The sequence below is a fragment of the Solenopsis invicta genome, chromosome 6 (assembly GCF_016802725.1).
Source record: "Solenopsis invicta isolate M01_SB chromosome 6, UNIL_Sinv_3.0, whole genome shotgun sequence".
NCBI lineage: Eukaryota > Metazoa > Arthropoda > Insecta > Hymenoptera > Formicidae > Solenopsis > Solenopsis invicta.
Genome location: NC_052669.1, coordinates 18,550,341 through 19,502,039, shown reverse-complemented (window position 1 = coordinate 19,502,039; position 951,699 = coordinate 18,550,341). Strand labels below are relative to the sequence as shown.

General features: G+C 37.9%; 60 protein-coding genes, 4 long non-coding RNA genes and 2 other non-coding genes across 150 annotated transcripts; 33 read left to right on the top strand and 33 right to left on the bottom strand.

Annotated features, from left to right (window-relative positions):
- Positions 1 to 296: 296 nt before the first annotated feature.
- On the top strand, positions 297 to 10,428 carry LOC105204067. Of its 2 annotated transcripts, none has more exons than XM_039450616.1 (10): positions 297 to 687; positions 3,488 to 3,640; positions 4,308 to 4,592; positions 6,244 to 6,352; positions 6,444 to 6,567; positions 7,104 to 7,262; positions 7,551 to 7,709; positions 8,154 to 8,491; positions 8,549 to 8,843; positions 9,341 to 10,428. In XM_039450616.1, exons 1-10 carry the CDS (start codon positions 655 to 657, stop codon positions 9,573 to 9,575), a joined length of 1,890 nt encoding a protein of 629 aa, XP_039306550.1. In that variant the 5' UTR covers positions 297 to 654; the 3' UTR covers positions 9,576 to 10,428. The 2 variants fall into 2 exon arrangements, with proteins under 2 accessions (XP_039306550.1, XP_011171396.1); XM_011173094.3 differs by having other exon boundaries at positions 305 to 687; positions 8,564 to 8,843; positions 9,341 to 9,575.
- Positions 10,429 to 11,981: 1,553 nt separating this feature from the next.
- LOC120358057 lies at positions 11,982 to 21,228 on the top strand. The gene is made up of 3 exons (XM_039450615.1): positions 11,982 to 12,662; positions 12,828 to 19,969; positions 20,448 to 21,228. Exons 2-3 carry the CDS (start codon positions 12,857 to 12,859, stop codon positions 20,685 to 20,687), a joined length of 7,353 nt encoding a protein of 2,450 aa, XP_039306549.1. The 5' UTR covers positions 11,982 to 12,662; positions 12,828 to 12,856; the 3' UTR covers positions 20,688 to 21,228.
- A 1,114-nt stretch (positions 21,229 to 22,342) lies between these two features.
- On the top strand, positions 22,343 to 28,376 carry LOC105204066. Of its 2 annotated transcripts, none has more exons than XM_039450617.1 (3): positions 22,343 to 23,001; positions 25,447 to 25,543; positions 27,046 to 28,376. In XM_039450617.1, exons 2-3 carry the CDS (start codon positions 25,468 to 25,470, stop codon positions 27,288 to 27,290), a joined length of 321 nt encoding a protein of 106 aa, XP_039306551.1. In that variant the 5' UTR covers positions 22,343 to 23,001; positions 25,447 to 25,467; the 3' UTR covers positions 27,291 to 28,376. The 2 variants fall into 2 exon arrangements, with proteins under 2 accessions (XP_039306551.1, XP_011171395.2); XM_011173093.3 differs by lacking the exon at positions 22,343 to 23,001 and adding an exon at positions 23,760 to 24,196 and having other exon boundaries at positions 27,046 to 28,374.
- Positions 28,022 to 33,180, top strand: LOC105204121 (probable serine/threonine-protein kinase clkA). The gene is made up of 3 exons (XM_011173185.1): positions 28,022 to 28,039; positions 30,869 to 30,935; positions 31,366 to 33,180. The coding sequence occupies exons 1-3, from the start codon at positions 28,022 to 28,024 to the stop codon at positions 32,790 to 32,792; spliced, it is 1,512 nt and encodes a 503-aa protein (XP_011171487.1). The 3' UTR covers positions 32,793 to 33,180.
- Positions 33,181 to 35,375: 2,195 nt separating this feature from the next.
- On the top strand, positions 35,376 to 37,674 carry LOC105204065 (fungus-induced protein 1). The gene is made up of 3 exons (XM_011173092.3): positions 35,376 to 35,525; positions 36,353 to 36,524; positions 37,114 to 37,674. The coding sequence occupies exons 1-3, from the start codon at positions 35,508 to 35,510 to the stop codon at positions 37,158 to 37,160; spliced, it is 237 nt and encodes a 78-aa protein (XP_011171394.1). The 5' UTR covers positions 35,376 to 35,507; the 3' UTR covers positions 37,161 to 37,674.
- Positions 37,675 to 46,527: 8,853 nt separating this feature from the next.
- On the top strand, positions 46,528 to 64,098 carry LOC105198031 (extensin). The gene is made up of 3 exons (XM_026134857.2): positions 46,528 to 46,697; positions 60,416 to 60,570; positions 60,750 to 64,098. The coding sequence occupies exons 1-3, from the start codon at positions 46,695 to 46,697 to the stop codon at positions 63,535 to 63,537; spliced, it is 2,946 nt and encodes a 981-aa protein (XP_025990642.2). The 5' UTR covers positions 46,528 to 46,694; the 3' UTR covers positions 63,538 to 64,098.
- A 586-nt stretch (positions 64,099 to 64,684) lies between these two features.
- LOC105204120 lies at positions 64,685 to 69,573 on the top strand. 2 transcript variants are annotated; one of them, XM_039451069.1, is made up of 6 exons: positions 64,685 to 64,891; positions 64,951 to 65,119; positions 66,555 to 66,976; positions 67,512 to 67,925; positions 68,197 to 68,625; positions 68,852 to 69,573. In XM_039451069.1, the coding sequence occupies exons 2-6, from the start codon at positions 64,973 to 64,975 to the stop codon at positions 69,366 to 69,368; spliced, it is 1,929 nt and encodes a 642-aa protein (XP_039307003.1). In that variant the 5' UTR covers positions 64,685 to 64,891; positions 64,951 to 64,972; the 3' UTR covers positions 69,369 to 69,573. The 2 variants fall into 2 exon arrangements, with proteins under 2 accessions (XP_039307003.1, XP_011171486.2); XM_011173184.3 differs by having other exon boundaries at positions 64,943 to 65,119.
- Positions 69,574 to 70,493: 920 nt separating this feature from the next.
- LOC105204063 (cadherin-87A) lies at positions 70,494 to 150,881 on the bottom strand. Of its 3 annotated transcripts, XM_026134802.2 has the most exons (22): positions 150,761 to 150,881; positions 149,808 to 150,082; positions 149,529 to 149,600; positions 149,171 to 149,313; positions 148,852 to 148,899; positions 139,405 to 139,654; positions 139,058 to 139,338; positions 138,725 to 138,796; positions 138,406 to 138,456; positions 82,860 to 83,157; positions 82,248 to 82,519; positions 81,862 to 82,026; positions 80,729 to 81,167; positions 80,193 to 80,434; positions 79,396 to 79,920; positions 78,702 to 79,054; positions 78,336 to 78,550; positions 77,544 to 78,103; positions 76,976 to 77,284; positions 76,450 to 76,744; positions 74,494 to 76,138; positions 70,494 to 71,491 (listed from the first exon to the last, which is right to left on the bottom strand). In XM_026134802.2, the coding sequence occupies exons 10-22, from the start codon at positions 83,155 to 83,157 to the stop codon at positions 71,281 to 71,283; spliced, it is 5,529 nt and encodes a 1,842-aa protein (XP_025990587.2). In that variant the 5' UTR covers positions 138,406 to 138,456; positions 138,725 to 138,796; positions 139,058 to 139,338; positions 139,405 to 139,654; positions 148,852 to 148,899; positions 149,171 to 149,313; positions 149,529 to 149,600; positions 149,808 to 150,082; positions 150,761 to 150,881; the 3' UTR covers positions 70,494 to 71,280. The 3 variants fall into 3 exon arrangements, with proteins under 3 accessions (XP_025990587.2, XP_025990588.2, XP_011171393.2); XM_026134803.2 differs by lacking the exons at positions 138,406 to 138,456; positions 138,725 to 138,796; positions 139,058 to 139,338; ... (4 more) ...; positions 149,808 to 150,082; positions 150,761 to 150,881 and adding an exon at positions 89,313 to 89,612 and having other exon boundaries at positions 82,860 to 83,173; XM_011173091.3 differs by lacking the exons at positions 138,406 to 138,456; positions 138,725 to 138,796; positions 139,058 to 139,338; ... (4 more) ...; positions 149,808 to 150,082; positions 150,761 to 150,881 and adding an exon at positions 89,313 to 89,612 and having other exon boundaries at positions 70,497 to 71,491.
- Positions 72,160 to 74,235, top strand: LOC105204062 (pheromone-binding protein Gp-9). Of its 2 annotated transcripts, none has more exons than XM_039451072.1 (6): positions 72,160 to 72,293; positions 72,573 to 72,632; positions 72,760 to 72,865; positions 73,296 to 73,411; positions 73,745 to 73,856; positions 74,079 to 74,235. In XM_039451072.1, the coding sequence occupies exons 2-6, from the start codon at positions 72,591 to 72,593 to the stop codon at positions 74,189 to 74,191; spliced, it is 489 nt and encodes a 162-aa protein (XP_039307006.1). In that variant the 5' UTR covers positions 72,160 to 72,293; positions 72,573 to 72,590; the 3' UTR covers positions 74,192 to 74,235. The 2 variants fall into 2 exon arrangements, with proteins under 2 accessions (XP_039307006.1, XP_039307007.1); XM_039451073.1 differs by having other exon boundaries at positions 72,193 to 72,293; positions 72,519 to 72,632.
- Positions 84,634 to 88,941, top strand: LOC113003797. Of its 3 annotated transcripts, none has more exons than XR_005575107.1 (7): positions 84,640 to 85,161; positions 85,240 to 85,409; positions 85,482 to 85,596; positions 86,499 to 87,076; positions 87,408 to 87,609; positions 87,691 to 88,002; positions 88,623 to 88,941. It is a non-coding gene; the product is annotated as an uncharacterized LOC113003797 (long non-coding RNA). The 3 variants fall into 3 exon arrangements; XR_005575106.1 differs by having other exon boundaries at positions 84,642 to 85,161; positions 87,691 to 87,899; XR_003268686.2 differs by having other exon boundaries at positions 84,634 to 85,161; positions 87,691 to 88,941.
- On the top strand, positions 97,812 to 100,363 carry LOC105204061 (basic helix-loop-helix neural transcription factor TAP). 2 transcript variants are annotated; one of them, XM_039451071.1, is made up of 3 exons: positions 97,812 to 98,042; positions 98,344 to 98,541; positions 98,870 to 100,362. In XM_039451071.1, the coding sequence occupies exons 1-3, from the start codon at positions 98,040 to 98,042 to the stop codon at positions 99,404 to 99,406; spliced, it is 738 nt and encodes a 245-aa protein (XP_039307005.1). In that variant the 5' UTR covers positions 97,812 to 98,039; the 3' UTR covers positions 99,407 to 100,362. The 2 variants fall into 2 exon arrangements, with proteins under 2 accessions (XP_039307005.1, XP_011171389.1); XM_011173087.3 differs by lacking the exon at positions 97,812 to 98,042 and having other exon boundaries at positions 98,062 to 98,541; positions 98,870 to 100,363.
- LOC105204060 (vitamin K-dependent gamma-carboxylase) lies at positions 123,670 to 132,333 on the top strand. 5 transcript variants are annotated; one of them, XM_039451067.1, is made up of 12 exons: positions 123,670 to 123,831; positions 125,127 to 125,455; positions 126,920 to 127,179; positions 128,040 to 128,361; positions 128,448 to 128,621; positions 128,712 to 128,875; positions 128,997 to 129,224; positions 129,304 to 129,563; positions 130,317 to 130,517; positions 130,652 to 130,890; positions 131,143 to 131,460; positions 131,809 to 132,333. In XM_039451067.1, exons 3-12 carry the CDS (start codon positions 126,936 to 126,938, stop codon positions 131,951 to 131,953), a joined length of 2,295 nt encoding a protein of 764 aa, XP_039307001.1. In that variant the 5' UTR covers positions 123,670 to 123,831; positions 125,127 to 125,455; positions 126,920 to 126,935; the 3' UTR covers positions 131,954 to 132,333. The 5 variants fall into 5 exon arrangements, with proteins under 5 accessions (XP_039307001.1, XP_039307000.1, XP_039307002.1 ...); XM_039451066.1 differs by having other exon boundaries at positions 123,672 to 123,831; positions 131,806 to 132,331; XM_039451068.1 differs by having other exon boundaries at positions 123,674 to 123,831; positions 131,149 to 131,460; positions 131,806 to 132,327.
- Positions 150,882 to 151,094: 213 nt separating the features above from the next.
- On the bottom strand, positions 151,095 to 151,957 carry LOC105204059. Its single transcript, XM_039451074.1, has 2 exons — positions 151,524 to 151,957; positions 151,095 to 151,328 (listed from the first exon to the last, which is right to left on the bottom strand). The coding sequence occupies exons 1-2, from the start codon at positions 151,693 to 151,695 to the stop codon at positions 151,207 to 151,209; spliced, it is 294 nt and encodes a 97-aa protein (XP_039307008.1). The 5' UTR covers positions 151,696 to 151,957; the 3' UTR covers positions 151,095 to 151,206.
- Positions 151,958 to 152,062: 105 nt separating this feature from the next.
- Positions 152,063 to 157,045, top strand: LOC105204058 (myosin-2 heavy chain). Of its 2 annotated transcripts, XM_039451070.1 has the most exons (8): positions 152,063 to 152,192; positions 152,382 to 152,682; positions 152,769 to 153,053; positions 153,120 to 153,368; positions 153,451 to 154,227; positions 154,352 to 154,543; positions 154,614 to 154,721; positions 156,254 to 156,379. In XM_039451070.1, the coding sequence occupies exons 2-7, from the start codon at positions 152,449 to 152,451 to the stop codon at positions 154,716 to 154,718; spliced, it is 1,842 nt and encodes a 613-aa protein (XP_039307004.1). In that variant the 5' UTR covers positions 152,063 to 152,192; positions 152,382 to 152,448; the 3' UTR covers positions 154,719 to 154,721; positions 156,254 to 156,379. The 2 variants fall into 2 exon arrangements, with proteins under 2 accessions (XP_039307004.1, XP_011171387.2); XM_011173085.3 differs by lacking the exon at positions 154,614 to 154,721 and having other exon boundaries at positions 152,064 to 152,192; positions 156,254 to 157,045.
- Positions 157,046 to 161,097: 4,052 nt separating this feature from the next.
- Positions 161,098 to 165,081, top strand: LOC105204057 (glycine-rich RNA-binding protein 2). Its single transcript, XM_011173083.3, has 3 exons — positions 161,098 to 161,253; positions 161,974 to 162,110; positions 164,724 to 165,081. The coding sequence occupies exons 1-3, from the start codon at positions 161,215 to 161,217 to the stop codon at positions 164,902 to 164,904; spliced, it is 357 nt and encodes a 118-aa protein (XP_011171385.1). The 5' UTR covers positions 161,098 to 161,214; the 3' UTR covers positions 164,905 to 165,081.
- Positions 165,082 to 165,440: 359 nt separating this feature from the next.
- LOC105204056 (PHD finger protein rhinoceros) lies at positions 165,441 to 185,355 on the bottom strand. 3 transcript variants are annotated; one of them, XM_011173081.3, is made up of 10 exons: positions 184,491 to 185,355; positions 182,781 to 182,830; positions 182,178 to 182,692; positions 181,905 to 182,061; positions 181,086 to 181,238; positions 180,659 to 180,946; positions 180,306 to 180,479; positions 180,050 to 180,216; positions 179,252 to 179,375; positions 165,441 to 179,176 (listed from the first exon to the last, which is right to left on the bottom strand). In XM_011173081.3, the coding sequence occupies exons 3-10, from the start codon at positions 182,633 to 182,635 to the stop codon at positions 171,908 to 171,910; spliced, it is 8,790 nt and encodes a 2,929-aa protein (XP_011171383.2). In that variant the 5' UTR covers positions 182,636 to 182,692; positions 182,781 to 182,830; positions 184,491 to 185,355; the 3' UTR covers positions 165,441 to 171,907. The 3 variants fall into 3 exon arrangements, with proteins under 3 accessions (XP_011171383.2, XP_011171384.2, XP_039306999.1); XM_011173082.3 differs by having other exon boundaries at positions 184,595 to 185,355; XM_039451065.1 differs by having other exon boundaries at positions 184,607 to 185,355.
- Positions 185,356 to 185,804: 449 nt separating this feature from the next.
- Positions 185,805 to 188,290, top strand: LOC113003791. Its single transcript, XR_005575105.1, has 3 exons — positions 185,805 to 186,295; positions 187,327 to 187,655; positions 187,985 to 188,290. It is a non-coding gene; the product is annotated as an uncharacterized LOC113003791 (long non-coding RNA).
- Positions 186,351 to 198,940, bottom strand: LOC105206293 (tyrosine-protein kinase Abl). 4 transcript variants are annotated; one of them, XM_026134799.2, is made up of 10 exons: positions 198,107 to 198,940; positions 197,354 to 197,504; positions 196,860 to 196,969; positions 195,742 to 196,748; positions 195,408 to 195,663; positions 195,198 to 195,332; positions 194,785 to 194,920; positions 194,581 to 194,708; positions 193,388 to 193,551; positions 186,351 to 193,074 (listed from the first exon to the last, which is right to left on the bottom strand). In XM_026134799.2, exons 1-10 carry the CDS (start codon positions 198,231 to 198,233, stop codon positions 190,750 to 190,752), a joined length of 4,539 nt encoding a protein of 1,512 aa, XP_025990584.2. In that variant the 5' UTR covers positions 198,234 to 198,940; the 3' UTR covers positions 186,351 to 190,749. The 4 variants fall into 4 exon arrangements, with proteins under 4 accessions (XP_025990584.2, XP_025990583.2, XP_025990586.2 ...); XM_026134798.2 differs by having other exon boundaries at positions 193,388 to 193,599; positions 194,602 to 194,708; XM_026134801.2 differs by having other exon boundaries at positions 194,602 to 194,708.
- Positions 198,941 to 199,848: 908 nt separating this feature from the next.
- Positions 199,849 to 209,129, top strand: LOC105204054 (importin-7). 2 transcript variants are annotated; one of them, XM_011173080.3, is made up of 19 exons: positions 199,849 to 200,072; positions 200,887 to 200,968; positions 201,056 to 201,206; positions 201,292 to 201,450; positions 201,535 to 201,691; positions 201,769 to 201,959; positions 202,057 to 202,230; positions 202,309 to 202,454; positions 202,527 to 202,690; positions 202,820 to 202,939; positions 203,035 to 203,361; positions 203,460 to 203,646; positions 204,299 to 204,522; positions 204,592 to 204,684; positions 204,773 to 204,999; positions 205,105 to 205,310; positions 205,528 to 205,797; positions 205,887 to 206,030; positions 206,162 to 209,129. In XM_011173080.3, the coding sequence occupies exons 1-19, from the start codon at positions 199,989 to 199,991 to the stop codon at positions 206,227 to 206,229; spliced, it is 3,174 nt and encodes a 1,057-aa protein (XP_011171382.1). In that variant the 5' UTR covers positions 199,849 to 199,988; the 3' UTR covers positions 206,230 to 209,129. The 2 variants fall into 2 exon arrangements, with proteins under 2 accessions (XP_011171382.1, XP_011171381.1); XM_011173079.3 differs by having other exon boundaries at positions 199,989 to 200,072; positions 205,525 to 205,797.
- Positions 209,130 to 209,156: 27 nt separating this feature from the next.
- LOC105204053 (NEDD8-conjugating enzyme Ubc12) lies at positions 209,157 to 212,098 on the bottom strand. The gene is made up of 4 exons (XM_011173078.3): positions 211,775 to 212,098; positions 211,594 to 211,688; positions 211,199 to 211,405; positions 209,157 to 210,743 (listed from the first exon to the last, which is right to left on the bottom strand). The coding sequence occupies exons 1-4, from the start codon at positions 211,875 to 211,877 to the stop codon at positions 210,603 to 210,605; spliced, it is 546 nt and encodes a 181-aa protein (XP_011171380.1). The 5' UTR covers positions 211,878 to 212,098; the 3' UTR covers positions 209,157 to 210,602.
- Positions 212,099 to 213,483: 1,385 nt separating this feature from the next.
- On the top strand, positions 213,484 to 262,616 carry LOC105204052 (serine/threonine-protein kinase S6KL). The gene is made up of 9 exons (XM_039450767.1): positions 213,484 to 214,254; positions 214,407 to 214,507; positions 214,606 to 214,873; positions 214,954 to 215,038; positions 215,115 to 215,222; positions 215,306 to 215,464; positions 216,333 to 216,421; positions 261,699 to 261,935; positions 262,291 to 262,616. The coding sequence occupies exons 1-9, from the start codon at positions 214,198 to 214,200 to the stop codon at positions 262,420 to 262,422; spliced, it is 1,236 nt and encodes a 411-aa protein (XP_039306701.1). The 5' UTR covers positions 213,484 to 214,197; the 3' UTR covers positions 262,423 to 262,616.
- On the top strand, positions 216,553 to 216,624 carry Trnaw-cca. Its single transcript has one exon. It is a non-coding gene; the product is annotated as a tRNA-Trp (tRNA).
- Positions 216,899 to 216,972, bottom strand: Trnan-guu. The gene has a single exon. It is a non-coding gene; the product is annotated as a tRNA-Asn (tRNA).
- On the bottom strand, positions 219,071 to 228,003 carry LOC105204051 (probable serine/threonine-protein kinase kinX). Of its 2 annotated transcripts, none has more exons than XM_011173074.3 (3): positions 227,702 to 228,003; positions 222,151 to 222,698; positions 219,071 to 222,026 (listed from the first exon to the last, which is right to left on the bottom strand). In XM_011173074.3, the coding sequence occupies exons 2-3, from the start codon at positions 222,688 to 222,690 to the stop codon at positions 221,043 to 221,045; spliced, it is 1,524 nt and encodes a 507-aa protein (XP_011171376.1). In that variant the 5' UTR covers positions 222,691 to 222,698; positions 227,702 to 228,003; the 3' UTR covers positions 219,071 to 221,042. The 2 variants fall into 2 exon arrangements, with proteins under 2 accessions (XP_011171376.1, XP_039306700.1); XM_039450766.1 differs by lacking the exon at positions 227,702 to 228,003 and adding an exon at positions 224,352 to 224,385.
- A 344-nt stretch (positions 262,617 to 262,960) lies between the features above and the next one.
- Positions 262,961 to 497,179, bottom strand: LOC105204049 (phosphatase and actin regulator 4). Of its 10 annotated transcripts, none has more exons than XM_026134871.2 (15): positions 496,788 to 497,179; positions 494,077 to 494,684; positions 405,481 to 405,645; positions 404,989 to 405,087; positions 401,517 to 401,867; positions 282,413 to 282,613; positions 280,023 to 280,244; positions 279,016 to 279,265; positions 277,056 to 277,088; positions 274,787 to 274,932; positions 271,414 to 271,594; positions 270,558 to 270,613; positions 270,204 to 270,307; positions 269,803 to 269,975; positions 262,961 to 269,409 (listed from the first exon to the last, which is right to left on the bottom strand). In XM_026134871.2, exons 2-15 carry the CDS (start codon positions 494,123 to 494,125, stop codon positions 269,394 to 269,396), a joined length of 2,046 nt encoding a protein of 681 aa, XP_025990656.1. In that variant the 5' UTR covers positions 494,126 to 494,684; positions 496,788 to 497,179; the 3' UTR covers positions 262,961 to 269,393. The 10 variants fall into 10 exon arrangements, with proteins under 10 accessions (XP_025990656.1, XP_025990657.1, XP_025990659.1 ...); XM_026134872.2 differs by lacking the exons at positions 494,077 to 494,684; positions 496,788 to 497,179 and adding exons at positions 478,683 to 479,070; positions 479,711 to 480,856; XM_026134874.2 differs by lacking the exons at positions 494,077 to 494,684; positions 496,788 to 497,179 and adding exons at positions 478,683 to 479,070; positions 479,854 to 480,856.
- On the bottom strand, positions 362,408 to 372,380 carry LOC120358071. The gene is made up of 2 exons (XR_005575045.1): positions 372,254 to 372,380; positions 362,408 to 368,101 (listed from the first exon to the last, which is right to left on the bottom strand). It is a non-coding gene; the product is annotated as an uncharacterized LOC120358071 (long non-coding RNA).
- Positions 487,052 to 488,459, top strand: LOC105204050. Its single transcript, XM_011173073.3, has 2 exons — positions 487,052 to 487,194; positions 487,929 to 488,459. The coding sequence occupies exons 1-2, from the start codon at positions 487,107 to 487,109 to the stop codon at positions 488,240 to 488,242; spliced, it is 402 nt and encodes a 133-aa protein (XP_011171375.2). The 5' UTR covers positions 487,052 to 487,106; the 3' UTR covers positions 488,243 to 488,459.
- Positions 497,180 to 506,654: 9,475 nt separating the features above from the next.
- LOC113003799 lies at positions 506,655 to 660,692 on the top strand. 2 transcript variants are annotated; one of them, XM_026134829.2, is made up of 4 exons: positions 506,657 to 508,034; positions 593,001 to 593,041; positions 645,428 to 645,535; positions 657,875 to 660,692. In XM_026134829.2, exons 1-4 carry the CDS (start codon positions 507,785 to 507,787, stop codon positions 657,902 to 657,904), a joined length of 429 nt encoding a protein of 142 aa, XP_025990614.2. In that variant the 5' UTR covers positions 506,657 to 507,784; the 3' UTR covers positions 657,905 to 660,692. The 2 variants fall into 2 exon arrangements, with proteins under 2 accessions (XP_025990613.2, XP_025990614.2); XM_026134828.2 differs by lacking the exon at positions 657,875 to 660,692 and having other exon boundaries at positions 506,655 to 508,034; positions 645,428 to 645,839.
- LOC105204047 (peptidyl-prolyl cis-trans isomerase-like 1) lies at positions 508,780 to 509,870 on the bottom strand. Its single transcript, XM_011173068.3, has 5 exons — positions 509,629 to 509,870; positions 509,436 to 509,569; positions 509,270 to 509,359; positions 509,082 to 509,189; positions 508,780 to 508,976 (listed from the first exon to the last, which is right to left on the bottom strand). The coding sequence occupies exons 1-5, from the start codon at positions 509,697 to 509,699 to the stop codon at positions 508,861 to 508,863; spliced, it is 519 nt and encodes a 172-aa protein (XP_011171370.1). The 5' UTR covers positions 509,700 to 509,870; the 3' UTR covers positions 508,780 to 508,860.
- On the top strand, positions 509,928 to 512,969 carry LOC105204046 (endoplasmic reticulum mannosyl-oligosaccharide 1,2-alpha-mannosidase). Its single transcript, XM_011173067.3, has 11 exons — positions 509,928 to 510,220; positions 510,336 to 510,509; positions 510,580 to 510,733; positions 510,811 to 510,996; positions 511,087 to 511,235; positions 511,323 to 511,511; positions 511,578 to 511,765; positions 511,844 to 511,970; positions 512,049 to 512,213; positions 512,328 to 512,477; positions 512,545 to 512,969. Exons 1-11 carry the CDS (start codon positions 510,122 to 510,124, stop codon positions 512,761 to 512,763), a joined length of 1,800 nt encoding a protein of 599 aa, XP_011171369.1. The 5' UTR covers positions 509,928 to 510,121; the 3' UTR covers positions 512,764 to 512,969.
- On the bottom strand, positions 513,484 to 525,243 carry LOC105204045 (centrosomal protein of 97 kDa). Of its 5 annotated transcripts, XM_039450572.1 has the most exons (3): positions 518,179 to 518,195; positions 515,884 to 516,051; positions 513,484 to 515,039 (listed from the first exon to the last, which is right to left on the bottom strand). In XM_039450572.1, coding segments are annotated over exons 1-3 (516 nt in total). In that variant the 5' UTR covers positions 518,181 to 518,195; the 3' UTR covers positions 513,484 to 514,693. The 5 variants fall into 5 exon arrangements, with proteins under 5 accessions (XP_039306506.1, XP_011171358.1, XP_011171357.1 ...); XM_011173056.3 differs by lacking the exons at positions 515,884 to 516,051; positions 518,179 to 518,195 and adding an exon at positions 525,107 to 525,243; XM_011173055.3 differs by lacking the exons at positions 515,884 to 516,051; positions 518,179 to 518,195 and adding an exon at positions 520,426 to 520,817.
- Positions 521,853 to 522,665, bottom strand: LOC113003800. Its single transcript, XM_026134830.2, has 2 exons — positions 522,205 to 522,665; positions 521,853 to 522,124 (listed from the first exon to the last, which is right to left on the bottom strand). Exons 1-2 carry the CDS (start codon positions 522,327 to 522,329, stop codon positions 521,911 to 521,913), a joined length of 339 nt encoding a protein of 112 aa, XP_025990615.1. The 5' UTR covers positions 522,330 to 522,665; the 3' UTR covers positions 521,853 to 521,910.
- On the bottom strand, positions 527,470 to 531,286 carry LOC105204040 (juvenile hormone epoxide hydrolase 1). The gene is made up of 8 exons (XM_011173051.3): positions 531,228 to 531,286; positions 530,955 to 531,063; positions 529,924 to 530,116; positions 529,210 to 529,451; positions 528,929 to 529,044; positions 528,634 to 528,839; positions 527,964 to 528,198; positions 527,470 to 527,887 (listed from the first exon to the last, which is right to left on the bottom strand). The coding sequence occupies exons 1-8, from the start codon at positions 531,284 to 531,286 to the stop codon at positions 527,620 to 527,622; spliced, it is 1,428 nt and encodes a 475-aa protein (XP_011171353.1). The 3' UTR covers positions 527,470 to 527,619.
- LOC105204041 (juvenile hormone epoxide hydrolase 1) lies at positions 532,987 to 535,487 on the bottom strand. Its single transcript, XM_011173052.3, has 6 exons — positions 535,114 to 535,487; positions 534,838 to 535,000; positions 534,081 to 534,435; positions 533,792 to 533,952; positions 533,451 to 533,685; positions 532,987 to 533,369 (listed from the first exon to the last, which is right to left on the bottom strand). Exons 1-6 carry the CDS (start codon positions 535,312 to 535,314, stop codon positions 533,174 to 533,176), a joined length of 1,311 nt encoding a protein of 436 aa, XP_011171354.1. The 5' UTR covers positions 535,315 to 535,487; the 3' UTR covers positions 532,987 to 533,173.
- On the bottom strand, positions 536,442 to 541,457 carry LOC105204042 (juvenile hormone epoxide hydrolase 1). Its single transcript, XM_039450554.1, has 8 exons — positions 541,089 to 541,457; positions 539,851 to 539,959; positions 538,835 to 539,027; positions 538,136 to 538,377; positions 537,875 to 537,990; positions 537,578 to 537,777; positions 536,938 to 537,172; positions 536,442 to 536,861 (listed from the first exon to the last, which is right to left on the bottom strand). The coding sequence occupies exons 1-8, from the start codon at positions 541,247 to 541,249 to the stop codon at positions 536,594 to 536,596; spliced, it is 1,524 nt and encodes a 507-aa protein (XP_039306488.1). The 5' UTR covers positions 541,250 to 541,457; the 3' UTR covers positions 536,442 to 536,593.
- On the bottom strand, positions 542,640 to 546,553 carry LOC105207327 (juvenile hormone epoxide hydrolase 1-like). Of its 2 annotated transcripts, none has more exons than XM_039450557.1 (8): positions 546,393 to 546,553; positions 546,116 to 546,224; positions 545,073 to 545,265; positions 544,358 to 544,599; positions 544,097 to 544,212; positions 543,780 to 543,979; positions 543,135 to 543,369; positions 542,640 to 543,058 (listed from the first exon to the last, which is right to left on the bottom strand). In XM_039450557.1, the coding sequence occupies exons 1-8, from the start codon at positions 546,536 to 546,538 to the stop codon at positions 542,791 to 542,793; spliced, it is 1,509 nt and encodes a 502-aa protein (XP_039306491.1). In that variant the 5' UTR covers positions 546,539 to 546,553; the 3' UTR covers positions 542,640 to 542,790. The 2 variants fall into 2 exon arrangements, with proteins under 2 accessions (XP_039306491.1, XP_039306492.1); XM_039450558.1 differs by having other exon boundaries at positions 546,116 to 546,218; positions 546,393 to 546,535.
- Positions 547,400 to 553,049, bottom strand: LOC105204118 (juvenile hormone epoxide hydrolase 1). Its single transcript, XM_039450555.1, has 8 exons — positions 552,900 to 553,049; positions 550,861 to 550,969; positions 549,819 to 550,011; positions 549,105 to 549,346; positions 548,844 to 548,959; positions 548,547 to 548,746; positions 547,895 to 548,129; positions 547,400 to 547,818 (listed from the first exon to the last, which is right to left on the bottom strand). Exons 1-8 carry the CDS (start codon positions 553,043 to 553,045, stop codon positions 547,551 to 547,553), a joined length of 1,509 nt encoding a protein of 502 aa, XP_039306489.1. The 5' UTR covers positions 553,046 to 553,049; the 3' UTR covers positions 547,400 to 547,550.
- On the bottom strand, positions 555,297 to 559,177 carry LOC105204044 (juvenile hormone epoxide hydrolase 1). The gene is made up of 8 exons (XM_011173054.3): positions 559,046 to 559,177; positions 558,769 to 558,877; positions 557,726 to 557,918; positions 557,017 to 557,258; positions 556,735 to 556,850; positions 556,438 to 556,637; positions 555,792 to 556,026; positions 555,297 to 555,715 (listed from the first exon to the last, which is right to left on the bottom strand). Exons 1-8 carry the CDS (start codon positions 559,102 to 559,104, stop codon positions 555,448 to 555,450), a joined length of 1,422 nt encoding a protein of 473 aa, XP_011171356.2. The 5' UTR covers positions 559,105 to 559,177; the 3' UTR covers positions 555,297 to 555,447.
- Positions 560,975 to 616,998, bottom strand: LOC105204028 (thyrotroph embryonic factor). 10 transcript variants are annotated; one of them, XM_039450559.1, is made up of 8 exons: positions 615,813 to 616,998; positions 615,207 to 615,696; positions 607,024 to 607,053; positions 567,781 to 567,926; positions 566,278 to 566,515; positions 565,571 to 565,719; positions 565,254 to 565,391; positions 560,975 to 564,717 (listed from the first exon to the last, which is right to left on the bottom strand). In XM_039450559.1, the coding sequence occupies exons 2-8, from the start codon at positions 615,556 to 615,558 to the stop codon at positions 564,631 to 564,633; spliced, it is 1,140 nt and encodes a 379-aa protein (XP_039306493.1). In that variant the 5' UTR covers positions 615,559 to 615,696; positions 615,813 to 616,998; the 3' UTR covers positions 560,975 to 564,630. The 10 variants fall into 10 exon arrangements, with proteins under 10 accessions (XP_039306493.1, XP_039306497.1, XP_039306494.1 ...); XM_039450563.1 differs by having other exon boundaries at positions 565,571 to 565,674; positions 615,207 to 616,998; XM_039450560.1 differs by having other exon boundaries at positions 567,793 to 567,926; positions 615,207 to 616,998.
- Positions 639,144 to 670,637, bottom strand: LOC105204031. Its single transcript, XM_011173033.3, has 5 exons — positions 669,909 to 670,637; positions 668,848 to 668,895; positions 643,013 to 643,117; positions 641,428 to 641,879; positions 639,144 to 641,250 (listed from the first exon to the last, which is right to left on the bottom strand). Exons 1-5 carry the CDS (start codon positions 670,215 to 670,217, stop codon positions 640,476 to 640,478), a joined length of 1,689 nt encoding a protein of 562 aa, XP_011171335.2. The 5' UTR covers positions 670,218 to 670,637; the 3' UTR covers positions 639,144 to 640,475.
- A 796-nt stretch (positions 670,638 to 671,433) lies between these two features.
- LOC105204033 (breast cancer type 2 susceptibility protein homolog) lies at positions 671,434 to 680,574 on the bottom strand. Of its 3 annotated transcripts, XM_011173034.3 has the most exons (12): positions 680,229 to 680,574; positions 680,039 to 680,147; positions 679,082 to 679,223; positions 674,941 to 678,989; positions 673,998 to 674,148; positions 673,703 to 673,921; positions 673,424 to 673,634; positions 673,192 to 673,343; positions 672,856 to 673,115; positions 672,575 to 672,761; positions 672,187 to 672,465; positions 671,434 to 671,962 (listed from the first exon to the last, which is right to left on the bottom strand). In XM_011173034.3, the coding sequence occupies exons 1-12, from the start codon at positions 680,308 to 680,310 to the stop codon at positions 671,558 to 671,560; spliced, it is 6,246 nt and encodes a 2,081-aa protein (XP_011171336.2). In that variant the 5' UTR covers positions 680,311 to 680,574; the 3' UTR covers positions 671,434 to 671,557. The 3 variants fall into 3 exon arrangements, with proteins under 3 accessions (XP_011171336.2, XP_025990629.2, XP_025990630.2); XM_026134844.2 differs by lacking the exon at positions 680,039 to 680,147; XM_026134845.2 differs by lacking the exons at positions 679,082 to 679,223; positions 680,039 to 680,147.
- Positions 680,575 to 680,693: 119 nt separating this feature from the next.
- Positions 680,694 to 682,991, top strand: LOC105204034 (mediator of RNA polymerase II transcription subunit 27). The gene is given in 7 exon segments (XM_011173036.3): positions 680,694 to 680,877; positions 681,025 to 681,165; positions 681,588 to 681,766; positions 681,856 to 682,125; positions 682,234 to 682,534; positions 682,674 to 682,718; positions 682,721 to 682,991. Coding segments are annotated over 5 exon segments (879 nt in total). The 5' UTR covers positions 680,694 to 680,877; positions 681,025 to 681,165; positions 681,588 to 681,593; the 3' UTR covers positions 682,811 to 682,991.
- An 822-nt stretch (positions 682,992 to 683,813) lies between these two features.
- Positions 683,814 to 724,031, bottom strand: LOC105204035 (glucose transporter type 1). Of its 12 annotated transcripts, none has more exons than XM_039450548.1 (15): positions 723,238 to 724,031; positions 712,843 to 713,194; positions 710,268 to 711,021; positions 705,366 to 705,558; positions 704,618 to 704,755; positions 703,664 to 703,759; positions 703,405 to 703,565; positions 702,721 to 703,080; positions 702,290 to 702,521; positions 701,996 to 702,208; positions 699,483 to 699,686; positions 698,746 to 698,885; positions 697,178 to 697,207; positions 692,398 to 692,495; positions 683,814 to 689,322 (listed from the first exon to the last, which is right to left on the bottom strand). In XM_039450548.1, exons 3-15 carry the CDS (start codon positions 711,011 to 711,013, stop codon positions 689,219 to 689,221), a joined length of 2,715 nt encoding a protein of 904 aa, XP_039306482.1. In that variant the 5' UTR covers positions 711,014 to 711,021; positions 712,843 to 713,194; positions 723,238 to 724,031; the 3' UTR covers positions 683,814 to 689,218. The 12 variants fall into 12 exon arrangements, with proteins under 12 accessions (XP_039306482.1, XP_039306480.1, XP_039306484.1 ...); XM_039450546.1 differs by having other exon boundaries at positions 699,483 to 699,707; positions 723,238 to 724,030; XM_039450550.1 differs by having other exon boundaries at positions 704,645 to 704,755; positions 723,238 to 724,029.
- Positions 724,032 to 727,998: 3,967 nt separating this feature from the next.
- Positions 727,999 to 736,701, bottom strand: LOC105204037 (vesicle-associated membrane protein-associated protein B). The gene is made up of 6 exons (XM_011173046.3): positions 736,307 to 736,701; positions 733,705 to 733,860; positions 733,436 to 733,545; positions 733,106 to 733,291; positions 732,932 to 733,033; positions 727,999 to 730,704 (listed from the first exon to the last, which is right to left on the bottom strand). The coding sequence occupies exons 1-6, from the start codon at positions 736,374 to 736,376 to the stop codon at positions 730,534 to 730,536; spliced, it is 795 nt and encodes a 264-aa protein (XP_011171348.1). The 5' UTR covers positions 736,377 to 736,701; the 3' UTR covers positions 727,999 to 730,533.
- Positions 736,702 to 737,547: 846 nt separating this feature from the next.
- LOC105204038 (methylosome protein 50) lies at positions 737,548 to 740,054 on the top strand. The gene is made up of 5 exons (XM_011173048.3): positions 737,548 to 738,264; positions 738,339 to 738,654; positions 738,742 to 738,914; positions 738,992 to 739,184; positions 739,305 to 740,054. The coding sequence occupies exons 1-5, from the start codon at positions 738,135 to 738,137 to the stop codon at positions 739,489 to 739,491; spliced, it is 999 nt and encodes a 332-aa protein (XP_011171350.3). The 5' UTR covers positions 737,548 to 738,134; the 3' UTR covers positions 739,492 to 740,054.
- On the bottom strand, positions 739,831 to 746,146 carry LOC105204039 (staphylococcal nuclease domain-containing protein 1). The gene is made up of 9 exons (XM_011173050.3): positions 745,558 to 746,146; positions 745,050 to 745,171; positions 744,708 to 744,850; positions 744,144 to 744,638; positions 743,494 to 743,974; positions 742,763 to 743,393; positions 742,121 to 742,570; positions 741,687 to 741,893; positions 739,831 to 741,506 (listed from the first exon to the last, which is right to left on the bottom strand). The coding sequence occupies exons 1-9, from the start codon at positions 745,606 to 745,608 to the stop codon at positions 741,399 to 741,401; spliced, it is 2,688 nt and encodes an 895-aa protein (XP_011171352.1). The 5' UTR covers positions 745,609 to 746,146; the 3' UTR covers positions 739,831 to 741,398.
- Positions 746,147 to 747,214: 1,068 nt separating this feature from the next.
- LOC105204027 (heat shock protein 83) lies at positions 747,215 to 750,718 on the bottom strand. The gene is made up of 3 exons (XM_011173022.3): positions 750,325 to 750,718; positions 749,712 to 749,830; positions 747,215 to 749,340 (listed from the first exon to the last, which is right to left on the bottom strand). Exons 1-3 carry the CDS (start codon positions 750,472 to 750,474, stop codon positions 747,438 to 747,440), a joined length of 2,172 nt encoding a protein of 723 aa, XP_011171324.1. The 5' UTR covers positions 750,475 to 750,718; the 3' UTR covers positions 747,215 to 747,437.
- Positions 750,719 to 750,901: 183 nt separating this feature from the next.
- Positions 750,902 to 752,235, top strand: LOC105204026 (protein SREK1IP1). The gene has a single exon (XM_039450575.1). The coding sequence runs from the start codon at positions 751,461 to 751,463 to the stop codon at positions 751,968 to 751,970; it is 510 nt and encodes a 169-aa protein (XP_039306509.1). The 5' UTR covers positions 750,902 to 751,460; the 3' UTR covers positions 751,971 to 752,235.
- A 1,781-nt stretch (positions 752,236 to 754,016) lies between these two features.
- LOC105204025 (nitric oxide synthase-interacting protein homolog) lies at positions 754,017 to 759,994 on the top strand. 3 transcript variants are annotated; one of them, XR_003268687.2, is made up of 6 exons: positions 754,017 to 754,384; positions 754,731 to 754,842; positions 754,949 to 755,343; positions 755,422 to 755,530; positions 755,621 to 755,750; positions 759,333 to 759,994. XR_003268687.2 is itself a non-coding variant. In XM_011173019.3 (5 exons), the coding sequence occupies exons 1-5, from the start codon at positions 754,209 to 754,211 to the stop codon at positions 755,690 to 755,692; spliced, it is 864 nt and encodes a 287-aa protein (XP_011171321.1). In that variant the 5' UTR covers positions 754,017 to 754,208; the 3' UTR covers positions 755,693 to 756,011. The 3 variants fall into 3 exon arrangements, 1 of the variants encoding a protein (XP_011171321.1); XR_851194.3 differs by having other exon boundaries at positions 759,330 to 759,994; XM_011173019.3 differs by lacking the exon at positions 759,333 to 759,994 and having other exon boundaries at positions 755,621 to 756,011.
- Positions 759,995 to 760,622: 628 nt separating this feature from the next.
- Positions 760,623 to 766,526, bottom strand: LOC105204117. The gene is made up of 5 exons (XM_039450568.1): positions 765,789 to 766,526; positions 762,408 to 762,614; positions 761,763 to 761,898; positions 760,920 to 761,164; positions 760,623 to 760,852 (listed from the first exon to the last, which is right to left on the bottom strand). Exons 1-5 carry the CDS (start codon positions 766,066 to 766,068, stop codon positions 760,698 to 760,700), a joined length of 1,023 nt encoding a protein of 340 aa, XP_039306502.1. The 5' UTR covers positions 766,069 to 766,526; the 3' UTR covers positions 760,623 to 760,697.
- Positions 766,527 to 766,649: 123 nt separating this feature from the next.
- Positions 766,650 to 771,517, bottom strand: LOC120358052. The gene is made up of 5 exons (XM_039450569.1): positions 770,953 to 771,517; positions 768,532 to 768,735; positions 767,883 to 768,018; positions 767,041 to 767,285; positions 766,650 to 766,974 (listed from the first exon to the last, which is right to left on the bottom strand). The coding sequence occupies exons 1-5, from the start codon at positions 771,110 to 771,112 to the stop codon at positions 766,814 to 766,816; spliced, it is 906 nt and encodes a 301-aa protein (XP_039306503.1). The 5' UTR covers positions 771,113 to 771,517; the 3' UTR covers positions 766,650 to 766,813.
- A 4,751-nt stretch (positions 771,518 to 776,268) lies between these two features.
- On the bottom strand, positions 776,269 to 778,900 carry LOC105204022. Its single transcript, XM_026134812.2, has 5 exons — positions 778,716 to 778,900; positions 778,446 to 778,637; positions 777,409 to 777,535; positions 776,552 to 776,808; positions 776,269 to 776,488 (listed from the first exon to the last, which is right to left on the bottom strand). Exons 2-5 carry the CDS (start codon positions 778,621 to 778,623, stop codon positions 776,328 to 776,330), a joined length of 723 nt encoding a protein of 240 aa, XP_025990597.2. The 5' UTR covers positions 778,624 to 778,637; positions 778,716 to 778,900; the 3' UTR covers positions 776,269 to 776,327.
- A 1,287-nt stretch (positions 778,901 to 780,187) lies between these two features.
- LOC105204024 lies at positions 780,188 to 782,806 on the bottom strand. Of its 3 annotated transcripts, none has more exons than XM_011173017.3 (5): positions 782,687 to 782,806; positions 782,109 to 782,290; positions 781,417 to 781,564; positions 780,567 to 780,826; positions 780,188 to 780,495 (listed from the first exon to the last, which is right to left on the bottom strand). In XM_011173017.3, exons 2-5 carry the CDS (start codon positions 782,278 to 782,280, stop codon positions 780,353 to 780,355), a joined length of 723 nt encoding a protein of 240 aa, XP_011171319.3. In that variant the 5' UTR covers positions 782,281 to 782,290; positions 782,687 to 782,806; the 3' UTR covers positions 780,188 to 780,352. The 3 variants fall into 3 exon arrangements, with proteins under 3 accessions (XP_011171319.3, XP_039306504.1, XP_039306505.1); XM_039450570.1 differs by having other exon boundaries at positions 782,621 to 782,723; XM_039450571.1 differs by having other exon boundaries at positions 780,237 to 780,491.
- Positions 782,807 to 784,472: 1,666 nt separating this feature from the next.
- On the top strand, positions 784,473 to 825,460 carry LOC105204019 (aryl hydrocarbon receptor nuclear translocator-like protein 1). Of its 7 annotated transcripts, none has more exons than XM_039450317.1 (17): positions 784,478 to 784,668; positions 796,111 to 796,170; positions 796,928 to 796,987; positions 805,914 to 806,511; positions 809,389 to 809,853; positions 811,977 to 812,048; positions 814,868 to 815,105; positions 819,157 to 819,249; positions 820,511 to 820,628; positions 821,310 to 821,492; positions 822,559 to 822,808; positions 822,889 to 823,027; positions 823,549 to 823,667; positions 823,752 to 823,828; positions 823,922 to 824,073; positions 824,136 to 824,283; positions 824,592 to 824,776. In XM_039450317.1, exons 1-17 carry the CDS (start codon positions 784,638 to 784,640, stop codon positions 824,774 to 824,776), a joined length of 2,988 nt encoding a protein of 995 aa, XP_039306251.1. In that variant the 5' UTR covers positions 784,478 to 784,637. The 7 variants fall into 7 exon arrangements, 6 of the variants coding, with proteins under 6 accessions (XP_039306254.1, XP_039306253.1, XP_039306251.1 ...); XM_039450318.1 differs by having other exon boundaries at positions 784,479 to 784,668; positions 819,142 to 819,249; positions 821,310 to 821,488; positions 822,582 to 822,808; positions 824,592 to 825,460; XM_039450316.1 differs by having other exon boundaries at positions 784,479 to 784,668; positions 819,142 to 819,249; positions 824,592 to 825,460.
- A 114-nt stretch (positions 825,461 to 825,574) lies between these two features.
- LOC105204020 (FK506-binding protein 5) lies at positions 825,575 to 828,864 on the bottom strand. Of its 2 annotated transcripts, none has more exons than XM_011173012.3 (3): positions 828,536 to 828,864; positions 828,039 to 828,181; positions 825,575 to 827,856 (listed from the first exon to the last, which is right to left on the bottom strand). In XM_011173012.3, the coding sequence occupies exons 1-3, from the start codon at positions 828,715 to 828,717 to the stop codon at positions 826,460 to 826,462; spliced, it is 1,722 nt and encodes a 573-aa protein (XP_011171314.2). In that variant the 5' UTR covers positions 828,718 to 828,864; the 3' UTR covers positions 825,575 to 826,459. The 2 variants fall into 2 exon arrangements, with proteins under 2 accessions (XP_011171314.2, XP_039306257.1); XM_039450323.1 differs by having other exon boundaries at positions 828,582 to 828,798.
- An 88-nt stretch (positions 828,865 to 828,952) lies between these two features.
- LOC105204021 (gastrulation defective protein 1 homolog) lies at positions 828,953 to 832,557 on the top strand. Of its 6 annotated transcripts, none has more exons than XM_039450321.1 (4): positions 828,955 to 829,127; positions 829,237 to 829,820; positions 830,196 to 831,689; positions 832,425 to 832,557. In XM_039450321.1, the coding sequence occupies exons 2-3, from the start codon at positions 829,284 to 829,286 to the stop codon at positions 831,663 to 831,665; spliced, it is 2,007 nt and encodes a 668-aa protein (XP_039306255.1). In that variant the 5' UTR covers positions 828,955 to 829,127; positions 829,237 to 829,283; the 3' UTR covers positions 831,666 to 831,689; positions 832,425 to 832,557. The 6 variants fall into 6 exon arrangements, with proteins under 6 accessions (XP_025990574.2, XP_025990573.2, XP_039306255.1 ...); XM_011173014.3 differs by lacking the exon at positions 832,425 to 832,557 and adding an exon at positions 832,098 to 832,399; XM_026134789.2 differs by lacking the exon at positions 832,425 to 832,557 and having other exon boundaries at positions 828,953 to 829,127; positions 829,237 to 829,812; positions 830,194 to 832,040.
- An 8,472-nt stretch (positions 832,558 to 841,029) lies between these two features.
- Positions 841,030 to 845,362, top strand: LOC105207901. Of its 2 annotated transcripts, XR_005574995.1 has the most exons (3): positions 841,030 to 841,347; positions 841,806 to 842,112; positions 842,144 to 845,362. XR_005574995.1 is itself a non-coding variant. In XM_011177587.3 (2 exons), exons 1-2 carry the CDS (start codon positions 841,303 to 841,305, stop codon positions 842,058 to 842,060), a joined length of 300 nt encoding a protein of 99 aa, XP_011175889.1. In that variant the 5' UTR covers positions 841,030 to 841,302; the 3' UTR covers positions 842,061 to 842,137. The 2 variants fall into 2 exon arrangements, 1 of the variants encoding a protein (XP_011175889.1); XM_011177587.3 differs by lacking the exon at positions 842,144 to 845,362 and having other exon boundaries at positions 841,806 to 842,137.
- A 3,650-nt stretch (positions 845,363 to 849,012) lies between these two features.
- On the bottom strand, positions 849,013 to 858,146 carry LOC105204018 (hairy/enhancer-of-split related with YRPW motif protein 1). Its single transcript, XM_011173008.3, has 3 exons — positions 854,643 to 858,146; positions 853,899 to 854,113; positions 849,013 to 850,319 (listed from the first exon to the last, which is right to left on the bottom strand). The coding sequence occupies exons 1-3, from the start codon at positions 855,278 to 855,280 to the stop codon at positions 849,910 to 849,912; spliced, it is 1,263 nt and encodes a 420-aa protein (XP_011171310.2). The 5' UTR covers positions 855,281 to 858,146; the 3' UTR covers positions 849,013 to 849,909.
- A 9,734-nt stretch (positions 858,147 to 867,880) lies between these two features.
- On the top strand, positions 867,881 to 873,006 carry LOC105204016 (ribosome biogenesis protein BMS1 homolog). The gene is made up of 3 exons (XM_011173006.3): positions 867,881 to 868,115; positions 868,205 to 869,086; positions 869,647 to 873,006. Exons 2-3 carry the CDS (start codon positions 868,245 to 868,247, stop codon positions 872,519 to 872,521), a joined length of 3,717 nt encoding a protein of 1,238 aa, XP_011171308.2. The 5' UTR covers positions 867,881 to 868,115; positions 868,205 to 868,244; the 3' UTR covers positions 872,522 to 873,006.
- On the bottom strand, positions 872,635 to 911,857 carry LOC105204017 (filamin-A). 4 transcript variants are annotated; one of them, XM_011173007.3, is made up of 40 exons: positions 911,614 to 911,827; positions 907,427 to 907,806; positions 902,023 to 902,147; positions 901,520 to 901,650; positions 900,946 to 901,159; positions 900,748 to 900,865; positions 900,210 to 900,397; positions 899,846 to 900,001; positions 899,408 to 899,549; positions 899,131 to 899,336; positions 897,062 to 898,568; positions 896,848 to 896,983; positions 896,500 to 896,579; positions 896,257 to 896,424; positions 882,974 to 883,120; positions 882,664 to 882,891; positions 882,280 to 882,594; positions 881,808 to 882,026; positions 881,388 to 881,708; positions 879,796 to 880,017; positions 879,497 to 879,684; positions 879,134 to 879,338; positions 878,904 to 879,041; positions 878,654 to 878,827; positions 878,261 to 878,568; positions 877,956 to 878,184; positions 877,743 to 877,871; positions 877,423 to 877,638; positions 877,131 to 877,307; positions 876,681 to 876,920; positions 876,448 to 876,591; positions 875,439 to 875,597; positions 875,209 to 875,357; positions 874,930 to 875,116; positions 874,587 to 874,849; positions 874,331 to 874,502; positions 874,032 to 874,250; positions 873,754 to 873,950; positions 873,076 to 873,378; positions 872,635 to 872,819 (listed from the first exon to the last, which is right to left on the bottom strand). In XM_011173007.3, the coding sequence occupies exons 2-40, from the start codon at positions 907,794 to 907,796 to the stop codon at positions 872,751 to 872,753; spliced, it is 8,859 nt and encodes a 2,952-aa protein (XP_011171309.1). In that variant the 5' UTR covers positions 907,797 to 907,806; positions 911,614 to 911,827; the 3' UTR covers positions 872,635 to 872,750. The 4 variants fall into 4 exon arrangements, 3 of the variants coding, with proteins under 3 accessions (XP_011171309.1, XP_025990580.1, XP_039307150.1); XM_026134795.2 differs by lacking the exons at positions 896,257 to 896,424; positions 896,500 to 896,579; positions 896,848 to 896,983; ... (9 more) ...; positions 907,427 to 907,806; positions 911,614 to 911,827 and adding an exon at positions 883,944 to 884,443; XR_005575122.1 differs by lacking the exons at positions 872,635 to 872,819; positions 873,076 to 873,378; positions 873,754 to 873,950; ... (15 more) ...; positions 879,134 to 879,338; positions 879,497 to 879,684 and adding an exon at positions 880,847 to 880,934 and having other exon boundaries at positions 879,800 to 880,017; positions 911,614 to 911,857.
- Positions 884,554 to 887,116, top strand: LOC113003794. Its single transcript, XR_003268684.2, has 5 exons — positions 884,554 to 884,672; positions 885,258 to 885,405; positions 885,508 to 885,592; positions 886,114 to 886,498; positions 886,588 to 887,116. It is a non-coding gene; the product is annotated as an uncharacterized LOC113003794 (long non-coding RNA).
- A 3,235-nt stretch (positions 911,858 to 915,092) lies between the features above and the next one.
- On the top strand, positions 915,093 to 924,458 carry LOC105204014. Of its 3 annotated transcripts, XM_011173003.3 has the most exons (15): positions 915,093 to 915,773; positions 917,102 to 917,239; positions 918,213 to 918,409; positions 918,556 to 918,697; positions 918,810 to 918,906; positions 919,029 to 919,223; positions 919,645 to 919,797; positions 919,875 to 920,151; positions 920,259 to 920,534; positions 920,601 to 920,811; positions 921,147 to 921,334; positions 921,415 to 921,707; positions 922,139 to 922,366; positions 922,985 to 923,167; positions 923,231 to 924,458. In XM_011173003.3, the coding sequence occupies exons 2-15, from the start codon at positions 917,109 to 917,111 to the stop codon at positions 923,387 to 923,389; spliced, it is 2,730 nt and encodes a 909-aa protein (XP_011171305.2). In that variant the 5' UTR covers positions 915,093 to 915,773; positions 917,102 to 917,108; the 3' UTR covers positions 923,390 to 924,458. The 3 variants fall into 3 exon arrangements, with proteins under 3 accessions (XP_011171305.2, XP_039307152.1, XP_039307153.1); XM_039451218.1 differs by lacking the exon at positions 915,093 to 915,773 and having other exon boundaries at positions 915,793 to 917,239; XM_039451219.1 differs by lacking the exons at positions 915,093 to 915,773; positions 922,139 to 922,366 and having other exon boundaries at positions 915,795 to 917,239.
- A 577-nt stretch (positions 924,459 to 925,035) lies between these two features.
- Positions 925,036 to 927,060, bottom strand: LOC105204012 (COP9 signalosome complex subunit 6). Its single transcript, XM_011172999.3, has 5 exons — positions 926,841 to 927,060; positions 926,165 to 926,448; positions 925,906 to 926,071; positions 925,632 to 925,825; positions 925,036 to 925,539 (listed from the first exon to the last, which is right to left on the bottom strand). The coding sequence occupies exons 1-5, from the start codon at positions 927,058 to 927,060 to the stop codon at positions 925,399 to 925,401; spliced, it is 1,005 nt and encodes a 334-aa protein (XP_011171301.1). The 3' UTR covers positions 925,036 to 925,398.
- Positions 927,061 to 927,554: 494 nt separating this feature from the next.
- On the top strand, positions 927,555 to 934,190 carry LOC105204013. Of its 3 annotated transcripts, none has more exons than XM_011173002.3 (6): positions 927,555 to 927,967; positions 928,056 to 928,234; positions 929,860 to 931,631; positions 931,891 to 932,061; positions 932,195 to 932,323; positions 932,438 to 934,190. In XM_011173002.3, the coding sequence occupies exons 3-6, from the start codon at positions 929,874 to 929,876 to the stop codon at positions 932,594 to 932,596; spliced, it is 2,217 nt and encodes a 738-aa protein (XP_011171304.2). In that variant the 5' UTR covers positions 927,555 to 927,967; positions 928,056 to 928,234; positions 929,860 to 929,873; the 3' UTR covers positions 932,597 to 934,190. The 3 variants fall into 3 exon arrangements, with proteins under 3 accessions (XP_011171304.2, XP_011171303.2, XP_011171302.2); XM_011173001.3 differs by having other exon boundaries at positions 928,056 to 928,317; XM_011173000.3 differs by lacking the exon at positions 928,056 to 928,234 and having other exon boundaries at positions 927,556 to 928,011.
- On the top strand, positions 928,403 to 929,503 carry LOC105204115 (phosphatidate cytidylyltransferase, mitochondrial). The gene has a single exon (XM_011173178.1). The coding sequence runs from the start codon at positions 928,403 to 928,405 to the stop codon at positions 929,501 to 929,503; it is 1,101 nt and encodes a 366-aa protein (XP_011171480.1).
- Positions 934,191 to 934,996: 806 nt separating the features above from the next.
- Positions 934,997 to 940,640, top strand: LOC105204011 (E3 ubiquitin-protein ligase RNF13). Of its 3 annotated transcripts, none has more exons than XM_011172996.3 (8): positions 934,997 to 935,517; positions 936,260 to 936,607; positions 936,686 to 936,878; positions 936,972 to 937,183; positions 937,274 to 937,448; positions 937,577 to 937,732; positions 937,920 to 938,126; positions 938,201 to 940,640. In XM_011172996.3, exons 2-8 carry the CDS (start codon positions 936,428 to 936,430, stop codon positions 938,419 to 938,421), a joined length of 1,344 nt encoding a protein of 447 aa, XP_011171298.1. In that variant the 5' UTR covers positions 934,997 to 935,517; positions 936,260 to 936,427; the 3' UTR covers positions 938,422 to 940,640. The 3 variants fall into 3 exon arrangements, with proteins under 3 accessions (XP_011171298.1, XP_039307149.1, XP_011171300.1); XM_039451215.1 differs by lacking the exon at positions 934,997 to 935,517 and adding an exon at positions 935,574 to 935,728; XM_011172998.3 differs by lacking the exon at positions 934,997 to 935,517 and adding an exon at positions 935,767 to 936,157.
- The last annotated feature ends 11,059 nt before the right edge of the window (positions 940,641 to 951,699 follow it).

Here is a 951,699-nt window from a genome sequence, read left to right as displayed (position 1 = left end):
AGCAATCTCTTCGACGTCCTTTAGGAAAGATTTTTTTTAATTGATGAGACAATAATTAGGTAGACAGAAGAAAGTGCGGTGAACCTGGAACACCTTGTATACCGTAGTACAAGTGTGCGATGCTGCGTGTAATCTATTGACCGAGAGTAAAGCCGCGCTCTCTCGCACGGACGGAGAGGAGGAGCTCGCGGCTGGCCGACTTCTTCCTTCTCTTCGGTACGACACGCTTATCCACCAACCCGACGGCGGTCTGGTTTTCTCGGTCACGGCTGCACGAGGGGGAGATCCCGTGTTCCTACATTATCCCCACGTGGACCACGCGGGGAGGCTCTTCGTCTCCTACCACCACGAGAGAGCTGATGTTTCGCGCCAGTTCAAAGAGCAGATTAGCAGCAGGTGGATTTGGCGAACGGACGGAGATCCTTCCAGAACGGAGGTCCTTCGTATTTGAGTTTGACTTGTCGGTCATCGAGCTGCTCCGCGAGCACACGCAGTGTTTGTGAGGAAAATTTCTTTCGTTGAGTGTTTAATGAAATTGCTCCATGATAGTGCTGAGAGATTGATAAATAATTGCAGTGCAAGTGACAGTGACAAGATCATAATTGTAAGTCGGTTGTGACTGAAACTGTTGATGAGTCTTAGTGGTTTATTAGGATGAGGATAGGACGGTCGTACTGGGCGTTGCTGGTAAGATTCAGTTTTCTTTCGGCGATGTGTACACCGAGAAAAAGATTTATTAACTTGACTAAATTTTTCAATTCGATTAAGTTTCTTCAGTTTAAGTATTGATTTAAAAATATTTATCAAAATTATAGTTAAATACTTAAACCGAAGGAACTTAATCGAGCTGAAAAATTTAACCAAATTAACGAATTTCTTTTAGTTGACAGCTTTCTTCTCGATGAAGTTATCTTTTGTGGCTGATTGAAAATATTGGAATTTCTTATTGCTGTTCCGATTTTAATTTAGTGGTTAATTGCTGTTGATTTCTTCCCTTTAGCTTTGAAATTTTTAAAGCTTATGGCGATAACTATTCCAAATGGAGGAGAAACTTTCATAATATTTTCATGTAAAAGAATTTTTTTCAAAGTAGCACATTTCAACCAAATTGACAAAAAATAATTATGAGATCAATTTGTCATCAATAGCTGCAAAGATGAGATTGTTGACTTTATTAGCTGTTATTTTTAAGAGAAAAAAAATCGCGCTTTTAAAGAAAGTTATTTCTTATTACTGGGATTAAATGAATGAAGTTCCTTGTTTTATTGGATTTCTGACCGTTTGATGCTCTCTGCGTTTACCTGATTTAAAGTGGAACAACCTTTGTCGCGACCTTGATCCAGTCGCTCGCTGGAATGAGGAAAAGTAATAGATGTTTTGCACATCCACACACATACACACTGAAACACCGAGTTTGCTCTCGCGCGAGAATTCGCGAATGCTCTTTATCAACGCGATAAATATGGATATCGGCTCGAAGTATACATCACGAAATGCTCAAACGCAGTCACGCAATTTTGTTTATTGTCGAAGAGTCCGTTGAACACACAGTGAAATCGTCTGCTCGACGATTATTGGGTCGTTACGTCGATTATAAAATAATAGGCACAATAGATCTTTAATCATAATAGAATCAAATAAAAGAAACAGAAAATGTTATAACAATAACGTTAATTATATAAATATTAAATACAATTTTTTAAATATTTCTGTATTGTTATTTTAATAATGAGTTTATTTTAATAATGAGGAAAAATTACTTCAACCTTGACAAAAATTGGAAAAATCCTTTTCCTTCTTCCAACTTACATTTCCCTTTCATTCTCTAATCTTAAATGAGCATCATTTCTAACTTTCAAAAATTTATGTATAATAAATAAGCATTGTTCGTTCTATTTTTGCACACGTTTCACAAAATTGAGAAGAAATACATTTTTAATGACTGGTTAATTGTGGAGGCGTTGTTCTTCGTTAAAGCTGAGAAGACTCGCAGAATTTCTAACTTTTATAAATTTGCTTATAAACCAGTAAGCACCGCTCGACTTATCCTCTCACACATTTCACCAAATTAAAAAGAAATACATTTTTAATGACTAGATAATAGTCGAGGCATTTAAGCTGAGAAGTGGGTTCTCTTAGGGTTGGAGGCGCATACTGCATCGCGTGATATATCGTGGATAATGCATTCTCACGTGCGCGCGTGTAGTTGCATCCTGCATTTGTTGCCCCAAGCTCGATCGTACGTTAGCGAAACTAAGTTGCCTTTAGTAGAGTATCGAGAAGAGATATTCGCTTACGAATAAAGCGGTTTTGTTCCAATAATCGTCGAGGCACAAGAAATTAATAAGCGTTAATCATAAGAATAACGATCCAATTTGCTAATCATTGATGAAACTTGAGCACCAATAAGTACAATATCGCCTCCCATTCATTAATACGTCGAGTATAAATCTAGCGTTTACAGCTAATGGCTGGCTTTCAACATAATTATCTCTTACTCATGATAATTAACTCGTTTAGTTGAAAATAATTAAATTGGAAAATAAATTCATCAAGTCATCCAATTACGGGTTGCCAAGAGCCAGCCTTAAATGAAACTTACGACCATATTTACTTTCACTAAATTCAAGTCCAGGCCGAAATTACATGAATTACATATTGAATTACATATTCGAGTGAAGTCTTATTTACCGAGCCGTTAAATCTGCATAAGTAATACTTTATACGACGGGATGTTAAGGAGCTCCCTTTTTTTTCGACGGTTGCGCAATATCGCGACGCGATCTCTCGCGTTCTGCAAAAGCTCATTGCAGCCACTGCGCTTCCGGTGCAACGAACGTAAACGCGCAGCCGACGTTTCTCCGGCAGGCTTCCTCCTTCGTAAAAAAAAGGAAGACGAGGAAAGATCTCTTGCGCGATAGTCGGTCCACGTTCTTGGCAAACAAGAGATACGTGTAACGTAATTTACGCTTCCTTGCCAGTCCACTCGCGGCTATGTATAGCGGCTTTGCACGCTCGTTACGATTGTTCTTTCCGGAAGTTGCATTTTATTGTCTCCCCGCTGAACCACGCGCGCCGTTTTCACTCGCGATTCAATTAAATCGGCGTCTCGCGCGCGACGCCCACTAATTAGCGATATCACTGCTTAATTAACATGCTACTTAATTCCCTTATGAAAATTTATATTTCAGCTCGCATCAGCCGCGATTTCCTACCTAACTGTTAATTATAATTTACCGTATTAATAAGATTTAGATAACATCCTTTTAACACTTCTGACAATTAATTAGGCAGACAGCGACGTAATAACGCATAATGTAATTTCAAGATTTACTAATACGCTGTATATGATGTTTTACTAATTTCTAAATATGTGTGATAATTACTAAGTTATCTAATAATATATTATTCGCGCGGTACCCAATTATAAAATTTGTGTTATCGCAATATCGCGGCGCAGTAATGCAACTTTTCGTTTCATTTTCAGGCAGTCGTGCTACTGTCCTCGATCCATGCCGAGAAGAAGAACACCGAGAATATCGACGATGACGAGAAAGCACGGGAGAAGATATCGACGTCCCTCAAGCTCGCCGATGAGGACGTCAAGAACAGAACGAGCAAAACCCTAGTAGTGGCATCCGTAAGTGAGCACAAAGAACTTTTGAATGACATTTACCCAATACCGCGACTTTATTTTTCATAAAGTACCAATTGTAGGAAACTCAAGATAGAGAAGTACTTATGCAAAGAAAGTTCGTGGTACATAAAACTTGGCAGATTATTAATTTATAAATCGATATTGGGATATCTGGGCTGAACAAAACCCATGTTATTAATCAATTTTATCTTTTAACTAATCTACACGGAAAAACTTTATAAAAAACTTGGATACTTTGAATATAATTTTGTTGGACCATCAAAATAATTATGTAGAAGCGTGATAAGTCAGAAATTTTGAGACATTCTAGCAGTTAGCTTGAGCGTCTCACATAATTATTTTAATTCAATAAAATTTTTTCAACATTATTTTCAGATTTGTATCTGGTTAAATTTCTAAATTCAACAAAATCGTTTTTTCCTTGTATTTAAGAGTGTTTATATATAATAAAATAAATCAAATGAGACTAACTCAGCCTCATTCAAGCATCTGATATTTAAACGAACGATAGTACGGTCAGATACATTTAGAAATTACTTTATCTAAAACTCTATAAATTAATTGATAAGATGTTAATTACGAGTTGCATGTCTTTTAAAATCATATTCGTTTTACGAAGATAAACGATTAATTTCCTTATTCTTTTTAGGCGATAAAGGCGCCGGAGAAGCAAGAACAAATTGGCGAGGTGACACCAATAATACGTAGCATATCGTCGCAAAAGTTGGCAACGACAACGAGAATATCCAACAACGAAACGATTTCGTCGTCATTCGAGGAGGTCGAGCCTCTTCTCAGCGGTAGCAACAGAGAAAACGCGAGCAGGGAATTGATGCTACCGATCAACATGGACATAGCGAAGATCATATCCAACGATTCCGACTCCGAGGAGAGCGAGGAGGACGAGGACGAGACGCCTGAAGCGTTACCCGAAGTGAGTTTAAAACCGCGTGCAGATAAAAAAAAAGAATAATATTGTCTCTACGCGATCACGCGCAAATGATCTATCGCCTCGACTTTTTCCCACCGTCTCGGAGAACGGTAGAAAGTCGGAGTTTGACGTGTCCACTTGTCGTAAATTTCAACGAGATTTATCCCATCGGTTCAATATAAATATGTATATTTTCCCTAGCAGACGAGTTTCTCACGGCGCGGCGCTGATAAATATCGACTTTTATGCATGCAATCATTAATAAATTCGAGCTTATGGCGATTTCTAAACTACCAAGGTGATATCTAAATTAGTATCCGTCACATAAATATGATATGTAGAGCTTTTTATGCAGATCGCTCTGCATCATTCATTTCTTCACTTTCGACTACGAGATTGATTGTAATCGAAAATTCTTACGTTACGATTGATCATTTTTAACGCACTTCAAATAAATTAAAGATTATTCTATATACAAATTTTTATACGTTTTAAAAATCCAATTATGCGAAATCAGCATACACATGAACGTTTGCGACACATGTCAATTTTGTAATTGTTGTCTTCTCGTAGGCTCCGCCGGATGTTTCAATTTACCTCAGGCTCATGTCACGTGTAAAATTAAAAAAAAGAAAAAATAACGTTTGTGGAACCTTCATTCAGCTTAGATTACGGTATTTCTCGGATTTAGAACGGGCGCATCGTACGGTTTCACTTGTAGCGGCGGCCTTTAAAGCAGCGCCTTTTATGCAAGTACTTTCACGTGTTCGACATATTTTATTACGACGACTTCGTCGCAAGGACCATCTCTTGAATCTCGTGAGTGGTGTCGCGATTACTATACACCGTCAGATATATCGCGCGAGAGAACGACTTTCCATTCCGGACATTAATTAGCGAGCGACTTGAACGGATATAGGCGGATGTTGATTTATTCTGCGTGGGAATAGATAAGAGGCGACGGGTATTACAGCGAAGCCTCTTCTTTATAGAGAGTGATCGGAATGAGATAAAAATCCGATTTTAAGTGGAACCACTTCATTATGTCTTTTCCTCCGCGACGAACGACGACACATTTATTTATTTAAGCGGTGCAGAATTTCGTATTACATTTAATTAGGGAAGATAGTATCTTGAGCACTTTTAAGTCTGCGACGACTTTAGACGCGCGATACATTCGGTGTGCGAACAACGTTCCTCTTAGGTATACTTAGGTAAACGATCATTAAGGTCAGTGCACACGGACAATACTTGTGGGTGTTTTTAATTACCGAGAATATATCGTAAATTTAATGTTCGCACGCTAAAGTGCAATTAAAAATTTATTACACATTATTATAATTAATAATATGATAAATTTTATCATATTTATTATGTATCAATGTCAGTAAAAAAATGAAGAAATGAAGAAATGAGGAAATAAGGAAATGAAGAAATGAAGAAGTGAAAAAACAAAGAAATAAAAAAACAAAGAAATGAAGAAATGGAGAAGCAAAGAAATGAAGAAATGAGGAAATGAAGAAATGAAGAAGCGAAGAAATGAAGAGAACTTAGATTTAAAAAATGTTTTAAATTTAATAATATGAGAACAATGTAATAACATGATAATATTAATTTTGTAAGAATCTTTAGAAATAATTTTTCCGAATTACAGGCTCAAGAGCTACGGCTAGTGAGACCTCAGGAGCGACGACGACCCGTGTTCGTCAAGCCAGTGCGGACCGTGAGGCCGTCTCTTTCGAACAGGAGGAACGTTTACACAGGTCAGTTTTCCACGGTAATAACCGCACAATCGCAAATCCGCGCCGGATAAAAGTGGCACAGGCCGAGACAGATCGCTGATGATTTTCGCAGGTTTATCGAGGCCGGCCGTCATGCGGCCGTCTAAACGGCCGAACGATCCAAAGAGGAGGCCCACGGAAAACGAATGCACTTTCTTCACGAAGACGGTGTGTCTCGAGGCCAACGATTATCCGCAGTGAGTCTGCCCTGAACTTTCGTTTCGGCATTGGATTAATGACGAACATTGTTACGCGGCCAATTTGCATACGGCCGAGATTAAAATCTCTCGGCCCGTCTTAATTGGCATGTCGGCAATATTTTCACTTTCCGCGTCTGCCCCTTCTCGCGGTTATTAAAATAACGGTGACGAAATTGTAGAGATAAGTGAAGCATTGACTGTGCACGAGATCAAAAAATTTTAATTACTAGTGTTCAGACAAAGCGCGTTATTATAGAGGTCTTAAAACTGTTTCATTTTTTTTTCAAGCTATCTTTTGTAAATAGGTAATTTGCGTTAACTGGTTTATTGCGAAGCTGTGCATTGAGCAATTGAGCAATTGTTAGTATTTCCTACTAATTTTTGCTCTAAAATTTTCATTACTTCTGTCTGCATCATTTCGAGTCTTTCAAATGGGTAGCGAAATGCGCGTAAAAGAAATTTCCCATGTTGGAAGAAATATTACTACGATTCACTTTCGCGAAAAAGCATTAATAACGGCCTTAACTTTCTAGCGAAGCGATAATAAGAAGTTTAAGGTCCAATAAGGAAATGGTATCCGCATTGTTGACCGATTATAAGGCGCAAGACGGAAGCGCGGAAGAAAAGTTGCCGAGCGCCCTACCGTTGGAGAATAAGTATGAGAACAGATTCGAGAGCAATGAAATTAAAAGGTAAACAAAATATCCGTGTTTCTAATTACCTTTTGAAAATTAAGTCAGGCTTTGTATTACTTCATTTTTAAATTTGTCTTGACTTTAAACAAGTAAAAAGTAATACGCACGTATATTTAGAAACAAAATTAAAAAGATTATTTTCTTTACATGTATCACATTTTAACAAGTTGGATTATGGTAAACCGAGCAAAAATTTAAGTTAAAAAGATTAAATAATTAAGGAATTGAAGTTTCTCACAATTTAATGACAATTATTTTTACCTGTTGCGTATTTTATACTTTCAGACGATCTGACAATCCGTTCGACAACGTGGAGGAGGGTTTCACTTGTCCGTCAACTGTCAAATATGCTCGCCCGCAATTAGCGAGAGCTGCTTCCGGAGTATGGAAGTATATAATAAATACAGGTGAACACACCCAGACGATACGACTGGAGAAATGCTCGTAAGTATGATAACCAACCGATATTTTATTCAAAGAGGGAAGAGTAATTATCTGCGGGCCTTATAATTATCGAGTTACATAATATTTCATTTTAAACGATCGAAAAAAGGATAACTGATCAAAGTCATAAGAATACTTGTGTAAGAACTGTATGCGTTGCCGTTTTACGTAAAATGTAATATGCAATTTAAGAATTATAAAGCGCTGATTATCGTTAAAATTAATTAAAGTTAATATGTACCTACATGATTTCTTCTCTCTCCCTCTCTCTCTTTCTTTCTCTTTCTCTCTCTTTCTCTTGTGTGACGGTATAAGTATTATATATTACTGAAGAGAGAAAGATACACGCTTTTTGTAATAATATATTATTTTATTTTTATGTACTACTCCATTTTTTAGCGATATTAAACAATATTTTTTTTAACAATTGATGTTTTTTCACAGCAATCTACAGTCGAGCTGCTCATTTATCTCCGAAAACTATCGTTCCTCCTGCGTGCAAATCTACAATTATCACAGACTGCTGACTTGGGACCAGAAGTTGGGACTCCACATGGACATATTTAAAGTGCCGACCTGCTGCAGTTGCCACGTGCACGGTTACTCCGAGATCTTCCCGCCGCATCAAAAGGATCCCCCGATAAAGCCCAAGGAGACGTTCCCGGGCGCGGATTTCGCGACGATCAACGATCAGAAGGACGATTTTCAGGATCTCAACAAGCCAGTCGTCCTCAATCACATTACCAAGTTCACTCCCACGTTGAACTACGACTCCAGCCACGGTACTTTACTTCAGAATTATCGACATTCGCGACATTGTACGACCTAAGCAAACTCAGTCTCGATTCCTTCAGTGTCCAGCAATAAGAAACCCTCAGTGTTGGAGATCAACCCGACGAGTAGACCCAGCTTTTCTCTATCTAGAACAAGGCCGAAAAAACCCTCGCCGATCCCGCGGCCATACGACAAGTTGCCGCAACAGCACGCGCCCAACACGCGAGCACCGGGCTACAAAGGTCCATTGATATCCAAGAGCAGCAGACCCAACCGACTCAGCAGGCCACCTTTCAGACGAGAATCCACCGCCCACGAGGATTACACAGAAACTTCTCGTAACAGTACGGTCAACAACCGGTGAGTAGCGTGTAACGCTTTTTACTTTTATCAGAGTTTAGTTTCTTTCAATAAGAAATATTTCTCTTTACAAAATATCTTTGTAAGAAAATAATTTTTGTTTAATCAGATTATGATGTCTAGTATTTCTTGGAGAAATGTTAAACTTTGTTTGAAAATTCAAAACTAATTTTAGAAGTTTAAATTAATCTTGGAAAATTAAAATGAAGACATTTAAAAGCTTAAATTAATTTTACAGATGAAATTTACTAATATAAATTAATGTAAAATTTAATATTATATATTTTTATAAAATATTTATGTAGAAATATTTATGTAGAAAATTAATTTTTGTCAGATTATGACATTTAAATTTAATGAGAAATGTCAATGTTTTGGAATTTGGATTGTAGAAGCTTAAATTATTATTTAAAAAACTAAAATAAAACTTTAAAAACTTAAATCTTATTGTAAAAATTTAGTAGAAATATTTGGAACTACCAAGAATAATTTTTTAGATACAGTCAACCGTACGACTTGGAAATGGATGCCTCGTCGAGATTACAGAACGGAGGCTTCGACGACGAATACCAGGAGCCACAGAGGAGAATCAACTATAACTATCATCCAATTATAGACTTTTTCAAGCCGGAAGCTTCTATGCTGCAGGCCGCTACCGTAGAACCGCAATCCGCAACTCAATCGGCATCGGTTCAAAACGACAATAACGCGTGGAAGCCAATGATATCTTAGATCGTAGTGTTCTTCCTTCGGAGTACCTGACATCCTACCTTAAAGAAGATTCCAAATCATGTATTTCGTAAAATTCGCGCTTCTTACATTAATATCTACAATCGTGACAAAGTATAAAGGAATACACGGTATTCCGTGCGGTAACATATTCATTGTTAACGTGCTGTTAAAACCTTTTTCAATCTTTTCTTAAACAAAAGAGAAAAAGAAGGATCCATAATTTAATTAAAATTGTAAGTAAAGACTAGCCTACGTTTAGTTTGATATGTAGACATTCTGCGAGACGCTTTCTATTGTCATGAAAATTTAAATACGTACTTTATTTTAATTTCTCTTTATCATTTAATTAGTTTACGCGAGGACGTAGTAACCTGCGATAAATTTTTATTCAACTATTACTTGAAGAATTTTTTTTATAGTAATAGTGAAAATACATCGTTAGAGTTTTAGAGTATTATGGCCAAAATGGGCAGATGCAATGACCGTTTCATTTTCTTTCTGGACTTTTGAATACGTTTATCTCAATCTTGATATTTATTAATCGTTACCTCTGACTATGAATTATTTATAAATTATACTTAAGGAGTTTACAATATATGATTATGTTTTGTATCACCAATAAAGTATTCTTAGATCGTTCGTTTTTAATCTACTATAAATACCTATTTATAATTATTTGATGTAGGCTGATACAATTTTGTAACGTGCTCCACGCAGTAAGAGACAAGAGAAAGTGTTTGGAATTTTATTCGTGATACAAGCAATGCCCAATCGCTTAGCATGAAATTTACACGGTCACAATTTACGCACCGTAACTTTGATCAGTGATCTGTAAATCCAGTTTCACGTTTCACGTATTGTCGAAAACTTCTTCTTTTTTACACAACATGCTATTATGCTAGGATAAATGAACATTTGATAGTACATCGCGGATAAAAATACTTCGGTATTTTTATTTTATGCAAAATCTAAAAGATATTTTAATATAACGCAACCGCATCTTCGGATAAATGGAGAAAGCTAAATTTCTCGTGGCTGTGTGTTTTGCAAAGACTTCTCTACAAGGTGCGCATTAAGAGACAGGAAAGAATCAAGTTTGTTTTATTATTGTCGTGGTTTGATTTCTATTAATCCGTTCTAAAATTCAAAGAAACTTGTTTGTCTACGATTATACAAGTCTTTGTTATATGTAAATTTCTAATAATTTTTTTCCAATTTTTTTCATTTCTACCAATAATCATACGAGAAGTTGTTTCAATTGTAATTGACAAAAAAACAACAACTAGCAAGCAACTAAACATCAGCTTTACAGACACAATGATTTAATGAAGTTTTACACTGTAAGGATTGAAAGATGATTTTCATTTTTTTTTAATTTAAATTCTTATTCGCTTGAATTTGAAATCGTCCAGGTTTATTGCTCGGACTCTAAAATCTAAAAGTAAAAATAGAAAGCATTTCCCATTTAAAAAGTCTTGATTAAACGGAACGATATATAGCACACCATAGAACGTATATTATACCGTAAACGACAGGAAAGTGTTTTAGAAGCACTAAAACAGTCTTACTAAAATAGTTAAATGCATACACACTTGTTACGTACGCCTTCTTTTTATGATACAACAACGGGCATACAATCACATTCTCGCGTTCGTAAAAAGTATTATATTGCGCCATCGAGACTAAAGATTGATGATGAAATAGTACCGTTTACAGTCGACTCGGTTCGAGCGATAAAATTCAATCGAATTGATGCTCATAGTTACAATTTTAACGACTGTCTTTTAACACCAAAAACATCTAAATATAGATCATAAAAAAACTTCACCCGTTTTAATATCACCTTAATAGGCGCGTCTTAATTGTTATAATATAATTTAATTGTGCATTCAGAAAGAAACCTTCTTCATTAAATTATGATCGGAATATAAAATGATTACAGATTAAATTAATTGTCGAAAGTTAGAAGATTCGTACTGTTAAAAAAGTTCCACTTGGTAATCTGATTCGTCTAAACTAAACGGTCTTTATTAAAAGGTTCGCAGTGTTTTGTACAGACAAAGATGGTATCGGAGTTACAAATACTGCACGCAAGAAGATTCACTTATCTAAGCGCGCTCGTAGCTGCACTGGAAATGGAAATTACATTCTATGGTAATTTTCTCACGGGCTCGTCGAAGCGAGGAAAGTCCTGCAGCTCCAGCGACACGCTTCGCGGCCCAATGCGGAAAGACGCGGGAGAGACAATCGCCACGCCGAGACGAGACGAGCGGAGCGCAGCCTGCGAAACGAAGTCGTTCACAGTTGACTGAACGAAGTAAATCGCGCCGTGCTGTACGATCGTCCCGCCGAATATATTCCCATGATGCATCCCTGTCTCCTCTTCCACTTGCGCCCTGTTTTTCCACTTTATGTAATAATAGCGACGCATTTCGTTCGGTTAACGACGCGCTCCTTCTCTCGCGTGTCTTTTACGAGGCGCTCGTGATTGCGCCGTAAAATTAACGGTACGAGCGTATCGTAATTAGGATGCCGTGGAAGCTATACGTCGGAGTTTCTAATACGCGAACCGGAGAAGAGAGGCGTCTGGGTGAAACGGACTGGCGAACGAAATCCAATCGAGAGTGACAGAATCGTTGAACGATCGTATCTGCACGCTCCGCGGAGCAGGGTATCTGGTCGTTCCAACGCTTTTTCACCCTACCTCGGCTTTCAGCTGGCTGGAAAATATAAATTAGGCCACGCGGCCCGCACCGCCGGTCAGTTTGACGAAAGACCTCGATCGAAGATGATTAGAAATCACATCGGCGGCTCGCACGTATAAATACGCGTATTTTCTCTCCTTCGCCGCGATGAACGCAAATTGATAAGCGCCACCTGTTGTTCGCAGTTTCTGGAATACGCACTCACTGAAAACCGAGTAACAGTGTCTTCTTCCGTCTCCCCGTGAAGAGTCTGAAGTCGCAGTTTGTTGTCACGTTCGAAAAGCGAATTCGATAGTTAATCGTTCTATTCATTCTTAAACTGATGCAGTTCGCGATTAATATTACATGTCCCTCCTCTTCTCAAGTGTTGCAATACAAATTCGTAATACATATTTTATTATTTGAATTTTAATATTAAGTGCTTCAACATTATTATTAATATTTCGAATAATAATTGTGTGATGAGATGTGCTAAACTGAAAAGTTTATTTTTACTCTTATAGCCACTGTTACTTACATGTCTAATAATATTTTTTCATCTCGATAGTGCTGTGAAAGGAAGAACGGTCCAGAGAAATGGAGCAACAACGAGACATCTATAATCCAATTATGATCTTTATTCTAACAATCGTCAGCATCCATATCGCATCATCATCGAGTCAGAATCTCCACATAGTCACCACTACGATCGACATTGGCTCCACAGACGGTGATAAAATTACCGATCGCGCCTGGTTGCATCCCTTGAACACCACGACGTCGTCGACCTATCAAGATTTCACAACCGATTTGCCAACTTCGACGAGCGCGGAAGCAGAAGAGATACTCGATTCTTCGGAAACGATTGTTCTGAATCGATACGCTCGGCCGTTTCAGCATAACGGCTACGGCAGGCAAGAGCTGGATAAGCCAGACGAGCCTCCAGACCATGTGATACCATATTCGGAACACGAAGAGGCCAGAGACGTGCCCACTCAACCGAAATACGTGGGTCCTGGAACTTGGGCGAAGCCGCCACCTGACAAAAACATTTCTCTGGACTTCGTGCCGACGAAGCTGCACGCTCAGGTTCGAGGGAAGCACACTGTAAAGAGATTGCCGCAGCGAGAGGCGATCGACAGCGCGGAGACGAACGAGGAGAAGCGTAACGCGGCTAGACTGAGGGAGGTTGTCACCAATTCGAAGGTCAACACGGTCTACACCGAGGAGGGCTACGAGGATTCGGCGTACGATCACGCGGGACACATCAGGGACGCTGATTTTCACGAAGGATTTGCACGCAAGCTTCACGATCGAATGAAAAAGGGAGAAAACTCGTTAAGCGATCAGAAAAAGAACTTAGAGCCCGATGGATTCAAGGAATATGAGGAAGACTATCAAGATCACTTGCAGGAAAATAGGAAGTTCGAGACGGACGATGGAGGTAATTTGATAGAATTCGGCAGGGGCAGTTGGGAGGAATCTGAAACAGATCCCAAATTCGTTGCTGAGAATAATATTCAGAAACTAGAAGAGGACATAGAGAAAGATGCTGAAGAGGCCGAGAAGAGTGCGAAGATATATGAAAACGAACAAGAATCGAAAGTTCGCAATGATATCAAGACTGATAGCTCGGAATTGGAGGAGTCTCACGATAATTTAAAGCACAAGAATAAATTTATCAAGACGAAAAAGAAGAAAAAATCCAAATTGCAAAATGGAAAAGACGGCAGTGTAACTAAAAAATCTAAGCAATCGCACAAGTTGAAACAAAAAAAGAAGCTCTATTCCGAGAATTACAGGACAACCGTGCTTCCGTTTAAAGAAGCCGACTTAAGCGACGTTGAAAAGCCAGCGAGACCTTACGGTTTTGTGACAAGTTCTCCGAACTCGCAGATATATTCCGTGGATCAGACGACCCTACGCTACGTCTCTCCGTTCGATACGACAGCTTCGTTTCTACAAGTCGAAGACGAACCGACGACGATTGGTTACCGCGACCTCTTCTGGGATTACTTCAAGGCGAGGCAAGGTCCATCGACCACCGAATCCACGCTCGTGTTGAATTCGACGACCATGAATCCGCAACAGGAAGCGCGAACGCCGATCGCGGTTGCCACCATTGACGGTCACGGTCCGTATCTTTTAGTGACGAAGGAGGAGAGCGTCACTTTGCGCCCGACGTTCTTCGATCCGAGCAGCTTCCGTCCGCGAAATTTGTTCTCCGATCACGTGGAATTCGGCCCGACCTCCGCTCAAACGCACAGTCGTCATCTGCTCGGACAAAGCGGCGATGTCAGTTACGCCAACAACGGAATAACTACGTCCACGGTTGCATCTGCGTTTGCCAGTGTACAACCCTTGTCGTTGTTAAATCCTGAAAACGTAGCATACTCATCTTCGACGACTCTTATCGACGCTACGGTATCCAGTAGCACTCCGACCGTCATGACAGTTAATTTCACTCAGGAAGCTTACGCGCAAATCGCCGATTACCATGAAAATCCTTTTCTCGGTCCTGTTCTCGACAATAGTAACATCGTCGTTGCTAAAAATAAGCTCAAGTACAAGGTTCTGGCGAGAGCGAAGCCATCATCTCGTGAAAAGAAACCCGTTAAATCCGTCGCTCAACAATCGTTCCGTCAACAGACTTCACCGTCGTCCTCCAAAGAAGAAGATGAGTACAAGAATATTCGTGATAAGCTAAACGCTAAGTACAATAAAATGCTAAGTTATATTAAAAACAAGCAAGAAACCGTGTCTTTTCCGAGAGAGAAAAAGATCGGTTTTCCAGAAGATTTTACCCTGAGAAGGCCGCCGATTCAACAAGCCTCGTATTCGATCTTCCTGACGGATCATCCTTCGCCGACGAATCGTTCAAGCGTGTCCGCAGAAAGTGAATCGTCTCGGGAGACTAACCGGAGAAGCCCATTGCAAAATCAACATCGTTCCGAACCCGTGAAATTGCCGTTCCGTTTCAATTCCGTTTCCCACGTTCAGCCGCTGCGTCCGGTTCATCATAAAAATTCACTTCCGACAACAAAACTGTCGCCACCGCCATTGCCGTTGGCGAGCACTTACGCAAATTATCGTAGCAATAAGAAGAGCGACAATCGTCATTCTCATGTCAGTGGCAAACCGCAGAAGAAACGTGATAACGCGTTCAAACATTTGTCTTTGAGTCCTGAAGCGAGCTGGAGAACGCGATCCCGGAGAAAAAGATCCGACGTAAGTGAATTTCGCGACGGTAGTAGTAACGGTGCGGGCATTGATGTGAAAGCAGCAACAAACAATGGTGTGACCAATGACGATAAATCGGAGCAGCAAAATAAAAGTTTGTTTGATAGGGTAATTGATAGATCGGAAGGAAAGTCGTCGAGTCCGAAAGTAATTGATGCGCCGATCGATGTTCCAAATGCTATGAAATTAGCATTTCCCGCAAGACCGAGAGGAGACGAGAGCGGAACATCCAGAAACAAAAGTAGCTCCATCGGTGAAAGGAAAAATATTGAAGACGCGAGAAAGACAATTGGCATTCCAGAGATAATTGAGAAAGGACAAATAGTGATGCATTCGGCGAGGCAGAATGTGCGAATGAATGATACGGAGATTGCAGAATTGGCGAAGAAGAAAAGAGACATCGGAAGTGAAAGGTCGACGAGAAATTTGAAGAACGAAATAAACGAAAAGAGTCACGAGGAGTTATTAAACGAGTCGCCTAAAATTAGCGGCGATGTTATCGATGAGGAGATTGCAGTGCGCTTTAACGAGAAGGATAACGAAGCTTCACCGAAGAAAAATGGAAAAATCGAAATTGAAGTCCCCAGCTTTGATTACGTCGACGAGCTCGCGGAAGACGAGCTCATAAAACCTTCCACGACGACAGAAGCTGCTATAGATTTGAAAAAGTATCCCTTTTACAACCACGACGATATACCTAACGTGTCCGCGTTGAAATACGTCGTCGATCCTGAAACAGTACCGCGGAAGACATCACGTGGAATGGAGTTCTACGATTCCCGAAACGCTTATAAGCAGTGCGACGAGGTGGAGCCCAATCTGGACAAGGTATTGCCCGAGAAAGAGGAGCCGGATCCCGAACGAGGTCCGCAGCAGAATCTACCGCGTCTTCGTGGTCTCGGTGACAAACTGGATTGCTTCAAGGCCAAGTACTTCGATGAGAATCCCCTCGACAACCCGTTGTTTGGCGAAAAACTGGTCGAGGAACCGACTCTACCTACAGAATTAAATCCCACGAAGTTTGCCTCGAAGATCATGGTACTTCCCGAAGAGAACGACGACTACGTCGTGCCTCAGGTCTCGAAGAAGCCGGAGCGCAGTAGTCGCCAGTGGCGAAACAGAATTCGTCCGTACGAGACCCTTGAATCGATACGCGTCAATTACAAGAATGACCCGCAAACCGGAAGAGGAAGGAACGCGTATTTCCACAGCATGCGCGGCACGAGGCTGACCAATATGATGCGCAGAGTGAAGAATCGAAAACACAGGCCCAAAATTTCCACCACTACGTCAGTGCCGAAGTTTCAAACCTCGTCCTATCAGAATCTGGTGTATGAAGACGTGATGGGTAACATCAGGAACATGAAGAACACTTACCAGGTCTACGAGATGACGACCTTGCCGCCATCCTCGATTCTAATAACCGCAGGCAGCGAAAACATGTTAAAAGTTGTGGACGTTGCGTCGAACTCTTCGAACGAAAGAAGTACGTCGAAGCCGGAAGTTATTGATCTTACCGATGTTGCGAATAACACGAAAATCACGAAATCGTCGGAGATCAAAGGATTGCTGCCTCCTCCGAAGTATTTAATTCAGCGACAGAGTTATAGAAAGCCTAGACCACCGGCTAAGAGCAGAGGGTCTTTGCTAAGGTCCACGACTTTTCCTCGCATCATCGCTCATCATCATACTATCAAGTTGAACAAGCGTAGTATTACAGACGATGCTGAAAAGAATTCCTCTGAAATTACGATTAGTGAGAATAAAAAGACTACAATTAATGGAGAATCTGTAAAAGTCGATGTTGGAAACGATGTAATTGTAAAAGTGACAGAAAAAGCAATGAACAAAACAAATGCAACGGCCGAACTATTGGATTTGGAAATCGAAGAGAGTAGGCCAATTAGCACGCTGGATGGAAGCTTGTTTACAACTCTGAAAATGGATGATAAGAAGAAACGAAGAAACTCCACGAGCAGCGGCGTTAGAAGTGAACCTCAGAAAACTGTCTACACGATCAGAGATCGAATCAGATACTCGAAGCCCAAGTGGGACACGAGAGGATTCGGAAAGTTTACCACGAGCTCAAAGACGGATGAGGATAGCAGGCGAAAGGAGCCCCGCTATAATCGCATTGAAAGAAAGAAGAAACTAGTCGATGATCGGCAGAACAATTCTACGATAATGAATTCGACCGAGAGCACTTCAGGAATCGAAAGTGCAAAGTCATTAACAGGCGATAGAGAAAGTAGCACAACTGAGGTTTATCACGCTGAAGAATCCGCGATACAACAAATGATCTACCACAAAAAGGACGAATATTCAGAACCAGAAAATGTTGAGAACATTGATGCGGACTCTGAAGAAAGCTTCTTCAAGGAAGACACGGAGGAGAGTACGACTAGCACGTATCAGGTTAGCGAAGAGGTCGACGAGAACGTTGCTACGACCATGGCGACAGCAAATTCTCCTAGCACGAAGGCAGTCCTGGATTTGCGAGAGTACCTGAAGTCTGATCCACCGGGATACGCGGAAGCATTTCCCGAGGAGGCAACAACGCCGTTGAGTAAACATCATGAATCTGATGACAGCGAAGAGAAGCAGGAGGAAGAGACTGACCACTTCGGAAATGTGGCGAATCCACGGGATAACGATTCCTCCGAGAAAATTGAAGAACAGGTTGAAACCCCGACGGAGACAAATTTATTCTCACAAGATGACGATTCTGAGGAACATTTATCAAAGGAGGAGGAAGATTCAAACAAGGATCAGACGTTTTTTGCATACCCGAAACGACCGTCGTTGACTGAAGACGACGATAATGACGAAAAGGCGGCATTCTACAAACCATTCCCATTTTCAAGATTCAAGTCTGCGATTAAAAAAGGAAGCGAGGAGAACAATTCCAACGAGGAGAGCGAGGAAAAGAGCGAAACTTACGTATTTCCTTGGCACTTGGACAAAGAATATCCAGAAGACAAACGTCAATGGCTGTACGATGTCGGCAGATACGAATACCCTTGGGAAAGAAGAGACAGACTGGCGAGAGAACGAAGGAAACGAAGGCAAAACAGGGCGCGGTTTTTCGACGACGAGGACGAGGAGGAATCCAGGAGATATGAAAGACCCATTTATTCTTGGGAGAGGTATAATGTTCCTTCCAAAAGGTTGAAAGTTGGACACGGTATTTCGCGCAGATATGTAGATGAATCCGGCGAAGACTCCAGCACCGAGCAAGTGCCGTTGACAAAGTTCAGCAGCAGATACAGTTCCGGCGACATAAAGCCACAGTTTTCTAACGCACGTGAAATCAGCAGATCCATCAAAAAATTTCTAGAGGAAGACGATAAACCCGAGGGAAAAACTTCGAAAGAGATCGAAAGTCGCTCTCCTTCGTATGCGCGGAAATCATTACCCTCCTCAGATAGAGGAATCTCCAGAGGGACGCTCGTGCCCGAGGACATCACGCAGCCGCCAGGAAGAAAGAATGTGCGAAGAAAAGTCTCTCGAGTTGACAAGAACGTGTCGACTAACTCGCGCTTTGACTCGAAGAAACTGAGGAGCGAAGATGTTGACGGAAAGAAGGAAGAAGAGGCCGCGGGATATTTGAAATTAAACAGAAGTAGTTTGGACGAGCCGATAGAAGTAACGAGCAGCCAGCCGAGTCAGTTATCTAATGGAACGAAGGAAGTTCCTTCCACGACTGAGCAACGTAAGAAACGTCGAAGAATATCGAGAAACAACTCTACGATTTCCCTCGATAATGCATCTGCCGAGTCAATTGCTAAGCTCAAAAAAAGACGCAGGAAACCTGATGCTTCGACGACGACGTCAACTACACCTTCGGCGAGCATCGATTTTAGTCCGAGAAAGTCGGCTTTTACACCCGTTCGAAGAAAATATTTGAAGAAAGACGAGAAGACAAGCAGGTCAAATTTTTCTGAAAAGACTGCGGCGGATAAAACAATTTCTACGCCTGCAACGACCAAAACCGACAATTCTCAAGTAGAAACGTCGACTCCGAAAACACGAACGATCGAGCATCGATCGACAGTCTCGAAGGAGAAGATCGTTACGAAGACCACTTATCCGGACGAAGCAAAGAACTTCGATTCCATGAAGACTAATCCGACGTCCGCTCAAAGCAGGCCGGTGCAATTGAGAATGAAATCCAGACGCAGAAAGAATAATAATACGCGGGATGGTAACAATGAAGATTCAAATGATAGAAAAGAATTAATTAAGCAAGAGGATAAGAATGGAAATTATGAAGTTAAATTCGCTAATGAGGATGAGATTAAAAAGTCGGTGATATCGGATAAGCCTCAAGACGGAAGTAGAGGTAATGCTGTCGGACGTTTTGGGATGAAGAGGGAGGAGGTTAAGAAGATAAATGATTTTGGCTCTAACGAAGGGATTGTTAACAATGAGAATGATAATGGCAACGGTGGCTTTGGAATATCGTCAGAAGTAAGTTTGTCACCGCACCACAGGACGGTTCAGCTGACCGAATACGGCTCGAGACATGCAATATCCTCTGTGTCTTGGATTTCAAAGAATTACGATGATTAAGGCACGAATTTCTTCTTCTTTTGTTTTTTCGGTTAAAGTAATTTTTTTTTAATAAAAAATTTAAAATTATATAAGAATCACAAGAGACAGAATAGCAGTACAATATAAAATATTATATATTACAAATTTAACTTTTAAGTTAAAAACCTTAAATCAAGAGTTATTTATCAATAATCTGTGATAAAGAACAATATAAAAGTGTACGATGCGAGTCATTCGTCAAACGTGTTTTACGCCCGAAGTGATATTATAAATTATGTCTTCTCATAAATTGAGTATACAGTGACGTAAATTAAAACTGACTATATGAATGCACGTTGGTATAATTATACGTCCAATGTGACTCATTTATTCATGAAAGTTTTTGTGGTTTCAGATCTATGCGGTACGCAACTTAATGCAGAATATTCCACCAAATCAGAATAAAAATCAAGCCAACGAAAGAACTGAATCGCATAGGATAACCGAAAACAAGAAAGATCAAAATAACGATAAGGCAAATGAAGAAGGAGAAGAAGAAGAAGAAGATTTGAGCCAAAAACAGAAGCCGTTATTACAGGCCAAGTTCATAAAGGATCCAGAGCGCAGGCTGTATTATTACGTAGAGCGTAAATAATTGGAGCTGCCGTATTTTCCGTTCAGTTACAAGGCGTCTCTATCAAAATCGCAAAATCGTATATAAAATCAATTTTAAAATTATTTTAAACAATTATAAGAAATTGTTTTTCTTGCTCCATTTTCTATTTCTTTTTATCTCATGATGAATAGTAATATACAAGTAATTTTCATCAGGCATTAAGAAATTAAAAATTAAACGTATCATACAAAAAAAATTAATTACATATTAAGAGAAGGTATTTTTATAAATTCTAAAATGTTTGCAAAAGCAGACGCGGCGCAAAGATAACTTCGAACACTTGCACTCGAGTTTACTTCAATCAGTACGCACGATACTTTCAATGTTTGTTTTCAATAGTTGTTGTAGCATATTTAGAGTTAATTAATTTTTGTTTTAGAGAAAGCGCGCATTTTAGACGCGGATGATTAAGCGAGATCCAATCGAGGGTGTTGTAATAGTTTTCTTCCGACCTCTAATTACGAGTTGTTGTATATAGTCTAGGATACTTTTGTTAAATAAACGTTACAGAGAGATTGCATAATGCGTCACTCGAAATCGTCGCCGTGTCCGTTTCTTCTTTTTTTCTTTTTTTTCATCAGCGCAACTGTTGCGCGGCCTGTACGGGCGCGCGAAGAAATCGTGCGAAACACCGGAGAAATTATATCTCCTGTCGCTTGGGACGGTAAAAAGAAGCCTTGTTAAGTACTAAAGTTTTCTGCTTACTCACGAATTCACAATGCGCCGCGTTGGCGATAATCTCTATCTTTTTTGGCCCAACCGGTAACATAATTCGTCCGCTTTCGCGAGCTCAGCATTTAAACCTTTCCCACGCAAAGTACGTAATCAATTAATTATTCCACAATAATACAAATAGTACAATACGTGGATATGTAATATTATTACAATATTTTGTGTTTCGTTGAAAATAATTTCATTATAATACGTAATATCTGATGCAGGACAGAAGAGAAAGTAAATAGTTTCGCATAATTATCTTCACAATAATTTCTCATCATTTTATCTCTACATATGTTACTAATAATCATAATAATAAAATGATTTATATTTAAATTTTTCATTGCGCCTTTTAACAGAGGTGTTTTAAAAACTTATTTAACCAAACACAGTTTTCTCTCGTTAAAGGCTCTTTTACTCGAGCTTTTTATCAATTATTTCCATGGATAGTTATAATGATTGATCGATGATTAAGCGCGGTTTTTCATTAAACTAATATCTTTTGTCGCTTTCTCCTCCGTAACTGCAATACTTTGTCGGCAATATTTATTATCATAACAATCGCTGCGATTCGTGAGTCTACTGGATTATTAACCTTGTTATGTAATAGCAAACCGTCTTTGAAGAGCGGATACCCTTGATCTATTTTTCGTCGCATGAGCGCGATAATCTTTTCGTGCAGAATAATAAGCGACGTATTAATAATTGCGCTGTTATCTGCCTGGAGCGATCCATTAACGAGGGAAACTCGGAACAATTATGCGTAATGCAGCTAAGTCACAATACGTTTGGGCAACCATTGCGCTCCGTGATTTACCATTGTGTCTTATTGCACAATCGTACGCAGAATATTTAAAACAAAAGATGAGATGGATATTATTTTTGATTATTATTTTATCTTTTTTTTTTATGAAACACAAATTAAATGTGGGAGAATTTTAATTCATTAATTGCCGTATCTTTCCACAATTAATACGCACTTTTAGCTCTTGATTAACTTACAATGAAGTTACTTAACGAATGCAAACATTATTTGTTAAGAGACAGGATGTCAAAGGAAGATAATTTCAAATGCATATGTTTTTAAACATAAATTTCCTTCTGCACGCAACATTCTTAAAGCATTCCGCAGTTATATTCCTGCAAGTGCAACTACAATGATCATAAAGTTATCTGAGACGCGTTGTTAGCCCATATTTACTCGAGTCACGTGTTTGAGCAGTTAACATAACGGAGAGAAAGATAATTTTGTCTCGCCTTACAATAATGGAATTCTGTACCGGAAAGGAAAGGTACGCGTGGGTATCACCGGTCATTGCAACTAAGTAAAAGAAAAGTATCAGTCGTTCAGACAGGCGTGACGAATACACATATATCTGTGGCAAGTAATTCATCATTGTCAGATAAATCACGCATGTGCATGTGCAAATATAGTCGAAGATTTCTAATTCGAGGTTCTCCTTTCCGTGATGCATGTCCGAGTTAGAGAGACATCAATTCGACGTGTAATGAATAACATCGTGAGGAGGCATTTGATTATTTCACTTCGAATCTGATGACAGTCCAAGAATAAAAGGTAATGAATTTATTCGCTTTAAAACGTCGCGTGACGTGTTACTTAGCGTTTGAAATGACGGTCAGTCTGCTTAGGAAATTGCGTATATGACACTGCTCAATTATTCATGCAATGCGCATTTTTTAAGTTATTTCTGCGCGATCACGTAGGTGATAATAAAAATATTAAAACGGCTATCTGACGCGACGCATTTTTTCGTCTCTAATAAGATACTTTCCAAGCATTTTCCCTCGTTGAGTAGACGTCGCTAATGCGCCATTATAAAAACGCATTACGCGACAATAATCGCGATCTAATTACATTAAATAATTGCAAGGTGCTTTCTCAATGAGCATTCTCACATGAAAAAAAAATGATCAACTGACAATCAACAGACAATTAGATACAGAAGGTTAACGAATATTACTATTATTTAAACAATGTACTATGTAAAATGCGATATAAATTTTTAAATTTTATTTAAAAATTTATCCGCATCATTTAATTATGTATTAATTTAAATTTAAATTAAAGAATTACATCTTTAATTCGCGCCGAACTCTCATAGCCACTTTTCATTACGCTTAATTTATTATCTAAATTTTATTTTATGTACACATCATTATGATCTCGAAATGAGACAGCAATTTATCTTATTTGCAAGTGTTTAACGCCATCAACGATCTTCTGCGAACGATTTTGGTATGACAATTCTTACAAAAAAAAAATATAAAAAAACTTGAGCGTGTCGTTAATTTTTACGTCCTTCCCATTTATCAACTTAACCATATCCAATCTAAACGGACATCGTTAACATTTGTCATTTGGCGAGGACGCTCGTCAGCATTGTTAAGAGCGCAAACGCGGGATACAAAGAGAGTCCGTACCCGCCTTAGGAATCGGTCCTTGGTGCGCAGGATAGGAGCTATAAGCGCGTAGATGTGAGAGGTGGCTGCGGTTCTCCAAGGTTAAGGTGTTCCAAGGTGGGCCCCACGATATCCTCGCACGCGCTCCGATAAAATCCTAGACGGTGGAATAAAACGCGCGCGATCGAAAGGGAACGCCGATTCTACGATTGGCCAACGTTAACGTGCGCGTCACGCCGACCTACGCAACGTGTATATAATTCGATCTTTGCCTTTGTATTCTAGTTTTATCTACGCGTTCGGAATACGTGTCGTGCACCACTAGAAACGACGACATGCTGCCCGCCAAGGTACGTGAACGCCAAGACGCGTTGTGGCCGGAAATAAATTAGAGTGATCCCGAGGGTGGTCCCGTGATCACGTGGTAACAAACCGTGGGTAGAATGTGAAGTGGTTCCCGTAATTTTATATGCGAAGATAATATCTCAAATTTAATGATGCTTTCAATAACAGATTGAACGCGTTTAATATTCTTCCAAGATAGACGAGAAGTGTGTAAGAAATACAAAATTGAGCTGTTTAATAAGATGCTAATTACATCGAACTGAATATATATGACCAGATTTTAATAATTTTACTTGAAATTTAATATTGTATATACGTTCAAGAAGAATGTGTTTTAATATATGTTTAGGGCGGGGCTTGTTAAAGCAACATCTGAGTAAAAAAAAAGTACATAAACATTTGTACAAATTATTACACTAATAATAAAGATAAATTATATTTAATAAAAAGATACGTTATTCGTTTTATATGTTTAATAATTATTTAATAATTCATAAAATGAGAAGAGAAATTACATTATTGATCTATTTAGTCTAAGGTCTGTTTGATGTCGCGTTTAGTTAAGAATATTGAGGATAAATGCTGTTTAGCAATTTAAAAACATTAACAGATTTGTGCAACAAATACAGATTGTGTCAACGAAATATAAAATGAGCGGAAAACTGATATGCAAAGCATGACACACTTTCTGTACGCTATTGCCTAAATTTGCCTTAATGCAACTAGCTTCGAGAATATACATTTACACGATAAAAATCTTTATTTATTAATTAATTTTAAATTAATAATTGATACAAATGTATATAATTGTACGTTTAATTTATGTAATTACCTAAGTAACTGCATTTTTATATAAATAAAGAAATGAGCATTTGATGCAAATTTGTATCAAGTAACTCACTATGTAAGGAAATACGCAAATTGTAAAATAACAATTTACTAATGGATTATCAATAACGTTTTTAACTTTAAAATAATTGAATACATATAATTAAATTTTATTTAATAATAAATTTTTTTTATAAATTATTACGTAAAATTTAATATACATTAAAGTACAATATATAAACTTAATAACATATAAAATTATAGAAAACTTTGTATATTTTTGAAACAACAAAGAAACATCACTATATAAGATAAATAATTATTATTTTCATTTTTGCCCTGATACATTTATATAAAGATATAAAGATATTCTCTACCACGCATTGAAGTCTCCGGATTGTATCTTTTTATATGTGATTTTTCGTAGGCCACTCTATTATTTGGCGTCATGGTACTGTTAAAATTATCGACAGCAACGCCAGATAGCGCAGGGATAGTGGAAATGATGAATGGATTGGCGTACGGTAAGTCAGACTTCTATTTCTCAACTTGCCAACAAATTTAAGTCAGAGATACATGAATAAAATTTATGTTACTTCTTTTTTATATTTTATTTTACAAAATTTAAGGATTTAGGCAATTACAATTTTATACTTGTAAAAAACATTTAGAATTTACTAATTTCATCAAACTATCTATAAAAATTGAAGTCTCCTTAATGACGACAAATTTATATAAAAAATATTTACAATCTGTTTTAATAATGTTTTAAACTAAATATAATGTTGCGTAGTTTGTTAAATAAATAAATTAAGTAGTTTTATATTTTATTTCTTTGAGTACAGTTCAGATTGTATTCCAACAGAATGCAGCACCAGTGATCATTGATGACAAAACCTTCCTTCTTTCCTTTCACCCGAAGAAACAGCAAATACATTGGATACTGCAGTTATATGTCAGACAGAATAGCAATTCATTAATTTAACTTTTCATTAATAAATATTCATTAGTTTGATATGCATCATTTATCAAAAAATCAAATTTGCTTTTTGTAAAATAATTGCATTACAAATTGTATAAGAAATTCGATATGGTTATTTATCAATCACACCAAAACTACTTTAGACTAAATCAATCCTCCAGACAGAGATTTAAAAAAACTGTTTTACATATCTCCGAGATTCGCTTGTGTTATAATGAAACAAAATTGCAATTTTTTATTCGCTATAGACCAGTCATTTAGAAGACATTAAACAACTTGTTCTGTCTCGTTCGTAAAAAATGAATGTTTACAATTTAAGATTCAAGTCTGATGAATTTATGAATGTGTAATTAATTTACAATACTGCAAACGCCAAATTCAAAAATTACAATTCGTGGAAATAATTTGCACTTATAAACATTGATTTATTATTCGGAACTGTTAAATGTAGACAAAATTTTCTAATATCTTAATTAATACAAGTACAGTCATTCAAAAATTAAATTTAAAATAAATATTAATGTAGATAAGAAATAGAAATAATTATTAAAGTTATATATTCATAAAAAAATTGCATTGCGCAAAACAAGCGATGACAGGAAAATAACGAGTTATGTATATCGCCGTTACCATTACCGTTACTTTCTTAACGATTTTGTACGGATGTTATGTTTTTTTATAATGGTAATGGTAAGACCAGAGTCGGACTAGTCATTGTCGTGAAAAGCATCTTGTTACGTAACGGGTCAACTAGCAAGTTTCTTTTTGCAATGAGCAGCACGTAATGATAACAAGATACTTGTCAAAATATTTCAATCTCAGGATTACTATTATGAAAAATGGTATATAATTTTAATACCAAATTGTTATACTATTATAAAAAATAAAAGTAAAAGCGATGCGTAACGTGTTACTTCTTTCTCTTTCTCTCTTTCTCTCACACACACATATCTAGCTTTTAATTTATTTATTACTCGCCTTGTAATATTATTTTTAATTGCAAGTGTTTGAAGTTTTTACTTATACGATTGCTTCATTCAACAGGTGGGATTCCTTACGGAAGCGTGAGCGGTATGGTCGCCAAGTATCCGGGATACGGGCAGGTTAATAATGAGCCTCAAGCCAGACAGTTTAACATTTTGAGCAGTACTCAACGTCCAGTAATATTCACTCCGAATTTCCGAGCGACCCGATTGGCGGGAATTTCGCCTCGACCGGTACAAATTTACAATCTTCCCGGTGTCATCGCCCCTGGTATCGTCGGCACGATCAGCCAGATTGGCTATTAGTTTGCCGGACTGTTAGAATGACTTTGCCATCAATCATCAGATGCATACATCAGTCAGCCGAACTCTCTTCTCACGAAGTTCTTCAACGAAGAATGTTAAACCACCCACATCGCGAAGTTGCATCTCGCAGTACGATATCTATTATGACATCGAATAGAAACAATCAGATGAAGCACTTAATATTAATTCGTAATTTTCGCCGAGTTAATTTATGCCAAAAAATTAAAGTATTACAAAATGACTGTTGCGTAAATTATCCGCAATTATAAATGCTAATACTCATTATTTAATATGTTCTCGTAAGTTTCAGTTGAAGACTTTGACACGATACTTATTTTATGTATTGTGCATTGTTTTGTATTTGCCTGCTAAATTTATTGTATTATTATATTTAATATCAAGATTTATTGCATAACAATGCATGAATATATATTGTTGTCAAATGTTGCGTTGGTATTATTTTAATTATTTATAAATACCAGATATAAAAATTTGATGCGTTAATATATGTAAATGCTAGACTCTTCAAACACATATAACCTTTTGCATATAAATTTAATAAAGCTTATATAATTTGCGTAATCAAAAAAACATAAAGGCTGCAATTGTTTTAAGATCTACCCTTTACACCCTATTATTCAACATCGAGGGTAAGTGGCGTTTAAGAAGGGAAAGTATAAATGACATCGGACACGATGTCTGTCCCTTAGTCGCCACGAGTCACATGCACGATGCATTACGCTTCGCAAGTGAGTATCCTTGCATATAAAAACCATTGCGGTTTTTACCAAAGCAACCAAAAGCAACAAAATTGCAATTTTGTAACGTTTTGTGATAGCGTAATAAATCATCGCAAACGGAAAAAAAATTTTGTCACGTGCCGAATAGATCTGTGTAAAGTGTCAAACTGCGAAATGTCAACGAAAATACTTGCGATTTGCATTTCTCGTTTAGAATTAATATACGCGAGAATAATTTTTTATGCTTTTATATAATAATTGTATAAATCATTATATATAAATTTATCAACGAAAGTATTTTATTGTTTTGATATACTTCTTTGCAGTGTAACACATAACTTGATTAAAAATTTGTGTCTAATTTATTATAAATTTTAGGCATTGTGTTTTATAAAAAATATTAAAAAATTCTAATTAGAATATTTAATGATTTATTATTAAGTACTATGTTTATTAATTTCTACAAAAACTAATAAGAAAGTATATTCTATTTAATATTTTATTTTCATTAATAAAAAAAACACGTGTATAAAAGCTACTAAAAAAGTATGCCAATTGCTTAATTAAAATGCGAAAAAATTGTAGTTTTATGAATTATGTCAAGTTTGTGGATCACATGTTTAAAATTTTAAAATATTCCCGTTTTGGTTCAAAGAGCAAATATACCATCACACAGAAATTTAACAACCGTTAAACGCATTATCGAAATGTGCAATCTCACATTTTAAAATTTAGAGATGTCAGTTTAATTCCAAATCGTAATAGTGATAATTCGCGAAGAAATACAGACGAGCATATGTGTCGAGTGCATGACTTGCTAAAGTCAATCTCGTGAATAAACATGCATGAATGGAAATTCATTTTTCTTTTCTTTTAACGCGCGCTGAATAGACGATACATTATTATTTCTCTTGTAGTAACGTTTTTGACGTTTGAATTCTTGTCTATCTTATATTTGTACAATTATCTTGAAGCAGAAACATGTTTCTGCATCTATTTTTAATAAATTATATCTTCAGAGCTTTCTAAGAGATCAAGTTTCACAAGAAAAATAATAATAAAATATAACGTATATATTTAGCCAGTAATGTAGCCTGATCTCATAATGCATTGTAACGCTGTACTTTATAAACATCATTCTTTCAATTTTAGATTTATTTATTTTCATTTCGGTGAGCATACAACATACTTTCTATAACAATGAATTGATTCGAACTACAAAATTATAAGAGCAGTGTCTAAACTATATTTTTTTTAAATTATTTAAAATTAATAACATCTACATTTATTTCATATTTATAGAAACAATTGCCTCTTTAATCACTAAAATCGGTACATAAATTAAAAACCTATTTGGTCGTTTATCTTTTTATTTAGCCAGTGATTCTACTAATATTCTTATAATATGTTACAAATCTCGTGATTCTATTCTAAATCTAAACCTATTACACACACACGCGCACACACACACACACACACACATATTTTTTAAACGTTAGTAATATGATGTAAATTTCGTATTTTTATATTAATATCACAGTATACAACGAAAGTTGTATTATTCATCTATGTCGATACCTACATTAAAAAACGTCTTCAAGTTCTTCCTTCATTACTTCAACTTCAACTATGTATTTTATAAAATAACGGGTAAGAAGTAATAGCCGGTGAAACATCCATGCAAACGTAACAATTCCTTCTCGTATAAGTCTTACATAAATCATAAGAAAATTTCCAATTACAAGTTCCGTTATTGAGTTTCTCCTCTCTAAAGAATTTTTTTCTGCAAATGTGTTAAAATTAATATTCATTAATTACTTTCTCAGAAACTAATGCCAGGAGCGTTTATCTATTTTACAAGATTACCGTTACAGCCGGAAAGTAACTTCACCAAAAATTTTATATGCTAGAAAGCGTTTCTGCTATACGTATTTCTCGCAAAAATGCAATCGGCGTGACCGCACACAGACCAGTTTGATTCTATTATTATAAGGATCGGAAGTTCCGCACGACGAGACGCGATAATAAGTGTATCTGGAACTGATACTTGTGTGTGTGTGTGTGTGCCGCCGCTTCTTTTCACCGAGATTTTGCAAAACCCGCTGCTAAAACGATGCGCTGACCGTCGGATTTACATGCATATAAGCCTTTCCTTGCGCAATAGCAAATAAAACATAATTCCATGGGGAGTATCGTGCCGGTCACGCTATTCGTCGTGCGTTACGCAGTTCGTAATTTATTGCGGAAAATCCTGAATGCCAAACGCCGAATTAAATAATCTTTTATGCCGGAATATAATACATATAGTTATATTTTATATGTTAACAACATTATAGTATATTCAAATAAATCTGCGTAATATTAAGTTTGCTTCTAAAATATATTTCTTGCTTTCACTTTTATCTTAAACGTTTTTGTATAGCAGTCGCAAGGTAATAATTTATTGAATTTTTCTTAAATACGTATACTAATTATTATAAAGTTTCTATTATTGCAGTCACGTATTTATTATATTTAATATTAATTTTTTAGAAAAAAGTTATCATAATAGTTTAATTATAAAATTATAAAAGTTATCCAATTAATAATTTTTAATATTGAGAATACAATGAATTTCTGTGAATGCATCGTGGATAAAATAAAAATGTTTTAAACAATTATTAACAGTTTAATAACAGTTTTAATAACAACTTTTAATAACAGTTAGTAACAGTTATTAAAAGTTCTTATTAATTATTAAAGTATTTATTTATTTACTAGTGTAATAGTTTATTATTATTCCATGTAAATACAGTGTTGGTAAGTTTAATCTAATATATTGAATTTTTTCTTATACAGATACAACTATACTGCGTCGCACTCTTGTGCGCGATAAATGGTGGAAGAGCAGCAAGAAGTGCAGTCAGTAAGCATAGAATGTCTTCCTAAAGTTTGTTAATTATGAACAATTTATTACTTATCATTTATAAAAAATATTGCAAATTTGAAAATGTTACAATATAATACTTAAACAACTCGATAACTTATTCAAATTTTTTTTTGGATGATTAATCGTAAAAACAATTAGTAGTTAAATTTGCATTAAAATAATAATGTTGATAATTACTATTATACAAATTAAAATTTAGACCAACATAGGAAACATAAAAAATGCAATTGGATAAGTCATTAACCAGTAAATGAACTAGTTCACGATTAGAAAGTTTCTTAGTTCAAGTTGTTTCAAAAATTATTAGTACAAGATTTAACGAAGGAAGAGAATTAAAATTCCTCAGCATGTCTTCTTTAAATTCAGCACTTTCTTTATTTTAATCAAAACGTTCTCTTTAACCCAGGTCCGGATATCCTAGCAAACTTCGCTAAGAATGTTGCTTCAGTGTTATCGCCGGCCATCCTGGGCGAGGTGCAAACTCGCAACAATCGATCCTTTCAATCCGAGAGGATATCTAATCTAAATGACGACTTGTATTCACATCCAGTCCTGAATAACATAGTTGATAAAACGTCAAACGCAGTCTATTACGAACCACGCTCTTATCCTTACAAAGGACTCTACGAGGACTCTTCCGAAGAACGATCTGAATCGAACGAACGACTCGATGGATCCCTAGGAGGCAGTTCGGTTCCCTACCTACGCCAGGAACAGCCGAACTTTTACAAACCCTACGATTTTCTAACAAACAATGATAATCTTGATGCGACTCCGAAATCCCGCGTTAATACCGACTCACCGACCGACGAAATCCAGGACTCGGCTACCAATCTATATCCTTCTTATCACGGTGGTTTTCCGAAGGCAGCCTTTCCCCACGGGCCCTTTTTAGATAAACCCTATGATGGCTTCCATGGTTTCGGACCGTACGGACACCATCATCATCATTATCATCCGTATGGAGGTGGGTCTTCGAATGATGCGAACTCGGAGAACAACGCGCGAGAGAACAACGGAACCAACCGAGCTTACGGTTCGCCCTACTTCGGCAACCCTTATTCCCCATTTCCCTATGGAGGATACGGTGACTTCTACGGACCCTATCCGAGAAACGGAAATAATTCTTCTGAAAACGGACGCGAGCCTAATTCCCCATTTCCCTATGGAGGATACGGCGACTTCTACGGACCCTATCCGAGAAACAGAAATGATTCTTCTGAAAACGGACGCAACAGACCTTACGGTTACGGGCCTTACAATGACGGACCCGATTTCTACGGACCGCCCGGTTATGGTTATGGTTACGGCAACAGTGGTAACAATAATGGCAATACTAACAGTGAGAGACAAACCGAAGGTTCGGCTGATAATGACGATCAGAATAACTCGACAAAAAACGGGTACCCGCCTTATGGACCCGGTTTAGTGAAGCCGTTGCTGGGGACGTTTCCCCTCCCTGGATTCCCTTCCCCTTTCAATCTTCTGCCCTACGACCACATCCATGGAGTGTTCAAAGGAGGTCCTGTGGTCGGGGTTGGCCCCGTTGGCTATCCAGTATATGCCGATCCGTATCTAGTTGGATTTCCACTCCATCCTTACGGACCTTACTTTCACGGCGGTAAGAAATACATACCGCCGAAGAACAAACCTGACGATTCAGGCGAGACAACGATGGCACCAGCCGGATTAACGGAAAATGCGACTCCCGAGCGAATCATCGAGCCCAACGAGGAGGAGGTAGCGCCGGCTCCAAGTACGAATCGCTTCAAGACATCGGGACAAAAAGAACTGATGCAGTTCCTGATTGATTTCCGGAACCGAAAAGTCTAATCCTCTGAAATATTATCAACAAACTTAACGAAGGAAAGCAAAGTTAAAACTACAATGTATTGTAATAAAGAATATAAAGAAAATATGACGTGATATTAGAAATTTGTCAAAGTATTATCTTTTATTTAAAAATAATCTTTTCAGGGAATATTCTGTTTCAAAATAATCAATTGGTGGAAATGTCAGTAATTTTAAGTGCGAACGAAAACTTTAGGGCTCACGGATGAAGATTTGCAAGGAAAATGTAAAGTTGACAATGTATTTATAAATTAGGAACAGCTTATGTAGGAACATATTCAGTCTTTTAAATGTTAAGTAATGTTATTTAGATGCTGACTGTTATTATTTATGTATCCCATTAAAAATAAATTATGCTACTGATAATATATATGCAAAAAGATATATTATAAATTTTATATCCTTTGAAGATGCGGCAACACAACCTTTGACTGTAGGAAAGATAATTTGATAATTAACGGGCTCACTAATTACAGGCGCTGCGCGACACGTACATTCGTACGTTTATCATCGGTCTCCCTTACGACGTTCTCAGGATTATGATGTAGAATATGTTCTCATGATTATTGCCCCGCCGGCCTTTATCCACACAATTATTCTTTGTCTCTAGTAATAACGTATGGAGCCGTGCATGGTCCAGTAATTTTCGTGGCCTCCATACGATTTTGCATATACGTCGCCTCTGCTGCGCCAATGACGATATGAAAAGCGATTGTGCAAGACACGCAAAGTTAGAGACATTTAATTTTCATGCAATTAGTTGCATCCGTTTGCGTGAAAAGATAACCATTAACGAGACATATTTGACTTACATAAAAAAATAATAAAATTATTTTTTACTCTCAAATTGGAACACAAGATGTTTAAACTAAAATATATGACAATTAAATTTTATTTGTTGTAGTGCATTAAATACATATACATATTTTTTTACTTAAAAATTAACTATTGAATTAAAGAAAGTGTTTCTTAAAATCCCCATAAGATTGTAAAAAGTCATAAAATTGTATTGTCACGGCACTTAATTCAAGGTAAATGTATAACAATTTACGTAACACGCAGGAAATCCTTCGCTAAATATCGATAGATCCGATCTTGTTTGCTGCGAACGGAAAATAAATCGACACAGTGGAAAATGTGTGAATAATCGACCGTGAAGGTAATTGTAACAAAAAAAAATCGTATTCCGATAAAACTGAAGACAATCGCGGAATATTCATATCGATGATGCTTCAATCGACGGAAGTGCTAACTGTTAGTTGTGTTGTTTGTAAATTCAGTAGAAATTGAATGTAAATATAAAAGAATTCCCATACGTTATCGATTGAGGAAAAAAATAATAGTAAAATTGTGTGTTTAAAATTCTTAAAAATTTATCAGCTCTCTGTTACACTATTTACAAAATATCGATGTATGTAATAAATTGATGACACTTAAGTAACTTTCTACATGGGAACGACTAGAATTAGAATTGCCAATGTGATACGTCGTCTATTAACCGCTTCATTATTATGCGAAACTATAATTACGTAAGCCGTATATTACATGAGCCTTGCCAAGACATGATTGATAAGGTGGGTCAGAAGATATTAGTCACATTTGATAAAAATAGATTTACAATGAATACCTGGTCGAGAGAAAGATGGAATTTTCAAGAAATGAGATTCTGCCGAATTAATTAATTAAATGTTACATGTTGGACTGGCAAAGCTGACTCGTTTATCTTGTATCTCTTACGGAGCCAACGTGTCGTTATAATTCGGCATCATTTTATTAGGATTCTCTATTATAATATTCTGCGCATATATTTAATCCCCAAACACGGGACTAACGATCATTCTAATTTCCAGCGGCTCTATTTAACCAGAGCGAGCATAGGTAATAAATTTCTCTGTCACGACCGCCATCATTTTCAATATCTAAATGATGCCTTCTTTCACATCGAACGTGTCGCTAGGAATGTCGTCACGCAATTGACAAATCGAACACGCATATGTCAAACGCGCCCGCGCGGTCTATCAACGTAATTTCACATTTTGTAACAGAATCCCGGTTTGCGTAATCATTGGCCGGAGTAAGCGTCTGTCACTTCTTTCTGTTTCGGTTACGATACTCGGAGAAGAGCGTTTCCTCCTCCGGGGCCGGTCCGCTGCCGCGCTGGCGGGATTCGCCGGCGGGCCCGGGAATTATTGCCGGCGATAAGCGATTAGCGATTACGGCAGCGGCATTAAGTATCGCAACCGGTGGTTGCGACGTATGCTTCTCTCCCGCCGTAATGAGGGGTTTATGGCGCCGCGGACACACGCGAGCAATCGCAAGTCGAAGAAGAAATTTGGATGTCAAGGCGCCCCCGTCGGGCGTGGACTTACGTGACCCCGTCACACGTGCGTTACTGCACATCGCCGGTGTCGCCGTTTCTTTCATAATGCAAAATCGCAAAATCGCAATTCGCATAATCCCAGGGTAACAATGAAGTTCTCTATTAGCACAACAGGAGGCCAGTGCGAGGCCCGGAAAAACGTACCGCTCGTGGGGGGCACACCGCCTCGCGAAGGGACCCCGCCTTTCTTATAAAAGCACCCGTGTCGCAGAAACGATGGACAGTGGTGTTCAACGACGACAGATGAGAAAAAATCGGTGCGATTGTTAACGAGACGTCAGTCGGACCATAAACAATAATTGCGAGTACGGGAAAGAATGGCCTGCCTGAAGATTGTAAGTGCAATGGGAACTTGTACTTGTTGATACTATATGTTATTTTATATGTTAATGTCAAATTTTCATATTTCTCGATGACAATGTGTCAGTCATTTAAGTAATTTGCTTTGCCACACGCACGAACGAAATCTAAAAAGATGTATGTAAAATGATAATTTCTTAGCGTAATTGCCGTACCGAGTAGACCATAGCATCAGATAAGTAATCATCTGTTGTATAATATTTCTAATTTCTTTTATTTTATAAACAAAATATTTAAAATTCTTTGCAGTATTGTTAAGATATTTGTGAGCACCAGTATTATCAAACTGGTTGTCAAGTTAATTTATGACGTACGCATTATGTATTCTGGTTACGTTAAGAACTGTGTTTCGGGACCAACAAATATGTGGTGCGCAGTTTACGTGAGCTGAAAATTATAAATTTACAAAAAATTATTATTAGGCACTAAGATTCTCTGTAGACCGATATTGACCTTCTCATCTTTATTTTTGATATTTTTATTGGTCTTAATCTTATTATTATTATTAAAAAATTTTATTATTAAAAAGTCTTATTATTATTAAAAAATTTAATTAGTAAAATGCGGCATTAAATGTAAAGTTAGCAATCTTTTAATATTTTTTATTTCTTGTTTTAATTCATGGACAAACCATTCATATTTTTATTATAATATATTGCGTCAATGTAACTATAAAAAAGAAAAATAAGAATTTCACGTACCAACTCCTCGATTTTAATAATCTTCATGGTACATTTAAGCTGCACTGGTTTCTTGGAATTTTCTTAATGAGTCTAATAGTCTGTTCACTTGGCTGTTGCAGTACCTTGTTCTGCTCTTAGCCGTTGCAATCGGCGTGGCAGTTGCAAAACCGGGATATTTAGGCTACGGATATGGTTTCTATCCGTATGCCTATGGATATAGGTTCCCATTCTATGGCTATGGTCACGGGTACGGACATGGATACGGACATGGATACGGCTACGGCGGATACGGTGATTTATAATACAATCTGTTCAATTTATTTCTAACATTTATTACACACACGTTATTTAATAAGTTTTTTCATAGATTTGCATAGTTTTTCCTTAATTTTGTACAACTTATTAATTTTCGCAAGTTCTTTAATATTTAATTTCTTTAATGCTTAATTTATAATTATTTAATGCAACATTTTATTGACAATTTATGTCAATATTGTATATTGTAACAAATTACGAAATCAAGTAATGTTCTAATTCAAGTAATTAAAAAAAAACTTTTTGTAGCGAATTAATTGCGTTTCTTTACGAAAGAGAGATGTTCATGTATAAAAGTAAGACAAATAAGTTACGTATGTCAAAATAATACGCAGGTTTTGTATGTAAATATCTAGGACAATTTTGTTATTACACAAGTTCACAAGCAAGCCTATGCTAGTTTCTGCACGCAAACTGTGAAGAGAAGCTTACATACGCGTGCTAACTTGTATAATCCTCATGACAAAGAAATCGTTTAGATATACGTACATACACGCATTTGCATTCCCTGACAAAGAAATCGTTCACATGGAAATAATAAAGTATTTTTTTCATTGCTGCTTAGGATTTGGTGGTTATGGTGGCTACGGTGGTTATGGCTACCACGGTTAACATGGACACATTAAAATGGATATAAAACAACGGCCTCCTTCTGGATTTTTTCTCCGAAATACCATCTGAAGAGTGAGCTTAGTTCAAAGATGATCTACATCGTTTTCTTCCTACTGCATCTCTTTGTCGCCGAGATTGATTTAATGCCGCGAAGAATATGTTTATTTATGTAACGCTTCTGTCAGATGCTTGTGCACGCAATATACGTCTACGATAAAATTCTAAAAAAAAGTAAATAATAATAGTAAGGACAGAGTTTGTTTAAAAAAAATATATAAAATCACAGTGTTGCAAAATATATTCGTATGTTATAAATATGATATTATCAGGTATGTGAATACGTATTTAAAAGAATAAATCGTCATTTATTATTAAAAACGTTCAATTTTACTAATGTTGTTTTCAGAAGTTTTAAATTGTAACGATTAATTAGAAATAGTTAATTAGCAATTATTATTGTCATAACAACTTTAATTTTAATGCTAAATAAAGTAAATAAATAATTATAACGCAACATGAATCGATAACTCGGACGAATTCAATTCGATGATCTGTTTCTTGCCTCTGAAAATTACGAAAGACAATTATCTGCGTCAGCCGTCCTCGCAGATCGTCCTCGCGTGTGAGTATATTTATGTAAAACGCGACAGGTGCGACCGGTGCGATCATGAAGTTTCGAGTGCTCTCGAAGAGAAAGAACGAGAATGTCCGCCTACGCATAAGTTTATTGAAATCGCGCAAGATGCTCACGATACAAAGCTCTTTGTCTTCTTATTACAGGCCGCAACGGTCACACCTGTCTTCTTTTCTTTCTTCTTCTACTTCTTCTTCTTACATCACGCTTACGACAGCCGGGAACTGACCGTGTAACATCGCGCGCTTCATCATGCCTGCGGCTATTCTTTCAATACCTTTGATATTTCGTAGGAAATGTAAATTCGTGTCGAATTATGTTTACGTTTTTCGTTCGGCGATTCGCATTTCTACATGTGAAAATGATGTTGCGAAATGATATAAATTATTTGCGGTCTAATCAAAGTTTACGTAGTGATTCTGTCCATGATATCTCTTGGTATTTGATATTAATTAAGTGTATTAATGTGTCCAATAGCTTACGGAGCTACCGACACAGAGATAAGCAAATTAAATTGATGGTCAGAATTAAATATTACACAGATCGTTTCAAAATGTTGCGGAATCAATTACTTTTTCATGCACGACATAAAAAGGCCGATTAGGTTTGTCCTATAAACAAAATAAATTATTACAATAAAAAAAATAATTATTTCTTTCAATCAACGCGGAACTGCTTTACAATAAAAATAATTTCAGCCGTGGTCATTAATAATGCAACAGCTCGATTAATAATTTACACCTAATTAGCTTCTGAGACAACTGATAAATTCAGGATTTAGTAAAAATGCGTTTAACAGCTAATATTATTCCGGGAATCAAGAGCCAAGCAATGGTCGAGCGATATTCTAATCGTGGGAAGTGACTTGTAACATTCTCCTACTTCAAGGACGTGACGAAGGTTATCGAATTTCGAACTATAAAAAGCGAAATCTTCTATCTGGAAGGAACGAGTTTATTCGATCGCAGTACCGCAGAAATATTTTCAGTCATGTAATCTAAACAACCTATTATTAGCTAACATCAATAGATTAGCTGAAGAGAAGAGCAGACTATACATATCGTCTTCAATTTGTCCTTTTTAATTAACTTGAAATAATCCTAGGTGGACAGTTTGTCAAGTTTGTTAATAACTTTTGGCGATTAATAGATTTTATAACATTCGTTAATAATTTCCTTCGAATAAGAGATGCTCGATCGATGAGGCATACCCAGAATTCATAAAGCAACCTTGACGGATAATTTATAGAGATAAGAAGATAAGTAAAACACATGTGATACACGGCACGACGATGGTTATTAACGCGTCAACCGCTACAAACAGCTCTTCGGCGCCCCCGTGACATTTAAATGGCGAAAATTTTGTCCACAAGGCCATGAGTGCATTACTGCTACTCTCTATCGCTTTGTACCTCACGATATCAAAACATTACCAGCGAAGCTATTTTGAAACATCTGTAGTTACGGATTTGTTTAGAAAGTTTTAATAACGTGAAGAGAGACCGCGATAAATTTGACAGAAAGTTAATTGTTTTTAAACTGTAAATTTTTCGGAAAATCCGTCCAATAAATTACAATTAACAGGAAAGAGCCTGCAGATTTCCACTATTGTTATTTTACGTGTTTGTCAAAGAATGCGCTGAATAATTCTGATGCATCACTGAAAAGAAATGAGAGCAACAATCTCAATCAAGAACATCAAACGTTTTCAACGAACCATTATTAATCGACAAATCAGATTGAAATTATATATTGATAAAACAAAGACACAATAAATTTTAACACAAGATTAGAATTCCTGTGTCAGTCACAGCGATTTTTAGTCCCGAATAATAATTTTTAATTTATACTATCTCCAACTTAAATTGCACGCCGCATATTCGTCGAACTTGAAACCTGAAGTCGGAATATATAATATTATTGCTAGAAGCATATATAATATTTCCCCTCCCCGGAAAAACTGTAAAGTATTTTATTGCATAAAAATAATACCTCAGCCAAGGTTATTTTTTCTAAGAACCATAGACCTTCTAATCTTGTGTTTTAATTTCGTCATATGACTTATTATTGACAATAAATTTTCCTAGAGTGAATTTTAGTGAAAATTAAGATATAACTGATGATAATAATTTTTAAATTTTTTAAATATTTTTTTTCTATTTGCTCATCTTATAATTTCATAATAATATACTATACTTTTGTAAATTATAATAAGATTAGCAAACAAAAAAAGACATTAAAATATTTTAAAGTAAATTATTAATTATTATTTAGAGTTTTTCTTAAAATTCTGTTTAGGAATCTCTCGTTTCTTTTCATTTGCAGTTATGATAATTAAATATGATAATAAGATGAGCAAATTGCCTAAGATTGTAATCACTAACATTTTTACATTCTCCTCATGCATAATCGACCTAATATGCGCGATATTATTAATGATAAAAACCATATTTCAGATTGCTTTGTCATGCAATGCGTTTATATCGCTCCTCGAAGCGTAACAGATTCAATAAAAATTAATTTCAAGGAATAATAATGTGAATCTTTCGACTGTGAATCTTCTATAAAAGGTTCTGAAAAAAAAAAAAAAAAATGAAATTCAACAGTACAACGAAATGCTACTGCCGCGAGTATTTCTAATGAATTGGGAAAGATCATGCGAACATTCTGCAATTTGCAACGCTGTTAATGCATTAACTAGCGACTCGCCGAAGGTGGCAAAAATTTGTTACTTTATAATGCTTTATTACCTCATAAGTAATACGTAATAGCGGCTGATGATGAGGGTAGCGCCATTAAAGTTTCTTACACGCATATAAATCCCTATTCCTTTTGCCAGTATGAGATAATATTAATAGTTATAGTCATAATTGTTATATAACAAGAATGTTCTACGTGGAATGCGTGCTAATAAAAATCAAGATAATGTTTTGCAGACATTTTAGGCAGAAGCTAGAAAAAAAGGCACTTAATACTATCCTGTTGTAAGGTTTAATAAATTTATAACTTGGTTATATATAGTTAGATTTCGTTTCTTTTTTGGCGGGGGTCTAAAAAAATGCATTGGTAACGAATTCGCGTCCTTCGGGAATTCCAGTGACTTCAAAAATGTAGAAGATAATATACGATTAATGAAACAACTTGAATGCAAATGAATGATAATATTTGTCTGCATATTTCTTGTCAATGTCTGAAATTTAATTTTTATTTTAATTTCCGTTATTTTTTTAAATATTCTTTAAATAATTTTTTTTAGTACATACATAATTTCCCTTTTTTATTCAATTTAATTTTTTTTTAAATATAATTATATTATCTGATTTAATAGTATAAAAATTTAGGCGTTGAAAGGATTGATTTGTCATTCTCAAACTTTTACTACTCCTCAGGAACGCAAGAATCACATTTGATCGAGACGCGAGATACCAACATTCGTATTAATGAGAATCAAATCTGTATTCAAATTCTTAGAAACTAGTAAAACTACGTTTTTGAAACACACGATTATGAAATGTATATAGTTCAAGGACAAAATGGAAAGCAAATAATTCTAATTCCTAAGGTCGTCCGTGCTAATCTTAATACGAAGATGAACGTTGCAATAAACCTTGCAAGTGATATACACCTATTAATAAAATCTTTTCCAGGAGGTATATGTTAGATTCATTTTTGCAGAAAAATTTCGCGGATAAAGAAATTTAAATTATTATTAGCGCTGAAAATCCTTTTAGGTACTGCCCGCCTTTCCAATCTTAGTGTAAACCGATCAGCTATAAAGTTGATATTATAAGAGACAAACTGTTGGCATCACTTATACGCAAATGAGTGTGTCGAAACGTGAATAATTCATACGACCAATAATTCGTACGTCTCGCATCACGATAGAAAGACTGTTAGCATATTCGTCGATAGGCCGATAAAATAATCGCAGTCTTGTCATAGATGTTAATGGAGTCGATAGTTTTAAAGCTCCACGAATGCGGTAATCAAGGATTTACTGTGTTGCATCCGTTTTTACCATTGTACGAGACATATCGTAAATTCTCAACGCTTTATTGCATTAAATGATAAAAAAAACAGACGCGTCCTGATTGTAAAAATAAATCGTCTCCTAAAAATCAAAATTAATCCGTAAACACCTGCATGAAGGTCAACTGACTCAGACGCTAGTTATAAATTTATTATTTAAATATATTACGTAACAAGATATTTCTAAAAATATAGATTTCTTTTAATTTTTAATATTTGAAAATTATTATTTTACGTTTTAAAAAATGCCTTTATAATTACTTATAAATAAAAATAAAGGTACTTGTTGTGTTAAAATGAGTTAAAAAAGTCACGCGAGTATTTCCGGTTAATCAAAAATTTGATAACTTTGCGATAGTATTTCTGGCAAAACTGCTTTCTTCTTCCTTACCAGTACAATGCCTACATCGTTTAAAAGCCGACGTAGTTCTCTATCGAGAGTATCCCTTTAACGGCTTATCTGGCGGAGCGCGACGATCGAAGGTCGCGCGGGCAGAGCGATCACGACCTTTTCTTCGCGGTTGTGTCGAGCCTCTTCATTCAATGGAGAACTAAATACTAAGCGAAAGGTTAGCTTCACGAGAAGCGAACTTCATTCATGGATAATTACAACGTCGCGGCAGTTGTCTACCGTTCGCGGGCAAATCGAGATGCGTACAAAAGTGCGGATGTAGGAGCCTTGATCAGGAAGAACATTTCTATTAGTCCTAACGACGGCCAACGGCGACAGTCTAAGGTCATACCGATCATGATTTCAACCTTTGTGTGACGGCATACTAAAACGAATGTGAGAACAAATGCAGTGGAGATAAAAACGGGAGAACTGAACGTTGTATAAAATCTAGAAATATCAAAATACCTTTTTTTTTATATTTGTAATGCATGTATATTTAATCGACAATTTTCATTACAGTGATGATTTGGAAAACTTTACAGATCAAAATCGTGAGTCTTTTTCCCACGCGCGATCGGCACCCACGCCTCTGAAATCATCGCGCGTAGCGAGATAACTCGCGATCGAAGAAATTTCTCACGCGCCGAACGGAGGATGCGATCCTTTTTATTCGCGATTGCATTTAGCTCGTCTGCATTACAAATTCATTACGCTGCGTAATCGCTCATTCATCTAACGTGATTTATATTTCAAGTGCAAGAAAATTAATCTTTAGAAGATGATAAAGATAATCGGTGAAAATAATCGCGGCGAGCAAGCAAAAATGAAGAATATATCGACAGTTAAAAAAAGATTCATAAAATGATGGAAAGTAGTAAAAATAAAAGAAAGTTGTCCAAAATTTGCAAAAATTACCCTCCAGTGATTAGAATATCTAAAATCGACTCATAAGATAATTTTAATATATCTTTCAGAGTTTTTTATGCAATTAAAAATATTAAAAATGTTTTTTAAAGAATTGTTAAAGATATCTCAAAGTATCTTATGTACCGATTTTAAACAATATGCTGTCTGGGTCCTCCCATAACATTTTACTTTGCAATTATATTTAATAGTCGGGCAATAATATCTTTTATATAATATAGAGTTTTAAAAACCTGTCAAAAGTTGAAGATCTTTCTGAATAAAAATATGTTTTTTTTGCAAAGAATATCCTGGTAATAAATCTAACGACCGCGGAATGTTTATCACTTTTTATTAAAGTAGCGATTTGCCGATGTTGCAAAGCGTTATAAGCTGCAACACAGAAGAAAAAATCGACAGTTGGGAGATATAGCAACTCTGTCGCCAAGATTATTGCATTTCTATATACGTAATTAGGAATACAGCATTCCGTGAAAACTGCACATCTTCGAAGACTCGTATCTTCATTGCCTCTCTGTACAAGTACAGATATGTGCATCGTAATTATTATTAATCATTAAGCTAGTAACATTGACGGCAAGAAATAATTAATCTTTAATAATTTAATTATTATTATATAGAAATTATATGGACAAATAATGAAGATCAATTATTATCTATAAAATTTTATTGCAATCAAATCAATTGTAAACATATATAATATAAAATTGAGGAAATTGATCATAAACTCTAAAAAAATTATTCATTTATTATATTTTGAGTTAATTTTTTGATTCGCAAAATTAAGTGCTTACTGATCGAATTATTTATAATTTTCAGACACCGCAATTGATTGCCACCTCAAAACAGACGAGAAGAGTGCACAGACTGAAGATTTCTCTACGAGTACTATTCCCGTTAGTAAATAACTTAGGCACTTATTCCAAGTACTTGCGCCACTGGCACTAAACTTTTATTGGACCCTACGGTAGCTGGTGCATCGCCACGCGCAATGCAAGCTCGCGTAATGTTTGCAATGACCCGTTGACGACCGTTCGAGCATCATTGTGTTTAAGCGTCTCGAACCCCGATGACGAGTTTACACGACTCGAGCAGAAACATTAATGCCTTCTCCTTGCGCAATGAAAATCTGTCGATTTTTTTTTTGCTACTTTTTCCCCGCATAAGTGAAAAGTCATCGTCGTGTAAAATGCATCTCTCGTATTTAGATGCACGCCACATGCGATCCAGTACGTGGCATCGAGTAAAACTAATTGAAGAAATTATGTTAACGACAAAATATAATTTATTTTTCATAAAAAAATCTTTACGTTAATAAAATTTTATTATAAAATATTGTGAAACAATTTAGAATGCACACATAAAGAAATTGCGCATTTTTTCATCTTATTTTTTAAATCTCTTAAAGTACAACGTCACTTTAAAAAAATGAAAATTGATTTTGTTTAATTATTCGAGTAATTTGCCACGTTAATAACAATAAAAAAGTCTCTCGAATAGGAGTCCAATTCAATTCTATAAGAGACTTTTTTTATTTTTAGAGCGGCTAATTATTAAAATATAATTACTTGAATTCAATTTTCATTCTACAAAATTTAGAGAGTATGATTTTGTCTTGTTGCAGAAACTGAAAAGGAGATATAAAATAAAGAATAAAAAAAAAATTAATAGAAATAAAAATGTAAAATAGAAATAGAATAAAAGAGGAGTAATTCTAAACTCTAATTAATTCGAAATAACTTTTAGCCAGCAACTAGAAGTAGTTTCGATCTTAATGCCTTTAGGATGAGAGAAATTAACAGGTGAATATCAAAATTCTGCCAACAGCTTTCATCGTGTGCCGGCGATCGTAAATCGATTAGTCTTACATCACGCGCAGTCTATAATACTCTTGCGCAGTATTCAAATGTCAACAATATCAATATCCACAAGCTGTAAATGCGGACCGCAAAATTCGCGCAAAATGTTCGTCACCCTCGCTTTACGACGGCTATTAAATTCGATCGGCTGCCGCGCTGTTATATCGACAGAATCGTTACAGGCGGTCTTTCAAAGACGTACGTACGATAGACATTTATGATAGCAAAGTGTGTTACAGTCTTTCCAGGCCGTTCAATCGCTTACCGTCACAGCGATATTTATCGTCACTTTGAATTACACTCTTAAAAGATGTAATTAAAAAATCATGTAAAAAAACAGTTGCATAATGAAATCATAAAGTTTATTGTCAGGTTGGTCACGGTATGATAATTATTGGCGCATCGTTTTGTCGCTTAATTATGTAGCAAAACCAAAATATAAAAACGAGACCTGATCCCGTTGATATTTAGACGTATGTGTCAATCCTATTTTAGTGAATCGCGGTGCGGAAGAGACAGCGTCTTTGTCTCTTTCCGCAAAGAATGCAGAGAATGCAGCGATAGACGACAATAGATTATGCGGTTCGGGAACGTTTTTATAGAGCATATTTGATTTATATTTTGACTCGCTACTTATTTTTTAATGACGACAATATATACTCAAACTTGTATTTATGGTCATAAATAATTTTCAATCTTTGATTGAAAGCACAATTAAGAAAATGAATATAGAAAATGAATCTATAATTAATTGCGCTTTCAATCAAAGATTGAAAATTATTTATGACTATAATATGAATACCGTTCTTAAGTTAAATTTTCAATAATTCTAAGCAACAAATTTTTAAAGCTCCTTCAATGAAAATGGAACACATAAAAAGATAATTCACGTATAATAAAAATTCTTAATTTAAAAGGAGATCAGTAAAATGACACATTATGATAGATGAAGCATAACAGATTAAAACCAATTATTAACACAAAGCTTGTATATGCACTTTAACATATACGATTATTTTGCGTCTTTTATCACAATAAGGACATCGCGGAGCTTGTTCAAGCGAAATATCGTTCATCTTGCTGCCACCGAATCTGCGTGTTCTTTTTTTGTTCTCTTGAACATCCACACGAGAGAGAAATGCATATGCACCAGTCGGCGACACGGACTCGCGATAGCATTCCTCTTTTTCGATTGCGCGCACGTCCTTGAGTTTCTCGAAATCATCTCTCCGGACGTGGCGCTCTGGGATCAGGGACGAATACGAGGAGTCCTTCGGCTATCGCCATTCAGCATCCATCGTTCGGCCGGACCTTTGGAATACCGCGGATGGCTCCGTCCTTTTCACGAGATGCTCACTCTCACTTTCTCTCTCTGTCTCTCTCTCTTTTTTCCCCTATCCTTCTCCGACTCTTTTCCTCTACCTTCCCAGTCCAACCCCCACCTGTACATGTGCGTGGAAGTAGAAGAATTACAGCATCCTCCCGCTGACGTCTCAGGCTTGGCAATAATCGTCATGGACCGAACGTTCAGTCCTCCCCACCAGCCAATCGGGTAAATCCTATAAATGCTCTTGGTCGTCTGCAGACGAAGAAGTCACCTCCCGGGACGCTCGCGCTCTCCCGAGTGAGGCATGTGTTCGTTTTGAAGTGTCTGTTTTGGTCATCCTCATCGGTGATCAGCGCAACGATCGAATCATGGTAAGTAGCAGTGCATCACGAATCGTGAAAACGCAAGTGACGTGAGAGAAAATAGGCACGGACATCCCCGTCCGTGGGTAGTGTATTCGGCGCGAAGGGGGTTGCGGGCTACTTTTTTTATCGGGAAGTGTTCTTGAAAAGTGAGATACAGTGAACAAAGCTGGTGGGAAATAATTGCAACTCGGGAATCAAAATCGAGAAATTCAACTTTGCGTCGTACCCTTCACCGTTCATCGATCTTTCATGCCAATGTCCTGAAGTCGTTAGAAACCTTTGCGTTTTCGTGCAAATCATATTGCATCTTATGACAGATGAAAAACGCTGAAACAAATGTGATGATAATTTTGAATATAATTTTGTTGCCATATTTTTAAAAAAGTGACATAAATTAACTAAAAATTTGTAAAAAAAAATTAAGTATAAATATTAACATGAGTTTAATGAGCAAACTTATGTAAAGTGGCATTATTATATCGATTTTTATATGACAAGCAAAATTTCTTTATTTAGTACTTTGGTACAAAGTTCTTAAATTTTTAAATATTAAACAATTGAATTTGATGTATAAAATCTTTTATGTTAATTCAATTTTAAATTAAATTTCTTCTAATTCCATTATTTCTTTGCTTAGTAAAATTTAATTCGAAGTTGTTGTGCAATTAGATACTCCTTGGATTATCACAGAAAAAATTCTTTAAGAAAGTTTTATGATATTATCGAGTCCGCTGTGTCGTTACATAAGTTTTTTTATGACATTCTGCATACATTTTTGGAGTCGAAATTTTGTCATGCTGCGATAACGCAAATTATTCGCAGTAGAAAGTATTGAGCGCAGCGAATGCAACAGCAAAGATGCAACGGCGATAATTTATTCCGTATGCATTCTCGTGACAATGGTGAGAATGGTCTGGTCGTTTTTGCGCCTTCGATTTTCGTATAAGCGTTACACCCGTCACGTGCACTTTCCTTTCCTTTAAAATAGCGTTTTCGTCGGTGAGCCTGTCGTTTGGTATTTACACATAAACCTACTCTTCTCGCGGGAATTAATAGCGAGATAGCCAGCTGTTGCAGCAGCTGCAAATGCCAAGGGTTATTATTGTTCCTTGACTTGAAATCCGTCTCTTGCACATTTTTTATAATTTCCTTAATTGCTAATTTCTTATTGTAAAACTTCATTTTTCACAACAAAAAAATTGTAATGCTATCAAAATCATGCGCAAATGAAAAAAAGAATATAGTAATCAGACTGAAAATTATTTAGTAAAATATATTGTAATAATTTTTGGAAATTTAAAAGAAAGATTTTTATTAAGTAAAAATATTGACGTTAAATTCCAAAACAGTGTTCCTTCAAATTTCTTTGTTAATTAAAATCTGTTGCAATTATAAATTCCCGTAATTAAAAAACTTTAACTATTAATTAAAACTTATAATTTATATTATATATTAAAGATTAAATAATAAATTTATTTGTAAAAAATTAGTTAATTGTAAATTATTTTAAACATACTTAAGAGAAATAAAAACTTTTCTTTTAAAGCGCATCTGTTAATCGATTAACTGATTTTTTACAAATAAATGTATTCAATCTTTGTAATCTAATATAAAATATAAATTATGACTATATAAAAATTTTGATACATGCTAGCTTCTATTCGAATAACAATATTTTATTTAAAAGTTCGTTAAATGCAAAACTTACATTCACTTTGCGTATAAAACAAATCTTAATATATAAAATTTCTGAAGAATACCATTCACTGGCTAATCCACCAACTTGTTCACATTTATTTTTACAAAAATTCTTCTAGACTAAAATCATCTCCGTATCTGCTACGTGACTATTGAAAGCATCATTTAAATAAAATTGTTATTAATCTTGTCTTCTATAAAATTTATTATTCACAATTTGAATTTAGTTAGCAATACGAAATCGCTATTAGAATCGATTCTATAGCGATTCCGCATCGATGCTGACTCGGGATCACAGTCGGTGACCGAAGGATAAAAGATGAATATAAATCTAAATTTTAGTGATTTATGTAATATCCACATTTCATCGAATTTTACAAATCGAGTTAGAGCCGCCTAATCTTGCTTAATGCGTGGATTAAAATGGGGACGGTCACGTAACAAGGTAAATTTTCGTTCGGTAAAGGTCAATTGTGCGATTCTCGCGCGTAAAAAGTTACACGCCATCAAACTGTTCGGTTCGCGTGCCATTAGAGGTCTCGAGAATCTCATGACGTAATACAACCGCGTCTTCTGTTCGACATCAAATAAGGCATAGTTGCGATGCCTAACGAGTCTCTCACCGCGGTTCACGGCCCAGCACGCTCTATGCAAATTAGGCGAATCCGTACTGAAGTACGGAAGATACATGAATCGACGGTAGTCCTTTGGGGATCTTAATCGCTTTCATTTGTCAACTCTCACTTTCCTCATTCATCTCCGTGCTTTTTCTTCGGAGCGCAATGCTCCAACGTTGCACTCATTATCTGTTGCACTTAAAAGGACTAATTAAATAAATGAATTAAATCTAAAATTTATTTTAACAGCAAATTGAGAATTTTGTTATAAAATTGAAAAATAATTGTACTGATTAATTTCATAAATTCTTCAAAAAATTCCTATCATTAAAATTATAATTTTAGATCTTACAATTCTGTATGTATAATGTTGATAAATTGTTATTATTCATAAGAATGAGTGGCTTGACTGTCAACGAGATCCTCTCGTTAGCTAATCAAACTCCTTCACGTCACGGTCGCTTGATTAAATGTAACCCAAACGTTAACGAGTAACTATCGACTAGTTGTAGTGAGTGGTAGAATTAGCGTGCAATGGTTTTACACCGACACGATGCATAATTGAAATTTTTACTCAAGTTGACCGAAAGGTTAAAGATCGGTAATCCCGATTATAACTTGCATAACTTTTCATGTATATACAATTAATTAGCATCGTCGTTTAGCGTGTAAACCAATTTTTATACTGTCATAAAAATAGACTGATTGATTTGGTGACAAAATAATTCGCAAATCGCATTAATAAAATATATTAATGCGATTTGCATGTAAAAATTATGAATGAGAATTAAATATGTAATGACGATATTTACATCATTGGCACAATTCTACTTGCGATGAAAAAGAACGTTACATTTATTCGCGACACTTATCTTTAATAAACAAGATGATGGAAACAGATGTTCAATCGTTAACTGTAAGACCACGCGAGCCTCACGTGAAAGGTTTTTGCGTCATGAGAAATATTAGGATCGATATTCTCCGTTTAATGTGATGACAATAAGTAAGTAAATATCATCAATGTTTCACAATTAAAAGTAAATATATTTTTTAGCTTTGAGAATATTAAATAAATACAGAAACAAAAATTGAAGAATATATATTAAAACGCAAATTATTAAAACTACAATTATACAGAAATATGTTATGATAAATTTTACTGATTACCATAATGTAATTTTAAAAAAATTGAATACGATACATAATTAAAGAATCGCACACGAAAAAAACAATGTTGCTGATGCAGATCTGAAAATAATTACGTTGAGCCATTAAAAAATTTATATTGGACGTTTAAGCTAATTGTTAGAATGTTAAAACTTTTTGCAGCAGTCCTGAAGTCCGTCACTCTTGAATATCTTAGATTACATAATAATTTTTATTATGTCAAACATAAAATTATTTTTCCATCTGTGTCAAGCAAAATTTTTAGATGTTACAATAAAATTGTTTCTTTCCGTATAAAAACTAAATTAGTTTATTTACAAAATTTATTTCAATTTGTAATCAGTGATTAATCAATTATGATATTAATTGCACATCTTGCAATCGTAACTTTCACTGATCTATCCGCTGGCTGCTTGGCATCCATTCAGGCCGAATGTCAATGACTGCGCATCGTTAACGATCCGCAAAAATGTCGTAATTACTGCCGAAGCATGTGCACGGTGTGTTACATAACGGATCTTCCACCGTAAGAAGATTTTTTTCCTCTAAATCCCCAGATTATCGCCCGTCAACAGAATGATGAATTGTCCCGTTGATGATTCGTCACGTTCAAGAATCACGTTGAAAAGATTCAATTTGGTATTTTCGTGTTTTACTCTGTTCGATCGTCACGATTACCATCGCGAAACGAGTTTGACCACTAAACAAAAGTTAGAATTGATATATGTTATAAACAACGCGAACAATGGGCGTAATGATATCAATAATATATTCATAATTTTTTGTAAGATTATATAATCGTTTCTTATATCATAAAATTAATTTCATTGAATTTGCACTAGTAAAGTAACAATTATTTTTAGTTATCTTATTCTAAATTACTTTAATATAAATGCAAACACATTAAGCATTGCAGTATTTGCAATACAAAATTATTTACTATATAATTAAGTCAAATAGCAAATTTTTTTATTGCAGTTATATAATATCCATAGTGTTACAGATAACTAAATCAATAACTTTTCTCATATATTGTGAAAGCGATAATTTTAATGCACAAATTGATTTGTAATATAAATTAATATGAATTAATAAAATTTTGAAATTCGGCATTGGATCATGACAATTTCAAAATTAATGACGCAATATTTATGGCTCATCGTCACATCGTATCTAAACATTAAGTAACGCGTTAACATAGAAATGTTGCTTGGATGGTTGAAAGAAGATTTGATGCTAGTCCACCATTTAGGTGAAGACCTAAAAATATTCGTCTATAATTTGCTACTCGCTTAGCATAAATTTGTGAATTCATCCGAATACGCATTTTCTTAAGCGTCTTGGGCTGTGTCGATCGAATAAAAAATTCAAGCTTCTACGCTTGTCAAAAAAAAAAAAAATTAATTGATGGAATCTACGATCATATATGCTGTGATTTTAAAAAATGTTAATGGAGGACTTCTTCGAGATGTTGCGGTATAAAAAAAATCCACATGTTTCTAAATTAATAAAAAATTTATGTTACAAGTTGCGCAATGGAAATTCCGTTCTTGATATTATAAAAATATATCTTAATTTCGAAAGAGTTTTAACTTCCAAAGACTGGGGACATTTTGAGATTACCATATTTATAATACACAAGAATCTTCGCCGCATTCACAGAGGTATTATCAATTTCGCAATTATATATCTTAAGGCTCGATATTTCAGAAACATTTGCATTGCTCAAGAAACGTTTTTCAAGACTGTGAAATTTTACTGCGTAATTTAACTGCATTCGTCTTATCATAACTCTATCGGTGTTGAATATTTTTACGTGAGATTTTTTTTATTGTGCACAAAATGCGTTTTAAAAAAACTTACGGTATTTAACTACTTGATTGAAAGACGATTGAAAAAACCGGGTAAAAATTATTGGCAGCTATTCATCGATATATTTAACGTGGCAAATAACTTTTAATTTCTCGGCACATCTTTCATCTTTGCTATGATTAATTCAGTTAGCAATAACTGATTTATTAATTCCATCCGTATATCGAAGTGTTAATATCAAAATTTGATCACAAAAGTAATTTTAATATTTCTCACAGTTTTTTTTCTTGAGTTCACAGTAATGTTTTTATTTATAACGACAAAATTGAAAAATCGTAGACGCTGTACAGTTCAAATTACAAATAACGTAATTGTTAATCGTACCTTGACTTTAATTAAAACAGATTTTTAAACTCGAGCTATCAACGCGCGATACAATCTGTCCGTTTGAAACACGATCCATGGATCCTTTGTTACGAAAGAAATGCAAAGCAGCATTACGCGACGTAGAAAGCGATTCGCAGCATCTCAGTATCCGTCGTTACAGATCGCTGTCTATCACTATCGAACAGTCGTTCGTCAACGAGATCTGAATACGAGATTACTATTTTCACGCCTATTTCGTGACTCACACTTGCATACGACATAACGCTGAATATTTGCATTTGTTTGGGCACCGTCCTCTCCCATACTCGCATCGATCAGTCGAACTGCAGCCAGGCGATAAGTCGACACCAGCCGTTCATTGGTATTTTGATTATGCAATAAGGGAGACCGCCGCGGGACCAAATTGGTCAGTAAATTTCAAGATGAGCCCACGTCCTTTCGTAATAACGATAAATACTCGGCTGTCCTTTTTCTTCTCCCACCTGTATCCCTCCTCGTTTTTCTCTTCGCGAGATCCGGACAGGATCGATCTTGCGAGGTCAACCGCCGGTCCGCTTGCGTAATGCAATTATAATGCGGCGCATCATCATCGGCGAACTTCTGCCTTTTGGCAGCGTCGAGGAGACTCGTCGCGACGCGAGATTGGATTCTTCTTAATTGCTGTTACATCCCACGCAGGTTCATGAAATATGAACTCGTCGTTGTATTCTCTTGTTATCGCCTAAATCATTAATTAAAGCGACACTTAAAAAAATGTAGAAACAGAGTAACTCACCGTTACTTCAGCGCAGTGTTGAGGAAAATGGTAACAAAGATGTTTATTTAAAGGTTGCACCAATAAAAAGGTACCGTATTATTTTATAAGAAATATTTTTCATATGTATACTTTTTAAATAAATATATTTAGTTAATGAATATATTATAATATTCATTTAAAGTATTTATCTATATTAATAATTTCTGTATATCAATTTTTCCTCAATACTTTACAGTGTGAGTAATGGATAAATTCAGATGATGGAGAAATAAAAAAATTGTTTTGTGTGATCACCACAAATACCGTAACGCGTTTCGATGCCTTCAATTTTAACTTATATAATTTGATTTACATTTTTATAGCACGCTCTTACAGTAGTTTCTATAACTTAGATCTCAGCTTTTGTATATAATTTAAACTTTCAACTTAGATACAGCTCAAAGTTTTTACTACAATGCCACATCGTAGCGCGAGGCAATATAAATGCTTACATACCGTTACGCCTAATACGAGGAGGAAAGTGGTACTTTTTATAATGTGTGCGCGAGATAAGTTACTGCAAGTTTCTTACTATGTAACACGCGATCGGTTAAACGCACGTGGAAATGTCATGGGGTTGAAAAGCAAAGGTACGGGTTTTCCGTTCGCACGTACCGATCCGGCGTGGAAAGAACCGGCTCTGTCATGTTAAGCAGTGAAAACATCGTACTACGTGGCCGAGACTTTTGTCGGCGTTCGACAATGGCACGTCGGTCTTTTCGAGTCACGTTGTTCTTCGACGTCAAGCCGTACGCAGAAAGTAATTACGAGTCGCAGGTGCAATTAACAGAAGTTTCCATGCTCTTCACAGATGATCGCGCCGCGCAACATAGTAATTAATATTGACTAGTTATTAATGAACAAATAATTAATAAAGACTCATTAATGTTGGCTGGTGCAAGATAATTACAAGATGGTGCTTAGATCTTTATTTTCTTGTTATTACATGATGAAAGTAGGTTATTTAAAATAATTGAAAAATTGAGCGAATTAATCAAGTACATTATTCTAATTAGAAAAGAAACATCGCGGTTTGTAAGAAAGAAAATAACAAAAAATTTGTAAATTTGTGAAGTTAGATTAGTTCAATAACCCAGTCAACACACAGAGAAGATTTCATATTCCTATACATTCTATGAAATCTAGTTTTCACTCAAATATTTTTAAACGAATATTATATAAATTTTCTTTGTAATTTTACTTGAAATATTGAATAATATTACGTTTGTCCTATAAAATATTTTTTGAATGACTTTTATGTGTTCAAAGATCTTATATAATACAATATTTGAAAAATTATGATTACCGCATTAGAACATAAAATATTTTATTTTGTATGAAGCAATACGCTTGAAGAATGTTATTAGGATATGTAAGATAATGTACTTTTAAACTTAAGAATATTCTTGGAAAATTTACCTTCTTAAGAAGAGGCTTCTACGAAATATTCAATCTTTCTAGTGAAAAATTGGAAACTATTCCATGAATTAATGTAACTGTGTGCTGACTGGAATGTTTGCTAAATTGAAAAATTAGGAGATAGATTTTATAATTCACACGTATTTTGTAATATTTTTTTCAAGAAATTTTACTCACTTCGTTTGTCATTTCATTGCTATGCGTAGTATTTAGCGTCGTGACTTTTACTCCGTTTCGAGATATGACACAATCAGTGGAGATTACGCTAATCGATACGAGCATTTATCATCGTTAAGTGAGATAATTGGAAAGCACCTGTTCCGAAGGCTTTAATCGTACTTTATTAGTGCCTAGCAAGACGTAACTCGCTGGTGGCTTGCACGAATTATGCAAGAAACTATATTTGCACCTTATAAGGTTGACCCGGCTGTGTGTACGCTCACCATTGAACGCACACGCACCCCACGTTGATTAAGCCTGTTTTGCTAAGAGCGGACCGCCGCGCGTTAAGTCAAACCTGACAAATTGCTTTCTCCACGGCTAACCGACATCAGAATGCGATTCGCAGTCTGGGTGTCGCTCACGAATTATGGCACCTGCTTTTTTTCTGTCAAGGATGCGCCTTACGCAGAGAATCGTGTCTTGCGAAATGAGATTTTCCCCGACCCTCACGTTGCTCCGAATTTCGCGCGTTGCGAAATATATAAGGTAAATGTCCCAATGACCGAACATGTTCCTATACATGGACATTTACGAAAATTCATTATTAAGTATTTTTAGTCTTTTCTTTATTAATTTAATTATAATTTTTAAATACTTTGAGATATTTATAAAATAGACTGTTTTAAGTATTATAAAAATTATTGTTAAAAACATTTGAATATTTTACAAAGTTTTATTATTTTTGGAATAATTTAAAATTTTCTTCTATTTTTATAACAATAAAATAAGGCTTTATATTTCTTATTTCGGTTAATTATATAATTAGATTATTTTATATTGTAAATTCTTGCAAATATTCAATAATTTTGATTCATTATTACAGATTATTGAAACACTTACCTTATATATATATTTTTTTTTTCTTTATTTTACTTGCATTTTTACATTAAATATGTAAATGTATGTATACATATTAATGCATAAAACTAAAATAGTGCATTAATTTTTCCCCAGAATCTTCTCTCACTTCATACATTTGTTACATTGCTTGCTTTCGTAATGTATGCTGTGGTAGACGAATATTAATACATCTTCATGAACCATCTGTTACAAAATGGCAACATAATGACGAGATGATTGACCATTAATTTTGCTGAATCCCTTTACTGCACGTTCTTTTTTTATAGTTAATATTCAATCAAAGTAAAACGACTGTGATAGGTAATATTGATACGATAGCCCGCTGTCACGAAACGTGCAATGTGATTACCAGACGTTCCTATGCTTTTTTTATTACCATAGATTCCTCGCGTGAACGTCATTCGGAATATTGATTTGACAATATCCCAATGCTTGGTACTTCCCCGGCTATTAACAATTTTTTGAGCCTTGACATTTATTTAAAACGCAGGGAAGGTCACGTAATTTGCATACATCCGGTACAAGTATTTGAAGATACTACTGATGGAATCCACTTGTTACATCGAAAACTATAGATACATTATTAAGTATGCTACTTCTAATGAGACTTGATTCAAAGCCCATAAAGTTTTCAAGATAAAAGCTTTAAATCACCCTCCACATTTATCTTGTAATTAATATAAGATTTTACTTTACAAAATTTTTCATTACATAGTTATATTAACTAAAGTTTTAATACTATGAGATTATGTAGAAAGTTTTTAATTACATCTTGCTCTTTTTAATTATTATAATAAAATATGTTTTTATAAACGCGCGGCGCTTGCAACACTTTCTGGAGGGCTCTTTCATTTGTCCGCGCAATTATCTCGGAAAAGTTCGCACAAAAGAAATTCTATATCTTCGGCAATTGCCTCGCGATTCGATCGACTCTCTTCCGTGTCTATTAGCGACAGTCGCGTGATTAGAAATTTCAACGCTCGATTGCGTTGCGCAAGACATTTTGCACCTTACACGAGGCACACGTCGACCCAATGAGAAAAAGGCCATCGAGGTTCATGTCGCTTATCGGCCAGCATCTCGCGGGCTCTCGCTTTCTCCAAATGTAAATGAAGTGTCTAAGGATACTTTGTGAGAATGATCGATTGTTTGCTTAATTTACACGGACCTTTGCGCGGCGCTGAACAAGTGCGGATGGCGCACTACCGGGTGCCCACCGGTTATTATGCTCTGATAATTGCCCTACTTATCACGTGCAGCGAAAATATAATCGCCCGCGATAAAGTAATTTGCGCGTGCGTATATTCCGCACAACAAAGTTTCGAAATCGACTTTTTTGCGTTTTATTGCGTTGCATTTTAAATTTAAATGATCTCTCGAGTCTCTTGAGAAAGCGCAAACGTCTCTTTCTCGAAGTCTTTTGAGTATCCTACAGTTGCAAGAATAGGATGATTACTCATGTCACCGGTAAATGGTTTGCAAATAAATCCTGTCATAAATTCCATCAAAGACAACTTCTGGCACTTTTCGTGATTGGGAGGAAGAGGGAGAGTGGGTCTACACCGTGCAAATCCTGTCTTTTTCACGAAATAATCTTACATTCGGCAGTTACAAAGCGCCCTGCAAGAATGTTGTTCGCGATTCTCTTCACATTTACATAATCTACGTAATTTTCCAAGAGACTTGCACCGTGAACTTACACCAGCCTCATTAAAACCGGTATTATTATTATCGAACTTCCTATACATAGAATATTCATTTATTGTACATAATAATGATATTCTATGTGGATGCCTCTTTGATCAGTCTTAATAAGTTTATCTTTGTCATGATACGAATTCTTGGTTATGTTTTCATTAAATTAAAAATTAAATTGAAATTTTAGAACATGAATAATTTAATGAAAACATGAAGGAGTACAAAATAAATTCAAAATTATATTAAAAATTAGCAAATATATGTAAAATTAATTTTACAAATTGAAAACTAGCTTCACAAAACTGTTTTAAGTATAATATGAAATGATAAATTCTCTTTCTCTTTTTCTTTCTTCCTCTCTTTCTCTCTTGCTTTCTCTTTCAATTGAAATAAAACGTCAATCTTGTAAGTGCACTTGATTCGACAACGCCTTAAAATTTAAATAATACTTTTGCGTAAGCAGCAAAAATTTATTCGAAATCATAAGTTGCCATTGACTCAATCGACATGACTATTAAGTTCTTGTGATTATAGTTTCGCCTCAAGCAAAAGAGAAAGAGAGAAAGAGAGAAAGAGAAAGAGAGAGAGAGAGAGAGAGAGAGAGAGAGAACGCCCTGTTGTTGGCACAATAGGTTTCGTGCAATGGCACGTTACAAGAGAAATCTGTCTAAAGCAAATATGGAAAAGGCCAAAGGTAGAACAGATATAGTGGCGAGTTAATGGACGTAATCGATTGACTTAGATGATGCCACAGATGTGCCATCAGGGAAGTGCAAGAATTATCTGAAAAATACATTATATCTTGTAACAGCAATCTTTAGTTTAAAAATGCAATTATAACAAGCTTTCTTATGAATTGTAGAAGCTCATTATTTTCTATCTTATATTTATAGTAAAAAATAAAATTTAAATTAACTGTTAATTCTATGTTTTTACTTGTGTTTTATAACATTATATACCATCGTTTTCAATAATTTATGAATATTTACACAGTTATATATGTATACTTCCTGCACAGTTCTCTTATAATAATTTTATTGCACATACTATGTCACAAATATGTTTAAAACACACCTATGTAATATTACTATCACACATTTAACGTTGACAAATGATATCTCGTAGTTATTTAAAAAAGACTGCGCAATCTATACGTGAGAGTCAGTATTAAATTTTTCATGATTAAAATATCTAAAGAGTTAAATTTATTTTTATATAGTTAAATTTATTTCAATATTTAAACATTTGCTTTAGCTTAAATTCAAATATTAATGCGGTGTCATGTCTTTTTAAAAATAAAAATGTTAAACTATTTATTTTAATTAAATTTGAATAAATTGAGAATTAAAGTTTCTGATAGAAAAAATTCTACTTTTATTTAGAAACTTTAATATTGCTGATTTTGAGATATGTAGCGTTTGCCACGATATTCCATAATCCGTATCGCTTCTTTAACCGACTCCAGCACACTTCTACAACAAACACCTTTCACACACTGATACAAGTTGGGAGAGGTTGTCTTCTCTCCGTGGGGGTACGCTCTGCGATCCTCCCATATAAATTATAAAGCTAAAGGTCACCGGACGCGCTTGTTCGGGACAGAATCGTCGTTCGTCGAATGCAGGTACCGCCGTGAACGGTTACAGCGATTTAATTTGTCAGTCAAAAGTGCCAGTTGAATCTGATGAAATGAAGCAAACGCCTTTGAATAGACTCGCGATTCATCTGTCATGTAGAAGATTATCTGTACATGTTGAAGAAACAAATATAACGTGTTATTGTGAACATACATCTTTGTTTTAACATAATTTAAATATAAACTATATTAAAAACTAAAAATATTAAATAATGAGAATTAAACGAGAAAAGATTGAATAATAAAAGTCGCAATTAAAAATATTTAACGTTGTAAATACCAAATAATAAAGCTAATACTAAATATATCAAATTTACGTTAAGAAATATAATAGCTAATGCTTAATTGCTTAAAATGGAGCACATAAGTGTCCTGCATTAAAAAAAATTATATGTTAACGGAAAGCATAGTGTAGTAAATGGTATTGTTTGCGTCGTCGAACGTTAATCAATGAAAAGATACACCATATTCTACGCTCGTGAACCTTTCACGATCGTCATCGTCGTACTATATAGCGCTGCGTGGCCAAGATGCGTTATGTAAGATTATCTTGTACAAAGCGTGAGATTATCCCACGGAGATGATCTTCGATCTATTACAATTGCATACGTGAACGTTCGACTAATTATTGCAAAAAAAAATTTTTTTAATGATTTTTATTTCCTCCTTCAATCGACGATCCTTGGCGCAAAAATTATCTAGGAAGCTTCAAAGAAAAAGTATTTGTAATGATAGTTATCGTTAATCAAATATACATACAATATAGATAAATATGTTGTATATAAGAAGTAAAGGTAAATGTAATAAAAAGTCATAATAAAAGTATGTTAAAAATTAGGCTAGCAGTTCTCAAAGGCAGTTTTTACAATCTGCATATGAAATCTATGAAGTTTGAGTAAAACAAAAAATAACTAAATTCCATCAACTAAATAAGGTAATCCTTAATTAGCGTCAAAGGGGATTAACACACCTATCAGTGTCGTAAAAAATTTAAAATTAGGCAAAACTTTAAAAGACTGCGTTTTTGCGCTCGTAAAAGATCAAGTGCTGCAAACAAAGTCAAAGTATTTGTCGCGTGAAAATATTAGTTGCATTTGATTTTCGTTGCGTTTCGTATAAATCGCTTCGCGCTCATGGAAATTACAGACACCGTCGGGTACTCTTCACCGTAATATATTATACACATGTATATATAAACTGTAATATATATAAGCTGCAATATATAAATTGTAAATACTTGTACATTGTCTGTATACAGTGTTTATCAAATTTTACGTAGTCACTACAACGTATTCGTATTTTTTTTTTGCACTCTGGAACGCACGACATCCATTACCTCATTTAATTCTTAATAAAGCATAATTTTTATATTATTTGGAATTCTGAAATTTTAACGAAAGTTCTGTTGCAGTGGAAGCTGCTGTGGGCGGCTGTTCTGGTGGCCGTGCTCTCCACGTGTCATGCAGATACAAATCATGAGAGAAGCAAACGTGCAATAGAGAACAGCCCACAGTTTCAGGGTTACGTCTATGAGCCACCATCTAAACCTTTCACTTTACCCACTGAGTAAGTAATCAATAGTGTCGCAATCTTAATATCTTTATAATACTATCTTAATACTTTTATAATACAGTTTGATTAAATTTGTCTTAAAAAAATGTTATTTGCAACCAATCAATATTTACATAACAATAAATAATTATTTTTTATCGACCATATATTGTAAGTTATGATTTCATTGGCAGAGGGTCACGGACAAGCCTAGTATATAGGCCGACGACGGTGACATTGCCACCGTACACTTATACAACTCCAAGGATTCAAACGATAAGAACAGTACCACCGTCACTAAAAACATCAACACAAAGTGTAGTGACACAGTATACAACCCCGAGGACGTTTCCGCCGTATACTTCTACAACTCCAAGGATTCAAACAACGATAAGAACACAGCCACCGAGAACAGATGGATATGTATACACTACTCCGAAGATTCCATTTGAAACTCCACCAAGGACGCCACCGCCGCCACCAAGAACACCACCGCCACCACCAAGAACGCCACCACCACCACCAAGAACGTCAACATATGTGATAACAGAAAAATATACAACTACAACCCCAAGAACATTCCCGCCACCGCCACCACCACCAAGAACGCCGCCACCGCCGCCTAGAACACCGCCACCACCACCTAGAACACCACCGCCACCAAGAACAACTGAAGGATATGTTTATTCAACTCCAGATACAGAGTTTACGTTACCGCCAAGAACACCGCCACCAAGAACACCTCCCCCACAAACTCCACCGCCAAGAACACCGCCACCGTATATTCCGCCCCCACAAACACCTCCACCACGAACCCCGCCACCATACACACCTCCCCCACAAACTCCACCGCCAAGAACACCGCCACCGTATATTCCGCCCCCACAAACACCTCCACCAAGAACCCCGCCACCATACAGACCTCCCCCACAAACTCCACCGCCAAGAACGCCGCCACCGTATATTCCGCCCCCACAAACTCCTCCACCAAGAACTCCGCCACCATATACACGACCTCCACAAACTCCTCCACCGAGAACACCGCCGCCATACGTACCGCCTCCTCAAACTCCTCCACCGAGAACGCCACCACCATATATACCTCCCCCGCAAACTCCGCCACCAAGAACTCCGCCACCATATACTCCTCCACCATATACTCCTCCTCCACGAACTCCTCCACCAAGAACGCCACCTCCATATATACCTCCCCCACAAACGCCTCCACCAAGAACACCACCACCATATTTACCACCTGTTAAGACTCCACCTCCACGTACTCCTCCACCAAGAACGCCGCCGCCATACACACCTCCCCCACAAACACCTCCACCAAGAACACCGCCACCATATATTCCTCCTCCACAAACTCCGCCACCAAGAACACCACCACCATATACTCCTCCTCCACGAACTCCTCCACCGAGAACGCCACCTCCATATACACCTCCTCCACAAACGCCTCCACCAAGAACACCACCACCATATTTACCACCTGTTAAGACTCCACCTCCACGTACTCCTCCACCAAGAACGCCGCCGCCATACACACCTCCCCCACAAACACCTCCACCGAGAACACCGCCACCATATACTCCTCCTCCACGAACTCCTCCACCGAGAACGCCACCTCCATATATACCTCCCCCACAAACGCCTCCACCATATTTACCACCTGTTAAGACTCCACCTCCACGTACTCCTCCACCAAGAACGCCGCCACCATATACACGACCGCCACAAACTCCTCCACCAAGAACACCGCCACCAAGAACGCCGCCACCATATACACGACCGCCACAAACTCCACCGCCAAGAACGCCGCCACCGTATATTCCGCCCCCACAAACTCCTCCACCAAGAACCCCGCCACCATATACACGACCTCCACAAACCCCTCCACCGAGAACGCCGCCACCACGTACACCTCCTCCGCAAACTTTCCCACCAAGGACTCCGCCTCCTCGAACGCCAGGATATGTATACACTACACCAGAATCCGTCTTTACATATCCTCCCGCCACCAGGCCACCACCACCACCTCCTCCACCCAAAACTGCGCCTCCTTATCTACCGCCTTCAACAACGGAACCATATGAATATGAAATTGGACCACACGAGTCCTCACAGGGAAGTTATTTTACGAAACCAACCACCTCACGGCCTCCACCATTTACTGAGAGAACCACGCAAAAAATTACACAATATACCACTCGACCTCCACCATTTAGTGAGAGAACCACGCAAAGAACTACACAATATACCACTCGACCTCCACCATTTAGTGAGAGAACCACGCAAAGAACTACACAATATACCACTCGACCTCCACCATTTACTGAGAGAACCACGCAAAGAACTACACAATATACCACTCGACCTCCACCATTTACTGAGAGAACCACGCAAAGAACTACACAATATACTACTCGACCTCCACCATTTACTGAAAGGACCACGCAATATACTCGCCAGCCATCTACCTATCTTCCGCCACCCACCCCAAGTTATACTCCAAGTATACGTACAACGCCTTCTACAATCATATACACTCCAACTACAACTAGATACACTCCAACCACGACTAGATACACTCCACCTACGACTAGATATACTCCACCCGTCACAAGATACACTCCAACTACGCCTCCCACCACAAGATATACTCCAACTTTTAGAACAACAGCTTCTATCTATTTACCGCCCAGAACTACTCAACCAACCACTAAGTACACACCACCTCCTCCACAAACCCGACCACCACCATATCTTCCACCGTCAACTCCGAGGCCAGTATATTCAACAGTGACGGCGCCACCGCCACCCACGCCAATTTACAGCATCACACCCAGCACGCCAACTTCACCGCCACCGACCGGAAGACCAGCACCACCCCCAACTCTACCGCCCACGACACCCAGGCCATCCGTAGGATATAATTACCCGATTCCCGACATCCCGTTTGAAACTCGCAAACGATGAGAGCCATTGATGTGGGCAGCTTGAAGCGCGTTACTGATCAATGAAATCTTGAATATTAGTATGCATAATATTAATATTAGCAAGGATTATTTAATGGCCTGTCCGATGGTAGCGCTGAATCATTTGTCGAACATTTAGACAGTATCGCTTTTTTTATATATCGATCGTTTTTGCCACACTGTTTTTTTTTCAAACAAAAATTTAATCGACCAACGAGTGTCTTTTTACATGTGTAATGAGTGTGGAAAAAAATAAAAGTTTTTAGAAAAATCTTACCTACATATCATTTCGTCTTAACGTATGGCTTTGATTCGACAGTGTGCATACATTAAAATTAGAAATAATTTCCAAATGTTACATATATTACATCGTTATAAAATTCAGCGATGCATTTAATGTGTGAAAATGAGGCGTGTAGAGGATTGTATAAATTGCTCTAATCAGCATGAGATGCATGTTTGTACATTTGAAAGCGCAATTATAACAATGCGTATATGTCTAACAACGATTGCACAGTTTTATTTCGTTTCTTAAATAAATTAACAAATTAACATACAATATTTTATGAATTAAAACCTGTTTAATTAAAAATATTTTTGTTGAGATATATTTTAAAAGCTTGACGCACATATATGATTATTAATATTAGTAGACACTTATTTAAATTCTCCTTTATAATAGTTACAAATACTTTTAGTTAAAGGATAATATTTTAATAAGGTAGTTAAAAAAATAATATTAATTTTTAATTATGGCTTGCAATAAATATCTAGATTTCTATAAATACCTACTCAATGTATAATTCAATATGTAAAAATTCGAGGGCTCTAGCTCGATCGTTTTCTATTATTCTTGATATTTGCATATGGACACCTGTGACAATAGTGCACATCACGAGCAAGCAATCATGGTGTCGCTTTGGCGAATGAACGGACAAAAATGGAGCGTTAGGAACGTATTTAGCAGGTCAAGCACCGGAACGGTGAGAGATTTTCCTCGCATGTCGTGCGCGCTCGGTGGCACTCGAGTCTGGCATCGAAATAAGTAGCCCATAACCACCTGCCTTCAGCTTACCATAACGAGCCTCCCCCACGAACAAAGGAAATCTTCACGGCGCTGATGGAATCGCCAGTGAAAACTGCGTACCGAGAAATGCGCGATCGTTAGTTGCGTGGGAAGCGGCGAAAGAGTAACGTCGTGTGTGCTCGATATAGCTGCCACCGGGCTGAAACAGTCTTCATTCGTTTCGTCAAAATAATCATTGCCGAGGAACGCCTGTCGATCGTTCGCGATTACATGTGTTGACAATGGCGAGGTGAAACGAATCGACAAATCGCAGCGAGGCATGTCAACGGTAAGCTGATTAATTAAAGACGCTCAGTATCGACAATGTGTAATCGTAAAGGACATCAGTCGCCAGACCTCTCAGAAGGCGATGCTTGAAACCGGCCGGAGATCAGCCATAAATACATCCGAGCTAGGGCTTTATTCTGATCGCGGTGATCGATATAACAGAAGTCGCTACGGTTTAATTGTGAGGAAATTTGCGATCGGAATTATGGTGGTGGTAGCGGTGATACTGGTGAGTAATCGAGAGAACAGAATTACAGATTCCATTACTAATTATCTGTTAAATTCATTACGCGTTAAAAAATGCACGACGTAACTGATGTTCATAGCTAAAGCTCGAAACCAGAACAATTAAAAAAAGTATAAAAGCTAACAATTCTGTAATTACACGGCAAATAATTTTAATTACGGGTACTTAATTAAATATTTCTTTATCTATCTTTCTAACAAACGATAATCTTTCTTCGTGACGTGAACATGAACGTATATTCCGATTGCATCTGAAGTTGCATAAATAGCGATCCTATTTAAAGGCGAAGCATTAATAGTGTACTATAAATAGCTCGTTAAAAGTCAAGTATCCAGGAAAAGAAATTTGGAATAATGCGTTACAGTTGAATAAAGGATACTTACATTATTCATCTTCGTGCACGTCTCTCACAATTACTGACGTCGCTGCGCGTTCTATCGTAGAATTTCTATCGGACAATGACCTTGCGCGATAAAACGTCTGCACGTTGACTCGCGACGCATCCTGTTTCGCATGATTTCGTTGCACGCGCCTTCGAGATATGATAATTAAACGACGGCGGCATTCTCCGCGAGTTCTTTCCACGCGCGAGGAACAATAGGCGTAATTACAGTTCGCGCGTTTTCTCCGGTGATTAATGTCGGAGACGCGTGTGGAATTGTAATTTCACCGCGAATCTTCGGGTATCCCTTCCATGCATGGGGAGTCAAGCGCGAGCGAGATTTCTGCACACTTCACATATAGGGCGTTAACTGTGTTTCTGTATAGATTAACCGTGGCTCGCCAGTTGGAAACGCGGGTTAATTGTAGCTCCGCCGTTTCAGATGCTGAGTAAACATCGTTCGCGGATCTATGAACTGTTGATTTTTACAATTTCACGTTGCAACCGCTCATTTTCTTTCTGCAATCAAATTGAAAATTAAGGTTTCATTAAGAACTGGTATTGCTATTCTCAGTTATTAAAAAGTAATGTTTACTTAACGAAAATCTCACAGAACGTACTAAATTTTATTTCTCCTCACAGATATTAAAAAGCTGTAATCCTATTAATGTTATCAATCAACACAATCTGTTTGACAACTTTTTATTCGTATATTGTCAGATGCTACAAATCGATGGTCTACTTGCAAAACGTGGTATGTCTAAAATCAGTAACTTTACAGGAGGAACAAGAAACTATTTTGAAATCACATTACAAATGCACTACACTACGCTTATTACAATTGTACTGCACAATCTCATTATAACTTTATTAGTTAGTTGGTGGAGTTTGAGACAGTCTACTGAATACAATGATATTAAAAACTCGATTTCAGAAATTTTAAATTTACCACGTTTTGCTAGTAATACTATTTTGTAATACTATTTTGAAATACTATTTAAATGTTTGCATTATAATAATTTAATACCATCGTAGGTGGGGATATTTATGTACGATTTTACGTCCGCCACGTCGGGGAACAGTAAAATCAATCAGGAAACAAAGCACATATACATACTACAGAATGCTCTCAAAAAATTACCGATTCCCCCGAAAAAGTCTGCGAACTCCACGATCATGTACGCAGCCAGGACTAATCGTACGGAGGATCTTTCCATGGAAGATCGTTCGGACGATGAGAATTACGAGAGTTTCGTGCAACATAATACAACGGACCTAATGGCGTTCGAGACACGCGTCGCGAAAGCGAGCGAGCCCGAGATGAGAACGCAAAATCTGCACAACTTCAAGCAGCGGAAGAGAGTGCTGAAATCCGTGGAAGATGCCAATGAAAATGAGGAACCCGAGGCCAAGCAATTGTTCGATAATCATGCGATCGTTTATCGTGTGAGACAGAGGTGAACGACACACGTCATCCTGATTAATCCCTCGCGTTTACCTTAACAGCGCGTCCGATTTCTCCGTTCGTCGTTTGTCAAGATGAACAAAAATTAAGAGACCAAAGATTTTTTTTCACTTGAACGAACGAACGACGATTTGTAAATGTCGATTTAACTCGATATTGCGACCTCCGTGCGCTGCAACGCGGAAGAATTGGCACACGTCGCGCGCAAGCGGCGATAGTAAATCGGGGGTTTAATTCTCCTATCAATAATCCCGAAAATATCGCGAATATCATTGACATCATTCTCCTGGTGTGTAGGAGAAATACTTTCTACATTAGGTAACATTGTGCCATTGCGCGCGCGCGCCAAGTCGATTCTACAAGTTGCATTTTGCACAGGACTCGCAACGTCGTTCATCACGCTTACGTTTCATCCTGACGCATAGAAACAACCGATATTAATGATAATGCAAAAATTTACATAACGCGTCGAGTAATTTCTGCGCATCGGCCGCATTGACATGGAAGGTTCTTCATCAATTTGGCAGGCACAAACATCCCGATTCGGACGAGGACGAAAAAACGGAGATGGTACGACCTACGCCGTTTCACTGGGAATTCAAGACGCCGCAACCGACGTCGTTCAAACGGCCGAGGTACCCACAGCTGACGCAATACCGATACCCACACTCGTCCAGGAGCATCCAGGACATCATCAAGTACCTGACGAACAACGCGGAGGTGCCGAATCGCGGCATCAAGTTCACCGGCGTCTACATGAATCCGAAGAAGTTCGACATGATTCCCGACATGGGGGAGATGATGTCCAGTAGCGATAAATCGGAGGAGAACGAGGCTCCCCCTTATCCAATCAAAGCAGGGTTGTACAACAACGATCCCTTTTACCAGTACAAACCGAAACACCCGGCGGACGTTAATCTCCTAGCCACGTCTAACGTGAGGTTTGTAATGAAATAAATATTTGTAAAACTATAGAATCCAAGATATCGAAATTATTACATATTAATAAATCGAGAATCAGGGAAGATAAAAATTTATACGTTATTGCATATTTACAAAATTATCTTTTACTTTATAATAAAATATACCACTTTTATTTGGTAAATGAATCACTGTGCTATTGTGTCACAAATTAAACAATATTTAATTAATTAATAATTAACATATCTACAATTTATTTGACGTACTAATAAAAAAATCATACTTTTTTAGATTCTCTCCGAGCGGAATACATCGATACAGCACTTATTACGATCCCATATATTCTAAGCCGTTGGGTTACAGCAAACCGATCATAACAGAGCCGCAGTACGAAACCGCTGGCGCCTTTTCGACGAATACCGTAATGAAGAATCGTAAACCAAAACCGTTCAGCGTAATGCTTGACATTTATCCCATTACCGACGTTATGGAACAGAATAAGAAGACTACGGCGACGTGGCCCAGACCGCAAGCGTCTATGGACGATTTCGATGTGAGGAGACCCGTACAATATCGTGGACCAAAATTTTATGCGCCACCTCCTCAACATATACCCCTCATGACTGCACCTAGTCCTATGACTATGTCGGAAGAAGAGGAGAGGCAGCAAATGGTACTTCATCTAAACTTGTATCCTCGAAAGAAGAATAAGCTCAACAGGTGCGATTCTTAACAACTTAGCGCTAATTACCTTTGATTCTTATCACTTCGTCAATTCAATCTGTTTTGAAAATTCAAATTTGAAGTTTGTCTTGCAAGTCGTAGCTTCATAATTTCTTTGCTCTCATATTTATCGCAAAGTAATCGGTATTTTTATTGTAAAAAAATTTAATTTAATTTTAAATTTAATTTAATTTCATAATTTTACTTTGTGTGACTTTTCTAGAAACGATATCATACACAGATCGGAATCGATGGAACCCGAGGAAAGGCAGGAATTTGCGAGAAAGATAATGTCTCCCTTGGAATCGATTGCCAAACATTTAACTGATCATTCTGCGATCGAGGAGTCGAAGATCGTCGAGGAACAACATTCAGAAACAACCAGTCTTCCGATAACGCGATATCATGAGATGAATTTGGACGAACGTTCGGATAAGAACGTGAAAGACGAAGATTTTGTATTAGACGATCCAGGAGCCTATTCAGATCTGGTTAACAGCGATGGTACCATGGGAGATGCTATCGTGCCTCCCAATCACAAAATAGACGTCGGCGAGGATTATGCCAGCACGGAGAGATATGAAATTAATGCGCAAAAAATAATTCTGACTACGGAGAAAGATTGCGCGAATTGCGATAATACAACGATAATCGACAGCTCAAAGGCTAACGTGAATGAAAGCATCGATCTTTCGAAGGATATCGTCGAAGGATCTCAACGTTTCAGTCTTTTGGGCTAAGACTGAATGAAAAATATAATTATTAGAGATATAAGATACGTGATACGAAAAAAAATTGTCAAATCTCTTGATAATTCGATGGTCGAGACAGTTTGATATTACATAACAATTTCACGTCACGTTCCTGTCTTGAGTCATCGAAAATATCTTCATGTATAATGTAATTGTATTTTGTTTTAGAGAAATATATTTTTGTAGTTCCTTATTATCATGCTTTAATCACAACTTCTTCGTTATGATTTATTTTTGAAGTTTAGAAACGTTATATCATATTGATTTAGAGAGATTATTTTGTACCGAAGAAAAAGATAAAAAATTACATAAGGATATAGCTACGAGGTATATGGAGATTTCAACTGGGTTCAATAATTGCTGGCCCAAACTTTCATTAAGGCGGGAAGTGACTCGTTTCTGTTGTGCATTTTTATGTTAAGTACTTTTTGGACAAAAGAATGATGTCAATTTGGTTATTACGTAACCAGACAAACATTTCAATATCATGTTTATGGCATGGTCTGCTCGAATCCAACTTGTCTTGCTTCTCTCTTGTCTTTGCCTTGACATTTTCGTCGAAGGTATTCGGAAATCTCACGTGATCTCCAGCGATCGGGCGAGAGAGATTCGTCGCTTAATAGGGGATTGCTTCATAGGCCACTGGCGGTGTTGGATATAATACGTGTTTACAAGATGGAGTTATCAAAACAACTAGAAAGCTTTAGTTATGCATGTGAAGTAAGCGAGAAGATACTTTGTACTTAGGTTTCTTCTGCAATCTATAACAATCTTTAAAAAGTTTTAAACTAATTTGAAATAGTAAAGTTTGAACATGAATTTTCTTCATTTTTTAAACTAGTTCACATATACATACATCTCAATTTTTAAACAAAGAGTTTTCGGAAATGTAAATTTGTTTCTTTTCTAACAATTCTAACAGAACTTTGAATTTATACATATTTTATAACATATATATAATAACAAATATAAATTGATGTTACGTGTATTACCTAAAAAAAAGAAGAAATTTATGAATTAATTATCATAATTGCGATAGAGAGAGAGAGAGAGAGAAAGAGAGAGAGAGATTCATTATATTAAACATTTAAATACAGAACTAAGAGTCAAAACTGATTTATACAAACTTGAAAATATATATTGTCGACTCTAAAATGTACAATTTTATTTCGTCTTAAATACGAATATGATATTACATTATATTACAACAGAGAACTCACTTAAAGCTTCTTAACAATACTACAAGTGTAATATAAGTAAAATTTACAACGCTAAACTCGTCAAAAATTTACGGTTCTACATTTTACTTATACTTACGCTTGTACAACTACATACTATTAGTCTAATCTAAATTTACTTAAAGATAACACGTATATCAAATTTTACAAATATACTTACTTTATTACATACGTGCGTCTTAAATTGTATAATACTTTTTACATCATGAGTATAGCACCATTGATTTTCTTCTTTCAAATTCCAATCTCTCCTTTAACTGCAAGTTTATAAATTACACGTTGTTAATAGTTTTTCTTTATTACTGTAACAGTTTTCGATGCACATTTCACCATAGACCACTGCATTCATCTTCAAGATCTCCTGGGATTATAAAAAGTTTTACTTTCAACAATTCCATCGGGAATCACCAAGAGCATTTTTTTCTAAGAACATTTCCAATTGATTTCTTCTTAGCGTCAGTTTCATACAATCTTTTTAATTTAAACATCTTTTAGTAAATAAATGACATAACTTTATGAAAATTTAAAATCAAAATTTCTTTTTATTTAATTTAAAAATAAATTTTGCGTATGTCTGAATAATTTACTATCAGTTGCATTTCGACTAAGAAAAAATCAATTATAATTGGTAAAAGCATTCTTGTGCATGTCTTCTTGGACTTCTACGTTCTTGAACCCAGTGTACTGGGATGATAAAGAGTCGTGTCAGCACCCCACTCATATGGGCCTTCATGTGGGCCTAACGTGACCATCGTGCCAGGACCTAAAGTTGTGTGAGATCCAGAACTGACCATGGCTGGTCCAGAAGACACGTAACTGAGAGGGGGACGCGGTTGATCGCGCAAACGCGCATGTTTCACCTGCCGCTTATATCTGAAAGAGAAATACAGTTTACAATAATCTTGACATTTAATTTGCCAGTGAAATAAATAAGAAATAAAATAAAAAAATAAAAATTATCGCATTTGTTTTATAAAATATTTGAAAATTTTATGAATCTTTTAATGCCGCTATTTTGAATTTTCATAACAAATTTTAAAATGTTGACTAAAAATTCGAAACTCTTGATCTCAAAATCCCCCCAAAAACCGTTTTTGGATAACTTTAATAACACAACATTTATAGAAAAGAATAATGATTATTTCTGTAACGTCTATAACGTTTGAACTTCTTGTATTTTCAGAACCACGACGTTTATATATGTCATACACTTAAGGAGTTAATAACAGTTTTACCTTCCATATTCAATAATCTCTGCTGATTAAATGAATCATTAATTTAAATTAAGTGAAGTTAATTGAAATTATCTTGATGTTCATTTCCATCAATATAGATTAATTTGAATTTCAGTTTAATTTACTTTATACGTTTTTCTAATTCTTAGAAATCGAAAAGGGTAAAGAGTATGTTAAACCGCGGAAATTGAAGTTAATCTTGAAATGGACATCATCGTCACAGTCGACATAAATGTCGAATCAAGATTAAAATTGATCTATATTAATAGAAATGGACATAAATGAAGAGCCATTATACACTTAAAAGATGTGTCATAAGAAGTAGATAAAGACGGATCAAGGACTGAAAATCAGCAGTAACGCGACGTTCAACGTGACATAAACTTTGTGGCAAAGTGTAGATGTAGAAGTCGTTTTATAAAAATTTGCTACAATAAATCGTAAATATTTCAAAAATACTTTTAAATATGCATTACTTTATCATTTATTATTATTAAATATAATATTATTCAATTTTCTAACTGTAAAAAAGAACAAATATTAATTACATTTAGCTTTTTTGTTATTTTAATTTACTTTTTATTCTTATGTTGTACACAAATATATGTATAATGGGTGCTCTGTGTGAGCTTGTTTTTTTTTTACCTTTATTTTATATATTACAGTGAGAATTTATACGATATAGCTGCAGTTATTTTAAATAGTTATACTTATTGCAGAGAAATAAATTAAGCAAAATGAAAGGTTTCATACTCTGGGTCTGTGTTTTTATTTTTGCTGTAAGTACTCTCTAAATAAATCACATAAATTATCTAAATAATTATGAAAAAATTCTTTAAAATAATATGTGTATTATATAACATTATATATAAAATAAATAAAATAAGAATATTTTATGATTTTCAGTCGTCTAGTTCGTCAAAACTAAAAGAAGAGAAACACATAAATACAAATGTAAGAGCTATTCAAGATGAAATTAAACCTTGTTTAAGTGAAATTGGTATAGCTTATGGTAAATTATGAATATGTATATTATTACAGATTTTCCATGTTATTTTCATCTGCGTTTCTTTGATCAATTTAAAATAACTCTCTTTTCTTCTTCTTCGCGTGCTATACGCTTGTATCAGTGCGTAGGCAAACTCTTTTGCATATATACGTAGATATATAGCACCTACGTGATGATCGGTATAATTTTAAATCGATTAAAAATTGATTTAGAATTATACTGTTCTGGGCGCATTTAAACCCGAATTTTTGGCATAGTGAGCAAACTCGCACAGTGAGCAACTCTTTGTGCTACATTGCCAATTTTTTTTTACCCGTTTTAATTAGTCATATCACTTCCTTACTATTTCATAATTTAAGTTTCATTTTATTTAAGCTAACAGTTTTGCAAGAAAAAACACGCTTTTATTGCATTAACTAATCTTATTTTTTAGAGGCTTTATACCCACCAGCCGAAATAATAGCTAACGTACATACTCAACCAGCAAATAAAGAAAGAACGAAAAATCATGGCTGTTTCATGGCGTGTGTTTTGAAAAAACAGAATTTAGTAAGTGTTAAAAATATGCTATGCGTATTTTATATATAATATTCAACAATACCAGATTAATCTGTCCTGATAAATAATAATAAAAATAATTAAAGACTTAGTAATTTTATCATACAATAATTATTAATGAAATGAATATAAAATATTATGTTCGTATGATGCAAATTGATGCAGAATTAATATGAGTATAACACATGCTGTTAAAAAAAATATGTTAGTTATTTATAATAAATACATTTTATGTTATAAGCGCTTAAATTCAGCAAAATAATTAAAATAAATTAATATTTTTACTATTTTCTGCTACTTATAAATTCTTTTTAATAATATTAGATAGAAGGAACAAACATTAAAGAAGCACAACTTTATTCAAGGTTACATGAAATACTTGACGAAGAACTTGATGGACCAGGACACCAAATTATACGTAAATGCATGGAAGAAGGTATGTTTTATATTGTATTCTAATTATGACAAATATATAAAAATTACACTTTACTAATCATAATATATTACAAAAATATTTGTTTATAAAGTATATACACTTTTGTATATACACCTGTAATTTTCAAATAATACATTTAATATTAAAATACACAGCATAAAAAATATACTTACATATTCCAACTAATCACAAGTTTAAAATTTTTGTTTATATACTATATAGTGAGGAATATGACACAAGAATGTGAGAAAGGTTTTTCTCTGTACGTATGTATCGTAAAAGAAGCGGCTGCGCATGAAGAAGAAGCAAAACGTCAGAAAAATAAAAAAAATTGAAGGAATAAAAACACAATAAACTAAATGAAAGACAAGAAGTAGAAGCAGAAGCAGAACACGATGGTTAGATGTAGTTAAATGCAAAAATTAATGCAAATTAAATATTATAATTATTAATGTAAATGTATAATACAATCATTTTTTGTGAGAAAATAGAGATAATAAAAATTAATAAAAAATATAGCATATTGTCAAAAATAAAATAATTTTATAAAACATTTATTTTTAAAGAATTTTCATTGTAGTTTATATTGTAAACTACTAACTAGAGATAAATAACAAATTGACAATAACAGATTTACCTGGAATGCATGCAGCATAATGTACAGCTGGAGATTATGGTAGCGATTCCGACGAGAACCGCAATGGCCAGAACCCATATCTGCGTCATGGAGGCATCAGCTCGAGCTACCACAGCAGCACAGTGCTGCACCTTCTCTACGTGATATGCTTTATATACTTTCTTTAATTCTTTATTTCTCGGATCAGTCAGGAGGGATCGCATTTCATCCAAGTCGTAGGACTCTTTGCCAACCATCTGGAAACATGAACTAGTTGACGAAAAGTCCAAAGAGTTGTCCTCCTTTGAGTAGAACTGTGTGTCGTAAACGTTGACACTGATAGGCAGCGAGAGAGCCTGTTGAACCGCCTTTTCAAAATCCTCCAGCGTTTTCCTGACTTCGACCGGCGGCTTAGAGAACACGAACTTCAGCATGTCGCGATCGCGCAATAAAAAGATCCTCACGGTGATATTGGTTTCGCCTCCCAGCGTCACTGAATTGTTCGCCGACACGATCATTTCCATGAAACCGTCCGCGTATCCCGCCATGGAGCCTGTCGTCCTGAGTTCTCCGGTTTGTGCATTCAAAGACAATTGCGACGGTATCTCTTTCTGTGACATGGCGGGATCAACTAGAGACGTGAACGATACTTTACTCATGTTGTAATTGATGGGCAACGCGCTAGAGTCAGCGTCATAGGCGTCCAAGGTGATCAAGCTGGTGTCAATTGGCACGTTTAAGCGAACCCCTAGTGTTACGTTATCCTTCTTAAACCTCGGCTTATTGTCGTCGATGTCCAAGACCTTGACAAGTACCTGCCTCTCCGACGGGTCTTGTCTGTTGTATGGTTTCGGCACTATGTCCAATTTTTTGGAAGAGTATTTGAAACACTTCATTGTCAACAAGTGAGACTCGGCGGTTTCCCGATCGAGACGACCGTTCGATTTGATGATCGCTGAATTATTTTCCAGGCGTTCCACCACGAAAAGTCCCGCCTCGTTCCCGTACGTGATCTCGTATCCGATCATCCCATTCTCACCGATATCTTCGTCAACCGCTTCGATCACGCCAACTTTGGAGCCTACCGGCATTTCTTCCAGGATGTTCAGCTCAATTGGCGGACTGTCCAGGTTGCGTTTAAAGTGTGGTTTGTGATCATCGATGTCATTCACGATCACCTGAAGTACCCTGGTCGCCTGCTGCGGCGGTTCACCGAGATCCTGCGCTACTAAAATCAGTGTGTAGCTGTCTTTGGTTTCTCGATCGAGTAACTTGCGTGTACTGATTAGTCCGGTATCGGTGTTAATTCTGAAGGCACTCGCGTCCTTGCCAAAATTACCGTCTTCCAGGAAACGGAACGTGATTCTGCCATTCGGTAAATTTGGATCGTCAGGATCGGACGCTACCACTTGGAACACCGGACTACCAACGGTGGAGTTCTCAGCGATGTAGGCCACCTCCTCCAACGTTGGTCTGATGAACAATGGTACGCCGTCGTTGCTCACCACGTCGCCGATGTACAGGATGAGATTCACGTCCGAGTACAGAACTGGATCGCCGTCATCTTGTGCTCGCACTCGCATGTTGTACGGTTCAGTCCTGCCTTTGCCTGTTAATGCTCGTGCCGAATAAATCTCGCCCGTCGTGTGATTTATTTTAAACAATCCTAAAAGCAGTCAATCATACGATGAATATCCTAGTAAATTATTCTCGCAAATGTACACACAAAATACTTCTTATTTCTTTTTTATAGATTAAAAAAAAGTCGTCTTTGATCATATACAATTATTTTCATAAATACATAAATAGTACGTACATAAAAAAGTATCAATAATTAGAAATAATAATTAAATATCATTAATTATTTTTTTATTAAACTTCAAAAATATCTTTAATTCTAAATGTGACTCTTTATGTCTCAGAAAATTAATATTGAAGTACTTATAATTAACAATGATTGTAACATCTTGATCTTACCATTAGCTTCACCTTCGTCGATGATCTCGAAGTGAATTGTTCCGCCTTTGCCTTCGTCTGGGTCAGTAGCCGTGATATTCACCACGCTGATTCTTACCGGTGCATTCTCCGGAATTACCGCGGTATAAGATTCCTGTTCGAAGCTAGGAGCGTTGTCGTTAACATCGAGGACATCGATCGTCACCAAGGCTCGACTGCTTCGTTGTTCGGCTCCACCTTGAGGCATGTCCGATGCCACGACGTAAAAACGCAACACCGATTGTCTCTCTCTGTCGAGAGTCGTGTTTGCGGCAATCTATGAAATATTATTTTTATTATTTATTCTGGTCGAACTATAAGAATTTATGTAAGAAAATATATAGAAAATTATGGCATTTTAGATACTTTTTAAATTTAGCGTTTAAAATTTAAATTAGCTTTGAAAGAATTTAGAATCTTTTAAACATTATTTTAAATATTTTTTTTGATTCTTTGTAATCTAGAATTTAAATTTGGATATTGTTAAAAATTATTAAAAGAGTTTTACCTGGATGTTGCCCATTATAGGGTCCACTTCGAAGAGATTGGCGTTTTCACCCGTCAAAGAGTATCTCACTTCGCCATATCCTCTCTGAACTTCTTGTTCGGTTTTAGAGCTATCCATGTCCATTGCTTGAACATTTAACACAATTTTCGAAGGTTTAGCTGACTCCAATACAGATATTTTATAATCCTTCTGTCCAAAAACGGGACTGTTGTCGTTAACATCGTGAATCTCGACAATTACGTTGGCCTCCGACATCTTTCGCGTTATATCATAATCTCTGGCAAGCGCTCGTACTTTAAAACGAATAAACTGAAAATAAAAGCAAAATTTTATATCTTATAATACATGTTAACAATTAAAAAAAAACAATATTAATTTTCTATATCATTAATGTAATAAATAGAAATAAATCAAATGTATTTAGAATAATTCCAATAATTTAAAACAACTGCACAATAAAATCTTAACAATTGTTCTATTCCATATTCATAGTTTTGTGTTACAAAATTTCTGGTTTAAAAATTTATGATTTCTATTTAATGAAACTATCAAAATTATAATCTCCTACCTTCTGATTTAACACTTCGTAATCCAGCCTCTTGCTCAGCACCACGTTGCCGCTCTGAACACCCACATTAACGTATCCTTCATCATCGTCCTCTCTCACCAGCTCGAACCTCTGAACCGAATATCCCGTTGTCGGCTCTTTCGCCGAGAGCATCAATAACGTCGTACCTAGAGGTTGTTCTTCCGGAACCGTGATTTTTATCGTCGGGTTGTTTGGCGACCATCCAGAATTGGTGAACGTCGGATTGTCATCGCTGTAAGCTTGGATGTAAATTATCACCTCCACCTTCGCTATCTGCTCGTCCCTGTCGACGACAGCGTTTAGGTCCTTCGCCTGCACCGTTAATATTACGACAGCGGCCACTTGATAATCTAGCATTCGATTAACAGTTATCGCGCCGGTAGTGGAATTTATTCGAAATGCCGTTTTATAATCGTAAGAGGCAGTGTTCTTCAAAGCCACCCCGGTCTTGTCGACAGCCTTTGTCGGTTCCACTAGAGAGTACTCCAGATATGCGTCTGTATCGGGATCATTTGCTACCGCCTTCAATACGAGCTCACCTGTGTTCATAATAAATTCTTTATAAGCAACAATAACTTGAATAAAAGGTAACAAGTAAAATAAAGCTAGAGTGCAGTATTTTTAAAGAATCTATAATTTTTTAATTTAATGATAATTATGTTTAAAGAAAATGTAGAATATTTAATTTGAACTAAAAAAACAATGTTTAATAAAATAAATATTACACAAAGCTGATTTTTAATAAATAACTGTTTGTTCTTGGCAACGTACCGATGGCTGCGCGCTCCGAGACATGAACAATGTACGTTGATTCATTGAATGTCGGCGGTTTATTATTTACATCTATGATGTTCACCGTAACGGTAGTGGTGGCAGTCTCCTTGACAGGAGTACCCGAATCAACGGCGTACACTATCACCTCGTATTTTTCATCGCCAGTCTCCAAATCCAAGCGAGCGTCAGGTGACACAGTTATGATGCCAGAACTGTAACCAGCCATTGTTATTAACTTTATTGGTATCAATCTTAGTTTATTGTATTTTGATGTATCAAATCTTAAAGTAATTAGAGAAAAAAAAATTACAAAAGAAAAAATTTTAATCCTAATACTTTGATTATCTAGAACTTGTGTTGTACCTGGAATCGATAACGAAATTATCCTTAGAACCGGACGCGATGTAATACTGCAGCAAGTTATCTCTTCCGTCGGGGTCATTGGCAACCACTCGAATGACTTCCGTTCCAGGTGACGCGTTTTCCAAGAGCCTCGCCCGATAAGTACTCGGACCTGGTAAATTCGACTTGTAGTTTCCTCGGAAGATAGGTTTCTGGTTCCCAGGCACGCCGACGCGAACGAGAAGCTTTGCCTCGGAATGTAACGGTGGTATGCCGGTATCAGTCGCGCGAATCATTAATTCGTAAATACCCCTTTCAGTGTCCCCGGAACGAACCGGTTTCGACATGGTTACCTCACCTGAATCTGGATTAATCTGTAAAATTCATATTTAAAAGTAAGGGTTAAAAAACATCACTAAATATTATTTCAATTTTATTATTACAGAATTTGGCAATTACATATAGATATCTTTAATCTTGTAATTTAATATCAAACTCTACAAGTTTAAACAAAATAAAATATTAACAAAAAAGTAATTGTTTATCATAAGAAGTTGGTTGGAAATATAATTGTATAACGTCACATTCATTGATACTGAATTTTATCATTATTAAAATATAAAACATATAAATTATTATTCTTAAATTTAAAGAAGGCATTAATAAATTTATAATTAATCTAATAAAACATAAAAAGAAAATTTTAATGACAAACCTTGAAGACATCATCTGTCATGCTGTTATGCCGGCTGATCGAATACACGACTCTTCCATTGCCTTGAGTCGGTCCATCAACGTCGGTCGCCCTGACAAACATCTGCGGATCAAAGCTGGTAGCACCTTCGCGAACGGTCCTGGAATATTCCGGCTGCTCGAAAGTCGGCTTGTTATCATTAACATCCTCGAGTTCGATAAGAATATTAACGGCAGACACTCGACCGCCGCCGTCCGTCGCCTCCATCGTCAAGGAATAAGACTTCTGCGCCTCGTAATCCAGTTTCTTCGCCACGAATATCCCGCCTAATCGAGAATCGGTCCGGAACTTGTCCGCGCCGAAACCGCGCAAAGTGTACGTCAACTGGCCGAAGGAACCGCTGTCGTAATCCCTTGCGTAAATATCACTGAAGCGAGTGTCGGGTTCCGCATCTTCCGGAATCGTCAGTTTGTACATCGATCGAGAGAATTCGGGGCTGTGATCGTTGGCATCTAACAGCTGGATGTGCACTCTGCAGGTGGCAACCTGTGGTCGCGAAATCAGCAAGAAAAAAAATTTTATAAAAAATAATTGATTATTTCTCTATTTAATATAGGTAACAAGGTGCCTGATTAGTCTCATTTAATCTATTAAATAGTTTTGAAAAAATAAAATGAGTGGTCCTTGTTCAATTCACGTATCTTAGTTATTTAAATAATTTCTGATAAGCTCTATCATAAATTAATTATTAATCCGTTAAGAAAGGTATTAAGCTACGTAAAGGTATTTTTAATTTTAAATATTGTAAGAAAACTAACCACTTCGCTCGCTACAGTCGCGATGACATCGAACTCGATTTCCCTCTTCGCGGGATCATCGACATCGTAATCAAGAACGTTGACATCCTTAGCCTTGATCACTACCGGTACTCGACCTTGAGCCTCTTCAGGACTGACAGTGAATGCTTTGCTTATTCCAGGGTATCGCGGCACGTCTCGCAACGCCAGGAAATACTTCGCATTGTCGCCCACGTCGCCATCGCTCACGATCATATTTAGACCTGTTTAATCACAATATCGTTAAAGACGAGGAAGTTCTCTCGAAGAAGAATCAAAAAACAGAGGAACGTAATAAAGAGAATCACAAATTTATTTCTTTATTATTTTTCCTCTTCTATAAATAATCAACAAGAATGTATGATTTTAAAAATATACAACAAAATCGTTTTTTAATAGTTGAAACAAATTAAAAAGAATAATAAAATTAAAGAAAAATTAATGATGTAAAGACACTGATACATTTATTAAGTATTTAATTTTAAAGAAAAAACACGATTTTCAGCAAGCTAAACGACCTGGTAGAGGAGTATTCTTTCCAATGTCCTCGGAGATTCTGATGCTGAAGTAATCTTCATTAAAAGTGGGCACAAGATCGTCCACGTCTGTGACGACGATCGTGACGATCGACGTCGCGGTGTCGGCTGGTATTTCATTGTTGATCAGCTCGGTGGCTTTGACTCGGAAGGTATAAATGCCACCGTTCTGCAGGATCCTAGGATCCTCGCGATCAAGGGACACGTTTGTCGTGATCAGCTTGCCAACCGTGACATCACCGTCGCGGGACATTTCGAGATTGAAGTGACCCGCATCGTCGTCCTCCAGCGTCAGTAACAGATTTCTCGACTGACCGGTGTCACCGTCACGCGCTCGTACTATTAAAACCGTGTGACTAGCTGCGGTGTTCTCCGGAAGCGCCGCGCTATAAGGCGCATTCAGGAAAACAGGTGGCTGATCCTGAAACAAAAAATTTATGCAAAATGTTTATCTCACTGCTTACAATAGTAATTGCATTTCTGTTTTTATAAATTTTGCAATGCCTTGTACTTTGCTGCTTTAGCCCGATTAACATTACTTTAATTATTAAAAATTGAACGTTTTTAGTTGCACGTTTTCGCAAATTAAATCGTAATTATTGAGATACAAGTCTCAAAATTTTTTCAATCATTATTAATTAAACAATTTTTATTACTCAATATTTTTACAATTAAAGTTAAATTAATAAAAAGTAAATAAGGATTAAGAAGGTCTCTTTTTATCCCAAAAAGTTTTATTTGGCTATCATTAATAGTTTTCTAGAAAAAAAATCTTAAAAATCGCTTATTTTTTGGCCTATTACACTAGAATCCCCCCTTAAACTTAAAAAATCAATGTCTAAATATATGATATGCTAAATACTTAACAAGTAGAACAAAGAATGCGAAATAAAAATAGGACTGGGATACTCGTCACTTTAACGCGAATGAACTCTAAGCGTTACTCATGACCGAGATAAGCCTTCATTTGATAGCGTTCGCGCTGACAGGCAAAGATTGAATAACAGGTTGATGATTTCTTGCTAATTTTAGCGTAAACGATGTTATTATCTAATGTAGGATTACCGCCGGCTTTGTGCGCGTGGTTATTTCAGTGATGATCAAGACCTACTTACCTGAACGTCGAGGACATCAACGGCAACGGTCGCTCTGGCCTGCAACCTCTTCGATGGATCGCTGGCTCTGTCGACAGCCAGCAAATTAATCAAATATGAATTTCTCCTCTCGTAATCTAACGGTTTCACCAAAGTGATCTGCACATCGTATTTCCCTTCAGCGAGCTGAAACAAGCCGTCGCGATAATCTCAATAAATCATTTTTCATCCATTTTTATAAGACAATTTGAAATTTTTAAAAATAACAACTGCAACTGACATGTATTCTAGAGGTATTTACATTTTTACTTAATTTAATTTGAAGGCTTTATTTATTTTTTATTTAATTTAATTAGTATTTTTTTCTTAAATTAATTAAATTTTTCTAATATTTCTAAATTAATTACCTTCTCCGTGGAGACGTCGAAGATCTCGCAGACGTCGTCGTCGCGCGACGTCGAGACGCATTGTACGTGAACGTCGGCGTTCACACCACCATCGCGATCCGTGATCGTGATCGTGCCCGAAGGAAGTAACAAGCCACCCACGTGCGCACTTTCTGGCACTCTGGCTGCATACGGCCGGCCATGGTAAACCGGTGGATTATCGTTTTCGTCGAGCACAGCTATTTCGCGACGAAGAGACACCGTGTTGGGCTCCGACCCGGCGATACCTTCGTCTGGAACGAAGAAACTTGTCCTCAGTAACTGAATCGATTTTTCTCTTATTAAAATAACTCGCTAAAATAAATTTCTTTGTTATGTTCAATTCAATATACAGGACAATACAAGTATCAAAGTTTATTGTATAAACATTAAACGTATATAATATTTTATAGTAAAAAGAGAACTTCAATCGAGAAGAGAATTTTAATCTCAAGAATTTATATATTAGATAATATCTAATATTATAGAAATATATAAAGCAATTCTTGTAATTTCGTGAAGATTATTTATTATAGAAATTAAAGCATGCTAATTTATGATGATCTTATTATATAATAGATTCCGCAATTTTACCTGTTATGCTAATAATGACTTCAATGAGATCTTGTGTTTCTCTGTCTAAGGCTTTCCTCAGGATCACCACTCCGGTTTCTCTGTTCACGGTAAAGTATTCGCCGCTGATAGAATAATGCAACCTGGACTCTTCAGGATCCTCCCCGCGGAGGGTATAAACGGGAGCACCAGGTGGTGCACTCTCTGACACAGCCAACCTGGCCATGTCTCCACCTTGGATGAAGTGGGGCGCCCTGTTTATCACCTGACCCCATGACGACGACCACGTGGAGACCAACAGTAAAAATATCGCCCACATCTGCGATCGATTCGTGCTTTATCGAAAAATCAGTCATAGCAACGACAAGCAAAGCAATAAGATAAACTAATTAAAATTAATCAAATTTAATTTAAAAACTAATATTAACTGCTAATAACTATTAATATTAAATAATAAATGAAGCAACAATTCAAATAAAATAATCAAGACAATTACTTTTTTGAATAAAAAAAAAATGAAAAAGAAAATATATCTTATTACTTAAAAGTAAATTTAAAAAGTTTTAAATTATAAATCAGATAATTGATTTTATTTTACTTTTTAAATAAAGATAGAAAATAAGAATAAAATCAATTATCCGATGTATAATTATGGCAGTAAATAAAATTACGCTTATCTCTAGCACAGAAAAGAGAGTTAGAATACAATTATCGAAGCAAAAAAAAGTATGTACTGTTCGTCGAAAAATATTATCGAAGCCATACACCGTAGGCTCGTATGCTAGTCGTGAGTTCGTCGAACCATTATTCGAAAAGTTACAATCGACGCATGCAAACGAGCGTGCGGATAGGAAACGGCAATCGCGTGAGCAGGATACAAGATTCGAAGGCGCTTTAGCTTCCACTTAAACGCGACTATCTGCCGTTTACTGCTGCATTCTTTTTGGTCGTTCTACGCGAGAGAGAAGTCTGCCGTGCAGGCGAACCGCGACCGGTACTGCCGGCAACCTCCGCAATCTCAGCCGGCCGGCACGACGTCGAAATGCGTTTTCCGCCGAGTGAAACGCCGTTAGAAATCAGATTCCATTTCAGGAGCTCGTGGAAGTCGATCTATATATGAAAACGCACGACGCACGACGTGACCAAATCAAATCGAAGAATTGTATCGAACGGCAGAAAGGCGTGACGGTTTTTCGCCTGCGCGTACCCGAAGAAATCTGTCGTATGAGTTCGAAGAAAGCCGTTTTTGTAGCATGTTTTATAGAGGGAAAATGGTCTGCCTCATAATTCATCTTCTAAGAAAATTTATGTAAAGCGAAATATGTCTTTTACTTAGAGAAATCTTTTTATGCTTAGAGAAGAGGACTTTAAAAGTGCAAAATGTATCACGCAAAAATTATGTATCCAATACACATTTTTATTTAAATGTCTGAAGATATCTCAGAAAACGTCGAAGTCTCTTGTGGATATCTACAAAATGTCTTATTAAAAATATTTCTTATTCAAGATATTTCTAGATTTCTAAAAGACATCTTGAAAATATTTTTTAGATATTCGTCGTATGTCTTCTAAATTTCTAGAAGATATCTTCAAGACATCTGCACAAATATTTGAAATGACATCTCGAAATGTTGCAGAAGATATCTTTTAAAAATTTATTTTTTCGCAACTTTTCAAAAAATGTATGACACAAGATATCTTTTTTTAGAAATCTAAAAGATATCTCTTGTGTGAGATTTTAATATCATAGGTTAAAATCTTTTGTTTTAAATAAGAAGATAGAGCTGATAGAGCAAGATGAGCTAGACTGTTACAATTGCTTTTAAAAAAATCAACGGATTTTTATGTTTATGGGATTTAAATGCTTCGAATAATACGAAGGCATACGAATAATTACAAACAACATGAAACAATTTCTTGGTTCGCAACTTAATAATTTTTATTCTTTTGCAGAAGACGGCTGATTTGGAATTCACATTAGCGAATTAGCGGAAGTCGATCGTCGTATAAAGTTGCTCGCCTTCTTAATTACCACTCCCACTTTGCAACGAGATGACATCAGCGAGCCTCGAGTTCTATCCTTGATATCGCGTGGGCAGGTACGAGACGCGTTACTACCAAGCACCTAGGAAGAAATGACGCCGACAAGAGCAACAGTGACATACAACGTGGGGTAATGGCCCTGCATTTCCTCGACGCCTTCGTGCGTGCAGAGCGACCTCGACTTCCGCGTTCTGCCGGCCGCGGCCGCCATCGGAGGAATCGCGTCCCCCGGAAGATGTAATTATCAATCGACCAGAGGAAGGAAATTTACGGTTGTCTGGTACGTATACTTGGTGCAACCCCCTTCTTTTCGTACAACCCAAGAATAGCTCTCGAACGCGAATCCCTATTTACCTAGCCGCGCCGGAGGAGGAAGAGCGCGTGTTACGCGCGATGCAAGATGCAATCTCCTGCAGCGAGAGATACGACACGCGAACGAGCACGCACGAGCGGGTTCGTAATAAGACGAGAAGCAGTGCTCGGTAAGAATACGAAGATACGATGCTGATGGGCACGAGGATAATGCGCGTATGTATATGTTCGTGGAATTTTTGCACTTGTTGGTATTAATATGAATTTTAAGTCTTACAATTATTTTAGATAACAGCATACTTTTTTGAGCTAAAGGTTTCTTTTCTACTTTAAATATGTTTTCTTCTCTGTGATAACTTGGATTTTACTTGATCACGTTGTATTACGTCATAAAACTGGCAAGGTACTGTGCGTGTCTTGAATTTCATCATTGCTTTTTTATGCCATCGTGATTAGATAAAACGCAATTTTCTTCAGTCTTTTTTTTCTTTAGACTTAAACGAATTGAAAATCAGGTAATGGCACTCGGCTGTGAATGCACAATGAAAGTTGAGGCCTGTAATTACCATACGCTGAAAGCGCGAGATTTCACTACGTAGAACAATTACTCTTAATTGTTCAACGTGAGCCAATGCAAATTCGCGGACAATGAAGCCAATTTACTCATTCGACGAAATCTCCAAACTAAAAAAATTAACAGTCACTTTTACATTCTGAGTATAAAGTTAGATAAATAAACTTCTGTACTCCTATATCCGTACATGCAAAAAAAAGAAAAAAGAAAAATAAATTTAATGGCATTGAATATGTAAGATTTATTTATAAACATGAAAATTTCCAGGTACGAGCGATACTTTTATATCTCCCAATGAGTGCTACAATATTCCTAGAATATTATATAATTATTAAAACTTAAAATAATATTAAAATAATATTTTAAAAATATTACAATATTTTTAATACTATTTTATTTTAATATTATAGGAATATTGTATTAATGTTATATGTCTGCTTTATATAATATTTGTAATGTATTATTTCAATATTCGTGGAACATTATGAAAACGTTTTACATTTTAAATATTATTTTTGTTAAAAGATTAATGTGAATTATTGTGCATAAAACATTCATAAACTTTATAATTATTACATTAAAAAATTGTAATATTCCCGATAATTTAAAATATTGAAGTAAATAATATTATTTACTTCTCACATGAATATTTCCTACAATAAAATATTCATACAATATTTATCAGTAGTGAACATGTAATCACTTTTTATTAATATTAAATAATGTTTCAGGAATTCTTTTGTTTAATATTAAATATTATAGCGCTTATAAGGCTGATCCATAATTGAAAGACTCGATTATGATTTCGCAATTCTTATTTAACACGAACATTGAATGATGCACACGTTAATGAGAGCGCATTATCTCGAAACTCAGTTTCTCCGACTTCGCGTATTATACTTGGAGTAATGCGGAAAACTACGAAGTGCGAAAACCGTAACGACGATAAACCGCGTGCGTATCAATGTTCTGTCGAGAAGATTGCGACACGTACGGAGAACCTCAAACAGAGGTGACCGTTACTGCCAGCCAAGTATAAAATGATACCGAGAGATTGAATGATGACTGCGGTCGCAGCTGTGCAACGAGAAAGGAACCAAGTGCAATTCTCGTGCAACAAACTGTTTGGAAATTAACGCTTACGAAAGATCGTCATAGACTCATCGCTGTCCAATGTTTAATTATTGCGGTTTTATGGCTACTGCAATTTTATTTTCATGACAAGTTGTTACAACTCTGTTACAAATATTTTTACAAAAAGCAATCACATTAAGAATTTATGTGGAATTTGAATGTACGCATCGGACAGGTAAATATGAATTATAAATAATGTAAAATAATTCCTTGGTTTGCAACATAATAATTCTTATTCTTTTACATTAATAACAATTTTGTTATATAATAAAGAATATAAATCAATTTTGAATTTAATCAATGTCTTGCTTCTTGTAAATTCATTAGTCAGCGCAAAGAAATTTCTTTGACATTTAATAGCAAGATGTTGTTTGGCTTCTGCAAATAACGTCACGTTACGTCACGTATTAATCATTTATTCCCGGAATAATTTCTGCAAATCCATGTAATAAAATTGAAATTTTTCATAAAATATGTATACATTGTTTTTGTAAATTTTTTTCCAGAAATCCAAGTAACACTTCTTTAAGCAAATAAGAAAATGTTGATAAATTATAGATTACGTCTTCGATAAACGATACTGGACATTAATAAAGAAACGAAATTTTATATTAAAATTATTAAATATTCTAATTTACTATTTAATTTCTGCAAATCATACCAAGCTTAATTTACCGCAGAATTTTCTATATCCTTGTTTCTGTGAAGGTAAGCAATAACTAAAATTAATGGGAAACATGGTGAGATTGTAGCTCATTCGACCTATATTTTAAAATAATTCTAAAACAGATGGCCAAATTGAAGGAAAGAGGAGCGCAAGTGGGACAAGTAGCAGGAATGAGCGAAAGAGGAAACCAGAAGCGAGGAAAGAGTAAGAGAGAAAGAAAAAAACCGTTACACCCCTCTTCCTCTGGTCTCCGTTACGTTACGCGGTTGGAATCCTGACACTGCGTGACCAAGTGATGCCAGGATGAATGACGAAGAAAAGGAATATTCTGGTGCGTGCATATCTTCCTGCAGATCTTCACTTTCATCAGCACGTTTCGCAAAGGACATTTTTTTTTAAATTATCAACGCTCGTAAATGAGCCTAGAAACGAAGGTAGTAACTCACGTACTTTTTACTTCCTCGTAGCGTGTAATAACGATTTTGCGTATACGCTTTGTGTGATTTGTTCGCGAGTATGGAACCTTCGGTTCATGTCGTTCGAATAACTGGGAAATTCCGACGATCCCCGGAATCGTTTGTCCCCATAATTGACGGAAGTCACGCAGCACGCGTGCATGGAGGATTGCCGTCGAAAAATTCGCGCCCACGAAGCTTTTCCTGTTCCTCGAACTTGACACCGGTTCCTTGAAACCAGGACTTCGCCAGACCGCAAACAAACTACTGGAACTGGTTTCTGCGCGACGAGTAACGAAAAGGACGATAAAAATTCGGATTTAAGTGGTTTCGCCAGACTGCTCAATTATCCGTAACAATACGTTGGCATTTTTGAGAACGCGTCCTTCAAATCCCGAAAATTCGAACACGCAATGCAAATTAATATAAAATGTATAACGTTACTAAATTATATATTATAATGTAAAAAATGTTACACATCAAAATATTTAAACATGTAAATATCCGAATTGTTTCCTCTATTTTTCGAAATTGTCGAAGTTGTATTGTTAATTTTAATGTGACGTATAAATATTATTGAAACCAGATAACCGATACAGGTTTTAGTGCCGTCGCTGCATCACCGTTCTGTAGGCACTGAACAAAAGAAGAAGCACGATTATACCGTTGCCCCAAGAAATGATCGAAGAACAAGACGACATCCTCAATCGACGACCTCGATCCCTCGATTTGCATGAACGTCGATTTGCAATCATACTCTGGTCCAATGTTTGATTTAAATCCCTCCTTTTCTATTTGTACTGTTTTCTTCTTATAAATTTATAAACTCTAAAGTGTTTTCTCCAGTGTACTCAACTAAAGATAATAATTGTTACGCAAAGCGTGCTAGAATGGAATAAAAACTGAAGATCATAGGTCCCTTTGACACAAGATGAAATAATCCTAGCGGAACACTATTATGCAAACCTTCATTCAATCAGTAATGAAAACAATAAGATCTCCAATCGGCAATTGAGACAAAGACTAAATCTGCATCGATCTAATTGAGCACTTTTTGTTGTCTTAAGATGAACAAATTTCCAACCTTTGGCATTTAATATTTCTGCGACACCTACCGAGTTTGAAAAGAACTGAAAAAAGCTAACCGATCACCACCAATCCTACAGAAAATCCTCTCCGTTATTTCATCAGTCTCTTCACGTCGAAAAGTTAACATTCGGATAAACGTTTTCGGCAATTCTTACACGCCACAAATTCGAAAAGCTTATCCATGAGCTCGCAGAACTTACCGCTTCCAAAGTCGCTCCGAAATGCCGCGCTGCACAACACGGTTTATCACCTCATCGTGTCACGACACCGCACGTGCTATATTCCCGCGCACCACTCAATTCTATGTTCACTTAAACGTATTCGCGAAATCGCGTCGGATCCGCATGACGCACCTGCGGAGAGGTAACTTAAACGGACGGGAACAGACGCGAGAGTGTCTTTTCTACTCTCTCGGTATCATTGAACGTCGGCGTCGCTCCGGACCGAAAAGAGAACCGGTGTCTGCCAGCCAATGGACAGGTCTATACTGCATCCTAAGGAGGTATGCGGCCTCCACCACGGGAATGGAAGGTATGGAGAGAGAGAAAGAAAGAGAAGGAGAGAGAGAGAGAGAAAAGAGAGAGAGAAGCCGCGCACCTCGGAGTAAAGACAACCTATAGTCTGTACTCCACCGAGGACGGCGACGACCTGAGGAACGAGTTCTTTTTTCTCGCATTGTTGATCGGGGTATTAGGTGACCCTCAAAATCAGTTTGATCCGACCTTCGGACGCGAGGATTGATCTCGAAGAAATTTGGAATGTAGAGCAATTTTTCGCGATTAAAAGTCTGCTGGATAAAAACAATTTCAGCTTTCGCGATACATATTTGATTTTTACTTTTATATTTTATAATTGACGTACAAAATATGTAAAACTTGTTTTGTGATATAAGCACTATGAGGCTGAACTTTTTGCAATAAGGATTTAGTAATTCAGCCTCGGTTAACTTCTTGATAAACAAGTTAAATCATCAATCGAAAATATTTGCGTTGTTTATAATAAATTGTACTGACTTACATGGTTGACGTGTAATCTGACAGTAGTGAAAAACGACAGAAGAGGGCTGTAATGAGAAGCGAATCGATGATGAGAATGAAATTGCGTCATCAGTTTTCCTGACATTTCGTTTGCTAAAAGCAATCTTGAATGTGCTGCGACCTTTCGACGTAGCTCTTTGATTAGTCTCCAGGTATACCATTGAGAAAGTTTATTTTTTTAGGTCGAATTTGTACATATTGAAATGAAGCGAATCCTAGCTTCAGTCACACGAATGCTGCTGTGAAAAAATGCATGCCAATAATTGCAATTTGAAGAGAAAGCTTTGCAAGAGAAAGTAATATTTTTTTCATTCAACGAAGCGTTCGCGTATCCATAATAATTAAACAATTATCGTATTTAGGAACCTCTTTATACAGTCTCAAGTTTTGAGAGCCGCTTCAACTTTAATATCCAATCAGCAAGATGTTGCCTCTTAAAATGATGATTATTAAGAGCAATGTACTACTTAACTTATATTAGTATGTGAGTAAATTTAACGTTAGAGAGTATACATAAAGTATATTGTTCTAATTAATTATTAAAGAATTATTTATTAAGAATCTTAAATAAAAAAAATATAACATTATAATTTTTTAAATATACTTTGGGCAAATTATTTCAAGTTTTTTGTAAAATGGAAATAGTTTATTAAAAAAATAATATGATTGATTAGGATCAGCAGTTAAACCGCGTTTCAAAGATGGCATCTGGACGCAGTGAAGTTTATCTCCCGCGAGTTCCTCGTTCTCGTTCATCTCGTCAGAGAGATAGTTCAAAAGGTCTCTCCCGCGTTAAGGCGAACGTTTAACGTGTACAGGCTATAAAAGAGCAACGTTAAAATGCCGAAGGCTCGACGTGCTACGTTCTTCTCCCTTCTCTTCACTCGTTCTTCCACTCTCTCTCTTTCTCTCTCTCTCTCTCTCGTTCTCTCTTTCTTTCATTCTCCTTCTTCTTCGTCTTCGCCCTTTCTCTCGGTGGGGATAAAAAGGACGCGGAAAAGAGGTATCCGTGAATCGTAGCGTGATCGGGGAATAAGGACGATGAGAGAGGGACCGAGAGAAAGGCAGAAAATCACTCAGGTAAGAGGAAGACCTCGCTACAGTGAGAGAACGTGCGGGGAAGGGGATTTGTACAGTTAGCAAAGGCCGTGGCGAGCGCGACTCCACCTTCGACGATAGAGTATCGCGCCAGTATCTAAAGTCGGACGGAGATTGTTTTCCTCTCTATAGAAGCGGGACAACGTGCTTGATCAAGACCTATCCAAGCTGTCGGAGATCGGGCGGACCGGATTCTGGGTTTCCAATCGCGATGTACGCGCGCCTCGACTTCTACAGCATACGCTGTCGAAATCGCCGCGCCACGCTGGTGAACGGATAATTGTCTCAATTCTCTGTTTGGTCCCGAGAATTTATGTTAGACTCTTGAAATTGAGTTATATGTAGCCGATAGCCAATTGATACAAAAGGCAATTTATTAAAAAAAAGAATAAATGAAAAATTAGTCCCTATAAAGCGTCATATTATTTAATATTAAATAATATTTCTAAAATATTATATGAGAAATAAATAATGTTATTTACTTCAATATTTTATCAAAAATATAGTCTTTTTTAAATGTAATAGTTATAAAGTTTATGAATATTTTATGCAGAATAATTTCACATTAATTTTTTTAACAAAAATAATATTCGTAGAACATTTTTATAATATTCCACAAATATTAAAATAATAAATTACAAATATTATACAAATTGGACATATAACATTAATACAATATTCCTATAATATTACAAAATTATATTTTTAGAATATTATTTTAATTTTAAATTAAATTAAATTTAATTTAATATTATTTTAATTTTTAATAATATATTCGTATAATATTCTATTAGAAATATTGTAACGCAATAGGAGGGTAATATAATTTAATTGCAAAATATTGTAAAATATACTGTAATCTTCATAGAATTATAATCACTCGCTATCAAGATTAACTTACATCAAAGCTGCGTTATACGCACGTGTTACACAATTACACAGTTCTCATTGCTTATAATTTATAATTAAATATAAGTAGAGATGGCTTGCGTATCTAACGAGGAATTAGGAGGAAGAATCTGAGAAATAAATTAATCCTTTGTATTCCCATATTTTATTGTAGATTTCCGAGCACAATGGTGGATCTCGTGTTTGTGGGGCTGCAGAAATCTAGAAGATACGTAACGCGTTGCGTCCACGCGCGACGCGCGTTTGTACGATAATAAATTGCACACGTTAGTAAGATCATGAGGAAGAGAGAGAGCGTCGTGGGAGAGATCGCGTCTGCCAACATAAACATCATCTCCTAAGCAATTCCTTCCTATCTCTCTCTCTCTCTCTCTTTTTCCCTCCCCTTCTCTCTGTTTTTGCAACTTATTTCTGCAGACGTTTGTCCTGTTACGACTATGGGAAAATTCTCGTGAACTACATGAGGCACAGGGTGTTGTCAGTTAGATAACCCACTTCTCACGAGCTCCCGCTTCTCTCACACGCGAGAGACCTTTCGAATTGGCATGGCGATTCCTCTCACGTAATAATCGCGATCGCGAACCGATCACAGGATCGCGATTTCGTGAGGCTGTGCCATCCCTGTCGGCTGAAACGTTTTCATGGGGGGGGGAGAGGGCAAAAAGTGACCTAGTGCGCCTTCATTTCATTAGAATGAACTTGCTTAAGTAATTTAATAATTTGATGAAGAAAAAGAGTATCCATAATTTATGCAATTTTGTATTTTAAAAAAATTTTTTGAATTACAAATTTGTTTCGTATTTACATAATTAAAATCTTCAAGTATAATTACTTCTGTAAAAACGTAATTTTTTAAACGACAAACACGAGCTAATGACACGGTTGATTTTATGAACGTGTCTGTTAAAATAAATCGTTATTTAACTCGTCAACTTATTGTTCCATCAGTTTTGAACAGTTTCTCTGAATAAAATAGAGTCATTACGACCAATAACTGATCAATTTTGCAAAGAACACGAATTTGCTTTCCGGAACTACTTTCGAACTACATTCGTGTGGTTTGCACGTAACAGCTTTCTGTTTATTCATGATGTGTTGTAATAAATCCGCTTCTTAACTTTCTTCGCGTCATTATATTGTAGTACGATACGTATGTCTATCATTTAATGCAAGATAAATGACTCGATATTATAATTAAGCATCATTACTTATGCACCAATACATACATTTACAAAATTAAGAATATTAATTAAATAACTTGTATTTATTTAACAAAAATTACTCGCCCTAAATTCCCATTCACGAAATTTAAAGAAATAATTTTACAAAGGTTTCTTTCTTCCCCAACTCGTAGAAATATTTCACGGATACCTGCGAAACCAGTTGGCGCGATTACGTTGATTGCACTTCACCGATAAATTATCCAATCAGAGCGAATCGCCTTCAAACCCTTTTTTGGGGACTTGACAGTTTTGGGCGAATGTACGATCGGCGTACCTCGCGGCGTACTACACGCCCCTTTTTTTTTATTTGATTTTCGATTCTGCACGCCTCTGGGACAAATCTTTCGTGTAATTTCCAATATTTCCGCCGGCCGATCGAACATGTGTCTGTAACGGCCGTCGATTTCACGGCGACCTTTTATCGGCGCTACGAATTTTCAAAGTGTGAAAAGGGTTGGGGCTCTCTGTTCTCTAAAGGGTGCGCAAATAATGTTGCAGAAAAAATATATGTTAGGAAACGCCATAAATATAAGACATCTTTTTGCGTGCTTCACGGTCTTTCATTTTCCTGGCAACAATATATCATATTTCTGTTCAATTATTAAAAAAAGAATTTGTAACATATAATAAATATATAAGATTTCGATAATAAAATTTTTTAATTGTTTAGCTTTCTTTCAATAAATTTTGTTCTATATAGAAAATTTTTATTCTATAAAATTTTATATCAAAATCAATGAAATAAAAATAATCGAGCATATATGTTTGTATATTTTTAGATTTTTCGTCAAGTATTCTGTCACGGTTGTTACATTTTCACAAGATAATAACGCTACACGCATGAAATAATAATGATTATTTTAAGAAAGCGTGTCAGCGATAAAAAGTTTAACAACGTGGATGTTTGTGAAAGACCAATTTCCTCCGGAAATAAATCAGACCAACGCCATTCTCTCTCTCATTCTCTCTCATATAGGAAATCATTTGCAATGACTAACTCGCGCAAACATCGCTTCGTGAATATTGAATGTTTAAATTCTTTTCTTATTTCATTATAAGCAGAGCTTCATCCGGAGGCGCATGCCGAATAGAGTGCCATATTCTCACGAGGAGAAAGTGATTTCATTCCAGCCCACGCTCCGACCGTTGTAGTTAAATCTTTACAACAAGTGGAGAAATTATATAAGTCGTTTTTCTATGACACTATTTACCTTGTCGTAACAATTTTCTTTACACTCTACGTGCTTCACGCTAAAAACTTATGGCTACCATTAAACAAACACGATAGAAGATGTAATAGAAATGTAAATAAACTAATCTGAAAAATAAACTTTTATCTTCAGGTTTTCAAATATTTAAGCAATCACAACTATCACCATATTTGTTTATAAATAATAAATGTCTCTCTACAAAAAAAATATAATTTTACTGTAATATCTAAAAATTTAGCAAGATACAAATCAGAAAATAATTTTGTATTGGACTCTCACAATTATCATGTAAGGGATTCAAGCATAGGTAATGATACTGTCACAAAAAATTTTTGACATTCTTAGCAACTAGCTTAAGCGTAAATAATCCAATATAAATTTTTGAATGGTTTTTTTAACATAATTATTTTTAGATCTGTATTTCAGCAAAATTGTTCTTTTTTTATTGTATAAATCTTTCACTAATTTTTAATTTTTCTGATTTAAATGCACTACGAAAAAAAACTAGCGGAATATGAATGGCATCCCCTCTCTTTATGCGCAAATAATAGTACGTTGAACCGTTGCAATGCCTTTGAAAGAATGGCGTGGGATACGAAGACGGATCCGTGTTAAGTCGGTCGATGTACCTTTACTAGGTGCTACGTTAATAAACAGACTATGTGTCCGGACAATTACTTAGGAGCGTTGTAATTATGCAAATTGATCGAACGGTGCCGTAATACGCTCGCATTAAACGCTTCATCTTCCGTTTACGGCATAAGGGAGATTTAGCGCAAGAACCCGCGGCCGCGCAACTCATGTGCCGCGTTGCAGCTCGTTATCAGATTGCAACCAAGCGTTCGAAAAGCGATTTCGTGATGATCCAAACGGTTTCCCTGATGTAAAGCAATTTTTTAAAAATATCTTGTAATCGTTATATCCAGCCGTACAACTCGGACAATAAGGTAGCACTTTTTAATGCGAAACGGATCAGTTTGATAATTTGATCAATTAATATTGAAGATTAAAATATCTTTTAGTCTGCTAATCATGAAAGAAATAAAAATAAACAGTGACAATTAATATTAACAATAATAATTATTTCCAGAACTTTAATATATTTTTAATTTTTTTAATATTAATTAATATAAAAAAAGACATGAATGTGGAGATTTTACGAGATATATTTCGTACATGCTAAATTTCATTAATAAAATTTTGCGCTGTAATTGTAAGTCAAAAACCTCTCTCAACGCAACTGTAACAAAAGAAGCACTCATACGATGAGTACCTCAGGATGTCTCGAATTTTTCTCGAGTAACCTTCCGTGCTTGGTGAATTGTACAAACAAATCACGAGAGATATTTACAATTGTCCCCCAGTGACATATGTTACAATCTGGTCAATTCGCACGCGATTTACACCAAATATCAGACTTGAAGTTAAAAATTCACATAATCATCACCGGAAAGAGGATTTGTTTGTTTCGGTAGGACAAATTATTGACAGTACACTCAGAATGTACATGAATATCCTTTGATATCACGAATCCTCGTGCAAACAGACGACACGTGTTCTCGATATTTTTCGTTCCCGAAGTGTGTAGGCGCCGGTTTTATATTATTGGCCGTAAACTCGCGCGAAGTCAAATCCCGGAGTTTTGCTGACACCGGCCGTGAACGTGGTATTAAAACGATCGTTCTGGAACGTTCCTGCGTGTCAAAAATTGATGATACCGCGATTGATGGAAGTTAATACTCATAAATCAAATTGATCAGTGCCCCTATCTTCGCTTCGTTGATTCCTGTGCAAACTAATATCCTGCGGTATTAAGTGCATAAGATACACTTTTTGATAATCTCGTTTACTGAACACCGCGCACTTTCTTTCATATTACAGCGCTATGGTATTTATTTGGTTGATAAAGTTACAAAATGAAGCCCGATAACAATTGTCATTCGCGTGTATCAATGCACATCTTTGTCGTAATATTTTTCTAACTGATCTACTTTATAATTTTAATAGAATTGAAATGAGATAAAATGTTAATCTCATTATGAGAACTGTTATACAATAACGCAGATTGAATCTGAGAAGAAGATTACTAAGATTTAACTTATAGAGAAAGAAAGGTGAAGTAACAACTGATATAAAAAATCGATTTTTACAGTAGTTTTGCTCGTTGAAATTCTTCCCCAAGTATCCCGTTAACGCGGTACTGGTTTCTATAGTGATATATCTGACATTATCAGCTGATTAGCGCATATGACATATGGTCACCGTTGATTTTATTAGATTATCGACAACTTATTTTCAGCCGTGTATTATGCACGAGCGTTAGATAAGCACAAGACTGCAAACTTTCATGAGGAAATATTGTAAGTAATAAGAACACATTGTTTTTTTATAATCTTCCATTTTATCCTCCCGTGCAAATAATATAATACTTAATTAAATTATAAAAATTATTAAAATATTTATATATGAGATTTAATAATATGTAAATCAAATTATATAATTTATTTATATATAAAAGATTGTATTTTATCAATGCGGAATTGTGCGCCTTTTACTCGTTTGATGAAAAACGCCTGTTCACGGTTAACCCGTTGTACTTCACAGACAGACGGTATTTGAAAGTAAATATTAGAAATTTCTAAATATTAGAAAGCATAACATGTTATTAATACTTTTACAAAATCTTTTGTTTGCAGTAACAATTATGAAAAATGTGTTTATTTTTAATAAAAAGTTTTTTTGAACAATTTTTAATTTAAAAAGAAATTTAAAATAAAAGGAAATTTTTTGAAAATTTATTGATAAGAAAGAATTAGAAGCTTGAAATTTTTCTTAAAAAATTATTTTGAAATGCAAATTTTAATTTTAGCTCTTGTTTCTTGAAACATTGTGTATTTTGATTTTTCGACGCAAATGCAGTGAAAACGGATTCGGGAATTAATTGTAAAAAATCGGGGACCGTTTATATACGATAATCTCAAAGCGGTGTAATCGTCCTAAAAACCTCTAATCTTCTAACAAGGCGGCTACATCGCCGTGGCACGCGTCTAATGCATACACAAGGAAGGGAGCGGAGAGAACGCTAGACGTACCCCTCTATGGTGATTATGGGGTGAACTCTCTCGGTGCCCCATGGAGCCTCACGGTGGCCCTGGGCTTGTGGAGGGGACGAAATACCCCCGGGACGGTATATATGTTCTAAGAGCCCCTTGCCACATGCACAGTACCAAATTGTACCCCGCCTAGTCCGCTCGTCGGTGAATTCTTATTTTCTCGTTTCGATCCGTCGTTCCGTCGTTGCGTGATATGAATTTTGATTGATGTTTGTTCTTATTTTTCGAGAGTGCAATTTATATTGTGTGCTAAGTGCTTTTCGGTAAATTCACTTTGCCTATAATTTGCCTAAGTTATTTGAAGATATTTGACAAATTACAAGTTCGGATTTTGACATGGTACGTGGTAATATATTCTATACGTTTTTTTTTTAAGAAAAGCTCGATAAAAAAGAATTAAAACTGGTTTTATCGAGATTGTAAAAAGTGTAAAGTAACTTAAAAATCTTGAAGAGGGAAATAAGAAGTAAAATAAAATTAAATATTTTAAAAGAAAATATTAAGTTAAATTAAATGAAATTAAATATTTTAAAAGAAAATTTTACTTTTTAAAACAATCATCTCGTGATCGTAATAATTTTCGCACATGCAATGAGTACAGAAGCATCATTACAAAATTTTTTATCGCTTTGCGTTACAGCAAGATACAGCGATGTCGTCAGAGTACTCATTCTGTAGCGAGGGAGGTTTCGATGAACTCTCGAGCTCCTCCGATTCTGGTTTCGATGTTAGCTTTGAATCGCCGAAACACGAAGTTTCAGGCGACACTCTGTTCCCTCCGGTTAAAGAAGAGAAGCGCAAAAAAACGCGGAACACTCGTTGTAAAAGTCCCACTCAGGTATATATAGATCAGTGCAACTTGATATTTAATCCATCATTATACTAAATCCCATTAATCATTTTATATATATTTTTATATACTAAGTAATTACAAAAATTCCAAAAGTTTCTTAAATAATGTAGAAGAGTTCACTTACATTAAAATTCACTTACATTAAAATACGTTAAAAAAATCCAGATATCTTTTAGATATTCTTCTAATTGGTCTATCCAATTAAAATTTTTATCATTGTTTGCCTTTTTTTTGTTTAAATCTTACACTTTCAAATAATTCTCTCGAAAATCAGACGTCGATTTCTTCTCTCAAATTGCCCATTTTCAAATAGGTGCTCAGATTAAAGAGAAATCGGCGGATAAAGGCGAACGACCGCGAGCGTCACAGAATGCATACTCTGAACGACGCCCTGGAACGTCTGAGGATGGCTCTACCGACCTTTCCCGAGGATACGAAGCTCACGAAGATCGAGACACTTCGGTTCGCGCACAACTACATCTGGGCACTGTCGCAGACCCTAGGCAACTCCGAAGGCGGTGAGATCACGGTGAACGTCGGCAACGTTACCGTCAGCATCACCGAGAATGGCAACATGATCACCTCATCAAGCGGAAGCTGCGCGGTGGCGGCCCAGAAGAGGCTCGGGCCGCAACATACCGCGAGTTTCCCGTACCCACCTCAGGAGCGATTCATCGCGCCGGAATGGCAGGAGTACGATTGCTACAGCGATCAGAGCGTGAGTCCACCGATGCAGTACCAGCAATGCTACGACCAGAGAATGTACCAAGTCCATCGTCCTCAACATCAGCTAGTACCGCCGACTCATCATCACATGTCTCATCACAACGCCATGTATCAGTGTCTTTAGACGTCGACGAAGTGCAGATAAATTCTAATAGTTGCTTCAGTGTTGATTATCTCTATCCATGGATTCAGCTCAGACCTAGTCTCTCTGTCTACGCTGTTACAAATAATGGAAGAGACACAAGAACGATTATCTCCTGGTACTTAATCAAAAAATTAACTACAGGAAGAAGTTGAATGTAACTGTAGTTGAAGAATGCTTCTTTCCCAAAGAGCTGACGTGATTGTAAAAAAAAATGGACAGTGCTATGATTATCGTTATCTACTTTATAAGAGAGTATTTTATTCGAGAATGATGTAAATCGATTAGAAAGGTTATTCAATTCTAATCCTCAATAAGCATATTTTGCTGTACATCAATCAGAAAGCAATTAAGAGAAAGAAAAATATTTTTTACAAGATTGGCGCTTTTACTTCAAAATTAATAAAAAAGCTTTTTTTACGCTAATATTAGAAAGTAGTTTGATTTAATGTTTCAGTGCGAAAGATAAAGAAAATGTCGAATTCACTATTGAAGATTAATTGTAGATAATAAATGATAGATTTCTTGCGTTTCGAATACCATACTATCTACGTTCCTCTTATTCTAGTCAGCAATATTCTTAGTTGATCTCAAGCGCTCGATCTCATTTTCGTTCAGCATATCTTAAGGAATAAGCTTTTAAGTTACTTTAAAAAAATATATATTTATAAAATGCCTATCAGTGCTCTTATTATAATACGCAACTGCTGATTCAGGGAATATATTGTATATAATTTATAACTGATCAATAAAAACATATTTTACGTAAATTTCTTTTAAAGAAATCCTTACCAACTACATGCCATGGTGATATGCCTTATTAATTATAATTATATTTATATGTAAAATAAAATATAAAAAGTTTTATTTTTGAGGTTTCGTAATTGGGAAGAAATAGAATCTATAGAGAAGTATGTAACATTGCTCATTATTTCGTATTTTACTATTAAATTATTTTTTGTTGTTTTATAAAAGATTGAAAAATGATACTGGGACATAAAAGTCGTAATTTTATAGATTCTATTCTCCCAACGAAGTACTCTGATCCACTTTACAGGAATGGAACGGTGGCTTGAGAATGGACAAGCACGTGCCAGGACACGCGTCCTGCACTGAAGCCACCGCATAGCAGATGTATCACAAATCGTGTCTGAAGTTACATCCACCCATATAATCCGTGAGATTACACGTAAAACATGACTACGATTCGTCCAATCAATGTGAGTTGAATTACCAATTTTTACAATTAGCTAGTGTTATCTTCAAATAAGTTCTGTCGTTATCTTAATTTTGTAACTCCAATTATTTTATTATTTTTTATTTCAATTTTGTTTTTGTTATAGTATTTTTCAACAAATAACATAATTCATTATAAGTACAAACAAGGTAAAATGTTATAATTGCACTAACAGTTCTTTATTTTAAAAATAATATAGAACTGTTTTATAACGAGTTAATTAATCGATTAAAATTAAAATTAAATATAAAATTTAATCGTACTAATCTATACTCTTACATATGATATATAGTAATCTGTATAGTTTCTTTATAAAGTTACATGTAAATTTTTGAAATAATGCAAAATTGGACTCATAATGCTACGAATTTTTCCAAACATCTGCATGATAAAAAGTAAAATTATTTTTTTGACAATTTTCCACGATCGTGAATAAACTTTACTGCATTTGAATAGCACTTGCTCATTATTATGCAAAAGAATCTTGATAAAGAAAGCAATTTGCATGACTAGAGCAAGTGGGTATCCCCTTATAATGTAACGACCAAGTGTTAGGAAAATAAATAGGTGAGTTTGATCGTTCGATCAAACGGAATACGACCGAGAGATCTGTCAAAACAGCCCTTCGGAGCATCCAAAATGGAAGGATAATATTTTCCTCTCTAGTCCTTGAGAAAATTTCACTTTGCTTCCGAGATCCACCCGTTCATTGTAATAATATTCCGTAATAATATTGATTCATGATTAACTACTACGACATATTATTCAATTAGTTACATCACGTATTTATTACCTATTGTTTTATTGTTTTTCATCGATTACTTATATATATATTTAATTTGTCATAATTGTATATTTACCTCATTAAATTGTGAAAATTATTTTATATAAAGGGAAAAATAATGTTCTCTGTTTTTTTACTTTAATTTCTGCAGTGGTATATTTTACGTATTTAGATATTAGATATTCAATTATTTGAATATCTAATATGTAATAAAATATGTTTGCTTATTTTTTCAGTTGTAAAGAACAAAGCCTTCAATTATTTTTTACTTATGTTTACACATTAAAATTTAATTTCTGTACAAATAAATGTTATAAGTTCAAAGGACTATGCATATTGCTAATGCAGATGAACTGATCCATCAAGATTGCTGTTGCGCGAACAATAATTTCCTATACGAGATCTATTTGCAAACAGCGTGCAAGCTGCGACGAATCCGTTAGCACGCTCGATCGTTTCCCCAAATCTCGCCAATAATAGTAATGCCTCAATAGCGCCATTATGCGGACGATATATCAATGTGTGCACAGTGTACGACAGACGGCCAGCATCCATAAAGGTGTTGGATTTTGGGGGATTCAATCAGTTTTTGCCGAGAGCTTATATCGCATCCACGTACTCAGTAACTTAAAAAAAAAAACATAATAACGTATAAACGGGCCCAACAAACCTTTTTTACCTTTGCTATAGAACGCTTTTCAAAAATCGTAGCAAAACTTCGTTTATAAACTTTTTTATTAAGCCGGAAATTAGTATTTTCTTGCACAAAATTATAAATTTATTTTCTTTAATATCTTCAGCAATACTATTCGAGTAGAAGATATTAAAGGAAAGAATAAGATTTCTTTATAGCACAGAATATCAAGTTGCGCCATACATTTAATGAGAAATAATCACTTTTGTATATTAATTTTGTATAATTAATTTACTTCTAGACAAATTCTTTTTGTCATTAATGATAAGAATATAATTGTCATCGTTTATTATATACAAACTAGACGTTTTTCTTTCATTTTTTTCCAAATATACAGCTCGTGGGTGTAGATGCAAGCGCGGTCCTCAGATCAAGCTCGTAATAACTTATTAACAAAATGTACGATATTTTTTTGTTTTTTTTTCTGCGCGCGTCGCGAGGTCGCAGACATAGTGATTTCACTTCGATCGACCTTTCGTTAGGTCGTTTCCGTCGAGTGCACATATCGATCGCCACGGTCGACCCTCATTGTACCGGCGCGCTGGTCTGTACGGTGACATACTGGTGGCTGACGGTGGTTCCCCTCCATGGAAAGAAAGAAAGCGCTGCACGGCAATGAAGGGAACGACAAGCGGGGCCACGGTCATCAGGAGGGTGAGAGACGGTCTTTCCTAATTCAGGAAAACTCGTGAAATTACCTTGACCGATCGTTGAGCACTTAATCGAAGATTAATGGCCGTAGCCTTTGAAGGCCGAGCGCAATTCGTCCCCGCGTTTGAGATTTAATTCGCTTCACGAATCGGTAGTCGTACCATTTTCAACCGAAACTGTACAAATTAACAGATTTCGCGTTACAAACGGTCGCATTATTATAGAAATGTGATCATTAATTAGAAAAAAAAACACGATTTTAAGTTCTTTAAGGATGTATCGGACATGCGGTTACTGCAAAGTAAATAAAATTCGAAAATGTTAATATTAACTTCAAATTAACTATATACATATGAAAGTTGTGTGAATAAGATTATATTTTTATTTAATAACATATTTTTATAATTTATTCATTTTAACTTATTAAAAATTATTTTTTACAACATTAAGAAAAATCTCAATTTTTTAATATAAATATTTTAAGTATATAAGATGATTTATCCCAAGTATTATTGTTTTTTTAATTATTTTGTAAATAAATAAATAAATTTTGTTTATTTTACAGAACTGATCTTTACGTCGCAATAAAACTTTAGATAAATTATTTTAAATATTTAAAGTACTTAAATAAAATAATTCAGACTTTTTTATTATTTCTTAATTCATTTTATTATTGATTATATTTTCATTAGAGCACATGTCTATTTTTTATTGAAATAATTCTTTATACAGGTAAACAACCAACGATCAATCTATTTTTTTCTATTTTTTTCTACATACATTCCTAAAGAAGAAAACGATATAGAAAATTAGTTTTTGTGACAACAAATCTCAAATCGCTGAATATAGTAAGATTAATTACAGACTATACATATAATATATTATATAAATATTTATAAAAATTATACAAATATTATATAATATTTAATACAAATATAAATTATAAATTATTTTGTAAACACAAATATTTCATGAAACAATTTTTTCAACGAGAATAATAATTAATTTTTGTTTTTGTGCCTTTATATCATGGATCTCTGGGGCTTCGATTTACTTTCAGGCGTACAAACTCGTTTATTCATACGCCGGAGGAAAATTCAGTCAGTAAGCATCGTATTTCCGCATCTGTTTAGACGCGTCGTGTGCGGGGTAGCCGGCTTTCCATTGCAAGTCGGCATTTGCAGGCCTTTGTGGTAAACCACGAACAATACCGGTTACGCTACCAGCGTTGTGCCACCGACTCTGACCGCTCTGGCGCACCACGGAGCACACCGCGTTTTCTCTATTCGCGGTGACTCGCTCGTGCTAAAATATGGAAAGCCTTATTTGAGTTGCGGCTGATCGGCCGCCCCCATCCCCAGGATTCACGAAATTAATTAGAATGGACCGCGGATTAATGTGCGCACCCTCATCTCGCGTGATGCATTGTCGGATAAATGAAACGCCGAGGAATGAAGCGTGCACGAATTGCTGTGCGTTTATACATCGACGTTGCTTAATCAGGATAAGTGGAAAAAGCGAAATTCACATAATTAATAAACAATATAGTTTAAATACTTCAGCAGCTTAACTGAAATTAATTCTTTTACAGTTGAAATATTTAAGGTATATTGTTTATTAATTTAATGTGAATTTAAAACAGTGCATATTAAGAATTCAAAATAAAAGTTTTGTTTATGATAATTTATTCTTCTAAAATTTATTATTTCATTAACAAAAATTAAATTAAAAATGGCGCCGGATTAATTTATTCAATTAATAACAAAATTGATTTTCAAAATAAGTTTTAAAATGAAAAATAATAAAACGAGTAGGAATTTCAAATAATATGAAGTTTAGAACATTGTGTATTTTATACTTTATATAATGAGTACCCAGAGAACAATTTCAGGAACGTTATCCGGTAGCCGTTATTTTATAATCATAGGTGTCGCGAAAATTGACGGTTTCGCAAAACGTCATGCCGATGACAGAGACTTGCAATGAAAAAGAGAGGAAAGAGAAAAAGGGGGAGGAGGGGGCATTGCCACGTACATACGTGCAAACATATTCACGTACGTACGCGCATACAAACCCCATAGTTTGACTCCAGCGCTAGACGCACAGGGGGACAGATGTCTACGGGGGGCAGGTGTACCCCAGCGGTGCGCGTGCCAACCAACCCCCCGCCGCGCCACCCATTCAAGACTATAATTTACTTGAAGAATGCCCGACCCAGCCAGGCATTCATCCCGGAGTGACGTGGGTTGCTGCTTTAGGTTTAACAGCGAGGCTCTCGATCGCGAGAAGCCGATCGCAGATCACAAGTTCGATTGCCACCCGTGATTCTCGACGTCGGCGACGTATCGCGTTTGTCGCTACAGCAACGATGACATCGATGGATGCTAACGAATTACCGCGAACTACAATTGTCGAAAATTTGTCGAAAACAGATTGAGGCTCTCTTATAAATGCATGCTTGCCTGAACCAATAGCATCCATTTAATATTTATTCAAATCGTCTTCTAATGAATCATTCTTTAATTAAAATAAAAGAGAAGAGCTTTGCATGTATATTTGTATATATCTGGCTGTTTGCAGTATTGCTCAGATTTATTGCGAATGGTGCATTTCGTAATGACATCAACCGACTTGACACTTTCTTGCCCCCCACCCTGGACTTTAATCACATGTAAAACCGGGATTAAGCTCGTGCTAAAGCCCCGTCGGACAAATCATTGATTTAGCTTCATTGTGAAGCGAGTTCGAAGCACCGCGCGCACGTTTTATTGGGCTGGTAGAATCGAGATTATGCAGGATTACACGCGCACTGAAAGTATGTTTGATCTCTCGTCTCCTATCTGCGTGAGTTTTATTCGAATCGGAGGGGCCCGGAAAAAAAGACAGTCTATTTAAACCCTACTAAAATGAGGGCTTAGTAGACTCATTGAAACAAACGTATATTTATCCTGCTCGCGCTTGACTCAATCATTATGCTAATTTGGAATGTTAATATTTATCGTAATTGAAAGTTAATTCCTGCTTATCCAACGTTCCTATTTTCACGCAAATTAAAATCAGAAATACGTAATATGAACGTAGAAAAATAAAATTATATGAATTAATAGTTACATAATTAAAATTAATAGCATTATTTAATATTATTACATTTATTAATGATTATATTCTTTAATGAGAACATTTTGTATAAGTTGTTTATTTCAGTAGCGGGACTGACTATTTACAGTTATGCGCGCAGTATTTGAATTGGAATTCGTCTTTAAAAGATTTACCTGTACGGGTGATGGATAGAGTTTCCTTTTCAGGGCCAATTATTGAACCGCCCAGCGGTTTTCCCTAACTGTCCAAATCGTCCGCAAATAGTAACTTAATATAGTAACCAAGCCCTTCGTTTTGAAATCGCTAACTACTGCCAGCAAATTAGTAATTCAATATCATATATCGGCTCTTTCACGGAGAAAATTCAATGGGAAGAAGCTACTAGTTTTATTTCACGGGAATGTTATTTTCTTGAATAGCGGAACAGCAGCTAGAAATCAGCGGTCAGTTGAGCATAAAATCTGGTCGACACGTAAGTGAAATGGCATGAAGGTACTATTAAAAAAAGAAAAAGAAATATTTCACTTGTCGCAAGTTGTTTGAATCCAGAAATTCCCGATAGAAGTTATTCTATCATGTGTGTGTGTGTGTGTGTGTGCCTGAATATTCAATTTTGTTGTTAGATCAAATCCCAATATTTATCTAAGAACTTCAGAATGAACTTTTGTTATTCCTTTGATCAGGTGACGCGCAATGTGTCACCGTCAATCCTTTTGGGTCCCGAAAATTGAAAATGGCAAAGGCGCGTTGCGCGCGGAGATCCTTTTAAACATATTCAATGTTATTCCTACACTTTACACGGGTGCTGGTCCCATAAGCAGTCAAGTGGTGCCGTAGCTCGTGCCCCACGCGGATCCCTCGTTCTCGTCGCCGCGCCGGCTACCACGAAATCCTAAATTCAGGGACTCCCCCTGCGGGCCCCTCTCGTCATCCCCCTTCAGTCACTGGCTGGCAGCTCATTAAACACCCACAGCGCCCTTGGTCGCCCCTCGTCCTGATTTAACTATTGTTTAGCACGCGTGTGTGTGTGCATCTATGTGTGTGCATCGTCGTCTACACGGAGCGGATTCAGCGGAGACTCGCTGCGACGTGTACGGGGTGCTCAAGAAATTAATGGCACGAAAAGAAGAAATTATTCACCTGAAACTCCTTGCAGTACTTGTTTTTTGAATCGCGCAATAAAAAAAGCAAAGAGATTCGTATGAATTTACAGTTGTTAGAAAATATAAAATCAAAGCGTTGTAAATAAAAAAATTATTTCAAAAAAAACAAAACGTAAATTCAAAGATCGATAAAAATAAAGATATACGGTTCGTGAAATCAAATATCCAAAAAAATACAGCGTATAAATTTGAAGCTGTACAGATTTCATAATCCAAATATTTATAAAAGTTATTAAACAAAATTTCTCAAAATTATTCTCTTTTACGTCGATTGCTTCCGGGTTGCATTCGCGATTTTCAAGCACCCTGTATACGACGATGCTAATGTGTGCGCGATCAGCAACATCGTCACAACCACTACGCGTTCACCACCACCAGCAAAGGGATCGAACGAGCCATCTGTCCGTATTTTGGTGTCGTACGAATGGCAGTGGTTCTTATTTTGATGCACTTCGCGCAGTTCATGCGATGAGTTATACTGGCGGGGTGAGAAGACGAAATTTCGCACCCGTCCTTCGCGCGGGTCATCCTCCAGACGGCGGGCCCCGAGGGAATTTCTAACGAGGTCGACAGCGATCAGCTAAATTTGTTGGTTCAATTGCTTTCGATTTAATTGCGACTTTGTTAGTCATTATTTAAATTATAAGAACAAAATGATAATTAAAAAAGAAATAAGGAACTGTAAGAAACTTGATTGCGTCTTGAGTAAATTTTTTACTCATAAGTTTCAAAGTGTTTATATTTATTTATTAAAAATTTGCATTAATGTATGCTATTTTTTTCACTCTATTTATTAATAATTACAAATATCCAAAAATGTCAATGTCATTACGTTAAAATTTGTAAGTATTGCTAAAATTGTTAAAACTTTATTCCTAATAGTTGTGAGAAATAATATTTTAACATTTTTTTCATTAGTTTTACATACTTCTAATTCTATTTTTCCACTAGCTTTTAAATGACTTCTCTACTTATAATTCTATTTATAATTGTCTCGTTTAAAATTGATTCCTAAACCTCATTTAGGACCGTGCGTTCGATGTAACACACTTGAGATTTCCGGCGCCGGGCTTTTAATCATTGCTCATTATCTACCTAAATCCAGTCACGGATATTGAGCACCGCCGGAAATACAGAAGTGACGTGTCCCTCTCCCGTTATACACCGGCTCGAGCTTTGATTGCGATCGTTCAACCCCCAGCAACGTACCTCACCCCTTTACGCCTTTCTCGCTTTCTCGCTAACGTCACCCTGCACATTATTATTTCATAACAATCACACCGTGCGTGGAACGATAACTGTCTGTTACGAGCGAGCGACGAGTTAAAGGCGATCATAATGCGATCGGCAACGAAATCTAGTTGTACGCGCTATTAACTTTTGCGTGCGACGACAGATCGTCATTTGGTATTAACATTTTGTCATTTATTCTTCCCGTGTCATACTACTTATCTATTTTTTACAATTAAACTTTTTGCAACGTTTCATCTTTTATCTCTTTTTCTCCATTATGGAAAAAGATAATCCGTGCAACAAGTTCAGCTAAAAAGACAGCACGTGTACTCATTTACATTTTTATACATTTAAAAATAATTTTCATGAATAATGAAACAAGAGATAACAAAGTAAAAGAAGGAGGAAGAAAAAACGAGAGCGGAATATTAATAGTACAGCTTAAACTTTTTGTAAAGCACAATCCGTTCCAAAGCGGAACACTTAAACGCGTTTCGACTTTCTAATTACTATCACCGAGAAGTAATCGGAGAAGATGGACAATTGCCCGCTAGTTTGTCCGGTTGTCCATTCGTCTATTGAATCATCTGCCAACGAGTTTAAATTTCATCCACGTCCATCTAACGATAGCAAGCAAGAAGTTAATTAAATTGTCCGCCATGTCCGGTTAGAGGATCGACAAAAAAGCTTTTACTTGCTTGGATGACTCTGTCCACTCTCATCATATCTATCTACAAGGATAATCGGTATAATTAATAAATCTTCTATTATGTGATTAGATATGCATTCAAATTAATTACACTACACCGAGAAAGGGGTTGTTAATTTAACTAAAATTTTTACCTTAATTGAATTTCTTCAATTCAAACATTTACGTATTTCAATTAAATATACATGTAGTTAAATATATAAATGTTTAAACTAAATATTTGTTTAAAAGTATTTTATGTATTTAAGCTAAATATATAAACAGTTAAACTAAAAAAATTTAATTGACTTAAAAATTTAGTTAAGTTAATAACTTCTTTTTCACAGTGCGCGTAAAAAATTGAATAATTAATAAATTAATAAATTAAAAATTGCTATAACTTATTTCTTAATAGGCTTTATTTCTTAATAGAAATATTAAGTATATCTTTAATAAATATTATTTTTAAATTTAAGAGATTCTTGAATTTTTCAGAAGCAGAACGTAAAGTCGAGAAAATTGTACTTATTATTCAAAACTTCTTGAAAGAAAGTAAACAGATTTCAAGATCGTACTTTTCACGGAAGATTTTGCTAAATTATTTAAAACTTTAATTGGATACAGATCTGAAAATAATTTTGTTAGATCATCAAAATAATTATGTTAGATGCTCAAACTAGTTGCTATAGTGTCAAAACTTTTTGCAGCATTACTCATAATGCTTAAGTATTCTTTACAATTATTTTAATGGTCCGAAAAAGTTATTTTCAGCTGTGTATCCAGCTAAATTTTTATATACTTCAGCGTTTTTTCCGTGTATGCTTTAACACAGCTCCGCATGAGAACTTATGTATTTTATAAATCTCTCTTTCTTCACGCGAATCCGGACTTTCTCACGCGTATCGGCGACCGTTTAGTGCATCCTCGAGAAGCGAGCGCTTCTGACCATCGCTTCGTGGGCCACCCCGAAATTCTTGGTGAAGCGTGCGCCCCATTTCACGGTTGTTTCGTAAGAAGGCGGTCGGGGCCGCGGTCCTTTGAAACCCACCACTTCGCGGCGAAGATCTGAGGCGAGCCGCCGAGAAAGGATTTTCGCGCTCTTGAGCCATCAATTTCTCCCCTTTTCGACGGGATCCTTCGACCGGGCGCGATGTACTCTCTCGATTTACCCAACTTTAGGAAATATCGATCCGGCCGGGTCCTTTTGATCCTTAGAACGTAGCCGATGCGCCAGATCGAGCATGAAAAAAGAAGAGAACCACGTGAAGGTGGATTTTCTTTCTTTTTTTTCGTTTCAATCGTCTACCCCTCGTGAGAATTTATTAGATACCGATATCACATCCGGGTAACGGGTAATTCAACGGAAGACACGAAGGAAGTAGGAAGTACTGAATATAGGTATAAAAAGTCCCCGTTAGGATCTCGTGAAATTTAAAAGGATTGGAAGAAGAAAGGTCAGACCGTTTGAATACCTGCCGCTTTGCTTACCAGATGAGTTTACTTAGGAGAATTTTATTAAGAGACATTTCTAGCGCATATATATACTGTGAATTATTAACGACATTCGTTATTAAATTTACTGAATGACAGAAAACAATCGTCATATTATAAGAAAATTAATTAAAACGCAGATTTGCATATCTGAAATTACAGAAAAAAAACTTGAAGAACTTTTATTTAAAGAAGAAGAAATTTATATTTTTAGTCATGCAGTTGTAAAACCTATAATGATTACTATAAATCTTTCGGGAAAAAAATACTTTTATCAATTATAAATAATCTATTAAATCTATTTTATAGAAATTATAGAAAAAAAATATCAGTCCCTTGATCACAATCTTCCCACATATGTCTCCATTCCGGAAACGATTGGCGAGAAACGAATCAGTATCACGGTTGACATTTCAATTTTTTTATCATGCGTCGCTTCCGGAAGGTAGAAAAAAGCTTCCGTGGGACAACTTGCAGTGCAACAGACGGCATTAACGCACTAAGGACCAAGTTATGCATTTTCCACGGTGGTCCAAAGCGAGGGGGAAAGGCGCCCAGGAAAATCGAAGTCACGACGACCATGTCGAATCGATTAGAACGCGGTGTACGGGGGTGCTCGTCCACCTTTGTGAACCACCGAACATGTAATTTCAAGGTATTTAAGCCGCTTAACGAGATTTTTATCCCAATTATCCGCTTCCTGAGGAACGAGACCATTTTCAATAATAAATATTTCTACGTAATCTAAAATTATTTCAAAGAAATATAAAAGAACTTTTTGAAATCGTTTCGAATTCGAGAAACGACAATAAAAAAATAATATTAATATATTTTCAAATTAAAATTGTTCTTATATTGTAGCAAATTATTTTTTCTAGTATCAAATTGTTTAAGTTTATATTTTTCTTTATTTAAAATAAAATAAAGTTACAATTTTTAATTTTATAATAGGAAAGTGTAATAAAGAAAAACGTTTTTAACAATTTTTAACAATGCACTAAACATTGACATCAAAAATAATATAAAATTTATATTTATTCTTTATTCACATATCTCTATATTAGCTGAAATGTTCTTCCATGACAAAGATGAGATAATTTGACAGATTATGTACGTTATCATGCGATAATCCTTTCTAGCCAATTGGCTGGAATCGTGCCACACTTTACCTACACTCTGCAAACTATCACACGCGACACGTGTCGGTCACGTGCCGGAACCAGAGCTGTAACAGTGCATCTCGGTACGCATATTTGCCCACAAAGTGCGTGTCAATTCGACCAAGAATTGCTCACAGATAACGGGGTGTCCCGATAAAAGAAAAAGACCGGACAGTGATAAAATAATAATCCGCTCATCTGCGGCGCCAAAGTGCCACGTGGCGATATGAGTGGCTTTAAAAAAGCGATCAAAAAATAAGAATAGCATTTAAATAGAATACCGTATATAGAATAGGTGTTATTTCGGCACTTGGAGTCTCGAACAATTCAATCCATATGTCGATAAAAAGCAAGCGTCATTTTGAACGAATACATACAAAGCCTCTTATTTGTACTAACAATAAAATGTTATATATTTTAAAAAATGACGTATACTTTTGTATTAAGTAAATGCTTAAAGAAATTTTACGTAAAACTTTAATTTATATCAAGTAAAATATTTATATATCAAGTTGATGAATTTGCGAAGAAAAATGATAAAGCATAGAGGTATGAATAGCATATCACTAAAATGCAATATGTTTGACTATCTACTTTTAAGAAATATTTTAAATTATAAGTTACAATTTTATTAAGCAAACAGATATCCTTTCCCACTTTGTGGGAAAGGATATCTTTTAAAGATGATCCGATACGATTAATCATCGCTTTTTTCACGCCTTCGTCGTATTTCCCACCGTTATCAGCCGCGCGTCCATTGATCGTATCCGTCATCGATCTTCTTCTTTAAACGGATATCTCGAGTTAACGCGATGAATGACGGCGGTCACGTGCGGCTAGCTGTGGGTGCGCGAGAACGAAGATTACGAAACGAGGAGGAGTGAGCACGAATGAATGCCATCGCCACGTGTCCGTATCACCAACCCTGAATCCGGCGACACGTGTCAAACGAGCAACGTGTAAAAGTTGACCGTAATTGAGATATCATAGCCGAGAGATTCTCAGCTAATCTCGGCGGCTTCGCATCGCGGCCGCACGCACGTGCGACCGCCACGTGCCGTTGGTTCGCCTGGCAAATTCGTTATTTGTGACACTTGGCGTGTCGATTAGATTAATTAGCATCAGCGATTGGTATAAGGAATTAATCTAATGTTTAAACAGATACTTTTTGACTCTCATTAGGTTGCGTTTAACTGCGTCAATCTTTCACACAGAAAGAACGATTTTGCTGAAATACATATCTAACAATTTCTCTAGATCTAAATAATCTTTTTAATCAAAATAATTATGTAAGACGCTCAAGTGTGATGAAAAATACAAAAATTCTAGCATCCAGCTTAAACGTAGTAATGGCTTTGATTGTCTAACAAAACTATTTTCATAGCTGATTACATGTTTTAAAAAGATTTTTATCTTGTTTTTATTTTTCTTATTTGAGAAGAAATTCAAAATAAAAAAAGCGTTATCTAAATTTTGTAGAATTAAAAAAGCAGAAATAAAAATTTTTAATTATTACAGTCTTTCATGAAAAAGAAGAGATAAAATCATCGTTTCAAACATTTTTTTTACAGCATTAAAATTTAAATGTCTTTTTAGGAATGCATTAGTTCAAAATCACTTCCTTTTTAATTGTTTGGATATTTTGATCTCGAAAATACGGACGAAGAAACGATCTGATCAATGATTCAGGCAAGTTCAACAGTATTAATTCAACAGTATGGTCAGAGGAAATAAAATAATACGACAGGAGTGCGATCGAATGGAATTGCCGGAGGATATTGGAGCAGCCTACCACGTCGTAAATATTTGCAGCACGTGATACGCCTATAGCAGTTTGCAGAAGAGTTCAATTAAAACGCTCAGTCTGTTGAAGCGATTTGCATGACCATTTAAGCGTGTACAGATAAATACAAATACATATAAAATAAAATTTGATCAAAGACTTAACAAATCTCAACAAGAAAACCTTGATTCAATTAAATGTCATCTAGAAGAGTGAGAAAAAATCAATAACAATTATATTTAAATATTTTTAATACATATCTTTCAAATTGACTTGATTTTCAAATCGAATAGATTTTATAATCCCGTACAGAGATTAAGCAACAAAAAAGGAAAAAGCACCTCATTGTATGAAGGATACAATCATAAAAAAAAAAACAATTTTAGACGATCACAGACGTAACGTCATTGTCGTAACGATTCATACGGCTGCTTCAATCGTTTCGTGCTCAGGCTATTCACAAAAGCACCCCTGGCTCCCATGCGAATGATCATAGGCGCCCGCACTTAAATCTGATTCAGATAACGGCTCGTCTCCGCACGAGTACAAACGAACTTTGTCGATGAAATACATGCGATTACTTTTCAAAGAGAAAATCCGATCGATCGATTGCATCAATAAAATATAAGCTAAAGACAAAAATTACTTCAAAATCGAAAAGCCCTATGATCTCGACAATGGTTGATTGTCAATATCAACGACATTTTATTGAGATATCTTGAGATTTAGCTATTATAGCTATAGATTTGAAAATAATTTTGTTAGACCATCAAAATAACCACATATATACAAGATTATCGAAATAATGTAGTTCAATCAAGTGTAATGAGCGATGTTGCAAAAAGTTTTGACATTCTAGCAACCATCATCTTAAGAGTCTTATTCTTTAAATCTCGTAGAGTGAAACGTTACTTCAAAATAGTAAAAATTAGACCGGTTCAATTTTTCAAATAATTCACCATTTTGATAAGAATAAAAATTCGCTCCTACAGAATGAAAATTGAGCTCATGAAATTTTTCACTCTAGAGATTTAAAGAGTACGTAATTAGTTTGACGTTGTAATAAAAACTTCTTTTCGGATTTATATACACATTTTTAGATATCTTAGCAAAACCGTAAAATAAAAAAAAATTCTGTATTAAAATAATATAGCAAAAGATCAATCCAGACAGTTCTCTCTTTATTCGCAAAAATAGAGACGTCCGACGTCCGGTTGCCCCCCCCCCCCCCCCAAAAAAAATTGCGGGTTAAGAGTTAGGTCGATAAATTCAATTTCCGTTAACGGATGAGAGAAGACCACCGGCAGTTGCGTGGTCCGAAGGGAGTGAAACAAAGTGATCACATTAGAATCTACTGTGAATCCCATCGAGGTCGAGATACCTTCCGATCAGATACCTTCCGCGGCCGCCAGGTGAGCCAGCTCGAGCGAATAACGCCTTTTGACGTTAACGCCAGCCAGCCTCTCGTGTGCCCCGTATACCGTAAACGCACGTCGACATACAATGGCCAAGCAGATCGTAATCTTCCGCCTCGGTCCCCAGTTACCAGCGGCCATTACCATTATATTTGTACTCGTGCATACTATCACCTCATTGTTTCATTTATCTGCCGGAGCGTCGCCGAAAGGAGAGCGCGACTTTCATATTAACAAACTTTCTTTTTTTTCCGTTTCTTTAATTTCTCGCGCCTGCATCGATAACAAGATAATACAAGATATTCCATGTTTTATTAATACTATTAATACACAGAAAAACATTAGTATCAAATCGACAATTTATTGTTTCATATATAAGCAAGAATATTCTTTCTTCACGTAAGCAAATTATGTCCGTGTTAAAAATTCTTTCAAGAAAATTGTATATTCTTGTTTATATATGAAACAATAAATTTCAAACAATAAAGTTGATTTGATACTAATTTTTTTCTGCGTATAATAATTCTCTAACTATATTTTAATAATATTACAATATTTTAAATATCCATATATAGATGAAAGACTAATTCTTCGGATTTCAAAATTCACTGTTGTACAACGTAAGACAAGTCCGTTCGATACAGCTTTCTTTCGCTTCGATGAGTTACGAGAAAATATACGTTCGCCGAATTCTCGCCGCGTGAGTCATTGATTACGATAAAAATGGGATTTACCGACTCATCGCATCGCAAAATCCGAGACGGACCGATCCGAGAGACAGGAGCCCGTTTCTGGGGAATACTCGACGAGGGAGAGAGAGCCTAGCCTTTGTCCGCGCAGCTCGCGAGGATCCATCCTCTCCACATCCCGAGGGATTCTTCGTGTATTATATTACCGGTCGCCCTCCTAGGAACGATCATTATCTCTTTAGGAACTCGGGGCCAGGAATATGGGCCAAATAACGTAGGAATTATCCTGCGTATTAATAATAGCTATGCTATCACCACGCGAAAGGTATATTTCCGAGTGATTTATGAAAGTATAAATTAATAAACGGTAAGACTTTCCAACTTAGTATTTTTAGAAGTAAGAGCACTCTTCATATATTCTATACTTTTTAAAAATAATTTTCTCACAGTCTGTCTATTGTTGGCAAAATTATCATTTAAATCGAGCTTTTTCACGAACGAGTCTTTAAAAAAACGAACATGCGTGTTGTGCATATAGTAATCATCGCAGATGCTGCCGGCCACTCGAGAACGAAGTGGTCCACGGGTCCACGAGTAAGTAAAACAGTTGCCGTTGGCCGTGAAATAATATCGTCGAGAAAAAAAAGGCCGCACGCGCCATTGCTCTTCTATTGCGATGCTACAAGATAAACTACGGCGGCCTGTAAATAGGTGCTCGAGTTGAATAGATTGTGTGATAGTTTTAATCGTAAATAATTCTAACTTTTCTTCTACGTTATTTATCAATAAAAGCAGATCTATTCCCTTGATAAGTATAATTAATTGTAATTTCAATAAATAGTTATTTAAAATATTACATTTTATATTTATTCTTTATTTATTTTTTATAAAAAATATTTTTCTTATTTTATAATTTCTCATGTGCAATGATTTTTAATTTATACATATATTCTCTTATTTTAGATTATTCGAGTATAAGAGTATAAACGTTTTTGTTCTTGTTATAAATAATAATATTTATGTATTTTAAATGATAATATTTATTTTACATATAATAATGTAATGATTTAAGATTTAATTTAATTTTTTTTATTGTTAATGTTACTTTATTTTTTGTGTATCATTATACAGTATAAATATATTTAACTGTATTTTAATTAGTTTACATAAATACCAAGTTTGTAATTAATGTTGTTCGTTATTGTTCTTGTTTGACATATTCCATTTTTCCATTTTTTATTTTTTTGTTGATACTGAAGTTGGATTTTAATTTTGGAGACTTTCATTGATTAGACGTTATAACCAACATGTTATTAGAGAGTTTTTGTATAAATTAGAATTGGAATAATAAATAATTTAAAAAGGGATACTCCATATTGTCTGCTTTTACCCTGTATTTCACAAAACTTACTTACAGTTTTAATAGAAATTTATTTACCGCGAGGACATCACGAGTGATATTCCTTTTATCTCCCTTCTACATCCCCTTCATCGTAAGTCGCCGAAATCAAAGAAAAACACAGACTCCCAAAGGATAAGATCCCCGTGGGGAGAAACGGAATATCGATAAAAATCGCTACATTTTTTCCCTGAAAACAAGGTCCGGCGAGGCAGGACGGTGTAAACCGTCCCTTCAGTGTCAACCCCTGTGTGACAATCGTCCGCGCTCCATCGGACAAGCGGTGTCTCCTAACTGGGGTACCTGTAACCCCCGCAGTTTCAGCGGTATAAAAACGTCCTTCCGGACGAACGCGCTCGCAGAATAGAAATCCTTCGTACGCGATAATGCGAGCGAGTCTCTCGCTCCGTGTCGTTCGAGGACGAATGCTAATCAGATCCTAATTCGTTCGCCCACATTGTTCAAGCGAATTAATATGCGTGCACAAACAACGCGTACACATCATTCGATTTGCATTTCGAAGTTTCGCTCTTTTAATTCACATATATGTAGTTTCTCATTTCCTTAATATATTAGACAATTATTTAATAACTAACAGAATTACAGACATATCAAAATAAATTCATCGTGTTCCAACTGTGCAATATAATAAATGCAATTTGCACCCTCTTTTTATCTTTGCACGAAATACAAATTATGACAGTGTCGTTGATGGATTACGAAAGCGTGACAGATGACGCGCTGTGTTTTGAAAAGAAGCGAAAACTCGGGTGCAAAGACACCCTTCGGGCGATAGAAAAAAAAACTTTGATGCTGCGATTTTCAGCGGAAAAAAGTAAACGAGTTCCGCGCAGTACTGCAGCTACACGCGGCAGCTGCGACGAGCGAAGCGTAAAGGAAGCGTGATCGAGATCACACTTCTGGAAGACTGCCCTAAGTCATGCTAATCGAACGGAATATTGATCAGGTGTTTATCTGCCTACGCATGAAACACCCTTGAACTTAATTAAAATGATGTATTCAAGACAATGTATTAAAAGGCGCTTTTGGTAATTGAGATTAATTGAGGGAAAATTATGTGCCTGAAATAGCTACATTTCAATTTTACTACCTGGTTTAACTGAGTTCTTAAAACTTTCTTATGCTCATGAATATTCACAATCGTTAGGGAAGAGTTGCCAAATACGTACCACTTTAGCTGTTTTTTTATTATACTTTGCATTTGGTGCTGTTTTGCAAATCAAAGTTTGAAATTGCAACTTGATGTTTCAGTCATCTATTGTTACATATTAAATCTTTTAGTAATAACAAATTAATTTGTTATAAGCTTTTCTGTAAAATGCTGCGAAAGGTGCGATTTAGAAAATTAGTCATCTAAAACATACCTATGATCTCTTAAATCGTATCGTCTTTGAAAATATCGAATTTATGAATTAAAATTATTAAAAATATAAAAAGCTATTAATATTTATTTTATTAATAATTTATCTAAAACGTAATCAAATATTTAATCATTAACAAATAATAAAAAGGTAAAAACACCGAAATGAAATTGGCTTGAATTAATTTTTGTAATTGACGTATTTTAATTCACAGCAATTACTAGTTTTACTAGTTTTATTATCACTGCACAATCTTATATTAATATTATTTCTTTATAGTAAAATTTGTGATGGTACGAATTAGGAAACTTGATAGAGTTCATACAAATACCAATTTAATTTTTATAATGATTATAAATATCTATAAATACATATACAATAATTGTAAAATATTCTACAAGCTTTTTTATGAAAGAATAACAAGTCAAAATAAAATTGTATAATCGTGTTATTTTCAGCCATATAAATTGATGAAAAATTTGCATCAAATGTATCTGATTTTCTAAAATGCTGATAGCACGCACAAAACAAAACAAAGCTTGTTAAATTTTTATCTATATTACTTATTTACATTTTATTTTTGTCACCAAACTTGCTGCTTATATGAAATAAAAATATAAAATAGGTACGCATTCAGCAACTTTCCCCTATATTGAGAACCTTAGCTCGATTTAAAAAAGAAAAATGTAAATGTCATTGCGCCTGATGCGAAGGCATTTACAATCACCTCCACTAGAAATGTTGAAATTTCCATTTATAGCACTTATGCCTTTACGATTTTCCAACAGGGAAGGGTTAACAGAATAAACCGCCACCATTCAGCGTCGTCCATTACCTACCAGAGAAAACAAACTGGTCATCTCTCGTTGCACGCATTATGTACGGGCTGTCACGGTTGTAGAGGATTACACGTCGATTACGAGGCGCAATTTTAAACCCCTCTCCCTCTCGCAGATACTGCACTCACGCCGTTTCTCCGTCGCTCGGCTCGCGTCGCAACCCTTTGTGGGTTACTCTATGGTTTTACAATCAGTCACCCGTGCTGTGACACGGCCGATGGGTCGTCGTCGTCTACTAAGGGGTTGCATCGTTTCGGAAAGCGGATTACGCTCGTCTCTCGCGTTTCTCTTTTTAGTTCTCACTTCACGTCGAGTCGAGTCTCGGTACCGGCGAACCAGACGGCTGCCATTTCTTCCATGATCGATGGTCCCCAGGTCAAACCGATTGCGTATCTTCCTTCGACGATCACGGATTCTCCCCTCCCTCCTCGGTCGATCACGGTTTCTCGCGTTTCTCGGCTCGCTATAGTGATTTTTACTCGTCATTGTTTACAAGAGCAATCCTCCCTTCTCCAGAAAGGCGTGTCCGCCAAAGGGGTGAAGTTTGGCTTCCGAAAACACAACTTTGACAACTGACACGCCGCTCTTCTGCAGATTTCGCGGATGCTTTTTTTGAAACATCGCATAATCATAATATAAAAAAATTAACAGAGTTAGAAACATGCGTTGAATGTATTTAAAAATATATTTAAATTATTAATTTATTAGTTTACATAAAAATGTCATTTGAATTCAGTTCATTTAAATGTCTCTGTAAACTATCTGCTATTTTAATCTTAATATATATATAATTATACGTTTTCTTATGTTAAATTAAAATAGATTAAATTTGTTAAACTGCTAGAATGTACAGAATTACGTAGCGTCGCAATTGTTTCCGTACCGCGACAGAAAACGATCGCTGCTTCCGGATCAGACGTGAGTTTCCGGACAAAGCCTCGCAAAAAAAAATCGCTGGAAGTTTACTTTCGGACAAGACGCGTAATCTCTCGATAGAGCGTTCGGGAAATACTTAGTGCGGAATACTCGGGGTGCCTCGAAAGTTCCGCCGTCCCCCTCAACCTTTGCGCTCTACGCAAAGGTGCCCCCGGCCTTTTTTTCCAGTATGAATGATGATGTATGGATGCTGGCTCTGGGCACCGGGGGCACGGTAAAGGGTTCCATTGTTGCGTCCTCCCCCTGGAGAACGAACCCACTCTGCCCCGCAGGGGAGACCTTCGTGAAATATTACTGCCAAGCAACAAACTGCATTCTGCAGGCTGTATACTGTTAATTTTATGCCCGATTTTTTGCCCACTCCATCTAACTCCACCTCCCTCCCTTTCTCCCTCCTCATCACGCAGCTCTCGCTTTTCCTTGACAACCATCCCTCGATGTTGTTACAAGAGTCCGAAGTGACAATAATAATAAATATTCATCGAATTATTTTTAGAAACGCCGAAAGAAGCGTGAAAAATAATATCAATCTATATATGTATATCACTCAGCTTTTATACGAATACTCTGTATACATTGTAAAAAAGAATTTGAGTTCTCTCTAAACAATTTCATCAAAATACTTGGATTGGCTAATAATCTCACTGGACGAGCTCAGTCCAATTTTACAAATACATTAATTATGAAAATTTTATGAATAATTGCAAAAATTCATATAACAATATATGCATTTTTACGATACGCAACTCTGTTGATTATACGCAACCCTATTGGTTATTAAGGCAAATACTTTCCAATATTTCGGGGTTCGATCGAACCCTCCGCCTCCGTTCGAAAAAGAATTGGTAATCCGAGAAACTGGCAAATCAGGCCCCGCGAATCACGAGAACAATGCGAGACCACAATTAATAGAGCCTGTAATCGGATGCACCCTGCGCTCGCTATGCAAATTCGATCGGACACGGTTTTAGAGATTCGCCTTGGCCCTTCCCGTGCGCAAACAATACGCCGACTTCGCCGACAATGGGAAATAATAAACCGTGATAAATAGCTGAGCAAATAGACGTCTGCGATTGCGACGCGCGCGTTTTCTGTCTCGGTCTCTCTCTCTCTCTCTCTCTCTCTCTCTCTCTCTCTCTCTCTCTCTCTCTCTCTCTCTCCTCGCCTGTTCTCGATTCCAGGTGCAGCCGCTCGAATTCCAAAATAAATACGCTCGGTAAATACTAAATACCCGGGGTGGCCCGTGCCGGAATAAACGAATACTAGTATTAATTTTCCCGCTTGCGCTGAAAACACCGAGCTCGATTTGCCGCCGATTTGATGGAAGGAAACAGGAAACCCTTATGTAAATCAAAATCTGTGAGATTACGTTTAGACGTAAATGTAATATATGTGAACGAAATCAGTAAAGATTATTTTACATAAAATTTACTTTGAATTTTATGTGTAAAGTTAAGCATATATTTCACTTTTGACTATTTAAAATCTTTGCGAGATCGACAGTTATGATTAAATTTATCGTCTTTGGACGATTCAAAGTTGACAAAACGAGCGTCATAAAGTTGATTAAAGTTTATAGACGCCGTTGAGATACGCGTTGCACATGTCAGCTTTAAATGACCGACAGCTGTAATCAACATTTATGACACCATGATTCTATTATTTGCTGTTCTATTCAAATGCAGAATAATTAACGTGAAGCAGTTCATTATAATATAATTACGGCAATTCTCTAGCTCTTCATTTACTCTTTTATAATAACCAATTTTTCATTCTTATCAATATTTATTTAATAATAATATTTATTTTGTAACTTTGAATATGATAAAAAATTTAATAATAAAAAACTAATTTGTTATAATAACACTCTTGTTTACATTAATGAAGATTAATAAAATTATAGCATAGTAGCGTACAACCAGATTTTAGACCAGATTCAAATCGAGCCAGGTGATTGCGTCAAAGTAAAATCCGTTACGAGACGATGGCGATTTTGGAGGGCCGAAACTTGAAGAGGCAGCACTAATCAAAAGTGGTCCACGGAGACAGATTGAGGGGCGTGCTGAAATAAATCAGTCTTTTGTTTTACAGCCCTAAAACGGCCGTTGGGGATATATATATATGCAATGCGCGAAATGACGTCCATTCATTAAAACACCCCAGCTGTGAGATCGAAAAGACTCCTGATGTCGATTCAGCGGATCCGAGCAGCGTGATTAAATAATCTCGGCCATTGTGACACTGTCATTATTTACTACGTACACTTATTTATTATAATCGTATGCGACATGCAAATTTTATTACAGCAATCCGCGCTTAATCTTACTTCTGGACAATTCGAAAAGGGACGCAAACAATATTTTGAAAAGAAAAATAATTAATGGTACTAAATAGTTGTTTGTATCAGACATTTCCTGTAACAATGACAATTCAAAAATTTATCATTTTTTAATCTTTAAAAAAAGAAAATTCTAATTCAATACTGAATATAAAGTTAAATGTACATTTATATATTTGTTATTTTTTTTATTATTCTAATATTTTCTTATACTCTTCTTATATATATTATTAGTAAGATTTATATAAAGTGCGCGTCGAATAAAAGATTAATCAAATCAAAAATGCAAAGACAACCATTTTATCAATAGCAACCTAATAAAATCAGTATCATTACTTCAAAATTGTACTTAAAAATGAGATAAAAAGTTATATAGCATAAAATGTTTTATCTCCTGACGATATCAGTTTGACCTCGAGAGATTTCTCAAAGGCTAGGTAGAGGACAAATAAAATTTTTTAACGGAATAACTTATTTTTTATTACAAAATGTAATAGCTGGTCTCAAGAGCTGTTCAAATCACTATAATAAAGTTATTTTTTCTTAATTACTTTCCGCGTTATAACGACAGCTCTATGGCCCTAGCAAAAAACTGGACACGAGCTTATTATTCGAAAAGTGTAAGTTTTACAAAAAAGTGTTTCAGATAAAAATTATAAGCCATAAAATAGTCTATCTAATAATGATACCGGTTTGACCTTAAATAATGTTGCCAAAGCCAGGTAAAAGACAAATAAATTTTTTTAATGGAGTGCCTTATTGTTTTATTATTGTCAATAATGATAAAAGTGATATAAAATTCTAATGATTCAAAACATTCAAAAGGGAAAACTTTGTTTCTTTAAATTGTCATTGTAGCAAATAAGCAATATAATTAATTTAATTTTAATTTTACTTAATTTAATTTAATTTAATTTAATTTAATTTATTGTGTAAATTACTAAAATCAAATTTTTTTTAAGAGAGAAAATTAATTTTAGATTCACATTAATTCAGGAAATCTGTTTTTACGATTAAAATCGGATCTTCTGAAAAACTTCGAATATATAATTTTTCAAGATAAGATATTTTCTCCCCTTTTATCCGTAGGCGGAAAGCATAAAGCAAAATTTTACTATCGACTAGTGTGTCTCATTTGCTGCCTCGTTGAGAATCCAAGTTATATGGAGCGAAATTAGCGAACGGAGATAACGCGAGTTGGAGTGCGCGGCGGAGCGAGTGGACAATAAGATGCTTTCTTAATCGGAGGAGACAGTCTGTACACTCCGACGCATTAGCTCGTAGTTACGGTACTCGCAAGAAGATAGCTTCTGCCGTCTTTCGCCAATCGACGGAATACATCAGCGCGAATCCGCGAGTGTCACGGACATTCTGAACGGTCCAGGTCCGAACTGTTATCGTAATCGTGCGTATGTTAATCTTCTCTGTAAGTATCGCAACTGTATGCAATCGACACGAAAAACCGCTTGACAATGTAGCGTCAGTAACGATAGTAGGCAGTTGTGTGTTACCATGCAAAGAAACCTCGCGTGGAAATCCATATGATAAGACACCAGCTAATTATCTCGAACTGTTAACCCTGCTCCGGATATATCGCAGAGGAAAAAAACTGTCTTGAATTTTATTTATTCGTTCGCTCTATCTGGAATTTATCTAAAATATTCTCGTAAGAATATTTAAACTTTTATTTTAATAAACTTCTCAGGAATATCTCAAAACAGTTTATCGAACAAGTCGCAGAGGAAAACAATTTGTTGTATCTTAATTAGAAAGCGTGATTAAAGTGTGCAATTCAGTTTAGCGAAACAATAATTGCTTAAGTTCGTTGCGTGAGTAACACATAAAATAGTATGGCTGTATACAGCTCATGAGCGTAATCTAGACATTGCTAATGAGATCTTATGAATCACGTATTCTATATATAGAAGATATCAAGACTTAAATGTTACAATGCATTTGAAACTGATTGGTTTATATTTCATCTTACAACTAAAAAAAATCTTTTAAAATGATATTTTTTTCAGTAGAAAAAAATTTTTTTAAATCAACATTTTATTATTATTATTATGTGTAATGCTTTCTACTTAATTTTATTGCTCACTAATTTAAAAAAAGTAAATTTAAGCTATAAATTTTTTTACACCATAAAATAGAATTTTTGATAAATTCACGAAGATAATATTTCAAAGAATGTTTGAGAATAATCTTTTAAATTTTAATATAATATTGTAATTACATATTAACTATTTTCCGATTATAGATTTCGATATGAGATATCAATGATGTCTATTAATAAATACTAGTGCATGCAAGATGAACTATAATTATTGGGTGCACTGCTAATGAGATTTTATGTATGACATATTTTATATATAGAAGATATTGGACTAATATGCTAAACTACGTTTGAATCTGATTGATTTAATTATGTTTCATCTTACTGCCTAAAAAAATTTTTTTTAATACTTCTATTCAACGTAAGTAGTTATTTTTAAGTTAAACAGATTTTTTATTCTTACTAAATGTAATCTTTCTCTTTTTAATTTTATTACTTATTAATTAAACAATTAAATTAAAGCTGTTAATTTGTATACACCATTGAACTTGAATAAAGTAGCACTTGTAACAAGCACGTAGATAATATTTCAAAATGTTTAAGAATAATCTTTCTAATTTTAATATAGTTGAATTATTTAACAGCTGATTTTTTTCTGATCATAGGCTTCGATCTCAACGAGATATCGATAATGTTCTTAAGTGAAATCCTAGTGCTTACGGGATGAAGAAATGTCGTGAAGTATAATTATTGCGCGGGCGCGGGTCAATAATTCGTGCCACGTTGCCTGGCGACGGTATTCCTACTCTGAGCCTCTGGAACAAACCGGCGCGAAGTGCTCCTCTCTTTCGTCTTCAGCTGTCCAGACTCCAGACAGAAGCCGACCAGCCTTCTACACAGCGCTACCGAGAGCGAAGACGAAGAATCTTGTCTTCACACTGCGGTGGCTGATTCCTCAACAGTGTCATCTCTGCTCGTGGAGACAACTAACCAGGTATTATATACGATTCACGCGTTTGATCTCTCTGCCCCTCGTTCTCTAAAATCTGTTTTGAAACCGCGTTGAGATTTTCTGGTGGGAGAAACACGTGACGAGTGTGCAACGCATTCTACATGCGCGAGAATTGTTTCGATAATTATCGCACGTGGCAGTGTTTCTCAGAATCGTAACTGCATTGCGGTTTACGAAATGGAGATGTCGATGTAAGCGTGCTTTAAATTTCTCTCATACTAATTAATTCCTTATTTTAATCCAACGATATAAATTTTTAATCGATTCAAGTGGCACGTAAATAAACTGAATATTATTTAATAAAATAATATTTAATTAATTTAATTTAATAAAATCTCTTCGACGAAAGTGTGATTTACTCTCTCGTCGACGGCGACCACAATTCATTCAATCACCATACATTACAACTAGTTTCCTGTTATAAATTAACAGAAATAAGTACTTGGAAATGTTTATCGCTCGAGTATTTCTCGCTCTCTAAAGAATCATTACATGCTACGCGCGATTGTTTTCTAAATTAAAGAAACTTAATACCCCAGGCAACAATCTATTAAGCAGTATAATTATTCATATGCGAGTTTTTCCTAATTCATTATCACAATTCTTTTCTATTTTAGAAATAGTGTCTCTTCAAAAACAGAACTGTTACGGATAAAACGTTTTAATAAACTAATTATTGATGAAATACCATCAGTTACTGATATAGTAATCAATTTTTGAAACACTTTTTCTGAAAAGTTTATAATTATAAAGAGAAAGTAAAACGTTTAATATTGTTGTCATATTTGTGAATTTGATTGTGAACTTTCTATTTTTATTATATGATTTTTAGACGCGTTTTCTCAGTCTCGGTAACTCTTCAAGCAAAATAACTTCAAAATAAAATTATTAATTGAAGATCTGTTGTGGCGATTATATTGCTCCACGACGCTCACAATCGTATGCGAGCTTATACTTTGAGGACCAAACGCTCATACACATAGACACGTCGGAACGGTTGAATTACAAGAGGCCTTTTAAACTTGATAGTTTTTCTTTGCCGTTTTCAAGTGGCCGAATATCCGTTTCTATCTTTTCAGTCGGTCCTAACGCATACCCTCATAAGCTTCTATGTTCGAATAAAATCTTGGAACTTTGTATTTCGAGATTTTTTTCGTGATACGTCCAACGAATAGAAAATTCAAATAGTTAACAAACGACAATCGATTTACGATAAAAATATTCAGAGAAAGAGACGAGAAAGAAATAGTGAATTCATAAAATAGAGAAGTCAGGACGTGTAGCGGATTGAAGCACCAGGCATATTCGACTGTTAGACACATTGCGGACAGACAAGCATTATTGTACATCAGGTTGACAGTAAAGTGAATTCTCTCAGAATAGAAATAGAAACTATAATTCTTGACTCAACGAAACCTCATCGAATTGTGATTTATTTGCTTGCAGAACGGGAAGCGGTGGTATGTGGAAGAACAAAAATGAACCGACGAAAGATACATCCACGTCGTCAAAAGACGGACCACACACGCATAATTCTGTGAAATTCGTGTCTGAACGTTGGTCGTCATTGAAATCGTCGTTTAATAACAATATCGAAAGACTATTCGGTTTTAAGTTGAGCGATGTGTCGAGTTTCGAGAAGTTCACCCAGTTTCTGTATCGCCCGACCGATCCAGCCAGTCTGGGAGTGGTCAGAGCTCTGTTTGGTAAGCCACATGATTAATATTACAATAATGAAAGAAAATAAGACTATCAGTTCCTATATATTACCTACAATAAGTCTAAAGAGTTTCTCTATGACTGTTGCTATAAAGATAACGAATTTAAAAAACTGTATCATGAGTTCGAACTCGCGATCTGTCACTTGTGAATCCGTCGCTCTTACGCGGAGCCACACGACATCCCGCACATGATAATTACATAGTTACATAATGTCTGTAATTACAAACTAACTATGTAACTGCGACAAGTTAAAACATCTTTTACATTTGCCGAGGATTCTGGAATTAAAATGATTGGACAAAATCATAAAAGAATAAATGGATTAATAGATTATTCAATTCTAATTATAAAATTTAATTATATCGTGACGTTTTATGTTACAAAGATGGCACAAAGATGGGAAGAGTATTCCACAAATTAATACATTTGCCCCCATGGCTGTTATCATACAGTTTAATCTTACTCACCGCAACACTTTATAAATAGAATGAAGAATTTGAATCGTAAGAACTAGGCACGATTTAAGACCTATTAAAGCAGTCATGAGAATTAATGGCTCGAGCCAATAAAAGCACGACCGTGATTCGCCGGTAGAAAAAGTGTATTACTTGCGAGCGTCTTTATCTTAACAACAGTTTGCGCGGCGTGCAATCAAGTTTGATTTTTAGATATTAAAAAGAATTAACGTTTAAAATCGTTTTAAAGTATGCAGAGTCACAAGCCCTATGTAATGATTCGTAAAGCGATTCGGATCGCAAACAATCCCAATCTCGTTTTCGATCAAACCTATAGGATTTCAGTGATACATCCTAAAAATTCAATGACAAATCGCGTCCTTTTTCAGGTCTCTGCATGATAATAGATGTCGTCGAGGAGAGAGGCTTCGCAGACGTCGATAGAAAATGGGGAAATTCGTGGGACTGTCACTTTCCACTGATCCACGGGATGAAGCCGCCGTCGCTGCCGTGGATGACAATGATATACGCGGTAATGTGGCTGGGTGCCTTCGGAATCGCGCTCGGTCTGCGATTCAAAATCGCATGCGCCTGCTTCGTGCTGCCTTACTGGTATGTCTTCTTGCTGGAGAAGAGCTACTGGAACAATCACACCTATCTCTACGGTATCGTGGCCATTCTGTTCTGGGGAACAGAAGCGAACAAGTATTTGTAAGTCAAATTTCCATATTTTCACATAATTCTTCTAAAGCACATTAATCGCCAGTGAGGTATTTAAATCTAACGTCATTTCTTAGCGCGTTAGATGCGAAACGGAACGGCAGCTCCGTGCCGTACTGGAATTACTTCATTCTGAAGTTTCAATTCTTTGCGCTTTATTTCTTGGCTGGCTTGAAGAAATCTGACAGAGAATGGCTCGAAGGCTACGCCATGACGACTCTGTCTAGGCACTGGGTGTTTTATCCGTTTAAGTAAGTGGAATTCGAAACAAAGATAAAATAAAAACAGGATTGTTTTCCGACTGTCTGAGGATATCTAATAACAAAAATGTTCTCTTTCAGAATAATTCTGTCTCCTGAGCAGATTGACTTTCTAATTGTCCATTGGTTCGGCTTTATCTTCGATCTGTCCGTCGGATTTTTTATGCTGTTCGAAAAAACACGCATACCGTCCATGGTCTTGTGCACAGCCTTTCATTTAATGAACTCGAGACTGTTTAGCATAGGTAATTATTGTTTAAAACAAACAAAAGTTTTGAATAAGGCTTGACAAGAATATTTGTAGATTCTTTCATACTTTTGTCTAAGCAAAATGTAGAAAAAGACTTTTGAAAAAAATCCTTTCAGGGATGTTTCCGTATGTGTGCCTAGCAACAATGCCGCTCTTTTGCCGTGTGGACTGGCCGCGTAGATTTGGGCTGTGCTTTAGATGGAAACAAAGAATTGTATCGGTTAATGTAAATTCAATCGATGCAAATGGCTTAAAGGAGACTGACAGCCAGGCAAAAGAAACCCTGAAATCGAACTTAATATTGCCTTCGAATGAATTCTTACGTAATAAAGAGATACACAAAAGTAATAATAAAATAAAATTTTGTTCACATAATAATAATTGGATATATTTTAAAATATATATATTTCCAATTATTTTCAGAGAAAACTACGAACGAGGAAATAAATGAAAATTATTTTGTTAAATCGAAATCTGAAAAGAAAATCAACGAAGAAGATAACAATACACAGTCATCTAAGAATTCGACTCAGTCGAATGAGAAAGAAGCGACAAGTAAAAAGGTTCGGATAGCTCAACAATCCCGGAAATACACTACAAGGAAACAAAAATTTGTAACGTCACTGTTGCTGTGCCATATTGTACTGCAGTTCTTTTTGCCGTACTCGCATTTTATATCAAAGGTATTTAGGAGCCTATTGTTATTATTACATCATATAACTTCAGTATTCATACAAATATTAGAATTTAAAAAATGTGCTGATACCCGTTTATAATTAAGTTAATGTTATAAAATTATGTAAGTTAAATAGCCCAGTGACCGAACACATCTCTGTACCTAGACACTTACACAGAAATTTATTAATTTTAAATAAGTTTTTTATAACATTAAAATTTAATTGTAATTTTTAAATAGTTTATGAGAGATAAGTTATTTTAAATATTAAAATTAATGTTAAAAAAATTAATGTTATACAACTAATTGTAAGTTAAATTAATATCTTAATAATATTCTTAAAATTTTTTAAGAAATATGTATTTGCCAAAATAATACTTTTTGTATTTATTTTATAAACAGCACATTAAAAAAATGTATGATAAACATTTATGACATTAAAAATAAGCGTTTTAGATTATTCGAATATTGTTTCATTCAAATGCTTTACAACATTTCATTATTTTCAGATAAATTTAAAAATATAAAAGTATTTCTATATGTTAATAATAACGTTTCATATTTCATATTTCAGTTAAAGCTATATAATTAGATTATTTTCTATCGTAAATCCTTGAAAAAATTAATCTTGACTGTGCATGAGCATTACATGTTCGGTTATTGGAACGTTTACCTTTCAATGCATAAAATGATTTTAATTGCAAATTTTTATAATTTTTATCACCACAACTTTATTCAAATAAAATGTTTTGTATTTCAGGGATATAATAATTGGGTACCCGGTTTATATGGTTATTCCTGGAACATGATGGTTCATGCCTGGGACACGATACTCGTAGTGATCAAAGTGCACGATAACATAAACAACGAGGTACAATACTTGGATCCTGACGCGTGGGTGCAAAATGATCGATGGGTCAGACACGGGGACATGGCGATACAATATTCGCAATGCTTAAAGGTTCTTAAATCGCAGCTAAATAAATACCTAAAATTCTTAAAAATGTTCTTTCTTATGACATTATTAAGTACATATAAAGCTCGATTTTCCTATTAGTCACGTTAATCAAATATTTATCTATGCGTAAATTTTAGAATAATCTGATGCGCCGAAAAGAGGAAGCGTTGAGGATCGATTATGAATCTGAAGATAAAGAAAAATGGATGAAACTGTCTACGAATCTAAGCATTTACATAGATGTGTGGTGTTCGTTAAACGGCAGATTTCAACAGAGAATATTTGATCCGAACGTCGATATGTTGACAGTTGATTGGCACCCATTTAAGCCTATTTCGTTTCTAATGCCATTACTCACGCAGTATAGTTCATATCGGTAGCTATCTATTGTCATTAAATTAATTTATTAGATATAATGTGACACTGATATAGAGACATCAAATATGCTGTCAAAAAAATAATATTAATTATTTTTTTATTATAAAGAATTAATAATAATTAGTAAGTATCTCGGTAAGATAAAATTTTTTTTAATGATTTAAAATTTACAGTTAATTTAATAATAGTTTATTAAATTAATAGTCGTGCGTTCATTTCATTTTTTTTTAATTAAATTATTTTTTATGAGTTGCAGAGATAAAATGGATAAAATTCAGCAGCATGTATTCACTTGGTCGAATTATACGGATGTGTTATTCGTGACTGACTTTCCGGAAATGTACTTGGAAAACTACATATCTACCGATTTCGTGAACGTTTCTTTAACAGTGTTGGAAGGCGAGGTAACTTATGACGAAGAAGAATCAGTTAATGTGATTACTGTGTCGAAAGAGAAATCGATTCCTGTTGAAACAGGAAAGTTTCATCGAATAAAAGTTACGAGTTCTCATCCGGCATGCTACATGTACACTTACACCAATCAAACGAGACAATTGGATAGAGAACGGTAAGTTACACAAATGTCTTGTAATAAGATATATAATGAAATAAATACTACTACACTGAAAAATATAAATTAAAATATAAAATCAAAGTTCCATAATCTTAAATCTTACAATTTTGTAATAAATTGCGACTTTTCAATATACATATGTATTCATAAAGATTATTTTTAATACTTCTTGTGAGTCAATCTTCTAAAAAATTTGTGTATAACATACATATGATATTTTATAATAAAGAAAAAAATCAATTATGTTAAAATAGAGTTAAAATAAAATTTCTACACTAAACAATAAAACTTCAAAGTCAAATCAATTTATTTTAAAAATATAATTTGCTTTTTTTTCAGAAGAAAACCTCCACCAATGACAAAAAATACAACTTGGTTATTAAAACAAATTAATTATAAAATCATGGCGTGGTTAAAGACATTCAAACATATAACAAATGCCTTCTTAAACTTAATATATGATGTGCCTATGATAAGTGCGCGTTAATAAGTAACGCCCATTAATAATGAGCAAAAAAAAGATTAAAGTTACATCTTGACATCTAATCTACATTTAATTTTTATTTAGCACTCTTTAAGAGTACTTTTTTCTCTTTTTGAACGTAAATTAGCGTAAATTTAATTATCAAAGTTTAATAATTTTGAATGCAATGCTTGCCAATGAAAAATTGCTAAAAAGTAAATTTATTTATTAGTTATTATATGTAAGTTGTTTAATAAGTTTCGAACTTGAACATGAAGATGACATTACTAATCAAAACCCAAAAATATATAATGTTTCATTGTTAGGCACAAAACTTATCAAACCACACATGTAGATAATTAATTTATTTCCAATTGTTTGTTATAATATATAAATAATTTCTTTAAACAAAATATTTATATATATATTTTTATAATATATTTTATGGTACATAAAAAAATATATTTTTTTAAACTAGTTAAAATAATTTAATTTAATTATATTTTAAATAATTTTAGGAAAAATGATTTATATAAAGATACAACAATTAAAAAACAAATATATATATATATATATATACATATATATATATATATATATATATATATATATATATGTACATATATATATACATATATATATATATATATATATATATATATATGTATATATAAAATATACACACAATATATCCTTATCACAAAAAAAATAAGTGTAGCAAAGATATTATTATTATTTTTATATTATATAAAATCCCGTGTGATAAAATACAGTATCTTGCTGGAAATTAATGTGATAATCTATTGTAATTTAAGGGGGTTTTCTATCTTATTGGCTGGAAAACTAGATCATTTTTAACCATTTCTTTTACAAAAACTTTTGGGTCCCAAAAAATCGTATTCTTTTTATTTATAAGAAAATTTTAAATCTAATTGGAATTTTTTAATGTCTGTAATCTACTTTGTACATAGATTCATATAATTCAAAAACTTTTTGTTTTCTTTTTTTTGTATTAGAAGGAAATTACAACATATGTCATTTTTTGTCATAAGAGACACATTTTTCTCGAACACTCCCCATTAGCTTTTTTTTCAGTTTCTATTAAAAATTTATATATAATAGGAAGAAAGATATGTAAATAATATCTACAAAATATGAAAATGTGTTAAGTTTTTTTAAAAGAAGTTATTAAAAATAACCTATTTTTCCAGCCAACAAGATAAAAAATCGCCTTAAAATAAAATTATTAGACTGATGTTCAATCAATTTAAGTGTCTGAAAGTTTTAGCAACTTAAAAATAAATTCATACACCTATTTTGTAAATGTAAACTAAATATAAATTTTACATTGTTAATAAGTTATACGAATCCTCTTATTTATCGCATGCAGTCCCATAGACTTTAAATTATTATTATAATTTGATCTCAGTCTTTGTACAATTAACTTACAATTATATACTTATAACACTGATTGTATTATATCGTTAAAAGAAAGCAAATTAAAGAAAAAGTTAAAAAACTTAATTTCGTTATATCTATTTCCCATTGCTTTTTTCTGTTAAAACATATTTAACTCATATTAAATTTAATTATCAGAATTTAGTAATTTAGAAGGTCAATAAATCTTTCATAAAAAATTTGTAATAAAATTGTAAATAATATGATGTATAATATATCTTATTCATTTCTAAATTACTTTTTACAATTTATAAATAGTTTTTTAAAGCGTTAAAATACATCATAAAATATATTTTTAAACTAGTTAAAATAATTTACCTTGCTTAATAATTTTAAGTAAAATTATTTGTTTAAAAATATACACCGTTTAAAAAATATACATAAAATATATGCATTTTTTATAAAACAAAAATAATAATAATAATTTCTATGTTGTATGTATATAGAAAAATAAATATATCAAGAAAGTTATTATTATTAATTTTGTTATGCAAAACATCATATGATTAAGTACGTCTTGTTTGAAAACTAATGTAAGATGTGAGAAATTTTAAATATACATTGTTTGTAATTTTTTACTCTGAATTAGTGTAATTTCTAATATTATTATAATTCTAAAAGAAGTAAGTTTAAATCGTATAAGAATGTTTTATAATTATTATATTTTAATTAAGTTTTACACATATTAAAAAGAATTAAATATAATTTCAAATAATTTTGTAATTTAAAAAATTTGCATAATCAATTTTTAATCGATATTTTATGTAGAAAATTCACTCCCAGTAATGTATTTATCGACTTTCGATAATACAGAAATCGCAAAACTAAATCTTGAAATTTTTTCAAAATATTAAGGAGATTCTAAAGTCATATTTAAAATAAAAATTGTTCAATTTTAAGAAACTTAAAACCAATTATTCAAACATGATAATTTAACAAATTTTGTCTTACAATACATTGCAAGAAAATAAAATTAAAATTATGTTGTATGTCTTTCTTTATACAGATTAACCATTTTCACCATATATAATTATTAAAGATTGCAGAGATTTTAAGTACACTTGAAATTCTTCAATAACTTGCATTTTATTCTGAACTTATTTCAAAAATTTTAATCTGGAAAAAATGGTTTAATCTGTAGAAAAGCCCTCCACCACCCCCGCCGATTATGTATAATAATATAAATATATATACAAAATCGGCGGTCCTCTTTTTTTGGTATTTTTTGGCTTATATCTGTATTTTTTTTATTTTTTTGCTTTTTGTTTAATTCTTATTTTAACAATTATTTTGTGTTAAAATATAATTTGATAATTTTATCTTAAATTCTAAAGTTTTATATACAATTTATGTTACACATACAACGTATTAAATATAATATAATAATTACAAAACATGTACAATTTACAATAGAATATAATACAAATAACAAAATGCTGTTTAAAATATAATAAAAATAATGTGATTAGTACAACAAAAATTATAGATTATACGAGAGACTAAGACTAAGATTATACGAAAGTGTCGAAAATACATACGATAACAAGATTTTTACTAAACTTATAATTGCTAAAATATTAATAAATAATAATAAGTCATTTATATTTAATTATCAATTTGCACACTTACTGAATTTCATTTAACGCGAATAATTCGCGACCAAAAAATGTCATTAATAAATTTATCTATTATATTTTTCGGAATTATTTAAATGTTGATAAATTTTATATAATTTTCTACGGAAATATTTAATCCTTAGAAAAAAAGCAAAATTTTCAGATGAGTTAATTATCAAATTAGTAAATAAATTGCGATACAAAATTAGTACTAATCAAGACAACGAACATATTAATTAATACTCTAGATATTACTTTTTCGAAAAGATACAAAATCTAAATGGCAGTGTAACGTAAAATTTTTATAATTAATATTACTTGCTCAAACAAAATTAACATTGTTCTATATTTTGCGCTTTCGTAAAAACGCGTTTATATTTGACTTCAATAATTATGAACTAAACAATCTAGTATATATAAACGAACGTCCTTTAAAACTTTATTTTTTAAGATTCTATTAAATCTTAAGAGATTGAAAGACAATTTTTATTTTAATTTATAGATGGATAACAGACCTATATATGTGATTCACGGTAACAAAGTTCTTCCGCCAAGTAGTACGCTAGTTAATATTTGAAAAATAAAACAATCTTTGTAATGAAGATATAATTTAAAGAGTTCTGTTTCAACTTCAAATTTCATAAAAAAATTAAACAATTTATTAAACACAATTGATCCCGTTATAGAAGAAACGAATCTTGAATCCTTCAGACCGATCTCGATAGTAATGATTTTGGCTGCGTGTTAATGACAATTATTGCATCTTTAATACATAAAATTGGCGTATGAGGAAATATATCCTCTCATTATTAAAAATCATCTATTTTTATTAAAAAATGCATATGGATAGAATGATTCTCATTGAATAGTTATAAAGGAATATATGGTGGTTGCAAAGGTATATATTTAACAGCAATAAAATACATGCGTGTATTATAAGTGCAGGTACAAATGTTTCTCGGGTACCAACTGTTCGAGATGAGCCAAACCCGATAATAGCGGGATTTAAAAAAATTTTATACTTATAAAACTCTAGCAATATAAATTTTAATAACTAACTTTCTCTATTTGTACGCATTAGAAATTTTATTTGTTAATATCCCGCTGATATAGGGATACCCATTTGACTCACTTCGAATTCTTTTGTAACCGCACATATCTAATTAAGTTTATATATTTATAATAATATTCATAATAATAAAACACAAAAAAGTACAAATCATTTTTGAAAAATAATCTAAATAACAAAAATCAAAATTTTTTAGCATCACAAAGTATACACGTATGTATTTTATAAACATAAATTACACCTACTATTAAACTAAACTATTATATTACTACAAACTACACTACTAAATTAATTTTAATATCCTTAAATTGCGGGATGTACCTAAAAATATTTTTGTAAAAAAAAATTAGACAATTAAATATATACATTCATAACCATACTTTTTTGTTAAAATAATTGCCAAGAAAAAACAGGCAAATTACTCAAAATTTCAAAATTCAATTTTGTTAAATTGCTAATTTTAAATAACCTTACATTATATCCATATTTATTTTGCAATATTAAGTGTGTTATTATTATTATTATTATTAAAACAACATTGATATTAATAGAGATTTATATATAGCAAAAAAAAAAAGAAAAATCTCTCAAAACATACTATTCAATTAATTTCGTAAATAAATTTACGATTATATTACTTAATATTACTTAAAATAAGTAATATTAATAATCGTTTATTCGTTGCCAAAAACATTACTTTTTCAAGAACTACAAAGACAACTCGTGATTAATTCCAGTAACAAGATCTCTAACTTTCAATGAAGCACTAAACTTTGCGGATGGATTTAACAGAAATCAACGAATAACTCACTATGATAATAATTTCGTCTTTTTGTCGGTACGAATCACATATTTTCTGGCGTTCACTTGGCGTAATTAATGACGATAAGACTCTTTTATTAAGTCAGTGATCCCATTCAAAAACGAGAAGAAAAATACAGCATTCATAATTGACATTGATAAACAATTAAATATTCCTCAGCAAATATTTCTAAATGTAAATTACATCACATTATTTAATAAATATTTTTTTAAATAATATAAAAAATTCATGATAACTCTAAAAATGGAAGTTTAAATTAAAACTTATTCAAAATTATTAATGACATTTTGGTAACATTTTGGTACTCAAAATCTAAACTTTTGGAAATAAGAATTTATTATAATTTTAGAATTCATTATAAAATGCGTTAATAAATTTTTTGTTACTGTATGCCTTTTGCCCCTTTCATATAATTTACATCATCAACGCGATAATTTTGGCTTATCATAACCAAATAAATGTTATTAGTATCGAATTTATATTCGATATGTTAAAATATTGAAAAATATAGATAATTTGATAATATGGATAATTTAAAAAAAAATAAATATGATGACATTTATCTGAACATGGTATTATATTACATATGCTAAATATAATATTAAATATTACATTATAAAAGTTTTGAAATATAATAATTATAAATCGTAATTATATATACATTTAAAAAAATTACATAATTATTACATAATTACAGTTTTACAAAAACAAATTTAATTTTACGGAACTTTAAAATTAATTTGAAATTTTACTCAAACTCTTCCTTTTCCATTATTAAATATAGAAATATCATATTTCTACCTGTATGTCCCCATCTGCATTATATGATTTATTACATAGTTTAATTGTATTTCATATTAAAAAAGAAATTTATTTCTCTTTTGCAACATTTATTTAATTTATAGCATTTTAATTTTTAAAATATGTATTAAGTTTATTATTAGTTTTTGAATCCCTACTTGTCTTTTCTTATTTATTTTCTTGCCTACCTGTATTTGTATCTATTCGCGTATTCCTACCTACCCGTATTTTCATTTATATATTACATATTATTATAAATAAAAGTAGTAAATCTGTGGATATATTTATTTACCTCTTATTAAAATTAGCGAGATTACCTAACAATGATCATGCAAAATATGCAGGAAAAATGGTCAATAATTTGATAGATGTGGAAACATGAAATTCAACTTGCGAATAAATTAATTAATCTTCAATATTTCAGATAACACAAAATCTAAAATTGGATTATAAAATATCTTTAAGACTATTTCAGAAAATGTGTGTTTAAGATGTCTTATGACTCAATTATACGTATAATATATAGTATAATATAGTACAATATATATAATAATACGTATAATTATATAGTTTCTGAAAAAGGGGTCTTCATCCTTATTGCGCAAAAAATTATATTAAATATTAAAGCTATTATTTCGGTATATATCTAAAATACATTTATAATTAGGTTTTGCAAATTTATTAATATAAAAATTGATTTGTGACTCACCGACCCGATGCGCAACGAGCGGAGTTATTCAGCAACGAAGCTGCGATGATACTATAACACACAAACATAAGATTTAAAAATGAAAACTGCGTTAAAAATAAACGATAATTCAAAAGATAATTGTTATATGTCAAACTTTAAAAATTCAACTTTTAATAAGATATTTAATAATACAATCATATCCGAAAAATATCTTTATAAAATTAAATTTGTAAAATTTTATTTTCTTTCTTTAAGTTATTTTTTTAATTTATTGAGATGAAATCAGATAAAAGAAAGAAAAACTGTTAATTTTATATAAACAAAAGATTATATTTACCCCAAGGATGCTCCGCTGAGGCCCGATGCCTCTCCCAGGCCTCCTCCTCCTCTCAGATCCTGAGATGTTAATCTGTATAACATAAAAGTATAAGAAATATTATAGCAGCGCTCAAAATGATCAAAATTTTAAATAATCATTAATTATTTAGATATTAATAAAGTAAAATATAATTTTTTTTAAATATCTTGCTTCTAAGCATAAAATCTTGTAGTTTCACAAGCGAAAAGCACTTTGTTCTAAATTCTGTTGTTTATTTAAATCCAAATAGACATAAATAAAGAATAAAGATACAACTAGTAGCAAATAATACATAAAAAATAAATAACTAACCGAAAGGGTTGATACGCCGACGCCTGATGCCTCCCAGGCCTCCTCCTCCTCTCAGATCCAGATTGTCAGGTCTCTTCCTCACGTTTCACTCGCGAAACACTCGCGAAGATATTAAAATCGCGCCCGTGGAGTAATTAAATCCAGTTACTTTAATCCAGTTACTTTAAACGGCACTCCCGAAACAAAAGCGCGACGCGACGAACCGGCTGCGGTTCGTTTGTTTTATAATAATTCGACGACGGATGTTGTCATTTCGTTGCACTTCTCACGCTGAAAAATATCTGTAACGTAAGATTGATTAAGCTAGATGCGTTATACACCCTGTACATGTTGCAAATATTACTCACCTTAAGATTTCTCTGCTACGATTCGATTACGATTCTTGAAGCAGGCCAAGGACTTCTACAATGCGATTTCGATACTTGACGCCAGGCTCTGCTACGATGTCGATTTCGATTTTTGGAGCTGGCCAAGATCTGCCACGACGCGATTTCGATTCTTGGCGCTGGATAAGCTTTGCCACAATATTGATTTCGATTCTTGGAGCCGACCAAGATCTGCCACGACGCGATTTCGATTCTTGATGCCGGCCAAGCTCTGCCATAATTTCGATTTCAATTCTTGGAGCCGGCCAAGATCTGTTACGATGCGTTTTCGAACTTTGGACCCGGCCAAGATTTGCCACAATTTCGATTACGCGCGATTAATAATGGTCGTTCTTGCTGGTTATTTCAACGAAATATTTAACCAGAAGTCATCTGAGATTTTAAGAAAATGTATCTTAATCGCGATGTAATTTTCTACGTTTCTAAGTGGTTGCACTTCCGTTTCTGATAATGTATACACTCAAAACATGTAAATATGAGAGAAGCCGTGTTTTTATACATATGTATTTATGACAACCATATATTTTTTGGTCAGCATCTACTACCTTAATTTACTTTCTTACCAGATTTGTCTTTCTTTTCGTTAATCCTGGCCAAATCTATTCTGGCTGTATGTCAATCAGATAATTCGAGTAATGACGAATCAAATAAGTTTGCGTTTTAAAACATTAAATGTTTTTAATATATTCATAATAGAAGTGCGCGTATTTTAATAAAAAAGAATTACAAAAAATTATACTTATTTATATAATTAATACTTTAAATATAATTTTTTCAGTCGGTTACAAATTTCCTCAGATTTTCATGTTAGTCAGTACAGGAGTCTGATCTATTGAGTACTTGAACCGTATAATTATCAGGAAATATATCCAGACCGGCTAATTGAATTTCTAAAGTTATTTCTAGTGTATAAAAATATAAAACAACGCAAGTTTAAATAAACAAAGTATGTACGCGATTAGATATAAATTATGACATATTAATACGTGTTAAAGTAAATAAAACTTAAAATAAGTTTAAATTACAATCTCAAATTTATCTATCCTTAAATCAAATAAATTAATGGGCAACAAAAACGCAAATTTTATAATCATAATATTTACAGTACTATTTTTGCTTAATATTATTACTATTATTATTATTTACAATAAAAATAAATTAAAAATAAGATAAAATTACTTAAATAATAAATATCGAGTAAATTACAAAATAAATTTGGGTGTAATTCTGATGAATTCTTTGAACTGATTGCGCACGTGGTAGAACTTCCAATAATTTTCCAAAATATCTTTTAATATTTAAACGAGAAATTTCGATTTCTTATAAAAACAAAGTATCAAATAGCATTCTTAGTGCGTCTTTGGTAAATTTCTGACATCATACTTGAACTTTAAATCAAAAACAACTTTTTAATGTCACATATAGAAAATATTTGATACGTGATTTGCAAAATAATGATTTACCATTACGAATGCGATGGATACAGGATCGACAGTGAGCTCGTTGCGAATGGGTTCTACCTTTTGTATCGCGTTTAACGCACGTTTAACGTCGACTAAGCTCTTTTAACCACGATTCATACGACACTTGTATTTTACAAGCCATAGTCGCAGGCAGCAAGTCACTTAAAGGAGACGCACTTTCTGGGGTGCTTTGTCAACCCGCGACACGCTCACAAATCGTGGTTAATCCAGCTGATCGGCCGGTTAGACGCTAAGTCCAATGAGACATGGTCTCACTGAACCGATAACGTGACGAGAAGGCAGAGTTCACATTGCATCGGTCTCCGATATCGAATTGTACCCCATAATTTCAGATATGTTCAATCGAACGCGAAAATTATTTTCTGAACGAATCACAATGTCTAATGCATTTATCACAAAAAACTTAAAACAAAAATAGAAATTACACATGTAGTTAAAAAAAATTTCTGCATTGAAAAAATTATTTTGCAGCGCTGCAGACATTTTCTTGGGGCACCTGCAAGAGACATTGCTAATTACGCGATTAACGAAATAACGAATCAGCAATTCGGACGCGAAGGGTACTGGTTCGATAGTGAGCTCGTTGCGAATGGGTTCTGCTTTTTGTATCGCGTTTAACGCACGTTTAACGTCGACTAAGCTCTTTTAACCACGATTCATACGACACTTGTATTTTACAAGCCATAGTCGCAGGCAGCAAGTCACTTAAAGGAGACGCACTTTCTGGGGTGCTTTGTCAACCCGCGACACGCTCACAAATCGTGGTTAATCCAGCTGATCGGCCGGTTAGACGCTAAGTCCAATGAGACATGGTCTCACTGAACCGATAACGTGACGAGAAGGCAGAGTTCACATTGCATCGGTCTCCGATATCGAATTGTACCCCATAATTTCAGATATGTTCAATCGAACGCGAAAATTATTTTCTGAACGAATCACAATGTCTAATGCATTTATCACAAAAAACTTAAAACAAAAATAGAAATTACACATGTAGTTAAAAAAAATTTCTGTATTGAAAAATTATTTTGCAGCGCTGCAGACATCTTCTTAGGGCACCTGCAAGAGACATTGCTAATTACGCGATTAACGAAATAACGAATCAGCAATTCGGACGCGAAGGGTACTGGTTCGATAGTGAGCTCGTTGCGAATGGGTTCTGCCTTTTGTATCGCATTTAACGCACGTTTAACGTCGACTAAGCTTTTTTAACCACGATTCATACGACACTTGTATTTTACAAGCCATAGTCGCAGGCAGCAAGTCACTTAAAGGAGACGCACTTTCTGGGGTGCTTTGTCAACCCGCGACACGCTCACAAATCGTGGTTAATCCAGCTGATCGGCCGGTTAGACGCTAAGTCCAATGAGACATGGTCTCGCTGAACCGATAACGTGACGAGAAGGCAGAGTTCACATTGCATCGGTCTCCGATACCGAATTGTACACCATAATTTCAGATATGTTCAACCGAACGCGAAAATTATTTTCTGAACGAATCACAATGTCTAATGCATTTATCACAAAAAACTTAAAATAGAAATAGAAATTACACATGTAGTTAAAAAAAATTTCTGTATTGAAAAATTATTTTGCAGCGCTGCAGACATCTTCTTAGGGCACCTGCAAGAGACATTGCTAATTACGCGATTAACGAAATAACGAATCAGCAATTCGGACGCGAAGGGTACGGGTTCGATAGTGAGCTCGTTGCGAATGGGTTCTGCCTTTTGTATCGCGTTTAACGCACGTTTAACGTCGACTAAGCTCTTTTAACCACGATTCATACGACACTTGTATTTTACAAGCCATAGTCGCAGGCAGCAAGTCACTTAAAGGAGACGCACTTTCTGGGGTGCTTTGTCAACCCGCGACACGCTCACAAATCGTGGTTAATCCAGCTGATCGGCCGGTTAGACGCTAAGTCCAATGAGACATGGTCTCGCTGAACCGATAACGTGACGAGAAGGCAGAGTTCACATTGCATCGGTCTCCGATACCGAATTGTACCCCATAATTTCAGATATGTTCAATCGAACGCGAAAATTATTTTCTGAACGAATCACAATGTCTAATGCATTTATCACAAAAAACTTAAAATAGAAATAGAAATTACACATGTAGTTAAAAAAAATTTCTGTATTGAAAAATTATTTTGCAGCGCTGCAGACATCTTCTTAGGGCACCTGCAAGAGACATTGCTAATTACGCGATTAACGAAATAACGAATCAGCAATTCGGACGCGAAGGGTACGGGTTCGATAGTGAGCTCGTTGCGAATGGGTTCTGCCTTTTGTATCGCATTTAACGCACGTTTAACGTCGACTAAGCTTTTTTAACCACGATTCATACGACACTTGTATTTTACAAGCCATAGTCGCAGGCAGCAAGTCACTTAAAGGAGACGCACTTTCTGGGGTGCTTTGTCAACCCGCGACACGCTCACAAATCGTGGTTAATCCAGCTGATCGGCCGGTTAGACGCTAAGTCCAATGAGACATGGTCTCGCTGAACCGATAACGTGACGAGAAGGCAGAGTTCACATTGCATCGGTCTCCGATACCGAATTGTACACCATAATTTCAGATATGTTCAACCGAACGCGAAAATTATTTTCTGAACGAATCACAATGTCTAATGCATTTATCACAAAAAACTTAAAATAGAAATAGAAATTACACATGTAGTTAAAAAAAATTTCTGTATTGAAAAATTATTTTGCAGCGCTGCAGACATCTTCTTAGGGCACCTGCAAGAGACATTGCTAATTACGCGATTAACGAAATAACGAATCAGCAATTCGGACGCGAAGGGTACGGGTTCGATAGTGAGCTCGTTGCGAATGGGTTCTGCCTTTTGTATCGCGTTTAACGCACGTTTAACGTCGACTAAGCTCTTTTAACCACGATTCATACGACACTTGTATTTTACAAGCCATAGTCGCAGGCAGCAAGTCACTTAAAGGAGACGCACTTTCTGGGGTGCTTTGTCAACCCGCGACACGCTCACAAATCGTGGTTAATCCAGCTGATCGGCCGGTTAGACGCTAAGTCCAATGAGACATGGTCTCGCTGAACCGATAACGTGACGAGAAGGCAGAGTTCACATTGCATCGGTCTCCGATACCGAATTGTACCCCATAATTTCAGATATGTTCAATCGAACGCGAAAATTATTTTCTGAACGAATCACAATGTCTAATGCATTTATCACAAAAAACTTAAAATAGAAATAGAAATTACACATGTAGTTAAAAAAAATTTCTGTATTGAAAAATTATTTTGCAGCGCTGCAGACATCTTCTTAGGGCACCTGCAAGAGACATTGCTAATTACGCGATTAACGAAATAACGAATCAGCAATTCGGACGCGAAGGGTACGGGTTCGATAGTGAGCTCGTTGCGAATGGGTTCTGCCTTTTGTATCGCATTTAACGCACGTTTAACGTCGACTAAGCTTTTTTAACCACGATTCATACGACACTTGTATTTTACAAGCCATAGTCGCAGGCAGCAAGTCACTTAAAGGAGACGCACTTTCTGGGGTGCTTTGTCAACCCGCGACACGCTCACAAATCGTGGTTAATCCAGCTGATCGGCCGGTTAGACGCTAAGTCCAATGAGACATGGTCTCGCTGAACCGATAACGTGACGAGAAGGCAGAGTTCACATTGCATCGGTCTCCGATACCGAATTGTACCCCATAATTTCAGATATGTTCAATCGAACGCGAAAATTATTTTCTGAACGAATCACAATGTCTAATGCATTTATCACAAAAAACTTAAAATAGAAATAGAAATTACACATGTAGTTAAAAAAAATTTCTGTATTGAAAAATTATTTTGCAGCGCTGCAGACATCTTCTTAGGGCACCTGCAAGAGACATTGCTAATTACGCGATTAACGAAATAACGAATCAGCAATTCGGACGCGAAGGGTACGGGTTCGATAGTGAGCTCGTTGCGAATGGGTTCTGCCTTTTGTATCGCATTTAACGCACGTTTAACGTCGACTAAGCTTTTTTAACCACGATTCATACGACACTTGTATTTTACAAGCCATAGTCGCAGGCAGCAAGTCACTTAAAGGAGACGCACTTTCTGGGGTGCTTTGTCAACCCGCGACACGCTCACAAATCGTGGTTAATCCAGCTGATCGGCCGGTTAGACGCTAAGTCCAATGAGACATGGTCTCGCTGAACCGATAACGTGTCGAGAAGGCAGAGTTCACATTGCATCGGTCTCCGATACCGAATTATACCCCATAATTTCAGATATGTTCAATCGAACGAGAAAATTATTTTCTGAACGAATCACAATGTCTAATGCATTTATCACAAAAAACTTAAAATAGAAATAGAAATTACACATGTAGTTAAAAAAAATTTCTGTATTGAAAAATTATTTTGCAGCGCTGCAGACATCTTCTTAGGGCACCTGCAAGAGACATTGCTAATTACGCGATTAACGAAATAACGAATCAGCAATTCGGACGCGAAGGGTACGGGTTCGATAGTGAGCTCGTTGCGAATGGGTTCTGCCTTTTGTATCGCGTTTAACGCACGTTTAACGTCGACTAAGCTCTTTTAACCACGATTCATACGACACTTGTATTTTACAAGCCATAGTCGCAGGCAGCAAGTCACTTAAAGGAGACGCACTTTCTGGGGTGCTTTGTCAACCCGCGACACGCTCACAAATCGTGGTTAATCCAGCTGATCGGCCGGTTAGACGCTAAGTCCAATGAGACATGGTCTCGCTGAACCGATAACGTGACGAGAAGGCAGAGTTCACATTGCATCGGTCTCCGATACCGAATTGTACCCCATAATTTCAGATATGTTCAATCGAACGCGAAAATTATTTTCTGAACGAATCACAATGTCTAATGCATTTATCACAAAAAACTTAAAATAGAAATAGAAATTACACATGTAGTTAAAAAAAATTTCTGTATTGAAAAATTATTTTGCAGCGCTGCAGACATCTTCTTAGGGCACCTGCAAGAGACATTGCTAATTACGCGATTAACGAAATAACGAATCAGCAATTCGGACGCGAAGGGTACGGGTTCGATAGTGAGCTCGTTGCGAATGGGTTCTGCCTTTTGTATCGCATTTAACGCACGTTTAACGTCGACTAAGCTTTTTTAACCACGATTCATACGACACTTGTATTTTACAAGCCATAGTCGCAGGCAGCAAGTCACTTAAAGGAGACGCACTTTCTGGGGTGCTTTGTCAACCCGCGACACGCTCACAAATCGTGGTTAATCCAGCTGATCGGCCGGTTAGACGCTAAGTCCAATGAGACATGGTCTCGCTGAACCGATAACGTGACGAGAAGGCAGAGTTCACATTGCATCGGTCTCCGATACCGAATTGTACCCCATAATTTCAGATATGTTCAATCGAACGCGAAAATTATTTTCTGAACGAATCACAATGTCTAATGCATTTATCACAAAAAACTTAAAATAGAAATAGAAATTACACATGTAGTGAAAAAAAATTTCTGTATTGAAAAATTATTTTGCAGCGCTGCAGACATCTTCTTAGGGCACCTGCAAGAGACATTGCTAATTACGCGATTAACGAAATAACGAATCAGCAATTCGGACGCGAAGGGTACGGGTTAGATAGTGAGCTCGTTGCGAATGGGTTCTGCCTTTTGTATCGCGTTTAACGCACGTTTAACGTCGACTAAGCTCTTTTAACCACGATTCATACGACACTTGTATTTTACAAGCCATAGTCGCAGGCAGCGAGTCACTTAAAGGAGACGCACTTTCTGGGGTGCTTTGTCAACCCGCGACACGCTCACAAATCGTGGTTAATCCAGCTGATCGGCCGGTTAGACGCTAAGTCCAATGAGACATGGTCTCACTGAACCGATAACGTGACGAGAAGTCAGAGTTCACATTGCATCGGTCTCCGATATCGATTGTACCCCGTAATTGCACATGTACCCAGTCAACCGCGAAAATGGTTTTTTTGACAAATCGCAATGTCTGTTACATTTACAACATTGAGAAAGAAATTCCTAAATTATTATTTTTATTTCTTGTTCTTTAAAGTACCTGTACTACAGAGTTTATCATTAATCGATTAACTTATTTATTAATTAAAACGATCTACTAATTTATAATTTATATAACCGAGATTAATAATTAATCAAATAATTGTAGAATTAATTTTTGATTGTTTTGTACATTATTTTCTTATAGTGTTTTTTTAATAAAAGTAATTGCGTAAAATTTAATAATAATAATAATAATCATCAATTAGTTAAAGAAAATTATTTATTAATTTAAAAAATAATTTTGATCATTAATCACACATTAATTTGTATCCGTATTTAAAATATAAGTTTATATAATTATGTTTATAATTCTATATAGTTATTTTTGTAATTTTTAAGTATAATTATTAATCAATAAGTTGATAAAATTTGTTCCAACATTGTAGAATGTATGTATTATTACATTATAAATTTTTTATCTATTCTTAGTTGATTCGTCGTTACTCAAATCTGATCTTAAGTACATCATATGAAAAGTTCAAAGAGCGTGATGTGAGATTCAACAAAAGTAAGTCATTTTTATAGTAGTTATGTGAAGTTGTCGCGCAATATATTCAGATTTTTATAATTTGTCACTGAAAATATGTGCATATTTCCTCTCTCTCTCTCTCTCATTTTGTTTTTTTATAAAAATTATAATTTTTAATTTTTGTATTTATTATATTCAAAATGTGTATTAATTGAAATCAAATATCTTTATTGACAAGAAAATTTTTTATAACATTGATGTAATTTTAACAAGTCGCGGAATACGATCTCACATCACATTGCGTTTTATTTTTTATAAAACCAGTTTGTTAAGAAATTAAATAAATAAGCTTTAAAACTCCATGGTTCAATTGGCACTTTACAATAGAAGAAATTTTAATTATGTATAATTATGTATAATAATGCATTATCTCTCAAATACACTAAATGTACGTTATTATAAATATTTCTTGTAAGCATATTCTTTGTTTTTACAAAGCAAAACAATGTTTCTGTTTATTTAAAGTATTTAAATAATATTTATAAATTTGCATATTACTTTTTTACACCAACTTATAAAATATTTAATTTCAAACAAATCTTTGGTGAAGGGATTTAAGAAAAGTATATGCCTAAGTCGTTTAATATTTTTTTCCCTAACAAAATTTTTATTTTAAATATGCAATATATGTAATATGCAATAATTTTAATTTAACAATCTTTTCAATAATCTAACTATAAATAAAATCTAATAATCTATTTCACTAATTTTCCTTTATATGTTTAGGACTATAATCATTAAAATTCAAAATATGTTTTCTGATTTTTATTGTTTCTAATAAAATAAGAAACTTTACTTTGATCGATTTTGTTTGAATTTGTAAATTTAATTATTTTTTATTATATTTCAGACAAATATTTACAATACAATTTAGATTAAGAGAGAACTAATGTATGGTCACTGCAAAACTTAGTGTAGAAAATAATATTTCTTGTGTAATTTTAAATACATTTTCTAATTTTTTTAATTGCGCACCGTTACTTTTGGTAATATTTTGGTAATATTAAAATGTATTCAGGTTTTTTGTTAATTTAGTCGTGCTTATATTATTTTTATAGCTACTTAATAAATAAATACTGAAATCTATTCTCTCTCTGTTGGTATGTACCTGTGCGAGTGCAATTTCAAGCATAATAGTACACTTATATTAATAAATGATGAAGAACGAGTCCAAGATTAAGTACCCTTTATAATTTTTTAAAGCTTATTCATTTTAAGAATCTATAAAGTTTTTACTCATCATTTAATAAGTCATTCAATTATTTAATTTAATAAATTTGTCATAGATTCGTTAATAAAGTTTTTATTACTCACCGTCCGATGCGCAACAGTGGAGTTGTCAGCAGCGTAGCTACGATGATTCTGTAACATAAGATAAATAACAAACATAAGATTCAAATTAAAGTAATGCTTAAAAGAATTAATGATTTATATTTTTTTATATGTACAAAATTTTTTGTTTGTCAATTAAATATCTATTAAAATAATTATGTAATTTTCAAAACTTTCATAAAAATAAAGTTTTATAAAGTTTCAATTTCAATTTCTTTAATGATTATTTTCAAAACATATAAATAAAACTAATGAATGCGAAAAAAAGATTAATTTTACGCAAGTAAGCAATAATGCTTACCAAGTTGCTCCACTGATGCCCAATATGTTTTCTTCTTCTCCTTTGGAATTGTTAAACCTCCTTTTGATTTTCCTTCTTCAAGTTGTCAAACTAATTCACGAGCTACTCGCTTTAAAGCGAATCAGTCTGTCATCCACTGCGTTCTGTAAAAGAAACATGAATATAATTAAGACAGCTTATTTTTCTGCGAGGACAATTTGACGAGATTGACAACACTCTACGTTTTGATCTTAGCTTAAACAAGTATTAGAAAAAACGCGTTCAAGCAAACAATCAGCGTATCAATACTGAATCTATATTTTCCACTATTAGATATTGTTATATAAAATAAATGCAATATTAGTATAAATATACTTACCAATTAAACCGCGATACCACTCATTTCGGAACCACTTTGCGTTCCGCGTCCTGTAAAAGTGTCCATCGCATTCTATAAAAAAAAAAATAGAATTAAAATTGCGAAGCGGCTTCATTTTTCTCGCAATTAATCTGACGAGCGTCGCAACGCGCGCGAGAGCGCTATACGTTTGGATCTTTGCTCGAACGAATATTGCAAAATACGTGTTTGAACGAATCAGGGTATATAAATCTGTTTCTGGATTTATTACACGATTGTTAGATATTAAGTTTCTCTTACCAACTGAATGAGATGTGACGCCGTGCATTCGTTCCGGAACCAAAATGTTCCGCCATGTTCTGTACAGGAATGGAATTAAAATGGCTGGAATGACTTCGTCTCTCATACTATCAATTTCACGCCAAGATCATGTAATATATCGCGACGCTCAGCGCCGCGGTGACGCTTCATATTAAATTTCCGCATACTTTACTCGCAATCTCGCTCATTTGTTAAACGACATGCGGCGTTGACGCATCCGTTCTGCAGCCGGTCCGTTCCGTGTCCACTTCGTTCTGCAAGTGAAACGTGAATACATCGCTTAAGATGACGTAGGAGCGGCTTCATCTCCGCGCGAACAACTTCACGCGGTAAAACCGACGCGACGCGACGCCATCTCGCACCGCGGTGACGCCGCGACGCTCCTAACTTTACGTTCATGCATTATCGCGCAACAAATAATATACGTTGTCTTTATGATAATTATTTCACGTTTGCTCGAATAAACGTATTAAAATTATAAGCAGATATTCGCGCGCGTTATTTGCAATGTCCCATGCTCATCGTTTTATCAATTATTTGCGCGATACAATTTTTCGGCATTAATTATTCGAGAATGCGTGTTTTTACAGATCATCGATATACAAGTACCGAATCTTTATTATGCGATGATTAGCTTGGCAGAAAATATTACTGCGGGATTAGTATAGACATCGCTTGCCTATTTAATAAGTTTGCGACGCCATTCGCTCCCGGCCCGATCTGCATCGCGTCCACCGTTTTCTGCAGTCAGACGACAATATGGACCAAAATGGCGAGCCGGCTTCGTTCTCGCGCGCGCGGTCAACTTTATGCGTCAAGATCGACGCCGCGCTCACACCGCGGCCGCGCTGCACGCGAGCATCGAGTCTACATTACGCGATGATTGACTTCGCAGTAAATATTACTGAGAAGTTGATATAAGTCTCGCTCACCTGTTAAATGAGCCGCATTGACGCATCCGCTTTGCAGCCAGTCCGTCCCGTGTCCGCCCCGGGCCGTTCTGCAAGTGAAACGTGAACATATCGCTCAAGATGACGTAGGAGCGGCTTCGTCTCCGCGCGAACAACTTCACGCGGTAAGACCGACGCGACGCGACGCCATCTCGCACCGCGGTGACGTCGCGACGATTCCATGTCCCGCTTCTAATTTTTCGTTCATGCATTATCGGGCAACAAATAATATACGTTGTTTTTATGATAATTATTTCACGTTTGCTCGAATAAACGTATTAAAATTATAAGCAGATATTCGCGCGCGTTACTTGCAATGTCCGATGCTCATCGTTTTATCAATTATTCGCGCTATACAATTTTTCGGCATTAATTATTCGAGAATGCGTGTTTTCACGGATCATCGATATACAAGTACCGAATCTTTATTATGCGATGATTAGCTTGGCAGAAAACATTATTGGGGGATTAGTATAGACATCGCTTGCCTGTTTAATAAGTTTGCGACGCCATTCGCTCCCGGGCCGATCAGCATCGCGTTCACCGTGTTCTGCAATCAGACGACAATACGGATCAAAATGACGAGCTTCGTTTTTGCGTGCATGGTCAACTGTATGCAACAAGATCGACGCGGCGACGCCGCGCTCGCGCCGCTGCCGCATTGCACGCGAGCATCGAATCTACATTACGCGATGATTGAATTTGCAGTAAATATTAATGCAAGATTGATATAAGTCTCGCTCACCTGTCAAACGAACCGCATTGACGCATTCGCTCTGCAGCCGGTCCATCCCGCGTCCGCCACGTTCTATGAAATAGCGTGAATATAGCGGCTTCATCTTCCGCACGGTCAACTTCACGCGCCAAGATCGACTCTGTATACCAGTGTATCCCGCTCCTTTTAACTTCGCATGCATGCACTTTTCGTATTACCATGCAAGTTATTATTATTTTATATTCAAAACGTATTTCAGATGATAATTACTTTTGAAATAAAAAGTATAAGTAAATTAAAATCTGAATAAATTGAGCCTTTACATGAAATCAACATATATATCGCCGAGTAATCAAAAGTAATCGATTTAATCGATTATTCCTAGCTGGAAATTATTTCGAGGCTCTATCGAGCTGCGGAACAGAACCAAAAACTTTACATGTTATCCATTGAAAATATTTATAGATATAGCTATGCACGCTTATATTTTATATTTTTATTATATTATTTTAGCTTAGACTCAAACCACATCGATATTTCGAGCTGCTGATTTCATCGGCAGTGTCATAAAATAAATGTGCTACGTAGTACCCGTAGTAGCATTTTGTTACCTAACCTCAATGTTGCATCAATCTGATGCAACTTTAGAGAGACAAATTAACGTAATTAAACTGTGATAGGTATTTCATATACAACTGTGTAAGTATAAATTAAATACTTTCCTATTATCAAATCAGTATAAATATTATAAATTCGAGGAATCGAAATATTAGGAGTCATTTGTCGATAAAAACGTACAAGTTTAGCCTACAACAATATTCGCTTTGTTCATGCTTTGTAATCAGTAATATTATTACCATTATAGAAAAATAACAATTAATTTTGCAGTTGTTTTATTGTTGATGTTCAATTTTTATGTGAGAGTGAGTGGCAGTCTTGATCAAATAATCGAAATATGGAACCAGATGTGAAGCCTGAAAATTCTAAAGTGCAGAAAATGAGTGTGAATGATAAAGAGCTTTCATTTAGATTGGATGAGCCTGTTACTACAGCTCTAAATGTAAACTCATTAACTAATGCCGTTGAAGACGAAAGCCTGTCTTTTATAGTACTTGGTAAAGATTCAGTAGAAGCTCAAACTTCCTTGTTGGCTTCCTATATCGACATTCAACAAAAATGCATGTCAATTGTACGTATATTGCAATTTTATTTTATCTTACAGTTTTATCTTATCTAAAATGACTAAAATAAAAAATGAAAATATTCTCCTTGCAGGATTACAAGTCGATAGTGTCATCGCTGAATATGACTGAGATGCAAAATAGATTGGCCGAAGTGTTGCAGGAAAATGTCAAGTTAAAGGAAACCTTGAAGAGTAACAATGAATCTATGAAACAGCAATTCAATACTCTGGCAACATGGCAAGAAGAAGTGACCAAGGTTCATCAGAATCACAAACAAAAATTTGCAGAGACTAAAGAATTGATAAATCATCTCAAGAAGGAAAATGCAGAGTTGAAAACTAAACTTTGGCTTTTGCATCACACTGAAGGATTTGAGGTACATAAATGTATATTATATTGTATATGTGCATTGTACAAAATTGTTTATTTAATTTTTTTTTAGGCGATTAGTGCTATTTCTGAGTCTACCATTGACGCTTCAACCACTAAAGCAGAACTCGAGCAAAACATAGTAAAAGAATTAGAATCAGCAATGAAATCATTAACAATAAATTGCAATGACATCCACAGTTATGAAGACTGTGTAAAGACTATAAATAGTCTGAGATGTTCGGAAGCATGTTCTGCAAAGGATCAGCAAATTGCTTCCTTGCAAGAATCTATTGCTTTACTTGAACAGAAGCTACAATGTGTATGTTTCCTTAAAAAATTATTTGCTAAATATTTTAAATTACTTAAAGGAATAAAATTGATTTAGTTTTTAAATTTTTCAGGTTTTTAATCCCATTAAATCACAGGATTTATCGGATAAAACATCATCTAATTTAAACCGTCAAAAATTAATACAAAATATGAAGCAATATAACGACACATTGCAAGAATTAACCGAATGTTTTGTAGCACAAGTAGAACGCTTTGCTGCCATAGAAAAAGGTTTAAAAGAAATTACGGATATACTTAAACTTGACGATGATAACTTTAAAATGCAGTATAAAGAAAAATTATGCCAGTATTGCAAGCAATTAGCTGATGAGCAAGTAAAAATTATTACTGATAGACAAATTCTTATTAAGTCACAAGATCGATTTCAAAAGATATTCTCAGACTATAATTCTATTTTATATGAAATGGAAATAATCGTTGATGAAAATACAAAATTGAATTTACAAACATCTGAACAATTAGAACAAGTTAAAGGAGACAAGCAATCATTGGAAGAAGAAAAGAGAATTCTCAATCAAGAGAAAGATAATGTACAGAAAGAAAAAGAATTCCTTGAAAGTCAGAAAAACAGCTTGAACATGGAACGTATATCGTTGCACGACGAAAAAAAACTTGTGGCGCAAGAAAAAATTAGTTTGAATGAAGAGAAGATGTCACTTGACCATCAGAGCAAATTATATGAAAATTGCGAGAGAGATTTGCACAATGAGAAAAAAGCATTACAAGTTCGATACGAACAGCTGCTGGGCGAGACAAATAATTTGCGACATGTGATTAAAGGAAAAAACGTAGAATTTCAAAAAATAAAGGAACAGCTTGCACAAAGCGTGAGTAAATTTTTTCTTAATTTGAACTAATGTAATTTTCATAACGTCTTAGTTTGAAATACATATGTGGAATCGATACATTACGTCTTAAATTTAATTATCTTCATGCTGCTGTATTTTGTAGGCGGAAGAAATAAATCTGTTAAGATCGCAATTAACACTCTATGAAGAAGACTTTATGCAGGAAAAGAAACTGAAAGAAGCGTTAATAGAAGAAAAAAATAATTTAAGTACAGAATTAGAAAAACAAATAAGATTTAACAAACAACTACAAGATAACTCCAGTGCCAACACAGAAGCATCATCCCGACATTCAGTAAGTAATTTTAAGTTCATTATTTTATCGACGGTTTTTTTAAAAATAAAAATTATTGTTTTATTACTAGAACGGTGACAAATACAATGGCCGTACAAGAAGTGGCAATGCCACTGTGCGAGAGAAACGATCGAGTTATCGAAATTATATCTTTCGTTTGTTCCCAATGAAATAATAAGTAATTACATATTTATTCAAATATTCAAATTTTTTCCACATTGGTATATATACATGCAGATATGAAATAGATATAAATAAGTTCTATCTTCCTCTTCTCTATAGCTCTCTAATTGTATACAACGCTTTCGTACATAGTTGGCATTGCAAAATCTGCTGCTTAATCTAGATTTATTTCTTTCGTTTTCTTTTCCTTGTTCTCTCCGTTCTTTCAAAAATATAATTTAGAAGTGTGTTTATGATTGATTGAATAATATTAGGATACATCCAGCATATATTATATATTAAGTTTTAATTCTTTATAAATTTTATCTCAAATTTCTTTTATAAATTATAATTTTAATGTTCAGTACGTCTACTTATATAAATGCAGTTTATTTTAGTTTATATATATATATATATATATATGAAAATTATGGCAGAAAGTTTTTCTTTTAGAAAATACAAACGACACTTTTGACCAACATATATATTGCTGTTCAACATATGTATTGCTTTTCATTTATAATAATTTGGTTCAAATTTAATCGACATCCTTTGACTTTGCTCAGGAAAAGAGTCGAAGTATATTTTTAACTGATTGAACAATAATAAAACATATTCAACTCCCAATATTTTGTTTGAATAAGTGTATATAAGTATATAAAGTTTGAATTGTTTTCTAATCACATTTAACATAAAGAAATTGCAATACTAAGTATTATGAATTTAATAATCGTAAATAATAATTTCTAATTTATATTGAAATTTGTAACTTTTATTTTTTTTTTTTTAATTAAGTATTAAAAGTTCGTACATACACACTATGCATATTGTGTTCTATTTAATTGTGCTCGAATGTGTTAATCTATGTTGATTTGTGTCTCTTATGTCTATTTCTATCAATGCAGATTAGCTTTGACCTTAGTTTAATTTACTCTTTATCTTTCTTCAGTTCTAAAAATTGGAAAAAGATAAAAAGTAAATTAAATTGAGATTAAAATCAATCTACATTGGTGGAAATAGGTAATAAAAGGAAAACAGCTAATATTATGTTTTATATTTCTTTAAAAGAATGATTTCCTAAATGTTTTGAGGAATATAGTTATTATATTGAGATAAAGACAGATAGCGAGAATAATCCAAAATTAAATTCAACGTCATTGATTGTTTCAGTTCATATTTTTTCAATTAATATTTCTAGCCCTGTGTTTTACATTGCACAATTGTAAGGAAATTATGTATTCTGTACATACATTGTATTGATAACAGTTAGAACAAGGATATTATATAGTTCCTATCTTTATTTTCTCATTATGTTAGTATTTGTAAATTATTATTCAAGTATTGTACATGTGTTATTCAATTATCATTTAATTATTATTATACGATTATTTGTCGTTTTTAAAATACGACATGGCATATATTGAATATTGTACATGAATAGAATCTACAGAAACGACTTGACATTTGTCACAGCTCTATACAATTTCTTTTTTTTTTTTTGTACTTTTGTTTAAATTTAGACACTAACATGTATCAACTTAATTACAGGACTTCATTACAGGACTATCTACAAAATTTCACTTGACGGAAGTATGTCCAAAGTGTTCGAGCGCATATCTTACTTTACCAGATCTTATGAAGCATATTGAAAATTGCATAGATTAATCGAAAATATATAAGTATCAAATATAAGTACACTATATTAGTATGTATTCTGAGTCTGTTAAAACAAATTAGAGTGAATCTTTACTCAACGAGAATGGACTTCGTTTTAACATATATGTGTGCTAATAATAGCAGTATTTCTTTCTTATATTGTTGAAGTATATAATTTCAATTAATTTTTGTTGTATGTGTTAAGGAATAGTTTTAGTAGACCGCTTCTAAAGACATTATGATGAATACGTAATATTTGATACACAAACTGGATACTCTTCTACAATAATTGGAGTAATGTTAAAAAATGTTATACGTTTTAAATCTAATTTTAACAAGACTGTATTATACGATATTAATGCATACGGAAAGAAATTTTTTAGAAATATTAATCTATAAGTAGTAAGGACGTAGTTTAAATAAATATTGAGATATTTTTCGATATTTCTCACTTGTTAATTAAATCTATTTTAATATTTGATAGAATTTGGAAGTAGTGCCAAAGCAAAGCTTAAAAAGTATTCTTTTAACAAGAGATGATTACAGCAATAAGAAAAATATTTAAATTTTACACCAGGATGACTTCTTTATCGTTATTATCTATAATTATGTATATCAATAACTGTACGAAACCGTTAGTTACCTCATATAATAGCAATAAACAGTTTTAAAGAAAACAACGTACTCTTGGTGTGTGAAAATGAATCTGTTCTTACAAGGCCTACCTCTACACTACTGACAAGTCTGTTTACATGCAAATCTATGTTAGATGTAGCTAATAATATATATATGTACACTAAGCACGTCTCTCGCTCGTATACGTCTATACTGAATCTATTACGAGCACATTTAAAAGAAAACATCCTCGTCTCTAGTTTCTTATTTATTTTCACTGCGGGACGCGTTCGCGCCCGAGCGATAACAAAGACGAGGCTGGGTGTTGCGACTTGGACCATGGTCACTGTAGCTCCTTTCCAAGTCCCTCATAACGCGAAGAGGAAGGGAGAGACGAGAAAAAGGTGATGCCTGACCTTGGTTGGAGGAGCTGCGGTCAACGATTCCTCCCCGCGTGCCAACCAGAGAAGACGTATGTCTTTTTGCGCTGCGATCATCGCTTGCGTTCTCATCGTCCCTCCACCTTTTCGCAAATCGGTCGAGACCGATCGCGGGGGGACATGCATCCACGACGACGACGGCGGTGGCGACGGTGGTGGCGACGACGGCGAGCCCGCTCAAGGCAGGCCAGTCGCACGTTTCTCAAAAATTCTTTACAGCCAACGAACGGACATTCGTTTGATGCACTCGTGAGAATACCCCGTCGATGGATGATACTCGCAAGTAAAAGGAATGCGATCAAATACCTCCCTGGATCTAGATATAGGGGTGATCGCATGAAAATAAATGAATTAGAGAAATCAAAGTTATACAAATTAAACTGGTATTGACTTTTGTGATGATTACAAAAATTCTTAGAAATTATTTTATCACTAAAAACAATTATATATTTCTATTTAAGAAATAACAAAACGATTCTTTGTTAATATTTAATGATTATTAATTTGACAATATTTGATTATAAAATTGATATTTAGATTAAACACAGATTAACTTCAATAAATAATTAAAAAGCAATACTTTATGTCTAATACTATTTTGTCTTATATAATAAATATAACTCAATACATCTAATATTTAATATTATAAATATAATAGATCATTGCTTAATTAACTTTGTTATAATTTACTTTTAGTTTTCCTTTTTGCTCAAATTGATACCATAATCTTAATGTAATAATCGTCATTACTTGAGAGATATCTATAAATTTATTATATAAATCTAAAATCTTTATAATTTATTAACTAAATTCTAAATTGGGCAACTAGATTCTTCTTATAAAATACAAACGTTTATATAAAGAAGAAATTCAGAAATTCATGTTACTTCAAAGTTTTAGTAATCCAATTTTATTTCAAAATATCTGACAACTCACTTTACAAGAAATATGAAGATTTTTGCAAAGAAGAATACAGCTCTGAATCTTGGACGTTAATTGCAGAGATAAACGGTTGGTACGGGGAATCACCTTGACTTAATGGGCTGATGGGTTAATAAGATATTGGTCAGCAATGCACTCCTGTCTTAAGATACCTTCTAATTTACATTGCTTCAATGATGGAAAGGTGCAGCACACGTTCGCTAATTAAGTTGACGAGCGGAAATGCGGGCGACAGCAGTATCTTTTAACGGCACAGCATCCACGGGAATCAATATATGTATATCTTCGTAGTTTGCAAAATAGAAAACTTTTTCCTTATGGGACCGGTTGATCAAGGTTCCATTAAATCCCCTTTTCCCTCCTCCTTGAGTTAATCTTATTATTAACATACAAGAAGAACAAAGCAAAAACTATTGATAAGAGTTTTTTGTATCGATATACAGAATCCTTAAAACTTCAAGGTTATAATGTGGAACAGAAAGTTTCGTAGCTCTACAAATTTCCTTTTAATAATAATAAATAATAAATAATTAAAATTTTGAAATGTTTTTTTGTCTCTCTTTTCTGTGTTTTAGTGTAAAAATTGTTATACGTTGAAATAAATTTTTTGCTATTAATAAAAGAGTTAATGACAAAAGAATTAAGAAAAACACAAATTTATGGTATCATTATTTAACTTACCTTGTATAATTATGTATATGTGAATATCTACATATATCTACATATTTAATGCAATATTCAGATTTTTTAATATTTAGCGCAAATAATTTATTTAATTTACTGTCGCAAAGTCTTATGTTCTTTTATTGTCTTACTCTCTTAAAAATCTTATTGTTCTCAAGTGTAAAATACACAGTGAGATAATTTGAAAAATTACAATGCGAGCATCAAATCAGAATTCCCGAAATGTCGTTCACGTTACGTACAGTTCTCTTTACGCGACATGTATGCATGAGTTTTAATTCAGTTATATAATTCCACATTCTTTTAACAATTCTGCATATTTTACTTTAAACGTGACTAAACGGCGGTGGTAAATTCTACCTCGACCGAATTTTCGGCTCAAAAGGCCGCACAGTTTGAACATAAAGATACCAGACCGGTTATATCACCGCTTTATAAAAATGTAAATGTAACAAGAATATTTATAGCTTTGTAAGAAAAAAATTCATAATATATTAACTTCACAATGCCATTCTTTATTTAACGGCCGATTTTTTATAAATCTTTTTTTAAAAACTGTAGAAAAACGAACAACAGGGTCATCAAAAGTCCAACCTTTGTTTTAATTAATAAAGCATAAAAGTATTGCGCAACTTTTAGGTCAGGGGCATTATCAAATTAATATTATTGTGCCGAAAATGATCTTGAAACTTAACTTTTATTACTACATTAAAGAAGTATTATCCTTCACTCATTTTTCCTTAACATTGACTTCAATTTTAGCGCATTCTAATTGCCAATATTAATAAAGACAATTGTAACAACTTTTCCATAATTAGATGTATTTGTTATACATATTGTACATATCTACATATATTATATGTACAGATGCTTCTATGAATCGATATGTCATTTATATTATCTGACACCGGTTGGATGATAGCAATAATTAAACACAGGTCTCAGAGTTTCTAATCTAAACTATAAGAGATCGGCCATTCTTTTACTCCCTCGATATTTTTTGCATGTATAGGATTACAAAAATTATGATCTCTTCAAGATGTTGGTTCTTATCATCCCCCTTTAACGTAAATGGCCCTCAAACAAAATGCGATTCTAGTCCGGCAACCAAAACGCGTCTTCCCAGGATCTCTTCTTCGTCAATGAAGCAATACCGAGAAGTATCATTAGACACAATTAGACGCATGCTAATTGTGTGTGAATGGATTCGTTCTTCTCGCGCAAATCCCCATACAAATGACTAATTACTAATTATTTGTTTTATGAGTGATCTAATTGCAAACCGAAAGTTGCGATAAGTTAGCATTGAAAAGTAAAGTGCGCGCGCTCATCCAAATTTGCGAGAGACCAAAAGGAATGAAACATAGTGAACAAACTTCAGTGGTCGTCAAAATAAAATGGTTTTTTTTAGAGACTGTCGCATTCAATATTCGTTTCTGGGAATGAAAAAACAAATGATGTATCTATCGAACGTGTTTAAAGAATCACCGAAAAAAAAGTCAGCCACTTTAATACCGGCCATGCATCTCAATGCTGAAGATATTTATTCTTCAAACGGGTCTTGCTTTCATTCTTCATGCTAAGAAGCCGACAAAACTCTGTTAATTTATTTCTGGCATCTAATTGTCAACATTCTCAGTTGTTTTTGCGACGTAAAGGTGTGTGTGGAAGTTTCTTCTTTTTCTTCTTCTTCTTCCTCTCCCGTGAGATAAAGAAGGTACTTCACTTCAATTTCCTCGTGGAAAAATGGAGTCAGGTTCATAGCAAGACAGGTTGATTCAAAGAGAATATCTGTGAAAATTATCGGCGCGATGAAGTCGCGAGGTTGGATTACGGTCATTTCGGATTTTACGAGGATCACGTCCTCGCGGCGGCGTCTGCGCGGCATCATCATCATCATCGCGGGATCCCCTGGGATCCCACGAAAATACTCGGCATTGGCATTCCTATTTGCGGCTCTTTGTGCAGCAACTGGTATCACCTCGTCCGGATCGCGTCTCCTCCTTGTTCGTTCGCCTGCTCGCTCGCTCACTCGCGTGAAACCGCAGGTAGCCGACGACAGACGTGCAGAATCGCCCTGTGCACGTGTTGGTGTTGGTGCGTGCGTACCCTGCGTCGCGAAAACGCGCCGCGCCGTCGGTCCCGGCGTATATAAGGCCCGCTGCACTCGAAATGGAATCAGTCTCCGATATGTTGCGTCCATTGCATTTCGTAAGTGGCCCGCATCACTCCCTCTCATATCTTCGACGTCGATACACTTTTCCTTTCTTCATTCCGGTTCTTTATCTCTTCTCGCGCTACATCCGCTTCGGCTACATCCGCTTCGCGTGTGTTGTACGTTCTTTCTCGACTGCACGAAACGTCAGTCTCAAACCCGATTAACTAGCTTGATAAACTAAATTAGCGTAATTCGCGTCCGAGACCGATCACGCTCGATACGAGTTATCTTTGACAATTGAGTATTCGGGAACTATAGATATCACAGTAACCAAATGTAAATTGTACAAGTTAATACAGAAGATATAGAAAGTTCAAGTTAAATAATTATAATAATAGAGATTTTATCATCAAAATATATCAATAAAAATTGTTTGATTATAAATCTTTTTTTAGAAAAAGATGTTCTTATCTTCTAATATCTCTTAAGCTTATTCCGACATTGTATCGTCATGGACAATGTTTATTATTGCGAATTGCAACCAGCGGAAGCTTCGAGCGATCGAAGATTTTTCAAGTACATTGCCAAAAAAATCGCGACAATATTGCATAAAATGATACAGAGCTTTTCGAGCTATACAACACCCCCGAGTTGTCCCAACACGAGTTAAGATCAAAATCGCATAAAACAATTCGGTTTTTCGCAATTTTTTCAAGAGAAGACGATAACAATGAACCGTACAATGATTTATTATTCATATAATTTGATTCTAGGTGTTCTTCTTTGGGGCGTTTGCCTTCCTCACGTTTGTCGCCGCTGTGGAAAACGGGGAAGCCCCGGTGCAGAGCGAGATCGAACCGCAACCGGATGCGAATGCCAATGATCTAGAAGCGGACGCTACGTATTGGGGGTGAGTTATAAGTCGTTAATTTCTATCCCTCTAATTGCGAACCGCAGGAAATCCGTGAATCCAAAATCATTATTGTTTAGATAATTTGGGACCATAAAGTAAATAATGAATATTACACGGAAAGAAGGGTTTTGCTAAAGTATTTAAAGATTTAGCTAAATTTGGAAATAATTTCGTTTTGGACCATCAAAATAATTAAATTGTGTAAAACGTTCAAACTGATTGCTCTAGTGTGTTAATATTTTTTGTAGAATTGCTCATTATATTTGAACAGTCTTCGTAATTATTTTGATGGCTCAACAACATTATTTTCAAATTTATATCAGATTTATATCTAGCTAAATTTGTAGGTATTTCAGCAAAACCGTTCTTTCTGTACGAGACATGAATGGTTTCCAAAATACTCCCAAAACGTCAATAATAAAACTCATTGCATATTATCGCAAAGTAAAAAAAAAAGAAAAATAGATTCGTGTTTTTCAATGTACCTCGTTCAATGCCATTCGCTGCAGTCACTTAATCTGCACGTCACTCACGAGGAGCTGGCAATTTTAGATTCGCGTGATGAGTACCTTCGTTAAAATTATCAAGTAAAATTAAACTGTCGTGTGATGAAGATAGTTCTATCCCGCGGGGAAGTACAGAAAAGATCGGAGATCGTTGGCACAGTTTTCGGCATTCGATATTTTAAACAATAACTAATTATTATAATTGAACTGTACTAATGTGATAGAAAGAACCCTTCCCTGAATATTTTCATGCCAGGAACGAGATTCTATGTATGATATAATTTCATTGTAACAAATAAAATACGAACATGCCGCATAATAGCCAACTTGCCTTGACAGCAGGATAAATTGACACATATCGTGCCTATATGACAAATTTTCTATTAAATTAATGAAAACGTAATAGAAATAAAAAACAGATGGCAAAAAAAATATATATATGTATTACTTGGTGAAAATAGTGTAAACTTTGGAAATTATTTTGTGATAATCGAATACTAAAATGCTATTATAGAGAAACAAACGTTGCTTCACTAAAAAAAGTATTAAATAAACCGTCTTACTAAATTGTAATTGAATGTTCGCACGCTTCTCACTTGCGCGTGAACTGAGCTTGCCTTAAATTTAAGTCAACATACATTTGATTTCAATCATTGTATTATAACAAATTACTGTCGTTATTCACAGTAAGATGTCATGTAATAACAGAAACTTTCCTAAAGGAAAGTAAAATGAAAGTAAAAGGAAGTTAAAACTTTAATAATATGTAATTTATTCTTTCAAACTGAAGAATATGAATACGAAATTTTAAAACACTCAGAAATCTATAACTTGCCTTCTCCTGAAGCAAATTTTTCTCTTTTTTAAATCTAATGCTTATTTAATTTAAATAAAACTTTAGAAATGGTAATTATATTATAAACAAAATACAATACTAACTTGTGTCTTGTGCTAACGAGCCCCGATTTCCTCCACTCGCGAGGGCGAGTCAGAATTTGCGCGGTATAATCTTCCGATCGGGACTTTTTCTGTACTTTTGATATCTCCACTATTTAAAGTTGGGACGCGTCGTCGGGACTGCTAACGACAAGTATTAAACGGCGATCACGTATCCCATCGTAATCGGGGCTTACTCAACCGCGATTATATATATGTATTTCACGATACACTTTGTATGCGTCTTGCTCGCTTACGCTTGTTCGTTCGTAAAGATGAAAGTCGTGTAAGACATCTGGAAAAATTATTGCATTTTTGTGGTGCAGTGTTTTTTCATTTGCATTCACAACCACGTCTCTTCCGACCGCGCATGAATCACAACGTTTATACGCCCCTCGTAATTCCGTCGCGCGAATATTCTAACTAGTCGCGTGTCATAAATGACTCATTTCGATGGGCAATTAACACTAAGGTGAGCTGCGACAATTGATTTGCAGTAATTTAGCGGGCCTGCGTCTCATCCATTTCTCGCGAGTGACATCTCGAAATATCGTAACTTACTGTCATAGAAAAACATGGAGCGTACACAGTTAGCTTCTCTAAAATAATATTACATTGTCGAAAGAAAAGTTTGAACAATTGTCTCGATGATAAAAGGCCTAATTTTTTGCAATTTTAAATTACTAGACATAAAAAATTGTGTACAATTTATATTCGAAACCGAAAAAGATCTTCAATTTTATATTAACTTGACTACTAATTGCACAACACAAGTGATACCTTTCATATTTAACCTTTTCTTTTGTATATTTATATTTATTATTAATAATAAATATAATAAATAGTTCTAATTCATAGCAAACGCAAAGGTTACTTGATATTAGTAGAAGACCAATTTGTTTCTTCTCAACTGCGCAATTTTTTTACTATTTTATTAAAGTCCGATATTCAGTATTGAACCTTCCCTTTAAAAAAATCATCACCAAAAATAAAAATTGATTCTAAGATTCGTCAAGTCGTCCATCATTAAAAGGACGGCGATTTTCGAATGCTCTATATATATTCTATAAAACCTGTCGCACGTTAAATTACACATCGTCGATTTGCATTAAAAAATTCCTTTGATGTTCAAGCTGTCTAATCAAAAAAATTCATAAATAATTTTCAGATACGGGCGACCATATAGATACTACGGTGGTTGGGGAGGTGGATACGGCGGCAGAGGATACGGCGGTTGGGGAGGATGGGGAGGCTGGAACGGTTGGAGAGGATACTGGGGCGGACGAAATGGTTGGGGTGGTTGGGGTGGACGAGGCTATGGTGGTTGGGGCTTGGGATACTGGGGTTGAAATGTGAATTCCGTGTTCCATCTGCGTGATATTTTGTCGCTATCAGCGTAACCTTTGGCCGTTCATATGATTTTCTTTTTTTAAGTTACACGAAGCTCTTCGACAATTTCATTAGTTTCGTAAGTTTTCATCAAAATTTTCATTGTACAAGAATAAAAAGGATATATGAAAGAAACGTGAAAGATGCTTTGTTTCCTGCCATCATTCCTCTTGATTGTAGACTATGTTCTCACGTAAAGAATTCCGTACTGAAAAATGTTAATACATAAAATACATCATAATTTTGCATTCTATGAAAATTAAAATTACGTACATAGTTGCAAAAATAAAAACTGTTTTTGAAAAAACTTACAAAGCAAAGAAAGCTGTGAATATATTTTACATAAAAATTGATTATGAAACGTGTGAGAGAAATGCTTTTTACAAATTTAAGAATTCGCAACAGAATTTCACTTTCTTTTCCATTTAACATATATAATAGTAAATTACCATGAGTAACAGATTTGTGGGCATAGGTCGAATAAGAAAATGCGGGATGTAAAAAACTGTAATTATTATTAATCGTAATAATATGATCATTGACAATGACGCGACTATGTGCACATTAAAACACCTTATCTGTATCTTACAAGATCAGCTTTCTTACACTATATACAATAACTAAATATCATATTACTCATTTGCATTATATAATAAAATTATCTATATATTTATATTTTGTATATATATATGTTCATATTTATATATTTATATATTTATATATATATATATTCGTATTTATATATATATAATATTAAATTTATTTGTTATTCGAGTAATTGTTATTTCGATATATATATGTATGAAACGATTAAAAATTAACCAAATATTTATTCTTTATAATTCTGTACAATAGGCTCTTAAAACTCTGCTTATCACTGAAAAAATGTACAATGCGGTATATGTAAGGTATGAAGGTATGTCTGGAAAAATCCTCTCGTTCGCGGAAACGTCTAAGCCGATTCAACTTTTTTTTGCGCGTGTCGGCTCGTTGATCGATGATTCATCCGCGGTCGATCGATGATCGTGCGCGACACGCGCCGGAGAAACCGCAGAGACCGGACTCGTTTCCGCGATCGGCGAGAATTTCAGGGCGCCGGCGAGCGCGCAAAGATCGCCGACGCGCTAAACAATACTTCATCTTATTTGATTTTTTTTTCTTTGCGCTTTATAACAAGAAAATAAAGAGTTATGATAATAAAGAATTGGGACGAAACGGTATCGCCAAACTCTCTTCCTATCTCCCTCCTTCTCACTCTCTGCCACCTCTCTTTCTTTTGCTCTCACACGTATGCAATTCATTCATTCTCTCATTCTCTCCTTTTTTTTCTACCCTTTTTTACCCTTTTCATAGGAACGCAAGATCGCGGCAAAAAACTATTTTCAGACCAACATGTTCGCGCAAGTATGCAATATACATGGAAGATACTTTTCTGATTACAAGAATTTACCGTTAAAATCAACAACTCTCTTTTGGTACATCCACGCGAGCTTCGCTAAAATGCGCGATGGAGAAGATCAAGGGAATTTGCCAGCAATCAAGATAAAAGTTACGAGGATATCATGAAATAAATGTTTTTTTTTTGAGGGGGGGGTGTCAATTTTTTGCTGTACTTTCCTTTATTTTCATCCTCGAACAACCTCCGAAAGTTCGTCGATCGATAACAAGTCGCGTTACAACACCTTCCTTTTAAAATATCAGAGAATGGAAATTACGAGTAACGCCGTTGCCGAGTCAATTAACAAAAATAAGAATCATCCAGAAGTTCCGTGCCTTTGTATTCCGTTTGCCGTTTTACCTGTGTCACTTCGGAAATTTAACGTTTATGGAAATTTGATTCCGAGTCAAGAATTTTTATGTTGTCCCGATCAAACGAATAATTTGAAACAATTCTATGGCTGGTTACTACGGAATATCTGGATGGATCAGTTCAATGTTATCAAGTTTAATGTTATCAAGATGCTCTTTTATTCTAGTCCTCAGCTGTCGCTTTATCTGCCCTACATACGAGGCGTCACAAGTGATCTTATAAACGACATTGCTAGTACAGTTAAACTCCGTTTTGTACTTGTGTACTTTAATAAAATTATTGATTCTATCAAGACATCTAAAATCAACGATAAACTTATTTCTATATCCGTCAATGATGCCGTTATCTCAAAAACATTCCGGATAAGGAATAACAAAATATACACGTCGTTCACATATACGATAATAGTAAGGCTCACAGAAAAAAAGTAACTCATTAATTGACTCAATGAGTCGTGACGTTATGAGAGTCAAGGAGCGAAGTTACAAGCTACTGTTTTTCAATGGTAACAATAAGTTACTTGCTAAAAGTGACTATTCCAATCCTGAGTTACCATTATCGTAATGAAAAGTTATAACGTCAGTACTAAATCATCACTAAAAAAAAAAAAATAATGGTTTCTTGTTACTCTTTACTTCCCATTCCTAAATATGATTATATGATCTTTGTTGGAAGAAGTATCGAGTCTTTCGGCGCGATCATGCATTTATCTTCTTTTTCTGTTTTCTTTTTGTGACTTTTCTTCAATACGCTCGCATCCAAGAAAGAGAGCAACTAAAAACCATCTGGAAGATTAGATTCATACGGTAACACAGCCGTTATAAACTTCATACCAATTACAGATTCCTGTGTCTTATCTGATATACGAGTATGTACAATTTCTTCTTATCCTGCGCGTCGCGTTACAATTGTAGAGTGAAAAGTGAGTTGGGAACCATTTCCAAACAAAGGATAACTTTGAGCTTGCATGGAAATTTCGTTATCCGTCTTTTGTCATGCTTTTACTCAGTTTTTACCTCGACATCCGTATCCCCCACAGATTTTTATTCCATTTTTATTCAAACGTGTGTGTAAAAAATCTCTCGTTATTATTAAAAATTCATCACCTTTTCTAATACGCGGCTCCCATGATTGTTTTCACTCCACAATCGATAATATATGGGGACCGGGACGAAGGACTTTTCTACGGACAATTGCACGTTTACCAAAAGGATCAGCAATCGGTAAGATTCCAATCGGCGCGCACAACTGGACTCTGGTGTAAACGCAAACAATCTCAGTTTCGCTTATTGGGTGTTTCACAAACCCCACAATTGCACGCAATCGACTTCAGTTGTCGCTAATCTTCGTCACGTCTCACCTCTAACTATCAGTTCCAATTCCTCTCTTCAATACCTTTACATACCAAGATATAATAACAAAAAGACACGAAAAATAAATAGATACAATAACAAAGAGACACGAACATCTTAAGAATGTATCAAAGATTTTTTTTTCTAGAGACACATCTCTATAGTATCTTTCGCATATACACGGTCTAGTTATAAAATTTTCGACCTGTTTTTTTTTCATGGAAAGACAAATGGAACCTATATATCAATCGATAGCCAAAATGATTAGTTTGAAGCCTTGTGCCCAAGATATTCAAATTTTATTAATATCAAATTAATAATTAGTGAGTTCTTACTCGTTTCAATTTATTTTTATGTACAGCTACAGTTTTATTATTTGAAAACGAGCGTGTATAGAAAGAATTTTTAATAACGATTGCAACTAGTGACAAACATGGTGTTTTATATCCAACTCGCAAACAAACATAGTCTTACTAATTAGTACAATCGTTAAAAATTCATTTTCAATACATGCTCGTTTTTAAATAGTAAAACTGCAACTGCAAATAAAAACTCATAAAACGAAACGAGTAAAACTCAATAATTACTAATTCCATAATAATAAAATTTGCACGTTAGGCACACAACTTCGTATTAATTATTTTTACTTCGGCTGATACATAGCTCTATTTGTCTCTTTCCAAGAAAAAAATCAATTCGGAAACTTTATAGCCAGATACTGTACACATTCTTTTCATTAGGATCATTTTCGTAAAGTGCAAGGGTGCAGACACAATAGAAGGATTAAGAAATAGGAAATAGAGAAGAAGAAAGTTCAACATGTTGGAAAAAGAATATCTCATATTTTCCTTATTCAACATATTGAACTATTCTTTACTCTTCGTTCCTTATTCCTTCTATTATCTACATCCTAACTGGATATGTTATTACTATTATTCTTCAAATTTTACAGTTAAATAATTATTTGGACAAATAGAAACACGCGCACAGAAACGATTCATACAACGCGTACAGAAACGATTTTTTCATGTCTTCAAACAATTGTTTATCCTTGAACGTTTTTTATGTTCCTCTGTTTAAATATATATTTGTAATTTAACATAGCATTTTAGAATCAATAGTTGTACAATGTTGCTCGTATTAAAATACTGCAATAAGTAGAAAAAGAAAGATTAACCACGGGCAACTTTTGCAGGAATCCTTTTCTAAAAAGAGTGAAGATGATGATGATGCGTCGTTCTTCGGCCTCGTACGGAACTAACGGAATATCTTCATCTTGTGTCTCGTGATTCGTCGAATCACCTACGCACGTGACGTGTATTCGAGAGGAAACAATTTTTCTCGTTTTATTTTTACAATTCGATCGCAATCCCTTTTTCTTTTCCTTTTTTTAAATATCGATACATGGCACGCCGCTTCATCGATCATGAGTATTTTATACGCATAACTCTTGTTATCTACGCGGCGAGATTAAAATAATATTTCTTAATGTAAAAAAGAGAAGAAATATATAATAAAAGTAATAATAACGTGCAGCATACAGTAATTGGGATGATACTAAATAGAGAGAAACTGAAAAAGATAGAAAAAGGAGAAAAAGACAGAATAAGAAGAAAAAAGAAAGCAAGAGAGAAACAGAAAAAGAAAAGAAAGGAAACTAAAAAATCGTCTAAAATCCGTTTTTGGGGAGCTTTCGAAGGAAAGTACATGGTGAATAAATAGCGCCTTACATTGATCATCATAAATAAATACACGCAGAGCTACAACGTGAAAAGGGATAAAATAGGTAATCGAAGATTAATAATGACGCGTTGGATCTTATAAAAAAAAAAACTATGTAACAAATCGCGCGAGAGGCGCGTACGTAATATATATGTGTTTATATATATATATATATATGTATATATATATTTATAACGTGTAAAAAAATATAATAAAAAAATATCTTTAAATTTCGCGTCTAACTTTATGATCGTATGTGCGAATTGCACAGCGTGAAGCAAAAACGAAATGAAAAAAAGGAAAAAAGAAAATAAAAGAGAAGGACGAACGATTTTCGAGAGCAAAATTGTCTATATTGTAGCATCTTGCTGACAATGAATTCAATTGTCAAACGCGAGAAAAAGTGCATGCAAATTCCAATTGCCAAATCGCGAAATCCTTTTTATTTCTCTTTTCCTTCTTGTCCTTTCAAGCACAAAAACAAATGTGCCTAGATGTGTAAAAACAAAAAAATTTATTCTGTAAATTATTCTGAAAATTAAAAAAAAAAAAAGAATGCGTATCCCTTTTCTCATTTGGTGCTTCACGTTCCAGCTGGTATACGCTCTTCTTACCACATTAATAATCGATATCGATCGTATATCGCTCGAAATATTGTATAATAGTATTGTGGCTTATTAAAATTCGTTATAACTAGCATTTAAAAATCACGACCTAAGCGGTGATTTGAGAAATATGCTTGTACAAGGTAATTTTACGTCGCTGCCGCGATACCTCATTAAGGTGTCAATCGTTGCGCACGAGCACGAGTCTTGTTCTCATCAGAAGCTTCGTTCATACGTCGTACCGGTTTATGTCCACGCCTGATCATATTGCTTTGAGTTCACATCGACGAGTGTAAGAAAATCCTTTGAGCGTGGCACGTCGACAAACATTAAGGAGGAATTCAGTCTGGGTTGCGTTTCTACCAGGAACGGAAAGTAATGCGTTACAAATAATGACTTTTTTAGCCGTTACTTTTATTTTTTTATAATAACAATTTTGTAATGACGTTACAATTTTTCATAACGGTAATGGTAACGCCAGGGATAGTCACTTTTGACGAGTTATTGTCATTGTGCTTTACTTATTGAAAAAAGTAACTCGTCAATTGACTCGTTACGTTAGTATCTTTCAATAAGTAACGTTCAATGGAAACGAGCCGATTATCAAGTGACCCTGATCTTACTATTACTATTATGGAAAACGTCGTTATCAAATTATTATAACAAAGTAACAGTAACGAGTAACGACGCTACTTGTAACTTATCGCTTTCCATCCATAGTTTCTACAGAGTAAAGTTCTACAGGCTTAAGTAATAAATAGTTATGAGGTGAATTAAAATAACAGTACTGTATTATGGTTGATAGACAAGCATACTCTTCTCGGAATTTCTTTAGAAGCGATTCCGTAAATCTTTAGAAGATCTTTAAAAGAGAATTCTTGTAATATCCGTAAAAAAAAAAAAAAAAAAAATATGAAAAATTGATCGATGTCACATGGTCATTACGTTACTGTATTTTCTAGTCGGGATTGACTGACCAAACGAGTCGTGCTACGAAGGAAAAGTGGGCGCACAAACGGTATGTATCCACTTATGTAGATGAGAGATAGTTTTACAACGACGATTACGCAACGAGGAGACACCTTAGTGCGGACCGTCAATACATCCGACGAAATGCACGTGTTTTTTAGTATTTGCGGTAAATTTTGGGCACTTTGTGAAATTTCACTTCACCCTCAGATCATTTACAATAATCAATAATTTATATTACACTCTTACAACATTTCTACTGAGTCTCTATCTCAGTATTGAACAATATACACATTCTATTTTGTATGCACGTGTGTGTGTATGTGTGTGTATGAATGAATAATGAACGTGTGTTCAGTGTGTATGTAGCGAATATATTCTTACGTACGAGCACGACAAACGAGTGGTGCGACGCCGTGCACGCGTACGTAATACACACGCGCACGCAGAAAATCGTCTAAGAAAGAATCACTAAATTACTGTATTATACAATTATCATTAATTATCACCTAACTTGGCATCCTTGCGGGAGCGGTGCGGGCGGACACCCCGGCGAGTTGTGATTCGCGGACTGAGACAGCAATGGAATATCGTCCTCTTTGGAAGATTGCTTCTCCATGCACGGCGGTTGCTGCTCCTCTTGCTCGGCTCTCGTTTCGGTGACGGGGACGGCGACGTCGGTGGCTGACAGACGTTCCGCCATCGCCGCCACCGTCGTCGCCTTCTCCGACTCGGCGCCGCCGATCGGCAACGGCGCCGCCGAGTTCACCAAAGTTACCGTCGTCGTCGCACTAGTACTGCTACCACTACCACCATTGTTGTCCACACTCGCGCTACTCGTCACCGGATCCTTCAGTTCGTAGCCCTCCTGACAACGAGTCAGTTTTAACCGGATCGGCGTCACCTTCGCCGACCGGATGTTCTTGAGGGCGATGACACCCGCATTCTGATCAGTCGGCTGCTTCTCGTCGACGTTGCTCTCCATCGAATAGACGCCGGTCTCCTCCTTAGCGGGCTCGGGAGGCGGTGGACCCACTCGGCTGTCCTTGCTGTCCGATGATAACTGCTGCTGCTGACCGCTGTCCCCATCACCACCGCTGACCAAAAGTGCGTTGTTAGGCACGTCGTTCGCCGCCGAAGAATTGACGCCTGGTTTACCCAACCGTATGATGAGTTTGGGTGTCGCGGCGCCACCCTCTAGAATTTGCACCCGCGCCTCCTTCTTACTGGACTGCCGCTTCTTCCGCTTGCCGTTCTTATCTCGCTTATTCTTCGTCTTCTCGTCGTTATCGAAGCCTGCCATGATCATCTTGCGGAACTTCATACTTTCGCGACGGAGTTCCTCCATACTAGGCGTGCTCGGGATGCTACTCAGTCGCTTTTTAGGCGGCCTTATTCTGCTACGATCGTCCTGCGCGTTACCCATCTCCTGTCCACCGATTATACTATTACCGATCTTAATCTTCAGCTTCGGCGGCCCGCTGTTCGTCACCGTAGTCGCAGTCGGTCTGGTTTGCCTGCCTCTTCTACGATCGCTGACCGTGCCAATCACAAGACCACGCTTTCTATCAGAACTGCTCTCCTCTTCGCCAGCGACTACGTCGAGGAAGCTACTGCCGCCACTCGCACCGCCACCGCGCTCTTTTCGTCGTTTCTTCTCCATATTCGCATCAACAACTGCCTTGTAGTCCTCGCGAGTCGGTATACTTGTCATGGAAGCTACGGCTTTTGGGATGGTAATGACTGTACGATTTGGATTGATGGGTGGAATGATAATAGAGGGCGTAGAGGCGACGTTACCGCACGCAGGATCATCCATGTTCATATCCTGCGAACAATATTGGCGCAACAGCTCCTTCTTTCGCATGCGACGTAGATTCGAAGTGCCTGAAGCAACGGACACGCTGGTTGCGGTCGGCGCAATTATCACCGGTGTTTGTTGTGTCAGCGGTGTTACGGTGGACGGCGTATAGTTCGCATCAAGAAATGGACCTTTAATTTTCACCTTCAATTGATTTCTAGAATCGGTCAAGGAAACCTTGTTGGCGTCGAAGCTGGACACGGATGATGGATCTATCGCCGATGAATCACCGAAGCCCGGTTTCGAGCACGGCTCCTCGAAGCCGCCGCTTGCGAGCTGTTGCTGTTTACCGGCAGTCTTCTTTAACACGCAGCATTCTCCATGCAATAAATCATCGAGTTCCGGCAAGTTCGAGTCCGCACTTACGCTCGCGGCAAAGCTACCTAACAAATGGTTGCCGTACGGCTGACCGTGGACCGATGAACTCGACTGGTCCACGGTCGAGTTGTATGTACGCATATCCACCGGACCTGGTAACAGCGGCATGACCGTGTCGGCAAATTGATGACTGGTGCTCGACTCGGACTTGGCCATGGCAGTTTGGTGATCGTGATGCGCCGCAGGTGACGCGAGTTTCTTGTCGTCAACATACTTCTTCGTGGTGTGCAGCGTGGGACTAGACAAATGGGACTGGATGCTGCCATCGTTCGCCACGCCGCTAAGAGGTTCGTTCGCGCGATTCTTTTCGTTTACGTCGGTGGATTTCTTGCGCTCGCGCATTGTCCTCAAATCCGCGATGTTGGTCTCGTTTGCCGAATCCTCGTCCGAGGCGAAGTCATACACAGTGCCGACCAACTTGTTCTGAATAGAGTCGTCGTTGTGTAGCGCGTTCGACATCGGTACCATCGTAATCGACGAGTTCTGATTGCTCCTACCACGTCCTCGACCCCGACCACGACCGCGACTTCGATAACTCTGCTGGGATCCCTTGGAATTCCTACTGCGACCACGAGAGCTCGGCGCAGTTTTCGTGGTCTCCTGGCGCGGCGATTTACCAGGTGATTTGCCCTGTAAAGATGTCACTCTGGCGGATGTTCTCGTCGGTTTCGATGGTGATTTCTTGCCAGACGGCGCGCTCTTATTGTCCGCGCTAAGTACTTCAGTTACATTCTCCACGACAGTCTCGTTGCTGGCCGGTGTTTCCGCGATGGTATTAAGGAAGGATGGCGGCATGGAGGGCGAGTTAGCCGGCTGCGACAGCAAAGATGGCGTATGCCCTGACGATGGCGGCGCTTCCGAGGATGCTGGTTGCGTCGTTGGTGGCTGCTGCTGCTGTTGTTGTTGTTGCTGTTGTGATTGCGGTTGTTGTGGCTGCGATACCGGTGGTGGAGGCGGCGTGGTTACCTTCGTCGGCGATACCATAGCCGCAGTAAGGGCCATGTTATGCGACGACGAGGTAAACGCGGCGGTGCATGGCGACGCCCCTATATTGAGAGACTCCTCAAGCGGCTTCGGCACGTGCGGCAGCAGAGTTTGCGGCGTTGGGAAAGGGGCACCGAAGGGTGGTGGGAACGGTGACGGATAAGGCAAGGGGGCAGCACACGCCTGCGGCGGAAACAGTGAGACCGCTCCGGCACCGTAAGAACTGGTCTCAGAGTACGAGTGGTATGGCGTCGCATCCATTGAACACGGCGGATAAGACATCGGAGGTACATTCTTGTAAGGAGGAATAGCCGCATGCTCTTCCGCGGAAGACGCAGATGTGATGGACGACGACGTAGACCGTCGCGAAGGTAAGACCTGGCTTTCGGCCCATCGCGTGTCCGGTCGGCCGTTGAGCTCGTTGTAGGGCGATCCACTCTGCGTGTAGTCCTGTCTGATGTCCGATGAGACGTCTTCCTTGTCCAACGCGCGGTCCATCTCGCTGCCCTGATCGTCCTCCGAATTGGGCAAGCCGATTAGGTGACGATTCACCATCTCCATAGGCGTAATTTCGTCCACGATTTGCGTTGGTATCGCACTGGCTGCCGTCATTTGCTGATCTATCATCGCGAGTGACTGCACGCGTGATTGCTCCTGCGCCACGGCATGCTGCGCCTCGAGATGTTGTTGCACTCGTTCCATCGGATGCGCCTGCTGCAACTGCAGATATTGGTCCTGCATGTTGAGCTGGAGATGCGCAACCAGGGCTGCGTCAGGAGTCGCCGCAGAATCCGGTATCACGGTGCCGATATCGTTCGAGAATTGATGAGCAGCGGCGGCGGCCGCAGCAACGTAACGATGGTTCTGATTGTCGATTAGCGTGTTTAGATGTTGCACGTCGCTCGGATTGAAATTATCCATGCTCGGCGGCACCCATCTCTCGTCCGCCTCGGCTCTATCGAGCTTCGCACGCTCCACCACCGTCACTTTGGCCGTCTCACGTTCTTCGTTTCCATATATGTAGTGCTCGTTATTGCTGTTGCTTGAATAGCAAGGCTTCCTCTTGTCCTCCATAGTATGATTCTTGCATGTAAGATCCTCAGACATCTGCGCGGATTCCGAGTTGCTGATACTCTTAATTTCGACCGGCTGCACAACTGGTTGCTGCTGCCCCACTGCAGATTGCTGTTCCTGCACGCCCACCTTTTCTTGAAGCAATATCTGCTCTTCCGTTGGTTTTTCAGCCGGATGAAGAAGCGGCTCCTCCTTTTTCGGAAGCTCCTCTTCCGCCGGAACGGATTCTAACTCAAACTGACTAGAATTCGACTTCTTCGATAATTCCATACGCAGCTTCTCCACCAAATGCAGCGTTTCCCGCGCACTGTCTTCCTTCGAGTCCTCTTTAAACCAAAGTTCATTGTTGAAGGAGAACGAGAGCGGTGCCGCTCCTCGCTCTTCGTCCCGTGATATGCTGAAGCCGTCATCGTTCACTATATCGTCGGTCAACATGTCTTGATCAAAGTCGAACAGCTCCGACACGCTGGGATCTTTGCTGCCGTGTTGCGGCGAGAAGATAGAACGATTTACGGATTTTCTTCTTTTCTGCTGACACTCTTTCTCGGACGTCACGTTTTCTATTAATGCGGTAGAAACTTTATCGGGCATTGACCTCAAACAAATATTATCGTTTGGCTCCTTGGTGACGTTGTCTTCAACCGTGATCATCTCGACAGCAGCCTGCGTCTCAATCTCGAGCTTTTGTTCCGTTTTCTTCTTTCTATCCAAAGGTTTCTCGAATGTAGTCTCAATATTCTTCTTTACATCTTCCTTTTCAAATTTCATAGCGTCTAAAACCGCGACTTCCTCGCTCATGTGATTTTTAATGTCCTCGTTCTTGACAGTCTCCTTCGCAATGGATGCCACAATTTTAACGTCTTTATTTTCCTCGTTGCATCTCTCCTGCTGAATGGCGATCCTGCTCCTTGACAATTTGTCAAGGTGTTCACGTTTTTCAAGAAGCTTATCCAAACCCCTTGACGACTTCTTCGGACTGTCTCGTTCAGCCCGACGTTGTTTCATCTCTTCCTCCAGCGTATTGATAGCATTCTTATTACTTGTTTTCTTGATCTTTTTGTCATCCATTTTAGAAGTACTCTCAGACGTTTTAGGAGATTCTAAGATTTCCGGAACATTTTTAATACTAGTAATATCATGTTTATCTTTCTCGGTTTCCTTGGACGTCTTCTCCATTAATTTCTTTTCCACTTTCTTGAATGACGTTGACGTCTCCTTGTTACTCTTGTCTTCTTTTGCACTAACTTCGCTCGATTTTCGTTTGCGAGTCTCCGATTTCGCTCTGGACGTCGCTGCGCCGCTGTCGTCCTTACCTCTGAGAGTAGACGGTTGCTGTTGGGTCTGCTTGATAGATTGGCTGGACTTCTTGGTAGACTTGGCCCCAGAAACACCTCGTAACCCATCATTATTTCGAGAGCCACCGAGCACACTTTGTTCAGCTGGTTGTTGGGATCCCGATTGCAGAGATCCCGATCTTTTGGAGTCTCTTTGATCGGCTTTCTTGCCGGACTGCTGCTGCGCCTGTTGAGCCTGTTGCTGCTCCTTAGGTACTGCGGTTCTACCTGATTCTTCTCTCTCAGTAAGCGGCGGCTGAAACTCTGGTCCACGCCGCCCGTCGGAAGTTTTAAGCTTCTTATCGGGCAGCTTCTTGAGTTTCCGCCCCGCGACAGCCCTCTTCTCAGTCTCGACCGCTTCGTCTGCGACTTTATTCATTGTATGTCGTTTATTTGCTGTTTTGTTCTTTACCTGATTACCATTATCGCTTTCGGAGGATGTAGTATTAGTAGTGGTTGAAGAGGAAGTCGGCTCCTTAGTAGTGCTTGACATCTTCTGTTTTGGACTTTTAGCTACATCGGAATCGCTGCTGCTCTCCGAAGAGCTGCTGCCGCTGCTACTATCACTGCTGCTGCTTTCGCTATTGCTGCTCTCAGGCACCTGTTTCTTTCCCCGTTTCTCTTTTATCAGTGGCTCCTCCTTTCTCGTCGGCAGCTCCTCTTTCTTAGGTGATTCCTCTTTCTTGATCTCTTTCCTCTTACCACCGTCCGGCAATTCCTTCTTTGGTTTTCCATCCGTAGTCTCAAGATCCGGTGGAGCGGGTTTCGTGCCCATGCCACTCTTGATGTGCTCCGCGGCTTTCTTTGCAGCTTGCCGTTGCGGCACGTAAGCAAGGATCTCTGTACCGTCGCCAAACTCCTTGTCAAAATCATAAACGTCGTTATTCTTAGTGTCCTTCGGTGTTTTGTTGTCGCGCTGTTTCTTGCCAGACGGCTTCTCCTTAGTTGGTTTCAGAGGTTCTCCAGGCGACTTGACGAACTCTACCGGCTCGCTTGCGGTATTCTCCTTCTTACCCTGTGTCCGCTGCATGATCTCCGATGCCTTCTTTGCCGCTTGTCGCTGCGGGACTATTAGAGAGGATGGTATGTATTCTTTCTTTTTGGAATTTTTCACGTTCTCCTTGTTCTTCGTGGATTCATCCTGATAGTCTGATCTTGCAGCATCCTTACACGTAAAGTTCTTCTGTGTATTCTTCGATATATCCGCCGCTGAGAATTCCTTCACCGCAGCTTTTGTGATAAGTACAGCCGAGTGGGAATGATGCTCCTGCGAATCCGAATCAGTGTCCGAGTATATAGCAGAAGCTACTGATGGACCAAGACGAGAACCGGCGTTAGTGCTCAATGGCAACAATGCGTCACTTTCACTGCCGGAACTACCAAGCTCCATATGCTGTAGAGTACGTCTGTTCACCAAGTCTAGCTTATCGCTCTCGCTACTATCGCGCAGTTTGGCTCGTGACCTGTCTGGCACGTTCTTCTTTGTTTTCCGTCTGGCTGGAGTTTTGTTCTTCGCCATTGCATTTCCTTCATCTTCTGAGCTTGTTTCGGTCTCAACCTTCAAATTCTTAGACTTGTTCGTACATTTGCCGGTTGTTTTTCTTTCCGGTTTTACCGCGTCCGTTTCGCTACTACTCATAGACGACAAATCGCTGCCATACAGGCTCTTCCCTCTGACCGAACCGTTAAAGTAGGGTTTCTTATTGGACGCACCATTGAAGTCTGGTTGTACTTTCTTCTCGTCGTTAGACGCTGGCGTGGGTGATTCAACCTTAATTCGAGCGAGTATTGTATTAAAGTCATGTGTGTGATCTTCGGCATCGGTATGGGAGTAGAGACGATCGTATATTGAAGGTCCGTGATTGGCCTCGACAATAGCTGCGGCCGTCGTCGGAGATAGCGGCGGTCCGGCCATCACCATTGCCTGCTTGTGAAAGGTTTGTTCGCGCAATCTCAAGAAAGTGCGACAGAGTTTCTCGCGACGGCCGACCATGTAACACAAATTTCGCACGCGTTCCAGATCTTGTCGCAGCTGGACAAACGTACGCATTTTTTCTACATCGGCTGCTTGACCCTGAGCGCGTGCTCCCGCGCTCGAAAGTTCACCGCAACGAGGAGCTAACAATGGTTTATTATGACCGGCCTAAAAAATAATACAAATTACAAACCATATCCAATTTGATATTTTTACATTCGCGGATTTATGTCGACGACTTACTCGTCTCTTCAGTTTCCAATAGTTATATATGTATATGATGCTATCAGGATCTATATCCAATTGCTGGGAAGTAATGTCCTTTATACTAACATGCTTATCAAATTCCGCTTCGATTTCTTGCAGCCTAATATGAAAACAACATATGTATTACGCTTACTTTTTACAATATAATTAAAAAAAGATTAATTCTTTATGAAAAATATAAAATACAAAGTACTAATATATAATTCATTAACATATAACAATAGATGTATTTGTTAAAAAACATTTTCTCTCATATAATTTATATTACTCATTTACTTTAATAACAAAACTCAAAAATTGTCATTTCAAAGTTGTCTAAAAAAAAAGAAGAGAATTCTGATGAGAATTTAATAGACTAATAGAATTTAATAGACTAAGTGAAAAGTAATGGTATTTTTATTCCTCTACAATTAGTAGATCAAACTATACCAAAAATTTTTATAATTCAAAACATTCAAACTAGAAAACTTTGTTTTTTGAGTTTGAGTTGATGTTGAAAATGAGCGATACATAGAATTTTATTATATTAATATTTTTAATTATTATATTATTTTAAACTGTTTAATAAATTTTTAAAGATATAACTTTAATAAAATATATTGATATATTTATCTAATTCTGTAGACTTCAATATGATTCTTAAAAGCACAAGTGAGTTTCTTAATTCATCGGTTGATTAATCATATTATGTGCAAATGTAGCTTTTACAAAATTGTATTAGCACATAATGTGATTAATCAAAAAACTTGTTTCATGTAAAATCATGCCACATACTTAGCTGCGCGTGCTTGATTTTTTTCCTCAGAAGTCATGTCCTTCCGTTTTCGTCGTCTAGATTCACCATCCTCGGAATCTGACCCACCCTTTCCACCACTTCCCACGCTACCACCAACGCCGACTTTGTCTTTTGTATTTGTTCTACTATGCCTTTGACAATACGACTAGAAACACGAAATTATCAGATTGACTTGTAGTTATACTCGCGAAACAATAATTTCAATAAATTTGGATCGCCCGTATGATAGCTTACCCTTAATTTTACACCGTCGTCTGCCATTTCATCCTCGATAATAGCCTTCATTTCTAACCCATATTTAAAAGCGCACGTAACATGATACGCTGTCTTACAGGTTTTTATACTGCACTGGATGCAAGCACCCACACGTTCGCGGCATAAAACGCAAATTAAGGCCCATCGACTTTGCTGCAATTTGTTATTGCACTCTATTAATTTGTATCACAATGAAGAAATCTCAAATTAATTTAAATTATTTAACATATAATATAAAATGTACAATTAAATGTTTCATAAATTGATTATATTTAAATAATGTTAAAAATTATATATATGTAGTTCTTTATAATCATAAAACGATTATTTACCGGAATACTGGATATTTTTGTTATTGGTTCCATTCTTTCTACACAACCAATGCTAACTTCGGGAATCCAAAGTGCACACGAGACGTGAGCCCATTTTTGACCGCTCCGTGTGCACTTCATTGCACCACCCTTATTAGGGCATAATACACAATCGGGTCTTTGACTTAACGAACAAGTTCTACACAACCAAGAGCCATCGGGTATTGAAGTAATACCGTAACAAGCCTGATGTACACATATGTTGCAACAATCACAAAACACCATCTCGTTACCCTCCTCGGAGTCCGGCTATCATAAAAATTTGACATATATTATAGAAAATTTAACGTAAATTAAAATGTATATTATACGTGTGGGTGAGAAACAATACATTATATATGAATATATTCCAAATTCTGATTATATAAAAATAAATAAATCGACTCACCGATCTGCAAACGTCACAAATGACATTTTCATCATATTCAATCCCAAGCCCTTCCTCATTTTTCACGATTGTTTGAATCCTTTCCCAACATCGCACTTCCAATTCTTCTATGACTCGTTCCAACTGCGATTCTGTAACCGGCGGTTGTCCAGCCTGGATAATTTTAACAAAATATTAATTATATTAGTTATTGAATACTATATATATGGGAGAATAAGTCATTATTCACATAATACAGTCATTATTCACATAAATAAATCATAAAATAGTCATTGTTTACACATATTACTAATTGTTTCATTAATTGAAAAAATATTTTCAAATTATTTATGTTAAGAGAATAATAATAAAAATATTAGATTTGATTGACTTTCAATCCTCTTTTTTTGATGAATATTGGTTTATGTATATTTAGAAATCAGAAATTATCTATAATTTTTTTATTAAATATATTTCTCTTTCAATAATAATCATAAAAATGTTTTCAATTTTTTTATCATTAAAAATAACAATTGTAAAAATATTTTGATCAGCTTTAAATCCTCCTTACCTAACAAATATCAATATTGTTTCATGCCACATTTAGAAATCAGAAATTTAAATTCTATTACTTAAAAAAAATATGTCTCAATAATATATTAAAACTTTGTCTTCTCTTTTATAATACAACTTTTATAGATAAAGATCTATGGAAAAAATGTTATACGTCTTTTAAATATACTTTCTTTAAGACATCTAACAGATTCTTCATACACAAAGCTAAAAAATCAATTCCAAAGAAATGTCATTCAATTTAAATCGCCAAATAATTGATTATACCTGTGCTCGTTCACCATTGAATACTTCCAACCAGGCAATGTCAGTGTCATCGAGGTCGTAAGCACAGGCTTTCTCTGCTCTTGCCGGAGTAGTACTTAAGTGATGATCCTCCGAGTTAAAATAATCATCACGAGATATTCTTACTAACTTTTTAGGCCTGAAAAATACATGGAATGATTCATTATAAGATATTACATTACCTTTTAGTGATTTTAGATTTCCAGCAATAAAGGTATCTCACATAATATAAAATTATACACATTATGCACTCACAATTTAAATTCAGCTTGTAACTTCAAAGGAGATGCCTGAGTAACAGTGACCGTTGGTTCGGGAAGAGAATCCGGATTAACGGGTACTTGAACACCCCTTTCCCACTCCTGTTTCCACTGATCAGTTATAACCCAATACTCGTTTGGACTCAATGGTTCACTGTCTGGCAATTTCATAGCGCTGATCAGGTCTTTACGAAATAACTCCGCTGGCGCTTCCGCGGATGATCGATTGTATATACTAGGAATCTTGATATCGCTGACAGATCGGGCGGTCCAGGGTGCCCCCCCTTGGCTGGATGACGCCATCGTTTCCTCTTCTTCTGAGGGCCCCATGGTCGCTGCCAGTGCCGATGAACCAGTGGCAGCTGAGCCCAATCTACATTTGCGCCTTTTAATAGCGCCCGGACAAGACGCCAGATCATTGTCGTTTCTATGCCTCTTGCCTCGTTGTGCCATTCTACTATGCCAAATAAGCTAGTGGTACGTGGCACATGCAGGTGAACTGTGTACACCCTGAAATAACAATTGTGTACTTCTTGAGCATCTTCTATTTCACTTTCCCATACATATTTTAAAAAATATTAAGTAGAAATAAACTTACTACATAGTTATCCATATATTTATTATCTGGAAAGCAGATTATTTTCAGAACTGAAACATAAAAAACATGTTTGTGATTTCAAAGTATTTCACAAATTATATTACAATATAAACAAATAATTTTGTTTGTAAGTTAGAAATGGCACAAAACTGCTCTCCTTTAATAGAAAATTATTGTTCGAAAGGTAATTTTAAAAAATTATAATATTAAATCGCAAAGCAGTATCTCCGAACTTAGTTTATGTCATTAATAGCTAACATTTGACACAATTCACAATTTTATCTGGTTATCACTAACTTTGAAGTTCTACACACATTCTGTTATATTCCTCTTGGCATCTTAGCAATATTTAGCACATTATTTTCTTCAATCTCAATTCTACATAGAATATTCTATATAATATATAGAGAATAATTCATATACATATACATGTTAACTAGAAGAAAAGAAAATGTAAATACCACAAGAAAAGAAATATATTCCTTGTGATATAATAGATTCACATCTCGAATAGAAAGAAAGTATGATGAAAATCACAAATGAGAGTGTCAAAGTAAAATGTACAAAATATAAAAGAAATAATACATATTCCTTGCGATACAATATATAGAAGATTCCTATCTCAAATGTCAAGACAAGAAACATGGAAGGAGCCATGTACACGAATGTTAAAGTAAGAAAATGTCAAAAATATATAAGGAATGACATATATTCCTTGCGATAAAATATACAGAAGAATTCCAATATCAAATGTATAGGAAAAAAACATAAGCATCACGTACGAAAACCATGAAGCAAGAAAACATTTAAAAATATTATCACAAAACATTTATAAAACGCACTAAAAAGACTAAAAGAAAAAAAAACTGATGCTATAATGAATGCAACAATCTATCAAGAGTCAAGAGGAATAAAGAACAAGTAGTCTCTCAAATCGTGATTCCAGAGATATAAATATACAAATCGCTCGCGTGCACCGTATTTAACGAGTAGGCGCCACAATTTATTTTGACGTAACAGCGAGAGCGATGAGGGAGCGACATTGACACAACGTATGCTTCGACAGCGTCAAAGGATTAAGAATGACAGCGTTCCGGATGACGGCGACGATGACAAGGACGACGAGGACGACGAGGACGACGAGGAGTGTGCGAGGAAGGGCTCGGAATCGCGGCCGAGCAGCGCGAAACAGCGTGCGAGTACCCTCGATCACAGCGGCATTTTTTTTCCAATGCGCGCGACACCACTAACGTGGCCGCGCGTCGTCGTCGCCGTCCGCTGTAAACACGCGGGATCGGCACGCGCGCATCCGTCCGCGCTGGCTCGCTGGTTTCTTCGTTCCACGGAGGGAAGAGAAAAGAGGTTATAAAAAACCTCCGCGGGCACCGCGAGTGGATGCGCGTGTCGTCGCGCGGTGCCCCAGCGGTGTCCGTCGCGGGGCGCGACACGGCCGACGTTCGCGTGGCTGGCGCACGTCGCGACGCGGTGCGCGCCGTACGGCGGAGACGCGAACGGGGGACCGTGGCGAACGACGGCGGGATCGTCGTGGAAGGTGAACGAATGCACTCGGCGTCGCCGTCGTCCGTCGGAGCGATCATGTAAACATTGGACGCACAGGAGAGAGAGAACGGGGCGCCAGCGATCGCGCTCTCGCGTATAGCGCCTCGGCGCTCTCGCGGCGTTTTTAACGGGGCACACATTCACACTCACTGCACGTGTCGACGGACGAGCGGGCCGCGGGCGGCGTTAAATCTCATTGTATACACACGGGATGATCACGGGTCGGCACGGTGATGCAATTGCGTACGGCTTACGAGAATGCTCACGGCTCCATTACGTTGCTGCTGGTGCTCCTGCTGCTGCTGCTGCTGCCCGACAACATTGACAATACAGATGGCAGCAGCGTCGCGCGCACTCCACCACAAGTCTCCCCCGCGCGCACACACACACACACTCGGGAAGACCATTAAATACCTTATTATTGATCTATTAGCCGGATATATTTCCGCGCGCGAGGCGGCACGTGATCGCGAGCGGGCGTGAAACCGGCCGCGGGGCCGCCGGCGGTCGCCGTGCGCGCTCCCGAGCCGCCGCGAACACGCCGACGGGCTCCTGCCTGCAAGTGCGTAACGGCCTCGTCCTCTCTCTCTCTGTCACGGCAGCCTAACCAACATGTCCTCATTAGCGATTCCAGGCGGGCGGCACAGGCCAGTCCGTTACTCACTCCGCCGGCGGTCCGCGCGCTACCCCGCGACGCGGCTACTTACGACGGCCGGCTGCGTTACGGCGAACGCTCGTGCTCGATCGCGGTACGCACCAAATCAATAATATATTTACATAAAAGTGAATACTGGCGTTTGGCGCCATCATGCCTGAAAAAATAACTGTGGAAGTACGGTGTCACGTGACCGAACCAGCGAGATCTCGCGATCTCGCCCGCGCACGAATCATCCAGAGCACGTGAGATTGCCGGTCCGACAGGTGCGTCCGGCGAGCGCCCTTCCGCGCCACCTGTCGGCAAGTGCATATAATACCGCGCAAGCGCGCGACCTTTCGAAACGATAAAGATGCGAGAAGTTCCGTCTCCTTCTCTTCTTCTTCTTCTTTTCGAATCTGCACTGAAACTGAAAAAGAAAATAAACTTGGAGGTAATTCTTTCAACCTCGCATTGATTCTATTTGAAAAAAATATTTTTCTCTATTTATTATTGTTTCTAATAGTGAAAAGATGATTTTTTCAAAATTACCTGATTTTTTCAAAATTAAAATGTTCAAATATTGATTAGTTTATCATCTAGATGGAATTAAAGATTGTTGTCTCTCGGTAACGAAAGATGCAAAAGAGTTAATCTTGTTATGTGTATATGCTTATTTTAACAATTTCGAGAAATTACGAGATGTAAATCTTTTTTTACATTTTATTCCTTCCTTTTCTTCTACTGATAAAAAAGAAATCTATAAAAAATAATTTGCTTAATATAAAATTAAAAAGAAAAAATAATTGTCTGAAACGAATTATATATAAATGAGTTAAAATTATGTCACGATATAATAATAATTCCTTAATAAAAATCATAATTGATATTGAACAACTTTAACAATGTTATTTAAGAATTTTATTTTATTTTTTAAGAATTTTATATTAGACAAAAAATTTTTTTAGCTTGTTATATCCACTGTGAATTTTAATCTCATTAGCCAATCATTTCGCACCATTATCTAGTTATCTTTATAAAGTAGTAAGCTGATTGGACATGCTTCATTCCCTATCATCTCATGTCAAGCGTGTCGCGTGTCCTCGAAAAAAATGCTGTCGCGTTCCACGTTCCACGTGCGGAAATTTGCTTCAACCTGCTTCAACCTGTATCCTGCTGTATCCATCTGATTCTTTGTGTGACCGATGCATTTTCGGATATTTTTGTAGACACTTTGGCACACTTTGGTAATGTTCGGTAAGAGAGTCGTTCAGAAATGTCCACGGATAGGGACGCAAACAGTGGAAGGAAAATAATAAAGGTGCGTTTATTTATACGAATGATATAGAACGCGATTACTACCGCGCCGCTGAATATTCATTTCTCATCAACACATTTTTACTTCAATTCATGACATTGTATATCTAATTACGTCCAAAATATTGATTAGTACTATACAAAAATGCGCAGAAACGACATGGCATGAAAGGTGTCAATTAACATGTTTATTATCACGCTGAATTCACTCGAGAGTCTTACCAGTTCATGCTTATGCGGCATCATTGCTGTATCTAAAATCCACAAATGTATTTTTTAGAATCTCATAAGAGACAAAATTATAGAATCTTATTTAAATAGAGACCTACATTTTATTAGTTTCACACTGTTAGAATGAATTAATGATATTGTTTTTAATTGAGTGAATAAATTAGTTTTATACTGTCAAAATTAATGATGTTTTTAGTTGAGTAAATAAAATCACCTGTATATAAGCTGTCAGTGCATTAAATGAGCTTATGCAATACACACTGCATACACATACATGTTTCCAGATACCAAGGGTAAAGAGATTAAGAATAAAAAAAAAAAATAGAAATTCAAAGAGTAAATGAAACAAAATTGAGTAATCCGAAATGTATCACACATACCTGACACATGTAACTTTGATAATTAACAGTGTTAATTGTCAAGATGTAACACGTTTGTATATATTACATTCAATGATTTGAAGAAAAAACTATTCATTAGAACTAACAATGAACCAAACTGTTACAATTTACAGAAAAACTAGCTTACTTGCTAATCGATTATACCTAGATCTGTATATTACATTAATATTAATTTTTATGTTATTAAAATATATAGCTAACGATATGATAAATAAATTGCTGATACTTATCCTTCCAGCAATTGTATTTTTATGAAGTTAAAACTTCTGAAAGCGTTTGAGTGTGATAGTTATGCAATGCATTATACACACACACATACACACACACACACATATATATTTTTAATATTTGATTATATATTTGATTACACCATGGTTTCTTATATCTATGTTCACTTTCGCAGACCTTACGAGCTAATCAAATCGAGTTGGCTTGTCAAATTACTTAGAAATTTACAAAATTGTACTACAAGTATTTAGACAAACAGAGAGAAGCAAGTATAGAATGTGTATAGAACAATAGTACTACCAAACATATTCCCTCTTTTCCTTGATTATATTGCATTAACTGTAGGTGTGTAACTTCAGACAATCTTGAAAATGTACCTAAATAACACAACCCTGGTGTGAAACAGAAATTGCATAGTTGGCAAAGACAATATACAAAAGTTTTGGCTAGATTTGCCATCTTCAGAACACGTCACTTATACTCTTGATGCTCAGCCAATCATAGGTAAATACTAATATAATCGCACTCTTGCACTCTCTTGACTATAAAAATATCAGACAAGTAGAAATCTTTGAAAATATTAAATCTCTCTATTACATTTCATTCTGTATTTTAATTTTTGTGGCTTAGATTTTGGCTTGGATTTTTCGTCGCGCCTAAACGAAGTCTCTTATATTTCAATACTTGCGTGTTAAAATATCTGTTTTTATTTCACTATTTGTCTCGCAATGATACTCAAAGTTTGTTAAATTTATCCTCGCATTTATAACATTGTATAAAATGCTATGGATGATTTTATCGAAATATGAAAGTATATTACTTTTTGCAAATAGATTCAGAGGAAGACAACCAGTTAATGTTTCTAATCAAAATCGTTGGCCAAGTAAAGTACAAGAAGAGCTTCAAAATGTTCAATCAAACCTTCCTGGTCACAGCCATGGATAGCAAATGGAAAATTGTAAACAACTGTTTTCGCTTTATAGAACTCTAGAACTATTACAGTAACAAGTTTAAATTTGATAAAACAATAATTAGACTGTTATAATTGTAACTGTTATTATGTGATATATGATAATTTGTGATAATTTATTGTTCTACTTTTGTATTGAAGTATACTAAATGTATATATGTAAAACCAACACGATGTTATATCACTTGTTTACGATAGTGTAATATAGCCAAATTAAGTACAATTCTGTGCACGTTGCAAATTGCTGTTTAGGTCAAAGTCACGAGTCATTCAAATTGGAAAAAAAAACAACATAATTCGATAATTATTTTTATTTTTGCTTTTCAATCTTATATCAATGTATAAAGCAATATTAAAATTTTGTATTAGTAAAATCAGTACGTTGGTCGATTCTTGAAGAGAGTAATTTTACATTTCAAAAAATTAGAAATAAATACGATAGAGTATATAAATAGACATAAAATTACTATAATACACATTATATAAAACATTAATTTTAGTATCTCTTTCAATAATACAATTTTATTCGAATAAACGTCCGGTGACTAAAATTTAATTCATATAACTATTACTGTTTCTTGTTGAGCATGATTCTTTTGATGCAAAGAAGAGAAAGAAGAAGGCTTGATTAGTTTATCACAGGTACAAAACATATATAAAGAAACTTGGGTTGAATTCGAAAGAAGAGAAATACATTTACATGATTAAGACTACTAGTGAATTCAATATGTATACTACTAGCTGTAACGTATGATATAGGCAGTGTCATAAGAAATAGGTTCATCGGTGACTTATTTCCTGTATCTATTGCATTTTCCTTTAGTATCGAGCACAAGCCGAACGAAGTATAAGCCTGAAAACTTCCAGTTCCAAAATCAATTCGGTGTACTATCGAGGTGGGAGTGGGGAGGGGAGAAGGGGTGTATGGGGGTCAATAGTTTTACAGTCGATGTAATAACTATGAAACTTAGCTTACTTTTGTTCGTACAGCCGACGCTAATGAGCATCCGCGTGGAACTTTGTAACATTACATCGTCATAAACAACAGAAATTTAACTGCGTATATAATACTAAAGCTTATTCATTTCTTTGTTTCTTTATCTAAAAAATGTAAAACGTACGCGAAATATATGAATCGTAATACGAAAGAATAAGTGCGAGTAACAAATGCATGATATTTAAAAACCTTCCGTTGCATATGATAGCGTGAATACTGTACAAAGACACAGATAATACGTATCGTATATTATTATTTGTCCGTTACTTTGTTCCGGCTCTCACTCTTCGTTCCGACATTGCATGTCTATCGATTAAGATGCACTTCCCATAAATTAATTGTTATTGAATCGCGTTCACGGTCCACATGGATGTCTTCAGGCGAATATTTCCGCTATTGTGCTTTTTGGAAGAACCATATCATCATGATTTCCATACCATCATGGATAAAAACGAAGCACACAACATTCAAAAATTGTTTGATTAATTACATTCGATTTTGCTTGTTTAAATAATTTTATGTGTAGGCATAATCGATTACCGCGCGCGCGTGTGTATATAGCTGTTATACCCAACTTACTCTATACAAATACAAAATCGTTTATATTGTCCCACAGTACACATGAAACGGCTCTTACGCTTAGGTTGTGTGTTGTCCGTATTTATATAGTCTAGTCTAAAAATCTCGCGTATAATAATATATATGTATATACTAAGCACGTGTGTATAAAATTACATGTAAAACGAAACGATTTATATATATCGCAATACGTAAGCGACTCGAGGATATAGAGTTTAGCATGTCGATATTTCCGCGCCCGTGACGACTCTCTCACCTTCGCGCGTTCAATATGCTCCCATTCGTATGCCAAATACGCCGATTATATACTACTGAGAATTTGCGTGATCGGATTATTCCATATAGTAACTATAATCATCACATTTACTATTCGTATATGAAAACCGTCATGCGTGTCGACATAATTCAATTCATGCAATGGTGTATACGTTTTCTTCTCATGTTAAGGCCGTCTTATTTCTGTCAGGCCCGTGAATTGCACGCTGATCACAGCGGTCTCCTAAAGATCTTTCAAAAAAAAACCGCACGAGTAATATCCAGGCGGTGAGATGTAAATATATACGAACTTGTAGAATTTGATGCATGGGATTCCGCCCGAGTTGATGTATACGTCACGTGTGTGTCCTTTATGTAACAGCGCGTGTCAAGAAGTGTATACCGGCACGACTAATGCAACTTTGGATTAATTCCCCCTAACAATCATGCAGTCGTAAAGTCGTATTATCGATTAAAGACTTATTCACATTAAATTCACTCTTATTCGTGTTCGCTCGTAGATTAACTGCTATGCTTCCAAAGATTTCATTCCTTGATAAAACCTTATTTAGTGACTTAGATATATATTTATATATATATATTTATGTATACTATACGCCCACATGTGGATGCGACGAGATAGAGAGAGAAAGAGAGAGAGAGAGAGAGATAGGAGGGACGAGACTGATGTGACTTCTGCGATCAGGATACATCACAGGAGGAGAGCGAAGGAGCGCGGGAACAACTCGCAGGGGAAGATGTGCTCGTTTTGATTTTTCAGCCAGCTCGGTGTGGCTTTACCTCTGCACGGTGTTTATCACGTCCTTTATCGTGTTTTGCACGTCACACAAGAGTCTCGTGTTCTCGGTGATGTTGCGCGTGCCGGCGGCCCGCAGTTGCCTCGCCTGCAATTCGAGCCGGGTGAGCAGATCACGGAACTGGAATCTCGCGTGCGGCGCGATTGCCGTGTCCGTCAGATTGACGCACATACCGTGCAACAAGCCGACCTTGTCGGAGAGCTGCAGCCAACTGGCCATGACGATAGTGGGGCTACCCTTCAGATTTAGAATACTGTTCTCTATGACATTCGAGATCTCCATCACGCTGTGCTTCGCCCCTTTCGTCGATTCACCACCGGTCTGCTTACCACCGTCGTCATCGCTTTGCAACTTGTTGCAGTTTGGTGTAGCGTATATTGAGGAACCGAAGTGTTTACTAGAGGGTCCGAGCGGTTTCAACGGTTTAGCCGGCACGATCGGCTTTTCCATTTCCAACATTACCGAGGATGACGAGGTCGGAGGCCACACTCGCGGATCGCCTTTGCTGGTCGAGCTCCTGGTCGAGGCACCGCTGTGATCCTCTGGCGAGTCTTCGCTCGTCGCAACGTCGCCGATATCTTGCTTGCTACTCGTTCCTCTCACGTTTAATTTAGGACTAAGTGGTTGGTTATCACAAGAAGCCTCTTTGTTCTCCCACAATTTCTTTAGGCTACTAATACTGCCGGTACTGCGGCGCTTGTCATCGTTCGCGTCGTCCACGCCGGACGACGAATCCGCCGAATCCGCGACGTTGCTCCCCTGCGTGCTGTCATCGAAACGCGACGACTTGCTCCTCTCGTCTGTTTTCTCCTTGTCGACGTTGTCCACCTTTCGCAACCGAGCCTTAAAATCGATTATCTGACCGTCCGGATTCTCCTCCCTTTGTGGATTACTTCTCTTATCTACTTTCTTCAATTTGAAACCTACGCTAGTGGCACTCAGTATGTGGCCCTCCGTAATCGGCGAAGTCAACGGGATCTCTTTGTGACTGCTGCTCCTCTCGGACTGTGCACTCTGCATATTCGCGTGAACGTGTTCCTGAATACTAGACACGTCGTTGTTCTTTAACACTGAGATCGCATACTCGCTCGGGACGATATGCTGTCTATTGGCGGAATCCATGCTAAAGCTGGCGCACAACTCGGACAGGAGCTGCGACGCCGGATCGAGCGGCGCCGTCGACAATGGCGCGTTGCTACTAGCAATGCTGCCGATTTTCCTTGCGGAGCCGGTACCACCGTGCTTCATGTCCGCACTCTGCTTGATCTCGTTGATCAGCTTGAGCTCCAGCATCTCCTTCATGCCGGGTTTAGACTCGAAGGTGTCGTTGGTACCGGCACCGCTTACGGCGCTGTCGATGGGCGGCGGCGGCGGTGGGGGCGGCGGTGGCGCTTCCTCGGGTGCCGCGATCGTCGCCTCCAACGATTCAGCTTTGATCGCGCCGCTGCTCACTGTCTCCTTTGGCCTGTAAACCAACTTCTTCTCGTCTGCGGATTTACCAATGCCGCCGCCACCGCTGCCGCCGCAGTGCGCGTCGCTGGTAGTCGTTTCCCGACGTCGCAGATTCACGCCGAATCGCGAGCTAGCCTCCTTTACCGATGGTTCCACGTTCCTCACATCGTTATTTCTATCGTCCTGGTCATAATCACTGATCTCGTCTTTGCTTCGCCATTCCGCTTTTACCTTTCTAAGACCGACCGGCGAGCTTGCGATCTTCGTGTGAGAAGAGGTCTCGATGCAAGGTGACGCCATTATCACGGGTGGCGGCAGTTCACAATGATCACCGAAGACTTCATCCGGAGGGGGCGGTAGGTCCACCGGTGGTGGCGGGAACTCTAAATCGGCCAGAGTCGGTTGGACTGATCTTGACGGGCTGGCGGTGCGAAAGCTGGAATTATTCGGCGCACGGAAAGTTCGCAAGCCGATCCCCTCCGTGTTGGTCTTCCGGATACCCACGGCACGGCTGCGCGGTGAGTTCGGCGGCTGATAGGTATTCACCACTCCACTTGAAGAGTTGCTGCGTGTCATCTGCGGTTGACTGCGTAGATTGTTCTGGCGAGGTGAGAGGGAACGATGCTGCGGAATCGCGTCGATGACGGTGCTCGTAGTGATGATGTCTTGCTGCTGCTGTTCTATGATCGCGTTGGACAGAGAAGACGCAGTGACGTTCTCCTGATTTGGTGGCATGCCGCTCTGTCGTAAGGACTCCAAGTATGCCCCGATTCTGGCTCCTTTTGGCAGAGTGCCGTAGCGATTAATAGCCCTCTTAACATTTTGCACCTCCAGCGCACCCACGTGTACCAGCTGAAATACATTTTCACTCTAAATCGCGGGATTGCCTCCTCGAATCAAGCATCGCAAGTTATTCAAGCAGTGCTAAATGCATTTACCATCACAAACGGACTCTGAGATTCTCAATACAGATATATATATATATATATATATATATATATATATATATATATATATATATATATATATATATATATATCCATGAATATTATCGTTACAGCATTAAGTTTAATATTTAACGTCGTAACACGGATAAAGAAGGTATGTTTATGTGTCTAGTATTTATATAGCTCTGAAATTGTGGCCGCTCAATGAAAGATTGTACCTTCTGAGGCAGTACTTCCTTAGACGTGTAAGGTCGAGATTTAATTTGTTTCTGATTGCACGGTAAGTTGGATACTGGTTCCGGCGAGGTTGACGGTTGAGGAACAAAGTTATGTTCTGCTGTCCCTTGCGACCCATCTCCGTCGTCGTCCATATCGCAACCTCCTGTAGTAATTGACTGTGTAGCCATTGTCACGAGATCACGTGTGATACCTGAGTCGCCATTTAATAAAGTGTACTGTATACAATCTATAGCTAATATATCTCTCCAGCATGTGTAAGCGCAACGCGTTATAGACATTTCTGGAGGAAAGCTAAGAAAAGAACATTTGCGGCGCCTATCAATCTTAATCTCTGCTCTTCCTTCTTGTCACACTTCAATCCATTCATCCTAGGGTCATTCTCCTTTAATCGACATTCAGTTAATAGCAGATCCTTATAAATTGTGCTCATTGCAATCGCTATTAGTTAAGAGTGCCATGACGTCGTAGATAATAAACATTTAGTGAGAAAATGAGAAATAGTATATGACGTGTGTTAGTTTTCTGAATAATTTGTTGTGATATATGTACGAGTGGAAGCTCAGTAAACTCACATAACACTGCTTGAACACAGTTGAGTTTTATCATGATGATAAAATCGACGAAATAATAACTAATGCTGTTGCGATGGAATGTTTCAATCTTTAGATTGAGAATAATTAAATGAAAAATCAAAATGATACATATCTAGAAATCTAAAACCAAGAAAAAAAAAATAAATGACGTTCTACTTATACCTCAAAACAAATATCATGCATGAGTATATATGGAACCTGTTGGATTTATAACTTAATACGATAGATAACATAGAATATGTAAAGTATCGTCGTCCCTTATTCGTATAAGGGGGAACGAAGAACTGCAGCTACGATTTACAGTATGTACGAGAGATGCAGACGCTTGAGTATGCATTAATAAAATATATTCAAATACTCTTATATACCGGAAATTAGTATTCGGTGTGTATTCAACATTCAAGTATACATACTGGCTCGAGGAGAATGACCCACATTCAAGAAGCCGTAAATCACTGTAGGCGGAGATGCATATAAAAAATTAAACTTAAAGTCAATTTAAAATTAACGAAAAAAATAAAATGAAAGCGGCATTCGTGCATTCTCATCATTACACTTAATTTGATATAGTGGAATACCTTCAAAAATCTTATCAATACCATTTAGATCTGTGCCATCATCAAGCGTCATAGTGCTCACTTCGACATTTTGCTGGTCTTGTTCTTGATAAGCGGAATCTCGAAAAGAACTGCATGATGATAGCAAACTATCACAGAAGACATACAATTTTGTTATATATTAAATGCATGATGACATTTTATGAGAAAAAAAAGTTAACATACCTTGTTCGCTTGGGAGGCGCCGGTGCTTGCTTTCCTTTTTTATTGGTAGATCTTCGCATTTGAACCATGTTACTATTACTCCTACTTGACAAGCCACCCATAAAAGTACTCAGCTTAGTGACTGAACTCGTTCCTTCTACATAAAATATTTCGTTGGATAAATATATCTATATTAGATAATTTATGATGTAAAACAAGATACATGAAATTATATTTAAATATTTTATTCTAAAGAAAAAAATATTAAAAGCAATATTATTTAATATTTTTTAGATTTAGTATATATTAAAATTTAGAAAAATTAAATTTAAGTTGTCTTATTTTTCATACTCCAAGTATTCTAATTATTGTTCGTATCTTTCAACGCTGAGACGTGTTACAAGGTTGAATCATTATCGATAGCAAAACATTACCTTGCGTAATGCCGGAAGAAGATAATTGCTCAGATACAAGAACAAGTCCATGTATATTTCCTGTACTTCCAGTCTGTGATTTTTTGTATGTTAACAATGGAATTTCCCCTCCACCGTGAAGCTGCTTCTCTACCTCTGCAATATATGTATAAAACAATAAGAGCGCAGTTCTCTTTAAATAAAATTAATTATCTAAACTAATTCATTTACCTTCGGTGATACTTGATTCTTGAAACATATTTTCTAATGAGTGGTGTATTTCCTTAAAAGTTGGCCGATCTGACGCTGACCATTGCCAGCATTGACGCATTAGATCATAGACTTTTGACGGGCAACCGGGAGGACACTCCATTCGATAGCCCTTTTCTAGCATGTGATAAACATCCGTTAGGTCGACACCAGGATAAGGCGACATCCCATAAGTGGCAATCTCCCAAAGCAAAATGCCAAATGCCCACACGTCAGACTAAAAAATCACCAATTGATATTTATAATCCAAAATACGCGGTAATTATATATATGTATATATTAATAATCTCTGTACCTTTGTAGAGAATTTATTGTATGCTAAACCTTCAGGTGCAGTCCATTTTATGGGAAATTTCGCTCCAGCATGAGCTGTATATGTGTCGTCTCTCATAAGACGGGCTAGACCAAAATCCGCGACTTTGACGAGATGATTCTCACCGACCAGACAATTTCTGGCTGCCAAGTCGCGATGGATAAAATTTCTACTTTCTAAATAACTCATGCCGCTTGCGATCTGCGTGGCCATGTGCATTAGAACCACGGCGTTGATCTGATGTTTACTCTCATTCCGCAGATAATCCAGAAGATTTCCCTTACTCATGAATTCCGTGATGATGTAGAACGGCGGCTCGCGAGTACAAACTCCCAATAATTGTACCAAATTCCTGTGTTTCATCTCCTTCATGATGGCCGCTTCCTCCAGAAAATCCTTCAGCGCCATCGTATCCTCCTTAAGCGTTTTAACCGCCACAGTCATGTTGTATCTCTTCCAGACTGCTTCGTATACGTCGCCGTATTGGCCACCTCCTAATTTATGCCTCATTACTATGTCCGTCCTATTAATTTCCCATTCGTCCGGCTCTGGACTCAACGGAAAAACAGTAGGCTTATTATGCTTTGGTGCAGGATACAGCAGTTGCGTTATAAGGCCGTCGGCAAGCATTGAATGATGATGCACTAGCTCAGCCAGCGTGTTAAACTTGCTCTCCGTTGTAACAAACATCTTCCCTTCGCTGTCTTCATTGATCCTATAGTGATACACTCGACCCTCGTATCTTAAAGAGATGCTACGTTGTCCGGGACTGCTCTCCGATTCCCGAACGAGAAAACTACCGTTTATCCCTGAACTCAGCAGATATTCCGCCGCATTCCTAGATATCCTCCCATGATACCAAGAGTGTTTCTCCAAGGAGTTTACAGGAGTTACATAATTCGACGGTACCCATCCTACTTGCCCAGTGCTTGAATGCGCCTCACACCATTCTCCACTTTTATTGTAACTTAGGATACGTACTTGTTCACCTGAAAAATTAAAGAATAACCTTTGAGTAATATTTATAAATAGTTGAATATGTTTATCTAATATTTGAAAATACAATACTTATGATATTTAATAAAAAAAAAAGTTAATACCCTTTTTCAGACTAAGTTGATTCTCCCCACCAGCTTGAAAATCATACAAGGCGACAAATAATTGAGGATCATCTTCCTCCTGTGCTAAGAGATTTTCTTTGCTAGTCCATCTGCATGAAAATAATAGAAATTATTTCTAGGGCTAAATTTTGTGTTAAAAATAATAGATTACAATTTCTTAAAAATAGCAGATGATTTGACAATACTTATCATTATCTTTATATTCTACATCTTAGAAATCACAAAGTGTAGAAAAAAGTATATAAAAAAATTATATAAAAAAGATAACCTGTATAACAAAGATTTCATTATATTAGAAATATATATATATATATATATATATATATATATATATATATATACACATATATATACATACACACATTTATAAGAGCTCTTTATAATCCAATTTGACAGAATTATATAAAACAGTTGTTATATAAGCATGGTATATATTTTTGGCATGTATTTCAGACTTTAAACAATGAACTGACCTATTTGCTGCTTCCAGAAGTCCGCTAGCGGACACACCATGCTGTTGAACATTAGCTTGTTGTGAAATTGATTGAACACTAGAACCAGTTGGAGGATCACCTTCTGGCAATGCTGGAATGTGAGGTAGAGGTCTACTTTGCAAAAGTGCCTCTGCAAAAAATTGAAAATGGTCCTCTTTGTAACCTTAAATGTATTGAAAGTAAAGCTTTTGATACTGATAATCTCAAGACAGCTCTCTGCTTATGTAATAATGCAAGATGTTGGAAAATCTCATAATTATATTCAAAATATTTAAGATACAATCAGGATGATTAACTAGTCACGTCTGTATGGAATTTCACGCAGGTAACTTTCAGCTTTTATCTCTTTTTCTATGATATACACAAACACACACACACATGCTTGCTTATTATAAAACTCTCATTTAACCACAAATGTTCATATTAATTCAGCAACATGCCAATATGGACATTAATTTACACCAACTACACATTTAAAAAACATTATCGTGAAACTGGATTCTTTCCAAGTATTACTCTCTTTTTATTGCTCTATAAAGATACCATGACATCATATTGTGCAAATTTCTAAAAACGCAACTATGTCAAAAACGCCAGCTGCAGGGAGAGAATGCCAGTTCCACCACGAATCGCCGTGTCTCAACGAGACACTCAGCGAAACGTGCACGAGAATCACTCGACACCCAGATGGAGTAAGGCAGATGTGGTTGATAGACAGATGAGTGTTCTCACCGCTGTGCTCGGTGAATATGTTAGAGCCTATGACGCGCGTGTCCTTCAGGTTCCTGGGCTGCTTGCGTGTCTGCCGTACGGTGGATCCGACGGGGATCACCCTGTCCTTGGTCTGCTGGGCGCCCATAGCGTTGACCGCCGATTACCGTCGTATCATGCCCTTCCTCCGGCGGTAGCCACCGACCACCCGGCTCTGCCGTGCGGAGCCCACAGTCGCGACTGTCCGGCTCCTGGTCCGGCCACCCTCGCCGTGCGAGTGCCACTTCACTTCCGGCACTCGACAGGCGCCGGCGACGGGCCCGACATCGTTGTCGATCGTCGTCGTCGTCGTCGTCGTTGGTCGTCGTCGTTCGCGATAGGCCCGATCCACCGTGAACGCGAGACACCGCGAGCGTCGGCCACGAGCGCGCGACCCACCCACCCGATCGAAGCGCAGATCACAGTGCGGGCCGCGGCGGGGCCATTCACATTTTTACATGTCAATTACCGCTCTCTCTCGCTGCCCCTCGCCATATTTGACAGCTCTTTTGACGTCGATTATTTAGTTTGTCGGTGCATTGCTGTGCGGCAGCACGACGCTGGGCGGGTTCTCATGCGGTGCCCCACGGTGCCCCCGTTCGCACGTTCCTAATTCCGCGCCCGTCATCTGTTGTATATGTATATTTGTATTCTCGTGCACTTGACCGGGCGCGAACTCGACAATCGCTCTAGACATTCGGCAATTGGATCTTTCATCAGTCTTTTTCGCCCGTCTTTTCCATTTTGTTTCAACCGGACGATCTTTCCCTTCTTTTCCTTTCGACTGCTTTTGACGCTCGATTTGCACACTTGTCTTATTTTCACACGACACAACTGGAAAAGAGAACGAGTCTGCTATTAGAGGGGAGCCCCGTACACGGATATGAAAAACCGACCAATCAGAGGGCAGTGGACTTCGCTTTTAAAATGTAGCGCGCGATTGTCATCGTTGAATATTTCCCTCAGAATGTTTTTATAATTTTTAAGAATTATGAAAATTTTAAAAATATTTATATAATTTTTTTTTATCCTCAGATCTTTTATACGAATCTTAAAATAATCAGAATTTTAAGAAAAAAATATAGATTTTCTCAAATTTTTGAAAAGTATTCCAATTCAATAAAAATTCTAAGAATGTTTACCAAAGATTCTACTTTTATTATGCATTATATGTAAAATAAGGATAAAATGACTTAAAAACGCGTCTTATATATGAACATTAATCCTTAAAATTTTTTTTCTTCTCTTTAAGAATTCTTTATAATTATACATCTATTTCACTTCTTAAATTACACGTAAATAGATAAATTCAGCAACAAAACTAAAAGATAAAAATTAGATTAGAAACAAGAAATTATATCTACTGTTAGAAATTTTATTTCAAATAATTCCGCCGATTAAATTGATTCAGAATTTGATCAAAGTTGCGGTTATGTTTATTTTTGTCAATGCAAATCAACTTTTAATCTCGCTTTAATTTATTTTTTATCTTTCGCTAATTCTTAGAACTAGAAAAAAAGAAGTTTTAAATAAAGAGAATTAATTGACAGAAATAGACACAGGAATGATAAAAAAGATTTTTTAAGGCGATATTCATGAAGCTGCCAATGGCGGACGCGTAGTCGGAGATCGCATTTCACGCGAGCCGCATGCTCCGCGGCCAGACCGTGACCGGATGCGACGATTCAAAGCTGATTCACGCCGCCATGTTGTGTTGTGTCACGTGACTCCACGGGCAGGCAAGGAGCAGCACTCAGCAGCAGCGAGGTGAATGCGCCGGGTCAAGCAGTCCGGTGCAGGGAGAGTCGATCACAAAAATTCAAGCGTCTAATTAATACAAGGCGAGCTGAGGCGGCCCGGAGCGATGGACGCGCGTAAGCTCACGGAGCTGCTGCGGGCGACGATCGACCCCGCACAGCAGAAGGAGGCGGAGGGGCAGCTCACCCAGGTAAGCGTGAGAGGGTGTCCGCGCGAGGGAAAACGTGCTCGCGCGATTCTGCCCGGCGGACGGATGGACGAGCGAAGCAGGGGGAGGGGAGGGACGAACTTCCGAGCATCTCGAGAACATGTGGCCCCGTCCCGTGTCGTATCCTTGTTGCCCTGTTTCGCGCACATATCGCGAAACCAGGGAGAACGTATTTTCGCCGAGGATAATGCCGGTGTCCTCGCTACCATTCTCGCCGCCAAAAGCGGCGATTCTCCTTTTTTTCAGCGGACGCCGATCCTCTATATCGCGACGACCACAGCGAGCTCGGCCCAACGAGAGCTTGGTCCGCGAGACCCGCGAAAGGAAACGGCAGCTCTCCGATTCTCGGGGATGAGCGCTCGCTCACTCTCGTCGGACGACACGCGGACCCGTGCTCGCGCCTCCTAACCTCCTATCTCTCTCTCGCTCTCGCACGCGCGAAGGAAGCTTTTTGGATCACCTTTGACCCTCAACGTGAAGCGCGGGTCTCGAGATTGTACGAATGATATTCTCTATATCTCTATACGTCGCGTGCTGACGCGTCGTATCGTCCAGCGAGATTATCCCAACATGGCCTACAATTTTGCTATCTATATATTGTATTATTTTTATATGTATTTGCAGTATATATGTATGATGACATGCTATCTATTATTCATACATTCTGTTCTATAAATTATTATGCACTCATAAAACTGTGATAACATTAAATGATAATATGATCATGATAACAATGTTCATTGAATTCTCATATAATAAATCGATATGGTGGTATGTGTATGCTTAAATTTTTCAGATTCACAAAATTATTGGTTTTGCACCAACGCTCTTACAAGTAGTAATGTCAAATGAAGTTGATATGCCTGTCAGACAAGCTGGTAAATATCATTTCCTATTTCCTTATGCTGTGTAACATCTAAGACAAAGGATAAATCATGAGGCGCAATGTTTCTTTGGCTTTGTAGGTGTAATTTATTTAAAAAATTTAATTACTTCAAATTGGGCGGATAAAGAAGCTGACAGCGGTCCCATAGAATTTAGTATTCATGAGCAGGATCGTGCAATGATACGCGATGCTATAGTAGATGCAGTGGTACATGCCCCAGACTTAATTAGGCAAGTTGTAATTTGACTTGTATCATTAATAAAAAATTTATATAAATGTATGTGTAAAAATTTATAGTATATTATATTTGTTTAGAATACAATTAGCGATATGCATCAGTAATATAGTTAAATACGACTTTCCTGGAAGATGGACACAAATAGTGGACAAAATTACGATATACCTGCAAAATCCAGACGCTTCATGTTGGCCTGGTGTTCTCCTTGCGCTGCATCAGCTTGTTAAAAATTTTGAGTACGTTTTTTTTTTTTCATTATGCACCTTTGGTATTCCATTAGGGAATGATTATAATGCTTCAACGTTTCTATTCTGAACTAGGTACAAGAAAGCAGAAGAGAGGGGTCCATTAAATGAAGCAATGAACTTGTTATTCCCTATGATCTATCAATTGATATTACGCTTACTGCCAGATGCATCTGAGCAGTCTGTTTTACTCCAGAAACAGATATTGAAAATTTTCTTTGCACTTACACAGGTACACAAGGATTATAGCTATAATGTGTTCAAAAAATAATATCAAAAAATGTTTAAATTTGACGATTATCCCTGCAGTATACACTTCCCCTTGACCTTATTTCGAGAGAAGTGTTCTCACAATGGATGGATGTGGTAAGACAAATAGCTGATAGACCAGTTCCGCCAGAAACTAATAATCCAGATCTTGATGATGACGAACGTGCAGAACTGCCTTGGTGGAAATGTAAAAAATGGGCGTTACATATTTTACATAGAATGTTTGAGAGGTAATTAAAATTGAATTAATGATCAGTGGTTAAAACTGACATTAAAATATGAAAGTGAAGAAACGTTCACATTCTGATTTTGCACTGTTAATTATAGATACGGTAGTCCAGGAAATGTAACCAAAGAATATAAAGAATTTGCCGAATGGTATTTGCAAACCTTTAGTGCCGGTATTCTCGAAGTTCTTTTAAAGATCTTGGATCAATATCGTAGGAAAATTTATATTTCTCCTAGAGTAATACAGCAATCAATCAATTATATTAATCAAGGGTAAATATCTATATTAATAAATAAAAGTTTCACACGTATATTATCATAAAGTTTAATGATCATGTTAATCTTTCCTAGTGTGAGCCATGCATTTTCTTGGAAATTTTTGAAGCCTCACATGTTTGAAATTATACGCGACGTTTTATTCCCCATTCTCTCGTATTCTGCTGCTGATGAAGAACTGTGGAATACCGATCCATACGAATACATCAGAGTAAAATTTGGTAAATTTAAATCCGTTTAAAATGCAATGAACTAAACGTAAAGAATCTTTGCTTACTAATGTGTTTTTCTAGATATTTTCGAAGATTTTGTATCGCCAGTGACAGCGGCACAAACTTTATTGCATTCAGCATGTAGAAAACGAAAAGATATGTTACAAAAAACGATGCAGTTTTGTGTGGAGGTATTAACTAGTCCAAATGCAGATCCAAGACAAAAAGATGGTGCATTACACATGGTGCGTTTACGAAAAATGTGTTTACTATTAGAATTGTTTACGCGTTTATTTTACATTATTTTTCATTATTTTTACACATGTATGTTTTATATATTATTAATGTAACATGTAAAATTACATTTTATTTAGATTGGAAGTTTAGCCGATGTTTTGTTGAAGAAGAAGGTTTACAAAGAACAAATGGACAAAATGTTAATGCAATATGTATTTCCCGAATTCAGTAGTCCTCATGGACATATGAGAGCGAGAGTAAGTAAAATTGTAACTAAGAGATAGTAATTACCATTATTATATAATATTTAATAATGATAATATTTAATACAAATTGTTAATTTTGTTTTCAGGCTTGTTGGGTAATGCATTATTTCTCGGAAATTAAATTTAAATCAGAACAAATTTTAGTCGAGGCAGTTAGATTAATTACAAACGCTCTCCTGACGGATCAAGATTTGCCTGTTAAAGTCGAGGCGGCCATAGCACTTCAGATGATGCTTTCAGCACAACCAAAGGCTCAAAAGTACATCGAACCATTAATTAAACAAATAACGCTCGAGTTGCTGACCATCATAAGGCAAACTGAAAACGATGATCTGACGAGTGTTATGCAAAAAATCGTTTGTACATATACTGAGCAACTGGTCCCAATTGCTGTGGAAGTTTGTCAGCATTTGGTAAGAAGTTTGATAGCGTGTAATACTGCAAAAATGATTATATGAATAAAATAAAATGTATATTATGTTGTACAACATGTGTTATGGATACTTTCTAGGCTGCTACATTTAGCCAAGTACTTGAAACAGATGAAGGTAGCGACGAGAAGGCAATAACAGCAATGGGTCTGTTGAACACGATAGAAACTCTATTAACAGTAATGGATGAACAGCCTCAAATCATGTTGCAACTTGAACCAATTGTTCTTCAAGTAGTTGCTCATATCTTTGGACATAGTGTGATGGGTATGTTCTTTTAGTCAAATTTGTATTTTTCTTTATAAAGAATTTTTTATTATTAGGATTTAACAAAATTGTCATGGATTTGGATACTTTAATAATTTTTATATTTTTAGTCTTAATATTACTTAGTGTACTTTCATAACGTTCTTGATCATTTTAAGATAACTTGTTAACGATAAAATCCCAGCTTCTTTATGAAAATTATTTTATTTATTTGGGTACTTTTGATATGCAATGAATTTATTCCAAGTAATCATAGATTATTAGCAGAATATTTTGTAGTTAAATATTTGTAGGGTCATAATAATAGAATCGGAATTTAAACTTTTTCTTCTGGTGAAGTTAAAGCTTTATTATTAAACCATTAATACTTTAGTAAACTTTTGTTAATATCTAATCGACAATCAATAATGCTGTGATAAAAACGACAATATTTTTTAAATATTTTGATTTATTTACTAAATATACAATCTGTTCCTTGTGAAATTGTTTATTTTGTTTATTATTTATAATATATGAAAAAAAATATTTACTGTATATTTATATTTTCTAATAATTTTTTTCTAATTATTTATAATATACATCTCTATAATCTCTATAATATATTTATTATTATATTAAGAAAATATTTTTAAAATTTTCTTTTCTCAATCAGAATTTTATGAAGAAGCATTGTCGTTAGTTTATGATCTAACGGGTAAAGGTGTGTCTGAGGATATGTGGAAAGTTCTAGAACTCATATATCAACTGTTCCAAAAAGATGGTTTTGACTATTTTACTGATATGATGCCTGCACTACATAATTACATCACCGTCGATACTCCGGCATTTTTGTCGAACGAAAATCACATTCTTGCTATGTTCAACATGTGCAAAACTGTAAGTACCGATAGAATTTATATATTTCAGTATTATTTTCTAAACAAGACACTATTTTCTATATCACAGGTCTTAACTGGTGAGGGTGGTGAGGATCCAGAGTGTCATGCTGCCAAGTTATTAGAAGTTATAATTTTGCAATGCAAAGGACATATAGATCAGGTAATATTACACAATATTTCAGAAATCATGTGCAAATGCAACTAATTAATTTTTGAAATGTAATTCGTATAAACCGTTTTGATTTTAGTGTATACCATCGCTTGTGCAATTAGTTCTCGAACGCCTAATGCGCGAAGTTAAAACTTCGGAGTTGCGAACTATGTGTCTTCAAGTAGTCATTGCAGCTTTATATTATAACCCCGCACTCTGTCTGGAAACGATGGACAGATTACAAGGAAACTTTGATCAGTCCACGGAGCCACTCGCATCACGTTTCATCAAACAGTGGATTAATGACACTGATTGTTTTTTGGGGTATGTGTTTTTATTACATGAAAGCATTTTAATACGAAAGATAGTATAAAATTCAGAATACTAATTTTCGTATTTGTAATGACAAATTGTCATTTCTCTCCATAGCTTGCACGATCGTAAATTATGCGTTCTCGGACTATGTACATTAATTAGCATGGGCCCTGCGAGACCGCCTGCTGTTAATGAATGTGCAACGCAGATTATTCCATCCTTAATCTTACTCTTCGAGGGTTTGAAGAGAGCGTATGCCGCTAAAGTCACGGATACGGATGATGACGAGAACGATGATGAGGAGAGTGATATTGACGAAGGTGAGTATCTCGTATGGGTTATCATTCCGTTCGTCAATTCTTCAATTGTTTATAAAAAGATTGAGGTATATATGGAATGACGGTTGGGATCGAACTCGGAATCCGTTGACTACATGTCAACCGTTTTTGACATCAAGTCACGCGTCATTTCGAATATTTTGTATGTAAATAACTATATGACTCGCTAATTAAATGTGATGTTTTTTTCTCCCAGAAGTTTTATCATCGGATGAGGACGATATAGACGATGCTAATCAAGAATACCTCGAGAAATTACAGGATAAGATAACACGAACGTCCGGTCAACATGGCTTTACGATCAACGCGACTATACAAGACGGTCACGGTGATCATAAATCAGATGATGATGACGACGATTCAGAATACGACGGTAACGAAGAGACTGCTCTTGAAAGCTATACTACACCCTTAGATTCAGATGATTCCAATCAGGATGAATATGTTGTTTTCAAGGAAGTTATACAAAGTAATTACCTAAAAAGAGTATTACTTAAGCTAAACTAATTTTGAGATACATATTAAAATCTACGTTTTATGTATTATATTTTTAACTAGATATCGAAAGAACCGATGTGGCCTGGTACAGAGCCTTAACGAGTCTTCTTAGCCCCGAACAAGAGAAAGCTCTGCAAGAGATTATTCTTTTGGCAGATCAGCGCAAAGCAGCTTTAGAGAGTAAAAGGATTGAGCAGAGCGGAGGTAAAATCATGCGGCCTTTTATAATTCTATGATCTATTGAGAATTTATCTTGTACATAAAATAATTTCTATATATTTCTTTATTTTAATTATATTACTTTTATGTAAATTTATGTTCTTACATTTTTTTAGGATATGTCTTTCACTCACAGACTGTGCCCACCTCGTTTAACTTCGGTGGAACACCTTTAAGTCGATAAAGACTTGTAATCATTTTCAATTTTAGATTAACTAAGTAAGTAAACAAATTATACAGAATCTGGATTGGACATTTGTAGCACATGATCATTATTACGACCTTTTCGGAAATATGCATTTCCTATTTTTATGTAAACTAATTGTACATTACTAAGGCAATTCAACAAAGTCTTGCTTTAATAACGAAAAATTTATCTTCATAAGATTATTAATCTTGTGTATACTGTTTTATCAAGACAACAGAGATTTGCTTCTTAGGAATCATGTGAAAATGTATATTTTCTTTTACATACTTATTATAAATAATAATCCAATTTTTGATTTAAGTAAGATTTCTGCATCTAGCAAGCTATAACACATTTTCTTGACAGTTGAAATTATTTTGAATTGTACTATTGAGATATTTGACTTTCAGAGTAGTTTTGGTTAAGAAAATTCTAGCATAGCTTGCTAGATATTATTCTCTTATAAAATGTATATTTAATCTCGCTTTGCTTCAACTAAAATTATTTTAGCAAAAAAATCACTTAAATCTAAAAATATATTATACACACATTATGTTAAATTATTGGTATATCAAAAGAAATATATGAAAATTTTTTGAGTCTGTGTATAAATTATGTTATTTGACATTATTTACAATTAGTTCAGTAAAACATTATGTTGTACGCTCTCCAGATCTATTTGCGAATTGCTGTTCTGCTAAAAAAGAAAAATGTAACTTATTAAAACTACTAGACATAATTCTTACAAAATATGTGGATTGATTGCCTATCGGAGAATATTTAGGTAAGAGTAATTTAGATTTTTAAATAAACACTATTTTTTTTCCAAGTTTGTTGAAATGTATATTGTATTATATATGGCCAAACATTTTTTTCTGCAGTTACCGATCACTTTACATAAATCCCAGCACAGCTTGCTTTATTTTGAAAAAGATAAGTTCTGCCATATTTTATGCTCTGTCCAAACTGTACCCTGAAAGATGGAGCTACACCGATTTAATAAAGCACCTTCAATAGCTTCCATAATTGTAACAAAGTCTTTATAATCTTAGGTCTTGTTGATTAATATCCATACTGTATTATAAAAGGCATTAACAGAAATATGACAAATCTAAGCAGAGCTCTTTCTTTCATGAGGTATTGTATAATTACGTAGGACGAACTCGCGGAGCAGAAATAAACTATAAATATCAGAGCCCAAAATGATAAAGGCGTACAAAGAAGAGGTGTTCTGTGCTGTGGTTAGTGAAATGATTACTGCACAAGAGAGTGCTTTTTATATCGAAATGCAAAATGACGTATTGTCAATTACGTGTCGCTTCAGAGTATAAGTTATGATCTTATATTTAAGAGTCCAAAAGTTCGTACTAAAATATTATTTGATGAAACTTTATCAACATTTTGTTGATATGCTTTATATACTCGACTAAACTTTATTCTGTTTATCGAATACGAGACTTATCTATTTTTCATATAAAGCTGCAAGAAATTGCTGTGCAATAATTTTAATATCATGTTTACAAATTGAAAATTTTCCTAATAAAAATTTCTGTAGACAGGGTGCTTGCAAAAATACAGCGGCTAACATAGAAGAGAATAAATATGTAATACGTTTTATTAATTATTAATTGAATTAAAAATCAAAGGGAAATTATTTAAAACTTATAAATCCAATGTTTACAAACTTGAAATTTGAACTTTGATTTTTTACAAAGAATTTGATATAGGTTATTTCATAAAAATGACCAGAAATATAAAAAAGAAAAAGTTTCATGACTTTTTAATATGCATAGAGTATATTAAGAAGTCTGTATACATTTTTTATTTGTTTATAATAAATATTAGTTTTAAAGTATGAATAATGACAAAACGATATCAATAACATAAGTCAAGGATATAGCTATGTATGTGTGTTGCTCAATATATTTTTAAAGTATCTGTATGTGTGTATATATATATATATATATATATATACACAATGCGCACGTATCTCTTTCAAATTTCAGAAAGGCGAGGATACTTTACATATAGCAATGATTTAAATTGTTTCAAATATTAGAAAAAAGTAATTATAATTATTGCATAATACTCTTCAAATTGGCAAATGGATACATGAAAATGATGAAAATGGATGAAATAAGAAATAATTTTTTAAATATAATTATACTTAAATAGAATGCGTATTTCTTACATTCGCCAATTTTATTTTGCAGTGCCCTGCTTTTAAATTGGCCCGTTTGGAATTATGACTATTTTAATTTCTTGCAGTTTCTTTATCAGATATGTACAACAACGATTTTTAATATCGTATCCACTTCATAAACAGTACGACGCAATCAAATAGAGATACCATCGCTCTTTGCACTGTGATCCGAACTCGCGACCCGTCATTTGGTACAGTTAAAATCTTTGCGTGTAACGAGAAAAAGTTGATTGTGTGTCAATTTTCGAACGAGAATATTTAAAAAAAGTGCCTTGAAACGTTAAGACGCGCAGACGGGACCTAAATTAAAGAATACAGCAGAATAAGCTGTAGGTCGGAGTGAGGCCAGGACACTTCTCTAGTTCATAAGTTCTATAAGTACTGTATTAAAAAATAATAAATTTATAACTGATAGGGAGAAAAGACGAGAAAGCCTGTTCCTTTGCTCTTTATAGGATACGAGCCGTAACTTCTTTGTAACGAACATTTACCATACGCATATTCTCTCCGTAGTTTTTATATAATGAATAAAATAACAAAATTATAAATAATCGCGCGCATAGCGGCGACGAGTCTTACGATAAAAATCACATATACGCTTAAGCCTTGATATTGTATAAACTGATAAGAAATAAGATAACTATACTGGTGCTTTAATATACGGATGAAGTTTATAGAAACTTCATTATTAAACTGAAAATGTAGTCTATTGTATCTGTCATTTATTTATTTATCCAAGATCCTTTATTTCTGAAGTTTACAATATGTTTGTGGATTAGCATTTAGCTCTTTCTTACATCTGTCTAATTAGATATATTTAGTAAACAACAAAATATATGCAATCGTATAGTAATTGGAATTCACAATCATAGATTATTTTTTGAATGAAATAAAAACATCCAGAAATATATTAACATTAATTTTATTGTGACATAATTTGTAGTTATAATTAAAATTATTTTCCATAAATATTTGTGTAAATACAGATTATTTAATTATCTTTTTTTTATTTTTATCAGTGATTATACATATTTATTATGAATTCCAAAATACATACGGATTGTGGAGAAATATATATGACGGTATCTAAATATTCCAATTTATACATCAATACAAGAGCAAATAGCAGAAAGAAGTATGGGTGGCACATTTCAACACACTTTGTTATACAAGTATTTCTGTGATTCTTGCATGTATCAATTTTTCTAAACTACATTGAGATATGCTCAATTATTTTGTATAGACTCTGTACAAGCGTGACGTTCAAAATATACTTTCCAACATTTCTAGTATAATTATGAAATATAATAATAAATTAAATTTTGTAGCATAACAAATCTCCACGATTGTAATCTCATGATTGTTAGTTAATCGCTGTAAGGTTTGTACATAAAGTATACCAATATCCTCACTTAGTGTGAAATAAATTCAAACTTGTTTTATTAAAAAATAAGACGTAGATTATTTTTACGTTTATCAGAAAGAGATCTCCGTTTTGTCGGGTGTAAAAATATGCTGTTTGCGAAAATCCAAACGAAACAGTTAGCAGTTTTGTAACAGCCTTATATTCCATTCTCAGTCAATACATAAGTTACTTGTTACATTAATTGAATGAAAAGCAGATTTTGATAGATGCTACGGTGACATTATGAAAATAGGATGCTCCCAGTCCTCCCCCCACCCCCCCCCTAGAAAATAAATACTTCATAAATTAAAGTATATAATCTATAAAAACAAATTTTAAAAATTCCGGAAACTTTCCAATTTTGAGTCCGGAATTGTTTGTACGCAAGGTAATCGGATATCTCACGTCGTAACATCTATTATCTGCCGAATGTCAAACTATAATTCTACAATTCCCTTCAACACTGCACTTCAAATTCACTAAAATAATGCCATGGCCGATAAACATTTATTGGTAATCATCGGAAAAACAATGAACGATGGCATTCAATTCGTTCCTGGGTATGCCGCAACAAAAAGTACTTTCTCCAAATTAAATATATATAGGCCTGGCAAGACACAAAGAAAGTAAATATGTTAATGTTATCACGCAGGTGATAATGAGGACACCGTGCGGTCCTGCATTCATTCCGTAGTTCAGGATCTCTTCACCTACAGTGAGTCCTTGGAGAAGCGTGTACAGTATTGACGGCGAGGCACTGTATCACTTGAGACACCGTTCAAAATAATAGGATCCTACGTAACCACCCCGCATCGCTTTTGCTACGTTCTGTTCAAAAGCCCTTCTGTTGTTCTGTAAAACTTCAGCCGCATCCTTATTTAATGGATCCTCAGGATTTGGTTCCTGCAAAAGTATTTATTCCTATCAACCCGAATAAAGAAATAAACAATAATTGGATACTAAAAAGTAGTGATGTGTTGAAAACAAAGTTCTACATTTCTTCGCGTCTATATATACATTTTTTTATTAATAATAATCTCTTCTAATGTTATATATACATAACGTGACCAGATGACTTTTGACAGGACAGATATGATTGTTCCACTATTTTGCCAAATATATCAAATGTCCCAATTCAAGCAATATTGATAATAAAAATGAATTTTGAGTTAAGTTACTAATAATTTTATGCACTTATATTTTAACATGAAGTTATCCTGCTTGAAATTAGAAAATATCTGGTTACATTATGTATGCATATATATATTTATAATAGTTAGAATTTCTCCCTGGTATAAAATTATAACAAGTTTTCATTTATTGCACTTAGAAATAATATTAGCAGAATGAGCACATACTAAGAAGAGATACTGGAGACCATAGACAATGGAGTTAATCGTGAGCACAGGCTTCCAGTCCTCTCTCAAAATATTGAGGCACACATTACCATCCAAATCGATATTAGGATGATAAACCTGAGTCTCGCACTTTACCTTAGGTGGCTCGTGCGGGTAGTTGGGCCCGACTTTGAAACTAAATACGAACCTACCACCTTTGTAAAATCCCTGAAACAGTTAATAAACCTTCAAATTATTGTGAAGCATACGAGACCTGTTATTATTAATAGGTCAATATCAACAGAAGCTGCCATTCATTGTCTATACTTAAAATAATCCAGATTTCCGACAGGACAAAGAGAGTAACATTGAAAGTTTGATCGACAGTAAGGAGCACTGAACGAGAGTTTACTCACTTCATCTGGACAGATGATTAATTTAAAGCTTAGCAAATCGTCGGGATCCGGGAATTCCGTGCCACATGTTTTCGGGAGATTCAGTTCGTTTATGTCTGAAAAAGAGGAACGCCAAAGGTGAGAGAAAGAGAAAGAGGCAACGGGCGGGATGCGTCACAACGTGCTCCGAACGATTTCGAACCTTTTGTGATTCTCAGCTGTGCCGCGGACGCCTTCTTCTGGGTGCCAGCCTTGGGTGACTCGCCATCTTTTTTTGCTTGTTTCAACGAGAATAGCTTGATCATAGTTAGATCACGCGCTCGACGCTGACGCGGGCTGACATGCAAGTATCTCGGGCACGGGCCGCGGTCGCGAACGGCATACAAAATTCGCCCCTGAAAACCCGCACGACTCCTTGACACCACAGGATCAATCCAATCGCACGATTGGTCCCGCAACTCGCACGCAACACGCACAGGAGGCGCAGCAGCTAGTGTCACATGGACGGACGGTCATAGGCGCGCTGATGCCACGGCGTCGAGGTACGCTGCGTACGCATCGATGATTCTCCCTTTTCGGATATCGATAACCTATTCTTTCAAACAAAATTTTCTTTAGGCAATGCAATTGATAATGTCGTTTTGTTACCGACAGAGCCGTCCACGCACAGCTAAAGAGTTCACACCCTAGTCGAGCAGGGTGCGCTCGCATGGAATGCGGAATGGCGGAACTGCGAAACGTTTATGATTAGTAGCGGTTTCATTCTCGGGGTATGAGGCAGCAGAGAAGATGCAAGACACGATTAAACGCGACACAACCTTGCACAATACATCGCATTCGACTGATGACGAATGTTGGCACGAACGCCCAACAATTTACTTCACTCCACGAAACTCTCGAAACACTCACTCGCGTTAAAAACTCGTAGGGGAAAGTAGGGTTATTGTACGCACTGGGTAATTGTACGCTTCGTGGTTTGGCACCTTCCCGATGAATAAAACTTATATCACGACGATATTTGTAGGCTGAAAGCATTTTTTAAATATATAACCATACGTTATATCATTTAAAAACGTAGTTAATTTAAAAAATAAGAAAAAGTAAAATCATGATTTTTCTTGCGATTTTGGCGTTCAGAAAATAAGGCAATAAGTCTGTATTTTTACTTTATTCGTTTAATTTTGTTATACCTAACAAAAGTACGTTTTTTCCTGCGTTCTTTGAGCTATTGTTTATTAAATTTAATTAAATAGTCATCCAGTAATTGTTTATTTATCAAATCAAGTCCGCCGTCGACAATTTTACGCATCCATCTTGAAAGGCGTGAGACCACGTGAGATCAACTATAGTACCACTAGTACAGTGTAGTGCAGTGTAGTGTAGTTAAAAGAATGGGCTATAACCTCATTTTTCCTCCGCGTCCATTTATCCAACCGCACGTACAATTACCCAAGGCCCGAGAAATTTTTTCGTTTAACCACTTGCTTCTTTTTGCTGAATATAGCATTATCAAATAAAAAATTGTTCAATATGACAATACATAATGATAAAAAAATGTTTAAAGTTTCTATTTCTGTACTCGTATCGATTTCAACTTTAAAAATCACTTCACTGCGATAAATTTCCCTTAGGTGCGTGCAATTTACCTACTTTCCCCTAATAGACCCTCAGGTGTGCCAACAGGCGATTGATGTGCTTTCCGAGATATTGACCGACTGTATGTATATACATTGGCATGGTAGTGTATGTTCACGTTGTAGAGATGGCGTATGGCGTTTCGAAAAATCATATTAACTAAATTGTGGATATGGCTTTTTTCTTGGCAAGTCTCGCCACGATCGGATAAAAGCGTGAACCATTGCGCAGTTTCCGCTTATGATAGCTGTCGTACAAAAGTAGATTCAAAAGACGTTTTGCGTCTACAATTTCGATGACTGTCTTAACAACCGTTTACTGCGCAGGTCCGCGGACGGTGTTCCGCGCCTTTGCGTGCTTGCAATCCACGTCTCCCAATTCTCCAAATTCATTCTGGTGTCTCAAACTTTCTTCGTCACATTGAATCGTTAACGCTCGTGAGTCTTCCAAAACAAGTTTCACATGCCGTGGAATATACGTTCTAATGAGATAACGCGCGTCTTGTGTGCACAAGGTATATTCGAAAGCGTTTTTGTGACTTCGTCCTCGCGTGATTCGCTTACGCACTGCGCATGATCGCGTCGTCGGAAATTAAATTCATGTAATTTTTAACATAATTCATTCTGCAACGAGTTTGTTTGTTTGCTCTATTAGTGTTGTTTTCTCTGCACGGTATACATTCTACGTTCAGCAATTTTGAGCACGACGTAGTTGAAGTCTTTCGTGATAATTGATAATTTTACAATCGATTACCGAGCCCGACTCGCGTGCAAGGTAACGTGACCGTACGCGCCGCTCCGTGCATATTTATACACCCGACAACGGCGTAATAATACGTAATATACGCGCGCAAACAAATTGGCGGTACGCCCGGCAATTTGATTGGAATTAACTCGACAGCGGAATGAGGAATCGAGAAGCACCGCTTTCGAATCGCCGCTCATCCGTCGTTTGAGAGGATCGAGGATCGATCGGAGCATTGTCACTTGGATGGGCAACTCCAACGCCAAGAAGAGCTATCGTGATCAGCAGTGGTATGATAGTCAGGTAGGTATTACTCCGGACTCTTGTATCCTAACCTACAACAGTGTATCCTGTATCAAGTGTCGCAGTTATTGCACTTGTTCTATGCAGGACGCGTCATAATAATTTAAATGTTGATATTATTTTGTGTTAAAGGCGATATTATTAATTTACAGTACAGCCTCAGTGATTTGCTCGGTGGAAGCTGCGTCAATAGTGCGACAGCACAGGCTGCTAATGAGGAAGGCAGACAGTGGTCCTATGCTTCTCACAGAAGGTAACAATTTAGTGAATTGTAATTGTAATCCTGGATAACAGATTTATATCAAATGTCATGGCTGAACAGAAGAACAAAATTTGTTTGTTTTCTATCAGTTGGACCAAAGGTGCTACACAGGACATACATAGCTCTTCCAAAACGGTATGGCCAATATCGCGCTCCCAGTCGATGTTCCTGCCAGAATTTTCAGTCAAGGAGGTACCACTGAAGACAGGATACACCTTTCTAGATGTAATAGCTAAGGGTGCTTATGGAAAAGTATATAAAGTGCAAAAGCAAGAAACTAGTCAGGTCTTTGCATTGAAGGTGATTAGCAAAGCCATGATTGTTGCAGAGAATTGTATTAGACAAGCTAAAGAGGAGGTGCGTATGCATCTGAGACAATGCTGCTTCAATAAATGTATTTATTTGACATGATGTATGAGAGATTTAATGTTTCTTAGGCAGCGATACTGAGAATGGTTGGGCATCATCCTTTCATAGTAAATTCCATCCACAGATGGCAAGGCAGGAAGACATTGTACATATGTATGTTTCTATTATTACAACATTTAAGTTTTAATATAATTTTCTAAGCAAACTAATGATGTAATTAATATTGCAGTGATGAATTATATTTCTGGGGGGGAATTATTTTCACTAGTCGACGAGTATGGCTGTTTGCCTGAAAAGGTAGTTAGGATATATGTAGCTGAAATTGCCTTAGCTATAGGTAAAAATAATTTCAGTAATTATTAAAAACATATAAAAATCCAGCGTCTGTGTTTTTATACAAAAAAAACCTGTTGTGCACAGATTTTCTACACAATGCGGGTGTGGTACACAGAGATCTGAAAACAACTAATATTTTGCTTGATGAAGATGGCCACGCTGTGATTATTGACTTTGGCCTAGCCAAATGGCTGCATCGGACAGAACGAACAAACACATTCTGCGGAACACCCCAATATATGGGTAAGAAAATGCATTCGTAATAGCACACATAAACATATATATTATTATACATTATTGCTAAGAAGTATTTATTTACTTTGTCTTTCTTTATTAAATGGTTTAATTTTCATTAAATGGAAATATTTAAGAAGAATGAATTTTGATCTTATTTTCTAATTTTCTAGATATTTACACTAATCTTGATGACTGAAAATTTGATTTTGTTCCATAAAGATATAAGTAAAAGATATAAATAAAATAAAATTTTATAGAATTTATTTTAGAATTGATTTTCCACAAATATAATAGGAAATATAATTTTAATCTATTCTAATCTATTTTAATCTAAATATTTGAATCTTATTCAAATAAAGAAATATATGAATTTTATTCATTACACTGCTTTCTATTGATTATGAAAGTTAAAAATAAATTAAAAAATTTAATACGTTGTCTGAGACAATTAGGATAGTTTTTCCATCAATTTTTTGTTACCGTTTCAATCATTATTTAAATATGATATTTAAAGTTTTGAGTATTAAACACACACTGATTATGTTAAATTATAATGATATAATTATTGCAAACATCAAGTGAAATATGATCTGTAGAATGTCATGTCTGAAAATTCATTAAAGGAAATATATTCTTAGTTTTAAAGGATATTTTATAAAAAAAAATATATGTATATATTTTTATTCATAAATATATATGTGTTAAAAGGACTTACAAAATATATAATTTAATTTTGACTATAAGTTTTTTATTATGTATATGCAATTTGTTTATAGTAATAAGATTATTGGCTGATTAATAATATAATCTAAAAAAAAAGTGCTTTTATATTGTTTTGCCATACTTATACAAATCCTTTATCATGCCTTTTCAGCACCTGAAATTTTAAAGAAAGAATATTATGGACAGGAAGTCGATTGGTGGTCTCTGGGAGTATTAGCCTGCGTTTTACTCACAAATAAGGTACGTGCTTTATTTTAAAATCACATTTATATATTATTTTACTATAAGTGTCTCTTGTTATTGAACTGTGCATCTTCATTTTGAGTATACCACTAGACGTATCACTGCGTTAGAAGCGTTCAACTTCACAAGACTCCGTGGCGCAACGGTAGCGCGTCTGACTCCAGATCAGAAGGTTGCGTGTTCAAATCACGTCGGGGTCAAGATATTTTTTTTTCTTCTAATTATTTTTTTTCTTACTTAAAAATTGTAACAGAAATAAATTAGTTTAATTATTATTTATTTTTTTATGTCGTACATATTTTTTATAATATTGAACTATACGTTTTAATTCAATTTGTATTTTAATATTAAATCATAAAAAATCGTGCTTAAATGCACTTAAAGTTATTAATATTTAATATTTAATAAAAACAATTATCGCGTTGATGTAAACTGATTGTTATTTAAGAAAATAAAAATTAAGAAAAAAAATAACGCCCCCGGGTGGGCTCGAACCACCAACCTTTCGGTTAACAGCCGAACGCGCTAGCCGATTGCGCCACGGAGGCGTTTGAATCCCTTCTCCTTGCAAGTGTACTTACTGACTATCACCCACTTCTCGTAAAATTATCATAAACAGGAATTAAAAAATTAAATAAATAAAAATTTAAAGAAAAAAAGATGCAAAATTTAGTTTGCATAAGTCAATTCTGGGGGCCTATTCTTGAAAAATATGCATACAAAAAACCCTTTTACAATAAATTTTAATTAATGTTACATATTTAAATTACTGGTTTATATATTATTTAACATTCTATTTAATTTATAATATATGTTACATGAATATATACGTATAGGATTTGTATGCAATATTTTTCAAAAATAAGACTCCTGTATTTTTTGCAGATTTTGCCTCAATAAATTTTTTAACAATAATTACAATAATTTATTACTCTAAGGTGAATAATTGAGTGCCGAAAATAAAATGTCTTAAATTGGATTTAATTTAATAATAGAGAGGAAAGCGGATGCTTCTAAATAGTGTCGAATGACTGATTTTGTTTTTACTGCTTAACGTAATTTATTTATTAATTATGGAGGCATTTAGTACTAAACTGTGATAATGCAGAGCAATATAACAAAACGAAATAATCTTCGTGGCAAGTTGCAAAATTCTTTTTGTCTCTCTTTTTTTTTCTCTTTCACGCCTTGACATTTCGTCGGGTGCACTCACCTTATGCACCGCGGTCTTGTTTACGCTTACCTGCCCGGTGCATCGCCGTGCGTTAGAGCTGCTCACTCGCTCTTTGATGGATCAATACACCAAGGGGAAATGTCGGATCTCCGATGCGACATTCGCGAGCATTTGCGCGACCGCTGGGGCTCTTATGCAAGTGCATTCTTCGTGGTAGCCGATTCGTTATGGAGTGGCATTCGCGCGAGAATAGAAAGGTATCGGGCTGTGATGCCGTAAATCTGCGAATCGGCTCTTGATGACAGTTTATTGCACCCTTGGCAGACTGGTGGGATTTATTGCGCTTTCTACGCATTATGATTCCGAATGATTCTTTAGTTCGGAGCCAGATACTTAAATTGTCCGATGAACGATCTTCGAAGATGTTGTAATATACGATATATCTTCTCTTCTAATTAAATTTTAATTTACGATAGGTATATCGTCATTTATTTATTTATCTGTAGAAAGAGCTAACATTTCTGTACTATCCATCAAAATTTAAAAAGTTTGATAAGCTTTTCGTAATTAATAATTTTATGCAAATGTAATTAATGATGAGAATCCTGACAGTTCTTCAGCTCGGAGTCAAATAAATTAAGGACGATGAATAATGATCTAACTCTGAAGATAACGGCTTAAACGTATACAGAATGAACGATTTTGCTAAAGTAGCTGGGCTAGAGCTGAAAATATGATTTTGTTAAATCATAAAAGTAATTATGTAAGACATCCAAGCTGATTGCTAGAATGTCAAAATTTTTTGCAGCGTTATGCCCATCGTGCTTGAACATTCTTCATAATTATTTCGATAGTTCAACAAAATTATTTTCAAACTTGCATCTAGCTAAATTTTTAGCAAACTGTTCTTTCTGTATACCTTCCCTTTAAATTGCGTTTTAGTTTGCGATTATATATAATCGTATCTTTATTTGTTTGAATGGAAAAAGCTAGACGTTTCTCTACTATCCATCAAAATTTATTTGAAAAGCTCGATAAGCTTTTCGTAATTAATAATTCTATCTTTTAAATGTAATTAATGATGAAAATCCGGACAGTTCATCAGTTTGAAGTCTTAAAACATCCGCGACAAACGATGATCTATCTCTTAAGTAAATATTGTAAAATACGGTACATCTTCCTTTCAAATTTTAATTTGCGTTGTGCATGTAATTATTTCCTCATTTATTTCAAAGAAAGCTAGACATTCCTGTACCATCCATCAAAATTTGTCTGAAAATACTCAATAGGCTTTCCGTAATCAATAATTCTATATATAAATGTGTAATTAATGATAAGAATCCAGACAGGATTCTTTGATTGATAATTCTACATCTAGATGTGTAATTAATAAAATTCTCTCGTAAATGTGTTACTCGATAAAAAATTAGAAACCTGTTATATTAACGGAATGAAGCTCCTCTCCACGATCGTGAAATGCAATGAAAGACACGTTTTATTTGATCTTATTGCGTAACGTAAACGATTTGTGAGTAAAGTGGGAACGGTAAAGGGTTAAGGGTCGTAAATTAAGGGGGGTATTATCATTTACTCAATTCGCTGCCGGTGCGCGCTCGTTGTGCCTTGTTAGAGAAGTGCGAAGATGTTTATCGGCTGGCGGAAGCCTCCGATTATCGTATCTGACACGGTACGTACGTACGTACTCTATGTACGTACTCTACGCGCGCTGTCGAGAACGGCTAAGTGCTACTTCGTGAGTCACTCGTTAACTTATTACAACCCGCGGCGTTGATCCTGGTCGTTTTTGCGATGCTGAAGCGCGACGTTGTGATTGACAAATCGCGGCTTATCACGACGATCTAACGTCATAACGCAAGCCTCTGCACAAATCGAGTGGCTTTTATCGGTGAGCGATTCGCAGCAGCGAATGTGGCTCTCTCGCATCCATTCCTCTCGCGTCCGCTCCGTTATCTTTTCATGGATGTATCACTCAACCGAGTCCGTTTCCCGGACACCACGCGGATACTCGACAACTGCTTCGTGCGATCGTAACTCTTGCCGAGCGAAATTGCGCCTTACGCTGCAACTCGAAGTCAGTCTTACAACTGACTATAATCTAGACTTTGAAAAGAGCAGTTTGCGTGAAATTTTACATACATTCGTAATGTATCGGAATATTGCGTATTAGAGGAAAATTACGTATGGTTGTATACAACAGGAATCTCGAAAGTCTGCTTGCTTTAATATCTCGCTTGAAAAATATCCCCATTTATGTAAGAAGAATCGAGTAGAATCTCGTGATAGTTACTGTCATATAAAATTTGGATTCTATAATTTTTCACCTTTGTATATGCTGGATAAGTCTTGAATGCGATAAAATTCGAATTCACAGCTCGTGAACGAATATGAACGATCCATAGATGGGCGATTGGTAGTAACACGAGACCGTCAGGAGATTCACAGTAATAATAATTATTATTATAACGATGATGATAGCAATAATACAAATAATAATATTAATAATAATAGTGGTACTGGTACTAAATCGTAATAATAATAATAATAATGACACATGTATCTCTAAAAAGAAGACAGAGAGAGTCGAACTACTTACTACATAGTTTATTAGGATGAGTTTATCGGGTGTTGCAGTGGTGTGTCATTTTCGGATGGGACGCGGGGGAGGGGGAAATCTATAAAAGGGATGAAAGATATCGATTTAGGGGGAGGGACAGAGTTCGTCCCCGCGGACAGATCGCGATGTCCGCCAGGACGAACGGGAATGCTGCTCGGAGCGAGGCCGAGCCGCATCCCGTGATGGACCGCCGCGTGTTCTCCGTCTGCCGTCCGCCGGAACGCCGGATCGCGGGCGTCGATCGCCGCGTATCGAAGGTACGATCGATACGCGGTGTCGTTCGCCTGTGTCGCGGCAACCGGTAACACGCGATCGTCCCGCGCTCCCGGAGATGCGCTACCGAGATCGTAGTGCGCCGTCGAAGATCGGACAACCCTACCCTACAGAAAGATCGATGGGGTCGATGGGGTCGCTCTTTCGCGTTCTCTCTCTCTCTTTATTTTTCTCTTTCTCTCTCTCTCATTCACACTTGTGCGGTACTTTCACACTTTCCGGATTCGTCGCTGAGAGTGCTTCTTACTCTGGCATTCCGACGTTCGCATTTTCGCTCTCTCTCTCTCTTTCTCTCTCTCACAATCGTACACGCGCACGCACATACACACACTCTTTCTCTCTCGCTTCCGCTCCTGTTGTCTCGCGACGAACTCGTGCCCGCGTCCCGGTGGCCAGAGACGCCGATGCCTGAGCTCGTCCCGATCCTTAAGAGGAGCGATCCTCCTTCTCCTCCTCCTCGAAATGATGCTGCTGCTGCTGTTGCTGCCGCGCTGCTGAGGTTACTTCATCAATCAAACCGTCCCCGACGCCGAGATTTACTGCTCGGGCTTCGGGAGCAGTTCTCCCAGCTTGGGTTTGTCCTTCTGCTCCTCGGAAGACTTGTCTTCCTCGCTACTCTTGATTTCCTTGCTGTCATCAGCGAACTTCTCTTCGGAGGAGTCGTTGGAGCGTTCCTTCACCTCTTTGGCGACTTCTTGCTGTTGCTGTTGCGGCTGCTGTTGTGGCTGCTGTTGGGCCGGTTGCGGCTCCTCGACAGCCGGAAGCTCCGATTTGGCCTGAGGTAGCTCGGCCACCTCCGCCGCGTCTCGCTTAATCTGGCTGGACTCCTGAGACTGCACAGGCTGCTGTTCCTTAGCCACCTCTGCTTGCTGAGGGAGAGGAGAGTCGGCGCTCTTCGGTTCCTTCTCAGCCTCCTTTTCGGCAGCTACCTCGGGCACCTTCTCCTCGCTCTTGATCGGCTCCTCGACTTTGATAGCCGGCTGCTCGGCGGGCGCCGTCTCTAGTTGCTCGCTCTTCTCAACCTTCTCGCTCTTCTCGACGGGTTTCGGTTCCTCTACCGGCGCGGCTGCTTCCTGCACAGGCTGCTCGGACTCGGCGACTGGCGCGGATTTCTCCTGCGGCTGCTGGGCCGGTTCCTGTGGCTGAGCAACGGGAGCTGCAGCTACATTGGCGGCGGCGACGGCGGCAGCGGCTGGCGCGGCGGATTCCTCAGCGTCGCGGGTCACGCGCTTGTCCTCGATTTTGGCGTGGGCGAGCGAGTGGGTCAAGCTCTCAGATTCCTTCAGTTGTTCGGGCTTCGCTTCAACCTTCTTCTCCTCGGTGGCGGCGACTGTGGGAATTTCCGCGGGCTCTTCCTTCTTGGGGGCTGGTTGCGCCGCCGGCTCCTCTAGCTTCTTCTCCTCCGGTTCTTTCTTAGCGATCTCGACGACGTCGTCAGCGCGCTTCTCGATAGCCACGGGCTTCTCGGCCGCGGGTTCAACCGCCTCCGCGCTCTTGCCTTCGACGGCTACCTGTTCCTCCTGAAAAACATGTCAATGCAAGATCAGAGGTTGAAGTTAAACTCAAGAATGGTACGACGAATGAGAGAAAAGCGAAATAAAAAAGATGAAAGAAAATTACTTAATCAGGGCAAAAAAGACTTACTTTCTTCTCGACCGGAACTTCAACCGGTTGCTCCTGCGGCACTGGCTGCACGGCCTCCTTCGTCTCGGATGCCGCTTCCTTGAGGGACTCTTGCTCCTGTTTCTTTTCGGCCTCAGCGGTGGCCAATACCTTTGGCTCCTCCTTCTCCTCAAGTTGTTCCTCGGAGGACTTGGGCTGCACTTGAGCTTCCTGAGGTTCCACCTTCGACTGTTCCGGCTGCAGCGGCTCCTCCTTCTTCGCCTCGACCGGCTGAATCTCCTCGCTGGATTCGCTACTCCTCACAGCAGGCTCGTCAACCGCGACGGGTTGCTCGGCCGCTGGCTGCACCGGCTGACTAGCCGCTGCAGGTTCCGCGGCTGCGCTGCTCTGCGCGACCTCCGAAGGCGTCTCCGCCGCCTTCAGGGATTCTACCGCGGGTTTCTCCTCGAGGGGTGCAACTGGCTGCGGTTCATGACCCTCGTGGTGATCTGCCACTGGCATAGCAGCGATCATCTTCAGCCCCAAGAGGCATACCATCGTTACCACAGCAAACTTTATCATCGTGATATCTGTAAAAGGACGTACGATATTAGACACGCTTGTCGCTAAAACATTACGTGTCGCGGCATTGACGAAATCTCGACTTAATTAAATTGCTAGGAAAAATATTTACGCGATATTTTAAAATAGTTAAGTGTAATTATCGTGCAATGAAGTCTCTTTATGATCGTGCAACGATTACGAAATCATCTTGACGTTTTACTTTCTTCATTAACTTTATGACTAGTCGACTATTATTTTTCATGTTGATATTCATTGCGTTGACCGCAAACGATGACTGTTGAACGATTATTGTATGACTTTTAATGGCACCATGAGACGAACACTCAAGTTTTTATTTACATGTGCAGTAAAAATAATGAAAATTATTATAATGTTGAGCGACTCGACACGTGTATTACAATCAAGATTAGAAGTTATCGCGAGTATCACAATTGTTTCTCATGCTCCTACGATATCTAACGAAATCTCGCTGGAATCTACACCGAAAAGATATTGAGACCCGCAATCTTCTAGTTAGGCGAACGGACGTGAGGACAGGCTGTCATCGTGACAGCTCGGCATGAATGGCCGAGACGAACGTATGAATGGGCTATGGTTGTGGATCGCGAGACGAAAGGACAACAGCTATGATTGTTAATGAGGGGAGGAGAGCCATGTACGCAGGGCTTCGGGGGGGAGGAAACGTCGCGATAACGTTGCTGAATGTTGGCGGCCGCTACATCGGGACTGTCGCGAGAGAATCGGCAGGAAGGAGAGGGACGGATGACATTGAACCGAATGCATCGAATAAGGCGAACATTATAGCACTAATGACAGGATGCGTGCCCCTCACGCTCGTTACGCGCTCGCGTTTACGACTTCTCCGCGCATGTTCAATACCTCTCTCCGCAAAACGTAGAAAAGAATACGCAACGCTGCGTTCGAGCTTGCGTTACGCGGGATGGGATGGGACGTTAAGGACGGATCGTTTGTATCTCAAATGAAGATCTGCGTAGAAATTTAGTCAGCAATCGCGGATGAGTTACGAGCGATTGAAAATGTAAATTCTCTTGTTATTAAGATTAACCCTTTTTATTTCTCGAGCAGATCCTACTTTTGGACAGATATTAAATTTGCACTTGTGAAATGTAAAATTGATTTGTTTCCGACGTCGCGAATTTTGATTCGCACCTTTCGCGAAGCGTATAGATACATCGCATGAGATTTACATCGCAAATTCCATTTTGTGATTGTTGCGTCGCAAAATACGTCACGCGAGCGAAACACTAGACCATTCTGCGTTCGCCAGTATAGGCGTACGTGAAATCGGAGACAAACGACGCGGTGTTCACGCGTCATCGAGTCCGGTGCGGCCGGATCTCGGTGTGTATTACGCTCGAGTTAAGCGCAGTTACTGCGACAGAAACAATCGCTTTTACACTCAAGCCCGCCTTTCTGCGTAACCGTCGTCGATTAATCAATCTATAAATGAGAACTCGATGATAAAAGAAAATATTATCGCAAAAGATCGCGCTTAACTTTAATTTTGCATCCAATCACGAGTCTCGTAGTATCAATTGCAAATCATGTAACGTAGTGAAACAAGTTCTCGATGATATGTAAATTAAAAATTCGCAAGTCGTAAAAGTATTATAATTCTGCATTCAATTAGTCATAACTGGTAAAGTTGCGGGACATAAACTATTCTCGAGTATCGATTCAAATCGCTCCTCGAGAGCGGGGGCCGCGCTCGTCGTACGCCTCGTGGAAACTGTCCGGTTGCGGCAAACCGGAATGCACCGTCGAGCGTAGGAGAGTCGAGAGGGATGGCGAGAGAGGTGGCGACAAAGGCGACGATCAACGAGGCGTAGTTGCGGAGAACAGCGAATGGGGCGGGAGGCGGCAAAAGGACTCGGTTTTTACGGCGAGATCGGGGGAGGGGGGGAGGGGGCAATGCGCGTTTGGCAATGCAATTGCTACCGACTGTCGCAGCTATTAAGTTCTTGCCGAAGACGAACGTCGCCGTCGTAATATCGCCGAAATCGCTTCGCGTTGCGGTAGAAACCAACAGAAATCGAGCTCTCCCCCTCGCTTTTATCAAGAACGCGGGAGAGCGGGGGCCGTCCGTACGCGTTGCAAACAGGAACCTCTTTTTATCCGCTAATTGCGTAAGCTGATTCTGATCTCCATGGTAATTACGGTAACCGAGAGTCTACAAGTCGCCTCTGTTTGTTTCGATGGATAAATTGTAAATTGTAATCTACGAGATTCTCTATTCATACAGCACAGCATAGGAAAAATGTCGCAAAATATTGCCGCAATGTTTCAGCAACATTATTGAAGCAATGGTAAGATATCCGCTTCAGAAATATTGATTAATACGTACACTCGGAAAAAATTTTTTTGATTACTTGCAATGAAATATTTGTTAACGGTACATAAATATTTATTCATTAAAAAAAAAGTTAGTTAATCACATTAGTGATAATTGTACTTAACAAATATTTATTTACATCTGATAGATATATTCATTGCAAGTATTCAAACAAATGTTTATAAGAATTTAGTAATTTTTTTTTTTGTTCAGTATAATGTCGCGGCAACATTGCAGCAACTTTACGTATCATTATTTCTGAAGCGGACATTTTATTGTTGCTGCAATATTGCTAATAAAACGTTGTAACAATATTTTTGCTATTTTGTGCTGTCCGGGTACGAGAGGCAGCTAAAGCTTAGATCTCCAAATATTTGCATTGAATTTAAACCTATGGCGAATATGATCATACCGGATGCACGGTGACGGCACGTACTCACAATAAACTTAATTGCGAGCCAATTCAAGTACCATAGCCGTCGACTTATTGTCCGTGCATCACGGACGCGTTGTTAATTGTTTCCTACAAGGCGATTACGCGAGGACGAACGACGACGGATGGTGTTTTTATCTATTTCGCTGTCGATGCAATCTCTCGTTTTCCATGCACGCAATCCTCGGGAAAGGGAAAAAGAAGAAAAGAAAAAGAAGAAGAACAAGCATGCGATGAAATTTCAACGAGAAGGATTGATGCGCGTTGATCGCGCCGCGAATACAGATAAATGCTCGGCGGCCAGGTCGATAGACGCAGGAAATGCCTGTGAAAGATGATGGACGCCGATTACCTCATCAAGATCATCAGAGGTGTAATAATGGTACCACACTTACAAAGAAGTGTCGCGCGCGCCGTCAAGCGCTCCAACGTCAATGATTATAGCCTTCTGCTCTTCTCTCTCTCTCTCTCTCTCTCTCTCTCTCTCTCTCTCTCTCTCTCTCTCTCTCTCGGAGCCTTTCAGCTTCGTGGCCTTTCCTGATTATAGCGTGTTGAAAGAGCGATGTCCGCTCGTCTAATCCGAAGCCGCAAAGCTCCTCCGTTCAATTCGCAGTCGTGTAAGCCGCGAAAGTCACGAAATCCGTTCCTGTCTGATTCAGGCTTGTGCGAAGGTGCTTCGTGGTGACGCGGGGGAGGTTTCCGTTGATTCCGAACAGAGATTCGGTGCACGTTCGACGTTCGTCGACTGCGAAATTGCCGGGGAAGACGGTCGCCGGTTGGCGACCTCGGGCGGACGTCGCGGCGCAGGTAATTCGTAGATTGACAGATTAAGCCGGCTAATTAGAGGTCGGGTAGGAGCACGTCGCGGCAGGGGGAAGACGTGAAATTACGCAAACGCGCGCGGCTCTGCGCTCCTTGAGAAACGTACAAATTATGACGACGGAGCGTGGCCTGCACGCGAGCGACGCGCGTTTCCTCGCTTTGACCTCCTAATTTCTCTTTATTAACCCTTTAACTGCGACGCACATCCAGCGAGAATCGAGATATTTCTAATGTTCTAAGTTTTTAGGAACAAATTAGATGATGTGTCTGTGTAATTGCAATTCTACCTCGTTTGCCAATAATTAAAAATGAAAAGATACTGTTTCGTGTCTGTGCACGTCACAAGGATCGACACTACATAAAAATTTTAATTAGATAAAAAAATTTGTCCTTACGTTAGATATCTTTAAACGTACTGAAACTTAATTGTTATCATAGGGAATCATAATGAAATTATAAGGAATATAATACAATACGTTCACGAGTGATATTTACTTTTTATTTCATTTCTTTTTGTACTCTGTGATTTTTTTCCGGAATTTAAACTTAAAATACGAATGTGAATACAAATGAAAGAGGGAAACTTTTTTATATACGATTTTTTTTAGTTTTCTAGTACAAACGACTGTTTAATGGTGAGCGGATTGCGATTCTTTTTGATAGCGACGGGGAGGACGTTTGTCGAATCATTTGTCGTTGTTCTCTATTTCGAAAATTCTCGTTCGCCGCGCCCCGATTAATTGAACGAACGGATACAAACGCAAACGGCGAACAATAGTATTATCGCGCTCCACTTTCAAAACTATCTCCGTCGTCGTCATCGTCATCATCGTCGTCGTCGTCGTTGTCGTCGTCGCGACAAAGCCGATCGAGTCCTACGCGTATTGCGAAAGAAATGCAACTAGCTGCGAGCCTCGAGAAAAATCTCTCCCGTGCACAAACGCGAGACTAATAATCGTGCCGAGTCCAATCAACCGCGCCTGTCGACCGCACATGTCACTGCGATTCGAGATTTCATTGACCGATCTCAATTAACGGGTGTCCAGCGGGACTCTATCACGTAATTCGATTCGGAACTGAACTACGGAAACAGACAGCATCGATTTAAAAGAGGAAAAAATAAATAAATCGATGACGTTTCAGAAATAAAGAGTTTCACTTAACATTTACGTGATTGATTAGCGAAGGAAAGTTCGCGCGATGCCAGGGTGTCCAAGAACGAAGAAACTCGTGTCTCGATCGATCGATCGAAAGTTAGGTAATCCGTAGTGGCCCGGATAGGTTCATCGAGTTCCCGATAGTTCGCCGATAGATCCCGTCTCTTCGTCGCGAGAAATGGGAGTTTCTTCGGTCGAGGGGTGGCAAAACTCTGCGAAAGGGAGTGGAAACTGTGTACTCACATCTTTTTCTCTCCTCCGTAAATGTGGAACTGTTGCCAGTCGAGTCGGCGTCAGGCACGGGCGGTGATCTTCCTCTTCGGCTTCTCTTTCTCCTGCGTCGCGGATCGGCTCTCACCGGTTCGCGCGAACTTCAATCGGGCGCGATCGATCGGAGAACGAAAGAACGCGGGGGAGGTTCCTGTCCCTGTCTTTTCTCTGTCTTCCCTCTCTTTTTTTTTCGCGCGCGTGTGATTACGCTCGTTTGCGAAGGACCGTTGGCGATCGGGATGAAGGTTGGGTCGTGTGTCGAGATGGAATCGCCGGGGCCCCGCTTATATACCCATTTACCCACCCGTGCTGACGGCCAGGATCGTGCAAGGGGGCCCCGACCCTCCTCGCCGATCGAGCCACCGGGAGGGGCCCCTCTTTAGTCCTCTTCTCTTCGCCGCCCTTCTTGGACTCTACCTACCTTATCTCCCTCCTTGTCCTGCGCCTCCTCCTCTCTTTTTCTTCCTCCTACACCGCTTCTTGCATTTCTGCCTCTCTCTCTCTCTCTCTCTCTCTGTCTATCTCTATCTTGCTCGCTCTTACTCGTTTCTGCCTGATCTTGGCTTGCTCGCCGATTTCTTCGCTCCTTTCTGTTCCGGACCACGACGTCTATGCCCAGTACCTCGAGCCCAGTTTGTCGAGATCTTCGGGAACGGATTTGTAACTCGTGACTCGTGTTACTGACCCAATAGCATCACGCCTTGAACGAGCTTAACCCTTTAACTGTTGCTAACGTTGTATAGTGCGTTCGACTAGAGGCGGGGAATTTTGCAATAAACGATTAAGACTTCCTATTATTACTTTGTAGCCATTTCTATAGAATAAATTAATGTATTTGAAACGCTTGATTATCTGAAACGTGTTAAAGAGTCAAGTCATTTATCAAAAACAGTAGATTGTCAGAAGAAATAGAAAATACGATTTTCCAAGAGGGATCTCTAGAGCCTTCAATTTTGTACAGTCATGACCGAAACTACTGATTAGACATCAGTCACGGAGCTCTTAACAATAGTTAGAACAGTGATTATCGCATCTCGTATTGAATTATCATTAATTGTAAGAAGCTTGAAGTATTTGCTAGGCTTGCAGGATTTTATCAGTCTCTTAGACGCAACAATTCATAGAATTATTTATTTGAAAAATTATTGTATTTTCTATACATGCGATTGCTCTTACTTGCCGCTGGTCGCCGTGGACGCACCTGCATGCCTCATGCATGCTGCCATGACGTGTCGCGTTTGTGTTTTAAAAGCATTCATTTGGGATCATTCAATATATCAAGCGGAAGTGTAATGGCAAAGCTACACAAGCTGTATGGAGCAACCTTGAATACGTTTAAAAGGGTCACTCGACATTCATCTTTCAATTTGCTATGACGAACTGATTCGGAAAACGCAAATTAGATTTTTTTATGATAAATTTTTAATCGAGAAAATTATTAAATGAAACTTTCTTTCTAAACGTGCTCCGTTCTTAAAAAGTGCTGCTGTTCTTCCACGAACGTACTCGTTGTTTCGGTACTCCAGAATTTCTCGCTAAATTTAGGAGAGGTCTATTAAATGATCCAACCTGTTGCCTCATTTAATACTCTCCGACTACTAAATGTAGAGTTATCAGAATGACCTCTTCTTAACTTGATTTGATGGATCTTTCTCGACTAAATTTGTGTCGTTAGTACTACATCTGTTTTTTCTCTCATTTACAGCGAAGCTTTTCTCAATGAAAGTAAACGAATCTCGTACGTGCCAGACATGTCTAAAGTGCTTGATCAATGTCTATTCGGTTCTAAAAGGAGGAAAAAAAATCCTTTTAGTTTCGTTATCGATATTATCGAAACATGGAAAAATTAAAAATTTTGTATAAAATATTTCTTGACAGATAATTAATAAGCTAAATTTTTTCATATATATATATATAAAAGAAGAAAAAGAGATAAAAATTTGCCTTTAGATTATTTCTCATTCGAGGGTTACTTTACTTGTGACTAAATGCTGTGACTAAATGAGGAAATAAAGAAACGTGACTCTCGTTTACGACAAAGTATACATTTTTGTTAATTTTCATGCCGATTTATTAGGATTTATGTCATGCAGGAAACGCTCGTGCATCATTTTACGCGTCGCGAATAATGCTGCGAACCCGATAAACCGTGCGCCACCAGGTAAATTGTTTTATATTCGTCGCTGTGACTCATCGAGGAACGCTCGATGAGTCGTATACGCGTGTGATACACGCGCCAGTGCGTATGTATGCATGAGTACTATTATGTAAACCGTTGGTTTACATGTAGTTCCGTCTCGTACGCATCCGACGCAACACTCCTCATTGAAAATTTGCTGACTGTTTTGCCGAAATGTATCGATTCAATCGATAGTCCACGAATCATTAGATTTGAGTCATTCGAACTTAGTTTTTATCACTAGCGTTGCGTCATTTACTCTTTTTTAAAATAAAGTTGAGTAATAACAAATAATTATTTATCTATTATAAATTATATAAGTTAAGTCTGATAAATAGATTTGATGAAAAATATTAAAATAGTAGTACTAATCATATTAAAATGATCAGATTAATAAGAAGTTATATAACACTAAACATAAATTGAGCTGATTGACTTTATTGCATAAAGATTTTAAATTGGTATTCGAAAAAATAATGTACCGAACATTAATATATTAAATATTAATGTTCAATTTTTATTTAAGTTTTCTTTAATCTTTCTTTGAAGATGATGTATCAAGATCCTTATTGATATGATCCTTACAACCTCGACGTAGAAATGTAATTATCATTTTTAAATCATTCTCCCAATCACACTGTTTGCGTTCAATCTTTACTCAACCTTTTTAAATTTACTCGAGGTTGTTTTTGGGATACCGCGTATGTAATTTATTATCGCTATTTAAATTACCTTTCGTATATTTAGGACATTCTCACAATTTATCCGCACAGAATTTTTACGATAAAAAAATGCAGGTATTTCCTATTTTTTATCTACAGTTTGTTTAACGTTTACATAATATTCTTCTTAAAATAATTTTATCGGTATACTTTCTTCAAAATTATTATTCAAATATTTTTGTATCGAACACATTAACTGGAAGATCCGTTATCCAGACGTTGATTTTCACGGTCGATGTCGTGGTTCGTGAATAATTAACATGCGATCAAAATCGTGAATTATTCACGAAGTTAATTTTGACGCTGTGTTGTAGCTAATCCAAGTCGAGATCGATGACCTCTCTTACCTCGTCTCTATTTATTACCTTGATTTTTGTCGCATCATAAAACGAGCAATCTCAAAGTGTTTTTAATACTTTACAAATAGACGAAAACTACAGAATAAGTTAATTTTGTGTGCTTTTGTAGAAAAGACACACAAAATTGGAAAATGAGTATCTCAATTAAATCACCGACCTAAGTTCCTCGAGAATAAATTATAAATAAGTACTTCTCATTTGTAAAAAATAATATTTTTAACTGTTAATTTATTTCTTTTAGAAATTGTAAATTTTATATATTTATTTTCACCATTGGTAGCTAAGAATAAATCGCGGATTAAAATTAAACGCATGTACGCATTCTTCAGTAAGTATTATCAGCGCTCTTCTTAATGTATCGTTTTGTAGCGCCGTACTCTCTTCCTGGATTCTCGCAGTTGTTAGACTTAGACGGCGGTTGCTTTACAACCAGCGATTTCCAACCGTTATATACCGTTAGAATAATGTACGTTTATTAAGTTTTTATTTGTGAAAAACTCAGATTTTTCATACATCTATATATAGACGCTTCTGCGTATATCTGGTATACCTAAAAGAACCTCAATTTACTAAACTTTTTTGATTTTCAGCAAATTAACGTGTCATCAATCTTTATCTTTAATGATTAAAGAGAAAGGAAAGATCAATTTTATATGCAACTTTATAAAAATATTTTTATGCGGAATTATATTCTACTAATATATAATTTTGCCTATTTCATAAATATAAGCAAAAAAATAAAAATTTGGTAAAAATGGACACAAGAGAAAATATTGTACACTTCTTAGAAGATACACTTCTTAGCATACAAATTTTATTCGTTTATAAGATTAAAAAAATAAAAATCGTGACAGAGATGCGCTGCTGGAAGTCCCGGTATGATTCTGTGGTATAATTACTGCGATGCCAATGATTACATCGTAACCGCTGTTCTCTGAGAAAAAGTACACATGCACATGTTTTTATATTATTTTTTATGGCGTCTGGGCGCCGTTCTTTCTTTAATTATAAGGCACTAATTACAAGTGACGTCCGCGGCTTACGTCTCCCGTAGAAATAAATTTTGTGTATTAATTCCGGAAAGCGTCTTTATGCAAGTATCCGAAGGACGGCAATGACGAAGCCGGCGACGAAGATGATTCCTGCAAGGCGCGAGATTGAAAATGATATTCTATTTAAATTATTGAATTGGGACAAGGATATCAAGTATATATATGAGGAAGAATGATAGATTTCTACGAGATTATCAAAGCTTCCCGCGCGAATGATCAAAGCCTTCGTCATATAATTCCGCATAATCAATTTTTATTTATGAATCAAAAATATAAGAAGGTGAATATATTGGATACGTATTATAATAAGAAATTATTGACGTTAAATATATTTATTTTTTTCAAAAAAGGATATTTAATATTATCTATTTAATAGGTCTCAGACACAAAAACGTAAGAAAGAAATATTGAAAAAATATACGGAAAGAATAGTTTTGCTAAAATATTTAAAAATTTCTGGAAAGAAATTTGAAACTAGTTTCGTTGGACTATCAAAATAAATTTGTTGAACTCTCAAACCGATTGCCAGAATGTCAAAATTTTTTTGCAGTATTACTTATCATGCTGAACATCCGTCATAATTTTTTCATAGTCCAGTAAAATTATTTTCAGATCTGTATTTAGCTAAATGCTTTAGATACTTTAGCAAAATTGTTCTTTCTGTGTACGTAATTGCAAAAATGATAATAAGACAATAACGCTATTTTTTTTCATATTTAAATTGATAAGCAGAAGTTCCGTTATTATTTCAACAAATAGGAAAATGTCGTGTTCTATTCTTCGCGACTTTCCGCGCAAGAATTCATCATACGGCCACGAAAGCCTGAAACTCGAAGTACGCGAAATTCCCGTTAAATCAATCCGTCACGCCACTTTGTCCTTTCATCCCATTGCCCGGTGCACAATGCCGATTGGCACAGATGCGATTTTTCACAGTCCAGCACATGCAGCGAGGACACAGCATAAAGTCGGAATTTTATTACCTTACATTATGGGAGCTGCGGCCTACGATATTCCGCAGAAGCAACGATCTCGCGAATAACCCGGATGCCGCGAACTTGATTTTCATTATACACAACGGTCTCTGTTTTCCGCATTGTTTTATATATTCCCACAATATTTTTTTTTCTTCCTGAATAAGAAATGTGCAAGCAATCTTTTTACGATTGCTTCGCGACCGCAAAAAATTTTCCTTAACCGATCCAGTTACGTATTCGACGTCGATAATCAACTCGTTAAATAATCGCCTTGCCGGTGATGAATCACGAGTCAACAGCAGAGAGTTTTAGCAAGACTCGACGCGAGACGCGTGTTATTCGACGTCGAGGACGCTGTTACATTGCCGATCTAAACGACGTACGTTGTTGAGCCGTGAACGATCTGTAACAGCTGCTTATCATAATTCCGTAATATCAACACTTCATCCTATCATGCTCGTAAACGAATACGCAACGTGAATTAATGACATATTTATATATTAAATCCTTAAATTACGCAACAAGTTTAGAAACCTCAGTGTATTGACTATTCTGTCCTACATTTGCTGAATTGCACTTTTTTTTCTGGATCATTACTCGACCTTACTCCTTTTTTTATATATCGCAAGTGCTCCGTTCTGAGAGTTTTGTATCTTGAGAGATATTTCTCGATAGATAACCGATTGGAAAATTCCTTTTTACAATCACCGTTGATTGACGTTCAACTTGTGACTGTGCGATTTACTTTAGATTACACTGTGCAGCATCTCGCTTACATCTCTCAATTCTCTTTGTACTCGTAAACCACGAAGTGAAAACCGTGCGTGCGTCTCTCCATTCACCTTTGGCAATCATGCGCGTTCGATTAACGACCGGCGATTCATGTTTAATCACGGTGAATCACTGCCGATCGGCCGATACTGGATACGCGCCGATCGTGAAGAGCGCGGTATCGATGAATCCGCGCGTCCTTCGCGCGTGCAACGCCCCGAGAGGAGCGCGTTCCCTCGTTCGATCCCTGATTTACGCCTTACGCCTGGCTTTCGTCAAATCCCTACGCACCTCGATGACCGATTCGCAGGCCTAGTCTCTTTGTTTGTTCACGAAGAAAATTATACTGCACCGTCGCGAAGTCGATCGCTCCCTCTTAGCGAGAAGATAAAAATTGCGAAGAAACGTCAAAGCTCGAAAGACACGTTTGCGAGACCGATAACTTCTCTATTGCGTTCTGTTTGCTCGAGCAGTATATAACGCACACTTCTGTGAGCCCGCAGCTTCCTTCGCTGAGGAAATGAAAAATCTAAAAAGGTGCTCTCGTATGTTGGATGGCTCTTGTGCAACTGCCCAAGAGTGGTCTGGCTTCCTTCGACGCGCTACATTGTTTACGCCAAGTAAACTATACGCTTCTTCAATATCTGTCTTTTCTTCGCGCGAGCGGCTGGGACGCGGAGGCTGTGAGACGTCGTTAAAAGCGATTATTTAAACGCCTCTTCTATTCTACATAATATTGCTATGGAATTTCATAAAATGACACAACGTGAATGAGCTGTTGCTATAGCAACAGAGGATTCAGGTCGTTCCACGTCGAAAAGAATACGGAGAGAGAGAGAGAGAGAGATGAAGAGATGGAAGAAGTGAAAGAAGAAGAAGCGAGAGCAAGTCAACATTTGGCAGGTCCAACCGACCTTGACTACTTGACTCCTAATTTTATCCCAAACCAAATCCGGTTTTCATGACGGTATGCGGTGGCACAAGGAGGTGGGCCGTAATATCGCGGTTGCAGCTGGCCCTCCGAATGCCTGTCATCACCATTTACTTTTTTGTTAATTAATGATACAATTAACGATTCCCCACTGTCCAGAAGGCTGACCGCAATGTCGGAATTTAATTTGGATTCCTTGCTTCGTACACAGAGTTTCGTAATCGATTATCGTAATTAAGAAACTCGTGGGTTTTTCCTCTCATCTTTTTCCTTCGTCAAGAAGAGGACAGAGGCGATCTGAATTTCTAAATTGATTTAATTTACATTTGTAATTAATTTTAAAGCTGCATTTAGCGGTATGAAGAGGGAGGACGAAAATTAAATATAGAATATAGATCTGAAGTAAAAGTTTTTCAGTTAATAAAATCGCACTTGAGAGCACGAGTTCTTCGAAACAATTTAAAGGCGCAAGTGTTTAAATCTTTGCGACGTAAGATTCGACTCGATGTAGCGCAGATGTGTGCCATTGATTATGAAATAATGACGCGTGGCAATCCAGGTGACAGCGTCCTATCGATGGCGTCGAGGCTCTTCCTTTTGCCACCATCTCTTGCCCCCTCTTGTGCCTTCCTGACCCACAAATCGAGCGAGCGACGGTCGAAGCTCCTGTTTTTTTTTTTTTTTTTTTCATCTTTTCGCGCGACCGATGCGCACACGATCATCCTGAAATAACTACGAGTTTCTAATTTTGCGAATCAACCGTGGCGAGAGGAAGCAATAGTCAATCGTGCGTCAGTGGCGGTGGCGGTGCCACTTTTAACGGCAGACTCTCGGTAAATGATCTCGCAATGTACGTCGTGCCGCAGACATTACACGGCATTATGGCGCGGACCGTCGTGTAACGTTATGATTATCTCGCAAAGAGCCCAAGGTCCGACTCTTCTCATCCTCCCCGTACACCAGGCACGATGTAATTGTTCTTTCATTTGACGCGTACATCGCATCGCACGATTGTCCCGCGTTGTCCTTCTTTTTTTTTTCCATTTGTCCCTCGTGTCCATCTCACACTTCGCGAATAAAGATGGCATGTGTCAGCCGATATCTCGAGGATCGCGTCTTTATTCCGTTCTGCTTTCGTGCTGATCGATCGGTGAAACTCGGAAACGCAACGAAGGAAAATATTCACTTTTAGATCTACATCCTGCGTATTAAGGACAATGGAAATTTTACATTGCTAACAAATTAATGTCCGAACGACACAATGATAGAAATCGAGATTATGAAAATCCGAAGATCTGGCTGAAGAAAGCTTGTATCAGCTTCAAGCGAACAACGAGCAGTTCAGTTTCACGTTGGGCATCGAAAAGCGGAAGCGTTCGCGCGAACGTGCTGACAAATAGATCGCGCAAGTAATGCCTAAAGTCGCTCGCACGATGAAAGGAAAGAAGGGAAGAGAAAGAGCGCGACGAGCGGAGGGGCGACGGGTGAGAAAGGATCTCTGAACTCGCCTGATCTCGCGAAGCTCCTGCCGGCCGGCGCGGCGCGGCTGCGGTAAGCTATTTTCAGCTGGCTCTTCTATCCTTTACCATCCCCGCCGCTGGACGAGGCTCTGTCGTGCTCCTTTTGCAGCAGCAACAACATCGTTGCAGGAGCCAAGCGGCAGCAACAGCAACAGCATTAGCCCTGGTATATGCTAGGGCCTATACTAGGGCCGCGGGACGACGGACGGGGCCGGAACGGGTTGCCGTTCAGGTTTTGCTGCAGGGGATCGTTAAGATAATCGCCGCTATCCTCATCCTAACTTAGCCTTAGCCATACGATATATTCATGTCTCGCTCGTCGACTCGTCCCATCCCTCCGCCCTTCGCCCGTCTCTCCCTTCCCTCTCTTATCGGCCTTCCTTCTCCCCCGCATTTTCTTCCCTCTTTCTATCTCTTCTCCATTTTGTTTCCTTTATCCACTCCCGTGCGACTCCATTCACATCGCTATGCGATGGTCTCCTCGATTGCGGCTATATGCGTACGCGTAAACTATGCTATCCGATTAATTCGCGGTCCGATCGTGATTTAATGTAGTGCCGCGGTAAAATTGGTAGACCTAATCTAGACTCATAATATAACGATTTGGAATGTTCAAAAATTATCACGGTGTGCAACGCGGCTCTTGTTAATCTCTATGTTTCGGAAGGACGATTGCGAGCTCTCGGAGACTTTCATCGGTAATAAAAGTGACCTTCACCTCGTCCACCAATCGTTGATAATTATTTTCAGGCAAGTACTTGCACGCACCGAGACGGCACATACAACGCGTATAAAACGACTTCTCAGTAGCGTCATTGTCATCCTTCGACTTTTTTTTCTCTTATCTCTTCACGACCATCGCGTGATTTCATCTCCACGACATTGATTGTCATCTTTAAAAAAGTCCGCGCCAAGGACGATTCGAGTAATTTGATTTGGGTGCGCGCGATTTCGATTTATTTCTGCGTTGATTTAATTCTTTTATATAAATATTACAAAGCTCGTCATTCTCATTCTAGAAATATTTAGAAAACGATATTTATTTTCTTCAAAAAAATAAAAAAATAGACATCACTTCCGATTATTCGTTCTCTCTTTCCATTCCGCTTCTCTCTCGAGTGTTCGCCTGTGCATCTCCCTTGCCGGCGCGAGGGCATGAATACACGTGTCAGATGTTATCCGACGGATACTCGACTTTCGTCAACGGCGTTTCGTCCCATCCGTTTAATCCTAATCACCTGCCGGCACCCTGGGATCCCTTGGAAAGTCGCGGCGAAGTCGCAAGGACGCGAAGGTACGACCGGTCGTCGTCGCCTGCTGCCGCGGGAGAGCCAGCCGGTCGCTGGCGCGCTGGTGTATAATGCGTTACACAGGTATTACAGGTATTATCCGTATTACATGTATTACGAGTATTATACGGACGTACGTGCGACCTCGGTGGAACAGGCCCGATGGCACGACGGCTTCTTCTTTCTCCGATTCCCTCTTCGCGCCTCCCGCCTCCCGTCTCACCGCCTCTCACCCTACCCTCGTACATCCTCATCTCGCCTCATCCTCCTATCCGACCGTCCTCCTCCATCCCGCGACTCATCCTACTCGCCCCACCTCTCTCTTTCTCACTCTCCTATTCTCCTGCCTCTTCTGTCATATCTTTTTACCCTAAGGCCGAGAGCGAGCGGGCGGTTTAACGTCCGCGACTTTTTCTCGCCTTCCCTCGTTCCTGCCCCTTTCTCTCTCTCCTGCCCCGTCTTCTCCTCCTCGTCCTCCTCATTCTCCATCTCGGCTTCGATCACCTCTCTCGTCCCTCCGAAGTTGCACTCCTGCGCGTTTCGCGACGTTCGCGCAACCAGCGATGCATCTCCCGATCTTGGCGTGCAACCGCGCGCCAAGATCCGCGAAACTTGGTATTGTCATCTTTATCACGACGTTCTTCCTTTATCTAAAATTGTTCGCTCGAAAAATCGAACTCGTGACCTCTTTCCAGAGCAATATATTTTTTTTATCCGGCTTGTTTGAACGGTGGGAATTATTTAATTTAAACAATTTGCAAAATGCAGTATTGTTGGATTCTGTAGTTGAGATTAAGCGCGATTTTTATATTTTCTATTAAACATTCTGATAATTGCGGCAATTTGCCGCAATCGATCATGCATAATTTATATTTCTTAGAACTTAAAGATACGTATGATTCCGATAATATACGAATACTTGAAACAACGTAGTAAATTCTGATTTCTACAATAAAAATGATATGTCGAGATATGAATATTGTCTATTACGTCGTACCAGTCTCTTCGTATGCCTGTTTCTTAGTTCTCTCCTACTCGGACTAGTAATTAAAAAAAATCGCTGAATGAATAAAATAATCATTACGTATATTTCATTCGCATGATCTAGTTTCCCTATATCAACGTTTCTCATTAAAGTTGCCGTTAATTTTTGTTACAATCTTGCCTTCAATAAATTCCTACGTATATATTATGCTTTTTAATTATTTCTAATTCTGCAGTAAATCAGTAAATAAGTTTAATACACTGGAAGAAAGAATTGCTAAATTTAAATAAATGTTATTAGCGCTGTCCAAATAACTATTTTTAAACCAATACTACTTACTTCAAGCAAGCAATATTTACGACAAATAAATAAATAATTTTTATTTGTTTGAAGTAAATAAATTATTTGAACAGTACTAATAACATATTTATTTGAATTTATTTAGCAATTTTTTTCTCAGCATCTCACTCTCATATTACAGAGACACTTCGTATTGAAAATCAATGTTTTGCTGTCAATTCAGAAGAAAAGTCATTACAACTGACGCGATGGAAATTTTCAACAGTGCCAATGTGTTTACGTGTGAACATACAAAATTTTAATAAATAATATAATAATGCATCGGGTGTCATCGCGCGAATAGGCCATGCGAATCAAACAGGCTAGTTATCATCGATCTTCCGTCGCGGAGAAAACGACCTCGGTATAATGCTCGACCTTTACGAACCGGTCCCCCGTGAGTAGCGCATTTGCATGCTGACACAGGTGCATACGTTGCATACAATCCGCGTGCTGTAAGGTCTCATACACACTAGATCACGATGTCCATTCTCGCGAGGCAGCACGTTCACCTTAATGAACTCCAATCGAGTTTCGAACGTGTTTACTGGCGCTCTTGGAATAAACGCGCTAATAACAGGTTTTGCCGCGGATGATATTCATTTACGTATACAATGTTGTAGCCGAGATAAGTGTAAGCGTGTGCGAAGGCGATATTTCTCAGACTTTGTTTCAACTACTTGAAGTTATTTTATAAAACCGGTGCCGTATGCATATGCATACGATCAAACGGATTTATGAAGAGTTAATCATAATTTCGAGGTTTCACTTACGAGTGGTTCGTTCGACACGATCGTCGCGTATGGGAGCGAACTGTGCAGATTCACCTTCAGCCCGCCGCCGCGTCGGGAGAGGAAGACAGGTTTTGCCGAACGCGGGGGAAGTCGTCGTTCTATTATGCATCTCGACGCAAATCCGTGCCGGGCACGGCGGCCTGCTATCGGCTATGGGAATGATCTCGTTATATAGTGCGCGACTTAACGAAACCGGTCGACGAGAATCGATTTGCACGCATTATTAGTTTTGCCGTAATAAATTACCGCCACGCGGGAAAAATCGAAAAATTTTGCCCGCGAGAGGAAACTGTTCTCGCGCGGTATTTTGAGAATTTCGCAGGAGACTAAGAGCTCGGAACAGGAGTGAATTAAATCCCTGTGGAATTAAACCCCATTGGCGCGCATTAAAACTCGTTCGGTTTAATCGTTCTCTCTGCATATTACACAATTTTACCTGTATAGAGAGAAAAGTTAATTGAAGTCGATACATAATTTAAACACAATATGAACGAACACAATTTAAACGTAATTTAAATTTATGCAATTGAAGATTGCGTGATACATTATGTCTGCGATGAATGTTGCGAAAAGTTACGGATTCAAATGAAACGCAGAACCTTGCTCGGGAGACAAGAAGAAGGGACGTGAGAAAAATGAGGAGAGATGAGAAATGCAACGCGGCGGAGAAATGCAAGACGATCTTGGCGCGCGCCGTACGCGAGACGAATTGCGAGTGCGCGACGATGAGTCCTCGATATGCTCATTCATACTCCATCAACTGACGCGTTTACCGAGCATCAGTGAATTACAATGCGTGCGACCGCGTCTCGCGTCATAGGCGTACGCGAATCAATTCCCATGTTCTTTTTCCAACCGAGCGCTTCACCCGATTCGTCTGGTGACCACCTCGACAAAACCGTTCGCTTCATCGCCCGGTGAGGACATTCGATTTGCATTTGATGAGCGCCGGCGATGTCGTAATCCACATCATTTCTTTGCGCGATCACGAAATGTGAAATGACCGCGAACTTGGCTGGCGTGTTTGCATTCAGGGTCACGTCGTCTCAATGACGTAGGTAATGAGTGAGACCAATCGATCCATCGCGCTGTATGTGTCGCTTTCCTGAAGAAGAAAATGAAGGAAGCAATGAATAACGAGAGATAAAAAAATATGTGAAATCTATTTTGACCAATAATCTCAGACGGGAGAGAGACAAAAAGAAATTAAATTTTAACGAATAACTTCAGCACTTAATCTTGAGAAAGTTTTTATAGAGGAACAAAGATAAAAAAAAATGTTAGAAATTGGTTAACAACCATGATTTTTCAAGCAATATTGAAAGGATAAATTATTGCATTCTGAAATTCTAGAGATTATTGCTTTCCAGAAATTTTCAGTCATAAGTCAGATGTAATAGGAGTTTCATAAATCAAGTGCTTGTTTATTAAATGGTACTCCTTCTATGAGAGATTCTTCCTAGGATCGTTCCCATGGAAAATTTCCCCTACACATGGTCCTGGTAAAATTCCACTGCTTAACGGTCGCGGACCTTTGGAACGAATGTCGTGTCGTATTACGTCCACCCCCAAGTCAGACTTCTTTAGGGTCTCTCGACGCAACGAGTACTGTCAAAAGGTTTTATCTTTTGAGGGACGAACAAGAATATCTATTAGGGTCAGATCGAATAACAGGCCTTGGAGTCCACTTGGATCGAAGGCAACAGCGCGCATGATAGGGTACACGGTGTAGAGATTGTCCGTGGTTAAATTACGCCGTACTATAGAACCGTGTTTGTTAGAATACTTTGCAACACGCGATTCTTGTGTAGCGTTCATAGGTAGTTCCTCGGATGATTTTCGCGTGGCTACGAATTTTCTCCGATAAAGAGAAGCTCCCCCGGATAAGACGTATCGTGATTTCGTGTTATTTCATGCGCACATATTTTCGTCATCGTCTACGCTCTCGCAAATTATATATATATAAACGATGAAACATTTATATTAAACATGGCACTCTTCGTTTGTTAGTGTTATTTACATAAACAAATTGATTTACAACTAGGTGAAATCTGTAAACAGTTGAGAGCATTGCTTTACGATTTCACTTTTTGCCGGCTGTTTGCCTTTCTTCCATTTTTTCTCTGTACAAATACACTCCTCTATACAAGTACAAACAGCGATTACCAATGCCGCGCATTAGGCGAATGATAGCAAATTCTATATTAATTTGCGACCTCGACGATAATGAACGACCCAAGGCCGTTTATATCGCTTCGGGCATGGACGCGCATATATACCTCTTTCGGCTATTTCGACGAAGGTCCACGCTCTCCAGCGCATAAGTATCGTCAATTAACGAATATGTATTTGAATAGAGATGTTTAATTCATATTTATCTCTCGAGACTGACTGAAGTGACTCATCCCTTACTTAAGGATCGTCTCTCTTTCTCTCTCTCTCTCTCTCTCTCTGAGATTTGACACGTTGTACTGCACGCTTTTTTTGCACATGGACATCAACAAAGCATAGATAACTGATATTTCCAAAGATGAAAGTACATTCGAACAAAACTTACGAATCGTAAGCGCGATCATTTCTCGTTTTTTAATTTTCATTTAACTCTTATGTTTTTCTTACATTAATATTAGTCTGAGTGAAAATTTAGAATTTTTTTAAACACTTCTTCTACTTTGTAAATTACAAAGTGTTAGAAATGCTAGAATAAATCAATTGACACTATTTTAATATAAACAAAATCTTATTAAACCTTAAACTATCAAATTTTAATAACAGAAACTGTACTGAACTTGAATTAGTACTTGATTGGAAATTTACTTAGAGCAACACTCCACCTAGTTAATATTTACATATAATTATTACATCTAATTGGCTTTACAACATTTTTCAGGAAAGCTGTACTCAACAATACTGTCTTGGAAGTAAAAGAAAATCTTTGTATTATCAGTTGAATCGAAATACGATTTTCTTGCTGTAATGCCACATAAAATGCCAGCAGTCTTCCTGGTTAGCCAGAGTTTCCGCGATATTCATCGAATTCGATGTGATATTCTAAGCGTGATGTCGCTTCGTGACTTTGTCAATGGCCGGGCAGTCGCGAACGATAAGGGGAATTCCGATCGTGTAGGGAATCCGTTGCAGTCTTTTTGGATTTATAGATCCTAGAAATAGTCTCCATGAAACTAAATTCGTATCTTCCTGGTAGCGCAGCGAGAGGCGAGGCACATCACGTTTGCCATTATTTATAGGAAGCTCTCCGTCAACTCTTCGAACGGAACAAACCCGATAATAATACTGATAATGCATCGTGTTTGAGAACGGGATAAAAGAATCGATTACTCCGTCAAAGTGAATATTTTACGACGTGCTAATAAAAATTTAATTCGCGTATACTTGGAATAAGATGCAATATCCATGATGAAGGAGATCGCAATGATGGATAAAATGCTCATCGCGTTGCTTTTGCATCTATAAAAATTCTGAAATCAATCTCATACATAAATTTATGCTGGCGTATCATGGAAAGCTTAGTCATTAGACCGCATTATCCATTATACGTATGCGTGGAAAAAAAAAGACTTAAACACGCAGTAACATGATAATTACAAAATAAACGAACAAAACAAGCGTCCGACGGCGCCATTACTTAACACCGCTAGAAAAACATAAGAAAAAATCAATTACATTAACAGAGAATAGGTGCTAATCGATTTATGTCTTTGCGTTTTACGCATTCTCGTGCGGCAGCCGTTTCGTCTTTTCGCAAGATTCACTCGTCGTGCGTGTCACGGTCATTAACTCGATTTAAACTGACGCAGTAGGAAGGAATATTTTACATACACGCACACATACGTCTCTTTAATTTCACTTTTTTTCACGCTGCTCACGTATCAAAATCGTTTAGTGCGATTCGTAGTATACATTCTAAGTATGAGAAACGAGCACTACCGGTCCAGCTCAACCTTCGGCGCCGTCAATTAGGAGAGACTCACTAATTATGTTCGCTCCACGCGAAAAGAGCGATTAGCGCGATTGATTAAAATACACGATTTTGAGCGAAATCGGCGTTAACTCGGGTCTAAGAAAGTGTCAATGTCAGGGACAATCGGCGATGTCGGTTCGCCAGACGTGAACTCTATTACCAGAAAATAACTGCGTAAGAAGGAACGATCATTTTTATTTCTTTCTTTCCCGTTATTTTTTTCCCGCATAACTGTAAATTCGATCTTAGGTCCGAGAGTGATCGGATAATTTTATCTCAGTCTGTCATCCAGTCTCGGGTCAACGCCTATCTAATTGTCATGAATATTTCGGTTGAAAGATTATGGGGCGTGGTGAATTATTACAGGCACGCTGAGCACGATACATCGTGCGATCTGATCTTAATCATGGCTTTGAAACGACTTGTCAGTCTTATTTTCGATCGTCTTATTGTTTGATCGAAACACCAGAGTTTGGAGTTGAAAAAAGCTTTTTCTTTTTGCGCATCTCAGCAGGTCATATTTCATCAGAATTTAGATTATTATGATAATGTTTCTGAAAAAAATTTAACAAGCCGATAAAGTTTTTACAATCAATTATTCTTTTCTGATCAATTTTATAAAAATTTTAATTAAAAATATTATATTTATGTAATATTTTCGAACCATCAAATTTTATTTTTATTAATGTGTCAAAATTATTTATAATTTTTATCTATGTATTTTAAATAAAAATAATTATAATTCAATAATTAATATCATTCGTAAAAAAATAGACTAATACATAAATGATTGATATGAATTGATAGAATAGTCTTCAGTAATTTCTTCTATTCTTTTGAAGAAGAAACACATATTTTTAAAATAATCCGATTTTATAATAAATGGCTAGTAGAATTAAATGAAATTATTTTCTAACATTGATTTATTTTAATGTTAATTAAAAAAATTTAATATCCATGTTTACATGAGCATTTAATTAAGCGATAACATTAAATCTGTGGTTAAATCTGTGATTAATTTTGCTTTGTTAGCGATTTAATTTTCACGGCATTTTCCGTGGTATTTTCATGTATTAGCAAGAGTTACGTGGTCTCATGTTTAAACGCGAGTGATGCAAGTTGAAAGACCATTGCTCGATCGAGACAAGGACAGGAAAGTGACGATAGAAAATATGATCGTGCGTCATAAATATTCATTACGGTGGGATTTTTTTAATTTTTTCCTTCCTTTCGCGATGCGTTTATCTGAAAAAAAAATCAAGGCTTGGGCAATGACGACGAGGCTCGTCGCTGAAATTGCGTTTTATTACTGCACCAATTAAGACGCGTCATTAATATTGCGAGTTGCGTTGCACGCCCCCGATAAACCGATGAATGGGTCGGAGTATAACCGGTTAGATATAACGTAAAATAACCGTGTTATTATATCAAGCGTTCGAAACACTCGGCATGTTTATTTTAATCTGGTCAACGCTTTACTCAACGTCAAGTCAGTGAGGTAGGGGAGCTGATTTCGGGTCTCCCGAAATCTTTTCGGAGCTAGCAGTGCGCGTTGAGCGTTTTAGCATGCTTGGACAAAAATTAATATTGACATAGCAAAGCAAAATTTGATAGATTGAAGATATACAAGTCTATCTTTTAATCATTTTTTTTTATAAATAATTATATTTTTATATATAAAAGAACGCGATAAATTGCGAAGACTTTATCGACTTTATCAAACTTTTCCAAGAGTATTAAAATAAATTGAAGCATAAAATGGGCCTAAACTATTTAGATTAATCTACTTTTTGTCTTGTACATTCTTGAAAAAAAAAATTACTTTTGTATCACGTTAAATTTTCTTCAACTTTATCCTTCAAAATTAAAATTTATATAACAATTCTCGATCACTTTCTCAATCTACCATCTTTGAATATACTTTTCTCGAGTATTATGAAATTGGCTGAGCGACGTCGCTGCTTTTACGACGTAGGAAGTCCCGGCGCGCGGCGTACGGCACCCATATTAGCAGTCTAGGTGCGAAGTACGAAGTACAATGGACGGCTCTCTCGACGATCTCAATGTCAGTAGTCGAGCTTAGCGCACTGCGGATCGGAAGAGGAAAGGGGGAAAAAATCCGACCGGTGGAATCGGCAGGGGGTTCGCCACGCCGCGACGCGGCGCGGCGCCTTCCACTTCGCGTACCCGATGCTCACGTACGTGACGGGACTGTGCTACTGGGAATTAGACGACGATAAATTCATCGGCGCGAGTTTCCGTCTGCGTGCCCCTCTTACCGTCGTCGGGGACCAGCTGTGTGACGAATCCGAACGAACAGAAGGCGTTCGAAGTCGTCCGAGTGGCCTTCGAGTCGCCCTTATATCGCTAGGAAGAAGAGGAGGAGCCCACTTTATCAGTGAGAGATCACTCTCGGCAGATCCTCGAACGAGAAGGAGATCGTGCCTGTTGGTGTAGAGTTTACGTAAAATGTGGGCGACGGGTTAGATAAGCGACGTTTGGAAATTACAAGTCCCGATAAGCTTCAGTCTCTTGATTAAAAGTAGGAGCAGCGAGTATATATCGGTCGCTGCTTCAAAGAATGACGATGATGATCTTTGACTTGGTGAGAACATGTCGCGACATGCCGAGAGCTCGTAAGAATAACTTATTTAACGTTCCTACGAAACAATCCTGGGTTTTATTTATTTATTTATTTATTTTTTAATTGACGACCAAGGCTCGCTTTACAGGTCGTTTCTCCGTAGACCGACGGAAGTAAGCGTCTGTGCGGCGAGACGGATGCCCGAAAGAAAGTTCTCGAAGTCAATTCCGTAATAGTCGGTGTAGCATTGAATTCAATTGAATAATAGTCGGCCGACCGGTGGGGCGCGAAAGGCAGCCGCCCCGATCATTATCCATCATTCGGACGATTATCGTGATATTCCCGCGGCATTCTCGCCTTTATCAGCGCGTTACTCAACGCGTCGTCGGCCGAGAGTGCCGAGAGAGTAACACGAGAAAGAAGTTTCGAGACTAACGTTCGCGGATCGTCCTTTGCATGCTGCGCGAACTATTTCCCCATATCTCGTCTTTTTTTTTTGTATGTGTGTCTCTTTCAAGTGAACGCACTTGGCTCGTTTGATGGATGAGAAACAACGTCGGTGCTCGCCTAACTTAAATTGTTATCTAGTCTATAAATCAGCGGCTCTACCGTCGTTGTAAAAAGATCCTAAAATTTATGTAAGCGAGAAAGGCTTATAAAGCTTAATTACAGTTGGTTGAAACATACTACGTCTAAAGTTGAAAGAGAAAACGAGAGAAAAGAGCCCTTAAATTTTTTTTACCTGATATCGTTCTGATTTTACTCGCCTTCGCATATTCTGTGCGACACAAGGCGACGCAAGCTCTCTCTCTCTCTCTTTTTTTTTGGGAAACAGGATTGTTATCCGCGTTAAAATAAAACGATATCAATTTGCGTCGATAACGACGCGGAAAAGAAAATCGACGTAATCGACGTGACGCTCAGCGAGACGGATCGATCAACGAGCGTTCTCTTCCGATCGAATCCAGGCCATCGATGTCACGGCTTAACACACGTCTATACTTAGATCGCGCGATCAAAACAACGGCCAAGAAACCACCCCGGAAAACGAGCCGTGGAGTCGGCTCCGCTCGGACGCACGGCCGCGTATAACATATGCGGGTCGAGCGCGTGCGGGAACGCGCGATCCATGCGAGAGAGAGCCCGCCGGCGAGTTCACGAGGAATCGGCGGCGATCGGCCAAGCCGTGGATTTAATGGAGCGTGGCGATCTGTAACGGTAGATTCGTCGCGGGGCGACGAATGTCCGCGCGAAGCTATCGGTTCGATTCCGACGTAACTAGGGACCCTACGGTCGGATCATCAAATCGCCAATCAAATTTCGACAGCCGTAAGACAGCCAGATTTGATTGGCGTTTGCTCACTTTGAGAAAGCCAAACAAATAAAAACCAAAGAAGAGAAAGAAAATAAGAAAGAGCTAGTAAGAGTATAATCCTTCTTCCTCGTAGAATCTTGTGCCTCTCCATGCCTATACTCGCCTTATGATCAGATTCTGATTGTGCTCTCTAAATCGGAATCAGTGTATTATTATCTGAAAGTGAACAGCTTCATTTCAGTGATATACTTATAACCATATCAATCAATGATATGCGCTGCCTTTTAGTGATAACACATTATTCCGATCAGTGAGATCAGTGATAAATTGATCCGATCAGTGAGAGTACGCCCCATTCTTAGCGGAATCACCGAAAGACACTGAATAATCACTGATGACCATAGTTGTAAGTACAGCAGTGTAAATCAGTAAGATTTCACTGATTCAGATTTAGAGTGAAATCTCTAAATGAAGCGACGTTTAAACGTCGAACGCAATCGATATTCGCGAGCAGAGGCACATCAACGTCGACCTCGGTCCTGTTTGCCAACGAAATCGTTGACTTTGCACGCTGATTCTGGCGCACAGGGATAGCTAGATCTAATGCGTGAAATAGAGAAAGAGAGAAAGGGGGAGGGAAGATAAAGAGAGAAGTAACGAGCTGACGTTTCTCACGTAGAGGTACTAATCGGCGACGTTACCTTTGGTATAATGTTGGGAGACTTTTGCGAATGAATTAGCATTTGCGTGATAATACACGGACGGCGCGAAGTGCAAGGCGAGTTATCCCTGCGCCCGTGTGACGCGTGATCGATACGTAAGCCATTTAACGAGCGTCGTGAAACGTCGGAGTTATTAGCGCACACGTGGGACTGCAATGAAAGAGAAAGGTCTCATCCATCAACGTACTATAAGCCACGCGACACCGCGACCTATCGATCATCACTCCGGGGAGCTATGGTGCGGCGCGGCGGCGCGCGATCATAATCATTATTCTCGCCGGGAATTGTCGAATATCAACGTTTTCGCCTGGCGCGAAATAGGAGGTACACTTACCCAATTCGCCAGGTGACATTTGCGTCATTGATCGCGCTGGGATATCAGAATGAGCTAATTTTAGCGCGGATACGCACGCTCGCGCGGGTGGGGAATGTGCGCGCCTAATCATCAGCGATTCGAAAGCTGTTTATCGGAAACGTCGCGCAAAAGTCGCGAGGAACGTCGATTACCGTGAGAGAAAGAGAAAGAGGGAAGACGAGGCGAAACGAGTCTGGTGTGTTTATCGTGATGAAATCGGTGGCGGTCGGCGAACTAAATACGCAAGGCTAATGCAAAGGAAAGACAGGAGTGGATGTAACGAGGCGCGCACCTCGGGGGATTAACGGGTGATGTTAGCTAGCGCGGGAAACCTGGCGCCAGTCATTAAATTAGACCGCGTCGACGTGCCAGATCGCGTTTCCCCGCCTTTTCCTCCTCTCTTCCACCTCGTCGCGTCCACCCTTTATTTTCCACTCGTACGGCGAAACTTTCCGCTTTGCTCGCCACGCGCTCCCATTTTGCGATTCATCTAATGCGAAGGAATCTGTTAATGCTATTAAGCATGACTCCGATTATTCGCAAAAATTCCTATTAAATGTAATAAAAATTTACTCTTGCATCTGTGCGTCTGTTGCGAGTGAAGTTGCGTTGTCCTTCTCACGCTTGAAGACACTTATCTGAAGATTTATTCGTCTCGGTTGATCCGCATAAGAAAAAAACACCAAGAATTCTTTAACATTATCCATGACGTGCTCATCTCGCTAAGATGAAAAAAAATGAATTATTCAAATGTTAATTCGACCGTGCGCGATCGTGATGAAACACATTTGGCTTCAGTCCGCTCTGAAAGCCTGATGGAGAGACTCGAGGCTTAGAAAGATGAGATAAAGGAAGAGAGAAAGAGAGAGAGAGAGACAAAGCCAAAGCCAAAGGGGGTGGAAGGAGAGATATAGGTGGATAGAATGGAGAGGAAGGACGGAAAAGAGAGTAAGAGATCCGCGGCACATGAGATGGGGAGCAGGTTTAGCTTTTTGCCATACGGCGATCGGCAGCCGTATCGGTGCGAATCCCCGTATACGGTCGCGGTGTGCAAAAGGAGGAAGAGCGAGAAGGGAGAAGAAGAAGGAGAAGGAGGAGGAGAAAGAAGAAGAAGAAGAAGAAGAAGAAGAAGAAGAAGAAGAAGATGAAGATGGGTCGGACCGCGCGCGGTGCATCGATGCACCGCGGCACGCGGAGGGCAGGGAGGAAAGGAGGGTGGAAGGACCGCGCGATGGGCAGACGAGGAGGTGGATGAACGAGAAGAAAAAGAGTCACCCTCCATGGCGCCCGAAGGCGATGGGCGAGCGGCGACCGGTCGCCAAGGGACGTCGGATCGGCAACGGCGGCGGAGACTCCGCGACCTTCGAGGTTTTGCTACGTTCGCCAGGTTCGCCGACCTGCTGCGGCTCGTCGCTTGCTGCCGATCGTCGTATGGTCGTTAAATAAACGATTCGACGTCTCTGCACGACGTTAATCGACGTAATTCGACGACCGCGTAACCGTGGCAACTCGCGCGTCAGTGAAAACTTGATCTATATCAGTCCATCGATCGATTTGACGCAATCCGCAAATGACGCAGATTCGCCTCTTTCAACCTGTGTATCTAGGCTTCCGATAATAAATATTTCTCTACAATTATTTCTGGGGACTAATTTCTTTATCTAAATTTCTAACCGATGCTTGCAAAATGTTTATGCTTTTTAAAGGGCGACGAAGCATTTCAGAATCTAAAACGACATTTGAAAAATAAAACGCAAAGACACTCTTCCGGTCGGAATTTTCGGCAAGACGAACACTTGGCGGTTCAAGGAATTGTGTCGTTTGTAAATTTAATCGTCATAAAAAGCAACTGTGCGGCTGATCAACGGTAATCGGTCGTGCTCCGCGAACCGTTCGATAAAAGATTCGCGACGGTGGTGTTTGCTACCGAAGAGTCGCAGGTCGCGCAAGTCATCCTTCTCTCCGCACGCACGGTTTGTCGCCGCGCTGGTGCGCGTTCCGCTTCGTTTGCGCGTTCGCCACGCTTTGCAAATCTCGACCTTCGCCTCGGATAGCCCGAAATATCCTCTCCCAGTTGGTTCGCTAGGCGCTCTTCGTGGACCCTACGCCATATTTTTCGCGCACTCGCCCCCTTTCGTGCTCCGTTTCGCCTTCTCGCCCACCCTCCCGTCCTCTCCTTTTTCTTCTCTGCTCGATACGGAGTCTGCGACTCTCGTCGACTGCCAAGTGAAGCCCGTTGTTAACGAGTTTTCGGGCCCTTGGGGCCCTAACAAGAGAGCCCAGCCAACGAACTCCTAAACCGGCAATAACTTTGGCCGTCCGATGGCCCGCATGTGATATAGTGGCTTGTACCCCACGTTCCTGTCTTCCCTCGAAAAAATACGACGCTGCGAAGAAAGGTTCGCGAGATTCTTCTATGTAGATTAAGTCCCTGCCTTGTCCGCTTCATCGCCCTAAGACACGTATTCGCGCGATAACGAAGATCGAGGAGGGACATCGATCAAATTTCTGCCGCGAAGGAATCCTGTTTTTTTAATTTGGTAGAATCTAAAAGAAATCGCGATACCCTTAAGAAAAAGTGTTCCAATAAACTGATTACTATATCAGTGACTGATGATGTTTCATCAGGATTCAGTTAACAGATAAAATATCAACGATATACTCATATAATAATCAGTTTATTAAAACGCTTTATTAATTTTTCAAGGGTATGTCTGAGAGAGAGAGAGAGAGAGAGAGAGAACAAAATTAAACTATGAACAAAATTAAAGTTCTTATTGCGAGGGTAAACAGCAGAAACTAAAAGTCCAACTGCGTTTCCAACGCGAATATGGCTAACTGTAAGTACCGCGATACATTTCCAGGTGATATCATGCGGTATTACGACGGTTGTTTTCGCGGAAGAGACATTGGCTCGATTGGATAGTGGCTGCGGGATGCTGGTGTCTATCTCATCTCTCTCTCTCTCTCTCTCTCGTGATCTGGAATCGCAGTCGCGTTAATCTACACGATCCCCGTCCGCTTCCATTAGTCCATATTCCCACGAATCGCGTACGCGATATCTACGCGTAGCATACCTCCGTATAATATTTCTTCAAAGCGGCGAACGGATCCAGACGAAGGATCTGTACGCCACTTTTCCGCCGCCGTCGCCGACGACGATGACGACGACGGCGACGAGGAGGAGCAGTAACAAGTACAAGGTTACATTTCTTTTGCCATTCTATTACCCGCTTCTTTCCAAGTTTCCAGGGCCCGAAGGGCCCGCCGATACGCGTTGCGATATAAATAGATCGGCGCGCACCGATCGCGCGGTGGATGATGGCGGTTGAGAACGCGGAGGATGAGAAAAGGGGAGAAAGGGGAGGCGGTGGCGGCGAGGCCGGTAGAAGAACAAGAAGAAGACCACCTCGCGTAATGATGCCCCGGCGGAGTGCGCGAGCGGAGAGAGAGAGAAAGAGAAGGCACGCACCTTGAATGTGCATGCATCCGCAGAAACGTGCGTAATGCGCGCGCGGTGCAGATTGCAGGGGACCCGAGCACTCCGTGAGCGAGCGAGCGAGCGTGACTATCGCGCAACCCTTCTTTGTCCGTGCTATTAAGCAGAAAGAAAAGGGGACGTCTTTACAGGAGGAGGAAGGACGACGAGGGGGATCCCGCCGCGTCGTCGCCACACTCTGCGAACGCGGTCTATCCGTACCCCGTGTGTGTCTCGTTAACGTTTCGTTCCGGCTCGTGACTTGCGTGTCGTCCAGCGGGAGAACTTTGGAGAACCGCGTCGCGGCTATTATTTATCGCGGTATCGCGAATGACGCACGGTGGAGCCTCATGTGGAGCGACATTTCGAGATGCATATTGCCCGAGATTCAACATTACTTCGGTGCAATTAAATTGAAAAAGAGAATCATGGTTATTTCTGAAAAGAAATTCTTCTACCTTTCTGTAGCGAGTCTGGCAATGAGTAATATTTGTCTCGTTCCTTCCTACGTGGCATTCGAAGCAGATGTAAAATTCCATTTAATCTATGAATGATTAATACAATATTAATGTTCAAATGTTTAGAATCGAAAATCGAAGAGGTTAGATATATTTTCGATATACAAAAGATAAAATCTCGTCGATCTCTCTCTCTCTCTAAATTCTATTCTGAAAGCACGCCCATTATACTTTATCGAAAATACATTACTTGGACCGTAACAGAACCGAGATGCCATAAAGAAGGTAATTTTCTCGAGGAATGTACCACTGGCGAAGGTTTGCTGTCCGCCACGGTCCTTTCAATTCACCCCGGTAATCATTTATCACGATATCTTAATGCCGCCGTTAAAAACGACGCGGTTGTTTGCGGCATTTACAACGTCGTCAAGCTCGCTGAATCGCGGCAGCGAGTGCAATCTTATTTCACGCTCGCGTCTAGCTCCGCCGCGCGACCATTAGAGACACCGGCCGCAACAGTCGTTACCTTTCTTTGTGCGTGCCATTAAACGTGAGTAAGGGTGTCTTTAAGAGGATACGCACGACAAGGACGAGCTTTTTACTGCCGCTGCGTCCGCGCCTTACGACTCGCGCGGTACGTGTCGTCGGTGTTCTCGTTATCGTTAAGACCGTGCCCCGCTCGGCGCAACCTTCGTCCTCGTCATCTCGGATAGACGATAAAGGCCGCGCTATTCGATTATGAAAGAAAGTTCAAAGATAAAATGGTAATCGGAACTTGATTACCCCGTTGTCGCCATGCGCTCACTGTTTCTCGAAATACCACTCCGCTGCATTTATCTCGCGAAGCGACGATCATCGTAGACTGTATATCGGGCGTTTGTTGTTCAATCGTTTTCTCGAGATGGTGGCTACACTGCAAATCTGCCTTATTCGTGTGTGTGTGTGATTTAATTTTCCGTATGAAAATAACACGCTGCATAGAAAGGTAAAATTACACAATTGAAACGTATATTTCAAAACGTAGAATTTCGCGCTAAACGAGGCACTCGGATTCGCAGTGTGCGCAAAAAGCTATCGCGTATGTCAATTCCTCCGCCGTTATCGGCAGGAAGTTAAACGCACGCCGAGTTTCCCAGTTGCGAGGAAGCTGGAGGGAAGCAACGCGAATGGGAGCCCCGCCTCGTCTTAATCGTCCTGTCAATCCGCGCGGAAAAGGAGTCTGGGAAAAATGCTGAAAGTAATTGCCACTTGGACCATATCATCGTCAGCGTAATACCGGATGTAGGACCGGACCTGTGAACGATGAACGGGCGCGAACGGTCTCCTCTTCGCGTCTCCTCTGCCTTTTCTATTCGCGACCTGTTATGATTATTACCTAGCGTTACAATTGCTTTTAATTTACGGTACCACGTTACGGCTGGTACGCTCGCGAGCGTGAGTGCTGTAATTTTTCGCAGATCGTGTGCGATCGCAGGTGCGCCTTATAGTATTCTTATTCTGCTTCAATAAATCTCGGTCACCGCTTCTCGCACGAGCGATCCTCGCGATGCAATCCTTGACTCGATCGGCCGGGCAAAGCGATGCGCAAAAAGCATTCTTCGCTAATAGAAGCGCCGAGAGAGGGAGAAGGGAAACTCCCGGGGATATGGTGCGCACCCATGCGCGCCGCAGGATCGATGGCAGGACGCAAGAAAACCTTCGCAAGGCAAACCAGCCTCTCGCAGCCTTAATCGTAGACCTTTGGTTTCTTTCTCTTTCTCTCTTTCTCTCGGCCTTTCGCGGCCGGCGCCGTGCCGCGCCGGGCGAGTTCCGCGGGTGGAAAAATCGGCGCGCCGAGCCAACGATAGCGTCTCCCAGGCGCACGCAACGATATCGTCATCACGCCGCCGCCGCCGTCCTTTGCGGCTAAAACGCGATCTCTCGTTTACTTCCTTTCGGGGTGACGCGGGGAGGGGGGGGGTAAAAGAAGCTGCAACGGGATAAAAAGCCGGCGAGCCGGACGCATCCCGCTGCGGTAGAATCGCAGACGCGTTCTCGGGAACAGCGACGATCGTCTCGAAAAGCACAACCACGAAGGACGCGAGTATGAAAGCACGCAACGGTGCGATCGAGACGTGCCGCAGGTGCGTGTCGTGCGTGCAGCGCCAGCAGCGTGCGCTCTCACGGCGAATTGGTTGGGAATTGGTACAGGGTGTTAGCCATTGATCAGCGTGCAGGGCGCGAGAGCCTTTCTTCCCGGCTGATCTCTTTCTTTCATCAAGTAAATGGACGAAAAGAGCCGCTTGTCGTCGTTTGTTTTCATGTTAATGAAATAATCCTGAAATTGACGCGTGTCACAGAAATTCCAAATGTTTCTCTCGAGATGAGCCGTACTTCTTTCAAATCAAAGGTTAGGTGTTGCGGTAACTCTGAATCAATACGAATCAGCAGTTATCTAATCTTGCAAAACAGGTATTTCACGGCTGTTACCGATTCTTTTTTTCCAAGGGATTTTTGGGAGAACCCGAATAAACGTTAGAGGTGGCACACATGGTGGCCACGAGCACTTTCGTCAAAATTGTCGGCGTTACACAATCAGGATGTCGTTCCACTCCTGGGCATCCTGTTGCCGTCTTCTCTAATCCGTTTCGCGTCGCGCGTCGTCGATTTTACCGATTCCGCCTCTGCTCGTTGGCGCCTATGCTCGGAGGCATCCGAGCTGAACCGGCCGGTCCTCTTTTCCCTCTATCTCGCAGGAGCGATAGACACTTGGCGTGCAACCGGTGCGGCTTTACCGCCCCTGGTCGAGGTCTATTTATAGATTCCCGCGGTATTACCTGCGAGAGCCGTAGGTTTGCGATCGCGTGAGCGAATGCGTGTGCGTGCGTGCGTGCGTGCATGCGTTCGCCAGAGGATACCGCCGACCGTCCGTACTCGGCACGGCTTCCTCGAGGAGCGCAGAAAAAGAGATACGCCATGGGCCTGATATATATCGCGAATCGTTTCGACGATTGCTACTTTGTAGCGACACGACGACGTATTTATGTGCCTTGCGAATCGGATTCGTCCACCGCGCGAGATCTCTGATCTCGGGTAATACACGGCTATCGGAAACATTAATTTTCCACGATGCTGATAAGTCATTAGCAGCCGAGACCGATCTCCGAGAGGAGACCACCCAGGGCACTTGCGCGACGATTCGAGATTCCCGTCGTTACGTGAGATAAGAAAGAGGAAGGATTTATCCTTTCACGTCGATATCCTGATGTTCCTGATGACGATACAAGTAGAGGCATTCATAACAAATTAACATCCCTGTCAGAGAATATCTGTGTAATTGCGTTATTGTTCCCCAATGCGAATGATTCATTGAACCTTTTCTAGTTTATTATGCAGATCGCGAATAGCTCGTCTTTCCCGTCTTTTCCTTCTTTCTATTTATAGATTCTAAATATTATCTAGAGAGAAAGAGAGAGAAAGAGAGGGAGGTAGGACGAATGGATATTGGCGAACGAACGAACGAACTAACGAACGAACGGGTACGACCGTTCGATTTCTTAGGAATGGCACTCTAGAGGCAGGCGAGGCCGCGGTTATACCCGCTATCTTCCTTCCACCCGGTGTGTAATTACACGACTTGTTCCTTTAGCTCTTCTTTTGGTACGCGGCGCAATGCTTCTCTGCTGCCGCCGCCACCGCGAGACTATTTATAGATCATAGATTATTATCTGCGGTATATACGCGGCTTATGCTATCGCACATATAAGTGACCCGCGAGATAGCCGTTCCGCAGATGGTCATAATTATTGCGCGGCTAGACCGGCCGATTATTATTGCGTTCGAGTCTCCGCATTTCGCTCCTCCCTTTTTCGACGTCTTCGCTTATAAGCGTCAGCCGATCTCACTGTCACAACTGATGGACTAATAAAGGGAAGGAAAGAAAGAGAACGACCGCGGGGAGACTGGAAAGAGCAATTACCCGTGTGTCAGCCCGTTATTTAAATAATATCGAAGTATCGCACCTGATTTATCACGGTTAACTGAATATAGAACGGGGAATATAGACGCGTACAGTGAGTGTAAAAAGTACAGAGTACGGAGAATGCTTTTTAAACTTATTTTTAGAAAGTAAACGTATTAATTAGTAATTTATTAACGAGTACATATATATGTACAATCTATTATGTCCAATATCAAAATTGCTAATTAATATTAATAAATAAAAATCTTTCAAAAATAAAGTCTTAATAAATATCCTGTGTACAAATACTCACCGTACGAGTTTATCAAGCCGTAAATATAAACAGATAATCGGATTATTGATAAATTACTTAAAAATTCCCATCTTATCTAAAATATAAATTCTAAAATTAGCCACTGACTCACACACACACACACACACACAGACCCAACAAGCTTTATGATTAAAGCTTGTTGTCTAATTAATGATTAAAGTGCAAGACAGTGTTTGATAAGAGAAATTACCGATGCAAAGTGAATCGATGGTAATTAAATGAAACAATTAGGTAATTAAACAATTCTTGAAGAAGAGGCCGTAACTTCCGCCGATGCCGCTGTCCGATTGCGTGGTGCGTGGTATCGATGGACATTTTCCTGCACCTTATCGTGAGCATCGTCGTAAGGAATTTTATCGCGGCTGCTGCGAGGCAGTTTTATAAATAGCCAGAAGTTTTTGCACGCACAGGTTTTGCATGAGGCGCCTAATACGCGCCCCGGCGATTATTTCTGGCGCCAGCGCGCGCAGTGGGCCTTCTCCGGGGCCCCTCACCCCCGTCTAATGGCAGATGGTTAATGGGAAGTTAATGTTCGCCGTGTGCTAACTACGAGACCGGTCTTTCTTCCTCTTTCCACGCGCCTCCTCGTTTCCTTGCATCGCGTCCCATGGCTTTTTCTTCTCCTCTCCTTTCCTCTTCTCTCCTCTCATCTCGTCTCTCTCCCTTTCCTCCCTGCCTCCCCCTATCTCCTTTTCCGATTTCACGAGCACGATCCTTTTCTCTACGTACATCAGCGTCGATTGCGGCATGATGAGTGTAGCATGTAATTGAGCAGCTCTAATTGCGTGTACTGTTAGAAGAAGATGACTCGATCCTGATGACGGCACGGTATAAGGTTTATTTATAGCGCTTGCAGGCGCTCCAACAGATATTTTCTCTAACGCACGTATCACTCTTGAGAGCGTTGCCTGAATTTTTAATCGATCATCACTATTCTCCTATTGTCCTCTTCCAACTTAGCGATTAATTTTTTTTCTTCTAAGATTTTCTGTGTGCATCTTATGGATCTACGATTCACTCCTCGTCGCTCCGCCAGGTTTAGAGCTTAGAAGATTTGCATAATCCATCCTGACGGCGTCGTATATTGTGGCGTGAGACTCGGGCTATAAAGTATTCGGAAAGCTCCAAGCTGCGCGTCGGGGATATTCTCACGTCCTCTTCCTCAGCGCCGATACCGGTGATGGACTCTTAATTCGCGAGACTCCTCATCCGCAGATTTTACCTTCTCGCGCGACGGCGCGACGCGGCGCGTACATCGTCATCGTCGTGCCGGGAATAGAACCGACCCCCTGGTCGATGCACCTCGACGAGAAACGAGTCCTGTGCACAACTGCAATACCGATCGCCTCTTCTATGACGCTCGCATTGTGTCCCGAGTCTTTTCCGCCGAGGTTTGATCGACGCGATCTCCCCCGATCCGATTAGACCGCTCCTCCTTTGTTCACTCAAACCAACTCTGGGTACGATCGTCTGCCGTGCTCCGTCTCGCGAGATTCCTGGATGTACAGCCCCGTGACAGCGAGGATCCTTTGTTCCGTCCATCTTCGCGCGAAAGCGGCGCTCTTTGTTCTACCGATCCTTCGCATTATCGGCTCTCGATCTCGCGCATCCTTCGCTTCATCGATCTCTTCTCTTTCGTAAATCTCTTACTGCACAGATTCATGCGTGATGTGAACGACGGCGATTCTCTGATATCTTTGTCTATCCAGAGATATTTCGGGAGTCGATGGTTTCGTAGATTTAATTCTTTGAAAAATAGATATAACTAAAGACAAGTAATAATTATGTGAGATATAAAGGATTCTAAGAATGTTATCATTGTTGGATAAATTCTTAATTATTGTACATGATTATTCCAAATTATTTGTAATAGCTAAAAAATTTTTTTTTAATTTATGCAATCATTAAAATATTTTTTTCAATTACACGCTCGTGTCGTACACGCTCAGCTCAATCTTTTGCACATTAATGCAGTCGCACAAGTTGAATGATCCGAAAAGGTTATTTATTTCTCCGAGGTTCCCTTACGGAATTAACGTGATGACGTTTTTCCCATAGCGGGAAAACACGCTCGTTAACGAAATCCGCCCGATCTGAAAATCTGTACCTCATTTTCCCGTCGTTTTAATTACCGTAATGATGATTGCAACGGTCACTTTCCGTGGGACGCGAAAGTTCTCATGAGAAAGATGCGCACACGCTTCTTCTTCCATCCCGTTCGTCTCGTTCTCGCGACGAAATCTCGAACGTTTTGTATCCTAAAGCTTGAAGGAAGAGGCTACGAGTGTGTACTATATGTGTTTAAGGTGATACAAACACTCGAGAAATATAGGCGCAGAAGACACGTTCTCTAAATTTCTTCGATATACATACTTCACATTTGCGGGCGAAGGCCGCGAAAGAGGTACGGTGCTAACGAACGTATCCACGGCGCGCGGCGCGCCCGGATCGAGTTTGCTCAACAATTAGCTGCCCGAGGCGCGCCGAGTGGAATCCACGGGTTAACGCAGTACGTTTACATTTAGCATAACGTAGTATACGGATCCGTGTGATACATCATTCCGCGCCTTTTTTTTTTTTCTTCCGCCGGCAGATCGGCGGAGAGAAAGGTCGAAGATACGGCCGCGCGCATGGAGGAGTTTGTTGACTCCGAACTTTTCGCAGATCCCCCGCTATCGTCGATCGCAATATCAACAAGATAATCCTTTGATCGAAACGTTGTTTTAGCAAGGAAAAGTGGAGCAATCGAATTTCCTGATTCTATCTAATCCTTCTAAGGACTGAGGAAAAACATGCCCTGCTTTCAGTTCCATTACCCTCGTGGCAGAGAGGAGATTGTACTCTCACCCTCCACAGTTCCACCCGCGATTTATTTCAAGGAACGAGATCGCGCTTTTTGCACGTGCCGCATATCGACGGCACGTGGCAGGAAGTGCAATTTCGCGAAATTACGTTTCGGCGAGAGAGACGTTACGTCAACGCGGACGTTGCGATTCGGTCCGCGTGATCGCTGGAGACCGCAACGTCTTAACGCTGAAGGACACGTGCCATGAGCTCGTTAACGTTTATTCGTTTTACAAGCGAACGTGGTTTCCCTACGATATTATTAATTCTCGAAGCTGCGTTTCGCGGAACGAAGTAAATGCGTTTCCTGTTCGTGCAGGGATGAATAGGCGATGCACGACGCCTCGACGTCTCGAACGCGTCACGGGGAGCTTCGGTTAAACAAAAGGAAAGTCTTTGTTGGACGCGAAGAAAATTGGGACGCATCTAGCTCACGCTGCTTTAACGCGTTTAGCTCAAATTCTTCGTCTCTCACAGTTCGTTGCTTCCTGCCGTCGTGTCTCGCCTCCTCCAGGCTTGATCAGGTGCCGTGAACGCCGGCGCCGACGAGGCGGACAGCTCGACCGATCTATGCAGAAGAGGCGGATGCGGCGGCGGCGTTAAAAGCCATATGTTACTGTCTACGATCTCGTAACGATCATTCCGTACCGTTATTCTCGGTCAAGGTTCCCGCGCCGAGATCGAATTGAAATATCCCGTTCGCCGAGCGCGATCGGGATCCGACGCGCGTGGTCCAACGACCTGCCAAGCTTCGCGCTTCACCTCCTCTCCTTTCTTTCGCTTCTAAACGACGATGTGACAATCGGGAATAATGTCGAGGCTAGGTAGCGATTGGTGTGCGCGTATCTTGCCGGGGAACCACGTAGGCGGATCTGTATGGAAATTAATAAAGTTTACGCAGCGGGGGGTTCGAGTCGCGCGCGGGAACTCTCGAAATAATTCTTCTCTGGAAGGCTTATTAATTTTCGGAGCTACGTATCGCGCGAGACACGAGGAAAACGCGTTCGTTTCTCCTAGTACTTGTTACCGACTACTTCGGACGTCCAAATTATTCCGCTTCTGCAGATTTCGGAGACTTGCTCGTCGCATTTAACGTCTCTCTACGGAAATATAGCGAGCGGAATATTTAAGCCGCTGTTTTACTAACAATTCCGACGACTCTGAGAGGCAACCGTCGCTTTTCCCACACTCCTTCCGCGAAGATTACGTAAAACCAGATACCTTCGATACCGTAAACACACCGCGGATAACGCCGTATGCACCGTTCGAAAGCCATTTCTCCGCGGCAACGCGAGCACGTGCGGTAATGTGTTTCGCCACCGCATCGCGTAACAGCCTCGATCCGCAACAAAGGGAACGTCCAGTGGGTCCCGTTTTGCACGTTTGACACGCGCGAACTCGGCGCGAGTCTCAACGCGCGTGTTGCAAAGTCCGCGCGAAGAAATCCGCACGGTTGCCGCGGGGACGCACATTCGCGAGGCGGCGTGTGAGGTCGTATGAGGTCGTACCATACGGTGGAGGGACATGAACGAGCGAATAGGTTGAGGGTCGTGAGTGGCCGTTGACCCTGCCTGTGTATGTACCTGTGTAGTATGCCGGTGCCGGCGAGCGTACGAGCGTACGCCTAGACAGGCCGGAATCCGCACATTGGTAATAGCTTCTCTAGTTTACCAGCCTACCTCTCGTAAAAGAAGATATTTATGGCCCTCCTCGCCTTTGCGTCCTTCCGCAAACTCTTTGGTCCCGAGCGTGGGTGCGCAAGGTGCACGGTCGTTAATTCATGACTAAATTTAGCCTCGAGCTTCGAGGCAGAATTCCGAGTACTGCGATATCGATTTTTCTTTCGGACAATTTAACCATTTGAATTATTGTTACGAATGATTGAACGAAAATCAAACTTACCTAATTAATTTGCTTTAGCAATTAAAACAGTCTACACAATGTCATGGAGTAATAAAATCATTGACAGGGCTGGAATTATTATTTTCCGAAGAGTTAAAATTGAGAGAACTGATGGTAGGTGTCACAATTTTGTTGCAGTATCCATCTATCCTGTCGTCGGAGTTTCTGCCTGCCGATAGGATTGCCCAGGACGATCTGAATTGCGCGAATGTACCAGGAATCTTACCGGCGAACGCGGATATTTCACCAGCAGCGAGGGACCTTTTGAAACGCCTCTTACAGCCGGAGCCTCGTCTAAGACTTCGGTCTCTTCTCAGTCTTCAAAGAATCGCTTTTTACATGGGCTACGATATCCAAAGTTACATGCTGAAAAAGGTAAGTATGTAATACCGTCCAAATAACAATTTTCTTTTTCCTTTTCAGTCATTGTGATAAAAATATATTTGAATACTATGGAAAAATTAGATGATTTATAATACACATAACGTTTTCAGCATTTATGTAAGAAAGTATTTTTGCTTTCTTGATAAAAAAATAAAAAGACTAACATTTTTTATGGGATATGAAAAATATATAAATTATTCGTAAAAAAGTTTAGAAATTGTGTATTTTATTTTGATAGCGAGCTAAGAACTAAATCAAGAATGACGAGACCTTTTATTAAATTATAAGAGACAATAATTTAAGATTAAATAATAAGGATTATTTGTCATTTTTTTGTCAAATACAGGAATCGCCATTCCGGATTTTAGGGGTGAAAAATCGACAAGAGACACAGCAAAAAAAAATAGGTTTCGATGAAACATTTTCAAACTTTGAATCTTTCCCTGGTGATAATACTACGCGAACGAGTCATGAATGATCTCATGTATATAATATGTACTATTTACTAATTGTATATAAACGCACAGGCTTTAAGATGAAGAATGCGCAAACAGAATTATTTTTTACACGAACAAATAATTTTTTACATATATAATTGAATATTTAAAATGACCTGTTCGAACTTTATAATTCACTTAATGAATCTCGAATAGAATTTTTTAAGGAAAGAAACTAAAATTCAATTTAGTACACTTTTCATCTATGACGAAACTAAAAAAATATAATATATTCAATAAAAAAATTTTTAATTTTTATTGAATTTTCTTTGAACCCGAAGATTTTTAAGTCCATCCATTTTCCCGAATGAATCCTCGTTATTAAATTAAATACTTGCCTAATTTAGATGAGAATATTGTTGCTAAATCGAATAATAATTCAGCAACCAATAATTTAGTTTGTCATATATATGTGCGCTGTTGCGTAAGTATGCGTATAAACACGGTCTACAGCTCATCTCGGAGAACGTTCGCTCAAGTATCTAAAAAAGGAACCGTCAAATAAGTCTCTGCCAACCGTTTTTTCTCAGTTTACAAAAGTTTTAATTTTTTTAAGAATAGTTAACAGTATTTTTTGTTTGTTACAGTATCTCGTCGATAATACAATAAATTGCGATAATCGTAGTGCGTACAAACTAACAACGAAACAAAAATGGATCAGGATCGGAAACGCAGCGTCTTTCGAAATGAATGAAAGAACAATGTGCTGTCTTGCTCTTTTACATGCATTATATATATATATACAAATATATATTTATATAAATTTATATATATATAAATTCATGAAATTCTCAATTTTTTTTCTTCAATCTTGCCCTCTAGCTCTCGATGCGTCTTGATTCTTTCATTGGATCAGGGGCGCAGCTTCTCTCTCGAGAGTGCAATTAATCCAAATTTACCGTGTGTAATAATCAATATATATATATACATCATTATTCTTACATATAGAGGATCTTTCGGTTTCGATATATAATACAATTTTTCCAAATTACGTCCCGTGCAACGCGTCAGCAGTCGATCACTGGCCGAATGTTCCGGACCGAACGACGCTAATAAATCGGCAGGCAAACCGAGTGGAAAGAAAGAGCACGCTCTCGCGCGTGCGGAAACGCGTGTAGAGTGTTGCTTCTTAAAAACAATGCGAACGCAAGTTAAATGATATACGGCGACGACGCGAGGCGCGAATAGTTACATCGCTAGTCGTCGCTAGCACAAAATAATTATTCAAGCGCATTGCTTTTAAAAACAAAAGAAAGGAAAAGGGAAACGTCTGTCCTAAGCTAACATCTCGATCCCCCTTATCCTATCGATAATCCTCGCATCCGGGCGAAACGCGCGATAATAAAAAAGATGCAGAGATCAATCGATTCACCATCCTTCGCGGAGGCGGAGGTCGCACACCTTGTCCGTCGCACGTTCCGGAAACGATGATTATACCGTATATACGTTCGTACGATCGCGATAAAAGAAGCCGGGATAAAATCTGCCAGGATCTCGCACGCGCGGCAAAAATGCAAAATTTCGCTCCGGGTGATCGCGCCAGCGGAACTCCCGAACGCTGCTCCTCATCAACGATCGTTCCTCGTAAAAGCGCGAGTTTTTTTTCCAATCGCGAAACGGAACGAGATACGAATTAACTGCAACTGCCTTCACCTTCGCGCGGTGTAGAGTCATTTTGGTAAAAATCTCTAGGCTTGGCCCTTTGCGCCGGATACTCGGGGACCGATCGGTTTGTCCTCCGCTCGCGCGGACGTTCCGCATACTTCCCGGCGACATCGGCGCGTTTCCCCTTTGGCAGATCCGAGTCCGCGAGCGGAGGATTCGTGTACGCGACGAGTGTCCCGCGTGACAGTGCCCTAAGCCCTATTTTCGCGGTCGCGAAACCGGAGGCTCCTCAGCGTCGCGGGAAAGGGTTGGAGAGCTGGAGAGCCACCGGTTCGCACCGCCTACACACTCTCTCCCTCACGTGCTCACTCTTAAATTACCATGATTTCTTATTATTGTTACTGTCGTTACAATGCTTCATTATCGTAAGGTGCTATGATACAAGTGGACTTCGTCGGTCCGTTTTCACGGTGCAGTTGCGACAAATTCACTTCCGTCCGCCTTCCTTCCTCTTTCGTTTCTTCTTTTTACAGCAAGACTTCACTACGGCTACCGCACTACGGAACCTCCGCTATTCTGCAAACCGCGAAACGACGTCTTAGCTTCCATCTCTTACAAGAAATATCGTGAGAAGTTTGCATTTTCTTGGATGGGCTATTTCGTTTTTTCTTTTTCGCTCAAAAGAGAAGTGTCGAAGAAATTTTATAGTCGTCTGAAGAGGATAGAAAATTAATTTCGAATTCGTTTTGCAGAATAAACGGTATGTCGCTGATTCGCGGCGCAAAACACGAGAGAGAGGAACGGTTCGGACGCGCGTCGTCGAGCAGGATGTGAACGAGAGAGAGAGAGAGAGAGAGAGAGAGAGAGAGAGAGAAAATGCGCTAAACTTAGACGACAATATTATTACATTCAGATGGGATGATGATATATGACTTAACTACGGGGTCGATGATTCGCGATGCGACGCGCGTTCGTGCCGTTCCGCGCCGTCGATCGGCCGATCGTCTCGTTGTTCAATCGTTCGGCAATGCGATTGCAACGGAGACTCACGTTAATTTCATCCCCTTCGCCTCTCCGTCACGATACGCGGTCCCGAACTCGGCGCGTCCAGAGAAAATGTCCAACAATTTTTTTTTCAGTTTTGTACACAAAATACCAACTATCTGTGCTGGAAAATGCACATACTGCTTGTACCGCGTCATATATATCTATGTATATATATATATATTTATATTTATAATATTTATATATGTATATGGTGTATTGTTTTGCATTTAGAGCGCGCCGTTATCTAAAAATTAGTATTTATAAGTATTCACCGTTTACACATTGCATAATATCGTGTAGCGTGTAGCAGTGGGCTCTCTCCTATCACGGTGTTTTACAATATGCGAATATATGTATATATATATTTATATATCAATATGTACATACACAAAACCATTCATTTATTAGACATATGTTTCGCATGTCGTGCTTTTTATAATTTTTCTTGCCTTTGTTCCACGCTCAGAGAGTGGACGCTTCGAACAGATGTGGGGATGTGAAGCTACGCTCAAGAACGTCGTTCTACAGTAGATGCAAACCATCCCGTTTCAAAGTAGCTATTTACCGATTTGAATATGATGAAAGTGATCCATCGACAACGATGTTGAATTATTCAACTTTTTATTTTAACGCAAAAGCTGCATTTTACATCGGTTCTTCCTCAAATTTGATATATTTGGCGAAGAATTTATATGATGTAACACTACTCTTGCTACAGTTTCTCAGTTACAAAATCTGAAATATTTTTTCTCTGAAAACTTGATGGAAATCCATCACAATTATTATCGTTTTAACATTAAATTTTAAATTTTTGAGTTACATTTCTAAGCGAAATCTAAATTAAATCAAAATTGATTAAAGAATCAACTTTGTTATGTATTCATGCCTAATTCATCCCGAACGCTTAAGCTTCTTTGAGTTAAATGACTTTGCCGTTATATATTCCAACATGAAATAACTGCTGTTTTTTTTTTTTTATTTAACTCCTAGTGTGCGTATGAGACTCTTTATTATGTTTTCTTATGAAAATGTATGCAGGATGACACATCAAGATACGTTTTCGAACGTAGCTCGGAGAAAAAAAAAATTGCCGCAGAGACGCTCCATTCAAATTTCGACCACTCTCTTCCTAAAATATTTATTCGTAATCATACACATACTTTCTTCTGCTCTCTCATTTTTCTCTCCATGCACATTATTCGCACACATACATACGGGCATGCACTCGTACCGACCCAGGCAATCCGGAAATGGATATATTTGTCGACTACATGGTAGCCACAGCGCTCGACCAATGGAACGAGAGAGACACTTTAATCTCCCTGCTTATTATTTTATGACGTTCCTTATGACGTGCTTCTTCGTGGTATTTTCCCGAAGGTAGAGGCGTCTCGTCCTTTATACCTTCGACGACCTCGAAGTTGACGAATTAATATCGAACAGCTGAGTTCACCGACGGGTTAAGAGAAAGATCGACACATTACACACCGATCCTCTCACCCCATTGGACGATCGTTAAAAACTAGGATTTCTAAACGAGGAGAGGAAAGTAGACTGTCGACCGCGACTTCGCTTTTACTCACCGCTGCTGTAGATTTGCCTATATCATGCAAGATCGTAGCTCGTAATCTCTTTTTTACTTTTGGTTTCATTCGTCGGTTGTCCAAAACAAGAAGGTACGACGAACCTCCGTCGCGTCAACGGCGACGTGAGCGGGAGGGTCGGTTTCGCATAACTGGGGTAGGATAAGCAAGGGGAGGGGATGCAAGAAGCTTCCAGAGATAAGCGTGCAAGACACATCGCACATCGAGGCACGTGTCTTCTCGTCTTTTACTTATTTTTTTTCCCTCCTTCGTTGGACTTCGTTCTTTCGATCAGCTAAGAATCTAAATACAAATTTGCGCGCAACATGGCGATTTTGTAACTACTTTTTTCCTCGTTCTACTCTCTGTCGAGAACAACGGACTTGAACGAGTTTCAATACTAAAAACCGATCGTCACCAGACGTCAGTCTAGTTAGCGCTAATTCTGCCTAATTCAATTTTTTCTTCTTCGCGTCAATATTATAGACAGGACTATAACTTAGAACTACAATCCATCTGTTGACTCATCAGATTGCTTTTACATGAGCAGAGTATTTATCGTTGATGCTCCAATGCGGTTGATGCGAACATAAATTAATCCGATAATAAATGGCCGCAATTTCCAGTTTTAACGTTAAGTTCTTTTATTACCAGGCCATTGAAGTAAACGTATTCTTCAAAATATGTAAACGTACATATTTTGTTATAAATGCGTTTAACCATTTTTTTTTACGAGACCTTATCGTGAATTTATTCGCAATCAACGAATACGGAACAGCAAACGATCTCTGCTTTTAATGAATTTAACATTGCCGCGATTAAAGTGCGCACACGATCGAAATTAACGAGGACCATAGAGCGTCCCTATAGCGATATTATCGATATAACAATGATGATAATAATAGTCACTAATGTACACGCTATCTACTCCTGTACAAAGTTTAATTGCACAATGCATTTCTGATTTCTCACGAACGGAGTACGTCCAATTTCATTTTTTATTTATTTATTTTTTTTAGATAATCGTAAGCGCTTGCTCCTCAAGGCAGCTCCACGAGAGAGTGATACCTGGCAGTAAAGGAAAACCGTTTCTTTTTTTTGTCAATCGAGCAGTCGACCGATTGTCGTAGACACTGAATGCCTGTTTTCATTCCTCGCGCGGTGTATACGAAGAGCTATAACGAACTATGCACGCAATAGTGTTAGTGAAAGTCTCAAGCAATGAATACTCTCTGCGCGGACTACGCGCGAAAATCGTGAGAACATGGAATTATCGTAAATCACATTTTCGGACGTCAGCCGAATATAATCTTAATCATTAAAAACGAGGGATTATATCGAAAAATGATTTTGCGAAAATTCTGCTGCTGTTCATTCGTCAACGTATAAAAATATTAATACTAAAACATTTTTATTTTTATTTTTTTTTTCAGTTAAAAACTAAACTGAACTCACTTTACGAGATATATCGCTTGTAACGTGATGTACCTCTCATTTGATCCTCGAATATTCGTTACTGGGTTCGAGTATTCTTTTTTCTGTGATATCAACGCAACATATCACATATCTCTGTGTTACAATGAAATTTGAGAGACATTTACATATACAACGATGCCAGGTGACACTGATGAGCTAGCTTGATTGCAAAATGGTGTTTATACGTTTAAGGGTATGTTCACACGCGCGCTCGTAGTGTCCATAGAATTACGCCGAAGACTCACGCTTAATTTTAAACACGATTAACTTGCACACGATTAATCCAAACATTCTCACGCATCGTGTGCGTGTGACACGCGTTTTCATCATACGTAATTTTTTGTATTGCTAAAATTTAACAGACGTGTTTCTATTATTAAATTATAGTTAATAAATACTATACAACAAAGAAAAATAATTTTAAAAAATTTATAATAAAAATTGTCAATATATATATATATATATATATATATATATATATATATATACGAAAGGGACAGAATATTGTATAATTTAAAATGATTCTGATCTTATTCAGCGTAAACGTTCAGCGGACACACACGTGAGCGTTTCAATAAAAAAAGTCTTACTTACTATACAGCGTTTTGATTTTCACAACGGCAAGCTTTGAATCCGAAGATCGTAGTTTTAAGCTTCAATGACATCATTCAATGCAGAAGGAGAAACTCGCGCGTAACATATCTACTTGAGAATTTATCGCGCAAAGTTTTAAGAATATTTCCAAGATATCTTGAGAATACAAACGCCTTGACGCGTGTACTATAACGAGATCAATGTAGAAGATACAAACATGAAGAGTAGTTAGGAAGGTGTCGGAAAGAGCGCGAACTGCTCGGCCAAGCACGGGTGTGAACGACCCTTGTGAAAAGAAATCGGCGAGCGACCCGCCAAGTCCTCTTCGACGGGGCGGCGAGTCACCCTATCACAATCTTCGTCGACGTCATGGTGGCGTTTGTCGTTGACGTGTATAAATGACAATGACGGAAGAAGTGCCAGCGGATGATGTCTGGCGACAACGACGAACGACACGACGCAGCAACGTCAAAGAAATCACCGTCACCGATCGGACGCGAGTATCGCGCGTTCCGGCTTTAACTCCGGAAATAACGACAGCCGATTCTCTCTTCCTTCTTTCTTCACCCGGCCTCAACACGAAGCCACCACACTGCACCTTCACGTATACCCGCACCACACTGTAGCACCTCAACACATTGCAATTGTCATGGCCTATGGAACCTGCAATTGAAAATCAAGAGCGTTAGTTACAAAAGCATTGAACGTCGATATATATATATATATACAAAATAAATTAAATATAAGTATTATATATATTAGATTTAAAATTAATTAAATATACTAAAAAACAAAAAAGTATCAAAAGTTTTCCAATTATATATGCAATATTTATAGAAGCTTTCATTAACTCTTACGCGCTTTAATCTACGAAAGGGCTTGCTTTAATTAAATTTTATCAAGAAAACAATTTTAATTTCAGATTTAAGGTTTCATTATACGCGCTATAATTTGATTTTTATGACGCTGCATACATTTCGCGGGACACTTTAACGAAATGCTGATTTGGTGCGATTTTAAAGTGGTTCCGTTATAAATTCGTGAAGTGTCAAGTACCTGGTGAGGTGTCGGCTATCCTCGTGAACGGCCATCTCCGAACTCTTGAACTCGTTTAACTCCTTCCTAATGGCAGCCTTGTCCTTCGGAGTTAACCGCGTCCAAGGCTTGTCGGCTCTTCTATCGTAATCGTGAGCCTGCGTTACCTCGATATAGTCGTTGAACCTGATAATCTACGGAATGGGGGCAAAAGATAAGTGTATTGGTTTTCGTTTTTATAGCTTTATCGTAAATTGCGAAAGCCTTATCGGAAAAAAAACAACTCTTCGCAAAATGAAACATGATAAAATATCGCTCAAACCCAAACCCGTAAAGAGTGCAACTTTTGGTATAGTCAATCTTAAAAAAAAAAGAGCAACGAAAATCCACGAGATTTATGAAAGATTTTTTTTCCCTTTTACCTTTTTTTCCTTGAGTTCTTCAACAGTCGGTCGGAAACTCAGCTTTCGCAGAAGATAGCGTTTTTTCTCTTCCTTCTGCTTCTTCTCCTCGGCGGGACTTTGCTCTAAAAAGGAGCGAAGGCAAGTTGGAATTAAAATTTAATCCGCAACGCGATTTGATGAAACAGAAAATATATTCGACTATAGACTACATTGTTATTCTAAATTAAAATGTAGATAAGATTTTTACTTCAGAGAAAGAGAAACTTGGTTATTTTTTTCTTTTAAATTTAGCTTTAAAATAATGTCCCGATCTCGAAATCCTCGATTGTCGGTCATAACTAAATCAGACGGGAACTAATTGAGCAAACTCACTTTTCAAAATGTTTCTCTCCTCGAGTTCCTCTTGGGTCGGCCGCATGCTCAACCGCCTGAAATGAAAATGGCACAAGAATCAATGCAAGTTCATCGGCCGTTTTAATCTTCCTTCGTGAGAGAGAGAGAGAAAGAGAGAGAGAGAGAGAGAGAGAGAGAGATGTCCAAGGGAGAAAGCGAGGCATTCGCTTTGTGCAAACAATGTGTGATTCACCGCGATCGAGACCACTCGTCCTATTATTCGCGTGTAATCTTTTCGAGAGAGACAGCTGTTATTTTAAGCTCGTTTTCACATGAGTCGGATCAATCGTGACGGAGTCACGTCGATGGAAAAAGGGAGAGAGAAAAAGAAAAACAATTATTCCACACAAATTATACGAATATATACGCAGTTCTATTATTACTGAAAAATGATTTCAATAATGAATTCTTTGATGAGGGAAGAAAATACAAAGAGATTATCCGAAGCGCGACTATTAAATGCCTGCAAGAAGGCAAGTGGATAACGAAGCTTTATCAGTATACTCTCCTGATTTTACAGAATTTTCATTACATCGTGCACGAAGATATTTCACAGCAATTATATTTTCGCAATCAACTGACAGAGAGTATTCAACTGAAAATTTATACGATTTCTCCTAACTCGCCAGAGGATCCCTCAAGCTTCTTTGAAATGGATTATTAGTTAAACGTAATTTTACGTTGGACAAGGGGAATTCGTTACGAACGAGTGCCAATTTGCAGGCATCTCCAACGAAAATACAGACGAACGAGTATCCGAAGAGATTCCCTCATCGGATTTCCCTGATGCAATTAGATGGACAATATTTGATAGACGACCGAATGATTATCTCACCTGATAAGCTTGGCGCCAATGGCCTCTTTCGTCTCCTGCCTCTCATTGTCCGACTGCAGCTGAAGGATGTTCCTGTTGATGAGTTCCTGTCTGTCTGGCCTGAGGGCGAGCTTCAGCGAGAGCGATTCTTTGCGCGCGATCTTGGCTGCCAAACGACCTGTCGGGATAGAAGGTGTCGAGTCTACATTTAGCTCGTTATTTCGTTATTCATAGACAATGCTCTGCGGAATAAATTACGAAAATTTCATACAAGTTAATAAAGGGGGATAAACGTTAATTTCAAGTAATAATTCAACGTGTTACATTTATTGGATTTAAAGTAGCGTGTAAAGTCTAGAATGAATTTCGCACAGACGCACTGAAGTGCTCGTCCGATGTTAATTAATTTCGCGTCCAATCGCACGTCACGATCGCTGATTAATTACCCTCCAGGACGGACGAGCAGCTGAAGCTGCGATGCAACAGCAGCGGGGCGTGTTCGCTCGGCTCGATCGAGGCGCAGACGATCGACATCGTCGACGCGGTCCATATCGACAGCATCGTGTCATCGCTCTCGCTCTATCTCTCGTCTCCTGCGAATGCGATTTCGAAGGAGGAAAATGCCACGGAGCGCGTCCGAAAGGGACCGAAATCGTCGCCTCGACGGTATTAATTACCGTTCGCACAGTTCGCACTGGCCGTTCTGCGTCATGTATTTCAGGAATTATTACGTTCTCGATCACCTCCTCGCGAGAACGAGTTTACCGACGAGGCGAATTTACACGAATTAAGGAATCGACTTAATCTCGAGGGAGCAACTTTACGATCGCTTACGCGGTTAAAGTAAAAATTTCGGCGAGGGAAAATTGCGTCGCGATAAAGAAGCCGGACGGAAGAACGACTAGAAACTGAGCGACTCGCCAGCTATTTTCGGGGATTAATATAAACCACCTCCGAAGTGTCCGCTTACAGATACGTGCGACTTGGCGCGAGTATAATTAGTCCGGTCGCTCTAGACTGATTTCAAGTGTTGAGCAATCGCGCAGACGTAACGTAGTGAAAAAATCAACGTGCGATGCTCCCGTATAAGAGGCACATTTAATCCGCGAGTCGTTGCGATCTTGGTCCTGGATTCTTCGACTCTTCTTTTAACGCATGATGATTATATTAATAAATCTGCCCGTTACGAATAATTAATCATCGATGATTAATCTCCCAAAGCGGCGAGTCAAAGTACGAATAAAGAATCTTATAACAAGAGGAAAGTAAAATTCAGGTCTTTAGAACGTTTTAGCGACGTTCCGCTGTCTACACTGAAAGTACGATTTTGTTGAAATACAGATAGGAAAATAATTATGATGAATCATTTGAATCATTTGGTAACTTCACAAAATTTGGTAATAGTTACTAAATGTTTCTCAATGCAATGTATTGTAATTATTTTAATTAAAAAAAAAACTACGAATAAGGAATAACTAACGAATCAAAAGAATACAAAGCTAACGCTGTGAGGCCGGTTAATTTACAATCTAAATAATATTAATAATAAATTTTATGCACACGTTTCGATCTCGGGATTGGATTCTTCTCAGTGCGAATTACAATTTTCGGTTGGAAATGATATAAAAGTGGTCCAACGGCCCCTCTCCGTAATTAATTAAGCGTCCAGTATATAATCAATCAAAAAGGTAAAAAGAGTGCGTCCCATATAGTCTATATAAACGAATAAAAAATTTTAATTAATAAAATTTCAAAATTAAACCAGGTAACCAGGACCAAAGCGTGGCAACGAGTCGAAGAATATTCAAAAATCAAAAGAAGAAGGATATTCCTAGAATATCCTTCCCACCTCAATAAATTAATTATTTTAATGATCCAATATGTTTATTTTCATATATGTATTCATCAACAAAATCGTTCTTTTCATTTCTTTCAGTGCACTGAGAGAAGTATCAACCAAACGTTTAGTTAAACAGCGATCAAATAAACTTTGCAGTTGCTAGTAGCAAAATCTTAGTTACATTTAACAAACCATTTGTATATTCATAGTTGTATAAAAACAATTTGTTAGACTGCAGATTTTTTGGACAAAACAACTATATATTTTGTAATTATAACTATAAAATTCATTTAATTACTATTTAACTAAATGTTTCATCTATTTCATCAAATATTTCCCTCGGCGCGTAGCACGCTGCATTCAGTGTCATGAATTACAGATAAAAACGGAGTGCTAAATGCGAAAGCATGAATCTCAAGTTCTTCTTTCAGCGGGGTTTACATTGATTATATTTGACGCTGGCACATCGAAGTTTCCACCTTCTTTCGAATTGTCTCAACCCCCGCGAACGTTCAAAGCCCATCCAACGAAGTTTCCTCGCACTTTCTCTTTTTTTTTTCTTTATTTCCACGCTCCACAAACTTTTTCCGGCACTTGCGACTGACTCGGCTTTTTCTCCCCAGCTTTATCTCCGAGATTTAGAGTAGTGTCACCGCCGCGCGTGTCTCTTTCGCGGTAAAAGGGAGGAGAAACGTTATCGCGAATACACGGCGGCGGCGCGGGGCTATTTATGAATTCGTTCGGAAGTCCATTCAACCGAATCACGTCGGGAGAGTTTGAAAGCTCGTATCTCGATGGAAAATTGCATGAGCGGGGGCGTGAAATAAACATGGCCCTCGCGCTTTCGCGTAACTGCATTCGCGTGTGCGCATTTTTATCGCGATGTACATATATGTACACGGCGCGATTTAAGCCTCCGCTTGCGGCGGAATTTTGATGCGGATCTTTGAGGGCCGCACGCATAGGATATTTATTTTCGCGAAATACGACGCGATTGACTCTCTCACCGAGGGCACCATCGATCGCCACGCGGCTGCTGTTTGTCATCAAACGGAGTTACGGCTCCATCAAAATTCCGCGAAGTAACATAAAATTACTATCTCCCTAATTGATTGCCGAGAGGCAAACACGTGCGCCAAAAACATCGAGGAAAAATCGCGTTGCAAAATTCATTCTATTATTTACATTGATTATCGAGATATAAACTGTACCAAAATATTGCTCGCTTCTCATGTTCTCTGTTTGGTACACATTTCGTACAATTTGCATAAACCAATTGGTTATGATAATTAATATTTATTCTTAATGATTGAACAACAGTTGAGCAAGCGGTACAACATTTTGATAAAATTTTCATAATTAATAAATTTCTATGGGCGTGGTTAACAGGGTCTGCTTTCCGATCGATGTGTGATCGGATGATGGAATAAACGAAACGTGACAATAACGGCTCTTGAAACGTCAGTGGAACGTTTTTTTTACGGGACTGTTGTCAATTTCATCGGACAATTCGCGAGTTAAAAACTGAATGAAATCAATAGCGGAGCGACTCACTCTTCTCGTCGTCGTAATCCTCCCTGTAAAGGACTTGTCCGTCGCCAGAGTCGCCGTCCGCGTCCTCTCGGATGACGTAAGGCCTCGCGTTCTCCTTGTTCTCCAACGTGCAGGGCAGAGCGAGGCCGAATCTGACCGGTCGACTGCTGAAAGAACGAGGCACGGGACGTGCGAGATCGTTAGTGCGGGTTACCACGGCGATACGCAATCGCTGGTTGATGCTACGTGAACCAATGTTCTACTCTACGGTGCTACCAAGAGAACGAGATGCGAATGGGCGCATATATGCCGAGGGGCGCGGGTGGGAACGGGTTGAACGGAGGGCGGATGCACAGTGGGCGAGAGGGATGTGACACGTCGAGAGCAACGGGGGCACGCCACGTGAAACGACAGACTCTCTCGCGCGCGTTTATATTTCGCCCGTGTCCACCCAAGTCCGGCTGTTACCGTTCGACACGTTGAATGCCACATATGAGCGAACTTTATTATTCGCGCTACACGTCTGAAGTCGGCGACACGTTCGCGCGACGGGGAAAATTTATAGGGCGAAAATCTGGGACCACGCGCGCGGCGAAACGTGGGAAAAATACCCCGAACGCGCTGATCGCAATAATTACGAAGATTAACGCGATCGGGACGCCCCATTCAACGTGTCGCCCAAACTCGCCGTTCTTGGATCGATCCGTACTGAGCGCCGCTACCTTATTGCTGAAGCGCATCGAGAATTTTTGGATTTTAAACTTTGGAAGTTATATATCGCAGCAAATTTTCTTCCGCGAGTAAAAGAAGATGGTAAGAGATGGTAAAACGTTCCACGAATATATTTAGCGTGAACGCTTCTGTGTAACGTTGTGTTCCCGACAAGTTTTTCTTTTTTCCTCTCCTTGTGGCAGTTTATCGCAAGACCTCCCTCTCATAATATTAGCATTTAATATCACAGTGCTCAACTTCCAAAATTTGTCGGGACTTTTAATCTGCTCTTTGCGTTGCGCTTCACGTTCCTAAGGGTTATTGGTGTTTGCGAAATTATCGAAAATTGCGTGAAACTTCAAATGCGAGACACATATCACAGCCTGTGCTAATTATATTCTTACTTTGGCACTAAAAATTTTTAACTTTATATCCTTTTTCTCAAGCGAAGAGAGTGCGTGACGTCAGAAGCGAGGTGCCTCGGGCTAAATATTTTCAAAGCGTTTTCAAAGTTAAAAAGCCGGCGCGCTTGAAGCATCAAAGCTGCAATAATGTAATACGAACAAAAGCTCCGGCAGTACTGTCGTTTCTTCTTGTAACGTGCTTAAGATTCGCATATAGCAATGTGAAATGTACATTTTAACTCAATATTAGTGAGAGACATTAATCTTTTACCAAGTAACTGCCGCGCGTTCTTGGAACATCGACAAATACAATTTGTAACAATTAAAAATACTGGATAATCTTCCTCTTCGTAAGTTTTCCTCTGTTCTCTACAGAAACTGCGGTACAGCAGAGAAGAAGTTACAGACAAGGACGTAATATTCATAATACTCATTATAATAATCATAATTAATTCATTATAATAATCATAATTAACGTAAGACTTTACATAGAATGTACATGATATTTAAAGGTCAGATACACAGAAATAATTATAAAACGGGCTACATGCTTTTTTTTCATATAATAAAGGTTGAAAGAGCCACACGAAATACAATCGAATAATAATTGGATAATTTTAATTCCGAAGGCGGAATTAATGCATCGGGGGGAAAAAAATCGAGGGGAGGAGAATCGTACGTTTACAGAAACGGAACAGTTATAACAGGCACTTCCTCGTAATTGTCTGACTTACACGAGTTGCGCTAGTTGGTTTTACAAGCGGACATCGGGTCGACGACCGATGACGGATCGCGACTCGCGAGATCAATCGATCATGCGAAAAGAAAAGGACTCCGCGTCCGTTTCTCGCGCGATATTCGACTCACGTGGTGTGTCGTGCGTGATCGAATGGTGCGGCGTGATAAGCGTAAGACGAGAGATTTTTCATGGGTTTCCCTGAGGTTTTCTCATGCTTAATACAACGTCGAGCGTTGCCATGCTCACGGCGCTCGCGTGACTCGCGAATCGGAGCCATCGAGAGAAAGAGAGACTGTGGGAGGAGAGACTAGAACATTTTGGTTCTCTCGCGATCAACAGCGCCGTAAGACGAAGACGTAAATACATAATTCGTATATGTACATATATATATACCATCGGTTTGCACACATGCTTAGTTAGACCAATGCCCAATTACCATATTCTCATCCTAGGCCTCAACGGTGGCCTTCTGGTTAAGCATAAGAAAAATACGATGCTTTACTAGTGACTGACATGTTAATGACGGGTGCACGAAGTACATTCCATGAGTACTCGCCTGAGAGCGTACGTTTCCCTTCAATAATCCCGTCTCGCATTTCGGGTTTCATCGTAATACTGCGAGAAATACGCTGAACACGTTCTCTGCCCAGCAATTTTTACGCGGCTTATCGCCATAGATAAACTTTCATTGTCATAAATAATTTATAATGATAAATTATTATGTGATATAATTAAAGGGTCTCCCAGAAAAACCAAACGAGTTCAAAAAGTTGAATTTTCAGGAAACAAAAAACTTTTCATTTTTAAATCGTTTATTGTATAAATCTGATCATTTCTTTCCGGACATTATAGGTATAAGAACAAACTTGTATGCTTTAATTAATATTATAAAGAGCCATTTAAAAAAAAGATAATCTGGAATTGTTTGGTTCTTGCCGGAAATTCCATTTATTTACTACCTATTTATGTTTTCCATTTTTTTTTATTTGATTCTTGTCGGAATAAAACTGTTCACAATGTAACGCTACTGATAGAGAGAATGCTTTGGCATTCTTATAAATAATACAAATTACATTTTTTACTTTACATCTAATATTTGTGCTATTCAAAATTCTATATGAAATAGTATTTATTTTTTTACAAACGTTTCAAAAATGTCAATATCGCCAGTTATCAGTGATAATCGGAACATTACTGAGCAGTTACGCGTCTGTCACAGATGTTTACTACGAGACTCAACACACTTTAGCAGCCTAATACATCTTAGTATCGTTAAAGCCACCTTAATGCCAAATTATATTTCAGATGAGGCTTGCCATTGAATAAATTTGGATTGATGTCGTTCAAGAAATGCGCTCGCCCGGGCAGCCGGTATACGAGCTGCCAAGGAAACTACGAGCAGCGAGACGGGAAATTAAAGGACTACGTTCGGAAAAAAAATTAGGGCTCTTCGACGTCTGCTTCTTACTCTTTTCATTAGGGCCGAGCGTAATAACACCACGACGAAGCAGGGCACTCGAAGCCCTGCTTGTAGATCCGATGCTTTCCGAGGCTTTCGGTATCAAACAACGAGAGACCCGCGAGAAAGCGGGCTTTAGAGAACGGAGCGATTTTTAATTAAAGAAAAGTCGACGTAGGAAGCGGATTATCCCGGCGCGTTCGCGCCGGGTGACTGTCGAAGAGCGCTCGATTCTTAGGGCGAGTTTCGAGTTTCGGTGCGAAGCGTTCGAGAGGAATCTACAAATACCTGTGCTTCGCGTTCGTTCCTTATTTTTGTTATCTCCTAAACGCGACCGTCGCAAAATGTTGGTTCAAAGCGAAACGATCTACAAGCTTCTTCTACGATTCCAATGATTGTGTGATGTGTAACGAAAGAGGCAATGCATTTTCTCATCAGAAATTTTGATGATGAATTAAGCTCAATTATAATATTTATTAATTATTTAAGTATGAAATATCTAAAATGGAACTCCAAATTATGGGCTTTGTTCAGTCTTGCATTTTAAATTTCCCACAAATTATTATATATGTATTCTAGCAATTTCTCTCGAAAGACAAGTCAAAAGTATCTTTGCCAAGATAATCATGAAACATATATAAGCATGCATCAATTGGAGATCACGATATTCAGTCACGAAGAATCAACTTAAGAAAAAAAAAAGAGACAGAGATTCTAGTAAAAATAAAAATATGTAATCGCGTTACATTTTTTTTATCATTAAACAGGAATTATACGAATTGTACTTCTGCGTGACTCCCCGAACGCTTTGAACCAACGTGCAACGATAGTGACTTTGACAGCCCGAGTCTCCTATTTTTCCCCTCCCGGACGCTTCCGCAGCGATGGATATACTTGAGCATGTGTAAAACGAGCTCTGCGAGTCGCAGGCACTAACTTGAACGAGGCGTGGAGCTCCTGGCGAAGCGTCAGCGGCCTGTTCTCCTGCGTCGGCGTGTTCTGCGGCGTGCCGGGTCCGCTTCCGGAGCCCCGTTTCTTCAGGACGCTCTTCAGCGGTACGGCGTGGAACTTGGGTTCCTTCGCCGGTATCTCCTCGACACGGGACGTGTCGATCGCTGGATCAGGCTGCGACACCCTGAAGACGTACATATTGTCGTCCTCTTCTTCCACGTCGACGTCCTCCTCATCTGTCGGGACAGCAAGAAGACTCACGTAACTAAGAGACTTCGAGTCAACGAAACGCAATTATCCCTCGAAATCAAATAGCTTCAAAACTTTTGCACGTGAAAAGATCGGACGGTTACTTTGTCGTTTGTCGAAACTCGGAAAGTTCAAGCAAAAACATTGAAAACAAATTCAACGATTTGTGCATAATAAATAAATGTATTACATAAACATGCAGACGTGCTGATTGCTTTTTCGGATTCATATAATTACGCGCTATGTCGGAGATAATTTATTGATATTCAATGATACAATTGTAACGATCGATGGTCAATAACTAGGCACGCATCACGGAGGCAAGTATAATAGGAAATTGCGGTCATCAATTAGCGCAGACCGATAATTAACAACGAAATGAAATTCCTAGTAATGAGATAAACAGTATTAAACAATTCTATAATAACGTACATCGTTACCATTGACCGTAATTTTATAACTTTGTATCGCGCTATTGAAAATCAGAATAACAGAAACACAATGAGAAAGAGAGAGAGAGAGAGAGAGAGAGAGAGAGAGAGAGAGACGCCGGCAACGCGTCACTGCTTATACGGAACGCCGATTTATCGGTCATTTTAGAACCGTGCCAACGGAGGAGAGAGATAGTCTAATAAGCGACGAAGAGATTCTGTCATGTGACAAATTGCTCCAATTAATTGCTCCAATTAATTGCTCCAGTACTCTTCTCTTCCGCGGCATTAATGTTTCGTTACGGACACTTACCCTCGTCCTCGCAGTCCGAGAGCGGGATTTGCCGCTGTCTCGCCAGCAAAGTGGGACTCGGGGAGCTGAACATCGGCGGGGGTGGTATGGGGCCGATCTCGCTCAACGGTATCGGCGGTTCTGGGAGCTCCGACAGCATCAAGGTATTCTGAGGTGGTAACGGGTAACACCTCTCGATTACCTGCTGGTTGTCGGCGCTCTGATCCAGCACCCCCTTGTCCACTGGAAACAGAAAGAAAAATGCGGCTTGCAATATCACATCGAGATTAATCATACGTGCATCAAATCGTGCATCTAGATTCGTGCAACTATTCTACGAACTCATTTTGTTTCTTTGCGTTTGGGTTTAATCGTTTGTACTTTTCTCCCTTCAACGTCGATATTTCTGAATTTGTGAACGCAAAATTGTAACGCCTTTGTATTACTAAGCGTTAAAGTAAAGAAGGAAAAAAACGCAATATATGCTGGATTATTTACAAGTTGCTTAAAAAACTTTGGTCGCACCAAATGCGATCGAAAGGATGCACGTGCCCAGCCCGATATTGCATCGAAGCCAGTTGTTGCGAGAAACGTGATTCATCACGGTCGCGGGAGCTACAATATCTTGGCAAACGAATGCCACGAGCTTCACGCTCGTTGCAGCTGCCAGGTGAGACTTGCGAAACGTCCGTTTCGCGGACTTCGTCGAATTTGTTTATTATTAAATCCCGTTACCGCGCGGAACGCCGCGCCGGGCGGAATTTTTAATTTAGCGCTGCCCTTTCATGGCCCGTGGAGTCTGCGCCGCGTCGTTTTTTTTTTATTTTCGAGAAAATTTCCCTTCATAAAGAGATCGGCGTATTTTTCGTGAGTAACCACCCGCTGCTACACTCACGGCCAGTATCGGCTGGAATGTTAAACAAGTCGGTGGACGCGCGCTCTCGCGTTGCCGGCCATTTGATAATGTCGCGCACCTAAATTCTGACACAAAAGGACCAAGTTCCAGGCGGTTACCAGCCGAGATACTTTGACTACCACGCATTCCCCGGGGATCGTCCGCCCGCGTTTGTCACCGACACATATTTGATTTCAGCCCGGTCGAAAATTTATCGCGAAAATTTTAGGACCCCGTTGTTACGCGCGACTTTTGCAATGTGCGTGCAAGCGCGATTAATCTCAAACTTATTCGAATAAATGTGCTTTCTGGTCGCGCGCACGCTGTTATCAGCTTTTATACATGATGCTGATAACAGCACTTTCGATCTCTCGCCGACGTTTTCCTCGGGATTTTGTTTCTCTGGGAAGAAATGTTCTTTTCTTTTCTTTTGAAAAAAAATGTTACAACGACGAAACATAACGGAAACAAACAAAATTGGTGTTCACTTCGATATCAGTGAAAATATTATGTCAAGTTTAACTTGATGTTGTATTTTAAAGCGTATAAACATTTAGGAGTTTAGTTCAACAGCCCGAGTTTACCGACGAAAATTTCAATATGTAGACAGCGATCGTGTACGGTATCGACGAAATGTTTCCGAAAGATCGGAAAATTTTGTGATTGTACTTGCTACTGTAACCAATCCGAGAGTGTTGTAATAATTTTATAATAAAATAAACATAGCTTTCGTATGTATATTTAAACTCGTTTGTTCCGTTTTGTTCTCCAGTTAAAAAAAAAAAAAAAAAAAGAAAAAGGAAAGAAAAGAAAAAAAAATTAAAAATATGCAAATAAAATCGAGCGTCGTCAAAGCGACAGCTCAATTTAATAAAAAAACTTCTCCTGTGTCTGTGTTCAATCGAGAATAATTGTATTTATGTAGCGGGAATTTGCGGGAGCCCATCGCTCCACGAGACGGTGGATAAAAGGATGCTATTATGGCTTATAAACTGATAACTCTCAGGGAAACTCTTATTCGAAAGTTTCTATAAGCCGCATAACGATAGCCGCATAACGAATATAAACCCAAGTTTATACCGGCCGGTGCACTTGCGGATCTTTTGTATCCAACAGCCAAGAAAAAACGCAAGAGAGACTTTTCAAATAAAACCACAGACCTGTAGAGTCGGAATACAAATGTGCGAAGAAAAAATACAAAACACACAAACGCCGACTTACTTATAAAGTCGACTGTTCCTCGACTATATGATTATCATATGTTAAACATAATATTCGTATTTTTTTGTACATGTCCCATCTTATATTTGAATTTCTCCTATGATATTAGGAGACTGTTCGGAGGCTGATGTATAATTTTTAGGAAAGCCTTTCGCTCCCTCTCTGTATATTCACTGAACCAACGTTGCACCCTTCGACGCGCGCCTCGATTTCGCCGAACTTTTCTCTGAGCGACTACACGCGACAACGCGAGAATAGCGAACGCATGCTCGCCGGCTCGCGAGGGTGTACTCACTGTCGAACAAGATCAGCCTCCTGGCTACCACCCTGGCGTCGAGGGTGTTCGGCCTGTTCGGCTTTTGCTGGTTCCCGGCATCCGGGGCCGGACCCGGGACCGGCATCGCCGTGCCCAAATTGGCGGCCCGCGGCTCGCTGCCGCCGCCGCTCGGCGATACCGCGCCATTCGCATTCTGTTCAGTCTTTTCCTTCTTCGGCTCTGTAACAGAAAAAAAAGTTCGACACCGGTCAGAACCGTGGCGGGATCTATATGCGTCGTCGCAGATCGGATCGGAAGGCTGACGGAGGCTGACGCGGCTCGTCGATTTCTCTCGCCCTCGCGAATTTTCGGAACGAAGTCGGACGACGCGCTCGCTCAGAGAAAAGTCCCATCGAATTGTCCGCAAAATAAAATTACATTCTCTGTCACTCTCGTCCGATCACTACCGCGAAACGATGCGGTTACTTTGACGGCTGTTTTCGATCAATGTACTCGTCAAGATAACGTAATTGGCTTACTCGCCGCACCGCGGTTGCGTAGATGGGACCAACGTAATCCGTGAAGTCACTTCTTCATCGAGGGCGACGTTGCGGATGTATTTATAACCCCTTGCCAAAGCGACTACGCTCGTTTACGTAACGTTGGGTAATATTCAAGCAATGTTATCGCGTGCCTGAACCATATTATAAAAATGTATTAGAGATCTAACAAAAGCCAGTCGAATTACGTCGCATTGCACGCTTTGCATTAAATACCTTTTCAATTGCAAGCCTTTTGCTCTCGACAATGAGTTTATAAATTTGCTGTTAACAGTCAACATTATTTGTTCATTAACGGCAGTATGCATTTGTACGGCAGCGACCACGGCAAAGGAAAAACCAGGTCACGGCAAAACCTGCCAGTCGGGTACAGGCAGTACCTTCAAATTACGTTTGTCTTCGCCCCGGCTAACGGACACACCTCGCCGACTGGTTGTCGACGAAAAATCTGTCGTCCGGCGTTGCGAAAGTTCGACATACGCGCCGTGATGGCATCGTGACGTTCGCCACAAAAAGGATACGTCGATTTCCAGGACGGAGATACAAAGTGGAACAAAAAAAGCTCCTCTCTCTCTCTCTCCCTGTCGCGCGCGCACGCGTGCGTTTTATTGACTGCTGACTGTCGGTTTTAGAAATCCGTTGTGGATTTCGAGAAGTTGACACATTCCCGATTCGACGACGATTAAATGCAGCGCCGAGGTCTTTAAAATTTCCCTTTGTACCGCTGTTACGTGCATATCGATAAATCAATTGGCCATCGAACGATTGGCCGGATCGGATTTTAGGAGGAGATGCAGTCAAAGTATTTTCTACCGTGCACTTTCCTCGTGGCTAAATCTATGCAGACCTACCGCATCTCCCACGTGAAATAATTTAAAGGAATGTTGGTTGAAATGCAAACACGTGTCGTCCGATTAATCTTTTTGCGTAAATGTTCATTAATTATCGGAAAACTCGGAAGATTTATTAATTTCGAAGGGACGTGCACGTTCTCATTTAATTAGTGTGCCAATTAATTTCAGTAATTACGACAAATCGCAAATGAAAACGCCAACGAGACGATATAGTAGCTATAGTTCGTTTTCTCGTTAAATTTTCTACTGCGCGAAACTTATTATCGAGAATTTGTTGTATTTAATTGTATTTAATAATTATTGGAAAACCACATTTGTATTTAATTCTTTCGGTAAATATTCGGTAAAATGTGTCTTTTACTTTTGTGTTTGGCGCAGTTTGGTTTCCACAAGAAAACGCAATGTTTAAAGGGTAGACATGTAAAATTTAACGTTTAATGACAAGGCAACACACCGTCGGGATTATTCGAGATAGATGAAGTGTCAGTATTGCGACAATGTACGTCATTGAATGCTGTTATCAAAGGAATAATAAACCCGCAGATTGGGAGCGTTCGTACTCAAAGGAGCACGGGGACGGCGACAATGCTGCTTAATGACGAAAATGAAACGCTACTCCAAATACCGCCGGAGATACAGCGCGAGAAACGAGATAGGGCCGAGGGCCACGGAGATACGATTGATTCGCACAAATTGCGAGCCACGGATGCGTGCAGCACGCTCTATAATGCTGAATTTAAGATCAAACGCATTAATGTTCACAATTGAAAGCTAGCTACGTCTCTCGAGCGCTCTCGCTTCAAACCAAATTAGTGTGGCGCGATCGATATTCCTGGAAAAATATGCGCAGCTCTCCTTCTCACGTTTGGCGGCTCTTTTACACCACAAAGGCTAAATAACTAGATGCCAGGGAGCGAAGATGAGTCACTATGGGTCGATGATACATATTAAGGCGCGAGTGTCGCGAATGAATACTGCAAAAGGAGAAGAAGCAGAAATGAGATGCGATGAAGAAGAAATGAGAAATCGTCGCCCGGCTCTCAAGATTTCTTCAGAAAGAATGCGTTCCTTCGCTCGTGATAAAGATCGATTCGATTTTATTAGATTTCACACGTCCCGGAAACACAGCCGACCTTGCGTTTTGGGACGTCGCCAAAGGAATTTCGAAGACATGACGGGCAGGCGTCGGCTCTTTCGACACACGCTGTACTAATAACGTCAACAACGTATAGCATACCATAAAAGCGAGCGGATCTGCAGTTCGCCTATTACTATTCGACCCCTTGAGCCATCTGACCCCTATTTTTATTGATTTTGGAAAGAAGAATTATAGTCGCTGAAACAATTTCATAATTGTTAAAAGAGATTCAGTGTTTAAAATTTATGAAATTGTTATTTGTTATTTATTATTTTATACACATTTTATATTTATTTTACACATATTATTGATTTATTACGCGCCATGTCACATGTAATTCTCACAGAATTTGGTTCTTAAATTTTTAAAAGTGTTGAATTTTTAATAACTACATTTATCATCGGGACATTTGATAACTTTAATGGATCACGCTCTTGTTTTCATAAGCTTCCCAAAACAGTGCAACAGACAGAGAATTTAATTTTAATTCATTAAAACATCTGTTGAAAATTTATTAAAAGGTGTTTAAAATTGTCGGTAAATTATATACTATAATAAAAATTATAATAGTTTATATATTTATTATTAATTTATTATCACTTCAGCTTTGATTGCATGCCGTTTAATTGCCACGGAATTTGGTTCTTTAAACTATCTGTTGAATTTTTTGTCAACTGCTGCATTTAAAGCTCAAGATATTATTAATCCTTTACAGATTGATCCAGATCAATGACTCGGAATTTACCCCATTTTGCTGATTTTGCTTCAAATTTGAACTATACAGTTTATACAATTATTATACATATAATTATACAATCGTATTTCAGAATGTTATACAAGTATATCAGAATTTTTTCAGATTTCTTAGAGTTCAAAACCTATTGAAAAATACAACCGTGTAGTGACTCAGATAGTCTGAAGAGTGAAAAATAGGATAGTCCTCGCAGGGTTAACTTTAACAGATCACGCTCTTAATTTTATAGACTTTTCAAAATAGCTTTCGACAAAAGTAACATGCGTTTTAAATTTGTTAAATAATCATTATCTTACACTTATTATTAATTTATTACTTTGTCTTATATTGCGCGTAGCATGACGTTATTATCAAGGAATTTGGTTCTTAGCGTCTCTAAAACTATCTGTTGAATTTTTAACAGCTGCGTTCAGCAGTTCGAGACGTCATTAATCATTGTAATGGATTACGCTCTTAATTTCATAGGCATTTCTGAAATAGCGCGAGATAACAGATTCCCTCGTTTAACGGGCAACGCGCTAATATCGCGGTCCGCGCAATTTAGATCGCGAGGTCGATTAAGCAGCGCAACGAATTCCGCGCAACGAATTCCGCGCAATTAATTCGCGCGTGCACCCCGCTCACTTACTTCGCCAGTTGAGATGCACGATCCGGCCCATCAAGTGATTAACGCGGCCGCGGCTCGCGGACTTGAGGCTCGCGCGTAATTTCGGCGCGTAAAACGCCGCGACGAATTTCGCAATTAGTCCCGCGTGTCGCCGCGTGTCCGCCACGCTTACTCGAGACCAGCGACGCGACCCATCGGTGACTAATGTTCAACGACTCGGTGCGTAGTCCAAGCTCAAGTTCGCGAGCGCGAGTGTCCGCTTCCTCCGACGCGTCGCGAGGCTCACACGAAACTGATCGCGAGCTAGAGAAGTCGCGCCGAGTCCGCGCACACCGCGATGAAAATAGATGAATGACTTCGCCGCGAAGCAGAGGTGCAGAGTGGCGCACGATGCGACGACCTTCCATCCGCCGTCGTTCGCGCTTGATATACAGCCGCGCGCATTTTCAAGCGATCGACATTCCGCGCGTTACTGTCGTCTCTCTGTGCATTGAAATTCTCGCGATCGTCCTCGCGAAGTTGCACAAACGTTCCGCTCTTACGTGCCAGCAGTCGCGAGAGAACGCGTCCCGTGGCGACATAAACGGTATGCGGAGAAAGTGAATGGACCGTCGCGATTTCAAGGCAATTTCCCGATCGGTTATTCGCACTTTGTGGTGGCCAACGCGGAACCGGGCGAATTTCCGCGGGGCTTGAACTTCTCAGCCAAGTGCACGTACACGAATGTGCGCCGAAGTTCAAACCGTGCATTAATATACACGCCGCACACTTACACGTCGACCGCGTCTCGACGGTCCTGCCAAGCGCACGCACTATCGCTCTCACTTGCGGGAGAACTTGGGCTGGTCGCGTCACGGCCGATGGATGCATCTGGAGTTTCGGCGCAACGAGGGTACCGTCGCTCGGCCGGCTCTATGAATAGAACCGAACCGATGCCGCGTGCACTTGGCAACGCGTTCACGTTACGTGGCGTTACGTTTGAGGAATTTCGTTTAACAACGGCGAGAGCCCGCGCGTCACGGCCGCGCGAGCGTGAAAAAAAACTGGAAAACCGGAAATCGACGGATCAATCGCGAATATTTGCCTGAGAATTTTTTCGCTTGCTAATTTGGAGACCCAAGCGAATTTTCAATTTAGAATTATTCCGTCTCACGTACAAAACAGAAAATTGAAAAACCATTTCGGGTCAAAGAATTGTAAAATCGTATTTTCGAATGTTCGAATGTGTACCGGAATTTTTTTCAGATTTTTAGAGCCCGAAAACTCTTTTAAAAACACTATCAGGCGCCAGTGACCCGGTTGGACTGGCAGAGTAACGAAAAAAACCGCGAAAAGTTAAATAACAGACATGAATACGTTTTTCATACGTTTCCTGAAAGGCAAAATATATATACATATACATACGTACATATATTTTTTTCAGCCCCCGCGGAACAAAAATTAAAAACGTTCAAAGAGATGATGCACTCGAAGATAATTCAGTTGGATGTGTAATTAACGTTTTGACAAACGTTTGAGAAACACGCGGTTCACCGCAATTGTTTCGGTATAGGAAAACATATATTTGCGCAAGTTGATTTTGCGGTTAGCCAACCGCCGAAAGCAATGGCATTGTTTATAGAGCGTGAAACGGCCACATGTGCCAGATTTTTAGAGTCCCGGTGGGCTTCGACCGTGACCCACATATGTATATAGCGCGTTAATCGTGACAAATGGCAGAGAGAGACTCTCGGTCGCGGCCGGAGGAATTTTTATTCGAAAAATTCTTGGAACGTATCTTCCCTCGAATCCGCCGCGACATAATTGAAACGTACTCCAAAGAGTTATATGCCCCTGCGTTGCTCGGGCACGCCGCCGCCGCCGCCGCGCCCTCGACATGTGACCCCGCACGGCGAAACGCAATTGCAATATTTCAAAGGGTTAAGTGCCATTCGAAACGCCCTATATCACGCCCTTGACAGCCGCGGGTTGCAGCGAGTGCCGCACGTCGTGCGCGAGGAAACGCATAAACTTTGTCGCGCATCAAGCGGAAGCTTCTGCACGACGGACGTCTTCTTCTTCATCGCAGCCAGGGGTCGTTCGGCTAACAAACGAGAGAAATAAATTACATCGCAGACGGGGCTGCATAATGAAGAGGGATCCGTCTCGCGCGGTCGAGCGCGCGAGCGGAGCGGGGAAAACAAAAGGGACGTGCGCTTTCATTTGTCTGGTCCGTGCCGGAGCCACGCGGCGCATACCGCGCGTAGTAAAACGCCAGACGATAGACGAGGGCTCAATGTTAATTGCCTAAGTTTCGCGATACCAACTGGGAAGGAAGGGGGAGGGGGAGGAGGAGGAACCAGTTTCCCTGGAACGGCGGAAACCTCGCGGGAGATCTTGTTCTGTAACTTTGCTCGCTGTTGCGACTCGGGCTCTCCCAGCATCTCGCAGCCCCTTTCGCTTCAAATTCAGAGATCTCGCGATAGAGATCTCGTTATTCCACGTTCGAACGAATGAACGACGTTTTGTCTGCGGTACTTATGTTACCGCAAGTTAGGGTGAAACGCTGTTCGTCAGTGGGAAAGCGCTGCCGAGGAGAAGTGACGCGAGAACGCGAACGGGAAGTTGTCGTGGCAACGCGAAATATTAGTGTGACGTCCCGACGACGCGTCAGCGACGGGCGTGCGCCGGTATTTTCGTGGCCCGTCAAGGCGATGACAATAACGGCACCGCGGCTGGAGAATACTATTTGTGTAACCGGGCATCACACAGGTCCGTGACATCATCGTTCAAGCGTGTGTAGTGTGTTGCGACGTAGAAGAGAGCTTTAAGATCCCGCACAGGCTTCACAGCTCGGCAGACAGCCGGGGTTATTTATAAGGAGCGTCGTGCAAGAAAATCATTTTTCTTTTCCGACGCTTATAGCGCAAACTCTCGCGCGGGCTTCGAGAGATCGGTTACCTACGTGGCGCTTCGATGGACGGACGTACGGACGACGGACAATCGGTCGCGAAACATTTCGCGCATGCACATACTCGCAGTCGGAGCTTGATGCGCTTTTACTCGGAATCCGCCGTGTGAGCAATTCCCGTTTTGCGGAAATGCTTTGCTTCCTGCCTGCGTGCCAGAAATAGTAGACCGCGGCAGAAATAGAAGATCACGGCGTCGGAACCCGATAAGAGATATACGAGTAAACGAAAAGCGAAACGGAAACTGCCGCTGCAAGGAAATAGAGGGAAGCTCGCGTAGGAAATAGAGAAAAAAAAATATATGTACGCGTGTAAAAAAGAATTTCACGTACTAGGTATTCTTCACTTTAACTGTGGTTGAACTATTTCTGTTTGCAAAAGCAACAGCATCAAACAGTCATGAGGAAAGTTCTTGGCTCTCTCTCCGCTTCTCGGATCCCGGGTCCGTTTAACTCGGAAGATAAGAATAACTTTTGTTCGCCGTACGTTTGCTCCTTTGTTCTTTGTAGTGCATAATTGAACATGTAGTGGGCGAACTCCTAGGAGGAGTCTTGTGTTCTTCTATCGGAAGGCGATGTTGCGCACGAGGAGGCACAATCGTTATTTGTCGCTAGTTTTATCCGGATCATAATACTGAACTGCAGATTCGCGTCGTTGAGGCGACGACGCGTGCGATAAAGGCTGACGTTATCTGGGTGGAAGGAAAGCATTGTTTACGGGAACCGCTCGAGTTTGGAGAACACTTCAACGTTTCCATCCGATCTCATCCTCTCACACTTGCAATCCACTGAGCAACCCTAACTTCCTCAGTTCCGCAGACACATGATAGTCTGGAATTCCAGTTACAGCGGATTTGCCGAGAAAAGAAGTTTCTCTAATCGCTCTCGACCAGCCAGCTGCTCGGAACTGCTCCCAGACCTATGTCCTATTACCCGCAGTCATGCGGTTTCGCACACTTAATCCTTCATTTACCGCGGGCGTAGGCTCTGTACCAATTAGTATTAATCCAGGTTAACTACCTTTTCTGGTTGAATTAATATAATATAACGTAAAATAATTCGTTATTCTTAAAGTATTATTTTTGAGAATAATGCCATATGAATACCTCCATACATATTTTAACATATCTTTTAGCGAAATTTTGTAAATATTAAGTATCCATTCCGAGAAATTTTTCGTGAATTTTATTGCAACGCGAATGATCAATTAATCAAATTATTTTTTTAATTTTTATTTACTTCATTCCTTTGAAAAAAAAAACATAAAGCTGTGTACAATTATTCTTCTTACAATCAGTTTAACACTATTGATATAATGGTATATGCACACTGAGGAAATCGTTATTGACTTGACTAAATTTTTTTAATCCGGTTAAATTTTTTTAGTTCAACCATTTATTTTATATATTCAAGGTAAATACATAAAATAGTTGAACTTCAGTTTAAGCATTTCTATATTTAACTTTACACATATATTTAATTTAAATACGTAAATGTTTAAACGAAAGAAGTTCAATCGAGTTGAAAAATTTAGTCAAGTTAACAACTTTTTTCCCTCAGTGTACACATATATATTTTTTTTAAATAACAGAAACTAATATCGTCGGTGATAGTTCGAGTGTTAAGTTAATCGCACAAAAAGTAACTGCTGCTCAACTTTTCGCCACAGAACAATACAATTACATCGCAAGGCGTAACTTTAGTTGCAGGATAAATACAATTTTTCACCGTTACGGTACAATTTACAAATTGTTCGCGATAACATCGCGCGCAATGAATCCATAAATAGCGATGAACTTTCGCGGGCAAACAGCAGGAGTTCGGATAATATATGTAACGAGTACCCCAGCGGGATGCTCGTTAGAACATAACGACATGCGGAAACGTAACGTCGGTAATTTTTTGCCATCGAAAAATCGCCGTCTCCCGAGCGCTCGTTCAGCACGTTCGAGTGTCGCCCACGTGTGCGTACATACACGAGAAGCTTGTGGGCGAATCTAATCGCGGTTGATGTAGATTACGCCGCGGCTGCAATTTCACGTAATTTGAGATAGATCGCGTCATTCGAAGGAAAATCCGGCCCGTTTATCCAGACTGTCATCAAATACATTGAGTTTGATCGCGGCAATTTATTCGAAATCAAACGCGACTACAGTTTCAATCGGTGCTCGAAAGAAATCCTCGAAAGAATCCCTTATTGCCAGCTTAAAGTACACTCGTGACGCGTCATAATTGCGGCAGAAAACATCTAATGCACACAGCGTTGTACACCGCCGCGCTGTTTTTTTTTCTCTCGCGCAAAAACTGCACCGCCCGATAATTCCCGGTCGGAAAAGCTCTACTTTTGGCCCGCGTCACGACGAAGGTCGGATTCAAGTATGAAAAATGAACGTACGATATATGCGACCTCTGTTTTTTTTTTTTTTCCCTCGGTCGTACATACCCGCCCGGTTGTCATGCGCTCGCTCGTGGACGTGAATATCGCCGACTCGACGAGATAGCGTAATCAAACATGTGTCTTACCGCGAGCCGCGATGCAAAACTGTCTGCATCAGTTTACCGTACGTGGAATTTCGGATAAATGGCCGCGATAACGCTTTTCAATCCGCGCGTTACACATCGGTTGTAAATATTACGTTTGATGTCCCACTCCCGCTGACATTTTTGTTTCGGCTTTCTCCGTTTGCGATCGCTTCAAAATAACGAAACATTTTTGTTTATCATACAACAGTGTTCACATTGTTTGTTATCGCGAGAAGCGCGATAACATTTTCACGAGAATGGTATGATACATTTTGCAACAGGGTAGAAAAAAAATACACTGAGAAAATTGTCCGAGAAAGATCCGACTTAGCCTTTCGAAAAGTAACATGCGGATTTTTATCCGAAATCGTAGTAAATATATGTACGTTACTTTTCAACAGGGTAATCCGTTCGTTATTCTCCAGACATTTTTCTCAGAATAACGCGCACATGAATCTTCCGCGATTGCTGAAAAAAATTACCGAGAAAAAACGATTTTCTTTAACTGGGTGTTTTTTATCAGATTTACGGGGAGAAGACGAACGTGCAAGGGGAAACTCACCATCCCCGTTACTCGGAGGAGCGTGCGAGGAATGCTAACGCGTTCAGACTCGGCGAATAATCAGCACGAGACTGATAACGCCCTTTATCACGATCGAATGTTAAAACACGTTGTATCCACGAAAGAATCAGCAGACTACTATTCTTTTGCTTGTTCAGTTTCGCTGATGATGCCATGGGCATTCTCTTCCCCGTCGCATGAGCTGTAACTGCGTGAAAAGGGAAGTAATCTTAATGGAATCGTGCGACAAAACTCATTCAGTGGCTTATCCGTACTTATCTGTATTCTTTAATTCTCGTCTGACTTGTCTCAGGTACTTATCGTGATAAAACAAACAACGTGAAAGGAACGTTCAGAACAATTCGAAATTAAAAACAGCCAAACATGCCATGCAATCAACTTGAAGACATCCTTGCCTTTGAGTGCAAGTTTGATCGGACGTTATTCTTTCTCATCGATACCAGATTGAGCAAAAGTAAATTATTTTATCGCCTTATAATATCAAGTAAAAATAATAATTGTAATAATACTTATCGTAGTTTATTTAATTATTGTGGGAATTGTTTGCCATGTGGCACAAGCTCGGAAACTTTAAAATGCATAAAGTGTTCAAAATGCCACTTCACGCGATTATTATGCAGTTTTGGTCGTTAGCAACGTACTCGAAACATCAAGTTCGTTATAACAGCGCTTAACAAAGCTAGAATTATCTCCCAGCGTCGCCAAGTGGAAGCGCTTGCAGTCAGACACGTTGTAAACGCCTGTTTCATAATCACAAGATTCCCGGCAAATTTTCAGAGAAATGTAACTGAAGAGCTTTACAACCGCTTAAACGCTCAACTGCCGGAAATATTGCAACGAGAGTTCTTCGAGTTTTAGTTTTTTTCAAAATTTATCCTCGTGCATTTTATTCGGAATCGACGAGAAAATTTCTTTGTCACACAAATATATCTGTGCTGCAAACTTTTGACATTTCAATTAACTCTCTTATAAAATATTACAATTCCGCATATATCATAAAATCACACGAATCCGCATTAAAGTGATTCGGCGCTCGATAAGAACAAATAGAACCGGACAAATATAATCCCGTCCTTATTAACTTAACGGCGAGAGATGTTATTTTCGTACTCTCGCGGTTTCTCATTTTTCCGACTCCTCTTCGTTTATATATGGCACGTTCAGTAGAATTTACCCTCGGAGGGTTAACTTCCACTTCTTCACGGCGAAGTTATAAACACCGCGGTGTATTCTTACGCCCACCCTCGCGCCCACGCACGGGCGAGCCACGAAACAAGACCATTTTTCGACCTTGTCGGGATCATCCGCGTGCGTCACGACGAGGTCGCTGACCACATTTTCCGCCTATCTGGCAACCGCTTTTCCGTCTTACATCACCGAAAAAGCATGCGACCAAGTCAGCATTCCTCACGCTCCCTCGGGGAGCCTTACGTATTCACGTGGTAATCAGAATAATCCCTTCGCTGAATAATGGCAGGCAAATGCGAGAGGGAGCATGAGAATAAATCTGCTCCATGGCAACGTCTCGCGGACCGTATAACCCCGGCAGTTTCAATATTTTGGACAGACTCCCGACTCTTCCCTCTCTATTTCGGTCTTTATTTAAATAATTATCTCGCATCTCGTTATACCCGAATATCTGTCACAGACTGATTAAAATGCTCGGGTATTTACGGCCGCGTCGCTTTAATATTTTATTGATGCTGAAAATATCCGTGCTGAAAATCCTAAATGCAATAAAAGTTTCAATGGGCTCTGTGTGAATATTAAACGTAATAAATTTTTTACGACGATTCTGGACCGCTTTAATGCCGCCTAAATGTCGTCGTGGAAAGAGCAAGAGAAAGAGAGAGAGAGAGAGAGAGAAGGGGGGGAGGGAGGGACAAGTACATATATACGACGATTCGAAATAAAAATAGTTCCCTCTTTTCGTTTTGTACAGCTGGCCGCGAGTGTAACAGCGAGATATATTTTCAATAGTAAAAACGATCGATTTTAATTGCGCATCCGCGCAATCTCGTTTCTCTCTTCCGGGCTGACCTGGTTGCAGATTGCCGGCGAGTACAATAGTATACGCGGATTACAAAAGAAAATGCCATTTATTATGGATGGTCCTGCTGGGCAGTGGCTCGTCGACGCGCCACATCCACCGCAATTACCGCAATTGGAGCGTCATTCGCGGAACACATCCGCGGATGCATGTGCAACGCGTGTTGCGCGGCGCGCGTACGTGTCGTCGCGTCTCTCTCTCCCTGTATGTACCGCGACGAGGGCCATAAAGTCGCGATAAAACCGCGTCACTCGGGCAAGACTATTGTTTGCCCCGATCCAGCGGCAAACCGGATGGAAATGATTTTTGCGAAGAGACCGCCGGCTGACGCGCGCGAAGGCGCGCAAAGCGCGGAGAGGAGGAGCCTAACTACGTGCAGGGCAAATTAGGCTGGTTCAAAGAGCTACCCGCGTTGCGCGACTGGCGCACGAGCATCGGAACACGGAGAACAATTACAAATTTCGAGCCGCTTGCTTCCATTGTCTGTACGGACTAATAGCCGGAAACCTAAATCGCGGAAACTATTGTTGCACTCGTCGTATCGACGCACGCGCAAGATTGGTCACCGGTCGTCCATCTAAAAAAAAAAAAAAGAAAGAAAGAAAGAAATCACGCGAAAAAGTGGAGGACAACGAAAGGTACAGCGTGCGCGATTAGTAAATCGGGCAAATGTAATGCGGAAAACGTACGGGCATTATCGGATTTCCGGATCCTTTGTGTTGCCGATCTGTTAAGTAACATATAAATCAACGCGACCTGCCGACAATTCCATTAGGCAACTTCGAAGTGCGCCGCGGCTATAGCTCGAACGAAGCGCAATCAATCATTCGTAATAATTTCGCAATTACATCGGGTTGGATTAACCCGTAAATTAATCCGTATTAAGTAACTCGAAGACAGTTTAGAAAATCCGAGGTAATTCAGGCGAGGCAAACTGAAGGATGATTTATTAGCGTCAGGCGCCCCTTATTCGTTCCATTCGCATTTTCTAACGTGATTTCGAAGTGTAGTCGACGAGCTCGGACTCTAATCCAGGAAACATCGCTCAAATTTGTCCCGGCCAGCAAGTGTCGCACACGCTCCGAAGGAGATATTCTTGGTCAATAACAATTAGCGAGTTAAGCGCTTTGCTCATCGTAAGACGCAATTTGTACCTGTGAATAATGTGTTTCATGTAAGGGATTTAAGACGTCTTCTAAGGCAGCAAGATGGCAGCTGGCGGATCTTAATCTTATTCACGGGAATACGAGTTTTATACGCTGCGTGCAGAAGTGCAATACTGTATTAACAAAAACATCCTTTCTAAATCGGAATCAATACACAGTTGGAAAATTTATTTATGTTGCATATCCCAAACGATTCACTTGAATCTTTGTGTTAATTTAATATTTGTATGTTGACACGCACATTTTATTTATTTATAGCGTTTCAAAACATTATTTTTATGCTAATTGTTCATTCGCCTATAAATTGTGTCATTTAAACGCTAAGAAAAAAAAATATTGAAAACAATTTAATGCAAAATATTCAAATAACAAACGTACTGTGTTAAACTAATATTCGGATATGTAAAAATTCAATACAATAGTTTTAACAAAGACCGATTATAACATAAATGCAAAATGTTTTCTATTGTGTATAGTATCGTTGAAAGAGAGCGAATAATCTGATTTCAATGCTATATTTACACAAAAAGAACGGTTTTGTTGGAGATAATCTGAAAATTCAGCTAGACAGATTTACGAGAAAAAAAAATCTTTTTTTTTGAGCCAACAAAATAATTATATAGGACACTCAAGCGCACACATGATGAGCAACTGCAATAAATTTTAATATTCTAGCAACCCGTTTGAGCATCCTGCATAATTATTTTGATGGTCCAACACTAATGATCACAATTAAGCATTAAGCATTATGAATATTGTCCACGTCTCTATCTTAACAATGTGTACGCAGCGAGAAAAAAATTCGTTGAAAAACTAAAATATTTAATCCGACACGTGCAACTAAATAATGAGTTGGTTTAATTAAGTATTCATTAAAAATTTTCAATAGTTGACATAAATCATATATACTTTTTTTTGTAATTAAATGACCGTTGAATCAATCCAATGTTTAATTGATCGTTTCGTACTAAATATTTTAGTTTCTCAACTGTTTTTCTCAGTGTGACTAAAACTCGATTAGATATAGATTTTCTATCATTTTTCTTTCCATGACTAAGTTTGATTAGATAGTAGATCTATTTTTGGAGGTCTGTCTGTAAGAGTAATATTGCTTTGTTCTGATTAGCAAACGATGTCACTTTAAAAATTTTCCAGAAGGTAAATGAGTCATTGTATAGCCTTACGGGGATCACTTAGACTGCAGCAGTAGTTCCTCAATTTCTAAGTTCTCATAAACTTCGTATACGCGACAAACTATAAGTATAGTGAATATTTACTAATTGTAACGGCAATTGAAAAACTTATTAAAGAGAAAAGAAGAAATTCCTTTTTTTTGGACATTTGTATTGACGATCTCACAGCATAGTATTGCAAATCAATAAGATTTCACTTATTCAGATTTAGACAGAAAGCTGAAAGAATCCTATTAACGATACTTTCGACGAAAAATATAAATGGCGGCTGTCGCGCACATGGGTATCAGCGGTTTCCAATTCTACACAGCGCGGTGGTGTCGTTCTCGTTCAATTTCTACTTCGTTAAAAGTCACAGTTGATCCGCGCATTAGATCGGAAAGAGACGATTTTCACAGCTCGCATGGTTTTGTTCCGACATTTTGACTCTAAGCACTTCTGAAAAACATAAGCGGATAAAAGGACTACGGGGGTGCATCGTCGGGGGTATTTTCGCTTTTCAACGCCAAACAACGTCGATCCGGCTTTGAGTATATTTATTCTGCCAACAGTAACGAGTACGCGCGATGCAGCTGCACGCGAACTATCAACTCCCAGGAGATAAGAGGAAAAAAGAGACGGAAAAAAGGCAGACCGCGCGGAACGAATAAAAAAAAAAACAAAAAAAAAGATCGCAGCGACATCGACGCTGTCGCCGGACGTCGAAGATGTAAATCCAGAGCGATACTTTTTTTCACTGCCTATTTTCCTACCGCGCCGAGATTTTATAGCGACGAGATCTCGCCCGTCCGTCGGGCGCGCGAACTTTTTTGCGCGTTTCACATCTGGGGACCCTCCGGACTACAATGGCTGCTCCCCGGCAACCCCCTGGGCAACCCCCCAGAGACGGTATTCAACAAAGTACGGGTTAATGCCGACGGTGGGTGGCAGGTTTCTTTTTTATCGCGATCCGGCTGGAAACAGCTGCGAAAAGCGAGCAAATACTGCCGTTTTTTTCTTTTCTTTTCTTTTTTTAGAAAAACGTTTAATGCGATTCACGGTGTATTGGGTAAAAAGAAGAGAGAGAGAGAAAAAAAAGAAATTCGTGCAAATGCATAATTTATGCACGTCTTCCGATGCGACTGACGACTGCGATTTTCACGGTAAATTCGCCTGGATCGTATTTGTATTGTGTTTATGCAACATTTACGATGCGACGTATTTTACAAAAAGTATCTGTTAGTCGCGAATTACACCGTGCGAAAAACGAAACTAATTCTCACGTGCACTTTCGCGTCTTGTTTGCTTTCTTACGCGAGTTTCCGGCGGTTTCAGATTCTCCTCGAAAATTCTGGCAGCAGCAGCGTCACCGAGAAGCAGTAAAAAGGGAAGCGACGGCATCGTCGTCGTCGTGGCATTCGCTGGTTACTTTTTTCCAATTAAAACTCTACGGGCCTGGGCCATTAGGACAACGAGATAAGGATGATGTCGGCTACAGTTATCGTGGGGATGCAATTAGCCCCCTCCGCCAAGCCAGGTCGCGTATAATCCTCGTCTCCGACGTGAACGCTCGCGTCTGTACGTGTACCCCGAATGTACCATATGTACGTTTCACGTACACGAAAATGTGTTTTTGAAATGTCGCGTTCAACAGCGCGAATTTACGAAGATCGACTACTAGACGGCTGCAGGACTAATTTAGCTGTCGACATCGTCATTATTCTCTGTCCGCCAACGAGACCGATAATCGCCCGCAGTTCCAATTTCGTCAAAAGGTTGGCCTGCGAATCTATGAGTCACCTGTTGATGAGTAGAAGAGTCATTTCGCCGAATTGCATGTCGCATTTCCGCAGACAGTAATCTTATTACGTAACGTAACGTAATTCTGTCGAATATCAATCTCTATGCAAATTCTATTAAATCTCAATAAAACGTGTACATTAATACATATTCAGATCATTTTATTTTCTCCCCCATTAAAATTTCTCTCAAATTTTCCGTAATTTTATCTCATAAATAGAACATGTGCAAGTACGTTTTAATGTATTCAGATCATTTATGCCCTTTCTTATTAAAATTTCTCACAATTTTACAATTTCACCTAACGCAACACAAAGAATATATTCTAATGAAGCGTATGACGCATTTGGTATTTGTCAATAACAACGGTTAGAATCAAAATGTTGTCAATAATGTAGAACTAAATATTAACAGATGTATTCGTCATAAAGAGATACAAGCGGTAAAGCAAGAGGTGGTTAACTTGATTATATTAATCCTGGTGGAACGGCGTCACTAAAATCTCGTCGACGATTCGCGTTTTGCGTCGCGTTTACGGGGTGCTCGTAAACCGCAGGATGCCATTTGGCATCGCATGAAGCGTTGGCCGCGATGGCGACGGCAAATATAACAAGGCGAACGGACGGGGGAGGGGGGAAGGGGGGCTTACCGATGAAATTGCACGGGGAGAAGTATGCGCGAATTGCGCGAATGAATGACAGACGTCGAGCGTTGCACTTGCCGCGAGCATTGTACAAAAACGTTGCTTTTTATGCGTATTTGCAAATGATGTGTGTGCAGGCGAAAAACAACGGATGGCCGCGACTCGAATTAATTAAAATGTCATTCAACTTTCACCTCGCCGTTTGCCGCGGCAGGATTGAAGCCGATACGCAATCAAAGCCGTGAAATGAAAAAACAATAAACAACATTAATCTGTTAATTAAAAATCTGTGTACACATAGAAGAATATCATTCTCAGTGATAAGAAAAGCCATTATTCAATTTGTAGTTCTTCTTCTTTGGAAAAAACGATTATTTTTACAAAGAATGTTTTACCGACAATAACCATAAAATATACTTACTGTTTACTCGAAACAAGTAATATTTACTTAAAATAAATTGTGTGTGGGTACAGAAAAATATATGCTTAAATTAAGTAAATATTACCTATTTCAAATGTATTCGCATATCTGTCATAAACATTTGTTCATAAACATTCAAATTCTGAATTCTAGTAGTTTAATACTTCAATCAAGAAGATTAAATTAAAACGAGAATTGGATTTGTTTATTATTGTCATTTTTCTTCCATACAATTTTATAATATTATATTCTTCGAAAGAGTATAAATTGATAATGAGTTTATCTAAAATTTGTAATGAGTATTTTAAGACAATTATCAAGAGAATATTCTTTGTTAAATAATCATAACTTATTAAAAGAACAAAAATTAAATTAAACAATCGCTCTTCTTGGTAATATTTTTCTGTGATAAATATGATCTTATATTAATACTGAATCATTTTAATCATTTTAAAGCCATCTTTTCTGCATGTCTATGCAATAGGGTGATAGTCCTAATTATGAATCAAATTTATAAAATTAAATAATTTACAGATAAAGAATAATTTACAAACTTAAATTGATAAAATTACGAAAAATCTTTCTTGCATTTTTTAATTTTTTGTAATTATTATAATATAAAATCACTTTCTTAATCATTGCTGATAATGAAAAAAAAATCGAAATTTTTAATAATTTTTTTAATAATATTTAAACATACGTCTTTAACAATTTCTTAAAATTATAATATTCTTGTAGATTGTATTTGATACAGTAAACGTACAATAATATGCATTAAAAACAAACATCAATGTTGACATAATGTACATTTACATCATAATTGAAATTTATACAAAAACATGTTTTCCAAAATTCACAATTTCACAGTTTATTAAATATATTTTTCTTCAAAATTATAATATAATATTTATTGCTTATATTGACTTTAACAATCTTTTTAAAAATGTTTAATCGTCAAATTTATACGAATTAATAAAAATCTTTAATCATAAATAATTTATAATTGGGATAGTCGCCTCCTTCCTTTTTATCAAGTATATATATTGGTTTCTCTAACATATAAACGATTATACACAGACAGCAATCCGATAATTTCGCATTCTTTATGACAATGCGATTGGTTTCATCGGTTGCGCGCGTATCGAACCAATATCGCCGCACCCGAAGGCTTAACAATTGTTCCATCCAAGCGTAAACGGATTTTTAACGTGTGCACAGTACGGTTAACCGCAGCTGCTACCAATGTTATTGCGTTTCAATAAAATATGTGCGTTGTCGCGAGAGTAATCGAGATATCAGGGCGAAAACGCCCACGCAACTGGAACAATGGAAGATATACAGGTAACACCTCGAGCAGAGTAAACCACCTCTGGATATAAAGTAAAATTTCAAGACGGAGCGACAGCAGAAATGAATATTGGAAGCAGTATAATGGAATCAAAACATCCCAGAATTTTAACTTCACCGGTTGATTAGTTAATAAGAATCTTTCTCTAACACTCAACTGTCCCACGTTCGTGCCTTTCCACGACGGTCGCGATCGTCCACCAGTCTATGGCAGATTTTTAAATTATTCAATATTATGACGAATGAGATTTCATTGTATTATTTAAAAGCAGACACATGTGATTAAATATTTTATTACTGTACGCGATAATATAATTCGTAGAATTATCCAGGTACGTTTCCAATTTTTCCGTTTTGAAAAATGAATAAATTTCTGTACTCTTTCCCGCCTTCCGCGTTACACTTCCCGGAAATAGATTTTTTTCCTCTAATATCCGTCATCGCTCTTTACGTCGATAAAATCGTATGTTCCCCTTGCGGATCCCCCGGCACTGTCTCCGATCACGTAATGCTGTCGGTTAAAATTATAATACCAAATATTGAAGACCGCGACGAGCAAAAGCGCAAAGTTCATTCGCCCACGCAGCTGCAGGATGCAAGTACGCAGCAATAGCGGCGGCTCATTAAGAACCATCTAATCAAATGTTCATTTTAATTAACTGACTGACAGTGCGACATGCTTTTCCTTGCGGTCGCGGTCGCGGTCGCGGTCGCGTATCGGTCTGTGACAGATTTTTCATCGCGTATTCAACAGAAAATAACTTATCAGCCAAGTCATAATAATCGTGCGACACATTTAATTAAAATAAATTACCATTCATTTGAATGCGAATCAAACGAATTAATTTAAATTCATTTCGCGTTAAATAAGGTCAGCTGAACAGTCGGAACAACCTCGAGAGGAGGGGGAGGGGGCTTGGCCATCTGCGAAACGCGAATTTGGAGCGCGGAATAACCAAACCGAATTCAGCAAATTAATTGCGAGTGGTGTATAAGCGCAGCTTCGGTCGGACGTATACGCGCGCACGTGCGCGTCCGCCGGATTAAATCGCGTTCCTTTTCGCGCGAGATAATTCCCCGGAACGGCTAATAAACGCGAACGTCGCGGGCGAGATTGCGGCGATGATTAACCGATATTTCGTAGTTATAACCGATCATCGTAATATCACGGTTGGCGTTGGTGCGTCTTGCGCGGCGCCGGCTCCGCAAATTATTCGCAGCCGATATATCGATCGCGGAATGCTCGATTACAGCGGCGAAATAATTACTCGGCGGACGTATAACAGTGCTAATGTATTGATTACTCGCGGACGGCAAACACAGACGTGATACACACGTACGTATGCACGCGCACACGTGAGTTTCCGCCGAATTAACAGGCACGCGTTAAGCGCGCGTAAATCACAAGACCGGATGAAAGGGCTGAAGGCATTAGCCCGCGGGAATTGTAGTCTGTGACACGCGATGATGGCGCCGTACTCATAAATGCGGGTTATGCAGGTATTGTTTGCCGGTTACGTATTACCTCTTAGAGACTGCATTTGTTGCTCGCCGTTACGCAAAAGCTAACGCGCTTCGATCGACCAACCAATTAAAGCGCACGGGCTTTGACGCTTGAGCTTTGACGCTTGAGAGTTCCATAAAGCAGATAATGACTATCTGCTAATCTGCATAATATAATCGGATCTCTTCCCGGAGTTTAATACGACATTGATTAACATAAAATTCGCACGTTGTGTCTTCCAGTGATTTTTTTCCCAAAGAATTTTGCTTTCATTTTTTTTTTTTTTTTAAATATTTGAGCGTATTTTGTATTAACGAAGAGTTCGTCACTTTTATCGATGAACATTCTTCTACATGTGATCAGACCGACGTAAAAATAATCTGGTTCTATTTGCAGTTCCACTTAGCGTGAGCCCGAGTCGGTTGCACGGATTATTAATCTACCTTAAATCCACATTCGCGGTGCCGTCGAATAGTTGAATGTTTACACAAGAGTATTTGGATATTCGAATTGTCAAATGTTCGCGCGCAATGATTGCATATGTGGAAATTGTGTTTGCAGGAGAATTCTGCCCGAAGAGATTGCAACTTTGACGATGCTTTCCCGCAATTACAGCGAAACTTTGGAGATCCGCGAGTAACGAAATGCGAATGAAGATCGAAATTAAAGCGGCGTTTCTCGCAAAAAAAAAAGAAGAGAGAGAAAGAGAGTGACATCTTCGAGAACCTCTCATTGTAATCAAATATTGTTACAAGTCCGCTCGAAATTAGTATCTGTGCGCTTCAACTCAAAGTTGAATTCCGGACAATTATAGAAAGTGTAATGTAACATCAGATCAGAGAGTGGGAAACGTCGGTTTCCTGGTTTTCCAAGCAGCAACAACAACAACAACAAGAAGAACAACAACAACAACAACAAACTGTAACAGCACGTTGGGAAAACGCCAGCGGCTAGAAATTGTGCAGGCGTTGAATTAATTGAAGCCCGAAACAATTTCTGCAGATCTTACGGACTCAAGTGCTCATATCCGCGCCGGATTAGTCCGACCGGCGAATGGCGGGATTTTATCAGTAATTAACGATAATTATGCACACTATCCGACTATCCGAGTAATTACAGTGCTAATTACGGAGTTTCCCCTCGCACGCGCCAATGTGCGATTAGGGAAAATCCTTGATTTCAAATCGTTGCATGAATATATATGTGTGTGTATGTGTGTGTGTGTGTGTGTGTGTGTGTGTGTATGTGTGCATTACGCGTATTTAAAATTCATTGTGTATATATGTATGCAATTTAGACAACGATGTCTATTAATAACGTAACACAAATATCTATAATGAAAAGCGTCGGTTTATATAACTTCGTTACGTTACACAATACTTTTAGACAGTAATTGCAGCCGCGTACTAGCTGCGCCACTTCAGTTACTTGCGTCTTGTTCGTCAATAAATTCCAGCGCACAATTTATCACGTAGTACGAGGCGATAGAATTATCAGCTGTTCTTTATAGCACGTGGCGGAATCTCAACGTGGGCGACACCGAAATGCGGATGGCGCCGTCGATTTTTCTGATCCGCGTACGAGCGCGCTGGTCTATTTCAATACGGATACGCTTATGTCACGCTGAAAAAAAAAGCTGCAGAAGCGAAAATTGCTGTTGAGTGGTTGGGCGAAAAGGGCAGAAGTTAAAATAAAAGTTCGCGGTTAGGTCATTCGTGAATTACACATTTGCCTGCGGCGTACATATCTAGCGTCGTCATTATCCCCAAAACAACCAGAAACGCGGATTTTAAAAACGCATACTTAATTTATGAAACAAAATGCACTCGATTTGCTTTTCGTTAATGTTAGCTTTGTAACAAAATATCTCTGAAGTCCATAATTACTAATTAACGGTGGTAATGTACTCATTTAAAATGCGCAAAATTTTAAAGAAAATGTTTTATCGAGCAATAAAATTCAACATTTACATTGTTGCTATGATACAAAACTGCGAAGTGTGTACGGAAGTACATAAATTTTTCAAAAATTAATTCATTTTCTCTCTCTCTCGACGCTTCTTCGCAGAGTTCATAAATATATCCACCGACATCTATTATAAATTCCAGACGTGAGATTAAAAAGCTCTGAAAAAAAAAGAAAACAAGCAACATCGGAAACGCGGTCCGCATCGCGCCGAGCGTAATCCACATGCAAGCACAAAAGGCTCATTTATCATACGCCGAGTATCCGCGAATCATGAGTGGTATCGGTAGAAATTGTATGCGCGGGTATTCCCGAGACTTTATACAATAGCCGTCATCATAATGATCGGATAAAGAGGCCAAAGCACATGAAATCTGCAACGCGATATTGATTTCTGTTTCAGCGCAAAGCAAGAACGCACGGTGCATTATAATTCATCCCGATGGTCCGCGCGTACGCGCGCTGCCTCGCGCGAAAAGTTATTGCGAAGCCACTCTTTTTTGCGCCGCCTACTCGCAAACTTTTCACGCTACTTGCTTCCAGAAATATGGAAGGATTATTAAATAAAATGCACATATTTCTCCTAGCTGTCGATCGACGCGGCAATTTCTCTCTAAATACTCTTGGCGATATATAAAATTCCCAATATATCCTCGCACCTCAATTTACGGCTTCTCCCTTTCTCTTCGTTAAAATAATTAAAGTAAACGTGAATTTTCTGAAGCTGTTAGATAAGCGAAGACAAGAGAAAATATGAAGTATACTTCTGCCAATTTCAATCTAAATAATATTAATGTACTCCATTTCGGCTTGGAAAAGGGCAGTAAAAGTTAGGTAGAAATGACGCAGCTTCATTCATTACTTTCACGTTCTGATGGTCCGAGGCCCCCTGGGTGCGATAGGGATGCCGCATAGTTTAATCATCCGCGCGAGGTGTCGAAGAACACAACGTGGCCACTCACAAAGCGTTATAAATAAATAAACGAAGACGCGCAAGAAAACGTCGCGGGGATTTATCGTCGGCGATGCAGATATCGTATTTTAGCGAATTTTATGCCGCGAACGAAATAACGGAGGAGAAACAAAAACCGGAGAGGATCAGGAGAGACAAGAAAAGGAGGGGGAGAGAGAGAGAGAGAGAGACGACGAGAGGAAACTAGGACGCGCGAAATTCGAGGAACGTGCGAACGGCGCCTCATGATTCATCAATGAAAAATTCGACCCAGTTGTCACCGCTCATCCGACGTTAATAATCTCGGTAAATTCGAGGCAGATTCGAGGTGGACGAGCGGTGGAGAAGCTGCCGACCGTAGAGAAGAAAATCACCGACCTCGACCTAATCGCCAGAATACGGCCGAGATCTAGCACGTGCTATGAATTACTCGAAAGCCCGCGCGCGTTATCGCATCACGTCGAGAAAATATGACGAGATATCAACGCCAAAAAACTTGTAACAGAATTAATATAACTATCTTATTTGTGTGAAAAATTATAAATGCCGCTGTAAGATTTTCAAATAATATATTATTATATAACACAATTAACTCATTTATTTTAATTAAGATTATCTATTGCACTTCCTTTAAATGTTTAGCAATATTGTTTATTATAATTCAGGATTATAGGCGACCTACAGTCGCCAGTGGTAAAAATAATAAGTAATTCCAAATTTAGTCGACAAAGTGGCAAATTGTTTAATGGTTAAACTTGTTCACAACGTATCGACCTAAGGTTCAGATTCTTTTCAAGCGAGTCGCTTAAACAATATTTAATCATTTGTTCAGAAAACAAATTTTTTTTTCTTCGTGTGTTCTCTCCATTTACTCATTTTATAATTCCGTTCTTTTGTACCGTATAAATGAATTTTCTGGGAAAAACTCATGAATTTTCTGGGAAAAACTCACGGTCGTGTTTCCTGAACAAATGATTCAATATTATTCAACTTGGAAAAGGACTTTAAATCAAAACGTTGTGAACTAGTTCAATCAATAAACAATTTGTCGAATAAATTTGGAATTATTTATTATTTGCGATATATAAATGTACGCGATACACGTTTTTCGTCGTGCAATATTTAACAATTTGATAATGAGGTTTCCAATTGAATTTCTATTAATGTAAAATCACGATGAATTATTTATACACGTCAGGTGTTTTATTCGTATACGAATAGTCGATAACTGGCGCGGCTGTCGAGTCGAGAGAAAATCGTAATTCGCACGAATTGCGGACGCGCGCGGAGGTATGGCAACGGGAAAATTTCCTTCCGTGAACTTGAACCTCTCATCTCGCAGATGTCATTTTTCGCCATCGCCTTAGGGTCAACAGCGTCTCTATCATCGTTCCGACGTGCCGTCACGTCGCGAGTCGATCGCGCGGCCAATCGGAAAATTTCTGATCAAATTTTTGCTGCGGAAGTTGAGTCGCGCAGCTGGAAACCAGATCAGCAATTTTTTTCCCATCTCCGCGTACCAGATTTTCTCGCCGGCGAAAACTCGCTGTTCATCTCTGCTCGGTGCTGCAAGCTGCGAGATTAAACGGAGTGAGAAAATCAAAGCAAGCTAATCGATTCGAAATCGTTTAAGGTCCGCGTGATAATTGTCTCAAAGCAATTAAAGACGAATATGGAAGACGAGAATGCTGTTGTACTCTTTCTGTAATAATATAAAAGAAAAAAGAAGAAGAAAACGCACCGAGAAAATATATAAACGATAATAAAAGGTATAAAACACGATGGCGTGTGCATAATGCTGCTCCTCGCAATGTGAGCAGACTAGTCGAGATAAAGGTTTGCGAAAAAAGCACTACCATTACTCTTCCCGCACTGCGCTCCCGCGACAATCGTGTTACGACGCGGGAAAGGATGTGCCCGAGAGCGATGCGGAGAGAAAATAAGGACTGAGCCACGCAACATATGCGCTCTAGCGCGAGGTGCAATAAAGATTAAGCAAGGAACGCGCGATGGTGTTGCGGGGAGATTTACGATAACGCGATCTCCGAAACATCGCGGGAAACGAGGGCGGTCCGTACATACATCCGATCCTGCTGGAAATGTCTCGTTTAAACTACTTTCTTCAATTACGCGTTACCTATTCTCTCTCTCTCTCTCTTTCTCTCTTTCTCTAGAATTCGCCTCCCCTTTTCTAAATAAGAGGGGTATCTATCGCGCTCATCGATCGCATCAACCCACAGTTCGTTCTACTTCCTTGCGTCTGGTTTAATCGATATAATTAACGATAATGGGCATCCGGATATTAGCAAGGTGCTTCTTACGGAAGTTGAAAAAAGGAAATTCCACCGTGGACTCAAACCAGCTAGCGTCAAGCGTGATAAATTACACTTTTTTTCACATTTAAATCATCAATAACTAATATATAAAGTTACAACATTTTTTTACATGTCAATAAATTACATTTGGCTTGCACGTGACACAGGGTTTGTTAAAAAAAAAGTTAAATTTAAAATTTAAAATAAATTAAAAATATCAGTAAATTTCACATCGTTAAGTTTTAATGAATTAAAGTTCAATTAAATTAATAAAACTTATTATAAAATTAATAAAGATTATGTGATAATACTATTTAAATCGTTAAAATTGTTAATATCAAAACTGAATTAACAGATAATGGAGATAAAAAGGTACTGCTTGCAACGGCATGCTCGTAACCGATGGTCAAATTCCACTGTAACGTAATTAATGCACTGTAATAATAATCGAACAACGCATAATGCTTAATGCGTGTAATACGGTGTAATACTATTGGCGTTAACACTATCGTATGTTATTCAGAAACTAACCCACACACTTTCCGCCAGCAATTGCTCTCTCTCGATATATAATTAAAGATAGACACTGAAGAAAAGGTCACCGTATGCGCTATCTATTATATAATAATGTTCTCATTACGTTCTAGTTAAATCGTCTATACATCGAAAGACATAAATTGGGAAAGTTACATGAATACAGATGCGATGACATTAATACATAAATAAAAATTGTGCTATTTTTGGAGAGGATCGTATCTCTCTGACTAAGAATATAAAATCTTGAAAGAGTTTGATAATTTTAAACAGACATAATTTGCTAACATGAAGAAATTTTCTTTCTTCGTGTTAGCAAAATTATGTCTTTTCGAGAAATGATGTCCGTTTATCAAATATTATAATTCAAGATATTTATTTGATACTAATTTTTTTTCTGTGTACAAAGATACGTGCAGTATCTGCCACAGAGACGCGAATGATATCTTCTTCAACGATCGCTCTCATATTGGGATCTATCTTCACGGTGAAATCTTATCTCAGTTCAAGGAAGCAACCTTTGCCCGCGGCGAGGACGCTTTTGTTCGGATTGCGTACAAAGAGAGAGAGAGAGAGAGAGAGAGAGAGAGAGAGAGAGAGAGAGAGCTCACCTGGAAAGCCCTTTTTGTAGCCCGGCGGCAAAAATGCGGCGGGTGGCGTGATAGGAGGCGCCGCATCCCAGGAGGGTACAACATCCGGCTGCATCCCGTAGCCCGGCGGAAGCTCCAAGACCCTCTGCTGCTTCTCGCAGCGTCGCCGCCGACGTCCGCCCGGCGCGAACGTCTTTACGGTCGCCAAAAAGCCGACCCCGCTCATGTCTTCCCGTCGAGGCTTCGTTTTCGCGCGGTCTCTTTATCCCCCGAGCTTCTGCCCGACCGTCCGACCGACTCTAGTCTCGACTACTAGCAACGAGAGGCAAACCGAATTGGTTCGCGACCCGAACCGTACTGGGTGAAGAGAGCGACTGGCGGAAGCGACTGAGATGAATTATCGTCTAATCAATCGATCGATGCGGCAATCCACGTAGCGACCATGTTGAGAGCTTCGGAAAGAACACATTTTTTTTTTCGGTGATTAGATTTCAGACTGCTAATGCGACGACACGGTGCGACACGGGAATGCGAGCGCGATGAAATGCGAACGACAGGAAGTTGTGGCGACACAGCAGCGCAATATACAGAGTTAAAATTCGAGAATGTAGGCGCGACGTAAAATTGTGGCGACAGATAGAGACGATGTTACAAATATTTCGCGACGGATAAATGTCACATGAATAAAGAAACGCATTTTTTTTTTTTTTTTTTTTTATAAATAAAATGCCCTTTCACAAGCAATTCAGTTTTTTTCGTAGTTTATTTAATGGTTTCGCCCGTATCACGTCTACATCGCGCTATTTGCCGATGGGTATTTTATATTGATTCACATTTTGATGCAATGCACATCGCGGGCAATTGATCCGCGGCAAGAGAGAGAGAGAGAGAGAGAGACAGCAGCGTTATTTTAGGTGCAACAACAATGGCCGCGCAATCGGAGCATCTTTACAGTGGAAGTTTAAAACGATCACCAGTTGCGCGCTCTCATAACGAGCGTCGCATTAAATCGGTGGTTACAACACCGGGATATAAGAAGCGTAAACCGTCTGTGCTCTCTGCAAACTGTATTCAGCGAAAAACTTTTAATCACGCCCGGTCGCTAATCCTACTGTGCCGGCGTACATAAGCTTCTTTCAACTCGGCGCGAACGAAGCGTTTCCTCCATTTCCCGCGGTGATCTTGGATTTAAATCAAAACATATAATTATGCGATATACGCGTGGAAAAAAAATTGCGCGCGCGGGTATAAAAGTGGGACTTCATCGAGCACGTGTTTCTCGCGCGCGAAAAAGGAGAATCCAGCCCGAGATTAAAAGTTTCCCTCTCCTCGGGTTTTCGTTCGTGCGAGATTAAAGCGCTGAGACCTTCCTAGAAATGAGATTGAACTTTTTGCCGAGTCTAAAGACGTCCTCTAATTGCGTGTGGCTCGATCTGTTATTACGGAACGATGTCATAAATTAAAAGAGCGCCAGCGATTTCGCAGAAAATGCATAGAAAATTTTCCATGCGTGCACGAACATCGTTGTTAATCGATAAAGTAACAAACACATCGTACTACCGCGCGAACGATTAAACTGCGATAATAAGAAGAGCAAAAAGAGAATTTATCTGACAATGTTTACTTTACGCGGCACGGAAAGTTAATAAAAATTAATCGACGTTCATAACCGATATCTCTCTCTCTCTTATTTGTTTCAAACATAATTTTCTCGTAGTTATGCGGCGCTTTATCTTGTTTCAAACGTATCCCGGATTAAGAGTTTCCGATCGATCGAGATTGTTTGCAGGTTCGCGCGCAATTTCAAACTTTTCCCATGGAACGCGGCGTAGAACGAGCTGCCGGAATTTGCATCGCATTCTCTGCAAAAGCTGCTCACATGTAGAAACAGACGTTAACGCATAAAGAATTCGGCTATCGAAATTTTTCACGAGTTCCGGACGCTTGCAATTTATGTTGCAACGTTAGGGATTTGCTCAAGGCACGCGCGCAAAAGTATACCTAACGCGTTGGCAAGAAGAATTGTGGTACGCACGCGAAATGTTGATCGTCACCGTTCAATATCGCGTTTTAATATATCCGCAAGAGAGAGTCTCGTCGAAATATCGCGATATTGCTCTCGAGCTTATTCATATATCGCATGTTTAAGAGCAAAGCATGTTAAAACGCCTCTTATTCGCGAGAATATTAAAAGGGGAAATATATCTCTTCCCTCGTCTACTACGCGAGATGCATCTGTGCGAGCTGATGGATCTTGATATCGCCCGTAGAATGTACCGCCGCGTCGGTTAAATTGTTTATGGAGCAGTACGTTTATATTAAATTGCCGATGTCAGCCACTTTTCATTTATGAAACTTTAATGTCCCCGCCTACATCCTCATCGCGCATTCGCGTTCTGTCTGCGAAAAATACATCTACCCCTCATGTATTATGTGTGAAAGCTCACTGGAGATTCCTGCCGGAAGTTTCGTACGTGGGTCTGTCTGCCGCGACAAATCGATTATATGCGGTTGAAGGTGATCGAGGATGATGATATGCGGCATTCTGTCCGATGTTAGTCCGTTTCGTGCTAATTACATTGCGCAGCGATGATTTCCGAACAAACAGCGCCGATGATTTCAATAAAATGGAACAACATGGCATGGTGGCAGTGATAAATCAAACTTTAACAGCAGCTTGTTTCACGCAAGCACCAGCGGACAGTGAAATAAAAACTCACATTAAAAAGCAGAATCTCGCGCGAGAATGAATTCGCGATTCTTCTCCTCCGATGATTCTCGCAACGCGTTGCGTGAAAACGAAAGTCGGCGCAACAAAACTTTAAGACTTGCAAGGCTTATGCGCGATTGAAGAAAGTGCGACATATCTCATCGATCATTCGCTAATGCACAAGGTAAGAAAGAAAAGTCCAACGACGTGTCGCGAAAAGTAAGAGCGAAGCCGGTCCCGTGTTGTGATTCCGCTAATTACGCGATCTACTTTAGGTTCCCGATCGAGTGACCTTGACGAACCGCCGTGCATCGGAGGGGGTCGACCCGGAAGTGCGAATCGATCACCAGTTGCGCGCGTAGGCTGGTAGCGATGAAAGTGAGCGTATTCTTCCCCGAGAACGAGGTGCGCTCCCCGTGAGAGCATGCCCCGTACTGACGGACCGTTACTACTTGCGCGCCGCGCGAGTCCCAGTAGTCGAAGCCGGCTAAGCGCGCGCATCCCAAGTGGTTGCGATCGCGGCTGCGCGTACAAGTAGTAGAAACGGAGGATTACCGCGACCGCGCCGCGCCGCTCCGGCGCGCTCGCTCGCTCGCTCGCTCGCTCGCTCGTTCGTTCGGCGGAAAGACGTGTGGGCGTTCGTTCGGCTGGTGGTCGCGAGGAGAGACGCGGTGGGGACTGCCAAAGGATGGAGACAGGGCTGGACCATTCGAAGAGATACACTAGACAAATTGCACCGATAACTTTCGACGAATCTGGCTGGCCGCGAATCCAAACGGAGACCACCACCGCGTCGCGCGGGGCTTGAAAGAAACCAAGATTTATTCCCGCAACGCGCATTCAAGCGGGCTTTATCTAACGGGAAGAATAGTAACCCATTCTAATATAACAAAATATATATATATATACAATACATGAAGAACAGAGCTCCACCTAACGCTAAATTTATGCGCGTACTCTACACAAGTGTCGGAATACGTTTCAAACGACGCGAAAAACTGTCTACTGCCACACTCATAAAAAAATATATCTTTTTAATTTGCTGTGAGAATCCCTTTTATTTTTTTATTTTTTTTGAAGAATTTCCAGAATTATGTGAAATTTTTACTTTACTAGCGAACTCAATTACTGTGTTATGAACGATACCTCTTTTATTTTATGGATGCGTTGGAAAATAACGAAGAACACAAAATTCCATTTATTAGTATTCTACAGTATCTTACTAATGTCTCGAGAAGTCGTAAATGATAATGTTCCTCGATATAAATTTTACGCGATAATGTGTCTAGAAAGTTATAGCTATACATATACTTCATCGAGTCTCACGATAAACGCGATATTGATTCCCTTGAACGCATTTCCAGCTTTATTAGCAAATCGTGCAATTAAAGATTAAACATTATTCCAAGTATTTTAATTCTCAATGATTAATAGATTATAATCTTCGCATTATTATAAATATTAGAAGCAAAATATTCTTCGTAATAATCTTACGTCATTTTATCGTTTATACGGTAGGGTAAAAAAATAAGAATTATGTCAACTTATTTTATTTATTTATTTTTTTTCACGATAACTTTTCGCATTCACAATTGCGATTGCGATAGAAATAATATTGCGATTTGCGAGGGAGATTTTATGTTATTTCTCGCGTATTTATATTCGGCGGTTCAATGTATACTCAGCATGATTCCACTTTTATAATCATTTCCACTTGCATATGTATTGCAAAATTATATAATAAATATTTTACTGGTAACGCGTTTCCATGTATGATTAATACGCATCATTTTTATTAATAACGTCTATCGACAAATTTCATGCAGTTGCAATAATTAATGAGAAGCGATAATCAATATCCGCGGGAGAAAATCTAATTGTGAGCTTAAACAGTAAATAAGCGTGTAAAAGAGAAAATAAAATGTTTGTCAAAATATCTTTTACGCTTGACTGTTTTCACACAAATATAAAACGGAAATAAAATTTTCAATAAAGATACGCGTTTGTTTGTACACCTTGATAGTACACCTTTGCCTCACACCGCACATTTCACGGATAAATACCTTCCTCATTAAACAGAAAACAATTAGATATTATTTACAGAGAGTTAACACTTTCTATCTTTTTAAATGCAAAAAAAAGAGAACAAAAAAGCGGCTATCAATGCGAATGAAAATGAGAAATAATGATATTTATTAAAAACGCTACTCTATAATAACAACTGCAACTATTTTTGGAACGAAAGCTATGTCACGTGTATTATCGCGCAATGACAATCTAGCTACAATTATCAGCAATATTCGATATTTATCGTACAAAAACATAATCGATCGATGTATAGCGAGCAACCGCCGATTAATTCTACAACCGCATTTCTGTACATCTCTACTCAATTGCAATATTTACATTACATAATCCATGTATTTCTGATAAAGCTCACATGTTCGATCTATTGGCTATGGACCATCCATACATCTCGGTTTACCGGGGAGCATATATACATATCGCGCGGATCTATTTCATTATTCATCCCGCACATATTTCATCCCTAATACGGAAAGATACATTTGAAATCGCAACGAGAGGATTTTTACAACACCACACTGCTTTTTCGCAGAAAATTCTTGCGTAAAAATATATTGAAAAAGGATATGCGGCAAAATTTAATATACCAAAATCCCGTTCTTCGTTCAGTCGCAGAATTAAATGCACGCGTAATTTTCGGATTGACGGACGCTTCGGGAAAGGGAAAGACCGGACGAATGGGGCACCACGCGACTACAATCCATGCCTGCAGCTAGAAAGAGGAGTAGGAGAAATGGGAGGAGAAGGGAGATCGCACGAGGGATCGAGGAAGACCGACGGACCGCCGTAGGGCGGCGGGGGTTGGAAAGGACCGGCGTCGTGCAATCCGCTATTCGTACCCCGGGCAAGGGAACCGATCGTTACTGGGGAAAACTCGGGTGGCGGTGGAGGGGCCTTTTCATTTTCCGAGAGGGTGCCGCTGCTGTCTGGAGGGAGGGAGCGAGCCACGGGAACGAATAGAAGAACGGAGGTGGAGGGAAAATTCGCCGTTCCGCGCTCCGGATTGAGAGACGCGAGGAGAGGAAGGAAAGGAGAGGGCAGTTCTCTCTTTCTCTGCACGCGATCGGGATCAGCAGTATCGATCATTATACTTCTTTTTTTTTTAGTGAAGGAATCTGAACAAAAAAAAATTAGCTGTATAGCTTCTGATATCTCGTTTCATCAAGCACTTGTATGAGTTTTATTTTTCTTGTTATTCTCTCAAATTAGATTTTTTGTATCCCGCTTTCGTTCTTCCTTAAATGTTTATTGCACTGTCACGAACAAAAACGTGCGTACGTACGATGTGCGAATGTATGTGTGTGTGTACGTGAGTTCGAGCACAGGCCTACGGACAAGCCCAAATGAACTGTGCGGATCTGTCATCCCTGCGGAAAGTATCGATCATTATGTGAGCCCCCTCCGCCCAACCTAGCATCTGTTACCCCTGAACAGCCACGCACACGGTCCATCAACGTGTATAGTTGATGTCGGCCCCGACTTCATCAAGGCCCGTCGACCTTGGACTCCGGTAACTAGCAAAGCCGGAAGATGAGACGGCGCCGAGACGCGAATAACGACGAGGGTGGGAGAGCGCGTGTATAGCGACCGACTCCCGCGCATCACACATTTTCACCGCCGTATTATCCCACATAGCGATGTTAATATGATACCTGTTTTATAGTATGCTAAAACACGCCCCCCTTCAACCTTGAAATGCCACGAGGTATATAATATTTCAAGGGAAATATTTCTCAGGATATATTCATTACAAGGAGGACAATTACAACAGTTGGGCTGTACACAGCGGCGTATCCCTGTCTAATGACGTTTCTTTTCTGCAATAATGCGTGACTCTACGTAATATTAAGAGCGGAAGCACGCGTCGCGATATTAACACTCCAGCTGACGCCCTGGGTGTCGTACATCCGGGCTGTTCTTACAAAAATGTTTGGCATTCATAAATCGTTCGCTCCTGCTCTTCTGAATATTTCGAATATATATTTAACTTCTCGATATTCGCACCTACAGTACCGGCCAAAATTATATCACCTTTCGATTTTTGGAGCATAACTTTTATCGAAGTGTATCGAATGCACTCAAAATTTTATAGTAAATTTTTGATGAAAGGTATACCTCGTATATAAAGTATAATGAGATTTGACAACATACACTATGATCTTCGAATTTTTTATTAATTTTTTCATAGTTGTACTTTTGTACTTTTTTGTTTTTCGTTTCGCAATCATTATTTTTACTACCATAGCCTAGTTTTAGCAGTTAAATTTAATATTCCACATTATTTACACTTGTTATGACTCAAGATTAACTATGATTCAAATTTTACATATTTTGAAAATTTTTAATAAAAATAATTTTCCACGTGTTGCTGTTTTTATTATTTAATAAAAAGTTATTATTTACGTAAGTTATACTTATCATTAAAATATATTATGATTTAAGAGAGATTTGTGCCTTTTAAAACAAATTATGCTAAAAAATAATCGAAAGGTGATATAATTTTGGCCGGTACTGTATTTAGTCTTTTTCTTGACCGTCTGGCGTATCAATTAAAGAAAAAAATTGTTCAAATTCTATGCATTAGGCACTGAGATATATACGCAATTGAAAATGATCGGGTGACGTACACCCATGTGTGGCAAAATATCGAATCCAATATAGTGTGCCAGCTGAGGGTTAAGATAATTTACAGATCTCACCCGCGGCAATGTTTCTCGATTAATGTTGGATTACGTGCACTGAAATAGAATTTGGGGTAACAGCTACCAAATATAGCTGAATGAAGGAATGCCAATTAATCACTTGATTAATAATATAAATAAAAGTAATTTTACTTTCCTAAATACTCAGGAAGTACAACCAAATTTAGTAATACTTATTAAACATTTAGGAAAGTAAAATTTTTATTTTTGGTTATATTAAATTAAATATTTAATTGGTATTATTTCACTCGACATTTGACGATTATTATCAAACATTTTTTTCTTCAGTGATAATTTAAAGGGTCGTCGCTCCCGGGGACGCGGACGCGAATTCTCACGAGAATGAGCAAAAGTGAAATGCGAGATTGGTTTATGAGCTTCGCTGTTTTACGAGACGCGGACGAATTCATCGAGAATTCGATTCATTATATCGTTTGAATGGTTAGAGCGTAAACGGTCCATTCAAAAAGGTTGTTTTAGCAAACATAAAATATGCATTGAAAAAACCGCTCTGTAATTACAAAATCTCGTAGTTGAAGTACTTTCTTTTACGTCGCGTCACTCTTTTTTTTTCATGTTTTTATGTACCGTCGATTAGTACCACGAAGGGTTTCAAAGTGTTGCACGAAAAGATGTCACACACGTGTGTGTTTCGTTTTAAAGAGATATACATAGTCGCGTTTAACCTGTTAAAGTAATTTGTAGCAGCGCTGGTGCACGCAATACGGTAAAGCGGAAGTTTATTGAGGGTTGACTTACTCACTTACTCGTCTGAACCGTTTCAATTTTGTGCAACCAATTAGTAGCCTACCTCGACCCAGGAAAATATATCCTGGTGCAGTCGTGTATAAGCAATTTCCGGAGGAAACCTTATATAAAATGGACGTTCGTAAAATGGACGTATCGTAAAAAAGACAAGTTTATACCAATCGTAAAAAAAGAAAGGAACAAATGGAGGGAATAAGAGGAAAATAAATGAAATGGCCAGTAAACGCCGACTGCCGCGACTCGATATGAATCGCGCGTACTTGAAAGCGTCTTTGAGCAAACCAACGCAAATCAACGAATTCGTAGACTTTATAACGGGAGCACCGCGACTGGATAGCTCGTTAATTAAAGTACCATCCCGTCAACACTTCACATCAATATATATATATATATATATATATATCGCGCATACAAATTTAACGCGCGATATCAAAGGTGCGGCGTCGATTAAAAAAAAGCAAAAAATAATAAATAATTGAGCGATTCATGATTCAATCAATTTACGCGTGTAGCTTTAATTTCTATATTTTATCTGTACGCTTTGGACTTGCATTTGCTACATAATTTTCTCAAATTGAATTAAATTGAGAATAAATCGATTAACAAACCCATTGGAAAAGTTAGAATTATTTTCTGATGATTCCTATATACATTTTCTTTCTTTTTAATAGAAAAACCGATATGAAATACCGCGCTTTGACGTCTGATAGATTATTATATTTTTCAGTTTCGAGACATACAAAGAACCAAGAGTGCTTCTCGCCATCGTCGAGACAATTCCTGAGACACAGGCGGCAAAATGTTTCTAACGAAATAAATTTTCCGCCGCGAGAGAAAAAAAATTCCGATACTCCACACGCCGTCCGTCGCCCGTGGAAAAACAATTATCCGACTGCCATCGATATTCGCCGCTCTATGCGAAGTAATTAATTACTTTATCTCGGGCTTACCGATGGCAACTCTTCTTACACTATTATCGGACGTTTCTCGCTTGGTAAAATTCCGACGCTCTTCTGTCAATACACGCAAGTTCAAAATGCACGAGCAATAAATAATATAAAGCCGACCGCAATCCTTAGCGGCAACAAATGCCTTGTTTTTTTTTATTTCGTGCGATAAGTTTGTTTGTTCAGCATTTTTCTCATATCTTATGAATACCCGTGTGTGCACATTGGTTGCAATTTTCTTTGTAAACTTCTTCCACGAACATCACGTATGGTAATGTGTGTTACAGTTTCCGTAATCTCGTTCGCGTATACGCGTGTCGCTCGTGACACGTACAGTCCATAAAATAGCAACAATCCGGATTTCGCAAATGTAAATTTGAGAGAGAGAGAAAGAAAAAGAGAGGAAAAGAAAGTTATTTCGAAGTAAACCTTAAGCAAGAATCCATTTCACTGCTATTTTGCAAGAATAAAACTTGCAACGGAACAACGTCGCTCAACGAAAAATAAATTTTACAAAAGAATAATTTCTAGGAACAAGAGGCGAAAAAAAAAGTATGCGTTAAAGAAATTTTTTGGAGATAGAATCACCCTGATCATTTTAATGTCAAAATATGCATATATCTATTAATATATGCGTTCACTTGTATCGGAATAAATAATTGCGCATTTCTTTGATTACCATTAAATTTCTGTTATTTTTGAAATTTATCCAAATCTATTTAGAAATCAGCCGTTAATATTCATTAACCGAATGCGACGACCAAGTATTAAAGCATATATATTAATAAAAACGACCTACGTAGCAAACACGATCGCAATTACGTTGATCGAGTGGCGCCGTCAGGAGTGATATTTTTTCATAAATGCGTCGAAATGCGATGAAAATAACGTGAATTTCAGTACGTGCTCAGATTACTTTTCCAAGGGCGAAAATGGCCGCCGAATTTCTCACGCAATTCAGATAAGCTGCAGGTGTAAAAATATATTTATATAACGTCTTTATCGGTTCCCTTTGATCTCGCCGCGATGCAAAATTTCATGCGAGAAGCTCGCGAAAGTCGGAAGGAGAAATTTTTGATAATCCCATAGCGACCAGAATTTTCCCTTGGGCGGGAGAGCGCATTTTCCGCTTTAATACCGGAATTTCGTTTCGCTGCAACGCCAACGTGGTCTCGTGCCGCGATTACCAAATGTTTTATTAAGCCTGTCACGAACTATTCTATATTATATATTCCCCGAGATAACCGTGGAATGTGAAATAAATGTTGGGGAGTGTACAAAATGTAACGTTCCACCGGGCTGAGATACGCTTCGGTAAAGAAACTCTGCAAAATACATGAAAATTACCTATCGCTCTTTCAGCCAGAAACGATGATTACGAAGTTAATCTAAGGGAGATATACAACGAATTCCGGCGAAGCATTTCGAGTCTCATAAGAATTTTGAACACGTGCGAGTGCGATAAAGATTTTCATTTCGGTTAAAAGGGAGAGTACAGTTTCATTCCCCTAATATATAGCGAGGGGACTCGAGTTATTAAATAAATACCGCCCTAAACGTTGTAAAGTACGATGGGGTTCGTTAAGATTTTAGAGAATCGTTTTTTCTTCATTTTTCTAACCGAGGCACGTGACGTCAAAAGCGCACGTGCCTCGGATCTGCGGTGGGTTCCACGCGAAGGTTCACGCATTGACGTAAATCCCGTTCCGTGAATAAATTCACGGAAAACCCGTTGGTGGTAGAAATGATGAAAAGAGTTAACGTGTAAATATTCACGATGGTGAACATTCGAAATAGCACTTTTCAAATATTTGAACATAACTGGAGCTCAACGTCAAAAACTCATTAGCAAATTAAACTTGAGGTCAACTAAGAAACCAGATGTTGCGAACTTCATTTACATCTTCGCACGATGGAGATGCGAGATTCTTTTCGAACGAGTTCGATTTTCGAACATTAGATAACTCCAGCATTGAACCTTCCATCTCGGGTCATCGCTATGGAAATTCGATACTGAAGTCGTCCAAAGATCCGTGCATAAAAGGATATCCGACGGGGCGCTCTCTGTATAAGGATTTAGCCGCCCACGGCTACGAGTTGCGAAGCGACTATGTGGAATCACGGTGAATGTGTTTCGTATTCTTGAGCGAGTCGATGACGCCCTGGGACACACGCCGCCAAGAATTGCACCGAAATAGAATCGCGACATATCATACGACACGTGAGAAAACGATAGTCGACGTGTTTCGTGTTTATTGCACCCACGCCGGCAGTCGCTCGTGAATGGTTATTCGCGTTGAGAATGAATGAATCGCCCGATCGTCGGATGCCCCGTGACATCACGACATGTTCACACGAAGCCCTTTTTACAGCACCCCCGAGATTCGTTTCGTCGTTAAATCCTTGCGAGTTCGTTTGTAAACTTTTCGATGAAATTACGGAAAAATTTCTCGAAAAAGAAATTGTTTAATAAGTTTGATTAGAAGGAGTCACGATTAGATTTATCGTGCACTAAGAACGAAGGAGTAGCGTATACTGTTTAAAAAAATGAAAATTATGACAGCATTACGATTTCTAATAGTTTATTTTTGAAAGGAAGAAGAAATATGAGAAATTCGAAATAACAACCAATTATACGATACTATTATATATTAACGTATTTTGTTTATAATTCGAACACTGCTGCGAGTTTATTCTGTCGTATAGATTATTCTTACTTTCCTCTATTCATGACATTGACAAGCACTACGTATTAATAAATTTAAAAGAATAGTTAGCTACGAAAATTGCGAAATCAATTTGAAGATTATTTTCTTGCTTACACAGTAAAAAATAAAATGTAATTTTAACATTTTTGCAAGTCCCAAAAAATCGACCCTAAATTTTAAGTTAAAATAATTCAAAAGATAAGTTAAAATAACTTAAAATAAGAGTTATTTTAACTTAACTTTAGAGTGCACTTTCTAGGACATTTTATTTTTTTTACTGTGTACAATATTAGAAAACCTATCCCATCAATTTCAAACGCGTCTTCTTGCTACATACAATAAAGTCTCGAAAATCCTTAAAACTGGTGAAAAAGCTTTTGTATGTCGGCGGATCGGAAGTCATTCAGACGAAAAAAATTTGGGAAGACGTGCAATCCTCTCGCAGCCGAAACGCGGACAAGGTCAATCACTACTGCCGTCGCTCAACCATTATACGATTCCACCCTTTTAAGCTTTGATGTCCAACGAACACTGTCTATTTCGCAGCCTTGTCTGCCTCATCCTGGTTGTCTCCCTCTCGGAACTCGGTCAGGGTTGGCATCAGCTGAACTTCGCATTTGCAAGCCTTTGTAAAACGCGATGTTGCCAATGATATAGTATTTCGTCCACATTCTTTATTTCTTTATATAAAGAAATCGTCTCTTTTGCGAATAATAATGTCCACGTGAAGTAGCCAATGTTTCCTTGTGTTTAGAAATAATCATTACAATCTTCAAATATCTTTTGATTTTTTGAAAACGCAACGTTAAGACGAACGTCCTGCGTTCTCCGAATGCGTATTGACTTCTCTTTGAAAGATACATTGACAAATTTTGATTTATTCGCACGTTATTACGTCGTTGCAATACAGCAGTCTAAAACATCGTTGAAACATCATGCAAGTTGGTATGATTACATTTCCATCTCGTAAATTGCAATTACATAGATGCACGATAAATGTCAAACGGTTTAAGCGAAAATAATTAAACAATTCCGCTTCTCACATGTAAATACTCATGTGAATGCATTTAGCGGCACGGAGCGTGGCTAAAGTTAAGAGTATGCGACGAAATGATGAACGTGTCGTGAATTGTGTAACCGAATCGCATTTACGGAGAAGTATCGTTGATTGTATTTTCGCTGGGAAGGGAAAATATAATCAACGATATTCCTCCGCTATGTGCGTGCGGCAGCCTGTTAAATAGAGATGGCGTAATTAAACGCATGTGATTTATTACAGAATGTCACGCGGTATAGAGTGACACGCGTCACGGGATTTTATTCGAACAGCGCGAATGGCGTCCGATTGGGGCCGTTCAAATATCCTCTGACAATAAACGAAACTCCGATTGTAGGTGACCGCTTATTTTATTCCCAAATAAACGGGCCTTTCTTCACGCTTTTGTCCCCGACGTTACGCACAATCTCCTCGCGCGCGCGCTCCTATACGCATGCAAACATACGCAGACACAATATTATCAATCCGGTAATATCTGTCGGGCGCATGCAATCAGTTCCGGGGATTTGAATTTTGATTACAATACAATGATTAAATTTCACGATGTCAAGTTTAATATGCCACCGTGACACTGTAAGTGATAAATACCCGATTCAATTCGATAATTCTAATTTAATTTATGATAAAGAAAAGCACGTTCGCTACACCTAAATAACTAAAAGTACTGAGAAACGGTTCCACCATCCTATTTTAACATTTTTAAAAATAAAGCGACTACGTATCGCTTTTTTTTGTTAATTAACATGAAATACAATCTTTACAGCTGCATCAGACTATTATAAAATTAAATTAAAAAAAAAAATAAAATAAAATAACGGCCGTACTTTTAAATTTGGATATAATTAAATGAAACGGAGATCACTCCGGATTGAAGTATTATATTCAAATACGAGCAAAAATATCGAGTATATCGTTTTATCCGATTTTATAATATAACAATAGCGAGAGGGGAAAAAATATTGGGGCCGCAATTGGAGCTCGGTCAATCAATAGTGCGGCATCATGAACATCTATATCGCGTCATTCCTCTAATCTTCGCAGCTCCTATTCGCCGACTATCCTATTCGATCTCTCCGCGACGAGCTCGTTCCCCGTCTCCCGGTTGATCAATCGACACCAACGCGTTATACCTTCCATCTTTCCTCGATATCCCAGCACATATTCATCATCGCCAGGGATCTTCAGAGCTACGCACGAGAGTACCTGCAGAGGCTGACTCGCTCCAAGGAGGGACTAGTGAGGCCGATCGATCAGAGCTACTGCCTCACTAGTCCCTCCTTGGAGGCGATCCAAAGTGAAACGACCAACGGCTCACTTAACGATTAAATTTTTTTTCTCCCTGCAAGTTACTTAATAGAAAAGTAATATTACTCTCCGATGCTACACGGAAAGAGCAATTTTACTGTAGTTTAAACATTTCTAGCGAATTCGGTTGGACGCACCAGTGCGCACTGGTGCACATTAAAACCGCCGTACACTAATCGATGAACGATATGTATTAATATAAATATATAAACAGATTAAATTGTGAAATACTCAATCGATATTTTATTATATTATTTGGTAAAATATATATTTTATCATTCAAGATACTTATATTTTATTTTTAAATGAGATCAGTGTACAGCGGCTTTAATATGCACCAGTGCGCTAGTGCAGTCCACCCGAATTCGCTGCTATTAGATACAGATCAGAAAATAATATTATGTTCGGTTGTAAGAATTATTATGTAAGACATTCGGTCATGATATGGTACGGCTGCAAAAAGTTTCGACATTCTAGCAACCAGTTTAAGCGTCCAATATAAATCTTTTAATGGTTCAACGCAATTATTGTCAGATTTGTATTTCAGTAAAATTGTTTTTTTTCCGTGTAACGTTACGATTGAGTAAAATAAACTAAACAAATTAAACAATAATTTAAAAACAATTTGCTGCAAGCATTTGCGTTGCATATTAAAAATTGATCATTTTAAATTTATATATTTTATTCTTTTACCTTTACCAAGAGAGAAAGTTAGCGTTCGCAGTTATAGTTTTAACGCTACAGTTTCGACGTTCAATGCGTTTGAAGAAAAATTTGCAGCGGAGTCTCGTTGAACGTAAAACGATGAACGTGTAACGCGAAAACATTCATCTCTCGCTATTACGGATCTCGCTTACAGCCGCTTTACTCTCCTCAACGAGACAGAAAACATTGCGAAGAAATTGTTTGCGAAACCTTGACATTCTTTTAATTCCTCATCGATTCTTCGTAGGTACCGCCTCCACGGTGTTTCTTGCAAGGAAGTGCTTCGCCGCGGTCTCAGCTGCACGGGACGTATAAAAATTCAGTGGAGGAGTTCCAATCGTGTCGTGCACAGCCATCCTCTCTATAATACATGAGCTAACGCCGGAAGTGTACAGCGTCTCAATAGAATGTTTCGTTAAAGTGTAGGTGGACGCACGAGATATCAAATCGGCATCGAATGAAACGAGGCAGTTATTTCGCGATCTAGAAAAGAGCAGAGAATGCGGAGATATTCGCGCGCGAGAAAACGTATCGAGTAATCGAGTTCGCCCACGTACGGATGAAAAATTTCTCTCCTGGGACCCACGTGTAATCAACATAACTTAATAACGTTACGAATGTGATAATTAATTTAAAAGACGCAAATTACGTTAGTGTTTTAAGCTTTCAAAGGATGGCGACCGCGTTGATGCAGTTTCTATCCTCCGCTATCACAATACGAATAAAGTTTCTTCGTAAAGAATTTTCGCAGAATGAAAAAAAATATCAAGATAAAAAAAAATTAATGAAAATATAGATAAATATGCACAGACGTATATACGTGAAATGAATAAAAAGTAAATGAAATATTTTTATGTAACATTTTAATAATGAAATTTTCTCTCTCTCTCTCTTTTCCTTGCGTTCTTTCTCTTTCCCTTTATAAGAATGGAACACTAAAATTTAAAAGAAAGGTGGACGCGCTGCATTAGAAAAAATTCACGAGTGCGGTGAAAAATATATAAGCAAGCGTACAACAATCCGAGAAAAAAAGCGTAAGGGATTTTTCCTCAGCAAATATTTATGACTCTTACAGTTACAGTCACCGGGAGGAGGTCTAAATGTCTCGTTAACGTAAACATCTTGTGAGAGGTAAGAAATGTAATGCGGAAAGTTATATAAGAAACATATCTCGACTTTTTTCTACTACGCCTGACTTATGATCGATTACGCTGTGCAAAACTGAAACTAACGTGACGTCTCAGGAGACGGGCGTCACCGACAAGATCGAAAAGCATGCTTCATCGTTACGAATGAATTTCTTAATAGACGAAGAAACGAATAATATTTTTAATCTAGAAAAAATTGGTACGTAAAAATTTAAACGCTCGAAAATATAAAGATAAATTAAGGTTGAGAGTGTTAATTTATCCTTCCATTTTAAATAACTGTTGAGAATTTGCACTGTAAAATTGTGAACAGAGAAGCAAAACGGTTCGAGTTTGCATGCATTTTAATTTTGCCGTATCATTTTGTCCCAACGTCGAAATGAGAGAGAAAAGTTTCGAAAACCATAAAGACTACAAGAAGATTGGGAGGGATCCACCCGTCTCTCTCATTCGCCTTCATTGTCGGAGCTCTCAGCTTATGGAAATAAATTGATGGCAAGAAGTAAAGTTGCCGGGCTATCAGCAGCTTGTGGAAGGAACAAAGATAAGAAACCACCATCATGCTTTGCGAGCGTAAAAAAGTATGCGCAAAGAAGTAACATGAAAATTCGGTCAACGATAATCATTTTATTCGACTTAATGATATTATCTTACTTCTTTCCGCATTTTATCCTCTTTTAAAAGAAATTTCTGTCCTGGTAACTGTTTAAAACTTGTAATAAAAAAATGTATAATATTAAAAGTTAAAAATTTTGAATTTTTTTAAATTATATTTTCAATCTTGTTCCTTCAAAGCTTAATATCCTGAAACGACAGTACTCGTATCGATAAAAATACTGAAAAAAAATCATTTTACAATTTAAATATTCATTGATTAATTTTGAAAATACAAAGAAGAAAATAGCGATTATGTTTTTTAATCTCTTTTGTTTCCGTCTCTGATTTACAAAAATTAATTAGCTCTGTCATAAAAATGTAGAATAGTTTATTAAAACTGACACTAAGACTTTAACTGCCACGTGGAGCGGCAATAAAGAAAGAGAACTTCTCTAAAAGGTTATCACAAAAATGAGTCATCTCATCTTTGGCCCTCTTTTGACAAGATACCACAATCCGCAGTATTTTAGCTTCTTATATATTATTCCTATCCTCAAGTTTCGTCTGCTCTGACCTAAATATGTCGCATCGCATATCTCGCACATACATCTGCTAAATTCAAATTTTCCAACTTTGATTAACATACATTAATTAATTAGAAATTTACAATTTTGAAATATTCGATGAAATATTTGACACGAGGAATTATAAAGATATTTAAAAATTCTCTCGAGATCAATCAGAATTCTAGATACTGAATTAATTGTTAATTGCAGTGGTTCCAAAGGGAAACATTACAGCGTGCAACGTGGCAGAGTATCTATAAACGAATATTGGAAACCTTCGGTACCTGACAAAAAACGCGGAAAAGCAGGCGGGTGTAAACGCTGGTGGCAGAATCGCGAGTTTTCCGGCTCCAAAGGTCAAGACCTCGACCTTCATTCGGTCGCCGGGGCGTTTCGCGGGGATTCTTGCATCGATTTCGGTAGATGAAACTCCACCCAGTCTTTCTAGCGCTCGCGAGAAACAAATTGACAAGAGGTAGCTAACTAGCGATGGCCTCGATCATTCTACTTGCAATTTCCGATCAAGCGATTTCTTTTCTCAAATTACGATGATTTTTCAATAATTTGTATATTACTAGAAATCTCTTATATGAAACAGAACCTTGCACCGTTAAACTGTGCCGTACGACGTTATAATAATTTGAAATCAATGTAATTAATTTTATTCCAAGGGATCTAGAAAAATCCCTTTTCCTAATTTTCTTCTTTAATAAAAAAAATATGTTGTTTGAATTTCATATTTAACGCTAACATGATAAACTACTAAATTATTTCCATATTATTGTTTCATCGTTTGTATTATTTTTGAATGCTTTTGTAATATGATACATGGTATTAGAGCATAACGCATATCAATGCCTAAACTTTAATTATCAATATCGGGCGTGAATGCATCAATCCCATCACTACGGGGATTGTCAGGGGATATTGCGGCGGAAGTATCGATAGTGACATCGGGAATTTCGTTTAGAATTCATGCCCCAATTCATAACTGCCTGTGCCCCGTCTCGCGCTGGCCTATTGAATCGTAGATTGAAATCGGTTCATGCAGGCAGCGTGGATACGGCCGGCAATTTTGCGGTCGAAATTCGGTTAATAAAATATATCGGCCCGTTCTTCACCGTCGACGAGAGTTATTCGGACGATGGAGAACCGTCCCTATCGCTGGCATTTCTCACTGGCACGAATAGCCAAAGCAATTACCGACCATAAACTACCATTATGTAAGCGATAGTTCATGAGGTCAAGCAATCGCAAGCAATACAGCTATAACTTTCCCAATATTTAATTCAACTTTAATTTTAATATTTCCATTATAAATTTTGCATTTTATATTATTTTCTAATTTTCTTTCTTTCACTGGTATGCACAGCAATAAAATTATTATTATTATTATATTAAATATCAATTACTTCTACAATCAATTTTTGCATTGTGCTCAAATACATTCTGTCATATATTTTATATTAAAACAAGCCTATATTTTCTGATAATTTTTTTTACGAAATAAAAAGCGGAGGCAAATATAAATGGAACAAAAATGAAAACGGAAATAACGCATAATATCGTTCTCAAATTTTCCTTGTTACAATTCTATGATTATTGTCATTTTAAGTGCAATTTTATTACTGATTATTACGAGATAAACCAAATTTATGACCGTGAAGTAAATCAGTAGCAGTAGGCGGTCTGACGCGTATTCCGTTCCTATTTATGTGTGTAAGCAGCCCTCGGATAGGAATGTAATTTGCATGCTGCCATCGATTTATTCCGAGCCTTAGCCCACGCAGCCCTCGAGGCCGGGTTTTCCATCTCATTTTCCTTATTCCTCTAGTTCTACTAGTCCTCTCGTTCTATACGTGCAATTGCGGCACGTGTACACAAATAGAGAATAGCGGTCGAGATGTGCATCGGGTGTGTCGAAATCCGTGCGAAATGTGCACAAATCCGGAAAAAAAAAATACTTTTATTTTCAATGATTCGCGATTCGAAAATTATTACCTCCGAAATTTTCAGCTTGATGTATTAGCCGAGCGACAAGTGTAAATTTTGCGAACGAAAACAGCGCTATTTTCGCTCGATGTCTATTTTCAATCAATTCCGAAATACCCTGCACATGCCACGGGAAATACGCGATAGTCATCGAAATTCGGAATCGATCACACTGCCTTTCCAGCGTGTAATCGGAACACGGTTCGATTAATCGCCAATTCAAATATATCTTTGTTTGATGTCGGCCAGAGCTTATAATAATCTAATACTTTTTCGACAATTAAAAAAAATAATAAATTTAGTTATAAACGTAATTTTTAACGTATCGCAATTCTGCCCTCCTATTACGTTCCGCAAGATATTAATTGGCTTACTCAAAGGATGATCCTTCGACACACGGAATTATTTATAAGTTACACAGAAAATAAAAGTAGCGTTCGATAAAGAAAAGTTGGAACGTACTGTGGATAATTTACGATTCGTCACCCGTATTGCTACGAGTAAATTCGTAAGTTATCCAATTCAGCTCTATAAATTACTTTCCAAGAAACAATATAAATTTATAAGAAGCGGCAAGTGCGGTAATCAATTTCTTACGGATAAAATAAAAGTCCTTTTCTTTAATGCGCTTATTAAAATCGTGAAACTCGAAAATTCGTTCCAAGCTTGAATACAGTGACAAATTTAATATTGCAAAAAGCGGTAGTTTAACTAGCTCTGACAGTTATATTCACTGCAGATTAGCGTTGAAATTTTCCACAATGCGCATACAATTCAACGGTTTTCATTATAAAGCTCCCGAGACTCTTAAACGCTTCTTAAATGATAAAACGAGACTGCTAAGTGTTTTGTTGTCGAGTAAGTTATCGTCTACCATATCCTACGGCTGCACAGAGTTATTACGAAAGTTCACTATCTTTACCAGGCACGCAACCGGTCGGTCTTTCGACGGCAAAATGCAAGAATTTCCAGCGAAGTTGCCGCAAAAATCGCGAAGCGTTTATCAGAACGGATAAAAGCTGACGATAATAGCGCGCTATTGTTCTCTTCTCGCGATGCGAGAACTTTCGGTAATATGCGGGAAAACAGCACTGTGACGGAAAAATAATAACGAGAAATGTGAAACTGAATTTCGCTGCTTTTTACGATCGCCGTAGCTGGAGATTTGCAAATGGCATTATCATGTAAAAATATCGCCCGTGGCCGTATGCATTTAGCGGCTATAAAAGAAAGCTATCGCGTGGCCAACATTGGAGTAAACGATACCAGGTTGTTCGATCTCCATTTGATCCGCAAACGGTATTCTCGCACTCTCGGGGAGGATTAGAGGCGCTTCGCGGGATAATACGCGCGGCATGCGTTAATTCGAGTGTAAATAATCCATCTGAATTAAATCTCGATTAGGCGCGGATTGCGCCCGTCGAGGTAGAGCCGTTTATATAAGCGCGGAAGGGGGAGAGAGAGATTCGCTGAAAAAGATGGTCGCGAAAAAGATGGTCGCGATTTCGCACGCGAAAATGCGAATGTCACGAGCCATTAATTTCACGCGAGCATTAAGCAAAATAAACGGTCGCGCGCGGAAGCGTCGCAGTGCGGCCAAGAAATAAAAAATAATATTAGATTTACGATTGCTTCGCAAACATGCCGGCACGCCGGTCGCGCCACTGCGTCCTCGTTCGAATTATTAATTCAACTATAACCCGGCGCAGCCGGGTAGCGCGCAACTGGAACTGTTGGGCATTACGATACTATTCTTCTTGCGCGGCGACGTAATGCAATTATGTCAGCGCGGTCTAAATTGGTTTACGCGCTGAAGAAAAACGGTCTATTCTGTATTCGCGGGATGTATCAATTCCATTGAGCTAGAATTAGCCGAGCCACGCTTCGCAATTTGATAAAAGAGAAAACAATAAACATGTTTTGTACCTTTAATATAATACATACGACACTACTTCCCCTCCGTCCTTTCTCCGGAGAAAATTAAAAAAAAAAAAAAATGTTTTTTCTCCGAAGCGCGACTCAAATTCTTTTTATATTTTTCTCTATAACGATTCGATTAATATGAATGTTTATTATTCCGTTCGTTATAAATGTAGATAATCATAATGAAAAGTGACCAAGCTGGTAACGAGGAGTTTCTATAGCATAATGACGAACGAAAATATTTGTCGCTATCCTCGTGATGTTATTTTAAGTCCTCGATCCCACCCTAATTCCCTCTATTCCCATCGACACTCCAACGTAACTCGCACTTCGCTTTTTCAAGCAGCCCATCCTTTTAGGGACAAAGTGCTCGTGTGCCTGGATCTCCCGCAACGTCCGGGAACAGTGGCTAAACTAAAATAAACGATTATCAGCAGCCACCGAGGACATTCTCGAGCTGGAGTAAGGCGATTTTTAGGACGACGCGGGATCAGGACGGAGAGAGTAAGTCACGAATGATGGGTTCTCGGGTTCTCACCTTAAAGGCTGAACCGTAACCCATTTTACGCGACTTTCGTCATTCGTGCCCCGCGGGAGCGTGCACAGTGTTGAGGAATAAATTTCAGATATAGACGATACACCACCGATAGAGGTGCCGCGACGATGGGCGGACATTTACGAGCGCCAGTGCGGATATTTTTCCACGTGGACTTGACTTGATTCACGACCGCCTCCTCCTCCTCCTCCTATTCCTCCTGCTCGAATAGATACGTGTGAATTGTATAGGCTCGAGTGAGAAACAACCAGTCAATAAATTGCTTCTATCTCTCTTCTTTTCTCATAATACTATTTTCTACCCTCTGGCTTCTCTCGGAGCGATCCCCAGACTGACATTATTAATTGCAAGTTACATCAAACGCAAAAACACAATTCTTGTATGGCGAACGTAAATACGTCCGACGCAGGTTTTGCTGCTACCTTCGCAATTCAGACATAAAATGTCAAATATCGTAATGGATGTTGGTTTCCCCGGCATGAACGCTCAGTTGTTGAAGCACCGCACATATTATATAAATAACGCAGCTCGTGTGAAATAACGCCTATTCGATCGCTTTAACCACAATGTACAACTGTCCGAACAATTTTCTGTTTCACCGTGCGCCACGGTATGAGAATGAAGTTGCCGTTGCTATACGTTCCTATACCATATTTTCCGCTTAGTTGGCGCTAAGCCACACCCGTGTCCGACACAGTTTCCGAATTGCTTGCTCTATGCACCACGTTCAATATATTGTACATTAATGGATATGGCAATCGGAAAGTAGCGTACCTGAAATCGCAATCTAAAAATCTCCTGGCGCGGGTTTATCAGGAGAAGTGCATCCGACGTGCACGTTTTACATGTTTTACATTAATAGACGGCGTGCAGAAAACATGGCAAATGCCTCTGCGCAGGGCGCAACGTGTGATAAAAAATTCTGACGTGACATAACCGCAAGACAGATGAGATTGCTGGTAATCGCTTCATCGTGCGTCAAGGGAGTGATTTATTGTTTCGTTAAATGCAGATAATATTTACGTCACTTACGTTCTTTCGGCGTGTACCTACGCTCTGCCGCGATTTTCCTTGCAAATGTGCGTATTTCAAAAGTGCTTTGTAACAGCCATGTAACGCACTTACCTGAAAGCAGACAAATAAAAGAAACATTAGTAAACTGTTCACAAGTACTGTTATAAAATGACAATTCCAATTGTACGTGCATACTGTTACACAACAGGGTTATGGGATTTAACGAGAGATACGTGGAATACGGGATCAGTTCTCGAATGCATTTTCAATTTTTCGCTATCCTAGATTCTCTAGCGAAATATGCGTTTGCAGAACGTGTATGACTGTTACATAATGCAACGACGAAGCTTCATGATGCGAGAGGATACAACATGAAGTTTCAATTTTCAATTTCATATCGTACTTCATATTTTCATTTCCTCCCCATTTTCGATATGAAAGAGAAAATATTGCGTGGCCATCTCGTGAAATTAAAAGTTCCGTAACTATGCAAGTTTCGCTCGTAATCGTTTTATTTTCTAAAACATAATTTCGAGAAGTTTATATAAAGTGATTACGCAACAAAAGATGCAAGAGATTTGACGCGTACGCCACATGCCTCGCGTGAAATAAAACTCAGCACGAATGATTTAAATATAAAAACAAAAAAGAATATTTTTAATCAACCGTGTACAAATGAGAGCAAGCCCGAAAAGAGGAAGGCCGAGAGTGCACGCAAGGATAAATCACAAAGCGAAAGGGCGTTCTTTCCACGGAATTTTGTAACGTCAGTGCCAGTTATGCGGCGATGCATACCAAGAATTTCTAAGCCCGAAAAATAACTAACCTCCTATATATATATCCTCCTCTTCCTCTTTCATTTGCGAGAAGACAGCTGATGCATATCCGCTTCAATCGAGCACTTCGTCGAATTCCGAATTAAATGTCTACTAACTTGAAAGGAATTTCGTCTCTATCGTGAAAAGGATTCCCAAGGCGCTTTGTGCAATATGTATTAATACGCGATCGTGAGATTTCTCCTCTGATGTGTGTGTGTGTGTGTGTGTGTGTGTACATAGATGCACGAAAGCGCAGTTAATCGAGCGAGTTACTTTCTCGCGTAAAATGTGCGACAACAGTCTCGAAAGAATTTTTTTTATGTAATCTTCTGGTACATATAACTTTTGCTTGCCAATTTATTTAATTTTAAAATTAGATTGCGTGCTAAGCGTTTGAAACTAAAGAACACAATACAGAATACAGACATTACAATTCGATGAGTTTGAAAGGGCGAGCTAATCGTCCCTATTTGCGGAGCATCGTTCGAAGAAAGGAATAATTATTGTCTACGATCATTAGCTCGTCTACTGCTTGGCCGTTAAATTGCTGACGATTGTTTACTCCCGTTGTATATTCTGGCTGAGCTGTATCCGAGTGTTAATACCAGAAGTGGCGCTCGGTTCAACGAGGCCAATTAATTACAATTCAAGTAGATAGCAATCGAAGCCAAATAACATAAATTACAGTTTCATGTAACTTCAGTACATTTATATCACTTTATAAACATCACTTAATTTAAGCTTTTAATATAAATAAACGATAAAACATTTATTTATGTAAATTCGTATTACAGATGTAATTGAAATTTTTGAGTTTGGGTGAGTGGATACATTTAATTATGTAGCCATTTAAGATGATTATTTAATACATATATATTTCTACGTATAAAATGAATACCGTTTTTATAAGTAAATGATTGTTATCATTTTTCACAAGAGAGATTTTCAGATTTTTTCCAAAGATAATTACATCCAATTAATCACAGGCAATTTTTGTGGATGCGAACGAAAATTGAGACGTGGCGATTAAAAAAGATTTGGCGTCCCATTTGTTAACGTCTCAAAACGCAAAATGATGACGCGAGCAAACGGAAACGCGCCGCTGTCACGGCTGTTCTCTCTCATCGCCGCGGGGGTGCCGATTTTCTCGCTTCCCGGGGCGCGAATCCGATCATTTCTCCGCGTATTCCGTCGTCACGTCTCTCGCGTTCCGAAAGCACCCAGTCGTGAAAGTTCTCTCCGGCATTTTATTCCCCGGGAATCGCTGACAAGCAAGAAGAAGAGAGCGTCGTCGTCGTCGTCGGCGGCGGCGGAAGCGCCATTCCATCCCGCGGCGAGAAACACTTCCTTCTTCTTAGGACGCTGGGGTTGAGATCACGTCCAAGCCCGAAAGCTCTTTCCTTCTTTCTTTCCTTCTTCCCCCCGCGTCACCGGTGGGTGCCACCCACGTTCCGCCGAAGTTAATTTAATACAAAAGCGACGAGTTCTTGTTTCGAGATTCTCGCGTGTGCACTCTCTTCCTCCTTCTCGCTTTCCTTCAGCTCGAACCGTGACGGTTCGGCGCTCGCGAGAGTACCGAAAGCACTCACGAGCCACTAGCAAAGTTCCCATCTCGGTTGCGGTTCGTCGCTGAGATATGTCCTTACTTACTCCACTCTTCCGCCACGTGTGCATGCGCCGCACGAGATGTATTGTAGGTATTCGTCGCGTTCAGTGCAAAAATTGCGCACGCCGCACGTACGCGAAGGGAAAATCTTAAATCAACGTTTACGAAATCTCCTGGAGAATGCCAACGCGCATCTCCGGACACTGCCGCATCGCGTATTTCGTGAGATAAATGCGAACAAGATTATTTTATATCTCAACTTGGTAATTTCGTTTATCGTACAAGCCTGATGACGGCCAATGATACCTTTTTAATTGAGAACTTTGTAGAGCTATCGATTTCCCCGTTTCACTCGCGGAATAAAATACACTCGGAAAACTGAATTTATTCGATATTATAAAAAGATATCTTTTTCACATTTAACGAGTTTAAATTCCACATTTGCGTAAAATATCTACTTTCCTTCAGCGAATTACATGTAACTATAAAAAATGTCTTTCTAAAAATGGCGAGCTCTAATGCCTTTTTATTCCTGCGACTAATCTCTCCTTCTCTCTCTTTCGTTTATTTCTTTTTTTTATTCTTTTTTAATCCTTCTTTAATTGAACCTTAAAATTAAAACTGTCTATACGTATATACGTATATACGTACGTGTGTGTGATAGATATATGTCTACCATAAAATCGTTTCACCTTCGAAGCCAGATTGCCCTTCGAGTAAAACTACTAGCATATGAGATCACGCGAAATTCACTTTAAGCCAATTTTACGGAGATTTTCAGCGAACGATGGGAACGTTTCTTCGCAGTTTAAGAGGGAATTCAAATGATGATGGAAGAGATAAATAAATGGATCGGGCCAGCTCGTGACACGCGAACGTTCCCTATATCCAAGATTAGTCGATGCAGCGGTTGTAAAATTAGTCGGTGATAAGTAGATTTGCAATTTCGCGCAAGTTGAAAGAGAGTACGAACGGCTCCACTCTTAATCGCGATAATTACTTTTATTACGAATTCTGTTGCGCTCCTTTCCCTCTCGCAAATTCGCCGCGGTTGCTCAAAGCGCTCTCGTACGAGGCATGAAGGATTACACGTGTTTCATATCTCAGGATTGGCAAGAGACCTAGTTCGCGTTTAAGCACTATCCGAAGTAGTGTGTATATATGCATTCCACCTAGCTCCAGGCAAGTTGGAAGTTCACACCCGATGTCTGGGGAGATTCCAGATGCTAAATGCCGTGACGAATCGTACTAGCACGGTGCAATTTGTACGCGCTGCACTATTTAACGCAATTTCAAGTATGCAATTTGGAAATCGAAATAAAAATAAATGGAATAAAAATATAGGAAAAATCAATTCTGAATATTTTGCCGCTTCCGTCGTAGTCTCGAATATTCCCAGCGAACCGCTAGCAAACTAGCGGGCGAAACAGCCAACTCAATAACCTTCGTAACTTTTACTAAACGTAAACATTACGAATACCGCTCGAGAGATTAATGTTGAGGGTTGGCACTGCCTTCAGCATCTCTCATGGACGATGGGGCATCGGTATTAGGTTGCACGGAGAGTTACGGAGTCTGCGGAAGCGTGCGCACTCTGTTTAACCATCGCCCTCGTTTTGTGGGCGCAGTGTGCAATCGTGCAATTGCGACTGTGTGTGTGTGTGTGTGTGTGTGTGCATGTGTGACTGCAGACCCGTGGCGGTGCAGGATGCGTTCACACAAATTCGCGCACATAGGTACATACATATATACATAGATGATAAAGGCTTCGTTGCAGACGCAATTGCACGCGCTGCATGGACGCGATAATCGGAAAGCATTTCGCCAGCCGTGAAAAGACAGCTTTCTCCCCCTTTGCCCGACTCGCCGCCCGATCAACCCCCGTCCGCACGCGTGAATTCCCAAAAGTCGGCAGCGAGGTGTGCACGCGCTACGTAGGGACGAGATAAACTCCGGAATGATGTTTTATGCTCGATGAGTTTGCGAGTATCGCGAGGGAAAATACGCTCCTACCCACGAGATTTCGCGAATTATGAGAGCGCAATGCGCCAGCGGTACGGCATATCGGGTAATTTGGCTCATTCTAGAGTTCTACGGAAAGTTGTCAGAAGTAGTTGGGCGACTTATTAATTATCAGACAGAAGTGAAGGGGGAAAGAAATCGTTCTCTGACGCTTGACGATGAATTATGACTCTTCTCGAATAGTAAATTATAATAGAAAATTGTAAAGCGTTTGAACAAGTATCGCTGCTCTTCACAGATGTATATATACACGTTGTTTTTACAGCGCTTGTGCCAACAAAGGGCTGCTCTTTCGCATGCATCCCACAAGTGCAAATAAATGTTTGAAAACTACGAGAAAATGATCAGTTAAAAATGAACAAAGTGAAATAGGTTAAGCACGTGTCTATCGCAAATATTGCAATAATTGCGCCGTATGGCATACGGAGTGAAAACGGGAGGAGCTACATTTCCAGAAGCAATAGAGAAATTAATGACAAGGACAATTAGTAATTGATGTTAAGCTCTGCGGATTGTGGTCTGGCAGGCTCTCGTAACCCATTTAGACGGCACATGTGATGCGCTCGAGAACCTATTAATACACATTCCCGTCGTCGCTGCAACGTCCGCGATTTTTTTCAGTTTCAGCGATAAAATGTTTTATTTAAAAAATGTGATGTCACGCGCGGCAATTCGAACCCTGCAATTACGGAATAATTCTCTCATGTGGACACTCGTGTAACAATACATTTTAATCTATTCAGTATATACTGGGCACCTTGTACGACGAGTAAAAAAAATCTCTCTGTCTCTCTCTCTTTCATATTATGATAATATCAAGACTATTTAATTATACGCACGTGCCACATGGCACGGACAATTATACATTTAATCATATGGTCTACTATTTGCTTTGCCCACAAAGAGAGACGAATATCTCTAATCTCATGCAAATTTTCATATGCCAATGTCTTTAAATGTCGCTCGTAACATAATTTCTGCAGATACAATATAAACGTGTCAAGAAAAAATAAAAAAATCTTTTACTTTAGTAATTAACGTGTTTAACATGAACTAGTTATCTGCCGGAAATACGATGTTCCATTTTTTTTTGTCGCCGTTGGCGCAGAGCAAGACTCTGCAGCCTGTAGTTCGTTCGTTGCCTCGTCCTTCTCCAATTATTTCATTCTCTCTTCTAATTAGCGCGTTTACGTGAACGTCTCTCGTAGATGTCTACACAAAAGGATTGCTCGCGTTCTAAACGAAAAATACAATGCACTGTTTTGCGGTATAGATTTCATACTCGTGCAAAGTTCAATTAATCGTGACCGTGATTTATTATTATACTCGGATGCATAGGAAATGTTACGTTTTAAACACCCAAGTATAATAATAAATCACAATCACGATTAATTAAACTTTGCACTATGAAATCGACACCGGAGGACAGTGCATTGTATTTTTTGTTAAAACGCGAGCAATCCTTTTGTGTAAATATCTACGAGAGGCATTCACGTAAACAAGCTGATATATATATATCCGAACGAGAATTTAGCGATCCGTACTAATATTCGCATTGTTTGATACTTGATGTCAATCAAACGGCTGCGAGAATAATTGTGGCTCGTCCTACACAACATCAAGTGTACAGGCGCACATACGAGAGATAACCATTTAGATAATTATTTCTAATCAAATGGCGCACTATTAATAGTTATATCGAGTCATTTTTTCTGCTGCGGGAAATAAAGTTTTGAAATCAATTTATATATATAAAACAATGTATTAAATTTAGCACAATTTTTGAATAACGTTTTAAAATGCTTTTATTATGTCAAGTTACTATGACAAATATAATAATAAAATAAATGATTCAATGATTCCAATGTCCACAAATTATTTATTTTCAAAATATACAATTATTATAAAATATTAATATCGCGTGTCATTAGCATATCGACAGTAATTACCTACATAATGCTCATTAATTGAAAATTCTACAAATTGATGCCAAGTTAAATCCTGAAATTCGAGCTTATGGAATCGACAGTCTCGAGTACAGTGCCTGCATTCGAATCAAACTCGAAATTAGTTTCGCGACGGAGCGTGATCGGTATTTATAACATGCTCTGAATTTAACGTATCAAACGTCATTATAGCGAAAGAAAAGCGAAAACGACGAGGCTTGGAAACACGTTAACACGCACAAAGGAATTCAAATCGAGCTATGACTCTGTTCTCTGTCCAGCTGTCCCTCTTTCTATTTCAGTGTCCTTTCTATCCTTTCTCAGGCGTGAAAATTTTGCATTTATATTCAGTCGACGAAAAGAAGGTTGGGGAATTGCCTCTCGTTTGGTCCGCAACTCTACCCCAGAAATTGCCTTTTGCATACAAGCTTAGAAACAACAATTCTCTCTCCAATTTCTCTTCAATAAAAAGGAGAGAATGAATTAATTGTTCTTTATTAGAGAGGGAGACAGCTTGGTAAAGTTTTTCTTTTTTATAGACAAATTAGGCAATTAATTATTAAGTAATTTGGTAATAAATTTGACTATTTGAGTAATTAAATATAATTTTAAAAAAGAAAAAAATGAGAATCTTAAATAATATTTACAAATCATTTTTTACTTACTTAATATATCATTCAGACCAAATACCAAAAAATTCAGTTAGAATCTGATTAACAAGTTGATCAACTAGATCAAATTGTTGGCGAAGTGCGTTTGAATAAAGTATCCAATAACTACCATGTAACATTGTAATACCAAATTCTGAAGATAAAGTATAGAATAACAAATTTAGATATGAAAATACCGAAGTTAAAAGTTTCCGTGTTATGAGGGATCGAAAAATAGCGCACAAAGTTTATGTGTATTCGAGCAGGTAACAACTTGAAAGCTTATAAATTTAATCAAATCAATAAACACAAATAAATGAGCTATAAAATATGAAGATAAAACTGGTATATTATAAAAAAAAGATAAGCATCAGTGTGCTTTTTCAGTAAATTATTCGAAATATTCCATGATGATGCAACATTTCCTCTCTTTACATTTACGTATGCATCTCTCTGCGACAAATATAAAAAAAAATGTATATAGACCAATACAGACCTCAAATTTTATCTTAAAAATTTTCGAGGAAGAAAAAAGAAGAAAAATAAAATCATAATAATTTTTCTCTAGCAAGTTTTGTAGATAATAAATTTAAAATTTTATTTCATATAAATATCTCTTCATTGAATCTTTTTGGTCATCGACTTGATTCTTGGTACATGAATAAAGCTCGAAGACATCGTAACGTTAATACATTACAAACAGTACGTGACAAAAAAAAAAAAAATACCAAGGCCGCGTTCTAGATCAGCTTATTACCGTACCGATATTTCATGTTTCACGATATTCATGAATAATATCAGTAGCCTCGTTCTTTACTTTTCAATATTAATTTTGATAATTGAGCTATTATAGTTGCATGACTTATACATAATTTACGATATATTTTGACTTCATATATTTGACAATAACCATATTATTTTACGTTATTAATCTGATATTATTCTATCAATTATATTTAAAATTATAATTTTAATGACTTAATTATATTAAATATAATTTAAAAAATCTTTATATATATATATCACAATGACAAAGAAGCAATATAATTAATAATTCCTACCTCCTATTACATCATTCCTACCTGAAATTTCGTGCAAAATATCTGTTCCGATAGTCATATTCTCGAGATGCTTACATTCTATAATAATAATAATAATAATAAAAAAGTCGTTCGAAGTTTTTCGCACCGGTAACTATCCATTCGAGCGTCATCGTGCAAATGGCGTTTAGAAATGCCACTGATATTGATTTTATTTCAAAATAAAATCTCTGCAGTTACGATATATAATTATCGTTAAAAAACACTGTGATAAAAATCAATATTTAAAAATAGATATTCCCATTATATAAATATTCTTTTGCTAAATGCTAAGAGAAATACACAAGGTGCAAAGGATTGGATTAAAATCTCGTAATCAAGGTAAGAAAGAAACGTCGGAGAATTTCTTAACAAGTTGGTCATTTCAACTGCTTATTTCTTTACTTTCTTTTTCCCCGCTTTTCCCTTTCGTCTCTATATCTCCTTACAACTCGTTGTCTACTACTTAGTCTCTCGAATCAATACGGCCCGCTGTAATCGTTCTTTAAACGACATTTCAGTTACGGCAAAATTTAATTCAGTTCGCCTTTCAAACTACTTTTCCGGAACGCGACATCGGCGAGCGGAAAAGCTCGTGACTTCCCGGACAATGCGCGAGGCCAAGTTGTTATTGCCTTTACACCTTGACACGATTTATTATCAACGCTATACGTTACAGTGTCCACGTGTATCCGCCCTGTCCGACACGCCGATGCACCCCCGTCCTTCGCATTCGTCGTCGGTATTTTTTAATATGCATAGAACAAAAAATATTTCCCTGAAGGCGACTGTCAGACGTAACAAATATAATCATCTGCCACAGAGATATCTCTCTCTCTCTCTCTTTTAAAGTTTCTCTCAGAAACCCGATATTTCAGACCCTTCTCGACTCGTTTCCACCCACTTTGTTTTATTCGATTAGCCACGAAGAGCCTTGATATTCGCGTTAGATTTACACCGATTATTTTCAGTTTATTCGGATTTACATGTACGCCCCCGCGAGAAGCTCGTTCTCTTTTCCCGGAAACCGATAAGATTAAATGTCGCCCAATCGTTCGCGATATGCGATGGAATCCATTTTCGTTAAATGTCTCGTGACTCTCACGTTCTTTCATTAAACGAGCGAGCGCTTCTGTCCACACGATACTTTTAATTAATCCGCAATCATCATAGCCGGGCATGCGTGGGATGGACAAGTCGAAATGTGCAAACGGGCGAACGATCTTTTATTAAACGCCGTTGTGAAAAAATAAAATTTCATCGTGGGCTCACTTGTAATTAGATTCGCGACGATTAGGACGGTGACGCACGCACGAATGGAATTGATTTTGAGGTCAGTGCTTTTCCCCATATCGACGACAAATGAAGGGACAAACGAAAGCGTAGGACGAACTGTTGATACGTCGGATTATTAGAGCGTGAACTGATAAATCCTAAAAAGCTTTCGATTCTTCGGTTAAAAAGTCGTCAGGCGTACGCTATTTCGTTTCACTGAAATGCGTGATATGCGCGCGGTGCATAATGCTATCCGCTTGCGTAAAAATCAAACCGCCATCACTAAATCGTAGATGCATTAAATTACGTTAATTGCCTGTTAATTGCGACTATCAATTTACATTTGATCGAGTATATGAGTATTTGATCGGCACACAACATGCATTGTCTCTCGTGTGCCGTATAATTAACTGCATCGTAATGCAGTGTCACCTAATCAAATTGTTATTTAAACAAAGAACATTCTAAAAAGACACGTGCAAAACAGCCTTGTTACGCGAAGCCGTATAATACTATTATTCTTGCTTCAACATCTATGAGCATTGTTCCTGCAAGAATAAACTGTCAGGTTCACCGTGTCGCCGGTTATCCATTAATTATCTATTACCTCGACGTAATTAACTGAGCAGTTCTGACCTAATTTCAAGTAGTCGTGCATGTCGCGTGATCCTATCAATGAATCATAAGCTCGGCACATTCTTAAGCAGTTTAAAAAGAAGGAAACGGAAAAGCAAACGCCACTAATTAGATCAGATAATTAATCGCACCGAATCACACGGCGCAACATTATTTATTGCTTGCTTCGTCGCAAGGGCCGAAATGTAAATCTGTAAATCTCTCAAAATTGTGTTGCTAGAGAAAAGCATAATAAAAACAATTATAGAACGTTGCTCCTTATAACTTGTTACGTAAGACAACCGTATCTATTTAATCTGAGCGTTACGCTCGTAACGCACACGGGGTCAGGATGTTAAAATGCATCGAGAGATCCTCGCCGAAATCGATATCCAATGCTCTTCCTGATGCTGGCCATTAGCAAACCCGGCACAACCTATACGCATGCAGCTCCTCTCGTCCATCGAAGAAGCTCTCTCTCTCTCTCTCTCTCTCTCTCGCCGCGCGATTAATTCGATCGGAAAATACGAGCTGATTGCGAAATGACGACGGTTCCGGGAACCAGTAGCCCGGCGGCCGAGATGTCGAATCGTTTCGCGGCGCTGCATCCATCGCGAACTGTGGTTGCAGGTGGCGTGGTTTTGCATGAAATTAAAAATGTATTGTCCTCGTTTGCATAAGAACCCCGGGCGGCGGTGTTTGGCGTGGATGGCCCCGGACGGATGTATTGGATTATTCAGAGCGTTGGAGGAACGTTAAAATGTGGGTTTAGGATAAGCGCCATAACGCGCGGGGTGTTCTTTGCATAAATTAACGTGGAAATTAGGGAATTAGCTTTTACGAGCGAAATGAAGCGTCTCTCGCGTTGCTGGTGAGAACAAGTAAAATTACGAAACGACTACACGCGACTACTCGATTGCTATTTTCATTTTCGCGGTTACAACCCGAGTGCACTCAGGGTATAATTTTACGCGCTATGTCGAGCGAATTATACAAGATTGATCGCCATGCTCAATTAAACGTTGCATTGCGCGTTAAAGAATAAATTATATAAGACGTGTGTCGTCACGTTTAACTATGCATAATTAACCAGAGAGAATGCTCTCCCTCCTTTTTTCTAGAATCTAACTATTACCGCGACATCGTATACTCAATTTAAATGCTAAAACTTGATTACTTATAGATTCACATCTAAATGCTAAAACTTTATTGCTTATAATTCCGTCTGAGTAGAATAGATGATTAAAATGTAAATTAGATCCAAAATTTTCTTGATACGTGACAGATATCAGACGCAAGATGCGAACTGAAGAAAGTGGAATACCATGGCAACACTAATTAAAGCCAATAGTACTAATTAAGCTATAATTTCGCTTAGTCTCCCCTCCCCTCCCCTCCGTCAGAATATCTTTAGCATTATTAGAGCACGCTCTTTCCCGGAGCTCCCGATTGCGCGTAGTTACGCACAATTGCGCAAGCGTGCATTTGAAAAGAGAATAACTTCACAGTTACAGCGATTGTGTTTTAAAGAAATGAATATCTAAACTATTACAAGGTGCTTTCCCTTTCTCTCTCCTACTTCCCCGATAAGCGTAAGGCGGTGATTAAAATCGAGACTAACGAGAAGAAAGCACTAAGATCTCGTTCAATTCAATATTTGCCCGCGTTTCCGCGAGGTTTACCGTGGCCTCAAATGTTATCGCGGCCTTCCATCATCTTCAACGGCCTCGCATTTACACGCGGGCGTAATGCCCTGAGGCATACGAAAGCATTCAAAGTTATTCGGACTAACCCAGTTCACGCGCACGATCGGGAGAATCCCCGGGGGAGAAACACGGGTGTCGGGGAAGATAACCCCGACGTGTCGAGGGTAATGGCGTCTCCTCGCAGTCCACTTCACGGCCGGTGGTGGATTGTCTCTCTTTCCTTTCGGCTTTGGATCGGAAAACGCCTCGCGGTGGAAGCACTCTCGGCGGAGTTTACCCGTTTCTATTATTGGGCGCGCATGCAGTTTCTTTATGGGCCTATTACGAGCTCCGAAATCCTCGAACCAAATTGGATCTCCCTGTGACGGACGAAAAGAGGATTTCGATGTCCACTCGCGCGCGCAGATCCACTTTTCTCAGAGATTAAATCAAGAGGCTCAATATGTCAGCGCAAACGTTCATCATTTTAACATGGCTAGATCAACGGAAATGCATATTTATAGATTTTAAAGAATTACCAAAACGGGAAATACAGCGCAGAGCGGCGAGTTTCTCATTTCCTCTCCTCGACGTCATTTTTGTGTCTCTTCGATTTCCGCGACCATAAGAGCGACGCGAGCTCGTCGTGAACTGAACTACCCCCGGAGAAAATTACGATGCGTTTACGACGGCGAAGAAGGTGAAGCAGACACGGAGGACATTTCGCAGCGTGAGGGTGTGAAAAAACGAATAAAACGGAAAATGTCCAAGTAGTTTTCACCCGTATACCCGACTTACGCGCCCGTAAACGTAAAAAGGATACGTACACGTACGTGCGATCTAGCGCGGAAAATCTGCACCGCGTGTTTAATGAAAGAGTACGATGATGCGATGCGCAACGTAATTCTAATCATCGTTCCCGCATAATTCCGTCGAGGCGAGACGTTTACCGTGCGCCGCGTCGTCATTTAACATTCTCGATTCCACTTCGGAGGATAGACGGGTGTCTCGCGTGTGCCATTAGGCAGTTGCCAGACGTGTGCGCGTACGAGGAAAAGCGTTGCATTAATGATTGCGCTTTAGCTGAACGGATGAATGGGCGTAATCTACCCTAAGTTAAGCGCAATATCATATGCAAAACTGCCGAAGCCGCGTCGCGTCACGTACTCGCGGCTCACCTAAGCTACTGCCTTGCCTTTACCAAGCTTCAAGTTCATGTCTCAAATTTATTGGAGCGCTACGACGCTCATCAATCCCATTACACTTCACACTTTACGAAATGATTAGTGCAATTATTCAGATATTCGTGTCTTTTTCGCAAGTGGGAAAAATTTGCGTGCAATTTTTACTAGCGTTGAAAATACGATTGTCTATTTTTATAAATGTTGTAATATCGTATTTTTTTTTTTTTTATAATAAAATGTAAGAGAAATATCTCTTTTAATTTGTACTCTGCCAAGATATCTTCCGCGGTAACTCGCCATCGTTTTCCAGCGTGTCAAAAGTAGTTTCTAACGTTCGCGCGGAATTTCTTCGTAAGAAGAAACTTTCGATTGAAGACATATTGTATTATACTCATCACACGTAACCACCTATTTGTTGTACCACGAACTCCGTTGATAGTAGACGTTCAAAATGATTATTACAAAGCCATAGAAACTTGCGTTGTCGACGCCCGCGGCGGTACCACGACCAATGGCTGCAGTACATCCCACATTAATGTTAAATCTCGGGGGCCGCGCGGAATTAATATCAACAGATCCTTGTAGCCCTGTTGTAACTTCCGCTAGCATCATTGCTCTTCCATTTCGGAGCAAAGGCACTCTGGTAGAAGCGCGTATGAGCGTGTAATCGCTTCGATAACATCTGGACCTGCGTGGGAGAACATTGCAAAGGCGCGGATAACGTAAGACCAGGCGCACTGGTGCGGTTAGACTGTTACAGCCTATCTCGATTCAACGTCCTGTGAAAGTGACCGCTGCAATTAATCCTGCCGACAGGATTTTATCCTCCGCCATTGCGTCCAGTAATTTTCGCTTCGTTACCGTGTGCCATTTGTCGAATGGCTGTCCGAGTTACAACGACAGGGCGGAACGGGTAATGATTTGTTATGCAATTTCCGCGAATTGATTGTCTCCCGAAAAGTTCTCTCCGGGTCGGGTTACACTCCGTTCAAAGTATAATTTTACGCTATAATGAAATTCAGCGTCAGTCCTCCTATTCCCTACATCGAGTGCTACCAGTACTAATGGTATTAGTTTCGCGCACCTGTTTTGAATACCACGGGATCCAGTGCGCCTTATCGATCTACCAGAATATCTTCGTATTCGAGGTACACTGGCTTCATCAAAGTGTTTGACCGATATCGATAGTCAAAGTCCGTCGCTATATGCGTCAGCTCAACCTGCGACTTTGTATCACCGTCTCAACTATTAATTTTAATGACCGTCGCGGCGTCGGCTCGGCTAAGAGCCAAGAACAAAAAATACATTAAATTAAGAAATTGATCATTGTATCAGCTACATATTTCTTGCACGTATTGTAAAATGTTTTTCAACCGAATAGAATCGCGGCCGTTCGCAAAAAATAAGAAACAGAAATGGAATAAATACATTACTGGATTCTCAAGCAACAATCAACGTGCGTAATACGTGCAATAAAAACGAATTATAAAAAACTCCTTGGACAAACGAAATTGATGGATGAATAAACAAATACGTCAAGTCGGTTGAACGAATGCAACAATTAATAACAATTAATAATTATTTCATTTCATATTTCGTTGCTTGAACAGTTATGATTATCGATGCGTAAATGAGGTGTACCGTTGCATGAGCGCACGGTTTGATTCACAAAGCTGTTCATCCAAGGTAAATCTTTTTCTCACTTTTTACCACATGATGTATGGCGTAGCGGAAAAAGATACCTCGTTAAAACGTTGATCTAACAAGACATTTATGCAAACGAGCTCATCGATTAATTTGAAGCTCCCTGGCTAATCAAGTTTCGCAGGCTTTCCCTACCTAAAGCAAAACGACGATTATCTACCACCGTGCTTCGATATAGATGTCCGAGGTGGCTCCGATTTAGTCCGGCGTGTTCCTCATCCGCGCACTGTGGACGTCGCGGTTAAAACATCGCGCGATAAATCAATGGCGGATGTCTCGCGCCAGCGCGGAGACCGGGACGGTAGTGAGGAGGAGGAGGAGGAGGAGGAGGCGGGTGTGGTCGTTATGCACTTGTATCAACAGTAAGCCCTGGTGCGGGTCGTTTGTTCTTGTCAGCCGGGCTAATCTAACCAGCACTCCGGCCTGCGTTACGGCATTATGGATTTATGCCGCCCCCCGCCCCCGTAACATCTCGTTACAGCCTCCCATTCCTTGCCGACCAACCTTCCTTGTTCCCCTCCCCGCTGCAGTCTTCCACAATTTCAAATCTGCTACAGATTTTTGATTCGCGATATTCGTTTTTGTGTCATTCGCCAAAACGAAGGGTATAAATTGTCGCGATCCTTGGGGAACATCTGTCTCAGAAGATATTCGAAAAATTCTGTCGAAACGATGTATCCTATCGGAAATATGGGAAAAATGATAATATGCAGAATCTCGTTTCATCGTGAGCCCCAAATATCGCATTCCCACAAATTGCAAATTGCAAAATTTAACTGTAATACCAAGATCTATAAATATAAAACATAAAACATAAAATATCACCTCTACTTACAACGAGATTACGTTCCGATACTTTAGTCGTAAGTCGAAACTTCGAACGCAATAGCAATATAGCATTAAATACGCCAAACTACCGTTACATATATATGTATCACTTAAACTGAAATATTAGTGATATTATTCCATATAAGTAAAACATTATTCGTGTAAAATCATTTTTTTATTACTAAAAACGATTATAGGCTCTTATTTAAAAGCGAAACTATTTTTTTCCGAGGAATATAATTCTTAAAATGTAATATTTCATGTAAAAAATTAATAATTAACTTAAACACAAATTAAGTTAAAGAAATGATTACAAAACGAAATCATCGCGGTCGCCGCGCAAGTCAAAAAATAATTCTAAGCAGTTATGAATAAAGGGATACCTATGTATGTAATTTTTTTTTTTTTTTTGGTCGGTATATCTAATAAAACGGCAACGTATCTTATTATGCTGTTACAAGAAATTAATTAAACGGCAATTTAAAAAATGTAATAAGTGGAATGCGATCTGTTCCCAATACCTCCCTCGAAACTTTGAAAAAAATCTGTTTCCATCAGAAAGGAATTAAATTTGAGAAGAACGCTTATCCCGATCTGGAATTCAGTTCCGCGCGAGAATCTTCGCCTACGAGCGGATTAAAACCGGTCTCTCGAGGCGTGACATCAGCGATAATCTTTCGTGAAAGCGAAGAGAGGACGAATATCGTGCAACGTGAGCTAATACCGTCAGTCGCAAGTCGCGCTTTCATCGCCAGACGTACCGTTGCGACGGGAAAGTCCATCCGCCGCGCCGTATATTTCGCTCGCTTTTCCATCGCATCGACTGCGGAAGAAATACGCCGCGAACGAGGTCGTTGTAGAAACCTCCACCCTTGCCGGTGTTAAGGTCGCGGTGGCCATTAATGTTGGACCTGTCCGTCCGAGGCACGTCATTTCGACACGTATCGAGGTCAAAATATCGTGATGCGTAAAAAAGATCGCTGATGGCTCGCGTGGGGAGAGAGAGAGAGAATTTTTTTCGTGTATTTTTATGTTACACTACATCTATAAGCTAAATAGCTTTATATGTTCTATTCATGTCAGTCCATTGTACGTATTACTTATACACGTTAATGGTGAGCTTTTACGTTGCTTCACATCAATATGAATAAATCTTGTAAAAATGTAAGTTCCGCATATTTCATTTTATACTTCTATGCTGCATACGTATTACAATATTTACATAAAAAATATATTCAAAACGTTTTTAGCAGTAAGTTGTAAAATTGAAATTAATAGTAATTTGAAAAATTTTCTTGCTGTAGTAGAAGTAATTTGATTTGCGCCAGAGTATTATGTAGAATATTCGTTTTACGTCGATAGTCTTCAGATGAGTTTGGAGGCAAAATCGATTTGTAAATTAATCTAATATCACTAATACTTATCGAAACTGTACGCCCGCGCCAGAGTAATTAGAGACAGATTAATAAATATTTGTATATAATAAATGAAAAAGTGAAAAACGTTTTCGCGCGAGTAACAGATTGCAGTACAATTTTATATTAAGATTTTATATTAAAAATTTTATATTAAGATACCTGTCGCTTTAACACGACATTTAATATAAGTTTGTGTCGAAAGAGGTTTATTTTAAAACGTCTTGTGAAACGCCTTTGTTCATCAAAATCTAATTTCAAGTGACCTACCATCAACGTCTCGTGGGATTGAGATACGTCAGCGAGATGAGAAAGAATAATTCAGCATGCAATTCGCATTGGACAAAGATGTTAGGATGTTAGTAAATTTCTCTGACTGCTCCGGCAGTTGCTATAAGACGATTGGCACCTCGTTTGAATATCTGGGAGAGTTTAATCTTTAATGCCGCGCCGCTGTCCTCGGGGCGATGAAAATGAGATTACTACGAAACGCTTCGCGGTCTCATACAATTCAACCCGACTCGTCGTCTGCGTTCTTGCAAGGTTCTATTTGTGTGTGTATTTGTGTGTGTATGTGTGTGTGCGTGTGTGTGTGTGCGCGCGCGGGCTCGGAGTTCACTTTTCTTTCTCTTTTTTTTCAACCTCTTTTATTTTTATTCACACTTTGGGGAAAATTCTCGTGCACGTTCGCATGTAAAAATGTTTCTTGCATACTGCAAGCAGTCTACAGAATGCACGAAATTTCCGTCATTAATCGATCAGTGTTCATTTCCATCGAACAACATTAATGAAAGCTATGCAATTACTGATCATAAAACGTATTTATAATTTGTATTCTCGTAATTTTTATATAATAATATGTAAATGTAACACGCACGTAATTTTTCAAGATTAGAAATAAATATAAGGTACCTAAATCAAATTAAGCCTAACAATAAATGAAGCTCAAATTCACCATTTAAAAATGCGCTCGACGCCAAGAGTATCTTTTTAAAAGATGGGTCACAGGAAGTAGAAAAAGAAAGACCCAAGAATTAAAACCGGCAGCGCATCTGTTCAGTGCAACAAAAATTTTATGACAAAGTGGATGTATAAGTCGTTTTTATAAAAATCAAATTATGTATAATTATATATAATTTGTAGGTTCATTATAATATTATTCAACCTCCTAACTGTAGAAAATAACAAATTTATATATCAACTTTTTGAAATACATCTATATGAAAAATATATTTTATTTTTGTAAGTGATTGAAATAAAAACTTGATTCTCGCTTAATTTATTTCAATATCTCTACAAAGTTCTTAAAAAGTAAAATAGATTAAAATTTTTTTTTTCTTCGACTTAAGAACTTGATTTATTATTTCATAAGCGCGAACCTCTTTCAGATTTGTTTCGCCGCGATACTGCGAGAAAACGCGAGTGTTGCGCGAATCGTCTATGCGCGAATGCTCTTTGAAATTCTTCATCACGATGGCAACTACGTAGAACAGAGAGAACAGCGAACGCGGAGTTGCTTAGTGAATGAGCCTAGAAGAGCCCATAAATTTTATGCGCACGTTCGCTCGATGCTACGGGATCCTCTCTGGGCGGTTTATGCACCAGCTCAGAGAAAAGAAATGCATGTTGCGTCGATGCGCTGGAAAAAGAATAAACGACCTAAGAAACGAGTAACGTGCACTTCGTAGCGGCTTTCTCACTTAATGGCCATCCTTACAACGATTTTACAACGAAACAACGTTGCTAGTATACAAATTGTGCTATTTGAAAAGTTACATTTTCACACGAAAAGGCCCGTAACTTTTTTTTCATATTTATTTCCTTGATTTTTATTTTTCGTCGTTCAGAAATCATCGCACTTGACGAAAAAATTCCTCACAGCATTTTGTTCGTAGAAAGCACAAATAAAATTTCAACAAAATGCGTAAAAACTTTTTTACCTCTCGAAAAAAATGTTGTAAACAAATAAAAAAGATACGCAGAAATAGCGCAATCCCTTTTAAATTTTGTGATTAGTTATCTTGCACGCGCAGAAATAAAAAGCCCTTTCATTACACGAGCTTTTAATTACTTGTATTTTGAGTCAGTTTTAATTATCGGTACTGCTCACGTAATACGATTATCATTTTACGTCACTGCGTTCGACAAAATAATTAGCCGCGAAAGGAATTCTATATAGGAAGGACAGATCCTCGTTTTTCACGATCGCATAGCGGAATTATTTATCAGCGGTGAAGACGAACGATTCTTTTCTCTCGTGTTTTATCGGCAAAATGGCGGAGACCTTAATCACGGTAACGAACCCGATGAGATCGCCAAGTCGATCGCACGTGTCCGCAAACGCGAAAGAGTTTATAGCCTCAAACAAAAACGCTCATCGTTCACTGTCACAGGATATAGTCGAACTTTGGCTATTTGGCTGCGACATGTCGGCGATGGTCCTGCGCATACAGAGCAAAAAAAAAAATAAAGGAATACCGGCCTTCAATGTGCTGCCACGTGCGCGATATAATAACGTGCTACATGCTCGACGACACTTTTAATATGGCATCCGAGTGATCGATCATCGCTCGCTGAATGGCTCTTTACAAAAATGGCATATTATGCAAAACGTGATGCCACTCTCCAGATATATAGATACAAGAGGCGCGTATCAGAGATCGCGTATATTTTTTTCGATAAATCCGATTTCAGTCAATTTCCTCGCAAAAAAAATCAGAGATTTTTCGTCAATCATATTATTTACGCTTCGGCACGATAGGAGAAGATACATAATTTTTTCAACTAAAAATACTATTTCCAATAAATACTACTCCAATTTAGAGATTTATATTCTACTTTGAAACGGATTATTTTGCTTCAGTACTCCAGCTTGCATCTGAAGGAGAGGGCTAAGTAAGTTTTAGTAAATTTAAGCATCTCATTACGTGACGTACTTATTCTAACAAGATCTACTTTAACGAACTTGAAAACGAGTAACCGTGCGCGCAACGACGGTGCACACATGCCGCCGAAATCCTCGTAACGCGATATTGGCGAAGTTATATTTGCCCCTCCCACATGAAATTTGGACACCGCCGGATCAACCTGCATCGCATTACCTAGTTATTTATTAATCGAATAATAGTATTGTGCGCATATATAAATTACAATAGGACCATTGTTCGAGAAGGTCAAGCAAATATTAATATAGCATGTAATATCGCTGATTATCCGCGAACTAATATGGGAGCGTTCGAGTGGAACACTATGGAGCCGGTAGAACGCATATATGCGAAAACCTGCATAAATGCCTAATTACGCGTAATTAATGATGCACGCGGAGCAATAATCTAAAATCGGAATTCATTCGCTTCGCTTCGGAGTGGCGCACTCGATTCGCCGGTTGACTGCATTAACGCGGTAAAACTCTTCGCCGCTTGACGTTTCTCTATCACGTTAACGCGATGCCGCGTTGGCGAGCGCGAAAACACGAAATAAACCGTGATGCGCCGCTCCCGGCTTGTCCGTTCGTCCGTTAAAATAAAATCAAAAGAACGTTTAAATTCAGTTTAAAGACGTACATCTCGGCGAATATTTCGCTATTTCTCTCTTATTACCGCTGTAACCTCGAACCTCTCGTTTCCCGTCAAGCGATAGATAAAGTAACATCTGTACGTGATACCGATAACAGCTTATGCGCTGACTCTCGCATCCACTCTTACATCTGACAGGAGCACATATTTACATTCCCGGCGATTGCCGTTGCTATCTGCGTGTCCGATAGAAATCGATTGACACTTGGAAGCGACGCGAATTTCCGATGCAGCTCTCGAACGCGCTCTCGAAACGGTTGCACGTCCGGGTCTTTCCGCAAGAATTACGATTCCGATGCGCCAAGCTTGCGCACCGCATTCCAGCGACCGGATTTCAATGCTGTCGATAAATCTCAAATGATAATCCGGACTCATTGTGACACTCGGCTGCACTGCGACGTACGCGCGCGTATAAATACCGGCGTGATCTATCGCCGCGAAAATTGGACAACGGATTGTTTTTCATTGGATTTCGAAAATGCCATTTTCCCCCACAAAAATCTAATTGGACAATCGAGATTCAGATTATTATTATTCTCTACTCTTCCATTCTCCCTATCCAAACAGCTACGTGTCTAAATGTCTATCATACAACGGTCAGATGGAAAAATGCATTCTCCAGATATATATAAATGAAATTTTCTTTTGCGCAAGGTAAAGAATTACGTTCCGAGAGGAAATATTGCGTTTCTCGCTTATCCGCGTAAGATACGTACGGCTTCTGCAAACGTACGGATGCAGTATCAATCACAAAGATCATTAGTCGCGGTACATAAGAGCGCATTCACGTGAAAGCTGCTCACGCTGAAACCGAGAGATCCGTCGGGAAAAACCGTCGTCGTCGTCGTCGTCGTCGTCGTCGTGCTTCTTACGTGTATCGCGAAACCGAGACGGGAAACAAGATACTTCTTTGCCCTTCGCCAGGATGGAGTGACATCGACGCAACTGGGAGGATTGGGGAGGATAGAAAGGGCCATACTCGCGAGGAGGAAGTAAGGAACGAGGTTTCTTTTACAACTCTCTACCCGCGATCAGGAACATCGTTACGAAAGCAGAGTAGGGAAAACTTCGTTCGCCCGGCAATCCTTTCGAAAGCTCGAAGCTACAAGCTCCCTCGCGATAGCGACGCACCGGTTCAAGATAGGATAACATGCGAGGATTCTTATGAAATGCTGGTGTATGATGATTTAAGTTCGTGCAGAAATGAGCGATGGGGAGTGAGAAGATCAAGCGGAAATTTCGCGCGAAAAATCCCGGCATCAATAAATATCTTCTCTGAGCAGTCAACACGAGCGCTTCCGAAAGTTGGAAATATTTTTCACGTAAATAACAATGTATGTGCAGCTAAATTCTAAAAGTGTGCACATATTTTCCTAAAATTTAATATACTTGGAAATTTAGTGCGAAAAAAATATTGTAGCAAATAATATTTTTAGTTACATCTCTTTCGCGAGATACTTGCACTCCTATATTCTCATAAATTAATACTAATACTGTCAATATTACTAATCGGAGCTGCGATTGAATTTCAATTACACTGTATTAGCAGCTTAATATATCGATGTTTATTATCCGCAAAGGAAGTCCTCAAATCCTTCCATTATTGCGGCGCAGAGCAACCTACATCCGAAGAGCGATTCGCGGATTTGCGAAGCCGCCTCTGAATTACGATCTACGTCTCTAATACCCAAGGATATGCGGTAAAGATATGTTGAGGTTACCCGAGCTCTGGAAAATCTAGGGAAGCTTACCACCGAGTATGGCCTTGACATTAGCCTTGTCTCTCAGCCGTAAGTACTGATCATGTCATTATTATATAATCTCGCTACGAGTGTGCTCTATTTCTAAAATCAAATTCACGTATTTCCCGAATGAGAGTACAAAAGGGGGAGGGGGGAGAAAATTTGGTAAACCTTCGGAAAAGCGGCTTCCTCGCAAAAATGAGTAAAAATATTCAATTCCTATGTACTTTTGCCTCCTGAATACGAATATGAAACTTAAAAATGGCGGTCGAAACCGGAAGTACCGCAAAATCACAAAAAACTCTGAAAAACTCACATTTTCACAGTGTATCTCCGAAAATATAGATTTTAGAAACAAAAGTTTCAGACAAAAAATGAAGAACTTAAAAAACTCTACAAAAAAGGTTATATACATTAATTAAGTAAACTCCTTTATTTTATCGTTATGTAAAAAAAAAGATTTTTAACACATTTAATACAATTCAATACACTGTACAAGGTATGTTGTGTGTGTGTGTGTGTGTGTGTGTGTGTGTGTGTGTGTGTGCGTGCGTATGTGTGTGTGCGTGCGCGCGCGCGCACACACGCACACACATACACACACACGCGCAGATAGAGAGGGTTTGGAGTCTTAAAATACTGTGGAAGTGACGAACCACGGAGTCCTGATCTCTATTTGCAACATACACAACACACATACAGACGCACGCACACACACATACGCACGCGCACACACACACACACACACACACACACACACACACACACACACAACATACCTTGTACAGTGTATTGAATTGTATTAAATGTGTTAAAAATCTTTTTTTTTACATAACGATAAAATAAAGGAGTTTACGTAATTAATGTATATAACCTTTTTTGTAGAGTTTTTTAAGTTCTTCATTTTTTGTCTGAAACTTTTGTTTCTAAAATCTATATTTTCGGAGATACACTGTGAAAATGTGAGTTTTTCAGAGTTTTTTGTGATTTTGCGGTACTTCCGGTTTCGACCGCCATTTTTAAGTTTCATATTCGTATTCAGGAGGCAAAAGTACATAGGAATTGAATATTTTTACTCATTTTTGCGAGGAAGCCGCTTTTCCGAAGGTTTACCGAAAATTTAATATGTGAATTCAAAGTACGTGTTAAAATTGAAATTTAACAAATTCCAGATATTCCAGTTATTCGAATTGGTAAAATTTTTTTTTATATGTACTTGGCGTCGCGAGCACTATCGTTTGATATGCAATCAAATGCATGCTATTTTCACATCGTTGCCAAAACAAGAAACTGGTTAAATGTCGATGAAAAGTAAATACACTGTATCATAAAAATAACTTTTTTCGAAATTCAAATAAAGAGCACACTGCAAATTCAAGTGTAAAAAAAATGTTTCAGCCACGTGTGTTATTTGGTTTTCTGTAAAAAATAACACTCTTACACTGCATCAAGAGATCTCTTTGCGGTACAAGTGTGTTATTTTTAAATGAAGAACTAAATAACACGTATGAATAAAACACTTCGTACACACTTGAATTTGCATTGTACTAAACATTCTCAGTATTGTTAAAAAATTCAGGGCTGGCAAAAACCCGGGTTTTTCAAATTAAACCCAACCCATCCAGTTATAACCGATTTTACTCAGTTTTGTCCGGTTCGTTTTTCATAAAGGCTCGTAACTGTATTAAGTTATAACTTCTTTGTTTCACCATATTTTGTATTAATTATATGACTTATAAGAGTTGATTAATTATAAACTAATATAAACGTACAATTTACATTTAAGATTACTTTACAATTTAATTTGCAATTAAAACGTTTTTTGATTCAAGTATCTGGTCTGGTGCCGTGTTGAGACTTTATGTTGAAAATGTATATTTCTTTATAAATGTATATTATTTCATTTTTAAATGTATATTACACATACGCAATACAAATAATTTACGTTTAAATTTAGAGTTTAGTCCACGATATTTTATTTTCTTAAGTTACTTCATTAATTGAACTTACAAAAGTATTATTACTTTTATTATATAATTTTATTTTATTTATAATATTAATATATTATATGTATATTATATGTATTAATATCTAACGCTATAATTTTAAAATACATTAAATATAAATAATAAAACGCAACTTTTGTTTTCTTTTGTGATTTACAATCTAAATATTAATTTTATTTATGTTTTCCTAGGCTTTAAAAATGTATAGTAAAATAAAACTCTGTCGGTTTTAGTATGGGTTTTTCACTTGGTCAAAACCGGTTTTAACCGGGCGGGTTTAACTGGGTTGGGCAAAATTTTACCAGCCCTGAAAAAATTGTCGAAACAATTCAATCTTAATTACTGCTACATAATTTCACATATTGTGTCAAGCTCACAATTAAAGGAACATTGCGTTTTCGCTCGGTGATTTCTCACTCTCTCTCTCTCTCCCTCTCCCAAAATTCTCTCTTCGTTTAGTCGCACCGAAATGCCTTTTAAATCCTTTGTCCTTTAAACGTTAACAGCAGCAGAGTTAAGCGTTAAGGAGTATGCGGCAAGGCTATGCGGTTCCGCGCCGGGGGGTTGCAGCTGCAGTTGCAACGCCTAGGCAGTGCGCCGTGGGTGCGCTGCGTCCCCGCGACTCGTGTCCCGGGAATTTCGTGGCCCTGGCTGCCTCCACCGCCACCGCCGCTGCCAGCAACGCGGCGGCCTCGTCGACGCGGGCATACGAAACGTACCGGCGCGGCGAGCCCGCGATTCCGACTTTGTTCCGACAACGTGTCGTCGTTTCCGTACGCGGCGTGTGATGCATTGTCGGCGCGTCCGACCGCGAGATTAATCTCCTCGATCCCGACGCCCGTTGTAACGGGCGTCAATTCCACCGCAATTTTACATTTTAAAAGAAACAAGTTGCGCTCTTCTCTTCGTGAAATGATCACCGTGATGATTAATAACGCTCTAACATACTTATTTTAGCGAAATTACGCCACCCTTCGATGTAATGCTAATTTTAGTCTCGTGATACGAGACGATACATGACTTTTTTTCTATTCGCAACAAAAATGGAAGATTACAACGCGCGTGCTGAAATATTTGATAAGAGTTTAATTAGGATAAACGCTAGAAACTCTTGTGCAATATTGATCTTACAATTATATTAAAACGCCCGTTTAGAGAACAGTTTCGAGAGAACTGATATAAACGGATGCTCGCAATGCTACGCGGTATGAGTTATTTGTCGTAACATCTGTTGTAACATCCTGCTACGAATTTCTCCGTACGACAAAATTTGACCAAGTTAGAGACCGCAGACCGGATGTATCATGTATGGAGAAGTTATATTTCAATAAAAAAATGTTATAGTACCGAGTAAAGCTTTTTTCGTTTATCCGCGATCTCTCGCGCTTTTTTCTTTTTGAACCAAACAAAAAGGCCTCGGCATTCAAACGTGCTACTTCCAAAGGATTTTGAAATTGAAATGTATCAATAAAGATCTTATGTAAAATGAAAGCGCCTTATAGAATGCGAGGTTATATGAGCACAGTTCTACATTCAATAGTATGAAAGGATCTTCGAGGACTGTAAGAAATAGCCTTCTTAGAATTCGAATATTTTCGAAGAGGGATACGCTTTATTGTTAGCGAAAACTTTCAGCGTAATGCGTACAGAGGGAAGTCAACGTGTACAAAATAATATTTTGCACTTTCTCGCACGGGCGATACGTCTCGTGCCGTGAGATTTCTTGAATTTATCGATTCGATGTCGCGCCTTCATTAAAATCGTCCTATCTCGCGACAATCTTAATTAAATCTTCTTCATCTGTAATACCTGCATAGATTCTATCTTCGCTGCGAAGGCTTTATTGACGCTCGCAAAGAGGAACGTTTAAATTTATAGCCTTTACCTTTCTCTTCTTACGTCTCGCTAAGAAAGAGTTATCTTACAAAGATGGGACTCTGCTTCCTTTGCAATTAGTAACATGGAATTAAATAGGAGCGAGAATACGTCAAACTCAGACTTATATTATACGACATATCAGCGTCATATTAACATTTACGTCATCGTTTTCATGCTCTCTTTAATAACTCTCTCTGTGTACGTTCGTATAAATAAAACGGCTCCCTTTTTATGTTTCATTGTATTTTTAAATTCTGTAAATATTGAATATCTACATGCACACCCACACGCTTGCGTCACGGGGCGTAGAATAAGTCATCGAGACAAAGGTGAATTAATTATTATACTTGGCAAAATAATGTTAACCAGATTATTACGCCAATATTCCAATCGTAAAAACCTTCTTTCCATTACGTCAATGCGTTAAATTATATAAAAAAATGCGATTATCTACGTCATTTTTTAATTAAATCAGAAACTTCTATTTGTACAGTTCCAAATTTTATGGTAATATCTAAAAAAAAATTAAAAGTACATGTTTTTACGCGTCGTTTCATCACACATTATTTTTTACTAATAGCATAATTAAAGTACTCGAATGTTTGTAAGCTAATCCTACAGATTATCAACGTTTAAATTTAATTGATGATTTCGGCGGATGATTAATGAACATCGACGTGTTCGAATCTTGACACACAACATTTATCCACGGGTTAACTTCACTAACACCTGCCGCGTCATTTGATAAATTGATTATATACGATACGTACGAAACATACAACGGAAAGTAATAATTTATCTGCGCGGATAACTCAACTTTCATAACAATCCAAAATGTTTCTCGTATTCATTTGCTGCCCCAACGATTTATGAACTCACTCCTCTTTTTTAAACTCAAAATATTTATCGAACATTCAGTGAAACATTTCCATTATACACTCGGACAGTTTCGTGTTCGGTGAAATACTTACTGTGATGATAAATATTTCATTAAACGCTAAAAACTATCCGAGATGATTTAACTATTTTAACGTGACGTTCATTTTAGTTAAGAAGAACGGACCGAAATCAATCCGTGAATTATTTCGCGAGGAAGCGAGATTGGTGCATGCAAACTTATTAAATTCCCAATAAACGTGACATTCATGGCGCGGCGAAATTATCGTTTGGAATGTATGAATCGTGTACCAATAAGCTCACGATATAACTAGTAGCCCGAGGGGTGATTATTTCCTATCGGTCAAGTAATTTCTAACCAGTGCTGGCGTGCGTGGAATATTGGCATTCCGCATATCGTAGTATGAGCAAGCACGTAGCTAAAGGCTGATTCACGCTCATTTGCACACAGTGTAAAAAAAGAAAAAAAAAACAAAGACCATCGTTCATATCTACAGAAGTGAACTGTGAAAAAATTGGCTTTAATAGGAAACAAATCGCTCATCCAACTTGGTAGAAAATTTTTATCTTGAAAAAAGAATTTTCTCTAATCTTTGACAAATGTTCTACTCTTTGCTGACAAGATTTTCAATAACACTATGTTCAAAGATGTTTTATTATAACGAAACTGTTGATTATGCATATGTTCTTCTGCACGTTTGCCATCGTGTTCGTTGACGACATAGTATTTAACTTTAAACTGTGCAAGCATCGTCGTACAGGCTAGGTGTATAATTATAGTTACAGAGTTTCTATGTGTATAACAGTGTATCACAACGCGACTATTAACCGTTGATATTTTGCCGTTTCAGTTCGATAGGATGGACCGGAGGCGATTGCAGTACGCTTAAAATAATGGTTTGAGGCGATAAATGGTCGCGAAAGGGCAACTGCGTTAAAGTCGGAGCCAGCAGCTTTCAAAGCACATTATGATAATTCAGATTTTCCAGTTGTATTATTTTCAACTTAATTTGTACTCGATAGTTTCTACGATATCTACGAACTTTTTGTTTAATCAAGATTTTAATTTGTTTAGTTACAGAGAAATTAATATGATTAGATACAAAATAAGATATAAATTAAGTTTAAGATAAATATAAGATCATGCCCTTGAACTTATTTGTAAATGCAAAAATTGCAGAATAAAATTGTTCCACCTGGATTAAAATTGTTTTACGCTGCAACAGCGAAAGCACAGCGCTTTTAATGGAGAGCTCATTCGTTGCGGAATGTGGAAATTGTTCTGTGAGAGTCCCGTGGCCAGTTTTCGCGAGAATTGACTCCGGTATCATAAATTTAATCGTGCCCGGAGAAACGTTTAGTGCATTTACGCTTGATAACATTTTATGCAAACATTAGTACTAGATGCCATGGACAATGAATATGGAAATTTTAGCTTGTAACTAGAACAGTTATTGCGGATGTTAATATTTCGCGATGCTTATAATAAATAAAATTCAATAAGTTTTTTAATAATGTAATATATCATTTTCAGACAATAATGAGGACACATTTGTTATTTGGTATTAAATATCCAATTTTGAAATATTAAATAATGTTTCCACGAGAATTTTCTGCAACGCGCTTATCGCATTTAAAGGAAACCTGTAATTTAATTTTAAATATGTTTCACAGAAGCAATATTTTGAGTTAATCGGTTTAGGTATTTTATAGAAATTTCGATACATCGTAATTACACGACATCGATGTATCGGTTGAACTTTTAAATTTGTAATTTCGTCGCAAATTTAATCACTCTTTGTAATTGCCTGCGAAAATATCTCAAAGTTATACGTTCTTTTATTGAATTTTTTTTACGATCTTTGCTATGTTTCTAAGATATTAAACAAACGCAAGAAATTACTCAGACAAAATTCAAAGAAATTAAGTAAGAGAAGGTACATACCATTTTTAATTCTGTGTTCTTACAGTAATTGTAAAATGTTTAAAAACACAAGTTTCAATGCACACAAACGCATAGCCACAAAACAAAAAAAGATTACAGAGATATTTTATAAAATAATCAGTAATATATCATCGTAATAAATCATGTTTTAGTTCCTATGCAAAGGATTGGGAAAAAATGACCTGGATTACGAGAATTCGCAATCAAATTTAACGCTCGGATGCACATGCAGGTATGTCTCGAATTATTCCAATGCTGCATAATATTCATAACGTGTTCTGGAAATTAAGTAGAATAACAAATTATCCTATCAATTATAGATAACAAATTCATACGGTAATTAGTATTCTAACATTATAATAATTCCGTCAACGGCTAATTACACATATCAGGATTATCCAGGATTAAATATTATTGTTAATCCGTTATAGTTCGTTCGTTTTAATGGATCTATACTATGCTATATCTTACAATACATTTATATACACGTACGAGTACATCTAATGTAATTTTTATACATCTGAAATCCATTGTCTCGAAATAAAGTAAGAAATAATTTATCATTTCTTACTGATACTTTCCCTAGTTCTTTCCTTTTTGTTAGATTGTTAGAGTTCGTTGCACTCAAGAAACGCGAATGATTGCGATCACGATTCGTGAGTACATGATTGATAGCGATCGCGTAACTTTTTACGAACTTCTTGATATTAATTGCACGAGACACAAACTTTACTTACTTTGCGATAAAAAAGTATAACACGAGAAAAGTATAATTACATAACGTTCCACCGTTATTTTTCACTTCGTTCCTTAATACTAGAATAGCCTGTAAATATGCTGTAACGTAAGGATAATTCACAATTCTTATTTCTTGTCACTTGGATTCCTTTTTTAAACAAGTAAATTGCGCGAAAAACTTTTTCGATAAATAGGTTTTATCTCAATGCAAAGTTAATCGAGGAAATGAAGGAAATGTGATAGGTAATAAACGTAAATTTTAAATGATCGCGTTTCAAAGAATAAGAAAACAGAGCGTCTCGCTCTTTGTTAGTTAAAATTTCGTCAAATATTATTCGGCGGCGTAATGTAAATGTATGCGTAACACGCCCGACATGTGATAAAAAAACAAATATCAAGGCTACACGCCTACCAGCCTGTTACCGTTCCAAAAATTATTTTATAATATTCATGATATTCATAGATTTTCTTAATTCTTTTATTTTTCAGTTTTAATTTCGACCATTGAGCTATTATAAACATTTCTCGTACAATATTTTATGACTTCATAACGTGTAACAACAAGACTTTGATTGAAATGTATAATACAAAATATTTTAAAATTAAATATATATTGATAAATTATGTGCACGAATAATTTTATATGTCGGTTTTAACTAAAATCCAATTGACTGATACTCTTTAAAGTAATAAAAAAAAATTAAATAATACTTATCTGAAAAATAAAATTTATCTTATTAACGAGTTTTGATATTTATATCAAATCGGTACATATTTATTATTATTGTATTACAACTTTCTAAATTTCTGTATTTTAAGAATAGAAAAATTGTATGCTTTTTATAAATAAGCAAACAATGCCACGATTTTAATTTTATTTCTTTCATTTATTAAAATACAACTTCAATCTTTCCGAGATACAAAATATTGAAAGAAATAATCATAACAAAGAAGAAATAACATTCATGTTCATAAATATTTTTCCAATTGATATAAAGATAAATTTCATATTTTTCAAATAAATATTAAATTTAATGATTCTGTTGAATCAAAATAATATTAATTATTAATTTTTTATTAAATAAATAATAAAATCATGTAAGTTTAATATAATTATTGTAATTGCATTAATCAAATTTGATTACTTGTAATCCAAAAAATCATTGTATCTTTGACATTTTCGTATTACGAAATTTTCTTCGCTTTAGGTAATCTCCAGAATACGCTATTAAAAAAATTATACGGTGATTGCGGAACGCGCTCTACACATTCCATCGCATAATGACCAGCACCCGCATCGATTACAGGCATCAATTACACGCTCGTATAACGAGAAGCCACAAGATTCCCTCCACGTCGTTACGACGCGATTCTCTCATTTACTTTTCCAAGGGAACGCTCCGTGAAGTGGTTTCCGATCAGCGCGGCGGTCTTCTTTCGAGAATCCCGAACGTCATTGCACCGCGCCATACTGCTCTTCGCCACTTCTTCTACCTTTCCTCCTTTTTTTTTCTTATCGTCCACTCTGGACCAAAGCGAAAACGGAAAAGCAGATGAATCTCGAGGTGCTCGTGAAAAAGTAGTGCACCTTAGCAATAGGTTTCTAAGTCCGGCAGAGAGGCAACGAACGGTAAAGACTGCGGACTAGTCTCCGCAGAGACCTATTGATTCGTTATTAAGACATTGCGCATTGATGATCTGCTTTTTCTCTCGATCTCGTTTCTAATTTATTTTAAAAATGGTCGAGTCAGATAATGAAATAATAAGAGAATAGCTGCCATAATCTCAAAGTAGGAGAAATTTAATTCTTACCTTAGTATGACCGATATTAGATAACGATTATCTTTAGATTCTTTCGACGTTTCCTTATCGATAGATATCGTTAAATTTCATGTCCGGGCGATTAAAGGAAAAACTAAACGTTAAAACGGAGATGGCAGTAAGATACGAGAACGGGTCTCTCCGAGGAACTTTCGAATCCTTCCAACGCAGACTCACCGCGCTTGAAAAGGGGAGAGGAGGAAAGAGTAAATGTGCCTGCGGGTGTTGGCGGAAGAAAAAGAGCCGACCAAGCTTTTTGACCGGATAATGGGTAGCGCGTTCGGCGCGATTTTCCAGAACATTTTAAAGTCTTCCTGACGACCCGTCGTGCCCCGGGCGCTAAGCGTTTAACCGCGAATGAGATCGGCGAGGCTGAATGCATCGAGGTCACGAATGCGCGCGGTCGGCTGCATAGCTCGTTCCATTCGCTCTTGGGGGTACACAGGCCACATCCCTTATTCGGGCCGCGGGTTCGCCCCGGGCCGGAGAATGTCGGGCAAAGCTCGTTGGAAACCGCTGAAGAACGGCGCTGCGACGAAGAGGTATGCTTTTCTTGTCGCGAAAGCTTTGGACCATGATGAGAGGGATAAAGATTCGATCTCGTCGTGGTAACCATTGCGGTTATTTTGCTCCAACAGAGAGAGAGAGAGAGAGAGAGAGAGAGAGAGAGAGAGAATTTTCCAGCTCGCCGATAGCCGACTTTGATCGGTAACGAACGGCACTCATTGGGAAACAACAATCCGGAAAACTGATCCGTGGTTCGTCGTCGTGGTTACCTTTACCGTTTGAAATTCTCTGACACATAGATTTGCCTTGATTTAAAAAAACAAAACGCTGCTACCGCGCGGTGCTCTCGTTTTGCGTATCGGCTGTCGCTCGCGAATTTTAACAGAAATGGATGTAGAAGCGATTAGAACGCAATGACACGCGTAAATTCGATTTGACCATTATGGGATATAGGTGTAAATACTGCGCACTGTGCAGCCCTATTTATTTGACAGAAAACATGCGCTATGATCCGGTTTATGTTTCTCTTTGCAAGAGGATGTTAAGAAAAGAGCCAAATACGCCAAATCCGTTCCGTAATCTCGATTACATTACGGAATCAGTCGAAATTCGAAAAGCAAATTTGGGAAACGAGGGTTACAGAGGGATGGTAGCCATCGATTGCGCTTCCGAGAGAAACATGACGCTCGAAGGGCGCCACGTGCGAGATAAAGCGCGTCTCGTGATGTGGGTTAAGGACGACAAGTGCGCACGACTCCCGCATTCGTAAAGCATTTAAAATCTGGCGATACATGATCTTGAAACTACAACGGCGAAATGAAGTGGCTTGAGCAATCGCGGCGTGAATTGCCGTCGAAAACAGAACGAACGAGAGAATGGCGGAAAGAGAGAAAGGGAGAGACAAAAAAAAATAGGAAAAGAATATTTTTAAAAAAAGAAGCATGCACAATACGGCGATGGCTGTAATAATTCTCCAGCAATAGCATCTGGAGAGCTCACGATGAATGGTCAACCGTCGTAATTTCCGAAGGAATAATTTACTTCCAATGTACCTGAGGGCCGATCTAAGGGTCAACTGGACGTTAGCCGAAAGTTGATGTACTAAACCGATTGTACTAGTATTGATAAATAATTCTGTTCGCGAGCCGCGATGGCGAATTAGGTCAGCAAGCGAGAGAAGTAGTGGAAGTCAGTTGCTCGAAAGCTCCCCATGAAACTGTGAAAGCTTCATTTCATCGCGTCCTAGTATCCTTCGCGCATTAATATCACGATTGGCAATATTATTTAATGCAGAAGTGTTTTAAGCGAAATGGAAGACCATGTGAGTATCGATTTACCAAAGTACTTGAAATGGATCGCTAATTCGATTGTCATTTATTTAAAACGACGAAAGGAAGAAATACATTCGTCAATAAAGTATGACGTAAATACGTCATTAACGATAATGAAGACTGTCCTGTCAAATTTCTCATTTTACGAATACGAGTAATAGCTGTAAATTCATCTATTAAAACGATGAAAAATATCGCCGAGTTATAATACAATATTTTAATGTTATTTTAGATAATCACATATTTATATAAAAATTGAACGTAGCTTTAATTAATATTACGTCGATAGATAGATAACAGTCATTCATTTTTTTTTTAACAAAAACTTTAAAATATATAAATGTGTCTAAGTTTGCAGCTACAGCGGATTAAAAATTAATTATTCTTCGCATTATTCCCGGGGGATTAATTCGCGGCGGACGGTTCGCGGAGAAACCTAAGGTAAATTTCAAGGCCTCCTCGTTTAATTAGAAACAATTTCGATATCGCACCGACGGCCATTAGAGTACTCGCATCATACGTGGATTGTTACTCGAAACGACGGCGAAGGAACTCATTGCTCGAAACGAGTGCAACAAAATTTCTCTCACACGAGTAGTCGCCGTTAACACACGCTTTAATTAAACGCCACGTTCGACGGGAGGAAAAAAAAAAAGTTCTGAAACTGGGGCATTCGAACTGTCGGATCTTCCCAGTTTCTTACGAAAGAATTCACGGCCCGGCCTTAATTGCGCTGCACGAGCGGTCATCACAGATCGCGGTGTCAGATGAAGAGAAGAAAATCAGTGTGCGCTTTTTTTTCTTCGCTCATATTCTCGAATTTTCTGCGATATCGAGTTTGGCGATTGCGACGGCCTACGGAAATGCGAGTCACTGTCGGAACTTCCCTTGAAAATTGCAGTATCATTAAGCACCGCAATCACAAAGGGAGGATCTTACAATAGATCGCCATTATGAAACTATAGAGAACGCAGTGGCATTGAATAAAAGAAAAGATATAGGGTTGTGAATAGCAGCCGAATTCCAATTAAAAATTTTATCGCGTCGATAAAATCGATTGCCGTCAAAGGCGATTGAAATCAGTGCGGAATAATTAATTAATTAATACAGCGCAAATTTTCAAAACCTTTTTTTTCCGATCGGGAAATAATCCGAATTCTCACTGAGATCTGCATTCTTAAAGCAAGCGTCCGTGCAGGAAATGTGATAACGTAAATCGGTAAGCTTTAATTACGTGATACGTTAATCGCAGAGTCAACGGACTCGGCTTAACAACTAAAACAGTTAATTAGAGGAGCACTATCGTATTACTAACGCCACAAAGTCTCCTTGGGAATATGAGCAGGAATTTGAAACGTATGTAGCAGCGCATTTCCGAAAATAAATATATCGCAGGGAAATTTGATAATACACCTCTTGCTCACTTCTTTCGAAAAAACGTTTCTTTTTTTTTAAATTTTAATTCTACATATAACCGTAAAAATAAAATACTGAATATTCAAAAATTGCGATAAATTTAACCCTTAACTACTGTTGTTTACTTCAAACTTGATAAGAGTTTTAATTAAAAAGAAATTTAAAAAGTTTTTTTTAGTCTGGAATAATTTACACATTCTGAAGCTAGAAGATAATTACAAATAACAAAACAACAAAACATATAATGGAAAATATAGATTGTAGGGCTCTAAATAACAAACAAATATTTTCTTCTATTTTTCGACATTAACTTTAGAATATTTGTTTGTAAACAACAGTGATCTTGTGCTACGCAAAAATCATTTGCATAATTGTGTAGAGTACGTTTGTATCTCGTTATTGTAGTAAGAGATGTAAATATCGTGAATACTATTAAAAACCTGACTTTAAATAATTCATTGTTATAATTAACATACATAGAAAAAAATTAGTATCAGATTAACAATTCATTGTTTCATATAAGCAAGAATAAAAAATCTTCTTGGAAAAATTTGTAATCTCGAACAGACACAATTTGCTTTACATAAAGAAAAAAATTTTTTAATTACTAATTTTTTTCTGTGCAGTTTTAACTTAGCATGCAGGTGATAACGCGGAGGGCACGTTATTTACTACACTAGTTTGATAACGCAAGAGATTTGCGGCAGGAATGGAGGCGCCACATCCCGGGGATAGAATCCACTGGCGGTATACTAGACGCTCTACAATCGATTGCAGAGAAAGCTTTACCGGCTGTCGGTGGAAAGACAGAAGAATTTATCCACTTCATGATACAAATTCGAAAAAATTATTTCGATTCCGGCTCTCAAATTTGTTTCCTCGATGTTAAAAATGATGGCAATAAGCATTTATTTTTCTAAGATTCTCTGTTGATTTTTCATCAGTTTTCACTATGGTAAATCTGCACGAGGTTTTATTGATCGCTAGCAAGCAACTCAGAATCTTCGTGAGAGATGGCGGCATGTTTCATTTGAAAGAGAGACTGGAAAACACCAGTCGATAATAACAAAACGAATCTAAACTTTCTTTACAATCATACTTGTATTTGACAAAGCGTTCCGATTACGTGCCAATGTGGGAAAAAAAAAGATAATAAAAGAATGAGGAAGCTGCGATTGAAAAGCCTGCTCAAAGCAAAATCAATGTAAAGTTCAGTTGGAAAAAGATAGAATGCTATCCTTGCAATATTAAATCGATATTAAACGTTGGCCTTAAGAAGGTTAAAAATAACTAACGTCGAAATAGATTCATGTGAATTAAACATCATCGAGTTAAGCAAAAATAAAAAAATTTGTGGGAAACATTCGTTTTCAAAGCTTTATATAAGCCAACAAAATGTTTATCGAGCTTTAGTTCCAAAAATTAAAAGAAAAAATTTTAATAGCTTTTTTCACATACACTTTTTCCAAAAAGTTTAATTTAAATCTGGTACATAAAAAAAGTTTAATGTACAATCACCAAGTTTTTCATAAATAAAACCACCTTCGATAAAACTAATAATTGCTTATATTTTCTCAACTTCGCGCGTAAAGCGTCTATACAGACGTTTAACAGGATGATTCACGCGTTATTGACGCTTTAATTGCTTCACTCGCTTCAGTAGCTTCAATCGCTATTATTTTCTTTTCTTATACGTGTTGTTAGTTCATTAAACTGTGAACTCACAAAATCTACATTCGTATAAGTAATCTTGTTAATCAACTTACAATTCCGATGCAGAAACAAACCGCAGTGCACTAATGCAGCTGTAATAAACGATCGAGAGGATTACACATACCTGAAACAGAAAGAAAAAACACAACTGTGTAAGTAAAAATGACGTAGTTCATTAACCTAAAAAGAAAAGTGACTGGGAGCAACAGCAATTACGTACAAACTTGTCGAAGTATTATATGTACGTAACTCCACTTAAATTTATAACTTATCCCGTTGCAACACGCGCCTTGAATTAATTACGATTTTATCAAAGCGCTTTCTATCAGCGCAAATCTGGCCGTCGTCCAACGCGGAGTCCACGAACGACTTTTCTTAAACGACATACACGTGGCTTAAACGTATTCAACTCGCCATACTAATTCAAGACATAAAAATACAAAACACATTTTAATTTTAATGGAACGCGTGCGTGACGGTTGTACAAATTGACGTTAACTATTTTGTCAGAAGATCGGTTTCGGTCCTTTGATATTTTGATTTGGAAAAAAATAATGCAGAATATGAAAATAAATCTCTATATTTAAAAAGATATCGATCAACAGCCAACAAAAAGGAAAAAGCCTTTGGCTGAAAGTATATCGCTGGAAAGCAATAAAGATGTAGGACACAGATTAAATATGTTCCGCGAAATACAATATAAGACATTAAATTAATCGAGAAGAAAAAGTAGCTGTTGCCACGCATATTTCGGTAAGTACTTTACTGGCAAATGTTTTGTGAAGCGCATATATTTTCTGTGTTTAAATCTGAAACGGAAGCGTTGCATATTTTCTACTTGTAATTCCATTAAATAGATTCATGGATAATTGAAGAATCATTGTTGTAAAGTTACATTTTTAATACTAAAACACAGTAACTCAATTACACACATTTTAAATAGATGAAAACACATCCGCATCGTTTCAAATGGAAACCACAAATAACTTGAAAATTAATTACAAATTAACTCGCGAAAAATTAGTTCGTGCGATTCTTCCACATGGAAGATAATTACAAGCTAACACGAAACGCTACCAATTTTACTTATTCCTTTCTCTTCCTCTCACCTCGCCCTCTCTCTCTCTTCTCTTCTCTTTCTTTGTTTCTCTCTCTCTCTCTCTTTCTTTAGAAGATGCTTTCGTTTCTACGCTCCCTTGAATTATATAGCAACGCGATAATAAGCTTCCATGCGCTTCAAGCGCGCGTTTCTGTTGATTCCCGTATGCAATTTTACTCTCAACTGAATCGCACGTCAAGTGAATGATACTCAAAAGAATGGGAGCATGAAAACTTGGAAATTTGTGCCGGTACAATGCGTTTAACTTGGCACGCTAAATTAACGCAAAATTCTAATTACCTATTTCGTGCACTCGTACGAATACACACAAAGCAATGAGAAAAAAGAATTTTCGAGTCGTCCACATGATGGTAGAAAGAACACAAAGATATCAAACTTTAAAAGTAAACCCTGAAGCAAAGCTGATCGAACCCGTCGAAGGCAGAAGGCAATTGTTATCGCTATGATATCCTTCGATATCCATAAACTTCATAACAGATTTGAAATATTTAAATTTTTATTTTATTATAAAGATAACGAAGAACCTGCGAGGTTTGTAGTAATTTTTAACTTTCAAAGTGTGCCGGCGAATAATTTCTTAAAGTTCGCTTCGGTAAACTTTCGTCTTACGGACACTTCGATTAATCGATGGGCGTTTTATCGAGGAAACGTCTTGTTTCCGCACCTAAATGTTTACGAATGTTGCGAACGAGCGAGTCTCCTCGCGAAGCTCAATGCTCGACGAAGTCGAGCGTCGTTTTATCGGACGTTTGGCGCGACGACGACGACACGCGTTGCGTCGCCTCGACGCGCCTAATTCCATCACAAAAGAAACCATCGCGGATAGCACGGACTCGCCTGCTTTATTATGCGGGTCGCGCGACGGAGACTCACGAGAGCACGGTGACATACCTACGCACGACACGTCACACGCGTGAGGGACACGCGAGGATGCCTTCGCACCGTGTACGGCGGCATTGTTTTCCACGAGAAGCGCTCTCATACGCCTTCGAAATACATTCACCTGCGTGACAGCAGCGTGATCAATGGCGTCGTTGTACTAGACGGAAGAATATAAAGATGTCAATGCATGACTCTCGAAAGTGTCATCTCGTGACGCCTGCATTGTGCGCGTCCAAAAATCGAGCGAAGCCCTCAAACGCGTTCGACATATCCGCGATTTCAAATCTCTCTCTAACGAGAATTAGGTAATCTAATCCAAAACGAATCGCTATTTTGCTTACATTGCTTCACCAATATTTGCACGTAGTTCTAAACAACTTTCTAGCTCTAATCCACAGAGCCTGAATAAATAAAGTTGAAGCTCTTAATCCACAAGACTTGCTTCTTATTACCGTAATAATTCAGCAGAAGAATTGTGGAAAAAGACAATGGGGGTTCACCTGATTTTTTCCGCTACAAGCAGACTCGCGCCGTTACGCTGGCGACACGTCTCCGCAATACGTCGTTGAATTGCAAATGTCGCGAAGCACGTGTAAATCTCTGCCCGCGCATTTCCGGCGCTAAAGGATCAAGCGCAGGCGAAGAGGACGAACGCACGCGTAATGCGTACACACACCATTACGCGAAAACAATTTGCGCGTATATCTACGACCTTACTCGCCTCGCGCGGCGACGACGCATGCCTTTGACGTGATTCGCTCTGTCTGCGAAACGGCAACGATACCGTATATCTGTGTCGGCAAATACGGGACAGTGCATAACAGTAAAACGGAACCGTAGGATGAGCTCGTACGCTATGTAGGCGTGCACGTGTACGCGTTTATGCAAGTGAATGCGAGCGCCGCGCGCCTTGTGGCAGTGACAGTTACGCGTCGCGAGACGCGCGACCATTACGAGCCTCGATGGAGTTTCGGCTCGCGGCGGCTCCGCAATGCCGGCTATCGTGTATATATCGTGTATATATCGTGCGCGTCGTATGGCACGTGTGTACTCGCGGTATACGTGTGCAATGCATCTCTCTACTTCGCGTGCGGTATACCTGTGCTCGGGGGGTGCGAAAAATAATGCTGTTTGATTTTTCGACCCGCTTCTCGCCCATCCATCCGCTCGAGTGACAGCGCGTAATCGACGAACTTGTGCACGTATGTTGTTTTGTCGGGATACACGGTATCGATTTATCGGTCTCGATAAGCGATACGTAGGTTTTAACCGACGGTAACGGAATAACTCGTGCAAAAGACACTGTGCCCGACTGTAATTGCAGCCTAACGAGCGTCGTCATTAGCGACGAGTTGACGTACAGAGAAACTTCTGCGGATTGCAGAGAGTTTCGTGTGTGTGCATGTGTATGTGTGTGTGCGCGTGTGTGTGTAATATTTAACGATAACTCCATATTTCGCGTATTTGCTCGTTGATAAACGCTTTACAACCTGTCCGTCGTGCGAGATAATGAATGTACATTTTTATCTTTTTAGACCAGATAGAAATCCTTAATTTTACTCCGCTTTGCGCACGTAAGACTCTATGATATTATTTGTAATGTCGATAATACGATTGTATGTTATGTTATAGATGTACGTATTAATAAGCGAATAAAGAAATTTCGAATTTAAACGTCGAAAATATATGTAGAAACAGAGAAGCAGAGATATTATTGTGCAATAACATGTACACGATTAATCGATAAACTATTAATGTTATAATTTTAATGTAAATACACGTTATTCGTATTAACAGTGCTGAATATTTCTTCGAGATATAAAATAAAATACAAGCGAGAGGAGTGAAAATATTTATTTCATTTGTGAATGAAATAGAAATGCTCAACTCAGAGTGATGAGGAGAGCGTCGAAACGATCAGAATTTTTCAAAGCTTTATTTAATTACAAAAAAAAAAAAAAAACGGGGCGGTTTTTAAATTTTGTACCTTTTAAATAAATAAAATGGACAAAAAGACAAATGTACATACAGAAAGCGAAGTACGCTCCTTTAATATTTGATTTTAATTAAAAACATAGTTTTCGGATAGCATATTACAAAATGTTATCTCCGCACTTTTCTCCATTTCCGGGCGCACTTTATCGATTTTACTGGAACCGTGCCGATACATGTAACGTACATACACGCGTACACGCGTACACATACACCGTGCAAGCACCGGGGAGGCTTTCATCAGCTCAGGTGCACTTTCGTGAGAGCTCATACGGTACCGACCTTGAAACAGATGCGATAGGCTGGTACCTTTGAAACACGTGCAGCCCATAATAAATCCCATCATCGGTGCGGCTGTCGCCCAGGATCCTCCGGCCTGCCCTCAGCTCGCGAAGCGGCGCGGAGAGGAGCGCAGCGCGACCGATCCGAGGGGCCTGAGAATCGGGGCCCTGATCCACGACGTCCACGACGACGGCGACGATGTCGGTGGTGGCAGCGACGGCAAGAAGCTCGCCGGCGGTGTTCCACACGATCGACGAGTCTCACGGGCGCAGCGAACAATCAAGACCGCGAGACCGGAAGTGTCTAACCGGCGGCACATCGCGCACTAACGACAACGCGCTCCCGCTCGCTTTTTCAGGCGCGGCTCGACGAGGACGCCGCGACGCGCACTACCATGGAACAATGGACGACGATCAGCGGGAGCTAACGGTTCGCCGATCGAACGTATGAACGCCACGGTGATGCTTGATGAATCGGAAATCGCGGTGTCGTTGATCGTTGCTGTAGATTGAGCGAAACGTCATTGAGGCGGCGTGACGAGCGACGGATGAGATTGTCCGAATCGAAGTCACGAATCGTTTGTCGTTACAACGATCAGTGGTGGCAGTATTAGATGAGCGAATATACGCTGGAAGAGATGGCAGGTTAAAACGATGAAAGGTTTATTTAGTCTCTTGTAGCGCGATGACGAAGAGAGTGGATAAATTGACGAACTGCTCTGATAAGCTGCGGCGCTTTTGCAGGAAGCAACAACCAATTAGTCGAAAACAATCCTTTCGACAAGGATTCCCATTCGCTTCTAATTGCAGTTGGTTGGTGCAGTTGTACGTTAGATTCTAACTCCGGTTCGCTCATGTAGCCAAATTAATGCTCAACTCGCTCCTCGACTTTGGATTGGACTAAATGGGTGGCGCTTGTGGCGATAAATGCTTTCATTATTTAGCTATTATAACATTTAATACGAACCTGCGAATCGGCAAGAAAAAGAAGAAAGTGTCTTACGTACTGCATGACAAATTGAGACGTTAATTAATTTAATTAAAATTTTAAGTATTAAATACATCAATATATGATCCTAAGAAAAAATTAATTACGTGTTAAGATAAAAAAAATTTGGTCATAATTTTATCATACACATTAGGCTATAAAAATAATTCTATGAATAACGAATGAAAAATACATAATAAATTTGTAATGCGTTTTGAACGATAATCGTGTGATATTTCAAGATTAATTTAATCATTTACTTAGAAATAAATTCAAATAAAAACACGAATTTTCATTTTATATCATGTAGGTTAACATTTAAAGTCCCTTTCCGACCTTCTTCTTCCGGTAATTGTATTTCTGTCACCTCGACCGTCAGCACTGGACAATCGTGACCGGAAATCAGTCAAGGTTCACTCGACGATTCAAACGGGATGCCGCCGTCGCGTGCAAAATTACGATAAGATTATCTATCTTCGTATCACGACGGATAAATTAGCTTTAGTCCCTTTTTTCAATACAATTTCGCGATATACTGTTGGTGCTGGCTTGCCACCGATTTTCCTGTGCATATAAAAAAAAAAAAGAGAAACAGATAACAATACGTAATAGCAGCTTTAAAAACTCTAAATCGCGATTTCTTCACTCGCATTTTTGTGAGAAAAAAATCCGTAGTTCGCGACCATTACACGTGTGTGAGCAATGGAGGTTTGTGATAACGCGAATATAAATTTCTGTCAGATCTAACACATCATCGTGAGGTACGCTTGCCTGGTTTAATTCGCTCGGTCAACTCCAACAACTGGAATTAATTCTAATTTAAAGTTTCTATGACTCTTCTCCCCTCTCATTCTAAATTCCCGACTCATAAACGTCAATTATTATTATTATTTTTTTTTTACTAAAAGAACCAACACTGGCAGAGTTAACGTCGAAATATTTAGTCATCCATAACTCTCTCTGAAATCAATTGATGCACGTGTTTCTAAAAGCATCATATGTTCCATTATCCGTAATTATGCAACTCGATATTAATTAAAACATTACGTCGAGCGTTCAACAAAACAAATGAGATGTACCATTTCTGACTGCATTTATTTCTCGCAGGTCTATTAAAGCTTGTGCAAAACACACGTGCGCCCGTCGTACGTGTCAACAGTCGGCGTACATCGACTTTCAGGATTTCGCGAGTTTCTCCCGAGCGCGATGAATGATTAATATGCGCGCATTAATATTGCCATAAGCTTTCACGAATAAAACACAGGAATCGCTTATTAATGTCGTTAATCCACGGAATCGAACGGCGCGACAAACCGAACAAGGTACGCGCGCGGTGCGCTTTTATTAATTGATAAATATTCTCGCGAGCAATACGCTCCGTCGCGGTAGCGACGTTTCTGCTCGCTTTCACGTTGAAAAATATGGCCGATTAAATCATACATTATAAAGTTGGACGTAAATTACGCTTACCTCGCATGCATAAACGTCGCGACTCCGAGTATAAATGACGAGGGCGCTAGAATTTCCGCGTAGTTCTCAATTACGTACATTTTCATTAATCTCCTCGTCGTTCCTGCATAATTCTTCACATTATAAAACCGGCATGGTGGAAAGCGTCAAGTTATTTCGCAAGGAACAGCCGAATCGATTGCCAGCCCAAAATGTCGCGCGAAAGAAAAATACGCTACTGAAGAAGTGTCAGTATTCTTTTGAATGGCAGAAATCGCGATCGAGAAGACAAATCATACGAATGACATGAAAAACGCGAATTATTTTTTATATCGCGACAGAGCATTCACATTTTATTACGAGGAAAGCTGCCTGATACGTGCAAACGCAGCGGGGACGCCGGGATTAAACGCGGAAACGTGAGTTTCGCGTTCTATCGCGGATCACTCGGCGGCTACTAATTATCTTTGTTATCGCCGGCTATTCTTGCTCCCAATTGTTCGTCAGGACGTATTAGCGGAACCCGCGGTGTCCACACAGAGGGACGCGGACCGAGGATCGATGCGATACGTGCCAGATGGGAAACGGGATCGGGTTGTGTCGCGGATGCGAGCTCGGCAAATACGTGACCATTGGCCGACGCTCCTCGTTTACATGGCGTTAATTAATCCCGCGTAGTTGATACACGCACTTCGATCGGTCCTGTGATTTTCCAGGCGCAATCGATAACAATTCAAGAACCATATGGAAATTCGGCGTGTCAGTACGTTCGCCAAATTAATGGATATTGTTTCATAAGCACGACAACAAATTGCATGAGATCGAATATCATCGAATCACTCGCTTTCTGCGTTGCTAATTATCTGGTAAAATAATGGGAGAGCGCGTACACAACTAGCCGTGCGGTGTCGAATTTGAATTTAAAGCATTGCATATTGAGAAGGACAAAATATTTCCGACGTACTCGGGAAATTTTCAGCCTTTCGTCTAGAGGCCAACGGCTAACTAATAAGCCAGTTAGATCGTAGATGAACGTACATACACATGCAAAAAACAGGAAATCATTTCCTTAGCAGACGGGAAAATTGCGATGCGAGATTGCACGCGAAGTTTGCACGGTACTAACATTGACGACCGTCAGGTCCGACTAAACGTGGACCTTCGCTACTGAGCGCCTCTCAGGCATGCATATTGCTGCCACTGGAAAGTCAAAGTAACTCGATCCTGAAAGAGTTGCACGCGTGACGCCTACTTCAAAATTATTTTTATGTTCAGCTCCATCAGTTAACAAATAAAAAAAGGACGAAAAAGATTTAAACACAACGAAAAAAAAAAATTATACACATTTTGCAATATTTAATGAAATAAATTTCATAAATAATCTGACAGTAATTTTCTGCACGTTTCAATAAAAATAAATTAAATAAATTTGAAATAATATTATTTGATATTATATTGAAGGAATTTCAATTTTATCTCGAAGAGATGAAACAGCTTCACCCCTCAAAAAAATCTGTTTAAAAAGTTAAGAGAAAATATTGGGAATTTGTCCGACAACAAATGAATGATCGTATAATTGTATTCATTTCTGTAATATGCTATTTGACGAATGAGTGCTCTCTTGAATTATCACGATCGTAACGCGGAAAATATCTTTTATTTGCAGTTCCAGGTCAGAGTCGCGTCGAGAAAAGTCGTAACGATAGATAATAATATATTGAGTTATTGCGATCCAATTAGGAATTTTATTGGATCTTAAATACAAGGAAGCAGAATTTAAGAGATGTTCCGCCAGCTACGAATTTTATACGGGAAAAATCGATAACCGAGGACGTACACAAGCAATGGAAAAGCAATATCCGCTGCTCGCGAACTTTTATTCTACAATGTGAATTTATTTGAAATCAACGGACTACAGCATACATTTTACATCAATGTAATATCTGTATTTGTTCTTTCACAAATAATGTATTTTTCCGAAGATACGATGCAGAGAATTGATACATAGATCTTTAAATACGAATATAGATATATAGCGATACAAAACGGATTTAATTTTGCTTATAATTAAATTATGCCTGTTGTCAGGTATTAAAATGAAAAAAGAGCGTTATAATCGCGATAAAATATCGCATAATAATATCAACGGCACGTTATAGAGAAGTAATGAATAGAAACAGTATTAATTAGAAGATAAATTCTGATAATATTTTTGATGCAAATTCCAATCAGTATAATTTGCTTAATAATGCAATAGTCCGTATATGACGCTACAAGCATACCACCGTATATAATTCCACCGTATATAATTGATTCTCATTAGTATATATGTATACATAAATTAAGATTAATCGGTATTTTCAATATAATTTTGTGTGATAAGTTTATACGATAATCTCTGGTAATAAATCGTCCATTCTGATGTCACGAGATAAAATTCGAATTCAGACGAAATTAAACTTTTTTTTTTACTTCTTCGTAAAAACGTCATGTTCTATTAAATTGAAACCACCGAATTTAAATATTAGCTTGATGTTAACTTCATGTCATATTTTACAATAATTTTATTCTTTTTTAAACTTTCTAGGTTCGTCATTTTATAACAAAAAAATATTTTATTTTACTATCACTTCGATAATATATAAGTACCGCAATTATAGACACGAACTATTTCTAACTAATCGGAATCATATCAGCGCGGAATTAACGAAGTTACATGTACGGCGTCAAGTTTTCAAAATTAACATAAATTGCGATATCAATTCCGAAGTTGCAAAGTTCCCGAAGCAACCACCCGTACAGAAACAAACGAAATTATTCGTGATTTATTTCGAATTTAATTTACACCTTTTCGGAGATACTTTGTCGCAAGTTTAGCAAGGTGCGAGTCGCGTCGCGCGTTAATTTTACCATGATTTACTGTTTTTCTTCCAGCTCGCACCGTAGTACCAAATCAACAAAATTTACATAAGTACATTACGACTGCCAGTCAGATGCAATTTCATTCCTACAATTACGCTCGCTGCAAGAACGACAGTTTGTGCAACAGCAATTAAAGGAATGTCCGTCACTTTATTAATATACCAGACTCACAATTTGCAACGTACAGTTTACAGTGGAGAATAAAGTTAACAACAAGTCGCAACAAACGAAATGATAAGCAACGGAAGAACAGATGCAATATACTATCAATTGAAAATATAAGAGGGATTTTAAACGCGGCTAAAGAGATCTCATAATTTATTAACTTCTCTCTCGTTCTCGGTTTATGAAGTATCATAACGTGTCACGTCAATATGAAACTTCTTGCGGAATGTTACTAGCAAAATAATTTTTTTTTAAATCTTTATAACATTTCTAGCACATATCAGTGATTTTTATTTTATTTATGTTGGCGTACCCAAATTTCGTACATGTGCGACAGCTGTATAGTTCAGTAACGATATCGTAAAATTTATTGTATTGTAGTAAGCGGCAGCTACAAAATATTGTATAAGCCAGATTTCCAGTTTTTATATAACGAGAGCTGTCATCCAGTCGTCAGATAAAAAAAATAAATAGTGATTGTTCTAAAAAAAAAAAAAAAAAAAAAACTTTCGCGGTCATTAAAATAGCAATCACAACGGTGACCAATGACACTTTTTTATCACAAATTTTTAATTGAGACCATTTAAACATAAACAAAATTGCTTTTATTTTCTCCGAGTTCATCTTTGGATAGACTGGAATTAGTAGAAAGTCTTTTCATAGCATGATTTAAAAATTTAGAATAGAAGCTTGAGCGATACAAAAAGAGATCGGAAATTAAATAACGGTGCACTTAAAGATATTTTGGTAGCACGATAAAATAATCGCGACTAGCGACGGTACTAGGTAACATTCTGATTAAATTGAACAATTAAGTACTAACAATAAAATTAAATTTTCAAACTGCTTGCGACAGATTTGAGCACAAACATTGTACATTTAGCAATTGTTTTCATCTATTTTTTTCAGACAGTAAAATTGATTTTACATCAGTCGCGCCGCTTGCTTGTCGTGTATTCGATTTACGGCGCAAAGTAATCAAATGCCGAGACACCAGACTAGTGTTCAATGAGCGAGCAGTAATTATTATAAGACAAAGCAAACAAATATGAATAGAACATTTATATTTCACAAATTTCATGTCAGCTCAAAAAGTGACTATAGTAACTCATTTGGCCGATAATGACTTTTCAGTAACTCGTAAAGGTAACAAAAGTGATTTAAATGACTGGATGGCAGCGCTGTATAAGTTAGAAAGCACAAACAAAACTTTAATAAATTTACAGTAAAAAAGAAATTCATAATACAAAAAAAACTATACAATCCCAAATCTAGTAAACATTTCATTTACAAATTTTTCATAATTTTGAAACTGATCATTCTTTAAAAATATGATGAAACATACAAAAAAATTCGTATGCAAAAATTGTAAAACTTGTAAATTGGAAATATCTTAGCAAGGTTCAATGATAAATAAAAATTCAGGTACAAAATTATATAAAATAGAATATCACGAAAAAACAATTAGCATTATTCGTCGATCGATAGAGCTCGCGCACGAGGAAACACGTAAAAATGTAGACTCATGCAAGCGGATCGATCGCGCGGATAAACGGCTGGGATATTCACTGTAATTCCTTTGCTAGAGAAGAACGATGATGCACGAATCTACGAGCGCTGCAGATAGAATGTGGAAAAACTATTAAGTTCCATCGATGTGGAAAAGAATCAGATAAATATCAGCATTGGACGAGCGGTCAGTTTTGCCAGAACTGCCTCTGCTTCCTTGACGAGAAAAAAAAAGATTGATGTCCAAAACGATAAAGCAAACAAAAAATAGTTACCAATAACTACGTGAGAGTATGACATGAAGGACAATATTGCGACATATAAATCTGTATACTTTGTAATAAAAAAATATATATATATATGATAAGCATCGGCAAACCCGATCACTCACATTTAATGACGACAATCAATTATTCAATTAATTACTCGCACGGTTAAAATCAGAGACATTGAGAAAAATTGAGTTAAATCGAGAAATACGATAAACGTTGTTAAAGCAATAAAAGTACCGCAATGAAAGATCTATGTAAGATAAAGAAAATTACGGCACAAAGAAAACGTGGGGGGAGGAGGAGGGGGGGAAGAACATAAATTACCGCGGTTCGAGTTCGGTCCTAGTCGCTGCCGAATCTCACTCGCTATGCAACGCGGGAGAAGTACGCGGATTTATTCTTCGAGAGGCAGTTCGGAGTGAATCAAGAGTAGACCTGGTGATTTACATCATGGAAACGCCACGCCACGGCTTACATTACGACTTACTGGATTTAACAGCGTAAAGTCGAAAACGTCCTCGGGGCTAGAGACTTTAACTACAAGTTAAAATGGGAAAAACTTCATCCCATCGATCTGTTTAAACTCAAAGTCAAGGAGGATAACATTCGTGAATGGTTTTTAATGACGAAACAAATGCAGATAGATTAATTGGTCGATACGTACCGATTACACATTTTCATAAGCTTGATAAAATATTTGAAGCATTTATGTATTAAATACATTGTAACGCATTAATATTATAGAAATTAAAAGTAATATTAACGTTTATTTATACATTATTAAATTCGTGTTGAATTATATCCAATTTGAGTTATTTTTAATCCTTCCTATAGGTCGCCATTGCTCTTACTTAATATGTCATTAATTTAATTAAAACAATTTAACGCAAGAAATATTAAATTTTGCTCAAATTTGGTTTATTTTTTACTAGATACGTACGTATTAATGGACACTATTTACCTCCAAAATAAATAATTCAACCAGAAAAATGGATTAATTAGATAGGATTGTTCTTTTAACTACATGTTTTAATTAACTCAAGGAATTAATTTACATTTAATACTTTAATGTTTAACGTGTACAGGTTTATGATATTCCAGTTAAGATCGTCGAGCGCTCTCTCTTTCTCTTTCACTTTCTCTCTCATACTAATTTCATAACTATCACTCCAGAATATATAGAATATTAATCATGTTTCACAGTTTAAAGCGGGAGAATAAATAACTCTACTTCCGTATATAATTCTACGAGCTTAACCGTCCACGCCAGATTTCCCTGAAGACTATGCGTCTACTTTAATAGACCTTTATAAGAATTGCTTTACAAGATTTTAAATTTATATCACCTAGGAAAAATGAATCACGAGAAAATCTGTAAAATAACGCTGCTTTACAAAATATTCACGATTACGCGATAATCTAAATTTCAATGACTTAAATTTCGACTTCCGTTCTTTCGGAGCAGCCTGATCAAAGAAAACTTTCAAGAGGGACCAATCAGCGGATGGGAGCCGGCACGAAGATTGCGAGCATTTCAGCGGACCGGTCTTTCATAAATTAAACTGTAATTGAATCTGCATAATCCGCGCACCTCTCGTAGCCGCGAACCACGTTTAATCGCGCTACCCGCGAACGATGCCGGCCGCTATTCATTGTTGCCTCGTTCGGAAATAACCGGTTGAACCACTGACATTGAATGGCGGGGAAAAGCGCGGAAATAACGGACAGTGCGAAGAGAGATACGCCTCCCTTTCATTCGCCTCGCACTAAGAGAGACGCCATTCGATTCTTCGTTCCTTCCAACCATCGATGATTGAATAGAAGCGATTGCTTCCATGTAAAGTGCAAGTAGTAATTAATTCTCTGGCACAACATTCAATTTTCGTCTTATTTTAAAAAAGGCACTCGTATTAAATTGGACGGCAAAAAGTCAAAGTACAGTCTGCCTCAATTCTTCAAAGCCTTTCACACTTCGCTACGTTCTAAGTTATATTATTATAAAATATCTGGTTGAAATAATGATTAGAGATTTCAGCATTCTTGGACTTTTCCAAATTTCATGACAAATTACTTTGCAAATTGTTCGACGAGAAGGAGCTGTAAAAAAAAAATGTAAGAAGAAAAAGTTATTTCCGGAACAGAGAAATAAAAAAATAAATTGAAATGCGCAGATGCGGAGATGTAGCCAACGGAATCCGCGCTCTTCCGGCCTTTTACGAATTTTATGGGAAAGTTCACCGGCAGAAAGGGGATGAAATGCCGCGAGCCGCTTAAATTTTATACCAAGTTACATTGAGCGTTATGAAGCTGGTGCAAGAAATCAAGCCGATAGGTCGATATGCTCGCTAAGCGTTCTAGATCGATGAATATCGAATTGCCTCGCGGTCGTTAGATAATGCGTGGAATCCATCCATCCATCGAATCCAGGTCGCAGTTCGCCGACCTACCTACACCCTGGCCGATGACGTAAGGTACATGACGCACGTCGAACATCCTCAAAACTAATCAGCCATTAACCTTCATTATGCATCGCATTAACATGCTTCGCAAAAATATCCGAAAATTAGCGCTAACTTTCATGATCTTATCTTGCTCGATCTACGTACAAACACTTTCTATATGTAGGGTAAGGTTGCCGATATCGCACCCCGGCTCCTAAATCGCATCACCTCGTATATAAATTCAACTACAGTATTGTACACTCTAGGATTATTTGGGACTACATAGCATTAGCATCGTGCTTTATGATACTCAACATGTTAAGAACGATAGAAATGTTGTTACTAATATTTATAGAAAAATTGTATTTTTGCTGCTATGTTTTAGATGACATATTTCGTAGCTTGATTGCAGAAAAAAAAAAGATAAAATAAATAACCTAAATCTGTCAAAAGTGGTGCGATTTCGGCAACTTTAAAACTGCATATTATTTTCACACGTTTACGTATTAAAATCGCGCGTATGTTCAATACATCTTTTAATTCCTCAATGATGTACCACCTCAAAAAAATATTCTAAAGCTGCAAGAAAGGAAAATCGACCTTGACTGATTTAACACGATGCAAAAGCTTCACGGTGGATAATCAAATTTTAACGCAAAAGAATGATGTTAAGCGAGATGGCGCGATCGAAAAATACATTTCTCTAAACCGCAAAGTCGACACGACGCACATTACAGACAATCCTTTGATCTATTCTGAGATTTGCATACGGACCCGCCGGTGAAACGTGCGTATGTTCCTTTGCCGCCTGCATATGCATTGGCGTACACGTATGTGCCAGCCACCCCCGTGCGCTGCGAACGTCGCGGTACGGGACGCCGAGTACGTTCGTTGAACTTTGACCCGGAAATGGCGATGGCGCGACCGCTTTGTGCTTGGCCTTCGACAACAGGTCGACGAGGTGCATACTGTACACCATCGACGAGACGGGAAACGAAAGGAAGGAAGTTGTTTTTCTAACCGAAAAACGATCATCTTCGACCTTTCGAGCGGCACGCTACGCGATTCTGATGATCTTCCGTTGAATTTCTCAAGGAATTCACTCGGAGGCGTGTATTCCCGTGCGCGCGAGACTCCAATTCCGTTTCTGATTATGTAAAGTGGACGAAATGAAAAATTGTTTGTGGAGAAAAACGCGAAAGTTAATAATAAACTTGGGATCATTGGAATTATTTTTCTACGCTATAGCGTAATAGTAAATCGACGTACAAACTATCTAATTCTGGCCAACTCAATTTCCTTTCTCAAAAGAGAAATAGGATTCAGCGGCAGATAGCGAATCGCCAATCGAAGTTAGTTAATGCTATTCCCGGATTGATTATCGGCACATGTACGCGCGACATAGCAATTGCTGTGCAATTCGCAGCGGAACAATACACAGAACTCAAGGAAATACTCGAACTCGAGACGAGAGAAGGAGAATATTTCGCCAACTGAAATTCTTGAGATATCATACGTTCCGCAATGTCATCCCTGCGCGATTGTCTATTACACAAGGTAAGAGCTTCATGCGTAATCCGCTTGGTTATACTATTGTTAAACTACCAGTGTTCCCTGTTTCGCGCATGAATAAATACAAATAGTATTTACTTACGTAGACAAAACCATAGGTAATAACTCTGCGTGAAGTATAATCGAAAATCAAAATTAGTTTTCTATTGGTGCTTGATACCAGCAATTATTCAAGATAGTCGATGTTGTTTCATGATTGTATAATTTCAATTGTTTTTAAATTATGTAAATTAACAATTTATTCGTTATATTTATTCACGTTTATTTGGTCAATTTTCATCAGAGTTTAATTTATCGCATTAACGTTTTGCATTGTAAAAATAGTAGAAATAATATCACTGTTTTATTTGACGTCGAGAAATAAAATTAAAATAAAATGTTTTGCTTAGAAAAATGTTTCTTTTACACATGCGTTTAAAAGTTCATAATATATAACATTAATTTAGCGATTAATTCGACTTGACAACAGCTTTTAGTGAAACTCGACAAAAACTCTTGATTCGTGATTTAATTCAGAAAAAGTTTCTAATCGACAATTATTGAAGAATTATTAATATTTCAATGAAGAGCCGTTTTTTTTTAATTATAATTTTTACACGATAGAATTGTATCAAATTTTGTACTCTCTCATCATGAATCATTAGTTGCAGATACTTGAACAATTTCGTTAAATTTCAATAGTGCGTTTCTATTACAACATCGACTACTTACTTTCGTGTAATTATCTCCTCAGCGAGGAACTTTGCGCCGGTATTCAAGAACAATGCGTAGCTTCGAAAGCATCTTCGTGAGAATTCAGATGATCTCGAAAGTCTTCCTCGCCAAGTACCGCATAAAGCGTTATTTCCGGGGAGATGCGCGAAACAAAGATCTCTCTCGATTCTACTGTGCGGAATAACCATAGAGCATTTACCACATCAATTATCCTTGAAATGATTATTTTAATTTATAGTTAGATTCAGAACGAAATACTTAAAACAAACTAGATAAAGAATGAGACAACAATCGCAAAAATGCACAAAAAAATTGTTACATAAAAATTGATAGATTATAAAATTATAATTCAGTGAAAAAAATTGAAAACTGAAGTAAAAAAATGTCATTAATTTCTCTGAATTGATTGCAACATCCATGATCAATAGAGCAATGAATCTTGAACCCGCGTTAATAAAAGTCAAATTTATCTTTCTCCGCAATTAAAAAAAAAATGCAATTTTTCACGTTTAATTTTTCAGCGACAATTAAATTACATTTGCAATAAAGTTCGATAAATTACGAGAATTATCAAGCGACACAATGTGTTATTATGTGCCAGATATATATAGAGAAAATGTAACAATCTTATTATAAAATTTTAATAAAGAGGTTCGGTATGCGATTATTTTAGTGACACCAACAAAAAGGGATGTGCGAAACTTCATTTACAGACCCTTAGATCTTGAAAGCATTGATTGCAAAATTAGGTCACGCCACTGAATCGTGTATAACCTCTGGCTACATGAAAATGTAGTGACGTTGAAGGAGAGAAAATTGATAAAACGCGAATAGTTATAATCCAAATAAAATCAATAAAAACGTAAATTAAAATAGCACTATAATCAACGTCCGATAATTCAATATCTTTAACGTCTCTGTATCAAATCCGAGTAGATACTTTTCAATCAAATTGCATATAGAATAAAAAAAAAAAAAATAACGTCGTCATATAAATTTTAAGCGAAAATACGAGAGAGAATTCCTGCTTACTTTTCATCGATATATAAAATAAAAATTATGACGCCGCGCCAAGACAATAAAATTTCATGTCGGTACATAATAGTTTAGAGAAAACTTTTGCGCGCAAAAACTTGCATTTCTTGTTTATGTTCACATAAATATATATTCTCCAAGTCACACATTTAAATACTAATTAACATAATATTAGAAACAAATCAGATTCTTTAATTTGTTATTCCTTTTTGAGAACAAGATCATCTATATCTTATATAGATAGTTTGTTTACAACAGATTCATTGCTTAATGCTTATCGCATCATTCAATCTCAGTGTCAAATGTAGACAATAGGTGTTTAATTCATTATATTCGTTTCGAAAAAAATGCACAAAAAATAATTAAGGATAAAATAAAAAATAATAATCTACCATTGCATGTCTTTTTATATTGTGCTCTAGAACTTTCCAATATTGTAACTTAAACTCTATGTGCACAAGCGAGCGTGTCATGCGAGAGCGTAATTCAAATTAGAATATTCAGATCGATAACCGCGAGAGCGCGCCATATTGCATCGCACGCTAATCCGAGCGTGTAAACGCGTTGGCGAACCGCGTGTCGCGTTGCGACGCACGATAATTTCGCGTCACGAAATCAAGGACTCGCTCGAAACGAGGCGGGTAACGTGAACGGCGCTAAAAAGATGCATCGTAAACGGTATATTACGCGTTTACGATCTGATAACAGGACGAGGCGGCGCTGTAGAAAATCGCCGTTGGTGAGTCGACCTAACGGCGACTCCTGTCCTTTCATAGACCGCCCGTTAGACGAAATGGAGCCATTGGCTGTATCAGCCGGTCATTCTCTCGCGCCGACACTTCACCCACGAGATGAAGTATCCCGGGCTCCAGCAAGTCGGCTCGTCGCCGCGCTCCTCCTTTCGGCCGTCCGGAAAGCTCTCCACTTGGAAATCGATCGAGCCATTCACGGCGATACTCTCTGCCGAGCCTAAATCGACAGTTAAATGCTCTTCATCGGTTTATCCGATTCGCAGGCCAGTGCTAATTAATTCGGCTCATTGTCTATATCGTCGATTCATGGACGGGAAAATGTTGAACGTTATGAAACATCTATTGTCCGACCCTATTCGTATAAACTCCACAACCCCATCATAAATCCCCCTAAACGTCAAGAGTGTTAACGAAGCAGACATTTCAAAATAATAAAAGAAGAGATAGATACATACGTGATGAAGCTAAACCAATATAAAGCGTTCAATGAAAAAAAAAAAAAAAAAGAGAGTCGAGATCAACGACGAAAGCGTTTTTACACACGTCGCATTTTTCTTTTATTTGCATTCATGCATAAATACGAAGCGAAAATTGCGATCGGAAATCACGGGAGACTCCCATTGCAAACACGGATTGCGACGGATAGAAGGTACCGCGCGCCGGGAAACAACGGGAAAAAACGAGGAAGGTGGCTGACAATGCTGCAACCGCATCCGCAGTCCAGGCAGCGCCAATAAAATTAGCTTAACAGAGCGTACTATCGTCTCGGTTATACCGTACTACACACGGCGAGTGATAGAGTGTGCACACCTTTTCGTCGTCGCCGCATAAAACACCACTGCAGCATCAAACATCACACTCCAGTGGACTGCGATTGGTCGAGAGGTCACCGACTCTGAGGCACGGATTACTGCTTGTTCGTTGTCGTGGTCGACGTCGCACGCTTCCCGGCAGCATGCATCCTTGTCCACGCTGCACGTCGGCGCATCCTCGCTCGATCAAGGATTACGATCGGTGCAATCTGACCGGTGCACTCGCGGGATAACTCGGAGATTAAATTTCGCGGATGTGTTCGTCGGGCACGTACGGCGACGTATGGCGACGTAATCGTGTGAGCAATCGCGAAATGTGTCCGCACGCGAAAAAGATATCAATCTATCGATCCCATTGATCCGCTGTATGCAGTAGAAAACATTATCGGATGAACGTTGCAACGGTATCTCATGTTAAAACGACTGTAAGTAATAATGAATGACTTTTCAAAAGTTAATAACATATAGTTTTTATTTTTATTTGCATATCTATTCGTTGCATTATTACTTTATGCAATTATGATTTATAAAGACAGGAGTTATTTCATTCGATATTCTTTGGTAAATGTCAATATCCAAATGATGCTATATTGTACAACGATTAAGATATATTAATGTTGCATTTTAACGTGAAAAAAAAAAAAATTCGTGAACGATGATCGCGAAAACGCCCCGCCGTTTCGTGTGCTCGATATTTCAGCACGTGCTCGGAGAACGTCCGTGCAACGTAAACAGTGGCTTATCAACGGGATGCAGCGACGATGACCAAACCCCGATAAGAAACGCGAATCTATCCAAACACGCCTTGTGCAGGGGATGAAATATCACGGGTCCGATAATAGATGACAGTCACAACATTGTAAAACAACGTCATATCGTGTAGCTTGATGCTAGGAAAACATTTGCTTATCAAACAAATGATTGAAGGAAAGATCTCAACACGGATGTATAAATTTACAAGTTTATCCTGCATACATCACTTTTCGATATTTCTTTAATAATTAGAATCGTGTTGTCCCAATCATTACGTCGCGCGGTCGCCAACAGTGAAAGAAATTACGCGAGATTCATAACTTTTCTCTCTGTGAGCATTTTTCCGCGTTGTACGAAAGAACTTTGACGAAACGTTCTGCGTTCCGATTGTTTCCTATACGAGATCGCTGATTGCGGAAAGAAGCGAGAAACGAAACGCAAGGAATTCCCCGACGATAGTACCCGGGCGGGGTACCCAGTGACCTCAGCTACACTGCTACGTTGGGTCGCCGGGTCACGCGGATACCCGGGTCGACGCATGGCGCTCGGTCGAGACACTCTCTTCCGCGATATCTCAGCCCGAGAGTTCAAGACATCGACGAGAGCAGTATCCGCGAAATTGGCAATTGTCAGCAGCGTTCACCGCCACTCTCGCGACTCTCGAGGGAAAAGTAACGTGACCCACTTCAGGCCTCCGACTAGACGACACCGCGTGCCCTTTGCGTCTTTTTACCGCATACCGTGGGGGAGGGAAATCCCCGTGCGCGAGTTTTCGCTCACGCAAATAAGAAGAGAGTCAAAGGTCAAAGGGTCCCATAGGAAATTTACATTGCACGTACGTGACACGGCACGCCGTAATTACGCGCGAGACGTGAGAAATTCGGCTTAGAATCTCGTCTACAGACTCACTCGTAGCTAGTTTAGCACTATCGCGAAACAACGAACTCGCTTCTCCTCGAGGGGAGCGAGGTGGAGCGAGAGGACAAGGCGACGTCGGGGACGTATCACTTCTCGGAGTGCACCACGAGTGCACGATCTAGCATGGCGCGATACATGTTCGGCGTCGATCTTTCGATGCACATCTCAATGATACGAAGCGATTCGTCTCGCGCGATGGCGACGGCGGCCACGACCACGCGAACTCGCTGTTCCGCGTTTTCAACTCCACGTCAACCTAATCGGAAAGCACACTAGCGCGACGCGTTTTATTACCAGGCCGGAGTAAAGTTACGCGGCGCGTTGAGGTCGGCTGGTGACTGACTCTCCTCCGGGCGTCGCGACGCCGACGCCACCTTTGCGCGCTGGCTTCCCCCCAACGGGTGAGCTCGACCCCCTCGACGGGCCGGCGGTGGCTGGCTCTCCACCCCGCGCTAGCCTCTTCTCCTGCTGTAGCTGCAACCATCGCTGATTATACCGACCTACCACCACCGAGTGCATACACCTATCCGCGACCGTGCACCTGGCGTGCGAGTCCACCAAGGTGTCTGACCGTCGAACTCGATACTTCTTCGACAACGCTGCCGCAGACGGACTCGTTAATTTTTTTAATTATCAAAAAATGAACAACCACTCGTCTCGTTCTCGAATAAAAAAAAATTTGCCAATCTGGTAATGCATCTTTGTAGAAAAAGCTCGCGCAAAGAAGAAGTTGAAACGATGGACGTGTACTTTCAAGAGGATTTAAACGCAGCTTCGCTTATCTAAACTTAACTTGGTTTTATTCAGGCAACTTTCTCTGCAATATTATATTTTATCGTGCTTAATTACACTAAACTTTTTAACCAAGTGCCGTGAAAAGAAAGAGAGAATTGCTTTCCGGGAGGAAATCAACTTTTTCTAGGATATTGATTATATGCGCTATCGATTAAACTTGTAGGAAAGTATGAGATTTCTATCTATGAGGAAAGGTTTCACCGGTAAAGATGATTGGTTTGATCTTTCCATTTTAAGTATTTCCTTTCTATCGCGGAGATCTGATTCAAGTGACCTACTTGCGGGTGGATATTTAAAGAATCTCGTGGATATTCGCGTCACTGATCCCCGAGCTGAGAAATTAATTGGAAGTTATCTCGTTAACCTCGTGAATTTACGATCACTGCTCATGAAAATATCAGAAGATATGATGACAGACGGACAACCGCTGATTCTCGTCACGACTTGAATAGATTAACATGCTTCTATGCGAAGCGCTCGATATTCCCGTGTCTCTCGTCAACGCCGACATGAATGCACTATGAAACAATATGTTTCATTCCGCGACAGTTCGACCTACGATCATATCCTGTCCTTTCGTAAATTATATCCTCTGGCAATCGTATAAATTAACAGAAGATCCATTTATATTCAATTCTTGACTACATTTTCAACATTGTATGCTCAACAGAAAGGAATATGAAAATAAAATTCCACGTTAGAAACGTCAAACTAGGAAAAATATCTCGATTGGAGAACGAAAACATGGGTAATGCAAAGTATTGCCAAGTTTTCTGAAAATTATGAGAGGCAACATGAAATTGTTTTCGCAAACAGGAGAATCCTTCTCGCTCGAAGGAGCACGAGTGAGAACACGAAGTTGTCGCGGGGTTTAATGACGACAAAGGCATCACGGAGAGCGACAAATTCGGATGTACGAAGCCGAGATCAAAGACTATCGTGGCACAAATGCACCCTCGTAACGGCATTAAACTCTCAATTAGGAAAGCCACAATTAAAGGCGACAAATGCTACGCGCAGACAGACAGCCGGAGGGTCGAAAGGAAGCCCTTTCGCGCGAATTCGGATGCCTACGGTAACAGAGCTCAGAAATTCTTGCGAGATCTTGTGTCGTGAGCTGAGCACTGCTGAGTACGAGGTGTGTGCGTGCATGTGTGTATTTACATTTAGCAGACCGAGCATCCGACGAAAATTGACACAATCGTCATGCACATAACTAGGATGCAGTGGTGCTCAGCGCACGATACGGGATCTTGCTTGAAATTCCTGGTAATACAATTCTCGTGTGATAGAAAGCGATCTCTACGAATTGCTAACAATGAAGCTTCAGAGTCCTAAACGTAATATATTTAACAGTTTCAGCGTTAAAAGATTAAGCTTTATTAATTTTATTATTTTGCTATTTTTTTATGAATTTTCGATCGTATTTTTCATTGTGAGTTATAAGATTTAATAATTGTCAAAAAACTTGAGAAAAAAAAAATTAATTTACAAAAGTATATAATAGAATTGTTGAAAAAAAAATTGTAATATTTGTATCGAAAAATTGAAGAACCTGTTCAATGTTTGACGTTGAGATAAATAAGTCAAAAGAGTACATATTTTTAAAATTAATTGTACTCACAATGATCCTCTGAGATCAACAAGGATTTACAGGATTTAGTTGTGATACGTACCTGAAACAAAGAAAAATAGAAAATGATTTAAAAAATTGCACTGTTAATTATTTATACAAATATTTAATCTTTAAAGAGTATGAGTCATCTTCCAAATCTCCTTCAGAAATTCTGCGATAAAATGCAGATAAGATGTAGAATTCTGCCACGAATCAGAATCGAAGGCATTTCGTTATCTAAGATAGGAAATTCTTGTAACGGGATAATTATCGCGGCATATTTCAGGCGGAAAACACGCCGATAATCCAGGCGCGATGATCGTCATCCGAGCGATTTCGTCGTTACATCGGTGACGTGTCACACGCGAATATGACATGCATGCATGGGACGAGGAATAATGTGCGACGCTATCGTCGCGATCACCCGCAATGCCTCTTTATATTTAAACGACAAGTGGTCGGACTCGTACTCCCACGACGACGGAGGTGGTCATTTTCAAAGCGATCGCGACGCGCGCGTGCAAACATGCTTATAGCTGATCCATACGCGAGATACGGCGCGAGACGCGGTGCTATGCCGTACATACAGACCCGGTCGACATATCGATTTCCAATTTTCCGTCTATGTACCAACGCGCGCGCAAAACCGCTAAGTTTATCGCGCCGATGGCGCATGTCGAAGAAACGATGTAATCCAGGGGTTCTTAACCCCCGCGCCGCGCCGGGTGTAAATCTGCCGCAACGTCCCGTGCAAACGTAAATTATTCGACGTCGTCCAGGCCAGTGTGTGGGCTTTATTCAAATTAAGCTTGCCAGAAACGTAATAGTAGCCGAGGTGTGCAACTATTTCACTGAAATAACGTTTGTTGCTTTAAGCTTCCTCGATTGCTTTACTGTCAGTTGTTGGTCAGATGACGGATCTTACTATCAGAATTAATGTCTCATGCGTCTCTCTCTTGTTCGAAAAATTCTATTAATTCTATAAAAATTCAGCAAGTGTACAAATTGTTATTTGATCATATTATAGCAGTTATGTATACAATTGTACTTCTCAAAGTTATAATATAATTTTGTTATCATTTAATAAAAATGTACAAATTACAATTTTCATACTTATTAGCATACTCATTTGTATTGTTTCACTTAGATTATAATTTATTATATTTACTTGTAACATGAAAACGAGAGTAAGATAGTTCACTATTTATAAATTCTTCGGGTCTACTTAAACGAATCAAGTGTTTATTTCGTACTTTCATTAAATTTTTCAATTTGCTTAATGCATTTCTGAACGCATGCATATTTTTAAAACTTTGCCGAATGAAGTTGGTGAAATTCGCTTCTGACAACGCGCGATACCGGCGCGAGATAAACTCAATCATCTTCGCGAATACGAGAAGAAAACGGAATTCACGGTGTCACGACATCAGTCTTCTAGAGTCGTAGCTAAACTTCTCGCAGAGTTCACAAAAGTCAGGCGGGTTAGTCGCCTGCCTGAATCGGAAAGTTTCGTCTCGGAAGATCTCACACACGACGGTGCTGAAGTTCGCCATTCATCGCGTTTGAAATATACGAGACACGAATCCTCCAAAAATGAAGAGCCGGGAAAAAAAGAGCGAGTGCAATCGACAGTTATTCAGATTCGAGATAACAAGAGGAATTACCGATCTGGAGTAAGAGAACTTCTGCGCCCGCGTGTGAAAGATTACAATGGGGCCGAGAGCAGCACCGGTCTGCTTGAAGAATTCCGACCACGACATTCTCCTCCGAGCGAGGCAGACTTTCGCCCAGACGGACGGGATGAATGATACATTCGCTACCATCTCTCATTCTGAGCTACCCATTTCACACTACCGCCCGCCATCACTTATCTCTCTTATAAAAAAGAAATATTTACGCGAAAAGAACCGCCTCGGCGACCTCGAGAGAAGAGAAGAGCCTTGAAGAACGAACGCTATCGCTCCAACGAGAGAACGTTCGTCTCAAGCGTACGACGCGTCGGGAGAAATTTTCAAGATTGCATTTCTATGTCGTGACGAGAAGATTCCTTTCTTCGAACAACTGCATGAAACGGTTCTAAAACAATTTTTCGATGTCTCAAAAGTGTCTCTACAACTAATCTCGTTTCGCTGTTATCTCGCGATACCCGTTGTCGTCTCGTCAAAGCTCCACTTTGAGAAAGAGGGAGCTTTGAAACTACGTCGTAATACTTGGCGTGCAACATACATACGTACGTTGCGCACTCGTCCAGTATCCGATCTACGCGCGTACAGAGACGAGAAAGAGAGAAGGCCGCTGCCGTAGCGTTTTCTCGCAGAGACGTTTTCAGAGACCACGTGTAGCACGAGTGTTTTCGACGAGGGTTACGTCGCGACCACTCGAGCGATCCCCCGCGAACGATCAAGCGCAAAGTTTAGTAACCTTCTAGAATTACATCAAAGCACCCGCGCGCGCGGGAGGCAACCTCGAGAGTTCGCCGACCTCGCAGGCAGTACAGACGCACAGACGATAGAAAATTCACGAGGAATTTCACGAGCCCCGAACGCTCTCCCGCCCGAAGACGCTTTGCAATTTTCTCGCCCGCATTCCGTGAACCGCTGTACTTCACCCCCATGCCGCGCGTGCACCGCGCCGAATTTCCTATTCAACCCCGCCGCGCACGCGAGAAACGTTTTCGAAGAAACCGCTTATCGATTATTGTTCCGACGCGCGCTTTGTTCCGTTCGTTTGTACATACATCGCCGGGCTAAATTTGATCGATCCCATCGACGTCAGTCCATTCGATTGTGCCGGAACGACGGGCTCGCTTGTCACACGCAAAATTTTCCGTTCGGCGGCACGCACGAAATATATATTTCCCCGCGGAACCGCGATCGATATTTCCATCGAGCTGACGCGCGCGTTCCCCTTGCATCGCGTGTACCACGAAGATCCGCCGCTGGAACTAACTGCGCGCACTATTTTTTTTTTCTTTTTTACTTTTCGAGTCGCGCCCGGCAGGCAGCGGCGACGTTTTCGCGAAATCGCGATCCATCAATCTATATTCTGTTCGAATGTAGTCGATCGCTTCTTTTTCAATCAACTATTCTGTTACATGTATTGAACATCGCGTGTACCATTCGCTCGATTTTCCTGTACAAAAAAAAAAAACTCGGTTCCGGAGCTGCCTCTCTATCTTATTTTGAAATTAGTGTATCGATAAAGCTTGCGTAGGCAAAACTACGGAATCGTCACGTGGAATACTTTACGGTAGCTCTCGCATTGTTTCCTATCGACGAAACGAGAAACGATGGAAATAAAAAGCGTCATCATAGAGTCTTATCGCGAAAAACGCGTCTCGGGATCAGTTTCGCGGGGAAGTCGACGCCGTAAAACAGAGACGCGGCGCGGCGCGCACCGAACGCGGGATTTGTCGAGAATGAGATATAGAAAACCGGTACACAACTTTGAATGTGCACAGCCGCCTGCCTGCCGCAGAACTCCTGGGAACGGCACACCAAAAACGCGGAAACTTTTACCGTCCACCCGGTAGGCCGCGTCGAAACTTCGCGTTAGAATGTGACGCAGTACCACCGAACTCTTCCGGAGATCCATTTCCTCCGCGAGGATAGACGATACGCGAGATATATGTGTAAGAGTTGGCGAAACTAGTACGTGGCTACAATGCAAATCATACCGCGTCGCTTTTAACGCGCGGATCTCTGAAACGTCTCCGCAAAGCGTAGCACAAACGCGCGACAAAAAAAAATATCCGCTCTTATTTAAAAAAAAATTTATCGGTTCCCTTTGTCACGTCCCTCAAAAAATTGCTCGTACATTTCAAACTTTGGCAAACTTCGTCACGCGATTTTTCATCGTGTGAGTGAGAGTCGCCGCGCGCAGCACGAAGGTGTCGAAGAAGGAACCAGCAGAAGAGAGTGTATGCGGCACTCGAGTGAAAATCTAGATGCTCTTGCTTGACAGATCTCTTCCATAGAGAGCCCTTCGTCGCGCGCGCGCACGCGCTGAAAGGGCTAAATCGCTGTCACGTTAAGTGAATCTTCCTGCCGTTATCATTGCGATTCAATTTTCCACTTTATCCTTAAAACCCCAACGTTACATCAATGGAACCTGAAAGGGAAGTCTCGCGACGCAAACTCCATTTTCTGACCGCAACTTCCATCACTTTTGTCGCGAAATTTGAGCGCTTTATTTCCCCCCCTCTCCCCCGATATCTTTTCTCTCGGACAAGAGGAAGTAAAATTAAACGTCGTATGTAAAATTCGCGGTGCAATATTATGTGCAGAGCAAAAAAAAAAACTTTTAGATTCAGATTACATCTATTTAACTGACAGTAAGCGTAATATTACAAAACGTAAAAAGTAATTTATGACAAAACGTTGATAAAATCAACGTTATAACGATATTGACATTTTTCCGCGCGGCAAACAAATCAAAACCGATATTGTATACCAGAAAATAATGGTCACACACCAAGCACGAATTGGAATGCTTACACATTTCGATGAATATATCGATACCTGACCAATATCGATTTCCCATAACTCTTCCATAAAATCACTTTGACGAATGGCTGCCGATAATTCCGCGATAAACACGCGGCACAGAGAATCCAAAATTTGTGCCGATAAAAATTCGCTGTACGTTACATCCGATGTAAAAAATTAAAAAAAAAAAAAAATTTTTTTTAAATAACTGCGATTATAATTCTGTAATTAATTAACTTGCAAATAAATTTTCGGTAGTTGCGGTAGTTGCTACGACATTTTGATGGCGCGATTCACGAGAATGCAGATACGCGAGACTAAGAACTGACGTATACCGAATTTACTGAAAGGAGGGATTACGGGCAACGATAACGTGCCCTAGCACGTCAAAGGGGGTGAATTTCGTCGTCGACGTCGGCGTAAGGTTTCACGACGGCCCTGCGTCAATATCGATCCGCAAGTAGTCGCTCTCTTTCTCGCTATTTCCGCGTCTCCCTCTCTCTTCCCTTCCCTCTGTCTCGTCGTCTCTTTACACGCCTATATGTTACGGAAACTATACAATGGCTACACAGTCGGGGAAAATACGAGCCTTTTCCCTAGTGAAATATGCACATTAGTATGTCTCCTGTTTTTCCGATGCTTGAATTATTGAATGCCTCGCTTAATCCCCTACTCTTTTTTTACAGTATTTCACCGTGAAAAACATTTCACGGTAGAATAATTTAATGAAACGAAGACATAACAAATTCGACACCTAAATTTAAAGAGGATGTGAAATATCAAAATTAAGAAATCATTAATTAACCGAGAAAATCAACATACTAATGAGAGAAATGTGAAAAGGAAAAAGTCTGTAATAGCTTCCTCCTGTGTTTGGAAAAAAAAAAGATAAATTCCAGACTCTGTAGAAATTCCACGACTCTTTTCGATAATGTGCCATCAATCATTGTATCGACCTTCAGATGAAACTAGAGGGAATTGCGACGGAAACTGAAAATAAGAAACATCCGCAAACAGACGAACGACCTGCAGTCGTGTTACGAACGATCGAAACAGATTGAATCCAGACGTGATTCTTGCTACGACTATCGGCCGTACGGTGATATTAGCCACGGTTGAGTTGTCGGCTCAGCTCGGCTCGGAAATGAAAAAATATATTGCTCGCCGCGGAGCAGAAACATCCGGCTGAACGAATAGCGCTCTATTTTCCTCTTTTTTTTATTATCCTTCGTCGCCCGGAATAAAAAACAATTTATTCCGAGCTCTTAACACATTTTTCTGGTTTCAATTCTCGCCCAAGACGATTTTGGGTCGACGAGACTCTGCCGTAACGATGTAGATTTCAAACTATTGTACTTTTCAAGAGTGTCTATAAAACATTGAAAACTTCACGAGAAGCGTTGATACATTATGTATTTTCCATTCCGTTTTATTTGCACCCTATATAGACGAACGATTTTGTTAACAGCGGATAAAACATTGAATTTTTCTGTCACTAAATAAGAATTCAGTACAAGTACGATCGTGCCGCGAAATAACCGATTAAGTCTGGCCTAGACGGATTGTGAGAACACGAACATGGCGATTAGCGATTAGTGGCTTCATGACTAATTTGAATCCTTGCGACACGGGACACGAACGGCTTCAAGAGGAGAGCGAGAGAAGAAAAAGGGTTCGTAGGCTTTCGTCGCAGAGACATATCGATCGCCGTTTGCGTTTACGCTCCTTGCGCGTGAGACAAAAGAGGAACCGCACGTAATAGCGAATGGCCGTTCGTGTACACGCTTCGCTCTTTGTTTGCACGCCTTTCGTTTGTCGCCCTTGTCACGAAAGCGTAATTCCCACCCTCCCATCGTCTTCCAGTGTTTAGCGACGAAGAAAATCCCAAAAAATCCAGGACGACGTCGCCGTCGCCGTCGGGCGTAGACGTTATGTTTGCAAAAGCTTTTTGGAGTTTCGTCACGAATTTTACTCGAGCCTCCCTTCTCGTTCGCAGAAATAGTTAGATTCAGTAGCATTCAACTTAATTAGCAAAATAAAGAAAATAAAAATTTTCTATATAAAATTCATTCTCAATAAAATACAAGAATTTCGAAACGAAAGAAAGCGCCAGTTTTTTTTTTCAAAGATTTGTGAAAAAGCTAGCGGTGTCCCGCACACGTAAAAATATCAAAAATTACCTATATACGAAACGCGAATAGAAGAGCAAAAAAAATTTTTCTGCTCGCACCGCTGTCGTGGCACGTAGATTGCTGTGAATAAAACATCGCGTGGAACGAGGTCAATTTCGTGAGAATTATTGCGGATTTACCTTTCTCACTGTTCTCTCGCGCTCGATGAAATCGCACAACGAGGATAAACTTCGATCGATAATATTTACACGGTCCAACACACGCGGGTCTAATCCAAGAAAAACTGCTCGAACAACGTGCATATATCGCACGAGCCCGGGGACCCGACGCGTCGGACATTAATTCCGCGGATCCGTCATTATTCAAGGTTCCCCAGTAAATCCCTCGATACATTATCAAGCGCGCATGATACACGACTGTATTAAGACCGCCCTCAATCCCGGTCCTTTAAGGATCTGAGTCACCAGGTAAAGAGTTTAACGGAAATTTGGACTTTGAGTCCAAATCATTAGCATCGGAACCGTTAGCAATCGCTTTGATCTATCGTTTGATTCTGTATAGTAAAAATGTCGTTTATGTCCATATCTGTCATTGGTGCACGAAGTAATTTCGCATTTTGTGTGTCTAATATATTGTATATATCCATTTTTTAGCGTTTTTCAAAACATCTTAAATTTTAATCGACATACGTCTCATTTAACTTTTTTCTATTACATAATGTATAAAAAATTAAATATATATGATAATATATAAAAATATAATAATGTATAAAAATAGAGAAATTATCAGTTTCTCTGTGTGCATAATATTTTTCATTAGTGTCGTATAAGCAAAATGTCTAATTTAATGCGTGGTGCACAATGCACATGAGATAAGAGTTGATTCTCTCAACGAGAAAAAGAGTCAGTTTCTTAATGAAAGAAAAGAGAGAGAGTCGTTACACCGGGACATCCCGATGCCAAGTAACGAGCTGGCATTGATTTTCCGCCGTTTCGTGGCGTTTCGCGCTCTCTCCTCGCGCGTTCCCCTCGAATTAACGACGCGCCGCGCCGTCGAGACAGCTGGCCCTTAACTCTGGTCATGGAACAACCTGTCACCGGTAACAGGTGCTAAAAGCTTATTGCATCGCTTCTAATACGCTCGTCTTCCAAAGCACGTCGCCTCCTTGGTTACGGTATGATGTAACTGATTTTTCGCTCGCGAGAAAAATGCGCTCGCGCCGCGCCGGTATCGCGCCTGAAATATTACACGCGCTGCAGAGCGAAATATCTTTGAAAGCATGGTTTCGCACTTGCCTTTGAAGCAGGTAAGTCACGGCGGAGGTAAGTACGCCGCGCCGCCGCGCCGGTGTGTGGTCGGAGAGAAAAAGACAGGAAGCTCGAATACGAGACGTACAAAAATGTATTTTCCTATGGTACTCTTGCGTCGAATAAAAACATCGCCGCGCGAAAAGAAGTATGAAATTATTATTATATTCCTCAAGCGAGCATTATGTTACAAATCCGGAGAACAATATACAGGGGCCTGTGCACCGTACTCTTTTTTTTTTGTATAATATAATTAACAAATGTGCAATTTATGTAACTAAACACATTTCAGTATTTATTTCAATTAATGATGCGTATGTACGTTATTATAAAAATGTAAGCAAACCCTATAAAAATTGTAACGTATTTTTATGTTGCTTTTGTACTCATTTCACAATACAAATTGAACTGATATTAAAAAATATCATGTTTCATACAATAATACATCATGTTTTATGAAAAAGAGTCAATCTTTCAATTGTATTAAAGGTTGAAAGTTTAGACTTCTGCAAGGTCTGATTAGATGTAGCCGAAGGAGAACTTGTAATATTGCATTACTACTTCGGATAATAACGTGCCTTTTACGGTTTCAATTTAAACCAAACGAACAAACATAATAATAATCTTGTTTGAGCAATACATCAACTACTTATACGTTACGTTACAAGAAATTGGATTGTTTGCGAAAGTTAATTTGCTATTTCCTTGTTCATACTTGTTTTTTAAACTAAAATATAGAATACACAAAAAATATATATATGTTACATTTACCTACTAAATTTTATTCTTAGTTATAATTAGAAATGATTAAAAATAAAAATAATTACGATACTATTGAGTAATAATTTTTTATATTTCTATCAACAAATTATACGTATAAAACTATAATGCAATTAAAAATAAATATTAGTGATTGAAAAGCAATTCTTAAGATTTGATAAGTAACTCTAGATTCAAAATATCGATATCAAAATAAAAGAAGATTTAGAGCAATAAGTAAATTTTATATTACAAACTAAAAGCCAATATCGGGTAAGAGATATCGTTTCACCAGTTGAAATTGGCTTCTTCTATTTTGACACGTTCGTGTATCATTATTTATTCCACAGAGTGTCACCCAATTTATTTTAAAAATACAGCGAACGTGCGAGATCACAAAAATGTGCAAAATCCAGGTCACAATATATATATTTCACACCCTATGATATTAAATATCTATCATTAACGTTAACATTGAAAGAAATTGAATATCTGAAGACAGTTAAATGAGTAAAAAAAATCATTAATTCATTAATGTGAGATGTTTGATGTTAAATAAAAAAAAAAACGTTGCTTCAAACGCTAGAATACATCCCAGATTTAGAAATACAATTTTATTTTAAATCTTTGTTTTTAAGATGCGATTTTTACATTGCTGCTAAAAAATATAGAAATTATGAAACATATTATTCGATTGATTAATATTTATAATTCATTCTAATCATGTAAGATAAGATATATCGACAAAAGGAGTAGGCCTGGATTCTATGAGAAATTTAGTCGGTACAGCACGATACATCGCGATTATACTCGGTAGCTCATTAATGTTACCTCAGTACATGATGTTCTGTAATTAGGTCGTCGCTTATGCATACACCATTGTGTATGTGCATTTTAGGCGCTCAGCGCGATAAGAGCTCATTATGCGACAATCTTTTAAAGCTTTTAAAGCTTTTTTTTAAAATAAGTAATATTTCGCGTTCCCATCATCTGCATATAATGTATTATCTATAATTAAGCAAGAGTATCGAAAATGCAACAATAAAGAAAAGAGTTTATATTAAAAAAGTGCATATTACGAAATAGAGACAAACGATAACGATAAAAGAAATCATGTGAGAAGACCAAGTTCAAAATAAAGTAAAATACTTGGTAAGATTGTTAAGTTACGAAAAAAGATATAGAAAAGCAGAATATATTTAATAAATATATTTACGTCATTGATTATTTATAGAGCAATTGATGCACGTTGAGATTGACATCTGTCGATACAAGCACATAATTAATTTTTGTTTTACGAGTGTTATTGTGGAAATTTGTCTGTAAGCCACTGGGACGAAAATACCTCGTTCCTGTTACGTAACAAAAACAAGATGAAACGGAAATAGAATTAATTATTTGCCCTGTCTGCGCGCGAATGCAATATCGATACACGGCAATTCCCACGTGAATCTACTCAAATTGGCCTGTCTGCCGCGCGATAGAATCTACCTTCCCAAATAGCACAATCGAATATCGTTTACGTCATCTGACATATAGTCGTCTTGCGTCCCTAGCGACGTCTTATTCTTAGCAATCTTCGTTTTTATCAAGCAAGTTACGTATTCCTGTCTATTGGGAAAAGAGAGGAAAATCACAACTAATATCGGAATATTTTTATTCATCGATCTCTCAATGACAGAAGGTAATGGCCGGCTGCGGCTTTCTGCCTTTCACGTTCAAATTTTTCAAGCAACCGCGCGAAAATTCGCACCCTGAAAATTCGCACCCTGCCGTGACAATCGCCAGGGTGGAACCATGCAAACTCGCGTTCAGTCGCGCGGCATAGAGGGCGAAACCCAAACGGAAACTTGCAACTCCGGCTTACCTTGCGTGCTGCCGTTGGGCTGGCCGGCCTGCTGCGGTAACACGGGGTAGAGAGGCGAGGGATGAGGCGATGGTTGATTGCTGCTGGGCGGTCCTATAGAATGCGAGTTGGCAGTCGTCGGGGTCGGCGTGGCCGAGGGTACCGCTTGCTGGGATTGCTGGGATTGCTGCACGTTACCGACGGACGTGGGTGTTGGCGCGGGGGTGCCGTCGCCACCCCCGGTGCCACCGGCCCCGGTGCCGCCGCCGAGCGGTTGCTGTTGCTGCGACTGCTGCTGTTGCTGCTGCTGTTGAGGTGCTTGCTGCGGCGACGGTGGTTTTTGCGCGTCCGTCGCCGACTCGCTTATCGTTTCTGCAACGAAAAGCGCAATTCGATCTTGAATATTAATTCGCCCGGAAACTTGCGACGTTCTTGGAGCGTATGTCGTATTTAGGGAATACTGCCGGCACGCGGATGTGATTAATTCGTGAACGTCTGCGATGTGAGCCAACTTCCAAGGCGGTTATGAGAAATTTACATGGCATTGCATACGGGAAGATTGAAAGAGCGAAGAAGACGTTGGATTTTTGTTTTCTCCGTGTACGTACATTGCGACGCACAACACGCGAGGAATGTTATCTTTCAACGAAAAAGTGTTGAACAACGGAGTATCGATTGAAACTGCAAGGTAGATTATAAACAAAAGAGAAATGGCGAAGCATAGAAAGAACAAATGGATCACATTTATATAGATGGATTGAATTTAATTCAACATAGAAAGGATACGGACATCGACCCGGGTGGAATTTCAAAGGACGGTGCACAGCTGGAGTTTTACTCAGTCATATTAGAACTCGGAACAGAGAGTCAGGGAGCGTAACAACGGTTCTGTGCAGTCAACAATGCAACGATTATGGGCGTCCGTGATGTTACGTTAATTTAGTTCGCCGCGAAAAGGGCTGCGACGTATATAAACTTCATAATAAATGCGGCAATCTACCGTCCTTATAATTCTGATGTTGTTAAACGATTTAAATTTTAACAAAGTATAATATATGCATTTAAAGCGCATAAAAAAATTTATAAAAACATTTAATCAATAAATATTTAAAGACGTATTATCATCATTTTTATACAAATATGTTAATCTTTATACTTTAAATAAACTATATATAAAAATTGTATTTATAATTCTATTTTTATTAAACAATACATTTTTAGAATTTATTCTATTGATTATTGTAATATAAAAATTTTTGTTTTTAAATATGATATTGTAAAAACAAAATAATTTAACTTTTTCGTATAAATACTTTAAACATTAAAGATGATATATACAAAATTTTCTTGCGCTTCTGAGATTGTTTTGTAAATAAATAAATAAATTTTATTTATTTAAAAAACAACTTATCTCTGCATCCTAATGAAACTTTACATAATCATCTTGAGTAAAATACTTATATACAAAAAAAATTCAGATTTCTGTCATTAATTTTTAGTACGTTTCCATTGAAATAAATTTCTATTTTTTATTAAAATATTTTTCAATCCAGATAGAAACCTCTGCCAACTTTTTTATGTTACTTTCAAACTCAATATAAAACAATTTGTAACATTTTATGTATTCATTATTTTAAAAATAAATATAATACATACTTATAAATATTTTAAATGTCAAACACACGTGTAAAAACAAATTTCAACGCACGTGTAAAAGCAAAGAAGTAACGATATAATCTAGTGAATAACTCAAAGAAATTTCTATATGTACCATAAGGCAAACATTATATCATAACGGATTCATTTTTGCATACAAAATATAATTGTAAAAAAAAGTCTTTTCAGCATCAGTTTTTCGGAACATCGATATTCAATTTGGACGCAAGCTGGATAATGACGGTGAGTTTTTTTGTAATGTACATCTGATGTATGATATTGCCGTCGGTATTTTTCTTTTGATACGTGTTCACTCCTACGCCATATTTCACCGTATTTTCCGCTATTCATATCCCCACTTTTCCCGGGTCTCCATCGATTTTGCGGTTAATTTAAATAAACGTATCTCTCTCTCTTTCTCTCTCTCTCCCTCTCTCTCTCTCCGGTGTTGTAACCGACGGGATGACGTACGTTGATAAATAGCCCTACGTCATTGTCGTCGACTACCACCGGCAAGTTCCGCAACTTCCCGCGATAATCTGACGAAACTGCGAGCGAAATACTTTAATTACAAAAGGTGGGATGTAGAAGCCACGCTCTCCTCAAAACTTGCCCCGAAAAGTTTGGACTGTTCGGACGTGAATATGACTAATGACGAAACTCATGAAATCAATGGAATTCCCAGAATTTTCTCTGAGGATACACAGGTCAACTATATATTGTTACGTGTTTAAGTATCGGGGAAAGATAATTATTAAACCGACAAGTCCCTGAGATAGCGAGGAAAAAAAATGTTTTGAAGTCTACAATCTCGCCGCTAATTAGCCTCGTCGTACCTGTCCCCGAGAATTGTCATTCCAGGATGTGTATCTCAGAAATCACAAATATTCTCTCTTCTCTGTAGATTTCTCGATTAACTTGAAATTTATACTTCTTTAACAAAGAAACTAATTATAATTACATTTTCTTTAAAAACGGAAGAGAGTAATTATGTTAATTTTACATTACATCAATAAAGAGTTACTTCTTCAAGCTTTACATTAATTAGCAGCAGCGTTACGCGATTTAAAAAAAAATAAACCATTTATTAATATCTATATCGAACGCGCGGAAAGATCAACTAACTCCACGTTCGAACAAAACGCGAAACCATTCCGAAAGTCTCGTACAGCTGGTCGGTAAGAAGGATCACAGTGATATCACGTCGCGATAACGTCAGCGGATACACGATGCTATCTGTCTTGTACGCAAATATGGCATATGATAAGAGACAAAAATTTAACGAAACGTTGAACGTAGATTCGTCTGGACGATTAGTCGCGTCATTCTGGTGCGAGGTACGGCTAATAGCTAGTCACGAAACTGCGGAAATTGAGTTCGCGTCTGCCGCACGGTAACGACTGTAAAACGCAATTACGACCTTCGCCACCGAGTGGCAAGTTGGCGACACCCTAGCACTCTGTTCCTCGTTTCCTGTGCAATTTGCCGAAGGGGTGGACACCACTTTCGGCGCGCCAGGTAAACGGACTCGGAAATATCTGTCTGGCGTGCAAATTTCAACATATATATATATAACGAGAAGTACCGAGAAATACAGTAACGAATAAAACAAAAGAACGATTAACTTATTAAAAGAACGATTAATTCGAAAGTCAAAGTTGCTACATAAACTGCAAAACGAGCAACCGGTCATAAAATAATTACTGATAAAAAAATATCCGTGGCGTTGAGGAAAAAGATTGGTGCAAATTCGTAAAATAGCGTAAACACAAAACTGGACAATAGAAGTACAAGTAGAAAAGAAATAAATTAAAAGAGTAAGAAGCTGTATACTCACCATTTTCCGGAAACGATGTCGATCGTATCACGGGCAGCAATATCCCTTTCTGCACCAATTCATCTCTGCTGGCACGTACCGAGATTTTTCTCTCGAGCGCTATTAAAAAAGACAAAGAAAACGAACGCGAACGTCATTACGCTGTTTGCTCTGTTATCTGCAGCGTCGTTTAAACATTTTCACACGATAATATTGCACACGATAAACGATTAAAACAACTTCGGGCACAGTAACTTAAAATAATTAAAATGCATTAAATATCCTTTCTTCGTGCAAAATGCAAACATTTTACTTGAACGCATATATTAAATTTGATAACATTCATTATCTTAAAATGCAAAGAAACTCATCGTGACAAAACAACGTCAATTACAAAAATAACATAGCATAAAATCCACCATTAAATCTTTCTCAATTATTGTGAACAAAAATATGCGTCGTCTTTAAATTAAATTTTAAATTTGTACAACGTAAAACGCTTTCTTTACTCACACAGAGAAGCGGCCTCAAATTTATCCGATTTCTTTTTCCGCTTCCATTTCCAAGGTTTGAAGAGTCTACCGAGGGCAGAAAATTTACTTTTTCTTTCCAAGGGCGGCGTCCTCGCACCCGAACCCAAACTGTTTGTTCGCAGAGCAGCACCATTTTGCTTTTTCGCTGCAAAAAGAAAAAGAACAATCTTATATATAACTTGCGTTGCAACGCTTTCTGATGCCTGCGTAGAGCAAAGTAAATTTCTTGACAAGATAAGGTTTGCTAAGTTATTCGTTAAATATACGAAGATCTCACATGTAAAATCATTCTTTATAATATTATTGTTTATATAAAGTCATAATCTTGAAATTTATAATATAAAAGTTGCAATTGCCACAAATAAATACATAAATTTGCGAATTGATTTCTGGCGCATGATAGAAACTAACGTTATCCACGTTTGCGTTTGATACAGGTTATCAACTCGAGATATGTTATCTAGATTTTCCGCTTTTCTAGTAAAATGTATGAAGTTTCCTATGTTACCCGCGTTTACCGACCAGGGATGCAACAACCCTCTTATCGGCATCCGTAAGGGTGGAAATGAATGAACGACCATCGATCCATTACAGTACATTCGTCATGTAACTATGATTTGTTTTATTAAAATGATACTCAGTCAAAAAATTAAAATATAAGAATTATAATAAAAAAAATGTTTAAATAAAAATTTGAAAAGAAAATTTTTTTTCTTTTATTTTTAATTTGTCTTTTCCAATTTTCCGATTGATTTTTTTTCATCACAAGAAACAAGCAATGTAACTCATCATAAAAATAAATATTCAACACATTTATATATAATTTAACAAATTTTTTTGTCACAATATTTTGAAACGTCAAAGCAAAAAATACTATAGCAAATGCGATTGGTAGAAAAATCCAAAAAAAAAAAAAAAAAGATTATTGGTGTTGAATTTCACCATAAACTGATTACTCGCGCCAGATATGTTTGTGAAATCAATATTGCAACAAATATAATTAAATACCGACAAAAAAACAAACATATCACAATAGTAAAATTTGTAAGATAAAAATAATCAGATTTTCACAGATTTTACTAGAATTGATGTAAGTTTACGAGTAAAATTTTTAAAAACAATTTGTTCAATTATTTTTATTTGTGTAGGCAAATGCAATTAAATTCATCTTCAACAATCTATAATCATTTACTGTTGAAAAAAAACTATGCGCGAGAATAAAGATAAAAAAAATAGATATTTAAATATTTATTATTTAAATATTAACATTTTTCTTCAGCTAATTTCATTAAATATACAAATATTTTTCAGCTAATTTCATTATTTGTAATTAAATATCCATATATTTAATTACAAATAATAAAATTAGCTGAACAAAATGTAGAACTAAACTCAAGATTTGAGAACGAGACATTCATCTTGCTCTCGACTTTATCTTTATCGCGCTAGTAAAAGTCGTAAAAGAAGAAAGAGTTCTTTTCAAAGACCGTTCTCTGAACGCGCCCTTTCAACCTGCACTTATCGGCCATCTACTACCTCCTTGTTTGTAACGCCCTTCGTACATAATACAGTCACTACCCTCTTGTGTCGAGAGATACTTTTCTACGCAAGAATAATCACCATAAACATAAAACACAACAGTTTTCGCAATCCACCAAATGAACAAAATACGAAAATCGTAAATATTTCAAGAAAACATTTGTTATAAAAGTTTTTACGCATTTAGAATAAAATATTTTATTCCAAAAATTTTTAGAACCTAATTAATATATTTACGTCACATTTAATAAATATTAATATAATATTACGTTAATTTTAAGAAAGATCACATTATAATTAATTTTGATTATTTACACATTAGAAAAGAAATTTAAAATAGCTATAAAAAATTATTTTAAAGGCAAGATTTGAATAACACATTAATCTGAATATTGATATCGATAACTTTTTCGCATCCATCAATACTCTGAGGTACAAACGATCTTCAGATCCTTTCAGACGTCAAACTAATCGACATCTGAACAATAACAATACAACAACAATATTTTTATTTCTCCAAAACTGTCAATAAAAAAATTATTTAAAAAATCAAGCATTATCTCTATATTATCAGAAATAATAATAAATAAAGAAAAAAATTTTGCTATAAATGGAATTAATTTGAGGTTGAAACGATTAGTATGACAAAGTTAATAGTTTCGAACTCTATTTCAAGAGACAATTGAAAATATTGCTAAGGGAAAAAAAACTCTCCCGTATACAGTCATAAACAACCTATGCCGCCCTATTCGCGTCGACGCCCACCCTTATGGTGCATAATACAAAAGTCCCGTATATCTTGGGGAAGTTACAAAGCGGCGACGGTGGCGAGGGTGAAATGTAGCAGAAAGAAAGTGCGCCGTGTGCGGCTGAACGCTGTCAAACGGCGATTCCAAGGAACCCCATGGGGAATAATGGCCGATAACGTGCGGTAGGGCAGTTTTGCAGGCGTAAGGTAGAAACGGCCGATTACAGCACTCTCAAGCATCCCTCGGGGACACTCTCTTGACTCCCGCATCGTCTTGGAGGATACGCTTCTTGAACAGAGCGTGTCCCTAGACCGCAACGAGCGACGCACATCAAAATCGCTTGAAGACGATCGCTTAATTAACCGCCGCAGCGTTAATCTTCCCATGACAATCACGAAGTCGCGGTAAAATTAGTACCAGAAATAGAATGGTCCTTTGACCGGATATATATATCATGATAACTTGAGTAAGAATGTTGCCCATTTAATTGCACATGAGAAAGCGGGTTTAGAGAAACGAGCGTGATTTGATAACATTAGATAATAATTTCAAAATTAGATAATAAGTTCAAAAAACACGTGGAAATTGCGCAAGTAAAATTTATGTTATCAGGTGTTTCTAGATTTTTTCACCAAATTTTCGCAAATCAACTTTTGTATTGCAAATATATAAATTTGGAATGGTAAATATATCAAGTAATTTTTTTATTTTTGAATACAATTTAAATATGATATGTTAATCCAATAATACGGAACATTTCTAAATAATCAAATAGTAATTTTGTGCTTTCGAAACAAATATGTACGATAAGTTTCGCTTTGTATTGCACAGAATTTTTTCTTTTTCTCACAAAAAGAAGGAAGAAGCCCCCGCACGGCCCCGATGCTAAAGTGGTATAATTGATCCCACAAAACACTTCCGCTGTTCCGGAAGATCTATTCACGCGCGTCGAAGATAGTCAAAGGCTCTTACGTCACATCTACCGTCTGCAGACAATGGCAATATTAACGCAACAGACCGTATTCGTCATTGTTCGAAATCATATAGCATCTTAGACGATGATTATCTTTCTCTTGTTACGCGAAGAAAAAAGATTTTAAAAAATGTCTGAAGGTGTGGCACGAATTTATGATCAAATACAAGTATAGCGTCGGCAGTGGTTGAAAAAATAAATCGTGTAATAAAAATGGAGAAAAATAAATTTAAATTCACCGCGGTAAAAGAATTTTACCTTGTTTATTACAAGCTTGTCTCGCCGCATTGAGAGGCTTTTAAAAAATTTGGATTAAGAAGATCCATTATATTGGTTATACACTCTGCATTGTAAATTGGAAGTTAAATCCTCACGAAACGAAGTTTTTAATAGCTTACGGGGTGGATAATCTGATAAATTCTTTAAGTAACTCATTTAAGTTAGCAGTTCTCATTATACAATATGATTACAATTTGATCTGATTAATCCTTTCGACAAAGTGCGTTAAATCGATCCGAAGGTGATCAATAATGAACTATTCAAGAGCTATTGTCTGCGGGTGTGTACGTTGCACCATATTTTGTAATTGCGAGTCAGAGTGATTAATGTGCAAACGAGGCGACGGTGCTTGCGGTTGTTTAATCAGTGTTCGATGGTAGAGATCGCGTAAAAGGGGTTTAACGAAAACCACGTGTATCGGGCATCTAACCTGAATTTTGGCATGCCACAATCCTTAAGCGCTACACGGAAAGAACAATTTTATCGTATCGAAAGATTCACCTAGATACAGATGAAAAAATAACTTTATATTGAGTTATCAAAATTATTACGAGAACTAGTAAGACGTTCAAGCGCGATACTGCTGCAAAAAGTTTTAACATTCCAGCAACCAGTTTAAACGCCCAATATAAATTTTTTAATGGTTAACATAATTATTTTCAGATCTGCATTTCAGCTTTCAAAATTGTGCTTTCCCTGCAGTCGTAGTTACCGCGCAAGTTGTACATACGAATCATGTGTATTGTAATAGATATAAATTGAGTTAGAAAGAAAAAAGGAAAGAGAAAGGGGAGGAAAAGAGGGAGAGTGCTAAATCGATTAGTAATATCGTTTATAAAGATAAATTTCGCTGACCCCTCCTTCCTTCCCCTCAATTTGAATTAAAGTTATATTCGAATCCTGCAAATTATTCAATAGCAGAGAATCACCATCAATTTTATAATACATGTAGCTGTTCGCACAAATATTGATATTGTTATTTTAAATTGCGTTTATATCTGTTCAATGACCGTGCAGTTCGCGCAGTCCATCACGCCTATCGAACATTATATTTCACGGATTGAGCACAAATTAATGACATAAAACCACCTACACCTGAAAAATGTGGGGAATCAGCTAATCGTTGCCTTTCACCATAACAAAATAGAGGCGATAAAAGATACGCGAGGTATACCTCGGCAGGCGCCAATAGCGAGTCAGGCCGAGTGAGATTCAATACAGAACCCGACCGACACGTTGGCGAATCGCTCGCAGAGGAAGGAATTAATTATTGCCATTAAAACAGTCGGAGAGGGAGAGCGAGCGTAATACGTCGCCTAATCGAGTTGCGGTATCGACGCAGCAACCGGACAAATGGACTCGAATGCCGGTCGAGCCGCAACGACGCGTCGTCATTCGACCAGGAGGTAGATCTGGTTATTGCCACTATTGCTTCGATGCAACAGGCACATCTGACGTAACAATAGACACGCATCATTGTCAATGGGTCTTGGACCGTGCCGGGCAATCCCGCAATCGACTGACAATGAATAATTTGACGAACTAAACAGAAATCTCTTGAAGCGAGACTTAAACATTATCTGTAACGAGCCTCATCTTATTCGTAAAATCGTTATAGCATTCCTGTAAGATTCCTGCGTAATAAACAACAACAACATAAGTGAAAACAAATATGATTCGTTGAATCGCATCACTTTTACGCGACAAAATTTGTTTTAATATTATTTTTATTGTTGAAAACCCAGTAGCCCCGTGTTTGTAGACAAACGAGATAAATTACATCCTGCATTACATTTAACGCGAAACTATGTAATTTCGATATTATTAATACTGCAATTTATCACCCGACACATAAACAAAGAATTGCCGCGGACACATTAGCGTCATTGTGTCGTAACGAATATTCGAGCGGAGCTCACGGAGATACGCGTCGCCGTGTCGTCGTAACGACGACGTGAAAGACGATTTGTATTCGGCATCAGACCGCGTATTACGATATCGCGGTTCGCTGTCACGGTGACGTAGCGGCTTGCAGCGCCCCATAAATCATCGCTAACGAAATAATAAAGACCCACCAGCGCCAACACCTTGCCTTTCCGCGGCACAGTATAAGCGAGCGATAGACTCGGAGCGGGTGGAAAAGTGCAGACAGATTAAGGGTTGCAGCAACTACAGCATGTTGCCCTGAGCATGGTAACGACAGTGGCGACGGCGGCAGCGTCCCTCACCGTCAAGAGATGCTGGGGTGTTGCTATGGAGATATCACTTTGTTTTCCGTTCTCCAATTACCTGCTAGCTGGTTGTCAACTTGAAACCCCCTGATATGTTTCTGATGCCGCTGACCTTCCGATATCTCGTAAAGATGTCTGAACGTAATCATTTGTGTACTGACACTACGACGCATCGTTAGATGGTGCATAAGAGTATTCACACCCTGAGAAGTTCCTTCGATTCAAAAAATATTTGTTTAAATGAAAGAAATGTGTGCATTGTTTGAAGAGAGAGAGAGAGAGAAAGTTTTTTTGATTTAAAAAAATGTCTTAATTGTTCCTTTTATTAGAATTAAAGAGATAGTTTGTGCAACGGAAATCTTTTTTTTTTTTAAAGTTTATTTTTAAAACCAGAATAACTGAATTACATTTCTGTCAGTACTTTCTTTGAATTAGAAGATTAAACAAATAATTATTCGCTTTAAAAAAAGCTAATAAACTTTTACTTCTTGAAATCAAATAAATTTTTATTTTCCTCAAAGATGATTTCACTTCAACTTGAAAAAACCAAGTTAAAGAAACAATTACTTCAATTTAAACATAACTCTTCTCCGGATTCGGAGACGGTTAATTTTTATCTTCAATATTCCCACTGCTTTTTGTTATTGCATGCAACATCTTTTTTATTTATTCTTTATAAAAAATATATCTAATAATTTATTTTGTAATATATGTATATTGTTAAAAAAAAACTTGTAATTTTATTTTAAATTAATAAATATTTGTGTCATGAAAGAGTTATGGATTAATTGTATCTTTGTTATTTAACAATTTTTTTAAGCAATAAAAGCACGATTGCGTTTTAATCAATTTACAATAATGCAATATTGAGATATGTTTTGCATCAAGTCTTAAAATAACTATGAAAATAATCTTTTCTCGCGACAAAGGCGGCAACGTCTAGTCGACAGAATTGGCGAATTATCGCACAGCGTCGTATTTAATTGTTGTTAAATCGACACTAGTCTCGCGAGTCTCGGATTCGGGTGCATAAAAGCCAGTTATGCGCGGACGAATCGACGACGACAGAACCGCTAAGTTCGAAACCGTGCTCGATAACAGGCAGAATTTCATGCCACAAAGCATCGGAAACCATAAAGGCATGCCCACCACTATCGGCTTACCCTGTCGGAATACCCTCGCGCTCTCTCCGAGGTCGAGAGAAGGATCAGGTTTCTATTATTTGCTTCTCAACAAGAGCTAAATGCTCGTTAATTCTCAAAGCAGCGTCGTCTACGCACTCTTCCACGATTATTTTTATAAAAATCTTTCGCTGACTATTATCGTTAACGAAATTAAACTGGCGAGTTTGTAAATCGATATTTGCTGTCTGTTTGAATTATTAGATAATATTTAATCAGAGAGAGAAGGCCAGAGAAAAAGAAGAAAAAAGAAGAATATTTTAAAAGACTGCCTAGATGAGTTTTGAATTATAAATTATCGAAAAATAAAATAATTTACACGTACATGAAGTTAGAAATTGAAAGAAAACGTTCTCCAATTAAAAAAAAATTACGATTTACTTTATAAACGAAAGAATAAATATCACATAAACGTATCCTCTAGCGATTTCAACTTTGCTATTCCATTTGAGCGTCAGCTAATTGTTTTACTTTTAATTCAACTTTACGTAAATAGCTCGGCGAACGTTCGAAAAGTTTAATTACACATCAAAGTCAATTAGAAGTAAGGGAACAAAAGTCATTCAACTTGCGATTCGAAAGACGAAAAGACGGGTCGAAAGACGAAAAGTAAAGGCGGGTCGTTCGTTCCCTTTAATGGAATGATGACTTTTTCGATCAGCACTACGAGATTCGTACAAGACCGAGAAAGGGAGGTCCGCCCCGTCCTCGATTGAAATGTAATTACTGAAATTCCTTTACGGGGAATGAAACCGACAATAGAACACATACCGTTCTGAAATGGTAGCAATTTCGAGCGTAGCAATTTCGAGCGTAGTAATTGGCGTGCGTGCTCGACTGTGTGCTTCGATATAATCAGTTATAAATAGATATCGCAAAAATCGTAATCAGCAAACGGATTAAGAATATGAGTTAATTGCAAAACGCTCAAGCAATTATAGCGCGTACTAATGACAATTCATACTGAATGTAATTTCGCTGAAGAGATATTTCTTAAGCTTCAAGCACGTTTCGAGAAGTTCATTTAAACACTTCAAAACATAAACAATTTTATATCTATATACAATTTATAGATAAGAGGCAAACAATTTAATTAGGATACGGATAACAATCTAAACCAACCTTCCTAAAAACGGCATCGGTTAAACCGCAGACGGGATACCAGAGAAGTGAATCAAGCTTCCTGTAATTATTGAAATCTAGTTACGCGTCGATTGGAACTGAAATTGACTTCGGGACAAGAGTCAACGACGAGATATCTCTAGAGAAATATGTTTTCCCAAGCGGAATAAAAACAAGAAAAAAAAAGAAAGAAAAATACGCGCAACAAATACTGCCAACCGTTTGCGTTTCCAGCGTGCCAAAGTCCATTCTATTTGTCCCTGAGTTTTCTGCAGGCGAGCGCATTCTCGGCGCATTATCGCTACGTTTACGAGTGCGCAACGCGCAACGTATTTACGACATGTTACGTTGTTATGCAAATCGAAAAAAATACTTTTCATTACTTTTTTTACCGCGTTAGCGTTCTGAGCTTATTGTCGGAAGGAATATAAACAGAAAGAAATAATAATTTATCTCCCGAGAGAGATAAATGGTACTAATGAAAAATTATTGGTCATCTTTCAGCACATCATTTATCTGCAAAAGCTATAAGAGATTTTCATATCGCTTTATTTATGGACTACTTTCGTTAATAAAACTAAAATATTTCAATTTATTGACGTAAGAAACTGCTGAGCGTACAATATTTTCCGGATATTGCTACCATATTTTAAAATAAACAAAACACCGATTTAATCAATTTACGATCAATATCAAATTACTGTAATGTTATAATGCAGAAAACATGACTTTAGGAAAGAGTATAATCGCGAAAATCAAAAACGCTCTCGACAACGTTCAAGTACTTTCGCTGTTCGTTCTAAATTTGATAAAGCGCAGACGGAAAAGTTGTTTTCACAGAGATGCACGATGGATGCGCGAATAAAAAGCCTTAAAAGCGCCGACACTTATCCACGCTGTCCGCTCGTTCTCTGTGCCAAGCGCAGCGTAAAGCCCTACAAGCTGTTTATATTGCGTTCTGTGCTCACAGTAAAAGCTTGTATCTCGCCGATAAACGATTAAATCACAGCTTCGAACGCATCGCGTCAACAGCCAATAAATATTGTTCTTTTTTTTTTTCAGTGCCGTATCTCGTTGTCGGTATAATCGTATCTATAATTTGTCTTTGTCATAATAAAATAGTGAATGCATAGTGACAGCCCGAGGTATTATTAATAATTTATATATTTTTTTATATTTTTTTATATAAATTTCATTTTCAATGGTTATTTGACAAAATACGTGCTATTATTAATACCTTAGAAATATAAATATTATGAAAAATGTATGATTATGAAATCGAATTACCTCTGTCACAGTATACCGCAAGCGCATAGGTGCATATGTGACGGTTTAAAATTCTTTTGAATAAAAATATTGCTCTATCATTTCCATACGTCGTACATGTGAATTATTATTATCACCGTACAAATTGTGTTCTTTTACCAACGACGAGATTTCGTCAGAAATATGCAGCTAAGCAATGTCACCGAATATTTACTCATGCAGCGTAATTCTATAAACAACTTGGAAATTTTTGGCGGCGGATCAAAAATGTCATACAAAGTTCTAGACTCTCTCGAAGCAATGAATTAATTCACGTGAAAATTGATGATGCTTAATTTACGGCATTATAAACAATGCAAAAATAAAGTTGTATCGTGTAAAGAATGACAGTAACGATGATTACAATAATGTGTTAACGCCCGATATTTGAATTAGTGAAATTTGGCAGAGATAATTCAAGTTCATCTCTACTATCATGTTTCTACTGCACATTCCCGTAATACTTGCCAAATGTAACGTTGCCAAAAATGCATGTTAACTTATTGCGTAAGCTGTACGACAATCTTTGATAAAGTAATTGAAATATTTCTTTCTCTCGGAACATTTTTCCTCAAATCGTATCGAATTATCGAATGATAGGAAATTACCAGCGGACATATATCTACATATCAACGGCCCCCCGCACAGATCAATGGAAGATTGAAGACGATTTTTCGATTTGGCATCATTCGATAGATGGAAAACGGTAGGAATTAGCTTTCCTTCCTTAAAAGAAAATTGTTTATAATAAGGATTTATCAACCGGAAGCAATGTCGTATTTCGTCAGTCGTGTTTCGCATAGCGAAACTCGAGCGTGTGCTGCCAACGACCTGACTGGTCGAGCAAAGTTGTTTTTTTTGTCAAAGTAAATGAATCATACCTTTGATATTTTTAGCCTTTATGTGTAATGTAAGTGAAAATTTATTTTCATCATAACAGATATAGAAATTCGAAACAGATTCGTATTCAAGATTGGGAAACGCTCTGTACAGAAATTATACGCTCTTTATGTGAGCGATCTCGCATAAAGATTTGTTTTACGGCGAGCTTTCTGATAACGAAATTGACGGAGAGGAGGTCCATGAATGAGACGAGAAAAATGCCGACGAAGATTTAACTCACATGTAAGCTTGTTTGTACATGAATAGTTTATCTGAAACACTGAAATCGACCATGCGTGAAATCTTACAACTTTAAGATCTATCCACGTGTTCTAATAAATTAAAAAAAAAAAAGAAAAGCTTATGCCTTGTGCGATTGGAAATACGATAAGAAAACTTTTCATGGCTGTGTTTCGTACGAAAAAAAGAGTTTGCAAGAAACAAAAACATCGCACGTTCTTTTGTAAAGAATGTGTTATAATATAAGTATATTTTATTTTCCAAACTACTTTGGAATGATCAAATTCTAAAATAAAATATTGGTTTTCTTGCAAAAAAAAATAGTTCTTTTACCTTTCCTATTGCTCTTTTTCTAATTTCTATAAACTAAAATTACTGATTTTCAGCTTACCAAATAAATATACTTTTTTTTAAGCAGATATTTCACTATTTTTTTCTCGTAAGTACTAAGCTTGGACTGTTTGAAGCTAACAGATTTTTTTATGCACGTATAAAAAAAGCTATAAATTTTTTTTGCGACACTGCATTTTGTCATTTTTTCCTTAAATTCAAACATATGGGAAAAAAGTAAAAAAACGTTTCGGATCATATAATTGTGCAACCATGTTCCTAAATGTTGAAAGAATATGCCAGAATTTTTTTCACATTTTTTTAGAGGCCAAAAATTCTTTAAAAAATACAATCGTCCCTCAATAATCCAATTGGTCCGACTTAGTAGCAAAAAACAGGTTGATCTACAGAGAATTAATCGGCTATTGGCTAATGTCAACTTTTTATGCTGCCTACAGCCGCTAAAATTTAGTTTCAAAAATAGAAACGTTCGTTTACAAAATCGGTGACTACGGATTCAATACAAAAATAATTTCTAACATGTATTTAAGATAAAATCTATTTTTAGATAACATTTAATGCTAATCCTCAAAGCATACACTTGCAGACAACCGATCTTTAGCGTGATAGTTATGTTATAAAGCGATACAAAACACAGTAGTGTCACAATGATATATCAAGTATGACATTCTCAAAGTCACCGTTCGAGTCAATAAATATGCAAATATGTACTTCAATGTTGAATAGGTTCTCAACCTTTCATGCGCAAAAGAATGAGGACGGTGGCTCGTGTTATTTTCGGTCCACTTGTGCCGAACGAGCCAGTCTTATGAATCTATATGAACGTGAATTATGGTCATTAAACAAGGTTTAACACGCGGGGTAGAATCGGTCGTTATTCGAATGAGGTACTTCGTTACTGAGCTATAAATTCGATTATATTGATTATACCTACGCATGTGTGTTTATATACTTTCCCAGGCAAAATCCAATAACGCGCGAAGCGAAAGTACAAGCGCGTCTCTATATTATAAAAGGTTATTTAACAATAACTATTTTCTCTTTTAGAAAATGTGTATCGCTTGTACCAGCATTCAAAAAATCGCGGAACATCGAATGTTTAATTGCATACGTATCGCGCATAAAAAAAAAATAAAACACTATAAATTGGTTTATTCTTTTATAACAAGCATTGATAAAAAAAATGTTTGCGTCATGTTCCACGTTATTATTGGTCATTAAATAAAAATGCAATTCCCGAAACTGCCAACGTATTATGATACATATATAAAATATACGGCTACATGAAACGCTATTGACGCGCTGATGATGATTCTCGGATATAAAGAGTACCGTTGCGTGTCTAAAAATTGCTCAGGAAAATTACATTGACGGAAACGAGCAATACTCCAGCTCGCGCGAGCATCGTTCGTCTTACCATCCGGCGCTCCTCGACGTACGAATCCGACATCACAGAAACAACTGAGCTCCACTCGACGTCCGCGCGGCTCTCTTCTCGTTCAACCACTTAATAAAACCTCCTTTCTCTCTCCCTGTCTCACTCTCTTTCTCATGCATCGCGACCACTCCTGTACGACTAGCACCGTTACTCGCGCCGCCGTCCCTCGTAGGATTTTACGTTCGCATGTATACGCTGCTGTGCAGTACATTACCACGCCGGTAATGCGTTTACGTTGGCAGTATACAATGCGTGCAATAATATACCTACGTGGGTCACGCGAGCTTTCCCAACACGTGGTCATGGCGCGCTAATTATTACTACACGGGAACAGAGTATATATGTAATCGAGCCGGTTTGCGGTAAAGCGAGATGTAGCGACCACGGCATTTTTTTAAAGGCGACCAGGACAACGGAGAGGAAAAAAACGAGAGGCGGCAATCGTCGCTTTTGAAAAAGAGAACAAAAAAAAAACTGGAACTGAATCTGTCATTCGTCGAACGTAACCAAACAGTGCGGGTTTTCTGTTGTTAAAACGAATTACGATGAAATGAAAACACGTGAGCACTGTTAACAGCGATATTTCGATTTTTGATAAAGCATCGAGTTAGGTTAAACGCCATTTTTAATCTATTTAACACCAAGTAATATTTTACATAAAAAAATTAATTTCCAACAAATTTGAATGTTATTTCGTATAGCGTGCGACATAAAATACGGTTACAAATAAACGGAAGTTACACAGAGACGTTATTGGAATTTCATAAAGAACGAAAATCATGTCAATTAAGAACTAAAGTAAAATTCGCAGACAGTAGCAGCGAATTCTAAAATAGGAGAGCTCAACTATTGCCATTTCTGCAGTGCACTCTGCTGTTGCGTGTATACATATTAATAGGATCGCCTATACCATAAATAAGCGCGTGCTTCCGGTTTAACGTGCTCGTGAAAAGTTAAGCGAAGCGTTCGTGAAAAGCTCTTTTTATTACGACCGGCACGTGTAGTACGTGTAAATAAAAAGTTGGGTTTAATATTAATCTTCCTTCCTTCGAACAGTCCACAATCACTATTGCTCGGTACAACTATTCTATCCCATAGACTTTAATTAGTAAATTAATATTTTAGCTAATTACTTCGGTATTCAGAAATACCGAAGATGTTCGTAAGCCGTAATATTTTAATACTTTTAATAATCATACATAAAATCTGTTGTAAATCAATTAAGCTCTGAAGCATTGAAGTATATCGAATGTTCTGCAAAGTCATTTTTATGACCATACACGGAAAAAAAATTAATGTCAAATCAACGATTCATTGTTTCATATATAAGCAAGAATATAAAATCTCCTTGGAAGAATTTATAATCTTAAACAGACATAATTTACTTACATGAAGAAAATTTTTCTCTTCACGTAAGCAAATTATGTCTGTTTAACGTTATAAATTTTTCCAAGATTTTATATTCTTATATTGTTGCTTATATATGAAACAATGAATCGTTGATTTGATACTAAATTCTTTTCTGTGTAGTTATGACAAAGGCTTGCGTTTCGTTAAAATTATATATAAATGATATGACCGCATATTGGATACCGCCTTGGAAGTCGCATGAATACGCGACGAATATTTGAAATTATTTCCATATTTTATGATTTTTCACTCTTATTTTTGTTCTCTTCTGCTTATTACAAATGTACATACGTAAATAGATTCTAAAAGTCGAAAACTGACTCTAAAAACATGGTGAGAAAAGATGTCTAATGGAATATTCATCAATCTTAGAGCGTTAACTTTTTCTCATAATTCTTTATAAGTCCCGATTTCATTTCACGGGAAATATGAAAATAAATTGCGCAAAAACGGATTAATTTATTATGTCTTAGAAACGTGCGTAGCTATCGATCGAGAATTACGTGCAAATTTAATTCTGAATCAATCGATTAATCTTGCTCATTATCTCAAGCACAGCGCAAAGTTTCCGTGACATTAGTAAGAATTATCGTTATCGCATTGACGTGTCGTGAAGAGAGAATCAAATAAAAACAAAAATATCACGACCGCAATATATTGAACAGCTCTGAAGATTATGACTTGTTTTTGTAGTTATTGCGCGAGCTACTTTCCCTCTCTTTCCTGATGCACTTTGCTGCGACGTAAAAACTCGTTACCAAAATTGAACCAACAACGCTTCAAAGAAATAAGATTCGATTTTCTGATATGCCCGAGGCAATAACCTGAGAAGAACGTACTGCAATAAACTTTCTACTCAGCCGCGCAACGTGTCGGCAATCGAAATTGGACTCGGCATTCAGATTAAATCATGTAAATCAAAATATGCAATGTTTTCCGTAAACCATGATCGATCAGTATAAATATGTAACATTAAATAACAATTTAAATTTATTCACTCACGTGCGCTTACGACGATATGCACGACGCGACGTCGCGACGTAATAAATTTTTAGAACATGAATAATACCGTAATTATTTTTTAAACAGCAGATTAACAACTTGAAAGATACCGAGCGTTATAGATAACAACAGTCGCAATACTCGCAAGTTACGAAGCTCAAGTCGATCTTGCAACGCGACCTAAAATAGATGTATCGTTTTTGTTTTCTTTCGACGTGTGACATTAAAAAAAATTGCAACCATTGAGCGCAACAGCACAAATTTCGTGCGGTTGACGATTGATTATTCTGATTAATGACTACGAGTCGAAGCTTACAGAGTACCACTACAATTAAGCTTCCTGTTGTGGATAGTGAATTCCAACTTTGACCGCGCGCCTCCAAGTGTACAGTAGATTAATTAATTAAATTTACCGGTTGACGCAACGATCCATGAATTTAATTACTTCGATCGTTAAGGAATAAAATTTTGACAGGTAGCGCAATAACTTTCGCAGCGAGCAATATAGACGGCAATTACTTAGACTACTTCCAAATAAAGGATATAAATAATACGTTCATCGCGTCTCATTTATTTTCGCGCAATTATAATCCTCCTTATTAACTCAGAGTTAGAATACGTGTACGTTGCATGCGTTGGTGCATTAGAAATTTGATTCGATTCATAAAGCAACTTGATAGAATCGCTATCGGCTTATGGCACTTTATAGACCGATCACGTTTTACAAACATTATGTTTGATACCACGAAACCGTGCACAAACAATATTCTATTACTTGCTTTTATCTCGATTTATGTTCAACGTTGAAATTCTTTTTTTCTATTTTTGCATTAAATGCATAAATATTTGAATAAAAATAAAAAAATGATATGCTAATATACAATATATAAAACTATTTCTTTTATTAAAATCGAATTAATAATCGTGAATTTTAGCAATAAATTGAAAAATACATTAATCCTTTCTGAAAAAGAAAATCAAAAATACTTGGACACATAAGCTACAGGTTAGATACTTTTACAAGACGCGAGCTATCGTTTTAACTAACGCATCCGTATAAAATCAACATTTACGCAGACTGGAAGTCCGAGCTTTTAAGCAAATTACTTGTTTGGGCATTAGCTGCAGTTTCGAAAGCGTGACATACTTGAGGAACACGTTCCTGGAGAAGTGCTCACGGCGAAAGAACATTTCGGAACTTCGTGACTAGGAAGAAGCAACTCTATCATCAAATGAGGTCAATGAATTTTGTAACCAAAATAAATTCATGTACCACAGACTGTTCTTATGTAATAACTATACATAGTTCTCATATGGCTTTAAAAATTTTCGTCGAAATTAAAACATTATACAATTATTTTATTTTTGACCGACAAAAATAAATTAATATAAAACTTGAATAAGTCGTAAAACTTTAAATAAGAAATTTTTTTTAGTACTAAAGTTGCGGAATCTGAATAGTGTAGTTTCGTTGCTTATTATCAGTTCTAGCTTGATAATATAAGTTTATAGACACCAGAAAGAACGTCAGCTTTAAAGGAATGAACGACCGAGCTTCATTGTATAAAATAATCTCGAGAATTTTTGATCCATTATTTTGCCGAAAAGAGGCATGCACAGAGAATCGGACCAACAATAGTATAAAACCCCAAAAATTCGCTGTCGACATTTGTAAAGCCGACAGGAACGACGAGCTACGCGCGGTATAAAATTTTCGCGTGGACACAATCTCCTTCCTTTTTATCACCGAGTTCGCTGTCTCAGTTGCATTTGCGTTCCGCCAGCGAAAACGTCGGAGGTTTTTCTCGTTCTTTCATTATTCAGCAAACTATGCGAGAGAGGTGAAATTTTTCGTGTTACGCTGTACAATCTCGCAAAGATTGCAAACGTAACTTAAATTTGTCTCGTGAGTATTAGCTGTGAATAGAATTAATCTAAAACAGTGCTTTTCTTAATTTAGTAATGCTAAAAAATGAAGAAAATTAGAAGCTATTTTTTTTTTCTTCATCTCCCGAGAAAAACTAAGTTATCGGTAAGACAAATCGACTGTCAAATGATATGAAGAATAGAATAGAAAAAATACACAATTATGTTCTCGTTTTGCTTATCTGACATGAACATATTGTGTAATAGTTTGCTAATATGGTGAGTCGTTAAATACGAAATAACGTAAACCTAGCAAAAATTTAGTAAAATATTGTCTCTGAAACAAAATTGAAAACCTTGTGCCTTCAATATTATTATTCAATAAATAGCAATATAAATATTTGAATGCGCAAGCTCAATTGTGTATAAAAGAATATTCAAAACATTTTTAGCAACTGCGATTTACTCACGATACAAGTCGCCATTAGCGAAACGCGCAAAAAGGACCAGAAGGATATTTGATGATACATACCTGTAACAGAAAAAATAATATACGTTTTAAAATACGTTTTATATATATAATGAAATATATTTCTCTCATAGCAAATTTATTTTATAAACAGCAAATGATATCTTAACATTTTAACTTTATTGATATAAACTCGTTGAAGAGATACTCGATCATCGCATGTTGAAATAAAGTTACAAATAATCTTTTAAATCCGTATTTTTTAACCGTTGTTTCTTCATATTCAATATATATTTTTCTTTTAAACTGAAAATTTCATGAAAAGAATCGGTTCACACAAATCTGAAACCGTGAGTGAAATCGGCTCACAAAAGTATGAAATAAGAAAAAAAAAATTTCAGAGCACTATTTAACGTATCATTATTTGGACGCAACTTCATCATAACCGAGACGTCAATTAACGTCTTTTGTTCATACAATGACACACACATACACACACACGCGCGCGTTTATATATATAAAATTTTAATCCAGACCGGACAAATTAGAAAAGAATAAAAAAAAAATCAGTCTAGGATACTCCGTAATCCGCGGTTCGGAAGGGTGAATCCCCTTCTTGACGGACGAATTAATCCTGACGCACCGTGCAGTTAACGCGCCGCGATAAAAGATAATTGCGGCGACCCCGATTCCGCTTTCTCCCGTCTCGCCCTAAGGGCGATCGTAACTTCCTATACAAGTTTCGACCGTCTTCCACCCCGACGGCAACGTCGACCGGATACTTCGGTCGGTGATTTTGGTCCGTGCGCGCGCGTGATCGTGGGATCACCGAGGAATTGGCGGATCGCCAAAAGCGCTCAATCGCTAGAGAGAGAAAGGAGGAAGAGGATTGACTTTCGACTTCCGCTGGAACGAAGATTCCCTCTCGTTACTCTTCATTACCGTCTCCTTCCTACCTCACACGCATTCCTTCCTTCTTTACAAAATAATTTCGCTTGACCTCTCGACCACGATTTTTCTTGTGTCTCTTTCGTAATTTTCTTAAAACCTTAAACTTACTGTTCTTGGATCGTTCCCCGGAATTAACTTGGTCGATTTAAAACATAATTAAGATACTAATTAATAAACTTGGTTGGATAAAGTAAATCACTTCGGCTGTTGAAATTAGTATTATAGTCCATGTTTTTAATCGACATGCATAAGGCAATAATATACCACGCGTTCATACGTACTGTTGAAATTAGTATTATAGTCCATGTTTTTAATCGACATGCATAAGGCAATAATATACTACGCGTTCATACGTACGTGCTTTTATGCATTTCAAATATTATAGTAACAATAAACATATATATATATATTTAAATGCATTTGCATTTTGCATGTGTTGCGATAAAGCTACATATGCAGCTAGCTAGACAGTGCATTTTCTGCTACCGCCATTCATCGCGCCACGTTATTATCGTTACGTTATCATAGGAATATTCAATGTGTCGTACCTTTATTATCTATTCTGATGGAGTTTGAACCAGAATAATAAATTGATTTCTCTGTCTCTCGTCTTCCTTTTTCCGTCCTTCGTTAAGCGCGTTGCTTTTTTTAGCTCTGAAAACGTGCCAAGGCAAAGAAAAAGAGCGAGAAAGAAAGGGCGGAGGGTGAGAGGGGAATGTGCGGGGGAGGTGCCAAAGAAAGAAAAAAACGAGGGCTCAAAGACCTTGGCAGTGTGCGAGTGACGATGAATGGCGAGCACGATTAAAGTAAGGTCGCTGGAAAAAGTGTCGGAGTGCTAAGAGCGCCGTTCTGGCGCCACGCGTGCGCAAATACGCGTTGTCAAGCAAGATGACTTATCGATATGGGATCGCGACAGATTGCCAGCGTAAATTCGCCGGTATCCGGTGAAATGCGTTGCATCGTCGTAATTCACAGGACATTCGTACGCGCGAAATTATTGTCGTACGTCACGATAATCGACAAGATGTACGCGGTGAAAATCATAATAAATTCTTGCGCGGAAAAGTGCGCGAAGCTGTGACAAATTCTTGCATAAGAATACGTACACGCTGCCACGTATCCCACGATCAGGCGCGTATACCTAATAACGCGACGCTGATAAGAATACACGCGCATTCTTGATTACGTCGTCTTTTATAACGTCAATTTTATCGAGACGAAGAGAAATGTCCCGTTCGCCCCGTAGAAATGCCGCCGCCTCGCCGCGGTTTTACGTAACGCGACAGCAACAATGCCTTCCGTTGCGCCACGACTGCGTGCATGCAGAATTTGACGGAAATAGAATGCGTGATTGGTACCGCTCGAATTGCACAATGACACGTCTACGTCGTTTTCGCCGATCGAGCGACTTTGGGAAGGAAGAAAGATAGTCCGCGTAGATGTGAGATAAAGCGACTTTCACTTGTACGACTCCATCAAGATACGATAGTCCGTCGACGATTATAGAAAAATAATGTTGCGCGCGAGACGCACACACACGCACACACACACACACACACACACACACCTGTGAGCTGTGTCGCGAAATAAACAAGAAAACAACGCGATGCGCGCCGGTCTGGGATCGATACGGTACTTTCTCGGCGGCGCGCCGCGGCGTTATAAACCGCACACTGTGTAAATTCAATTGCGTGTGTGTGAGCAGAGCGACGAGGGAACCTTTCCGGAAGATATTTCTAGATGCATTCTCGAGTCCCATCGATCCGACGCACGTCACGTTCGCTCTAACGAGGCGAAACGTACAATACGCGTCAGTTTTTCCGTTTGCACGCAAAAACGCATCCTCCTAAGAATTAAAACTTCTCTTCAAATTAGTTTTCATTTTTCCACAATGTTATTTCTACGAAATTATTTGTACACGATATGATCGCCGTTATCAATGTATTCAAGAAACTTTAAAAGCTCGCAATGCTGAGATTAAAAGAAAACTGAATCTCTTGAAAGTCGAAAATCAAGAAATAAGGAAATCGAAGAATAAAATGAAAGAAGAAATATAAAACGATATCGCGATAAAATTATCAACGTCACGTATCATCATAAATCAATGTTATTCGGGCTGTTACACATACGAGAACAGACGTGAGCAGCAGAGCGAGGAGCGCGAATTAAAGTTCGACTAGAGTCGTCGTCTGCCCGTCGACAGCGTTCTTGCAAAAATATCCGTTTTCACGTCGCGTAACTATAATAATAATGTTGCGTACCGTAATAATGCAAGATAGCGCGCAACATCGCGGAATCGTCGAAAGAAACTGGGGGAAACTTAATGAAAGAGAAATAAAAGAGGAGCAACGCGGACGATAGGTAGGAGGTAGGAGTACTCGCTCGTGCTCGATAAAACAACATGATTATGCGAAGAGACGAGAAATAAAGGAGCAAGTACAGACATTAAATGTTGTGCTGCATTCCGCGGGAAAGTCGCCAACGCTAGACAGAAACCACGATCGCCATCGAGAATCTTTTCCTTCAAACTGAGAGACATTCCGAAGCGACACTCTTGCCAATGTTTCCATCCGACTGATCGGAATTCCGGCCAATAAATTATATCGTTGTGTAAACGATACGAAAATAAAAATATCGCCAAGCAGAAAGGAAATGATGTGAAAACTATAATTTTCTTACAATCTAAATAAGAAGGCCTATTCGGTCATAGCTGGATCTTAGTGCTTTATGTGATTTTATATGCTTTCTCAGACTCAACTTTCGGTCATATAACACAGTTATAATCGAATAAGAGTTAGTAATATTACTTTTATTAAATTAAAACCTTTTAAAACTTTTATTAAATTAATTTAATAATATTTGATGCTTACTAGCATCTGTATTAACGCTTTCCCCCCTGAAAAAACTGTAAAGAATTTATTGCGAAAAATATCACCTCAGCCAGGGTATCTATAATTTTCTGTTTCGAAAGAAATCGATAGGTTCTTCATATGAAAATAATTTCTTATGCGCTCGAATAATGTAGACTCACGTCGCATCTGCTTTTATGCATGCAACAATCCTCGTATTTGCATAGTTTATACGCCTGAATAAAGCCTTGAGTTTCGGGAGATTGAATGGGAGATTTATTATAGCCGTGCAAAAGAGAAAGAGTCAATGACACTGAGTTATGTAGCGCGTCAAAAATCGTACATAAAATTTGCGCAAGAATTTAATATAAACATGGTTTCTGGTAATTTATTGGATACGCGGTCGTAAAGTTACGACAACGCGCGGTTCAGTAAAAGCAAAGATGTCTTCGCACACGCTTAAAATTTCAAAATGTTATCAGACACGTAACAGAATCGCGTTATTATATAAAATTGTTGTCATTCGAATGAATAATCGAAAGGAATAAAGGGAATTTTTCTCCCTAACAGAAAATACCGCTAAATTTTTAACAAGTGCCTCTATAATATATGGAAGCATGTGAAAACTAGTCGTTAATTTTCCAGTAGTACGTGATATAGTCGTTAATTTTCTACGCGCGACAACAGACAAAGTTGCAGGTAGAAGTTCGGCGGATATTCCGGGATCGATTTTCCAATACTCCATTATGCATAGTTGCTCCGCTTGTGATTTTATTTCAAACGGCCTTGTATATTGTTAGGCGCGCAGCCTTAATTGAAGTACTTTTAGTGTTCTCGGCTTGTAGCTACAATAGCCACTTTGTATCTGTATAGCTTGTGTAAAGGAGCAACCCCGGATAAAAACTATTCACTTTCACGTTTTTTTTTCCTTGTTTGTCACTTATCCTGATTTTTCTGTTCTACATTTTCGCAATTTTTTCCCACCTTATCTCTTCGGTTTCATTAGTATTTCAAGCTCGCTTACTTTTGATTACCACATCTGATCTCGTTTTGCAACTTTCATTTTGTATATCGCATATGCGAGAGCTCACGCTCGTTTGCACTCGCATAAAATCTAATAGTTTTATATATATTTACACTAAAAGAGAACAAAATAGTTTTGACAAGTATAAATTTAAAAACTTGGAAATTCAAGTACCTGTCACTAGTTTTGCGAAGTAATAGGTACCAAATGAGTACTAAACATTAAAAATACATAGTTACTGCAACAATTTATCGTGCAACTACATTACATAGTTATATAGATTTTATAGACGTAAATTAATTATTTATTTATTACATTTTATTTATTTACTAATTAATTATTACTCTTAATTATTACTAATTAATTATTACTCTTAATTATTACTAATTAATTATTACACTTTATTTATTTACTAATTAATCATTTACTACAGCACACTTTGGCATAATTTATTTTTCATTGGGACTATTTTGTGCAAGATTAGAATTCATGTATGATCAAAATAGCATTTTAAGTGCTAGGAGAAAAAAAAATAAAGGATCCAGAATTTGAATCTCAGCAGACTCAATTTTCTTGTCGCCTACGTTTGTGTTACTATTTTTCTGTAATTAATCTAATGATTGATTGTATTATGTCTTCTTAGTTCATGTAATTTATCTATCGTTCTTATTACAACTTTGTAATGCATAGTTCAGGCGCTATTTATCTTCTTTCTAGTAATGATATGAGCTTTTTCTCCGAGTGTACATAAATAGTACAATAAATAGTAAAATAAAAATAAATACTTGTTGATTGTAAAAAATTAATCATATCAACTGGTCGTTCGTTTTACTTTCCGTTACGCGATAAAACTACGATTTCGACATCAATGAAGTGCTCGCGGAAGATCGAGATTCCAGTTAGATCAACAAAGTCGGACTTCTTTCATTCCGTAATCCATTGCGTTTGTTTTATTCCGCTGAATCCTCCAATCGATTTACTTCACTCTCTGCCCGAGACCTCGTTAAGAGAACACTTCGGAGAACGTGCCCAATGCACGTGGAGAGAAACAATCAAACTGAAAATCGTTAAGCAGAGAAATTAAGAAACCGGTGTGCTAACTATTTACCAAGTTTAAATGAAACAATTATCGAGCATCCGATTGCGTAGTTAAAAGCGAGATTGGATATCTCCAAGAATATCGCGTAATTTGAGAGAGCCATTTGCCAACCATCGAAAATTCGTGGAAGTTCGTCACTTTCATGTCAAATGTCGATTGAAATTGATAATTATGGATAATTTTATAAGAGCGCGTATATAGATAAAATATAACCGTAACATACTTTCCGTGCATCTACAGAAAGCGCTCGTACAATATCGTTTCACGGAGTTACACAGAGCGGGCAAAAAAAATATTAAACATGTCACTTGCGAGCCACAATGCGAAAATGGGGAAATTTACTTTATAACTTTTTTTTTCCGCGAGAAAAGATAAACGGAAGTCGGCAAAAAGTTTCACGCTGGTGATGTTTAGCAACCGCGCTGGAGAAGAATGATTCCACGCGCGGGCAGCGAACGACCAGGGTCCAGGCAAATTCCTACGACGACTTCGCAGATGCGAAATTTGCCGAGCGTTATAAATAAAGCGGACGAACGGCAGCCTTGTCCGCGACGAATTTAAACGTGGGCGGGGTGCATTTTATTTGTACGGCAGAGGGAAATGATCGACGATAATAAATGGCGCGCTAAAAATATTGGTTTCTGAATGGATTCGCCTCGATCGATGATTCCGAAAAGTCCCTCGTCCCGACCGCGCGGCGGCGTTGTTTCCGCACGTGTCCCGAACGATCTCGACTTATTCCCCCTTATACTTTCGACGATCTTTTCGAACGGCCTCGAGAAAGTGGTGCGCCCTTTAAAAAATTTACCTCTGTGATATTTTACATTCTACAAACACGGATTATTAAAGTAACATCAATCCACACGCGAGGAGGTCGAGCGAAGCGTTTTGTGCAGCGAACAATTTTACATCGCGTGTTATTCCCACCCGACGACGTCAAATACGAGACGCTATGTTCACCGCTTAGGAAGGCCAAGAGCATTAAGACTCAAAGAGAGTACGCTCTTCCGTTTCCTATCGTCCTTCCCCATCTCTCCTTCCCCCGTTCTCTCCCTCTTTCTCTTTCCGCTTCCAGCGGACCGTTATGTTCCTCAAAGCGATCGACACGGCAGACGGACAGGTACCTCATCCGCAAGTAGTGTACAACAAAAGGGTGGGACGATAACGCGACGCAGGCACGTACCGCGAGAATGAAGATACGACGTTTTCAGGATGCGCATAGAACATGCATCCGTGGCCCCGAGACGGAGATATTGCACGCAGGATAGAATGAACCGCACGATGGATGGGCGGATGTTTCTCCTCTCTATCTCTCTCCTCCTTTTTAGCGCTTCCACATTTTCGGAGCTTGCTTCCACGCGCGATGCGAACGCGTTATCAATCGCTTTGCGAAGATAGGATACGACACGGCAGTGTTAATTAATAACGCGATATCAAAAACAAGAAACGTATTTTTTTATATTTACAAGCAAATTTGCGACATTTTGGTATTAAAAGAGTTAAGGAGAGAAACTTTGAAACTGTCAAGAATTGACGCATTGACATTCCCAAAAAACGAGAGGGAGGGAAATATTTGTCGTTGCGCAACGGAAAATTTCGCTGCAAAGCGTGCGAACCGCATTTAACCGCCGTATACGGAATTCGTTATACGGATGGCCCAATTCCAAGAAATTCCCTTCGCCAATTCGAAGCATGAAATTTTCGTCGCGTCTGACAAATAGTTCGAAAAGTAGGCGAACTCCACCGAGGAATGCGCAGGAACGTTTTATCGGGACGCCGCCCGGCGCGTTTTGCAGCTAACATCGCCTGGCACGCATTACCGATCTTTTTGCATGGCTTTATGCGAACGGGCAGAACCGAAAAGTTCACCAATACAGCAGCAACAATATACATTCCGCGAAAAGAAAGCTGTATCTGGCAGAGTGCAATGGTATTCCACTCGCATGTTAACCGTTGAATATTCTCGTGCCAAGAGTGAACGCAGATACTCACATGGCGTTTTAGAGGCGCCATGTGACTCAGCTTCAGAAAAGCTTCATTTCTTACTCGACAAATCAATTTCTGATATTATAATTTCATCAGATCTTGCCAGTTCAAGTTCGTAGTATAAATGGCGAGTTTATGTAAAGTTAATATATGAACAAATTAAGTAGCGAATTAATTTCATTACTCAATGAAATTGCCTCTTGCTGAAAGTGCAAAAATCTTGCTGAATAATCAGCCCTAAACATTTGTCTACAATCGCGATTATCGTGATCGCGTCACGAAAAACTCTTCGAGTTACAAATTGACGCCACTCCAAGGGTTCTTAAATTGTCTAATTCGGAAACATGGATTTTTCTACGATTGGCAGCGCACAAGCGCGAAAGATGAGTTTTTAATCGCACTCGCGTTCTCCCGTTTGTCTGCTGAAATTACGACCCAATTGCCCGTCGGAGGCTGCTGGCAGTGGTACGAAGGCGCCCACGAACTATTTTCCTCGTGGAAGCCCGCCAAAAGTGACTCGACACACTTCGCCGATTTCCGTGGACGGACCGACGAAGTATTCGGGGAGAAGCGAGCGCTGAGATCATCGCTCATGCCCGCCTGATATCCGTCGTGGCTGATATGCAATCACATGGCAGACATATTTCATGAATAAATGGAACAAATTTCTGGGAATAATTTTTATTTCAATTTCTTTTTCGTACCACTCTTGCCAGTAAAACGAGATATCGCTTAACCTACAGCACTTAAGCGATTTATTTTTAAATTGATGAATTGCGATTGAATGTGCGATTTCAGCGTGAAATCAGCTAGAGGGAGTTTAGTTAAAGCTTATAAGTTTCCAAATTTAATGCAAAAAAAAAATATTTAAGATTGAAAGGGGCAGCGAACAAAATACAATTTTACAAAATAATATTTTACGTTTCAATGATACACTCGTTTTTTCTGGAAAACTATTTAATCTAGAAATCGTTCGATATTCCGTTCCAGTCGATTTACGAACACATTGAATGAAGAGCCGAATCCAAAGGATAGATTGAATGATCGAGGGGAAAGCTTTGATCTGCTCTCATTGAAGATGCGTGAGATGCGCTTTTCAAAAGCTGTAGCCAACGAATCTCCTCCATATTCAACGAAAGAGAATCGCATATCTATTTCGTTATTGTATTTACTTCACCGCAGTTGCAGTTATATTATTTAATGTAAAAATAAATTTTTCCAAACTGCTCAAAGCAAGTGAGTTTAAACGATACAGTTTAATAAGCGCATCACTTGAAATTTGTAAAAGTAAATGCAATTTAGAAACTTATTTACCACTTGCCCTTATTCGTAAAAAGAAAATGCAGCGTATTACAGACGTACTCATCTTTGGGAATTTTATTCACACCGGAAATCGAAGAAATTATATATTTCCCGCCTCGTTGATCATCGCGATGGCACGCCAATTTCTACGAAATGACGGGTGCCAAAACAACAGATCGTATACAGTAAACAGTTCCAGCATTTCATTGCATACCTTCCCAAAATTAGCTAGTCGGTAACTGTTTTTGGCTAATCGTGCAAGATTGCCAGTATATGTCAGTTTCACTCAAATGTTCAACTTTACGCTTTAAATGTTTCTTTCATCCATCAGATGAATATCGAATTAATTCGAAAGCTTTTGTTTGGTAAATTTTTGTTTTAATTCAGTTTCATTTCCGGTCCGATAGTTTTTTAACACGCGTATTGATTATTATAAAAACGCATCTCGCGCAGTGTATATGTGTGATACGTATGTATATGTGTGATACGTATGTATATGTGGAATGTATTATACAAATGTATGTGAATATTATGACAATACGACGAGTTCGCTTTGGGTACGCTACACCCAAATGACTGTGTGAACCCTGCGGGATCTTGCAGATATCAGCGCAAAATTGTAGACCAGCGAGCAGACAACCTTGGCAACCAAAGAGCTACACTATACTGTTCGAAACAACGGAGTTCGAAACAACGGAGGCGGAATCGCGATGATGAATGAGCGAATAGTCGACTCTGTCATCTTCGCCGCACCGACAACGAGAATGACGAATTCCGCGAATACGTACGAAACAAACATTCATCGATCACGTTGTTTGAAATGAAATTAGCTATCGACGGCGCTACAAAAATCTCATATTACAATGCAAAGCTCTATCATATGAAAGAATTTACAATATTTTTTTATCAAACATTTTTATTTAACAGAAATATGCATCCCTTTGATGTATGTTTCCAAAAAAAAAAAAATATATATATATTGAACAGCGTAAAAGCAGCGTGAAATGTGTATTTCCTTAATTAAATATTTGTGTAACTATTAAAACGTTATGTAATACAGAAAATATTAAATATATATTTACATGACTAAATATCAGTTGGAAGATGCATATTTGTCCTTCAATGAGAGTACAGCTATTTTAGTAGACAAAATTTACTGATAACTCAATATAGATGTAATAAAATAAATAGATCAAAGTGTATCAATTACACGAATGGAATATAATTCGATATCTAGAGATAAAATATTCATACGATTGTAGTTCAACAGTGTTAATCTGGTCAATTCCGATTCCGTCACTCTCTTCGAAAAGAGAGTGACGGAATCGGAAAAGGTCGGGAATTCCCGCGCTGAATCGAGCCACGTCTAATCGATATATACGCGCGCTCGAGTGGCAATATAAAATCAACAGAGTCATTGACTGTCGAAACTAATTCTGTTAACTTCAAAATTTTGCCTGCATTTTTTCGCCGGACATATCGTGCGTGAATGAGTACAACCTTTTAATATTAATTTCTTCGAGAGTGACGTTCATTAGTTTCTACATTTTACACGTGTAGTAATATATTGGACGAGATATTTCGTGTGTGATATTAAAAACTGGTGCTAACGTATTTAATTTATATAAATTATAAATAAAACGATAAAAAGAAAAATATCTTACAACTAAAAATTTTACATTGTAAGGATTTTGTCTTAAATATAATTTAACCAGACACTTTTGTTTTGATTATAAAATTGAGAATTTTACGTGCTTGAAAAATCAATAGAAAAAGTTTCAGAAAGATAAAACAAAATCCATCTCAAAAGCCGATAAACTTGCTTACAAGTTTATTTTGAAGGCGGGCAACACGAGCGGAAAACACAGTTGTTTTAATAAACGTAGTTTTTTTTTTGTACTCGTTTCACACGTTTCAATGCACAGGTATGTTAGATCTAGAGAAAAAAAACGATCGTCGATTAAAAAGCAAGTTATGTTAACTCTCAAAACATATCATGCATTTTCTATACAAAAACAAAATTCGAATCTCGATTAACATTAACGTTGTATCGACAGATAATTTTTTATATCATCACATCGATACCTAAATTTATAAGTTATTTTATTAAAAAAAATTTATTTTGGAAAAAAACTATTCTGAATCCTCAATGGTTCGTAATTAAACAGATAGCCATCCGATTCTTCTGCATACGTTCGATGTATTTGCAACTTTTATGACAGCGACGACAAAACAGGAAATTACGCGTCCTACTCACGATTTAATCACTGATGCAACTGCATGATTGCGGATATGCGTCAATCAGCAACGTTTAATTTTTAAATATCTCGATATCATATCATATTTAGCATGCTTTCTATTATACAAATTCCTCATCGCGTGTTCTTACGAATAATATTGCATTACACGTTACGTTATTTATTTCTGTACTATAAATTTAAGAAAATAAAAATCAAGAAATTTTTCTACGTGTTACAAATTTCATTGCTTCTTACCTTTTCTCTATCCCATTTTATTTTTAATTATCTGTTTCATTCTTTACTCGCTGTACTAGATCGTGCAAAACTCATGCATTTAAGAAATAATTTCACAGGATATTGAGATTACTGAAATACACGACCGCCTTCTACATAAGCATCTCCTTTTGTAGATACATCGTCGATACGCCGACCCTGACCACATACCGAAGCATCGGCCTATAAAATGGTCTCGGCGCGCCCATATAACCTTTTACAACGGCTGAATCCGGCACAACATAAAGATTTTAATACTACTTTTCAGAAACGACGATGGTAAATCTAATCGATAATCAGTGTTTAGCTGGAAATCGATTTCTCGTACGCAAACAGGTTAACGAAGGGTAACGAATTATTAATATTACAAATAATCTCGCAATACTGCAGCAACATAAAGCAATTGCTTTCTGTGTATCCAAAAAAATTGCTATTTCATCAAATCAATTTCGTTATAAAAATTTGTTCAAAGCTATAAAAATTTAATTACTATAACGATCCCTCATCGTCTTAATTTTTTCTTATTTGAATTCAAATCGCATGATAATAATTTGATCAAAATGTATGGTTTTTCTTTCATTCAGCATTCGGTATATAGCTGCTTTAATTATCGGCGAGTGACCTAAGAAAGGAGGTCGCAAAAGTGCAACAATAAATATATTACTTATACCCATCTGCAATATTCGATAGACTGCGAAAATAGATTCAGATAACAGTAAATATCACCAACATATGTTTCGCTTTTTAAAGAGGTAATTTAACCGTTCAAGATCGCAGAAACAGACACTTTCTTAGTCAAGTGCTCGACTGAGAAGCAGCTCAGCAAAGACAGGAGGAACGGGCGAAGAAAAGAAAGAGATTCTATTCAAAAAGAGTAAGATACCGCAATAATTGCGCAATTTTGCTTTCAGCCATTCGGAATGCAAGCTTCGTTTCCGCAATAATATTGCAAATTGCATCAGAAACATCTTTGGTTAAATTCCAAGTAGTTTGTAAGTTCGATAATAATAGCTGCAGCGAAATTTTATGAATGAAACTGTACGAACTTCTGTGTAGTAAAATATATATATATATTTCTTTGTAATCTTCTAAGAATAATATTATTTCCATATTGTATATATCCATTATGAACAACATACTAAGATTACTGCTAAACTTTTAATTGTAGCGACATTATTTAATACTAACACAGCAGAGAGTTGTTTTGACAATAAAATATTGTTAAACAAAAATATTGCTTAGTTAATTATTAATTTTTGATATATTTTGCAGATTAAAGCCAAAGTAGTATTCTAAAATTGCGACAACGTTCGAAATAATACATATACTCGTATATATGTATATACTTCGATATTCTTAGCCATCTGTTAATATTATTCCGTCATCAGTAGGCACAATCGACTTACGAAGATATATAGCAAGATAGAACCGGCCACTCTTACATAAGTTAGAGTGGAATATATATATTCCGCATTCCAACGGCGTGCAATTGCAAGATGATCCGCGTACATCATGTGCACGGGTAATGCGTAGACTAGTCTTTATAATGCAGGAAAACCAGTTTCTCTCATGAGGATCGCTAAAGTACAACATTCGTATTATATTTATTTGAACTTTCACGTATAACTTGGAGTTATGCATATAATGATTGCTAATAGCATTGGATCCGCTCATCTCCTCTTAAGAAAACACATTACTGAAATATTTAATGAAGAAAGTTAAGGAAAGGATTTATTATTTCTAGCAAACGTCGATAACGGATTCGTCAAAGAATTTTTATATTTATGCATCGTACGTCTTGTGTATCAACTTAAACAAAACGCAAAATTTAAAGTAAACGACAATTATAGCAATAGCATCTACCTACTTGCGAATCGATGTTTCAAAACGGCATATACTTTATAGGAAGAAAAAACAAAAAATAATGAAATCGTTATTTTTGGGGTATCTTTTCTCTTCCTTTCTCGCTACAATTCTTTTCGGTTTATTTTTAAGCCCTCTTCAGCGACAATTCTACCAATAATATTACTTTTCATCTCACATTACCTGGGGTGTCACGGGTGGGCCATCTCCTAGTTTTCCCGATTTAGAAGAGAATAGAGGCTTCACTAAAGATTGAACTCTTCTAAATTGAGAAAATTAGGAGATGGTCCATCCGTGACACCACAGGTAACGTGAGATGACTAAAAGTAATATTATAAAATTGAGCTTAAAAATAAGCCGAAACATATGAATTGTGTCAAAAGAAAGAAAGAGAAAAAAAAGAAATAGCCAAAATACAACAATTTCATAAGCAATAAGAACAGCGATTATTAATAATCGAAAGACCACACTAATATTGAATCATTTTGAAAAACAAAAAAAAATGTAGGCAAAATTAATACGTGATTATCCAAATAATATTCAAGAATAAATATCGCGATCGAATATAAGCAATTATTTCATGCCACTGCGGCGTCATGAGATTATTAATATAACATGCGATATCATAAGATTAGTCACTCGAAATGCATTAAGAAGCCTTGAGATGTCTGGGCAAACCTTGACCGCGCCATATTGTGACAGGGTCATTGGTATCGCGAGTGTTTATCCTGTCAGCCGAGGAACTAGAATAGATCCAGGCCAGTCTCGACTCATCGTTAGAGGTCTTGTTGCCGGGGAGGCAACCAACAATGAGTAAATATAAATGGGTTTCGGTGTGCAGCGCGAGATGCACTGTTCGACAGCTCACCGAGAGGTGCACTGACTTCGTTATACGAGGACGAATGCAAATAGCATTGGCTAATTTCGTACAAAATTTTGTTTGGCGAAATCTGAATTATTTAATCTCTAAAAACACAGTGGAGAGTAGCTCTTAAAGTTTGACACGGAGGCTATTTAAATATAGAGTTATCTCTGTCGAAAGCTCGTCACTAAAATATAAGGATTCTAGATTCTCTCGGGAATGTGTGAGAACTACGAGTTGTTGTGCAACAAAATCACTAAAGTGGGTCGCTGTTACAGTAATCCTTTAGCGCCGGATACAATCGAGGCGAGAAAGGACAACGACATTGCAGCAACAGAAAAACGTACTCGGTTTCAATCTACGCCAGGTCACTTCCAAGATAATCGGAAAGAATCTTTCAATTCCAGGTAAAGAGAACGCGGAGAGCTGGTCGTTCCAATTATATCTGAAGCCCTGAGGAAGATAACGGAAGAATCGACCGCATGTAATCATTAAGTTTTCAACAATAGGTGACTACGGAGAGAAGCAATGCAGGCGTGGATAGCTATTATCGAGGAAAATGCCCGAGTAGCGGAGGCAAATAAATGAGAACAGTAACAACCCGCCTAAGTCTAAGTCATCCGCGCTTAGTTCGAGTAATGTAGAATACCCCACCAAGCGTCTTCCATACGATTACTGCATTCAACGTGTGAAACTGCACGGATGTAATAATGTAGAAACGAAGTTACATTTCCACAAATATCGCGAAACAATTATATATTAATAAATTACTTTTTGTAAATATCTCATCCAAATTATAAATTTAATAAATGTTTGGAACTTTTTAATCTACGTTTTATCTTTCTATTTCTATTTACTGCCGAGCTTCATTCTTATACCTTTATCATTCTAGAATCGTGTCACGTATGAATGACTACGTGTATATGACTATACGTGACACAATTGAGAAGAAAAAGATATCTAAATTCGTAATCTTGCGATCTAATAGGAATCTATTTTCCATCACGTTTCTCCGCGGTTTCTGCTGTTCCACTCGGTTCTCGGGGAGCTGTAAAAATGTATACAACCGACCGATTATCCTGAAAACACCGATCTTACTTGCCATGGAAAAAGAGACGCGGACTGAAAAATGCATTCCTCGATGCAGCTCGGTACCTTTCATGTCTAGGGAACGAATACCCCGCCGAAGGAACGAACAACGCGGTACGTCAGTACGCTTATTTTAGAAACACTTCATAAAACAATTTATGACCTCGCAATTATATAAACAGAGTACAACCATAAGCATAACTGACAGTATCCACGGTAAATAAATAATACGCACTGAATTTAAACTTTCAAAAATAATGTACATTTAATATTTACATTTCATCTGAGATGATTTATTAGTGTTTAAAAACAAACTGTGTATTCGATTCAAAGTATCTTTAAATTAAAAATTATTTAATTCAATGTAGGAAAAAATAAAATTGAAAAGGTTTCTTTCCGTCATAATAAAATTCATTGCAACTCTTTAGCACTTTATGCCAAGCTCTTGATGTAAATTGAGCGAATATCATATATAAAGTGCCACTTTTGCTATTAGTGCAAACAACTTGATTTTTTACAAAGATGTTAAGAATTCTTTCGTAACATTTTCCAAATATTATACTCGTAAATTCACGACATTTCTAAAACATGTTAAAACACTTTGACAAGAAAGAAAAATGATTTATTATAAAAACTCTGTAACGCAAATCATTGTGTATGAAATTACATATTGCAATATGCTCCTCAGTGATTTCCCAGCTCAAATAAATTGCGCATTAAAATTACAAGGTCTGTTTACGAAATTGACAATTTTCTTTCAACTTGTTTGTCACTTGTCGCAAGTGTAACAAGTGTGTGATGTAGAATATAGATTGCGGTAGCAAAACCGTTTGTCCTAACGCGATATCGCGAATTAATGACAGTTTGAACCAGCCTTTCCGACGTCATAAAAAGCACGTGCGATCGACACGACGGGGACGTGCAATCGCGCCTAGAATGAGTCCCATTCCCTAGTGATCGTGATCGAGGCGAAAAATGGGAACGGTAATGCCTAGAGGTAACGGCGTCACGGTTGAGCGAATAATGCGTAGATCCGTTACTTTTACGGACGTCGCGCCTCGCCGAATCAACCTGTCAAGCCTTCTAATGCATTAAGAGAATGGTGCCGGTGACGCGTGTCATAACGAAATCGACGATATCATAAAGCTAACAGTGTCGCGAATTTGCCAAGATCCAGATTTACATCCAGCAATCCCTTTAAATATGTGATACTCGCGCTGGAATAGAAATGCAAGACCGATCTGTAACGTATTGTGCGTTACATTCATATAACATCAGGAGAATACCATCCATCGTCGAGTATTTCTCGAACTTAAACAAAATATCTCAATGTAGAATCACGGCGTGTGGTTGATTTATGGTTAGACGAATTGGATCGCAAACGCGGAGCTTTGTAAGATATCAAGAAGCTCGATAGCAAATAAATCTTCATTTTTTAAATTCAAGACAATTTTACTGACTGTACAAATTTTTCGTATAAATATATATATATTTTTTTTAATCACAAGAAAATTCCTTGCAACAATATTGACATCAATATCCCGCGAGGGCGGTGGCGACGACAACAATTTTATCGATACGACGCAAAAGTTCGACGAGCTATCGTGACGCGCCGTCGCTTTTTATATTGCGTTAATGGACAACGCTCGTCCTGCCTTCGCGAGCTAGTCGGGGATCACAATGAACGCTTTCCACATATCATGGAAAAAAAAGTAGGAGGCCGCGACGCAACCCCCGATAGAAGGGAACCGCACGCCCGGAGCTATAGCTACAGGAAAAAATTGATTTGTCTCTTTCATAAAAATGTGAGAAAATAACTTGAAAATGCGCATATATTTTTCAGAGCGCATGAACGAGATCGATAAAAAAAAATGCAACTGGCTACTTCAATTTTACGTGCATCCAAATAAAAACAAGTGCTATTTGGCTTACGTGCTGTGCGAAAAATGCTCGTCTCCGACTAGATCCAGGCCAAGCAAACGAGCATAAACAAACACAAATGAACAATTTATTTCAATGTCAGTGTTCCCAACGTAGTCATTAAAGCAAATGGTTCATTTGCGCTTGTTTGCCTTATAGACCCTATCCGGCTTCAAACGCAATTCGTTTGCGTTACATATAATATACTAAAAATCACGCTGTTAATCCACTGCTAAAAAAAAAAATAGAATTTTTATTTATACGTGCAAATTTCAATAATTTAAATTCCATCTCTCTAAATAAAGTGATGCATTTCTCACGAATGGATAATAATCGACTCGCCCGCAATTCGCCGTGTTACGGATCGGAACACGCTCCTGTCAGGGTTAATTCTGACAGAGAGTGTCGCTGCCCGGAAATATTCTAGGCTCGCCTCTGTGTCGTAATGAGTAATTAACGCGGCATGTTCCGTTTCGCCTGCAACGAGATGCCGGGACTGAATTGAGAGAGACAGCGAGAGAGAGAGAGGGGGGGGAAGAGAGAATGAATAAAAGCAGATATGCACGCACGAGACAAGTGTACACCTGCAACGCGTTTCGACGACAACGTCGTACCATGCGCGTGAATGTTTATCCCTGCGAATTGCACTTTCTCACTTTCGGCCCCGAGATTCACCGAGATTATTTACGAGCGCCTCGAAATTCCGGAAGAGAAAGATCGGAGCTCGCGTCCGGCATCCATGTTCGTCTATCCGACCGCTGTCTATCTTCAGTCATAAAACTTTTATCGGCAGCTAGCTACTACTGTCTGTTTACGGCATCGTTCTCCGGGCTACTTTTGTCGCAAAGACTTTCCACTACTTTCCGAACTACTTTTTGCGAATGATCTTTACGTTCGTAATATCGTAAAGTGGTAAATTAGATATATTGCGAGTCGTTGCTTCTCTGTTTTTCCCTTCTTGATAGTTAGATTCATGAAATATTAAAAATATATATCGACAATAAAATGATAGATACGACGAAAGTGAATAACTGTTTATACATAAAATTAATTTCGTTGATATCAAATGTAAAGTAATTTGCACTTTACAGAGAGGATTTATTTTGTCCTCAATTTAATCAAACGTCTTTTAATGTCAAGCTCTATTAAAAGCAGTTTACTTTTAATTTTAATTAAATAATGCAGTCACGCATTCATGCTTTACTGCTTAAATCACCGTACTTATAATCAGTCAGCATGAAATGAAAGCGCCAGCTACGAAAGAAAACTTCTACAATGACAATTGAGAATTACAACAATAATAACATTAATTCGTATAGCGCGTTATTAAATGCTTTCTCTTATTCCGTTCGAGTCGCCGATCTCGCGAAAGCGTCGCGAATACATTTCTCGGGCGCCCTTGCAAAATGGAGCAGAAACTCATTCGATCGTTTATTGGCAATCGAAGCCTCAAGTCTGTAACATTTCGTTTCCATTGTGAAGTGCAACCTACGCCTAATATGAATAAAAGAAAAAATTTCTCGAGCTCTTCAACAAATTTCGCTTATATTTAAATATATAGCGAGTTATGCCACCGATGTGACGGGCGGCTAAATTTCAAGAATGTTTAAGTGCAGATAAGACAGCTTCGAAGCGCGTTGAACTTCTAGCCTCTTAATTAAGTGAGTTTTATTGGTAGAATTGTCGCGTAGGCAGCGCGTGCATTCTTCGGAATGATGTAATTCTCGAAGCAATGCCTTTCCTAGGATCCTCGAATTTACCAATTCTCCAGCACACTGGCGATCGGTATCTCGGTACGAAATATTCATTGAAAAAAGGATAACGTGTTTTTGACATGTGAAACTTTAATACAGTTTCGAAAATAGAATCACGCAGATAGACTAGCCGCGACGGCAGGATATCGAATGGCGATTCTGTAGGATATTTAATATCCTAGAGAGAGAAATATCTCTAGAAGTCCGAATCCGCGCGCGCACGACGCACGTAACTTTTTCCTTTACTTCGATGTGCATAAAGAATTCGTAACGCGAATTAAAAAATATCATCAGACTTTCAACGAATCAATAATCAGCGTGTACGAGGAGCTTCCGTTATATTGCGTACGCTGCGCGTTTCACAGAGATGATAATTCAATCTGTAGGGCTACTTTGTTAGAAAAGCCGTCACGTTCCTTAGGAAACTTGGGAATGCACCGCGCGTCTGGAAAGAAAGTCTAGACATATTTTCCGAAGTCTTTTAATATTTCCCTCCCTATTTTTCTTATAAATTATAGTTTGGAGATCAACAGAACGGAAAAATTTTTTTGCTGCGGATTATTAAGAGACATGTTACTCTGGCAGTGAAGAAAACAGACCTCAAAATTTACGGAAAGCAGGAAAACGGAAATTTGTTTCGCCAAGCTGCGCGAAGAGTACTGTTCTAACCCATGTTAAATGATTGCAATTAAAGCGCGAGATAGGAAGAGGGTAAAGAAGGAAACGAAGAATAATTGAAGGAAGAGAGAAGAAGGAGAGCAGTCGACCATTTATTTCCACATTGCAGAGATCGCGTTTATTCAATTTGTTTAATTATCTTGCCAATTGACCGCCAGAAGAGAAACTCAAGAAACAAACAGTGTTGCTGGTCAATTTTAATTTCTAATTAAAATGTTTTTGCGCAAAAAAATTTTCTTATGTGTATATTATTACTTTCGTATATAATTTACGTATTATAGCGTAATTGATATTGTTTGCATTTGACACGTACTTCTTTAGATAATTAATTTTAAATTTAAAAACGCGTTCATTTTACTGAATTGCTTTTGCTGAAATTCTCAGTTCGCCATTTTCGAGATGCGCATATGCGCATATTTCATTGTGTCACGCGGCAATATTTATCGTCCTAATTAAATCCAACTAAAATTGATATCAGACTATTAATAAAACTCATTGCCACCTACGAAAACACTGCACAGTTCTGTCGCACGGTTTCGCGTTTACTCGAATCGCAAATAAGGCAAACAACGCAATAACACGTTTGCAAGTTGTGTCCGTTGCCCGCGGAAGAACCTGTCCTGCCAGCACATTTTGTATCTTTCATTTAGTTGCGCGCACAGCCCCCTTGGTAATAGTTACATGATTCCCCGTTAATCACGACGGTTTCTTCGAGCGACGAATGACGTGAACGCTGATTCCGTTCCGTGCGAAAAACTACGCTCTGTCGACATCGTCGTGGCAGTATGACTAACGACAACATATCTACTGTCATTACGTCCAAGTAATTTCAAAGACCAGTCCGTAGCAATTTACCCGAGTTGAAACTGCAGACGATACAATTTAATTTTAAATATAAATTATATTGCAACGATCCTCTCAACTTATGCAAATGCAGAGCAACGCTTTATGCAACTTGTATCGCATTTAGTTTAGCGCGCCGTCACGTTACACACAATGAAATTTGTTTTTATAAATAATCATATAAAGATAATTCGTGCGTGTGCAATTAAATCAGATAAATAAATATAAATGATAATATTATCTTTCTATATAATGCAGAGATAATATATCAAACGTACATCGTTTTTAAATTAATTCTGTATTTTTATCGAATTTAAAATTTATAAGAAATATAGAAATACGCTTTAAAAATAATATATAAATTTATATCTTTTCATTCTGTCTTATTCGCTAGATTACATACCATATTACTTACTAGATGACTATCGAGAAAACATTACTGACGAGTTTGTGTCTGACGTAATCGATGAATCAACAATAGCGAATGGAGTCGTACTAGGAAAACATAATGTCGATTTAATTCCTCGACGAAAAATAAAATAATTTTCTAATTAACTGAACACGTCATCATTTTTTACATTTTACAAAAATGTAATATTAACAGTGCTTTCATCACATTTTTGTATTTATATGAGTTAAGGGAAATGTCACGAAGATTTCAATTTAAAATAAGATAGAACGCGATATCTCTCTTTCATAATTGCGTTAAATAAACTAAGTTTAAATTTTCGCAAATAACGATAATAATTTAATTTCACAGAAAATTTTCCTCTTCCTCTATCGGCAACGTTTCTTTTATTTTCGTTAATAAATTTCAGTATTAAATTAGTGTCAAACTAATTAGTATTAAACTAATTAGTGTTCAACCTAGCAAGCTTCTTACACGATTCTCTGCGAGTAGTTGCACAGACCGTTATAAATAAGTATTTGAACTTTACCGGTAAGAAAAACCCAACATTCGAATTTTTTGCACGGCTTAAAAAAAAACCCCTCCGATAGCCGCGGGCGCGTTGAAACCCTTTCGCTCCTGCAAATGGTTTTACGCTCACCTGACCCGTGTCGAGACGCCATCATAAAAGCGACACACGCACATACACTCGCGTGCATGCTTATAGACATTAAGACTCCACAAAGGGACGGATAGGGAAAACTCGCCTTAACTCGGCTACAGAGAGCTATAGATTGGATGCGAGATGGCGTCGAGTAAAGTTTGCCTACATTGACCCCGTCGTACCGTTCTACGCACTTTGATTTCACTCTGCATTACGTATTTGCTTTGATCATACGCTCACACGTTCCGAATAGTAGCCATTGTTATTACGGGAAAACGTTTCGACTTCGCCGATTCGCCTCGCGTCGAAAACGATCCTCTGAGTAAATGGGTAAATTCAGTCGCTGCTAATCTACATCGCTGGTCTACGACGACGTTGCGCGACATTTAAACGATTGGATATTTAATACAAAAGACGTTACGAATATCATGTTTTCAGGAAAATGTTTTTCGTCAGAAGCGCTTTGTCCATGTCAAAGCAGCAAATGTCAGCTCGCAAGCAAGTAAAGCAGCAAAAAATTAAAATTAAAACTGACGATGTTTATGAAAGCATTTGTAAACGCATGTTCATAATATTCGCACTGCAGAGATTTCTATGCTTCTTATAAGTAAATGAAAACTGTTGAAAGGCCGTTCATTGGCAGATCTTAATTAAACCAAGTTCTCAATTATGTTTATAACTTTCATATTCTCAATATCTCGTATCCATTTGTAACAGCTCGACAATAAAATAATTATATATAAGTTGCCTTTCCTCTTTTTTTTTTTTAAATACACTCGTACATGTACATAGAGATGAAAATGGAATATTATTAAGAGAACTTTATCCGTCGCGACGAGAGTGCTCTCAAAGGAACAAGAAAAGGTAAGGGCGCGGTTGGGGAGGAAAAAAACACCTGCTCGCACTATAGCAATAGCTATGAATATATATCGATCCCTCCGATCCAGGTGATTCGATATAAAGAATAAAAAGAAAAATACGAGCACGGTGTATTGCAAGCAGATGATCATCAAACGTCAAACATAGTTATTCACTCTTTTATATTTAGCTCTTTGCAATTGCCACTCGCCGAACGCCCTCGCGAATATTCAAGTGATGTAATCACGATCGATTTACAATAGAGAAATTTCCACAATATGTAGCTAATCATGCTACGTCATACTGGCATACATATTTTAGAAAGTAAATCTCAGAAATATCTTAAAGATTATAAAAGCGCAACGAGAAAAGTACATAAAATATTGACTTAAAGAAAAACATTCAACCTTCGTAAAAATTCTTTCTGAGAACGCCTCCTGTAAATGGTGCTTGTAAAACATATTGTTAAATCGCACGGTGAGGCGATGTAAGAGACAAATAAAAAAATAAAAAAATGTTGCGCAGCTCTTTTATCGGGCATAAAGCTAAAAATCTAATCGCAAGCCGTGCCATTGCTCACGATTTATATCGCTATAATTCTCCGAGTTTGATGTCGCGAACCACCCGTGCCGTCGTAAATTTCGTAACGCGAACGCAATAGCTCATTTATCGCGCACTGCGTTAGCGCATCGCGAAAAGGTGAGATGACAGGCTTTCGTAATGTCATGCACACTCGCCGACACGACGGCACGTGGGAACCGCGCGCCTCTCTCTAAGCGTAGAGCAAAGAGGAGATAATTACACGACGAATTAAGTGCCGAGAGAGAAAGAGAAAGATTACCAAGAATAGTGGGAGGTGGGTGGAGGTAGAAAGACAAAAGGAAGAAATGCGAAAGACGATAAATCGAAAGGCGAGCGTGGCCGTCAAGTCGCGTCGCGTCGCATCACGTCATGTCGCTTTCGCTTTTCCTCACATACGACGCGAAATCGATGAGCTCATCGCAGAAAAGCTGACGGAATATCTCCCATTGATACCTACTACGTTTCACTAGCACAACACGTTTCGTCGTTCCACGTAGAAATTTACGTTTCCAGCGGCCAGCCTTGACATTCCGCGGGAGAGACGTGGCTGGTGCGGCGTAGCTCGAAAGGGTCCGCTCTTCTTTCGAACGCGACGGATCGTACGTCGGTGGCTGCTTGTTAAGTCGCGAGACGTAACGAGTTTGACCTCGAGCGAAATTAGGATAGAGTGAGAGATGAACCGCGTCACGGACGAAAAATTGAAGCAATTTCCATTAGAGGGGCATACAGTAACCGAAGTTCGTCCCGTACAATTGATATCGAACTTTTTACTATTTTCTCCCCGCGTGCGAGTTACTACGTAATTGAAAATTATTCGCACTTATAATTTCGTAATTTTCATTACACACGTTAATAGAGGAGGAACACTTTTGTCAACACCCCAAAGTCTAAAATTTATAAGGAGGATTCTTTTCATCTTGTTTCGGTACATAAATCGAACTACGTGTCTACCTGTCTGCCAGTACCGTGCCATGAAACACATATCAAACAGCATACTTTGCAGTCACTTTTCTCAACGTGTCCAACGCCAGACGACTTTCAATCTCGACCACAAACTTTTCCCTTAGCTTACTTCGCTTTTCTGGATAAGATGTTTGTGCCGTACGGTTGTGCGCTCGCGGCGACTTTCTTGGCATGCGAGACCGACGTTAAAATACAGGTTCGACGTTAAAATACAACGTAGTAATATGCACGACGGTTCTAAAAATTATTTTAGCAATACTTATACCATTTTTGATAAAGCAATAAAAACTCTGCACTAATCTTGACTATAGTTTTTAGACTAATTATTTAGGACTAATTACTTAATTTATATATAACAATAAAATCAGACAGACGTTAATTTAAATGTCTCTATTTAATTACCGACGTCGATAGAATAAAAGAAGCAAGTAATTTAGAAGAAAATGAAATTTTACTTAAACAACGCTTTTCGTCAGGGAAAAGCTAGTCTGCCTCTGTATACGGGCAAAATTAGACGATGAATCTTCTATGAGTCACAATTCCTTCTTGCCAGCGTAGCAGCCGCGCGAGCGGCAGCGTTAAGCAAAGAAACGCGTGCAACTTGAACAAGAAAAACCGTGCGAGCTAAATAATTAATTAAAGAAAAAAAAGTATTCTAAGATTCAGCAACCTTCAATTGACGGTAATATATGTACCGCATGTGTCTGCGAAAATAATTTTGTTCTCGGATGCTTCAATCTTGCGCTGGCGCATCACAATTTTCATCTCGATATATTATTAAAAAATAATTTAATGCCCGAGATTAAAAGAGATCGTGAGCAACTTTAAGAAGATGAATTTTACTTAAACTAGGAAGATTTTTGCCGCAGGAGAGGATTGTATATAGACAAAATTAGACGATGAACCCAAGTGAAATTTTTAAAAATATTTTCTCTGAAATTCTTTACTTTCGCGACGTTCAGTAGTCCCGTCAACTCTTTTCAATCTATCGTTAATGGGGATGCAAATTATTAATGACACAGCGTTTTATTAAAAAAGAAAAAAATCGATTAATTGGATAAAAGTTCCTTATTCGTGAGATAAAGAAAAATTCAATAAAACGAATGATGTTTCATGATGGGGAGTGGCTAAGGAAAGATGAACTCTCATTTCTGTGAAATAATTAACTGAGCCTGTCGTACATAGCTCATGGATTTATCGAGGAGATTCCTCTCTCGTCTCTATCTTTGCTCGAAGAAAATTCCATACCGAAGACAGGCGTAAGAACATTCGTATTTTTACACAACGTACCGAGTTTACGCTATTTACACGAATCTTGCGAATTTACGAGTATTGCCAAGTGAGATCCCGTAGGGAATGTATGAGAACATCAACTTGAATTACGTAAAGAACATTACTTGAATAAATGAACATCAATTGGGAGATAATAAATTCTATGCCAACGGAGAGATACAAAGTGAAATATCTAATTAACATACGCGATAAGATCAAATGAGTCACAGTGTAAAAGAAAAATGAGAATGCTTGATAAACAGTTACATAAACAGTTATTCTTTTACAGTTTGTCACATAAAGCAGCTCGTTCTATATTTTGCATATAAATCGCATGGAGTTATTAAATTTAATTTTTCACACCTACACTGATTACTCATATTATTAATTTGCAATACTTAAAATATTGCCATGCACACAACCACATTTGATTTAATGAGTTGTGGAACTGATGGGATTGAAAATATGCTTCGGTAAATTTTACGAGAAATCACGGCACCCGTGTTTGAACAAGGGATTTATGGGGATTTAGGGGTTTCCTCTAAGACGCATCGCAGACATCGGATTGCCGAACTCGGGGCCTCTTGTTATCGTCGGAGAATCCCTCGCCACCAAAGTTTCTCTGTTCTTATCCGAGCAGATCAGCCAGTCGTCGACCGGCCAAGAGTTGCTCTCTACTCAATGAATGATTTCCGCGCAACGTTGCCACATTACGTCTGCATTCTGCACCCATTACAACATCGGCAATGTTATCTCGTGCCTTTTTCTCTCGTTCACCCGAGTACAGGCGATTACACGCGTTGCGTAACGCATCCGACCACTGCATTTATTGTTTTGTGGCGCGCTAATTAAATAGTACAGCGTATGATATAACGAATCAAGGTCTGGTTTCATCAATGCCGTCTAATTTCGTTTGCAATTAAACTCGTCCCCAGTCTCTTTCTATATAGGCCTCAATATTGCTTACGGAAAGAACAATTTAGTTAAAGAGCAGAAGTTAACGACTGTGTCTGTTTACGTGAAATTTAGTTTGCAGCACGTTCAGATAGAACTGCAACGAAAACCAACGGCTCGGAGTCAACTCTTTTCTGCGTAGTTACAATCGTGTATCGAATGTACGGGAATGATTGATCATCACGCCGCGGCACGTGATTCAGCTACAATGCAATATAGGCGCGGTCGCTGCGATACTCGGTCGCGAGGCACGCAGCGATGCGCCTCGAGGAAATTCTCAGCGGAGAGGCAAAAAAGGTGAAAGGACCTAGACGCGCGTCTGTCGTACTGGAAAGACCGCGATTAAAATCCAGTCGAGGAAAAAAACGGCGAGATAAATGGAATTAAATCTATAAAAGGGTTTCGCGAGAAATCCTAAAAATTAGGTTACAATAAAGAGGAAAAAAATTCTATCCGCGCATGAGAAAGCGTTGTGGAGTATGTAGTTATAAATTTTTCCCTGATTTAAGTTTCAACTTGCTTAATATATTTTGCTTACTAACTTTTGTGCCCTTTCAACGTGCTTTTTTCATTACACTTTTCATCTGAATTGCGGATGTATCATTTTTTGAAACGGATAAATAAAACTTTTATTGAAACATTCAATTAAAGTTCTGTCAATTTCTACAAATCGTTTTTATATTAAATCATTCTATTGAACCGTTTCCTATTTCGTTTGAATTAACATATTAATTTGTGTTACTCTTTTTTTTTACTACTGTACCTTTTATATTAAATTGTAGGGAGAAATGTATAACTACATTATACAATTACATCTTTAGCCTCAGTTCACAATTGCCATTATACATTCCGTTTTACGATCGATTGATAAACGTAACTTTTCCAAGAGATTAATCGATATCGATATTTTAGATGATCGTGAAACTTTACTACTCTTATCGATTAATTATCTCGCTTAATGGTCGAAGCAAATATTGATCTCGAGTGTGATAATATTTGATCTGACGGTTCCGGCCGGAAAAGATCACACGCGTTTCTTATCGGTTGCAGTAATATCCGCACGTAATAGGTTCGTATTACGGATTGAGATATTGGGAGAGTCGAGGCAGATTTATCGCTGTTAGCTTCCTGCGTGATGAAAACATAGAAGCATGGGGCGAAATGCATTGTACAAACTTTGATCTTATTAATTCGTTCGCCAATCAAATCCGATCATTTTCTAATTACATTAAGTATTTCAAGAAATTTATACATCGCGAAATTTGCACACCTATGTAATACTTTCAATTTGGCATCAAGTTTTACACGCGAGAAGAGTTCCTTTTTCACATTCACCTCCGAGTTCACTTTCAGTTGATTTCTAATAAAAATATTGAATCATTCATGTCGTAACTCAAAGAAACTTTTATTCGATATTTCATTCAATTCGTTTTTTTTGCATACAAATATACACGCACGCGTTTGTGCATCATGCGTAACCAGATATAAATATGTATTGTTATCACTTTTCAGACTCTAAATGAAGTCAGATATAAATAATTTCTCGTATTCAGAAAACACACGAGCAATTATGTAAACACGAGTGGAAACATGAACCGAATTCAACGTTAATTTTAAATGTATAGTAAGTTAAGTAAGTAATATTACCACTCTCAAATTTTGGAAATTTCGAGACTTGATAAAAGCTAAGCCAGCCCGTAAATTGAAACAAACATAAATTGTTATCAAGAACTGAATCAAATATACACGTCTTTATTGTTAGACTTAGATTTTTAAGACAAAGTACTGTTCTAATGCAAATCACTCATATCAGTATTACGATATTACTAAGAACAGCATATCGAAATGACACTTGAAATCATTAGCATCAGCGTCTGTACATATTTTCCACATGCATAATTTTCTGCATATATCTTCGGTATACATCCTGCAGTAAATGTATGTCAAGTATTAACTTCGTATAAAATTATATATTACTTCCTCTTAGCCTTTCCATTCTCCATTCTGAAATTTCTCGCGTTACCTCCAAAAGGTTATGGCTAAAACGCTACCTTTACGAGATAATAAGGGCGGCGCGCTCGCGTACGCACACGAGGAAGAGAAGAGAAAGGAAAAGCAGACTACCGGCGCCATGCTGTAACGCCTCCCTTTGTCCCTTTTTACTCACAACGACCGACGACCTCGCGAGATACCGCGATAGAGGAGAACCCAAGTAGAGAGGGAAACGCCGAGATATACAGGAAAATTCCCGGGATATATAGGATGTTTAAGGAGGCGCTGTCTCATTGTTCAAGACCGCTACTATCGCCCCCAGCGATATTGACCATTCCGCCTGGGACACCGCGTAGGTGGCCGATGCACCGCACGCACGCAGGCCACGCATGCTACGCACGCGAGGTTTGTTTACAAGGCGCGCCTCTCGCACTCGCTACCGGAGTTCCTTGACTCCGAATTGAAGTGAGGCACGGCAAGGTGGCTTTTCCACCTTGCACACCACGCGCGCGCTTCTGCCTCCGTCTGTCCCTTCGTCATCCTCGCTCTGGACTGCCACCCCCGCTCACTTTCCTTTCGTCTATTGCCCTTCACCGTGTCGATTACCTCGATTCACCGCTGCCTCGAGATACCGCGTCGGCCAGAAGACGACCTGGGACTACTACAACACGACCGGCGTCGGCGCTGGCCGATTCTCAGCCCCGTCTCTCGTCACTCACGTAAATCACGCAACCGTCGACGGTGGAAACGAATCGCCGGCAATTATCGTCCGGTGTTATCGAAACGCGGTGGCGGCCGATGCGCCTCGTCATCACCTGTTAACTCTCTCAACGACGAGTGCGACGATTCTCTAACTCCCCATCGGAATTTACACGTACAAAAAAGGCTCACTATTTATGCCACAGCACTTGTTAGTTTATTTGGACGCAATTAGCGCTATGGATCGATGTGACGAGGTGCAGATTTGCGTAAGAATCGATCGAGAGGCGTGAAACGATGAAGTTGGCTTTGAAGTTCATTGAAAAGAGCGAACGCTCTGCGTGCTTTTTGTAAACCTCATGTCATTTGCGCTCCCATTGATAAAGCAGAGTATAAAATATGACGTGTAATATGTCAAGGAAAGATTAAACCTTTCAAAAATTTGATCAGAAATTTTGAAACTTTTTGGAAAGGAAAGTAGAGAATTTCTCAACTTCAAATGAAATAGCGAAATATTGAGAATAACCCGTTGTTAGATAGTAATTTATTTATGACGTAATAATATTTTTAAATATTAATATTATGCGGCGTAATACAGTAATATTTAAACATTAATAATACAAATATATAACATATTCATTAAAATATAAATATCCGATACTGGTAAAATGTTACCATTATATTATGATTACTTTCAACATCGCATTGCTGTAGCAACAAACTTGATACGATGATAGATAAATGAGAATGTTCACGCTGTAACGTAGAATACCACAAAACCGAATCGATCGAGAGAAGAATACTTTGTTCGATTGGTCATGTTCAATCCATTTAACACATGTACATTCAAAAAATGGTCTTGCAAGTACAGAAACAATTTTTTGACTGCAAAATATCAACCAAGGTAGATAAATGATTAGCAAATATCGTGATATTGCATATATTTGGTATTTAAATAATCAATCTAAATAACAGAGACAGAATTTCTATCTGAATGAATTATTTGTGAAATTTTGGAAGAAAATTGTTCTGTAGCGCTTATCATCATGTTAAGGACGTATATCTCGAAACATTACAAAAGTATAAAAATTTACAGCTATAAGTTTCAGAACCAAAATTCGAACATTGACGACCAAATTTTTTTGCTGCTGATTGGGAAAATGAAGAAGAGAAACCTTCAGTTTTTAAATTTCGCTAACTTTCAGCGCGTATTATATAGCGAAAACACATCCTATACAAATAATATTTTTGCAGATACACAAAATAGCGGCAAATTACATCAGCAAAACATTTTTTGAATGTACAGAAAACTAATATGACGGAAACGCTCTTCAATTTCCAATATAATTGCACTTAATATCTTCCGCAATGTCTCGTTTCAAACACGAAAAAAAAATCCCGTCAAATCCCGTTACTAATGATGGTTGCTAGAAATTACCTGGTAATACCTCCCTAAGGTCATTAATTTCTCTTCGAAGCGTCATTGACAAGAGCGAGTGCTCACTTATCTACAAGGCTGATTATCACGTCAATTATCATGTAACCCCATCATCCCGCGTTATTAATATACCCGCGCGCACGGCAGCGCGGATTTTTCGTTACGCGAATGCCCTCTTATTGATCGACATGTTCTCCGAGACTCACCGATCACCGTGTTCGCCGCCACCTCCTTGGCGGCAGCCGCGGCTGCTGCCGGTCCATGCGCCAAAAAGTCACTCAGAGACAACGACGACGCGATGATCTGTCGTTTCTCCTCGAAGTTGAGGTAATCCAGGCTGTTGCTGCGCTGCGGCGCCGTCACGATCGTCACCGTTTTCGTCGTCGAGTGGTGGTGATGATGATGATGGTGCTGCTGCTGATGATGATGCAGATTGCCGTCGACGGAGTGCAGACCTCCGCCGCCGCCGCCGCCGCCGCCGCCGCTCTTGTCATTGCCGCCGTTGTCGGTGGCGCCCGCCGGGCTGGTGGGCACCAGGTAGACGCCACTCACGCGTATAGACATCGCGTTCGGGGCGTTCCGGTCCTTGCAGCGACCCCGTCTCTTCCGGCGCCACGGGCTGAGGATCGCTACGAAAGCCGGCAACGGAGCTACCGACGGGTGGTCCCTGTCAACAGCGTGGCACGGCGCATCCCGGTGTGCACCTGCTCGAGGGATCGGCGGCAGCGGCTCGCGTCGTCGTCGTTCACCACTTCTCGTTCGCGGCTCCACGGCTCGACGGTGAGATTCGCGCGGCTCCCACGTGCTCGAGCGCGATCCCGTGATAAAGATCCTCGGGAGAAACCTCGCGGGATCGCGGCCGCGCGTTGCTCGTCGGTGCTTCTCGACCGACTATCGGGAATTATCGATTACTCCCGGGCGAGCGCGCCGCATCTGATCGTACGTTGCGCGCCGTAAAGAGACGCGAGAGATCTTTCGGCTCTCCCACACTTGTAAAGCTCGCCTTCGATGCACAGTCGTAATCTGTCGAGCGTCGTTTATTGCATCGAATAAATGGCGCTCTCGTTATCGCCCGCTCGCATTATGGATGTCGGGCCCCAATTATCTCGCACGTTCCACGCAGAGATTTCCTCTTGGTGCGGCAAACGACTTTGTTATTCTATCGAGATTATGGCACGGAGCGATCCTTGATCCGGGGTAGAGCAAAAAAAGTCGTACGAAAGGTCCTTTAAATCGAGACCGGCTTCGTGGAGGGTCACTGACTATTTACAACGGAATTCCTCGCGATTGGCACATACCGTGGAAAATGAGGAGCCGCGAGAGTACGACCGGCGACGTGTCGATGACTGGAGGAGTCGCGTCCCTGCGCAACAACGAATGAGGAAAAGTTACAGCCTGCACTGCCCGGCCGTCGTGAATGGCACGCATTGTTTTCGCTCGCGGGTAACCGACGATTATACAACAAGCGACGAAGATCTACTTTGAAGAGTACATCGCAAAATGACGTTAAAACCGTAGAGAGAAATGTCAAACTTTGACTTTGTGAAAATAGATAAAATGTTGGTAAAGATGTTCATCTCAATTCTCGGTAATATTCGAACGATATTCTACACTGAGAGAAACTTTTTTTTTTTTTTAAATAAAAGTAATACGTTTTCTTAAAACTATATATTTGGATGCGAATATCTGTTCTGATTAAGTAAAAATATTTTTTTTAAGTAAATAGACAATATTGCCTTAAGTACATAATTTTGTACTTTTACCTTTTTTTAAATTTAAATAATTTTGCAAATAAACTAATAATATTATTAAACTTGATTAAATTGTTTTTTTTCACATTAAAAAAAACAGATTATCTTGAATATAAAAATAGTATAAATAAATATTTTCTAGAACTGCAGAAAAATCACTTGATTAAAAATTATTTCTTTATATCATTTACATAAATATTTCGATTACGAAATTTTTAACTTGACTTGCAAGTAAATAAGCTGTTATAAGACTCATCGGCAGTAAATGATTGTTGGGAGATATTTTTTCTTCTCTTAGTGTAATTATCGACCGCGTGTGTGTGAGAGCCTGCGATTTATCACGTCACGATTTATTGCTTATGCAGAAATAGTGGAAATAGAAAAATTAAACTAGAAAATTGATCGATGCGTCCCTTAATTAACGCAAAAGAAACTTTTTCCCTTCTTCCTTCTCAACATTATCCAAACCGAACGAGTTCTTATCTCGCCCGCGAATTTGACGAGATGCGGATCAAGGACAAGGAAAATTTTCCGCGACGGAAATGAAAAGAATTTTCCCGAGTCTCGGTGCGGCGCATCCGGCGATAGATTGAATCGTACTGTTCCGCACTCTTCGGCGGAGGATGTCCAAACTGCCTTTCCGCGCGATACGAAACGTCGGTCATCAATATTTAATTACTTCGGCACGATTTGCAGACAGATATGAACGACAGAATTACTTCGTAAGACCGACCGACCGGGCGTTCCGATAAAAAAAAAACGCAATGAACCGGATAATAACTTTATTCGGCGCATGTGTAAAAATAGAATCGATTCGTCTTTTGGCCACTGTTAACGTAAATATGCAAATAACGCGTTTCCCGTCGTATTATCTTCAACCGAATTGCACTAAAATAAAACACAAATTTACACACGTCGTCGTCTTTCGCAAACAAAAGATTCCGTGTACGCGAGCTACCGAGTCACGTCCTTACGTTTAATTAATTAACCACGCCCCGACGCCCCAATTTAGAAGATTGTTCGGACGGATATAAGCCACTTCGAAGAATTTATCCTCGCGCGAGTAAACTTCCCGTCACGCGTTTTCCTATGGCATTCAACAGATTATTAAACTCCGCTCCGCCGCTCGCGGGACGATTCTAACGAGCGCGATCGGAATTTTCCACCGACAGAAACACTCAGTGACCCCCGTGCGTTAGGCACGACCGTCACTCGCGCACAATCGCGCTTTTTTCTTTCCACGCGAGATGCTAAATTTCTTCGAGATGAACGCGAGGAGACACGGCGGCGACGGCGGCGGCGGCGGCGGCGGTGCGGTCGGAGCGTCGCGTAAAGAAGCGTCCATTCACTGGTTGCACGGCCGACTGACTAACCTCCAAGGACAAACGTCGTCCGCGATACGAGGGCGTGTTGTAATCGTCGTAGGCGTAAACAATTTTCCTCGCCTCGTGCTCTCACACACGTACGTACGCAACTACGCGTGCACGCAACGCGTATACAAACGAGCGAGCGAGCGAGCGAGCGAGCGAGCAAACGAATACAAACGAACGAACGAAAAAGAATGGACACGCCGACGAGAGGACGCGGAACTGCGCGAGAGATCGCGTTACGTGCGATACGTACGTATACTCTGGCGATCGTCGATGACGACGATAACGACGATTCGGGCAGTGGAGGGCTTGTTTTCTCGGCAGGATTCGGGAAGGGCCGTCGGGGGCGCCGCGAGGCCCGACGTTATATCACAGAGACCAGGCGTCGGCTTTCTCTCTCTCTCTCTCTCTCTCCTCCGTTACTTCGCACGAGACACCTGTCCACCACGCCAGGGCAGCGGAGGAGGAGGAGGAGGAGGAGCGCAGGTGAGAGGAGAATGAGACGGCGATAGAGAGGACGCAACGATCGTAAACACACGGGAGCGGCGCGTAGTACTCCAAACTCCGTATATCGCGAGCGTGGAAAATTCACCGCTGTCGGAGTCACGCGGATGGGAAGGAAACGTTGCGAGGCAATGGAGCGAGAGAGGAAGATAAAGAGAAAGAGAGAGAGAAGAGAGAGAGAGAGATGGCGCGGGGGGTGCTTCCCCGCGAGCTTCCTCCTCGTCGTCGACGGCGCCGACGACGCTGCCGTACACAACGCACTGTTCACGCACACTGACACACGGATACGTGTTGCCCGAACGACACGAACTCGACGGCCGCCGCCGCCGCCGCCGCCGCCGCCGCCGCCGCCGCCGCCGTCGCCGCCGCCACCGCCGTCGTCGTCGTCGTCGTTGCCTCTTCCTCCTGTTCACGCGAGAGTGAAGAGAGAGAGTGAGAAAGAGCGCGAGGGAGATCGTTCGCGGCGGCGGAAGATCGCGATGAGACGGCCGTCGTCGCGTCGGGCGGGACGGATTCGCGAACGGAATTAATTACGAGGGCCGCGCGAACGGCCGGAGAGAACTCGGAAACAACAGTCACGGCGACGACGAGCACACCACGACGAAACACACACCGAGCGAGGCTCGCGAGTACTGAGGGCGGCCATGCGACCGGAGCGCCTTCTCGCGTCCGGAACGACCGCGCCAGCGAGCACGAGACGGCAGCAGCCGGCTCCGCTCGCCGAGCCGAGCCGAGTCGAGCCGATCCGAACCGATCAGAGCCGACGAGACGCGACGCGGGGTATACGAAGAAGGGGAGCCTCTATGGCGGGTTCGGCGTAACTCTCGTCCAATTAACGTGTTGCACGCGCGCCGGCTTGTCGTGCATTTATACCTCGTATCGCACCCCGGGACGCTAACGATCATGAAAAACTCGGACCGGAGAGAGCGGTCCTCGTCGCAATTTAAGCTGTGCTAAGTGCGAGCGACGTAAAGCCGAGGGTGGAAGTTCTACCTGTGCGTGCGCGCGGGTAAATGTAAATTGCACTCGGAGAAAAGTTTCTTTGAATTAAAAAAAAAATTGGAATCCAAGAAATTTGTGCACTGGTATAGAGTTAAGGATGTGTCGGACGTGCAATCCTTGCTAAGTAAATAAAATTTAAAAATGTGTTAATAATTACACTAACACTTTAAATAAATTATATATATACGAAAGTTGTGTGAATAAGATTATAATTTTAAAAATAATAGAAAAAATTGGGTGGCGATTTTTTATCTGGAAATAAAATTATTTCAATAAAAAGTAGACATGTGCTTTAATGAAGATATAATTAATAATAAAATAATAAAATAAGTAATAATGAAAAAAATCTGAATTTTATTTATTATGAATATTTAAGTACTTTAAATATTCAAGATGATTTATGAAAAACTTTATTGTGATGCAGAGATAAGGTCTGCAAAATAAAAACAAAAATTTATTATTTTTTTCTACTATTTTCAACAACATATTTTTATAGCTTTTTTACTTTTTAATAAAATTTAATTTTTTTTTACAATATTAAGAATTTTAATTTTTGTGTGAGTACTTTATGTATTCAAAATGATTAATACAAATTGTGATTGTCTATTTAATTATTTTGTAAATAAAAAAATTCTGTTTATTTTACCAAACTCTGATCTCCGCATCGTAATGAAACTTTACATAAATCATTTCTAATATTTAAAATATTTAAATTAAAAAATTCAAATATTTTTCATTATTTCTTAATTCGTTATTTCATTATTAATTATATCTTCATTAAAGCACATGTCTATTTTTTAAATAATTCTTTTCTGAAATAATTTTTTATCCAGTTAAAAATTACCGCCAAATTTTTTTCTACTACTTTCATATACAATCTAAAACTGTAAATCATTTTTTCATAACTTTTTGAATTTTTTGAAAAATATACTATACATTTCTAAAAAAAAGTTTCTTTAATTTAAAAAAATTTTTTGATTGTACTTTTATTAGAATTTTGAAGAAATAGTTTTGTTGTGCAACGTAAATTTTATTTAAATGAAAGAAATATATTTCATTTAAATAAGAGCAATTAAATTATTTCTTATATTTCTATCAGTACTTTGTTTGAATGAAAAAATTATTTGTTTAAATTAAGTAAATAATTTGAACAAATAATTTAATTACTTTAAAAAAGGCTAATAACGTCGTTTCTTGAAATCAAATAAAAAAATTGTCATCTTCTCCAAAAGTATTTTCACTTTAATTTAATAAATCAAATTAAAGAAACGATTTCATCAATTTCAGCCCAACTTTTCTCTGAGTGTATACTTTTTTTATAAATTATACATAAAAAGATAAAGAAAATAAATATATCTATATACATAGATATATAGTAATTTCGAGGATTTTGTATTAAATCTAATTCGTCGATTTTCTCATAATCCTTCTATAATCCTCCTAACATGACGTTTCTTTTATCCTATTTCATTCCTGAATTTTTACCTGACTATCGATAGTCTCGTTCTCGATACCTGAGAGACGCTATAACTGTACGTTCATCTATCTTAGATGAAATGCGCCGCCCTTAGGGACCAGCTAGCTAGTAGCTACTGATGCGCTAATACATAAATCAGTGACGGATTTTCCATTAGATACAATATAAACTATTAGACACGCGGTACGATCCTCAAAAACCCTGCACTAAAAACCTCACATTGTCAAAATCAGCCGCTGCAATAAACACACCTATTGTATTGTACATTCCCTGAAAATTTTGTTTTATAATCCCATCGTTACTTAAAAGTGATTTTTCACTTTTACGTAAATCGATAAGTGATTACAGCATTTATATTCTTTATAATATTATAATTATATGATTTCATTTTTTTTATTATAAATTGGTTATAATTTATTTTATTGTCATTATGTGATTTTCTTTTTAAATTTCAAATTCTTCTCTCGTTTGCCTGTACTCGATCACGGTTAAGGCGATTGAATCACGTGTTTGCAGTTATAACTTATGATCAATGGCAGACAAACGCTTATCGGGTGGCTGTCAGTTTCACATGTTTTCTTAAATGCATACGCATGAAGTCACATACAAGTTCGAAGATCACATATGTGAAAGTGACAATCGTGGGTGTGGCGAATACAGACAGCATTGAAATGGCGAAACGTGAAAGTGACGTAAATATAGTGTGTCCATCATAATTCAACAATGAAGATGAAGACACGGCTATCTTTTTGCGAAATGATAAATTTGAACGCATTATGTAACTTACGGCTGGACCGAGGATTGATGTGTTCTAAGTTTTCAAATACATACCTGAAACAGAAATAAAATTTTATTAGATCATAAATTTCTTAATTTTTTTAGATTATTATATTCGCGATAAAAAGATTAAGAGAATTTCTGCGTAAATTAAATGCATTGTTAAACATTTTTAGATAATTCATCGTTAATCAGAGGCAACGATAAACCAGTTCTCAGAAAGAGGAAATATGTTTACGTTTAAACAATTATCATGATTGATAGGTGTGTTAAACTTAAAAGGAAAGCTCTACCGAGAAAGCTATAATTAGTAAACAGTGAATGAAGAATAACTGCGGCGTATTTTATGCGACAGCCGGCAGATTAAGCAGATTTATCTCGCGTATGGCGAAAGATCGCGCACTTTACAGATCAACTTTTATTTTCGAAGACTGTCAGGAATCTAGACGAATGTTCGGAGGTGGTGGGCGGACGTACCAAGGTGCGAACATCCGAACTGGAAGACAGTGCGGATGCTGCATGACGCTCACCACGTGATATTTCCGAGGCGTCTAGACTCGCTAATTTAAACCGACTCGCGATTCTCTACCATACGTTTTGGCCCAGTCTGGCCGCTGTCACAACTAAGGCCTAAAATATGAGAAACATTTCGCGGTTTACGCGGGGAACGAGCCGAGTATCGTTCCCGAAGGTCGCCAGTTAGAAAGTACATATCCGCGTGGCACGGCATGCGAACGCAAGCCAATAATCAATGGTCGGAAATATAATTTTTGTACAACTTGCAAACGTAGCTCGATCTAGTTTGTATATCTCTATTACATGGTGAGTTACCAGATTATCTTGGAATTTTAAATGCACGAAGCATTACGTTGCGTTGACATACTCTCCAAATTTCGTAAAGTGAAACGTCATTCTGAAAGAATGAAAATTGAATTTGTTCAATTTTCAAGTAATTTTTTATAAAATAAAATTTAAAGAATAAGCAACGTTGAAACGTTCTTTTCATAAAATCGCTGTGGTTTTGCTGTTGATACAATTTATTTTCTAATAGAACACAATGTCTTTGAATCGATGCGTAATGCAAACAATAAATTACATAATTCGTATAAATAATCGTGGGGAGTAAAATTCACGGATTTGCATATAAATAGGATATCGGATTAGTTCCTGATCCCATCTCCGTAACGCGTCTCAGGTAGCTGCAAAGGATTGCGTACGTAAGCCTAATACAGGTTTAATCTACGTATATCACTAACGGTACATAAGACCTGCTTATTTAGAAATTAGTAATTATACACGTTAGAAAGATTATAGGGGACATTATGTATGCACCGTGGATGTTCTACTGCGACATTATGTAGGCAACTTTTTTCCCGTCATATTGTGTGCAACTCAATGTCCCGCGCTTCTCTCTAAATTTCATCGTCGCATTATCATTTCCGAGTAAATATCCTACAGTTAAAAAGCTCATATAACGTTATAAATAAATTGGCAAGTCGGATTCTTCGAAAATGAATATATTTCATCAGGGAAATAATCCCGGCGGAATTGTATGAAATTCATCAACTAGTTAATTTCATACATCAATAGGTCAATACTGTGACAATGCAAAATATTGCATTGTATCTCAGTTCAACGGTCAAAGAACTCTCGATCTCTTGCCACGAGGCAAAGGTCTGCTTGCAAAGCTAAGCGAGCTATAAACTGTCCCCTGACCCGTCCCATCGATCGCAATAAATTAAGGTCAATCTACATATTCCTGAAAAATAGCAATCTCTCGACGAACGACTTTATTACGTTCGCCTTTACTGCTATCAAAAGTCCTTCATCGAATGCACAAAAAAATCTCTTTATAAAAAATTTTAGTTTAATGATTTGGTTATTTCGAGTAATATAGAAATCCCAATGCAAATATTACAAATATCGTTCATTAGTCATTATATTTGCATTATAGTTGCTACAATCTGAGCAAATCTTGTTTGCAATTAATGTAATTGATTTTATAAAAATGTGATATAAGAAAATTATTATTTATTATACAATAGTGATTATTTGCAATATTTTATGTTGAGAATTATATGCATTTTTTTAAATTATAAAAAATTTGAACTAATTTCAAAAGACCGCACAAATTTTAACAAATTTCTAAGGAAACTCCATAGTTTAATTTTAATTACACTTCATCTTTATTGATATTTAATAAAAAATAAAAATTTGTAAAAATCGAGAATGAACAATATGTGATTTAATACTTTTCAAAAATTCTTTATGATCACATATCATTCAATTAAAAGATGTGTTACACCCATTTTTTCAAAATAATAAAATTATGAAAACATTACGGATTGTTCTATATTGCATTTGAAAGTAACACAAAGAATTTAGCAGCAATTTTCTACCTGAATCAAAATTATTTTAATAAGCAATAAAAAAAATGATCTTATAAAAATATATTAAGAAATAAAAATTTGAATGCAGAATTTATTTTATATAAGTATTTTAATTATTTAAAATAATTTATACATTATTCAATGCAATGCAGAGAGTAGGTTGTTCTGCAATTAAACATAATTTATTCATTTATTTACAAAACTTGATCAAACTCAAAATCACAATAAAATTTTGCATAAATTAGCTTCAAAAATTGAGGTTCTGTCATTATTTTCTAAATTTTAGTATACAGCAACACAAAATAATAACAAATAAAGTAAATAACTGTAAAAAAATATATTGTTTAATAAAAAAACTTTCGTGTAATGTTTGTTTATTTAAAGTAAAGTATACAATTAACACAGTTGTAAAAATAAGTGTAATCCTTAAAATGTTATTAATAACAATAAGAAAAGAATTACGAGACAATGTGCTATTAAACGGTAGAGACGTATAATTGGGGCAAAGTGACACTGCATCAACGACAACCACAGGCGTCTCGAGTAGATGCTGTTGCATTTACGCGGTCCAACGTGCTTTCACGTGCTTCTATACTAAATGCAGTTACTTACGAGACACAAGCAGTCCTTGCACACCAGACGAAAATACCCATAAGAGAGAGAGAGAGAGAAAGTAAAATAAAGAGATCTTTGCCCGAAATTGCGTCCAGAAAATAGCCATTTTGAGCAACACGATTTACCGCTTGCAAAACACGCAAAACTCAAGTTGCAATTAATTAATATAGAATTTTGCAATGTAAATCTTCTCGATGTTATTAAAACGATGTAATATAACGGCGCATATTGCTCACATTATATTTATGACTTTGATGTTTGCGGAAGTGTGTACAAGATTGTCAGAGAAATCACTATTATTATTTAATTATGACGTATAAAGCGCGAGAAATTACATTGCAAAAATTTTAAAAATTGACGTCAATAATGAATAAACATCAATAGTAAATAAAATGTAGATTGAAATTTATTGTAATCTCCGATAATAAATTTTCTACCATCGTGAATAAAAAAAAATATTCTTTTCATATAAAAAGAGTTCTAATTGCTACATGCATTACACTCTAAAATTATATATATATATATATATATATAATTATATATATATATATATATATATAAAAATTATATATGTATGTATATATAAGTATATGTAAATTACTATAACTCATTATTAGAACTAAATAAGTGAATATTTTTTTCAACAAAATTAAATTGAAGTTAATTGCTTATAAAATTAATTTAATTATGTTAAAAGTTGCATAAATAAAAATTCATGCATGAATAAAAATTGAACTCAGTTAAAAGTTCCGTTAAGATTAAATTTATTTAATTTAAATTAAATAAAAAGTTAATTAAAAAAAATATTATTTACGTTAAATTAGAATATTATAATTTTTTTTAATTAAATTCCTTTAAATAACAACAGATTATCAAATAAATTATTATTTTACTTTTAAATTAAGTTTATATAAAATAACATAGAAATATTGGTTTTTATATTAAAACATGTTTTTTTCTTTTACAACTTTTTTTTACATACATAAATTTTCAACTTAAAAAAAGTTAACATTAAAGTTTGTGTTTTAAAAATAAAAAGTTGAAAATAAACTTATTTAAAATTAACTAACAAAGTTCAGTTAAAAGTTATAAATTATTAACTTCATTATTTAACATTTAATTTTGTAACTAATTACTATTCAATACTGCTAATTATATATATATACTAACGTATATTAATTATATATTTGAAAAATTATATTATCAATAAAAAAAAAAATGTTTGGCACATATAGTCCTTTTGCAAGATAGACCTGCATCAGGGTGGAAGTGCCCCGCCCACTTTTCTCTACCTTCAAGGATGAACTGCACCTTCTTATAAGAAGCAGAAAATGCAGCATGATAATCCTCAAAGGAATATAAATCAGGAAAAGGCGACAGAGATAGACGAGCATAAACATCAGAGGAACATGCACCGGGAGTCTCGACAGAAAGAGACGACGGACAAATGGCGCACAAGGCGGCCACCCATCCTTTTGCTGAACACGGCCAAGTGTGTTTAACCGTGAACAGCGTGCAGTGTATATGCCAACGAAATACACTACGTTGTGCACGAGGTAAACGGCTGCTTATTGTCTATTTGTAGTAATTAGCGAATAAATTATTGACCAAAACTTTAAAAAATTATTATTTTAGCTTGTTAAAAATGTTATTGTTAAAAAAATAATTTTATAATTTATTATAAAAAATATATAGTGTTTTTGTAATTTGGACAGTCAAATATTTAAAACTTCATAAATTTTAATAAGAAGATAACTTTTTAGACAAAAATTAAATAAACATTAAAAAAAAAATTTATGCAATTTTTAATAAGTAATTATATATTTTTTCAAATATATTTTCTTCATACCAATTAATTTATCTCATTACTCTGTACATAAAAATATTGAAATAATGTTCAAAATATTAATAATTTAAAAAATATTTTATATTTTATGTCAAAATATATATGGAATAATATAAAGTGTAAAATAATATTTTTATACAGAAAAATTAGAAGAATCATAACATATTTTTAAAAAATCACATATTTTCATGTTTTTTCAAATAGCGATGACCTTCATATAATTTTAAAAATCAATCTTTTTTTAAATTAATTTTATTTGTCCTCCTTCAAAACAAATTTTAATACAACTTGTATATAAAAGATATTCTTCTAAAACTTAAGCCTGATCTACAATGTGCTTTTTGCTTCCTATTTCTTGCTTTTTGCCTCTTGCTTTCTTGTCTCTTCGCGCACTGTTTTACCGACAATCGTGTTTTTTGTCACGTGTTTCTTGTTTTTGCTGAAGTTTGTCAAATTTTATCTCGGACAACAAAGACAAAAAAACATATTGGTTAGGTTAAATACGACCACGGTATCGTAGCGAATCGAACATAGTCTGATAAAAAATATGTTTGATAAAGAAAATGAAGCTGAGATACAAGTAAACGAAGCTTTTGGCGAATTGTTTGCCAATTTTGTGCAGAAAAATCTTTGCCTTTTGTGCATGACGATGTCTCTCGGCTTCGTGTGACAAAAATACAAAAAGCAAGGAAACAAAAAACAAAAAGCACAAGACAAAAAGCAAAAGGGACAAGACAAAACGCAAAGAGCACATTGTAGATCAGGCTTTATAAGTTTTAAGATATTTGAATAGCAAAATCAGACATTCTTTATATTCGATAAAATATTAGTCATAATATATTCACTAATTACAATCTTCATAATTGAATGCATTTACATAAAACAGAATATAAAAATATAATGTTATTACATGCGTATGGCAATAATACAAGCAGAAAGCAATACTGTACAGAATGCAAATTTAAAATTAAATACAAGTATATAACGGAAAGTCTTGCGTCAGACGTTTAGCCAACTTTGTCGCACAAATCATTAGATTGTTAGCTAACCGTCCAGATAAGATGTTGTTTGGGGCGATAATGACAGGAAATTAATGGTAACCGAGGAAGTGGGAACGATAGGAGGAGTAATGAAGAGATTGCTTTCCTTATTACCATATGAATTCAGCTTATCTTCCTTCGTTAATAGTTGCAATTTCGATTGGAAATTAGAACCATAGCAAAAGCAAAATTATTGAGTCGCTCAAACTGTCAAAATAAGTTTCCTGTTATACACTGTTTCTTGTTATGTATAAAAACTCGCAATTCTTTGCATTCTTTCGCAGTACAGAATGTGCAGAATATTTTTGAAATTGTATCGCTCAACGACATTCACATTTACATAAGTATATGTTTTTAGCAATTTCTTTTTAATGTAATACACACTTTTTGGACAATTTAAGGGCTTTATTTTAACAGAGCATGACGAGAGTCATGCTTTCATCGCGGCGAAATGAAAGCAGAATTCATAGAATATTCGTCGCTATGCTATGCAGTCGGCGGAGTAATGTTATATATTTTTGTAGCCGAGCTACGATGCTTGCACATGACATTAATTGATATACTGCAGCGTACTGATATAATGTTGCATTTATCGTATTTATCCAGCAGTATTTTATTCAGCACAAGCAGTGGCAAGCCTATCGATTCGGCGCGCACAAAATTATCGCAAATAATCGTTAAATACTCAGCTAACAAATTATAGCAAAAAATAAAAAAAAACCCATGCTGCTCCATTAATTCTTTTTATGTTTACAGTAAAATCAATAGTTTGCTCATTTTTCTGCAAATAACTTCATCATTTGATATCAACCTTAAATCAAGATTATCGCGAATGATCGTTAAATACTGAGCTAACAAATTATAACAAAAAATAAAAAAAACCTGCTGGTCCATTAATTCTTTTTATTTTTATAGTAAAATCAACAGTTTTCTCATTTTTCTGCAAATAACTTCATCATTTGACATCAATCTTAAATCAATGACACAATTAAATTAGTCCAACTATTAATTGCGCGATAGTTTTACGTACAATTTTTCATCTTCCCTGTGATTATGTTAGATGATTGATCTTTTAGAATTTATTTTTAACTCACCGTTTCACACTTTCAATAGATAATTTATTCTTCTGAAAATCAATACTCTATCACTATAAAATAAAATATAAATATTTTAGTCACATTTTACAATAAAACAAATTTTATGCGAAGCCAAATGCTATTTCTGATAAAATTAAAAAAAAAATACTCGTGTTTTACGCTTATATTGAATGCTAAAGAAGTAGTTTTCAAAATTTGCTTTATACGGCACAACAATTTTTTTTTTAATTATACGTAGGTTACTAGAATTGATTGGCAATTTTCTGGGAAAAAATATTTTTTTATTGCTCGGTTTTATTTTATCAGCAAACGAGAAGACGCATGTCGCTCGAGTTATGGTCATGTATCAGCAAAGTGTCCCTCACGTTTATATCTCGCACGTGGAAATACGTCAATGCAGTAAAATTAATAACGCCCTTCATAATAACACGCTTGATTTATCTTGCGCGCATTTTATCAGCATGCAACGGAGACGGATCCGTTTTTTTAACCGTAAATACTGAGCGTTGGAACAAAAAATAAGTGGTCACACTGCAGGTGATTCCGAGAGACGAACAATGCGCCCACATATATCCAATATATTTTTAAAGTTCAATAAAGATTCATTGCCAAAATATGTCCAAAATTTCATCTTAACGTTCTTTTCCCTTCACAATCTATTTGAAATGCGAATCAACTTATTTGATTTTATATGAAAATCTTTTACGCGAAGAATCGTAAAAAATTAAAGACGATATACAGTTGTTAGAAAAAATAATTTGACATCATAAAATTGATTTTGAAAAATTCACACCTTTCACACAAATTTATAAAACTAATTAATTAATAAATAATAATAAAAATTTGATTAATGCTGGGTAATAATATGAAATAAAATAGAGAGAGGAATTTTACTTGTCGGATTCTCTATCGTTCAGATATCTCGATTAGTTTTGTATCTATTTACATTTATAATTATAATATGGATTACACGACAGTATGTTGGAAGATTCACACAGCTTTGGTTATTCATTTTCGTCACTGTTGTCCTGTGGTGCAGGCGACTTTCCTTGAGATGCAGATAAATTTCCTTACGCACACTGGAGAAAGCACTGGCTTTAATTCCAGCTTTTCCGTTCTCCGTATCATAGAGCGGAGAACTACCGCAAGGGAAATTCTCGGATAACGTTCTTGTCATTCAAGAATTCCACGAGTCGTCGTTTGCGAGGTAGCTTACAAAACGACTTGCGACACGATGAAACCAGGACAAAGATGGTTCATAATGATCTACAGTAAATGCTCAAACTGAATAAGATCATAACTCTAACAATGCGAGATAATCGTAAAAAGAGCACGTCTTTTATCGCCATTTTATAAAAAAAAAAAAAAAATATATATGTATATATATATATTTATTTCCTTACGCATTAATTGTGCGAAATGTGATTCTTCTAATAACTCATTCATTTTTTAATTAAGAAAAGCAATTATTGTACAATAATTAATGTAATAAATAAATAAATATATATATATATATATATATATATATAAAGTATATAAAAAAAATATGTTAAACATGAGATACATTGCACGCAGGAAGTAATTTTTCAAATCTTCTGTAACGCGAGAATGTAGTCACGGGTTTATTAATCCAATTTCGCGTATCGGAGATCAACGCAAAGATTAAATTGATTAATCTCTCTTTTTTCCTCTCTCTCTCTCTCTCTCTCTCTCTCTCTCTCTCTTTTCTTCAGGTTTTATCGCTATTCCTCCATACAATAAAACGAGATACAGGTACGGTGCTCCAATTTGTATGAGTCGATCGATTTACAAATGGAAAATCGCACTCCAGCCGCAAACTTTTTTTACCAATCTATCTCTCCCGGTCATTTTCTTCGTTTCACCGATCGTTCCTCGGGCAGATTGCCAAGTTATTATCGGATCGTCATTATGTATCGAAGTAAAAAGAAAAATAATTACAATGCCTGCATCATATCAAGCTATATAATAATCGACATTTAAATAGAGATGCCATCGAATTTCCCATGTTTTCTAGAATATTTCTTATTCTGTCTTCTTTTACTTAACCATTTTAATAGCCATAAATATTTTATTCAAAATTATGTTACTTCACAATGTACGATTAGAAGATTTTCGTATTTTTTATAACATTTCTTTTGCTACATGTTTTAACATATAATTTGGCTTTGTTTTATGAAAATAGAAAATAATAAATCAATTTTGACATACGTTAATTGAATATAAAACTGAAATAATGTATTATTTGTGTGTGTGTCTAAGATTTTTTATTCTCAATTATGTTTTCTAAAGTAAATAAAAAATTCTCCATGTGTCTTTAACACAATGTGACTACAAGGATGAGTTATGTGATAGAATTATAAAAAAGAAGATCCAGTACCACAGAGCGGTTTTCCCGGCAAATACATGATAGAATTTCGAGAGAGACGCTATGGTCCCCTGAGAGCACTTCGCATCATTGCACATTGAATTCTACAAATAACCGCGGCGAGTGCAACGAGATTTTCCTGCAGAATGCCGTAAAGAACGGAAGGATCCACGTTCGAGGACGTGGCACGTGCGCGATATTGGTTTTTCGCAAGTTGATGGAATCCTCCTCCCGCTTTTGCTTAGCTCGTTCCCGGGCTTTTAAGAGTAAGCCGTCGTCTGCATGTTTGCTTTTCTGCGTGGACGAAACTTTCCAATGAGTCTAATGCGGATCGGAGAGTTGAGAAGTAATGTGGCAAAGCGCAAACTTTTTCGTGAATTCATAGAACCTCACAATCATGTTCAGCAACAATTCGCTTTTTTAAAAATTGATAAAAGTTCAACGAGTCGGGATACACATTCAGATTTCTCTGTGCAATACTTGTATATCACTACACACGGAAAAATATCAATTCTGAAAAAAGCGACTCAACTTTTTTTTATAAGTTACAGTTCAACTTTTTGATAAAGAATATTTTTTTTAATAAATCTTAAAATATACTCATCACAAATTAGAAAAAGTTATTTTAGAAAAACTTATTTTCACATACTTAAAGAAAAAATTTATACTCTCTCAAACAGTATTATAAAATTTTATCGAAGAAAAGTCAGATTGCAATAAGCAAATCAAATTTTTGTTTTAAATAAATAATCATGATTGAAGAATTAAATTAATAAGATTCAAAATATAAATTTAATGCTTATGAATTTATAATACATTTACGGATAACTAAAGCTAATAAAATATTTAAAATAAAATAATATATATCTATGCTTAATTTAATTAATTTAGAATCTTTTTATGTATATATACACACACCACAAAAAGAGTTTTAATATTATTTATTTCAAATTAACGTAAGTGTATTTTAAGACTCTCATCTAGAAAATATTCTTTATAAAGATAACCTTTTCTTTTCTAAGAATGATATTTTTTCTACATGTACAACTACAATTATAATTATACGTTACAGTAACACAAAAACCCATTTACTTCAGATATATAATAAGAAATCAGATCTGAGTGAAATTCCTGATTCAAAATGTCTCGACCTAAGGACTTCGCTCTTCGTACCTCGGTTCTATAAATGATTATCCGCTTGTATGCATTTTTAGCACAGAGAGAGAGAAATACAGAAAAATCGTAGTCAAATAAAACTCAATAAATATACATCAATTTGTACGCGCTCGTAACGTCATGATTCGAATGCAAAGACCTAGATAAAACCAAATGCTTCGCATTCTGCGAGCTCAATATTTTCTACGGAGGAAGATGCATAATAGAACGACCGGACTTCTCAGCATCGCGTTTCCGTATAAGATGCTATCGCAGTCGTGGCGTTCGTAGTCCTTCGTTTCTGATCGTAGGTTGCAAAATTGCAGCAACTTTTGCTGGGATTGATAACTACGGAACGGATTGGGAGTCCCTCTCTGTCGCTTACTTACAAACATCACGATGTTAATACCGAAGAAGTGCTATCTGTAATACGACGCGTCCACTTGCGCGAAAACTGTTCCGCGAGTACTCATTTCGCGAAAGCAATGGCCCATACACGGCGAACCCATACACATCTCGCTTCGCAGCTACAAACTGCAGCTGTACTTGAGTCTACCAAGAGACGAATATCCGGTCATTCTGCGAGTAAGACGCCATTCGCTTGCGAAAATGCGCTTCCAGAAAAATAAAGGACACGTGTAAGCAGCCTCTCGTTTTTTCTCCCGGGTTTTTTTTCAGGGATAAATTTCTGCGATAAACGCAAAACCGACACAAGTAAAATGTGCGGGAATGACGTGTATTGTTCCCGCGACAGATGCATTCTTCTCGGTTGCCAACCGACGCGTTCCGCGTTTATATTATGAAGAATATTTCAGAAACCGTGCATTTTCCTTAAACCAAATATTAAATGAACGAGTAAGTTAAAAAGAAAAAGGCAATTTCTTACAAATTAATTATAAAAATGTTTTTCTTCTAATTCGTCTGATTAAAGAGTAAAAATAAAAATCTTAAAGGATCAATTAAAAGAAGAATTAATTAAAAAAAAAGAATCTTTTTAAATATTTTTACATTACACAAATTAGAGAGAAAAATATTGTTCTCTCTAATTCGTCTAATTAAAGAGCATCAATAAAAATAGAAATCTAAAAACATTAATTAAAAGAAGAGAATTTTTTTCAAAGTACGTTAGATAACTTCTAACAAAAATATTAAATTTTATCATTAAAATAGGTAAAAAAGAAAAGATTTAAAGTTATCAATAACACTGAATGTTAATTTCCTTTTAAATTCACCGGAAACAACATGCTGTTATTGCTATATACACCTGCTTTTAATATCGAGCGCATCTCTCTACCTGTAACCGTAACAATTTTCTGTAACATCATCTCATTAAAGGCGATTAGAATCGCGAGACACCTAATCTGCCGCACGCGAAACTGCTCTTCATTAAAATCGGTCGCTGTGTATTCGAATGCTACGAGGACATTATCATTTGCGGTATATTACTGCACACGTACTGTGATTAATAATCACGCTGCACCTAGTTCTGCATCGCTCTGCCTTTGCCACTCTTGGCTGTGCAAACGAGTTATTCGCGCACAGAGAGAGAGAGAGAGAGAGAGAGATTGCGTACGAACTACAAACCTACAGAGTGGCCTGAATAAGACATTGCTCGCGTCTAAGAAGAAACACTTTAATCTATCTATTAAAATTACTCTATACAAAATTTCACCGATATTTAAAAAAATCTCATAATCCAAAAAATATAATCATGTTTTAGAACTTAAGTACATATAATTATAATATTTTTCTCATAAATACAATTATTATTAGTTATTAATGGCATTATTAAAAATGGCATTATTTGCTTCTCCCAAATAAAAAAAAGCAGTAATTGTTTCTTTTTTTAAATGGGGCTATGCCTTGTGTTATTATCTACTTTGTAAATAATTATTTGATTTAATCTAAACTATTTTTATACTGTTTAAATATACACCATACAGTTTATTTACATGCATTCTCTCACCACCATGTATAATGAGAGTGGAATGCGGCATAAGAAGTGCGAAAGCGCGTTATGTCGTAACCGGTTTCGAGTAACATACAGTATTCTAGGACGTCGCACAGAAGAAAATAAAGAACGACAGAAAGGAATTCACTTTGCAATCTTTGCATGCCCCGTGAATCAGTTGTGTTCCATCAAATACCAGGCGAAAGGTAGAGCGTATAGATTACAAAAAATGTATGTCACGAATAAAATGTGAACAGCTAAAACACACGTTAATCGTCAAATGCACATGGTTTGCTGCACAGAAACAATACAACTAAAAAAATCGTTATTTTTAATTTGTTTGTAAAAAAAGGGAAAATTCTGATAAAAATTTAAAACGTTAAATGAAAAACTAATGATATGTTTATTCTTCTGCAATCAAGTACATTATTACACAAAAAATATTGCATTTAAAAATGATGTTAAAAAATATTTAAACTGGAAAACTTAGTTTTTTAGGGATATAATTTAAAAAAAAATAGTATTTCAATTTTAAAACATTAAAATATTGCAATATTATTTTTTAATAGATCTTTTGATGTAATAACTGACAATAAGTGTAAAGGAATAAAAATGCTATTCTCTCAATATACGGTTCTTCACACAATGCTGAATATTCATGAGAATTCTCTTTTTTTTTGTAAACAACTAAAAAATAACGTTTTAATTATCTTGTTGTAGTAAACGAGCGATCGGAAATCTAAAACAAAAGGAACAATGTTTACGTAAAATTACATTGTAATTTTTATAACATCATCTCGATTGCAGTCAAAGATGTAAATTGAATTGTCGTGGAGACCAATGTATATATAAGCATTCACAGAAGCAAAGTGCTCGCGATCGATACCCGAGCATTATATGTATAATTGATTACGGTTTCGTACCTACAGCTCATTACAACGACCGTCTAAATTCAAAGGAAGATTTTAAGTCGTCGAAATGAGTCGCGCAAAGTCTCTTAACGTAATTATACTTTTACAGAGCACTCTCCGCCGATTATGAAAGAAATGAGTTATCTCATTTGGCGATAAAATCCCAATTAGAGACCATAATTGTGCTCAATGGCTACTTTGATCGAAAATAGCGTGGAAATTCGTTCGAAGAATCCAACTGAGCGGAACTAACGTTATTTCTCATTACTGTCGCTTACAACAGCATGATAAAAACATAGATCGACATTGCGGGAGGAACATTTTCATTCGCCCAACATAGCAAACTTGCACACTTCGTTGCTAACGCGTAATGGAGTGAAATAGATATGATATGAAAGTTGCATACACGATAGTCTAAAATCCCAATTTGATACCAAATTTCTTCAGACATTTCGGGATAAAAGACATCTCTCTTCAAAACTTATCTTTTGCATCCATTTTACTCACGAGAGCATATCTTAACGCACTGATTACATGGCGTAACGATTATTGTCATTACTTTATTTTTCACTCTACATAGCAATATAGCCACAACGGCTATTATAATAAGCAAGGCATAATTATAAATGCTCTTTCACTAATTTCTCATTATTTATTATGTTTAGCTCGATCTTACTTTATAAATTACAAGGAGAGGAAAAGTAATATTCAGTTTTCCGGATAACGAGTTACCGTTTCCTCCTAAAATTTAATTGTTTCTACTGTCGGTTTTCATAAGTCGTGAAATTTTTTCTGCCTGAACTTTACAAGTGCACAAGAAGGTACGGCAGCCGAGTCTGACAGCCGAGTACGAAGCTGTTATTGAAATAGTTTCGCGAACAATATTACATTGCAGCTTACACCGGGATAGTTCCTTCTCGCTGTCAATGGTAAATATCTCGAAGAGAAAAGCAAAGAAGATTTTTGGAACGTATCGTAATAAGCGTTATCGCGAAACTTTGTTCGCGAAATTACTTTGTTAAGGAGTATCTTAATGTAAAATAGACAACTTTCGTGCGTTGCCATAAGTTTAAAATACGCAGATATTAGGTCGTTTATGAAATAATTAAGGTAAGACTTTTTATTATCGGTACTTCTATAACAAAAGATAATATCATGATACTTTGAAGTGTTATTCAGTAATCTCCGCTGTTATCGATGACACGATCCCAGACTGTTGATAGTAGACTAACATCATTAAGAGTTCCATTTTCATTCAAATGAGAAATAAAAGCTATATAGCTACCTTATTTCGTAAATAACCTAGCATTTACTTGTGTTCTCGCAAAAAACACGTCTTATTGATATTTTACGAACTAAAGCGACTTCTCTCAACGTACATTATTTCAACGGTCGTGCAAGCCCGAATTGGAAAAAAATTATCGCTACCACCACCATTTTCCGATAACATACATTTTGCGACAATTTGTATTGCATCTTCGTCATTCCCCCCCCCCTCTCTCTCTCTCATAAAAACCTTTCTTTTGTTTTTTTCAAGCACTAAATTACTTTTTCTCGACTGTCGCTTTCGCGAGCGACGACAACGACCGATCCGTTTCCGCGAAGTCTGTTTATCAATTTCTGCACGCACTTTGCGTAAGTTTGCAATGTATTATCACCACTATATATATATCGAGAGTACTCAAAGCTGTAAAATCGATGGGCGATGCGGCGAATGGGGTAGCGAGCTGTCTTCCGAGAAAAAGCGAGACAAAGCCCGATCGTCCCCCAACGATGATGATGGCGGCGATGTGGTGATGGTGGTGGTTCATCGAGTTTTTCGACGTCGCGTTCCTGCAATATTTCTTGCCTTATTCAATAACCGTGCACTCTATCGCGATATGCTCCGCTCCTATCGTGCCATCCTCTCCCGACGGCTTTCATCCGCGATCACGTCTTATCCGGTCATGTCAACGAAACTTTCACGATCAGCAGAAAATGAAGAAATACAAAAGTCGGGGCGAGGACGGGACAACGAGAAGAGATATGTAGAAGTAGACTGACACTTATATATTTCCATGAGAGCTATCTAGATTTCGGTTTCACAAACCTCAATCTACTGATAGAACGCAATAGAAGGACGCGGTATCTTTGCGTCACGTGGCCAAAGTGAAAATGAGGTAGTGCGCGAGCGATAGCGCGATGTCTACTTCGGAGACTTTTATGGAGCACGCTGGAAAAGCCCGGACAAAACGACGTCGCTGAAAATTCTGATAAATGGCGACGACGACCCGATAAAAGTAGGTATCTACGTGAAATCGGGGTTATGAGAAATTTATGTGCGCGGGGTTAACGTTGCTCCTTAAATTGTTCAAAAGAGATTCAAAAAAATAGACTGATATCTTTCTCTTATTTTTTTTTTCACTTTTTCTACTTGAGAACTTCTGCTATTCGACTGAATATAATTTGATAAGAAAACTTTACTAGCTGAATTTAAAACGAGCTATGCTATTATTCATGAATATGAAATAAAAATTTCAAAATTTCAGATAATTACATAATTAATGCTTACAATATATTTTCCATTTAAATATGTCGCTTATATTATTTCATTTTTTATAATAAATACAACATTATTATTATTATTATTATTATTATTATTACTGTTTCTCTCTCAATTAATTGGAAATAATGCGGAAAGCAAAGCGTTATATTCAGAAAAATAGTATTATACTCCTATTCCCATTACAATTAAATACACATAAGCAAAAAAGCATCCTAGATTCGCTGTCCAGCGAGGAGCAGAAACAGCAAGGATCCATTGCGGTTGCGTGAGTGTCGTATCGCATATGTAAACCCACGAGCACTTACGAGTAGCACTTTAAACAACAAACATCGTCTCGGTTTTCACCGAGTACTCGCTTCTCGTATTTGACTGTTCACGCGAGCATTTTTTTCAACGCACACGTTTCGCTCGCGATAGCGGAGCCGAGTTAGAATTCGAAAGGGCGTGAGATGCCTCACGATCAAACCGCCTCACGATCAAACCGAATAGGGTCGATTCACGTTGGTAAGGCGAGAGAAGGCGCGAAAAGTCAGCACAAAGATGCGAGAGGAATGATTTTCCGTGGGGCACAACGGTTACATAACAATGAGACATCGCAACGTCAGCGACTCTCCGGGGGATGCTTTCAAACGCGGCACAACCCTTCCCGCGATGCAGCTTCTTTCAACGCCGGTACCGTCTTTGCGGCATACCGAAGGCAACTCGGGGATCTCTCTCGAAGAAATTAAACACCTCGTCGAAAAGTAATACGCTGTCGCTGCGACCGAAAGAGAGCTACAGCGGTGAAAATATTCATTATAACGCTTATCGAAAAATGAACTCACTGCACGAAATAATGCTATTGTAACGGAATTGCGCGCACAATTAGAGAATATCAAATTTTTAACATTAAACTTTAATAAAACATAATAATAAGCTGCCACTTGTTCACGTTTTATAATCAAAATTACATTTTTAGAAATGTTTATGCTATACTTACTAAATTTTATATACATTTGTGAAATAAACTGATCAACGCGGATTTTCAGTTCCGAATGGAAGTACGAAACGGTAAACGTGACTGAAATATCTTTCTCTATTAACACGATAAAATTTTATCACATCGAATTCGGTCGTTCGAGATTTGAATCAAGTCAGAATTAAAATTTTGCTACGTCGAATTGCTTGCGTGCTAATCTTGGTTAAAGTAAAAAAAAAATTTATAAAAAATTTCATCTATAAATAGAAAAATAAAATTCTATCGAAAATTCTATCAAAAATAGAAAAATACAATTTTATGATAATACAAGTTTGACTATGCTCTCTAAATATACGAAATTATTTTAATAACAATAATGATTGCCTGCATTAAACGGTGAGAATTGACATTGAGATTTCAAGGCTCATCTACAAAATCCGAAAGGCGCTGCAAAGGATGCTGCATCCCTCGAGAGCAATCGATGACCTAAATGCCCATTGTCGTTCGTTGCCAAGTCGACGTGGAAGATATGCTCTTTATTTAGATGAAGTGCCCCGGTCGGAAATCTTTCGTAAACGATGCTAAAATGGACCATACGCACAATTTATCCCTTAAAAGTAAACAGAGTACTTCCGCGAGCGCAACATTAATTTACAAATTTAAATATACAACGCCGCACGTTAATAAATGTAAATAAATAAGCGTATAAAACAAAGATACAACTTTAATGTTTACAAAAGCTTTATTATATATAAAACAAAACATATAAAACAAATGTAAAACAAATTTTTAATATTAAAATAATTTCTATTCAAAATGTGTCGGCATCATTTTCATTCGTTTTAAAGTTTTACAGTGAAAATAAAAAAAAGTTTTACTGTTCTTCGCCACATTGACTATGCATCGACAATAAATTATGAAAAAATTCTTATCATCGAAATTTAAAAAGAATCACAAGCTCAGATTTTCTTCAAGTGGAAAATGATTTAACTATTTTCTATTATCTTTCTGAAAGATCTGATCGTTACTTATCGCAACGGAGAGACGTGCCGGCACAACCACTTAAGTTCTTTAGCTTTACTATGCAAATGCAAATATCTCGTCGTTCCATGAAAGTTCGTGATCTTCTAATCGCAAGCACCGCTTCGCGATCAAAATTTTCGCCAAGAGGAATAGAGGAATAGAGAACACACGCCGAAATGTTCGTTGCACGTTTACGCAAGTAATAAATTCTATCACGCATGTAGAGTTCGTCGCCTACACCTACGGTGTACGTGCAGAAAAGCTTTTATCCCGGTAGTCACGTAAATCGACAATTGATTTTTTCGGCTCATTGGAGTGTATGCGTGACACTCGAACGCGTCTATAGATAAGCGCAATAAATTTCACGTTCTTTATTCTCGGTTGCTATACCGCACAAAATATTCTTCTCCTTATAATACGCTTATGTCCAATTCGCAGTAATCATGGATTTTGCTTGCGAGTATTATTTCACAAAAGTATCATTATAAATTACTTGGCAAATGGCGGAGCAAATTAGCAACCAGAATGTAAAAACATAAATCCTGGATGAAATATGTAAAAACAAATGTGTGTGTGTGTGTGTGTGTGTGTGTGTGTGTGTGTGTGTGTGTGTGTGTGTGTGTGTGTGTGTGCGTGTGTATGTGAAGAATAAAAGAAAAACAGGAAGGATATCCACTTAAAATGATAAAGATAGAAGTTCTGTTTTTAATTATTTTTAAGAATTTATCTTTCTTCGTATACTTCGGACAAGCAATTAACTTGGTCTTATACGATGTACGAACATGATATACAGGCTGAACATACCATCTTTAAAAGGTCCAAACCGCCACAGGCTCATTGCGCAATGTGTGGAAAAACGAGACACGCAACAGCAACCAGCCGAGCAGTAGATCACGCAATATGCACGTTTTTACGTCATCTCGATATTTCACAGACACATCACACTCACAAACCTCCACGAATGTCACTAAGATCTTCGAGAGAATGTTATCGACCTTCTCGCGTGATCGATTCGCAACGTATGCAAAAGCAAGTTCAAAAACTTTCCCGCATCAAACCTCTCTGTATTGTTCTAACGTCAAGAAGGCGAGTTTGTATTTCAAACACAAAACGCTTTGACTTTGCTCAATCTACTTGTTCCATGTGCTCATTTTCGATCGCGTGTAACATGAAAATCTCCTCGATGCTTTGTCTAAGAGACAAATAATTATCAAACTACTCGAAAGATTACGAAAACGTTTCCGGCAAGTCATCACACTACAGGCACGACATTAATAATTATATAAAAAAACATTTTATATGAAGTTGATGGATTTTCGATTCTGTCAAGTAATTAAAAAAATCTTTTTCTCACTTTATTAATTATTAATAACCAAACTACTCGAAATTAATTAATTTTCAATTAATATCACATCTAAATTTTATTTCTCACATTTACGTAAACTCTCAATGTTTTTCAGGGATAGAGAAAAACTTAAACAATTTTGTCATCCAAAGATGAGGCAAGCGCGTTCGTACGTGTCGTGCACGGCTGCCATTACTTTGCTAGCAAAACGCGCCCCAAAGTTAACTTTATCCCTCTAGGACAACGGCGAAATGTGTCCCCTCGGTCGTGGTTAATGACTAGCCTGCACATGAAAGACACACCCTCCGCAGACCGGACGAACACTGGGCGCGACCGCAGGGGTATTTATATGTACGAGCAACTCGACAGTAGGATGTTTCTTTAATTACGAACGCCTGCGACCGCGTTTTATCAATCTGTAAATTCGCTCGGAAATTACGTATCGACGTAACAGTTTTATTAAGTTTTAGCAATTTAACGAACTTACGCGACCTATTCGCCGGGAATTTAATTGAAGTAGCCCCAACGACGTTGCGCAGATTAAATCAGATGCAAACGAATATCTGTCTTTCCATATTCAGGTTAAATTGCATTTCCTTATTAAGCGATCTATCGATACATGCTCCTCACCGAGTAATTGTTACAAGGTTCGTGGGCACGTAAATCTATGAAAGTCACTAACTCGACAGTTTCGATTATTTAAGTTGTTCTCATTATGTCATCGCATTGTTTGTCGAACGTCGCGACACATGGAACAATTTATCTTATCATGCAAGCAAATATTTTAATGTAGTCACACAGACACTTCGGCGGCACAATTTACGGCAAAAATCTAACGCACTAACGATCTGCTGTTGATAATTTTCTCGACACCAATATTTGTCATTTTGCTAACTTGTATGTATCCCGCAAGATCGTTTTCGACAGGAATGATAATCTTATCTAATCAGTGCGTGTGTCACGCTCACGTTGGTAAACGATTCGCTCGAATAGGTTCAATGTGCACACTTCAATCTAAGTTTCACTTGTATCAGGTTCATAAACGCCGATTACAAAAATAATATTCAATTATAGCGATCGAGTTAAAAACGAGTTAATATTGTTAATTGCAAAAGTCTATTTAAAGTCCTCTTCGTAAATTTTTACAAGTTCATTCGTTCGCACAATTCACCTCACCTTGTAATATATTCAGGAATTCATGAATTAAGAGTATTTTCAGGTGTCCGACGATATTTACAAAGTCAACGCTATCAATCTTGAGCGAGTTTCACGCCAATCGGCTAACCACTGAAGTCTGTTAACTCCAAAGGCATAATAATTCGCAAAATTCTGAGCTCCTAAATATCTAATGAGCACCACACTGACAACGTGCAAACAACGTGCAAGAATCTCGACTCGTTCTACTTTCAATTTCGTTCGAAATTCGAACGTTGGTCCAAAATAACGATTTATCGGATTAAATCTCAACAGCGAATCCTCTCGCGCGATCGTTAATGCCCGATGAGTTCGGCGAGCCGTGTCGCGTGACGAAAGGGTCACTATGAAAATCGCGCGTGGCCGTTCGCGTCGACGGTGTTGGGTGCACTGGAGCCCGACCTAGGCTTCGTGTTTACATCAGACTGAAACGTGCCGACGGCACCACACCTTACTAGGTTTCTGTCGGTTCAGGTAGCACACCAACACCAACGCGCAACGCGCAACGCTCGCTTGCCGACGGTTAAGCGCGGTGAACTATTCTCTTCACGAGAGAGGGAAAGCTGCTCTCTCTCTTTCTGTGATCAGCCGACCGACGAATGATCGGATTGTGAGCGAGCGGCCAGAGGCGGTTGTGCCTCGATGCCCCCCCTGAACGAATGTCGTCCGATCATCGTGATCGACCCTAAGAATAGTTCGCGATCGTTTACAGCCGCATTACATGACGCAAATAGCGATAGTCCAAGTGGTGGCATCCGCCATTAGAGCGGAGCCAAGGAAGAAGGTCATGGAATATCTGGTCGATCATCATCCTTGGATGGGAGAAATATATTTATCGCCAAGATCGATGATAAGGAATACTTTTACTGGAATCTCGATTAACCGATTAAACTAATCCAACAGTAAATTTAATTCTTTTGTGCGTGACTACTGAGGCAGTAGCCGCACCGCAACACGTCTTCACTAACTTAACGAACATTAATTCATTAAATTACCGATCAAGGTAACGTTACATTTTAATTTCAATTTATTATAATGAAATAGAGAGCTTAATAGGTTGTTAACAACGTAAGATTTAGATATTTTTTCCCGCAGTGACAAGCATGTGAGATGTTTCATTTACGTGACAGTTGCGAACCGACGTTCCGTACCTGACATATTGCAACGATATGACAGAAATTATGTACGGTGCGCAACAAGATTATGTTTCCGTTGCGTATTTACATTTCGTGTTATGAACGCGACGATTGAAACCAGTTTGCGCGGTAACGGATACATGTCTGATATCGAACACGTATCTGCAACGATAACTATTGTTATCGTCTCGTAACGGTTAGCTTTCTAAAACTAAACGGAAACATATCCATTACTGTTCGTGTATGGGCTACATCTCTCCATAGTGAAATTATCGATTGAAATCGCACAGTGTTCTCATTATCAAAGTACACGCTTATTCTTTTAGAAACTAACTATTCTCTGTTATGAGGAAGACGTATCGTCATACGGAGCGATTCATCTCATTGCCAATTCGCCTTCATCAGTACGAAGACGCATCGCCGTATAGAATATTACTGGTTGAACCATCAGAGACCTCGAGCAAATCCCCGAAGTGCTTCTCAGTCAGAGGGGAACCTGGGAAATGCGCTACGTGATCGGACTATGCCAAATCTCGAAAACGGAAGAGGGTCTTAGACCTTATGAGAAACGGAAGATTGTGAAAAGAAGTGTGATTCCTGCTCGTCGACACAGGAATTATTGGATAACAGTGATATCCTGTCGAGTGTCCGTGAGGTATAAAGGATCACCTCTCCATGGAGTCAATGATCCGTGACTTTCTGCAGTAGAGCTTATCATCGGACTCCCATGTAAAGCTTATATTGCTTGTATTTAAAAAAGATAAATAAATATATTGTTTTACACATGCAAGAAAAAATGTAAAGCACATATTGATTATGTAATGTTTGTAAAAGATATGTAATCTTATCGATGTCAACGATGGAATATTAAAACTAGCTTTTAATTGGCAAACAACTTGGTTAAAAATAACCCTTTTTTTTCCTAAGAAAATTTTCCAAAAACATGTCTTAGATTAATTGTTAAATTTAAAATTGAAATGAATAATAAATTAATTGTAATTTTTTAAATAAGTAACGAATGCCGTCGATAAGTTTTGGCTTTGATATTAAATTTACAGCAACAAAAATAAACGTTAACAACATTCGAGTTAGAGAAAGAATGAGCAGCCATTGTAACTCGATAAAATAACAAAGGCAAACGAAAACAACGAAATGCAGTGTATTCTGCAACCGGAAACGCGTCAGGAGATCTTAACTATTCAATGAAGGTTTGTCCATTCACGCTACGTGACGATGCATTATCCATCTCTGCGCACTTCACTCGACAATCGTTTATCAATGCAACAGAGCTTTTGATACCGTCGCGTCGCGTCGTGTATTATTTTGTAACGCGATGATTGGAAAAAATTTCACAACAATATTTCCTCGACATTCTTTGTGAGAAGTAAAGACGCACGGCCGCACGATTTACTTCAAAGCGCCAGTTAGCGATAACCTAATAACGATAATCGATCGACGAAGCGTCAAGCGCCTTGGTCGCCATCGAGAATCTCATGACGCGAGTATTTTTTTTTACGGACACTAAGGAAGGAGATCCCCCTTTTTGTATCCACGAGCTGGAAAAGATTTTTCGAAGTGCCGAGATGCCAAGCGTCATTCTCCAAGTTCAGTGGCGAAGAAAATGGCCTTGGAAGAATTTTCAATCCATCGTTAAAATAGATCGACGATTTTAGAAGATATGCAGATGTGAAATAAGATATGTTAAAATATCATTTAAAGCCGGAACATAAGTAAACCCATTAGCTCCCAACATTTTCTCTTTGAAAAGACCTTGAAAAAACAGTTTGAAAAAATATGAGAAAAAATTGGAGAAAAAAAATTGAAAAGATGCTGTTCTATAAATAGGACGGTGGCAAGAAACGATTTAAGTTATTTCATCAAATTTCAAATGTAGCACTGCTTACATTTCAGCTAATGCAATAAATATTAATAAATATCTTTAAAGAAGCTTTCCTCTTAAAAACACGGTAAAAAAAACTAGAAATTGTTATTCCAACTACTATTATCATTATATAATAGAAACTTTACTAACACGTACAAAAAAAAATTGTGATTATATATCAGAGAAGTGAATAAAAATAAAACTCCTATCTAGACAGTGATAAAGCGCTGCATTTGCTTTTTTGTTCACATTGAATTAATAATAATTAAATTAAAAACTCTTTACTCCACTTGTATATACATTTTCATTAATTACTGTTTAAATTGACAAAAATAAATATTTAACTTCTTTTTAAATATTAATTATTCTAAATCATTACCAAGCAAGCGCATTACCCTTTATTTATATAAAATGATCCATTTAAGAAACAACAAGCGTTAGCGATCGTACGAAAGCATTCTGCTGTTTCAACTTTCGCTTATAATTAATGCAGAAACTGGCGCGTAAAAGTAATTATCATACTAAAAAGAGAAGTATTTAATTTTTAAATATTAAAATGTTTATATCTCCGTTTTTTTTTTTTTTTTTTTTTATTGTAAATACTTGTAAGAACTAAAAATGTTTTAATTCTTATTGATGTTTAGATTTAAAACGTTAAAACATTTAAATCTAAACATTAGAGCTGCAATTTTTTACAACTTCAAAAATTTCAGCGTTTTAAATTCTAAACATCGTTAAAAACTAAAACATTTTTAGGTATTTGAAAAAATAGAGACAGAAATAAAATATTTTAATATCTTACAAGTAGACATTTTTTTTAAGTGCATACAGGCAACAGGATTAAATCGAAGGAGAGTTGCTAACGATATTTCCGATTTTTCAACGGAGTGATAGATCATCTTTGATAGCTTCCCTCGGGATTTTCATCGAGTCGCGTGAGGTCAGACGTTCATTCTACGTTTCCAGCCCGTAAGGAATAAACGTCAGGTCTTAAAATCGAGCAAGATCAAAGTCGCTTTACGGCTTGATAACGAACGTAAATCAAATAACCTCGTAATAATGCGTCTGCGAGTGTTACGGTGCACGGTGTATGTACACGATAAAGTTTCGTGTCAATTAAACGCACAAAGAGCCGCGCTTGCGGACGGAAACTCGACGAAACGCTTGTTCCGCCAGGCTCTCTTGTTAAAGTTCGATAAATCCGATCGAACAATTGTTACTCGAGAATCCTAGGATACCGTCTCGCATCCGAGTACCGAGTACTTTAAACTACAGCGGTGCTATTTCGAAAGGACGAGACGATCGATAAAGGGTTTCGCATCCGATCGCGCAAATACGCGAGGAACACAGGCATGCGAGACGCTCTCTGTTCTCGCGACTCGCGCGACATTGACTCCCCTGGGAAATTATGTAAGCGTCGATAAAAAAAGCATTCATAATTTACACAGGTCCCAATTGCGCATTTCAGCGCTACCATCGAAAGAGTATCGCTTTCAAACATCGTGCGTATCCCATATCGCGAATAAATAAAAGCCATGATAGAAAATTACATTTTAATTTCCTATCGCGTATTGCGGCTTTATTTAAACGTAGAAAAATAAATACAAGTGTGAGGTCATCATTGACAGCGTTATTTGCCAACACGCAAATGTGCGAAATTCCTTTCGAAGTGTTCAGGCTTACGCGTAACAAACAATGAATCCACGGCGCCAATCGTAGAGCGCTACCGTTTGTCGACTTTGTTAGCGAGATTAGTCATTCGAGTCACATCTCCGAATTAACGCTTCACTCATTATTCGATGAAAAAACCCAAGATGGGACGCGGGTTGAGTGTGTGCATATAAGAACGTAAAATGTCGCGCAGTAATTCAGATCGAACTTCAGCGTCTATTAGATACGATTTATATGTCCGGTGAGCGCAATGAGATTCGCGACGTATCTCGCGATTGTTTTCGCAGTGCTTAATTTCGTTAACGCCCTACCATTTCCTCAATTTGACGACGGTGAGTTAACTTGTCTTATCATCTGATTACTAATTATATATAAGCGGTAACTTCAATCACAGCTGGGTTTCAATTTTCAAATCAGATTTGCAAAATTTGTAATTTGAATACTCTGGTTATGAAATATTCTAGAAATCACTTTTCAAAAAAAAACAATTCATGTAAAAGTTAATATAATTTTATATATGAAAAAATTTATATTATGTATTCTTTATATTATATTATATATTCTTCTATAAAATTATAAAAAGAAAGGACTATGATATAAATAAATAAAAAAATTAATTTTTTTTCTAAATAAATTTTTTTACTAAATGTAAATTTAGATGCAAATAAAACATAAAAATATTCGTGTAATATTACACTATACAAATATTAAATTAAAAAATTTTTAGATGCATCGTAAATAATATGACTAAAGATACTGCATAATTAATGTTGTAATTTTCATTTTACAGATGGTCAAGAGGGCTTAGCTGCTAGAGACACGGCATATTACGGATTTCCATTGTTCTGGTACAGAAGACCTATCAACGACGACAGTGACGATGACATTGTTAACGGAGGTCAAGTTCTAGATGGAAAGCGAAGATCATCTACTGTGTCGTATGTTAATGTCGGGTAAGAAATGAAACTGAAATTGATTTTGTATATTGTCACGCACCCTCCAATACAATATAGTTGCTTAAAAATAATTGTCATCGTAAAATTTACTGCTGAAAGAGAAAGATAAATTCTGTTGAATATTCTACGTACGTGTTTGTAAACCCGAGAGGTATATTAAACAAGAAGTGGAAAATTTTTATTTTTATGGAACTGAAACGACCTTATTTTGTTTTATTTTTCGTAATAAGCATATTACATGCAAAGCAAGCACACAAAGCATTTAATTAAGAAAATGTCAGAATTAGTAAAAATTTAAATAACAAGTGCACAAAGAGTGTGCATTTAAGTAAAACACAACAATAATAAGGCGGCTAACGTAAAGAAAAATTACGTCTTTTAATAGTGCCGGCTGGGGTCGTTAAAGGAAGTTGCTAAGGGGAAGCACAGTTAGAACATCCAGGCGTGAATGTCCAGAGAACTCCATTAACTCGAGCTAACAAGCTGCATCCATCTTTTATATAACATTTATTATTTAAAAGCTTTTATGATGTATATTATTTTCTACTACCTTTTTAACATTTTAATCGTGTCATCTCTCAGGCAATCTCTTACTTTTTTCTAATAATTATACAAATAATTATATAATTATACAAATAATAAAAAATATAAATAGCTCCTTTATATTTTTTGTACTGTAAGCAAATCTCGTTAGTAAATAAATATAATAAAACAGTATTAATGATATCTAATTTCTATTTGGTTTCTATTTATTTGATGCCTTTATGTATTTCAATATATTTCAAAAACGAATATAAAAAACGACAATGGTCTCAAAGATTTTCATCTGCTGTGGATTTAAAAAGATTATTTCAACGAGTGAATAAACAATAATTAGTTAAATTAGTTCCTGCGGAAGGTTGCAACTGCTGCAAGGACCTCATCACTTGCTAAATACGGAGTCAAACATTTGCCTACATTGCAGCAGTATATATAAGAGATTGTGCGAAACACTAAAGGCCAGTGTCAGCTGTAAACTGAGAAGTAACAGAGCGTCAATTATCAATGGAACATCGCAGTCTTTTCCGTATCGTTCTCGCTCTTATAGCGACAATCGAAGTCAAATCAGCACCTACAAGCAATTTTGGATTAGGTAACTAAACTCTCGAATTAGATCATATTAGAAGCAAAACCATGATTTGTATAAAACAATTTAAATTGAGAAAAAGCCATACGATCATAACAAGATCTTAGTGATAAAATAACGTTTTACGTGCGATTCTAAGTAGTTTTTAATTCTTTCGAACTGTTCGTCATTAGTTTCGGTTTCAAATACAACTCTTAAAAAATAATATCACAGAATTGACAATCAATGTAATCACTGATGCTAATTAGCATTTCTAACATTTTGAATTAGATGTCTGAAATGATACCTTAAATTAAAAAATCAGGAGTTTTACGACTCTTTGGAGAAGACTCCGAATTCTATCAATTACTAAAACTCTAAAACTCTAAAAATAAAATGATACACTGGGAAAAAAAATTTAATAAAAAACCAAAATATTTAATCCGACATGTGCAGCTAAATATTGAGTTTTATTAAGTTGCAGTTAAAAAATTTGAATGAATGACATGAATAAACTACACTTTTCTTGTGCAAATAAATAACTGTTGAATCAATCCAGTGTTTAGTTGATCGTATCGGAATAAATATTTTTTAACAAATTTTTTTCGCAGGGTGACCTCACAGAAGTTTTCAATAATCGTAACATTCAACAGACACTTGTTTGCAAGAATACAGATATTTTCAAATATTTGTTTTCGGATCATTGGAAAAAAAAAATTATTTCATCTCAATTAATAAAAACGTTTGTAATAATAATATAGGACAAAGAACCGTTTGGCAAGACATCGGGAGACGCAGTTTCTATGGACCGTGGAATATTTTGGTGAAACGAAACGGCGACTATATCGATTACAGCGATTATGGTGTTCGCCTCGAACAGTTCCAGCCTAATTCACCAGAGCCGCCATACGACGACATGTCGATAGATAACGGATATATTGACGCGTTGCCCTCGGCTTACGATAGCGACCTGTCGGAACCGAACACGCTACTCGGCTCTATGGGCCTTGCTGACTACCGCACTGGAGTTCGCACTGCTGATTGGATCGATCCAAGTGAGAGTTTCAAAGAATAGCATTGGGAGGATATTGCCTCTCATAAAGTCGAAGATACAGAGAAACTCGACGACTTTGCGTCTCCAACTGCGACGAGATAACAAAATTTTGCTGAAAGTTTAAATGAAGAAACGAAGTAGACAAACAATAGACTTGGTATACGTGGTTCTCATTCAAATTTGTGAAATTTAAATTCACAAAGTGTTAAAATAAATATCGTTTTGCTATTAATATGAATTTCATCAGTGTTAATTTATTTTACAACAAATCCTCGTACCAACAATCAAAATAAGAAAATTGCAGAAATCCGTGATTATAAATTCAAAGAAAGCTCTCCGAGAGTTGCGCTTTCGTATTTCGGAAAGTAATGCCAAAGAGATATAAACACCTATCTTAAGACTTAATCATGAACCCGACGATCGTGACGATGGTGTATTAATAAAACCGGAAAGCTTCCCTAACCGTGGGCGTACCTGATTTTGAACGCGGCAATCTTAACGAACCTATTGTCTCAAAGGTCGCCTGTGTAGGCAACGACGACAGCGGCACGTCTCTCCGGGGACGACGACGTTGCCAGATGAAGTCTCGCAAAGAGTACCAATTCACCGGGGGCTCCCTCACGGCGTCTCTCGGTAACGCAACATTTAAACGGAGATTCTCGTCTGAATATTTAACGTAGCTTTAAGAGGATGAGCTTTCCCGAAGGCGCAGTCGGTGTGTGAAACGAACGAGAAGTTGCTCGTCTTCTTTTATCCCCGATACTCGCTCGGCGAAGTTGCAGCGAACTGCAAAATGCGCGTTGGTACGCGCCTGCTTTTCTTTTGCTTCGTGTCAAATGCGAACAATTGCATTGTTTCGTACCTTCGCGCGACTTTTATCGTTCCTTATTACGCTCGAGATTAACAGATATTTGTTTCGCATTATATGCAAAATAATTCCGGTAATTGGCATCGCAATTACCTTCAGTAAAAATTACATTACGTTAAAACATCTATTTTTCACTTTACGTTTCAGTATATTTATTATTTCATCGTTTACACCGTTCCAAGCGACAACAATAACTTTATCGGCTTGCACAAAGACTGCACAAAACTGCACTATATGCAGCTGCAATAAAAGAGGAATTCCATACAAAAATAACGCGCAATCGCAAACCTTTGAGCTCCAAATTGCACTTCCCCGTCATGCAGTACAAATTTACAGTACGCCTGACGGCTACGATCGCACGAATAAAAAATCAGGAACGAAAGGAAAGGTAAATGAACGACGACAAACGCGACAATGCAACAGAATACACGTCGATAAACGCTAGCGCCTATGTTTTGTTAGAACTATGTTCTCCTAGAGGAGAAATGGGCGAAACAGCGCGGAGGGGAGGGGGAATACTCTGAATATTCATGTAGATTGCACACTGATTAAATGCAAATGAAATTAATCTCCTTTCCGGTTGACCAGATGCTTCGCGGGGTATTCGCTAATTTGGGCGCGGCTCGAGTGCCTCCGTACGTTTAAGCACGTTTTCCTCTCTTCCAGGGATTCACGAGATTACCACCATTTACTCCACTGCACTGCAAAGTAACGTCTCCATCGTTTCCGTTTTATTTATTCGCCACTAGTTACCGAAAGCACGAGAAAAATGTAGATTATCTGATCAATGCCCCGTGCACGTGTAACTTAGAGAGTAATTTCTTAATTGCAGAAACGTTCAAACCACGTAAAATTCGTTTCGAGACAAACGCACGTAATATGCGATTTAAAAGTGTAGGTAAAAACTGTTTTTTATTTTAATTTTGGGCACACGTTAGACTTAAAACTTTTATATCTAATGTAGAAAAATGTGAGAACTACCCACTGATTATAATAATTCGAAAATTATAATTTTGTGGGTTGGACGTTCCTTGCGTAACTATGGCCAATTATCTTTAATTAAAGATTTAAGTTCGGTCTGTTTTTAATACGCGTTTGGAGTAAATAAGTTTTCAGTGCCGTGATAAAATTCGTTTACTTTACATGGATGATCGATTTTGAAAAAAAAAAGGGCAGCATTGTGTTTGAAGAGACACTAAACCGAATGACCGCGCGAGTATCGAAATACTCAAAATATATTTATTGCCACTCTCAACTGTCTCTTTAAGCTGCGTGACTACATACAGCAAACACGTTTCACCCTACTTGCTAATGTGACATATCGCATTCCTCGCGCCGACAATTCTGACTTAATTTCGCGTCGACGCGGAAATAACAAAGACGAATTTCGGTCGCCATCTCCACGGACGTACGTCCATCGTAAGAGACTGCGCGAAATTTAATTACCACCGTGAGATTTAATGTCGTTCCTCGACGCGCGAGCAAGCCTGTAATGCTCGCTGATACGTTTACGCGGCGCCGCGCGAGCGAGAACGCGCGTGACGAGATGGATTTCAATTAAGTCAGCACGGACGATGAATTATATTCCCCAGCTTCTTCTAAAGCGCCGGTTATTATTGTGCGAAAACGACGCCGAGCTTGACTGATGTCCGCGATTAAAATTTTGACGTCCGACAAAATTCGCGCGGAAAAAATCAAGTAAATTTAAGATAGATTAATTTCGGAAGCAGTTGTGCGATAAAAACGCGTTTTAAAGATATGAAAAAAATCTCGTCTAAAATTATTTTCGTGCATTTCTGTTGGCACTTCTTGTCGGGTATTTCGAGAGAAGGAAAGTTTATTTACGATATTAAATACGTTTCGAAATATAACTTTTAAACGGTGAAAAATCATGTGAAAAAAAGAGTTCATGAAAACAATTCTCGCGCGTGAGAAGTGGAAACAGAGGCACTCCGTTGTAAAGCTGAATCACGATGTTTACTCGTGGGACTTCTCATTACCGCACCCTCGTCGTTTTATTAGCAAGCTTGTTTCCGTGATCGCGTTCTTAAATGGAATGACTCTCGTTTCTCTCGTCGAGTGAGGGAAGAATCGCCTACAATACGTAGACATGATAAACGCGCGCTCCCGTTGCCCTTCGATCCCTCACGGCCAAAACATAGTTCCGTAGTGCGGTCGCCAGTAGAATAAAGGAAGATTTATAGCAAAGGGTAAAAAAAAGAAAGAAATCCGAGTCCATTTGTACGGCTTCTTGCATCTCTGCAGTCACCCATGCGCTCATCATGAATGCTCGCAAATCTCTCACTCTCTCAGTCTTCGTGCGGACGAATTGGAACAGTCGGTTCAGCGAGGGCCAAAGTGGCCTCTTTATCAGGACCTCGTGATTTGTCAGCCGAACTTCGAGAATACGGTGAAGTGTAATAATGGTTCCTGGCAGTGATGCCTTAATCGTGTTTGAGACTTCTTACTCCGTCAGGTCCTTTACTTCTACCTGCATCTAAGCATCGATGACCAATTGCCCGAAAGATAATAAAAAAGCAATGGAGACAGAAGAATAAATGATTCTCTCTCTCTCTCTTTCTACATTTTAAAAAATATATTATCTACCTAGTTCAAAATTTTTGATAATTAAAAAAAAACAAAGAAACGAGACAAAGTGAAAAGCTAGACAGCTAGATATAATTATTTTTTTTTGCGTAAATCTTTGCATATTCGGGATGCAGTATTATCTCCGCAATGTGAGATTATTAATTTAACTAAAATTTGTTTAATTTGTAAAATTATCGATACGATAACAAGAACTGGCAACAAGATACGATAACAAGAACCAACAAGCGCGTTTGTCTTCTCATAACTGTTTTTTAACTGTTTTCCGATTTATCTCTAAAAAGATTGACATCCTGTCGAGAACAGTAGGAAGCGATCCTGTAGGAATCGTCAAGACTCACAAAATAGGTGAAATGACACGGAAAACGAAATGCAAATTGCTTTTCTTTCCGGCTTGACCGGGTGTGCAGTGTGGCGCGCGATTTATCGAAGATCCCGTATGCCGACGTATGCAGTTGCATTCGACGATAGCATCCGCAACTTTTCTCATACATACTTTTCGCGCATTGCAAGCGACATAGCGATACGTTGTCGTCTTCCGCGAAATTCGTCCTGTCTGTCGGTTGGCTGCCAATTTGGAATATCGTGCAAAAGAGTCGCTAAGAAACTTTGTGCAAAAATTTTCTTGAACTTTCTCGTAACTTTTTAATAATCTGTATTTTTAATATTTTGCGTCATAAGTCGACATTATATTTTATGTTCTGCTATGATACATTCAGTTGAGAATGTTTGCAAGTATCAATGATTGACTTTTTACAAATATATGCATATATTGCATACAGTATACTGATTGATTAATAACATCAATTATTCTGGTGTTTGTTGCAAAAACAATACCAAATTAAATATTAAAGAATCAAATTTATATCAATTCCTACAGTTGAATAACATTTTGTTATTTTCAACTTCCATATACGTCGAAATTTATTATTATTTTAACACTAAATATGTGGTTAAAAAACAATTAATTAATCCATTTCTGAAATTGTATAGCTTAGTTTCGAAATAAGCAGCGTCCACGCGGCGCACTGGCTAAATAATAAATTTAAATCCAATTTATATAATACGTTTCTTGAGTCACATTATTTTACGTAATTGTTTTAATTAAATTAACAACGTATCGAATAGGAGCAGATAGCGACTTATACAGAATAATTAAAAATGATTCAAATTATGTAACTTGACATTTCGACTTTAACAGTAAATTTTTAAAAAATATCTAAAAAAATATCAAAGCATTCAATTGTCTGTATAGCAAAAAAAATAGCGTTCCAAAAGTAAAAATTATTTCCGAAATTGTGCGTAAGTAAACATTATCTTGAAATGTTCAAAATGCGTACAAATTGGATATATCGATAAATTTACACTTTCTAACGTTCCGGCCTAATTATTTTATCGCTCTTAATTGCCATATGCTAATTCAGTATAATTAATACGTAACTGATAATTCTCGCAATTAATCTCTTTTCAAAATAACGAAATTCATTTATTCAATAAAATCCTCTATGCGACATCTATATAACATAAAGTGTTATATATGACGCAATCGATATACTTGTTACTCCTCTTCTATGTGATCATTATAGATATTAACAATTTTACGCGCACAATTATCTCCGAATTATTATTATTATTCCCGAGCATCGTTATATTTTAAATTATAAACTGTTGTCTCTCATTAATTTATAATTTTAATATTAACATCAATTATATAGATAGTCGTTACAACACAAACGGCAATTTCGCGTTCCGGCAAAAAGCGCGGATAGTGCATTGTATGCCGATCGATTGCCTCATTATATCGTTGTAACGAATACAGCGCGCGCGTCCATTGTACACCCGCTACATATAAAAATACATGGGCCCTATAAATGCAAGGGTATGACGTACATACGATTTGCCTGCGCAAGAGGGATAGTTTTTTCGACGTTATGGATTTTCGCTCGTTGACGCAGCGACGAGTCGCAGCGAAGCGCAACGATCGCAGCGCAATTATAACTATCGATTCCACCGCTATTTATATCGGTATTCATCCGCGGCGCCTCGTATTAAAAGACCGTCTCATTTTTTTAATCGGCTAAAGTTTACTTTAACTTCCAACACGCGGAAAAATACCCGTCGACCAATTCCCGCCTATCGTCGCGCGTGCGAGAACACCTACCACCACCGTACATTTGTATCTCGTTTTCATCCCTTGCCTTGCACCTTCCACATCACGTCCATTTACATGAAGATGTCTAGCGATATCTGATCAGCCAAGGATATTTCCCGGACAGTTCTAAATTTCCCCGAGTTTTCCAGGACTTAAACTTTCAGGACGATTCCAGGATCCAAGGATATTCAAGGATCGCTAGACGCCATGACTTATTTTTGCACTCACCCTGCGAGTACATCGGAAACTCTCCATCGCTGTGGCTGTGGGTGAGCATGCCCGTGGAATAAAACTGCCACAGGGCGCGTTTTTTGCTCTCCTCCGACGTGCCCGCGAGGACCTCGTCGTCGTCGGCGAGGCCCAGTAAACTCACCACTTCCGAGAGCGACAGATTGACGCAGCGACCGCTCACCGAGGTGAGGCACGCACGCGAAGGCGAAAGGCGAATTAAAGCGTGTGCAATCGCGCTCTTATCGGCTCGTTCCTCCCAATCCACCGTTAAAAGCACATCCGCGCGGCACACACACGGGTTCGTACGCACATAAACGATACCGCGGAGAAGCCAACGGCTTATTTAAACACGCAGAATCTTTAAGTGACACTGACGAACTTATCCAACCCGCAGTGAACGACGCAGTTCGACGCTCTCGTTCTCCCACGAATCTTCAAACGTCAAAATCGTTTGTTCGTACGTTTCTCGTGCGATCTTTTCATTGCCCGTGTCTCATTTGATCGAGCTTCACTGACACTGGACTCCGACGTAAGTACCTTTCAGTGTCGTCATTTCACCGTGAACGGTCGACAATGGCGATGGCACGACGATGGATCGGTAGCACCTTGGAGAATTGGAAAGAAAGGGATCGCATTTCATGTAAGTATCGAGAGAAAGTCGAAGCCGTCGATAAAGTTCTATCGCCATGTGTAGAAATAAAACTATAATTTATCTTAATAAGATCGACGACTTCTCGATTTTTCGGGGCTTCTAGCTATCTTCTTCCCTAATTTTTCTCCGCTCTAATTTTCTTTTCTCCGCACGATGAGATACTTGGCTGAAAAATTGCAAGCTAAATATTCCTACCTCTGAAAAATGTGGCAAATACGAGTACACTGTTCCCGTAACAAGTGGTACTCGATATGATGACGTTTGACCCCGATACAATGACTTCTTCCCTAATTTTTCTCCGCACGATGAGATAATTGGCTGGAAAATTGCAAGCTAAATGTTCTTACTTCTGAAAAATGTGGCAAATACGAGTGCACTGTTCCCGTAACAAGCGGTACTCGATATGATGACGTTTGACCCCGATACAATTACCTAGCCGAATAGGCGCATATTATATGGTGACTGAAAGCGCGACGGCCTGATGGCTGTCATTGGCTGCTATTGGTATTATAGATAGCGAGTCAATCCCAATGCATATAATTAGCGTAAAATTTAGATTTCAAATTATTATTTGAAACGATATCGTCGATGAATATTCATGAAATACAGCGTGGAGCTTCATAGATCTGACTGTGCAACTGACATCGAAATAGAAAATATCGGGATGAAAATTATCGATGATTTATTCGTTGCGTGATGTCATTAAAATTCTTTTGTAAATCCGTGCAGAAAAATACGGATAATGGACAATTTCTTTGTTTAAATTAAAATGAAATTCGAATTAGTTTTTGCTCCTCCGCGCAACATTTATTATCGTTTCTCGTTATTTAATAAAAATTTTATAGAAAAAGATCTGAATAATATATTATTTATTATTCTTATACACGTTATTAGAAATAATGATTTTACGCTTTATTTTTCAATACTCTTGAAAGAAGCGTTTCATTATTTCGTCTTAAATATGACGAGTCTGATGCGTCAGTATAAAATCACCCCTCCACAAAAAACGTTAGTTTTCCGTAAACATGTTTGTTTTTCGCTTTTGGTACAGCGACGAAAATTCCAACGAATCGATGCGAACGAACGGTTCCAAATCGCGACGAAAGCTGAAAAGGGAAGATGCGCCGCCGTCAAAATATCGCGTTCGTTATTCCGATTCATCAAATAAAAATCAACTCTGTCTGCAACGCGGTCGACGCTCGTTCCGTTTTTGCATGTGTAAAATTAACACGGCACTATTTATATGTCAAAGCGCGCGAGGTTGATCGATAGTTCGCGGACTGGAAGGGTCCAACGAGAAATTGAACCGCGCCTTTGTTGGCGGAGAGAGGCCAACCTCCTTCAGACAAATCGAAAATCCGATGCTAATAGCGATCTCCAATCGATCCCTGCGTTTAATTTCAATTTCGCGGTTTCGTTCTGCCCTTCCTCGATACCTAACGCTGACTATTCCAATTTATCGTCCGCAACACCGATTGCTTTCGCTCTATATTTTTCGACAATCTTACCCATACCAGAATAAATTCGCAGTTACGGTACAATGAATTTCATTCACTGGTCGTAATTTATTTTTAATTATTAATATTGAAAGAAAACCATTAGATAAATTAATAAAGAGCACGCGCAAAAATGAGTCATTAAAAAGAACATTATCTGGCACAGTAATACATGTCACCAGCGTAAAATTGTAATTTATAAAAAATCCTCTAAAAAAAAGAAAAAAGCATCTCAAAGAGCCCGCACCGAGAATGCAATCGTTTCCAATGTGAACCTCAATCTCAATACGATTTTCATGAGCCTTTTTATGTCCGCGATAATTATAGAATCAAACATAATTATAACTTCTGTTTCTTCTGACATTCATCAATAACGTTCGAACGTAGAGCCCGCACCAGACACTAGGTTCATTGAAATTCACAACGCGCGACACGAGCGAAGAGAATTTTCGTATTATTTCTCGCGTGCATTATCGACGCTTCGATTTTCGCGATTCTATACATCGATCGCAGATTCCTGCCGGCGATTATGGTTGAGACGCGATCGCATATTTACCAACCATTTCCGTATCCTTAAATGGTGGCCGAGTACGATTGCTCTCGATCTATCATCGTTACCATCGCCGCATCCTCCTCCGCCGCAGCATCATCCGCGAGAATCCTGTTCCCTTCGTTTCCTTGAATCGACCCTATCGATCACGACCGTTTCCTTCCTTCGCAAACCACCACCATTAAATATGCACCAAACTAATCTCCCTAAATCCACCCACGCCGAGCGACAGCTCGAGGATGATCGTGACCGACGTTCTACCGCGCGTCGCTCGCGGGAAACCGGAAGCGCGACGACCGATCGCGAGAACGATCGCGAATACGACGGAGCAAACGTCGGGAACGTCGAGCGTCGGGATGAGGAAACGTGCGTCCTACCGTGCGACGGAGCGGGAAGGACTTTCGTCCAGGACGGGTTCGATGCGCGCACTGGGGATGAGAGAGAACCTAGGGAGCAACCCGGCGGAAGAGAGAGGGAGGTTTCGCTGGGCGAGAACGAGAGGGAAGATCGGAGAGAGACAGCGCATCGACCCGCCAAGTGGAGAAAAGGAGAGCGAGGGTGGCCAAACGGCGCAAGCTTAAGCTCGACTACCAGGCTTCGAAATACGCATATCGGCCGCCCGCCCGCCCGCCCGCTCGTCCACTCAATGTGTACTATGTACGCAATCGTTAACCGTTAATCGCGAACGCATTCTACACGCCGTATTAAAACAGAGATGCTATCGAGAAGAAAAATCCATTCTATTGACGTGTCCAGGCGCAATCGCGCCTGGAATTCACGCGCTTTGTTACGTGCTCCGATACCGAACTTGAATCTTCGATGCTCCGAACAAATTTTAACTTAACAAGAATTCTCGATAAAAGAAGGTCGAAAGTAAGGGGATATTTTCGATGCCACGGCTGAAATTTCAATCGTCTCTGATATCTTTACTTAAACTGCAGTACGTTTTTTTTTACGATACCTCTGCCACGTTTCAAGAAAATAAATCGTTTCCAACTCCGCCTTGGTTGTTTTAAAGTTGTTTTGGTTATACAATACGAGCTAAAAGTTATCGAAATTTGAAAATTGAAGGCTTCCCTAGCTTCATTTTTTTTTTCTTAATCAACAACAAAAAATTTTGGTCGCGAATGCTCAAATTATGAACCTTTGAAAATGACGTTAACGAAAAATAATAAAAAATTTGATTTATAATTGGATTTTGCAACAAAATATACTATATTTTGCTGCCGTTTACGCCGTTAAAATAACTTTCAAACAAAATGCATCTAAATAAATTTTTGCACAAATATTTATTACAATTGTATAGTATATATAAAAATTTTGATTTAATTGGTAATGTTACTTCCATATCAAATTTCCAAATAAGTACTGCAAAACGCGATTTTGTGAAAACGTGAGAAAAAAATTAAATAACTTTTAAACCAATAAATAAATTGTACTCAAATTTTACACAGCTATTTAAATAAATTACTAAAATATTCTATGAAATTTTTATATTTTTGATAATGTTTTGAAGTATGATCCATACATCCCTAACCCTTTGCTGCACTTTTTTTCTAGTAAATATAATTTTTGAAACTTGTTACTCGTGATTTTTTGAGATCGCTGATTACAAATTTTATGTTAAAAATACCAAATACAAAATAATGAATCCAATATGATGTACGGAATTTTCAAGTAAATTCAGACAATTTTGAAAATTACATTTGGCATATTGATCCGCAATATTACATCTAGCATTTCGAATTTTGTATTTTTGACTTTGGATTAATAATCAGCGATCTCAAAAAGCACCCAAATAGTGATTTTAAAGTGTAGATTATTAATCAAAATTTTATGTAACCGAATTGAATCATTAAAAACGACAATTTTTCAGTACATATTTATTAATAATAAATTATTTATTTACATAGTTCTAAAAGTTGATTTTTTTCTTAAAGGAAGCAATACCAAACATGCTAGAAGTATAAGTAAAACAACTGATTTATTAATAAAACAAACTTGGATGATAGGTGGCGTAGCTCTCAAAGCAAAGGGTTAATTCACACTAAGGGTGATACGTGTGGATCTCATGCCGCAAAGGGTTAATTCAGAAGGTGTAGAATCGTGGGGATATAGCAAACAATGAAGATAGAACGCGAACCAACAAGGATTATTCCAAGATTAAGACATTCATATTACATTTGCAGCCATTGCGCGGAACTTTGGGTGTCAAGGGATTCAATCGGCTATGCGGCTATGCAGATTCATCTCTCAGCCACGACGGTGTCCTTTCACATGGAATATCGCGCAATCCTCTTATCGACGTCGTATACTCGATACTTCCCGTTCACTCCGTGCAGGATCGCGTGCGACACGCGAATCTACTCTACCGCGATGCGTCGATTACCGGGTTTAAGTCGAAACGCGCCGTTTCCTACACGCCACGCTACGCGCGGACGCTTTTCGGATGCCTGCAAGAGGTGGATCAAGGTCAAGGTCGTCCTTTCAGAACGGTAGAGTGATCGGTGGGCGGCGAGGTAATTTACGATCGTTTCGACGCCCCCGCGTTTCACCCTCGACATTACTTATCGACTGCCCCCCGACCGCAGTCCCGAAGTTACTAAAATCAGAATCGTATCGTTCACCCACCCGCCTCGAGATCCGAGAGATGAGAAACGTGAAAGCATCTCGAATTTATGATGAGATCTGCGAATACGGAGAAGGAAATGGGGGAAGTCAGCGACAGCTGGATATCGTCAGAATAATAACGAGTACGGCACGCGCGAAAGGCACTTTTTCGATTTTTCCTACGATTTTTATGTTACGATAAAAGCTAAATTACGAATACTCTTTGAGTTCTCCTCGCTAGTCAAATTCGGTAAAATAGATCATTCATCATTAGCAACGAGCTGTTCCATCCTGTGAATTCCGAAATTTCCCACAAATTCGAGGATATTTGAAGAAATTTTCAATAAAATCCTTGATTTTATGCCCTTTGTGCTAGACAATTCAATCAATCGACAGACGATTTGAATGCGCGTCTCTCAAATATTCTTTTCACGATCATCCATTGGACCGTTAAGTAAAAGGTTTTATTAGAGATTTTGTCAAAGACTTCAGGTTGCACAAAGTATTGTAAAAATTTGGATTAAATGTGTTTGAAATAATTGCTTTGCTGTCAAGTATTTTTCACGGAATCTCAGGTCGAATTGTTTATTAGTAAAGTGGGAATTGTTTAATGTATACTTAAAAAGTGTTCTGTACAAATACATTTCTATTAATTTATTCAATAGATAAATAACAGACACGAAATTAAAGATTTAATTAGGGATATTTCCGATGGTGATTTCACAGATATTTGCGCATTTTTATACCGATATTTTTATCGCGAATTGTGTGATATGAAGAATGACGAAATTACCAGTTTCAAAAATATTTTCATGCATTATTGAAAGAGAACATGATAATGTTATGATAATGTAAGATCATCACTTACCGATATCGCCATTAATTTGCGTCTTGGTTTGCTCTTTGTCCGCAGTCTCACTCGTTGCAACAGTCTTTGTATTCTCCTCCACTAGAAACATAAAAAAATATAAAGAAAAAATCTTGCAAAACGTCATATATCAAAATTAATATTTACTGAGTAAATTTAATGACATAAAAATATGTGTAAAATAATCAAAGATAAATATTAATAATAAAATTATCGTTTACGATATTTTCGCTCTCTCACTAACATATCTAAATGAATGCACAGTTATCAAATAATATAGGAATTTATATGTAAACATAGTTTGTGACTCACTTGCATGATGTAATTAAGATTATGTAAATATTCATGTAACATATCTCAAATATAATGTAAAAATTATGCAGGTTTGTTATTATTCAAATTTATAGAATGGTGCTAATCAGTGCAGTTTCTCTGGAGAATTAACTTCATACAGTGTCCTCTGTGGGTAGGCATATGTATTTCAAAATCGAAAGGTTGTTAATAATTTTACAATAATGTAGAATTTTTTAATTATTCATATCTGCTTATCCATTTTTTAATATAGTTAAAATGTTCTTAAAAAAAACAAACAAAAATTGTTTTATAAAATATTTAATCGCGTGTTACCATCGTATCAGTAGGCAACTGCAATCACGATAATACCAACCGCCACATGTGTGAGCATATTAAATGTTTTTCTTCATATTATGCAGAATGACAATAATTAAATTTTTGTTACATGTATTTACATATGTTAGATGAAAACATTTAGAATAAACTTCTTATTTTAAATTATGTCCAATGCAAGTGCATGAAATTGATGAAAGCGGATCTTCATTTTAACTGCCAATAAAAATTTTGATTTGCACAATAATTTATAGAAAACATTTATTAAAATATTATCAGAATTTATAATAAAAATGTAATTTGCAACAGTCAAGAAATTGCGAAAATATCAGTACCAAAATAAAGAAAAGTGGCACTGCAACAAGTGCAATAAAACGCCGGGAGAAACTCGTCATTTTACTTTTATAACTTATATATATGTACATATTTCTCTTTCCTTTTGCTGTCTGATTCGCTTGTAACTGGTCAGAATGCTTAGAATTTTTCGCGAGCTACGTAAGAAACATCTTAAAGAAAAAGAAGGTAATAAAATTAAAAATATTCTCGTAGAGAATAAAAAATATTTAGAGAATGCATACATTATTTCAAATAAATAAAAATAACCTCGGTTAAAAATATAAAATAACGCGACTGAACTATAAAATATTAAAATAAAATAGTAGAAATAAATAAAAACGGAACTTAATTATATATAGATCTTTGTATAAAATTTCTGTGAAAAGATGCAATGGTAACTTTTCAAATAACTTTGAGAAATAAGTATTTTATCTATTACGATCAATCATCGTGTGCTTTGATAATGTCATAGGATGATTCAGACGAACGTTCCTATATTTACTTTTATGATTTCTTTCTATCAGAGAGATATTTCATTTAACAACTAATTCTTACATAGGAAAAAATTTAATATAAACTCAACAAAAAATTCATTGTTTCATATATAAGCAAGAATATAAAAGCTTCTTGGAAGAATTTATAATCTTAAATTTGCTTACAACAAGAAAATTTTTCTCTTTGTATAAGCAAATTATGTCTGTTTAATTAAGATTATAAATTTTTCTAAGAAGATTTATATTCTTGCTTATACATGAAACAATGAATTATTGATTTGATATTAATTTTTTTTCTGTGTAGTACTTCCCAAACCAAAAACGCATTAAAACGTACAATTAAATGTTATTCAATACATGTTGCAAATAAATAACTGTAGACATTCTACCGTAGTAATGCTACATATCGACCACGTCTCGCTTAACACGTGTTAAATAAAAATTGAATAAAAATCGCAAATTGAAAGTTTAGTCGAAAGTTGTTTATGCCTTCTGAACGCGCAGTTCATTTGCACTCATTTGAGAAACTCAGTGCTCAGGAACACATCCACTTTTACCAGGAAATTATTTTTACAGAGTTGAAAAGATTAAATTGAGATTAATATCTTTTAAATGTATAAAACAGCGGATTATCAATCACTAATTCATTATAAAATCAGTTTTAATAACAACTACATTTTTAAAAACTCGTAACAACTCGTTGATCTTCATCATTCTTGAACTGTGTAAGATATTACAGAAAAAATATAAATAAAATATTACCGCATGGAATATTATTTCTGCTTTCGTTTAATGGCAGTATTTAACAAATTCGAACTTATTATAATTCGTAATTATAATTATAACAATTTATATATTAAAAAATACGTTATAAGATTAGGAGTTTTTCCTTCTCAAGAAATAATAAATTCAGCATATTGGAAATAAAAATCAAAATTGAATAACTTCTAGTTAAAAAATTAAAAGTTAAATAATACAGTTAAAAAGTTATAACTTTAAACTTAACATTGTTAATTTTAAATGATTTTATTTTCAACTTTAACCAGTTATTTTCAAAACACAAATTTTAATTTACAAACTTTTTTCCCAAGTTTTAAAAATTTATCTATATAAAAGAAAAAAAATATAAAAGAAAAATACACTCCCATCATAAGTCATTAACTTTAATTTAATTTAAAAAGTACATACAATAATCTATCCTTGATAAAAATTAATCACATCCTTACTGTTCACAATAATAATATATATCTAACCTATCTGTTTGCATAACCGCATTCATATAAGCGAACCGTCGATAAGCGAGTTGCTCCTCGTGATCATAATTAATCAGGCAAAACTACATTATCATAACTCCGTCTAAATATCAAACTCCCCTGAGTCCTAAGAAAACACGTTTCAATATTTTTCGCTTGAACCGAACCTTCTGCGTACGGCGAGGGAGTCACGGTATCTCGCTACACACCTGTCCGGCATGCAAGAGCGCTCCTCCGTGCCACTTGTTGCATGGCCACGCTCGACGCACACTCGCATTTGAATAAAAAACGGCTCGCGAAAATGGGAGCGCGTGCGCGGCATCACGCCGTTTCGCGAGAGGTTCTACGTACCAGTGGTACGGCCAGACGGGTCCTCGTCCCCCTGGGCCGTCGATTCCGGAACGGCCGGCTGCTGTTCGGACACGGCGCCGGTCGTCGCGCTTGACACTGCCACAGCCGAGTCGCGCGATTCGGCCATTTTCAGGTTAACTCCCGCGAGCGCGTTGTCAAATCCGCACACGGCGCACGGCACACGGCGCGGCGCGACGCGACGCGACGCGACGCGGCCACTTACCTGGTCGGCTCGCCGCGCGTTCGAATCTCGGGCCTCTTTTTCGAAACTTCCACGCACGCCAGGCCCGCAACACTGGTGACGCGCGAACGGCACGGCAGATGGCGGGAGCGGCCGGACGCGCCGAGCGGCCGCCGTTCGACATCTTGCGGGTAGATTCAAATGACGCGACGTCCCTTCTGCCGATCCGAATTGGACGAATATCATCGAATCGTTGCGCGATCGCGGATTCAGTTGCGCGAGAAATTATTAAGCGACGCGGTGGCGTAACGCGAACAGCCGAATTTCCGAGTGCTCGGGTCGACAAATCGAGACGACGCTTCCGCCATTTATGCGTGCCGTTTGGATTTACCAGCGCGATACACGGAAGCCGATTACCGAAATGCATATCAAACCGCGTTTCCGCGAGCCGCTCGATACACCAAAACGATCGCGGTCGCTCGATTCGGCACTGTCGATACTCATTCGCACACGAGACTCACTTTGATGGGGTAAAAAGACACGGTAAACGTGGAGCGAGAGACCGTACGCGATCCAACAAGCTTCGACTGCGAAACTGCCGCAAAGTGGCGCGACTGATCACGTGACGTCAATCCCTCTAGGGTACGTTCCAAAATTCTACTTGTCGGGTAGACTCGCTTCCGGTGAATCAAGATAAAAAAATCGTAAGTGAGAAATCTTGAACTTACTTAAGATCTCTTAATCCTGATTGATCACTCAAAGTTATTCTGCCTGATGAATAGAATTTTGGAACGCACCCCTAGAAGATTTCAAAAATTTTGAGCGTGCACTATTAAATAATAATGAAACGATTACGCGTGTGAATTACTTATGTTTACAGCCGAACTGAAAGAAAGAAATCGTCAGTGATAGAAGTAAATGAAACTCGTACAATGTATAATTGTCAAAACGTTTCTTTTACATTCCAACTTATGTTCCAATTTACACTTTCCAGAAGTTTCGTTTACGCTTCTATCATCCTTCATTCCCTTACATTCGACCTTACATTCGGATTTTTAATTTCACACGGATAACGAAAAATCTATCATTGAAAGTAGCACATCACATTACGTCATATCATTTACTATATCATTATGCTATATTTCGTAAACATAAATGTACTCCAAAACAGTACAAACATACAACAATTTTATATTACAAGTTTAAATTCTGCGCGATGATATTGCGATTACTGTTTATATTCGTTTTGTCGATTAAAAGCGCCATATGCTATCGGTAATGCACTCATTACAATCGCAAGATTGACTTGTTTGAATTATGAATTTGAGCTATTGGAAACAAATATTGTTTCAAAATATATTTAACAAACTCATCTAGTTAGCAGCCTGACGTCAACAAAAAAAAAGTCAAGTTGAAAGTAACACATTATTTTCAACGACACCGTTATCATTTTTTTTTTGTTGCAATTATTTTAATAAAAGTAATATCACAGAAGTGAATTGCTTTAAAATTAAATTAGAAAAATAATATCATAGCTTTCGACCAGTATAATTCTTTAATGTATTATTTAAATACATTTTTATGATACAACTATAATAAAAATATATTATTGCAGCATATTTTTTGTCTCTTTTTGTTTTTATTTTAACTGCATATTTTTAATATTCCAAAGATTGTGTTCGCTTGATACCATTACAAAACCCAAAATCAATTTCCAAAGCGGAAAAGTCATGATTGTGCAATCTAATAGCTTTTAGGTTCTAGTTAAAGATAAACTCTAAACTGGGGCAGCCAATCTAGCTAAAAAGAGAAGCCTCTCTTTATATATATTTCTCTATTGTGTGGATAACCTAAACTGAGTTTGCGAGACAAATCAACGCGGTCAACGCGTGAAAGATCGTAGTGTCGCCATCTGTTGCACTTTTCAATAGTTTCGTCGATAATATAGTAAAGAACACTAACCATTATTCCACGACGTTCTTGCGTCGGTACATCCAGGACCATCGGCGTCGTTACAGTTGTTTACTTCCTCTACTTCCTCCATCGCCGGCGAACTCCAAGGGAAAGATCCAGTGAAGTATCCATAATATCGGGCACGACATTTGTGACTTGCATCACAATAAACGCATCATTCACTATATATCACATTAAATTTTATTTCCACTCTATATTGTCTTTTCTCTACGCACTTCGTGCTAGTATGTAGCATCGTGCATTTCACTTAGCATTCGGCGAATGTTTCGCGTGTGCAACGAAAGCAAGAGACTCAACTACCTGGAGGACTGAGAGGATGAGGAGGACTGAGAGAGGCCCCAGTAGAGCAACTTTGGGGTAAGTATAATTCCCTATTTATATAAATTTAATAATTTTTCTCCCTTTAATTCGATCTTAAAGCAATAAATTAAAGAAAGTTACTTAATTTATAGAAAATGTTATACACATCTAGAGAAACTATTTTTTTATACTATTTAAAAATATAAGAAATATTTTAAAACATTTTTAACAATATTTTAAAAAAGTTTCTGCTAATTATTTCTAAAATATTCTTGAAAATATTTTTTTAATCTAGCAGACATAGAAACATTTTAAAAATATTTTGTATAGAAATTTTAATATTTTTAAAATATTTAAATCTCTATACAAGAGATACGAAATGTTTTTAAAACATTTAAATTTCTATACAAAATATTTTAAAAATATTTTGATATCTGTTAGATCAAAAAAAATTCCAGAAATAATTAAAAGTAACTTTCTTAAAATATTGTTAAAATTGTTTTAAAATATTTCTTATAATATTTTTAGATGGTATAAAATAATATTTTTAAAAATATTTTAGACAGATTTCTAAAACGTTTTTAAACATATTACCATTTTTATTTTTTTAAATCTTTTTAAAATATTGATAAAACGTTTCTGAAATGTTTTTCATAATATTTTTTAGAAAGATTAAGAAATATTTTTCAAGAATATTTCATAATATTGTTTGCTGTATGATTTTGCATCAAGATCTTGTTATGATCGTCTATATAGATTTTTCTCGATTATAATATTAATTATTATAATATTAATCTCGGTCTCGATTCCAATAGTAATAAAAAATCAAAAATACTGGAAATACTCTAGAAATGCCTAATTTTTTCAAGGATTTCTTCTTAATTAAAACATAAAAGCCCGGATGTAATATTCAATCATCGTTTGTTTCAATATTTCGCGATCATATCTTAATTGTAAACATCATAGGACAAGCCATTTTTTGATTTTTGGAAAGTGCAGGTAGGCTCGCTAACAAGGTACATACGTCAATCGAGGTAGACTCGTTGCTTTCGATATTTCGAGACTAACGTACTGACCGGCCGCTCTGATTGGCTCCCGTCGTTTCGAGAATCGCAAGCGTTTCGAACTCAGTCAACGGTCCAGCAACGCGCCGCGTCGGCACGACGCTCGGACTCCGGCGAGTCGTTCCCCGTATTCCCCGGTGATTGTCAGCGGTCCGGCTGTCATCGACAATGCCGAGAGGTAACGTCGCGTTCGTGAGCGTGTTCGCAACGCGTGCATCGCTCGAGAGCACCACTGGGAGCAAGGTGACCTCGAGGTCTCGCGGAGCAGCGGCCGCCGGTGTCGTCCACAGTAGTACGTCGAACCTCGCGACAACGAAGATCGGTGCGTAAATGTCGAATGTGAGAGAAGAGAGCCTCTTTTATGTTTCATTGTTCGATTTTTCGCTTGCTAGAAGTTTCGTTCGTGTCTCTGTCACTCTCTTTCACACATTCGACTCACGCTCCGACTAGCATTTATGGCGGGGTACAGAAATGCATCATGGTTGGCCGCTTCGGAATGAATTTGCCGCGTATCGCGATGTCAATACGCCGAGAACGAGCATTGCGATCTGATCGTCGTCAAGAGTGCCGTAAACGACGCCGCACGTTCGTCCAGATCATCATTCCTATGAATCATCGACACGCGTCGGACCACGCCATTAATCGCTGTTAATCGCTACAGCCGGCTCTTAGCAGCATATTTCCTGCCGCGATCGCAATGTTTACGGAGCGGGTTCTTAATGAGGTTACCTTAACACCAGTGGCGCTTTCGAACAGTCGCGAATAGATTTCGCGGGCACACGGCCGGTTGGAAGTGAAGGGTGCCGTTCGCATTCGCGTATATGAAACGTCGCAATTATCCGTGCATCCCGTAATATGTCACAACCTCTTTTCCGGTCGTCCGTAACGATCGTCCGCAACGATCGCCTACTCCGAGAGTGAATTTTTCGAATGCTAAGTGGAGTGCACGATGCTGCATAGCATCAGCACGAAGTACGTAGCAAAAAGGCAATGTAGAGTGCAAATAAAACTTGATGTGATATATAGTGAATGGTGCATTTATTGTGGTGCAAGTTACAAGTGTTGTGCCCGATATTGTGGATACTTCGTTGGATCTTTCCCTTGGAGTCCGCCGGCGATGGAGCAAGTAGGAGAGGTAAACAATTGGAGCGACGCCGATGGCGTTGGATGTGTCGACGCAGGATCGTCGTGGGATAATGGTAAGTGCTCTTTACTATATTATCGACGAAGATATCAGAAAGTGCAACAGATGGCGGCACTACGATCCTACGTGTCGGCCGCGGCCGCGTCGATTCGTCTCGCAAACTTATGTTAGGTTAGGTTAGGTTCTGCGCACAAAAAATATATAGGGTAATACAGAGGCCTACACCTTTATTTGAACTGGCTGCACTGGGCTGCACTAGTTCATAGTTTATCTATTTTTCTTTCAACGTAAGGAGAGAAAGATAAATTGTGCAGCAGGACCTAAAAGCTATTAGATTGCACAACTATGATCTTTGAGAATTAATTTTGATTCTATAGCGATATCAAATGACCACAATCTTTAGAATATTAAGACAAATCAGTTAAAATAAATACATAAAATATGGAAGAAATATGTTGCAATACTGTATTCTTATTACAGTTGTAATTAAAAAACAAGTAAAATAATACATATTATTTTACATGCTTTTTAATCACAATACAATTATAATAAGAAATTAATATTGCGAGTTAGTTATTAGCTCTATAGAAACAGAGGGCGACAAATATTTGATATTGATGAATTGTATAATATAAATAAAATACAAATTACTTTTTAAGTAAATCTGAATATAGTTATTAATGATAACGTAGCACAATTCGGAGACTGCAAGTTACAAGTAAAACATTTTATATTTATACAATAGCTTACCATGATAGTGTCTATCCTTATTATGGATCATGTAAGAAAAAATACAGATATATAAAAAAAATTATTTATTTAATATATCTTATTTTAAAATTCTAAAAATTATGTTTTTGTAAAAGATTTCCTTGAATAAATTACACGTTCTTTACAGAACCTTTTACAATTTTAACGTCATCTACTGGTCGATCATTCTTATCTGTCTCAACTAATCCAATTCTTTTTACTATCGCCATGCCAGTATGTACTCTACCTGTTAAGTACAGAAAAGGATAAAGATAATTTTTTATAGTTATATGTAATCAACAGTTACATCAATTAAATCATAAATAGGCACAACTAATTTGCTATAATTTACCAAATATTGTATGTTTTCCATCGAGCCATTGAGTAGGCGCAAGCGTTATGAAGAACTGTGATCCATTTGTATCTGGTCCAGAATTTGCCATTGATAATATTCCAGCCCCTATATAAATTTTAAAATCATTTAACTCAAATAGTTGCATTAAGGCAACAATAGTTAATCGCTTGTCAGTAAAAAATTACCTGTGTGTTTCAAATCATCATGTATCTCATCATCGAAACATTCGCCATATATAGACATGCCACCTTTTCCTGTCCCAGTAGGATCTCCACCTAAAAATAAAATCATGAGAGTAAAGTGTTGTGTATAAAACTTTTGTGTTGCTGTTACAATCTTCTAATGCGTTACCTTGAATCATAAAGTCGCGGATGACTCTGTGAAACTTGGTGCCATTATAATATCCACGTCGCGTGAGCTCGGCAAAATTCCTGCATGTGATAGGGGCGTGTTTCCAGTATAGCTCGAGGGTTATTTCACCCATCCTAAGGATTAGAATCGATTAGCAATGCACAAGAAACGAGTGTTAAGTTAAGAAACTTACGTAGTCTCGAAGACAACGAAGGGTGGTTGCCAATGTTTATCCGGCACGCCGGATATGTTCGCGAGGCACATTGTGGTCTGAATTTTAAGTGCTTTTGCTAAAACCGCTCAAACAATGAGTTATCGGACGTTTATCGCGTTTTATTGCTTTGTTTATGTCACAAGAACTCGTCACACAACCGGCAATCACTGCAAACGTGCGACACGACACCACGACACGCGACACATTAGAGAATCTACCAACACACGCGCACGTAACCGGAGTACGTGAGAGCACGTGAACGCCATCTGCTTCATGTGCAGGGTACACGTTAACAAAGCAATAATAATATGAATTGAATGAAAATGTAAAAACGTTGAATGTATACACGACCAAAACGTATAAATGAGGACCTCTGCATGTTGGACTAATTCATCGCAGTGTCGTACTTTAAGTGTTCTGGCGACACAGCCGATTTCCATACGTGCCGGAACAAGTTAACCTGCATGAAAATATGTTCACGCCAAGAGACTCGGGTAAATCAGATTACATTAGTTTAAATATTCATGAAAGCGGGTCGTTTGCACGGGGCACTTCGCGCAGTTTACGGAGGGTACGTATCTTTTCGTCAATAAGCGTCGCAAATATATCGTTACTTTGAACCTACGCGACTGATTTGGACTAGCGTACAGCTGTCTCTCTCATTCGGCTACTCGTCTTTCTTTCAGCAATGGAACCAGTTGTCCAGGTTTCAAAGAAATATCCTGTACTTTGCGATATTCACAGTTTTACTTGTAATATTTTATCTCCTCCTGCCTAGCGAAACCAAAGCTGGTACCTCTGATAATGAGGTAGATTATAGTAATGTAGAAGTTGTACAAGAAACTGCCAAGTATGAGAAGGTATGCAGTATCTCGAAGAGAGCTCTTGAATCTGTAATACAAAAGCATCAAACTTCCTTTTATTTCACAGGCAATAGAGGAAGTTGTTGTAGATAATGAAGAACAGGGTGCTGGACCTGGTGAAGTAATTGAGGAGCCTGAATTTCAACCAGAAATTAATCAAGTCGATGATGATCAAATTGGTGAACCGCCACAGCCAAAGCCAAACATCCTGAGATTTAGTGGTAGATTATAATTAAAATAAAATGACAGATAATAAGTATAATTAGATTATATTGTGGCATAATGCTTGGGCTTTTAGGTCCGCAAAATAGTAGGCAAGAAGCTGTTGTAGCTGCATTTAAGCATTCCTGGAATGGGTATAAGAAATATGCATGGGGTCACGATAACGTTAAACCGATATCGAAGAGATATCATGAATGGTTTGGCTTGGGCCTTACTATAGTTGATTCATTGGATACTATATATATAATGGGATTATATGATGGTGTGTATACAAATTAATTTTTATAACATCTCACACATTAGTAGTGGAAAAAAATAAAATAAAAAGGGATCTTTTTGCGCGATGTTTCAGAATATTCGAGAGCGAGGAAATGGGTGGAAGATAATTTAGTATTTACAATGAATAGAGATGTTAATTTATTTGAAGTTACAATTAGGGTATTAGGTGGTTTACTAGCAACGTATCATCTTTCTGGTGATATACTTTTTTTAAATAAGGCTGTAAGTATATTAGGTTCTTTGTAATTTTAGTTAGTCTAAAAATTTGAATGTAAATAATAATTTATCAATTTATCCATGGCATTCAAGATGGATTTAGGTGATCGCATGATGCCAGCTTTTTCTACTAGATCAGGTGTTCCATATTCCGACGTGAATCTTGGTACTAGAAGTGCTCACAGTCCCAAATGGGGTCCTGACAGTAGCACGAGTGAAGTTACTTCCATTCAATTAGAATTTCGTGATCTTAGTCGTAGTACAGGGCAACTTAAGTTTGAGGTAACTTTAGAATCAAAGTAACATTTGAAACGCATTAGTAGATATTTATTATATGAGTTTTTTCAGACTGCAGCGGCAAGAGTTTCCGAACATGTACATAAATTAGAAAAATATGATGGTTTAGTTCCAATCTTTATCAATGCTAATACCGGGCAGTTTCGAGAATACGCTACGATTACGTTAGGTGCCCGCGGTGATAGTTACTACGAATACTTATTAAAACAATGGTTACAAACTGGAAAAACCATAGACTAGTTAGTATATTTCATTAGTGAAGCTACAATCGTATAGAATAGAGTTTTTAACGAGGTCTGTATCGTTGATATTTTTAGCCTGCGCGACGATTACTTGTTTGGCATTGCCGGAACGCAAAAGCATCTCGTTAAGCATACTGCCGTCAACAAATATCTATTCATCGCTGAATTGGTCGGCGCGAACAAAGAAATTAAACCGAAAATGGTAAATAGCTCCGAATACAAAGTAGATTAAAATCATTAGATTAAACAGATTTGCAAATGTGCAAATTTATATTTGTAGGATCATCTCACGTGCTACTTAGGAGGTACTTTAGCGTTAGGCGTGCATCATGGATTGCCGCAGGAGCACAATGCTCTTGCGGAAGAACTTGTTAAAACTTGTTATCAAACATACGCAATCCAGCCCACGTTCCTCGCACCTGAAATTACTTATTTTAATATACAAGTAAGTTTGGCAAAAGTAATCTTAACTCTGATAAAAAATGGAACGAAAGATTAATTTGCAACAATAGACGTCAAAGAAAAAAAGATTTATAACTATCGTTTTGTGATTCTGTAGAAAATGGAGGGTGAAAATCAAATGGATATGTATGTAAAAACGAACGACGCTCATAATTTATTAAGGCCCGAGTTCGTCGAGAGTCTATTTTACATGTGGTATTTTACGGGAAATAAAACGTATCAGGATTGGGGTTGGCAGATATTTCAGGTGAGTGTTGTTCTTCTCTCCTGGAATTTTATTAGATATATATCTCTAATAAAACTGGTCTTGGCAGGCATTCGAGAATTATACCAAAGTCGAAGGTGGCTACACGAGTATTGGTAACGTTCGGAACATTCAACACACTCGCCAGCAAGATATGACAGAAAGTTTCTGGTTTGCCGAAACTTTAAAATACTTGTACTTGTTATTTGATGACACTAGGCAATTAATAGATTTGGATAGATGGGTTTTCAATTCGGAGGGTCATCCGTTACCCATATATGAATCGTAACGCAGTAGAAGCAAAAATGTATACAGCGAGTCATGCATCTTTTTTATTTTATAAAATTATTTTTTAAATATCCAAAATATCATAATGTTTCTTTAATGAAACTTCCTGAGTACTCATATTTTGCTTTAATTATAAAATTAATTGTAAAATGTTCTGAAATAAGTTATTCATTTGTGAAATAATACAGTCAATTTCTGCTACTCTAAGGTCATCGAGATCAAGAGTTTTCTATTCCAAAATATCTATTTTTTATTCTAGTGATATATGTCAAATGGACATTTTTTTATTCGTTTTTTTTTTAATTTTATAAATATGCAATCATGCAACAATTGTAAGTAGTAAAGTCAGAGTGAGAGATGGAGTTAGTCTAGTTCAGAAAACAATTGAAATAGAGAAAATACAAAATGATGAAAATTTACTTAAAAAATTTATAAGTAACTGCAGAGTAATTTGCTTTATCATTGGCGAAATATGATTTCAAATAATAAACAATTGTGCAATTAGCTGCGCTTACCAAAGTATTGGACCTACATAAAATGTTGAATCATAGATGCTACTGCTATTTTAGAGTTTCAAGTACGACCTTTGAGAATATGTAACTGTTGATTTTTAATTATTAAGAATCTTAGCACCTATTGTACTTACCTGTTTTCGAAATTTTAATTTTGCATTTTTTATTTCGTGCAACGTTTTAGGAGACACGTATTCACAATATATTTAAAAAATGAATATTATTATTTAGTATTACACCTTCACATTGAATTCGTACGTTGTAATATTACAAAACTAATCTAGTCCTCATCTGAATAAATTTAAATAAATTACACATTATACTTGCAGCCTCCGATTATTATCAAAATATAAATACTTATATATTTATATAAATATTTATATGCAATTCATATATTGGGAATGTCTATGCGATTTCTATGCTATTGGAAAAGCGCAGCAATGATTAAACCGCAATTCGGACGGAATTATGATATAGAATACAGAAAACAGTGAACAAAAAATATTTAAATCTGTAAGCTGTGTTTTTAATTATCGAGTAAAAGAAATAATTAGATTAAATAAATAGATTGTAAGACAAAATTCGATTTAATCATTAGTTGCGCTGTAGAAATGCTACTACTTCTAGTTGCTCTAACACATTAAAGAAATACAGAACTTCTCGGATTATTCTTCGTTAATAACAAACACATCCTTATGTCGGAAGTTTAATATTATTTATGTTGCTCTCATTTTCAAATAGAAAATGTATCTATATCTTCGATGTGACAACAAATCCGTTCTCTTATAATAAATTACAAAGTTATAAACAGATATAAATGTTTAAACGATTGTCACGGTTAATACTGTCAAGTGTGCATCATTGACATTAACGTTAATGTCAAATTGTTAGGAAGACATGTAATGGTACAGCAAGTAACTTGCTCTATAAATATTGCGAGGAAATGCTTACGGACTAACAATTGACTTTTACGATGTCTTTCGACACGATTTTTACCACTTAATGGCAGTGAATATTTGCATAGATTGCAAGTACAACTTTCTCAGCTAGAGACGTACACTCTAAAAATATAAGTTAATTAATTACCCATTGTGCTTCTTATCAATCGCCTTTAATCGTGTATTTAATGCTCGATTAAATATGCGATGTATCAAAAATTATGTATATATATATATATGTATAATTACGGGCAACACACATTCATTCGTACACATTTACAAAATTTTTTTACACGTCGCACCATAGAATCTTTCTATTACATACTCTCTCGTCTATCACAAATCCTAACGACGCGCAATACTTATTATGATGTCAGATCCTAAATTTTACGTAGAAGAGGGACGCCTCGAGATCCAAAATTGATCGGAACAGTCGCGAGGTGCTGCTTCTTCTTCGACATTATCTAGCTAAGGAATGATCTTAAGATATCGTGCAGTCACAGCACTGTTGTGTAAAATAAATGCAGTTGATGAGGCATTCGTCGTTCGGCTCGTCAGGGGATTTCTTCGTTTTCACCTCGATACCATTCTTCTCGAGTTTTGGTACCGATTCTGGCACGGGTAATGTCGTCTGCACGATCGGCACTGCTTCCTCTATCGCATCGGCATCGGTATTCACGGCCGGTGAAATCACGGGTTTCGTCAGTTGCGACGTTACAGGAGTTACATTAATCTTCTCCAATCTTGCGTCGTCTAGCACATCAAAACTCGTTGTGGATATCGATGCCTGCGTCGGAGATGATGGGTCGCTCGAGGACATCATCACGCTGAAACAAACGGAATATATTTTCAATACGGTCCATCCCATTTTGCTAAAAGCTAGAAAAGAAGTGTTGTTTTGAAAAAATTAACAAGACTAATTAATTTTCTAAAATTCAAGAAAAGCGAGTTTATTTTACTTTTAATTTTTTTCTAATTTTTAGAAGAAGAAAAAAGATAACACGTAAGTTATACTGAGGTTAAATTAAAGTTAATCTAAATTGATAGAAACATTAAATCGTTACCCTATAAGCACACAATATTGTACGAATATTATTAAAAATTAAAATAATATTCCGAGAATATAATATTTTTGAATATTATGAGAATATGTATATTGTATTAATGTTACGCCCGTTTTTACATATTTGTGTATTACTTTAATATTCGTAAAAATATTCTACGAATATTATTATGGTAAAAAATTAATGTGAATTACGCATAAAATATTCATAAACTTTATAACTATTACATTTAAAGAATGTAATATTTCCGTTAATTTAAAATATTGAAGTAAATAAAATTATTTACTTCTTATATAACATTTATATAATATTATCAAGAGTGAACGTATAACCACTTTTTATTAATATTTCAGGAATATTATTTAATATTTAAATAATATTACGCGCTTACAGGGTACATGTGCCAAAGCTTTCGATTTTCGATTGTTAGAAACATTTAATGTTAAAAACATGTAAAATGTTACTTTTTTAGAGAACGTTTTATTCGAATATGACGATTTAGATTCGCTGGGTACATAATAGATAAAGAGAGAATGCCTTTTCCGGATATTTACGAAATGCGAAAAGAGATTACAATTTTCGAGATCCTCTCGGAAGGAGAACCTACCACCTAGTCTTCTTGCAAGGGTGCGTTCGAGTCTTTTCCTCCGCAGTTAGGGTGGAATAAAATGACACTTGCTTCAACATATTTCGCAAGAGTCCAATTTTCGTCGTGTGAAATGTCTGTAAATTTGCCGCAGCACTTCGTGTTTGAAACACTATACTCCTATCACTCCTACGCAGTCACAGTCGGTGTGATGTAGCTTTTATCTAATTCATCTAATCTAATCACATTTCGCATTCTCACTGGTTCTGAACATACATAAGAAAACAACTGAACTGCAGAAGAAATTGACTCTCTCTGTGGAAGAACGTCTCGGGCTCCGTCAAATGTACGCTCGCGGTACCACGTCTAAATATACGACTAAATATACGACCGTTGATACGCGCGTTTCTGTGTAAACATCGCAGAAATCTACCGTCATAAAGAGATTATTACGATTACATGTAGTTACGATCTGTGTCGCATCTGGTACATCGCTCGCGCCGATTACGTGCCAATTGATCAAGTCTCGCGCACGTGGAGTACGTTAGTGGACTGAATACCGTAGACATTCTGTCAGTTAATAAAAGCTAATGAAGCTAATCAACTAGATTTACGTTGTATATCTTATCGTCGATCAAAATTTGATTAGTATCTGAATGTAATTATTCTTTCTACAAACATTTATCTCGAATCCGTCCCTACCTCTTTAAAAAATTGAAAAAGTTAATAAAATAAAGCCACTTTAAAATCCTTTTTGCGAGATAGGAAAATAAATATTAAAGATTTCGTTAAAATGCAACACATGCTTGCGTAATATTTTTCGTTAATTTCATAAAAAAAGATATAAAAAAAAGATGTCGCACTAATAATTCGTTCGAATATCGCTTTCAATAAAAATACAATTTTTAGCTAATTTTTAAAGATCAGTTGTGCTAGAAAATTTATGACCATCCTTAAAAGATAAAGCAGACACGTGGCGGGACGTTGTCATTCGGTTTGAGAAAGAACGAGAAAATTCCATGTGACGTTATAAAACGCTTTAGCTATACAATGCCAGGGGATCCTGAGACTGTACCCTCCCAGGCAATTGTATTCGCCTAGGTCAAAATTAGAGAGAAAACTGCACAGCTGCGCTACGAAGCAGCTGAAATATTTCATGTCAATACCGGAGTTACTCCGCAAAGTAAATGCATATAACCTTCGTTTCTTCATGCGCGGATGACAATGGAAAATTACGTTTATGCACCAGGTTTTCTACGTTATGATTGATGAATATGCATATGTATAAGACCGCGATCTTTTCACGTAACATTTTTTTGAGTCGCGATTATATTCATGAAATAATTAGATAAACTTAAAAAATGAAAATAATAACGTTGAAAATTATGCAGCAATATAATTCATAACGTTATTCAGATTGTTTTTTTAACGCTCGAATAAATATCGTGTGATTATTTTAATGTCTCATTGTATTAAGATAAAAGTCGCAGATAAAATGATTTCGCTGTGAAACTTTTATTTATCGCTATTTTTACTTAATTATTTGAGAGATCGAAATCTAGTATCAAACAATATAATCGAAAGCGAGCAACGATAGTACAAGCTCATAAAAATTTCTCACGCTGTCTTTCATTCTTTTATTACGTTCCCTCTTATTAATATGCGAATTTGCTGTTGGAAAAAATTCTGCCAGCAAAGTCAAGGTGATAATCAGTAGCGTGTGACGCGTATACGATTACAGCTCCGCTGACAAAAATCGCGTGAATTACATTAAGAAACTGGTATTAAGAAACTGGTATTCAAATCTCGACGTCGAAGCGAATGGAATTTTGAGATGAAATAAAATGAGAATGTGGGAACAAGAAAAAAAATACTTATGAAACACATGTATCGTGTACATCGAGTTGAGATACATTATATGATACTATGCGTGCAGAACATTCGTGTGCACGAAATGCAAACCATCACGGTAATCAATTCCGCAACACAATATTACACAAGCGCAGGTTTCTGTTATTTTTAACAACAGACTTTGAGTTTGTCAGGCTAACTTTAATTAACCCCACCCACAGTTGCAAATTTACTCTTTTCTAACTTGCAATTTATTTTCTGATAATTAAAATGTTAATGACAAAAGTTAATCTACTTGTTTATTAATTTAATTTATTATCTGATGAGACAATAAATTAAATCAATAAGAAATGAATGATGAATTATAACGGCATGATTTCATACGTGTTGTGTCACAGATAATCATTTTTCTGTTTAGTAAACGCGTGCGAAATATTTTTAATGATTGTCATATCACTTGCTCACATCGAGATAATCGAGATAACCGAGCACTGGACCACGCGTAACCGAAAATTCGAATCAAAATGCTGACTGTGCGAAACGCATACCGGAGCTGGAAAACGAGTGCTATAACCGTGCACTGCCGTGCACCGTCAACGGTCGTCGTGAAACTGTCCGACCTGAACCCTGAGAACATTATCCCACCCTTGAACGAGCTTTACACGTGTTGTACGGCAGTGCCGTACCAGGTACGAAGGTTCTACACCATAAAATACCAGAGATGGAATCTCAGAAAAAATTAACGGAGATCTGTTCTCCGAAATCTAATTGCTAACTTCCTAAAGATCTATTGAAAACTGTTTCCGGCATTAGTTCATATTTTGCATCGGACATTAAACCTTCTCCTACAAACGTGGATATTTCGTATCCGATCGAGTTCTACCTGTGAAAGTTTCTCAAAATTTCAAAAGCAATTAAATTACACATTTTATTTTTTTCAAAATCAAGTACACACATTTGTTCTAGAGATTTGAAGGTGTGCTCATGAATTTTTAAAGATTTTTTTAAACTATTTTAAATAGATGAAAAAGTGGTCGAAAGCGAGATGCCCATATATTAATATTCATATTGTAAAGATTAAAAAAATAATGCATATTGTTTTGTATTTTAAATAATACATTATTTTTATAAACAGCATTCGGGTAGTAATTTTTTTAATTGTCGTAGAAAGAGAAACAAATGAAGGCAACAGAAAAGTTAAAATGATTATAGAGAAGAAGAAATAGGATATATTATAAAAAAAAAAACTAAGAGAATTCTTGCTAATATTTTAATGAAGAATAGACTTATATAGAAAAAAATAAAAAATGAGACTTATCAATTTTTATATTTGTTATAATTTATAAAGTCACATTCGGTGACATGATGAACTAAAAAATCGTTGGAGAGAAAGTAGACGACCGCGAAGTAGGTTCTTAGTAACGGAGTTTTGAAATCAATGAATCCGACTAGATCACATTTACGATTCCTCTCATGGAGTATTTACAAATACCAACCTTTGTACGGTATTGATCGAAGCACGGAATTCGAAGAAAGTCGTCATAGTAATCTATCAGTGTAATTGATCTTTGCGCTCTAAGCATTTATTTTATCATTCGCTAAGCAATTTTAATACTTTACATAACAAAGATAGCATTGTTAATATTTATTTTTTGACAATAATTAATTTAATTTAATATGCGCAATCGTAATATAAATAATGCAAAATATATTGCTTGAAATTTTTAATTATTGCAGGAACATTAACATAAATTTAAAAAGGCTGCCAGGACATTTAATTAATTGAATAATTAACTAATTAAAAACATTCAGCCAAAAGTCAAAATTATATTACTCTAAATAAAAAGTAAAATCTTTACGAGTCGCCAATAAAAGCAGGTAGCAAACGCAGCGTTTTCCACAATAACAAACTGAACGGACGGTACGATTATTATTTATTAGGCGGTAGGACTTGGTAAATTGTACCGGGTTCTTAGCGTGTCGCCGGCGCCGCCGCCGGTGCGAGCCATTCCTGCGTGCCACCGAAAGAATTCAACCATGTTCAACCGGGCGAACACGTGATAGGATTACAGGATGAGCGAAGGGCAGCTTAACCTACAACCCATTCACACCGAACATTCTTTTCTCTCTCGACTTACTCGTAACTTCCATGTTGCCACGGATTTTTAAGGCGCATCGTGACGCTGGCACCGTTGGCGGTGACGCGAACGTTGCTGCTGCTGCTGCTGCTGCTGCGGAACCTCACTGTTGCCGTTGGTACGGTCGCGATTGACGCGATCGATGACGGATACGATCAAAACTGCACGAGCGCAAAGGCACCTCGAACGATCTCACGCTCACGCAGGAGGTTACGTACGTACGTGTGCACGCGCGTATACGCGCGCGCACGTCACGCTCGCCACGCAGGACAAGGGACTCGGAATGAGAGCTCTGCCGCGTGAATTGAAATTCATCGTGGCATCGGCGTAGCGTAGAGAAACGCGGACGTGTCGGGTACGAAAAACACGATTCCCCCGATTGACAATGGAAACGCGACGAAATTCTGTCCTTGAACTTTTACATCGTGGAAGACTGAAGCCACCGAAATAATCGGGAATAATATATAGAGTCCGTTTTTCGGAGCTCGGACGTGAGCGCTCCGGGATTGCGAAACGCAAGAGCGACTGTTGTGCCATTGTTAAAGAACGGAGCTAGATAAGGAATCTGACTTACGCAAAGAGGTTAGCCTCCTGCTTTTTCTTTTTCTGCGAGTGCATCCAGTTTCGAACGTGATGCTTCTTGGTATTCTTCGGTTTGCCATGACCCCCATGCCGCGACTTGCCGTGGCCGAACATGTTTCGCTATGACGATTAGGACACAGGCCGAAAATTCCCGCTCACTCGTGGTTATATCACACTATAAGCGTCTAACAAACATTCGTCTCTTCGAACTTCACGCCTTGTTTAACACACGTCGAGTATTTAGCTCCGTCATTGCGCGCGACGATGCGTGATCCTTCGCGATCTTATTTCCCGTGGCGAGACTGGAAAATCGGATGAAAACTGCACGCGAATTCGCGCGATAACGTCGACCACGAGCGTCCGCGGCTACCGACGAAAAACAGAGAAAGATTCAACTTTAGTGTGTCACGATACGAGTAACCACAGGCGTGCAACAATTATGTGAACGTGCGTAGCACCGCATGACGTGGACGGATACGGGAGAGGATTGAGCGATGATGTCTGCGTGGATTTAATACGAATGAGTGTACACCGCTTGTGCGTTAATTAATCTTGGCGAAAGCCGAAACGGTCGCGTTCTAACGTTACGGCAAATGAATTATACGGCAATTTCGAAGAAATGTATCACAGGCGTCTTTAATTGGTTTTTTTTCATGACTATGCGCATATAAAACAGGGAAATGTCATTGTATTATAAATGGTTACAGTGTATCTCTTGATATCTTTACTGATAACATTCAGACCGTTAATAACGAGTAGTGTACGAGTAGTGTTAATTTTGCACGTGTTTACACTGCTATTCTAATCTCACTCTCGTTCCCGTGTGATAAAACAACAGATTCAATAATTTTTTTTACAATCAATGTCACTGCTGACTAATTTTTCAGAACTCTGTATAATTTTATCATTTCTTTTTTTTTTAGAAAACTTTCAAGATTTTTTAAATGAATTAGAACATTTTTCAATAGTGCTGTGAGAGTCTATATCTTTTCTAAAATTCTTTATCTATGTGAATTTTGAAACATTTCTAAGATTTCTTGTATTTTCTGTTCTATAATTTCCAAAGAAAATTTATCTGAAGAAGTTTAAGATTTTTCAGAAATCTTCATAAAATGAAAAATTCTTAAAACTATAATTTATGAGAATTATTAGGAAACTCTTTACAGATAACTGCTACAATATTCCTCAAATATTATACGAATATTATTAAAAGTTAAAATAATGTTAAAATGATATTTCGAGAATATTATTCAGTATTCAATATTTTAAATATTATTTTAATATTATGGGAATATTGTATTAATGTTGTCTCAGAGAGTTGAAGTTATCAGTAATGTTATATTGTTCGACAAGCGAGCACTTGTCTTTAAATAACACAACTGCAATAAATTTCGCGATAAACTGCGTGCAGAACGAACGTATTTTTAGACGAGTAATATATTTACAAACATAACATTTTTATTGGGTTGTTGTGTCTTTACAGTTTACCGAAAAGATTGACATGTATAATTATAGCCACGGTCAAGGCGAACTGGTCGCTTTTAATAGAGCCGTTGGATAAAATCTGTTTTGCAACAGTCCGTTTCCGTTGGAATTCAATCTTCTCACGTAAACATCTTTTAATGTGCCCAACGAGTAGCCAAATATTCCACACGGGTTGCGTTAAACGAGATAAACTGTGATTTACTAATCTGTCGGTTAAAAGTATGCGCGATTAAAAAAGTGGATTCGAGCGGACCAGATAAACATACATGTTAAAAAACGAACTTACTCAAACAGAGTTTTTCTCGGCATCCAAGGAGGCTTTTTTGGTTTAGTAATGAGGCTTTTTTTCACGTTTTCCATTTGTTTTAGTTCATGGTAAACGTGCGACCGCTCATACTTGTCAGAAAACATTGTATTTTTTAACGGCTAAAGCTAATATTAACTCGCGTTACACTGTAGTTTCGTTTACAACTATGCGTGCGACCAGACAATCGTCTCTTTATGTACAAGTTTTATTGACATATATATATAGCGCGTATTTATTAACCCCGCCATGATATAAAATCCTTTGCGATCTTAATCTAGCTCTAACTAAAGAAAATTACGTGGGAATTATGTGCAAATTGTACCGGCAGGGCTGGAAAAAAAATATTTCAACTACAAAACACGAAATACTGGCGACTTCGGTTTAAAATACAAAATATAAATTGTATGTTGTATGGTATTTCAAGTTGAATGACTGCCAGCATTTTGTATTATGTAATTCAAATACTAATACAAAATATTGTACAAAATACTATACCAGTATTTTGTACAATATTTTGTATTAGTATTTGAATTACATAATACAAAATGCTGGCAGTCATTCGACTTGAAATACCATACAACATACAATTTATATTTTGTATTTTAAACCGAAGTCGCCAGTATTTCGTGTTTTGTAGTTGAAATATTTTACAAATATTTACAAAATACTGGCATAGTATTTTGTACAATATTTTGTATTTGAAATACTTTTTGCCCAGCTCTCCGAATATCGGACATGTGATGAGCAGAATTAATACTGACAATTGACATAACAAATCAAGTACATCGTAATGTATCATTTAACCCTCAGCTGACACATTATATTGAATTCTTTATATTTTGCCACACATGGGTGTACGTCACCATTTCAATTGCGTATATTTCGATACGTCACGCATAGAATTTGAACAATTTCTTTTTTTTTAATCGGTATACCAGAAGATCAAGAGAAGACTGCATAGGTGCGAAAACCGAGAAGTTGAATACATTTGAAATATTCAGAAGAGAAGGAGCGAACGATTTATGAATGCCAAGCATTTTTGTAAGCAGGCCCGGGTGTACGACACCCAGAGTGTCGGTCGAGGGTTAATCTCGTTGCAATTTTATTAAGTGGGTCTTCCAGATTATCCGTTCCTTCGGCTCGTTTCGTGACTCGGGATTTCTCCGTTTCCTCTCCTCTCGCTGCCGAATATCAAATAAAGTGTTTGCGCTTCGTCGAAAGGTACCTCACGCTCCTTTCTCGGCTCACGTCGCGCCTCCTTTTTGAGACGCGCATGTAAACGTGGTCGATATGAAACCGGTTCTCAAGCAAGCGAGAGAAGCGTGCGAGGATAAAAAAATTGGAACTCCTGTGCCAACGCGTCTCTCAGAAGAATATATCCCGTACAAATTATAATAGCCGCTATTTATTAGCGCACGCGTTCGCGTGCGGAATATTCCCCGGCCTTTGGCGCGGCCGTGGCGAATCGCCATTGCCGTTTTGGATGCGCGATTCTGACGACTGCATTCGCGTTTTAGTCCGCACCTTGGCTAAACCAATTTCTCGCGTTAGTTTGACACACGCGAGAGGATTCATTTGCGCTGCGCAAGCATTAGTTTCTCGGAAAATTCGCGCATTCGGCCGTCGAGTTAGCACGTGTCGAGTTACGCAAAGTTCCCCGAGGACACGTAACGCTACTACCCGGCACTCGAAGCCGCCCGCCGAGGACGAGATACCGCATACAAAAGGAGAGACGGGGATATTTAATGTTAAGGCGTGTACCGTGGCGTTACACACCACGTTGCACGGCGCCGGCCCATGTGCGAATCGTACGGATCGTACCACGAATGTCAAACAGACCGTAACAGAAAACTTTTGTATGTGCATTGTGCCCGTTAGACCTTTGGAGCCGAGGTGAAGTTTCGCAGACGCACGCTAAAAAAATTATAAATTCTCTCTCGCTCGTATTTTTATAAAAGACGCGCAACTCCCTGTGAGCGCTGCAATGTTATTTATAATATTAAATAATATTTCTGAAATATTATTTAATAGTAATAAAAGTGATTACATGTCCACTCCTGATAATATTATATGAATGTTATATGAAAAAGTATAAGTAATATTATTTATTTCAATATTTTAAATTATCGAGAATATTATAACTTTTAAATGTAATAATTATAAAGTTTACGATTCTATGCATAATAATTCACATTGATTTTTTCACCACAATTTTCGTAAAACATTTTCATAATATTCCACGTATGTTTAAATAATATACTATGAATGTTACATAAAAAAAGACACATATATAGCATTATTAACACAATATTCCCATAATATTAAAATAATATTATTCAATATTATTCAATATTGTTTTAATATTATTTGAATTTTTAATAATATTCGTATAATATTTTAGAAATATTGTAGTGTTTATGGGAGAAATTGTTTTTTTTTTTTTTTTTTTTTTTATTACTTCAATTGGCGATTGTTTTGATTATCTATGGAGAAAATGAAAGGAGATCAAGGCTTAATCAGTGATATGTGTCAAACCGTCTTTGTCTCATCCTGTCACTTTAAACGAGACGAAATAAAAGAAGGGCACGTTAAACAGTTATACTTTTTTTTTCTTCTAATTCTTGATTAATCGGGGGGGGGGAGGGAGGAGGTTTATTTCTTACGTCTTCATACACTCGTGTCTCTCGTCGATCAGGTCATTTACCGCTTTTTCTTTCGAATGATAACACGAGCTAATGATGATTCGGTTAATATGTACATACTCGGAAAACTTGACGTAACCTCGACGTAACGAACGCGTAACATCACGCACGTTCGGCGCATACACACGCATCTGCAGTGGCTGTACGCACGCACGCACGCACACACGTCGCGCACTCACCTGAGCTCATGCTCCGACGTGCTCGGAGTTTCCTGCGTGTAAACATCTGCGTAGACGATTATTGTCGTTGGGTCTCCTTCTGCTCCCATCCTCCCGCCTGTCATATCGCCGGAACGAAATGATTACACCGCGCCGGCGTCTTGCACTTTGTGCCGTCACGTGGTCGACGCGGTTCTCTTTTGTTTCAAGCTGATCGTCCCACGCTGTCGGCTGGAATTTGTCGCCGCACGGCCCACACGCGGTAAACCGAGTGTTTCCTCGCTGACAAAGACAGAAACCACACGTAACCACAGACGATACGTAACGCGTTACTTGGATTAGTGCGCGAACGACTTCAATCGGACGAAACGAAACCTCCTTTCACCCCGCGCAGTATCGGTGATGTCGATGCCTTTAATTGTGATATTTATAATTACGCCGTACGAACAGAGAAACAAAGTTCTAAAACGGACGATCAATTTTCGCTGCAGTTAGCGCATCGACAATCTGCGAACAACTGACGACTTTGGTCTATGGTCTCTTGCCTCGTGCCTGGCCGTCCGGCGACCCTTCTGAACCTATCTACAAATATAACACCCTCTTTTTTCTGAACTTTCCCGTCATCCTATACCAGTTTGCCAGTAAAGGCTAATGAAACATTTTCCTCGAGTCACTAGTGAAACATGCCAAGATTATTCCAATTATTTTAATTACTCCAACAGATAGCCTTGACAAAAGTGTTAAAGTGTTTCAGTAAACTGATTATTATATCTGTAATTGATGGTAATCAAATATTAAATATTATTTAATATTTGATTACTTAATATTTGATATTACCTGATGAAACATTGTCAGTTATTGATCTAGTAATCAGTTTACTGAAACACTTTCTCTTAAGAGTATTATTTATTCGAATCGTAATGTTGGTATATTGATATTCTCACGTTGAAGGCTTGTTTCCATTTTAATCAATAATTATTTATTTTCTTTTTAACAATATGCTCTAAGACATGATTTCTCAAGTGAGTCGCCATCGGTGGATCACGAGCCGATTTTTGGTAGGTGGCGAAAAATTTTTCAGCGATGGAATCGAAACCACATTTTGAAGTAAAGTATAATTATCAATCTTTTTACTCATGAAAATGATTCGCATCAATGTTATCAACGAAATAAAAAATAAGCACGTTCTTCACACTATGATACCTCATTAGAGAAATAGATTTACAAAACTATATTTAATTTAAAAAATTATATCGAATAAAAACTCAAAAATAAAAGTAGTAATGTAATATAAAGTAGTGTAAAAAAATAATCAACTACTCTTTTCATTGCTTTTTTATATCCACTATTAAAGGTAGATGGGTCGTGAAAGTTTGCCAATAAAAAAAAAAATAGATCGCAGTCCAACACAAGTTTGAGAATCCCTGATTTAATAAAAGCTCAAAAATTCGTTTAATTAAACTTAATACGTACGAAATTATAGGAGACAGACACAAGTAAAAGTATATTTTTTATATTTATTTGCGATACATGGCAACACGAAATTTCAATGTAAATTTAATGTCACTGAAATAGTTTTTAATCACAACTCGAGATATATTTGTTACTATCTGTAGCACCAAAGTTAACCGAGATTAAAGCTCCTGCGAATGTCACACAACTGTCTAACACATACAATTCGTTTTCGTCGCACTTGCACGCATCATGCGTCACGTTTGGGGTTTGGAGAGGGTCTGTCGCTGCCCCTTCTACAGAGTTCTTATGGGGTCCTTTGTTGCCTGCCGCCTGCCGAGACCCGTCCGGTCGTCTGTGAATGGATCGGAAAGCCTCAATTTCCAAGAGTCACGATACGAAGGAAGGGATATTTATAAAGGATCATATTCTTTAGAAAGAGATCCTCGGGGAAGATTAAATATTTTCTACAATTTCGACGGGATACATTCAGCATGTCATTATATTTGTCATATGTGCATAATTCTATGTCATGTGTATAATTCTATTATCATTGTTTGCGATACGCTGAAAACAAAGACGCTAAAGTAAAACGGATATTACGCTAAAACGGATATTAGTGAAACTTATACATATACATGCTCATTAATATCAGTATATTGAACCCATCACCTGTTTAGGATAAAACAAAAAGACAGTTACGACATAAAATATACACATATTACGCTATGTATTACATTAAATACCGAGATAAAGGTTTTACTTACGTTAGCTAAACACGGTTGCGGAGTAGATAACCTATTACTGCTGATATGATAAGTAATAAAACGAAGAAATTTTGCATTTAGGAAATGCCCTTGTTTTTATAATTCTAAAAATAATTGAAACATATAATCATACTTTGCGAAGATAGCCGAATAAAGAACGAAGCATTAAAAAAATAATCATTTTATTTAAAAAATTTCCCAACTTTACAAAACAGAAAAAATATATTATTTTTATGTGACATTCACTGTATAGACACCGTTCCACATCTTACTGTTCTCGTACAATTAGTTAAAATAGCATAATTAAATGTTCTTTCAAATTTTCGTAGGTTCCTTTATTTTCTTCTCTTTGTTTGGCATATTTTTAGCCATATTTTTCTTCTTGGTCTCTTCAACCGTGTGCACAAATTTAAATATATCATCCGCTAAGAGAGCCGGCTCTTCAAATGCAGCGAAATGACCTCCGCGCGGCAAATGATTAATCTGTACCAGATTAGTATATTTTTCACGAAGGAGACTTTCCGGTGTATATGCTAGCTCGTAAGGAAATATTGCACACGCTGACGGCACTTCAACAGTTAATCTAAAAACATACGTCCATCAAAATATATTAAAATTCATGTAAACATGAGAATTGTAATTATAAAAAAGAAACACACTCGTCTATTCTGCTCGACATATGAGCCGTCGCAAATTGTTCGGAATAAAGTCGTACACTCGTAGTCAGAGAGTTGGTAACCCAATAAAGCATGAGATTATCCAAAAGCTCATCTAACGTGAATTTCTCGAGGAGACCGCCATCCTGACGGAATTTGTACTCTGGATTCGTCCATGTACTAAACTTTTCCAAAATGTAAGCTGCTAATGCGACTGGCGAGGCTGACACAGCAGTACCTTTAAAAATATTTTCCAATTACTTTTTTTTCTAATAGACAAACTTATTTTACATATTAAACATTTATAGACACTGAGAAAAAAAATTTCTAAATAAAATATTTATTTACGATATATAAACTTACTTTATAAAAAAAATGATACTTAAATTAATGGTTCTTGTACTAAATAAATATGTATTTACATTTAATAAATATTTCATTAGTACTATATTTGAATAAATATTTTTTAAAATTTAGTAATTTTTCCCTCAGTGCACAGAAATAACATTGGCATATTATTGCATTAGTCTAATTTGCGACATTATATTTAACTTATAATAACTTTGTTGACTCTAATTTAACGCTTAGAAGAAATTAATAACAAAATACGAAAATATAAAACGATTTATATTAAAAGATTTTCTTAGAAAAAAACTTTTATATAATTAAGTACCTATAGTATCTGGTTTACTAGCTTGTAAATGCATGTATCCAGATTCCTCAAGCAATCGACTCATGTGATGTCCCAAAGGATACATTCTGTCAGCATATTCGCTCTCGACAACGAGCGATGGAAAATACGAACCGATCAAAGTCCACAGCATACTGGACTTGCTCATAAAATTGCCCACACACATATTCATATGACTACCAGCAATGCTGAAAAACAATGATTTTTGTTCTTACGCTTTGCACTATACTGTGAACACTCATTAATTATTAAATAAGTCATTATTAGTGATACGTACTTGTCTGGGAAAAGAGAAGCTAACTTAGAAGCAATGTCGCTGCCCCAGTCTCCGCCTTGGACGTAAAATTTATTAAAACCAAGACGCAACATAAGGTTTTTCATTATAACAGCTATCTGAAAGTAACAAATGACAGTGTTTGCGCAAAGACAAATATTTGTTGCGTTAGAGCTACTTATTCTCTTTTCTTCTACATTTTTTTTTGTCTTGGACGAAATATAATCTGGTTCTAACACGTAACACTTATATAGGATTATTAAGCATTTTTCTATAAATTTTACCTGCGGTGTGGCCAATCCTGGTCGTACGGCCGCTTGCGAGAATCCATATCCCGGAAGCGAAGGTGCGATTACCTCAAACGCAAAGTCCTTGTCAGCACGCAGTGTCGTTAACATGGGAATAATTTTCTGGAATTCCACCACGGATCCTGGCCAACCGTGCATAATCAGTAATGGATAAACCTTTATGTTTTTCCGTTCCGCCGGGATATTGGGTTTCACATGATAAAAATGTATGTCCAGACCTGTGTAGAAACATTAATCTCAATTTATTCAATTACCTTCAACACATTTCGAATACAATTTCATCATAATAGCCGTACTAAATAGCAAACGAATGTTTTTCTTTCGCGAAGTAAAATACCAATTTGTGTGATAGTATTTGCATTTTTGTGTTCTCGTGTAAAAATAATGAAAATGTGTCTTCCTCGTTTCTGTTCTTACGCGCTGCAAAACCGGCTCGTCGCTTTAGTAAAACACTCTAACGGGACTTTTACGGCATGGACCGCGGTCAAGTTATCTGGACCGGCATCTATTGTTTCTCGCTAATAATAGACAAAAGAGAAGCAACGAATGCCGAGAAAAGAGAAAAATAAAAAGGCTTAATGAACGCGTTGCCGCCACTTGTTTCTGAGTAAGCCTTCACAACTAAAACTCGTAAAGTAATCACGTAATTTTTTTAAAAAGCCACGATTAAACGACAAAAAGATTTATTACCTTGTATATTAGTCACGTATTGAGGATACTTATTGAGCAACGCAACCCGCTCAGTCCAGTTATATTTTGTTCTCCAATATTCAAGAACATCCTTCAAGTACGTCGTACTGATGCCGTAAGTCCATGCACTATCTTCCAATGGCTCTCTTAATTCCCTTCTTTTTGCTAGCCGTTCATTTAGGTCGTCAATTACCTTACTCAAGAAATTTCTATTTTAGACTCGAAAATAATTACGCGTTCCTCTTTTGATTTTTTGTCGAAAGATTTATAAACGGTTTCAAATTATAGTAAAATTATATCCTTCTTTTCTCGATCGCGATCAATCGATCGATCCCTCAAATTAAAAACTACTAAATTCCTTATTCAAGCTTTCGCGAAGTCACTTAAGTAATTTTTAAAATATGTTATGATTATTTTATTTTAAAGAATATTTTATTTTAATACGTACGCAATAAAACCTTTTAAAAAATTTCATATATTTTACAGTTGAAAAGTCTGAAGCCTTATATAAAGTATTGAAATACAAATTTTTTTGACAATGGCTTTTATATTTCTTTATCTCTCATCGTACATTGAATTATTCAACAGTTATTTTTAAAAGACGGATTTATGTAAATTTTGGCAACATGGAATATTTAATTAAACCAGGTACGATGTTTTGCTATTACTTTTTACTTGCTGCTTTAACTGCAAACGATTCCTGAGAGTTATAGTGCATATTTATATAATTAGAAATAATATATTTTTTTCGTTAAGGAAAATTCTGATTTGTCATATTGAAAAGATAATATCGATTAATTAACAGATATTATATTACGCGATTAAATAAAATAGTCATTATGCCCACATTGTTCGTAAATAAGCATTACGCAATTGCCGCGATAATTAGCATTTATTAATAGATAAATCACTTTTCTGTTCGTTACAATGTAAAATCTTATATAACGAATAACAAGGTTGAAAAGTGCAACCTTGAAATGTATATATCACTTGGCTTAATAGATAAATGGCACTTATCTTTCATAACTTACCGGCTGCTGCACAACGACAGCAAAAGGTCGTACTTCTTTTGATACTCCTTTGTTTTTTTCCGGTCCCCAAAATACATCTGGCAAATCGGGTATGTTTATAGGATTATTCCTGCGAAGAAACAACATCAAATTTTTATAATCGGGAGTTAATGATTAGTAAATTATTTATAATTTCTACGCAAAAAGAGGAAAATACAGTTTTATTAATTAAAATATTTCATTCTGTAAATCCTCTGGTTTGACGTGAGAGATCGGTTTATGATTGGAACTTACCGAAGAAAAATAGCTATCCCACAGGTAACGAGGAAGAGCACGGTCGTCGTCTTCCACATTGTGCTGATTGTGCGTCCGTCTTGTACAACGTAGAACGAACGACTAACGAGCGCGAGTGATAGCGCTCCAACAGTCCAATCATTGCCAGCATACGTGGTAGGGGAACATGGTAGTATATCTTGTACTCATACACCAGTAGATAAATTTTTTCTCTGGTATCAAGAAATGTTCAAATTTTTTGCGAATTTTATCGATATTTAATCGAACTTGGTACAATTTTTTTCATTTGTTTATTACAGTTCAAAAACTATCCAGTTTTAAAAAATTAACTTTTACATATTATTCGGAATGAGACTGGTCATTTTCTATAGTATTTTTTATAGATGCTAAATACTAATCTAGTTTCCAAATTGCTCCATCATATAACAATTTTGAAAAATTTAAAGTTGCTCTTTCGTAATGTTATGCTTAATGTGAAAAAGTATAAGAAATAAGTTCTAATGTTTATTTATTTTTTGGTTGAACTGTGTAATTTAACAAAGTACATTTGCTTTCTTTATTGTGCTTTGAAGCATGATTTACTACTCTTAGTACTCTGTGATAGTATTTAAGAAAGGTGATAGTCTGTTTTAATGAAATTTATTTTTAATACAAATTGTTAATATATAATCGCTTTTGTTAAATGACGTATTAACTGAATGTTAATTAAACTATTATACATATATACAATTTATTTTTAAAATAAGCTTGCATACATAAGAAATCGTGATGCTAATAATATTATTAATAAAGCATGTGATTAGAAATCACAGTAATCCTATTTATTCTTTACGGAATTTAATTTGTACTTACATGACGTACTTCAATATTGATCTTTTACATGTTGCCTAATTTGGTTTTTAAATAAAAAATATTACATAAAAAATATTACATTTGAAAAGAAGAAAAAAAATTTAATAGAAAATGATTAATGCCCTTGTCAGCATAGGAAGTATCTACAATATATTATAATAAGAAAGAACTTTGATCAATATGTGAAGATACAATACAAACAGTATACATTTTTAAGTTCACGAAATTACACATCATGTTACATTGGATGCTTGTTAGCATCATTTGTTATTAAATTGACTTTCAATTTAATAACATGATATTTCTATTACTGTTCAATTTAGAACTGTGTTTGAAGGTCGAAAATTTATTCGGCACGCAGTTTCGTGAACTTAGAAATGTATATAAAATAACGTAATGAATATTAGCATCAAGATCTAGCTATGAGCGTTAAAGCATCTCGGTTGCTTGTAATACATCTAATATAAATTTTTTATACGATATTATGTTTCTTAATAATATATTTTCTGAGTAATCTTAACGATAATATTTACGACAAATAAATTTTATCATGCTTCTATTACAATATAAAAAATATTTCTTAATAATAAAGTATCTATCTCAATAATAAAATATCTTTCTTAATAATAAAATAATTAATAATAAAATGTCACATTAATAGCATTACGTAAATTATAAAATAAATTAATGTCATGGAACAATATACAAAGTAATATGCAACAGTAATAATAAAACAAAAGATGACCATGTTTCTTTAAATTCTAGAAAGCTTTAAATCCTAGAAATGTCAAAGCTTTTATAGGTAAATATATAATATGCAATATTTGTAAAATTATACATAATTTTATAATATTTGTAATTATATATGAGTTATGAATTTTGTGCGCAAATGTACATTAGAATATCTAATTTACTATTGCATACATTTGCAGATTATATTTAATTACATAATAATTTGTATATTATATTTATGTTTATCTTTTAATGAATTTCTTTGTCAATTTATGATATATACTTTTAGTTTAAGAAATTCAAATATAGCTATGAAGTCCTTTTCCTTTTATTACATTCTTTTGTCATTAATTATGTTTTCTTTATATTGTTTTCATTTTGTTGATTTTGAAATAAATATCCTCTGCAAAAAGCCGAGGTTCTTCAATCGCTGGAAAACGACCATTTTCCTGTGAATAAATAATGTCCATAAAATTTTTATTTATTCTTCTTAGTACTGATGTTCTTGGGACTTTGCTTAGATAATATGAAAAATCGCAGGGAACATTTACTCCATCTCTGTAAAGAAAATATTGCTTAATGTTTACATCTTATTATAAAAATAATTAACAATGACAATTTGTGATGATAATTACGTACAAATTTAAAAGTTCTTTTATGAGTTCACTGTTCGATTCGGTAAACTGTTCGGCATATACTTTCATGGCTGTAGTTATGCTCTTTGATGTCCAGTAAATCATTAGATTATTAATCAAATCATCATAAGAATATATTTCCAGAAATTGTCTATTTATCTTGGAATACTTAGTGGCAATCAAGGATTTTTCGATAATGTATGTCGCTAAAGCGGCAGGTGAATCATTGAAAGCGACTCCTGAAATACGTGAAATACTTTGAAGATGCTAAGTTTTCTATCTAAATTATCATATAACAAATTAAATTTTTTTCCTAATTGTGCAATACATGAATATGTCACCTACCATTTGTCTCCGGTTTTATAGCTTGAAGTTGAAAATATTGGGTGTCTGTTTGAAATTTTTTCGATGATATTACTTGTTTAGTAATTTCTATCAAATTCGAATATGAAGGAACTTTCCCAAATTTTTTTAATGCACAGACATTGCAATGTGTTCCCAACACGCTAAAATTCGAACAAAAAAACCGTATATTTATTATATAGTTTAATAGTAGAGAAATCTTTAAGAAAATTTAATGCTAATAATATTTAGAAAATTAATTTTTAGAAATGAATTTTTAGAAAAAGCGTACTGTTCCGGAAATAAAGTTGACATAATGCGACTGATAAAAATGCCCCAATCGCCACCGTGAACGTAAAATTTGTTGTGCCCTAGTCTTAGCATAAGATTTTTTAATACCACACTCATGTCGATACACGAAAAATCGTCATGTGACATGGGTGCATCAGAGAAACCAAATCCAGGCAAAGAAGGTACTATAACTTCGAATATAAAATTATATTCTGATTTTGAACATGTCAGTAACGGTATAATCTTGTAAAATTCTATTATGGAGCTGGGCCAACCGTGTAACATCAACAGCGGGAAAATTTTTTTTCCTTTAGAGTGGATGTTTGGTTTCACATGAATATAATGAATATCTAAACCTGTATTAAATACAAAAGATACATAACTTATTGTAACATTCAAAATACAATAACCATTTCTTTGCAATTCTTTCATTTGTTATTTTGTCAATTTTTTTTAAACAAAGAGAAATTTAAATACATTTGAGTAACATAATAAATTAAAAATTCGGTTTTATTCTATTTAACACCGATTGTGCAAGAAATTCTATAAATTAAATAAAAAAATTTTTAATTTCTGTTAATATAAATATGTTAATAGTATTTGATGTATATGGTTTTTATACAGTACAAAATGGTTATAATTTATAATATAATATAGTTACTACAAACTGAATTATAAATTAGTTACAAAACGTATATGAAACGTGAGAATTAACATTATTTATTACACTTTTCTATTAAAATAAATATATTTTTTACCTTGAATGTTAGTTGTAAAATGCGGATACTTATTTATATATATTTCGCACTTTTTAAAATCGTAACTGTTTGCCCAGTAATTTAAAAGTTCCTGCATAAGATCATCACTTTTATCATTGTCTTTGTTAGTATTTTTTAATCGAGTCTTTAAATCTTCTACAAACTGAAAGTAATTTTTCCTTTCTCTTAATAAATGTTTTATTAATTTAAGTTTTTTTATTAAACTAGCTTTCGAGTTAATTTAATATTAGAACTTTACTTATATTAATAAATTACCTCTGGAGAAAAAGTGACGTTATACGGTTTGATAACATCGGTAATCTCTTCACCTTCTTCTTCGTATTTCTTCCAGAACGTCTCCGGTATTTTTGGAAATTTCTGAACTTTTCGAGATGAACTTTTCGAGAAATATTTCACTACAGCATATAACGCAGAAGAGCACATGAAAGTAATTATAGTCGGTAAAATATAGCCCATATTGGCAATTAATATTTTAATTATTTATAACGTAATTCAGTTCTTTCAATATTATTTAAATTAATATAACAGTCTTGCTCTCTCTTGATGTCTCCGTATCGAACACTTGCTTCGTACAGACTACGTATGGGCTACGGCTTCTGACTTGTTGAATACACTCTCTCCGTAGTGTGGCTGTTTACAAACAGAAACTAAGGAACAAAGGATAGTAAATAATGGAGCGGTTGATGCTTACATAAATATTATCGAATTTGAAAATTAACCGAGTTGTTGACGAAGAAATTTGTAATAATTAATTGAATTAAATTTAACATAGCTTGCTAATAAACAATACATAATCCAAGTTTGTTCAAATTTAATTTTAAAAATTTATTATTTTAATATGGCACGTATATTCCTGCTATATTATTAAAACACTAGATTTTTCAATTTTGGATGGTCATGTGTTTAGCTCACCGGTCGTATTTGACTTCTCTTCTAGAAACCAGTTTCGAGTCTACGGTCCTCATCAGTCTATTTTCAAAGGGCGAACACTTTTTGCTAGAATCAAGTTCCAAAAACACATTTTATCGCATGTATATTCAAAAAATAAAAAATGTCTGTACCTCAGATATTGCTCGTAGAATTGATTCTCAATATTAAGAATTGAAGCTAACTATTTAGAACCGATTCCGAATATGTTTTAATAAAAATCTTAGTTAGAATCTTAGTAAAATAGTTATGATTTATTATTATTATTTAACACAATGTTTTCTGCTTCAAGCCTTTGTTTTAAGGCATAATATTGGTTTTGTGTCCGGAGTTTCAAAAAGTTGTTCTGTTTGCAGATGATAAATAATAAAAGTACAAACTAACTTTTTTGTATGCATATTACAAAAATGCGTATTATCATGTGGTAATAAATGCAGTAATAATATTATCTTGAAATTATTTAAGCCAGCCATTCTACGATCTTTAATGATACATGTTATATATAAATATAATTTTTTGCACGCATTATCTATAAATAAGTAATAAAACGAAGAAATTTTGCATGTGGGAAATGTTCTTTTTTTTTATAATTCTAAAAATAAAATTTAAAGACATAACTGTACTTCGTGAAGATAAAGTTGAATAAAGAATAAAGCATTAGAAAAATAATCATTTTATTTAAAGAATTATCAAACTATACAAAACTGGAAAAAATGTATCGTATTCATGTGACATCCACTATACAGACACTGTTTCACACCTTATTGTTCTCGTGTAATTAATTAAAATAGCATAATTAAATGTTCTTTCAAATTTCCGTAGGCTTCTTTATTTTCTTCTCTTTGTTTGGCATATTTGTAGCCATATTTTTCTTCTTGGTCTCTTCAACCGTGTGTACAAATTTAAATATATCATCCGCTAAGAGAGCCGGCTCTTCCAATGCAGCGAAATGACCTCCGCGCGGTAAATGATTCATTTGAACCAGATTAATATATTTTTCACGAAGGAGACTTTCCGGTGTATACACTATCTCGTGAGGAAATACCGCACACGCTACTGGCACTTCAACAGGCAATCTAAAAACATATGTCAATAAAAATGAATTAAAATTTATGTAAACGTGAGAATTGTATTTAAAAAAAAGAAACACACTCATCTATTCTGCTCGCTATATAAGCCTTCGTGAATTGTTCGGAATAAAGCCGTACACTCGTAGTTAGAGAGTTGGTAACCCAATAAAGCATGAGATTATCCAAAAGCTCATCTAACGTGAATTTCTCGAGGAGACCACCATCTTGACGGAGTCTGTACTCTGGATTCGTCACTGTACTAAACTTTTCCAAAATGTAAGCTGCTAATGCGACTGGTGAGGCTGACACAGCAGTACCTTTAAAAATATTTTCCAATTACTTTTCTTTTCAATAGATAAACTTATTTTGTATATGAAACATTTACAGACAATGAGAGAAAATATTTGTAAATAAAATATTTATTTACGATGCGTAAATATTTACTCTATAAGAAAAATAATACTTAAATTAAACTAATAATTCTTATTCTAAATAAATATATATTTACATTTAGTAAATACTTTAAAAATTTAGTAATTTTTTCCTCAGTGCACAGAAATAACATTGGTATATTATTGCATTAGTTTAATTTGCAACTTTACATTTAATTTTTAATAATTTAATTGAATCTAATTTAACGCTTAAAGAAATTAATAACGTATATACAAAAAGATTTCTATTCAAAGGTTTTTTTATAGAAAAGCTTGTATATAATTAAGTACCTATAGTATCTGGTTTAGTAGCTTGTATATGAAAGTATCCAGATTCCTCAAGAAAGAAACTCATATAATGTCCCAAAGGATATATTCTGTCGGCATATTCGCTTTTGACAACGAGCGATGGGATAAGTGCACCGATTAATCTCCATAGGAAATTGGGCTTGCTCAAAACTATACACAAGTTCATATGATTGCCAAGAATGCTGAGAAAAATTATCGTTTTTAAACTTTGCACTTATACTTATATCATATATGAAATTGCACAAAGTTATTAAGCAAGTCATTATTAATGATACGTACTTGTCTGGGAAAAAAGCACCTAAATGAGAAGCAACCACGCTGCCCCAGTCTCCGCCCTGGATGTAAAATTGATTAAAACCGAGACGCAGCATAAGGTTTTTGAATATAACAGCTATCTGAAAGTAACAAACGCAAGGATAAATATTTGTTGCGTTAACTTATTTCTTTTTTTCCTACGTTGTCTTGGACGCATGAAATATAATTTGGTTCTAACACATAACACTTATATAGGATTATTAAGTATTTTTCAGTAAATTTTACCTGCGGTGTGGCCAATCCTGGTCGTACGGCAGCTTGCGAGAATCCAAATCCAGGAAGCGAAGGTGCGATTACCTCAAACACAAAGTCCTTGTCAGCACGCGGTGTCGTTAACATGGGAATAATTTTCTGGAATTCCACCACGGATCCTGCCCAACCGTGCATAATCAGTAATGGATAAACTTTTATGTTTTTTTGTTCCGCTGGGATCTGAGGTTTCACGTGATAAAAATGTATGTCCAGACCTATGTAGAGACATTAATCTTAATTTATTCAATTATATTCAACACATTTCGAATAAAATTTATTGCACGTAATATATGTACTAAATAGAAGACGCTTCTTTTTTTTTTAATTTGACGAAGTCAAATACTACTTCATGTGATAGTATTTGCATTTGTGTATTCTCGTGTAAAAATAATGAAAATGTGTCTTTTTGATACTGTTCTTACGCTCGCTTTAGTAAAATACTTGAACGGGGCTTTTATGGATCTTGATTAAGTTATCTGGACCGGCATTTATTATTTTCCGTTAATAATAGACAAAAAAGGGAAGCAACAAACGCCGAAAAAAGAAAAAACTTAAAAGACTTAATAAACGCGATGTCGCTATTTATTTCTGAGTAAGCCTTCTAATTAAAACTCGTAAAATAATCTCGAAACTCTTTCGTAAGGTTTCGATTAAACGACAAAAATTTATTACCTTGTATATTAGTCATGTATTGGGGATACTTATTGAGCAACGCCACCCGCTCAGTCCAATTATACTTTGTTCTCCAATATTCAAGAACATCCTTCAAGTACGTCGTACTGATGCCGTACGTCCATGCAGTATCTTCCAATGGCTCTCGTAATTCTCTTCTTTTTGCTAGCCGTTCATTTAGGTCGTCAATTACCTTACTCAAGAAATTTCTATTTTAAACTCGACAATAATTACGCGTTCCTCTTTCGATTTTTCTACGAAAAATTTATGATCGGTTTCAAATTACAGAGAAATTATATCTTTCTTTTCGCGATCACAATTGATCAATCGACCGATCCATCAAATTAAAAATAGCTTATTTTGTTCAAGCTTTTTAGGAGATTTTTAAGTAATTTTTAAAATATTTTATAAATATTTTATTTCAAAGAATATTTTATTTTAAAACGTTGACGATAAAGCCTCTTAAAAAATCATGTATTTTATTGTTAAAAAGTCTGAAGCTCTATATAAAATATTGAAATACAAATTTTTTTGACAATTGCTTTTATATTTCTTTATCTCTGATCGTACATTGAATTATTCAACAATTATTTTTAAAAGACAGATTTATGTAAATTTTTACAACATGGAATATTTAGCTAAAGTACTTTCGATGCTGTGCTACGTATTTTTACTTGACTGCAAACATTTGACAAGAGTTATAATGCATATTTATATGATTAGAAATAATATATTTTTTTCATCAATAAAAATTTTGATTTCCGATATCGGGAAGATAATATTGATTCATTAACAGTAATGAAGTATTATGATTCGCGATTGGACAAGATAGCCGCTATGCACATGAGCATTACACAATTTTTTCTGTAATTAGCATTTATTAATATTATATATAAATCACTTTTCTGTTCGTTACAACGTAAAATTTTACATAACGAATCGGTTGAAAAATATAATCTTAAAAGTGTATATTACTTGGTTTAATAGATAAATTGCACTCGTCTTTCGTAACTTACCGACTGCTGCGCAACGATAGTAAAAGGTCGTACTTCTTTTGAGGCTCCTTTGTTTCTTTCCGGTCCCCAAAATGTATCTGGCAATTCAGGTACGTCTATAGGATTACTCCTGCGAAGAAACAACATCAAATTTTTATAATCGAGAGTTAATGATTAGTAAATTATTTATAATTTCGGTAATACTGAAGGAGACGGTCTTCCTCACCGATTTTGATGAAATTAGGCTCATTCGATGCGCTTTTACATGAAACTAACGAATCTGGCAAAAAAAAGTGTCGCTCTGCCACGAGAACCAAGATATCAATTATTAAAGTTAGCGATTGTACAGGTTAGAATATCAGTCATTTCGGCGTAATGTAAAGAACTGAGCATGCGCTGTGATAGAAATGTGCACGAAATTTGAAACGTTTCTTTATTATAAATAATTACATCACTGTATATTTTATTTCTCCCTCCCTGTTAATTATAAAATATATTATACAAATGTTCAATAAAAAGTAGACATTGTGTTGGATTAAAAAAATTATTAGTTTTTGTGCAATGTAGATTTTTTTTATTAAGGCATGAAAACAATTTATTTTATAAAATTAATTAATTTAATTAATAGACACATTCCACCTACAAATAGATATCTTGAAACGAGGTCTACATATGTATTGCTCCCTCCACATGAGTTTGCGCGCGCGGGAGGTGGGATGGGTGGGGGTGGGAATGGGGTGGATCTCCCTTCGTGTGGAAAGTCGCAAACTCATGTGGAGGGAACAATACATATGTAGATCTCGTTTCAAGATATCTATTTGTAAGTGGAATGTGTCTATTAATTAAATTAATTAATTTTATAAAATAAATTGTTTTCATGCCTTATTAAAAAAATCTACATTGCACAAAAACTAATAACTTTTTTAATCCAACATAACGTTCTAGCAAATACAAGCAAGTGTAGTAAATGTGGCAGTGATATAATTATTAATAAACATTTCAAATTTCGTGCACATTTTTATCACAGCGCATGCTCAGTTCGTTACATTACGCCGAGATGACTGATATTCTAACCTGTACATTCGCTAACTTTAACGATTGATATCTCGGTTCGTGTGGCCGAGCGACACTTTTTTCTGCCAGATTCGTTAGTTTCATGTGAAAACGCGTCGAATGAGCCTAATTTCATCAAAATCGGTGAGGAAGACCGTCTCCTTCAGTATTACCACGTGAGAGATTGGTTTATGATTGGATCTTACCGAAAAAAAATCGCTATGCTACAGGTAACGAGAAAGAGCACGATCGTCGCTTTCCACATTCTGCGTCTGTTTTGTACCATGTCGGATGAAGCAGGATGAAGGACTAGTGTTATAGACAGGGCTGCGTTCAGATATCCTACCCGGACGTCTATTAGTGTCATTTGATTGTGCTGAAATGGCTGTGCCAGCTTAATAGACGTCCCACCCGGGAGCACCAAAACATCGTTCTATCTTTGTTTAACATTCGGTAAACTACAAAGATAAAACGACATCTTGGTGTACCCGGGTGGGGAATCTGAACACTCCTGAAAGTAGGCTATGGGTCTATCAGGTTCCGATCACAGTACAGTTACTGTCATAAAACGTGGTTATTTATTTCTTTTCCAGAAACCCGTTTCGACTAGAGTTCTCATCAGTTTATTTTCTATTACTAGAATTAAGTTCAAAATTTTATTTTGTCGCACGTATATTCACACCTTCTACTTCGTTTTGGCCTTTTAATTGAGTTATGAATAATGTACATCAAATCGTTCGTAAAATTGATTCTCAATATTGAGAATTGAAGCTAACGATTTCAGAATCTCGATTCTGAATATATAAAATGTTTCAGAAATAGTTGGCCAAACTTTAAGAGCATATTTTACTTATTGTAAGGATGAAAAAGTCACATAAACATGGGTTCGGAAATGCTTTCTATCCAAGTTATAAACATTTTTTATTGACTTTACGGAAATTGCTGGAAATGATTTCCTTCCGTATCAATGCACGCTTCGCATCGATGTTGAATAAACTGTCGAAGATGTTCAAAAATTCCCGAAGTATTTTTTTTTTTTTTTTTTTACAGCGATAATACGAATTCGGTGTACTTCCACAGTAGCAACAGCAGTATCATACATGAGAGTCTTAAGATGTGGAAGAAAATCGTTTCCAGCAATTTCTGTAAAGTCAATAAATAATGTTTATAAATTGGAAAAGAAGCATTTTCGAACTTATGTTTATAGCCATTGTATATGGCATTTCTTTCATATACAATGAGTGGAATATGTTCTTAAAATTTGGCCAACAATTTCTGAAATACCTTGTATTTTAATAAGAATCTTTGTGAGAATCTTAGCAAAATAGCTGTAATTTATTATTATTTTTCAACGCAATGTTTTATGCTTTAAGCCTTTGTTTTAAGGCATAATAATTGTTTTGTGTCTAGAGTCTTAAAAAGCCGTTCTGTTTGCAGATGATAAATATTAAAGTTTAAAGTATCACTACATTTTTGAATGCATATTACAAAAATGTGTGTAGTAATTATCAAAAATGCGTGTAGTAATAAATGTACTAATAATATTATCTTGAAATTATTCAAGCCAGCCATTCTACGATCTTTAATGATGCACGTTATATGTATAAATATAATTTTTTGCACGCGTTATCTATAAATAAGTAATAAAACGAAGAAATTTTGCATTTGAGAAATGTTCTTTTTTTTATAATTCTAAAAATAAAATTTAAACGCATAATCGTACTTCTGGAAGACAGAATTGAATAAAGAACAAAGCGTTAGAAAAATAATCATTTTATTTAAAGAATTACCAAACTTTACAAAACTGGAAAAAATGTATCGTGTTTATGTAACATCCACTATACAGACACTGTTTCACATCTTAACGTGCTCGTGTAATTAGTTAAAATAGCATTAGTAAATGTTCTTTCAAATTTTCGTAGGCACCTTTATTTTCTTCTCTTTGTTTGGCATATTTTTAGCAATATTTTTCCTCTTGGTCTCTTCAACCGTGTGCACAAATTTAAATATATCATCCGCTAAGAGAGCCGGCTCTTCCAATGCGGCGAAATGACCTCCGCGGGGTAAATGATTCATTTGAATCAGATTAATATATTTTTTACGAAGGAGACTTTCCGGTGTATACACTATCTCGTGAGGAAATACCGCACACGCTACTGGCACTTCAACAGGCAATCTAAAAACATACGTCAATGAAAATGAATTAACATTTATGTAAACGTGAGAATTGTATTTAAAAAAAAGAAACACACTCATCTATTCTGCTCGCTATATAAGCCTTCGTGAATTGTTCGGAATAAAGTCGTACACTCGTAGTCAGAGAGTTGGTAACCCAATAAAGCATGAGATTATCCAAAAGCTCATCTAACGTGAATTTCTCGAGGAGACCGCCATCCTGACGGAGCCTGTACTCTGGATTTGTTAATGTACTAAACTTTTCCAAAATGTAAGCTGCTAATGCGACTGGCGAGGCTGACACAGCAGTACCTTTAAAAATATTTTCCAATTACTTTATTCTTTTTCAATAAATAAACTTATTTTGCATATTAAACGTTGACATACACACTGAGAGAAAAAATTCCTAAATAAAATATTCATTTACGGTACGTAAATATTTACTCTATAAGAAAAATAATACTTAAATTAAAATAATAGTTCTTATTCTAAATAAATGTATGTTTACATTTAGTAAACACTTTAAAAATTTAATAATTTTTTCCTCAGTGCACAGAAATAACATTGGCATATTATTGCATTAGTTTAATTTGCAACTTTACATTTAATTTTTAATAATTTTATTGAATCTAATTTAACGCTGAAAGAAATTAATAACGTATATACAAAAAGATTTTTATTCAAAGATTTTTTTATAGAAAAGCTTGTATATAATTAAGTACCTATAGTATCTGGTTTAGTAGCTTGTATATGAAAGTATCCAGATTCCTCAAGGAAGAAACTCATGTAATGTCCCAAAGGATACATTCTGTCAGCATATTTGCTTTCGACAACGAGCGATGGGATAAGCGCACCGATCAATCTCCATAGCATATTAGATTTACTTAAAACTATACACAAGTTCATATGACTGCCAAGAATGCTAAGAAAAATTATCATTTTTAAACTTTGCACTTATACTTATATCATATATCATATATACTTATATCATATGAAATTGCACAAAGTTATTAAGCAAGTCATTATTAATGATACGTACTTGTCTGGGAAAAAAGCACCTAAATGAGAAGCAACCACGCTGCCCCAATCTCCGCCCTGGATGTAAAATTGATTAAAACCGAGACGCAGCATAAGGTTTTTGAATATAACAGCTATCTGAAAGTAACAAACGCAAGGATAAATATTTGTTGCGTTAACTTATTCCTTTTTTTCCTACGTTGTCTTGGACGCATGAAATATAATTTGGTTCTAACACATAACACTTATATAGGAGTATTAAGTATTTTTCAGTAAATTTCACCTGCGGTGTGGCCAGTCCTGGTCGTACGGCAGCTTGCGAGAATCCAAATCCAGGAAGCGAAGGTGCGATTACCTCAAACACAAAGTGCTTGTCAGCACGCGGTGTCGTTAACATGGGAATAATTTTCTGGAATTCCACCACGGATCCTGCCCAACCGTGCATAATCAGTAATGGATAAACTTTTATGTTTTTTCGTTCAGCTGGGATCTGAGGTTTCACGTGATAAAAATGTATGTCCAGACCTGTGTAGAGACATAAATCTCAATTTATTCAATTATCTTGAATATTCGAATAAAATTTATTGGCACGTAATGTACGTACTAAGTAGTATACAATTGTTATTTTTGTTAACAAAGTCAAATACTAATTTATGTGATAGTATTTGCATTTATTCTCGTGTAAAACTAATGAAAATGTGTCTTCGTCGATACTGTTCTTATGCTCTACGAAACCGGCTCGTCATTTTAGTAAAATACTCAAACAGAGCTTCTACGGCATGGATCGCGGTTAAACGAATCTGGACCGACATTTATTATTTCCCGCTAATAATCTAGACAAAAGAGAAGCATCAAATGCTGAGAAAAGTAAAAATTAAACTACTTAATAAACGCGATGCCGCCACTTATTTCTGAGCAATTCCTTTCACAACTAAAACTCGTACAATAATTACGAAATTGTTTTGAATGATTACGATTAAATGACAAAAAATTATTACCTTGTATATTAGTCATGTATTGGGGATACTTATTGAGCAACGCCGCCCGCTCAGTCCAATTATATTTTGTTCTCCAATATTCAAGAACATCCTTCAAGTACGTCGTACTGATGCCGTAAGTCCATGCAGTACCTTCCAACGGCTCTCTTAATTCTCTTCTATTTGCTAGTCGTTCATTTAGGTCGTCAATTACCTTACTCAAGAAATTTGTATTTTATACTTGAAAATAATTACGCGTTTCCCTTTCAATTTTTCTACCAAACATTTATGATCAGTTTCAAATTACAGTAAAATTCTATCTTCCTTTTCGCGGTCGCGGTTGATCGATCGATCGATCCATCAAATTAATAAATTATTTATTGTGTTCCAGCTTTCTAGGAGATTTTTAAGAAATTTTATAATATTTTATGAATATTTTATATCAAAGAATATTTTATTTTAAAACATTGACGATAAAGCCTCTTAAAAAATTTCATGTATTTTATAGTTAAAAAGTCTGAAGCTCTATATAAAATATTGAAATACAAATTTTTTTGACAACGGCTTTTATATTTCTTTATCTCTCATTGTACATTGAATTATTCAACAATTATTTTTAAAAAACAGATTTATGTAAATTTATACAACATTGAATATTTAGTTAAACTACTTTTGATGCTGTGCTACGTATTTTTACTTGACTGCCAATACATTTGACAAGAGTTTCAATGCATATTCATATGATTAGAAATAATATATTGTGTTTATCAATAAAAAATTTCGATTTCCGATATCGGAAAAATAATATAGATTCATCAATAGTAATGAAGTATCATGTTTTGCGATTGAATAAGATAGTTGCTATAATGTGCACACAGTGGTCATAAATATGTATTACACAGGTGTGTCTCTAATAGTACTTATTAATAACAACAAAAAATTGAATCACTTTTGTATTTCTTAGAACGTAAAATCTTACATAACGAATCGATGAAAAAGTACAATCTTAAAAGTGTATATCACTTGATTTAATAGATAAATAGTACTTATCTTTCGTAACTTACCGGCTGTTTCACATTGATAGCAAAAGGTCGTACTTCTTTCGAGGCTTCTTTATTTTTTTCCGGTCCCCAAAATGTCTCAGGCAAGTCGGGCACGTCTGTAGGACTGCTCCTGCGAATAAACAATATAAAATTTTTATAATCGAGAGTTAATGATTAGTAAATTATTTATAATTCCTATGCAATGAAGATGAAAATACAGTTTCATCAATTAAATTATTTTATTCTATAAATTTTGTGGTTTGACGTGAAAGATTTAAGGTTTATGATTGCAACTTACTGAAGAAAAATGGCTATGCCACAGGTAACGAGGAAGAGCACAGTCGTCGTCTTCCACATTATGCAACTGTCGTGTGCAACGTAGAACGAACGACTATCAATAATGTTATAGCGCTGCAACAGTCCAGTGCATGCCATTAACGGCATTCGTGAAAAGGGGACTTAAGCCTCGATTCGCAAACTCACTAAGAAGAGAACCGTATATGAAAGTGGCAGAATAGTCAATGTAATTATTTGATGACATCTTCTATTGGTTATTTTTGTCCACTTTCGTCTTACGAATGTGTTAGAGAATCGTGGCCCTGTAGGTCTATTCTGTAACTCTTTAGCGACAATTCGATATCGTTACAGTGTTGTTGAGCAACTTTTCTAGCATGTATAATATCTGCGCAACGATACTATAACGATACCAAATTGTCGTCAAAGAATTACGAAATAGGCCTACTGGTAGTGTCATCTTGTTGCCCATACACCAGTCTTACTCTGATAAATGTTCAAATTTTTTTGCGAATTTTATTTATCGAGCTTTGTACAATTTCTTTCAATTATTTATTACTGTTCAAAAACGGTCCTTTACAATTAACAGCTTGCTAATAAATAATAATTCAAATTTGTTGAAATTTAATTTAAAAAATGTTATTTTAATGTGGCACTTACATTCGTGCTATATTATTAAAACGACATCTTTTTAAATTTTGAATGATTATTTTTTTAAATTTAGTTCACTGGTCATAATAGATTCCATTTTTATAAATCGATTATCAGCGTATCATCGTGTAGTAATAAATGTAATAATAATATGATCTTGAAATTATTTAAGCCAGCCATTCTACGATTTTTAATGTTGCATGTTATATGTATAAATATAATTTTTTGCACGCGTTATCTATATATAAATAATAAAACGAAGAAATTTTGTATTTGAGAAATGTTTTTTTTTTATAATTCTAAAAATAAAATTTAAACGCCTAATCATACTTCGGGCAGAGTTGAATAAAGAACAAAGCGTTAGAAAAATAATCATTTTATTTAAAGAATTACCAAACTTTACAAAACTGGAAAATATGTATCGTGTTTATGTAACATCCACTATACAGACACTGTTTCACATCTTAACGTGCTCGTGTAATTAGTTAAAATACCATAAGTAAATGTTCTTTCAAATTTTTGTAGGCTCCTTTATTTTCTTTTCTTTGTTTGGCATATTTTTAGCCATATTTTTCTTCTTGGTCTCTTCAACCGTGTGTACAAATTTAAATATATCATCCGCTAAGAGTGCCGGCTCTTCCAATGCGGCGAAATGACCTCCGCGCGGTAAATGATTCATTTGAATCAGATTAATATATTTTTCACGAAGAAGACTTTCCGGTGTATACACTATCTCGTGAGGAAATACCGCACACGCTACTGGCACTTTAACAGGCAATCTAAAAGCATACATCAATGAAAATGAATTAAAATTTATGTAAACGTGAGAATTGTATTTAAAAAAAAGAAACACACTCATCTATTCTGCTCGCTATATAAGCCTTCGTGAATTGTTCGGAATAAAGCCGTACACTCGTAGTTAGAGAGTTGGTAACCCAATAAATCATGAGATTATCCAAAAGCTCATCTAACGTGAATTTCTCGAGGAGACCGCCATCCTGACGGAGTCTGTACTCCGGATTTGTCATTGTACTAAACTTTTCCAAAATGTAAGCTGCTAATGCGACTGGCGAGGCTGACACAGCAGTACCTTTAAAAATATTTTCCAATTACTTTATTCTTTTTCAATAAATAAACTTATTTTGCATATTAAACGTTGACATACACACTGAGAGAAAAAATTCCTAAATAAAATATTTATTTACGGTACGTAAATATTTACTCTATAAGAAAAATAATACTTAAATTAAAATAATAGTTCTTATTCTAAATAAATGTATATTTACATTTAGTAAATACTTTAAAAATTTAGTAATTTTTTCCTCAGTGCACAGGAATAACATTGGCATATTATTGCATTAGTTTAATTTGCAACTTTACATTTAACTTTTGATAATTTTATTGAATCTAATTTAACGCTTAAAGAAATTAATAACAAAATACAAAAAAGTAAAAAGATTTCTATTCAAAGATTTTTTTATAGAAAAGCTTGTATATAATTAAGTACCTATAGTATCTGGTTTAGTAGCTTGTATATGAAAGTATCCAGATTCCTCAAGGAGGAAACTCATGTAATGTCCTAAAGGATACATTCTGTCGGCATATTCGTTTTCGACAACGAGCGATGGGATAAGCGCACCGATCAATCTCCATAGCATATTAGACTTACTTAAAACTACACACAAGTTCATATGACTGCCAAGAATGCTGAGAAAAATTATCGTTTTTAAACTTTGCACTTATACTTATATCATATATGAAATTGCACAAAGTTATTAAGCAAGTCATTATTAATGATACGTACTTGTCTGGGAAGAAAGCACCTAAATGAGAAGCAACCACGCTGCCCCAGTCTCCGCCTTGGATGTAAAATTGATTAAAACCGAGACGCAGCATAAGGTTTTTGAATATAACAGCTATCTGAAAGTAACAAACGCAAGGATAAATATTTGTTGCGTTAACTTATTTCTTTTTTTCCTACGTTATCTTGGACGCATGAAATATAATTTGGTTCTAACACATAACATTTATATAGGAGTGTTAAGTATTTTTCAGTAAATTTCACCTGCGGTGTGGCCAATCCTGGTCGTACGGCAGCTTGCGAGAATCCATATCCCGGAAGCGAAGGTGCGATTACCTCAAACACAAAGTCTTTGTCAGCTCGCGGTGTCGTTAACATGGGAATAATTTTCTGGAATTCCACTACGGATCCTTTCCAACCATGCATAATCAGTAATGGATAAACTTTTATGTTTTTTCGTTCCGCTGGGATCTGAGGTTTCACGTGATAAAAATGTATGTCCAGACCTGTGTCGAGACATAAATCTCAATTTATTCAATTATCTTGAATATTCGAATAAAATTTATTGGCACGTAATGTACGTACTAAGTAGTATACAATTGTTATTTTTGTTAACGAAGTCAAATACTAATTTATGTGACAGTATTTGCATTTATTCTCGTGTAAAACTAATGAAAATGTGTCTTCGACGATACTATTCTTATGTTCTACGAAACCGGCTCGTCATTTTAGTAAAATACTCAAACAGAGCTTCTACGGCATGGACCGCGGTTAAACGAATCTGGACCGACATTTATTATTTCCCGCTAATAATAGACAAAAGAGAAGCAACAAATGCCGAGAAAAGTAAAAAATTAAAATACTTAATAAACGCGATGCCGCCACTTATTTCTGAGCAATTCCTTTCACAACTAAAACTCGTACAATAATTACGAAATTGTTTTGAATGATTACGATTAAATGACAAAAAATTATTACCTTGTATATTAGTCATGTATTGGGGATACTTATTGAGCAACGCCGCCCGCTCAGTCCAATTATATTTTGTTCTCCAATATTCAAGAACATCCTTCAAGTACGTCGTACTGATGCCGTAAGTCCATGCAGTACCTTCCAACGGCTCTCTTAATTCTCTTCTATTTGCTAGTCGTTCATTTAGGTCGTCAATTACCTTACTCAAGAAATTTGTATTTTACATTTGAAAATAATTACGCGTTTCTTTTTCAATTTTTCTACCAAAGATTTATGATCGATTTCAAATTACAGTAAAATTATATCTTCCTTTTCGCGGTTGCGGTTGATCGATTGATCGATCCAGCAAATTAAAAATTGTTTATTGTGTTCCAGTTTTCTAGGAGATTTTTAAGAAATTTTATAATATTTTATGAATATTTTATTTCAAAGAATATTTTATTTTAAAGCATTGACGATAAAGCTTCTTAAAAAATTTCATGTATTTTATTGTTAAAAAGTCTGAAGCTTTATATAAAATATTGAAATATAAATTTTTTTGACAACGGCTTTTATATTTCTTTAACTCTCATCGTACATTGAATTATTCAACAGTTATTTTTAAAAGACAGATTTGTGTAAATTTTTACAACATTGAATATTTAGTTAAACTACTTTCGATGCTGTGCTACGTATTTTTACTTGACTGCAAACCTATTTGACAAGAGTTACAATGCATATTCATATGATTAGAAATAATATATTGTATTCATCAATAAAAAATTTCGATTTCCAATATCGGTAAAATAATAGAGATTCATCAATAGTAATGAAGTATCATGTTTTGCGATTGAACAAGATAGTTGCTATAATGTGCACACAGTGGTCATAAATATGTATTACACAGGTGTGTCTCTAATAGCACTTATTAATAACAACAGAAAATTGAATCACTTTTCTATCTGTTACAACGTAAAATCTTACATAACGAATCGATGAAAAAGTACAATCTTAAAAGTGTATATCACTTGGTTTAATAGATAAATAGTACTTATTTTTCGTAACTTACCGGCTGCTGCACATCGATAGCAAAAGGTCGTACTTCTTTCGAGGCTCCTTTATTTTTTTCCGGTCCCCAAAATGTCTCAGGCAAGTCGGGCACGTCTGTAGGACTGCTCCTGCAAATAAACAATATCAAATTTTTATAATCGAGAGTTAATGATTAGTAAATTATTTATAATTTCTATGCTAAGAAGATGAAAATACAGTTTCATCAATTAAATTGTTTTATTCTATAAATTCTGTGGTTTGATGTGAGAGATTTGTGGTTTATGATGGGTGTGTGAAGTTGGCACCCCTATGGTACACAATCATAGTTCCGTTCAGAGTTCTGGATTATTTACAACAAAAGGAAGATTTCTTGATAGTTTTTACAAATAGTTCTGCTATTATAACAAAAAAAATGAATTTTGAAAAATGGGGGTGCCCACTTCACACCCAAAAGTAGCACCGCATAGTTCTGAATAATTAATTTGATGCTTTTTAAGGAGTACTAGAGTTCTCCGTATAAAAAAAACTTTTTTGATTAAAAAAAAAAGAAAAAAAATTAAAAAATGCATATGAAGTCCGAATAGTTCTGAATAGCGCATACAATTCCTTTCGATGAGTTCTAGAGTTCTCCATACATTTTAGAAACAGATCTGCTCAAAAAAGTAAAAAAAATCGCAATTGAATTCTCGAAAGTGATATCAAAAAATGAAAGAAACTTCAAAAGTATCAGTTTTACATAATTTTCTCATTAAGATTTTTGATAGTACTCCGCGACGCCTATTCAGAACTCTCAACATAACTCCCAGAACTCTTAAAAAATTTTTTCACGATGTCGACCTTGTATTTTTGAAGTTTGGAAAAATTTTTTAAGAGTTCTGATAGTTCTGTTGAGAGTTCTGGGTAGTCCTCGATGAGTTCTATCAAAAATCCTAATGACAAAAATCTGTAGAATTGAAAACGAAAATGTTACGGATCGCAGGTGTATCGATTTTATATTTTCCGAGTGCGAAAAATTTTTTAAAAGTTCTGGTAGTTCTGTTTAGAGTTCTAGGTAGTTCCCGATGAGTTCTAAATTCTATTGACAAAAATCTGTAGGATTGAAAACGATAATGTTACGGACGATTATAGGTGACGATTTTATACTTTTCGAGTGCGAAATTTTTTTTAAGAGTTCTGGTAGTTCTATTCGTCACCTATAATCGTCCGTAACATTTTTGTTTTCAATCCTACAGATTTTTGTCATTAGGATTTTTGATAGAACTCATCGGGAACTACCCGGAACTCTAAGCAGAACTATCAGAACTCTTAAAAAATTTTTCACACTCGGAAAATATAAAATCGACACACCTGCGATCGTCCGTAACATTTTCGTTTTCAATCCTACAGATTTTTGTCATTAAGATTTTTAATAGAACTCATCGAAGACTACCCAGAACTCTCAACAGAACTACCAGAACTCTTAAAAAATTTTTCCGAACTTTAAAAATACAAGGTCGACATCGTAAAAAAATTTTTTAAGCGTTCTGGGAGTTCTGTTGAGAGTTCTGAATAGGCGTCGCGTTTTATCAAAAATCTTAATGAGAAAATTATGTAAAACTGATACTTTTGAAGTTTCTTTCATTTTTTTCATACCACTTTCGAGAATTCAATTGCGATTTTTTTTACTTTTTTGAGCAGATCTGTTTCTAAAATCTATGGAGAACTCTAGAACTCATCGAAAGGAATCGCTATTCAGAACTATTCGGACTTGATATGCATTTTTTAATTTTTTTTCTTTTTGTTTCTTTTAATCAAAAAAGTTTTTTTTATACGGAGAACTCTAGTACTCCTTAAAAAGCATCAAATTAATTATTCAGAACTATGCGGTGCTACTTTTGGGTGTGAAGTTAGCACCCCCATTTTTCAAAATTCATTTTTTTTGTTATAATAGCAGAACTATTTGTAAAAACTAGCAAGAACTCTTCCTTTTGTTGTAAATAATCCAGAACTCTGAACGGAACTATGATTGTGTACCATAAGGATGTCAACTTCACACACCCGTTTATGATTGCAACTTACCGAAGAAAAATGGCTATGCCACAGGTAACGAGGAAGAGCACGATCGTCGCCTTCCACATTATGCATCTGTCGTGTGCGATGTAGAACGAACGACTATCAATAATGTTATAGCGCTGCAACAATCCAGTGCATGTCATTAACGGCATACATGGAAGGGGAACTTAGGCCTCGATTCGCATACTCACTAAGAAGAGAACACCTTTATTAAGCTGGACCCCCCACCAACGAAAATCAAGTTCGCACTAGGTCAAAAATTTAGTGCTATTTATGTGCTAATTTGTTACTCTAGTCCGGATTTTTTTTTTTTTTAGCCGTTTAGCAACCTTCAAAAAAAAAAGTGGGGGGGTCCAGCTTAATGGCAAGCTGGACCCCCCCATAAAAAAATATATATAGATTTTGGATTTAGTTACTAATTATAACTTGTAAAAAATATATTTGTTTATGCGAGGCGCGTGCTTTCCACGCAAAAGTAATTATTTTCAACAAGTTATAATTAGTAACTAAATCCAAAACCTATTTCTTTTAGTAGTAGGATGTCTAACGATCATTTAGTATATAATTTTGATTTTTTTGCTCGCTTCAATTCGTTGAAAATAATTACTTTGTGCGTGAAAATCACGCGCCCCGCATAAACAAATATATTTTTTACAAGTTATAATTAGTAACTAAATCCAAAATATATTTTTTTTAGTAGTAGGATGTCTAACGATCATTTTCGTATAAGATTAAGATTTTACTGCTAGCTGTAACTTGTTGAAAATAATTACTTTGTTCGTGGAAAGCACGCGCCTCGCACAAACAAATATATTTTTTACAAGTTATAATTAGTAACTAAATCCAAAATCTATTTTTTGTAGTAGTAGGATGTCTAACAAACATTTTGGTATAAGATTAAAATTTTATTGCTAGCTGTAACTTGTTGAAAATAATTACTTTTACGTGGAAAGCACGCGCCTCGCATAAACAAATATATTTTTTACAAGTTATAATCAGTAACTAAATGCAAAACCTATTTCTTTTAGTAGTAGGATGTCTAACGATCATTTAGTATATAATTTTGATTTTTTTGCTCGCTTCATTTCGTTGAAAATAATTACTTTGTGCGTGGAAATCACGCGCCTCGCATAAACGAATATATTTTTTACAAGTTATAATTAGCAACTAATTCCGAAGTTGCATTTATTTTAGTAGTAGGATTTCTGATTATCATTTAATATAATACTATACAAGCAGCAAATTATTTCGAGATAAGGTGACGGATGATAGAGCGCGGCGCGCGAGCTCCACGCATAATGATATTTATGAAACAATTTTATATTTATTTTGGTCTTATATGAGAGCAAAAAATTAGCAACAAATTCTAGCGTACTTGTTTTTGCCTAGTGGCTACTGTATATATATATTTTTTTTTATGGGGGCGTCCAGCTTGCCATTAAGCTGGACCCTCCCACTTTTTTTTTTTAATGTTGCTAACCGGCTTGAGCAAAAAAATCCGGACTAGAGTAACAAATTAGCACATAAATAGCACTAAATTTTTGACCTAGTGCGAACTTGATTTTCGCTGGTGGGGGGTCCAGCTTAATAGAGGTGAAGAGAACCGTATATGAAAGTGGCAGAATAGTCAATGTAATTATTTGATGACATTCTCCTATTGATTATTTTTGTTTACTTTCGTATATGTTCCTCTTACGAATGTGTTAGAGAATCGTGGCCCTGTAGGTCTATTCTGTAACACTTTAGCGACAATTTGGTATCGTTACAGTGTCGCTGCGCAACTTTGTAGCATGTATAATATCTGCGCAACGATACTGTAACGATACCAAACTGTCGTAAAAGAATTACAGAATAGGCCTACTGGTAGTATTATCTTGTAGCCCATACACCAGTCTTACTCTGATAAATGTTCAAATTTTTTTGCGAATTTTATTTATCGAGCTTTGTACAATTTCTTTCAATTATTTATTACTGTTCAAAAACGGTCCTTTACAATTAACAGCTTGCTAATAAATAATAATTCAAATTTGTTGAAATTTAATTTAAAAAATGTTATTTTAATGTGGTACTTACATTCGTGCTATATTATTAAAACGACATCTTTTTAAATTTTGAATGATTATTTTTTTAAATTTAGTTCACTGGTCATAATAGATTCCATTTGTATAAATCGATTATCAGCGTATCATCGTGTAGTAATAAATGTAATAATAATATGATCTTGAAATTATTTAAGCCAGCCATTCTACGATTTTTAATGTTGCATGTTATATGTATAAATATAATTTTTTGCACGCGTTATCTATATATAAATAATAAAACGAAGAAATTTTACATTTGAGAAATAAAATTTAAACGCATAATCGTACTTCGGGAAGACAGAGTTGAATAAAGAACAAAGCGTTAGAAAAATAATCATTTTATTTAAAGAATTACCAAACTTTACAAAACTGGAAAATATGTATCGTGTTTATGTAACATCCTCTATACAGACACTGTTTCACATCTTAACGTGCTCGTGTAATTAATTAAAATACCATAAGTAAATGTTCTTTCAAATTTTTGTAGGCTCCTTTATTTTCTTTTCTTTGTTTGGCATATTTTTAGCCATATTTTTCTTCTTGGTCTCTTCAACCGTGTGTACAAATTTAAATATATCATCCGCTAAGAGAGCCGGCTCTTCCAATGCAGCGAAATGACCTCCGCGCGGTAAATGATTCATTTGAACCAGATTAATATATTTTTCACGAAGGAGACTTTCCGGTGTATATGCTATCTCGTGAGGAAATACCGCACACGCTACTGGCACTTCAACAGGCAATCTAAAAACATATGTCAATAATAATGAATTTAAAATTATGTAAACGTGAGAATTGTAATTAAAAAAGAAAAACACACTCATCTATTCTGCTCGCTATATAAGCTTTAGTGAATTGTTCGGAATAAAGCCGTGCACTCGTAGTCATAGAGTTGGTAACCCAATAAAGCATGAGATTATCCAAAAGTTCATCTAACGTAAATTTCTCGAGGAGACCGCCATCCTGACGGAGTCTGTACTCCGGATTTGTCCCTGTACTAAACTTTTCCAAAATGTAAGCTGCTAATGCGACTGGCGAGGCTGACACAGCAGTACCTTTAAAAATATTTTCCAATTACTTTATTCTTTTTCAATAAATAAACTTATTTTGCATATTAAACGTTGACATACATACTGAGAGAAAAAATTCCTAAATAAAATATTTATTTACGGTACGTAAATATTTACTCTATAAGAAAAATAATACTTAAATTAAATTAATAGTTCTTATTCTAAATAAACGTATATTTACATTTAGTGAATACTTTCAAAATTTAGTAATTTTTTCCTCAGTGCACAGAAATAACATTAGCATATTATTGCATTAGTTTAATTTGCAACTTACATTTAACTTTTAATAATTTTATTGAATCTTATTTAACGTTTAAAGAATTTAATAACGAAATACAAAAATGTAAAAAGATTTCTATTCAAAGATTTTTTTTTAATTTTTATATAATTACTTACCTATAGTATCTGGTTTAGTAGCTTGTATATGAAAGTATCCAGATTCCTCAAGGAGGAAACTCATGTAATGTCCTAAAGGATACATTCTGTCGACATATTCGCTCTCGACAACGAGCGATGGGATAAGTGCACCGATCAATCTCCATAGCATATTAGACTTACTTAAAACTATACACATGTTCATATGACTGCCAAGAATGCTGAGAAAAATTATCGTTTTTAAACTTTGCACTTATACTTATATCATATATGAAATTGCACAAAGTTATTAAGCAAGTCATTATTAATGATACGTACTTGTCTGGGAAGAAAGCACCTAAATGAGAAGCAACCACGCTGCCCCAGTCTCCGCCTTGGATGTAAAATTGATTAAATCCGAGACGCAGCATAAGGTTTTTCAATATAACAGCTATCTGAAAGTAACAAACAATTGACTGTCTTTACGCAAGGATAAGAATTTGTTAGCTTATTCCCTTTTTTTTCTTCGTTTTTTTTTTTATTGTCTTGGACGCATGAAATATCTTGGTTTAATACACAACATTTATATAGGATTTTTAAGCATTTTTCTATAAATTTCACCTGCGGTGTGGCCAATCCTGGTCGTACGGCCGCTTGCGAGAATCCAAATCCCGGAAGCGAAGGTGCGATTACCTCAAACACAAAGTCTTTGTCTGCACGCGGTGTCGTTAACATGGGAATAATTTTCTGGAATTCCACCACGGATCCTGGCCAACCGTGCATAATCAGTAATGGATAATGTTTTATGTTTTTCCGTTCCACCGGGATATTGGGTTTCACATGATAAAAATGTATGTCCAGACCTGTGTAGAAACATAAATCTCAATTTATTCAATTATCTTCAATATTCGAATAAAATTTATTGGCACGTAATGTACGTACTAAGTAGTAGACAATTGTTATTTTTGTGAACGAAATACTAATTTATGTGATAGTATTTGCATTTATTCTCGTGTAAAACTAATGAAAATGTGTCTTATGCTCTACTGTTCTTATGCTCTACGAAACCGGCTCGTCATTTTAGTAAAATACTCAAACAGAGCTTCTACGGCATGGACCGCGGTTAAACGAATCTGGACCTACATTTATTATTTCCCGCTAATAATAGACAAAAGAGAAGCAACATATGCCGAGAAAAGTAAAAAATTAAAATACTTAATAAACGCGATGCCGCCACTTATTTCTGAGCAATTCCTTTCACAACTAAAACTCGTACAATAATTACGAAATTGTTTTGAATGATTACGATTAAATGACAAAAAATTATTACCTTGTATATTAGTCATGTATTGGGGATACTTATTGAGCAACGCCGCCCGCTCAGTCCAATTATATTTTGTTCTCCAATATTCAAGAACATCCTTCAAGTACGTCGTACTGATGCCGTAAGTCCATGCAGTACCTTCCAACGGCTCTCTTAATTCTCTTCTATTTGCTAGTCGTTCATTTAAGTCGTCGATTACCTTACTCAAGAAATTTGTATTTTACACTTGAAAATAATTACGCGTTTCTCTTTCAATTTTTCTACCAAAAATTTATGATCAGTTTCAAATTACAGTAAAATTATATCTTCCTTTTCGCAGTCGCGATTGATCGATCGATCGATCCATCAAATTAATAAATTATTTATTGTGTTCCAGCTTTCTAGGAGATTTTTAAGAAATTTTATAATATTTTATGAATATTTTATATCAAAGAATATTTTATTTTAAAACATTGACGATAAAGCCTCTTAAAAAATTTCATGTATTTTATAGTTAAAAAGTCTGAAGCTCTATATAAAATATTGAAATACAAATTTTTTTGACAACGGCTTTTATATTTCTTTATCTCTCATTGTACATTGAATTATTCAACAATTATTTTTAAAAAGCAGATTTATGTAAATTTATACAACATTGAATATTTAGTTAAACTATTTTTGATGCTGTGCTACGTATTTTTACTTGACTGCCAATACATTTGACAAGAGTTTCAATGCATATTCATATGATTAGAAATAATATATTGTGTTTATCAATAAAAAATTTCGATTTCCGATATCGGAAAAATAATATAGATTCATCAATAGTAATGAAGTATCATGTTTTGCGATTAAACAAAATAGTTGCTATAATGTGCACACAGTGGTCATAAATATGTATTACACAGGTGTGTCTCTAATAGTACTTATTAATAACAACAAAAAATTGAATCACTTTTGTATTTGTTAGAACGTAAAATCTTACATAACGAATCGATGAAAAAGTACAATCTTAAAAGTGTATATCACTTGATTTAATAGATAAATAGTACTTATCTTTCGTAACTTACCGGCTGCTTCACATTGATAGCAAAAGGTCGTATTTCTTTCGAGGCTTCTTTATTTTTTTCCGGTCCCCAAAATGTCTCAGGCAAGTCGGGCACGTCTGTAGGACTGCTCCTGCAAATAAACAATATAAAATTTTTATAATCGAGAGTTAATGATTAGTAAATTATTTATAATTCCTATGCAAAGAAGATGAAAATACAGTTTCATCAATTAAATTATTTTATTCTATAAATTTTGTGGTTTGACGTGAAAGATTTAAGGTTTATGATTGCAACTTACTGAAGAAAAATGGCTATGCCACAGGTAACGAGGAAGAGCACGGTCGTCGTCTTCCACATTATGCATCTGTCGTGTACAACGTAGAACGAACGACTATCAATAATGTTATAGCGCTGCAACAGTCCAGTGCATGTCATTAACGGCATACGTGGAAGGGGAACTTAGGCCTCGATTCGCATACTCACTAAGAAGAGAACCGTATATGAAAGTGGCAGAATAGTCAATGTAATTATTTGATGACATCTTGTATTGGTTATTTTTGTCCACTTTCGTCTTACGATGTGTTAGAGAATCGTGGCCCTGTAGGTCTATTCTGTAACTCTTTAGCGACGATTCGATATCGTTACAGTATTGTTGCGCAACTTTTCTAGCATGTATAATATCTGCGCAACGATACTGTAACGATACCGAATTGTCATCAAAGAATTACGAAATAGGCCTACTGGTAGTGTTATCTTGTTGCCCATACACCAGTCTTACTCTGATAAATGTTCAAATCTTTTTGTGAATTTTGTTTATCGAGTTTTGTACAATTTCTTTCAATTATTTATTACAGTTCAACAACGGTTCTTTACAATTAACACAGCTTGCTAATAAACAATAATTCAATTTTGTTGAAATTTAACTTAAAAAATGTTATTTTAATGTGGTACTTACATTCCTGCTATGTTATTAAAACAACGTCTTTTTAAATTTTGAATGTTCATTTTTTTAAGTTTAGTTTACCGGTCATAATAGATTCCATTTTTAAAAATTCATTATTAGCGTATCATCGTGTAGTAATAAATGTAGTAATAATATGATCTGGAAATTATTTAAACCAGCCATTCTACGATCTTATTGATATAAATATAATTTATATAAAACACAAAAAATTGCGCTCATTCAGATCTTAAATATTAGAGGTACTGAAGCATATAAAAGAATCATATAAACAAAATTAAATAATAAGACAGGTTGTGTGGTTTTAATGAATTAAGGAAATAAGATTGCATTTTGCAGTAATTTATTATTTTTTCGCTTTGATAAGATGTTCTTAATTTAGAATTTTCAAATTAATTTACATTAAAATGGTACTCAAATAACTCTTGAAAATATTATTTCTTATTAAAAATAATTGTAGTAACGTATCGACAGTCTAACGAACTCGTTATATGAAAAATAAAAGTCGTATATCGAAAACATGAAAAATCTATATTAACACAAAGATTTACTGTACGAAAAGTGCATTTTTTTTATGAACCTTACGTCATTTTAGTTTGCTAACAAATACGACATACTGAACTTTGAACGTTGCAAGGAATAAATGACTGAAACTTCTATTTACGTGTGTGTATGTGTGTGTGTGTGAATCTGTCTGCTGATTCATAATTCAACACTTTTGTGACGTTGTTGTTTTTATTCAGTGAATTCATTTCTTCAAACAATGCCATGGGACGCGTTTATTAGCTATAAATAATTTCACGTTCTATTTCTATTATTTTTATTTTACTATCCTCATTGCTTAAGATCCGTTTGTGGCACTCAGACTGCAATCTATTGTCTTCTCTCCCCAGTCATACTTAATGATACAAATTAAAAATTCGTATTTGCTTGATGTCTGTAATCAACTTCGCGACCTGATACTAACAAGTCCGACGCTCTACACACAGAGCCACACGACAACGCATTCTATTCCTAACATGAAAAATTTCGTAAGTTAACTCTGTGCATAAAAAAAATATATGTTGTAAAAATATATACAATATTTATTGCACTGATAAATTCGATATCAATTCTTGAATTTGTAAAATCAATAAACATATAGTAGTAAGAGCCAATAATTATCCAATAAGAGATTAATTCTTAATATGTTAAATGTATTCGAAAAAATATAATAATATGGAGATGTCTTTGGAAAAATAGAGGGTATGGTGTACAACCGTAGGATTCAATTAAAACAATAACAAATACATATATTTCTCGAAATGTGATACAATAGAGGTTTTCTTGTGTTGGTGGTCATATCTAATTTTTCTCATGTTTTTCATGTTTTTATTTAAGTGGATCGGACAATTATTTATCGAAGACGCGGCGGTGTCCTCTATCTCATTTTCTTACCATTCTATTTGGAGCAAAGCCGGCGGCCGCGTCTCTGTCTCTCGCGCTGCTATATAACTCTCTACTATTTTATTTATTACTATTTTTATTTATCGAATTGCGATGTGTGTCGATCATACTAACGCGCTTCTTATAGGCCAATAACTTGTGCCGAGATCCACGTCATATCGCACACTCAGCATCATTAATAGCTTTGAAAAAATGATCGGGAGATAGATCACTTCAATTTCCTCAATCGCTAATACGAGCGACTCTCAATTAAAAAACATGATAAAAACATTCTCTGCGACTCCAAGTCGTTTTTAAAATTCGCGTCGCGAATAAATTGTATGTATGAAGAAAGATCGTTTTCCTTGTCTAAAATCTATATAAAATTTTGCCCTTAACGACGACGAGTGTGCGTGACAAGCAGAACACATACGAGCTGATATTGGCTCGTGTTAAACTTCAAATAGATATTGCGGATAACTAAAAAAAAAAAACTTTCTTGCTGCCTACATTACGCTTTAAAGAATAACGTAAGAAACTTTTGTATACAATCAAACGCGAAATTCTGTCTTCCGCTATTACGCCTTTTCGCACGCAACTTACGCATTTGCCACGCTACACTTCCGTTTAATTCATTGCGTCGGATTAACAAGCCATGCAGTGGGTATTTTATCGGATAACATACGATATGATTTATTTTCGAAAAATAAAATTTTGTGCCGCTACTAAAATTATACTATGCGATACTATCGGGCGAAGTTCGAATCTAAATCTGCCGACGCAAGGTATCGATTTAATAATTTATCGCGCGGAAACGCGGATGTTGCGGAAATCACGAAATTCTTCATCATTTACAAATACATGCTGCATTTTTCTGTTAGAATGTGCAAGGCAATCGTGAAAAACTGTAATTGGATGATTTTGTGCGCGACTCTCGGCAAATCACTCGAATAAATGTAAGGCATCGAGCATTCGGGATCATTGCACTCGTACACGAATATATAGCAGTCTGGCCGCAACGAAATGATTCCGACGAAATTACAATTACGTATTCAATTTGATTCGTATGTATGAAAGATAATTAATACAATAAGATAACACGCTCGAAAGATTCGAAAAATATCGCGAGGATAAAACGACACACTGAAGGAACGATTTTGCTGAAAATACAGGCACGAAAATAATTATGTTAAATCATTAAAATAATTACATTGCACTAAAAAAAAATTTGGTAACTTTACTCAATAGTTATCAAATTCTCTTTTCGATGCAACGTAATTATTTCGATGATCCAACGTAGTTCTTTCCATTTCTTTCAGTGTATGTTTTCACGCGCGGTCGACGAAATTGTCCTGTGATAGTTGAACCGGATTTGCCGTCGATCAAAGTCGAATTGAAATTTCGTTACATCGATTCTCTTTCGGCCGATAAAATACACGTACAGAACGTCCGCGTGATTCGCGTTTGCGCATCGAGTGCTTCTCTCATACGGTTAAATGAAAAAAAAAAAAAAAAAATTCAAGACCATTACGTATCGTCGGTACACAAATCTCGAACGAAAGAGCTTCGCCCTGCCGTTTGTAATTATTTTTAAGATCATCAATCGAGGCGATATTAGGTTTACAAATCTCGCTCGTCGTTCTGGTTACTCGCTCGCATTACTGAAAAAACGCTCGGTACATCGGTCACTATTATTGTCACTAAATTTTGCAACGAGCAATAATCGGTGTCGTTCAATCTCGCGTTGATCTGTACAATATAGATTCTCTCCCTATAGCTATAATTTTATAGCTGTTTCATAAAAAGCGCATATCTCCTCATCGGTTCCACTTTCGCTCTCTCGATCGCCGTCACCGATTCTCACGGTGATGGAAAAATAAACATCTAAAAACTTAAAAAGAAGGGTGGATGGGGGGAAGAGAGGGAGGGGGGAGGATGGATGGGGCCAGTGCACGCGAGCCTGTGCAGCTAGCTTACATTTAAGCACGATGGTCGTAACTTCGTGTACACGTAATATGTTTTTACTTTTTACGACGACGCCTACGATTAAACCCCGACGATGCACGCGCCCATCTGGATTGAGGTGGCTACGCGATCCGATCGTCGGACACGGTCTCCGTTTCGTTTGTCTCAAGTTGATAAACCCCGTCAAAGATATACAGTCGCTCGTCAGAATAACACGATTACGTCTTAAAATATATTTTACAAGAGGGCATCCTGTACAAAAAGTTTGTTCGCTACGCAACAAATGACATCTCGGGATGATGGGCCCGTCCATCGTTCGTGCCGCCGACGTTTGGGCCAGCGGGCGATATTACGAAAGAAGAAAAGGGATAGAAGTCGCGTCGCGACGCGACGCCTTCCGCGCACTCCATGTGCACTCCTCGCGTGGCCGGATTGATTTGCTACACGCTAAAAGAGAGATTAGAGATAGGTAGATATAGATTTAGAGAGAAAGAGAGAGAGAGGAAAGAAACGATGAAAACGAAATACGTATATCATCTATCTTATCGATTAAAACAACTAGAATCACTTGTGTACCATCACCACGTGGGATACGCTACAGTAATTAACGCGTTCTCGGAGAACCAGGATAGTTAACCCGTGCGCAGAAAAGCGTCGTGTTCTCCCAACCATCGCTCGCCTCCGCTCCATGTCGACCTAACGATCTAGCTCTTTACGTGTGGCAGTGCTCAGCGCCGACGAGATTCGTCCCTTCTTCGCCGAACAAGTGCGATTTTTCCAAAATCTCATTCTCATAGCTTATCCGCGTCTTCGATCATTCAATCCTATCCTATCGTCCCAATATGGCTCGTTCCGCGCAAATCTACAAGTCCCGAATGCTACGGCGAATTCGACGTATCTCGTCGCGCGCTGCATGCGCGAATTTATTTACGTGTAACGAACGCATCTCCTTCCTCAAACGCATACTCATGTGTATTGTGTATATATATAATAATATATTCTTTTTCTTTTTTTACTTCAAATATATACATATACGAGTATATATATATATATATATATATACACGCGTACATGTCCTATGTTTATATATATATATATATATATTCATATATGTAACGCGCGCGCGCGTATGTGTGTATGTGTGTATATAATCTAACTATACATATAACTATTTACAAATGGAGGAGTTTTCTAGAGCAGGACAAGGAGCGAGGACTCAATAAGAATTTCATTCGAGAGTAAGAGAAAGAGAGAAAGAGAATGATGGAGAATAGAATCTTCGAAGATTTTTCTGAGAGGAGGTTGGTTGTTGTCGGCTTTTAGGGCGGCGGCAGTCGGTTTCGGGAGTTGGTGGTTATTCGTCAACATGCTCCGCATCCCCTTCGCTTCCACCGCGGAGGCGAAGGCTTGCTACGTGCTGCTGCGACTATAAGCGAGGGAGTTGTAACTGGGCGTGATGCACCCTCGTGTCCGCGTCTCTCTCTCTCTCTTTGCGTGTCGCTCGAGCTGGTGCATAGCTGACCACGGGGGTGTTAGACGTCCGTGTACTTGCTCAGTTTGTCGCGTAGCAACATGTTCTCGTTTTTTAACCGATCCAGCTCCTGCCGCAGACCCATATTCTGCAAATGAGATGAGAAAGTGAGGATTCAGCTTTTCCCTTCTAAATAAACAAAGACATTTATTTAAAAATCGACTCCAGCAAATATCATATTTCAAACTTTAATTCGACCAATCTCATAAGAAATAGCTGCGTCAAGCTTGATAAAAAAAAAAAGAAAATTGGTATAGCTGGCAGTTCACAACGTAGGCAGTAGAGATAATTTTATTTCCATTGTATCTTCGATTTCGACGCGAGCAGTCTGCGAACGCTCGATTTTATTTACCCAAGCGGAACAACAGGTCACGATAACGTCAAGATGACGGTAAAATAAATCATACCTATAAAAGTCAGGAAAAGTGACTTTTAACAATCATTTGGGAACCATTTTAACGCCATGTTGACGTTACGATGACTTTTATTCCGCTCGGGTAGTCTTTTCCCAGTCGTTTTAATCTTATATTCTTAAATGCCCCTTTAACTCTACGAGGCAACTGTGGAACGGTAGATATACAGTGTACACGACAGTCTCAAATTTCTAGCCGTGAGAAAATTTACCTCTTTCTCGAGGAAGCCGGCCCTGAGTGCTATCTGGTTCTCCTTCATGCGGCGCGCGTCTCGCGATCGCTTCGCTGCCATGTTGTTCTTCCTACGACGCGCCCAGTATTTGTCATCCTTCAAGTCATCCGGAACGAACTGCGACCGCAAACGGAAGAGAGAGAAGGAACGTTAGAACGCTCGTATTCACTTACGCGTGGTGAGAAACGTGTGGCGATGAGAATTCAGTCTATTTCGATGGCTGGCGTCGAAATAGACTGAATTTGGCGTCGAAAGCTGCCACGAACGGCAATATAATTACGCAAATGAAGGCTCACCTGCTTCCGCGATTTCTTGATCATAGGTTGGGGTTTGAGCTCCTCGTCGGAAAAGGCCCGCGTACGTGGATCGAAGTCTCGCCCCGATGAGGCCATCGAGAGCGCTACAAGAGACAAGCCATATTGTATTCGTGACGAGTCCTCGGAATCTGTTGCGCGGAAGGGGAACAATTGACAATGTCGACGTTAGTCTAATTTTCTGTGATACACTCGGCAAGCTCGACGTTATCGCAATACAGATTCTGAGATAGCGTATATTTCTTATCTTTTTCTCCCTCTCCCCCTCTCTCTCTCTCTCTTTCTCTCTCTCTCTCGTTCGCTGTAAAAATACTACGGCTACTATTATTTACATCAGAGTGCAACTTCTTCATACCTTTCTTTCGTCGCTCCGTTTTTAGCCCGCTTGCTTTCAGTAAAACTTTCCATTTATGACTTTCTATTGCATTTCTCACTCATTCTACGCGCGCTCTTGCTACTTTATCCTTCTTAATTTTCAAACACACCATATTTGTACATTATCGAGTATATTTGGTTTTATTAAAAAAAAAATATTCGATGCTGACGTTTTATATAAGATGGCATCAGAGATATCCGAAATTATAATTATAATTCCATATTAAATCGCGTGGAACACTTCTCAGGATCTCGATATCGCGGCTACGACGAGGAATAAAAGTAAGAGAGCGAAAAGGTAGTACTTTACTTACTGGAATCCGCGGGAGAGGGTGGGTTCAGGGTGTCCGGCGAGCAGCATTCGCTCGGCGATGGTGATCTCTCGCGCTTGGTAACTGGTTCCAAATGTAGACCCGCTGGTCCCTGATGCCCGGGGGCCTCGGTATTGTTGATTTTATGAAGCTGGCTACCTTGCATGGCACCCTGTCCACCGCCAGCCACACCGTCGACGGGGATGCCATTCTCGGAAAGAAACTCATCGAGATCGACGTACTGTCAACAGAAATCGGGGGTGTCATTTCCGGAATAACGGCGTCAAGTTCGAGCAGAGTCCATCTTACGTTTCTAAGCGGATGTCTAGAATCTGCGTTTTTAACAGATTTTTAAATAATAATATAATACACAAAGATTTTATATCAGTATAATTAACTACGAGCCCGGATATATTTTACGTTAATTCAGAGTTAAGGCGTTTAACTATTTATCTATTAAAGAGTCGGTTAATATATTTTGTGCACAAATTCTCCAAAGACAAGTCCTGTAAAAAGCCATCGTATTATTAATGTGAAAGCTGTCCACACTCTATATAATGTGCTCTTTATTTTGAAAAGACATATAAAACCATTTCCAAGCGGAACTTTTAAATGCGACGAAGAAGTTATGCTTTCGCAGAAAACTCTTTCCATTTCTATTTCATTTTGCACTTTGTAATTTTGCCCCGTTTCTTTATCGAGATTCAAGCGGCGTATCGCGATGGAAGGAACGCAAGCGGTGAAAGTTGGCGAAAGATTTATCAAGTTTTATATGCTCTTTCAAAAATTACATTATTTATACAATTTACTCGCATCGCATGGAAACGTTTTAATTATTAATTATCATAATACGTACATCTATATAGCAGCCGTATAAATTAAGGCGATGAATTGTTTACGTAATATTATCGAGCGATACACAATTGAATGTTGCTTTCTTTAGAACAGATAAGTTTCGCTATTCTATAGGGGGTTATCTAAAAGGATATACTTTTTCTATAAGTTATTTAGATAGTTTGGCTAAAATAATAACGGAGATAGAAAAGAATAGCCGAAACTCTTCCTCGATTCCGTCGAGGCATAACGGAGAAAGCGACCGCTATCGTCGCGATTGCATAGCGGCTTAATATTCGGCTTCCCGGTTTCTCGACCCAGGAAGGTGAATTTTAACGGAGTAAGTGTTACAATGGTCTGCTACTAATTGATTAATTGATTTTTCATTCATTTACGTGTACGCAGCAATTTCCGAGACAAATATGAGTTTTGCGGAACGCATTTCCAAAATGCTTTGCAAAATGATTTAAAAATATATATATACAGGAGCAATCACGTGCCGCGTTGTTACGATAAGGACAAAAAAATCACACAAAGATTGAACAACGAACAAATAATAAGACACAACGTACGACACATGATTAGTTTTTAATTGCCGATTTTATTTTGTGAAATTTTGGGATTAAATTCGGCCAAATTTGGAGGCTTACCGTCTCGCGCCTTTATACATACATGGTTTAATACCTTCAGGTCGGCATCGTAAGGCAAAGTTTTGTCCCAGAGGTTGGGCCCGAGAAAGGCAGCCTGCGCTTCCACGTTGCCCCAAAGTTCGCCGTCGGCATCCTTCTTTTCCTCTGGCCCATCTTTCCCTTGTTTCCCTGCAAATTCAATTTTATTTCCTCAGATAACGACATCCATAATTTTTTATCGTTCGATAATTATTGTTTACGAATAACATCAATTATGAACGAAATCTATCGCTTCGTTGCGAAAAATCTCCTTTTGCGGGATTATTTATGTATTTAGAGCATGCGGGGAATTCACAATGGTTACCAGACAATCTTTTCTGGTGATAATCCTAGACACGTGGAAGTAGAGCGCTATTGACAAGCAATCTGTACATTCATTCGTTTTTGTACAACACTCTCTTCTTTCCCAAAATTTCCGGTACACGGTATAGCGCATTCTTTATCAGGATACTCATCGTACAATATACGACAATTTGCAATTTTACACATCTTCCGGTTTTCTATATCTTTAGTACTTTTTCCTACAATCTCCCGAGATTTTAATGATTTATGCTAAAGTGTTATTGACGTAAAAAAAAAATATATATATATAAGTATGCATGTAAATGTGTATAAGAACTTAACGAGCATTTTTACAAGCTTTTTACTTCATTTCTACATGATGTCATACATTATTCAACTGGCGACGGACGTCAAATGCTTCATTGTATCGTTTGTAACTGGAATTCTCGTGCGGAGAAAATGGAGAAGAAGAATACGCGAGTCGATAGCCTTGAAGATACTCATCCAAAAATAGTAGAACCAGAAGCATCATCTTTTCTACTCCGCTTCTCCTCTTCTATATGTATTCATGTATAACATTGTTCTTTTAATATATTATAAACGCCCCCGTCAGTTATTAATATTTTTGGTCGAACGGATTATCACGTAGATACATGCACACTTCCTGTATGTTTCTAATTGTCTGCGTTATGAAGATTTGACAAAATTTTCCAGTTGGATTCGTGTTTCTACTTCGATGGCTGTCGAGTCTATAGGGAGTGTCGGGTCGACTGTCAAGGCTTTGAGAACGTGCCTTGTCATACTACGATGTTAGCTACTGAGATATCGGATGAGAATAAAAAGGATTATGATACTAAAGATAATTATGATTATGGTAACGATAATTATAGTAATGATAATTATATTTATAATGATAATGATGATGATAATAATGATCATGAGGGTAACGATGACGTATGAGGATCATAATGATTAGCAATTAATGTCCGGTAGCAAATGAACTAAATAGTCGCAAAAAATAAGCAATATACACACTGAGGAAAAAAATTACTAAACTACTTTAATAAATATTTGTTTGAATAGTTGCAGTAAATATTTAAAAAATGATAGTTAAATTAAATTAGTGGTTCTTGTACTAAATAAATATTTATTTACATTCAGTAAATGTTTCATTGCAACTATGTATTCAAACAAATATTTATTAAAATGTAATAATTTTTTCTCTTAGTGCAAAGAAATTCAGACTTTGGATCGCAACTGTCGAATTGTCCGGGATGACTCTTCTTAATTAGGAATATATGCGCGACCGTTTTTTTTTTTTTTTTCGAACTCTATCTCGCTCAAAATGTTACCAAGGGCAACGTAACTTTATTCGACGGTATGTTAATTTCGTCACTTCTCTATTTTTTTTTTTTCCACTTTGGTTCACAGAATGTCGGCTTGGTAGTCAGCTCTCGCGCGCGGACAGTTTGTCGAGGTTTGCGGTTTTTGATGTGCCAACGCGTTCTATTCAACTATTGTTGCACTCGTGCCTGTAAATTCAAGGCCTATACTCACAATACCGCGTCCTGTCTCGACAAGTGTGTTGAATATACATTTACGCAAAACCGCGGGATATAAACGTGTGCGATCGGACTCTCTCGAAAAGCGTCGCTTAACGAGACCTTTTGGCAGTGCTAAAAGCGCGCGCGCGCTCGCGCGTGGAACATTGCGGGCATCGCGGCTGAAAAATTTTAATAACGCGCCTTTACGTATAGCTCAATAAAGCGGAAGAATGCAGGAGGTATTCCGCCGATTATCGGTTAGCTAAAAATAATCGGCGTCCAAATAGCGGCGATTAAAGGAGCGGAAAGTGAGATCGCGATCAAGCCGCGCTCGTAGCGTCGCCTCAGGCGCTCCCGGCCGGGATTTCTCTGCAGCGTACGACGGCTAAACAACTAAACAACGGCAGCCCGTAATTTGGTTCAAGGCTGCTCGTCGGCCGGCCGGCTAACTCTGCGGAACTAATCTCGTGTTGCGAGGCGGCATTACTACCCACCGGTACCGCCGAGAGAGAACGGGCGGGGAGCAGCGTGTCTCGTACGATGCAATCGGGCCGGGGGACACGAGGGGATCTTCCTGATTTTATCCATTCATTCACCGAGAACTGCATTTCCGTACCCCCGCGTCTCTCTCTCTTTCTCTCTCTCTCTCTCGCACTCGCCGCGTCCTCGTTTGTCCCCCCTCGTTTATTTACAATAGCCGGCCTTTGGAGATAGCCACTACTGCATACTCATGCTACCGGAAACACACGATTTCGACGCGAACCCGGTGCAAATAGGTCTCTAGAATTCATATTTACAAATTCCCTTAACTTTTATGCGAGCAATGTTTCTGAACGAGCAAAGTCCGTCCCATTTGGACCATTAACAATTATACAAGCTTGAATCATTCTTCTCTACCTTTTTTAGTTCTATACTAATTAATATTATATCGATGAATGCAGTTTCTGGATTTAAGAGATCACATTTGTTTAGATAAGAATTAGTAGGGTAGATTTGTGTATATCGGTGCTCTACATTGTCAGACTAACTATAGAGATATTTAAAAATTTTAAAGGAAAGCAACATTATTTAATGCTACACTGAAAAAAAGTTATTTTCAAATAAATATTTATTTTCTTATCCGTTTCTTGATAAAAACGTATTTCCTAAGTTTAGAAATAAATTATTTCGTACTACATAATATTCATTTAAGTCAAAGGAAATGATTTGATCGGAAGAAACTTTTTTTTTCAGTGTAGATAATTTAATTGTATAAAAAAGTTACTTTTCTACAAATTAAAAAATAAATGCAATTTTCACATAAATTGCATTTATTTATTCCTTAAGCCTGTATAATAAATGAGATAAGTTATTGGTACAAGCTGATTATTATAAATGTGAATGATAATAATATAAAAACAAAAATCTGTAAGCGGTCTCTGCAAAAGTTTCGCTGACGTTACTAACGTCCGTTTGTGGAAATATCGATACAAACTAGTTTTCAGTTGCATTTTGTTAATTGCACCAATAGATAAAGGGTAAAGATAACGAAGTTAATTACGGTGGACGTAAATACGCGCGTATCGCGGATACGTGTTCCACTTTTTAACGAAACTATGACAGAACCATTATTTACGTCGAAGAGCAACTGCGAAGCATTTTAATATGTACATTAACAGGCAAGCACGAAATATTATTTTATCGGCATTTTAATATGCGACGCATCGAAACAGAATGATCGAAACTGTCTTAACGAGAACGCGATTTATTAAGGAGTTACTCAAAAATGATGTTGAAAACAAATTCAACCGCATTTCTCGCGGTGGATCCGTTGGCAATTTGCGAGGATGATAGATCGGCTAATAAATCGTTGACACTTAAATGCTGCTTAAATGCTGAAAACAGTAAATTTGACGAACGCACAACCTGCATTGTAGAGCTTCGTTGTTTAGATAAACGCTTTGGCAGCATGCTCTTAAGATTACACTTAAGTGACAAAACCACACACATCATCGCTACGGTATACCGCACATTCATATCCGTCAACGCGGATTTATCGATCTTCGCGAGATCTTTGTGTTACGTTACGTCATCGTTCACGATTGAAGATCTAAATTTCATCCTTTGATTTTTTCCAAGTTTTATTTTTATCATTTTCTTTTTTTTAAACAGTTTCTCAGAAAATTGACAAAATGCCTGTAGAAAGTATGTAATCCGCTCCGAAGATTATGCGGTCGGACTCTGAAATAGTTTCCGCCTTTATTTTTTTCTCCACAAATTCATCGCTCCAATACCGCTGGTCAATTACGTAATCGACGACACGCGAACGTCTAGGCAGGTGAACACGCGAGGGTGCCCCCGTGAATGCGTTTTTGGCATAACTCTCGCCGTTCTTCTCGAAACTCTCGATAATAACTGTAACCCACCGGCATCTAAATGCATATCTCCGAAGAGCCAATTCATTTCACCTGCCCCGTAAACAATAGCTGTGCCAAAACGAATATCGAATTATACGTTCGCCATTGTGAATTCGCTCTTTGATCTATCGCTTTAAACGTTGTAAACTTTCCGTTAAAATTTGTATACGAAACTGGTAATGTCGCTTATTCTACAAGTGCAATTTTTCTCCGTCACAATGGGCGCGCAGTGCACCGTCGATAAACCTTCCTCGATCAATCGAATCTACGATACACAATAGCTCGTGGGATAGGCCGCCCGTCCGAAATAACCGTCGACCAAGGCCGCAGGAAACCTTCTCCAAACAAATGCGATTGTTTAGCCGCCGGCTACTGCTAACGCGACTCCATCATTGCGATCTATTTCCGTGATTAAAATCGCGAGATCACCATGATATTTGTTTATAATACTAAAGCTGTAATGCATATTCTAGTGAAGATAATCAAATTTGGATTTTAAGCTATCAAGGAGTCTCAGAATAATTTTACTTAGAGAGAGAGAGAGAGAGAGAGAGAGAGAGAGAGAGAGAGAGAGAGAAACACATATTGTTAAGGATGTTTAGGACAATTTTTAAAACATTAAGAGAACTATGAAAAAATTACAGATTGTTTTAATTGCACTTGAAAAAATTTAGCGGCGATTTTCTAGCTGGATAAAGTTACTTCAATAAAAAATAGATATGCACTCTAATGAAAATGTAATTAATGATGAAATAATAATGTGAGAAATAATAACAAAAGTCTGAATTTTTTTATTTAAGTACTTTAAATACAAGATCAAGATGATTTATGCAAAGTTGATCTTTGCATCGCAATGAAACTTTATATAAATCAAGATGATTTATGTAAAGTTTCATTGCAATGCAAAAATAAACAAAATTTATTTATTTATAAAATGACTAAACGGACAATCGCATTAAAACTTTGTATAAATCATTTTGAATACTTAAAGTACTTACACAAAAAAATTAAGATTTTTTTACTATTGCAAAAAGTAATTTAATGTTTAATGACAAATAGAGTAAATAAACTATAAAAATATTATTAAATAAAAATATAATCTTATTCACACAACTTTCATAGGTACATAGTTTATTTGAAGTGCTAATTGTTAACACATTTCCAAATTTTATTTACTTTGCTGGGGTCGTACATCCGATACATCCTTAATTAATTCTTTAAAGCACAAATGTTTTTTCTCTATGTAAAATAAATAAGAAAAAAGCGGAGAAATTATTAGAGTTTTTAGACACTTAGTACAATCTCTCTACCTAGAAAGAAATAAATCGTAAACGGAAGTTTTAACATAAAAAATTGTGAAATTATATGCTTACATTCGATAATTTAATTACTTTACCGGTTCCGTGAAGGGAAACATGGGAGAGAGAGAGAGAGAGAGAGAGAGAGAGAGAGAGAGAGAGAGAGAGAGAGATTCTAAATTCAATCGGGGCAATGTGAAATAATCACGACGGACGTTGAACGAGCGGGATGTCAAGCTCTGAAACAGCACTTTCTTGTGGTTAGTTATACCTGGAAGGGAAAATCAAGAGGCAACACAACGCGGAACGCGATAGACTAAACGAGAAGAGCTTGACTTACGATCTGTAAATCTCGTGCCGTTGTCAGTACTCCGATGATTTGTGCGTGCGGTAAGCCACCATCGTCCCTTCTGACTTACGGCCCGTAACCGGCATTAACTTAGATTCTATTAGAGACCCCAGAGAGGTACCTCGCAATTGCAGGGTATGTACACCCGGTACGTAGCGACGTTACGATCGCGCGATGAAAATTGCACGGATGAAAACTCAAGTCGCGGTACCTCGTTATTGCATAACTCACGCGCTCAACTCTTCCGCCTTAGCTCTTCTTTCACCTTTCATGCATCACCGAGGAATACAGAACGTATAATCCAAACGTTATTAAATTTAGGTGACTCCACGAGATAATCCGCGGCATCAAACTCGCATTAGGATGTAATAACGTTCCCGCCAGCCCTCCCGGAGTGCCGGAAGCACGGCAATCGCTTCTATTTTCCCAAAACACTTTCTCTTTTCGAGCACGCTCTAATTAGCTTCAGTCTTCTTTAATTATTAAACGCGCGCTGGCGCACGTGATGACTGCGCGCGGAATGAGAAAGGCATTACACACGGGCGAGAGGCGTCACACAACACCTTCGCAACGGGGCCGAATAATTGTATCGTAATGTAATTAATATTATCATCCCGAAATGCTCGCGCGCTATATATAGCCCCTGTAACCGTATTGTATTGTTATTACACCGCGTATGAATGACATTTCCCACACGGGATTTCCCACATAATAGCGTTAGAGAAAAAGGCATTTCCTCGTTCTTTTACTCGTGTGTGCGTGTGTGTGTGTGCGTGTGTGTGTGTGTGTGTGTGTGTGTGTGTGTGTGTGTGTGTGTGTGTGTGTGTGTAAAACGTACTCATCGTCCAGGCGGCCGAAACGCGTTTCCTAGAAAGTTAACCTCCCGCCTCAACGTCAGCTTTGCACCATGCACAATGGCGCGTATGTTTATCGGCCTTATCTCCAAGACCGTTGCTTCGAGAAGCGCCTTGTGAAAATGCAAGCAAGAATTATAGCGTAGGAGTCTCATATGTTTTCTTAGATTTTCGTCGTGTGCGTGCGCGCGAACGCAGCGTTATCTTCAGTCCCGACACGACCTCATTATTTCTATCGCTACTTTTTAGGCGCGACCGAAGTCTAGTGACTCATCATAGTCTTCTTTGAAAATCTTCACGTCGAAGCGTCGCCGCGTCGTCGTGTCGGCGTCGTTTCGAGAGTAATCGCATCGGCGAAATCTCTCCGATCTCGGTTGCTTAATTTCTCAATCTGACTCAGAGATGACGTAGATGAAAATAAAATTCAAAAAAAAAATTAAAGGTCTAATATTACGCGCGCGATAACGCGTATTAACGCACGCGTAGCCGTTCATTTATTTGACATCGCGAAAAGTGCGACAGGCGATTATATGCGAAACCATTAAGGGTATTAAGGAATCCTTTGAATTCACGTTTCATGCGAAAGCTTAAAGGTCGTGTGTACGTGTATCTCCGTGCACGCACGTGGATGCGCGAATGTGTACGTTGAGCAGCGGCCGAACAACTAAACCGATTACAATGATCGATAGTATGTCAGATTAGCTCGTTCACCGTCACTGTTTGCGCCAAAGAAAGGGCACATTTCATTAACAAAACTCTCGAGCGACAAAATGATCATTGCGTTCCGCGGCGTGTAACGAACTTTTATCGATCTGTGCTAAATATTAATTGATAAATGCCTGATCAAATTCCCGGTAGACACGAAATTGTTCAATTTACTGCCGATTCTGCGAGGTGTGAACAGGTGCGCCGCAAGGACATAAATTATTAACAGTGAAAGCGATACGCGCGAAATTATCGAGTTGATTGGCGAATAACTTCTAAGCTATTACCATTTTCATTTGTATCTCTTCCGTTACTTTTTGCAACTCATAGGTGAGATCAGTGTTGAGTAGTAACTAGCTAAAAAGTTACAAGTTAAATAATAAAGTTAAAGAGTTAATAACTTTTAGCTTAATTTGGTTAATTTTGAAGGACTTAATTTTTTTAACTTTAATTAATTATATTTTTGAAACAAACAAACTTTAATTTATTAACTTTTTAAATTAAATTTATCCATGTAAAAATAGAAAATATACACTCCTACTATTAATAATATTTCTTTATTATATAAATTTAATTTACAAATAAAATATTAAATTTATTTGATAATCCATATATAATTTTGAGTAATCCAACTATAGAAACTTGTGGATTTTTAATTTAATACGAATCTTTGAATTTAACTTAAGTTGATTTAATCTTGACGTAACTTCCAAATAGTTAATTTTTTATTCGTATAATTGTTAATGTAACTAAATTAATTTTATAAGCCACATTAACTTTTTTTTTTACTTAATTTAGTTAAAAAAATATATACTAACTTATCCAATCCTGGATGAGATAATGTAAGATATAACAGAGACTTAAGGCAATTCTCTGATACATAATTGCGATATTTTTTAAAATATTTGTTCAAAAAATAATTTTATGCATATACAATAAACTATTTTGTGTACACCAGCGTACACTCATGCCGCTTGAATACTCATAAATTCTTTTATCTGTAGACGTCAATTTTTTACAGATTAGATTACTTCGAGGCCTGCTGATGAAAACTATAATGGATATTTTATATTGCTGCTTTCTCTTTCTCTCGATTAGTCATCGTCAACATCCCGGAGACCTTTACACATTCTACGATTTAGTTTGCTAAATAACAACCGAACGCGAGAGAGAAAATAAGAATCGCGGACTGTGGATGTGCAGCGAGTATTATTGTCTGTTTATGATTGCATGTAACGAACTAACACGCAGTGAGCCACGAAGTCGTCCTTGGCCGCTCCTCCGTGTGCGGCTAGACCTCTTAGAAATGATTTCCTATCGCCTGTCGTATGAATAAAGTTCGTATAATCAACAAAGTGCGCTCTCGAGACCCTTAGATGGTCTCTTGAATTTCGGAACCAAAGAGCCTTTCGATTTCTCGAACTTTAATTTTTTCAACGAATTGAGATATTTTTACTTTCTCCTAATTGCATATGCAATGCGTACGAAGATCGTCTATGAAATGTTCATACACACATACGCAATTTCATTAATAATTAAAAAAATTACGATATACTTAAGAAAAAAAAAATATTGTTACCACAACTATGTGGGCTATCTTCGTTCGGAATTCACGCGTGCCAATCGTGATAAATCAGATCGCTTCGCACGCGAATCTTATAATAATTTAACGTACTTGTATAACATGCGGAATTAATAAGTAGATAATTCCGCGATAATGGCGTTCCTCGTGGAATGCCAGAGGGGTACTGTTTACGAGCTAACATTGTAAATAAATGTAAGAAACAGTAGAAGTTTTGCGAACGCGAATACCATGCTCACGTGCATTTAGCCGATGCGACTGCACACGCGTGTGTGCACACCATATCGTCTGGTGCATATCCGGATTAAAACCGCGTGCGTGGATTCTCTCTCGCGCGCAGATTCTCTCGTCTCTGAGCAATGCAAATGTGCACAGGCGTATACGAATATAACTTATGTCAGAGAATTCGCGTTGCGAAATGAAAAAACGCTGTAACACACGGTCGTAAAACTTCCTTTGTGTCGATGCTCATTGTATATTACTGCGTGGTGATTCATCGCTACGCAAAAAATTAATTTACTATACCGACATTATAAAATCTTTAGCTGGAGATAAAACATTTTATCGATATATTTCAAAATTATCATAAATGTCGCGTGTTTATTACTTCGATGGTATTTCGATGATATTAATTTAAATTAAATATTGAAAATATCAAATAATTCTGTATATACACAATTTTATTGGTACCTTCTTATGAGAAAATTTTTCTCATAATTTTTATACGAATTGGAACATTTTACAGAAATACTCAGAAAGTCTACGTCTTCTTCAAGAATTTTTCATACATGTGAATTGTGAAATATTTTGAAATTTTTCATCTCGTAATTTCTAAAAAATACTTTTAACTTTATTTAAATTTTGTAACATTTCGTAAAAAACTATAGAATAAAAAATCTTAGAAATCTTAGGATATTTCATAATTAACACGTATGAAAAATTCTGAGAAAAGGTATAAGATTTCTGAGTAAAAAAAGAAAGTTATAAAATGGAATACTGAACTGAAATGGAATACAGAAATACTGAAAAAAAAAATTACATGAATAATTCTGAGAAAAATTTTCACCAGGGATATACCTATCATGCTTTTACTAAATCTTCATTTAATTATGTATAACAAATATCCATCACTCATCAGTCATTAAAAAAAAAAAATTGAAAAACGTCTCAAGTAATTTGATAATTCAAAAGATGATAATTCATTTTTCAACTTATCATTCGCCGATCGATGTTCGAGTTACAATCAGCCATATCTTAACCTGGTTAGTTATGCCTCGAGAGACATGCTCGCCTCATAAAGAGTGAAACTAGGCTCGCTAGTATCCGCGTAACGCGAAAGAGAGTGAAAGAGGTTTTCGCTTTCGTTGGAGAGGCCTTCCCGCTTCCTCAAGCACGACGCAGAACGCAACGGTGGTCTTTCGCTTCTTTCCTCTTTACCCGGTGACCCACTCTACGATAGATGACAGCAGAACGACGAATCTACCTACTTGATACGCATACATACTAGAAAGCGTAATTATAGGTATCTAATATGCATAATTAATTAGATACATTCAAGATATATACGTTTCAAAAACATTCTTTATCGAAACTTTTTTTTTTTAACGAGAAGATCGGAATTTAATGATTTTCAAATGAAATCGAGATACCTCGTGCGAATTGGGTTTCAAAAGCGCAAATGCGCAAGCCTATTCGTTAGAAGCATAAAGATCACGATCTTGCGAACGTTCGCGTCCTAGCTCACAATCAGCTAGAAACGAGTTTTCTCGTGTTACCTGTGTGACTCTGTCAAGCGAAACAGTGTATGAGAAACAGCGAATGATATCACATACTGATCTAGATCAGAATACGTCATCCATCGTGAGAGCAGACGCTCGTAACTACCTGAACCGGAAATGGTGAGCTGTGCCGGATTACTCGTTTGCACTCGGAACGGATGCACTCTTGTACTTACGAATTCTGACTTAATTATAGCCGAACGTAATGCTCTGCGCTTAATTTCATTATTAGAAAAAAAGAATCTATAAAGTTATTCGAAAACTGCCGATGTACAAAGTTCGATAGGACAGAAGGGAAACTTTGCTAAAGAGAACGATTGAATTTCCGGTGGTATCGGTGCGACGTTTAAAGCCAGACGATGACGTAGGTGTCAGTACTCTAAATAAATTAGCGAAGACGCCCAGTCAGATAAGTGGAAAGATCGGTCATGCGGGAGGGAACGCCTTGAATCGGTTAAGACCGCGGAAATACAGTCGACTGTTTGCGTTTTCTCCCCTCCCGATTTAGCTTTCACCCTTTCCTTTACGCTCACGGCAATACTTCCTGTCTGCATTACTGTCGCTATCGCGACAACCTGTAGCGCTTCCCCGTGCAATCTTTCGGAAGGCAGTCGTTGGTGCTCGAGAAGCAAATATGTTAAATTAACATCGATTTTGCGGCGTACAAAAAATGTTAATGGAAGTTAAATATTAGCTATTGCCACAGTTATTATTAAAAATAACACTCATCACAGCGAAGACGGTATACTTAAAAGTTTTGAACGGCTTTCGACTGCAGCATAATATTTATTGTTTCACGTCCGTTTTTAGATATTCATTTACTTCGGAATTTTTATTTTATTATAAAAAGCATTATCTTCTTTAAACCAAAATTTCTTTCGCGCACAATTCGGTAATTCGATTAATCGATTTCTCTCTCCTTTGTTCGAGCAACTATTAGCGGTCATTGTCTTTTTCTCGTTTTCTAATCGTTTGCCCTTTCGTTTTCAGTTGCGCAGAACGTGTTTTAAATAGTAGTTTGATTAGAAAGTACGTGGGTGTATTTTACGATGATTGCGGGTTCGATAATTTCGCTATAGAAAGTTTTCCGCCTGTGTGTCCGCCGTGTTAGCATTTAAAAAGGATCTGGACGATTTATAACTATATGCCAGCCGCCGCAGATATGCATTATACGAGCAATAAATGTTCACCAGAATGTCTTCCGCATGAAGCATGCCAATGCGTTCATACCTTGATAGGATTACACATATTTCTCAGATGTTTCTGTGAATATGCGCCGCGCAACTCGTGCTAGTCATACAGTAATTAAAGTTAGAAATTAATAGAAATTTTTTTAATACAAATTGAACAAGAATACCTTCTGCGCAGCTAGGTCTTCGTGCTTGTATTGTTTGTGTCATTTTATATACTTTCCTCAAGAAATTTTTTTGTGTGAAATATAATTCTCTCTCTCTCTCTCTCTCTCTCTCTCTCTCTCTCTCTCTATCCATCTATTTCTCTAACATTGAGTGACAGCTACGGAAAACGATATCGATACGAACCGACAGATAAATTCGCATCCGGCTATACTTTGCGATCTTGCGTATAGTAACTGGTTTTGAAAGGCGCACGTGTCCTTCAGGGACGCGGAATCGCGGCTCGTCCTTGGCCATGGAACATGGCCGTCCGCGTAATACACTCGTGTGTGGTAATTCTTTTAGGTAATTCTTAACCGTTGCGTTCCACGTAATCGATGTAATACATTCATCATCGCGCGTTTTTTCAGTTTCTATAATTCGCGTTCGTTGCAAGCTAACATTTCTTTCTATTCTACTTCGTTGAAAGACTTGAACAAAAAATTATATATGTACCGATAATTCGCTATGAGTCTAGGTTTCTGAAAATTCTGATTAGAAATGATAATTCTTGATAGAGGTATTCGTTAATTGGATTTCATTTGATAGAAAAACGCGCGCGCACCGACACTTAATTCAATTAGTCTTAGATCGAGTATCTATAACATCAATGGAATAATAATCAGCGTTAACAACGCTGGCACGGGTATCTTTTCACGGGTGCTTGAATGAGAGTGAAAGACAACGTTTTTGTGTCAGTACGTAGTTTCATAATCTCCGAACGCGATTTTGAAAACTGTTTCTAATAAAATCGAGCCGTTTCTTATTTTCCTTCAATCCGACGGATCAATACATATATATTATATATAATAATATGAATTTTCTTTACCTCTTTCCATCTTTCTTTTTATTACTATGGCTACGCAATTGCTATAAAGGAATACGCAGTGAATTAATTTCTGCACGCGAATAATATTTACGATCATTGTCAATATAAATGCATGTGCATCTTCATACATGGTAATTAACAAAGAAAAACAATTAATGACGTCATGATATAAGAATATGCTCGAGCTAACTGTGAATACATTTTCAAGCTCTGTAAACAGATGCGCGGAATTCCTGCACTGTGATATTTAATTTCTCACAATCTTAGGAACGGACTACGATCGATTGAAGGTGGTATATTTTCTTTCCTTGATATACAAGCGCGTTATTTCGTTTCCTGGTGACTGGTTATAAAAAAGAGATACATCAGATACACGTCCTTGGCAGTGTAACACGCGTGGAGCGCGATTCGCCTCTCTTTTTCTTGGGCTAGCAAGCGCGTTGCATCTCGGCTATCGATGCGTTACGCCTCGTGTTCGCTCAATCGACGGTGTGTGTACGACACGATTAGGTAATTGTTGAGTAACGAGAAGCGCGCGAGCATCACGGGCGAAAGTTACACAGAAACTGACCCGGGGCAATGCGTTTGACCGCATTTCGCGCTAAATAGGATCTTCGATTATATTTTCATCCGGAGAAAGACTGACGTAGCGTACATTGATAAATTATACACGCGAGAATAAATACCTGATGCAATCGGTGCATGTTGGTAGTTAAGACGAGATTAGTGTAAGGAGCTTTCGCGCAAAATAAGACGTTCATACGTGTACATTTTCTCTTATGAAATTCAAAGCGTGACACTTGGAAATTAATTAAAAGCGTTTTAGTTTAAGGATGTATAGGGCATTTCTCAAAATATTAAGACAATTATGAAAAAAATTACAGATTGCTTTATATTGCATTTGAAAGCGATAGAGAAAAATTGGCAGCTTCTCTCTAGATTTTTTGTCTGGATAAATACTTATTTTATTAAAAAGTAGACTTGCGCTCTAATGAAAATATAATTAATAATAAAAAAAAATCTGATTTCTTTATTTAAGCACTTCAAATATTCAAGATGATTGACGTAAAGTTTTATTGCGATGCAGAGATCAGTTCTGTAAAATAAACGAAATTTATTTATTTAAAATAACTAAACAGACAATCGCAATGAAACTTTGTATAAATCATCTCGAGCACTTAAAGTTCTCATACGAAAAATTAAAATTTTTCTTAATGTTGTAAAAAATAATTTAATTTTGAATAAGAAATATAAATAAATAAATTATAAAAATATTAAATAAAAATACAATCTTACTCACACCATTTTCATATATATGTAAATTTATTTGAAGTATCACTATTAACACATTTCCAAATTTTATTTACTTCGCAGGGACGGTATGTCCGATACATCCTCAAGAAGATAAATGCAGTCTTTGAAAAGCTCTTTCGGTTTCGTCATTTATACAAATCGCTCGCGAAAAATTGCGCTTCCGCGCACACGTACGATCAAATTAGAGGGAGCATCGGTTCCGCGTTAACGATGGCAGGCAGCCGCGCGCGTTCGCGCAACGCGCGGCCACGCTCGCCGAACCAATTAAATTATACGAATCGATCCGGGGAGAAAGTCCGCGGAGAGAGAACGGGGCGCAAGCGTTAAAGGAAACAATTTGCGATGTAGTACGAAGTCCACGAAGCGACGCCTTGCTCGCATACGGCGCCCTATAAGCCAGATATTGAACGCATATGCTCGTCCGCATGTGCACTTGCGCGCGTAGTGTCAGCGCGCGCTCAGGAAGCCGCGGCTGTAATTTTACAGATCATTTCCCGCGAACACGCAATTCTCTTGAAAATTACAAGGCTACGGAGGGGGGCGGGCAACGCGCGGTATTGTACACTCCGGCCCCTTTTCTCGCGCACGTGCGCGCACACGCGTCCTCGTGACACACGCGGTTTCCGGTACGACTCCTACGAACCTCGCCAAAGATGCAAGCGGAAGCCACTACCGGCTGATGAAGGTGCTTCTCCAATGACTATTATTAATTGTCGTGGCACGTGGAAGCCGCGACATAAGTGTCGCACTTCCTCTAAACGCCACCCGCAAAATCGCATGCATCTAATTGTTTATTCTAATCGGCATTTGTCAACTCGTTACATTACGTCAATTCTTGCAAAATTGAAAGACTCGCGTAACTACCGCGGGAGGAATTAAAGTCTATAAAGAGTCGCGCTTCTCTAGGAGGCAAAATAAATAATATTGATTTTCGATAATTCGTAAGGAGGAGACGACGCGAAATTTGACCGATTCAGGGCGGTGGATCTTTGGCATTTATCGCGACTTCGCAGCCCGGAAGCCAGCTGAGCGATCGCTCGGTTCCCCCCGAGGGAAAGTGGCCCGAGCAACTTTCACTTGCTGGCAAGCCAGACCACCGCTTCGCGAATAACGCCACAACAAGAGTCCTGAACATTGTACCCGGGCAGAAAGGGGCCTGTTGCGACGCAATATTTTTACACGATTAAATGTGACACGCAACGACAGATTTACACCTCTCATGACCGGAATATATAAATATATGAAATGATATTTTTCAAACTTTCTGAAGAAAGATATAAATTGTTGCCCATACGAATAACTACAAATATTAAAGAAACAAACTACTATAAATATATAGGATGTCTTAAGAACTGCGTGAAAATGTTTAAATCGCTAATCCATCATGTGCAAACTTTGTGCCACTTCTAAAAATTTGCATCTAGTCAAGGACCAATTAAAATAAGAAAACCGTATGTTTACCTCAATTTATCGCGTTTAAAAAAAATTATACCGTATACGGATAAACGCTGAATTTGAAACATTAAACCGTAATCAAGCGAGTTATAGCAATCTTGTAAAATGTTGTTCCATCGTAAAATATTTTATGCCTTTTGTGTGGCTAAGATATAAATATGATTTTATATTATTGAGAAATAAAGAATTTTAAAGAAAGAATCACTTTGTGTGGGCGTTTGATGAATAAAATTTGCATCTCGAGCAATAAAAATTACGTAAGGCAAAGTAAGCTTTTCGCTATAAACTTTCTATTGAAGGATATTTATAAATATTTGTCGTGACAGAATTTTGTGATTATTGGTCAAATTCATCGATCTGTGCCCGCGTGTAAGTCCAGAGAAATCAGATTGTACCAGGATGAAAGAGAAATCCGCGCTCGTAGCGGAACAGGAGGAGGGCACGGTTTATTAAAGAACGAGGAAAAGAGAAAGAGAAGTCGAAAGGAACGGATACAAGCAGGAGGGGGCAAGTCAGGAAGAGTAACCAAGTCTTTCCTTCTTCTGCTTCTGCTCCCTACTTGCGGTAGAGCGTTTCTTTTTTTTTCCCTTTCTCACGCGTGTAAAACTCGCGGAAACGAGTCTGCCACTCGATGTGTGTTGTGGTGCATGCATATGCGGCGTATAACGCGTAAATATGGCGTGCAGCGTGGATCCAGGAAGAAAATTGACGCGCTATCTAATAAGGCATACGTCAAAGTGAATAATGCGATTTATTTTTACTCTAAATCCTTTAAAGAGTTCGTTTAATAAAATTGTTTTATAATAGATGTCGTCCCGTTTTCTAAATCAGTTCATTAAGAGAAGAAAAATTAACTTAAATTTTAATAAATACTTGTTTGGATAGTTGCAATGAAATATTTATCTACGGTTCATAAATATTTACTCGATAGATGAATGGTAATTAAATTAAATTAGGGCTCTTGTACTAAATAAATATTTATCTGCATTTAGCAAATATTTTATTGCAACTATGCAAACGAGTATTTATTAAAATTGAATAATTTTTTCTCTCAATGATTGAACGTGGTATGAAAATTAATAAGTTATATTGATTGCATATTGTAACTGACGTCGCAAAAATCTATTTACATTGCGATTAGCGGAACTCTAGGAATTACTCTGCCCAATTGTAATTTAAATTTGCAATTTGGTTATTATATTTTTTAACAATCTATACGCGTAGAAAGGACTCTAAGAACAGTTCACTTTAACGTGCTGGTAGAAAGACGATGCATTTATGAGGCTCGTTGACTCGAACGAAGTTGACCTAGTCAGGCACCCGCTGGCCGTCTAATCTAAAATTAATTCCTAACAGCTGCTGCCGACTAATGCGCGTGTATCGCACATCCATGCTTATTCTACCAACTTTTATTATTTTCATGTCGTGTCAAGGCCGCATTCCGCTTCTCCCCTCTGTGTTTTTCGCGGCGAAACGTTGGAAAAAGTGCGTAAACCGGAAGAAGAGAAAGGAGGAAGTGTTGAATGCGCGCGCGCGCACGCACGCGTGTTAATTATACGCGTCTTATTGCCACGATCACGATAAGTAATGATTGATTTCGTTTGCCAGAAAAACGTAATATTTTCACCTAGTGTCCGACGGAGAATGCGCATTTCTATTTCGTGCCCACGTAAAGTTTCTGTTTCCACTTCGAAGAGATTTTACACTTATCTTATAATTATACTTGAAATATATCTCGAGATTTCTCCAACGAAAAAATCGCATTGCGTAAAGTGATGAAAAACAAAAAATCGGTTTGCGTAACATTCATTGATTTATTTCAATATCGAGATTTCTTTTTTAACCTTTAGTACAACCGAGCGAAACTCCTCGTTTGTCCGAGTGTTTTTCCATGCGATCGCTGCCGATCGCTGCTCGAGATGCACTGTGTCGCTCGCAATAATTACCTTTTGCCCAATAATCGACCTCTTATCTTGCCTGACGCGCTCCATTAGGATATGCAATTTACTGCGACAATAATTGACAATTATCGCTTCCTTTCCTTGGGAACATACAACTAGACCGTGTTGATATCGGCGCTCTATAAGGTCAGTTTTAATTGATTCGATTCGCCCGTCACGAGACACCTTTAATTGGAGACGCCGCGGATAATTAAGATATGCCAATTATTTCCTTCTTGCGATGGAAGTCTTCCCTTCTTCGCTTCGACCACCCTTCCGCGACAAGGCTCGTATTTATATTCATAGAATGAGGGAATTAGCGAACACTTCAGAATAATTGAACGAGCCTTCGATGTATACGAAGCATCCGTGGAAATTTTTTAAATTCCACCCATTTATTTATTACTTTCACGTTAGACGCATAAAGATTTCGTTCACAGATCGTTACCTAGGAACAATCATTTCTTTTTATCGCGCAGGAATCGTCCAGGCAAAAGTCATTAAGATACGCCTCGGACGTTTGAGAAAAGTCTTAATAGATAGCTGAGATATATATATACAGTTCCGGGATCGAAGCATGAAAAAAAGGGGATTTCACAAGACTGGACCCGTATTCGTTAATAGCGGGTCGACATATCTAACGGCAGCAACTTTCTCGTTGCCGAAAAGTACGAGCCCACGTGCCACTTGGAGAAAGGAGGCCATCCAAATGTCAGCCCTGCGTGGCGGTGGCCTCGAATATATCTTGCGTGTAGGGTAAAAGTTTTGGCAATAACTCATCGCGCTAAGAGAGTCACCTACGTATAGTCAAACTTTATTGTTTGATTTACTGCCCAGATTGACGTTGTACGAATCTTTGTTTCATCATGTCTCGGGAACGCACTTCGAGTCTGGCTTGATTTCGCCTGAAAAAGGATACGCCGAATCTTTTCTATCGGTGCGGCATTGACGCATGGCCAAGTTTTTCTTTTTCTTGCGTTTTCAGGCGACACCAAGAACCAGACTCCAAGCGTGTTCCTGAGGCACGATGGAACGGAGATTCGTATAACATCCACCTGGTAGTAAAATGTATGAATTATAAAGTCGGCGAAAAAAGAAAAACGAAACTTGTTTCGCGCGCGAGACTTCCTGCCTAGTAACGAAAGATTAGCTTCCAGCTCCTTCCTGTCGCTCCATATCGCTGGAAAGCGGTGCGAGCAGTTGCGCGCATTTCCTTCATTAATTACCACCAGGCACGAGTAAATGTGAAAAACGATTAAAAAGGGAAGGATAATAGAGATCTGTGGAACGCGGAAAATCATCACCTGTGAGTTTCCGCGCTTCATTCTAAAATGAAGAAATAATGGCGAGACCCTCCCGATACACGCGATTCTCGCTCTAGCGATGCTCTTGCGATGTACAAAACGATTAGTCGTACTCCGCTTACATGGCGATAATACAGTTACATGGTATCTCTTTTTGCACTCCCGTTGCACTTTTTCGACTTAAGCGACGATTGTGATATTCGGAAAGTGGAAAGTCTTGGCATAGCTACGCTTTCAGACAAGCTACCGCGGTATCCTCGATTTCGACTGTTCCCACATGCGGAGACCATGACCATCATTTGCATTTCTGGATTCGTCGAGAAATAGAGAGAGAGTTTTTGGTTTTCATTAATTCAAACGACTCTCGATCATTAATCGTTTAGCGCCTCTCTTGATCCACTGTTAAAATTAGACAGCAGAATTTAATGTAACGCACTGGAGACAAATTTCAAGCAGGTACATTCAAAAACATTTAATGTTATCAAAAGTGCACTTTTCATATACATACTTTTCAGTTATAGTTAAATTAAATTTATTGTACTTTAAAACTTAATTTAAAAATACATTGAATTTCATAAACATTTTTAAGTGTATACAACCATTTTCAGAAAATTATTTTTAAGACATGAAGGATTACTTCTTGTACTATACATTGTTTCTATCAGCAATCAAATGATAAGAAAAACACGTATTATTTAATTACGGTATACCAAGTACTTTCTAATTTATGAAAAATTTAAAGAATTCGATTAAAATCGAGAAAAATGCATAAATGTCAGACACAGCAAAACACTAAACGTATTCATGAAACAAAAAATTCATTAAAATAAAAATTTCTCAAAACATGGTCTCTTAATCGTTAAGGGCACTCGAAACACAATTTGCAAAAAATCTCAACGCCCACAACGTTAAGTCTTCGAAATATTTCACAGTTTCTAAAAGGTTCTGTCGCATTACAAATTATCTGTCTAGCAAGCTTGATCGGAGTAGGAAGTCGCGTGCCGCGTGACTTTCACTTTCACCGAAATAACGGGGACGCAGGAACGATTGCGTATATCCGCGGGCATATGTCTCATACGAACACGCATGTACGTATGCTTCTCTGACGGTTCGCCTTTCTCTCGTAAACAGCGCGACCCTTTCTTTCTCCTGTTCTTTATTTGTTCCTTTTTCCGGTGCGAAAAGAGAAACTCGTTTTTAAATTACTTTTCAAACGCACGATATCGGAAGGTAGGAAGGGTTTGGGGCGAGCAAGCCCTTTCGCTCATTGCATTCAACTTTCAGCCACCTGAGAAATTAAAGTCGACTCGTATATTTTTATGAATCATTCTTATGCTTATGAATAATTAAATTGAAGCTATTGAACAACTGACAACGCATTCCGATAAGTAAAACGCGTTATCATTTCGATGGCCTTTTGTTTTAACGTTTTTATCTCGTTTCGACACAGGTCTATTTAAAGAATGGCTAGATAATAGCGACTAATGATACGTGCATAAGTGCATACATTATACACCTGCATGCGTGCATACACGCGTACAAGTGAATTTAACGAATTCGTTCTTCTCCAGCTCGTTTGTCCAGTTCTGACATATCGGATCAAGCTATCTTCCGGCATAGAAGGAACGCATACAGCCTGTAATAACGATTAATAGGCAGGATTAGCCGCAGATTTCCCCTCTTGTCGATTGATATCACGCGAAAAAAAAAACATTGGATTAATGACGAAGCAACCATTTGCAAATTTTCCACGTATATACTCTTGTTATTGTATTTCTATTACATTTCATTGGAATCAAAATGTTGCACGTTGCGCACTAAACGAAACTTTCATAATTTTTCTCAATAGCAAACAGTATAAAAGCCAAATTTTTGAAATTTATTTAGGAAAGATTTCACAGTTCAAAAGTTAGACATGAATCTGTAATCTGTAATTTTATCGCTGCTTTCTCGTCGCTTAATCATTTCCGCTATATTCTTGCACATTGCGATCTAACGTGTGTTTATTGTAATGTATAACAGTATTGCCGACATTAACATTTGTCGAGATCGACACGCGGAATACGCCGTGAAACCTTGGAATACCGCTCGGCCAAGAATTTATCATTGATTTATGAAGTGCGCCAGAACTAGTTTTAGCTCGAGCAGGTTGAACACTGTTTCTATATTGACCAACGCTATACGTCCAACGATCACGGTGATATTGGCCGGTTAATGAGATCAAATTAATGAGATCACTATTTCTATATCCATAAAAAGACGTGGATTTCAATTTAATATTCATTTATATGCTGCATGTATTTGTGCACTGTTTCGTAGCATTTAACTAATATTATTTTATACGCGAGTGCGGATTTAATGTCTGATATAAAATAATTTTTACTGTTACCTTATACTTACTGCATTAAGAAATTGTAATTTTGCCAAGAAATTTTTATCCATGTTACTAATGCATGAAAATTACTTACTTATTAACTTAATTATTAACTATTAACCGTATACTGAATTTTGCTTCGACGATTTTGTCGATTGTATTTTACTTGAAAATCATGCGCGAAGACATTCAGTCAAGTCAAATGATTAAATTAAATTTAAGTAAGCAAGATGAGATTTTTTTATAATCTTATTGCAATTTTGTTAGATCAAGAATATTAAATAATCTTTCATAAGATTTCATATTAAGTCGCAGTTGAGCTATAATTGACATTTTCTATTTACAGAAATATTTATAAATTATACTCTTTTATTACTCGTTCAAATAACTATCAATGAAAAAAGTTTGTTTATGACGAAAGGCTTAACTTTCTGTACCTCGTACAAAAGTTTAAAAGCAACGAGATGGTATTAATATTTCTAACAGTATATTTACGTCGAACGAGATCGTCTCTTTTTTTAATCGCGAATTTTCTCATTGCAAACGGGAAAATTCTTCGATCGTTATCGTAGAATGTTCTTCAAATCCAAGAGTCGATCGCCATCAAGCCGCCATTTTTTTCGTCTCCTTGCTACAGGAGCTAATATATCTTCACATCGACCACAGCAGCAGAACCGGTTGTCTACTTGTATTCTTATGTATCGAGGAAGTTTTAAAAGTTTGTTCAACGATTTCGCTTTCGTAATTTATTTCGCTATAAAGATAACATTGTAATTAGATATGAGATAGCGTGCTTTTTTACTTTAAGACTTATTTGTACAAACTCATTTATCAGACGTGCGACGTGTCCCCATCCGCAGATTAGAAATGATTAGAAAAGGGCAACAAGTGCTCGTTATTATTATCGTAAAATTATTCGAAGCACGAAGTTATGAATCGAGAGAAAATGTTTTCAAATTTTAATAAATATTTATTCGAATGAATTACCAACGAAATATTTATTTGCGGTACATAAATATTTATTCTATAGAAAAACTGATACTTGAATAAAATTAGTGCCTCTTGTAATGTAAATATATTTGCATTTAGTAAATATTTCATTAGTACCACTCGAATAAATGTTTATTAAAGTTTAGTAATTTTTACCTCGGTGTATATTATCATGCTTAAATCTGTTTTTTGTATGTATTTTCTTTTTTCTCTAAATTTATGTCGCGTACACCCTCTGGCAACGTAAAGCACGGACAATTATAAATATATTTCGCGACAAAGTTCCATGGACAATAATGAGAGCCGCTAGCGGAAAGCGCGAAGGTGTCTATTCCTAAGAATGGCACGTGATTACTTTCTCCGACAGCCTGCGCGGCTGGACATTCGTCGACGACGCCGACGACGATGACGACGATGCAACGATGACGACGTAGCCGAGAACCGTGCGCAACGCCAGCTGTCTTCCGGGTTTAAGGCTGAATAGCCAGGTTTCCACGGCGTAGGTTTGCGCGATGGAAACAGTCTCGCAATGTCGGCGAGTGAGATCGAGCACTTTTCCCGCGCGTGATGGCATATGTGAAAATTGCAATCGCGAAATTACAACTTCCCACTGACGTTCTTTACCGACAGAGACGCGATTAACGAGCCTCGTAACCGTTTAAAATTTAATACATTTCAATAAATTATTTAATCAAAACAATAAGGAAATACAGTTAACAAACCGAGTTGAATGTCGATGATTGTTTATTTAGTCTTCAGTTATGTAAATGCAGGATATCTATAAAATCTTTTCCCACTTTTTATACTTCGATTCAATCCCTCAAGGAATCATTTTCAACGTGTAGAATAAATTTCAAACGAATGATATGTACAAAAACTTATTATCGTTCAGTTTGCCAGTAATAAAACACATTCGCCTTGTTATTATGTTCCACACCGATTTCTAAACGGTCGTAATTTTGCCATGAGTCATGAAATTAAAACTGTAGGATGAGTTCTATGTCCATTATATATTTTAATTTGAACGGCTCAAATAACTGATTTGTGTCTGTTACTTTGCTTTAATAAAAAAAAGGTATTCCAAGTAAAACAAATTCTGAATTATGAAAAATGATAATAATCGAAAATATTAATCGTACTTATTTATTTTATAATTTTTAGAAATGTATGTTCTTATTATTCGATTTTATAATTTTATAAAACTTATATATATTTTTAATTATTTTACTTTTAAATTTATTTAATTAAATAACATTGAAATAATATCAGAGAATTCTGTGCGAAAATGCCGATTATGCCTCATCAGAATGGGCTCGAACATTTTTATCGCGATGCATTTTTATTTCTATCTATTTTCTATCTATTTTTAACGTGAGATTTCCACGTATATATGAAAGAATTAACGCTTTTTACACGTTTCGATAGTTCGATTGCATGTTGCATTTCAAATGATACCAGCGATCGGATAAAATTATCGAAAGGCAATCTTTAACCGTGGCCTTGCTGATCTAGTCGGCAATGCAACCTTGAACGATTGACTAATACAGGATTTCGCGTATTTGTCATCGATTTGCCTATGAATTCATATATTCAGATTACGACCACTAGAATTAAAATTCCACGCGTTGTAGAGTTCGCACGCTACAATGTTAAACGATATGATAATCGACGCGTTGACGTTATATCTGTTGAGATTGAACTGTACAAAAAAAAAAACAAAGAAAAGAGCTTATCAGTGAGGTCTCGGAGGAGGCTCGGTAATCACGGCGTCGGTATCGGGTCGTCTGCGAAAAAAAAAAACCGTTCCGATTTACGTTCCGTTTTTATCATTAACTTTTTGATTTTGAATTATGATGGACGCACACGTGCAACTGACGAAACGAAAAATATCGCGTGCCCACGCACGTTGATTTTTACGTTCCAAGAAAAATAATAATCTCTTTCTATGTAAATTAAACGAACGGGAGATATTAATGATCGTAATTACGTGTAGACTCGCAAATAATACTGAATTAATAATACTGAAGCTTTCTTACTGAAATCTATTAAAATATCTGTGAAAAATATATAATTTTTGTACATTACATTTTGTTAGCCAATTATGAGATGGGGCGATAATTATTTGCTGATTATGTGAACCCTCGGAGTTCCGAGTATCAAAAGATTCCTGCGCGATTTCGATTTTCTGTGTAAGCACACAGTCGCGACATAATAATGAACTTTGGAAGGCTTTCGACTCGAATTTCTCGCAGCCGTCACAATACTGTTACACGAGCGGAATGAAGTTGGCACAACGCACTTTCTCTGCCTCGCTGAAAAATTATTTGTTATCTCGGCAACTGACATATGGCGCCAGTATAATTATTACCTACCCACCGCGTAGTTAACACTTGACTAATCACGAGTCCAGAAGGCCGTTTTCGTCCATTTGATTGAATCAACAGCTAATAATCGACGAATCCCAAAACTGTCAAAACTGTGTTTTGTTTAAGAATTAACACGTAGTGCTGATGTAACACGATCAATTTCACACGAGGCCTGACTTATAACTTACCGCTTCGCAAATGAAACTTACCTGGGAGGAGATAAGAACGATTCGTCGGTTGTTAGCTATTAGTCAGTTAACGTTAAAACGAGTGTGCGCCTGGCTTTCGCTGTATCACGACGATTCGTTTCGATTCGGTTGCGCAATAGGAAGAAAGCTTTCACGTACTCGCGCGTATCAAATGATTCAACAAATGTGTATTTTTTTTACCCGCGAATTTAAAATCGCCGAACAGTTCGATTCTAATAAAATAAATAATTTTTGTTGCAGGACCGTCTGCAGACGCTCGTCGGAGATCCTCGAGGAACAAGGTGAGTGAGTGCTGTATTAATCGTCTCTAGAGCGATCGCGACGTCCGTCGTCCGGCGAAATCGGATTTCGCGTATCGGCTTCTTTAAAAGGCGGAGCACGTGGATTGCACTCGTGCTCCGAATGCAGTCCGCAACGTGCCCGTACTATTGTTGTACGACGGTACGTATCGGCGCGTTGAAATAAAAAAAAAAAATGTCTCGCATGTGCACGTATATTTACTCGTATTCGCGCACACGATGCACTTTGTAGTTTCACCTGTTTTATCGGGATACATGTTACGAATCGATACGCGTGCTCGTGCGAGCGACAATACAGCAGACTTGGTGCATAGCGTATGCGCTTGCACAGCGGCTGTGTGCCTATTACAGAAAATACGAGTATTCGCTTTCTCACGTATGTGTCAGACAATTTAATTGCGTTTTATAAATAGTGCATCCTCATATTCAAAGGATATTTTCTTTATCGCGAAATATTTCACAACATTTCTGCTGTAATAAATAATAAAAGTATAGTATAATAAATATTGCTCATTTTCACAAAATTTGTGAAAGATTATTAAAGTTGGGAATTTTAATCAAAGCATCATCAAGGTCGAGAACGAGATATCTCGACAGGTCGTAGGTCGGTGCGTGAGTTAACTGCGCTTGCATAGTTAGAGATGCGGTTCAATATCGACAAGATTGTCGACTTTGCGTCACGGCTTGGACAACTTTTTTGCCCGATAATTTGTATGTAATCAGTTCGAGCATCTAAAAGGCGTGTTAATATTCATGGTGTACGTAAATGAGGTAGATCGATAATTATAATGTGAATTCACATAGGAGAAATTTATCGATCAGGAAAGTTAACAGGTTTTACGTAAAATTATGTAAATTTGAAATAGTAATTACGAAAAATGTCACCCCTCTTCCGGAAAATTCTCAACTCGGATAAAATTAAATTCTGTTTCTAATTTTACTTTTAGTGAAAAATACTAAAAATATTATATAACTAAATATTCATTATTTGACAAAATAATTTATAAATTTCCTTCGTTCTTTCATAATTCGTTTAGTAAAATAAATTATATTTCATTTGTAAATTTTGAAACATTTGAATTTATGAATTTTTTTCTACAATTTACACAAAGGGTGCAAAGTCAGTTTCACATTTGTATGATACTTTTGTCCTTTTTGAAAGCATTTTTATAAATATATTACCTCAAATACTTTCTTGTGATACATTTAGATAACAGATTCTGATTACTTCTTTACGATCTCGTAAAAAAGTATAATTTCAAGCTGTGAAAATATCGTTATTACGTTGACGCGATGCTCACAATACGATGCTATATGCTTTGGACTAGGTGAAGCTAGACTAACCCATCCTTCGCATTGTGCATCCTAAAATGCGATTCTAATCTATTGTACTCGATCACAATATCGTGAATACGAGTATTGCCATTTCAACAAGCGTGTAGTCAAAAGCTGCATGAGGCATTAATTTGTGAATGTAAACCGACAAAATTTTAAAATAAAAAAAAAAATGTGCGTTAACCGATTTGCATCAATCAGCTTTATATTTTACATGAATATTGATTTGTATAAGAAAAAAACACATACAAAAAAGTTACACGTCACGTAAAACATCCGATCATGTAAAATCTATTTTTTTCTTTTCGTTGAATATTTAATTTTATATATAAACTTCATATATCAATTATTTATAATAAATATACGCTACGCAGCAATCATTCGCCATAATAATGCATAAAAAGCTGGCGTTAGAAAAGAAAAGAGAGCATGACACAGAGTATAAAAAGAATTGTCACGTCATGCAGTATCATAAAATTGCCTGGTGTCATTAAAATTTGACATGTGCTTGATTAAATATCATGTTCCTCACGTATGCTTATGCTCAATAGTAAATTATGATAAGACACTTTTAACCGAGATAGAATCGTATTTAACGGCATGACGTAATCTTCATTTAAGAAAATTGGACAATTTTGATATCACATGGAACACTCTTAGTATCAAAATTACCGATTATTTAATGAATATTGGCTCTTATATAATCGTTCGATAAACTTGCAACAAATATTTCATTAAATGTTCACGATTGCGAATATTTTGCTTTTTTTTTTTTTTCTCGTCGCGTATAGATATCTGATTCGTTTATATATGGTAAGTAAATTCGTTACGCTTGCCATGCAAAATATAATATGGATATGGGAACTAAATATATAAATAGAATAGAATAGAAATAGAATAGAGCACGCTTCGTTCTAATCCGATGTTGATATGCCTTGAGAGTATATGCAAATAAACAATAATAGTTCCTCCACGGAGGAACCTACCTGTATGACAAAGAAAAGAAGGCGAATAGACAAGAAGAAGGGAGAAAGAGAAACGCGAACGCGAGCAGGAGCGAAACAAGCTGAGGACGTGGGAGGATGCAAATGCGAAAAGCCTTGAGTCGAATCCGCCGTAACTAGGATAGGTGCATAGATGAATTCACACGTTTACATACATGGAGACGGATGATTCATTCACGCTCCATGTTCGATTAACCCGACCCGCCTAGTTAGCAGATATGTTTCGCGATAAACGATGCAGGTAAAAGACGCTTCTCAACGACGATCGCATTGACAGCCGTTAACGTTATAATGAATACACTTTGTTGCATCATATGTTATTTAAAGAAAGAGAAATAATTAATTACGCGAGCATATATTTTTATTTCAATTTTATTATCGAGCAATTTTATTTTCTCGAACCGTAAAATTTGTTTCTATACGTCTCTGTTGTTTCTCGTATGAATAGTTTCTCTAAAAAAAAAAAAAAAAAGAATGTTCAACAAAATTTTTTAATCTGTTTGTTTTTCAAATGCTTGTATTCATATGCGACTTTTGGAGGGAAATATTTTTCACTCGTACATCGTAGATGAACAAACGTATACAGCGGGTTCCGCTGTGAGCATTATACGTTGACACATTGTGCAGTAGTCGCTGATCGAATGTAGGCTGGCTAACATAAGCAACAGGTGGGCGTTTCTACTGAACGGCGACTTCTCCCTCTCCACTGCCGCTACTACTGCAGCCGATTTTCCAAATGATATATGTACGTGCATTACACAGTTTGATTCATAATCATTAGCCATGAAAAGCCTTTAGTTTCCACTAACACAATTAGCAGAGTAAAATCTCTCGCTATGCGAGAAGGTTATCGTCGACGTCTAAGTTTTCGTTTCGGAGACGGCGTACATACATCTGTCTAGTTCCAACTTGCGATATGCATGCCTACCGTTCATGTAAACATGATGCTGCCTCCATAAGTGCTGATACTGAGACCACCTGGAGCTGGTGCTGTCGTCGTGGATCGGCGGTAGCGGCGGGTGTACTGGGTGGCCGTGGGAGGTCGGCGGCAGGGGTGGTGGCGGTGGTTGCTGGGATTGCGGCTGCTGATGAGCCGGCGCGACTACGATGTGCGGATGCTGCGGCGGCTGCACCGGCTGCTGCTGATGCTGAGGTTGAGGATGGTGCGCCTGGGTGTGCAGTACCCCAGCTGGTACCGGTGGTGGCGCCAATTGCTGATACTCCATAGCGCAGCTCATCCGATTATCTCACTGCGCGCATTTAATTACTCTCGCGGTATCTCACGGTCCCCCCGCCTCCCTCCCCCCCCCGTAGTGTCCAACGTGGGGTTAACGAGTCCTCGGAGGTTCCCTTTCACTCGTGCCGGCCGGGACGAACGACGCGCTCGCATCCGCGACAGAAGACGCGAAGCGAAGCGAAGAGCAAACGCGATATCTGGATGTCAATATCAACCGGACGATCACTTGAATTTATCCGCTGGCTATTGATCACCGAGGCGGTCCGCCCGCTTCCGAATAGACTCGAGTCCAGAAGCGAGCGTGTCGAATTGTGGGAAACATACGATTATTTCTGAATGCCGAAAGTAGAAATGTGTTTGTAGAGAGTCTATCCTATGGATCGATTACGGAATTTTCCGCGATCATTGAGCGTCCGGCGAGTTCTCGTAGCAGATCGCCGTTTCTTCGACCACGTGACCGCTGCTAATCCTCTCGCCTCACTCGTCAGTAGGCAGCTCGACACACATGGAAATCTTCGTTACACTCACTCAAATAGGTTCGATACGATGGCGCTTTTCACTGACAATGAGACAATTTCAATATTCAATGAATAGAGAAAAGTGGGAAAACACTTTCGCGAGCTGTCAAACCGATGACGTGCGTTCGCAAGCTCGCGACTGTCAAGAGAATCCGCGGTACTGAAGGGCACTGCTCCACGTTTCCACGCGTCACAAGGATCCCAGACTCGAAGTAAGTCCAGCGCGCGATTAAACCGCGAGCGCTGAGAGTAGCACAGTGTCGACTGTCAAAATCGCCTCTCGTCAGCGTCTATCCGTTGGCGTCGTGTGCCGATTGGAGCACCATCGTTGCCGGAAGCGGCGCTCCTATTGGTCCCACTCCATGCCCGGCGAGAGGGGGCAGGGCACGGACGATGTGCCTCAACGTCGTCCTGGAGGTGAGCGCAGAGAGACAGCACGAGGAAGGACGGAGCGAGGAAGACGGAGCGGTACGGGCGTCCGGGCGAACGTAGAAGGAGGGAGCGAGAGAGGCAGAGGGTGGTACAGGATGGGAGAGGGAGAAAGAGAGAGGAAGAAGAGAGAGAGAGAGAGAGAGAGAGAGAGAGAAAATCGCGTGCGTGTCTCAAACGTGTGGCGTCCGGAAAGACACTGGGTTGCAAGCGCCACGCCGTTCGAGAGGCTCTTTCCCTCTTTGTCGCGCCAGCCGATACTCCGTCTCATTCTCCTCCGCCCCAACATCCGCTTTTTCCCGCCCCCACCTCCCACTATACATCTGAAACCTGACCCCACTCGCGTCGCGCAAAAGCGCGAGCGCGCACACCCGCCGTGCGCTGCTGCGGTTTCTTCCTTCTTCGCTTCGCCGACGACGTCTCTCCTTCCTACCATTCCTACCAGCCAGCGACCACCAGCTTTATCGACGTCCCTGTCCAGTTTCTCTAGGATCCAGGCCTAGGTCTCTTCCTCCCGCTCTTGGAGAACGCCACCGTCTTCTGCTCCTCTACCTGCCCGCCTTGCCTTCCCGCTCCGGCTGATCGCGCCGCACTTTTTCACTTGTCCCGTCTGTGGCTTTGCCTTCCGTCTCTACTTACTTTATTGCCTCTCTCGAAGCCTAGCTCCCAGACACTCTCAACACGCTCGAGAACAACACGCGAGAGCTTCTATTCTATTTGGCTGCTACGCTTCGAACGCTTTGACGAATTTAATTTTCATGCTCCGGCCGTTTTTTTAAATATCTAGGCCGACGCGTACTTATTTTTCCGGTCTTATTCCCACGAATCTTCGTCCTAAGGTTCCCAGGTTGCGAGACGTTACTTGGAAAGACGGCTTTAAAGACGCTCGCATCTTTAAACGCGTGATTATTCATCGGCAAACAAACATCGTGACGTACTGATCTCGCCTTTAAAGTTTTAGCATCATCCTCGTCCGGCGCACAACGTGCACGGTAGACGAGGAAGCTGTGTCCCCCTCCCCAAGTAAATGCACCTCTCTCCACCAGACTGAAACGCTATCTCCTCGTCTCGCCTCGGCTGTGGTATTTCGCCACTTTCGATTTTACTTAGCGAAGGAGCGCAGGAACGCTCCGTTATCGTTAATTTCACAGATTGATCAATTGAAACATGCTTGAATAAGTGTGTCACTCTACGCATAACGAGGTCGGCCGACTCACTTTTCGATTTTCACTACTGCCCGTAGTTTTATCGTCATTAAAATGCACGAAAAGTAAAACCCGTAGTTTTACTTTTCGTGCATTTTAATGACGATAAAAATAGAAACTCTCTTATGATTTCCGGATTATACCGAATTAAATCGTTTTATATTATTAGAGCGGTCCATTTGATTTAAAACGTCGAGTTTCTTTTGTTTTTTATTAGATTGTTAACATTATCAAATGGATGCTGTGTAGTTTTAATTACAGAACACTCCGAATGATGCAACAAAGTGAATTCTGTGCGCTTGAAATAACTTGAAGATTTTAATGAATCAAATTCGAAAAAAAAAAACGTTTTAAATTTGAATAATAACAGTCGCGTTAATATCGAAATTTAATGTTGCGAAGACAAAGATGTTTCGTGACGGCCATTATAACTCGCGAAAGCGTGTTTCGCTTTGGGTCAGGGCCATCAGGGTCGGGCATCCGTGGGCAGGATCCAAAAAGAATCCCGCTATCTCCGTTCTACCTCCGATAAACGCGGAAACGTCCGTTAGTTAGTCGTAGCTGAGCGTAGTTTAGAAAGACGGCGATAAAGAAAGATAACTTTGAGACAAGAAAGAAGACTGAGGACCGAAAAAAAGATCATCGTAAAATGGAAAGTGCTCTCTCGCGAGTAATAACACGCTTAATTACAACGTACGTTTATCTATATTAAAAATCCGTCGAATTTTCTTCACACGAAATTCCGCGTTGGAAGATCTCAGAAAATAGTTTTACATGCAGAAATACTTTCCATTTTTTCTTTCTTTTTTTTTTTTTTTTTTTTGAAGCAATAAATCTTTTTAATATTGTATTGTAAGTCTCTTGTAGAAAACGTGAAAATTACAATTTTAAATGCGGAAGTAATTGTTTGCCGGGTCTCATATCCATTTAAAGCTGCATTTATCAGCCAATCATAGCGATCGCAGTTATTCTTCTTTCATCGTGATGATCGTACGCCACGCGCAGAGGAAAAAAAGAGAGTGCGGGAGGGCTCGACATAAGTTACGTAGTGAAGGCATGAGGCTCTGAATCACCAGAACCGGTCCGGTAGACGCGATGCCTGTTGTGCGAACGCGGAAACCACGAGAGACCTGCGGACTCTCGCGAGTCACGGAAGGATTCCTTTCTCCTCTTCGCTCACCGTACTTCTTTTTATATCTCTCTTGCTTCGTTTTTAGTCCCCTCATTCTTTCTCTCTCTCCTCTCCCCTCTCCTTTTTCTCTCTTTATTTTGAAGAGATTTGTCAGACATTGAAATTTTCTGACCAAAATTTTCTTTGATTTAATTGCATATTACTACATTTTTTTTAAATGATTAAATTTAAAAGTTTACATGAAAGAGAAGAGAGAAAGAGAGATTCAGTATTTATATCAACGTTATCATAAATAAAATTGCAAGTCAATTGCGATTTCAAATTTGATCGAGCAAACTTTATCGTAAACTTGACTAAAGTTTCATTTATTACAATTGCACAAAGAATTAAGTTTATTCCATCATCAATTAATTTCTGAATTGAATAAATTATTTACTTTTTTATTTGTTTTCAATCTAAGCAATATTTTTATTGCTAATTAAGAAATGTTTTATTTGCGTGCGAAATAGATTCAACGCCATCCGTATTCATATATTCTATCGGCTTGGGAGATCTTAATGCGAGCAAAGACGCCGCAGCTTTCCGGCTAAAGGTCGGTCGGGAACTGAAACGAGTATCGAGCAACCTGTTGATTCTGGACCCTTTCACTCCCATCTCTGATTCGTGCTAGGAGAAGGCAGACGATGCCATTAATTTATTGTGTTATAATCTGTATGATATTTCATAATCTGCATTATGTTTTGGTTAAAATTAACTTTTCAATTTTCTTAAAAAAAAAACAAAAAAAAAACAAAGTCATAGTGAATTTTCAATCGAAAACAACATGCTCTCAAAGATAAGAAATGCTGAAATCGCGGAAGCCACTCTCGATTCTGGCAATTTTCAGTCCGAATCTCGATAGCCGCCAGTTTCGCAATCTGGTTGAAGCAACCAGTTCCGTGGATCGGATCAGAATGTCGGAACCGGTCGCTTTAGGACCGGGCCAGACGTGAAAACGAAACTTTCGGCGACTTACTTTCTCCTAGGCGTGCATTCTCTCTTTCTCCGTTATTGCAGAATCGGGTGTGGATTGCCTTGCCTTCATGGCTCTGCTATGTTCTTTCCAGAGGACGAACGTCTCTTTACGTAAATATGACTAATAATTCAACTAAAAGCGAAACCTTTTTACACACACACACACACACTCTCTCTCTCTCTCTCTCTCTCTCCCTCTTTGAGCTTCCTCAATTAATTTTATCTACTGTCATTGATAATATCATTATATCTTAAGTAATCTCTTCGCATGACAAAATACGGTAATAAAGTCATTCAATGTTGCTATTTTAATAGACAAATAGCGCAAAATGCATAAGAAATGCTTGATTTTCTTGCGTAAATTTTCGATCGAGTAATTTCCAAGAGGTTTTTACTAAAACCCTCTATATAACTCTCTCTATAAGTATGCATCAATAAATGTATATAAATTGTGTCTTATATAAATTTGTTATCGCATTAGCGGCACGAGTGCACCGTATCAATTAATATGTTTCTAGTTTTTACTTTCGCTATTCAAATAATTTAATTCGTTCAGCCTTGTATGCATTTTTACAATTCTAGTTCCAAGTAGTTGAAAAAATATGTGTGAATTTTTACTTTTTTACTGTCTTATCTAAGAACGAGAGCACGAATGCATGATTAACAATTTTTTAATATTCATCTTAATTAAGTTTTTATTGCGCACGTGCTCCACTTTTTCATTAATTAAAAATCAATTTAGTTATTCAAGGAAATTATCTTTTCTCAAACACTTTTTGTTTTATTGCCACGTATTTCACAACTTTATTAAAGCAGGAAACGATTAAAAAATTTTAATACATTTATTCACAAACAATATTATTGATTATTACATATCGCGAAAATAAATATGTGAAGAAACATACAGATAACTTTTTAAGTTTTTGAAAAACTTGAATTCAGTTTTTTTTTTACAATTCAGAAAATATTTTTCTATAAATATATAAAAGGTATTTTTAAGACAGAATGCGATAGTTTTTACTTGCAATACAAATAATATTTGAGTTGCAATAAAAGAGTAATTATGTCACTTGTAGAGAAGGTGAAAAACACTCGTAATCTAATAATAGCGCCTACCCGAGAAACTACATTTATCAATTTATTTTTTCTGTTTTTAATAGCAAATAATTACAGAGCAACGTCGCATTATCACTGCAACTTGAAGTGATTGTGTATTTTGCTAATTAGGTACAACATTCTTGCTTTTATTTTAGATACATAAAAAAATTCACTACAAACGCAATTTATGTAGAACAAATCTCTGTTTATTTGTTTATCAGATAAAATAGTGTCACCGTAATTGATGGCTGCACAGATAATATCTGTCGCAATATATTTGCATCAATAATCATTCAAGAATTTATATTTTTTTTTCCTTTACCTTTTTTGCCAATATCGATCTCAATATATGCCGTTCATTTTGCATTTGAAACAGAATCTGGATTAGGTAACCCTTTTGAAGATCTAACGGCGCGTTGCATCTTGCATCGAACTCGATCTCTACGGTTAATCCACGAGAGAACCGAGAAGTTCGCGTATATGGGCGCTTATGGTACGAATCATGAACCTGGAAGCGGCAGCGCGTTTATTAATTATTACCTTTCGGTAAATACCGTTTGCGGGACTTTCGTTCGCGACCTTTCGCACACGCGGATGCAACGTGCATGACAGGGATCCGAATGGATCCTGGCAATAACTTCGCATTCGTCCGATACTACCACAAACTCTGGACTGTCGACCGCTCGTGTACGTAAGTCAGCACGTATTCATTATCGCTCAAATTGATTGCCGGTACGTGAAGTGTGGCCGATACGCCGTAGCGTTTGATAATATATTCATGCAACTCGCAGAAACTTCCATAGTCGGTCCCTCAATGCGTTTTTGTGTTTGAACCATTTTCGAGATAAGAATACAAATAAATTTTAATGCCAGAAAATATTCAAATATCGAAAAATTCAAATACAAAAAAAACTTTTGAATATCAATCTTCTTCGCAGAGAAGCATAATTATCAGTATCAAAATTTATAATGACATATGTATTTGAAATACATGTAGAATTTATTTATTTATTATTCTTTTGAAATACAGCGCAGCATCTCCAATTTCAACCTCATCTCGTACGCGAGATAAGTGAAGAGATGTCGAGCGCTTTCTTTTAATTGACTCGCCGCAATCTCTAGTCAAAATAAAACCGATTCGATTGTCGCGATTGCCAGTTTCGTCAACGATTCACGCACGTAGCGCGTTCAAGCAACGTCTGATTATTTAAACTGCTCGCCTCTGCTTTTATCATTTTATTTGCTAATCCAATGGTTCCCGGCACGTGCTCTTAGTATATCGTCGTCTTCAGGAAGCGCATCGGGGCGCGTTGAAATTGCACGCGTAGCTTTTATAATCTTTTTAACATAAATGTTCCGCGGTGCCGCTAACATCTGCTTGTCAGCTGTTAATTGAGCCGAGCTCGAAGCCGCCAGATCAAAAGGAGGTTCAAACACGCGCGTAAGATTCTATGATGCCGAAATAGATCGCGCAATTGCAGAAATATTGCGATGCATATTTAATATAATAATTTACTGGAAGCGTTGCAAGCGACGCGGGACAAACGATAACCTATCGACACAGGTGGTAGACCATTAATTAATAACGTATGAATAATTAAATTTGCATTAAGTAGGAACCTACATATTAGCTGAACTATTTATCCATAAATATTTATTGCAAAGATATTTTGATCACGGACTAGTACGTAAGGTATTTTATGTAATCAGGATAAAAATGTTGGGGTAAAAAGTACCACAGCATGCAAAGTACATGAGTTAAGGTCATCTTGATATGTAGTTATATCTTTCAATAATCATATTAATTTATAATGATTTTGAAATTGTACGTACTTAATAGTATCATAAAAACGAAGAAACTTATAAAATATTCTTGCAAGAAAATCTCAAGATAAACTGATCATTTGAAAAATCGCGTATTTAAACATTAGATATATAACTCTTTTTTTTAAATAACGTTATTTCAAATATCATAGTCTGCATTAAATTTATTTTCATTGAAAGACACACAAAGAGAATGCTTTCGCTAAAATATCTAAAAATTTAATTGGATACAGATCTAGAAATAATTTTGTTGGACCATTGAAATAATTATGAAGAGCGTTTAGGCTGAAAATGCAAAAAAGTTGACGTTCTAGCAACCAGATTAATTTCCACATAATTCCCACTTTGATGATCAAACAGAATTATTTTCAGATCTATAAATTCAGTTAAATTTTTAGATACTTCAGCAAAATCGTTCCTTTTTATGTATATTTAATTCGTCTTCTCTCTGCGCGACACTGCTCAATTATCCGATGCAGTTACCGGCAATAATCGATGCTCAACAACTGCAGATTGTCAGTTAAAATAGTTGACGCACGAAGAGAAAAGTACCGACGATAATTTTAGAAACAATGCGTCTACGCGTCTACGGAAATCGGTAGTTGTTCAACGGTACGTTGTACAACGTTTTTCTCCGCCGAGTTGAGCCAGTTGTTTGCCTGTCACCGACACGCGTTTTATTAAAACCCATTATTGCAATAAATGCATCTGCGCGAGAATTCGGTCATAATCATCGCGAGACGAACTCGCGAGGAAAGACGAGCATTACGCGATGTCGACACGCGATACGAATCTTTCACAGATACGTAGAATGAGCTAACTTGAGATTACATAATCGTAATGTGCTCATAAATTTTTTTGGCCGTTCTGAAGTACTGATTTGTAAGCAAGAAACAGTGTATCGATGAAAATATCAGTGACAACCTAATAAGTATGATATTTTGCTTTTGCAATTGCGTTCTAGAATTTTAATTGAAAATTTTTGAATGTTTCCTCGAAATGAAAGACTTCTCGAGTTCGAATCGGATGCTTTCGTAAAATTAATATTTGCATTTTGGCTATCATGAGATAACTTTGACATTTCTTTACCGCGCGAATCGCGGTAAAGATAATAGAATAAAATAATAGAATAGAGAACGGGATCATTACTCGTCTTCGGTCGATCCTTGACACGCGAAACTTGATTGCATGCGTCGACCACTCGGCATCCTCTCCAGAATGCACGCTACATCTCGTAAAACAAAATATAGAACTGTAACGTTATCATGATTAATATCGAAACTACGACCGTTAAACGGTTCCTTAGTTAAAAAAGTAAGAAACAATTTGAGACAACAAATCACGGTAAAAAAGATTGAAAATTTATTAGAAATTATATATTGTCGTCAAGTGAGTTTAGCCGCGAAATCTTATTTCGATGGGTAACTTTAAAAGCAACGCAAACACTACACACTCGATGACGATTAATCAATCAACTAACAATGGAGAGATTACTATCGAAAATCAGATACTTCTATACGATGGGAACAGACGAGAAACAAAGATGTATATATGTGATATATCATAATTACGATTGATTATATCTCAACTCGAATTGCCATGACGCGAACATGTGTTGGCAGGCTATTAAAAATGGTTGAAATCATGATAACGAGAATTAAAATAATAAAACAAGAGTAATTCTACTGAAATAGAACAAAAGTTATATTTTAAAGAACGATCATATACGAAATTATATTACACATTGAGCGAATATCACATAAGTAATACAGTAAAATTTTAAAAGCGCACGGCTTATGTATTAACTTTCGAATTTTGACAAAAAGTAAAAATCATGGAAGAAAATCATTTCTATATTCATTTTTCAGATTTAATTAATTATTGATATTAAGAATGTATATATCACATTTCAAAGTATTACCAAAAATTCAAAAATTTCTCATAGATTGTTTCATTATTACGTTTGATCTGTTATCTAAAATTTGAATATCTCTTATTGGTTTAATAATAGTTATTTAATTTTTTATTTGCTCTCGATTCTGTTGTAAAATCACATTTTGCAGCACTTATTTGTAAACTTGACAAGAAAGTTACATTACGAATTAAATCAAATTTTTTTGCATAGTCCAGTAAAACTCTAATAAATATAAGTAAAAGTTTATTTGGATCCGTTTAACAGTTAATTACAAAAAACAATAAGTCTTTGATTTTTTCTCTGTAATTGATTTCAATCAAAAGTTTTTATCATTGATAATAGAAAAAAATTTAAAAAGCCTGCAGTTTTTAAATTTCGATAACTTTTAGCTGAAATTGTAGAGCCAAAACGTCCTTAAAGACAATTTCAAAAAATTTTAAAAATTGTAAAAAGTGTTGCATGTTGCTAACATTATTTGTCTCTTAAAGCAATTTGGAAAAATGACATGAAAAATGAATGAGGAGTAACATTTTAGAGAGGTATGCAAGAGATTTTTCTTCGTACTCTCTGTGACTATCGTAACGTGAGTGTATGAAGACATGACAGGATGTGACATCACAAGGCCGAGCAACTCTTCGCGTATCTGTCGCCTCTCTCCCACCCTTACTGTTTGTGTTTCTCGTGAAATATCGTGTCGATTAAAGGCAACTCCGCTGCATGATAATTTATCTGTGTCTTTATCATTCTCTAATCTAATATGTGCCCAATTTATAAATTTTTTATCTATTCGCATCAATTGCACATTTTATTTTTTGCTAAATTCATTTCTTGATCATCTCACCAAGCCGACTTTACGAATCTTTATAAATATTATTCTAGAGAAGTAACTAAGTATTATATGTACACAAAAGTTTTCTTGAATCGTATATTAAAGTGTCAGATGCACTTGTCAACGATCATTTTTCTAAAATACTTTTCCTGGAATAATTGAAAAATAATCATAAGAAATAATCGGCTATTCGCTTCTTTATATAATCAGAATCTCTATTTTCTCTATAATCTACAAAAGTACTGTGAAATGTAAAAAGCATAGGCGTAACTTATAAAATGCATGCAAAAGGGTGCGACTCGTCGTATTGTCGTTTTCGATTTGAGGGAATAAGCACTTCGCGGACGGGAATCCTTTCGTGGACCCTTCGGTAGGGGAGATATGCAAAATAAGAAAAAAAAAATGATTATCGATGGTCACTTACCCTTCAGAGAGGATGTTATCATGGGGTCACCTGAAAACGATACAATTATAGTATTGCTATTGAACGTTATGATTGAAAATGAAAAAAATAAATAAATAAATAAACAAAACGAGAAAAATCTCTAAGAGAATTTCCGCTTCTTCTCTTTTTCTTTTCCTCTTCCTCTCTCTCTCTCTCTCTCTCTCTCTCTCCCTCTCTCATTCTATACGTGCATTATATACGACATATTATAATACTCGCGCGTGTGTCGAAGATCACATGGCGACCGCGGCGCAACGAATCGCATTCTTCGAAGGTGGAGGCGAAGTAAAACAAAGCCCAATAAAGCGAGGAGGGAAGAAGAGCGGACAAAAGGATCCCTTTCTTTCATGGAGATTGCACGTCCGCATCGCGATGCATACGAGGACGAGCGTATAGCGCACATGCTCTCTCTCTCTCTCTCTCTCTCTCTCTCTCTCTCTCTCTCTCTCTCTACGCGTATGCGTGCAGCCTCCCACTTGCGCATTATAAGTCGAGAGATAGAGTATCTCTCGCGGCAGGAACATTTTCCCGGTTCTTTTCTGCCGCCCGGTGATCCCTGACCCCGAGGCCCTGCCCACCCGGGCCCACGCGCTCGCGGCCACTTTCCTGCTCTCGGATCTCCGCATCACACACCGCACAGCGGATTCCGCCGACCTTAAGGTCGGTGGTGCTCGCAGCACCCTGCTATTCCTCTTCGGGCATTATTTAAAACAGCGAATAGAAAATGCAGGTACCTACACGGCGACAGCCGCACGCGCTACGTCGCACCCCGCGCTGCACGTGCCGCGATTATATCCATTCGCGATTATTAATTATTCATTAATGCACCGTCGGTTTGTGCCGACAGTTTTACGGTACGAGCATCAAAGGTAATTACAGCGAAAGATGAAGGATGAAAACGTTTGATGCAACCGCGCGACCAATAACAGGTAGTTATTTATCTAAAGCTTCTCATACTTGTCGAAGCTCTCAGAGTTATTCTTCTAAGGGATAAATTCTCGCTAGATTGTCTCGTATCTATTATAATTGCATATAAAATATTGTCACAAAGCTCTAATAATTGGTAATAAGTTCGCAACCAACAACACCAAAAGATAACTGGGAAATATGCTCGACCTCTCTATTTTCATTTTAATTTAATTTCATTATTAACGAATCAACTATTTTGGGAATGTAGAAGCTAGCACGGGATACAAGTAGCTATCATTCGTCCGTTGACACTCTCGAGCGAGCAAGTAGTCCGAGCCGCCTAATTATTATTCCTCGAAACGAAATTGTACTCTGCGAGCATTCGGCGATTAATGAATTAATTACCAATTAACGAAACATATATCGAAATGCCAGAGCAAACATATCAGAGCGAACATATCCCGCGGTTTGTTCATTTAAAGAAATTGTCACGACAGAGGACGATAATTATTAAGATACTTGTGAATGGATGATTGTTTATCTAACAAATGAAACTGAAATTACGATATATATATTGCGTCGCAAACTTTATATTTTTCTGTTAACGTAAATATCATCTGCGAAGATATATTCGTGTAAAACATATTCAACTTTTGATTTTAGATTTTCGGACGGTTCTTTGTTTAATTGTTTTTTAATTCAAATTTTTGTTAATTATCATCGTTTCAGAGGATATCAAAGTAAATTTCGTTAGGGACATATGTACGAATACAAGATTTGGCGATCCGAGATAATCAATGCTTAAGAAGGGTATAGCCAGGCGAATGTCGTGTGTGATTAACACTGGGAGTTAAAGTTGACACGCGATTGTCGCATTATGTTAATTAGTGCGTGTTCGGGATTAACCGTGTTTCGCGAGTGTTGTGTAACCAAGGAACTGAGAAGAGAAGGAGGAGGAGGTCAGGAGGCAACGCCGAAGCAACCATAGGGTGGATACTTATTCTTTACTTTCACTTACTTTCTTATTTTTACTTACGGCGTCTCTCAGAAATATAATTATTTTATTAGATGTAAATATTTGTGAAAAGAAAAAAAGATGGAAATGTATTTTATGCAAACTGCCATTATATTAATTTCTATAAGAGAAATAATTATTTTTTTATATAACTACGTATTTTGAGAGCTGCTAATTTTGTAATTTGAATGTATTTTTATTTTACGGAAATTGCATTTTATTTTAATTTAAAGCGATACATTTCTGAAAATTGTATGTGTGAAATATGAATAAGATTATATGCATATCTCAAATCAAGTATATAAGAATGTTATAGATAAATATAATATGTCGTGGATTTACTCTGACTCAAAATAAATAGTTAAAACAGATTAGTAATTTGTAACAAATTCAATTCTGGGTAAATAGAACCATTCATTGGAAATTTATTACGCGACAGATGATATTTTTAGAAAAACCAATTAGAATATCATGAAGAATTATTACGTGAGAATTTTAATACATTGAATTAAATTTTTTACTTTGATGCTTGTAAACAAAAAAAATATAAAAAGTTAAATAAAAATAGACAGATTTAAAAAAAAAATCTCATTTAAATTTTTTCATGATGTTCTCATATTTTCTAGAGTGCAAGATCGAGCAAAAAGAAACATTATATTTACGTATTATATGCATTCATGTGCAGTAAAAAGTATACTGAAATCTATGAAGTAGGAAAATTATTTAAATAAGTAGATATATTATTTGCTCTTTTTTTTTTTTTCAAATATTTTTAATAAGAATTGTGTATGTTATAATCTTCTTTAGCCAGAATTTAATATAAATAAGTGCAAAAAAGCAATATACTTAGATTATTTTTTAATTTAATTTTATCACGAGCATAAATAAAAGACATAGTTTACAGTTACATATCATAACTAGTAAATTTTAATAAAATGTGTTAATAATTGTCGATTCTATCTAGTCTGATAATGTCAATTTTATCTCAAGTTCGTATAATATATATTTATTACTCAGTTTACATGAATAGTTACCATGAATAGTTTTAGTACGTCATCTGCAGCTATGCTACTATTACTTTGATCGCATAAATCAGAAACTTTTAACTTTTCTATTTTTTAAATATTTTTTTAAAATTTTCAATTCTAATTAATCTCCAGAATATATTATTAAAATCTTGTATGCTGTATAAAATTATAATATCTGCTACGTATTTTTTATAGACTTTTTTTGTTTTTAACATAATTAATACGTATAAAATGAACTATAATTAAGAAATATTGCGTTCCTCATTGCGTTCCTTTTCAAGGAACTAGGTTAAAATTAGAAATTAAATTCTGAAGAATGATACCGGGCACACGATGTTATTTTTTTTCGCAAAGTAAGCAAATTGAGAGAAATTCACACTAAGCAAGGTTGAACAAAATTAAACAATGGCACGAGCGTGATCTTCATTTGGCTCGTTGATTTTTCCGTTCGCCTACGGTATCACCGCGATATCCGAAGTGCGTTTCCGCGCTCAAGGACGTTGTCCAAGGCGTTCCATCTCGCTGCAACGGATAATGCAACGTTTCAGGATAACCAGCGGCCGCTGTTTATTTCTAACCAAGCTAGCCGGCGCAGGATACAAGTCGTCGTAGTAATCGCTTTCCTTCTCCTCCTCCATTTTAGCCTCCTGACTCTTCTACCCCCGCCGCTTCCATCATTTCTCGCGACGTCGTTACGCCCCTCGTCGTCTCTTTCGCCTCTCTTAGTCCGCCTCTTTTCCGCGAACCTTCGATCCAATCTTTTTCCATATAACAAGATAGAAACAACTACAATGATCACGATGGAAAATCTAGCGATTCTTCATCGGCGCGTGCAGATGAGAAAAAAAAACGACCAAATCGCTCTCGTTGAGAATCTAACGATCCGCGAGTAATTTTATTCCGATTAGTGTTAACAGGAAGGAAACTGATTACAATGATAATGATTTTGTATTGTTCTTTTTTTTTAACCGATTATTAGAATAATCTAGAAGCATATATTCTCGCGAACACGTTCCATTTGTTGAAGGTTAAGGCAAGGTTTTTTTTTAATTAAGATGCTTTATTTTTTTTTTAAGATAAGGAATTAAGAGACTTTGTTAATTCTTCATTAATTTCGAAAACAATTCTGAGGCACTTATGCTCAAATTGTTTTTCCTTTGCTTTTTGGTAAAATTTTATTAAAATTATATATGATTTTCATACGCATATATTGTAATTGTACCGAAAGTGTCAATATATATGCTATATATTGTATACAATTAAAGTATTTGTATATAAAAATTATTATACAATTAAAATTATAACTTTTCGAAGCCTGATAAAGAAAACGTTCCTTCGTTTATTTCATGTAAAATACATGACGTTAAATATTTGAGGCAGTTATTTTTAACACAATCGTTCTGAATCTTTTTAAATTGCATTACTGTAGTTTCCGCATAGATTCGTAAATTGTAATTAACATGCATTTCGGCATGCGCATCGGAACTTTTGTCAATGTCTGCAACTTTTTCTTTACTAAATTTCTTCTCATTTCCATATCGAAACTTCTCACATGTTTTCCTTCAAATATTTTTATTACCAACAATTAGACGCACTTTGCAAATGAAGTTTCTTTTACGAGATTAAAACTTTGTACTTCTCGCGTAGGCATGCACGCATGGGCTGAATCTCATTGACTTATTGACTCTCTCGATTCTGAAAGAAATCTGTGGCTTATGGAAAAGGCGAATGTCCAACGTGCCGCGGGATAATTAATTAATTGTGTAAACCAGAATATCGCGCTTTCACGAACGAGTCCTCTCCTCGGTACTTGTCGCGCATGTGTCCGCCCAATCCCTGTACCACGTACTCGTTGTCTATGTACAAAGTGTATGACAGTGGAGAAACAATAATAAGTCATATATGTGCGATTTACGCGATGCCGCGTTGTGCGAGAAGTTATCGTAATTGCCTTCTGACGGCAGATAGATTTACGTTACCGCCCGAAGATACACGTCTTCCCCAATGTCGTCTCGCTAATCAAGCGATCAGCATAATAATTCATCACGCATTGATGAACTCATCGCGCGGTAGAATTTTCACTCTGTTTAAAGCCCGTATCAGACTACACATTGAAAATTGAAGATTGAAGATTAAAGATTGAGCTTTGGCCAATCAAAATAAAAGGAGTTAAAATTTGCTTGTTTTGATTGGTCAAATTTCAATCTTTAATCTTCAAACTCAATCTTCAATGCGTAGTCTGATACGGGCTTAACGGTAACTGTCGTTAGCTACATAAATTAATCGTTTCTTTTAAACATGTTTACTTCTTAGTATGATTAAAGGCGAGATTTTTGGAATCTAAAATTTCCAGAAAAAAATAAAATATGTAACAGTTTGCAGATTTTTCAACATATTGTTTTAATTTCAGGTCTTTCATTATTCCATATATTATTTGCAAAAATTGATTACATGGTTTAACGTTTTTCAGATTAAATCCCATTAGACTTAATAAATTGCAACGATTGTATAATCGAGATACATAAATCGATAAACTGTTATTCAATTTTGCATTTAAATCAATAAATTCTTATTCAATTTGATCATCGTTTTTTAGGAGTATACGTGCGTGAAAATGCACAAAAACAAAACATGATATAAGAGAAATTTTACGATAACGTAGATCGGGGTCCGTTTGTGTACGATAGGGATTACTCTCCTGTGCGTCTCAGAACCGATCGGACAAGACGCAATTTGAATAACAGAGTAATATAAAAGCATGTGCGAAAGAACGACACGGCGAAAAGAAATTTCCGTCCATGGAAATCGCACACGATTAGATACAGTTTCCGTGTTATGTCGCACCGCGTGATGGACGTTGCTGTTTATTTCGATATCGGGATTACCTCGAATTTCCATGAGCGAGAAAATAACGCCGCAGCGTTATCGCGCCCGAAGCGGCTATTTCCATTTGCAGTCGCTTTTCTCGGATAAACACGGTAGTCGTCTCGGTACATTCATGCATCCTCGAAAATTTCTCCGACAGTAAATCCAGGCGAATAATACAATCCTTACATAATTGAATTTCAAAACAAATAAATTTGAAAGACTGGAAGTTGTAGCACATAAGTATCTATGCTACATTAATAAAATATAAAATTAAATTCCTAAAACCTGACTGTTTAGTTTAAAATGTTTAAATTACTAAGAGTTAAATTACTAAGAGTATCGCAGAAGAATTGTATTAATATTTTTCAATTCCTTTTGAAATTACGCACATACTTTTAAAATATCTTTGCACTGGAGAGCTATACAAATATTAACTTCAGGCCACGATAAGTAATTATCCGTTCCTGAATCAAAGAGATTAAATAAATCGTAAATCGTAAAAACATGAAAGAAGTTTCATTAGGTATGCGGCAAACGAATTAATAAATATTCATATGAATACATATTGTATGCTCACCTATATATTTATATTATCTATCTATGATACATATATATATGAAAAAGTGCGAATACCGCATGACGGAAAACACTAACAAAGAAGTATAATTACAAACCGTACGTGCAATTTTAATGATGTCATTGGAATATGCGTCATCTCTACAAAGAATCGCATTATAACGTTGTTATTCACGGCTAAGATTCCGTTTCATTAATCATATCAAAGTTTGCGCTATAATTTATTAACTTCCTATTTCTCTCAATTCATATTGCAAATTGAAACTTTTAAAGCTAATTTATTGAAGCAATTAAATATGTCATAATCAATTTCATAGAAATGAGAGCAGTTCGATAATAGATAGTTTGATACAAAAATAATGAATAAGATGAAGTACAGTACAACAATTCAACGATAAATAAATTGTGTCTCCTATATCTTGAGGTAGGAAGACTGTAGGCTTTGAAAATATCTGCTTCACTGAATCTATGCCTCAATAAGTCAATTTATTTCTCTAATATATCTTTTGGTTAAACAAATCCTCAACGCGAGACGGTACAGCCGTTTGGATGGAAGCAACAGATTCCCATGAATAATTCAGCGCACTATTTACCGATGGTTGCGTGGGCAACTCCTCTTCCTCCTTGTCTTTTTGCGAGAGCTTTCGTTCGGAGTGGCAAATCCCTTTCATCGCGAAACGCGTTACGCAAACGTGTGGACCGGAAAAATTGCATTCGACTTGTTCGCCATTCCGACGCCACGCCGGTGTCATACGACGACGGAAACGTCGTCTAATTTGCGAATCTGTCAGTTACGATTTATCAACGACGGCAGAAAGGGTTTACGAAAGTATCTTAACACGAAATTGAGCTTGTTCTACTTTAATATCTTTCTAGACGATTTTATAAGCAGCGAAACTTCACTGGCTTTTATTGTCGCAAAGTATAATTCGTGCAACTGTACAAATATTACTCATTTTTTTTTTGTACGTACGTTTATTGTAAAAAGTTAATTGACAGACTTCACACGTGCACGTCTTACGACGCGTGATACGTTTTCCCCGCTTGCAGCTATAAGGCTTTCATTATTATAATCGCTCGCTATCGCGTCTTTAGAAAATTGGATCATCTTGAGTAACACCATCGATAAGGAAGTCGGCGTAAGGATGCAGTGCGCGAGGTGCCGGTAGTAGTGACGAGTAAATATTATTTTCGATTAAGCCCCTTTCATCGTGACAGTATAAACCATAGAATCTTTCTTTTATCGCTTTTATCGTTCTTGATATTATTGATAAGGGACGCTGTTATAAAATTTGCAACGAAGAAACGCGAACCTCTTGGGTATAACGTAGCCGAAGTTCGTAAGAGTTAGGCTGGTATTATAGTCGAGATGACGTTTAGTATGTGTGCGTGAAGCAGGCTAACTCGAAACCGCTGAGGAATATTAATTCTTTTGATAAGATCGATCCATTTGGTGATTGATATCGCGTGACGATCAACCGGAGTACTTACATAATTTCGCGACCGGGAAATTCTCCCCGGAGAAAAGGGATGATTTGGAATACCCAAGAGAAGAAGAGAAGAACGGAAGAAGATTTCCGTAGAAATATAATCAACTTCCATATCAAATCGATGTCTCGTAACAAGACTGTAATTAACACGTTTGTCTGAAGTATAAATATTGGTAAATCGTTGAGCTCCGCGTATTAATTCGCACGAAATGACCTCATTTTTTTTTATTACGAAATAGATCGATATCGTCAAACTTGATGTACGCGAATGGATACCTGATCCGTCATAAGGAACGGTTCTCCTAAGCCCGCTCTGTCCTCTAACAGGGTGAAGGTGCTGTTGTTGGTCCAGAGGCGGCGGCGGCGGCTGGGCGTTTTGTAGTTGCAGATGATGCTGCTGAGAGGATGGGTAGTGGGTGGAAGCGTTCGTCGCGGCGGAGGTGCTTCCCGGCAATTGCTGATACTGATTACCCTGATACTGACGGGGATGATGTGGGTGATGGTGGGGGTGCGGATGCGAGTACGGTGTGCACCAGGTGTAACACTGCTGCCAAGAGGCGGCCGCGTCCGCACCGGTCAACCCCTCGCCATCCTCGTTCCCCATTCGCGTCCAGCCGCAGGAATCCATTCTGGATTCGATAGTAGCTTTTTCTTCTTATCAAATGTGCCGTATGGTATAGTGGGTCTGAATAGTTTTCGCACAATCACTCACTATTCAATGAAGAATCGGCATCATGCCGGACTTCGACTTGCGTTTAACAGTTCGCTATTGTTTTGTCAAAATTCCACCAAATTAGTATCCGTTAATTTCGATACTTATCATTATCACACCTTCCGAAATAGTGGAATAATTTTTTGATCGATTAAGTAAAGCGTATTTACCTTGGTTATTTATTTATCCAGTTTTTTGCATTGACGTTGCAAAAGTTAGGTTTCAGTGAGTTTGCATTACAAAATAATTCGTTAATTATTTTTGTTTCTTCGATTCCAAGTTTTGTTACAATGCATGCATAATTTGCAAAGTTTCACCGGTTAGAAATTAACAAGTGTCGCATTTGCTCTGTTCAATTTTTTGCATTTCGTACATATTGTCGAGTTGTCTACGAATCCTGCGGATAATGCACAGAAATTAACGGATTGAAAAAGCTCTCTTGTACGAACAGTTATATGCATTCTCCGTAATATTTCATCCGATTCCGACCTCACGAACAATAGCAGAGTATAAGTAGGTTTGAATACGCAGTAAACCGAATATAATTATTCTTGTAAAATTCTTTATCCATTTGATAAAATATTTAAACAATTTAGGAAAGCAAAATTTTATGTTTCTACAGTTTTCTCTCGTTTGTAACTCATAAAATCCCTTTAATAACATCAGCATCTTCTTGATAATATTTTTATTAATTTCGTAAAAAATTCGAAAGAAAAAAAAGTAGAGAATATAAAAATAATCAATCAACGGTGGAATATTATAAACCTTTGTTTCTTAGTTATACGTGTATTTACATTTATATAAATAATATTTAAAACATGTAATAATGCGAAATTTAGAAAATTGATTGATCCATATGTGTAAAGCGAAAGTGTGAAAGTATTTCATACTAATCGCTAATTTTTTTTTAAATATACACGTTGCAGTAGTTGAAACGTTACATCACAGTGATGAAAGCAAGCGAGATAAAACGTATCAAATTATATGCACACATTTGATTTCTTTCAACAAAAAACTTCAACAAAATCTATAGAAATCATGAGCGCTAGTTATTAAGGACACCGTGACACCGTAATCACGCGAAATTATATGAGTCTCGCGTTAACATTTCGCATTATGTAAAAAAAAAGAAGAGAAACTCTACATCTTCAAGATGAGGAAATGAAAGCATTTATTTGCTTCAGAACTTTGATACTAGTGCGCGATTAAGACAACGAATCGGATGTATTACGGGCGAGTGCAGCATAAAGTGAGTAACACGGAAAATCATGACGATGAGGGAAGAAGAGTTACGTTCCGCCGTAACTGTTGTCGATTATCTCCACGAAATGAGAAGCTTCCTCTGCGATCGATCCCCCGATCCCCGCTTCGATAATCCGCAAGCGCGGATTAGACTTGTCGCGTCGCTGTGCGAATTCGGCCGGCTTCTTCGAAGTGTCTAAATCTATCGATTGTCACTCTCGCGTCACGGCCCGAATCGATGAGACCGCAGTCGCGACCTCGAAGAGTTGCAGGTAGACGCATCGTAATGTCCCTGATGCGTCTCCCGCCGCGGCAGATTTACGCGCGCGAACGTATCCGGTCGTTTTCGTCCGCGGAGAGGTGAGACAACGGCAGCGCGCGTCGTCGCGAGGAACGTCGATGCAATTTCGTACACACGCAACCCGAAGAGACTCGGCGATGACTGAGACGAGCGGAAGCTTCTCCTCCGCCTCGAAACGAAAGAGGGTTGAGGGCACGAGGCGCGCCGGCAGCCGATGTCGGGGGATGTGCCCGGGTCCACGTGCATCGGGAGGCACGTTTCCCAGTCACGTGTTCACCCGCAACCCCACTCGGGTATTTCTGGAAAGCGCGCTCCGGTGTTAATTCCGAGCCGATAAATGAATACAGGTGAACGTTAGGCGTGTCAAGAATAAAAGGATCTCGTTTCACACAAATTGCACTCGTTCTTGAGATCACGGCGAATTCAACGAGATCTCTTAAATAGTCAAATATTTATTTATTTATTTTTTTTTTTAACGATATTTTAAAGCCCACAGATTATGTGTAACGATACTAAGACTCGAGAGACGTTTTGAAATTTGTTTGAAAAACAACTTTGTCGCGCGATCCTCCTCGTCGCGCTCATCGATAGTTGATGCAACGGAAGTGGACGTCATTGCTCGCATACGTACACGGAAAACTGTTGCCATACTTCCGTTTATGTAAAGGCCTGCAACGCAACCGTTGCGTAACATACTTACGTATCGGTGTATCGATAATCCGCGCATAAGATTACTTTGATACATTGGCAGTTTATCGCCGGACACGTTGAGTTGTCGCAGGTCAGGTCATTTCAGGTCAATGTACTCGTAAGTTCGTCCGTGCGCCCGTTGTCCCCGGAATTTCTCCCGCTTCCGTAATCTCTTCTTATTCTTTTCACCTGACATTGCATTTGCATCGCGCGCGCACCACCGTCGACCGCTCATAGATAAGCATCGTACACGCATTCAGCGGCTAGTGATGATAAACATCGTGTGGAATACATTGCGGGGTCCCCGCGAGTAGGGTGTGCGTATTGATTTTCAACGCGATTTTCGATCAATTCAGAATCGTCATTAATTCTGCTCTACTCGCGCGGGATGTCCGGGACACCCCAGCCTTACAATTTTGCATTTATCTGTATCTAAAGCTTAAAATAGTATTAATTTACTTAATTGTGAATAAAAAAAAAACAATGAAAATTGATACATAACGTTGGGGTGTCAGAAACACTCCACGCGAGTAATTGTGCCGAAGAAAAACCACGCGAGTAAAATAGGATTAGATAAAGTCCGAGTTACGAGTAATTAATAGAAAACTTTTTCTTGATTAATTTACTCTTAAATAGAATTTCTTAACTCAAGAGAGTTATATTATGGGTGAATTTTTGCTAATTTAAGTCTAGCTTAGTTTTTATTATCAAAATTTTAATAATTCCAAATAATATTTAATAAGATTTTATTTTTACATTAAAATAGTGTTATTTCAGTTATTCTAAACCTCGCAATTTATAAAATAGGAAAAAAAACCTAAAAAACATTCTTAATTACGTGAGTAAATTTTTACCCTGAGTAATATTAACGCCAGAAGAAAATCTGAGCAGCACTTTAAGGTTAATTTGACGATTAGCTATTAAAATATTTATTACCAAAAAGTTAAGAAAAAAAGTCAAATAAAGTTTGCATGAGAATAAAAACGATCAAGAAACTATATTTAATGAAAGACAATAAATAAGTTATGAATCTCCGTTTCATAATTTAATTATTATCTTTCATTAAATATAGTCGTCTTCATTCGTCTTAAATATAGTGATCCTCATTTATTTTGCCCTGTACGACGCTTTATAGGCTCCGGCGAATTTAGTGTTAAACGCGAATACGCGGTGTTTATTAGCGAGCTGTCTGAACCGTTAGGTTAACGAGCATTCTTCTCTTTGCCCATAACTGACTCGATCCATCAACTGCAGCAACGCCGAGCTACCTGGACGTCGCGCGCACATCCCTTTGTATTTTCCGGTCGAGCGACGATCGCATCCCGGTAGACGTCGATGCTTAGACCGGCGATCGGCGTGGGTCGACTCTGTCGTGCGTGGTGCCGCATTTGTTTCTTCTCCGATCGATGATTGAGGCAGATGGGTCGGATGGGCCATCGCCTGCCATGCGACAGATAAAAGCCTCCCTCGCTCCCTCCCGCGCGGAGGGGACGATTAAAATATAAATTGATCTGGCGATTCCCTATGGCCCGTCCGCCTCCGCCACGCATGAGGTAATTCTCTCGTTGCTTCTATCGTCGCTGTGTCGTGAGTGTCGTGACTCGCGGAACACAATTCGCCTTTGCAACTTCTCGCGTATACTCAAACAGAAGCTTGGCGACTATTTGACTCTTGGATTTTACAGAGAAATTATCAGAGTGCATAGTTGCGGTCGCGAAAGAAAACTTCTCTTAGTTCGAAGCCCATAAAAAAAAAACTGAGCGAATAAATATAAATTTCTTAAAGAAGTCCTAAAAGTAATTCGCACAGAAACGCGATCGAGCCTCACCCTCAGCTGGTGACAAGGATGGTGATTTTGCAAAAAGTTCAATAATAAGCAAAAGGATTATAGTCCTTCGTTTTGCACCGTAATAATTGCGCAACACCTCTTCTAAATTGTGATCAATAGCTAAGGAGAGCAAACTGCTTCTCTCACCCCCTTTCACGCGTTTACTTCGTATTTAACGATCCCCAACTAGTCGTGCCACCCGCGAAGCCACCCTCGGTGAAATTTCCGTCGCGATAGCTACTCCCGCTCACGTGTTGCGCCACGTGAATCGCGCTGCATCTAATAAGAGCGCACGTGGGCACCCGTTTCCGATGCCGATCCTCCGTTCTGCATCCCGGTTGTATCTCCGAGCCATTCGAGGTCACGTTCCATTTATTATCGCGTTTCCAATTTTCGAAGAAAAAAAAAAGTCAGAATTGCCCCCCTGCTCGTTAAAAAGAAGAGGATCTTCCGTCGCGAAATTACGAGCGCGAAAGCGCGCGTCTGTGCGGCGAATCTCGGCGCGGACGCGCCTAGAAACATCCGTGTCCGGCTCGACAGTAGCGAAGGTCGCGTTGCATCGCAAAGCGTAACGTAGTAATTACCTTTTTAATCGACACATGGAAACAGTTACTTCTCACGATGAGCGTAAACGCGATAAAAATGTTTGCACTGAACAAGATCGATTTCAATCAAACTCGCAAATAAAAGAAAAACGTGAAGCATTATAAACCGCCAAAAAAAAAAACGATAAAAAATAATTATTCATCAAGATTAGGATGAAATTATTCATCGAGATTAAAACTAATAAGGATTAATTATCAGGATAAGATCTTTCGTTTGCTGCCATTATTCACGTTGCGTCTTACGTTTGTCGAGCGAATTTTTGCAATTCATATTTTCGCAATTCATCACGCATTTATCCAGCCCACGCTTCACATCCCTATCTGGCGTGCGCGATTTAAGAGAAGAAAAAAAAAATAAAGGAAAATTCTCATTCGCACGCACGGCAATATGGAGATGCGTGAACAAAGCTCGCGCGGTTCGAGCGTGAAAAACAGATTTCTAGTTCCGCGAAGCGTTAAAGGCTGGGAGACTGACGATCTTATGTATACGTCGTACCAAACGAATCGTGAAGCTGCGCGCGCGCCTTTCGCTTCCGGTTCACCGATCTCTCCACATTCGTTAAGCCACCTTCTCGGTCCCCGGCCGAGTCGGAGCCCGACATTTATGCGGCCGAGGCACTTTCGCTCGGCCGCGTCGAGCCGGCTCGCCTCGATATTATAGATTCATCCTTACAGCAATAATAACGTCGTAAGAAGCGCGCGAGAATTACGCTCTGAATCCTCGCGCACCGGTCTCGCTGATTATTAATAAGCTCGCGGAGGGCATCCAGCCAAAAATTTCCAGAATTTTTCAAAATGAAGAAAGCACCCGGCGTGCAACTTGCTCGTCGCGACGTTCGCAGATACTACTTTTTTTATCGCATTTATTATTTTCCTGTATCCATTAATTTTCATGAAATTCGTACAATATCTTTGATACATCGGGCATTTAGTGGCAGAAAAAAAAACATCGCGCTTAGCGTGACTGCTCTGAGAATACAATCTTGCTCTTTTTTTTTTTGGAGAATTTTATTCCATGGTCGTTATGATTTCGTCAGAAAAATTTGTCAGGAAGTGACGGTACGATTATGGTAAAGGTTTTTGCCTGTCCATGGACGACACATTCGTTATTCGTGATCTCCGCTCCGAAACGGTGTTTACAAAGTGCACGGTAATCAGAAATTCATGGCTTCCTTCTTTTCATTCATAGGCAGCGCAATCATTTTCCCTCGCGAAGCTGATTATTCAGTAGGTTCTCCTTGACCGTCCCGATTGTTCCCCGTGCACATTCTCGCGTGCTGCAAGGTCGAAAATGCTAACAATGGGCACACGTTAACGGCGCGCACTTATACACGTGCGCCGTGAGATAGTAAAAATATAAGTATTTCCTACTTGATAAATTAATTCTCTATCATTCCAGTCAGCTTTGAGAACCTATGCATCTTGCGCGGACAGCACGGTATTTACGAATGTACGATGATTACTATCTCTGGAGCATATACTTGAAGCACGCAGGATTTATTTTCCGACTATTGTCTCCATCAATCACGTATACACCCTCAAGTAAGCTACACTCGACACTTTTGTCACTTGAAATTGATTTAAAACGGATTTGTCACTCTAAACGAACTTGAATAAATTATATTAGAATAGTGCAACTATGAGCAGCGCGGATACGAATAAAAATTTTTTGATAGAACTAGTTTCTAGCTATTAAGCACATAACATTGATACACCGGCAGTAATCATCATTTGCACGGGAACCGTGCGTGTGTGTCGCGTGTGACAAACGCGCAGCGCACAGCACACCGATGGTCTCAACGTTTATGTGTGCGATCCGTATGTCCGGTGCCCTTGCACGCGCAGGTGAATGCTTGGAGAACGCATATATATCGTCTCTCTGGCAATTTATAGATAATTTTCCTGTCATTTTTCTTTTTGTGCACCTCAATGTGCGCCGAAGAAGACGATTGTCACAACTTTTCGTTAGTTATTTCTCCGAAGAGCCTCCAAAATTTTGGCGAGGTTTTATTTGTGATATTATTGTCAGGCATTTAAATATTTCGATTATTATTATATATCGAAACGAGTAGATGAAAAAAAAAAAAATAAGTCGCAGGGAAGCTATCAGATCTAGGCATTGACGATTTCTACGTTATCATTGCGAGTATCAATGACGGACTTTTGGTGAAATCAATTCCCTTGAAGCGGTACCAGATGCCAGCAGAGTCTATACGTGATCCGTGCTGCACTCTGTAGGAACTTGCTCTAACGCGATTTACCGAAGGATTTTCCGAAGGTCTTTCGCTTTGAATCGAATTTAATTTTTATACGTCGATTTAGGAAATTATTGAAAAAAAAAACATATAAAGATTTATAGACGAAATAATTGATTTCCCACAGTTTTTTTCGCATAAAAATTCTTGGAATAATCTGCTTAGAATGTGAAGCTTCTTTTTTTTTAAAGGAAACCTCGATCTAGCAATTACAAACTTGTGGAATATATAAAAAAGTGCATTTTTTAGACTTGTACAATTTTTTTTTCTTGTAGAATAAAGTTGTATTCTAAGATCATTTTAATTTGAAACTTTTTAATGCCGAATAACGTTGAGAAAAAAAAAAGAAATAATTAACAAGTACATTCTTCATAAAGTTTTTGTTAAAAAAGAAAATTGTTTTTAAATTCTATAAATAATATAAAATAAAATTTATATAAATAGCATATGCCTTTAAAGCATGTTTATTCCTTTTTGACCAACCAACACATAATGATAAATCATTTACGATTGATAAGTTTATTGCAAACACTTTAGAAACCAGAGTCGATTCTTATTAAGTTTGATCACATTTGCAATATAAATAAATCTAATAAAGAGCATATATATTATATTATCTGCCACTCTTCCTAACTGCAACACCATCGATAAGATGATAACTCATGTCGATTTTCGTGATAAGACAGGCGTACCTGTCGTTATCATATTATATCGTGCAATAAGAAAATCGACTGGTAATTTAAACATGTGTGCCAATTGTATGAAAAAATATGTACAAAATCCTTATATTTATGAATACATTTTGATGCCGCTTGAATTTACAAAATGACATATTTCTAAAAAACAAAATACGCGTTTATTAGGTCAATTACATTCTCGAAATATCGACATATCGGTGATAAATTTCGATATGCTTTATAGTGAAAAATAATAAAGTACTCAGTAGTCTGGTATTGCCTTGATCACGAGGTTCAAATAGCCGGAAGAGAACTATATTTACAAAGGCATAAGAAAAGAATTCCGAGCTGTCACGGCACACAAACGTCTGACATGCTACTCTGGTGCCATTTTGCGCTGTTTTATTTCTGTTCAAGATAGCGGTAGAAAAAGAGCGAGGGAAGAGAATGAAGGAACGAGAATGCTCGCTACAAATAAACATTTTGGTCTATGATATATTTTTCTTTCTGTAATAATGGTTTTATGCTGCTAAATGAGATTTATTCTCAATATAATTAAATTAAATAATAAATCGTTGCGAAATTTGATAATAATATAAAATTTTTTTTTTGGAATTTTAAGAATCCAATAAAAATTAAAAATCGAGAATAACGTCTAACAGTCAAACAAAAATTATTTAGAATCACATAAAAATAATTTAAATTGTAGAAATAATTCATTTGCGATCAATTAATTGTTTCAATGGTTTTTCTCACTTATCAGACCGGCGAATGTAAATGTTGATTTAAGTGCGACGATTGCTAATGAACTCGACACATTTTAGTCATTAAGCACGTATATCCGATTCGATCGTAATTTATTCGCCTCGACAAAGAATTTCATCGTCGCACTTTGATTGCAAGTCCGATTACAAATCCGCGCCAGATAGGCAGGAACGAAGTTCAAGGGAAACCAGTAAAGAGCATATGGAATATAATTTAAATGCAAAATAATTTTAATTCGCGAATTTTTTCTTAAATGTTTTTATTATGAAGTCTATAACATTTCAAAATATTTTTATTTTATTTTAGTTGGTATCGGCTATAACGCATAACATAGTAATAATACATTCATTTATTGCGTTTTTATAACTTCAACGATTTCGATATTTTCGATAAAAAATCGAAAAGAAAAAAAAAACGACTCTATGATCATCAAGAATGACGATCATTCCCCTTGGATACCGTTTCGTTGAAATCAATGAAAATTTCACGTGCCGAATTAGAATTATCATAAAGAAAAATTTCAAGTAATTAAAAAATTTAAAGTAATTTTGAACTAATAATTTATTGTGCCGTTTATATTTGATGGATTGTGATACGCATTCTCGGAAAAGAACTACGATTAATACATTTGTGCCATATTCCACGCAATGCAGGTAGCTATCCCTACATCGCAGGAGATTATCTCTTAAACGTTATTAAGTTTATAATCCTCCTATAAAAAAACATTTTTAACAAAATTAATATTCGTGAAAAATAATAAAAACTTTTGGTCAATTTTGCGTACATTGTTGATGAGTAATGGTATCGATAAAACTTATCACGATGACGCAGTTACATAGACAAAGCATAATAAAGAATATTTGTTAAAATTAGTAGACATGCCTGCTAAGCGGACTCCAAAGGTCGAGGCCCTGGTTGTAAACGCTATACGCAGACTGCAAGATGTACAAGGTTCGACATCGCGGGAAATTAGTAACTATATTTCCCAGGAGTACGATATTCCTAGCGAGGAGACCAGGCGGCAGGTTCAATTCGCCTTACGACGTGGATTATCCTATGGGATTCTTAAGCGCTCAAGGGGGTATGAATTTGACGCGAATTCTCATTAATTATACGATAATTGAACGATTCTAGTCTAGATGATAATTTAATTTATCTCTCGTATTTAATTTGAAGCTCTCGATTTTCGTTAACATTCGTTGAATTGTGATAGTATTCAACTTTTTATACGAACAAAAGTTATTACTATTGTTAGAGTTAATTGTACGCTTTGACTTCTCGAGAGAAATTATAACGAAGGCATTATAAGGCGTCGCTTAACAGATTGGACATATTTACGATGTTATATTTTCTTAACTACGAAAAACTCGCTTATCAATGGCAATGATAAAGCCGCTGGGTCAAAAATAAAACGCAATAGATTGAGTCACGATTATGAGGGCGATACGTGACCCACTTCGTAAAAAAATATTTTGATCACGTCGCACACACAATGTTCTCACTTGATCGAATAACCGTTGTGTCACCACCCTGCATGAATGGTGTAACGTAATGTAACCTGCGTTGATAAAGATACTTAATTTAGTCATTAGAAAGACTTTAAGTTTGACCTCAAAATGCCGAGATGCTAAGTGTATCTATTTAAGAGGAGAATTCTTCTGCACGTAAACTATTCCTCGACACACATGCACACGCCAGCCGGTCTTTTACGGCAAAAGTTCTAGGACGTTAAATGCGAAGGCGATTGTAGTAATTTATCATAATTTACGCCAGATAGCGATTATCGTAATACTAATACATTCTACTGATATTCTTCTTAGAGGATATTATTCGTGTAATCACGGACCGCTCTCGTTAGAAAATGGCATGGGGGACGGGGTGATGGAACCTTGTCCAAGTCAACCTTGGCGATTCGGCGTACGTAAGAGGAGGAGGGAAAAACGCAGAAGAAGGCTAGCGGCGCGAAAACGAAGGGAACGAGAACGAAGGGAACGAGAACGAAAGAAACGGGAGCGAAGAAGACGCCGCGGATCACGCGGAAGATCACGCGCCCGGAGGAGGAGGGGCAGACGTCCCTCTCGGAGACGTCGAACCAGGAGAAGACGAGGCAGGAGAAGAGGAAGGAGAACAACCAGAAGCAGAAGAAGAGGAGGAAGAGCCAGAACACGCGCTGATCTCGGCGGGATGGAAATGGAGGCGATGCATCCGGAGCCGAGGGGTAAAGACGAGGAGCCTCGGAAAAGCAAAACTTCTGTATCCGAGCATTCTGTCGAACGGCACTCGCAAAATTCTCAATACTTAAATACGTGAGATAATATTTCAAAATTAATGAAAAATGTGTGTTTTTTTTTCTTTTTTTTTTAAGAAGAAGTAAAACTAATGTGTGCATAGATCATTATAGTAAGAGAACTTCGTTCGCGTGTTCGTCCAAATATCTCCAGGCATCGAAATCGCATTTTACAGATATAATTTTATATTACAATTAGATGTCCTGTCACTGTTACACCTACACAAATTTCGGGACATCTCTTTTATTTATATGTTACTCTTTTACCCTGGCATTTTGTACGTGTTATATTAATTATAACGATTGTCTTCCCATACGCTCGTTCCTAATTCCTTGCACCGTGATAAATTGCGAGGGAAAGAAACCCGATCGCGAGATTAATCAAAATTGCGCTGGCCGTCACACAGCGTGAAACCCGAGCCTCCTGAGAAAGAAGAGCATCGGGCGCAGGGGTCCGTGGCATCCGTCGACAGCCCTGAACGCGGCCTTGCCGGCTAATGATAGTCGCGCTAATGACGAGTCTGCACACGCATGTGTGCGCACACCGCGTGACTATTTCGCCTAGCAACTCTAGGACTAGACTCAAGACGTGTTTTGTCCCGCCGCGCCGCCAGCTGTGAATGATAAGTGTACGCGTATGCAAATTACGTTCCGGAACGAGCCGGCGATATTTTCGGCGCAGGTTTCTTTTGACGAGCACACCAAAGCGATCCCCACTTTCCGTAGACAGCAATTTTCGGATATGGATAGCCGATTTAGATTCGATAAAATTATTACAGAGGACCACTGGAGATAGTGGTCCTCTGTAATTTCAGTCAATAATTTCGAATTTAATCCCATAACGTCACGTCCCCCTATATATTCTACCAAATTGAATATCGACTCTACTACGCATTTATACTTGCGCATTCACGGAATTTAATTCAAATCATCAATTCACCGCAATTCATGTGAGGATTATCTTGGATTATTGAATACGTTGTTATCGTATCGGTTGCGTATCATGCGCATTTCGTTCGAAAGCGAACGTATACATTCAGTGATATAAGTGAATCTTCATTCAAATAACGGAGGGTGACCGAAAGACAATCCTCTGCACTTTGTTTGTACGTAATATCGGACGCCGGTAATAATTATGCAAGATTAAAATGCAATTTTTATCTTTAGTCGGCTGCATACATACGTCGACTTCCAACGCGGAAGCCTCGGTATTTCGATACTAAGGCTTCGCCATTCCAATATGCACTTACGCAATTTGTATAATTAACTTTTTTCTCATATATCATTGACAGACTAACAGACGGCGATGATTAATGCAGAGAGTAATCTTTACGTCGCCCGTCTGGACCGTTAATAAACGGTTTTGCATTCGAATTAACTCTGCTATTGATTGCTTATCTATCGGAAAGTTAAATATATCTTGGAAGGGTTATTATTATAGTTTTCAACGAGTAGCGACGTTAAATCATTGTGTTCAATCTATTTGAGCGCATTCGGCTTGTCGCTCTTTTATGTGCCGCGTACGCGAATGTAGAGAAAATAGCTCGCTAGAATCTCTCGGAAAATAGGTCTACGAAAGACCGATCGTACGCAATATATATCCCGCCGGTACAATGACGATTAAGCGATGTATACCAGAGCGATGAAAGCGACGTACCACGAGACTAATTATACGCTGTCGCCATAGTGGTCGTGCCGAACGCTAATTAAACATTTACACTTGTGCTTCGACAAGTGTCTGGCGAAGTGGAGGAGGGGTCCGAAAACCGGAATAATTTCAGTTCAATCCTCGATGTGATGTAGGACGATAAGAATGACTTCTGTACTTCTGTAAACAAGACTTCTGTACTTTTGCCGCGCGGCATCGAGGATCGAACCAACTGGTGCGGATCGCTGGTAAAGTTGTCCGCCGACGAAAACACCATTCGTCTACTTGCCAATCTAATAGCGGAGAGAGATCGTCCCTTCGTTTTCCCTCAAAGAAGCTCAACGGGAGAGGGACGGATAGAGAGACGCGCGAGAAAAGAGAAAAACAGAGAGACAGGCCGTCGTCGTTTCACCGCGAAACCGAAAATACTCATGTCGGCCGGTATGTTGAAACCTGGCATAAGTTCTGGCGGGTTGCCAGAAAAGCGGTACTCGCTTGGAGGCCACGACAGGCCACGAGCGATCGGTCTCGAATCTCTAACCGAAGGTGTAGAGGAGGATCGTTTCGGAGAAGAATCGAACGGAGGGGATCGATGATGGAAATATCAATCGGTTTTTACTAATAATGTTTTACAATTCAGCTGGATGATTCAATCGACAAAAGTATCTCGCAATGATCTCTTATCACTCACCTAAAATTAACATCTTTAACGCGCGTGAGTTTACTTGTTATGCAGAAGTGCTCTGTGAGACTTATCTAAATTAATACCCGTTGAAACTGAAACACTTTACGTTCCACCGATGATAAGTTTATTGCTCCATGCAACTTCCTAGCGAGATAAATCTCGGTTAACTCGTCCACACGAGTCGTGGAACAAGTTAAGCTTATCGTTTGCTACGAATTGGGAAATTCCTGTTAAGCTCGCAATTGATACGTCGAAAGAAAAAAAATAACTTTTCCATACTCTTTTATATTTTCTATTACCATTAGAAAAACTTTCGCGAATGAGTACCTCGATGAGAATCGAGCGACACGTGCTAACGAGCGAAATCGCGTGGTGCTAAACGCTTCTCAACACTCGCAGATATCGCGAGGGACCTTGAAGTTAGAGATGCACACCTCTCGACAAATAATCTCTCCAATTGGCCTGCGGGTAATAATAGTGAAACATAAGAAATAACTTGGGGGAATAATTGTTTGACCGTTACGTAACATTACTGCCGCTCTGCCTGGGCAAAAAAATTGATGGATTTAGAAGAATGGACAGGAAATCATTTCGCAAAACTGAATTTTTAATGGTTCAAGTCACGACAGAGAGTGACGATAACGATAAACGCACGATTGTTTTATCTAACGCACAATAAAAATTCATTGCACGTAGAGTACTTCAAATTTTTTTTTTAGAAGATTAAATTAATTTCATCAAGATAACAAAATAAGTAAAATAGGATAAAATACTTCTTTTAATTAATTGTAATCGCGAAGAGATTAGGAATTTATATGAATTTCTGTCCACTACTTTTAATTCGAGAACAAAATTTTTTACGACACGCGATCTTAGAAATTGTTGATGGGGAACGAAGTAATTAACCTTTACCTTGATCTCCGTGCGTTCGAACGATTTAAACGGCATCGAAAACCGACTGTCGACGGAATGGCAGATGTTGGAGCCAACTTGGAACGACCAGGTAGCATCTGGTGCACCATACAGTTGGCACTATTATAATTATTGCCCAAAGAACGATTGTGAAGATGTACGTGATCGCGAGCCAATTGTTTCGTATTCTATCTTCACATTAATAAAACCGAAAATGATCTCGCCAATCAGTTTCATCAAAGTGCGATATATCTAAACAGATATCTCGTTAAAAAGTATGTTATCAGATAACATACTTTTAAATTATTTAATAGATACAGTAGATTATTTAATAAATTATTTAGTGGATTATTTTTAAAAAATCTCTTTATGACGGAATAAACGGAATTTTTTTTTTTATCGTACGTAGGAACATTAATAATAATAACTATCGGGAATCGAAGTGAAAATTAATTGAAACGTGGTTGGCATAAAATATAAATCAAATATTAGATCGCGCGGATGATCTCCTTAGTTGCGTCGCACGCGAAGCATGGCTCGACCCTGCCGAGCCATATTCAAGTTGCCGGTACTCTTTTCTGGTCTTCCAGCCTATCCATCAAATGGATTGACGTACGTACGGTCCTGGCACGCCAAAAATAATCGTCCAACATATTGTGAAAGAGCACGAACCGCGGTAGAGGAATGGGCCGTAATGCTGCTGCTAAACTTTTGACGCGGTTCATCTGCCGATAATTACCGAAAGCGAGAGATACAGTCAAATATCCAAAGTCTTTGGTATTCGGCGCCATTATCGAGCTACAAGCCGCAGCTTGTCTTTTTTTTTAAGTAAATTCTGAAATAACCCCATATTTCTTGCGAAATATCTGTGTGATCCATCCGAAAGGCATTATCGTTATGATAACGATTCACGACCTCGACCAATTCAAATCAAATTATTATGCAATTCTGTCTGGTAGAATTAAAAATCTCTTAATCAATCTTTAATACAAAAATAGGAATAATTTTCAGCATTTTAAATATCAATGATTTTAAACATTCCTTTCTTTATATCTTTTAGATTAATGATGAGGATCGGGATGTTCGAAAAGTCAGAAAGTGACGTCGCAAATTTCGCGAACAAGAAATAAAATGCAAAAGCTATTATTTTCAATTGCTGGTGATCGATAGCTTCGAAAATGAAATATGAGATTGTCATTTTGTTACGTATACAGCAGCAACACGTGTTAATATACTTTTTCCGACCGCGTCGCACAGAAATGTAAATATAGAATTTCAAAAAAGGATAAAAAGTTAAGACAAAAAATTGCGATTCTCTTCTGCACGGGCAGATTTCCATCGAAAACGTTTTATTGTAATCGTAGGTTTATCTTTCGGCAAGAAACGAAAATTATAAATAATTATTAGCGTAATTAGTGTAATAATAGCTCAAGACTGACTCTAAGCAATATAATAATAGCGAGCTACATTCATTTGCTCTATGTTTTATTGATAATCTGTGCGTAAATCCAGTCCGCCTTACGACGAGACAATAGAGTACGAAGAACGACACAAGTATATATCGATCGTATAGGAAAGTGAATGAAAAATGAAACGGCGCTTCGCACGCGACTTATCGGCGTCTACTTGCCGGCTTGCATTTCTCGTCGTCGACAGTCGTCGGGTCACTAACGATGACGTCTGCGACAGTGACCATAAGTGACATCGATCACTCGCGAGCGTATAAAGTCGAAGCAAACAGTATATGGCAATCTTTCATTCGAGGTAAAAAGAAGATAAAAATAATCGCCCTTTATGTTTTTTTATGATTTTGCGTTACAAGCGATTTTATTTTTGAAATAAATGTGTTTTTAGCATTATTTTTTTATTGTTATCTGTATAAATTAATAAGCCAATGAATAAAAAGTGAATATTATTAGTAACATAAAGGACTTAGAGACAGGCTCATGAAAGAAATACAGACGATCGATGCAATCCTAATTAATTTTAATTAACGTCTACGATGATTCTTAATTGATAAATGTGCTTGAGAAACATTTATATTATGCAGCGAGTTTGCAGAGGAAAAAGAGCCAGGCAAAATTATCAGTAGGAAAGGCAAACAGCGAGTGATGATATAGTAGAACCTGTGGGAACAATCTGAAGATAGAGAAACGGAGGTATGCCATTATACGGCGTAATTGGCCGAATTGGAAAGTCTGGGGTCTTCCTGACTCTTTGCCCTTCTACTGTTACTCTCGTTTATATCCCTCATATTGATCGGCATAAATACGAGGTGCAGTTTGCCCCGTCCCTTCGGGAGGTCTCGGCGCGTCTTGTGCACGTCTCCGCATAATGTAATATCGCCCAGTAGAGCAGCTCCTTAATCCTAATCTATGAGCATCTGCTAAGTCCCAGCTGAGCTCACACCTATTCGTATCAATTCGAGTGAATGTTTTTGGCTGTAGGCCGCGTTTAGAAAGCTTAGCTTTCTACACTGAGAAAAGATTTTTGTAATAATAATTAAATTAACTTTGGTGAAATACAATTTTAAATGAATGTTCGATCAATATAACTAAATATTTAGTAATATTTATCAATTATATTAATAGTAAACAAATATAATAATTACAATTAATTGGTTACTAAACGGTTACTAAATATTTGGTCATATTAATTACATTTAATTGCATATTTAATAGAAACTATTTCACTAAAGCTTGATAACCATCATCTAGGCTTGATTATTACTACCAAACCTTTTTTATTCAGCGCGCGTATGATCTCGGACGCTAATTTATATCCCAGACATAAATTACCAATTTTATTATAGCATCAAAGATTGCACCTATAGATGATCGATTTTTTATTATTATATTTATGGCTTATCCTCATATGTGAGAGCAAAAAATGGCACGTGGCCTAGATGATGAGATATTGTCTCGTACTATGTAAAAAAAGAATAATTGCTATAAACTTTAAAAAAAAATTATTATATTTTCACGTTGACATGTCGCGACGCTCGCAGTCACAATACAAGTCGTTGTAAGAGCTTAACTCCGCGATGTCGTAATACCGAAAATAAATAGAATCGCGCTGCCGCGGCTAACAGCCGCGTGCGTGGATGAAAGGATTTATTCTTACGACGTTGCAGTATCAAAAAGTAACGCGAAGCGTCGCTTCGCCGTCGTGATATGTCATGCGTGTTTGCAACCACATAGTATCTTTTATCGCGAGAAGATATCGCGACGACGAGAACACACTTTTTTTCCCCTCCCCAAACTTGAATGCGTGGCAGCGCGAACAGAGTACCAATTGAATTCGAGACCGAATTATTCTAGCGGCAGTTTATTTCTGCGCCGAAAGTACACATACCGCGGAGAATGATGTGAATGGTAATAAGCAAAAGATAAAATTAATCGATTATCAATTCCGATGTATAGCGAGCACGAAAAAAGAAGTCATCAGTCACGACATATTATTTTTTTTTTTTTGTTGGTTTTTATCTTGAAGATGGGATTCGAGCCCACTCCAAGTAATCGTATTTCTTTCGCGTAATCGAGAAAGTGATTCGGCTTTGTTACCTAACCGATAAAAAGATGCAATATATCGTCGGCCAGAGTCGGAACAAAAAATTTAAACGATTGGCGTATCTCCCTCTGCGTTTTCGCACTAATTATTTAATCTGCATTATACTTAATAATCCGATTCAGTGAGGTAGTAAATTGGGGACAGTTTCCTGAGTCAACATAACGAGTTACTTCCCATTCGACTATGCAACTAGCATCGCTCGTAACGAAACGAGTTGCGCATTGCAAAAATTACATCATCCGATTGCAACTTACATCAAACGGTGCAACGTTTCCTAGAAAAACGCGACTCGTAATTAGCCGGAAAAAATAGACGGATTAAGAGTAATTGACTTCGCAATGCTACTTTGCAGTACAGCTTCACAAAATGAATTTTTATATATTTATTATCCTAGATTTTTATAATCTATTTATTTTTCACAGAAGATAAGTTTTCGACTTACTGACAAATGACTTGATTTTTTTTTCTGCATAAAAGAGATATTCATTTGCAGCAAATTATCGAAGAGGGAAAATAAAAGAAAAGAAATACAAAAAGTACGATGGTAATCGTGATCAAAATAACCAGTTCGGTTGATTTCATGCAAATGGATAATTTTAGCGTAATTTAACTGTCGCATTATTTAACTTTTCTCTCTTAAACGGAATTAAAGATTAAAAAGTTGACTAAATTAAATTCGAAGAAAATAGGTAGAAATATGTACCATATGTACAATCAAGTTTCAAAGATCAAAAATATTTATCTCTTCTTTATTGATCTTTTAAACACACTAAGAGAAAAAAGATATATTGAAATAAGAAAGTTTTGCTGGACGCATAAAAATTATTTACTCGTAATAGCTTATTCACTTGCGGTTTCAAGTTAAAAACTTCTTAATTGAAATATTTATGTAATAAATGCAAAAATAATCAAGTATTTTTTTTATTTTGGTTCTAGAAAATATTTACTGTTAGACTATTTTTATTCAAGATAATCAGGTTTCTTTAATCTACGTAAACAATTTAATTAATCTTTCTACTTTATCAATTTAATATCTTTTTACTTTATTAACTTAATTAAGTTTAATAATATTATTAGCTTATTTTTAAAATCATTATTTAAATGTAAAAATACAAAATTATACACTTAAGGTATATGTCTATTTAGTTAAATTAAATATTTTTATTTAAACAGAACAAACAAACGCTTGCATACATGATTTTGAGAAAATGTATTTTTTCATTAAAAAACATTTTTCTTTCAGTGTATACCAACATCATTTGTATTCCTCACACGAGCAACAGAAAAAATAATTTTTTCAATTATTTTTACCCCCGTAAATGGAACAAGCTAGAATGCATAAGAAATACAGAAACGTTTTTACAAAAAAAAAAATTAATTTCTTGTAAGACGTCTTTGCCCCAACTCAAGAAGTTAACTTTTCGTTCGCAATAACGAATGGGAAGAGACGAAAGGATGAAAATTCAAAGCGTTCAGTGCCAATTCCCAATTTCGAGGACGAGGTGTTTCCTAAGTTCGCAGAAGGAATTCTCATCGATCACTTTTAATTCAGCTATCTCTCGATTCCTTCTGCGCGCACTCTCTCGCGTGGAACAGGCCAGAGAGCTATCGTGTGGCTTCCCGGCCGCACGTCGCGTAAGATTAGTCGGTTCACGCTCGCTCCGCCGAGCGGAGCAAAATCGTGCGCGTAGGTAGGTTGGGTCTGCTCCGGGGCGAGGTAAGGCTGACAGCATCACGTGGTGCGCCACGGGGTCTTAAACGAGGTTAATCGGCAGACCAACAGCGTCGGCGCAACGACGACGATTGCACGAACACATGCTCGTTGTCCTCCATGACTCCGCTCTTTCTCTGTCCCTCCGTCTCTCCCTCTCTCTTTCTCTCTTACTCCCTCTCCACCCGTCCTCGCGTTCTCGCCCTTTGCACTTTGGCCCTCCTTGGCAGTCGCGCGGTCCGATAATAGGAAAAAGCGCGAGCGCTCCACAGAGCGCTCCGCGCGCACGGATGTGCGTGCGCGCTGTCGAGCCCGAGATTCAAATGCGATCGCGTCGAAACGTTCAAATCCACGATGGTCGCGTGGTGCGCACGGGCAGTGCTGCGCTCGCGCGCGTTCGCCGCCAGTCTGCGCTGCGATGCGCCGCGTGTTTGCGCGAATTTTCAAACGAGCAATTAATCTTCCCCTTTCCCTCTCCGTTTCGTTCGAAAGCGATTCGAGCCGCTTTACAGGTGGATTACCGGGTGCGAGCACGGGCCACGCAAAGATCACGCGCTGCGCAACCGGCGAACGCGACGACGAGCGAAAGAAGGAGGAAGGAAACAAGCTGTCGCGCGTCACGCGCGCACTTGCTCGCGAATGAATCGCGTGAATGAAAAAGCACGCGGGCGACAGATCCGCGCGTCAGGTGAGCCAGACGCGCGAGTGTCACCGCGCGCGAAGCGCTCGAGGACGGGAGGAAAAGAGCGAGAGGAGAGGAGAGGAGAGGAGAGAAGCGGCGTCGCGGAACGCCGAGAACGGAGAACCGCTTGTGAACCGTGGATCCACACGACACGAGCATGGCCGTGTGCGTGCGGAGTTTATGTCGCCGCATCAGCGTGTCGCGTACTAATCGCGCGCGCGCGTGTAACGCGAGCGGGCTAGGGCTTCCTCTCAATCGGGGCCGCCTTCCTTAACCGGCGAACACTTACCGATCAGCGGGAATATGCTGGGCTGGTCGAGCAGCGACTTGAGACTGTTTTCGACGAGGGTGGGAGAGGAGCGGTCCTTGTCACTCATTTCACGCACTGCGCCACGAAGCCTACAAGCGCACACCTCGGGCAGCCTACCGCAGCGCACACGCGGAGACGCACTCGATGGCACACACCGCGCGCACGAGTAGTATAGGTAGATTAGAGAGAAGGCACGGGAACGGGGAACGGCGCGGAGCGGAAAGCGGGCAGACGAACGACGGACGGACGAGCGGCACGAAAGAGCGAACCCGCGACGACGACGTTTACCGTGCGACAACCGGAGAGGCCGGAGAGACCGGAGAGAGGAAAAACGCGGGGCCGGAGCAGATGTATGTCTCCACGGTATTTCCTCGCGACGGCACACGCGCCTGCAGCTGCTGCGGTTGTAGTCGTCGTCGTCGTCGTCGTCGTCGTCGTGGTGTTTGTCGTCGTCGTCGTCGTCGTCGTCGTCGTCGTCGTCGTGGTGGTGCCTCGTCGTACGTGGTGTTGTGTGCGCTTGGTTGCGCGACGGGACGTGGGTACGATCGAAAAGTATACGACGGTACCGTCGGAGACCGGTCTTGCCGAAGACCGCGGAGGAGAGGCGCTTCGCCCGTTCGCGCTTGCCGAACCTCTCACCACGTCGTCACCACGTCGTCGCTCCCTCGCTCACTATCTCAATCAGCCTGAAACGCCTGTACGGCCGTGCGCGCGGACCCGTTCCCTATAACCCGCTCTCTTTCTCTCTCTCTCTCTGTCTCTTTCTCTGTCTCTCTCTCTCTCTCTCTCTCTCTCTCTTTCTCTCTATGTCTCTGGGCGCGTTAAAATAAACGCGGAGCGCTGGCCCCGTGCTGGCGGTGCTCTTGAAAATCAATCTAAAAGTGGCTCGCCTCGTGGCGCGATCTCCTGGCCGACTGGTGGACCGAGTGCCGTTTTAAGCCCGCCGACGCCTGCCGCACTGATAACGAGCACCCGAGTTCTCGTGTCTTGCCTGCCTCAGCGTTATCAGGCTCGCTTGCGCGCGCAATCGCCGACCCGCTCCTCTCGTCGCCGCCCCGCACTAGCGGGTCCGCATCGCGGCGCCGCGCGCCGCATCGCGCCAGAACGCCCGACGTCGATCGGCGCCGGGTTGCATTCGATCGCACCGCCGCGCCGGGCCTTCTCGCCATACAATTTCTCAAGTGATCGACGCCATATCGGAACGATTAGGCGGTGTTATCGGGCAAGGAGCTTCGTAAAACGATTGGTAGCATCGATTGGAAGCGGCGAGGATTGTACGCGTAGATACATCCGAGATACGCGCCACTGTTGGGCTGATGACTGTTACAACCATCTCCGATAAGGAGAGTCTTCACGAATGTGCTTTCGCGGATGCTGGGATTGTCCGATCCAGATTTCGATCGAAAACAACAGTTTCTCAAAATGTAGCATGAGACTCGAGGGATGCTTTTCAGCTCGTCCAATAGCCAGACACATATGTGTATTGTCATGCGCACATAATATCTACTCATTCATTATCGTTGTATCTTTTGAACTAAACCATTTCAATATTTAATCTAAATTGTTCCTTAAGACTATCAAAACATTATTAAAACTATAAAAATTTCATAGAATATTCTACAATAGTATTACGTTTGAATGTCTGTGTCAAATTTGAGAACAATTCACTTATTGATTTAAAAATTATTTAATTTTGTATATAATAATTTTTTTATTCTTTCTACCGTGCTACCGTAGTAATCATTCATCCGTTTAGTGAATGCTTTATTATTTCCCTTCGACTTGAATTAAATGTCATATTGAGCCAGTATACGTTAAGGAAGTCTAAAGTATTAAATTGATCTAGTTGATTCAAACTATCATTTGAATGAACCAAGTCTAATTCCTTTAACCGCGTTAAACTAGCCTAGATATCGATCCGTGCATTATTCTCGGCTGTTTGGAAGAAAAAATTTATAAGACTAGTGGTAAAAAATACTTGAGCAATCAGACGTGAGCAGTAAAGAAATCAAGTTGTAGATTGATTTGCCACTCCTTACGATTCGCTTACTGACTTATGTTGTTCTACGTGCCACTGGCGTAAGAACCATGACACTCGAAAAAAAAAAAACTTAAGCGATTAGGAAGCAAACGACAAGTCAGCCAATCACAATCAAGTACTTGATTATACGATAAGACATAAACAGTAGAAAATCAACAGTTTGGATTTGCAACGTCATGCCTTGAGTTCTGGACTGTGATTAGCTGATTTGTTTGCTTCCTAAGTTTTGTTGCTTTAGTTTTCTTTTTACAGGTTTTAAATATATGATCTGTTTCAGCATAAAAAATTCTTAAATATAAATAAAAGATACCTAGTACATTAAACATTAACTTGTCAAATCTATGGGTTTGTAGATAAGATAATTGGTTTCTATCGAATGATAACGATCGGATACATCCATGCATATCTGGTTGCTGTCAGCAGCTTTCTGTCTACCTACTAGATGGCTATAGCGTCTCCTTTATCGCGCAAAGCTATATAAGATTTCTTTTCAAACAACAAAACTATTTTTCAAATGATAATTTGCTGTCCGAGATGTTTATTCGAGATGTTCTCACGCTAAAAGCTGTACGATATAACGATAACTCTCATAGGAATGATTGATGCGTACAGTTATTTAAACTTCACGAACTCGAGCTCAAGATAACTTTCTTCTTAGGATAGAAACGTAGAAAGTGAAAAATTTGCAATATAAATTTTTGCATCTGTTGCCAATTTAAGGAAAAAGCATACCCAACATATGAACACTCATACATTATATATACACATATGTACATCGCACATGTACGTAAATATATATACATGTATTTTTGTGATCGATAATGCATAGTAAATAATTAAAGAAATATAAAAACTAGATATAATCTAATGTTAGAAAGAAAGGAATAAAAATGACAACTGTTTAACTTAAATTGCACAAAAGAATATACATTAATTGTAAAATTTTGAGAAAGACACGTTTGAAAGTTTGAGATTTTCTTATGCCCCAGAAAAGAAAATTATGATATTTACACGTACATTTGCAGGATATAGTCTAGAAAATAATTTCTTTAAAATTGAACATACGGAAGAAAGGCAAAAATACTGGAATTCTTTGATTATTTCTATTTTGTATTTTTTATGTGTGTCAATTTTTTAAAATAAAGTCTAAAACTTTTGAAAAAAATAATTCTACGTGCAGAAATCTTAAATGTATATTTTTCATGTGATATATACGTGGCTGTGCCAAAGTATAATAATTAATGTAGATTGTGGGGAAAGCGAAAAGTTAAGATAGGTAATGAAATAAGACGTTTTGGCATGATATTCAGCTGTATTATAATTACGAATGAAAATGACAAATTGCGCACAATGAGGAATATGTAGAGAACGCAATATTGTTAAGTCTAGAACTATAATAGTCTCAGATCACGCTGTTTCATTACATTAAAAGATGTGTTGTTCACGTGAATTAGAATATACGATCTTATAATGAACTGATTTGTGAGAAATATAGTTTCGTCTGTCAGTATCGAAAATTCTTTAAAATTGAACGCTACGTCACGAATGATGTAACAATATTAAATAATTGCGAACAGCTCCAATTATGTACAACCTGGAAATACTACGTTGAAAATATTTTGCGCCGCTATTAACGTACACAGGAATAAAAGAAATGTAGAACAAAGTAAACGTTTGGCAAAAGCATTTGCAGCAGATTTCAATTCTTCGATCAAAATGGCAAAATATATTTATGTTTTGCGTTCTTTCGACTTTAATCTGTCACGCATCTAATAAATCGAATTATGTTAACTTAATCTATATTGCGATACATTAGTATAAATTATTAAACTTGCTTTAATTATATTCCAACCGAATTACATGAATCCAAAAATAATTAATTTATTAAATAATGACTAATCAATGACGGCCAAATGGGAACAATGGTCAATCGCAAAACATACTTAACGCGTCGGCCTTTAAAAAAAAAAAAACTTTTCCGAAACAAAATTTCTGACGAACAACGTCATTGTCATGCACAAAGTCATTGTTGGAGACGCGCGCGCGTGTGCAGGGACGGGTAAAAGTTCCATCGATAATGAAATGCACGGAATATCAATAGTGAAACTACAAGAGATATGGCTGATTGCAAAATTGTCGGGATTACACTAGTCTTCTTTTCTATACTTACAGAATGGCCGCATCTACGAAAATCGCCCAGTTACGCACGTGTATCAATTTTTAATTTTTTTTATCATCTATTAACTTCCTTATTATCTATTAACACATTCCAATAGATAATTTTCTTGTAAAAAAAAAAGTTTAATCAATTGCATGCATCGATATAGTTTCGTGTAGCGACGAAACAATTTTCATGTACGTTCGAGTCGTCATCGTATCGGAACGATCGAATCGCAATTATTATCGATCGGTCTATCAATGCTACAAACTGTATCAACGTAACGAAAGAAGCGACTGCGTAAGAAGTTATTTACAAAGTTACTGAATATTCTATTGATTTATCTAGATATTGTTCCTGAAAATTGCGTTCGCGGTCCGAGCTGCTAGTCTTAGTCTGCGAGATCCGACTGAAACCAGGACAATCGCTTGCGGTGGGATCATAATCGGCACGGCTCCCGCGACACTCAAACCCAACAGACGCTGACGGATTCGGTGGCGGTTTGCGGCGTGCCGCCAAAACTCGCGCGGTGCTGCTTGAAGAGCGCCTGGATCTCCGCCGGCGTGGAGGACCACCGTCGATGCCTGGTCTTGTCCAGGGGCACTTCCGGTAAACCTACCTCGGTGTGACATCCCTTGATCGGCGTGATCGACAGGGCTGCCGAAGCGGGCAGGCCTACCTCCTGGAAGGAGCTGATCGAGAAGAATCCGCTTTCACCCTCGCCGCTGCTCACCGGACTGCTGGCCGGCTTGACCTTAGCCTTGCCACCTGGTCCCGTAGATTCCTTCTTCTCCAGCCGCTTCGCAGCTCTGCTGATCGTCGAGATCGGTGTGCCGTTGGACGTGGCTCCGTTCGACGACGCGGTGACGTCCTCCTCTTCGGTCGTTTTACTGCTACCGGAGTTCCAGGAGGCAGTGTCGGGCGATCTTCTCACGCTCGGCACGAAGCTCTGCAGATTTCGGGTAAACTCGGTGACGGACGTTTTAACGAGACTCGGCGATCTGCTGTCGCTTTGCTGACCGCTGATCGATTCGTTTCCACGATTGCTGCTGGAACTTCCGGAATAGGCAGCGGCCTCTTGCAAGATCGTCGAGTTGGCGAAATTGCCACTCGATATAGAGAAAGATGTATCGTTGTGACGGTCCACCGTAGGGGAAGGCGAGGATCCTTCCTCGACTGGAGTCATTCTCGCTAAATCGGGCTCCCGCATCGATAGCAAAGACTCGACAGTCCTCAGTAACCTATAGACATGTTTCTCGATTTAATACATTGATTTTTCTTTATCTAACAGTGCTAATAATAACACAGGTAATAATTATTACCTTTACTTAATTAAAGCAAAGCTAACAATAATGGTAACAAATTAAGAATTCGATTTGCGGGCAATAGAATTTTCGTGAAATCTTTTTAGCACGCACCTAAACGCTTCCTGAGACAGCTTCTCCGGCGGTATCTCGTCCGGATTCAATTCCGTCTGCTTGGGTTCGCGGTAGGCGACGTTGTCAGGAACGTCGTTCGTCTTATTGAGATCCGGCGATGGCTTGACACGTGGCGACGTGCAGTGCACCGGGTCGTTTCTTCGTAGAACCGACCAGGTGAACTCGCGGAAGCAGGTAGCATTCGGCGATCCGATCTGAGTGACCGATTTGGCGCGCGTGAACGGCGACGACGTCGACGACGGTGTCCCGGTTCCGCGACTCGGCGACGGATCCGCGTGCACCACCGTGTGCACGCTGCGGCTACGTGGCACACGTCTCTTATCCTTGGGATTTTCCTTGGCGTGCAGGATCTCCAGGCTCCTGTGAGCCCGGCCCAGGAAATGAGCGACCTGTTCCATCGTAGAACGATACATCTGTCTGTTCGATTCGACCTGCGAACAAATCGCACGTTAACGCGTAAATAACAACTTTACTTGATAAATTTATTATTATTTATATATACAGGGTGATTGTTAATGAATGTTCCCACTTTTTACCATAGGAACACGCATTTGTAATTTCTAATATAATAATATGTTAGAAATACGTATCCGTCGGTAAACCATGCTCCTATGGTAAAAAGTGGGGGCATTCATTAATAATCACCCTTATATAAAAAAATATACTCGAATATTAATTAATAAAAGAGTAATTTAATTTGCAAGTAGATAAATGGATAAAATCTGCAAGGAAGAAAAGTGAAAGGAAAAAATAATATAAGTAATAACGTAGAACAATATAGATCTTTATGAAATTAATAGTTAACTGTTAATCAGTAGTTGAATTATTTTTAGAATTTTGCGCGCGCGCACGATGTAATCGATATTAAACTTCCTGATACGTAAAGAACTCTACCGAGAAAATGTGAAATACAAGTCCCAAGATATTACGCAAATTGCACTCTTTTTATTATATAAAAATAATAACTTTATTTTTTAAATAAGAAGGTAGCTCGCAATCATAACACTTTTCTGAAAGCAATTTAGCTCGATCAATGCAATCGCAATACATATTATAAGAGACAGAAAAAATGAGCAATAATATAATGATGTAAACTATTATAATTAGTCAATCAGAATTAACATTAAATACCGCAAGATTAACATAAGATGGAAATTTTAGCCTTAGTTGCCTTCGTCATCTTAAAATTCATCTTTAAAAAAACATTACAAATGTTACAAAATATCTTTCTAAAAATTAACAAAAATATACAAAAAGCTTGTCTATACCTTTCCTAGAGCTTGAGATATTATTAAAGCAAGCTCGACGTTGCCAGTGAACCGGAAGAGGGATCGTATTATAGGATACGCGCATATGCAAATTCATTTATAAAATAATTGACAAAAAAAAATGGAATTGTCGAAAATCGCGTGGATCATCAGAGGAGGAGAAGTAGCCGATCGTATGCCGACCGGTTGTTACGTGACGCGATATCGAGTAACCGGAGCGAGGTAAACCGGTTGGCAACGTTATCGGTCGCTTCTTCTTCAGCAGATCTTCAGCTATCGCGTGTGCGATTACGAACCTGTTTGACCTGCCATTGGAGCGTGTCGACTCGCGCTTGAAGAAAGACGTTTTGCAGGAAGGCGCTCTGCAACCTCCGGTTTTCCTTCTTCAACGACTGGCATTGCTGCAACGAGAAAATAAGACCACGTTACTTACGCATCCTCGGATCGTACTCTCTCGGATACTTTAGATCTTAGATTACGATTGATGCAAGCAATATTGCCATCGCGGCTAAGTTTTAAGGAGAGAAATCACGAGGGGGTTTACACCATTAATTAAAAGATAAGAGGGGCCTTTTAGCCGCGGGAAATTCGCGGGACATTTTTCTTCGGGCGGTGGCTATTTTTCTGAAGAGATTTCTCCAGATGGCACGCGTTAATATTCTGCATAGAATAAAGACGCGTCTCGTGTACAGCCGCGAATTCGCCATGGTTTTCCGCGCGGACTTTCTTCCGACAATATCTTTCCTTCCGACGTCTTCTTTTTCATCTTGCACCGCGTGCAGTCGTAACTAGATTCGAACTCGCGCAGCGGACTTTATGGATCCATTGACGCTGCCTCGCCGCGCATTCCACCTCGCTTTACTGGCAAAAACTCATGTTTCTACCCTAGTAACGATCTGCTTGGAGAGTATAGGAGTAGAGAAATGAAAGAGACGGAGCAAAACGCGCGTACATTTGCAAGAAAGAACGAGCGAGTGAGAGCGAGGGGGGAGGGGGAAGGAGGAAGAAAAGGAGAGGAGAAAAAGAGACGGGAGACACGGACGAGTTGTGGGCCTAATAGTCGGCACTTCTTCGAGATCGCGAGTCAAACGAGGGGTGCTCTTCGTGGCGTGAGAGCCTCGCGTGCGCGGAATAGCGGTCCACGTGTGTGTCGCGGGAAACGAGATAGATGGACGAAAAAGATACGAGACGCAGAAAACTCGAACGTCGATAGCTATCCGCAATTAATCACAGGACGCTGCTCTAGCGCGAGCCTATTATTACAAATTCTACGCTATTCCGCTAATTACGAGGAGTACTTATGTCGATTAATAACACGTCCGATGATACATAATAGCCGTTTTTAAAAAATACTCCCCGTTAAACGATCTATGTAATGGGGTCTTTGAGGTAATCCGCGCGCATCAGTTAATTAATTAAAATGCAATCCTAATCAACAGCGCAGGCCTACAAACCTCCTTCTAGCGACAACACGCGTACACTTTCCTGTTTTTATCAATATATATTCAGTAAGGTCGTGAAGTTTTCTATTTTTTTTTCCATACCTATGACGACCTGCGCGATACACTACGATTTTCACCTTTTTTAGATTTCAAATTGCCAAGCGGATTACTCATGAAAAGTTGAATGACGTTTTGGCTTGTACAGTCGTGAGCTAAAAGGTTGCAACACATTTTCTTCGATGGTTTTTGGAATGTAGACTTGCTCATTGACGAACGTAATTGGTTCTTACCTGTGGATCCAACCAATTACGTTCGCCGATTGATGAGCAAGTCTACATTCCAAAAACCATCAAAGAAAATGTGTTGCAACCTTTTAGCTCACGACTGTACACCCAAGGACTTTGATTCTGTCCATGGGAAAATTTTTCATACTGAGAAGTCGCTATCTTTCTACATACTTACAGTTCATGATTAACGTAACGACCAATAAGCTCTAGTCGTTTCATTAATCATGAACTGCGAGTATGTAGAAAGTGGTGACTTCTCAGTTTGGAAAATTTCCCCATGGAAATCAAGGACAGAATCAAAGTCCTTGTACAATACGAGCTCAAATTTATCGAAATTTAAAAACTGAAGACTTTTCTAGATTCATTCTTTTTTTTCCTAATCAATGACAAAAATTTTTGGCTTTGAAACCAGCTGCAAAGAAGAAATAAAAAATTTAATTTGTAATGACTTTTGCAGCGAAAATTACTATATTTTGCTGCTGTTTTAAACAAATAAACTTTTAAACTTTAAATGTATCTAAATGAATTTTGCGCGAATTTTGTTAGAGTTTTATTAATATGTAAAAATTTTGATTTAATTGGCAATGCTATTTCCCCATCAAATTTGCCAATAAGTACTGCAAAATGCGATCTTACATAAAAATCAAGAGCAAACAAAAAATTAAATAACTTTTAAACCAATTAGTGAATTGTTCTCAAATTTTACACAGATACTCAAACATAATATTGGAATATTCTATGAAACTTTTATATTTTTGATAATTGTTTGATATGAGTCTTACATGCTTAAAACAATTACGATGTTACTAGCGAAGAAAATAATAATGACGAAACGAAAAAACGGCGCGACGATCATTAACGCCGGGCGATTCATTATCTACGCCGCATTAATTATCATGCTATCTTAACTAACTATTTCTCTATCTTGACGTGGGATATTGTAACCGAGTAACGTTGCGAATAACGTTGTTTCTCTTTCCAGGAGAGCGCGGAGCGATGGCGAACGGGCGGGGAGATGGTCCATAAATCAGAGCCGCGGCGAGAAAAGGTCACGAAGGAAGTCGGAGAGAATCGGCACGGATTTAATGAGGTATGTGCTTCACTTTCCGCGTTTTCCGCGGGAGCGACTCTCCAAACGACCAACGAAATTACGCCTCGTCTCGCGCGAGACGCCGCGAAAAAATTTGTTATTAATTCTCAGATCCCCCCCCCCTCCCCCTATCGTTTAGTTCGCGCGTTCCTGTTTTCCTACCACGCTTAATCGATCGCTCGATACCGCGCATACTGGCAGCCGCTGTTGGCTGCTCGCAATACCGATATACCATCCGATAGCATCCAGCGGATCTATCGATTCCGCATCTCTCAAAGAATTTAATGAAACCTTCGACTAAAGTCGAATAAGACCAAGGCAATTTTCTATCTAATTTCGATAGCCATCGCGCGCGGAGCGCGGCCGGAGTAGGATCGTTGTAGTTATTAACGGACGGCCGTGGTCGTCCTTCGAGAATAGCTCGTTATAAGGATCAACCTTTGATTAAGTCCCGAAGTAGAATACCTCGCGGTTCACAATAGGACGCTAGGACGTTTCGCAGTATTGTCGCGGTGCCAATTAAGGATGTGTCGGACATACAGTTCCTATAAAATAAATGAAATTTGGAAATGTGTCTGATAGGTTTAAAATAAATGTATCAGACACATTTCCAAAGTTTATTTATTTTACGTTTAAAATAAGCTATAATACATACGAAAGTTTGTTTTAATAAGATTATATTTTTATTTAATAACATACTTTCATAGTTTATTTATTCTATTTCGGTATTAAAAAATTAAAGAACTTTAAATACTCATAGTGATTTACGCAAACTTTTTATTGTGAGATTGTCCGTTTAATTACTTTGTAAATAAATAAATAGATAAATTTTGTTCATTTTACAAAACTGATCTCTGCATCACAGAATGAAACTTTAAATGAATCACTTTGAATATTTAAAGTACTTAAATAAGAAAGCTCAGATTACTTAAATCATTTCTCTTATGTCATTATTTCTTTATTAATTATATTTTTATTATAGAGTCTTCTTATTGAAATAATTTCTTATCCAGATAGAAAATCGCCGCCAAATTTTTTCAAACGCAGTATAAAGCAATCTGCTTGTATTATATTTAATTGTATCTTTTCATAATTTTCTTAATGTTTTGCGACATGTCCTATACATCTTCAAGCATTTCGTGAGAAACTCATCTTTCAATCTGAAAAATATTACAACGAGAAGCTGAATCGCGATAAATAGACGTCGATGCGGCTCTCGCTTTCATCGTCAAACTTCCTGTCGCGAGAAGATACAATGATAAGAGCGCGCGCTACTACTACGCGCCGCGTGCGTAAAAACAAACTTTCGTACGAGATTGCACGCGGCATCGCTGAACGACTAGAAACGAAGGAATACTGAATAATTCAGGCAGTGACCGTAGCGAGTGACGTCACGATAGTATTCAGCCGGTGGACTGTTCAGGCTGAGCGACCATGCGTAACCCCATCCGCTCGGCAGCCGTTGCCGCAGCCGCCGCCGTCGTCGTCGTTGTCGATGGAAATTTCAACTTTCTGTAAATGTACCCTCGCGCACGCTCGATGGAAAAACGGAGGAAATTCCGTCAGGGAAAAAATTTTGTGTAATTGCGCGCGCGCGCGTTACGAAATCGTGAGACTTTATCTGACGCTGCCTTGATCGCGCGCCGATTTTCGCAAATCGAATCGCTTCTCGACGAACGGCTTTTTGCGTTTCGAGTCTATATCCACGTGTCCGTTACACTTGTGCCATAATGCGTGCCTCAGTTGCAACATTGTAGCCCCTCCTCCCCCTTTGCCTGCGTAAAGGAGCCGTGACACACAGTCGTGACGCGTTTACGCCGCGAAAATCTGATCCAGACGCGATTCTCGTGGACGTACGGCTCTTTCGACATCTTTCATCCTGGCCCCGTTATCATCCAGAGGCCATCACCGGATATCTCGTAATACATACCGTCTTTTTCCCGCTATTGTATGGAAATACTAGGGAGAGGTCTTTCTCGCCGTGTAGTCCGCGCGGTCGATCTGTTCGCAGTTACAAAGGATGAACGGAATAGAAATCGAAATACGGCTATCATTAGAGCACGAGACATCGAGTCCGCCATTGTTCTGATGTTCGCATCGTTTTCTATATGGTTCAACGTCAATGTCAGCGGTTGTCGTGCACGATTGAATGCTTCAGTATTTAAGATCTTTATCCACGCTGCATATCCGTTCTCCTTTATCCCTAACTTTGGCCGTTTAATGAAAACTCGTAGAATATATTTAAAAGTGTTCATCGTACGTAAAAAATAAACAACATTGTTAATTAATTACTAAATGAATAGATATATATATAGAGATTTATATTTAGTACAAAAATAACTAATTTGAGTATAATTTTTTCCTCATATAGAATAAACATTTGCGTGCCGTAAGTAAATATTTTATTAGTGTTATTTGAATAAATATTTATTAAAACTTAGGAATTTTCTCTCTCAGTGTTCAAGAAATATACTTTGTTGAAAGGAGACAGGGATTTCTTTAGAAAATGCGTTTTCAATCGATTCTCTTGCCGGATGGAATTTATATTGGCTTTTCCAATTCTAAAAAAAAAATGAATTTTTACTTCCCACGTCTTGCCTTCTCTAACTTCATTATTAGAATCAATAATTAGATTTTAATTAAGATGGATGCGATCGCGCGCATTCCTCGAATCGGGTCCTGCCCTCGCGCTCGCGGATGAAGCGATGCTCGAATTGCATCGCTCCTTTCACTTGTTCCCGCGAAACGTCTCTGCAATCACGACCCACGCGCGAAACGAGACCGGCGCGGCCGGCGCGCTCGGCGTCATGCAAATCGAAATTGCCGAGTTTTCCTCGCGCGCCCGTTCGAAAAATTAATCTAGCTTGACCGGCGCGTGAGAACCGCCGCGTTTGTGCTGCGGTCCGCTCGTCGTTGGAAGCTAACGTCAGGTTTCACCTCACGTGGGAGATTTTCACACGGGAGAGGATATATATGTATATATACACAATATGCACACGGAAAGCGATGCGGCATATTTATCGCGCGCGCGTTGGCGTAGATATTCGTTTCTGATTGCACGGAGATTAATCTGTAATTTATACGGCGCGCACGCGGGGCAGCGGCTGCCTACCTATATTTCTCGCGGCATTTATTTTTTATATATTACATATAGGAAGGAAAATCCTGCAAGACTGTTGGAGCTTCGTACGCGCGCCGCGTTCGCGAGACGCTCTCTGACGAGTTCAGGGACTTTTTCACTTCTTTTCTTTTTTTCTTTACATTCTGCCTGTATCCTTGAATGCCTGGCATTTGCCGATGCGCGTGGGAAGAAGTTGATGAAGTTCCGCAACCGATGGACGTACTTGTTACACGTATTAGATCACGTGAAGGGGAAGGTCCCGCGGGGCGCGCGCGAGTACGACGCTGGTGTGCCTTCGCGGATTAATTCTTCATTTCGTGCGGCCGTTATTGGAATCAGAGTGAAATTGCACCGAGCATCTCGTAAATCCCCGCGTATCCCCACCACCCTCTCTTCGTCTGCGAGAGCCGTGCAGGCACGGAACGCATCGTCCAGTTCGCAACCGAGCGCTACGCTTCGAAAGAAGCTTAATTCTTTGTGTCGACTTGTGAGAAAGCTCTGCCCCAGCGGTTCTTTCAAGAGAGAAAAAGAGAGAGAGAGAGAGAGAGCTGTGCAACGGCGAGTCCTGGGGGGAACATAAAAAAAAGGAGAAAGAAAGAAAGGCGAATCGCCGCACGTAGCATCCTCCGAGATTAACTCGAGTGCGCGCGCGGCGGACTCGTTCATGCGATAGTAAATATTCCGGCTACGACCTGTTCTCGGCAACGCGCGGCGGGTACGTGTAACACTACAGCCGCGCACCGGCATTCGACGATTTGCCTTTAACGATCTATCTCGATCCGCTTGATCCATTCATTTTGCGGAGCCCCCTTCGGCGGAGAGGAGCCTGTAGACACTGGCCTCGCGTCCGCACACCTCGCGCCGCCGGGAAGAGAATCGCGTATGTACATACACTCGCGAGAGAGCATTACTCTCGCATTTAATAACGTTGTTGATTCTTACTGAAGGCGGGATTAAATCACAAACGTGCGTTATTTATTATTCGGCCGGCAAAATTTATTGGTAACTTAATTAAACATGACGTTACGCGTTGTGATCAAGTGGAGCTACGCTGGAGAAATAAAATATACTCTAATATGAATTAAAATGTGCTTTGATTCAATTAAACGTCGAATCGCGAGCTGTCACTAATATTATGTAGATTGATTCAGTTGTATTTTATTCGTTCAACTATATTTGTTATTTTCTTTTTTAGTTTCAATCTTTTTGTTTAATTAATGTTGTTATTGAATTAACAAAATGTTTTTAATTAGACCGATGCTGTTGATTCAACGGCATTTTTTTTTCTCTGTCTTAGTAACTCGTTGCGATCAACGAAATATCGTAGAGGAAACACGTTACTCTGTAGTTTTCATTAAAACGGGGGTTTTCACGTGGACAACAATTTCGAGAATGGCGAAACTGCAAAACCGTATCTATGCAAATTGACGTGCATGTATCACCCTCTTCTCCTCGCCTACCCCTCCGTCCACAGAACAGAAAGAAAAAATGGGAGAGAATGAGACGAGACTAATGAGAAAAAGCTTCGGTACCGTACAAAACGGTTTCTAGCCAACATTGAGAACGAGCTCGCAATGACAAGCCGGCAGTCGTTAACCCGCGATGACCTCGAGGTAGAAAAGTATGAATGAGAATTCACGAATAATCATGGATCGCGTCCCAGATAAAGACTCCTCAGAGACAATCGCGCAATTAAGAGCCGAAATATGAGCGGCTGAGCGTAAATAGAAATGTTCCGTGAGACTATATGCGATCTAAGGCATGCTATAAATAAGTGACGTCTATAGCATGCTCGAATAATAATAATAATTATTATTATTATTATGTACAGCGTGACAGAGCGTGAATCGGTGTGAAAATCGATGAGTAACGCGCATAAATCTTGGAACGCCTGATCAAGTAAATACCCGGTGTCGATTCGACAAAATTATTGATACGGTGTATTTATGTACAGACAAACTTTTATGAGATATGTATTGCGAATTAAGGCGATGCTTCTGAAGCGCTGAGAATTCTAAACGTCGTCTTCCCCAGTTTCGAGAAAATTGAAAGTTATATTTTATGAATATGACGAGAAAGTAAATTGCAAAATTAAATGAAATTGTGTTTGTGAAATTCTGTTTGGATGCTACATGTCGCAAACACTCCTGACAAACATTTCCCGCTTTTTTCTCGCGCGTTTGGCTTTCGCCGTGAGAGCTCCCGACTACGGCACAAATCGCTTTTCTATTGTCTACATTAATAATTATTTTCACCTGAAGATCGACATCCGCCACGTAATTATTACTCGCTCTCATTATCTAGAAAAGGTTATTGTCAAGTGGCGAAGCGGTATATAATTAATCCATGTATTTTACTTTGTAATGGTTTCCGTTCAAGTAACTAGGTGGATATATAATTCTTTATCTTACCTAATATCTTTGATCGTTGGAACGATACGCAACCTGTTTAAGAGCTGGTGATGTCGTGTTACTTTTTCAGTGCCCCTTTCTTTTGTCGAAACAATGAAAAACATTCGAGCAAGCACTGGAAAGTATGCAACATTAACATAATATTCCCATAGTATTAAAAAATATTGAATAATATTCTCGGAATGTTGGCAGTATATATTATTTTAATTTTTAATAAAATATTCGTATAACATTCTAGAATACATATTTATAAAATTTCAACGACATAATTTATCGCTTCTCCGAAAGCAAAATTAAAACAATGTATGAAGATAGAATTTCTTTGTCCATTTGCATTTTAATTGACGAATCAGGGAATTACCCTCTGAATCTACGATTCCGCAATGTTTACCGTCGTTATCAACGAGAAGCGTATTAGGATCGTGGCGACGGCGCGATGATAGAGCGCCGCGAAAATGGAACGCGAGAGGAAACGGGAGAAGGGGAGCAAGAAAAAAGAGGGAGGAAGTGGCGGAGGGAGGCTGTTGGCATTCCAACAAGATGAGAGGCGGCGATTCCTCCCAGCGAAACATCGTCTGTGAGTTAGGCTTCTCCATCCGCTCAGCTGGAATGCACCAAAAATAGATCGAGTCTGGGCGCCATTTTGCAGCCGACAATTTTGCCGGGCGTTTTCGCCCTCCGTCATCGCGGAGGCTCTTCCCGAAGAGTCCGCGAGAGAGAATCCTCTGGCGGATTTATCAATTTTGGAAAAACGACGATTGGGCGGCGTATTAAACACCGCAAATCTCTACAATTACTTTACCGCGCGTCGCTCGTGCCGCTTGACGCGAGACCTTCAGGTCTTTACGTACGATAATCACGCTTCGATATACGGTATTCGCGTCATGTCGTCCTGTCATAAGCGCGGCTAACGCGGAACGCGCCGAATCCTGAAATTTATGCGACCCTACGCGCCTGGGAATCACATCTTCCCGCACAATGCGATTCCCTCGCGCACAATGCGTTGTAGCGCCGGCGCTACGCGTTGCATACAAATCGCCGTTTAGTGACTCAACGGCGGCGTCTCCGTGAATCTCCTCCGAAGCGACTAACGGCGTCGCCTTCGCCGGGGTTATTATCCCTCCTACCTCTCCCAGACGGAGCAGCAGCCGCATATGAAGCGTGACGGCGCGATTAGTGCCGCATATTTTCTAAATGCAATTTTCACTTCTGCACGGTGTAGCGTACTTAGTAAAAAAATAGGTGAATTGGAATCAATTATAATAGGAATTTATCCTGCGTCGTTAGACATTTTTCAACCTAGAATTAATTAATATCTGCAAGACCGGGAGGAAGGTGGAATTCGAATCCTTTCGCGAGTTAATCCAATCTTTGCGTGCGTTCTGATAATCAACATTTTTTTGTGCGCATTTTTATTATTTTTATTTTTATTTTTATTTTTTTTACGAAAACTGGAACGTACTTTTTACATATTTTTGATGTGAGGTACGACGAGGCAATTTCCGGCACGACGCGTTGCAATTGTGCAGACGACAGCGGCGTCGCGCGGCGGTACAACGCGTTATGGCGCACCTCGCGTGCATCCGAAGCGCACACGCGCGTGTCATAACGCGAATCCGAAAATAAGCCGCCGGCTTTTACGAATAGTTCATACCATTCGCCATTCATGAGTCCGTCGCCGGCGGCGGCGGCGGCGGAGGCTCGTATCTACGGCGAAGCGTCACGAAGAGAGAGCACCAAAAAGTGCCGGTGGCATTAAGCGCGTTCGCGAGGGGGACGTAGGAAAGAGAGGAAACGGAGACGCTGGTCACGCCCGACGGATGGCATCTGCACCGCCGAGAGACAGGAAAGAGAAGGAGAAATAAAAACGCGACGGTTCTCTCCGGGATTCGGACAAGGGATGCCGCGGCAAAAAACGCAACGAAACGAATGGTGGCGCGCGGCCGCGGTTCTCTCGGTTCTTCGGCGAATTAAAAAGCAAATGCAAATAGCGCCGCGATATCTGGAGCGTGAAACAAGAGGGACAAATCGCCGTCGTTATCTCGTGCTCCACGGCGGTGAGGAGATTAATTTCCATTCGGCAGTTTGAATCGCAATCTCCGTGATTCGCGAAATACACTTGCGCAACGAATAATGCCGTTGTACAACGGGGCATGACGAGTCGTCGTTTCGGTAGTTTTAGAAAAAGGAATAAAAAGGGGGGGAAAAAAAAAGAAAAACGTTCGCCGTGTCAGTTCGCGAATCCTTGACGCTCGCGTCACCGGAACGATCGATTAATCTTCCACCTGAGTGGCATCCAGATGACTCATCCCGATCGTCGCGTCGCCGCGGGATCATTGCGCGGATGTATACACGTTAATCAGAGCGTGCGATTAGAGAGACCGCGCTCTACACAATTGCAGCGTTGTGCTGCACTCGGCACGGTCTTCTTTCTTTCGGGCCGGATCTCAAAGCGTGCGTTTCGCTGCCGGAACTCTCCTAAGCGCACACCGGCCGAATTATTCTTGCAGCGTGGTAGCGCGCTGCTGGTCGCGCAACGCCTCTCTTACAGGTTTACTGGAAATACTTACAGAAAAAAAATTGATTCAAGCCGGCACACAAGGCCTCTACACGCATGAAATTCATGATGCCTGATACGTTCGGATTCGCAGTGTTATTCTTTATAATTTAGCACTTGTTTGACATTTGTTTGACATTTATATTCATCATTTATAAGAAAATGCACTCAACGATACATGAATGTGTATAATAATTATTATAGACAACTATAGCAATTATAATTTGTTACATTCGAAATTGATTAAATTGAGGTTTCCCAAATTTATGTGGATAACGCGACCCATCTTTTTAAAACAGCAAACATCCGCGATCCACCCGGATTCAAGCGTTACAAAGCGGGGCGGGAGGAAAGGAATAAATTGATTATTTATTTATATCTTATATCACTTTACTCTTACTTTTTAATTTTTGAATAATTGAATATATTTATATACACTATTTTTAAAAATGTAAAGTATGAATGTGTGAAGAGTTCCATTGATGATATTTTTGACGTCGTATTGAAGCGAATGATTTTCGTATACAAAGAGTTTAATAATTGTATTTATTTATTTTGAAATTCGATTTTGATTCCCGTCATAGCTGAAAAATTTTTTGCGCTCTATCCGAAATCGGCTCGCGATCCATCAATCACAGGACGCATAAATTGAGAAAAACAAAGTTATTAACTTGCCTAAATTTTTCAACTCGATTAAATTTTTTTCAGTTCGACTATTTATGTATTTGACTTAAAAATATAAAATACTTGAACTTCAATTTAAGCATTTTATATATTTAACTTAACCACATATATATTTAATTTAAATACGTAGTGCTTGAACCGAAGGAATTCAATCAGATTGAAAAATTCAGTCAAGTTAACAACTTTTTTTCTCAGGGTACTCTGGGAATTCTTGGGTCGGATCATTGACTGACGATCCAGTTAACTTTGAGTGTGGTGAATTAAAATGAATTAAAATTATTTCCTCCCCATCAATTATATTTATTCGAGCTTATGATGGAGCTGCTTGAGTAAACTTCCGGCTATCGAGCGAAGACACTGGTACCCGCATTAAATTCTCCGGGCCACCGAAAAGAGTGTCTCAGACTACATATTTAGAACCTAACCCGTATCTATCTGGGTCAGGAAGTCGAAGAACTCCTCGCGCTTGTGTCATCCATCTAGATGTGTTCAACGGCTTCTCTTGTCATCACCCCCCGGCGGGATAAAATCTCACATTTATATAATTCATTGTGACGTAATCTTCTTAGGACGCGCTCTCGTCAAGATTTTCATCGATAAACAAACTTCCCTACGTGCCGTGTTGCAGTTGATTTTATTAACTCTGAGTTAATACTATGCTCTCTCTCTCTCTCTCTCTCTCTCTCTATTTGTCTGAAACATAGTTCTATATATAACACCGAAAAAAAAAGATTTTGTTGACGTACGTCATTGTGAACTCTAGCGCAATCGTTTCAAAGCTCTCTCTTCTAATTTTGTCGTTTCAAAAGAAAAACGGAGATTTCTTTTTACTCCATTTAAATCGTAGTTAAATCCCACTTGATTCGAATTTTACGAGCGTGACGCCGATCACGCAGAACGGAACTAGAGTAAAATGATACTCTTTGAACATTTATTTCGCATTAAAAAAAGAATCATGGTTTACGAAATCGATCTCTCAACGAAGAGAACGGCGCGCCTTAATCCCATATTTTACAGCACACGCAAATTCCGTTCACACGCACACGCTGTACGCTTTATACGCACGTGTTCGCACCTGTCGGCACGACGGATACTGTAAACGCTTCATTAGAAGAGTATTCGCGATTATCGCGTAACGTTTCGCATCGTCGGGATTCAGCGTAGAGGATATCGGATTCTCAGCTCCGATATCCCCAGCATGACTGCTGGACCGTGACCCTGCACGTGTGACATTACACACCGGGACGTAACATGCATGCGCGAATTGCACTCGCGATCCGGCCTTTCTCATGCGCAAGACAATGATCTTGCGTACGTATCAGATGTACTATATCATGCGTATGTGGCAATAATCTGTTCCACACACGAGACTTCCTCCGGGGAAAAAAGAATTTACATTTTTCCACCACACGTTGCTTCGAAATGAAGCTTTTTTTGGTAAAATCGAGCGATATGCAGATGTCCCTCTTACCGCCGCTTTTCTCCGCCGCGTCGTTTAGTTCGTGAGAGCAGAAAGCGCGCAAAGGTCGGAAGGCAATTGCTCGTGTGTGTACGCGTATCCATAATCACTAAATTCGGTGTCCACGAAAGCGTCAAGCAGTTTACGAGAAGAGACGAGATTGCACCGAGAAATCGCTCGCGGCGCGGCCGACGACAACGACGAGACCGTCCAAATAATCGGGGGCACTCTCCTTGATCCGATTCCCAACAACATCCCGTACAAGACCTTCTACGGTTCGTATTTGCATGCGCTCTTACTTTCACGTGGCGACGACTCGCTCGTAACTACGTCGAACTGTTTATTGGAAATAAATTCCCGTTTATTTATCGCTATGGAGATTACGTGCATCGAAGGGACATTTAAAAATAAAATAACCGACCGACTAAAGTTTAGACAAGACTTCACAATCGGACCAACTTTCCCAATGCAATTCGATGTTCCGCTCTAAATGGAAAAAAATATTTGATGTATAAAGTACTAATTTTCTTTTTATCAAAATCATACTGTTTGTATTTATAATTCCACCAATTTTTGGCAGATTAAATTGCTATCGCACATACACGCTAGCTCGTAAAGAGGTCACGCAGTCCTCTCGATTACTCGTTTAATTACCGATTACGCAATTCGTTGATTCCCGTGTTGCGAGACACGCCAGATTACATTTTACGATGGTCCGCGCGATGACTCAGCTTAGGTAGAAAATCAGACGGCACACGCAGAAAGACGAAGAGAAAGAGAGAGAGAAAGAGAGAGAGAGAGAGAGAGAGCAGGCTCGTGCATAGACTCGCATATTGAATCGCCGAGGAAGAGGGCGTACGTTTAAACAAACCTTAATTGATGCACGGCGTGCACTTAATTAAGGGATACGCGGCACGCGATGATAATTGCGACGAACTGTGTCAATACCTAGCCGCCGTCTCGTAGTTTAGAGGGTGACGTGCGTTCGATAAATTAATGAAGACAATTATTAGATTAACGACATCCCGTCAGACGGTCGCGCCGATGTGCAATTAGGATGCTCGAACGAGTGCGACCCTTATGCGACGCAGCGCACGCCACTTAAACTGAGCTACAAAAAGCGGAGAGAGATGACGACTTGTTAGGGCTTAAAATTAATAATTTCGCGACGCACGCAAAAACATAATGAAGTGGGAGAGAACCTCTCCTCCTGTCACGGTTTATAGTTTGCCATATGTATCTAAATTTATGTCTAAATATAAAATAAATATGAGAGTAGATGTAATAGATACAATTTAAATATAATAAAAATACACTAAGAGAAAAAATATCTTACAATTCAAAAATTTAACTTAACACAAAAGAGTTATTTACTTGGTGGGTCTCAATAGATTATTTACTTGCTGTCATTATATAAAAATGTTTTAATTGAAATATTTTTTGTAAATAAAGTGAAGAACTATTTTTTGTTCAAATAACTTTTTCTCGCAGTTCTGGGAAATATTTCCTATTGGACTATTTTTATATTTTTAATAATTTTGTAATCTAAGAAACCAATTTAACTAAAAATAAGTGGCATATTATTAATTCATTTTTAAAATCACATTTAAATGTAAGAATACAAAATTTATATACTTAAGATAATATGTTTATTTATTTGAAAGTAAACATTTTTAAACAGAACAAACAAATGCTTGTATCAAAATATATGGAAAGGTTTTAAGAAAATGTTTTTTCATTTAAAAAATTTCTTCTCTTAATGTATAAATATTACATCAAAATACATTTAAAATTTGTACAATTCTGAAATTGGAATTTAAAAAAAAATCATCTTAAATTAAAAACAAGATTTTATTGATGTTCCAAGAAAATCCTTTAGACCCTCAAACATGTGTAATTTAAAGACAACCAACTTGATTTCTTTTTTTTAACAAATCTATTTTGAATTGGTCGTGGAATCCATGTACGAAAGGAAATACGGATCTCGCGTATCACCGTGCGTGTTCTCGAACGCGAACTAGCGTGGCCAGAATTCCCCGACGGATAAATCCCGACGATATAGCGGATGTGGTTTTAGAGGGTTCATAAAGCGCCTTGAAATCCACAGAATCGATGGAGCAGACGGAGCGCGCGATGAAGAGGTACGAGTTATTGCGATGCTATGCCGAATACGTTAACTGGAGGCTGAAGGGACTAAAAAGAGGGATTGAATCTCGTGGCGAGACTTTCGACAATGAAGAACGTAGGGGAAAGAGACGTGGAAGACGCTCAAGGCCGTACTAGAGACGGAAATAGATTGCTCTTTTACAACTTTTTTCCGATGCGTGTCTTCTCTTTGTTTGAATATTGCCCGCCGAGTAAATGGGATCGCGGAATGTTTACGACGGAACAACTGGCGTGAGACTGATCAAATTCTTCAATTCAAGTTTGTTTGTATATTTAAGTTAAATATATAAATGTTTAAATTAAAGCGCAAATATTTCATGTATTTGAGTTAAATACAAAGAAAAATATTTAAACTGAAGGAATGTAATCAAGTTGAAGAATTTTGTCGATTTAACAACTTTGTTTCTTAGCGTACATACAATTCAGCGAACGACGTCACGGATTAAAAGTCATCACTACTTTTACCGGCATTCGCGTTACGTGTGCGTTTATACTGCAATTATGGCAATCTTCAAAAATAATTCTCAATCCTCTGAGTTATAATTTTATTGTATCGGATGTCTCCGTCATTCGGATTTAATTGCTAGCCCGCGCATGAAAGTGAAAGATTATTGCCATTGTTACAGTGGGACTCGCGATGAATTGCCAGTTTCAAGACGTCTTTATGGGCCCATCAATGCTAATAGCACTGCAATTGAATAGAAAAGTATCCCCTCTATTACGAAATTTCCGTTTTTAATAAACATTTTAAAATGCAACTCTTCATGGCCAATTTCCTCTTAAATCGCGCTAAAGCGAGCTACAGAATGTGTAGAATCTTTCGTTTTAATATTTAAAATTACAATACAGTCCAATATTATACATTGGAATATAAAATATATTCAACGCATTTTTTTATACAATAAAAAAATCTTCTTTCATGACAATTAAGTTAGTAAGTGTAATTAAACATAAATAAACGCGACGGTCATTCACAATTATTCGTCTGGAGGTTTCTCCTGCGAAACTCGCGTCGTGCAAGAGACCCCGTTGCAGACGGGGTCTCCAGTGGAATTCGCAACGAATGCCGGAAACGTTTGATTAACAGTTTACTCATTATCGACCCGATTATGAGATAAGTATCGACGACAAGAGAGGTCGCCTACTTGCCCAGCAATCTGGAATAATGATCGTCCCCCGGGAGGACGCGCGACGGCGTACGAATTATCGTATGCACGACGACGATGGGAACGTGTGACTCCGTGAGCCGACTTATTACAAAACGCGCTGTTACGTCCGTATATTCGCAGAATTATAGGTGAGTTCGCGCGCGACTCTCCGCTGCATTGCGCTCGCACACGTCTAGCTTTCACTCGGACACATTCGAAGACAGTGGCTGGGAAAATTCTCGTGCGATGCCCCTGACCGGAGTCCCTCTGGCTTATCATTAGTCTTCGCGATACCCTCTTTCGTCGCGGCAAAATCTTTATATAACGCTGGACTTGAGAGAGAAAATGGGAAAATAACAAATGGACAGAGAGCAGAATTTTGATAGGCAGGACACGACGTGCTTTTGATTTATTTGCGTGAAACACGAGAGTTTTGAGTCTCTGATGATTTATAGTCCATCAGGAGATGCCTGGATTAACTACCTGGTAGGTAATTTTACGGCTCGCGTCTATTTTGACGACTGTTAGAGTTCAACAGCACTCCTTCCCACATCCGCACGAAAAAAAACCTCCTCGGCAGTGGCACTCATTAGTCTCAGAATATTAGTTATGATGAGTTCACGGTTGCCAGCTTTCGCATCTCTCTGCTGCATCGGAAAGTTACTTTTATGTGTACGTATATGTACATATATGTATATATGTTTATCTGAACGCGCGAGGTCACGCGGCAATTAGGTACACCGGCCATCGGTTATGGCAATTGATCTTGATGGCCATGGAGAATCCGCGAGCGCTCATAAAAATTAAGGAATCTGGTGACTCATGCCGTTTTTACCTTCGTTTCTTGTCCGGGGTGCCTGAACCACCGTCTCTCGCGCGAGAGAGCCGACTTATTTGGCGAACGTGGAGAACGATTCGATTCAATCGTCCGATCTTGATCGACCGATTCGTGGCAGTCGCCTCTTTATTGGCCATAAAGCGACGATAATTTTAACACTCTCTGTTCTGTATTCCGATAACCGAATAATGGGTCAGCAATTCTCAAGCAAAGAGTTGTATGAATTTTTCATGGGCGACTGCATATTGCATTTTACGTTCTCGTACTTGAATAATGAAGAGTTTTGGCGTGGAGAAGAGCGTGGAAAAATGAAAATTCACAGCAAATTCAGAACAAAATTGATCAAATTAACATTATTTATGAATTCGTATTTGCATAATATGATTATACTCAACTGTCTTAACTTTTTAATTATTTCCTTAAGGTTCAAAGGGCACAGAACGATAAAAAAAGTTCCGAAAGCATAGCAGAGTCATCGCAGAAGTGTCATGGGGCATAATTATGGCGATGCAAATTAAATGTCAACGTAACGTTATATATCACGACTTCCTTGACAGTCGTGGTGTAGTTGGCATTTAAAGAGTCTTCCCCTCATTATCACGCCGGCCGCTCGTTATTGCGAAAACAAAGAAAGTAGTACGAGCCGCGAAGAAGGAGAGCCGCGTTTCGATCCTCGAGATAGGAAAGTGAAATAAGCGAGGCAGCCCTTAGGCACACACTATATATCTCACCCCATAATCGAGAACAAGTTGCTTGTTGACGTTTTGACCCAAATGTAGGATATAGACGAAGTGTTTGTCTTAATATGTTTTCGTATATTTAAAAAAAAATGTTTTATTTTCAAATAAACATTTTTTTAACATCATTTTCTCGATTAAAAGAAAAACATTTCCCAAGTTTAAAGAAATAAATTATTTCATACTAATATTTAATTAAGGAAATGATAACAAAAAAAAATTTTTTAGTTCACTTATATATCTTTTATTTTCAAATATCTATTAATATAATTGATTCCTTTAATTTTTATGTCATAGATTAATATTAGAATAGAAGAATATACAAAAATTGATAAAATAAAAAAATAGAAACAATAGAACAATGGAATAATAAAAGTATAAATATGAAATATGTGTGCCTTTTTCGAACTCAACAACTGCGTAAATATAGACTCCAATTTCGTAACTTCTAAATTAGAAACAAAGGCTTCGCTTCTATTTCATATTCCTATTTTTCTCAGCTATAAATGCTTTTATATATGCTATAAATTAACATTACGCTACGTGATAAATTGATGTGATGCTCATACATATTATACGCCGAGCGATGCTCGTAAACGTTACCAACAAAAGAGACAAAGAGATGGGGCTGTCGGAATGTACGGACGCAGGAATGTACGCGGTTAATGCATGTTGTACGTGCTCGGGAAGGTGCGTATTTCGTGGATAGAGGCAACCGGAAGAGGCTGAGGGCACCCGAGTGGAACGCGGCCCGACGGTGCAGAGAGGAGTAATGACACTGTGGTGTAAGTAATCGTCAAATAAGGGCCTTCCTAAGCAGGGACGTAGTTAATAAATTGACAAATGTAGTATTATATCTATAGTTTTAATTGCGTACGATACGGATTCATGTATAATGAAAATTATCGTATACATGTGTATGTGTATGTGTATTCGTATATTTTTCATTCTATTAGACTCTTGGATTTAGAGAGAAGTTTAAAATTAAATAAAAATAAGAATTACTCATTTTACATCCGGCCGGAGTTCGTAAAAAAAAAAAAAAGCGATTTGTGTTAACTTGACTGGAAACAATGGATTAGCCAGACGTCGAATCGACTATTCGTCGAGTTAACGGCAGCTCATTTTTTTTTTTCAAATGAACGAAGAGAGAACTAGAGAAACGCTCGCTACGATCTACAGACTAGATTGCGCGGATCATTGAACTATACTTTATATACCGCGTAATGTACAATCTGGGCGAGAGTGACGTAACGTCAAATCGCTTTGTCCATGTAACTAATCCCTCGTGAGTTCTGCGAATGGACCGGTATCCATCATGTTCACGTAACATCTTGTGGCGCCAAAAATGCCTCTATGTATAATATAACGCGCGAAAACACAGAAAGGATTAATGTACGTAATATATGCACGGGTGACCATTCTGGGAACTTAATTAACATATTCAGACCAGAGATAAATGTTCGCGCAGCAAGAGACACAAGTCGCGGACGATTTCTTGCTGCCGGCTTCTATCTTCGGCGCAACGTTCTGCGAAAGCGAACCCTCTCATTAATCTATTTTTCATCGATAGGCGTACGCGGATGTAATTTCTTTCAGGGATATATAAAATGAATATTCATTACGTGTTCTCGTTACGGTAAATCTCGGTCTTTCGGCCCTTATCCAGATCGACGAGTGTACTAACAATGAAGAATGAAGCGGTCTCTAAAGAATGTTCTCACTTGTAAATACATTTTACACGCTGATAAATCTGTTTGATTTTCTCATCAGCCGTCGTTTATCGCGTACACACAACACACATCGTAACACATGTTACGTACACGTTAAACAAACTAATATCGGAGAAGTATAACAGCCTCGATTTGCGCCGAGTAATTTTCCTTCTTTCGCACGCCAATCGACGTTACAAAGGTTTTCTACAGGAAAATGTGAACTCCATATCTTCTACTCTCAATAAAAAAAAAAAATCAATTCTTGCAAGACTAGTTAACAGACATGTGTTTGAAAAAGCTTCCTATGTATTATAGGTACATGCTATCGATCGCCCGTCTAATAATATCGCTGCTCTAATTCGCCCCTAGCATGTACTGTCAATTATCGTCTAACGATTTTATGGGTTCACAAGAATTAAAATACTTTCCATGTATTTATGAAAGAAATCAGAGTTTACCGAGTCGTTAAATGGATCCCTATGTATTAATGACGCTAATTTTAAACAGCACGATCAATCTTAAGCACGGGGCAAAAAAAAAGGAATAAAAATTATCAAAACCCTAATTTTTCCCAGTAGACGCGCTAGATGATCTTCCCGAATTTTCGCGTTTCGAACCGTTGTTTTTACACGCGTCTGCCGGGCCGTTCAACGAAAAATGTTTACGCTGAGTCGCTGACTGACGTTAACTCGCTCTCGCGTACAGATCCAAAACGCATCTGCAATAATTGCGAGCCGCGGCCGCTCGTCATCGTGTCCATCCCTCTTCGCCATATGTATGGATTTCACGTGGAGCAGCTTTATTATTATTGCGGCATGCAATCATAGGCGACTACGGCGAACGGAAGAGCGTGCACGGTGCATAGGCCAAGGGTGGAGAAGGAAGAGAAGATGGAGCAGGAGGAGGAGAAGGAGGAGGAGGAGGAGGAAAAGGCAAGCCCGCGCTCGATGCTCCGCCGCTGGATGCTGCATTCCCGAGAGTGCACTAATGCATGGACTGGGTTATGTAAATAGCTACGATCTGGCGAACAACGCGCCGGGTTAAGCGTCCGCCTGCCGTCTCCATAATATCGAATAACGGTGCTTCGCGGTGCGACCGCGGAAAATGTAACTCCTCCGCACGATACTCCTCCGCCTCCCTCTACGCTTTCGCGAAATCCGACAGCGAACAGCGAATGTCACGATGCAGCATGAATGGAACGTGGTATTTTCATCGCGATGTTGATGACACGCGAAATTTCTAGGGCCGTCGGGTAATAGCGATTAAATTTGCAAAACGTCATGGCATAGAGTGTATTACGTGCTGACGTGGAGGACGCCGATGCAGCATAAAGTATAATCTCTATTATGAAATAAACGAGGAGCAATTGTGGTAAAGCTAAATCCAATTTTTTTAAATAGAAATGACTCTTTAGAAGAATCCTTTAGCAATGGATTTTTCAGGATATTAAATTAAGCGGCACGTATCAAGTGATGCATTTACCCTATAAGCGCTGCAATATCCTTAGAATATTATACGAATATTATTAAAAATTAAAATGATATTCAATATTTTTAATATTATTTTAATATTATGGGAATACTGTATTAATGTTAAATGTCCATTTTTTCACAATACTCATGAGGTATTATTTCAACATCCGTGGGATATTATAAAAATGTTCTACGAATATTATTTTGGCCAAAAATTAATGTGAATCATCATGTATAAAATATTTATAAACTTTATAATTATTTCATTTAAAGGCTATAATATTCACGATAATTTAAAATAGTGAAGTAAATAATATTATTTACTTTTCACATGATATTTATATAATATTTATATAATATTATCAGAAGTGGGTATATATTTAATATTAAATAATATTAGGCGCTTATAGGGTAACACTATCATCACTGTATTTTTAAGGTGGGCTTTTGCGACTTTGCGAATGTGAAATCCATTTCCAACTCCGTCATATCTTTCCGTTTCGTATCTTTACCCTGGCACTGCTCGATCGCTCGCGTTATGCGATGTCAATATTTCGACACGTGATCATCGCGTTCCATTGGATTCCTCCTCGTCGTTCCTAGAACGTCGTGCAAGAAGCCGGCTTAACGCTATAAATGAAATAACACCTCGGTCCGTCTGACAGATTAATCTCTTCCTTTCTTACAAACTTCGCGCCCAGCTCGCACGAGAATCCACTTCGCGTCGTAAACATCGTATATCTCCGGGAAGCGCGAGCTAAACGGATATCGTTTAGAAGTTTCTTCGAAACCGCATAGCTTCGTTCTTCCTCGGAGCGGAGCTATGTAAAAATAGCGGCACCATTAGAACTCGAGCAAAAGGAAGCTAATTGTGCTACTTTCCTGTCAAGATTGTCATGCTGCATTTAGTTTACTTAGCACGTATTTTGCTGGCTTTGATTTTAGTAACGCAACGATGAAACGTTTACATGTCCCCGAGTTATTAGCTCTCGGTGCAACTTTGATAAATTTCAATACAGCTGAAAAAAAATATTATAATAATCCATTTCCTATAGTTTTCCTCTTTATCACACCAGTTAAATCTACAATTATTTTATACATTTATTCTAAAAATATAGCAAATGTAGTATATATCATAAAAAGATCAAGCGTTCCGCAAATGGTTCCAGTTTGATCTACTTTTCGTAGCTCACGTTATGCGGATACCGCAACACGTGCTTATTTTTTCTTTTAAATCTTTTTGAGGAAAATAAAACATGGGGAAAGTTAAACGCCAAGCTCGATTTAACGATATTACACAACGTTACAAAGATGGATGGCATAACGCGCGAACACGGAAGAGCGTACAAGACTATAAAAAGAGGTGCTCTCTTTTATAATCGCGGCGACGTAGTTGGAATCATCGAGACGGATATTGGGAAAAAAAAAAAGAAAATTGATCAAAGGCATCGCGGGAAGGTTAACGGTTGCCTTGAAATTGCCCACGAGGCGAGAGAAGGCGCGCGTGCGATTTGCCATTTATTAGCGGTCGCGCGCAAATGCACTGGATGGAGCAGACAGCAACGTTTCGGGTTAAAAGACGAGAAGTCGCGGCGATTAATTCTCACGCGAGCAACGGGATCCGTTTCGTTACCGCCGCGGCGCCAATTTACTCGGCTAATTAATCGGCCTCGCGCTCGCTAATTACCGTCGACCTGCAACAATTCCGCGGCCTCTTTCACTCGAACGACACAGAAGAGGAGCCGAGGAAAGAATGTAATTTGCGTCTCACGCGCGTCGCTGGAGAGAAGGCGCGAGAGGAGAAAATGATCGCGATGAATTTCGGCATTCGGGGTAAGAGCGAATTCGAGAGAAGAGGAGGAGCGCCTCGAGGGAGAGAAGTTTCTTTTTCACTCAAAAGTGTTGCGTCGTTATCCTTTTGTTGCAAACCGGTTACCGCGACGCGCGATTTCGCAATCGGCAGGAAGGGCCCTTCCGGCCCTTACGAACCTTTCTTGGCCGATCGTATCTTATCCGCGTGACTCGTAAAACGTGCGAAACCGTGGGCAGGGGATCAGGAAGGGAATCACGGGTGCGTGTCGCGCAACCATGATGCATGCATTACGCAGGTGTGCAAATGGAAGCAACAACCAAGTATCCTTAAACGCACGTCTCTCGAGAGAGAGCGCGTAGGCAAATAACTCGCTCTTAAACATGCGACCGCTTAATTGCCGCGTTGGCCTGCAGCGATAAAAAAGTTTCGAGGATGCGCCGCGGCGCGACGGCGCAAGGGTGGGAAATCTAATCGTCCGTTTGCCGCCCGCCGCAACGCGCGCGCGGCGCTTTAACGCTGTAATCGCGATTTTACATTCCACAGCGAATCTTCGTCGTAGCGTGATTTCTGAGAAATCAACTTTATCTCGCTCTTTGACGCTGCGTACCGCGTGATAGCACACCATCGTGGTTATCTTGGGTAAACAAAGGAGGAGGCTCGTTGCAGACGAAGGGATTGCCGTTTAACGCGACTCTTTCGTTTCACACAGGTCGTCGCGGTGTTGTTGCGGCGCAGACCGTGAGGAGGGAGGAGACGGAGGAGAGTGATAATTTTCTTGTACCGAGCGTAGTGTCACGGTGTGGGATCGAAAAGGCAGGATGGTGACATCACGCGCGAACCCGCTCCGGTCACTGGCGTGGCCGGACAAACGTGCACGAACACACGCACGTGCATTCGGATAGAGGTCCCACAAAGGCCTACCACGCGGTCTCCCTCCGACTGATAATAATTACGGGAGGGGCTGAAGCGGACTTCCGCTCGACATACACTCGATCTGTGGCGCACGGCTGTCCGGAGCGAAACCACCTAGCGAAACCACCTACGGATATTTCAGGAACACACGGCGCGACTTCGGCGCTTTCTGCGACGTTTATAGCGCGGACTTACTTTTGCAGCCGGCTAAATTGATTAGCTAAATCAACACGTGCTTAACCCACAATTTCTGATATTCGGATTAGCCCGCGGCCCAGGCTAACGTTATTGTCTCGTTCAAATATGGCAATGGACTTTTTCTCCGTTTTCACTCCATTGATGTCCGTCGATATCACTTTTTGCGCTGTTATTCGCTGGTTCGTGCATTGATAATTATAAATATTGAAGAACAGTTTGATTCAGGAGCTACTTAAAATTTAAGTAGTAATTCAGTCGAGTCAATAAATGAGTGAATCGCTTCGATTACTAGTAACACGAAATATTAATCGTATATTATTTTGAAAAAAAAAAGATACACGTCACGATTATAATATATTTACTTGTATTTCATTAGTCGGAATTTCGTGCCACGCTACGCTAGTTGCTAGATACTTGGAGTTCACAGTAGGCCCGGAATAGATGGTCCACTCACTGTGTGAATATTCGGTGACCGAGAGTGCCTCGGGTCGTTGCGATTATTCCAACATTTTTGATGAGCTCGTTAATTCTGACACGATTAGCGCGCAGACAGCGACGGAATGTAGCGAGGGAAATGGGCATGAAAAAGTTGTATTATGGAATTCCAGTATATTACGGGATGTAACCTCGCGTTGTTTCGAACGATTAGTCACCCATCCGTCCGATGGTAAATCGGGGAACGCTTAACAACGAAAATAAAGACAAGCGGAAATGTGGTCTGTTACTTTCGGAATAAATAATCGCGTCGCGTCGTACACGAAAGAACTCTCTTGTCGTTTCGAGCTGTAAAGTACGCTATAGTCAAAGAGCACCTGGCCCTTTTCTGTCGCGACGCTGAAAGAAGAGAGCCGGAGAACGGAGATTCTAAGAACAACGACGCGTGTTCGAAGCCATTCAAAAATGAGGCAGAAACGCGTTCCTCGAAGTCGTGTGAATTCCCAATTGAAAATTAATGATGACGATTAGAATACTTAATCTTCTTATCGAATCGCTGAAGGAAGTTGGAAAATATTTGTATAAGATATACAATATTTGTGGAAATCACATTTGCTGCCACTATATCTACAAATATTTGCTACAGACACTGGTACTTGTTGAATATTGGTAACACGATCTTTTCTCTCAATGCGCAATCGTGCAAAATGTGTGCGAATTCCTAATTCCTCGAGCCAAGGACTACCGATGATGATTAGAGTACCTAGCACTTGTATCGAATCGCTGAAAGAAGTTGGAAAATAGAGAGATTCCGAGAACAATGCGAATTCGCAGTCGTTCAAAATGCAGCAGAAACACATTCCCCGAAGTCGTGAATTCCTAGCCCTTTGAGCTAAAGACTAGGTGGTGATGATGATCAGAGTATCTGGCTTTTCTATCGAATCGCTGAACAGAGAAAACAGAGATTCTAAGAACAACGCGAATTCGCAGTGTGAATTCATACACTGGAGAAACATTTTTTCATGTTCAAGTAAATATATTTAATTTATTTTAACATCATTATGTTTATTAAAAATATATATATATTTCCCAAGTTCAAAATTATTTTATACTAGCTAACATTTTTTTTAAATAAAAAAAAAAGTGTGTTAAAATAAATATATTTACTTGAACGTAAAAGACTTTCAGTGTAATCCCGTGAACTAAAGGATAGTGGAAGAAATTCTCTCTCCATTCTTGTCTCTACTTTAATTTCAGCTCTCAGAAAATTAGCTTAGAAAATTAGATTCAGCTTCCTCTATCGGATTCCGCGGATTATGGATCGGCATAAAATTCCCTGAAATAATCGATTCACCGTCAGTTATGAAACGGAAAGCGCACGCTAATTCCTTTGTGCTAAACGTATCTCCATTCTGGCATTCTGGCTTTCGCACCGCGCGCGGTCTTGAATCGTTTCGAAACAGTAAAGTGGTACCCTTTCAGGATTCTAAATAAGCCGTGTTACGTTGGCAACGCGTTGAATGAGATAAAGGGGTACGCTCGCGGAGCCGTCCGAGAGCCGGGGGAACGTTCGGTTGTCCGACTGCGGGAGATGCGTCGGGGATGAATGTGCAATAATAAAGCCGACGAGGCATAAATAAACTCACCTTTCGAAGTTTCTCCAATTCATTCGCATCTGCAGCCGGCTGTGCCGCCTGTCAAGAATAGAAAGTATCAAATTATTTGACGGCCGCCGCTTTATATGTAACGCATTAAGCGAGCATTTTCAACGAGAGTAACGCGAATGCCGGCCGCCGCGCGCCTGCATCCCCGTGGGTATCCTATCTACTCGCGAGCGCGCTGCATCTTTCGACATTTAATCGGTCCGGCACAATAGCAGATATATGCGGCGGGCGGGCCGTTATCCGGACAGAAATCCCATTTATTGTATTTAAATCGCGTTGCAAAACTCAAACGCGTGAGCGCGCGCTGGCGCTCGCGCTCGCGCTCGCGTCGACCTAACGCTCCAAGGATTTCATTGCGCTCGCTACGAATTTCGTAATTAGTCGTAAAGCAGGAACGCACGCGCTCGCGAGCACCGTCAGCCGCTATCGCTGCTCCCGTCGTAATTCAAGCGCGTTATTAAGCCGAGCGATTCCGGAACAAGCGGGAATAGTTTCACATCCTTATGGAAGTTTAATCAACGAGGAATGCACGAGATATCTCGAGGTTGCGCCGCGCGCGCACGCACATTCCTGAATTCGATTTCGCGTAAATCTCTTCGAAAGACGAATTTTCAAACTTAATTACATCGCCGACGAAACAATGAATTGGTCTTCAAATTAAAAAGGTCGGGCCTTTTAAAACGGCGCGTCGTGAGTCGAAGTTAAAAAATTCGTAAAGAGAGTTAACGAAAAGGATTTTAAGCTGGACGCGAGAGAACGTGAGAGGAATCCACCAGATGAGAGGGATAATTCTGAGCTGTACAATGCGGTGCAGCAGCCTGGCGCGTTCCTTCCTCCGCGAAATTATTTTTGTACGCTCCAGAATGTTTAGCATCGATATAGCGTTTCTTATAATATCCCTCGTATATATATACAACAGGATACCGCAACATCATCTCCGGAGCGGATGATATTTCACGTGCGTAGTTACCGTTAGCGCGATATTAAGAGAGAATCGCGCGTTGTGAAAGAAAAGACTGCAAAACAGTACAAAAGGCATTCACCTCCTTCGGCTTCGGTTGCTCCCAGAGAGCGGCGGCGGCTCGCGCCGCGGCATCGTCGACGCCGCCGCCGCCGCCGCCGCCGCCGCCGTTTGCCGCCGCGAAATTCACGAGCGAGAAGAAGTTGTTGTTCCGGGCGTTGTTGTTGCGATCCCCCTCGTTCTCCGCGACGTTGTCGACCAGCTCGTAATCCAGGGACTTGCATTCGCGGCCGCTGCTGATGAAGTTCCGCGCGAACGCGCTCTTGAAGAAGCGACCCGGCGAGACCTCGCTGCCGAGGGCGAACTCCACCTTCGGGCTCTCGGTCGTCATCGCGGTCGCTCCGCTGCGACGCGAGGAAGGCGGGGAAGCCCTACGATCGTACGCACCGCCGCCGTCGCCGCCGGAGCACTGACAGATGACGATGATGACGACGATGATGATGATGCGAGCCGCGAAACGCCGACGCCGACGCCGCCGCCGCCGCCTCTTCTTCTACACGCCGATATTCGCGACGTGCACCATCGCCGCGCACAGAGGGTCCCTCGGCGGCGTAGAGGAGAGGAAAAAAAACAAAACACAACACGATGAAATTTCTCCCTAGCACCCGACGACGTCCCGGTCCACGGCCGCGCGCGACTTTTAAATCGCCATCCGTCCGCCAAGCGGATCCGTCGAGCTCGGCGATCGAGGGAAAATCGCGGACCGAGACGCACGGTACGCCGGCGCGTGTTAAACTGAGCGCCAAAGTCCACGCGCAGTCCTTTTCTAGTTTCTCCTGCCTTTCCGTCTGCCGCGAGCGCATGCGATCCAATCGCATGGCGGGCCGAGAGGGCCCGCGCTCGGTATAGTGTATTATACACCCGGGTATTGTTCACGAGAAGAGGGAAAAACTGTTGTCTTCTCTCCTGCATTTATTGGCACGAGACACAATTGATTCAACACAATTGAAAAATGGGCGAGAGCATTGAAAATCGTATGTGCGAAAGAACTGAGGAGGAAGCTTTTTATTGTCATACAGTCTAAAATTATTAAGTACTTTCTCGTTTCTTGCTCAATTTTATATAATTGTGTCAAATGCAGTTTCTATAAATCGCTACGGAAAAATATTCCGAAACCTCCAAAGTCGAGTAACGCGTTTAAAGGAAAATTCAAGTGTAGTGAAAATGACCAGCTGCGGAGGGATAACAGCTGGACTAGCACCTGGACTCGCGTATATCTGTGGATTTACAAACGGCTTTCTCTCTGGAAAAATAGTTGTGAAATTATAAATTATCGCTGCGGATTACTAGAATTCTTTTCTTGTAAAGAGAACAGCTCGACATGTTAATTAACTGTCCTAATCCAATATCTTTTTTTTTTTTTATAAACAGCTGTAGTTTCTTTAAAGCTAACGGAATTCTTAATTGCGTTCGTAATAAAATTATATTGATCTAAGCCTCTAAGCGGTACAGGATAAAAGAATAAAAATGAGATTGCAGGCTTAAAGAATATTAATTGAATTAGGGTGGAATGGAAAATGTAGGGAAATACAGGAATAATAAAACTATTTTATTACCGTAGTTGTACAAATAGTTTATTATACTATTAATAAACATTGAATAATTATACAATTAACAAATGTACAGTTTTTAGGATTTAGAATTAGAATGAATAAACAACGTAAAATAATATCAAAGGTTTTCCGTTGTCTTGGACAAATTTAAATCTCTGGATTGATTAGCACTCCCCTTTGTCGAGTTTACATCTAAAATAGGCGATCGAAAATTCAAAGAAGTCCTCTTGGACCTGTTTAGTATAAGGGAAGATCGTTCAAGCGCTTCGCCATAATGTTGGAGTTTCTCAATACGTTTCTGAATCGAGGGCTTAGATGCGACGTAACTCGAGTTGTTGCCCGTTCCCAATTTCGGCGTCGCCAGCGGCGACGTATAGTCGATCAATTTTTTGTCGACGCCCGGCGTCGAATTGTACATTTTAATCGGAGTATTTTTACCCGGCGTGTAGCGCGTAGGCGTCGACTTCTTTTGCAATTCCACGTTAAGCTCGACAGTGCAGCTTTCAGCATACTTAATTGGATCCTTGAAAATCAGGTTTAACAAGTTGGGAAATTATTGTAAAAATAAAATATAATTAAAATTTTATGAAGCGCATTTTACAAAAAAAAAAAAAAAAAACTGAAATTTGTATCTATAAAAACTATAACTGAAAGTGTAAAAAATAATTATACTGAAATTATAACTTAAAATGTAAATTAAATTATAAAATGCGTGATAAAAAAAAGAAAGGAAAGAACGTAGCATACCGTGATCAGATTTCGCAGGTTTTCGAAGGATTCGTACAAATGATTTCGGCAAGGATTGCGCGTAAAAGTACTCCTGTCCGTACAATAAGCCGCTGGGACGTTCCACGAAGTTGCTCTTCGCCATTCTAAGTTGCTGCAGGCCACGATAGATCCGAGAGTAAGAATCTCCGCGTAGCCGTAACTGGCTATGCCTTGCCAAAATAATATCGAGAGGTACGAAAAATTGCTCGAACCCGCTTCGCAATACGCCAAATGCACGGCATCGAAGTCTTTCATACCCTACAATGTTTTCACATAAAATATTTTATCCTTCTTACATTTTGCTGATATTTTTTTTTTTCTTTCTTTAATTACCGCAGAAACTTTTAGAAAATATGACCGCACTTACGTAAGGGGCAGGACCAACCGAACAGATAAGACCGACCGTATCGAACTCTCCGTAAGGTGGAGAGAACTCGGAATTCGCTCGGATTTCGTGTAGCGAGGTGCACGCTCTAGCGGGATAAGACGTGTCGCGCATCTTTCCTGGTTTAAAAATTGCAGACCGACGTGCGGTGAGTTGCAATTCGGTGCCCCTGTTGAACAATTATGCTCGTAAAATCCGGCATTATGTGCTATTACATCCGCAACGCGGTGCGATACAGTTACTTCTTTTTATGAGAATACTACCTCTTTCCGGAAGCCACGATGTTGCAGAGCGAGACACACGCGCCTTCTTTGAGAGTGTCGACGATCTCCTCGCTGGGCGACCAAATCGAAAGAATGGCGTTCGCATTTTCGTCGCAGAGGCGAACCTTGAGCAGCTGGGAGACCTGTCGCGGCCTCGGCAAGCTTTCGCGCAATTTCGACTGCATCTTCTGCTTGAACAGTTCCTCCTTCTGACGTAACTCTTGGAGCAATTCATCATGTCGTTTCTTAGAGATGGATTCCTATTTATAACGGTAACGAATATACGTTGACGTCCCGAAAGGAATTTACAAATAAGATAAACCGAGTCGTGTGTACCTCCAACAAATTTTCGTAATCTTCGCTCAATTGAATCGCCATATCGTCAGTTTCGCCAGAAAGTCCTTGTCCTTGGAAGTCCTCTATCTTGGACCAACACTGCTGCTCGTATTTGCTCTGCGCTTTCTCCTCGCTTTTAGCGTTTCTGACAACTACCGCGGGAAATAAGTACAAGAATTAGATCGCTAATTCCTCTTCTGAAACGCCGAGTTAGATTTTAAACGTGTCTCACTCGAATCTCCGGATGCGGTTTTCTCGTGATACAGCATCGGATACACTCTAGCGACGACAGTCGTCATTTTGCCGATTAAACCGCCGCTCGGACACACGTTACGTAACCTGATGGGTATCGGCCCCGAACACGGCGCGTATCCTAATTTCGCGTCCCATCGTGCGCGCCTGGTTGAATTCGTGTGCAATTTCAAACACACGTCAGCCGGTGCCTAAGGGACGAGAGATTTAAACGGCTGACTGATTTTCGCTTCCGATTTAAATAAAAATCGACGCCTACCTCGAGTGGATAGAAACCTTGATCGCAGTTGAGCAATTCCGCGCCAGACATCATCAGTTTCGTGCCCTCTTTTACTTTACTGATCGATATGTTTCTCACCATACCTATATCGATGCAGGCATTTACATTGTACCAGCCATCAGTTAATTCTATTTTCCATTTTGGCACTCCTATACGCGGACTCTTCCCTATCTCTCTCTCCATATTTACATTATTATTCTGCAAATTAAAATACGTGAAACGTGCTAAAATTCGAAATATATTTGTCAGATTCAATGTGATTAAAGTATATTACTTCTACGATAGATGACACGCATAAAATCATTCTCTTAGACGCAACGTCGTCCTTTTCCAAGATGCGTCTTATCACAGGTCGCTGAGACCGATCGATCTCTCGATCGTACCGATACTTTAATTGTGCCATTACGCGCGAAGGTGTTAATGCCCTAAAGTTTATTAAAAAAAATATATATATAATGAATATTTAATCTTTTTCGTAATCTCTACGTGGCTTAGAAACCGTTTGCTAAATTAGTTTTATAAAATTATGCCTTCTATATATCCGCGCGACATTGTTGAGCCAAATTTAATCAATTTGTAGATTAATAATTATGATTAAAAATTTAGTCTTTGATTAGTAAGCGATTAAAATTTTTTAGTTGCTTTGAAATAAATCTTAGACAGTAATCAATTAACTTTTTAATTAATAAGATGAATTGGTTAAAATGAATTGTATGATTGTATCGTGATTAACACAATCGATTGATTGAAACTAATTACCCTTATTGCTCTGATTTATAAAATAATTATTAATCGTTCACTTTAATCACTCATTTATAGCATTGACAGACAGCTCAACAATATTCATTAATATAATAAATAAAATGATTTATTAACATTGATTTGAATATTTATTCGATACGGCAAACACATTCTTAAGTTCGTAATTATTTGTAAAAGTTATAAATATAATTTTCAAAATGATTAAAAATTCATATAACCGATTAAATCAATCATGATTATGCTTATCATTAAATTTTAGTGGATTACTTTATCGATTAGTTAATTTTTAATCGATTAAACTATTTGACAATTAATTTTATTAATTTAATAAATTTTTTTATTTTATTATTATTTTATTATGTTTCAACAAATAGATTAACCGATTAATGTCCAGCATTGCCGCGCGGCTTAACTTAGTCAGAAACGATTTGCATATTGATTTCGTTATATTATACCTGGGTAACTCGGCCGAGCCGAATTTCATTCGGTCCATCGACGCCAACTTCCACACGATCCATCGGTAATGATTCTCAATCCAGCGCGCGGGAACGAGATTCGGGTCTACGCCCGGACCGGCGAGAAACGCACGGAGGAGCTCCCAGACTCCCGCGTATCCGTTCTCATCCATGATCAGACGCATACCGTCTTCCAACTCTATCCCGCTAACGTTATTATACGCTACGTCGTTTCCGTAAAAATCGGAGCAACGGAATTTGTACATCGCGGCAGTCGCGGCGGTGATCTCCAGGATCTCCGGCGATATCCATCGATCGACGAGCTCCTGATAAGAACGTGGCACGGGCGGTGCGCCACCGCAGATCTCTCTCAACGACAAACGAGCGTTAGAATTGATCTGCTTGTAATGATACAGGTGGCCCACCGATTGCTTCTCCGATCTGCGTCTCCTCTTCGCGGTGATTAACGCCTCCTGTTCCAACGCGGCTGCCAAGCGATTCTGCAGAATTTTGATCGATTCGATTTGGTTGACAAAATCCATCATCACCTGAGTGTCGCCGAATTGAGTCTCATTCGATTCCGTACTAACGCTTCTCGTCTTTTTCTTCGCGGCTTGCGTTGGTTTCCGCGTCTCCGTATTGAATTTATCGTCCTCGATCTTTCCGCGAGATGCGCTTCCTTGTACAACGTTCTCTTGTGATGTTACATTCTCATTAGCTAATGTTCTTTTATTTGTACTATGTTCGTTCCTTCGATGACTCTTCTGCTTCTTCCGAAAGCTACTCTGCCTTCCTATAACAGGACTGGTCGCTACATCAGGTTCGGATGATTCCACCGCGTCCCTTTTGGGCGATCCAAGGACAGAAGATGCTTGCCTTTTCTCATCCGGATTTCGGTTCTCGTCATTATCGCTGTCGACGCTTGGATTAATGGGGAACAATTTTCTACCTTGGAATTCGCCGCTTAAACGAGGCTTTTTCGTTTCGGACGCGCAATTCCTACCCAGGGGTGTGCTATCGTCTACATTAGCCTGGCTTAGCTTGCGCTTTTGCAACGATGCGCGCCCCAATTCAGGATTGCTCTCATCCGGACAGTCATTAGAGACTAATTTTTTTAATGAAGCCTCGTTCAAAACCGGTGTCGGTTGATCACTTGCGATTCGCAGTCCACCGTGCGGAATTGTTAAGTTGCATCGCTTTTTTATCTTTTCGTCATCGCGTCCAATGTTCTCAAAATTGTCCATTTCTAATTGATCTGCAAATAATGCTTTTGCTTTGGATAACGCTCGCTCTGAGACAGTGATAGATGTTCCGCGAGCGGTTTGAAATCCAATACTTGAAACTTTTGCTTCTCGTCTGTTTTCTACATTATCGTCGACTTTATTTGCTTTGATTGCAACGACTAATTCTAATCTATCATCGAATTGTCCAGACGATACTTTTGTCTTTAATGTCTGTTTAGAATTATCAACGGTGCTATCAGGAGACTGAAATCTAACATTTGACATTTTTACTTGCGATTCTTTTACTTTTTCGTTACGAACATTGGTTTCCTCTGCAACAACTTCTTCTAATGGATCGTCCAAATATTCTGCAAACAATGCTTTCGCTTTCGATAAAGCCTGTTCTGAGATGTTGATAGATTTACCACCAGCAGTTTGAAATCCAATGCTTGAAACTTCTTGTCTGTTTTCTACATTATCGTTGACTTTATTAGCTTTGATTGCAATAATTGATTCTTTATCATCGAATTGTCCAAACGATACTTTTGCCTTCGATGTCTCAGAAATATCAACAGCGCTATCAGGAGACCGAAATTTAACATTTGACATTTTTATTTGTAATTTTTCCTCTTTTTCACTATGAGCTTTGGTTTCTTCCGCAGCAACTTCTTCTAATGTATCGTCCAAACTGTATTCTGCAAACAATGCTTTTGCTTTCGATAAAGCCTGTTCTGAGATGTTGATAGATTTACCACCAGCAGTTTGAAATCCAATACTTGAAACTTTTGCTTCTTGCCAGTTTTCTATGTTATCGTTGATTTTATTAGCTTGAATCGCAGTAACTGATTCTAATTTATCATTGAATTGTCCAAACGATACTTTTGCTTTCGATGTTTTCTGTTGAGAAATATCAACAGAGCTACCAGGAGACTGAAATCTAACATTTGACATTTTTACCTGTGATTCTTTCACTTTTTCGTTAGGAACATTGGTTTCCTCTGCAACAACTTCTTCTAATGGATCGTCCAAATATTCTGCAAACAATGCTTTCGCTTTCGATAAAGCCTGTTCCGAGATGTTAATAGATTTACCACCAGCAGTTTGAAATCCAATACTTGAAACTTTTGCTTCTTGTCTATTTTCTATGTTATCGTTGATTTTATTAGCTTGAATTGCAGTAGCTGATTCTAGTTTATCATTGAATTGTCCAAACGATACTTTTGCCTTCGATGTCTCAGAAATATCAACGGCGCTATCAGAAGACTGAAATTTAACATTTGACATTTTTATTTGTAATCCTTTTTCTTTTTCACTATGAGCTTTAGTTTCCTCTGCAGCAACTTCTTCTAATGGATCGTCCAAATATTCCGCAAACAATGCTTTTGCTTTCGATAAAGCCTGTTCCGAGATGTTGATGGATTTACCACCAGCAGTTTGAAATCCAATTTTCGAAACGTTCGCCTCTCCTCTTTTTATTTCCTTGTCATTATTATGAATCTCCTTTGTGTAAATTGATTTTAATGGATCATGCAGTTGTTCTGCGAACAACGTTCTAGGTTTAAAATTAATTTGCTCGGAATTAACGGATGTGCCACGGGCAGTGCGAAAATTTGCAGTATTCGAAATACTTATATCATACTTTTTATTATTAAATGTATCGATTTTATTAGATGATGCGAGTTCAACAGCCACGTCCGATTGTTCTGTGAACAATGTTTTTGCTTTGGCCGGTGATTTTCCAGAGATAGATTTGTCACTAGTTGCAGAAAATGATGGTACAGCCATATTTTTTATCGTTTCAAAATTTTTATCCGCAGATGATTTCTCGTAATATTTCATTAACACGTCGTTGTCAACATTATCTAATTCATCCGCTAATAACGCTTTCGCTTTCAGCAACGCTTCTTTTGAGATATTAATGGGGTTACCATTAGCAGTTAAAAATACAGGAGGAGCTTTATTGACTTCTTTATCAGGACTTTTATTTACAAGTGGATTTTTACAATGTGCGGAGGACATTTTGTCATAATTTTTTAATTGTTCTGTAAGTGGTTTCGGTTTAACTTCTTTCGCAATGTTGACAGAAATATTATTAGCGAACGAAGAGGATGGTAATTCCCTATTTGTCTTTTCATTACAATTTCTTTTAACGAGTGGTTCATAACTCTGTGTCTCCGTTTCATCCATATCCATGTCTTCAAACAGTCTCTTTGCTTTAAGTAGCGCTTGCTTTGAGACATTAATTGAAGAACCACGAGCAGTAAAGAAACTTATATTTTCATTTTTCTTAACGTCCCTTTGTTTATCGATATCCTTGATATTCTTTTCGTGATTATATTGCGGAACAGTAGTCTCCATTGTTTTTTGATTATTAAAAGTATCGAAGCATAACTCATCTATCTTACTGAACGAGGCGTTGCTAAAAAACTCTTGCGTGGATGAGTTTAAACTATCAGGTACAGAGTTTATAAGATTTTCTGGTTCCTCATTGTTACACGTATTTTGACATTTATTGAGAACTTTTGGCTCGCAATCGTTAGAAACATTTTCACGAGACGGATTGGATATTGCGACATTTGTGGTGTCAACTTGCGCTATAAAATTAGCATTGTCAGAAATAAGTGCGTCTTGAGCATTTACAATGATATCTTCATTGTTAGTCACAGCTAATGGGTCTATAGATGTAGAAGTTCTAAATATGCGACGCTTGGATCGTCTCCGCGTCGCTCTAGAGACAATAACAGGGGAATCGGGAATAATTTTGTCTGCACTTTTAACAGTTGAAACATCAGGTGTACGCTGTTCAAGCTTAGGTGTTTCTTGCGTCTGAAATATTAATGATAAACGGGATATTTCTTATAACTCGATAGTGGATTGCAATACTTAAGTGTAACAAAGTTTATAAAAAGATGCATTACTCTTTCCGTTGTGCTAGTCATTGGTTTTACGCGAGGGTCAGCTTGCGGTGTTTCTAAGTCACTACTCCATTGTTCGTTAATTTTATTTAAAAATGGCACCAGACTCAACGGTGTAGATGGAACTGTAGCATCGGTTGGCATTCTATTATTAACAATTTCAAATTAATCCAAATTCAGGAAACAATGCTTGTTTATCCAAAACATTACTGGCAGGTAACATAATTCAATAATTCAATGACTTTACTTATTGCAACAGATTTGTGCTTGCATTGTCATTACTATATTAGACTATAATCTCCCTCTCCATAATAAAATTTTGAAGTAACAATAGAAATGTCTCATGTCATATTGGGATTATCAACTAATGGTAACAATTTTATAAAAACCAATAATTCAAATAACTTGTTTATCGGAAGCAAAATAATTCAATAATTTTACTTATTCGCAACAGATTTGTTCTCCATCATCATTATTATTAGACACTATTACATTCTATGTCGAAATAAAACTTGAAAGTAACCAAATAAAAATGTGTCTTATATCGTAGGACCATCGAATAATGACAAAATTTTCAAATTAATCAATAACAATTCAGGAAACAACTTATTTATGAGAAACATTATTGACACGCAACACAATTCTATGACTTATTCGCCATAGATTTGTTTTTCATCGTCATTACTATTAGACACTATTAAACTCTCTGTCATAAAACTTCAAAGTAACAAAATAAAAATGTCTTGTGTCACAGGACTATCAAATAATAATATAATAATAATTTCAAAGTAACCGATAAGGAAACAAGAGGCTCTTGTTTATCAGAAACATTATTGACAAGCAACATAATTCAATGACTTATTCACAATAGATTTGTTCCTGCGTTATCATTACTATAAGACACTATAACCTCTGTCATAAAAAAAAAAACTTCAAAATAACAAAATAAAAATGTCTTACATCGCACTGGGACTATTGAATATTGATAAAGGTGTCTCAGATCTATTTGAAATCGAGGTGTCCAGGGAGACGTTGGACCTATACCTAATCTCCTTTCTTTGTTCGTCATCTAAAAATTCGTGCGTGTAAAGAAAAACAGAAAAAAGAATTGCTATTGACTCACTGCAATTCGGTGACACGCAGTTATTACCTGAGAACAGTTCGTCGGAATCATCTTCGGCACTGTCAGTCTCTGGTAGATCCATGGTCAGGCGACAACCCACGTTGTCCATTTTCGTCACGTTGCTCGCGGCTTGTTTACCGGTCCTCCACGATCTACCATCAGTTCGTCGAAGAGGTTGTGTTGCACGTAGGACACGAAAGCAGCTGAGGTAAACGCGACGAATCAGCCGGCTGATCCGTTGCTCAATCCCAGATGACACACACACGCGGTTGCAACTATTCAATTTTCATATCAGGTATATTTGCCTTTGTTTTGAATTTCCCTCATGTAACACGCGAACCTCTAATATTGCACGACGAAGAAACAAAACAGACGATGATGATCCGCGGCGCTGAACGTGGTGGCGAGCGCAAGCAGCTGAAAGCAGCTCCGATCGCCCCTGAATGGCAACCGAACTGCCATCTAGCGATACGTTGGATTAATTAATTCGAGAGTACACGAATTGAGCGAATTGGAGCGAATGGGAACGAGTCAACGAAGTGTGAACGACGTGAGCGGGCGTTCTTGATTTTCCATCGAAGAAGTATGCTAATTGGAAATTAAATTCAAGCTAAAACTGCTATTTGTCCTCAGGATTTAATCACTCGATAATCTTACAATCGACTGGTTGACTAAGGTAAATTTAAACGTGATTTAATTCTTTCTTATAGGTTATAAAGTGTCATATCGCACGTAAACAATACATTGGAAAACAAATTATTCTAGGCCTGTTCCTTTCAGCTGAACTTTTTGCACAGTTCTTCTTTCCTCTTATTCTTTTTAGTTGCAGAGAAAAGATAGAAAGACAAAGAAGTGCAAGAAGTTCAGAATTAAAATGAACAGACTTTCTCTTGATGTTTGATGCAGAATAGGACGTTAAAGATTGGAAGCCATGGTCTAACGAAACTATAGATATATTTAAACGGTATCTAATTCTCTAACTAGCTTAGATTCTCATTTATAAAATATAGATAGATTGCTAATCGTCAAGTCTCAGAGCTGGAATATAGATATTTCGGTAAAAGAAGAAAATCCACTTTTTAGTAACAAAAAAATATTTTGTATGGCATGTAAAATTAAGAAATAATATTAATTAATGGTATTTAATATTAATATTAATTTAATAAGCACGTATAATATTATGTAGTGACAGTTAGTAGCAAATACAGTGAAGATTTATATTATCATTATTGCGCCTCTTTAAATTTTCTTACACGAGACAAATGTCTTGCTCAGCCATATTCCTGTTTCTGGGTAGAAAACTTGTAAAAATAATTGTACTGCATGCAAATTTGTGTGTTTAAGAGTACATTGTTCATTATAAAAAAAACTGTAACAATTTGGCAGGTGAGAATGGAGCAACTGCAGACAGCACTGACTGCTATTAAAGTGCTCCGTTCCAATGTTGGACAAGTATTTGATTCTCTAGGAAATGGCCTACAAGCAGAACATGGGGAGGAGGGTAAAGAATCCAAGTATTTGCTTGAGTTACAGGAACAGTTGACCACTGTGAATGCTAACTTGAGGTAATTAGTAGCGTTTAAGATCAAATCTTAAGATCTTAATCAAATATCTGTGAAGGATAAATTAATTTATGCTATTTAAAACGCTACAGGGACGTAGAACAGGCGATAAGTAGTTTAAATGCCCCACCTGGTCCATTTAATTTGGCCAGCACGACTTATCTCAGTCAGGAGACCACACAAGAAAGACAGGCGCTTTATAGTACGCTTGTTAATAGTTACAAATGGACGGATAAGATTCACGAATATAGTAACGTTGCTCAATTGTTGCTCAGTCAAAACTCACTAAAAAGATCTTACATGAGTGCAAGTAGAACGAAGAGGGGAAGATATCAAACTACCAATCATAATGTACCTCAGGCGTAAGTTATTTTGCTTATTTTGATTATTTTCCACAATGCGCAATGATAACGGTAAAGGCACCGCTCTCGTCTCGGGATGTGGATTTAAACCGGTTTTACCATGTGCAGACAAGTCGATTCCATGATAGCGACGTTCGATAGACTGTTTAATGACATGACAGTGACCGTGTCCCGTCCGTTTGCATCAAATGCGGTGCTACACGTTACCTTGGGACACGTTCTGAAAGCAGTGATAGCGTTTAAGGGATTGATGATAGAACGGGTGGTGGTCAAGGGTTACGGCGAAACGATGGACCTGTGGACAGAGTCTAGGCACAAGGTCTTCCGCAAAGTGACGGAGAACGCGCACGCCGCGATGCTGCACTTCTACTCGCCTACGTTACCCGAATTAGCAGTGCGATCGTTCATGGTAATCAATAGTTCATTAATAATTGTACACTTGAACATCGGAAAAGTAATACTGTACCGTTAAAACCAGTTAGATACGATCCGTTATCTAAAGATGCACGGCTTGCGCGATCCTTACCACGTTTTCTCTCCTTTTTCAGACATGGTTTCATAGTTTAATCAATTTGTTCAGCGAACCGTGCAAACGCGTTGCGGTTTGTACTTGCACAGCGCGCTTCCTCCGACTTGGAGAGACTTCCGAACTTTGGAGCCTTATCATCAGGAGTGCAAACCATAAGACGCAGGCTCTTTGAAGCTTGGGTTTTAAATAATCAATTTTTACAATTTTTGTACTTTTCATCGATAGTGTATAATAATATATAAACCGTCACGACATTTAATATTTATATTTTTCCTGAATGCGTTTATTATTAGTTGTATATACTAAAATACGAATAAAATACTTTCATCTATTTTAATACGTCGCATGCTAATTGATCTCGTGATAATATAACAGAACACGCAAATCTTTTTTTATATTCTTCATCGAGGAATGGTGACGAGGCAAGTAAAACATTTTCACAGAGAATGTAAGGGCTTTTATAAAAAGAATTCAGTTACATAACAATAAATGTAAATCGCACAGAACATCGCGCGTTCTGTGAGAGAAAAATTGCAAAGTATCAGACGGTACATTAATCCGAAACAACATACGTCATATCACGCGGCACTGCCGATCGCGCTCAAGATAGAAAAAAATGATTAAATGTACGACTAGATCCCGTCAGATCTCGATTAATAGACGCTTTGAATCCCAACGAACTTATAATTACACAGTAAAAATAGACGCCCCTTGTTTTTCCTATTGCAGAAGCGAGACGACGAAAGGAAAGTATAAATCGAACTTGATTATCGTTCAGCGGAGAGAATTGATGTTAGTGCTAACTTTTAATATCGTAATATACAAATGAGCGGGCGCGTAAACGTTTTGTTTTTCCTTGAAGTAGCTCTGCGATCAATGTATATATTTTTTTTTTATTCCTTGTTACCTATGTCCTACGTATGTATACCACTCTGGTGTTATATGCTATTTAGTTTTACATAATGCTAATTAATATCATATGTAAATATAATTACGTTATAATATACTTTTCACATAACTGTACACATTCACATCTTGGAATATTGGCGCCCGCCTAAGGGGCGCACGTCGTTTGAGTGGCAGTGAACTTATTTTACAAATCGTTATTGTAATCACTTATTTTGGACTGTTCGAAATTTCTCGTTTATCTTTTTTTTTCCTCATATATTTTTTTTTTGTTGCTTTCCTCGAAGGCTATAATGTTGTAATACTCGATGAGTTTTAATAATTGTATCATTGACTCGAAACCATTGATGCGGTCATTGCTTATCTTTTTTTTTTTATCAAAGTCGTGATGAGTGCGAAATACATTATTAGGGCTTCGCGTTTAAAAAGTAGTCTTCTTTATAGTATATGCATATATGTATATATGTATACGTTATTACAATTCTTTTAGAAACGAATTATTTGTTATTTTTATAGTATTATACGTGGGTCAATTACAGATAAGTGAATTCTCTTCGCGTAAGGGCCAAGGAGGGCCTCTCCGCCGACGTTCTCTCGGGAGACGAGAGTAACGCGATTCTACCGTACGCCACGCAGACGGAAAGCGCCCTTCGTAACTCGCTTACAGATCTCGCGTTGACTTTATTTATATATATTATACGGCATACTGCATCTCGAGGGTAAAAATTGCCGCGCGTGTAAATGATATATCGTTTTTTTTCTTTTCATTTTCTTTTTTTTTGTGCCAATGTGATCTATCTTTCGTGAACACATATCGCAGCATGCCTTTTCTCGATGAGGTGTGGTGATCGAAAGGGGGGTGGGGGGGGCTGTGTCTCGCAGGTTGTCGCGCAGCGCAGACGAGTCGGATAGCTTTACGGCTACAAACGCGCTCGAAATTTGTCTATCGTTCAGCGACTGTAACGCAAAGATTCGCGTCGGGTTCGGGCCGAATTAATCGCACGTTTTTCGGGTGCCGCGTTTGGTAGTAAGCCTGCGATGATTTCGAAGTGGAAATGTAACGTCATATATATTCGCGGTCCACGACATAATTATACAGCCATCATAAAGATGTGTGAGAGAGATAGAGATGGTGAGAGAGAGAGAGAGAAAGAGAGAGTTTAGTCGTCTGTTTCGCTGAAGTTTCCAATTATATTAATTAGCTTGTTTACGCCGTGCTACTATCGCCTAGTAGCTATATATAGTTTCTATATGTATATGCGCCTCTAGCCTAGCTTTATCGATAATTAATATAGTATTCTGAATTCTCTGATAATACTCAATAATGCAAGGAGATCTACTTTATCATATCTTTTTTTTTTCAGTTCAATATAGCTTTTATTGCCTTTCTCACTGATTCTGTATGTTTTGGACAGCCTATAATTAAAAACTTCCTTGGTTATTCGTTCGAATGATATCGTACGTTTGCATGCATGACTCCGTCTGGATCTTGTTCTCATTCGGTTTTAGTCTCTCTATCCTAAGTTATTATATTGCGTTTACGTCGCGACAGTCAAAACGGTATATCGATTCAAGCCGCGTTTACCCCGCAAGTTGAACTGCTCTGAAAGTAATCGTCGGGGATTTATTCTGTAGAATTAAAATCGTAATCATCGAAATCAAGGATCAGTCCGCTTTTTATTCGCCGTTTAATTCCATTCGTGTTATTTATAGGCGCGATTAAATTTAAAAAAAAAAAAGAAATTCTTTCATTCCTTCTCTGTGAAACAAAGCCCAGAAAATGAGGAAAAAAAGTCTCCACGAATCCCGACGGTTTTGCTCGAAAAATTAAATTGTTCCGTCAGAGGAATTAAAACGAGCGGGTAAAGAAACGTATAAAGAGAAAGAAGGGATTTTTATATAAACCAATCCCTGATTTCGATGATTCGCTTGACTCACAACCGTGCAAGATAAGTAAGTTAAGTAACCATCGGTTTCTTTCGAGTTTTGCGTGATAGTCCGATCTGGATGAAGGCTAACGCGATCTGGTTATTAATGCGAATAACTGGATCCATTCGTGGGTGGTTGAGAAGCGACATGACAATCGTCATCTCTCGATCTACTCGCGGATCTACACCCGGTAATCTATGGATCTACGAACGTTCGCGTCCCGCGCTGCAAGTCCTCGTATGCGGCGTGAATGCAACGATGTTAAACGATCATAGAAGCCACACGTGCGGGATGCAATCGTCGCCGATTTCGTCGGTTCGTGCTGTCGCAAAGAAGAGAGAAGGGGGCTTCTCGAAAGAATCACGATGTTCGATATCCACGTCGGTATCTCCATCGTGGTGTTCCCTTTTTTTTCTTTAAGAATTTAGAATGGCTCTGGGTCGGTGGAGATACATGCCTGTCCTCGTTTTGTCACTCACTTGATAATGCTACTTTAGCGGGAAAACGGACTATATATTTCCGGTTATACAGGATTATCATACACTCGCTGCGTGGTTCAGCGACGTCTCTCGAGTACGGTAGAAGTATACAAGTATATACACACGTATGTACAGCAACGTAGGAAGGGATCGCCGTCTCCCACGGAGTATATCCCGAAATATCGAATCGCCTGCACTTTCCGTTAAAAAGATCGATAGGGGTGGGCGGGAGGAGAGGAAGAAAGGTCAATGACGGAGTAAGAAAAGGCATGCCTCTGCGCAGACTGGCTGCTGTTATTGATTTTCCGGATTCGGCCGAGAAGGCGTCGATTCCTGTCGCGGTGAACTTTGCATCGGCGATCGCGGTGTCGATTACGTATCCCACGTGCAAGTTAGAATTAACTTCTAGACTAATTTTGACTCGAATCGACGAATGGAAAAATCGTCGATCGTCGTTAAATGAAGCCTCCAAATGCGGACAAATATTATATATTTTCCAGAAAAATGAATCTGTCAAAAGTCCATTTCCCTTTCTTCGAGATTCTACAAGAATGTTTAAATAAAAAAAAATTCTTTCACTCCTTCTGTGAAACAAAGTCTACAAAATGAGAAAAATCTTTACGAATTCTGACAGTTTTGTTCGAAAAATTTAATTGTTCCGTTAGAGGAATTGAAACAAATAGAAAAACTGTCAGGATTCGTGGGAGTCTTTTCTCATTTTGTAAGCTTTTGTTCCGCAGAAGAAACGAAAGGTTTTTTTTTTTATTTAAAAATTCTTGCGGAATCTCAAAAAAACAAAAGTGGACTTTCGACACGTTTATTTCCTGGAAAATAATATTTTTCCGCGTTCGAAGTCTCTCGAACACTCGACACCGATTTTTCCACTCGCCGATTCGAGGGACTCGAAAATGCATTGAAAATATTTAGCGAGCGATCAGGAGGAATCGACACGTCCGCTAGGCCGAAGCGTGAAGTGTGCTGTAGTGTACCCTGCGTTTCATGAGATAAAGTATGGTTGATTTGGTTCGTGTGAGAATTATATAACTGCGGTCGAGAGGCACCGTATGAGTCCGACGTGATCGCGAACGTCGTTTAGATTGCGGCTAATCGAAAGCTAATTCCCGTTTCCTTTTGACATTAATTTAATGCAGTTGGTCGATGCCCAATTTGAGATCTTCGATAACGAGTAGTCGCTATACTTGTTCGTTAACGCGCTGTTACACACCGCGACTTGTAAAGGCAAGGTAAATCCCTTTTCCTGTCCTTCCGGTACCGGAGATTTTTCCAACGAAAAATCGCTGACCTTCCCGCAAAGCGAACTTCCCGATAAGATAGGCTGGTTAACAGGGATCGGCGGAAATTCGTTTTGATCCCTTTCAATTCCGCCCACTTTCACGGGAAGCACCCTTGAACGGCAAATTCTCTATTAGCGGAATCTCCTCTCTTCTAAACGTTCGAGTCGCCGGGGGGCTCGTCGTTCGCTCGTAAATTAATTGAGACTATTCCTTTCGCGAAACGAACGAATCCGGAACACACTTCCGTCTCACCGGCGATCGGCGCATACTCGCTCTCGATTAATTCCGGGGATCGAGCGCCGGAAATGAAATGAAAATATCACAGTGTCTCGAGGGCAGCTCGTAATCTTTTAAAGTCGCGGATTTATGGCAGTTCGCGCGCATAGTACATCATCATCGTCGTCGTCGTCGTCGGCGCGGAAGTAACAGCGCACGGTCTAATAATTACACAACACGGTGCGATGAATCGTACAGAGGACAGTGTGATACAAAACGACACGTAGTCCCGACATGAGTCCTAGAAAATTAATGATATAAAAGTGAAGATATATATAGATACACGTTTTCCTTCGCTCCTCATGGACGAAGGGATTGCGACGACGGAGGGAGGAAGGGAGGGGGCGGGGGAGGGGCGCTATTCGGAGCGAGAAGGACGATCCTTCGCCCTTTCACCTCCGTGCGAGGGAGACCGCCCTCCCCCCGCGTGCGCGTCCGCCGATTCACGTTTCGATATCCTTCGATGTCGCACAAGGTCCCGGAGTGCACTCGCGCGTAGTGCGGTGAGATCCGCGACGCGGCGATTCTCGTGATCACGTTCCCTCTTCCCAAGCATTGCTTCGTCTAGGCACAAATCACTTTCGCAAACATTTCGATTAATCTATCTCTCGATCGCGCGCTCCTCGTCCCATCGTCCTCGTTAACGTTACACGCGCGCCGCGCGCGCCGTAACCTTCTTCCGGAGGAAGACCGGTAAGGGGAGCCTTCCGCCATCCTTTCGCCAAGAGGATCGTCTCGCGTCTCCTTGCCGTCCGTCGTCTTCGAGACTCGCCCGCCGAGCGCCGATCTCAGCCTCCCTCGCAGCGTATAACTGATTTTTTTGACTCGAAACATTCCATCCCGAATAATTTAATTTATCGTCGCCGAGCACCGTCGAGACGAAGGCTCGACCGGGGGTAATCTCGACGCGAGGAGTGAGCGCAACACCGGAATATTTTCTTTTGTTTTTTGTTTTCTTTTGTTCTTTTTTCACGACGATCCTGATGATCATCTCCCGCGAAATCATCTCATTCGAGCAATCGCGTCGTTTAATGGCTATCTCGAAACGATTAAGAAGTTACGCCTGCCGGTTAATATTATTGGAGAAAATATCGCGCGATGCCTCATTTAGCCTATATAAATGTTGAGGTATATTCTCATATAATATTCGTTGGTAACAACTCCCAACGGTTACCCCGATCGACCCCGTGCTCTTCGTTGAACCTGAAGCAATTCAGCTCGCAGAGAGATAGATAGAGGAGAAAGAGAAAGACAGAGGAAGAAAGAAAGAGAGAGAGAAAGACGCGATCGACCAACGAGGAGAGCTCGTTGCCGATCCAGCGGATGCTGCGCCTCGCGAGTAGCTCCACTTCTCATCGCCGAGACTCTCGTTCCCGCGAGACTCCTTCTTTTTCTCTCGCCCCGTTCTCTTCTCACTGCTCGTTGTAGTAGATCGCGCCACTCGCCGTCGTCGTGGTCATCGTCGCCGTCTCGAAGCCCTCGGTCGCGGTCCAGCCGAGGCTGGTCGCGCGGCGCAGGCTGTGCCGCAGGAACGCCGCGCACGCCTTGCTGCTCTCGGTGATGATCTCGTAGAGCTGCGTCTCCAGGCTGAGGCTGCTGGTGGTGAGCAGCAGCGGCAGCGGTATCGGCGCGTTCATGATCACTAGGTTACCGATATTAAGAGGAGCTGTTTCCCGTTGTCAGACACCGCTGTTCGGAAAGCGTGGCGGGGGAAGCGGGGGCGGTGGTCTCTCCGGCTGAGCGGGAGCGACGGAAGAGCGCTCGGATCCAGCTGCAAACACAACTGTGGGATGCACGTTAGTCTCACGGTACGCGACTACCCTCTCTCTATACGCGCGCGATACAGGCCACGTCGCGTATGTTAGATAACATCTCGCCAACACTACTTGCCGGACACATCGCTAAAAAGTGTGTATAGGTACGTGTAATGTATCTCATATAGGACGAGCAAGCAAGCTTCTACAGCTCTCGCCGGCCTTCCCTCGGTCGAATTAACGTTCACCGTGACGAACTTCGATACGCGGATCTCTTTTTGTTCTTTCGAAAGTACGAGCGAATCATCGGCGAGGAAATGCGACGCGCTTCACCTGCGCGTTTTAGCAGTTATTCTCTCGAAATCAATCGCGGCGGCGTTGTGTAACGAGCTCATCCTTCTTTGTAGCCGCTATTTTTAGTCTCAGCTAGTCCCATGCAATTTAAGCACATTTGTAGAAACTGGCCAGAAAGAAGGTTAACAGCGTTCAAAATCGCTCTCCGTCCGATTTCCAAATGATATTTACGAGCCAACCAGAATATCTTACCAATTAGAAAATGCATATTATCGCTCGTCGAATATTTTTGTGAATATACTTTTTTATTAGAGTTCTCGAGTTTCGAACAAACGGTGATATTATCAGAATAATATCGCTATCCGTGTACTTGGAGAGCCACGCGATACCTGAACGTAATAACGGTGAAATGTAAACTTGAGAAAATACCCATTCGTATATTAGAAAAGAATATATTCGTGTGCCTCCGGCTATCTTGGATTGTAATGATCGAATTGCACGAGACCTGATATCCGACTTAAGGTTTTCAAAGCCAAACGTCCGAAACGGGAAATTTTCGCGGTAAGATACGAAATTACCTTTTGCTCCTACGCACTAGAGATTACATTCATGCGCGCATGCCCTTTACACCATTCATGCTGCGAAAATTGATTGTACAGCACCGTACTAAAATTAACAGCAACGCCAAGTATATGTACATTGGCCTAAGAAGTCATTACATAACGAAACAAATCTCCTCGCTCCGGGATCGCTTCATCGCGGATGCTACATCGGTGTATCAACGAGGAATATACATATATTCACATTGGCCTGCCTCCCTTTGAACTACTACAAAGGCCAGTGTCGATAGCGCATAATATACGACAATATAATATTCGTAGAAACGAAGCAGTACGTGAGGGTCTACCACTTTCGCGTTTCGTGTAATTACGTATTGCGTTGAATCAAGTCCAAAGTGTAGATATGATACAGGATGGATAATTGTCGGGTGTGGTACAGAGATGACGATAAACAGACGTATGTGTATGTGCGCGTGATTAATGTACATATAGAGCTTATTATTCTGAAACACATCGTTTGTAGTTTGTTACAGAGTATTGCGAGGGAGATATCGTCAAGAATCGTTAGCGATAGAAGGCAACTTGTCCCGAGATAAGTACTCGATCGTTCGATTTGGGTGTGTAAAAGTTGTACGGTGCGCTTGCTTCACGTGTCTACATACTTTTCCATCATAACAATTACTGTGTATACGCGCGTGTAAATTATATCCGTCAGAAAAATAAGCTCCCTTCTAAACCGAAACTCCAGCGAGTTCGTGTCACGAGAGTGCCTGATCCAAGCAGTGTGAAACAAAGGAGAAGCTAAGGTGGAACAGATATTAGCTTAATGCCCAACGTAAACCATTATGCCGTGTGAAAACGAAAGTAACGTGAATGCGAACGGGAGAAAGTATCTCGTGAATCGATAAAGACAGGTTTAATCCGAAGATGAATTTTTCTCGCAGGCAGACAAGAGCTTAAAAAAAAAAAAAAAATGTCTGTGCAATTGTTCTAAATTGGTGAATGACGTTACAAGTGAATAAAAAACTTTTGTTTTCTCTTATAGCACACCGGCATCGATCTACGTCATAGTTTCTTTCCTAATTGGCCGTTGTCAACGCGAGAAAAGGTGAACAGAGTTTGAATAGTGTTTCCCGCTAATATGACCACTCGCGTGTGTCTTGTCGTGGCGTGAAGCGGCGCAATGTATAGTTTGACTGTTGTGTAACCAGCACTTTGACGCCTCTGCACTTTCTGAATTAGACTGAAAGCAGAAAAGAAACGTTTGCAAATAAATTCAAAACAGATGTCCAACAATGAGACTACAAATCAGGAGAAAAAACTTACGAACATACATATAAGGCATTATGGCATGCAAAATGATAGATATGCGTGTAAAGCGACACGTGGCAAACAATTCCTGTACACACGTGATGATCTGCACGATCGGATTCGCACAATGCTCTGAAAATTTTCCATTTACGCACAAGCGTAAACGTTCGATTTCGGTGCTTTGACACACGGCGCGGTATGACGTAGCAGAAATTTAATGCATGATTGATGAGGTGATCAGGCGTGAAACGAAATGATAAAAAAAAAATTAATGTAATGAGTAGCGTATATGAAAAATAAGTAATATGCGATAGAGATGTGCGAATCGCTTTTCACGCTGAATCGAACCGAATCGAATTATATTGAATCAAATCGTTCGTACTGTTCTGAGATTTATTAATATATAGATAATAACAAAAGGCTTCTATATTGTACAAAAAATAATATTGATTAAAGTTATTTTCGAATAAGATTCTAATTATGGAGATTTACCTGATTCGATTCGATTCGTATTAAAGAGTTTCGCACATCTCTAAAATGCGATTTATGACAATGTAAAAATCTAATGCAGTGAAAGGACTACTCTGAAAAGTTCAACTTCGAGTTAGGCTCGACAGAGTCGGTCAGTTCTTTTATATTCAACGAACGCATTCGCATAAGAATATCGTCGACGAAAACGTGATGATCCATGCGCCGACGGGACAAAGTTACGAGAGGAATCGAGATCGCCTGCTGGGAATCGAGAGAGCACTTGATCACCCCCAATCATCGCAACGGTTTTCCAAGAGAAAAAAAAAACGTAATCTCAATCTCGCGATTTCGCACAACCGCGTTTAAAGAATTGTTTGTCTTGGACAGAGAGATGACAGGGATTACAATATTATCGTGTCACAATGTATCGTGATTGATGCTGATCAGGTTTTTTTTATAAAGCCTTACATGAATCAGGATGTGGCTTCTCCTCTGCCACCATCAGGGCTGCGCTCTCTGCTGGCGGTATGTGTCCCTCTAATGCATTCACACAGTTTAGCATGCTCCTGTAAAACATCACGCGACTTGTCCAGATTTCCACTTCTTTTAAAATCACATTTCTGTTGATTCTTATTTTGTTTTTTTTTTCCTCACAAATTATACAAGTTCTCTTTCGGAGCACCGTGCACCGACTCGATTCGATGTGCACCGTGTTGCGACATACAAAATACACGGCGTAGTTGCGGCTTAAATCTTATATCGTTCGCGTTCTTCTAATTTAATTCGCTTTCGCTCAGATGATCCGACGGACTGCGAATCGTCGTGGAGCCAGCTACACCGTTATTCACGATTTATAACAATGACTTGAAAGTATACTGCAATGATCAGCTGAATCATTAAGTATGATGATACATGATATTTTGAGCAATGGTTGTGATGATTAAATGTAGAAAAGATAAAAACAGCTACACAGATGCAAAGAGAAACTTAAAATGCGATATTTATGAGGGGAAAATGTAGATTCGTCCTTATGTAGATCGCGCGATCCAGAAGCGTAACGCGATGATAAATGCAAGAAAAACGATATCGCTCTGCGCTCCTGAGCCCTCCTGAGCGCTCTCTCAGACCAGCATCCCAGATGATGCTTGGACGTCTATTCAAATTCGGCCCTGAATTGTTCGACAATAGAATAAATTAGAGTTCGCTCTTTTCCTTCGCTATGACCGCCGTGATAACGATTACTCGGGAAAATTCACGGGGATCCATGGATCCACTGGGTCCGGGGACGGATTCACGTCCGTGGATCTTGAATCGAGCAACTCCCCACGAATCCGTGCGCGTACCCACGCGGATCCACGGGCGCGCCAGCTGCACGGATGCGGCACGTGGATTATTACACTCGATAATGCATATTGTATACGTAACGATTCATTTCACAGTTTCTAATCTTGTACCATTATACAACGTTTCACTGGCCTGTGTAGTAGAAATTTACGTATATACTTACTAAGAATCAAACATTATATTCGGCAGCCTGTGTACGGCAAAATTTATACACTTAGCAGAAACTCATCGAGACAATCTCCTACCAAAAGGATCAAAGGAAAATGTCCGTAATTTCGAACGAACGAAATTACGACACACACCCACACACACGCGCACACACACGCACACACACACACACACACAGACACACACACACACACACACGCACGCACACACACACACACGCGCACGCACACACACACACACGCACGCACGCACGCACGCACGCACGCACGCACGCACGCAAGCACGCACGCACGCACGCACGCACACACACACACACACACACATATTTACATGTCTTTTTTTTCTTTTAGTGTAGAAGATACGATTTCTTTCGTGGAGTCGCCGCACACATCGGCTTCGACTTGCCGCTTTGCGTTGCCGCTCGCTAACGAGAAATCAAAGTCGACCCCGATAAGGTGTAAGCACGAATGGAAGGAAGGAACTCAATCCGAATAATTAAATAAAGAAACAGATTTATTTTACAGCATTAAACGATAAATTTGACGGTCTTACTCGGTGATGCCGAAATATTCGTTAATATATATATAATGCTAACGAGCACAGTCTCAAGATCGAAGTTTATAACGTGAATTACACAGTGCGTATCGATTAACAGTTTCATACTATAGTGAGTACTACAGTTCTCGTGTCATCTGATATATAACAATGTATATAAATCAATAACAGTCTGCGGCTGAGGCGCCAGTCTACGATAGTCTTTTATGTTTTCCGATTTGATTGCTGATTAGAGCGTTCTTATTAACGTCATTTTAGATTTATAGCTTATCGGTAGCGTGGGTATGGTTGGCAGTGGTGGCGTCAGATAGGACGGTCTCCTTGCTAGAGTTAGTGGCGAGCTCCTCTTCCCTGTAAGACAACAACGTTACATGGCAAGCGAGCCTCGAATCGTTTCAGCTTTATGGTGTCAGAGAAATTCTATTTACTTTGCGCGCGAAAGTTCTCACGAGCTCGTTTTTCGCTAAGACGTGTACAGATGCATCTTACACGCGAACGAATAAGAAAGAAAACGTTCAACTTTTTCCTCTCTATCGTGTCACACATTATTGTATCTCGAACTAGCACAGCCGAGCTCTACTGATCAACTGACATCTCTAAAACGTACTGTACTGTCCGACAGAATAGCAATCGGTAATCGCAACGACAAAACGACATTCTAGATAAATACGTGATCTATATCTAAAGATCCTAATCGAGAACGTAACGTTATAGATAAGCTACTTCTTTAAAGTTTCTTTTCTTCCAATTTTTTTAATATGTCGAATTTTAATTGTTACAGACAAATTTTATAATCATTTATGGCTAACTAGATAAACAATTTTTCGAGCGCTCCAGAATTCTTCTTTTATTATGAAATGAAAGTAAGAATACTTCTACAGACTGGGCCGGTTATCGGATCGCGCTAACTTCGGATCGCGCTAACTGCGGATAACATTCCCCCTTTCCTCACCTATAGAAAGAACTGTAAAATAAAAGGAGAATTGAGTTGCGCGCTAACACAAGACCAATTAAATCACACTGTTGAGATACAACTCAGCATAAACATTTACTTTAACATTGTTATACAAGCAGAGCGATCGTATTGTTAGTTTGTTACTCATTAAGCAAACAAATTTACAGGCGCCTGAGTAAATTCATAAAACACTTAGTAATCGTGTCTTAAATTTCCCATCACCGTGTATCACCGCTTCCGAAAGCTTTTCCTGCGATAAGTACAAACGTGCAGTTGAAACGCGAGAAATCTGACAAATGCATCACCTTCGATCCAATATTAGTCACCACATCCAATTATAAACGCGACACAATTTTTCATTAGCTCGTCTCGAAATAAACGGATTGAAGAAACTTTCGCTAAATCATAAGCAGTGTAACTGCAGCTATCGGATAGCCTGGACGGGTAGGACTCCCGTCTGAATCGTTGATGAATGTTTCGGCAAAACCTTAATCGAAATAAAAATAGAAGGAAAGAAATGAAGAAGGGAAACCAAAAATACGTCTCGCATATCGAGTTTATCGAGAGCTGCGCTGATAAAAAAAAAAAGAAAAAAAACTTGTCGACCCTCGTCGCAGAAATTAATTAATTGACCCCGAACCCGTGCATAAATTATCGCTCGCGATGTTTACACGACGAACGGCGATGTAAAAGCGATGCAAAGCGGCGGGTCTCTGCCGCGTTCGTTCGGCCTCTGCAAAATTAATTCCCCACATTTTCGAGGTTTCGATATAATTCACGAAATTCTGGCTCTTTCCCAAAGACCCCTGGAATTTCTGATATAACGCTGCGAGCGATCAAACGAGCAAAAATTTTTTCAAAATCCCGAATATCGTTTCGAGAATTTTATCGAAAAGTATTAGGATTCAAATTGATTTCAATTGAAATTTTCCTACGCAAAAAATATAAAATTGATACTTTCTTTTATCTTCGAAATCCCCCATTTGTGAATCGTCAGATCCCTTTGAAGGAGAGCCAGGGCTCTGCGAGTTACATCGAAATTCCGTACGGGGGTGTTAAAATTACAGAAGTGTCCCACTCGCCGATCACAAACACGTTTGTGGTATCGTATCTCTTAACACAATTCAGGAATCACTTTGGTACGCCAAACAGTATAACGTAAGCACTAACACATGCAGTCGCACAGTACAGCGCCATAAACTCGTGCCAACTATCGACATAAAAACTTTTCCAAGACTCTGCCTGTCGCCGAAACATTTAACTGGGCATTGTATGTACGCTAAAAGGAGCATGCTGTAGAATACAAGGCTCCAGGAGGAAGTCAAGTGATCGGGGCTGTTATGTACGCGAGCTCAACCGCGCCGCGCCGCGTCGCGGAGGCAAAAGTTTCCCTCCGTGTTTCCCGGACACGAGCGTGAGGTATGCTGATGCGCGGGCATACGATCGAAAAGATTGTAAACACGACAATTTATTCCGAGGTAAAAAATTAAGGTTCCCGAACGGCAGTGATAGAGTGCAGAATTATGCGGACATGGCCGGGATTAGCGCGGCCGCGGACACACGTACATATGCACGTTACGTATCGATTACATAATAGCCCTGACGAACTTTTAGAAACTGTGAAATGTATCTCCACAAAAGAAAAACGAACAATTTATATATGATAACAACTTATGTTCATGCAGCTATATGTATGTATATATCTGATTCTCTTGGTCAGCCTGACTGGACTATTACGCAATAAGAGACGGAGACTCGCATTAGCTGATAGTAAAGATGTTTCGACATGCCAGGCCTTTGGATCAAAGTCAGGAGAATCGCGCGGCCGGGTCAGGATTATTTTTTAAACAGAGACCTCTCGTAGTATCGTCTTAACGATACCATTGTAGTGAGAATGTTAAAACACGAGGAGACAGGAGAAAATATATTTGTTTCGATTTTTCTTCCGCCTCTCTTCTACATTTTAATGCCGACATCTACGAGAGATGGTATTAAACGAGCTTTTTGCAAAAAAAAAAAAAAATGACACTTTACTTGTACACTGAAGGATTACGGATGTTTTATTCAGCGCATAAAAAATAATCCCTCTTTTGGATGTAACTAGTGGTGTCTTTGGTTATTTATCTTCATGCAGTTAAGTAGAAATCGGTATAATATGTTCGGTATAATATATCTCGCAACAAAGCCACCACAGTAACACAGGAAATGTGTAGTAGCAAGACTCACCCATAAAGTCTGCTGTCCCGCAAGCTGCTCCTGCTCCGAATAACACAGAAAGCACAGTTACGATATATCGAACACAGTCGTCGTCATCGTAGTAACGAAACACGGAAATCAACGAAAATTATCCAGTTATCCAGAGAACCATGAAATAATCGATTTATTGAAATGATACATGTACAGTAATGATACATGTACGTTAAACAAACAGAATATATTCATTTGGCCTTGAAAATATAACAATAAGACAGTAAAATCTCCAACTCGCGCGACTCGAATGTATGTAACGTGTCCCTTATACATAAACTCGAAAGAAATCGCAATGTTCACTGAGAAAAAAATCAAATAAGTCGGCACATATTATATATTTCACATGACCGATCGTTTCTCCTACGTAACATAGAGCAGACACGTTTTCACGGATCCTCTCCCGGAAATGTAACAGAATTGTTACAGAACTTGAAACTACTAAGAGGATCAACAGCGAGAGAGCTGATTTGTACTTCGTTCGCCATATTCCGCAAATGAGATGCTAAAATTACGTTCTGTGGTGTTTACACTTTTTCGAAAATTAATAACCTACGAATATTGCTCCATTTTTTTTTTTACGCTTTTCTCGTACAATAATTCTCGTTACATGATTCGCAATATGTCGTGCACGTTATCTTTTCTAATTGCTATCGGTTAGTGTTGCATCTTATTCGCAAATATATGTGAAAATGTACGTACTTTCCTTGCAACAGCTTAACAAAAGAGAAGTTGGAAATATCGAGATTTGCAATAAAGAGAAACCAAGCACGTGACGAAATTTACAAACTACTTTAGCTTGTACTTATAAATATGTACAAATAATGTCCCCGTATTATATAAGTGGAACTTAATTTCCTCCCCCTAAGAAAACGAAACTTTATCACAGTTCAACTCCTGTTATTGCTTCGAACAAGCGGCGATGCATGCAAAAATGCGTAGCGTAATATACTATCCCGGGAGTAGAGTTATAATACAATAGAAAGAGAGAGAATATATACGATCGTATTAATAAATTATAAAATTCCTTCTTGAATATTCGAGAGAAATCCCTATTACAAGTAACATTTTTTTCTTTTTTTTTTCGTTATCGTATCTAGACGGACGGATGAACGTTTGGACGGATGTGATAGCAGTACATTGTACACCAAGTACGGTATATAGGATAAGTTTATCTAAATCTCTCTAACTTCTCCTTTCCTTGTGCAATTAACGGTTGATAAGTTGTGCGGTAATTAGTTCGAAAAACGTGAATTTCGATTCTCTTAATTAAAGTTAACTTTAAAACGTACCCAAATATGAGCCGAGTCAAAAATAAATACGGGATACAGATTGAGAGAGGGGACTATCGCGGATATAAGCCATACATACGTATATACATGTATATAGATATATGTATACCAGAGACCTCCCCTTTTAAAAGAAACTAAAGAGGCGGATGCAGAATATACCCCAACTATGCAGTATATATCATTTTGCTATTATCGGGGGAAGGGAGTATGGGAGAAGGGAGTATGGGGAAGGGAGTAAGTTGCTTATGTGCATACCTGTCGTTACCATGCCTGAATAAAGCTAGAATCTCTTCGAACGTTTTATTCTTGGTCTCAGGAACCTTCTTGTACGTGAAGATCCAGAAGATGGCTAGAAATGCACTGAACGGTAGGAACGTGTAGTTTTCAAGGCTACTCTGTAACATACAAGCGCGCACGTAGCGAGTTTACATCAAATTCGATCCATACTATATGTTACATGACGTTGATGTAACAATTATTACATATAACATTGGCTTTTGCTTTCGGTGTGTTTAATTTATTTCCAATCGTTCGTATAATTCAATTATTATAGTATTAAATTCAAGCTCGAGCTAGCGGAGGGAAAGACAGATAAAAAAAAAGAGCAATCACTATATAAGATACAAAATAAAAAGACGTTTTTCCTTTTTATTTACTTATTTCAATATTATTGTTATTCCAATATTATTGTTATCCCAATATTACTATTATTCCAATATTACTGTTATTCCAATATTATTGTTCCAATATTATCGTTATAAATACATCAAGTTATTACTTATTACTATTATATTGTTAATGTTGACCGAGTATAATTCGAAATGTTCCATATTGTTAAACGTATGAATAAATAATTTTTACTTTACATCTTAATCACTGCTCGTTTCTCAATCCCTATCTCGTGTTGATTGATCTATACAATTGTTCAATTACCTATTTGCCTCGCGAATGGCGAAAGTTTACTCGAAAGGAATTGATCGTTGTCACCTTACCTTCATGCTTGGAAAACCGATGCCAACCAAAAAATTAGCCATCCAATTGACGAGGACCGCGATGGACATGGCGGCGGGTCTAGGGCCTTGCGAGAACAGTTCCGCCGTGATCATCCAGGGTATAGATCCGGGCCCCACGGCAAAGAACACGACGAAGCACAGGGTCGACACCACCGAGATGTAGGACATCCAGTCGATCATTTCCTGCACATATCCGAAGAACTCCTATCAGGCAGTAGAATCGTGTTCTTCTTTCCTGAGCAGCTGGAGGAGCCTCAGGAAAAATAAAAACAAAAATACGCCAGAGGCCAGGAACTCAATCAAAAAACTTTTGGATAACACATTGTCGAATCGTATGCGTAATAGAATTCGTAATGCTGCATGCGGTGCGCAGCTCAACCCTGTGTAATGAAAGGCATTGGCATTGACAAAGTGATTGCGGCAAAGTATTTTGTATAATGACAGAGTGCCTTGTTATGTACAGTACAATCTCTCGTTAAGCGGTGAAGCACACGATACGCTGCTTTTCATGATGAGTGCCAGGATTTGCTTTGACCTCAATTAGAGTATATGCGATTAATCGTACGCACGGAACATTCATGTGCAAGCGGTCTCGCGTGTATCGAGCTATCTTAATATTTAATTCATCGAAATTGCCGTGTATCTTTCGTTAAACAATTTTTCTTGCAGTAACTGATAACCGTTCTCGTTATTTTATGTAGGAACGTGAGATGCGAATTTCTACACAAGGGCTCTTGTAATTAGTAGTATGCTATCGCAAAAAGCGAATTATTCTTTGTCGAATCTCGCAACGTATGAAAGCGTCGGTGCTAGACATTCAGCAGCTGATAAACCGTTTAATTTGATACGCAAAGGATACAACTGACATATTGTATGTTAGAGACTTGGCGCGTATGTTAAATTGTTGATGTAATGTGATACACATAGAGAGTAACAGGTTTGAGCCAAGTAGAGAACATAGGCTGATTAATAAACGGGAAATATCTCCTCCAGACAGTCACGAAAGAGGTCGTCAGTGGTGAAGGGGAGGAGGGAAGCGGGTTATCAAAAAGCAGAACCACTAGTAAGCCAGAGTAACAAAACGGCGTGCGGTATACGATACATGCGACACTTGACGTCTCTGCGTCTTGCTCTCAAATCCTCTTTCTCGCGCTTTTATCATCGATTTCTTCATTACGCGTTCAGCTAAGAGAATCATTCGGCATTAACGATAAAAACTGCCAAAATACAACGATAACAATTGTTAAAAATATCTTTGTATATAATTTAAAAAATATCTCGATGAAACAATTTACGTACGGCACGTACGCGCGTGGGCATGTATCGTGATATAAAAATCTCTACGGCGCAAATGAAAGAAATCGGCATGCGGGCAGAGGACGTGACTTATTGGCTACATGAATGGCGGGGAGAAATTAAAATGAGTTGACTCTGTGATGCAAATTCGTATAGATATAATGGTGATTCTCACTGTCGGTGCAGTGCCGCACTCCAGCTGTGAACAAAGTGTTAAGTACACCTTTCGCCAAGGTGCATAGAGTGTCAAAGCACAGATACGTAGCTACAATTCACGATCTTTGTGATGCGATTTTCCTGACTAAAGCACAGTTCTTAACAGTACGGAGAAGTATTAATAAATAAATTCGTCATTGTCAATGGAATTCCCCGGCTATTGTCGAATAGTTTTTTTTCCGCAACGGGACGTTAAATTATTCTACGCAGTTATTCGACGCAGAACGGCAATGTACTTTGTAAATATATTTTGTAAATGCATCAATACTTAAGCTCTTTGAAAAAAGTAATCAAGCCGAAAATAAAACACGCGTCCGCGACTTTGAGATTTTTCTTGTAATAAATTCGCTTATAATTGATATGTACATTGAGAAAAAATGAAATAGTTCTGGCAACTGTAATTTGACAATTTTGAAATTTATATATAGTACTTGCTATTAGTTTCACGAAGTCATAAGAGCTAAAGTAGTATCGAATATTTAAAAAAATGTAGTCACTGCAACAATTTATGCGCAAGATTAATAGATAGTGACTCAAATACAGTTACATCGATTTTATACAAATGAGATATAAAAATTACATTTTTCCAATTTCCAAATAACTATTTTTTGCATATATTTAAAGCATAATAGTTACTATGTTCTTTTCCTTAGTTCATATAACTTATTTATTATTCTTATTACAACTTTATAATATATACATAATTAAGATGTTATTTGTACTCAAATTTCTAGTTGCTAGTACGACTTCTTTTTCTGAGTGCTCAAGCCATAATTTATTAATAAAATGTCATATGAATTTTTGCAAAAGCGTCCGGTATCCATAATATTTCGTATAAATTGTCGAATATACGAGCAACGGGAGAATTTTAAAATTAAATTGCCTGCTGTAGTTTGTCATAATTAAAATAATGACAAGTACGATCAATACGCTCTAATGAATAACGAGTCTAATAAAAATGCGGTAAAATTCCAACTCACCTTTATGAGAAACGAAATTGTGATGAATATTGAAAAGATAAACATGCCACCAAGACCGTACAAGTGCAACGTACGCCTTCCTGTCCTATCCATGAGTGGGATAGACACTAGCGTCATACAAACCATGATGGCACCTATGCCAATGGTTGCAAACTTGGCACTCTCGTCCGTTAAACCAGAACTAGTGAACAGATTCGTGGAATAATAAAATACCTGAAACAATAATTTTACATAACAGATCGCGTTCTAATTAATGCGGAAGAGAAATGTGCTCGAGTTGAACCAAGTACTTACGGCGTTGATACCCGAAAGCTGCTGCGAAAGTTGCATAACCACACCAATAACGAGAGGTGCTCTTAGAGTTGGACTGCATATAAGCTCTGTCATCGATATCGTGGACTCAGCTTGTTGAGCTCGTTCCTCAGCTCTCATCTCTTCAATGTCTTCCTCGACTTGGTTACTGGCTCTCAACCTTCTCAAAGCTTTCCGAGCCTCTTCCTCCCATTGTTTAGTAATGAGCAAATATCTGAAATAATTGTTCTCCTATTAATAGACTGTGGGATTGCTCTGGTAGTATACCAATGATATCAAGAACCATAGAAACGTTGAAAATTGTGGACATCTATTTTATTATCCAGGCTCTTCGAAGAGTCTATTTAAAAAAAAAAAAAAGAACGAGGAAACAAAATCTCTTGTAATTATAATTCTATATTTTCGACACACACCTTGGAGATTCCGGGCAAACTGGAAGCAGCACTAGTTGTAGAATGGCAGGACAGATAGCTAGTCCTAAGAGAACGGGCCAACCCTCGTTTGTTCCAAGGATTTGCTCGATGCCCAGCACCTGGGAGACCAGGAGGCCCACCGTAACAGCGAGCTGGTTCACCGTGCCTAGGCCGCCTCTCAGGTTCAATGGCGCTATTTCCGATATGTACATGGGAACCAACGAGGTGTTCAAGCCACAATTGACACCGATGATGAACCGTCCAAAAAACAACATCTCGTACGACTCAGCGAGTTTCGTGAAACCCATTAGGCACGCCCCCACGATGCCCAGCACGTTGTTTAGCAGTAAGCCTCCCTTTCTGCGATTCAGGGCAAAACGCCAATATTAATTTCTGTCTCCTTCCATTTTACGATTATCCGACAGTTATCATTCTCCCAGAGGTTTCCAAATTACAAAACGCAATTATATCATTGAGAAAATTCTGTGTGATATAAATGCGTGTAACTTTTAAACGTGTATTCGTTGGAAATTTTCATTGAAAAGATAGATTGATAAAATAAGAAAACACAAGAGTATAATTTTACAAAAGAAATAAACGATACGAGTGTTATAATTTGGAAAGCACTGGCCTCTTGTAAAAATTGTGTCAATTTAATGCGATATTGCTGAACCAGACACCGACCTGCCAAATCTGTTGGCAATTGTCCCTCCGCTGAAACCACCCACCATACCACCGATCGCGAATATGCTCACGGCTACGGAATACAACGTCTTAACAGAATCATCCGAAATATCCTCCCCATACCTATCCTTGTACACGTCTTTCATAAAATTCTCTATGTTCTGCAAAACAGTGTTTGAACACAATTATTAAGCGTTCCGTTCATGAAAATTGTTTGAGACCTGTATATAACAGTGCAACTTTACGTTGATAGACGTACCACTTCAGGCGCGTTAATCACTCCCGTGTTGTATCCAAACTGCAACATCCCCAATACGGCTGCTAGTATCGCGTACGACAGGAAAAGCGTCAGTCCCTGTAAATATCCAGATACATCGTTTACGTTGCGTACGAAATATAATTGCCAATTACGTACACGTTACATACGTAACATTTAGTACAGCTACATATGCAATATAAACAGTAACTACATAGTTAAACAGTTGAAAGTTAAATAATAAAGTTAAAAAGTTAATAACTTTTAACTTAATTTTGTCAATTTTAAATGAGTTAATTTTTAACTTCAATGTTGTATTTTTAAACACATAAACTACTTATTAACTTTTTTTAAGTTAAAAATGTATCTATGTCAAAGAAAAAAATACGTTTCCACGTAAAAAAGAATTTCAGGTAAACTTAATTTACAAATAAAGTATTAAATTTATTTGCTGATCCATATCATAATTGTTTTGAGCAATCTACTCTTTAAACAGTTACGATTTTCTAATTTAATATAAATAATACTTTTCAAAATTAACTTTAATTTAACTTAAATTAATGTAATCTTAACGTAACTAAATAATTTTATAAATTAACTTTAACTCAATGAAAAAAATATATAACTTATTCAACTTTGGATATAAATAATAAGAGGAAGGGAAATGGGGCACATCGATAAATGCAAGATAAATAAAATAAAAATACAAGAACATATAAAATTCTACAATTTTTATCAATAATATCATACACGCATTGTCGATGAAAACCATATCGCTAAAAAAAAAACAAAATCATAAATATAAACTAATCACTAAAAAAAATCATAATATACACACATACACACACGATGCAACGTAGCGACTCAAATTCTTACTTAAAATAATACATAATGAAAGTAAATATATAATAAATAAAAAAAACATATGAAAGTAGATAAGGTAAAGAAAAGCAATACATTGTTGTGTCTAACACCGGAAGTCACCTGCTCCAAGAGCCTAAGTTTCCGCCGGTGGGAGTGCTCTTCCAGTCTATTCACGTACTCTCGTAATTCCTCTATCTCTTCCTTGACCTGCTGTACCGTGTCTAGTTCTTGCTGCGTGTCAAGAAAAAGAACAGCTCAAGTACTTCCGTACGTACTAAATGCAATTTTTACATTATTAAAGAAGCGGTAAAACGCTCTTTTAATAACGCAAAGAATTTATATTCTTAGACACGAAACATTCTACTAATCTATGTAACTTTAATCTTCTTTCTTCCGGTTACACAAGAAAAGCTAATTTGCGACGATTCAGAATTTCACTCTTTAATATTAATGATATTATCCTACAATTCTCTACTTTTAAATAAATGAGGCAAACAGCTCTTCGGATTTTTTGCTATCGAAAAGAATTATGAAATTGCCTCGTAATGTTTTCATAATCATGATGTTAATCTGCAGATAATAAAACGTGTTTATATTTTTTTTTTTTCTTAATGTTTAATACTAATATTGATAATTTAATATCCAATTTAAAAGAAACGGCCATGAATGAAGGCACCATACTTTTTTTTAGTAAAACTATCATTAATTTAATCTCTTTTGGAGCAAGATTTTTATCCGTGTATCTTCTTTCTCCTCGATGTCGTTTGCAAAATAGAAATCAGTACAGATCGGTAGAAATTGGAAAAGGTAGAGATGTGCAGGCACGCCATATAAAAAGTACCTTAATCGTAACCATGTCCCGTTTCACCTCGCTGACCTCGCTCTGACAAGACTCTACGCTCTTCGTGAGCTCCTGCAACTGCGTGCGGATCTCGCAGAGAGCGACGGTGGTCTCCAGCTGGCGGTCACCCCGCTGCAGCTCGTCCAGCTTGGCACTCAGGTTCATACTCATAACGCTGACCTGTTTCTGCAGACTGTCCCCACACACAATAACCCCCGCGTGAATCTCGCTGATTCGTACGGGAGAGCGGATCGACAACATTGTCGAGCACACTGACACTAGACGTTCAAGGCTAGAGCTAGGTCCCTAAGATAAGTCCAACTACCTCCGCGCTTAACTGCCGAGCCTCTCCGCCTGCGAGACCGTTTAGCGCGGCGCGTTTTATGTGCATGATACGATATCTGTACCGCGTATATACTTGAAATATGAGGATGCGGAGTTATGTGACGTTGTGTGGAATGATAAAGAAACCGATTTGACAGGTGCAAAGTGCGAAACACCTTCATCCCCGAGAGCTCTGAAGCGCGGCGAGCCGGCGTTAGCTCGGCAGCCATGGGGAATGTTGGGTAGATGTTGTAATATAATATAATATAATACGTAAACATATATGTGTATATATATAATAATAATATACATATATATATATACACATATGCAATCGGCTCTCTCTCTATATAGTACATATTTATGTAGTAAATATGTCAAGTTGCAGAAAACAATAGCAGACAAAATACAAACGCCACTAAAAGCACGTCTAGAGTGTGTGTGGTGAGTGTAAAGGGTGATAGACACTACAGTGGTATAATATAGTATATATATATTATATATTACTGTATATATATATATGAATAAAAAATATTCTTCACAGCTGTGCACATATTAGATGGAAGTTTGTGAATTCGCATATGTGTGTAGATAGATATAAATGGATACAAGTGCCTCTCAATATTTGCTGAAACGCTACTCTCTCCGTCCGTGAAAAGTCTAGGATCTCGCGAACCTAACCGTATCGCCTTTGTATCACTTCTCTCGTGTATGTAATTATTTCTATGGCCGCGATGCGTGAATGTGCTAGTGAATGAAACATGACTGATATCTCGCACGCGCTCTATGTGTACGATACGTATCGTGAAGGAGATCATGAGACTTTCGAACGACTCGGTGAATTGGCAAACTCATCGATCGATGTGCACAGCCAAGCAGAAAGGGTGACTGAAGATGAAAATGTAATAGAGAATAGAGCGAGAGAAAGAGAGACCGAAAGATTTTTATTTTATTTTATTTTTTTTATTAAGATATATGATGAGCGATAGGTGAATAGCAGAAATGAATGAGCATATGATTCGAAGGCGCGAATAGATGAGACGGAAATTAAAGACATGGGAAGAGAACAGAGGACGGGGGAAGGGTGTAGCGGATAGATAGACATAGACGGAAGTATGTACACTTATCAAGCGAAGGATTGCACCACCTTCCTAGTCGAATAAACGGGAAGCGAAAAAACGGGTCTAAGAAGGGAAGCTCGAGAGGATTTAAGCATCCAAAAATCCATTCGAGAAACGCATTCAGGAATAAGTGCAGCTGGTGATCTATGCATTCAGAGATTGAGAGAGATTAGTAATATCGTAATACGATACTCTATTGCTTGAGAAAAAGTATAATCGAAAGTGGTACAATTCTATTTTTGATGTGTGTACATAAAGACAGACAAGGAAGATAAAGAGCGGGGCAGAAAGAGAGAGAGAGAGAGAAAGAGAGAGAAGAAAGAGAGAGAGAGAGAGCAGTGATGATGTTGTCATGTACCTGGGAGGTAGGGAGACCATGGCTGTGTTCCGAAACTACAGTAGCCTCTATGCCTCCCCACTCACTCCTCTTGATTCAGTTTTTCGTCTTATTCTCACAGATCTATTTGTTCTTTGCTTTGTTCACACGACATATGTACGTACGTTGGATTATCCACCAAATCCAATCAATTGACTCAGAACTGCTTGTTGTCAAGTGGTTGTCCACAACGGTAACGTACACGGTGGGAGGGGGTATAAGGCCCGACGACGCCCGCCCCTGCCTCCTCTCTTATCTCACTCTGTAAAACTTTACCTAGTTTGGAAACACAGTCGTGGTTCAGTCATAAAATCATGTCATAATGATATATTCGCTCGCATTTAGTAACCGTGACGTCCAATTCGCTTCTATGTATATATATTTAAAAAAAATATATATATATTTAAAAAAAAAAGAAAAAAAAGGAGACGGAGCCGTCACGTGTGAAAGAGAGACCTTTCACACATCACCATGCGACGCACCGCCAGCTTACTCACCCCTGCCTAGCCGCCCGCGTCCACAAGCGAGCTTGCACAATTCGAATGGCCCATCACTTTATGCGGAACGAACAGTCGGCAAAATAATTTACAAAAATCAGCATGACCTCATGAGTGTGATAAAGAGAACGAGACACGTACACAAATAAGTCACAGCGACGGCACATCGAGCAACAAGGTAGTAGTGCGTCGTCTCACGACGAGGATCCATTACGGATACCCGCAGCCTTCGAGGAGGCTCGTGCTCGTAACTAACGATTTGCGTTAACACAAAAAAGTGAGTGAGACACTTGAGATACTCGGAACGCACGCAGATCTTTCCGCGATCCGTCTATTATGTCAACGGATAGGACATTTCTTTTTCCTTCTCGTTTGAAACGAATCTTTTCACGATTACGTAGTCAATTTCGTTGCAATCGCGCAATTCTTTTACCGGCGGCAACAACGGAATTTCATCGCGAGTCGCTTCGTTGAAAGCTAATTGCCTGTGTCCCGGTACGTATGCCGTGTATAAGCCGTGTATACCATTACCGGTTCCCCGGGTCTTTACTTCTCGTTTCGAGCTCTAGCGGTGCGATTGCGGGGCTTATTTGTGCACCTGACTTCGTGAGGGAGACATGATTTTCGAATGGAATGAGCAATCAGTGGTAAGCCTGCGAGCGCCGCAGCCAAAAAATTCATGTAACAACGGTATATATCGGTAGTGTCTGATCATCGACTTGTTATGAGACCGAGGGTGTGTAGTATGTACAAGAATAAGTTTAAGAGCGAGTGTGATTTATGTATAAATGATGAATGGCATGGCACAAAGCCTTGCATTGCATTCTCGGATACATAGAGAGTCTATATAAAAAATAATAAGCGGGGAAGACGTCCGTTTCTTTCTTCTTTTTCCTTTTTTTCCAATCTTTTCTTTCTATTTTTTTTTTCGCCGTCACGTGTTTGTCGTAAGGTAACGGCACCGCCACTTAGGCCGGAATTACCTGGATGCATTTGCAACACAGTTAGGTTCTCGAGAGAACGATGTTTATGGAATGGTACGGGTCATAAAGTCGTTTTTTTTTTTTTTTCGTCAGCAGCAAAGCTTATATGAGATCGATAAAATAAGTGTTATCGATTCGGGGGAGTCGGTGGGGGGGACGCACTTTAACACAGGCGGATAAAAGAGAGCGACTAGTGTCTCCTTGATTGGTATGCGAGTCTCGAGAGCTCATACACGCCGTCTCTACCGGAGGTACTAAGCTAAGTTACTCGTGAGAGATTCAAAGGGTCAAGTCTCTCGTGACTGTTAACATTAGCGCGATGGAGTCCCCATTATGCGAACCAGCGGACGGGCGTGTTGAAATAATCGAATTCTTGCGACAGCAAGGGGGAATATCTAAGATATTGGCTATGAACGAGTAATTGGATGCAAATAATTTGCTTTCTCTTAGACAATCGTAATCAATCTGATTTCTTTCTTTGAATTATAAGCAATTGTTCGTAGCGCTATTCTCATCGTAACATATTGGACGATCGGAAGTTTAAGAATATGCGGGCTTTAACTTCGATCGAGAAAAGTGTTAGAAATAGAGCAGATAAATCACTTGGAGCTGAATGCTCGAACAATGGCGACTCTATCATGCCACATGAAATTTAGGCGATAAGTATAGAGACTAAAAAAAGAAATCTTTCTACGCTTTACTCGTCGTGGAAAGAGTAAAGTATGATTTCTATACAAGACTCTAAAAAAAAAAGAGGTCACTACTAATGTGAAAGTCAATACAGAATTCTAAGGGCTAAACTATGTTAGAATAATATTTTAAATAGAGATTCTTGAAGACATTCGCTCGCAACATTCGCGGCGTTAATCCTCCACGACCACCGCCACCGTTGTAAAGAAAAATAGATTATATGCAACACCGGAAATTCAATTCCCTTAATTTTATGTATTTTTCTCTGGATCGTAGAAGCCCGTGTTCGGTCGTAGAAGCTTAACGTTTCGACTGACACGAATAATCCAAATACTGGTAAGCTTTTAACCACTTGAATCTGACGATTTCAATAGTCGTAAGTGGGATATTTTTGCAAAAATCGCGAATAGTTTGCAACGTTATGGTTCGCCGACAGAAGTTGACGAAGTTCGCGATGGCGCAGATCCTTCGCAAACTTCTATCGACGCTGTCCAACGTCCAACAATCCAGATAATTCTTGGAGACATCGGTGGCGACGCCAATTGTCCTTGGATAACGTAATTCGTGTTTTGACATCGGGTTGTTATAAAAGCCTTGTTGTTTTTCCTTTTTGTATAACATGAGCCCGGAATAATTATGTAAATAACAAGTAATTAATACTTGAAACCTTAAGAACGTTAAAACGAGCGAAAGGAATATAATAATTATCCGTTCCGTCCCAATGGCTCGTATCGTATCGGGAGATCAACAAAACTTCGAACAACGATTCTTCTTCCTCCTGGCGTAGTGTAGTATACGGAAGTTGTCTCGATAACGCGATAACCGATGACTCGGTGAGTGGTGTACACCGACAACTGAGGGAGAGAGGGTGAGAGGAGGACTCGTCGTCTACCGTGTACGTAAGAACGTACCTTACAAGCAACTCCCGTAGAGTGGCTTCATCGTCCTCCTGTACCTCTTCCTGCGTCTCATTACTGTACGAGCCGCGGCTATGATGATGGCGGTGCTGCCTGCCGGTCGACCTGCCGCCGGAGGGATACTGGCCGTGCTGCCCGTGCTGCCCGTGCTGCCCGTGTTGCCCGTGCTGCCCGTGATGATGATGATGGTAGTGCGCCGTCGAGGCGTTCGTGTTGGCCGAATGCAAGTACCGGGCGACGGTGTTGCTAGCGCTCGTTCGCCCCCTGGTCAGCTTGTGGCCGGTAGCCGCAGGAGGCGGCAGTACGGCGCCTGTACCGGACTCCACGTGACTCCTGCGCGCGGCATAGCGCTCCTCCTCCACCCTGACGACGACGACGTCCCGCTGGCGTGCCCGATCCGACGTCCGCCGATCGGCCGATCCGCTGCGCGATCTCGCGCCGCCGTCGGTCCTGCTACGGGGGATGGTACCACTCCTCGCGATAGTCTCTTCCCTGCCCCAGAAGTCGCTATCTCCAACCTGAACCCCGAAATCGAGGCTTCTCCTGCTCCCGCCAACGTTCTCCTCCTCCTCCTCCTCCTCCAGCTGCTCTTCCACCCCCTGCTGCCCAATGGCGACACCGACCGGCCGGTCCGTATCCTGGGACCGGCCTGGGATCTCCTCGTAGAGACACTCCGAATCCTGATCCGTCGCGCTCTGCCACAACTGGTTTATTGGCTTGAAGCCGCGTGAATCGGCCATCGTTCAAGCTGCGTCCAAAGACAGAGACGGAAGAACCCGTCAGAGTTGCTCATCTCGATCTCCTTCTCCTCTTTTTTTTTATCATTTTCGTTTGTGCACTCGGGGTGACAATTAACGCAAATTTCGATTCTATACAGTGCCGGTGGTGGACTCTTTTGTAATACGCAGTAGTCACTTATCTATTATTTAAAATTATCATACACTTTTGCAAGAGCTCGAATGCGGCGCCGACGGAATGTGCGATACAGCGAAAAACAGTATCGCGTATCGCGGCAACGTCGATCTGCGTGTCTTCGAACACAGATGGAACAGATCTAATATTTAGCTGTATACAGATCTGAAAATAAATTTTCATCGAACTGTAAAATAATAATTACGTTGGACGCTGAAGCTGATAAAACGTCAAAGCTTTTTGCGGCGTCGCTAATTATGCTTCAACGTCCATCACAATTATTTCGATGGTCCATCAAAGTTATTTTCAGATTTGTATCTAGCTAAAATCTCTTGGATCGCTTGCTGCAAAGTGAGAGAACAAGTTGATAAGCGATACTTGGCTAATTGGCAAAATTGTCGACTCCAGCTGACGTTGCTGCTCTCCTTCAAAATTTAAATCTCGCGGAGCGTCGGCAAACGCATGCGCGTATTAATTAATAAAAGGTATTTCCGAGGTTATGTGCAACCCGGCAACGGTCGTCTGCTGTCGCAGACGACGTGAACGAATAATTCACGGAGAGTTTACGCGCGGCAATGCGCATACAAAATATGCAGCTGCACGTGCTGCTGCTTTTGCTGCCGCTGTTGCCTGCGGGCAACTTTCGCTCGCGTTACTAATAATATGAGACGTCGAGCCAAGTAAAGGATAACTGAAATAATAGCGTTTGCCTTCCAAAGTATGATCCCGGCGGAACAAAAGTTGTCCCCCGCCCGTGGGGATGCAGACGCAAACAAACTAAACTCATCACATTCGGACGGCCGCTAAGTGACTTGCAGCGACGGGAATGGGAGACGGGAGCCGCGAACGCTGTCGCTTGCAGGCGAAAGGGGTAGGACAGGGCGTATCGCCGTCCTAAGAATGCACCGCGGTAATTAACTCCAATGTGAACGCTTTTATTTTCCAAAGGCACGCCGCGCAATACCGAATGATACCCTCGAGTGTTGTTTCGAAAGAAAAAAGTCGATATTTCTACAAATAAATTGTATATAAGCATAATTATTGCGAGTAAAAAAAAATCCTCGATTTTGAAATATACAGGATGATTTTTAATGACTGTTTCCACGTTTTACCATAGGAGCATGATTTACCGACGGATACGTATTTCTAACATATTATATTAGAAATTACAATGCGTGCTCCTATGGTAAAAAGTGGGAACAGTCATTAATAATCACCCTGTATTTTCGTCAGTGGGCTTGAATTCGGAGATGTAGAAACGGTGATAAGGAAATAAGAGTGAATTATCGTCTAGCGTATGCGAGGATTATCGCGGTGATGGAACTCCATAATTTGTAAGGTCCACTTTACAGGGACTCTCGGAGGTAGACAGAGCTTCATATTTAAAGAGGACAAATTACGGACTTAGTGTCTCCACTCGTGCTCTAAAACTTTCATATAATGATTCAACGTCAGCCTCTTTAATGACGATACGAAAATAGCTCTAGTATACGAGCAGGTAGTACAGGGATAGTATCGCGAAGTATACGTAAGGCTCCGGAGATTTCCGTGCGGAACCGTTTTACTTGTAATGACCGGTGTATTGTATTCGCAGTACGAGAGCTTTTTCTCTCTCCGAAACAGGCCATCTATCATAAATGAAGAAATACAGACTCACCTTAAAGAATTCGCAAGCCATTGTGCCCAGCGATGATATATCACGACACGACGTTTCGTCTCGCACCTGCTCCACGCCTCGCTCTCAACGAAGAAAGAACTCCGTGGATCCGATCTATCAGCTATCGAGAGATCGCTTCGCGACGCGACGGCGGAGAGGGTGAGCGAAACAATACAGGGAGGGGTAAAACGGGGTGTGGATACGCGGACGCGGATGTGAAACGATGGCCACGATGGAAATCCCAATTTCCACCTTGGAGCACCAACGTATCACGTCTTCAGAGGGGCCACCCTTCCTCCGATCGATTGGGCTTGTACAAGGGACTCGGTACAAGGCAGCGAGTGCTAGGAACCTGTAACAAACGAGCGAACCGTTAGCCTCGCCAAGATTGTCCCTTCGAGTGTCTCGTCGATTATGCATCGTCAATTAAGATAATGAAATCCGATATACGATTATTATCTCGACTCTAAGCACTAATCCCGTTATCGACAGCTTTCAATATCAATTTCTTTTTAACGTCACAATTATTTAAACACGTCTACAGCGCGATAAAGTAGTCCATTTTTCTTCAAAGAAATTACTGCATTCTTTTATGCTTTTACACACTACTTGCACATATTTAGTAAATATCTATAAATTTTTGGTTCAGCTGTTTATTAGTTTTTATGTTACAAACGCATTTTTCAAGACGATTTCTTAGAAACTGTTGTAGCTATGGACTTCAATTTTGTATATACATATATCAAATACATGTCCGTCGCCAGAATTAGAATAGAAAATATTGCAAATTATTTAAATTTGCGCGGTTTTAAAAAAACATTACTCGCTTTTTTAATAAAATCTGATTGAATTTAACATGCATGAAGAAAGAATTAATTTATAGATTCGAGATAATTCTAGTTCAAACGATAAACAGACACGTATTTTACATATGCGCAAAAGTTGAAGTGGCTTCAGTAATTTAAAAAAAATCGTGTCAAGTAACTTAAAAAAAAAATGTGTTTGTTTTTAAATTTGCATAACGCAAAAAATAAACTAAGCAAACATTTAGCCGTACCAAAATTTGTGAATATTTACCAAATATGTACAAATAGATATGTAAAAGCATAGAAAAATATGTGTAGTAATTTTCATTTAAAAAATTCCCACAAATAGCCAAACTTTTTTGCACTTCAAGTAAGAATTCTCTTTAAAACAGCATTAGAATTTAATTTAATTAAATCATGCGTTATAAAACTGAAAGAAAAGAACCGTTGCGACCTGCTTATTCTTGGCAGCGCGATAATGAAAAACGATAGCGTCGCTTCTATATAACATTCAATAGGACACCAGAATGAGATAAAAATCGTTATCTAAAGTTGAGCTATGAGTAATTTCCAGCTGAAACGTCAGCTGTGAAGTTAACTGCGGCTTTAACGCGTCCTATAGCTCATTCTAAAGGCAGTCTTTAGAAGTGACGTAAAATCAATTAAATCGATTAAATGCAAGTAACATTTATGGAAACATCAGCTTCAGGTTCGCAACACCGTCTCCGTATAATTAATTTTATTCAGCAATAATTGCATGTAAGTTATTTATGTATTTTGTGAAACGAAAGGAAAAAGCGAACACTTCTCCGTTCTCCGCATAAACTTATAGTTTTCAAATCCTACAAAGTTAGGATCTGTCCTTGACGACGCACAAACTTGTGATCTGGTAGGCAAACGGGAGAGAAAAATACGGACGGAGAAACTTCTTGTAAATCTATGAGCTGATAGAAAATTCAATGTAACAGGAAAATCGCATCTGCAACGCGATCCTGCCTACGATGCGAAATTTTCTATCAGCTTTCCGTGAAACGTGACTAAGACTGCAACTACGTGCAACCGGAATTATATTTAAAATTACATATATGCCATTGATCGTATAATGAATCCGTGTATTACCTCACGTCTCTCCTTCGATTCTTACAACCGTCATAATCAGCTGCTGTATCTCGACAAACTCCGACAACAGTTAATCTCTAAATTCTTTGAATCGTCAGTAAATTCTACAATGATTTTCATCAAAATATATTCTATCTGCTGTATATTCTATCATAAATGTTTATATTTTAATTTTCTTTACGCGCTGAAGAGAACTCGAACCGGAGTCGAAATCACTCTTTAACATTTAATTATTGTAAATATTTAAATAATTTATGCACCGCCGACCGCGTTGACTCTTGCAAACTTTCTTTTCAATTCGATTTATTACACGTATTGATGAATATTTTATATATTCATCATTTAACATAAAGCATTTATGTTTGAAAATTATTTTTGTGTTATTTAATTACTCATAACTTGTGTTATTTTAATATTTAGAAATGTTGAATATCAATTTAACACAAAATATTCAAGTAACATAATCACACTATGATAAATTAACACTTGGATATGTTAGAAATTCTACAGAAAAATTTCGACAAGGACCAGTCTCAACGCAAGTATAAAATGTTTTCTATTATATACATGAACTTTGCTGCGATATTGTTTTTTTTTTTTTTTTGGTTCGAGAAACAGTTGTTAACTAGGGCAGACACGAGTTCCAATATGCCGTTACCGGCGATCCACCGGTGTCAAGTCAGAGCTTAGAAATGTGTCAGGACATTCGACTCGGTTGGATCGCATCTCTTGTCCTCGCCATGAATATTGTATCGAACCGTGTCGCTTTAAGGTTTAACACAGTCATGAATAACCGAATCGGTCGAGCGGGACAACGAAATTTCTTAAGAATATCCTAAGAATTGGTTGCACAGCGATATCCTCCGTTGAAGGATCTTTTTTATCTCCGTCGTCTAGCAACGTCCGACACGTAAATAAGTAACGAGAAAAGGCATCCGTTGTGTGACACTTTTCCCACGATAAAAACTCGTGTACGATTTACTCATTGATCAAAGTTTATTTAACCATATAAAGCTTCCGGGTGTAATCAAGCGGAAAACAGTTTGCAGTCACAGAGGAAACGATAATCACGATTCAATTGGTGGCATGAAACAATACCCTCGTGTTCATTGTGCTTATGTAATGAATTACTTATTTCCGTCATTAAGATACAATTAACTGCGCGCTGTAATCGTCCTGATAAGACGGCAAAATTGCAAAAAATAGTCGGCATCATAAAAGACGAATGCCTCATCATGTATCTTTATCACGTCGCTACTGGAAGCACATGTCAGCACGTACAACATTTTTGAATTAAGATAAAGAATCGACCGAAAGGATTGATTTTTATCAATATTCATTAATGTTAACAGTCGTAAGACGACAAATGTACTCTATCAGCTTAATGTAAAACGATGTTTCTCAAACTTCCACTTGTCTGATAAAACATGATATAAAGATACAAAATGTAATAACACACAATGTAGTACACCTGTTCTTTTTAGCTGAACTGACTACACTAATTCACAGTTTCCTTCTCTTTCTCTTCACGTTGGAAGAAGAAAGATAAACTTTGAACAAGTGCAATCAGTTCAGCTGAAAAGAATAAAAGCCTAGTAATACGTGTTCATTTTACTGACGCTTTTTATTGTCTAATCCAAACTGAACAAATTACATTATTCATACAAGTCGAACTACTTATATTGAAAATTTTATACACGACGAAAATTCTTCAGAGAAAAATCTACCTGATCGTGAAAATTCCGACAGCGTCCGGTGAAAAGAATCTCTGTTTCACGCAGGCACCAACACGAGATACACGCACAGAGGACTTGTGCTACCTACAAACACTCTCGCTTGTCGTACACATTGTATTCTAACTAGAATATAGAAAATATACGTCGCGGTACCGACGATGAGCCTACTCGTGGGACGGCAAGCTGCACTTTATGTCGCATACGCCTGTAGTAAGTGTTCAGCTGCAAGTGCACCGAGCACGCGGGTTGTCGCATGAAAAGCTTGTTGTCGCTCGTTGACGCGACGCGACTCCAAACTGTACTGAAACTGAACTGAAATTCATTCGAATCTCTCTCTTTCTCTCTCTACCTGTCTCTCTCTTTTCCCGGTTTCCGTGTCAGTTTCTCCTACCATCGGGTCACGTGCAGTCACTTTGCTTGTATCTCCGTTCGACTGGTAATCGTACACACAGCTCGTTCTCCTTTCAGATCTCCCACCATCGTTTTACCATCAAGGTTTGTGCGCGCTAAGCCTGACGGATCTCTCTTTCGCGGTTTTACGCGATATTTTGCAATGCGCAAAGATCAAGCGCGTGACTCGGAAATACGAATAAATCGTACTGACAAACATTGAGCGTATGCAAAAATATTGCAGCCGATTTTCTAGTGCGTTACTTTTTTTATTGTCCTAAGTCAATTCGGTACGATATGTAACAATTGTTAAATCACCCATACAGCACAGCATAGAAAAAGCATCGTAAAATATTGCTGCAATGTTTGGGCAACACTGCAGCAATGGAAAATGTCCGCTTCAAAATATTGATACGTTATGTTGCAGCAATATTGCAGCAACGTATGTAATATTGCATTAACGTTGCTGCAACATTATTCAAACATTGTAGCAAACAAAAGTTATTCAAAAGGAAAGATAACTTTAGAAAATTTATTTTTTAATTGTACTTTCTTCATTCTTTGAGGAGACACGAATCGGTGTAAGTATTATATTTATATATATAGTATCATCAGCATTAATTTTTTTATTAAAGAATTTCTGTTAAAAAATTAAAAGAAATATATTTGAGTAATGTAATTGCCCGTATAGCACAAAATAGCAGAAACATTTTTCAATGTTAATCTTTTAATAGAAATTCTTTAATGAAAAGTAAATGCTGATGATATATATATATATATATATATATATATATATATATATATAAAACTTATACCGATTCATGTCTCCGCAAAGAGTTAAGAAAGTACAATTGAAAAGTAAATTTTCTGAAGTTGTCTTTCCTTTTGAATAACTTCCGTTTGACAGATCAAATCGATTTCCTTTCAAAATATTCATATTGCAAATAATTGCAAATTAGTTTTTAATATGATTTCTGAACTCGTTTAGTTTAAAATTTTTCGACATGCATCGATAAGAACTTCATTCGTCTTCTCAACCGCTTGAATAGGTGGGAATTTTACTGTGGGAATTTCGCTGTGTGTTTTACGGTTTGTATAATGCACATCATTATGTACGCGCCGTAATGTTGATTTTTCATGTAACCTATCTCTAGTCATCAGTTCTATAGACGGTATTACTGCATAAATTAGCTTCGTTTCTATGGATTTTGTGCGGAAAACTAGGCGTATTGGCGCAAGATTAATAACCATATTGTCCCATATTAAAACTAAGCGAAGAATTTTGCTCTAATTATATCAGAAAAGGAGAGAAAGAGAGCATTTAAAGTCAATTATTAAAATAGATAAACATAAAGGTACTTCTTTATTCTGTTCAAAGCAATAAATTACTCTAAAGCAGTTTCGAAACCATCATCTTTGAAAGAAGTACTCCAACGAATTTGAAGTGAATTTTTTTAAGGTAGATTATTATTGATCTATTTAAACTTTGTGTTTAAATAGCTTAAGTGAATAAGTTTGAAATTAAATTGCCTCTGCTTGAAATTAGACCAGGAATAAAATATAGTTTATTTAAGAATTTTTGAATTTAATTCGCGAAAGCTTTTTATTTAATTAGGTATAATTTTCATTTGTTAAGTAATAATACTTTAAACTGATGAAAATCTATATCCTTTATTGGATACTTCTTGGATACTTTTGTAGAAAGAAAAACCTCCCAAGAACGGTTTAAAATAAAGTTCTTTGCTCACGCTCTGACTGATGGCTATAGAACCTAGATCGGTACTTATACTGTAATGACCTTAACGAACCTCATTCCATACGTGCCTCGTAAATGTTACGAGTGTTAATTCATCCGCATTGAACGCAGCGTGTCTCGTGAAAAAAAAAAGAGCGTCACGCTGTTCCCTCTCGTAATCGCAAACTTCGACGAAATTTAATAACCGCTCGTTACCGCGAGGACGTCGAGAAATGTCGACGATCATCCCGGGGAAGGAAGGCAATGCTACAAGGAAAACGAAATTTATATACTTGCGCGCAAATGTACCGGGTAAAGAAGGCGCCCCCCGGCGAAAGGTCGGCGTGTCGCTGCGGAGATTCTCGCGATGCATCTTCGGCCGACAAGTTTCAGCCGCGGATTCGCGAAGTTCCCGGCGCTTTTGACGAACGTACATACGTATGCCCGCGACCTACTTGTCCTCCCACCCCCCGTCTCGATCATCCCGAAAGCCCGAACTTTTCATTCCCACGACACACTCTCCTCGCGTGCATATGAATGCCCCGATGCAAATTTCGTGTCTTCGTCCTATTCATGTGCTTTTTTCCTCCCCTGCTACTCGACCCTTGATGCACATCTCGCCCCGAGGAGAACGTCGACTGCATCAATTTATTACACGCCGTTACCTTACCGGTTGCAATCGGGACTTGGTAAATGATGTTACGAAGTAAACGCGCCCGGCTACAGATCAAACAACAACGTATAACGCGATCTTTCAGCTTTTTTAATTACAATTTTAATAATAAAACGTTCTCTCTCTCTCTCTCTCTCTTTCTCTCTCTGTCTCTCTTTTGTAATGCTCGCACGAAATATTAAACATAAAAAACAATAGAATTTTGGAAGAGGGATAGATGACCTCTCTTTCGTTATAAATATATAATTTGTATTATGCACGCGATGTGAAGCGAAAGCAGGAAAATCGTTCTCGTTCAGGCGAAGGATTAATCTTCTTCTCGAAGCAATTTTTTTGTGGAACACAGCTCTTCCGATTTTACCGTTTTTGTTGCGGTTTTCCAATGCACAAATCTCACGCGATAAATATTAATTAATTCCGTTGCGCGATAATTTTATCTGAAAATACAGCGCGCCGTACTCCGCACAGCACTGACCTCCTAGGGCTGTCCCGTTCAAAAAACATCCATACGTCCTGAGGACGTTCTTGGGACGTCCTTTGGATAAAGGTGCTATGTGAGACATGCTTCAAAGCGCACAGTTAGAGAAAAATGTTGTATCAATTACAAAGTATCAATTATAAAGTTGCGATAAGAACAATAAAAACAGTTTTATGAACCGAGAAAATGTAATATAATCATTCGTTAAATAACTACATAAAGATAATAATACAAATGAAAAAATTGAGACTCTGCTGAGATTCGCCTGGGGTTTAATAAATGTATGAATATGTAATTAATTACGCCTTTAATCAAAGATTGAAAATTATTGACGACTATGAATATCGACCTTAGGATGCTACACCATCATTGCTGTCGTAATTATTTTGGTTGTACATGAATACTTAATCAGCCTCGCTATCCTATATACGTACATGATGAAAAATATATTATTGATGCCAAACTGCGTTGGTGTAAATAATTGATTAGTTATTATGTTATTACGCTTCTCTCTCACACATTAAAAAAAAAATAGTTATCCTAAGTTACCCTAGAAAAATGTAATTGTCATAACGTATGCTTATGAAGTCTACAAAACTATGTAATATAGAGTCACTATTTCATGATCAATTGATAGTGCCCGTACATAGTTGTAATAACTATATTTTTTTTAGTGTTAGCACTGCTCTGTGCTACTTATTACTTCGTAAAACCAGTGATAGGCACTTAAATTTCCGAGTTGTCAATTTATAGTTGTCTATAAACCATCGTTTTTCCTCAGTGCATCGTCCTCTGAAGAAAAAAAAAAGCACAGTCTATATTCGATACACACTCAAGATTTGTCCTACTCTCTATTCGGTGCATTAAGGGCTACGTACGTTAATGCATACGTAATGCATTAATACGTTCGTGCACGAAGATGCATGTGCATCTATAGACGCGCCGTGTAGTAATCTCGTATCGACGAACGAAAGCCCGGAGTGTTACGGTATTCCGGTGACCCATCTCGAAAGCCGCGAAAGCCAAAGCCGCTGACATGACTAACGAGATTAACGTCCCGCGCGTCATTAGCTTATTCGGTATGCCCCTTAGATATCATCGTTTCGTCTCGCCCCATTATACGAGGATACGCCCGGGAAAGCGTGTCGCAGATGCGCAAAGAAGATTCTTTCGCTGTGACGTATCGGTCGGAAGGTTTTTACCGGAAGCCGGAGCGGAACGGAAGCAATGGCACGTACCGCAAATAAAATAAGGAATGAGGATCCTTCGCGGGGCCCTAAATTAATAATTTTCAGAAAACCCCCTCCCGGCGGATGGATAACCGTGCAAGGAGTTGTTATACATTTTTTAACGCGCATATGAACGCCCGTATATCTTCGGAGATACTTGCGGAGTGAATACGCCCCTTTCCAAGTGCTCTAATATATTTTCACGAGCGCCTTTAAAAATTGACCAACATTTCTGAGATAAATTATTCCACGCGGCTGTTTTTTTAACAGATAATAGCTTTGAAACTTGAGTGAGGTGTTCATTCACGCGCGATAGGTGATCTAAAGTCGGCGGAGAGCAAATGCATTTTTTTTTCTCGTGGAATTTATTCGTTCATCGTTCAATTTGAGATTCGCCGTTTGAATTAGAATGGATTTTTTTTTTCTTTTCAACGGAAGGGCTTCGCGACCCGCGCGGCTACGGAATTTAGAACGTTGCAGAAAGCGCGATGACCTCTCTCGACATTTTCGTTAAGGAAAAATTAACTCCGACCAGGAGCGCAGCGCGCTATATATCGATTGTCTGCCAATTCTAGGACGTTCTATAGATCCGGCCGTGAAATAAGAACGTTCTGATACGATCATTAGAAGCCGGGAACTAACGGGCTGCCGAGCCCGAGCGCGGGTTAAAAATGAATCCTCGCACCTGGGGCACCTGTGCAGCAAGTGCCGCGCGAATTTCCGAGATTTCTTCGCGTACGTTCCCGAATCTCATTAAGCAACATCGGAGGGAGTCACGCAAGCGAGGTAGAACGTGATTCGGGGGAGAGCCCCGAATGCGAATTCGAGCGCGGCGTAGAGAGGCCTCCTCGGCGTCGCGACGCGCCACGTCGCGCCGGGTGGAGTTCCTCGTTGCGCTGCAAATCGTATCCGGGTAACGCGATCATCGTTTACTTCGTAGAAAGTGCCGCCCCGATGCAAAAGAAAATCCTCGCTCGTTTTCTCGCACTACGAACGTCAGATATTATTTCAAGGACAGATCCTTCGATGAATTTAGAGTCGAGTTTTCCCTGACGAAGCTACATATCTTCGTAACCGGCTTCTAATTCAGATTCTGTTGGAATAAGATCCAATCTCAAGTTGAACGACGACGGCCGTACGTTTATTACTCTCGCGAAAGAAATGCTTACGTTACGGAATATTGTTTTAGCGGGCGAACGACAGATTTTACACAACAAACGCGATCGATCTGTTCTCGCTCCCATGGAAGCTTCGGATCACGCGGGGAGACCGGGAAAATCTGGAAAATTACACGAAAGGGAAGTTTTCTCGCGGTGCTAGATCGAAACGGGAGGGTACAAATTCCGGGGGGCGGGGAGGGGAAAGAGGGGAGGAAAAAAAGTGTAGAAAAGGGAAGTGCAAGACGCGCGCTGTCGTGTTCGGCGGGAGGAGTAGCGAGGGTGCGTTCGCCGTTCGTCCGTCCGCCCCGTCCGCCCCGCCGCGAGGTCGAACGCGACCCTCGATGCCTCGAGTCGACTCGAACGCGCTCGAACGAGGGTAGGGTCGCGCGGCGGCCCCTCGCGCATTTCCCTTCGACGGCTGGCAACTCGTACGTCGCTCGCTCACGTTAGCCGCGGCACGCGGCTGACACGAAGGCAGAAATCTCGTCGTTCTCCTAGGCCGATCTTGCGAGCGCCGCACGACGTTGCGGACGTCTTGTATTATCGATTGACGAAAGTTATGTGGAGGGACTCGCCGCCGGGGCACGGCGATCGTGACGCGAGCGAGCGAGCGAGCGAACGAACGAGCTGGGCCGAGAAGAAAAACGAAAAGGAAGAAAAGGGTGGAAAAAAGATCGGAGGAGCGAGCGAAGAAATTCCACCCTCGCGCTCTCGCTGCTCTCTTCTCCTTCCTTCTCTTTCTCCTCTCGCTGGACACGCCACGCTCTCTACGCTACGGGACGTTCCTAACAACACGAAATGTATGAATGTTCTAGAATATTTTAGGTACCGTATACGAATATTCGTACAATATCATGTGATATCGTACGTATATTTCATTCGTTCGATATCTGTTAGGATTTATTTCTCGACTTCTTCGCACCCCTGTCGTCGAGGGGAACAAATTAACGCACACACCCGTTACTCCCGATGTAGATGGAACTCGCGAAGCGATTTACATCGCGAAAAAGAGAGCGAGATATACACGGAAACACGGAAAAACGTAAGGGTCGGGCATGATCGCACTCACCCTCACGGGGTTAGACCGTCGTGGTGGAAGCCTCGTTGGCAGCGCGGACGACGAACATGCTCGCGTCGGGAACGGCAGTAGCGGCAGTGACAGGACTGGTGAGGGCAGCCACGACGAAGGCGACGGCGACGACGAAGCCAGCGGCGGGGTTGGCAGCTACGTCGACGTCGACGTCGATGTACGCGGAGAACTCTAGGATGACGATGGCGGCAACTACTGTGGCGACGGCGGCGACGACTTCGAACGCATCACAAGCGATGATAGCGTTAGCGCGAACTGGCGACGACGATGACGATAACGACGACAACGACGGCGACGGCGACGACGACGACGACGAGTAGTCACTTCCCACCTCAATCATGCAATCCGGGGAGGGCACCATCTCCTCCTCGCCCGTGCGATCGCGTGCACACCCGACGACGACGACGCCGACGTCCGCACTACTACTGCTGCTGCTGCTGCTGCTGCTGCTGCTGTTGCTGTTGCTGTTGCTGTCCCATGCAACGACGACCGCCGCGCTATGACACCACCGTGGTCGCTCTACCACCCCGAGTAACATCGTCGCAGTGTCATCGTCGTCGCGCCCCTCGGCGTGCGCTCCGTTTTTCGCGTGTGCTGCTGCTCCTGCTGCTGCTTCTGGTACTCCGCTGCTAGCGCTCGATCGCACCGCTGTGTGCGTGCGACGGGGTGGGCGCGAAAGGAAAAAAAAAGGGAAAAACGGTCGAAACGAACGCACAGGACGCACGCACTCTTTCGTCGCTTTCTCTCTCTCGCCCCCTTTACCCCTTTCTCTCTTTCTCACCCTCGCCCTCGGTCACACTCTCTTTCTCTCTCGTTCTCTCTGCCTTTCTCTCGCGTTCTCTTTCCCTTTCTCTCTCTCTTTCTCTCTCTCTCTCTCCCTCCGTCTCGCCGCGATTACACGCACGGGGACTCGCAGAAGACGGTGCTCGTCCCCCGATCGACTGCACGACACCGATGCCCGCTGATGCCAGGAGACGCCCCAACGCGGGGCACCCAGTTCGACGTATGGCGAGCGACGGCTCACCCCGCGATCCGCGTCTGTGCTCGGCCCGACTCGCGCAGTGCCGTAACGCGAGCGGGACTACCCGGGGGTGGGTGGTCGGGCGCCACTACCCCCCTCTCTCTCTCGCGCGCGCGACCTTATCTCTTAACCCTTCCTCGAGCGTGCCGCACCCGCGCGATGTCGTTCTACTCCGGCAACCCCGAAAGAACGTTTCTGCGACATCGTACTAAATCCCGCGGGAACCTTCGTTCTCTCAATCCTTCCCTCTCTCTTTTTTTTCTCCTTCGCAAAATCCCAAATAGCAAGCTGAAGATTATTGCTTTCGCGTTGAATCGATTAAAAGCGAACGTTTTTGCGATTCTCGGAAATGTCGCATGAACTTTCGCACGTTAGCTTGACGTTCCACCGCTTGATTTTCCACCGCGTTCGGACATGTTTTCGCGAACCTCCGCACGAGCGAAGGCGAGAGCGGTTTTAGTCGCGGGCACCGCAAACCCTTCGGGGCGACCTGGAGCCGTCGGGCACTCAGCGGCAAGGCGGGGGGCTAAGGAAGCCCTTGAAATCAATAGCCAGCCGCTACTGCCGCCGCCACCCTGATCAGGCTGCTCTGCGCTGCATCCGTCGCTCCGCCACCCCACCGTCACCGCCGCCGCCGCCGCCGCCGCCGCCACCACCACCACCACCACCACCACCACCGTCACCGTCACCGTCGCCGCCACCACCTCCACCTCCTCCTCTTCCTCTCTCCTTCTCCTCCTCTTCTCTCTCTCTCTCTTCTCGTATCCCGATTTATCCACACGGCGTGACCGAGGAAGTCGCGTCGTGCCCGACTTTAGTTCACAACCGAACGTCTCTCGGTGCCGAGCGTCATCGGTCACCGAGTGACCCGATCCCGGAAGGGGGGATAGAGGGGAATCCCACGCAGGGGTGTCGGTGGAAACGCGTCGCGGCTAATTCCGATGACCGCAGCTAATAATTCCTTTTGACGTTGACATTAGGGAGTCGTCAGCGTCTTCGAGGGGCATCAAGGGGAACGCCGTGTACCGTTCGATTCGTACGGTGAACGCTCCGAATACATGTCCGGCTGAACGAGCAACGACTATAAGCCACGAGAGTCCTTCGCGCCCTAGAATTTACCTAGATCCTCTCGCGAAAACTTCGTGTTTGCCGAAGCTCATTGATACGATGCTGCAGCTAGAAGTCGGTGAACACCGTTACAAGTGGAGTCTCTAATCATTGCTCTCGCGCTATACACGAGGCTCAACATTCGACATTAACATTTACCGTATCCAAGAAATCTGCTACTGCAAAAAGCCTCTAATCTTTCGACATGTAACGTGGTAAAGGCCAAAGCCCCACGTTTACCACTAAATCACGAAGTTGTCATGGCGATTCTTATCGAAACTTCGCCTTATCGCCTTTCCCACTATGTGCCCAATATATTTATAGTAACGTGGCGTATCCCGGAGCACGCTATTGCCAAAAATCTTTGACGGAGCGCAGGTAACAAGAGCGAGAATGAAGTTCCCACGTTAAGCAAGAGATTCGATCTTTCGCTCAAACCGATGACGTAAATACCGAACGGGAAACGGATATGAAAAAGCAGAATTCACCCCCTCCCTCCCTCGACCCCACCTCTCGCGTCTCTCCCCGACATTCAGAGGTCTTATACTTTGACGTTCTTACCGCAATGGGTGGACCGCGACCTTCCGATGTGACCGAAAATATAGACGCGTAGGGAGACGTACGTAGATTGCGGTCTGGTTATGAGTTGACCTACTCCACTTTGGATCTACCTACGCGCTCTCTCTCTCTTTCTAGGGATGCTACCCCTTTCGGAAACTGTCCCGCGTCACGAGGATGCGTTTGAATCCTCACGTCACGATCTCCCGGCGTTTTGTTATTGTTCATTAAACGTCTCTTTTTCTCCATTCACTTCACCTTCTTCAATCTCATCTGAAAAAATAATTGAAAACTGTTACTGTTAATGCTATTAAAACTTTATATACGATTAAAACTTGATATCCAGGAATCGATATTTCTGCTCTAAATCTATTTTAATCGTGTACTTGAAGTTATATGTGTTCAGACAGTCGGTGAGTCAGGAAATTACATATATGGAATAACTAAAGATGACTTTTAATTATATTTGTGAATGTATCGTATCTCTGTGAAATATTATCGAAACAGGCGTTCTTCGCGTCGCAAATGTGCGTCATACGTACGGCAAAGCTCCGCGCTCTCATTCTTGCTCTTAAAAAAACTTGTCGTGAAACACGATATATTGGATTGTAACTCTACGATTCTGCAACTTTTCCATATTTACGTTCTTGGTAAATAAAAAGAAATGTGAAACAAAATATTAAAGTAATTTAAATTAATATATATTAAACGAAATATTAATGATAATTTATGAATTTAGATTGAAGGACGGCCGTTGAGAGCTGTTAATCTCGACACGTAATCATATGCTGTGGTATCGAAACATGAGAAGTCTGCATGGTACATTCTTTAATAGAATACTTTTATTCAAACACGAGTGTTAACGAAATCGCTGTTAATAGATTATTAATCGCACGTGACAACGTGGTGTCACGCATGAAGCAAAACCGCAAAAACTCTCGATAATGATATATATAATTATACGTATAACAATCGTATATAGATCATATACAACAAATTCTTGGTATATCTGTAATAAAATCTCACTAACATAGTAGTAGTATCTAAGGGATGTTTATGCCATTGTGCATACTAATTGCATCGCTTCTTTTTTTTTCTTCTACGGAATATGGAGAGTACCTCTGGTGCAGTTAAAACGCACGAGATGAGAAACGTGCATTTGCCCTCTCTTAGGCACGAATATACATACATACATATACAAAACATATGTATACATATACATACGTACATACATATATATGTATGTATATATGCACATGTACATATACATATGTTCTGTTTTACAAAGACGCGACACAGATCAGGTTCGAATTAACGAACTGCATAATTAATACACGGGTTATACATGTAAAATATATATATAGGGAGAGATAGAGCTCAACTTTACACGATTCAAGATCTAAGATCGTTCTCTCGCTGTAGGAGCCGCTGAGTCCTTCTCGCGCGCTGAAACCGAACGTTTTACAGGAATGTGTCTCGGAAAATAACGCTATTGAAGTAGAGAAGTCCGAATATACCGCCTCTCCGAATCAGAAACTCGTACAGCGATGGAAGTTTCACACCGACATAAAGTACACGCATTAAAACGCGCAGCGAAAATTGCATTTATACAGTATCTAATTTAACGGCAAAATGTATTTCTTTACATTATTCTTCGTTTATAGTTTATATTACAGAGCAGCGAGACGCACACGGAAATTCGTAGCTCGCTAAAAAGATTGCCGAGGCGGTGTAAAAAAACTCGGAGCGACGGAGGAAGCCAGTAATGTTGAAATCGTGTTTTTACGCTATACTGCCTCTAGTCCTAAGGCACAGTTATATAAATATCTCTATATCTGTGTGAGATAAGTATTACGTGCTTCAACAACAGTACTTTAATACGACAACCTGCGGTCGACCCGTCAGCTTGTGAAACTCGATCGAGCGACTCGTGCGCTTCGGACTCCTCTCGATAAATAATTAATATCATGTCCATGTATAATTGTCGCGTACCAACGTCTTTAATCTGGACGACAGTTCGAGAAGAGAGGTGCATAATTCAAAACCCTTCGGCATTTGTGTGATATCCGAGACATATCTTTATTCGTTATTTTCGTAAGACAAACATAAAGAAATAAAAAGTACACTGAAGCGTCAAGTAGGTTCAATGATTTTATAACGTTCCCTTTCTCTCTCACTCTCTCTTTCTTTTCATCTTTTTCATTTAATATACCAACGCTGGCGGAATACAACTACCAGCACAATCAATTGTTAAATCATGAACCACTATTCTTCAGCAGCCAGCCCCGCCTCTACCCCCTTCTTCCCCTCCGGCCCCGACTATGTGTATTATATATATATAATTTTTTTTTTTCAAACGGACACAATATGTACAACGGGGTACGAGAACGGTGCCCGGTGTGGATACACCGAAGCAGCGCAAATCGAGCGAGCGTGGGCAACAACCGTTCTCTCATGCGATACACCAGCAACTGTGGACACTATTTCTGCTTCCGATTGTACAATATTATTTATGTGTGATTTAAGAATTATATTATATGTAGAGAAAGATGCTATATATTATGATAGTAACAGCACCCTCACTCGTTCGTGTGTGATCTCTTGCACCAGTATGGTTTGATCTATTGCGAATAAGTGGTATACAAATTCGAGAAAAAGTGCGATAACAATTAGTAACTGGTAACTTATTATTCCAAGTATGCGACGAATGAGATTTCAAGGCGTTGAGCAATGCGAATGACGAATAATTACTTTAAATATGTATTTATAAACACGAAATTATTACTCGTTATTCGCGGGTGCATCTTGCCCAACGCTATTTCAGGGCGAAAATTTCTTTACACTCACAAAAATAAGAATATAATTATAACAAACATAAGCTGAGCGTTAACTTAACCTTTTCCAATTAATGAATTCATGTTCTTAAAGAAAAAACAAAAATAAATAAAATAAATTTTAAATTAAGCATTTTATCAGGTTAAGTACACACCCGTAACGAGCAATTCTACTAGGTGCGCAACTAAGTTTCCGGGTTTCATATATGAATGGCGCTAGCGATACACGTAGTCGACATACATGTCTAAAGTTGTGTTTTACTATAGCTTGGACATCTATCAACAATGGCTGCATTCAGCAGACTCAACATGTTGAGATATTCTTCTAGATCATCCAATCAGACTTTCAGATTTAGAAGAATACACCAATAACAGCGAGCGCTCACTCAATTGTTAGGTCTGCTAAACGCAGTCAATAAGCAGTCATAATACCAACACATATCGCAACGCAAAAATATTTTTTTTAACAATGAGGGGGTCGAGTTTTAATAAACAGCATTTGCGGGAAGCTTTGCTTTTCTGCTTTAACTGAAAAAAAAATGCAGCTGAAGCACGTCGTTTGTTTGAGGAGGCCTACGGCGAACAAGCACCATCGAAACTACCTGTGAAGATTGGTTTAAACGCTTCAGAAGTGGCAATTTCGATACTAAAGATAAGGAGCGCTCCGGAAGACCAAAAACAATTGAGGACGCCGATCTGCAAGCGTTATTGGATGACGATGATACGCTAACACAAGATCAACTTGCGGAGGCATTAAATATAACTCGCCAAAGTATTTCCAAACGTTTACATGCCATGGGAAAAATTCAAAAAGAAGGAAAGTGGATGCCGCATGAGTTGACTGAGAGACAGATGGAAAATCGAAGAACCACTTCCGAAATTTTGCTTTTGCGGCATGAAAAAAAGAGGTTGTTTCATCGAATTATTACTGGGGATGAAAAGTGGATATACTTTGAGAATCCCAAACGTAAAAAATCGTGGCTTTCACCTGGCGAAGCATCAACATCGACGGCACGGCCGAATCGCTTCGGAAAGAAAATAATGCTCTGCATTTGGTGGGACCAAAAAGGAATTGTGTACTATGAGTTAGTGAAACCGGGCGAAACTGTCCAATGGGCATCGCTACCGACAACAACTAATCAATTTAAGCCATGCATTGTTCGAAAAACGGCGAGAATGGGACACAAGACACGAACGAGTGATATTGCAGCACGACAACGCTCCGTGCCATCGCACTTCTATCAGAACACCTTAAAAACGCTGAAGTGGGATCTGCTACCGCACCCGTCATATTCTCCAGACCTGGCCCCCTTCCAATTTTCACTTGTTCCGGTCGATGGCGCATGGCTTGGCTGGGCTACACTTGGCCAATTTCGAATTTGCAAAATTGGTTGGATGAATGATTTCGGTCCAAAAACGCGTCGTTTTATCGTCGCGGTATTCATGTATTGCCAGAGAGATGACAAAAATGTGTAGCTAGTGAGGGACGATACTTTGAATAAACTATTTTTTGTATTTCTTTTGAAATTTTCCATTTCTCATTGATCAAAAAAACCCGGAAACTTAGTTGCGCACCTAGTTATTAATGTAAACTACTACCGTTCGTGTTTATAGCATTTATTATGAACATTTGAATAACGCAATGTTTGAAGTCTGTGTCTGCGATCGAACGATGGCATATGACGGCAGAAAACAGGCTAAAAAAACTTGGGGGCGGTGGGGATACACTGAGGTATACAGTAAGGTAAAGGCTGTTCAGATTAATTTTCCCAGAAGGTAGCCGAATACAACCATGGCAATGGCGATGAGGATACTAGTTGTTGTCGGAGATAACTGGCTATTGCTCTGCGAGGTTAGTCCTCTGGCTGCTGCAAGGTTACCACCATCGTTGCCCAATGCCGCATTTCGCCACTTCATTAAATCTTCCTGCAGACATATGCAATCATACTATTGATACATTTCTCGCAACTTTTTTCTCATTTTAATTAAATTTAATGCCGATAATTTAATAAGTCCCAGAATATATAAGAATGGAACAGACTTGTCAACTTAATGTCTCTTTTTGAATAAAATATAAGATAAATCCAATGAGGTATAAGTATGGGTAGTGATGGGTAGGTATGAGTAGTACGGCTAAGTAATGGTGTGAATGGATAAACTGATTGCAAACAAAATCCCAATCAGCACACAATATTTTGTAAATGTTTTTTTAATATTTATTTAATATTAATTTTTCATTGTACAATTCATTATAACAAAAATATTTATTAAACATTTATTAAATATTTATTCAACATTAATTAAATATTTAAAATAATAATTTAGAGAAAATATTTATTTAATATTTATTTAACGTTTATTTAACATTTATTTAACATTAATTAAATATTTAAAATAATAATTTGAGAAAATATTTATTTAACGTTTATTTAACGTTTATTTAATATTCATTTCACATTAATTTCGAATTTTAAAAAACATTTTTTAAAAACATTAATTTAACATTTATTAAACATTAATATAATATTCATTTCACATTAACTTTTAAATTAAAAAAACATTTTTTAAAAACATTAATTGGACATTTATTCAACATTAATTTAATATTTATTTCACATTAACTTTTCATTTAAAGAAACATTTTTTAAAATCATTAATTTAACATTTATTAAACATTAATTTAATATTCACTTTACATTAATTTTTAATTTAAAAAAACATTTTTTAAAAACATTAATTTAACATTTCTTCAACATTAATTTAATATTTATTTCACATTAATTTTTCATTTAAAAAAACTTTTTTTTAATATGAATTTAACATTTAACATTTATTTAATATTTATTTTACATTAATTTTTTATTTAAAACAACAATTTCAGAAACATTAATTTAACATTTATTAAACATTTATTTAATATATAATATTTTTTTTATTTTTTTTTAATAAACGTTACTTAACGTTTATTTAATATTGTTTAAGTATTTATTTTTCATAAATTATTTAATTGAAAAAATGGTTTTAGTAGCATTTTTTATAGGTTTATTTAATATTTATCTAATGTTTATTTAATATTAATTTTTTTAATTATTTTTCATCTCTATAAAATTATGTTTATTTATTATTTATTTAACATTTTAAATTATTTATTTTTTAATTATTATTGATTTTAAATTTCATTAAAAAAATGTTTCAATAACATTTATAAAAATCAGTAAAAAATTAAGTTAATTATATGTAGTTATATAAATAATATACTTTAATTATATATATTTCGTCTTTTCGATAACATATATTAACTTGATATATCAGTGATGTACAGTCGTGAGTTAAAAGGTTGCCACACATTTTCTTCGATGGTTTTTGGAATATAAACTTGCTCATCGATCGGCGAACGTAATTGGTTGGATCTACAAGTAAGAACCAATTGTGTTCGCCGTTCGATGAGCAAGTCTACATTCCAAAAACCATTGAAGAAAATATGTTGCAACCTTTTAGCTCACGACTCTACATGTATTAGCACAAAATGTTTACAGATCATCATGATCTGTTGCAGGGATCAGTTTGCAGCGATCACAGAGGTCAAGCAACGTTCACCGAGGTTGCAACTTGGATGGGTAACCGCGTGAAAATTTTCAAAAAAAAAATTCTTAAGAAAAAATATCAATATTAAAAAAAATTTGTTTAATGTAAAAAGGGGCATGAATTCACTAAGTTTAACGTTTTTGAAAAATTTTTTATTACAAAAGTTTTTAAAACGTTTTTTTTTTAATATTATTTTGCTCATTTATGCTTCGTTAAAAAAAGTTTCTTTAACGTTTAATAAACGTTTTCTTTAAATGTTTAAAAAGCGTTTTTATAATATTTAAAAAACATTTTTTTAACGTTAAAATAAACATTTTTTTAATGAAAAAAAGAGCACTTAACCCATTATTTTTAACGTTTTTATAAATGTTTTAAAAAATGTTTTTTAAATATTATGTGCTGATTGGAGTCCCCTTCTCAGCTATTGTATGCTGAAGTAATAAATATCTATAAGATAAATCCAAATTCAAAAAACGCAACAAATATGATTTGTACAAATATATGAAACTGCAATAAAATCTTACATCTAAATCACACCTAATAGAGTTGGCTTTGCGTTAATACTTGCCCTAAGTTGAAGATTTTCCTGCCTAAGCGTGCTTTCCTCTACCCTAAGCTGATTAACTTCTTGCGCAGCTTTTAATAGTTTCTCTTCTGCTTCACCAAGAACCTGAGAAAAATTACATTGTTTAGAGATCTAGCAAATGTTATTATCAATCTACAACAATATATTTAATCTTACCTTAGGCGACGATTTGACCGAATCGCCGACTGTTTTATTTTTTCCATTAGTCGTATTAGAATCTGCCTTAGTAGACGTAGATGTTGCAGTTGTTTTAGTCGTACTAGTAGTAGTACTAGTTACGGGATTTTCAAAGACGCATTTCAGTTTCGAGTCCATTAACTGATCCGGATTTATGTCCTTCCACTAAAAAAAAAACATGCATTTATTATAATAAAAATTATTATTTTGAAAAGAACAATTATTAAAATAGTAAACATGATGTTTAATTTATTTATTGATATACATATTAATAAGTTTCTATATATACATAAATATTATTTCTCTTACCACATCAATTGGGTACTCGTCATCATCATCGTCTGGTGCTACCACAGTTTGCACCATAAATTTATGTTTATTTTTTTCAGACGGATCAAAATCGTATGGCTGCAAACAGACTGTAATAAAACGGTATATAATATTTAATTATAAAACAATTATTCTTTTCCCTAAATATTACAAACATAAATAATATCACCTAATAAATACAAGAGAATTATGGATTTTAATAAAAGTATAAAAGAATAAAATTTATCATTTAATTAATGCAGACTGACCTGCGATTTCCGTCACATCTTTGGGTTTCAAAGCTCCCGAATTCGGGCGTACGCAATATCTTTTCGGGGCAGTAGTTTTTATTTTAAAATACACTTTTTTATTTGTAGGATTGATTAATTTTATGTACGACGTTACGGGACCACCTGTGAACGGACCTGCAACAATGTATAAATAATAAAATTATTTATAATGAAACAGCTATTTTCAGAGTGCAAACAGGTTTCTTTTTGTATAATTATTGTGAAGTTGTAAATATCAAGAACAAATAGTAAAAAGACTATGAAAAAGTACTATTGTAAGTTTCAAACTCTGTAAAAAATTCTATAAAAACTTCTAGCCTAAGTTTTGTAAAAGTACAGATACAAAGTGCAAAGAACGTAAATTTTAATTAATACTTAGTGAATGTTATTTGATGTAGCAAAGCATCTTTTCATGCTACTAATATTCCTGGTCAGTTACTATGTAATTACTATGTAATTAATTCTTCATTCCAGCAATCATATTTTTATTCCACAGGCAATCTTGGTCTTGTTTGTAAAGTTCAAATTCTTTTTATTGTTCTAGGCTTTCAAAAAAAATCAATAAAAGTTCAGGATAATTTTTCAACATCTCTGCTACATTACCAATCTTTATTTAATAAAAATTGATTTGAGCAAATTTGAGCAAAATTGCATTTGCGTAAAAACAAGTCAGATAACCCTGATGAAGGATTAATTAATAAACTTTCTTATATTCTACAAATATTACAATATTTATATCAAGTAAAATTATTAGATTCACGTTTTCTTTAAAGAAAATTCACTAATCAAGATCACTCAGCATTAGTAGTTACTAGTCATTCAGTTATTACTCATCATTTTATTAGATAACATTGACATTTCTTTTGTAAATAACGATAGTAAAACAACGAGTGGATTTGCCAATTATCATCACATAATAACAAACTATAAAAGTCAGTCGTTCCATAATTATAATTATACGCTTCATTATCACCGCATTATTATTGTCCAGTAAAATAAAGCATAAATTAAATATAAATGCAAATTTGTCACATATGAGTCGAAGGGAAAAAAATACAGATATAGAATGTGCGATAGAGGCGTGGATGTAATCAACCGGAGGGAAGGGGGGCACAATTGCGGTTATTGTTTTTGATTTTCGAGTGCATTATTTCGATTCTCGATAACGGGTAACGTCATTAAAACGGCGATACGCTGTGGACACTCGAGTGTTTGTCTCTCTAACGATACATACATACATACGTACGCACACGGCACGCTGCCGGTCATAGTCGAAGGACGTTACATCACACGATTTAAACATAATTAATGAGTTTCATTGTCGCGACGATCGGTAAGAACGAGCGACGAGCGAGCGAACGCAAGTGAACGCATAAACAGACGCGGCCGTGGCGATCAAGGTGTTAAATGAAATCCCACACCGCGTGGGCGTGCTGCGAACAATAAATCCGCAAATATCTATTCCGTCTTGCGTGGAATTCGGAAGAGTACCAAGGGCCGTGGGTGGGCAAACCGGGGAGAAACCGAAGTTCAACGTTCGCCTCGAATTTCGCGAAGGAAACCCGAACGAACCTTCTGTTCCGAGAATGAGATAGCGATATAGACATGTTGGAGAGAAAGAACGAAGGTGAGAAGTTCGAACGGCATTATTCGGAATTCGCGATCTACTGCCGTCGGCCTCCTGTCGCGGAGCATAAATAAACGAGGCTCTTATGGATTACTGGCGCGTATAGCGGCGGCTAAGTAGAGCAGCGGTATAAATTCAATAAATGGGTTTCCCCGTATCGGCGATTAGCGATCGTCATGCGGTGGGCACACCGAGAGGTAAACGGCGGGCCGTCGCGGCACCCAACGATCGATGGCACCGGGAAACGATCGACCGATCTCTCCTCTCTACCGTCGACGGAGGAGAAAAAGAAAACGGGCTACGGAAACGCGGAAACGGTCAGAGAGGGCGCGAGAACCATCGAGCTCGCACGACGAGCGACCGTTCGTTGTCACCTGTCCGCTCGTTTCGACAAAGCCCGAGAGATACTCCTCGCCGAGGAATCGCGGGGGAATCGGGACAGATGGACGGATGGACGGACGGATCCGTCGATGATTTTTGGTCTTCGTGGCGCCGCGAATGACAGCGGATGATCATCGACACACGGACGGGACAGATTAAGGGGGTTAGGTCGACGGGCGAGTGACGACGCACACGCTCGTCGTCGGGGCGACCTCGGAGCTGTCGCTACCGCTCTTCTCGCCGCGACACACGGCTCATCGCTCGTGGCTACGCAACGTGACCCGCCGTCGTGGCTGAGGAACGTGCGAACGAAAGCGACGAGCTGCGCGGGCGAGCGAGAGACAGAATCGCGCGACCTTACGTCATCTTGACGACGTAGCTCCGACGTAGCCTCGAGCTGCCCCTCGTCGCCGGACGTCGCGACGAGCGCGAGCGGTGTGTTCGCTCGTTCGCTCGCACGGCTCGCGACGAGGAGCCTCGCAGGGAAAGCGACGTGAAACTAATGAAAGGAAGAGAGATATACGATGCGTGCGGGTGGAGAATGACTCTCCCGATTTCAGCGTTTCAGCGTACCCCTGAATCTCAGTTCGTTTTGCGGTTCGATGATCAAAACTTGTTCCGGCTTCTCAATTGGCTTCGACATCCTGGCGGTTTAAAACGGACTTGTTCCCGACGGACGAGCAAGGCTTTGTTGCTGTCTTCCACCACCTCCTCCTCCTCCTCCGCCGCCGCCGCCGCCGCCGCCGCCGCCGCCGTCACCGCTTCTTCTCTTTCGCCTCCTCCTCTCCTCCGCCGTCGCCGTCACCGTCCGCTGAAGCGCCAACGGGTGGTCGACAACGCGTGTCTTGGGCCCCGCGTATTGACAAGTCGCCTGATGCTCTAACTCGTCGCGATTCCCCGCGTCGGCCGTGTTATAACGTCGCGTCTCGTCCCGAGCCGTACCGTATCTTTTCCGAGATTCCGTTGGACTGATTCCGATTCGCGGCTGGCCCTCGATGCGCATGCGCCGCTGCGATGGGGTAATTGCGCCAAGTGTAGAGGGCCACGCGCCGTTACGTCACGGCCCAGCGCGCGCGGCTGGTAAAGTGCGTATACGTCGTCGAAATTGCCAATTGTCGATTAAAATTCGATTAATCGAGCAATTTTTATTTTTTGAATCCGTTTGGCGTTCTCTGAATCACGTTCGAATTCAATTCAGTTCCAATGGTTCCAATTCGTAATCCTCGCGATGCGCGCGGTCTGTTCATTTCTTTCAGCTGCACTCTGCTGCGTTTTCCCCGTACCTGCACTTAACTCGCGCTTTCTGCACTCGAAATGAGATGCATATATGTAATTGCACGTGCGATAGACGACAAATAAAAAAGGAGGTAAAATAAGTGCGAAGAGTTCAGATACCGAACGAACCGTCTGTTAGTTTGTTTATCTTTTTTCTACCTTCTCTATCTTTTTCACGTGTTCCCTTTTCTTTCCTCTCGCTCTAAAACAAGGAAGGAAATATGGCCAAGAAATGTTCGATTTCGCTGACGCGTTTGCAATTTTTTATTAATACCCCGCGTATTTTATTTATTCCGTCCGAGGCCATTAGTTTTCCTTCTCATTTTTCTTAAAATTACATAAACATAAAAATGACTCAGTTAAAAATTATGTTAAGAATAAATTAATTTAAGTCGAATTAAAAGTTAATTTTGAAAAATCACTAATTTTAACTTTACTAACATTAATTGAATTAAAAATGTATAATTACCCAACTTTGTAATGTATTTTTGTAAAATATAATACTTTTAATTAATAATTTTTTAATTAAAGGTTAAGAGGATGATCAGTTTTAAGTTTTGTAATTAGCAAAATTCATAATTGTAATTGTTCGATTTTGTGCGTGTATGCGCGCACGTGTGTATTCTGCATGTGTTTATATATAGCTGCTATAGTATAAATGCCTCTATCCAAGTTGAGACCGGCTGTAAATCCTTTCCATCCCATCGCCTCTAATCCTCTTGAATTGTCGATTTTTTTCCATTGTGTGCTCAGTGTGCTCTAACAATCTAATCTCCAACTGACTCCAACGAGCACGCGCAAAACAAAATTTTAGCGCGCGTGTTGTACGTGCAACCCTAACCTCACCGGTCACTCTTAGAAAAGTTGATTTAAAGATAGCAAATTAAAGTTTGCATAAGATTGAAAATCTAAGATTGGAGCAAAAGAGAAGGAAGAAGATGAAGAAAGTCTAGATATAAAGTTTGCGAGATAACTCATTTTGGATTGTGGAAGCACTCCAAAAAAAGACTCGGAGAATTGATGCTCCGACACGATAAAGGAGTAAAGTAAGAGATTCTTGACTGAGAATTGTCGCGAAACTAATCCCTTTGCCGTCGTTTTCGTTGAACAGACGAATCGGTTCACGATGGAATCTTGGGAGCCGTCGAGTTCGAATTATTCGAATATTTCGAATGGGCAAGTTTTCCGAAATAAGTTGTTCAAAGATAAAACGCCCATCGAGACTAAGCAGCTGCAGTTTTTCAAGATTTATGACGGTAAAAAGCGTGTTCGGAGCTCGGCTCCCTTATTTATTTCGCTTCGCGGCTACACCGTTCACTTGCTGTTGCAGAGTACAATGCTGTTCTCGGAGGCACCAACATGGTCGATCTCTGCTGGAATGGCACCCTTTGGCACTACGGAGATATCTTCGATTTTGCTCGAGAGAGAGCCAGCGTGAAGCATCTGGATACTGGGATTTGCGACGGCGCTTACTTAAGCAACAAAAAATTTGTCTGCGTGGGAGACAGTGGGGCTGTGCAGATTTACGAGATAAAATTCGGCGAAATGCAACAACTTTCGTACGCTTGTCAACACGACGACAGTATCTTGACGGTGTCGGTGTTTTCCAATAAGAGAAACATTGTTACGGGAGGAATGGATTGTTGGTAAGAAATGTTTCCAAAATGAACAATATTGTGAGCCGAGGAAAAAATTATTGAAAGAAAAATTTATTCATCTTATGTTTGTTGCAGCTTGAAAGTCTGGGACGTGGAGGATTTAATCGCGACTTACTCATACCATTCTGCGCATTTGGACGTTATCACTAGTACAGATGTAAAGCCCAACTCCAATTCTATATTTGTATCTGCTTCTTTAGATAGCGAATCTCTAGTATGGGATTTCAGATTACAAGAACCAGCAAGTTGTATGTTTATTTTTGGTTGTTTTACTCCACATCTTCACATTTGTTATGTTTTTTTAATTCTTTTCTCCTTTTCAAAGGTATCTTCAGGAAAAATGATTGTTTTTTAACGGCAATATCTTGGAACAAGAAGGTAGATCATCTCATAGCAATAGGTACAAACAATGGCAGCATTGCATTAATTGACACTAGGCAAACAAAAACTCCATTATATGAGTCGGTAGAATATGATAGGAGCATACACAAACTGCTGTTCAATCCATATTCAGAGAGGTGAGAATTTATCAGAAATATCAATTTACTTGACTGCACAATAGCTTATACAGAATATTTCTTATATAATATACATACTCTTGATAATAATTAATTTATGATAATTTATCTATTTTCTAGGAAAGATCAATTAGCATGCTGTTCTGATAACGAAACAGTAAAAGTATTCGATATCTCTAGAGAAATGTTCACAGTGTACGAGGATAGTAGTCATAGCGATTTTGTACGAGGTCTCACATGGTTTCAAAGTGATTTATATTCGTGTGCTTGGGACGCACGTGTCATTAAACATGTATTAGATAAATAAATAAGTAGACAATTAAACATATCCTATAAGAACAAAGCTAATTCAAGTTAATCATGTATTAAAATTTTTTATAGTAAAATAATTTTTTACTTTATAACAAAATATTAAATTTATTGAAATACACCTCGATATAATGAACATTTTTTCCTAATCTCAAGAAATTAAAAACTATTTATTACATGTTAACGACGAAACATTGCAATACCATAATTTAGGAAAAACTGGGTGGTGTTAATTTAAGGTAAATATTCAAGAAATGCGCATTCAATTTTCAGATCACATCTTCGATATAAAGAGTGGTGATACAAGGTATAACAAATTTGAAGTGCATTTAACACATTGGAAAACATTCCTTTTGCATTTATTCAAACTTCTTGATCATTGCTTCAGACGTTTCTACAACATAGTTACTCTCTGTTTGTTCAATATATTCTATTTTATTGCAGAAAGAGAAAAATATTCGAAATATAAAGTATTATCGCTACATATAACAGTAATGTAAAGGAGTCAAGTGTATCAATGTAACAGAAATTCCTGCAGATCCTGTGGATCCTCGGAAAAAATCGCGTAATACTCTTAATATAATTTAAACAAGTCTTTCTTTTCCTTTCTGAGCCTACAGTGTGTACGGTATATCAAATATTCAATAGGATTTTATTTACAACAGTCAATGATAACGTGATAACGAACAAAATATCACAAAACTTATTATCCACATCACAAAGTGTCTAAAAAAATTAGAAAATTATTTCCAGCATAGTTAAAGGTGATATAAATTAAAGATACGCTATAATGTAATATATGTGTATAGTAATTCTGATAAAATAAACATGCAAGTCTCTTCTGTGGTACATAGAATCTATACATATATATTCTTTGTACCACAGAAAATTGCGAGTTACTTCGCCCGAACACACAGTAGATAACATTTGTTTCGTAAATATATTTTAAACATTAAAATTTTTTTTATATTTGTTGTACTGCAATTTGTAGGACTGATTTGTAGGACAACTGTGCATAAATGATTTCTTGTAAGTACATTAATGTGAAACTCGTTTATGCAATGTACAGGAATAATGTGAAATTCATTCGGAAAGAGATGTGGCAAGAAAGACAGTATAATATTACAATTCTTCCTTCACATTATTATTACTATATATCCCGTTTTGTATTATGCTGAATTCGTACACGTGCGCGCGTACACACGTGCATCACTGTGAAATTGTTGAAAGATGTATTACCCAAATGAACCGATGTGTAGTATTAATTGAAAATACTTTGATATTCTGTTGATATGAATTTTCCTTATTTCGGTTTTTGACTATCAGTGCCCGATTAAAATCTGCGATTACAAATTCTACAGTTACATGACCGTCCTTGCATATAAAAACTTGAAAAGAGTAGCGCGTACATGAGTAAAACATGACTATTGTTTATCTATAGGAAAAGCAATTAATGTATCTAACATGATTGAATGTGTATTTAACGTGTAGAATTGCACATTAAAGATTTCATATCGGATTGAAGATATCAGGTCCTCAAACAATTTGTATTTGTGGCACCAAGTTATAATAACAAATGTTCATGTCGATGAAAATACATGTAATATACCAAAGGCTGCATAGTCTCGTTCAACGACTACTTGCACACGCACTTTGTTCATTGTATTACAGAAATTATTAAAATCGTTATGTACAATTGTCTTTTTATATAAATGAGATATTGCGTCGAGATTAACGCGACATGTAGCTTTCATATCGACATTCGCCATTGTTACTTTTATCTATGTTTAGCGAACATAGAATCGTATATTATGCTGCTTATTTTTTTTTTAATAACACGATCTGTTTTTTTTTCTTTTCCCCCATATTGATAATGCTTATCCCAAATTTGAGCATTTATATGAATTACAATCCAAATTCTTTGTCATCGTCTTCCGGCCTTACGTCTCCATACATCCAGATATTGCGATGGTTGTGCTTCGCATCTTCCTCAGCTTTCTTGTATTCCTCGATCTACAAATAATTAACACATAAAGTGTATAAATAAAAATAATTTCATAATAGGGATGTGGTGTAAAAACAAACGACAATTACAAATGAAGAAGTACAAAATACAATCCATGGGAATTCATATTTTAATAAAATAAAAGAAATTTTATCGCAGTTATGAGAGTATGGTAGAAATTGACTAACCAATTTAGTAAGTCTCCTATCTCGATGCTTTTGAACATGCAAGAATCCATCGGAAATAATACCCTTTCCGATATCTTCGTTTGTACTGGGATGCACCAGCGTTACGGCAATTACATTGTTGCTTAACTTGTATTCGACGTTTAAGAGCAGAATTTTATCTAATACATCTTCTTTAAATGCGTCCACTGCCGCTCTCTTGTCATCCGTCTGCAAAATGTCAACAAACGTTTACAAATATCTCTTCGTTGATACATGTATCTTCGGAAAATAAATTGTGTAAGAGGTGAAACGTGGTTTATTGTGAAATCAACTAACTGTAGTCAGTCGAGCTCAAGTTCGATTTCCTGATAACCTCGTTTTTATCCTATAAATTCTATGCGTGCATGTGTAATTCTCCTTTTATATATGTACATATATAAGATTTTGTTACTTACATCGCTTGGAAGGGTCACGCACGCCAGCGCATATTCGTGGGCGTATGGCTTATCGGTCGCAAAGCGCGCAGGCAAATCAGCGACTCGCGTAACGTTAAGGGTCTCTCTGTTGCCATAATCAATGTAGAATACACTGACATTGGTACCGGAGACCTTCTCTGTTTTTACACGATACCATTGATCGTCCCCGCTGAATTTCGCAACCGCCAGATCTCCCCTGGTCGGTTTATAAGCGCCGGGAAGCGGTGGGTTAGCAGCCAACTCCTGGCGTAATTGTAAAAGCATACTCTCCAATAAAGTACCCTGATCGACAAACTGAGCGTAGAAATGTAAATCGTCGGTAACCTCAGAGATCACAACCTTCTGATAATCGATCTTTCGCTCTTGTCCTTCTTTTTCGTCCACGATCTTATCGGTCTCCACTGGCGCTTCTACGCGATTTTTCCAGATCTGTAATGTAATTAAGTCATATTCAAGTTTCTTTAATGAGATACATTATCCAATAATAAGCACATTGGCTACGTTTCACGCATGATGCGCATGATGTATCATTTCTTCCTTGTTTAACATTTGAGGAATTACAAGGATAAAATGATGTGCCATGCGCATTATGCGTGAAACGGAACGTAGCCATTTACTTACATTGAGCTTTTTTGTTTTTGCACGTTCTTCTGCAGCTTTGAGGGTTCTTGTGAGCTCTCCTGAATCTGGGAAATTTACAACCTCTGCCAGACCTTCTTCGACAAGAGCGACAGACATATTGACGTCATTCACCGTTAACCAACCAATAAAACCGCTTAACTTGGTTTCGGTGTTTTCGATCTTGATCTCAACGTCTCGTTGGAAACAGTGTTCCTTAGTGAAGGCGAGAGCTTTCTCGCCATATTCGTCGGCTTTTACTACTCCACCACCGGGCAATGTTCTCTGACAACGCGGAGTTCTGATTCCAGCCAGCACGAACGTGATAACGTAATCCTCCTTGGGAAGATAGAGCTTCAACCGCGAACCGCTCGTCACAAATTCGACGACTGCTCTGATTCCCTGCGCTCGTTTGAGCGAAGTCAAGAACGCTTTCGCCTTTGAGGGATCATTCGAGAGATCCACTATTCTGTGAACTGGAATGTCTTTTTTCGCATGCAGTCCATGTTGCGATTTTTCCGCCTTGCTTTCAGCCACTTGCAAAAGATTGTAATGAGAGGAACGTTGATCATCATTTTGCCTGTACTTGATCACTCGTGCAAGGCCTCGAGCGACCAATGCCTCTGCAATATTCCTATCGGCATAGTAACAAAATAAAAATAAATTATTAATTATTAATAGCGTAAATCATTAGAAGGAAAAAATACATTTTACAGAGATTGATTTACACTTACGTTTTACCGCAGGTTACGGTACAGCATAGCTTCTCTGGAAAATTATCTCTGGCCGGTTGCGTGTAATCGACCACCACCTTTACGTTTTTCCTGATGAATTTCTCGCGTAAAAATTCTCGCGCCTCCAGCATCCACGGTATGTCGTAAAGAGGTCTGAAATCTTTCGGTCGAGCAGTATTGTTACTGTCCTCGATATTCCTCTTTTCACGAGTGGGCGGTCGAATACTGCTCAGAAATACTTTCTTGTTTTCTCCGTTTTGCGTTCGGATAATGAGCGCATCCGCGTTAATGATCTCCACAACGGTGCCAGTAAATTCAATTTGCGGCCCAGACGGTTTATAGTCTTTCCACAAGCGCAAACGAGCCTCCTTTGCAGCTTTCTCAGCGAGGTACAACTTTTCCGCGCCAGATCTACTGTTGCTGATTGACCAATCCTGGCATTTCGCGAAACCCTCGCTCAGAAGAATTTCAGCAATGTTTCCTAACGCAAACAAAAAAATACAATTAAATTCAATTATTTCATATAATTATTATACATAATTCAATATATACAAAAAATATTGAAGTAAATTTAATTATTTCGATTATTGCACATGTAATTTAGCATGTGCTGATGCTCAATTGCCAAATTTGTTTAACTGTAAACTTACCCTTAGGATGAATAATGCTGCCAATGAAGTTATTATTGTTGACCGACTCAAGTACTATCTCAACGTCCCTGTGTAAAAGTCGCGATTCCACGAAGTATCTGGCCTCATCTGCATAAGGATCGCCAATGGAATTCTCGCGACGTCCATTGGGCCAGCCGGGGCAACGAACGCCTGAGATCATCAGCGTTATGTTGTAGAAATCAGGCAAAAGGAAAGCCTTCACGGTGGAACCATCGAAAACGAACTCGATTACCGCCTTGATAGGTTTCTTGCCAAATTTTTCAACCAACTTTCGAGGATCGTCAACGGTCCACTTGATGTCTCGGATGTGCTCGGGTATCGGCGAGTCCGACCATTTTCCCTTCTTCGCGACTTTCGCGATATTTTCCAATTCTACTAATCGTTGTTGCTCCGCAGTGGGATTGCGATTGTCCTTCTTGACAGTTACCAGACCCTCGGACACCAAAGTTTCAATCACATTTTCGCCATTCCTGTCTGCATAATAATCACAGTTAGATCTATAAGAATTTAATTGTCAAGTTGGCTGCTGCAAATAACTATTACCTTTTCCCAACCATACAGTTCCATATGTTCTGGCTGTGTTGACAGACTTTTCAGTGGCAAATGTGACATCTTGACCAATCAATTTCCTGCGCAGGAACTCCCTTGCTTCCCAAGCATACGGCTCATCTTTGGTCTCATCGGTGCTACAAGTATATAAGTTATTATTCAATTTCATAATTAAATAATTGTTTATAAATTATTATTAAGCACCAGTTCCTGCTTTAAGTGATATCAGCTTTTTATACTGTTTAAAAATTTGTAAAAATCCTTCTTTACTTTAAAAATAAGCAAATAATTAAGAAAAAACTTGTAAGTAGTATGTAAATGTACAATTTTATATACCTATCATTTCCTTTCCAACGTTCCAATTTTGGAGCAGTAATGTTGCACAAGGTAATTGTTACTTCAGGTGGAGGACCGCCCATAGGTTGTCCACGGATGACAACGGTGTCTCCCGATGTCACCTGCAGAATTAAAATTTTACATCATGAAAAAGTTGAAAGTGCCCTGAAATCTCGAGCACCATATCATATCTCAAATTAGACTACCAATTACGCAATTGCTAATATCTTTCATAGAACTTTTCCGAAACGAAACGCGCTCTCGTTGCTCCAGGAGAAATAAATTAAAAGGCAAGGACACGATAGAGACATTCTCGTTAACGTGATCGAATATCCGAAGAATGCTAAGAAACACATGGCGGGCCGCTGCGGCGACGATACTCCCGATCGCAACCATATGTTCCACGACGTGATTCGGGATCAACATCGTGTCGGCGCGGTGCAAATAACCAAATAGAGAGCACATCGCCGTGCGGGAGAGTGACCGGTAACGTTCGGCGGATCCTCACCTGCTTCACCACCCCATTCCGCAGTTTCACCGGTGCCTGGGGTGCGCTCATAGTGTCGCGCGATGGTCCTCGGACGGGAAAATCGGTGCGATCAACGTCGGTGCGCTCGTTCCAGCGATCCGCACGTGCGCTCTCGGCTCAAGGGTACGGTAGCAGCTGCGCTCGTGACTCCGCGATTTATCGCTCCTCGTGGCGCGTCGCGGGAGAAAAGAAGAAAAAGGAGAGTTACTCTCGCGAGGTGGGCTATAGACTCAGGAACGACGAGTTGTCATGTTGGCTGATGATACGCGGGGCAGAGACAGGCGGCGGCGGCCCACGGATTCTCTCACGCTTCCTCGTCCACGTATATTGCACGAGCTCTGCGAGGTGGCTGCCGATCGGCGCGAGCGCGATCTACACACCGCGGTGGACACGCTTCGAAATTCGCTTGGGTTCGGTGGTGATGTGGCAACACGCGACAACACGCCGCGCGACACGGTGTCGCACTCTACGCTCCGCCTTCGACCTGGTGTGCACGAGAGCGGTCGGCCTGAGTGAGAATTCGTGCCGGGAGGTCCGTTCGTTTTGGCACCTCTGCACCTGGCTCTGGCGATAATCCTCTCCTCTTTCCGCTTTCACCGGCCGAAGTCAGCTCGTACACTTCGAGCTCCGAGTGCAGGTAGCGCGAAAGAAGTGCACTCGAGAAAGAGCACACTCATTTCATCGAGAGATGTTAGGTTAGGTTTACAGCTCCGAACTCTCCGGAGACTTTACAACCAACAACAGAGTCGGATTATCGACGCGAAATGTATTTGCTAAGATTTAGATATAATTGTCATATAGCATTTATATCATGTTAAAAATGTTTTTCTCAGATTTTTCATGTAATTTTTCAGATTTTTTCAAAATTTCTATCTTACTACCTTTTAGAACTTTTAGGATTAACTTTTTAGATTTCTCAGAATTTTTTATACAATTAGAATGATACTCTTTAGAAATATTAAGGAAGTTTTACATCTTTTCTAAACCTTTTTACATATTTAAATTCTGAAATATCTTAAGAATTCTCATTCTATAAATTTCTCTAAAATTTTTTAAAATTTGGGAAAGTTTAAAGTAAAAATTTTTAAAATTAAATTGAGAAATTTTTATAGTATTTTTAAAATGTTCTAATTTTAGTATTAGTTTTTTTTTTTATTATATGTTTACTTCAGAGATATTTCAAATAATACAAATTTAAGTAATATTAAAAACTTGAACTAAAGTAATATTGAGAACAAATAGTTTTCTTTTCCATAAATTTTGAAATATCTTAAGATTCTCATAACCTAATTTTTAAAAAATATTTTAAATTTTTTCAGAATTTAGAAAATATTTTTAAGTTATAAAGTGAAAAATCTCAAGACATTTTAAAATTTATAAATGTAAAAAGTTTTAAAAAAAGATGAAAGCTCTCAATTATTTTTTGTACACAAAAATTTGACAATTTTTTAAAAGTTAAATTATAATATTGAAAAAGAAACGATTAATATGTAGATATTTACAATATCAATATGAAAAGTTTAAATATAATTTTAGAAAGATAAATCGAGATAATAAACATTCAAATATTATCTTAAGCATTCTTAAATCATTACAGAATTATAATTTCTAGAGATTAAAAATTAGTACAAAGAAATTAAATACGATTCCTTTTATTTTATTACGCACAATATGTTTACATCTTCATCCTACTATTAATTTAAGGTATGTGATGGAATGATGTGTGAACATAACACGTAAAAGTATAAAAAACTATTAATGAAAGGTGAAATTACATATGTAATGAATGACATTAAATACCTAATTCTGTCGGCACTGAGAACAAAAAAAAATAGTCTAAAAATAATCAACTTCGAAGCTTAATCTACTTCCTCCATTCTTGACGCCTCTTCCGAATCACCGTCCAACGTCGGTACTTCCATGTCCATCTTTTCGTCCTCAGGATTCGACGTTTCCTCGTCGTCGAAGCCCAGGCCGAGCTTGATCATTCTGTAGATTCTAGACGCATGTACCTGTGGGTCCTCTAGCGCAAAACCGGACGACAAGAGGGCAGTCTCGAAGAGAAGCATGACTAGATCCTTGACAGATTTGTCGTGTTTGTCTGCCTCAGCCTTTTGTCTCAAGTTCTCCATGATGGGATGATCAGGATTGATTTCGAGATGTTTCTTTGCAGCCATGTATCCCATGGTCGATGTGTCACGGAGAGCCTGAGCCTTCATGATTCTCTCCATGTTCGCCGTCCAGCCATACTGTGACGTGACGATACAGCAAGGAGAGTCGACCAGCCTGTTGGATACCACGACTTTCTCCACCTTCTTGTCTAAGATATCTTTCATGACTTTGCAGAGATTTTCAAATTTGGCTTTGTCCTCCTCGCGTTTCTTCTTCTCATCCTCATCCTCTGGCAATTCCAGACCTTCCTTCGTGACAGACACTAGCTGCTTGCCGTCGAATTCCTTCAGCTGCTGGACGACATATTCATCGATGGGCTCTGTCATGTATACAACCTCGAAACCGCGCTTCTTCACGCGCTCTACAAATGAACTGTTGGCTACCTGCTCCCTGCTTTCGCCAGTGATATAGTAGACATGTTTCTGGCTCTCCTTCATTCTACCAACATAGTCCTTGAGTGAACACATCTCATCTCCAGATGCAGAAGTGTGGTATCGCAGTAGTTCTGAAAGTTTCTTTCTGTTCTGGCTGTCCTCGTGGATACCCAATTTCAGATTCTTGCTGAATTGCTCATAGCACTTCTTGTAGTTCTCTTTGTCTTCCGACAGTTCCTCGAAGAGCTCCAGACACTTCTTGACAAGATTCTTCCTGATGACTTTGAGAATCTTATTCTGTTGCAGCATCTCACGAGAGATGTTGAGAGGCAGATCTTCGCTGTCCACGACGCCCTTGATGAAGTTTAGATATTCCGGAATCAGATCTTCGCAGTTATCCATAATGAAGACACGGCGCACGTATAATTTTATGTTATTCTTCCTCTTCTTATTTTCGAACAAGTCGAAAGGCGCGCGACGCGGGATGAATAGCAGTGCTCTGAATTCCAACTGTCCCTCCACAGAGAAATGTTTCACAGCCAAATGATCTTCCCAATCATTGGTCAAGCTCTTGTAGAATTCGCCGTACTCCTCTTGTGTGATATCATCTGGATTTCTCGTCCAAATCGGTTTTGTCTTGTTCAACTCCTCATCTTCAGTATATTTCTCTTTGATGGTCTTCTTCTTCTTTTTCTTTTCATCCTTGGGCTTATCTTCATCTTCATCTTCGCCTACATCCTCAATTTTTGGTTTCTCATCCTCTGGTTTCTCTCCCTCCTTCGCAGGTTCCTCCTCCTCATCCTCGCTGAGCTCCTTGTCGCGCTCCTTCTCGACGACGAGCTTGATGGGATAGCCAATAAACTGAGAGTGCTTCTTCACAATTTCTTTAATTTTTGACTCCTCCAGATATTCCGTCTGATCCTCCTTAATGTGCAGGATGATCTTAGTACCTCGTCCAATCGGTTCGCCATCGTCGGGGCGAACTGTGAATGAACCGCCAGCGGAAGACTCCCACAGGTACTGCTCATCGTCATTGTGCTTGGAGATGACACTGACTTTATCAGCTACAAGATATGCAGAGTAGAAACCCACACCAAACTGTCCAATCATGGAGATATCAGCGCCTGCCTGCAGAGCTTCCATGAATGCCTTCGTACCAGACTTGGCAATGGTACCCAGGTTATTTACAAGATCAGCTTTGGTCATGCCAATGCCACTGTAAAGGTAAAGAAAATTTAATTTAAAGACAAGTGCTATATCAGTACATATATTCATATCAATATGTATAACTATATTAACGTTACAGCAAGGAGAGTCAACGAGAGTTTATATGGAAGATTATTTTGTATTAAACCATTAGCTTTTGTCTTACAAAAGTAATATTTTTAAGACATGTTTTTTAAGACAACAGTTGACAAGACAATTTTATTATTTTAATAAGATAAATGTTAATAAAATAAATATATTAAAAATTAAAATGAGATTTTATTAGAATAAGAGCACAGTACATTTATTTCATTAATACTATGCTGTTAATACAACAATCTGTTTTCCATGTGTATATTTTTAAAAAAGTTCAATACTTACGAATCGAGAATAGTCAAGGTGCGGTCGTTCTTGTTTGGGACAATCTTAATGAACAACTCCTTGCAAGTGTCCAACTTGCTTGGCTCCGTAAGAGATTCATATCGAATTTTGTCCAATGCCTAAATAGAATTCATGAAAGATTTAATATTATACTATTAACAAAAATTTATTTTTTTAATCATGTATTCAAATTTACACAATAATCTTTAATTACAATTTCAGAAATTGCAGATTGTAATAGAGAAAAATTCGAGAACAAATTTATTCATATACAAATTCTAATTGCAATATTTCGAAATCTATGAATCATTAAACAGGAAAATTCAAGAACGATATTATAAACAAATTTTAACTACAGTTTCTAAATCTATGAATCGAAACAAAGAAACATTTGGGAGCGTCACCACATATAAATGCGACATAAAAAAAATTTTATAAAATCTAATAGAACGTAAAATGTATCAAAAAGTATTGAATTAAAATTGAGAGGCTATTTCACGTGGGAATCGATCGAATAATTTTGAACAAAATCAACGGCAATGTCGCGAATGTGGGACGCGAATGTACGACGGCGTGGCCGGATTTTTTCAACAAATCAAGGCAGGTTACTCACATCGGATGAATTGGAGATCAATTCTCGGATGAAAATTTCTTTGTTCGAGTAGAAAGTGTTGATGATCAAGCTCATCAACTGAGCGATCTCGGCCTGGAAGGCGAAGGTCTCCACCTCGCCGGAATCCGCCATGCTCACGTCTTCGGGCATTTTCTCACAGAATCAAATTCGAAGACTGAAATGCGGATGAGAAACGCAGGGCCACACCTCGAATGCACCAAGAGCACACCGAATCTACGCGCTAATAACGCAAGAAATCGGGAATCGAGCAGCAACGACGACCTGTACAGCACGCGATCACAGCGACGATTGAACACTCGTGGCGCGCGGCGTCGACTTTTATCGACGCGCCGAATATTCTAGAAGGCGCCGACGGCGGAAGCCCACCCGGCTTCTAGAACATTCTATCAAGCTGCATCCTCGTGGACGGGTAATTGCGCGATCCTGCGTGCCATAGCGCACCGTGGCAGCGAGGAAAAATCATCCGGTGAATTTTGTACGCTGAAAGGCATGCGAATTCACGAGCATGACGCGTCCGTTTGTCCCGGGCGGTCATCTGACGTTCGCGTGACTCGCACCGTACAGGAAGTGCCGACATTCTACAACGGTCTAGAACCATCGCGATAGCTCGCAACGCGGTTTTCCAAATAGACGCGACGGGAGTATTAGGGAGCATATGTAATTGTATGGCAAACGCGCGCGCGCGCGCGCACGTGTGTGTACATGCTACACGCACGTGCGACACAATCGACCACGCTTTTACGAACGTTAGGCCCTTCCAGGCCCTTCTGCCCAGCGTGCCCAGGGATGATTTTAAACGAGTAGAAAGAGAAAAAAAAATCTTCAACGGTTTTCTCAATTTTCTAGAATGTGTTCAGTAATTTTTTTGGAGATTATCGTATAAACGTGGGTGTGGAAATGACTCTCACAATGCTTTCCTATAATATGTATATTAATTTATAAATTGGGATTCTGCTTTCGAAGATTTATCGCTAGAAATACTCGGATTTATCACTTGGAGTTGCTTATCGAGGATCGGCGCGGTCGGCATCGTCTCCGCCGTGTCCAGTCTCGGGGTCGTGAGCTAGTCTATTCGCGAAGCATTGGTGTGCTCGCTCTCTTTTCATCGTAGAACCATGGATCCCGGCGTCCTGTCGCGGTTGATACCCCAGAGCAAGGAGCAGGTGCGACCGGCTTGCAAAAAGTGCGGGTACGCCGGGCACTTAACCTATCAGTGCCGCAACTTCATCAAGATCGATCCCAACAAGGAAATCGTGCTGGACGTGAGTAGCACGAGCTCGGACAGCGATGAGAATTACGTCACGCCGTTAACGGAGTTGCGTGAGCGCGAGCTACGAAAGAAGCTGCGAGAGGCGAAGAAAAAGCGTCGGGAGAAGGCCAAGAAGAAGCGCAAGAGGAAACGCGAGAGTTCGGAGAGCAGCGAGTCCGAATCTGAATCATCATCATCGTCCTCATCATCGTCATCGTCATCGTCGTCGTCGTCGTCGTCGTCCAGTGAGGAGGAGAGGAAACGCAGGAAAGAAAAGAAGAAGAAGAAAAAGAGCTCTAAACGCAAGAAACACAAGAAGCACAAGCGAGAGGACGGTGGATCATCCAGGTACGACGGCTGCAGGGAAAGAAAATGAATTGCTCATTCAGCGGAAGTTCGCGGTCCGTTCCAGTTCCTTCTACCGTTGAATATTGAACGATGCGTGACTGACGTTTTCGTAATCGTGTTCGCGTGTTCTGCCGATCTTTTGTTTTATTTTCTATTTTGACGAAAGAACATAATCTTGCTGTATTCGCGGATTCGAATTTGTAAATAAAAATATATTTTTTATTTGTACTGAACTGTGATGTCCCTAATAAAGAATCTCGGTTTGCAAAAACTGTGAAAACATGCTGTGAAAACTGCTGAAAAAATCTCTCAAAAGTCTTATCATTAAATTTTCTTATTTTAGTTTCTTTATGTTTAATCTGATCTTTAGCATAACTACATTTAAATGTACAAATTAAAGGTGTTTGCTGAATCGTTTTTCTTAAAGATTACTTATTTTTAGATTTTCAAATGTTTTTTTAAACATTTAATCTTTATTATGTTTTTTAAATATTTAAAAAATATTTTAAAATATTGTTGATTAGGATGTTAATTCAGCAACAGTCATCTTTCTAGGATGATTCCAATGCATTTAAGATTTTACATTCCAATGAGAAAATAAGGTTGAGTCATAATAGTCTTCTTTAATGATTGAAAATTTTTTATATTTTTCTTTATTTTTGTTTTAGAAAATTATTAATTTACTCAAGCAACAATATTTTTAAAAATATTTTAAAACATTTGAAAACTATTTTTAAAAATACTAATTTAAGTCCTCAAATGTTCTAAAAATATTTTTAGAACACTACTGTTTAGGTAGTGTTAATTTGTACATCTATATATAACAAGCTAGAATCTAAATTTGTAGAACAATCAATAACTCACAATGTATAATTAATAATAGTGATTTTTAATTATGGTGTAGAAATTGCTCCAGATGATCATTTATGTAAGAAAACCTCTCAGACTATTTTCAATTAATAGTTTGTATTTATTTAAAAGTAAGCAAAACAAAAATCCTTTAAGAAAAGAATGATAGTGTTTCAATAAACTGATTATTATATTAGTAATGAGGCCTGTTCGTGTTGCTGCCCTTTTTGAATTAATTTCTTTGTCGTCTCTCTCTTAAGATCGAATATATATTTATCTCATCTCGAGTGTAAAAATTTTTGGGGATTTCAAGCAACTCGAACAGACCTATTGATAATATACTTACTATTCTGGTAATTAATAAAATATCATCAATTACTGATATAATAACCAGTTTATTGAAACACTCATCAGTTTTTTTTTTCAACATAATTGCAATATTTATGATGCAAATTGAACTTGCTTCAATCGTTTTTTCTATTGTATTCTATGCTATTCTAAAGGAAATATTACTTGTAAATTTCTAAAATTAGAGTGATTACATTAAAATTTCCTGATCTATTTAAAAATAATGATAACAAAAGCAGAAATTATGTAAAGCATCTACTTATAATAGATGCAGTAGCTACTTGATCTATAGATGTCTACTATCTGATGCAACTTTAAAGACGCTTGTACCAACATTCATTGCATTCTATAGAATTTTATAGAAGAGAATCTAGAAATCTTAATTGTAGATTTTTAAAAGCAAACGCTATATTCAGTCAAGGTTGTGTTTCAAAATTACCTCTACATTATTATAGATTATTATAGTTTACACTGTATTAACATGAATCTTTCATATAGACAATGTGAATTATAAATTGGATAACAATATAAGAAAGTAATTAAAATATATCAATGATTAAGAATGATTAAGATTTAGTGTTTAAAATAAAAATATGTAATATTAAAGTTCAAAAAACGTAAAATATTTTTACTATTCTAGACGAAATGTGAATCTTCGATATTATAGATTATTTACATAAATTATATTAAAATGTACATGGAATATAAATGTACATGTTTATGCATAGATGACACGTATAATTTGTATATATACATATAATGTAGATTATTTACATTTTTATAATCGCGTAAATGCCTAAACTCTAAAACGATCTCCTAACCTATTCGAAAATGACGATACAAAAAACGAGGGAAATTTCAACAGCTGTCGGTCATGCTACCAATTCAGTGCATCGATTGGCGATTGGCTGCCGCACGCGTCGATTTCGCAAGTGCGTCAAAATGGCCGACTACGTGGAAGTTTGAGAAAGAATTACTGAACGCATTTACCGTCAACTCACACGAAGGCAGAAGAGAACGAGTAATATTTTTTTAGGGATAAAGATCGTTTCGTGATTTTTTGATCGCGATGACACGACACGCGAGGAATTGCACCGCAGGTGCTGTGTACACGTACCACGAGAAGAAGAAGGACGCCGCGGCGTCAGGTTATGGTACGAACACACAGAGGGTAGGCAAGGACTCCGTCAAGGATTTCGACTGCTGTTGCTTGACTCTGCAGCCCTGCAGGAATCCAGTGATAACGTACGTATCGTGCATTGTGTGACCGTTTACCCTAATGCACAATGAAAAGCGCAGATAACGAAAACAGAAACCAAGAAATGTAACCTAGCCTAACCTCAAAAGAGGTCGATTAAATCACTGTAGTCAGGTACAAACAAGAAAGAATAAGAATCCAGCACGTCAAAAATGTATTCCTATTGTTTCACGTTCTTGTATTTGTAGTGTACATTGCTAAATGATTTTTTTTTAGGTTGAAATCTGCTTATGTTATTTTCTGTTCCTGTTGCTTATGATTTTGCGATAGGTCAATAATTATATTTACACATGAATACATACTCTACTTACAATTGACAACCTACTGTTATAGGAAGGATGGCTATCTATTTGACAAAGAGGCAATATTGGAATACATCTTGACGAAGAAAAAGGAATACGCAAGGAAATTGAAGGAATATGAGAAGCAAAAGCAAAAGGAAGAGGTTAGGCTAGATTATAATCAAGCTTATAAGCGAGTTTTATAGATATCATTAAAAATGTCACGAGGTTTGAATTGTCAATATATTTACAATGCCACATTTATTATAGGAACAATCGCAAGAACAAACAGCCAATGAAGAGCTGAAGAAGCTGCAGAATTTTCTGAAGGGTGAGAAAACTATTGTGTCGAGCACTCCTAGTACATCTGATGGAGATTCAGTGTCTAATATGAAGAATGGCAAGGATAAGATGTTACCAAGTTTCTGGATACCCTCGAAGACACCAGGAGCAAAGGAAGTTTCCTTACAGAAGCCTGACAAGACTATTTATTGTCCTGTCAGTGGAAAGCCATTGAAAGTAAAGGATCTGATTCCAATAAAATTCACAGTGGTTAAGGATCCAGATGACAAGAGATCGCTTATCGTCAAACAGGCGCGATACATGTGTCCAATTACGCACGATGTCTTGGGCAATAGTGTCCCTTGCGCAGTGATAAAAACAACGTAAGAGAGATATATAATTCTATTTGAATTATGAATACTGATTTTGTTGTTTAATTGTTTTGCAATATCTTCTTATAGCGGCGACGTGGTCACAATAGAGTGTGTAGAAAAGTTGATAAAAAAGGATTGGATCAACCCTTTAGATAATTCGAAATTGACGCCGTCTGATATTATTCCTCTACAAAGAGTAAGTGATATAGATGCAATAAAAACAATAGGAATAATCGGCACAGAGAATCAAATTAATACTAATGAAATAATTTTTCTTATTTTACAGGGTGGCACTGGTTATGCATTTGTTAATGACTCATTAGAGGGCAAGCACGAAAGGCCAGTGTTGCAGGCGTGAAGAACTACATACATACTTTTCGTTGCTTGATTGTATATAGATGATTTAACTTAACAAGGTACATATTTTAATATAAATATAGTTAAGTGTTCACACATACTTAATTTATAAATTTTTAATAAAACAAATTTAAATGAATTGATGTTTCTATACATGATGTGATGTATCACAGTTTTGTTCGTAGAAATTAACATAAATGAAATATATTTACAAAAGTATAAGAAAAGAGCTGTATATGCATACGTGTGTGTATGATTTTTATCGACTAAAGGATCTAAATTCAGTTTACATAAATCCCTGTATATATGAAAAATTAAAATTTTGTAAAATAGAATAGCATTTAGAGGCAAAAAAATTCCTATTTAAATTTTTGTGTACAGAGAAAGGTTTTGTGTACAGAGAAAAATTTAACAAATAAAGGAAAAAGAATTTAAGAAACAGAAAGTAAATAAGAATTTAAAGGATAAAGGGAGAAAAAATGTAAAGAATAAAAAGAAAATAGTACAAGATAAGAATTTATATCATGTCTGATCTGAAGTCTTCTTTTTTTTAATTACGAGATGAACAAAACACGAAATTAAGTTTTCGCTAGTCTGCTCCATCTTCATCAAACACATACATAAGTCCAATTTTTATTGTTTCTTAACCCTTAAACACGTAAGTGGGTCTGAGAGACCCCATATGAAGTTTTTAACGCTTGCTATGTGAAGACGGAATGAGATAGAAGGTTCGGACCAAGACGTAAAAAAAGTTTGAAATCTCTTTCGATTGATATGGTTGATCAACTTTTTTGGTCAACTAGAATTTGAATGGCACGGCAGCAAAGTTTTGTTAGGGTCAATGCGACCCATATAGTGTGTAACTGAAACTTTTTGTGAGTATTTTGCATAAAAAAGCTGGACAAAATACGTTCGAACAGGTCGTTTTGCGAATGTTACTCGCATATACTTTGTTTAAAGTTGGAATACTATAAAATGCTGTAGAAAAGGCAGTTTTTCCGAAATGTATCATGAAACACATCAATTTTCAATTTTAGTCACGATTTAATCAAAAATACCTCATATTTGCCTTGTTACATAAGTACATTTTTTAATAGAAATGACAATGATATAATTTTTTTTTGAAAGTATGAATCTTTAGCTTTAAAACGCCGTATTGTAAAGTTCTTCAAAGTTTTTTGTTGCAAAGATATGATTTTTTTTTTTAAAGTAGATTTTTAGATGCCCAAAAATACCTCATATTCTCCATGTTACATAATTATACTTTTTAAAAAGAATGACTTTGCCAAATTTTATTTTGAAAGTGTGACTCTTCAGCTTTAAAACGCCATATTTGAAAGTCCTTAAATGTTTTTTGTTGCGAAGATATGATTTTTTGAAGGAAAAGTGGATTTTTGACTAATTTCTCATTTTTGCTTAATGGTTTTCCTTTTATAACTTCACAATAAATTATTTTTCGCCAATGCCGATTGTGCAGTCACACTCCTGAGATTTTGAACTTTTGTTTAAAAAAAAATCGTAGAAAAATATTGATTGTAATCAAAGATATAGCTTCTCAAAGTTGAAAAAGTCTCCCAGACCCAAAAATGTGTTTCCGTATTTTACAGGATCGGTGTGTTTAAGGGTTAAATTATGTTAAATTATTTTACTTTTGTTCTTTTCTCTTCTTTTTCCTTAAATATTTAATGTCTTCTCAAAAACATTGTTATGATCGTATACGGTGTTTAAATGTGTATGTATCCACATATTAAATTCAGATTTATGAATTCACTAATGTTTATTTCTACTATTGTAGATTAACTTTAATCTCATTTAATTTAAATGCAGTGCATTAAGATTAAATTAAGTTAGATTAAAAATTAATTTTGAAAAACCTTATTTGTCTTAAATTAATACGTTATATTTTTAAAAATTGGATTACAACAAAATAATTACAATACAAATTATTAAATAAATTTAATATTTTATTTGTGAATTAAGTTTCTATAGAATAACAAAGAATCAAGAAAGAAACTGGTTGAAGTTAAAAATTAGCTCATTTGAAACTAACTAGTTGTAAGTTAAGAGTTATTATTTAATTTTTAACTTGGTAACTAGTGACTACCCAATCCTGGCTATTTCTGTATCACGTCTTATTTTGACGACCGAATGTATAGATGGAAAACACTATTTACTGGATGTCCCTTTTTTTCATCAGCTTCATACATATAATATAATGCTGTCTGTAATTCGTGGTTGTTGCATATGGGAACACATTCACCTTTTTCATCTACACATAAATACAAAAAACAAGTTGAATAGTTGCAATCAGTCCATTATCAACACATCCATTATCAAATCCATTATCAACACATCTTTTAACAAGAGAGGATGTGCACACAGAGAAAGCATGTAAAGTTGTAATCAAACTAGATGTTGAGATTGCAATTGAATTGAAATTTGACCAATTAAAGCAAGGTTAACTGAACTTGAGGTTGGTTTTCTTTCTTCGGATTGATTAAATTCCAATCCAATCTAAATCTCAATTTCTAGTCTGATACGGGCATAACGATTGGTCAATAAAAGATAGCAATACTTTTTGTCGATAATTTTTTTTGAATATACATATTTCTCCGTTTTACATTGTATAATTTACGTTGGTATTAGAGTTTTTTAATTCATCGATTGATCAGTCGCGTTATGCGCAAATGCAGTTTCTACAAAAGTATAAAGTTGCATTTGCGCATAATGCGATTGATCAATCGATGAATTAAAAAACTTGCTCTTATTTCGACAGCTATTCTAATCGCTTACTAGATGCATTCAAAGATGGTGGTTCGCATTATCAAAATTTTTCTGCATTCCAAAAAAAAAGAAAGTAGCCACCTGTTGCAACTTTTTATTAACCGACTGTACACTCGGAGATTTTTATCAAATTCCATGATTTCTATTGATTCACAAATTATTAAAATTTTTTATTTGCTGATGTCACGTTGTCCGGTATTCATAGTCGATTCGTATATTTAAGAAGTCTTAAGTATCACCTTAAGATGTCATCCACGAATCGGAGAGCCTTATTAACATTTTAAGACATTACTTAAGACCATCTTGAAATGAGAATTGATCATGAATACCGGCCATTGATTACGTTTACACGGTCTGATTTACGCTGGAATTATAACATTGATGTTATAAAATTGACTAATTATAAAAAATCCTGTACAGAATGGAATGACTGTAATTGGTCAATTTTATAACTACGGATGTTACTAAACCCAATTAATGGTGACGTGTTGTAAACAGAATGATAGATACAATGATATAGATAACACAACTTGCACAGATTTGATAGAAATATCAAATTATTGTTATTTCTTGCCAATTTTATACCATTTATTATTTTTTTTAATTGAATAAAAAAATAAAATTGTATTAATGGCACAATGAAACACTAATTTGTTTGTCTTTTAATTGAGCGCAATTGAGAAAAAATGCAGGAAAAATGTGATAGAAAAAATTCAATTTTTGAAATTTTCTTATAATTTGAATTATTGTCTTCGCTTTTGCGATATTATATAAACGTGTAATTCAACTCGATTAAAAAAATACAAAATTTAGTGTAAAACTAACTTTACACACATAAGACCTCACTTTTCCAGAAGATATCGAAGTTCTTGCGCTGCAGACATGGAAAGATAGTTTGCAGTTTTCGGCACAGACTCTCGAAAGTGCTTATACTGAAGAAAAGGTGGACTATGGGTACTTCCCTGACGGTCCATTGATCCTTGTCTATTAAGTGTAATTGGAACTTTTCAAGTCGAAACTGCGTTCAACAGAAAAAGCAGCTTTTCAACTGTTGTAAAATACAATATGATTGCTTCTCGTCCTTAATTCCTGCAAGATCTGAATGTATAAACCAATCATAAGAGTCTTACAAAATCTTATATTGAAGTGTTTGCTCCGTCGCAGGTCATCGTATTCGTTGCTTTAGCTCAGCGAACGTTGGAGTTGTAACGATGCATCGGATATATTCTTCGCGAATAATCGACTTCCATTACTCGACCGAAGGGTAGATGGGTGAACCAGGATGAACAAGCGCCGGAGTAATAATATTTGCTTTGCGCTATCACGGCGCGCATGTGCAATTCGTGCTAATTTTTCAATATCGGCGTGCGCGTACGTCGAGACTGCGCGTACTGCGGCTGCGATCCATTTGACAAGCTACAAATGCTTCGAAGCGTCTGTAACATCAAGAGGACCGTAGTCCACGCTAAACGCGACTCATCTCGCGCGCTCGAATACAATAGCAAGACCGAATAAAAAATAGCAAGTGCGAATACTTTTTCCATACGATCGTTATAAAAACCAAAATTCACGTGTCGTTACAGTTGAAACGATTTCAGAGATCGAACTAATTAGTCTAATTTTCACTTATTGTTTATCAGAAAACATTTTGTTAAATGCCTATTTCTATCAACGCAGATTAACTTTAATCTCAGTTTACTTGCTCTTTATCTTTTTCCAATTTTTAGAACTAAAAAAAGATAAAGAGTAAGTTAAACTAAAATTAAAGTTAATCTGCGTTGCTAGAAATAGATATTAAAGTTCTTTATGAGTAATGTCCGATAATACAATCTTGAGATATCAATAAGTCAAGGAAAAGTTTAAAAGATGAATTTTTCGTAAAGTTACTCGCACTTTTTCAAGTACATTCAATTTTTTAAAGTAAATTAATGCTAATTTGTTCGGGGATATGATGTTAGTATTAAGCTTTTTCTAAACTATTGTTTTAATATTCGAGATATGACAAAAAAGAACACGTTTCGAGAGAAGGAAAAAATTGTTGATTTAGGAATAAAGTTAATAAGTTTGAATTCAAATTTATTTGAAAAATAGTGATTGAATTTAAAAATTGAATCATTTGAAATTAATTAATTGAAAGATAAAAGCTATTAATTTCTAATACTTTATTACTTAATTTTTTGATTAGACTAAATTTTTTAATTTAGATTACCCCTCTTGCTGTGTCATATGGTTCCAGGATAATCAAAAAGAATGTACAGATCGTAGAAATTCTTGTTATTTTCTCTAGCTCTCCAATACATCTCCTCCAATGCAAGTGCTAGTTCTTCTTTGGTGGCTATGGTAATGTAAATTTTGGTAGATTTTTCTGATTCTTTATCTACACATAAATACAAAAAAGTTGAATAATTATACATTTATGTAACTTTACACATATAAGATCTCACCTTTCCAGGCGACATCGAAGTTGCTGCCCTGCAGCTTTGGAAAGATAGTTTGTAGTTTTTTGTACAGATTTGCGAGATTCAATACGACGTTGATGTCGATGTTGATTTTACGAACTTTATGGCGGTTATAGGGACGCAATGTATTAATCAGGTGTAACTTGAACATCCACTTGTCCCCCATTGCTCGTTTAGCAGTGAAGGGAAGTATGTCCTCGCAAGAAACGTTCTCAATGCTATCGATAGACCTATAAGTGAAATTGGCCATGAGATAAAAACTTTTGATTGATCTATCGTTTTTGTTAATTCTTATTTAATGTATAACTAAAGAGCGTTATGTTACAGAAAAATATACAAGATTCATTTAGATTAGACTGAATATGGTACTTTTTTTCCTTTACTTGTTATCAGTTTAATTTTCACTTATTGTCTATTCGAAAAAAAAATTCTCTAAGAGCTCTTTAATATTAGATTATCTGCTAATTTAATCTTTAGATATCGATAAGTTTAAGAAAAATTAAAAAAATAGAATTTTTCTTAACCGTGCACTTTTTCTCAATTACACTTCATTTTTTAAAATAAATTTGTGTGAGAATATGGTAGCATTAACTTCTAAATTAATATTTTAATATTCAAAATTTTGTATTTAGAAAGAAAAGTTGGCGCTTAAAGAGATAGATGGAAGTTGTTGACTTTGGAACAAAGTTAATAAATTTAAATTTGAATGTGTTTTAAAAATAATGAAGTTAAAAATTAACTCATTTGAAATTAACTAATTATAAGTTAAAATCAATTTTTTAATACTTTATTACTTAATTTTTAACATTTAACTAGTTACTATTCAACCTTTTCTTTGATGTATTATAAGGCACCAAAATGTATAGATCGTAGACATTATTCCAACCATTCTTCGTAGCTATATCCTTCAGTGCGGTCTCTAATTCTTCATCGGTGATTATGATAATCATCGTATCTTCTTCATCTATACATATATACAAACAACAAGTTAAATAGTTGCGATCAGTACATTAGCAACAATCAAGTGGAGGAGATGCTCATGTACATATGCACTCATATCTTTTTGTCAATTGCTAGAATTTCTTATCGATTTATTTCTTTACGAGGTATTTTTTTATGTGCTGATCACATTGATATAGAAACAATAATATAGATAACACAACTTACAGAAATTTGATATAAACATCATTTATTGTTATTTTTTATCAACTTTTATCATTTGAGTTTTTTTAATTGAACAAAAAAAATTGTGTCAATAACACAACAAAGCATTAATTTATTTTTTTTTTAATTGACTGTAATTCGAGAATTACACAAAAGAATAAGTGTAGGACTAGGAAAAATTCAATTTTTGAAATTTTATAATTTGAATTATTATTTTCGCTTTTGCAGTACTATAAAACGCGTAATTTAGTATAATTAAAAAAATACAAAATTCAGTATAGAGCTAACTTCTCACACATAAGACCTCACCTTCCCAGAAGATGTCGAAGGATGACACTTCGGACAGAAGGAAGATAGTTGACACTTTTTCGCGCAGATTCTTGAAATTCATGACACTCGTGACGTCGATGTTGATTTTGCGCAGTTCATTCTGGGACCACTTTGGACTGATTGTAGACATTGCGTCTGTTACTAGGTGTAACTTGAACTTCAACTTGGTCATTGCTTTGGCGAACGCTGAAGTAAAAAGGAGTCTGAGGACATTTTGCCAGGAAACATTTGAATATTATGTAGACAATTAGATGGGAAATTACTATAAATATTTTGTCAGGAGTCATGTAAATTATCGAAGGGAAGACGAGACGAGATAGGAGGCTTTTGCAAGGATAAAATGAAATCGTTAGCGTTGTAAAGTTTAAGTCTTCATTCTTCTCTTGATCACAAAGCGTGCATGCGTGCGTGTCTCGCCACCGTTCGTTAACAATTAAAGCGTTTTTCACTGGGTAGCACTGAGTGCGCACTGGAAACTCGCCGATTGCAAGCGGCACTGCCTAAAGTGCATCGAAAGTGCGAGTTTCTTGCACTGCCAGTTAAACACGCATCATTATTTTCACAGTTTTTTGTGATATATTATTAGTTTTATAAATTTATTATGGCACTGACTATTGACTTAAAGTCAGTGACGAAATATGTAATCTATCAATTGATCCAGCTAAATTAACTTTATACGAAAAATTAAAGAGTATAGAATCAGACAGATGGAATCCGGAATATTCATACAGCTCTATTATTTTGTAGGCTGTTGTTCTTGCAACGCGGAAATGACTTTTGAACTGTAATAATTTAATTTAAAATAAAATTAATTGGTAAGTAGCACAGATTCCATCAGATTAAAAATAATTAATAATTATAATGTAATATTATAATAAAAATAAAAATAATAATAATGATAGTAATAGTAATAATAGTAAAATAATAATAATAATAATAATAATAATAGTAATAATAGTAATGACAATAATAATATTAATTAATAATAATTCCATATAGCACAGAGAGATTACAGGAACATTGCAGAATGATTTCATTGAAACATTGTAATATTGCATTTTGATTGCGAAATATCGCTGCAACATTGCTGGAAGACAGCAGCAACATTAAGATGTCTGCTTTTTGAAATATTGCATTGAAACATCCCAACAACATTGCAATTTTATGAATTTTTCCAAAATATTTACATAAATATTATTACACCACGTAATTCTAATAAGCAAAACAATATTTGTGTAATATTTAAAAAAATATTTTTCGCAAAATAAATCTCGGGAATTTTTTTTCGGAAATTTCCAAGCGGTCACCCGTCCAAATCGCAACTCCGATGAACATTGTTTGACCTCCGTGATTGCGCTGCGAACTGATTCCTCATGATGACCTGTGAATACTTTGCTGATATGTGTATATAACTGGTACATCAAGTCAATATACGTTATCGAAAAAATAAAATATGTATAAATAAAGTACGGTATTTATATAAACAAATATAAAATTATAATTTTTTTGTATTAATTTCACAAATGCAGAATAGCATCTGGAATAATTTTTCTGTTATTTGTTGAAATAAGAATGTAATTAGAAAATATATATCAATATAATACAATAATTAAATTAAATATGAAAAAAATTTTATTAAAAAAACAATTGAAAAATATTGTTTGTTCATTGAAATGTAGATCGAGGTTTCTTCATATATGGACCTATTTCGTGTATTGATGTGAATACTTATGTTTCTCAACAATACTATGATGCACACCGGATCGCATGCCTTTTTCTAGACGTCTTAGAGTTAACATTTGAAGGATGTCTGCAGACGTCTATGCAAAGTTGATTTGCAGTCAACTCTGAAAGCCTGACTTGGCTGAATCGACTCTTACAGTCGACATATGGACGGTTGTGCTGTTAGGGAATGTAGAGATTCAGCGGAAAATTTTAGTAACGTCGCCCGACTTTGGTTTGCTAAATGCGGATGAATAATTGTAGATGAGTTAAATTAATATATTATTATACGCGAATATTCTGTTTTGCCTTTTTATTGCCATTACTTTATTAAAAAATTATGATATTGCAATGTTTCCGGAATATTACTGGCATATGCCATGAGATGTTGCAAGCATATTGTTAATTTATGCTTCTGCAATGTCTCCGTAATATTGCATTGCAATCTGCAACATTGCAACATTGCTGCAATGTTGCTGCAATTTTCTGTGCTGTATGGGATATAATTACTAATACAATTATTAATAATATAATTATTTGTTTACAATTATTAATAGTATAATTATTTGATACTATATTTATACAATTATTTGCAATACAATTATTAATAATACAGGGTATCCCATTTTAAAAAACGCACTTCGATAATTCTTCAATGAAGCATTTTTAGTAAAAATGTTTCAGACAAAAGTTGCATGGTTTCAAGGGGGTCATAAAATGGTGTCTTTAATTTGATCTTGAATAGTTGCTTGAAAGTCACGTGAAGGTGTCACCTTCAATTTTTTAAATGGGACATCCTACTTTTTATTACATATTCTTGTAGCTTATCTCAAGACCTTTCCAAAACATTACAAGAAAGTTTATTTTTGTTAAGTATTTTCCGAGTTGTGAGGTTTGAAGCTATGGTGTACTGTAACTTTTAAGCGTCATAACTCGGAAAGTCCTTAACGAAAATAAACTTATTTATAGTGTTTTGGAAAGCTCTCAAAATCGACTACAAGAAAATGCAATAAAAAATATAGAATGTTAGAGAAGTACCGATACCCTTTAATTAGGGAACTACCGATACTCTAATATTGTAACTTTTATTGCATATTCTTGTAGTTTATTTCAAGATTTTTCCAAAACACTACAAGAAAGTTTATTTTTGTTAAGTACTTTCCGAGTTGTGACGCTTGAAAGTTACAGTACACCGTAGCTTTCAAGCCTCACAACTCGGAAAGTACTCAACGAAAATAAACTTTCTTGTAGTGTTTTGGAAAGGTCTCAAGATGAGCTACAAGAATATGTCATAAAAAGTAAGCAGTCCCATTTAAAAAATTAAAAGTGACCTTCACGTGACCTTCAAGCAACTATTCAAGGTCAAATTAATAACACCATCTTATGTTCCCTTCGAAACCATGCAACTTTTGTCTGAAACATTTTTACTGAAAATGCTTCATTGAAGAATTATCAAAGTGCGTTTTTTAAAATGGGACACCCTGTATAATTATTTATAGTATTGATACTACAATATTTATACGATATTGATACTACAATATTTATATAATTTATACTACTATATTTATACAAAATATATTATTGCTTCATGTGTAATACAATATAATCTGCAGAAACAATGAATACAAATGTACTTACGTAAATGTACTTTATCCGTTAGATTATGCACCATCTGAAGAAAATTTTTGATTTTTGGAATTTTCCGCGAATTTTCTAATAATTCTTCTTCATCATTGCTAGATGATGATGAAAAAAGCAAAACTAGCAATGCAATTGCTAATCGTGCGTTCCACGCAGGCATGTTGCACTGAACTGGCACCGTCTCTGGGAGTTCGTGCCGAAATCTTGGACGAAAGGGCAAAAATTCAGCACTAGGCTTTCCAGTGAAACAGCGCGCACTGGTAGTTAAATGGACCATAGTCCGTATCTCAAGCAACCAACAAGTAGCCGGTATAGTAACCGCGCCGCGCGCAATACCGAATATCGATACCAAGTCACAGTATATCGTTACCGATCCCGGGTACAGTCATATCCGACAGTATGTTTATCACTAGATATCTTACAATTATGTTAGTTTATCTATATATTTTATCTATATATCCTGAATATTTTATCTATATATTTTATATAGATAAACTAATCAAAAGTTTTATCTCATAGCTATATTCATTTAGACCGAATATGGTATTTTTCTCCTCTACTTGTTATCACTTTAATTTTCACTTATTGTTTATCAAAAAGAATTATTTAAAAGTTCTTTATGAGTAGAAGTCTGATAATATAATGTTGAAATATCAATAAGTCAAGGAAAAATAAAAAAAATGAATTTTTTATAAACTCGCACTTTTTCAAGTACATTCAATTTTTTGAAATAAATTAGTGTTAATTTGTTCAGGGATATGATTTTAGCATTTAGCTTTTTCTAAACTAATGTTATGTTTAAAGTATCACAGAAGAAAAACGCGTTTAGAAAGAAGGAAAATGTTGTTAACTTAGGAATAAAGTTAATAAATTCAAATTTAAATTTATTTTAAAAATGATTAAAATTAAAAATTAAATCATTTGAAATTAACTAATTGGAAGTTAAAAATTCTTAATTTCTAATACTATATTACTTAATTTTTTGATTAGACTAAATTTTTTAATTTAGATTACGCCCCTCTCTATTCCATGACATTCGCGTCTTGTCTCAATAGAATATATAGATTGTAGAAATTCTTGTTATTTTCTCTAGCTCTCCAATACATTTCCTCTAATGCAAGTGCTAGTTCCTCTCTGGTGGCTATGGTAATGTAGATTCCGGGATATTTTTCACATTCTTTATCTATACATAAATACAAAACATTTGAATAATTATACATTATATAACTTTACACATATAAGATCTCACCTTTCCAGGCGACATCGAAGTAACTGCCCTGCAGCCTTGGAAAGATAGTTTGTAGTTTTTTGTACAGATTTGTGAGATTCAATACGTCGTTGATGTCGATGTTGATTTTATGTACTTCACTGCGGGTCCACGAACGCATTGTATCAATCATGTGTAACTTGAACATCCACTTGTCCCCCATTGCTCGTTTAGCAGTGAAGGGAAGAATGTCCTCGCAGGAAACGTTCTCCATGCTATCGATAGACCTATAATTGAAATTGGCCACAAGATAAAAACTTTTGATTAATCTATCGTTTTTGTTAATTCTTATTTAATATATAACTAAAGAGCGTTATGTTATAAAAAAAATATAAGATTCATTTAGATTAGACTAAATATGGTACTTTTACTTGTTATTTGTTTAATTTTCACTTATTGTTTATTTGAAAAAAAAATTCTCTAAGAGCTCTTTAATAGTAGATTATCTGCTAATTTAATCTTCAGATATCGATAAGTTTAAGAAAAATTAAAAAAATAGAATTTTTCTTAACCGCGCACTTTTTCTCAATTACACTTAATTTTTTAAAACAAATTTGTGCGAAAATATGTTAGCATTACTTTCTAAATTAATATTTTAACATTCAAAATTTTGTATTTAGAAAGAAAAGTTGGCGCTTAGAGAGACAGATGGAAGTTATTGATTTTGGAACAAAGTTAATAAATTTGAATTTGAATGTGTTTTAAACATAATGACTGAAGTTAAAAATTAACTCATTTGAAATTAAGTAATTATAAGTTAAAAGTTATCAATTTTTTAATACTTTATTACTTAATTTTTAACATTTAATTAGTGACTATTCAACCTTGTCCATGAATAATGATTCTCCACCAAAATGTATAGATCGTAGACATTATTCCAGCCATTCTTCGTAGCTATATCCTTCAGTGCGATCTCTAATTCTTCATCGGTAGTTATGATAATCATCGTATCTTCTTCATCTATACATATATACAAACAACAAGTTAAATAGTTGCGATCAGTACATGAGCAACAATCAAGTGGAGGGAATGCTCATGTACATATGCACTCATATTTTTTTGTCAATTGCTAGAATTTCTTATCGATTTATTTTTTTACGAGTTATTTTTTATGTCTTGATCACATTGATACAGGTACAATGATATACATAGATAACACAACTTGCAGAAATTTGATATAAACATCATTTATTGTTATTTTTTGTCAACTTTTATCATTTGAGTTTTTTTAACTGAACGAAAAAAATTGTGTCAATAACACAACAAAGCACTAATTTATTTATTTTTTAAATTGAGTATAATTCGAGAATTACACAAAAGAATAAGTGTACGACTAGGAAAAATTCAATTTTTGAAATTTTATAATTTGAATTATTATTTTCGCTTTTGCAGTACTATAAAACGCGTAATTTAGTATAATTAAAAAAATACAAAATTCAGTATAGAGCTAACTTCTCACACATAAGACCTCACCTTTCCAGAAGATGTCGAAGGATGACACGTCGGACAGAAGGAAGATAGTTGACACTTTTTCGCGCAAATTCTTGAAATTCATGACACTCGTGACGTCGATGTTGATTTTGCGCAGTTCATTCTGGGACCACTTTGGACTGCTTGTAGACATTTGTCTTACTAGGTGTAACTTGAACTTCAACTTGGTCATTGCTTTGGCGAACGCTGAAATAAAGAGGAATCTGAGGACATTTTGTCAGGAAACATTTGAATATTATGTAGACAATTATATGGTAAATTACTTTAAATATTTTGTCAGAAGTCATATAAATTATCGAAGGGAAGACGGGACGAGATAGGAGCAAGGATAAAATAAAATCGTTAGCGTTGTAAAGTTTAAGTCTTCATTCTTCTCTTGATCACAAAGCGTGCGTGCGTGCGTGTCTCTCCACCGTTCGTTAACAATTAAAGCGTTTTTCACTGGGTAGCACTGAGTGCACACTGGAAACTCGCCGAGTGCAAGCAGCACTGCCTAAAGTGCATCGAAAGTGCAAGTTTCTTACACTGCCAGTTAAACACACATCATTATTTTCACTGCGGTTTTTTGTGATATTTTATTAGTTTTATAAATTTATTATGGCACTGACTATTGACTTTAAAGTCAGTGACGAAATATGTAATCTATCAATTGATCCAGCTAAATTAACTTTATACGAAAAATTAGAGAGTATAGAATCAGACAGATAGAATCCGGAATATTCATACAGCTCTATTATTTTGTAGGCTGTTGTTTTTGCAACGCGGAAATTACTTTTGAACTGTAATAATTTAATTTAAAATAAAATTAATTGGTAAGTACCACAGATTCCTTCAGATTAAAAATAATTAATAATTATAATGTAATATTATAATAAAAATAAAAATAATAATAATGATAGTAATAGTAATAATAGTAAAATAATAATAATAATAATAATAATAATAATAATAGTAATAATAGTAATAACAATAATAATATTAATTAATAATAATTCCATACAGCACAGAGAGATTGCAGGAACATTGCAGAATGATTTCATTGAAACATTGTAATATTGCATTTTAATTGCGAAATATTGCTGCAACATTGCCAGAAGATAGCAGCAACGATAAGATGTCTGCTTTTTGAAATATTGCATTGAAACATCCCAGCAACATTGCAATGTTATGAATTTTTCCAAAATATTCACATAAATATTATTACACTACATAATTCCAATAAACAAAACAATATTTGTGTAATATTTTAAAAAACATTTTTTGCAAAAAATCTCGGAAATTTTTTTTGGGAAATTTTCAAGTGGTCACCCGGTCCAAATCGCAACTCCGATGAATGTTGTTTGACCTCCGTGATTGCGCTGCGAATTGATTCCTCATGATGACCTGTGAGCACTTTATGCTGATATGTGTATATAACTGGTACATCATGTCAATATACGTTATCGAAAAAATAAAATATGTATAATTAAAGCACGGTATTTATATAAACAAATATAAAATTATAATTTTTTTTTATTAATTGTGCAAATGCAGAATAGCATTTGCAATAATTTTTCTGTTATTTGTTGAAATAAAAATGCAATTAGAAAATATATATCAATATAATACAATAATTAAATTAAATATGAAAAAAATTTTATTAAAAAAGAATTGAAAAATATTGTTTGTTCATTGGGATGTAGATCGAAGTTTCTTCCTTAGAACACTAAGGTTTTTTCATATATGGACTTATTTCGTCTGTTGATATGAATATTCATGTTTCTCAATAATATTATGCACACGGGGTCGCATAACTTTTTCTAGACGTCTTAGAGTCAACATTTGAACGATGTCAGTAGACGTCTATGCAAAGTTGATTTGCAGTCAACTCTGAAAGCCTGACTTGGATGAATCGACTTTTACAGTCGACATATGGACGGTTGTGCTGTTAGGGAATGTAGAGATTCAACGGAAAATTTTAGTAACGTCGCCCGAGTTTAGTTTGCTAAATGTGGATGAATAATTATAGATGAGTTAAATTAATATATTATTAGTTGCGAATATTCTGCTTGGCTCTTTATTGCCATTACTTTATAAAAAAATTATGATATTGCAATGTTTCCGAAATATTACTGGCATATACCATGAGATGTTGCAGGCATATGTTTCTGCAATATCTCCGTAATATTGCATTGCAATCTGCAACATTGCAACATTGCTGCAGTTTTCTGTGCTGTATTGGATGTAATTACTAATACAATTATTAATAATATAATTATTTGTAGTATTGATACTACAATATTTATACAATATTGATACTACAATATTTATATAATTTATACTACTATATTTATACAATATATATTATTGCTTCACGCGTAATACAATACAATCTGCAGAAACAATGAAAACAAATGTACTTACGTAAATGTACTTTATCCGTTAGATTATGCACCACCTGAACAAAGTTTTTGATTTTTGGAATTTTCCGCGAATTTTCTAATAATTCTTCATTGCTAGATGATGATGAAGAAAACAAAACTAGCAATGCAATTGCTAATCCAATTGCGTTCCGCGCAGCCATGTTGCACTGAACTTGCACCGTCTCTGGAAGCTCGTACCAAAATCTTGCACGAAAGGCCAAAAATTCGGCACTAAGCTTCACAGTGAAACAGCGCGCACTGGCAGTCAATGGACCATAGCCCGTATCTCAAGCGACCAAGTAGCTGGTCTAATAGCCGCGCCACGCGCAGTACCGAGTACCGATACCATATCGTTACCGATCCTGGGTACAATCATATCCGACAGTATGCTTATCACTAGATATCTTACAATTATGTTAGTTCATCTATATTTTATATAGATAAACTAATCAAAAGTTTTTATCTCGTGGCTATATTCATTTAGATCGAATATGGTATTTTTTCTCCTCTACTTGTTATCAGTCTAATTTTCACTTATTGTTCATCGGAAAGAATTATTTAAAAGTTTTTTATAAGTAGATGTCTGATAATACAATGTTGAGATATCAATAAGTCAAAGAAAAGTTTAAAAAATAAATTTTTTATAAACTTGCACTTTTTTTCAAGTACATTCAATTTTTTAAAATAAATTAGTGCTAATTTGTACGGGGATATGATGTTAACATTAAACTTTTTCTAAACTAATGTATTATTGTTCAAGGTATCATAGAAAAAAAAAACTGGCATTTAGAGAGAAGGAAAAGTTATTGACTTAGGAATAAAGTTAATTTAAATTTATTTGAAAAATAATGATTGAAATTAAAAATTAAATTATTTGAAATTAACTAATTGTAACTTAAAAGCTATTAATTTCTAATACTTTATTACTTAATTTTTTGATTAGACTAAATTTTTTAATTTAGAATACCCCTCTTTATGGGTCATGGTCGTTTCTCAATAGAATGTACAGATTGTAGAAATTCTTGTTATTTTCTCTAGCTATCCAATACATTTCCTCCAATGCAAGTGCTAGTTCCTTTCTGGTGGCTATGGTAATATAGATTCCGGGACATTTTTCACATTGTTTATCTATACATAAATACAGAAAAGTTGAATAATTGTACATTATGTAACTTTACACGTATAAGATCGCACCTGTCCAGGTGACATCGAAATTCTTGTCCTGTAGACTTGGAAAGATAGTTTGTAGTTTTGTGTACAGATTTGCGAGATTCAATATGACGTTGGTGTCGATGTTGATTTTACGTACTTCATCGAAGAGGCACGGATTCTCGGTATTAACTATGTGTAACTTGAACATCCACTAGTTCCTCATTGCTCGTTTAGCAGTGAAGGGAAGAATGTCCTTGCAGGAAACGTTTTCAATGCTATCGATGATAGGCCTATAATCGAAACTAGCCACGAGACAAAAACTTTTGATTGATCTATCGTTTTTGTTATTTAATATATAACTGAAGAGCATTATGTTATCAAAAAAAATTCAAGATTGGTTTAGATTAGACTGAATATAGTATTTTTCTCCTTTACTTGTTATCAGTCTAATTTTCACTTATTATTTATTCGAAAAAAATTCTGTAAGAGCTCTTTAATAGTAGATTATCTGTTAATTTAATCTTTAGATATCGATAAGTTTAAGAAAAATTTTAAAAATAGAATTTTCCTTAACCGTACACCTTTTCTCAATTACACTTTATTTTTTAAAATAAATTTGTGCGAGAATATGTTAAATTAATTAATTTCTAAATTAATATTTTAACATTCAAAATTTTGTATTTAGAAAGAAAAGTTGGCGTTTAGAGAGATAGATGGAAGTTGCTGACTTTGGAACAAAGTTAATAAATTTAAATTTAAATGTGTTTTAAAAATAATGACTGAAGTTAAAAATTAACTCATTTTAATTAGGAGATGAATGAAACACAAAATTAAGTTTTCGCTATTCTGCTCTGTCTACATCAAACACATACCATAAGTCTAATTTTTATTGTTTCTTAAATTATGTTAAATTATTTTACTTCTGTTTTTCCTTATATATTTAATGTGTTCTCAAAAACATCGTTATGATCGTATACGGTGTTTAAATGTGTATGTACTCACATATTAAATTCAGATTTATGAATTCACTGCTGTTTATTTCTACTATTGCAGATTAACTTTAATCTTAATTTAATTTAAATGCAGTGCATTAAGATTAAAATAAGTTAGATTAAAAATTAATTTTGAAAAACCTTATTTGTATTAAATTAACACGTTATATTTTTTAAAATTGGATTACAACAAAATAATTACAATACAAATTATTAAATAAATTTAATATTTTATTTATGAATTAAGTTTCTATAGAATAACAAAGAATCAAGAAAGAAACTGGTTGAAGTTAAAAATTAGCTCATTTGAAACTAACTAGTTGTAAGTTAAGAGTTATTAACTTTATTATTTAATTTTTAATTTAAATAGTGACTACCCAATCCTGCCTATTTCTGTATCACGTCTTATTTTGACAGCCGAATGTATAGATGGAAAACACTATTTTCTGGATGTCCTTTTTTTCATCAGCTTCATATATATAATATAATGCCATCTGTAATTCGTGATCGTTGCATATGGAAACACATTCATCTTTTTCATCTATACATAAATACAAAAAACAAGTTGAATAGTTGCAATCAGTTCATTATCAACACTCTGTCTTTTAACAATAGAGGATGTGCACACAGAGAATGTAAAGTTGTAATCAAACTAGATGTTGAGATTGCAATTGAATTGGAATTTGACCAACCAATGCAAAATTAACTGAATTTGAGTTTGGTTTTCTTTCTTCGAATTGATTAAATTCCAATCCAATCTCAATCTTAATCTCTAGTCTAATACGGGCATAACAATTGGTCAATAAAAGATTGCAACAGGATGCAACACTTTTTGTCGATAATTTTTTTTGAATATACATACATGTTTCTATGTTTTACATTGTAGAATTTACGTCCGTATTAGAGAGTTTTTTAATTCATCGATCGATCAGTCGCGTTATGCGCAAATGCAGCTTCTACAAAAAGTATAAAGTTGCATTTGCGCATAATGCGATTGATCAATCGATGAATTAAAAAACTTGCTCTTATTTCGACAGCTATTCTAATCGCTTACTAGATGCATTCAAAAATGGTGGTTCGCAATATCAAAATTTTTCTGCATTCCGAAAAAAAGAAAGTAGCCACCTGTTGCAACTTTTTATTAACTGACTGTTACATACATATACACTCGGAGATTTTTATCAATTTCCATGATTTCTATTGATTCACAAGTTATCAAAATTTTTTATATGCTGATCACGTTGGCCGGTATTCATGGTCGATTCTTATGTTTAAGATCGTCTTAAGTATCATCTTAAGATATCATCCACCAATCGTATTAACATCTTAAAACTACTTAAGACCATCTTGAAATAAGAATCGACCATGAATACCGGCCACTGATTACGTTTACACGGTCCGAATTATAACATCGATGTTATAAAACTGACCAATTATAAGAAATCCTGTACAGAATGGAATGACTATAATTGGCCAATTTTATAACTACGGATGTTACTAAACCCGATTAATGGTGATGTGTTGCAAACAAACAGATGATAGATACAATGATACAGATAACACAACTTGCACAGATTTGATACAAATATCAAATTATTGTTATTTCTTGCCAATTTTATATCATTTATTTTTTTTTTTAATTGAATGAAAAAATAAAATTGTATTAATGGCACAATGAAACACTAATTTGTTTGTCTTTTAATTGAGCGCAATTGAGAAAAAATGCAGGAAAAATGTGATACAAAAAAATTCAATTTTTGAAATTTTCTTATAATTTGAATTATTGTCTTCGCTTTTGCGATATTATATAAACGTGTAATTCAACTCGATTAAAAAAATACAAAATTTAGTGTAGGCCTAACTTTACACACATAAGACCTCACTTTTCCAGAAGATATCGAAGTTCTTGCGTTGCAGACATGGGAAGATAGTTTGCAGTTTTATGCGCAGACTCGCGAAAGTGCTTATACTGAAAAAAAGGTGAACTATGCGTACTTCCTTGACGGTCCATTGATCCTTATCTATTAAGTGTAATTGGAACTTTGCAAGTCGAAACTGCGTTCAACAGAAAACGCAGCTTTTCAACTGTTGCAAGATTCAACACGATTGGTTTTTATCCTTAATTCCTGCAAGATCTGAAAGTATAAACCAATCATAAGAAAAAGAGTCTTACAAAATCTTCTATTGAGGTGTTTGCTCCGCCGCAGATCGTAATCGTTGCTTTAGCTCGACGAACGCTGGAGTTGTAACGATGCACCAGATATACTCTTCGCGAATAACCGACTTCCACTACTCGACCGAAGGATAGATGGGTAAACCAGGATGAACAAGCGCCGAAGCGATATAATATTTGCTTCGCGCTATCTCGGCGCGCATATGCAATTCGTGCTAATTTTTCAATATCAGCGTGCGCGTACGTCGAGACTGCGCGTACTGCGGTTGCGATCCATTTGACAAGCTACAAATGCTTCGAAGCGTCTGTAACATCAAGTGGACCGTAGCCCACGCAAAACCGCGACCCATCTCGCGCGCTCGAATAGCAAGACCGAATAAAAAGTAGCGAATGCGAACACTTTTTCCTTACGATCGTTATAAAAACCATTCATGTGTCGTTACAGTTGAAACGATTTCAGAGATCGAACTAATTAGGCTAATTTTCACTTATTGTTTATCAGAAAGAATTTAAATGCTTATTTCTATCAACGCAGATTAACTTTAATCTCAGTTTAACTTGCTCTGGATTTTTTTCTAATTTTTAGAACTAAAAAAAAGATAAAGAGTAAGTTAAACTAAAATTAAAGTTAGTCTGCGTTGCTGGAAATAGATATTAAAGTTTTTCATGAGTGAAATGTTCGATGATACAATCTTGAAATACCAATAAGTCAAGGAAAAGTTTAAAAAATGAATTTTTCATAGAATTACACTCGCACTTTTTCAAGTACATTCAATTTTTTAAAGTAAATTAATGCTAATTTATTCGGGGATATGATGTTAACATTAAGCTTTTTTTAAACTAATGTTTTAATGTTCAAGGAATCACAAAAAAAACGCGTTTAAAGAGAAGGAAAAAGTTGTTGACTTAGGAATAAAGTTAATAAGTTCAAATTTAAATTTATTTTAAAAATAATAGTTAAAATTAAAAATTAAATCATTCGAAATTAACTAATTGTAACTTAAAAGCTATTAATTTCTAATACTTTACTTAATTTTTTATTTTTTGATTAGTGATTACTCAATCTTGGTCTTTATCGTACTTCAATAGCCAAATGTACAGATTGTAGAAATTCTTGTTATTTTCTTTAGCTATCCAATACATTTCTTCCAGTGCAAGTGCTAGTTCCTCTCTGGTGGCTATGGTAATGTACATTCCGGAATATTTTTCACATTCTTTATCTATACATAAATACAAACAAGTTGAATAATTGTACATTATGTAACTTTACACATATAACTCACCTTTCCAGGTGACAATGAAGTTTCTGTCTTGCAGTATTGGAAAGATAGTTTGTAGTTTTTTGTACAGATTTGCGAGATTCAATACAACGTCGACGTCGATGTTGACTTTACGTACTTCATTGCAGATCCATGGATATGTTGTATCAACGTGTAACTTGAACATCAACTTGTTCCCCATTGCTCGACAAACTTGGAAGGAGAGAATGTCCTCACAGGAATTGTTCTCAATGCTTTTGATGCTAGGTCTAAAACGCCAACTGGCCACAAGACAAAAACTTTTGATTGATCTATTGTATTTATTAATTCTTATTTAATATATAACTAAAGAGCGTTGTGTTATAAAAAAAATATAAGTTTCATTTAGATTAGACTGAACATGGTATTTTTTTTCTTCTACTTGTTATCAGTTTAATTTTCACTTATTGTTTATTTGAAAAAATTCTCTCAGTGCTCTTTAATAGTAGATTATCTGCTAATTTAATCTTCAGATATCGATAAGTTTCAGAAAAAATTAAAAAAATAAAATTTTTCTTAACAGCGCACTTTTTCTCAATTATACTTCATTTTTTAAAATAAATTGGTACTAATTTGTGCGAGAATATGTTGTTAACATTAATTTCTAAATTAATATTTTAACATTCAAGATTTTGTAGAAAGTAAAGTTGGTGTTTAGAGAGATGGATGGAAGTTGGGAACAAAGTTTAAAAATTTAAATTTAAAAGTGTTTTAAAAATGACTGAAATTAAAAATTAACCCATTTGAAATTAACTAATCATGAGTTAAAAGTTATCAATTTTTTAATACTTTATTACTTAATTTTTATCATTTAACTAGTGACTATTCAACCTTGCCCATACCTAGTTCTCTTTGACAACAAAATGAATAGATTGTAGACATTATTCCAGCCATTCTTCGCAGCTATCTCCTTCAATGCGATCTCTAATTCTTCATCGGTGGCTATGGTAATAATCGTATCTTCTTCATCTGTACATATATACAAAAAACAAGTTAAATAGTTATGATCAGTACATTAGTAACAATCAAGTGGAGGGAATGCACATATACATCATATGCACTCAAGGAGAAAGTATGTATGTACATATGAACTCAGATCTTTTTGTCAATTGCTAAAATTTCTTATCGATTTATTTCTTTATGAGTTATTTTTTTATGTGCTGATCACATTGATATAGGTACATACAATGATGTAGATAACACATCCAAACACAACTTGCAGAAATTTGATATGAACATCATTTATTTGTAAGAAATGTCCTGTCATACCCGGTATACTTCGCATAATGCTAGCTTTAGTCGTTAGGTGCGTATACATCGCTCCTTTAGAGCACTGTGATTGGTCTGCGACATCATGTGACCCAAGGCAACGGTGTTATTCGCTCTGAGCTACTATCTGAGTCACGATTGGCTGAGATACGCTACACTAGCGCGCTTGTGCGTTCACTTGCTTGGGATAAGCTAGACAAAGAGTTCGAACGTGGCCGGACATGGATAGCCATGCCGGGATTGTACGGGGACAATAAAGAATTATACCGTACTTCGAGACTAGCTGTGTTATCCCTGCTTTTCCATGCCTTCCTGACGCTTACATATTGTTATTTTTTGTCAACTTTTATTATTTATGAGTTTTTTTAACTGAACGAAAAAAATTGTATCAATAACACAACAAAGCACTAATTTATTTTTTTAAAAATTGATTGTAATTCGAGAATTACACAAAAGAATAAGTGTAGGACTAGGAAAAATTCAATTTTGGAAATTTTATAATTTAAATTATTATCTTCGCTTTTGCAGTACTATAAAACGCGCAATTTAGTATAATTAAAAAAAATACAAAATTCAGTGTAGAGCTAACTTTTCACACATAAGATCTCACCTTCCCAGAAGATGTCGAAGTCGTCGTATAGCTTTGGGAAGATAGCTGACACTTTCTCGTGCAGATTCTTGAGATTCGTAACACTCGTGACGTCGATGTTGATTTTGCGCACTTCCTTGTAGATCTTTATTTCATCTTCGTCGCTTACTACGTGTAATTTAAACTTTAACTTGGTCATTGCTTTGACGAACGCTGAAATAAAGAGGAATCTGAGGACATTTTGCCAGGAAACATTTGAATTATTGTGTAGAAAATTAGATGATAAATTACTTTAAATATTTTGTCAGGAGTCGTATAAATTATCGAAGGGAAGATGAAACGAGATGGGAGGCTTGTGCAAGGATAAAATAAAACCGTTGTAAAGTCTTCAAGTCTTTCTTCTTCTGTTGATCACAAAGCGTACGTACGTGCGTGCGCGTCTCTCCACCGTTCGTTAACAAGTGATACATTAGTTTTATAGCGAATTCGGTTGGACTGCACCAGTGTGCACTGATGCACATTAAGGTCGACGTACATGAATTGATGTAAGATGTGTGTTCATTGTCAATGTAAATATATAAACATATTAAATTATGAAATTTTCTCTTTTATGTTATTTGATAAGATACAAGTATTAAAAATTCCGCCAGTCGAGATATTTGCAGTTTATTTTAATTCTAGATAAATGTACAACGGCTTTAATCTGCACTAGTGCACACTAGTGCATCCGAGCAAATTCGCTATTAGAGATCCTTAAAGGATCTCTAGGTTTCACCAATAACTTAAGACCGTAGCTGCGGTCTATTTGATGCTACAAATACAAATTGACCAATCAAAATATGCTTCGGAACATCTGTAGCCGTCAAATGCAATCACTAGCCACGAGGTGCATTGGATGCATCCAACGAGAAAATAATACTGCCATACGAACGTAGCGAGCAGATACTCACTCTTGCCAACATACTATTTAGTTCATTTCATGTGGGAATATGATGCGGCTGCGATCCATTTGCGACAAGTTACAAATGCTTCGAAGCGTCTGTAACATCAAGGCTGTGTTCCGATATTAACTGCCAGTACTGAAAATGTATAGTATATGTGACGTGAACTATAAATTTTCAGTACTGCCAGTAAAAACGGAACACAGCCCAAGTGGACCATAGCCCATGCAAAACGCGACCCATCTCGCGCGCTCAAATAACAAGACCGAATATAAAGTAGCGAGTGCGAACACTTTTTCCACGATCGTTATAAAAACCATTCACGTGTCGTTATAGTTGAAACGATTTCAGAGATCGAATTAATTAGTCTAATTTTCACTTATTGTTTATCAGAAAGAATTTTGTTAAATGCCCATTTCTATCAACGCAGATTAACTTTAATCTTAGTTTAATTTGCTCTTTATCTTTTAACAATTTTTAGAACTAAAAAAAGATAAAGAGTAAGTTAAACTGAAATTAAAATTAATTTGCGTTGCTGGAAATAGATATTAAAGTTCTTTATGAGTAAAATGTTTGATAATACAATCTTGAGATATCAATAAGTCAAGGAAAAGTTTAAAAGATGAATTTTTCGTAAAGTTAGACTCGCACTTTTTCAAGTACATTTAATTTTTAAAAATAAATTAGTGCTAATTTGTACAGGGATATGATGTTAGCATTAAGTTTTTTCTAAACTAATGTTTTATTGTTCAAGGTATCATAGAAAAAAAAAACTGGCGTTTAGAGAGAAGGAAAAAGGTACTGACTTAGGAATAAAGTTAATAAAGTTCAAATTTAAATTTATTTTAAAAATAATGATTAAAATTAAAAATTAAATCATTCAAAATTAACTAATTGTAACTTAAAAGCTATTAATTTCTAATACTTTACTTAATTTTTTATTTTTTGATTAGTGATTACTCAATCTTGGTTATGTCTTTATCGTATTTAGTTCAATAGCCGAATGTACAGATAGTAGAATTTTTGGCAATAATCTGTAGATGCCCAATACATTTCCTCGATTGCAAGTGCTAGTTCCTCTATGTTGGTTATGGTAATGTAGAATCCGGGACATTTGTGATGTCGTCTATCTATACATAAATACAAAAAAGTTGAATAATTGTACATTATGTAACTTTACACATATAAGATCTTATTATACCTTTCCAGGTGACTTGGAAATTCTTGCCCTGTAGATTTGGAAATATAGTTTCTAGTTTTGTGTACAGATTTGCGAGATTGAATACGATGTTGGTTTCGATGTTCAGTTTACGTATTTCATCGAAGAGGCATGGATTCGCGGTATTAACTAAGTGTAACTTGAACATCCACTTTTCCCCCATTCCTTCTCTAACACCGCTGGTAATAAAGTTCTTGCAGGAACCGTTTTCCATGGTATCGATGGTAGGCCTATAATTGAAACTGGCCACGAGACAAAAACTTTTAATTGATCTATTGTTTTTGTAAATTCTTATTTAATATATAACTAAGGAGCGTTATGTTATTAAAAAGAATCCGAGATTTGTTTAGATTAGACTGAATATGGTATTTTTCTCTTTTACTTGTTATCAATCTAATTTTTACTTATTGTTTAGTCGAAAAAAAGTCTCTAAGAGCTCTTTAATAGTAGATTATTTGCTAATTTAATCTTCAGATATTGATAAGTTTAAGAAAAATTAAAAAAAATAGAATTTTTTTTAACCGTGCAATTTTTCTCAATTACACTTCATTTTTTAATAAATTTGTATGAGAATATGTTAGCATTAATTTCTAAATTAATATTTTAACATTCAAAATTTTGTATTTAGAAAGAAAAGTTGGCGCTTAGAGAGATAGATGGAAGTTGCTGACTTTGGAACAAAGTTAATGAATTTAAATTTAAATGTGTTTTAAAAATAATGACTGAAGTTAAAAATTGACTCATTTGAAATTAACTAATTATAAGTTAAAAGTTATCAATTTTTTAATACTTTATTACTTAATTTTTAACATTTAAGTAGTGATTATTCAACCTTGTCCATGTTTCCAAATCTTGCTTCGACAACAAAATGTATATATCGTAAAAAACATCCTCCTCCATGGTTTCTTTTCGCTTTAATTCGGTCATTGCGATATATAATTCATCATCGTTGGTTATGGTAATACTCATATCTTCTTCATCTGTACATATATACAAACAACATGTTAAATAGTTGCGATCAGTACATTAGCAACAATCAAGTGGGGGGAATGCGCATGTTGTACATACATACATATGCATTCAGGGAGAAAACATGTATATATGCACTCAGATCTTTCTATCAATTGCTACAAATTCTTATTGATTTATTTCTTTATGAGTTATTTTTTATACGCTGATCACATTGATATAAATACGATGATATAGATAAACACAACTTGCAGAAATTTGATATAAACGTCATTTATTATTATTTTTTGTCAACTTTTATCATTTATGAGTTTTTTTAACTGAACAAAAAAGATTCTGTCAATGACACAATAAAGCACTAATTTATTTTTTTAAAAACTGAGCGTAATTCAAAGATTACACAAAAGAAAAAGTGTAGGACTAGGAAAAATTCAATTTTTGAAATTTTATAATATGAATTATTGTCTTCGCTTTTGCAGTACTATGTGTAATTCAGTATAATTAAAAAAATACAAAATTCAGTGTAGAGATAATTTTACACGCATGAGACCTTACCTTCCCAGAGGATGTCGAAGTTTCTGCCTTGCAGACCTGGGAAGATAGATAACTGTGCTTCGCGCAGATTCGCGAAACTCCTGAAAATGTCGAAGACGTAGTAGATTTTGCGCACTTCCTTGAAGATCCACGGATCTTTGTGGCTCACTAAGAAAAACCTCACCTTGGTCATTGCTTTGGCGCTGAAATAAAGACAAATTTGAGAACATTTTGACAGGAAACCTTTGAATATTATGTTAGGTCTATAATTGAATTTAGCCATATATTTTATACAGATAAACTAATCTAAACAAAAGTTTCTATCTCGCTATATTCATTTAGACCAAATATGATATTTTTTCTCCTCTACTTGTTATCAGTCTAATTATTACTTATTGTTTGTCAGAAAAAATTCTTTAAGAGATCTTTAATAGATTGTCTGCTCGTTGATTCAATCTTGAGATTTCGATAAGTTTAAGGAAAATTTAAAAAATTTTAATGACTAAAAAAATAAAAAAAAATTTGATGCAAATTTATAATTGTTAGAGATCTTAGTTGGAAGGCGATGTGTAATGAAGGGAAGAAATATTCTTTCTTACAAGAATTAACTATGACTTTTGACTTCGATCTTGTCACGGTCGTGGCTATGCTCGCACTGACTTTCGGGGCGTATAATATTTTGGAGCAAGCCAACGACCGAGTCGCGATACAAACAGAGAGCACACATTTCAAAACAGAGAACACTATACTAACAAATTCCGATATCTCTACAATAATTAAGTAGATGTCACAGAATTGTTTTGAATACGTATAAACGATATTTTATAAGATTTTTAAAAAATTATCTTAAAGAATTTTTTCCCTCATCAATACTCATTGAGTATCCTTTGATTGATAAATTGTTGCGACATGGGACAACGATTCTACTCATTTTTATTATAAACAGTGTTGGGTAGTAAATAGTAAAAAATTAAATAATAAAGTTAAAGAATTAGTAACTTAAAAGTGTAACTTGTTAATTAATTTTTAACGATTTAATTTTTTACTTTAACTAGTTGTTTTTGAAACACATAAACTTTGTTTTATTAAAAAATTAAAAACTAAAACAAAAGTTCGAGGCTCTTATAAATAACAATTTAAACAAGACAAGACGAGCTTAAGAACCGTGTTGAGTGTTGTGGGTACAAATGGCATTTGTATTTGTTTTTCGCGCACAACACCCAGCACGAGGCTTTCATCTCTGAACTTCGTGTTATTGTCCAACGTGACATATGTATTATTGTCCAAGGTAACGTTTTCGAAACTCACAGATTATGTTCCGAAAACGATGTCTCTACGTTCCTCGAGATTACTTTTAGACTAAGACGCTTTCCAACATGATTCGATTAGTTTTTTAAAATGATGTCACAGACTCTTATTGATTTGTACTGATGAAGACTGTTTATTAAAAGTTGAGAAACGTTTACTCTATTTATTTTGGTATTTGTATTTGTTTTTGGCGCACAACACCCAGCATGGCTCTTAAGCTCGTCTTGTCTTATTTTAATTTATTAACTTCTTTCCTACGTTAAAATTTTATTTAAAATTAATCTAAGAGAGAAAAGACATTCTCACGTATAGAAACCAATTTCTTTGTTATTTCATATAAACTTAATTTATAAATAAAATATTAAATTTCCCAAGTAGCACATATACGTTTCAAAAACGTTTTATAAGCGATTTTTAGAAACGTTTCTCATGCGTTAAAATGTCTACTCAGAAAAACGTTAACTAAAACGTTTCTTTTCCGATAAAATAACGTTTAAGAAACCATTATAGAAAAGTGTTTTTTCTTTCGACATTCTGTTAACAAATTTGAATGTCCTGCATAATTATTCGGATAATCTAACAAAGTTATTTTCATATCTGTACATCTAACTAAATTTTTAGGCATTTTAATAAAATCGCCTCTTCCTGCTTAGTGGGAACACGGATGGTGGCGCCATCTCGGACTGCGTCTTTCGAGGGGAGATCGTCTTTCGAACGCGCGCTCCGCCGGGTAAGCGGCAATCTGCGTGACGACGGCGCGCCGGCGATTCGCCGTTGCGCTCGTCAGGTCTGCGCGCGCGTTCGAAAGACAAGCGTGTTCGAGTAGGTACCGCTGTGCTTTCTGTCTGCCTACGTTCGTGCGTGCATGCGTGCGTGTTTACGGTTTCCCTCGTCGCGACGCAAGAGAGAGAGAGTGAGTGAGCGAGAAAGAGGGAGCTCCATCGTCGGGGGGTGTCACGCGGATTCACGCGGCGCGGGAGATCGCGCGTGCATCGAAACGCCGAACGACGACGACGACGGCGGCGGCGACAACGACGACGGAGACGAAAAGGTGAGTGCGCGATCAAACTTTCGCGATTTATCGTGTCGCCGCGAGAGTACCTCCGCATTTGTTTCGCGCTTCTGCGACTTGTCTCTCGCGTGCCTCTCGCCTTTCCTCGTTCGCGCCGGGCCTCCGGCGACGTTTCGCGAATTTTCGGCGCGGATGCGGACGAGTCCCGATGCGCGGTGCGACCAGCGATTATGATGACACTCGCAGCCGACGATAAACAACGTAAGTAGGACATGTAAATGCATCGATTGCGGGCCTGTCGCGTGCGACGGGACGGCCGGAAGGAATATCCCGCGAGCGCGCCACGTTCAGCTCCGTCAATTCAATCGTTTGCGCACCGCCAGGCCTTTATACGCGCGGACAATAGAAATTCTTACGAGGCGTCACGCGCGAGTCGAGTCGTTCGAACGGGGGACGTTCTAATCCTTCGGATTGCATTTGCGTCTCTTTCCCAACTCTCCGCGTTGTTCGCGAATTTTCCTCGCGCGCGACTTCTCGCGACTCGCAGTTTCCAGCGATTCCGTGAACCGTTGACCGAGATACATTTGAACGTATCGTACGAAAGTGCTACTCGAGTAAAAAAGCGCGGGAAGTGCCGCGATTGTCATGACTAGGAATAACTCACGATCAGATAAAAGATGCGATCATATTATATGTTTGATCTGTTCGAATAATTCGAAACGTAAAAGAGTATTCAGTTCACATAGTGATGGATAGTTCGAATTTATAACAAGTAGTGATCTATTTTATGTAAATTATGTAAATTGTATTTTATGTGAAGTATGTAAATTTTGCAATTTAAATTTACATGTGTCTGTGAATACGCATATTTGTATTAAAAAAAAATATTATTCTGCAGTTTTTATTAATTTTTTCTATCATTTTTTTATTTATAAATTACTTCTATTTTAATTCCTATTTTAATAATTTTAAATGTTTATACACAATATTACGCTATATTTCATAAAATTTAAGTTCGTACTATAAATTTGGAACTTTTGGATCTGAAATGAATTTAAATACTTTGTGATATATTCAGTCTTGAGATTCAAACTGTTTGAATTAAGGTAATTGTTTTTATATACATTTAAAATTAAGTTAAGATATTTTTAACTAAATTAAATTAAAGTCCTAACATTCAGCCCTCGGATTAATTTAATTTAAAGTAAATTAAAAGTTAATTTGAAAAGCATTATTAAATTAGAAACTCACAAGTTTTTAACATTAAATTACTCAATTATAATATGAATTATTAACGGATTTGATATTTTATTTGCAAGTTAAGTTTACAGGAAGTAACAAAAAAACATTGTCTTTTGTAACAATGTAATTTTTCTTTTACATAGATAAATTTTTAACTTGGAAAAAATGTTAACAGATTAAAATTTATATTACAAAATAATTAAGTTAAAGTTAAAAATTAAATAATTAAAAATTAACTAAGTTATATTAAAAGTTATTAACTCCTAATTTTATTATGTTACTTTTAATTTCGAAACTACATACAAGTTCCAATTCTGCATATACTTATATCCTGAAATTTATTATTATTAATCTCATATCAGAAATTTATTATTATTAATCTCAAGTGCTCTTTTTAATAGAATTTTAAAATTTTATTGTGATCTTTAAATATGTAGGATTAAACTAAAATTATTACGTAATAAAAAAAGCATTTGAAATTAATAATAATAAACTTTTGTTTAAGTATCCGAATATAGGTTCAAGTTTTCTCATTGAGATACTTACTATATTCAACCAGCTGAGTTCTAGACTTACGATGTTTTCGCGTGCAAATCGGCAATACGAACTTCCGGTGCGTTCGCACGTGCATACTATGCGGGAAACGATCATCATCCCGTCTTTAAGTTCGAGCGGATTTTTCGAGCTCGTGCGTCCGAGTGCTCCGCGAGAGCTCGTCACCCGCTCCAATTTGTTGGTAGTCCACGCAATTGAGCGCGAGCTAGCGAACGGTTCAATGGCTGGAGGAACCGGAGGCGACGTATCACAATATCACGCCGCACACAGTAGACGATGATATAACGCGCCGCGTCGCGACGCGGCTCTTATCGCCGTCGCGGGCACGCATACACACGCGTAGGCGTGCACCCGAGAGTTCGTCGTAACGCTTGTGATACACGCGCGTACGCAGCATGGCACGAGCGCGTGGCTAAGCGCGCACATGCTCCGAACCGCGGTCCGAACGAGGCTTTCCCAAACGGCGCGCTGAAAAAAATGTTTTGTTTAAATAAATAGAATTATTTTACAATATTTCAAGGGGGAATGGATATATAGATGCAAATCAGCATCAATTATATTAAATTAAACAATTTAATGTAAATAGTGATATTACCAATTCTTATTCGACATGCTGTGTTACGACCGGAATTAATTCGGCGCACATTCTGGTTGAATTCGGAGAGGTATATAAAATCACACGAATAAATATAAGCTCTAAGATCTAGCTGCGACCGAAGAAGGCTTTCTTACTATCATTGTGTTGTTACACTATCGGTCCAATAACGTATTTGTAATAATTATTTTAATATCATTTGCTTGATTTAAAAAAAACTTCTCTAAGTTTAAAAATAAATTATTTTATAGTAGTTAATATTTGTTTAAATCAAGGAAATGATGTTAAAATAAATATATTTACTTGAAGATAAAAAACTTTTTTCAGTGTGCGTATGCTTCTTGCGTGAGATTTCTCGCGAGGTAGAATGGATATTAACTCTTTAAGAACACCGTTGTTTTTTATTATTTTCCTAGATGCAAAGGGTCACTGATACCTGATAATGTTTTTGAAAGGGTTTTTGAGTTTTAAAAAAAATCTGAAAAAATTCTGGTACATTCTTGCAACGTTCCAGAATACGATTTCACAACTGTTTGACCCGGAACGATTACTTATTATTTTTTTATGTATCGGAATTTGAGCAGAATAATTTAAAATTAAAAATTTGTTTTTAAATTCTTCTTGTGATCTCGGAGGATTAAGGATACGTGTGTTATATCTCAAAGTATTACCAAAAATATTAAAATTTTATAGATTGTTGTATCATTACGTTTAAATGTCCGTGTAAAATATAAGCGTATTTTTCTTATTGTTTTAAAAATTGTTTAATTTTTTGTTTATTCTTGATTTTTATACAGAATTACTTTTTATTATACTTATTTGCAAATTCAATAAAAGAGTAGCATTACGACTTAAACCAAATTTTTTACTTATATTAATAAAACTCTAATCAATATTTAAAGGCTCATTTGAATTCACTTACTCGTTTAAAAGCTATTTATATATAAAAGCTATCTAAAACTAGCAAAGGTCATTTTTTGCTGCTAAAACCGTCATATATAAACTAAATTTTTTGTTTTCTTCTTTACAACTAGTTGCAGGGCCAAAATTCAAGCATTTGAGACAAAAATTTTTTAGTCATTAATTAGGAAAAAAAGAATAAATTTAACAAGCCTTTAGTTTTTACATTTTGAAAACTTTCAATTCATATTGTATAGTAAAAACATTTTTAACACATTGACTGTCCATTGTGTGCAATTCGGTAACATATTGTTCTTGATGCTATTTTTATATCAGAACATGTTTTGTCTTAATTTTCACTTTAATTTTTATTTAAATTTTATTTTAATACGCTACTTTGTTGTACTTTATTTTTCATTTCAAACTCACTATTGAAATTTTATTTCTTTCTTTCAACAAAATCCAATCGGCGAATAATTAATATTTATATCTATAATAACAAACTATGAGTAATTTCAGTGATCAACATAATAATAAGAGTTTTTGTCTTGTTTTAGATTGAAAATCTAATAGTCTTAAAACAATTTTGTGAATAATTAATATTCGAACCAAGACTGCGATTTGTATAAATGAGCAAGAGAACCACGTGTTCCATAGTTGGTTAATTAATTCTAAGAATGACTTAGCCATACAGTGCTTTATCATGCAAAATTTAATGATACTGGAATTCAGGAAGTAATAATTCATGCTTCTAAAAAATTAATTTTTGCAATTTATGAAAGCTAAACGCGTTCCAAAGTTGATTTCAAGTTGATTCTAGAATCTTAACTTGCTTTTTTACGCAAAATCGAACGATACCAAAGTTTAGATAAAATAATTCGTGTTTCTGAAAACTTTATTTATAGTTTAGGAAAGCTGGGTTTCTTTGTCTGTTATTATTAATATTATTTATTATACTTAATCCTTGCCTCGGGGCTTAGAATTTTTAATCCAGCATATATAATTTTTTCCTTTTACATTTTACATATCCATTTCCTAACACGTACTAATTTTGAATTGATACAAAATAAATTAAACAAGAATGACAATTAAACTTTTTTATCTATCTGTCTATTCTTTCTAAGAAACAGAAATAAAAGAAAAATTAAATGTTACATTTTTTATGTTAATTGTTCCAATTTTTCTTATGGTAAAGTAATAGACTAGTTTAATAGGCTCATTATAATCTACTGTATCTATTATCAAACAATTAGGAATACTGAGAAAACTCGTCGCTGAACGATCACCAGTAAGTGAATGTTTGTGAAGAAAAATATTTAAGTAATATGGCTCGAAAATAATAAATTGCAAATATTAATTGATACTTTTTATACAGATTTGATTAAAATATTATTTTTTATTTAAAGTTGCAATTAAGCATAAGTTAAATTGTTCTTGCTTGTTCAGTGATTTGTTCAATTTTTTATTTGTTCATTGACTAAGACCATGACCTTACCCACATTTGATCCGTTCACGGACGATGTCTTGAATATTATAAGTTTGAGAAGCGCGAATCGGCCGTATCGAATCATACAATTCCAATGCATTCAGCCGAGGCATCGCGGAATATGTAAGTGAGAAATTATACCGTGCGTATCAGCCGGTCGTTGCATAATGGTTCAAAACGATGAGATATAGAGAGCCGAGCGGCGATACGATTATGTAAGAAGACAAACCAGTTGTGGAGAGCTCGCGAAAAAATGTATATAATTTTTCACGCGCGGGAAATTTTATAGTTGTCGCGTGGGTCACGTTTTCATTTCTAACAAATTGTTATCTCGCGAATATATTCAAGCACACTTTGGTTTTTCCCGGTGTGACGTTGTCTCTGCCTTTTTTTCTTTAAGACTGATCGATATTATTTCTTCCTCGCGCGACTCATCTCGAGATCTCCTGTTTGTGTTTACTGGCTCGACTCGGTCTCTTAAAAAGATATAATTAGCGTTGTATTCTACGTCTGTTACATCGGCCGGTTACATAACGGAAATTCAAGAAACGACTGGAGAGTGATTCTTTTCATTACAGCGATGATATGGGTGCTTGACCGCGCCGGTAAATTTCCGTATTTTCTTATACACATTTGTGTTGTGCTTCCAGAGACCAAATAACAGGTACTAAAGCAAATTCCTCGTAATTAGTCTTTATTATACTACGGATTTGATCAAACTCTCTTGATTTGTGTGACGGCAAATTTAAATTTAAATTATTTTTATACTGAAATGTTTTTATAAATGACTCTAGAATTACTAAATTATTATAATTTACAAAGAATTAAACAAAAATAAATTAAATTAATTTTTTATAAACGTTTTAATATTATTTAATATTAAATAATATTATATGAGTATTATATAAAAAATAAATAAGATTATTTACTTCCATATTTTAAATTATCGGGAATATTATAACTTTTAAATGTAATAATTATAAAATATTTGTGAATATTTTATGCATAATAATTTGCATTAATTGTTTAACAAAATAATATTTGTAGAACATAATATTCCATGGATATTTGAAATAATATACCACGAATATTATAGAAAGCGGCATACTAAACACTAATACAATATTCCTATAATATTAAAAAATATGTTTTTGGAATAACATTCTCAGAATATTATTTTAATATTATTTTAATTTTTAATAATATTCGTATAACGTTCCAGGAATATTGTAGCGCTTATAGTGTCGTATTATATCTGAAGCTCACAATTCGAGAAGCAAAATAAAATGGATATTTCGAATTGTATTTGCATAATTCGGGAACTGCACCACTGGCACTTTCCTCGTACTTCCGAAAGAACGAAATTGACTTGAAACTCGTCGTGAATGAAGGTTCGCGGCGCGTTGGCGAGACACACTTTGTACATACATATGTATGTACAATATATCAGTGTGCAACCGCGACATGTACTTTCACCGCGATAGACCGATAGCTCTCTCAATACGTATCCGCGTGCACAGGGGGTCCCGTGACGATTTTGTCCACAGGCAGCCGGGCGCATTACCCCGGGAAGCAGATTACTTATTCAAGGTTGGTCGAGGAGGAAGCCATCGCCCACGCTCGGCAAAGCCTCGCAAGTGTAATCGATGATTCAGTTTTTCCCGGCCATCCCTCCGCTCACGCTCTCGCGCGATTCCGCTCTCGCGCTCTCTCAGCTGACGGCGTTGCGTAAAGATTCGCGAGTCGCGACCCGCGCGGACAGCGATCGCTTCAGTCGTGACCGATTGGCAGAGAATTCGTATTACCAGAGGCGCCGTTACCGTACGCGAAGTGCGCGAAGTGCGAATAAATTTAATCTACCGAGACGCCCGTGCGAGTAAGGGATGGAGATCGCGATCTTTCGCGCGTGAGCCTGCAGCGCTTCGCGCGGGAAACCGTCGTCTTTCGTGAAATTTGTCGCTCGAACGCGCAAGATTTCGGCGGGAGTCCGACCGACCGGCCGGCGCGGCGCGCGGCGTCGCGCGATCGGCGAGCCGGAATGCGATCGCTTTTCAAATCCGCGAGCGATCGGGGTTGCTTTGCTCGAGCGCACATACGAGACGGCGGCAGCGAGTCGCGGGAGGGGCTGCCTCGGTGGGAAAATGACCGCCGCGCTGTGCTCGAGAATTGCTTTGATATGAGGTAATGCGCACCGCAAAACACGCAAGAAGCATTACGTAACGTTTAAACGTGTATGTATATGCGGCGGCGATCGGCGGCGATCGGCGCGGCGCGGCGGCTGCTGGTATATTTATTAACGAGCGATCGTAGCTGCGGTTTCCGTCATGAAGAAACAGCCGGCCCGATCGCCGATTTCCAAACGACCGCAACGGCGAATTCCAATCGGTGGCGAAGTTTAAAGGGGCAATTAGCTCGAGATCGATTATCTAATATGACGAAGATTCGCGACTGAAAATATCGATATAAAATGGCGATTCCGCGTCAGCGATTCAAATTGAAGCGTGACAACATTGGACTGTCGTAAACGCTGATTTAACTTCGTTTTCGAAATGTTCAAAGTTCGAGATGCGTTTTAAATTGAGATTTCAAATATATTCGTGATTTGGAAAGCTATTTTGAAATTTAGTAGTAAATTTTTTTATACATGATGCACGTATAACGAAGAATTGCCGAATTGCTGGAAAGAAAGAAATTATTTTTTATTGTATTTTTTATTTTGTAACTGAGTTGTACGCAAATGAACGTTGGAAATTGTAGCTTGATGTCTCAGTTACCTGTTACAACGTTTAAACTTTTACCAATAACAAATGATAAACCTTTTATTATAAACTTTTTTGCGAAAGATACGATTTAGACAATTAGGTGTCTAAATTATATCCGGGTCTTCTAAATCATATCATCTTTGAAAGTAAAAAATTTATGAATTAAAATAATTAAAAATATAAGAAATCATTAACTAATACTTATTTTATTAATTTATCAAAAAAGAATATTTAATAACTAATAAATAACTTATAAATGAATAATAACTAATTAATAACTAATAAATAAATAATCAATAATGAAAAAGAGAAATTAAATTGGCTTGTGTTTATTTTTATAATTAACATTTTTATTTATAATGATTATTGGTTTATTATTATCACTTAGCTTAATCTTACATTAATATAGTAATTTATTCTAATAAAATTTGTATAGTAGTACTATTTAAAGAACTAATAGGTTTTATAAAAGTATCGATTTTTTATAATAATTGTAAATATGTATATACAATGTATATAAAATAAATCGTTTTTAAAATATCTTCTATATATTATAAATACTTATATAAATACCTTATATATATAAATACCTTTTTATAAAAATTGCATGATTAACTATCAACTACTTATATAAAACAAAAATTAATCATTTGATTTTTAAAGTGTTGTTACAAAACAAAATGTAAAATTTTTATCTGTATTTTTTATTTATTTCTTATTTTTGTAAGTAACTGTTAGGCAAATGTTACGTTCAGGGAAAAGTGATAGTATTTGTGATTATAATTACGTGATAAAATAATTATGGTTAGGAGCTCCATTTTTATAATTATTATACTATTATAATTAGCAATAATAAATGTTAGTAATAATAACCTAATAATTTTGCTTTGACAAAATTTTACTATAAATTATGATAATTTTAAATATTAATAAAATTAGTAAAATATCAAGATATACAAATGGCAAAAATAAAATGAACATTTTTATATAGCAAGTGTAACATTTTTTAACATTCACTTATTATTCACATAGTAATAAAAACTAATAATTGTAATTTGTATGATTATTTAAAATGATTATAAATAGATAGTTGGTACTGAAAATGACTCTAAATTATGGTAATTGCAACCATTTTTTCTTAGTGGATATTATAAATAAAAATATATAATTGATGAGGTACGACCAACATGCGCAGTCAGCAATTTTTCCCTATATATTTTATTATTATATAATAAAAAATTATATAGTATTGTATAATATTATTATATAATATTTTGTCTAATTTAATTACATAATATACTTCGGATTTGAATTGAACGTGGATCGAATCGAATTATTGGTGCTCAGTTTTCTTTGTCATCCATACGCGACCTAATTATAAATGGATTTGTAAGTAAAGAGTACAAGCTCCAACCGCGAACTGTATACTCTGAAAAGGTCAAAGTATTTCAAATGCAAATCACATTAGATCCGCAAAGATATCGGTCAGTGTAAACGCGGTCGGCCGATATGTTAACTTCCTCTCGCGCGCCCTAATCAGTTTCACGTGACTGGGAGGAACGTGCGCGAAAAGTAAATTACAATTTCAATTTTCGCGTTTTCGTTGCGATGATGTACATTGCGGCCGCCAGTGTCAAGACGTGTGATTGAAAAATAAGTTGTTAAACTTGTTTCAATAAACTGATTACTGATCAGTAACTGATGATATTTTATCAGTTAACTGACGAAATATAATCAGTTATTGATCATTAATCAGTTTATTGAAACAAGTTTATCAACTTTTTTTTCAAGGGTTAACGTTCCACGCACGTTTATTCCATTCTGGTCGCTTTCCCAGTTGACTTAGAGCGATCTGAAATCGTTCGGTTCATGCATGTTCGCGGCGATATATCATATTCACGACACATTCAATGTCGACAGGTATCTTTCGCGGAACCGCGCCACGTTACACGCGCACCCCGCGATCTCGCCTTTCTTTCTATTCCGAGGTATCGAATCGCGCTCTTTCTATTTTTGCAAACGAGACGCGAACGCGCCGGACCGGTTAACGGCGCGATAGCATTAGTTTGGAAAGCGCGCGATTTATAATAAATTTACATAACGGAATCATTGCGAATGTTACGTTGCGCGGCCTTGATTGTATGTGTGCGTGCGCCAGTGCGTGCATGCGTGTTTTGCGTCACGGGTCAAGCGCACAGCGAATATAGAAGGCGGCCGGGTCTGAATATCGGTGCACCGCACTTCGGGCCGGATTACGTAACTTGCGCATTGATAAGGAAATAAGCGATCGCCTTGACATTGCCGACTCGCGAGCGTGATCCGGCAATGTTTTCGTCGAGGATCGATATTTCCCTTACTCTTCCCCTTGGCGTTGGCGAATGCGGAAATTGGTACTTCTGACACGCGTTTCAACGGATTATTACTCGTAACATTTTTCCCGATGTTAATCATCCATTTTTAACATCGCATCTTTAGCTATTTTTCTTTCGCTTTCAGCGTTTGCTGAATTGATGACGTTAACGCCGAAAGTATCTCTGTTGTAAGAGGAAAAGAACTTTCCTTTTCCTCTCCTTTTTAAGGAGAGCTTAAGGGGTCAGACTACCTTGACCGGATCTAAAATAAGCATAAATTCAAGATTTAAAAAAAATTTAACTATACTGCACATAATTAAGTGATATTTTACAGATACAATATATACAATGTGTACTGCAAAATTTTAAATTTTCATAGTGATTGAGCTCAAAATAAAGGCTGCACAAATAATACTTACAAAGCTCTTTCGCCGCAACATATGTAAATTTTTCTTGGAAACTAATAGGCCGATTGACTTCATTTTTGGCAAAGAATATTCTTAGGGAAATTATCTATCGTGTAGCGTACGGATTTTTTTTTTCTTGAAAATTGTGGAAAAGGGATCGATTTGAAAAAAGTTTACTTTTTTGCCTTAAAATGTTGAACTTAAAAAATTTATTATAAACAAATGGATTAACATATTGACAAATCTGATACTATGTACCGATCCATCTTAATATATAGAGGGTAGCTATAAAGTTCCGGGATGGTAAAATATCTCGAAAACTAAGCATTTTAGGAAAAAATGTTTCAGACAAAAGTTATAGTGTTTCAAAAGATCTATTTACTGATCTTATCAGTTTGACTTTGGATGACGTTGCCAAGATCAGATCAAAATCACATTAACTTTTTTAAATAGAACACTTTATTTTTGATTTCAGAATCTACTAGCTGGTGTCAAAACCAGCCTTTCCAAAACATTACAAGAAAGCTTATTTTCGTTTAGGACTTTTCGTTTAGGACGAGTTATGACGCTTGAAAGTTACAGTACACCGTAGCTTTCAAGCCTTACAACTCGGAAAGTACTCAACGAAAATAAACTTTCTTGTAGTGTTTTGGAAAGGTCTTGACACCACCAGCTATTAGATTCTGAAATCAAAAATAGGGTGTTCCGTTTAAAAAAGTTAATGTGATTTTGATATAACCTTGGCAACGCCATCCAAGGTCAAACTGATAAGATCCATAAATAGATCTTTTGCAACCCTACAACTTTTGTCTAAAACATTTTTTCCTAAAATGCTTAATTTTCGAGATATTTTACCGTCCCGGAACTTTATGGCCACCCTGTTAGGATTACTATGCAACGTTTATTGATGATTTTATAAATTTGTAGCTTCAGATCAGAGTATAATAGTTACTGTTTACGTTAGAAATATAACATTTCTTGGACAAATTTTATTTTATTTCTCTGGCACGGCTATATTAATAATACTCTAAAATGGCTCGTTGTCCTCGGGACGAACAAGTGGGTAACGGGGCTGTTTTTGTGATTCATCAATGCGATAGGGGATGTCGTCGACAAGGCATAATCTGTCAAGCACAGGCGCTGATGATGTTTACATAATCACGTGGTTAAATTGTTGCACTGTCCGTGCGCTTACGTAACTGGAATTCAATCGCATTCTCAGATGAGAAACAAGCAAATGTGTTACCGCTATACATCGCGTGTCGCGCTTAAGGGGAAGCTTGACGACGCTTTCGCACGGGGAGTTTGTGAAAAGCTTCGCGTCCGTGAAAGCTGCTACGACCTTTTATCACAGAAATTTCATTATTCATTTGTAGAGATATAATTGTGTCTTCTTTTCTCGCAGGTGCCGATACTATGAGGCCGTACGAATGGATGCGTGAGATATCCCGAGGCCGTTTCGAAGGTATCGTCGTTATTTGATATTCTCAATCCACATTTTGTTCTAATAAGTCGACACACTTAGAAAAAAAGATATTGAAACGTAAGAATCAAGAATATTTGATTTGATTTTATTTTTTCATTGGATCGACGGTTTAAGAGCCGGATTTTCGTATTATTCGTATTATCAGCGTGTGTCGATTTTGTCGCTTCAAGAACGCAGATGCTCGTTATGACGTGACAATGGAGGAGCATCCTAACAAGCTCTCAGTGCACCTGACATAACTCTTGTATCTCGTTATTACGCCGGCATTGTGCATCGGTTTGATATTATTCCAAGAAGCGGCAACATTTATTTCTTACGACGCAATTTCCACGTCGCGCGAAAGGCGAATAATACCAGAATTCATGAATAAATGCCATCCACTTAATTATGCATACGTCGATACGCCGTTTAATTGTTTTGATTTTTACGGTTATCACAGAGTCAGCGATAACTGCAAGTTATATCGAACAAAGGGATCGGCACTCGTCTCTTTCCTATCTTATAAAAAAGTATCGCTAGGCGATTGTTTTCCTCTCGCGTTATTATTGAACCTTAAGTTATTTCTTAATTCGCCGTTCTGTCCGTTTGAGCGTAACGTTTGCTCGCCCTCGCTCGTTCCGCGTCTTGACGCACGATCGTCGCGGAAGACAGGCGTCCAATTATAAAAATTCCCGCGATAGGCGGAATCAATTAAGACTTAATAATTAGGCGCTTTCTCGCGACGGTTTGCCTGCAGGCACTGATACGTTCCAGCCAGATGAATGGACGCATGGAAGGGCTCGATGCGAATCTAAGGGTGAGTTTACCATTAGCACTCCGCTGATCGTTTTTATACAGAAAGAAATTAGTGTCAGATCAACAATTTATTGTGTCATATATAAACGAGAATATCAAATCTTCTTGAAAGAATTTATCATCTTCAACAGATATAATTTGCTAACATGAAGAAATGTTGCTTCTTCAAATTCTTTCAAGATTTTATATTCTTATGCATAAAACAATCACTTATTGGTTTGATACTAATTTTTTTTTTTATGTAATGTCTTAACACTAGAAGTACTAAGCTATCATTCATCAATTGTTTCTATATTTTATTAATATTTTATTAATATTTTATTTCTTTTCTAAAAGATAAGAGTTTGAAATTCTTTAACTTTTCAATAATTATGTCCTTTACTGATAATTGATTTTTAATCACACACAAATAAGAATATTCTTGTTTTGAGAATATCTTTATTTTAAAAATGTTAAATATTGAAATGAGTATTGAAATGAGAGACTTTTAGTGTTAATTTTCGAAGAAATAAATGCTTTTGTTGATTGGCAACGAGGTGAAAAGTGAATCGAGGAAAAGATAATAAGAGTAAGACGACGTCACTGAGCGCTGGATGGTTCAGCGGCAAGATGACACAATGATTACAGTTGTTTCCGTGAAAGTATTGTGTTACGAGAGGAGGGTCAGTGTCAACTTACCAATTAATGTTGGAAAAACGAATTCCGGGATCGCCGGTCAGTTCGGAATTCGAGGATATAACTGACATTCTCCTCGGTGACCGAAGTAAATTGATACTCAATATACTTAAGAGGTGTGTGTGTGTGTGTGTGTGCGCGCGCGCGCGCGAAGACATGCCTAAGTCTTCGATCCCAGTTATGTCTGACGCGCAAATGTTAATAACGCTGCATCAATTACGCCTTTCCCCGATTTTTTAATCATGCCTTGATTAATGGTTGCGAGGTATATAATAAGATGATTCAGTTGCGATATTGACAGTACTGTAATTGTGTTAATTTTATTGACGAGATATCGAATGTTTAATGAATAAATAATGAGGCAATTATATGCTAATAACATGCGCAAACGCAATTGGAAATTGTAGGATTCGTTTCTTTCGCCAAAAAGAAAGAAAATATATTATTTAATGTTTAATTCTTGCCACTTTCTGTACGTACGTTAGATCATGGCATTTCTGAGTTAATTACTTTTTTCTAAGTATAAAAAAATGTTCAATGATTCTTAGATATTTTAACATTTCTGGAAAATATTTATATGGTTGTTTAGTAAAAAAATTGTACAACTAATAACCACACACGGAAAAAGATTATAATAGTTGCAGCAGCAAAAATCTATGTGCAACAAAATTTTTTATACAACTAAAACTTAGCTACCACGTACAGATTCTTGCTGCTGCAATTAGTCTTTTTTTCCATGTTCTTGCTTTTCCAAAGAAACTTGCAGGACAAAATTGTCGAATCGTATGTGCAAAGTGTTTAAAATATTTTAAAATATTTTTAAAAAATACAATTCAAAAGTTTATATGCGTTATTTAAAAAAATACAATTCAAAATTACGACTAATATCAATTTTTTTTTTATGGCTTATACCGGAGTTCCGCCGACCGATGCATAGAAATCACAGCACATCGCGAAAATGCGTTACGCTAGGTAAAATGAAAAAAAAACTATTGTGCATTTTATTTCCAAATTTTGTTGTCGGCGAAACGTTAACGTGCGGCAAGCGTTAACGAAGGTCAAAGTTCGTTATTGAAAACGCGAATAATTGGATAAATGCGCGCGCGGGTGGGGAGTGCTATGAAATCACAGTAAATTAATCGACGGCGGGCTGATCCTCGGTTACCGAAAAATCACGCTAATGAGTGGACGAGAGAGATTTGGCAGAAGGCCGAGAGGGGGAGGATCGGGAGCAGGCTGTGGTCACTTCAAACGTCAATGCCGATCGTAAACCGGGCCCGTATCACACAAAAGCGTATTGACGATAATAATTAGCGTTCCCGTTACAAACGGCCCTCGGCTGTACAGATGCACGCGCGGTCAAGGCGGGCTTAGCTCGTGTAATTAACGCTAATTAATACAGTGCAATCGGCTCGGTCGCGAAATCTCGGCGGCGCGGATTAAAGGGGCGAAAAACGCGATTAAGTAGAACGGGGTGTCTGGAAACGTACGTGTGTGTATGTGTGTGTTTTTCATCGATCGCCGATCGATCTCGGACTGACGCGCGACGGTCTTCTCCGCTTCAAAACGCATCGCGGCAAATCAGTCTGGTAATCATACACAGAGAAACATTTAGCGTCAAATGAACAAACGTTGTTTCATTGAAGCAAGAATATAAAATCTTGAAAACATTTCGTAATCTTAAATAGACAGACTTGCTCGCATGGAAAAACAAAATTCTTCGCACGGAAGGAGCAATTTTGCTGAAATACAAATCTGAAAATTATTATGTTGAGCCATCGAAAAAATTGTATCTACATAATCATTTTTGATAGTCCAGCATAAAATTATTTTCTGATCTGAATCTAGCTAAATTTTTAGGTGCTACAATAAAATTGTTTTTTCCGCTGATACTAATTTTTTTTCTGTGTGATTTATTACGCAGTTTGAAGGTTTTACAAATGAATAATCGTGTAACTGCAACTTGTTTCTTATACTTGCCTGGATTTTTTTCTTGCGATAATTTGCATATTTTATTTCTTCGTATTCTATTTTTTGATATTAAATACTCTTGCGATTTGAGAAAAAATCTGACAATTGGGTCAGTTTCTGATTAACACAGCTGTAATCACGGCGGCATAGTACACACAATTAATAGCTTAACGAAATCAAATCGACATTTTAAAAATTTCTCGCAGGTGGCAACGGTACAGTGACCAGCTATTATTATTGCGATACTAAAAGCGAATTGCGTGCAAAGGTAAACCGGTTAGCCAAAGGCTAACATTTCGAGTGTCTCTGTAAAATAAGGAATAAACTTGGAAATGCTTATAAAGAATAATCGCGCGGAAAGAAATATAACGATCGTTCACTTCGTGCCTCTTCCAGAATGTGCGACATTAAAATGTTAGCGCCAACTGATTACGTTATATATTATTAAAGTTATGTAAGGTATTAAGATAGCCAGCGTTAATTAGTTGGCTTTAAGTGCGCATATACAGTTACGTATTATATGATGAAATGTGCATTGATTAGCTCTATGAAGGCGTGAAGGGTACAATTCACATCGAGAAAAATTAAATAATTTATATACTTTTTTCACTCTTTTTACGTACACAGCCCATATCATTCGTTCACATTACATTTTTGTGGTCATTTTATTCGTAAGAGATTTTTCCGTGAATTTTGCTGAAGCGCCGCAAAGTCAATGAAATACAGCCAAATAGAAAAATGTTTTAAAAACGTTACGCATTTGAAGGGCATATCTACTGATTGCTGCCATTATACGCGCGATTTCTCAATGCAAGCACAAACAGATAGCAAGAAAATCGCGTGATATAGTTTTCAGGTTTGCAGATTAAAAATCGAGCCGTTAATGACACGTTTCTTCCTCGATTTTTATCTCTCTATTACTTAATTATTTTAATAAGTTTTGATAATTTAATTTTTGATGGATTGTGACAACCTATATGATTTACATTGACAGACAATGTTATATCGTTACACACTTTTAATAGATTCCCCCTCAAGGCTCGATCGATTTTATATTTTTCTCCTTGACGTCACGTCGTTACGTCAATCCGAAAATTTTTACATCTGACGTAAACCTTAATCTTAGTACTTAAATCTTGAGTTTGTCAAGACGATTTATACAGCTTTTAAGAGAAAAAAAAAGCTGAATGTGAAGTTTACTGCGCTGAGAAAAAAGTTGTTGACTAATTTTTTTAACTTGACTAAATTTCTTCAGTTCAAGCATTTGTAGGTGCTTTTCATTTACTAAATATTAGCGTTGTTTTATTTTTGTCATTCGTTGAATACCAGAAAAAATGGAACAATGTTTATATTGACTTATGTCACTAAATAGAAAGCATCCCATATATTTAAATTACATTGAAAAAATAGTTTGATAATAGCTACCGATTGTCAAGTGAAATAATGCCAATTAAATATTTGGTTAATTTAAACAAAAATAATTTTACTTTTTTAAATATTTTGTGAATATTACTTTTTTCTGTCTGTGTCCAAATTTAAGGCCCAATTTAATAATTCAAAATTAAAAGTTCGCTAGAGTCTTCAAATTTTCGGTTGGATTACGGAGGATTAAGTACATAAATATTTGAACACACTAAAGAGAGAGGGGGGAAGGGGGGGAGAGTACAAATAAACTTTTTTCTTAGTGTGACAATAAAATACAAAATTTTAATTTTGCAAATTACGACGAAAATTCTGCTTTCGCACATATTTTCATCTTACAATAAAAAAAGGATTTGGCAGCTATTACTAAATTTGGTAATAGTTATCAGATCCTTTCTTCAGTGTATCAAAACTTTGTTAAACTAACTATTATAATCCTCGTACGAATTTTTGAATAAAGTGGAAACGCTTTTACTTCGCGAATTATTTGTCAAGAGAATTCTCGGAACGCGACGCGGGGGTGGCTCGGAAACAACGCTCGGAAACTCGTGGCTCGTCGCGGGCGCAATTCCGCGGCGCAGGGCGGTTTTAGTCACTCCCACCTGTGCCGGACCACGTGGTATTATATCTGCCGCGGCACTCCGGTGTATTCGACAGCATCGCTGCTGACGACGAGTACCTCTCTCGTCGTCGGCGGAGGTGCCTCCTCCACTTCCACTACTGCCACTACCGTCGCCACCACCGTCGCCACCGCCAGCACCACCGTCATCATCACCCACCCGCGTTCTCAGTGTCAAGCGGACGACGCGTCTATCGACGAGTGCGTTGTCTACCGCGCGGGTTCGAGAGGAGAGTCTTTCTCCTCTGATCGCAGATCAGCCTCGCTCACCGCTCGACATCGCGCGCACCGACACTCCATACACAGAAAAGTAGTTCGGTAATAGCTACGAAATGTTAAGTGAAACAATGCCCAATTAAATATTTAACAATGCCAATTAATCTAACCAAATTGACTTTCTTAAATATTTACCAAGTATTATCAAACCTGGTTATACTGACTAAATATTTAGAGAAGTTAAAATTATTTTGAGTTGTATCAAATATTTGTAATTGGCATTGTTTCACTTAACATTTGGTAGCCTTTACCAAGCTCTTTTGTCAGTGTACCCATGATCCCGATGTCGGCAAACGTCGGCGAAGGCTAGACTGTCGGTCGTTTCTTCTGCCTTCGTCGATCGGCTGTCCGTTCGGCGTCACGTGTCGGCCAGCGTCTCTCGCGGAAGCTCGCGACACGCGACTCGAGTGGACTGAACTCGGTAGTACTGAACGGCCGGCACGACCTTGTCGGCGTCGAGGAGGCCCGACCCTCGAAGTACGAGGGCATCGTCCGCCAAGAGGAAAGGCGACGGGCCTTCTGGCCTCTTCTCGAGGATGTCGCCGCCTCCTCGTCGTCGGCGACGACGTGGATGTACGCGCTTCTCGGTAAGGGGCTTCTTCTCGCGGTGACGCGCGAACGCTCGCGACGTGCGAAGTACGGGACGATCCTTCCCATTGAGAGATGCTGGAAAAAAATTATTTTAGCTGCCTCCGTGCCTCTACACATCTGAAATATATACATTCAAAGATTATTCGTGAAATTCGTCCTCGCGGAAGCTGATTATTATTTGAAATACAGAGTCGTGTAATTTTGATTTAATTATTCGTATACGCGTTTTGACTCAGAATGTTAAATTGCGAATAAGAACATTTACGTAGTTGCAACTTCTTCATCGACATTCTTTTAAACAGTATGTAATTGTTCTTCGTATTTCTGAATCGCTATCAACAGATACATCAATAAGTCGTAATTTATCTACAAAGAAAAGCTAATAATTTACATACTGGTTTCAATAGTGATTTTTAAGGAAAATCGATTAAGTGTTTTCTTATTGATTTTTCTTGATTGAAAAGTGTTCTCTTGAGTGATTTCTGTCAAAACAAGGAACTTGTGTTAGTGATATATTGTGGCCAACCATTGCATACGATTTTCATCGATGCATCATGAGAGTATTATGCTAATGATGTGATTACTGAAAGATTCTCGTCACCTTGGGTACTATTTTCTCTTCCATTGTCGCATCGAAACGGATTCAAACACTGAAAAAAGTGATAGTAATAATAATCAAACTTGGATGATAGTTACTGAGCCTTAGTTCCAATGAAATATTTAGTTAATATAATCAAATATTTAGTAATATTTAGTAACGGTTTAATAATCGATTGATTACTATTGTTGCTATTAACATAATTACTGATATTTAATTATATTAACCAAACATTTAATCAAAATTGTTTCACCAAAGCTAGATTATTATTACTGAATTCTTTTTTTTAGGACTTTATCGAGTTCTTTACTATAGTGTTTTAGCAGGATTATTAAAGTAACTTTTCCTGAAACCTTGTCTTCTTCAATGAATTTATTTTTCAAATCCTGCGATTTAACATCATTTTATCGATGCGAAGTAATTTCCGCGCTTTCCGACATAGTGAATCGCAACAGGTGCCCTCGTCGAGTTTATTATGTCGATGATGTCAGTGACACCACGATTGCCATTCCCATTGATAAAGACTCGATGAAACACGGCGGTTATCGAAGGTCGCGAGCGCGCGCGATGTTGTACAACTCCTAGGTAATGTCATTGTCTCTATTATCTCAATTGTCACGCGATTGCATTCTGAGAAATTTTTTTCGCGTCATCGAACGCGCCGGAGGTTTCCTCCGAAGAGCGTTCGTTGCGGCGCGGCGCGACAGATCTTTATCGTAGTTTTATGTAACACTACAACTTGGATGAAATTCTATCCACTACGCATGCCTCATCTCGGTCGCGAGTCGTGACAGATTAAAAAAACCCCAGCTTGTACTGACGCTTTCGTAAGACGAGAAGATTATTTTAATTAAAAGAGATGTCCACGTACACACATACACATATATGTAGGACTTCACGTGCCTGCAAAAATTATTATTAAACCTTAATAAAAATCGCAAACGGCAATATATTGCGCGAGACTTGATGAAGAAGTATCATCCATGTTTACCCATAGTCATAATTTTAAAATAAATACGCGCGGTCATTATGATTTTATTACCGTAATTTTGCCGGTTTCTATAAAAAAAAAAATGATAGATGCAAAGTGAAAGTTGCAAGATAGAATCTAGCGACACCGTTTGAACGAGGATAGATGTCTGAAATATTACCTCGTGGAGAAACTTCTTTTCCTCCCACTGACAGCTCGCGCGTTTAACCCCCTGGAATTGGTTTCTGGACCTAAATCGTCCAAGGCGAGGCCTTCTCCGGAGAGCATTCCTTCTGTTTGCAGGTGATGTCGTCGCCGTCTATATCGCGTACGCGCTGTTAATACGCCGCGAAGCGAAATGTCATAAAAATGCGGAATTGCTTGACAGGCAGCGGCACGAAGTAGCAATTAATGCGCATCCGAAGGCGGACGATTCGCCATGGGATCGCGCTGATTGATCGCTGATTTCGTCCGCCCGTCGCAGTTCTTGCCGATCTAGAGCCGATCTTGCGCAAACGTCCTTTGTGAGTTCTCTCCAATGCTGAAGAGCAAAGTATAGATCGACGTATGTGCGAAATTTTTTGAACGGAAGATATATTAGTGTCGGAGAAGGCATCGATACATTACTTTCACATTTGGTGTAATTTTTCGGCACCTCCAGGATCCTCCACCAACAGTTCTTCTCGTTTCACGTTCTAGGAAAGGATACATGCCTTTCTCTCTTTCTCTCTCTCTCTTTCTTTCTCATTATTGCGTCATTATTAATACTCTACGTGCTGTCGACGCGCGCATTCCGGAATCGTGCGACGTCCGATGATACGTGCCCCAACCGCACTCGCGGCCGCAATCGTCGTGACATTGGCGCGCTGTCACCCAAGGCCGGAGATTGCGTTACGCACATGCGACAGATTTGTTCCGTCTACTTCCCTATTGTGCGACGTTACGACGGACGCGGCCACACGTTGCACATCGCGAATTCGCGATATTGAATTATGGAATTGATCGTCGACGCGTGACATCGGTGAGGAAGAGAAGAATACAATGTCGGAAGAATCCCCGTAATTTCTCACCCGTTTCGCGGTGCCCTCCACCTTCCAGGAGGAAATTGCATGATACACTTTGAAAATTAATCGGCCGTCTAAAAATGACGGGCTGGCTTGCAAAATCGCGCTTCGCGTGGGCTCGCGCAAGTGGATAATTATGCCCTGGCTCCCGGATAATTACCCGATAGTGGCTCACCGTATTTTACGTTATGCAAAATTTAACATCGCAAATTATCATATGCGCGGCCGTCGATATGCACGTACACGCTAAGAACGATTTTGTGCTGAAGTGTTTAAAAATTTAGCTAGATACAGATCTGAAAACAATTTTGTCGGACCATTAAAATAATTATGGGGGACATTCGAGCGTGCTGTAAAAACTTTTGGCATTCCAACGAGCAGTTTGGGCGTCCTACATAATGATTTCGATGATCGAACAAAATTATATTTTCAGATCAGTAGTTAGCAAAAATTTTAGATACTTTAGCAGAACTCTGTTCTTTCCATGTACGCGCGGACATTACGTACTGCTGTAGACTCTAGGGCACGGCCGAAGATACAAGAAGTATCGCTGCGAAGCCAATAAATCGTTAACATCGTTACTGAAAATTCATTTCGCTCACAAAGCTTATCTCAATTCGGTCGAGGCCGGCTCGTTTCATTGTCGCGCGAGGATAAGGGGAGCTTTCGCACGTTGCGACCGTTCTAATGTGCGTCCGAGTTGAAAATCCTCCAGTAGCAAATCACTCTGTCGTTCTCCAGACGAGGGTAGTCTACTGCCGGACACCAGCAGTGACGGCGTCGTCAAAAATGATGATGCGGTGGTCGCCGCAGGCGATGGCGTCTGCGTGAACGATCGCATGCTACATCAGCATCAACATCAGCAGCATTCTCATCAGCAACAGCAGCAGCAGCAGCAGCAACAGCACCCTCATCATCATCAGTTGCAGCAACAACAGCAGCGCTCGTCGGCGGAGCCGGAACTGAATGATCTCCTGCGATTCCGCGGTACTGAAACCACGACCGGACAGGAACAGGAGGAGATGGTGGCGCAGGAAATGGCACAGGGTTACACGCAGCTCCTGCACTCGGCGGTGACGGCGGCGGCGGTGTCGGCCCAGGAGCCGCAGGAATACATCTCATTAGAGGAGCTACAGCCGCGCATTCACCATCAGGAGCATCACCGCCCCGTGCACGACACTTGCGCGCAACTGACTACGTCCGCCTCGCAACTCTATCATCAGCATCATGAGCATCAACAGCAGCAGCAGCAGCAGCAGCAGCAGCAGCAGCAGAACTGCGATCAGCAACAGCAGCAACAACACCAACGAGATTATTACAATCTCTCGTCCGTGCAGGAGTAAGTTCGGTTGTACCGCTGTTGTCTTGTCGTATTCGTCGACGCGAACATGGTAACACCAAGGACGATCTTAATTAATGCAATGCCGCCGCAATGTAGAATAGAATTATGTTTGAGAACGGAACTAGGCCGTTGTTTTACACGTTATTTATCGCGATTGTGTGCGACGATAATCGATAAGCCTCTTAACATAATCTGCTGGAATCGGCTTGGAATTATGGTCTGTGTCAACACCGATTTGTCGAGCCAGTAATACCTGAAATCACTCGGGAACTAGTTATCCGTGTATCGAGTACGTCAATGATATCTGAACCCGTTTTACTCGGGCAAATTAGGAAAAAGAGAAAAACGCGGTTTGTATTCACGTAGTCATCCTAATAGACTAAATCGCGCGTCGCGTGATAAAGTTCATCGTGAATATTTTTTTATTACAACGCGCGTATAAAACAAAAGGCGAAACGAAGGACATTCTCAGTCAGTATTCACGCTCTGATGGATCTAAACAGCGTGCGTTCATAGTAATGCATTAACAGCAACGGGAGTAAAACGCGTCGATATCGTTTACACGAGATAATGAGCGATCGGTTGATAATCTCCCTTCTATCTCCACGGTTGCTACCGATTTTCGTTTCGATCGTCGTAATGCAATCAACAGGAACTAATATGGAGGCTTTCGCGCCTTCTATGTACTATCTCTCTTTTTTTGCTTTTATTCATTCCTTCGCACCCCGAGATTTTGTACGAGTCGTGATGCATTGCGTAATGCATCTCTTTATCATTGTCTCGTGGTACCGCGACGAATGCTGTTTTCATGCGTTACGTTGGCCACTCGATCAGACGTACTCTCTCAATTTCCCGTCCACGCCTTTGAAATTAATTGGTTTCTTTTTTTTTTAATGCAGATATACACGCCGTGCGATTCATGATTGATCTCGACAACCCTAGCTAACGTAATTATGTCAGGTTTTGCTTGAAAAGTTCTGTCAGTGAAAATTAGATTGAGATGAGATAAGAAAGTCTCATAGATAAGTCGCGCGACTGCACTTTCCGTTTTAGAGGTTGATCTGAAGTAAGGCCGGAGGATTAACTCGGATTCGCGAATTGCAGTCACTTGAGCGTTAGGTACGTTAGTTCCACACGCGAGTTCTCACCTGTCGCGTTGCATGCGACATGACGTCGCCGTCGGCACCGTTGTATATCTACGAATAAATAAATAGAATTACGCTAATCATCTACATTACATCATAATACACGGAACAATCTGCCATTGTCATTGAAATAGCCGGCAGACCTTGGGTTCCCGTTTTTTAACAAAAAACGAATATGTACGATCGTCGTTTCGAATAAAATCCAATAAATTTGTTAATGCCAAATTGTTGCAATAACAATATTTAAATTTACGAAAAAAACGTAATTTTACTAATATGTCTGTAAAATTTAATTTAAAATTAATTTTTTTTAAGCGCTGTGTAACTCGTGGTTGATCCTGATAACCCTAGCTAATGTAATTATGTTAAATTATGCAATCACTTTCTCAATTATTGCTGATGATTAGGAAAGAAAGCGGAAAAGTATAACCTTAATCTCTCTAATAAGCTTTAATAATTCCGTAAAATCATGATACTTTGATGTTTATTATTATTATTGTTATAGATTAATTTTGATCTCGGTTTAACTTACTCTTTATTTTTTTGTAATTCTTAAAACTAAAAAAAAATGAAGAATAAGGTAAATCAAAATCAAAGTTATTCCGAGCCATAAAAAATTGGGATATATAAACATTTTTAAATATTTTTTCAGAATTGTTTTATTGAATATATAATAGTTCTTTGAAAAGTATTTAATGCTCATTGGCATAATTACAACTTTTAAAAATGTTTAATTGTTAAATTTACATGAATTAATGAATATTATTTTAACCTTAGATGATCCATAATTGGGACTGTTACACATTTTTTTTATTTGCTAATTATATCTAAGAAAAAGAAGTCTTCAGAGAATTTCTGGAGGGAAATAATCAAGATAAAATGTCGAAATATTTTCTTGTTTTATTTTTGTTCAACTAGAAAAATAAAGAATAATCTTCAACTTTAGAAAATAATTTAGATCGTGCGTTTAAAACACTATACGATTAGCTGCATGATTAAACATCGGACTTGCCATATCCTTACATGCGTAAATGCGATTGACAACGCGATAACACGTTCAAGATTTAATCGATCGGCAAAAAGTTTTATACGCCTTCAAACAGGTAAGGCAAATCGAGAGATTGGATCAATATCGCTCGTAAGAACTTATAGATCGTAAGGTCGATGACGATAGTTCAATACTCCCGGACGTGACGTTAGTGCAACTATATAGTACATTACACGCCCCGCATACGATTAGCGTATTTACGTACAAAAATGTTATGCACTCCCATGCGAGCGCAACTTTCCCTATTCCTACGAGTCTTGGAAAATTTATAAATCTTGATAACTGAGTGGCTCATTACTCAGAAGATAGCGATTAGAAATTTTTTATGATATACATTTTTGTACGATTAAGTTTTTCTTCAATAATAATTCCTTTTACAATAAAACTTGCACATACAATTAGTGATTTTTAAATCTTTTTACACATGTGTTTATGGGAAACACTTCCCACAAGTTTCTTCATCTACGCTACGTAATTCACACACATCAGAACAGCGGAGAAACTTTATCACCTATTACGTACGAAAGTTACGTATTACATGACTCAACGCAGCGACTTCATCGATTTATTCGATCGACAGTCACGCTACATCTACGACAGTAGGCACCTTCTATCGCAACCGTGATTTTCGATTAACAATTAGAATGTCATCTGACTTCGCTGCTTAAAATTCGCTTGCAGAAGTTCGTGCCCTACAGTTTATTTCGGCGAGATAGGCACGGGTTCCGGGGTGAGAGAGCTAACCACTGCCTCGGTGGGGGGTGGTGGCGAAGGTCTCGCCCCGACTCCAGCCCCTGCCAGTGCCAGCAACAGCAGCGGCGGCAGCACCACCAGTACCACCACCACCCCCAGCAGCTCGAGCACGACCACTACAACTACCACCACCACCACCTCCACCTCCACCTCCACCAGCAGCACCGCCACCATCCCGCAGGTTGCAACGGGGGCTGAACCGCCCCAGCACATGGAGACACCCCCGACGATGGTCCCCGACCAGCAGGCACCCGCCTCCGGCCATCACTATCAGCACCATCATCATCATCATCATCATCATCGGCATCATCGTAGCACATCTAGCCATGGACTGGCGACCGACACCTCGAACGAGTTTACACCGGTCTCCAGGAAGCGGAAACATTCTTGCCAGTAAGTTTAATTTGTAATTTGTGCGCGAACTTTGAGGACTCATGCCTCTAAGGATTAACGGTTGATTTCACCAGTCTGTCTCGAATCAGACGATGCTGATTGAACTTGCGATGAGTCGTTTTACCATGGCTTTCCAATTACGAAAATGCATTATTAATACAATTTTAGTATCTAAATTTTTTTAGTAGGTACATTATCTATAAATTTTTTTAAAAATCATAAAATAAAATTGTCTAAAGTTATAAGTCTTACTCAACTTACTCTTTAAGTCAGAATTTGTGTATTATTTACTAATTGCAACGGTACACTTGTAACTGTGATCTCCTGTCTTTCAGTGATTCCTATTGGATACTCTTACTGATCAGAATCAGGGTGTTATCATTGAAACACAGTATATTACTGATCGATATATTTATAAATATACTGAAATGAATAAAACTTTACTCATCCCGATTTAGAGAGCAAATGTGAATTTGGCTCTCAAAAAGGGAGCATCAATTTAACGTTCAGGTGAAATCGATTGTGAACGCTTTTAGCACATCGCGTCGACATCTTCAATGAACGAATACAGAGAAGCGCTAGAAATGAGGCTCTCATCGGAAATTCTTGCGCGGAATCTCGCGCTACGTGGAACAACGTTCCTTTGTCCGTCGCGTCGGTACTCAACCGCTTCCCGGAGCACAAAGCCAGCGATACGTACGGCTCGTATGGCTCACGTAGGTGTGGAAGTCGTATCGCGGAATATTACACATTAGCATGAAGCGCGAAACGAAGCCCGCCAAATGTGCCCCGCCAAGAGTCTGGAGTCTCTCGTGAGCTACGGCAAACAACCCGCGACAACTAGCGATTTACCTTCCCCGCTCGGTCCCACCGTTCCCCTCATCCGCGTTCTCGATACTTATCGATGTCGATGTTTCGAGATATTTCGCGCGACAGTTCCGAGTAATTACTCAATCAAGGTGTCGGATACGTGGTCAAAGGGTTAACTTAATCGTTGCGACAGAACGGAAGATTTGCCTCTCTCTCTCTCTCTCTCTCTCTCTCTCCTTCTTGAGACTATGATCGGTCGAAATTACCTTCGGCAATTACTTCCGTTGCTGGCTCGCGAAATGCACTCGCGGGCTCTATGCAGCTGGTTACACTTGTCAAATAACTTGCCATCGAAAAATTGCAATCTCCTATTCGAACAACATCTTGCGTCCCGCTTGCATCATCCGCGTGTTAGGATCTGTTGAATTGTTTTGCCTCGTTTGGAATTGAGCCGGACGTAAAGTGCGCATTTTGTAGCGTCAACATTTCTCGCAATACAATCTATATGAATATGCAATCGTACAGAGATAATACGTATATCTATCTATCTATCTATATATGTATATGCGTGTATGTGAGAACTTGATGTCGTGTCGTTGAGCGTTAAGCAAAATTGAAATGCATGTGAGCATTTTTATTGTGGCAAATATTTACGTATTTGCGTGTCTCTCGTTTCCGAGGCGAGTCATTCGCGACGAAGGAGAATCGTATCGACGAATATTTCCTCACGAGAACGGGAAACCCACGTGCGACTTTTCGAGCTCGAGACACAAAGGAGAGAGAGCGGAGGGGGAGAGGAAGCTCTACATGGGCGAAACTTGGTGAAATTTGCCGTCAAAGGGGCAAATTTCACCCTTTGCGAAGATCGTAATATGCCGAAGAAATTGTTTTCCTCTGATGTTTCGACCGAATTTAGTAGTCGCCACGAAAGGACTTCGCCAATTACTACTTAGATTACTACGCGCGTTTAATCGGCAAAATTGTATCTCACGGGAGATGATAGTAATGGAATCGTCGTGCGTCGATTAAAATTCCGTGTTTAAATATAAAAAAATAACAATTTTAAAATAGTACTTTGTAATAATAATTTATTTATTATGTACTCTCTCAATTCTTTGGAGTGGAATCCTACTCTAAAAGTGTAAAAATCCTACCAGTCTTGATAAAGAAAGGATTTTCACACTTTAGAGTGGAATTCTACTCTTTTAGATGAAATTTCACTCCAAAAATTTTAGAGAGTTTTTCAATCGAATTTTTGATTTTCTTGCCTAAAATCTTGTTAAAGAAAACGTTCTACTGTTTGCCTGTTTCAGCGGTGGAAGCGATCACTTGGACGACCTGGGAGACGACGCCAAATCAGTTCGCACAAATGATGACAGTAAGAAGTAAGTAAATGCATCGTAAAGTATTAAAAAAAAAAGAAAAAAAAGAAATAGCATTCGAAAAAATCGGGTTTTCCGAGTGAAACCGCGATACGATTGATTCGAACTTTTAACGCAATCATCGATCGGCGATTACGTGGTATTATGTCAGATATTGCCAAGGTGAATGCCACCTTGACCTACCTCGATTCTTTCCTCCGGCTTCATCAGCGACGTCACTAAATCCAATGTATTTACTGCTGCTGTGCGATGCAAGTCCCCCTCCCCCGCAAAAGTCGTTCGGTCACGAAGTTTATCGCTCATCTATTGCGCACAACGGAGATAACAATTGATTCTCAAATCAAAGAATTTATATAGTTGTTGCAGATATTTAAAAAAAATAAAATAAAATATATGTAATTTAAAAAAATATTAGAAAATCTTGTAAAATAACTCTAAGAACTAGTACTCTTAATCTTTGAATAATTTCTTTGGAGGTATCTCTCACATTTTAGAAATAAAATTTTTATATAGTTGTTTTTATATATTATATTTTATATAGAGTGTATTATATGTTATATCCTAATATACTATGGTACAATTAATATTATATGTACCTGTTGTAGGAGAGAGTTGTTGAATACAACCCGGTTATCTAAAGTGACTAAATCGTACTTCATCAATGTTTTTACTTAATATAAACATTTAATGACAAAAATATGAAAAAATAAATAATAGACAAAAATTTAACAAATTACATCTTTTGTGCGTGCTAACAATACTCTAAAAAAATCATATACAACTAACGCTAATTTTTAATCAATTTATATAGCTTAAATTACATAAGCGAATCATTATCTATGTCTATCATTTTTTTACTTTAACTGTAATTTTAACTTTTGCATAAAGTAGTCAACACAATAAACGATTCTTTGTCACTAAAAATAAATCCACAATGGAACTTGATCGTAAATATGCATTTTTAGGTTCATTTGAGTTTAAATAATTAAAAAATGTAACGTGATAGAGCAATTTTACTTACAATTTGTTTACAATGACAAGAAATATATAAGAATTACCTGATCCGGTTTATAATCTAAAAAAAAAGTTTTAAATTTGTCGTATTGTAATGATCGCGATATAAATATAAATATGTTAATTGCAGAAATAAATTCAAGCCAGTTTTATTGTATTTTAACATGCTTACTTTTTTGATTTATTAATTATCAAGTATCTAATTTTTGGTTTCAATAAATTATTAATAAAACAAGTATTTGTTAATGATTTTTTATACTTTTCATTATTTTAATTTATGAATTCGATACTTGCGAATTTTAAAAAAATCCACAGATACGATTTAGGCAACCGGTTACAAAAAAATTAAATCGTTACTTTTTGCAGTAAGTTGCAAAGAGGCTAATAAATTAAATATGTTTATTAATTTAATATGTTAAATTGGTGAAAAGTAATAGAAACATTGTAGTAATAGGCACGTGAAGTATCAAGCTGCTATTTCCAACGTTTATTTGCGTACAAATCAGTATATCACAAGTAAGAAATATAATAAAAAATAACTTGAATGGCATGCAACTCTCTTCTATTTAATTAATATTATATTTATGTACTATATATATTTGTATATATTATATTTAATATTATATTCAACAATGATACACATAGATCGATAACCGGAAACTCCAAGTGTTTCGCATACGTTCCACAGACCCAATGAAGCTAGTATAAAAGTCCAGCGGATATTACGATAACTATTACGATATGTCCACTTGAATCGAGACATAATTATGCGATATAATAGTTCGGCACAGAGTCGAGATCGAGACCAGTTTTCTCCGCAATGTCTTGTCGCAACAATTTCTGTCGTGCAATTTGTCCCTCCCTCTCCCACCTTTCTCACCCCCCCGGGCATGATATGAATGCAAATTCTTGGGAAACAAATCAGCGCGTGCTCTGAAAAGAGCGTCGAGTTGCACCTTTTCCCCCACGTGCAACTGACACATGGTCTCTCGTCAGCCGTTGCATATAAATGCTGTTGGATCTATTGGGTCAATTACATGCTAATAAAAAGCAAAGAAATAGAGAGGGAAGGACGTTTAAAGACGCGCGTGGCTCCCGGTCCACGTGGATGAGACCTTCGTAGAAAAATCCGCTACGGTCAGCAGAGTACCTTACTACGCTACGCTATTCAGTAACTCTGCACATTCCGTTCTTTGTTTCTGTTTTTTGTTTACATGAAACGAACGGCGGTAATGGGAGTCCGCGCAATTAATGCAACGAACATTCACGCGAAAAAGAGGAAATGTGAGAAAGATACGAGAGGAAAAATAATATTATAATTTATAATATCGGGCTATGTCGCTTGATCCGTGACTCCTTTTCGAAAAAGCATAAAAACGTCGAGTTTTCGTAACAGCCTGTACATTATAATTCGTGTTTATATCATCGGGAAATACGCACGTGGAATGTTTCGGCTCGGGCCCTCTATTTTATGCAATTATGAAAGTTGTTACGTTGGACGATGATTAGGCGATTATTCGAAGTCTTATCATTTTTAATTCCAATTCCCGTCGTTAATAAGCTTATAAATAACGCTGTAAAACATAGACAACATATCAGCTATACATGTTTCTCATTAACACAGTCGCGATCTAGATTATAAATATTATAATTTTATGAAGTCTACGCGCTCGTTTAATTTAACTGGCTGTCTATTTAGACACAACACCTGTCGGTGTTGGGCACACAATAAATGTGACATTTGTATTTTCGCCTCTATTAAAAATTGGCGAACTTGATAGAACCGACATGCGTTTCTGTGCTTTCAGGCAGAACCATAGCGAAATTGAGAAGCGCAGGAGGGACAAGATGAACACGTACATCACCGAGCTCTCGGCGATGGTACCGATGTGTCACGCGATGTCGCGGAAGCTGGACAAGCTGACCGTCCTGCGAATGGCGGTGCAGCACCTCAAGACTATCCTCGGCGCGGTTACCTCATACACGGAAGGTCACTATAAGCCCGCGTTTCTCAGCGATCAGGAACTCAAGACGCTCATACTTCAAGTGAGTCGAACTCAAACGGCAGTTATGTAACGCCTACAAACGATTGCGAGAGAGGCTGTACTCTAAATTTAATTTAATCTCTCGCGATTACCGGTTGAAACGAATCGACAATAAATATCTTCCCCCTCTCCATTCCGCCCAGTGAATAACTGTGAAAAATCGATAGACACTTTGAATTGTTTTGTTATCTTATAAAAAGATTCTCTTTTATTTTCCTTTCGTAAGAAATCAATAGATTATGCATTTTCGCTTCGCTGCATCGTACGTCATTCGTGTCTCGTTCATTCTTAGAAGTGACATTTTTGAGATAAACGCGACGGTTACGCGCAGAGCGTGCCAAACGCGATCGTGGGATCGGATAATTCACCGAAACCGCAGTTCCTGGTATCGTTAACTTGAAATTCATTTATGACACGTATTTTTGCCGCGGCCCGTAAGAGGCCGAGCTGGTGTCTTTTGTAATCCTTTTGCACGAGATCGAGCGGAGCGAAATCGCCGGGTAACTCCCTTTCTCCCGCGTGCTACAGATTTTTACCCGGCCTGGTCTCGTGCCGCGGCGCGGCGAAAGGAAAGGCCCGAAGCATGTAGATTTATAGTATCGCGCTAATAGCACCCTATAGGCCGAGGCGCTCTCGAATCACCTTCAATTCTGAACCAATTAGCGTGAAAGAGGTTCCAAGTAATGGAGAACGTACGTCAATAGAGAGATTTTCTCCTGTTGTGAACGAGCCTGTGCACAATCATTCGTTCCGAACCTTTGGCTTCTCGACGAACGCATTGGATCACCGCTCTCTCGACCCTTTCCAAAAAAGATTCTGATAATAACATGTACTTGTAATATAATTCTATGTTATAGCAAACATGTATTTTTTTCTTTATTACCGCAAAAGAATTATCACAGAAAAAATTAAAGCCTCGTCTATTCTGTTTCCTAAAAATAAGCAAATTTCAAGAGAATGTAACTTAGTAGAAATTAATCGTAATAAAATTGTCTTAAAGCATTTTATAGCTTGAGATCTCTACTTTTTCAGATTGATACCTGCGTAAACAACTTATTAATTTTTCACGAAGCTAGATAGTAATAAAAATGGAGATGTGTCAAATGGCAAAACTTTTTTACAAGAATTTTTGCAAGTTTTTGTGATGTGAATTAAAAATAGTATGCTCTTCAACCTTTGAAAGTGAATCTTTAATTTACTTTGTGCTTGAACGATGTACAGCTAAGAAACTATTTTTATATTAAAATTGATGTACGTTATTAAAATTAATTTACATAATTATGTAAAAATAATTATGTAGCACACGCTCAAGTATGATAAATTGCTGCAAAAAGTTTCGATATTTTAACAATTAATTAAAAATAGCTTGAATATTCAATATAATTTTTTAAATAGTATAACATAATTTTTTTTTAGATATTTTAGCAAAATTCTTATTTTCGTGCGAAGTTACACTTTTTTGAAATTTGCCTATTTTTGGAGAGCATATTAGGTAATGTTTTAATTTTGCTGTCAAATATACTTTTCTGTGATAATAAAGATCTCTTTAGAATTAAAATTTCAGTTCAATGGATTTCAATTCTTTAATTGCACATTGAAAGAAAAATTGTTTTAAGTGAAAAAAAATACATTTTCTTGAAACCATGTATTTTGATGCAAGCATTCATATGTTTTGTTTAAGTAAAAATACTTCAAGTAAATTGACATATTACCTCAAGTATATAATTTTATATTTTTACATTCTTTTACATTTAAAAAATAATTTTACAAATAAGCTAACATTATTAAGCTTAATACAAGTTATTAAACTTAATTAAATTATTTTCTCGGATTAAACAAATCCGATTATCTTGTATATAAAAATAGTCTAGCAGTAAATAATATTTTCTAGAACTGCAAATGAGTAAAAATTATTTCTTCATTTTATTTAGATAAATATTTCAATTACGAAATTTTCAACTTGACTGCAAGTAAATGAGGTCCTGTTAAGACCCACATCGAGTAAATATAATTTTTTTGTTTCAAGACATCTTCTTTTCTGCCAGTGCACGAAAAGCGGCGTATAATTATTCACGACGATAATGGAATCGTATCGGTTTACAAGGCGTACATTTTACTATGTCTGCGGAAAACGAGGAAAAGAAACACTTCAACACAACCGATAACTCCTATCCACCCTAGATTCCGCGCGGAGCCCGGCGCTGCTGGTGCCGGACCCGGAGATTTCTCATTGTCATGTGTGCACGTATACGCGTTTATCTTTTATCGAGGGGGATATTTTTTTCCTTCCTCGCTCCGTTCTCGCGCGTTCTAACCGTAGGAAAATATCCGTGAGTGAATGACCACGCCCGGCATGCCGAGCCAGATCGGCGACGACGACGACGGCGTGACTCTGAACGCGCATAATCGCGGCGTAGAGAGCTCCCTATTGCGAATCGGTGCGTTTATTTATTGCTATCGAGATCCGGCTGGGAATCTAACGTTCGAGTTACTCGCTGATTACACGACGCGAAAATCGGCGTAAATGGCGCGCGCTTAATCCGCGCGAAATTCACTGTTTACGACGTACACGTTTATCGCGCTCGCTTCGACAAGGTATCCCACCGTCGCTGGAGAGAGAGAGAGTTCGGGGTTTCGATATTCCTGTCCTGACTATACGAACCTTACGACCTGGGGCAACGTAGGAGCACAAGTATAGCGTAGCACCGAGAAACTCGAGCACGCCGCTGAATTGCGCACGGAATCGCATTGACATGGATTAATTAAATGAACGCTGTATCGCGATCGACGATACGTCGAACCTCGCGAACGATTACGTAATGCGGACGCTATAGCGTTTAGCTAGTGCAACGATAAATGATACGCGCGTGCTGATATCGAGACAATTGCGTTGCGACCCGGCGAAATCGCGAGCGAAATGTCGTATAGGCGATTTCGCGTGGCTGAATGCACGTGCGAGAAATGGGAAGTGAAACCCGCTTACTCCGTCAAAATCTCCCATATGATTCTTCAGAATCTTTACTACAGAAAATCGGAAAAATCTGGAATTTAGCGAATTTATTTTTTTATCCTGGAAAATCTTGGGTTTTCATAAAATTTTATTGACACTCGGGAGAATTTTTGGGATTTTACTTTTAAATTTAAATTCTATTTCTCTTTTTCTCTGACAAATTTATTCTCGCATCATTTTTTCGTCAATGCAAAACGTCGACAATCGATTAGCAATAAATATGGCATGCACATTTATGTTACATTCACGTACACTGAAGAAAAAAAGTTGTGAACTTGATTAAATTTTTCAACCAGAGTAAATTTCTTCAATTCAAGTATTTATGTATTTACGTTAAAAATATATAAATGCTAAAATTAAGTATGTAAATATTTAAATTAAAGTTAAAATATTTTATGTATTTGTGTTAAATACATAAATACTTGAATTAATAAAATTCAATCAATTACCTAAATTGAAAAATTTTGTCAATTTAACAATTTTTTTCTCAGTATACATATTCTTGCGTGATCTGCGAGTTTTTATAAAAAAAAAATTAGTAATAATAGAAAACAATATATCGTTCTAAATTGATGTTGTGTATTTAATCATCTTTCGAATTCTGTATTTCTGATTACCTAAATTCGTATTTTGTGTACAGATCGTTATATGCCATATTTAGTTGATATTATTTCATTTTAATACTTTCTTCAAATTTATATTCAAAAGTGACTTTTTTGGGATTATATGATTAATAAAATAAAGTCAAAGCTGCATAAAAAAATGTTCCACTCTTATCTGGAATTTTGAATAAAAGTTCTGAAAAACTCGAGAATTTTCGGGAAATTTTTTTACAAAATTTGATTAAAAACGCCGAATTAATGTCCATTTCTATCAATGTAGATTAACTTTGATCTCGGTTTAACTTACTCTTCATCTTTTTCTAATTCTTAGAACTATTATAGTTTAAATAAAATCAAAGTTTATATACGTTGATGGACGTTTAATTAATTATTTGTTCTTCACAGTGCAGTGTAATGAAAAGCAGCTTATATTGTTCCAGGCCGCGGAGGGCTTCGTCTTCGTGGTGAGCTGCGATCGCGGAAGAATTCTCTACGTGTCCGAATCTGTCTCGCAGACTCTCAATTATTCTCAGGTATGGAATTATATTACACTTTGTATTCCGAAGTTTCGCGCTTCGAAATCTATTGTGTCTAATGTGGCGTACGAGATAATATCGCGTGAAAGCGAGTGTACAGCGCGCGCATAAGAAAATCTTCGTTCAATGGCTAATTAATCGCAATGTCCGTGCCATCATTAGCCTCTGTCTGAGTAATGTCTGCTGCGTATTCATCTCCCTGATTATAAATTATATTTTGAAATGGGTATTCAGTATGTGTATGTTTGACTGATCGTTGGGTTGCAATTGCAACTGCCACTGTGTCGCAACAATGCTAATTTGTGAACTTACAGTAAAAAACATTTTATATTTATGTGATGAAACTGTAGTCTTTAAAAAAATTTTTTGTTGAATTTTCAAGATACCTGATGTTAATTTAAAATAATGCGATTGTTATTTAAATATTTTGTGTTAAATTTAATATTTCTTAGTGCTAAAATAATATAATTTGTTGAATGAATAAGTAATTTGTGAGCGAATAAAAATAAGTAGTTTTAAAATTTAAATTTTAAAATATAATTGAATAAAAACGTTCGGTTTAGTTTAACATATTATATTATAAATATTTATTTTACAAAATAAATGTCTATAATGTTTTTCAATTGAATTTAACACAAAATTTTTTACTGAGTATCACAGTCGTTTGTCTTTCTTGTATTTTCATCACAATAAGCAAAACTTCTATTCTTGTTTATATATAAAGTAATAATAATCTTGCTTATAAATAATTTAATCTTCTTTAAAAAAAATTTGATAATATTAAATTTTAGTAAAATATATTTTTATTTTAATATTATAACAATCCTCTAAAGAGCACAGTATGATTGTTGTGATACTAATAATGTATAATAAAAAATTCTCATTCCTAGTAATATTGAAGATAGTATTTTCTATCTGACACTTTTTTCTCTTAATTCATGAAAATTTATTCTTGAATAATGAACATTTTGAAAATAAGAATATTCTCAAAATAAGAATGCTCTCTTTTTCTGTGTATATAGATTTCTAGGATTTCGATGATAATCAAAGTAACATGATACACCCAATGGAGGAATCAAACAAGCGTTTGTGTCAAAGAAGATCACGTGCTTCAGAAATCGGCATAAATATCACGAAATAGATTAGACAACATTGAGCAATTTAAGTTTCATTAAACAAAACGCTGGTTTGGTCTCGATTTAACTGACTTATATCGTTTTGAATTTTTACTGACTCGTACGTTTATGTCATCGTACAGGGTGACTTGTTGGGCCAAAGCTGGTTCGACATCGTGCACCCCAAGGATGTTGCGAAAGTGAAGGAGCAGCTCTCGTCCTCCGATCTCAGTCCGAGGGAGCGACTGATCGACGCGAAAAGTGAGTACCAGTCGTTGCTGTTACGTCCGTAGCGGTTCCGCGATGCTGCCGCAACTTCTTTGGATTTCGGTTTGGCGAGCCAAATCGGCCGCGCGCGCGGGCATTAATTTCTCCGGCCGCGCGCAAAGACTTTCCGCCTTCGAAGCCATTAATTATAGCGCCTTTCGACGTTGCTTCACACTCGACGCGTCGATCATTGCGAACGCAAATTAGTTGCCGCGCGCATCTCCTCCACCACCTTCACCTGATAAATGTCAGTCGCTCGGCAGCATTTGCTCGCGTAAGCTTTGTCGATAAACATCTTTGAATTGGCGTACCTAGCAGATAAGAGCGTTGCGAAAACTTCGCGCCGAACGAGGAAAGGAGACGAAGAGTTGTCGAACGAGTCTAATGCCAGGATTCCTCGGACATTGCATCGAGATGCGATCTGCATGTAAAGCCGACCGTCAAAGTATTTAAGTGCTAATAATTGCAACATTACATTAATACCGTGATAAATGTTTTTTTTTTTATTGCAATCGAGACATGAAAGAGATATGATGAATAAAGATAAGAAAGAGAAATATTAGAGGCGGCAGAAATAAAGAAAAAAGACGGGAGAAAACATGAGGTGGAAGGCAGAATAATGAGTGAAACTATTGATTGACAAGTGGACCGGTGCTGTCATTGTGATTGTTTCAGCCATGTTACCAGTGAAAACCGACATGCCCCAGGGCGTGTCACGACTTTGCCCCGGTGCGCGGAGATCCTTCTTCTGTCGGATGAAGCGCAAAGTCGACGGGGTCCGTTGCAGCGAGATGCAGGTGAAGGAGGAAGCCGACAACGCCGCTGGCTGCCACAGACGAAAAAAGCAACAAAACGTAGGTCAGTGCGGCTAATTAGAGGCTCGAAGATCGTAATCCAATCGGCAATCGTAAAGAAAAAAAATTGGAAAATTTAAATCGATTGTATCGTGAAAAGGGCTCGTGCCAAGAAATTCGTAAAATAACGACTTTTTATTTATCTTATACATTTGGAAAAGGAATTGCTGAAAAACTAAAATATTTAATCTAATACGTTCAACTAAACATTGGGTTTATGTAACCATTATTTAGTTGGTTTAGCACAAAATGGGCATCAAGTTCACTCATGTTAGCCATTAAAATTTTTTAATCAGGAATTAACTAAATCAATTTAATATTTAATTGAACATCGCGTCGGACTAAATATTTTTCGACAAAATTTTGTTTGATGTATTATTGTTATTTATTATATATTTTATTTACTTTATATGTATCGTATTTCTTTTGTCATTTTTTTTCTTAGGGTCTTTACGTTGATGTTTATTTTATTTATTTTTCAAAGTAAAAGATTTATTGATCAACGACAAGAGATATTTCATTTGTTGTTGAAAAAATATTTTTGTTCTCACAATAATAAATAAATAATAAAATGAGCATCAACGTAAAATTGATTACACAAACAGTCCCAACATTTTTGGCTGTTGTATTTTTAAATTAACATAGTTTTTCTTTAAATAAAAATACAATAATTCCAAGTTGTTTCTCTTCTCCGATGACGGATTCAATGTACCTTCAAGAAGCGAAAAACATTTTTGCTGTGCCAAAAATATGACGATTCAGCATATTTGAATCGGAGGGATGCAAACGCTTCTTTTCGGATTATACATACGACACGAAGATCTGTCGCCAAATTGATTCATCAAAGGTGAAGAGTAGAAACCGTGTAGTATCGCAACGAAACGCCGGTGAAAGGATCGCTGATATATCCTCAAATATCTCACCGGCAATCGTAAAGTCCCGATACTTTCCCTTATTTGCCGTTTCATCTTTTCTTATAAAATACAATTTTCGATATAATTTGTATCATTTGAAAGTTTGCAAAGTCGGCCTCAAATCGGCAAGTCTGCACAGAGACGCGTCTTTTTTAGATTGGAAGTATTGCGTGATTCAGTGCACGGGTTACCTGAAGTCTTGGGCGCCCGCGAAGATCGGCCTCGAGGAGCAGGAGGGCGAGGCCGACGGCGAGGCTTGCAATTTGTCCTGCTTGGTAGCGGTCGGCCGGATCCAAACGGCGATATCGACGACTGCGTTGCCGTCGAGGACGGCACCCCATTCAAAGCCTGTACAGTTCGTTTCGCGACACGCAATGGACGGCAAGTTTCTGTTCGTCGACCAAAGGTATACCGAGATCGTTAAAGATAGTTAAGCAGCGAAAAATATTTTGGATACATGAGAGAATCATCTTTTTCATCATTTAGAGTTACTCCAGTATTGGGCTTTCTACCTCAGGAACTGTTGGGCACCAGTATGTACGAATACTACCACCACGATGACATTCCTCACCTGGCGGGATCTCATAAAGCCGCGTTGCAGACTTCCGAGCGCGTTACCACACAGGTGATTAGTGTCACTCATCGTTATCATTCCGCAATCATTCCTCCGCGGTGATAATCGGATTAAAATTCATTTTAAGGCATTAAAATTGTTAATAACCGCACGATACTGGTGTCAAGGACATATTCCCGCGACTTGATCGTCGACTAACTCAACAAACAGAAATTGATTGAAATGGATAGAAATGGATTGCCGAACTCCAATTTTTGATTTTTTTAAAATTTATGTCAGCCTAATTAAAATTTAAAAATTTATTGAATCCACTTTAATCCATGAAGTTGAATTGAAACTACGAGATTATTATTCTTTCAAAAAAAGTTATGCGGATTATATAATCCAATTTAATTCATGTAAGGGGATTGAAATGACGTAATTGCTATTTTTTAATCCAAAATGTATTAAAATGGATTACAAATTTTCAATTTATTAAAATTAATTTTCTTTTATTGTGAAACGTAAAGAGGTATCTACGCTCACGATAACGATTCCGCATTTTGATCTCGCGCGTGTTGTTGCTTTCACAGATCTACAGGTTCAGAAGCAAGGGCGCGAACTTCGTACGATTGCAGTCCGAGTGGAAATCCTTCAGGAATCCATGGACCAAAGACATCGAGTATCTAATCGCCAAGAATTCCGCTGTCTTGTAAGCAACGATTACCGACATTCCACGCGTCGCGCGCGATGTTGCTGTATAAAGAGTATAAAGAGTTCTCTGTCGCTTTTTCAGCTGCGACGCGCATTTAGGAGGAAATAACAGATCTGAGGACTCGAGCGTGCAGGGCAACTTTGATTATTTCACGCAGAGTAAGTGCAATTTGAAGCGCGCGTTTATGCGACGTTATCGCGACTTGCCGGAGCAATTGGTTGAGGGGTCATGCTTAAATTCCTCGTTAACAGGTAATGGATTAGAAAAACTGATCTCGAGCCACGTGGAGGTAAGCAAGATCGGCCGGCAAATAGCGGAGGAGGACTTACAAAGGCGCGGAGAAGATTCTTCTTCGGGCAGCAGCCCTGGTCCAGCGACGGAGATCGGTTTATTGAATATCGAAGTGAGTATGTCTGAATTCGATCGGGTCCAACTGACCTTCTTATTATTTGTCTATGATTAAAGTCGCAAATCACGACGTCGCCGGAGAGGATACCTGACGTTTCCCAGCCGAGTGGCATCGGCAGCGACAACAACAGCAGCAGCAATCCCACGTCGACGCTCAACCACATAGCGAACAACGTGCAACTCAACAGCATCGTGAATGACCAAGGTCATAGCTATTACTGTCTCTAAGGAATCGTTTTTTTTTTGGTGTGTAGTACGCTCGCCCAAAATTATTCACAGATAAAAGAAAATAGAGAGCGGAGCTCTCACGAGAGAAAGGGTTTTGCTAGGGCGCGTGTACGAAAACAATTTGATCAATTTAATATAAAATTTCTCCTTAAGGAAGATTACGAGAGGCAAATTAAGTAATACTATGCAGAGCGTAGCGTTAATTCTGTTTTTCGACACAGCTCAAGCGCGTGTTGATATTAGCGATATCACGCACAACGTAATATCCTGTCCACCTCCTTTCAGGAGCGTCACCAGACGACGACATGATGGATATAATTGGTGGCACTGCGATTAACGAATCGCCAAATCCGATCCCGTCTGACGGCAACGACGAGGCAGCGATGGCTGTCATTATGAGCCTGCTGGAGGCGGACGCGGGTCTGGGCGGTCCCGTGGATTTTTCTGGATTGCCATGGCCGTTGCCATAATACGTATGCATTTTAGTCTGCGATTGTAGAATGCAGTAAACGTTTTTTGATCAGACGAGAAGCATTCAGAACGTTCATACGAGACTTGGTGCTAAAATGGTGCTTTTAAGGTAATAGGATTTGGTTGAGCGAACTGTAGCTTCTAAACGGAACTTCTAAATCACAATCAATTAACTGTCTTTATTGATATCCGTGAATCCTATATATATATATATATATATACATATATACATACATACATATATATATATATGTATGTATGTTATATTCCTTCGTCTGTCTTTTGCTGCTGACAATGAGTACTCAAAAGAAACTTAAAAGAAAGAAATAATTTGTGTTTAGCAGCAAGAGACGAATGAAGCGTTGACGAACGCCCTCAAAGATTACAGTGGTGTGACAATAGTGCGGACAATAATGTGCGAATACCTAACGTTCTAGTGACAAATTGACGTTATACGTGTAAATATACAGGCACGCAGTGCATGCACGCGTGATATGCCATTTAAGTGTACCTAATTAAATCGTAGGAATATTTGTACGTGAAGACTTTCAGCAAATAAATCTTTTAACTTGGCGAACGTACGGAGCAAGCAGAGTTTACTCGTTATGTGTGCATATGGACTCCCGAACGTACCATCTAGAAATGATGTATTGATAACTAAATTATTCTGATGCTGCAATCTAGCAATTCTGTACATTTCATTTCTTCATACGACTCAAACCTATGCGAAAGTATCGTAATATTTCTAAGAGAGATACAAGTGGAATGTCGTAAGGTAAGAATTAATGTAAATAACATGACATTACTGCTGTAATTTATTGTCTGATATTAAAAAAGAGATATTCACAAATATTCACAAGACATCTTGGTATCTACATTTGGTACAAATAAATGAAGGTGAATCTCTTGTGTATAAATCAAGGTAATTGCGAGAAATTCTTTCTTACACCAATTTCAGAATACATGATATTTTAAATCATAGAGGGATTCTGTTTTCAAGAATTCATTATCATTTTGGCAAGAGATTACAAATTAAAACTCCTATTAAAAACAACTCGCATTCTTCAAGTAAATATAATTCAAACGAAATAAAACAACTAAAACATAGTTGTAAATTCGTATTTTAAAGGCTAAATTTGCAATATTATGAGAACACAGTTTGCCAGGTTGAATTATATTCTGAGGTGCAAATTTTGAAATATAACTTTTTCCGTACGTTTTTATGTTAATTACAGAAACTATCATATGAGCTCAGGCAAGTTTTTTTTATATACAATGTGAGATAAATTATATGATTATTTACATCAATGCTAATGAGAAAATTATCAATATATCGTGTACTCTGATGTCCAAATAAATCATCGTGATATTAACGGTGATATCTTCTACATAAGTACAAAATCGTTGTTAGATGTTTAATAAAGAGAATTTCTCATAATTGCAAAGATGGAAAATTGTCATAATTGTTTATAAATACTCGTATTTGTTAGAATTACTGATTAAGAAAAATAACCGAGAAGTGAGATTAAAATTAATTATCGAGCAACTCGTAATCGCCAGTTGATACATGATAACGGTGCACAATTTTAGAGCTTTAAATGTCTAAGCCCGATTCACAGAGTACACAACAATTACAAGTGTACGTTACAATAATTTGTATCCACGAATAAAATGTTTAAATGTTAACAACCCCCTGATTCCGAATCTGACATTTTCATATATGGTTTCTTGTTTTTCTTATGCTTTTTAGATACATTATCTTCTAAGTTACTTGAAGAAAGATCGCTATTTGATACACATTGCTTTTCAGATTTAATATGTTTAGGAATAATGCCCCCTGTCTGACAAATTATTTCTTTGTTTTCTGTCTTTATTGATACAGTTTCCGGATCAGATTCTTTAGATTTCTTCGTGTGTTTTTTCTTCTTTTTCTTTTCTGTTTCACTATGTTGCTCTTCTTTTTCAACTTTAATATGTTTGACAATAATGCTCTCTGCCATACAAATTTTATCTTCTTTTTCTGTCTTTATTGATACAGTTTCCGAATCAGATTCTTTAGATTTCTTCGTATGTTTTTTCTTCTTTTTCTTTTCTGTTTCACTATGTTGCTCTTCTTTCTCAGCTTTAATATGTTTGGGAATAGTGCCCTCTGCCATACAAATTTTATCTTCTTTTTCTGTCTTTATCGATACAGTCTCCGAATCGGATTCTTTAGATTTCTTCGCATGTTTCTTCTTTTTTTTCCTTTCTGTTTCACTGTATTGTTCTTCTTTTTCAGTTTTAATATGTTTAGAAATAGTGCCCTCTGTCATACAAATTACTTCTTTTTCTGTCTTTATTGATACAATTTCTGAATCAGATTCCTTAGATTTTTTTGCCTGTTTCTTTCTCTTTTTCGTCTCAGTTTCAGTAATACTATCTAACGGAATAGAACTTTCTCTCTTCATTGCTTTACGTAACTCCGTATGTTCATCTAAAACTGTATCATCACTAAGCAACGATTTAGATATTTTCTTGCTTTTCTTATGTTTTTTAGAAACATTATCGACTTCTGAATTATTCAGAAACTCGTCAGTACTTAATACAGTATCTTGTATATTTTGGTATCGCGATTTCTTTTCAGATTTGATAGTTACAGAACTATTATTTTTTACGTTATCAGACGCCTCTGATATGTTTTCAACTTTACAAACAGATTCTGTATCATTTTCATGAGACTTTTTATGTTTTTTTCGATGTTTCTTCCTCTCTTTTTCAGAAACACCATCATCTTCTGATATTCCATTAGCTGAAGCATCAATTCTCATAGAAGTATTCATACTTTCAATTGTACTGTCTACATTATCAATATTATTTAAACTTAATCTACAACCTTGCGAGTAATCGGATCTCAAAGTGGCGCAGATGTAAGGGGGTTTACTTTTGTTGTCTATTTGACTCACACAACATTTCACTTCTTGACCGATCTCTACAAGCTCACCTGGCCATTCCTCTGTATCATCTGGTTTTGGAATAGATATTGTATATATTTTATGAACCAGCACTACAATGTGATCCAAGCCTTTCTTATTCACTATACCTGCAAAATAATGGGAATTATTATAAATCAGTATTTCATAAAACTGGATAAATTGATTGAATAGAAATAAATTATAATTTATAGAAATTAATAAGTTGAATCTATTGTAATCATAATTACTGGAATTACTACATTAGTGAAACATGTAACAATTTGTATAGCAAAAATATAATTTATCTTACCTTTTAGGAATGTTCCGACCGTGGGAGAAAACAGATAAAAATCTGCTTCAACATCAACGTGAATGAAGGGAGAGTCATATAGAATTTCTCCTAGATTGCTAAGCAATTTAGGGCTTCGAAAGGCTAGCATAAACCCTTTCAATCTAAAATATAAAATTTTTATTAAATTCCTCCCAATTATATGTATCATTTGTGAAAGAGATCTTAGAATATTTTCTTCCTAGCAATTTTTTATTTGTACATTGTAACTTATCACCTAATTTGTTGTCACATAATTTTATTTAAACATAATTTTATTGTGGCTTGCATACAGATAAATCACAAAATAATAAAGTTATTTTATGTGCAACAAAGAGATACTTATATTTCAATAATGGATGTTTGATCTTTCACTTTTATAAACATTAAATAAAATATCAATTAAGATGTATAAATAATTGAGAAATCAGAGATGAATATTTGTGCTGTGTTAAAAAAATATATAAATAAATGCGTACTCCCTGTCGTAAGTGTTCAACGACGATCCTAAAATCTGGTTGATACCTCGCTGAATGTTGTTCAAGTGGTATGGATGTAGCGCGAGGTGTTTGGTGGTTCTCGCGAAGTGCACGTGAGATTCCTCGTCCTCCAGGAGTCCACTGAGCTCCAGGGAGGTCCACTTTACTTCACTTCGATTCATTTGAAATTTCGTTTATAATATGTGCCGGAAAAACATTTTGCGAAATAACCGAAATAACGTGTAATAGGTTAGGACGCAGCAAATGTTTTTGAGGTTAGTTTCACTGTTCGACTCCCGCGCTAATCAGCGGACAAAACACAAATTCTCAAGCTCAGCGTCTGTCTCTGTCAAAGAGGTTGTGTCTCGTCGTTACTTCATAGGTTTATTCTCTTTTCATACTTCAGGGTTGAACTGGGTTGACTTGCATATTTCATCATTCTCTTTTTCTCTCCAATGTGAAAATAAAAAGAGAAAAGATAACCATGCATGCATGCAGTTCAGTTCTTCGGATGTAAAAAGAAAACAAATCAGTCATTCTGGAATGTTTTGGAATCTTTATTGTTACAAGTAATAACAAATCACAACAAGCGGTAAGTCGTATATATGCTGAATGAATGTAAGATTATTGTTTAGTTTAATTAACGAAACTCTTTGTTTTATTACATGTTATATTGTTATATTGTTTTGTCGTACAACTAGGAACTGCGCGTGAATTTAAAATACCGAGTCGCCGTCATCTGGCAATTATGAATTCGAAAAAGACCATAACCTTCGGCAAGATAAGTGCCAATTTGAATAAATCAGTGTCCGAGGAACCAGTAGAGACTTCCAGCTCCGGGGGATTCGGCACTTTTGGTAAGAAACGTGAAGAAAACAATGTGAAAAAGATGGATGAGATCAAGCCAGAGGATGAGGAAGAGACCCAGAATATGCAGAAGATGATGGGCATCATGAGTTTTGGTAAGAAGGCCAAGTCCTTTGATGTGCAGGAAATGATGGAAAACATCACCAAGACCATAAACAGCAACAAACAAAGTGTGATCGAAAAGGAGAAACCCAGGGAAATTGTGGAACCTAAAGAGGACAAGGTGAGCGACAATAATGACGATGACGAAGACGACGACAATTTCATTGGCCCACCTATACCATCTTTGATGCTTGTTACTTCGGAAGCGACTAAGGATTCCAATGCAGAAAAGAAGACTGAGAAGACTGAAAATGATGACGATGACGATGACGATGACAATGATAAAGAATCTGAAGAAGAAGAAGAAGAAGAAGAGGTATGTATTCAGAATGTTTGAACTGAGAAATTTAAAACTGAAAAATTTGAAAATTTCAGGAAATGTCTTGTTTATCTCTGAAAATCATAGATTTTTTCATGAAATTTTATTCAAGCTTGCAGAAATTTTTGAAATTTTATTTTTAAATTTAAATTCTATCTCTTTTTGGCAAGATGTTTTGTTTATCACTTTTTCTAATTTTTGATAATACCAAATATTGACAATCAATTAGTAATAAATATGGCATACACATCCAGGTATGTCTTTGCAAATTTTTATTAAAAAATTAATGATAAGAAACATCAGAGAGTTATCATTCTAAATTGTATTGTGTGTTTAATTATGTTTTCATCTTTCTATATTATGTTATTACAGGTAACATTGAGGGACAAGATTCCTTGTTCTCATGAGGTCTCAATGACTCATGGCACCAAAGCAGTGATTGCCATTGCAGCGGATCCATCAGGGGCTCGACTAGCGTCCGGCTCCATTGACTATGACGTCTGTTTCTGGGATTTTGCTGGCATGGACACAACCATGAAGAGCTTCAGGACCTTGCAGCCCTGCGAGAATCATCCCATCAAGTGCTTGCAGTATTCTATGACCGGGGATGTGATACTGGTGATCTCAGGGGCAGCGCAGGCAAAGGTCCTGGATCGAGATGGCTTTGAGAAATGCGAGACTGTTAAGGGCGATCAGTACATCACAGATATGGCGCGCACGAAGGGCCATACCGCCAGTCTAAACAGCGGTTGTTGGCATCCATTCACAAAAGAAGAGTATATGACCTGTTCTCAAGACAGCACCTGTCGAATATGGAATTTATATAGGCCGCGTGCACATAAGAGCCTGATAAAGTGTCGTGCGCAAAACGGCGTGAAAACTATTCCTACCACGTGCGCCTACAGCCGAGAAGGCGCGGCCGTTGCTTGCGGTTGTATAGACGGCTCGATTCAGATGTGGGACCACAGGAAGAATTTTGTGAACCCATCCCTTATGTTACGCGGTGCGCACGCACAATCCAGCGAGGTGTCGAGTCTGAGCTTCTCGTATCTTGGGCAACTGTTGGCGAGCAGAGCCTGCGACGACACTTTGAAATTGTGGGACTTACGAGCGTTCAAAGTGCCAATCTTTGAAGCCAAGGGACTGTTCTCGCGTTACGATACCACAGATTGCATGTTCAGTCCAGATGACTCGATGATCGTCACGGGGGAATCTTTGAACAAAGGAGAGACGACTGGCAGGGTGTTGTTCTATGACAGTAAAACATTCAACTTGGTCAGAGAGATTCCCGTGACAAACTCGCATGTGATAAAGACTCTATGGCACCCGAAATTGAATCAGGTGTTTGTCGGCTGTGGCAATGGCATTGTCAAGGTATACTACGATTCCAAGAAGAGCATGAGAGGCGCCAAATTGTGCGTCGTCAAGACGCACATGAAGCAGAAGCACATCGAGATAATGTCCACCCAGCAGATTATAACACCTCACGCGCTTCCCCTATTCCGTCAGGACAGGCCCAAGTCAGTTCGCAAGCAGATGGAAAAGGATAGGCTCGATCCGGTGAAATCGAGGCGTCCAGATTTGCCTATCACCTCTGGCCAGGGTGGCAGAGTGGCATCCTCCGGAGGAACGCTTAGTTCCTACGTTATACGCAATCTTGGGCTGAGCAAACGGATAGAGGACGATCAGGATCCCAGGGAGGCTATTCTCAAGTACGCAAAGATAGCTGAGGAAGAACCGTACTGGATCGCACCCGCGTACAAGAAGACGCAGCCGAAAACAATTTTTCAAAACGATGATCAAGATAGTAGTGGGCCGAGTAATAAGAAACAAAAAACTTAGGACTTATATTCACTTTGTACATACGTAAGTACTATGTAATTATGTGTATTCATTTGGTATAGTATATATAGCGAATTAATCAGAGAACTTTTTTGAAAATGTTACGTTGTAGAATATTGAATATTGTACAAAATGCGTTTAATTTAATGTATTGGGACAATGGTTTACAGTGGCACATATGTGGTTGAATAAATTTATGTATAAATATCTAAACTTTAAAAAATATTTAAACACTGCAAACTTTTGTCCCAACCTAATAATATTATTTTAATTGTTTAGTTCATATTAGTCTTTGCTATACATAAATCTAATAGAATTTAATGTCTTATTATGTTTTGTAATATTTGTCCAATAAAGATGTATTTATAAATAATATCAAAGTTTTTAGACTGGCGGATAAATATTAATTACATGTATCTTTCTTTTTTATAGGTAAAGAATATGTTTAAAAGAATATAATTATTACACTTGAATAAGAATGTATTCACAATGTTGGATGGCAGATTTTTTGATAATATTTACCTTATGTACTTTTTCTTCTTATATGAATGAAGAATTTAATTTATAAATTTGTCTTATTTGCGTAAGGCTTCATAAAGTTGGACAGTCTATTTTTGAAAAAGTTGATTACATTTATTTTTATTTATAATTAAATGAAGACCATGTTTACTTATAAAACTTAAAAATATATATCTATCATTACATTTAAGTAAAGGATACATTTACAAAGTTAAGTGGTTGATTTTTAAAAAATGATAGATTTATAAAAAAAAATGGACTTCTGAAGGACTTCTATGACCATGTGACTAAGCATAGCATAACCTCTTGGTGGTTGGTGCTGGTGCGAAGTCCTTGATTGTGAGCTGAAGGCACCAACTCTCCAACCGGATAAACTCTCCAACCGGATAACAAAAAAAAAATGGTTGACGTTCGAACGATTTGAACTGCGAAGTTCAAATTTCCGAACCAAACTTGCAACATATTCATTCCGCTGCTAAAAGATAAACCAGGTATCTTCTACCGTGTTGTTCCTGTTCCATAAACATGGATAAGAGAAAAAGCATTAATCGAGTACTAAGACAAAACTCTAGACGTAGATCCAGCAACTTTATGAATTCCTTTGTTTTCGATTCAGATACAACTATCGTGGGTGAAGGTAAAGCATCTTTCCTTTGTCATTTTGCTTTATGGTGATTTATTGCCACAGGCAAACCAAAACTTAAACATGATCTTTGATGAAATTTTCATGTATCTTTTTTCTACAGGACGAACATTTTGGAATAATCTGGAGGTAAGTACACCTCCGCGGTACTCTCTGATTTACAGTAGAAACGAGACTGCTAGATAATTGAATGAAAATTCACAAATAGATTCTATTCAGAGTTCTTCAGAGTGGTGGGATAATTTGGAAACCTCTAATAATAAGCATACTGCTTTAACAAAACACAATTTTAATGCAGGTAGAAATTAGCAATTTAACTTTTTATTATAGATTATAATACTCATGACACATGTTACCTTTTAGGAATAGTTAAACGCAATATACTGCAAACTTCGACATCTGAGAAAAAGAATTGGAGCGCGATTTGAAAAAGGTTCAGCTGAAAGCCACGAAAGGAAAGAGCATTGACAAATATGCCTTCTTGAAAGCATTGGATCTTACTGAAACCGCTGTCTGTACCAATGAAACTAACTCTTTGAATTTATTGCACCCAAATGTGGAAAAGGCAATATCTAATGCTAATGAGATTGTTGTCTCTTCGCATGCAAGTGATGAAAGCATCAAAATTCCTTCTGGCAAATATTTAAAATCTTGCTTTATACAGCTCGCACGGATAAGTATAGGAAAAAATGCCTTTGCAAATGTTTTGGTTAATAATAGCTCAAGTTCTAGGTTTGATCTGAATAAGGAAAATGATATTGATGAGAAACTCCATTAATGCTACGATTATCATTGTTCAGTCCTTCAGAAAGACCTGTCAATGGATCTAAGAACAATATCACGAACAAGAGTTCTCCAATTCATAATAAGGAAAATGATATTGACGAAACTCCATTAATGCTACGATTGTCATTGCTCAGCTCTTCAAAAAGATCCATCAATGGATCTAAGAACAATATCACGAACAAAAGTTCTCCAATTTATAATAAGGAAAATGATATTGACGAAACTCCATTAATGCTACGATTATCATCGCTCAGCTTTTCAAAAAGATCCATCAATGGATCTAAGAACGATATCACCTACAAGAGTCACCTACAAGAGTTCTCCAATTCATAAAAGTCTAAGATTGTCTTTAAATGTAGCTAAGAGACAATCATTAAACTTGCAAGTCAGAGACAATAGTAACGTTGATTCGAGCGGCTCGTTAAAGCCTGTGTATGTAGTATGTGAAGTTATTGATAATTTACTCAATGATGCAAATAGAGAATATAATTCAAATATATCTGAACAAACGTTCAAATCAAGTCCTGGCAAGGCTGTTTAGCTTTGATTTGCCCTCCAATATTATAAGTTATTGCTCCTAAAAAATTACTTTTGATGCCCCATGATACAATCTAAAAATATATATTAATATCAATTGATAAAACACATGATTGGGTCTGATTTTTAATACTGTGAACGTGGTCCACTTCAACCAACTCCGATTAATTTTAATCGGAACCGACAGTGTGACTTAAATAGCTTTTTCTTAATTTATTTTTATTATATTATACATATGATATGAGTGTTATTACAATTATAACAGAATGATAAATATAAGTATAAAATTAATTGTTTTTACAAATTGGTTTCAGTTTTTACATTAAAGAACTTATATAATTACAAACTACAAACGCAATTTAATATATATTATTTTCTTCAAAAAAAAAAAAAAAAACAATGTAGGAAAAGGTACAATTGAAAATTACTTAACGATTAGTTACACATAACAATTACAATACTTATTATGTTAAATATAAAGTAAAAATGTTATATTTGATAGAACGATATCGCTATTTTTTCGGAGATATATGATTATAGAGAATTTTTTATCGACAGCTGGCGCAATTTTTATATGTACTTACTTTTTGTAAGGAGAAGAATTTTATACGATACAAAATTATTGTGTAATCAAAGCCACGCATTTGTTTTTTCAATAGATACGACACGATGCAAGTTGCAATAAATTAAAGCGCTTTAAAGTACAATTCCTGCGTTTTCTTTTAACTTATAATTTTTCTCACTTCACGAGAATATTAATTTCATTATGTTCTCTCTGCTGATATTTGCATTTTATATTCTCTTCTGTTACTCTGCTTTGCCCCCTCGAAACGTAACATTTCCCACGCCTTTGATACTTCGATACTTCTACTTGCATTTTAAGCGATCAGTATTGAATGTTTATTTATTCTGGTTTACATACGAAAACATTATTTGCTTGTATATATAAGCAAATGATGTATGCGCATGTATAGTACGTTGCGTTATATATAAATTTATTGTGATATCTTTGGTTATAAATATCCTCCTAATCTCGTTCGCTCTGTATGACAATCTTCTTGCCCGAGTAAACACCTTGTTTTTCCACGAAGTTCACAACAAAAATTATTTATTCTGCTTCATGACGCGAATGGATAGGACATTAGACAAATTGTCAAAGATCGAGTATCTATGTGTTAAGTTATTGCGAACAAATTATTTAGACTTTTCTTCTTAAGGCTGTTCAGTACAATTTAAACACTTGTATTAAAAATTAAGAAAGTGAAAAGATTAATGTTTTACATTACAGAACGATATAGCTAGCCTCAATATATTTTTAACATACATAAAAAAATTCCCTATTTACAATTTTAATAAAATTCTGTATCATAACTGTTTATTAAATTGATTTTCGTAAAAATTGAAACATTAACTCTAGAGAAATCATATCACTTTTGTGAAAAAAATTTTATTTCTTTGTTATTTACATTTTGTTATTCAGAATAAATATTTTTCTTGGAAATCAAAATTTGCACGAAAGTTTAATCGATATATTTATCGTCTAGAACTACCAAAGCAGTCAAAGTGATTGATTCATAACTTTTTATTAAATTTATAACAGTGCATTTTCTGAAATTGCGATGTTTGTTGCGATATGTAAAGTAAATTAAATTGTTTAATTTACTTTTCTCCTTCACCTCTTTTTTCAAAGTAAAAAGTAAATTTACATACATATATATAGCGTGTATATATATATATATATATATATATATATATATATATATATATATACATATATACATACACAGGTTTAAAAATTCAATATTTAAAAAAAAATTGAATCAAGTTAAAGTTAAAATTATTTACGTAAAAAATTGCGTCAATTTTAAATTAATTTAAGTTACATTAAAATAAATTAAAAGTTAAATTAAAAAAAATATTCATATTGAACTAGAATATTGTAATTCTTTAAAATTGGATCACTCTAAATAACAAAACAAGAAATTATTTTATCGATCGTCAAATAAATTTAATATTTTATTTGTAAACGAAGTTTATATGAAATAACAAAGAAATATTATTTTTTATATGGGAACGTAATTTTCTTTTACAATTTTTTTCCTTTAGGTAGGTAAACATTTAACTTAGCAAAAGAATCAACAAGTTAAAGTTGTGCTTTAAAAATAACTCTCTAGTTAAAGTTAAAATTAACTCATTTGAAATTGACTAAGTTAAATTAAAGGTTAGTAAATTTTTAATCTTATTTAACTTTTAACTTTTTAATTGATCGCTATCCAATTCTAATTAAATTTAAGTAGCAAAAATAAGTATAAAAGATTAATCATCGATAGTTCTAATATTACAATTAAATATCAACAAATGTCCGGTTTTGTATTTCAATTGTAGGTGAATGTAACGCATTTGGTACGTGCTGAATGACCGTGACGACGATGCGGCGATTTTGCAAATATTTGCGACAGATCGAACGTTGCATTGACGTAACAGCGCTCATGCAATTCATGACGCATTCAATAACGAAACTCGATATAACAAGGATCAAAATATATGCTTGTAATTGTTCTGCTTCTGATTTCTAAAGAAAATTCCGAATTATATATAAACAAATGTCCACTTCAATATCCATTTTCAAATTTTTTCTCTCGAAAGATATAATGTTTCCCAAGGTATTAATTAATCGCGCGAGACATACATACGCGCATACACAATGCAAACCTCGTTTGAAGTCTAATCTCTATAATGGAACGGCCGCCTCAATTAGGCGGGACTTATTTTCGTCGGGCCGCGATGTTTGAGCGAGCATTTGTAGCCACGCGACACCGCCACGCGCCGCTCGTTATACCCCGTCGCCGATGGCGATTGTTTCCCCTTGGACCCCGCAAAAAATGATTGCCGAGTCCGCGTCCAGTCACCCGATCAGCTGGACGCGTCGCAATTATTACAACGCAGTGAGAAAATCACGAGTGAATCGAGAGACGAGAGATTCGCCACCGCAGACTCCCGATGCTCATTTTTCATCTCGTATTTACGATTATCGCGTTCCATTCACAGACTAAACAGGGGAAGGCGATCGAAGTACGCGTTTCGCACTTTTGCGAAAAGTTCTTTCGCAATTGCATCATTTTATTGCCGCGAGTAACTTTATTATCTGCGACGAAACGCTCGTTCGATAAGGCGCAATCATTTCAGATACGAGATAACGCGAGTAACGCCGGGGGGAAAGATTTATCGGGACCACCGAACGATTAACTAACCGGAGAGTGCACTCGCGATTTCAATTCCGGGGTGGAATCCGAGGGGTGTGGAGGGAGATCCTTCCACGGTCGGGTCGCGGCTCTCGTATGTTATGACAATTATGAGTTTTCCGTGGGGCCACTCGGGGGTGGCACGTGGCCGACGTGCATCACGGGGGTAGGAGGGTTGAGGGGGGTGGGGGGCACGCACAGTGCGGCGCGTGCCGCCGCGTGAGAACGGTCGCGCTCACACGCGTCACACGCACACGACGCGCACGTGTGTGCACGCAATCGTGAGAGAAGGAGAGAGCGAGAGGAGTAAAGCGCGTGGGCTCCCGGGATTTATCCGGCTCTCTCGACTTCCCGGTTGCATCCTCGGAGGAGCGTCGATTCAATTTCATTCACGTGTGCTCGGCCGTTCACGTTATCACTTTGATTGAAGAATAGTTTACTATTTAGATTACCCGCATTTCAGATTGAAGAAGAATAAATGTATTGATGTGCAAAAATGTACATAGGTGTAGAGCTAGGTAGTACTAGATTTAAATTTCTGGGCGGATGAGTGTGGTAGAAATTTTTTTAAACCGAATTCCCTTTTACGTAGATGGATTGCTTTACAAGATACACATGCGTTTTAATTAAAAAAAAATAGTTCTGTAATTATTTCGATATTTCATGTAACTTAATACTGAAAGAGCCAATTGCATCCTAAAGAGTATGCAATTGGCTCGTATTAAATATTATCGACAATATTGATTACATTCAATATCTTTTTTAAAACAAATTATCGCGTGCGTGTGTGTGTGTGTGTGTGTATTCGCATTGAAATATAATTTAATATTATTTAAATCATCATGATTAAATATAAAAAAACTGAATGACATTTGAAGCGTCCGTGAGCTAAAGTTTATTTAGCATCTCGCTGTAGGGACAGTTGAATTAAATATTTGACATTTCGAAATGAAAAAGCTGCAGGAAGATGTGCAAACAAAACGGGAATTATTGTAAAACGAATAAGGGTCTTTGATGAGTTTCAAACTTTTTGAACTAATAATAGAATAATAATGAAATTTTATTATCGAAAATAACTTGGAAGGCTGAATGAAAAATAAATCCATAATTCATTGAAATAATAAATATACTACATGCATCTCGAGTTAAATAAAAATCTAGGTCCTACTAAATGACAAATCGATACGTGCCACACGTTTCACGTTGCATGCATACGAAATGCACATGTGCACGCGTGTGTTTGCGCTTTGCGCGTAAACATGCCCGAATCTAGGTGACGGAAACTGTTATGATAAAACGTCGACAAGTGAAACGTCGACAAGTGAAATTGCGTTTATCGCCGCCCTTTAACGTCCCATCCTTAATTTTCTTCGTTTCACATTCGATAAGCCGCGAAACACGTTCTTCGCATTTGCGTGCGTGTGGTAGTGCACACGTGCGTGCACGTGCACGCGTATGCACGCGCACACGCCGACTCGTGTCGTGTTTTGTCCTTGCTCTTACTTACAAACGCGTTTGTGCAGGTGCATAATTCGCAACGAGAGACTCTTTTTTTTATAAATAATCTAAAAGCAACAATGAATAATTCATATGAGTAGGCAAAAATTAATTAACTCTCTCTGACTAATTGGAATATTGAACTTTGAATCTTCCGATTTACGTGTCTCTCGCGATAAGGCAGACATCACTCTTCGTGATGTAATGTTACATGATTAATCGTAACCCAGTCTGCAAATGCTTTCTCGTGTGCACATTAGAAAAATCGTAATGCAGATGCATAAGCATCGAGATCCAATCGTCTGTAATGGCATCGCTACTTGGACGAACTAATCGACCGGAATCGCGCGGTCCAATAAAATTATCACGTATATCAGTGTTTTGTCAATGAGCGATTGCTGCTCTCGCGGTAGATTTTCTCATTCAATCATTCGTGCATTAATCCAATTCGTTCTTATTCTCGCCTCTATTCCCCACGGGCCATTGAGCACTCGTTCTGTCCCACCGCACAGTGCATCGCGGCGCGGACTCGCGTGCATGCGTATTCCTTATCGAATTGTGCCTTGATTAATCGGTACCTCGTACTCTCGCATTAGACAGATGGTCTCGATTTTCTTATTTGTTACTTGTAATTTACTTTAAATTAATTACTGACAAGTACAGATATCTCCTCTGATATCTTATAAAATATTTATATTTTATCATTTTCTTACAGATATTCTTGTAAGCGCGTACAAAAATCTACGAGAAATGTATAATTTCATAAACACACACACACACACACACACACACACACACACACACAGAATATATTTATAAAATTTCCTATTAATTAATTGTTAATGTAGGCTAATATTTAATCAAATACACATATGCATATTTGATTAAATACTGGTCTAAATATATAACAATTAATTAATTGGAAATGAAAAGAAATGTATGAAAAATCAGATAGATGTTCGGAGGAACAAGAGAGAAGCATTAGCTTAATCAAAAAGTTATTAAAAAAAAATTGCATTATAATTTAATTGAGAATGCTAAAAATAAAAATTTACATTGTGGATACTAGAAATAACTGTGAGGGCGTTGTACTGATAAATAAGAATTTAATACACATTGTACGAATTACAATGTTATTATCGAAGTTTTTAATATTTAATGCTATCATTAATTGACTTCATTAAGAAACTACATATATGATGAAGCAATTTCAAATTTTGTTCTAAATTCTATAAAATAATAATAATCTTAATAGTAATAATAATAATAATAATAATAATAATAAAGATTCTGATTATGATTATGATAATTATTATGATAGTAATAATGATTTTGATATTAATAATAATAACGGTAATCCTATGAAACAAATTTAAAAAGCCTACTGTCTATCGTGTGCACAAATAGTTTATAATATTTAGAAACGTTAGAAAAATTTTGAAAGTCGACAAACGATGAAACAAGAGAATGAACACGCACTGACACGAGATTGGTTGCTCAGGAGATATAAATGAAACGGTCAAAATAGAAGATCGATTCGAATCGATGAATCGAAACTCTCGAACTATTTGAATTTGAATTGTTTGCGCACACCTCTATTGCGCACACCTCTATTATGAACCCTGATATTTTCTGGTAAAGAGAAATACGTAAAAAAGCGCGATAAAAAAAGATTGAGAGACGTGGAGCGAGGTGCAGTAATGTGAGAAATATTCCCTCTTCCGAGCGGGAAACTCTCTATTGCGCTAATAAGCGGCTTTAATACGTAAAACCAGATGCAATTTGCGAAATGTCACACGAGCAGACGTTTATTTGCTACCGTTTAAGACCGTCAATTAAAATCAATCCAGTCGGAAGGGCGACGCGCCCCCGCGGAGTGGAAATTACTATTACGTCAAGCCGGGCGTAATTACCGGTCGCTCATTAGTCTCCATCTCCGCGAGGCGAGGGTTAAATGCCTCGAGCACGCCGCTCCGCGCGGCGACCGCCAGGCCCCGGAAGTCTTTCCGCGTCGCGGGTCAGGGGGGTCGCGGCGGCGTCAGCGCCGGTCTCGGGCGTTCCGGGCTCGGGGATGATCGTGCGGCGCCGCGGCGCCGCGCCGGTCGGCGCGGCGGGGTCATAAATGGAGAGGCGCGGCGCTCCGGAGCGGTATTTCGTCGCGTGACGCCGTGGCGTTCGCATCGATCCGGGCGAGACGGCGCGAACCCCGTAAGGGCGGATAAGCCGAGGCGCACGGCCGAAAATCAATCCCGGCGCGTGTCAAGCTCTCGCGTCCGCGGCGGCAGCGGCGAAGATACGACTGTCGGCTCTCGAAAAGGTTGTTTCTCCTCCCGACCAAGGGTTGATCGACCAGAGAGAGAGAGAGAGAGAGACGAGTAGAACTGACGACGTTCGAGAGACAAGATCGACCGCGATGCTGAAGAAGTTCCTCGGCAAGTCCGGCCGCAGGATCCTGCGGGTAAGCGGTTTCTTTTAACGAGATTCTCCTCCAGGGTGTTTGCTCGTATCTCCGACTGTTGCATACTTCCATCCTCCGAGAGAGAGGGAGATAGAGAGAGAGCGCGGCGATGGATGCACCGGCGGATCGCCGAATTCTCGCGTATATACCCTTCCTCGTGTTATCTCCGCGTGAGACTTTGTCGCGATTAACTCGCATGCGAACGATTAACGCTGCTCGTTTACGTCATTCCGCCTGGGCGTGAAATCTCCGCGCGTGACGGTCAATCATCGCGGATCGATGTCCTTACGTGTGTCGTGGAGTGGCTTTGAGCGCTGACGGATAACTCTATCGTACGTAGCTCGACCTTTTCGCGACGATGGGGTAGTGGTGCACCCTCCTCCCTTGTCTCTCCCCTTTTTCTTTCTCCTTTGTCATTCATCAAGCGTTCATCATCGGCGACGCTTTCTGCTTTGCAGGCGATCAAGAAGCTGTCTACCAGGAGCCGCAAAGCCAAAAGGTCGTGCAATCCTAGCTCCTGGCACACGGCTATCCCGGACCTCGAGACTACCTCGCTCTCGTGGTCCTTGCCGTCCCTGGACGCCAAAAGTATCGACACGTACATGACGTACGTGGCCGAGAACCAAGAGGAATGCACGTCGAACTGTTGTTGCTGCGACGAGTACGAGGAGAACCAGAGGAACGAGAACAGGGAGAACGAGATGATAATCTAACGTCCGTGCCGCTAGGCGCGAGCTAGGATGACCGGCGCCCTCGCAGGCTCGCTCGCTCGTCCCGCGATCGAATTCGCCGGCGATCGCTCGTCCCGCGATCGAATTCGCCGGCGATCGTCCGCGAGAGAGAGAGAAAGAGAGAGAGAGGGTGGCAATGAATCGCACGCGCGCCATTCGAAACGAATATTTAACCCTTAACTGGTGAGTACGAGTACTCATTCGACGTTGTTCCCTTGGTTTTTATTTTCAAGAACATTTTTCGTTTCCGTGACCACGACCACAGCGCGACGGCTAGTGCAATGGCTGTACCAAAGAGTTAACACATATCGACAACCTGCAATTCCGGTTAAGGGTTAATCACGATCCCTCCGTAATCTGTTTTACACACGCGCACACACACAAACACACACACACACACACACACACACACACACACACACACACACACACACACGCACGCACGCACAAGCGCGCGCGCGCAAATACATAGACATATACGAGCGCTTTTACGCGCTCCCTTATTTTTCGATAGATACATGTCGTACGTCGAGAAGCTCATACAGCACAGAGAGATTGCAGAATAATTGCAAAGATATTTCATTGCAAGGTTGCAACTTTGCAAAAATGCTGGGAAATGTTGCTGCAGTGGTAACTCATGTAGCACAGCATAGAAAGAGCGTCGCAAAATATTGCTGCAATGTTTCAGCAATGTTGCAGCGATGGTAAAATGTTCGTTTCACAAATATTGATTCGTAATGTCAACGTATATAATATTACGTATTAATATTTCTGAAGCGGACATTTTATCGTTGCTGCAATATTGCTGAAATATCGTAGGAATATTTTGCAATGTTTTTGCTATTCTGTGCTGTACGGGAAAGTCTCCGCCTTTAGACGTATTGCAATATTACAATGTAATACGTTTCGGTGTCTCCGATATTACTCCAAATATCGTTAACATATTTTGGCATATATAACTTCTAGGAATGTGATTATCCTTCTAAAATAATTTAGATGAAGAATCAAAAATTCTACTATCAAAATCTCATTTACTTTATTCGAACTCAATTTTGACGACTCACCCCTTTAATTCTTTGCAGCGTGCATTTTTCTATCAGCCCAATTTTAACGAAATTTGGTATATACTCGGGAGATTTATACTCTCGCTGATTTCGAAATCAAAATTTGAAAATTTGAAAAAAGACGTAAAAAGATGCAAAAAATTTGTAAAAATTGTAAAAAAAAAACTGAATAGAGAAAGATGACATATGAGTGTGTCACTACGCCACAAAGGATTAAAGAATCATTTCATTAGAATACGAGTGGTTTTCTAATTACAAGTAAAATTCCGTCCATCTAATGAAACACGAGACATTAATTTTTACAAATATTTTTCAAAAAGCTTGCGGTAACAGTGTTGAAATAATATTCAGAAAAGATCTTCGCAATGCCTACGTAATATGCACTATCGCAGCATTGTAACGATGCTGCTGCAAGCTTCTGTGCTGTACGGGAGATAGAAGACGCTCTGTGGCTGGACCTCGGATTGTATTATAGCCGTATCTCGATTCCCTCGGCGTATCATCGGGAGATAAGGACGCGGGGGAGACGCGACGCTTTATGTATATTTCCCATAGTTAGTCTTCCAGACTAGATTTATTTTCTAGCGCCGCGACTTGTATTTTTCAGCGCGAATCGCCTACACGCGCGACTCTCGCGCTCGCTTCGATCTCATTTAGCGCCGTTAATTCCATATATAAGACAGACGTGTCTTACGTACTTATTTATTGCCGCGATGAAAATAAGCCGCGATTGCGAGCGCGGTCGTACATTGATAATTAAGTTGACCCGTTCGATTCAATTCCTGGCGCTGATCCGACGGATCCGACGTTTCTTTTCCCCTTCCTTGACTTTTATCGTTTCTTTCGTCGCGCAAGTAAGGAAAAGGAGCGACGCGACGCTCCGCGCGTCATATCGTCTCTTTCGACATAGCGAATAGCAATATGTGACGTAGTACAAAAAAAAATATATAATATATATATCTCGCCTAGCGTGTTATCGACGAGCGTTCGGGCGGCGGAATGACGTCCGGAATTTAATAGGACTTTTCCATCCGTCATCCGCGCGGTTTTATCATATCGGGTCTAACTCGTGGATCACTATTTTGCAATATCACTGTTTTTCGGTGTCACGAAAACTGTTTTTTAGATGATTTGATCGATTACTTGTTCTCGCGAGCCCGTACGTGTCCCAGACACGTGTATACCCGCGCGGCGGAACATTTTACTGCATGTGTGTGTGCGTGCATGTGTATGAGTGTGTGCGTGCGTGTGCGTGTGCGTGCGTGGATGTGTGCAGGTAATTTATATCTAATTATTGTAAACCCCGAAAAGAAAGGTTTCAGGGGACTAGCGATTAGAATTAACAGCCACGAGATCTAGGATAACGAGGGAAAATTCAAACTATCTATTTCTTTCACTTAACTATGCACTGACGCAAATACGTCTCTCAGCGGCACTCGGCTGTATACGAATCAAAATATCAAAGGTTTAATCGAGTAGGACACAATCCGAACGTATCCCTGCTGTATCCCTACTTGTTGATATAAAGATTTCGGGGATGCAAAGATTTCTAAGAGGAAAAATTTCGACTTTTTTGAACTCGCTGTCGTCACTCTTACTATATCATAATCATCCTAGGTGTTCAATATTTCGCGCGGTCAAGGTGCATCCGTTAGATTAGTCGGCAGATACACGAGCGACCCTCGGTACGGGTTAAACTTATCAGAGTTTAATTCCGAAGAAGAAGAGCAGTGTACGTCTACGAGCCACTTCTGTAATTCTAAAACGATCTAGCGGGCGATACATTCGCTTAAGGTTTATTTTGTATTTAATACGTTTCGCCAAGTTCGAGTATCGACGGTATTTATGCAATAAGTCGCACCGGCCTGATTCACTCGTACCGAATTCTTCTATTTCCGATCGTTTCCGGCACCTTTGCTCAAAGCGCGCAAAAGTCAATCTTCACAAAATGTAGCGAGATGCGTTTCCATTCTTCCTACGGGTTGAAATTGTAAGAAGAAGAAAAAGATAAAGAAGAAAAAGAAGAAGAAGAAGAAGAAGAGAAGAGCTTTAATGACTTATATCTATGTATAGATGCAGAATTTATATATACAAAGAGAAACTATAAAAATATGGATGTATAATATGGATGATGCGTGTTGATATACTTTATCGTCTCGATAAGGCTGTGACTTTGTAAAGCGGATGTGAGTGTCGTAAATAAAATGGTTTTATTGACGATCCCGGACGTGTTCCTACAACTCCCTGTCATCATATGGGTCTCATTGATCGCGCGACGAAGCGGTGAAAGTATTACATACGTATACCACAATATGTATCGCAAGACAGGCCGGAGTCCTTCGTTTGAATTGGTAATGGATATCGATCCGCGCGATTTTCTCATTACGGCGGCGGTGTAACGATCACACTGTAGAAACATGTAATGAGAGTCGGTTATAGTGCCTCGCGACGGCCAACTTATAGTTTCGCCCCTGTAATTCTACGTCGTTTCTAATAACGTTTTAACGACACGCTGCTCCACTTTCGCGAACGTCTGTGTAACAGTAGTATATGTACTAGTCTATACTTATTTCGTTGAAACTTGATAACGATTTTCGCGATATCTCCATTTATGCTTGCGTCGTTTTAGAGATCCGTTTTTCTTCTGTAACGATTGCGATCGGGCTCTAATGTTACAGTTCAGAGTCGTAAATTTCCTTACATTTCTTAATTCTCGCAATGATATCACAAATTTCCATTTAATCCTTGAGTATTACTGTGAGTAAATGTTTATCCAAGAGTTCAATTCAAGTTTAGCATAGTTTACGTTATTATTTGAATAACTTATTCTCACTTTTAACATCACTTTTTATTTCCTTTTTATATCTTTTAGAATTTTCTATTTTTGAAAAAAAGTATAAAAGCTATTAAGTTGAAACGATACATTTATTCTTCAATATTTGAATATTATTTATAACTTTGTTCAAACATTAGGAAAAATATTTTCAATAATTGTTTGCAAATCTGGACCTGTCTAAAAAAAACAACATCTCACTGCTGCCATAATTCAAGATGTATAAATTATTAAAAATAAAAAATTAAAATTTTTAATCTATATAAGTGTAGTTCTTGTTTGACAATTAAGTAAAAAAATTTTTATCAAACTTCATGAAAAAAATTCGATTTTTTTCATAACTTTTCTTGCATGTACATCTTATGAATATCTTTTTAAATTTTTGAATCAATCAGGTTAAAATCAAATAAGTCGTCAAAATCAATAAGCAAACAGTTTTTAAAATATTGTATCAAAAATTGCATAAAATTTTGGCAAACAATTTATATTTTAATTAAAAATTTTACAAATCTTAATTGTAATTTATTTTCTCTCCTTTTCAAGGTTTAAACTACTAAAAAATATAAAAAAAAACTGTCCATTTTTTTAAGTCCAAAAGTAAGAATACCCTCTTAAAACAACATTCAATAAGAATTTTTAATATCAAAATAGCGTCCATTTATTCTAATGTCTTATAATCTATAAGATAAAAAAGAAGAGTAAAAAGATTCTTAAAGGTATAAAACAAATTTTAATTTTGTGAATGAACTTTCATCCAAAGTAGTCTTTAATGTAAGAAAAATATGAGCAGCGAGGTAAAACCAGAGACTTCTTTAAGAGTCTCGTAAAGAGATTTTCTTGAGAGTCCCTCAAGAAGATTCCTCGTGATTCACTTGGGAATCAATTACATCATGATACTTAAGAGGAACCTGACGCAATACGATTTCCTAAATAAACTACTTACCGTTTACTCTCGTCATTATCTCACTCTCCTCAATCGCGCTTTTTTGCTGAAGCATCAATGGCGTCGCTCGCGATTTTAATGTAGGTCGAACAGCTCGCACTACTGACTCAGAAAACAACCGCTCCGTTTTACGTTAATCCGACGTGCGGCGTCATGTTTCGACGCGCGACCAAGTGGACGCGTTTCGTGCAATTATGCGCGCGTGCGAGGAACGCGGGCGCGTAACGAGCACGCACCGAACAATGGGGCGCACGTGGCCGCGCAGTATCAGTAATTCCCGAAAATTGGGTTTTGTCGACGCAGCGAAGAGCGCGCGAGAACAAAAGTAGCCGCGGCTAATCATCGGAGTTCGTTAACAAAAAAGGGACGAAAGGAGAAAGAGGAAGGTGATGCGCGGGCGCAAACCGTGTCGCGAGGCTAATGAGTCGCAAAACTGGTTTTGCGGATATAATACGAACGGGAAGGGTCGCAAGGGTCCCGCATTGTTCTATGTATCCGAAGAATATTCCGCATCTGCGTAATAATTTTGCATGAGAAAAGGAACAGAGTGGCAGCCTCCTCCTCCTCCGTCTCCTCCTCCTCAACCCATAAATTCTTGCCCGCAATTTTACGTCGCTTGTCACGGGAGGTACGGATGCGTGGAACGCACAAAAGCCCGCTCGTTTGTCACATATGACAAGATGATGCAAAATATTACGAGATGAACGGGATTCAAAGAGTTATTTCGTCCGCAGAATCAATAAATTCACGTCTCTCAATCTCAATTTCATTTCAAGCTGACGACACGTCCTCGCTAGACTCGAAGCGGACGCAAGATATGCGTTTTTTTTTTACACTTGAAAGTTACTGATATTTGAAACACAAATGGAAAAAAGGACACGATGGATGTCATCGAGGGTCGACCGAGTGTCGTCAATTCTGACGCGGACGCCGCGAAGGTTTCGATCGACATGTATTTTCTGCTCTTGCTCGTGAAACATTGAAGGAATTCTGATTGTCTCAAATATCACATGCAAAGAGAAACATTATCACATTCTTGCTTGCATAAACAATGATACCTTCGCTTATTTATAATTTAATTTCTTTAAAAATGTTGATAATCTCACAGCAAAATATCTTTTTATTTTGATATCAATAAAAGAGGAAAATGTGATTGTTTAATATTAATGTTAAAAAATTTTAATGGTTGGTTTAAAGATACTACCATTTTTTATCCAATGTTTTTCCTCTCAGCTCATGAATACACATCGGATTCTTATGCAAATTGTATAGTCTTTTTAGAAAGCACATTAGAAAGTAAAGTCAAAATAGAAATTTGTATTGAAAAAGCATTCTAAAACGTGCATATTTTTTTTACATAATATACATATTTGCATATTTGCATATTTGCACATTTTCTGCACATTCACAATAAATATTTGCATAAAAAAATCCGATAAACTAAATCTACTCATGAAAATCACTGTTGATGAGAACATATTTTTTTTGCTGAAGCTGCACAAAATTTCTTCACGTAAGCAAATTCTGTGTCTGTTTAACACTATGTAATTTCATTTCATTTCAAGGTTTAATATTTCTAAAATAATAAAGACATTTTTGAAATAAGAATGTTTTTTTTTTTTTTAATAGCAAGAATACCTACGATGGAGAAAACGGAATAATCGCGATCCGAATTCCTTTTCGTAGACGACCGCTATCGTTCGTTCACACGTTCAAATTGGGCAAATTTGGACATTTGCATTTCTGATCATAATCAGGAGGAGATCATAATCAGCATCGGAATCATAAACAGGTATCGTAATGAGCAGACTCGTGTAAACATCGAGAATGTTTGGGCGGTATCAAGTGCCCGACGATTTGATCGATGGGTGCCCGATTTATTATGCCTCTCCAGGAACTATCTCGATACGGTTACGTAACAAGAATGTCGGGTTCTAGGTCACATTTTGGTTTCCTATACAATTCACGTGGACTTCGGTTTAGCACCACGATGTTTCTCGGAAACGCGCTATTGATTGGATTCTCTCTCTTTCTCTCTCTCTCTCTCTCTGGGAGGAAAATGCAAAGGGGAAAATCACATGCGACAAGATTCTATATTTGTATTCTTTGTGTTATCGCTCTTTATTACAAAATCGTATTGCAAAAATACTTGGTTTTCTCCCACACGGAATATACTGAAATGCGTAATGGCACGTTGCGTATGACGTTTCTCTTCCTTTTCTTTTTCCTTTCTTTTTATTGGCGTTGGACTTTACATGCTCACGCAATCGCTTATCACGCCGCGACGAGCGCGAACGAGATAAACGAGGCGTTGAGTAAAAAAAAATATCGGTATAGTTGTTTACGAGATGTCCAGTAAAATTACAAATTCTCATTATTTACAAAAACGTATGTACAATTTATATACACGATTTTTTTCTATCAATAAATATTCTTCTTTTTAATTACCCGCATGACTATCATTATCTCACTCATTGAAAATATATTGAAAAAAAAATATATATATATAGATTTGCTCGTTGTGGAAGTTCCTGAGATATGTTGGGAGTGTCAAAACATTTTACAAAATGTATGTACATGGAAACGGCAAAATTCGCCGCTCACGTTGCTCTTGTTCCATGCTGTAACGATATATCCGCTAATCGTAAAAATACTCGTATTACAAATCGTATACTTTACTATTAACAAATTCTCGAAAAAAAAACAACTGACTTGTTAACATGAGCGCGAATTGTTAACATGTCGCTGCAATTAATTCTTATAAATAAAAGGATCGGCAAAAGAGCAGTATAATTGATACATCCTCCTCCGTGGAAGTACACAGATATATACAGTCTCCCGAGCGCTATTCACGTTTAATATCATATTTCATGTATAAAATTTTATAAAAGGAAAAGGAGAATTGTATGAGAGCACGTTAGAACGTTATCTACGCCGAATTATACCACTCTTGCGCCGAATTCCTTTATCGATTGCGTCAATGTTTCACGGTCAGTACGCAAGTTCCGCGCCCCAAGGTCGGTAGGGTTTCCCGTGTTGCTGCTGGGGATACTGACCCGGGTACTGGCCCCAGCCGAGGGTGCCGCCGCCCAAAAGCGGCGGCATGGTACCTGGACCAGGCGGCATCCCGGTGGAGACCGTGCTCGCCGGCGGTTCGTAACTGCTGGCAGTAGAGGTGGACGTCAACGTCGTGGCGGCCGGCGGCACCGCCGAAGGCACGGCCGACGGCGGGTGTTCGCGATGGAAGCTCTGCAGGTGCGACAACAGGCGCAGCCGTAGGGGATCTCTCTCATCGAGACCCTCCATGGTCACCAGGTAACGACCTACCTCCGCGGCGCACTCGCCCCAGCCCACTGCATGGTAATCCATAGCCAGTTTCGTGCTGTCGTAACCCTCCGGTCCTGCAATTGTAATTTGCATCGCGATTATGACGTTTTCCATTGTTATGTATGGTAAGCCAACAACAATAACAACAATAATAATAATAATAATAACAATAATAATTATGATGATGATTACAATGATGACGATAATAAGGTGTAAATAATAAAATGATTATAAAAATAATAAAAAGCAGAGCTGGGTAAATTAATATATTTTTTAACTAAATTAAGTTAAAACTAATTTATAAAATTAATTTATGTCAAAGATTACATGAAGAAAAAATTAACTGATTAAAGACACGTTAAGATTAAATTAATCTAAAATCAATAAAAAGTTAATTTTGAAAAATATAATTTATATTAAATTATTGAAATTATTGAAAATTAACTAAGTTAAGTTAAAAGCTATTGACTTTCTAACTTTATTATTTAACTTTTGACATTTTACGATAATTGAAGTCTAACGAGAGTCAATGCGGTTATAAATGTGCAAATTGAAATGTCATACTTTGTTAAATATATAAAACGAACGTGACTCTCTTTCGATTAATCTTCAGCGCGCCATAACGGAATCCGTCAGTTTTATCCTCCGACTAGGTTGAATTACTATCGGGTTGTCGAATTCGAAATGGCAACCTTCAGTTATAAAATTGACAGGAGATAAAATACTTTTCTCCCGAAGAGCCCGAGTACGTGTAGTGTTTCAACCTTCAGACTTGTTCAATTACCGTATTGTTAAATATTGAGTGTCCACTGAATTATCACATTTATGAGTTTTAAAAATAACATATTCGAGGAGATTTTAAAAACGCGCGATGAACAAAGTCTTTGCATAAAGTGGTGAGATGAATTTTTAAGCGAAGCTTTGAGAAGCAATCTCGGTAACTAGCAGTTAGAAGAAACTTTGAACGAAATGGAAGCTGATTTAGTTCGAAGTTAAATTAGACTTTAAGTCGGCCGTTATCGAATGCTTCGTGGAAGTTTAGATATAATGCAAAGTGCATTATTTTTAGTATAGGTGCGGAAATGCGTTGGAAACTGAATTTCTTTACAAGCATTCTTCCGTGGTACAAACATTTAAACGATAATTTATATATATACAACGAAATGCATATAAAGTCACACATGAATTATTATTCGAGCACCGAGATCTGTTACAATCGTTATTACCCTTTTCTCGACTTTAGCTGTGTTATACAAATATTTAAGACGCGAAGTTTGGTTTTTGTTTTCCCGGGAGGAAGTTGTTCCCTGAGGTGCCTACCGAAGAAGAAAGGGAGCAGGTGTCAAAAAGATGATATCGCGATTTTCCCGAATCACGTCCCTGGTCCGCTCGCAGATTGACAACGTGGAAGTGCATCTGCGGACGGAGAGGTCCTTTGTGCACTTTTGGTTTTCGCGGCACAACAATGGCCCGGCATACGTGCACCGAGGCGAGATGGGCGCCTTGGCTTTAGTAGCAGGCGGCTCATTGTGTATAATGCGGAATGGGACAGGTAGCGTGGGAATCGTTTAGACCCCCGTAGACTGGCCTCGTACGAGATACACATGCGTACCGTGAACGAATGGAGTGTCCCACGTTATTATGCAAGTTCTCAGACCGCCCTATGCAAACATCACTTACGAAAGAAAGGCTACTGCGTATAGCAGTACAGCTCCCGTATGTCAAATGGTTGCGCGATCGATCATCGCTAAAGCCTCGATAAGTGGCCTCGAAACTTCGGAAACGTCTATGCAAACGGGACACGTCCGGAGTTTACTTACATTAAAAAAGAAATGAGGTTAAGCAAGGTATCAAAGAACGTCGAACCTCAATGAAACCTTTTCTTTTTGCACTCGACAAAATTTCCTCGTTACGTTATTGTAGAAAAGTGTAAGAAAGATATTTGTTTCGTAAGATATTAATTTGTAATCGACAAGGTAGCCGCGAAGCAACGAAGCTGCGTAATCCTCGAATGTTGTGTCAACTTGGCCAGCGCTATCGGTTCTCATCGCTCCACAAATGGTTTTATTTGACGATATTAAATTTAATATCGCTCACTTTTGGGGACGGGTCGCGCCCCTCGCACGCATTTACAAATAAGGAGGCCGCCGCGAGCGAACGAGCGAGCGAGCGCGCACACACGCACTATCACACACGCAGGCGTGCACACGTGGTGGTGCGGTGCGTGTCCGTGCACACTTATCCGTAGCTAGCTGGTTTCCCACAGGGTTCGACATCTGCCCCAGGCCCGATCCGTCGAGCGCCTCCCTCGCGAGGGGTGCCGCGCGGGACACCTCATCCCCGGGCCCGCCGCCACCAATCGTGGGAACACCACTTCCAGAGAGTCGTTGACTTCCTGTGCTTCCCACAGGATCTACGTGCCGGGTCCAGCACCTGCTCCTGCGGATCCCGTATACGCTCGGGCTTTCTTTCGCGGCCTTCGCGGGCGCGGGAAACCATATGCCACTCTGCCTTGCGATTTCCTACACGACGTCGTATTTCTTTCAAAAATACTTATCATTCGATTGTACGATCGACGAAAGAGATATTTTTGTTATTAAAAAATAATAATTAATATTGATGAAAATAAAATATAGACGACAATGTTGGTAACATTAACGTTACACAATCTATTTGGTTTGGAGTATTCAACAAAAGGTTTTGCAAGAATTTTTTTTAATTTGCAAGTTGCTTAAATTATCGATTTTTCCATGTTACTTTTTAAATTTATTAAAAAATAATCAGAGTTATTAAAAAATATGACAATGAAATGAGATAGACATATTTAAAGAAATTACTCGTAAAGAAAATTGAAAAAAATCATAAAAAAATAGATGTAATATAGAAAACTAGAAAGAGAGACAGAGAGAGAATACTAATCGTTTACGAATCTGTTGATAATCGCTCTCTCGAATCTGCTTAATAAGGAAACGCAGAGACGACAGATGGGCATTCGGTTACGCAGTTACAGTTAGTGCTGAGCGTTCGCTCTTACGGCCAACAGGTGTCTTCCGGTGGAAAATAAAGGGCCGATAGCGCCGACTAACAGAAAGACGTAATAATGGCGTAAGAATCAAATCGATGCGAGTGTGTGTATGTGTGTGAGAGTAGTTCTCGTGCAGACACACCGTGAGATTAATAATGGCGGGGCCTGAAGAATCTCAGAGCAGAGAAAAGGGGTGTTTCCTCGATCTTGGGGGCTCATCTTCGAGTTCCGCTACGCGAGTTGCAACGGGAAAGGGCGTTTCTTCCGGATTCGAGGATCTTGTTACCCGACACCGTCGACATGCACTTCCGTTACGTAACTTCCCGCGGAAAACGACAAACCCCGAATGATTTTCGAGCGCTCAACACCATTACGTTAGCACAGTTAAATCAAGAATAGTTTTCTTCCATGGCTCGAGTCTACGAAATTAAGACCCCCCCCCCCCTCCTAATGACATGAATATTTGTCTCCCTAAGAGATTAACAAATGAAAGTAACACCTGGCGGCGATATACCAGGACCAACATTGGACGAACGAGATTGCAGCGTTCGCAACGATTTAATTTAAACGAATAACTCAAGCGTGGCTACAGGGTGGCGAGAGGGTTGAACAAGATGCACGATCTTACCCTTACTGCGAAGCGTGCGCAGATGCTCGACGGTGAGCTGCAGAATTTCGGCCTTCTCCAGCTTTCCGCTGTGTGGATCCCTCGCTGCCGCCGGGACCAATCTCCTGAGCTCGCCGAGGGACGCGTTGATCCTGTCGCGCCGCTTCTTCTCGATCATCCCCCTCCTGCGTTTCCGCGACGCGTGCTGGCATGAGTCTCCGCCGGGCGAGTTGCATCTGCAACGGGAATTTCGAGGGAGGGTTGAGAAACACAACAGCGAACAGTTAAAGACGTTCCGCGGTCTCCCTTTGTTTGGGACTTTGCGACTGGGAGGGCGAGAGGGCCCGTTGTAATTGTACATTGTTGACTTACTTCGGAACGCGCAACAACTCGCTCATTAATTTCGGCCGAGCTAAAACAATGCCGTCTTGATTGCGATTTTATCGCGGAACAAAGAGGCGCAATATGTCGCGTCGGCAAGCAACCGACAATTCCCGAAGAGCGATTGTTTCAACAAGTACGTTAAGGAATATTTTAATTATGTTTAATTAAGAACCTAACTTTTAATGTATTCAATTTCAACTTGGGAGAAATTAGAAATATCGATTTGTATATATCGAAAAACATTTTTTCTTTCAGAAAAAGAACCTATACTTTACAAAATTATATCATAACATGAATAGTGAATTGCTCGATTGAACGAAAGAGGGTTTTCTACTTTCGAACAATTGAAGCATAGTTAAAGAAGTAAAAATATATACTTACGGTTCTTTGCCGCTTTCCTCCGAGAATACATCATCGCAGTCCGAGTCGCTCATAGTTCTCTTCATGTTCCTCTGCTGATGCCCCTGATTTTGCTGCGACTGTTGCTGCTGCTGTTGCTGCTGCTGCTGCTGCTGCTGCTGTTGTTGCTGTTGCTGACCACTGTCTTGATTCCTCAATTCGGTATCGATCTTTAGTTCCAAAAACTCGTGATTAGAACGGAGCTCCGGCATCTCTGGCCTCATGCCTGGTATGTCCTGGTGCCTGGAGATGTCATGCCTGGACAGCTCCTGGTGCCTCTGCACCTCTTGATGCCTCTGCATCTCCGTCGGGTGTCGCAGGTCCTGCCGCTGCATCTCGTGTCGCAATTCCTGACTCCTGAGATCGCCGGGGGTCGCGATGGCGTGCCGCAGCTCGCCGTGGGTGGCGGGTGGACGCATGTCGTGATGGTGACGCATGTCCGGGTGCTGCGGCGGAGGCTGATACGGCGGATGATGCGGCGGCGGCGGGTAACCCCAATGGTGACCCGACGGAGGCGCCGATAGCGTCGACAGGTGACTAGGCGCGACCGCGCCGGAAGTGATCTCGGAGGACAGCAGAGTGCTGTTGTCGTCGGAACGCGCGACCACTACCCGCCACATGTTGCGTCCGAGAAGGAGAGTCGTCGGGTTGGATGAACGGATCGATGCGATCGATAAGTAGGCCCGTATAAGGACACGAAGAGACGCTCAGAGTCGACTGACCGTACGCTACCGCCTAATGCGATATATTGATGCCATAACGATGCACGAGCGATATGTCATTGCAGTCGCATTGCGGTTGGAACAATGAAGAATGATCGTCAGCAGTCCTTGATACGCATCGGCCGCGTCGATCGATCGTTGTAACCGGCCAAGGAAGTCGCACTCAAGTGGCACTGATGATTGGAACTATTATCATCGGATGAGCATGACGTAGCGTTCCTTCGTCTTTTCTTATCAGCGATTCAAAATTATTTTAACTTTACCAAGTTTATGTTTACGATTAATCCTGATGTTCTCCGAGTAACTATGATTTAACGACCGATATAAAAATGTTTACAAGGCCCATAAAATTCCGAATGATGAATTGTTGAATGCACGACGGTGTAGCAGCTGCACAAGAAAAGATGGCAAAACGATGATCAACACGCTTGGCAGAATTCCCGAATCCCGGAAAAAAATCCAATCCTGGAAGGTCTTGAACTTGAAATAATTTCTTCACGGATGATTAAAGGTCGCGCAACTTTCCACCCCGACGACGTTTTTTTTTTTTTTTTTTGATGAAACCCGCGCGGCTAAATCTTGCGGAAGGTTAGTGCTGCGCGGCGGGATGTGGTTTCCGTACGGCGAAAGGAGCACTCGGTGTCCTTCGGCACACTTGTCTCTTGCGGCGGTGGCGGCGGCGGCGGCGGCGGGAGTTTATCAGCGCCCACGTGCCGCGGCTACCCGCGACGTCGTTCGCGGTCGCGTGCGTGCTCGTGGAGGAAGAAGCGCGACTGGCTGGAACGCACTCTCGGCTGCCGCCGCTGCTGCTGCCGTGTAGGTGCTTCGTTGCTGCTACTGCTGCTGCTGCTGCTACTGCTGCTGCAGGATGTGCGTGTGCACTGGTCGCGTGGCGGCCGACGTATGTCGTGTGCGGGAGGACGCAGGGACGACACACGACCGCGTGGTGTATCGGCGATCCTGGTGGGGATGATCGGAGGTGTGCACCCTCGGGATGGGGAGTGGGGTACCGGAGGGGCACTCGTGCGTTCGTCCGAGGTGAAAAGCACCCCGCACGCGAGAGAGAAAGAGAGAGAGCGAGAGGGTTGCCCGCCGAAGGGGGAACGCGTAAATCGGGAGGGGCGACTTTCGTGGGAACGTCCGCGGCGACTCGTGTGCGAGCGTGCGTGCGTGCGTGCGTGCGTGCGTGTGTACGAGCGTGTGGGCCCTTGATTGTGCGACTGCCTGGCCGGATCCTGCACACTCGGTCAAGGAGACCGAGGAGGAAGCGATCTTCTCGTCCGCTGCTTGGCCGTCAGCGGATGTGCGAGAAGAAAGAAACCGGAAACGGTCCTTTTCCAAGGCTGCGTGAATTCCCATCGTTTTCAGATTATCGTTTCTCCCGATATTCTTTTTAAAGGGTACGATTATCACTTGTATCTTCTACAGAGCAGCGCAATGCTTCTTGCTTGACAGACTCTATAAAAAGTTTGTACGTAAAATATTGCTCCGTTAAGTCTTTTTTAGTTTCAAATTAACTTTAAATACGCTTGTTAAACTGTAAATTTCCAAGTTTTTTCTAGTTTATCACGAAGTTTCGCTCACATGTACCAAGATTTTATTCGCTTCGGAGTACTTCATCGTTCTCGAATCCCTACAATATTTCCGCAAATGAGGGGTCCCTGTCTTTATTCCCTCGAGGGAGAGAGAGACGGGGAGAACGAGTAATAAAGTTGAAAGACTCGGTAAGACAATCAGCCGGATACCTTCTCCCCAATCCTCTCGAAAAGGTAGACGCGCGTCACCATGAAATCACTTCGATGCCACCCTCGCGTGGGCCAGCCAACCCCCCCTCTGCGTTCGCACGCTCGTGCATACGTCGCGGAGAAATTCACGCGTGTCGGGAGTGCGGAAAGGGGGTCGTTCGCAAGGGAAAGAAAGAGCGAGAGTGAAGGGGGGAGGAGTGCGATCACGATAAAGTTCACACAGGAATCGTACGCGGCACGCGCTCGCATGATTATCGGCGCCTGGGAACGGAGCTGACTAATCGTATCGTTAACTTTTCAGCGGCGATCGACCGGGCGCGATTACGCGACGTGAAATGCAGAAAGTAAATTGAAACTCGACTATGGGAAAAGTTGGCCTAGCGTGATACGTGCTCGTTTCTACCAATGTTGCCAGGAGAATTCAATATGTACTTAAAGATCCAAATCAAATCGAACGATCAAGCTTATTTTCTATAAAATTCAAATAATATTTATAACAAATAACGTTTCGTACGTTGTACTTATAATAATAACAAAATAATTATTTAATACTTCAACTTATTATTATATTCTCAGGATTTGATTGTTACTTGTAGAACATTTGATTCTTTACGATAGAAATTACTTTTTATATAATAAATATATTTCAAATCACTGCGATTAATCATTCTAAAATTTATTATATAAGCAGTTTTTCGAACGCTAAAAGTAAAATAATAAATTGGAGTATTAGATGATATATGAATAACGCGAGAAATAAAAAGAAAAATATTATTTTTCGATGAAAGTGGATCTTGATAATTAATAATATTTTTATGTCAATTATATAAATATTTTTTTTAATTCTATAAACTGCGTGCCGAATTTAAAACACAGTCTTTAAACTGAATCTAGAATAATATCTCAAATAAATTTGATCGTCAGTTTTGCTGCTACAAGTATCTTAAAAAACTGTAAAAAAAAACTTATTGCGAGAAGAAAATACTAGAAATAAAATTCTTAGCAAGAGTAGAATTCGAACATACATATTTCTTCAAGGTTCAAATTCATTGGAAGTAACACTTTTGTTTTTCAAGGCACTCATAGGGAGTTCGAATCCACTTCATCCTCGACTCTACTTGAAAACGTATTACTTTTTTATATTTTGAAGTAATTGCAGACAGTTCGAAACTTCTACACAAAAGCAGATTCGAATCTACTGCAAGTTCTAAAGATGCCTAATTCCATCATTAAATAAAGTCAACTTTAATCTTGGTTTACTTTCTGTATCTTTTCTTGGCTTTAAGAATTAAACAGAAAAAGATATAAAACTAGTTAAACCGAGATTAAAGTTAATCTCTATTGGTAGAAATAAACCACAACGTTGTGTGTGAGAGAGCTGTGAAGAGAAACAGAAATTTGCACAATTTTATTTTCAGCAGTCTAAGAAATATAAATCGACGACGTAGTTTCTTACGTTCTTATCTTTTATCTTTTAATAAAAAATGAATTCTTCCCTTACGCATGTAAAAGGAAACTCTGGAAAAAATAATCGAAAAAACTTCTCGCGATGATTCACGAAGCTTCCATTTTAAAAATTAAAACGGCGTGTTATAAATATTGCAAATTTTAAAACGTACAAACTATTTTAAAACAATGATGCATGTTGCGTGCAGCAACATTCTGGCTCTTGTAATATGCATGAGGCGAAAGAGTTCCGAAAAAAATTTCGAGCACTCGACTATACGTGCAAATTATATAGTTTCCCGAGAAACTGGATATCGTAAACATTAGAGATTAATGCGGATTAACATCGCGCTACGTTTTGCACGTGAAAATCGGCTCATTTCCCTGTCGATTGCGTGCCGGGCGGGCAATGAAAATGACGCGACGACGATCGCAGCGGGTATCGCGAGCGAGACGGTGCACCACGTCGCGTGCACACACGTCCAGCACACGTCATCACGCGATCAAGGGCGCGAGAAAGGTAAAAAGAAAAAAAAAGAAAAGGAGAAAGAAAGAGCGAGAGAAAGGGAGGAATACAAAGTGGATCGCGTGCCTGTTTTTTTTTTTTTTTTGCACCTCGCACCACCGATCGGCCATTCTTCGTCGCCCCGAACTCACGAGAGCCCACCCTTACGGATAGTCCTTATTCCGCATTATGTAATATCTTCCTGCGCGGTCCCTTTTAATGCCTCCTGGACAGGAATAGCGCGAGCGAGAGGACACCCGGTTCTCATACGTATCGCGTGATCGCGCGCTCCCCGGCTGGAATTTTACAAAGGGATGATGTAGATGCAACCGGCGACTCTGTCGGAAGATGAATTTCCGCAGGAGATTCCCCTTTGGGCAATTTCTTTACGCTTCGAAATTGTGGCTTATTATCTTTCGACTGCGAGTCTCATACGCGATTTATATACATTCGCCGTGCGAATTATATTTGGTTCTTTAATCGAAAGAGTGTCGACTTAAACAGAGTTCATCTACAATAATATCATCTTCCGCGAAATCTCGCGCGATTTATCTTTGACTCCATAAATGAGAATTATTCGCGGGTATTTTCTGCATTGCAGGCAAATTGGTTGTGCGATAGAGCGCAGTCAATCGATACGTGAAACATTAAGGCGTTCGTTCTTAAAAAAAAGGAGAGAGAGAAGGGTTTGAGAGAATCGAGAAAAGGTACCGAGACGCTATGTCTGTGAGTCATCGAGCACCATTAAGCGCTGCGCAGGTTACGATATCAATGACTTAACATCGTTCTGTATTACGGAGCGTGAGTAGGGCCAAAGTATCCGTCCTCGTACTTCCGGTCCGCACGCGACTTCTGCACGTGAAGACACGTGGCGCAAATCGACGTGTTTGCGTACACGCATGCACGCCAAGAAGAGTACGCGCGTGTGCCCGCGTTACTGTTCGAGGGAACAGTAACTACAACTCTCCTCGATATCCATACGTCATTTTTTTTTATTTTTCGTCGCGTAAGGCCGCTATTTGCGTCAGGCGATAACATCACTAGATAAAACGCGAAATTACACCTGACCCTTATCGCAAATGAGCGGAGCACTCGCGTGGAAGACAAACATTTGTTCTTAGGACACTTCTTGCGGTTACGAAGGATCTTCTTTATTTCAAGATAAATTAAAAACGGATTTATACACACGCTCGTCATTTACGCTATTTGTTGAATTAGAAAATAAAAGCATTTTAACAATTGTATCAATATTTTCTTGGAGAGATTTCTGAAAGAGATTTACAACTCTGTAAGCGCAAAACATTATTTTTATATTAGATTCTATATTAAATTTTATATTAAATAATATTCTCGAAATATTAATAAAAAATAGTTATCCACTCCTGATAATATTATATAAATATTATATAAAGAAGTAATACACACACACACACACACACACACACATATATTATTTACTTCAATATTTTAAATTATCGGGAATGTCATTAACTTTTAAATGTAATAATTATTATAAAGATTATCAATACTTTATGTATAATTCATATGAATTTTTAAACAAAAATAATATTTGTAGAACATATTTCATAATATACCACAGATATTGAAGTAATATATCACAAATATTATGAAAAAATGGGCATGTAACATTAACACAAAATATTCCCAAAGATTAAAATAATATTAAAAATATTAAATAATGTCCTGAAATAATATTATTTTAATATTACTTTAATTTTTAATAATATTCTAGAAATAGTGTGTGCTTATAAGGAATATCATCCTTTAAATACCCTCCACTCTCTTCTTTCCAAAATTACTAGCTAAAGAAGAATATATATTTATTATTTATATTCTATAATTGTGAGAACAAGAATTATTTTAGGATTCTTTTCGTGAATAAAAAAAAAATTATTTTTTATTTCTCTCTCAAAATAAATTAAAAACCGCCTTATGCACGCGTGTGTATACACTATTTATCGAATTAAAAAAAAAAGATCTATTTTTGATACGCGACTAATTTTTGCTGCGTCTCGCGATTTCCGGGCGATGCGCGATGTCTGGCGCCTCCGACCGGGCGAAAAGCCCGGTACTTTCTATCGGCAAATATTTATTCATAATTTCGTTTCAATCATGCATATATACGCGCGCTGATGTCGAGTGGATTTAGCCGCTGGTCAGTCCATCTTCTGGACAAACAACGCCGCGCGGGAGGGAGTATAAGGACACCTCCGTCCCAACGTCATACAAAACGTGCGCACACGCACACACGGAGCGATGTCCCCATGCGTAAAGCAAACACGCATAAAATTACGTATTCGTGGCCTGGCGTACCAGTCGGCGAGCGGGCGGATGTATTCTTAGAAAAACACGAGGCACGATTGATACGGGATGGACCGCCGCGATATATTTGCCCGACCACGGTCGATCGCGATTGCAACAATATTAAAATTTCCGCAACATCGCCCGAAGTTCACTATCTGTCGTTCACTATCTGTCTCCCTCTATCTCATTTCCGTTTTTTTCCCCTTGCAATTATTTGCCGTGGGAGAGCGAAGTAGAAAAATCCGCAACGTTCTGCTTTACTGATTTCTACGAATACTTTCATTGACTTGCAACATCTTTCTTACTTCGCGACGTAATTTTCTTCAAACATCTTCAGAAGTAGCCTGTTCAAGGAAGTAGAAGATTTATATTCCCTCGATGTTTCTTGCGAAGACATTTAATGGCATCTGACATTTTAATGTAAAGCATTCTTTTTTATATTATATTATTACGTAGAAATATTTCAGTTGCGTTTGTTATCTCTGAATACCGTCCAGGCAGCAAGCTGACATTATTTAGCATCATTTTAACGTTAAAATAAAGTCTTTGACGACATTTTGACGTTAAAATTCTGAAAAAATTGAAAATAATGTTAATACAAATAACATTAGCTTGCTATCTGGGCGCATCACTCTTAATCAGAGTTTGGCAAATTAATATATTTTTTTAATTAAATCAAAGTTAATGGCTTATAAAATTAATTTAATTACGTGAAAAGTTACATGAACAAAAAATATATCAATTTGAATAAATTTAGCAAAACACAAAAATAACTCAATTAAACGTTACGTTAAAATTAAATTAACTTAAAAGCTAATTTTGAAAAGTATTATTCAACTCTGCTTTTAACAAGTGTATCAAAATTTTCTTGGAGACATTTCTGGATAAAGTTACATCAATATCATGAATACATCCCGTCTTTTTCTCTCTCTCTCTCTCTCTCTCTCTCTCTCTCTCTCTCTCTCAAACTTAGCTAGAAGAACATTTATAATTTATATATTCTACTGATTAATTTATCAGTTTGCTCTACTTATCATTTATATATTCTATGGAAGTATTCTTTCGTTTCGTTCCAATTGCGAGGCACCGATATGACGTCCACTTTAACGCAGCCCGTTACGAAACTCTCTCAACTGTTCCGCAAGTTGCGTCTCGCAAAGGAAATGAATCGCACCGGATGGACCGGCTTTCTGGTCGACAAAAGTTAACGAGGTGTCGACCGAGGCAGTGGTCAGTCACTCCCCCGAAAGACCGGCAACTTGACCGGCCACCGCCGACAGTTGGCGGACAATCGTCCGATAATTGGCAGACATTGTCCCGCGCACGCGGCGAAAGCCGGCCAGAAGCCGAACGGAGGACCGTCCTTCTGCTTTACGATTTGTTGATCGCCGCCGCGATCCTGACTGATCGGAAATATGAATTTATCACCGATCACGTTACGGTGGCGATGACTGCTCGAGCGGTGATATCGATTATGAAGCGTTTGCATTATACGCCCGCTCGCTCCTCCTCATCTCGCTCCTCCTCATGTTTGCCCTCGTAAATCTGCTGTGATGACTGGATGGTCGCGTCGTCGCAACAACGGCGTGAAATCGAGAAAATTCGGGTAGAAATTATTGGGTAAATTACGAGCGTATGTCTATTATTTCACAAACTTAATCCGTTAACCTTATATATTTAATTGGTGCTTCAATTATTTTTTTTTTTGTCGATTATAACACGTTACGAGATAAATATTTTATTTATATAAATAAATAAGTTATTTATTTCGATATTATTGTACGTTCCAATTTAATTTTCTATCATAGTTTCATTGCACGTTAGATATATTTATTATGAATTTAATTTTTTAATACAAAGAAAATTAAATTTTTTATTGCGCGTTTAAAGGATATAGACATTAAAAAAAAAATTTTCCTCAATTAATTGACCAATAAATTTTTAAAATTAATTTCATTCGATTGAATCACGCGTATATAATAAAATTGTACAACACGAGCGAGACATTTTTGTTTCCCAATTAAGGACACATAGGGTGGCGGGATTCTCCCAATTTCGTCGAATCACGACGTCTACCACCATCTGTGTCCCTCGTGCCTTTTGAAGGATTGACCTGCCACCGCCAAGTTACATTCGCATTTAACATTAAATTAATCGGTTTCGGTTATTGTGTTATTGATTTTGCGGCGAGACTTCTAAATCAGAATCTCGCTTAATGTTGCCCCTAGCAGTTTGAACTTGGATATTTCATTGATCGAACTAAATATTTTAATTTTTCAAGAAATATTTTTTCTCAGTGTAGAACACGGAATGCCATAATAAAAGTTAAAGCATTAGCAAGCAAATGTTACTTTTTTTATGACATTTTCTTCGATAATCATTAGTTTAAAAAATTTCATTCTTTAATTGTGATAATTAAATACAATATATACATTTCTGTAAAATATATCTCGTTTTTTATTAATTGCATTCATTACGTTTATTTGCTAGGAATAAAATTTTATTTTATCTGTATTTGAATAAAGATTTATTTCAACGAAATAAATTTATACAAATAAATTTTAAAGTATTTTCTTTCTCAGTGTACATCTACAGAAATGTTTTTCCAAAACATATTTGTTTGAATTAAACAAATTTGTGCTACACATCAAAGAAAAATTTCTTTGATATAAAGAAATTAGAAATTTCTTGGCTGTTCTTTTTTATTAAAATTAAAGAAATAGTTTGATTGTACAACGCGAATAAGCAGAGAAGCTAAATTACTTTTACATTTCTGTCAGTACTTTCTTTGAATTAAAAAGTTATTTAAATTAAATAAATAATTTGAACAAATAATTTAAATTACGTACTTAAAAAAAACTAACAACATTATTTCTTGAAATCAAATAAATTTTTATTTTCCTCAAAGATACTTTCCACTTTAAAAATCCAATTTAAAGAAATGATTTCTTCAATTTAAACATAACTTTTCTCTAGAACGCAAAAAAGTATTATAATGTCTCATCGGATCGTGCGCAAAATTTCTTTTTTCAAGACGGGTTTCACGGTCCATTTGCCACCATTTCCCGTTCCCAACGCCATAAGAAAAACGCGCGTGCGTTTCTCCGTTTGGAAAAAAACTGCACGTCTGGGGAAAATAGCGCGGTACTCTCGAGCAGCGCCCGAATTGAATTTAAATGCGGCACACCCTAAAATTACATCCCCATTTGAAAGTCGCCCTCAATCGTCATGGCGATTCGCCGCGGTCCAAGGCGGCTCAATTGCGGCACAAGTGCGCGACGCAATGCATACGCTCGTATATTAAACAAATTTTTTCAGCGGCGATTTTAAAAGGCGACAGCTGTCAGTCCAGCTTGACAGACCGAAACTGCAGCGCGCGAACCGGACCGGACACGGGCGGTTCATTAAGCGGAGAACTTCCCCGATTCTTTTTTTTTCTAAGCGCGTTTCAATGAGACCTTAGCGAATAGCCGTGTACACGTACGAGAAATTCACAAGTGGTCGCGTTTTGTGTCTATAAACGTTATGAAAATTATCGTTACACAATATTTATCATTATTCAGTTACTTTATATCACATTAATAAATTATTTTATATATCATTATTATGTTATTAATATGTTTATGCTATTGATATATTGATTTTTATTATACGTGTATGTATTGTCTGTATTTTATCAATATAAAGGAAAATTAATGTTTTTGATGATAATAAACAATATCGTGCAATATTATTTATTATCATTAAAGTGCGAGATTAATTTACCATTATTTATATTAGCTCAAAAGGAAAATATAAACGTCAATCCTCCGTAGTCCAATCAGGGATTTGAAGATCAACTAATTTTCAATTTTGAATTATTCTGCCTGAAATTCAAATACGTAAAAAAATAAAAAACGTTTTCAGGTTAAACAATTGTGAAATTGTATTCTGAAATATTAGAAGATGAGTGCATCAAAACTTTTTCAAATTTTTTTCTAGCTCAAACATCCTTTCGAAAACATTATCAGACATCCCCAGATAGCACAAGATATTTATAAAATATTTACTAAATATTTATAATATTTATTTTAATATTTTATAAACATTTATCAAAACATTTAATAAATGTTTTTATGGCCGCAGATTGGACTGATCATAAATATTTATCATAAATGTTTTAAAAATATTTATGATTTATGATAATTATTTGAAAATGTTCAAAATATCCGCATAAATATTATATTACACCACATAATCCCAATGAGTAAAACAATATTTCTATATTTTCAAAAACAATTTTCGCAAAAAAATTCCATTTTTAGGAATTTTTTTCGGAAATTCCGAAGCGGTCACCCATCCAAATCGCGACTAATATTTTAGAAAATATTTTAATAATATTTTTGATAAAGATTTTTATAATCTTTTTCCGTCATATATATAAAATATGTATAAAATATTTCTATAATATTTATAAAAAATATTTATGATATATATTTATTAATATTTATCATAAATATTGTGTGCTATCTGGGTCAGTGATCCAGTTGGACTAAAAAAAGCAACGAGAAAAATGGACCAGAGGATTAATTAATTAATTAATTATTCGTGTTTATATCACTATGAAGCGCGATGCGGGCCGACGCTTTACCATAATTTTACTGTAAACTCCGTTGTCTTTGTTTTATCGAAAAACTATATATATCCTATTTGCGGAATTTTTATCTCCTTTTTTTTCTCGTTATCGTGATGTATACCGCTCGACGACGACGCCACGTCGCGTTGCGGTAATCAACCGGCGATCTCCGTCGGTTCTCCCGGGAGTTCGAGGGCGATCGATCACCGTCGGAAATTTTACAATATCACGCGGCACCGCGCGAATTAGGATACATGATCGATGACTTTCCAATCGTCGCGCCGCATTGTTCGGTCCTAAAGGGTCCGCGCGCGCGGGCTCGTTACCTACGCCGAGGCAATTTCCTGACCGGTTGAAGCGACACGTTACCTCCTCTGCATCACGCGCATTACGCTGAGGTTCGCGTACGTCGTTGTTGCGGTCTGGAGCACAGAAGGCGCATTATCGCGTGGGTCGCACGACGAGAAATAACAACAATCGATCTTCAGGCGTGCACACGTGCGGAGCGTTAAATTGAGAAGATATATATTTTTTTTTTTCTTTCTAAATTGCCGCGGGTAAAATATATATCTGTTGAAAATGATTATAAATAAGTCAAGGCGGTTAACAAAGGAAAAATTCAATTCGCGTGTAAGTTGATTAAGGGAAAGATTATATTGAAAAAGTTTGTTTATAAGTTATCGTATTGTTTATTATTGGTTGAAACTTGGAGATGAAAGAAGGGAACGCTATCTCGCCAATGCATCGATCTAAAAGTTTTTTCTTATTTAAAATAATTCAGTTTTTTATTTTAATTACTATAATTATTGACTAACGGAAATTCGTAGGAAGAAAATGAGTTGGAAAAGAAACAGTAAAAATTGAAAAAAATAGAATTTGATATATTCTCATCTTCAAATCTTTAAAAATTGTTTAAGTTATTAATTTCTTTTAATCTTTTATGCAAATCAAAATCTAGAATTCTCATACTTGTGATATAAATTTTTAAAAATCTTTGGAGAATTTTTGAAATTTTAGCATATTGGCTGATACCAGAGAGACGACTGTGTTCCCTAGTTGGAAAGCATACATTGGCACACATTGTCTGATACGATTTTTCGAGATGCCATCACGCCATCTCTACGACGCGGACATACACTACGATGTCAATTTACAGGTTAGATCTCGGAAAGCGTCCGACTGTTGGCACACCTGGCGAAGGGAGCGCCGAGCGCGCGTAAAAGAACTTCAAATCGTTCCTATCCTAACCGCTTTCACGCAACCGATTAATTCGTCTCGTCGCATTGTATCGACAATAATTTGCGCGAATGCAACACGGACGATGCACAAATACCGAATTGTAGAGACGAATAAACAGTAGATACAAATACAAAATGACTCACCGTTCGCCGCTGGTCGCTCCGTCCAGCTCCGTCTCGGCCGCAGCTCTCGAATGTTTGAGATCCAACGATCCTGCTCATGACGATTTGTCTTGATTCACACTTATTGTTAGCACGAACGCGCGACCCTTCGTTTTCGACACTCCCGGTACTCACGCGTGTCGAAAACTTGGGATACGAGGCAACGAGGAGAAGATGCGAAATGCAAAACGATTGCACGCGACGCGACTTCGCATCATGCATCGCGTCCGACGCGACGGATGCTGGCACGAACACTCGACGCTTCACTTCACTTTTGGCACTTTCGAAACACCCGCTCGCGTCAAAAACTCGTACAGGACGACGAAGATGCAAGTTGAAATGCGCCGCGACGTCGTGCCGTCCCGCCCGATCGACTGACCTACTGTTGCCGTTTGGAGTCCAAGGACGACACGTGGAGCAATATGGTATCGCGCAGCCGCACAACGCGCACAATTGGCTACACTGATCCGTAATATAACCTGATATAACCTAAAATTGAAACGGCGTAAGCGAGAGGAAGTATATGTGCTCACGTGTTCTGTATGCATAACGTTAACTAATTTTTTGTATGAAGAAAGTTTCTATCTTTGCTTATTTTAAAAACTTATAAATATTGCAAAAATAATGTTGCGAAATATTTGTCGAAAAGTAATTTCAATACAGAAATCCTAGACACGTGTCGGTGTTTAGATTTTAGGTTAGAAGTTTGTTGTTGTACAGTAAGGTTTTATTGTGTTAATACATTGCAGATTTCTAATTGATATTAACGAGAGTGATTTTTTTCAGGAAAGCGAAAGAATAAAAAGGCGCCGATATATCGTCCGTGATGGACGATACCGTGAAACATAAAACACATAGGGACCGCAATGCGGGCCGCAAAGCAGAAAAGAAGAAAGCCAAGAAGGAACATGTCCAGGAGCTGTCGGATAAACAGAAGAATCCAAAAGCTTTTACATTTCACTCCGCAACTAAAGCGGAAAGGCGGTTTAGACGGAGACAAGACATTGAGACCAAGAAGCAACACATTCCCTTGGTCGACAGAACACCCTTGGAGCCACCGCCAGTCTTGGTGGCTGTAGTAGGTCCGCCGAAAGTGGGAAAGTCGCTTGTCATTCAATGCCTAATCAAGAGCTATGTTAAACAGCCATTGACCAATATACTTGGCCCTGTCACTGTTGTGTCAGGCAAGAAGCGAAGGATCACTTTCATGGAATGCAATAATGATATTAACAGCATGATCGACGTCGCCAAAGTGGCGGACTTAGTGTTATTGCTAGTGGATGCCTCTTTTGGCTTCGAGATGGAGATATTTGAGTTTCTGAATATATGTCAGGTGCATGGTATGCCGAGAATCATGGGCGTTCTCACTCATCTGGATTTGATAAAGAACGCGAGGAAAATGAGGAAGATCAAAAAGACGTTAAAGCATCGCTTTTGGACGGAGGTATATGCCGGTGCAAAATTGTTTTACCTCTCTGGACTGCTGCACGACGAATATCTACGTACAGAGATAAAGAATCTGGCGCGATTCATATCAGTCATGAAGTTCAGGCCTCTGACTTGGCGAACTACTCATCCTTACATACTCGCTGATAGACTGGAGGATCTGACACCTCCGGATGTGATCAGGAAGAACCCAAAGGTTGACAGAAATGTCAGCTTGTATGGGTAAGATAATTGAGTTTTCCATCTTGAATTACTTTCTTCAAACTAGTTGCATTTGAAATGTATAGATATCCCTCTATTTACAACTGCATTGATTTACACATTTTTGAATTTACAATCTGCATGCTGTTGACTAAAAATTAATTAGATTATAACAAAACCAGTTAAGTATTCGTTAATCATTCCATATTCAAATTAAATATTACCCTTATAATTAATATCATAAGAGTTATTTTTAAGATAAAAATTAGTATTTTTTTAATTATTTGTTGAAATTAATCTTTGTGCAAACCAAACATTAATTTTATAACAGCAAATATTATAATACATTAAAAATGATCTTTTAAGCAAATTTTGTTTTGTCATTTCCTAAATAAAGTTTTTAATAATAAAATAATTATTTCGCACAATTTTTTTATTTATATGAAATATAAATTCTTTAACTTACCATAAATTTAATTTATAAAGTCTCAGAACATAATCCTGTCATAAGAGGGCTACATTTTTAAATTAATTAAAATTTTATGTATTTTAATCATTTTAGTGATTGAATTCTTTTGCAGATACGTTAGAGGAATACCACTGAACAAGGACACGTCTGTCCATATACCTGGTTGTGGAGATATTAAGATCAAGGATGTGAACTTTCTACCAGATCCCTGTCCGCTTCCAGAGCAGATTAAAAAGCGAGCCCTGGTAGAAAAGGAACGACTGATTTATGCGCCGTTTTCCGGCGTCGGTGGCATAGTTTATGATAAAGACGCCGTTTACGTGGAGCTGGGCGGTAGTCACTCCTACAAGGAGGAGGATACAGGTTTGGCTAGCGCTTTGAGGGATACACAGGAGACGCTAGACCAGAAATTACAGCACAGCGAACTAAAGCTGTTCAGCGACGCCGCACCGATAAAATCACAGGACGTGAACGACAGTATGATTTCTTATACGGGCGAATTGGTGACGGAAAATGGAAGAATTCGACGAAAAGTAATATTTAAAGACGAAGCGGATGCAGAAAATATTTTGAACAAGGATGACGACGATAATTCGGCAAAACATAAAAACGAAGATGACGAAGATGAAGAAGATGACGAAAATAACGAAGATGACAGTGACGACGATGATTGCAACATGGATGAAGATGAATCAAGCGACGAAGAGACTTCGGAAAAATCTGATGGAAAAGGCCTCAAAAGAAAAAATATTGAGGAAGGCAATGAACAAAAGAAAAGAAAAAGAGACTCAGTTAATTCAACTATCGAAAATGACGATGATACAGATCTGGACGAGCCCGAGTTGAATAATAAGAACATGAATGGTCCTCAAGAAAGTGCAGGAGTATATCATTCTCTGAGTAAAGAATCAGATAAACTGATAAAAAATAAGATCTCGGAGGCACTAAGTCTTTTAGAAACGACAAGAACAAACGTGAAGCAGGACATTGACGACGAGAGCTTCGACGAGCTCAGCGACGAAGACTCACGCGCAGGATTAGAGATGGATGGAGCGGATCAGTTTAGCGATTTCGAAGACAATGGATCTGAAGGAGATGAGGGAGAAGAGAAAAAAGATATCAAGATGGACGAGAGCGAAGAGGAAGTCGCCGATGAATTCAAGTGGAAGAGGAATTTAACCGAGAAGGCGAGGGAGGCCTTTGTAGATCGTCAACGAAGCACCAAGAATTTGATGAAGATGGTTTACGGAATATTCGACAAAAACAATGCGATGGAAGAGAAAGAAGACAAGGAGGACGAGAAGCCTGGCGAAGATATTGGCGGAATATTTCGCGTGGTGCAAGAACAGCAGAAACAGAAGATACATGAGCGAGAGCTGCAAAATCAGGAAGAGACCGTTTTTTTCTCAACGGAGAGTCCGCGCAATTGGCTAGAGGATGAAAACAAGGCATTGCTGATAAACCATTTTGTGACAGGTAAATGGAAGGAATCGGAGGACGCCGAGGAGCTCTTGAAATTGGACGACGAGGAACTATATGGCGATTTCGAGGATCTGGAGACTGGAGAGAAATACAAAGCGGAAGATGCGTCTCCCAAAGAGTTGCCAGCAGACGAGGTGGAGGAGAAGAAGAAGCTCTTGGAAAAAAAGAAGAAACTGAAGGAGCAATTCGACGCGGAATACGACAATACAGAAAAAAATTCGTACTACGACGAGCTAAAAGCCGAGGTAGAAAGGCAAGCAGGCATCAACAAGTCGGAATTCGAAGGGCTGGACGACGATGTCAGAGTCCAGTTGGAAGGCTATCGTCCCGGCATGTACGTGCGTGTGGAACTCGAGGCAGTGCCATGCGAGCTAGTAACGCATCTCGACCCGACGTATCCAATCATTATCGGTGGTCTGTTGTACGGCGAGGAGAATATTGGTTACGTGCAGACACGGATCAAGAAGCACCGATGGTATTCGAAGATCCTGAAGAGTCGCGATCCGCTCATATTCTCCATAGGTTGGCGTAGATTTCAGTCACTGCCGATTTACTCTAAACTGGAGGACAATCTGCGTCATCGGATGCTGAAGTACACACCGGAGCATGTGGCGTGTATGGGCCATTTTTGGGGGCCGATCACTCCACAGGGTACCGGAGTTTTAGCGGTGCAAGATGTCGCGACCAGGGAACCGGGTTTCCGCGTCGTGGCAACCGGCTCAATTGTGGAATTAGACAAAAGCACGCAAGTGGTGAAGAAGCTCAAACTCACTGGTGTGCCAATGAAGATCTATCGCAAAACCGCATTCATCAAGGATATGTTTAATAGCTCTCTCGAGGTCGCCAAGTTTGAGGGTGCCCGAATCAAGACGGTCTCGGGTATTCGCGGTCAAATAAAAAAAGCGATTGCCAAACCGGAGGGCTGCTTCCGTGCCACGTTCGAAGACAAGATAATGTTAAGCGACATAGTATTCTGCAGGACGTGGTACAAGGTCGATGTGCCGCGTTTCTACAACCCGGTGACGTCATTGTTGCTACCGCCCGCGGAGAAGAATCAGTGGCGCGGTATGAAGACTACGGGCCAATTGAAGAGAGAGAAAAATATTCGCGCTGAAGCCAACAAGGACTCGATATATACGCCGATTGAGCGAGATGTCAAGGTATTCAGGCCGTTGGTTATTCCACGCAAGTTACAGAAGGAACTTCCATACAGAGACAAGCCCAAACTCAAGTGTTTACCGCATATGCGCAAACCTAAGTTCGCGCAAAGTAGAGTCGCTGTAGTGCGCGAACCCCAAGAAGAGAGAATCGCGCGCATGATGAAGATGATTAGAACGAATTATGCGCAAAAACAGAAACGGGAGAAGAACGCCATGACGAAGAGAATAACGGAGTACCAGGCGCGAGTTGCGGAGGAGGAAGCCAAGAAGATGAAGAAGCAAAAGCAAGTGAAGAAGGAAATCTTTAGGGATCTTAGTAAACTGGAAAAGAAAAAAAGTCGGTGAGGTTTCTGAGATAGAATATGAATAAATTAATATTTGAAAATTGAGAAAATGTAAATTTTTTCATATACAGATGTACAAAAAACTGCTCAGAAAGTTGAAAAGAATATATATACTTAATCGGAATGTTGCGTTTATTGAAAACGTTTGCACATAAGTTACAATAATTATCATATATTATCAAATATATTAGTCCATAAAAAATATAATAACAATGTTAGCCGCGGCGTTTTTACAATATAGCTTGCGATCCACGCCACGATGTGATAGTATGATGGCCTGTCGAATAATTATCTCCACCCTGAAAAATCGCATGAATCCAAAACACATTATGGCATTCGTTTTAATGCCAGTTGTATAATATCCGTTAAATAGAAATACAGAACATTTACGTAATTCAATATATATATAATATATGAACATTTACGTAATTCAATGTATATATAATATGGTTTATAATAAACATTTAATTATGTATTTTGTTTAAATTATTGTAATCAATTTCAATTTTGTCTTTTTTATATAAATTCAGAAAGATGATTATATGCAACTCATACCTGTGTGAGCATTAGTAATTCGTCTTGCGTGTCGACAATCTTAACGGGGAACGGAGAACCTGGCACCAATACACCAGCCCAACGGACTTCCACTCTGTAGTCTCCGGGTTCCGTCGGATCGTACCGACAGAGAATAATTCGATCCTTTTGAGTCTCTCGTTGCATTTCCACCCTGAACGCTCCTTTAGGTCCGCGTACTCTCACTGTGAGCTGACCGGCACCGGCGCCTCGCGTATCGCAGATAAATCGCGACTGGAAAGTCGCCAGCACACCGTGTTCGATTCCAGGCCCATAAACGCGAACCTAATGTTTCAAGCAAATCAATTAATTTAGTTAAAATTTAATTTTGATAAATATCACTACCCTAATAATTTTATTAACACTTCTTATACTAAAAAACAATTTATTAAGTAAATATATTCATTTTAGTATCACTTCCTTGATTAAAAAAAAAAATCTTCATAGGTTTATGAAAAAATTATTTTATACTTATGTTAATATTTAAATATGGGAAATAATAAAATATATTTATTGAATATCAATTTTTTTCAGTACATACTTCTAATTCGAAAACAGTGAACTTAATCATTAGAGCGCTAAATTTTAAGTTTTAAAATTTGTAATACTTATTGAAACATCTAAGATTCTTGTTAGCAAACTACTTCAAATATTAAATACCTTTGAAGCATCTGGAGCTCCAGAGACGCGTAACGTAAACGGAGAACCGGGAACATGTTCTCCGGCGTATTTGATCGTTAATGCGTGCCGTCCCGCCTCTTGAGGTTTCACGTTGAGCGTAAACGTGGCATCACCATGATCGTACAGCTCGCAATACGCTACTTTGTGCGGTCCAACGCAATGCGCCGTTAACTCACCTGCGAAACGAGTCTTCGATTAAAAAAAACATCGGAAGTAATAAATATTTTATCATAAACATGCGGGAAACGGGTTTTTACCTGGTCCAGCTCTTCTGGTATCGATAAAACTTCTGATTTCTTGCCCGACAATACCGTGTTTAAGTCCGTCTCCGGAACAGATGACTCTAGATGCGTCGGCCGCGCTCGTAACATTAATTTGCAACGGACAGCCCTTCAATTGCCTTCCATTCCACGAGACAGTCATCAAGAGCGGATCCGGCGTTAGCGGTATATAACTTGCACGGTAAACGCTGTCGCCTATGCGTTTCATACATAGAAAATTTAAAATCTTTTTTTCACTCGCATTTCTAATTTCGCTTATCTTTTTTTTTACTTACCCAGATGTTGTAACATGACATTAAGTTCGTTGGTAGGTGAAAACAATTGCACTTTTGGGGTTCCGTTACCAGCTTGAGAACCGTCTATGGTAAAACTGACTTCCTCACCGCACTTCGCTGACGTTAATCCTCGTCCCTTCAGCAACACTCGGCTCGTATCCTGCACTGGCGGCTAGAAAAAATATGAACAATGATAATTGCAATAAAATGTAATTAAAAGCGCGTTTAAAATCAAATCTCTGATCAGATAAGAAACCTCCAAATCCTGCACGAGTGCGAGCTTCGGTGCGCCAGGAAACGGTGTGTTGTTGAATAATATCTCTAGACGATGTTCACCATTGCTCATCTGCGGTGGAACGAGTTTCAGCCTGTTGCTAGACGTCATTTCAAAAATAAGAGGGTGATCACCGACACTTCCACTGACCTCGCCAGGTCCAGCCTCGGCGGTGTCAAAGCTGATCTTATTCGATGGATGCAGTCTCAAGCGACCGATCTCGTCGCATACAGCGGACCAGCCACCTACAGTCGTCGCGAATCCATCCATAAGTTCAATAGAAATATTTTGGCAATGTTAAATGTGTCATATCAATTTTATTCACCTATGACGCGAAGATTCCGCGTGTCGATGATCTTTGGATGCCACGGGGATCCTGGCAGTTGTTGTCCGGCGGATACGACCCTCACGTCAAACACTCCGACTTCGCTCGGCACGTAAGACACATTCCACGTGCCGGGATTAGCGCCGGCTTCGATGGTGGCCTTGGACACACTGTCCGGTCCGTCCACCTGCGCAGCGTATGGTTTAATTAAAAAAGAATCCCGTACAGCCCGTGTATAACTTGACGAAGCAGCTTCTTTACTGCGTCGTACGCAAATACCTGAACCGCCGGCGGACTTCTCGTGCCGGTGACGATAAAGTGTGCCGGTTTACCCACATGACCGCTCAGCAATCCTTCGCCTTTCGCGCGAGCTTGCCCAACCGCGTCGACGGTACACACTACTGGACTTCCAGGCACAGAACATCCGCCTATTTTGTCAGCAATTATAAACGTAATATAATATAAACTTTCTTCTCAAGAATAAATTCTTTATGTCTAAATGTAATTACCGTAAGTGACGTTGATCATGTAAGTCCCGGGCACGCTGGGCGAGAACTCAATCATCTCAGCGCCGTCATTGAGTGGAGTGACCTGAAGCGGGATTTCCTGGCCCGACGGGCTCGTCGCCGTCACGTCCAGATCGGCCGTGCCGGCATCGGCTTTCATCACTGTAATCATTCACCGAGTTACGTAAATGATAATCCACGATTTTTCCTCCTGTTATTGTCAAGTAGTCTCGCGCTCTACAATTGGTAGTGCGCCGCGCGCGATGTGTATCGTGACTGTTCATAATGCGTGCAACGCAAGGCTATTTGAAAGTAGTCTATGTCTGTCCGAGCTATCTGCTGCGATTATATCCCAGATGCGGCCTTGAAACGTAGCTGCATAGTTATGGTGCATTAGAAAACGCTTGCCACTTTCTCTCGCCTAGGCGTACGCGTCACACATTTACATAAGGCGCGTTGGACGCAATATCGACACACACTTATACCTCGAGTGAACGCGATATTATGCCTTCGCGCATTCAATAATTTGAACGATTACTTTACAGTTAATATGACTTTTCTCTTAAGATCGATAACTTGAATCCGATCGTATCGCTCGATTTAGGTCACAACGATACTTTCTTCGTTTGTGAAAACGATCTTGTTTACACGTTAATAAAAAAATTAATAAATGAATCATGCATTCAGAAATGCACGAAAGATATTATTTTTAGAAAAATGGAATGTATAATAAATTTATGATAATTCGATAAAATTCAAAATAAAATTAATTCGATCTTTTTTCATGATTGATCATTTCTAACGCATGATTTTTGACATTTATTAACTTTTATGTTAAATTTTCTAATAATAAAAACATTTATAACTTCTAATTCAAGTAGCAAAATTTTTGTAGTTAACTACATTTTGAACAATTGTTCAAAATATTTTTTTTATGTGCCCGCTTCTATATGTTCAATCTTCCTTATTATTATATCGATAGTGCACGATAGGAAGATATATAATTACTCACATTTGAATGCGATGTGGTCATGAACAGAAATCGTCATGGGACCTAATTCCTGAAGTTTCACCTTAGCAGCGTCGAAGGCTTGGCAAAAGAACGGCGAGCCTAGTACCGGTTTCGCTCCGTGCAGCACGTCGATTTTATACGTGCCTGAGATAATTCAACGATATAATTTCTTTCTCTCAAAGCATTTCATATGTTGCAATCATTTCATATGTTGCAATCTGTTTTGATCTTACCGACGCTATTCGTTGTGAATTCGGCGAGCAGATTGCCGTCGCGATGTTGATAGCAACGTACCGGTACGGCGTTACCCTGCGGACCGCTGATGACGACGTCGAACTCTTTGCCGGGACGCCCTAGAGTCTCGATCGTGAAAGATGTCACTTTTCCAACGCACGATTGATACAGGCCTAATCCTGTCGCTGTCACTTCCCGTCCTCCCGTAGGACCACGTACCGTCACGTCCAACGGACTCCCTGCAAATTATTAATCTAATTAGAACACTTCAAGTATTATTAAAATAAATATACTTATTTCAGATATATATGTCTAAATAATATATTTTTATATAAGATATATAACATCTCATAATAAGTTATAATTGAAGTTTTCATATTAATAAACTTTAGCGTAATAAGAATAATTCGTTTAATTTTCATTAAAGAAACATAATAAAAAATACATACCAGGAATATGGACTTCGTTGTATTTTATATGAAGTCTGTGAGGTGCAGCTCGTGTGGGATGAAACACAATTTCATAGACACCATTCTCCCTTTCTCTTGCCAAACTATCCACATCAGCACCACCGGAGCGCACATTGACAGACAGCTTACCAGGACCAGCGTCCTTCGATGCAACGACTATACAAGAAAGAAATAAAATATTATTTATATTTTTAGTTCAGAAATAGTTTATATTTTACCGGATCAATGCTTATTAGATCTATTATTAAAATTTAAACACCTAAATATTTACCTATAATAGTTCCTGGACGATGACAAACTACGTCCGCTATTTCTTTGATGGAAACCTTGCTGGGATCGAAAGCTTGGAGTGTCTGTGAACTGACCATTTTGTGTCCATCGTTGAATATTATGCTGTATGTTCCTACTTGTCGCGTTCGAACCTCCACGCGATATAAACTGGACGATAACTTGGTTAACGTGCACGGAATGATTATTCCGTCCGGGCCTGGATAATAACAAAAATCGTATTAAAAAATAAATTTATAAAAGTCTTATAAAAATTTATAAAAAAAGATCTCATAAATATGGTAATTTAGGTAAATAATTTACCGGTTACTTCCGCGGCTATAGGACCGTTCAAGTCGGACATATCCAGATCTATATATGCCGTATTACCGACTCGAACCATCGATGGACCATGTAACATTCCACTAACGACGGGACATTTAAATGGACTCCCTAAGAAAGAAAACAACATAAGTCTCTTCAATTTTTCACGTCGATTTTTGTAGACATTATTGATCGATAAAACCGTTTACAAACCTGGCACATTGTCATCGTTGAAACTGATATTAACATAATGTGTACTCGTCGTCTGTGGCACAAACGTGACATCGTAAAGACCACGAGCACAAGCTACTACTTCGGCTTTAACGGTGTTGTTCTCCGTGCTCACAACCAATTCCAACGTTCCCTCGCCAGCTTCTGCAGCATCAACAGTAAATGTGGTTGCTTGACCCAGCAACGCCTCCGAGAGACCGGATACGTGCACCTATAATCATTATAACAGCATTAAGTTTAACCTTGACAATATTAACATATTTTAGTTGTGCAATTGCGGAACTTACCTTAGTCACATCGTAAATGTTGCAAGCAAAAGGAGAGCCTTTTATCGATTCGCCATCCACCAAAACGCTGATGTTGTGCCTACCAACTTCCGTAGGTACAAAGCTCACATTGTATTTACCGTCGATGGGCTCGATGGTAATGGGTAGAGCGATATTTGACGGTGGTGTTGCGATAACGTCGCAGTTCGTAGACGAAGTCTGGGGATCCACGGTAAAGGACACTAGACGCTTTACAGCACCCATTTTCAAATTATGACCGGAAATTGTTGCTTGACCCGCACCTACTACTTTGCAGCTGAACGGCGAACCTGAGAATTCAGATATGGAACATTAATATTAGCTAAACTGTATAATAAAAATATGTCATATAAATCATATAAATTTCTTTCTTACCTGGAACTGGTTCTCCATTGAAACGAACACTAAGGCTATGTACAGCGGCTTCTTGTGGCTTAAAATTGACCCTAAACTTCGCATTGCCCTCGCTTTGCACGTAATTCGGAACATTTTTGCCGTTTACCGCGACTATAATTTCCAAATTTCCAGCCCCGGCTTGACTGGCGTTGACTAGAAAGAGAATGTTACATATTTTATATAACACTGATTCATCGTATTACTAAAAAAAATTAAAAAAAATTCTTACTGCTAAAGAATATTGGCTTTCCGACGACTCCGCTATTTATATCCGTCACCTTTACTTTGTCAGCGTTATAAGCCTTGACGAGAAATGGGCTACCTTCCACATGCGATCCGCTGAGCTTCACTTCGACGCTGTGATCGCCTATACAGCAAATAATTAATTCAAATAATATGTAATTTTACAATAATTTACTAATTATTTATTAATTTTATAATTAGTTTACGCATACGTACCAACATCCTTTGGAGTAAATCCAGCAGTGTAAGTGCCTTGACTGTTCTGCTTAACGTGTACAGATAAGCTCTCCCTGGTAGGAGAGAGCACCTCGACGACGGGCGTGCCAAGAGACGCGTCGGCCTCTATTGTGAAGGTCGCGACACGATTCACAGATACTTTCTCAAGCACCTCGGTCACCAGTACTTTCGCTGTATCGCTGACCTGTATACAGTTTGTTCAACACAATCGTCGAATAAAACCTGGATCATCTTACGTTACATAATGTATAGAATTATCAAGACAATTTTAATTTTAAATGATAGAACGTTTTCATGCTCAGTCTACCACGTATTTGTGATGTAGAACAAGAAATGAGATACCTGACAGCTGAACGGACTGCCGGGCACATCCTCCCCGTTGAAACGCAGGTCCACAGTGTGCACGATCGGTTCTCGGGGTGTGAACGAAATTGCATACGTGTGAGGACCTTGCGCTTGTGCCGACGTCGGCACACGTCCGCCATTTACAGTGACCTCCAGATTACCCGGTCCCGCCTGACTAGTCTCGACTAGGAATAAAAAACAAAATGTACCAACAAATTTTACACACATGCACGCACACATATTTTATAGGTATAATAAAAAATACAATCGTTTTAAAGTGTGTAATAAAAATATACCTAAGAACGTTACGGGCATGCCAATGACACCACGCTTTGCGTCCTTCACCTTTATTGCGGTAACATCGTACACCTTACAGCTGAACGGACTGCCGACCACCGGGATGTTACGATAGCTCACCGATATTCGGTGCTCGCCGACGACTCTCGGTGTGAACGCCACGCTGCATGTAGTATCTTTGTTGTCAGTGACCTGAGCAGGTACGGCCTGTCCATTGGGTCCTATCAAGTCCGGCGGGTTAGTCGTTTAATATAATTTAGAGTCAGCCATCTACTCGGGGTTGGATCGCAGGGTCACCGGAGCGGCCAGCGAAGAGGTTCGCGCAAGATCCGATCGCTCTTTCACTATTGTTATGTATGATGTAAATTCGCAACACAAGCAACGTTAAAGAAAGCGGACTACGCGTGTGAGAAATGGCTGCGATAAATAGTTACTATGACTAATGGGAGAAAGCCGTCCTCGCATATACGTTGTATTTCTAGTTCGCTTGAGCTTGGATCAAACGCGCCTGGGAAAACTAATGTAAGATTATCCTCTAAAACATTTCCAACATGCTTGGCTGAGCAGAGCAACCGGCAGAGCGCATTAAAAAAATAATGTACTAAGTGTTATCAGGTAGAAAAAAAATATTTTATAATAGCTTCGTTCATTTGAGATTGAACGTCATAATACAAAAATGTATGGCTAGTTATATATAGAGAAGAAATATTGGCACTTGTTAAGGCATTGCGTATTAAAACGAATATCGATTTAGGGGCAAGTACCTTTGCATCAAATGTTTAACGATTATACACAACTTAAAGTAAATATATAGCACTATAAATGGCTTTGACCATAAGTCAAATACACCTCCGTGAGCACATGACAAAAAGTGGGTGATTACAAAACATTAGACTTTACTTCCGTAGCTCTCCCACCCTCATTAAAACCCAAATTAAGCGCTCCATAATACTCTCAAGTAGTAACCCAAAAGAAATGTGAGTAAAGGAAAGAGGTAATTAGGTTACCCTTGTGCAAGACTTTTCAGAAAATTGAGTTAGAGGAACCCACCACCTTGTGCGTTAATCCATAAATTAAGATAAAAGGGAGATTAGTTTCTGAGAAGTCTAGTAATGTCGTAGTCTGAAAGCTGGCCGACCTGCAACAAAGAGAGAGAATTGCTCTCAAGCTATAAATTAACGAGAGACACACACAGATGAACAATGCTGTATAAGTCTCCACGATAATTATATCGACATTTGTGACATTAAAAACAAAACAGGAAATCCCTCTGGTATTAAATACAAGGTGAATTAACACATGGATGCTTCTGTGCATATTTTTGTTGGTGACGTTACATATATATATATATACACGTATGCATGTGCGTGTGTAAGTTGTGTGCATTCACATATATGTATCACAAGTGTAGTAATGTTTCTTTAATACAATTTTGTGAGGAAGTATTATATAGGAAAATCTCTTTTTTTTGTATAAAATACTACTGAAATGTAATTTATTTCTCAGATAAAGTAAACACGTGCTATAATCAGAGAATTACATTGTGATTCGTGCGTATTGTGAGAAACGAATTTCATGCAGCAATAATTACCTTCAACGTTAACTTCTAAGTCTTCCAAGCTACCGGCAACGTTACTGACAGTCAAATAGCTTTGCCGTCCTAATCCAGCGCTGCTTAATGCCTGCCCGCTCACAGTTACGTGACTATCGCCACCCACCCTTGTCACTATAGGACAGCCGGGCACGGTTTTTTTATTGAAGGCAATATTGATAACGTGCTCGCACGCCTCAAACGGTACGAAACTGACGGAGAACCGCGCGTTTCCTTGCGGTGTCACTTGCGTTGGTATGTTCTGGCCGCGAGCCGATATCGTAATCTCCAAATTTCCTTCGCCAGCTTGACTTGCATCGACTGTCAAAATATTACATCAATTGAATTTTCGGATTTAATAGAATACATAAAAAACACTTACTGGGAATTAAATATTTAATTTTCAGTGTTATTACGTACCAGTGAAGTGAGTTGGTTGACCGACACTGCCCCTGGCTACAGGTCCAATTAGCACTTTATCTGCGTTGAATGCTTTAGCCAAAAAAGGTGTGCCATTTACGGGATAACCGTTGTATTCTACGCTAATTGAATGCACCCCCACTTCTTTCGGTATGAATTCCGCGGTGAAACCACTACTCACATTACCAGTGACTTTAACTGGTAATTCGCTGTTTGGTCCTAAAAGGACAATTGTTTAAAAAATTACTATAATTATTCAATAAGTAATTATTTATTAATATTAATATATTATATTAACAATATATAATATTATATATTGTATTATTATAATATTATATTAACAATATTAAATACATTAATGATATCCTGATAAAAATCTTGAAATACATTACATTAAAGAATTATTTTGTTTATTTAAAGGAATATTTTATTTTTATTTTAATAATAAATGATAATAAATGACAAAACTTACCCCTTACATAAACCGCTAGTTCTGCACTGCCGCTTCCATCGACTCCCATATGAAAGCTGGCAGGCTGCTCGACTGGGATCAGTTCTAAATGATTTAAACTTAACGTAACTCTACTCGTGTCCGACACGTTGCAGACGAAGGGGCATCCACGTACAGCTTCTCCATTAAACTTTATGTCGATGTAATGTGGCTTGGCGATCTCGGGCGTGAAGGATACAAGGCAACGGCCACCACCTACCACTTGAACGTGATTAGGCACCTCTCCCTCATTTATGGAGATCTCTAGTTGACCTTCTCCAGCAGCGCTGGCATCCACTGTAAATATTTACAATTTCAAAACATGTTCATATAAATGTAAGATACAAGATATGACCAATGATTCACCTCTGAACTGGCAGGCATGTCCAACTACGGCGCTAGGTACGTCAGTAACCTGGATCAGACTGCTGTTGTACACCTTGGCGACGAGAGGTCCCGCCGGTAGCTTCTGTCCCGCGATGCTGACTTCCACGAGGTGACTGCCCACTTCAGTTGGCGTGAACTCGACGCGGAACTCGCCGGATCGTCCGGGCTCCTCGTCGATTCTCGCGGGAATGTGCCTCTTCGAGGGTGCTGCAATTTGCCCGACACACATGTTAGACACACTCTCTTGCGGATTGTTATGTCGAAAATAATCGAATGGACTGATACTCACTTATGATTTGGACGTCGATTTCACTGCTGCTAAAACCCAATGCAGACAGCTCGAAGAGGGCGGGACTACCAGCAGGGACCAGCCTGATGGAATCACCGATCACTGACATCTTCGGTGCAGGCATGATGCCAACTCGCCAAGGTGAGCCTGACAATTAATAATTAGCACACGATTAATCCAACAATTTGACATAAAAGACAACATTTATGATGTAAAAGACACAAAAGACAGGTAAACTATCCGAGCATTCAAAAAAGGAGCTCCTGTACACGGCAAATCAATAGATTTTATTACAAATAACTGATTAAACTATATTTCACATAATTTTTCCTGATCGATTTTCACACAATCCAAAAAAAGGAGCATTTATATTTCCCGCCAAATTCAACTGGCGAATCGATCGAAGACTCGGATCGAGGTATCGATCGGGGATCATATTTCGCGTACGGGCGGCGTCCGCTCCCACGCTAATTTTCGCGCGTAAACAACGGCCGCGCGCGCCGCCCTTTCGCGGCGCGTACCGTTATCCGCGGGTTCGTCGATTATAATAACAGTACTCGGATATAGGCCGCCAGTCGGCCGCCTCGAATCGAATTCCAGATGCCCCCGGAAGTGTAGCGCGACTTACGCGGGTTCCCCCTAACCTCCTCCCCCCCTAACCTCTCGCGTGCGCGATCGACGGTGCCCCGTCAAATCAACTCTCTCCATAGGGGGTGAAAAAATCAGGCCCGCGCGACAAATAAATTAGCTCGCGCAGATAGACGTAGCGAGACGAGCACTGCGACGAGGATCGAGAATCGAGAACCGGTACGACACATCGGGGCAAGAGGGGGGAGCTGCAACTCTCACGAGGAGGCGCGAAGTAACGGAGGGGACAACGACGACCTGGTCGTGACGTTTCTTCATTGTTCACAGGAATGTTTTTTCGCGACGGGGAGTCGTGCGAGAGAGCAGGAATTCGACAATTTACCTCGGCGATTCGCGGCACAGAAGGTAAACCTGGAAAAACGCTGAAAGAAGAGACCTAGATCGAAAAGGGGAAGAAAGGGGGAGAAAGGGGAATGGACGAGCGGATCCGGACTGATCTCGCGATCATGCGAATGAAGGTATGAGGACGATGACGACGGTGACGTTATTCCACTTTGCTTCACTCGCGCGCACCGATCGCGCCTGATGGCGATCCACGGGACGCCCTTCGATGGACGAGATGGTGTCTCAGTCTCGAGGTCGCGCGGCCACGAAATCGACGACTGGTTGCGCACTGTGCGGGACGGCGGTCGCGGTTTTCCGCACCCGCATCACGCGGAGAGACCTCTCTCTCTCTCTTTTCTCTCCCTCTTCGTCTCTCGTTCGGGCGGGCCGAACAAGCGGACGGACCCAGGCGCTGAGAACACTCGAGGAAAAACACCTACACGACGGCGAAAACTTGTCGGAGAGCGAACGCGAATCGCACGATCCGACGCAACGCGGCGGACTCGACCGAGCTGACGACGGGACGAGCGTGTGTGTCCGCACCGCGGCCCGCCACCGCTCGGGGCCCGGGCCCAGGGCCGTACGCTCCACGTGGTCCCCGAAGCGGGATCGCAGTCAGCGACCCGAGTAGCTCCGACTTAATAGTACTCTTATATCATGAGTTTGACAAGAGTGGATGGGAAATCGTAGCTTCGTCATAATCCAATGCCACCTGGGCACAATAGAGGTATATTAAATATTAGTAATTGCAACTTAAGAATCAGTTTTCTCAATGAAGCGCTATAGATAAATAATAAGTTTTGTTGTATCTTGTATGGCACATTTGTGTCTTACTTGTTTTGTGCGTTACGTTTTAATATTCATTAAGAAAACTGATTCTAAAATTTTAATCCCTATTCCTAATATTCTTCCATTGTACACAGAACCTTACATTTGTCGTATGAGAAATTTTTTCAGCTTGTTGATTGGCTGAAGAGGATGGAGAAATTTTCGCGTCTATAGAAAGAAATCTTTTATCCTGCAGCCAATCAGCATATTAGAAAAATTTGTCGTACAAGTGTAATAGTATCATAAGGCCTCTGCACAAGAGAGGAATATAAGGTATTAGGAATAGAAGTTACAATTTTAGAATCAGTTTCTTTAATACTAAACACTATAGATAAATAATAAGTTATGTTATATTTTGTAAGAAACGTTTATGTCTAACATTTTATTGATATCTATTGTGCTTTACGTTTAATGTTCATTGAAAAAACTGATTCTAAAATTTTAATTCCTATTTCTAATTCTAATACTCCTCTATTGTGCGCAGGGCCTAATCTGTGGAAATTTCGACAGCCGCGTCCTTAGAAAGTATTCTCGAGGTCGCCGTTTGGAAATTCACGTGGAAGAAGCGGTGCGAAACTTTCTTTAAGGATTTTTTTCCAAGCAAATAAGATTTTTACGAATAATTTCGAATGGTTCGTAAGAACGTGTCTTTTAAATACTTTCTTATTTATTTAATTAAATAAAATTATGAAAAGAACAGATGGATCTATAAGAGGCTTAATTTCTTATTTTAGATACAGACATTCCGAGGGACTCATAATTTTTTACAATCGCGTTTAAGATCTCATTTCACGTGGATATTTAACTCTTGGCCTAATTGTGAGTATTCAGCGTTTAATCAATTTCTATTCAAGCAAGTTTTTCGAAATGTTAAAGATAATTAAATTACATTGCATTTCGTTTTTCAAAAAGAAGTACATTTATTTTAAAAACTTGAAAGTATCTTCATGAATTGTTAGAGATTTTTTGCACTTTAAATACATGAAACAGTGACGAGACGCGAGAGATGATTGAGTCAATATACTCTTTTTCACATTGTACCATAAGGGTTAATTAACTGTCTGGAATGCAACTTATTGAAAGTCAACCGCGGTAGCTCGAGTGATAAAAGCGCAGATAGAATCTATTGTTTGACTTCGGGAACGCAGCTACTTCGATTCCAACATTCTGACATCGAGTAAAATTTTTATAACTGCTCCTCAAATTTGGATCTTGGACCCATCCGTCGAGGGTCAACGATCGATCAGTCGATCGAATTATCTTCACTTTCTCCAGCCGCAATCATCCGTTGCTTATTACTACACGTTAATGATACACACGTTTTATTTTTTTTTTTTTAGAAAACATGAAATCGAACATGCATTCGAAAGTCCACGTATGCATTCGTAACCATCGTTATTGTCTATTTGCGATCGCGGCGAGTGCCGTGGAGAAGAAAAGAGGAGGAGGGGCCTTGGCCGCGGGGCCCCGGGACGGCGTGATACATCCGATCGCGCTCTCCCATCCGTTTTTCACTCGCCCGACCGGCTGGCTGCCTGGCTGCGGCCCGTACGATCTCGCGGGATACCGATCTGCGTATTTCGATACCTTCTCGGGCTGGACATAAATAGAAAACCCGGCGTCTCTCGCGGATGAAAATGATGATCGCCGGCCTCCCCGCCTCCGCTTTCAAAGACCGCATTGATGATTTTCCGTCGCTGTAGCGTCTTGAACGACACATACTCGGTGAATACACATTCTGTTCATTAATTTATTTTATCGAAGATTCAATTCCGTTTGATTAGTGCTCCGCTAAGGTTTTATTTTTATTGAAGGTTTCATCGTGCGGAGAAAACTTGAGAGCCACGCTTTACAACGCTTATTCATTACTTTCACTCGACGAGAGAATAGAAGCATCATTTTCCCTGTCTGAAATGTTTAGTTACTTGAGACTCAAGTATTTCCTGGCGTTTCCTGACATTGATAAAGTTCGATTAATTAACATAATTAATGCAGCAGCTGATTTAGTATACATCAGACAGATATGTAAACTTCGCAGCACGAGTGTTGTTTTCGATTTTTTTTTTTTTTTTTTTTTTAAATTGAATCCGGATTTATCCGCGATGGGGCCGCTTTGTGGCGAACCAGGGCGTAACGACAAATAACGGCTGATTATACTTGCGCTATATTCGCTATATTATAATTGTAAGTGCATCGCAGATCTGTCGGTTTGACGCGATTCGCTGGCGGCAGGACAGGACGTGCACGATTAAATCGCGCGGGCTGTAATTACGGGGGTCCTTTGATGCCTGTGACAGCGATTCCTCGCGCTCTTACGCAACACGCGACGTATTAATAATTAAGCGATACGTGTAGGCCATAAGGATCACGATCTACTTTCCGGAGCGTCATGTAATTGCTGGCTGCTGCTATTTTTTTTCCCCCCTCACTCGTAGCTGGTCGCAGCTGGCGATCGTTAAATCCTCGCGAGAGAGGAGATTAGTCAATTTATAGTAAACCGATCAGCGTCTGGCTGATGTAACAATTTATTCGTTTATCCCGGTTATTATCGCGTGAAGATTTCGCGGAGAGAGAGACGCTGCTCTCCCGGAACTGCCGGCTGTCGTTTCCGTTCGCCAGAGACGAAGAATCGCGAAAGAACGATAATCCAATCGCCGCGATATGACGAGAGATGTAGGCAAAAATTACGCATGGATTTCAGTCCGTTTCGTTACATATTAAATCGAGGCCAGCCTGCTGTCCACGTGTCACGTTGAGATTTCGGAATTCCGATTGTGCCATTCGACGTCGATATCAGTGTTGTCTTTTATTTATTTATTTATTTTTTATTTGTGCTGAATCGCCGAGACATTTTACGTGCCACACGTTCTCGGCTACGGAGAAGTTACGCCGAAGCGACTGTGCACGGTGAATCGCTGCATTCCCCGACATAACGGGCGCGAGTTGTCCGGCAGGTGACTTGTGTAGCTCCGAAATCGCTCGAAAATATTTCTCCCGGCCTGGAGACGTCGCACTATCGAAAGTTCCAAGGTCGCGATTTGGTTCGGCACGTTAACGGGCGAACGCGCGCATAGATTACGGCCGCGAATATTAATTAGCTCATTCACGATTGGCTCTGTTCTGCCATCTCGGGATTTGCCATCTCGGGATTGGAATCAATTAAGTGCGCCCGTATGCGGATTAACGGCACACAAATTCGATCAACAAAGCAAAATTATTGAGAGCTTCAATTTTTTTCGAAATAGTTACGTTTGATAAACGTGACGGTGAAAAAATTTTTCTGTTTAAGTAAATATATGAGGTTTAGTTTAACATCATTTTCTTAATTTAAATAAATATTAGCTAGTACAGAATAATTTATTTTTAAACTTGGGGGAATTTTTTTAAAGCAAGGAAATGGCGCTGAGGTAAAAATGTATTTATTTGAACATAAAAATTTTTTGCAGTGAAAGAAATAAATGCGAGAGACCGATTATGAGGCAGCTTGTTACTGTTAATCGCGGAGAGCGTCGAGATGTGTATTCCTCAAAGATTAAATCCTCCGCTATGATCAAGCACTACTAATATTCCTCGAGGCCGCGACAGCCGAGTCACAGATGAACGACTACAGTTGCACTTCTCCGTTGATTCTAATCATGTTATAGCTCCGTCTACATCTAGCGATAAACATACATGGTTTCTCAACCGCTTGATATTAATTAAATGTTTCACGAAGAAGAATTCGAGAAACTAAAAACTCTTGCATCTTTGCAAGTACCCGGAGGGTACTTGCACTCAGAAAAATATCACTTCTACTATACTAAGAAAAGCGTTTATTCATTTACTTTTTTCTTCTCGCAAGTAACCGTTCAATAAAGAATATTTTCTTAATAATTGTCTTAAAATATGCTCATCACAAATTTTAGAAAAATTCATTATCATAGACTAAAAAAAAGATTTACACTTTTTCGAAAAATATTCTAAAATTGTATCGCAGAAGATTCAGAATAATAAATAAATTGAATTTTTGTTTTAATTTGATTGAAATAAATTACCAGAATTCAAAATATATTTTGAATAAATATGATGCTTATGAATTTGATGGATTTGTAGATGTATGAATTTATGAAATATTTAAAATAACATTTTCTTAATTCAAATATATATTTTTCCGAGTGTACACAGAGATTTATTTTAAGCATTTATTACCTGTTTCATATAAATAAATGTACCTTAAGAGTATTATTAAGAAAATATTCTTTGCAAAGATAACCGTTACTTAAAAGAAGAAAATGAGTAATTGTTTTCCTTAGTAAGAAAATGACATTTTTTGTCTGTAGATCCGACGATTTTTTGGTTCCGCTAATTATTGTATTTCAATTTTTTTTTCATATTCTTTGTATTGTGCAGTATACAGCATTGAAAATATTTAAAATATACAGATAATTATAATGATGCGAATAACTGAAAAATAACTTTTTACCAACCAAAAGCAAAAATTATAAGAAAATTATCAAAATGATATATCTTTGGCATGAAGGGATTGTTTTAGGACATCAGCGTGGTTCTAATAATCGTTTTACATCAATTTAAATAATTTTCTCAGACGTAGAGAACTTTGCAAATGTTTCACTGTGTCAACGTATTGATTTACCGAAATTTTCAATGATCCTTGAACCAAACTTTCTAGTCGGAAGAGGGAAACGCGTGCGAAATATTTCATCGCATATTTCACAGTATACGAGCCGTTTCTTCGAAACGTCCTGTTTATACTCGAGCACACATACAATGAAGCTCAATCAGCTTTGGAGTTTCACTCCACGTCATGTAATCAATCGATCGCCGTTATCGTTGCAAAAACGATCGCGCCGGCGAATGCGATGACACTGCGCGTTCTGCATGAGGTTACGCATTTGCGCCAGCTGTCGAGCATTGAAATCACCGGCGCGACAGCGACGTGGAAATCATGGGGATGTCGCCTTCTACCCTTTCGCCGATTTTTCACGTTAACCCGCGAAGATGTCATTCGGCAAAATCTCTCGCGTGGCGAGGATTAACTTCACACGCGAGTTTCACCGAGAACGAATATATTATTATATATTTTATGAATGGAAACGCGCATGGATTTCGAAGACCAAAACCGATATCATTTCCGCCTTTATTTTCAGTGCTGCTTTCGGATTAGCCTCGCGGAGATCGACTTTTATTTGGAATCCTTGGATTTCCGAGCGCGTCGAGATCCTTGAGCGAAACCGACGGAAAAATTCATCTCGAAAAATGAGTCCACCTCGCGATCACTCGAGCGAGTCAACTGCGCTCATTTGCACGGGCATCGGTCGGTTAATTACAGGCGAGATTATACGCTAAAGCTGCGGCTCATTATCGAGGTGCTTGAGCTAAGATGAAAGTCTATGGAGCGTGCCACGGGCCGATGAAAAATTACACCTGTTCCGAGTTCAGTTTATCTACCAGTTTAACTTCGCGCCATTGAAATAAAATCGTCGTTCCGTCGTACTGACGGCCGCGCGCGTTGCACTCATGATTTATTTATCGCGCTTCGCTCATCCGCGCTTTGCATACCGAGAACACGTTACGCCCCAAGCATTAAAACGCGGAAAGGCTTACGGTTATTATTATTATTTTTTTTTTTTTTTATTACGGGAGGGAGGGAATTATCGCGATTACAATGTTTAAAACGGAAAGAAAAGCTAACGCGCTTAATTGTCTTTCTCGAACTAATTGATTCTTTAATTAAGAGTCGTAAGATTAACGATGTCAAGCACGCATCGAGCATTCGTAATGATAATTGACGCCCGATTCTTGCAGTTTCTACAGTTAAAACTCGCGCACACATTTTTCCTCTCGAGTGTCAGGGTCTCTGTAGCGTCACAGTTAAATAGGAGCCTCGAACGCATAGCGATTCGATTGCGTTGCTTTTATTAAGCTATAGCGTATCACGTTGCTGTGTCGATTCTATCGTTATGCACGCCAAGTGCCCGCGGTGATGCTTTTATCGCGAATATATGCAGCGAAAAATTACGATCCTGCTTTTGACGACAGCGGTTGCGTAAGGCGGTCAATTGGGTAATTTAAGTGCGTATCTCGGAGCCCGAAAGAATTCGCTCCGAATTGCGGATGGAAACCGGAACGGACTCGGATTGCATAAAGAATTTCCGCTGTCGCGTAAAAGTTCTAATTTCTCTCTTTTATACATTATGTATTGTATATGAAATTCTATATAATATTTTATGCATATTTCATGAATATATTTTGTTATTAGTTTATTGTGCACTGAGAAAAAAAAGTTGTTGACTCTTGACTAAATTTTCCAACTTGAGTAAATTTATTTAGTTCAAGTATTTAAATATTAATGTTTAAACTGTGTGTGTGTTTGCGTGCGTGCGTGTGCGTGTGCGTGTGTGTGTGTGTGTGTGAAGTTTAAGTATCTTATGTATTTCAATCAAATATTTTACATGGATACTTGAACTGAAAAAATTTAATCGAATTGAAATTTAATCAAATTAACATTTTTCTTCGTATATATTTGAAAATGTGTATATATATATATATATATATATATATATATATATATATTCTAAAATGTACAATAAATTAATATATATATTTAAAGTTATTATCTAGCTTCAGAGATCTAACATCATGTTTCATCGTTCAGGAAATGAAAAATCTGTAATTAATCGAGGCCTCGCGTGTTCCACTTGCGTTCAATCCGGTATTGCATGACTCCGCAATGTGCCCGACAAAGATAATCGCGATGGTTTCGGAAAAAAAACATTAACATCGGAAAAGAGTTGCACAAGACGGTAGATCGAGCGATAACTTTCCTGGCGTACCGCCACGAAGCGGTAGAACGCGTTTCATTCGTGGCAGGCAAAATAGTCGCACGCCTCGATCCGTGGGGTGTCGCACACGGTGAAGGAGCCGCGTGTGCATTTCTTCCGCCGATCGATGATAACGGTCCGCGCGTGTTCACTCCGCTGTATGATTACGCGAAAGGAAGCAGAACCGAATAAGACCCGCGCGGAACGTAAACGGCGGCGCGGCGCGGCGAGGTAACGACCGCGCGAGGCGGTTTTCCCGATGAGTAATTCCGTTGCTGCAATTTATCCTCTCTGCATTATCTAATTTCTTTTATAAAATTACGGTTTTTTTTTCGCATTTCATTTTGCCCTCGGTTCCACGTGGCTTCTCTACATTTCGAGCGTCCGTCGTGCACGCGAAGATAATCGGGATATCACGAGAGTCGAATGCAATCACGGCTTTGTAGAAACGAATTTAGGATTCGAGGGGGTCGGGAAATCGGCGAGACGCTGTCGCAAGATACGACCACGTGCTGAATTGTGTTAGCGTTCGCGTAGGTGGTGCGTATGTGCGTATCCTCATTCGTAACCAAATACGTTCGCATGCCGACATAGTTGGTAACTTTGTAGCCACACCTACGTGTGGTCGTACGGCGGCGGTATTTGTTATGCGCTCATATTCCATACGGGATTACCATAGCGGATGCAAGCGAAATATCGATCGGAGGAATGCACTGGAACGCGGGATCCGATTACGCAATGATATACACGATATTCGATATACCCTGTGGCGATCTCCATTGCACGTGTCGTATGCATGACTTTCAACGCAAATCGTGTGACAGAAAAAAATAAAACTTTCTCCTTTATACCTTTAAATTTGTTTTGAATTAATTTTTGTTTTCAATCCAACTTATAATGCAACTTCGATCATTCACATTTTTTTTGCTGTACAGAATATTTCCTGTAACTCGATTATTTAAAGATCAATAATAAATTTAGTGTAATGTATTGTAATGTGATTTCAAAAGTTTTTTTGATCCTCCTGTAAAGTTGTCGATTTGAGACACACGTTTTGCAAATGTACCATCAATATTTTCATTAACGTAATAATTCATAAACGTGTTCAGTAACGTTTATGAATAATGTAATGATCATTGCATTATTATGAATCGATTCATAATGTACTTTAAAATGACTTTAAACATAAAAAAAACACATTTAAATTTAAATGTGACTTTTTATTACATTCAAATTTAAATGTGATTTTTTTTTTAAGATCATCTATTTTATGTTTAAAGTCGTTCTAAAGTACGTTACGAATTACTACGTTAATGAAAATATGCCATCTCATTTTTTAAAATGTCGATCTCTAATTGATATTTAAATGTGATTTTTTTAATGTTTAAGGTCATCTTTTTTATGTTTAAAATTATTCTGAAATACGTTACAGTATACTATGAATACTACGTTGTTCACAAACGCTACTGACGTTTATAAATTACTATGAAAATATGCCTTCTCAGTTTTAAAAATGTTGATGATCTCTAAATGATTTATTAATGCTAAATGATCAAATTACAGGAAACACACTTCGTACATCGGATGATATAACGAGAAATCATTTCTGAAAACTGATGGTGGCACAAATATGAGGAAGTATTTGCATTATTCTTCTGTCATCGGTAATGCGATACATGGGAAAGAGTAAATGTAATGGCTACCGGGTGCATGGCTACTGTGTGTGAATATGTAATCGTGCATCGCATTAAATAATATTATTCGTGCACGTGCAATAGCGCATACAGAGCTATACCCTCGAGTCTGTTTATGGGCAACAATTTCACTTTCAGAACGTTTCCTCTCTCCAATATTTTTAGCTTGAAAATTAATAAATGCATATGTGCATGCCAGATGTAATCAGTAATATTAAAATATAGCAATCCTAATAACTAGGTCGTAATATAAAAATCTGTGACTCGAGAGATACCCAAAGAACCTCTCAATTTATTCGTATTTGCGGATCTATGCAAATTCAGATAAAACCAACAGACAGAATGTAGATGAAATGTCTCTTCGCGCTCTTACGACCGCTGGAGATGTGACTCGGGCGTGCTAAGCGCAGTTAAGCGTTACTTAAACGATGTGAGAGACGAACGACGAGCTCTCGTCACTCCGCATTGATCACGGCACACGGCCTCGCGCGTTATGACGGCGAGAGGTAGCGGTGGAAAAAAAAATTCGTTCGGGAAGAGCCACGCGGAGGACGATGACGTCGGATATGGGTCAGTGGGACGTCACGTGAATGCGTGAAATCGCAAGTCAACGACCTGCCCGATGACCCGCTGACTTAGAGACACGCTTGCCTCGCATGCCTGGGACGCGGATGAACTCGATCGCTCCGCTCGCGCGCTCCTCCTACTCCTCTGTCCGCGACGATAAGCGGACGAGGAACGTTCTCGACCGCACTTACCGTGCCGAAAGAGCGCGGTAATTATATGCGTCCGTGTACGATCGAGAAATTTCACGGGCAGCGCGGCGGGAGAAAAGAAAATCCGCTCCCCCGTGGTGAGATCAATTTGGATCACTCGGAACGAAGATAACTTTCGACTCGATTCTCTCTCCCGCGTGACCCTGACTTCCTGCGTTGAAGCTCCCGTGCTGGGAATGACTCCGCGAGGAAGTTTCTCGCTTATAACGGGGTAGGAAAGGGGAGTCGCGTCCTGCACAATTACGAGCTGTAACGTTGCTTCAGCGCACTCACGTTGAGCAAGATAACGCCAGAGATTTTGCAAACCGTCGTTTGCGGACTGCATAGACCGTCTTTAAAAGTTTGCGCGGAGCGTGAAGCCGGAGAACGCGGGGGAGGAAATCACCGGAAGTCGCTTCTTACAACACTTTTCTTCGTTCGCGCGCGGCACGATAGCCGAAACGTCGGAAATCGGAGTCGGGGATAGCTTCAGCCGTTTCAATGGTGCTAAAGGTCGTAAGGAGGAAAAAAAAAACAAGGCTCTACGGCGAACAGCGAATGATTTCTACGATAAGACCATCGCGAGTAGCTACATTGTGAATTGCGCCCGCAGGCGTGAGAGAAAAGAAAAGCATTACTTGTAGTTGATGTGGCGAAGCATGACGGAACTCGAGGTGGATTTGTGCCAACGGTGTGCTATTTAACGAATGCACGTAACACTTCCCTGAATGTGAGCTAACATTTAAACTTCATACGCCGCACATTCCTCGTTTCTTTCATAAATACAAATTGAGAAAAGAATGCGATTGAACGCATGTTAAATAAGAATGTAAGCCAAGTAATGTTACTTGATAATGCTGGTTATGCATATAATAGTAGTAGTAAACTCAAGAGGATGATTGACTATCAATTAATATTAATGTTATGTATGCGGAAGACTGTGAAAAATAAATTAATTTCTATCGAGAAATATTTTTCAATGTTATTAAATATGAATTTATCGAATAAGGAAAACTATCATAATTGAAAAAAAAAACATGTTTGCAAAGGAGTACGAACTTTATGTGCTTTGTAATTGAATATTACTACACTAAAAAAAGTCTGGTCATCACTACCAAATGTATAGTGAAATAGTATCGATTAAATATTTTGTTAATATAACCAAAAATAATTTTATTGTTCTAAATATTTAATAAGTATTGTCAAATCTGGTATAAGTTACTAAATATTCAGAAAGATATAATTATTTTTGGTTACATTGACCAAATATTTCACTACCTATACATTTGGTAGTTATTGCAAGTCTTTTTTCAGTGTACTATTAGTAACGCGATATGAAAAAAAAAACGTTTTTCTAACTTTTTATTTATATAGTTTTGAAATTTGTTAAACGAGATATTAAATTCTCAAAATTCGAAATATCTTTTGTCTCACACGTAAAAAAATTTTCACGATCTGAATTTACGAAATATTACGATTTAATTACCTTGATTGTGTATCGATTCTAATTTTTATGTATGTATATCGACCTATGATGAACCGTTCCGAGGTTTAAATCATCGTTTGCGCGACGCGTACTTTTAAACAACATTGCATCGTGAGTATGCATTCCAGCTTCCTTAATGGCGACGGCAAAGACTATCGTGCATTCCAGGAGACATGTGTGCCCGTGCACGTGCACACGCATGCACACGTGCGTTCGTGCGTTCGTGCGTTCGTGCGTACGCAGTAGGAATTTATTCTAGCGAAGACGCGCGGAGGCCGCTGCGTCGGAATTTGACAAAAGAAAGGCGCGCTTACAACCGCACCGTGAAAATTAAGATATTTGTAGCAAAGGTAGCGATCGCGAAATACCGAACACGAGACAGCGTGGAACATTACGCGAATAAAAATGGGACAAATGTTTGAACTCTAGCGGTTAAAAAGAGTTACATTAATGCTAGACATATTAGTGCTCGAAATCTGGGATCATGTCACATCTAATCCAAATGATTATAAAATAATTTTTCCAAAGTCTCTCAAAAAAAACGTTTGCTTTAACAATTTAACAGCATTTGAGTTTCGGAAGCTCAGTGTGCAAGGAAATAATTAAATGTCTTGATAAGTGAAGTCATCTGACAAATTTGTGTCTTAATACATCTCATCAAATAAATTTAAGCTTTTTGATTGAGACTTTGATAAATGTTAAGAGACTCGGTCATAGAGCAACTTACCAGGTATGACTTCCCCGTTGAACGTCATTTCAACCAGATGCGCAACCGCTTCGTGCGGGACAAACGATGCCAAGAAACGTTGACTACCTAGCGCTCTCACAAAACTCGTGACATGCCCCCCGTTTACGAGGATCTCCAAGTTCCCCGAGCCGGCTCTCGATCCATCAACTGACGAGAACAAAAATGTCTTTTATTATCGGAGACGCGCTTACCGTTTCTCGATCCTACAGCTCAGATACGTACTTTCAAATTCTACCGGCTGGTTCACCACTCCATTCGGGATCTTTCCAACCTGTATAGCTCGGGCGTTATACGCCTGCGATCTAAAATTAACACGATCAATTTGCTTATAGACAATTCAGTTCAAATTTGTCTATATCTATTTTTCAATCCCAACGAACATTTAATAAAGCATAAGAAACGTCCGAGTTAATTCCAGTTTCCAAGTTTTTTAGACTTAAGATATGAAAGTTACAGTCGCTTCTCATGGCCATAATAGATAACAAAAAATCAAAAAATATAAAGTAAAAAACAACACCTAGATTTCGCTCTTCAAAATATCTTTTTTGCAAAATATCAATTTTAACAAACCTGAAAGGCGATCCCTTGATGTGCTGGCCGTTCACCAGAATTTGAATGACGTGTTCGCCGACCTCCTCGGCGGTGATGGTATACGTCAAACCACGCAGCTTCGATTTCTGTATCGGCACGGTCTTGCCGTTGGGACCTGGGGAAGGCATGAAATCAGATTTATCATGTATTCGCGGCACGTGGCGTTAATGTCGAAAGTTGCAACGGGATTTACCGGTAACGGTGACGGACACCTTATTGGGATCCACGCCAGTGTTGACGCTGAAAGTGGTCGGCCGGTGCACCGGCAATGTTTCCAGCGCGCTTCCGGTGGCAATAGCGGTCGTGTTGCTCTTGCCGGAAGACGCGGACACGTAAACGGCACTACCGTTGTTTAGATACTTGTCGTGAGTCGCAGTACCGTCCGTCGTATCTGCGATCTTGCCGTAGTAGTTATTGTTTTTGTTCTTCAGGATACCATGTGTGCGAGTAGCCGTCTGACCATCGTACCTCGGACCTGCGCCGTAATCGGGACTCGATGATTTCTGCACGGACGAGTAGCTCGTCGTCGCGGAGTGCGACGACATATTCTTGGCGGAGTAGTTCTGCGCGCTCTTGTAATTATTGTTCAAGAAATTATTGTTCGAGGTACTGCCGTGGTTTTCCGCGGTCGGCGAATTGGTCAAATTTGCGAGAGATTCGAGACTGCCGTACGACAGCAATGACTTCGTCTTGGCAATCGCATCCCAGGAATCGCGTCTCGAGGTACCACCTACCATCGAAGATACCCGCACGTTACTGCTGGTATCGACGATGCCGTTATCTGTGGATCCGCGCCGGTTAAAGGACGTATCTTTGTCGCTGGTCCTCGGGCTGAAGCTGCGATTCACGGGGCTCTGCGTGGCACTGCGATATGTCATCGGACTGCGGGTTGGCGAACGCGATCTCTTCAAAGACCCCGAGTTGTAGATGTCCCTAGATTCTTTGATGACATGAGTGGTCGGACTCAAGTCTGGCGATCGTGATCTGTTGAGTGTACTAGATGAATAAATATCCTTAGATTCTTTGATAAAACTGGGACTCTGCAGATTCGGTGATCTCGAGCGATGATTGTATGCGTTACTGCTGTAAATCTCCTTTGTCTCCTTCAGCACCGACGGGCTGTGTATGTTCCTTTGCACGGGGCTATGACTGATATGATTCGGCGATCGAGTGCGGTTCAGCGAATTGGTACTGTGATATGTCGTTGAATTTTCAGTGACATAGTTGTTGGACATTTTGTACGTTGGGCTGGTCTGATGGATAGGCGAGTAACCGCGCTGTGTCGGGCTGATGGACTTGTACGCGGTCGAAGTGTACATCTTTTGGGATGGGCTGTTTCGTTCTGTCACAGACATGTTCAGTCCGTTCATTCGTCGCTCCAGGGACGACACCTTGGATCGTTCCAGACTGGATGTGGACTCCTTTGATCTACGGGAGCCTTTTTGTGTTCCCACACGTATAGAAAACGGCGAACCACGCACGTCCGAGCCATTGAAGTAGACGTACACCCGATACTTGCCCTCATCACCAGGCACGAAGGACACCCGGTACTGCATATGACCGAAATCCTCTATCCTGTAGGGCACCGATTGCTTGTCGTGAACGATATCGATGATGACGTCGCCGAGCCCGCCGGTTCCCCGCGCGTCAACGATGAAAGAGAAAGGTTGTCCGGGCATGGCGCCATCAGTGTCCAAGAGCTATGGTTAAATCATTTTGTAAAAGTTTATTAAATTATTATTAACTTTTAACCATTAAAAGTTTCTTAAATTACTTCTCTAAAGTTCAAATAATAAAGAGAAGTATAATTTTCATAATGTAATAAATCTAACTGCTGTATTTTTTCACTTTTCCACAAAAAAATTCATAAAGTTAGGCTTTATTTCGACACTTCTAGCGAGAATGGTTAAGGGTTAAATTATTTCGGAATTATTAAGAACGGGAATTAATTGTAATTGATATAAAATAAAAAGTATAAATTGTAATTATATATATATATATATGGAATATATATATGGAATATACAAATATTTATTTGTTATATTTGAGGCATGTTTAAGAAAATTTCGACGTAAAATTTTCGCACATAGTTAATTCTACTTTACGAATTCCAAACATTTTTCAATATTAAAAATATATCCCCAGTCGACAGATATTTTTAGGTATAACGATGATCTGTATCGACTGAGGCATATCATAAATATAACGATGGCAACATGTAAACTGATTCTGCCAGAAATAATAAATGAGTTATGATCTTACTTTGATTCCATTAGGATCGAACACGAAGCACGTAAAAGGACCGCCTTGTATGTGATTTCCCTTGTGCGTTATCGCGATACTCCACTCTCCCGTTTCGTCGGGTTGAAAGGTCGCCGTATGGACACCGTCCTTTTCCTTAACAGGACACGGCAGCGATCTTCCGGTCGGAGACCACGCAGTTACGTCGATACCATCATGACTAGTTCCTAAATGCAAAATTCCAATACTCTGACTTTGTTCTTCAAAAGATTCTTTCATTATCGCCAGAAACACGTACCGTAACTGTTGACTAGAACCTCCACGATAGATCCAATGGCGCAAGGATCCATGCCCGGGGATTTGATTTTCGTTAGCGGCGGTAAAACCCTGAAGTAATAGGGACATCCATTCACCAGCTCACCATCATTATACACCATCAACTGAAAACCAAGACGAGAAACGAATTTAGAAAACGTAGGAAGCATTGAATATTCCTTCATTTATATTTAAAAGAAAATAGCATTTTATATTTGCACAAATATTTAAAAAATAGGTTTGATTTTTGCATATTTATTTGTAATTTTTCCCGAGAGAACTTTTTTTAAAACCTAAAGATAAAAAAGTTTATGGATTGAATAGTTGAAGTTTTAAACGAACACGGACACGAAAATCAAGTGTCTTAAAATTGTGTGATTGACGAAATTTACAATTTTTTATAATTACACTATCAACGAACCTTGTGCATTCCCACTTCCGTAGGAACGAAGGTGCCTTTGCCGTGAACGCCATTCCACGTGAGCCTGCATTCTACACGTCCGCTGGGACTGATGATTTCGCCGCGCACCTCCCGCGCGTTTACGTCTTTAGTGAGCATCTCCAGTTTGAAATGTGCCTGCAATCGGATTACACAATTTGTTTATCATCGAAATACTTAACTGCGGTTTCGAGAGGTAAAACTTCGAGAGTGTTTCGTCGACTGAGCGAGCAGGGATTTCTCGGGTAAGGCGGGAGGAAGAAACTCTGTGACGCGGCGGCGAAAATTCGTCAACGCCGACTAGCTGAGGCGCGAAGTGTAATTAACAAACAATGACTTAACCAACCGGCTGTTGCACTCGAGCGGATGTGCTGTCGACGTGCACGGCAATCTGTTGACTCGCTTGAGGGCGAGGCTTCACCCACTGAAAGTACGCAGCATATGCCATCACGCCTAAATGCTCTACATTCTGGTCCGCCATGTCCTTCGCTTTCAGGATTGGCTCCACGCCCAGCTTCTTACCACCGTCGATACCTTAACGAAGAACACGCATCGTTTCATTCATTTGAGTGAAATCTTGCCAAAGGATTTATTGCGCTTTCTTCAGAATTTATTATGTACAATGTATAATCTATTTAACTTTATACAATTAAAAGAGAGAGTGTTAATCTTTCGGCAAACTTTTATTCTAAAGAATCTGGTATAATTAAATGTAAAATTTTATGCCAATATGCATGTACAATTTTTGAAAACAATAAATTAATTTATAAAATATTTACTCTTATTTAATAAAATGCCAGTAAATGTTTCTTCTTATTAAATAACCGTTATTTTTATGTATGGTAATCGAGACATTGGAGAAAATCAACTTATGGGATTCTTACCCATTTGCAAGTTGTGCTCCCACGCGGAGGGATCGGTGTCGAGTTTCTCATAGGGTGGCGCCGGGCCGCCCAGATTTCTGACGATTCCGCACAGTGCCCGACCGTCGTTCCAGTCCGTCTGCGAAAGCAGGATAATTGAATATCACTGTGAGATATTGTACCGAGGTACTGTTACCGGGACGCCTCGTCTCCACCCACCGTGAAGTTCCGTATTGAGGTGTGTGATAATTGCGAATTGACCCATCGTAGCGTTGCGTGGAAGCCCGGCGAGCCTTCCTTCATAAAGTACGACAAGTAGGTCATCCCCGAGAGCTCGTCCAGGTAAGGCGACGCCAAGTAATCCGGCTCCAGCACCAAGGGGATGTCGAACTCACGCTTCGATATCTCCATGGCCTTGCGACAGTTGTAAACGCTGCAAAATTGACATAGATTAAAATTAAAACAATAATACACAATATAAAAATGTAACAACTATATTTTTACGGCAGTCACAGTTTCACCCTCATAAATTATTAATTGAAAGAAATAGTATCATACCATTTTGATATAAATAAGTTATGTTTAAGTAATTTCTTATTCTTTCAGTTATAAATACTGCAACAATTTCGGTTTTCTTCTAATAAAAATAAAAATTGAACTTTAAATATTCCAACAATTTATTTAATTTTTCCAAACTTGTTAGTCTTCAACATTAGATAATTCTTTTAACCGCTAATATATGTTGACACGATTTATCATTCTTTTAGATCTTTATAATCTGTTTATAATTTACCTGTCATCTGGATCGAGCTGGCGCCAATGAGGAAACAGGCCGGGCTTGCAGTAATCCAAAAGTGCGCTCAGATACACGCCGGAGTTCCAGTCGGTCGTAAAATTATTAACTCTGCATTCCGGCAAGACAGCCTGAAAACAGAATCGCTCGTAGAAATTACGATGCCGTTTACAGATTGTCCATTCACGGTCATTAGCGAGCAATTAAATGCGACGACCGCGATACGCGAGGTATCCGAGGGTCAAACGCGCGCGTATAAATCATAACGCACGTATACACGCGCGTACATATTAATATCATGCGCAAATACGCAAACGCATAACGCACGCAATCGGCGACTCTGAACTCTTTCGTAACGGAAACACGTTCTCGCGTAATGCGATATATATGTATATGTGAATCCGTCGGAAAGGATCGAGGTAAAGTGATAGCTTCTGCAATTGGTTTATGGCCGCGCGATGCGAGCCGAGGTCACGCTCGATGCAATTATATCGCGTACTGACCTTGAGCCATGCGAGCATGAGCTTCCTCGGCGGGAACTTGGACTTGCCTATTTGGTACCGTACGATGAGCGACCATATCAGGCCCAGGATCAGCTTCAGGTTGCCGTTCACGATGTCCACGTTACCTGGAATAAGAGAGCGGGGAAATCGGCTTTAATCGGGATTTAAGCCGAGCTCACAATATGCAGGAGCGGTAAACCGTCAAGTGGAAGAAAATTAAATTTGATTTATCGTCGGCCTGAATTTCTTCGCCTATCTGGAAAGAACGGTCTGGCCTGCCACGCACGGAGAAACGATTTAATTCGGGGAACCGCAAAAGAGAGAGAGAGAGAGAGAGACGTGGAGAAAGAGGGAGAGGGCACGTGTGCGTGTTCACGCGGCAGTCGTAATTGCAGAAGAAAGATTTACGATGGCTTTGGAGAACAAGTTCGAGGATTTCATTCTCTCTGATTGTAATTTACATTGATTGATGCACACGCATCAGGCGCATACGCAGCCATACGTGAGACCTACATGTATTTTAATAGAAATCTCAAGAACGAAAGATTTTTATGGATTATTATAATAAAAACCGATTTTTAAAAGAAACTCTCTTATCATTGCGGATTTTTAATTTCGTAGCTCTGTGAAATCAGACGTCCGTAAGGAGGTCTGGAGGATAATTATATCTACATGAATATTCCAGTATTATGTTTTATTATTTAAATTTTTGCTTACTCTTGATTCTTATGTAAAATCGCGTTTTGCAGTACTTATTTGCAAATTTAACGAGAAAATAGCATTATGAATTAAACAAAAATGTTTACATATACTAATAAATATTCATGCAAACGTCATTTAGATCCGCTAATTCGTTTAAAACTTTTTTATTTAAAATTACGTACAACAAAATATAATATTTTTGCTACGAAAACAATTATAAAACAAATTTTTCCTCGTTTTTTTTGCAGGTAGTTTCAGGATCAAAATTTGGGCATTTGTGAGCAAAATTTTTTATTGTTAATATGAAAAGAAAGAAAGCTTGAGAAGCTTTCAGTTTTTAAATTTCGATAACTTTTAGCTCGTATTGTATATCCAAAACATGCTTGGACTTTTTGTCGATTTTGTGATGCTGCGTAACTTCATTTTTTCGTCTGTAGTCACTGCCTGAAGTCTCCTGCTTTATAACTTTAGTAGTTTGTGTTTTTACTTCTCACAAAGAAAGATTTTTTTTTAAATAAGTTTTCTTTTACGCCATAAATCTGCTCTGACGTTACACGATGGAGCAGATAACGCGAGTGTGATAATTAAGACGAGATCAGGAGCGCGCTCGCGTTCGTTGCGTGTCAATCCGATTCGGTGTGCATCTCTCGCTTCTAAACGCGAGATGTAAGCGTTTCTCTCATCCCGGTCTCGTGAGACGGTATCGTCTGCACAGCATGCAAACTGAATCGCGCGGTAACAGCGGTGTTGCCTACTGCAGCGACGACGGTGACGATGCCGCGGACGCGGTTTTTCGCGGCCTCGTAGGCACCGGCGGCCGCGACGCGGGAAAGGCAACGACCTCGAAGTTCCGATTTGCAGGATGTGACGCGAAATGAGAATCGAACGCGGCGATATCTGGAAATGGCATGCTGCACGTGTCGCGACACATTATAATGACGACTGAGATTTTCGAAGGCGTATTGAAGTTTAATGAAAAATTCTCATCGCAGCCACTTTTCCTTAAATTTTTTTTTTTTTTTACTTTTTTTAAAGGCGCTGTCGCAGGGAATCGATCGAGAATTGAGCCTCCGCTGCGACGGTGTCTGATGGTGTCTAGTTACGCGGTGTCATGCGCGAGATTAAAAGCACCGCGGCAGAAATGCAGATCTCCGGGCGTCGCTGAAAGACAGACGGCTTGTTCAACGATGACCCGCATATTCGAAACGATTACGTCTCCCGTATGCTGACTCATAGGCAGGCCGGCTGCCTGCGCGCTTTATTATTGTTACACTGCGATCCGAGAAAAACGCATTACTCGTGGCGTGTGGCAGGTAATAGCCCGGATCGCCGCCGATACTTCCGAGCAAGAAAATCATCCTTTCTGCTCGCGTTTTCGCGAGCCCCGCGATCTCTCGACGGTGGAAGACCGCGGCGTTCTATTGTCGGAAATAAAAGCGCAATTAATCCGTAATGACTTTGGACGTTTCATTCCGATGCGTGCCTCGCAACGCGGGCGAGTCCGAGAAAAAGACTTGAGAAAGTAAGATCAATTAGTAACAACCACAGAAGAGTTTCTTCGAGTGAAAACAATTTTGTGCATTGCTTCGCGATTAACGAAAAGCTCCTTTGATTTGAAGAAATTTGTTGCTTCTTTAATTAGATATAAAGAAATAGTTTGATTATGCAACGCAAATCTTTTTTTTTAAATAAAAGAAATATATTTTAAAAAACCAGAACAACTATATTATATTTCGTACGTTTCAATACTTTCTTTTAATTAAAAAATCTGTCTAAATTAAATACATAATTTGAACGGGTAATTTATTTATAATACTTTTAAAAAGGCTAATCACGTCATTTCTTAAAATCAAATAAATTTTTATTTTCTTTGAAAGTATTTTCACTTCAACCTAAAAAAAAACAATAAACAAATTAAAGAAACGACTTCATCAATTTAAACGTAACTTTTTTCTGGATGAAGAGAGAAGAATACACTGAAAGAGTTTGTAATAACAATCAGATCTAGAAGATAATTACTGAGGCTTAGTGAAGTAATTTCAAATGTTCAGTTAGAACAGCAAATATTTTAATATATTAATAAATAATTAGTTATACCAATCAAACATTTTATTGGAATTATTTCATTGCAGAGCTTGGTTATTATTGCCAAACTCTTTTTTTTTCTTTCAGTGTAGAAAAATCGTAGAAAAGAGAATTCAAGAGAGTCGAATTAAATTGCGAGATCATCGCGAAATTACGTTCGCGCACACGGCAATTTGCCCGTACGTGCGCAATCAGGGGAGCGAGCGATATTTTAAAACTATTTTTTTCCAAAGTCGCATGGGAAAGAAAAAGATCATACGTGATCAGCGCGTACGGATCGTCGAGATACGATAAATATATTCTGCGCGTTCCCCTTTCCTCTCGCGTGTTGCGAGAGGAGGAACTCACGCATTTCCAGCGATTGCTCATTATCTGTGGAATGCGTCGTGGCGGCTCCCTCGTACTTTGATTGCATATCATTATTAATAACGCATCTTCTCTCACGCGTTCGCGCGCGCCTCTTTCCTGCACCTCGACACGCCACGGAGAGAAATGGGGGAAAGAAAGAAAGAGAGTGCGAGAGTTAATAAACATGTGAAGGGTTTCACCCACGTGGCTGATTATATACCTCCTATTGGCGAACGAGTTGTATAATAGCGTGTCGATATTATCAAAAAAAAAAAAAAAAAGATTAAGCGGATTAGAAAAAGGAGGGACACACAATCGAACAAGCGTCACTCATATGGTTATTTAAATATCATTCAGAAGTGTCACTCTTAATTAACGTTTAATCTGAAAAAAAGTATCTCTCGTGGCGATCAATGTATGGATTACGAGATACAACATTTCGATATCGAAAAAGATTAAGTAGATCGGAAAGGATAGAAAACGGAAGCACAATCGTATCATTCGTATTTATATATATATATACATATATAAAACATGGCCATTTAAATATATCAACGCGGTAATCGCATTAGTCATTTCTGACTAATGCGGTTTAACGCGAAACAAAAAACATGTATCTCTCCTTCTCTTTCCTGAAACTCGCCTCATCGATAAAAACCCAATCAGTGTTATCTAATTCTTCCGCATGATAAAATAATCGTCGAGTAAACGAGCTGTAACGCTGCTATGAGAAACGTGTGTTACAGAAAAGACTTTAGGTACGGCTGTCCCAGTTTTTCTTTTGCGGGCATTTTACGTCCATATATGTAATAATTAAAAAGCAGTAAAACGGTCTGGATGCCTAAATCCTGTGCGTTTTAATGCGAATTACGGCGGATATTTCAGGATGCCTTGAAGACGCAAGTCATAACGTCCTTCCAATTACGGAGCGTAATTGGACGTTGAGCGCGTGCAACGCCTTGACGGTTTCGCGCGACCGTGGACGGACAGACGGCCTTCGCCTCGCGTTGTACCCTTGCAATTCTCGTCAATCCATATAAAACACGGTATTTTGTCTACATTGCGGATCGTAAAAATGCGAATGTTCGAGCGACGCGGCGGAGGCAATTTCTTCGCAATCTCGGGAACGTCGCGGACCCCGCCGTGACGAAAGACGATAGAGCATCGTGCATCGCGAGCAAAAACACAGGATATTTTTATCGATTCGATTAAATCGGCTTAATCAACAACCAGTGCAAAAATAAAACACAATGAATTGGAATAACAACGTATTCATATAATTATTAGGCACAGAAAAACATCAATTCTACTAGCAAAAAAAGCGATTGCTCAATTTTTTTTTTTTTTTTGTAGTAAGTAACGGTTATTTTTAACAAACATTTTCTTGATAATTTTGAAATGTACGCATTACAGATTAAAAAAATTTATTATTATATATAAAGAATTTTTTATATTTTTTTCAAGAATATTATAAAGTTATAAAAAAAAATCAGAATAATAAATCGCATGTTTGTTTTAACTTAATATTATTAAAATTTATTACATTATATAGGCTTCAGAATATGTTTTAAATAAATTTGATAATTTATGATACAGATTTGTAGCTACATATAAACTGATTGTGAATGAAATATTTGAAAATAATATTTATTTAATTTAAGCATATATTTTTTGTGTATATACAAGATTTTATTTTAAATAAATAGTACTTGTTTCAAATAAATGATGAATATATTTTAAGACTGATGTATTTAAAAAAAAAACTAAATATTGAATAATTGCTCTTCTTAATATGAGATATCTTTTTTGTGTACAAAGAAAATTAGTATTACATCAAGAATTCATTGTTTTATATATACATAAGCAAGGATATAAAATCTTCTTGAAAGAATTTGATAATCTTAAACAGACATAATTTGTTTACATGAAGAAACAAAATTTTATGTTAGAAAACTGCCTATTTAAAATTATAAATTCTTTCAAGATTTTACATTCTTGCTTATATATGAATTGTTGATTTGAGATTAATTTTTTTCCATGTACCATCGTAAAACCTATCGAAAATTTAAATTCTCAATAATTATATTCGTTGATCATTTTATTTTAATCATAGTTTGTTAAAAGCGTTTTGTACTCTTTACACTCTCAATATTTGAAACATTCTGTCGCTAATAGTAAAACTATTCGACTTTGTTCCGAGACACCGCGTTCACTTTGTATTCTAACGATTCTATTTCCGACAGGAATCAACCGCACGTGACTTGCTTACCTATATTGACGAGCTTCACGCCGTCAGCTTCGATGGCCTGCAGCGCCGTGGACACGTTCTCCAGGTGATGGTGCTGGTTCGCCGGTCGCGGGTTCCATCGAGGCAGGCGGCGTTTCGTCAGCACCTCGACCAGGGCGCAGAGACGCGTGCCGTCTCGGAAGTCCTCGGCGAGGTCCAGCACGGGGCCGCCACCCACGTCGCTGGCGTGCTTCAGGTGCTCGTTCACCCAGTTCCGAAAGGTGTTGGCCTGGATCTCCACCCAGAGGTCCTCGTGGCCCTTAATCGGCATCCCCTTGGCGGCCGTACCCTCAGCCGAGCGGGCCACCAGGCCCACCAATTGCTCCGGCCGCAGCTGCTCGGTCGACTGCATTCTCGGGTTCCTGTCACACACACGTGACCGGTCTTATACATTATGTATGTATACCTGTCGAACTCGTCTTGCTGTCACAAAGGCAGGGTAAAATTCGGTAATTTTGATATTAGGCTTGCATGTAAATGTGCTTTCCTCTTCGATTAAAGACTTAATCGGGTCGTTCGGGAAAGAAAGTTACTTGCGGAGACGTTTTTATAATTATTTATACGCATATACGGGTGTTCCGAAATTCGTGAGTCAAAGTAAAAAAAAAAAGTAAGACCTGTCTGCAAGCGGATTATCTTAATCTTACCCGCAAATTCTTCATCAAATTCCAAATTCATTAACATTAAATAATGTTGGCGCTTTAATCTCGCGTCGAGACAAAGTCGCGGTGGGGGAAAACACGTTCGCGATTGCATAAAATGTTTACGAATATATCTCGCATTTTTATCGTTGCAGGCTATAATTAATCGTTTCGATTAAGCGCGCGAACAAATCGTGGTACGTAGTACCGAAGTAACGAGCAATAAATTACGAAATGTTTAATTGCTCGTGCGAAACGCTCGAGCGTGCTTCGCATGATGCGGCCTACGAATGCGACCTTTAAGGTCGTCCCCATTGCGAGGAGAGCTCGATTTAATTTCGCGATGAAAAACCCGGCGACACGGTTGTGCATTGTGCCGCGCGCGACGAGGAAGATGCATTGCAGAAGAGAATTTCGCGCGGTGAAAGTGCCGGCGTTCGCGTACGTACACCTGCGAACACCGCGGCGTAACGTATTTCCGCGTATCTGTCCTCGGCGTAAACCTCTACTGCGGTTTCTTCCCGCTTTTAATTTTATTCGCCGCTGCTAATTCGAGTCAAACGTAGAAACGGCGTAAGAAAGCGTTGAGACGCCGGAGTCCGCCAATTACGACGAAACGGCACGCGAGACGAAATAAATGCGTGAGATAAATGATAAAAATGTTTTTCAACAATGCACATTTCGGCCCACTTATGCTGGAGATTCTAGAAAAAGAAAAAAAAAGACCGGCGAAGCGCGCGCCAAGGGAAACTCGCTAATTGCGATGGACACGCTCGACGCTTCGATGCTCATACATCAAATAATAGGTAAAAAGTTTATTAACGTTAACGTTTAAGTTGCAGCAGTTTACTTTTGCCACAAGAGAATCGCAACGCGATTCGCGTCCAGATGCTATCGAGGAGCCGGGTTTCGTTTCTGAGGCTAATCCGTGTTTCCGGCGTCGTCGTTTGAGTCAGCCGGTGTCTCAACTTACAGCTTACAGTCGTCGTTAAAGCCACGTGAGAATTTTGCTATTGAAAATGTTAAACTGCCTCGACGTGATCTCCCGATGCGTTCGCGAACGTAAAAAAAAATTCACGTACAGGGTGTTGCAGATACATGTAGGACGCACAACTGATTAGGCGTAATGAAATTTGTCATGTAAAATAGTCATTAAAATTATTAACTCTCTAAACAAATTTAATGAAAAAGGAAAAGAAAAATTAGCCACACACAATAAAAATCATCAAATTATTACAGAAGGTATTTTTCTTATTATTCCCTTGTTAAAAATTAACAAACGTCTCCCACTCCGTCTGTAAAATAAATTTACTATATAAAATGATCCTGAAGAACATAATCCATGAGAAATCATCATAATATATCTACCTAAAATACTTAATTTATACATAGTTATTAAAGCACATAATATTATATTCATATGAATTACAGACAAATAAACCAATCTTTTTATATCTACTTGAATTAAACATAAAATTCCTACAATTATTCCTCCAACGATTCTCAAACGAAAAATTAAATAATTAAATTTCATTAATGACAACTGCCCCTGGCAGTCTGCCGTATGCAACCAGTCGCGCGTACCTAAATGTCTCTGCAACACCCTGTACGTGCGTCGTAATTTTCTGTTTACGCGTAATCCATGCACGCCAGCGGCGAGTTGTTTCATCGCCGCGTGACATCATTGTTGTCTCGTAAGCTCGTCTGACTGGTGACGCTTGCGTAAGTGCGTAAAAATCTACGGTGGGTAGAGCGCATGCAAAGGCACTCGCGAACGATTAACGGCGGCTCTTTCGCGCCGATTTCGCGGCCGGGCAATTGACGGCGCAAATAAGCTGCTAAAAGTCCAAGTGTTAATTAACACCACCCGACGTTTTTTGCACCTATTACATAATAGTCCGCGAAGTACAGCGAATCCGAATCGACTCGAGATCGCGTGACTCGATAACCATGATTGAAAGGGGTATAGCGTAATTGAGACGTAATAAAGAATAACCGTGGGAGAATTAAGAATTTGTTAAGAGAATCGCTATATTGTGCTTTTTCAAACGCGTTCGTGTATAGTGCCGGGAAAGATCTCGGCATTTATCAGGACGTGTCAGGCGAAATCAAACAAAGATCGCTCTCGTGCATCCGTGAACGACAACTAGTGAATCAAATTCACTAAGCGATTATACACACCGGTGTGTGCAACGACTTTCACCGCGCTCTCAAATTTTATTCACCACACACGCACCCTCACACACGCGTATCTCGTTCGTCATTCGTGTCGCTCGAGAGAACGCCGATCTGAAAAATTAGCGCGGATCGATCTAGGCGACCGTTCCGTTCATTAGATCGACGCGAGATCATTATCGGAAGTTTCGCACGTTGAACGGAGATTGCGCAATCGACGGATCGAAGTCGAAGAGGCTGCCGTGAAGTAACAGTGGTACTCCATTTATCAGAATCTTGCTTCATTGAAAAGAGAACGATACGGGCATGTTGAAATAGATTTTCAATGTAAATCACTGTACATTTATAACTCTTTCATTTAGCATTTTAGGATTTTAGATATCTTAAGTATTTCATTAGATTCTCAAGTCGATAGATTTTCCATAAAGCTGAAAAATTTTACGATTGCAAAGACATAATTTTTTTTGTACATACAGGTCGATATTTCCAGATTTTTCTCGTGTAAAATCCTTGAGCTTATTCTAAATCTTATAGATTTCTGAAATCGCAATTGATCGTCAGATTTTGCTAAAGTATCTAAAAATTTAATTGGATACAGATCTGAAAATAATTTTGTGAAGCCATCGCAATAATTATGTTGGACTCTTAAACTGAATTCTTAGAATGTCAACATTTTTTGCAGCATTGCTCGTCATGCTTGGACATCCGTCCCAATTATTTTGATGGTCCAATAAGATTATTTTCAGATCTGTATCCAGTTAAACAATTAGTACCATTCTCAATTATTTATATATACTCGATTCATAAATTGTTAGATTCACGTAACGCTGATGTCATGAATCATATGAAGCTCGTATTAAAAATCTTGGAAAATCTCGATCTCATAAAATTACGGCTTCAAAAACATGAATCCTTCTCTGTTTACTGTAGATTTCAGATTGGTTTCGAAAAAAATACTCGAAAGAGAGGGCCTTGTATTCCAAAAGAATTCCCGTTATTGCCCGTTTCATTCTTGACTAAGCTCTTCCGAGTTGTCAAGATTAAAGGCGCAATATTGCTGATAACGTCTACGTCTTTATCATTCAACGATTACTCCGGGGACGAGCTTATCGTTCAAGCACCTTGTCAGAAGCGTTCCGATAAACGGAGACCCCCCGATCGACAGTCCGGTCGTTCGCTCCGTCGGAGCGACGTAGAACTCCACGACGTCGCACTCATCCGGAGGATACTCGTCGTCGCGCGTATCTCAACGGAAACACGCACGCACACAGAGACACGCATCCATTCGCCCACGTAACCGCACGCACGCACGCAGGACGTAGGAACGCACGGTATGCGAACTCATATATTTACGTTGGCTCTTCCTCGGGCTGGCGCCCCGCGGCTCCACCAGATCGATCCAGGCGAGTGGATCGCGACGACGACGTTGGCGAACGTCGGTGACGGACTTCGGCGACGACGGCGAACTACGCTACGCGAGGAACGCCATTTTTGGACGTACCGCCGCGGCGCCGTGCGTTGATGAGTGTTCGACGTGCGTGAGCTCACTGAACCGACATGGAGACCCCTTCCTCTCTCGTTCTCCGGCAGTTCGCTGATACAATCGCTCGTTGTGAGACCGTGGGGTCCGCGCGATTGTAATGGGAGCAGGACCGTAGCGGCGAACAACATGGCGCTGACGTCGCGTTTGTCACACGCTCGTAGAGTTGGAAAAGATGGAAATTTAATATTTTCACGCCAATTTCTCACTCAAAAATCTAAAAAAAAAAAATCACGAAATTTGCTGTGATAACCAACGATCGATGAGAAGAAAGGTCCGAGGTCTTTCCAAATTTCACGAAAGCGCGGAGACTGTAGACCAAATTTTATTTTGTACGACTTCACGCTTGTTTCCTCGATGCTGTTCGTGAATGACGTGGAAATGAATGTATAACAGTCTGTTAAAATAAAAATGGACTTCTTCTTTGCACTTGCCGAGTAAATACGTTTCTTTCGCACGCCTACGTGCTTTTCCACTTGCTGTGCCTGCATGTAATTTAGATACCGCAAGTTCTTCGCGATACTTTCCTGAGTTCTAGGCAGCAGAAGCGCGCCAACGGTTCCGCAAGGTGGTGGCACCTGTCGGAGCCGTAATCGTCTGTGCTGCATACGAACAGGCGAATTGCTCCGCACCTGAACGGCGACCGAACGTACCTATTAATGAACTAATGAACGTTTGGCATGCGCATTTCATACCCTATCCGGCGCGTTTGTGACGTCAGTAAAGCTCAATCGAAGGAGAATTTTTTTTAGCACGACCATAACAGCGCAGCATTAACAGCTTATCGAGCTGCAACGCCCATTTATTCGTAGCTGAATGAAAGTTGACGCGCGGCAAGCATCCAAGCATCCAAGCGATCTTTATCTCGAACGCGAGTAAAATGCGCTAGCTGATTTTGAATTGAATAGACATACATTTTCATGAAGCAGCGAGTAATTTTCTTAATGTTTCCTCGTTTACGATAAAAGCTGAAGAAATTTGACGACTTCGGATGCATCATTTTCCCTCGCGCTCTCATTCAACTTCGATATTCGGCTGGCAAGCGATAAACGGCAAGAATACGCAACGTAATATGTATAATAGGATAAAAGGACGCACAGTGCCCCCGAGTGGGTTTCGCGGTGACGACGCGGCGGAGACTTCAATTCCAATTATGCGAATTAAGCGAGATCTCTCTCGATCGGGCGTTGATATCTCCGCGCGTGTGAGCGCGCCGATCCAAAAGCTCAGCCCACTCCCACAGCGCATTTCGAAACGCTCTAATTTATTCGTCTTTGTGCCGTGCACAGTGGCGGGACACAATGCATGGCATTAAATATTACAAAACGGCGAATCGTAGGGAATTACGATACTGTGTTGCGATATCGTAATTGCCACTGCGACTGTTATTGGAAACTGCGTGTTCCACGCGGTTGTGTCTGATGCGAATGCTGCGTTGCATTGCCGTATTTTTATACGCATGTATATTGCACTACACTGTGTAGATAGTTTGTTATATATATTGTAATATATTCTATGTATTACATGCATACTGTAATTATTTCAAAAAGTCAAACTAATTAAATCCATAAAAGTATTGAAAATTGATAAAGTTGTTAAAACTGATCGTATGCTTAGATATTAAAGTTAAAAAAATTATCAAATACGGAATTAATCGATGGGTTTTAAGAGTTTAATTCGTAATGAGTATACTTAATTATTACTTAACTTAATTATTATAAATACGGACATAAATGCTGCATTATTATTCACACAATAACTGCAGATTATTTAATTCTAGAAAATAAAGAGTAAAGAAAATAGAAAGCTAATCGTATGTTTTAGCATTAAAATTAGAAAGTTTACAAAATGTGGAATTGATCACTTTTGGCTTTCGAGTGTTTGGTTCATATAATATATTTAATTATTCATTAATTTAATTGTATTGTAAGTACAACTGCAAATGTAAAGTGCAATATTCACACAGCAGCTATTACAAACAAACTCCATAAAATAAGGAGTAAAGAAAATTGATAAAGTTGCGAACCAATCACAATGCTTGGTATTAAAATTAAGACATTTAAAATAAAAAAAAACGGAATTGATCGGTTTGGACTTTTGAAAGTTTAAATCATGTAACATAACATATATACTCAATCATTATTTGATTATTATAAATGCAACAGTAAATGTTACAATGCAACATTCAAAACTATATTGTCGGTGAATCGACAGGGTATAAAATGAAGATAAATTGTGTACAAACGTGCAACGTATAAATAGTTATGAGTAAACGTTGAATAAATCTGGTACAAGGTTGCTAATGGCGAACTGCCAATAGTTTGCCACTGTTAGCTTCGTATCAGATTACTTGCTTTTCTCGCCAAGTCAATGTGTCAGACGTATCTGTGTTGATCGATGCTGAAAAATAGCGGCGCTAGGTCGTATCGTTCTCCGAAATGCAACGCGAGCGCGTTTTATTTCGAAATTTAAAAAAATATGCAAAAAATATATATCAAGTGCTACATTTGCCTTTGCTTCATATGCTTGAAATGTCGAGTTAGTGCCACCTACTATCGGTACAGTAGTAGTCTTCTACATCGATACTTCGATAGCCCAGAAGAAGCTATTGAATGGAGTATACTTACGCGACATTCTATAGATACTACGCTTTCTCGAATCACTATGAATTTCAACTTTGAATTGCGCAAAGGCAAACGTATATACTGTGAAACAGCTCTGATTTTGATAATAAATCCCGAGATAATTGCTCGTAATTCTTGAAATCTACACGAATTTGTTCGATAAAGATATTCATTTAGGAAAAATTAATCTGCTATAAAGAAAGAGAGATTGAAAAACTCAACCCTGTCAAGATTACGAAAACGCAGATTGCTTAAGACTATCAAGTTTCAAAAAATCACTTAAATCTCTAATTCAAATTGTTAAAATATTAGGCCAACTCTGTCAAGCTAGAATTATTAATATCAATAGTATAACAATTCTATATTTAATAAAAATCTCAAACCATCTCAAGTTTACGTGTGAAAGAAATGCTCAACTAATTCAGGAAGGGAATTGGAAGCTTTCTATTTAGACGATGGAATAAAACTCAATCGCGCGCTTTTTCAGAAAGCATTTAAAAAAGCACGTGACTGACGCGCCGCAGCCTTTTGTCCTGGCGGGCCTGGTGGATCGGGGTAGCCTGGTCAATTTTTGACTTACTACACCATATCTATATAGAGTTTGGCAGGGCGCCGGCGCCGCTTTCTATAAATAGCGGGTGCGACGCTGACCGCCGCTCGCGACGCTTAAAGTAGCGACAGAGACGGGACGATCGTTAGGGAGCCGCGAGGGGAACGCGGCGAGGCAGTGGTTACGGACAGCGGGTGGCGCGGTGGCAGTAGTAACGGATAGTAGTCCGGATCGCAGTAGTAACGGTTCGCTACTCGCGCGGCCCTTCAGCTCCGCTCCGCTCCGCTGTGCCCGCGACGATCAATCGAGCCGGCGGGAGGGGTGCGACACACTCGCGTGCACGGAGGGTCTCCGGATATCCACGAGAAAAGCAAACCCCCGCATTGAACCTGGAAGACCCTCGGCCGGCTGCGAGTCGAAGAGCCAGGTGAAACCGGAGAACGTCGAGCTTCTCCAAAGGCGCTCGATCAGCGCCGCAGAGTTATAGATACCGCGCTCGAACGGCTCTCTCCGCGCGTGGAGCGCGGAGCACGTCGAGGAACGCGAGAGAGAGGGCTTGGACAGTTCCGAACCCGCGGGATTGCAGGCTCTTGGCGGCGCAGCCGGCGAGCAGCGAAACGCGAAGATCCGTCGTGCGCCTAATTCTCCACTCGACTATGTGCCGGCGTCTCGTGGGTGCGATCAGGGCGCCGGGATCGTCGCCGTCGGTGAAGGACGTCGTCGCGACGACGGGGCGCGAGACGTGAGGCCCGTTCATACGCGTCAGCTGATCCGACGTAGGCCGCGAGGGACAAAGAAGGTGATTATGTAAACGGCGGTCAGCGCTGGAGGTCCGCGGAGACGGCCGTCGCACGCTCGTCGTCGACGTCGTCGTCCCGTCGACGACCGGTGAATTCCCTCCCCGGTGAAAGACGGACTAATTATATTCGCCTCGTGGGACGAGGTTACTAACCATCCAACCAACCCTCCGGCCTGCGCCTGCGTGCGCGACCAGGCGTTTTCCTCGAGAGGGAATACTCGAACGACGACGCTTTATTCGCGCGGGATACGATCGCAAAATAATCGACGGGACGAAGAAATCCGGAATCATTCGCGACCAACCTCCTAGGCATTTGAAAACCGAGGAATCGACAATTGAAAAAAATTTAAACATGCTCGCAAGGCTTAACACTTTAGCATCCGTGATCTGGACACTGGGACTTTGGTAGTCTGGAAACTCCAGAATTTAAAATCCGAATCTCCGAAACCCATTCGAGATCTTTGGCGATTAAAATTTAATCCTCACAGTGCAAATTTGCACCTTCAAAAATCTCAAACTACCGTTGTTTCTCTAAAACCTCTTTTCAAAAAAACCTTAATTTTCACCGTCAAAATAAATTTTTCATCCAATTTGCATATCACTATTAAATTTCCCATTAAAAACGTATATACTCTCTAAAATTTTTGAAGTGGAATTTCATCTAAATGAGTAGAATTCCGCTCCAAAGAATTTAGAGAGTAACAATTCAATATTTCTTCACGTAAGAAAATTAACGATCGAAAGTGTAAAAGTCAGATTCCCACTCTGTGCACTGTAACGATTGCGAAGGTGGGGTGTGCACTTTGAGAGATCGCGAAATTAAAAGTCGAGGGTTGCAAAAGTTCAAAGATTCAAGGATAATTATTATTGGCATAAATATTCGCTCATCGAGCTTCAACTTGATTTCGATTTAGACCACACAATCGCGCAGAAAATTGTCGTTGGAAGGAACAGCAAATAAATTCGCGATTGTATCGCGCCTGTAAATGCATCAAGCGATTACGAGGACGGAAGATTTATGAGCAGGGAGGGGACCGATTAACTTTCCCGCTCGGCTTTATTTTACGATCGCGCTACTTTGGCGCGTCCATCACGCGTAGCTTTGACATATCACGTCATCTCTGTAAATCCAAATCGATCAGCGCGTTATCGAACTACCATTCCGCTAAATGTATGAAAAATTGCAATGTCGCACCAGCTTCCGAAAGATTCACGTTTGACACGTTTTCCTAACGAGGGTTGCTATCAATCTGGCGAATGAACCAGACGGTCACTCACAATCAACTTGAATTGTACATCACGCGATTATTTTTTTCTGTGCCTCGCAGATCTACAATGGCTCTAGTAATGCTACCGTGTGACCTGCCTTGGTGGCCGGCTGTCGTAAAGCAGCTGGACAAGGCCGCCACGGCCAAAAACTCCGAGGACCTAATAGACGCGATGCAACGACTGCATGACATGTGCAAGTACGACTCGCGTTACTTTACTTTTCACCCGTTTGCTTTCTTGCGTTTCTAACGTGTGCCGTCTATTTTTGTATTTGATACTCTGCAAATTTCATAGAGTGAAACGCCGCTGTAAAAGAGCGAAAATTGAGCTTGTGCAAATTTCAAATGATTATTTACCCTACAAAGTTAGAGAGTGTATTTGCTTCTCTAAGTTAATTTGCATTCTAGAGTAAATGCAATATATGTAAGATGGAAAATGGACTGACAAGCAATCAGTTATAGCTCAGACAGCACACATGTCTAAAATCTTATTAAAACATCTTTCAGACACGATGTTTACACTGAGGAACAAAATTTGTTGAAGAACTAAAATATTTAGTCCGACACGTTCAACGAAACATTGCATTGATTCAATAATTATTTAATTGCACAAAAAAAAAGTATAGTTTATTCACGTTATTCATAATTTAGTTGAACGTATCGGACTAAATATTTTTCAGAACATTTTTTTTTAAAGAATTTTTTTTTTATAAGAACATTGTTAAGACGTCTTATACTCCTTTGGACATCGTTATCCAAATAGTACTGTACTCAGTAAATAATAATGAAGTTTCCCAGCAAACATCGAATGTAACATGGATGTAATGTTATATAACACAGATATATTAAACACACAAGCACTTAAAAATTTAGCTAGCTACAGATCTGAAAATTTTGTTGGGCCAACAAAGTAATGTAGGATATTCAAGCATGATGAGCAAGGCTGCAAAAAGTTTTGACATGCCAGCAACTGATTTGACTGTCCTGCGCAATTATTTTGATGGCCCAACAAAGTTATTTTCAGATCTGTATCCAGCTAAAATTTTAAACACTTCAGCAAACCCGTTCTTTCGGTGCAAGGGTGCATTACACGTATGTTATATTCGGTGTTTGATGGGTCGTAACTGTCTTTACGACGCACTGAAACGCGCTATGCATTTGTTCCGTTCAGCATAAGCCTCGATCCCGAGGAAGACGCGCAGGACGCCGACCTATTCTCCATGTTGGGAACCTTCCTAGACAATGATCTCGATCTCGCGGAACGGGAGCAAGTGTTCACGAAAACAATACCGCGAATAGTGGAAAGGGCAAAGGCCTTAAAATCTACGAAACCCCCGCAAGGTTTACACTTCAGTCTTCAGCAGCAAGGTACCGAAAATCGACATCGATCGTAAAAAAAGAATAAATATTTCGTTATTAAACCATTTTTAACGATCTCGCATATCGAAAATTGCAAGATTGCAAACGCATGCATATAAATAGACTTCGACGATTCCAGAATTAATTTATTTCAGGCGATAGCGTAGAGTACAGTTACGCCTTCGTTTCCTCCTTAATCGCGAACGCGTTCTTCTCGACGTATCCGAAGAGAACCGCGAAGACCCATCCTACGCTGCGCGATTTTAACTTTACAAACTTCTTCAGACACCTCCACAAGTAAGTGACTCCCGCGCGGGCTCTCAAGCCGTCAAAGAAAAATGCTCGACCGCTTTAAATTTAAAAGAAAGGAAAAAAGCGATAAATTTTCATGCGCTTCACCGCTTTCCAGAAACGCACAGAAAGCCAAGCTCAGAAGCATCTTTCACTACTATAATTACCTCGAGATGGAGCACGCACTCGACGGACGTTTAATCATTTCTAGACAGGTACGCGAGGCACGATATTAAATTGATATTCTTGTCAAATCCTTTTTTCAGATTCTGAAACAGTATCTCTCTCGTCTTTCTTTTTACAAAGGAACGCGAAACGCTTTCAATTCAATTTGCAGGTGATGACGTCTAAGCAGTGGCTGACTATCGAAGATTGGTTGGAAAGTAACGTACTCCTATGTCCGTTGACGATACGTCACGAGGGACGGTTGGAAAGAATCGAAGCTGAATCAAAAGTACTGCAAGTTTGTTTCGTGAATGCTAAAATTGGCGGCGGCGTGCTCGATGGCGACGTCACGCAGGAGACCGTACAAGTAACTAATTAAGAAAAATTATAATCACAACCTCTGTGCGTCAAGAAGATTCTTAATTATACGTCGATTTTAGATGATGAATCTAGAGTTCAGAGAAAGAAAAAAAATGTCACATAGATCATTTAGGCTTCATGTTACAATTTATAATAAACTAGAAAAATTTTCCAAGTGTTCTTGTTCGTTCAGTACGTTCATAAAATAAAGCTTAAATCTGTCCATACGATATTATAAAGGTCATAGACGTCATAGAATTAATGTGAATAAATAACATAAATTACAGGTCGCCTTCCGCGGCTCTCCCACCTATTTTAGAGTCATTTTCCTTGTTTGAGCTCTGGGTTCACTCTTTGACATATTGACATATATAATTAAAAATCAATCTATGTCGAACCGAAATACATGCATTTGAATCTTTCTACAGGTGGCGACGCATCCGGAGATGCTCGCCGCGATACTATCCGTCGAGGCCTTAGAAGACAACGAAGTACTGATAATCGAGGGTGTCAGGCATATGTCGAGGATAAACGATCCGCGGCACAAGGCGATATTCGAGGGTATCGCGAAGCCGAACGTGGTGAGTGCAGTGCGGGATCTCGGATTCGCGCTATCTGCGATGGGAAGGCAAACAATCGTACAGTTTTCCGAGCGCAGGTAACGGTCTGCTGCATAGATCCCGAGGACTACTCGCGATTGCCGTTGACGCAGTTTGAGGAGGACAACATTTTGAGGGAGATGAACAAGTCGCTGCTGGGATTTCGCCAGAGGCACGTGCCCGGCAGCCCGACGGATCCGATCAAGAGCGAACCGGAGGCGGAGGTCGGCTTAGGCTCGCGCAGATTGTCGCCGATCGGCGAGAGCTTCAGCAGCACCCCGCCGGAAACGGAGGGCGACGACAAGGTTTTCGCAATGAGCAATAATTCCAAGACAGGTGGGAGACCGCGGAAAACGTTTTGTAATTCGCTTAATTTATTCGATAACTATCCTTTTAGTATCTATAATTTTTCTTTTCTTTTCTTTTCTTTTTTTATTTTATAGACAAGCAACCGTCGCGCGACGAACGCCACAGATTGGAGAACACGACGGAAGTGCGTAGCAGGCCTAACGGTAAATCCACGAGACCACCGAGCCCACACAAGGTGTGCAAGGACGCGAGTTACACGAGCCGAAAGAACCGATTCATCGTACTCGGATCTAGCGGCGAGGTACTGCCGGTGACACGACAGCTCGGTCAGATGTCGGTCTACAGCAGTTGCAACAGTCAGAGTACGGACAGTTTCCACAGTGCTAAGGAGACTATCGACGAGGAACCCGGTACGTAATAACTGTAGGGTGATTTGTAGAAAGAGAAAATGTGTTTCTCAACTGAACGATTTTCAGAGGAAGAGGAGCCGAAGGTGCAAACGAAATGCTACAGCGCGCAGTTAGATACGCCAGAGAAAAGAGGAACTTTCGCGCAGCGACTGAAAGACGCTCTCAAGCGGGAGAGCACGGCGACCGGGGTGACTTCCTCGAACACCTCTTCCGGGGAGAGCAGTTACGCCGTTGGCATAAGCGTTAGCGGTAGCCACGTTGGCGATCAAGACATCAAGTGAGTCGAAATTTACAGAAGAAATGTATCGCTATTTGATACGTATAAATAAATGGAAAAATATGAAGGTCTAGACAGTTCAGTGATAATAGCAATCGCCTCCGGTGAACGAGAGATCTTGATATTTTTATCTATGCTCAGATCAAATATGGCCAAAATTTGTGCAATAAAACTACATCTTCTCGCGCTAACTAATGATTTAGACGTTTAATTAATTTTCCATTCTATAGACATGTTAGACCAGTTGTTAGATAATTGCATATTTTTAATGCGTTGTTACTGCGTACCTAATGTATTGTTATTTGGATTGACTTTTATCGAACGCAACATTGTAGATTGAAGAGAGGAGGTTCTAGGGGTTTCGTTTTGCGGGATGAGACAGTGGACGAGGAGTTCCTGAAAGAATCTCTAGAAGCAGAACAAAAGTGGCTGGGCCGATTCCGGCAGAGTCAGGGGCCTATGTTTCAGAGGAAAGATACTAGCGCGAGTAGCAAGTACAGTTTCAGCACCGAGTACAATTCCGGCGAGTATTCGATCGCTTACACACGACGTTTGTTGCCGGCGAGGATAAACGAACTGAAAGTTAAATTTTCGCGCACGCAGATTTTTGTTCCGAGCTGGAGGAGGTCTACGAGCAATTGTCAAAGTGGCTGGAGGATCCGATAGTGGCGGACGAGAGCCGAGAATTGGACGCGAGGGATCGAGCGGTCGTACGATTCGCCGGTTCGCTTCTGAAACGCGCTCTGAGCGAATCGTTTGCCGGTGTGCCGGTCCAAGAAGGCGAACCGCAGCCCTTCATCGACGCAAACGATGTAAATCAACAGCATAAGCTGGCCCTAGCAGTGAGGAGTCTCAGCTTGGAGCTCGCTCGACAGAAAAATCGGAGACAACAATCAGTAAGAAACAAGTTCGACTAAACGTGTTATGTCCTTGCGAAAGAGACAACTAAATTAATGAAAAGAGTTTTGTTTCTCGCGATAAAATTTCACTTTGTAGAAATAATTACAAACGCGATCGCGACTCTGTCGGTCCCTGAAATGAAGCGGAATAATAACTCATTATTTTGTTGTAATAATACATCGAAACTTAAATGCTTTCTTTTGGGGCTAGGAAAAAAGCTTAATACGCTTTTATCAATTCCTTAATCCGGATTAAACAGACACAATTGCAAATATAAAAGCATACAGCTTCGAAACTTCGTAATGAGAAGTAAGATGGAATGAGAGACAGTCAGAATCAATTTGATCGAGCGAAGCTAATTTAACGTAAAATAATCGGTAAATGAAAAGTTCGCGCTTGGACTACAAGCAACCGGAATGCTATACAGGTGTCTGAAGACGTAGATCGCTACGAAGACGCCTTGTGCGAGATGGTAAGAGAGGCAAAGGACGCCCAACGTAGGAAACTTTGGGCTGTCACGTTCACGTCGGAAGTGTTCCAAACGTTGGTCGATGATCATACAACCGTACGCCTGTCTCCACCGCCCGCGTCCGAGTCGGGACAGACGGCGAACGAACGTGAAACGCGCGAAGCGAGCACGCTCAGTGTCTCGGAGGTGATTCTGATGATTTGATCGCATCACGTGTATAATCGCAACTGTGCATGACATGGCGATTGTGTTCAACTCGTATTTTAAATCGCTTGGAGAAAGAGCACTTTCTGTAGCTTGGAACTCTTCAGCAAGATGTAACTCGTTGGGACAAAACTGCCCGACATTTCCGTGTCTTTTCCTCCGTTTTTTTTCTATCTCTTTCTCTCTATCTCTCGACTTGATGCATGATTCGCGAACTGAGATCAGCATCTTCATGTTTAAGATCTTCATAACTAATACATTTATCTGTCTCTCAGTCTATCCAATTTACAGTTCTTCATTTAATACACATTTCTCGCTTCGTTCTACTCGTTATTAACCATCGGACGAAAATACCGTCCACGTGCCTTTCTTTGTCGTTATAATAAAAGGCCGAATAATTCTCCATGTGAACTAAAACGAGATAATAACTCAGCTTTGTATTATATGTTACGTGTACCTCCAGAAACCTTAATGACGTTCGATAATCACGTTTCCAACGGCAAGAACTTTTAAAATTTTTATTAATTATGTTTATATATTAAGAAAGACTGGTATGCACGACAAAATAATTCATAATAGATTGTCTTATCGTGTGCGTAGTTGCCGCACGAAAACAGTCCGCAAAGTGGAGGTTTATTGCCAGTGGCTACCGGCAACTGGGGGTGCGGAACTAGATTGAAGGGCGATCCGCAGCTAAAACTCGTTATTCAATGGCTCGCCTCTTCCCTGGCGGGCACACCGAGACTAATCTATTACACTTCCGGCAATCCCAGTCTATCCAAGGTAAAAAGAAATAATTCCACCAATTAATTGCCTAACTTTTGACTGTTCTAATTCGCATTCTAGTTAGACACCGTAAGCAGAGTTTTGACAGACAGACGTTGGTCTGTCGGCGATCTAGCTGCCGCTACACTGAGGTACGCTATGCACACGATTGAGGAACGAGTGGAAGGGAAAAATAGTCTTTTCGAGGAGATCATCGGTATGGATAAATCGGGTCCTTAGCCCGATTCAATGCTGTCCGTTTTGGTGGACGTACTCGCCACCATGATCGAGGACAGCCTACTAAAAAACTAATATATCACTATACAATGCTCTTCCGCGGGAGGGACATACAAAAAGAAAAGAAACAAACGGGTATTATTTCGAATAGTAGTTAAACCTAAGCTCGATAATTAGCTCTAATTCGTAGTCTTAGATGAAACGTGTTGTACGAGTTTTATTTATGTAAAAGAGAGGTAAATCCGGATTTTACTCGTTTCTTTTTCGTTCAAACTACTATTCTCGTCTAGCATATCAAAATGATATCAGGCAAAGTCTCGCACAATTCGTTGTACAAGGCAATATATCAAATAGAAAAAGATAGGTAGTCGCTGCGATATTTTCTAGTCAATGTATGTAGTGTATCGTGCTGTCAAATCAAGTTATACTACAAGGATCATCCGCGTCACATTTCCGCGAAGCAATGGAGAAACAAAAATAGCGTGATGTACCAAACATTCAGTTATCGTTAATGTCACGTCGTAAGAGAGCGTGGCAAAATCTTTGCAATCATACGTAATAACGGTCTAGTCATGTACGAGAGAGGTCAATTCTGGTTTTACTTCGTATAGAACGCGTAACTGGAAGTTACTACGCAGTTACATGCAATAACTAATGAGGCACAATATACTAAACTATATTTTGTACAATAATATTTTTAAGTCGTTCTATACTTTTAAGTCGGAATATATATATATATATATATATGTATACGTAACACGCGAATAGATTTTTAGAGGAAAACTTTTAGTATTTTATAATAAAAGATTAATATAGGCAATTTTTTATGAAGATAAAACTTGTGTGTATAAACATAAGTCGCTGCTATGGATCATAAAAATTCAAGATATAAAGAGTGGGTAATATGGCCTACAAAGGAAAAAGTATATGCTTGGTAGTATGTAAATCAATTAAAGAGGTCTTCCATTATTAAAGCAAAAACGTGTGAAAGTATCCTATGATTTATATACTCTCGCTATACTTCTCATTCTAAAAAATAATTATCAGATATTAATAAATTTATATCACAAGACAGAATTTTGCATTCATTTAAGATTTATTATCTGATCATACTTCAGTGATATATTGAGTATCCCATTTTAATGGAAACAATGAAATATTGTTTGAAAGAAACAATGTATCTTTTTCACACAAATTGATTCATTTCATTATTCTGTGTATAACAGTTAAAGGGTTAAAAATTGATTTAAGATACTTATTTTGAGTTTTATGCTGAATCCTGCCAGAACAAAGTGTAAAATATCTCATAAACCATTAATTTTTCGACAATTCTACTTTAATACTTTTATATATAAAATTAAAAAATAATATTATGTAAAAAAATCATCTAATTCCATTTAAAAAATAGCGACCTCTATACAAAATTGATTTTTTTCAAAAATTAACTTTACATTGTTCTTTTTCGGATTGCACTTTTAAACTACTAAAACATTTTTCCGTAGCTTCCATATTTTTCAAGATATATTTAACTGTTTCTAATAAAATAAGGTATCCAATATATCTTATTTGCGATATAAATTTTATTTCTCTTCTTTTTATATTATAATTTGACTAATTATTAAATCAAAGTTGACGTAAAGCAAAAGATCTCTTGAAACGCATCACAGTTTTTTTTTATTAATATCACACGTTATTGTTAATTGAAATGTGTTAAAACATACTATTTATACAAGACAGCATTTAATAAATATTACTTCTGAACGATATTAACGATATAATGTATGTTTCGGGTGGCTCTTACTCTCTATCATTTGCTATTACATCTTACTTCAAAAAGACTGCTATGTAACTTCTTTACTTTATTCATATTCGATACAACATACCTCTAAGAAGTAGTATTCAAACTATCCCTCGATTAAGTTGGCTGTTTAAACTTTAATCCTGAGTTCGATACTTAGTTATCTAAGAAGTAAAAAAAGACATGTATAAAAACAATAGATTCTATTTACATATCAGAAGAAGAGACTTCGTAAACGTCGTCCTACGCCTTGCCTATCGTACAGGATATTAAATTTGTTTACAAATTGATTTATATTATTACAGCCCTTAGTTATGATACCGAGATACGTCATCAAGCCGAAATCATTACATTGCTGTAAACATAAAAATAGATTACATTAAAATTAATTAGTAGAATTATATTTTTATAACATATTCTTTTTAATGTATATAAATATATACTAACATTATAAAAGTCAGCCTTAAATTTCGGATTGTTCAGTACAGGCAGTCGATGACTCAAAGAGCAAGCTGCTCGAAGAACCTCATGGTTCCCCTTCAATTCTCCACTCTGTACTGCCTGCACATATCTCAGAACGAGTTTCACCCTTGCATGCAACATTTTAATGGCACTGTGCTGAGCTGTCAAGTGTTCAGCCACTGAAATCAAATATTTAATTTACTCACTGTTGATTCTGACATTTTATCAAGGTGTAAAAAAACATTGCTGTATTACTCACCTACTGAGCATTCACCCTGATCATTGTTACACATCCTTTGTACGTGATCGACTCCAATTCTCTCGGCTTCTTCTGTGGCTAATGTGTAAGTTAACGGGACGAATAACATGGTAGCCTCACCGTTAACTAAGTCAATCACTGATTCATACATAGAGACTGATAAATGCTGCAACAAAATTATTTTTAAATACATTACTTTTCGCGATGCATTTAGAAAATAAAAAGACTATTTTTTACAGAAACATTTCAATAAATTTACCTCTGTGTTTTTTGGTCTTGGATCCAGTTTTAATAACACGGGACTCTCATTAATTTCGCAAAGTTGCTTGTGCACTCTAATGTCTTTCTCAGTAGGCATATCGCCAGTAGTGTACCAACCCAAAAAGTCCATTTCACTGAAGACTTGTTTAAACTGTTCCTCCTTCGTATTATAATAATCCCTATCGATTATAACGTCGTCGCCGATGCACGTGAACAGCAATTCAAAGGAGTTCATAATCTCTATGTTGCGACCTTTCTGCTTACCGATCAGAGCACCATACACTGAAAGTATTTTGTCGTAAGAAACGGTGTAGTGTTAAATTGTGGATTACTAATAAAATTATTATTATTATAAATACTTTAATTGAATAGTTTAAAGTCTATCAAATTCGTATCGGAATTCATATAATTTTAACATGTAACTTGATTGACAAACACAAGTGTTTGTATCTATTAGGGGCCGTCTATAATATATGAAGTAAGCGTAAAAGCTGGAGTACAAAATAAAACTAATTTACTCGCTGATGCCCATACTTCAGCTCCTTACACTGGAAGAACATATCTTTACACCTACTCTTATTTCTTACGCCAAGCTTACTTCGCGTATTGTAGACGACCCCTTACTCGCCTGTATACCTACCGCTTGCTGTTAATTATTGAAGAGAAGATCTTACCCAACTGGTCGCTGCCCTCCTGAGCCCTGAGCCTGGTCCAGTGCTCGCTGACGTTCATGATCACCAGCGGATGGAGGCTGATGGACACGGAGCCGATAGTGCCCGAGGAGGCCATGACTTTGACGCTCCCGGACACCCTCGGATTCCTCTCAGAAGTGTCCTCATCGATCTCCATCGCCGTTTGTTCGTTTGTATTTTCCTCAGGCACGTCGACCTCCATGTCGCCGTTCTCACTTGTTTATGTCCTCACTAGTTCCGTTCAAACCGGTGGAAATCGGTCGTGAAGATCCCGGACGAAAGAGAAGGAGGAACGGACGACAATGTCGCGCGAACCTCGACGCGAATCACCGAAACGTTTAGAAACGTCTGTCGTGTGACAATCAGCGCGATCCAATACGGACGGCCATCGCGTCGATTCTTTCTCGCCGAGAAGAAAGCTCGCGTCACGTCGAGAAAGAAAGATCGATATCTCGAGATATGTCGACCGTCTCGCGCAGAGTTTTTAAATCGTTTTTAGAACTCACAACTACGATTAATCTAATTGGCCACAATTACTGCCATTACAAAATTAAAAACCGACCATCCTTAACCTAATTTTTTAATAACAATTTTATTATTTTATCAGCTCCTAGTTCGCATATTATTGTAATAAGATCATCCCGAATGTCGCCCTTGATTTCCGAAGCGGACGTCAGAGGCGCACTAAACGCCGGAAGTTCGTGCATTCAAGGGTGTGCATAGCATAACGTGCCAGCCGTGCCAGCGACCTGCAGCGACCCACGTTTCGCTGTGAGGTTGCACAAATCGACGTGTCACGTTTAAAGGGGCAACAGCGAACTATTTGTCTCACTCTCGTTGACTCTCGTCACGGGAGCATTCGTATAATGCGTACGTATGTGACGAGTTGCGCTTTATTCTGCCTGCGTTTGACCAAGTGAAATTCGCGTCATATCCGACCGCGACGGGCAGTAGCGACGCCTCGTCACCTTGAGTACGAGGGTGAACCATCGTTTCTTCGTAGACGTAGTACATACGTGAACGTGTATATACATTCAAGATTGAGAAAAATTCCGGTTGGACCGACATCGGCTCGGATTGAATCCCCCTCCTCGACGGGAACCGTCTCGGTTAGTCCCTTTCTGGGAAAGGAACCGTCCCATCGCTTCGCTGAGTAAGTAAGCTTGAAAGCGAGCTATTTACGAGTTGCGTTTCTAGGTTAGACGGGCGATCGTGTTGGGGAAGCGCGCGATTGACCGGGGAGATCGATTGGCGACTCTCACAGGCACCTCGGCATCTAGGACGAGAGACGCTACATGTGGGAGTTTGAAAATTGCCTTCGACATTTCGTCGTCGGACCTTGATGATCGCTACGGCATAAAACGTCAACCTTCATGGTGCGAACTGCAACGTCGGCTGCGTTGCGATCATAAAGCGTAAATCCCTCAGCGGGTTCCTCGGCGGAATTAGATCAGGCAATGTGAGAGGTTACGTGAAATTATAGATGTTGTTAGCGCGCACCCTGGGAAGTATCTAGTTGTATTTAGAGCTTTGACTAATTCAAAATGATGGAGAAAATCGTCAGAATGCCACAGTTGAGACAGTTACTCGGAGAGTTTCCTGGAAATATGAAATTCTGCTTTGCTTATGGATCAGGTGCGTTCAAACAGACCAACAACGATGGCAACAACATGCTGGATCTTATATTTGTCGTACGCAACGCCAACAAATGGCACGCGGAGAATTTAACACGAAATCCTAAGCATTACGCTAAGCCATTGAGATTCCTCGGTCCTAAGGTGATCACTAATGTCCAAGAGAGATCGGGCGCCAAGATATTTTACAATACGCTAGTGACGACGAGCGAGGGCCAGCTCATTAAGTATGGAGTGATCTCTGAGGTTTCTTTGGTGGAGGATTTGTTAGATTGGAACGATCTGTATTTAGCAGGGAGATTGCATAAACCGGTTAAGATACTGATGGAACCGGACGAGAATTCCCAATTGCGTACCGCTCTGGTGCAGAACTTACATTCGGCTGTGCACGCGGCTCTGCTATTGCTGCCCGAGCATTTTACGGAAATTGACTTTTTCAAAAGGATCACCAGTCTCTCCTACCACGGTGACTTTCGCATGATTTTCGGCGAGAACAAAGATAAGATCAGCAACATCGTGTTGCCGCAGTTGCATCATTTCAAGCAGCTGTACGAACCGATCCTGAAACACTTCGATAACTACGTAGATATCCCAAAGTCAGATCACATGGCTGTCATGTGTCATCAGGATACCTCTCCGGCGACCAGAATCCATCATTTGAATCATTTGCCCAGAACACCCCAGGTTAAATTGGTCAGGGCGTGGTCTCACGGTCCGAGGTCGAAGGACACGGAGGACTGTCTGCGCGCAATCGCACACGATCCGGAGTGTTGCGACATATTGGAGCAGTGTCTGAAAGAGATTGTTTGGAGATCTAGCGTCATGCAGAGCCTAAAGGGAATCGTGACCGCGGGGCTCGTAAAGTCTGTTAAATATAGCGGCGCCAAGATAATTAAGATGCTACAATCCACCCCCAAGCTACCTAAGCCTGTTCCAACTGAAATCAATAAAATTGTCGAGACTGTTGTAAAGAAGACAGAGCCTAAGGAGGCTGAGAAGCGCGTCGAGTAGTTACCGTTTTAGAAAAAGCTAATTCAATCCTGATAAATGTATATATACATAATTTGTAAATTCTTATACGAAGCCTGTATCACAAATAAAGTGGATAGTTACACTCAACAATGTAATATTTTATTTATAGGTATTATTTGATATCTTTAATTGTGGTATACGCTCGTAAAACAGTAAATTTATTTATTTATTTTTTTACTTGAAAAGAGCCTCGTTTCGTTGAAATAGATTGAAACATTGCCCGCTTATATATCTAATATCGCGAGATAATCCACAGATATTATGTATAATCATTTGTATACTTGTCGTTAAAGACTTGACTTATAATTTACAATTTTGTTTTGTCATGCTTTCAGCATGTAACTAGACTATGACAGCGATGGATTCCGATTCCGAGAGTCAGGATAGCGACGACGGACGGCGGTTTCGTTTCGAGGCTACGCGCAAGGATTCGGTCGCCCCTTTAAATACCGCGGATCGAACGAAGACTCCTAAGAAGCACAAATCGTCGTCCCACAGCGAAAGTTACCGGGACAGGAAGGAACGTTCCAAGCACGAGAGTAGTAGCAAGATAGATGACAAGAATTTTAGACACTCCACGAAGCACATAAAGCACGAGTCGAGAAACTTGAGACAGGAAGATAGCAAAAATGCATACAAGGAACACAGGGAGAGTAGATCTGGACTCGTCACGAATGACAGAGGCTCCAGAAATTCTAACGGCAGTGACGTGAGAGAGAGATCGCGAGGTGACTCGAAACGACAATCGGACAGGGATCGCAATATTCGGGCGCAGCATTCGCGAGAACATTCGTACGAGAGGAACCATCACGACGAGCGAGCGTCGAACGACAAGCACAGAGGTCGATATCACGAGAGACACAAGCATCGTTCTCGCGACAGGAGTCGCGACAGGTCTCATCAGTCGAATAGAATTAAGTCCTCGAATGACGATCATCGGTCGCGAGAGGATCACGGGAGATACGATTCCTCTAGAAAGAGATCGGTAAAGGAGACTAAGCCACAAGATTCAAGGGACTATTCCTCGCCTAAGAACGTCGAGCGAGAGCGCAGTCACAGCGAGACTCGCTCGAGCGAGAACGCTAAGAAGGATTCGTCGATAGAGGCTCAAGACTGCAAGGATTTAGATTTGTCACAATTCGACGTCCTGTCGGAGACCGACGAGAACATGTCGGACTATCGGGATTCCGAGGACCGAACGTCGTCTCCGCACTCGCGTAACGTGAAAAGACACGATTCTGAAATTCGATCGGAAAGTCATGCGTCAAAGCGAGAGAACGACGACGAGATCGACGAGAGAAAACGACGGGGAGAATTAAAGGTAAAGAGAAGGAGCTATGATCCGGCATCTAGTTCCAGTAATAATAATCCTAGTGCCGTTTCAGATTCCTTACTCGACGCCACATCGTGCGCGACGCTCTTGGTAACGAGAGAAATTCGGATGGACTCTGAGAGAGAAAAGTCTGATTGTGAAGAGGAGAGAATACTTGTTTGCGACAGTAACGTCGAATGTTCGAGCTCGGGGGAGAAATGTTCGCGTTCTAATGTTTCTTCGGATGAGATACAATTGTTGAAAAAAAATTTAGATCAAACTGGATGCGCGTATGGTCCACTTTTACCACCGGGATTCGCATCTAGTACGTCTGGTAATAATAAACTTGATTCCGAGACGTTTCTTCACGAAAGTGATATCGACGAGGAAGTTGAGGGAATAAGTACGAATTTTATTGGACCTCGTTTGCTACCTTTGTTAAACGATCGTCGAAGCGCAGAGCGAGAGAACGAAGCGGATATTGTTACTTCTACGACAGAAGCGGACACTGTTTTCGGACCTGCACTGCCACCACATTTGCTACAACGACAACGAAAGAACGATTCGCAGAATAAAATTATCGGCCCTGTGCTACCTATGGACACCTCTGGCATTTCGGAATCATGTCAAGACTCGATGGAATCATGTCAAGACTCGATTGCGTTTACAGAATCTGATGACGATTCCGCGATAGGTCCTCTACCAGCGGATCACCCAGCTTTAAGAACTAGTCGCGTACACGAGCAGTTAGATTTGAGAGCACAAAGAATCAGGGACGAAAAATATTCGGAAGAGGTAAAAAAATTATTTCTTTTTTGTTTTTTTTTTCCCACCCACAATATCATTTTTTGTCTAGTTATTCTAGAATTAAGTTTTTATTCTTGCTCTTATTATTTGTGTTAGAGTAGACTAACGTTTCCTATTCAAAAATTTTTATATACAGAAAAATCACATTGTATTTAGTTTGAGACACAGCTGTTGTATTTAGCGCTAAAATAATTCACTTGTGGATTGGAGGTTTCATCAATGAGAAAGAAAAGTATTTGTATTTCAGATTGACATTGGAAATAAACGCGAGGAGTGGATGACCGAATTACCACCTGCTCAAGCTGCTACTCTTGGATTGGGTCCGCGTAAATTCAGAATTCGGGATGGTCCAGATATGTCAGATAGATCATGTTGGACTGATACACCGGCACAAAAAGTTCAGAAACAAATGGACTTGGTAAATATAAAAAAAGTACTAGTATGCGTCTTTATTCTAAATATAAATAAAGCATTTTATTTGTGTTACAAATGCATTTACATTTTAGAAAGTTATATGTATGCTAATGTTAGACTCATCGTATTCTTTCTAGGAAACAAGAAGATTCAAAGAGTCTGAGAAAAAGCATGTAAATGAATTTCACAAGAAAGAAGAGAAAAGCGGAAAACGAGAGAAATCGTTGTTAGAAATGCACCAAAGCAAAGTCGCCAAGAAAAAGAAGGTAATTTGTGAGAGATTTGCACTTTTAAACTGTAGTTTATCCAATTATGAAATTTATCACTTCTATACATTCGTTTTCGTATACTTGTGGCATCAGACATATCTTACTTTTTAGAAAGAGGAAAAAGAAGCAAAACGAGCTGGAATATCAACGAGAAGGCCCTTTGATAGAGATATTGATTTACAAGTTAATCGATTTGATCAGGCGCAAAAGAAGACTATTCTGATGAAAGCACAACTCCTCGACGATAGGTTCTCGCGCGGGCAAATTTAACGAGTTCGATTTTGCACAGGGACAAAATTATGGTAATTAATGTAAATAATTGCAAATTGTAAAGGAAGTTGTATTCTGTATTAAATGCATTGGGCTGATCTTACAAACTCCGATTAATTTGAGCAGTCAATTAAATTTAAGAATAGCCACTTGCAAAACCTGAAATTAATCGTATTATTTTATGTTCCTTGTTCAATTTTTTGCAAATTAGAATTTATTTATTTCAAATATAATAATTAAATTAATAATTAGTTTTTTTAATTATCAATAAAATAATTTAAAAAATTAGATTAGGGATGATCAGTTTTAAATTTTGCAGTTGTCAATTTATAAATTTAGCCGGCTGATTAAGTTAATCGGAATTGATGAAACCAGCCCATTGATTTGCAAGTTAATCAGTTTGATCAGATGAAAAGCTAGATTATTGATGAAAGTACAGTTGCTCGACGATAGATTTTCGCCTAGACAAATTTAACGAGTTCGAATTCTCAAATGGGAAAATAAATATGACAATTGTAAATAATCGTTAATTGTGATGAGACTCTATATTAAATGCGTTTAAAAGTTGACAGATATCGAATGTTGTTTAACGGTGCCTTGAATTAAAGAATTGAATTATTCTTGCCATTTTGACAATTTTACATAAATGTTTTAGCAGAATATGCACGTTAGCTTCATATTCGTATCTTTCTAATCGTGATTTTTTATACGACATTTTACTGTCGATGTCAACTAACTTTCGTCAAATTTTATTTCAATTTTAATCTCAGTTCTTCAGCTTTTTCCGAAATAAATGTATTGTTGTACATTGTATCACAAATGTTATTACGAATTTGATTTTGTATTATGAATCAAGCATATTGTTTTAGATAAAGCTTTTCCAGTCATATTTCCTGCACATCTGTTTTGTAATGTGCAATGTTGCAACGATGCATAATAAATTACAGTTGCGAACGAGAATTTTATAAATCCTATATACTCGTAATGTAAATAGCATTGTACTGTATGTGATGATTATAAAAAACAACAATGACGTATGTAATAATAATAGTAATAAGAATAATGATTGTACGGTACATTTCTGCTCATGTATAAAATAGATATGCCGCTCGTTATTTGTTCATCGTATTTTCTATAAGTGAGACAGTACAAAATAGTGCGATACTTGGCGTTGTTGATACGTATCTTACAAAAGGTACATATCAGCATGACTATAATAAATACAAGTAAAACTACATTGTCACACTTTTGAGAACAACATTAGATGGCACATCATACTGATTTCACATGCAAATTCTCAAAGGCAATTTTATATTTTCGATGAGCCTGAAATTTCATTTTAATTGACATTACTTAAGAGATGTGTACATCTTACATATTAATAAAATAAATCTTGATATCGCAAGGATTTAAAGGATCCTAAATTTTAGTAATTTACTAATTTGTGGATCTATTATTGCACTTTCTCTCACATAACAAGAGATATAATTCGTACGATATCGGATTAATATCATTGGATGATTAATTACTTTCTGCTGAAAAATTGTATAAAAATCTCTGGATTTCTATACACAAAAATAAAATATGTTTTGATTAAAGTTGTCTTTCTTTCTCTTTTCCCTGAGATTTTATTTGTTGATGATTAATCTATTATACAATTTTTATTTCAACAAAATGATATTAATATTTTAATAAAATAGAAGATAAAATATAAATATTTAGTTTGCTGTTTTGATATTTTTAAAATAGAGATATCTTCTTTTCGTAATTTTCAAATTGTGGTTTGTTAAGAAATCTCTTTGCAAGATAGTCACTTATTAAGTTAATTGGTGATTAATTTGCAAGCAGCACTTACAATTTTTTCTTAATATAGAATTGTTGCTTGTTGCATAGGAATTATATCAAGGACATCAGATTAATTTTTAATTAAATTAATACTAATTAAATTTAATCGAAAATCCAAATCACCTAATAGATTCCGATTATTTCACCTACAGCTGTGAGGCTATTTGAAGCAATTTCAAATAAACAGCTTCGTCGTTTTTAAATAAACAAATTGTCAGCGATTATTCGTAGCTGCATTACGTTAAACTCCTGTTTTTAAAATTGATAAAATTATTAATTAGCTATTAATAATTATTTTATTACATACACATATATTATGATATATAATTAGATAATAGAATAGATAAAAAATAAAATATAATCTAATTAGATAATATAGATAATAATTAAATATTAATAAGATAATTAGATATTAATAATTATTTTTCTTTCTCGAGAAAAGAAGAGAAAACAAAAGCCCAGAAGATTCTGCAATAAAAAAAAATAAAAAACAAATTCGAAGAGTCGCGTGCCGAGGCCACCTCTCGCCCACGCACGCGATTGGCCGCGGTTCCTACGCACTTCTCGTGCGAATCCGACATTTCAACAACCGACTGACAGATTGATCGTTCGATCAATTTGGCGATTCTCCAGCCGATCTTACTCCGCTCGGCGGGCAACACCGATCCGATCGACCAGATTCTACTCTCTGTCATCGTTTGTTCGCGCCGTCGCCGTGTCCGTCCCTCCCCTTCGTCCGACGTGGTTCACGAGAAGACTGATCGAAGAGTGAGACGCAGCTAACCTCGAAGGCGACGTACGCGCTCGTGACGTGCCCGTCCCTCCCGTCGCCCCGGTCGCTGCGGGCGATCGCGTGCGTCCAGGAAACATCCGAGTAACGTTCCTCGGACGAACAAGGTCATCGGAAGCGAAACGAAAGGAGAAGAGAGAGAGAGAGAGAGAGAGAGAGAAAGGAGGAGTCAAGAGGAAACCCTCTGAGGGACTTGGTCCTCGTTAATGGCCGGTCGAGAAGCGTTTGCGACGTCGAGTGACTAATGGTCGCGTGCGGATGAGAGACTCGCGATCGACTTCGGAGAGTACGTATCATTCTCGTTCGCGACATCTCTCCCGTAGGTCCCTCCTGCGCTAAAATCACGCCACTCCCCGCGACTCGCGGCGTCGTCATCATCGTCGATGGTTATCTCAGCGATGCGACGCAGCCGATCGGCCGTAAAACCGAACGAACGAGCCCGTTGACCCGTTTCTGCACGCGCGACGCACGAATACATTCATGCGTGCGATTCACGCGTACGTATCGTCGTGTTATCAGTATCTTGTCCGAGAGCAGGGGGGCAAGAGTCGTCAACCTACAAAACTCCGTTTCGTTCCGTTCCGCGGAAGGAAACGGCCGTGCGTTGACGACAGGTTTCCCTCGGCCCCCCTCGTCAACATAAGTCGTGTCGTCGGTGGTTCCTCTCTGTCGCGTCCCCTCGCTCCACTAATGGATGATGGACCGCGGCGGCAGCTGTGCGGGGATCCATTTACGAATCGCGGATAAGTCGTTGGCTTTGTCCCGGGGAGCGAGCGATCCCTCGTGAGATTATTATGCGCCTAGCGTGATCCGAAATCGCCGAGAACCTGACAGGTCGCGCAAAACGTGTTTGTTTACCTTGATTAGATTGGGCGTGTATTGTGAATCATTGTGCTTAGAGTGCGGATCTGTCGCGTGTGCCTATCGTAAGATCAACATCTATCAGAGCTAAAGATCTAGTTCGAGTTTGAGTAAATTTGAGCGACAGATAACGTAAGGAACTAAGATTGTAATTGTTCTTTTTCCAGAGTGGCTCAGCTACGCTTTTTACAATGTGCTTTCTGTCCGCATTGAATGTCACTCCTCATGCATATCAACAAGATAAACCTAGCCATCATATAATGAGCTACACAAGCGAGATCTTGGGGAGATATTGAACTTGATGCTAAGGTGGATGTGCTTAGACCAATTTCAAGATGCGCCAGTGTTGTTTGAACCACCAAGTCCTGTTGTGGCTTATCTTTTTGATTTTCTACACTACGCACAGCAGTGCGGATATTTTGGTGTTCTCTGCAGGGACAAGACACCAAATCGAAGAAGAATTTCGCGATTTGCCGGCCAGATTTGGAGGCATAATACCACCGGAAGGCCTTAAGGTACATATTGATTAATTTGTTTCATATAAATTATATATATGATATCTACAATATATATCTTACATAACATCATCTCAGGGTATGGTAGTTTATGCCGATCCTCCAACGGCATGTCGCAAAATACAGGCTCCGCCAAACGATACCAACTACAATAGTAATTGGATAGTGTTAATACGACGCTATAACTGTAGCTTTGAAATAAAGGTTCGAATGGCACAAGAAGCTGGATATGATGCCGCCATTATACACAATGTAAACAGCAATGAATTAGGTAAACAAATTGCATATTATCCACGATGGTGACAATTAAAATGCTGTTCACTTCATTGAAGACATGGCAAAAGAGAGGGTTATTTTATTCCAGAACCGATGTCGGCGAAGGATCCCGTAGGAATTACGATACCGTCTGTGTTTGTTAGCGACATCACGGGAGTTGTTATCAAGGAAAATTATTTATACGACCAACTATATTTTATATTGATTAACGACGATACGCCGTTCAATATCAACACTCATTTGCTCTTGCCTTTCGCCATTGTTGTTGGTATATGCTTTTTAATTATAGTTATTTTTATGGTAAGTTAGAGAGAAAGAGAGAGAGAGAAAGAGAGCGAGAGAAACGTTGAAAGTATCGCACGAGCGTAATACCGGTTCTATTTTGTACAGATTGTTAGATGCATAAAGGACAGAAGGCGACAGCGAAGACACAGGCTACCTAGTTCTAGCTTAAAAAAGATTCCTACACACAAATATACAAAGGGTGATCCATACGAGACATGTGCCATTTGTTTGGACGATTACATAGAAGGAGAGAAATTACGAGTTTTACCGTGTGCACACGGTATGCTTTTCTAAAAAACTATTTGATATTTTGATTATAATGAATGACATTTTGCTTTTTCAATCAGAAGTTTTTCTTCGAATCGTCTTGCGTTAAATTATTAAATTATTCGTTTTTCATCATTTTAGCTTATCATTCAAAATGTATTGACCCATGGTTGACAAAAAATCGAAGAGTTTGTCCTGTTTGCAAGAGGAAGGTTTTTGCGGCTGATGAACAAGTCGTGACTGACGAGAGCGACTCGGATGATGATACAGCACCTCTCATTCGCGATGGCCACCAAGGTATGGAGATACTTTTTTTACAATCAGTAAATAAATGTAATTAAATAGAGACGCACTCTAAATGATCAGAGTTGAATTTTGAAGGTTAATATTTTCATGTGAATTTATATAAATCTTCAAATAGCACGCTTTTCAGTTTTAATAATAAATGCACTTGCTACGAACTCGAAGGAAACTGTTCTTCTAGGTACACAAGGTGGCACGTTCGCGAGACAAAGAGAGAATCCTTTTAATAGAGCTAGGAGATCACAGGCTAGACACGACAGTAGTTCTAGTGCTAATAGCTCCGATTCTGAGCAGTCTTACGTAACCACTGAGGACGGCGTTAGTACTAGTGCTGGTGAACCATCTAACGTTACCGTTTTTATGGTGTCCGATACTCATAGTATAAACGGTAAGACTAATTACTAATTATCCTGTATATATAATGATGAAACATGCTTAAAACGTTTATTTTATTTGACACAGGTGACTCGCTGGAACGTTCAGCCAGCAGTACTAATCCACACAATGTGAGCATATACGCAGATGCTCAAGAATTTCCAGCACCTGTTGTTCAAATTGCACCGACACGACACGGAATCACGGCAAATTCCGTGATGTCGAATTCCGATTATTATGTTGAGACTTCGGATAGTAATGCGTCGGTGATGGCCAGTAGTTCCAACAGAAACGATGTTATTACGTAATGGCCTGATATAGCTGTGACTATCATTATATATTACGAGTTGTACGTGTCTGGCGTGAAAAGATATTTTTCCTTTCTTTCGCGAAAGATACGTTGATACTATGGTGCACACGACAACATAGAAGCAACTAGTGATGAGCGTTATTTCTGGTAACTACTTTGCAACCGTTATTGAGTTATAACTGTTATAACTATTTAGTAAAAACTATTAGTATTAACTATTTAGTAAAAAAAAAGGATAGTTATTCGATTACTTTGATCAATATCTTACTGCGTACCGTTACTGCGTATTATAAATCTTTTAAAAGCGTCATTACTATGATTGCAAAGAATGAGAATTTTGGAAATATAAAATTTTTATCATATAATAAATACAATTTTTTTTATAATGAATGAGCTGTTAGCCTTTACACCTTGTGTTCACGATACTAAAAATCAGTCCGAGATGTCGGACAAAGAGAGAATTGAATTGACCAATCACATTAGTTGGTCAAATGTAATTGGTCAATTCGATTTCTAGTACTGTGGACACAAGATTTTAGAAAGGCAATATCATAAACTCTTTTATGCTATAATTCAATATAACTGCATGAGGAAATAAAAATCTCAAAATAAAAAAATACATTAAAGGATACAAACATGCAAATTTGCTAACCTCAATATAATAATGTGAATATAATAATATCTAAATATCTTATCTTAAATATTATAAATTTATTGATGTTTTTTGATATTTTTTAATGTAATTTTTTCTTATTCTTACGTACGCAAAAACTCAGATATTAATTTTATAAGATTTGAAGTAAACAGTTATAAAATAATTATTAAAATAAATACTCACGTATGAGTAACGATAACCGGTATAACTGTTAAAAAAAAAAAAAAAATTACTTAGCTCATCACTAGAAGCAACATAAGATAACAGATGAATCTATATATAATCCAGAACTAGGTAGTATTTTTAATAAAACTACATATTTCCCTTTTTGAACAATGATATTACGACTGCCTTATGGCAAATAATTCTTTTGCACTAAACTGTCAAGTATGTATTTGTTAAATTATGTAATAATGTTATTGTTTTTTGTTTTCTTTTGAGATGAGTATCACATACAGTGATGCAGAGATATTAATAATTTTACATATTATACATGAGTGTGAACATTCTTTGAAATATTTTTATTTTTTAATTTGATTCACGTATAAAAGAATTCATGTATGTGAAATGTATATACTACTGTATAATTATTCAATCTGTTCTTATTTTTATTTGCAAACTATGCATTGTTTCTTTGATTTTTAATTTTTAATTGAAACCGGTTTCAGTAAATATAGGTAAGACTGTGCAAATTCTAGTTCATCTAAATATTATTTTGTATATTAGCTTAGAAACTTTATGTGGCCTATTTTGATTTATGCTTTATTGCACTTATTTGAGTTATTCAAAGTTGCACGCTATTGTCATTCAATTACCAAAACTTGAGTATGATGTAATATATGATTAGATAAGAGTTTACTGCGATAACGTTAATGATAAGTGACGAGTGCTGGTGATACTGTAAAATGACGTACATAGCTTTGTTGCCGACATCGGATTTGTATATATAAATATTACCTATTAATACATATAACAGTCAAGAGACCAAAAATATGCAGATTCCTTTCAATGCAGGACATATAATATTGTGAATTCTTTCAAGTTTAGACACTAAGTTGATGAAATTGAATCTTTAACCGCGTTAAGTTTTACGGAAAATTTATTGTTATCCAAAGTATATTAAACTGTGAACTAACTGTACTGTTTTATATAAAATGTAGACTAGTACTTATATATGAAATGGGCTGTATATAATATGACGTGTCAATAATTACATGTAAATTTCGCTACTGTCAAATAATGTGTTTACTCGATTTCTCATCGATATTAACAAAAGAAATTAAAATTATGCGATCCTAAGAAGAAACAGTTATATCTAATTTAAATCAAATGCATCAATTAGTACATACGTTAAATTAATGGCTGATATTTTATTATAAAATTGTAATTGATAGATCATGAGTGGAGCATCGGTGAAAATCTCAAGAACTTATTGAATCATGAAAAATATTCCGTTGTTCATTCGTATAGACACACACGCGCGCATGATTCAATTTTGGGATAGGTAAAGGTTGTTCAAACGTATAAATATCGATTGTGAATAAAGCGAAACATAGTAAAAATGTAAAAAAGATTTGTAGATAGTAACGGAGAGATTTCATTATGTATAAGCAGCACGTAAAAAATATTTTTTTTTTATAATTGTCAAATCGGAATAAAAGTATTTACTATTATCAGTTAACAATATATATACATGTAATGTACTAATAAAAATGCATTTATATTTTTTTATTGTGTTATGCAACTTGTCTCAGTCTTTCATAAGATACAAGAGAATATTTATTGCAATTATACTTGCTAATAATTGATATGAAGCGATATGAAACATATAATATGGCAAAATGTAGGAAGCTAAAGTTCAAGAAAAATTTACAAATCGAAAACTAAATTAAAAAGTAGATGAAATATCTAATATGTTGCAGATACATAAAAAAATCTATCAAAATAGGAAAAATTTATCAAACCAGTTTTTGAAATAAAATTTGTCTAAGTGAAGCGTTAAGAAACTGCGAGATTCTAACATCTGCAAATTTGTCTCTAAAAATCAAAGAACGCGAAAGCGAGAATTTTCGGAAACAAATTCTAGAGAGAATTTCGAAATGAAGAAATCATCGAAGAAGAAGCTGTCGAATTTCAAGATTATTTCTTATCGAAAATCAAAATTCTTCATCGTCGCAAATATTGTAGAATCTTTCAAATGACAAGCCAATCGGGCTTTCAAGACAAGGCATTGACTTGGAGGAGAAACGGAGGGTGGCCGTACCGCCGGCTGTATGTCAAGATAGGCGGTCTAATAGGTGGGGCTAACACTCTACAGTCACGGGGGTGACAAGTGGTCGCACGTGACGGCACAATGTCGTTCGAAGTTCACGTCTTCGCCTTGTACCTTGCCTCGATCGAGACGTGTACACACGCGACGGCAAAAGACGACCGTGCTGCTCTACCAATTCTGTGGTCCTGGACCACTTCACTTATCGTCCCCGGTAGAAAGAGAGAGACCCATCCTCTCTACGTTTGCTATCACAGCAATTCGGATGTCGACCTTCCAACAGGCCGTTTCTCTTTACCTATATCGTTCCCTAGACAGAGCGTTCTCCCCTTTTTTTTTCTCTGCTATCTCCGTAATCGCCATAATCGCCAGAGCATGACAAATGTATCGTGCGATCGAAATCGTTTTTATTGATCTATCGAGTTTACATATAGATTCTTGTACTCGCCAGGACCATGATTGATATATGTTGAAAGAAATGTGTATTTCGAAAGTCTAGAACACGGTTTTCCAGAATAACATGCGAATTACATAAATTACGTATCAAATTCCACGAGAGTCGTGAGCGGCGTGCCGAAAATTGTTACGATGAAGAGCGGAGCGCAAGGGGGTGGCTAGCTGGACCAAGCAATGACGTGACGGGCAGGTTGTCCGCGTGACTAATCCGTTGCTACAGCTGGTCGCGTATTATCGATTCGCGAAAATTTCTCTTCACTCACAGCCATGCGCAATCCCCGTTTCCACCTTGAGACTAAAGGAGAATACGGATCGCGCACGCAATGTAGCCATCGATGGGGTGCGCCGCGTGTACGTATACACGTTACGCGTACGTATACGTGTGCACGCGTGCATATCATGGGAAAACAAGCGACCGACATGTGCGCAGGCTCCTTTTCACAGATCCTTATTTTTATCGTCGTTTTACAGAGATTCGAATCGTCTACTTCTTATTTCAGCTCTGTCAAGAATTTCTCGAATTTCTATCCAAGGGTGGAAAACGCGTCGATTTTGTCAGAGATGTAGAGTCCCCGGGGATGACAACACCTTCTACCAAAATGGTTCGAGTCAAAGTTTTAAGCGTGTTAACGCCAGAACACACTCGGAAGCGAACAACTTGTTCGCCGATAATTCCAACTGGGATTTAAGGGTTTCTTCGCGATCTTGTTATGAATAATTTATGACTTATTTTAGTTATCGTAAACATGCATGTTCCGTATTCTTCGAGAGAAAACTTGTAATAAATAATAAACGTAATGATAAATATAATGATGATACAATCTTTAAAGACGCGATATTAGAGAAAATATTTAGCTCGATTACTTAAATTCATGACTATGTGTGCATCGGTAAATGCAACGTTCGGAACATTTGATGCTGGTTTGAAATGTGCGGACGGTTTAGTATTTAGCGCGGAAAAGATTTTCTTCGATGCATGTTTGCTATCGATTTAGCATTTATTTTTATCTGGCAAAGCCGCTCTCTGCGGAAGATTCTAAGAATGAAAAAGTTGCCGTAAAGCCCTTAGTTCATTTACCGTTTAATGGTGTTTTTGCAGTACGTTTTTGTGCTACCGTAATTAAAACTTTAATCTAATAGTTAACAGAGCAGTTAACACTCTCTTTGAGATTACTCTTTCTTTATCATAAAAAGGTTTCATTAAAATCACAATCATTAATATTGTAGATTCAGCGCAAGCCAATTATTGTAACAACCTGCCATGAATTTAAATAGTCTGAATATTTTCTCTCGTATCTTTAAAAATTGTATAAGCTCATTTACATTTAATATTAATATACGTGATAAAATTAATTTAGAGAAATTATAAACAAATAGAATTTAAATGTTTTCCAAATTTTTAATCAAGAGATTTTTATGTGAAAATTTTTCTATTGGATCAATCAAGTAAATTAACTTTAATCAGTTTGAAATTGTATGTATTAAAAGTACAATACACTGTTATTACTTATAAGGATTTATAAAGATTAAAGAAAATAAAATACGACACTGCAAACACATCTCCAAATTTTCGTTTAAATATTATCAGCTGTTACATTTCATTTTTCACTAAAAAAAAAAATTTTCCAAAAAACTACAATATTTAATACGTCCAACTAAATATTGAATTGGTTTAATTAATTCTTGATTAAAAAATTGTAATGGTTCACATGAATGAACTATATAATTTTTTTATACAATTAAATAATTGTTAAATCAATCCAACGTTTAGTTGAATGTATCAGACTAAATATTTTAATTATTTTTTTAACAAATTTTTTTTCTGAGCGTTCTTTTATTTTGTCATAATACAATAATCGCGATAATACTTTATGAAAAATTCCCGACAATGAAATTATCGATGTAGTATGATTTTTCGTTACTTAAAAAATCTTTGATTTTTTTAGAATTTTAATATATTGAAAAATGTTCCTTAAATTCGCCGAGAGATTCAAACATCGGCAATATTCACATCAACTCGCGCGAATACAACGCGGGTCGGTTCAATATTATAGATAATTGAACCGAGTGAACCGTTCAAAAAAATGAAAAAAATACATTCGAGGCACCTGCGACATAATTCGAGCGTATAAATTTCGCGGGACGCAAGTGCAATTAAATGATCAACGCATCATTGCGTTTCGTTACTAAAATCACGATCCACGTACTTTGTCATATAAATCGCGCGATTCGAGTCGCGTGTTATTCCTTTTTTCCGATGCGAAAGCGACAACTAAATTATTTCTAATTTAACGAAGAATTTGAAGCGCGACGAGGGACGCATTCAAGTTTAATTATCCCTCAAGAAATAATCGTCGTTCGTTTGGTAAGTCGCGACGAAACGTTAATCTACCACTCCTGCCCTCGCTTCGATCTTTATAGTTACTCTGTGCCTCGTGATAAACGGCCAGCAGCTTCGACATGCGTTCGTAAATCGCATGAATAGCAAAAGCCAATCAGTCGCGGATAATCCGATAGTTAATACGGAACGATTCGTCTGTTTGATATTAGCGATATCGTCGGAATACTTATCGCGATACGTTTCGTGGCGTAATGACACTTCACACAGAGCATCGGCCCACTTAGCTATCTGCCGGTTCGAGTATCTGGAATGATAGCGCGACGATCTTTCTGTTAAAAACGCGGCGTACGACGTACGTATGCGAAAACAATTAGCGGCAGTCGCGTGCTAGCCATTTCGCTGCTAATAATATGAACGACAATTGTATGTGGTATTATATAGAAACAATGTACATACGCCCAACATTCTTCGGCTTGCGTTTTGATGAAAGGATTATAATCGCATAGTTCCTGCTTGATTTTATAGACTCGTTGGCGTTATTTAAAACGATCATGATTGATTCGATTGAGAGCGTTTTTAAATGGAAATATTAAAACTTGTATTATAATTCGACGAATAGGCTATTTGATTAATATGTTTTAATGTGTAATATGCGTTTATATATATAATATAAAATTATGTAATGCAATAATAAAAAATTATTTTAACATTTTTTTTATTATTTTTTAATGAAAAATTTGTTTTTAAATAAAATTTTGAAAAAAATAGTTGAATACCGATGTAAATAAAATTATTTAATGTAATTGAAAAATAAAATTTATATTCCATTTTGACAAAAAAGCATTTATGATGTAATATTCATTATTTTTAATTAATTATTTTAAATTAATTAATAATTAATTATTTAAAATTTTTTTATTATTTTTTAATAAAAAATTTGTTTTCAAATAAAATTTTGAAAAAATTGGTTAATTGAATACCGATTAAAAAAAAAAATTTAATGTAATTGAAAAATAAAATATATATTTTATTTCGACAAAAAGCATTTGTAATTCATTAGTATTACTTGTTTCAATATTTTATGTAAAAAGAGTAAAACTGCATAATTTTAATAAATAAAATCTCATAATTTTAGCAAAATATTGAGAAAACAAGAAAAACCCGGCCAAGGTGATTTTCACCATTTATAGCCATATTTTTTCTTTATTTATCAAAATTGTACAATTTTAATATTCTTAAAATATTAAAAAAAAATTAGAAAAAGTAATAATATGAAATTCACTTTTTGTCAAAAGAAGAAAAAATAAACTTTATTTCACGGAATATCCGTTTCTCTGATATCATCTCGAGTTTGAAAAAGATTAATTTCAAAGAAATAAGTGTTTCTCTACATATTTTGTATTGCATGAATCACAATATGTAATAAAAAAAAACATCGTTATGCATTATCAAATCAGGGAACAGAAATAACGTAACAAGAAGCGGTAGTTTATAATTTTTTGGAACAAATATATTCTTAATCAAATCAAACTTTTCATATGAGTGAAAACCGTGTTCTTGTCAAAATCTCCGGATCATATTTAACCAATGCAATTACTTCCAATTCAATATTCTATTGATACATGATTCAAAGAATATTAATACGAACACGTACAATCCTCGCTTAAGAATCGATTATTGTACCGCAGGAAATAGAACTTAGATTGTGTCTCAAGATAAATTTCATTTAAAAATTTCAATAGTTAGATTACAAATGACATTACGAATATCATATTAATATTTAAAATTTATTTATTGAATTAAATCTCAAAATTAGTTTAAAAAAATTGACTTCTTCGACAGATACACGATTACATTAAGAAAAAAATTTATTAAAAAAATTAAAATATATAGTCCAATACGTTCAACTAAACATTGGATTGATTTAACAATTATTTAATTACCCAAAACAGCATCGTTCCTTTATGTCAATCATTAATTCTTTTTTTATTAAGAATCAATTATAGACCAATTCAATATTTAGTTGAACGTATCGGACTAAATATAATATAATTTTAGTTTTTCAATAATTTTTCTTCTTATTGTATAAATGCGGGCCATAATATATTTCCTATCATATGGATGATAGTGATACGTTAGTAAAATAAATATATATATTCTCATTAATGAGTGATGAAGAAAAAAATAAATTAGCTAATACATATATTTCATATTTGTAAAAAAATTACTATATATATATATGTCGATATGTGATCGGCAAAGTACTCATCACACACATTTTACGCGTGAAGTATCAAATAAGAAAATTATAAGCCTGAAAAATTGTTAGAAGCTGCAAAGCGATGTATAAATAAAATTTCTATAATACTATTAATAGCAAAAAAAATACTTTTGCTATTTTAAGAATACATATAATTTTTTTTCATTTTAATATTATTATTGTAATTCTTTTCCACGTGGCTATTGTAAATTATTAAAAAATGTGTAATTATAAAGAGATATACATATAGATTTAATCATTCACATGGAATTTTAATTATGTTCTTACTCCTTGGCAACATCTTTATCTTAATCTTTCTCTTCTTCCTTTTGAATTTTTCTCTCTATAATTTTATAAGAATTGAATATGAATTTCTTTATAAACCGAACTTTAACTTAATATCGTCAAATCACCAATGTTCTTTTATCGATAAGTGTTATCGTGTGCTCCGAAAAATCTTCTCTTACTCTCTCTCCTCGAATCTAACGTTTCTTAGAATAAGAAGGTAGTCTCTACTGTTGGAGAGCATCGCGAAGAATGGTGATGCATTCATCGCTCCTCGTAATCGGAAGTCGAGCCGCGACTAGTCGAATGCGAAGTCAGCCCAGACCGTGCGCGGTCCGATCTCTCGCGGGCTTTCTCTCTCTTTCTCTCTCTCTCTATCTCTCCTTCCCTTTCTTTCTTACCCTTTCGGGTTCGGCTCGGCCTCTCGACCTCGACGCCGATCGAAGTCGAAGCATATATAACGCGCGCCGCGGCGCGCGACCGTGGCCGCCGCCGCCGCTGCCGCTGCCGCCACCGCCGATATATTCGGGTCGTTCGGATGGTCGCTCGAATCTCGGAACGAGCACAAATCCATACTGCGCAATGCGCGCAAGAGAGTCGAGGATCATACTTGGGCCGGCTTCTCTCCTCTCCTTTTTTCGACGAGCGCCCCGTCCGTCGACGCTGTGGTGGCGCGGGGGCCGGGAAATGAGCGGACCGGTGGGGTAGTAGCGACGAGAAGAAGAAGAAGGATGAGAAGGAGGAGGGACGACGGGGAAGTTACGGAGAAGAAAACGGAGGCTGACGGAGAGCTCTCCGCGGGAATGAGACTCGGGGATCAGAGGAAACGAGGGAGGGTAGAAGAGTCGGAAAGCGACCGTGTGTGTAGCGCCGTATGCGTCGGGGATAGGCGGTGGCTGGAAGAGGAAGACCGAGAGAGAGAGAGAGAGAGAGAGAGAGAGGGGGAGGGAGCGATACGGAGAGAAAAGAAGAGAAATGGTTAATGCGACTCGAGGTGCGAGAGAGAAAAAGAGAGACAAGGAGGGGGAGAGAAAAATAGTAGGAGAAGGAAGAGAGAAAGAGCGAAGGGGGATGAAGAGTAGGAGGATGAGGAAGAGAGACGAGCGAAAGGGGATGAACGAGAAGGATCGCGGCGATGTGGACGAAGGGTTGATGAGGGATGCAGAGCATGGAACGCGAAGGGGAAGCACATCGTTTGGGGGGATGGAAACGCTCGAAGCCGCCGTCCCCGGACGGGGAGCGATGCGAGGACGAAGATGGCGGCTTGTGCTCGATGACGCCCATCACGCTGTCGTCATTGACATTCGTAGGTACGAGACACACGCGGGTGAGAGATACAGAAATCTAGATACATTGGATACTGTGTATTGCGATGACAATCATGCAAAGACGGGAGACCGGACGTTCGTTGACGAACGTACCCCGTCAGTGCCCCCGTCGAGAGAAGGGAATCGCGTTGCCACGGGGCGCAAGAACGAGGACGCAGGTGGCGCGACTTCCGCGAGGAAAAAGAATCCGCCCTGCAAATCTCTTCCCGCGGGGACGAGGGCGATAGGGAGAGAGGGAGAGAGAGAGAAAGAGAGAAAGGGAAAGAGAGAGAGAGAGAGAATATGTAGATGGAAATTCTCGATAGAGAGAATAGTAGGGTTTCGGAGGCAGAGAGAAAGAGAGAGAGAGAGGGGGGGGGGCGAGCGTATATTGCAAGAGGGAGAAGGGTAGTCGAGGTAGGATAGATAGGCAGGAAAGGGATGCGGATGGAGAACGGGAGGCAGAGTAGAGGACGCAAAGAGTGAGTTGTCGGGGGTGGGCGAAAGAAAGGGGAAGGGAGCGATAGGGGTAGTCGGCGAAGGGGTGCATGGTGCGCGCGCGCTTTGCAGCGCGACACGGAGGGACACGATTCGCGAGAGAGAGAGGGCGCTCTCCCCCGAAGTTTTGCGACGAGTCTCTCCAAGAGGGATCCTCGGGTACGTCCGTGTAGTACAGGAGCTAGCCGATAACGAGCTAGCGCGCAGTGCCTGGTGTCGGCGCGGATCGCGCTTCCGCGGTGTTTCTTCTTTCCTCTTCTTCTTCGTACGTCGTGTCGACACACGCGCGCGTGCTCGACCGCGAGCGAGCGAGCGAGCGAGCGAACGAGCAAGCGAGCGAACGAGCGAGCGAAGAGTGGTGTGTACATGTTGTGTGTGTGTGTCCTACTATTAGCCTGGTGCACTCGCCCACTGTGCTCCCTATCGTCCCTTCCTACACGTCGCCGGGCCCGTCCCGACGTACGACCGTCGTCACCGTCGCCGCCGTTACCGTCACCGCCGCCTCCGCCACCTCCGTTGCCTTCGCCGTCTTTTAGAGCCGAGATATCGAGATATATATATACACACATATATATATATATATATATATATATATATATATATATATATAGGGAAAAGAGAGAGAACACACCTACTACCACCTCGGTGTAACATCCGGATACGTCGAATCCGCGCCGTGCCGCCGCGCAACCCGACGCACCCGACCCGCGGGTCTAACCCTCCCCCGTTCGGGGGGCGCGAACAGAGTGGATTCGCCGTAACCCTCTCGAAGCCGTCGTTCGTGTCGCGCGAACAACACCCCCTACCCTGTCTCTCGTAACACCCTCGTTTCCCCGCCTCCCGCTCTCGCGAACGCCCGCTCGCGATCGACGTTCCCGATATTCGCGATCGTGAATGACGATTATCGAAAGCGCATCGAGCCCTAATAAGAAATAATTGGAGGACTGGGGGCCGCGCGCGAGTAATGGTATTGCATCCTAGAAAAAGAGAGAGAGAGAGAGAGAGAGAAAGAGAGAGGCAAATGATAACGCATATATCAATTATTAATATCGATCACTAATCTCGTCAATGATCACGTTAAGGAGGAACGTGCTTGCGCTTACATACATGGAACATTGCCTCTCCTTACCCTGTGCATGCGCTAGATCATTGCACGTGTGCGTATTAGTACTGCAAGCTTAAAGAGATGCGAGAAATGAAAGAGAAGAAAGACAAAGTAGCCTCTTAATTAGATGATGATATTCCAACGAGTATCTATCGTGACAATAGAATTGATAAAAACGTCATAAACAGCACGTAGAATAGATTGTGCAATATTCATCGAAAATGAGAAGAATATTTCCCACAACGAGTGGATGTCATTAATTCCGATCCCATCATCATCATCATCGTCATTATTGTTACTGTCGTCGTCGCTGCGTTGCGAGCTTTCCGACGAGGATCCGTCCGAACGAAGCGTTATTCTTCGGTGGCGCGTGCCACCGTCCATCGCCGAGATCCGAGAGTGGAATCGTCGGGCGCGGAAGAGCGCCGCGACAAGGCTGCACACACGGGGGTGACAATGCGCCGATGCGACGACGGTGGTGCCAGCAGCAGCGGCAGCAGCAGCAGCAGAAGCAGCAGCAGCAGCAGCAGGGTCCCGAGCACCACCGCCAGCACGGAGCGGCCTCCAGCGCGTACCTCCAGCGTCGCGGTAGCCCCCGCTGTGACAATGTCCTAATCTTAATAATGCCCCTTTGTACGTTTTCCCTTCGCCGCGACCGCGAGATACCCGCTGGTGTCTGCCCATACCTATCGTCGTCGTTGTGATATTCCGATCGTCATCGTCATCCCTCGGAAACGTAGTCGAGAGCCGTGATAACGGAAAAGAGAAAAAAAGAGAAAGAGTGCGCGCTTCAGTTTTTTTTTTTTTGAGCGTTCTCCATACAAGTAGATAATTTTCGTCGAGTTCCGTCCCCCGGGTGTAGGCAAACGCGAGAGTGGCGGTGGCGATGGTGTGGTTCAAGTGGTAAAACACCATAACCTTCACATTCTTTCTCCCTCTCTCGCCCAGGAACCACCGCCGAAGGATCACTGTGACACCAATGTCGCTGCGTCGAGTTCGAGTCGCTGTGTGTTCATCTCCCGTCGTCGCGATCCCGACGCGATTCGAGTGAGTGCGCCTTCTCCGTATTTCCATTAGTGACGTTCGGGTCGGGTTGGTTGATCGGTTACCGACACGCAGTGACCTCGGGATGCGTCCATGAGGTCTCGGGTGCGGCGATTTCTGAATAGATTGCCGCTGTTGTCCGTGTCATTGTCACCACTGTCGCCGTTGCCGTTGCCGTCGTCGTCGTCGTCGTCGTCGTCGTCGTCGTCGTCGTCGTTGATATCGTCGTCGTTGATATCGTCGTCGTCGTCGTCGTCGTTATCGTCGTGGTGGTGCGTATTGCCGTGCCATCACCGGCCGTGATCATCGGCGACGACAGGCAGCAGCAAACGGTGCAAGGAAAAGGAGAAGGAGGAGGAGGAGGAGGAGGAAGAGGAGGACGAGAAGGAGGAGGAGGAGGAGGAGGAGGAGGAGGGTACGTAGCCGGGCGTTCAGGATGCAGCATGAACCTCGGTGCCCCGCACTGGGAGCTCGCGAGCCTCGGCAGGGGGACTACGACGACGACGAAGAGGGTGTTGTTCAGGTGCTTTCGCATCAGGTTGTCCTCGATACACGCAACGTCGTCGCGCGCGTCGAGAACTGCCGTCGCCGCCGGCGTCGTCGCGCTTACTCGGAAGTGGGGCACAACATCTGGCACAGCGGGGACAGGGACAGCAACAGCAACAGCAACAACATCAGCAACAGCAGCAGCAGCAGCATCAGGGAGAGAAGGTATCGCCAAGTCGACGAAAGACACGAGGTGGTGGTGCAAGAGGTGCAGGTGGCGCGGCAGGAGGAAGAAACGAAAGCGGAGGTGGTGGATTACTACGAACGCGTCGCGTTGCCGTTGTTGCTGTCGCCGTCGAGAGAGCTCCTCGCCGGTATTGTCGTCGTCGCCGCAACCACCGCAGCAGCTGCGACTGTCGCAGTCGCCGCCGTCTCGGTCGGCCGTGGTACGCTGGTCCAGGGGAACTTCTAAGGGCCCCGCCAACCCGGGCCGCTCAGGCAGGCACCTGGGCGACTGGTCCGGGATACGCACGAGCGGGGCTGACATCATCGAACAGCGGGGATACCCCG

Bases quoted from the DNA above. Each gene is read 5' to 3' on its own strand.
- LOC105204067 (XM_039450616.1), top strand. From the start codon at position 655: ATGAGGATAGGACGGTCGTACTGGGCGTTGCTG. The intron at 7,710-8,153 runs GTAAGTATGATA...GTTTTTTCACAG, and splicing joins ATACGACTGGAGAAATGCTC to CAATCTACAGTCGAGCTGCT. The intron at 8,844-9,340 runs GTGAGTAGCGTG...ATAATTTTTTAG, and splicing joins AACAGTACGGTCAACAACCG to ATACAGTCAACCGTACGACT.
- LOC120358057 (XM_039450615.1), top strand. From the start codon at position 12,857: ATGGAGCAACAACGAGACATCTATAATCCAATTATGATCTTTATTCTA. The intron at 19,970-20,447 runs GTAAGTTTGTCA...TTGTGGTTTCAG, and splicing joins GCTTTGGAATATCGTCAGAA to ATCTATGCGGTACGCAACTT.
- LOC105204066 (XM_011173093.3), top strand. The intron at 25,544-27,045 runs GTAAGTCAGACT...TTCATTCAACAG, and splicing joins GATGAATGGATTGGCGTACG to GTGGGATTCCTTACGGAAGC.
- LOC105204121 (XM_011173185.1), top strand. The intron at 30,936-31,365 runs GTAAGCATAGAA...TCTTTAACCCAG, and splicing joins AGCAGCAAGAAGTGCAGTCA to GTCCGGATATCCTAGCAAAC.
- LOC105204065 (XM_011173092.3), top strand. The intron at 36,525-37,113 runs GTGATTTATAAT...ATTGCTGCTTAG, and splicing joins ATACGGCTACGGCGGATACG to GATTTGGTGGTTATGGTGGC.
- LOC105198031 (XM_026134857.2), top strand. The intron at 60,571-60,749 runs GTAAGTAATCAA...TTTCATTGGCAG, and splicing joins CCTTTCACTTTACCCACTGA to AGGGTCACGGACAAGCCTAG.
- LOC105204120 (XM_011173184.3), top strand. The intron at 65,120-66,554 runs GTGAGTAATCGA...ATACCATCGTAG, and splicing joins TGGTGGTAGCGGTGATACTG to GTGGGGATATTTATGTACGA. The intron at 68,626-68,851 runs GTGCGATTCTTA...TGACTTTTCTAG, and splicing joins AAGAAGAATAAGCTCAACAG to AAACGATATCATACACAGAT.
- LOC105204062 (XM_039451072.1), top strand. From the start codon at position 72,591: ATGAAAGGTTTCATACTCTGGGTCTGTGTTTTTATTTTTGCT. The intron at 73,412-73,744 runs GTAAGTGTTAAA...TAATAATATTAG, and splicing joins TTTTGAAAAAACAGAATTTA to ATAGAAGGAACAAACATTAA. The intron at 73,857-74,078 runs GTATGTTTTATA...TATACTATATAG, and splicing joins ACGTAAATGCATGGAAGAAG to TGAGGAATATGACACAAGAA.
- LOC105204063 (XM_026134802.2), bottom strand. From the start codon at position 83,157: ATGTGGGCGATATTTTTACTGTTGGTCTCCACGTGGTCGTCGTCATGG. The intron at 82,027-82,247 runs GTAATTAATTTA...GGCTTGTTTCAG, and splicing joins TCGACGTCTCCACGGAGAAG to CTCGCTGAAGGGAAATACGA. The intron at 79,055-79,395 runs GTTTGTCATTAA...TGAATTTTACAG, and splicing joins TGACAGATGATGTCTTCAAG to ATTAATCCAGATTCAGGTGA.
- LOC105204061 (XM_039451071.1), top strand. The intron at 98,542-98,869 runs GTATATATAGAT...ATTTTCAAATAG, and splicing joins GTTGTAAAAGTCCCACTCAG to GTGCTCAGATTAAAGAGAAA.
- LOC105204060 (XM_026134808.2), top strand. From the start codon at position 126,936: ATGTGGAAGAACAAAAATGAACCGACGAAAGATACATCCACGTCGTCA. The intron at 128,622-128,711 runs GTAAGTGGAATT...GTTCTCTTTCAG, and splicing joins TGGGTGTTTTATCCGTTTAA to AATAATTCTGTCTCCTGAGC. The intron at 128,876-128,996 runs GTAATTATTGTT...AAATCCTTTCAG, and splicing joins CTCGAGACTGTTTAGCATAG to GGATGTTTCCGTATGTGTGC.
- LOC105204059 (XM_039451074.1), bottom strand. From the start codon at position 151,695: ATGCATGCGAAGTTAAAAGGAGCGGGATACACTGGTATACAGAGTCGA. The intron at 151,329-151,523 runs GTGAGCGAGACT...GTCTGATTGCAG, and splicing joins CAATGCGGTTCGTTTGACAG to AACACGGTGAACGCGATGCT.
- LOC105204058 (XM_011173085.3), top strand. From the start codon at position 152,449: ATGGAACCAGATGTGAAGCCTGAAAATTCTAAAGTGCAGAAAATGAGT. The intron at 153,369-153,450 runs GTATGTTTCCTT...TAAATTTTTCAG, and splicing joins TTGAACAGAAGCTACAATGT to GTTTTTAATCCCATTAAATC. The intron at 154,544-156,253 runs GTAAGTAATTTT...ACTTAATTACAG, and splicing joins AAGCATCATCCCGACATTCA to GACTTCATTACAGGACTATC.
- LOC105204057 (XM_011173083.3), top strand. From the start codon at position 161,215: ATGGAATCAGTCTCCGATATGTTGCGTCCATTGCATTTC. The intron at 161,254-161,973 runs GTAAGTGGCCCG...ATTTGATTCTAG, and splicing joins TGTTGCGTCCATTGCATTTC to GTGTTCTTCTTTGGGGCGTT. The intron at 162,111-164,723 runs GTGAGTTATAAG...AATAATTTTCAG, and splicing joins GCGGACGCTACGTATTGGGG to ATACGGGCGACCATATAGAT.
- LOC105204056 (XM_011173081.3), bottom strand. From the start codon at position 182,635: ATGGCACAACGAGGCAAGAGGCATAGAAACGACAATGATCTGGCGTCT. The intron at 182,062-182,177 runs GTGAGTGCATAA...TGTATTTTTCAG, and splicing joins TTACAAGCTGAATTTAAATT to GCCTAAAAAGTTAGTAAGAA. The intron at 180,947-181,085 runs GTGAGTCGATTT...TTTTTATGATAG, and splicing joins TTTGTGACGTTTGCAGATCG to CCGGACTCCGAGGAGGGTAA.
- LOC105206293 (XM_026134797.2), bottom strand. From the start codon at position 198,233: ATGGGCGCCCAGCAGACCAAGGACAGGGTGATCCCCGTCGGATCCACC. The intron at 196,749-196,859 runs GTATTAACTTTT...TTAATTTTTCAG, and splicing joins TCAACTTAGTCTGAAAAAGG to GTGAACAAGTACGTATCCTA. The intron at 195,333-195,407 runs GTAAATGAATTA...CATATATTGCAG, and splicing joins AGAATCAAGTATCACCGAAG to AGGTAGAGAAGCAGCTTCAC.
- LOC105204054 (XM_011173079.3), top strand. From the start codon at position 199,989: ATGGACGCGCGTAAGCTCACGGAGCTGCTGCGGGCGACGATCGACCCC. The intron at 202,455-202,526 runs GTAAATTTAAAT...GTGTTTTTCTAG, and splicing joins ATACATCAGAGTAAAATTTG to ATATTTTCGAAGATTTTGTA. The intron at 203,362-203,459 runs GTAAGAAGTTTG...GATACTTTCTAG, and splicing joins TGGAAGTTTGTCAGCATTTG to GCTGCTACATTTAGCCAAGT.
- LOC105204053 (XM_011173078.3), bottom strand. From the start codon at position 211,877: ATGATCAAGCTATTCTCGTTGAAACAAGCAAAAAAAGATGGCGAGTCA. The intron at 211,689-211,774 runs GTTCGAAATCGT...CCTCTTTTTCAG, and splicing joins ACAGCTGAGAATCACAAAAG to ACATAAACGAACTGAATCTC. The intron at 211,406-211,593 runs GTGAGTAAACTC...TAACTGTTTCAG, and splicing joins TAATCATCTGTCCAGATGAA to GGATTTTACAAAGGTGGTAG.
- LOC105204052 (XM_039450767.1), top strand. From the start codon at position 214,198: ATGGGCAACTCCAACGCCAAGAAGAGCTATCGTGATCAGCAGTGGTAT. The intron at 215,039-215,114 runs GTATGTTTCTAT...TTAATATTGCAG, and splicing joins CAGGAAGACATTGTACATAT to TGATGAATTATATTTCTGGG. The intron at 261,936-262,290 runs GTAAGTATGTAA...TGTCAAATACAG, and splicing joins AAAGTTACATGCTGAAAAAG to GAATCGCCATTCCGGATTTT.
- LOC105204051 (XM_039450766.1), bottom strand. The intron at 222,027-222,150 runs GTAAGTCTTTTT...CATGTTTTTCAG, and splicing joins AAGTTCCGGTCGAGAAGAAA to GAGGAACAGGTAGCCGTCGA.
- LOC105204049 (XM_026134863.2), bottom strand. From the start codon at position 453,644: ATGTCTATACGCGTGAGTGGCGTCTACCTGGTGCCCACCAGCCCGGCG. The intron at 282,614-401,516 runs GTAAGCCGGAGT...TTTCTGTTACAG, and splicing joins GCCCAACGGCAGCACGCAAG to AGCCGAAGAAGGAAAAGACT. The intron at 270,614-271,413 runs GTGAGATAATCA...TTTTCATTTCAG, and splicing joins ATTGGCGCCAAGCTTATCAG to GCGGTTGAGCATGCGGCCGA.
- LOC105204050 (XM_011173073.3), top strand. From the start codon at position 487,107: ATGGAACATCGCAGTCTTTTCCGTATCGTTCTCGCTCTTATAGCGACA. The intron at 487,195-487,928 runs GTAACTAAACTC...ATAATAATATAG, and splicing joins TACAAGCAATTTTGGATTAG to GACAAAGAACCGTTTGGCAA.
- LOC113003799 (XM_026134828.2), top strand. From the start codon at position 507,785: ATGCTGCATAGCATCAGCACGAAGTACGTAGCAAAAAGGCAATGTAGA. The intron at 508,035-593,000 runs GTAAGTGCTCTT...TTTTTGTTGCAG, and splicing joins AGGATCGTCGTGGGATAATG to GACCGTCTGCAGACGCTCGT. The intron at 593,042-645,427 runs GTGAGTGAGTGC...TTCTCTTTCCAG, and splicing joins GGAGATCCTCGAGGAACAAG to GAGAGCGCGGAGCGATGGCG.
- LOC105204047 (XM_011173068.3), bottom strand. From the start codon at position 509,699: ATGTGCCTCGCGAACATATCCGGCGTGCCGGATAAACATTGGCAACCA. The intron at 509,360-509,435 runs GTAACGCATTAG...TTTTATTTTTAG, and splicing joins CCGCGACTTTATGATTCAAG to GTGGAGATCCTACTGGGACA. The intron at 509,190-509,269 runs GTAATTTTTTAC...AAATTTATATAG, and splicing joins TGATGATTTGAAACACACAG to GGGCTGGAATATTATCAATG.
- LOC105204046 (XM_011173067.3), top strand. From the start codon at position 510,122: ATGTTCACGCCAAGAGACTCGGGTAAATCAGATTACATTAGTTTAAAT. The intron at 511,766-511,843 runs GTTAGTATATTT...TGATATTTTTAG, and splicing joins ACTGGAAAAACCATAGACTA to CCTGCGCGACGATTACTTGT. The intron at 512,478-512,544 runs GTGAGTGTTGTT...TGGTCTTGGCAG, and splicing joins GGGGTTGGCAGATATTTCAG to GCATTCGAGAATTATACCAA.
- LOC105204045 (XM_039450572.1), bottom strand. The intron at 515,040-515,883 runs GTAGGTTCTCCT...CGTTTGTTTCAG, and splicing joins CCTTGCAAGAAGACTAGGTG to CGTGATGATGTCCTCGAGCG.
- LOC113003800 (XM_026134830.2), bottom strand. From the start codon at position 522,329: ATGTTTTCTGACAAGTATGAGCGGTCGCACGTTTACCATGAACTAAAA. The intron at 522,125-522,204 runs GTAAGTTCGTTT...TTTAACCGACAG, and splicing joins CCGAGAAAAACTCTGTTTGA to ATTAGTAAATCACAGTTTAT.
- LOC105204040 (XM_011173051.3), bottom strand. From the start codon at position 531,286: ATGTGGAAGACGACGACCGTGCTCTTCCTCGTTACCTGTGGGATAGCT. The intron at 528,840-528,928 runs GTACGTATCACT...ATTGTTTTTCAG, and splicing joins GCTTCTCTTTTCCCAGACAA to CATTGCTGGTAGTCATATGA. The intron at 527,888-527,963 runs GTGTGTTTCTTT...GTATGTTTTTAG, and splicing joins ATGTCGAGCAGAATAGACGA to ATTAACTGTTGAAGTGCCGT.
- LOC105204041 (XM_011173052.3), bottom strand. From the start codon at position 535,314: ATGGGCTATATTTTACCGACTATAATTACTTTCATGTGCTCTTCTGCG. The intron at 533,953-534,080 runs GTACGCTTTTTC...TTCGAATTTTAG, and splicing joins TCAACTTTATTTCCGGAACA to CGTGTTGGGAACACATTGCA. The intron at 533,686-533,791 runs GTAGGTGACATA...CACGTATTTCAG, and splicing joins TATAAAACCGGAGACAAATG to GAGTCGCTTTCAATGATTCA.
- LOC105204042 (XM_039450554.1), bottom strand. From the start codon at position 541,249: ATGACACTAATAGACGTCCGGGTAGGATATCTGAACGCAGCCCTGTCT. The intron at 537,778-537,874 runs GTACGTATCATT...AATTTTTCTCAG, and splicing joins GGTGCTTTTTTCCCAGACAA to CATTCTTGGCAATCATATGA. The intron at 536,862-536,937 runs GTGTGTTTCTTT...ATATGTTTTTAG, and splicing joins ATAGCGAGCAGAATAGATGA to ATTGCCTGTTGAAGTGCCAG.
- LOC105207327 (XM_039450557.1), bottom strand. From the start codon at position 546,538: ATGCCGTTAATGGCATGCACTGGACTGTTGCAGCGCTATAACATTATT. The intron at 543,370-543,779 runs GTACTTAATTAT...ATATTTTTAAAG, and splicing joins TACTAAACCAGATACTATAG to GTACTGCTGTGTCAGCCTCG. The intron at 543,059-543,134 runs GTGTGTTTCTTT...GTATGTTTTTAG, and splicing joins ATAGCGAGCAGAATAGATGA to ATTGCCTGTTGAAGTGCCAG.
- LOC105204118 (XM_039450555.1), bottom strand. From the start codon at position 553,045: ATGCCGTTAATGACATGCACTGGATTGTTGCAGCGCTATAACATTATT. The intron at 549,347-549,818 runs GTAATAATTTTT...GTCTCGACACAG, and splicing joins ATACATGACTAATATACAAG to GTCTGGACATACATTTTTAT. The intron at 547,819-547,894 runs GTGTGTTTCTTT...GTATGCTTTTAG, and splicing joins ATAGCGAGCAGAATAGATGA to ATTGCCTGTTAAAGTGCCAG.
- LOC105204044 (XM_011173054.3), bottom strand. From the start codon at position 559,104: ATGTGGAAGACGACGACCGTGCTCTTCCTCGTTACCTGTGGCATAGCC. The intron at 557,259-557,725 runs GTAATAATTTTT...GTTTCTACACAG, and splicing joins ATACATGACTAATATACAAG to GTCTGGACATACATTTTTAT. The intron at 556,027-556,437 runs GTAAGTAATTAT...ATATTTTTAAAG, and splicing joins TACTAAACCAGATACTATAG to GTACTGCTGTGTCAGCCTCG.
- LOC105204028 (XM_039450559.1), bottom strand. From the start codon at position 615,558: ATGGATTCCTGCGGCTGGACGCGAATGGGGAACGAGGATGGCGAGGGG. The intron at 607,054-615,206 runs GTATCCATTCGC...TATCGTTTTCAG, and splicing joins CGTTCCTTATGACGGATCAG to GTGACCCCATGATAACATCC. The intron at 565,392-565,570 runs GTGAGCCTTCAT...TTGCGGTCGCAG, and splicing joins TCAAGAAATCGCGGAAGCAG to TTCGTTCCGGATGACTTGAA.
- LOC105204031 (XM_011173033.3), bottom strand. From the start codon at position 670,217: ATGACGACCGAGAGCCCGAAGGTGGAGTTCGCCCTCGGCAGCGAGGTC. The intron at 668,896-669,908 runs GTGAATGCCTTT...TATTCTTGACAG, and splicing joins AGCAACCGAAGCCGAAGGAG to GCGGCACAGCCGGCTGCAGA. The intron at 641,251-641,427 runs GTGCGTGCTAAA...ACATGTCTATAG, and splicing joins CTGTCTCAGGAAGCGTTTAG to GTTACTGAGGACTGTCGAGT.
- LOC105204033 (XM_011173034.3), bottom strand. From the start codon at position 680,310: ATGGACAACGTGGGTTGTCGCCTGACCATGGATCTACCAGAGACTGAC. The intron at 673,635-673,702 runs GTAGGCGTCGAT...CTCGTCCCTTAG, and splicing joins AAGGTTTCTATCCACTCGAG to GCACCGGCTGACGTGTGTTT. The intron at 671,963-672,186 runs GTATGCTACGTT...CTGATTTTCAAG, and splicing joins ACCTGCGAAATCTGATCACG to GATCCAATTAAGTATGCTGA.
- LOC105204035 (XM_039450546.1), bottom strand. From the start codon at position 711,013: ATGGCCGATTCACGCGGCTTCAAGCCAATAAACCAGTTGTGGCAGAGC. The intron at 702,522-702,720 runs GTGTGTGTCGAA...CAATTATTTCAG, and splicing joins GTTTGCCCGGAATCTCCAAG to ATATTTGCTCATTACTAAAC. The intron at 698,886-699,482 runs GTAAGGTGACAA...TGTATGTTACAG, and splicing joins TCGGTTTTCCAAGCATGAAG to AGTAGCCTTGAAAACTACAC.
- LOC105204037 (XM_011173046.3), bottom strand. From the start codon at position 736,376: ATGTCGAAGCCAATTGAGAAGCCGGAACAAGTTTTGATCATCGAACCG. The intron at 733,861-736,306 runs GTACGCTGAAAC...ACATTGTTGCAG, and splicing joins AAACGAACTGAGATTCAGGG to GTCCGTTCACAGGTGGTCCC. The intron at 730,705-732,931 runs GCAAGTATTAAC...ATATGTCTGCAG, and splicing joins AGGAAAATCTTCAACTTAGG to GAAGATTTAATGAAGTGGCG.
- LOC105204038 (XM_011173048.3), top strand. From the start codon at position 738,135: ATGGAATCTTGGGAGCCGTCGAGTTCGAATTATTCGAATATTTCGAAT. The intron at 738,265-738,338 runs GTAAAAAGCGTG...TTGCTGTTGCAG, and splicing joins GTTTTTCAAGATTTATGACG to AGTACAATGCTGTTCTCGGA. The intron at 738,655-738,741 runs GTAAGAAATGTT...TGTTTGTTGCAG, and splicing joins ACGGGAGGAATGGATTGTTG to CTTGAAAGTCTGGGACGTGG.
- LOC105204039 (XM_011173050.3), bottom strand. From the start codon at position 745,608: ATGAGCGCACCCCAGGCACCGGTGAAACTGCGGAATGGGGTGGTGAAG. The intron at 744,851-745,049 runs GTATATAAAATT...ATATACTTGTAG, and splicing joins CGTTGGAAAGGAAATGATAG to CACCGATGAGACCAAAGATG. The intron at 742,571-742,762 runs GTAAGTAAATGG...ATTACATTACAG, and splicing joins CAAAAACAAAAAAGCTCAAT to ATCTGGAAAAATCGCGTAGA.
- LOC105204027 (XM_011173022.3), bottom strand. From the start codon at position 750,474: ATGCCCGAAGACGTGAGCATGGCGGATTCCGGCGAGGTGGAGACCTTC. The intron at 749,831-750,324 runs GTGAGTAACCTG...AATTCTATTTAG, and splicing joins TGATCTCCAATTCATCCGAT to GCATTGGACAAAATTCGATA. The intron at 749,341-749,711 runs GTAAGTATTGAA...TTACCTTTACAG, and splicing joins ACCTTGACTATTCTCGATTC to TGGCATTGGCATGACCAAAG.
- LOC105204026 (XM_039450575.1), top strand. From the start codon at position 751,461: ATGGATCCCGGCGTCCTGTCGCGGTTGATACCCCAGAGCAAGGAGCAG.
- LOC105204025 (XM_011173019.3), top strand. From the start codon at position 754,209: ATGACACGACACGCGAGGAATTGCACCGCAGGTGCTGTGTACACGTAC. The intron at 754,843-754,948 runs GTTAGGCTAGAT...CATTTATTATAG, and splicing joins AGCAAAAGCAAAAGGAAGAG to GAACAATCGCAAGAACAAAC. The intron at 755,344-755,421 runs GTAAGAGAGATA...ATCTTCTTATAG, and splicing joins TGCGCAGTGATAAAAACAAC to CGGCGACGTGGTCACAATAG.
- LOC105204117 (XM_039450568.1), bottom strand. From the start codon at position 766,068: ATGGTCCATTTAACTACCAGTGCGCGCTGTTTCACTGGAAAGCCTAGT. The intron at 762,615-765,788 runs GTAAGTACATTT...TTTTTACTTCAG, and splicing joins AACGGATAAAGTACATTTAC to CGTTCGCCAAAGCAATGACC. The intron at 760,853-760,919 runs GTGAGATCTTAT...ATTTATGTGTAG, and splicing joins CTTCGATGTCGCCTGGAAAG to ATAAAGAATCAGAAAAATCT.
- LOC120358052 (XM_039450569.1), bottom strand. From the start codon at position 771,112: ATGGCTGCGCGGAACGCAATTGGATTAGCAATTGCATTGCTAGTTTTG. The intron at 768,736-770,952 runs GTAAGTACATTT...TCTTTATTTCAG, and splicing joins AACGGATAAAGTACATTTAC to CGTTCGCCAAAGCAATGACC. The intron at 766,975-767,040 runs GTGAGATCTTAT...ATTTATGTATAG, and splicing joins CTTCGATGTCGCCTGGAAAG to ATAAAGAATGTGAAAAATAT.
- LOC105204022 (XM_026134812.2), bottom strand. From the start codon at position 778,623: ATGACCAAGTTAAAGTTTAAATTACACGTAGTAAGCGACGAAGATGAA. The intron at 777,536-778,445 runs GTGAGATCTTAT...ATATATGTACAG, and splicing joins CTTCGACATCTTCTGGGAAG to ATGAAGAAGATACGATTATT. The intron at 776,489-776,551 runs GTGAGTTATATG...ATTTATGTATAG, and splicing joins CTTCATTGTCACCTGGAAAG to ATAAAGAATGTGAAAAATAT.
- LOC105204024 (XM_011173017.3), bottom strand. From the start codon at position 782,280: ATGACCAAGGTGAGGTTTTTCTTAGTGAGCCACAAAGATCCGTGGATC. The intron at 781,565-782,108 runs GTAAGGTCTCAT...ATATATGTACAG, and splicing joins CTTCGACATCCTCTGGGAAG to ATGAAGAAGATATGAGTATT. The intron at 780,496-780,566 runs GTATAATAAGAT...ATTTATGTATAG, and splicing joins TTTCCAAGTCACCTGGAAAG to ATAGACGACATCACAAATGT.
- LOC105204019 (XM_039450316.1), top strand. From the start codon at position 784,638: ATGATGACACTCGCAGCCGACGATAAACAAC. The intron at 819,250-820,510 runs GTATGGAATTAT...GTCATCGTACAG, and splicing joins AGACTCTCAATTATTCTCAG to GGTGACTTGTTGGGCCAAAG. The intron at 821,493-822,558 runs GTCAGTGCGGCT...CGTCTTTTTTAG, and splicing joins AAAAAAGCAACAAAACGTAG to ATTGGAAGTATTGCGTGATT.
- LOC105204020 (XM_011173012.3), bottom strand. From the start codon at position 828,717: ATGAATCGAAGTGAAGTAAAGTGGACCTCCCTGGAGCTCAGTGGACTC. The intron at 828,182-828,535 runs GTACGCATTTAT...TTTATATTTTAG, and splicing joins TTGAACACTTACGACAGGGA to ATTGAAAGGGTTTATGCTAG. The intron at 827,857-828,038 runs GTAAGATAAATT...ATTATTTTGCAG, and splicing joins GGTCGGAACATTCCTAAAAG to GTATAGTGAATAAGAAAGGC.
- LOC105204021 (XM_039450321.1), top strand. From the start codon at position 829,284: ATGAATTCGAAAAAGACCATAACCTTCGGCAAGATAAGTGCCAATTTG. The intron at 829,821-830,195 runs GTATGTATTCAG...ATGTTATTACAG, and splicing joins AAGAAGAAGAAGAAGAAGAG to GTAACATTGAGGGACAAGAT.
- LOC105207901 (XM_011177587.3), top strand. From the start codon at position 841,303: ATGCTGAAGAAGTTCCTCGGCAAGTCCGGCCGCAGGATCCTGCGG. The intron at 841,348-841,805 runs GTAAGCGGTTTC...TCTGCTTTGCAG, and splicing joins CCGGCCGCAGGATCCTGCGG to GCGATCAAGAAGCTGTCTAC.
- LOC105204018 (XM_011173008.3), bottom strand. From the start codon at position 855,280: ATGTGGCGGGTAGTGGTCGCGCGTTCCGACGACAACAGCACTCTGCTG. The intron at 854,114-854,642 runs GTAAGTATATAT...TTCCCGTTGCAG, and splicing joins GAGGAAAGCGGCAAAGAACC to ATGCAACTCGCCCGGCGGAG. The intron at 850,320-853,898 runs GTAAGATCGTGC...TTACAATTGCAG, and splicing joins GCGCACGCTTCGCAGTAAGG to GACCGGAGGGTTACGACAGC.
- LOC105204016 (XM_011173006.3), top strand. From the start codon at position 868,245: ATGGACGATACCGTGAAACATAAAACACATAGGGACCGCAATGCGGGC. The intron at 869,087-869,646 runs GTAAGATAATTG...ATTCTTTTGCAG, and splicing joins AGAAATGTCAGCTTGTATGG to ATACGTTAGAGGAATACCAC.
- LOC105204017 (XM_011173007.3), bottom strand. From the start codon at position 907,796: ATGCAGTCGACCGAGCAGCTGCGGCCGGAGCAATTGGTGGGCCTGGTG. The intron at 900,398-900,747 runs GTAAGAATCCCA...TTCTTCGTTAAG, and splicing joins GGAGCACAACTTGCAAATGG to GTATCGACGGTGGTAAGAAG. The intron at 896,984-897,061 runs GTAAATCCCGTT...TGCCTTCCCCAG, and splicing joins GGTGTCCGTCACCGTTACCG to GTCCCAACGGCAAGACCGTG.
- LOC105204014 (XM_039451218.1), top strand. From the start codon at position 917,031: ATGAACCAGACGGTCACTCACAATCAACTTGAATTGTACATCACGCGA. The intron at 917,240-918,212 runs GTACGACTCGCG...TGTTCCGTTCAG, and splicing joins CGACTGCATGACATGTGCAA to CATAAGCCTCGATCCCGAGG. The intron at 918,907-919,028 runs GTACGCGAGGCA...TTCAATTTGCAG, and splicing joins GTTTAATCATTTCTAGACAG to GTGATGACGTCTAAGCAGTG.
- LOC105204012 (XM_011172999.3), bottom strand. From the start codon at position 927,060: ATGGAGGTCGACGTGCCTGAGGAAAATACAAACGAACAAACGGCGATG. The intron at 926,072-926,164 runs GTAAATTTATTG...ATTTTGTTGCAG, and splicing joins CAAGACCAAAAAACACAGAG to CATTTATCAGTCTCTATGTA. The intron at 925,826-925,905 runs GTGAGTAATACA...ATTTGATTTCAG, and splicing joins TCAGGGTGAATGCTCAGTAG to TGGCTGAACACTTGACAGCT.
- LOC105204115 (XM_011173178.1), top strand. From the start codon at position 928,403: ATGATGGAGAAAATCGTCAGAATGCCACAGTTGAGACAGTTACTCGGA.
- LOC105204013 (XM_011173002.3), top strand. From the start codon at position 929,874: ATGACAGCGATGGATTCCGATTCCGAGAGTCAGGATAGCGACGACGGA. The intron at 932,062-932,194 runs GTAAATATAAAA...TATTCTTTCTAG, and splicing joins TTCAGAAACAAATGGACTTG to GAAACAAGAAGATTCAAAGA. The intron at 932,324-932,437 runs GTAATTTGTGAG...CTTACTTTTTAG, and splicing joins AAGTCGCCAAGAAAAAGAAG to AAAGAGGAAAAAGAAGCAAA.
- LOC105204011 (XM_011172996.3), top strand. From the start codon at position 936,428: ATGCGCCAGTGTTGTTTGAACCACCAAGTCCTGTTGTGGCTTATCTTT. The intron at 937,184-937,273 runs GTAAGTTAGAGA...TATTTTGTACAG, and splicing joins TAATTATAGTTATTTTTATG to ATTGTTAGATGCATAAAGGA. The intron at 937,733-937,919 runs GTATGGAGATAC...CTGTTCTTCTAG, and splicing joins CATTCGCGATGGCCACCAAG to GTACACAAGGTGGCACGTTC.